Below are 1,055,940 nucleotides of genomic sequence, written 5' to 3'. Positions count from 1 at the left end.
ACGGGTCTGTGCAAGCCTGCCACCTTCAGACAAATTTCTGACCTGAGTGGTGAAGCCACCCTCAAGGACAGTACCCATTGGCTACTGCACTCTGACCCCTAAAATGCCCCTAAATCAAGGAATTAAGGTCCTCCTTGAACCCAGCTCACCAGATTCCTGGTGACCTGACAAGAAGAAGAATGTCTGCTTAGCCGAAACCCCCAGCAGAAAAGAAGGAAGATGACAACTGCTTTGGCCCCAGCCCTACCAGCCTGCCTCCTGCTTCAAAGAACAGCGACGCATCCAGCTGGACCAGCAACATCTGACAAGCTTCAGAGGACTGCCCTGCACCCAAAAGGACCAAGAACTCCAGTGGACAGCGGCCCTGTCCAAGAAGAAACCAACAACTAAGGACTCCAACCTCACTCCAAATGTGTGAGTCCTAACCACTCTGCCCCAAACGCCCACAGTCCAGGTGGTCAAACCAGCTAGAGAGGATCCCCAGGCAATTCCGAGCGAGTGCCCACACTGCGTTGACCCCTCCACCCCTCCACGACGACCCCTGCAGAGGGAACCCCAAAATCCCCCTGACCACGAAAACTCCAGATGAAGATATCCGACGCCAAAGGACCCACTGCATCCGCAGCCCCCAGGCCTTAAAGAAACCGACACCCGCTGCAGCCACACTCAGCAGGCAGCCCTCCTCCTTAACCAGCCAGTGGTGTGCCGGAGATACCCCCCCTGGACCTCGCCTGAAACCTCTGAGTGACCCCCGGGGTCCTCCCATAGACCAGCATTGGAAACCCGACATCTTGTTTGTACCTTGCACCCAGCCTCCCCTGTGCCGCTGTGGGTGGGTGTTTGGTGCCTACCTGTGGCCCCTCCAGTGCTCTTCTAATCCTCCCTGGTCTGCCCTCCGAGTCACAGGTACTTACCTGCAGGCAGGCCTGATTCTGAGTACCCCCTGTCTTCATAGGAGCCCACTGTAAAATTGCTTGTCTTTGACCTCTGCACCCAGCCAGCCCCTTGTTGCTGGTGGTGAGTGTTTGGAGTTAACTTGAACCCCAACTGGTGGATTTCCTAAAACCCGAAGACTGAAACTTTAAGTATTGTACTTACCTGCAAATCAAACTAACATTTCTTCCCCCCATGAACTGTTTCAGAAAATTGCAGTGTCCCTTTTTAAAACAGATTATTGCCAGTAATTCAAAAACTGTATAATTTATTGATTTCACACAAAGTACTGTTGATACATGTGTGAAATACGAATCCATTGAAGTACTTACCTGCAACTTGAATCTTGTGGTTCTAAAAATAAATTAAGAAAATATATTTTTGCTATATAAAAACCATTGGTCTTGGGTTAAGTCATTTGAGTGTATGCTTCTTCTATTGCTTGTGTGTGTACAACAAATGCTTTGCACTACCCTCTGATAAGCCTAACTGCTCGACCACACTACCACAAAAGAGAACATTAGTATTATCTACTGTTAAGCCTCTGCGGAACGCCTGAACTCTCTGCACACTATATCTCATTTTGATATAGTATATACAGAGGCAGCTTCCCACAGAAAGTCTTTGTAGTGCACAAGAACCTGCCTCTCCCTGTCCTGGCCCCAGACACACACTAGGGGGTTGGAGACTGCTTTGTGTAAGGATAGGCACAGCCCTATTTGGGTGCAACTGTCGGCTCCTCCCTCCACTCTAGCCCACAAAGACTAATCAGGATATGCAGAACACATCTCGGCTCCCTTTGTGTGACTGTCTAGAGTGAATTCACAAACAGCCCAACTGTCAGTCTGACCCAGACGTGTATTCCACAGCCATGCAGAGACACAGAATGGTTAAGCAAGAAAATGCCCACTTTCTAAAAGTGGCATTTTCAAACTTACAATCTAAAAACCAAGTTCACCAAAATATGTATTTTTAAATTGTGAGTTCAGAGACCTCAAACTCCACACCTCTACGTTACCCTATGGAAGAGCTGTGCCTTGCAGTAGTGAAAGCCAAATTTAGCAGTATTTCAATATCAGGATATGCAGAGCACACTAGTACATGCCTTACTTGCCCAGGGGGCTGCATTGGGCCTACCTCAGGGGTGACTTACATGTAGTAAAAAGGAAGGTTTGGGCCTGGCAAGTGGGTACAATTGCAAGGTCCAACTGGCAGGTCAAAACTGCACACACAGACACTGCAGTAGCAAGTCTGAGACATTTTTACATGGCTGCACAAGTGGGTGGCACAATCAGTGCTGCAGGTTCATTAGTTGATTTACAGGCCCTGGACACACTTTGTGTACTTTACTAGGGACTTACTGGTAAATCAAATATGCCAATCATAAAGAAGCCAATCACAAATACCATTAGGCAGAGACATTTGCACTTTAGCACTGGTCAGCAGTGGTAAAGTGTTCGGAGTCCAAAACCCAGCAAAAGTTAAATTCAGCACAGGATCAAAAACAGGAGTTCAGAAGCAAAAAGTACGGGGAAACCAAACCAAGAGCTGACAAGTCTAACAGGCATGGCAACCATCATGGCTGAATGATAGGACGGATTCACCTCCATTGATGCTCGCTTTGATGCCCTTACCAGCAGGTTGGATTGAGCGGATGAGCGGCTGGATCATCATGTGGTCAGACTCAATGGCACTGAATGACAGAGCTCTGAAGTTAAAGATGACAAATTCAACATTGTGAAGTGCCTGGAGAAGATGGAAAAGTTGCTCAAACTGACAGTGGCTAAAAAAGAGGATTTCGAGGCAAGATCCCAACAGAACAACCTGCCAATAGTTGAAACTGCAAAATCTACCAACAATGGATACCCTAATATTTTTGGGGAACACCTCCTCACAGAAGTATTCCTTAGACAGGATTTCACTGATACCTTTGTTGTGGAAAGGGCCCACAGATCACTTGGTTCCTGAACCCCACCTGGAGCGCCACCACGCCTGATCATCACCTTCGCCAGGTAAACTATAGGGACAGGGATACAGCATTGCGCCTGGCTCGAGAACGAGGCTGACTGCACTGCCAGGGCTCTTCCTTTTCTCTGTTTCCCTATTTCACCATAGCTGTCCTAGGAGCAAGGTGAAAAAGACCCTAAGGAAGCAGGGTCCTAACTTCGTCATGTTGTATGTGGCCGGGCTACGTGTAGAAACTAATGGTCGTCACACATCTTCACCACCCCAGCAAGTGCCGTTGCATTCTGGAAGCAGTGTGACTCTGAGAACTTGACCTCTCTCCAGTCCACCCCCAATTGCTCAATGGTACAACAAAATACTGCTACCCGGATGGGCCTTCCGACTAAGACATGCACATCACAATGACCAAACCTGCCACCATTTATCTTCCTACCTAGGCCACTAATTACCCCGCCACATTTGTTCTCAAGCTCGTTCCAACCATGACTGTTAGGCACTGTTAATATTCTAATCAACTCTCTCTCACATTTCTGACTCATCCTACATGAGGGCACTGGCCTCTGTAGTTTTGTCACATGCCCATGATTTATACCCCCTTAGAATTGACATGTTTCTTTATGTGTATGGGATTTGCAAGCTGTGTTTTTCATTGGTGTGGGTTGGGGGGCTGGGTTTATTTTGAATGTTGTTTGTTTATCTGTTTGTGTCCATTCACCACGCGGCTACACACTGTCACATTGCACAGCTTGTGCTATCATGCCGTTTCTTCCTAACACCCAACGGGTTCACAACTGAGGGGTTCTGGAGTTCTAGACCTGATCTGTCTGTCCTGGAACATTTGGGATCTCAATAACCCCAGAAAGGGCAAACAGGTCCTCTCATACCTCATTCCTGGCCTGCCATGATATCAAACTCTCATTTCTTCAGGAGAAGCATCTCTTCCCTAGGGCCAACTGCAAATATGTCTCCACATGGAGGGGCAGTAGATTTTTTCCTTCTACAGCTTATACTCCCATGGGATTCAATAAATCATCCCCTTCACACACCATAACAGTATATCAGACAGAGAGGGTAGCTAAGTTATTGCCTCCGGTATCCAAACAGGCAAATCTGTCCTTCTGGGTAATGTTTACGCTCCCAACATAGACTCTCCTTCCTTCTTCAATGAGCCTTTGGCTCATATGGATCTCTCAGATGCTGAAATGATATCTCTAGATGGCGATTTTAACAAGGCTTATGACCCGGTTATAGGCTCCACAGGCTTCAATGTCAGTGGCAAACCCCACGATTTGCTCATCTTGCATGACATTGTGAAGATGCTCCGGCTCATTGACGTGTGGCGTTCACACTACGTTACTGTCCCCGATGATACATTTTCACTCAACGCCTCATGTAGTCTGGACTCGTATCAATTACTGGTTTGTGTCCAGCAATGCACCCCCTTGGATTTCTGTTATAACTCACCTCTCTCATACGCTGTCTAACCATGCACTGGTGCAGATGGTGCAGCAGATTCCACACGGGTGGGCTTGTCGCACCAATGGAGATTTCCCAAAACCACCCTTCATGACACTGTCTTTCGCTCAGAACTTTGGGATTCTATAATGGAGTATTTTACTTTCCACTCAGGAACTGTAGATAACCAGGCCAAGGCTTATATCTGTGGCGTATGCATCGTTAAACACGCAGGCATACTAGGGGACACTAGACGCAGTTTAGGTCACATAGAACTTGATCTGCGTGATCCTTATTATAAGTCAGTACAGGTTGGACAGGATGATCATCTTCAACACGCTCAAGCCTACTGGAGAAGCTCCACTACTTAGTAGAATACGAGTTGTCCTATTCAGGGAACTATGCCCAGGCGCATAGGTATGATGAGGATGAACAATCCAGAAGTGCATTGGTGCATCTCCTACACCCGAACTCCTGCAATAACCATATCACTGAACTCCTAACTGGAGAAGGCAATCCGGTGTTTGCTATACTTGGTATCACCTGGGAGTTTCTGCACTACTACCAACATCTCTACACCGCACCCTCAATGGCAGGCCCCACCCAGATCACTGACTACTTAGATGAGATGGCAATGGTGTGGCTAAAGGCAGGGCAACAGCAATATCTGGCTTCGCCCATTACTAAGGAGGAATTCATTCAAGTTGTAGACGCCCTGGATGGTTCCAAAGCATTTCACTTGCCTGCCTTAGTGACACTTTTGGAAGGCAACAGTACACAAACTGGGACTTCCATAAGGCTTCCTAGACCTGATTATGTTATTATACTCCAAGCCTGTGGCCCACTTACACATCATTGACTCCATTACAGACACGTTCCTGGTGTTCAGGCATACACGACAGGGCAGCTCCCTGTCCCCCCTAATTTTAATAATTGCCCTGGACCCCCTTGCCAGGTGACTGCAGGAGAAGCACCTACAGCGTGGCTTGCGATTCTGGCATGGCTTGATATCCTCTTGTTTGTTCGTAACGCTGCAACTAACCTTGCTCCAATTATTCATTAAATTATCTGTTTCAGGGGCATATCAGGCCTCTCCAATAACTGGAACAAATCTGAGCTCTTTCCGTTCACTGACACTACGACACCCAGCACACTGGAATACCCCCTAACTTGGTGTGACGATTCCACCAAATATCTCAGCATTGTTCTCCAGTGGCAGAGAAACATGGTAATCAGCTTAACTTATGGTCAGGCATTAGAAAGAATTACTACCCAAATTGAGCGATGGATTAGGCTGCCTTTATCCGTTGCAGGCGCATAACTATTATCAAAATGGTGGTTCCTCCTCAATTTTTATACCTCTTTACCAACACACCGATTCCCCTGACTGCCAGCTTCTTCGTGACATTATGGAGCCTACTACTCTGACTAATATGGGCAGGTCAATGGCCTAGGATAAAGTGGGAAACTTTAACATTCCCATATGACCATGGAGGATTCGGTGTTCCTGGTTTCCGTCTCTACCATCTTTTCATATTATTGGTATCATCCCAGTGCTCACCTACTATATTTGAAACCACAGATAGACCAAACACACCAACTCCCCCTCTCCACTGTCCTGCCGCTGGGGCTTCCAAGAGACCCCATAGACATTCAGACACTATCCACCACTAGTTGAGATGGCTAAAACTTTGTCCATGCCTTGGTGGGGGCCTCCTCTACTCTCCAGCTTCAATGCAGGAACGACTCGTCCAGTGTGTACTACAGAAACACAGCTTACATACCATAGGGAATATCTTCCCTAAAGGCCATATCATCACACACAGCACACTCTCCACTGCATAGACCATTTCATACTCTAATGTCTATATAACACCTTACGTAATAAAATCCCCACATACCAGATCGTACTTGATGATTCCTTCCCCTTTGACATTAATTATGTCATCCACTGGAAGGTCATATTTTGTTTCCTGACTTTACCAGACATGCATTGCTATGAAACCCAGTAACGTAAAAGCCAGTCGGCTTGGGAACGTGACTTAGGCCAGCCACTACCGGATTAGATGAGGTTCTTCTGCTGTGCGCAGAACAAACTAGTGTCCGCCAACCATAGGCATAAATCCCTTCATTATACATTTCTCACTGCACCTACACTACCACTCAGGGATTGGCAAAGTTTGACCCCACCCTCTCACACTAATGCCCCAGATACAAATCCGCTCAGGCTGACTTCCTCCACCTTCCACGGACCAGCCCCAAGATCCAATCATACTGGCTCCAGATCCTGATATTAATCTTCACTATGATTGGCTCCCAGTTAGAGACAGACCCCCTGCTAGCACTCCTGGACTACATTAAACATCTTCTATGCACTCACCTCTGTTTTACAGCAATAGCATTGCTGCTGACCAAATACCAAATAGCCATCTATTGGGGTAGGGGTCAGTGACCCACCGCAGATAAATTACTAAAATATATGATCTACTGCAACACCACTAGTGAAATTTATGCTATGCTCCAGCCCTCTACCTCACAACCTCGGGACATCCGGCACCCTCTTGCAACTATTTGCTCACCGTCTATACCATGGCCTCACAGGAAGGTCATGGCTAAGGCTTCGCTTATATACCTCCCTCGATATCTTCTGAGAGTACTGCAGTGTGCTACATCCTTGCATACCCACTCCCTCATTACTCCTACCTCCCATTGTTTCCCCTCCCCCTTTTTGTGGCCCTTTAGATCTGGCTTTTCTTGTAGACACATGCCACTACCCCTGAGTACCCACCCTCCCCTCTCATATATTGTACCTGCCTCCCTTTTCTTTCTAATATGTGTACTTGCATCTGCTAACATGGGACTTTTTCTTGGATGTTTTGCTTTGGTAATTGTTAGAAATGGGGTCTCTACTTGGCAAAGGAATACACTCTTGTCCAAGTAGGGACCACAATCCTAGTCAGAGTAAGTCGCACACAATCCAAATTATCCTGTTCCCATCCTCTGGTGGCTTGGCACTGAGCAGTCAGGCTTAACTTAGGAGGCAATGTGTAAAGTATTTGTGTAATAAATCATGCAATAACACAGTGAAAGCACCACAAAAATACACCACACAGATTTAGAAAAATATAAGATATTTATCTGATTAAATTAAGGTCAAAACCATCAAGATTTGACAATCACAAGTTGAAATATCACTGTTGTAATGATAAGAGTCTTTAGTTATTAAAAAGCAACTATTGTCTCTTGCAAGCACAAAGTACCTGGTTTGCGTCAAATTACACGCACGAGGACCACAGAGGAGGATATGCGTGGAAAAAGGTAGGTGCACGTCGGATTTCCAGGCTCACACAGACGATGCATTGATTCTTTTTCCACACAGCAAGGGCTTTGCGTCAAATCCAGACATGCAAGCTTGAATCCTCTTTTGTGATGCGGGGTCTTTTGATGCCCAGGGACGATGCATGGAAATCATGGGCGTGCAGGGGAAAGCCACAGGTGCTGCGTCAATCCGGTGGGCGATGCGTCAAACCTCCTGTCGCACGGCTGGTGCTGCAATGATCCTTCTCGCAGGAAGGCGGGCTGTGTCGTTCCGGCTTGGTGATGCGTTCATCCAGTGGGCTCTTCGTTACAATGCTGGTGCTGCGTGGATGTCCACTCAGGGAGCCGGGCTGTGTCATTCCAGTTTGGCGATGCAGTTATTTTCTCACCGCTGAGCAGGCTGTGCGTCAATTCCAGCAGGCTGTGCATCGATGTTCCCCACACAAGGAGTTTCTTTGCAGAGATGAAGTCTTTTTGGCCCTGAGACTTCAGGAAACAGGAAGAAAGCTCAATCAAAGCCCTTGGAGAGCACTTCTCAGCAGAGCCAGAGGCCAGCAAGGCAGCAGGGTAATAGTAATGCAGCAGTCCTTTACATTGCAGGTGAGTTTTTTGGGGGAGCCAGGCAGCTTCTCTTGGTAGGTTGCAGATTCTGGTGCAGAGCATCTGTTCCAAGAAGTGTCTATGTTGGTAGGGTCAGGGAACCAGTTTATATCCCCAAAAATGCCTTTGAAGTGGGGGAGACTTCAAAGAGTGGTTTTGAAGTGCACAAGGTCCCCTTTCAGTATGCCAGGGTCCCAGTAGGGGGTTTGGCAGTCCATTGTATGAGGGCAGGCCACTGTCCTTTGAAATGTAAGTGTCAGGCCCTCCACCCTTCCAGTCCAGGAAGACCCATTCAGTATGCAGAGGTGTGTAGTTGTGGGAAATCCTGTGTTTGTGGTTGTCTGGGTGAACTGCACAAGGGAGCTGTCAACCAGCCCAGCCCAGACGTGGATTGGAGACAGGCTGTAAGGTACAGAAGGATTTTAAAGGCAGAGAAATGCTCACTTTCTAAAAGTGGCATTTCTACAATAGTAATATAAAATCCAACCTCACCAGTCAGCAGGATTTTGTATTACCATTCTGGACATGCTAAATATGACCTGTCTACTCCTTTCTGATTCTACCACTCAAACAGTATATGAGGTTAGCTCTGATGTTAGCCTATAAAAGGAGTAGGACTCACAGCAGTGGAAATGCATTTAGGAGTTTTCCACTACCAGGACATATAAAACACATAGGTATATGTCCTGCCTTTTGTCTACACAGCACCCTGCCCTATGGGTTACCTAGGGTCTACCTTAGGGGTGACATATATGTAGAAAAAGGGGAGTTTAAGGCTTGGCAAGTACTTTAAATGCCAAGTCGAAGTGGCAGTGAAACTGCACACCCAGGCCTTGCAATGGCAGGCCTGAGACATGGTAAAGGGGCTACTTATGTGGGTAGCACAATCAGTGCTGCAGGCCACTAGTAGTATTTAACTTACAGGCCCTGGACACATGTAGTGCACTTTACTAGGGACTTACAAGTAAATTAAATATGCCAATTGGGTATAAACCTGTTAACATGAGTTTAGGGAGACAGCAAATGCACTTTATCACTGATTAGCAGTGGTAACGTGCACAGAGTCCTAAAGCCAGCAAAAATGAAGTCAGAAAAAGAGAAGGAGGAAGGCAAAAAGTTTGGGGGTGACCCTACAGAGATGCCATTTCCAACAGTAATGTTCTGTCCAAAAATGGAAAAATAAAGGCCCATATTTATACTCTGTTTGCGCCGGATTTGCGTCATTTTTATTTACGCAAATTTAGTGCAAACTTAACTCCATATTTATACTTTGGCGCTAGACCCATCCAGCGCCAAAGTTATGGAGTTTGAGTCATTTTTTGGATGTGAAAACCTACCTAATGACATGCAAGGTAGGCGTTCCCTTGCAAAAAATGAATGCATGTGCGCCTTATTTATCCTCCGGCCTCAAAATGACACACAGGGGCCTTAAAACATGGCCTTAAAACATGGCGCCCAGCCGGATTTGCGCTGTGTTTTAACACCTGAGTCAGGGCGGGCGTTAGGGGACCTATGGGCTCATTTCCATGGTGGGAGACCATGGAAGCAGTCCACAGGTGCCCTTCCCTGCACCCAGGGACACCCCCTGCCACCCTAGACCACCCCAGGAGGACACCCATGGAAGGGGGGACCCATCCATGGTGAATGTAGGTAAGTATAATTTTTTAATTTTTTTAAAGTGGCATAGGGGGGCCTAACTTGGGCCCCCCCTACATGCCACTGTGCCCAATGGCCATGCCCACGGGACAGAAGTCCCCCTGGGCTTGGCCATTGGGCAGGGGGGTATGACTCCAGTCTTTGCTAAGACAGGAGTAATTTCCATGTGGGTTATGTGTCAAAAAATGGTGCAAGTCAGGTTATAGCCAATATTTTTGACTCTAACCTGACTTGCACCATTCTTTGGCGCACAACCCCCAGTCTTCCCTTCACCTCCGCTGCCTGGTTAGAGTCATTTATTTTGACGCTAACCAGGCCGCAGCGCTGGCTAAGGTCATTCCATAAATAAGGCGCCCGGCTGGTGCGTTGGAATGGCGTTAGCCAGCGGTAAACTTTTTTGACGCAAATCTGCCCTGGCGCTGATTTGCATCAAAAAGTATAAATATGGGCCTAAGTTTTTTTTTAAGTTACTAAAACACAGCAACGTGTGTTGCTGTGAGGTGGAAGGCCCTTGGCAAAAGTTAACTGGTTACCTTTCTGTTGCTTATTGCTATATTTAGATGTTTAACTGGTACTAATGACGTGTAGCCTATGCCTAGACGGTGTTAACAAGTATAAACATGACAAAATAATGAAGTAGTACTATCTCAATATTTTGGCGCATTATGCTGCATAGTTTGCCTTTTCTTGCTGCATAATTTAGTGTAATCTACTGCAGTATAATTCCAGTGGTTCTGACTGTACCCTTGGCATGATTTAGTTTGGCTTCCCTGAGAATGAGCCATAAATGCTTACAAATTGTGATGAACTAGATCTTGGTTAGAGAGCAGCATTTGCAATGTTTGATCAATATTTCAAACCAAATTGCCCATTAAAATTATTACCAGGTAATGCCAAAGGCACAGTAGAAGGTGACCCCAACAAACAGTGGTAATGCCAGCTTTGATGGAAAACATTTTAAACTTGATATTCATTGCTGGCATGCGTGTGTGTTCCCTTTATTCAGGATACACCAATTGTTTTGATTCATAACTAACCTCTTCAGAGTACCTCCAGATGGCAAAGGACTCAATAGGGAACACGTGTAAGAGAGATGGATTTCATCACCTTAAATATTGGATGAGGTGAAGAAGAAACATTGAATTAAATTCCTGCCACAAAGAAATTAATGGAAAACTAACATTTCCATCTCCGTTGAAGGTGCTGTATGTGGTGGACAGGGGCGGTTCCTCCTAAGGAGTGGAGGAGCATCGCCACACCTGATGAGAGCACAGCAGGCAAACATAAATAAATAAAATGGCAAATGCATTTTAGTTTGCCCTCACGCTTGCGCTGTGTACTGCATGTGCATGAGGGCATGGGGTGGGGCAGCATCCTGCAATTGCAGGAAGATTGCTGCCCCTTTCAGTGCACATGTCGGGCTAGCTACAGCCAGTCCGACATGCGTACTGTAGACCCAGCAATCCCAGGGCTGTCACACAGCCAGGGGATTTCTGGCCCAGGCCCCCAGCCTCAAAATAAGCACTGGGTTAGCCTGCTCCCACCAGTCCTGGAGCTGCTGCCATGCAGAAAGCAGCTCCAGGATTGGTTGGAATCCAGTTTTACTGAGCAGGGAGGAAGTCCTTCCAATCATACTCATACACGCGGGGGAGAAGTGCCGCACCGGGGAAAGGGGTGGAGTAGGGGGATGTTGAACTGCTGATGGCTTTTCTTTTCCACTAAAATTCATAACAGAAAATGAAACGTTACCATGTTCTGAGGGATTTGGGAATTCTGCCCTCATTCTAGTTCAGATGAACTGGGCCTATCAGGTAACATTTAAATATCTTCAGTCAATGCTGCTGCCTGGGTTGTGTCAACTGTTGTGTTAATGATAAATGATTGATGGCTGAAGGAGTCTGAAACTAGTAACTCAGAGTTAGCAATCAATACTTTGTATGTATCAGGGTGATTGAAAGCCTTTGTTAATGTTGAAACGTTTAAGTGAAATGAAAATTTATTGGGAGATAAGAACATTCTGTTATAGATCTGGTGTGTAGGAGGATGGCCTGGTTTGTAGTGGGTACCTAATGTACTTAAACCTTATACCAGGTCCAGTTATTCCTTATCAGTGAAATGTAGTGTAGTGTCTAGCAGCTTGGGCTGTCCAGGGGTAGCTGTAGCAGAGCAGCCAAGGCTGAACTAGGACACATGCAAAGCTCTTGCAATGCCACTATAGTCACACAGTACTTATGCACAATAAAAGACAATACTCAGTGTCACCAAAAATAAAGGTACTGTATTTTAGTAACACAAGGCCAAAACCACCTTAGAGACAATACTATTATTGGAGGTAGGTATTATACACTATATATACACTAGTAACCAAAATCAGGTAAGTAAACAGTCATAGAATGGTGCAAACAGTGAAAAATATAATGGATTGCAATAGGCCTAGGGGCAACACAAACCATATACTAAAATAGTGGAATGCGAATGACGAATTCCCCCCTAGGAAAGTGTAGTGTGTAGAGGGGCACTGGGAGTGTAAGAAAACACCAAAGGTAAGTAAAGAACCCCACTCCAGAGCCCAGGAAAGCAGGAATAAAGTACAGCAAGTCTCCTCAGAACTCGATACAAGCCGTGATGAAGAATTATGCAAGAATCAAGCAAGACTGCAAGCAACCAACAATGGATTCCTGGACCTGAAGACCTGTGGAGAGAGGAGACCAAGTCCAGAAGTCGAAGAAGAGTCCAGGAACAACAGGAGCCCCTGCCCACCTGGAAGAAGGTGCAAAAGTGGATTCTCCGGTTGGAAGAAAAATAAAGAAATGCACCAAAGAAGATAGCTGCGGGTTCCTGCTTGGGGCAAGTGATGTTCCACATTGAGTTGTTCGATTGTTGGATTCCGCCAACAAGCCTTGGTTCACGCAAGTATGCGTTTTGCGTCAAAGAGGAGCTGCCTGGACCCAGGAGGAGCCTGGGGGTCTCAATTTGGACTGAGGAAACAGAGGGGGCCCTCAGCACTTCAGAGAGCCCTCTCAGAAGACCAGGCAGCACCCACAGGAGTCCCAGGACACAGGGACAAAGGAGTTGTAAAGTGCGGTCATCGCAGCACTACACAGAGGGATCCCACGCTGCCGAAGAACAACTCAGAGAGCTGTGCGTCACAGGATGGAGTGCTGGTGACCTGGGCTACGCTGTGCATGAAGAACCCTTGGAAGAAGTGCACAGAAGCCCAATGAGCTGCAGAGGACGCGATGCACACGGGTACAGTCTGGCACGGAAAGGTAAGCTCTTACCTCCACCAAATTTGGACAGCTGGACCTTTGGACATTCAGGGTCACTTCAGTCTACCACCTGTGTTCCAGGGATCACACTCGTCGACAGGAGAGGAGTCCCAGAGTACCGGTCGTCATCACAGACAGGTGCCTGCTGAAGCAGGGAAGTGACTCCATCACTCCATTGGAGATTCCTTCAGTTCTTCTGGTGCAAGGTGAAGACAGGCAGTCCTCAGAGCATGCACACCTTGGAAACTGTTGCAGTTGCTGGCTGGAGCTGAAGTTGCAGGTCACAGGAGCCTTCCTGGACACTTTGTTGCAGTTACAGCAGTTCCAGGAGCAGTCTTCAGTTGATCCGACGGTCAGACGCTGAAGCAGAGGATGCAGAGAAGTCCTGAAGGAATCTTGCAAACCGAATCTGAGGAAATACTGAGAGGAGAGACCCTAAATAGCCCTGAGAAGGAGGTTTGCTACATACCCAGGCATGCACCTATCAGTAGGAGTCTCATACGTCACCTGCTGGCACTGGCGGCTCAGATGCTCCCAGAGGGTCCCCACATCTTGGAATCCAAGATGGTGAATGCCAGGGGCACTCTGGAGGAGCTCTGGGCACCACCCTTGGGGTGGTGATGGACAGGGGAGTGGTCACTCCCCTTTCCTTTGTCCAGTTTCGCACCAGAGCAGGGACTGGGGGTCCCTGAACCAGTGTAGGATGGATTATGCAAGGAGGGCACCGTTTGTGCCCCTCAAAGCATTTTCAGAGGCTCTGGGAGGATACCCCTCCCATGCCTGTAACACCTATTTCCAATGGCAGAAGGTGTAACACCTCTCTCCTAAAGGAAATGCATTAATCTGCCATCCTGGGAATGAGCTGTTCAATCCCCAGGAGGGCAGAAACCTGTCTGTGAGGTGGCAGCAGCGGTAGCTGCAGTGGAAACCTCAGAGAGCTGGTTTGGCAGTACCGGGGGTCCATTGTGGAGCTCCCAGTGTTCATGGAATTGGCACCCCAATACCAGATTTGGATTGGGGGTTCAATTTCACAATATCAGACACCTCACATGGCCAAATTCAGAGTTACCATTGTGAAGCTACATATATGTATTGACATATATGTAGTGCACGCTTATAATGGTGTCCCCGCATTCACGAAGTCCGGGGAATTGGCCCAGGACCACATGGGGGCACCTTTGCTAGTGCAAGGGTGCCCTCAGACACAGTAACTTTGCACCTAACCTTCAGTAAATGAAGGTTAGACATATAGGTGACTTATACGTTACCGGGTGCAGTGGAAAATGGCTGTGAAATAGTGTTTGCACTATTTCACTCAGGCTGCAGTGGCAGTCCTGAAGAAAGAAAGAAATGAGCTCCTTATGGGTGGCAAAACAAATGTTGCAGCCCATAAGGATCTCCTGGAACCCCAATGCCCTGGGTACCTAAGTTCCATATACTAGGGTTTTATACGGGGGGGTCCAGTGTGCCAATCAGAATTGGAATATGGAGTCACTAAACTATAGTGACAAATTTGGTACAGAGAGAGTGCATAAGCACTGGAGTTCTGGTTAGCAGAACTCCAGTGACACAGTCAAGCATACTGACAACACATATAGGCCACAAACTATGAGCACTGGGATCCTGGCTAGCAGGATCCCAGTGAGACAGTAAAAACACACTAACAAACAGGCCAAAAATGGGGGTAACCATGCTAGAAAGAGGCTACTTTCTCACATGGTGGTGTGGGATCTGTTAGATATCAGATTACGAAGTAAGGTTTACAATCTCATCAGTGTAGAAACCTCCCGTGTCTGGCCAATGGACCTTGGACGTAAGTTGAGATTAACCAGAAGCTGCACATCAATTAAATAGTCATCACAATTTCAATTAATATTTTCAGTCAATTATAAGAGTTGCTGCGCGTTCTAAAGCTTTATTTATCAGTTGTTTTAACCCTTTTGTTGCTCTGCCTTTTCCCTCCAGTGCTAGGCTTTTTTTGGCTATTTGGGGTAGTTTGCCTTTAGGCCTCCATACCTTTTTGCCCACATAAGCTATCCACACCAGATTTGTGTCCTTTTTTCACCAACATCCTGGGGATTCTAAAAGTATCCAGGGTTTGCAGATGCCCCTGAAGGGGACTGAGAAATTAGCTAAAATACAGCTAAAGTTTGTTTTTTTTTGGGGGGGGGGAGTGCTGCAGAAGGAAGTGTTTTTTTCCTGCAAATGGTATTGAAAGGTTTGAGATGCTAAAATCACCATCTTCCCAGCTTTCAGGAACAGGCAGACTTGATTCAGAAAATCAAATTCTTTAACTCAGTTTTCGCATTACAGTATACTTGGAGAGAGCTCATTTTTCCTATTGTTTGTGCTTTCAACCTCCTTCCAGTTTGTGGTGGAAACAGGTATGAAAAAATTGGTATCCTAGAAAGCTATACATTTCTGAAAACTAGACCAAATTCTGAATTTAGCAAGGCGTCATTTGTGTACCTCTTTCAAGGTTTTCCTAAAGAAAGTAAGTGTTGAAATAAAACAAATTGGAAAATTAGTAAGAACAAAATGGCATTTATGACAGTGTTTTCATTTTTTACTTTTCCTCACAGTGGCTGATTTACAAAATCAATATACCATTGCCTCTGCCAGACCCTCCTGCTTGTGAGGATAAATAATATTTGTGGGTGTTCCAAGAACTCGAGGTTCCCATATCCACAAACAGAGCTGCACCTTGCAATATTTTTTCATTGTGTATCGCGAAGTCAGCAAACCTTATGGTAAAATATAAATAGTGAAAAATAGGTATCAGGGAAGCCTATGTATTTGTGAAATGGGATATGGAGTTGAGAAGCAGTGGTTATGTACACATCTTTGAATTTATGGGTACCCACACTAATATGTGAATTAGAAGACATTTCTCAAAAAGGCTTTTCTTACACGCTGTCTTACATATGGAAGGTGCAAATGCAGTGAAATACCATTGGTAATAACACTTGTTCTACTATTCTATATTCCCCTAAATCTCCTGATAAAAATGCTACCTCACTTGTGTGGGTAGGCCTAGTGCCATGTGAGAGGAAACGGCTCAAAACGCAACATGGACACCTCACATTTTTCCACTGAAAACTAACCCTTTTTTGCAATATGCCTAGCTGTTGATTTTGGTTTGGGCTGGAGGTCAGCCAGCACCTAGGGAAACCTAGCAAACCTGCACATTTTTAAAAACTAGAAACCCAGGGGAATTCCGGATGGGGTAACATGAGTGGCTCACATCAGGTTATCTTACTTATAATCCCTTGCAGACCTCAAACTTTGACTAATAAAATCACATTTTCCTCATCTTTCTGTGATACAGAATTCAGGAATCTGAGGGAAGCCACAAACCTCCCTCCACCTAGCATGCCTCCAGGTCTTCTGATAATAATGGTACCTCACTTTTGTGGGTAGGCCTAGTGCCTGCAACAGGAAATGGCCCAAAACGCAACATGGATACAACAATTATTTCCACTCAAAACTGACCTGTTTTTGCAAAGTGGGTAGCTGTACATTTTTCAAAACTGGACAACAAGGGGAATCCAGGATGGGGTGACTCATCTGGCTGTCACCAGGGTGTTTTACCCAGAATCCCCGGCAAACCTCAAACTTTGACTGTAAAGCACATTTTCCTCACATTTCTGCGATGGAAAGTTCTGGAATCTGTGGGGAGCCACAAACCTCCTTCCATCCAGCATTCCCAAAAGTCTTCTGATAAAATGGTACCTCACTTGTGTGGTTGGGCCTAGTGCCTGCAACAGAACAAATCAAACAAAGGTCAATGAGGGTCCCTTGCGAGGACTCCCATTGATGTTAGTTTGATCCGTTCCTGTTACGGGCACTAGGCCCAGCCACACAAGTGGGGCAGCAATTTTACTGGGACAAGTGGGGAAACGAGAGGCATACCACCCTGTACTCCCCTGGGTGTCTAGTTTACGAAAATATCTAGAGTTAATAGATTTTCCCTAGAGACAATGTACACCCTGGCAGAGAAACACAGAAAAGACAAGTATTACTGCACAACCATCTATTCTTGAATTACACAAACATACTGGTTGGATTTGGCAAGAGGTTGAGTGAAAGGTTCAAAATGTAAATTTTGTTAACGAGGGATTTCACAAAAATGAAATGCACTGTTAATAGTTGAAAGTTAAAAGAATTGAATCAATGACTCAGCTTGTGAGCTGTAAAGGCGTGACAAAGCACCAACCGCTTTATAGGCCATTCACACACCTTTCATGCGTGACACGTACAAAACCATTCACACTGCCAGCCACGGGCCCACCACATTACAAAACTCACATCAACAAACAGTGCCATTCAAGGGCACATCACTTTAATTTGCCCACATGACCGATACAGCAATGACACCAGGTGGCAGCATCCGAAGCAGAAACAAATACCGATGGAGTGCGTGGACTAGAGTTTGGCTGGCAATGTGTGCAGAGACCAGCAGCAAGTCACTACACACACACACACACACACACCCCACAACCCAAATGCTAGCTCTCACATACCACCAGCCAAGTGCCAGTCCACACACACTGCCAGCCCGGCGCCATCCACGCACACCACCAGCCAGGTGCCAGTCCACACACACCACCAGCCAAGTGTCATCTACACACACCGCCAGCCGAGCACCATCCACACACCCCTCCAGCCAAGTGCCAGTCCACGCACACCGGCAACCAAGCGCCATCCACACAGACTGCCAGCCAAATGCCAGTACAGGCACACCTCCTGCCAAGCACCAGTTCACACACACCACCAGACAAGCACCAGTCCACCCACACACTGCCAGCCAAGCACCAGTCCATGCACAACACCAGCCAAGTGCCAGTCCACACACACCCCACCATCATTTTATTTTTTTTAAAGCACAAACCAATTTGAAAGAGATAAAAAAACAACTAACACTACAAACACAACAGGTCTAACTAAATACTACTGCCAACTATGAAACAGAAAGAAAAATATAACATGATACAGACCACTCAGTTCACTTTTATGCTCATGGTTGCTCCCAATATTTCTGTAGCATGTGATACAATTTAAAACATGAGGGCACACATAGCCCAGGATTACAAGGACACTCAGGACAGTACATACAACTCTCCTTCCACATACCTCTCCAGACACAGACTCTACATCTCCTACATGAAAATCTTTTTTGAGCGTGGGAGGAATGTAATTAGGAAAGTGGCAATCTTTCAGTCTAGCCTCATCCTCCACCAATCCAACTCTAGGCACTTGCCTGCTCTATTACAATAAGGCTGCCTTTCACAGACTGCTGAAACTGAACAAAATTCATCTTTGAATCTGGAGAACAATCCTTGAATACCACAAAAGCATTGAAGGTTGCTAAATGAAGCCAATAGATAGCCAACTTTTTATACCAAATGTAAGCCTTGCGAACAGCAGTTTAAGGCTCCAACTTCTGATCTTCTCTAGTTACAACACCCATGTTCTTATTGTAGTCTAAAGTGCAGACAGGTTTGCATGCTTCAGCAACCTGACTCCAAACAGTCACAGGTTAAGTACTTTGATCATTAATGGTTGTTAGCATGTGGAAATCTCTCCTGTCTGAAAATTTCACAGCTAGAAGTTTATCACTATGCAAGGCACTACACTGTCCCCTCTGAAGCTTTTTACTTACAAGCTCTTTAGGATAACCATTACATTTAGAGTGGATTATCCCACAAGCAATACTGTCCACTTTGAGCAATTCCTTAAACAATTGGACACCAGTATAGAAGCTATCTATGTATAAATGGTGACCTTTGTTAAAAAGTCCTCTACCAAGTATCCATACAATTTTCTCACAGACTCCAAAAGTGGACAGACAACCAGGGAGGTCAATAGAACAATCCCTGCCAGTGCTCACCCTGAAAGTATAGACATATCTAGTCCTACTGTCAGACTAGCATATACATCCTAATTCCATAATGTACCCTCTTGCTAGGAATGTACTGCCTAAAAACCAAACTGCCCTTGAACAGGACCAAAGACTCATCCACACAGCGATCTGGAAAATGATCAAGGACAGACCGAATTTTTAAAAGATGGACACAATCAGGGTGATCTTGTGGCTAAGCTGAACCATAATCAACAAATGCAGCATCCGAAGCAGAAACAAATACCGATCACGACTCATGGTTGCAGGAAATATCCCTGTTGCCATCAAGGGACTGGTAGACTAATATGAAGACAGTGACGCCTTCCTTAATGAGCTCACCAAAAAAGTTAAACCCAAGGACCCTTCAACACATCCAGATTTGTGGCAGTTCATCAGCTAGCTCTAGAGGGGGGATTAAGTCTGGCACTGTTGTTCATCAAATATTGTTCAGCATACAAATTAGTTTCATCTAAAAATACATCATTATTAAACAACTGAAAGAATGGTAGAGACAAAATGTTTTCAAAATTCACTCTACATCCTGCAATACCAGTAAAGGTAGGCAACACAGGCTGCACCATATGTGGGGCAACCCAGAGTTCAGCACTTCCAATGGGAAGCCTTTCAGCCCCTGGCTGCAATACAGGTGCCTCTTGCTACACTCGCATTACCAGTGTACTCCGCTAAAAGAGGCACTTCCTCCACATTGAGAGTGGCTTCGTCATCAGATGATTCCTCTCAGACAGAAAATTCACTGCCAGAGTCTCAGACTTCCTCCTCTGCCTTAGATGCAGAGTCAGTATCAGAACCATGGTCAGAGGAAGATTCGAAAAAAAAACTAACAACCTGTTGAGCGGTAATCCTGCAACTAGCAATAATCCTTACTAATAAAAGTAACTTGACAAATAAGTCAACAATAACCAACACCATTTAAAGAATTAGACGAAGTGTGGCTTTATCAAACAGAATGTACTACTACTGGCATATAGTAATCTAGAAGGAAAAGTCAATCCATCCAAAGCACACAATGACTTATATACTCAAAAACAATACCACTCACTTGCCAGAGGCAGCTAGACTCAGTATCACCTGCAGCTATTCTGCGCAGACACAACAAGCACCAACTAGAAAGAAAAAACAAGGAAAATTACACTCTGCAGAGGTGCCAAGGGCTGGATGAGCATATATTCTGAACCCCTTTATGACCCACTAACAGGCAGTGTGAGAACTTCGCACTGCCTACTAACCTGAACTTCAAAGCTCACAACTCACAATTGTTGCCCATTATAAACACTCACCCACAACATGCACTCACACAGACACATTGAGGCAACCCACTTCATAGTGCACATTCTGCAATAATAATAATCTGCATGGAAAAAAACAGAACCACATGATCTTGAAAAAAGGCAAATTTTCTTAGAGAATCTCAGCATAAGTAAAATGTGCAGTATAAACAGGAACAACAGGATGAGGGAGAAATGTCTGTTTCTAGTGCCTGTGGCTGTCACTGGTGTTATGGCAAAAGAAAGAGGGGCAGTACAGTTGCAAATTGGGCATCCACCTCACCTGATTCTAGTGATGCTGCTAACTCTCTACACTTCAAACATGCCTCCAGATTTTGCTTAACCCATTTCTGATCCCATTTAATTAACAATTCTGGTCCCCAATTACTGCAGTATCTACATATGTAGCTGTGGAAAATAGATTTACAAATGCTTACATTCAGCCAGATTGGCATAATTGCATATTCACAAGTTTAGGATTAGGGTAAGATTTCAGTGACCTTCTCTCTAAAAGTAGGTGGATAACTACACATTTGTAAATGTGTCCATATTGCCATATTACTTTCGGATAGATAGTCCACACTAGGAAAACATTTAATGGTGGTCATGGGAAGAAGTATCTCCAGTGAGGAAAATATTTTCCTGGTTTGAAATAGTAACCTGTCCAAAAGCACACTAGTATCATACATTGTGGAAGTTTCCAGCTTTATGGAAAATCTGTACATGTAAATATTATGTGTTGAAGTAATCCATGAAATTATGGCTCTTGTAAATTAGACACCTCACTCCTGGTATTCTCCAAAAAGACAGAAATGTGCTACTCATGCAGGGGTAATCCCAAGGGAATAACCTTCTAGCATTTTACCGGGGACATTGTAAATGGGATCTCAGTAAATTCTTAATGGTTCGAATCGCTATTTCGGGGTGGTAAGAAATGCAAAATGGGCCTTTCTTATGTACAAAGCCCTTTAAGTAGTCGCAAATTACAATTTCTATCATGTAGAAATCGCAATTTGCGAATCCCAGAATAGGAAATCGCAAATAAGGATTTCCTATTTGTGATTCCTATTCTGATGTACCATGCATTTCCTAAATGTGACTTTGGTATTTAGGAGATGCAATTACCATCGACTTAAAGTAGATGGTAACCAGGTGCAATTTAAAACAAAGCACCCCAAAAGTGCTTTTTAAAATTGCAATAGAACACACACATGCCCCTATTTTTGGGGTGCACCAAGGGGGGCCTTTTGTCCATTGCCATCCTTGATCTTGCATTTCCTAAAAAAGTGATTTCCTAATAAGAAATTGCAATTTGGGACATGCAAAACCAGACCGTTGACTCAAATGCAATGGGATTTCTTAATAGCGATTTCCTAATAATGATTCCTACTTAGTAGGAATCATTATTAGGAAATCGGTATCTTTGTACATTGCATTTTGCATTTCTTAAATAGCATTTCTATAAAGTCGATATTTAAGGAATGCAAAATTGCATTTTTGTACATCTGGCCCAAAATTCTGTACTTGTGCCTGTGAAAAATGAGGGTGTTGGTTGATTGGGGAGTGAGCCTTGGTCAAACACCAATCACAGTTCTTGTTAGGGTAAGGCACAAGCAAACCCCTAATTAACTCTGGTAGCGTGGAACAGAGCAGTAAAGCTTAACTTGAAGGCAATGTGTGAAGTTTTTGTGCAACACTTCGAACAGTAAAATAGTGAAAACACAACGCAAAAGGATCCCACACCAGGTTCGAAAAATAGAACTTGATTTCATAAATAAAAAATACCAAAATGAAAAAAATCTGAATCATTAGATCCTGCATTAAGACATTTTAAAGAATAAATTGTAGTATGGCAATTAGGAGCAAAAAGCGCCAGCCCAGGATATCTAGTCACGCCGAACCAGGAGAAAATCAAAAGTTCAGGCCAACTGCGATGGATTACAGGGACCCAGTTAGGTCTGCTAAACAAAGTATCTTAAGTCCTGGTTGTGTAGTACTGCGTGGATCCTAGTTGAAGATGCTTTGCGCAGCCAATGCAATGCATTGGTTCCGGGATGTGGCAAAGCTTCTGATGCGTTGACATCAAGGATCCAGTCGACGGGGCTTGCGATGCAGAGGTCAATGTCAGGGATGTACTGCGCAGCCGAGGTAATGCGTCAGTTCCGATGAGTGGAGAAGCTGTCATGCGGAGCTTCGGCGTCATCGACAAGGGCTGCAAGGCCCCGCTCTGGGGAAGCTTTGCAAAGTGGCAGCTCTGAATGTGATGCATCAAATCCAAGATTCAGGATGCAGTGGTGATGCCAGTTTTATGATAGGCCCAATCCATGCAGCTGCAATGATGAGTCAGTTCTGCTCAAGAATGCACTGCTTGGGGCGTGACCAGGAACCCAAGAAAGATGGCTACAGTGTAATGAAGCTAAGTGGGCCAAGAGCCAAAATGCATTCAACATCTTCACATCCTGCTATGTAAAATACTGTTTGACGCAGAATCTGGGGCATCTCTAATACGTTAACACGGCAGAGGCGACTGTTTTTACCTGTGATCACCCTATGTCCAACTAATTGGCTACACCTGCTGGGCCACTCACGAGGCAACTGAATCCAAGATGGCAATGGCGGGATGAATTGCTAGCGCTCCTGACGGCTGGGGAACTCAGTTGCCCTAAATCATTGTGTCCTTTCATCACTGTGTGCCCCGTGGTGTTGCTGGGGTCGGATGGACTGCCTGGACGTCACGAGAGGGACAATGCGGCCTCCCGAGTTGCTATTGCAGCCCTCAAGTGCTGCGCTCTGTAGCACCCACGGCCAAAAAGTAATCGGCAGTGAGTGGGATCCAGCCATAACGACTGCATCGACTACTCTGCAGGTACATTCACACCCTGCGCCCGACTGGTAAGTGCAGGTGTCTGGCCACCTGGGGATGCTTGGGAGGCCCCCGCAATGACACAGTGTACAACAGTTGCAAGGCCTGGATCGTAGAGGTATGCCATGCTGTCCTGGTACCTGCACCTCAGAGTTGGGTGAGTAAACCTGCTGCACATCACACAGGCCTCAACCGGCTCTAGGGGCCTGATGAACTTCCCAGTTTTTGTGCTGCCTGGGGCCCCCTCTCTCTGAATGCACCAGCGGTTGGGGGAGCCGAACTTTGCTAAAAGATAACACCTTATGGGTGGTGGTGGCTGCCGGCTCTGCGAACGGCCCTACCTTTGCAAAATGTACAAAGGGCAGCTCTGAGCTGCCCATTCGACCAGAGGAGTGTGCGGACTAGGAAATCCACTCTAATGAAGAGCGAGTCTGGAATGGGGTAAGGGGAATTCTGAAGGACATAACGGAAGCGGGGGAGAGCCACCATCTTAAATAATGCAGCCCTCCACATCAAGGAGACTGGGAGCGATTGCCAGTGTTTAACCTCTGTTTCAAACCTTTTTAGGAGGGGGGACAGGTTTGCGTCATAGTAATGGGAGGGCAAACTGGTGATCCAAATTCCTAGGTACTTGAACCTATCCAGCTCAATCCTCAAAGGTAACGTCAGTGTTTGACCGGGCATCCATGTACGCCCACTGGGAATAGCAATGAGTTATCCCAGTTAATTCCAAATCCAGAGATTGCCAAATGCCTTAAAGATGTCACCCATACATTCACCCGACAAGGGTACCTGTGTTAAATATAGCAAGATATCATCAGCGTACAGAAAAATAAGTTCCTCTTTGCAACTGCTAGTTGCCCAGCCCCATATCAGGGCATCTGTCCATTTTTCTCTGATTCCAAAAATATACCTCCATTTCATGGAGTCGAATGCTTTATTAGCATCCAGGGAAAGTACTGCTCTCCCTTTGGTGGAGTTTGTTATCAGGGCTGAATTGTTATGAAGCCGCCGGAGATTCAATGCCGTAGAGCAGCCAGCTATAAAACCACTTTGATTCAGATGGACCAGTGTCATCATTACTTTCCTGGGTCTGATCGCCAGCGCGTTAGCTAGAATTTTGATATCAGCATTTAGTAGTGAGATCCAATAATAGGAAACACCCTGGTCCCTGGGCTTGCCTGGTTTAGGCAGCAGGACAATCGTTGCCGATCTCATATCCCTGGGAAGTTCCACGATTTCATAAGCTTTCAGTAAAGCTGCGTGCAAGTGTTGCATTGTCCACTTACAGAGCTTTCAGAAGAACTCAATCTGGAACCCATTGGGTCCTGGGGGTTTCCCCTTCTGTAGTTGCCCCATCGCCTCTGTCAATTCTTCCTCAGTGATATCCTCTTATAGCTCAGCCCTCTGAAGAGGGAATAAGTGTGCCACAATCCGGGATGAAGCTGTCTATTTCTTCTACCTGTATATTTATGCGAGATTCATAGAATTTCGCCAGTTGGGTAGCCAATGTCTACGTAATACTTATGGATTCTCTGATTGCCTCCCCCTTGATTGTTCATAATTCTCTAACAAATGAGCCTCTTTGTTCTTTCTTGCTTATTCAGGCTAATAATGTGCCTGTCTTGTTGCTTGTCTCATAGAGGTGTTTTACTTCATCTCTAGCCACTACAATATATTCCTTCATTTTGCATATCATCTCTCTTTTTGTCTCCTGGTCTGGTGATGCCGTATATCTAGCCTCTATTGCTATGAGTTCACTTTTTTAATGAGTAATTTTTTCTGCCTGTCTCCAGCGTCCCCCGCTAAGGCTACCCCTTTGATGGTGGCCTTGTATGCCTCCAATAGGGTCAAAGGACTCTGTCCTGAACCTGTATTTTCTGTGAAACAGTGTTGGGATGCTTTCCCTAAATCTTCCACCACTTTTGCGGTTTGAAGTCACCAGGTTTCTATCCTCCAACACCCCCTCTAGTGGTCGGGTACCCAGGATCATAGTCACATGCAACGGAGCATGATCACTAACTCCCCATGCCAGGTAGGTTGCCTCTGTAATTCTAGGTAACAGATCTGCAGTGGTAAAGAAATAATCTATGCTTGAGTGGATGTCGTGGGCAGCTGAATACTATGAATATCCATGTTCCTGTCCATGCATGATTCTCCACACATCACAGAGGCCCATTGCAGATGTGAACACCTCCAATTTATCAATGGCAGGGTGCCCTTTCCGCATTTTACTGGTTCTATACAACCCCAAATCCATTCCAAAAAACACATTTGACAAAACAAACGGAGCAAACAAAGAGCACCAATTGGGCCACAACACGCCTTGTTTCCTCTTACTCATCATACTCCAGAGCTGTACTTATTCTAATCAAATGTGGAGTACCCTTCATTACCATCCACACCAAGATTGACAAACATGGCAAATTCGCTATTATACAGGGCAGCCTATGTGGCACACTTGACACCCTAGTCAACACCTGTAGGAAGCTGGCTCTCTATATAGTGCACTTAAATGAAGTACACTGTGCAGAGAGTCCAGTGGATCTCCAATTGGTATTGCAGAGGCAAAAGAAGATAGGACTAATGCTCTATTTTGTGGCAATGAGGGTAAGCAGTTAGGCTTATCAGAGGGTAGTGCTAAGCATTTGTTGTACTCACAGAGGCAATAAATGAGACACACACTCAATGAATAAATCCGAGACCAATTTAGAAAAATAGCAATCCTTTTTATATATTTTTCAAACCCAAGAACTTCGTAATCAGGTAAGTAGACTTTTAAGCATAAATACTTTGCAGCTTCAAAAATAGACTCTTACTGCAATTTTCAGAGTTCTCTCAATGTTATCCTATAGAGAAAAAACAATGATCAGCAAATACAGGGTTAACAATGACTTACAAAGCCAATCTGAGTGAGTTAAGGTAAGTACTGGGCACAGATCAGAACCACACCAACAGGTCACACTGGACGGCACTGAGGCGGCCGGGTGCAGAGGTGCAGTAAGGTGTCGGGTATCCCACAGTTTCCTATACGAGTTTGGCCCTCTGACAAACAGGCTGCAGGCTCTGGCTGAGAAGCCAGTTGGGGGCCACAAGCAGGTAGGTAGTAGACATAGGATGCTTGGGGATGTAGGAAAACTTTTGGTCCTCTTCTCCTGTGCCCAGCGACAACGGATGTAGGGGTGTCTTTAGAGGTCGGGTTTTCACATCCAGGAGCGGTTAGGTAGTCCTTTTTGTTGAAGCTGCAGGAGTAATGGGGGAGACGGCAGGGATGGACCCAGGGTGGACTCAAGCTCTTAGGAGCTGGGGAACATCATTGGCACTGGTGACCCACCACAGCTGGGGTCAGGAGTCACAGGTGCAGTAGTTGCTGTAACTGTCAGATTTTCTCTTCCCATAAGCCTATGGGAGTGGGGGGCTGTGTGCAGAGGCTGTAGGTGTCTCGGGAGAGGCTAAGATGGGTTAGACCACACTGGACTTGGTCTCTGGGCAGCTGGAGACTTGCACTGGCATCATCGGTTGGCTTCACCACAGGTCGTAGACGTCGGATGCAGTGGTCACTTCTGGTGTCGGGTTTCCTGGTTCCAGTAGCTGCAGAGTCTTTTCTTGGGAAGTTCTTCTTGCACAGCAAGTCCGGTGCCCATGGGAGACTTGAGTCTTTATTGAAGGCTGGATAAGTTGGCTTCTTTTACAGGATCCTTTGAGGTGATCAGGCAGGCCGGAAGGTCTGCTTCCAGGTCAGCTGCTTCTTCTTGCCCTCGTCTGTGGGTGCAACTCTTCTTTGTCCGGGTCTTCTTAGGTTGTCGAAATCTGAGTTTTAGAGTTCAGGGGTGCCACCTAAATACTCAACTTTGGGTGTTGCAGGGGGTACCAGGTGGTAGCCAGTGGGCTGACTACCTTCAGGGTGACCACACCCTTTTTAGACCACTGCTGGGAAGTGGGTATAGCCCTAACACTAGTGGCTTAATTCCTTCCAAACAAGATGGAGGAATTTAAAAAGTAATACCCACTTCAGCTTGTCCACCTTAGGGGTGGAACTGGCATGAAGTGGGCATTCCTCCTAATTTAACTAATTTTCCCACCTATGCTGCCGCCAAACGTGGGGTCAGGACAGGGGGGTTGGTCACCTCCACCTTCTGGACAGACCTAGGTGCATTACAAAGGCAGCAAGGACTTTGAAGTTCCCCTCCCTGGAATGTCCATCCTGCCTGGGAGAGGGGGCCAGACCTCTGCCTAGTGCAGGCCTTTGTCTCAGGCCCTTGAGAGTGCTGGCTCTCTCCTTTGGGAACCAGAAACATGTCTCTGGTGACTGAACTGGTCAGGACCAATCAGCACACTAGTAGCTGGTAGGTTTTTAGGGGGGCACCTCTAAGGTGCCCTCTGTGTGCATTTTAATAATACATTACTGGGGTCAATGAGGGTTTATTATTCTGAGATGTTTGATTCCAAACATCCCAGGATTCAGAGAAGCCATCATGTAGCTGTGGAACTCGTAATGACCAGTGTACACCACATGCATTTCAAAATGGCTTCCCCGTGCACTTTCTATGTCTCGGAATTTACAGAGACAAAGCAGGGGCATATCGGCACAATTGGTGCTGCAGCCCTCAGAGACCTTCCTCAGTGCCCCATGCCCTAGGTACCAGGGGTACCATTTACTGGAGACTTACAGTGGTAGCTAAAGAGTTTGCCAAATGTGCAAAACAACTGTGAAGTTTTGGTGGAATGAGATCTAGCACTGGGAACCTGGCTATCAGGGAGCCAGTGCACTAACAGTCAAAGCCACATCAGAAACCAAAAAGTAGGGGTTAACCATGTAAAAAGGAGTGCTTTCCTACAAAACCTATGACCCAATCAAGGCATAAATGACATTCCAAGGCACCATCTGCTATCCTTCGGGGTGGAGATCTAAACACATACTTAGACCCACTTCAAGATCAGTTGGCACACACCGAATGGTATGGCAAAAACTCAACAAAGACACTTTGTGAGGGTATGGAAGAGTGCGGGTTAGTAGATATCTGGCTGCAGCAAAACCCTGACAAGCGGGAAGGTACCTTTGCTTCATCGGTACATAGCTTACGGTCCCAGCTGGATTACTGGCTGATGACCCGGGCGGTGAATGCTTGGACAATTGATGCCTGGCACCTTGCGAGTACCCTCTCAGATCATGCACCAGTGCAACTGACAGTGTTGATCCCTGCACACCTCCCTGCCCAATTTACATAGAATTCTCAGGCAACAGCACTTCTTGGCCAGGTCTGCACACAGCAATAGCAGAATATTTTGTGAATAACACTGCATCTGTGAACAGTGTAGAGATCCTCTGGGAGGCCTTTAAGGCCACTGTACAAGAAGTTTGCATTAGCACACAGGCTATACTACAAGATATCCCCACACAACTGCACAAGATAGAAGACACGCTTACACCATTGGAGCACAACTATGATAACACACTCAGGCCAGACACCCTTGCACATGTTAGGGAACAAATTACACATTCCAGTGATATGGCCCAGAGTGAACTACAATACCTATTCCATCGACATGTGGAGAGGGCGTATGGGGAGCGGGACCAACCCAGCCGCAGCCTAGCTTGGTGGCTAAAATCTCCAAGGGCAGCGAACCATATTGTGAAATTTACTAGTCTGTCAGAGGAATGCAGAAATAATACACCAGATATTCTTTACTCCTTCCTGGATTTCTACACACAACTATATGCTGCCAGGTATTCCACCTGGTGGAAATTGCAAGAAATCTTGATGGCATAGCCTTAGCCGGCTCTCCCGCTGCCAATGGGAGTTCCTAGCCCAACCAATGACATTAGAGGAAGTGAAGGGCGCTATATGATCCCTCCCTAATGGTAAATTGCCTGGACAAGATGGTTAAACCAGTAAATTTTACTAAGCATATGCAGACATGCTGGCCCCGCATCTCCATGCATTATGTGAGGAGGCGTACCACAACCAGATGCTCCCACCATCGCTCTGGGAAGCCCCAACCATCACATTGCTAAAACCCGACAAGCCACCCAATGTCATACTGACCACTCTTGTTGATTAATACAGACACCAAAATTCTAGCTAAAATAATTGGCAATAGTCTACACCCTGTAATGCCCAACTTGGTCCTGCCAGACCAATCTAGTTTCATATGGGACCGATCCACAGTGCACAATTTTTGCACCCTCTTTGCACTACTGTACTAGCTGGACCCCTCTATGGCAGCTGTGGTGGTGCTAACAGAAGCCTATATCGAGTGGACCTACATGTTCAATATACTGGGCTGTATGGGCATGCCAGAGACATTTCTCAAATGGGAACGCTTTCTGTATACCAGTGTAGTGGCTAAAATACGAGTCAATGGACACGCCTCAGAGAAACTACCTATATGACGAGGCACGCATCAGGGTTGCGCCCCGTCCCCAATACTATTTACCCTGGCCTTAGAGCCTCTAGCATGTGTGATCCGTCAAAAACATGCAACCACTGCACTACATTCCTGATTTCTTCCTATTGGTGTCTCTCTTTACGCGGATGACATAGTGCTATACATCTGAGACCCCCCACACACACGTTTAGCGCCTCTTCTCTGGGAATTCACACTATTTGAATGGTACTCTAGCTTTACCATAGATTTGCCGAAATCTATTATATTCCCTCTGACACTGAACATGATGTCCTTCACTCTGGACTTCCCTCTTAAGTGGACTAAAGACCCAGTAATATATCTAGATAGCTGGATTCACAGGGACCCAGAGTTAGTGGTTCAGGAAAATGAGGAAACTGGGAGAGCAAGTGACAAGATGGTCTAGAATGCAGTTCTCGTTAGAGGATAGAGTAGCACTTACGAAAATGGTAGTGCTTCCCAGATTCCTCTACATATTCACTAACATACCCATCCTACTTCCCCAACACTTTTTCAAAACTGTCGATCTCACATGATCACTTTAGTCTGGGTGGTGGGACACAATGACCCTCCCATATGCACAAGGCAGATTTGACGCACCAGACCTACAATTATATTATCTCTGTGCCCACGCACAGTTTGTACACTATTGGTTTACTCCCCATGTCTACATACCACACAAAGCTGTAGAGGCAGATGATGCACACCCCCTTCCACTTAGCTCTATTCTGTCAAACAAGGGGACGGAGAAAACAAGAGGGGAAATAAACACTGTTGATTGGACTACATCAGCATGGTTGCAGCTAGGAGCATGTGTCAGGAGACTCCCACTATACGCCCCAGACCTTCCCCTGCGATACCGCTCGGCCATATCAGTCACACATAAAAGCATCAAACTCACTCTTTTGGAGGGAGTCAGGCTTAAAACTCTCAGAGATGTGTACCACACAGGTCAACTCATCACCATGGCTGACCTCCCACACACAATGCACCAACTGTCACTGCTGACATTCACATACTGCCAATTATGCACAGCACTGAAAGATTTGTATCCCTCTTTTCCAGCCAAACCCCGTAAGCTTGGTGCGCTTCAAATCCTGCTGACCAGCCCTACGCAGAAAAATCTCATAACAAGACTGTCTGACATAACTCAACAAGACAATTGCACTATGCTGACCCTAGATACGGATCAGTGGAATGCCATTTTATATACGTCCATGATGGGAGAGGACTGGAGATTCTATGTACATGAACACAAATGCTTACGATGAACTGTAATTTATATATAATTAATTTTAAATATTTGCAACAAAGGTATTATACCCCTTAGAGACTAGCAAGATATGGACTGCAGTAAGATGCAAACTGCACTTATTGCAGGGTGCCTGCAGCTGACTTCCTTCATCTAGCATGGCCTATGTGGCCCAATTTATCAGTATTGGATTAGAGTGGTGTCAAATCTGCCAGTTATGATTATGGAGCAGCCGCCCTTTACTCCGCTGTTGTGTCTGCTTGGGACTGGTTAAGTAACTTGAACCCACACATCGTAAGTTTGTGACTGTGGTGCTATTGCTGGCAAAGAGGAGGATGGCTACATATTGGGGCAAAAGATTGACACCAAAGACTGCCCACTGTGTGTTGGATATGATATACTGTAAAGAGCAATTAAAAATGTATGCTGAGGAACTACAGCCGACGTCACTACCCAAGGACAAATGAAGCCCACTCACAACATATTTGTTGCCAGCCCCAATCGTTCCATAATGTCATGTACTGTTTAACTAGGGTGCCAGCACTGGGAAGGGCTTAGATACCTGTTTTTGCATATGTACTCATTGTCACTGCTGATTTACAAATGTACTGTGCTAACTACCTGTGGTGAAAGATAGTTTACCATCTATCTTTGTTTTTCTATTGCAAAGGTTCAATTTTAAAAAAAGAATGTGCCACTCAGCTGAGGAGATACGTCAGTTCTGCTCAGGGATGCACCACTCGGCAGCGAGGATACATCGGTTCCACTGGAAAGCACCATAGGCCCACTTTCCAAGGTTCCAGGACTAGGGTGGCACAACTTGTCAGGGTAGGCTCATAGATGGTAGAGTTCAGGTACAGAAGCAGGGCGGCTGGAAGTCTTTTATGTCCCTAAGAATTCAGATCAGGAGGCCAGCCAACTTGCCCCTTTTGAGTCATCGCCTGTTTCTCGTTTGAGTATTGCTTTCATGTTCTAGGTGTTATAAAGCTAGGGGAGGCACTATTATATCCTGATAACTGCGCTTTGTCTCTTTATTTTTAATTATTTTGTAGCATTTATTTTCAGAGTGGCGCCCCAATAATTGTAGCTTCACAAGTTGGTGTAAATGGAGAGGGTGTTGAGTGGTGTGATGATAAAGTAGCAGGTTGCCACCTCTTTGCTAATGTTTCCTCACTTTGACATATTGGGTCTTTAGTTTTTCTTCTTTATATCATAAACTTCACTCTTGTAGGGTATTTCTGCTGTCAGAGGTGGGGATTGGCTAGTTTATTAGTTACGGAATGCAATAGGTCAGACAGGATTGTAAGCATATAGATATGTTCTGAGTTGAGTAATTTGAGGCAAGAGGTTGCTACTGGAATTATGATCAATGCTCATGCAGTTCACTATACTAAAATTGGGTCAATATGCAATTGGTATTACGGGATGTATAGGGGTTTAATAATTTCTCTAAAATGTACTTGCTGTTTTCTCACTTATGTGCATTGAAGGATACTTTGTATTTCCATAGGAAAGACACATAGTAATGTCAGAGCATGCCAAACTAAGAATGGTACGAATTTGCTCAGCCTCCTATTCTGAAAACTGCAGAGGAGTGAAGGTCGGAGGGCCCCTGTGGTGCCTTTTGTCATATAAAAAAGCCAGGGCCCAAATAGAGGAAAGGTTCCTTGATGGACAGGAGATAGTCTAAATATCACAGACACGTCTTTTTTTCAGAAAGTCCTACAGGTGGCCTCCTGGTATATAGATGTTCCAATTATTAGGACATGCAAACCCAAAGGGTCAACATGAAGTGATGGGGCACTTGGACACTAGAGGAGGCTATGGACACAGCAGGAGTGATAGATATCTGTGGGAATTAAAACTAATTGAAAAATATGTTCTAGCCCTTCACAAATTGCAATACATTTGCGATGCCTTGGAATTGAAAATTAAGATCAGTGTCTGAATTTTCCATGCTTGTAATAAACTATTCATGTTTGAAAAAATTGATCCGCACCCAAACTGTAGACTTAGGCCCGTATTTATACTTTTTGACGCTAAACTGCGCTAACGCAGTTTAGCGTCAAAAAGTTTAGCGCCGGCTAACGCCATTCTGAAGCGCCATGCGGGCGCCGTATTTATTGAATGGCGTTAGCCGGCGCTAGCAGACCGGCGCTGCCTGGTGTGCGTGGAAAAAAACCACGTACACCAGGCAGCGCCGGCGTTGGGGAAAATGGCGTTAGGGCGTCTTAAAAATGGTGCAAGTCAGGTTGACGCTAAATAATCGCCTCCACCCGATTTGCGCCATTTTTAACGACGCCCAGACGCCATTTACATGACTCCTGTCTTAGTAAAGACAGGAGTCATGCCCCCTTGCCCAATGGCCATGCCCAGGGGACTTATGTCCCCTGGGCATGGTCATTGAGCATTGAGGCATGTAGGGGGGCACAAATCAGGCCCCCTATGCCAAAGAAAAATATTTAAAAAAAAAAAATGTATACTTACCTGAACTTACCTGAATGTCCCTGGGATGGGTCCCTCCATCCTTGGGTGTCCTCCTGGGGTGGGCAAGGGTGGCAGGGGGGGTCCCTGGGGGCATGGGATGGCAGCTGTGGGCTCATTTTGAGCCCACAGGTCCCTTAACGCCTGCCCTGACCCAGGCGTTAAAAAGAGGCGCAAATGCGGGGTTTTTTGCCCCGCCCACTCCCGGGCGTGATTTTTGCCCGGGAGTATAAATACGACGCATTTGCGTCGCAGTCATTTTTTTAGACGGGAACGCCTACCTTGCATCTCATTAACGCAAGGAAGGCGTTCACGCAAAAAAATGACGCTCATTCCTCATACTTTGGCGCTAGACGCGTCTAACGCCAAAGTATAAATATGGCGTTAGTTTTGCGCCGAATTTGCGTCGAAAAAAACGACGCAAATTCGGTGCAAACGGAGTATAAATATGCCCCTTAGGGTTTAATGTAGAAAACACTGGTTGCAAATTACAATCAGTATTTCTGCAACCTGTGTGGAATTTAGCAAACTGTACCATGCCCTAATAGGTCAGTTTGCAAAATTCACATTAATAGTGGATCGCAATGTGACCTACCTCATGAAATAATTAACATCACATTTCTGAAGTTTGAAAATGTTCAATGTTTTCCACCCAGATTACAGTTACAAAACATTGAAACACTTTATACTAATTGACACTTAGGAAGGAATGTCTATACCATGCCCCATTCAAATTGTGAATTGGTATCTATTCTCAGTCTCATTTAAAAGAGCCATTAAAAGTTTACTGACCTCTAAAATGTTATTAGTACACAGCCAAAACTAATTTTGTGGTCGCAAATATTAATATTTTGCAAATTGCAGATTTTGCAACGACAAAATAAGTTAGTAGATCAGGCATTTTGTTTTGAGGCTCTTTTGGGGTACTGATCGCTTGAGCCAATGAGTCGGATACCACGAAAGTAGCCATAAGGGGTGCCTGCATGAACAATATTTAAAGAGATAAGGTTGGACTTGAGAAAAATATTTTACAGAGGGTAGAATGAGACTGTAAGAGGTGGAAGGCCCATCATGGAGCAAATATGCAGGAAAGACATCAAATTCGTAGATCTACAATACATTGAAAAATTCACTTACACAGCATATAGGTAAAGAATAATTACGGTGAATGATTCCCTAATTGCTTAAAAGAGAATACCCAAAACCATAATATTGACCCCTAAAAATAACAACGTCAAACATTTAAACCTTCAAGTGGCCAGTAGTGAAAAATTTAAAGAATTCCTAACAAAATATACTATCAACCTTTTCAGCATGATGTGACCTACGCGTGGAGACCGATGGCTGAAATAAATTGATCCGAACTTACTCGATAGATAGAAATGCTTGAGTAGCCAATAATGAGGGAAGATGATATATTATCATTCCTAGATAAGCAGAGAGGGAAGGCCTATTGGTCTGATGGATTTTCAGTGGAGATTTACCAAAATTACAGAGACCTCTTGATGGACAAGCTCACTAAAGCATTGAGAGTAGGAGTGTTGCCTACTTCTAAGATTAATGGGCTCATTATGAGTTTGTCGGTCAGACGAACTGACTGCCAAAAGTCGCGGGGATGAGGCAGCCCTCAACCCGGCTGCTTCACCCCCCCATTGCGATGTTCCCATTGGGCTGACCAGTGGAAACATCGTATTATGACATTCATGCCGGTCAGTCCGGTGAGAACCATGTTGCAGTATTGGTCTCGGCACCCTTAAGGGAGCTGAGGCCAATATTGTAGCAGACCAGCACCCTTGAAATGTGCAGTGTCTGCAAAGCAAACAGTGCACATTCCGAGGGTGCTGGGCAGAGAGGCCACTGCCTGTGGTCACCTTCACTGTGTTTCCGCCAGCCTTTTCATGGCAGAGTATCTGCCATGAAAAGGCTGGCGGAAACTGGACTCGTGATCAGCGAGGTGGTGTTGAACTCAGCGCCCCTGTGGCTGACCATGAGTCCGACTGCCGTCAGCCACAGTGAGAACCGTGTTCTTGGTGGGCATGGTGGTGGCCTAGTGGACTGACCGCCAATGTCGTAATGTAACTGTCAGACCATCTGGAGTGTAGCAGTCTGACCGGGAGTCTGGCGTCCTTGGACCGCCAAACTCGTAATGAGGCCCTAAATCTTTTTTAATAGTGTTCAAAAGCCTGACATAGACTATGTGGACTTCAGCTAATATAAATATCTTTCCATGATTTATGTGAATGTTAAAATCCTCAATGAGGCTCTGGCGAGTAGACATTTGAGTGCGGTTGAAAGTCTAAAACACCTGGACAAGTATGGGCACATCCTAGATACTACTGACAACTCGAAATACTGCCTCATATGATGCTTCATTTCCCCACTGGAACTGGGTGGCTATTTTGTAGCATCCTTCAATGGAGAAGGTCAATTGGCAGCTCATGAGGTATTCCATTCTTCAAATGTGGGCCTTCTTTCATCAGTTGCGTCAGACTCCTCTAGTTTTCCCTGTGGCTAGAGTTGAGAGGGGTGGTGAAATATCAAGCAACGTGAACTCGAGGGGCACCAGTCAGTACTGACTGCTCCTCCCGCTGTTATTTGGCCTAAATATGGAGCCTCTAGTACCCACTGGATTTTGCAAACTGGGGCATTAAGATAAGGGACACTCCTCGTATTGTCTCAATGAACGTAGATAACACATTGAATTACTGCAGTAACTGAGTTGATGCCAAAGTGCCTGAGACACTTTGAACATTTGGTAATGTCTTAGGAATAAAGTGTCCACGATATTTGTGATGTGGTACCTCGCAGGACAGAAGGAAGATAAATAACATGAGTTTAGTCTTACCTTGAAAACCCACCAACACTTTAGGGAAGCTAAACATCCTGTTTTTTTGCATACCATTATTATTGTGCTTACCATGGGCAGTGTTTTTGGGGGCCTGGAGAATTCAACTGCATTTTCAATTATGCTACTGCTCTCAGTGATAGGGTGCACTGCCTAGCGGAATTCGTCATGCCACCCAGAAGCTTGTACATTCTACAGAACGCCACATGTATTTTCTACAGGGGCTTGTTCTGAGTGCTGGACTGCATGATGGTATTCCTGATATGGGTGAAAGACCATATTTAAGTTCAGCTATGTACAGTGGGGACTTGTTCTGCCCAATTTTCATCTGTGCATGCCTGTCAGGTTTGGCATGGAGTGGGTTGGTTAACTGGGGAGTACCATTTGGAAAAATAGTGTGGGGGCACTCGTATGGGCGGCCTAAGCTGGAGCATCTTTTTTTTCTGACTCCAGCTGATTTGCTATATCTTATAAGACTGCTAGGGCTGATCTATGATTTTAATATGAAAAAGAAAACACATTTCGGGCAGGATTTTTGGAGGACAGGCAACAGGTCGGGCCTTGGGGAGCTAGTGCAATAGTTAACTTTCTGCTTGTTAATTGTAAACTGCTAACATAAAAAAAAAACATTTTAATCGAAAAAGCATTCACTGATGTGGCTGTTTTACTACATATTTTTAAACTAAAAGGTCTTTGAGGTGTTTCGTTCATTTTATTATGATTATTGTTTGTGATATAGCCAAGATCAAATCGCAACCCAACCGGGCAAATTGCAGGCAGCTACAATATTACAATGTCACGAAACCACTTTATAACACCAACTATAACAAGCATTTGCAATGCAATGGGTCTTGTGTTTGCTCAAGTTAGGGATACAAGCGTTGCAAATTCCTAACTGGACTTTTTTTGCCACATAAATTGATAATGAAAAGTAAAACAGTTGACACAAGTGAGCTGATTCAGAGCGCCACAGCCTCCTTGAGCATGAGCGCGAAGGAGAGACAAAAAAGGAAAAAGAAGTTCACTCACAGTCAAACATATCAGCAAACTTGCAATTATCCATGTAACAGGGTCAGTGTCCAAGGTGGTAACAAAACCGCCCCAAGCAGGGACAAACATAAAGCATTTACCAATGATGAAGTATTTTTGAAAGGCAAGTTCAAGAATGAGTGATAGTGATGGGTGTGTGGTGGGTGTGGTTAAAAGTCCACAGATAGATTACAACAGGTCAAAGAGCTTGCACGCTTGACCTAAAAACCTGTCCAGCTACATGAAGCCAGAAGAGCAGTGTTTTGCAAGCTCAAGTACAAACAACGATTGGCAAAGCCAACGAGTCTGAAAAATGTTATTGCTGGGAGCTGCTGAACCATCATCAATCCAAATAAAACATTGGCTAAAATAAGTGTTTTTTTTTTTCATTTTAAATCACACAGTGCCGTAGTAGTTTCTTACACTTAATGGTACTACTTTTTGTGTGGATGTGCTCCTTATGAAAGGGCAAAATGTACTCCTTTACAGACAGCTAGCAAATGGCTTAAGTGGACTGGCCCATTTCCCCATACTGTATGTTTTGATGGGTGGAAGAAAACTATGAATGACACAGTAACAGGCCAATGGATGAAATGAGCAGACTGAAAGCCCTTACAAGTAAGGAACTTATTCAAATAATGTTAGTAAAATCAAAATGCAGACTTGAAAAAAATAAATAATTGTAGCAGGTACAAAAAAACATGATTTGGGAACATATTTCGAAATCTGAGATGAAGAACTTAAGCCCAGGTAGGCTTTTGGGAAACCCACAAAATGTCTTTGCAACCACACAGCTGTGCGGTTCGATAGTCTTGACCTAAAAACATGGCTGAAGGGAAGAACAGCGAGAAAAAAAAGAAAGAAAAGTATCTACATTGATACTTCAAAAGAACTCTTAAAGTACCATATTTTGTTTGTAGGGATGGCTGCCTAATGAACAGCAAGGAAAGGGGCCTGGATGTTCAACATGGTATTCCCAGTTCTGCTGTAGAGAGCCATCTTTTGATGGCTGATGCAGGCAGTGCTGCTGTCACACCCTACATGTACTTCCGGTGCAGTGAGCACCGCTGCTGTCGCCGTGTTATCTGTACTTCTTGTGATGGTCGCCCTTCTGACTCGTTCTGCATGAAGTAATATACACTGATGCACGTACTCCGTGACCGGGGATAGGAAAAGTACACAAAACGTATAGTACTTCATCGATAACATGATGTATTAAAAATGAATAAGTCTGGCTATCTCAAAAGCCGTACCTAAAAGCATGCAAGTTAGATTCCAGTGCAGTAGACCAGGCCTCTGCCGCGCGCATCACCTGTAACCCACGTAGCAAAACCTCTGAAGTATTTCAAGCTCTCGAGTCTGGTTCCATCTTGAGGCCATTTCATTGCAGCCAGACTGTCTGCCCGAATGTGTAGCACTTTCTATAAATAAGACCTCTGTCCTGGTTAAATAACTAATTACTTCTGCAAATATATTAAAAGATGTCCTGCGCGCCGTCACAGTTACCGAGACTATTTGCAGTGTAGCTGTTCAGATTACGTGTGTGTGCATGAAAGTCAGCGCAAATTTAGCAATGTGTTTGCATGAAAGGCAGAGCAAATTTTAAATGTGTTTGCATTGCATATTCGTCTGTTTTATTGCTAGGTGAAGTGTTTGATAACAGTTTGGTGACAATGTCAGTTTTTCGCCCGTTGTTCTAGAGAAAAAAATCCGTGAAGGGGCCGATTCTTGGGCTGCAGGAACGTGGGCTCTGGGAGTAGAGCTCCTTTGCTGAACTTAGGAGTTACTTTTGTTACTACCAGTCTAAGCGACCCCCACCTGATACGTGATGATGCACCTATTCTAAAGCTAAGGACATGGAAGAAGAGTGTCTAAACACGGTGCAAGGAATCACGAGGTTGCCAAGGTGTCCTCGAAAAGTACTTACTTGTACTTTATATGGTATAATATAAGCACAAACGTATATACCATATATATAGATATACATATATATATATATTAGACTCTGCTAGCTTGGAAGTGTGAATTCAGCCTGTCTGTATCCAAGGAGATTCTGAATAGAGCAGCAGCTGCCTCCTCCCTGCCCACAGGGGCTGGGTTTAGCTGATTGCCTCTCTGAGTCCCTGGCAACCTGAGCCCTCCTCCCACACCTGCTCTGGCCCCTTAAGTTTGTGGAGAGAAGCCCAAGACAGCCACCTCAATTTTGTGAGCCCAGCATTTTCCCTGTGCCCTAATACAGCCCAGTGTTCAAGGATTCCTACAAGACCTAGGTAAGGAGCCCTGTACTTTTCTGGGATTTTTTTACTGCTACCTGTGCCTGTTTACTGTAGACTCTCTCGCCCTCATTACAACCCTGGCGGTCGGTGGTAAAGCGGCGGTAAGACCGCCAACAGGCTGGTGGAAAAAAAAAATGGAATCACGACCGTGGCGGAAGCCGCCAACACAGACAGCCACTTTAACACTCCGACCACCACGGCGGTACAAACAAACAGCTTGGCGGGCACCGCCAACAGACAGGCGGAAGACAATGTACCGCCTACACTATCATGACAGGCCAATCCGCCACCTTTTCACGGGGCGGATTCAACGTGAACAAAAACACGGCGGAAACAGGACTTGGAAGGGAAAACTCTCACCTCTACACACCCCACGAGGAACCAGGACGCTATGAAGCCGGAACTTCAAATCCTCCCTGCGATTGTCTTCCTGCTCCTCTACCAGGAACACGACCGACAGCGGCGACACCCATGGTGAGTACTGCACCTACGACACAGGGAGGGGGGAGGGAAAAGAGAGTGACACACACACGCAACACCCCCACCCTCACCCACAACAACACACACACAAATACATGCTGAAACGTTACATTTGCCCCCCCAATTCCCCCCCCCACGGAAGAACGCAAGGACAAAAGGAAATGATTTGAACGAATGTAATCAAGAAAAATCCATTACTCAAAAATGTATATACACTATTAACAAATATGTACACCAAGAATTCAAGTCCAGGTACTGCACCTATATAGTCCGTGGACCACTGGGCCCAAATGCATGGGCGAGGCCCACACAAGATACCCAATCCAAACGGAGAGAACACTGCAGGGGCATCAGATCGAAATAAAAGAGGCACCTCAGGGGGAAGGGGAAGGGGGCCCCTCAGTCGGATGAGTGCACAAAGCCAGCTCCACGAGGGGGCTCCATGCCCATTGATGTATCCTGGGGAGTGCAAAGTCACAGACCCTCAAGTCTCTCCAGTTGGTGGGTTGCCCACTGCTTTATCTTGGGGAGTGCAAAGCCACAGTCTCTCACCTCTCTCTAGTGGGTGGGTTGCTGTAAAGAAATGGCTCCCTGTTGCAGTTACCCCCCACTTTTTGCCTGATACTGATGCTGACTTGACTGAGAAGTGTGCTGGGACCCTGCTAACCAGGCCCCCGCACCAGTGTTCTTTCACCTAAAATGTGCTTTTTGATTCCACAATTGGCACACCCTGGCATCCAGGTAAGTCCTTTGTAACTGGTACCCCTGGTACCAAGGGCCCTGATGCCAGGAAAGGTCTCTAAGGGCTGCAACATATCTTATGCCACCCTGGGGACCCCTCACTCAGCACAGACACACTGCTTGCCAGCTTGTGTGTGCTGATGAGAACAAAACGAGTAAGTCGACATGGCACTCCCCTCAGGGTGCCATGCCAACCTCACACTGCCTATGCAGTATAGATAAGTCACCCCTCTAGTAGGCCTTACAGCCCTAAGGCAGGGTGCACTATACCATAGGTGAGGGCATATCTGCATGAGCACTATGCCCCTACAGTGTCTAAGCAAAACCTTAGACATTGTAAGTGCAGGGTAGCCATAGGAGTATATGGTCTGGGAGTCTGTCAAAAACGAACTCCACAGCTCCATAATGGCTACACTGAATACTGGGAAGTTTGGTATCAAACTTCTCAGAATAATAAACCCACACTGATGCCAGTGTTGGATTTATTAAAAAATGCACACAGAGGGCATCTTAGAGATACCCCCTGTATTTTACCCAACTGTTCAGTGAAGGACTGACTGGTCTGTGCCAGCCTGCTGCTGAGAGACGAGTGTCTGACCTCATGCGGTGAGAGCCTTTGTGCTCTCTGAGGACAGAAACAAAGCCTGCTCTGGGTGGAGGTGCTTCACACCTCCCCCCTGCAGGAACTGTAACACCTAGCAGTGAGCTTCAAAGGCTCAAGCTTCGTGTTACAATGCCCCAGGGCACTCCAGCTAGTGGAGATGCCCGCCCCCTGGACACAGCCCCCACTTTTGGCGGCAAGTCCAGGAGAAATAATGAGAATAACAAGGAGGAGTCACTGGCCAGTCAGGACAGCCCCTAAGGTGTCCTGAGCTGAGGTGACTCTGACTTTTAGAAATCCTCCATCTTGTAGAAGGAGGATTCCCCCAATAGGATTAGGGATGTGACCCCCTCCCCTTGGGAGGAGGCACAAAGAGGGTGTACCCACCCTCAGGGCTAGTAGCCATTGGCTACTAACCCCCCAGACCTAAACACGCCCTTAAATTTAGTATTTAAGGGCTCCCCTGAACCTAAGAATTTAGATTCCTGAAACTACAAGAAGAAGAGGACTGCTGAGCTGAAAAACCCCTGCAGAGGAAGAACAGAAGACACCAACTGCTTTGGCCCCAGACTTACCGGCCTGTCTCCTGCCTTCCAAAGAAACCTGCTCCAGCGACGCTTTCCAAGGGACCAGCGACCTCTGAATCCTCTGAGGACTGCCCGGCTTCAAGAAAGACAAGAAACTCCCGAGGACAGCGGCACTGCTCCAAAAGAACTGCAACTTTGTTACAGAGGAGCAGATTTAAAGACCCCTGCAAATCCCCGCAAGAAGCGTGAGACTTGCAACACTGCACCCGGCGACCCCGACTCGACTGGTGGAGAACCAACACCTCAGGGAGGACCCTCCGGCGACTCCGAGACCGTGAGTAACCAAAGTTGTCCCCCCTGAGCCCCCACAGCAACGCCTGCAGAGGGAATCCCGAGGTTCCCCCTGACCGCGACTGCCTGAACTCCATTTCCCGACAGCTGGAAAAGACCCTGCACCTGCAGCCCCCAGCACCTAAAGGAACGGAACTCCTGCGCAGGAGTGACCCCCAGGAGGCCCTCTCCCTTGCCCAGGTGGTGGCTACCCCGAGGAGCCCCCCTCTTGCCTGCACCGCTGAAGAGATCCCTTGATCTCTCATTGAAATCTACAGAGAACCCGACGCTTGTTTGCACACTGCACCCGGCCGCCCCCGCGCTGCTGAGGGTGTACTCTCTGTGTGGACTTGTGTCCCCCCCGGTGCCCTACAAAACCCCCCTGGTCTGCCCTCCGAAGACGCGGGTACTTACCTGCTGGCAGACTGGAACCAGGGCACCCCCTTCTCTCCATTGAAGCCTATGTGTTTTGGGCACCTCTTTGACCTCTGCACCTGACAGGCCCTGAGCTGCTGGTGTGGTAACTTTGGGGTTGCTCTGAACCCCCAACGGTGGGCTACTTTGGACCTAAACCTGAGACTTGTAAGTGATTTACTTACCTGACAAAAACTAACAAAAACTTACCTCCCCAGGAACTGTGAAAATTGCACTGTGTCCACTTTTAAAACAGCTTATTGTGTTTTATGTGAAAAGTATACATGCTAATGTAATGATTCAAAGTTCCTAAAGTACTTACCTGCAATACCTTTCAAATGAGATATTACATGTAGAATTTGAACCTGTGGTTCTTAAAATAAACTAAGAAAATATATTTTTCTATAACAAAACCTATTGGCTTGGATTTGTCTCTGAGTGTGTGTTCCTCATTTATTGCCTGTGTGTATGTACAACAAATGCTTAACACTACTCCTTTGATAAGCCTACTGCTCGACCACACTACCACAAAATAGAGCATTAGTATTATCTCTTTTTGCCACTATCTTACCTCTAAGGGGAACCCTTGGACTCTGTGCATACTATTCCTTACTTTGAAATAGTGCATACAGAGCCAACTTCCTACATTGGTGGATCAGCGGTGGGATACAAGACTTTGCATTTGCTGGACTACTCAGCCAATACCTGATCACACGACAAATTCCAAAAATTGTCATTAGAAATTGTTCTTGCAATTTGAAATTTTTCTAAATTCTTCAAAGTCCTGCTAGGGCCTTGTGTTAGTCCCTGTTAGCATTTCCTTTTAGAGTTTAAAAGTTTGGTAAAAGTTTGAATTATAACCTAGAACTAGTTTTAGATTCTTAAAAAGTATTCCAACTTTTAGAAGCATAATGTCTAATACAGATGTGAATGTGGTGGAACTCGACACCACACCTTACCTCCATCTTAAGATGAGGGAGCTAAGGTCACTCTGTACACTAAAGAAAATAGTAATGGGACCCATACCTTCCAAACTACAGCTCCAGGAGCTTTTGGCAGAGTTTGAAAGAGCCAACCCCTCTGAGGATGGCAACTCAGAGGGTGATGATAGTGACTTGGAGGGTGATTCCCCCCTACCAGTCCTATCTAGGGAAGACAGGGCCTCTCAAGCCCTGACTCCACAAATCATAGTCAGAGATGCTGGTTCCCTCACAGGAGGGACCAACCTCTCTGAAATCACTGAGGATAACTCCAGTGAAGAGGACATCCAGTTAGCCAGGATGGCCAAAAGATTGGCTTTGGAAAGACAGATCCTAGCCATAGAAAGGGAAAGACAAGAGATGGGCCTAGGACCCATCAATGGTGGCAGCAACATAAATAGGGTCAGAGATTCTCCTGACATGTTGAAAATCCCTAAAGGGATTGTAACTAAATATGAAGATGGTGATGACATCACCAAATGGTTCACAGCTTTTGAGAGGGCTTGTGTAACCAGAAAAGTGAACAAATCTCACTGGGGTGCTCTCCTTTGGGAAATGTTCACAGGAAAGTGTAGGGATAGACTCCTCACACTCTCTGGAAAAGATGCAGAATCTTATGACCTCATGAAGGGTACCCTGATTGAGGGCTTTGGATTCTCCACTGAGGAGTATAGAATTAGATTCAGGGGGGCTCAAAAATCCTCGAGCCAGACCTGGGTTGATTTTGTTGACTACTCAGTAAAAACACTGGATGGTTGGTTAACTGGAAATGAAGTGCATGACTATGTTGGGCTTTATAATTTGTTTATGAAAGAACACATTTTAAGTAACTGCTTCCATGAAAAGTTGCATCAGTATCTGGTAGACCTAGGACCAATTTCTCCCCAAGAATTGGGAAAGAAGGCGGACCATTGGGTCAAGACTAGGGTAACCAAAACTTCCACTGGGGGTGACCAAAAGAAAGGGGTTACAAAGCCTCCCCAGGCGAAAGTGGGTGACACTAGAAACAAAGAAAAAGAGTCCTCTGTAGGCCCCCAAAAACCAGACCAGGTGGGTGGGCCCCGAGACACAACCCAAAACAAAGGTGGGTACCAGGGTAAGAACTGGGATGCCACTAAGGCATGGTGCCATAACTGTAGACAGACAGGGCACCACACCAAGGACACTTCTTGTCCCAAAAACAACCCCCCTAGCAAAATCCCAGGGGTGACCAGTGTAGCCATTGGGGATGACTCCTCAGATGAGGAGGTCTTCATAGCCTTCAACTGGAAAAAGGGCCCAACAGGTGAGTTGGAGATTCCAGAGGGAAGTAGACACTTCCACCACCTACTGGTGAATGGAATCCCAGCCACTGCCCTGAGAGACACTTGTGCCAGTCACACCATTGTGCATGACAGGCTGGTGTTCTCAAACCAGTACATCCCAGGTGAGACTGCCAGAGTAAGAGTTAGCCCAGACAGGGTCACTGATAGGCCTGTGGCTTTTGTGCCCATAGAAGTGGGTGGGACTTTTAGCTGGAGAAGGGTGGTAGTCAGTACAGACCTCCCCCTTGATTGTCTCCTTGGAAATGACTACCCAGAGGTTAGTCAGAGCCCAAGAGAGGAACTGGTCCAGTGCCAGTCCTCTCCCAAGGATTCTGAAGGTCCTGCCTCTGCAGTAAATGCAAGTAGGCCCCAGAAGAAAAAGAAAAGGAAACAGAGTAGGAAAGGTGGACAACCTTTAGCCAAGGTTCCAGCAAGCCAAGGAGATTCTGCTCCAGTAGGGGAGAACTCCAAAAGGGGCTCTGATAAAGTCCAACCTGACCCACAAGAAGTCCTGGCTAGTCAGGCAACTGTTAAGTCTGAGTGGGTGGCTCCTCAGCTAACAGAAGAAAGAGTGGAAGAAGGGTGTTTACTACAAGATGTGATAACCCCCCACTCTAATACAGCAGACAGGCACCCTGAACCGAAAGAAGCCTGTAACTTAGTCCCTTCCCTTGTAGGTGAAGAGCTAAAGGTGTGGTTCTGGGCACTGACAGCTGTCAGTGGCCTCTGCTGGGTGTTAGCCTTTATGGCTGCCCTATCCTTGGCATGGTGGTCAGACCCCATGCCAAATAGCAAGTTAGGCCCCCTGACCCTGTTGGTCATGGTGGGGTTACTCCAGCTCTGGGTAACCTCTTTGGGTAAGCTAGGGGTGACCCTGGCTAAGATAAGATTAGCAGAGGTGGATACCTCTAACCCCAAAATAGAGAGAATGGGTGAAGACATTAAAAGCACAGACAAGAGGCAGTTCAGATTAGGTCCTATCACTGTGGAAGTGGGTCAGTTCCCCAGAGGGAATGACCTGGACAGGAGGATGTAAGGCAGAGTAGGCCCTGCAACAAACCAGCCTATTTCCTCTACTCTTCCTCGCCTGACAGACTAGGAAGACTCTCCCAGCTTTGGCTGAGTCTCCTGGCCTGTGGGCTGGGGGGGGCTTGTGTAAAGAAATGGCTCCCTGTTGCAGTTACCCACCACTTTTTGCCTGATACTGATGCTGACTTGACTGAGAAGTGTGCTGGGACCCTGCTAACCAGGCCCCAGCACCAGTGTTCTTTCACCTAAAATGTGCTTTTTGATTCCACAATTGGCACACCCTGGCATCCAGGTAAGTCCCTTGTAACTGGTACCCCTGGTACCAAGGGCCCTGATGCCAGGAAAGGTCTCTAAGGGCTGCAGCATATCTTATGCCACCCTGGGGACCCCTCACTCAGCACAGACACACTGCTTGCCAGCTTGTGTGTGCTGATGAGAACAAAACGAGTAAGTCGACATGGCACTCCCCTCAGGGTGCCATGCCAACCTCACACTGCCTATGCAGTATAGATAAGTCACCCCTCTAGTAGGCCTTACAGCCCTAAGGCAGGGTGCACTATACCATAGGTGAGGACATATCTGCATGAGCACTATGCCCCTACAGTGTCTAAGCAAAACCTTAGACATTGTAAGTGCAGGGTAGCCATAGGAGTATATGGTCTGGGAGTCTGTCAAAAACGAACTCCACAGCTCCATAATGGCTACACTGAATACTGGGAAGTTTGGTATCAAACTTCTCAGAATAATAAACCCACACTGATGCCAGTGTTGGATTTATTAAAAAATGCACACAGAGGGCATCTTAGAGATACCCCCTGTATTTTACCCAACTGTTCAGTGCAGGACTGACTGGTCTGTGCCAGCCTGCTGCTGAGAGACGAGTGTCTGACCTCATGCGGTGAGAGCCTTTGTGCTCTCTGAGGACAGAAACAAAGCCTGCTCTGGGTGGAGGTGCTTCACACCTCCCCCCTGCAGGAACTGTAACACCTAGCAGTGAGCTTCAAAGGCTCAAGCTTCGTGTTACAATGCCCCAGGGCACTCCAGCTAGTGGAGATGCCCGCCCCCTGGACACAGCCCCCACTTTTGGCGGCAAGTCCAGGAGAAATAATGAGAATAACAAGGAGGAGTCACTGGCCAGTCAGGACAGCCCCTAAGGTGTCCTGAGCTGAGGTGACTCTGACTTTTAGAAATCCTCCATCTTGTAGAAGGAGGATTCCCCCAATAGGATTAGGGATGTGACCCCCTCCCCTTGGGAGGAGGCACAAAGAGGGTGTACCCACCCTCAGGGCTAGTAGCCATTGGCTACTAACCCCCCAGACCTAAACACGCCCTTAAATTTAGTATTTAAGGGCTCCCCTGAACCTAAGAATTTAGATTCCTGAAACTACAAGAAGAAGAGGACTGCTGAGCTGAAAAACCCCTGCAGAGGAAGAACAGAAGACACCAACTGCTTTGGCCCTAGACTTACCGGCCTGTCTCCTGCCTTCCAAAGAAACCTGCTCCAGCGACGCTTTCCAAGGGACCAGTGACCTCTGAATCCTCTAAGGACTGCCCGGCTTCAAGAAAGACAAGAAACTCCCGAGGACAGCGGTACTGCTCCAAAAGAACTGCAACTTTGTTACAGAGGAGCAGATTTAAAGACCCCTGCAAATCCCCGCAAGAAGCGTGAGGCTTGCAACACTGCACCCGGCGACCCCGACTCGACTGGTGGAGAACCAACACCTCAGGGAGGACCCTCCGGCGACTCCGAGACCGTGAGTAACCAAAGTTGTCCGCCCTGAGCCCCCACAGCGACGCCTGCAGAGGGAATCCCGAAGCTCCCCCTGACCGCGACTGCCTGAACTCCATTTCCCGACAGCTGGAAAAGACCCTGCACCCGCAGCCCCCAGCACCTAAAGGAACGGAACTCCTGCGCAGGAGTGACCCCCAGGAGGCCCTCTCCCTTGCCCAGGTGGTGGCTACCCCGAGGAGCCCCCCCCTTGCCTGCCTGCACCGCTGAAGAGATCCCTTGATCTCTCATTGAAATCTACAGAAAACCCAACGCTTGTTTGCACACTGCACCCGGCCGCCCCCGCGCTGCTGAGGGTGTACTCTCTGTGTGGACTTGTGTCCCCCCCGGTGCCCTACAAAACCCCCCTGGTCTGCACTCCGAAGACGCGGGTACTTACCTGCTGGCAGACTGGACCCAGGGCACCCCCTTCTCTCCATTGAAGCCTATGTGTTTTGGGCACCTCTTTGACCTCTGCACCCGACCGGCCCTGAGCTGCTGGTGTGGTAACTTTGGGGTTGCTCTGAACCCCCAAGGGTGGGCTACTTTGGACCCAAACCTGAGACTTGTAAGTGATTTACTTACCTGACAAAAACTAACAAAAACTTACCTCCCCAGGAACTGTGAAAATTGCACTGTGTCCACTTTTAAAACAGCTTATTGTGTTTTATGTGAAAAGTATACATGCTAATGTAATGATTCAAAGTTCCTAAAGTACTTACCTGCAATACCTTTCAAATGAGATATTACATGTAGAATTTGAACCTGTGGTTCTTAAAATAAACTAAGAAAATATATTTTTCTATAACAAAACCTATTGGCTTGGATTTGTCTCTGAGTGTGTGTTCCTCATTTATTGCCTGTGTGTATGTACAACAAATGCTTAACACTACTCCTTTGATAAGCCTACTGCTCGACCACACTACCACAAAATAGAGCATTAGTATTATCTCTTTTTGCCACTATCTTACCTCTAAGGGGAACCCTTGGACTCTGTGCATACTATTCCTTACTTTGAAATAGTGCATACAGAGCCAACTTCCTACAGTTGCCCACTGCTTTATCCTGGGGAGTGAAAAGCCACAGTCTCTCAAGTCTCTCCAGTGGGTGGGTTGCCCACTGCTGCACCCTGGGGAGTGCAAAGCCACAGTCTCTCAAGTGGATAACAGTCTCCACCGGTTCTGGAGGGGACTTTGTGCCCAGAGTGCTTCATCCTGCCAAGGACAGAGGTAGTGGATGTTATACTCCACTGGTTCTGAAGGGGGCTTTCTGCCCAGAGTGCTCCATCCTGCCAAGGACAGAGGTAGTGGATGTGATACTCCACTGGTTCTGGAGGGGGCTTTCTGCCCAGAGTGCTTCATCCTGCCAAGGACAGAGGTAGTGGATGCCTTTCTCCACTGGTTCTGGAGGGGGCTTTCTGCCCATAGTGCTTCATCCTGCCAAGGACAGAGGTAGTGGATGTGATACTCCACTGGTTCTGGTGGGGCTTTCTGCCCAGAGTGCTTCATCCTGCCAAGGACAGAGGTAGTGGATGTGATACTCCACTGGTTCTGGAGGGGACTTTGTGCCCAGAGTGCTTCATCCTTCCAAGGACAGAGGTTGTGGATGCCTTTCTCCACTGGTTCTGGAGGGGGCTTCTGCCCAGAGTGCTTCATCCTGCCAAGGACAGAGGTAGTGGATGTGATATTCCACTGGTTCTGGAGGGGGCTTTCTGCCCAGAGTGCTTCATCCTGCCAAGGACTGAGGTAGTGGATGTGATACTCCACTGACTGTGGGGCAACATGGAAGCTGCCCAGGCCCCTGGAACTGACAAACAGCCTCGTACGAATGATCACTGGGGCTGGCAGTCATGTCTGCGGTGGTGCCACTGACTCAGGATGTGGCGTGGAGGCTAGCGGTGCTGGCGGCGGGCTCAGTAGCGGCGGTGTTTGCGGCGGTCATTGGGCAGCGGTGCTGGTGGGGGGCTCACTGACCTCGGTGCTGCCGGCGGTGTCATGAGCGGCGGTGCTTGTGGGGGGCTCACTGACCTCGGTGCTGGTAGCGGTGTCATGAGTGGCGGTGCTGGTGGGGGGCTCACTCACCTCGGTGCAGGCGGCGGTGTGTGAGCGGCGGTGCTGGTGGTGGGCTCACTGACCTCGGTGCTGGCAGCGGTGTCATGAGCAGCGGTGCTGGTGGCAGGCTCACTGACCTCGGTGCTGCTGAAGGGCACAGTGTCTGCGGTGCTGGTGAAGGGCTCAGTATCTTGGGTGCTGGCGGCGGTGGCCGTGGCGGCAGTGCATGTGGCGGTGCCGGTCTTGTCCACTGTGCAGGTTGGCAGCGACTTGCCTTTCTTTTTCAGGCCCTTCCCCACCTTGGATGGTGGCGCAGCAGTCTTGCCACTCCCAAATGTTGTCTTGGCTGAGCCCTTGGTGGCAGGTGTTTTGGCCTTCTCCCTCCAGGATGTGGGCAACTTCTTCTGTTTTGGAGGTGGGGGAATGTCCTAGGACTCGCTCCTTGGGACACTGGCAGCCCTGCTGCTTGGCGCACTCCAGAAGCCGGTTACTGCTGGCACCACTGTGCCTGGTGATATGGTGGCTGAGGTGCTGGGTTGGGACCTGGAAAGGCGGGCCCTAGGGGACGGAAGGGGTGGAGGAGGTGAAGGGAAGAGGTCAAGGTTTGACAGGAAAAGTTTTTTAGACACACTGGGACGGGTAGATGGAGGGGGGTTGGAAGTGGAGGAAGAGGTAGTGGTTGTAGGAGGTGTCCTTTTGCTGACTTTGGGTGAAGGTGCATGGGCTGGAGGCTGTCGTGAGGTGGATGGCTGTTGGGTGGGTGTGTGACTACGTTTGTGTACTTTGGGAGGAGGGCTCACAGACACACTGGGAGAGGACACAGGGGATGTGTGAATGGTAGTGGGGTGGTGACTGCACGTGATCGGTGTTTGGTGATGGGCGTGCTGGTGATGGAGGTAGTGGCAGAAGATGTAGTGCATGCAGGTGTGAGTGGAGAAGTGACAGGGAGAGAGGAGGGAGACGTGGAGGAGGGGGACACAGTGGAAGCAGTGGATGTTGCTATGTGTGCATGGGTATGATGCTTGTGTGAGTGCCTGTGGGATGTGTGGTGCTTATGTTTGCCAGAGCTTCCCTTGTGTGTTGACGTGTGTGCAAGCTGGTCTGATGGTGTGCTTGGGATAGGCTGAGGTACTGGGGATTGGGTCTGGGTGGAGGAAGTTGGAGGGGGGAGGCTGGACACAGGGACAATGGCTGCCATCAGTGCTGAGGCCAGAGTCTGAATGCTCGCTGTTGGGCTGCCTGGCCAGAATGAATGCCCTCCAGGTATGCATTTGTCTGTTGCAACTGCCTCTCTACACCCTGGATGGCATTCAGAATGGTAGACTGCCCAACAGTGAGGGATCTGAGGAGGTCAATGGCCTCCTCACTGAGGGCAGCAGGGCTGACTTGGGCAGGGCCTGAGGTGCCTGGGGCGAAGGAGAGGCCCACTCTCCTGGGTGAGCGGCCACGGGGCACACGCTGAGGGGCTGCTGGGAGGGCAGTGCTGGAAGGGGGGGTGGCGGCTGTACCTGTAGATGCGGGGGGCACAGAGGGGCCTGCCACTGCAAGGGAGCTCCCATCAGAGGAGGAGTCGGTGTCGCTGGTCTCTGCTCCAGTCCCCGCTGTGGAGCTCCCCTCGCCCTCCGTCCCACTGGTGAATTCTGACTCCGTAGTCTCGCCCTCCAGGGCCATGTGGGATGCAGCTCACTCCTGCTCCAGTGGCACAGCTCCTCCGCCTGATGATGCTTATGCACACAAGAGCAGGGAGACCACAAAAAAGGTGGGGGAAAGAAAGTAGAAAGACATGTTCAGTGCATGCAACACCGCTACCGTTGGCGGACACTACAGACACAGCAGCCCTCTGCACTACGCCATGCACTTAGAGTTCCCTAATTTATCACAGGGACATGGGGTACAAGGCCTATGCCCGATTACTGCACACATGAAAGTCACAGGAGCCTGACTAGGTGTAGATGGCTCTTACTACTGGTGGGCTTGGGGTGCCACTTAACCTGCCTCACAAAGGGTCCTTGCCTACAAAGCTCGCCCTAGCCTAGGGGAACCCACTACCCACCTCCCCCACCCAGACACCTCCAATGCATGCAGAGTCAGATGGATGTGACGGTACTTACCCCCTTGTGGCTGCTGTGATGCCCTCAAGCGCCCATCCAACTCCAAATACGCCACCGCCAGGATCCGGAACATCAGGGGGGTCATGGTGCGATGGACACCCTTCCCACGCTGGGAGGCCATCCACAGCTGGGCCTCCGCCGTCTTCTTGCTCCAGCGGCGAATGTCCTCCTATCTTTTACGGCAGTGGGTGCTCCGTCTGTGGTGGACCCCTAGGGTCCGGACGTCCTTGGCGATGGCACGCCAAATATCCTTCTTCTGGTGGGCGCTGACCTACAGGGATAGTACAGGGGAAAAGGAACCGGACCGGACCGTCACAGTCATTGTCCCACGTTCCCACCCTTGCCCTGATGCACATACACTCACCGTCGTATCATGGACGCCTCATCCCCCCCATCTCCCATCCACACCACTCCAAACAGGCATTGCCCATAAAGCATGCTCACAGTGTACTCACCTGTTTCGCTGGAGGACCGTATAGTAGTGTGTACTGGGGGAGGACCCCATCCACTAGTTTCTCCAACTCCTCAGATGTGAAGGCACGGGCCCTTTCCCCAGACACTTGAGCCATTGTCGCTTCCAGACTGAGGTCACAGCAGCACTTGCAGTGCAGGTCCTCTCCTGTTGAAGATCAGGTATCAAGTGAGTGAACAGAGAGAAAATGGCGGTCACGTCCGCGGCGGTGCGTACTGTCACTGCCGGCGTACATTTTTATTGGCTCCTGGTGCCCATAGGGGCCAATGTTAACCAATGCAGGATTGCGCTGCAGTGTTCGACCGCCTACCGCGACGGTGTACCACACCAGCGCAGTTACCTCATATACCCTTGTCCCACCTTACAGGTCAGGAAGCCGCCATTTCAGGGGGCCACATGGCATTAATTTTAAATGCGTCACACATATCTAGGCCTTGCCTACACACTAAGACAGGCACATAGCAGATTGACAATTGTGTGCAATAAAGTTGCTTTTTTTGTACCTCAGTGTTGGCTGACCCTCTGATAGCTGTTCTCATCCATAGAGCACGTCCACTGGGGCAGGTGAGGAGATGGTGGCATCCTCCGATGTACAGACCGCTGGTGGACCTGTCGACAATGGAAGAGAGACATGTAATAGTCCCCTACAGACTTGATCGTGCCACAATCCAGGAACTGTGTGCCCAGTTGGAGCCAGACCTGATGTCAGCTATCCGCCATCCCACAGGAATCCCCCCTCTAGTGCAGGTCCTGTCAGTACTCCATTTCCTGGCAAGTGGGTCTTTTCAAACAACAGTGGCCATAGCATCAGGGATGTCCCAGCCTATGTTCTCAAACGTGTTGTCCAGAGTGTTGTCTGCCCTGCTGAAACACATGTGCAGCTACATCGTTTTCCCTCAGGTGGAGGATTTGCCTACAGTGAAAGGTGACTTCTATGCCCTGGGACATATCCTCAACATCATAGGTGCCGTTGATGGGACACATGTGGCCTTGGTACCCCCCGCAGGAGTGAACAGGTGCACAGAAACCGGAAGAGCTACCATTCTAAGAATGTGCAGATGGTGTGTTTGGCTGACCAGTACATCTCCCATGTGAACGCCAAGTTTCCTGGCTCAGTGCATGACGCTTACATTCTGAGGAATAGCAGCATCCCTTATGTGATGGCGCAACTCCAGAGGCACCGTGTGTGGCTATTAGGTGAGGACAAGCACCCTATACAGTGTGAATAGTTGTCTGGGTCTGGGGTTGTCCCTAAGGGTTAGTGTGTGTCTAACAGTTGTCCCTCAACATTTGCAGGTGACTCTGGTTACCCCAATCTGTCATGGCTACTGGCCCCAGTGAGGAATCCCAGGACAAGGGCAGAGGAACGCTACAATGAGGCACATGGGCGAACTAGGAGGGTTATAGAGAGGACCTTCAGTCTCCTGAAGGCCAGGTTCCGGTGCCTCCATATGACAGGTGGTTCCCTTTACTACTCACCAAAGAAGGTGTGCCAGATCATCGTGGCCTGCTGTATGCTGCACAACTTGGCTTTGCAACGACAGGTGCCTTTTCTGCAGGAGGATGGTCCTGAAGGAGGTGTTGTGGCAGCTGTGGAGCCTGTGGACGGTGAAGAAGAGGAGGCAGAAGAAGAGCACATAGACAACAGAAACACCGTGATCCAACAATACTTCCAGTGAGACACAGGTAAGAAGACATCATTGCCTCCTACAGCTGATATAATTGTTCGACCTCTCATCTGTCTGTCACTTTCACCCAGTGTATGGACCCTAATTTGTCACTTTCCCTTTCGATTTCACAGATGTGGGTCCCACTGTGTGACCTCTGCTATGTTACCTCATGGACTAGAGCTGTGTGACATAGGTATGTTGACAATAGAATGGACATTGCTGTTTCCCGCAGTTATTGCAAATACACATTTGTGAAAGCACAGACTGACTCCTGATTGCTTTGTGGTTCAAGGGTGTTTATTTAAGTGTTAAATAGTGGAGGGGGTTGTAAAATGGTCAGGGATGATGGTGGAGGAAGGTCCATGGCAGAGTCCAGTCTATTGGTCTCACAGGTGCATTGTCCAAAGGGGCATAGGAAGTGGAGCTAGAACAGTTTAAGGATGGACAGGGTGACAAGGGGGGACAGAAGGATGACATTCAGGGTGGTCTCATTTCTTGGCGGGGGGCTTGGCATTGTTCTCTGTCTTTGTCCTGGATCTCAGGGGCCACTTTCGGGGTGGTTCTCCATCTGCAATAGGTGGGGTACTGGTGTCGTGGTCCTGTGGCGGTGCCTCTTGTCCACTAGTGCCGGCCGAGGTGGTGGGCAGTTCATCGTCCAGGCTAGTTTCAGGGGCCCCTTGTTGTGCCACAGTGTCCCTCCTGGTGTTCACGCGGTCCTTCAGCACCCCTACAATGGTGCCCAGGGTGGTATTGATGGATTTGAGTTCCTCCCTGGACCCCAAATACTGTTCCTCCTGCAGACGCTGGGTCTCCTGAAACTTGGCCAGTACCGTTGCCATCGTCTCCTGGGAATGATTGGACGCTCCCATGATGTTGGAGAGGGCCTCGTGGGGAGTGGGTTCCCTGGGCCTGTCCTCCCCCTGTCGCACAGCAGATCTCCTAGTTCCCCGGTTTTCCTGGGCCTCTGTCCCCTGAACCGTGTGCCCACTGCCACCGCCCCCAGGTCCCTGTTGTTCTTGGGGTGGTGGGTTAGCCTGGGTTCCTATAGTGGTGGACACACTGCTGCTTGACGTGTCCTGGGGACAGAGGTATGGGCCCGCTGGGTGGGTGCTGTGCTGGTGTTTCCTGAAGGTAGAGGCTCTGTGGTGGCCTGTGACTGTGTGAGGGGAACCAACTGTTCCGATGTCCCAGATGGGCCGGGCTGGTCATCTAGATCCAGTTGGACAGAGCTGCTATCATCACTGTGGGCCTCTTATGTGGGAGGAGTGGACATGTCTGGAACCTCCTGTCCGGTGACGTTGGGTAGGGGTCCACCAGGGGTGTAAAGGCATGATTATTGCATCTGTGTGTGCCATGGTGTGCAATGGGTGGGTGACCCTGTACCCCAGTGCTTACATTCTTGTGTAGGACCATGTGTGATAATTGTTTAGGGGTCTGTGTGGGTACGTGTAGTGGACATGCATTGGTGATGGGTGTCCATGCTTTGTTGTTGCATGCAGGGCTTGTTGTTGGGATGTGTGGTTTGTGATAGTGGGACATATGTGAAGAGTTGGAGTGATGGGGGGAGGGCAAGGATGGGGGTATGCGATAGCATCCAGGTAGGGTGGGGGGATGAAGTAGTAAAAGATTTGACTTACCAGAGTCCATTCCTCCAGCTACTCCTGAGAGGCCCTCAGGATGCAGTATAGCCAGAACCTGCTCCTCCCATGTTGTTAGTTGTGGGGGAGGATGTGGGGGTCTGCCGCCAGTCCTCTGAACCGCAATGTGGTGTCCTGAGACCACGGAACGCACCTTCCCCCTTAGGTCTTCCCCCACCTCTTCCTGATGTCATCCCGTGTTCTTGGGTGCTGTCCCACTGCGCTGAGGCTGTCCACGATTCTGCACCATAGCTCCATTTTCCTAGCTATGGTGGTGTGCTGCACCTGTGATCCGAATAGCTGTGGCTCTACCCGGATGATTTCCTCCACCATGACCCTGAGCTCTTCCTCAGAAAACCTGGGGTGTCTTTGCGGTGCCATGGGGTGGTGTGGGTGATGTGTGAGGTGGTGTGTGTTGTGATGTGTGGGGTGATGTGTAGGGGTGTGGAGTGATTTGTGCGTGGATGTTGTGTGAGTGATGGTGTTGTGTGCCTCTGTACGCTGGTGTGGTCTCTGCTTTGCTGTCTCTCTGCTTCTGCCAAATTTTGGTTGTAAGGGTTTGTGGGTAATCTGGGTGTGTGTTTTATATTGTATTGGGTGTGTGGGAGTGGTGTGTGTATGTGTATCAGGTGTGTGTATTTGGAATTGTCCAATGTGGTAGTGTTTTGTAAATGTGTGTGTAATTTGAGCCCGCCAATGGAATACCGCGGTTGAAAGACCGCCGCGTGGATTCGTGGGTCGTGATAGTGTGGGCGTATTCCTGTTGGCGTGACGGTGGAGGTTTGGTTATCACCAGTTTATCACTGACCTATGGTGTGGCGGACTTGTGTGGGTGTCTAGATTTTGGCGGATTCTGAGGTGTGGGTCGTAATAGCTGTAGTGGATTTCCGCAGCCGCGGCGGTGTGTTGGCAGTCTACTGCACGGCGATAAGCAGGATTTACCGCCAATGTTGTAATGAGGGCCTCTGTGTTTCAGGCAGCTTGACCTTTTAAAGTGGTGTTTTTTTTTGCCGTGACTGTGTGAAATTTCCCTTCTAGTTTGTGGCACAAGACTACGTAAAAGCCCCCCCCCCCCCTTTTTTAAGTAAAAAGGCTACATACATCTTGCAGAGTGTGTTTAGGAGACTGCTTAATCTGTTTCTGTGATTTAAATTGTGTTTAGAAACTGTCTGCATCCCCTGTTTTTTGCCTTAAAAAAGCCACATTTCAGAGTGTGCGACAAGCAGTATTTCAGTGTTTTTTAATCAATCTCTCCTTTACCTGGAAAGTAGACTTTGATAGCTTGGAAGAGTGGATTCAGCCTGTCTGTATCCAAGGAGATTCTAAATAAAGCAGCAGCTGCCTCCTCCCTGCCCACAGGGACTGGGCTTCAGTTAAATTGCCCCTTATATAAGTTCCTATTGGTAGTTGCATATGGTGTTGTGATAGGTTGTTGGGGGCTGGTCTTTCTATTGGTTTAGGGATTAGAGTTGGGCTTGTGATTGGTAGTAGGGCTGGGATTCTGATTGGTTCCTGGTTTGTAGGGCTGGGCTTGTGATTGGTGGTAGGGTTGAGATTCTGATTGGTTCCTGGTTCTAGGGCTGGACTTGTGATTGGTAGTAGAGCTGGGATTCTGATTGGTTCCTGGTTTTTAGGGCTGGGCGTGTGATTGGTGGTAGGGCTGAAATTCCGATTGGTTCCTGGTTTTTAGAGCTGGGCTTGTGATTGGAAGTAGGGTTGGGATTCTGATTGGTTCCTGGTTTTTAGGGCTAGGCTTGTGATTGGTAGTAGGGCTGAGATTCTGATTGGTTCCTGGTTTTAGGGTTGGGGTTGTGATTGGTTGTCAGATTTAGGGGTATGATTAATGTTTAGGGCTGGGTCTCCCATTGGTTGTTTGAATTAGGGTTACAAATCTGATTGGTTAGGGTTAGGACTAGGTTTCTATTGGCCAATAGGGCTATTTAAGCCCAGGGCTCGTGGAGTCTCAGCCCGGGCGTTGAGACTAAGGGCGGAGAGGACAAGGCCTGTTTGGGACTGGTAGGGCCTAGGGCCATGAATGCTGCCCAATTTTCTATCTATCAGAAAGGACTTTACATCCTACACATCCATCAATATGCAAACACATTATCTGCAAAGACATCCAACTCCTGCATCACAAATTGACCGCAGGCAGATTGCAATGTCCCATCATCCAACACGATACCCCTTATACAATACATATACACATATCCATCACAACTACAACAGTCAAACACCTTCATTCTCACAGCAAACACTAATCTGTCCACTCCCACTAACACAACCTGCCATCACCCACACAACACAAAACCACACTATACATTACTTTCAGCCTTCCAGAAACACACTCCCTGTTCATTCAAACCAACAACACTATCTTCTATTTGCTCCACACAGACCACCTTTCATCATAACAATTCCCAGACCCAGCCTTCCAACACACCATCTACAAACGCCCTTCCCCTCTCTTCACCAATTATACACAACCATACAATCCTCACACTCCATTCCACCACACATATTTCCTCTTCCAGTCATCACAACTAACACAAACTCCACTGACACACATCCATCCCCTCTTACACACCTCATACATTCATCTCCTAAACACATCAACACCCCCTGTAAGACGCTAAGTCCACTCACCAGCACTAACTCACATACAAATCCCTAAACAAAAATAACTACATCAATATCCCCTCTCACTATTCCACAAAAACAATACTGACCACACACATCAGCACATCAAATCAACACAAACTTTCATTATACTTATCGTCACATGCACTCCCACCCTCATGACTACACAAAGAATAGAAATCCCGTCCTATCTTTATCCCTACATTCTCACTCTTCACAAACATCTACCACAAGCACCCCAACCCAGCAACTTTCATTCACCCACCTCTCCTCCATTGCACAATTTAGAGTCTTACATCATGATCCACATGTTCCTCCACCACCCCTAACCCATACTCCAACCACACTAAACAGACACAAACAAAATAAACAACATGCCACTCTTAACAACTTCGCATCACCTTGTCTATTACATAATAAGGCTACCCTACAAAAAACAGTACACTCTTCATGTCTCTCTCAGCCACCAAGTCCACCACCCACACACACAGACCCAACAAAATGCCTCCTAAACCTGCTGTAAGAGGAACACTATTTTGAAAAACAAGACTATTGTGACCCTCACACAGTTATCACAACTAACAACACACCTGCTTCAAGCTGAAAATATACTGCTTACCCTTCTCCTAAGCAAAACAACACTGCCACTAACACACTTTTTTTAAACTGCCAGCCCCTAAATGCTCAGTAACTCTAAAAAACATAAGCACCACATCTACGACCTGCTCACAGACACACAACCTGACTTACTATTCATGACAGAATCATGGTTGGGAGATGACATGGACCCAGTGTTGCACGAAGCCCTTCCTCTGGACTATCAAACCATCACACAAAACCATATAGGCAAGAGACGAGGTGGACTAGCTATTATATTCAAACAGGCAATAAATCTCAGCAAAACAGACAACATTTCCATACAAGGTTGTGAAACCCTCCTCACCAGATGCCACCCTACTCCAACTTCCTCCTGTAACTTTCTCCTCCTTTACAGACCTCCACCTAACAATTCAACATTCCCAGGCGCTTTTCTAGATACAGTCTCAAACCTTATTACATTATACTCAAATCTATGCATTCTTGGGACCTAAACATTTGGTTTGACAAACCCAATATGCCCCATCCAAAAGCTATCACCACTGGCCTAGTCGCATTGAACCTACATCAGATTGTACACAATCCCACACACATCACGGGACACATCCTAGATGTCATTTTTGCTAAGCCTGAACTAGTTACCGTTCATAGTATCACGCCAATCACATGGTCAGACCACCATTTGATAACTTTCCGACATAAAACTCCACAAAGTAACACACCCCACATCTACTTACATACATGCACCTATCGACCTTAGGGCAAACTCAATTTTGATGACTTAGAAACACTACTAACAGCCAACACAGATCTAGATACAATTAATTCTGTGCCAAAACTTTATGAGTGGCTAGAGGAAGATTTTGATATCCTAATACCACTCAGACAAACTAAACACGACAAAAAAAAACCAACACCTTGGAGAAACACAGAACTTAAAAAGATAAAGCAACAAATCAGAAAGTTGCAGAGGACCTGGCTAAAAATAAACAACACTTAAGACAAACTGCAGCTACACAAACTTAACAGAATATACAAATCATCAGTCAAAAACGCGAAAAGAAGGTACTACTCAGACAGAATTCAAAATGTTAAATCTGCAACCAAAGAATTTGATAAAATTCTCAATGAGTTTTGAAAACCTATATGTATGGAAGGAAGTCATCCCACTACTCAAGATTTCACAAACAAACTGGTAACTCATTACACAACCAAGGCAGACACATTGAACTCCTATTTAAAACAGAAGAAAACCATCAGCACCAACCCCTTTCCTAAAATACCCTCTAAGAATATACCAACCCAGCCTCTACAGTCCTTCAAACAAATATCTCAAGGTGAATTTATGGATTTGGTCAAAGCAAGCAGACCTTTCGGTTGCCCTTCTGACCCTTGTCCACCACACATCTTCAAGAACATTATTTTATCTAGTTCTGCTGCCAAACCTGTTAGAAGAATCATCAACAACTCTTTAACTACAGGAACATTTCCTGTAGACCTAAAAAAGGCATAAAATATTAAAGAAAACAAACCTAGACCCGCAAGACCCCAACAACTAAAGACCAATCACAAATGGACCTTTCCTGGGCAAACTGATAGAAAGAGCAGCATTCGCCCAGATGTGACAATTCATTGACGACAATTCTATACTTTCAGACTTCCAAACTGGATTCCGCCCAGGAAGAGGCACTGAATCGGCACTCATAGCAATCTGGGATGATTTTAAAAACACAGTCGACCGCAGTGGTGTTGCTGCACTACTTCTCTTGAACCTCTCGGCTGCCTTTGATATGGTTGACCATGACATCCTAATTCAAAGACTCCACAAAGCCGGCATAGAAGGGACTGCTATCGACTGGATTACATCCTACCTTCAAAAAAGATCTAATATCATCTATTCTCCCCCCTTCTCATGTAAACCCTACCTCACAAAAGCAGGAGTCCCCCAAGGTTCAATCCTCTCACCTTCGCTTTTCAACATCTACATGATATCATTACCAGAGCTGATCAATGATTTTCAATTCACATGCTACAACTATGCAGATGACACACAAATACTACTTAAATTAGAATGCCCCAAAAACATTGAAAACTCCGAAATCTTCAGTTGCCTCAGAGCTGTTGATCAGTGGATGACCTGGAGCCATCTCAAACGAAATGCCTCCAAAACAGAAATACTCATATGTGGTGACTGGCAAAGTTATGACCCACTGTACGCCTGGCCTGACGATCTCGGACCATCTCCTCAATTATCCAAGGAAGTTAAAAACCTTGGAATCACCCTGGACTCCAAGTTAACTATGAATGCCCAAGTGGACAAATTAGCACGAACAAGCTTCATCACCTTGAAGACACTGCGACGCATCTTCCCCCACCTCGGATTTCAACACAAGGTGCAAGCTACTATCTCGCTTGTACTATCCAAACTGGATTATGCCAATGGCCTCTACCATGGATCATCTCTATCTATTATGAAAAAAACTACAACGTATTCAGGACTCCGCAGCCAGGCTACTATTACATGTAAAGCCACAAGCCCACATCTCCCCTACCTTGAGAGCACTACACTGGTTACCCGTTGCCAGAAGATGCACCTTCAAGCTGCTTTGTATCACCCACAAAGCTATACATGGAACAGGACCTCTTTTTTATCAGAAATAAAATAACCAAATACATTCAACAAAGAAACCTCCACTCAAGAGTGGCACCCCGCCTTAGAACACCTCCATACAAGAAAAAGACTATAGGTGGTACATCCTTCTCTGTTCAAGCAGCCAAACTATGGATATGGACTGCATATGCCTATGTTGATAAATATTTTTTTCTGATTATGTGTATATTCTAGTTATATGGAGTTCTTTAGAAAATATGTATTGCTACTATGTCATAAGAATAAACTACACACACACTCTTTAAACCTGTTTAATGTATATTTACTCATGGTTTAAATATGTATATGTATGTACATATATGTGTGCATATGTGTGTGTGTGTGTGTGTGTGTATTTGTATATATATGTGTGTGTATGTTATTCTATGCTTAACATGTTCAAAGGTCATTGAATAACTCCTAGACACGTTGTTATACTAGATACTTATGAATCCCTGCTCTCATCTTATATCACACTTATCTACTCATCACCATAGGTCATGTCTCTGTCAATCTATCCTCCATTCCCACTCTGACTCATTCCAAATCCATTCTACTACTTTTATCTCCTAAATAACTCTGCCTAAGCTCTTCCCTCCTCTTCTACATCTAACTCGCCCAAACCTCACTTTACTACCATGATCTCCCAAACACCCCTACTATATTCTCCATCATTTATCTCACCCTGCTACTATGATCTCCCTAACCCTTTCCACAGACTCTTCCCTCCTCCATCCCCCCTTTACTCATCCCAAGCCTAAATTCTATCACATAAACTCCCAATTAACACTACTGGATTCTTCCCTCCTCCACCCCTCCATTACTCCAGTCAATCTAACTAACAAACTCACATACCCGCGGCTCAAATTAACTCATAATAATACTAAAACTGTACTCATATTTCCCTATACTAATCCACCACTAATTCCTTTTGGGTTCCATTCAACGCCTCATCAGCAGTAGTAAGCGCTATATAAATACTATTACAATACAATAAACAATTAATCGAGACGCAAAGATGTAAGTTTTAAGGGAAGCATAAACTGATCTAGATGGTTTGAGGATTCCTCTGCCAAGGATAAAGATGGTGAAGGCCCCACCATCTCGGGTATTAACCATCTGCCGTCAAGTGCCAGCCTCCCAGTACCTTGCTGAAAACAGCAGTCATGCTCCATTAAGGCTTAGGTACTCTTGGGGTGCACCCCAGTTAAGCAGAATCTAGTTGCCGGCTGCAAGAACAATACGAGTAGAACCTCCTTCAGTGGTCTTAAACTTAAATTGGAACTCCCCTGGGCAGGAAAGACCACAGGGCAAAATTGACAAAATGTTGGCAGAACGTCTCAGAGGACCACGTTCATCCATGTGGTGACCTCTTTGGAGGAAGGCTGCCTGCCACAAAGCAAGCTTTAGAATCAAAATTGTGGGCTCTCCACCTTCCCAAATGCATTAGATAGGAAGGTCTCGTTCACAAGGGCAGTTGTAATCTTGGCTTCACCAGGTAGTCGCTAGACCTGGGCTGCCGAGACCCCCTCTGCACCCTGGTCACCCAGCGGCCCCTAGGCTGGTCCTACCAACTCAACTTGCTGTGGAGCAGAGAATGTGAAGCTCCTTTGACCCCCTCCCCATCACTTAAATCATTTATATAGCTTACCTATGTGAGCCCTGGGGTTGTTTTAGCTCTTTAGGGCTTCTTACATGACCCTGAAACCAATTCTCAGTCTCCACTGCTTCCCCCTAAAAACTACCCCTTCTGCAGCTTCTTCAGCCCTAAGGACCCTTTATGTTTGAAATTATTTGTTATCGTGAGAAGTTTGAGTCTCAGTTGTGTATCACTTCTTGTTCACAAGACCTTTGGCCTAGTTCACACGGGTTGACATACTTTATTACAGCATTTCTCAGCCATGTTTGCTTCAGGTTTGAGTTTCTAGTCCAGATGTGACAACATCGTAGAATTGTATAGCTTCCTTTTCCCTTTTTCAGTGCCTTTTAAACGTCACCGGCATGAAGGTATATCACATATGATTTCCTACTTGGAATTCACAATGGCTGCAGCAGTGGGGAGGACTGGGGAAACAAGCATTTTCAATGAAACGGGTCTCGCATTTGCTCGAGTTGATGGTTAGTTTCCTTGGAGAACTAGTTATGTGGTGATTACTGGTTATGGTGGTAGTTTAAGTTAGGGTTAGTTGTTCATTTGAATGAGGTTTGAATTTTGTTTTTCTGAAATGGCAATTGTAGCAAAGATGATGTCCCCATAAGCCCAGAAATGACTTTCCCAGCTAGTAAAGATAGGTATGTTCTTGACGTTCTTGTGACAAGTATGAAAGTGGTAGGTTGCTCTTGCAAAGGATTACGCAAATCGCAGGTGAATTGTGATGTATTAGAGGTAAAGTAGGGAGTTTGCGTACTCCAGTTGAGGTTTAGTAGGAGTGTGCGTACTCTGCAGTATGAGAGTAGGGAAGTCGTCGAACTTCATATTTGTGTGATGCTTCGTGCTCAAAAATTGTCCACATGGTTGTTGGTGATGTAAGGACCTTGTGTGGTCTAAGACTCCAGAGTATATTGACAAGTATGGGAGACACTTGGTTATATGTTGTAATCTGTTTGGTTTAGTAGGTTGATCAGGTGTGGTCAACAAGTCGCTGTGTGAGTTAAGCGAGTAAGAGACATTTTCGACTGAGATTTGGCAAGTCCTATGTGCACCAGGACAGACCCATTGATCAGTTGAGAGTAAAATTTGTGGGTCGAATTTTGCTTGCGAATGTGGGAGACTGAGAAAGAGGAATAGCTACATGAGCGAAAGTGCCATCAGTGAAAATCCGTAAGGTCTCTAGAGCGATTGTGTACCTTCCTGTAGTAAACCAGGAGGTTTGTTTTTGGTGATTGGTTTTGGTTAGTACCCACAATAATTTTGCATTCGTTTCATATGAGTTGAAGATTAGGAGGACAAGCCGCAAGACTTTGTCAGCCGCAGTGTGTGAGTGTGACGTCAGAGTGAGCCGCGGATAGGTTGGTTAGTAAAAAGAGTTGCAAGCGGATTGGCAGCCGTCCATAGGAGGCAATTGGTTGAGTATGCTGGTGAAAGAAATCTTGGGAGTAAAAGTCATTTCCTTATTGAATCGAATACACAAAAGATAGCGAAAATGACGTTTTTCAAAGCGTTCAGATGTGCCACGAAGGGTGATTCTTACATTAAGGCTACAGTTGGGGAGCTGACCCCACCGGAAAATTCTCCGGCATATATTGTGATCGAGGAGCGAGGTGTTGCGCCATGTCTTTGGTGAAAGCAGTGGTGCAAATTGATAGAGAAACAGGGAGCTTTAGCATTTCCAGAGCATGGAACGTTTAATTTGAGATTTCTGGATCAGTTGCGAATGACATTATATGAGACGAAGCCACTTCCGAGACCAGCACAGTTTAAGGCTTTAGCGGTTTGGGAGCTTGTAGCCAGACAGCAGCAAGAGAGAAAATTCCAGAGGAGAATAAGGATGGTAGAGAAGTCCTTAGCAGAAGCAAGATGGAATTGGGAACAGAAGAATTGGAGAATGGCGACGTTACAGGGTGTTAGATTGTTTCCTGCTATCACAGAGGAACATGAGTCAGAAGAGAATGAGGATACTGACAAAAGTGACAAGAGTTCAGGGAATAAAAAGAAGAAAAAGACTTATGTAGATGAAGAAGATTCAGATGTTGAGGATCTCATTACACAGATATTGGGGGATCAACCTCCGCCATATGCAGCGCATGATGGGGGTCCAAGCACTAGTTCTGCTCCGACTGCGCCAGCACAAGTGACGGAAACAGTGGGACCAGTGCAGATAGATAATGGACAGATACAAGGGGTAGTACAGAGTACTCCTAATGCAGTGACTACTTCGGTGGTCCCAGCATAGATGCGCCCACCATTGATACAGATAATTTATCCAGAAGTACTAACTGAGACAACTTCGAACTTAGTGATGCCGTCGGAGCAAGTGCTCCCGAGGCCAATGCTAGTTCAGACTGAGCCGACTCCAATGTTGTTGCCTCAGGCACAGCCACAGAGTTTGCCAAAGTTTACACCAATGACAGGGACACAGTCAGATGTGACACCAGTGATAAATCAGACTATAGGAGTAGCCCTTCCACAAAATGCAGGTGTCAGGACAGCACCAGATGCAATATCATTGCCGATTACTGTTGGACCAGTGGTACCATTGTTTGCGCAAAAAAAATCAAATGCAGGAGAACAGGGTGAAATGTCACAGAGCCTCATGAGGAGGGGCGTCAGTGATCATATGCAGGTGATATCGACTAGGGTCTGACCTTTGATGGATCTAGACCATTGATGGATCTTAGTCCACTTGGTGCGCTTCCAGATGCGGTAAATGGGCCAAGTGCAAGTCAGAGTTGGAAGCTCTTGACACCGCAAACTCCAGGTGCTGTGGTACAACAGGTGCCATTGCCGAATGCAAGTAACATTTAGTTACAGGGATTGACAGCACAGCAATTGAGCAAGTGGTTGGATAGTTTGAATACCCCTCGAAATGCATCCAAAGATGAAGAGCAGATAAATCGTGTAAGACTAGCTACAGAAATAACTGAGCTAGTTGAGGGAACGATGGGAGTAAATAGGTTAGAATCCTACACAGAAGAAGAGCTGAGATACTTGTGTCCAAGGATTACAAGGGAAGTGAGCAAGATACATCAGAAATTGGAGATCGGGCAGAAAAACATGACATAGAGATTGAGAGAACCAAGCATTTGAAAAGAACTTACAGGTTCGATTTTGAGGCAAAGGATTTTGAGCACATGAGGTCAGCCGGAATGAAGGCGCATCTAAAAGAGTTATTTCAGAGTGCTCAGATTTGGGGAGCATCAGAGAAGTGGGAAGGCAGATGGGCAAAGAAGAAGGATAAACATAAACGAGATTCACAAGAAAGGTCTGAAAGTGTTCATAAAGAAAAGGATCCATGAAAAGATTTTACAGATGAGGGAAATTCCAGGAGGGCAGTTTGTTCATGTTCCATGGCACAGGAGTGATATACTAGCATTCACAAATGATTACCCAAAATTGAGAGAGAAACCGGTTGAGTGGTACCAGCAGAGAGATAGATTTGTGAAGCTTTCTAAATGTCTGTGGGAAGACTTGAATACCTTGTTGGAAATAGTGGTTCCAGCTGATTTGTGGGTTGAGTGCAAGATAGCAGTGGATTGGCCAACAAGTGAACCGGAAAGGGATAGAGTTACAGGTACACCATCACCTGAAGTGATGAAACATTATTATAAGGTGATTGAGTTCCTGAAGATGAGAATTTCTCCTAAAAATATTGACTGGCAGAGAACTGACAGGACAGCGCAAGAGGCAAAAGAGGCGATACATACCTATTATGAGAGATTGCTAAAAGCATTCAAAGAGTACAGTGGCAAGGAAGCAATTGAGCCGAAAGACATGTTGCACTTTGTGTTCAGGTTCGTCGAAGGATTGAGACCTGAAATCGGGCAGATGATTAAGAGTCATTTGATTTGTAGGCAAGCGAAGCCGATTGATGAGGGGTTGCAGTATGTGAAATACTGTAGTGATGAGATTGAGTTGAAGCAGAAGCTGGAGGAGAAAGCAATGGTGATGCAGATTAAGGCAGCTCAGACAGGAGAGCAAGGAGCTTTAGTGCAACAGATGCCGCAGCAGGCGGGAAACGTTATGTTCCAACCTCCAATGAGAGGTAGGGGTCGTGGAGTCAATATGACTTGTGATGCAGATTTGAGTACTGTGGTGGTTCAGAATGATATGCAGGGGATGAAAAAGATGTCACCGAGTCATCTGAGCAGAAACGTGGGACACTGGAACTGGGAGTGTTCGTTGATGGTGCAGGATGGTGTTGTTCAGCAAGGTGGTGATGGCAATACATTTCAAACTGTGAAAGTCCCTAGAATGAGAGGATTTCATTTGAACGTTTAGAATTTTCAACCAATGCAGCAGGTGCAAGTGCTGCATGCACAAGTGACACAGTTGCAACCAATGCAGCAGCAGGTTCCCATGGTACCTAGACAGCAAATGCAGATACCTCAAGCCCCGATGGAACAGCAACAGATGATTCTTACTCAGCAGGTCAGAGACAAGACAGAAGAAATGACACAGTGCACCAATTCCCATTACATAGTGAGAATGAAATAAACGATGAATGGATGAGTATTAGTGCGGATGAAGAGCCATGAATGCTTGCAGCATCCTTAGTGGTGGATCAGAGAGGACCATTTGTGAAGGGAACGGTGATGGGTCACTGGGCCTCATTTCTAGTGGACACAAGAGCTGCACGCTCTACAGTGAGAAGTGCAGAAGTTCCGAACTTACCTCTTTCAGGCAGAACAGTTCAAGTTGTGGGAGTAGCAAACAGACAAATGACAAATCCGATCACAAACCCAGTGCAGGTTGAGATTGGCAACTTTCAGGGACTGCATATGTTTGCGACTCAAGTATCTCCCAGTATCTCTACTGGGAAGGGACTTGTTGTGCAAGACCAAATGTTCCATTAGTTGTTCAAATTCAGGAATAGAGGTTCAGACTAATAGCGATGAAGAGGAAGAACAGACATCTGAAAATGCAAATTAAAATGTTAATAAAGAGTACTCATTGATTGAGTTTTTCCCGATCTTTACTGTGAAGGAATTGCATGCGGGGAACAGTACAGGAAAATGTGTGGGACCTGACAATTAAGATTACTTTGAAGCCGAATGTAGTGTTTTCGCAGCTTCCACAGTATAATATGGCACAAGATGTTCTGATGAAAGTGGCACAAATAATTGGAGGTTTCCTGAAACAGGGGGGTCTTAAGAGAAGTGCTGAGCAGTCCATGTAATTCACCCATAATGGGCCTGAAGAAGCCGTGTGGAAAGGTATGCATTGTGCAGGACTTGAGAAAAGTGAATGACATGGTGGTCAAGTGTTGTCCTGTAGTGCCAAATCCAGCAGTGATACTGTTTCAGATTCCATGCGATGCAGAGTGGTTCACATTGGTTGATTTGTTGCAAGCTTTCTTTTCTGTGCCTGTTCATGAGGATAGTCAGGGCCATATTGATACTTTTTGACGCAAAACTGCATTGATGCAGTTTTGCGTAAAAAATATTACCGCTGGCTAACACCACTTCTTTGCGCCATGCGGGCGTCAAATTTATACTTTGACGCACGGCGGTGCAAACGACAGGTGTGAGTAATTTTTTTGTACTCAAACCAATGCGTCACTTCGTAAAGGAAAACAACGTTAACACAGCGAAAATGACTGGGAGCCGGTTTACAACGCTGCAAACCGGATACGCGTCATTTTTTGACACAATTTGACACAATTGCGTCAAAAAGCAGCACAAACACAGCAAAATGTGCTAAGGAGAGCCTAAATGGTTCCCAGATGCTTGCACAGACCCCAGGAAGATGACAACAGACCAGGAACCAGCCAGGAGGACCCAAACAGGACAGGGAGAAGAAGAAAAGAAAGTGTTGCTTCAGTGCAGAGGAGCAGGAAATTCTGGTAAAAGAGGTGATGGAACACCAGCACCAACTGTTTGTCACCTCAAAGTTGCCAATCAGTAGGAGAGAGGCAATATGGCAACAAATTGTTGACAAGATTAACAGTGTGGCAGAAGTACGGAGAATAGTCATCGAGTGCAAGAAACGCTGGCATGACTGCAAGCACAGGACCAAGGAAAAAACGGCAAAGAACAGGAAGGCAGCACTGCAGACTGGAGGTGGGAGTCCAGCACCGCAGGAGGCCCTGGACCACATGGAGGAGATGGTCGCAGCCGTCATCCCTGAGGAGATCGTCACAGGGATTCAAGGACAAGACAGCACAGATTACCGGGAGACAACACAGATGCAGGGTAAGTTGCATGGGGAATTAAAATGCACAAATGTTAACTGTAAGCAGGGGGGGTGGACATACCTACTACACAATGCATGTAAGTCATGATATTCAGGGAGTGGCATGGGTAAAGGGGCACAGCATGGGGGCATGGGCTGTACAGAGGAAACCTGGGGCACAATACTACACTACACCAACAACCTTTGCATGGTGGTATGCTGCCATGCCAAGGATGTTGGAAAGGTAAAGCCAGGCCAGGAGGGCAGAGTACAACCTTAAACTGGCAGCCCGTCTCCCTACATTAACTTGGGCCCAATTAACAACCTCTGGCCATATCTACAAGTGGAATGTAACATTGACAACAGTTGCCACCAATGTGTGTGCAGGTCAAGTAGCTAATGGCAGTAACGTCCCCATGGATCAAACACCCCCAAATTAGAGGGTTCAGGATGACAACGTTATCAATCCCCTGTAATCAATACAAATGTTCCAATCCTGTCAAATGTGATTGTCCATAGTTGCTACAAACATTAGCCATTCTCATAAACATTAGGAGGTACACAGCACTAACGTCATACCCATGCTGATTATGTCAGTGTCCACCCTGTGCCTGGGTCACAACAGCTCCAATGACACCATGCAACATCCCAAATGTCATACTGCTCAGACAACAGCATTGAGGGGGAGGGCACATGTAACTGGTTACAGAAATACACCTGCACAGTCAGAGGAGGAAATGGAACACTGCTAGGACAATCAATGCAATCCAATGTACCACACATTCTCCAACATCAGCAGGTATTATCAATGCTGACATCCATAGCGTGCCATACCAATGCTATACATAGTATGTGCTATATCTCAACAACATATAGGTGGATGTGAAAGATCAGCGACTGGGGCAGTTCCAGATTGTTAAGTGTGGTGCTAGTGCCATCAAAACACCTACAGCCAGTGAAAGGCCTCACCATGAGAATGGAAGTAGACGGTGGGTTGAGTAGATCAAGAAGGTGGCAATTCACAATTTGGCCTGAACCAACACCTAGAGGATGTGATGCTCACAAGTCCACAAACTGACCACAATACATGTGACATGCAAGTGGGGCATAGGCCTGGGAGAATGCTAATATTAAAGACAGGAACAATGAACTGGAACCAAGATCACAATGTGAAAATAATCGGAAGGAAGGCATGTCACATTACAAATCCCACAACACAGACACACTAATTGTACCATATCTCATTGCAGAGGACGATGGCTCTCCTGCGGATATGCCTGTCCATGACTACCCTGATGACATGGATGACGAGCTAACAAACATCAGCCAGCAGACCCTCCAAGATGTCCTTGGAACCCTCCAGACCCCACCTTCAGTCACAAGGAGGAGCACAGAACTAGCAGCCATCACAGAGGAACCACCCACCACCCCAATTGTACGACCTGCCAGCTCCAACACAGCTGAGAACCCTGACGACACTGGCACCAGCTTTGAGCGAACTGTAGTTGGAGTACAGCGGGAGCTGGCCAAGGAGGTGCGGTGGGGATGCAAACTATGGCAGCCAGCCTAGAGGGGGTGCGTTCGTGCATGATGTCAAATGAAGAACAGGCAGCAGCTATGCAAGGGTGAACAACAATCTTGCAGGACCTTGAAAAAAGGTTGAAGGAAATCAGCACAGCTGTAATAGAGTTGACCCAACACCTACAACAACAATCCTGTCAACGCGTGCACGAATGCAATATTGAACCCCTCAGGGCCGACCTGGCTGCCTACCACTGTGATGTGGCTGCAATTCTTTAGAACCAGCAGCTCCTCCTTGCTGCAGTACTGCCCTTAAGAGCCCCACAGTTGGCAGCTACCGGGATGTCTGACTCCACATCCTCAAACACTGAGGTGTGTGTTGCCCCTTCACAACCACCACCACCAAGGGCAGAGGAGACAACACACACATCAGAAGATGAAGACGTGGAACAGATCACCTTCACCCGTAAGAGTACCCGATAGCACCAGTCCCTGCCACATGGCTACCTATTACCAAGGTCCTGTGCTTTGTAACATGCCAGTCTTGCAACAACTGTACTCAAGCACTGTTCTTCAGCCCACTGTTTATCTTGTCACCCTGCCCTGTGATTGTCTCTCACTACCTCATTGGCAAATCCTGTCCCTCTGCATTTTCTGACACTTCACCCCAGCATGTCCAATGACATGTCCTTTTGCACTTGTGTAGGGCCACTATGGAAGATGTCACACTAATGGACTCACAATCATGGACAATGTACATATACCGCTACAGCACTTTAAAATAAATAGTACTTACACAACAACTTTGCCTCTGTGTAATGTGACACATCAACCGTGATGTCCATCAGTGATGTTTACCTTAGGTCAATGATTATTGATTGTCAATACACCTGGCCTGAATGAATCTTTGGCTGATAACTATGCACAGTGGTCTGGATTGTACCATCATTTGCCCTTCCCGAGGGTTATTTCAGAGGAAAATAGAAACTATACACCATAATGCTGTGTTGGACAGAATAACGCTTCCTCAAGGGATTTCTAAGCCAGAAAATAGTCCCTTCAATTTTTTATGTAAGTCAAAACCCCTAAGTATGTGACATTTGGGCCAATTTTTAGCTAACACACACCATACAGCATGAATGGATGTGTATGAGTTTCCATAGAAATAAGTCACCGGGCTGAACATTGTAACAAATGATAGGTGTGAGTTATGTATACCATACTACATGAGAGCATACTACCACTCACCTTATAAGAATTCGCTTGGACATCAGGCTGCTGGCAGACTTAACACAGTGTCCTCAATACCAAATCAGGTCACAAAGTATGTGACATTGAAAACATACATCACAAATTAACCACACTTTGGGATCCACAGTAACCTAGAGTGGTGGGTGCAATGGATGGATCTTAGCGAAGTAGCTTTGGTGTAGCAGCCAATGTAACAGCTCAGTTGGGATATGGTTGCAGCATGGGACACAAAAGCTAATACAAAAGAGACACTGTTAACTAATACCAAGGCCCTGATCTACAAGCATTTGACACATACTGTAAAGGATTACCTAGATATTTATTAAACAGTAAAAACAGAAGCTAAACTTACTTATCACATTTAACAAAACGATCTAAACATCAACCCTCCACCCCCCTTATAAGACTGGACACATGGAGGACAACATATACTAACCTAAACACATAGGCCCGTATTTATACTCCGTTTGCGCCGAATTAGCGTCGTTTTTTTCGACGCAAATTCGGCGCAAAACTAACGCCATATTTATACTTTGGCGTTAGACGCGTCTAGCGCCAAAGTATGGGCAAATAGCGTCATTTTTTTGCGTGAACGCCTTCCTTGCGTTAATGAGATGCAAGGAAGGCATTCCCGTCTAAAAAAATGACGGCGACGCAAATGCGTCGTATTTATACTCCCGGGCAAAAATCACGCCCGGGAGGTGGCGGGTCAAAAAACCCCGCATTTGCGCCACTATTTAACGCCTGGGTCAGGGTAGGCGTTAAGGGGCCTGTGGGCTCAAAATGCCCCCAGGGACCCCCCCTGCCACCCCTGCCCACCCCAGGAGGACACCCAAGGATGGAGGGACCCACCCCAGGGACATTCAGGTAAGTTCAGGTAAGTATAATTTTTTATTTTTTTAAAATAAAATTGGGTGGCATAGGAGGGCCTTATTTGTGCCCCCCTACATGCCACTATGCCCAATGACCACAGAAGTCCCCTGGGCATGGCCATTGGGCAAGGGGGCATGACTCCTGTCTTTACTAAGACAGGAGTCATGTAAATGGCGTCTGGGCGTCGAAAATAATGGCGCAAATCGGGTTGAGGCGCTTTTTTTGCCTTAACCTGACTTGCCCCATTTTAAGACGCCCTAACGCCATTTTCCCCCTACGCCGGCGCTGCCTGGTCTACGTGGTTTTTTTCCACGCACACCAGGCAGCGCCGGTCTGCTAGCGCCGGCTAACGCCATTCCATAAATACGGCACCCGCATGGCGCTTCAGAATGGGTTTAGACGGCGCTAAATTTTTTGACGCTAAACTGCGTTAGCGCAGTTTAGCGTCAAAAAGTATAAATATGGGCCATACTGTCTTATACTAAACAAATATATATATATTTTGTATTTTATTTTTTATATATATTTTTTTTATTCTTTTAAACACCAAGGGCCATATTTATACTTTTTGACGCACAACTGCGCCAACGCAGTTGTGCGTCAAAAATTTTAACGCCGGCTAACGCCATTCCAAAGCGCCATGCGGGCGCCTTATTTATGGAATGACGTTAGCCGGCGGAGCTGACTGGTGTGCGTAAAAAACAATGACCCACACCAGGCAGCGCCGGCGTAGGGGAAAATGGAGCTTGGGCGTCAAAAAATGGGGCAAGTCGGTCTGAGGCAAAAAATCTGCCTCAACCCGATTTGCGCCATTTTTTTTTACTCCCACCCTCCATTGACATGACTCCTGTCTTAGCAAAGACAGGAGTCATGCCCCCTTGCCCAATAGCAATGCCCAGGGGACTTCTGTCCCCTGGGCATGGTCATTGGGCATAGTGGCATGTAGGGGGGCACAAATCAGGCCCCCCTATGCCACAAAAAAATAAAAATAAAAATACTTACCTGAACTTACCTTAAGTTCCCTGGGATGGGTCCCTCCATCCTTGGGCGTCCTCCTGGGGTGGGCAAGGGTGGCAGGGGGTGTCCCTGGGGGCATGGGAGGGCACTTCTGGGCTCCTTCCGAGCCCACAGGTCCCTTAACGCCTGCCCTGACCAGGCGCTAAAAAATGACGCAAAAGCGGCTGGATGTCATTTTTTTTGACCCGCCCACTCCCGTGCGCCATTTTTGCATGGGAGTTTAAATGAGCCATGTCTCTCCTGTGGCAGAGGAGGACCAGCAGACCAAGCAGCACATGTTCACATATTAACAGTGGTAAAATGCACAGAGGTGTCTGGTTCATGTGTGTGGGCCAATGTTTAGCCTGTATCATTATTGGGGTCTATGTTGTCACAGTTACGTGCAGGTCTAGCCATGAGTCTGTGGAGCCATTTCCTGTATGTACAAAGTATTCTTCGCAGATCAATAGAAGGAAAGCTAATGAGGAATTGAGAACACACATGGGGATAGTCCAGCTCTGTCACTGCAGACATGTTATGAGACTGGCAACAGGGCAACCTTGGAGTGCTGACAAAGTTAATTTCTCAGTATTCTTATACCGGCAGGTGTCCACACAACATTTGTACACAGGTTGGCCTCTAAAATTCCCACTGCATCTGGGAAAATCAATGCCTCTGTGCTGATTAATCTCACAGCTATTCACCACTCAAGCCCCATCAAAATGTTGGGATCAATGTGAATCAGCGTGTGGACTGTCAGGGTCCTAACATGTGTAGACATTTCATGCACATTATCTGACGCTGTTTGTTGTGCTGGAGGCACCATACCCAATCCATGCATACAGCCATGGTACACCGTCACTATTTGTCACTCATGCATACATGAAACCCAGACAAGGGATAGGCCATGATTCGGCTATTTGGAGACAAGTTCCCCCCCATGGTACGAAAAATATACTGATTATGCTATTCAATGTATTTGAGTATAAATTATAGACCCACCTGACACAATACTCCAGGAGGAAAGTGAGGGTTGGGAAAGCAACTATGATACAAATGTAGCCACAAGGAACCTTTAAGGTAACGCAAAGACAGGAACCAGTCTGGCTAACAGGATGCAGGGTCAATCAAGATCCAAACATTTAACAAGGTAAATACACAGTGGTCAGACTGAGACTGGACAAAGGTGGAACAACACTGGAAACTGGAAACTGTGTTTCTCCTGTGTATTGGAACGTGACACATTAACCGAAGGGCTTTGTTACACAGCTGATTTTTACGGCAATGCATAACACTGTTATAGATAAAATGGCAGCTTCTATGCTGTTCCAGGCAGCTGCAAGGGCAGTGCATGTTGAAATGGCTGGTCTCCATGGAGGTGCTCACAGGTGTGTGCAGCATCAGTCTCTCACAAGTCCTGTAAGTGAGATTCAAGTTCAAAGGGCCAACAGTACCTTTCACATGGGAAGCAATGTACAGGTGATTACAGGACCTACAGACTACAAGGCAGTGCATTATTTAGCCTGACGTCCATGCAGACAGGAGTACAATGACTATGGCATACCATACTAAAGAGGGAAGCACACTGGATTAAAATTGTGAGTCTGGGTGTGTGTAGAGGAGGGATTATCTGGGTACACATATTCCCATTCCAGGGACCTCTGAAGAAGGGTGGGCTGCGACAGGGAACATGGGTGTGGCTGGACTTAGGACATGGGCTGCCATGTGCAGGGGGTGTCATGTGAGCAATGCTAGTCATACCTGGGGCACTTGTGCTATCAATTTGCTGCTTATATGGAAATCTTGTCACACATAGTCCTTGCAAAGATAGGTGATGTAAAACTTACTGCTGCCAAGGGTCTGGTCATACCTTCTTGTCACCAATGCAATAGCACATCCACTGCCTCATGTATGAGGCATTTTTTCCCTTATTGACTGATGGTGTCTTAGTTGTGTGCCATATGCTGCGATGAACCATGTTGCCAACATGTATGTGTGAAATAGGTGTGGTCCTCTGCTATTGACCTTCAAATGTGAAATGCTCAGGATATATGTCATTTACAGTGTGTGTGAATGTGGCAGTACATTCATACTCATCAAAATAGATTTGGATTTTTCTGTGTCCTAATCTGTATTTCAGCAATGCTCCATGAGGCTACACTCTGATTCTGATAGTTAGAGATAATGTTATGCAAAAATGATTATCCAGACCATGATATAGTAAATAGTATAGGTGTTTATTGACATATAGTAAGACAGTGGTGATGGATGAGTAGAGTTAAAAGAAATTTTGGACAATACCTTGTCTCCAACATAATTCTGCAGCTGTGTTTGGATGATCCCCTTCACGTTGATGGACAGCATCCTCCTCTTCCTCCTCTTCAGGCATTTGTGGGTTGGGTTCATATAGGAGAATGTTGCTTCTTACAAATATGTTGAGCAGGATGGCACAGGTCAAAATTATTTTGCACACCATTTCTGGTGAGTATAGGAGGCTGCCTGGGTTTGCAAATGGAGTCATGATCCATGGCTGGATCCCATACACCTGATCAGCTGAAAGAGAAAATGAGTGAGAACATGTTGATGTACCTTGCACCATAATTATCACTTTGCATGGCAGTTGTTCTCTTGTGTTGTCTGTGACTCATCAGTGTTTGTGTTATTGTGTGGAATCCTAGGCTTCTAGGGTGTACCATCAGCATTGGGTTGTTTCCTTATCTGAATTGGTGTTTGGTTGTTGACTGGATGTCTGCAGTATTTTTGTTGAGTTGCAGTACAGTGTGTACTCCCTTGCATTGTGTCATGTGAAATAGGTGACCCTGTGTCTTAACTGGGGGTGAGATGATACTTCCATACACAGATTCAATTCCACAGTGGTGGTAACACGGTTGCATCTATATACCCTGGACATCCCATCCAATTTCACATATGCAATAGAATTATTTAACCATCAGTGAGACCCTTAGATTTGGCAAGGTGATAATGTACAACACATCTCCGTACGTTGTCAGCGCTGACGTTTTGACAATTGACTATGCACTAATTTCACATGTGTGACAAGTTCACTGCAGACCTATTTCTCTGCCCTTGCCAAGTCGACTCAGGGTGTAACGTGTACCTATACTACTGAACATGTTCTAGTTCAGATGGCTAACTTGGTTGTGAGGTTGTCATTTTGAGTTTCAGACGGTCCGTATGCCTGTACATCTGTTGTGTGTGTGTTAATTTGTCGCAATGTGTATGTGTAGGAATGTGCACTTTCAATATTATCCCATCAATATGTGTTCTTCGCACCGTCCACTTGCTTATTGGTACTGGGCAATGTGAGAGCAGGAGTGATGTGAGATATTGGTACAGCCTCAATGATTGCATGTGACCTTCATTGTAGTCATCATCATGCTATGTGTGTCATGGTGTTTGACCTGCAGCAAAACACATTACACACCCCTTACACAGTACGTATTGGTTGGAAGGGTGTTTGATTGAGTGTTATTGATGTGATATTGAAAGATTAATCTTCCAAATTGTACTGGCAGTTGGGGCCATGTCTTTGTCATTGTGTTGTTTTAAATTGTCCCCTTGTGTCTGTGGAGTAGCATCTGTTGTTATTTGGAACTGTCATGTGTCCCTAGGTGTGTATCCCATTGAGTGAGGATCTCAAACATGCCTAGCGGTGCCACTACCTCATTGTCTTCCTGTTCATGTGTCAATGTTGTGGTGTTTGTGTTGTGTGTCCTAGAGGGTTGCTGTGCAGTGTATATATAACTGGGTTTCTGTACTTACCAACAAGTAGGCCATTTCCATATCGTCCATCCTGGAAGTGTTGATTGATGGTGCAGTGACGGAAGATGAATGAATCATGTACACTCCCAGGATACTTTGCCACGATGTTGGTGATCAAACCCCAGTGATAGACAATGGCCTGCACATTGATGGAGTGTGTGCGCTTTCTGATGCGGTATATATGTTCGGTTGCAGCAGGTGGCACAAGGCGTACATGTGTGCAGTCAATGGCACCAAGGACGTGTGGGAAGCCATTAATTTGGTAAAACCCCTGTTTTGTCTCCTGCTACTTCTGCTGTGTGTTGGGGAAGCTGATGTCGCGGGGTGTGAGGGAGATGATAGCATCCATTATCTTGGGTAGGAAGGCGGAGAATGATGGCTGTGAGATCCCAGCAACCAGGGCACCAGTGGTTTGAAAGGAGCCACTTGCCAACATGTGGAGTATAGCTAGCAGCTTGGTTTCTGGTGGAATGGTGCGGGGTGTCTGCAAGCTGGGTGCCAACTGTGGCTCAATTTTGCGCAGCAGCTGCTGAATGGCTTGCCAGTTGAGCCTGTACCTCTGAATTATGTTTTGTTGGCGGATTCCCAGAAGGGTTGTCCTGGTGCAGAATATCCTCTCCTGCCTTCTGCGTTGCCTTTGGGGCCCCTGCTGGTGTTGTAGAAGCTGCTGTTGTTGGTCCTGTGCTCTGCATCTGCGTGCATGTTTGATGAAAAGCACCTCCATGTCTTCCTTTTGGAGCTCTGCTGTTGCTTCTGTGTGTTTTCGTTAAGTACAGGTTTGTTTGCCCAATTTTAACGCCTGCCCTGACCCAGGCGTTATTTTTTTACGCAAATCGGGCTGTGCATCATTTTCCGACTCCGCCTCCCGGCCGTGTGTCATTTTTGCGCGGTAGCATAAATAAGGCGCATGGGTGTTTAAGTCATTTTTTGGACGGGAACGCCTACCTTGCATGTCATAAACGCAAGGTGGTTTCCCGCATCCAGAAAATGACGCACACAGCGGAATTTTGACGTTCGCAGGCTCGGGCGTCGAAGTTTGAATATGGTGCACGGTTTGCGCCGATTGTGCGTTCAAATTTTTGACGCACATTCGGCGCAAACAGAGAATAAAAATGCCCCTCAGTTTCTTTTTTGTTTCAAATTCCTAGACAACTGGTGTAGACTTTCACAACGGTATACAGAGTTTCTGTCTCTGTTCAATCAGATCCTAAAAAAGAATTTGGAGTCATTGGAACTACCGTACCAATCGAATCTAGTGCAGTACATTGATAATTGTCTGATTGCATCCGGGACGAGTGTAAGTTTGACTCGATTGCCCCGTTGAATCATTTGGGAAAATTTGGACATAAAGGGTCACCTTTGAAATTGCAGTATTGTCAGAAGTCAGGGAAATACTTGGGACACTAGATTGAGAAAGGATCAAGGAGAATCTCTAGAGAGAAGATCACAATGATTTTGCAGTGAAGTCCACCAACTTCACAAAGAGATGTCAGAATGTTTCTGGGAATGGTAGGTTATTGTCGACAGTGGATTCCAAATGTTGCTGAGATTGCCAAACCGCTGCAGCAACTGACACATAAGGAAGTTACAGACCCCATTTCTTTAGATGAGGATCAGATGAAAGCATTCAATGAGTTGAGAGAGAGAGTTTGTGCAGAGCTCCAGTGTTGGGAATGCCTGATTACACAAAGCCATTCACATTGTTTTGTCATGAACGTGATGCTTGTTCTTTGTCTGTTTTGACACAGGTCCATGGAGGTGCTCATCGCCCAGTAGCCTATTTTTCAGCTACCTTGGACCCAGTCGCAGCAGCTTTACCAGGTTGACTGCGTGCAGTTGCCACAGTTGGTAAAAGTCTTTCTCAATATGAGGGAGTAGTGATGAGATACCCTTTGACGGTAATGGTACCACACTCTGTTGAAATTTTACTGACAAGGACAAAAACACAGTATTTGACTAGTGCACGACTGACAAGGTATGAGACGAGCATATTAGGAGCTCCAAATGTAGCAAAAGTGTTGAACCCAGAAACATTACTTCCAAGTGATACTGTTGAAACTGAAAAGGAGGAAGACATCAAGCATGATTGTCTTGAGGTAAATGAACTGTGTACAAAACCAAGGCCTCATATCAGAGATACACGATTACAAGAAAATGATCAAATTGTCTTTGTTGATGGCTCCTGTCTCAGAGGTGGTACAGGGACATTGAGAGCAGGATATGCGGTAAGCACAATCACAGGTACATTAGAAGCTTCCTGGCTTCGAGGTGTATATTCTGCACAAGTGGCAGAATTGGTAGCTCTTACTAGGGCATGCCATGTTTCTGCAAGACTGAGAGTCACAATCTATATTGACAGCCAATTTGGATTTGGAATTGTTCATGATTTTGGTCAATTGTGGTCGCAAAGGGGTTTCCTGTCTTCTACAGGTACACCAGTGAGAAATGATGACAAGATAAAAGAATTGTTGTAGGCAAGACAGTTACCTGAAGAAATTGCCGTGGTAAAATGTAGTGCTCATCAAAAGTCCCAAGATGACATCTCACTGGGAAATGGATATGCGGATCAAGTCACAAGGTTCTGTGCATTGAACTGTCTATCGTTCAAAGACAAGTGGGAATTGATGACAGAAGAAGACAACACATGTACAAGTTTTGCATTGAAAGTGATCGATACTTTGGAAGAGATGAAAACATTGCAAATTAATGTTGACAAGGAAGAGAAACGTCTCTGGGCTAAGTTGAAATGTGTTCAACGACCTGATGAGATTTGGGTTTCTGAGAAAGGTCAGACGGTCCTGCCCAATAGCTTATTATCGCAAATGGCCCAATACTACCACGGATAGGCACATATTGGGAGAAATGCCATGGTTAGATTATTTAAAATTGACTGGTTTAACCCTAAATTCAGGCAGGCAGCAGATGCAGTGTGTCATCGCTCTATAGTTTGTCGGCAACTAAACGGGGGAAAAGGGACAATGGTGAATTTGAGCCATATTGGAAGAGCAGGAGGTCCATTCAGCAGAATGCAACTGGATTTCATTGAAATGCCTGCGTGTGGAGGTTTGAAGTACGTGATGGTGATTGTGTGTGTCTTGAAGCAAGAGAAATGACAGTCTCACAGTAATAAAGCTGTTGCTAGAGGAGTTGATACCACGTTTCGGGTTTCTGATCTCTTTAGAATCAGATAGGGGAACTCACTTCAATAACAAAGTGATTAAACTCTCATGTGCAGCACTAAACATCGAGCAAAAATTGCACTGTAGCTATCACCCTGAAGCAGCAGGACTGGTGGAACAGATGAATGGTACTTTGAAATCAAGAATTGCAAGGATGTGTGCAGCTACAAATCTGAAATGGCCAGATGCATTGCCTTTGGTATTGATGTCAATGAGAAACTCACCTGACAGGAAGACAGGGCTGTCCCCTGTGAGATCCTCATGGGCAGAGCAATGAGATTACCAGCATTTCCAGCCAATGCACTTGTAAACATTACATGGTGTTGGACTACTGCAAGGGTCTGGCTGATATGGTTTGCTCTTTTTTCTCAGCAGGTGCTGACCACCATCCTGCCACCCATCCACGATCCAGGGCACAACCTGAGAGCCGTGACTAGGTCATTGACAGAAAGCATGTTCGCAAGACTAGTTAGGAGCCACGTTGGAGGGGTCCTTACCAGGTGGTGTTAACAACTACAACAGCTGTGAAGTGTGCAGGACTCCCTAACTGGATACATGCGAGCCATACAAAGAGAGTGGTATGTCCACTGGATCATTAAGAAGCGTTGTTGAGAGCGCCAACAACAGAGAAACAGGTCACCGCACCTGAGCCAGAAAAAGAGCCAAAAGAGCCTGAAATTAAACCAGAGCTTGTGGAAGATGGTTCCATTACCCCTGTAAGAGACGGGAGTGAAGAATTACAGGAGGGTGTGCCAGAACGGATACAGAGGTTCTCCCAGAAGCAGACGGCGCTGAAAAGCAGACAGAGCAAGTCGACGTTACGCAGGTCCTGAATGGGCATATGCAACTACCAATGAATGGCAACATGAGTTTATGTCTTTTTGTTTTGATAGAGAAGTTCTGAGTCAGTATTTTGATGTAACCTGGAGGTGATCAGGAAGGTTAATTGTTGAGCTGATCTGGAAAACTTAAAAGAGACTGTTTGAAAATAAAACCGAACGAGACATTGATAACCTGATTTGACAAATTGAAAACCGGATGTGACAAGCTGCTAATCAATTTTGACAAAGGAAAAGGGTTCCTGGATGTAAATCTGAACTGTGAGAAAACAAATTGTCTTCATTTTTTATTTTTTACTGCACTTATCTAAGAGTTACTTCTGCTTTCTGATTCTTTACAGATCATGGCTGAGATAAATAATCAAGATAGAAATATTAGGTGCTGTAGATACATGAGTTTCGTATTGGCAATTATGTGTGGAATAATGTTTATAGTGATAATTGTGGGAATGACTGTTCATGATATGCGAAGGGCTACTATTACTTCTGCTCCTGAAACTACTACACTAACAGCTTTAGAGAGGTTTAAGCTAGATGAGAAATACTTGCATGACTATACTAATGCTCAAGGAGAGCTTTCTTCTAATGTTTTCTATCGCTTGTTGAGTGAGTATATTGAAACAATGGATGCGAGGAATTGTCTTGTGTGTACGCAAATTCCTTCATCAGTAGAAGAAGGGGTTACGTACCATAGTCTTCCGTTAACATATGGAATAAGCTGTAGTTTGCTACTAACAAGATTCTATAACCAAGAGTATATACAGTATTTTTATTCAAACCACGATGTTGTGTTTTCGTTTGTTCCTATTATTAGATATTTGAGTAAAGTAGCTAGAGAGCATGATATAGTGCTAGTTAGAGTATTCTTTGAGCCTACACTAATATTTGGAACCGCATACACGCATAAAAACAACCTTACATGCTTGCTAACACCTTTGGAAAAGAGTTTTATAGGGCATACTGATGATAGGAGAAAAGCTTTAAAGGAAAAATTTGAAAAATGTTTAGAGAAAAGGACTTACAAGAATGATAATGCTTACACTGCTATCAAAACGCAAGGGAAATTAGCATTAGATGCATTACATTTAGGGAAGCTTTGTGTATATATAGGCCAAAATTACGCACTGACACTTTATTTGTGGGAACGAGTGAATGTAGGCATGTGTTTTTGTTTCAGAGTAAATGGACTTTTATGCTGAATGGTCAGGATCCTGAAATTCCTGGAATCTACTGTATTTGTGGATATAATGCTTATTAGTGTCTTCCTAGAGGATGGTATGGGAGATCTTACCTGGGGATAGTTTTCCCAAAGATTTATGAGATAGATGACTTGAAGAAGTTTCCGAAATTGACTGAATTACATAAGAAGCGACAGAGGAGGGAAACCTCTTCTGCAATTGTGGGAGATATCTTTGGTGCAGTGATTCCTCCAGTGGGAGTCATTCTGAATTTGATCAAGATACGAAAGTTGTCTACTATTGTGGATAACATGCTGACAAATTTTACAGGGGCAATACTCCTAATAGATACTGAATTAGCTGCAGATAGAGCTATGACCCTTCAAAATAGGCTTGCTTTAGACATTCTTTTACGAAAGACAGCGGAGTCTGTAGGATGATTAATGCTAGGAATTGTTGTTCGTATATCACGAACAATGATAAAGAAATAAGAGACTTTTTTTCACTAATCTGACTAACTCAATTAAGGATTTGAAAGAATTGAAGGAACCAGGTGTTTGGGAAAAGGCTGGAAAAGAATTTGCTTCAGTGGTAAATTGGCTTTCTCAAATTTGGAATGGGGTATTATTAAAAATTATACAGGGGATATTAATTGTGATTGCTTGTATATTAGGATTATGGGGTAAATGTAAATTATGCCAAAAGATAAAATTGAAAAAAATCTAAAAATAATCAGAGGAGGGAAGAACGAAACAGGGAAAGAATCGACAGGGAGGATTTAAGAAGGAGGCAAAATACAGCTGAAATTGAATTATGAAATGTTGGTAAAAGAAAGGTGTGATGACATATTTAGTCATCAGAGGAGGGACTGTTGAAGCAGATATGCTAATTAGAAATTATTAATGAATGTTTATGTGTTTTGATTAACAAAAAGTTCATAGAGACATTAATTGTAGAGAAAATAATGTGCACGATTGAAAATGTGCCCACGGGGAGTGGTAGCCACTTATACAAATCTGTACTAAAACGACAAAAAATGTAGTAAATAATGAAAAATGTGTAATGATAATGTAGTAATGTGCCATGATGAGATGTATAACATATGTTTTGAATTATATCGTAGAAGCTAACTTAGCTGACGTCGTGGCCTACTTGCCAGGCCTCATGCAGAAGCAGAATTAATAAACGCAAGATGTAGAAGTTATTGGTGCCTATGATCTGACCATGAACCGTGTGCTTAGCTAGAATTTTCTGCAATGTACAGACGGACAGAAGATGATGAAGTCAATTTGATACAATTATGTGTAGAATAGGCTGAATGTACTTTCCCAGGACTTGAACAATGAGAGCACTGACTGAAGAGGAACATGCAACATTTTCGATACCTGAAGAGCCAGATGATGAAGACATTGTACAGTGGACCAATCCATGAACTGAGAAATACGAAATACTAGAACTCATAGATATGTACAATAAAACGTATTGGATAACATCGCATATGGAGGACTAATTGACCAATTAGAAATTAGGGGGATGGACTGAAAAACGCTAAGAAAAAGTCATGACAAGGGGCTAAAACTTCAGATGCGAGGGGAGAATTGATGACCTCAGGAGACGCAGTTCGAGATTCTGTCATTAGGCTCATGCTCTTGAAAGCCTGATGCGTTGCTGATCTATTGATGACCTGAATACGAAGACTGACTTTGTTGCTGATCCATTTCGTGGAAAGGTAGCTATGACAATGTGACTGACTAACTTTGTGCCTTTTCTTCTAAGTACCAACTGCGCTGTTTTATAATTTGTATTCTAGCTAGATGTTTCCCAAATTCATGTTTTCTAAATTGTTTTCACATGAAGTCCCACATGCTGATGCTAATCTGGGTTAGGTAGATTTTCCTTGGGAGACGTTATCAATGATAAATGATTCACAGACTGATTGCTGAACTCTGCTATTAATGTTGATATATTCATCTTTGTTGGCGGGTGCTGAAGCTTTTGAGTACATGTTTACTCAAGTTTTGATAAGATTGTGTTATTGGTGGTCGCTGTTGAACTAATTCTAAGCTGATTGAATAAAGCTTGACTTAACCGAATGCATTAGAATTGTAATTAATAGGGAAATAAAAGTTGTTAAACGCTTTATTGAGTTGTGGTTATCCATGAAATGATGGTTAGAATTGTCTATTGACTAATGATTCTCTTAGTGGTTACTGATTGATTACATTGATTATTGATGCCACTGGTCGCTACGTGATTAGGATACTCCATGCGATCCAAAAGGTTCATTGGCCTATACGCGTCTCCTTGTAAGTATACTTATTAAGGACCAGGCGCGTTGACAAGGGCTTCTTACATGACCCTGAAACCAATTCTCAGTCTCCACTGCTTCCCCCTAAAAACTACCCCTTCTGCAGCTTCTTCAGCCCTAAGGATCCTTTATGTTTGAAATTATTTGTTACCGCAAGACATTTTCGTCTCAGTCGTATGTCGCTTCTTGTTCACAAGACCTTTGGCCTAGTTCACATGGGTTGACATACTTTATTACAGCATTTCTCAGCCATGTTTGCTTCAGGCTTGAGTTTCTAGTCCGGATGTGAAAACAGTAGAATTGTATAGCTTCCTTTTCATTTTTTCAGTGCCTTTTAAACGTCACCAGCATGAAGGTATGTCACATATGATTTTCCTCTGTGGAATTCACAATGGCTGCAGCAGTGGGGAGGACTGGGGAAACAAGCATTTTCAATTCAACGGGTCTCGCATTTGCTCGAGTTAGAGATATTAGCATTGTAAAGAAAAAAAAACTCAGCGCAATCGCGTTATGTAAAATGCAGCGCAATCGCACCGCGTGGAAAATAAACAGATAAAGTAGTCCGGACCCCAGACTGAAAACATCGAGCCTTGCTTGTTTTTAGTAGTTTACTGGTGTTGTGTAGGTGGGCTAAACACCGGAAAAGGCATAACGTATGCATGCCTTTCACAAATGAAAGCAAGCGGATTTTAAAAGGCAAGCCCACGAACCAATGTAAGTGACTGACGTGACATGGGCGTGATTTGAAACCCAAAGAGAGATTACAGAATGGACAGAGCGCTTTGCGCTCACCCATAAAAAGGAGAGGAAAATAAACTACAATCTGGTTAGAAAATTAAATTTTCTTAGCTGATTAGGTCCCCAGCTTTTAGTAATGAATCAGTGGTGGGGTCCCCGGATTCCAATACTGATTCATTGGGGGTCCCCAGGTTCCAGTAATGATAAAGTGGGGGACCACAGAAGTCAAAAGGTTGGGAACCACTGTATATGCTGTTGTGGGCACAAGCTAAATGTAAATGTCAATTTCACAGACCAGTGGATGAAGCTCACTGACCACAAGTTCCTCCGTATGTATATTATGTATGAGGTTTTTGGAAAAACATTAGTCTGCCAAGACAACTAAACATAGTCTCTGAAAGTAGGGATGCAGTGGGGGTACTCCAGCCCCCCCCCCACAATAGCCATGCTACATGTCAGAAGCTGAATGAGCAATAAAGAGACCTTTACATTTTGTTTTTATTATTGCTAAATTTGTTGTCGGTTAGTAGACAGATGTCAGATGTCAGGCTATGCCTTCTGACATGTTGCTGCTTATGTTTTTTTGAGTGAGAATTCTGTAGGTGTACTATGTGACAATCCTGCTATGGTGCAGGGAGTGTGAAAATAACAGCTGTAGATGCCAATTGTATTCTCACCCAAACCATTTAAATACCTGTAAATTAATTGTATAAATATTTCATAATATATCAGCCTTTGGGAAAGCACACAAGGCACATTTTCATAGTTTTGAATTGTGAAGGAAACAAAGGTTTCAATAGGACCAAGACACGATTCTGGGTGATGAGCAAAGGATAAACATTTGCTAAAACTCGATTTCCACATTGGATCAGGAAAACGGTATGTCTGTGCAAATTTAGTGTCCATTTCAATTGAAAATGTACTGTCTGTAAATGAGGACAAACCACACTTTAGTAATGTTTTTTGTGACAGTGTGCACCGAAATGCACACCGAGCTATATGCTACATCCTTATCACTCCCTGCTAAATGAAGTGCCTCTTTTGCAACACTTGTTCTTTCTGTGATGCTTGGCTATTTCATGATCCCTATGATTTCAGTGATGTAACATTGATGGTAGCACCCCATCCTGAAAACTGTTCCAGCCCCCCAGCGTGTAAACCGAAAATAGTTCTTGTTGCCTCATGCTTCATATAACTGCTTGCCAGCTCCTTCTGCCGTCGGCCTTAGAGCTGTAGTAATTGGATGACTGACGGTTTCCTCCACTAGGAAAACCGCAATGGCTTTAGACTAGTGTTGGGACAAAGTGTAGAGAACTTTATCAAGTTACTTCATGCTTTGAACAGAAACGAGAAAGCCATGTTGCACGTCTACCAGCCTGTCAGCTCACCGACCCTCTTTCAGTTCCCTCTAGGATGGCAGCTGTGCACAGTCAGTAGCAGTGGGTGATAAAATGAGCATCTTGTAAGTAATATGTGGTGGCTCACGCTTGTCTCTTGTTAGCTGCCACCCCTAGCAGTCTGTCATTAGCTCAGCTTTTGCATCCTTCATGTCATCCTCGCTGCTGGGTGCCAAAAGGTGGAATAGGAAGGAGATGCTTTGTGTCGTGGCCTACATTGTAGAGCGTCACATATTCTGTGAGGTATCCGTAACTGCAAAAGCGCCTATGGTCGCTTCACAAGCTGCAGTCCATGAATAAGCTGCCTATAAATGCTTAACCCCTTTACAGCCCTGGTTTCTGTGTATTCATGTGCCAGACTGAGCATTTCCCTCAGCATTTGTGGCTTGTACCCACGTCAATAAAAAGATACTTAACAGGTAACTATGTAATATGACCATAATTGCCATAGAGGGTTACTGGTGACATTATAGATCATGAGACCAAAGGCTGAGTGGTTTGTAATCTGCACGAGACCCCAAGATGCAAATGTAGGACCATATATATATATATATATATATATATATATATATATATATATATATATATGTACATATATATGTTACTCCTTCTGTATTGATGCCTTTATTCTTTATTGCACACAAAACAAAGGCATGAAATTCAGATTTCACAGGGAACCGTGAAGCACGGAAACTATTTCACGGTTCATCATAATGACAGCCCCCCAAACCACTCTTAAAGCTATACAACTGTCAGGATTACTAAAATGGGGACAAGAACCACACTATGCACTGTCAGCGCTTTATACCAATAAATTCAAAGGGCCGATATTCATGATTGGGACTGTGCGAGTCGTGAAGTATGGAGACCCGCGGCAAATAAATAAATCCGCCTCAACAATATTCAAAGTGAAAACCATGAAGGTTTATTCAAAAGTAGGAATCAGTACAGAAAGCAAAAATGTAGTCAGTTTCAACATCAATATTGTTCATGAGTCAAAAGGAAATGCTCTAAGTATAAGGTCAAATGACTGTAATACACAGCAACTGCTAAGTATGAAATTAAGGGCCAGATTTATGCAGGCCTTGCAGCGTTCCAAAGCCACATTAGCGTATTTTTTTATGCTAATGTGGCATTGGAAGGGGAAAACGCTGTGCCTTATTTACAAAGTGGTGCAATGCATGCATTGCACCACTTTGTAACCTCTTACACCACATTATGCCTGCGCCAGGCATAATGTATGCAAGGCGGGCATTCCGGTGCTAGAGTAGGGTGTGAAAATAGCCATTTTCATCAGCATTTTTAACGCCTGCTAAGTGCAGGCATTAAAAAGGCTCCCATTGATTACATTGGGCCTCTGGGTGCTTTGCAGGATTAGCATCATAATTTTTACGCTAATCCTGCAAAGCTCAGGACTAGCATAAAAAATTATGACGCTAGCACCCCTAACTACTGCCATGGTGCGCTGTATTTTAAAACTGGTGTTGTCATAGTGGCGTTAGGGGGTGGGAGAAAAGTGCCTCCCTCCTGCTTTATAAAATCTGTGCAAGACCTTAGCATGAGAAAGGGCTCTGCTCGCACAGAGCTTAATTTGATCAATGTTCCGCCCATTCTCAGAGAAGACCTTCCCAAAACACTCTCAACATGGTGTGTAGTGGGACCACAGGGTTGAACTAGTAAAGTTATCTTACCTAAACCAATCATCATCGCAGAAATTGTGTTACATAAAACGGGCTACTCTAGGGACCACTCAAAATATTATTAGATAATAATAATCCCATTTACTCTACAAACAAGGGAAATTAAAACTGTTGAGCAATAAACCATATAAAATGGAGGCTAAACAGTTGGGGCTGCAGGCAGGCAGCAACAGCATTGATTATTGTAGCGTGAGAATATCTCTGGCATGGCTTCCTTCGAAAATACACAGATCAGTACTATACAACAAGCAGCACATTAAACGAATCCCATTTTGATTCGTTTCTGAAAAGGAAAAACATAGAAGAGGGAAAGAAACATGCATGCAGGAAACCTATTTGTGTGTCTTTAAAAGTCTCATTGTCACCTGTCAGTGGAAGCAGACAAAATCTCAGTAAATAAATTTGTGTGGCTTAGCTATGCTAGCTTGAACACACCTAAAAACATTATTTTCTAATAAATAAAAAGACTCTGTCAAACCCCCCCACTGATTTTTGAAATTATCACACATTCTATCCCATGTCATCAAGCTCAGCATTCATTATCTTTCTTTTTCTGGTCATCGTCCTATTTGCACAATCAAAATTTGGTTTTTATTTCAAACAAATAACTTTAAAATTGTTTGGTAAAAGAAATAGACCAATTAGACTAAAAATAATTATAACAGTAGTAGTTAGCATTGTTTAATAATTAACCATCAAACCCACCATTAACCAATTTACCAATTCTTGCAATTCCTTTTCCAATTGTACTAATTGTACCAATCATTTTTCAAACACCAGTCTCTCCCAAAGTTTTAGCTTCATGCGAAATCTTAGTTAGATTATCAATATATTTGCGAAGAAGCATTCTATTATCAGCCACAAATGTAAACACTGCTGCAGCTGTACCGCACAGCACACACAACCTACCTTGACATGCAAAATATGATTTTGGATAACCATTGCACAAATATTTTTCATTTATTCCATAATTTCAGTTAAAGCACCTACATTATTAGTAGCCAAACGATTCCCCAAAGTAGACAAATTTCTAATTTTCACATAATTCAAAACAATTTCACATCATTCAAAGGAAGACTAAACACACCAAAATATATACATATGTACTTGTCCAAATCCATGTTTTGCTCTTTTAAAACTTGTTTCACTCATCTTATTCATTTCACTTACATAATGCACTCTTGGAAAAACTAATGCACGGTAGCAGGAACCTGCCCAGTTACTTAGAATGTTAAAACAAGATGTTTTACCACAGACATGACAACTAACTCTAAATATAGGGTCATTAAACAAGATATAGGGCAAGACCGCCGCAGTGGCAGCTGCCAAAAGACCATAATGTTGGCAGTAATCTGACCACCATAGTAACTGTCCCACAACAAAGCCTGCCAAAATCCAGCCAAATTTCTGACACCGCCAGGACACTGGAGGGCGAAAAGAGGTGGTCCCACAACCAGCACAGTCAGACCGCCCCAAAAAACTCCAATCATACTATGATCAACAAATCACAATAGCAGTTTTTCCATGGTAGAAAACCAATGGTGGTGCTAACAGCGACGGTCACATCAGTAATACACCACACCACACTGGATAGTTTGAAAACCCCACACCTGACACACATCCACACACCCAACACACCTACACACCGCACTATAAAACAAACCCCTTCACACCCCACAAGTCTTTGCAGCAAAAACACCAAACACAGCCAGATAGAAGCCACTTAAAAATAAGATATCACAAAGTATACAATAGGCACCCCTACACATTTTGCTTAGCACTCATCCCCCACATGCACAGCACACACAACATACAAATTAGTATCCCACACAATAGACACTAAAGGGCATATTTATACTCCGTTTGCGCCGGATTTGCGTCGTTTTTTTTAACGCAAATTCGACGCAAAACTAACTCCATATTTATACACTGGCGTTAGACGCGTCTAGCACCAATGTCCATGGAGTTTGCGTCACTTTTTAGCGTGGACACCTACTTTGCGTTAATGATATGCAAGGTAGGCATTCCCGTCTAAAAAATTTACTCCGAGGCATGTGCGCCGTATTTACACTCCCGGCAAAAATCACGCCCGGGAGTGGGCGGGTCAAAAAAAATGACGTCCAGCCGCTTTTGCGTCGTTTTTTAGCGCCTGGTCAGGGCAGGCGTTAAGGGACCTGTGGGCTCGGAAGGAGCCCAGAGGTGCCCTCCCATGCCCCCAGGGACCCCCCCTGTCACCCTTGCCCACCCCAGGAGGACGCCTAAGGATGGAGGGACCCATCCCAGGGAACATAAGGTAAGTTCAGGTAAGTTTTTTTTTTTTTTTTTTTTGTGGCATAGGGGGGCCTGATTTGTGCCCCCCTACATGCCACTATGCCCAATGACCATGCCCAGGGGACAAAAGTCCCCTGGGCATGGCCATTGGGCAAGGGGGCATGACTCCTGTCTTTGCTAAGACAGGAGTCATTTCAATGGGGGTTGGGAGTCGAAAAGAATGGCGCAAATCGGGTTGAGGCGATAATTTTGCCTCAGCCTGACTTGCCCCATTTTTTGGCGCCCAAGCTCCATATTCCCCTACGCCGGCGCTGCCTGGTGTACGTCATTTTTTGTCACGCACACCAGGCAGCACCGCCGGCTAACGCCGGCTAACGTCATTGTATAAATACGGCGCCCGCATGGCGCTTCAGAATGGCGTTAGCCGGCGTTAACTTTTTCGACACACAACTGCGTTGGTGCAGTTGTGCGTCGAAAAGTATAAATATGGCCCTTACTGTCAGCCACTCACATCACAGCACCCACACCGCATCACAAAATATTTTCCTTTCCAGTTCTTCTATCTCACCGTCTCATCCACCACAAACATGTCCTCGCAAAAACATCCATGTTTCATTGATGATGAGTTGAGGGTCATGGTGGATGAACTTATCAGAGTAGAGCCAAACCTATATGGAGCACAAGTCCAACAAACATCTATTGCCATGAAAATGGAGTTGTGGCAAATGATAGTCGACAGGGTAAATTCTGTAGGCCTTACAATATTTAGAGGGCAGGGAGATTAATGGTCCAGTGTACAGCCTCCCAAATAATGATACTGACACACTAGAATACACTGTTCCAGAAAGGAAAGAAAATCCACTAGGCACTTCTCTATCTAGAAGCAAATGCCCTCACACATCCTAATGGGTGTCATGCTTCATCAAAGGGCTTGTTCCTAGTCAGACTGGCACTGCAATGTCTGACGGGCACCCCACGAAGGGGGCTCTTTGCCAGAGATCTTTTACTGATACTCTGTGCCATGGTGTGAAATGCAGGAAAGAATTCCAACCTACAGTCAAGCAAGGGACAGGAGAGAAAAAAAAGAGGATAAAATTGGCTCAAAACACTCCAAAAAAGCTCAAATTTATTGATGGAAGAAGGGTCTTGGTCAAGGTAAAAAGAATACTTGGGAGTGAAAAATAGGTAATGCTCAGCCACTCTATCAGCAACACCTAAACAAGGGTGAAGGAATTACCTTCAACAACTACAGTATGTCAACATGTTTCACGCCTAAAGAGTCCATTCGGATCAGGTGGCACTTCATCGGGACCAAACAACAAAAAACACTTATCCTCAGCTACACAAGAAGACCACAGTGTGTCTGGGAATATAAGCATAGAAACTCGAGTCACTTTCTCAAAAAAATCTACACGTCAAATAGTCATATGTAGAGGGAGACCATCCCAAATTAAGGACCAGGCTCCATAGGAACAAGCGTGCCATAGGACTGGTGTAGTATTTAGATGCAGCCTGAAAGGTTTCAGGAAGGCGTCCTCAGAGTAGGTCTCCGAGTGGGGGGCTGGCTGCATCTAAATACTACACCAGTCCTGTGGCACGCTTGTTCCTATGGAGCCTGGTCCTTAATTTGGGTTGATACTACACCAGTCCTATGGCACGCTTGTTCCTTGTGCCTGTAGGTTGGAATTTTTTCCTACATTTCACACCACGGCACAGTATCAGTAAAAGATCTTTGGCAAAGAGCCCCCTTCGTGGGGTGCCCATCAGACACTGCAGTGCCAGTCTGATGAGGAGCAAGCCCTATGATGAAGCATGACATCCATTAGGATGTGTGATGGTATTTGCTTCTAGACAGAGAAGTGCCTAGTGGATTTTCTTTCCTTTCTGGAACAGTGTATTCTTGTGTTTTAGTAAATTCTGTTGGCAGCCATCCACACACAAGGGAGGACATCATGAAGAGGTGGAACTACCTCAGGGAGAAGGTATGTTCCATGGCTGCCAGGCACCAGTTGGCGGTCCTCAAGACTGGTGGTGGGCCCCCGCTTCCTCCCCCAAATTTTACATCATGGGAGGAGAAGGTCTTGGACATCCTGCATCCTAAGGGCCTGACAGGACTACCTGGGGGAGTGGAGTCTGGTAAGTCACAACACCATTCATGTCACCAAAGAGTCTTGTCTTGCATGCTCACTGATCACGTTTGGCCACCTCAACAACCAACCCACCCATCACCTGTGTCCAAATGTCCAAATACCCACCTCTGACATGCCTCATGTCAATTTAACTTACCTGGGTGCACAGTGTCTGTGTATGGCATGCGGAGAATAGGGACGGGCAGCAGTACAACTCCCAGCATGCACTGTTCCACCTTTAAGAAAACCAGAATAGTATATACGTAAAATAGCCTTGCATGTGAAACTAACAATCAATTCAACACACTTGAATGCACCACTATTGTACAGTGAATGGCAATGACATCAATGCGATGGTCTATTACCAGTACTATTAGAAGCAACACACAGCTACAGCTGTGTTCCCTACTAAACTGGCCCTTGAAATTAATATCCAGTGTCATTTACTCACCTGGTTGAGAAAACTATATAGGAGAATGAATGTACTTGCAGTACATCCATACAGAGGCCCGCGTTAAATGGTAACTCCCATACTGTTGCCCAGCTCTGTCACCATAGTACATTTTACAGCTGTTAGTTGACTCCATGATGCTATACACCTTACTAGGAGATAACTTTACATTGTCATGTCTTTAATCAGACAAGATATGTGTCAATGAACAGTCATCTAACCAGCAAGGTACTCCAAGATCTTGGAGCATGGTGTAGGCAATTGACAATCTCTGTGTCCCACATAGCTATAACGCTCATTTTGAAGCATGTGTCATTATCATATCAGGGGATCATGTAAAGGCTTTGTGTGCATGTCACATAGCATGTCTAGCCGTCAAACTTTGATATCATCTGTTGTATTATATTAAAAAACTGTGTGTTCCACACCCCTCCTACAGGTAACTTTGCCATTGTCACCATGGAGAGGACACCAGAAACGGCCACTACCCCTCTGGATGAAGGTTCCAGTGAGGAAAACACCCCTGGATGTGTGGACATTGAGGACAAAGCTGGCCTATCTGGGACACCTCGCCAGTCCAAAACTATGAGCCCCACCCTGCCCACATCGACTCCTCCCAACCCTGTTCCATCAACATCTCAAGCAACCATTCACCCCAAACCTGTGTCCCAAGGCCAGTGTCTTCAATCTTGTGCCCCCGAGTACAGGTATCTTAGTCTCCTGTTGTGAGCCCAGATAATGATGGACCTGCCACCAGTGGGAGTGGGCAAACTGTGCCAGGGGCACAGGCACGTGGGGGTAGGATGTGTGGGAGGGATGGCGTGGCCCAGAGGATGGAGGCTCCTAGGGACACAACTGATCAGCACATCATCTCCCAAGTCTTGGGAGCTTACCAACAATCCCAAGGTGTCATGGGCCAGGTACTTACCACGATGGGGGAGATCAGACAGCTGCAGACGGACAACCACCAGGAAGGTATGCAGCAGTGGCAGGCCAAAAATGGCCACTTGGCTTTCACTGCAGGTGTACTGAGCGATATGATTACCACGCCAAGTAGGTTTTGTACCCAACATCTGTCCTCTTCCAATAGCAATGAAACAGTAGGCCCTTCTACATCTTTGGTAGCTAGTGGAATGAAGTCCCTGCCAGGGGAAGGGTATGCCTCAGACACCCCAGCCTCTGTAGCTAAAGAACCCTTCCCCGCAAATGTGAACATCCCCCCAAACATCCAGGAGGAGTAGATGACAAGACCAAAACCACTGCCAAGAAGTGATCTACTGATTGGTTCTCATTGTGTGGCAGAGATACACCCTGTTGAATGTTCTGAGACCTATCTCCATTTTCCTATGGTACAAGGACACAGGACCTGTGTCCCCAAATGTTGTAGCAGCTACTCTGATGATTTCATCCACCATAACTGAACCATTCACTGTTTACTTTGTGGTCTATTTTGTTTCAATGCAATCATATTGTTGTGCACCCAATAAATACCACTTAACCACAGATCTTGTGTGAGAGTCGTTTATGAACCATACACAACTGTCATGTACAACACCTCTTGCACAAAAACCTTCTCTTAAATGTAAAACTTTTGTAATGTTCCACACACATGACCTGTATCACCAGGGTAGATTTTGCATTGCCTAATAATGATACACCTAACTCAAATCACCTGTTGTTCACTTTCCAACAAATAGGTTGGGAGAATGCCAAGGATCACACAGTGAAATATTGCTGCTAACTTCTGAGTTACAGCATAGGCATCATGCACTATCCAACACACATATTTTTAAAGTCAGGGACATGTCAGTCTTACACTATCCCAGGAGGCAAACATATTGTTTCAATGTATCATCAGCTAAAGCCTTATCACATACCCATACTGTAGCTCCCAAATGACCCATGAAACAGAACGAGGTCAGTATAAATGCCCCCAGTCATGGAACCTTCCAACTTACCATGATCATTTATCTGTAGGCTTGCTGCTCACCTATGTCAGTCTTCAGACACATGCACATTGGTCTGCACATGATGACATGTTTCGGAAACAAATTAACACACACATGGCAAAATTGGCCCCACATCCACTGCCAAACAGGTCTTTGGTGTGGAATAGTACCCTACCACCTCACTGTTCTGACAGTCTGAGCGTGGAACACACAACAAATCTCAAGCCTGACAGTACATGGTTCAATTAATGACCATCTCATTTGTCAGTCTGTAAATCACATCTGCCTGTGATGCTCTCTGATATTGCCAAATGAGAATGAGTCAGTTCACTTAATGTGCAATTTGTAAATGACAAACATAAGGTATAGGCCACATTGATTTATAAACATTACTGTTGTAAGCAAAGCATATTAGTAATTGGTACCCAACCATCATTTATTCCCCTTTCTGTGTAAATATGTATGTACATTCAGGTATTCATATATTCCTATGTTGGTATGTACTTCTATCACATTTAGAATAAGCACCTTTAATGTTTATATATGTTTACATAACGAATTATTGTATATAGTTAATAGTGGTATGTTCCTGATCCACCTTAGAATGTAAGGACAGATGGAATGACTGGGAGGGAGCGATAGAATGTTGGTGAAGGAGGCAGAAGAGGAGTGGTGACTTGAGGAGTTCGAGAATAAAGTTCTTCATCTAAGTTGTTGTCATTGTATTAATTGCAACAACTTATAATTGGCGACGAGGATGGGATCCTGTGCAGGGGACAGCTGAAGTTCTCACCCCTGATACTAGTGCTGTCACCGATTCTTACCGCTTCGTGTAAAGGGAAAAGCTGCGACAAGAATCTCCGTCCTGTGAGAATGGACAAGAACAGTACTTTGGATAAACGCAACTAATCATAACTTCAAAACAGATCAGCTGTCAGATTACTTGTATTCATCTAAACGCAGGAAAGGACTGTGTAAGACACCCTTACCAGAAGTTTTGAAGGTTCTGTCTTGTACCTGGCCGAAGCTGCGTGCCGATGCAGTGATGACTGGCTGATTGAAGTTTATTTCGCCTTCCGGCGTCGTGTGCGTGTGGTGGCGGAGCTCACTGACGGTGAAGAGGTATACTTGGGCTATCCGTTCCGTATGCGCCAGGCGTTTCGAGCCAAATTGAGGTGGTGGTTAGTGATCGATGACTGGATCATCAGAGTCATGATCGCTGACTAGATTTTCCGTGAGGCCAGTCAGATTAATGGAAAGCAGTAACTGGGCAGCATAACGAAGGCGGAGGGACGGAGAAACGAAGTGAAAAAAAAAACTGTGTGGCAACAGAAGGGTCGACGCACGAAGAGACGTCTCGGACGGCGTTTGAGGAGATGGAAGCAATAAACCTGGCAGGAGGCATAATTCTATGCTACCGTGTCAAACCAGCAGCTGCGCGATAGAGGAAGTGACAAAGACAACAAATCTAGTCTGTCAGAAATTAACAGCAGATTCCTCTCAGTTCTAAAGACGGAAAAAAACTCCTGATTATAGTAAGAAACGATCCAGAAGGGTTTGCAAGAATACTTGCGTGTGATTATACTGTTGAGGAAATATTTGGTATGAACTATAGAAGTGTACAATTTTTAAGATGATTGAAGATTTTGTAGTAAATGTTGGTGTTTTGGATAGTTGTTAGTGTATAATTAATTCTCAGAGACACATTTGTGTTACAGCAGGAGCAGTGTGTGATAACATAATTTGATACTTAGTGAATTCTCTAATTAGGGTTAGTTCATGATATAATGGCTGCTGCTAGCATGTCACAAGCTCCCCCATTTCTGAACGAAGTGGAAGAACCAAACTTACCGTGGAAGGATTGGATAAAATTATTTGAATCTTATCTTATAGCTATTGGGGGGGAAAAATTTTCACCTTTGAGGAAGCAACACATTCTGTTGCATAATTTGGGGATACAGGGGCAAAAAGTATATGATAATCTAGCAGACACTGAGGAAGAAGAAGGAGATGGAGAAGAATTGAATGAATTTGAAAAAGCGATTAAGAAATTGGAGGGACATTTTGGGCAAAAAATGTATATTGTCTTAGAAAGACACACATTTTTCTCCAGGACACAAGGTAAAGAGGAAAAAGTATCAAATTACATTGCATGTTTGAAAGGGCTCGCTACCACTTGTGATTTCGGAGTCCTTGAAGACTCATTGATCAGAGATCAGTTGGTCAGATGTACAAATAACAACAAAATACAGGAGAAATTGTTAATTTTGAACCCTGCTTTAAAAGAAGCTATTGAAGTTGCTAAGGGAATAGAGCACACGGTAGAATGTATGAAATTTATGAGAAATACCACCATTACAGATGAAGTAAAAGAGGTTAAAGTTAGTTCCAAACAGGAGGCTAAAGAAATAAAACATGAGGAAGGGAGTAAAATTCAGGAAATATTACACAAAAGAAAAAGCTCAGACAATACAAGAAGTAGGTGCTTTAGGTGTGGCAATAGTAAGCATTTGGCAAATAACCCGGAGTGTCCAGCTAGAAGTTGTGTATGCCGGAAATGCGGTGCTAGAGGACATTATGCAAGAGTATGTAAAAATGATAAAGGCGAGTATGGGGGAAAAAGAATTGTGCATAAGGTAGAACATAATCAAGAGTATCATGATAAATTTGTGTTACAAGTGAAATGATGTAATGAAACAAAAAGTACAAGTGAAGCATAACCTTCATGTGACATTTTATTGGAAGGGGAAAAGATAAGAGTATTTGCCGATTCATGCTCACCATTCACATTTATAGATTATGGCATCTATGAAAACTATTTTAAGAATAAAGGACACAAATTATTACCAGCTGATATATTCCCGGGTGGATACAATAATGACCCGATACCCTTGAAAGGTATGTTAACAATGCAAATAACATTTAAGGGCAGACAGACCACAGGTAAAGTCTACTTTACTAATAGGGGATAAAATTTTCTGGGGTGGAAACATCAAAAGGAGCTAGGAATACGGTTAGACCCCAATTTGGAAGAACCTGTACTTGCAATAGAAAATTCATGCAAAGATTATGCCTTATGTAAGGACTTCCCTGAAGTATTTAATAACAAATTAGGTTGTTTAGTTGACTATCAGCATAAAATTATTCTTAAGGATGATGCAAAACCGATTTCTCACAAAGTAAGACCTATTCCCTTTCTCATGCGAGAACCATTGAAGCAAGAATTAAGCAGATTAGAACAATCAGGAGTCATTGAACCAATTGAAAGCTCCTTATGGTTGGCCCACATTGTAGTAGCCAGGAAATTGGGTGGTAATGGCATACGCATATGTGTTGACTTAAGGGATTTAAATGAATGCATTTGGGTTGAAAGGTTCCCTTTACCAAGAATTAACGACATGTTAAGCACCATGGGCCCAGCTCAGTTTTTTAGCGTCATAGATCTCTCCTCAGCCTATCATCAAATTGAATTGCATCCCTCTTCACGATCTTTAACTTCCTTTATCACACTATTTTGTGCTTTTAGATATTGCCGTATGCCATTTGGATTAGCATCTGCGGCTGCGGTGTTTCAGCTCATTATGCAAAGTATCTTGAAGGGAATTGAACATGTCCTATGTTTCCAAGATGACATGTTAATTTATGGTGATACAAAAAAAGAACATGATGATACTCTGAGGAAAGTTCTCAAAGTGTTAAGCCAGGCTGGCATGACAATAAAGAAGGAAAAACGTTGTTTTGGAGTAGAATCAGTAGAATACCTTGGACATAAAATTACGAAAGAAGGAATACAACCCAAATACGACCTAGTAAAAGCAGTAAAAGAAGCTTTACCTCCTATGAACAAACAAGAGCTCAAGTCTTTTCTGGGTCTAGCTGAATACATGGCAAAGTTCGTACAGAACTTTGCCATAGTTACTGCCCCCATGAGGAAACTCTTAAAAAAGGATGCACCTTTTAATTGGGGTATAGAGTGCCAACAAGCATTTGACAAAATTAAGGAGTCAATAATTCAATCTCCTCATTTGGGTAACTTTGACTCCAAATTAAAAACTTGGGTGACCACAGATGCCAGTAGTCAAGGATTAGGAGCTACATTGTTTCAAAGAGTTGATGGTCAAGACAGAATTATAGCCTTTGCTTCCAGAGCCTTAAATGAAGCAGAGGGAAGATATTCAACCATTGAGAGAGAAACTCTAGCTTGCTACTGGGCAGTAAACCATTTAAAAAATGTTTATGGGGCCTACCATTCACGATCAAAACCGACCATAAACCCTTAGTGAGTGTCTTTACCACTCAGGGTAGAGAACGAGCTACTCCACGAATAGCCAAATGGATGATGGGTCTTGATCATTATAATTTTAAAGTACTATGGGGGTGATTCCAACCCTGGTGGTCTATGACCGCCAGGGTGGAAGCCAGGGGTAGCACCGCCAACAGGCTGGCAGTGCTACATGGGCAATTCTGACCGTGGCGGTACAGCCGCGGTCAGATACGGGAAACCGGCGGTGTGCCGCCGGTTTCCCGCTGCCCTGTGGAATCCTCCATGGCGGCGCAGATTGCTGCGCCACCATGGGGATTCCGACCCCCATACCGCCATCCTGTTCCTGGCGGTTTTGGCCGCCAGGAACAGGATGGCGGTATGGGGTGTCGTGGGGCCCCTGGGGGCCCCTGCAGTGCCCATGCCAATGGCATGGGCACTGCAGGGGCCCCCGTAACAGGGCCCCACAAAGATTTTCAGTGTCTGCCATGCAGACACTGAAAATCGCGACGGGTGCAACTGCACCCGTCGCACCCCTTCCACTCCGCCGGCTCCATTCGGAGCCGGCATCCTCATGGAAGGGTGTTTCCCGCTGGGCTGGCGGGCGGCCTTCTGGCAGTCACCCGCCAGCCCAGCGGGAAACCCAGAATACCCGCGGCGGTCTTTTGACCGCACAGCGGTATTCTGGCGGTTCCAGCCGCCGGCCGGGGTCAGAATGACCCCCTATATGTGCCGGGAAACAAAAATGCCATTGCTGACTATCCAGATCCATGAAGTGTAATATAGATGGAAATGATAAACAAGTATGCACGAAGGAAACACTAACACAAGAACCTGTATTAAAAGTGGAATTAGCAAGCCTCACTAAAGAGGAATGGATAAGTGAGACCAAGAAGGATAGTGTACTGAACTTACTAAAAGGAAAAATTGTCAATGGGTGGCCTAGCAAGTTAAGAGATGTGGAGGAGGAGTTAAAAGCATACTGGGATGTCAGATTAGAACTCCATATTTGTGATGAATTGGTTATGAGGGGAGAAAGGGTTATACCTCCTAGCAAACTGTGGCATAAATTAACTGAGTTAGCACATGAAGGTGATCTAGGTCGAAGTTTGACAAAAAACAAATTGCGAGCAGTGTATTGGTTCCCCAAGATGGACGGGTTGGTAGAAAATTTGGTCAGAGACTGTACAGTATGTGCCATGAGTGACAAAATTAATGTAACAAGGAAAGCCCCCTTATCACCTATGAGCATTCCATCAAAACCATGGGACAAACTAGGACTAGATATTTTGGGTCCAATAAACAACTTAAGTAATAAAGGCCATTACATTCTTGTTTTGATCGATTATCAGTCACATTGGACGATGTTTAAAATAGTAAATCAAGTAACAACAACAGATGTCACCAACTTCCTAATAGATACTTTCATGAGAGAAGGAGTTCCCAGTACATTGGTGACGAACAATGGAGTGCAATTTACTTCTGACGCTATGAGAGAATTCCTTAAAACTTGAGGCATCTACCACTTCAGAACTGCCTTATATAATCCTAAGGCGAACGGCTTGGTTGAACGCATGAATAGGATGTTTAAGGAGTGCATTCAGAGAGCAAGAATGTTGAATGTATCATGTGAAGAACAGTTAAAACAGATGCTGTGGTCTTATCACACCACGCCAAGTGCAGTTACTGGCATATCGCCTTTTCAATTCTTGAAGGGAAGACACCCTGGTACCAAACTCAATCCCAACTGGTTGAAAGGAGGGGATCAAGTGTATGTACAAAGAGGAGAGTCTGCGGAGAGTGTAAAAAGGAAACAAGAAAAATACAGGAATTGGTACAACGACAAATTTAGTACCAAGGATAGATCGTGGCAAGAAGGACAGATGGTAAAAGTTAGGCTTCCTAATCGTATGCTGAATGAAGGTAGTAAATTCTCAAAACCACTCAGGATTAAAAAAGTTTATAAAAATGTTGTCAAACTTGATGATGGTAAGTGCTGGAGCATGGACCGTATTGTGCATCATACAGAGATTAAAAATGGTTGCAAGGACAATCTAAAAATGGAAGATGAAGCTGGAGAAGCAGCGAATAGTGAGGAACACAAGTCAAGAATCAGAAGGTGCCCTGTATGGCACAAGGACTTTATCTTCTCTCGTAAGGAAGGGAGATATGTTGTAAGCAAAGCATACTAGTAATTGGTACCCAACCATAATGTATTCCCCTTTCTGTGTAAATGTGTAAGTATATTCAGGTATTCATATATTCCTATGTTGGTATGTACTTCTATCACATTTAGAATAAGCACCTTTAATGTTTATATATGTTTACATAACTAATTATTGTATATAGTTAATAGTGGTATGTTCCTGATCCACCTTAGAATGTAAGGACAGATGGAACGACTGGGAGGGAGCGATAGAATGTTGGTGAAGGAGGCAGAAGAGGAGTGGTGACTTGAGGAGTTCGAGAATAAAGTTCTTCATCTAAGTTGTTGTCATTGTATTAATTGCAACAATTACACACCCAATTCATACATAAAAATGTGACTCTGATTGTGCATTGTATAAAACCTAGACCATGTTGATCAAATGGCTGGACACTACACCATGTGACAATCTTCATGCACAACTGAGTAATGTGTTCTGGAGCTACTGATGACTTCTCTGATGGTCATATCAAGCATTCTTAACCTCACCAAATTCCCCACTTATTAACTCTAATTACATCACATCACATACCTAAGGTCATGTGAAGTACTGATAGATTAGAGCAGCCCTGATGTCTCCTGCTTCATCCTTATCATACTCATCCTCACTTGACAAATCTGCATTCTCACCCACTGAAACTGCTGGCTCCCTCTCATCTGGTATAAATGGGATTTGACGTCTCAGGGCGAGGTTGTGGAGAATGCAGCAGGCAACAATAATTTTACATACTTTGGTGGATGAGTAGAGGAAGTCTCCTCCAGACTTATCAATGTAGCGGAATCTTGCCTTCAGGAGCCCTAAAGACCACTCCACAACATGACATGCTTTGTGGGCCTAATTGAAGCAGACTTCCCCTGGCATGGTTGGGTATCTCACTGGTGTCAACAACCAAGCATGGTTTGGGTAGCCAGAGTCCCCTGTAAGGAATAGTTACAAGCCAAATATAAATCTCAGACATCCACGTATCTGGTAACAGATATAAGTTACAGGCACACATGACATATGTGTCTTATCAGGCCCTCTCTGTGTATTGTTGTGTCATCATCAGTAGGATACTGCTGTCCCGCATGATGAAGGAATCACGGACTAACCCAGGGTATCTTGCATAAACCTGTGAAATGTAGAGGTCAGCCAAACAGCCCACCTGGACATTAATGGAGTGGAAGTTTTTCCTGTTCCTATAACCTGTTCATTGGCATTGGGGGGAACCAAGGTAATATGGATGCCATCTATGGCTCCAACCATATGTGGAATCTGTCTCAAAGCATAGAAATTTACCTTTACATGGGCCAAATCTTCACATTTTGGAAACCGGATGTAGCTGTCTAGGTGTTTCAACAATGCAGACATTACTCCAAGAGCAGATTGAACTTAGGCTGAGACATCCCTGCAGTTAGGGCCACAGTACTGTAATGGGGTACCACAATGATGACAATCAGGCCGTGGAAAATAGTTTTATAAGTTGTCTTTATTTATAGTTAAGGGTTGTTCAGGGTTAGAAATACGTGGTTTCGGCTGTTCTTTCTCCAATGTTTAACTTCGCCTTCTTTCTTTACAGATGGGCTCTCAGGAGGCACATGTTGGAAGAAATGGAGAGAGAACGGTAAGTGTCCGGGTGAGTACTGGTGATTACTTTATTTCTCCTCTCTTTCTACTGTTTATTAGATTGTTCTCCTTTTCCCTCTCTTCTGTTTGTTCTTGATTATCCTTGTCGTTTTCTGCTTCTATCTCTGAGTCTGTTTTCTTTCCTTTCCTCTGCTTTACTGATATGTCTTTTCTTTTTTTCTTTCCCTCCTGTCCGCAGGGTAAATGTAACTATGACAAAGTAACTGACCAAAAGAATTTATAAAAAAAATAACACTAAACAAACTTGTTCTTACTTTGCTCTATTTTGGGTTCAGGGTGCCCGTTTCCCTGTTATTGTTCTATCTGCACCTTTCTCCCTTTCTTCTAATCCTGGGTGCCCAAACTAATGCTAATATTAGAAATAAAAATGCAAAAACCAGGGGGGGGGGGAACTCTACCCACCACTACTGGCCCATTCACTTGGCATATAGGGCCTCATTCCAACCCTGGCGGTCTATGACCGCCAGGGTGGAGGTCGCCGGAAGCACCGCCAACAGGCTGGCGGTGCTTCCTTTGGCATTGCGACCGCGGCTGTAATGCCGCGGTCGCCCAGCCGGGTCCGGCGGTTTCCCGCCGGATTACCCCCAGCTGGGAGAATCCTCCATGGCGGCGCTGCTTGGGGATTCCGACCCCCTTCCCGCCAGCCTGTTTCTGGCGGTTTTTACCGCCAGAAACAGGATGGCGGGAACGGGTGTCGTGGGGCCCCTGGGGGCCCCTGCACTGCCCATGCCACTGGCATGGGCAGTGCAGGGGCCCCCTAACAGGGCCCCAGCATGATTTTCACTGTCTGCATAGCAGACAGTGAAAATCGCGACGGGTGCAACTGCACCCGTCGCACCCCTGCAACACCACCGGCTCCATTCGGAGCCGGCTTCAATGTTGCAGGGCCTTTCCCGCTGGGCCGGCGGGCGCTCCCTTGGCGGGCGCCCGCCAGCCCAGCGTGAAAGTCTGAATGGCCTCTGCAGTCTTTTGACTGCGGAGCGGCCAAGTGGCGGTTCCCGCCAGGCGGGTGGCACCCGCCGGGGTTAGAATGACCCCCATAGTCTTAATGAAACATCCCCTTCCCTCCCACCACCTCCCCTTCCCCGACAGGTATGCCCTTTCCTCGCACCTGCAGAGACCACGCTCTCCCCAGAGCATGGCCGGAGTGTGGGCGCACTGCCCCCTGGACCTCTGTAGCATCCTTGGTGCTGGAGGTGGTCTTGGGGTCTCCTGTGTTCGCCACGAGGAAAGGTTTGCTCCAATCTGCTCCTGCCGATCCTCTCGCCGCTGCCTCTTCCTCCGACTTCGCCTCCTCCTGGGTTTGCGTCACTGCTGTTAATGTTCCCGTCTCCGTCTGCTTCTCTTCCTCCTCGAACTTGCTGCCATCTTCGGAAATGCCACCTTCCGCCTTTTCAATCCTGGCAGTGGTGCAAAGTGGCTGTTGCTGCCCACCGTCACCCGGAAGCAGCAGCTGATTGGTTCCCGCCCGGAGGACTTCCGGATCGGGAATCCGCATAGCGTCGGTGCCCCTGGGGTACGACAGGTCCGACCGACGTGTCGGCCCGTCACAAGTATTTTTAAAAAAAGCCTGTGGCCAGGAAGTGCAGCACTGACATTACTTGTACAATGGGAGGCATGCTATCAGGATTACAAATGGTAGGCATCACATCTGTCTGCAATGGGCGACAGAGATCCATGATTGCATGCCTATCCAGGAGATAAATCTGAATCACATGTCGCTCCTCTATGGTCCGCAGGTCTGCTAGTGGACAGTACACAGGAGGTTGTCTCGCTCTTCTCATGCCAGGGCAACTATGTGAGAGAAAAACGGTATGTATGTTTATCACTCAGTCTGTACAGCATATGTACTGTCACACCTGAGTCACATATGGTGGTAAATATTTAATCATGAAACTGTACATATACGTTGTACACAGCACACACCTAGGCAAATAATGGCTTATAACTGTATTCATATCCCCTAAACCCTATCATGTTTTTGAAATCGAGAAACATGTCACTGACAGTCTATCTGAAATTAACTTTCTTTACATGTTCATGTTACACATATTTGGTACACCTATACTATTTTCAGATTGTCATCACTCTTCTGAAAATACTATTACATGTACATAACTCAACATACATCAAATGTACATCCTGTACATGACACATGCACATTTCAACATGTTCCATTTAAGCCAGCAGTGAAGACAATGTCATAGATATGTTTCACAGCTTGTGACGCAACTTTAAAAACTTTTTCGTACAGATATGAGCCTTAAAATGGCAACTGCCTGACCTACTGTACTGGACATTAGGAAGTGACCTTACTCTGCTGGTGGATGTCGTCATGGGGTAGGAGGATACAACCGCGGTGGACAGTGCCATTGGAACACATTGCTGCCTTTGGCGGTCTTGAACCAATAGCGATTTCCACCGGCTTTGACAGTCTTGTATGTGACGGTCGTGACCGGCATCTCATACTTCGTGTCTCACTTGACTCCTGACACTTCCACCAGCAAGACCTCCATGACCTGAGCTGCTGTGTTCTGCCTCTGGGGGCAATCATGCCACATCCTGCAGGTGATAGGGCCCCTGCCTTCTCATCAGAAGAGCTGGACAAGCTTGTGGAGGAGCTCCTTCCCCTTTATGGACAGCTACATGGTGCACCAGAGGAGCAGTTAAGTGCAATGCAATACCAATGTTAGAATTGTTGAGTGTATGACAATGTTTGGAAAATTCCTTTGAATGAATGATTGAGGTAAAATGTGTGGGTAGATGGACATGTGCATATATACATTTTGAGTCCTTAGACATGGTAGAGAGTGTGTGATGTATGTACCCTGACCCAATTACATACAGTATTACATGATAATTGATGGTGGTGTTAAAATTATTTGGACAGACATACCATGTTTAGAGATATGCTTGTGGTCTGGTCACATGTTTCAATCTGACACCTGATGCTGGCTATGCATGTTGTATGCCTGTATCAACATCACATTTGGACTGACTACAGATGGTAATTTCTCATTGAAGGGAATGTTGTATGCAGTCTGTGTATGGCCTACTTGTACTAACTTATATTTTCACCCTTCTTGTTTGGGTATAGTGTATGTGGACATGACAATCTCTTCTTGCCTGTGTCATCCATGTAGGTCAACACCCATCAAAAAAAGGGGATTTGGCGTGCCATCGCCAAGAAAGTCCGGACCCTGGGGGTCCATAGTCGGCGGTGGGAGGACCTGAGACGCTGGGCCTGGGAGACCACAGAGGCCCAGCTGCAGATGTCCTCCCAAGGAGGAAGGGGTGCCCGTCGGACCTTGACCCCCAAATGGCCTGCATATTGGTGGTGGCCTATCTGCAGTTGGATGGGCGTTTGGGGGCAGCACAGCAGCAACAAAGGGGTAAGCACAGACTTTACACATTTTCATCCCTTTACCAGGTTAGAGTATGATGTGAAAGATTCTAAGCTCTGACAATGTGGTAATTACAAAGGGTCAAAAATCTCCAAGGGACACACAGATGCACAGTCCCCAAAATTGGTACACAGGTGTGCACTTTCTATTGGGTATAGGGAGATATTACTCACCTATGTTGGCTCCTCTGTACAGAAGCATATATGACGATGCACATGTGACTGTGTCATATGTGTACCACTATACAACTTCTCATCCGCTGCTGGTTGTTCCTTCCCACCAACAGACCAATACTTCCAATATCATGATGGGAAGTTGTCCAGGTCTTTGCCGTCTGTTCAATCCAATGTCCCTTGATCCATGTCAATATGCAACATAGAGTCTGACAACTTAAATTAATTCATACTTTTCATTAGGTTTCTGATAAGTGACAACATCATGTGAGGCTGTGATGTCCATCTGACATTTCATATGCTATACTTGCAAAACTTGGACCAGTTACAAGGTGTACCCCTTTGGTAAGTGAGGGATGCACATAGACAAGTGTAATCTGAGTGGACGTCCTACATGTGGGTAAACATGGAGGTATTGCTAGACTCCTATTGGATCACATACATTGATGTCAGAGCTATGAATATTAGTACCTTGTTCATGTTCTGTAGGTATGAAATGGCTACACAATTGTATGGAAAACTATTGTTTGCACTGACTCAACTGTGGTGCAGTTGTGGAACTTCACATACACATGTGAGTGGAATGGTATGTGTAGTCAGGCATTTGACTTGCATCAAGTTGCATATCCCTGTCAAGGTAAATACAGATGTGATTTGTGTCTCTCATGCTTTTTTCCCTGACAGTTGTAGGATGAGTCATGTCTGATGTGTGGATAGTGATGTTGCCACTCAGTCATTGGGGTCTTGTTGGAAGATTAGCATGATACGTTGAACTATATTTCACCTTCATGCACATGACAGGTGTCCATTGTATTGAAAGAGTAGTCATACTACATGGGAATGTGTGTGGGTGAATGCTCTGAAATAATCAGTCCCTTATAATTGTGCTATACTTTGTTTTCAAGAGGACAATCACTTAGATGACTTGGGCCACAAAGTATGTAACATCCTTTCCTACATCACTATTGGTGCATGTGTAGGTGACAAGTTCTGACTCTAGCACATTCAAAGTTTGGATATGGCAATTTGAGAAGTTGCATGTTTGCAAATTTCCTTTGTGAAGGTTGTATACTCAGTGACATGAAGTGGATATGGCTTGTATGCAACACGCTGTCTTGTGTTTACTATACAATGAGGTCCCTTGTCTGGTACATGACATCAGGTCATAATGTTGGTATGTCTTTGGTTTGTATATGTGATATGTGGAAATGTATGGTACCTATATTTCCAATAACCTGGTTGTTGGCTGACTATGTTGGTATGGACTGGTTGGTGTGATAGCTCTACTGATATGATGATATCTTAGGTGTGGTATAGGTAGCTTGGCTGGTGTGTGACAAGATTTCACTGAGGGTTGTACATTGTATCTTGTTGTGACATGATGTTGGCACTAAACTGGTACTACCTGGGGGTGTTGTACAACTATATGTAATGTTGCTGAGGTGTACAGTGTGATGTAAGTGGTATATAAATAATTTGATGAGCCTACCTCATTCCTGTGTTCCAGCATCGGCAGGCAAAGAAGATGAGGCACAGCTGAGTGGGGAAGCTGCTGACCTCCAGTCATGAGAACACCAACAGCGAGGGACCCAGTGCCCTGGAGGGCGAGGGGAGTGCCATGTGGGAAACTGGATCCAGTTCTTCATCTTCAGAATTCTCCTCCGGTGGACACTCCCTGGTGGTGGTGGATCCATCTGGGACCACCCCAGTACCATCTCTGTCCACCACACCCCTTTCTATCACTGCCCTTCCTGTAGCTCCCCACCCAGTTGGCCTTGCTGGCTCACCCAAGAGGGTGAGCATCTCCTTTGCAATAGGCACCTCTGCCCCAGCCCCTATCAGCTCTGCTGCCCCCAGTGAGGAGGCTATTGGCCTCCTGAGGTCTATCTATGTGGGTCAGTTTACCATTGTGAATGCCATCTAGGACTAGTAACTGAGGTCCAACAAAGTCATGCGTTCCTGGAGGGCATTCATGGTGCACTAGCTGGCCTACAGAGATCATTTCAGGCTCTGGCCTCCACACTGACGGCAGCCAGCCACCATTTGTCTACTGTCCCCCCTCCACCTTCCTTTTCCCAAACCTGATCCCCCTTCCACGACACAACCAAAGCACACAAACAGACAGGCATGCAGCCACCTCAACAGCCAAGGGTACTGCAGACAAACCAAAGCACCATAAGACACACCACAGGCATACACACAGGCAACATATGCATGAACACACAGCAACAGTCACAACCTGCCCTGACCCCCCCAGCATCACAGACACCACACCTGACATACCACACCAACATTAACAGATCCAGCGACTACGCCCATCCCACCCACAGACAGCACCCCAGCAGAGCCACAGACATCCACCCCAGTCACCGCACCCACAGACACCACCACTCCCACCCCCTTGCCAGCACCCATGCCCCTCCCCTACAAAGAAATCAACCCCTCCCAAGAAGAGCCAACCCTCCCCCAAGCCTAAACCCCCCTCCCAAGCCTGAACCTAAACCCCTCTCCAAAGTCAAAGCCCAACCCCCCTCACAAGCCTAAAAACACCCACCACTACCCCCCCAGATCTTCCCTGAGGTGCCTGCCTGCCCCCTTGATGCCCCTACCTGTTGAGGTTACATGGCAGTGAGGTGTCAAGTTAGGAAACCATTAATTGCCTTTGGTGCACAATCTGAGGACTATGGACTGGTGTATGGCCTTTGACTTTCTTATTCATTTAAAATATAAATTCTGACCAACCAGTTGTTGGTTATCTGGTTACATCTTTATCCTGCATTTTCTTTCTCAGGTTTGAGTTGTTCCTGGCTGACATTGTTTGTATGTGAGTATTTGTGTGTGTGTGGTGCTTCTGCTTCATGTATTGTGTGGACAGTATGTGAGAGTGTGTGCAGTGCTTTTGTCCACCAGGGATGGGGTGTGTGTTGGGTGATGGGCATGTGTATGTAGCAGACATGTTGTTGTGATGGTATTGAGTGGTGTTTGTATTGACATGTGTTTGTTGCTCTGGTGTGTGGCTTTGTGCGCATTGACTGTGTGATTGTGCATGTAATGTGCGTGGTTTGATAGGTATGATGTACTGCGTGTGTGATGTGTGTCTCGATTAGAAAGTTATATGATTGTGTGTGTTCGTTCCCTGTTGGTTGTCCATTGTGTTGTATGTGTGATGTGTCCCTGGCTAGTGTCGGTTGTGAATACTTGCCAATAGGTTTGTGATATTGCTTTGTGGTGTTGTTGTGACGTGTGATTATTTTGTATGGTCTTGTGTGAGACTGGGCCTGTGTTGTGTTGCCGTTTGTGTATATTCTTGACGCGAGGTGTGTGTGGTGGCTGCAGTGTGCATGCTGTGTATGTGTGGGTGTCTTTGTAGTTGTATGTGAGTGTGCGTGCCAGTGTACTGTTACATGTGAGTGTTTCCCCCGCACCCTATTTCCTCTGGTATGTTATGTAACTGTATGAAATTTGACAGTATACAACTGCTACAGGTGAGTGCGTGTACCTACGGTTGTTGAGGCGCAGATTCCATTGCCTTTTGGCGAGCAGGAACAGTGGGATAACGTGTAGTTCTGGTTCCATGGCAGCTCCGGATGAGTGTAACTTCCTAACAGTGAGTGTCTCCTTTTATACAGTTTGTTTCCATGCTATACCGAATGCAGCTGAAATCTTGGTGAGGTGCAACCTCGTAATCGGTCCAACATAAACATGATCTCGGCCAGCCTGCTGGTGGCTCCAATCGTCCATGGCGTTCTAACCGCACTGGTGGTGCCGGCGGTGATTTGGCTGTGTTCCGTTGGGATCACCACCATAATCATAATTTGGCGGTCTTCTCCGCCAGCCTGCTGGCAGTCTGGCCACCAATATGGCAGTCACAGGACTGCCAAACTCATAATGAGGCCCATAGTCTTTGCCAACCTTATTATAACTGCACCCACGTATTTAAATCTTCTCTGAAGTTTGTCATGTTCCTCACACATAATAGATATAACTCCTTTCTTCTCCTAATTAAGTCTAAGTCTAGGATGAATGTTTGAGTTTTTAAAGTTCTTCTCAGCTTCTTAATGTAATTGAGTATCTTTTGCTTCTGCAGCATTTCTACTCATTTTCATTCCTCTGTCATTAAATTCCCTAACACAATTATACTCTACATCAATGAGCTTACTCACAATCTCCTCGTTAGTCTTGTTAAATTGTTTTAAGTAGCATAATAGGGCTGTTATTTTTGTTAGCAGAAGTCAGATATTTCATTTCAGTGACTCCTCATCAGGCAATTAGCAGTCCACTTCATGTACCTCCAGCAGATCCTGCCCCAGTTGAATTGACAAATAGTTGCTTCATGATATAGCATAACTTAAGGGGAGCTGAAAGTAACTTAACCCCTCTGCAGCAGAAGTTGGGTACGTACATATATAGCAATTTGTTAAGTTCATTATTTGCTGATGCTCTGTAAACAGATCACATCAGGTATTTGCCCTAACATTTCCAACAGAAACAACTCTATGTTCTATTCTGTTAATTATAGCTATGATACAAATAATTTTTATCTTCGGAATCAAATCTACCAATTAAAATAGTGTAATAAGAATATTAAAAACTATTTTCAGAGCCAAGCAGAGATTTTTCTTGCAAGTAGACATCTTCTTTCAAATAAAAACGTTCAAAACTATAACTAAACCTCTAAACATGTTAAAGAAAAATGTCAAAAATAAGGGGCATATTTAAGAGGCCCTGGCGCCACCGGAGCGTCACCTTTAGTGATGCTCCGGTGGCGCTATGCACTGTACCTTATTTATAAGATGGCATATATCACTTTTTTTGTGGCTTAATGGCACCTTGTAAATACGGCCCCTTCACACGCAGCACTATGTGTGGAAGGGGCGTGCAAAGGGTGTTGCTGTGGGAATGCCACAGCAACACCCATTGTATTCTGACGTTGCCCCAGATTTACTATTTTTGGTAAACCTGAGGCAGTGCCAAAATCTAACGCCACCCCTAGGGTGGCGTTAGAATGGCACAACGAGGAGAAATGCTTTCATTTCTCCTTGTTTTTTGCTCTTTCTATGTGTGCTGCATTTTGCAGCCCACATAGAAGTTGCAAATAGCCATTGAAGATTGTTTTTGTAGAGGAAGGTGTCCCTTCCTGCACAAAAATAATCTTTCCCTCAACGCAGCCATCCTTGCATTATGGTGCAAGGGTGGTTGCATTGGCGCGCTGCAGCAAATGTTGTGCTGGTGCAGAGGCAAACACAGGTGTGTGCCATCCTTGCGTTTTGAAAATAATGGTGGGCAACGCTGCCAAATTTGGCACAGTGGTGCCCACCGTCATTTTCACTTAAATCTGGCCCTAAATTCTTTTAAAATGTTAGAAATTCTGGTGTGAGTATTTCAGTTCTCAAAATCAGTTGATGTAAGCAGATATGCGCATACAGTTTGGCAGTTCAGTTCACAAAGTTGAATGCAGGCACAAAATTTAATTCAGTTGGCTACCAAGGGACAAAAGTAATTTTCTTCAAAACTGACATTTACTATTAAAAGTTGGGGGCATACAATCTAACTGTATTTCTAATATAAGAATGGTTTGAAGGCACAATATAAAAAATAAAAATAAAAGATGTGCTTCTCAAACATTCAAAGATTTAGGCCCATATTTATACTTTTTGACGCTAAACTGCGCTAACGCAGATTAGCGTCAAAAAAATTTGCGCCATCTAACGCCATTCTGAAGCGCCATGCGGGCGCCGTATTTATGGAATGGCGTTAGCCGGCGCAAGCAGACCGGCGCTGCCTGGTGTGCGTGGAAAAAAACCACGTACACCAGGCAGCGCCGGCGTTGGGCAAAAATGACGTTAGGGCGTCTTAAAATGGGGCAAGTCAGGTTGAGGCAAAAAAATCGTCTTAACCCGACTTGCGCCATTTTTTAACGACGCCCATCCCCCATCAACATGACTCCTATCATTGTAAAGATAGGAGTCATGCCCCCTTGCCCAATGGCCATGCCCAGGGGACTTCTGTCCCCTGGGCATGGTCATTGGGCATAGTGGCATGTAGGGGGGCACAAATCAGGCCCCCCTATGCCAAAAAAAATTATTAAAAAAAAAAAAAAAAAAACTTACCTGAACTTACCTGAATGTCCCTGGGGTGGGTCCCTCCAGCCTTGGGTGTCCTCCTGGGGTGGCCAAGGGTGGCAGGGGGGGTCCCTGGGGGCAGGGGAGGGCACTCTGGGCTCATTTTGAGCCCACTTGTCCCTTAACGCCATGCCTGACCCAGGCGTTAAAAAGCGGCGCAAATGCGCCGTTTTTAGCCACGCCCACTCCCGGGCGTCTCTTTTGCCCGGGAGTATAAATACCACGTAAAGGCCTGGGAGTCATTTTTTAGACGGGAACGCCTCCCTTGCATATCATTAACGCAAGGAAGGGGTTCACGCTAAAAAATGACGCACATTCCGGGAACTTTGGCGCTAGACGCCTCTAACGCCATAGTATAAATATGGCGTTAGTTGGCGTTAGTTTAGCGTCGAATTTGCGTCGAAAAAAACGACGCAAATTCGGCGCAAACGGAGTATAAATACGGCCCTTAGTACCATCATTCCCTCAGGAAGTGCTGATAACGTTCATTCTCAGTTAATGTCTATTCATGGAAGTTGGTCCAACAGAAACCGATAGTCTATCAGATCAATTTGTCTTTCGTCTGGTTCAATCTTTGCCAAATATCCCCAAATCAGGATCTGCATACTTCTTGTTTGGCAAGATCACCTGACGCCATGCTTTTCACAAGCTATGTAATTTAGATCTTTCACTATTTCAGCTGATTTTTCTCCATTTTCTTCAACATGTCAATTCTTCGCAACACTCGTTTTCTTTCTCTTATTCCTTCAGACCAATTAGCTTACATCAAACTTCTATCTCTGGTTAGATGCCTTCAACTTGTTCCATCATCTTCATATGTTTCATGATTTATACAACTTGCAACTGGAACACCTTGAGTTGCTCTTGGGGTTTCAAAGTTTGAGTTTTTGATGTTTGTTATTCACTCTATTGTTGATCATGTTCTTCTTGATGTTGATGTTCTTCTTGCATTATTTGTTCTTCCCCTTCCGGATCCACATAGAGAAGTAGAACTTGACTACATGAATTAGTGGCTTGTGCCACTACTTCTTCATCAGCAGTCTTTTCTCTCTTGATTTGGCATGTGTGGATCTATTGTGGTAGACGTCCACACTTAATAGTAGTATTCATCACCAAGATTGCTTGGTAAGGTCATTTCCATTGTTGTGCCTGACAACTCATTGTAACATGTTTCTTTACCACTACTCCTTCACCAGGCTCTAGGTTAATGCAGGCTTCTTCGCCTGTTGAAGGTGTAGACAAATTCACGAGGTGAGAAACCAGATTTGCCAAACTCTTGCAGTAATCAAGAATCAGATCATTCACAATTTTCACAAGTGCAGCTGAAGGAATACCACAGATTCTAATAGTTCAGCAAATTAAGACTTTGTGAGGAGACAAGCCTGTAGTATTGTTGGGTGTGCTCCTCGTACTTAACAGAACTAAGGGAAGGGCATCTGGTCAGTGCAACATCAGTGATGCACACACTTTGACTAACTTTGCATTAACTGTACCATTGTCCCCCTCTACAATTCATGATGTTTCTGGATGATATCCACAATGAAAGTTCTGCTCTACCTTCAGTGCTGTGCAATAGACCTTCATGGCTTCATTTTAGAAATAAGTTCTAAAGAAGTTGGGAAACTGAATCTAGGGATCAACTTCCTTAACAAATGTTTGGCTACAGTGAGAGTATCACATCTCCTGGTTGAGAAGGCATCCACCCACCTACTAAACAAACAACCACTAAAATGTGTTCTAAACTATTTCATATGGGATGGTATAAGCAACCTATTTATAATCTTGTGACGAGACTTTCTGATTTACCTATACAGAAACACACTCCACAACATGGTCACAAATAAACTGCTTCAAAGACTCCAGACCACCCAGAATACTGTCACTAGACTCATCCTCAACATCCCCCACACCACTCACTTCACGCCCCACCTCAGTAGGTACACTGGCTGCCAATCCAGTAAGATTCCAATTCAAGCTGCACACCCAGGCATACAAAGCCCTCCATAACGGTGGTCTGCCTACCTCAACTAGTGTCTGAACTTCCACCAACCTACCAGGAAACCAGTGCCATAATGAAACTTAAGGTGCTCCCCCTGCCAATTACATGGAGAGGCCTGCTTCTCCCCAGCCCACCACCTACCACTTTTACTGAGGTGTGACGGGCTGAATTGCGATCGCCCGCACACATCCAGGACCTGTGCTGACTCTGCCCCTGGTGATCGTTGTCCGACCCGCCTCCCGTCCCGTGATTGGTGGGATGGTCAGGAATGGCGGGCTGCTGACGGGTCAAAACTGCCTCTGGCAGCACTCGCGGGAGTCGATGGTTTGATGGAAGCGAACGAACAAAATATCATCTTACTCTAATAAAGCACTGGTACACCGGAACAACGCGTCTGAGTATTCCTTCCACACGGGAACCGGTCACATGAGGGTAGGCCCCCTGGAGCTCAGGGGCTTCCTTGCACCATGGGGACTGCAGGGCCTTATGTTACACCACCGCAGGAAACTGTGATGAGCCTCACTCCAACTCACACAAATGCCCTGCATACAAGGAGCAATACAGAAAGATGCTCCTTTTACTACATCACCGCCAACTTTTGGGATGACCTTTCACACCACATCAGGACCTCTCTATCCCTACTTGAATTCTGCAAGAAACTGAAGACCTGGTTATTTGACCAGGAGTCCAGTTGTCCTACTCATCTATTCCAGTACCTGGATACCCCTGTGTGATAAGCGTGCTATACAAATCCTCTTAACAAAACATAACATACCTATATGGCCCATGGCCACATTTGCCTTTTTGCTGCGGATCACGTGTTGACAGATAATGCTATTCTGACATAGAGTATCTAAAGCTTTTCAGAAATGTGGACTAAACCAATATCTTTTGAAGATCAACAGAATACCTTATGCCACACATTTGTAAATGCATGAATTGAAGTTGCCATCTGCTACAACATGGAATCAGGTAGTACAACCCTCCTATCACTTGGCAGCCAGATCTTGTTTTTATATTTTGAACATCCTGCGTTTTTCTGTGTTTTCTTTTCATCCTCTGGCAATTCCTCCAGTGATGGAGCTGACATTGACAAGAAACTATTGACATTTTTAATGCCACATTGTGATTGTTCATTTGTTCCCAGCATTGCAGATGCATGAGCACAGTACTTCACAGGTTTGTCTAAAAAATGATTGCTCCTTGAAACCATGTAATTTCCACTCATGTGTGCAGCGCACTGTACGACACAAAGTTTATTTGGAAATTGTAAAGCCTCTAATAAATCCAAACCTTGTGACCCAATCTTTATGGGGGTGCCAGCAGATGTCAAGAACTTTCTTTGTGAACACAACTGACCAAAATGTTTGACCACTCCAAAACCCTATTGGATATTTATATAGATTGCACAACTCAATCCATTGGCATGCAGCATGCTGTTGTAATTGTGATAAATTTTGCAGCTTGTGATGAAAATACATTACACAAGTATAATGCTTCCACAATAGATGTTATTGTACAAACTGCATATGATGCTTGAACAGTTTCATAAGGATCTCTCAGACAAGAGCCAGCCACACAAGAAAAAACAAATCAGCTAGCTTGAGTGATACATCTTGGATATTTGGGCCCATATTTATACTTTTTGGCGCACAACTGCGCCAGCGCAGTTGTGCGTCAAAATTTTTACCGCCGGCTAACGCCATTCCAACGCGCCATGCAGGCGCCTTATTTATGGAATGACGTTAGCCGGCGCTGCGGACTGGTGTGCGTAAAAAAAAATGACTCACACCAGGCAGCGCCGGCGTATGGGAAAATGGGGGTTGTGTGTCAAAAAATGGGGCAGGTCAGGTCTGAGGCAAAATTCAGGCCTCAAACCGGATTTGCGCCATTTTTTTTTACGCCCAACCTCCATTGACATGATTCCTGTCTTAGCAAAGACAGGAGTCATGCCCCCTTGCCCAATGGCCATGCCCAGGGGACTTATGTCCCCTGGGCATGGCCATTGGGCATAGTGGCATGTAGGGGGGCCCAAATCAGGCCCCCCATGCCACAAAAAAAATCTGAAAAAAATACTTACCGGAACTTACCTTTACTTCCCTGGGATGGGTCTCTCCATCCTTGGGTGTCCTCCTGGGGTGGGCAAGGGTGGCAGGGGGTGTCCCTGGGGGCAGGGGAGGGTACCTCTGGGCTCCTTCCAAACCCACAGGTCCCTTAACGCCTGCCCTGACCCAGGCGTTAAAAAACGGCACCCATCAGGCTGTGCGTCGTTTTTTAAGGCCCACCCCCTCCTGTGCGTCAAAATGACGTCAGAGTATAAATATGGGGCACAGGCCTTAAAGTCATTTTTTGGAAGGGAATGCCTACCTTGCATATAATTAACGCAAGGCTGGTTCCCCCTTCCAAAAAATGACGCACATCGTGGAATTTTGACGCCCGCGGGGTCGGACGTCAAAGTATAAATATGGGGCAGGGTTTGCGCCGATTGTGCGTCAAAATTTTTGACGCACATTCGTCGCAAACAGAGTATAAATATGCCCCTTGGTCTTTGTTTAGTGCACAATGCTGTCATGTCAATAGAATCATGATCACTTTTGCCTATTTTTTCATCAGCATTCTTCCTCAGCAATGGTTGATATCTTGCAGGATTCAGGGTTTTACAGCATTTACGTTTTTCTCTGCTGCCAAAAGAATTTGCTCATAGTTCGTTAGGCAACTGTTTGTTAGATGCTGAGTACTTATACAGGTAGGCAATGTCTCAACTGAACGTGGAGCTAGCACAAGTGTGTATCCCACCATAATCATCGCTATGTATACAATTGTCAAAGAAGTAGAATGCACCCCAGAAGTGTGACAGCTACTGTATCTAATGTAACAGTCCCCTCACCCACGCTCTTTTGTGCAAGGAATGAATGTGAACTCCCTTCTCTTTCATGACCGAATAAATAAATATATTTCTTTTAATTTGGCAGTACTCAAACGGGGACATTAAACAAGCTGTGTCTGATCTTCAGGAAAGCTTTTATACATTAATTTTCAAAAGACACCAGACCATCAAGTCACTGTGAGTCAATCTCTGTAGAGGTTTTACAGTCCAGGGAAGGTTTGGAATCACCTGATGACAGTAGCCAACTACCAAGTACCTAGAAGCAACCTCACGTATCTGTTCTTGCTGTTGGTGGGTTCATTTTCAGAAATTCATTAGTAGGACATCTTTCTTACTCCCATCTCAATATGGAGTCCCCAATAAACAACTTCTTCCTGCCAATGCTGTAATTGCATAGGAGATACTTTATGCCCTAGTTCAGTCAGATGGTTCAGCAAGGCAAGTGCGTCAATTGTACAGCCCTCTCTCGATTTAGCTGTGACCAACATGTGGACAAAGTATTGGACTAACACTGAGCCACAGGTTTTAGTACCACAGGACAACAAAGAAATGCTATATCATTCATTTTGCACAGGTTCTGTACTATTTCCTCTAGGTTCTCAATTTGGACAGTTACATCACTCCTTTGAACTTTGTTTAGAATGTCCTTCTCAGTTGTTTTATCAATAAAGTTTGATATCCCCAATTCTGCTTCACGAGTCAGCTGGTATTGAGGAGTATGCAATACACTGCATTTGCCTTAATAGTGATCTGCCTGCACTTTTGATCTATCCATTTTTCTTCTTGAGATTTCACAAACCTTGTTCACAGTATGTATTAAATCTAGAGGTAAGTATCCCTCTGTGAAAACTGAGAACATATTAACTCTTAACTCTTGGGATTTCATTTTAAATTCAAAGTCTTAATACTTCATTTGTATATCCACACCATGCGGTGTACAATAAATTATGCGTTTGAGTTTACAGAGTAGACCTTGTCCTAACAAATTAACAAGACTCGATTCACGGATTACGAGTGCATGTTATTCATGACAGAGCCAGTTTTTACTGGGATATTAGCTGCTAGCTTATTTCTCACTTGTTTATTTCAAATGTCTGGAACTTGTGCTTCTATTCCTGAGAGAAGTAGGTTGGGAACCTCCACCGGTCTAACTGTGGAGCGCGTTGCAACTTTATCAATCAAAAATGATACTGGATAGTCATGAGCTTTTTCTTCCACTAAAGGGTAATTTTGGTCTATCTTAGCTAGGATTGCGCCAAGCAGGCAATCCTCCACCTCACAAACCCCTCCAGGCATTGTGCCTAACTCAGTCCTGTAGGAACTCTGAGTGCACCTGCAAATTGTGGGAAATCATCATTAAACACTGAATGGTTCTGCTGAAATCAGAAAATCTGTTGGAAACCCTGCATATTATTTTGTATAGGCTGTTGCATAACTGGAGCTGAAGTCATATTCCCATTGAAATGCCTTGGATTCTGCATGTTCTGTATGGAAACAAGTATGGCGGAAGCAGCTGTGTGTGTCATCCCATTCTGTGGCATCTGATACAAATTCTGCTGCATTTGGGGAACCCTTTGTGATTCATTCTGAAATATATTTGGATTAAACCTTCAACCCTGTTTCCGGTGACCACTTTTTCCACAGGTATGGCATGGGCCATTTCTCATCTGCACATTACTAATATTTCCAATTTTTTTGTTCTGGAGCACTTCTAGACTTCCACCTGGCACTGCCTCTGGAAATGATAGGACATTATTCCAAATGAAGAAGGCTTATCAAGGATTGCTAAAAAAAAATAGACTGGCTCTTAACAGCAATTGCAATATACAAGCTGAAATGATGTTTGCAAATCTTTCTCAATCTATTATAATGTGCATGCAGCAATTCACTTGGATCTTGTGTTGCTCTCGTAATTTACTTACTTCCAAGGAACCTTTGTTTTCAAATACTCGATCACTTGTTTATATTTCTCCATGACAATTGGAGAAATCTTGTTCTAAGAGGCTTTCTCATTGGTTCTTCTACCAGCCACTGTACTATGGCCTTAAACTCAGCCAACAAATCTTGTGGCACAGCAATTGAACAATTGAAAATTAAGCATCCAGATATGTCTAAATCACTTAAATGACCACAATCCTTTCTATTTCTGTGTACCACATGTCTGCCCCCCCTCTGAGGTTTGGGGAATTCTTTGAAAATGCATACAAATCACTCCTTGATCACAGTACATGCACTTATGCTCCTCCCTGTGCGTCTTTCAATGAAATCCTTTTCCAACAACCACTTCACAATTAGAATTACTCACATTCATATTATTCTTTGTTTTACTCTCTTTTGACACCCCAGGCTTCTCAGGCAGTTTTGTCTATTCTTTCTGATGCTTTGTCACATCCTTCCATTTCTCTATTACTTATTTGAGTGTATCTTGCAAGGTTTTAGAATTCTGATTCATTAATTCTATAACTTACAAATTCAATAACTTACAAATCCTCTTTTGTCCTAAATCCATCCTCAGTTCTTTTGCTAATTCCTGAAGTTTCTCAAATGCTTGATGAGCATTTTTCCCTACTTCAGCACCAAAACATGTCCAAAAAAATGCCAATTCAACTTTATTATACTTTGAAATGTAATCTTTATGTATTTAGTTTCTATTATTTTTTCCAAATCTCCTTTCAGTTTCAAAGTAGCAGTCTACACACTTTCGTCTCACTATGTGAAAATTAGCTTGGCACTATCTCATTTCTCTTGACACTCTGCTCTCCTGCTTCTATCTCTTTGGTTTGCATTTGCACATGAGCCTCACCCTTGACACTCTGCTCTCCTGCTTCTATCTCTTTGGTTTGCATTCGCACATGAGCCTCACCTTACTGTGGTGTCTCACTTCAGTTAACAATCTGTTCATAAACTCACCTTCTCCTTCAGAATCACTTTAATTCTTTGCCATCATATTCTTGTTCTCATTTACTAATCTTTTGTTTCTGATTGTCTAATCCGTCAGTAATTACAGGGAAAACACCTATAATTTCTAACACGTCCTGCCTCCATGCCTCTTTTTCCAACAATCATTTCACAACTAGAAATACTCACATTCATATTTTTGTTTGTTTTACTCTCTTTTGATACTCCAGGCTTCTCAGGCGGTTTTGTCTATTCTTTCTGATGCTTTGTCACATCCTTCTATTTCTCTAGTACTTCTTTGAGAGAATCTTGCAAGGTTTTGGAATTCTAATTCATTAATTCCCAAATTTACAAATTCTCTCACTTACAAAATCCTTTTTGTCCTAAATCCACCCTCAGTTCTCCAGCAAATTCCTGAAGTTTCTCAAATGCTTGAGGAGCATGTTTTCCTACTTCTGCACCAAAACATGCTCCCAAAAAATGCCAATTCAACTTTATTATACTTTGAAATGTAATCTTTATGTATTTCGTTTCTATCATTATTTCCAAATCTCCTTTGAGTTTGAAAGTAGGAGTCTCCACACTTTTGTTTCACTGTGTGAAAATGAGCTGGTCACTATCTCATCTCTCTTGACACTCTGCTCTCCCGCTTCTATCTCTTTGGTTTGCACTTGCACATGAACCTCATTATACTGTGGTGTCTCATTTCAGTTAACAATCTGTTCATAAATTCACTCCTTCAGAATCACTTTAATTCTTTCCCATCTCATTCTTGTTCTCATTTTATTCATCTTTTGTTTCTCTTTGTCTGATTCGTCAGTAATTACAGGGAAAGCACCTATAATTTCTAACACATCCTGCCTCCATGCCTTCTTCCGTAAACGCAACCTCACATCCATCGAATGGTTGACAGAGTTACCAATTTGTCCCTTTAACATTTTCTTATGTGCTCTCTTATTTGCCGCATAGTCTCACTCATTCAAGGCTTCAAACTGTGCAGGTCTAGGCTGAGGCCTCAACTCAAACATGGCACATCTCGCGTTCTCAATCTTGAGCACATTAGACAAATACACAGGAAACTGCAGGTTCTTTATGTTAGCAGTAATTCTATTCAATTCTTTAAGCCATAAACATGTACGTAACCTATGGTCCAAAAGCATTTCTTAAGCGGGGGTGCCAATTGCCGGGGAGAGAATCTCCTTCGTTAGCAGGAATCACTGGCTTATTGAACCTAGGGGATTTTAACCTAAACCTAACTTGACGCCAAATGTCTTCTCAGCAGAAAACCTTAATATTTTATCTCAATATATTATAGCTTAATAAATCCATAAACCTTATAAATACAATTACTCACTCCAAATCCCACATCGCAAGACACAGTATGTATGTTGATATAATCTGCATAGGACAACTCACCATACAAACTGACTCACTTAAAAATCCTATATATACTCATGTAATGCAACTCCTAAAAGAATCAACAGGTGAGGTTCACCAGCATAATCCACGCAATTCCAATATTCTCTAACTCTTGACAGTTTTGAACAGCAATTTTGTAATTATATTTTGCACTAATATTTGCACAGATTTTCTCCAAAATTCCTGCATTCTGGTCCAAAATTCTGTTGGTGCTTTGCAGTGATAAATCTAAAGGGCTGATACACAAGTTCAGGCTATGTAAGTCCAAAAGTACATGGGCTTAAGACAAATAAACAAAACATTTGCAGGACAATATTCAAAGTCAAAATCACAAATGGTTTCTTCAAAATTAAGAATCATTACAGAAAGCAAGAAGGTAGTTAGTTTAAATCAACATCATATAGTTAATAAGTCAAAAGGAAAAGGTTTAAGTATAAGGTCAAATGACAGTCTGACCTGGGGGACTATGCAGTATTAAAGCAAGAACAAGTCAGGTCCATATCCCAGAAAAAGGCACATTTTATAGGTTCAGAGGAGTAGAAAACCATGCTCATGCGCTAATATAACAATAACTCATGTCCCCACCATGCACGTTTTTTTCATCAAAACGTGTACTGAAAATATTACATTGATACTATCAATGATGTTATCAAAGATGTCATGAGTGCTGTAATTTGTGAGGTAATTAGCAGTGCATGGGGAAGCTGCAAGCTGTAGTTACCTTAGGGCAAGTGTTATAGTTACTTGAGATAACTCTATAACAGGTGAATTGCTGTGGTTTTGTACGTTTAAAATGTGAGGCTAACTGTAACGTCCCTGTAACCTTTGATTTTTTCACTTCGATTCTCTGTGTTTTTTTAACATAAAGTAAGTTTTTATTACTATACATTAATCTAAGCACTGCCGCGAGGGTTTGCCGCAGGGCCTGGTCGCAGGGCAAGGCCCTGCGGCCAACCCTCTATAACTACCCAACCTTGTGCCGTGTGCGGCCTTCGGCAGTGCGTGTTAAGGTTGGCTGCAGGGCCTGGCCTGCAGCTAGTCCCTGTGGCCAACCCCCCTTACCACCCAACCCCTACACTACGCACAGCCTTTGGCCATGCACAGCAGGAATTGCCTGCAGGGCCACACGGTTCCCCTCCCCGGGCCCATCAGGGCCCCTGGGACCACATCCCCTGGGGCCTGGCCTTCAATAAATGTAGGAGTGGAGCCCCCCTCCTCCATCCGATGTCAGCCCCAGGGACCCTGCCCCCAGGACCTAGCATTGATATATTTATTTGTTTGGGAAGGGGAGCCTTATGGCCTCCGTCCTCCAGCCGATTTCAGCCCCGGGGACCCCATTCCCTGGGGCCCAGCCTCAATACTTTTTTTGGGGAGGGGCCGTGTGGCCCCCTCCTCCCCGGGGCAATTTTTATCCCGTTAACCACACAGGATACCCACTGTGTAAAATGGGACTGCAGCGGGAGCCTGAAGGCCTGTGAAGTCCCAGGCAGCTCCCTGCCTCCTGCAGGAGTCAGCATTGCTCTCTCTCCCTGTGAGAGCAAGTTTTCTCTGTTTCCCTGCCCATACCACCTGCAGGCAGGGAAACAGAGGAAACCTGCATACCCAGCAAGTGAGAGCTGTTGTACAGCTCCCACTTGCTGTGAGTGGAGTGTTTGCTCTGACTTGGCATGAGCTGGGTGGGCACCCTGGGGCATAGCAGGAGCCAGCCCTGGATGATGGTCCCCAGGGTCATCTACGGCCCCTCCATGGAAGCGACGTGGCCCCCTCCAATGTTAAGTAGGCCTGAGGAGGTGGTTTTCCCCAGGGCCGGGGGTCTGTGATGGACCCCCTTTATTATTTAAATTCAGCCCCGGGAATGTGGTGGTCCCCAGGGCTGCGGGGGGTGCGCGGACCCACCATTCTATATTACTTAAGCCCTGGGGAGATAGCGGTCCCAAAGGCTGCGGGGGGCACCCACCGCAAGTCACAATCTTAATTAAGCTCCAGGGAGGTGGTGGTCCCCTGGAATAAAAATGCACCCCCCCCCCTCCTTTATTTTAGCATGCCCATGGGACCATGCCCACCCAGGGGCTTCATTGAAACAAGTCCGGGAGCCCACTTTTTTTTTCTCAGTTTTGGCCATGGATTCACTACACTGTCTCGAATTCATGACAAACATTTTTAAGAAATTAGTTTTTTGTCCTGGTTGGAGGGGTCCCTCTAGGACCACAGCACCAGAGCTAAGGGGTCAGGGTGTCCCTACCCTGGCCCCTTTTCTTACTTTTTACCACCCTTTATTGCCACTAGGTTGTATGTGTATGTATATATATATATATATATATATATATATATATATATATATATATATATATATATATATATATACAAATATATATATATATATATATATGTCGTCAGTAGGTAGTTATAATTAGAAGCAACTTTCCTATAGATGAAGTATTTTTTTCTTTTACTAATAATTTTGGCGCTGTTTGACAAAACTAACAAAACTCGTGCACTTGTTAGTTCAACTGCTGTCTGGAATGTTTGGGGGAGATTCGTCAAGAGTAGGCTGAGAAACTGGGGGGTTGCAAAACGCTTTTTCCCCTTGTAATGTCTATAGGGACATTGCATATTTTCAACACAACTACAGCCCGATCCGCTAAACCGATTTACATCAAATTTGACAGAAAACTAGATCTCTTTTTGGTATTTGGTGCAAATCTGTTCAGTACTTTTGAAGTTAACAACAAAATAAAAATATAGATATCCAGGGATGCAGATCCACTCCTGGGGGATCCATGGATCTGGGCAGAAAGCAATGTCCTGATTGACTGGCCGCAACACGAAAAGAAAGTTGTGACTACCATTTTGTTTGCTGCTTGGGGAGGGGCCGGGAACAATAAAGTGTAGAAACATATAAGGGGTGAGGATACAGGCATCCTGACCCCATAGGACAAATGTAAGAGTCCCTGAGGGACCCCACATGGGCAAGAAATTGAACTTTTTTTTTTTTTTTTTTTTTTAGCCCATCATGGATTCACCGCAGCACCCTGCACGACCCCCCAGTGTAACTTTACAGTGGCTCTATGGATCCAAGACACAATTAAAAACACACCCAAACACACCAAACCCCTGCCAGGGCTGTGCATAGTATGGGGTTAGGTGCATTAGCTGGCAGTAGGGCCTGGCTGAAGGCCACTCACGGCGGTGGTTGTATTAATGTATGGTAACTACATTTTACTATACATTAAAAAACATAGAAATTCACTAAAAAAAGAAAGTTTACAGGGACGTCATAGTTAGGTTCACACAAAACCATAGAAATTAATCAGTTATAGTTATACTATATAGCTATACTTATCTAAAGAAGCTATAAATGGGGTACAAGTTATACTTTCCTTAGGGCACAAGTTAAAGTTACTTGAGATACCTCTAACTATAACAGTTCAATTTATACGGTTTGGTACACTTAAAATAACGTCCCTGCAGCCTTTTGTTTTTTAATTGAATTTCTATGTTTTTTAAAATTCTATTTTCTAAATATACTGTAACCTTTACTTTTTTCAGTGAAAAAATATATATATTTAAATATATATATATATATATATATAAAATAGTTCATTTTAGGGAGATGTTAAGCAAATGAGAAAATGGGTAGACTGAGTAAACATATTTGCAAAAGGAATGGTTTTTATGCAGATGTCTTTAGCTTTAATTATTTTTTGCCCCTTTAAAAATACAGTTTGCTTCAAATTACTAAAAACACATGCCTCCACTCACATTATTACAGTATTAACGCACTGGGTTCATACCTCCATTAACACCTCAATATTCATTTACTTCAGTCTGGTCCTCAGGAAAGGCTTTAAGTTCGGCAGCTTCTATTCTAGGGAAAGAGCTGTTGGGATGGAAATGGTTGCTGCATAGTGACAATTGTGTACAAATGCCCTGAGTAGGCAAGCTGCAGTGATATCTGAATCATTGGTATTGATTTTTTGTCTTGACGGCACACAGATCATGCATGCGCTCTATGACCTAGGCCTAGGCCTCTTTCATGGACTGCTGTCAGCTTAGACTGGCAGGGGTGCCCAAAGCGTTACTCTCAGGAGGTGTAAGGCTTCTGCCTTCACATGGAGCTAACTAGCATGGTGGTGTCAGCATACCATGATTGTAATGCTCAGTAGAGTGTATAGGTCCATTTTACCTATGTCACTAGAATGGTGCCTCCTAGCCCACACTGGTAAAATTCCTCTGCTGTATACTTATCTCAACCCTTGGCCTACACGTGGTGTGTGAGCGCAAGGAAGTATGTTTGCCTGACAGATGCACAAACAGTTGTGTGTGTGTGAGGAACTATGCATGCCTGAGAGATGGTACAGTGCAGGAAGAATAGTGTGAGCAGTTGTCTGTGCACACAAGATTGTGGATGTGCCTACTAAAAGGTACATCACATAGGAGATATTGTTTGATGTTGCATGAGCTCACTAGGATGTGTGTGTGCTTGGGTAGAAGTACAGTACCTTGGAGACTGCAAGCGTATGAATGTGTGTGTTAGCAGAAGAATGTGTGTACTTGGGAAGGGCACAATACACAGAAGACACTGGGTTCTATTTTGGGAGACCCAGGCCTTGCTGCAGGAGCAGGGAGATGTGAAGGTTTCCCCGACACAGATTTGTGGATTAATGCTTGCCTAAGAGCTGTGTGGGACACATATGGGAGTAAGGAAGAGCCAGGCTGAACAGAGCACTTCAAGAAGAACTCTGAAAGGAGGTCACTGGTCAAAGGGGCCTGAGCACATCTTGGGAAGGAGGTATGGATCTCTTCAGTAACATTTTGAAGCACATATCACTGAGATTGACATTCAGGTGTGAATCCCTAGTCATTCCCTTGGCCTGTGTTGGGACTATCAAGACTGGAGACTGTTGTGCTGTGATAGACTGCTCCCTGGAGAAAAAGCACAGCAAAGGAGTGGGCACTTCACCAATTTTAAATACAAAGGCACTAAATAATGAGTATTATATAAAGGGGACTATGAGACTCCCAGGTTGTCACACTGAAACTGTACATCAGCGTAAAGAAGCTCAGCATGAGTTCTGCCTATACTAAGTCAGGGGACTACAGGTCTGCCAGTCTCCCATGCTGGGTGAGGGGACATCACCCAGAGGATCAAGAATACTCACCTGAAACTTGTGGCATCAGCTTGTGCCAAACCTATGATAAGTGTGTCCAGTGAGATGAAGAAGATTGCTTGTAGGGAGTCAGATCCATTGGGGCTCCTGTTGCATGGATCCCGAGACCGGAGTGTGAGTTTCTACTCCATCAGAACCACCGCACTGATTGGGCTACTGGCCTGTGTGTCGAAGTCCCCGACCCCTTTGCCAGGTGGGGACCATCAGGAAGAATAAAGGCCCATATTTATACTTTTTTAGCGCCGCATTTGCGCCGCTTTTTGACGCAAAAACGGCGCAAACTTGCAAAATCCAATTGTATTTTGCAAGTTTGCACCGTTTTTGCGTCAAAAAGCGGCGCAAATGCGGCGCTAAATAAGTATAAATATGGGCCAAAGTTTTCTGCCCTTGGTGATGGGCTGTGAGAGACAGAGGGCCATTGCCTAATACAGCCTCATGACTCGAATGGGGCTGTCACCTTTTTCATGGTGCCTGCTATCCCTGTATGCCAGGTGAGGTCACAGTGAAGAAAAAGGGCCATCGCGCTGTATGTGCTGCAGCAACCCTACCTGCATGTCAGGAGGAAGGGGCTGTGAAAGAGAGCTGTCTTCCTGACTGAAGGTGCAGTACAGAAGACACTATGGGCCTTGACTCATGGAGAGTGAGAGCCACAACTTATACTCCCCTGTTTTGCCCTTGGACCCCAGGAGACACTAACTGCATCGGGGAGCGCTACAGACTTCGGGCTCTGCAACTATAGCTTCCTGTTGTATGGACATCACAGAGTGGCTGAGAGGTGCCCAGGGACTCTGTGCCACTACTCCACAAAAGTGGGAAAGACTGACAAGTGGGCCATTGGGCTCTGGTGGAACTAAATTAATGCACCTTAGCGCATGGACTCAGGGATCTTTCCGAATCGCTCCTCAACTTGAGACTTGAACGCATCAGCAGGGCCTAGCTTGCATGACACCACATGTGCATGGGGAATAACCATCAGCCATAAGCAATGATTTGGTACTGGAAAGCTGACCCTGATAATGCTAGTGGACTTGCCTCAAGAAGGCTGTGTATATTGTTTGCAGTTTGTTGTACTGTACTTAGTGTTTATAGTTAAATACTCCTTTTTACTTAAGAGCAAAACAGTCATTTATTGGGGTTGCTGGATCTGATGTGTTTTGAGCTGTGAGCAAGTGCCCACATTATACCTACCTCCTCCCCAAAAGCCTTGGACTGCTCGTCCCATGCTACCACTAAGTATTGAGTGCTGAGGGGTACTCAGCCTAGCTGCTAATAGTAGGCCAGAACCCTGAACATCAGGAGTAAAAGTCCTCAACCACTATGGTTCAGGCCCAATAATTCCTGCTTTTCCCGTGGCCTTCTGAACAGGGGTCTGAAAATGGGGTTCAGGAATGCCTCACGTTTGTCTTGAATTTTAAATGCTCTACTGTAATTGTTCATTAGAACTCTATGGCAACACTGCAGTTGATTATGAAGGATTTAACTTACAGATCATTGCTGGTGCTTTAAGTACTTTTCACTCTGCATATTAGAATGTTCAATTGAAATGGGTGCCAATGATATTTGAAAACTCACAGAATACATATCCTCATTATAGTTTTCTTGAGTACTAACCATACTTTCTATGACAAAAGAAACCCTTAAGTTGGTTAATTTAGTGCTGTATGCTCTGTAGGAAATTAATTTCGGGTGGACAGATTTGATTCCATCAAGATGGTGATCAGGTGTGCTACACTTCTTTGTTAAATACAGAATGTTAACTCTCTAGTTGTTCATTAGAACTCTGGTGAAGTTTCAGTTAATCACTATCAAGTTAACTTACAGTCTGCTGCTGTTGGCACTGGAAGTACGTTTCTCTCTACATTTCAGGATTTATTACTAACATAGATGAGGAAAATGTTTCATAAGTCCTAGAACATGTGCTCTCTTTTTAGCTTTTCAGATGGCCAACCATAATTTCTAGACAAAATAAACCCCCTCCTTTAATTCATTTGTAAAGGCAATGCTTTCAGTTTTAAAGCTTTGATTCCATCAAAGTGACATTGAGGAATGCCACATGTTTGTCATTTTTAGTGCTCTAGTAATTCATGAGAATTATGTGTTGAAGCTGCAGTAGAGTACTGGGGAATCAACTGACAGGCTGCTACTGCTATTGGAAGTATATGGTTTACACTGAATATGAGACTTCCTTCATAAATAGCTGAAGGTGATATTATGAATTTATAGAAAATATGTTCTTGTTTTAGTATATGTAGCACTTTCCATAATAAAAAGAGAAAACAGTATTCTCTTGATAGAGCAGATTTCCTAATTTTGCAAACTAAACACATTTAACTGTAAAGTGCTAACTTCAATGTTAAATAACAGACACATTTAATGCAAAATTTGTAGTAGGTAATCATATTTAGACATTATAAGAGAACACATGCAATAACATGTAATGAATTAGATTAGCCTAACTGCTGATGCAATTTTGAATGTTAACTTTCACATGCTAGCCCTAACAGGCATGTTTTTGCATTTAAACTTTTGTTTTTGCACAAAATCTGTTTCTCTTTCTTCCCACTGTATATCCTGGTATTTTCCAGAAGTCTACTGTTAACTAGGGTACGGGCATTTGTCATGTATTAGACAACTGATAGTGTTCTCACCGTGAGGAGAGGAGATGGCAGGAAGCTGGACTCCGGGGAAGAACTGTCTGAACTACAAGATTCTGTTCAAAATAACAAACCAAGGGCATGGTTGTGTAGAACTATGGTGAAGGCGTGAGAAACTGAGGAGTTTACCTGCTGCCAGAGTTTGCTGAAGACTTATTAGTTTGTGGGAGTGGGGAATGAGAGAAATGTTGCAATTAATGCTGTGTTGAATTATATTAACATGTGTTTTTTAGACAAGAGAGGAGAGCTTGCTGCAGAATGTAGGATGTAGACCATAATGATGCCTTCTGTCTTTGAGCTGAGAAGGCCATTCCAGCCACTGCTAAACTACACTGCTTGACTGCTAAGACTTTGTGCCTATGCATTCCTGTTCTCTCATTAGAAACCTTCATTTGGGTTTCTAAAACTGACCTCTTTCCTTACCTTGCTTAAAATAAATGCTAACTATGCCCAATCTTAATTAATTTAGATTAGGGATTTTTCCTCTATGGAACACAGATGCTGCACATTCTGTTTTCTATTTGTAATTTACTATTTAATCTTATTTTGAAATACCAACTTTTAGATTAATTTAATCTGTAATAATAATGACTACAATTTAAATACTTACTGAACTAATGATTGATTTCAATTAATCTGTTAACAAATCCCTTTAAACTTGCTCTAAATGATTTTGTCAATTCCTGCGATGCCTCAATTTGACTTCCAAGTTCATGGTAATTGATGTAAATGACAGCTTCTTAACACCTCTTCTTTTCGTCTAACAAAGGTCCGTACATCCAATTGTGGGGGCTATCTGATGATTATACACGACAATTGAGATACAAGAATCCCAGCTCTGGCAAGTGGTAGAAGAGTGATGATTAATGCCACACAAGAAGAGGAGCTAAAATTGTTTGAAAATGTAAATTGATTACAATTACCCCAGCTTAGAATTGCCCTAAAGCCCACAGGCCAACTTTGAAGATTGAAGGAGTCTGACGGTTCCAAATTAATTTGTAGTGGTAGAGGTGGAGCAGCTATGATTTGCTGCTACCCCTGATGTCATAATCATGACATATATGTGACCATGATACAGCATATAATGTGTGATTTAGTAAGATACTAATGTAAAGTGGGACACTCAAAGTCAATATAGAAGTGCATTCACTGTATTATTGAGGAAAATGTATTGTGAGTGCCTTAACCATATTAAATGAAATGTAATCGTTAAATGTAATTATATAACCATCCTCATGTTATTTGAATGTATTTGCATTAGAAACGATTACAATTTATGCAATGTGGGCGCTACTGTTTATGCTTAACGTTGAGAAATGTGGTTCGCAATCACATTGAAGTACATGTATTAACAATTGTATTTCGTTTACATTAACTGTAACATGAAGATAAAAATTAGAAAGTGTAAATTACATCATATGAATGCAGAATTAAAATGTGCACAGTATATTGTCAAAGTTAATGTGTATTAGTGAATATTATATTTAACTTGGCATTTCAAGGCCTGAGGTACTTTAACGTTAGAAATTGTTCTTCATTTCTTCAAACGTGTCATTTCACTGCAGGTGCATTCACATCAAATATTATTTTGGGAATAGATGAGCTATTGTTTTATTCATAGCAAAACCTTGAAAGGTACACAGAGACAGCAAGAGAAAAGATGACTGTCCCTTATTCATACATGGTGCAAATGATGTCCGGAGGACCAAGGGCAACCATGTTCTCTGGACTGCTGTAGGATTGAGAGATGATGCTGCAAGGTACACAAGAGGGACAGAAGAAGATATTAGAGCACATGATAGTTGGATGGAGGGTTATGCCTGATGGAGTTTTGCAGTATTTACACTGGATGAGAGTAGAGCAGATTTTCCTTTTACTTTGAGAGGTACAGACCTCTGACTTTCCGCTTTGTGTCTCCATGCTTTTCTGAGTGTGGCTTAGTCTGGCACTTAAGTCCCTCTAAAAAGACTCTTGATTGAGGTTCCAAAATGCTGACAACTTTATTTTCATTTTTCATTTCTGATTTTTGTCCCTATATTTTTTTAGATGTTTCTTTTTGGCTTAGCGTTTTGACTTAGCTTAGAATTAATCACCTTTAGATTAATTTAGTTATATGATTTTAACTCGCACTAGTGTAAGAGGGAAGAGACCAAAACTGTTTTCAGAGCACCACATATTGTTGTTAATCTTTTGTATTGCTTTCACTGAATTATTGTTTTGCTTTATGTTAACTTGTCTAAATTTCTTTGGAAGATTTGGCTACCCTCTGGTTTTTCTATATCTCTTAAGTATATTTTTGAGATTTGTTTACATTAACCTGAGTGTAAATTTGTAATAAAACCTTTTAACTTTATTACCGATTTGGGTTTTCATTGTTCGGCTAAAGTGGTTACACTGTAAAGTTTGATGATTGATGGGTTACCTAACTTCCTGGTTAATCCTTATGCAGGGGAAAAGATCATCAACCTCGAGTTATAGAAAATGCTCCATCGAGGTGTGAGTATTAATAGGGCTGTGTGTCACAATTGTTTAGTTGAGCTTATGATGTTATGCTGAGGTTAGATGTTTTGCATTGTGGTAATGTCTGTAGTTTAATTGTGTAAACGTGTATAAGTGTTTGATGCTGAGCAGCTGAAATTTTTTACCTGGCTCGTCACAGTTCGAGACCCAGTGATAAATAAGAGGTATTATGGTTTTACTTGTCCGCTGAAGTCACCTATTGTTTATGCATATCCCCTAATAAAGAGCAAAACTATCATGTCAATCTTCTGACGAAATAGTTGGAACCACTACCCAAGAAGGTACAAAAACCACCAGCCCCATAAAACAAGACCCATGTACTTTAGCACAGCTTCCCATGAATGAAGTGCTCACAGGGGAATAGAAAGCAGAACTCCCAACCACCCTACAAACCTTTTCTCATTATCAGATTTACCAGGAAGAACCCATTTAGCAAAACATTCTATTCCCACCCAGGAGGGTATTGTCATTAAGCAAAAGCCAAATTGAATTCCTGCAGCCAGAAGGGAGGCAATCCAAAGGGAAGTTGAGCAAATGTTACAGAAGGGTGTGATAGAACCATCTCAAAGTAACTGGTTCTCCCCCCATAGTCTTAGTTCCCAAGCCACACGGTATGAAATGATTTTGCATAGACTGCTGAGCAGTGAATAACGTGCGTCAGTTTGATGGATAACACTTTCCAAGAATTGATCAGCTTATAGAGAAGTTAGGAAAGGCACGTTACATTACTACCATTGACCTCACAAAGGGGTACTGGCAAGTACCCCTTATGAAGGAAGACCAAGAGAAAACAGCCTTCTCTACACCCTATTTCAGTTCACTGTCCTGCCCTTCCGGCTCCTTGGGGCCCCTGCTATGTTTCAGAGTTTGATGAACAGCATCCTACGAAATCATCAAACCTACTCCTCAGCCTAACTGGATGACATTGTCATCTTCAGCAATACATGAGAACAACATTTCACTCAACTTCGAACACTCCTTCAAGAACTGAAATGGGCCAACCTACACATAAATGCAAAAAAAAAGGCTGGATATGACAAAGTGAGGCATTTGGGATATATCTTGGGGAATGATCTCACCGAACCCCAAATGGTAAAGGGTTGGGTCATAGGGGTGTGGAATTTTATAAAATATCTACTTGTCCATGGGACAGATTGCTTAACTCTACTTGTCCCTTTGACGACAAATTATGGCAGCAATCTCATTAAGTAAGAGCTCTGATAATAGCCCCTCCTGATTATGCCACAGCTACTACTATAGTAGGGCTTGAATACTTGCAATTTCAATCTCTACTATAGCAATTTCTTTATTTTGCCACCTTTCTGCAGATGTACATACGGGACTGGAGGAAGCAGTAAGCAATATTTCCGGTGCTGGAATGTGTTTGAGTTTGCAAACCTACTAACTTGCATGTTTTAAGGATTTTCACCAGCTCTTCTCTAATCTTTTACCATTACGAGAAAGGTTAGAAATTTACTCCTGACAATGGCAGAAGTAGAAGTTCTCCAGGGTTGGGAAAAAAGTGGGTGGAGTGAAAGTGAACTTGTAAACGCTCAATAGATTTTCACATGAACAAATCTACACATCCATATTTGCTTTTGATAAAATACAGTTCACAAATATTTTCTAGGAGTATGATTTCCTGGTCTACTTCTGTAAGTTCTTGTGAATTCATGAAAGCCACTAATTCAAAGACATATATAATGGGTTCACTTCTTTTGCGACTTTCTTTAAGAATTGGGTCCCTAATTAGGTCTGGTGTTAACAAAGACATTTTGGCCCTGATTTATACTTTTTGGTGCGAAACTGCACCAACCCAGTTTTGCACCAAAAAGTTTAGCACCAGCTTGCACCATTTCTGAGCACCAGCCGGGCACCATATTTATGGAATGGTGCAAGCCGGTGCAAAGGGTAGGCTAGCGTAAAAAACAAATGACGTTAGCCGGGTGGGGTAGGCGGTATGGAAGAAGGGGCTTTGCACCAAAAAATGACATTAGGCAGGGTAGAGTAAAAAAAAAAATGACTCTAACCAGCCTAGCGTCATTTTCTGACGCAAAACCATCCATACCACATGACTCCTGTCTTAGAAAAGACAGGAGTCATGCCCACCACCCCAGTGGCTAGCATAGGGGATGAGGGTCCCTGGGCATGGCCATTGTACCTAGTGCCATGTAGGGGGGCCCACTTCAGGGCCCCCAATGGCACTTAAAAAAAGAAATAAAATAATTACATGTACTTACCTATACTTACCTGGGATGGGATCATCCATCCTCCGCTGTCCCTCTGGTGTCCCTGGGGCCTGGGGAGGGCACCTGTGGGTTTATTCCATGGTGTTTCACCATGGAAATAGGCCCACAGGTCTCCTAATGCCTGCCCTGACCCAGGCGTTAACTAATGGTGCAAAGCAAGCTTTGCTCCATTATTTGACCCCTCCTACCCCCTCTCCTTGGGTGATTTTAGCACCAGGGGATAAATATGGCGCTAAGGCCATAGAGTCATTTTTTGCATGGGAACGCCTACTTTGCATCTCATTGACACATAGTAGGTTTCCACGTCCCAAAAATTACTTTAACTCCAAAAATTTGGCGCAAGACGGGTCTAGCGCGAAAGTATAAATATGGAGTTAGTTTAGCACTGAATTTGCGTACAAAAAAAATTACCCAAATTCATCGCTAAACAAGTATAAATATGCCCCTTTGTTTTTATTAAACTTCTATTTCTCTCTCTATCTATTGGATGGCTTTACTGTGAGTGATCGCATTCTGCTTTTCCACAAGAAGCATATTGACCTACAAGTAGATTTGTTCAGTGCCAGAAACTACTTTGGCAATCAGTGGCATAATGAAACTTGAGGCCCTTAACCCCCTGCAAAGAACATGGAGGTGCCCCCTCTCTAGACTCGCTCAGGGCAGGTGCTGTGCTGAGGGAGACTCTCTGGAGGCGGGATGCAGGCACTTTGTTACGCCATTTATCTCAGTGTGTGCTTTTTGAACCAAAAACGTTGTTTTCCATTTTGCTAGTGTTTGCTACAATGCTGGCAGCTCACACAACAATAAAGTGTTACAAAAGCCATTTCAAAACAAGACACACATTGATGAAACCAAAAGACTCCCAAAAAATGTTAGATCGGTTGGCTTTGCCAGTGCTTGTTTATTTTCATGCTTCACATAATCTTGTTGAAAATGGTTACATCGATTTTCCATTAGGAATACTTTTTGGAAATACTAGCTTGCATCAACACATTTTACTAAATGACGCTTCAAAGAAATAGCACCCAAAATTTCATATTAGCGAAACGTTTTTTTCCCCTACTTGCATTTTTTCTGAACATTGTATTTTGAAAGAAAAGAATCATCACTCTTTTGTATGAGCTTCTGCAAATATTTGCATCTAATATAAGAGCATTCTGGGAGCATTAAACTTAGCCTCATATTGTTACATTTTTCAAACAAGTGTGTACACGTTTTTTTCTTTCCACTGGACCCACTGTCAGTAGTGCAGTGTGACCTTGACTTTTATTTTCAGCACTCACTCTAATATTGAAGGCTTTTCATTAATAAACCATAAATACAAGTTCGAACAGCATTAACAAATGGGCAAATGTTACCTCAACTGCAGACAGTTCCCTCTCTGCAAAGTGGCACCTAAAGGGTTTGTGCTGCAGAAGGTTGGGCCTGCTTGTCCCAAGGACAAAATAAACATGGAAACTTGTTGCCCATGACCCCAAACAATATGTCCTGGGTGTCAGGCAAAAGGAATTCCACACCCTTCAGGTCATTACAGATACTCCTTTCCACCATACCAAATGGCAAGCTAGAACCTTTCCTTGACTTCTCAGTTATTTTCAGCAATATATACCCCAATACTCTGACATAGCAGGACTAATAACTGACCTATTAAAAAAGGGGCAACCAACGAGGACTAAAATTTCAACTCGAAATAGCAAATCTCAGTTAGCAATTCCCTAAGCACATGTAACAAGCATTTCCTAAATGCGAAATGGGCATTTAGGAAATGCTGTTACCACCAATCAAAAATTGGTGGCACCCATATGCAATTCAAAAACATGCATTGAAAATTCATTTTTTGAAGTGCCATGTAGGGCACACATGCCCCTAGGGCATATGTGCGCTTTATATGTGCACAAATTATTTTTGGAGTGCATCAAAGTGCCCATATGCCCTCAGCACCCTTGGTTTTGTATTTTCAATTTTGTGATTTCCTGATAAGAAATCAGGTAATGGAAAACCATTCGCACCTATCGGCCTTTGGGCCCGTGGGAACGAATTAAACCGCAAACCCAAATAGCGATTCCTTAATAGCAATTGTTATTCTGTAGGAATTGCTATTAGGGATTCGCTATTTTGTTTGTCATACCATTTTGTATTCCCTAAATAGTGGTTTCTTAAAATTCGCTATTTAGGGAATGCAAAATGGGATTTTGATACATCTGGCCCTAAGTGACCGCATACAGAACCCCCAAGGGATCCACGTACATTTGCACCGCCTCCTACAGTGATGGCAAAGTACAATAAGGTGATTCTTTTCTTGTAAAGAAAGGTTCCCACAGGGTTATTGATTGGTTAAAGATCAAAGAAGCACTCAGGAAGCTAAAGAATCAGTTCATGCCTATTAAGAATTACTGTTACAGGTGTTTAAACAACACAATGGTCAAGAAAATCCTGAAAGAGGAGACATGCAAAGCTTTCTGTCACAGTTAATTCTTGGGTTGCACCCTGAAATCAGTATGCACATACAGCAGAAAGTGATTTGCTAGCAGACTAAAGCTTTCGATGAAAATCTGAGATATGCTACATACTGTAGCGACGAATAGGAAATACATACTGTAGCGATGAATAGGAAATGAAGCAGAAAAGGCTTAAGGAGAAGTTCATGCTTCCACAGTCCAAGTTAGTTTTAAAGGGGTTTCAAAATCAGCCGTTTGCAGGAAATGCTGGTGGAATGCAGGGCGTTGGTTACCAGAGTGGTCACATGATACAAGGTATGGTTAGCATTTCACAAGGTAGAGGTTGAGGTGTTCCAGTTGATCCAAATTTGGGTCCAAATATTGCAGTGTTGACGAGATCAATTTCTTGTCATTATTATAACAACCTCAGGCATTGGATGAGGAAATGTGGACATAATCCTGATAGAGTAAATGGTGATAGCCAAATACAAAATGTTAATATGACTCAGATGCAGAATGTCCGAGTTCAGTGAGTGCAAACTCAAAATCAGCCACAATCCCAATGATGCAGGTATTGCAAATTCCACAGGCTCCACAGAAAGTGGGAAACCCTAGATTTAATAAGAATAAAGTACCAAGAGCCAACCCAAATTCTTCCCAAAATCAGAATCAGTTTCATCAGTTCGCTATGAATGAGAAAGTAAGCTTTGAATTCCGACAATTCATAATGACAATATTTTGGACCTGGCATTGTCTGCTAAAGCTTTGTGGTGTTGGTTCCTGAGGTACCATCTACAGCACGATTGAGGCAGAGAACATAACAGATTATTGTGATTTTACTAATATTTATCGGTGTTAGTAGATCCTATTCATCAGCCAGGGTGATTTCCACTGTTCGAGATTTCATCTGTGTGTATGTGTTAAGGATAGAAAGAGAAAATTTTTATGTGAGTGATTACTTTAAATTCTTTAATGGACTAGACAGGGGTTATTTGTCTGTTGTGTGATTTCTTAAAGTTGTGTAATTTTACATACAATAAAATGGTAAAGGAGGGTTACCACTGTAAGGAGTGACAGTTGTGTCAGAGAGAATCGCACTGGGATGTCAAGTGTTGTGAAGTGTCACACTGGGATTGGTTAGTGAGTCATCAGGTACTTTGTTGTGATAGGCCCACATATTGATCTATATTGCATTGTGATTTGGACAAAATATTTAAAATATTTCAACTGAATTTGTTCATGACATTGTTGAACTATTGTAATTCTGAAATGTATCAGAGTGTCACACACTCACCTAGTTCTAACCGCAGAGACAATGCTGGACCTCCAATCCTAATAAAAAAGCGCATTAGAAAATCCTGTTTGGAGCCAAGGTGGCCCCATCTGGCGATCGTGCTCACCAACACTGCTGTTAAGTGTGGTGGGGTCCCTAACTGGATTCATGCCTCCCATAACCAGAGAGCGAGATGCCCACTTGATGGGGTAGTGATATTGTGTTTTCACTTTATTGCTGTTTGTAGGCTGATTAAACACTTTACACATTTCCTCTAACTTAAGCCTGACTGCTTTTTGTGCTACCTTACCCAGAGTTAAGCACAGGTTAATTTAGTGAATTGTTGTGATTCACCCTTCAAGGGATTGTGGCATTTGCTTGACCAAGGCTCATACCCCAGTCAACCAACACCCAATTTCTCACACAGTACCTGAGAGGGGAGGAAGAATGTTTACTTGGCTCAGTCTTAGGGGTAGACTAGAATAGTCCCTTTGTAGAAGGTGAGGTAAATGGCCACCATGGGTCATTTTTGATTGACACCGGTGAAAACCTGTTCCACTGTTAAAACAGCGAAAGTCCCTGGCCTACCCTTCTGTGGAAAGAAGATCCACGTTTTAGGATGTAAAAAATAAAAAACTACCTATCCCTGTCTCAAAGAAATTCCCTGTTATATTAGCCTCATTTGAGGAAGATCATCAGTTTGTTGTTTGTGATTCAAGTCCTATAAATCTGTTAGGAAGGGATCTTTTTGTGCAAATTAAATTACACAATTTAGTGTGCACCAGAAGGTGTTGTGTTTCAGACACATGATGAAGATGTGAATTTAAAAGAGGCAGACAAAGAATAGCTTTTGGATAGTTCCAGTGAGAACTGTAGAATACTTACCTCCCCATTTACGAGATACTGTGAAACCTGAAGTATGGAATTTTTCAGTGAAAGACATCAGACTTACTAAAGGTGTAGAACCTGTGCACATAATGATTTAACCAAATGCTGAATTTCCAGGAACGCCAATATACAATCTCACACCTGAGACAGTGTCGGGAATCATTCCTGTTATTGAATCGATGCTACAACAAGGAATTTAGAGAGAGATAGTCAGAGGTTCTTGCAATTTGCCAATCATGGGCTTGCAAAAGCCGAACAGTAAATACAGAATTGTGATCGATCTATGAAAAATTGACAGCATAGTCTATCCTTGTTGCTCCAGGGTACCAAATCCAGCTACAATATTGTTTCAGAGTCCCTGTGATGCCGGGTGGTTCACATCCTTGGACCTCTGCCAGGCATTCTTTTCAATCCCACTGCTTGAGAACAGTTAATTTATGTTCTCATTTAAATTTAAAAAAGAGTTTTGGTATGGGGTAAAGTCCCACAAAAGTATATAGAAAGCCCCTCAATCTTTAATCAGATCTTGAGACCTTACAGATGCAGTGCAATTCAGTTCTTGTTTAGTATATTGATGACCTACTTGTGGCATCAAAAAAACAAGAAGCCTGCAAACAGGATACATTTGTCTTGTTAAATCATTTAGCTGAGAATGGACATAAAGGGCCTGATTTATGAAAGGTTAGCACCGCCTTTGTGTCATTTTGTGCCACAAAAGCGGTGCAAACGTACAAAATATAATCATATTTTGTAAGTTTAGGCTGCTTTTGCATCAAAAAATGACGTAAAGACGGAGCTAACTTTTTATAAATCAGGCCCAAAGTGTCCCCAGGTAAGCTGCAATACTCCAAAAAAGACGTCCGGCACCTAGGACGTCTAATTGAGAAAGGAACAAGGAAGGTGTTACAATAGAGAAATACAGAATTTTGAGAATTAATCCACCTAAAACACAAAGGGAAGTCAGAATGTTTTTGGGATTAGAGAGGTTCTGTAGACCATGGATATCCAACTTTTCCCTAGTGGCTAAGCATTTACTGAGGCTGACACACAAAAGTGTGCCTAATCCACTTCCATGGAACAACAATTGTTTAACAGCATTCCTAGAGCTTAGAGAAAGTCTCTGTCGTGCCCCGGCACCAGGAATGCCTGATTACAGTAAAATATTCACTTTGTTTTGCAGTGAGAAGGAAGCTGTGCTGTCTCTGTGCTTACTCCATTGCATGGTGACTCTTGAAGACCTGTGTCATACTTTTTGACTACCTGTGACACTCTGCTGCAGGTCTGCCGGGCTGTCTTAAAGAGGCTGCAGCAGTTGGTGTCAGTGTTGAGAGAAGAGAGAGCATAATCATTAACTATCCTCTAACAGTAATGGTCCCACACCCAGTGGAGATTATGCTCACCTGAACTAAGACTCAATAAATGAAAAACAGCAGACTCACAAAATATGAACAGTTGATTCGTGCAACATTTTAAAGAGGTATCAAACTGTTAATCCAGCTACATTGTTACCACTGTCTGAAAATAAAACCGAGAGTGAAGAGGTTGAGCATGCCTGTCTCAATGTCACAGAGTTATGCACTAAGCCAGAACCTGATATCAAGAATGTACCCCTGGACTAGCACAACTATGTTTTCTTTGTCGATGGTTCACGTCTAAGAGATAATGAGGATAATTTGACAGTGGTTTATGGTGTCTCTACAATTCAGGAAGTGGTAAAGGTCTCCTGCTCAAGTTACCAAAGCTTGTTATCTTTCAGACCAATTGCGGGTAACAATATTTTCTAACAGTCAATATGGTGTTGGTGCGGTCTATGATTTTGAACAGGTATGGTCACAGAGGGGATTCATGACTTTGGATCTTCTATCTGGAATGGAAAATATGTGATTAGACTGTTGGAAGCATTACAGTTGCCAGAAGAAATTGTAATTGTTAAATGTGTAGCCCAGAGCAGTGGAAATTATTATGTGACTGTTGGAAACAGATATCTTGATGAAGTTGTGCCATGATGAGACTATTTAGGCAGAATTGCTTTAATCCTGATTTAGAATTTTAGAAAGTAATTGTGCCACAGGAATGTGTCCTATCAAAATTGAATGTAGGATCAAGAACCCCTGTAACCATGAGTCACATAAGTAGATGTGGAGGAACTTTTAGCAGAATGCAGTTGGATCTTATGCCTGTTTGTAACGGGCTGAGATATATCCTGGTCACAGTGTGCATTTGCTCCCAATGGGTGGAAGCCTACCCAACAAGGAGTAATGACAATCTCATTGATGCCAAACTGCTATTGCAAGAACTCATTCAAAGGTTCAGATTTCCAGTTCTCTGGAGTGATATCAAGGGCTCATTTTAATAATGAGATCCTTGAACTGCTTTGTGTGGCACTATAAGTGGAACAGAGGTTGCATTACTGCTACCGAAGCTTCAGGAATAATCAAGCAACTTAAAGGGAACAGCAAAATCTCATTTGAACAAAGTGTGCACATCTGCTTCTCTAACATGGCCATATGCTTTGCCTTTAGTGTTGATGAGTCTCCGAAGCACTCCTGGCATAAAAACAGGATTCTCGCTGCATGAAATACTCATGGGACATGCCAGGTGACTGTCTGCGATTCCTTCAAATACACTTGTAAATAGCACAGACAACATGATTCTTGACTACTGCACGGGATTGACTCATGTGGCACATTCTGTCTCTCACCAGGTTGAAGCTGCTCCTGCCAGCCAGAGTCAAGAGAAATGCCACAACCTTAGATCCAGTGACTGAGTCCTAATAAAAACACATGGAGCCATGATGGAAGGGTCCCTGCCAGGTAATCCTGCTGACCAACACTACTGTTAAGTGTAGTGGGTTCCCTTACTGGATTCATGCCTCCCAATCCCAGAGAGTGAGATGCCCACTTGATGAGGTGGTGACATTTGAAACAAGTCCACAACCCCTGTGCCTGTAACTCCTGAAAGACCAGAGGAGGGTGTCCTTCATCAGAGTATCTCATCTGTCCAGGTTCCTGAAATCTTGCAGAATGGTGTGGAACCACCTCTTTGGGAGGAAGATCTGAGACCTGAAGGGGAGAATGCTGCAGAATCACCACAGGTGCAAATGAATGACTTCAATGAAGGAACAATTGTGAAGAGTTTGAGACTTGAAAGGAAAGAGGAATGACCTGTTATCCGAATGAACTGACAGCAGTACCACTTGAACCTCCATGATATCCTACATTATCACAGCACAAGATTAAAATCTTTGAAGCAATTTATAGCTTAGCTTGACTCGTTTGTTGTCTGATTGGTTCAATTCAGCAATAATTGATTCTTCGAACTATGAACTGTTTCTGACTAAGCTATTGAATAGACTGTGACAACTGATATATGAAATTAACAATTGTTGCTTGAGAAAAATAAGACAAAAAATAAGAATTGAGATGCATTCCATAGGGCTAAGGCTACAGTAGAAGAGTAGGGTTGGCATTCTTAGAAGAAGATGGAGTAGGGCTGGGGATGCCTCATGAAGAATGCGTTATAAATGCTGAGTGAAATAACTGCAAAATAACAACTGGAAGTTTTGCTCATTTTGCACAAGTAGAAACAAATGCAGATTATGCAATCTGCCTTCTGCTGCATTCTACTTAAGGCCTGACTGCAGATAGAAATGTGTTTCATTACTGAGACTAGGATAATATTTGCTGTGACCTTAACAATTATTGTATGTCCTCTTAGTTGGTATGAGTACCACTCCTGAGACAGACACCATTAGATCAACCCCTGTACCTACATCATATGCACATACAATAGATTAGGGAAAATTAAAGGCTTAATTTATTGATGCTTGAGAGAGGGGATTCACATCAAATGCATATTCTAGATTAGTTCAATAACAAACACATGCTTTAGATGCCAATCCCAGGCTGAAATTAGACAGACAGCAGAAATGGAAGCTATGAGAGGAGAAGTCATATTAGAACTAGACACATATGAATATATATTTGTAAACATACATTAAAAGTTCTTGGAGGGCCTCTTCAAATAATAACTGGAGAAGACTCAGTCATCCCTAGAGCACACTTTGTGTTTAGGCAAGATGTATTTTCCTAATTGACTGCTGATTAGGAAGGTGTGTGTTGTTTAGCTTTAGTGTTGCTTAAAATACATCATGTGAATAGAATAGAATAGAAGCTTTGATAATAAATTTATCTCACAGAAATAGACATAGTACTAGTGATGGGATGCAATTAGTGTGAGATATTTTTGATGCTATTATCATCAAGTAGAATGAGTCCTAAATGATGAGAAAATCAGAAAGCCTTCTACAGTAGTAGATAAATTAGCCACTAGTACATCTGGTGCTTTGCTAGCAGTAAATACAGAATTAATAGCTACTATATCAATGCCTTTGCAAGATCAATTAGGTTTGCACATACTGTTGGCAGAGAAAGACAAAGTCTGTGAGATGCTGAAAGCACAACATTGCTGTTTCTACATACAAGACAAAACTAAGATGATAAAAAGATTTGCAAGGACTATTTCTGACTTAAAACCTTAAATCCAGTGATTGATTTATTTATACATGCACTTAAAGGACACCTTAGATGTGCATGCTGCAAAACCTACCAACTCCTTACGTGGGTACAGACTGGTCAAAACCACTACAGCCACCTCAGACAAAGTTATGGGCCCCTGAGGTAACAGCAAGTGCTCTCGAGGGCTCAGAGCAAAGGCCTGCTCTGGGCAGAGGTGTGACCACCTCTCCCAGGCAGGATGGACATTCCAGGGCAGAGAGCTTCAAAGTCCTTGGTGCCTTTGAAATGCAACCCAGGCCTCCCTAAATGGTGGAAGAGGTCAACCTCCAGTTCCAGACCCCACTTTTAGCAGCAGAACTTGGCAGGAAAATTAGGTAAATTAGTAGAAGTGCCCACTTCATGCCAGTCTGACCCAAAGGTGGACGAGCTGAAGTGGACACTGCTTTTAAAATTCCTCCATTTTGTTCGGAAGGAATTTGGCCAATAGGGTTAGGGCTTTGCCACTTCCCAAACGAAGTGGACATAGAAAGGGTGTAGTCATCCTAAAGCTGAGTAGCCCATTGGCTACCACCTGGAACTACCTGTAACGCTCCTAAATTCAGTACATAGGTAGCACCCCTGAACCCTAGAATCAGATTCCTGCAACCTAAGAAGAACTGGACTCGTCACCAGCAGAGAAGACTGAAGACACCCACTGACTTGGCCCCAGCCCTACCAGCCTGTCTGCAGCAGTCAAAGAAACCTGCATGCAGAAGATGTCTGTCATGCAGCCCAGCGACCTCCAAAGCCTTGGGAGGACTGCCTGCCTTTGAAAAAGACCCAGAACTCCTGTGGACAGTGGACCTGTCCAGAAGAAACCATCTTTAAAGAAAAGGAAGCCTGCCTGAGGAACCGCAAAGCCTGACGCTAGAAGTGACCACTGCACTCAACACCCCTGGCCTGAGTCCAAGTGGCCCAAGTGTCCAGTGAAGGTCCCCCAGCGTTTCCGAACAAGAGTCTATCATGGGCTGGCCCCTGCTAAACTACCCAGCAGCTCCTGCGGCCTAAATCTGAGGGATCCCGCGACCGTGACTTGCCTGTTGAGCTGATTCTGACATCGAAAGACAGCCCTGCATCCGGAGACCCTAGGTTTTGGGGAGCTTAATCAACAGTGTCCTACGACCTCTGGCATCTCAACTTACCTCGTCAGCCGTGAGTTGACCTCTCCCGGCCTCCTGGCCAGAGCCTGCAGCCCGTTTCTGGAAGCCATCTCTTCCATTGAAATACACTGGGCACCAGACGCTGTGTTGGCGCTCTGCACCTAGCTGCCCCTGAGCCACTGAGGGTGTAAGTGTGGTGCTAACTTGTGGCCCCCCTTGTACTTATCTCTATACCAGGAGATCAACTTCTGACCCCACTTTACTCGCTGGTGAGCAAAGCTGCAACAGATACCCCACGTCTCCTTTAGAAAGCATTGGCCACCCAACACCATGTTGGCATTCTGCACCCTGTTGTGTTCTCCGATGTCAGGAGAACACTCGCTTTGGGGGCCTGGGACACGCGGCAGCATGCGCGGACGCGCGGTAGCATACGCGCTGAACAGAGCACACCACACCAAGTGCTAGTAAACGTTCACTGCCTCCGCCCCTCCCTGCAGTGTCTTTTATTACCTTGGTCCCTGACGTCCGGACCATACCACATTGGCCGGACGCCAGAGGGTCACCATTATTCTTTTCTCACATTTAGTGAGGGTCACCACTTCCCCCCCCCGGGACTGGTGGTATCGTCCGGGGTCGGACATAACATTCCTCATCACCTTAAACTAAAACCAAACATGATGATGTCAAACGAATACAAACTGCAAACTCAGGTTCTCAGGCCTGAAAAAGTTACCAAGGTAAAAACACAATTGTTAAACGGAAGGATCCACTTCCCTCGTTCTGTGGCTCCGCTACTCACAGTCATAGTCTTGGAGGTTCCGAGGGGTCGTGATACGGGGTCGCAAATTGTACCTGTTCCCCCCTCTTTTTGTCACAGTCTCAGGTACCTCCGCTTCCGGCATTTCTTCCGACGCTCTCATCCTGAACTCTCGGTTTACCTCACCAGCGTCCTGTGTTCCCTCTTCTTGCTGAGTCTCGGGGCTGCAGAAGACGGTTACCGGGAGACGTAGGCTTCCCGGTGATTCTGGCCTTACCCATTCCTCCGGCTCTTCCTTAACCTCCTCCCTTGAAACCGTCTTTTCGAGGGCGGTCTCATCATAGTTGTATCGTTTGAACCACGATACATTTCGAGTGACCGTTTCCTCATCCTTCTTTGCAGTTACTAGAGTCCCTTTTATTCTCACCACGGCCCAGGGATCAGACTCAAAAAGAGTCTTAAACTTTCCTCCCGGATGTCGATTCTTTATTAATACTCTGTCGCCTACTTGCAGATCTTTCACACACGCTCGTCTTTTCTTAGACATTTTATCATTTTTGGCTTGTCTCTCTCCTAACTTTATTTGCACTTGTTCGTACATCCTGGTATCAGGGCTGATCTGGGGTATTGTGTCTCTGACATTTCGTCTTATACATACCGAGCTCGGGGACATTCCCGTGGTGCTGTGTGGTGTCAATCGATATTCTCGCAGAAATCCAAATATCGCACAGTCTATATTCTTTCCTTGGGCCACGGCGATTCGTATCACTTTGTTTAGGGTTCTCATGAACCTTTCTGCTTCCCCATTGGCTTGAGGCCATCGAGGGGTGATCTTTCGGTGATGAATCGAGTGAGACGCCAGATATTTGGAAAACTCACTGCTCGAGAATGGGGGACCATTGTCAGTCCTCAACTCTTGCATAATTCCATGGGTGGCCATTACTTTTTCCAAACATGGTATCACCTTCTCCGTGGTAGTAGATTCCACCACCTCAACCTCCGGATACTTCGAAAAATCATCAATGACCACTACCATGTGTCTACCGTCTGGTAAGCTCCCTAAATCCGCACTTGCTCTGTACCACGGGGTGGATGGAATCGGTTCTGTGATTATGGGGGACGGGGGATCCGCCGGCCCCACCATTTGGCAAACATGACACTTCTGTATTGTCTGTTCCACTCTGGAATCCATGTCCGGAAACCACACTTTACTTCGCAGTCTGGCTTTGGTTTTTACCATGCCTTGATGAGCAGCATGAGCTAGGTCAATCGTACGCTGTTGGAGTGCCTCCGGAATGACCAGACGATTTCCTCGTAAAAGGCAGTCCTCCGAAGATACAGCCAGCTCATGTCGAACACGAAACAACGCCTGTAAGGCTAGACCTGCCTCCTCCGTCCTGAGTGCCAAGTTTTGTTTCAGCAGATACCACTTCCCGTTTTGGACACATGACATGGCCAAGCATAACACCTCATCTCGTTGGGTGGCTTCCTGAATTTCTTTCAGCGACATGGGCAGTGGTTTGGATCGTTCTATCACCAGTCGCACATATTCCTCAATCTCTTCTGCTTCCTCCTTCTCTTCCTCTGAGGCTGGTCGGGCATGACGTGATAGGTAGTCAGCAGGGTTTTGAGCGCCCGGCCGATACACCACTGAGAACTGATACCCTTGGAGTTGTAAAATCCACTTCTCTATTCGTGGAGGGGGTTGGGATGCTGTTTTGTTGAACAGCGGGATCAGAGGTTTGTGATCAGTGTATACCAGGAATGGATGACCGTATAGGTATAAATGATAATGGCGGCACCCCCAACTCACTGCTAGGGCCTCTTTCTCTATGTGGGAGTATCTTTGTTCAGTCATCGTTAGTGCTCTGCTAGCATAGGCTACTGGGGCCCATTCTCCGTCTTTGCCCTTTTGGGATAACACAGCCCCCAGCCCGACGGGGCTGGCATCTACTGACAGCTCAGTGTCTCTTGCCGGGTCAAAATACACTAGCGTTGTTTCTGAGGACAGTGCTTGTTTTGTCGCTTGAAACGCTGCCTCCTGTGTCTGATTCCATTCCCAGGGGACGTTTGTCTTTGTGAGCTCTCTTAGCGGGGCTGTGAGAGAGGCTAAGTTCTTCATGAATCTTCCACAGTAAGTCGCCATCCCCAGAAAGCTTCGGACTCCCGTGACAGAGGTGGGGGCAGGCGCCGATTTTATGTCTGCTACTTTCTCCGGGTCAGGTCGAACACCCTGTTCTGAAAAATGGTACCCGAAAAACGCAATGTCCTGTCTTAGGAACTCGCATTTTTCTCTGTGCAAAGTCAGCCCACTTATTTTTAGTCTTTGAAACACCGCCCTGAGTCTCTTTAAATGTGCTTCTATGGTGGGGGCATGTACCAAAATGTCATCACTTACATTGATCACTCCTTCCAGCCCCGCGAGTACCCCCCTTATTGTGTCCTGGAACACTTCCGCCGCACTGGCAACTCCAAAACTGAGGCGTTTGTACCGCCTCAGCCCTACATGTGTGGAAAATGTTGTTATTGCCCGAGACTCCGGGGCTAACATAATCTGATGATAGCCAGCCCGCAAATCCATTTTTGAAAACCACTTTGAACCACTGACTTCCGTCACGATATCATCTACTGTAGGCGTGAGGTGGCGTTCTCTCCTAATGGCCACATTTGGTAGGCGCATGTCCACGCATATACGCACCTCTCCTGGCTGTCTCGGTTTGGTGGTAACCACAATGGGAGACACCCAGGGTGTGGGCCCCTCCACTTTTTCGATAATGTCTGCATCTTCCAGTTTCTTGAGTTCAGCCTCCACTCGCGGTCGGAGGTGAAACGCTATTCTCCTGTGCTTCAGCGCCACTGGCTCTATCGATTTGTCAATGTGCAATCTCACTTGCCTCCCCTTCAGACAGCCAATACCTCTGAATATCTCGCTATATTCTTCCAGGATGTTATCCAGCGTTCCTATATGTATGCTGAATGCAAATGTTACCAGTTTTAGTTCTTCCGCTGTGCGGCAACTGAGTTGCATCCCTGTACCTATCTTGGCGACATAGACCTTGGCTTGGACTGTGTGTTCTTCATGACTGATCTTTGTTGTAAATACTCCCGCCAGTGGAATCGGCGTAGTTGACCCATACGCGAACACTTGTACAGCCGTTCGACGAAGTGGAGGAGGTTGTTGTAATTGTCTGAATGCTGATTGAGCCAGTATATTGATTGAGGCCCCTGTGTCGATTAGAGCCGTCACTTGATGGTCAGCTATTTTCACTTGGCATTTCGGGGCCCTCTTTCGTGCTCGGCTGCCTGGCTCTGTGGCATGTATTACATACACTGTTCCCTCCGGTTCATCATCGTCATCATCCATGTCCGGAATTACGTCTGGCTGTTGAATGGTTTTGGCCGAGTGATTTCCTCTTTGTCTCTCTGCCTTGGGTTTCGTCCCGGAGCGACATACCTTGTGATTTAGCTTTTGACAGTTCGAGCACTGTTTTCCTAACGCGGGACATCTTCCTTGATGTGGGAACGTCCCTCCACACATGTAGCATTGCCGATGGTTGGTCGCCAACCTTGGTTTGTCTTTCCTTTTTGTAATAGGTCCCGAGTTGATTGTGTTTACTGGCTCCGTTTTGATCACTTGCGTGAGCGCTGACTCCATGTGTGCCGCTCTCACTTTGGACAGTTCTTTTGATCTGCCCATTGTTAACATGTCAGCCATTGCCATGCCAGGGATTTGCAGTATGTGTTCCCTCAGTTTAGTGGAGAAGCAGCCTTGTATAAACTGGGCTCTAATTTCGTCTTCCGGATCTTGTAGAGTGCATGTACTCGCCAATTCCCTTAGTCTTGCATAGTAGGTGTCTACGGATTCTTCCGCTTGCTGTCTGGCTTGGCGGAGTAAAAATCGTTCATAATCTGGATTTGCCATTGGCTCAAAATAGGCTGTAATTGCCCTTTTTAGCGTTCGATAGTTGAACGGGGGCCCCTCCTCCACTACTGTTTTGCTTATTTTGTGTATCATTGCTCCTCCCATGTGCAGGAGCATTGGTCTCTGTCTGTCTGGGTCCAGCGCCATTGCCGCAAAATAATTTTCTAGGCGCTCTACCCACATTTTCCACTTAGCCGCCTGAGCTGACGGAGGCCCTTCTACTACGAACGGCTCCAATGCTGGGAACGTGGCCATTGTGCTGCCGAGCCGTGTTTTTTTTTTTTTTTTTTTTTTTTCTCTACTGTCCTCTCTTCAGATTCCCCTGTATTAGCGTTTTCTCCTGTGCTTGCAGTGTATGCCCTGCCACTGGGACCCAGTTGCTGTTCCCTTTGTGCTTGCTGAGGTTTTTTTTTTTTTTTTTTCTGTATCGGGTGCTGTGAGCTAAGGCTCGCGCCGCCTTTCCTCCTGTTTTATGCCTCCTTTTGCCACTGCCACGCCCCCTTTTCTCACCGTGTGCTCTGCCACCTCGTGGTATCGTTTATTTCCTTCTGTGGGCTTGTCGGAGTGCCGGCTCCCCGTGGCTCCACCTCCTCGCTCCCCAGCCGGCCGTCTCTGCCGCTTCGGAGCTGCGCTAGGAGACGTGTCTCCATGAGACCGCTCCCGACCACGTGTCTCCGCCAGGCCGCTCCGACCCGCGCGGCTGCATACAGCGCTGTCGCTCCTCCGGAGGGATGTCAGTTATCGTATCCCGTCTCGTCGCCAGTTTGTTGTGTTCTCCGATGTCAGGAGAACACTCGCTTTGGGGGCCTGGGACACGCGGCAGCATGCGCGGACGCGCGGTAGCATACGCGCTGAACAGAGCACACCACACCAAGTGCTAGTAAACGTTCACTGCCTCCGCCCCTCCCTGCAGTGTCTTTTATTACCTTGGTCCCTGACGTCCGGACCATACCACATTGGCCGGACGCCAGAGGGTCACCATTATTCTTTTCTCACATTTAGTGAGGGTCACCACTTCCCCCCCCCGGGACTGGTGGTATCGTCCGGGGTCGGACATAACACACCCAGCCGTCCCTGTACTGCTGATGGTGAAAGATTTGTGCTAACTTGTGACCCCCCTGGTGCTCACCTCAACCTCCGGAGGCCAACCTCTACCACTGCTGGTACTTACCTGTGAGGAGCACGTGAACTTCCCCTCTACCCCCCACCCCCTAAGCCTCCATTGATTAACATTGGGCCCTGACCATAAATTCACCCTCAGCACTCGGCAGCCCCCGTGAATCTGTGATTGCACCTCGGATACCAAGCCTGAACCTTGCCCGGTGTTATTCTAAACCCCTCAAGACTAGGACCATAAGTAGTGCACTTACCTGCAAAACTGCATCTTTGTTTCCCTCTACAGGTTAACATTGAAGACTACGAAAACCGCATTGTAGATTTTTTGAAACAGCAAAGTATTTTTAATTTAAAAACCACTTTGGTTCAAAGCATATAGAAAAGCAACTGTTATATTTCTATATTGGTCTCAGATTTATTTTTTGTGTGTGTGTCTCATTTATTGCCTCTGTGAGCACAACAAATGCTTAAGACGACTCCTTGATAAGCATAGCTGCTCACCCACACTACCACAAATAGAGCTCTAGATCTATCTATGTCTACCCCTGCAAATCTTTGGGGATTCACATGACTCTCTGCACAGTGTACTTCATTTTAGTACACTACATAGAGAGCCAGAGTTCTACAGGGAGAGAGGTAAAAGCAACCATATGTGTAAATCTTCTTTAAAGTGTATTATAAAAGGATCTGAGTTGTGTGCCCATGCTACATAGGGGGAGGCAAATATTCCCAGATATTTGATGCCTTCTGCAGCAGTTTGTAGTCCTGACGCTCAGCCGAGGTCCTGTGAGTACATGCCCACCAGTAGCACAGATTACATAGAAACATTTAGACAGAGGACCGATGATTCAACAAATATATGCATGGTCTGTAGGACATGTTGCCCGGAGGCAGCCAGGGAGGTCAGAAAAATAGGACGTCATCCGCATATAATGCTATTCGATCGAAAGGAACGTCTTCCCATTTAAATCCATGGACCTGAGCATCCATCCATATCCACATTGCCAAGGGCTCTATGGCTAGGGTAAACATCTGGGGGGACAATGGGCACCCTTCCCACCTCCCATGGCTGATCAGAATGGGTCCAAGCTCACCCCAGCCACCCACAGTGTTGCTATCAAATTGGTACATAGTATAATTACATATGAAATAAATCTGGGGCCAAAATTAAGGCGACTTAGGAGCGTGAACAAACAGACCCAACTAACAGAGCCGAATGCTTTGTCAATATTGGCTAGTAGGACCACAGCGGGCCCATCCAGCTTGTCAGCCAGTGCAAAACTGTTATATAAACATCCAATGTTGTATCTTGTAGTGCAACCAGGCATAAATCCATTCTGATATGGGTGAACCAAATCCAGGGTGACGCACAGTAGTCTAGTTGCCAGGGCTTGTGCAAAAATCTTCACCTCAAGATTTATGAGGGAAAAGGGAGGTAAGATGAATACTCACTAATCGTCAAACCAGGCTTAGAGAATACCACAATCTCAACATGACACCAGTTGGGAGGCATGATAGAGGCATCCACCGCAGCCTGGATCACCCCAAGCATATGTTCTTGGAGCTTTGGCATACATGCCTAATAAAACTCACTGGGGAATTAATTTGGTCCGGGGGCCTTCCCTGGACATAATCCTGTTAGGGCCAATGCCAGTACTTCCCCTGTGAGTATAAAATCTAACGTGTCGCGGTCTACGGTAGATAAGGTTTTAAACAGGAGCTCTGCTACAAACCTTTCTACTTGGTCCACTGACAGTACCTCCCTCTAAGCGTAAACATTTTGGAAGTATGCAGCAAAGCTGTCTCCTACTGATCTGGGGAAGTCAGGGCCCTGGCACAGCCTATGTAGCATTTTGCTAGACTTGTCGCCCCAAAGATAAATGTGGTTTTCAGCCGCTTGCCATGACAACCTAGCCTCCTCTGGGAGGCTCTGTTGATGTTGTTGTAGAAGACCCAGCTGTCTACGTGCCTGCCTGCCATCTGCTGACCAACCCTGTATCCCTAGATCATTCATTCAGGTCTCCAGGTCCACCTAGACCCACACCGGGTGACTCCATAGCCCTGTGGTGAAACTAATGTCCACACCTCTCAGTGTGGGTTTCAGAGCCTCCCATAATGTCATTTTTGACACAACTGAGCCAGTGTTGGCTGTCTCTATGGAGCCCTCCATATGAATTTTATAGTCTGGGTTTTGCATATGCCAGGGCGGCAGGCACCATCAGAAGACTGGACGCTGCCAACCTACAGGGAGATGGATGTTTACTGGGGAATGATCTGAGAGCCCCCACACCAAATCAGAAATATCTGTAGTTCTGTGTAGGTATGCATGTAGGACCAGGAAGTAGTCTAAACAGGAGAAAGATATGTGTACTGAGGAGAAAAATGTATAACCTCCACCATATGGGTGATGGGCCCTCCAGACATCCACCAAATCTAGAACTGAAACAAACTAAGGCAAGGGAGTCTTAATTGGACAAGGTGATGGGCCGTGTGGATGCCATCTATCAGCTGTATTATCTATAACGTCATTCCAATCACCTCCAATCAGTGCTTAGTTTGAGTCAGTGGTTTCCTGTGCTGAGTACTGGGATTTATTTGTCAACATCAGCACTTATGACAGTCTGCCACATGGTGGCACTGTTGTTTTCTAAAATAGAGATGAACCCAACAACAGTTGTATTTTTTAATTCAATATGCATAAAAAAATGACAACTGTCTGCTGTCCATGCCATTCTTACAGCTTGGGGAGCTTTGAATAGTCTGAGTTATCACACTGGTAAGGGGAGACGGTTAGTAGTTGTGTGGTTGTGTCATTGGAGGAGCTTGCAGGGGGAAAGGGTGGTGCAAGCTACAGTGGCCTCCTGATGATGGCCCTAGAAGGTTCCCTCAAACCCCAGTGATCAATTCTATGAAGGATTGGGTAAGCAGAGGAAGGGCATTTATATTTAGGAATGTGATGGATCTCCCATATAGCGTGTCAGTCACTGACACATATCTACCCTGGCGATCCACCAATGTTCTCAGGTGCTGAAATGGGACATCGTTTCTAATTAGGATACAAGTACCCCTAGATATCCTTATGAAGCTGAAATGAAACACCTGTGTGAACCCAAAGCAGGTGAGACAATGGACCTTATTACCCATGAGGTGAGTTTCCTGTAATAAAAGGACATCTGCCCCTACGCTTTTAGCATATATCAATGCAGCGCTCCCTTTGACTCCATCTAATAAGCGGTTGACATTCCAAGATACCACCTGTATGAGGTCTAGGATGTCAGGTGAGTTTGGGACATTCATTCTAATTAAAAGGAGGGAGGTCGCAATGACAGGTGGAGGGGCCAGTGGCAGGTGAGCAGAATAACAAACAATAACATGTGCAACAATAAAACACAACAACTGATATAGCCCCCCTTTATAAATCCGCCCCACCCCTATGCTCCTAGAAGCAGGAAGTATCTATTGTGGACTAGCGATGACCAAACCCTAACCGGGGACCCCACCAGGCGAGCCCCAGTGAATCCCTGAACCCAGCATGGTCAAAGAACTTGGGGGGAGCTTAGGAATCGTTCTCACAGTTTGGCTGCCGCTAATCAGCGAGGCGGCATCAGTAGGTTACCACAGGTTCCATTTGTCAGCTAGGCAGATGCCCTGTTTAGGTTGTAAGCAAAGAGGGCTCCCACCGGGCCACCGAAGGTGCATCGCCATCCACTGGAGTCCTTCTTTTATGTTTAGAGCTCCTCCGTGAGGATCGAGATCTACTGCGTTTGGAGTTTTGGTAGGCCTGTTCCGGCAGTCAGTGTGTGAACTGTCAGAGTCTATGCAAGGAGGAGTATGTGGTTTCAAGTGTACTTGCTCACCCGTCCATGGAAAGAACTCCTCCGGTGTCTCAAAAAACGAGCGTTAGAAGACCTTTAGTTTCGATGGGTAGAGCAACAAGTATTGAGTATTCAGCTCAAAGGAGACTTTTTTTTGTGGCCATGGGGTGACTCTGCTGCTACCCCCTCCTAATGAAATCTGGAAATATCATGATAGTTTATGATTAGTAAGAGATCTTGTCCTGGAGCCTGGCATGTTGAAGAATAGAATCTCTGTCATTATAATTGAGAAGCCGTGCGTTGACTAACGGGCGGGCCCTGGGAGGGGGGCAGTGCACCAGTGCCATGTGGGCTCATTCTATCCACGCAGGATCATAGGGCCCCCAGAGGCAAGAAGGAACAGAGCCATTGGTCTAGAAAATGCTCCATCAAGGGACCTTCACAGACCCCTGGAAAGCCCACAAACTTGTTGTGGTGGGCACATCCCTCAGAGTCCTCTTTCTCCACCAGCTCCTTTATCGCATCAGTGAGCTTGGTCATTGACTGTTGCAAAGTGGCCACTGAGTCCGCTACTCCGGATGCCCTTTTCTCTGCCTCCACGATCCGATCAACCCCCTTGTCTAGATCTTGGCGCAGGAGACTGATATCTAAACCCACTACTCTGATCTTGACATCTGGCATATCTCTGGATTGCATGATTGCTGCCAGGAGGGCGGCATTGTCTCGACCTTTGCCCTCTTGTTCAGATTTCCCGTGTATGGAGGTTGACCCTCCAGGCTGTGCACATTTGTCTAGGGTACTCTGCTTGGCACCCAACAAGCCTTTATCTTTGACCATGATGGCGAGAACAAGAAGAAATAGTTCTGTTGGGGGTTTAGGTTACGTCCACACTGAACCTCCACTGCAGTCCAGCGTGTGAAGTGGCACCAGCAGTCAGCCCACCAGAACTTGGCTCAGCTGATATCTGAATAGTATCACTGGGAAGGTTCCATCATAGAAGCTGAGTAGTGCAGAAGCATTGCCTAGTGGAGGCAATGCCAAAAACTGCACCAGAACTTAATCCAGCTGCCTCCGCAACAGAAGCCTTCCCCCAACTGCTCTCTAGTCAAGCAGTCATTTGACATGCACTGGTCTTCAACAACAGCAGCAGGTGAGCGTGTCAGCGCCTGGGAGCAGTGATAGTGCCAATCGAGACTCGGGCTGGGCAAGCTGTGCTTATACAGAAGCAGCCCCAACACAACCTACAGTGTCCCTCCCCGGATCCTGCAGCAGTCTCACCACCCCAGCACCACAGGTAGGAAGGGGGGAGCGCCGTAGCTGGCATGAGAAATGACAATAATGGGAGAGTGATGGGTAGCTTACCCCAGCAGCAGCGCACCACTCAGGTCCAGTACCTGCATTAGAGGACTGCAAGCTCCTGTAATCCCAAGCTCCTCCAGTGGCCAGTATTTCATGTCGTAATGATCCTCAAGGGCCTCTCCCCCGCACTCACCCGCCTCCACCACTGCCCAGAGCAAATGGTGGCCAGCTCAAGCCACACTACCCACAGCTGGGCCACACAACTCTGGGGTGCCTTCCTCCACATCTCCAGTCCAAGGACACACTGCTCCAGCTGTATTTGTGCCCCAGTCTGAGGGACTAGAGGGCACAATCATCAGTTGGAGTTCGGGGGGGAAGGGTCCTCCACACGACTCACCCACCACGCACCACTATCCCTGGTGGTATGTCCGGGTGGCCGCCTCAGCAGCACCCCAGCAATATCCAGCAGGACTGCGAACCACTCAGCAGAGTCCAACGGCAGCCATGACACTCAATCAGGGGCAAATTTACAGGTTTCTCCAACCACAGTGCAAGTTCCGCTACTCGAAGGGGCGAGACCGCGCCCAGGAAGAAAGTCTGCCTGCAGGCTGAGCTTCAAATGCTGCTTTCAGTCATGAGCCCTGCGGCTACAGAGCAAAGAAAGGCTCTCTCTTGCGGCTCAACAGCCCAGGGGGTGGTAGGGGCCTGCATTCATACTGCCTGGAGTGAGTTCCCCCCAACACCACTCAGGGTTGGAATAGGTTAGGTGGCGACCATATGGAGCGCCATTATCGTAAGGCCGCCAAGTTCTGCATCCAAACCACACCCCCAATCTTATGACTTTTTATATCCTTTTACAATTAGTCTATTCATCAGTTTTAAGTTGCCAAAAAAATAAGAAGCTGGTGTTCAACAAACCCACAGAAACTGCTTTTCCCCTTGTAAACCAAACATAGATCCTGGGTTCTTCGAGAAGACCTCCAGAACAGACATAGGGCTTGATTTAGACTTTGGCTCGGATGGAACTCTGTCGCAAAGGCGAGGAGTACCCTCTCTGCCAAAGTGAAGTTCTGCCTACCTCGTTTAGATTCGGGTAGAACTTCAGAATGTAGAGAGCAAAGACTACTTCATCTCTGATGCCTGCATACACATCCCATGGTCAGACGGAGCAAGGGTCGTCTGGTATGACTATGTGTCCGGCGACCCTTTTTAGAGAGGGTGAACATATGGGCATACCATCATACAAAACATAGTGGTATGTGAAAGGAAAACACTTTAAATTACCCCCATATCATCGGAGAAAACTCCCATGGTGAGCATGTCATGCTTTTCTTTATTATCAAAAACAAAATCCCACTTTAGAATTTTGTTTTTGAATATTTAAAAAAAAAAAAACATTGAAAATTTGACCTACTACTACATCATGTTGATTGAGCCATCTGTCAGACTTGCACCTCCTGGAACTGCTACGATAGCGTTTCCTAGAAACGCAAATAATTTATGCTGGGCCGGAGGACATCTCTAAATTTGTCGGGCAGAGTACCCTTGCCATGGTGGGAGTAAAGTAATCCGCCAGGGGTACGATACATCTTCTGTCCACCAGTCTAAATAAGGGCCTTAGAAACTTTGGCCCGTATTTTTACTCCGTTTGCGCCGAATTAGCGTCGTTTTTTTCGACGCAAATTCGGCGCAAAACTAACGCCATATTTATACTTTGGCGTTAGACGCGTCTAGCGCCAAAGTATGGGCAAATAGCGTCATTTTTTTGCGTGAACGCCTTCCTTGCGTTAATGAGATGCAAGGAAGGCGTTCCCGTCTAAAAAAATGACGGCGACGCAAATGCGTCGTATTTATACTCCCGGGCAAAAATCACGCCCGGGAGTTGGCGGTCAAAAAACCCCACATTTGCGCCACTATTTAACGCCTGGGTCAGGGTAGGCGTTAAGGGGCCTGTGGGCTCAAAATGAGCCCACAGGTGCCCTCCCCTGCCCCCAGGGACCCCCCCTGCCACCCCTGCACACCCCAGGAGGACACCCAAGGATGGAGGGACCCACCCCAGGGACATTCAGGTAAGTTCAGGTAAGTATAATTTTTTATATTTTTAATTTTTTTGGGTGGCATAGGGGGGCCTTATTTGTGCCCCCCTACACGCCACTATGCCCAATGGCCATGCCCAGGGGACATAAGTCCCCTGGGCATGGCCATTGGGCAAGGGGGCATGACTCCTGTCTTTACTAAGACAGGAGTCATTTAAATGGCGTCTGGGCGTCGAAAAAAATGGCGCAAATCGGGTTGAGGCGATTTTTTTGCCTCAACCTGACTTGCCCCATTTTAAGACGCCCTAACGCCATTTTCCCCCTACGCCGGCGCTGCCTGGTCTACGTGGTTTTTTTCCACGCACACCAGGCAGCGCCGGTCTGCTAGCGCCGGCTAACGCCATTCCATAAATACGGCGCCCGCATGGCGCTTCAGAATGGCGTTAGACGGTGCTAAATTTTTTTCCGCTAAACTGCGTTAGCGCAGTTTAGCGTCAAAAAGTATAAATATGGGCCTTTATTAGAATCAAAGATACACGCCGTCAGGGCCCAAAGTGATATTCTACCACTCTGACATTTTCCTGATAGGCTGCAAGCCCCAGGGCTCATACAGAGCATTATGGTCTGCCTTGACCCGCCAGCCGTGCCTCCATAACTTCATTCTTGTTGTAGCATTCTGCAGAGTGAAGCTTGTTTCAGCAATTTTGCCAGGGCTGATTTTGCTTTTCATTCCGACCTCCTGAAGCATCCTTATTCACCTAGTAGATTCTGCTCTTTACTAATTAATTTTAGTTCCGTAAAATCTCATGACAAGGGGCCCAACCATTGATAAAGATATCTAGAAACCAACAAAGAGCTATCGTTACAAAATTGTTTGAAGACAAAATAATACAAATGCTAAAATGGCAAAGCCTTTCTAATCTTTTCTTAGACATGAACTTGGACAATCTTTGAAACTCAGGAAAACTTTGCCTTTTATCCTTGCTAGATAAATACAACGTGTTGATTGAGTAAATGAGTTCAGAAGAACTGTTATAAACCCACTAACAATACTGACAACAGTTCAGTTAAATGTAGAGCGCTGTGCAGTGCAGGAATGGTGACTCTGTGCTGGATGTATGTGTGCCTGGAAAAGGTACAGTACAAGGATAGAGCAGTGCTGTGAAGTGCATGCACGTTGAGTGTGTGCAGTGGGTGTAGGTATACCAGAAAGGAATACATTACATGCGTGTGTGATGAAAGGATGTGTTGGGTGTATGTATGAAGTGCAATACACGAAGGGTGAAGAGTTGTGCGACATGCTGAGGCGGGAAGATTTTCTGCTCGCACCAGGTTCAATAACCACACACACACACAAGTGAGACACCATCACTATCCTCATCTATGAGGTCGACTAGATCTTTGGGCTTGGCAAAGAGTGTAGTAGTCAGAATCATTCAATATCAAATCAATGACATTATATCATAAACAATACTAGAGACCATGAACAATTTAACACTAAATCAAACTCCAAACTGTACAAAATTTCAAAGCTTTAAAACAAACTCAAAATCAATGTCAGATATGTGGTGCACAAAACTAAATTATGAACATACATAAAAAACATAGGCGGACCAAAACGTCTGAAAAGATTTAACCTACCACACATCAACACTGTTAAACACTCCAAAATAATAATATAGATTAGCAACATTACAATATGCACATTATTATTCGATTTCAAAGCAGATGATGGTGACATCAGGAAATCATCAAAATACAGTTTTTACAATCAATTTCATATTTCAGGATTCACAGCTGGGCCATTCCTATCGCTAACACGAATTTGGACTTGCATGTGTGGGAACGTGCTAACAAATGCAGACAAAAACAAAAATAAAGAAAGACAAAAATAATTTCAAAAACATCTAAACTGGGGCATCTCATTATGAAAATTACACTGGTGTTTTTATTTAACTGGAAAGGAAACAAGAGCCACATGTAATTACACCTCTTCTCATGGGAAAGCAGACAATATTGGTTCGTCAGGCAGGATGGTTACTTTCTTCCAGCAATAGGACAGTGCAGAACAGGAGCTGCACATAGGGCAGATCAGCAGTTCAGAATTAGTTTGGCTTATTAGTTCAGAATCACATAAAAGAAATAGGGCAATTAGACAAAAATGAGTAAACTCATCTGGGGACTTAAAAGATAGGAGCGTCACATTAGACAATGCAGAAATGGACAAACTCTAGCAGACATCAGGGAGACTTCAAGGCAGGAGGGTATCTAAGTGAAGACTGACTTCAATTTCAAAGTTCCTCACTAATTAAAACATGCACAATCCATTCATTGGGCCCTCAGGTGGGCACACTTCGGACGTCAAGTTCGATATCCAATGGCTGTTGATGATACCACGCAGTCTGTTACTATTCCTGATTTTCTCAGCAAATGTGCATTGTCATTTCCATGACTTCAGGCAGTTCGTGTCACGACTCACGTGCTGCTGGCGCCTGGAAACCACAGATCTAGTGGCGTAGGTCTTGAGGGTTCGGCTTTGGCCCAGAAAAGGGCGACTCTTTCTAGTAGCCACGGTGCTGCAGGCAGTGGAAACGCCAAGAACAGACCGTGCCCTTTAGAATTAGTGCCAGAGGGAAAAAACCCCAATAAAGGGGAAAAAACCTCCAAAAAATGGATTCCTGAAACGAAAAACAAAACCAGGAATCAAACAGGAACAAAATGCAGGCAAATGCAAAATTGAAAAGATTCAGAACCGAAGGCTAAGAATCAGGAGCGAAGACACAATCTGAGCAGAAAGTGATGCAGCGCAAGGAAAGGGAGAAAACAGAGCCCTTATATACCAAGAAACAGGAAGTGACCAACAGGAAGTAAAAAGACACCATTTTAGATAGGGAAAAAGTACATAGGATAGAATAGAACAGGAACCATAGAAAATAGGGACCAAGGAATGCTGGGAAGAAAAAGGTAACATGGGAAGGGGGAAAGACATAAAGAAAGGACAGAAAATGCCTCGAAAAAGTAAAGAAGAAAAAGAAGAAGAAGAAAGAAAAAGAAACAGGTAAGGAGGGGTCAGGGGAGAACAGGGACACAACAGAAGGCAGAGCGAGGCCCGAAATAATATCTGGGGCCTCGCGCTGTACAAAGAAGACTCGGGGCGCGCCGCGTCCTGAGAACGCGCTGCGCGGCGTGAGCCGAATGCTCGGCTCGTGCCGCACCACGCGGCGCAACAGTAGGTCCCCCCCCCGAAGGTCTAGGTTTGAAGGGAAACAAACGATGAAAACGAGAAATCAAAAGAGGGGCGTGAACAGAAGAAGCATCTTCCCAAGAGCATTCACTAAGAGGATAACCCTTCCAGTGAATCAAATACTGAAGACGCCGGTGAAAAAGGCGAGAGTCACAAATTTCTTGAACCTCATATTCAGGGACATCATTCACCAACACAGGAGGAGGACAAGGAAACTGACGAGAGAAAGGATCAGGGACATAAGGTTTGAGTTGGGATACATGAAAGACCGGATGAATTTTCCAAGTATGAGGCAAGCGAAGACGAACAGTGACAGGATTGAGCAACTGAAGAATACGAAAAGGCCCATAATAGCGAGGCGTGAACTTATTCAGAGAAAGGCGAGAGGGCAAGAATTTGGAAGAAAGCCAGACTTTATCCTGAGGGTGATAATCAGGAGTGGGTCCACGTTTCTTATCAGCGATCTTCTTCATATATCTCTTAGTGTGCAATAAATTAGATCTAATTAGCTTATGGAGTTGCAGGAGACGTTTGGAAAAAGATGTAATGGCAGGCAGAGGAGAGGTAGATTGAGGAGCAGTAGGAAAAGAGGTCGGATGATAGCCATAGGAACAGAAAAAGGGAGTGACCTTGGAGGCACTATGGACAGAATTGTTGTAGGAATATTCAGCAATAGGAAGATAAGTGTTCCAGTTGCTTTGGGTGGAATTACAAAAACAACGAAGGTATTGTTCTAGTCCTTGATTCAAACGCTCAGTTTGTCCATTGGTCTGAGGATGGAAACCGGATGATAGTGCTATATTGATATTCAGTGTCTTGCAAAAATGTTTCCAAAACCGGGAAATATACTGGGGACCCCTGTCAGACACAATGGTATGTGGAAGTCCATGGAGACGGAAAATATGGTCGATAAATATCTGGCTCAATTCTTGGGATGTTGGTAATTTCTTTAGAGCAGTAAAGTGGGCCATCTTAGTGAAAGAATCAACAGTGACCATGATAACCTGGTTTCCAGCTGATGGCGGAAGTGAACACATAAAGTCAGTGGAAATAGTATGCCATGGCGTTGGTGGAACTGGCAAAGGCTGTAGTAATCCTGCAGGTCTGCTACGGGGAATCTTGACTTGGGCACATATGGGACAAGCCTGAACATATCTTTCAACATCTGATTTCCAGGTAGGCCACCAGAAAGATGGCGAAATAAGTTCTTGTGTGGCCTTAATACCTCTATGTCCAGCAACCGGTGAATCATGGCACATCTGTAATGCTTTGTCTCGCACTCTGTTAGTAGGGAGGAATAACAGCTTCTGATGAAAAAAGAATCCTTCTTTCTTGCATAAAAAGGTTCTTAATTTCTCTATTTCGCTATTAGACAGGCTGGAATACTCCAGTTGTACCTCATCCAGAAAAGATTGAGCAACTCCAATGATCTTACTAGGCTCCAGTAGAAACTGAGATGGGGAAGGAGTACAATCTGGATAGCGTTGAGACAGAGCATCAGCCAGAATGTTTTGAGATCCAGGAATATAGGTGATGTAAAAGTCATACTGACTAAAGAAAAAGGCCCAACGCGCCTGGCGACTATTTTGGCATACAAAATTACGTAGACATTGCAGATTACGGTGATCTGTTCTCGCCTCGAAAGGCTCCTTGGATCCCATCAGAAACTGTCTCCATTCGATGCAGGCTGTCTTCAGAGCTAACAACTCTCTTTCTAGTACAGAGTAATGTTGTTCAGCTGAAGAGAGAATATGGGACAAATAGAAAACAGGATGTTCAAGACCATCATCTTCTTGAAGTTGAAGCAAGACTGCTCCAATAGCTTTTTCGAAAGCATCGGTAACTACGATAAACTGTTTATTGGTATCTGGATGTCTCAAGATGGGAGCTTGAGTGAATGCCTTCTTTAATTCTTGAAAAGCTGTTTCAGCCGCCTTGGTCCAGACAAACCCCTGATTTAGATTTTCCTTCTTTAAGGTATGGGTTATATGGCTGGTCTGTTTAGCAAAGTCTTGAATGAACTGTCGGTAAAAATTTGCTAATCCTAGGAAACATTGTGTTTCTTTGATAGAAGAGGGAGAAGGCCACTCTAGAATTGCTTGTACCTTTTCTAGGTCCATAGCTATGCCGGTGGAACTTAAATGATAACCCAGATATTTGACTTCCGTCTTATCGAACTCACACTTTTCGGGTTTACAGAATAGTTGATGTGCTCGGAGTCTGTGAAGGACTTGTTTCACATGAGAAGAATGGAGTTCGGGGTGTCTGGAAAAAATAAGGATGTCGTCCAAGTAGATTACGAGTGTCTGGTTCAAGAGATCGGAAAATATTGAGTCCATAAACCTTTGAAATATAGCAGGAGCGTTCGTAAGACCAAAGGGCATGACTTTATATTCAAAATGACCGAACGGTGTCCTGAATGCTGTTTTCCACTCGTCTCCTTCTTTTATACGTAAAAGGTGGTAAGCTCCCCGAAGATCCAACTTGGTAAAACGTTGAGCCCCTCTGACTGCCTCTAAAATATCCTTAATGAGGGGCAAAGGATAACGATCCTTTATAGTTATCTTGTTTAGGCCTCGAAAGTCTATGCAAGGACGAAGATCTTTGGTCTTCTTAGGTACAAAAAAGAGAGGAGCCCCTGCTGGAGAAGATGATGGAACAATGAGACCACCCTGTACATTTTCCTCCAGATACTCCTTAAGAACTTCCTTTTCAGGTTCCGTGAGAGAATACATCCTCCCAAAGGCAACGACTGTTCCAGGTTCCAAAGGAATAGCACAATCGTACTCTCGATGTGGAGGTAATACAGGTCTGGATGGTTTTTGAAACACGTCTTGGAACTCTAAATAATGTTCAGGAACCCCTTGGACAGTGTTGATGGAATACTCCGTAGTACTCTTCATAGGTGTTAATCTGTTTGGTGACCAATATTTATCGGAAGCAAAGCAATTTTCTTGACAAAACTGTGAGGATAAAGAAATTGTCCGGGTTACCCAGTTCACATATGGGTTATGTCTAGTAAACCATGGAATTCCGAGAATAATGGTATGGTTGGGAGATGAAATGAGATCAAAAGAGAGGTGTTCTTGATGATTACCAAACTGTAAATTTAACATCAAGGTCGTAGTATCGACTGGACCTGAGGATATTAAAGATCCATCCACGGTGTGTACTTGTTCAGGAATGTCTTTGGGTTGAGTGGGAATTTGCAGATTAGTGGCCCAGGTCTTATCCATGTATATCCCACTAGCACCACAATCCAATAATGCCATAGTTCTTTCTTGGCGGCCATCAGGTAGTTGTAATATGACTGGTAACACGAACAAGTAAGTTGTATTGTCGTTGAATGAGCTGATAGAAGGTATAGCCGATGATCCCGTCCCCTCCCTTCTTACAGAGGATGGGAGGTGGCGTTTCCCAAGGGTCTAGGTGGACGTACAGGACATGTACGAAGCATATGACCAGCAGAACCACAGTAGAGGCACAATCCCTTCTTCCGTCTGTCTTCCTTCTCACTAGCAGAGAGTGGCCCTCGAGCAGTATCCACTTGCATGGGTTCCCCTTCTATATCTTTAGCAGGAGGACGAGATTCCTCAGGATGAGGTGGATACATCCGTGAAGAGCTTGGCTGAGACGCTCCTCTACTCATTCTCTTCTCCATTCGTCGTTCTTGAAGACGATACTCGATGGAAAGTGCTTGATCCATGAGGCCACGAAGATCTTCAACTCTGGTGGAATGTACTAATTCATCCTTAATTTCTTCCTTAAGTCCTCTGCGAAACAAAGTTACCAGGGTACGCTCCACCCAAGTGGTCTCTGCCGCTAATTGACGGAAACGTGTAATATATCGGAGGACATCCTGGGAACCTTGCTGGATATCACATAATGCTTTCTCTGCCGAGGCTTCCAATCCTGGGCGACTAAACATTTGTTTGAAGCGGGTCACGAAGGCAGAATAGTCCGACAATACTGGATCGTTGGATGACACCATCGGGGTTGCCCAGGCCAAGGCAGGACCGGATAATGCACTAATAAGATATCCCACCTTTGTCCTGTCATGAGAGAATTGGGTAGGTCTGAAGGCGAAGTAAACCGTTAATGCATCCAGGAATTCACGCAGTTTAGTTGGTTCACCAGAGAAGCGAGGCGTTGAGGCGGAGATAGTCGGAACATCGCCACTGCGGAGGGCCAAAGCCTGTCATAAGACCACATTCTCGTTGCGCAATTGTTGCAATTCCTGAGCTTGTTGTTGAATAGTAGTCAAAAAAGATGAATCAGGATCTGCAGCCGCCGCCACTGTGTCATCCAAAGTATCAGAAGATGTCGGAATGGTTTGGCGCTGCATTCTGTCACGACTCACGTGCTGCTGGCGCCTGGAAACCACAGATCTAGTGGCGTAGGTCTTGAGGGTTCGGCTTTGGCCCAGAAAAGGGCGACTCTTTCTAGTAGCCACGGTGCTGCAGGCAGTGGAAACGCCAAGAACAGACCGTGCCCTTTAGAATTAGTGCCAGAGGGAAAAAAAACCAATAAAGGGGAAAAAACCTCCAAAAAATGGATTCCTGAAACGAAAAACAAAACCAGGAATCAAACAGGAACAAAATGCAGGTAAATGCAAAATTGAAAAGATTCAGAACCGAAGGCTAAGAATCAGGAGCGAAGACACAATCTGAGCAGAAAGTGATGCAGCGCAAGGAAAGGGAGAAAACAGAGCCCTTATATACCAAGAAACAGGAAGTGACCAACAGGAAGTAAAAGGACACCATTTTAGATAGGGAAAAAGTACATAGGATAGAATAGAACAGGAACCATAGAAAATAGGGACCAAGGAATGCTGGGAAGAAAAAGGTAACATGGGAAGGGGGAAAGACATAAAGAAAGGACAGAAAATGCCTCGAAAAAGTAAAGAAGAAAAAGAAGAAGAAGAAAGAAAAAGAAACAGGTAAGGAGGGGTCAGGGGAGAACAGGGACACAACAGAAGGCAGAGCGAGGCCCGAAATAATATCTGGGGCCTCGCGCTGTACAAAGAAGACTAGGGGCGCGCCGCGTCCTGAGAACGCGCTGCGCGGCGTGAGCCGAATGCTCCGCTCGCGCCGCACCACGCGGCGCAACAGTAGGTCCCCCCCCCGAAGGTCTAGGTTTGAAGGGAAACAAACGATGAAAACGAGAAATCAAAAGAGGGGCGTGAACAGAAGAAGCATCTTCCCAAGAGCATTCACTAAGAGGATAACCCTTCCAGTGAATCAAATACTGAAGACGCCGGTGAAAAAGGCGAGAGTCACAAATTTCTTGAACCTCATATTCAGGGACATCATTCACCAACACAGGAGGAGGACAAGGAAACTGACGAGAGAAAGGATCAGGGACATAAGGTTTGAGTTGGGATACATGAAAGACCGGATGAATTTTCCAAGTATGAGGCAAGCGAAGACGAACAGTGACAGGATTGAGCAACTGAAGAATACGAAAAGGCCCATAATAGCGAGGCGTGAACTTATTCAGAGAAAGGCGAGAGGGCAAGAATTTGGAAGAAAGCCAGACTTTATCCTGAGGGTGATAATCAGGAGTGGGTCCACGTTTCTTATCAGCGATCTTCTTCATATATCTCTTAGTGTGCAATAAATTAGATCTAATTAGCTTATGGAGTTGCAGGAGACGTTTGGAAAAAGATGTAATGGCAGGCAGAGGAGAGGTAGATTGAGGAGCAGTAGGAAAAGAGGTCGGATGATAGCCATAGGAACAGAAAAAGGGAGTGACCTTGGAGGCACTATGGACAGAATTGTTGTAGGAATATTCAGCAATAGGAAGATAAGTGTTCCAGTTGCTTTGGGTGGAATTACAAAAACAACGAAGGTATTGTTCTAGTCCTTGATTCAAACGCTCAGTTTGTCCATTGGTCTGAGGATGGAAACCGGATGATAGTGCTATATTGATATTCAGTGTCTTGCAAAAATGTTTCCAAAACCGGGAAATATACTGGGGACCCCTGTCAGACACAATGGTATGTGGAAGTCCATGGAGACGGAAAATATGGTCGATAAATATCTGGCTCAATTCTTGGGATGTTGGTAATTTCTTTAGAGCAGTAAAGTGGGCCATCTTAGTGAAAGAATCAACAGTGACCATGATAACCTGGTTTCCAGCTGATGGCGGAAGTGAACACATAAAGTCAGTGGAAATAGTATGCCATGGCGTTGGTGGAACTGGCAAAGGCTGTAGTAATCCTGCAGGTCTGCTACGGGGAATCTTGACTTGGGCACATATGGGACAAGCCTGAACATATCTTTCAACATCTGATTTCCAGGTAGGCCACCAGAAAGATGGCGAAATAAGTTCTTGTGTGGCCTTAATACCTCTATGTCCAGCAACCGGTGAATCATGGCACATCTGTAATGCTTTGTCTCGCACTCTGTTAGTAGGGAGGAATAACAGCTTCTGATGAAAAAAGAATCCTTCTTTCTTGCATAAAAAGGTTCTTAATTTCTCTATTTCGCTATTAGACAGGCTGGAATACTCCAGTTGTACCTCATCCAGAAAAGATTGAGCAACTCCAATGATCTTACTAGGCTCCAGTAGAAACTGAGATGGGGAAGGAGTACAATCTGGATAGCGTTGAGACAGAGCATCAGCCAGAATGTTTTGAGATCCAGGAATATAGGTGATGTAAAAGTCATACTGACTAAAGAAAAAGGCCCAACGCGCCTGGCGACTATTTTGGCATACAAAATTACGTAGACATTGCAGATTACGGTGATCTGTTCTCGCCTCGAAAGGCTCCTTGGATCCCATCAGAAACTGTCTCCATTCGATGCAGGCTGTCTTCAGAGCTAACAACTCTCTTTCTAGTACAGAGTAATGTTGTTCAGCTGAAGAGAGAATATGGGACAAATAGAAAACAGGATGTTCAAGACCATCATCTTCTTGAAGTTGAAGCAAGACTGCTCCAATAGCTTTTTCGAAAGCATCGGTAACTACGATAAACTGTTTATTGGTATCTGGATGTCTCAAGATGGGAGCTTGAGTGAATGCCTTCTTTAATTCTTGAAAAGCTGTTTCAGCCGCCTTGGTCCAGACAAACCCCTGATTTAGATTTTCCTTCTTTAAGGTATGGGTTATATGGCTGGTCTGTTTAGCAAAGTCTTGAATGAACTGTCGGTAAAAATTTGCTAATCCTAGGAAACATTGTGTTTCTTTGATAGAAGAGGGAGAAGGCCACTCTAGAATTGCTTGTACCTTTTCTAGGTCCATAGCTATGCCGGTGGAACTTAAATGATAACCCAGATATTTGACTTCCGTCTTATCGAACTCACACTTTTCGGGTTTACAGAATAGTTGATGTGCTCGGAGTCTGTGAAGGACTTGTTTCACATGAGAAGAATGGAGTTCGGGGTGTCTGGAAAAAATAAGGATGTCGTCCAAGTAGATTACGAGTGTCTGGTTCAAGAGATCGGAAAATATTGAGTCCATAAACCTTTGAAATATAGCAGGAGCGTTCGTAAGACCAAAGGGCATGACTTTATATTCAAAATGACCGAACGGTGTCCTGAATGCTGTTTTCCACTCGTCTCCTTCTTTTATACGTAAAAGGTGGTAAGCTCCCCGAAGATCCAACTTGGTAAAACGTTGAGCCCCTCTGACTGCCTCTAAAATATCCTTAATGAGGGGCAAAGGATAACGATCCTTTATAGTTATCTTGTTTAGGCCTCGAAAGTCTATGCAAGGACGAAGATCTTTGGTCTTCTTAGGTACAAAAAAGAGAGGAGCCCCTGCTGGAGAAGATGATGGAACAATGAGACCACCCTGTACATTTTCCTCCAGATACTCCTTAAGAACTTCCTTTTCAGGTTCCGTGAGAGAATACATCCTCCCAAAGGCAACGACTGTTCCAGGTTCCAAAGGAATAGCACAATCGTACTCTCGATGTGGAGGTAATACAGGTCTGGATGGTTTTTGAAACACGTCTTGGAACTCTAAATAATGTTCAGGAACCCCTTGGACAGTGTTGATGGAATACTCCGTAGTACTCTTCATAGGTGTTAATCTGTTTGGTGACCAATATTTATCGGAAGCAAAGCAATTTTCTTGACAAAACTGTGAGGATAAAGAAATTGTCCGGGTTACCCAGTTCACATATGGGTTATGTCTAGTAAACCATGGAATTCCGAGAATAATGGTATGGTTGGGAGATGAAATGAGATCAAAAGAGAGGTGTTCTTGATGATTACCAAACTGTAAATTTAACATCAAGGTCGTAGTATCGACTGGACCTGAGGATATTAAAGATCCATCCACGGTGTGTACTTGTTCAGGAATGTCTTTGGGTTGAGTGGGAATTTGCAGATTAGTGGCCCAGGTCTTATCCATGTATATCCCACTAGCACCACAATCCAATAATGCCATAGTTCTTTCTTGGCGGCCATCAGGTAGTTGTAATATGACTGGTAACACGAACAAGTAAGTTGTATTGTCGTTGAATGAGCTGATAGAAGGTATAGCCGATGATCCCGTCCCCTCCCTTCTTACAGAGGATGGGAGGTGGCGTTTCCCAAGGGTCTAGGTGGACGTACAGGACATGTACGAAGCATATGACCAGCAGAACCACAGTAGAGGCACAATCCCTTCTTCCGTCTGTCTTCCTTCTCACTAGCAGAGAGTGGCCCTCGAGCAGTATCCACTTGCATGGGTTCCCCTTCTATATCTTTAGCAGGAGGACGAGATTCCTCAGGATGAGGTGGATACATCCGTGAAGAGCTTGGCTGAGACGCTCCTCTACTCATTCTCTTCTCCATTCGTCGTTCTTGAAGACGATACTCGATGGAAAGTGCTTGATCCATGAGGCCACGAAGATCTTCAACTCTGGTGGAATGTACTAATTCATCCTTAATTTCTTCCTTAAGTCCTCTGCGAAACAAAGTTACCAGGGTACGCTCCACCCAAGTGGTCTCTGCCGCTAATTGACGGAAACGTGTAATATATCGGAGGACATCCTGGGAACCTTGCTGGATATCACATAATGCTTTCTCTGCCGAGGCTTCCAATCCTGGGCGACTAAACATTTGTTTGAAGCGGGTCACGAAGGCAGAATAGTCCGACAATACTGGATCGTTGGATGACACCATCGGGGTTGCCCAGGCCAAGGCAGGACCGGATAATGCACTAATAAGATATCCCACCTTTGTCCTGTCATGAGAGAATTGGGTAGGTCTGAAGGCGAAGTAAACCGTTAATGCATCCAGGAATTCACGCAGTTTAGTTGGTTCACCAGAGAAGCGAGGCGTTGAGGCGGAGATAGTCGGAACATCGCCACTGCGGAGGGCCAAAGCCTGTCGTAAGACCACATTCTCGTTGCGCAATTGTTGCAATTCCTGAGCTTGTTGTTGAATAGTAGTCAAAAAAGATGAATCAGGATCTGCAGCCGCCGCCACTGTGTCATCCAAAGTATCAGAAGATGTCGGAATGGTTTGGCGCTGCATTCTGTCACGACTCACGTGCTGCTGGCGCCTGGAAACCACAGATCTAGTGGCGTAGGTCTTGAGGGTTCGGCTTTGGCCCAGAAAAGGGCGACTCTTTCTAGTAGCCACGGTGCTGCAGGCAGTGGAAACGCCAAGAACAGACCGTGCCCTTTAGAATTAGTGCCAGAGGGAAAAAAAACCAATAAAGGGGAAAAAACCTCCAAAAAATGGATTCCTGAAACGAAAAACAAAACCAGGAATCAAACAGGAACAAAATGCAGGTAAATGCAAAATTGAAAAGATTCAGAACCGAAGGCTAAGAATCAGGAGCGAAGACACAATCTGAGCAGAAAGTGATGCAGCGCAAGGAAAGGGAGAAAACAGAGCCCTTATATACCAAGAAACAGGAAGTGACCAACAGGAAGTAAAAAGACACCATTTTAGATAGGGAAAAAGTACATAGGATAGAATAGAACAGGAACCATAGAAAATAGGGACCAAGGAATGCTGGGAAGAAAAAGGTAACATGGGAAGGGGGAAAGACATAAAGAAAGGACAGAAAATGCCTCGAAAAAGTAAAGAAGAAAAAGAAGAAGAAGAAAGAAAAAGAAACAGGTAAGGAGGGGTCAGGGGAGAACAGGGACACAACAGAAGGCAGAGCGAGGCCCGAAATAATATCTGGGGCCTCGCGCTGTACAAAGAAGACTAGGGGCGCGCCGCGTCCTGAGAACGCGCTGCGCGGCGTGAGCCGAATGCTCGGCTCGCGCCGCACCACGCGGCGCAACAGTAGGTCCCCCCCCCGAAGGTCTAGGTTTGAAGGGAAACAAACGATGAAAACGAGAAATCAAAAGAGGGGCGTGAACAGAAGAAGCATCTTCCCAAGAGCATTCACTAAGAGGATAACCCTTCCAGTGAATCAAATACTGAAGACGCCGGTGAAAAAGGCGAGAGTCACAAATTTCTTGAACCTCATATTCAGGGACATCATTCACCAACACAGGAGGAGGACAAGGAAACTGACGAGAGAAAGGATCAGGGACATAAGGTTTGAGTTGGGATACATGAAAGACCGGATGAATTTTCCAAGTATGAGGCAAGCGAAGACGAACAGTGACAGGATTGAGCAACTGAAGAATACGAAAAGGCCCATAATAGCGAGGCGTGAACTTATTCAGAGAAAGGCGAGAGGGCAAGAATTTGGAAGAAAGCCAGACTTTATCCTGAGGGTGATAATCAGGAGTGGGTCCACGTTTCTTATCAGCGATCTTCTTCATATATCTCTTAGTGTGCAATAAATTAGATCTAATTAGCTTATGGAGTTGCAGGAGACGTTTGGAAAAAGATGTAATGGCAGGCAGAGGAGAGGTAGATTGAGGAGCAGTAGGAAAAGAGGTCGGATGATAGCCATAGGAACAGAAAAAGGGAGTGACCTTGGAGGCACTATGGACAGAATTGTTGTAGGAATATTCAGCAATAGGAAGATAAGTGTTCCAGTTGCTTTGGGTGGAATTACAAAAACAACGAAGGTATTGTTCTAGTCCTTGATTCAAACGCTCAGTTTGTCCATTGGTCTGAGGATGGAAACCGGATGATAGTGCTATATTGATATTCAGTGTCTTGCAAAAATGTTTCCAAAACCGGGAAATATACTGGGGACCCCTGTCAGACACAATGGTATGTGGAAGTCCATGGAGACGGAAAATATGGTCGATAAATATCTGGCTCAATTCTTGGGATGTTGGTAATTTCTTTAGAGCAGTAAAGTGGGCCATCTTAGTGAAAGAATCAACAGTGACCATGATAACCTGGTTTCCAGCTGATGGCGGAAGTGAACACATAAAGTCAGTGGAAATAGTATGCCATGGCGTTGGTGGAACTGGCAAAGGCTGTAGTAATCCTGCAGGTCTGCTACGGGGAATCTTGACTTGGGCACATATGGGACAAGCCTGAACATATCTTTCAACATCTGATTTCCAGGTAGGCCACCAGAAAGATGGCGAAAGAAGTTCTTGTGTGGCCTTAATACCTCTATGTCCAGCAACCGGTGAATCATGGCACATCTGTAATGCTTTGTCTCGCACTCTGTTAGTAGGGAGGAATAACAGCTTCTGATGAAAAAAGAATCCTTCTTTCTTGCATAAAAAGGTTCTTAATTTCTCTATTTCGCTATTAGACAGACTGGAATACTCCAGTTGTACCTCATCCAGAAAAGATTGAGCAACTCCAATGATCTTACTAGGCTCCAGTAGAAACTGAGATGGGGAAGGAGTACAATCTGGATAGCGTTGAGACAGAGCATCAGCCAGAATGTTTTGAGATCCAGGAATATAGGTGATGTAAAAGTCATACTGACTAAAGAAAAAGGCCCAACGCGCCTGGCGACTATTTTGGCATACAAAATTACGTAGACATTGCAGATTACGGTGATCTGTTCTCGCCTCGAAAGGCTCCTTGGATCCCATCAGAAACTGTCTCCATTCGATGCAGGCTGTCTTCAGAGCTAACAACTCTCTTTCTAGTACAGAGTAATGTTGTTCAGCTGAAGAGAGAATATGGGACAAATAGAAAACAGGATGTTCAAGACCATCATCTTCTTGAAGTTGAAGCAAGACTGCTCCAATAGCTTTTTCGAAAGCATCGGTAACTACGATAAACTGTTTATTGGTATCTGGATGTCTCAAGATGGGAGCTTGAGTGAATGCCTTCTTTAATTCTTGAAAAGCTGTTTCAGCCGCCTTGGTCCAGACAAACCCCTGATTTAGATTTTCCTTCTTTAAGGTATGGGTTATATGGCTGGTCTGTTTAGCAAAGTCTTGAATGAACTGTCGGTAAAAATTTGCTAATCCTAGGAAACATTGTGTTTCTTTGATAGAAGAGGGAGAAGGCCACTCTAGAATTGCTTGTACCTTTTCTAGGTCCATAGCTATGCCGGTGGAACTTAAATGATAACCCAGATATTTGACTTCCGTCTTATCGAACTCACACTTTTCGGGTTTACAGAATAGTTGATGTGCTCGGAGTCTGTGAAGGACTTGTTTCACATGAGAAGAATGGAGTTCGGGGTGTCTGGAAAAAATAAGGATGTCGTCCAAGTAGATTACGAGTGTCTGGTTCAAGAGATCGGAAAATATTGAGTCCATAAACCTTTGAAATATAGCAGGAGCGTTCGTAAGACCAAAGGGCATGACTTTATATTCAAAATGACCGAACGGTGTCCTGAATGCTGTTTTCCACTCGTCTCCTTCTTTTATACGTAAAAGGTGGTAAGCTCCCCGAAGATCCAACTTGGTAAAACGTTGAGCCCCTCTGACTGCCTCTAAAATATCCTTAATGAGGGGCAAAGGATAACGATCCTTTATAGTTATCTTGTTTAGGCCTCGAAAGTCTATGCAAGGACGAAGATCTTTGGTCTTCTTAGGTACAAAAAAGAGAGGAGCCCCTGCTGGAGAAGATGATGGAACAATGAGACCAACCTGTACATTTTCCTCCAGATACTCCTTAAGAACTTCCTTTTCAGGTTCCGTGAGAGAATACATCCTCCCAAAGGCAACGACTGTTCCAGGTTCCAAAGGAATAGCACAATCGTACTCTCGATGTGGAGGTAATACAGGTCTGGATGGTTTTTGAAACACGTCTTGGAACTCTAAATAATGTTCAGGAACCCCTTGGACAGTGTTGATGGAATACTCCGTAGTACTCTTCATAGGTGTTAATCTGTTTGGTGACCAATATTTATCGGAAGCAAAGCAATTTTCTTGACAAAACTGTGAGGATAAAGAAATTGTCCGGGTTACCCAGTTCACATATGGGTTATGTCTAGTAAACCATGGAATTCCGAGAATAATGGTATGGTTGGGAGATGAAATGAGATCAAAAGAGAGGTGTTCTTGATGATTACCAAACTGTAAATTTAACATCAAGGTCGTAGTATCGACTGGACCTGAGGATATTAAAGATCCATCCACGGTGTGTACTTGTTCAGGAATGTCTTTGGGTTGAGTGGGAATTTGCAGATTAGTGGCCCAGGTCTTATCCATGTATATCCCACTAGCACCACAATCCAATAATGCCATAGTTCTTTCTTGGCGGCCATCAGGTAGTTGTAATATGACTGGTAACACGAACAAGTAAGTTGTATTGTCGTTGAATGAGCTGATAGAAGGTATAGCCGATGATCCCGTCCCCTCCCTTCTTACAGAGGATGGGAGGTGGCGTTTCCCAAGGGTCTAGGTGGACGTACAGGACATGTACGAAGCATATGACCAGCAGAACCACAGTAGAGGCACAATCCCTTCTTCCGTCTGTCTTCCTTCTCACTAGCAGAGAGTGGCCCTCGAGCAGTATCCACTTGCATGGGTTCCCCTTCTATATCTTTAGCAGGAGGACGAGATTCCTCAGGATGAGGTGGATACATCCGTGAAGAGCTTGGCTGAGACGCTCCTCTACTCATTCTCTTCTCCATTCGTCGTTCTTGAAGACGATACTCGATGGAAAGTGCTTGATCCATGAGGCCACGAAGATCTTCAACTCTGGTGGAATGTACTAATTCATCCTTAATTTCTTCCTTAAGTCCTCTGCGAAACAAAGTTACCAGGGTACGCTCCACCCAAGTGGTCTCTGCCGCTAATTGACGGAAACGTGTAATATATCGGAGGACATCCTGGGAACCTTGCTGGATATCACATAATGCTTTCTCTGCCGAGGCTTCCAATCCTGGGCGACTAAACATTTGTTTGAAGCGGGTCACGAAGGCAGAATAGTCCGACAATACTGGATCGTTGGATGACACCATCGGGGTTGCCCAGGCCAAGGCAGGACCGGATAATGCACTAATAAGATATCCCACCTTTGTCCTGTCATGAGAGAATTGGGTAGGTCTGAAGGCGAAGTAAACCGTTAATGCATCCAGGAATTCACGCAGTTTAGTTGGTTCACCAGAGAAGCGAGGCGTTGAGGCGGAGATAGTCGGAACATCGCCACTGCGGAGGGCCAAAGCCTGTCGTAAGACCACATTCTCGTTGCGCAATTGTTGCAATTCCTGAGCTTGTTGTTGAATAGTAGTCAAAAAAGATGAATCAGGATCTGCAGCCGCCGCCACTGTGTCATCCAAAGTATCAGAAGATGTCGGAATGGTTTGGCGCTGCATTCTGTCACGACTCACGTGCTGCTGGCGCCTGGAAACCACAGATCTAGTGGCGTAGGTCTTGAGGGTTCGGCTTTGGCCCAGAAAAGGGCGACTCTTTCTAGTAGCCACGGTGCTGCAGGCAGTGGAAACGCCAAGAACAGACCGTGCCCTTTAGAATTAGTGCCAGAGGGAAAAAAAACCAATAAAGGGGAAAAAACCTCCAAAAAATGGATTCCTGAAACGAAAAACAAAACCAGGAATCAAACAGGAACAAAATGCAGGTAAATGCAAAATTGAAAAGATTCAGAACCGAAGGCTAAGAATCAGGAGCGAAGACACAATCTGAGCAGAAAGTGATGCAGCGCAAGGAAAGGGAGAAAACAGAGCCCTTATATACCAAGAAACAGGAAGTGACCAACAGGAAGTAAAAAGACACCATTTTAGATAGGGAAAAAGTACATAGGATAGAATAGAACAGGAACCATAGAAAATAGGGACCAAGGAATGCTGGGAAGAAAAAGGTAACATGGGAAGGGGGAAAGACATAAAGAAAGGACAGAAAATGCCTCGAAAAAGTAAAGAAGAAAAAGAAGAAGAAGAAAGAAAAAGAAACAGGTAAGGAGGGGTCAGGGGAGAACAGGGACACAACAGAAGGCAGAGCGAGGCCCGAAATAATATCTGGGGCCTCGCGCTGTACAAAGAAGACTAGGGGCGCGCCGCGTCCTGAGAACGCGCTGCGCGGCGTGAGCCGAATGCTCGGCTCGCGCCGCACCACGCGGCGCAACAGTAGGTCCCCCCCCCGAAGGTCTAGGTTTGAAGGGAAACAAACGATGAAAACGAGAAATCAAAAGAGGGGCGTGAACAGAAGAAGCATCTTCCCAAGAGCATTCACTAAGAGGATAACCCTTCCAGTGAATCAAATACTGAAGACGCCGGTGAAAAAGGCGAGAGTCACAAATTTCTTGAACCTCATATTCAGGGACATCATTCACCAACACAGGAGGAGGACAAGGAAACTGACGAGAGAAAGGATCAGGGACATAAGGTTTGAGTTGGGATACATGAAAGACCAGATGAATTTTCCAAGTATGAGGCAAGCGAAGACGAACAGTGACAGGATTGAGCAACTGAAGAATACGAAAAGGCCCATAATAGCGAGGCGTGAACTTATTCAGAGAAAGGCGAGAGGGCAATAATTTGGAAGAAAGCCAGACTTTATCCTGAGGGTGATAATCAGGAGTGGGTCCACGTTTCTTATCAGCGATCTTCTTCATATATCTCTTAGTGTGCAATAAATTAGATCTAATTAGCTTATGGAGTTGCAGGAGACGTTTGGAAAAAGATGTAATGGCAGGCAGAGGAGAGGTAGATTGAGGAGCAGTAGGAAAAGAGGTCGGATGATAGCCATAGGAACAGAAAAAGGGAGTGACCTTGGAGGCACTATGGACAGAATTGTTGTAGGAATATTCAGCAATAGGAAGATAAGTGTTCCAGTTGCTTTGGGTGGAATTACAAAAACAACGAAGGTATTGTTCTAGTCCTTGATTCAAACGCTCAGTTTGTCCATTGGTCTGAGGATGGAAACCGGATGATAGTGCTATATTGATATTCAGTGTCTTGCAAAAATGTTTCCAAAACCGGGAAATATACTGGGGACCCCTGTCAGACACAATGGTATGTGGAAGTCCATGGAGACGGAAAATATGGTCGATAAATATCTGGCTCAATTCTTGGGATGTTGGTAATTTCTTTAGAGCAGTAAAGTGGGCCATCTTAGTGAAAGAATCAACAGTGACCATGATAACCTGGTTTCCAGCTAATGGCGGAAGTGAACACATAAAGTCAGTGGAAATAGTATGCCATGGCGTTGGTGGAACTGGCAAAGGCTGTAGTAATCCTGCAGGTCTGCTACGGGGAATCTTGACTTGGGCACATATGGGACAAGCCTGAACATATCTTTCAACATCTGATTTCCAGGTAGGCCACCAGAAAGATGGCGAAAGAAGTTCTTGTGTGGCCTTAATACCTCTATGTCCAGCAACCGGTGAATCATGGCACATCTGTAATGCTTTGTCTCGCACTCTGTTAGTAGGGAGGAATAACAGCTTCTGATGAAAAAAGAATCCTTCTTTCTTGCATAAAAAGGTTCTTAATTTCTCTATTTCGCTATTAGACAGGCTGGAATACTCCAGTTGTACCTCATCCAGAAAAGATTGAGCAACTCCAATGATCTTACTAGGCTCCAGTAGAAACTGAGATGGGGAAGGAGTACAATCTGGATAGCGTTGAGACAGAGCATCAGCCAGAATGTTTTGAGATCCAGGAATATAGGTGATGTAAAAGTCATACTGACTAAAGAAAAAGACCCAACGCGCCTGGCGACTATTTTGGCATACAAAAATACGTAGACATTGCAGATTACGGTGATCTGTTCTCGCCTCGAAAGGCTCCTTGGATCCCATCAGAAACTGTCTCCATTCGATGCAGGCTGTCTTCAGAGCTAACAACTCTCTTTCTAGTACAGAGTAATGTTGTTCAGCTGAAGAGAGAATATGGGACAAATAGAAAACAGGATGTTCAAGACCATCATCTTCTTGAAGTTGAAGCAAGACTGCTCCAATAGCTTTTTCGAAAGCATCGGTAACTACGATAAACTGTTTATTGGTATCTGGATGTCTCAAGATGGGAGCTTGAGTGAATGCCTTCTTTAATTCTTGAAAAGCTGTTTCAGCCGCCTTGGTCCAGACAAACCCCTGATTTAGATTTTCCTTCTTTAAGGTATGGGTTATATGGCTGGTCTGTTTAGCAAAGTCTTGAATGAACTGTCGGTAAAAATTTGCTAATCCTAGGAAACATTGTGTTTCTTTGATAGAAGAGGGAGAAGGCCACTCTAGAATTGCTTGTACCTTTTCTAGGTCCATAGCTATGCCGGTGGAACTTAAATGATAACCCAGATATTTGACTTCCGTCTTATCGAACTCACACTTTTCGGGTTTACAGAATAGTTGATGTGCTCAGAGTCTGTGAAGGACTTGTTTCACATGAGAAGAATGGAGTTCGGGGTGTCTGGAAAAAATAAGGATGTCGTCCAAGTAGATTACGAGTGTCTGGTTCAAGAGATCGGAAAATATTGAGTCCATAAACCTTTGAAATATAGCAGGAGCGTTCGTAAGACCAAAGGGCATGACTTTATATTCAAAATGACCGAACGGTGTCCTGAATGCTGTTTTCCACTCGTCTCCTTCTTTTATACGTAAAAGGTGGTAAGCTCCCCGAAGATCCAACTTGGTAAAACGTTGAGCCCCTCTGACTGCCTCTAAAATATCCTTAATGAGGGGCAAAGGATAACGATCCTTTATAGTTATCTTGTTTAGGCCTCGAAAGTCTATGCAAGGACGAAGATCTTTGGTCTTCTTAGGTACAAAAAAGAGAGGAGCCCCTGCTGGAGAAGATGATGGAACAATGAGACCACCCTGTACATTTTCCTCCAGATACTCCTTAAGAACTTCCTTTTCAGGTTCCGTGAGAGAATACATCCTCCCAAAGGCAACGACTGTTCCAGGTTCCAAAGGAATAGCACAATCGTACTCTCGATGTGGAGGTAATACAGGTCTGGATGGTTTTTGAAACACGTCTTGGAACTCTAAATAATGTTCAGGAACCCCTTGGACAGTGTTGATGGAATACTCCGTAGTACTCTTCATAGGTGTTAATCTGTTTGGTGACCAATATTTATCGGAAGCAAAGCAATTTTCTTGACAAAACTGTGAGGATAAAGAAATTGTCCGGGTTACCCAGTTCACATATGGGTTATGTCTAGTAAACCATGGAATTCCGAGAATAATGGTATGGTTGGGAGATGAAATGAGATCAAAAGAGAGGTGTTCTTGATGATTACCAAACTGTAAATTTAACATCAAGGTCGTAGTATCGACTGGACCTGAGGATATTAAAGATCCATCCACGGTGTGTACTTGTTCAGGAATGTCTTTGGGTTGAGTGGGAATTTGCAGATTAGTGGCCCAGGTCTTATCCATGTATATCCCACTAGCACCACAATCCAATAATGCCATAGTTCTTTCTTGGCGGCCATCAGGTAGTTGTAATATGACTGGTAACACGAACAAGTAAGTTGTATTGTCGTTGAATGAGCTGATAGAAGGTATAGCCGATGATCCCGTCCCCTCCCTTCTTACAGAGGATGGGAGGTGGCGTTTCCCAAGGGTCTAGGTGGACGTACAGGACATGTACGAAGCATATGACCAGCAGAACCACAGTAGAGGCACAATCCCTTCTTCCGTCTGTCTTCCTTCTCACTAGCAGAGAGTGGCCCTCGAGCAGTATCCACTTGCATGGGTTCCCCTTCTATATCTTTAGCAGGAGGACGAGATTCCTCAGGATGAGGTGGATACATCCGTGAAGAGCTTGGCTGAGACGCTCCTCTACTCATTCTCTTCTCCATTCGTCGTTCTTGAAGACGATACTCGATGGAAAGTGCTTGATCCATGAGGCCACGAAGATCTTCAACTCTGGTGGAATGTACTAATTCATCCTTAATTTCTTCCTTAAGTCCTCTGCGAAACAAAGTTACCAGGGTACGCTCCACCCAAGTGGTCTCTGCCGCTAATTGACGGAAACGTGTAATATATCGGAGGACATCCTGGGAACCTTGCTGGATATCACATAATGCTTTCTCTGCCGAGGCTTCCAATCCTGGGCGACTAAACATTTGTTTGAAGCGGGTCACGAAGGCAGAATAGTCCGACAATACTGGATCGTTGGATGACACCATCGGGGTTGCCCAGGCCAAGGCAGGACCGGATAATGCACTAATAAGATATCCCACCTTTGTCCTGTCATGAGAGAATTGGGTAGGTCTGAAGGCGAAGTAAACCGTTAATGCATCCAGGAATTCACGCAGTTTAGTTGGTTCACCAGAGAAGCGAGGCGTTGAGGTGGAGATAGTCGGAACATCGCCACTGCGGAGGGCCAAAGCCTGTCGTAAGACCGCATTCTCGTTGCGCAATTGTTGCAATTCCTGAGCTTGTTGTTGAATAGTAGTCAAAAAAGATGAATCAGGATCTGCAGCCGCCGCCACTGTGTCATCCAAAGTATCAGAAGATGTCGGAATGGTTTGGCGCTGCATTCTGTCACGACTCACGTGCTGCTGGCGCCTGGAAACCACAGATCTAGTGGCGTAGGTCTTGAGGGTTCGGCTTTGGCCCAGAAAAGGGCGACTCTTTCTAGTAGCCACGGTGCTGCAGGCAGTGGAAACGCCAAGAACAGACCGTGCCCTTTAGAATTAGTGCCAGAGGGAAAAAAACCCAATAAAGGGGAAAAAACCTCCAAAAAATGGATTCCTGAAACGAAAAACAAAACCAGGAATCAAACAGGAACAAAATGCAGGTAAATGCAAAATTGAAAAGATTCAGAACCGAAGGCTAAGAATCAGGAGCGAAGAGACAATCTGAGCAGAAAGTGATGCAGCGCAAGGAAAGGGAGAAAACAGAGCCCTTATATACCAAGAAACAGGAAGTGACCAACAGGAAGTAAAAAGACACCATTTTAGATAGGGAAAAAGTACATAGGATAGAATAGAACAGGAACCATAGAAAATAGGGACCAAGGAATGCTGGGAAGAAAAAGGTAACATGGGAAGGGGGAAAGACATAAAGAAAGGACAGAAAATGCCTCGAAAAAGTAAAGAAGAAAAAGAAGAAGAAGAAAGAAAAAGAAACAGGTAAGGAGGGGTCAGGGGAGAACAGGGACACAACAGAAGGCAGAGCGAGGCCCGAAATAATATCTGGGGCCTCGCGCTGTACAAAGAAGACTAGGGGCGCGCCGCGTCCTGAGAACGCGCTGCGCGGCGTGAGCCGAATGCTCGGCTCGCGCCGCACCACGCGGCGCAACAGTAGGTCCCCCCCCCGAAGGTCTAGGTTTGAAGGGAAACAAACGATGAAAACGAGAAATCAAAAGAGGGGCGTGAACAGAAGAAGCATCTTCCCAAGAGCATTCACTAAGAGGATAACCCTTCCAGTGAATCAAATACTGAAGACGCCGGTGAAAAAGGCGAGAGTCACAAATTTCTTGAACCTCATATTCAGGGACATCATTCACCAACACAGGAGGAGGACAAGGAAACTGACGAGAGAAAGGATCAGGGACATAAGGTTTGAGTTGGGATACATGAAAGACCGGATGAATTTTCCAAGTATGAGGCAAGCGAAGACGAACAGTGACAGGATTGAGCAACTGAAGAATACGAAAAGGCCCATAATAGCGAGGCGTGAACTTATTCAGAGAAAGGCGAGAGGGCAAGAATTTGGAAGAAAGCCAGACTTTATCCTGAGGGTGATAATCAGGAGTGGGTCCACGTTTCTTATCAGCGATCTTCTTCATATATCTCTTAGTGTGCAATAAATTAGATCTAATTAGCTTATGGAGTTGCAGGAGACGTTTGGAAAAAGATGTAATGGCAGGCAGAGGAGAGGTAGATTGAGGAGCAGTAGGAAAAGAGGTCGGATGATAGCCATAGGAACAGAAAAAGGGAGTGACCTTGGAGGCACTATGGACAGAATTGTTGTAGGAATATTCAGCAATAGGAAGATAAGTGTTCCAGTTGCTTTGGGTGGAATTACAAAAACAACGAAGGTATTGTTCTAGTCCTTGATTCAAACGCTCAGTTTGTCCATTGGTCTGAGGATGGAAACCGGATGATAGTGCTATATTGATATTCAGGGCCATATTTATACTTTTTGACGCAAAACTGCGCCATCGCAGTTTTGCGTCAAAAAAATTTGCGCCGTCTAACGCCATTTGGATGCGCCATTCGGGCGTCAAATTTATACTTTGACGTACGGCGGCACAACCAATAGGTGGGAGTCATTATTTCGTGACGCAAACAGCGTCGGTCTGTCGTAAGGCAAACCCACGTAAAAGTGACGCAAATCACTGTGGGTCAATTTACGACAGCGCTATCGTGAATACGCCGTTTTTTTTCACGCTATTGCGTGACATTTTTGAGCGAAAACTGCACTGACAGGAGAGGAGACCTAAAATGGATCCCAGATGCCCCAACAGACCCCAGGAGGATGAGAGCAGACCAGGACCCAGCCAGGAGGAAGCATACAGGAACCAGGACATGTTAAAGAAAAAAAGAAAGTGTCGCTTCAGTGCAGAGGAGCAGGAAATCCTGGTGAAAGAGGTGACGGAACACCAGCACCAACTTTTCATATCCTCAAAATTGCCACTCAGTAGGAGAGAGGCCATCTGGAAAGAAATTGTGGACAAGATAAACAGTGTGGCTGAAGAACGCCGGACAGTCACCGAGTGTAAGAAACGCTGGCATGACTGTAAACGTAGGACCAAAGAGAAAATGGCCAGGAACAGGAAGGCAGCAATGCAGACTGGAGGGTGGAGTCCAGCACAACAGGAGGCTCTGGACCACATGGAGGAGATGGTCGCAGCCGTCATCCCAGAGGAGATCGTCACAGGGATACAAGGACTGGACAGCGCAGACTACCACGACACTACGCACATGCAGGGTAAGTCGCATGGGGAATTACAATGCAATAATGGGGACTGTAAGCAGGGGGGGGATACCTACTACACAATGCATGTAACTTAGCACATATATGAAGTGGCATGGGGAAAGGGGCACGGCAGGGGGGAATGCCCAGTACTGACCATAGCCGGGCCACGAGAAAATACTGCCACCACTACAGTCCCATGGGGACATCCTGTAATTACAACAAGAGAGCCAAGGGAAACCAGTGACAGGTGGGAAGGACACTACCCTGAATCCACATCCAGGCACTTGTTTTGCACAAACTATTCCCCATCAACTAGGTCCCTACCTGTAATGCAGTAGCAAATACAACAACTGCAACTTAACTGCCACCACAGTTGACAATAACACCTCTCATCTCTGGGCAGCTATAGTACCAAATGGCAGGAACCCCACCCTGGAACATACATTCCTAAATTAGGGGGTGAGGATGACATCTGCAACTACTCCTAGAAATAAGACAAAGCTACCAGTACACTTAAATGCCGAATGTCCATAACTGACACATACATAAGCCTAAGTAAACAGCAATAGGAGCCACACAGCACTAACGACACACACATGCTGCATACATCAGGGTCCCTCACGTGCCTGCCTAACAATGCTACATCACAAATGTCATACTGCTCAGACAACAACATTGACGAGGGGACACAGGCAACTGGTCAATGAAACACATCTGCACAGTCTAACCAAAAAATAGGACATCCATACGATAAACAAGCCAATCCAGTAAGACACACGAGACCCCATCAGATACAAACATCAACAATGTTTACATCCATACCACATCCTAACATTGACATACATAGGTCATGCCACCTAACATGTACAGATCATGCAATGTGAATAAAAAGTGTATGGTGCAGGGCCTGTGAGGCAAGTGTGCTGGCAGGGCAGTCACAACACCCACAGTCAGTCAAAGTGTAGCATGGCAAGTGAAACGTATACTTTGCGCAATAGCCTCAGGCTGGAGGCCTTTGTGCATCTTACCCTGAATGTACTTATACTCATTTGCTCACATCTAAGTGCCTCAGAGCACTTTGCACTAAATGAATCTCATTGCCCTTCCTATCAGTTAATGTAGCAAATAGTCAGTCCTGAGGTGTTGGCAATTAGTCAAATCACCCTGTTTTGCCTACTTCTGCACTGGAGTTTGCCAGAACATATTCACTCTGTGCCCCAGTCAAGGATACCGTCTGGTTCGTTGATGATAGATGTGGTAGGGGTTAAGGTTTGCCATTCCTGCGTAGGGAAACTTTGTCATCACCATGACATATGTCTTTTAAATTCACTTCCTCGTCCCAAGACACGCATGGGGGAGTTTACAAACCGAAAATCACATCTAGATGCTGCCTGCCTTGCTGCTGATGCACAACCAGATCCCAGCCCATTCCTCTGATATGAGGGATGATGTCTCCCCTGTGATTCAGACAGACAAGCTCCAAACTTAACATGCAGTGCTATATATAGAACAAGCAGAGGGAGAGTAGAAACTGTTAGGCACCATGATAGCTGTGTACCAATGTATTACTTTCCTGCGGACTATTTCAGTTCTAACTGTGTGTATTGTTTTGGTTATTGGGGCTCACACCGAAATTCCTACAAGTCAGTTGTACACTGAAACTTCATATCCAACAAATACTGTCTGTGTCATTTGTGTATGGGAACATACCGGAAAAGAAAGAAATGTGTAGGACCTGAGTGACCACCACTTCCCTGAGAAGTCCCAAAGATGTCATGGGCTTGGACTTCTAAACATTCCTCTGTTGTGGGAGACCAGAGGCACTGCTAGTCTGTCTGAGCTAAATACAATATCTGGGTGACAGAGTTATTTACAAGTGGGTCAAACTTAGTCCCCCACACCATTAGCTATCCTGCTGCCTAGAAAGCCAAGAATCACATGTAGGATAATGAGGGCCCGCCCAAACAAATGTTCCTCCATAACAATAGTGAAACACCGAGAGAGGAGTAGGACAAAAAAATGCATATTCCAAAATAATTACAAATCAACACCTAGAGATGTCCTGGCAGGCATGTCTGATAGCTCCATATCATATATGTGACACACAGGTGGGCCATAGGCCTACAACAATGCCCTATGACAGACAGCAGATACCAAGACAAAATCAGAGTACAAAGTAAAGGCATCCAAAGGCTTGTATCTTAGTGCTAAATGATCTCAACACAGACACACTAATTGTACCCTGTTTCTTTGCAGAGGAACACGGATCTCCTGCCGATATGCCTGTCCATGAGTTCCCTGATGACATGGATGACGAGAACATCAACCTCACACAAGAGACCATTGACATGGTCCTCGAAAGCCTCCAAACCCCCCCTTCAGTAACAAGGAGGAGCCAAGATGAAGCAGCCACCACAGTAGAACCACCCGCCACCCCAATTGTAAGACCTGCCAGCTCCAACACAGCTGAGGACTCTGACGACACTGGCACCAGCTTCGAAAGAACAGTCGTTGGGGTCCAGCGGGAGCTGGCCAAGGAGGTGCGGGTGGGGATGCAAACTATGGCAGCCAGCCTTGAGGGGGTGCGTTCGTGCATGCTGTCAACTGCTGATCAGGCAGCTGCAATGCAAGCCAGAACATCGCTGTTGGAGGAACTTTTAGTAACACAGAAGGCAATCTGCACAGCTGTCATCCAGTTGACCAAACAACTCCAACAGCAAGCCAGTCAGCGTGTGCACGAATGCAACATCGAACCCCTCAGGGCAGACCTGGCTGCCTACCATCGGGATGTGGCTGCCATTCTGAAAAACCAGCACGCTCTCCTTGCTGCAGTACTGCCCTTCATAACTGGACAGGGATCAGCCCTCGGGATGTCTGCCTCCATGTCTTCTGACACTGAGGTGTGTGTTGCCCCTTCAAAACCAACAACAACAAGGACACACCAGGCAACACACACATCAGAAGAAGAAGACATGGAACAGATAACATTCACACGCAAGAGTACCCGGAAGCCCTAGTCCCTGCACCATGCCCCACTCTGACCAAGGTCCTACGTTTTGACACATGCCAGCCTCACTCCAACTACCCTCAATGACTGTTCGGCAATCTACTGTTTAACTTGTCCACATTGGCTGTAAATGTTTCTCTCCTACCATTTGGCAATTCCTGTTCCTCTGCACCGTCTGTGACATCACCCCAGCATGTCAGGAGCATCATCCACACCCTGTAAATAGGATCACCATTTAAGAATGCACCAGAACGGACTCACCTAACATTGTTAATGGACTTTTTGCACTACTCCACCTAAAAATAAATATCACTTGCACACCAATTGTGTCTCTGTGTAATTTCACACTTCAACTGTGCAGTACATAACTCCAAAGTGGCTGTGTGGCAACCATGTTGATTCTCTAGACTACTGTCCTGATTTCATGTCTACTGAAACATCTGTGCAGTGGCCAGGATTGCATCATAGCTTTACTAGACTGAGGAAAATAACTGATGTAGGGACTAAGCACACACAATCATGCTGTGTTGGACAGAATGAGGCCCCATCCATAGCTATTCTAGACAACTAATGGTGGATGAGAAATGTAGGCACCTTGCGATACTAACACAATACATTATGCTGTAAAATGAAAGGAATGTTAACCAAATTACACTGCATCAATCACCCTTACAGCGTATACTACCATGAAGGAAAGTCATGCTCAAGCAGTACACACATGATGTAGGTCAGCAATGACAGCAACAAGACAAGAGTGTGAACAAATACTCATCTACAAAGCTCTCCCTGAACTTCACAATGCTGTCCGACCTATCTATTTACCTACAAAATCAACTCTGGAAGCACTCTTTGTGAAGTAGGATACATACCAACCCCAAATCTTGATGATCTATGCAGACTACCAATGGTGGCTCTCCCACACGGTGGATACTTACCAAGTTAGCACACGGGTAGCTGGCATGTTAAACCTCAATAGCCTGGGGATAGCGAGCATAGGACACAAATGTCATACTAAAACTTTCTGCTACACTGATGTCAAGGCCATGAAAAGGTAGCACCTAACGCATCTGGTAAAGGGTTAACAAATGTTTTATTTCAAATAAGTAAGAAAAGAGGCAACTAAGGGAAAGATAAACCTACACTAATCTAACCTGACTACTACTAACCCACAACTGTCCCTAACTAACCTAAGCTAAACTTACTCTACACATGTAACGAAACGATCTAAACATCAACCCCCCACCCACCATTATGAGACAAGACACATGCAGGACAACACTTACTAACCTACACACATACTATACTATCCTAAACAAACATATATTTTTTTGTATTTTTTTTTTTATATTTTTTTTTTAATTTTTTTTTTATCAAACAGGAATCCCAACATTGCCCCCCACCCACCCACCCACACAAAAATATTAGATAGAAAGTATAAGGACCCCCCACCCTCTTACCTAACACTAACTAAGCTAATTACCTATACTTATCCTACAACTAACCCCCCAAACCCAACTAACAGTATGAAAAGAGGAAAGAGGGGAGAGGCGAGGGGTAAAAGTTCAGGAGGGCAAAATAACTAAGGATTTGCCCTCTGAAGTGTGCGCCGGATGGAGCGCACCTTCTTTTTGACCTCCGCCATGTCCTCCGTCAGGTTGTCAACCTTTTGAATTAACCTGTCCAGTTTCCTAGACAATGCGTTGAAGGCTGCAGGGTCAATTGGAGGGTCACTGTTGGTCTGCGTGCCGGTGGAGGTGGAGATTGTTGCTGGAGTGGAGTGGCCACGGGACAGCCCTGCTCCCAACACACGGCTGGGTCCAGGTCTGGAGGAAGATGGCTGGTCCGTGGCTGGGTCCCCTTGGGCAGACCTGGTGGTTGTAGGTGGCACCGTTGGTGGAGCCTGTGGTGTGGCATACCACGCCCCGGAGGCCCGTTCCGAATTGTATCTGCGGGCCATCCTCCGATACCCACACTGCACCTGCAGGATGTGCCTGTACCTCATTGCACGGCGCTCAAACTGGTTTCGAGCTGCGGCACTCAGGTTTGCAGCTGTGAAGGGAAAAGGGAAATATTGAGCATAGAATTTACAGTGGGTTGAATACCACAATGGGTAATTTGACCATTACTAGCAATGTATTGGTTGCAGCAATTGTTACAACATATGTCACGGGAAGGCTCAGAGGAAGTACATGTGAATCATGCATACTGAAGGGCATATCACATATAGCAGATCCATGTCTCTACATGATGGATGACATCACCCTAAACTACTCCTACAATTCATACCTAAGCCATTATACATTATGGCACCAGCTCGTCCCCATACTGACTTCACTACATATGTCATTCTATGTGATAAGAATCACACTCCTCACTCAATGGCATTTCGAAATAGTTGTGTGCTAAGATTGAACCCCTGGCCATGAATCATATGTCGACACTATGGGCCAGATGTAGGAATTGATGGGAAATCAACTAGCAAATTGCAAAGCTGAACGGTGTCTCTGACACCGTCTGCGAGTCACTATGGGGTCCCTAAATCCCACCTCATGAACATCAATGATGTGGGTTCCAACTTGCACCACCTTAGCAACTATGGGCACTCACGGGGATGGAGGCCTGCTGGGAACAGCAGAACTCCATAGACGTGACTGCTTTTAAATGAAGCAAGTTATTTTTCACCAAGTGTTGGCCCTTTATCTGAAAGGAAAATGAGCTGCGATTTGTTTAAATTCACAACAATTGATTGTTCGTAATTTACACAATAATGATTGCTCCCCTAGACCACTGGCTGTTTTGTGCAGGAGTATTTTGGTCCACTCACAAAGGTGAAGGTTCACAATGAGGACCCCTTCCAGTCAGCAAGTTGGTTAGCAGCCACTTCAAGTGGATGATAACAGCTACTCACTTTGCAACCACGTACTCGTTAGCAAATGGGATTGCCTAACACTGTGATTTGCAAGTAGGGCTGGTAAACTCCTTAATTTTTTTACTTCAGAAAACCATTTTGCGAATATGTACATGACCACCAATAACATTTCGGATTAGGAAACAGACGTTTGCAACTCACTAACATCAAATTATGCTATTTGCAATGTGGAGACATTTTGCTACATCTGGACCTAGGTACAAACTCAAGTCACAAAAGGTGTTAAGTACGTGTAACATACTGGTTGCTACAGTCCTAGGTACCCTGTTTCACAGTAACATCCCAGTCTTTGTGGGTGGTGTGGGAAGAACAAACAACAATCCCATGATCAATGCACAACCAGGAGTGTACAGAAAGTGCAACAAGCATGTGCCTTCACACACAACACCTATGAAGGGCTAGCAACACGTTGGAGTCAGCCCAACCTTGTCACATCCCAGGTCCACACATGTCAAAATGATATGACTTAGCCAAACATAACATACTATTAGTGAGGCATGTTTTACAACACACACAGAGGAGGTAGAACACCCATTCACATGATTCAACAGAACACCTAGGCCATTGCACTCAAGTCACACACACTTCGAGGTCACCTTGTGGAAGTACATGCCCCCGGAAGATCCGACCTACAGTGTACACAGTCCATCCTCAACTAGGAAGAAGCACTTGTCATCGAAGCCATGTGCCTAAGCTATCTGGGAGACTGTCAGTCTGATATGCTGACTCAGTTAATGGCAAGTTCCTGACCAAGTCTAACATTGACCAGTGTGTTCAAAATGAGTCATGCTATTCCCAATAGTCGCACTAATTGAATGACCTACTGCCCCTCAATCTGAGAGATGACTAGGGATTGCTTTACCGAAACATTATTCCAATTTGATATCACACCAAAACAACAAAGCCAATGAACGGCCAGCACATCATATCATGAATTGTCCTGAACACACAGTAATCCATCATGCTTCATTTCCAAACAATGTAAATAGCACTTAGGTAACACTCACTGTAGGTATCGGGGTCGTCAAAATGGGCTACCTATCCAACGGTGTACGGGGCTGGTCCACCTGTAAAGCATGAAAGGAAGATTATACTCAGACTGGGTGAACAGACAAATAATTTCTGTTACAATGACAGTGTGTGAATATTACATGGTAATGATACACTTTCACACATGCTCATCCTGCCTGGCTGACTTTGTATTCTAGATTATCATTGGATGAGTCTCCTGCTCCAGTGACACACCCTACTACACTCATGCAGTGGCCAGGACAGTCATGTGTCGTCCAAGTTACTCCTCCATTAGTAGGCCCGAACAATCATGTGATCCATACATCTCAGCATGTGCATCCCAGAGAGAAACATTTCACAACTGGTTCCATGAGGACTGCATGACCACTCACCATCAAACAGGCTATGGGGACAGGTTCAACACACAGCAACCAGACACACATGTGACATATGTGTGGACAACATGACTAACTTCATGTGACGTGAAGGCAACACACAGGTGTTGCATCATCATGTGTTTGCAATTTTCGGTCAAGCTATGGCGTCTACATATGTAGGTATGTTGTTTCTACATGACGTACTCACTGGCCATTATGACCAGTAGAGTACAAATTGAGCAGTTCACGTGTTGCTTTTCAGACACAAATGCAACACTACATTCCATGCAGCTACAGCCATCTGGTATGTGTTGCAAAGATAAGGCATCGGCCTGGTAGCATAGGTCTTCATACACACCCGGCAACAAATACACATTTGGACACATATGTATACCTTTGTAGCGCAGCATTTGCATCATTTTGTGACGCAGAGAGGGGGCTACTTAGCAAAATACTAATAGATGTTGCATTTTACTGCTGTTATTGGGTGTACATGTGTAGCAAAAATGGGGATTTATGTGTATGCCCATGGGCCTAGGTTTCCCTAGTATAACACGCAGTCAGCTACTTATTTTGCAGATTGGCTACCAATCATCACATGTTCACGCACACATTCCTATTATTCCCATGTAATTGATTATTACTCACCAACATAGCCACCAATCCGGAGTCCCAGGTGGTCCAGCAGCTCCTGTTCCCTGGTGATCAGATCTGCCCAGCGGTGCTTGAGTTGATGGACATTCCTCATACTCCCGTAGACCCGGACCAGGTGATGGCGCACCTTCTCCCAACGTATTTTCCTCGCCTCCGTGTGATACCCCTGTATCACACGGCCCCCAGCCTCCAGCACCAGTGGGAGGAAATGGCTTACGAGCCATATGAAGCCCCCCAATTCGTCCTCACCCATCCTGGACAGGCGAGGCCTACCTGACATGATGCAAGGGTGAAAAAAGTAACAAAGAAAAATGAAAGAAAAAGTGGGAAATGGGGAAAGGTAGAGGTGTGAAAGAAAAAGAAGAAGGAGAAAAATAGCCCAACTAACACCCGAAACTATGCTACCCACAACAGACTCCCACAGACAATACAAACTATCACAGGTATAGACCAAACAACACTAAACAGACTGAGACAATGTTTGACAACAATAAAAGATTGACACAAAGACAAAATACAAGGCACACAGGACACTAAAGCAGTAAAACACAGGACAACACCTTTCACACAACCACACAGTCTAGATAACTCTGAGACTGCAAAGTGAAAGTGAAAGTCAACTCCCAGTACAGATTTGGTAAACAGGATATCCTATTACATCACTTCCTGCATAAAATGGCCGCCGTTTTTATTTTCACGTAATGCGTCATATTTTCACGCATACACAGATGTGCGTCATATTTTTTTGACGCATTACAGTGTACATGATGCGGAGTGTAAAAATATGCTATGAATATTAATATTTCCAATTGTACATGAGATGACCAACATATTGTGCATGTAGCGTCAATTACACCACGCATACATCATGGGCGTCGTTTTTTTTTCACGTACAGTGGTGCACATGATGCGGAGTCAAAAAATATGATATGAATATTAATAATTGATAATGTACATGAGATGACCAACATATTGACCATGTAGCGTCATTTTGACCACGCATACATCATGTGCGTGGTTTTTATTACACGTACAGTGGTGCACATGATGCGGAGTCAAAAAATATGATATGAATATTAATATTGATAATGTACATGAGATGACCAACATATTGTGCATATAGCGTAATTTTGACCACGCATACATCATGTGCGTGGTTTTTATTACACGTACAGTGGTGCACATGATGCGGAGTCAAAAAATATGATATGAATATTAATATTGATAATGTACATGAGATGACCAACATATTGTGCATATAGCGTCATTTTGACCACGCATACATCATGTGCGTGGTTTTTATTACACGTACAGTGGTGCACATGATGCGGAGTCAAAAAATATGATATGAATATTAATATTGATAATGTACATGAGATGACCAACATATTGTGCATATAGCATCATTTTGACCACGCATACATCATGTGCGTGGTTTTTATTACACGTACAGTGGTGCACATGATGCGGAGTCAAAAAATATGATATGAATATTAATATTGATAATGTACATGAGATGACCAACATATTGTGCATATAGCGTCATTTTGACCACGCATACATCATGTGCGTGGTTTTTATTACACGTACAGTGGTGCACATGATGCGGAGTCAAAAAATATGATATGAATATTAATATTGATAATGTACATGAGATGACCAACATATAGTGCATATAGCGTCATTTTGACCACGCATACATCATGTGCGTGGTTTTTATTACACGTACAGTAGTGCACACGATGCAGAGTCAAAAATATTGTGGATGTAAATCATAATTTGAAGGTGAAATATCAAGACACTTTTGGATACATTTGTATCTGACTCTGCATTGTGTGCACTCATGTACATGAACAAATTATGACGGCCATGCTGTATGCGTAGAATATGGAGCAAATTGATCCAAATGTCTTCATGTGTTTAGCTTTGGAAAGGTGATTTGTCATGGTAAAACGGTGCGATGTGAGACACATTTGTGTTTGTATCTGACAAATGTCCGTACTTTTATGTATAGACGGCCTTCACACTGTGATGTTTGGGATACGTTAACTAATGTATTGACCATATTTGACAACATATTTGGTGTAATTGCTGATGGCTATTTTGAAATGAGATTTTTGATACCATTATGTATTCCGTCTCCAAAATGTCCCCACCTTTATGATGGGGATGCTTTTATCTGTAGTCCTAACAGGGAGTGGGAGAGTCACTTTCAGTTTTTAGGGGGCTGACCATGTCCCATTATGATTTTGTGTTTCATATTTGTGTAGGACTTGTGACATTGAGGCCACATATGTGCCTTATGCATGTGTTTAGTTCACAAGTACATGATTCCTGTATGTTTTGGGGGTGGCAGAGGTGGAGTTAGTCCCCCAGCACCCTAGGATTTGACCATCCAGAATAGCTACTGTATCCATGGAGTATTTTTATCATATCCTGGCAAACCTGCAGCAGCGGGCGAATGTAAGGCCATATGGTATGAATGACTGTTGACCATTCATTCATCTCATTAGCCCATTTGACGTTTGCAGTATTGATGATTTGGAGCTAAGTTGCATACCATTTTCATATGACTAAGGGGGTCATTCTGACCGCGGCGGGCGGCAGTCGCCGCCCGCAAAGCGGTTCCCGCCGAAAGACCGCGGCGGTCATTCTGGCTTTCCCACTGGGCTGGCGGGCAACCGCCAAAAGTCCGCCCGCCAGCCCAGCGGGAAACACCCTTCCCACGAGGACGCCGGCTCAGAATGGAGCCAGCCGAGTGGGAAGGTGCGACGGGTGCAGTTGCACCCGTGGCGAATTTCTGTGTCTGCAAAGCAGACACTGAAATTCTTTGTGGGTCCCTCTTACGGGGGCCCCTGCAGTGCCCATGCCATGCCCCAGGGGCCCCGCGGCACCCCCGACCGCCATCCTGTTCCTGGCGGAAGACCCGCCAGGAACAGGATGGCGGTAGGGGGTGTCAGAATCCCCATGGCGGCGGAGCGCGCTCCGCCGCCATGGTGGATTCTCAAGGGCAGCGGGAAGTCCGTTTCTGGCCGCGGCTGAACCGCCGCGGTCAGAATGCCCATCGGTGCACCGCCAGCCTGTTGGCGGTGCTACCGCCGACCTCCGCCAGGGCGGTAATTACCACCAACGTCCGAATGACCCCCTAAGTTTGCAAGACTCTCAGCGTTCACGATGTGATAATGCGAAGATTGTTTTGCTTGTCTGTGTCCCTTTCTGCATAAACTGGTTTAGTGTCATGTTACAATCTTCCTGCTTGGTTCAAACTGGGACACAACTGTGATGGTCTACTTTCAAATATTAGGTTGGTTGTATGACATATGTGTACATGTGTGTGGGAATGTGGATCCAGTATGACCTGTCTGTGTGTATGTTGTCACTGTAACTTCAAGGTCTCCTCCTGAGTTAGTGGCAGCTGATGTTGTTGCAATTGTGTATTGCTCACATCATACACTTGAGAGAAGCCATTGATGACATGTTCACGTACACATGGATGGTCCCACCCTGTCTCTGAACCCGTGTGATGTGACTTTCAAATGATCTCCAATTTTGGGCTGGATGAGAGACTGTTTCAGTTGTTTGGATCCGGCATGTCTAATTGTCACATTTGTACTCTTGTTGGGCTCTGTGTATGGTAATGTAACATGTCACATCCTACCCTCTGTGCATACAGTTGTGATGTTTATTTTTGGTGTGATGATTTTTAATGGCATTCTTGATCAATGAGACGACATTCATCTTCAGCTATTTCAAACTAAAGGTGGTCAGAAATGAATAGGCCAAAGCATAATGTGGTGTTTGTGATCTGTGTTTATTTACAAGTGTGGAATACAAGTGATGATAATGACTTAAGTAAAAAAATTGTTCACAAGCTGTTGGCGCCTACGCACTCCTGCTGCGGTGTTAGGTTGTTCCCCCTCCTGTTGCAGGCCAGCATCCTCCTCATCATCATCCTCAGGCATGTCTGGGTCCGGTTCAAGGAGGGGAATGTTCCTTTGTACACAAATATTGTGTAATATGGCACAAGTGAGTATAATTTTGCATACCATCTCTGGGGAGTATAGTAGGCTTCCGCCAGTGATGTCAAGGCAGCAGAACCTTGACTTTAGGATCCCAAAGGTCCTCTCCACAATGCTGCGTGTCCTCTTGTGGGCGTCATTGTATGCCCGCTCAGCAGCAGTATTTGGGTTCCCATATGGTGTCATTATCCAAGGCTGGATGCCATACCCCTGATCAGCTGAAAGAGAAACACAGAATGGTATCAATTAGATGTAGGAGGCACTGTTGTACGTATCTTTGATGGCAGTAGTTGTGTTGTGTTGTCTGTGACTATTTTGTGTACTAATGTGACAACCTATGGTTGTTGGTGGAAACTTTGGCATTGTTTATTTTCCTTGGCTGAGCAAGTGTTTGTTGTCTAACTGTTTGCATTGTGACTTGTGACACAGGTGTCCGTGTGTCCTCACTGGGGGTGTGATGATAGTTCCATGCAGAGTTGAAACATGAAAGGGTATTAGAAACGTCCATATGAACATAGCCAGGCCATCCCATCCCTTAAAAGTTATGCATTGTATTAGTGTACAGGTTATTGTGAGACTTCCAATTTGCAAGGTGACATTTAGGCAACCACAGTCATGAATGTCTTCACACTAAGCTGTGGAGTAAATTCAAATGTGTGAGAGGTTCAATGGTGACTTGTGACACATGGCTAGTGATGTGAGTACCTCAGTGTGTTCCTGTCTAGGTGTTGCTATTGTGGTGTATGTGTTGTTCATCCTAGAGGGTTTCTGTGCAGTGAGTATATAAGTATATTTTTGTCCTTACCAACAAGTAGTCCATTGCCATACCGTCCATCCTGGAAGTGTTGGTTGATGGTGCAGTGACGGAAGATGAATGCATCATGTACACTCCCAGGATATTTAGCCACGATGTTGCTGATCAGTCCTTGGTGATCGACTATGGCCTGCACGTTGATGGAATGTGTGTGCTTCCTGTTGCGGTAGAGGTGTTCACTCGCAGCAGGTGGCACAAGGCGTACGTGTGTGCAGTCGATTGCACCAAGGACGTGCGGGAAGCCACTGATGGCGTAGAACCCCTGTTTTGTTTCCTGCTGCTTCTGCAGTGTGTTAGGGAAGCAGATGTGGCGGGGTGTCAGTCCAATGATGGCATCCAGTACTTTAGGCAGGAATGCGGAGAAAGATGGTTGTGAGATTCCACCAACCAGGGCACCAGTTGTCTGAAAGGAGCCACTTGCCAGCATGTGAAGTACGGCAAGCAGCTTTGTTTCTGTTGGGATAGTGCGTGGAGTCACTAAAGTGGGGGCCAATTGCTGTTCAATATTTGTCAGCAGCTGCTGAATGGCCTGCCAGTTCAACCGGTACCTCTGGATGATGTCTCGTTCCCTGAGGCCATGCAGGGTTGTTCTTGGGCGGAATATCCTCTCCTGCCTTCTGCGCTGTCTTTGGGGTCCCTGCTGTTGTTGTTGTGGCTGCTGTTGTTGCTGCAGGGCTCTGCGTCTACGTGCACGTTGAAGAAAAAGCACCTCCATGTCTCCCTGTTGCTGCTCTGCTGCTCTGTTGTTTGTTCTGTGTGTTCTGATTAAGTACAGGTGTGTTTGCCCCATTTTAACGCCTGCCCTGACCCAGGCGTTAAAATGTCACGCTATTCATGCTTTGCGCCATTTTTTTGCGCCGCCTGCCGCGCGGGAGTGATTTTTGCCCTGGAGCATAAATACCACGCACCGCTATGTGCGTCTGTTTTTAGACGGGAACGCCTTCCTTGCATCTCATTAACGCAAGGAAGGCGTTCACGCAAAAAAATGACGCTATTTGCCAATACTTTGGCGCTAGACGCGTCTAACGCCAAAGTATAAATATGGCGTTAGTTTTGCGCCGAATTTGCGTCGAAAAAAACGACGCAAATTCGGCGCAAACGGAGTATAAATACGGTCCTCAGTGTCTTGCAAAAATGTTTCCAAAACCGGGAAATATACTGGGGACCCCTGTCAGACACAATGGTATGTGGAAGTCCATGGAGACGGAAAATATGGTCGATAAATATCTGGCTCAATTCTTGGGATGTTGGTAATTTCTTTAGAGCAGTAAAGTGGGCCATCTTAGTGAAAGAATCAACAGTGACCATGATAACCTGGTTTCCAGCTGATGGCGGAAGTGAACACATAAAGTCAGTGGAAATAGTATGCCATGGCGTTGGTGGAACTGGCAAAGGCTGTAGTAATCCTGCAGGTCTGCTACGGGGAATCTTGACTTGGGCACATATGGGACAAGCCTGAACATATCTTTCGACATCTGATTTCCAGGTAGGCCACCAGAAAGATCGCGAAAGAAGTTCTTGTGTGGCCTTAATACCTCTATGTCCAGCAACCGGTGAATCATGGCACATCTGTAATGCTTTGTCTCGCACTCTGTTAGTAGGGAGGAATAACAGCTTCTGATGAAAAAAGAATCCTTCTTTCTTGCATAAAAAGGTTCTTAATTTCTCTATTTCGCTATTAGACAGGCTGGAATACTCCAGTTGTACCTCATCCAGAAAAGATTGAGCAACTCCAATGATCTTACTAGGCTCCAGTAGAAACTGAGATGGGGAAGGAGTACAATCTGGATAGCGTCGAGACAGAGCATCAGCCAGAATGTTTTGAGATCCAGGAATATAGGTGATGTAAAAGTCATACTGACTAAAGAAAAAGGCCCAACGCGCCTGGCGACTATTTTGGCATACAAAATTACGTAGACATTGCAGATTACGGTGATCTGTTCTCGCCTCGAAAGGCTCCTTGGATCCCATCAGAAACTGTCTCCATTCGATGCAGGCTGTCTTCAGAGCTAACAACTCTCTTTCTAGTACAGAGTAATGTTGTTCAGCTGAAGAGAGAATATGGGACAAATAGAAAACAGGATGTTCAAGACCATCATTTTCTTGAAGTTGAAGCAAGACTGCTCCAATAGCTTTTTCGGAAGCATCGGTAACTACGATAAACTGTTTATTGGTATCTGGATGTCTCAAGATGGGAGCTTGAGTGAATGCCTTCTTTAATTCTTGAAAAGCTGTTTCAGCCGCCTTGGTCCAGACAAACCCCTGTTTTAGATTTTCCTTCTTTAAGGTATGGGTTATATGGCTGGTCTGTTTAGCAAAGTCTTGAATGAACTGTCGGTAAAAATTTGCTAATCCTAGGAAACATTGTGTTTCTTTGATAGAAGAGGGAGAAGGCCACTCTAGAATTGCTTGTACCTTTTCTAGGTCCATAGCTATGCCGGTGGAACTTAAATGATAACCCAGATATTTGACTTCCGTCTTATCGAACTCACACTTTTCGGGTTTACAGAATAGTTGATGTGCTCGGAGTCTGTGAAGGACTTGTTTCACATGAGAAGAATGGAGTTCGGGGTGTCTGGAAAAAATAAGGATGTCGTCCAAGTAGATTACGAGTGTCTGGTTCAAGAGATTGGAAAATATTGAGTCCATAAACCTTTGAAATATAGCAGGAGCGTTCGTAAGACCAAAGGGCATGACTTTATATTCAAAATGACCGAACGGTGTCCTGAATGCTGTTTTCCACTCGTCTCCTTCTTTTATACGTAAAAGGTGGTAAGCTCCCCGAAGATCCAACTTGGTAAAACGTTGAGCCCCTCTGACTGCCTCTAAAATATCCTTAATGAGGGGCAAAGGATAACGATCCTTTATAGTTATCTTGTTTAGGCCTCGAAAGTCTATGCAAGGACGAAGATCTTTGGTCTTCTTAGGTACAAAAAAGAGAGGAGCCCCTGCTGGAGAAGATGATGGAACAATGAGACCACCCTGTACATTTTCCTCCAGATACTCCTTAAGAACTTCCTTTTCAGGTTCCGTGAGAGAATACATCCTCCCAAAGGGAACGACTGTTCCAGGTTCCAAAGGAATAGCACAATCGTACTCTCGATGTGGAGGTAATACAGGTCTGGATGGTTTTTGAAACACGTCTTGGAACTCTAAATAATGTTCAGGAACCCCTTGGACAGTGTTGATGGAATACTCCGTAGTACTCTTCATAGGTGTTAATCTGTTTGGTGACCAATATTTATCGGAAGCAAAGCAATTTTCTTGACAAAACTGTGAGGATAAAGAAATTGTCCGGGTTATCCAGTTCACATATGGGTTATGTCTAGTAAACCCTGGAATTCCGAGAATAATGGTATGGTTGGGAGATGAAATGAGATCAAAAGAGAGGTGTTCTTGATGATTACCAAACTGTAAATTTAACATCAAGGTCGTAGTATCGACTGGACCTGAGGATATTAAAGATCCATCCACGGTGTGTACTTGTTCAGGAATGTCTTTGGGTTGAGTGGGAATTTGCAGATTAGTGGCCCAGGTCTTATCCATGTATATCCCACTAGCACCACAATCCAATAATGCCATAGTTCTTTCTTGGCGGCCATCAGGTAGTTGTAATATGACTGGTAACACGAACAAGTAAGTTGTATTGTCGTTGAATGAGCTGATAGAAGGTATAGCCGATGATCCCGTCCCCTCCCTTCTTACAGAGGACGGGAGGTGGCATTTCCCAAGGGTCTAGGTGGACGTACAGGACATGTACGAAGCATATGACCAGCAGAACCACAGTAGAGGCACAATCCCTTCTTCCGTCTGTCTTCCTTCTCACTAGCAGAGAGTGGCCCTCGAGCAGTATCCACTTGCATGGGTTCCCCTTCTATATCTTTAGCAGGAGGACGAGATTCCTCAGGATGAGGTGGATACATCCGTGAAGAGCTTGGCTGAGACGCTCCTCTACTCATTCTCTTCTCCATTCGTCGTTCTTGAAGACGATACTCGATGGAAAGTGCTTGATCCATGAGGCCACGAAGATCTTCAACTCTGGTGGAATGTACTAATTCATCCTTAATTTCTTCCTTAAGTCCTCTGCGAAACAAAGTTACCAGGGTACGCTCCACCCAAGTGGTCTCTGCCGCTAATTGACGGAAACGTGTAATATATCGGAGGACATCCTGGGAACCTTGCTGGATATCACATAATGCTTTCTCTGCCGAGGCTTCCAATCCTGGGCGACTAAACATTTGTTTGAAGCGGGTCATGAAGGCAGAATAGTCCGACAATACTGGATCGTTGGATGACACCATCGGGGTTGCCCAGGCCAAGGCAGGACCGGATAATGCACTAATAAGATATCCCACCTTTGTCCTGTCATGAGAGAATTGGGTAGGTCTGAAGGCGAAGTAAACCGTTAATGCATCCAGGAATTCACGCAGTTTAGTTGGTTCACCAGAGAAGCGAGGCGTTGAGGCGGAGATAGTCGGAACATCGCCACTGCGGAGGGCCAAAGCCTGTCGTAAGACCGCATTCTCGTTGCGCAATTGTTGCAATTCCTGAGCTTGTTGTTGAATAGTAGTCAAAAAAGATGAATCAGGATCTGCAGCCGCCGCCACTGTGTCATCCAAAGTATCAGAAGATGTCGGAATGGTTTGGCGCTGCATTCTGTCACGACTCACGTGCTGCTGGCGCCTGGAAACCACAGATCTAGTGGCGTAGGTCTTGAGGGTTCGGCTTTGGCCCAGAAAAGGGCGACTCTTTCTAGTAGCCACGGTGCTGCAGGCAGTGGAAACGCCAAGAACAGACCGTGCCCTTTAGAATTAGTGCCAGAGGGAAAAAACCCCAATAAAGGGGAAAAAACCTCCAAAAAATGGATTCCTGAAACGAAAAACAAAACCAGGAATCAAACAGGAACAAAATGCAGGTAAATGCAAAATTGAAAAGATTCAGAACCGAAGGCTAAGAATCAGGAGCGAAGACACAATCTGAGCAGAAAGTGATGCAGCGCAAGGAAAGGGAGAAAACAGAGCCCTTATATACCAAGAAACAGGAAGTGACCAACAGGAAGTAAAAAGACACCATTTTAGATAGGGAAAAAGTACATAGGATAGAATAGAACAGGAACCATAGAAAATAGGGACCAAGGAATGCTGGGAAGAAAAAGGTAACATGGGAAGGGGGAAAGACATAAAGAAAGGACAGAAAATGCCTCGAAAAAGTAAAGAAGAAAAAGAAGAAGAAGAAAGAAAAAGAAACAGGTAAGGAGGGGTCAGGGGAGAACAGGGACACAACAGAAGGCAGAGCGAGGCCCGAAATAATATCTGGGGCCTCGCGCTGTACAAAGAAGACTCGGGGCGCGCCGCGTCCTGAGAACGCGCTGCGCGGCGCGAGCCGAATGCTCGGCTCGCGCCGCACCACGCGGCGCAACAGTTCGGACAAAATATTACATTCTCTAATAACTTGCAAGATTGGGTTCTTTGCTTACGAAACTAACCCTGTTTCACATAGGAATCATGAATTTCCTGTCTCGATCAACAGCTAGAACAAATAATGTACCACTGTTGTCAAACAACATTTCTTGCCTTCAATACAATAGGAAATTCAACATCAGATTAACAATCTAGGAAAATAATTCAGGTCAGAGGGGAGTGATTTTCCATTACTTCTGCCAAAATAATCTTTCAGGCCTATTTAAGCTAAGAAGACTTAATACACATTAATATATTAACCCCTTTAGCTGCTGGGCCTTCCCCCCTCCCCCCAGTGCTGAGCCCTTTTTGGCTATTTGGGGCAGTTCACGCTTAGGCCCCCATAACTTTTTCATCCACATAAGCGATCCACACCAAATTTGCCCCTTTTTTCCAACATCCTGGGGATTCAAAAGGAACCCAGAGTTTGTGGGTTCCATTGGAGGAGACCAAGAAATTAGCCAAAATACAGATAAAATTTGTTTTGGGGGGAAAACGGGGAAAAAGTGCTGCATAAGAAAGCACCTGTTTTTTCCCCTGCAAGTGAGATCTATGAAGGGTTTGCGGTGATAAAATCACCATCTTCCCAGTTTTCAGGAACAGACACACTTGAATCAGAAAACCAAATTGTTCAACACAGTTTTGGTATTTTACTCGGATAAACCCATTCTTTACTATTTTTTGTGCTTTCAGCCTCCTTCCAGTTAGTGAAAGAAATGGGTGTGAAACCAATGGTGGATTCCAGACAGCTAAACATTTCTGAAAAGTAGACAAAATTCTAAATTCAGCAAGGTGTCAATTATGTAAATTCTTCAAGATTTTCCTACAGAAAGTAACAGTTGAAATAAAAAAATATTGACATTGAGAAATATCCCTTTCTGACTATGGCCCTGATTATGACATTGGTGGTAAATGCCGCCTACTGCCACAGCGTTGCTGCCAACATACCGTCGCCGTGGCTACCAGCCGCCCACCCGCATTATGACCATAGACGGAATTCTGCCAGAAGGCTGTCGGAATTCCATCGACGGTCATGGCGGCAGACAGGGGTAAGGTGGTGCTGCCAGCAGCAGCGCCCGCCAGCAAAACACTGCATACCGTATCATGAGCCATGATAGGGCTTGGTGGTATTTTACTGGTGGACGCTGCTGCTGGCAGCAGCGCCGCATCCCGTCTCCTGCTGGAGGACCCAGGCAGGTAAGTCGGGTTCTCCGGCAGGAGAGGAGGGTGGAGGGTGTTGTGTGCGTGTGTGGGGATGTTGTGTGTGTGTGTGGGGGGTGTGTCTTATTGTATGCATGCATGCGGTGTGAGTCGCGTGGAATGCGTGCGTGAATGACTGAATGTGAGTGTACGTGTATGTTGTGAATGTTTGTTAGTGTGTGTTGCGGTGTGTGGGTATGTATGTGTGCATGCGTGGGTGAATGTGTGTATGCACGTGTGGGTGTGTAAATGTGGAGGGGCGGGAGATGGAAGAGGAGCGTGGGGGAGGACTCTAGAGAGGGGGAGGGGGGCAGGGGAGACTCTTATCAGTGCCAAGGAAGGAATTCCCTGGTACTGATAGTGCCTACCGCCATGGTTTTCGTGGCAGTACGGTTGCTAAGAAAACCATGGCGGTAGGCGGAGTCATAATCCTGAGGGCGGGATTGTGACGGCCGCCTGGCTGGAGACCGAAGTCTCCAGCCCAGCGGCCGTTACCACCCTGGCAGATGGAGTGTACACTGGAGGTTTGGCTTGAGCCAAACCGCCAATGTCATAATTTGGGAAAAGGTACCGCCAGCCTGTTGGCAATACCTTTCCCCAAATTACCACCGTCTGCCAGGGTCGTAATGACCCCCTATGTTTTATGATAGATTTTTTAAAGCAATATACCGTTCTGTTTGATTGACCCTCCTGGCTGCAGCGATATATAGGTCTTGTAGGTTCACCAAGAACCCAAGCTACTCGGAGCCAATAAATGAGCTGCAACTTGCAATGGGTTTTCATAGTATACCGAGTATACAGCAATTAATTTGGTAAAATATAAAGAGTGAAAAATAGAAATCCGGGAAACCTATGTATTTCCAAAATGGGCATAAAATAAGGAGTTTAGAAACAGTGGTTATTTGCACATCTCTGAGTTCGGGGGTCCTCATCCAAGCATATGAATTACAGGGCATTTCTCAAAATGACTTCTTTCTTAAACACTGCCTTACATTTGGAAGGCAAAACTGTAGAGAAAGACAATTGGCAATAACACTTGTTCTTCCATTCTATGTTCCCCCAAGTCTCCCATTAAAAATGGTACCTCACTTGTGTGGCTAGGCCAAGTGTCCACAACAGGAAATACCCCAAAACGCAACCTGGGCACATCACATTTTTCCATTGGAAAATTATGTGTTTCTGAAAGTGCCTAGCTGTGGATTTTGGGCTGTAGCTCAGCCCGCACCTTGGGAAACCTACCAAATCTGTACACTTATGGAAATTAAACACCCAGGGGAATCCAGGATGGGGTGACTTGTGGGGCTCTCACTAGGTTCTGTCACCCAGAATTCTTTGCAAACCTCAAAATTGGGCTAAAAAACACTCTTTCCTCATATTTCGGTGCTGCAAAGTTTTGGAATCTGAGGGGAGTCACAAACTTCCTTACCACCAGCATTCCTCCTCATCTCTCAATAAAAATGGTACCTCACTTGTGTGGGTAGGCCTAGTGCCCGCAACAGGAAATGCCCCAAAGCACAACATGGACACATCACATTTTTCTAATGGAAATGGACATATTTTTTCTAGTGCCTAGCTATGGATCTTGGTCTCTAGCTCAGCCGACACGTAGGGAAGCCTACCAAACCTATACAACTATGGAAAGTAGACACCTAGAGGAATCCAGAATGGGGTGACGTGGGGGTTCTCATTGGGTTCTTTCACCCAGAATCCTTTGCAAACCTCAAAAGTGGGAAAAAAAACACAATTTCCTCACACTTCAGTACTAAAAAGTTCTGTAATATGAGGGGAGCCACAAACTTCCTTCCACCCAGCATTCCCCCAAGTCTCCTGATAAAAACAGTACCTCACTTGTGTGGGTAGGCCTAGTGCATGCGACAAAGAAATGCCCCAAAACACAACGTGCACACATCACATTTTTCAATGGAAATGGACACGTTTTACAAATTGCCTAGCTATGGATTTTGGCCTCTAGCTCAGTCGACACATAAGGAAACCTACCAAACCTACATAATTATGGAAAGTAGACACCTAGAGGAATCCAGAATGGGGTCACTTGTGGGGCTCTCACTAGGTTCTGTCACCCAAAATCCTTTGCAAACCTCAAAATTTGGCTACAAAAATGCATTTGCTGCACATTTCAGCGATGGAAAGTTCTGGAACCTGAGGGGAGCCATAAATGTCCTTCCTCCCAGCAATCTCCTAAGTCTCCCAATACACACAATGGTAAACGTTAGTCCTTACATGAGGGTAACTGTTGACCCTCGGGAGATCCATTCCTCACTAGTTACAGGCACTCATGTGGGGTAGCATTTTTATCAGGACAGGTGGCGAAACACTGGGTGGTAGGAATTTTGTGGATCCCAGCATATTCCTGTAGTTTGTGTGACAGAAATGCAAAAAATAGAGTTTTTATTCAACATTTCACATTTGCAGGGTATTCTGGGTAAGAAAACATTGGGGAATCCACACAAGCCACACCTCAGTGGATTCCCCCGGGTGTCTAGTTTCCAGAAATGCCTGGGTTTGGTAGGTTTCCCTATATGGCTGCCGAGCCCAGGACCAAAGACACAGGTGTCTGCCTTACAAAACCAGGTTGTTTTGTGATAGATAATTTTGATGTCTCCACATTACGAATTGGGCAGTGGAATTTGGGACTGAACTAAATTGGGGTGCTTCCGAGAGAGAACGCTCTCTGTACTTGCCGCCGCATGCACCCTGTAGGAAAATGCCTCTCTTGGCATGGTTACCCCCCAACTTGTTGCCTTTTGTTGATGCTAGTTATGAATGAAAGTGTGCTGGGACCCTGCTAACCAGGCCCCAGCACCTGTGGTCTTTCCCTAAACTGTACCTTTGTCTCCACAATTGACACAGCCCTGGCACACAGATAAGTCCCTTGTAAGTGGTAACCCTGGTACCAAGGGCCCTGTGGCTAGGGAAGGTCTCTAAGGGCTGCAGCATGTATTATGCCACCCTGGGGATCCCTCACTCAGCACATGCACACTGCCTCGCAGCTTGTGTCTGCTGGTGGGGAGAAAATGACTAAGTCGACATGGCACTCCCCTCAGAATGCTATGCCCACAACCCACTGCCTGTGGCATAGGTAAGTCACCCCTCTAGCAGGCCTTACAGCCCTAAGGCAGGGTGCACTATACCAAAGGTGGGGGCATAGTTGCATGAGCTATATGCCCCTACAGTGTCTAAGCCAAATCGTAGACATTGTAAGTGCAGGGTAGCCTTAAAGAGTATATGGTCTGGGAGTCTGTCACATACGAACTCCACAGTTCCATAATGGCTACACTGAAATCTGGGAAGACTGGTATCAAACTTCTCAGCACAATACATCCACATTGATGCCAGTGTGAGATTTATTGAAAAATGCACATCTTAGAGATGCCACCTTTATACCAGTCCAAATGCTAGTGTTAGGCTGACCAGTTCCTGCCACCTCCGGATGGGTTTCTGGCCGCATGGCGTAAGTGCCATTGTCACTCTGTGGCCAGGAACAAAGCCTGCACTGCGTGGAGGTGCTTCTCACTTCCCCCTGCAGGAACTGTAACACCTGGCGGTGAGCCTCACAGGCTCAAGCCTGGTGTTACAGCGCCCCAGGGCACTCCAGCTAGTGGAAGTGCCCACCCCTCCGGACACAGCCCTCACTTTTGGAGGCAAGTCGGGAGGAGATAATGTGAAAAACAAGGAGCCTCTATGGTGTCCTGAGCTGAGGTGACCCCTGCTTTAAGAAATCCTCCGACAGAAAAATCACTCTCAGAGTCTGCTCCACTGTCCTATCCCTCAGATGCTGTCTCAGTATCTGCTGTGTCAGTCTCTGATCCTACGTCGAGGTAGGGCTTGAGCAGCAGTCATTCAACGAAATGGCATCTTTGCTACTGGCTAAACTGTCCCTCTAAAACACCAGCCTACGTAGACAGTCACAAAATTGCTAGTGGGTGTGTGTGAAGCATGCAACAGTAAAGGTCAGTCACCTTACCTTCGGTTTTCCCCTTAATCAGCACGTTTTCTCAAGGCACGCAAAAAAACAAAAAAGATACACTATTACTTCACCTTGTCACATACCATCATCACAGTCTTTGGCGCCTGTAGCTCCCAGTCTGAATGTCATTATTGGTGCTCCCACTCCCATTACCTCCTCTTCAGATTTCCTCACTACCACCCAGCAAAAGTGCCCTTCATCTCTCCATAGCCCCCCTCACACATACATTTCATTTGTATTATAGCACAGGTAATGGCTGCCTTTACTAATCCACTCATCTATTCACATAAAATGCAGATTTGATCTTTGCAGCAGGCAGATAAAACTTCTGCACTACTTTATGAGATAAAAACTGCCACTAGACAAAAGTCAGATCCTTCTCTAGCGGAAACATAATCACAAGAGTTAGCTTGACTTATGTATTGCTGCCTAAAAGCTATGGTTGAAACACGTTGGTTGGAGTATGTGCATTGCTTTGAAGACGCATGCTGCGAGACAACTGGTGGTAAATATATATATATATATATATATATATATATATATATATATATATGTGTGTGTGTAAAAAGATCACTTTTATATGTGGGCGATCGCAGCCCTCAGGGAAACCACACATGCATTGACAAAAGTGATCTTTATATATATATATATATATATATATATATATATATATATATATATATATATATATATATATATATATATATATACTGATAGATAGATATGCATCTATCTATCTATATAGATAGATAAATATATAGGCCTATATCTATAGATATATATATATATATTTTATATATATATATATATATATATATATATATATATATATATAGACACATATAGATCTATATATATAGATATCTATAGATATATATATATAAATATTTTTAAATAGCTGTATGGTGTCCCTGGGGGGGTGGCGATAGTAGCCCCCAGAGAAACTATACATCTATTAAAAAAACAATTGCCCCCCCAGGGGGTCAGCCCTCCTCACAGACGACCCCCTGTCAGTTTCAGTTCTCATTTTTTTTTTTTTTAACTCTTGGGGGGATGTGATCGCGCCCTCCCAGGGGTAAACTAACATTTTTTTTTTTAAATATGCCTTGGGGGTACGGGGTGGCCCATTAACTGAGGGGGCTGACCCCCTCCCCCCCAAGTGTAATCCTTGGAGTCTAATGGGGTGTCCTGGCCGCAGATCGCACCGAGGCTGCAATCCACTGCCAGGAAACCATTTCAGGAAGGCCTTGATTGAAAGGGGAGAATCCCCCCTTTGGAACAAGGCCTTCCTGAAGGCTGGGGAGGCCCTGTTGGGCCCATTTTCCCCACCGGAGCAGAAAGCAGCCTTTCCTGCTGCTTCCTGCTCCGGTGGGGAAAACAAATTGTAACGGTGCGCATCACAGCGTGCTGATGTCACAGACAGGTGGGGGCGGAGACACAGAAACCCTTCCATGTCTCCCGAGGGAGTTTTGAATTAAAAAAAATCTCTCCCTGGCGTCAGCCGCTGGTCGTGACCCGCACCAGGGAGGGTGTGCGTGCATATGGGGTTAATATTTCAATAAACCTATTGTGCACCTTACAATTCAAATCAAATATGCAAAGGAAATTATTTAATTGCAAACATCATTTATTGACATGTTAGAACAATTTTAAACGTGCATTTATTTTTCTGCACACATGTAACGTCACGTTAAAAAAATCCATTTAATTCAATATAAGTTTGTCTAATTCATTTTCATTTAATACTCTCAATTCTTAATCTACATTTTAATAAAACATTCTTTAACTTTAGCTCATTTTAGTACTTCATTTAATAAAATTCAAAACTCTCATGTTAAAACGTGGTTCACAATACGAATGGCGGCCACATGTTCCACCATATTCAAACGTGTACATTTTACAACTCATGTTATTTTCTCTGTTACGTCTTTAAATGTAGGTTAATTAGTCACTATAAGCTAACTTCTATGGCATTAATCCAATAATAAAATTTGATCTCTCTCATGTGCATGGAGAGTGTGTTTACTGGCACAGTATATGTTTGCAAACAGCACAACATGGCACAATAGAGAAAAGGATACAGTACTAAGCAGTGCACACAGAGTGATTATGGGCCATATTTATACTTTTTGACGCAAAACTGCGCTAACGCAGTTTTGCGCCAAAAAAATGAGCGCCGGCTAACGCCATTCTGAAGCGCCATGCGGGCGCCGTATTTATTGAATGGCGTTAGCCGGCGTTAGCCGACCGGCGCTGCCAGGTGTGCGTGAAAAAAAACGACATACACCAGGCAGCGCCGGCGTAGGGAAAAATGGCGTTTGGGCGTCCCAAAATGGGGCAAGTCAGGCTGAGGCAAAAAAATCGTCTTAACCCGATTTGCGCCATTTTTATTGGGCGCCCAGACGCCATTAACATGACTCCTGTCTCAGCAAAGACAGGAGTCATGCCCCCTTGCCCAATGGCCATGCCCCAGTGACTTATGTCCCCTGGGCATGGTCATTGAGCATAGTGGCATGTAGGGGGGCACAAATCAGGCCCCCCTATGCCACAAATTTTTTTTTAAAAAATACTTACCACAACTTACCTTTTCTTCCCTGGGATGGGTCCCTCCATCCTTGGGTGTCCTCCTGGGGTGGGCTAGGGTGGCAGGGGGTGTCCCTGGGGGCAGGGGAGGGCACCTCTGGGCTCATTCTGAGCCCACAGGTCCCTTAACGCCTGCCCTGACCCAGGCGTTAAAAAGAGGCGCAAATGCTGGTTTTTTTGCCCCGCCCACTCCCGGGCGTCATTTTTGCCCGGGAGTATAAATACCACGCACATGCCTGGGAGTCGTTTTTTAAGACGGGAACGCCTACCTTGCATCTCATTAACCCAAGGAAGGTGTTCACGCCAAAAAATGACGCTAACTCCATGAACTTTGGCGCTAGACGCGTCTAACGCCAAAGTATAAACATGGAGTTAGGGGCATATTTATACTCCGTTTGCGCCGAATTTGCGTCGTTTTTTTCGACGCAAATTCGACGCAAAACTAACTCCATATTTATACTTTGGCGTTAGATGCGTCTAGCGCCAAAGTTCATGGAGTTAGCGTCATTTTTTTGTGTGAACACCTTCCTCGCGTTAATGATATGCAAGGTAGGCGTTCCCGTCCTAAAAATGACTGCGATGCATATGCGTCGTATTTATACTCCCGGGCAAAAATGGCGCCCGGGAGTGGGCGGGACTAAAAAACCCGCATTAGCGCCGGATTTTAGCATCTGGGTCAGGGCAGGCGTTAAGGGACCTGTGGGCTCAGAATGAGCCCAGAGGTGCCCTCCCCTGCCCCCAGGGACACCCCCTGCCACCCTTGCCCACCCCAGGAGGACACCCAAGGATGGAGGGACCCACCCCAGGGACATTAAGGTAAGTCCAGGTAAGTATTTTTTTTTTTTTTTTTTGTGGCATGGGGGGCCTGATTTGTGCCCCCCTACATGCCACTATGCCCAATGACCATGCCCAGGGGACAGAAGTCCCCTGGGCATGGCCATTGGGCAAGGGGGCATGACTCCTGTCTTTGCTAAGACAGGAGTCATTTCAATGGGGGATGGGCGTCGTAAAAAAATGGCGCAAAGCGGGTTGTGGCGATTTTTTTGCCTCAGCCTGACTTGCACCATTTCTGGACGCCCATACGCCATTTTCCCCCTACGCCGGCGCTGCCTGGTGTACGTCGTTTTTTTTAACGCACATCAGACAGCGCCGGCGGCTAACGCCGGCTAACGTCATTCAATAAATACGGCGCCCGCATGGCGCTTCAGAATGCCGTTAGCCGGCGCTAATTTTTTTGATGCAAAACTGCGTTGGCGCAGTTTTGCGTCAAAAAGTATAAATATGGGCCTTAGTTTCGCGTCGAATTTGCGTCGAAAAAAACGACGCAAATTCGGCGCAAACGGAGTATAAATATGCCCCAATGTGTGCTGAATATATGTGCGTATGGGGTGCTACAATACACAGAGGTGACTGTAATGGACAGTATGAGTGCTGTGTATGTATACTAAGTGTAAGTGTACCTATAATGATACATTGCATAGAGGACCCTAGGGTCCAGTTTAGGAAGTCCAAGCCTGCCTACTGAAGACATGAGGAGTAGAGGAATCCCCAAAACAGACAGATGTGTGTATTGCTGCATTCCTGTGAGCTAGGTGGGACACACTGCAGGAAAGGAGAGAGATAACCCCCCTGTAAACTTCAGAAGGGTGCTCTTTGATTCAGTAATAGAGCAAAAGGAAAGGGCCTGGACACATCTCAGGAAGCAGATGGGGCTGATAACAGTTCCCTAAAGGGTAGGGCTGAGAGCCTGGGAGCACCCTTTTGATGCTGTTATCACTGTGGCTGACATCTTGGACTGACCTCTTGTCTTCCCATGGCCTGCACTGTTGGACTATCAGCTTCGAAGTCTCTCCTGCTGTAAGAGACAGCCTTTCAAGAGGAAGATGAGAGGAGAGAAGTACTTCAAAAGAAGCAAAACCCCAACATACATTTTCAAAGACCCACATCCTTAATCACATTTGGTTTCTGGAAATTAAATATAAAAAGTGGAGATTACGACCCCAAAACAGTATCACCCCTCTTCAGCCAGGCTAGCTTGAATCTTGTGGCATAGTGAGCACGGGACGCATGTCTGTGCATACCCTTCCCACTTGGGGCAACAAATGCAAAACTGGGGGTGACTGGGGGTGAATGTTTGCATTGTTCAACATTCCGTCCATCGTCTGCTCTTTTTGCATTTGTCGCCCCAAGTGGGAAGGGTATGCCCAGACGTATGTCCCGTGTAACTGAGCCACTGGATTCAAGATAGCCCAGCTGATGAAGGGTGACACCCTGAAACCGGTCCTAGGATGCTTGTTTCAGATCCAGGGAGGAATTGGCTTGGCAGTTCGAGCTGGACTGTTCCCATGAGGAACAGGGTAATGACTTATTCGGATATGGCTGGGTCCAAACTGGGGTGGCGTGGTGAGCAAAAAACTGATGGATTAAACCCAGATCTTTGTGACTCGGGGTGAATGTTTGCATTGTTCAGATTCCGTCCATCATCTGTTCTTTTTGCATTTCCTCACCCCAAGAGGGAAAGGGAATTCTCAGACGTGGGTCCTGTGCACACTGTGCCACTGGTTTCAAGCTAGGCTGACTGATGGAGGTGATACCCTGAAACCGGTCCTAGGATGCTTGTTTCAGGTCCAGGGAGGACTTGGCTTGGTAGTTCGGGCTGGACTGTTCCCATGAGGAACAGGGTCAAGACTGATTTGCATATGGCTGGGTCCAAACTGGGGTGGCGTGGTGAGGTAAAAAACGATGGATTAAACCCAGATCTTTGTGACTTTGGGTGAATGTTGCAATTGTTCAGAATTCCATCCATCATCTGTTCTTTCTGAAACCCTTTAGTGCACTGTATTTGCTGCTATTGTATGCTAGTTTATTTTATTTGACTTGTTAGTTTATTTTCTTGTCATTTCACTTGTGCTTTGCCCTGTTCGCTGCTCCTGTCATTTTTGTTCCCACCATGTGCCTCCCGCTGGCTGCTAGCCCCTTCCACCTCCCAGGACTACTTATAAAGGCTGCAGTGCCTGTCCGTGCCTGGACCGTACCCTGAGCCAGGACCCCTGGCCCGACCGCCACCTGACGATACACCGCCACCGAGCTCAAAACCCTCAACCAAATACTCCGCACCAACAACTGCTGCTGCATCTCTTTCAGCTCCACTGCTGGCCCGTTCACCTTTTTGCACTGCCTCTTCACCGGCCACACCAAAGTTTCAGCATGCACTGAGGCCTCCACCACGCCAACCTCCCCTACACTTGACCATTTCCACTGCCTCCTGCTCAATGAACAATCTCTCTGCAAACTCGCCCTAACACATCAAACAACATTGAACATGCAGTCAAGAACTTCTCTGCCTGGATCACAGACAGTGCCAACATAGTTGCACTCTGCATACCTACCACGTCCAAAAGACCCTCCAAGCAATCCAGTTAGTACACAGCTGATCCAAGAACCTCCATGAGCACTTGCAAACAGCTCAAAAGTAAATGGTGTACCAGCAGGGAGCCTTCAGACCGAACCACTTTTAAAACCCCCCTCAACCAATACCACCAGCGCCTGAAAAAGACTAAAATAAGTGTCCTGGTCAACCGCATCGAAGCAAGCTCCGACCACATCAAAGAAACTCTTCCACAGCATGAGAGAGTTCTCCAGCCTCTCGGCCACCCAAAACACCATTACCCCTTCACAAGAACTCTGAGATTCCATGGTGGACTTCTTCCCCAACAAGATCTCCACCATCTACAGAAATATCGAACCCACAGACTTCCCCAGACATCTCAACATCACAAATAAAGAACACAACCACTTGCTCTCTACTTAGGACCAGCTCACCACGCAAAACACTACTGCCATTGGGAACTCTGTCCACTTAGAGGCACACAAGGGCCCGGGACCTAACCACATTTTCAACCTCAGGAGTACGGCGATCAGCAACAAGCTCACCACCATCCTCAACGCCTCGATTACCATGGCCACTTTCCCCGAAGAATGGAAGCATGCAGAAGTCAAGTTCCTATTCAAGAAACCTTTCCCCAACCTCAACAAACTCAAGAACTACCGCCCCATCTCACAACTCCCCTTCCCAGCCAAAGTCCTCAAGAAGGCCATCAACCACCAACTCACTAAAAACCTGGAGACCCACGATCTTCTATACACCTTCCAATCCACATTCCGTGCAAATCACATCACCAAAACCACCTTGTTAGCAGCCAGTGAAGACATCACATCGCTCTTTGACCAAGGAAAAATGGCTGCCCTGATCCTGCTCGACCTATTAGCAGCATTCAACACAGTATCACACCACATCCTGATCAAAAGGCTGCACAGCATTGGAATCATAGGAAACACCCTCAAGTGGCTCACCTCCTTCCTCACAGGTAGAACCCGGAGAATCCGCCTCCCACCCTTCACCTCAGATCTTAAGAAAATCATCTGCCGTAAACCTCAAGGTTCGCCCCTCAGCCTTACCCTGTTCAACACCTACATGACCCCCTTGGCCAGTGTCGTTAGATCACATGGAGTAAACTTAATTTACTAGGCCAACCATACGCAACTCATCCTCTCACTATCAGAACACCCCGCCACAACGCTGACTAACCTCCACAAGTGCATGATGAACATTGCCGTGCTGATCTTCGGAAACACCTCCCCATGGAATGTCTCATGGTGACCCAACCTTGGCACCATCTTAGACAATAAACTCATCATGGAAAAACAGATCAACGCAGTATCATCCTCCTGCTTCCTCACCCTCCCCATGCTTTGCGAGATCTTCAAGTGGCTCTCCATCAACACTAGACACACCATCACTCAAGCCCTGATCTCCAGCAAAGTGCACTACAACAATGCACTTTATGCAGGTTTCACTGTGCATCTCCTCAAGAGACTATAGACAATGCAGAACTCAGCAGCCGACTCATCCTTGACCTCCCCAAGTGGACCCACATCACCCCCCACCTCAGGAAACTCCACTGGCTCCCCATTTAGAAGAGATGTCAGTTCAAGATGCTGATCCACACCTTCAAAGCCCTCCACAACATAGGACCAGTGTACATTAACCACCGACTGAATTTCTACCTTAGTTCAAGACACCATGTACTCCGCCTCCCTCCTCCTCACCCACACTCCCGCATCCACCACAGGAACAGTAGAAGACACTCCTTCACCCGCTTTGCCGCAAAGTCCTAGAACGACCTCTCACTCCACCTATGGATTTCACTTTCCATGCCCAAATAAAAAAAATGATTCAAGGCTTGGTTATTCGAATGAGCCCTGGCAGCAGTACTCTCTGTGCATGGATACCCTCACAGGTGATTAGCTGCACTCTATAAATCAAGTTGGATTGGATATAAAGATAAGCATTTGACTGGACATCGATTTTATTGACACCGCTGTGAGCTCTTTGTGATATGGGTCATGTTCAATTACCAGTGTTCACACTTTCCTTCCTCCCCTCTTAGGAAGCCTTGGACTGCTCAAACATAGTTACCACTGAGAGTCAAGTGAAGAAGGGGTACTAGGCCCAGTTGTTCAAGATCCATAGTGAGTCTGGCCCCAAGACATCAGGAGTGAAAGGTCTCAACCCTAATGGTTTTCTCAGTAACCCCTAATTGCCCCCTGACTCTTGGAAAGAGGTTCTGATGTGAAGGGTTAATAAACTATGCACTTGAAATGCTTGAAAATGCTTGGAACTGCCGGTATTATACAAACAACAGTAGCAATGAGCAAGCAGATACTACATGGCATGTAAACATCAGAAAAAGCAAGAAAAGCAAACCCCAAAACAAAAGAAGACATAACAATAATAAAAAAATAGAGAAAAAAATCATTACATTTTATAAACCATAAAAGCAAGTAAGTTCACAGCTTATCTGTACCTGAGAGGCAACTTTTTCTGCCAGATGCTCTTGGAGATTCCATCATCATTCAACACAGAAAAACATTCCCTCCCATCACCAAGATCCATCACTCTCCACAAATGTGAAGAGAAACCCACATCATGACTCACCTTGAGAACTCTCACTCTGTTCCACCAATCACATCCATTAATTCACTCATTCATTCAACTGTATTGCTACACACCTTGTCCATTTTAACCGAATCACCAAATTTGAATCCTCCCTTCTGTATGAGAACACATTTTTCAATTCATACCAAAGTCTCCACCTAGGTATCAACAACTTTCACACTTTCCCTCATGCACAGTTACAAAGGCTGGAAGGAAGTCTTGACAAAGATTCTTTACGTTATTCCCTTCATCTTTCTTGAAGGTGACTGTCATTCTGAATGGTCCTTTGAAATAAGATCTTGTAGGGATGCTGGGCTTGCAACTGTCAGTAATTCGTCTTTTAGTATATTCTTCAACCCTTTCTGAAATAAGGTGAACAGAGCTGATTCTGACCTGTCAGTCCCTGCAGCTAGACCTTTGAAGTTAGAGATGCAGCTATGCAGGTCCATAGAACTTCGACTGAGTTCTAAAATCTCCTCTTGAGAAGGTCTTTGCAGTTCAACATTTGTTTGCATTCCATAAGGAAAGCTGGAAAGTTGTCTTAAAGGGGACTGGCATCCGAAATTAAAGGCATGGCCAAAGCTAAGGATAAAGTCCACCTTTGATCTATTGTTTGTCTAAATGTTGAGTTTAAAGGTGAAATAGATCTGACTTGTATCCAGAAGGGCCTTTATTTTCTTAGGATTACATTTGAGCTTTAACTCTGCTAGACTTGCCATAGGGGGGTCCAACGAACCTTGTTGTAAAACAGCAAAACGTTGACATAAAGAGGCGTTTTCTGGGGTCAGGCTCTGGACCTGAATGGTCAGGATATTTAAAGCTGTCAATAATTCCTGGACCTGATCCATCTGAAGATTTTATGTATATCACAAACTGTCAAGAGCAGGTCTCCTTGGTGATGGTTGCAGAGTCTTCTTTTTGTGTAGGAAACAACTACTACCACCAAAACTACTCCAAAAGCCAGATTGCAACTGGGAATGTAGTATTGCTCCGGAATATTGTCCTGCAAAAGAAAAACAACTGGGGACTAGGAAAAACCTTCCAGCTATCCTTGCCAAGCAACAAGGTGAAAGCAAGAACAATCGAGAAGGAACTGGAGACGGTGGAGAATCAACAGAGTCCAGTGATCGAGCAATCAAACAAGTACAATTGCCACACATCTGAACTCATAGGAACTCTCATTTTATAGAGCCAAACAAGATGTGATGTGGTAAAGAAGGGTTCAGCCATCTTGGATTGTGAATTGAATTGAGGAGAAACACTCAAAATAAGAATTTAACATATATGTATTATATAATCTTGGCTAGGCTTGGTTGGGACAGATGGGGCCTGACTTTTACCTCTTGCACAGGGATGTTATGGAATGGGCACTTGCTGAGGAATCTCACATGAGGCTTAGCAGACAGGACAATAAAGCTTATGAGGGCATTGCTGTGTGGGGGAACCTTTGTTCTGTGTTTCTAGATGCAGATGTCACCACTGACTCAGCAGACAATGAATGCTCAGATGGCTCGTAGATTTAGTGAACAGCAGCAGGTGGGACTGGGGCTATCTCTGGAGCTACAGTTGATTATCAGGAGAAATACGGAGAAAGTGGGAAACCCAGTAGTGGAACCAGGAGAGTTGTGGGGAATGTGTGTTCCTGATATTTCATACTATACTGGATCACCTTTGCTGAATTCTATAACCCTCCTTTACCCAAACTGCTGTACTGTTGTTTTTGTTAAAAAAGACTTAAAAAAAGGTTTTTAAAGAATACATATATGTATTATTGGCAGAAATCATTTGGAACAATACAACAAGAAAGAGGTTGCTTAGCAGTGTTTTGAAATATTAAATAATTTCAGAAACTTTCCTGCATGCTGTGTTTTGGTATGCCACCATGTAGGAAGATAATTGCCCCAGAATGCCACACTATTGTGCAAGACTTGCAAAAGCAAGCAACATGGTTCCTTAAGGATGCTGTCATGTCCTAAAGGCTGAGGATAGTAAGATGCAGCAGGACTTGCCAAGTATAATAAACTGCCATGAAGTCTGTGGAGCTGCACCAAACTATGGCTTGCGAAAGAAAACGCGGTGGACAGGCGTCTGCATTGTGGTAAAGGGTACACGTGAAGCCCTTACAACAGTTTGCACTTTCTTTTTAGCTCCTGTATCAAGATCCTTGATTGAAACTCTGCTGTTGAACCACTTGAACATCCAGGATAGGCAAAACGTGGTAGGCAGTTTCCCTCCCCTTATTAGTTCAAAGGGGGATACACCATTCTCCAAATGTGGTGTAGTGTAATAAAAAAAAAACTTATTTTTCAAAGCTTTAGAAACCACAAAATTCTTGAACAAAACCCATCATCTTCACTACCCAACACCCTATTCATGTACTCAACAAGACCATTGGGCTGGGGGCAGTAGAATGAGCTCTTGATATGATTCACTTTACTGGGCTTGAGAAATTCAGACATCTCTGCAGGCACACACACACATTACACACCATTTTGAGAGGGGAAAGAAAATCCAATTTGGATCACCAATAAATCTGGCTTTTAGCCATTTACTGTGGTAGTCAACAAGAACCAGCACATAGCTGGTATGGGAAAGTGGAAGCTAGAACATATCATACAATCACTAACAGCACATTCAAAGTCCCAGTCCATAAGTGGCCACCAGAAAACAGAACTCATTCTGAGTCTGGTCAATGTAGAACCCAGGTGGGCCTCATGTATGCAAGCAATCAATGCTGGTCTCAAACTGAAAGGAGGGACAAACCTGTAATTTCTTATTAACAGACCATTATCTCCTGTTAATTTGCCAGAAACCATTATGAAAGGCTGAAGGCCAAAGGCAACTGTAGCTGAATTGAAGGGCTTTTGCTTTATAATACACAAACTACAGGGTCAGGTGCAATATGATTAGTAGAGTTTTATTGGTTTAGTGATCTTATAGGTAAAGTTTATACGTCGTTTCAATTATGCTCCTGGTTCTCTTTTCACTAGCAGATCTCTTGGTTCCAGTGCCAGTCTCTTCTGGGGGGACTCAGCAGACCCCAGGGAAGAAAAATAAAGAATTCTGGTCTCAAGGAAGTGGATTTTCCATAATTGTCAGATAGGGTTATTAGGGAAGGGAATGGGTGGCATTGTGAGGGAGGGTTCACACTAGTGACATCAGGCTTGTGCATTCAAATGTGTCCGTGACATGCATAGGTGTCTGTGATGGTGTTTTCACAGTTCTTTATAGGGGTTGTTAGAGGGAAATCTGTTAATAAAATAAGACAGATCAGTTTGACACAATAATATAGGTTTAATCAATTTTCAGCTGGGAACAACAGGCAGTCTCAACATCGTTGAGCATTGACGTAAGCAAGAACAAGCAGTACAGATAAGATAATAGGGGAGAGGGACCTCTTGACAAGAGCACATGCACGATTACTGGTCACCTCATGGGTGGGTAAGTAACATTGACGTCATTCTGCATCTCTATCTTTTCTGCACAAGTGATTATATGTTACATGATGCTCATGGTAACCCTGCCTTGTGCTAATGCTTATCTGACCCTTACACAGTTCCCCTCACCAAGATATGAATGACTTGTGGTTTTTTGGACCCTTGTGCTAAGGCAGGATACACCCTTTTGTTCCACCCTGTTCGTGCTAAGTGAACATTTTGAAAGCAACAGTAGGTGCAGCTTTAAAGAAAAACTCTCATTCTAATGTGGCTTGGGCCTCTTGTGTGTTTCAGCACAGCTAACTTAACAGTGCAGCATGTGTGTAAGTTTCCTAAGTAATAAGTGTTTGTTTGTCCTAAATATGACCTGCCTTTTCTATTGAACCCATAGTCTGTCTTTTTTTTAGCATGTCATGTATTAAGCCTTCACTACTTGCATTAGTTTACAACTATCCCTAGCCTAAATTGTTTGTATTGGGATTTGGGAACTTATGTTTGTATGTGTGTGATGTATGTGATGTGTTCCTATTCTTCCTACATCATTGTGAGCCCCTTTTCCTTCCCCTCTCCGTTATTACTCCCTCCCTTCTTCTGTTTTCCCCAATTGGTGAGTTCAGCCCAAAAACCACTTGTACCATGTGCAGCCACATTCCTCCCGGAACGCGGCTGGGTTGTTGGCATGTAGAGTTCTGGATTCTTCCTTCTTTTCCCTTCTCGTCCCCTCCTTCTTCCATAACCTTCTCTCCTTGCTCCTCTCCTTGCTTCTCTCTCCGCTCTGTCTCCTCGCCTCGCTTTTCTCTCTCCCTCTCTCTGCGTTTGGTCTCTTTGCGGTCTCTTCGCTCTGCTCCTCTCTCCTTGCTCCGCTCCTCACCCCGCTCTCATTCTCCGCTCCTTCTACTCGCGCCGCACTCTCTCCACTCCGCTCCTTCTCCCTGCTCCGCTTTCTCTCTCCGCTCCCTTCCTTCTCCCCGCTCCGCTCTTTCTCCGTGCTCTGCTCCTTCTTCTGGCTCCGCTCTCTCTCCCCATTCCGCTCTCTCTCTCTCTCCGCTTCTTCTCCTCGCTCTGCTCTCTCTCCCCGCTCCGCTCTCTCTCTCTCTGCTCCATTCCTTCTCCTCGCTCCGCTCCTCCTCGACTCTGTGGCTCTCTGCCCCCTTTTCTCTGTCTCCGGTTCCTCCCCCCACGTCACAGTTGGTTGTCATGATAACAGGTGATGCCGGAAGTGCCGGGAACACACTCGTCACAGCATCCCCGTTACAGCAACCTTTTTTCTCTGGACCAGCTCCTCTTAATAAACCATGTGACCTCCTTCAATACTTCATCATCCTGCAAAGCCAAATGTTATTTGCTTTCTGAGAAAGTGCTAACCTCTTTAACATATATAGCTGCAATTTGACAACTCTCTAAATCACTGTCAAGTTTCTACACTCCTAGAGATTTGTCATCAGTAAGGAAATGCAAAAGGTCCTACCGACGAACATTCTCCCTTCAGTGATGTGTACACTGTCAAAATTTAACTAAAGAAGTTTGGTTGACAACCTGGCAATCCTAGAAATATTACCCACGGAGGGAAAATTCATACTATGCACCACACCACTCTTGTGTCATACATTCATCCAACCCAATGATCAATCATCTGTTTTGTTCCTGACGCTTTGCAATGCTTTGTACTTTCCTTTAAAACTTTCACACTCGGTATTTGGGTGCGTTCTTAATGTTACCTCAGGACTGGGCTTCGCCAGATATATGGTGTAATGTTTATTATTGCGATGGTAGCACTGCGATTTTAAGAGGCAATAAAGCATGATCAGTGCCCTACGCACACGAAATTCGGATTATGCTCTTACTGAAAGTTTGAGGTTCCACCTTAATTGTGGTGTTGATTGATTGCTATTATTACTATTCATCCTTAGACATGTATGTCGTGGGAAATACTCGGAGATGGGCAATAGGATTTAGGATTGGTTCCACAATGTGAGACAACGAGTAGGTGTGTTGAAGGTTTAATGTACCGCTTTTCGGGCACTCTATATGAAGTGTTTATCATATACTAATAGTATGAACTGTGTCCTGTGGAAATATCTTTTTCTTACTCTTGAATTTGAAATGGTGTTAACCATATATGATTGGTTTTATGAGATATCACCTTTATCAATAGATATATGTTATATATTATAATCACAAATATCAATCTATTCTGCCCAATAGATGAAACCTGATTGTGAGAACTAGAGAAGTAAGGAATACTTTCTGGATAGGGACATAATTTGATTATAATTGAATTTAAATGGTGTATGACTTATTATGGAAACGGGTGAGTGCTAAGGTTTGAATATATATGATTGAATGATTGTTGGTCCTTTTAGAGAGAGGTGGCACTTATTTGAGTGATTGACCACACAGGGTGGTTGTATCATTGGTTTTCCCAATGTAAGGTTGTAATAAAGGAATGAGGGAGGTTTCACAAGGGGGCAACTTTATTTTGTTTTAACTGATGCTCCGCTTGGAAGTGGTGAGTCATAGGAGATGGATTTATGGATTTGCGTTTTTTAAGTAGAGGGTATTGAAATTATTGGGAATTGGATTGATGTACCTTATTTAGTCAATTTTATTCTTACACACACATGAACTAATGTGTTGGGAGAAAATATTATTGTCCTGAGCAAGGTGGTGAAACAATTGTGAAAGATCACCGAAACGCATTGCTGCAAGCTGGATAGCTGGACCCATTGAAATTGGCCAAAAATACATGTGGAAACGTGGTGTATCAATCGATTGGCCTGTGGATACCTAAAGCCACTGACGATAGACTAGGGAGGGTGTTGTCTCCTATTTATTTTGGTGTTCAGGTCAGAGACTATATAGAGGTCCTTGCTGGGGCCTTCTGGTTTTTAATACTACTGTGTTTTAAATATTGTTGTGTTTGGGATATATATTTTTTATGCATGGGATTATTTATTAAACATTCATTTTGATATTCCTTTATTATGATTGATCATTGGAGTGGATTAATGTATGACATGAAAGTGGTGTGGTATTTAGTATGAATTTTCCCTCCAGGGGGTAATATTTCTTATATCACTGTAATGCGGTGCCCTGTCCCCTTGGGTGGATAGGTGACATGGGGGGCCCTCTCTCTCTTTCTTTGGAATCCTAGAAATATAACCATGTACATACCGACCACTGAGAATACACATTAGGGGTTTGTGATTAGTCTGGATTACAAACCTTCTGCTCCACACATAATTCTGAAATTTCTGTATCGCCCACCAGCATGCCAGAAGCTCTTTCTCAATCACATCTCTCAGTACAAGAGAGGCAGAACAGCACCTAATCCAAAATTACTATCATCCGCCTTCAAGAAGCAAGGCAATATATATGGTTATATTGTTTTAATGCCTTTGACCTAACCGGTTGGTTCTTAATCCAGACAAAAGATTTCTGACTCTTTTGATCCCAACAAAATAGTATACCCTTTTTTAACATGTTAGCCAAAGGTCTGATATTGGAGGCATGGTCTGGAAAAAAACATGCATAAAATTCACTATGTTCCATAAAAGTTTTAAAATCCACCCTGTCACTGGTAGGTGACCAACTTTTGCTTTGGCTAAACCAAACCTGGGTTCAATGCTCTGTTTGAACACTGCTGGGACTATTTATCAAATTCACTCATAATACAGTAGGCAAAAAGCTATGCTGTGTTCCATGAGCAATGGAGAGCAGGGCAGCATTATATTTACAGAGATAGGGCACTCTCCTCCTGTCTCCCTAGTGCTGGCCACAATCAGAGTGGCCTACACCTGCTGTCAAACCAATTAAAATACCCCTTTCTGACAGATACCAACTGCTTTTAAATATTAATAAGTCATACCTAAGGACACCTTGTTGTCAACAAGGTAGGGTGCCTGATATTTAAAATTGGAATATGTGGTAAATTGATGTTGGCATATTCCTCTAGTGGGTAGCCCCAAAAAGCTTTATTCACTGGCAAGGCTGTAGCTGGACCATAGAAAATGTCAAACTGCAGATTATGAACTTTAATCTATAACGTTTGACAGGAAATGGCTTGAAAATGTGTTCAAATTCTCTTTTTCTTATTTTTATTAAAAATCAAATTCATTGGTGAAGTTGGATTTTAATAAATATTTAGAAACAGTTACTTTTAGAAACATATCTCTTCCCTGCCTGGAGCCTCTAGATACTAATTTCCATTAACCTACTAGCAGCTGCCCTGCCAATGATTGACCTTAAGGAAGTGTGAAGTCTGCTCCTAGAGCCGATGAATAGCTTAGGCCTGGTAACAGGATGAACTGTGTATAGGGTATGTGATACCTAACAGGTCAAGAAGGGCAGCTGGGGTGGTTCCAGGAATTTCATTAACTTGAGAGAGACAGGGGTAAAGCTTGCTCACTCAAATTTAATGTAAGTAAAGACCTGAAGGAAAGAAAGCCTTTGTACCCAGGCCTGCAGTAACCACGCTAGCTCTGACCACAGTGGGAGACAAGCTACCCCAAATCCAATTTGGAGTTTGCACATCAGAGGGGAATGCTTATTTCCCTCGTCCCCGTCCCAAGGGCTCGGTACAAGGATGGAAGGGTTCCCCCATTTTGGATTTTAGGAGTAAGGTGCACCGTGGGATTGTTTGCAGTAGGACAAACAGGAATCACTGAAGAAAGTGGGTAGGTGTACCCTTGGGAACTTTTACTCAATTGGTTAGGGAGCCCACATCCACTGGCTAATGCAAACTGTAAGTGTGGAACCCCAGTAAGCCTTCCTCAGAACACTGACTGGATCAGCTGAAGATCAAAACAGGAATGTTGTATCCTCAGAGGAGCCCTGAAGGACCAAACCTGTTTCCTCTTCTGCCCAAGACAAAGACGTAGACTCCAAAGGTGAATTTGCTGACCTACTTTGTGGTTACAGGGACACAAAAACATCCTGAGAGCCTTAGAGGTGACCCAGAGGAGCTGCTCCAGAAAACCCTGAAAGTTAGGAGTGAGAAAATGTTTGGACTTCCAAGACCTCCAGAGTGTCTGTGGGACTTTGTCGCAGGGGTTCGATGCAATTGCATCGGATACAGTTTCAAGCTTGCACCACTGCGTAATTTTGAACTCCATAAAAAAACTAAGGGCCTGATTTAAATGTTGGTGGACAGGGAGCTCTGTTGCAATAGTGACAAAGTTCCCTCCCCACAAACAATATGGTCTGCCAGCCCTATTTTAATTTGGTGGGCCCATATATATATATGATAGCAGAGACTACTCCATATTGCCATTGTCACACTTCTCCGACGGCCCTTGCTCCGTTGGATATTTCGCTAAATGTCCACCCACCTAATTTAGGGGGGCAGATAAATAGCTGTTTTTCAATGCCCATCAGCTCAAGGACAAATCTGGCATAAAGGGAAATTGAGAATAAGAAAAGGAAACTTTGCAGTACGGCTCTGTAATGTTTGACAGAGCCGCCTGGCAAAGTTAAAATGCATTGCAATGAAGGTGGTTCCTGTCAATGCTTCAAATGTCCCCCAGGCCACCGGACATTTCAAAATTTGGCAGGTGACACCTCTGTCAGGGTGATGGATGAGGCTCTGCTAAACTCAAAACTGGGCGCTAAGTCAATAGGTAAAATCTTTGACTATGAGCAACCGTTTTGGAATGTGTCCAAACCGTGCTCCACTGCAGCTGGTCTAAACTCACACCTAGGTCCCAGTCTTCCACTTCTGTAGACTGTCATTATCGTACAGCACCTTTTGGCACTATTTTTGCTCAAAAATTAAAAAACATAATATCTCCAGTTCCCCTTATTGGATTGTAGTCATTATGGTATGATTCTTTTTATTAACATTTACTCAAGTTTTCTAATTTAGTTTTGGAGTTTTATTGTTTGGTGATTTGACTTTATTCCTGTTTTGGTATTGCATAAATACTTTACAAGGTGCCCGAAATTCAGCCTGTCTACTCTCTGCTATATACTATAGGAAGGGGGGGGGGGGACCGGGAGATTAATTGGTCCAGTGTACACTCTCCCTACAATAATGCTAACACAATAATAGTTCACTGTTCCATAAGAAAAAAAGAACGCGAAAAAACCAGAGAGACCTGAGGTATCAGGAGTGGAACCCTCAAGCATCATAATCGATGACTGGTATCATCATTGGGTAATACTCCACGCCAGGCCGGCAGTGCAACGCCTGACGGGCTCCCCACAAGAAGGAGCACTGAACTGTATTGTTCTGATAGTTGTAGATGGATACTAACTAACTGAACAAGGTAAGTACTTCCATTCAAGCACTTATAACCAAAGGAGAGAACAGAAGCAAAGGAAGTTAAAATTGGTATAGCAACCCTACGTATATCATAATTTTAATCAATATTCAGGGATGCCTCCAAGATTAAAAACAAGAGAAAGTAATATGATGATTGTCAATGCTCAAATTACTTTCAATGAGCAGTAAACTCAGAGGAGAAGCCCATTAGGAGTCCTCATTAGACAAGGTCAACATGTTTCGCGTCATGTGGTCCTCTCGGATCCGCGACGCTTCATCAGGACCAAAAATACAAATATTCAAAATACGCTCTTCTCCAATTCGACAAAATAGTTAACAAAGCCAGTCACTTACATTGAGGAGAATCACTTTGATGCGGTTTCACGTCCCGGAGGGTAGGTCCGTAGTGCGGACCGATGGCACAAATCTGATAGCCGAGTCCAGGGGACGTGCTTACTAAGGAGCCTGTTCCCGACTTGGGGGTGGGCGACCTGACTGTGACCTAGCCTTTACTCCTCAATGTAAGTGACTTCATTTTCCGCAGGTCGAGCCGGGGGTGTCGGGTGCAGAGTGGAAAGTCTCACGCTTCCGACGGGAAACGTGTGGTCTTTAAAAGTTGCTTCTTTGTTGCAAAGTTGCAGATTTGTTGAACAGGGCCGCTGTTCTCGGGAGCTTCTTGGTCCTTTTAGATGCAGGGCAGTCCTCTGAGGCTTCAGAGGTCGCTGGTCCCTGTTGGATGCGTTGCTGTTGCAGTTTTTCTTGAAGTGGGGAGACAGGCCGGTAGGGCTGGGGCCAAAGCAGTCGTCGTCACCGTCTTCTCTGCAGGGCTTCAGGTCAGCAGTCCTTCTTCGTCTTCAGGTTGCAGGAATCTAGTTTCCTAGGTTCTGGGGAGCCCCTAAATACTGAATTTAGGGTTGTGTTTAGGTCTGGGAGGGCAGTAGCCAATGGCTACTGTCCTTGAGGGTGGCTACACCCTCCTTGTGCCTCCTCCCTGAGGGGAGGGGGGCACATCCCTATTCCTATTGGGGGAATCCTCCAAAACCAAGATGGAGGATTTTTAAAGGCAGGGGTCACCTCAGCTCAGGACACCTTAGGGGCTGTCCTGACTGGTGGGTGACTCCTCCTTGTTTTTCTCATTATCTTCCCTGGACTTGCTGCCAAAAGTGGGGGCTAGGGTCAGGGGGCGGGCATCTCCACTAGCTGGAGTGCCCTGGGGCATTGTAACACGAAGCCTGAGCCTTTGAGGCTCACTGCTAGGTGTTACAGTTCCTGCAAGGGGAGGTGTGAAGCACCTCCAGCCAGAGCAGGCTTTTGTTTCTGTCCTCAGAGAGCACAAAGGCCCTCACCACATGGGGTCAGAAACTCGTCTCTCAGCAGCAGGCTGGCACAGACCAGTCAGTCCTGCACTGAACAATTGGGTAAAATACAGGGGGCATCTCTAAGATGCCCTTTGTGTGCGTTTTTTTAAATAAATACACCACTGGCATCAGTGTGGGTTTATTATTCTGAGAAGTTTGATACCAAACCTCCTAGTATTCAGTGTAGCCATTATGGAGCTGTGGAGTTTGTTTTTGACAAACTCCCAGACCATATACTTAATATGGCCACAACTGTACTTACAATGTCTAAGAATAGACTAAGACACTGTAGGAGCATATTGCTCATGCAGCTATGCCCTCACCTGTGGTATAGTGCACCCTACCTTAGGGCTGTTAGGCCTGCTAGAGGAGTGACCTACCTATGCCACAGGCAGTATTTTGTGTGCATGGCATCCTGAGGGGGATGCCATGTCGACTTTGCCTTTTTCTCCCCACCAACACACACAATCTGCAATGGCAGTGTGCATGTGTTAGGTGAGGGGTCCCTTAGTGTGGCACAACATATGCTGCAGCCCTTAGGGACCTTCCCTGGTCACAGGGCCCTTGGTACCACTGGTACCTTTTACAAGGGACTTATGTGTGTGCCAGGGGTGTGCCAATTGTGGAAACAATGGTACATTTTAGGTGAAAGAACACTGGTGCAGGGGCCTGGTTAGCAGGGTCCTGGCACACTTCTCAGTCAAGTCAGCATCAGTATGAGGCAAAAAGTGGGGGTAACTGCTACAGGGAGCCATTTCCTTACAGGCACCAACAAAGGGTTTAAGGTACTAAAATCACTATCTTCCCAGCTTTCAGGAACAGGCAGACTTGAATCAGAAAACCACATTTTTCAACACAATTTTGGCATTTTACTGGGACATACTTCATTTTTACTATTTTTGGAGATTTCAGCCTCCTTCCAGTTAGTGACAGGAATGGGTGTGAAACCAATACTGAATCCTGGAAAGCTAAGCATTTCTGAAAAGTAGACACAATTCTGAATTCAGCAAGGGGTCATTTGTGTAGATCCTACAAGGTTTTCCTACAGAAAATAAACAGCTGAAATAAAAAAATATTGAAATTGAGCTGGAAAAAACAGCCATTTGTCTCCACGTTTTACTCTGTAACTTTTTCCTGCAATGTCAGATTTTTTAAAGCAATATACCGTTACGTGTGCTGGACTCTTCTGGTTGCAGGGATATATAGGGCTTGTAGGTTCATCAAGATCCCTAGGTACCCAAAGCCAATAAATGAGCTGCACCTTGCAATGGGTTTTCATTCTACACCGGGTATACAGCAATTCATTTGCTGCAATATGAAGAGTGAAAAATAGGTATCAAGAACACCTTTGTATTTCAAAAATGGCCATAAGATAAGGTATTGAGAAGCAGTGGTTATTTGCACATCTCTGAATTCCGGGGTGCCCATACTAGCATGTGAATTAGATGCCATTTCACAAATAGACATCTTTTTTACACACTGTCTTACATTTGAAAGGAAAAAATTTAGAGAAAGACAAGGGGCAATAACACCTGTTGTGCTATTCTGTGTTCCCCCAAGTCTCCCGATAAAAATGGTACCTCACTTACGTGGGTAGGCCTAATGCTCGCAACAAGAAAGGCAAAATGGACAGATCACATTTTTACATTGAAATCTGACGTGTTTTTTGCAAAGTGCCTAGCTGTAGATTTTGGCCTCTAGCTCAGCTGGCACCTAGGGAAACCTATCAAACCTGCGCATTTTTTAAAACTAGACACCTAGGGGAATCCAGGATGGGCTGACTTGTGGGGCTCTCACCAGGTTCTGTTACCCAGAATCCTTTGCAAACCTCAAAATGTGACCCAAAAAACACTTTTTCCTCACTTTTCGGTGCCAGAAAGTTTTGGAATCTGAGAGGAGCCACAAATTTCCTACCACCCAGCGTTTCCCCAAGTCTCCCGAAAACAATGGTACCTCAGTTGTGGGAGTAGGCCTAGCGCCAGCAACAGGAAATGCCCCAAAACAAAACGTGGACACATCACATTTTCACAAAGAAAACAGAGCTGTTTTTTGAAAAGTGCCTAGCTGTGGATTTTGGCCTCTAGTTCAGCCGGCACCTAGGGAAACCTAGAAAACCTGCACAGTTTTGAAAACGAGACACCTAGGAGAGTCAAAGATGGGGTGACTTGTGGGGCTCTGATCAGGTTATGTTACACAGAATCCTTTGTAAACCTCAAAATATGGCCACAAAAACACTTTTTCCTCACATTTCGGTGACAGAAAGTTCTGGAATCTGAGAGGAGCCACAAATTTCCTTCCACCCAGCGTTCCCCCAAGTCTCCCGATACAAATGGTACCTCAGTTGTGGGGGTAGGCCTAGCGCCCGCAACAGCAAATGACCCAAAACACAATGTGGACACATCAAATTTTTCACAAAGAAAACAGAGCTGTTTTTTGCAAAGTGCCTAGCTGTGGATTTTGGCCTCTAGCTCAGCCGGCACCTAGGAAAACCTAGCAAACCTGCAGAGTTTTGAAAACGAGACACCTAGGAGAATCCAAGATGGGGTGACTTGTGGGGATCTGACCAGGTTCTGTTACCCAGAATCTTTGCAAACCTCAATATTTGGAAAACAAAACACTTTTTCCTCACATTTCGGTGACAGAAAGTTCTGGAATCTGAGAGGAGCCACAAATGTCCTTCCACCCAGCATTCCCCCAAGTCTCCCGATCAAAATGATACCTCACTTGTGTGGGTAGGCCTAGAGCCCGCGACAGAAATAGATCACACAACAGTCAATGTTGGTCCTTACATGAGGCAACTGTTGACCCTGGGATGATCCGTTCCAGACGCAGGCACTAGGTACAGGCACTCAAATGGGGTAGTGTTTTCATCAGGACAGGTGAGGAATCACTGGGTGGTAGGAATTTTGTGGATCGCAGCATATTCCTGTAGTTTGTGTGACACAAATGCAAGAAAAATAGAGTTTTTATTCAACATTTCAGCTTTGCAGGGTATTCTGGGTAAGAAAGCTTTGGGGAATCCACACAAGTCACACATCTGTGGACTCCCCCAGATGTCTAGTTTCCAGAAATGGTTGGGTTTAGTATGTTACCCTAGATGGCCGCCAAACCCAGGACCAAAAACACAGGTACCTGCCTTACAAAACCAGTTTGTTTTGTGATAGATAATTTTGATGTCTCCACAATACGATTTGGGCGGTTGAATTTGGGGCTGAACTAAATTGGGGAGCTCCCAAGAGAGCACATGCGCTCTGGGTTGGGCTAACCCACTATTTTCCCGTTGCACAAACTGTGTTTGCGTAGGGACAACAGGACTGCTCTCATCACCTCCCTCATAATTTACTGGAAGAGGAGTTATCCAATGGGACTCCTTCGACTGAAAAATCACTCCCGAGAGCTGCGCCATTGTCCTATCCCTCAGATGTTGACAAAGTATCTGCTGCCTCAGTCTCTGATCCTATGTAAGAGCTGTCCTCAATAACCCGAGTGACGGCGTCAGCAGCAGTCATCCATTAAGATGCCATCTCAGCTATTGGATAAACTGTTGCTCTAAAACACTAGCCTACGTAGACAGTCACAAAACTGCTGGTGTTTGTGTGTGATATGTGCAACAGTAGAGGCCACCTTACCTGCGCTTCTTCCCTCAATCAGCACGTTCTTTCGAGACACTCAAAAAACACCTTGTCACATACCATTCGTCACAGTCTTTAGCACCTCCTGCGCCCAGTCCAACAATCATTATTGGTGCTCCCACTCCCATGTCCTCCTCCTCAGATTCCCTCATTACAACCCAGCAAAAGTGGCCTTCATCTCTCCATAGCCACCCCCTACCCTGCACATACATTTCATTTGTATTGTAGTGCAGGTAATGGCTGATTTTACTAATGTACTCAGTTATTTACATAAAATGCAGATTTGCTCTTTGCAGTAGGCATATAAACCTTCTGCACTTCTTTATGGCACTAAAACTGCCACTAGACAAAAGTCTGATCCTTTTGTAGCAGAAACATAATCACAAGACTTACTTGACATTTTTATTGCTGCCTAAAAGCTACAGTTGAAATGCTTCAGTTGAAGAATGTGCATTGCTTTGAAGACGCAAGCTGGTACTGCAAGACAACTGGTATACAATATATATATATAGATCACTTTTAAATGTGGGTCTGGTTTTCTTGGGGACCGATCGCAGCACCCAGGGAAATCACACATGCATTGACAAAAGTGATCTATAAAAAAAAATATATATATATATATTTATATATATATATTAATATAATACTACCAAAAGGATTTCACTGCACTCCACGAGGTACAAGTAGCGTATATTTTATTGCAGTAACAACCACCAACGCGTTTCAACTCACCAAGGAGTCTTGATCTTGACCGTGATCAAGACTCCTTGGTGAGTTGAAACGCGTTGGTGGTTGTACCTCGTGGAGTGTGGTGAAATCCTTTTGGTATTATATTAATTTTCGAGATTTGTCCTCTTTGTCACTGGGCACCGGCAGTGGAGTGCGCTGCCCAGCAACTCTTCGACCACTTTGTTTTACAATATGTATACATTTATTAATATATATATAATAAATATATCTATCTACTGTATAGCTATATCCATGTAGATAGATATATCTATCTACACGGATTGATATATCTATATCAACCAGGGGACACCTGCCTCCAAATAAATAAATATGGCCGTGGGGGGGTGGCCTGTTTTTTGAGGGGGCCGACCCCCCCCAAGTAAAAACCCAGGAGTGTGCGCATGAGAGGTTCTGAGGGTGCCCTTCTTATACCCATTGCCAGCTTGTGGTTTGGGGATGCCCCCTTTATCTAACCTTCTCCCTTTTCTGGGTTAGGCTCCAAACTGTGTGAGGGGGGACAGAGGCAGGCAGGCAGGCCTAGAAGTAAGCTGGCAGGGTAGGCATAGTTGGAAGTGAGAAAGGGGGTGGACAGTGCCACCAGGCTACCCTTTGATGATCAGGAAGGGTTGAGTGCAACCCCCAGGCCATCCAGTTCAGGAGAGAAACATCCTAACCCACACCAAGCCTTTTTGTACCTATTTTTGTAAGGAATACACAACTCACCAAAGGAGAGGCATTCACAGTTATGTGACATTGGACGCTGGCAGAAAGACATATTTGGTTTAGGTAGAAAAATACCAACTTTCTAAAAATGTCTGTGTGCAAATCACCAGCCACTCAACTCAGTTTCACCTTTCTACAAACACATATTTGTAATCAGTACAACAGGGCCTTTCTCATGTACATTATGGGGATATATATTGTTATGTGCACGACTTTTTTATACAAATACAGACTATTTCTGTGACAATAGTGCAAATGATGCAGTGTGTGAAAAAATAGTGCACAAGGGATTTGTATATGAATAAGAATAAACCTAGTGTTGATAAACCCTGGTTCATTAACAATTAGTATAGAAGCGTGTTGTTATATCATAGGTATTCCTTATACTTGACTATGCTTGTAAATCAAGGGATTGTTTTTACCTCGAGACTATTTGTAGAGTCTCATCAAGACAAGCCATCTGACTATTATGAGTATCTATAAAAGAGAGAAATGGCCCCTTTAGGCATAAACTTTTTCAATCAGTGTCGTCAATACCCATCATTACATGGTGCTTACTAACCCCAATACTCCTACATCGTGGTGTAAATGTCCGCCCATAAAGGCTTAATAGCTCAAGATCTAGTAAATAATCAGAAATTCACTTTTTGAATGTGGTAACTTAACCGTGTGTCAAAACTGTAGTATATCGCCATCACCTGGGAGTTGCACAGATGCCACAATATCAACCTTCAGAAACTTAATCTCATTCCACACCTGAGCTGATGTCATGCAAAAGATAACTGCCCATGTCGGAAAAACAAGGTAACCACATGCCGACTATTCACTGTGTTCAATGTCAATCATATGGGAGGGATTGTCTTCCGTAATATTACTTCCATCAAAGAGGCAGCGGCATGCTCATGTCAATTATCTAGGTTTATTTACTGAAACATTTAGTCATGAAAGTAAAACAGGAGACATCCCGGATAATAATTCTAGTGATTACACTGTGATCCCTACTGTGTTTTAATGTGGTGTAACTGACTTCAGCAATAAAGACATGCATTGTCATCAACTTCAGCACTCAATTCCCCTAAAGTATAACACAGACCATTTTAAGGGTCAGACGCTCTCTCTCATACTAGGGTAAAGTTCAAAAGTAGCAGGGAAATAAACTTAGATGGGTGAATACATGACATATTTTATGTCACATACAGACAGGCCACCAGCATACCCAGTTGGGCAGTGTGACTTTAACATACTTAACAATGAAAGTGGCTCAGTACACCGTAACCTTTCTCCAACACGGCACCAGTGTATGCCCACTCCTGGACAATGTCTTAAGAGTGCCTATAACCTTAGTTCAACCAACTGTTGTCAATTATAGGTAAAACAGAAAAATATAATCCACTGTGATTCAAGTTTGTGCAGATCCCTCTGTTTCACAATGTGCCATAAATATTACAATAAATGTACTATTTGTAAGCTGTTTGTAAACCAATCTGTACGGACATTCACATCAACAATGATTCGAAAGAAACAGAAAACCACCAAGATAATTCAGTCCATGGGTAGTGGCTGGAGATCCAAAAAACGTTGCTGGTCCTTCATTAGGATTATCTACTCATAGTAGCCAGACAGCGGAGGCCATAGACATCAATCAGTCCCCTAGCTGTACTTTGCTGCATATCAGTCCATTGATTGATATCGCCATCTCTGTTGTCCATTCTCACAACTTCGATAACCAACCAACGGGTACAATCTGCAGTGTCATTCATGTCTACAAAATGTTTCACAAGTAGTGCTCCTTCCACCTTGCATCTCAGATGACTTCTGCATTGGGAAAACCCTATGTTTCGTGATTTGTATTGCTTGACCCACATAGATCAGGTCACAAGTGCATTGTAAGACATAAATTACATTTTTGGCATTACAATTTGACAATGATCTGAGCTTATACACTTTAGAACCTATCACCAACACTTTAGTACTGTTAATAAACCAGCAGACCTGGCAATTGTTGCACTTGTACTGTCCTAACAATTCTGGCATATTCAAATGTGTTCAAAGTTTGCATTCTGAGGGGCTTTCCCAATGTGCCTCTACCACACGGTCATTTATATTCTTGCTATGTTTGAATGCAAACAAGGGGGTTTTAGTAGTCTCTCCCAACGGGGACTAATGTCTCTTGATGATTTTCTGGATCTGGTTTCTAGCTGGGTTGAATGTGATAACTTTTACAACCTGGTCAGTGTTACCTTTTCTATGTTTGGTAGACAGTATAAATAATTCCCTATGGCAGTACCAGGACCTCCTAAGAACTCTGTTCACCACCCTTGTGGGATATCCTCTCTGCAACAGTTTGTTTTTTAATCCCTCTACTTCCATAAAGAAGTTGTACATATACAAATAGTACCTTTTTATCCTCAAAAACTATCCACATGGAAGATTGTGCCTAAGGGCCAGAGGGGTAGTGGATGGGAGGGGGGAATTGTCTTATCGTAAAAGGACCTTGGTGTCTGTTGTTTTTTTATACAAGGTTGTTCATAGCATTCCATTAGTTTGTTTAGTCATAGGATCAAGATAATTTATGTTATCTCTACTGTAGGTGGGTGTAAACTTAGGATCAGGGTTTTGTTCAATCACCCACTTACAAATACTCTGGGTTCTTCCTCACTGCCTTGCCATATTAAAAAACGCCATTGTTGTACCTTGTGCAGGTGAGTATTAATGCCTATATGAATTGCACTCATTGGTGATTCATTCATCTCAAATTCAGCAACATGGAAATTTGCTGTTTGGGGCAAAACATGCTCCATTATGACTCCTTTGCTTTGTAAATAGTAGTCATTTTTTAAAATAAAGTAGTTTCTCTTCAAATCAATGGTGGGTAGTTCTGTGATAAATTCCCTAGGAGTGGAGGAGATCTTGTCGCTGGCTCCTAGCAATTTGGTAACCATTTATGGCCTCATCCTGGGAATATTGTTTTATAGTGACTCTACATCTAGCATCACCAGGATGTTGTGCTGTTCATTTTTTGTCCTACCCTCTTTTAAATTTATGACCTGCATAATGTCCTTCACATACGAATCAGTCTTCAGGACTTCCTTTTTGATAAACTGGTATACGAACCTACAGATGGGCTCCAGAGCAGACCCACAATCTGAGACAATGGGCCTGCCTGGTGATCCTCCCTTATTCTTATGGACCTTAGCCAGTATATATATTGGCAGTTTTTTTGGGATGTAGTTTGTTGAGATGTGCCTGTTTCTTATCACTAATCCATCCTTCCTCCAGACCCATGTCTGAGATTCTATGTATCTCCTTAAGGGGGTTTTCTATAGTGGTCTTTGTTGCTAACTTGTCTTATTATTTCTGCCTTTTATTTCACCATGCCTGAATGGCAATTGCACCTCCCTTGTCTGCAGGCTTTATAGTTAAAACAGTGTTCTGTCTCAGCGTCTTGAGAGCCTCTTGTTCTCCATTCGAGATATTGTAGAATTTCAATATCCTCTGATTCTCTAATGCGTTAATCTTTTTAAGCACAATGTTCTCAAAAACAAGAATCTTTGGTGGCATGAGATGTGTAGGAAGGTAAAATGTTAAGGAGGTGCAAGTCCTGTGCTTCTTGTATCTCTGATCCCATCCTGCCCTTTGTAAAAAATGTCTTAGGGCATAATACTGAGTTTTGTGGTCAGCCCGCCAGCCCGCCACAGTCACAAATACACCGCCTACTTGGCAGTCTTTCGGCGCCCTATCATGTTGCATGCAGCCCGAACTGCCGCCCACGCTGTTGAAGTGTGTACCAACAGCAAAGCGGCAGACTGCAATGTTGGCAATATATACTACTTTGCTGTCAGGGCAGTGTGTTCCCGCCAAGCTGATTATGAAAACACAGTGGCTCTGGCAGTCCTCTGGCAGTGGACGCTGACAGTGGTCAACCACCACGGTACTCGTTCAGCAAAGCACCATACCAGTCACCACTGGATAGAGACAAATATAGCACACACAGGGGGTCATTCTGACCTCGGCTGTAAAAGGCGCTTACCGCCGGTCAGAAGACCGCCATAACACCGCCGCGGTCGCGGTAAACCGCCACGGTCATTCTGACCCGCAACGGGCAAACCGCTAAAAACCCGACATCCACAAAAGTCCGCCACACCAACGGGCAGCGCAAAACAGGCGATGACCAAACCTCCACCGTCACGCCAACAGAAATACGCCCATGCCATTCCGACCCACAAATCCCCGCAGCGGTCTTTCAACCGCGGTATTCCATTGGCGGTACACACCGCCGCGCTCAAAATACACACACCATTACAAAACACTACCACATTGGACAAATCAAAATACACACACCTGAGACACATACACACACCACTCCCACACACCCAATTAAATATAAAACACACACCCACATCACCCACAAACCATTACGACCACAATTGCGACTGAAGGACAGAGAGAGACAGCACAGCATAGAGTAGACCATCACACAGAGGCAAATCACAACATCACCCACACAATTTCCACGCACAAAACACCATACACCACCACACTCACCACACACTACAACACATACACCACCCCTCACCTCATCCACACCACCCCATGGCACCCCAAAGACACCCCAGGTTCTCTGACGCAGAACTCAGGGTCATGGTGGAGGAAATAGTTCGTGTAGAGCCCCAGCTCTTCGGTGCACAGGTGCAGCACACCACCATTGCCAGGAAGATGGAGCTATGGAGCAGAATAGTGGACAGGGTCAACGCTGTGGGACAGCATCCACGCAATCGGGACGACATCAGGAAGCGGTGGAACGACCTACGGGGGAAGGTGCGTTCCATGGTATCAAGGCACAACATCGCGGTACAGCGGACTGGCGGCGGACCCCCACCTACTCCCCCAGAATTCACAGCATGGGAGGAGGAAGTCTTGCACATCCTGCATCCTGAGGGCCTCGCAGGAGTAGGCGGAGGAATGGACTCTGGTAAGGCAAATCTCCACTACTTCATTCCCCCCACCCAACCTGCATGCCAAATCATACTCCCACCCTCACCCCCACCCCCATCACACCAACTCCTTGCAAATGGCTCACCATCACAACCCACCCATCCCAAAACCTAGCCCTGCATGCCTCCCCAAAGCATGGACACCCATCACCAAAGCATGCCCACTGCACACACCCATCACCCCCACAAGCCACTGTCACAAAAGCCCCCACAAGGGAATGCCAGCACTGGGGTACACGGCCACCCACCCATTACACGAAATGCCACACACAGAAGCAATAACCATACTCTTATACCCCTGCAGGACCCGAACGCCACCACACCGCCACGGAGGGTCCAGAGATGTGCATCCCACCCCCATAAGAGGCCCCCAGTGATGACAGCAGCTCTGTCTCCCTGGACCCAGATGACCAGCCCGGCCCATCGGGGACCTCAGGACAGTCGGTCCCCCACAGACAGCCACAGGCTACACCCGACCTAACCCCCTCTGGGAACACCAGCACAGCTCCCACCCAGCGGGCCCATGCCTCTGTCTCCAGGACACGTCAATCAGCGGTGTGTCCACCACTACAGGGCACCCAGGTTAACCCACCACCCCAACAACAACAGGGACCTGGGGGCAGTGGTAGTGGGCACACCGTCCAGGGGACAGAGGCCCAGGGAAACAGGGGAACTGGGAGGGCTGCTGTGCGACGGGGGGGGGACAGGCCCAGGGAACCGACTCTCCAAGAGGCCCTCTCCTCCATCATGGGAGCATACCACCGCTCCCAGGAGACGATGGCTACGGTACTGGCCAGGTTCCAGGAGATCCAGGTACTGCAGGAGGAACAGTACATGGGGTTCAGAGAGGAACTGAGGAACATTAGTTCCGCAATGGGGACCATCGTCGTGGCCCTTAACCAGATAGTCACCACATTGCGGGACCATGTGGCACCACAAAGGGCCCCTGTCACTAGCCTGGACCAGGAACAGCCTACCACCTCCGCCGGCGCTAGTGGACAGGAGGCCCCCACACAACGACAGGCCACCAGAACCCCACCTCCTGCAGAAGAAGAACCACCCCGCAAGCGGCACCTGAGTTCTCACAAGAAGACAGAGTAGGATGCCAAGACCCCCGCCAGCAGAGGATACCCCCTGATGTCATCCCACTGTCCCACATTGTCACCCTGTCCAACCTTGAACTGCCCCTGCTCCATCCTTCCACAGGCATATGGACAATGCACCTGTGAGACTGAAAACTGGACTCTGCCATGGACATTACTCCACCATCACCCATCACAGTTTTACAATCATGTTCCTAAATGTAGCACTTTAATAAAATCACTTATTGCACTTAAAAAATCTGGAGTCTGCTTGTATTTTGAACAAATGTATTAGACATAACGGTGCAATAATGTTCAGTCACATTGTGATGACAACATACCACTGTCACACAGCTGTAGTCCATGGGCAAACAAAGCAGAGGTCACGCAGTGGGCCCACAGCTCTGAAAACGGAAGGGAAAGTCACAACTCAGTTAACAGGAACTGGGGGGAAACTCAGACAGTAGAGAGGCAGGAGACTTTAAGTAAATGTAAAATGGCGTGGTTGATTCATACCTGTGTGCTACTGAAAATACTGTTGTATCACAGTGTCCCTGTTGTCTGTGTCGTCCCCGTCGTCTTCCTCCTCTTCACTCTCCACAGGCTCCACAGCTGCTACAACACCACCATCTGGACCATCCTCCTGCAGGAAAGGCACCTGGCGTCGCAAAGCCAGGTTGTGAAGCATACAGCAGGCCACGATGATATGGCACACCTTCTTTGGTGAGTACATTAGGGATCCACCTGTCATATGCAGGCACCTAAACCTGGCCTTCAGGAGGCCAAAGGTTCTTTCTATAATCCTCCTAGTTCGCCCATGGGCCTCATTGTATCGTTCCTCTGCCCTTGTCCTGGGATTCCTCACTGGGGTAAGTAGCCACGACAGGTTGGGGTAACCAGAGTCACCTATTAGCCACACACAGTGTCTCTGTAGCTGTTCCATCACATAAGGGATACTGCTATTTCGCATGATGTACGCGTCATGCACTGACCCAGGGAACTTGGCATTTACATGGGAGATGTACTGGTCAGCCAAACAGACCACCTGGACATTCATCGAATGATAACTTTTTCTGTTCCTGTACACCTGCTCACTTTCACTGGGGGGAACCAAAGCCACATGAGTCCCATCAATGGCACCAATGATGTTGGGGATATGTCCAAGGGCATAGAAATCACCCTTCACTGTAGCCAAATTGCCCACCTCAGGGAAAACAATGTAGCTCCGCATGTATTTCATCAGGGCAGACAACACTCTGGACAAAACCTTAGAAAACATAGGCTGAGACATCCCTGATGATATAGCCACTGTTGTTTGGAATGATCCACTTGCCAAAAAATGGAGTACTGACAGAACCTGCACCAGAGGGGGAATCCCTGTGGGTTGGCGAATCATTGGGGGACATCAGGTCTGGCTCCAGCTGGGCACACAGTTCCTGTATAGTGGCTCTGTCAAGCCTGTATGTCAGTATGACATGTCTTTCTTCCATTGTCGACAGGTCCACCAGCGGTCTGTACACGGGAGGATTCCTCCATCTCCTCGCAAGTCCCAGCGGACGGTGCCTAGGAAGGACAACATGGAGCACAGAGTCAAGCAACCCACAGGTACGTAACCACAGCTTGCACAGTACACGAATCGCTATGCATTGAATGGCTTGTATGATTGGCAATGCAAGGCCTAGGCCTGTGTGACGCTGTAGAAATTAAGCCATGTGGGCCCTTGAAATGGCGGCTGCCTGACCTGTGAAGTGTGACAATGGGATGTGAGGTCAATGCGCTGGCGTGGCAAACCGTGGCGGGAGGCGGTCGGAGACTGCGGCGCAAAGCAGCATTGGTTAACATTGAACCCTATGGGTCTCAGGAGCCAATGACGATGTGCGCCGGCGGACGCGGTATGCACCGCTGCGGGCGTGACCGCCATTTTCTATCTGCTTAATCACTCGAGACCTGATCATCCACAGGAGAGGACCTATACTGCAAGTGCTGCTGTGACCTCGGTCTGGAAGAGACAATGGCTGCTGCGACTGGGGAAAGGGCCCCTGCCTTCACATCTGAGGAATTGAAGAAACTTGTTGATGGGGTCCTCCCCCAATATGCGCTACTCTACGGTCCTCCAGACCAACAGGTAAGTACACAGGGAGCACGTTGTATGGGCTATGCCTGTGTTGAGTGGGGTGGATGTAAGATGGTGGGGAGGGGAGCGAATGAGGAATGCAACGCACGACAGATGAGAGCATGTGCCACATGGCAAGGTTGGGGAGGGGGGGCCACTCACATCGACCATGCAGAAAAGTGATGGTATTTCTTTTCCCACCCTGTCCATGTCACATAGGTCAGCGCCCATCAGAAGATCGACATTTGGCGTGCCATCGCCAAGGACGTCCGGGCCCTGGGGGTCCACAACAGACGGGGCACCCACTGCCGCAAGAGGTGGGAGGACATCCGCCGCGGGAGCAGAAAGACCGCCGAGGCTCTGCTGGGGATGGCCTCCCAACCTAGGAGGGGTGCCACACGGCAATGGACCCCCCTGATCCTGGCGGTGGCCTACCCCGATTTGGATGGGCGCGTGAGGACATCACAGCAGACACAAGGGGGTGAGTCTCAGCACATTCTGCTATATCAGCACACAGTGGAGGTGTCTGGGTGGTGGAGGAGGGCTGTGGCTATCTCTAGGCCAGGGCGGTTTCTGTAGGCTAGGCCCCTCCGTTAGGCATGGCCCTGTGCCCCCGCCCCCCACCTCTGTAGGGTGCTAAGTACAGGTATCCATGGCCCGGGCTCACCTATGTGTGCAGTTGTCCTCCATAGACTTGTAGGCCAAGTCACAATAATTGAGTAGTGTACCCCGAGTGCGCGGCGTAGTGCAGGGGGCTTCTGTGTCTGTCCTCTCCGCCAACGGTGCCGCCAATGCATGCACTCAACATGTCTTTCTTTCTTATCCCCCCCCTTTTTTTGGTTTTCCTGTTCATGTGTGCATTAGCATCATCAGGCGGAGGAGAAGTGGCATCGGCGCACGAGGGAGCTGCATCTCACATGGCCCCGGAGGGCCCTGCAACCGACTCTGAGTTCACCAGTGAGACGGAGGGCGAGGGGAGCACCACAACGGGGACCCGTGGAGACGTCAGCGACACCAACACGTCCTCGGAAGGGAGCTCCCTTGTGGTGGCGGCAACATCCGTGCCCACCGCAACAACAGGTACAGCCGCCACCCAGCGCACCAGCTCTGCCCTCCCAGCAGCCCCTCAGCGTTCGCCCCGTGCCCGCTCGGCCAGGAAGCCGGGCATCTCCTTCGCCCCAGGCACCTCAGGCCCTGCTCCAGTTACCCCTGCTGCCCTCAGTGCGGAGATCATTGACCTCCTCCAGATGCTCATTGTTGGGCAGTCTACCCTTTTGAATGCCATCCAGGGGGTGGAAAGGGAGGTGCATCGGAGCAATGCATACCTGGAGGGCATTCATTCGGGTCAGGCTGCCCATCAGCGATCGTTCAACGCTCTGGCCTCAGCACTGACGGCAGCCATTGTCCCTGTCTCCAGCCTCCCTCCTCCAACTCCCTCCACCCAGTCCCACTCCCCTGTTCCTCTGCCTATCCCAGACACACCTACAGACCAGCCTGCACACACATCAACACCCAAGGGCAGCTCATCCAGACATAAGCACCACAGATCACACAAGCATTCACCCAAGCAACATCCACATGCAGACATGCCAACAGCCACTGCCTCCTCTGTGTCCCCCTCCTCCTCGTCTCCCTCCTCCCTCCCTGTGACGTCTCCACTCACACATGCATGCACAACATCATCAGCCACTACGTCCATCACCAGCACACCCACCAGAACACTCCGCACACGTGCAGTCACCACCCCCACTGCCATTTACACGTCCCCTGTGTCCTCTCCCAGTGTGTCTGTCACCCCCTCTTCCAAACCACACAAACGCAGGCAGCCACCCACCCAACAGCCATCCACCTCACGACAGCCTCCGTCACAAGCACCTGCACCCATAGACAGCACACTTGACTCTCCTACAACCACATCCTCTTCCTCCACTCCCATAACCACTGCACCTACCCTTCCCATTGCTCCTAAAACGTTTTTCCTCTCCAAAATCAACCTCTTTGCATCACCTGACCCACCCCCTCCATCTCGTAAGAGTCCAAACAGCACCTCAGCCACCACAAGCCCTGCACCTACTAGGACCATAGTTCAGGGCTATTGGAGTCCACCAGCTCCTAGGGCCGGAACATCAGCCAGCAGCAAGGGGACAGCCAGCCCACCCCCTGGGAAAAGAACCAAAAAAGGGAAGGGCCGGCGCGACAGGCCTGAGACGGCTGCCCCCAAGGACACTACCCTTGCACCGTCACCTGGCACATCCACAAAGGGAGGCAAGGGCCCCAGAGATTCGGCGAAGGAGGGCAAGGGCAGCAGGGCGGACAAGTCCGGCAGCAGGCGAGCTGCCCAGGAGGGCCCCACCAGCCCCATTTCGGGTGTGACGGAAGACACCCACGGGCCCAGGACTCCAGCACAGGAGGGCCCCGCTAGCGAAAGTTCGGATGGCGACTGAGCAGGAATTATTGGCCAGATCCGGTTCCCCAGGAATACAAGACAAGCACCGCTGAACAGGGCCCGCCGTGACAAGCACCGCTGAACAGGGCCCCGCCGTGACAAGCACCGCTGAACAGGGCCCCGCCGTCTCAAGAACCGCTGAACAGGGCCCCGCCGTGACAAGCACCGCTGAACAGGGCTCCGCCGTGACAAGCACCGCTGAACAGGGCCCCGCCGTCTCAAGAACCGCTGAACAGGGCCCGCCGTGACAAGCACCGCTGAACAGGGCCCCGTCGTCTCAAGAACCGCTGAACAGGGCCCCGCCGTGACAAGCGCCGCTGAACAGGGCCCCGCCGTGACAAGCACCGCTGAACAGGGCCCCGCCGTGACAAGCACCGCTGAACAGGGCCCCGCCGTCTCAAGAACCGCTGAACAGGGCCCCGCCGTGACAAGCACCGCTGAACAGGGCCCTTCCTGTCAAGCACCGCTCCGCTGGGCCCTTCCTGTCAAGCACCGCTCCGCTGGGCCCTTCATCTCAAGCACCGCTCCGCTGGGCCCTTCAACTCAAGCACCGCTCCGCTGGGCACCGCCGTCTCTGAACTGCTCCGCTGGGCCCTTCCTGTCAAGCACCGCTCCGCTGGGCCCTTCCTGTCAAGCACCGCTCCGCTGGGCAGCGCTGTCTCTGAACTGCTCCGCTGGGCCCTTCCTGTCTAGCACCGCTCCGCTGGGCCCTTCCTGTCAAGCACCGCTCCGCTGGGCCCTTCATCTCAAGCACCGCTCCGCTGGGCCCTTCAACTCAAGCACCGCTCCGCTGGGCACCGCCGTCTCTGAACTGCTCCGCTGGGCCCTTCCTGTCAAGCACCGCTCCGCTGGGCCCTTCCTGTCAAGCACCGCTCCGCTGGGTCCTTCCTGTCAAGCACCGCTCCGCTGGGCCCTTCTTGTCAAGCACCGCTCCGCTGGGCACCGCCGTCTCTGAACTGCTCCGCTGGGCCCTTCCTGTCAAGCACCGCTCCGCTGGGCCCTTCATCTCAAGCACCGCTGGCCCATTGGCAGGGCCGGATCTGTGTCGGGCAGGGCTTCACGAAGCACTCTGGCCAACATGCCTCCTCCATAACCAGTGGAGTCTGTAATCCACCTGAAGGACTGTGGCTTTGCACTTCCCAGGATGTGACAGTGGTCAACCCACCCACTGTAGAGACTTGAGAGACTGTGGCTTTGCACTCCCCAGGATGGTACAGTGGGCAATCCACCCACTGTAGAGACTTGAGAGACTGTGGCTTTGCACTCCCCAGGATGGTACAGTGGGCATGGAGACCCCTCGTGGATCTGGCGTTGTGGACTCATGTGGCTGAGGTGCCCCCCCTTCCCTTCCCCCTGAGGTGCCTGTAGTTTTATTATCTGATGCCCCAGCAGTGTTCTCTCCAATGGAATCGGGTCTCGTGTGTGGGCTTTGCCCATGTGTTTATGCACATTGGCCCACGAACAATGGAAGGTGGCCAATATGTGCCGGACTTTTGGGCTATGTATATATTGTTCATGTTGTAATATATTTTATTTAGATATTTCATATTTCACTTAACTTCAAATATGCTATAATATACTTCAATTTTCATGATCAATTTATTTTGTCTTTGCATTCTTCCGGGGGGTTTGGGGGGTGTCACTCTGACTTGTTGCTCTGCATTGGTGTGTAGGGATTTGAGGGGGGTTGGGGGGATGGGTGTGTCGCGTATGTGTGTGCCCGTAACCTTTTCTCCTCCCCCCTCCCCTGTGTCGTAGGTGCAGTACTCACCGTTGTCGTCTGCGCCAGCGTTCGTGCTCCTGGTAGAGGAGCAGGTAGACAATAGCTGGTAGGATGTTTAATTCGGGTTCCATGCTGTCCAGATTCCTCGTGGAGTGTATAGAGGTGAGCGTTTTCCCGTTCGTAGTCTGTTTCCGCCGTGTTTTTATCGGCGGGGCTCCCGCACCGGAAAAGGTGGCAGATTGGTGGGTCATGATAGGGTGGGCGGTACATTGTCTGCCGCCTGTCTGTTGGCGGTGACCTCCGCGCTGTTTGTTTGTCCCGCCGTGGCGGTCGGAGTGTTAAAGTGGCGGGCTGTGTTGGCGGTTCCCGCCAGGGTCAGAATTCCATGTTTTTTACCGCCTGCCTGTTGGCGGGTTGGCCGCCGCTTTAACACCGACCGCCAGGGTTGGAATGATCCCCACAATGTCCATCTACAAAGTGGATGCACCTGCAAATCACACTATAAAACACACCCCATTCCAGACCATGATCCTTTGCTATTCCAGTGCAGCACAGCCATTTGGACATGGCATTTTGATGAGAGTAGCAAGCCTATTCCCATTACCCATTCCCTATTTCTACCCTCCACACACCATGCCAGCACTCTTTTTCCCATCCCTTTGTGCAGTTTTTTTGTTGCGCTATCTCTGACTTTTATTTGGGGATATGTCACAGACCAAAATCCCACGCTTTTCAGAGGCAGAGTTGACAGTCATGGGGAATTAAATCATATCAGTAGAACCACAAATGTTTGGAGCCCAAGTCCAAAATTCCAGTTTTAGTCACAAAAGGGAAATGTGGACCAAAATAGTAGACAGGGTGAATGCAGTAGGTACCACTCTGCGCACCCAGGAGGAAATTAGGAAGAGGTGGAACAACCTGAGGGGGAAAGTGTGTTCCCTGGCCTCTAAGCAACACTTGGGGGCTAATAGGACTGGTGGTGGGCCTCCCAGCAACCCAATCAGATGGGTTCCATGGGCGGAGAAGGTCTTGGCCTTCCTGCATCCCGAAGGCTTGGCAGGAATACCAGGGGAGTCGACTCTGGTAAGTCACATCTCACTAACTGGCCCAAAATACCAATGTCCTGTCTGCCCCCAATCCAGCATTTGCTATTGTACTGCCTGCCTAGTTTCATAATGTGCTATCCATAAAGTAGCAGAGAGGTTGTCCTATCATTGTCAATGTGTGTTGCTGCAGATAAGATCAAATGTATCAACCACCATCACATGCTACTTGTTGCAATGGAGTCTGTAAGTGTAGTTCCAACCACAATTTCATTCCAGACCCATTATATGTGTCCAGTAGTAAATAGATGGTACATTCTAAATGCAGTTTGTGAACAGGTATGTTACACAAACCATTTTGGAAGTGGGGGCAAGTAGATATTGAAATGACTACAACTACCATGAGACACTGTTTTAACAATTCAAAGTATAACAAAAATGGGATTTTGGCCATTCTCACTTGTCTGACATATCACAACTGAGGTCCTTTTCACATGGAGTGAGCAATCAACATACAGTGCTCTACTCACAGACATTTCTGCATACTTTGCTTTATGTTTAGTCCTGGCTTCCACAACTGAAATAGTTGATGGAATGAGTGACCTCATACCAAATGTGTTGTGCCAAATTTATGCAAGGCATGAAGTCAAATCAGCTGTCTAGAAATTGCAGGTGAAACATTGGCTCTACACAGGTAACATGATGACTACTGTGAAGTATTCTACTAAGCTGTTGATTGTATTATACACAGCTAGGCCTTTGGAATGGTCAGATATTCTTGTATACTCTCCACTGTGTTGGCTAGAATGTTGAGGAGATGCCATGGGCATCTCTCAATCCAAAAGGTAAACCCCTCAGGATATCTAATGAGCTGCATATTTTAAGGATGTGTATCTTACGGCTACAAATGTCTTGCCAACAGCTTTAAGACCATTGAAACATATCACAATGGTAACCTCTATCTATTTTTTCTCCTCCTAGGTGTCTGCTTACTGTGTCACAAATGTTTAGGATGTAGATAACACACTTCCACCAATAACAGTGTTTTCTATTTCTTAACAGGTCTATCTGGAAGAACACCTGACCCGAACTTGCAGACAGAGGAGACACCCACCCCACACAAGGAATAAGCCTTCAGGGATGACAACACTCCTGGTGATTTGGAAAGGAGGACAGTGCTGGTCAATCTGGTCAGTCTGGGCAGACGACAACTGTGAGTGTCAGTGGGCCCACAACAACAGCTCCCACCCCAGCTACAACACATCAGCAAACATCATCCACCACAGCATGTGTACCGAGCAGAGTAGCCATCATCATGTGCCCCGCTGTCCTGGATCCTGATGTGACAATCACCACCCCACTTACATAGAAGCCAGGAGCCAGTGGGAGTGGGCACCATGGGCCAAGGGCACAGGCTCATGCTAGGAGGAATCGTGGGAGGGTAACTGTGGGTAGGCAGAGTGAGGCCACTGGGGAAACTCACACCCAGGACACCGTGGGTAAAGTCTTAGGAGTCTACCAGGAGTCCTAAGGCATGATGGGCCAGGTACTCACTGAACTCAGGGAGATGAAGCAGCTACAGAGACATACATAACCAGATGGAGGCCCATAACTCCGACTTGGGCTCACCAATAGGGGTGCTGATGAACATCCATACCCACCAGTGCAGGGATTTCCCAGCACCATCTACCCCTTCCTATGGTCCAACTATACCTGGAATATCAACATCTGCAGCAGCCACAGGAAGGGAGGCCCTGCCAGAGGAAGAAACACCTTCAGACACTACTGTCCCTGCAGCTGTGGATCCCCCTGCACTACCATACGGGGATGTCCACACAAATTACCAGGAGCTGAAGATGACAAGACCTCCACCGCCAAGAAACCTCAAACCAACTTTCCTCCAGTGTGTGTTACACATTCACCATGTGGACTATTTCTCAACACATCTACCTTTCTGACAGCAGCAGTATTTTGGACTTTGGAGTCCAAAGAATGTGTCAGCTACAACTATGGTTTCATTTACTATGATTGCCTTCTTCACTTTTAATTTTTTTATTTGAACTATCCAATATTTTTTTATCCCTGTTCACAACAATAAATCCACCAATACTGAACTCATTGCCCGATGTCCTGCATCTCACATCTAGCAATGTATGTATGTAATTCAACATGAACTTGACAATGACACAAAGATCGACTTGTGTGGGTATGTGTATGCTGAATATGTAGAACATTTATATCAGGACAACCATCTCTCACCCTTACGTACATACAAGTGTGTACTCGTATACCAGACTAAGTACACTGCAGCACCAATAGCCAAGCATCAGGTCAGGAACTTAGTAAATCAAAAATGACACCAATAATTCAGAACAGTGCTCCCAATTTATTCTGCAAACATGCACAACATGGAAGGAGAAGGTACAACTGACAATTTCATTGTGAATAGGCAAACTTTAATTGGTCTGTGTCACCAGCTGGAGCCATTTCTCCTAGACCACATAAGGAAATCCTGGCTGATCATAGAATCTTTCAAAACCAGATTCCAAGTATCTGGTGGAATGTTAACAACAAATGTATATGTTGGGCTACAAGCACTTTGCCCTACAATGACAAGACACATCAACAGCTACATACACATAACACAATGAAGATTTAGCCAATACAGAGAGTGAATAGCATGTTTTGCCTCCACCACAACATTTTGGTGTAGCACATGACGGCATACATATTGCATTAGGACCACCACATGACAAGGAACAAGTCCAATCAATTCCTCATTACTTTCACCCTATCACCCAGCAAGCTTACCTGGTACAGGATTTGTACACCAAAAGTACTTATCTGTCATACCTAGGAACAACCATTGTCCTCATTGTAAATCCAACCAGCACCATATACCCACAAATGACACAACTCTGAAATGTCCACGTGGTGATGCCATAGTGAAGGTACCTGAAACAGATAAGAAAGGTAATTTAGCTGTCAAACCATACAGGTGAGACAATTCAGAGAGTTGTCTCCTGGAGTACACAGTCCAATGCCAATATATCAGAGCACAACAAAGCAGCACAGACATTATCACCATGTGCCATAACCTTGTTCAACAAACACCTTACACATTGATCAACCATAGCTTGATCCCCATGATATTTTTCCATAACATGCTCCTCTCATCATCACTACAAGAGTTGTTGTTACAGTCCAAGTCATGACATGTTACAAAAATATTTAAACTCATGAGAAGAACTTGCTGATGAGATCTTGCTGTGTCATCTCCTTCCTCCTCCCCACTGTCATCATTTGGCATTCCAGGTGCCTCACCCAGTGGCACTGCAGGCTCTCCGTCCTCTGCAAAATAAGGGATGTTCTGTCGCAGGGCTAGGTTGTGGAGCATGCAGCAGACTACGGTAATCTGACACACTTTCCCAGGTGAGTAGAGGAGGACTCAATCAGTTTTGTCCAGACAGTGGAGCCCAAAAGCCCACACCACTGGTCACCTTGTCCTTCTACTGGCCTCATTGAATCAGACTTTTCCTGGTTTGTAGGATTCCTCAGTGGGGCCAACAACCATGACTAGTTGGGATAGGATGAGTCTCCTAGATGGAAGACAGTCAGAGGGGCAACATTAAGTTACACAGTTCCTGTTTATACCACCTGACATCACCCATACAAAGTTTTCTCAGATCATACCTACCAATAAGCCAGACCCTCTCCAATTACAGTTGTGACATCAGCTGTGATACGGTGCTGTTCCCCATGACAAAGAAATCATGGACTGATCCAGGGAAGAAGGCAAAGCCGATGGAAGTTTACAAATGTGCCAAGCCGCCAACTTGGATGTTTACAGAATGGAAGTTTTGCCAGTTTCTGTAAACTTGTTCCCTGCTATGTGGTGGTACTAAGGCAATATGTGTGCCATTAATGGCTCCAACAACATGTGGTATCCTAGCAACTCTATCGAATCCAACCTTTACATTGGCTAAACCCTCACTCCTGGGGAACCGGATATAGCTGTCCAGGTGTCTCATCATTGCTGAAAGCACATCTCTTAGCACACAACAGACCACTGGTTGAGACATACCACCAAATATTGCCACTGTGTGTAGAAATGACCCTGATGCCAGGAAATACAATACTGCCATCACTTTCACTATTGGTGTTACACATGTGGGATTGGTGTTTTGAAGCAGGAGATCAGGCTCCAACTTATGACATAGATCCAGTACGGTTTCACTATTTAATTGAAACTGGCTGATCATGTCCCATTCTTCCATTGCGTGAAGGTCTAGATATGGGCAGTACACTAGTGGCTGTTGACTTCTCCCTCTCCCAGGGTACCTCTGTGAGCATTGTAAAAAGTATATGAACGTCGGTCACAATCTCCACAGTAACATATGTCAAGAGTAAGCCAAAACTCATGTGAAAGTACGTTACTATTTCAGATTTCAAAATACACCTTTCCATTTAAAATGTGTATTGTGAAAAATCTAACACAAATCCACATTCTTGCCTTGACATGCACTTTGTCCAGTGATGTGTAAAATATACAACACTGATGTATTCTTTTCACTATTTCTTTTCATATAAAAATATTGGTATTGGTGAAAATACCGTGAACTGAGGTGTCAAGTGCACCACCCTAATCAAGCCTAAAAGCACACCAACGCACTAGACAGCAGAAACGTTTATTAGAATTATTTGTCAATGGTCATACACATGTTAAGAGATGTGCCCCCCCTAAGGTTGCTGTATTATTTCTTTAATGTACCAGTCTTTCCTCTGCTCTGCTTCTTCCATGGCCTTGCCGTCTGATGAGGGATTTGCTCTGGATTGACGGCAGAAGATGGGTTGCTTTTCACAAAATACAGCTGCCAGTGGGTCAGGAAGGCCTGTGGAATCTTATTATTTAGCAGCTCAACTCCAATGGGTGGCTCGCTGGCTGGCAGACAGAAACACATTAGAAACTACCACTGATGCCAGCCAGCTCACCATATATACACTCCGGATGCTCCTTCATCCCACTATTGAGTCACATCACATCTGGTCATTGCTTGGCTGGTTAGTGCAGAAATGTCTTACAAGAATCTCACACCTAACAAGCAAGATCGTGCCCTACGCCCCCAACATTCTGTTATCTTGACTCCCTAGCATGCAAGGCCTTTTCACAACGGATCAGCTAATTGAATGGCAGACACAGGGGTTTGACACAGTGGCGGATCTCTTCCAAGATGGACAGCTTCTGATGTTTGGCCAGCTCCAACAGGAATATACCATCTCCCCTGAGAAATTCCTTACGTACAGACACCTACTGGCCTTGATGCACTCTCATTGGGGCCCCCTTGTGGAAGAACCACCTAGACACAAAGTTATACATACACTGTGGCCCTGATTTATACTTTTTTTACGCTGCATTACCATCATTTTTTGACGCAAAAGTGGCGCAAACGTACAAAATGCAATTGTATTTTGTAAGTTTATGTCACTTTTGCATCAATAAATGACGGTAATGTGGCGCAAAAATAGTACAAATCAGAGCCTATATCTCATGGGACATGGAAGGCGCCTCATTACTTTGCTCTACAAAGCCATGAGAGCGCACATTGACACACTCCTGACATATCTTAAGATATTGGGAGGCCTCTCCACGATTTTGAATGGGCCCACGGCCTTGGAATCACCAAAACACTATTGCTCAATGTGTGTTTCAAGAATATCCAATATATGTTTCTTCATCAGTCCTATCTAATCCCCCCGCCTCAACAAAATGTTTCCCAGAGCACACCTCACCTGCCCAAGATGCTCTGATCCCATGGAAAACCTATAACATATGCTCTGGCCACGGTCACAGAACTTAACACACTGAAACTGAAGGAAGCCACCTTATTGGGACTTTACCCACGATGAAAACATCACATAGTATGAGCCAGATTTGCTAATCTGGCCCTCTCATTGGCCAAGCGTCTTCTCACTATGCACTGGAAGGCTCTGCACCTTCCGTTGCAGGTCTAATGGCACACTGTGGTGTCCCAATGGGCAATATAAGGCGCTGATGGGAGGTGATTTCCCTTACGGAACCCCCTCTCATTAAGCCCTAATACTGTCCTTAGCCTCGAGAACGAGAACTGCCCCATCCTGATGGTAGGCCACCCGTGAACAAATGATTAAGGGTGCCACTATCACCCTATCAATACATGGTAATTCCCACTACTCCAAAAGCCTGATGACTCCCTCCTGCACTACCCTCACACAGGCACCACAACCCTAAGGGTGACCTTCCCCCCCTTCACCGTGTTGTTTCTTTCAAAGGACTCCCCCTATCCACAGCTGAGACAGCCCCCATTCCACTCCTCCCTCAGCACTCACTAACCAGGTTTTTCAACTAGCCCAGCAGCTTCACATTAACTGTCTTTTGCTTACAGTTCCTCCCTTCTACTCCCAGTTCCAGAGATCACAATTCCTCTTCTCCCCTTCCAGAATACTTATTTGAGCTGGTATCCCGCATTAGCCAGTACTGATTACCAGAGGTGATGATCAGAGTGTCTCCCAGCTCCCTGCGCAACTGCTGTCTGCTGTCTGCTATTGCAAGTCCCCCACATAACCCTTACTGTATCCGGTTGCTCTCCACCACCCAACCAAAGCATTCTTGCTTTAGGTTACTAATTACAACTTCTGCCGACCATGCTTCAGAGACCCTCTCAAATGAATAATAAGACTATGCGGTCGTAAGTGAATCTCGCTGGAACAGCAGCCTGCATACTGGTTGACCGCATTGCATAATATATTGTCCTATATGTTTCCCTTGCCTCTGAATACATTATTTGCATCTTGGTCTTAATGGCTATACTGGTATGAAGTATAAAATGTAATAGAAATATTTGAAAAAATAAGAGATGTGACTCCTCATTTACAGTGGTGGTGATGTAGTTAACAGTCTCCATTACAGCATTTTCAGCCGCTAACATGGCATCTGCTTGACCTTGCATATAGGACATTGTGCGTCGGAAGCAGCTAGCGGAAGTAGTCCGTGCAGTAGGCAGATGAGTGCACGACGGACGCACTGATACGCTAACAATGGTGACTGTAACGGTCGCGGGACAATGGCTGTGTGCGTATGTGCTGACGACCGCATACATCGAGTACATGTACGCTGAAGTTTTGACAAAAAAGCTCACTTGCCTCCTGACACTACTGCTATCAAGACCTCCTCCGTTTGAGCTGCTGTTTGTCACCTGTGGGAGCAATCATGGCAAGCCAGGCAGGTAAGAGGGCCCATGCCTTCTCAGTAGAGGAGCTGGAGCTGCTGGCAACTGAGGTCCTTTCCCTGAATGGCCAGCTCTATGACTCACCGGAGGAACAGGTAAGCCTCTCACATGCATATGTTCAATGTTTTACTCCCTAATGTTCTGTTCCACTGGTAACATTGTGCCTCTGAGTCTAACTGTACAGTCTGATTATTTGTGTAAAGTATTGTGTTCCAACATAGGGTAATAATGTCAGGGATTGGCCAGCACTATACATTTATGTACTGAACATTATCATTGGGTTGTGTGAAGTGTGTTAAGCCCTCTATTCCATTTGTGTTGTATGTAGACATCATGGTACCTGTGACTAATTCAGCATTCAGAGCATGCTAACTCTGCAAACACGTCTGGCCCTTACTGCATGAGCTGTGACTGCATCCTGGACTAAACTGTTAGAATGATGTTAGGTAGGTGTAAATTCAACCTATCACTCATTGTAGATCATGTCTCCAAAAATACGTTGTCTGTGAACTACCAATAGCTCACAGACACGGTCAGAGTGCCACACAGCCTTGAGCACACATATGTAACTACCTCAATTTGCAAAATTGTATTTTGAAATGTTTGAAATGTGATCTTCAGGTGGGATTAGTATGCTTTGCCTGTAGTTAGCAAGGCCTGAGATGGAGTTGTGAACAGTCATTACCATAGGCCAAGCTGCGACAGGGGTTGTGTGGCACTACAACTGATGGCAAAAGTATTTTCCCAGTAGATCCCTGAATCCATGGATAAGCACTGATAGAGTTTGAGCACACATTATTAGCCATGATTGGTTTCAGGGGGAAAATATTTGTAATGGTGACTGAGGTAACCCCTTTGACCTTATATCTCATGCCAATGAATCACATAGGCTATGTGTCACATTTCATGCTGACAGGCCCCTTACACCTACAGATCTGGATTTTATTTTCTTATAAGTAATGCTTTCACTGAACAGGCCAGTTGTGCATGTCATACATTTACAGTGCAGATATGTTTTTGGGTTAGAAGTGGTTTGATGTATGTATCAACAACTTATTAACATCCATCCATACCAAAGACAACAATGGAATGTTGATACATACTACACACACTCAAACAGGCGTAGTATGATATTACGTTAAATTGGCTACATGTCCACACATCAGCATGGAGGAAGCTATTACAGGTCATGATAGAAGGTATGTAGTGAGTGTCCAAGTCTTAGGATGTAGTCTGTACTATACTTCCAAGCTGTATGGACTGTATGCAACAGGTCAATGGGCCTGGCTGTTAAGGTGTCTGTACAATGAAGTAGATATGGGCCCTCATTTTGAGTCTGGCAGGTGGCGGATGCCACTCACCAAACTCATTCTCATGGAAGACCGCCAGTTTCCGCCCGCTGGCCCTATTAAGAGTTCCCCACTGGCCAAGCAGGGAACAGGGCCTTAATATTGACGCTGGCTCATAATTGAGCCAGCGGCAATGTGGCGGTGCATCAGGTGCAACGGCAACCGTCGCGCTTTTCATTGCTCGTAATTCGGGCAGTGAAAAGCGCAAGGGAGCTGTCGATGGGGGTTCCTGCACTGCAAGAGCATGGGCAGTGCAAGTTCTCCCATGGGGCAGCCGGCACCCCCTTTCTGCCAGCCTTTGCATGGCGGTCCGACTGCTATGCAATGGCTGGCAGAAAGGGGACTCATAATCCCTAGGGCAGCACTGCTTGCAGCGATACCCTGGTGGATTGCGACTACAGAGCCCACCAGGCTGTCGACTGGCGGCAACCTGGCGGTACCACGGTTGGACCACGGCAGCTCAGGACCGCCAGACTCGTAATGACCACCAAAGTGTGCTGTTCTAAAGCTCAGAATGGTGTGTCATTTTTCATAGAGGTCAGCAACAAAGTAGCCCAGGGCAACATGATGTTAGTGTGTTGGTTTAGTCAGTGTAGGACATGAGGTTGGTCAGCAGATGACTACCCAATTGTATATACATGTCTTTGTAGTGCTCAACATGTGGAAACCAAACTGGATATGTGTTCATTTTTCATTTTGGCTTGTGCTAATTATACAAAAATTGTATGATGACAAAAAACAATAGCCAAAGAATTGCAGTCACATATGATTCTTTCCTTTTTTGTGTCCATTCAGGTCAACACCCATCAGAAGCATACCATATGGAAACCCATCGCCCGGAAAGTGTGGACCCTGGGGGTGGGGGTCTATCGTCGGAGCAACATCCACTTTAAGAAGCGGTGGGAGGACCGGAGTCGCTGGACTAGGAAGATCACTGGATCCAGCTGGGGAAGTCTTCCTGAGGGGGACGGGGTGCATGCCAGCAGCTGACCCCTCATAAATGGCCACATTCTGGTGGCGGAGGCCTACCCTGATTTTGATGGGCAGTTGAGGACCCAACAGCAGCTTCAAGGGGATGAGTCCTGACCAGAGTTGTACATGTTTCTTACAAACCATTTTTTTACAGGGGGCCATTTGCGCAACAACATAGTGGGTGTGCCATGTCCAATGCACAGTAAGGGTTCTCTATTGTGTAGGTCTGGTAGTAGGTGCATGATGATGTTCTTTGCCTAATGTGTTTATGACCAAGAGGCTAGCAGAGTCCAGTCCTCTATCAGTTGTCTGTTTAGTCCAGACACATGGTTGAGTAAAGCCAAGAACACCTAAAGTTCTTTGGTGTTCTGGAGAAGGTTGTACCACAGCCCACTTGTCTTCAGTGAGTGATGCTCCTTCACTTCTGTGTCGCATGTGCTTTGAGCCATATTACATGTGTTAGAGCATACAGTGCACTTTTGCTGCAGTAACTGAACTATCCTTCTCTTTGGTAACTTTGGCTTTTACAGTGGCATGTGTATGCAAACCTCACCCCATTGTACCTTTCCCTGGAGTTGTTTAATCTGCAATACTGTTTGAAGGTACATTCAGTGACTGGTGACATGCAGCAGGGAGTGATATCTGGCAATGTTGGTAGCATATGTGAGTGCCTGAACTCCTTTTTACAGGGCCATTGGTGTTTCATATCCCAGATATGAAATATTTGTGCCATTCCATCAAGACTAATGTGTGTCCACCTCTTCATGTCATTGATATTCACTGACACACAACAACCATTAAAGGTGTATGGGCTTCTAGGAATACACTCTGAGAATGGTGTCTCCAGTATTAAGCCTGATTGGGGATGTTCATAGTGCCATATGGACTACTATGATGTGTGCATTTGTAGTAGATATCTCCCAATGTCTAGCTTGTGATTCTCTCCAGTCTACTTTTCAATGCTACATGTGATAGGTAGTCGGGTTACCTCAGTACAGCTTTCATTTTTCTTGAAACTGGTCATATGAAGAAGTATCACCAGAAAAATGAAATCAGTGTGAACTAAGCCTTAGCATGTGACATGATTCCTTGCCGAATGACTTGCCCATCATCTCATTGTGATGTAGTTTCTGAAAAATTAGCATTATGGGGAATGGGGTTTGTGTGGACCCTGTAGAGATGTCCTATTGGTAGCCATCATATCTTGGGCAATCAGTTCAGAACGGTATGTTACAAGCCAAAGTATACAGGACGGTCAACTGTCCGACTACATAGATGAGGAGGGAGTGTTCATTAGTGAATTCATGGTCAAAGTTTTTGTTTTTTTGGGGGGTATGACATCACAATTATTTTCAGCTAATCCAGCATGAATGTACGTGCCCCTGCTAATGTTGAGGGCCATGTATTGAGCCAGGCAGCTGCAGGAGCCCTTCTGTAATATGTTGTGCTTGAATCTGATGATCAGGTTTGTTTACGCAAATGCAATCAATCTTTTTTAATGTGTCATTTCAGGTACATCCAGGGCAAGGGAAGGAGACACTGCCAATGTCAATGGGGAAGCATTTGGCTACGAGTCACAAGACAGCAAGGCACCCAGTGGCTGAGAGGGTGAGTGGAGTACCACAGAGAACCGCAGCTCAAGCTCATCATCTTCAGAATCCTTCTCCAGTATTCATTCCTGAGTGATGGTGGATCCCACATGATCTGTACCTTCTTCATCCGTGTCTGCTACCACCAGTTCTATCAGCACCCTCCCTGTTGCTTCCCACCCAGTTGGCCAACCCTGCTCTCCTAGAAGAGAGGGCATATCTCCTTTCTTCCAGGCACCTCAGTCCCTGCCCCACCCACTGCACAGATTGAGAAGGTTACTTACCTCCTGAGGTCCATCTCTGTGTGTCAGACTGCCATTCTGAATGCCATCCAGGGGCAAGGCAGCCATCTCCAGAAGATGGTGGCCTGCTTCATAGCACAATGTCTGGCCTACAGATATCCTTTCAGGCTCTAGCCCCCTCCCTCTGTGCAGCCTCCCATCCCCCCAAACTACCCCCTCCCCTTACCCCATACCAATACCATATTCCCACACCTGTCTAAAGCACACGCACCCATTTCCACTCACACACCCAATGGAACCAAGCAGCACATCACTCATAGGCAGAAACACAAGAAAAAAAACAGGCATGCATCCAAACACACAGCCACTACACACACCACTTCCACCACAGACTCCATCTTTTGCATTACCACCACACCCACCACAGACAACACAACACCCACTTACACACATTACTCCCCATCACATCCACACACAGCACACCTGACTCCATGCATATGTGCTCACTACATACACCCACCACCACATCCAGTACTGACCACACCCACAGAACTGTGCCTTGGCACAACAGAACATCAGAAGGCAGAGGCTGAGCCACTTCTGCCAAATCAGCACTGTCACACCAAACTACCTGACTACCTCACAGTGCCTTACTCGCCCTCCTAAGCTTACAAAGTGACAAGTAATCGTGGCAACCCAATAGGAATGACACTCTAGCCCCCTTTCTCAGGAAACAGTGGAAAACTGGTCAGTCCTTGTCATACATTATCTCAGTCATACATATCCATAGCAGCAGTAAAAAAAGCACAAAGTACAAAATATGTTTATTGCTACTAACATAGGCCCTCATTACAATCCTGGCGGTAAATGCCACTTACCGCCGTGCCGATGGCCGCCAAGATACCGTGATCGCATCGGTAATCCGCCACGAGTATTATTACCCACACTGAGAATACCGCCACTATACAGACACCCACACAAGTCCACCACACCAAAGGTCAGTGATAAACTGGCGATAGCAAAACTCGCACCGTCACGCCAACAGGAATACGCCCACAGTATCACGACCCATGAATCAACGCGGCGGTCTTTCAACCGCGGTAAACCATTGGCTCTACACACAGCCGCGCTCAAAATACACACACATATACAAAACCACACCACATTGGGCAATTCAAAATACACACACCTGACACATATACACACACCACACCCTCACACTCATACCACTATAAAACACACACACACCCACATTACCCACAACCCCTCACAACGAAAAAAAAGTGACCAAGCACAGAGAGACAAGCAAAGAGCACACACTCAGTCAGAAGCACAGAACACCATCACCCATACACCATCCACGCACATCACAGTATACACCCCGACACATCACCCCACACATCACCTCTCACATCCACACACATATCACTCACACCACACCCATGGCACCCCAAAGACACCCCAGGTGCATCCCAACAGGACCCCTACCCAACGTCACCGGAGAGGAGGTGCCACCAAAATCCAGCCCCTCCCAGAAGAGTCCCACAGTGATGACAACAGCTCTGCACACCTGGATCACGATGACCAACCTGGCCCATCAGGGACCTCTGGACAGTCGTTTACCCTGCCACAGTCCCAACCCACCACAGAGCCTCCCCCCTCAGGAAACACCACCACAGCACCCACCCAGCGGGCCCATACCTCTGTTCCCAGGACACGTCAATCAACAGTGTGTCCACCACTAAAGGGACCCCAGGCAACCCCACAAACACAGGACGATCAGGGACCTGGGGTCAGTGGCAGCAGGCACACGGTTCAGGGAACAGAGGCACAGGACAACAGGGAAGCTGGGAGGACTGCTGTGCGACAGGGGGAGGACAGGCCCAGGGAACCGACCCTCCATGAAGCATTCAAACATCATGGGAGCATACCACCATTCCCAGGAGACCATGGGCACGGTACTGGCCAAGTTACAAGAGACCCAGCGGCTGTAGGACGGACAGTACAAGGGGATCAGGGAGGACCTCATAAAAATCTACACCATCCTGGTCACCACAGCAGGGTGCTGGATGACATGGGCATGACCATGAGGGAGGCAGTGGCACAACAAAGGGCCCCTGACACTAGCCAAACCGAAGAAGAGCCTTCCACCTCCATCGGCGCTAGTGGACAGGAGGCCCTGCCACAGGAACAACAGCCCACCAGCACCCCACCCCCTGCAGAAGGAGAATGACCCCGCAAAAAGTCCCTGCGATCCAGGCAGAAGCCAGAGAACATTGCCAAGACCCCACCAGGAAATAGGACTCTCCTGATTGTCACCCTTATGTCCCACTCTGTCACCCTGTCCAACTTGAACTGCCATTGCTCCACATCCTATGTCCCTTTAGACAATGCACCTGTGATACTAAGGCCCGTATTTATACTTTTTGACGCTAAACTGCGCTAACGCAGTTTAGCGTCAAAAGATTTTGCGCCGGCTAACGCCATTCTGAAGCGCCATGCGGGCGCCGTATTTATTGAATGGCGTTAGCCGGCGCAAGCAGACCGGCGCTGCCTGGTGTGCGTGGAAAAAAACCACGTACACCAGGCAGCGCCGGCGTAGGGAAAAATGGCGTTAGGGCGTCTTAAAAATGGCGCAAGTCAGGTTGACGCAAAAAAATTGTCTTAACCCGATTTGCGCCACTTTAAACGACGCCCAGACGCCATTTACATGACTCCTGTCTTAGTAAAGACAGGAGTCATGCCCCCTTGCCCAATGGCCATGCCCAGGGGACTTCTGTCCCCTGGGCATGGTCATTGGGCATTGTGGCATGTAGGGGGGCACAAATAAGGCCCCCCTATGCCACCCAAAAAAAAAAAAAAAAATAATAATTTATACTTACCTGAACTTACCTGAATGTCCCTGGGATGGGTCCCTCCATCCTTGGGTGTCCTCCTGGGGTGGGCAAGGGTGGCAGGGGGGGTCCCTGGGGGCAGGGGAGGGCACCTGTGGGCTCATTTTGAGCTTACAGGCCCCTTAACGCCTACCCTGACCCAGGCGTTAAAAAGTGGCGCAAATGCGGGGTTTTTTGACCCGACCACTCCCGGGCGTGATTTTTGCCCGGGAGTATAAATACGACGCATTTGCGTCGCCGTCATTTTTTTAGACGGGAACGCCTTCCTTGCATCTCATTAACGCAAGGAAGGCGTTCACGGAAAAAAATGACGCTATTTGCCCATACTTTGGCGCTAGATGCATCTAACGCCAAAGTATAAATATGGCGTTAGTTTTGCGCCGAATTTGCGTCGAAAAAAACGACGCAAATTCGGCGCAAACGGAGTATAAATATGCCCCTAAGAGACTGGACTCTACCCTGGATCTTCCTCCACCATCACTCCAGCCACTTGCACTCACCCCCATACTATTTAGCACAAAAAATAAACACCCTTGGGACGCGCAACCAGCGGGGCAAAGGAGGCAGCGGCAGCATTTACCAGGGCAGGAGCCCTTTAAAACCTTCTTCGCGCCCCCGCCTCGCGGGTCGCGCAACCAGCGGGGCAAAGGAGGCAGCGGCAGCACTTACCAGGGCAGGAGCCCTTTAAAACCTTCTTCGCGCCCCCGCCTCGCGTGACGCGCAACCAGCAGGGCAAAGGAGGCAGCGGCAGCACTTACCAGGGCAGGAGCCCTTTCAAACCTTCTTCGCGCCCCCGCCTCGCGGGACGCATGCGGGCGGCGCCCGGGCAAAGCCCGTGCCAAGGGCGGGCCCGTCCTGTGCCCGTCCTGCGCCTGTCCTGCGCCCGTCCTGCGCCCGTCGGCGACCGGAGGAGGCCGGGCTGGGCCATATTATTTTCTTTCTGTTACTTGCATTGGGGCTGGTGATAAGCGATTGATCCCATCGCAGCCGCGAGGACAACACACTGCTATAGGTGAGCAGTATCTGTACCTTTTTGACGCTTTAGCTTTTTCAACAAGGTCCTAGTGGGGTGGGAATAGGGTGGGAACAGGGGAGGCAAAGTGCCTACAGTAAAAGGCTGACCAAAAAAATATCTGCCAGACAAAAGGAGTCCAAAGAGCCAAAATGGGCAGACGGAAGGGGGGGGTACCTTCGGAAAAGGCTGGCAACAACAAGACCCTAGACGGATTTCTCCAAAAAGTGGTTGGAGCATTAGAAAAGGAAATTGAAATGGTGGAGCGCCGTCTTACTGCCCCCCCCACTGACGGTAGTCAATTGCTCATCCCTATCCCCACCGCAAGCTCTAATACATCCCCTTCATCCACCCGATTCACAGTCTCCCCCGGCTATCTTTCCTTTAACTACCCAAGAGTCTATTGTGGAGACTCGGAATAATGCCACACAACCATCAGAACTTATACAGCCACTCTTAGACGGGTCTCTACTCAATTCAGAGCACAAGCCATTGAAGAGAAACTGGAAAGTCTTATCAAGTCCAAGCAGATGATCACCCCCCTTCCACCGGATTTGCAGTTTTCCCGCCAAACTCTCCCCTCGAGCCTTCTAAGCAATAGCGCCAGCAACCTCCCCGTATCATTGGGTACGGATCACTACCCTTCAATGAACTGCTCTGATCCTTTGTACCAACCAGTGAGGGCTCCGACTGCTAGGCTGGCTACCGCCCCAAAGGATAAGTGGATCAAGACTGCCCCCCCTTTCTGAGGGGGAATGGAGGAGCTGCTTCTTCCAATAATATGGGAACAAAATCCTACAAAGGTATCCTTGATCAGAACTATCCACCAATAGATCGGATGCATAGGGATGAAGGAACCAACCTGAGAACTTTACATCTGCCGCCGGAATCCTGCCCATACGTTCTTGTTATCACGAGCGTCCCTAAACTTAAAACTGACATTCCCGAATCATTCATAGAACTGAAAAATAAGGTCATACACTGGCTACATAGTAACGCCAGATTTGCATTCTATATGGTACCTTCAATATTAATGGTTAAGAACCCCGGTACGGGGGATTGTATTGTTATCAACTTTGATTTGCCTACCCTCGTCCAGCAGCTCTCTCTGAATGTGTGCAAATCGAACCCTCTAGGGGGAGAAGTATCTCTATGTAGACTCAAGGCTTTCTACCCTCATACAGTTTCACCAGCTATTAAGGGGGCGCCAATGTCATTTAGAGGTTCCATTAGCTCTCAGATGCAGTCTGCCCCCCAGTCAGGACGTAGCTCCCCTTTACCTTCTCTCTCTGAAATTGATTGACTAAAAATCAGCCCCGCGTATGGCCCACCTAAGCCTCAAGGAACTAGAAACTGGGATAAGAATTATCTTATAATCGGAACAATTGAAACAAAAGGAATAGGAATAGGAAGCCCTGAGGCTGATCAGACTCTCACTGCAGACATTAGAGGCTCCACAATAATCCTTTCACCAGCCCAGATAGAACTCTCTAGGATGGAAAATAGCCCCTCTCTTTTCCCCTGTGGTCAGAGCATGGAGACCTCCACTTGGGGAGCTAGTAAGGAGAGCATGGTTTATGAGATCAACCCAGCCCCGGAATTAACAGGTACCACAAACCACGGGTCCACTCCCCCTGTCCGGGCATTTGAACTGACTATGCCAGGCTCTGACCCAAATGGGGTGAGTAACACCACGGGTGACAATGAAGTAGAAAATCTAACTGAGGCCAGTCTAGCCATGATTGAAAGGGGTACCAAACCTCCTCATGGCACTTCATTTGCTAGAGGGTACTTTACGGCCAAAGCTTCGCAAGATAAAATAGAGGGTTTAGACACAGTTATTAGTTGGAACATTGCAGGGTTGGAGAACAAAATGGGTGTCCCTGAATGGGGCAAATTTATAGATGAACACAAAATATGCCTCTTCCAAGAAACGTGGGCACTGGAGCCCAAATATAGAATTGGTTTCAAAAGCTATTGGGTCCCAGCAACCAAGGCGATTTCCGGGAGACCCTCAGGCGGGTTGCTCATATGGCTCAGCTGTTCCCTCAAATGTCGGGTTGAAATAGCAGATATGGGCTGTCCCGATCTGATGGGCTTATCAATACCATCTCTTAAGGAGAAACCGCTCCAATGATTAACATCTACAACAGGAGCTTGGTCAGAAAATATGAGTCAGACGCTTTAACTATTTTAGACAGTTTTCTTTCCTGCAAAACCTCTTCCCATTTTATTCTTATCGCAGGGGATTTTAATACTACCTTTGAGCCCTACTCGTTGGCCCAGGAACTATATAAAGAAGAGGATGCTTATTGGGGTATCCCCCAACTGGTGTCAAGCAAAAGACCAAAAATGAATAGATTAACACACCAAGTCGTGGACATTACACTGGCACATGGTCTCCGAGCCTGTAACGGTCGCTCCCGATCGGACGTTGACCTTCATCCTACATTCAGGCGCGGAGCCCAGAAGAGCCAGATAGATTATATTTTGCTTGACATTCGGTTGTGGGGTCACATGGCTGACATGAAGATTTTAGAACATGAGGAAAGTGATCACGAGCCACTGATTTTATCGGTTAGGAGCCTACTACCTCTACTTGAAGCTCCTTGCCCTAAGATTTTCGAACAGCAGCTTGCACTGACAAACAGCAGACAAAATGTCAAATGGGAATTTGCGAGCACTGACTCAGGTACCATGATATCCTTGTATAGCCAGTTGGCCGACCATATGGAGCGTATGCCCCTGCTTTTAGAAGATGGTGAAGGGCTTATAGCAGCCCACACATCATAATTTAATTCTTTAAAATATCTTTTTACCAAAGAAATTGCTAGTAAAGCAACAAAAAAGTGTAATGCAGGGTGGTTTAGTGCGGCATGTAGGGAACCAACAGCACAAAATAATGAGAGCTCTAAGAGGGGGCCAGACAGAGCACATAAGACAAGCAAGGAAAAATTACAAACAAGAACTTAGTAGAGCCCGCAGGAGATGGGATGAGTTTAGATGGGCTTCTCTTCTGGAGTCTGCAAAAGCTAATGATACCTCAAAATTCTGGAAACTGGTGGCCGATGCTAGGGAAGAACCAAATCGTTTGCCCGGTGCTTCAATACTCCCTGTAGAGTGGACAGATCATTTTGGCCGATTATATTCAGGGCCTATAGATGTTACTACCAGGGAACTGAACCATATTATGACCCTTGAGACTTCCCCGATCAAATTCACCCTGGCAGAAACCAAGGCTGCAATTGTTTCATTGAAATGGGGAAAGGCCCCAGGCCTTGATAAAATCCCAGGGGACCTGTACAAGACAAGTACGGATATATGGGCCCCATACCTGAACCTGGTCTCCAATGCAGTAGCTGCAGGAGCGCCTATCCCGAGCTCCTGGAAGGGAGCGGAGATAGTTCCTATCTTTAAGAAAGGCAGCCCCTCTGACCCTGCCAACTACCGTTCAATCTCCTTACTTGATAATTTCCAAAACATTTTTGCTAAGCAAGTCCTGTTTCATCTCGAAGAATGGATTTCAGAAACCAATGCCATCTCCAACCTGCAAGCAGGGTTTAGGCCAGCAGTTAGTACCATAGACCAAGTCTTAAGATTTCTAACAATCAAATGGAAGGCTGTGGAAATAGGAGGGGGCAACCTGTTTGTGGTCTTCATTGACCTTAGAGCCACATTTGATCTGGTCCCCAGGAGCCAGTTATGGCTGACATTAGCCAACATGGGCATCCCAAAGGGTCTTTTGAAACTTATGGTCCGACTACACGAGAACACCTATGCACAAATTAGGAGTGGCAAGGATGGTGATTTAACAGATCCAGTTGCCATCGAAAGAGGAGTCAGACAGGGCTGTGTCCTAGCCCCTACCCTTTTCCTCCTATATATAAACTGCATTAACTATCTAGCAAACTGCACCAATGACTCCCCTAAGCTGGCCGGGACTAAAGTGCCATGCCTGCTTTATGCGGATGACACCATCTTGCTGGCCAAAACACCCATGGGAATCCAAAATCTGGTTAACCAGTTCTGTGCATTTTGCAGAGATTATGGTCTGGATATCAACGCCAAGAAAACCAAACTTATGATATACAGTACTCCGAATAAGAAGTCAAAAGCAAATATAATGATGGATTCATTCCCTTTGGAGAGGGTAACAGAGTACGATTATTTGGGCATCAGATTATCAGATAAGGGTAGCTGGGATGCAGCCATAAGAAAAGGGGCACTCATTATTAGCCAAAGAAGCGTACTGCTAGAACGAAAGGCTAATACTGTAGCAAGTCCCCCTCTGATTCTTATCTCTGAAATTTATAAAGTCCAAATTCGTGCTGCTGCCCTATACGGAGCGGAACTCTGGGGTTCACACAGACAATTGGATACCCTCCAAACCAAAGAAAACAACTTTCTCAGACACATATCTAGGCTAGGGAAGGGCACGCCGATGATTCCCCTAAGATTAGACCTGAGTATAAACAGCATCAAAGATACAGTGGGGGTGATTCCGACCCTGGCGGTAAAAACCGCCAGGGCCGGGGTCTGCGGGAGCACCGCCAACAGGCTGGCGGTGCTCCTTTGGGCATTCTGACCGCGGCGGTACAGCCGCGGCCAGAAACGGAAAGTCGGCGGTGTACCGCCGACTTTCCGCTGCCCATGGGAATCCTCCATGGCGGCGCAGCTTGCTGCGCCGCCATGGGGATTTCGACCCCCATACCGCCATCCTGTTCCTGGCGGTTTCGGCCGCCAGGAACAGGATGGCGGTATGGGGTGTCGTGGGGCCCCTGGGGGCCCCTGCAGTGCCCATGCCAATGGCATGGGCACTGCAGGGGCCCCCGTAAGAGGGCCCCACTTTGAATTTCAGTGTCTGCTTAGCAGACACTGAAATTTGCGACGGGTGCTACCGCACCCGTCGCACCCCTTCCACTCCGCCGGCTCCATTCGGAGCCGGCTTCATCGTGGAAGGGTGTTTCCCACTGGGCTGGCGGGCGGCATTTTGGCGGTCGCCCGCCAGCCCAGTGGGAAACCCAGAATGACCGCTGTGGTCTTTTGACCGCGGTACGGTCTTCTGGCGGTTCCCGCTTGGCGAATGACCCCCAGTATGCTTAAGGCCGCTTCTATATTGGGTTCGACTTTGGAAAACGGAAGAACTTGAGCCCTTCAGGATAGCATTCAAAGATCTTACTCCACCATTCCAGGGATGGGAAAAAGTTTGTTGGTTGAGGGAGATGAAAACTGCCTGGGTTAAGCTGGGTTTCTCCCATTATTGGGAAAATCCTGAGATGATTCCCGCTAACGCCAGATTGCTGATCAAAGAACGATATTGGGGAAAAATCCACGAGGAGCTTCTTCACTGTAATGGGCCAGGTCGGCTGACAGCAGAGTTCCTGCTGGTCAAACACGAACCTTGGCCTGAAAATTTCTTGGACCTCCCTATACCAGCACGTGCCCGAGCCTTATTCCTTCAGTTCAGGTACGGAACACTAGCAGTGAACAGTTTTACGGCCCGCTGGCCGATTAATAGTCCCATGTCTGACAAATGCATAAACTGACACTCATGCAAGGAAACTCCTGAGCATGTTCTATTTTTTTGCCCCCTGTATAAACGTCCTAGAGGAAGGTGGATTATTCCCCTGTGTAAGGTATTGCTATTACAAAATTGAACTAGTGCCTCCAGACTATGCAAATATGACACCTCCACGCTGATAGTAAGCTCTGTTTCTAAATATCTGTCAGCAGCATGGTCAATTCGTAGCAGGACTACCTTAGACCCTAGTCTACTGGCTGAAGAGAGGTTCAACAGCTAGTGGACTAGGATTTTTAGGCAGCTAGGGAATTTAAATATAATTATCTGTGTTGATTTATCTATGATACTAGATTTTATTCTTGTCTGTGTTTTTAGCGGATTTTTTAATCTAACACGATTCACAGTATTTCAGCACACAGCACTTTGCAAATGGTAAGATTTAATTCCCCTGATTAATTTATTTAAGACACGAGGCTAACTCTATGGTACCTTTTCAAATGCTCGGTATCTAATTTTCATAAGCACGAAGTATTTTATGCAGTATTAGGAATCATTTTGTATATATAACTTGCTCTAGAACAGTCTATATAGGGATCATTAGAAATGTTTTGCTATATCACCTGCTTTAAATCGATTCATAGTATCCTAGCACATAGCACTTTGCAAATGGTAAGACTAAATTGCCCTGAATAACTTACCTAAGACATGAGGCTAATCTTATGGTACCCTTTTAAATGCTTGGTTTTAAATCTCACAAGTCCGAAGTATTTTATGAAGTATTACGAACCACTTTTTAAGTATAAATTGCTCCGGAATAGTCTAGTGTATTAATTGTTACTGCTTTTCTCTTTTCGGGATGGTTATGATTTTTGTATTTTCTTGTATGTATGGTTCATTTTATGCTTTTTAATGGTCTAACTTCAGACCGAATAAACTAATAATAATAAAACACCTTTGAAATATAAATCATACTGGAGTCAGTGTAATGATTGGAAAGATGTATTCTTACAACATTCTCAAAGAATTGCATCGTCTATATTCAAATAATTATACCACAGGATGACAGTTGGTGGGCAGTAGTACATATAGCAGGAGCCAGAATGGGGTACACCGATCTGAAAAAGGGGAATCCAAAGGGAACAGTCAGTGTCCAAAGACAGAGGGTAAGAGGCAGTCATGTACAATGTCCAAATGTATACTGAAATGTGAAGTTAAGTTACAGTCTCTTACCTGTGTGTCACTGGAAGTACTGCTGTATAATGTTTGTTCTGTTGTCCACACCCTCTTCCTCACTGTCCACAGGCTCCACCGCTGCCACAAGACCATCACCAGGCTCATCCTCCAGCAGAAAAGGCACCTGACGTCTCAAGGCCAGGTTGTGAAACATACAGCTTACCACGATGATCTGGCACACCTTCTTGGGTGAGTAGTACAGGGTTCCACCAGTCAGATGGAGGCACCGGAACCTGGCCTTCAGGAGGCCGAAGGTCCTAGCAATAATCCTCCTTGTTCGCCCATGTGCCTCATTGTAACGTTCCTCTGCCCTTGTCCTGGGATTCCTCACTGGGGTCAGTATCCATGAGAGGTTGTGGTAACCAGAGTCACCTGTAAATATCGAGGGACAACTGTTAGACTTACCCTAACCCTTAGGGACAACCCCATACTCAGACCCCAACTTATACTGTGTGGGGACCTTGGCCTCACCTAATAGCCACACCCGGTGCCTATGGAGTTGCCCCGTCACATAAGGGATGCTGCTATTCCTCAAGACATAGGTGTCATGCACTGAGCCAGGATATTTGGCATTCACATGGGAGATATACTGGTCTGCCAAACACACCATTTGCACATTTATCGAATGATAGCTTTTTCTATTGCTGTAGACTTGTTAATTTCTGCAAGGGGGGGGGGACAAATGCCACATGTGTACCATCAATAACACCAATGATGTTGGGGATATGTCCCAGAGCATAGAAGTCAGCTTTCCCTGTGGCCAAATCTTCCACCTGGGGGGAGACGATGTAGCTGCGCATGTGTTTCAGCAGGGCAGACAACACTCTGGTCAACACGTTGGAGAACATTGGCTGAGACATCCCTGATGCCATGGCCACTGTTGTTTCAAAGGAACCACTTGCCAGGAAATGGAGCACTGACATGACCTGCACTAGAGGGGTGATTCCTGTGGGCTGGCGGATAGCTGACATCAGGTCTGGCTCCAATTGGGCACACAGTTCTTGGATTGTGGCACGATCAAGTCTGTATGTGATGGTAATGTGTCTGTCCTCCATTGTTGACAGGTCCACCAGGGGTCTGTACACCGGAGGATGCCGCCATCTCATCATCTGCCTCAGCGGTTGTAGCCTATGGAGGAGAACGGTGAGCAGAAGGTCATGTTCCACAGAGATGGCGCAACTGTTTTTGAATTAATGTCACAGAAGCAGTGTGTGAATTCGAGTCAGTAGATGTGCCAATATGTGCTGTGACGCAGCTAGGTGCCATGCCATGTGTCCCCCTGAAATGGTGGCTGCCTGACCTGTGAGGAGGGACAAGGGGAAATGAGGTAACTGTGCTGGCGTTGTGCTGCGTCGCGGTATGCGGTAGATAACCAAGGCGCAACTCCGCATTGGTTATCATTGGGCCCTATGGGTTGCAGGAGCCAATGGCGATGTACGCTGGCGGTGATGGTACGCATCGCCGCAGATGTCACTGCCATTTCCTAGCTATTCACTCACTTGCTACCTGACCATGAACAGGAGAGGACCTACAATGCAAGTGCTGCAGTGACCTGAGTCTGAAAGTGACAATGGCTAGAGTGTCTGGGGAACGGGCCCCTGCCTTCACTGTGGAGGAGTTGGAGAAACTGGTGGATGGGGTCCTCCACCAGTACACGTTACTCTATTGGTCCTCCAGACATACAGGTGAGTACACTGTGTGCATGATGTGTGGGCAATGCCTGTTTGGAGTAGTGTGGAAGTAAGCAACATGTTGGGGGGTGCTAAGACGTCCTGGCCTGGATGCTGCATGAGAGGTGGTCAGTGTATGTGCATCAGGGCATGGGTGGGAACTGGTGGGCAATGAGTATGAAGGTCCGGACGGGTGAGTAATTACATTTTCCACTGTCTTTTCCCTCTAGGTCAGCACCCATCTGAAAAAGGGTATTTGGCGTGCCATCGCCAAGGAGGTGCGGACCCTGGGTTCTATCACAGGCGGAGCACCCACTGCCGCAAGAGATGGGAGAACCTGTGCCACTGGACCAAGAAGGCGGCGGAGGGCCAGCTGGGGCTGGCATCCCAACGTGGAAGGAGTGCCCGTCGCACCATGACCCCCCTGATGTTCCACATTCTGGCGGTGGCCCATCCGCAGTTGGATGGGCGCTTGAGGGCATCACAGCAGCCACAAGGGGGTGAGTACAGATTCAGATTCCTGACTTTGCGTGCTTTAGGCACTAGCTGGGTGGGGGATGTGGGCTGTGGGTGCCCCTAGGCCTTGGCGATCATGGCAGGGTAGGTCTCTTGTGTGCAGGCTCTGAAGCACTCCTACCCCAATGGTCCAAGTGGCCAACTACTACTGGACAGGGTCCTGTGGGTGTCAGGTGTGCAGATGCGGCGTAAGGCATTGTACCCCATGGGCTGGTGACTACCTTAGTGACTGGTTGGGCATTGCCTAGTGCATAGTGCAGCTCAGAGTGATGTTGTGTATGCCAACAGCAGTGGTGTTGCTGGCATTGACCAAGTGTATCCTTGGTCTCTCCCCCCCTTTTTGTTTTGTCACCCTGTCCTTGTGTGCATTAGCATAATCTGGCGGAGGAGTAGAGGCAACGGCGACGGAGGGACCAGCATCCCACATGGCCCATGAGGGCGAATCCACTGAGGGTGAAGGCACCAGTAGGATGGAGGGTCGAGGGGAGCTCCACGAGAGGGACAGGAGGGGGTACCAGTGACAGCGATTCCTCCTCCGATGGAAGCTCCCTGGCGGTGGCCGACACCTCTGTGCCCACCCCAACAACAGGTACAGCCACCACCCCCCTACCAGCACCGCCCTCCCAGAATCCCCTCAGCGTATTTCCCGTGCCCACTCACCCAGGAGGGTGGGCATCTCCTTCGCCCCAGGTACCTCAGGCCCTGCCCCAGTCAGCCCTGCTGCCCTCAGTGAGGAGGCTATTGACCTCCTGAGATCCCTCACTGTTGGGCAGTCAACCATTCTGAATGCCATCCAGGTTGTCGAGAGGCATTTCCAACAAACAAATGCATAACTGGAGGGCATTCACTCTGGCATGGCAGCCCAACAGAGAGCATTTCAGGCTCTGGCATCAGCATTGATGGCAGCCATTGTTCTTGTGTCAGCCTCCCCCCTCCAACTTCCTCTACCCAGTACCAATCCCGTCAACCCCAACCTATCCCAAGGACACCTTCAGACCAGCATTCACCCAAATCAACACACAAAAGTTGTTCAGGCAAACATAAGTACCACACCTCATCTCACAGGCACTCACACAAGCACCATGCCCATGCAGACACAGCAACATCCACTGCCTCCACCGTGTCCCCCTCTTCTTCTTCTTCCACCCCCTCCCAGTCTCATCTCCACTCACACCTGCATGCACTACATCCTAGTCCACTACCTCCACCAGCACGCTCATCACTACACACCCCTCACGAGCAGTCACCACCCCCACAACCATGCACACGTCCCCTGTATCCTCTCCCAGTGTGTCTGTGAGCCCTCCTCCCAAAGTACACAAACGCAGGCACACATCCACTCAACAGCCAGCCTCCAGCCCATGCACCTTCACCCAAACTCAGCAGATGTACACTTCCTACAACCAGTACCTCATCCTCCACTCCCACACCCCCTCCATCTTCCCGTCCCAGTATGTCTAAAAAACTTTTCCTGGGTAACTTTGAGCTCTTCCCTACGCCTCCCCCCCATCCTTCCCCTAGGGCCAGGATGTCTAGATCCCAGGCCGGCATCTCAGCCACCAACTCGGCATCCGCTGTGGTCCCTGCAAGTCCGAGAGGATCAAAGGGGGCACCCGTCAGGGTTGGCTGTGTGCCACCTACCAATGCAAAAGACCTACCGATTCCGCCCCCAGCCAAGGTTAAGAAGGAGCCAGCATGCAGCACGGACAAGACACACGACCGACCCAGCAAGGCCTCATCCAAGCAACAAGAGGACAGTGCCAAGGTCCCAGCAGCGTCTACCAAGGTGGGGAAGGAAAAAAAAAAGCAAGGGCAAGGCACTTCAGGGCTCGGAGCCTCCAGGTGAGGGACTGGTGACCACCATTTGTCCTGACAGGCAAGCAACCTGTACCATGGTAAGCACTGCCGCAACCACCGCCACCTGCACCCCCGCTGCCACAACGACAGTCACCAGCATCATTCCCAGTGAACAGCCATCCGAGGCTTCTGGAGACGGCCTGGTCTCTCCCTCCACAACTACCAGCACCTGCACCATGGCCAGCACCGGCAGCATCTCCGAAGCAGACACCGCCGCAGACACTGCCGCAGGCACCGCCACAGGCACCACCACCTACACTGCCATATGCACCGCCACATGCCCGGCCAGTGCCACTACATCGGACGTCAGCAGCATCCCCAGTGGGCAGCCGTCCGAGGCTGCAGGAGACGTCCTGGACCCTGCACCCACCACTTGAGGCACCACCACCAGCACTGGCACTACCAGCAGTTTGCAGCCTACGTCGCCATAGGATGGAGTCTGGCTCTGCCTCCATGGAGTGTCATGCTACCTGTTCCCTGCACATCTCGTGCCTTAGACACCCAGGTGAGGGAATGTGAACTGCCACAACCCAGGAGCAGCATCACTGAGCACACAGCCTCCTCCAGAACCAGTTGAGAGATGCATCCACTCCCCGTATCCTTGGCAGTATAAAGCAGACTGGGCATAAGGCCCCGTCCAGAACCAGTGGAGAAAGGCATCCACGCCCCCTACCCTTGGCAGGATGAAGCAAACTGGGCACAAGGCCCTCTCCAGAACCAGTGGCGAAAGGCATCCACTCCCCCTATCCTTGGCAGAATGAAGCAGACTGGGCACACAGCCCCCTCCAGAACCAGTGGAGAAAGGCATCCACTCCCCCTATCCTGGCAGGATGAAGCAGACTGGGCACACAGCCCCCTCCAGAGCCAGTGGAGAGATGCATCCACTCCCCCTATCCTTGGCAGGTTGAATCAGACTGGGCACACAGCCCCCTCCAAAACCAGTTGAGAAAGGCATCCACTCCCCCTGTCCTTGGCAGGATGAAGCAGAGTGGGCACACAGCCCCCTCCATAACCAGTGGAGAAAGGCATCCACTCCCCCATCTTTGGCAGGATAAAGCAGACTGGGCACACAGCCCCTCCAGAACCAGTGGAGAAAGGCATCCACTCCCCCTATCCTTGGCAGGATGGAGCAGACTGTGCACACAGCCCCCTCCAGAACCAGTGGAGAGATGCATCCACTCCCCCTATAATCAGAGACGTCATTGTACTTTGATAGGAGAAAAATATGATGTTTTACTGCAGACAATGTGGAATGTTCCAAACATTGTTGAAATAACCTCCGCACTGAATATGTGCTGACTACATCTGAGTGTTGAAATGGGAAAAATAACAAGAGATCTGGCCTTCTTGCCTTGAACCCCTGTGAGGAATTCAAAAATTTTGCGTGACAATCATTGGTGTCCTGTGGCCTCAGTAACCACCCGTTTGGACCTGCAAGTGTAGAGTTAAATGTGCTGTTTTAGACAATTTCTTTGAGCTGTTCTTCAGTGTAATTTAAAATATTCTGCCAATTGTCAAAGAGGGCAATAGAGGGAAAATTGGGGCCATTCATGTCCTTAATCTTCATGACTCCCAGACATTTAGTATAATGAACTGTATCATTCAGAAAAAATCATTTGTATAGGAATAAAACAGGGTCCAAACCAAGCGTCTGTTCCTTGAATCTGCCAGGTATTAGCTCCCCAAATAGATTTCATATCCATGGTTTCTTCCAATACTCACAGCTTGTACAGCTGATGTGTTAACAAAGGAGTCTGCATATATAAGTATGGTTTGTGTCTGCATGCATTTCTTTGCTGGTGTACGGACTTGTATGAAGATGGCTCTGTATACACTATATCCAAATGAGATATTGGCCCTCATTCTGAACATGGGGGATAGCCCGCCGCCGACCATGCTGACGGTTGATGGAAGACCAGCAGTGGCGGCGGCAGGCCTCCCGCCATATTCTGGCGCATGGAGCCTCACCGGCATCAATGGCGGTGAGGGCCGTTATGCGCCATGCTGGCGGTCGGTGACGGGGATGGACGCTGCTACACCCTCACCACCACGTCAGTCCAGACACAGCCACGCCTATAATGATGGGGCCCTATGCGTGGCGGTGTATGGAGGCGTCATAGATGCCGGCGGAGCAGCATCCAAGGAGCCCGTTCTCTCCCGGAGCAGCGCCACAGAACAGGTAAGTGCTGTCTGAGAGGGAAGGGGAGAGGTGGGGGGGGTGTTGAGTGAGTGAGTGCATGGGGTGTGTGTTTGTGAAGGGTGGATGTGTGTTTGCGCGTATGAATGCGTGTGTGAATGTAGGAGTATGGGTGCATGTGGATGTGGGGGGGTTGGGGTTTTGGGGGGACCTGTATGGAGGTGGGGTGGTGTGGTATGGTGAGGGGGAGGTTTGGGGAGGCCTACAGGGAGATTGGAGGGAGGAGGGATGTGGGTCAGTTTTTGGGGCTCAGGTGGCAGCAGTTCTAGGTGTTTGGGGGGTGGGGATTGTGTCAAGGGGAGGGCCTGGCGTGTCACATACAGGTGACAGGAATAAGAATTCCTGTCACCTGTATGCTTTCTGCCAGGGATTACCTGGCGGGGTATCCCGCCAGGAAATCCCTGGTGGAAATGGGAACATTATCCCACCGCCAGTCTGGCCTGCACCGGCAGGTCGAAAGTGCCTACTTTCTGCCCGGCGGTCGGATCTGGCCTGGCGGTGGGTAGTAGTGAACTGGCTGCTTTTCAGCCAGTTCACTACTGTGTTCATCATATTGCGATCTGAACCCCCATGCTGTTTGTGGTAATGACTGCCACTGCCAGCGGGCGGCCATTACCGTCATGTTTGTAATGAGGGCCATAGTGTGCACAGAGTCCAGGGGTTCCCCAGAGGCTTGATAGAGGCTAAAGTAGATAATACTGATGCTCTCTTTTGTGGTAGTGTGGTCGAGCAGTTAGGCTTATCAAAGGGTAGTGAAAGCATTTGCTGTACACACACAGACAATTGAAGAAGCACACACTCAGTGACTTAACTCCAGATCAATGGTTTTTATATAGCAAAAATATATATTTTCTTAATTTATTTCCAGAACCACAAGATTCAAGTTGCAGGTAAGTACTTCAATAGTTTCGTATTTCACACATATATCAATAGCACTTTGTTTGAAATCGATACGTTATACAGTTTTTGAAATATTGTCAATTGCCTGTTTTAAAAGTTGACACTGCAATTTTCAGAAACAGTTCCTGGGGGAAAAAAAGTTAGTACGATTTACAGATAAGTACATGACTTAGAGTTCCAGTCTCCGGGTGTTAGGAAGTCCGCAGGTTGGGGTTCAGGTTAACTCCAAACACCCACCATCAGCAACACGGGGACAGCCGGATGCAGAGGTCAAAGTTGAGGCAAAATTAATATGGGCTCCTATGGAGGCTGGGTGCACTCGGTTTCAGCTCTGCAGGCAGGTAAGTACCCACGTCTTCGGAGGGCAGACCTGGGAGGTTTAAAGGAGCACTGGTGGAAGGCACAAGTAGGCACCAAACATACACCCTCAGTGGCACTGGGGTGGCTGGGTGCAGGATGCAAACAAGGCATCGGGTTTCCAATGATTCTCTAGGAGGAGACCCGGCGGTCACTCAGAGTTTGCAGGCAAGGTCCAGGGAGTCGACTCAGGTAAACCACAGACTGGACAGGGAGGAGAGCCACCTGCTGAACGTGGCTGCACTGGAGGTTGGGTTCTCCAAGGTCTGGGGGCTGCGGGTGCAGTGTCTTTAAGCGTGCAATATCTTCGTCCGGAGCTTTTGGGGTCAGAGGGTTCTCTGGATTCCCTCTGCAGGCATCGTCGTGGAGGGGTGGGGAGGTCAACCCAGGGTAGACACTTGCTCAGAATCGCCTGGGGATCCCCTCTGGTTGGTTGGGCCACCTGGACATGGGCCGTGGGCGTCAAGTGCAGAGTGGTCAGGACTCACGCATTCGGAATGAGGCTGAAGTCCTTGGCCTGTTGTTTCTTCTTCAACAGGGCCGCTGTCCACAGAAGTTCTTGGTCCTTTTGAGTGCAGGGCAATCCTCTGGAGCTTGGCAGAAGCTGCTGGTCCCAGTGGATATGTCACTGTTCTTGGGCAGGCTCTTTGAAGCAGGAGACAGGCGGTAGGCTGGGGCCAAATCAGTTGTCCTCTTCTTTCTTCGCTGCTGGGGTTTCAGCTATACAGTCCTTCTTCTTGTCAGGTAACTAGGAATCTGGTGAGCTGGGTTCAGGAAGTCCCTTAAATCCTGGATTTAGGGGCATTTCAGGGGTCAGAGGGCAGTAGCCAATGGCTACTGTCTCTGAGGGTGGCTACACCCTTCTTGTGTCCACTCCCTTTGGGGAGGTGGGCACAAACCTAACCTAATTGGTCCTAGTCCTGCCAAACCAAGATGGAGGATTCTGCAGGGAGGGGGGTCACCTCAGGTCTGGGCACCTTAGGGGTGGCCCTAGCTGGGGGGGGTCACACCTCCCTGTTTTCCCTAATTTTCCCACTGGACTTGCAGCCAAAAGTGGGGCTTTGGGGTGGGCAATTCCACTAGCTGGAGTGCCCTGGGGCACTGTAACCCGAGGCTTGTGCTTTTGAGGCTCACTATCAGGTATTACAGTTCCTGCAGGGAGGAGGTGTGAAGCACCTTCACCCAGGACAGACTTTGTTTCTGACCGAAAAGTGCACAACGGTCTCACCCCATGTGGTTAGAAACTTGTCTGAAAGTGGCAGGCTGGCACCTACCAGGTCACTCCTGCATTAGCAGTTTGGTTAACATACAGTGGTCGTCTCTAAGATACGATAGGGTGCATTTTTTAATAAATCCCATACTGGCATCATTGTGGGTTTATTGTGCTGAGAAGTTTGATACCAAACTTCACAGTATTCAGTGAAGCCATAATGGAGCTATGGAGTTCATAATGACAAACTCCCAGACCATATACTCAACATGGCTTACACTGCACTTACAATGTCTAAGAGTGGACTTAGACACTGTAGGGGCATATTGCTCATGCAGCTATGCCCTCACCTGTGATATAGTGCACCCTGCCCTAGGGCTGTAAGGCCCGACATATCTATACCACAGGCAGTGGTTTGTGGGCATTGCACTCTGAGAGGGGTGTCATGTCGACTGCCCTTTTCTCCCCACCAGTACACACAAGCTGCAACGGCAGTGTACATGTGCTTGGTGAGGGGTCCCCCAGGCTGGCATAATACATGCTGAAGCCCTTGGGGACCATCCCTGGCCACAGGGCCCTTGGTACTACAGGTATCTTTTACCAGGGACTTACCTGTGCGCCATGGGTGTGCCAATCACAGAAACAAAGGTACAGATTTTGGGAAAAAACACTGGTGCTGGGGCCTGATTAGCAGGGTTCCAGCACACTTTCAGTCAAAGTTAGCTTTAACATACGGCAAAAAGTGTGGGGGTTGGGGCAGAGGTTACCATGCCAACAGTGGGACTTTCCTACAGGACTAATTTAAAATTGAAGAATAGCGGGTCATACTGTGACTGGAAAACTATGTAAATGTATCGTGGTATTTGTGAGAACTGCTCTGTGGGGAAGTTGGACAATGTTCCCACTGTGTATAATTGAAAATTGTGTGCTCAATGTTAGCTCTATGTAAATAGTGATGTCCATAATGGTGGCAACAGAACATGTCTCCGTAATTGGCTGAATTTAAATAAAGATCCCCATCTTCGAAGATAGTATAATATTCTAATATTCTAACTCAGACAACATTGCATTAATAGTATCAATATCCCAATCATCAGATTGTAACCCAGGTACAATGACGTCACCTATGGCTATTTTGAATATATATGGAATCTGCAGAATCTGGTAGGGCCGAAGACATTGAAGGCAACTTTATCCCAAACAATTCTATCCATTAAAGGCACAGCTGAAGTGTTTCACAAGGAACAATATTCTAATATTCTAACTCAGACAACATTGCATTAATAGTATCAATATCCCAATCATCAGATTGTAACCCAGGTACAATGACGTCACCTCTGGCTATTTTGAATACATATGGAATCTGCAGAATCTGGTAGGACCGAAGACATTGAAGGCAACTTTATCCCAAACAATTCTATCCATTAAAGGCACAGCTGAAGTGTTTCACAAGGAACACGTTTTTGTCAGTCCATGGGAAGAAGAATGAGGCATCAGCACCTCCTCAACCAGTTCTGTGGCTGAACGTTCTGGGAGATAGTGGACGTTGATTAACAAGAAAAAAACAGTCACAAATCTAATGCAGAGAAAAAAATTATCAAGGCTAGGATAGTCCAAATGTATGTCCACGATGGAACCAAATAGGTATGTTTTAGCCATGAAAAGAAAACACAAATGTTCATAGGTGGAGTCTCTGAGACGGTGCAAGAGTCAAAAGAGTGTGATGAAAAGTCATCCATATCCACAAAACTGGTAGAGTCACCAAGGGGTGGATCTGTAGACACCAAACTATTAACATAATATGTTGCATGATGTACAGTACTCATTACTGTATTGTGACTGGTATTTGCAGAGGAAATTGGAAGTAACAAATGTGATTCCGGGCCCCCCCTTCAGCTGGGGAGAAACAGCTTTGGTGGTGCTCACATGCTGCAGAGGAATTTCCTGTATGATAGCAAGAAGTTAGGGAACTACCAAGGACTCCTCATGGCCTGCTGTTTAGTTTGAGCCACATGATGTAATTTGACATGTTCAATGGAAACAAAACGATTGTCTTGTGCCTTGTATGCCAAGGACTGGCACAGGAGAACGACATGCTGGGCTGAACTCTTTCTTCACTGTGACTTTCTCTCTGGCGTGCTCCCCGATCTGTGGGGTCCTGCCAGAAGGCTCTGGTTTCTCCTTGATTCCAGCAGAGACACATGTCTTCAAATGGTTTCTTGTGTGCGAGTCACAGAAGAGTTACAAGTCCTGTAAGACAGCACAATGATCATTTACGTCAAAGGGCATGACAGCCGCCACATTTCTGGACCATCAAGGTCTAGGACATACATATTTATACCAAGGAAGACCTAGTATGGAGTCCGCCCTCTCAAAAATCGTTTTCGGAGATGATTAAGCATGCTTTGGACCCCATAGATGTGATGGATCCAAAGTCTTGAGGCTAATACTCTAGCTGTCAAGGACTTCCCTAAGTCACAATTCATTCTTTCCACAACAAAGTTGACCTCAGGCCTGTATGGTTAAGAATAATGTGCCTGTACCCCTAAAAAAACAATGGAGCCCCTGTACACCTTGGAACCAAAAGCAGGGCACTGATCTGAGTGGAAAATAATGCATTCATGAGTCCCTATAAAGACTTGCAAATGTTAAATGTCAGTTTGAGCATCAGCGTAACACCACTGTCATAATGTGGCTGCCGGACCGCCACATTGGCATCAGTCCAACCGCCACCGCGGCAGACCGCAAGGATCGCAATGAAGGCCAAAGTCTACATCTGTCGCTGTTAAGGATGTTGCCCACTGAATCCACCTAGTATGAAGGACTTTAGCATTTGAAACGCTAGCTTTTGTAACAGCGTGTAAGACTGGAATCGTGCATTTTCCCTGGGCAAGAGGTCTTTCTTGTAGGATGCCCATCTGACCCGCAGTCAGTATTTTCTCAGTGGATGCAAAAAACATTTTCTCATTGGAATATAAATGCGATTTATATGCAATCTGCACCGTTTCACTCTTGTTGAAGGAAATATAAGTAAACCTAATGGTACCCACAAATATACAAATGGCAAGGTTTTTGACATTTACACATGTAAGTAAACGTGATGTAGCAAGTAAGTCAGATTGTAGAGATCCGAGTATGTCAGTGTGGTCAGATGTCCAATGTGAACTGGAAAAATATGGGTGTATTCATTCATACAAAGGTTTTATGAATTGAGCACAAACAGGAATGTATGTTTTGCCAAAATTAAGGAAACCCAAAAACGATTGAAGCTTCTAAAGAGCATTAGGTGGTTATAGGAGTGCACGCGTCTCTAAGAAGTGAGGTGCAAAGTTTTTGCCTTCGTTTGTGAGTTCATATCCCAAGAATATGACACTGAAAAACGCAATGTGGATTTATTAAAATTACATTTGTAGCCAATGGTAGCAAACAGCTAAATTATGTGTTCCATTCTGGCTAAGTGTGCGTTTAACTCATCGTCCGTTAGGTAGATATCATCTAAATGAGACAATGCACCTGAGTCAATATCAGGAAGAATTGATACTATACGGGCAGCAAACATTCTTGGACTGTTCTTGTACCCCATGTCCAGGAATGCAAAGCAACGCTGGAAGCCAAGGGCAGAGAAGACAGTTAAGTCCCTACTCTCGGGCACTAGATTTTGACCAATAAAAGTTGTAAATAACCAAGGATGTTTTGTATTTTTTACAGACAGTATTATATTAATAAATGCCGCACTGTGTGTGCTTTCTATTGCACAGGTGCGTGTATGACTATTCAAATGTCTATAGTCTAAGACTATTCAGTGGGAATAACCTGGTTTCAAAACTGAAAAAAGTTGATTGTTAATTTGGGAGACACAGGGTTCAATTACTCCCTGGTACTCCAGCTGGCATAGGCTGTCCTTAAAAAGGGTGCTTTTGCATCCCGGTTAATAGGATATTGTGGTTGCGCTTGCGGGCTGGACCTTAAGGGTATTATGTGATAAGGCCAGCCTACATGATTGAGGTATCATACCGGGGGTTCAGTAAGAGCCCATTTTGCTGCATCAGCTTGTTTGATTCCTCAGGGACAAGGGCAGAGAAAGAAGAAAGGATTACTACTTCACCCTGCCGGGAAAAGCAGACAAACTCTGGGTGCCAATCGCCCTCCACTAAGAGAATGTCATAGGATAGTGTTAAATTGTCCCAAACAATGACACAAATAGTGCGTGGTATGTCACCCTCAATTTGGATGTCTAAATCGTAGAGCTGATATGGAGGGGGCACACACCTATCAGCAGTCTCAACCGTCATATAATGATCAGTTGCTTTCACTGCCAGAAACTCCTGGAGAGTCCGGCGGACTCAAGGAGAGTCACTGCCCATTTCCTGTTCAGGAGAAGATTTCTCAGGATTTGGGGCATGTTTGACAGTTATGGCCACAACCTTTTTGTTTTGAAATTGGGGTTTGGACACTTACGTTTGTTCCATTGTTTTTTATCCAAATTATGGATTCTGCCTTGCAGTGCCCTTGCCTGCACTAGGCTTGCCAATTTGTGGTTTAGGTGGTCTGGTTCCCCGCTATCAAAAGCCTACTTATTAATCTATGGGTCCCCGGTAATGCAGAACCAGGTCAATCCTATATGCTCACTGCAATCCTCACTGTAGGAGATGCAAAAAGCATCATAACCAAACTATATAAAGGGCTCCTAACTGAGGTCTGCCCGGAACTGACGCATGCAAAAACACAGTGGAACCCTGTTCTCCCGACACCATTAACACAAAAAGCCTGGATTGCAGCCCTCACACTGATCAAGACTGTGTCCCGCAATACTAGACTCCGATACACCCAATTTAATTATATTCACCACTCATACTTATCACTGGCCCGCATTCAAAGGATGTACTCGAAAACAAACCCAGCGTGCACTAGATGCGCTACCCCAGCGGCTCACTTCTATCACATGGTCTGGAGTTGCCACCCAATCAACACGGCCTGGCAACAAATCACTGATACCACAGCAGACATAGCGGGCCAGACTCTCACGCCCACACCCGAATCCTGTTTGTCACCGAACTAAGGATAGCAAGCACCTACACAGATTTATAGATTTAGCATTTGCTGTCTTTAAGCGCCTGATTGCTATACATTGGAAAGCCCCACACGCTCCCCCACACACCGTCTGGCTCCGCGACCTGCATAGCCGTTCGTTAGCTGAGGCTCAGACATTACGCCAGCTACAACACAAAGGCCTGATACAGGACGGGCCGAAATTTAGGACATTTTCCTGGTGATGTAGAAGCCAGGGATGATACGTATCCACCCTTAAGTATCCAACACTCCAAATCTGCCTTCCCGTTCTATACCATACACCCACACCATGGCCCTCCAATTTGTTAGTTCTGACATCCTTATATTTTATATCAGTGCAACAATGGTGACACTTAAGGATGCAACCCCCAGTCAATGTCCCTTCGGAATCGGTATCTTGTCTCGCTCATTGCGCTCTGGACGCGGGTCGTCACATCGCCCCCTCCAACTCCGTCAACAGCTCCACAGCTGATTTACACACACAACCGACGTGCCCCTCCCTTCACGCCATCCCCCTTGATAGGCATGGCCCATCTCCACTCTTGTAATTAAAACGTGCATATTGGCACCCAGATATGTCCCTAGCTACCAGTTACACAGTTTCTAAGTTGTATTCCTATGCAAAACAACGCAACTGCACCGTACTAGATTATAAATATACGCAGAAAGACTGTATAATCCTGAATAGTGTATTGTAAGAATGTTTATGTATAATGTTTAATAAACAGATTTAAAAAAATAAAATAAATTGGTAGTCTGGTTCCCAAGTTATTACAACCAAGTGAAGTATAAACTTCAGCTATAATGGTCAGCAGCAGTGACCGCAGTGAGCCTCTGACGTATAACCAGAGATGCAGTCTCACCTCTGATGTTGGAGAGCATCACCTCAGAAACCACAGGAACATTTCCCACTAATTTCATACCCAAATCTAGGGCCGGGCCAGCCCCATACTCCTCCTGCACTTGCTTCAGGACATTAGGTAACACAGCCAAAGACGGCGTGCCATGAGTCAGGGTATAGACAGCTGCAAAGAATGTACCCCATGTGTTACAGTCCGCTATCTGGGGGTACCATCCCATGTGGTTAACACACAGATAAAATGTTGTGTTTGTCATGCGGTCCCGTAAGGGGAAACACAGTCTCAATCTGATCTATTTTTTGGCAGTCTAAAAGGGAACTTTATTACGTACTGTGGGTAATTTACTCATAATTGTATTGATAATCACAGGACTCATTATTTGAGCAGCAGGCAACTGTGGTACACCCGCCACTGCCATTTGCGCATTAGTAGCCATCAAAGTCAGCATAGCAAATTGAGCTAGGTGTCGGTAGAGTCGAATAAGGGTAGTATATAACTTGAAATTCAGCAGCAGTGAAATTACATAAATCCGGATAAAGTGTATAACCAAGTAAAGCTAGCCAAGTGGAACATTCAATAACAAGGGGTTTCATGCATACTGGGGCAAGTACATGTTCTAGAGTTCCTTGAAACCAATTAGTATCTTCCCAATGTGTAAGTGGTATTTCTAAGAGTGGATTAGGTTGTGCAGTATTAGTGCATTCATGAAAATGATTGGAATTAGCATCCACAGCTGGAAAATTGACCCAATAATAAAAAACTTCCATTCTGTAAGGATCGTGTGCCTTCACCACAAAAATTAAATCACCACCTGCATTAGTGAGGCAGTGAAATGTTAAATATGCATGAAAAGCCGGTCTGCAGTTTACTGCAATTTGAACCGTTTGTGGCAGATTCGCCAAAACAAAGGAGTAGCACCAAAAATGGGTAAATCCTTTCTAAAAAGTCTGAGCTCAAACAACCACCTGTATTAAAAAAGCAACAGTAAAAAAGACACAATGAAAGTACAAAATATATTTGTTGCAACTAACATAGGCGGTCATTCTGACCCTGGCGGTCAAAGACCGCCAGGGCGGAGGACCGCGGGAGCACCGCCGACAGGCCGGCGGTGCTCCAATGGGGATTCCGACCGCGGCGGTAAAGCCGCGGTCGGACCGGCACCACTGGCGGGCTCCCGCCAGTGTACCGCCGCCCCATTGAATCCTCCACGGCGGCGCAGCTTGCTGCGCCGCCGAGGGGATTCCGACCCCCCCTACCGCCATCCAGATCCCGGCGGTCCGACCGCCGGGATCCGGATGGCGGTAGGGGGGGTCGCGGGGCCCCTGGGGGCCCCTGCAGTGCCCATGCCACTGGCATGGGCATTGCAGGGGCCCCCGTAAGAGGGCCCCTAAATGTATTTCACTGTCTGCTGTGCAGACAGTGAAATACGCGACGGGTGCAACTGCACCCGTCGCACAGCTTCCACTCCGCCGGCTCGATTCCGAGCCGGCTTCATCGTGGAAGCCTCTTTCCCGCTGGGCTGGCCGCCGCCCGCCAAGGTCAGAATGAGGGCCATAGTCTATTATGAAGCAAATTAATTGGGATTACAATACTGGCAATAATTATAAAAATCAGAATAGCAGTTAGAAAACTGTATAACATAAATAGTGCCACCATAATGCAAATCTAGTGGCTTAAGCCTACCCTGTAATTGTATGCGCAGGAAGGCTCATTCATATTATTTATGATCTCTGAGAGTGGAGAACCCCATACCTCTGTTGCGTAGTTAAGTGGTCCTCATAGGGAAGTGCAAACCAATTTTACACAGGCTGCATGCCCCGGAGGGCATCTGTTCCACAATCCTCCTCTCTAAAAATAAACACTGCAGGACCTAACTTATAACGCTTGCTTGATACAGTAAAAAGCTACTGTGTTATGTGTTTAGAAGCCTGAGAACTATTGCTGACCGGACAGAAAACAACACCTGGCACTTGTTGTGCCCACTGAGAAGTCAAAGAATGTACCAACAGAATCACTGGAAAGTAGCTGCACAGCATGTGAAATTAGAGTGTGTTTCAAAATAATGACACAGTAGTAAAGCAGTGAAGGGGCTATTCTCACTCTAATCTAAACCATTTTGGAGAATGTTTTGGACACTAAAATGGTTAGATAATAGAGCCACCATGTTTGGAAACCCGGTGGACACTGACGTCCTCATTACCAGTTTGGCGGTCTTTTGGGAAGACAGACCTTAGTGGCAGCCACCAAAAGGCTGCCATGTTGGCAGTAATCCGGCTGCCATATTATGGCTCACACTGTGAAGACCGCCAAAAATCTGAAACCGCCAGGACACTGGAGGACGGAAAAGAGATGGTCCCACCATCAGCACCGCCAGCCCAACAAAAATCCACCCACCAGATTACAAGCCACAAATCACCACAGCGGTTCTTTCATGGCTGAATACCATTGGTGGTTCAAACTGCGACGGTCTCAACTCACATCAGTCGGAACACAACACCACATTGGATAGTTTGAATACCCAACACCTAACACACACCCGACACCTACTCACTGCACTAGATAACACATCCCAACACAACTCACAATCATTTGCAAACAAAACATCATTCTGATACTCAGAGAAGGCAAAAATATAAAAATGGCACTCTTATACCATAAGTACACACCCCACATCAGTACAACTATCACAATACACACATCACAAGCACAAAAAATCCACTACAACCGTCTCCCACTCACAACGCAGTACCTACATCTCACCAATTACCCAACACTCCACCCTTACACTCACAACACCCCCACGCACCGTACACACAACCACTACCATGTCCCAACAAAAACACCCATGTTTCATAGATAAGGAGTTAAGGGTCATGGTGGGTGAAAGTGTAGAGCCACAACTGTTTGGACAAACATTGATTGGCAGGAAAGTGGAGTTGCAGCAAAGGATAGTCAACAGGGTCAATTCTATAGGCAGTCATCCACGGACAAGGGATGACATCAGGAAGAGGTGGAATAACCTATGAGGGAAGGTCCCTTTCATGGCATCCAGGCACCGATAGACATGCAGAAGAATGGCGGTGGGACCCCATTTCCTCCCCCCATTCACATCATGGGAGGAGAAGGTCATGGACATACTGCATTCTGAGGGCCTGACTGGAATACCTGGGTGTAGGAAAACTACTCTGTTGGAATGTGTAACAGGGTCCCAGGAGCCCTATCTACAGATGCGGGTCCTAAACCGACCAACCGGTACCCCGGGGGCACAGAAAAGGGCCACAGAACGGAACAGACCGCCACAAACCCGAATATCTGGGTGAAAGCAGTTTTAGAGGAAGGACTACCAGTGCGTCGAGGGAGAAAAGAGAAGGTGGAAGAAACAAACGGAGACGCGAGCCAGAGAGAGCGACTGGACCCAAGGAGTGAAAGGACAAACCGAGAAGCCGGAGAGCCGTCCTGTAAGCGAGGCACAGGTACCCCGGCAGTTGGCAACATTTGGAGCCAACCTTCCGTCACGTCCCTGGAGGGACGTGGCTATCCCAGATACGTACCTGCTTCCTAAGCCCCTTAACCTATTTTACGGGCAGGAGAGGAAGGCGGGTGGTTTGGGCAAACGCTGGGAGGAAGTAATGAACTAGACCTGATGGCAACACCCCAGTAATTGCTGTTGTTCTACCGAAACGTCCATAAGGTAGAAAAACAACAAAACATTTTTTTTTTGTGTGTTTGTGTTTGGTATGGTTATTTGTTTTCCCGTTGCTACTAACCGTCACTAGACGGGCTTGTGACGGTAAAAGGCTCAAACTGAGACTCCACCAAAGGAGGAATTAATTCTGTAAGAAAGCACCCAACACTGTGGTGAGACTCTGGACACCCATTGTTCCCTGTTCAGTTCCATCACCCACCACCGCGCACATTCCTTCCTAACCCTTGCACAACGGTTGAAGCAAACCACTTACTTGTCTTCTCCTCTGTTATTTTCCCCTTGACAGCGCATCCTTGCTGTTTCCTCCTGATGTGGTCGAGCCTCCGCCTAAAGAAGAAGATAACCTACAAAAGAAGCGAAGAAAGGAAATAAGAGACAGAAGGACTAAAGGAAAAGGAAAGAAGAGGAAAAGAGAAAGACCTAAAGAAGAAAGCCCAAACGCAAAGAGAACACAGACTGTTCAGGACGCTTAAAATAATAGAATACATCGTCATATCAATAAAATAATGTTATTTTACAAAGTATTCAGGCTCTGCTAACTTATTCCCATCTCCCCTTTCAGTGACACTATAACCCAGCCTCTAGAGTGGTGTCAGAAGTGGGATTAGAGGCATCGGGAGAGTACAGAGACATTGCTCCATCCTCTACAATGGAACCCAAACCCACCATTGAGGATATGATCCAGCAGAGGGCAGAGGGGCAACGCCATTTACAGGTTGTGTGGGAGAACACCTAAGGGAAGCTTGGACGGACAGAGAAACCCTTCAAAGCGCTTTAAAGAGCCAGGCCACAATAATTGCAAATAACCAGCTCGTTCATGAGACCGCTCTGCAAAAACTGACTGATACAATAGCCGCCACACGGGTCCATCCCAACGTGCCTAGCTCTGTCCTCCATAAGTATCAAGAAGTGAAGACCCTGACGCGTTCTTCACCAACTTTGAGAGGGTTGCAACATCTGCCACATGGCTAGAAGATAGATGGGGAAAGTACGTGGCCCCCTTACCCACGGGTAATCTACAAGCTGCCTATCAAGCAGTTAACCCTGGGGGTACTACCCCTTATGCGGATATAAAGAAAAGTATACTGGAGCGGGTTGGCTTTGACACCGAGTACTACAGACTTAAATTTAGAAAAAACAAATGGTGTCCATCAGAGAAAACCCGTGCGCTTTATTTCCGAGTCAAGGATTTAGGACTGAAGTGGTTGGGACCTATTGGTACCGACAGAGAGGATGTTATACGGGTGATCCTCCTCGAGCAATATCTGGAAGCCTTACCGTCAGCCACCCGTAACTGGATAAAACAGCACCCCAATGTGGATACTAGTGCAGCAATAGACCTAGTGTGTGCATACCATTGTTCTGCTGACTTTAAAGCCAACCCAGCTAGTCATCCTATAGGGCCCTCATACCACCCTACACCTTGCAAAAACCCAGAGGAAGTGTTCATTCCCAGAGGCAATGATAGAAACCCTAACCAACAACCACAATGCTACAGTTGTGGAGAGTGGGGCCATATCTCCCGCACATGCCCTCACAAAGAGGAAAAGCCGGAACCCATGGAAATTGGCGTTACCCGTGGAAGAGTATTTTATACCGGAAAAGAGAATTCCAAGTATACCAAAGGAATGACCGTTAACGGATGGAACACTACCGTCTTGGTTGACTCAGGTTGCAGTCAATCTGTCATTAGAGCAAGCCTGGTAGACTGTAAGGCACAAACACCCAGCCACAAGGTCTCTAAATATTGTTTCCATGGAGACATGAAGGAATATCCCTTGGTCTCTGTCTCCATTGCATGGGAAGAATGAAGAGACATAATAGAGATGGAAGTTATTGACAATTTAGTGGAAGAAGTCATCGTGGGCACAGATTATTCCTATTTTTCTGACTTACTTGACCGTGTACAAACTAAGAACCAGGTAGAACAATGGTGGGAAAATGCTCCCTTTGCCGGAGAACATGTAAGTCCTGGGGAAGATCGGTATAAACCTAGCAAAAAGGAAAAAAGAGAAGGAAAGAAATTATATCAGTCAAAGAAAGAGACCACCAAAAGGGGGAAAGCAAGATGGATAGCAGTCGCCTCTCTTCCCCCTTTCCGTAGTAGCCAAATGGAGGATCCCACCCTACAAAACGCATGGAGGTCAGCTGCGTCTGAGATAACGAGAGAGGTGGGTCCCTATTTTCTTGTTTAAAAAGGTCTCCTATACAGAATAACAAAACCTAATAATAATAATAGGGAAAAGAAGCAACTAGTGATTCCAGAACCCTACCGCGCTCAAGCCCTACATCTAGCCCATAGTCACATGGGGGTTGGACACTTTGGGAGGGAGAAGATGGAGGAACATCTTTATTGGCCTGGGGTCTCTTCCCACATCCGACGGTTCTGCCAACAGTGTCCCAAATGCCAGCTGATAAACCCTGGCCCACAAAAGAAAGCATCCCTGTATCCGCTACCCATTATTGACATCTCGTTTTCAAGGGTGGGTATGGACTTAGTAGGCCCCCTCATTCCCTTCTCTAAAGAGTATACTTACATCCTTGTTTTAATCGACTACACGACCCGGTACCCAGAGGCTATACCCCTATCTAGTATGACCACTAAAAGTGTGGCTCATGCCATGGTTGGGTTCTTCTCACGAGTAGGATTTCCCAAGGAAATTCTAACAGACCAGGGAACCCTGTTTATGTCACAACTAATGACCCAAATATGTCAGATACTAGGTGTAAAACACATGCGGACCTCCATGTATCAGCCCCAAATGGATGGCCTCGTGGAGAGGTATAACCGTACCCTAAAGACCCTCTTGAAAAAGACTATCTCTGAGTCAGGAAAGGACTGGGACAAAAAAACTACCCCTGGTCCTTTATGCGATAAGAACTCACGTACATTCCTCTACCGGTCATAGTCCTTTTGAGCTGGTTTTCAGTCACCAGCCTCAAACCCTCTTAGACATGGCCGCAGAATTGTGGGAGGAGGAAGAGTGCAGGGATAAAGCCCTCCTAGAATATACCCAATAGCTAAACTCCCACATCCAGACCGTATGAGAAGATGTACATGTACATCTTGAGAAAGCCCAAGAAAAACAAAAAAGATGCTATGACAAAAATAATAATCTTAGGCAACTACAACCCGGGGACAAAGGCCTCATATTATTACCTAGTCCGGACAACAAGCTATCAGCGAACTGGAAAGGCCCATATAAAGTTCTAGGGGCCGTGACCCCTTTAACATATACAACTGAATTGCCAGAAAACCCCCCAAAACACAGATATATCATATAAATCTACTAAAAAAATGGGAAGAACCTGAAGACACTGCAACTCCTCTGCCAACAGGGTTTCTGGTAAACACAGTAAAAGAGTTAGAATCGGGTTATACCCAACAAATCAGGATACAGTATCTGAGAAGCCCCTCATAAACACACCGCATACGCTGCAGCTTACCTCGATGATATGGTGGTCTATAGTGAATCATGGGCCGAACACATAACTTATTTAGATGAAATATTCTGCCTCTTACAAAACGCAGGACTCACCGCCAACCCTTCTAAATGTAAACAAGCCTATAACGAGATCGCTTACATCGTTTATTATATAGGAAAGGGCCAGATTAAACCACAAATGAGTCAGGTTGAAGCCATTCTCCGAGTACCCACCCCAACCACGAAGAAAGAGTTACGCTCCTTTCTAGGATTGGTAGGGTACTATAGAAGTTTATCCCACACTATTCCACTCTGGATGCCCCTTTAACTGATCTCTTAAAAAAGGGACAGCCCACAAGGATAAAAACCCTGACTCCTGCCCAGCAACACAGTTATGCCATCTTGCAGGGAAGCCTGACCACAGAACCAGTGTTACATGGCCCAGACTTCCAAAAACAATTCTATCAACAGACTGATGCTTCCGATGTGGAAATAGGGGCTGTATTGTTTCAGAAAGATGAGATTGATAACAACCACCCCATCGTATTCATAAGTCGAAAACTCCTACTGCGGGAACAGCGGTACCCAATAATCGAAAGAGAGTGTCTAGCAATCAAATGGGCCATTGAACATTTCCAGTACTATCTATTAGGACACCCCTTCATACTATATACCGATCATGCTCCCCTCACTTGGTTGTCCCGCAATAAGAATACTAACCCACGAATACTACGTTGGTTTATGGTACTACAACCATTTACCTGGTACAACACCTACCAGGACATCAACTGTGTACTGCTGATTATTTGTCGAGATACCCCCTTGACCAGGAACTCGAACAGTCCCCTTCTAGTGGAGGGGTATGTAACAGGGTCGCGAGAGCCATATCTACGGATGCGGGTCTGGAACCGACCAACTGGTACCCCAGGGGCACAGAAAAGAGCCACGGAATGGAACAGACCACCAAAAATCCGGATATCCGGGTGAAAGCAGTTTTAGAGGACGGACTACCAGCGCGTCGAGGGAGAAAAGAGAAGGCGGAAGAAACAAATGGAGACGCAAGCCAAAGAGAGCAACTGGACCCAAGGAGTGAAAGGACAAACCGAGAAGCCGGAGAGCCGACCTGTAACCGAGGCACAGGTACCCTAGGAGTTGAGCAGCATTTGGAGCCAACCTTCCGCCACGTCCCTGGAGGGACGTGGCTATCGCAGGTACGTACCTGCTTCCTAAGCCCCATAACCTATTTTACGGGCAGGAGAGGAAGGCAGGTGGTTTGGGGGCAAATGCTGGGAGGGAGTAATGAACTAGACCTGGCGACAACACCCCAGTAATTGCTGACGTTCTACCTAAACTTCCGCAAGGTAGAAAAACAACAAAACAATTGGGTTTTTTGGGTGTTTGTGTTTGGTATGGTTATTTGTTTTCCCGTTGCTACTAACCCTCACTAAACGGGCTTGTAACGGTAACAGGCTCAAATGGAGACTCCACAAAAGGAGGCACTAATTCTGTAAGAAAGCACCCAACACTGTGGTGAGACTCTGGGCACCTATTGATCCCTGTTCAGTTCCATCACCCACCACCCCTCACATTCCCTCCTAACCCTTGCACAACGGTTGAAGCAAACCACTTACCTGTCTTCCCATCTGTTACTTTCCCCTTGACGGCGCGTCCTTGCTGTTTCCTCCTGATGTGGTCGAGCCTCCTGATGTCGGCGAGCCTTAAGCCAAAGAAGAAGATTCCCTAGAAAAGAAGCGAAGAAAGGAAATAAGAGACAGAAGGACTAAAGGAAAAGGAAAGAAGAGGAAAAGAGAAACACTCCCTTCACCCATCCCAAGCACACATACAGACAGCCATGTACACAGATCGATACACAAGAAGCACACTGAGAAACACAAGCACCACACTTCCCACCACAGGCATGCACACACCCAACATACCAAGGCCCACACAACAACATCCACCTCCCCACTGTGTCAGCCTCCCCCTCCTCCCTGTCTGTCACCTCACCATGCACAGCCATATGTACAGCACCCTCAGTCGCTGCTGCTGCCCTCATTCTTGCAGTCACCACACAAGCTGACATCCAGTCATGCACCCCAGACACCACCCCTGCACTCACCACAACTATATTCACATACACTTGAAGCACATTCACCAGACCAGCAAACACACACACAACATTCATCTACACTGGCAGCCTGTTTTCCACTGTATCCACCACCCTACTCTCAAAACACTCAAACGTTCACACTCATCCATACCACACACATCCACCTTACATAAGCATACTAAACAGACACCTGCATCCATGTCCAGCACACCTACACCTCATACGACCACTCGCTCAACCTCCACTCCCAGACCTGGCTCCAGATCCCCTCCAACTGCACCTAAGAAGCTTTTCCTCTCCCGTGTTGACCTGCTTGAACCCACCCTGTCTTGTCTCTAAACGTTCCCATGCCCTAGCCCAGTCCACTACTTCCTTGTCTAAGTCAGGCCCAGTCCGCCTTCCCATTACCGTGCCCCTTCCCCAGGGAGAAAGAAGCCCTGTGTTGCCCCAGGTCCCTCTGCCATCCCCCAGTCAAGGCCCACTCCTGCTCCATCCAAGGGCAAACCCAAACCCTCTCCACCTCCACAACCTAACCCCAAAACCCTTCCTTCAAGACCTGAGACCCCACCCCGCAACCCTCCACCCCTGTTCCCTGAGGTGCCTGGCTGCCCCATTGATGCCCCTTCCCAGTGGAGTTTCCTTCTCCATTGTGGGGGTCAAGTTTGGGCTATATTTGCCCTTCCAGGACTTTAGAATGGACTGGCCAATGGCCTTATTTGGACATTCATGTTCTTTGTTGCAATTAAAATTTAGTGCCCAGCAGTGCTGCTGGCACAATATTGAGCTGTTGTGCAGCGTTTCACTGTGGGGGGTGTGGTGTGCACAGGTGTGTGCATTGATGCAGGTATTTGTTGGCTTGTGTCTGGTAAGTACATCTTGTTGTGATATATGTGGCTTGGGATGGTGGGGGGTAGGGAGTGCGTTGCGGTGTGGGTGGGGTGGGTGTGTAACTGTGCCGTTTCTTCCCATGTGTGCTAGGCTGCGGTACTTACTGTTGTCATCTTTGTCGTTGGTCACGGTCCTGGAGGAATGTGGCAAGGAGAAGCACTGGGATTATTTACAACTCTCGCTCCATGTCTGCGTCGGCGTGTTCTGTGTGTCTCCGGTGAGTGTTTCCTTTATATGGGTTGTTTCCGCCACGCTTTGCCTGGCGGTGGTTCCCGCCCCGGAACTGATGGAGGTGTGGTGTTTCATTATTTGGTGGGCGGGTAGGGCCTTTCCGCTGGCCTGAGGGCGGCCTCTTCCATCGTCGGCGGGACTACAAAAATGGCGGTGTGTGGATGGGCCTCTACTTGTTTCTCATGTGGTTCATTATTTGGTGGTCCGGACCGCCAGTCTGTTGCCAGTAGTTACCGCCACTGCCGGTGGTGCGGTGTTTCCCACCATGTTTATCATGACCACCATAGGCTGTGAATAAAGATGTACCATTCTCAACCAAGCCACATATGTACTTATGCTGTGGTTGTGTTATGTACACCAATATATACACAACATCAACATAAGCCAATCACTATGGCTATACTCCACCATGTAAATATGCACCACATTGCCTGGTAGGCACGTGCGAATAGCGTTGCTGTGGCTGTGCCATCTCAACACTCATGTATATAGTCTAGGCCCCTGCACCAACACAACGTCAACATCAGAGATTAGGATGGAAGTCAATACCACCCCAGGGGAGGTGTCAGGATGGTGCATCAGGCCAAAATGCTTTTCTAACTCAATGTCGCATTGCCTATACTCATGTGTGCTTCATCTTGCAGCACACATTGAAATGCCATCTCCCCAAAATAGCTTGTACATGTGCAGGAAGGGACACCTCCCTGCACATTAACTAATCATCACTTGAAGGCAGCCACCTCATCATCATGCTGCAACAATGGCATTGTTGGTGCAGGGAGCACTAATCTGTGCAGGCACAGGGGGACTCGCACAGCTGTACTGTATACAGGAAAACATGGCACATCACTGCGTATCAAAACTGCTGCAGTGTACTACATTTTGCAGCTGCCCTGAGCCTTGCCGAATGAGTAAATATCTGCCCTAAAGCTTGCAACCTGTGGAACACAAGACATACAGGTTGAACCCACAACAACTCACACACAACCATAAGTGTCACATGGGAATGGCCACAGAATAAATGGATACAACACATTGTGCATGTATGGGAACATCATGTGTGAAGCTGTACAAGTGGCTGCAATCTTGCCATTTGACAAGTCAGAAAGCTAGATCAAACAGAAAATGATGGTGTGTGCTGCTATGCAAAATTAGGCAGCATCATGCACCATTGTTGTAAAAAAGGCAGGGGTGCACCAGATACTTTACAAAACACTGCTCTCCTGTGTACCTCCCTGCGCAAGTGTAATCAAATGTTGTGCGCCAGTGCAGACACACTTGCACCATAGGGTAAGGATGGCTGCTTTGAGAGAAAGAATGTGTCTCTGCTGAAAGGAACTCTATCCTGCACAACAACAGCCTGAAAGTGTGATTGCTCTTACTCTGTGTGCTGCATAATGCAGCACACATAGTAAAAGCAAGAAATGCAGTACTAATGTAAGCATCACTCCTAGATCATGACATGCAAAATCCACCCCAGGACTGGTGTCAGATATTGGGCCAGCGTCTGGAATACAATCAGTGAAAAATTGGAGGCAGTGTCAAAACGCAATGGGTGTTGTCTTGGTATGCCCACTGCAACACCCATTGCCTTTGGATGCTGCCTCAGATACCAAGTATCAGTGAGCATGTGGCAGCACAAAAATCTAAGCCCATCCCAGGGGTGGTGCCAGAAAGGCCCAACCAGGAGGCATACATGTATTTCCACTTGTTTATATGTTTATATGTCTGTTGCATTCTGCCGCACACAAAGACGAGCCAAATTGCCATGAGTGTTTCTATATGTGCAGGAAGGGACACCTTTCCAAACAGAAACAATCAAACCTTACAACGCAGACATCCTTGAACGATGGTGCAAGGATGTCTGCATTGACGCTAGGCAGCTATATGTAGTTCCAGCGCATGGGACAACACAGGAGTGCGCCGTATGCAAGTGAATACGGTGCATCCCTGCGTTGTGCAATTGACGCAGCAGGGCCTTGCCACTCTGAGAGCAGCATTGCACTCCGTCATATTCTATTACTAGTGAGCTTGCCCTATGTGTAATGCACAATGCTCTGTATAAGTTCTTCTACAATTTTGGGTCAGTGACATGTCAGTGAGCCTCCAGTGGCAAATACATGGGGCCTGATTCTAACGTTGGAGGACGGTGTTAAACCGTCCCAAAAGTGGCGGATATACCACCTACCGTATTACGAGTTCCATAGGATATAATGGACTCGTAATACGGTAGGTGGTATATCCGCCACTTTTGGGACGGTTTAACACCGTCCTCCAAAGTTAGAATCAGGCCCATGATGTCCTATGTCTACAGCCGATGCAGTACAATATTGATTTTACACTATCTCATTGCAGAGGATGATGGCTTACCTCCTGCCGACCTGCCTGTCCTTGATTTCCCTGATAACATTGATGACCAGCTGCCAACCCTCAATGAACAGACCCTCCAGGATATCCTAGGAACACTCCATACACCACCTCCAGTTGCAGGGAGGACACACAGCATTGCAGGGTCTCCACAGGAACCACCAAGGCAACAACACACGCCATCAGCCAGTACATACACAGCCCTAGACTCAGAGGACCCAGAGATTAGCTTTCAGAGGACAGTGGTAGGAGTCCAGTGGGAGCTGGCAAAGCAGCTCTGGGTCCTAGACTCCGAGGACCCAGAGATTAGCTTTCAGAGGACAGTGGTAGGAGTCCAGTGGGAGCTGGCAAAGCAGGTTTGGGTGGGGATGGAGACCATGGCAGGCATCGTACAGGGAGTGTGAACGTGCCCCAGTCCAAATAAGGACAACTCAGCTGCCATCAGAGGTACCCACTCTCCTCTATGTGGAGTCCAGCAGTCTCTGGTGGACATAGCTGCTGTCATGAAGGAGAGGCTACGAGAAATGCCCTCCCAATATGCCCGCAGCATCCAGAATACTCTGGACTCCATAAAGCAGAAAGTGGCCTCCCTCAGGGAGAACTTGGCTGCCTACCACCATGATGTTGTAGTGGTCTTGAAGAATCAGCAGTTCCTCCTTGCAGCAGTGATGCCTTATGTGTTGCCACAAATGGCAGCTGCCGGGTACTTGGACCCCACATCTCTATCCCCTGAAGTGTGTGGGGCCCACTCTACCACAACAACAGCATCAGCCATGGCATCAGCCATGTCACGGGAGGCACACAGGTCAGAGGATGAATATGTGGAAGTAATAACATTCACAAGGAGAACCACACGGTAATACCAGTCTGTGCCATATGGACAGTTTCTCCTTAGTTCTAGGCTTAAGATTATGCCAGTGTTGTGACAGTATGAAATGTGCCCTCTTCACCTAACCACTGTAGAAATGTCTGTTATGTGCTATCATTGTTTCTACCATACCAAATGGCAAGGTTAGGCACTCCTCATTAATGCACACTACACCTAACCATGTCTCATGACATGTCCCTCAACCATGGTCTCCAACTGTGCTAAATATGGCAAACGTTCACTCAAGGGATCTATGAAATGGATATTATATAGAAATCACTAAAACTATTGCACCTATAAATAAAGCACTTTGTACACATGTAGCATTTCTTCGTTTACTGTGATCCATCTACTCAGCAGAAAGTTTGCATTGTGTCAACCCATGTTAATGTACAGAATATCAGTACATGAGTGCATGACTGTCAGATACTAAGCCACACACTAGGATCCAAACAAGACGAAGCTGAGTGATCGTGTTGTGGGCAACAACCAACTGACTGTGTTCACTAAATGCTTTGGAACCCATATCCTTTGAAGTACACCTACCTCATGTATGGTTCATTACCCAATCATTTATAATTAACCCAGATGGAAGTACCAGTACAAGAACAATGGAACAAGAAAAGCTAACCTACTCAGTGATGGCCACCTGTCATTGTTGCAGAATACAGTTCCAAAATTGGAATTTGTCAGATGTACCACACTTACCAACATTGGAATAGCAGGACCCCACCAATTACAGGTGAATTACCATGTTTCATGGGGCGAGAACCCTCAAGCATCACATTGGATGTCTGGTTTCATCATTGGGAAAGCTCCTCGTTAGGCCGGTACTGCAATGCCTAACGGGCTCCACTGAGGGGGCTCTTAACCGTATATGCTCTACAGATGGTTAGAGAAAAATAATCAATCTAGTTGGGTATCTGGGTGCTAGATACCCGAGCAATATAGGCGAGAAACCATAGCAAAAATAAAATTGGTTATCCATCAACAATCAAGAATCATGATTTTAATCAGTAATAATGTGATGGAGACCAAAGATAAAAACAAAATGGGAGTAAAAATTGAGTGATAATGCTCATCTACTCGCACGTACAATATGTAAAAGAGGGTAAACCCAAAAGTGGCTCCTCTGAAATAGGGGTCTACATGTTTCGCGTCTAGTGGTCCGTCCGGATCCCTCGACGCTTCATCAGGACCAAAGTGAAAAATTCTTCTCCAAAATTCAAAAAATCCCAGTAGGAGTCAAAAATAGGTAAAGGAAGCACAGCAACTTACTGTGAAATTGTTCTATATGTCAATCAAGGTCGCCCATCCCTGGTCTGTGGATAGAGCCCCTGGGAATCAAATGTCAGGAACCGGAACTACAATTTGTAGCGACGATCCGTAGGGCATAATACCTACGTTCCCGACAGCGTCCCCGTAGAAACTAATCCCAGTGATTTAGTGTTTGGAACAGTGTACCTCTTTTTCTTATTATTGTACATGGGAGACTGTACACTGGACCATTAACCTCCCAGGTCCCTCTTCTTTGTATTTTTGAATTACCATGTTTACCTGTCCAAGATAAAGATGTGTTTTGCTGGAACACAGGATGGCAACTGTATGCACTAGTAGGTAGTATGTAGCTCCCATTCTGGCAGCTCCTTGGTCATAGGGATGCATTTGGGAAACCTGGCAAATCAAGACCCTAGGCCATTCCCCCAACTTGTCCAGTGCACTCACGACAAGCCCCAGATCCAATCAATTACAAAACTAATTAGGCAAAGATGAACAATATTTAATATTAAAAACATCAAGCTAATTAAAACCTAAAACCTACCCTAATCTAAACTAACGTATACTCACTATCCTTAACATATTACTACACCTAACTAACCTATTCTAAACTTATCTTACACATGTAACACCACACTCTAAACATTGACTTCATTTCTTGCTCTTTTTAAACTTTTTTTGATGGACTTCAATAACTTGCGGTCCTCAGCAGCATCCTGCTTAAATTTGGTGAGTCTTGCTAAAATCTGGCCAATGTCCCTCCTCATGTCCTGCTCGAATTTACTGGGCACTACTGCTGCAGGTGGCTGTGGTGGTGGCTGTGTTGTCACTAGTGCAGCTGATGTTGACAGCTGTGGCCCAGCTGTGGCCCCCTGCGCCCCTGATGTCTTGCCTCCAGTGTCCGGTTGTCGCTGTCTTGGAGGTCCCCCATGGGGAAAGGCACGCCATTCCCCTGATGCTTTCTTCCTACGGAATCTCCTGGCCATTCGGCGATAGGCATCATCAACTTCCATTATGTGGTGGTATCGTTCGGCCCTCCTATGGAAGTCTTGCCTCTGTGCATCAGTCATGTTGGCAGCTGAAACATGAGAAGAAGCAAGCATCAGTATCTGCATTGGGTGGAGGTTGCACACACATATAATGCAACTACAGATAACACATACAGTCGGACACACATTCCTCAAAAATGACATACTCCTCATCTATGACTATTTCCTAACAACCATCATCAGTATCTTGCACGTCACTGGGATGATGGAAATATACTTGAAACAACAGGGCCCAGAGCTGAGTGGACAAAATTGTCCATAATCAACATTTGTGTCTTCTAACTTGTGAGGATCACATGCCCCTAGAAGTCTGGATTTCCTATGTCCCTGTGCATAAGGGGTTTGTGCATGAAATGTATCACCTCAAAACACCTGGTGAAACATCAATGCTAGCCCAGTCATCATGGAGGCAAGGTGTGAGCCACATAATAGGGGATCAGGTAACTTAACACCTGCTATTCAAAGGTTTGGTTAATCAACACTAATGTGTCCTGTTGTAAGACCTGACCTGAGCATATGCAACAAGGGGGCCCTCCATTGCCCATGATGTTCCCAAATGTACAACTGACTGAAATGTCCTGGAAAGTTTGGCTTTAAGTCTGAGCTGCACATCAGAGTTATAAACACATTCCAGAACTGAATCCCCCTACCCTGTGCAATGTAGTGCTACATGTGAGAAATGGCATAGACATGGTTCCTGTATGGGTGCCCTTAGGCACACGGTGAGTTTGGCACTACAGTGAGCGCTGCAACAGTATCCAGTAACATTGTACATCATTTGCACATGCATGTCAGACATCATCAAACTACCAGGTACACACATATCATTCACATCATAAGCATATGTGATGTGACCTACATCACTCACAAATATCATGGTGGCAGGACCATGTTGTTAAAACTGCTTGAGATCTGGTGTTGGAAGAATCATAGACTTTTCACACAACCACCTGGAGGTTAGTTGTCTACTAAATGTGTACGCTGCTGATTGTTGTACAGCACAATATGGCCCCTTGCAGTACTACAGACTCATTATATCTGAAGGGTACTGAGGCAGCTGTAGTGTATGTGTCTCCTACACAAGCCCCCTAGAGACCTCTGCAGATGTCACCCACATCTGTACAGTCTGGTCAGCAAGTGTGGGACACTGTGCTGACAATGGTGCTGGGACAAAGTGGATGTAAACAGGCATGCTATGTACATAGACAGCTGCCCTGAGACCTTTCATGATAGACGTTAATGACAATACCCATTTCACACAATTCCATGCCAGCACACGTTGCCTCTTGAACTTCATGCAAGCTATTCCCATACATGATGTCACCATCCATTCTCCGATGATATCAGATCATTGGTCAGGCAAAATCATCTTGAATTTTTTTGCTTGAATCTTTTTATTATTTTTTATACAGAGAGATAGATATACAAATCGTATTCATTACTCGCAGTTGGAGAACTAGAATTGCAACGTCCATGGCATAGCGTTCACCTCAATCATGCTAGGCGACAAGAAGATTTGCATCTGTTGACAGGTAACATGTACAAGCAGGGCTGAGGTGGTCACCTGCTACGACTATATAACAACACCTGTCACCAACCTGCGGGGTTTTGTCAGCAAGGAAGACATATTACATCCACACATTAACTCAGCGGGCGGCTGTCGTATATCGTGCATCAAAGAGAGTAAGATTCAGTATAATTCACATTTACAACAATATAACAACGCAACAGTTACCTTGTCTGGAATCCAGTCCGCAGCCACCCCCTCTACCCCCACCCAACCCCATGTCAGTTCCCAGTCACTTAGTCACGTTGCCAATGCACGGCCCCAGGCCCCCACTTGGTTTGTTCTGCCAAGCACCCCCTCCCGCTCCCGGTGGGGGAAAGGGGAGTGGACAAGCCCGCTGCCCAAAGGGGACTACATTGATCCACTACATTCAGCCAACTCAACCCTCTGCCATCAGCGCAGTGTCCACATTCACTACATCCGAATCAGGCCCTTGCTCTTGTTCCCGCAGCTCTAGCACCATTGCATCCCAGCTAGAGGCCAGGGAAATTTTTACACAATTCCAAGCTGTCTTCCCTTCGTAACATCACCCCCTCTGCCTTTGACCATACCATAAATGATCTTTTCCATGCTTCTATCAAAGGAGGCTCTGCAGACTTCCATCTCCTGGTGATGAGTCGCTTAGCCGTCAGGAGGCCCAGGTCCAGGAATCTCGTGGAAGTCTTGTGCCTTTTAGCTGTAGGGAAAAGGCCCAGGATACACGCTTGCCACATGGTCAGCCACGGACGTGCAGATCAGAAGTTGCGCTGACACCACCCTCCAGTAAGAACGTAATGGGGGCCATAACACGTGCAGTCCGCCGCCACCAAGGCGCATCAAGGGCAGGTTTCGTCCACACAATGAAAATACTGATTCATTTTTGCTGGCATGAGATATGCCCTATGGAATATGTAGAATTGAATCAATTGAAACAGCACATTGCATGGGATATTTATGTGGCTTTTCAGGGCAGCTTCACATTCCTTATCTGTACTGGGCTTGGCCATCAGTCTGCAGCGCGGGGCAGGTGTGAGTCATGTACATCCGCAGTGCCTCAGAAAGCCAACGTACTAAGGGGGTCATTCTGACCTCGGCGGTAAAAGGCTCTTACCGCCGGTCAGAAGACCGCCATTCTACCGCTGCGGCCGCGGTAAACCGCCACGGTCATTCTGACCCACAACTGCCAAGCCGCCAAAAACCCGACATCCACGGAAGGCCGCCCCATCAGCAGGCCGCGATAAACTGGAGATGACCAAACCTCCACCGCCACGCCAACACAAACACGCCCATGCCATTACGACCCACGAATCCACGCGGCAGTCATTCAACCGCGGTATTCCATTGGCGGTACATACCGCCGCGGTCAAAATACACACACCTATACAAAACACAGCCACATTGGACAATTTGAAATACACACACCTGATACACATACAAACACCACTCCCACACATCCAAGCAACTATAAAACATACACCCACATCACCCACAAACCCCCACTAGTAGGAAATCGGAGAGAAGGCGATAGAGAGAGAGAGAGAGAGAGCACAGCAATCGAAAACCACAACACACACAGGAACCCAACATCATCAACCACACCACATCTACGCACACATCACCACACACCACCACTCACATCACCACAAACACCACCCCACACCTCATCCACACCACCCCATGCCACCCCAAAGACACCCCAGGTTTTCGGACCAAGAACTCAGGGTCATGGTGGAGGAAATAGTAAGGGTAGAGCCCCAGCTCTTCGGCACACAGGTGCAACACACCACAATAGCCAGGAAGGCGGAGCTATGGCAAAGGATCGTCGACAGGGTCAACGCTGTGGGACAGCATCCCAGAAACCGGGAAGACATCCGAAAGCGCTGGAATGACCTACAGGGGAAGGTACGGTCGATGGTTTCAAGACACAACATCGCTGTGCAGAAGACTGGCGGCGGACCTCCACCCACTCCTCACGAATTCACAGCATGGGAGCAAGAGGTCTTGAACATCCTGCATCCTGCGGGCCTCGCTGGATTAGGCGGAGGAATGGACTCTGGTAAGTCTAGTCTCAACTACTCCCCCCTGCCAACCACCAGCATGCCAACCCACACCCCCACCCTCACCCCCAACCCCCCAGCACACATCCTCCCTGCCAATGTCTCACCAGCACAACCCACCCAACCCAAAACCAAACCCTGAATGCCAACACAAACCATGGACACCCATCACCTATGCATGACCACTGCACATACCCATCCCCCCCACAAACCACCCTCACAACTCCTGCCACAAGAGAATGCCAGCACTGGGGGACAAGGGCACCCACAAATTGCACGCCATGGAACACACAGAAGCAATAACCATACTCTTTCACCCCTGCAGGGCCCGAACGCCAACACACCGGCCAGGAGGGTCCAGATATGTCCATCCCACCCCCAGAACAGGCCCCCAGTGAGGACAGCAGCTCTGTCGACCTAGAACCTGTTGACCAGCCCGGACCATCGGGGACCTCTGGACAGTCGGTTCCCCACACACAGACACAGGGCCACAGCAGACCTAACCCCCTCTGGGAATATCAGCACAGCTCCCACCCAGCGGGCCCATGCCTCTGTCTCCAGGACTGGTCAATCAGTGGTGTGTCCGCCACTACAGGGCACCCAGGCTGACCCAACACCCCAACAACAACAGGGACCTGGGGGCAGTGGTAGTGGGCACACCGTCCAGGGGACAGAGGCCCGGGGAAACAGGGCAACTGGGAGGGCTGCAGTGCGACAGGGGGGGGAGGACAGGCCCAGGGAACCGACTCTCCAAGAGGCCCTCACCACCATCATGGGAGCATACCACCGCTCCCAGGAGACGATGGCGACGGTACTGGCCAGGTTCCAGGAGATCCAGGCACAGCAGGAGGAACGGTACATGGGGTACAGAGAGGAGCTCAGGAACATCGTCCTGGCCCTGAACCTAATAGTCACCACATTGCGGGACCATGTGGCACCCCAAAGGGCCCCTGTCACCAGCCCGGACCAGGAATAGCCTACCACCTCCGCCGGCGCTAGTGGACAGGAGGCCCCCACACAACGACGGGCCACCAGAACCCCACCTCCTGCTGAAGATCAACCACCCCGCAAGAGGAACCTGAGATCACAAAGGAAGACAGAGTAGGATGCCAAGACCCCCGCCAGCATAAGATACCCCCGGATGTCATTCCACTGTCCCACATCGTCACCCTGTCCAACCTTGAACTGCCCCTGCTCCATCCTTCCACAGGCATATGGACAATGCACCTGTGCGACCGAGAACTGGACTCTGCCATGGACATCACTCAACCCCCACCCACCACCGTTTTACTATCATGGACCTATATGTAGCACTTTAAATAAATCACTAATTGCACTTAAAACACTCATGAGTCTGCTTGTATTCTTAACAAATGTATTACACATAACGGTTCAACAATGTTCAGTTACATTGTGATGACAACATACCAATGTCAATGTGCTTTACTCCATGGGCGAACAAACCAGAAGCCACGCAGTGGGTCATACAGCTCTGAAAAGGGAAGGGAAAGTCACAATTCAGTTGAAAGGAACTGGGGGGAAACACAGAAAGTAGAGGTGCAGGAGGCCAGAAGTAAATGTAAAATGGCGTGGGGGATTCTTACCTGGGTGCTACTGAAAATACTGTTGTATGACTGTGTCCCTGTTGTCCGTGTCGTCCCCGTCGTCTTCCTCCTCTTCACTCTCCACAGGCTCCACAGCTGCTACAACACCACCATCTGGACCATCCTCCTGCAGGAAAGGCACCTGGCGTCGCAATGCAAGATTGTGAAGCATACAGCAGGCCACGATGATCTGGCACACCTTCTTTGGTGAGTACATTAGGGATCCCCCTGTCATATGCAGGCACCTAAACCTGGCCTTCAGGAGGCCGAAGGTCCTTTCTATGATCCTCCTAGATCGCCCATGGGCCTCATTGTACCGTTCCTTTGCCCTGGTACGGGGATTCCTCACTGGGGTCAGTAGCCACGGCAGGTTGGGGTAACCAGAGTCACCTATTAGCCACACATGTTGTCTCTGTAGCTGTTCCATCACATAGGGGATGCTGCTATTTCGCATGATGTACGCGTCATGCACTGACCCAGGGAACTTGGCATTTACATGGGAGATGTACTGGTCAGCCAAACAGACCACCTGGACATTCATAGAATGATAACTTTTCCTGTTTCGGTACACCTGCTCATCGTCTTTTGGGGGTACTAAGGCCACATGGGTCCCATCAATGGCACCAATGATGTTGGGGATATGTCCAAGGGCATAGAAGTCACCCTTCACAGTGGCCAAATCCCCTCCTCAGGGAAAACAATGTAGCTCTGCATGTATTTCGTCAGGGCAGACAACACTCTGGACAAAATCTTAGAAAGCATAGGCTGAGACATCCCTGATGACATGGCCACTGTTGTCTGAAAAGACCCACTTGCCAAAAAATGGAGGACTGACAGAACCTGCACCAGAGGGGGAATTCCTGTGGGTTGGCGGATGGGGGACATCAGTGCTGGCTCCAGCTGGGCACACAGTTCATGTATAGTGGCTCGGTCAAGTCGGTATCGAAGTATAATATGACGTTCCTCCATTGTCGACAGGTCCACCAGCGGTCGGTACACGGGAGGATTCCTCCTTCTCCTCGCAAGTCCCAGCGGACGGTGCCTCGGAAGGACAACATGGAGCACTGAGTCAAGCAACCCACAGGTACGTAACTACAGCATGCACAGTACACGAATCGCTATGCATTGAATGGCTTGTATGAGTGGCAATGCAAGGCCTAGGCCTGTGTGACGCAGTAGAAATTATGCCATGTGGGCCCTTGAAATGGCGGCTGCCTGACCTGAGAAGTGTGACAGTGGGATGTGAGGTCAATGCGCTGGCGTGACACACCGTGCCAAGCCGCATTGGTTAACATTGAACCCTATGGGTTTCAGGAGCCAATGACTAGGTGGGCCGGCGGCCGCGGGACGCACCGCGGCGGTACGCACCGCCGCGGGCGTGACCGCCATTTTCTATCTGCTTAATCACTCGAGACCTGATCATCCACAGGAGAGGACCTATACTGCAAGTGCTGCTGTGACCTCGGTCTGGGAGATACTATGGCTGCTGCGACTGGGGAAAGGGCCCCTGCCTTCACATCTGAGGAATTGGATAAACTTGTTGATGGGGTCCTCCCCCAGTATGCGCTACTCTACGGTCCTCCAGACCAACAGGTAAGTACACTGTGTGCACGTTGAATGGGCTATGCCTGTGTTGAGTGGGGTGGATATAAGATGGTGGGGTGGGGAGAGAATGACGAGTGCAAGGCACGACAGATGAGAGCATGTGCCACATGGCAAGGTTGGGGAGGGGGGGCCAATCACATCTAACATGCGTAAAAATGATGATATTTCCAATTCCACCCTGTACATGTCAAATAGGTCAGTGCCCATCAGAAAGTCGACATTTGGCGTGCCATCGCCAAGGAAGTCCGGACCCTGGGGGTCCACAACAGACGGGGCACCCACTGCCGCAAGAGGTGGGAGGACATCCGCCGCGGGACCAGGAAGACCGCTGAGTCACTGCTGGGGATGGCCTCCCAACCTAGGAGGGGTGCCAGTCGTACCCTGACACCCCTGATGTCCCGGATCCTGGCGGTGGCCTACCCCGATTTGGATGGGCGCGTGAGGACATCACAGCAGACACAAGGGGGTGAGTACCAGCACATTCAGCTATCTTTACCCGCAGTGGAGGTGCCTGGGTGGGGGAGGAGGGCTGTGGGTGACATTAGGCCAGGGCGCTTTCTGTAGTGTAGTCCTCTCCTTCAGCCATGTCCCTGTGCCCCCGCCCACCACCTCTGTAGGGTGACAAGTGCAGCTATCCATGGTCCTGCATCACCCATGTGCGCGTTTGTTGTCCCTATACCTGTTGGCCTAGTCACAAGTACTGAGTAGTGTACCCCGATTGCGTGGCTTAGTGCATGAGGCTCCTGTGTCTGTCCTCTCCGCCAACGGTGTGGACAATGCATGCACTCAACCTGTTTTTATTTCTCCCCCCACCCTTTATCTTTGTCTTCTTGTGCATGTGTGCATTAGCATCATCAGGCGGAGGAGAATTGGCACCGGAGCACGAGGGAGCTGCAAGTCACAAGGCCCCGGTGGGCCATGGCACAGACACCGAGGCCACCAGTGATACGGAGGGCGAGGGGAGCTTCACAACGGGGACCCGTGGTGACACCAGCGACACCGACACGTCCTCGGATGGGAGCCTCGACAGGTACAGCCGCCACCCAGCGCACCAGCTCCGCCCTCCCACCAGCCCCTCAGCCTTCGCTCCGTGCCCGCTCGCCCAAGAAGGCGGGCATCTCCTTCGCCCCAGGCACCTCAGGCCCTGCCCCTGTTACCCCTGCTGCCCTCAGTGCAGAGGTCATTGACCTCCTACAGACCATCATTGTTGGGCAGTCTACCCTTTTGAATGCCATCCAGGGGGTAGAGAGGGAGGTGCATCGTAGCAATGCATACCTGGAGGGCATTCATTCGGGTCAGGCTGCCCATCAACGATCGTTCAATTCTCTGGCCTCAGCACTGACGGCAGCCATTGTCCCTGTTTCCAGCCTCCCTCTTCTACCTGCCTCCACCCTGTCTCTGTCTCCTGTTCCTCAGCCTATCCCATCCACACCATCAGACCAGCCTGCACACACCTCAACACCCAAGAGAAGCTCATCCAGACATAAGCACCACAGATCACACAAACATTCACCCAAGCAACACACAGATGCAGACATGCCAACAGCCACTACCACCTCTGTGTCCCCCACCTCCTCGTCTCCCTCCTCCCTCCCTGTGACGTCTCCACTCACACCTGCATGCACACCACCAACAGCCAGTACTTCCATCACCAGCACACCCTCCAGTACAGTCCGCACACGTGCAGTCACCACCCCCACTGCCATTTACACGTCCCCTGTGTCCTCTCCCACTGTGTCTGTCACCCCCTCTTCCAAGACACACAAACGCAGGCAGCCACCCACCCAACAGCCAACCACCTCACGACAGCCTCCAGCCCATGCACCTTAACCCAAGGACAGCACACCTGACTCTCCTACAACCACCTCCTCTTCCTCCACTCCCATAACCACTGCACCTACCCTTTACCTTGGTCCTAAAAAAGTTTACCTCTCCAGTCTTGACCTCTTTCCCTCCCCTGACCCACCCCCTCCATCTGCTAAGAGTCCCAAGAGCACCTCAGCCACCACCAGCCCGGGTTCAGGTGTCACCGTGGTACATGGATTTTGGAGTCCCCCCTTTGCCAGCAGTGATACATCGGTCAGCAGCAAGGGGACAGCCAGCCCCCCCCCTGGAAAGAGGACCCGTAAAGTAAGGGGCCGCCGCAAGACGCCTGACACGGCTGCCCCCAAGAACCAAAGTTCTGCCACTTCACCTGCCACAACATCCAGGGGAGGCAAGGCCCAGAGAGCCACATCGAAAGAGGGCAAGGGCAGCAGGGCGGAGAAGTCAGCCAGCAGGAGCGCGGACCAGGAGGGCCCCACAAGCCCCATCCCGGGTGTGAGGGAGGACAGCCAAGGGCCCAGGACACCGTCAACGAAGGGTCCAGCAACGGCACGGTCGGAGGGCGACTGATCAGGGAGTCCTGGCCAGGTCTGACTCCCTTGAATTGCAGGACAAGCACCGCTGAACAGGGCCCCGCCATCCAGAAAGGCACCGCTGAACAGGGCCCCGCCGTGCAGAAAGGCACCGCTGAACAGGGCCCCGCCGTCCAGAAAGGCACCGCTGAACAGGGCCCCGCCATCCAGAAAGGCACCGCTGAACAGGGCCCCGCCGTGCAGAAAGGCACCGCTGAAGCAGGGCCCCGCCGTCCAGAAAGGCACCGCTGAACAGGGCCCCGCCGTGCAGAAAGGCACCGCTGAACAGGGCCCCGCCGTGCAGAAAGGCACCGCTGAACAGGGCCCCGCCGTCCAGAAAGGCACCGCTGAACAGGGCCCCGCCGTGCAGAAAGGCACCGCTGAACAGGGCCCCGCCGTCTCAAGCACCGCTCCGCTGGGCCCCGCCGTCTCAAGCACCGCTCCGCTGGGCCCTTCCTGTCAAGCACTGCTCCGCTGGGCCCCGCCGTCTCAAGCACCGCTCCGCTGGGCCCTTCCTGTCAAGCACCGCTCCGCTGGGCCCTTCATCTCAAGCACCGCTCCGCTGGGCCCTTCCTGTCAAGCACCGCTCCGCTGGGCCCCGCCATCTCAAGCACCGCTCCGCTGGGCCCTTCCTGTCAAGCACCGCTCCGCTGGGCCCTTCCTGTCAAGCACCGCTCCGCTGGGCCCCACCGTCTCAAGCACCGCTCCGCTGGGCCCTTCATCTCAAGCACCGCTCCGCTGGGCCCCGCCGTCTCAAGCACCGCTCCGCTGGGCCCTTCCTGTCAAGCAACGCTCCGCTGGGCCCTTCCTGTCAAGCACCGCTCCGCTGGGCCCCGCCGTCTCAAGCACCGCTCCGCTGGGCCCTTCATCTCAAGCACCGCTCCGCTGGGCCCCGCCGTCTCAAGCACCGCTCCGCCTGGCCCTTCCTGTCAAGCACCGCTCCGCTGGGCCCTTCATCTCAAGCACCGCTCCGCTGGGCCCCGCCGTCTCAAGCACTGCTCCGCTGGGCCCTTCCTGTCAAGCACCGCTCCGCTGGGCCCTTCCTGTCAAGCACCGCTCCGCTGGGCCCTTCCTGTCAAGCACCGCTCCGCTGGGCCCCGCCGTCTCAAGCACTGCTCCGCTGGGCCCTTCCTGTCAAGCACCGCTCCGCTGGGCCCTTCCTGTCAAGCACCGCTCCGCTGGGCCCCGCCGTCTCAAGCACCGCTCCGCTGGGCCCTTCATCTCAAGCACCGCTCCGCTGGGCCCTTCCTGTCAAGCACCGCTCCGCTGGGCCCCGCCGTCTCAAGCACCGCTCCGCTGGGCCCTTCCTGTCAAGCACCGCTCTGCTGGGCCCCGCCGTCTCAAGCACCGCTCCGCTGGGCCCTTCCTGTCAAGCACCGCTCCACTGGGCCCTTCATCTCAAGCACCGCTCCGCTGGGCCCTTCCTGTCAAGCACCGCTCCGCTGGGCCCCGCCGTCTGAAGCACCGCTCCGCTGGGCCCTTCATCTCAAGCACCGCTCCGCTGGACCCCGCCGCCTCTAGCACTGCTCCGCTGGGCCCTTCCTGTCAAGCACCGCTCCGCTGGGCCCCGCCGTCTCAAGCACCGCTGGCCCATTGACAGTGCCGGTTCTGTGTCGAGCTACTGTTCACGCTGCACTCGGGCCACCCTGCCTCCTCCATTGCCTGTGGAGACTGTTATCCACTTGAGAGACTGTGGCTTTGCACTCCCCAGGATGTAACAGTGGGCAAGCCACCCACTGTATAGACTTGAGAGACTGTGGCTTTGCACTCCCCAGGATGTAACAGTGGGCAAGCCACCCACTGTAGAGACTTGAGAGACTGTGGCTTTGCACTCCCCAGGATGGCACAGCGGGCATGGTGGCCCCATCGTGGATCTGGCGTCGTGGACTCATGTGGCTGTGGTGCCCCCCTTCCCTTCCCCCTGAGGTGCCTGTAGTTTTATCATCTGATGCCCCTGCAGTGTTCTCTCCAACGGACTCAGGTCTCCTGTGTGGGCTTTGCCCATTTGTTGATACACTTTGGCCCACGGACAGTTGAAATTTCAGTGACTGGCCAGGACTTATTGCCTCTATTTATCGGTTACGCAATGTTTTCAATTGATTTTTATTTTCTTTTTCCTGTTTTACCATGACTTCAATGAACCTATTTTATACATCTATTTGGTTGCTCACTTTAATTATATCTTTTCATTATTCCGGGGGGGTTGGGTGGTGTCACTTTGACTTGGTGCTCTGCATTGGTGTGTAGATAGTTGGGGGGTGGGTGTATTGCGTATGTGTGTGCCCGTAACCCTTCCTCCTCCCCCCTCCCCTGTGTCGTAGGTGCGGTACTCACCGTTGTCGTCTGCGCCGGAGTTCGTACTCGTGGTAGATGAGCAGGTAGACAAGAGCAGGTAGGATGTTTAATTCGGGTTCCATGCTGTCCTCCGTCCTCGTGGAGTGTATAGAGGTGAGCGTTTTCCCGTTCGTAGTCTGTTTCCGCCGTGTTTTTATCGGCGGTGCTCCCGCCCCGGAAAAGGTGGCGGATTGGTGAGTTGTGATAGGGTGGGCGGTACATTGTCTGCCGCCTGCCTGTTGGCGGTGACCGCCGCGCTGTTTGTTTGTTCCGCCGTGGCGGTCGGAGTGTTGAAGTGGCGGTCTGTGTTGGCGGTTCCCGCCAGGGTCAGAATTCTTTTTCTTTTACCGCCTGCCTGTTGGCGGGTTAGCCGCCGCTTTATCACCGACCGCCAGGGTTGGAATGACCCCCTAAATGTCTACCCTGCCCTATAACGTGCATGTACTGCACCAAGAGATGCATTGGCGGTTCGGCAGAAATGTCCTCCCAGTGCTGAGACAGCAAGGCCACCAAGGAGTCATACAGTAAGAACTGCCCCAGCGGCAGGCCCGTCTCCTCTGCTAGTGTATCAAATGGGGTTAACTCACCCTCAGTATATGTGTCTTCCAGTGTATGCAGCCCAGCAGCGTGCCGAGGCTCCAACTCCATCGAAGTCATGTGCTGCGCACCATGCATTGTGCCCTGGAGAGCCAGAGCTGGCACATATGGAGTGACCACATTGTGAGGCGCAGGCTCCTGCGATAACAACTATGTGCCACCCTTACTAGGAGTGAGTCTGGAGTCTTAGGACGCCTGTTCCGGTGGAACAGGTGCGACACCCCAGATAAAGACCAAGGTGGTGTCAACACTGCGGTGTCTGATAGTGGGAGTTCAGAAAGCCACCTGGCCACCCACTGCAACTAAGAGGCCAAATAGTACTGCTCAATGTTTGGTACCGTCAGGCCCCCCTTTTCCAGCGGCGAGTACATTTTTGTCATTGCCACTCTACAATGGATTTTATTCCAGATAAATTCACTAATTCTGGACTCCAGTTCCCTGAAGAATTTAGCCAGGATTTGCAAGGGTAAGTTGGAGAAGTAGTACAGTAGCCAGGGGAGGACTACCATCTTCAGGAGAGCCACTCGTCCCATCACAGAGAGTGGCAGCTTTTGCCAGAAAGTCATTTGGGTACGGATAGATGTCACCACCATTTAGGATTTCTGTCATATAGGTCATTCACCACATGATAGACATTAATGCCCAAGTATCGCATTGAACTGGGCTGCCAGGGAATTAGGACACCTGATAGAGAGAGGCCGGGTCTGGCCAGTATGGGTTAAAAGGGAAGAGGCATGACTTTTTCCAGTTGACCCGTAATCCAGACAGTGCGGCAAAACATTGCAGTATAGCTGCAACTTCCTCTGGGATCCTAGAGATGTCTCTAAAATACAGGAGGAGGTCATCTGCGTAGAGAGACATGACATGCCCACCATCCCCCAGCGGAATACTCAGTAGCACATTCCTCACCTGATTGCGATGTTGGAGGCCACATCATGAATGGGACAATGTGTTGCTCCTGCTATCATGCACTTGTTCTGTCATGTGAGTGATAATGAGTGGAGGGTATTGCTTTGTGCTGTGTGATGTATGTATACACAGCATTCTAGGTATACATACAGACACGCCATTAATTATTGATACTGGCGAGCCCGTTGCTACCCAGGACATACACCCGTACATCAGTCTTCACATGTTTGCCTGGATTTGTTCTAGGCATGTGTCAAGACAGACAGATGATTTGTGTGCCAAGTGTGCACCTCATGTACATAGTGAAAATTTGCCTACATTCGACCCAGATAAAATTTTGGTGGTGCATTGTCCCAATAACTTTATAGATCATGACTATGGGCCATGTGTTTGGATAGTGATTCTGCACCCATGGCTGATTATTTAGTCATTCAACCCACTGCGCACTCCACAGCCAAAATGTGTGCTATAAGTGAGGGGCAGTCTACCATGTGCCAGGGTTGTGCACAATGGCAGTACCAGGACACATTCCCATGGATACACTGTGCAGGCTCAGCATTGGACATTGGTTACAATCCAAGGACATTTACTGAAGGACCACAGTTAGCAATGATGTTCCACCCTTTTCACATATGTCCCATGCAGGCAAAGCTACTGTCACCATGAGTTTTGACAGTGTTCAGTTCCTACGTAACTTGAAATGCATTTGTTGACACCTCCTACCTTATGTATGCCCCCTTGCATGCATCCTATTATGCATGGTGTTGTTGTGGTGAATGGGCTAGGTATTTGCATCATACCCACTTGATAGTACAAGATATGTAGTGGTGCATGGATCTAGACCTTCAGGAGTCACATGGCCTCAAATTGCGTGTCACTGATATGTGAGATTGTGGTAGTAGACCCTCACTGAGGTTTGAGTCACATTCCAATGATGTATGTAGTGGAGAATGAGTAGACTAAGGAGATTCAGGTGCAAAGTGATTTATTCATGCTATTTACAGTGTAATATTTATGGTATAGTGATTACGTGTAGAAGTTCTCCACAATGTGGAGTCTCCTACGAACTCCTGCAGCAGTGTTAATTTGTTCCCCATCCACATTATCTGCTCCATCGTCATCCTCCTCATCGCTGGAAACATCATTCTATTCATCCCGGGGGATATTTGTCCAGACACAATGTTGTGCAGGATTGCACATGCCAGAATGATCATGCAAAGAAGTGGTGGAGTATACAAGAGGCTTCTTCCTGTCAGGGCCAGGCACCTGAACCTGGATTTCAGGAGCACAAATGTCCTCTCCACCACATTTCGAGTTTTCCTGTGTCCCTTGTTGTAGGCCTGTTCTTGCACCATTGTGGGATTGGCAAATGGGGTCATCACCAGCGGCTGTATGCCGTACCCTTGATCAGCTGCAAAGGATAGAGAGAAGATGTGTTGGTAAGTGTTGATGGTGGTTTGGAACATACCATGGCAGTTGTACTTTTTAGTTGGAGTGGTGACACAGACTTGCTTGTGCTATTGTGTATGTTCCTGTTGTTGTGAATTGGTTTCGTTGGACTGTGTTGATGGACATGGCAATCTTGAGTAGTGGCTTAAGGGCCTATGTAAATTTGTGTTGATTATAAAATGATGATAATGATTTAGGTAAATGTGTTGTGTGGTCCACATTTGAAGTGGTGGGGAGGGGACAGCTATTTGTAACATGGTTCCCTTGGTACGGTGTATGTAAGGTCAGGTATGTCCTCTATACTCCTACCGAGCCCTAGTATGACATCCATGATTGTTAGTGTTGTTTTTCCAGACTCAGCACCATGGTGGACCGTTTCTGGTATTTGCAACGGAACATGGTGTTGTTAGGGGCACTAGGGGTGCATGTGAGGTGGCACTGGAGTAGGTGCTGCCCCATTTCTCATGATTCAGCACCATGGTCTTTAATGGCAGATAATTTTGTATTTGTATGTGTGCGACACTATGCAGCAGACAGGTGTATGTGTACACTACAGGTATGTCAGGTATGTGTAGCTGACGTATATGTTTGGTTATGGCACCACCTGTGTGACATTTGATTTAGGTTCTGCCAGAGGCTTGCATGCCATGGTTTACGTGGGACTGTGCCTATGTGTGACTTCCTCAAAATGACCATACCCAATGCCATTGACATGCCTGTGCGCTTCTTTGTTTGGTGTAATATGTGTGTGAGAACTGTATGTAGTTGTCAACCTGTGGACACTTGTAGTGGGTTATGAGCAGCTTCTGTATGCAATTGAAATTGGCTCCACCTGTCCACACATGGTGTGACAGTCAGGGTGTGGCTGTGTTATGAACATTTGGATATATGTGTTTGTGACATGCAATGTATGCAGTGTAGTGTGGCATGTTGCATATGTGTTGTTGCCTTTACATCTCTATGGCCCGGCCCATGTGTACTTAGGCCCTCATTGCAACATTGGCGGTAAATGCCGCCTTCCGCAGTGCTGACGGCCGCCAACATACTGTGACCGCAGTGGTATACCACTACAGGTATTATGACCCACACAGAGAAATCCGCCACTATACAGACATCCACACAAGTCCGCCAGCCCAAAGGTCAGTAATCAACTGGCGTTACCAAAACCCACTCGCCAACAGAAATACGCCCACAGTATCAGGACCCACGAATCACCGCTGCGGTCTTTCAATTGCAGTAAACCATTGGCGGTACACACCGCTGCGCTCAAAATACACACACATTGGACAATTCAAACTATACACACCTGACACACATTCACACACCACACCCACACCACTATAAAAACACAAACCCACATTACCTACAATGCTTTCAACAAAAAAAAAAATTGCTAAGAGAGAGAGAGAGACAAGCCAGGAGCACCCACTCATTCTGAGCCACAGAACACGATCACCCATATACCATCCACGCGCCTCACAGCATACACCAGAACACATCACCACACACATCCTCACACATACCACTCACACCACATTCATGACACCCCAAAGACACCCCAGGTTTTCAGAGGAGGAGCTAAGAGTCATGGTGGAGGAAATCATCCGGGTAGAGCCACAGCTATTCGGCTCACAGGTGCAGCAGACGTCCATTGCAAGGAAGATGGAGCCATGGCGGAGAGTCGTGGACAGGGTCAACGCCATCAGACAGCACCCCAGAACAAGGGATGACATCAGGAAGAGGTGGAACGACCTACAGGGGAAGGTGCGCTACGTGGTTGCAAGACACCAGGTAGCCGTACAAAGGACTGGCGGTGGACCCCCACCTCCTCCCCCACAACTAACAACATGGGAGGGGCAAGTTTTGGCGATCATGCATCCTGAGGGCCTTGCAGGAGTAGCAGGAGGACTGGACTCTGGTAAGTCAAATCTTTACTACTATATCCCCGACCCTACCTGCATGCCATCACAAACTCCTACCCCAACCCTCACCCCCATCACTCCACCACCTCACATATACCCCACTATCACAACCCACCCATCCCAATACCAAGCCCTGCATGCAACACCAATGCATGGACACCCATCACAGACCTGCATGGACACGCATCACTAAAGCATGCCCATTAGAGAGAATCACCTAGCCCACAAAATCACCACGCACACAAGGCAAAGCTGACAGGGCAATCACAAACCTACAGGGAAACACACTGATGCACAAGATGGCAAACGCAGATACAATAACACTGCATTTACATCCCCACAGGACCCCCACTCAACGCCACCGAAGAGGAGGTGCCACCAACATCCAGTCTCCCCACAGAAGAGGCCCACAGTGATAGCAGCAGCTCTGCATGCCTGGATCACGATGACCAACCTGGCCCATCAGGGACCTCTGGACAGTCGGTTACACTGCCACAGTCCCATACCACCACAGACCCTCTCCCTCAGGAAACACCAGCACAACAAACACCCAGCGGGCCCATACCACTGTCCCCAGGACACATCAATCAGCAGTGTGTCCACCACTACAGGGACCCCAGGCAACCCCACAAACCCAGGACAATCAAGGACCTGGGGTCAGTGGCAGTGGGCACACGGTTCAGGGGACAGAGGCACAGGACAACAGGGAAGCTGGGAGGACTGCTGTGCGACAGGGGGAGGACAGGCCCAAGGAACCCACTCTCCACAAGGCACTTGCAGGGTTCCTGGGAGCATACCACCATTCCCAGGAGACCTTGGGCCAAATACTGGCCAAGTTGCAGGAAACCCAGCGGCTGCAGGAGAGACAGTACATGGGGATCATGGAGGACCTCAAACACATCCACACCATCCGGGTCACCATTGCAGGGGTGCTGGCTGACATGGCCAACCCCATGAGGGAGGCAGTGGCACACCAATGGGCCCCTGACAGTAGCCACACCGAAGAACAGCCCTCCACCTCCGCCGGAGTTAGTGGACAGGAGGCCCCGCAACTGGAACAACAGGCCACCAGCACCCTACCCCCTGCAGAAGGAGAACCACCCCGCAAACGGTCCCTGTGATCCAGGCAGAAGCCAGTGAACATGGCCAAGACCCCCGCCAGGAAATAAGACTCTCCTGATTGTCACCCTTGTGTCCCACTCTGTTACCATGTCCTCCTTGAACTGCCATTGCTCCCCTTTCTATGCCCCATTGGACAATGCAACTGTGATACAAAGAGACTGGACTCTAACTGGACATTCCTCCACCATAACCCTAGCCCATTGCACATCCCCCTCAACCTCTTAGCACTTAGATAAACACTCTTGGAACAAATACAAGTCTGGAGTCTGTCAATTGATTGAAATATGTATTAGTTCAACAATCTGTAAACATTGCAATTCATATGTACAGTTATATATACTTTGGTATGACCCGTAGTGGCAGCAGTAAACACACCAGGAGCCAGAGTGGGGCAAAGAGATCTGAAAATAGAGATGCCAAAGGGTACAGTAAGTGGCCATAGACATAGGGAAATCATGCTGCCATGTCCAATGTCCAACAGAAAACTACAATGCAAGTGAAGTTAGTGTCTTACCTGTGTGTCACTGGAAGTACTGCTGTATGAGAGAACTTCTGTTGTCCACATCTTCATCCTCTACCACCTCTTCCTCACTGTCCACAGGCTCCACCGCTGCCACAAGACCATCTCCAGGCTCATCCTCCTGCAGAAAAGGCGCCTGGCGTCTCAAGGCCAGGTTGTGCAACATGCAACATGCAACGATGATCTGGCACACCTTTTTGGGTGAGTAGTACAGGGATCCACCAATCAGATGGAGGCACCTGAACCTGGCCTTTAGGAGGCCAAAGGTTCTCTCAATTTTCCTCCTTGTTCGCCCATGTGCCTCATTGTAAAGTTCCACTGCCCTTGTCCTGGCATTCCTCACTGGGGTCAGTAGCCATGAGAGGTTGGGGTAACCAGAGTCACCTACAAATATCGAGGGATACCTGTTAGCCACTCACTCGTCCTTAGGGACAACCCCATACCCATACACCAACATATACTGGGTGGGGACCTTGGGCTCACCTATTGGCCACACCCGGTGCCTCTGGAGTTGAGCCATCACATATGGGATGCTGCTATTCCTCAAGATAAAGGCGTCATGCACAGAGCCAGGACACTTGGTATTCACATGGGAGATGTACTGATCCGCCAAACACACCATCTGCACATTCAGAGAGTGATAGCTTTTTCTATTCCTGAACACTTGTTCATTTCTCCGGGGGGGGGGGGGGGGAAATGCTACATGTGTACCATCAATGGCACCAATGATGTTGGGGATATGTCCCAGGGCATAAAAGTCAGCTTTCAATGTGGCCAAATCCTCCACCTGGGGGAATATGATGTAGCTGTGCATGTGTTTCAGCAGGGCAGACAACACTCTGGTCAGCACATTTGAGAACGTAGTCTGTGACATCCCTGATACCATGGCCACTGTTGTTTGGAAGGAACCACTTGACAGTAAATGGAGCACTGACAGGACCTGCACTAGAGGGGGAGATACCTGTGGGGTGGCGGATAGCTGAAATCAGGTCTGGCTCCAATTGGGCAAACAGTTCTTGGATTGTGGCCCGATCAAGTCTGTAGGTATGTGCCTCCATAGTCGCCAGGTCCACAAGGGGTCTGTACACGGGGGGATGTCTCCATCTCCTATTCATCCTCAGCAGTTAAACTCCAGGGTGAAAAACGGTGAGCAGAGGGTCACATTCACACATATGTTGCAATAAAAATGCATTTCTTCCTTTACAGAAACAGTATGTGAATTTGAAAATCAGTTGATGTGCCAATGTCTGCTGTGACGCATTTAGGTGCCATGGCCTGTGCCACCCGGAAATCACGGCTGCCTGACCTCTGAGGAGAGACAAGTGGAAATGAGGTAATTCCGCTGCCGTTGTGTGCTGTTGCGGTCGGTGGTCGATGACCGCCGCGCAACTTCGCATTGGTTATCATTGAGCCCTATGGGTTCCAGGAGCAAATGGCAATGTACGCCAGTGGTGACGGTACGCACCGCCGCTGACGTGACCGCCATTTTCTAACTGTTCAATCACTTGCTACCGGACCTTCAACAGGAGATGACCTATACTGCAAGTGCTTCTGTGACCTGTGTCTGGAAGTGACAATGGATTGAGTGTCTGGGGAAAGTGCCCCGGCCTTCACTTCGGAGGAGCTGGAGAGACTGGTGGATTGGGTCCTACCCCAGTATACTTCACTCTATGGTCCTCCAGACAAACAGGTGAGTACACTGTGAGCATGATGCGTGGGCTATGAATGTATGAAATGCTGTGTGCATATGCCTCGTGTACAGGTGGCTGAGGGGTCCTGGGTAGAGTGTTGCATGTCTGGTGGATCACTGTCTGTGCGTAAGGGGATGGGAGGGATATTGTGGGACTTGAGTGTAACAGTTTGGACGGTATTACTAATCCCTTTTTTCTATGCATATTTCCTTGCAGGTCAGCACCCATCAGAAAATGGGTATTTGGCGTGTCATCGCCAAGGAGGTGCGGACCCTGGGGGTCTTTGACAGGCAGAGCACCCAGTGCGGCAAACAGTGGGAGGACCTGCTGGAGGGGCACTTGAAGGCATCAGAGCAGCCACAAGGGGGTGAGTACAGATTCCGAATCATAACTTTGCGCGCGTTAAGGTTTTACCTGGGTGGGGGATGTGGGCTGTGGGTGCCCCTAGGCCAGGGCGAACTGGCAGGGTAGGTCCCTTGTTGGGCAGGCTATAAAGCACTCCAACCCCAATAGTGTTAGTGGGCATCTACTACTGGGCAGGGTCCTGTGGATTTCAGGTGTGCAGCTCATGGCGTTAGGCATTGTACCCCATGGGCTGGTGACTAGCTGTGTACCTGGTAGTGCATGGCCTAGTGCATAGGGCTGCCCCCTGTGTGTTGTGTACACCAACAGTAGTGGTGTTGCTGGCATTGACCAAGTGTATCCTCTGTCTCTCCCCCCTTTTTGTTTTGTCACCCTGTCCTTGTGTGCATTAGCATCATCTAGCGGAGGAGCAGAGGCACCGGCGAAGGAGGGAGCTGCATCCCACATGGGCCTGAGGCTGAACCACAGACGGTGAGGGCACCAGTGGGATGGAGGGCGAGAGGAGCACCACGACGGAGACAAGAGGGGACACTACAGCCAGCGACTCCTTCTCCGATGAAAGCACCCTGGCGGTGGAGGAAACCTCTGTGCCCACCCCAACAACAGGTACAGCCGCCACCCCCGTACCAGCACCGACCTCCACTGTGTCCCCCTCTTCCTCGTTGTCCACCTCCCTCCCAGTATCGTCTCCACTCACACCTGCATGCACTACATCCTCATCCACTACCTCCATCACCAGCACGCCTATCACTACACGCCCCTCACTGGCAGTCACCACCCCCACATCCATGCACACATCCCCTGTGTCCTCTCCCACTGTGTCTGTGACCCCTCCTCCCAAAGTACACAAACGCAAACACACACACACCCAACAGCCATCCACCTCACAACAGCATCCAGCTCATGCACCTGCACCAAAACACAGCAGACTGACACCTCCTACAACCACTCTCTCTTCCTCCACTCCCAAACCTTCACCCTCTTCCTGCCCCAGTGTCCCTAAGAAGCTTTACCTCACCACCCTTGACCTATTCCCTATCCCTCCCCCCCACGTCCTTCACCTCGGGCTAGGGTGGCCAGAACCCAGCCCAGCAACCTCAGCTACCAATTCCATGTCTGCTGTGGTTTCTGGAGCTCTGAGAAGCTCTAAGGAGGCACCCGTCAGCCCAGCCAGTGTGCCACCAACACCTGCCAAGGACAAGAAGGTTCCACCACCAGGAAAGGGAAAAAAGGGGAGACCATCCAGCAAGGAGAAGGAGGCACAACAAGCCAGCAAGGCCAAGGAAAAGACTCCAGCTGGCAGAAGCAAGGAGGCACCACTATCCGCCAAAGGCAGGAAGGGGCACAGAACACCAGGCAGGGAACTTCAGGGGAAAGGCTGGAGCCTCCCCCCTCCAATGGCAGCACCACCACCTGCACCACCGCCAGCACGGCCACCTGCACCGCGGCCACCAACACCAGCTGCCCTGCGGCCAGCACCGCCACCTGCACCGCGGACAGCAGCAGCCCCAGTGGGCAGACGTCCGAGGCTGCAGGGGAAGGGCTGGAGCCTCCCCCCTCCACTGGCAGCACCGCCACCTGCACCGCCACCAGCACTGTGGCCAGCACCGCCACCTGCACCGCGGCCACCATCGCCAGCTGCCCTGCGGCCAGCACCATCACCTGCACTGCCACCAGCAGCAGCAGCCCCAGTGGGCAGCCGTCTGAAGCTGCAGGGGAAGGGCTGGAGCCTCCCCCCTCCACTGGCAGAACCGTCAGCTGCACCGCGGCCACCACCGCCAGCTGCACCGCGGCCAGCACCGCCAGCTGCACCGCGGCCAGCATCGACACCTGCCCCGTCGTAAGCACCACCACTAGCATTCCCAGTGGGCAGCCGTCCGAGGCTGAAGGGAAGGGCCAGAGCCTCCCCCCACCACTGGCAGCACTGCCACCTGCACCGGCACTGTAACCACTGTACAGCCGTCCCCGTCGGCGGATGGACTGTAGTCATGCATCCATGGTGTGTCATGTATCCTGCCCACAGAAAATTGTGTGGATCTGACACCCAGGTGAGTGACTTTGATCTTGCACACCCCATGTGCTGCATCACTGGGCAACAAGCCCCCTCTAGAACCAGTGGAAGAAGGCATCCGCTCACCCTATCCTTGGCAGGATTAAGCACACTGGGCACAAAGCCCCCTCCAGAACCAGTGGAAAACCGGCACCCACTAAAGAGACTGTGGCCGTGTACTCCCCAGGACTAAGCAGTGGGCAAACCACCCACTTGAGTGACTGTGGCTTTGCACTCCCCAGGACCAAGCAGTGGGCAAACCACCCACTTGAGAGACTGTGGCCTTGCACTCCGCAGGACCAAGCAGTGGCCAAACCACCCACTTGTGAGACTGTTGCTTTGCACTCCCCAGGAGCAAGCAGTGGGCAAACCACCCACTTGAGAGACTGTGGCATTGCATTCCCCAGGACCAAGCAGTGGCCAAACCACCCACTTGGGAGACTGTGGCTTTGCACTCCCCAGGACCAAGCAGTGGGCAAACCACCCACTTGAATGACTGTGGCTTTGCACTCCCCAGGACCAAGCAGTGGGCAAACCACCCACTTGAGAGACTGTGGCCTTGCACTCCCCAGGACCAAGCAGTGGCCAAACCACCCACTTGAGAGACTGTGGCTTTGCACTCCCCAGGAGCAAGCAGTGGACAAACCACCCACTTGAGAGATTGTGGCTTTGCACTCCCCAGGACCAAGCAGTGGCCAAACCACCCACTTGGGAGACTGTGGCTTTGCGCTCCCAGGACCAAGCAGTGGGCAAACCACCCACTTGAGAGACTGTGGCTTTATCCTCCCCAGGACCAAGCAGTGGGCAAACCGCCCACTTGAGAGACTGTGGCTTTGTACTCCCCAGGACCAAGCAGTGGGCAAAGCACCCACTTGAGAGACTGTGCTTTGCACTCCCCAGGACATCGCTGTGGGCATGCAGCCCTCTCCAGGAGCACTGGCATTGTACCATCTTCCGGCTGAGGTGCCCCCCATTCCCCGTCCTCCTGAGGTGCCTGTGTGTTTTCGACCTGATGCCCCTGCAGTGTTCTCTCTGTATTGAGGCAGGAGTCAAGTGTGGGCTTGGCCTATGGGTTTTGTCCCAGTGGGCCACAGACATTTTAAGTGGACATTGTCCGGCCTTTTGTACATATTGTATATTTTGTAAATACTGTTTTTTAATTATTAATGTATTTCTAACTATTTCTAATATAACACTCATATGACTCAATTACCTTTGTCCTTGCGTTATTTCAGAGGATTACGGGTTGTATATGTAATGTTGTTGCATGTGTTTGTGTGTATGGTGTTGGGGGTGAGGGTGGGGTTGGGGGTGTTGCATGTTGCGTGTGTGTGTCACTCTCTCCTCCCCCCCATGTGCTAGGTGCAGTACTCACCGTGGTCGTCGCCACTGATGGTACTCCTGGTATATGAGCAGAAACACCAGCATGGGGAAGACCTGCAGCTCGGGCTCCGTGGCGTCCTGGTTCTTCCTTGAGTGTAGAGAGGTGAGTGGTTTCCATTCAAAGTACTGTTTCCGCCGTGCTTTTGATGGTGTTGGTACCGCCCCGGAAAAGCTGGTGGATGGATTGGTTGTAATGGGGTGGGCGGTACATTGTCTTCCACCTGGTTGTTGGCGGTTACCACTGTGGTGTTTGTTGCTACCGCCGTGGCAGTCGGAGTGTTAAAGTGGCTGTATGTGTTGGCAGTCTCCGCCGTGGTCATGATTCCATTTTTGTTACCGCCAGCCTGTTGGCAGTATTACGCCGCTTTAACACTGACCGCCAGGGTTGTAATGAGGGCCTTAGTGTGGTATTTGTCTTGTTTGTCCTAGATGGTTGGTGTATCGTGTTTAATGATTGGTATTGTGGCTTACCTATGAGTAGTCCATTGCCATATTGGCCATCCTGGAACCGCTGGTTGATAGTGCAATGACGAAAGATGTATCCATCATGGACGCTGAGGATGTTGTTGAAGAACCAACAGTGGTCCACAATGGATTGCACATTGATGGAATGTGTGTGCTTGCGGTTCCTATAGAGGTGTTCTGTTGCTGCAGGTGGCACCAGTTGGTCATGGGTACAGTCCATTGCACCCAGCACATGCGGAAACCCAGCAATTTGATAGAACCCTTGCTTAGTCTCCTGCTGCAGATGCTGGGTGTTTGGGAAGCAGATGTGGTGGGCTGTGATGCTTAGGATTGTGCCCAGGACCTTTAGGAGGAAGATGGAAAAGAATGACTGGGAGATGCTAGCCACTTGTGTCCCCGTTATCTGGAATGATCCTGATGCCATCATATGGAGGACTGAGAGGAGTTTTGTCACGGGTGGAATGTAATGGTGAGTTTGAACCCTTGCCGTGATGTGTGGCACAATATGGTGCAGCAGGCGTATAATGGACTCCTGGTTGAGTCTGTACATCCGGACCACATATTGTTCCCTCATTCCAAGGATGGTTGTCCTCTGTTTGAATATCCTCTCCCTCCTTCTGCGCTGCCTTTGTGGCTGCTGTGGTGGTGTATGGGGTTGCTGGGGTGGTGGTGGTGGAGGGATCTGCTGTCTTTGCAGACATCTGCAGTGTGTGCCCAGCTGGAGCAGTACAACTTCCATGTTGTCCTGGACGTTTCCAAAGCTCCTTCTGTGTGTTTTCCTTGAGTGGTGGTGTGTGAGTCTCTTTTTAATGCCTGGTCTGACCAGGTGTTAACATTTGGCACTAATTGGACTTAGCACCATTTTTTGAGTCTGCTTCCTTAGTTAGCGTCATTTTTGTGTCGTGTTTAGGACGGAACGCCTACCTTGCATCTCATTGACGCAAGGTGGTTTTGCGCATCCTAGAAATGGCTCTAACCCCAATGTTTGGACGCTAGACGGGTATAGCGTTAAAATATAAATATGGAGTTTGGGTAGCGCCATTTTAGCGCCACAATAAATGGCGCTAAGGCGACACTAACTATCCATAAATGTGGGCCTAAACTTATTACACTACTCCCATTTCAAACAATATGATATTTTAAAAGGGTTATATGGTGAATAATGTCACAAAATGTCTCAAAACACCAACAAACATGATAAACAAAAAAACATTTCGGGGGTAATAGTATTGTTTCATAGGGATTGAGGGGGAGAACATGGCGGCAAGCAAGGAGCTCGTCGCGGCTCTGCCCGTAATGGAGGAAGCAGTTTGATTGTGTTAAGGTGCACACTACGGCTAACTTACATTTTAGGTGCTGGACACTGAGGGGCCACAGGCCCTAAGCTTGTTTCTGCTGGTAGGAACCACAATCCATCACGGCAAGCTCTGTAGCTGTGGGGGAAGCCGTCGTGGAGCATTGGCTGTGCACAGCTCAGGAAATCAGGAAGAGCCGGTATGCTGCAGTGTGGATTCCCCTCCAGGGAAAGAGTGGCAGAGGGTGGAATCCAGGAGTCAGGACGCCGTGATTGGGAGGCCCCCCACAGCTCTTAGACTAATCATACCAGTGACGAGAATTGTGAAGGTCAAGGTGGGTGCCCTTCAGTTATTGTTGAAGGGGAGGGCAGGCACAGAGGGAGATACTCTCTGAGAGGCGCCTCAGGGCTGTGCCTTTCTGAGTCCCCTCCCAAGCAGGATGAAGAGAGTTGACTGGAAACATTCAAGGTAAAAACAGACTTATTCAAATAATATTACAACTTTGGAATCTTTAATGATATCCCAGCGTTTCTCTCCTTCCCAGCTCTCCACTCCCAACTGTCATCCGTTAGACTCCTCCTCAACATTTAATAGAACGCCTGAGTGGAGGCATTCCAAATGGGAAAACACCCATCGGGCTACATGGCATAATACACAAACCCAGTTACACTTTGAAATAGGCACCCATGCAAAATAGTGACTATTCCCTTTTTTTTAGGGAAAGCAATCTAACATACTAACAATTACAGATAAACATATCATGAAAAAATATAAAACTTTACAAATAAACAAATGTTTCCTGATGAGTAACATATTCTTTTGCAAAAGTTGAACATGTTATCTGTATTTTATAGGTAATCTGCGAGGCCTAATACTCTCTCGTGCAGGTGTTTCATGAACAGTAGTATCACAACATTTATTTTTATCAAATTGCTGGGCTCATTGACCATTCCAAATCCTGAAAGAGATACATCTTGCCTCACGGGTACATTGGTCTTTCAAATGCATATCTTTGGCTGTTGGTGAGTTTTTCACTACTTTGCTTGCATTCCACCAGTTACTCCCATACACTCTTATAGCATTTCTGCACACTTTATCAACCATAAATGGGTCCACAAATTTCATTTCGCCCTTTTTGATATAAGTGGGTGTTTTTATGCGCACCCAATCACCTACTGTTGCAGGGATGCTTTTCACATTTCTCTTCTCATCATAGTATGTTTTCTGTTTGCTTTGAGCTAACTTAATATTGGTTTTAATGCTTTTATCACGATCATGCTCAGATGTTTTGTCCTTCAAAAATGTAGACATCCAAGAGGGACTAAATTGTGTTGCCGGTTTTCTACATTTGAGGACTTCAAAAGGAGATATATTTGTGCTAGAATGAGGCATGATCCTATAGAACCACAACATGGTCTGTACAGCTGATGGGACAACACGTGTTAGCTAAAGTCCAATGTATACACTCTCCCCAAACTCTATTGAAACGTTCTACTAAACTATTAATTTGTGGTTAGTATAGAGAACACTTCAGATGCTTTATAGCAAACTCTTTCAAAAAGTTTTCAAAATCACTTGACAAAAATTGCACCCCGTTATCAGAGACCAACTCCTCTGGAAACCGTTCACACATGAAGATATCTTTTAGAACGATACAGCTGATTTAGCAGTTGGTTCACTTACGAACTTCACATTCAGCTACATTGAATAATAATCCATGAGGACATGTGGATACTTTGACTGATATGGTAGGAAATTAAATGGTCCCACTAAATCATTTACTACTTTTTTCCACGGGGCAGAAGGACATTCTATGGGCCTTAATGGGGGACATGCTGTTTTAAGTGACTTGTCACTAGTGGCACAAACTGGGCAACCTTTGACTGCTGATTCTACATCTTTGTCCATTTCTGGCCACCAATAACATTTCCATACCCTTCTTTTAGTTAGTGTCCTTCGTGTGCTTTCTTTAAACTCATGTTTTTAAGGGTCATTAGGGATATTAGTATGTCAACTCTCATTAGCACACCATTCTCAACCATCAGCTCTTCTGACACCTTGAAAAAAGGTTGTATATTTAGGTCTAGAGACTTCTCATGAGGCCATCCATCCTTTGCATACTTTATAACTCTACACATCACCATATCATTTATTGAAGGATCTTTCCATTCAGCTTCCGTAAGAGAACTAATATGTTCTATTCCCATGGCTGCAATCAAACAATTTTAATCTTCCACAACCTCCTCTCCCCACATTGTTTTTATGAGGAAACCTCTGCAAGTAATCTGCTCTCACATGTCTCCCTCCAGATATATGTTCCACAGTAAAATCAAACTGTAACAGTCTAGCTGCAAACCTTGCAACTCTTGGAGTACTGTTCTTGACATTAGTTCTATTAAGTATAGAAACTAAAGGTTTATGGTCTGTTTGTAGAATTAAATCCTTTCCCCAGAAATAGTATCTACATTTTTTGATGTCCCACCAACATGCAAGGGGGTCCTTTTCTATTACTGAGTGTAATTAGTTTCCTTTGAGTACTCTGGAAGCAAAACCGATTGTGCTCTTGTGAGCATCATTTATTTGTGTTAGCACAGCCCCCATACCATATTTGCTGGCATCAACAGTCAAACAACACTTTAGATTGTGATCATATACTTACAGTACGTCCACCTTGGTTAGCTGTTGTTTGATGTTGTTGAAAGCATTTTCACAATCAGAATTCCATTGAAACCCTTTTAGATTTCAACAGATTAGAAATCGGTCTGACAATAGTAGCAAAATTTGGAATAAAACGTGAATAAAATTCACATATCCCTAGGAATTACTTGACACCCATTTTATCTTCAGGTGGAGGTGCCTCATGTATTGCCTATACCAAAGCTGGTTTAGGAAACACATCTTTAGCAGAAACGATGTGTCCAAGGTATTCCACTGAAGCTGTTAAGAATTGATATTTTTTCTCTTTTTAGCACTTCTCCAGCTTTGTCAAGGACTTTGAGATCCTGACACAGAATTTCCTCATGTTCATTTCGGTCAGATACATGGATTAATACGTCAGCTTAAAAAATAGACATGTTGTATTACCTCTAGTAATATAGTCATTATTCTCTGACATACTGATGCTGCGGATGCAGGTCCAAATGGCATGCGACAGTACTCATACATTCCCCAGGGAGACACACATGCAGTGAGATGTGGGGACTCAGGTGCAAACTCTACCTGGTGATATGCTGGCGCTAAATTCAATTTAGTAAAAAATCTTGCTTTTGATATGCTTCACAATATTTCAGTAATCTTAGGAAGGGGGTGTGAGTCCACCCAGATCTCCCTATTGAGAACTCTTAAGTCAACAAAAAACCTTAACTCCCCATTCTTCTTTCTGGCCACAACCAAGGGCGAAAGCCAACTTGAGGATTCAATTGGTTCGATAATCCCTTTTTTATGTAAACCTTCTAGTTCTTTCTCCAACTCCGCTCTGAATGGTACTCCCCTTAGTCTGTGTTTGATAGGAATAGCATTATCTTTTGTTTTGCCTTTGTGTTTGAAATCATTTATTTTCCCTAATTCCCCAGAAAAAATCTTTTGGGAACTCATTCAGTAAATTCTCAACATCACTAGACTCCCTTATCACAGTAACTTGCTCACTTGTCCCTGGCCGTAAAACCATCCCAAACAGACCCTGATGGAACCAGCCCAATATGTTCAGTCCTTTGACTGCCACATATATCTTCCCATGGATCCTTCTGTCTTTAATTTCAAGTATGTCTTCAAAGTAACCTTGAAGATTAGTCTTTCTTCCTTCTCATCTGTCTGGAGGACATAACTAGCGCTCACCCCAATTTTGCTGATAAAGTTCCTGTGTAATCATAGTAATCCTGGCACCAGAGTCCACTAATAACCTTAACTGTTTGTCCCCAGCCTGTATATTTACATATGGATCAATGCACTGTAGTGGAATCCCATTACATTTTATGTTGTCCTCTACCACAATAATGATATCTTACATAACATCTATCAGACTTTCCACACTATCATCATCTTCATTACACACAGCTGTAACTGTAGACTTTTTGTGTTTGCTACTTTGGCACACTCTTGGGGAAATGACCTGTTTTGTTAAATAATCTGCATTAAACATTTCTTGCTTGACTGGCTTTTCCTCCTTTTTTACGCAATGGGTTCCCACACCTGAAACTCATGTTAGTTTGTTTTAAAAAATCAGTTTGAGGATGCGTTTTGTCCATTACATCACTGTGAGAACTTGTTCTGTTTGTTTTTTTCCTTTATCTTCCTTCAAGCAAACTGCATTAACTTGATTTAACACTTTGGGCCTCCTTACGAGTCTGGTGGTGACTAGACCGTCAGACTCACAGATGGCGATCGGACCGCCGCCGATGTGGTGGTCTCTCTGCCACATTACAACCCTGGCGGTCGGGCCACCAGGGAACCACCAGCTCTGCCAGGATCAAAGATCCCGGCTGTCTTGAGGCTGGTGGAGAATGAGTGCAGGGGGCCCCAGGTGGGCCCCTGCACTGCCCATTCACTTGGCATGGGCAGTGCTTGGACCCCCTGGCCAGCACCCTTGCAACGTTCACTGTCTGCCATGCAGACAGTGAACGTTGTGAGGGCAGACAATGAACATTGCGAGCGTGCTGGTGCACCCTGCAGGCTACAACATTGCTGCCGGTTCGATTACGAGCCGGAGACAATGCTGTAGCCAGTTTCCTGCTAGGCCAGTGGGTGGAAACGCAGGTTTCCGCCTGTTGACCTACCTGGAAACTATTAATGACATCGGTGGGGAAGCGGTCGCATAGGCGGTGGCCACCCTGCTGGGAGTTTGGCAGACGGGCTTTCCCGTCTTACAAACTCAAAATAGAGGTCTATGTCTTCCAACTCTTTGACTGATTTAATAGCTGTCTCAATGCTTTTGGCAATCCTCATGGTGTCAGCCAGCAACGGATTTCCCAATGACAATAGCTTCTGTTTGATGGCCTTATCTGGGCAGGGGCATATAAATTACTCTTGTATCAATTGTTCTACAACCCCTCAGACTGACATTCTGACACAAGTTTCCGTAGAACAGATACATATATGCTAGCATCCTCACCATTTTTATGATCCCTTTTAAACAACTTGAGCCTTGCTACCACAACGCTTGGTGGAGCATCAAATCTTGTTACTAGTTTTTTTACAGCCTCTTCATATTCAGCAAGTTCTTCACCAACATCCACTTGAATATCAGGTAGGTGTTTAAATGTTGACCTTCCTTCGAATCCTAATCAGGGCTCCAAAAATCCACTCAGGGCTCCAAAAATCCACTCCACCACTCCCATTGACGAGTCTTATTTGATCAGGTCGAGCTATTTTTAATACTTCCTCTTACTGATCCATTGAGCTGACACTGAACAGGTGTTCTATTCAGTTGAAAAGTGGAGGGGCAATAAAAGATGCCTTTAAATCTTGTTCTTATGTCACATTTGCTCTGTGTTCACAGACAGAGGTCAAAAGTCAGTTTTTCTTACAATTACTTTTCCTTTTGATTGCAGAGTTCCAGGACTTTGTAAGGTAAACTGTGTGACCTGCTGCTTTGAATGTAAAATAAAAGGATATAAGGTGTCAGGTTTTTCCTAACACACAACATTTAAATGACTAAGGGGGTCATTACAACATTGGCGGTAAAAGCCGCTTACCGCCGTGCAGAAGACTGCCAAAACACCGCCGCGGAATACCGCCACAGCTATTATGACACACATCTCGGAATCCGCTGATATTCAGACACCCACACAACTCCGCCACACCAAAGGTCAGTGTTAAACTGGCGAAAACAATTCCTCCACCGTCACGCCAACAGAAACACGCCCATGCTATTACGACACACGAATCCACGCGGCGGTCTTCCAACCGTGGTATTCCATTGGCGGTACACACCGCTGCGCTCAAAATACACACACATCTCCAAAACACCGCCACATTGGACAATTCCAAATACACACACCTTACACACATACAAACACCACTCCCACACACCCAACACAATATAAAACACACACCCACATCACCCACAAACCTCTACGACCATAATACACGAACGAAGGCCAGAGAGACAGAGAGCACAGCAATTGAGAACCCCACCACACAGAGGCACACAACACCATCACCCATACAACATTCCATGCACAAAACACCACACACCACTACACATCACCACACACATCAACACTTACACCACCCCACACATCACCCACACCACCCCATGTCACGCCAAAGACACCCCCGGTTTTCCGAGGAGGAGCTCAGGGTCATGGTGGAGGAAATCCTACGGGTAGAGCCACAGCTATTTGGCTCACAGGTGCAGCACACCTCCATAGCCAGGAAGATGGAGCTATGGCGCAGAATTGTGGACAGAGTCAACGCTGTGGGACAGCATCCAAGAAATCGGGAGGACATCAGGAAGAGGTGGAATGACCTACGAGGGAAGGTGCGTTGAGTGGTCTCCAGGCACAACATCGCGGTACAGTGGACTGGCAGCGGACCCCCACCTCCTCCCCCCCCACAACTAACAACATGAGAGGAGCAAGTCTTGACCATCATGCATCCAGAGGGCCTCGGAGGAGTCGGTGGAGGAATGGATACTGGTAAGTCAAATCTTAACTATCATATCCCCCACCCTACCTGCATGCTATCACACACCCCCACCCTCACACCCTCCCCTATCACCCCAAATCCTCACTATAACACAAACCACTCATCCCCACACCAAGCCCTGCATGACACAACTAAGCATGGTCACCCTTCACCAAAGCATGCTCACTGCACATACCCAAAACAACCCCCTAACCATCATCACATAAACCCACACACAAAAATGCTTGCACTGGGGTACACGCACACCCACTCATTGCACACCATTACACACACACATGCAATAATCATGCTCTCATATCCCTGCAGGGCCACTAAGGATCGTTACCACACCGGAGGGTCCAGACATCTCCACTCCACCCACAGAAGAGGCCCACAGTGACGACAGCAGCTCTGCCCTACTGGATCCTGATGACCAGCCCGGACCATCGTGGGCCTCGGGACAGTCGGTTCCCCTTGCACAGGCACAGCCCAACACTGACCTTCCACCCTCTGGTAACACCAGCACAGCACCCACCCAGGGGGCCCATACCTCCGTACCCAGGACACATCAATCAGCGGTGTGTCCACCACTACAGGGAACCCAGGATAACCCACCACCCCAACAACAACAGGGACCTGGGGGCAGTGGTAGTGGGCACACGGTCTAGGGGACGGAGGCACAGGAACACAGGGGAACTGGGAGGGCTGCTGTGCAACAGGGGCGGACAGGCCAAGGGAACCCACTCTCCACGAGGCCCTCTCCTCCATTATGGGAGCATACCACCACTCCCAGGAGACGATGGCGACGGTACTGGCCAAGTTTCTGGAGACCCAGCACCTGCAGGAGGAGCAGTATTTGGGGTTCAGGGAGGAACTCAGAACCATCAGCTCCGCCCTGGGCACCATCGTAGGGGTGCTGAAGGACATACGAAAGACCATGAGGGACACCATGGCACTCCAAGGGACCCCACCACCTCCGCCGCCGCTAGTGGACAGGACGCCCCACCACAGGACCACCACACAAGCAACCCTCCCCCTGCAGATGGACAACCACCACGCAAGCGGTCCCTGAGATCCAGGAACAGGACAGAGCAAGATGGCAAGACCCCCGCCAGGAAATTTGACCACCCTGATTGTCATCCCACTGTCTCACTTTGTTACCCTGTCCATACTTTAACTGCCCCAGCTCCTATGCCCATATGGGCAGTGCACCTGTGTGACCAATAGACTGGACTCTGCCATGGACATTCCTCCACAGTCCCCCATCACCATTTTATAACCCCCCTCCATTTTTTAGCACTTAAATAAACACCCTTGAACCACAAAACAATCTGGAGTTAGTCTGTGATTTGGTAAATTTGCATTATCAATGACAGTGTCAAAATGCGTTTTCTATTGTAAAGCCAACATACCTATGTCACACATCACAAGTCCTTGAAGGATGCAGGCAGATGACACACTTTGGTAAACACACCTGTGAAACCGTAATGGAAAGGTACAACTCAGTGACCAAATAGTGCTATGGAATGACAGACATGATAGAGGTAGAAGTGTGAAAGTGAATATAATGGTAAAAAAGAAATGTTCTCACCTGTGTGTCACTGGAAATATTGCTGTATGACTGACTCCCTGTTGTCTATGTCTTCTTCCTCAGCTTCCTCCTCATCACTGTCCACAGGCTCCACAGGCTCCACAGCTGCCACAACACCGCCACCTGGACCATCCTCCTTCAGAAAAGGCACCTGGCGTTGCAAAGCAAGATTGTGAAGCATTGAGCAGGTGATGATGATCTGGCACACCTTCCTTGGTGAGTAGAATAGGGAACCACCTGTCATATGGAGGCACCTGAACCTGGCCTTCAGGAGGCCGAAGGTGCGTTCGATCACCCTCCTAGTCCGCCCATGGGCCTCATTGTAGCGTTCCTCTGCCCTGGTCCTGGGATTCCTCACTGGGGTCAATAGCCAGGACAGGTTGGGGTAACCAGAGTCCCCTAATAGCCACACACGGTGCCTCTGGAGTTGACCCATCACATACAGGATACTGCTATTCCGCAGGATGTAGACGTAATGCACAGAGCCAGGGAACATAGCATTTACCTGGGAGATGTACTGGTCTGCCAAACATACCATCTGTACATTCATAGAATGATAACTCTTCCAGTTCCTGTACACCTGTTCACTCCTGTGGGCGGGGGGCCAGAGCTACATGGGTCCCATCAATAGCACCTATGACGTTGGAGATATGTCCAAGGGCATAGAAGTCACCTTTAACTGTAGGCAAATCCTCCACCTGAGGGAAAATGATGTAGCTCCTTACGTGTTTCAGCAGGGCAGACAACAGTCTGGACAACACGTTGGAAAACATAGGCTGGGACATCCCTGATGCCATGGCCACTGTTGTCTGAAAAGACCCACTTGCAAGGAAATGGAGCACTGACAGCACCTGCACGTCAGGGGGGATTCCAGTGGGATGGCGGATTGGTGACATCAGGTCTGGCTCCAACTGGGTACACAGTTCCTGGATAGTGGCACGGTCAAACCTGTAGGTGATGATTAAATGTCGCTCCTCCATTGTCAACAGGTCCACCAGCGGTCGGTACACCGGAGGATTCCGCCATCTTCTCACATGTCCAAGCTGACGGTGCCTAGGAAGGACAACAGCGACCACAGAGTCAACAAATGTCCAGGTATGTACCCACAGATACACAGAACACGACAACAAACACAAAACCCTTCCTGTATGTGTGTTGAGTGTAGGCCTAGGTATGTGTGACGCAGTAGTAAATTAAGCCATGTGGGCCCCTGAAATGGCGGCTGCCTGACCTCTAAACTGGGACAATGGGATGTGAGGTATCTGCGCTGGCGTTGTACACCGTCGCGGTAGGCGGTCGTAGACTGCGGCGCAATGCTGCATTGGTTAACATTGGACCCTATGGGTCCCAGGAGCCAATGATGAAGTGCGCCGGCGGTGATGATACGCACCGCCGCGGACGTCACCGCCGCAGACGTGACTGCCATTTTCTATCTGTTCAATCACTCGATACCTGATCTTCGACAGGAGAGGACCTACACTGCAAGTGCTGCTGTGACCTCGGTCTGGAAGAGACAATGGCTGCTGCGTCTGGGGAAAGGGCCCCTGCCTTCACTGCTCAGGAGTTGGAGAAGCTCGTGGACGGGGTCCTCCCCCACTACACGCTACTCTACGGTCCTCCAGACCAACAGGTAAGTACACAGGGAGCACGTTGTATGGGCTATGCCTGGGTGGAGAGGGCTGGTTGTAAGAAGGAAGGGGGCACAGTTCAGGGAACATGAAGGACTGTGAATGCATGTGCCACATGGCAAGGGTAGGGATGGGGGCCACTCACATCGACGGGGCAGTTGGTAATGACTTCTCTTCTTCCCCTGTGCATGTGATGTAGGTCAGCGCCCACCAGAAGAAGGACATTTGGCATGCCATCGCCAAGGACGTCTGGACCCTAGGGTTCCACCATAGACGGGGCACCCACTGCCGTAAAAGATGGGAGGACATTCGCCGCTGGAGCAAGAAGACGACGGAGGCTCAGCTGGGGATGGCCTCCCAACGTGGGAGGGGTGCCAGTCGCCCCATGACCCCCCTGATGTTCAGGATCCTGGTGGTGGCCTACCCGGAGTTGGATGGGCGCTTGAGGGCATCACAGCAGACACAAGGGGGTGAGTACACTCTCATTCTGGGGACCTTGCGCGCAGTGGAGGGGTCTGGGTGGGGGAGGAGGGATGTGTGTTTCCCTAGGCCAGGGCGACTTACATAGGCTAGGCCCCTCTGTAATGCAGGCCATGTGCCACTCCACCCCACCTCAGTAGAGGGCCAAGTACAGGTATACATGCCCCTGTGGCATCCATGTGTGCAGATGACACTCATAGCCATGTAGGCCAGATCCCAGGAATTGCATCTGTAGTGGCCAAGAGCACGGCGTAGTGCAGGGGGCTGCTGTGTCTGTATTGTCCGCCAACGGTAGCGGTAAGCCATGAACTCAACCTGTCTTTCTTCTGTCGCCCCCCCCTCCCTTTTTCTGCTCTCCCTGTTCTTTAGTGCATCAGCATCATCAGGCGGAGGTACAGTGGCACCGGAGCACGAGGGAGCTGCATCCCACATGGCCATGGAGGGCCACACCACAGACTCTGAATACACCAGTGGGACGGAGGGCGAGGGGAGCTTCACGTCGGGCACAGGATCACCAACCAGCGACACAGACTCGTCCGCCGATGGGAGCTCCCTTGTGGTGGCGGCACCATCTGTGCCCCCCACTTCTACAGGTACAGCCGCCACCTCCCCTACCAGCACCGCCCTCCCAGCAGCCCCTCAGTGTTCGCCCCGTGCCCGCTCACCCAGCAGGGTGGGCATCACCTTCGCCCCAGGCACCTCAGCCCCTGCCCCTGTAACCCCTGCTGCCCTCAGTGAGGAGGCCATTGACCTCCTCAGGTCACTCACTGTTGGGCAGTCTACCATTGTGAATGCCATCCAGGGTGTAGAAAGGGAGTTGCAACACACTAATGCATTCCTGGAGGGCATTTATTCTGGTCAGGCTGCCCATCATCGAACCCTGAAATCTCTGGCCTCAGCACTGATGGCAGCCATTGTCCCTGTGTCTAGCCTCCCCCCCCCCCCAACTTCCTCCACCCAGACCCAATCCCCTGTACCCCAGCCTATCCCAAGCACACCATCAAACAAGCATGCATACACCTCAACACACACAAGTAGCTCAGGCAAACATAGGCACCACACAACCCACAGGCACTCACGCAAGCATCACCCACATACAGACACAGCAACATCCACTGGCTCCACTGTGTCCCCCTCCTCGTCGTCTCCCTCCTACCTCCCAGTGTCATCTACACTCTCACCTGCATGCACTACATCTACAGGCACTAGGACTCGCACCAGAACACCCAGCACCACACCCCGCTTACCTGCACTCACTACCCCCACTACCATTTACACGTCCCCTGTGTCCACTCCCAGTGTGTCTGTGACGCCCCTGCCCAAAGTACACAAACGCGGGCACCCACACACCCAACATCCATCCACCTCACGACAGCCTCCAGTACCTGCACCTGCACCCAAAACACCTAAAGTTACACCTCCTACAACCACCTCCTCTTCCTCCACTCCCAGACCCCCTCCAGCTACCCATCCCAGTCTTCGTCAGCAACTCTTCCTCAGGAACGTTGACCTCTTTGCCACCACCCCCACCCCTCCAATTCATAAGTCCCGTAGTAGCACCTGAGCCAAAGAAACAGCAGGACCTGTGGTGCGTGTTCAAGATGTGTGGAGGTCACCGGCCACCAGGGCAGCCAGTGTGACACGGAGCCAAAGCACTGCCAGTCCACCCCCAGTGAAGCACCTCAAATTGGAAAGTGGCCGACGGGACAGGGTGAAGACTCCTGGCGGCAAAACTGCTCACAAGGGTCCCAGGGGGATTGCAGAGTCAGCTGTGACTCCTCCAAAGGTGGTGAGGGTCCAGAAGAAGTCTGTTAAGAGCAGCACGACGGAGAAGGGCGCCATCCTCCCCGGCGGCCAGGACGCCACCGCCAGCACCGTCGTCACTGGTCAGGAGACCACCACCAGAGTTAGTGCCCAGGAGGGCAGCAGTGTCGTCACTGGTCAGGAGACCACCGCCGGAGTCAGTGCCCAGGAGGGCAGCAGTATCGTCACTGGTCAGGAGACCACCGCCAGAGTCAGTGCCCAGGAGGGCAGCAGTGTCGTCACTGGTCAGGAGACCCCCGCTGGAGTCAGTGTCCAGGAGGGCAGCAGTATCGTCACTGGTCAGGAGACCACCGCCGGAGTCATTGCCCAGGAGGGCAGCAGTATCGTCACTGGTCGGGAGACCACCGCCGGAGTCATTGCCCAGGAGGGCAGCAGTATCGTCACTGGTCAGGAGACCAATGCCGGAGTCATTGCCCAGGAGGGCAGCAGTATCGTCACTGGTCAGGAGACCACCGCCAGAGTCAGTGCCCAGGAGGGCAGCAGCATCGTCACTGGTCAGGAGACCACCGCCGGAGTCAGTGCCCAGGAGGGCCCTGGCAGCCACAGCCCCGCTGGGCAATGAGGGAGCGTCATGCCACACACGAATGCACCGGTCAGAGACCGCCATGGCAAAGCACCGCTGCCTAAGGAAAAGACCACCATGGTGAAGACCGCTGAACAGGGTAAAGCACCGCTGAACAGGTCAGAGACCGCCATGGCAAAGCACCACTGAACAGGGCAAAGCACCGCTGAACAGGTCAGAGACCGCCATGGCAAAGCACCGCTGAACAGGGCAAAGCACCGCTGAACAGGTCAGAGACCGCCATGGCAAAGCACCACTGAACAGGGCAAAGCACCGCTGAACAGGTCAGAGACCGCCATGGCAAAGCACCGCTGAACAGGGCAAAGCACCGCTGAACAGGTCAGAGACCGCCATGGCAAAGCACTGCTGCCCAAGGAAAAGACTGCCATGGTGAAGACCGCTGAACAGGGCAAAGCACCGCTGAACAGGTCAGAGACCGCCATGGCAAAGCACAGCTGAACAGGGCAAAGCACAGCTGAACAGGTCAGAGACCGCCATTGCAAAGCACCGCTGAACAGGGCAAAGCACTGCTGAACAGGTCAGAGACCGCCATGGCAAAGCACTGCTGCCCAAGGAAAAGACCGCCATGGTGAAGACCGCTGAACAGGGCAAAGCACCGCTGAACAAGGAAAACACCACCACATCCGTTAAGCATCGTTATCCCATGTGCAGCTGGGTCAGTGACGGAACAGGAACCGTCACAGGGAGCCTGATGCAGTCTGGGCACCATTCCCCCTCCAGAACCAGTGGACCCATGCAACCACTCCGTCTAACCTTAACAGGATGAAGCACTCTGGGCACCAGTCCCCCTCCAGAACCAGTGGAGACTGTTATCCACTTGAGAGACTGTGGCTTTGCACTCCCCAGGATGTAACAGTGGGCAAACCACCCACTGTAGAGACTTGAGAGACTGTGGCTTTGCACTCCCCAGGATGTAACAGTGGGCAACCCACCCACTGTAGAGACTTGAGAGACTGTGGCTTTGCACTCCCCAGGATGTAACAGTGGGCAAACCACCCACTGTAGAGACTTGAGAGACTGTGGCTTTGCACTCCCCAGGATGTAACAGTGTGCAAACCACCCACTGTAGAGACTTGAGAGACTGCGGCTTTGCACTCCCCAGGATACATCAATGGGCATGGAGCCCCGTTGTGGATCTGGCGTGGTGCTGTAATACGGCTGAGGTGCCCCCCCCATCCCTTCCCCCTGAGGTGCCTGTTGTATTTCTATCTGATGCCCCTGCAGTGTTCTCTCCGTTTGTGGACAGGTATCTAGTGTGGGCCTCGCACATGCATTTTTGGACCAGTGGTGCACGGACATTGATATGTGCATACCTGCACTACTTCTCATAATGTATATTATTTTGAATGTGTATATACAGTATATCTGTATATATTTGGAACTGCATTTTGATACATTACAATGTTTGGACTGATTTCCTTTTGTGTTTGCATTCTTCCAGGGGGGTTGTGGGTTGTTACTGTGATGTTTGGAAATGCATTGGTGTGTGTGTTGTAATGTGCGAGGGTGGGGCTGGGGGTGTTGCGTGTGTGTCCCCCTGACTTTTGCTTCCCCCCTCCCCTATGTCGTAGGTGCAGTACTCACCGTTGTCTTCGGCGCCGCCGTTGCTGGTGATCGTAGATGAGCAGGAAGACAAGGGCAGGGAGTATTTGTAATTCCGGCTCCATGGTGTCCTTCTTCCTCGTGGAGTGTGTTGAGGTGAGCGTTTTCTACATTGCAAAAGCTGTTTCCGCCGTGTTTTTATCCACGGTGAATCCGCCCCGGAAAAGGTGGCGGATTGGCGGGTTGTGATACTGTGGCCGGTACATTGTCTTCCGCCTGTCTGTTGGCGGTGACCGCCACGGCGGGCGGTGTGTTAAAGTGTCTGTCTATGTTGGCGGTTTCCGCCACGGTCATAATTCCCTTTTTTTGTCCGCCGGCCTGTTTGTGGTATTACCGCGCCTTTAACACCGTCCGCCAGGGTTGTAATGACCCTCTAAGTCAACTGTGCAAACATTTAAAAATATATTTCAGTAGTTGTAAAAGCCTTTTTTCATATTTCGGTATGATGAAAAAGTATTTTAATAGGATGAAAACAAATCAGAATACTTAAGATGTTGATGTGCAAAGGTTATGTTTTCTGAAACCCAATTTTCACAGATTGTTAATACACTATATAGTTTTATCAGTAAAGCTGCAAGTTAGTGGAGAGGTTTTTGGACATTTCTTGGAAAGTTGCTGTGTTTAGATGACAATATGTTACCACATCATGATTTAGTAATATATTTATTAAAATTGAGTGTTTGAACAAACTGAGAAACACACCTGCCCTGATGGGAATGTTGTTAGTAAACTAAAAGAAGTCCTAGGTTATGTGGGCTAGGCCTCATGGATATGTGGGCTAGATTCTTGTGATGCATGAAGCAAAGTTTAGTATACTTAATCAAACAAAAGAGGTTTTTTTGTACTGCACAAATGCTGAGCTCACATATTTGACGGTGCAATCATATGTGAGAATTAAGAAAAAGGCACCTCTGTAAACTATTTGCCTAGGATCACACAATTTGAGGCCCGTATATGAGTCAAGTACATTACAGTTAGGTCAAGTAGATTATTTAAGTTACTCGACCTGCAGGTCTAGTAACATTTTTATGATTTTTTTAGCCCTGCTAATGAATGCAACATTAAATACTTCTTTCTTTCCGGTCTAAATCTGGGCACTCCGGTTACACCCAAATACTTTTCAAAAGTATCATACCATTGCTTTCATGGTATTGCTGGTTCTCCTGGTGTCTCTAAAAAGAGTGATAGAGGACTTACTGATTGCATTCCAATGATGATTTTAAAAAGCCAATATTCTTAAAGGTGTGTGAAGCTGGCTTAAAATATCATCTGGATGTACTCGATTTGTGTTCATTTCTGTTTATTTCAACACTTGTCAGGATAAATAAATTGCTATCAGTCTAGTTTATAGCTACGTACTTTTATATATATGTACACATACTATTACCTCTGACCAGTATATGTATCCTTTAAGATGAGATTTACCTGCAAGCTAGATTTTCGTTTTTATGGTCTACAGCCCAAACAGCTAAGCTGGTTTCCAAGTGTTTTGTTCTCCAAATAAATCCAAAATTGTTGCCAGTATTTGCCACAGTATCTATTAGGATTGTGTTTGTTTTTTTTGTTTTTATTTGTTTTCCCAAGAATATAGGATGGCCGCCACAGATTTGCCACTTCTTTTCACCGGAAATGGAGCTTGCAGTGACAGATGCTATCTGTCTTTAGTATCAGCGTGCACACCAGTTTCCTTGACAAAGCCTGAATTATTAATGCACTGGTTGCGTCGGGTGATGGCCGGAGCTACACTATGCATTTTCTAGCATTTGTTGGGCACATGCAGCATCACTCCCCTTACAGGAAGACTGTTTTACAAGTGAGCTGTGCACCTCCCCACCTTCCAGCTGCAAGCAATAATCTATTTCAGCTGGAATCAATCTCTGCTCCCGGTACTTTACACCATAGCATGACGTTAAGGATAGTCTGCTCCATGCCGATGTGTGGGTCCTTGCCTGGGATGCTGCTCGTCGCCAAGTGAAGAGAGTTGACTGGACACGTTCAAGGTAAAAAAATGATTAATTCAAGTAATATTACAACTTTTTAATCTGTAGCGACACCCCAGCGCTTCTCTCTTTCCCAGCTCTCAGCTCCCAACTGTCATCCATTCACCTTCTCCCCAACATTCCACAGAATGCCTGAGTGGATGAATTTCAACCGGAAATGCACCCATCAGGCAACATGGCATAATACGTGAACCCAGTTGTGCTTTGAACTAGGCACACATGCAAAACAGTGACTACTACACAGGGTAGAAAGGGGGTGTAAGTATTAAGGGTGAAATAAGGGAGGGTTTCAGGGCAGCAGAGAAGCCAGAGTAATACCAAGCCACAAACGGAGGACAAGCGACCGGCCAAGGGGATACACTTTGAGGGGGGGGACTAAGGGCCAGTATACAGTAGAATCCCCCTGTGAAAGGGACTCCCTTGCTGAGGTGTTTTTTAAAGTTCATCTGAAAGTTATCAGTGGGAAGGCATTGACCCGCTAGACCCCCTCAGCTCTGAAGCGTGGGAGCACTGTTAATAAAACAACATAATGTCCAAAACCCTTTCCCCCTCAGACAGTAGGTGTGGGTGGCTTACAGGGTATTACAACATCTTGGATAGAAGAACTGGCACATAAAAATAGGTTCCAATCCCTGTCTGACATAGAAGCAAATACCCTTGGGGTGATAAGAGAGGCAGGAGTTGGTGAGGGGCGAATGGAGGAGGTATGGGGATCAGAAGGAGACCCCCACAGTTACTCTGTAGCAGAAGAGCGGTATTCCCCAGAGGGAGACTCAGTGGAAAAAACACTGCAAACTTTGGCTATGGAAAGGAGGAATGGTCTTGCCACCTCGCTTACAACTCAGAAGAATATCAGGGGTGTGTGTGAGAATACTTGGCCCATAAACTGGATTTACTGGCTGAAAGAATGCTAGCATTGGAGAACACGGTACAGAATTAAAAGCAGCCTCCATCAACAACAGAGAGGGGATTAAGAAATCAGGAAGACTAAGGTCCAGGACAAGCTTTAATCCCTACAAAGTAGTGCCAGGAAGATTAACTTGAGAGTCCTGAATATACCATAGGGGGTGGAAGGCGAGGACATAATGGAGTTTTTCTTATTCGATCCCAGAGGTGGACTTGGCAAGAGATATTCAGAGGATACACAGTGATCCATTTAGGAGGCATTTGGGGCAAGACTAAACCCAGGAGAACACTGGTTAATTCCCTAACCTATACAATAAAAAAACAGATCCTTGAAAATGCTCTAAAACTGAAATCTTGGAACTGTACTGATTAATCTTTTGAGATTAGGTCGGATCGCTCCTGTTTCCCCCTAAATAAGCAGTGGGAACTAGGGAAGTGAATGAAAGAGTTCAAAGCCATTGGGGCTACCGTTCAATTGAAATTCCCTGCCACTCCGAAAGTAATGTACAGAAATAAGATGCACAATCTAAGAGATCATGTCGAAGCTGACAGGCTCATTGAAGTAATTAAGGTGGGCAAAATGGATCAGTGAGCCTGATGCAGAGTAGTGCGCATGTTTTGCCCTGGTCCTTTTTGGGCCCAGGGTAAGTTGTTAGTGTGGACTTCCCTTACGGGCACCCAAAGGCTAGAATAGCCATGAAGACACATGGAAGGGTTCTCGGGGGAGGAGGGGTCAAGGGTCAGGGTTAAGAGAGCACTGGGTGGGAAGCAAATTGGGAAAAAAAGAAAAAAATAATAAAAAGTCCTCAGAAGCCTTTCTGAGCAACCTTTTAAGAGGGTCTCCAGCAAGCTGTGAAACTAGTGTCAGTGAAAATCCTGAACCACAAAGATGAGTGTACTGATTAAAATTCTTTCATGGAATGTCAATGCGCTTAGGATGGCTAGGCATCCCATTAAGTTGTTACAATACCTGGGGGATAAAGCCGCTCAAATTATAATATTGCAGTAGACTCATCTTATTAAGAAGGAATGTCTGGTCCTTTTTGACAAACAAACATTAGTTTGAAACATTATTTCTACTGATCACCTCTGTAATGTGAGGGGTGTACCAATATTGATAAAACGGAAACTGGAGGCAGCTATTATTGAGACTGAGGTTGATCGGGATATCACATGGGCTATTGCTAACATCCAATCTCACAGTAAAAGATTCACGTTGGTGGGTTAACAGGGACCCAAAGTTGAGGATACTGAGCCATTAAAACATTTTTTTTCAGGAACTATTATCTTTCCCCGATCCAGTTATCTTGGTTGGTGACTTTAACACAATTATGGATTATAACCTAGACAGCTCTGACAATAGTAAAGCTAAGGCCCATCCCGTAATGCAGGTGTACTTAAAACATGATGAAACAGATGGTATTGTAAGACATGTGGAGGGTGAAATCAGGGAGACAACAGGGGTACACCTTTCATAATAAAAAGTAGGGCCATTTCTCGAGAATAGATTTTTTTCTAGTGGATCGACCATTTGCGAGGATGTTAGCATGGCAGAGCATGTCACAGTACACTTTTCAGATCATGCATTAATTGTTATAGAGTTGGTAAATACTACAGAGCAGAAACCTAAATGATAGACATTTCGTAGAACCTTATTGTTGGACTCAGATGTAGTGGAACGACTAAAAGAGGAGGCTGGGGAGTTCTTGAGCTTCAACGTTGGTCTGCCCTGACAGATATGGATCGGGAACCTTTTTAAGGTGTATATGAGGGGAGGGTTGATTAATGCTTTGTGCCTGGAAATTTAGGCAGTAGAAAGGAGAGGTGGAGTCTGCAGAGGAAGCTTTGGCCCAGCTGGAAAGGAGGATGTAATGTTAACAAAGAGGGAACAACTTTCTTCAGGGGTGGAGCAAGGTGGGAGGCAAGTAAGCTGGCTCACTTCGAATATAGGGAATATGGAGGGAAATTGTTGACATGGGAAGTTAGGTCATATTAAGCCAGGAACTTTGTTCAGGAGATAAAGTATGAAACAATCTGTATTCAGATGATGTAGTGGTATCCGAAACAGTTGTGAAGGACTGGTTAGCAGGGGAATCCGACAAGCACAGAGAACTCTTAGATTTAGAAATAGAAATAGAAGAGATTAGGAAGGCAGTTAAGTCAAGTAAGAGAGGGAAAGCTACGGGCCTGGATGGATTTCCGAATGAGTTTTATTTTGCCTTGGGTGAGGTAATAACACCTTTTTTGACATGGTTATTTGGGGAAATATTAGGTAATGGAGCATCTCTCCCTCATTCATGGAGTGAGGCTGTGGTTTCCTTAATATTGAAGCCAGGTAAAAAAAACTAAATTGTGTAAATCATACAGACCCATTTCACTCCTAAAAATAATTAAAAGTTCCCACTGCACCCGTCGCAACCCTGCAACTCCGCCGGCTCCATTCCGAGCCGGCTTCATTGTTGAAGGGGTTTTCCCGCTGGGCCGGCCGGCGGTCTTCTGGCGGTCGCCCGCCCGCCAAGCGGTTCCCGCCGAAAGACCGCTCCGCGGTCAGAAGACCGCAGCAGCCATTCCGGCTTTCCCGCTGGGCCGGCAGGCGACCGCCAGAAGACCGCCGGCCGGTCCAGCGGGAAAGCCCCTTCAACAATGAAGCTGGCTCGGAATGGTGCCGGCGGAGTTGCAGGGGTGCGACGGGTGCAATGGCACCCGTCGCGATTTTCACTGTCTGCATAGCAGACAGTAAAAATCTTTGTGGGGCCCTGTTAGGGGCCCCTGCACTGCCCATGCCAGTGGCCCAGGGGCCCCACGGCACCCGTTCCCGCCATCCTGGTTCTGGCGGTGGACACTGCCAGAAACAGGCAGGGTGGAAGGCGGTCGGAATCCCCATGGTGGTGCTGCAAGCAGCGCCGCCATGGCGGATTCCCTGGGCCAGCGGGAAACCGCCGGCTCCCCTTTTCTGACCGCAGCTTTACCGCCGCGGTCAGAATCGCCCAGGAAGCACCGCCAGCCTGTTGGCGGTGCTTTCGCTGCCCTCCGCCATGGCGGTCATGGACCGCCAGGGTCAGAATGACCCCCTAAGGGTCTTATTACAATTTTGACAGACTGACCGCCAGAACGGCAAGACGATGGTGGGGTGGTGGCCGCCAAGCCGGCGGGCTCCCCACCACCGTATTATGAGTTCCCCGCCAGGTCAGCTGGCAGACACAGTGCAGCAGCATTGGCTTCAGCTCTAAGGGAGAGCCAAGGCCAATGCTGCTGCACTGTGTGCGCTGGCAGCACTCTCGGAATGTGCAGACAGTGCGCATTCTGAGTATGCTAACAGGAGAGTCCCATAGGCACAGGCAGTGCAGAGGCCCCCCTCTGGCCATGTCCTTGCTTTTCCTAAGGCCTTTCCATGGCAGGGTCCCACCATGGAAATGTCTGCCAAAAGGCAAGTCGTAATCAGCAAGGCTGACCACAACTTGCAACTTGCACTGCCAGCAACCCATCAGGATCCATGATCCTGGTGGTGGTGGCGATTTGCTGGTGGTCCGATCACATCATAATGTGGTGGTCGGACCGCCAAATTTGGGGCGGTTTGACCGCCACCGCTGGTACAGTGGTCCATGGACTGACGTACTCGTAATCGGGCCCTAAGTCGGATGGTCGGGACTTTTATACACAGGGACCAGAAGGGATTCATGCGGGGAGATATCTTCACGAGCTTACACGTGAATTAATTGGCACAATTGACCTCCTAACTACCTTTGGGTCTCCCCTAGTGGTGGTTACACTAGATACGATGCAACAAAGGCATTTGACAGCATAAACTGGTCCTTTCTGGACACTATCTTAAGACTTTACATTTTAGGGGAGAGGTTTGAAGTCTGGTTCAAATAATTTACTCCTTTCCTTTGGCTAAAATTCTTATTAATGGGGGTACTTCTGCAGAGTCTGAAATCTAGAGGGGGAGCAAACACAGGGTTGTCCCTTGTCCCCCTTGCTTTTGTATTTATATATTGAACCACTGGCACAGAGGTTAAGGGAAGAAGACAAGATTGTCTGTTTCAAGCTTGAGAGGTGGGGAAAAAAGATCTACCTTTATGCAGATGACATGATGGTATATACAACTAGTATACAAGAATCATTACCAGTAATCGAAAGAGTGGTTGGGGATTTTGGGAAGGTATCTGGTTATGAAGTTAACACCTCCAAAACAGAGGTTATGACTTGGAACATGGGGGAACCCAATTCTGGAGAAAAAAGGAAAATACATATTTTGGCATTAAGATTGTGCAAGAAGTGGATAAAGTCCCAGAGAGTGTGAGGAAGGAAGTACAGGCACTTTTGGTCTGCTGGTCTTATCTACCTTTAACAATTTTTGTCAGGGTAAACCTAATTAAGATGATCATTCTGACAAAATGCACTTTCCTGTTCAAAGAAATTCCTTTAGTGTTCAAGAAAGAATGGCTTGGGAGTTGTTAGGAATGGGGTCTTTGGTTGACAGTCAGGTTACCCCCTGTTCAAGGACCCTCTCTCTAGTCAGGGTAAAAGAGAATCACCCTCAGCTAACCCCTGCTTAACCCCTTGGTAGCTTGGCAGAGCAGTAGGCTTAACTTGAGAGTGCTAGGTGTAAAGTATTTGTACCAACACACACAATAACTTAATGAAAACACTACAAAATGACACAACACAGGTTTAGAAAAATAGGAAATATTTATCTAACCAAAACAAGACCAAAACGATCAAAATGACCAAAACCCACAATACACAAGTCAAGTTATCAATTAAAAATCAGAAAGAGTCTTTAAGTAGTTTTAAACACACACTAGCGTGAAAATGTGCCTAGTGCGCGTCAAAAATAACCCCGCACGGGAGGGTGTGTGTCAAAAAGGGTTTGCGATGCGTCGATATCGCTCACGAGCGAGACCTTGCGTTGTTTCCCCCCTCTGTTGAGTCGGCGTGCGTCGGTTCTTCTTTCCGCAGGAGAGCAATGCATCGATTCGGTCCGCACACTGGTCCAGGCAGGCCTTGCGTTGTTTTTGCACGCACAACGATGGTTCGCATCAGAAATCCAGTCGAACGATGATGCGATCTCCCAGCCTCCGTCAGCGATGCTGCGCGTCATTCTCCTGCTCCGTGCGTCGATTCTTCAGTCGCATTTCCAGCGAGCGTCGATTCTCAGCCGCGGAGCCGGCGGCACGTCGTTTCTTCAGCCGCAGATCGGAGTTGCGTCAATCTTTTCCCCCCACGGCGCTCTGTGCATGGATTTCTTCCTCTTAGGCTGCCAGCTTCTCCTTTCAGGGTCCCAGGAACTGGATGGGCACCACAGGGCAGAGTAGGAGTTTCTCCAGAGGCTCCAGGTGCTGGCAGAGAGAAGTCTTTGCTGTCCCTGAGACTTCAAACAACAGGAGGCAAGCTCTAAATCAAGCCCTTGGAGATTTCTTCTCAAGATGGAAGGCACACAAAGTCCAGTCTTTGCCCTCTTACTCTGGCAGAAGCAGCAACTGCAGGATAGCTCCACAAAGCACAGTCACAGGCAGGGCAGCTCTTCTTCCTCAGCTCTTCAGCTCTTCTCCAGGCAGAGGTTCCTCTTGTTTACAGAAGTGTTTCTAAAGTCTGTGGTTTTGGGTGCCCTTATTATACCCAATGTATCCTTTGAAGTGGGCCTACTTCAAAGTAAAGTCTCTTTTGAATGTGAAATCCTGCCTTTCCCAGGCCAGGCCCCAGACACTCACCAGGTGGTCGGAGACTGCATTGTGTGAGGACAGGCACAGCCCTTTCAGGTGTAAGTGACCACTCCTAGTACAGATGGCTCATCAGGAAATGCAGACTACACCCCAGCTCCCTTTGTGTCACTGTCTAGTGTGAGTAACAGAAATGGTATAAGCAAGAAAATGCTCACTTTCTAAAAGTGGCATTTTTAAACACACAATCTTAAAATCAACTTTACTAAAAGATGTATTTTTAAATTGTGAGCTCAGAGACCCCAAACTCCACATGTCCATCCACTCCCAAAGGGAATATACACTTTAATCAGAATTAAAGGTAGCCCCCCCATGTTAACCTATGAGAGGGACAGGCCTTGCAACAGTGAAAAACGAATTTAGCAATATTTCACTGTCAGGACATATAAAACACATTACTATATGTCCCACCTTAACCATACACTGCACCCTGCCCTTGGTGCTACCTAAAGCCTACCTTAGGGGTGCCTTACATGTAAGAAAAGGGAAGGTTTAGGCCTGGCAAGTGGATTAACTTGCCAAGTCGAATTTCCCGTTAAAACTGCACACACAGACACTGCAATGGCAGGTCTGAGACAAGATTACAGAGCTACTTATGTGGGTGGCACAACCAGTGCTGCAGGCCCACTAGTAGCATTTGATTTATAGGCCCTGGCACTTCTAGTGCACTTTACTAGGGACTTACTAGTAAATCAAATATGCCAATCATGGATAAACCAATCACTTACAATTTACACAGAGAGCATATGCACTTTAGCACTGGTTAGAAGTGGTAAAGTGCTCAGAGTTCAAAAGCCAACAGCAACAGGTCAGAAAAAAATAGGACGCAGGAGGTAAAAAGATTGGGGATGACCCTGCATAAGCAAAAAGTCCAACAGGAGGCTTTAGCGTTGTATTAGCACATTCATCTGGGCATCTAAGAGACCGCAAATTTCATGGAAGAAATTACAAAGGAGACGCGAAAAGGGAGGGTTAGCACTCACGGGCTTCCAGGTATACGCTTGGGTACTCCATGGAAAAAATGCAAATGTCTCCTAAAAGAGACAGTAGGAAGTGGGAGCTTGTACAAGGCTATGTTGAAATATTTCAGGGGTGGCAAATCCCACTTTTTATGCAAATTTGGAGACATGAAGTTTTATAAAAAAAGTGAGGTTGAAAAGACTTCAAGCTATGGCTTATATGGCACAGATAGGGAGCGCTATAAAATTGCTTTATTACAGAAAATGAGCACCAATTTGAGACTCCCCCAGTATGCCAGAATGTCTGAAGGATATGATATCAACTACTATCAAGGAAGCAGGTTGTGAAACGTGGGGGCAGATGATGCAGGATGGAAAACTAACTTTAGAGGATCCTTGGAGTGGCATTTCAGTATTTAAGGTCTGGTAGATTGAGGGGTGGGCCCGCTACCAGAGGCAGGATATAGGGAGCTTGTCCGTACTTGAAGACTGGTTTTGGACAGGAAGAGGAAAAAAGAGGGAGGTCTCTGGCTTGTATTGGCTGATCCTGGATAGCATGGATGGGGACTTTTTCCTTACGGGGGAGGTGTGGGGAAGGTGCTTGCCACACCATCCGACGCAGGACTTATGGCAAGTATCTGTGCTTTTACTTTACTCGAGTAAAGAAATCACCTTTCTGGGAAGGAATCACCTCTACTCTCTACATAGAGTCTTCTGATACCCGGACAAGGTATCAAAAATGGGGAACTCAAGTCTGGTATGCTGTAAGAAGTGTGGCTTGGAAGGGACGGACGACATCCACCTCTTTACGGAATGCCTGGAGATTCAGCCGCTTTGTGAGATGGTATATAAGGTAATATGCCATTTACTTCATGCAGAAATTAAGGTAAGCCATGGACTAATTATATTTGGCAAAGTAGATCCTACATTGAAGCTCAACAAAAGAAGTGCAATGTTGGTGTTTCATTTGATCTTGCTGGCAAGAAGGTAGGTGTGCATGAAGTGGGTATCAAATGACTCTCCCACCCGGGTCGATTGGTTGTGCTTGGTGAAACAGGTGTATAGGATGTATAACTCACCAAGGTCTCCAAGAAGGCCAAGATTTTGGGGGAAGCTTGTTGACTGGTTGGAAGGGAGTGCTATAGTTTCATAAACTACCAGTGTCCTATGATTACACCGAACCAGAGACCAGTGCGAAAATGGTTCCTTTGACTTTTTTATCAGGCCGATAAGCCGAAGCCTGTTTGAGACAGACACTACGGCTTTTTATCAGGCTGAAGATTTCGAGGCAGAAGGTAAAGAAAAGAAAGGTGATTGAGGACAAAAAAAATAATATTCCAGAATGACTATTATTCTTTGTGAGCTGTACCCTGAGTAGGTAAAGCAAATTGTTATTTTCTCTACACTGGATGACCCCTCTAATGAAAGCTTATTTCACTCCACTCCATTGTTTTTGTATTTTACCCAACAGAAAATTAATTCAGTTGTATTTGTAGTTAATGTGTAATTCTGCTTAATTCCAGTTGATTCCAGTTGTCTCCAGTTGATTCTAGTTGATTTAAGTTGTGAGTGTGCTGGTGTACCCTGCAGGCTACAGCATTGCCGCTGGCTCGATTATGAGCTGGAGACAATGCTGAAGCCTGTTTGCCGCTAGGCTAGCGGGCAGAAACTCGTTTTCCCTACACCCTTTTGTCCAACATTGGGACTAATTTGTTTAACTTTACCTTATATACATGTTTGTGATATGTTTTGATTATGCATTTATATTGTAAATTGTTCCATATATTCTCTTCACCTATGCATTAAGGTTTACTGTTTAACATAATGGGCTATACTTTTATTTGCAGTTTGGATGGGTCGGCCATATGACAGGACCGTGGATGCTTTGTTGAGGTCCTGGAGATACTAGGCGCCCGGCATTTCTCAGGGAGAGTTTCCCCATATGCACTGTCTGGTATCTTTATCAGAGTTTAGCGGCACAAGGTTTTTACCTGATGATGTTAAATGCCTCAACCTGCAAAGCTCTGTTCATGTCTCAGTGCACATGGTCCTCAACTCAATCTGCTTGATGTTTACAACTTGATCCATTTTTCCTCTTCCCGTAGGTGTCAGTGCCGTTGTAGTGTAAACTAAGCACTATCACAGGTGAGAGCACAGGTGTTCCCTACTAATCAGGACTCTAGGCAGTTGGTCTGCAAAAGGAAGTTCCCTTCCTGAGACTGCTGTACGTTCTTGGCTCCCATTGACTTTGGTTTGATCAGTTCCTGTCATGAGCACTAGACCCAGCACTAGACCCAGCCACATACGTGTGGTAGCTTTTTTATCGGGACAAATGGGGAACACATAGTGGTCAGAATCATGTTGATCCTTGCAGATTCTGGAAGTTTACATCAGAGAAATTCAAGGAAAATGTGTGATTTTAGTCAGAGTTTGGTATTTGCTGGGTATTGTAGGTAAGAAAACATTGTGGTATCCATGCAGAGCACACCTCCCTGTACTCCTCTAGTTTTGTGCTTTTCAGAAATGTCTCATTTTTATTGATTTCCCTGTGTGGCTGCCAAGACAAGGCACAAATATTGCAGCTTCCGCATTCCACAAATTCATGACATTGTTTGATAGGAAATGTTGATGTTGCCATATTGCATTTTGTGCCTTTTCCTCTTGCGGGCACTATGCCCACCGACACAAATGAGGCACCATTTTTATCGGAAGACAAGAGGAAATGCTAAGTGGAAGGACATTTGTGTCTCCCTGCAGATTTTAGAACTATCACTCAGATAAATGTGAAGAAAATGTGTGCTTTTAGCCGAAGTTTGAGGTTTCCAAGGGTTTCTGGGTAATAAAACCTCAAGGGAGACACACCACCTTGGACTCCCCTGGTGTCTAGTTTACAAACATTTCTATGGTTGGTAGGTTTTCCTTAAAGACAATTTACACCCTGGCAGTGAATGTAAAAAAATATAAATATTACTGAACACCCATCCACTAGTCAAGTACACAGAAGCATACTGGTTCAATTTTGCATGAAGATGAGTGAAAAGTTAAAAATGTACAATTTATTAACAAATGACTTAATTAAAAAATAAGAAATCACTGTTACTAATATAATTGAAATTTCAGAATACTGAACCTGTGACTCACAATGTGTGAGCTGCAAAGCCCTTCACATTCATGTGCCCTCAGCATTTACATTTCAGTCATTCCACCAATCACTCAGACATCAACCAACTTGCAAACACAAACACCAGCAGTAAGTCACCACACGCACAATGCCAGCTGCCACCATTGCACACACCATCAGTAAACCACCACACACACACACACACACAGTGCCAGTCTACCACCACTACATATACCACCAGTCAGCTGCCACTACACACACAGTCAACTGCCACTACACACAATGATAGCCAGTCAACCGACATTAAACACAGCACCACTCACACACACACACCAACAGGCACTGCCACTACACATACACACTGCCAGTCAACCACCACCACTACACACATATCACCAATCAACCGCTTCTCCATACACCACCAGCACACACACACACATACACCACCAGCCAACCACCGCTCAGACATTACCATGAAGCTCCAGGTCACTTTTATTTGCCAAACACTCCCAGAATGAACAGATTACAAACTCAAAGCAGATACAGAAGAAAAATCAAACATTCAACTAAAAACTGCACATTAATTTCAGTTTATTTTCAAATTTAAAATAACCAACCTAGTGGTAGAAGATCAAAAAACAACAATGTTTACATGCATAACAAGTGGCATTAAACACTTCAAACAAATGGCAACCTGGTGTCAAAACAGAAGATATATAGCATTACATACCATAGTGTCAGTTGCCTTTCACTCTTATGGTTGCTCCCAATACTGGAGCTGCATATGGTACGATTTAAAACACATGGGCAAACAAAGGCTAGAATTATAAACACTCCGGCAGTACATGCAACTCTCCTTTTGTACTCCTCTTTGGACACAGAATCTACATTTCCGAAAAGGGCAGTCGTTTTGGATGTTGGAGGAATGTATTCATGAGAATGGTGAGCTTTCATTTTAGCTACATCCTCAACAACTCCGATTCTAGGAGCATTTGCTTGCTCTACTGCAACAAGGCTGCCTATTACAGAGTGCTGAAACTGTACAAAAGCCATCTTAGAGTCCGGAGAATGATCTTTAAAAAACAACATAAGCATTAAAGGATGCCAAATGAAACAAATAAATTGCCAACTTCTTGTACCAAGCGTATGACTTTTCAGCAGCATTGTAAGGTGATCTTGTAGCAATGCTGTAGCATTATCCACAAAATGCAGCATCCACTGCAGAAGCAAATACTGATGTCAACCCATGGTTGCTGGAAAATTAACAATTGCCATCAAGCGACTAGTAGACCATTATAAAGACAATGATGGCTTCCTTAGAAACTGCTTCACCTCATGAGGATCCATAGGACTTCACCAGGTAACTGTACAGTAGTTCTTAAGTGTGGCACTGTTGTCCCTCAATAACTGTTCTACATAGCACTTGGTCTGCTTAATAATATCCAAAAATACATCATCAATAAAAAGTTGGAAAAACGTTTTCTGTATTACCTCTAAACCCTGAAACACCACTAAAGGCAGGACAAACAGGCTGCACCATGTTAGGGTTAGGGGCAACCTAGGGTGCAGCACTTCCAGTAGGAAGCCTTACAACCCCTGGCTACAATCAAGTTTTCTGATCCTACACTACAGGCACATCGATGTCCTCATCTAAATGAGGCACTTCATCAGCTCTAATAGTGGATTCAACATCAGTTAATTCCTCTCGAACAGACGATTCACTGCCAGAATCTTGCATTTGGTTCTCTGACTTAGAAGCAGGGTCAATTTCAGAGCCATGTTTGGAGACAGATTCTAAAAGCAAACCAAAACCTGCTGGACAGTCAGCCTGTGAGCAACCAAAATGCTTACTAATAAAACTGTGACCAAAAAAAAGAGAACTATAAACAACACAGGATTAAATTTGAACTCAACAAACTGTGGCTGAATCAAACATTTTATACAACTATTGAAATATAACGATCTGGAAAGAAACTACCAATACAAACCACACAGTGAACTTTCTACTACAGAAATATACCTAGATATCTCTTACTTGCCACGGACAGCTAGGCTGACGCTTAACTACATCTACTCAACACAAACACAGCAAGACCCAAAGATAACCTACTAGAAAGAAAAAGTAAAACTAATTACATACAAGACAACACATTGTAGATCTGACATAAATCTAAAAGTGAATTTGAGAGGCAGCAGACCATAACCTAAATATGCGAAAATCATTACAGCTGTAAAAATAAATATTCAAGCAGGGCAATGATACACATTTAAAGTAAACATTACAAACAGTTTCCTTATCAAACATATGAAACTACAAAAACTATCAATATGGAAACAACAAGCAGGATTCACCACCAAGAAAATAAAAAGCTGTGCACTACAATAAAAAGAACAAAAATAAAGTCACAAATGGATAAGGAGTAAAACAGTTAACATTATAAAAAACAATGACGTCTGCTTAGAGAGGCAGATGGGAATCAAAAAAGGCGTATCTGCCCTACAGGGGGGCACAAAGTGAAGGCAAAAAATTGGCACCTTAAAGGGGAGCAACCCTACCCACGGGGCAGCTCCCCTACAAAGAGAAACATTTTGCCTAGTGTCTAGTGGGTTTTCACCCCCAGAGTACATATCGGCCTATAAAGTGGCAGAACTGCTCCTGGGGGTGGGAACAAAAGAAAGATGCCCCATTGAGGGGAAAACCATTGCCCAAGGGGCTGCACCCTGTAAATAAAATAAATGGCAATGCATTCTCGGCGTCTAGTGGGTTTCCACCCCCCCATGGGCCAGATTGCTCAAAACAACAGCCAATCTGACTCAGGAGGGTGCAGAAACAAAAGGAAAAGGCTCCTTAGATGGACGGGACCTCTGCAAAAGGGGCCACTCCAATGATTAACATATATGCCTGAAATTCCTGGTGTCTAGTGGTACCCCCCACTGCCCTCCCCTACCTCCCACCAGGGTTAGATTGGGTAAAAAATTTCCGATTTTCCTTTGGGGCTAAGCAGTTAGATAACAAAATAGTCCCCCCCCCCCAAAAGGGGCATAATAATTATTACATTTGTCCCTGGTTTCTAGTGAGTACACCCCACAGAGGATAGATCAGACTAAAAAACAGCCTGTCCCTCCCCCCCCCCAAGGGTGGCAGAAGCAAAAAGGAAATTTGCCCCTTTGAAGAGACCACTCCCAATAAATATAATTACTAAATTAATCCCTGGGTTTTCACCCCGAGGGGCAGATCAGTCTAAAAAACAGCTGATATGCCTTCGAAGGATGGGGATGGAAGCACTGGAAACAGCCAAAATGAAGAGTGAGCCTTACCCAAGATACCTGCTCTCCCCAGCAAACAAAATCTCTGGTGGTCTAGTGGGTGCATTCCTGCTACTGGGGGGTAGTGGTCCACTCACGATCCCCCAGCAGAAATGCACTCAGGAGGGACACAGAGGTAAAGGTGTCTCTCTTGCTGCCTCTCTCCAGGAAAGAGAACTTAGCATATATGTCTTCCTTCCCCGATGGCTGAAAGCAAATTACTTCCAGGTGTCTTTGGAGAGTCACAATGACGTGGGCATGCAGTGGATGCGCTGATATGATCATCGTGCCAAGAGAGGAGTTGGTGGCAGTGAAAGTGCTTTTGCTGTCTCTCGCAGTGAAGGTAGGTGGTTTCCACTGTGGGTGGGGGCCAGGACGTGGTGGGTATGTCCTTAGCACCTGAGTCGAGGGGGTTAAAGTATTTACTTTGGATGAATTCATTTTCTAAATGTCCAAATATTGTCCAAAAAATATTTGTGCAACAAACGTTTAGATAATGTGATGTGCATCATAATGCATTTTTCGTTCTAACGTTGTCCGTTTGTGTTACAGAGTAATGTCCTCTTGAGGTGGGCAATGAAGCTGGGGAATATGCATCAACATTAGCAGCATGGCACTAATCAGATGCAACAACACATGAAACTACTGTTCAAAGCATAACACTAAGAAAGACAACAGCTACATTTGGGAATATTATAAAGTATTTCCATAAAGGAAGAATTTACTGTTTTGGAAAGAAAGTGCTACTAAACATGTTACAAGATCATCATGTGAAGAAGAATTTTGCGACAACTGTAAAGGAGAGGACAGACTTTACTTCCCAGATGAACCCTCCAAAATCAGCAAGATCAGTAGCCACCACCACTTCGGGTTTAGTTCCAACATTAACACAAGTACTATAAGTAAAGCAACAGCCATCACAAACTCTGAAATGACAGTTTGTGTCACTAGTAGCAGCCTACTGATGAGTAGCACTGTATTACCAATCGAAATGAGTAAAGAGGAAGAGGGACTAGTCTTTCCTGTAGACTTGATTTCAATTTCAATTTCTATTTCAATTTCATCCTACATCCTATCTCAATTTGAGACTGTGGCGGTGGAGATAGCGGTGTTACTAGATAATATTGAGGACTGGAATCCACCACATCTAGGTAATGAAGAGAAGGCAGCAGTCATATTTGAACCTGAACAACAAGGGAAACCAACATCAATATATATCACAGAACAACTAATTCGGTATAGGACCAAACTAGAGCAAGGGTAAGGACTGTTGCTGAACTCATTTAATAAGCAGGTAGAATCATATTCAGCTTTTCTGGAGATCAGAGACAGCTTGAGGGAACAGCTGCATGCATGATACAATATAATACAGTCCGATATTACACAAAGACACTTTTTAAGATCTAACACCAGGCCATGAATTACATGACAGCAGCACCCTTAACTCAAAGTCGAAAGATAGTGGTATGACATGTATATTATGGGTCAGTGCTAAATACTCTGATGGAGAATTTGCTTCTAGGAAAAGCACCACTCCATCTGCTCCATCGACAACATCTACCTCTGTATCGTCACAATCATCTCCACAGAGAGGATGGAAACAATCAACAGGAACAGCACTACTACTTGCACCACCAGGGGAGTATGCTTGTAAAAAAAAAAAGAATATTGGCCATAGGTAATTTATTAAAATGTACAGTTAAAAATTACAGAAATACCTGACATCATACTTCCGTCATAGTTGTGATAAAAACTAATATTTAAATATACAATGATTGACAGTTGTTTAATTTCAAGTATATAAGTAAGGGAAAAAAAATGTTTAAAATTGAAAACATTATAAAGTTTTTTTTTCAAAAATGATATTATTTCTATTTATACAATTGAAATAAATGATTCCAAAGCATAACAATTCTTTTATCGATGTAAATAAATGTGATGTAATTATGCATTAGGATATGCATGCACAAGCAATAAATTGTCTAGAATACAAAAAGTGAATTACCTAAATTTTTTGTTCATCTTGCCAAAATTTGTGTGTATTACAAATGGTAATTTAAAAGAATGTACACAATGCTAGCGCCTTTTGATTGCGTTTGCTTCTTTTAGATATATCACAGACATCCTCATAGACTGCATAATCTACCATTGTATACAAACGTTTACCCCTGAAATCTCCCCCTCCAATCTTCCCTCACCAAATATCCTCTATATACATAGACTACTAACCATTAGTAAGCCTGGTTTTCACCCTTCCCCCTCCCTCCAGCTCATAGAGTCTACTTGTCCCTAAACGATGGAGAAGGTTCCAGACTAGTGCTGTGCCAGAGTGATCCCTCTATATTGGGCCCATATTGCCCATATTTTGTGATAGTTCTGCGGGCAGCATTGTGCGGCATAAATTGGAATTTCTAGGCTCATGCACTCATCAAGACTCTCCTTCCATGTCTCCAAGTTCGAGGGATGTTCATCTTTCCATGCTCTGGTAATGTCAGGTTTAGCCACCACCAACCCCAGCCATATGAGGGCCTGATATCTGTCACTGTTTACATCCAACATGACGTGCAATAGGGTAAGCTTGGGATCTCCAGGGAGGTTCCAACCCATTATTTGCCCCAAGCAGGTCAACACTCCTAGAAAGGCCTCAGGGTCCCACATTCCCACACCGTGTGAATAAAAGTCCCCGTATTTGTTACTCAACGCAGGCACAGCAGGGAGGTTACCACTCCCAATCTCCATAGCGGTTCTCAGGTGACATGTACCCGATGTAAGTATTTGAATTAAATCAGTCGATATTTTTAGGGTATGGCTGCCTCCCTAGGGTATGAAAGAACCTCCCTCCAGTCATCAGTTAGGGGGCCCAAATCTGCAACCCATGACGCTCTCAGAGTGAGAAATGTTTAGATTTGATCACAAAGCTGCTTTAGACCTTCGAAATCTTGTGGGTGGCCAATTCCTCTAAACCTATTGAGGCCTCAATGAGGTTACGGTACGGGAACTCAGTGAGGGAAGCTATGTGTGGGAGCAGTGCATGCCATAATTGTAAATAGCAAAAGAATTGACTCTTGTGCATGTCATATTCATCTTAGAGATCTGTGAATGACATGAGCGTGGTGCCTCTCAGAACATCCCCCAACCTAGAGATGCCAATCATCTCCCACCTGTGGGGGGCTGACACTTGGCTTAACAAAGGTGGGAGGTCTCCGTGGTCTGGGTCCCAGACCAACTACAGGCTCTGTGAGTGTCACAGTAGACCCGAAGTGCCACCTTGGTGGCTGGTGGGAGTGGGTTCATCCCAGGATTACCATATAGTAGATGCAAAAGAGGAATATTTCCCACCGGCCACTGTTCAGAAATAAAGGCTGGATTGTCTGGTCCTCCGAACCACCATGAATTGATAATTATCAAATGTAATGTTCTATAATCAGAGGTCCTATCAGGAGTGGTTATGCGCCCGTCCTAGGTCAATTTATAACATTTAGAAAGAGCAATGCATGGGTCTGATAGTTCCACAAGAAGCTCTTTAGTGCTGCCTGTAATGTTTTAAAGAAGGTTTGGGGTAGGGGAAAAGGGTAATTCTGTAGTTAGTACAGTAGAGAAGGAGTGTTATCATTTTGAATATAGAATGATGCCCCATAACTGACAACAGGAGTTTGGACCTGAACTCAATGTTTCGGGACCACTGTGTTACTTGGGGCTGAATGTAATTGTCCAATACCCCCTGTGTGATGTTCAGAATGTAGATTCCGAGATATACAAAGCCCTCTGTCTGGATTTGAAAGTCCCAGGCCCACTCCAGCTCCAAGGCTGGGTAATTGATCAGGTATATAATGGATTTGGTTTTGTTCAGGGGAGTTCTAAAAATGTGAAGGATCTGGATGACTTGGAGTCCAGAGCCTTGAGGCTCAGCCATAAATATGAGGACCTCATCTGTATATATTCCTATTCGGTCAGAAACGGCTGGTGTCTAGTCCAGTCCCCAGACCAGACCAGGGCATCCACCCTAACCCACTGGGCCAAAAGTTTGATCGTCAAAGCAAAGAGCAGTGGAGCGTGAAATGTGTTGATATGACAAACAGCGCTACAGTGGGTGCCTCATTTTCAGTATTACCAATATCCAGGCACTACTCTGCTGCCACCAGACATGTCCCAGGGCCCTGTAGTGCAGTGAGCCCAAGGGCTGGGCTCTGGAGGTCAAGCACATACACTCCTCCATGCCGCAGCCTGGAGGCAGCCTCCAGCCCGTCGGCCATCACTAGGCCACCCATGGCATTTTGACCCCGCCCACCGCCATGGTTTCTGCGGTTTCCATACCGCCACTGAAACCATGGCGGTAGGCACTATCAGTGCCAGGGAATTCCTTCCCAGGCACTGATAGGGGTCTCCTCTACCCTCCCCCTCCCTCTCCCGACCCCGCACATTTACACACATACACGTACATATATACACACCCATACACACACGCACATTCACCCACGCATTCATGGAACATGATACAGTAGGTGGTGTTTTGCTGGTGTGGTGCTGCTGCTGGCAGCAGCGCCACCTTACCGCCATCCACCGCCATGACTGTCATAATGGCATGGACGGTCGGTAGCCACGGCAGCCACGGCGACGGTATGTTATAGCACAAATTAATACACTGTAGAAACAAAAGTAAAAGGATACAAAAAAGTCCTAAACTTTAGGAGCAAGAAACCTCACACACCCAGTTGGGTGTCATGCTTCATCATCGGCCGTGGCGGTAGGCGGCATTGCCGCCAATCTCATAAAGAGGGCCTTAGTCTTCCCTGACAAGCGTTAGCTTATAAAGCTGCACCCTTCCGCCACTTCACCTCAGTAGTCATCCTCACTGGTCAGGCCCTGATAGTCTGTTATAGCAATATCTGCTGGTGAACCATCCAACCAGGTGGGTCTTGGGCCCCCAGGTCCTCCCTGTCCACACTTCGGGCTTGTCGCTAGCTCCCTCCCTGGGCTCCAAAGCTCTGCCACCCAGGCAGGCCAGGAGGCACTCTCCAGGTGCTACCCCACTGCCACCAGGCAATTTCTCTGGGCCTTTAGCCCCCCCAGGACCCAGTATCGCAGCGAGCTCTATGCTGGGCTCCAGCAGTCAAGCATGTCCACTCCTCCATGCCGCAGCCCACGTGGTCCCCTAGGACTGACTGAGGCAGCCACCCTCTCCTTGGCTACACTAACATTGCCACAGCCACGCCTGAGGGCGCGAGGTGGCAATTTTGGGCATTCACCAAGGGAGGGGGCACTTTGCAGTATCTGAGCCCCCCTCCAGCCGAGGCCTCCAGACAGTGAGGTCTTCATCCTTTCCGCTTGTCACTGCGTCTCTAAGAGTTGGACAGCCCGCCTGATCCACATACAGGCTCACCAGGTGCTGCCGGGACTCACTCCGTGGGGCTATGGGCCTTCTGCAGCTTAGTGGTGCTATCGCTGCTGGTTTTTGGTGATCGCCACCCACACTGGCCCAGGGGCTTCAGGTCAGCTGCAGGGTTGTAGCAAAGCTCAGCAAATAGCAGCCACCATGTTTTTTTGTAACAACAATTATTGAAATATACCACAAGGTAACAGGAAGTGGTAGGTTTTTAGGCTAAATTCCAATAGTTTTGAAAGTAGCACCTCACTTCAGAAGTGCTTTTTAATTATCCCCATGCAAAACATAACATGCAAAATTTGTTGCGTGACAAATACTGCACACAAAATTAATGTGTGATACATTTTAAACAATATTCTCCCCACGTGCTATTTTTACATGCACTACACAAATTGTAATTGTGTGGACAGTTTAAAGTAAGCACTTTTTTTTTTACTAAAGCAAGCATTTTTTACAGACATGTAGCAGTCACTGTGGTGTCTTGCATGATTTAGAACGGAACCTTTCCGGCTCCCAACGGACTCCCTATCAGTGTGACATAATCACTAGAATAGATTGTAATAAAAGCTTGGTTTAGAATGTAGAGTTCATAGGTACACGCAGAGGAATAAAGACGTGTGATTTACAGCTCCATGTGTGCCGTAGTCATTGACGGATACGTGGGCTGGAAAAATGCTACAACTGGTGATGAGAAAGGGAATAAGTAACTCGAAGAAGAAAGTGCTCTACTGGAGAGTTTGCCATTGTCCAAGCAAACTGCTTGTGCGTGGTATATGTACCTTTGTCAAAGAGTCGAGTCATGAGTCAAAGTGCAGCTCCAGCTGGAGTAAAGCTTGTGAAGAAAAAGAAAGCTTCACTAAGAAATCCATGCATTGTTATCATACATGCAAAATAAAGTTATACATTGTATGGAGCATTAACGCTGAACACGGATGCAACCAGATTTAGAAAGTGCAGTCATAGCTCACTATATATGATTGCGAATAACAGTGCTGGCTGACAGAAGAAGTAAAATGGAAGCATATTGTTATTACACTTACCAGAGTCTTGATAAGTGGAGTATTACGACCTCAGCATCGGGAGGGGAGACCCAAGAAGAAGCACTGGGGTATGACGACTGAGCTGTTTAATACCTGAAGTGGCACACCACCAAAGCTGCCAGGTGGCAGCTCAGAACAACTCTAGAGGTCTTCATGAGCGATGAGGCTTTAATGAAGACCAAGAAGAAGGTCAAACTCCAAAGACTCTCCTGGATGACCCGGAGGCTGAACCATCGTCAGGCATCAGTGATGTTGTAGATTCCCTGGGACACCCAGCAGCATCTGACAGAGCTCTACTCTCAGTGTCGGCCACTCCCATGAACAGTTATAACGTTGTTGCCTTCCTGAAATGACCACCACCTTTCGATACCGCCAAAAAGCAGAATATTGGCGATAAATGGACTTCCTGGATAGATACATTTGAGGATTTCATTGAGGCACTTGAAGAGAATGATAACAGAAAGATTATCAAATATCTCAAAAATTTTGCTGGTGATGGTATAAAAGAAGTCATAAAGAAAATGCTGAGAACTGACGAAGAAGTCACATACTGTCAGACTAAGAATGCGTTAAATCTCAAATTCAATCCAGTACCAAACGTTGATTATGAACGTTACATTTTTAGTAAAGAACGTCCAAGAGTTGGTGAAACAATCAATGAATTTGTGAAAAGACTCAACACACTCAAACACTGTAAGTCCCATGAATTTAATGATGAAGAAGCCATAGGCTTAGAGTTATTGATAGATGCTTGTTCGATTCATTCAGATGACGAATGCTGGGAGAAACTCTAAGTCTGGAGCGAGTGTTGATGGCTATCAGAGCTGAAGAACATGCGGAGAGACAAACTGCTGACATGGAGGCCATAGGTGCCCAGAGCGAGTCAGTCATGAGCGTTAAAAAGTACTCCAAAGCATAAAACTGAAGGACACAAAGTGATATCTACACGTAAAAAGAAGTTGTGTTTCAGGTGTGGATTTGCTTTCCCACAGGAAAGACAGTGTTTCGCTATTGGATAGCTATGCAAAAGATGTGGGAAAGAAAACTATTTTGTGACAATGTGTAAAGCGAAGGAAAAAGTAAGTGCATCATGGTGTGAAAGCAAAATGGCTGCTAGAACGTTCCATAAATAATGCTCAATGCACGCACACAAGGCCAAGCAGCGACATCATTTGAGGCAAACAGATACTAAATGAAGTCTATTGTCATCTAAATCATTGTCAAACAGTTCTTCCACCTCAATAATAAATGAAAGTGAAGAAATGGATGGTGCCATGTCAAAGTCTACCTCATAAAAATGTGCACGTCGAACTGATCGCATGTGAAGAAAAATGTCAGACAAAGAAAAGTCGACATGAAAAAGTAGCAAAGTCAAAAACAAACCCTGACCAAAGATTACATTGAAAATAAATGGATATTCAGTACCTTTCATTATCAACAGTGGTGCATCGATAAATATAATGCCTGAAGAAAAATACAGTGAACCATCTCCATTATGAGGCTTACCCTGTCGAAGACCAAAATGTATACTTGGGCTGCATTGACACCTATGAAGAGTCAAGGTTGATTTATAGTGACAGTGAAGCATAAGAAAATGAAGGTACAAGCACCGATCCATGTGCTTCAAGGAAGAGTGGCAAGTGCCTCTTTGCTCAAATTCAGCACGGCTGCTGACATGGGACTGATTCCTGTGAATTACAACATGAATGCTCACCACGAAATAGTAAGTCAGTTACCTTTGTTGTTTAGGAACGGTAAAGACTATGAAAGTAAAGCTACATATTGATGAGACTGTCCATTCTGTTGCTCAGAGACATAGATAAATTGCTTTTCATATACAAGAAGCTGTTGAAAAGAAACTTGAATTGTTACTTAAGCATGACATTATTGAGCGTCCCACTGGTCCAACACCTTGGGTTTCTCCCATAGTAATAGTGCTCAAAAAGGACAGTTAAAGAGTTGTACGATTATGTGTTGACATGCATCAGGCAAACAGAGCAATTGAATGAGAACGACATCCAGGGCCGCCTATTGCTGACATGATAATGCAATTGAATGGTGGTAAGGTCTTTTCTCGACTTGATTTAAATAAAAGTTATCATCAATTTGAACTTGAAGAAAGCTGCAGGTACATTACAATCTTTTCCACACATGTTGGTTTTTATATGTACAAGAGACTCAGGGGTTCATTATGAACCTGGTTGCCAACCTGCCCCATCACCACTCATACTGCCATGGCGGTATGAGCCGCCGGGCTGGAGATATTTATCTCCGACCTGGAGGCCCACAGAGTACCGCTGGCGGCATTATGAGCCAGCCTACCGCCATGGTTTCCGCGGCGTTAGCAGTGCCACAAAAACCATGGTAGGCGGCCCCCCCACCCCACCAGTAAGAGAGTAAGCCCCCCACCACCCCCATCCAAAATCACTCCTCGACCTCCCATTTACACACACCCCGATTCAAATACACCCCCCACCCCTGATTCAAACACACACCCCTCACCCCTGATTCATTCACAAACACCCCCCTCCACACATACATGCACACAGACACCCACATGCAGCATGCATATACCCTTTCACCTACACTTCCATGCACGCGCTCACTCATATATACCAGCACACATTTAGGCATGCATTCATACAAATATCCAAACACCCACTCAGGCACGCATACACACTGACATGCAGACACGCACTCACTTCAACTTTCAAACACACATTCACTTACACGCATACAACCACGCATACACCACAACACTCACATTTACACACACAGGCAGACACCACACACAAAACACCCCCACCCTCCAACCCCCCTCCCCTGTCAGACCCTGACTTACCTTGTCTGGCGAGGAGGTTGCCCGGCAAGGAATGGGAAGGGGCACTGCCATGACCAGCAGTGCCCTGAATGCATGACACCGTCAGGCCATACTAATGGCCTTAATATGGCAGGCAGGGCGGTACTGGTGGTAGCAGCGCCAGGGCGCCACCGTCCGCCAGCATGGCTACTGCAGGATTTCCACCCTTATTATGGTGGAAATCTTGCAGTGCCCATAATATGGCGGGCGGAAGACCGCCAGCAGTGGCAGTCTTCTGGCGCCCTCGGCATCGGCAGTATTCTGAGAATACCGCCGATGTCATAATGAGGGCATCTGTTTTGATGTGCCATTGGCTGCAGAACTTTTCCAAGATGTCATTTGAAGCATCATACAATCTGTTGTGAATGCATTAAATACAGCACTAACATATTAATTTTCAGTGTTAAACAGAAGAAGCATGATCAATCAATCTATCAGCGTTTGTTAAGCGCAACTACTCACCCGTGAGGGTCTCAAGGCGCTGAGGGTGTTGGGGTGGGTGTGGAGCGCCCATCAGTGTGGTGGTTCTTCAAATATCCATGTCTTCAGCTTTTTTGTGATGTTGAGGAGGGGTGTAGACTGTCTGAGGTGGGACAGTAGGGCATTCCAGGCTGTGGTGGCGAGGTAGGGGAATGAGCGTCCTGTTCTTGTTTTTCTGATGCGGGGTACTTCAGCGAGAGAGAGCTGGACTGAGCGGAGGGTCCTGGGGAGTATGTGAAAATTGAGTCACCTGTTCAGGTAAGCTGGTCCGGTGGGCTTTGTGTGCATGGATGAGGATCTTAAAGGTTTCTTTTCTCTGTTGGGAGCCAGTGTAGTGTGTGCAGGTGCTTGGAGATGTGACAGTGTTGGGGTAGGTCGAGGACCAGTCTGGCGGCAGTGTTCTGGATGTTCTGTAGTTTGCGGATGAGTTTCTTGTTGATTCCTGCATAGAGCGCATTGCCGTAGTCCAGTCTGCTGGTAACGAGGGCACGTGTGATGGTCTTTCAGTGTTCAGGGGGGATCCATTTGAATATCTTGCGTAGGAGGCAGGGGTGCGGAATTAGGTGTATGCGACTGAGTTGCTTTGGTGGTCCATGTTGAATTCGGAGCCCAGGATGATGAGGTTGTGGGCTTGGTTCGTGGGGTTGGGGGCACTTGCGAGGGTGAACGGCCACCAAGAGTCGTTCCACATGTCAGGTTGAGGGCCCATGATGAGTACTTTAGTTTTGTCTGCATTGAGTTGTAGGCAGCTGTTTTTCATCCAGTTGGCGACTGCTTCCATGCCTTTGCGGAAGTTGTGTCTAGCTGTGTTGGGTTTGTTGGATAGGGAGTGGATGAGTTGGGTGTTGTGAACGTAGGAGACAATGTTGAGTCCGTAGTTTCTGACGATAGCGGCTAATGGGGCCATGTAGATGTTAAACAGCGTGGGGCTGAGGGAGGATCCCTGGGGAACTCCGCAGGTGGTAGGTATGGAGTCAAAGGGGAAAGGGGGAAGTCTAACTCGTTGAGTTCTGCTGGAGAGGAAAGATCGGATCCAGTTGAGGGCCTTGTCTCTGATGCTGGCCTCGTGAAGTCTGCGTATCAAGGTGTGGTGGAGACCATGTCGAAGGCTGCCGAGAGGTTGAGCAGGACGAGAGCCGCAGTCTCTCCCTTGTCCAGCAGGGAGCGGATGTCTTCTTCTGCGGCCAAGAGGGCTGTGTTTTTTTCTGAAGCCAGATTGGGAGGCATTTAGGATGTTGTGGTCTTCGATAAAGGTGGCGAGTTGGCTGTTGATGGCTTGCTCGATGACCTTCACTGGAAAAGGGAGCAGGGAGATGGGCCTGTAGTTTTTGAGGTCAGTGGGGTCCGCCCAGGGTTTCTTGAGGAGAGGGTTGATCTCGCCGTGTTTACAGTCATCTGGGAAGGAGGTGTCTGCTAGGGAGCTGTTGATGGTGAGGCAGTGCTTGGGGGCGATGGTTTCAGTGGCTCTGTTGAAAATGTGGTGGGGGCATGGGTCCTTGGGGCCCCCAGAGTGTATGGTCCTCATTGTCTTCAGTGTATCTTCGGTGGTGAGGGGGGGTCCAGTTGGTGATCGTTCGTTTTTTGGTGTCAGGTTCCGGTGGAGGGGGTTCTGCACGTAGGTTGTCCTCTCTGAAGTTGTCGTAGATGGTCTCGATTTTGTGGTGGAAGTATGTGTTGAGTTTGTTACAGAGATCTTGTGAGGGTGGGATGTCCGTTGGTTCGCTGTTGGGTTGGGCAAACTCCTTGATGAAGCTGAAGAGTTCCTTGCTGTTTTGTGAGTGTGAGGAGATTCTTTCTAGTATTGCTTTATTTCTGGTGCTTTTGATGAGATGGTGGTGTGTGGTGGTGGCGGCTCTGAAGTTGATTTGGGCTTCTGTAGATTTGGTGTTTCTCCAGATTTTCTTGAAGCGTCGACATGTGTGGCTGGATTCTCGCAGCTCTGCCGTAAACCAGCTGGCTTTCTTGGAGTGGGTGCTGTTGTTCTTTTTGAGGGGGGTCTATGGTGTTGGCGCAGTCGGCGCTCCATTTATGCAAGGTGCAGGCTACGATTTTCGGGTCGTCGTTGTGTGCGATGGGGGGTGAGAAGTTGGCAAGGGTGGCGGTGAGCTGGTCTTTCATTGAAGTTCAGAGGTGTGGCTGAAGGTGGTGGAGGTTCCTGTTGTGAAGATGGGGTCGAGGGTGTGTCCTGCTGAATACTTTAGTTCCGTCATGATCTGTCAGGGCCCTATGTTGTGGAAGTTGTCTAGGAAGGATGCGGTGTTGGGGTCTTGTAGGTTGTCGAGGTGGAAGTTGACGTCTTCGAGCAGAGTGTAGTTGGAGGCTACGATGGCTTCTGCGGTGATACTGTCTGTGATGGAGTCAGAGAAAGGTGCGCAGTGCCCGTGTGGGCGGTAGATGAGGGTTCCCCTGAGGGTGGACATTGGCCTTTTCTGAAGTTTGAAGTGGAGGTGTTCCATCAGGCTTGTGTGGTCTTCGGGGTGTGTACTCAGTCGGATGCTAGACTTGTGGATGATGGCGATTCCCCACCCGGGGCAGCTGGGCGGTCTTTCTGGGTGATCTTGTATCCTTGGAAAATGGCGATGGTAATGTCGGTGCCAGAGGTGGTGTTGGTCCAGGTTTCAGTGAGGAATGCAACGTCCGGGGTGGTGCTGTCAAGGAGGTCCCAGATTTTGGTGGCATTTGTGAAAGATGCATTTCAGGATCTTCAGTGTGGCTGTGTTTTTGCGGGTGGGTTGTTGCGGGTTGGAGGTCTTGGTGGTGGTGTAGGATTGGTGACAGCGGAGGCAGCTGAAGGGTCCGTGGGTGTCAGCTGGTAAAGAGGGCTTGCAGTTGTTGTTGCGTCCTGGGTTGAGTGTGTGGAGTGCTGCTGGTGTGTAGAGGTGGCGGGTTGGAGGTCCAGGGGTCCTGGTGCTGGTTGCGGTCAGGTCGCGGATAGGCGCAGATGGGCTTGCCTTGGGTGCGCCAGTGATGCGCCCTCTGCGCAAGGCTGCCATTAAGTAGGAAGAGGGGGGAGGAGAAGACAGCTGGGAGGTGTGAGCGGGAAAAGTGGTGTGAAAGGGGGGCGGGCAGTGGGGGCCGCAGCAGCGGGGAGAGGGAAGCGAGAAAGAAAAAAGAGACAAAAATTGAAAGAGAAGAAAACGTAAAATGAGAGTAAAAAGCACTGAAAAAAAGAGGAATCAGATAGAAAAGGCACAGAAATCGCAAGGGCAAGCAGAAAAGCATGAAGGGAGAAGACAGAGAAAAACAGACCGAGGGCCAGTGGGCAGCCTAGCAGAAGAGCAAAGCTCTTCCACTAGACACCAGGGATGAGGCGCGGGCAGGAGCTCTCACATAAGTATGTCAACTACTCAGTGATGCAGGGTTGACTTTAAATGCAGACAAGTCTGAGTTCACCAAGACAAAACCGAAATTCTTTGGCCATATATTTTTCTGCAAAAGTACAAGCTTTGTCAAATGTTGACCCCCCATCCACAAGATGTTTCAATGGTACATTCTTTTCTTGACATGGCCAGTTATTGTTCAAGATACATACAAGACTTTGCCACTGTTAGTGGTCCATTATGAGAGTTGACGAAGAAAAATGTTTCTTTTCAATGGTCACAAGATTGTGGGAAAAGATTCAAGAGAATCAAACATGCCATTGAAAATGGTACAGAAATTGCATACTTTAATCCAAAGCTTCAAACAGAGGTTGTGGTTGTGGTTGATGCTAGCCTGGTCAAGTTAGGCGCTATCCTTGCACAGCATAGTGAATGCTCAAATGCTTGACGGCATGTTGTGGCCTATCCTAATAGAAGTTTGTCACAAACAAAACATTCTTACTCACAATTTGAGAAAGAAAGTATGGCTGTGGTATGTGCTCGTGAACATTTCCATGTATTCCTGTATGGAAAGCCTTTTACACTGGTAACTAATAATCAAGCTTTGGCAATTACACATCAGTCACAGAACAAACACACTCGACCTCTCAAGGATTTTGTGAAATATCAAAAATACAAAAATGTCAAAGATTAATTATCCATAACTCGAGAAGGAATTATACTACAAGAATCGAGAATCCTGATTCCAGAGAATCTCCAACAGAAAGTGATTGAAGTGGCTCACAAATGGCATTGTTGTATAGTTGCCACAAAGAAAGCTCTCCAAGACCAAGTTTGGTTTCCATACCAAGATGAAAGATTTGAAAAGGAACTCAAGGCCTGTCACATATGCAATTGTCAGTCAACTAATGTTACTCAACATACTCTGAACATGTCAGAACTTCCTAAACATGTCTGGGTGAGTGCCAGAAATAGGGTTTCTGGTTGGCTAGGGTATGCGCATAAGCTAGGCAGAACCCATTACTCCAGTCAGGACAAGTCAGTTACACACCAAAAATAACCTGCCCCCCCCGGTAGCTTGGCACAGAGCAGGCAGGCTTATCCCCAGAGGTCTTGTTTAAAGCGTTTGTGCAACACCCTTACACCAGTGACACAGTAAATACACCACAAAAGAGACTCCACAAACGGATATCTATCTATCTATCTATCTATCTATCTATCTATCTATCTATCTATCTATCTATCTATCTATCTATCTATATGTAGTATCTTGTACATAGAACATAAGCCCAAACGACCATATTCATAACTACTGTTCAGACCATGCAAGTCCTGAGTCAGTAGGTAAGAATAAATTGTCATATTTCGCAACATCAGGACATGAGACACAATAGTGAGGTTATAACAGAAAGCATAGTTATCATCAGGTATCCTAAATACTGTGTGTTTGGCATAGTTACTACCGTAGACCTTGTTACCCAGACAGGGCAAGTATCATCTCAATATACAGTATAACATTAGGGCATAAAAGCAGTAGTAAAGCACATAAATCATCCCCAGTACCTGCAAGGCAACATCCATGGTATCCTAGGGCACAGGAACACATGCATGCCTACAAGGCGAATTATGGTAGCCTTTATGGATTCTGCTGGAATGAAGGTAATTGCGATCAAAAGGGAAGGCCTCTGAAGGCCCTGCGCACCTTCTCGAGGAATTACAGTAGCAAAGAGTGTGGGCAGAACCCTGGCTTATCGGAGGTCCAGTCTTGCCTGTTGCGACTGCAGACAGCGTGGGAGTCTCCCAGGGATGGAGTCCAGCCCACTCCAACATCAGCAGCCTCCTCCTGTAGCCTCTGGATGCAGTAGTGTGCACCTTGACAGGCACGGCTGTGCACATGGGGATGGGGAGACTGTTGTTTCCTTAGCCAGGCACTTGCCTGGTCACAGCCAGAGTGTCTGGCCAGACATGCACTGATTAATGAAATGCTCCCTGGGCATTATTACATAGCAAGCACTCACTACATGTTAGGGAGATAAAGTATGGCACATGGACAGATGGCAGTATAGAGCACTCACAAGGTGCTAAGGGTTATAAGGCGACAGGGACAGTATAGGATGCTACAAAACCTGGATTAAGCAGGCAAGTGGGTCGGGAAACCGCGCCCACATAGCGCTGAGGCTCCTTGGAGAACATTTGAGTGAGGCAGACAAACAGCAGTGGGCAGGCAGACTAGGACAACGTAACCAGTGATCTCAATGACGATCTCTCATGGCAGTCCCACAGTGCCTTGCAGAGCAGAGTCAGGGAGCAGCTGGCAGCAGGGCAACAAACAGAAAAGCAATCTAATGAGTCATTTGTGCCACCTAGCTGCAGCAGGTTACAGGGCAGCGACAGAAGAGCAGTTCAGAGAGTCCTTTGTGCAATCCAGCAGTCCTTCTGATAGAGATTCAGCCCCAGTTCCAAAAGTGCTCTAAAAATCATGGAGACAGAGCCTCTTTACTTATATTCAAAAATGCCTTAATTCAGGGGGTAGCTTCAAAGAAACCCTTTAAAGTGAAGCACAGCACGCTTTCAACCCAGCCTTCCATCCAGACATCAGAAGGGTGTAGTCAGCCCATTGTTAACAAACAGAAAATGAAAGCTTGCGGTGACAAGAGCGCAACATGCAAAAGACATCTCGATTAGAAAAGGAGATTTGGTGATCGCCCTGCAGATGTGCAATAGAATTCTGATGCTTCTTATGATGTCGAACCTTTGCAAGTGGTGTCTACAAAGGGGCACATGGTGTCTGTCAAGCACCCTGGGAAGTCTAATACTAGAGACTCTTCTCACTTTAAGCCTGTGTTTCATGGCTGTCAACTTGAAATGGTGAAAGAAACATTGACTCTGAAAACTCAGTGTTGTGTGCTCACATAGGAAATGTAATTCTGTATTCTTTATGACGATTGTGTGTTCCACATTCCAAGACATAGCGGCGCTCGACTGTCAGTTGCAGTTGAGGGAGTTTGCTGGAATGCAGTGGACCTGTTTCCTGTATCTCTGTAACTTACATTAAAGGAAATATATTACTACTGATGGCTGTTGCTTTCTTGTGTGTGGAATGAAACAGACATGACACTCAGTGACTGATACTGCCTCTCTACCATCCCTGGCAATTTTTGACAATACCCAGGCCGCCCTGGGATGGGTGTGTGTGTTGCACCCCCCTAAAAAAGTGTATCCTGTAGTAAATAGTTGAGTACAAGTGCTTTCAGTCGGTTGGATTTCACCTGGAATTTTTACATGCCCATAATGACAAAAACATACATACACTTCCTCCATTGTTTTGAAGGCCTTCGAAAATGTTGATTAGTTTGAAAAATATTGTGCTTTAAGTACCCCTAACAATCCACCCTTCTCACTCTTTAGCCCACCACATGTCCTGCTTCTCATATAATGTCTTAACAAGATGTCCCAGCGTGATTGTTGGGAAATCTGAAGCTCACACTCCCCAATCACACTGACCAACCTACACCCCTGATCAAATTGCCAAGAATACTAATTACTAATTGAAGAGATATAGTTGTACATATATATATATATATATATATATATATATATATATATATATATATATATATATATATATATATATATGTGTGTATATATTTGTACATATATGTGTCTACTGAGTTTTTAAAAAAATTAATTTTTCATTTAACAGAGGGGAGGATGTAGTGTCTTGTACAATTTAGAACTGCACATTTCTGGCTCCCAAATGACTCCCTCATCAGTGTGACATTATTGCTAAAATATAATGCAATGAAAGCTTGGCTTAGAATGTTGAGAGGTTCACAGGTACTCAGAGGAATAAAGACGCATGATTTACAGCTCAGTGTGTGCAGTAGTCATTGGTGGGTACCCAGGCTGGGGAAGGTGCAACAGTCACTATTCCATAGTAGTGGTAAACAGGGCAGTGCAGTATGCTTTTATACTGCACAAATCGCAAGTATGAACTTCACATTATTTATAAGGGAATATTACAGGAATTTGTAGATTTCGGGTATGCAATTATATGATAGTCCCCAAAAGCTCGTAATTGGGTGGCATTCGCCGCCTAAATAATTTCATACTCAGTGACAGGAATTCATTCAGTGCAATACATCCGATAAAGTCAAAGATTACAGGGCTACTCCTAATTAGGACATTTATCTTTGCTGAAAGCCACAATACCCCCTGCGGTTTCGATTATAATGGATTCTTCTCCCCTCGTTCCCTTCAAACATTCTTAGCAAACCCCCAGTATCGGCTTTTTCTGTAAGCTGATTGGCTGCTGAGTTTTGTGGGGAGTAAGGTCAGGGAGATCACATTGGGCGGGTACAAGTTAGGGGTGGAGCGTCCCATCTTCCGAACCGTCGTGTTCCAGGAGTGGATTTAGGCAGACGGGAACTATGTCTGATTGGGAGGCTGAGAGTGATGATGAATCCCGGGATAAACCGCCGCCACAGGAGTGGAGGCCAAGCGGGCAGAGGTCCTATGCGACGCGCGAAGTAGAAGGCCGCACTGTTGTTTTCCGCAGAGGAGGGGGCAGGTGCTGGCGCGGTGGTGCTGCTGCAGCGCCAGAGAGGGAGGTCGAGCAGAGTACCTGGCGGTGTCGTGGTCAGCAGGAGTCCGGATCCAGGACAGGTCAGCAGCGGCGCGGGGGCGGTGCTTGGGAAAGTCGGAGATCTAGTGAGCCCGAACCGCTCTGCTTTCATCTGGACAACTCCTTCATTGGAACGGTGATAGGTAAGTGCCTTCCAGAACACGACACCCTAAGCTTAGACGCTCAACAGGCCCCATTACTTCACAGGAACAATTTCCTTAAGACGTGATCATCGCCTTTTGGAACTGGAGAGTCAACAAGTTTGTGAACGCGCCATCAATGTTGCGACACTTTTTTTTACCTGCTTGTACTTCATTATGTTTAGATTTCGCGCTAAAGTCTTTGGTTATCATACCACTTAGTCCTAATTTATTAGTGTGAACTCTCTTTTGGGCTTTCGGTTTATTTATTCACATCCTTTAGAAAACTAGAGGTCCCCTTGCCGACTTTGCTTTAAAGTTAACGACTCGAAAATGCTAGTAGATATGCGATTGGAATGTTTTGTTCTAAGTATGTCTCAAGAGGGAAAATAGTTTCCAGGTGTGAAAATACGTACGTGACTAGTGAAATCCCGGTGTTCAGAAAATCTTGTTGGAAGTCTGGAAAATGGTGTGACACGTCAACCTAATAATTACTTTTTTTTCTCTAGTACAGATACTATCAAACCAAGGGATGTTACGGTGCTATACAGGAAAGGAGTAGGTAACTTGCTTATCGCACACGTTACTTGAAAGTACTGTGCATATACCAGCACACACTTTCTTTCTGCTGAAGGCTATAGCTGACATTGATTATTTTAGGTAGTCACATTTTTTTTAATTAAGAGTGTGGCTGATATTTTTTGTGGTGACATTTTAAATTGTTTGTGCGTTAATTTATTTAGGCATCGTATTCATTCCAAAAGAAGGGGGAAGACCACGGCAGAGTTCTAAGACTAAATGTGTTTGCTAAGAAAATAGTCAGTGGAAAAAGACAGTTGCAAGATGGAATGCAATAAAAAATGCATGTTGCAGGTACTTCTAGCCGCATAGTGTAGTTTTACGGAAAGCTGGCAAAATCATGGCCTTGCACGTATCCAAACCCTGTTGTAATGTGAATCCTTACATAATCTGAAAGGGTTATTATCAGATGTCTGATAGAATGAGAACTCTGCCATAATTGTTCACCTCATTGCATAGCACCAAAGGGACACATTTAATTTTTTACAAGACCAGAAGACTTATGAAGCATCTGCCAAGTAGATATATAAAATCGCACATCTCTTCAGTTGGACTACAGACAGCACACTCTCCTTCATAGAATAACCTTGACACAGAACCAGTAGCACACATAAATCATTCACTGAGTAGCAATCGAATCACCAACAACACTCAATTTCTCTTCAGAGTAGCATTTTAACACCCCTGACATCACTCACAAACTTCACCCTTTAACATGTATAGTTGTTTAGCTTCTTGTTACTGGTGAATTTTATTGGGTTTCACATTGTAACCTTAAAGTAGTTTCAGCAGTTTTTGTATCATGCAATGTTTGACATAGTTTTACATAGTTTTACACTATTTGGGGTTCTCTCCTAAGCCAACAGTATTCCTTAAAAAGTGATTCTAATTAGACTTTGTAATGATGTACGTAACAGGTTACCATGTTGCACGCACCTCTAATGTCGGTGCCTCCTGTGTACTCGTTGTGGCCTGAATATATGCCCAGGTATCTGCAGAGCATGGCCCATGGCAGTGCCCACCTCCTCCTGAGCATACGGTCTACCTTGGATCATACCCTGTGTGTACTCCTAGGCCTTCTTCCACATATTGTTCCCTGTACTGCAGCTGAGTACCTGCTGGGTGTGAAAAGGGGGCCTCTTTTTGCATGGTTAACTCCCCACGTTTTGCCTGGAAGATTTTATGGTTTCAAAATTGTAAGTGGTAATTGTAAGCAGGTTCTTAGGGCGAGATCTCTGTCATCCAAAACTGTACCATGTATTGACACTTCAGGCATCCTTTACGTCTCTAGTAAATGGTACCCCTGGTACATATTGCATGGGTACTAAAAAGAGCACTCCAGAGCTGCAGCACCAATAGTGCCACTCTTGAGAAGCCCCGCAACAGCCTCATGCAGACTGCCATTGCAAGTGCATGACAAGGTGTATCCAAAAGTTGCGAACTCGAAATGGCACTCACCTAGAGTGCCCTCTCCACTAACACTGCATGCACTATAGGTAAGTCACCCGTCTGGAAGTTCTTACAGCTCTTAGGCAGGGTGCACTATAATGTATGTGAGGGCATATGGTATCGTGAGCAACGATACCCCTTCTGTGTCTTTACAAAACTTTAAGGATAGTAGGTGTACAGGTGAGCCATAGTAAATGCATGTGCTGGACACTGGCCATTACGAGTTCCCCCAGCTACATGATGGCTACTGAACCCTTGGTTGTTTGGTATCAAACAATTCAGAATAATAAATCCTCTCTGGTATCAGTGTTGGATTTATTATATGTTGTACCCAGGGGCCACCTTAGAGGTGCCCCTGCAAAACCTACACTTCCCTGGCATGGTTGCTGGCTGGTCCTAAACAGCGTGCTATTCCCAGACACGATTCTGGATCCCTGGGGTGAGAGTTCCTGCTCTCTGGGACCAGAAGAGCAAGCCCTTCTTGGGCAGAGGTGTCACACCTCCTCACCCAGGAATGTGCTCTGCTCTGGCAGGAAGCTTCAAAGGCCATGCTGCCTTTGATGCACTGCTCCAGCCATTTGCTGCTAGCAGCAGATGGCCACCCCCATCCCAGACCCCACTTTTGGTGGGAGGAGCGGCAGGAAAACTAACAAGAAAGGGGGAATGCCCACCCTCAGCCTGTACCACTCCCCAGGTATGGCAGGCGAGGTGAGTACTCCATTTCTTTTTTCTCCATCTTGGCTGGCAGAAAAATAGCATATCAGGGTTAGGGATGTGACCTGTTTCCACAGGAAATGGTCACTTAGTTGGTGTAACCATCCTAAGGTAAGTGGCCCATTGGCCACTACCAGGTACTCCCCTATAACACTCATTAAATACAGTATTTAGTGGGCATCCCTAGACCTTCAGATCAGATTTGATGGACACAAGAAGGCCAGCTACAAAGAAGGCCCAAGGCTTGAGAACAGTAGTCCTGCTGCAAGAAGTAAAAGGCACCAAACTCCGCCTGCTTCACCTAGGACTTGACAATCGCCGCTGAAGGGTTGACTGGACATCTGTCGGACTCGAAGAAACCCCAGAAGACCTCTAACCTTTTAAAAAATGCCAAGAACCTCCTTCCTGAGTGAAGGCATCACTCCCTGCACCGAGCAGACAAGAACCAGTGCAGTCCAGTTCACTGACTGGCTGCTGATAAATGAACTGGACCGAGCAGCCAGACCAAATTTTACTTGACTGACCCGGAGAGGACACCCTGCCAATGTGGCAAGTTTGGTGGTACTACGACCTCCATTGGCTGAGACGTGCCATAGCCCAGGGTACGGGACTCCCAACGTCAGACACCCAGAAGAAACGTCCACTCTGGACTATCCGTAGATCAGAAGCAAGCTCCAGTTGAGGGACTTCAGGACACCCAAGAACCACCCCCCAGAGCGGCCCTGCTGACCTGCAATCCACCCTCAAAGTGACCTTCTCCTGGCTCCAAGTACCCTAGGACTCATGACCCTTGGCTGACCTATCTTCCCTTGCCCCTGCATCCGAAAATCAGCTGTGCTCTAGGGGGTCCCTAACCCCTTGCAACCTCTACACGCCAAGGGGACCCACCAAACTTACCGTTAAGTGCACCTTAGCAGTGTGTTTCCAGGTGGTCCCACTCTTCATTCTGCACCAGCTTCAAGACTCAGCTGCTGAACCCGCTTGAATTTGGAACTGCCTGAACTTTTCCAGCTGGCCCACAAGACATCTCGACGAGCTAGACCTAAAAATGGAAGATGACACTTGTGAGAGCTTTACCTGGTTTTATATGCATTTTAAAAGTATTTTTCCCATCTATTTCAATGGTGCGTAGTTAGACTATTTTTGCTAAAGTTTGAAAAATCATAACTTAAAAAGTAATTTCCTGATTTTCCTAAGCTTGGTCTTAAAAAGTTTTATAAAAATCTGAAGTATTTTTGTAAATTGGTCTCAAGTTATTCTTTTGAGTGTGTGTCCACATTTATTGATACAAAGGGTTCAACAAATTCTCAGCACATCTCGAAGATTAGCCTAACTGCTTGACCAAACTACCACTAAAAATAAGAGCATTGGGTGATCTGCTTAATACCTCTGGATACCAAGGTGGGGTTGCTTGGACTCTGCATAGTGCCCATCATTTTTGTATACTACATAGAGAGCCAGTCTCCCACACTGCGTGCTAGAAGTAACATTTGACTAAACCCTGCACCCAGTAGCACAGTTGGCAATACCTAGTTTACAGCACTCACTGTGCCCTCTGCCCATTAACTTTGTATACCTTGAACTGTACCTACTCAGCATGGCATATGGCCATCTTAAGTACAGTTGACTCTGTTTAGAAGGCATGAATTATGGCTGTTACCAGACAGGGTTGAAGAGTAGTAAAGGATTTTGCCTTTGGTCATACTTTATGTTCAGTATTCTTGTTCTCCTATTAATAGCCTGATTTCCTTTCCAGTGATTTCAGAGCATGGCAGTTGCTTTCCCCCCCCCCCCTTGTTGAGTATTCCTGTCCCCAGTACCCACTTGAGTAGTGTGTGACCTTTGGAAATGCTATGTTTGGTGGACTGCATCCTTTAGTTAATGATGGGTTAGGATTAGCTAGTCTCTGGGAATATTTAGCTTCCACTTGCAAGCACAGTGCTCAATTCACCTTAACTTTCTTGGACCTCGGAATCGCTGTAGGTGTAAATGAATTTTTAAATTCTTACTCTTTTGAGTATGACTTTGTCCTTTGATTGTGTAGGCTCTGATGTGTTTCCCTTGTTTCAACATGAAGACAGTAAAATGGCATTTCACAGTGTCGTGTGCGTATCACAAAACATCTGATGGAGAGAAAATGATCAGTTCTAAACAAATCAGACTTAGATTTTGGTTCCAAAATGGTCTGCAGTTTTTATTTCTTCCCAAAAGATGCTAAACAAATTGCACCAAACCATGTAAAAGCACTTCCTTGGCATAGGCTTAAAGTGTCAACTGTACTTTTAGTGCTTCTCTTTTTGATGTAGCAATCCACAGATATTTGTTTGGGAATTTAAACAGGAAATGTAGCCCTACTGGTCCCTCTATTTGTTAACTGTATCTTAGTGGTTTTTTTTCTAGTTCCTCCTTGGTAAGGGCTAGGGCCTTTTCAGCAGGGATTCAGGTTTAATGAGCTGACCGTGAGAGATTTTAATGCATGTGCAGCACGTCCAAAGTGAGCTACAGTTTTCTGAAGTTCTGGGATCATTAAGTTGTGGCCACCCTAATAGATTGGCTGTCTTGCTAGTTAGAGGAGTTCTAAATGGCCCATGTCCAGTGATCCATTTACGCTGGGTGTAAGATACGTCTTCATCCCATAAGATGTTGGTGCACGGTCTGCCACTAATAATGATTTCTCTAGGACGGTACCTAGGTAGCCTCCCAAGATATGACTTAGCAAAGATGTTGGCACATTGGTGACACATTTTGAGAGTAGTTATTATAAGGTTTCTTTTAAATGCCAGGCTTGTGATATTTTTCAAGGTATAGCGTGTCAGCAGATGGTGGTTCCCCAAGGTGTTATGTCATTAATTGTGTTTGACCAATGACTTTGTGTTTCACCACTGCGCATATTAGTTGTTCAATGTTCATCAGTAGCACATTACATTCTGTATTCTGTTTAGCTGCCTACTGGCTTTAACGTGGCATTGGACATTACATTTGGTATTTAGGTTAGCTGCCTATTGGCTTTAACATGGCATTAGACATTACATTTTGTATTTAGGTTAGCTGCCTATTGGCTTTAACGTGGAGTTTGACATTGCAGTTGAGACATTGCAGATGAGCTGTATTTTTCCACATGATAGACCAAGCTGTGTTTTTCGTATTGTGTTCACACCAAACCCTACGTGATAAGAGAGCGTATATTTTGTGTTTTCCTTTCTACTCAGCCTTGGGAAGAGGCGAGGTTTAGGAGATCTGGCCAATCTCTAATGGCTTGTTTATTTCCCATCTCTGAGAGGAAGGGGCATGTTAGCAGGCTTTTTACGGTGTCCCTGGGCAGCAGCAAGGGGGAATTTTCCAGGACTTCAGTCAGGAGCGGGCATCAGCTGCCTGACCTCCCGTTTTGGTGGAATATCTCTTTCTCGCAGTTGAACAGGAGTCATCAACTTGCAGGCATGAGAAAGATGAAGAGCAGTGATAGGCCCTGCGGTGATGATTTTTTACTTTTATTCTTTGCTTTGAAGTTATGCTATAATATAATCACATGTATTTTCTGTGTACATTGCAATTGAGAAGTACTTTGATATATTTAGCTTTCATTGCTGCGACTACTTTTAAACGTGTGCTTCCAACCTACTAATCTCATCTCTCAGGAACCTCGTGGTGAAGTAATAATAATAAATGTCTTCTTTAAACTAAGAAGTGCATTCCAGTGAAGTTTTGTCAGCTCGGTCATAAGATAAGGAAAGCAAAACACAAGGCCTTTGTCTTTGACTTGTAGTTTTATTCAGAATGTTATGGTTTCATGGAAGCTCTGCAGATTCAGTCACACGTGGTGTGATTGAAGGAGGTTGTTCTGTGTCAGAATATGAGGTGAACTGTAGGGGGTTATGAGACTTATTCATAAGGGAGATTAAGTATCCTTTTCTTATAGTTTGGTTCTACAAAAGCATTGCCAGTGATCTTGCTGACATTTTAGTATTGTCCCTCATGTCATCTGTATGTGACAGTTTGTGACAGTTTATGTATTATGTTAATTACAGTACTAATAGTTTGACTGTAAGCGATGCACTGAGATGTCTTATTAGTGTGCATTCACTCTAGACCAAGGGCCTCATTATGAGTTTGGCAGTCGGATGAGCCAACTGCCAAACTTGTGATGGGCGCCTCTGTCATACCGGTGGCTCACCACCCCCTCCCCCCAAAAAAGCATATTACAATAAACCCACTGGGTTGACCAGCGGGATATTGTATTACGCGTTCACACCAGGCTGACCAACAGGAATAGTGCTGCTGTGGAGCCGAGGCCAATACCGTACAGGGGTGTGAAATTTAATAAAATATCTACTTCTCCATGAGACAGGTTGCTTTTTAAATCTACTTGTCCCATAAAAAAAATCAACTTGTCCCTTTCGTGCCATGTTGTGCGATGACAAATTATGGCAACAAACTAATTATGTAAGAGCTCTCATAATAGCCTCTCTGAATATGCCAGGGCTACTAATATAGTAGGGCTTGAATACTTGTAATTTCAATGCCAGCCATAGCAATTTCCTTATTTTGCCACCTTCTGCCAATCTACATACTTGGGCTGGAGGAAGCAGTAAGCAATAGTTCCACGACTGGAATACCTTTGAGTCTGCAAACCCACTAACTTGCATGTTTTAAGGATTTTCACCAGCTCTTCTCTAATCTTTTCCTATAGTGAGAAAGATTGGAAATGTTCTCCTGACAATAACAGAAGTAGAAGTTCTTCCAGGGTTGGGGAGAAACAAGTCTGTGAAGGGAAAGTAAACTTGTAAATGCTCAGTAGATTTTCACATGATCAAATCTACACATGCATATTTGCCCATGATAAAATACAGTTCACAAATGTTTACTAGGAGTACAATTTCCTGGTCCATAATTAGGTCTGGTGTTAAGAAAGACATTTTATTTTTTATTAAACTTCTGTTTATCTCTCTATCACCTTATTTTACTGTGAGTGATCACATTCTCCTCTTCCACAAGGAGCATATTGACACACAAAGTAGTTATGTTCAGTGCCAGTGTGGCAATCAGTGGCACAACAAAGCTGGAGGGGGGGCCCCTTGCAAAGACCATGGAGCACCCCCCAGCTGGACTCACTCAGGGCGGGTGCTATGCTTAGGGATCCCCAGGAGGGGTGCTGCAGGGCCTTTGTTACACCACTGGTGGCAATGTGTGCTTTTTGAGACCAAAACCTTTTTTTTCTTTTTGCTTGTTTGTTACAGTGTGAGGGCTTGGCAGCTCCCACAACAATACAGGGGCATATTTAAGAGCCCCTAGCACCATCTACCGACACATTAGTGTCATTTATTTGATGCTAATGTATCTTTAGATGGCCAAAATCCCCCCGCCATATTTACAAAGTGTCGTGTAAACCCTTGAGCCACATTATGCTTGTACCAGGCATAATGTACGCAAGAGGGAGTTCCCCCTGTTTGGGGGAGTGAAAAAATGGCACAAGGAAATCTAAGATTTCCTTGTGCCATTTTTTCAGCACTTGTAACGCCTGCTCTGAGCAATATCATTATTTATAATTGGCCCCTGTGTACTCTGCAGGAGTAGCGCCAAAGTTTTGGCGCTACTCCTGCAAAGTACATCAGTAGCGTCATAAAAAATGATGCTATTGCCCCCTACCCTGTGCCATGGTGTGCTGTATTTTAAATACAGCGCACACATGGTGGCATTATGGCTGTGAAAATGGGTGCAAGAAAGGTGGCGCTGCACTGTGTGCAGCACTACTTTTCTTAAATATGCCCCTAAGTGTTTCAAAAGCCATGGAAAAAAAGACACACATTGATTAAATCAAGACACTCAAAAAATGTCAGATCGGTTAGCTTTGCCAGTGCTCGTTTATTTTCATGCTTCACATAATCTTGTTGAAAATGGTTACACTGACTTCCCATTAGGAATATTTTTTAGAAATGCTAGCATGTATCAACACATTCTGCTAACTGACGCTTCAAAGACATAGCACCTAAAATTTCATAGTAGCGGAAACATTTTGTTTCCTACTTGCATTTTTTTCTGAACATCCTATTTTGAAAGCAAAGCTTTGGCAAACCTTTGCATTTAATCAGAGAGCTTTCTGGGAGCATTATACTTAGCCCCTTGTTGTTAAACTGTTTAACCGTGTACCAAGGACAAAATAGACATGAAAACTTGTTGCCCTTCACCCCAAACAATATATCCCGGGCGATAGGAATTCCACATCCCTGACTGGAGCACACCAGCACCATCAAGATAAGCACTGTCTGCAAAGCAGACAGAGCGCATTTCGATGGTGCTGGGTAAGGGGGGCCCTGGGCACTGGCTTCCCACCAGCCTTTCCATGGTGGGGTAACAACCATGTGAAGGCTGGTGGATAGCTGAGTTGTAATCAGCATGGCAGTGCTGATTGTTAGCGCCGCCGTGGCAGAGTACAGCTCAGACCACCATCAGCCCATTGGGACGGTGGCCCCTGGCAGGTCCACCCACCAAGTTTGTAATGTGGCGGTCAGACCGCCTGAAGGGCGGCGGTCCAGCCATCACCGTGGTGGTCCTCGGACCGCCACACTCGTAATTTGGCCTGTAGTGTTAAAATGTCTGTGGTATAGAGAATGAATTACATGTTTGGAGACTTAATCTGTCTTTATATTTTAGTCTTAACTAATAATCTACATTGAAACAATTTTTGATAAGTGTTTTTAAATTTATATGCTAAAAATTAGAGAAACTGAGTTCTACGCCATACTATTAGAAATGTATTGACAAAGGTATTTCATTTTAAAGTTACTGTAAGATAAATACTAATAAAGATTTAGACATGGTGAAGTCATAGTTTGCGTATTGATGTATATTATATGTATTATATGTATTATTAATTTGCAGTTTTAATTCACTTGCATTAGCCTACGTAAGGCCTGATAGGCCCTGTGTTCGTGACTGTGTAGAAAATGTCAAGTAATCTTGCCAACGTGTACCTTTCTTCCAGGTTTCATTCTCATGAGAACCCTAGCTTGGTAATCGATGTCTATTGTCTTGCACATATATTGTTTGTAAATTCAACTTTGAATAGGAAACATCCTGGACTGTGGGCCGAGAAGTTAAACATTTGTTTCAGTCTTGTGTGAAAGTACATAGATGGACACAGTTCTTATGACAAACCTAAGAAAGCATGTGGATATTTCAACTTGGAATCACGTAGTCAATTTCTATTGGATGTTACCCCTTTGACGTCAGATGGACTGACAAACTGACAAATCAGCTTGCCTTCTGAACTTTAAAATATTGATACCTGGCTGGACTTTGGTTAAAATCCCGAAAGAGTAGAAGCATAGTCTACATTATCCTTTGCTGACTCCCTTGGATCCCGGGCGCTATCCTCCTCTCTACCCATTCCCCTTTGAAATGCTTTGCTGAGACTTGGAGATTTTTCCCTTGACCCAAGAGGAAGACTCCTTATTGAGCTTCTAAATGCTGACTCTTTCCCTTTTTACTTACCTTTTGCCCTCTTTAGTTAATGACCTGATTTCATTTTTCCAAATTCCTTTTGTCCTTTTTCTGCCTTTTGTGTTTTGCCCACAAGTGTTCTGCCCAGCACATGTTAAGCCCTGATTGGTTAATTCATAGGGTTTACCCTTGCCCAAAGATCTGTATTCAGATGATCTAAATTGCCTTAATGCTTATTAAAACTGCAACAATTGCTTTCTGTACACAAAGTGCTTTTATTGATGTTTTGTATGATATTTGTAGAGTGATTAATGTTCGCTATAACCAGTTCCTTTGCCACCCCAGATGATAGTGTATCTTTATAAATTTGTGTTGAGAATTGTCTACATGACTTTGAGCTTACATTTGTAATAAAATCCCTTAACTTTATTTCTGATTGGAGTTTTCCTTGTATGGCCACATGTGTCATACTTCGTAAATTAATTGGTTTGTATTGAAATTTGTTATTTGGTTCCGTCACACCTTTATGCTGGTTCTAAGGATTCATTTGCCTCATCTGGCATGGATTCCTGGGAAGGATGAAAATGTGTGAGCACCAATGTTTATGCAATTGTTAGGACAGTAGTGGGTGTCAGCAACTTGATACTTGGAGTCTAAAAGGGCAGCGTTTGCCTTCTTTTATGTTACTGAAAATTAGTGATTTCATAGCTAACTGAACTGTTTAGAAATGAGAGAGATTCATATTCTTGAAATGTGTATTGATGTGCAAGCAGAAAAGCAAGAAATACAAACTAGAGTTGTAAATATGGGTTATAATTGTAGCAGCATTAACCTCCTGTAAGTTTGGACTTGACTGTTCAATTGAAGCAGGACCACGGTTGATATGCAAATGGCTACCCTTTGTCTGAGGTGGCATTGCGGCAAAAAAAAGTTAAGTGAGATGCAGACCCAAGAAATTAAGTGATTGGGATTAATTCAAAAATTCCACCCATCACTGTTTCGCATTAGTCAGTGGGACCCTAGTGTAAAAGATCTACCCAAATGATGGTTCTGTGCTCAACTTGCTACTGCAACCAAACTACACCCTTCCAATGAGCCCTAAATAGGGCAAAACCAGTCTGGGGTTCCTTTCGTTCAGGTTCTCAAAGGAGCTCGCCAGACAGTTCATTCTGGACTGTTCACAATAGAGCAGGACCAGTGCAGACTTGCATATGGCTGGTTCCCATCTAATGTGGTATACTGGGCTAAAGGGAGGAATGATGTCCCAAGTAAATTCCAGTGACTGAGATAGATTCAAACATTCCAGCATTCATTATTTTGTGTTCCTCATCATGAGTTATTGGCAGCTCATAGCAAATATGTTTAATTAATCCATTAAGTGCGTTTGCATGTTTTGCCCCATCTTTTTCTGACTACACATTCTTTGAGCCCATACATTCAGTTGTTCAGGAGTGGTGCTAATATTTAAGATATAGCATGCCTATTGAAATAACCTATAATCTAGGGGATCCTCCTCACATACTGGACTCCTTCTCAGTGGTCTACTCCTACAACGGTTAACCAGTCTTGGACTATTTGGACTTGGCCCTTTTATACCGTTATTTGCCAGTGCGGAGGCTGGCATTGTTATTTCTTTTTCTTTCTATTCATTGGGGAGGTGAAAACCAGTAGAGAGGCCTCAGTACGCAATACTTTTTGGCACATAACCCCTTAATTGCTGTCTCTCCTCCCCTAACCCCCCCCCCCCCCCCCAAAAAAAAAAAAGCTGAACCCTTTCTTGGCTATTTGGTTAGATTGGTCTTAGGTCTCAATAGTGTTTTGTCCATATATGATATCCACAACAAGTTTGCCTTCTTATTTTTCCCAATTCTAAAGTTTCCCTGGGGGTTGTACAGGTCCCAGGAGGGAACTGAGGAAATAAGCAAAATATAGCTAAATGTTGAGTTTCCTGGGGAATAAAGCAGTAAAAAAAGTACACCGGATAAGGGTCTGATTTATTTATTTATTTTTCCACCTAAAAATACCATTAACAAACGGTTTGCTTTGCTTAAATCACCTTCTTTCCAGATTTCAGGAATGTGCAAAGCTGAATCAAAAAACCTATTTCTTTACCACAGTGTTGAAGTTTTCAAAGAGGTAGCCAGTTTTTCCTATTTACTTCATTTTATTCTCTTAACCTACTTTCATTTTGTGGTGGAAGCCAGGGTGAAACCCATGGGTGATCCAGGAAACCTGCAGATTTTTGTAAAGTGTTAAAAAAATCTGAATTCAGCAAAGGGATCACACGTGTAGATCCCTCAAGGTTTTCCCAATGAAACTAACCAATGTAATAAAGAAATATTGAAAATGAGTATGAATAAACTGCCATTTGTCTTAACGTTTTAATCTGTAAGTTTTTGTCACAATGGCAGATCTATAAAAGCAACATACCATTACTTCTGCTAGACCCTTTTAGTTTGGGGTGAAATATAGAAATTGTAAGTTCTCTAAGAACCTAAGGTACCCAGAGCCACCAACTGAGCTGCAATGTACAATGATTTTCCATTGTGTAAAGACCAATTCCTATGGTGAAATATGTAAAGTAAACAATTGTATCAAAGAAACCTATGTAATTCTGAAATGGGCACTCTGAATTAGTGGGTCCCCATACTACTATGTGACTCAGAGAGCATTTTCCAAATGTCTTCTTTCTTATACACTGCCTAACATTCAGAAGGCACAAATGCAGCAAAATCCAATTATCAATAATAAACTTTATACTATCTTATGTTTCCACATGTCTGATAAAAATGGTACCTCACTTGTGTGGGTAGATCTAGAGCCCACAAGAGAAACTGGCCGAAAACGCAACATGGTAACATCACATTTTCCACTGAAAAATTACTCTTTTTTTTTTTTTTTTTGCAATGTTTGTAGCTGTAGATTTTTTGGCTATAGGTCATCTGGTACCTAGAGAAACCTAGCAAACAGAAAGGGTTTGGCAAATGTGTGTGTTGTGTGTTTTTTTTTTTTTTTTTTTTTTTTTTTTTTTAATACCAAAGTTTGAGGTTTGCAAGGACTTCTGAGTAGAATTCCCTAGTGAGATCCCCACAAGTTGTGCGTCCTTGGACTCCCCTGGTTGTCTAGTTCTCAAAAATGTGCAGTTTGGTAAGTTTCTCTGGGTGGCAGCACAGACAAGCCCCAAAATCTACAGCTACCCACTTTGCAAAAATAGAGTGGTTTTTAGTTGGAAAAACAGTTAGTGAAGGTTAGGTGCAAAGTTACTTAGTGTGTGGGCATCCTGGCACTAGCCAAGGTGCCCCCACATTGTTCAGCGCTAATTCCCCGGACTTTTTGAGTGCGGGGACACCATTACACGCGTGCACTACATATAGGTCAATACCTATATGTAGTGTCACAATGGTAACTCCGAACATGGCCATGTAACATGTCTAGGATCATGGAATTGTCACCCCAATACCATTCTGGTATTCGTGGACAATTCCATGCATTCCCGGGGCTCCAGCATAGAGCCCGGGTACTGCCAAAGTAACTCTCCGGGGTTTTCTCTTCAGCTACCGCTGCTGCCAACCCTCAGACAGGTTTATGCCCCCCTGGGGCCTGGAAAGGCCAGTCCCAGGAAGGCAGAACAAAGGATTTCCTCTGAGAGAGGGTGTTACACCCTCTCCCTTTGGAAATAGGTGTTAAGGGCCTGAGAGGAGTAGCCTCTCCTGGCATCAGGAAATGCTTTGAAGGGCACAGATGCTGCCCTCCTTGCATAAGCCAGTCTACACCAGTTCAGGGACCCCCCCCCCCCCAGCCCTGCTTTGGCACGAAACTGGGAAAAGGAAAGGGGAGTGCCCAGAGCTCCTCCAGTGTGTCCCAGACCTCTGCCATCTTGGATGCAGAGGTGTGAGGGCACAATGGACACCTCTGAGTGGCCAGTGCCAGCAGGTGACGTCAGAGACCCCTCCTGATAGGTGCTTACCTTTCTCTGTAGCCAAGCCTCCTCAGGGGGCTATTTAGGGTCTCTCCTGTGGGTATCCCACTAGATAACGAATGCAAGAGCTCACCAGAGTTCCTCTGCACTTCCCTCTTCGACTTCTGCCAAGGATCGACCGCTGACTGCTCCAGGACGCCTGCAAAACCACAACAAAGTAGCAAGAAGACTACCAGCAACATTGTAGCGCCTCATCCTGCCGGCTTTCTCGACTGTTTCCTGGTGGTGCATGCTCCGAGGGCTGTCTGCCTTCACCCTGCACTGGAAGCCAAGAAGAAATCTCCTGTGGGTCGACAGAATCTTCCCCCCTGCCAACGCAGGCACCAAACGTCTGCATCACCGGTCCTCTGGGTCCCCTCATCTTGACGAGCGTGGTCCCTGGACCACAGGAGCTGGATCCGAGTGTCCCCGACAGTCCAGTGGCCCTTCTGTCCAAATTTGGTGGAGGTACGTCCTTGCCTCCCCACGCCAGACAGTAATCCTGTGTACTGCATGAACTGCAGCTGCTCGGGCTTCTGTGCACTTTTGCAGGACTTCCTTTGTGCACAGCCTAGCCCAGGTCCCAGCACTCTGTCCTGCATTGCCCAACTCGCTGAGTTGGGCTCCAACTTCGTGGGACCCCCTTTTGTTGTAATGAGTCGACCGTCAAGCTCAGATCTTCTGAACGCCTGTTCAGGTCCTTCTGCGGGTGCTGCCTGCTTCGGCGTGGGCTCTCCGTGTTGCTGAGCGCCCCCTCTGGCTCCTCCTCCAAGGGGCGACCTCCTGGTCCTTCTTTGGCCCTGGCAGCACCCAAAACCTTCAACCATGACTCTTGCAGCTAGCAAGGATTTTTTGTGGTCTTTCTGTGTGGAAACAACTCTGCATCCTCCAGCACGCCGTGGGACATCTTCTGACCAAAGGAGAAGTTCCTGGCACTTTCCGTTGTTGCAGAATCTTCAGCTTCTTCCATCCGGAGGCAGCACTCTTGCACCTTCATCCAGGGTTTAGTGGGCTCCTGCCCTCCCCGGACACTTGCGTGACTCTTGGACTTGGTCCCCTTGCTTTGCAGGTCCTCAGGTCCGGGAATCCGCCTTCAATGCTTTGCAGTCAGTTATTGAGATAGTAGGGTAACTTTACTCCTACTATTCAGGGTCTTGGGGTTGGGTATCTTGGACACCGTTAGTGTTTTCTTACACTCCCAGCGACTCTCTACACACTACACTAGGCCTGGGGTCCATTTGTGGTTCGCATTCCTCTTTTGGAGTATATGATTTGTGTAGCCCCTAGGCCTATTGTCTCCTATTGCATTCCATTGTGTTCTACAGAGTTTGCACTACTTTTCTAACTGTTTACTTGCCTGTGTGTATATTTTGTGTATATTACTTACCTCCGAAGGGAGTATATCCTCTGAGATACCTTTGGCATATTGTCACTAAAATAAAGTACCTTTATTTTTAGTAACTCTGAGTATTGTGTTTTCTTGTGATATAGTGCTAAGTGGTATAGTAGGAGCTTTGCATGTCTCCTAGTTCAGCCTAAACTGCTCTGCTATAGCTATCTCTATCAGCCTAAGCTGCTAGAACACCTCTAATCTACTAATAAGGGACAACTGGTCCTGGCACAAGGTGTAAGTACCACAAGGTACCCACTATAAGCCAGGCCAGCCTCCTACAACACTTGCCGGAGTTTGGTTGTCCAAAAAATGAGGCGTTGTTACTGAACTTTCAAATTAAAACCACCACTCATACAGGTTGGTTTTGGCTCCTCCAGAAGTCTAGCATCGAAGAACAAATACTAATCACGGAATCAGAATATGGAAACGAAGCGCACTGAAGATGACATACAAACCGCAGCAACTACTTTATAGGCCATTTGTCAGCGGTTCATGCATTACACACAAGACATTGATACCGCCAACCACATGCCCAATCCAACACATCAGTTCACTCACATCAATATACCTCTGCCATTCGAGGGCCCATCACATTCATATGCCACAGAATGGGCTTCCCGATCAAACCAACTTTCACCAAGACATCGACCAACTTGCAGACAAACACACCACAAGCAAACATATACATGCACATGGTGAGATGTATTCACAGTTAGTACGTCACCAACCTTTAAAAATGGAAAAAAAGGTTGACTATGTTTTTACTACTGGTCAAGTATGTACCTCGGTTGGCATTACTGAGCACATGCATAGCGAACCTTTATTAATAGTTCCCATGGCAGCTACATGAGGCTCAGGAAGATGTGCCTTTCATGCAAGGCCCACAATCCTCAAACTGAGGCATTCTGGGGATGATTGCCTAAGTTCCCGAAGGAACATGCACTTCACTACGAAGAACGTTCGTTTTTGACATTCCTCGTGGTCTCTGAGGATGTGGCATGTTATGTGAAGTGCTGTGAATCTAATGCATTTGTTTGGCAATGTCACCAAGGATGGTATCTTGTTGCCGATCAAGGAACAGCCAGGGTTCATCCATAGAATCTCATAGTTAGAGACAAGTTTTCAGCTTTGTGCTAAATGCCATCATTTTAGAGATGGCACAGATGTGGAGGCACAGGTCATTCTGCCCTTTCGGAGCAAGCTAGAAGAAATCTCTTCTCCCTCTCCTGGTGCTGCGTATGCACAGGATGTTTTCGACTACGAGTCCGGCTGAACAAAGGTGTGTGTAAGGCTTCTGAAATCTGAGGCAATATTTAGGGATGCTGGGCCAGTGCTGTACAAGGCTTTGAATGTGTGTGTTAGGATTTTGAAAAGCTATGGATGGGGAGCCAGTGAAGCTGTTTGAGGTGCAGAGTGTGTGCTTAGTGGGAGGTTCAGGGAGGAGGCTGCCTGCTACTTTCTGTATGGTCTGGAGTCATCTGGGTGGCTGAGTGAGAGAGTAATTCTGTATTTGGGTGAGTGGGGTTGAGTCTTTACGTAAAGATGAAGTGATGACCTGTGTATGTATATGTATATATGTGTGTGTGTGTGTGTGTGTGTATATATACACAAACACACTACCTTGACTATCTACCTTATGCCTATGTGATATCCCTATGAAATCAAACCTAGCCTGAGCTTTTCCTATGGTTCATGTCTCTGTCCACTTTAGGGTCCTGGCTAATCCAATATACTTGCCATGTGAAACTTTACTAACACCGTCCACTGCTAGCTGCCGGAAGCTCAAGAAATCTTGTCTTTTCATGTGCATCCATTGCACTCACTCTGGTAAATCCAACTCCTTCCAGCTTGTGGATGCATGTTGGGTGTGTCCAAGACGGTCATGCAAGGCACACAGTCCTCAAACTGAGTGGGTATATCTACCTTTGAAAGTAAGGCAGACTTGCTGGGACAGATTGCCTGAGTTGCCGCAAGATCACTTCAACAACTTTGAGACAACATGGCTTATGTTCTGCTCACCATTATGTGCAGTGTGGTGACTATGATGAACCTTTAATTTGGCGAACAGAACACCTACCACATTCTGACGGCAGATAAATGCATTTAGTAGGCCATAAGCAAGTCTGTGATTTCCTCAAGTAGAGGAAAATAATTTCTGCATCTGCTTGACTACGGAAGCAGTGGCCCGTAGAAGATAGGAATCCATTCTCAGCAATTGAAAAGTATGTTATGACAGCTACACCTCATTTAATTTCCCAATACTTCATTGTTGTATGATAAAACATAAAGCAAATAGGAAAACACACGGCTGGCTAACACCAACTCTATTGCCTCTTTACTTGCTAGAGCAAACTCCTCAAGGACGGCATGGTCAAGTCCTTTTAGCTGTTGCTGGAATGCGGTTGTCAAAGTGTTGATCCTGCAGACTTGCCACGCCTTCCAGAGCATACAAAGTGGAGGCTGCTGCTTCTGTTGCAGCAAGACTTTTAATGACGATGAACTGAAAGTGAAGGAAAGACTTGAGTGTTCCCTTGGTGGTCTGATGATAAATATCATACATGTTGTATGTTGCCATCTAGATCAGGTGGGTAAACAGCTTTTTATGCCAAGTGCGAGTTTTATGGTTCACATTGTTTGTAGAACCTGGTCATTCTTACTCACTCTGCTCATGTACTTGTTGCAATCAAGTATATAGGTGGCTTTGTGAACTTTAGCCAACCGACCCCAAACCATGATAGGGGTGCTGTCATCATGAATTGTAGTGAACATTTACATATCATGCTTATGCAAGAATTTGACTGTGAACAGTCGTTGGAACGCAGCGCAGTACTCTGGATTTTTTTTTGAGCTTCTTAGAAACAACCTCCTGTAGTAATCCTTTCTGAACTGTACTGCATGCCAAAGTGTCAGCTGTGTGCAGCAGCTTAACCCCTGTACAGATGTTGTCCACCTGTAGGTTATAACGTTTGTGACAGAGTGGCTGGACAAGTTCTCATACAATTTTTTCTGACTGCTAGGGTGGGAGAGTATCCTGCATGGTTTAGAGTAGAGTCCTTCCCTATATACACTCTAAAGCTGTATACATAGCGAGTAGAGCGCTCTCAAAGCATGTACAACTTGATGTCATAGTGAGCTCTTTTGCTTGGAATGCACTGCCTAAACAGCAGCTGCCCTTTGTCCAGGATTAAGGACTAATCAGTGGCTATATTCTTCCATATTCTAGCAGACAAAAGTTTCACAACAGGCCAAATTTTGAACAACCTGTCATGGCAGGGATTATCCTTGGGCAAGGCAGCAGAATAATGATTGAAATGTAGTTTACAATGCAATAGCAAAAGCTGATCTCTGGTGCTGTATGGTGCGAAGATGGGTATTACCCAGACCAGGCAAGTAGGCGAGTAGGACGGCAAACATGGTTTGTAAACTACCCCGTTTTGAGTGTAAGGCGAAAAAAATGTCTTTAACTCCTCAAGTAAAGTAGGAGTCCACCTGTTTGATCTAGAATGAGCCCCTAGAGTGCTTCCATGTTCCCTCAGAAATTGGTCTGGACACAAATGTTTGGCTGCACAATTTATTTAAGGAAGTCAGCAATTATAGTATCAACATTGCATCCAGTGTCGCCCAGTGAAAGGGGAATTTGGGGCTGCACTAAATTGTGGGCCTCTAAGAGGGCACTCTGTATGTGCTTGCTGCCCATGTGCCTAATTTGTGGTTTAGTCACTTTTCAGCACAGATTATGTTAGACCTGTCATCCTTGGCGTGATTTCCCCTGCCTTTTAGCCTCTGCCTCCTGTATCTTTGACTGTGTGCTAAAATTCATTTTTGGTGGTTTGGTACATTGGGCACTTTACTACTGCAGATTAGTGCTAAAGTGCAGGTGCTCCCTGTGTAAATTATTATGATTATGGTTGGTTATCCATGATTCGCATATTTGATCTACTAGTGAGCTCCTAGTATAGTGCACCATGTGTTCCAAGGGCCTGTAAATCAATGCTACTAGTGGGCCTGCAGCACTGATTGTGCCACCCACATGAGTAATCCTGTAAACATGTAGTAGACCTGCCATTGCAGTGTCTGTGTGTGTGTGTGTGTGTGTGTGTGTGTGTGTAGTTTTAAACGTTCCTTGTTGACCTGGCAAGTGCACCCACCTTCCAGGCCTGAACTTTCCCTTTTAGTACATGTAAGGCACCCCTAAGGTAGGTCCAAGATAGGTCATGGGTGGAGTGCAGTGTATTTAAAAGATAGGACATATACTAGTGTGTTATTTAATTTCCTGATCGTTAAATATTGCTAAATTCGTTTGTCACTATTGCAAGGCCTATCTCTCCCATAGGTTAACATGGGAATTGCCTTTAAATATCTTTCAAGTGTAATGTCCCAGTGAGAGCAGGTAGAGATTTAAAGTTTGGGGTCCCTGAACTCAAAATTAAAAAATACATCTTTTAGTGAAGGTGGTTTTTAAATTATGTGTTTGAAAATGCCACTTTTAGAAAGTGGCCATTTTCTTGCCTAACAAATCTGTGCTCCTGCCTGGCTGTGGAATACACATCTGGGTCAGTATGACAGTTGGGCTGGTTGTGAATTCACTCTAGACAGTCTCAAAAAGGGAGCTGAGGTGTGCCCTACATATCTTGGTGGGGCTTCCTGGGCTAGAGTGGTGGGAGGAGCTGACACTTGCACCTGAATCGCGCTGTGCCTGTCCTTACACAATGCAGTCTCCAGCCCCGTAGAGTGTGTCTAGGACCGGGGCAGAAAAGGCAGGGTCTTGTGCACTACAAAGACTTTACTTTGAAATTTGCTTACTTCAGAGGCAGAAATGAATAGAAGTATTGAACTGCTGACCTCACAATTTTCAGAACACTTCTGGCTCAAGAAGATAGTCTGCCAAGGAGAAGATCTGAAGAGCTGTGAGGAGGAGCACTGTCCCTTTGCTATGTGTGGTTTGCTGGGTTGGCCTGCAGTTGCCGTTTCTCCTTACGCAGGACAAAGACTGTAATTTGCTGTGTATCTTGATTGTGAAGTTTCTTCAAGGGTTTGGACTCCGCTTACCTCCTGTTAACAAATCTCGGGGGCATCAAAGACTTCACCTGCCAGCCTCTGTGTTCTCTTGCTGAGGACACTGGTCACCAGGTGGTGCACATTCCAGTTTCCTGGGCCCAGGGGAGTGAAAGTTGACAAGTTGAACCAGGCACATCGACTCCGGCCGGCACCAGAAACGGCACTGCTGCCTTGATCCGAAGCCATGGTCACCACTGAAGTTCAACAACTGTTTCTGACACTGCAGACCTGGCGCCGTTGGCCCAAAGCCGCTGCAGCCCCTCTGAAGTCCCACAACAGCGTGAATCTCGAGTGCTGAGTCACCTATGTCTGTGACACCTGACTCTGCCACTGCACATGTGGGCCAGTGGTGTGACCGGGACCCATAGAGGTTGCCCCATCGCGTCTTGACCTGCTGGATTAATCGACCCCACCGGATCATAAGAAACTGACGACTTGCAGTAAAGAACAGATGCCGCAGCTCACCGGTAGCAGCAACAAACCGACGACTTCAGCAATGCCTCACCTCCTGACTCCTTGCAATGTTTTTGTTTCATCGTGATCGGCGCCTCACTTCCTTGTGAGTGGCGTCCGACTGTTGGGAACAACTCTGTCAATGACGTTGTAATAGCCACAGTTGGAGCTATTGTGTTTCTAAGTGCTCTATTGGGATTTAATTTTTTAAAAATCGTATCTTTGCTTGTGTCTGTTGGATTTTTGTCATTTTGGTCTTGTTTTACTTAAATACTGGCTATTTTTCTAAACTGGTGTGGTGTCCCTTTGTAGTGTTTTCACGGTTACTTTGTGTGTGTGTGTGCGTGTCTACAAATACTTTACACGTTGCCTCTGAGCCTGACTGCTCGTGCCAAGCTACCAAGGGTACTTGGTCGTGAGTATGCGGTTTCCAGCCCTTAGAAAGTCGTTGGGGATATGACATCTGGCTGTGACAGAGGGATACTGTCGTACATTGGAGAATGGAATGTGCAATTAAATGAAATAAATCACATAGACTGAAGAACCACACTGAAGATTTAATGCATTTCTTTTCTTTTTTCGTGAATAGACTCTATTTGGAGATCATGACATTTGGCTATGTTGATATATATTTTATTCTCCCTTACAAGTTCTAAAGAATTTGTTTGTACTAAGATTTGTTACTAATTATTTTATTACTTTAGCGAGTGCCTCAAATGTCAATTACTTCTTGAATCTACTTGTCCGTTTGGTGCCATATAGTGCAGTGGCCAGTTATGGCAGCAATCTCATTATGTAAGAGATCTGATAATAGCCTCTCTGATTATGTCAGGGCTACTGCTACAGTTTGGCTTGAATACTTCAAATTTCAATCTCTACTATGACAATATCCTTTTTCTGCCACCGTTCCGCAGATCTACATAATGGGGCTGGAGGAAGCAGTAAGCAATTGTTCCAGGACTGGAATGCCTTTGAGTCTGCAAACCTACTAATTTGCATGTTTTAAGGGTTTTCACCAGCTCTTCTCTAATCTTTTCCCATAATGAGAGGTTGTAAATTTATTCCTAGCAAGGGCAGAAGTAGAAGTTGTTCCAGGGTTGGGAAAGAAGAGGTTGGAGGGAAAGAGAACTTGTAAATGCTCAGTAGATTTTCACATGAGCAAATCTACACATGCATATTTGCTCATGCTAAAATAAGGTTCACAAATATTTTCTAGGAGTACAATTTCCTGATATACTTCTGTAAGTTCTTGGGAATTCGTGAAAGTCACTAATTCAAAGACATATACCGTGGGTGCACTTTAGTGACTTTCTTTAAGAATTGGGTCCCTAATTAGGTCTGGCGTTAAAGATATTTTGGCCCATATTTACGAAAAGTGGCGCTTCACATCATGAAGCGCCACTTTTCTTACACCCTCCTAGCGCCACCATGTATGCGCTGTATTTAAGATATGGCGCACCATGGCGGTATTCGGTACAATAGCGTCAACACTTTTTACGCTATTGTGGTATTTTGCTCCACTTCACAAATTCTGATGTTAGCGGAGCAAAGTATGAGGAGGCCCATTGATACCAATTTCAGCTTTCAGAAGGCATAAAAAATTATGCCAAAAATGGCACAATAAAATTTTGTAGATCTCGTTACGCCACCTTTGCGGGCCTCTTTGTGCCGGAACGCCCCCTTCGTCTACATTATGAATGGTGCATGCATAAAGTGGTGCAGTGCATGCATTGCACCACTTTGTAGATATGGTGCGGTGTTTTGGCAATCTAATGCCCCATTAATATAAAAAAAAATGACGCTAATGTGGCGTTGGATGGCGCAAGGCCAATCTTAAATGTAGGCCTTTGTTTGTTTTATTAAACTTCTATTTCTCTATGTATTGGCTCGCTTTACTGTGAGTGATAGCATTCTGCTCTTCCACAAGGAGCGTATTGGCACACAAAGTAGTTTTATTCAGTGCCAGGAACCACTGTGGCAATCAAGGGCATAACAAAACATGGAGCGCCCCTCCCTCCAGGCTCATTCAGGGCAGGTGCTGTGCTGAGGGGGGCCCCGTGGAGCAGGGCTGCGGGGACTTTCACTTGCCACTGGTGTCAATGTGTGTTTATTTTTTTTATTTTTACAGTTGTAAGGGTCTGGCAGCTCCCATAACAAAGTGTTAAAAAAGCCATGTCAAAACAAAACGCGCATTGACAAAACCAAAACACTCTAAAAAAAAATGTGGGATTGGTTGGCTTTGCCAATGCTCATTTATTTTTTTGCTTACCATATTCTTGTTGAAAATGGTTACACTGATTTTCAAGTAGGAATATTTTCTGGAAATACTAGCATGGATCAACACATTTTACTAAATGACGCTTCAAAGAAATAGAACATTCAATTTCATAGTAGTGAAACGTTTTTTTTTCCTACTTGCATTTTTTTTTTTTTTTTTTACTTTGTATTTTGAAAGCAAAGAATCATCACTCTTGCTTACAACCTGCTGCAAACCTTTGCATCTGATCAGAGAGCGTTGTGGGAACATTATACTTAGCCTCATATTGTTAAACTTTTCAAAGTGCAAACACTTTTATTTTTTTTGTGGAGCCATTGTCAGTAGTGCAGTGTGGCCTTAACATGTTTATTTATAGTGCTCACCCTAAAAAAGAAAGCTTGTATTTAATGAACCATAAATACAAGTTCGAACAGCATTGACCTATGGCTACATATACTACCTCAACTGCAGACAATTCCCTTCTCTTTAAACTGGCAGCCAAAGGGTTTGGGCTGCAAGGGGTTGGGCCTACTTGTCCCAAGTACAAAATAGACATGAAAACTTGTTGCCCTTGACCCTAAACAATATGTCCCGGGCGTTGGACGATAGGGCTTGAAAAATCATTAAAATGTTACTAGACCTGCAGGTCGAGTAACTTAAGTAATCTACTCGACCTACCTGTATTGTACTTGACCCATAAACGGGTCTCAAATTGTGTGATCCTAGGCAAATAGTTTACAGAGACGCCTTTTTCTTAATTCTCACATATGATTGCTCCTTCAAATATGTGAGTTCAGCATTTCTGCAGTACAAAAAAACTCTTGTTTTATTAAGTAGACTGAAGTTTGCTGCATGCATCACAATAATCCAGCCCACATACCCAGGAGGTCTAGCCCACAAAACCTAGTACTTATTTTAGTTTTGTAACAAAATTGCCATCCGGGCAAGAGTGTTTCTCAGTTTGTTTAAACACTCAATTTTAATAAATATATTTATAAATTATGATGTGGTAACATATTGTCATCTTCATACAGTAACTTTCCAAGAAATGTCCAAAAACCTCTCCACTAACTTGTAGTTTTAATGATAAAACTATATAGTGTATTAACAATCTGTGAAAATTGGGTCTCAGAAAACATATCCTTTGCACATAAACATGTAAAGTATTCTGATTTGTTATCATCCAATTAAAATATTTTTCATCTCACAGAAATATAAAAAAGGGCTTTCGCAACTACTGAAATATATTTTGAAATGTTTGCACAGTTGATTAGTCATTTAAATTTTGTGTGTTAGGAAAAGCCTGACACCCTATATCCTTTTATTTTACAAATTTAAGCAGAAGGTCACACAGTTCACCTTGCAAAGTCCTGGAACTCTGCAGTCAGAAGGAAAATTAATTGAAGAAAAACTTACTTTTGACCTCTGAACACAGAGCAAATGTGACATACAAACAAGATTTAAAGGCATCTTTTATTGCCCATCCACTTTTCAACTGAACAGAACACCTGTTCAGTGTCAACTTGCCAGAAGGGAGGAGTAAGAGGAAGTAGTAAAAATAGCTCGACCTGATCAATAAGACTCAATGGGAGTGGTTGAGTGGATTTTTTGAGCCCTGTGAGATATAGTGTACATAGTCCAGGGGTTCCCCAGAGACTTAACAGAGGCTAAAGTAGATAATACTAATGCTCTCTTTTGTGATTGAGTAGTTAGGCTTATCAGAGGGTAGTGCAAAGCATTTGTTGTACACACACAGACAATAGAAGAAGCACTCACTCAATGACTTAACTCCATATCAGTGGTTTTTATATAGCACAAACATTGTCTGGCCGGGTGCAGGGGTCAAAGTTGGCAAATTTAACATGGGCTCCTATGGAGACTGGGGGCACTCGGTTTCAGTTTTGCTTGCAGGTAAGTACCTGTGTCATCGGGGCAGATCTGAGGGGTATAGAGGAGCACCTGGGGGGCCACAAGTAGGTACCAAACTCACACCCTCCGTGGCACAGGAGCAGCCAGATGCAGGGTGCAAACAGAGTTTCACTTAGATGCTGCAGGCTGGGTGTAAGAATCGGTTCAGAAAAAACACAGGCTGGACAAGTAGGAGGGCCGCCTGCTGAATGTTGCTGCACCAGAGGTCGAGTTCTCCAAGGCCTGGGGGCTGCGGGTGCAGCGCACCATTAGTCGTCGGATATCTTTGTCTGGAGCTTTCACGGTCAGGGTGTGGTCCTCTGGATTCACACTTCAGGCGTCATTGTGGGGGGGCAGGAGAGGTCAGCCCAGGGTGGGCCCTTGCTAAGAATTGCCTGGGGATCCTCTATAGCCAGTTGGACCACCTGGACACAGGCTGTGGGCATCAGGTGCAGGACTTGCGGATCCGTGGAGGCTCTAGAGTCCTTAGATGTCGTTTCTTCTTGGACAGGATCACTGTTCACATGAGTTATTGGTCCTCTGGGATGCGGGCAGTCCTCTGGAAGCTTGGCAGAAGTTGCTGGACCCGCAGGATGCGCCGCCGCCTTTTGCAGATTCTTTGAAGAAAGAGACGGGCCGGTAGGACTGGGGTCAAGTCAGTTTTCATCTTCCTTCTATGCTGGGGTTTCGGCTTAGCAGTCCTTCTTTATTCGTCTTGTGAGGTCGCCAAGAATCTAACAAACTGGGTTCGGGGGAGCCCTTTAATCCTTGGTTTAGGGCGTTACAGGGGTCATAGGGGTGGTCCAAGCTGGGGTGGTCACTCCTTCCTGCTTTCCCTAATTTTCCCGCCGGACTTGCCTCCAAAAGTGGGGCTTTGTCCTGGGGTGGGCAACTCCACTAGCTGTAATGCCCGGGGGCACTGTAACAAGAGGCTTGAGCCATTGATGCTCACCGCCAGGTCTTACAGTTCCCGCAGGGGGAAGGTGTGCAGCAGCTCCACCCAGGACAGGCTTTGTTTCTGGCCATAGAGAGCACAAAGGCTCTCATCCCATGTGGTCAGAAACTTGTCTGGAAGTGGCAGGCTGGCAGAGACTGGTCAGTCCTGCATTAGCAGTTTGGCTAACAGCGGGGGCATCTCTAAGATGTCTACTGGGTGCATTTTTCTATAATTCCCACCCTGGCATCAGTGTTAGTTTATTGTGCTGAGAAGTTTGATATCAAACTTCCTAGTATTCATCGAAGCCATTATGGAGCCGTGAAGTTCGTAATGGCAAACTCCCAGACCATATACGCAATAGGGCAACATTGCACTTAGTGTCTAAGAATGAACTTAGCTACATGAGCAATATGCCTGTACAGTGTCTATGACCTCACCTGTGATATAGTGCACCCTGCCTTAGGGCTGTAAGGCCTGCTAGAGGGGTGACTTATATATGCCACAGGCAGTAGTTTGTGGGAGTGGCAACCTGAGAGGGGTGCCATGTCGACTTTGCCTTTTTCTTCCCACCAGCACACACAAGCTGCATAGGCAGTGTACATGTGCTTGGTGAGGGGGTCTTCCAGGGAGGCAAAATACATGCTACAGCCCTTGGGGATCTTCCCTAGCCACAGGGCCCTTGGTATCAGGGGTACCATTTACAAGGGACTTAATTGTGTGCCCTGGGTGTGCCAGTTGCGCACACAAAGGTACAGATTTTGGGAAGGAACACTGGTCCTGGACTCTGTTAGCAGGATCCCAGCACACTCTCAGTCAAAGTTGGCATCAATATCGGGCAAAAAAGTGGGGTGGTAACCATCAACAAGGGCACTTTTCTACATGTGGTGCCAGAGGTTCAGTACGTATACCAATTTCTGTCTTTGAAGTAGATAAACTTCAAAGAGAAGTCTTTGTAGTGCAAAGGATCCTGCCTTTCCCTGCCCCCAGACACACTCCAGGGGGTTGGAGACTGCTTTATGTGAGGACAGGCACAGCCCTATCGAGGTGCAAGTGTCCGCTTCTCCCACCACTCTAGCTTAGGAACGCCCACCAGCCTGGTGATGGCCCATCAGGATATGCAGGGCTCACCTCAGACCCCTTCGTGTGACTGTCTAGAGTGAATGCGCAAACAGCCTAATGTCATTCTGACCCAGACGTTTATTCAGCAGACCGGCAGAGGCACAGAATGGTTAAGCAAGAAAATGGCCACTTTCTAAAAGTGGCTTTTTCAAGCTCACAATTCAAAAAACAGCTTCACCAAAAGATGTATTCTTAAATTGTGAGTTCAGAGACCCCAAACGTCAAATCTTTGTCTGCTCCCAATAGGAAATTACACTTAAAATATATTTCAAGACAATCCCCATGTCACCTTATGGTAGAGAGTTCAATAGTGAGTACTGAGATTGGCAGTATTTCACAATCAGGACACGTAAAACACACCATCACAAGTCTTACCTTTTAAATACACTGCACCCTGCCCATGGGGTATATCTTGGGCCTACTGTAGGGGTGACTTACATGTAGTGAAATGGAAGGTTTGGGCCTGGCAAGTGGGTGCATTTGCCAGGACGACATGGCAGTTCAGAACTGCACACACAGGCACTGCAGTGGCAGGCCTGAGACTTGTTTACAGGGCTACTCGTGTGGCTGGCACAATCAGGGCTGCATGCCCACTAGTACCAATTGGTTTACAGGACCTGGGCACACCGGGTGCCCCGTACTATGGACTTACCAGTAAGTCAGATATGCTAATTATGGAGAAACCAATCATTAATACAATTTACACAGAGAGCACTTGCACTTTAGCACTGGTTAGCAGTGGTAAAGGGCCCAGAGTCCTAAAGCCAGCTAAAACGAAATTCAGCACTGGATCAAAAATGGGAGGTGAGGAGCAAAAAGACAGGGGAAACCATGCTGAGAACTTACAGGTATAACAAATGGGCAAGCGATTATTTAAAGGTTAACTGACGTTAAAGAAAATAAGTAATTAGGGTGCCCTTAACTTTAAGAACACCTTCATAAACATCCAGAACGTTCAGCTTTAGTACATAATATTCGATGCAAAGAGAAGTTTTTTTTTTTTTATAGTGATAGTGATAGTTTTCACATATGAATTTAGAGACCTTAATTCTCCTCCCCTCCCTCTCCACACTGACAACCAATAATGAATTCAGAGGAAATTTTATGTGCGCTCTTTGGCCTAGCTTACTATTATACATGAACAACATTGTTTATTAAATCAAACACAGATTAGGGTTTATTTTTTTAATTTTTTTACAGCGCACATCCTGAAGTCATGTATTTCAAGGTTCACTTATATGTGAAAATAATGAATAAAAGAGGGCGGAGTGAAATAAAATGATTGGCTAGGATCAGCCAATTTGGTTATGTGGGGAAGTTGGGATTAATACCAGGTTTTCTGGTTTCACATTGTGCAATTCAGTCACTAGGTGTATATTTTTAACTTCGCCTATACCCACCTGACTACCGCCTCCCCCTCCCCCCCCAACCCGTACTGCCGCCCAGTTGACATCATTGCAACCCTTATTCATGTCACAGACAAAATGTTTTGGCTTGTTGGTAAATGCTTGCGAGTACTCCTGGTCTAAAACCTTCCTTCAAAAGAAGTAGAAGGTAGAAATATGTTTCTAAATGAGTCTCTCGGTGTGTGCAACAATGAAATGTGTGCCAACCTAAAAGAGAAACCAAAAAACATTTATTTGATTGATTGATCGAGCTTCTCCAAAGTCTCTAAAAAGAAGACCCCTCCCCCCACAAAGTATCACTTCACCTTGTTACAAAAATACCACAGTATACTTCAAAGTATAAAGGCTGAGCCCACTCCAGCGATAGCTCATTATTTATTATGGTACTATCAGGTATCAGAGAAAATTTTAGGTGGCAGACAAGTAAACAAAAACAAATCTCAGTTCGACAGTGCCAAAAACTAGGCTTTGGCATGACAATAAGTGTCCATCCCCCCCCCCCCCAATAACAACAATCGTCAGACTGAGTCAACACCCATAACATTTTTTCGGAATTGTGTGTTTTCTCAGGGGAAAACACAAATGTAAAAAATAATGTATGCCCTTGGAGGATGGACCCCTATGTCTCAAGGGCCAACACCCATACATTAGACTGCTTTTTTTCCCCCTTCAAATCTTTGTAGTATGCACATGCAACTCAAAGGTATTGGTGCTCTTTACTTGACCACCAGTTACATTACACAAGGTAATTTTCATTTCTTTGGCCATGGAGAGGTTTGCCTTCCCCTTGGTGTCAGACCTTATGCAGAAAGGCCCGATCCCCACTTAAACAGTTTCCAAACGTTTTACCCTTACAGAACAAAATATTTCCCAGGAAAGAGAGGGGGTCGGCCCTTGTACCTGGGGTTCTGACCACCAAATCCCTGGTGTCTAATGGATTGTGGTGTGTCTATGATCCACAAGTAAGAATTGATTTGTGTAAGGCATCACTGGAAAGGGGAGACTCTCCCCTTTCCGAAGATGCTTCTCACAAACCTAGGAAGGCTTTGTCTGCAGAGAAATCCCCATCATAAGTGGGAGTAGTTTCTTTACCTGCTGTTCCTCTGCTCTGGTGGGAGTTTGTGACTTCAGCGCCCCTCGTGGTGTGATAGGTGGGGGCCGAAGCAGAAGTGATTTACGCTTTGGCCTCACCCTTGATCATTAAAGGAAACCTCCAGTGCAAGCACCAGAAGTTCCTTTAAAACCCCCCATAGTGTCTGCCAGAGGGCAACAGATGTATGTATTGGGAAGGCTGGGCGGTTGTTGGCCATCCACATCAAACAGGTTAAAGACCCAGCGCTTAACTCCTGCTTGCTTGAGAGTTGTTCTGTTTAATCAAGATGATGAGGCAATCCCACACCATGTGTGTGAACGTGACTATAAGGGAATCGCATTTGGGGCAACTGCTTGCATAGATTTGGTTCATTTTATGTGAAGCGGATCAAGTATGTGCAAAGTAGGAAATTGAATAATCCTAGTTTCAAATTGGTGTTGCTGAATGCCTTAGTTGTGTGTGCTGCAGACATAGTGCACATGCTTTGAACCATGTTTGATAAGTTTATTCCATGCAGAAACACCCTTCCCATCTGTCCCTGACCACTAACGTTACAGTTCAAGCATAATAGCCTAATACTTTATGTAACTACATCATTATGTTAAGGTTTTCTGATTTCCTGTGGCATTCTTATCGCATGGCTCTCCGGCTGCTTTACTGCTTTAATTATCCTCTTGCATAGTAGAACTTGAGTGATAGTGTATTGTATGTTTTAATTTTAAAAAAAGCAGCAGTTTGCAAATTTTTTTGCTCTGCCCATTAATAGAGATACTTTTGACATAGCGTTCCTTAATACAGCTATACTGTATTTCTTGTATTATGTAATGAATAAACGGAGTTGGGTTCCTCTTCGTAGTTTTATTTTTTTATTGAAATGTACCATATTATAACCTGCTAATGATTTTGCTTTTATTGTTGTGTGCACATAAAAAAAGTAAACTTATAATTGTATATAAGATCATTCTTCACAATCCATGCCCACTAATGATAATTTATTGAAAAGCTGTGGAAATTACCTCCCTGCGTACGGTGTATAGTATAAATTGTGAATTTTTAATAGATTTTGGTAACCAGTTTATGCATACGTATTGGTATTCTTAAAGAGTTGGACTGCTTCGATTGAACATACACTGGATCTTTTTTTGCTATAGGTCGCGGAGGAGCAAAAATCAGAGAACTGGAAGACTCTTCAGGTTCCAAAATAAAGGTAACTTAATATAATTGGTAAATGAAGTAGCAATGGAATATTCCGCATTTTAAAATTCACATTCCATGCTTTTTAACAATTTAAATACGTAATTAAAATGTTAACACGAATGTGACCTACCATGTTTCCAGCAACGGTTTGGGGAAAAAAATAGGAGTTCCTGCAGTAGTTGACACACTGCACGTACTTAGTCCTAGCTCATGACTTGTGCTTTTCAAAATTAAAAATAATGGTTGGTTCGTAATTATACCACACAAATGTTCCCAGAGGCCACCTAAGTGCTGCATGACACATAGCAGAGTTAATAAAAATTTATATGAAAAACTTGAAAGATGTAGGGTGAATCTCATCTGAAAGGAAGCCCACATTGGCAGAGTTTCAAAGTTGGGCCTCGTGGGCAGAAAGAGTTGCTAAACCTCTTTGTGCTGCATGTCGTTTAGTAAGCAGTTCCATTCTGAATAGTAGGAGTGATGATGTGGACCTTTTGTGCAAAATGTTTTTGGCTCACATTGTAGGTGCATAGCTGAATAACTCTTGCTCTGGGTTCTCTGATTTGCATTCCTTCACTTCTATTGTAGTGCTATCTTTTTTAATATGAATACTTTTATTTTGGTGATTACATAAACAATTCAACGCATAACTTCACAAGTACAGTACATTTACAGCTTTGTTGCAGTGTAAAAAATATACTCAACCAGCAGTATAAGGGATCTTCTTGCTTGATGTGCCACTTTCCTGGAAAGAGGACTATAATTGTTGAACAACAATAAACATTACTAAGCACCTTATGTATCTAGCAAACAAAATGTAAGCACTTTCAATTTGTAAGGCGAAATTGTACAGTGCTCTACCTGATCAGCTAAGTAAACTTTAACCAAAGTAGACTACCTACCCAAACACCCATCTAGTGATTACACAAATTAGACTAGGATCCTGCTGGCAAAAAAGATTGTTAGTAGTCTTCAAATAAAACAGTCATCCAGCTGCGTTTTTTTTATGAACACACTCCAGCAGACGAACAAAGGGAGGAGAGTACTTCACTGTTGCCTAATAGCCGTCTCTGTCTTCTGAGAGGTCGAATGAATCAGTTTCCCCATGTTACTGCCAAATTGATAGATGTGGTAGTGGGATACTATTTTTTGCAATCAAGTTGCAGAGGCACTCTTCAAGAAGACATGCCAGATGGCAGTGAGAAGAAAAAGGAGAAGCAAAAAGTGTGTGCCCATCAAGAACAAACAAAAGCACGGGTCCCTCGCAGACACTAGGATACTAAGGCTCGCACTAATGATTTCATGGGGGCCACTGGTCTATGCAGCCCTGCGGCCATTAGTGCTACTTTAGCAATATTACCCATGTACAGTTAGGTTCAGCTGTGACCCGCGTAACCTCAATGCTGAATCACTTTGCCACTACCTATGTTGACTACCCCTTGGCTCTGAAATTAGCAGCCTAGATATTCTTAATGTTTATATCTCCCCAGGTTGGAGCCCAGAAGTTCAGGCTATTTGGAAAGGGGTGGATGGGGCATGTGAGAGGTCTCAGCCAACAACATTTAGCAATGCAATATTTTGTTCATCTGTGGGTATTTTCCTTTTGACCTCCAGTGAGGTGGAAAATAAGGAGGTAACTTATCAAGATGAATGCTATGGTATCCCACAACCATTATCAAGAGGATGCCTCCCAGTGGCCCTCAACACTTTGCAGGGTCCCCCACAGACCTTGCACGTAACCTACGTGTCATCCTCAACTCCACGCTCACCATGACCAGACAGGTCAACTCTGTTGCCTCCACCTGCTTCCACACCCTTGGACTCCTACGAAAGATCTTCAAATGGATACCAACCGACTGCTGAAAAACCGTGGCACACACAATAATTACAAGCAGACGTGACTACGGAAACACCCTCTATGCTGGAACTGCCAAGAAGAACCTGACAAAGCTGCAGAAAAACATTAACTGCCAAGAGCACATCACAGAACACCTGAAAAACCTGAAAAACCTCCACTTGCTCACCGTCGAGAAGAGAATCAATTTAAAACTCCTTGTGCATGTCTACAGAGCCCTCCACTACAGCGGACCAAGCTACCTCAACCACTGCATAACCTGGTCCTCTCTGTTCGTCTCAGCAGTCAGTCACCAACGTACCTCGTATAAAGACGTCCTCCGCTGGAGGAAGATCTTTCACATACCTGGCAGCAAAAGGTTGGAACACCTTAACCCTTCATCTCAGACAGCTGCCATTGCTGCCTCAGTTTAGGAAGGACCTCAAGACCTGGCTCTTCAACTGATCTCGAAGGACACACACCCTCATTGCCTTGCGATCCTCTGGTTGAGTAGTGCGCTTTAATTTAATTTCACAGCATCTCTCCGTGTCACACAAAATAATATTCCATCAGCATAGGAAGGATTACTGAAATTTGATAACCAAGAAAAAAAAACTAGAGGCTAACAAAAAGCGGTGGTTAGAGTTGATAGAAGCATTTGACTGGAAAGATGGGTAAAGATTTTGGAAATTGGTCCCTGGTGCATTCAAGGGGCTTGCCACCAGCGTGCATTGTAACATAGGCCCTAAGTAATAGATATGTAATTTCAAGCAATTATATGCTAAGGAGAATAGTGCTAACCCAACAAATTGCCTTAAAAGTGAGGACAGTTTAGGAGGGAATCCTGCTATAAAAAATCCTTGCTTTTGAGTTGAAGAGGGCAATACACTTAAGTATGAAACCAAACAAACCTCTGTGCCCGGACTCAATTCCCCCTGATCTTTATTACCAGGATCCTAAAATCTGGTCCTGTATTCTTTCACATATGTTTAATGCAGCAGTAGAGGAGGGTAGGATACAGACCTCCTGGCGATTTGGTAATTTTGGTACCTATTCGCAAGAAACAGAACACTTCCATCAAATTACTGCCAGATTTCTCTTTTGGATGGTTCATGGAAAATTCTGGGTAAGGTTCTATTAAACAGATTCCAGGGATAGATAGACAGTAATGCAGTATTGACTGCGGCAAAGGCCAGCTTCAGATCAAGAATCTACAAGGTGGACCAAGCAGTCCGCTTGTTCTTGATTATTTTCAAGTATAGAATGGTCAGAGCGCCACCTAGTATCTGATCTTTGTTAATCTGAGGCTGGTCTTTGACCTTGACATGGAGAAGGTGTGGTCAACCATGTGTTAGATGGGTGTAAACTCTTCCCTGTTCAGTGCTATCATAAGTTTACATTTCCAAAACACTGCTAAGGTACGCTATAGTCCTGCGGATGAGTGTACATCCTCTTTCTCGGTTGAGCAATTAGTTATTCAATGATTCTTTTCTAAAGGTGCTCTTATGTGGGGACAGTGCAGAGCAAAGTGACAAAATTAATAAAAATGCACTGGTGCTATTTACAAACATGTGACTGAAAACGATGGTATGATCCTTCCAGGGATACTCGCTCTTCAAGTATCCTGATCCACAATCAAAATTAATATGAGTCCACATTTTGAATTTTTTGTTGACATTTCAACCCCATGTGTCAGGCTAATCAGAACAGGGTCATCATCATTCCAACAGCAGAATTCAAGGAGACACAAGGTATAATATAATAGTCTTTTCTCCTCCTCCAGGATCTCTCAGGGTTTGTAATTTCCCAGTCACTACCTCCCTTCAAAGCCAAAACGGACTGCTACTGATATTGCAGAATCACTGGAGACACTCTGGATCATAACATCGACAACAATTTGAAATGTGGACTGATTTTAATTTTGATTGTGGATCAGGATACCTTAAGAGCGGTTATTCCTGGATGCATCACATCGTTGTTTTCAGTCACAGGCATATTTCACAATTAAAGGTTTAATAATTTTGCTGCAAAAACGAAGTTAATACTTCTCACATGAACTGTTAGGTTGAGGAGGAAATACATGGTACTTGGTGCTCCCTTGGAGATGTGATTACCTGATGGGATCACAGATAGCTCGGACATTCATTTGTCTTTTACACAATGCAAAGGCAATCCTCAAAGAAAAAAACAATTTTAGGGGGCAGATCCTTCAGTGTTCTCCTGCAAATTTACCAGCAGAAGGCAGTGGCAACTATGGGGTTTTACGAATGTAATGAAACTTCAACTTGAAGAAAACTTCCTCAGGTCACTACTGGCTTTGGGCCCCGGAACACCACCAGCTCCACTATACTTGGGTGTTATTTCTCATTACAGCTTAATCCAGGCTAAAACCCCTATTGTATGGGATTCACGCCCATTGAAATCCTGGTGCATCCATAAAATCCTTTCAAGAACTGTCCCTTTACTTTGGGAAAGGCAGAATTATTTGGCCACAATATGTCAGGTGTTTATGAAACTGTAGTGCTTAGACCAGTACTGGAGGGATCCATTGTGTATCGATCAAGGTGCTATTAAGCTTGTTAAGCAACAGTACTGGTCAAATGTCAAAGGAGATGTTATCGAAAAGGCACTAGCTGTTAGCTTATTGTGTGATTATCTTGGGTATAAACAATGTTTTGGCTTTGAGAAATATTTGGATTGGATTTATCCACATTTGGAATGGTTGTTGTACTTCAGGTATAAATTGGGGATCTTTTCAACTAACGTCTATTTATTCCAGTTCAGTTTGAAGGGAAATTAAAACAAAGCATTGTTTGCGATTGTTCAAGGGTTGGGAAGAACAGTTATGCTCTTTATGCTACTTTCCACTAAGTACACTCAGGCACACAGGCGTGGCCTTTATTAAGGGTAAAATGTATTCAAACCACAGAAGAAGCAATGACTCTTTGCCTAAGAGATTGTATCTCAACATTCTGGCAAATAGCCACTATAGGGTAGATGAACGGAGGGCTGTGTTGTGGCTTTTATACTTAAATGTTTGTATACTTTTTATGTGTCTGGGAGCTTGTACTTGGTCCCTATATAGTGCTGGTGGTATTATTGGTTGGTTTTATCTTTGTATTATGTTGATTGTTGTGCGTGTGGTGTAGTGAACTGTTATTTTTTTAATGGTTATTTTTGTTGTTTTTTTGAAGTCTGTATTTGATATGTATTGTAAGGCTTTATGCTGGCAACAGTAAACAATTCTCTCATTTGTATTTAAGTTGCAGATGTTTGCCTTGTTACGGGTCTCTAAACGTTAATTTATTTTGATATTTTATATGTTTTTGTAGCCTGAACCAGACCTTTTAACGTAACAGCACTTTAGGCAGAAACTGTATCGGCACAGGTTTAAACCACCATGACTAGATAAAGGTATAAAAGCATACTTATATCCAGCAGGTATAAAGTTGTTTCATATCATATATGATCATCAAAAGCACTAAGGTATAGGTTAGGCTGACTAAGAACATCTGTTATTACAGGTGAATGTCTGTTTTCCGTGAGTGTTTCTATAACACATCGTTTATCCATAATTCTAATGCATTTAATACATTTTTATGGAGAAGCCTTACGGAAAGCTCTGTGTTGTGATATATATATTTTTTTTTTCTGTGCTGTACTTTATAAAGTAACTTTGTCTCTATAGATGTGTCACTGACTCAGAAGATGATGTGGGTCTGTTGTTTTTTGCCAGTTCAGGTTTAGCTCTTTCCAGCAGTTATCGACCAGCCTGTCCTTTCTATATGTGGTAGTTTGGGTTTCTAAAATAATAGGGTTCCTCTGCATTAGCTTTTTTTTTTTTTTTTTTCAGTTGGAGGGAGGAGTGGTGACATAGTTATCAAAGGTGCAGCTGGTGAAATGTCACCGGGCACCAGGGGTTGGTTGTTTCACCAGCTACTCCAGATGACTGCTTGCCCGCATCATAGGGGAAGGCTGATAGGCTACACTACTATGTGCTTTCCGTCCCAGCATGCAAGTAATTAAGCTGACTGCAGATCCTGGGCCCAATTTTGGAATAAGGATAGACCCACATATGGAGTCGCATGCCTCCAAGTTACCACTGTTTTAATTCTGTCTTTCTGTCTGTTGAGGACATTAGGGTGTCAGCAAAAAGGCTTGCAGCTTATGTATTGGATGACCCTCCCAGCATCCTTCCCCATTAGGGCATGGTGTTAGAAGTTATCTAATGTTTTTCACTGGCAGCTGATGCATGCCTTTTCAGATTGGTAGCGCACAGATACAGTATTGAGCTAGACACAGAACCACTGTGCTTGCAAGACACACTGAGCTTTTCCACTCTTGGGTCTCTATACATAGTCTGTGTCAAATTAGAATCCCACGGTTTTGATGCAACAACTTTTTGTTCTGCCACACACTGCTCTCATAGAAAAGGTAGAAGTGCTCATTGCACCCCCGCTGGTGTTGATATTCTTGTGGAATTGTTCAGTCGCATCCCAGTGCACGAGGAACCTATCCTCTTGTAATATATTTAACTCTAAGTTCTATGATAAACCACGTTTCAGTTGCAAGCTGTGAGAGCTCTGAGATTGGGAAGACGAAAACCATCCGTTTCAGAGCTCTCAAGTTATCCCTTAATTAAAGAGCAGCTCAACCAGTTCTAATTATAGCTTTCCTTTCTGATATTTTAGGTCTGCATTTATAAAGATACAAACTGAATTGAAACTACAAGAGTGCAATACAAATTCCAGAACTGGAACTACCCTTTTTGTTGCAACTTGAGATTCTTGTGAGTCACTGCCTTATGCTCACAATATCCTCCATACAAGTAACCAAGAGTGAGGATGACAATAGGGAGTAGGAGGATGGAGAGAGAGTGTTTTGCATGCACATATATACAGCTCTAAAGTTTTCTTGGCTCATGCTTACACACTTAAGATTATTTCTCTAAATTCTTGTAGGCAACACTTTAATAGTATAAAAATGACTGTAGGTTCCAGAATATAAAGAAAAAACCTAGGCTGCATAAGCAGACCTTGAAAAATGTACAACTGTTTGAAGACGACAGTGGGGTAATACTGTAGATCCAACCAAATAGGCTTAGAGTTTTGGAATGGAAGGATTGATGGGAGGCCAGAATTTTTGAGGTTTTGGGTAGTCATTGTACTGTGAAAGTGGAGTCACTCCTTGCAAATGTTTGATTTAGTATTTTTGCCTTTCAGAAGCCTGGGGTCTCAAACATAGAGAAACAGAGGATCTGAGTGATTTTGATCATGAGTGTATTCTGAAGTATGACTCCACTTTGTCAAGAATTTGCAGTGTCATCTGTTTGAAGCGTTGCAGTTTTATGCTGCATCCCGATTTAAAACTTGATTGAAATTCATCATTAAGGTTTTTTATTTTTCTTTGAAGCGTCTGAGCTGCTTCGCAGTACCGGTCTCAAGAACTTTACCTAGAAAAAGAAGACTGAACCCAGGGGTGAAGTCATTGCGATAAACCTAATCTGTTATTTATTTTTCAAGGAGAGGTGTGACGTAACAGGTTTTCTAATCAACAGGGCCTGTGCCAGTATTATGGAGGAGTAAATTGTGGTGGTTAGATGTTGAGTGAGAGGTTAACTGATGTCTTCCAACATTTTGGCTGGACGAAGGCCTTTGGAGTGAGAAGTGTTGTGTCTACAGTCACAGTAAGTGAATCACACCAGAATAAGTTATTTGACAAGTCCCTCACTATTACTTGTCCGTCTGCTCGTGGGGGGATCATGTCTCCACCCATGTTGTGCCTTGGTTGTTCTGCCCTGGAATGTCCTTTAGTTCCTTCCTGCTTTTCCCATCCCCACACAGGAAGTGGCGTCCAGTTGGCATCCCAGTGGTCTTGGTGACCTCCCTACATGACATCGCCCTTTCCCTTAGTAGTCTTTATTTTAGATTTTCAACAGAAATAATACAGAACAAATGATCTTTCAAGTAACAGAATACAGCAACGTAGGCAGGAGAAGTCACCACAGTGGTTTGAAAACCCTTGTGGTGCGGTGGCACAGTCTGCTTCAGGGCATAGTGTTCCCAGTCAGAGGAATCAACAAAAGAGAGACCAGAGGTGAAGGGGGCGACAGCCAAGGAGAATGGAAAGGGGAGGCAGATTGTAGGGTGGGGGTGCAGAGAAGACTGGGGGCTCCCGTGCCCCTCCACCCGGTGGCAGCTGCAGAAACACCAGCAGTGGGAATGATGGACAGCGGTCACCCTGGACACCCAAGCATCAGGCCCTCTCAGGCACCTAATCCCTGTCCCATTACGGCACATCCTTGAGGAACGGGGCCCACACCGTGAGACGGATATCCAGTTTATCATTCTGTGAATGTATGAACCATTCGTAGGACAGAACTTCCAACATTTGTCGGCCATTCCTAATGTGGGAAGCGCCAGTGCAGGAGGACGCAGCTTAATGAATGTCAAAGCTGTGATCAGAAACCGGTGGTACAGAGGCTAGGATGTGTAAAACCACAGTGTGATGGGAGATTGGGCAGAAGAGGAATAGTACAGCACAACATCACCTGGACCTCCACCCAGAGCCTCTGGTGGCTAGTACAATCAAACTGGATGTGTGGAACGTTGCGGCCGGGGTGGGCGCAGCACCAGCAGCGTGAAAGGTGGAGAAGGCCAGCATGTTCCAGATTAGATGTCCAGTATCAGTCGTTCATCTATTTAAAGATGCAGAACTTCATCCTGGCCTCCTGTACACCCCCATTGTGACCCTCTCGGATCTTGTCTCAGCCCTCCTCGTCATAATCCATCTGGAGAAGTGCCTTCCACAGTGCTCGCAGTTTGGTCGATTGGGGGTAGGGAATACTTGTGGCGAAGCAGCAGGTTGGTATGGCCTGACATTACACCGTGATAGCTGTCCCACACTCTAAAATAGGCGGGCAGTGGCAATGACTGAGCTGCAGATACCACCAGTACTGATGCACGAGCAGGTGGAATTCCTCCTGGAGGGGCAGAAAGGTCAAAGAGAACCATCGATCATCAGTTGGGAGGTTGTTTCTATGCCCACCACCCTCCCTTTTGGCGTAGAACCCACTATTCGGATTCCAGCGTTCTACCACAGAGGGGCCTCAGTGTACAGACAATGGTCAACTGGAAAAAGGGCAAACTTCCCCCTCGAGGCGACCACTATTGCCCAGACCATGGTGTTGGCAGAGCACACCCAGAGAGCGGCATATACATAAAGTGGGGAGTAGCCCGCATGCCAACAGACTATGTTCCATCAGAACCCACAAGAGGGTCTCAAGCACACCCACTGCATATGGGTGAGCTATGCCAGATGAAGCACTATGGCATAGTGTTCCACTGAGCAGAGACCCAACCGACTATACTTTCTATGAGTGATCAATTTGGAAAGGATCTATTGCAGTCGTGCATTGCCTCATATGAAGCTCTTGAGACAATCAACAGAGGGAAGGAGGGTGCCTAGGATCTGGAAGGGCAACATTCCCAGCACATATTTGAATCTAGGGAGTGTGACCATCTTGACCACCAGTATGCACCCTCAGAAAGGAAAAGATTGAGATTCATTCATTTGGCAAAGATCACTTTCGTCCGTTCCATCAGGGGCTTGAAATGATCCTTCGTCATGTGTTCCAACCCCCTGTCCAAGAGTATCCCCAAGTACCTTTGGCGGGATGGTGCCCGGCCGAATTGGTAAACCCAGATTGAAGCCGCTGTCATAGAGGACCATAGGGGGAGGAAGTTGCTCTTCCCCCCCAGATGACCTGTAACCCACCATCTGTGTGAAATTGTCCAAAACAGCGGAGAGGGCCAGAAGAGAAGGGGTGAGATCTGTAAGCGTAAGCAAAATGTCATCTGCATAAAGAACTACTGACGAGGGGGCATCCGTTTTTGGAACACCCACTATCTCCCCTGAGTGTGGCACATGACTGCGGCCTGTGGCTCTAAGGTGAGGAGGTAGAGAAGTGGGTAGAGGGTGCAGCCCTTATGGTTCTGCATCTAATCTGAATACGGAAAAAAATACAAAGTTCACCTGCATTGAGGGTTCACTGTACAGTAGCTGGACCTTGGAAATGAAATTGTCCCCAAGATCAAACTGGGGCAGCACCGTTAAGAGGTAGCCCCACTCCCTGAGGTTGAATGCATTCTCGGCGCCCAAGATGAGGGCCAGTGCCTCCCCCAGTAGGTCTTTCACCAGCCGGAGGGCGTGAGCTAGGGTTTGCAAGTGAATGCAGGAGGATGGACCAAGGACCTAGCCCAACTGGGTGGGGTGGGCCAGGGTGGGACTGACCTTCTTGAGCCAGACTGCCAGGACATTCACTATAATCTTAATGCCCTCGTTCAGGAGTGAGATAGGCCGATAGCTGTCACAAGAAAAGGGGGCCCTTGCCTGCCTTGTGAAGCACGGGTATAAGGACCTTGTTGGAAGTTGCTCCCAGGCTGCCCAGCTCCCCTGCTTCGGCGTAAGCCACCGTGAGGGACTCTGCCCTGTCCCCAGCCGATCATTTATAAAATTCCATGGAGAGGCCATCCTCCCAGGTGCCTCAGTATAGGGAGCAGTAGAGATGGCCTGTGTAATCTCGTTGGTGACAGGACCTGAGAGCAAGGCCTCGCCATCTCCTTTCAGCTAGGAAAGAGTAACCACATACATGAAGCGGTGAATCTGAGGTTTGTCGTCGCAGTCTCTGAGGTGTAGAGGTGACTATAAAAGTCCACAAAGGTGTCTACAATCCTCTGGGTGTGTGAGGAGGCGATGTGAGGTCCCTGATGGCTGAGCCTAAGGAGACTGCCTCCTGCAGGTGGAGTTGAGCAGCAGGTCGGCTGCCTTTTTCACCCTGTTCGTAATGGAGGGCATGTTCCGCCTGGGTGCTGAAGAAGCCGTTGAGGTCCAAGCATGCCTTCTACAGCCTACTGCAAGTGTGATCCATAGAGTGGTTTGTGTAAAGACAAGTGAGGCGATTGTGGGTGTGATAAGTTTCTGACATTACATCTATCCCCTTCTTGAAGAGCAATTGCACAACATCTCATCACACACACCTGACACCTCCTGTCCCCACCCCCACCCCAGAAGAAAAAACATCAAGGGCTTTCTCGGCATCTGATCTTGCCAGTTCGTAAATCGTTAAGTCTGTTGAGCTACCCCATTGCGGGGGATGGCATGATTCTCATGTTTAGGGGATGCAATATGTTTGGCTGGATAGACCGTGATTGTGCTGAATCATTGGATGATGGTGTACTGCTGTCATAATTGAGGCGACTTCTGTGTACTTCGGGAGTTTTCGGTGGGGTTGTTTTCTTAACTGTGGTGTTACTAGTGATTAAATCAATCTCATGGATCTTAGTGGTAACTTATGTGAGTGATTTAGCTTAACATGTTTTCTTGTGGGAAGGTTTTCTTATTTGTAGTGTGACTGGTAATTCTGTTGTCGAAGGTCAGTAATGAGATATTCCTTGAGCGTTTAGGTGTTTTTTTTAGCGGTCACCCTCCGGCTCTATGCATATGCTCTTCTTCTGGCTGGCTCTCTGGAACAAAGCAATCTTGCTTGTTTCCAATATACACACTTTCCTCCTCCTCATTGGATTAATGTTGTTGGGAAGAGTTTCTTGCCTTTTCCCTTTGAGCTGGGTATTTCTTCGAGTCCACTCCCCCAGGTAGATTTACTGTTTCCTCTCATTCTCCCTTTGATGTTGTCTTCCTAAAAGAATATGTGTTCCCAGTTGTGGTTGCATTGACTGATCTTTTATCTGATTGTGTCCTCCCCTCTTGTCCTGAGTTCGCTGTTGGCTCTGTCGCATTCTTGGAAAATGTTGCTGATAGACACTTCCTCAAATTACTCTGAGGCTTGGCGACCTATGTGACGCACAACTGTTTTGTATTTCTGTACATGGATCAGTGTGGTCTAAGGAAGACCAAGGCTGTGTATCACTCTCCTCTTCTGGTGAATATGTTGGTGTGTGTTCCAGATGACTATGCTGAGTGTCATGTCTTGGGGTGAGGTCTCTTGAGTGATTGAACTCTATTCTTTTGAGACCCTTCTGTATCTACCTGCCCCTCTGCTTCGTTTTCAATCTTGGTTAATGCATTGAGATGTGATGCTTTGACTTTGGCCAGCTTGCCAGATCTTGCCCTGTTGCAGATTTCCTTCCAATGACGGTAGTATTTTCAGGAGCTAGCGTCATATGTTTGACATGCAGCCGTCAATGAGCCGCTGATGAATGATGTCCTCAGTTGTGAAATGATTGCACAGTGTTGTGCCCGGTCTTCTAGCCTTGTAGAAAAAAGTGGCAAGTGATTCACCTGGCTCCTGGCATGCTGAGTTGAATATATTGCGTCCTTAGTCCACATTTCTGCTAGGGTTGAATTGAGCACAAAATGTTCCCAATTAGTTTCTTATACGTCTTAATGTTTCTTGAGAATGTTCTGATTAGGCGTTGTCCATCGTGACTTACCAGATCAATCAGAGGCTGTTGTTTTTGTTTCTCTCATGATTCTCCTGCTGCCACTTCCAACTTGGTCAAAAATGAGTTGTTTCTACTTCTAAGTCAGGGAGTTGACTTATGTGATGGTCTCTCTTTTTGGCATGATGATTTAATGTGCTGACACAATGTTATTTGAATTGTTTGGTGCAGTACTTCCTTTATACGTCCATCTACTTGTGCCACTTACAAGTTGTTACCTTGTTTATTTTCACAAGTTGAGACCACTAATGTGCTGTATTGCTTCTTGGATTTCTTGTGCTGGTTTTTGTGAGTCTCTTGCTTGTAGCTAGTGAATTCCAGCTTTACAGTTGTTTGATTTGCCAACCTGGTGATGCTTATCACCTTAGCGAGTCCAGCGGGTGTTCAGACACGTGGTTAATCAGCCTTGCTGCACATTGAGTTCTCAAATTTCGTTCTCAACTTCTTCGATTTAGAAAGCTTCAAAGGTGTGTGTGTGTGTGTGTGTGTGTGTTTGTGTGCGAGAGAGAATCTTTCACTTTATATTGCTTTTATGCCTGTTTACTACTACAGACAGTAGTTTGCCACTATCATTCACTCCAAAGGTGTTCAGTTTGTTGGATTCAAGCTTGTGACTGGTAAATCACCCTGTCTCTCAGCAGCAGTTTATTTTTCTTGGACACTGTTCTTGCATGTGTTGAGAGCTGTTGAATGTGAATTGTAGCTTGTTACCTTGTAATGCTCTTCTTGTGCAGACATACAGCTTATTTGGTTAATGAGTTTACATGGGGCTGGCTGCACCTTATGCAGTTCTGTTTTCCTCTTTTTTGTGATGATCCTTGCTCTCTTTGATTTAAAATTTGTATTTTGCTCGGTTTGCTGCTTGCTGTCTTAAATATATCACTTTACTTTCTGAGACAGTTCTCTTTAGCTATAGGATCATTAATACTTTACAGCCTCTTATGTGTTTGCTTATGGAACAACATCTCATCCAGTTGGTGTAATTTCTTTAGTTATATTATGTTGTTTGTATGCCTCTGTTGCCTTCTAGGTGCCCTTCATTTTGACTTCACTACACTTCTATTAACTTGTTTCAGTTACTGCTGTGTAGGCATATTAAATGTATCTTTGCAGTCCTTATTGTGTTGAGGGAAGCCCTTTTTATGGCTTGTCTGTTTGTTGAATGGGTGCTCAATACCTAATGAGCCTGCCCGATCCTGACATGGAGGTTCCTTAGGCTATTATGTTTGCTTGGCTCTAAGATGGCTTCCTGATGGCTTCCTAATGGTTTCCAGTGCGAGCATGCTTGCAAATATGGCTGCCCAGCAGACATTTCTTACGAGATCTCCTTTTCTATGTGACCTCGCCCTACTATAGTGATTTCTGCCCGCAAGCCTGCATTTTCAGTTTCACTCTAGGCTGGGCATAGAATGGAGATTTTATCCAGTACCTCCTATGTTTGCACCCTGTATTCCTGCTAAGGTGAAAATGGATCTGATACCACCAGCATTGCTTCTTTATCACTATTGTAGCAGTCCAGTTATTTGTGCCCAGTACCGAATGCGGTCTCTGCTTGCCTTATGAGCTTATTGGCTTTAGATTACTCACACGTGATGTGTCTTTCGGACTCAGTACATTAACTCAGTTGCAGCGTTGCTTTGTCGTTAGGTGGTCATCCGTGTAACTTCATCATCAGATGTCCTGTCTGCAGTCACAGTAAGTAAATCACATCAGACCAAGTACAGTGTTGTGTTTCTTTATTGGCAAAGTCCTTCATTATTCGTCTACTCATGGGGGAGCCTGTCTCCACCCATGCAGTCCCTAGATTGTCCTGCCCTGAAATGTCCTTTTAGTTAATTTTCCTTCCTGCCTTCCCCATCCCCACACAGACTGTGCCCAGCTGGGCGTCCCCATGACCTCCCTACATGACATAGAGGGTCTTACCTCTTCACTGGTATCAGTTCTGCCGCAAATGTTTTCCTCTATTTTTGGTGTTTGGATTGTAGGTTTGGGAGTTTATAGTTGGAAAGGTTCTAAATCCAATATGATTGTTTCGAGTGTAGCAAAGGCATGCATTTTGGTGTGTGTTTCTGCCTTGAGATTTTTTTTTCAAAGGAAGTGTTTCGCCCCTGCCCCAAAAACGTTCCCTCTGTTATTCAGACTTTATATAAAAATGTATATGTTCCTTCCTTTTGTAAGAGATTCAGCATGCCTGCCGCCCCCTGGGCATCGTGAATTGTCACAAGTAGTAGTCTAGATGGATAACCATGTATTGTTTGGAAAAAGGTATAAGCATGCTCTGTAGGGTGCACAATCTTTCAAGCATAACTGAAGCTCTTCTAACCTTCGGGAATTAGTCCTCTTAGAGCTGCAAGTAGAGGAGGCTGTAGACGTGGTTTTGGTGTAGGGGACAGGTGGTCAAACTGGAGAAAAGACAATATTTGATCAGGAATTCCAAAATAGAAGTTGCTGTGATCGAGCGAGAGAACCCTCCTCTTGGCTCTTAGAGGCTGGACCTGTGTCAATAGATCCAGCAGTGGACAAAGGCCACTTATTGGCGTGCACACATCTACAATAGCCTGAAAGTTTGCCAACCTAAATAGAATTCTGGAGGAGCCTACCTGGGCCAGGTGGGATTTGACTGACACTCCCTTTTGCTGTTACAATTTTAATACCCAGGCCTTGGACACATACCATGTGAAGGTTAGCAGTGTCAATACCAACTCAGAAATTCTATAGTCTACATTATGGTAAAACTAGGTTCCTGTTCCCTTGGCCCATGTGAAAAACCCACAGAGAATGAGACCGCTCATTGTCTTTGCACGTGGGTGGTGCAAAGAAATAGGATATGCTGGTCCTGCCAGAACACTTTCCATCTGCGGACTCGAGGACTGGGGAAGCAGCTGAGGGTTGCAGTAATGCCCTGTGCTGTCACTGAAGTAATTGTCACTAAAATACCAATGGTGATGCAGATAGTGTTAAAGGGATAAATCCCTTCAAAGTATGGACAATGAGATACCTCTCTTAACTGAACTTTGTTAGCTAATTGTGCACCTGGTGACATTGTTCATTACGGCAGAAAGGCCTTCACACTTCATCTGGAGAGCATGATGGGTGAGCCACAGAGTTGCAACCAACTTGTGTCAGGCAAAACTAGACGTGCTGGTGATGGGGAATTAAGCTGTTCAAAGAAGCATGACAATTGAAATTGCGATCCAGTAGTATCTGAATCAGATGGCACACCCAATCCTGCTTCTGATTTAAATTGCATGTTCACCTGAGAAGCTTGACCAGTTGTTTTATAGATATGCCCAGGTGTAGTATGTTTATGCCACATTTTCAGACTATCCAGTTAAGACCACTTGAATGCAAGTTCTCTAAATGGATCTCATTCACATCATTGGTAGTTGTTAACATTTTTGGTGTAGGTCAAACCCTCTTGTATCGAAACTAGACACCAATCCTGTAGAGTATATTTTGAAATCCAAATTTGTGTAACCTGTTTGATACAATACCTTGTCAACACAGTAGGAAAAGTGACCGAGGTGGAGAAAGGCAAATCAAAATTGCAAAATTCAGTGCCAGAAATAGGGAAAGTACCAAAAAGCGACACATACCATAAACACTGAAGTAACCACTTACAAAAATTACGAAGGAAAGTGGGAGGGGACGGTGTAAGTTATGTTTTTGAGTCTAAAACAAAATGCTTCATATGTGGAACTTCGTAGTGATGTTGAGGTTGACTAGTATAGTTCCTAGTGGTAGAAATCTCACTAGAAGATAAAGTAGCAAGGATGCTGTGGTTCTGGTGAAAAAGATCAAGCCTTTTATACAGTGCTGATCATATTGTTTAAGACGTATAATGGCAGATAAATGTCATGGACTGTGAGTTCATTGGGCATAAGACAAATATCTTTGTGGACCTGAGACATGAAGCTATTTTTTATTTTCGATTTTTGACAACTATCTACAGTTTGCTTTCTTCGCTTCTGACTCAAGATGAGTCAATATAGATAAAAGCTCAGTGCTGTGACTAAATGTATTAGACGAGGTAGATACATTTTAATATTGGGATCCATTTGCATGGAGACTTGGTCAACACTGTTTTTCATACCACTGCAAAAACATTCACCTCTTGGATGAGATCATGCCAGTTATGATGGTGACTTTAGAAGAATGGTATTAATGGAGGCAACATGTATATGATCAGAAAGAGGAGAAAGGGAGACACCAAACTGGGACCAGACCCATTTACTTTGTGGGAGTGAGCAACCCCTAGAGAGAGAAAGTAACTATGGACTGAAATTAGTCTTTATAATGACCACTGAATGCAGTAGAATATTGGAGGTGCTGTGCAACCTGCAACACAGAGAGATACCTGATTTGTCTCTCATTCTGGTGACGTTTGTCAGTGCGGTAAATGGGCACAAAGATTGTGTTGGCATAGCACACAACATCCTATAGACAAGTGTAGTGACCACCATTGCACTTGATATCAAAGATGGCATCAAAAGTAAATAGTGGTCAGTGACTGAAGAAGCCACCAAAGTAGAAACATTTAAGTGGATGATCTGCATGTAAGTAACCTCTCCACAGTGACACAGAGATAAAGTGAATGAAAGCAGTACCAGCATTGGCGAAGCTACTAGGTCTCCCAGGGCATTTTAAAAGAGACATTCACTATTCTCTTTGCATGCTTTGCATATAAAATTACTTAGCACATCAAAGATGGTTAATGAACACATTAGTTGACATAAAAGGCAGGACTGACCTTGGCACCATGGCACCATGCCATGGGACTGTTCATGCTCAGGAAGAAAGGGAACGTGGCTCATCGCTTCATAGATCTGACAGTGTTGATGGCTCATATGCTGATTGTCATGCACTGGGGACTGCTGTGCTGCCTTGGGCTGGGACACTTGTGCGCTGCAACACTCAAGTGGGGCAGAGCTGAGGCAGTGGCACTGCGTTTGGTGGAAGCACGAGGTCTGCGCGAGACGCTCGTTGCAAATGACTTGAGAAAGCTTGTTGGGGCACTTACAGGTGTTGGAGTGTAGTTTTATAATCAAAATTAACATAAAATGTTTACGAATTAATACATAATGATGCCGCATAGAAATTATTATAATGTGCTTTTACTAAACGTGTGTTTGAAATGTGCCCACGGGGAGTGGCCACCAGCCTATACGATGATAAATGAAACTGACTAATAATGAGATATTAATATACTAATGTATGATTTTGTATTAGTATTATGAGTTATATGTTAAGGTTTTGTTAATTAATCACTAGGCCTTAGTTAGCATGAGTCAGGCCTAGCTGTCCAGTTTCATATTAAATGTGTTTTTCTAACGTGCAATGTGCTGACTTGCTGAAGGACATGTAGTTGTACTTTTCCAGAAGCTAGAAGATGTGAGTAACCGTAGTAAATTTTCTCATGAGAACCCGACTTGCACAAGGAGACATTCTTGTAGAGCGCAACAGGTACAGGGTCGCCTGAACTTGTATACACAATGGAACTACTGACTGGGACTGTGAGAGGACCGCAAGAACATGAAATTGTAACTGACATTCTACCCGTTGGAGACGTCAATCGCAGAAGCCAATAAACTACGTGAGAACTGTTATGAGGTGACAATCTTAATGAGGCGACAAGTAAACGATTGGATGGAGATAATGGTGCACCAGAACTTGCCCAATTGGAAATTAGGGGACTGTACAACAAGTTTAATATAATCTTTTGACACCAGGAGAAATCGGCCAATAAATGCCATTCCTTTGCCATAGCTACTACGTGCCTTTGCTATTGCCTAGACACTTTGCCACTCTGTCTTAGAGACTTTTTTGGTTTTATTCTTCGAACCATCCTTATTCTGCCTTTCCCGATTCCTACCTTTCCTCCTTATGAGGGAAGTGTCCCTTACTCCAGTATTGGAACTTTCAAAGATTCACATGCTTGAATCATTCCCCGTCGTCGAGATGGGAGTCCCGGTATAATTTTCATAAGTAATGTTAAACATATTGACGAGAAAAAGGCCCTAGGCCTCTTCAATTTGATAGTCTATCAGAGTCATTTTGTGAAAAAGGACCACACTTGATCCTCCACCAATCAGGCGACAGCACCCTTCAGAACCTCCTGAGAGAAGCTCTAGCACCTCAGATTTTCTACCGCACGTCGTGCTAGGGAGTCTCCTCAGAGCTCTGCTCTGTTTTCACACCTTTATTCAGCTCTTTTTCTCTCAGAGAAACTCATTTATTTGATTTGTCAGCTATGTTTCAACTATGTCTGACAAGGAAAAGAAAAGTCTCTTTAGTGACTGCAAGACTTGTGGGAAGAAAAGACTTCATTCTGAAGATCCTCATCAAGATTGCATTTACTGCCTCTATCCAGATCATTCAGCCAAGGATTGTAAGATTTGCCGTACTTTTTCTTCTAAGACCTTAAAGGATAGAGAAGGCAGATTATTAATATGGCTGCAGAAACGGAAACATAGGAAGGATCCAGTTTCTGATTCTGAGAGTGAGGAATCATCAACATCAAAGAGATCAACTAAAAGGGCAAGATCACGCTCTAGATCTCCATCACAAACCTCAAGGAAAGCCCTCAAAAAGACTGCCTCTGGGTCTTATAAGTGTCGCAGCCCATCTTCTTCCCCAACTAAACTCTCAAGTAAGGAGGGGAAAAGACATTCTTCCAGTTCTGAGAGGCACAGGAAATCCTCATCTGTTCCACCATCTGTGCCTTTCAAAAAGCCATCTTCTGTGACTGGAAAAAAGGCCTCGTCGACGGACTCCCCGTCGACGGCACCGTCGGTGGGCGCATTGCCGACGACTCCAGCTACTTTAAGTGTTCCATCATCCACGGCTCCGTGGGCGACATCGTCGACGAGTACACCACCGTCGACGAGATCTACAACGACGACTTCAGCGTCGACGACCGTCTACACTTAGTCATCATCGACGGCGCTGATGTCAGTGTCCGCTTTACCGTCGACGATGACTTCGTCGACGGTAGACTCGTCGGCGAAGCTTGCGGCTATTAAAATAACAGTGCGTCCAGCGTCGACGGCACTGTCTACGACAAAGTCAGTTTACACGTCGTCGACGAGATCGTCGACGACACCGTCGACGAGGGAAAAATATCAAAAGAGAACAGAAAAATTAACTCCAACCCACACTTCACCTAGTAAGGTATCCTCCCTGGTACCAGTACATCTTTTGGAGGGAGATGAAGATTCAGATGAAGATGGGCCTTTTGTTACAGCCCACAGCCCCTCTGAATTAAATGTAAAATATCAGGAAGAGGAGGAATATGAGGAAGCTTATGATCCCCAGGCTTCCTTGGAGCATCAGCAGTATCAACAGGGAACGTATATCCCTTCCGACCTGCTTACTGTCCTTAGAGCCATGTTGGTGGATTATAACAGAAGGTTTCCTCCACAAGGAGAGCAGCCTCATCCATCGCCCATTTCTGGTCCTTCTACTCCACATCAAAGACCAACGTCTTTGCATCTTACGGATGTGGCCACCCCAGACATGACAATTCCCCAAGACACTGACATTTCAGAAGGAGATCAAGAAGAAGGAGAACTCACAGATACTCACTCCGAGTGGGACGAGTATATTATTCCTGCTCCATCTTCTCCTTCTCATTCGAAGGTGGAGTCCCTACCTGAAGACATTGGAGGTTTTCATAATCTTCTAGAGAGGGCAGCCAAGCGCTTTGCATTACCGCTACCTACGAAGCAAACAGATTGTTTCCTTTATGATTTTAAAGAGCCCTTCCAGAAGTCTGTGCGTTCCATCCCGATGGTGAACTACTTGTGGGAAGAAGGCCTTAAAGTCGTGACTAATCCAGCAACAGTCACCGCAGTTTTACCACGTCTGGATAAAAAATACAAAGCTCCTGATGATGCCCCATCATGCTTGACAGGCCATCCTCCTCCAGATTCGGTAGTAGCTCAAGCGGCTCAAAGAAGATCAAAGAATCCTTCTGCTCCGATTTCCGCGCCCCCAGATAAGGAGGGTAGAAGGTTAGATAACATAGGAAAAAGATTCTCTTCTATGGCCAGCCTAGTGCTTAGAGCTGCCAACTCCTTGGCTATTTTGTCTCGATACGACAGACAGCTTTGGGCGGATATTGCACCTTTCATTAATCAACTGCCGGAAGACGTAAAATCAGAGGCAAATAAGACTGTGCAAGAGGGTCAACGCACGTCTGCAGAGCTTATAGACTGTGCAATGGATATAGCGACCACTGCTTTCAGACAGCTTGCAGGTGCTGCTGTATTAAGAAGACAAGGCTGGCTCAAAGCCACCTCATTTCGTCCAGAAGTCCAGAATAAGATCCTAGACTTACCCTTTGATGGCCAAGCGTTATTTGGGAAACATGTGGACGAAGCCCTACAGTCAATTAAAACGGACACTGCAAGGTCACTAGGGACCCTGCAATATCGGAAATCGTCCTTTCGTCCTAGGGGCCGCGGCCAGCCCTCTTACAGAGGGGGATATCAACAACAGAGATACTCCTATCCATCATCTTCACAACAATTTCGGCCATACTATTCCCAAAGACAACCGCCTCAACCAGCCTATAATAGACCGGCAGGCTGTGGACGCTCAACCCGCCCTGCTAAGGATTCAGCTCGTAGACCCTGATGTTTTCGAGGCGCCGGCTACGCCCAGTCTTCCTCCTGTCACCCTGGGCGGAAGAATTTCCTTATTTCTCAGTCAATGGCAGACCATTACGTCAGACAAGTGGGTCCTACAATTAGTGGAACAGGGCCATACTTTAGAATTTGTCCAGAAACCTCCCTCCAACCCTCCCCGCAGGACTCCTTCAAGATACCCTCAACAACTCAAAGAAGAGGTCTACAAGCTCCTTCTCAAGGGAGCTATAGTGAAGGTGCTGCGGGATCAACGAGGAACAGGATTTTATTCCAGGTTCTTCATAATTCGAAAAAAGTGGAAGGATTGGAGACCGATCCTCGATTTAAGGCAACTAAATGTATACCGAAAGAAGCAATCGTTTCGAATGATCAGCCTGCAAGACGTCCTTCTGCGTCTCAATCAAAGAGATTTTATGTCATCGCTAGACCTCAAGGACGCATACTTCCACATACCAATCCACCCTGCCCACAGAAAGTATCTGAGATTTACCGTAGCCGGGAGCCATTATCAATATCGCTTCCTTCCCTTCGGGCTCAAATCAGCCCCAAGAATATTTACCAAATGCCTAGCACCAGTGGCAGCCTTTCTCAGGAGAAGAAAGCACCAGGTCTTTCCATACTTAGACGACTGGTTAATAAAGGCAAAGTCTTACACAGGAGCACACAAGTCAACAAGAAAGTGCGTTTCCTTGCTGACCAATCTCGGATTCACGATCAACTGGGAGAAGTCCAACCCTCTACCAGGCCGCAGTATTACTTTTCTGGGAGCAAAACTGAACACGGAATCCGGCATTGCATGTCCCACGTTAGAGAGACAACAAAGGTTACTAACCCTAGGGAGTTTCATACACAAAAGACGAAAGGTTACAGTCCGTCTCTTCAAATCACTATTAGGCATGATGTCTTCATGCATACCTCTGATCCCTCTGTGTCGGCTAAAGATGCGCCCCTTGCAGGAGCAGCTAAACCGTCAATGGCTTCAAGTATCAGGAACTTTCGAAGACCAGATACAAATTACTCCAATAATGATCAAAACTCTCAAGTGGTGGTCTCAAAAGCATCATCTCTCAATCGGTCTCTCGTTTCTTCAACAGCCAGCCCCGTGGACCATAACAACAGATGCCTCACTGGAAGGCTGGGGCGCAGTATTACAGGACCTGCAAATAAGTGGCAAATGGCCAACTCATCTGGCATCAAGGCATATCAATTGGCTAGAACTCAGGGCAGTTCACCTTGCTTTACAAGCGTTTCTCCCAAGAATCCATGGATCGTGAGTGGTGATAAGAACGGACAACACCACTACGATGCACTATCTCAACAAACAAGGAGGTACAAGATCTCTCACCCTCTCCAGGGAAGCCCAAGCGATCTGGAACTGGGCCTCGCAGCAAGGCATCACACTATCGGCGGTGCACTTGCCCGGAATAAACAACAAAGCAGCAGATGCACTCAGCAGACAGAAATCGGAATGCCACAAGTGGGAATTAGACCAGACGGTACTCACCCAGATTTTTTCCCAGTGGGGAACACCAACAGTGGATCTGTTTGCGAAGAAGGACAACGCCAAATGCCAGTTCTTCGCAAGTTGGCATCACCAAAAGGGATCTTGGGGGAATGTGTTTTCGATAGTCTGGTCAGACATCTTTGCTTACGCCTTTCCTCCCGTTCCGTTGATCCCAAGGGACCTCACGAAGATGAAAACAGAACCTTGCACTCTCATACTGATAGCCCCGTACTGGCCGCGCCAACATTGGTTCACAGAGCTCCTCATTCTCTCAGTCAAACCTCATATTCCGCTGGAGCCGTTACCTCATTTACTAACAATGAACAACGGCCAAGTTCGACACCCCGATCCACACTCAATGCGGTTAGCGGCATGGCTCCTCACCACAGAGAATTTGCGCATTTGAATATCCCGCAGGACTGCAGAGATATTTTGTCACAGGCCAGAGTGGATAGCACTAACAAGGCGTATCAGTGTAAATGGAAGAGATTCTGTACCTGGTGTCATCAACGTCAAATCGACCCTTTTCTTTCACTGCCAGAAGAGATTTTACCGTATCTCTTAGAGTTAGCTCGATCTGGCGTAGCACACTCATCCATTAAAGTTCATGTAGCAGCCATAGCTCGCTCTTCTCTTCTCGGCTGAGTAAGAGATTTCTAAAGGGGCTGTTCAGGGTTTACCCTCCTTTCAGACCTCCACCTCCTTCGTGGAACCTGAACATTGTTTTGGCACAACTGATGAAGCATCCTTTTGAACCGATCCACTGTGCTTCCCTCAAACATTTATCGTGGAAGGTTGCCTTATTGATAGCTCTTACATCAGCTAGGCGGGTCAGTGAGGTACAAGCGCTCTCCATCCAAGAGCCATTCCTACAGTTTAAACAAGATAGACTACTAATGCGCACTAACCCGCATTTTATTCCAAAGGTTCCGTCAGACTTTCACATTAACGAACCTTTGGTCTTCAAGTCTTTTTTCCCTCATCCATCTACTCCAGCAGAGAGGGCATTACACTCTCTAGATGTGAAAAGATGCGTCCAATTTTATTTGGACAGGACAAAAGCTTTTCGGCGCTCTAATCAGCTATTTGTGGCGTACAGTGCTCCTAGGAAGGGGTACCCGCTATCCAAGCAGAGTATTTCAAGATGGATCGTCTCTGCTATTCGCTTCTGCCATCAGGCAGCGGGCAAACCTTTGCAGTCATCTGTGCATGCTCACTCGACAAGAAAAGTCTCATCGTCAGCGGCACTGTTTGCCGGAGTGCCACTACAAGACATATGTAGGGCAGCAACATGGAGGAGCTGTCATACCTTTACTAAGCACTATTGCTTGGAGTCCCTCTCGCACGGAGAGGTAGCAGTGGGCCAAGCGGTTCTCAGGAATCTCTTCAGGTGAAGGTGAGCCATTTCTCCTACATCCCTCCATCCTAGAAAAGGTATGCACATCAAAAAAAAAAAAAAAAAGAGAAATGTATCTAAAGATAATAGAACACTATCATAATCCCATAGTAAGCGGGTTATCAGATCTTGATCAGGTTACATTAGTCTTATGTTTTAATACTGATTTGTTATTTAAATTTCATCATGTATCTTCACAGGAATATCCCTATTTATATTAGAGATAAAAAGATACTTATATTTATGTATATATACGTGTGTATAGATAGATGTGTATATATGTAGATCTATATATAGATATATATGTAGGGACATATGTCAGTACACTCATATACGTCATCACTTTATACATGATGATGATAAGGTTTTGTGGTCTAAGATAACCTGTTTTTTAAAAGGGTTGTCATTTTACAATGTGCATACTTATTGCTTTCTACTCTGATTCAAGCATGTGAATCTATGAAAGTTCCAATACTGGAGTAAGAAAATAAGTTACTTACCTGTAACTGTAGTTCTCCAGTATTGGAATCTTTCATAGATTCACATGCGACCCACCCACCTCCCCGGAGAAGCTCACTTCACTTCTTTCTTTCTTTCTAGTAGTACATATACTCATTGTAATATACGCACTTGTGCGTGGAAAATCTGAGGTGCTAGAGCTTCTCTCAGGAGGTTCTGAAGGGTGCTGTCGCCTGATTGGTGGAGGATCAAGTTTGGTCCTTTTTCACAAAATGACTCTGATAGACTATCAAATTGAAGAGGCCTAGGGCCTTTTTCTCTTCAATATGTTTAACATTACTTATGAAAATTATACCGGGACTCCCATCTCGACGACGGGGAATGATTCAAGCATGTGAATCTATGAAAGATTCCAATACTGGAGAACTAGAGTTACAGGTAAGTAACTTATTTTCTTATTGCCCGTCTTGCTGAACTTTGCTGTGTTCCTTGGCTGGTGGCGAATCAACTGATGTCCTGAGGACGAAGACTGACTCTGTATGCTGACTCATTACGGAGGGTAACTATATGATGATGAAATTGTAATTGTCTGTTTGCCTTTTCTTTCTAGGTACCAACTGCTACCTTTTGATAGAGACCATATTTAGATGTTTTCTAAATTTGTTTTGCTAAATTGTTTTGCATGAAGCCCAACATGCTAATGCTGATTCGAGGTTAGTTAAGTAATTCACTAAACGGACGCAAATAGACAAATGACTGAATCTTTGCTTTGTTGAATAATGAGCTAATGATACTCTGCTAAGAATAACCCATGTTGACATTGTGTTTTGTTCTAATGTTTGATTTTTGCATTGATGAAGTCTTATTCGAGATGACATATTATAAGTGTTGATGTGTTTTATGGTTTTGAGACTAATAAACTTGCTAGTAGTGTAATCAATAGGGAATAAATATCCTAAATCTTACAGAATATTGTGTGATTTTTCATGACTGAGAGGTATTGGTGTGTCTTGGTTCTTACTTATGCCATTACCCAAATTGAATCGATTTGTTATAGTGAGTATTGATGATGTCATTGATCTATTGATTGTTATGGTGATTAATTGTCTTGTCCTAAGGTGTCTTCAATCAGGGTCAAAAGATTCATTGGCCTAAAACGAGTTCCAGACTAATTAATTATTTAAGAAGGGACGCGTTAGCACAGGCAACCCAGAAGAAACTCCCTATGCAGGTGTGAGGCATTCACCCATCTTATAAAGTGTGCGTTTTCTTTCCCCCTTCTTATGATTGATGGTCCTGAAGACGAGAGATGCAGAGTACGGCGATGACAGGGAGTGGGATCACGCTTCTCACGGGCAGAGATTTTTCGATCTAGCAATGGTGGGTAGGTGGAGGCAGCGATCTCTGGAAATGGAGGGGCCACCTTCCAGTATCTCAACCCTCTGGAAAAAAGGCTGCCGTTGTCATGGCTTGTTGTTTAATATGTTCTGGTTGTTAATTTAATGAACCAATAGCTTCTGATAGTTCAGCATATATACAGTGACAACTGTGGGGTCATGCGGCCTGGATAAGAGCAAATGGTTTATACGGTTGTTTATAAACCGTATTGTGATCTGATGAAAGCTCAATACAGATGGTATAAAAAAAAAAAAAAAAAGACATTGCACATCCGTGCAAGATCGAGATCTACCAAAGTGTTTAAAGCCGAATAGAGGGATGGACAAAAATGATACTTGATACAGAAAAGGTTATATATAGCCAGTTGAAGTCCCTAAATAAATAGGTGCGTTCATGCAGATGTAGAATGCTAGAGTTTTGGGGTAGAGAAAATGCTGTGAAAAAACAAGGTTGAGTGAACGCGTTATATATAAATGACATTGTATTATATTGGTACTGTCATGTTCATTTAAGAAGCAGCCTGGTTGATATTTTGTTTCTAGATGTCTATATTTAGTTGAACATGGAAAAGGTAGCCGTTAATGGAATGTATAATATTAGCAATGTTTGTTCATTTTTGTCGTTTATTTCTTAAACTCAGAAATATTTTTCTGAGCACATTCTACTGTGGGAAATGAACTGTTCTATAGTTAAAGCATAAAATGACATTTCCTTTCTATATTTAGATAGTAAATGGAGAGTATGAATCTGAAGTGAAGATCTTTGGCTCGGATGATAACCAAAATAAAGCGAAAAGACTGATTGATGAGCTTGTTGATGGATATGGGGAAAGAAGCGAAAAAGGTAAATGCGAACAGATATATTGGTTTGGGGTGAAGTTTTTAATTGAAATCTGCCATTACATTTTTTTTTCATGTATGATTATGCCTCACGGAAGGAAATAGGACTGCTGATCCCCAGCACAAAGAGCGATTTGGCAGTCAGGTTTATGTGCAGCTTCCTTTTATTCGGCCATCGGCTCCCACCACTTCCTTTGGTATGGTGTGCTGCGCTGAAGAATCAACATTGTTCTCTGAATGCTCTTTGTGGCTGGATGTTTTATGTGCCCGCTGTCGTCTCAATGCATTTTCCTGGAAGCATGCCTGTGCCTCAGTTCACAAAATCGAGAAATAACTGCTGCCATTCCTGTTTCTCGGAAGTTGAGCCTCGCATATTATGCATCATTGCTTTAACTAGATGAACAAAATGTAAGCATTTTATGTTATTCCTTTTGCAACAAGCCCCCTTAAGATTAATTTCTGTGATAGATGGACATCTTTGTCTGCCCTCTGGTTGTGTTTTTATTAACTTTTCTGGTGACTTGTTTTACAAAGACAGTACATTCCATCTGCAGAAAGCATAGATTGATTTTGTTTTTTTTTTACAAAGTGTAATGCAGTGGTTTTGCTCACAAGGTCCTGGCTTAGACTAACACAGTGCTGTACAGTCCTAAGTCCATAAATGAATGAGACTAATTACTGCTGGAACTGTTGCAGCTATCCAGTTGACAAATTTCTTTTAACTATAACTTGTGCCCTAAGTTAACTATAACTTGCGCCCCCGCCATGCAGTTTTCTCATCAATATTGTTACTGCAAACGTGACTGAGATCTTATCAGTGATATTGTAAAATACATCATGATTGCTGTAATATCTGGAGTAATTAGCAGTGCATGGCCAGGGCTGAGTTATAGTTACTTGAAATTACACAACTATAACAGCTGAATTTCTATGGTTTTGTACCTTTTGAAATGTGAGCCTAACTATAACGTTCCTGTAATTTTTTTTTTTTTTAACCTAGAGTATTTAAAGTTACCTTACGTTAATCCAACCAGATCCTGCACCCAGCCTCTTATAATCACCAAACCCTGGCCTGCGGACAACAATCTATAACCACCCAACCCTGTGCCAGGCACCGCCTTTGGCCACGGCACTCTTGAAGTGTTTCTTTGTTTGGTGGAGATGTGATCATATTCCTGTGACCAAGAAAGCATCTTTAAAAAAACTCTGCTTCCAGCAGGCAGGAGCATTTTGACAGCTCCTGCTTCCTTGAAACGGGGTGTTTGCTTTTGCTTGGCGGGAGCATTCACAGCTCCTGCCAAACAAAAAGCAAACTGCTATCTCCTGAGGGTGGTCCCCTCGGGAGATAGCAGCGGCTGGCCCTTGGAGGTGGGGGTCCCCAGGGCCATAAATGGCTCCAGGAGGGGTGCATGCATGGCTCCTCTTTCATTTTAAATCAGTTATTGGCCCCCGGACCGGGGGTGTTCCGGGAAGGGGGGATGGTGTTGGTCCGCAGGGCCCCCTATTCATTTTCAGAAAGCACCTCCGGGGAGGTGGTGAGCGCAAGGGCAATGCAGTGAGAAGGCGGGAAAGGCATGCAGAAGACACACACAAAACTGGGCTGAGGGAGAGAGGAGAAAGAAGTGAGGAGGAGGGAAAGGCTTGCAGCAGCAGCCACGCACAAAAGTGGGCTGAGAGCGAGAAGGAGGAAAAAGCACGTAGCAGCCACAAACAAAACTGGGCTGATTGCGAAGAGAAAGCAGTGGGAAGGAGACACACCAAAAAATGGGTGGGGAGCAAGGAGAAAGCAGTGAGTAACGAGAGAAAGCAGGCAGCACAAACTGGTGCCGAGAACAAGAAGATGCTATGAGGAGGGAAAGACAAGTAGAAGGCACAAGCGAAATAGGTCTGAGAGCACGTAAAACAGTGAGGAGGGAAACACAAGCAGTAGGCACGCACAAAACAGGGCTCAGAGCACGGTGAAATCACTGAGAAGGAGGGAAAAGCACGCAGCAGGCATGCACAAAACAGGGCTGAGACCAAGGAGAAAGCAGTGAGAAGGAGAGGAAGTCAAGCAGCAAGCTCGCAAAAAACTGGGTGGGGCAAGAAGAAAGCAGTGGGACGAGAAAAAGGCAAGCAGTAGGCAGCACAAAACTACTGGGCTGAGCGCAAAAAGAAAGCCGTGAGAAGGAGGGAAAGTCAACAAGGATGCATGCACAAAACCGGGCGGAGAGGGAGGAGAAAGCAATGAGAAGGAGGGATTGGCACACAGCAGGCATGCACAAAACGGGGCTGAGAGGGAGAAGAAAGCAGTGAGAAGCAGGGAAAGGCACGCAAAAAGGGGGCTGAGAGCGAGAGAAAGCAGTGAGGAGAGAAAGGCATGCATCAGGCACCCACAAAATGGGGCTGAGAGGAAGGAGAAAACAGTGAGGTGGAAAAGGCAAGCAGCAGCCACACACAAAGCAGGGCTGAGAGGGAGGAGAAAGAAAGAGGAAATGGCATGCAGCAGGTACATACAAAACGGGGCTGAGAGGACAAAGCAGTGAGAAGGAGGGACAGGCACACAGCAGACGGACACAAACTGGGCTGAGAGCGATGAGAAAGCAGTGAGAGGGAGGGAAATACATGCAGCAGGCACACAAAATAGGGCTGTAATCGAGGAGAAAGTGAGGAGGGAATGGCAAGCAGCAGGCACGCACAAAACTGGGCTAAGAGCAATGAGTAAGCAGTGAGGAGGGAACAGCACACAGCAGGCATGTACAAAATGGGGCTGAGCAAGGAGAAAGCAGAGAAAAGGAGGAAAAGGCAAGCAGCAGGCACGCAAAAAACTTGTGGGACGGAAGCAAGGAGAGAGCAGTGAGTAACAAGAGGAGGGCAAGCAACAGGGAGCACGAAATGGGGCTGAGAGCGAGGAGAAACCTGTGAGAGAAAGAAAGGCAAGCATCAGACAGCACGAAACAAGGCTGAGAGCGAGAAGAAAGCAGTGAGAAGGAGGGAAAGGCATGCAGCAGGCATGGGCATAATGAGCTGAGAACTAGTCCCTGGGACCTGGCCCATTCGGGGCTAAACTTTAAACAAGCACGGGAGACAGTTTTTTTTTGTTGTTATTTTTACTTTATGGCAAAGTTGGGAATATTCACACTTTTGTCATAATTTTTTTTTTTTATGCATTTTTGCCCCTGTAGGAGTCCCAGGGGGACCCCTCCACCAAGGCTAGGTGGTGAGGGCAACCTTACACAGTCCCCTATTTTCTTTTTTGTTGCATTTGTTTGGAGACTCCGCTTCCTGGTTGAAGTCTTGGCAGCCAGTCAGGTCTCTGCATTTGATCAGGAGTATTTATGAAGTTGTTGCAACCCTAGATATGCAAATTTGTATTTCCTTTAATTTCCTGAAAACTACTGAACGGATTTACACCAAATAACAAAAAACATACTTTCTGGGCCAAAAGCTCTCGACCTTTCAGCCAAATTAGGTGTAATTCCTTCTTGCAGTTTGGTCTGCAGTCGTGTCTAAAATGCTTTGGGGAATTAACCCCGTAAATGCACATTTTCTTTTTTTAACCCCTCCCCCGTTTTCTGTGCCCCCACTTGACGGATCACACTGCAACTTTCCATACACAACAAGACCCTAGAGGGCTTTTTATTTTGGAAAATTTTATGACGATTCGACAAAGTTTGCTAAAGATATAGGCAAGTCAAAAAACCCTTTTTCCATGGAAACTAGGGGCCAGATGTAGCAAACTGTTCCGTTTGCGACTCGCAAATGCGTGTTTGCTATGCATTTCGGAGTCGTAAATAGGAAGGGGTGTTCCCTTCCTATTTGCGAGTTGCAGTGGTATGCAATTCCATTTGCGACCGCATAAGTGGTCGCAAATGGAGTCGCAGTTACCATCCACTTGAAGTGGATGGTAACCCACTCGCAAACGGGAAGGGGTCCCCATGGGACCCCTTCCCCTTTGTGACGGGACCCAAAATGATTTTTTCAGGGCAGGCAGTGGTCCAAGGGACCACTGCCTGCCCTGAAAAAATCCGAAACTAAAGGTTTCGTTTTTTTTTTTTCTAAGTGCAGCTCGTTTTCCTTTAAGGAAAACGGGCTACACTTGGAAAAAAAAAAACTGCTTTATTTAAAAGCAGTCATGGACATGGAGGTCTGCTGTTCCCAGTAGGCCTCCATCCCCGTGAGTGGCCAGAGTCGCTATGGGGGCGCAAATTGCGACCCACCTCATTAATATTAATGAGGTGGGTCTTTGCGACCCCATAGCGACTCGCAGAAGGTGTCTGAGACACCTTTCTGCATAGCAAATTGCGACTTGCAATTTGCGAGTCGCACGGACTCGCAAGTCGCAATTTGCTAGTTTCCTACATCTGGCCCTTGGTTCTATCTTAATCTACTGGCGACCTCCAGTAGGTAATCAATATATGTGTGTGTGAATGTATGTATTACCTAGCGGCAGTCATACCTAGGTAGTTATAGTTAGGACCTAGTTTATATATAAAAAGTAGTTTTTTACTTGCCTATATCTTTGGCACCACTTGACGAATCTTCACAAAACATTTCAAAAAAGTTTGCCAGTCACAACCGGGGGTGGGGGGGAGGTGGAAGGTGGGGAATGCAGATGGAGGGCGAGAAAATGGAGGGTCCCAAAACACATTTTCCCAATTCATTTTTCCAAAGGGATTTTGAACAACGATAGCGCCAAAAATACTGGAAGGAATTGCACCTAATTTGGCAGAAAGGTAGGTCCTGGTCCAGAAGGAAATCCTTTCTTGTTTTGGTGTAAATCTGTTTAGTAGTTTTTGAGAAATGAAAGGGAAAACAAATTTGTTTATATGGGGACGCGAAGGATTCGTGACCCCTCCCGATCTCGTGCTGAGTTCTGATTGGCTGACAACACTTCAACAAGGAAGCTGTTGAAGTGTTGTCAGCCATGTCGGAAATGTTGGGGGGGAAAAAAAAAGTAAAAAAAGAATGACAAGAAGCCAGTGTAGGAACACCCTGCACTGCTATGACCCCACAAATTACAACACTCATGACATCTTTGACACCATCATTGATAATATCAGTGTAATATGTGCAGTAACATTTTTGATGAAATAACTGTTAATGGCCGGGGGTGCGAGTTATGGTTACCTTAGGGCACGAGTTAGAGTTACTTGAGGTAACTCTAACTAGAACTGGTGAATTTCTATGGTTTTGTATGTTCAAAATGTGATCCTAACAATAACGTCCTTGTAACTTTTGTTTTTTTTAAGTAGAAAATATATATATATTGTAAGAACTTTTCATTAAATACCATTACCTACTGTGTTGCTCCACAGACATTGACAATTTACTTTTTTTGTGCTACAGCATAGGGCAGTAGGCAGTAATATAAGCAACTGGGTATAGCATGACTTAAATGCCAGTTTGGTAAGAAAACTTTGAAGGCACTTAAATTTAGTAATGGCATCAAGTACTTTATACTTGAAGGCTGACAGCTGATTTTGTATAAAACAATAATAAAAATATATAAGCACTTTTAGTCAACCAACTGTATCCATTAAATTACTAAAGTTTTACTCTGATAATAGCTACTCCCCACACTCTACCATTGAATGCATTCACTTTAAAATAATTATACATCCTTTCACACCCCCTAAACATATCTAGCCAAGATTAATTATTTAAAGGCATTTACCAGTCAGTGCTCGTTCCTTTCTATAATAGGATGTTGTCACTTCGCAAAAAAATAAAGAAGTTTATTAACGTCTAATTTTGCCTCATTCTTCCAAAACAGCTTCGACAAACTAATTTATCCTAGAGAAAACAAGCCCAAATATATTGCTGTATGTAGTAAAAGTGTATCTCCAAATTGATATGTTAAAGCCACATACCCTCAGCTTGGTGAAGGTTATTTGAAGCAGTTGCATCTGACTTAAAAGGGACTTCTAAAAATGAGGTGTAGAAATGCAGCTTCATGTCATAATTTTAGTGCTTTTGCATTGGACTCTAATAATACCTTGAGGAACTGCATATATGAATATATATGGACCTATAATCATTTTGAAAGCACTTGATTTCACAAGCAATGACTGATGCATATACAACATAGGTTGTCTTCCCATATCTTCCATAGTATTCAAGACATTTATTGAAAGTTATGATATTGATTCATCAGCATATACTGACATTGGCATATTTACTTATTTTATAGAAAGCAAGCGCATTTAGAGTAACATATTGTATGTTTAAATTTTTGTGTTGAAGCCATTCCCCCATGCACTTTGTAAAGGACATTTGAAGCAGTTGCATCAAATGTCCGAGGGACATTTCGTAACACTTGAATTATTGTAGCTTTGTGACATTCTTGTTTAACATTTGGTTCTGACTTTGGGAAGGACATCCAATAATTACTTGCGGTACTATAACTATGTGAAAGACAAGACCGATTTGCTTTGCCAGTGGTTGTTCTAGCTTGACCATCTGATAAAATTCCATTCTGATTCAGACAGATTATAAAATGCTAGGTGAACAAGCAAGGGGTTGTCATGTCTTGTGCATAATTGTGCTCTTCCCATCCTATTTGGGCACTGAAGAGACAAAGCAACCCAAGGACTTTTTGTGCAGTGCCCTTGAAACCATTGATCCTACATTGAGCTCCCTCACCCCAGAGAGGATCTAACATTGTCCCTTTTGTCCCTCACCACATCATAGAACTTGAAGCATCCAAGCAGGTGGCGCATGTTGTCCCCAATATAATTAGTCCTGCATGCCTCAATTTGCTCCCCCAACCTTGCTGTCCTTACCTTCCCCTCTCTTGTGCCCTAATGACCTTTCCAGCCAGTTGAAACCCATGTGATTTTCCAGAACTCTCGCTAGAGTCCCTGTAACCAGGTGATGTGGCGGCCAGTTTGTCCTGCCACTCTATTTAAACCCTGCCTGGTGAAAGTGCCAGTACTTGATTTTCGAGTGTTAGACTCAGGTGCTCATGAATCCAGTCCCAGACCCCACCCACCCATATATACTAGCTGTCTGGTTGCTGAGTGCCTGGATTGCTTCCTCATGGGCAGTCTTCTGTAAACCTGCAAAAAAAAAAAAAAGAAACCAGGTCAGCAAGCGAAATCTGTGCTTTGTTCATTTATTTTACAAATAAAGTGATACAATGTGGCGATTCCTGCATGCTATTCAGAGCCTTTTGAAATCCTACTTCCTGTCTTTAGGCATTGTGCAATCAAGCATTACCAACAGTTGTAGAGCTCTCACCTGTTTGTGCAGTTGTTTTAAAGGCTACCTTTGGGCTATGAATTACCAGAAGGAATAGGAACTGTAGTCTGTCAATAGCTACTGAACTATGGAATAGTGGACCATATGGCTATGAACGTATCCAGAAGCTTTATTGCTACGGTCACTAAACAAGTGTGTGCTAAAAGAGGGAATCTAATGTGTGTTTTTGTGTAGACCCAAACGTGCAGTCAAAACCAGTGCTATGTATGACCTTCCTCTTTAGGAATTGCCCTCCTTGAAAACCAACAAGGTATTTGTGAGGAACCAAGAAGGGTGTTTACGTATTTGGGAGAACACTGCAGAGGAATTGTCCCATAAACCCAGCAGCAGGTTCTGCTAGCGCAGTTGTTTTAATAAAAATTATTAACGAGTCTTTATGTATTTTGAATAATAAGTTTATGTAGAAAATCTAATAACAAAGAAAAATAATGTATGCCTTTGAAAATGTGATTACAATGAGGGGCCACCAATGTTCACAAAGTGCACTTACTAGTGAATTAATATTATGAAATATTGAATATATGTTTGACTAATGTAGTAATATGTCATATTAAGGGTTATGCATTTTCCTTTATCTTTAATAGTTTTAGGCATAACTTAGCAAGTGTCATGGCCTACTTGCCAGGCCTCATGTAAAAGCTGTATTTCTTAACGTTTAATAAAATTGATGTCCTAGAGAGTTAAACTGTGATTTCTATTGTATTGTTTAAATGTGCTCATAATGGAAGCTTTCTTATGAGAACCGACTGCTAGAAGATGATGTTCCTGTTAATGTACCATTTTATGTGTAATGTGTGTGAGACTGACTTTCTTACGAGAAAAACAATGGAGATACAGACTGGAGTAGAAGCTGCAACAATATTGTTACCTGACAAGCTGGATGATGAGGACATTGCAGGACAAACCAGTCAACATGTGAACGGAGTAATAGTAGAAATCATAGGTTTGGAGTTTTTGTTTTATTGGACAAAGTGTGAACATGCAATTATCTGACTAATAGAGACTTGAGAAATAGTTTTAGCAGTTTTGACTTAACGGGTCTACTCTGGAAAGAGACGGACATTTTGCCTTTGCATTTTCCCGTTGCCCATTGCACATTTACTTGCTGGCCGAAATGTCAATATTCCTTATGCGTCTTGACAAGAGACGTGCTTAACTTTAATGCTTAGAGGCTTTGCGTTTTCTGAACTTTGATGCTGAATCCTAATGCCTTGATGATCGACTGATGTCCTGAGGACGAAGACTGACTCTGCTTGCTGTTCCACACTGAGGTAGGTATTCTGATCCAGACTGTTGATTGATAAGCATTTGCATTTTTCTTCCTAGGTACCAGCTGCACTGTTTTGATAGAGCCCTAGTTAGATGTTTTTCCAAATTTGTGTTACTAAATTGTTTTGCATGAAGCCCAACATGTTGATGCTAATCTGATCATAGTTCAGGATCCTCACTAATGAAATCACGATAACAAGGATTAATGCTTGATGAATTTCTCTGCTAAACTTAATGTATGAAATTACTTCGACGTAGTTGACTTTATTGATCTGCACCATAACTTTAGAATGTGTAGTAGTTCAAGCTTTGTGTAGATCACGTTTCTTCCCCACTTTGGACAGCCAGTGTGGTTCCTATATGTGTGTGTTTTTGATTTTGAGATTAATCTACATGACCGTGGCATTGTTAATATAGGGAAATAAATATTCTAACTTTTACTAAAAGGTGTGGTTATTCATGACTGAAAGGCCATGGTGTGTGACAATTACAGACTATTGATTATTACTTTTATTGATTATTGTTGATTATTGATATTGCATATTGATTATGTACTGGAGCTATGGTAAGAACATCTTAATTACAAGTCAAAAGGTTCATCAACCTATTCGCGTCCCCTTGTAAGTTTACTTAAGATCAGATGTGCTAACAGTTTTGAAACCCATCCACACCTCCAACCCCAATCCTCACTCCTGACGACATGCATGCCATCCGTGTTCTCACTAAGATCAGGTGTGGTGTGCACAGTGCTGGGGGAGAGTTTGGATCCACGTCATTCCCCCCAACTGGTCTGGATTAAGAGGTCAATGGTCTTGACAGGGGTCACTAGATTAAGTGTTACTGCTGTCAAAACTAAAGCAATCTGTAAGTGACCTGTAGCCGGGAATATTTAGATCGCTACAGTGCACCTTCAGTACACAGAAGCAACTCCCTATAAATGTTTCAGGAAAACATGTTGAGTCCTTAAGTGGTGTGATTGGAGTTTTCGTCAGATGGATCTCTGTTGATGCAGGAAAAACAATGCCCAACTTTGCCTTGAGGCATTACCAATTATGGACAAAGAATAGTGTTATTTTTATATTTTTTTATCGACTTTAATGTAATCATCCTTAATTGTACAGGTACTTCAAACTAAAAATTCACAGAGCTAAGTTTGAGCTTGTGCTTGCATGACGGGCCCACCAGCACTCTTGTTTGGAGACTGGCACATGTGGGAAACATCAAGGAAAAAATAAAGAAGGAAAAAACACAAAAAAGTGATAAGGCAGGGACCCACAAAAGTGAAAGGAGCAGGGAACGCCTGGTTGTTAGAGTGTCAGGAAACAAGCATTTTGAAGGTCCAACCCCACTTTTTGCCTCCTGTTTTACTACTAGGCAGTGGTATAATGACTCTGACGTGCCCTGAGTCTTGCTAATCATGTCTCCGTTCATGTGACTTGACTCTTTAAAGGTGTTTCTCATTGGCTTATACCCAACTGGCAAATGCTAACTTATGTACAAGTCCCTTGTATATGGTACCAGAGATACCCTGGGCCTTTTAAGTTTGGGTCCCCTAGGGGCTGCAGCACTTACTGTGGCACCGTGCATGTGATGAAGCAAAAGCATGACTGAAGGCTTTATGACACAAAACCAGGCAGCCACTCCCAGCAACATACTCGTGACGGTGGCATAGTGGTGTGGGTATACCTACATTTAACTGAGGGCTAGACAGAAAGATCCCTTATGCACTGGAGTTACCATCATGGTCAATACCTGACTTTTTTCATCTAACAATATGCAGCAACATCCAGCCTTGGGGGGGGGGGGGGCAGGAATCTGTAGTTGAATTGGGACCCAGCAGTTTATTATACACTGCACTAAAGGCTCATTGATCCTGGACATGGGGCACTGTCCATAACGAATTCAACACTTCTGTTGGGTTGTGGGTAGTCCTAACATATAGGTACAAACGTAAAGTGATTATGGTGCTGTATACAGCACTATTGCAAGTGCTGGATGTTTTATGCTCCATGTGAAAGGGTAGTTGGAAATCCATTTATATTTGGAATTAGTTGATGATAAATGGCTAACATGTTTGAGCAGATTTAAGGCTGTCTTAAAAAAATGCGAGGCTCAAGTGCCTCCTTTTACCTGCATAACACTCACTGAACCCTGAAGCGTATAGGAAACATTTATCGTGGTACATCTACTGCATGCCTGAAATGCACTGAGGAGGACATGGACATCCTTGCACATGGTTTGGTAATGTTCAGTGGTGTTAAGATTTTGGGACAGGGTGGTGCAAAGTCTGACTCTAATTGGTAGGCTTATCCCTAAGGACGCAACACTCAGTTTGCTGGGTCTATCCACCTGTACAGTAAAGACTAAATATATGTGGGGATTCATGGGCCTACCCCTGGTCCTGGTGAATCACTGTATGGCTATGATTTGGAAGGCCTGTGCATTGCCACATATTTGGAATTGGTTGAGGGATGGCAAGAAATGGATGTATAACAAAATAACGTACTCTCTAGGGTAAATGCAGATGATACAAGCAGGGCTTCTTAAGAACCTTGGAACATGTACCTGGAAAGGCCAAATCAGATACTCTGCCTCATTGAAAGCAATTGTGTGTGGAAGGAAAGTGGGCTTGGTGCTGCCATTGCTTAGACAAAGTGTTGCTAAGTTGGATTGATTTAAGGGGTTGGGGCACTAAAAAACAGTGCAGATTGTTGGTGGAGTGGGTCATTGCATGATGGCCATTTGCATAGGGGGCCGAGGAGGGGCACAAAGCTCCTGTAACTGGATGGTTTCTTAATCTCTGTTTGAAGTATTAATGTATATTGAGGGGTGAAGCTGGAATACGTCTACATATCCTTTGTTAGTTATGCACTGAGAAGGGGGCCATTCCTTCTGTTCTATGGGTCTTAATGTTTGTTACCTTATATCTGAGCGGGACAGAATCACAAACTTGTAATGTATGTATTTTGTTAATGTTTCAGTGTAAAAACGCTAAAGATTCAATAAAAATACCTCTGTATCTCAGTGAGATTTGCCATCTTCTTTTTTTTGCAAGTGACAATGTTGACAACCCAACAAAATTGGAGACCATCCAAATACTCCTAGAAAATTCCACTTACTTTGGTTATTAATGAGGTCCACACCATATAAAACTGGAGAACGGTTTCTGTTTATATTCTCACTGCCCCGAGGCTGCAGATACCCCCCCTTTTTGTATGGTGTATTGATAACTTTTCTGAATTCTTAGCTTAGTTCATAACTCTGTCTGTGCATATATGCCTCTAAGAAAATTCAGGGCTGATGTAGTCTACATTTATTTAAATTGTATTTGCATTTGTATATCTGTTCATACTTCTTGCGAGGTGCAAATGTGAATTTGTTGAATGGGTAGCATGCTACCCCAGGGGGATTGCTTGATTGGAAAAATGCTATATTTGCAGTGTGGCCGAAAATACTTTGAGACTTCCTGCTGGTTATCAAAAGCTACCTTTGGTGTAGCCTTTAATGTGTACAGTGGTATGCTTCAAGTAGGTGAGGCATGCCTTCTGTCCATACTTTTCAAGAGAGTCCTTTAGAAGATGTGTGGTGAAAGATTTCTTGGTGTGTTTGATAACTTCCGATGAGCTTGTTGGTGTTCGGTTAGCTCTCACTTGCTGGAGGCTTGACACCTCCTACAGCAGCCCAGTCCTCCAATTACAAGCTCCAGTTTAGTCAAAATACCATCCAGCTGATATGCAATTGTTATTGAACTTAAAGGCGAGGAAAAATAGTTGGATGATGTATTGATCCTTCATTTTAATTTAACTACTATGCCCTTCCTGATGCTGTCCTTGAGGTCATTAGGTTTTTCCATGTTGCGATTGAAGAGGTGTTGATGATTTAATGTATTTTCTGTTTCTCAAAATGTATAATCTAGTCAATTTATTCAACAGATTACAGATTTGGATACCATGAGTATGGTAGAGGGGGTTCTGATAATACCCCAACAAGTGGACCACCAAAGCCTACAATTAATTGGGCATCTCTTCGTGAAAATAAAGCAAAATATGAAGCCATGAAGTGGGAAGGTAATTTATTTTACCTTTTTTGTACCTATAAAAATACTTCAACATCAGTAGTACTAGTAAACTTTGCAAGTTACCTGTATCTTATTAAAAGTATGCTTTCCAGTATATGGTCCTTTGAACACTGTAGAATGGTGGTGGTATTGGCAAAAAAACGTTCCTTCTGGGTGAGGATTGAGTTGTTTAATCCAGAGATTAAAGTTGATGATTATTTGACATAAGTAGATATTTGGCTGTTCTTTAAACACCACGCTTAACACAGGAAAGGGCCAGTGCTCACTGGGAAGCTTGAGTAATCACAAGTCATGGCTTTCTTAAGCCCTTCACCCTCTTTGCTCCCCCAAAGAACTACAACCATCTTGAAGGAGGCTGTTGCTCATCTCAGCATTGGCGCTCATTCAGGTCATGCCAGGTCCTAGTGTGTGCCCATCTGCAGCCTGCAGGAGGCTGGGCCCTCTTGGTTTTTCATCTATATATGTAGATGATCATCGATTAATCATGACTAAATGAAAGGCCTCTTGTGATGGCAAGATTGTATCTTGGGAAAAATAAAGTAATGACAATTGACTTGCTTGAGCTCAGACAAAAAGTGCAAGTGTCCAGAACATTCATACTTTTAGTGTTGTGAGCTTAGCAAGTTTGTTATCCTCATGCATGGACACTTGTTTAGGTGCTTTTGAAAGGCAGTAGGATAGCATCTTAGCATTTTAGCTTGTGGCATTGGATTTCTTTTTAGTGTGAACACTATCCATAAAGTACATGATTGTGCCACCCAGAATGAACTACCTAAAAGCTCTTTGCCATACCATTGTTGCAGCACTGGTTCAGGGTTTTCTAAGATTAGGCTGAGAGGAGGAAGTAGGGGGTCTGGACCACCTATATTTGTGGATGGCCTCCCTTTCCCGCCACCTGGCCATATTCACAAAGTTGAAGATTATTTGACTACAGTGCCATACTAAGTGTTACACCTCCCCATCTCAGGCAATCTCCTTGTGGCAGTTATAGTGGTGATTCCAGCCCTAGAGAGTGGGGCTTTTGAAAATAATGGCTTGCTTGATAATAAATCACTCTATTGTTTAAAACAAAAGCATACATGAGCTGATAAATTATGTCCTGCTGGGGGCCAGATGGGTGAAAAGTATATTAGGTGACTGTTGTTTCACTCTGTTAGTTGCAGAGTTCAAACAGCAAAGGTATTTACCATTGTTACATTTACAGATCCGAGACTGACTTGTTGCGCCAGGAGGTTGGTTGTACTATGGGAATAATGAACAGCAGTTCTTCCAGTGAAGTGTGTCACGCCCAAAGTGTTCTGGTCTTAAGTTTGATAGTCACAATTCACTTGTCTGTCTTTTTAGACCCCCTCCCCCCTCCTTAGGCCACAAACCCCAACCAAGTTCAAAACCACTTAGAAGAAGGGCATCCTTTACTACACAATATGGTTTGTCTTTGTAAACACTGGATATAAATGATTGACATGGACTTTTAACTTTCCATAAAAAGCCAAGATTAAGTGTGGTCACTCATTGTCCTGATTCATAGGAGGGGAACGACTCATTATGTCCCACAATCATGCACTTATGACAGTGTTTATGGCGGCCTAGGCATGATTCTTTCTGTCTTATTCAGCTCCATTTTCTATATTATTTTAGTACTTTGAATTATTTTTCCAAACTTAAAACCTATATAAATAAATAGAGATGGCAACCCTTGTCATTGGAGAGAGTGAGTTTACAGAGTGGCCAAAGTCTTCATAGTTCATCATATGTTTCTTTGACTTTTTATCCTACATATGCATATGCATGATCTTAGTATATAAGATCGTTTTTTGTGTGTGTGCTTTAAACATGGTTTCTAAGGTGGTATTTGATATATGGATGGACAATAGTTACTACTAATGTATCAGGGAACATTGCTTGGGTATCCCTGGCAGCTTAAAGCAGTCTGCTGCATTCCAGAAATTGGTCTTGTCTAATCCTGAACATCCCATGGACTTCCTCTTGCATTGATACTGCGTCCCAGGGTTGGGACTCCTCTTAGCAGCTGACACAAGCTTATTATTGCTGACATTGCTTGTTAAGGGTAGTGTGGTGGCATAGTCTCCAGTGGACTTCACTCAGCTGCTGCACTGGCCAGTCTTCCTCCTCCTCCTCCTCCTCCTCCTCCTCCTCCTCCTCCTCCTCCTCCTCCTGGCCTTCCACAGTTAGTGTCAAGATTCAAAAGTCATGTAGACCCACTTTTTTCCCCACGCAGTCTCATTACAGACCTCAGAGTCCATGTGCCCTACTTTATCCACTATTGGCCCTTGTGTAGGAAAGTAGCCTCTTTCTAGCATGGTTACCCCCACCTTTGGCCTGTTGGTGAGTGTGTGTCAGTGTGTTTTGCCTGTGTCACTAGGATCCTGCTAGCCAGGACCCCAGTGCTCATAGTCTGTGGCCTAATATGTATGCCTGTGTAATGCTTAACTGTGTCACAGAGGCTCTGCTAACCAGAACCTCAGTGCTTATGCTCTCTCTGCTTTTAAATTTGTCACTATAGGCCAGTGACTTCATTTACCAATTTCAATTGGCATTCTGGACCCCCCCACCCCCATAAGTCCCTAGTATATGGTACCCAGGGCATTGGGGTTCCAGGAGATCCATATGGGCTGCAGCATTTCTTTTGCCACCCATAGGGAGCTCAGACAAACCCTTTCAAAGGACTGCCATTGCAGCCTGTGTGAAATAGTGCACACACTATTTCACAGCCATTTTCACTGCACTTAAGTAACCTATAAATCACCTATATGTCTAACCTTCACTTGCTGAAAGTTAGGTGCAAAGTTACTAAGTGTGATGGCACCCTTGCACTAGCAAAGGTGCCCCCACATAGTTCAGGGCCATTTCCCCAGACTTTGTGAGTGCGGGGACACCATTACACATGTGCACTACACATAGGTCAATACCTATATGTAGCTTTTCAATGGTATCTCCGAATATGGCCATGTAACATGTCTAAGATCATGGAATTGCCCCCCCCCCCCCTTTCCAAATCTGGTATTGGGGAGCCAATTCCATGCATCTTGGGGGGTCCACCATGGACCCCCAGTACTGCCAAACCAGCTCTCTGAGGCTGGCACTGCAGCTACAGCTGCTGCCACCTCAGACATTGTTCTGCCCTCCTGGGGTCTGGGCAGCCCAGTCCCAGGAAGGCAGAAAAAAGCATTTCTTCTGAGAGCAGGGTGTTACACCCTCTCCTTTTGGAAATAGGTGTTACAGGCGGGGGAGGGGTAGCCTCCCCCAGCCTTGGAAAGGCTTTGAAGGGCACAGATGGTGCCTTCCTTGCACAAACCAGTCTACACCGGTTCAGGGACCCCTCCTCCCCTGCTCTGGCGTGAAACTGGACAAAGGAAAGGGGAGTGACCACTCCCCTGTCCATCACCACCCCAGGGATGGTGCCCAGAGCTCCTCCAGTGTGTCCCAGACCTCAGCCATCTTGCTTTGCAAGGTGTGGGGGCACTCTGGAGGGCTCTGAGTGGCCAGTGCCAGCAGGTGACATCAGAGACCCCTCCTGATAGGTTCATACCTGATAAGGTAGCCAATCCCCCTCTCAGGGCTATTTAGGGTCTCTCCTGTGGGTTCTCTTCAGATTCTGCTTTCAAGTTTCCTTCAGGAATCCCCTGCAACAACTTCAGACTCTTCTGAACTTGGATCAACCGTAGCCTGCTCCAAGAAACGCTGTTACTGCAACAAAGTGTCTACAAGTTTCCATGGTGTGCACGCTCTGGGGACTCCCTGTCTTCATCCTGCACCAGAAGAACCGAAGAAATCTCCAGTGGAGTGACGGAATCACTCCCCTCTCCAAGCAGGCACCTTCCAAGGAGACACCTGGTACCATGGGACTCCTCTCATGGCGACGAGCATGCTCCTAAGGATACAGAAGGTGGACATCATCGACATAGACTCTCCTGAGGTCCTGCTGACGCAATTTGGAGGAGGTAAGACCTTGCCTTCCCCGAGAAAGACGGTACCCCTATGTATTGTGTCTTCTTCGCCTCCTGAGGCTTCTCTGCACTCTGCAGAATTCCTTCGTGTACAGCCTGGCCCAGGTCCCCAGCACTCCACCTTGCAACACAACTCGCTGAGTTGTTCTCCGGCGGCGTGGGACCTTCTTTTGTTGTGCTGCATCAACCACGTTTTGCACCTCCTTTGAACCCGGCTTCTGGGGGTGCTGGCTGGCATCCTGAGGGCTCTCTAAAGTGCTGAGAGCCCCCTCTTGCTCCTCACATAGAGTTGAGGCCCCCAGGTCCCTAATGGGTCCATCCAGCACCATTTTGATAAAAAACGCACTTTTGCCGTAGCCAAGGCTTATTGGCATGTTCCAACACAAAATCTCATCTGCAACAATTTTCACGCCATGGGACATCTTTTACATCACGCAGGAACCCGCTGGCATCTTCCTAGGGTACATTTCTGCAGTCTTCGACTAACCGGGGACTCTTCTTTTGCACCCTCATCTGAGTTGGCAGGGGCTCCTGTCCTTCTTGGAACTTCTTTCGACTTCTGGACTTAGTCCCCTTCCTTTGCCGGTCTTCAGGTCAAATAATCCAGCAGTTGTTCTTTGCAGACTTAGTTGGCTGCTGCAAAATCCCCCGAAAAAAGTGTAGTGTGTCCTAAGGAAACTTGCCGTACTTTTCTCCTGTTTTTCTGGGCTCTGGGGTGGGGTAATTTACTTACCTTTACTTTATTCTTACTCTCCCAGCGATTCTGCACAAACTACACTTGTCTGGGGGGAATTTGTGATTCACATTCCACTTTTGTAGTATATGGTTTGTGTTGCCCCCAGACCTTATTTCTCCCATTGCATTCTATAGGTTTTCCTACTGTTTGCATTGTTCTAGGACTATTTTCTTGTCTAATTTTGGTGTCTTGTGTATATATTGTGTATAATACTTACTCCAGAAGGAGTATTGTCTCTAAGATATTTTTGGTACTGTGTCACCCAAATAAATAAGTTTATTTTTAGTATCACTGAGTATTGTCTTTACTTGTGTATACGTACTGTGTAAATATAAGTGGTATTGCATGAGCTTTGCATGTCTCCTAGTTCAGCCTAAACTGCTCTGCTACACCTACCTCAATCAATCAAATAATTTCTTAAGCGCACTACTCACCCGGTAGGGTCTCAAGGCGTGGGGGGGGGGGGGGGGGGGGGGAATTGCTGGTTACTGCTCAAAAAGCCATGTTTTAAGGTGCTTTCTGAAGGTTAGGAGGTTCTGGGTCTTGCGTAGGTTGGTGGGGAGGGAGTTCCAGGTCTTGGCGGCGAGGTGGGAGAAGGATCTGCCGCCGGAGGTGGTGCGTTGGATGCAGGGGACTGTAGTGAGGGCGGAGGAGCGGGGCTGTCAAGTTGGTATGTGGAAGTTTACTCGTTCGTTAAGGTAGGCCAGTCCAGTGTCGTGAAGGGCTTTGTGAGCGTAGACAAGGACTTTAAAAATTATCCTTTTATTGATGGGCAGCCAGTGTAGGGATCTGAGGTGGGTGGATATGTGTTTGTGGCAAGGGAGGTTGAGGTTGAGGATGAGACGTACGGCTGCATTCTGGAATCGCTGGAGTTTTCTTTGAAGCTTGGCTGTGGTCCCTGCGTAGAGGGCGTTGCAGTAGACCAGTCTGCTGCTAATGAGGGCGTGGGTGACTGTTCTTGTTTCTATAGGAATCCATTTGAAAGTCTTGCGTAGCATGCAAAGGGCGTTGAAGCAGGAGGATGAGATGGCGTTGATTTGCTGGGTCATGGAGAGAGATGAGTCTTAAACGATGCCAAGGTTGCGTGCGTGGGTGGTGGGGGTGGTCCGAGGGTGGTAGGCCACCATGAGTCGTTCCATGCTGTCTTGTTGGGGCCGAAAATGATGATCTCTGTTTTGTTTGACTTTAATTTGAGGTGGCTTGCTGTCATCCATTTGGCGATGTCGAGGAGTCTGGCGTGTAGGTTAATCTTGGTGGTGGCTGGGTTTTTGGTGAGGGAGATGATGAGCTTGGTGTTGTTTGTGTATGAGATGATGGTGATGCCGTGGGGGTAGAGGATGTTGGTGAGAGGAGCCATGTAGATGTTGAAGAGGGTGGGGCTGATGGAGGATCCTTGTGGGACCCCACAGATGATCTTGGTGGCTGTAGACTGGGAAGGAGGGAGGCAAACTCTTTTGGTTCTTTCGGCGAGGAAAGAGGTGAGCCAGTCCAGGGCCTTGTGGTGAATTACGGCATCAAAAAGGAGTGCGCGGAGGGTTTGGTGGCATACAGTGTCGAAAGCTGCAGAGAGGTCTAGGAGGATGAGGACTACTGTCTCGCCCTTGTCCACTCTGGTCCTGACGTCGTCTTTGCAGGTGATGAAGGTGACTGGGAGGTGTCGAGTATGTTGTTTTTCTTCTAAGATGCAAGACAGTTGAGCGTTTACTATCTTCTCAGCGACCTTTGCGGGGAAAGGGAGAAGAGAAATGGGATGGTAGTTAGTGAGGTCTTCGGGTCTGTTTTTTTTTTTTTGAGAAGAGCGTTGACTTCGGCGTGCTTCCAAACGTCAGGGAAGGTTGCAGTGTCGAAGGGACTGTTGACAGCATGGAGCTGGGGAGCGATGGTTTGGCTGGCCTTGTTAAAAATGTGGTGGGAACAAGGGTCTGTTGGGGAGCGTGAGTGGATGGAGTTCATGGTTTTGCTGATTTCTTCATCGTTGGTGGGGACACACGTGTTTATTTGATTGGTGCGGGAGGGTGTTATGGTGTTGGTTGTGGCGGTGGTGGTGATGGTGGGTGCTGATGCTGTGAAGCTGTTGTGTATATCTGCGATTCTGCGGTGAAAGTAGTTGGAGAGGGACTTGCAGAGGTCTTTAGAGTGTGGAGGGTTGATGGTGCTGGATTTGGGTTTGGTGAGTTCTTTGATGATGGCAAAGAGTTCCTTGCTGCTGTGTGTGTTGTCTATGCGTTCTTTGTAGAAGGACTGTTTGGTGGTCTGGATGAGTTGGTGGTGTTTGCGCATGGCTGTTTTGAGGGTGGAGAAGTTGCTAATTGAGGGTTCTTGGTGCCAGGCTTTCTCAATTTTTCGGCATTCTCGTTTGGAAGCTTGGAGTTCTGTGGTGAACCAGGGGGCGGTCTTGATGGTGCGGGTGGTGTTGTTTGTTTTCAAAGGGGCGAGGAAGTCTGCGCAGGTTGCTAGCCATTGTGTGAGGTTGTGGGCGGCTGTGTTGGAGTCGTTGGTGTTGGGAGGTGGAGCTTGTGTGAGGTTGGCGATCAGGTGTTTTTTGGAGAGCTTGTTCCACTTGCGGTAGGGTGTAGTGTGTTGTTAGTGATGGTTGGGGGGTTTCATGAAGAAGTGGACGCAGTGGTGGTCAGTCCAGTGGAGTTCGGTGGTGTGAGTGAAGGTGATGTGGCTGCTGGAGGTGAAGATGGTGTTGTGTCCTTCTATCAGCCTAAGTTGCTACAACCAGGGATAACTGGACCTGGTATAAGGTGTAAGTACCCACTACAAACCAGGTCTGCCTCCTCCACCTTGTCAGCAGAATTCCCAGCACAGTTTTTTTACCTTTGCCACTAAGCATTTACTCATGCAATAATGGTGCCCAGAGATTGATGCATTTAATCAGTCTGTCTGTACAAACTGTCCATGAGCAATCCTCGTCCAGCCCAGTGGAGCTCCTCTTCAAAAGGAATTTTCAGTGTGATCTTATGGTGTCAGCCCAGTTTGGTTTTCGAAGATCCAGGATGCATCGGGAACAGTGAAGGAAGAATTGATTCCAGTTGTCCAAACTTTAACACACTTAGGGCCAGATGTAGCAAAGGGTTTTACCCATTCTGTGTCTATGGGAAAATGTGTTTGTACATATGGCCCTTAATGCAGTATTGTATGGGGTGCCCAGTTGAGCCAAAGGAAGCATAGTTTGACTGTAGTTTGGTGGACTGTTGTCTCATCAAACTTATTTCCAAGGTTAAGCCCTCCCGTAACTTGGTGTGGAGTCTTTATGCACTGACTGGTTTCATTTGGCCATATTAACCAAACTTTAGTACTTTCTGTTTAAGCCTGTGGAGGTGAAATATAAGGCATCCTTAGTAACATGTCATATGTAAGTATGGTTACCCTTCCAACCTAGTTAGGACCAGTATCTCAATCTTTCACATTCCTAGACATAGGAACTACTACTTGGGACAGTCTCTGCCCTGCTTCAATCCCAGTATGTTCAATATGATAAGAAAATGTGTTTTCCAATGTCTCCTGGTAATCATGCATTGGTATATTGTGTGATGGTAGCAATTATAAACCTCACTATTTTCTCATTGTTCCACACTGTGCTACCATCCTCAGCTTGAATAAGAGTATCTAGGTAGAGTCCTGTTTCCTAATTTTCATCCAAGCCAGTAAACCTCCTGATCTGGCTATGATTTATGACTTCTCTATGCATTAGTGCCTGAACATGGTTATGGGCCAATTTAGTTTCCAGAGCAGGAGGTCCAGAAACCACTTCATAATAAATGCAGTTGTCTGTGCAGCAAGTAGACCAAACTATCTTGTATTGCTGACAGGAACATTCCTACGAATTCCAGATTTGTCTAAGCAGTTATTCATGAAGTGTCCCTAATCTTACTTATGATCATAGGGGATAATCTCAAGGAAGTTACTATTTAATCCTACTATACAGGTGCCAGTAGCAAAAATATTTGTTCTTTTATCTAGAAATAGACTAGTACTGGACGTTGATTAAACACAAAGGTCCTGAGTGCTTTTTCGTTCCAGTCAGCTCAGATGTCATGGAAGTGACCTCTTCTATGTTTGGGTAAGAACTCGCAAGATAGACTTCTTAGTCCTCTTCTGGATGAATCTGATCCTCCAAGGACCCTTGTAATAAGTCCTTTGAATTGTGACATTCTATTGAAAATGTGCTGCAAAGGAATAGAAAGCCCAGCCTCCCTGTAGGCTACTTGGTACTTCAGCCTACTGCTGTGTTCTTGGTGGTATCCACACCTGAAGATCTCTAGATACACTAGTTCAGATGGATACTTAAAACTCAGAACCCTCACCATGTTAATATACCCAGGTGCTAGACAGAATATGGTAACTAAAAAAGCAGTGTTCCTGCATGCCGTAGGTGGCTTCGCTTTACTCACGTCACTTTCTTTTGTGAACTTGTCTGGGCCCTCCCATGCAGAGCCCATCACAGAACTGGAAGAACTAGTTTGGAGATTCCTAAACTGGAAATCTTTTGGATGGAACTGAGACCATTCCACAGAATTGTGGAGGTGGGAGGGCAGTAAGGAATCTGCATTCTGATAGAATACCAACCAGAATGAGCTTTAAAGAAGTTAAATTATGTCTTCTGATGGCAGATTCCTCACAGTATGAATCAATAACAAAGTAGTACCATCCAAGATTGTGGATCTATGGAATGGCTCAAAGCAAAAATTCCTGCAGGTCTGAATGGGCAAAATGACCCATCCCTGCGAACCAAAATTTCAAGACTTTAGTACTGTGTGAATGTGTGCACTGATGCCCATGTAGATGCCCAACAGATATCCAGGACACGTACTTCATGTGCCATTGCAGTGATAGAAGCCTAGGTTCTCTTTGAGCTTCTAGAGGCTGCCTCTTAGCCCTTGCATAGCAGATCCTAATACAGAGGGGTGTCTGTCGCTAAATGGTCCATGCCTGCACTGCCTTGATCTTTTTAGCTTGGGATGACCCCACAAGGAGCTATGCGGATTTCTAAAGTGTGTGGCTACCCATAGGCTTCCCATCACTGGTTAAGACATAGCGTTGCTTTGGGATGTGTGATGGAACTCAGGAGGGCTATTGATGTGGATAGAACCATGTTTTTAGCATTATCCTGAACTTTAATTTGTTGTTTAGGCATCTTAAGTCTATGGGAAGAGTGTTCCAAAGTTTGGGGATGAGATAGGAAAAAGACCTCCCACCCCATCTGGCCTTGTGGATTGTGAGAACCTTCAAGAATCGACCTGTGGAGGATCTCAGAGCCCTACTGGGGCAGTAGTGGGCTATGAGTGCCCTTTTCCCAGTGGGTCCTTTGACATTAAGCCCTCTATGTTCCAAGCAGAGTGATTTAAGTATCACCTTTGCCTTAGTAGGGAGCCAATGAAGAGAGACTAATTAATGTTTGGTGAGGCAGATTTGGGGATCTTGTATAGGATCCTGGCTGTGTCGTTTCGGAGCCTCTTAATAGTATATTTGGGGGAGCCTGTATACAAAGCGTTCTCTTAGTCCAAGTGGGAAAGAACAAGAGATTTGATTACAATTTCTTTGAAAACACTCGGGATAATATCTAAAATTTTATGGAGTGTTCTAATGGAGCCAAAACATGTAAACACAAGTTTTTTTTTTTTTTTTTTTTTGTGTCCTGTGCATCCATGGAAAGGGGCTTATCCAACCACATCCGAGGCTTTTGATGTTTTTGGCTGGGGTGGGGTGGTTGAGCAATAAATGTGTGGATGAGGATCAGGTCTGTTCTCCAGAATTATTAGCTCAGTTTTTCCCCATTTAATTTTAAGCAACAATGCAGCATCCACTTGGATACTTTTCCGAAGCAGGGAGACAGCTAATGGGACTATGAGCTATTTCCCTGTGCAGGGGAGATGACCAGTTGTATGTTGTCAGCATATGAGACGATAAACAACCCAAACTCATGAATTATATCTGCCAGTGGCTTATGTAAAGGTTAAGAAGTGTGGGGTGTGGGGGGCGTGTCCAAGATGGCGACCGGTGCGGACGCTGGTGAATAGTTCTGCACCTAGACCCAAATTAATCCTGCTGGTACACCCCACACGGACCTCCCCTCCCCCCCAGATGCTGGATTTGTGATCCCAACAGTCCCAGGCAAATGGAGTTGAGCTGAGGGGTCCTGTTTGACCCGCTGGTGACAGCCGGTGCACCCAAGAGCTGTGCGGCCTGCGTGGCCAACTGGAAAAAGGAGATGGGACCCTGATGCGGCCTGTTCTGGTGCTGGCCAGACTGTGGGGGTGCGACATGCCACGGCACTGCATGCTGGAATGAGTCCGTAGAACGGGGGAAAACGCAACTGCTGAGGCTGGCGGTGCGGTATGAGGCAGTGAGGACGCGTGGTGCGCTGGAGGAGCCGCGCTGCCCAGGAAGACCGAGCTATAGGGGAAATGCTGCTGGGATCTGGACGTGAGGCGAGTGCAATTATAGTCGAGGGCCTCCCTAGAGACCGGGGAGGGGGTCTTCCCTTCGACATTTTGAGAAACCCCCTGGCAAGGGACTGAAGGGCCTGTAATCAAGCAGTGCAGCCCTATAGGAAGGGAGCCATGCATTGACTGGCTGCAGCGAACAGTACAGTGGCGTGCAGGAGGTGGCAATAGAGGGCTTCTGACCCCTTTGGCCGCGCTGGACGTTGAAGCCAAGTAGTACCAGGCCCAACACGCTGTTGAGAGCTTGGAAATTGAGGCCGGCTCTGGGGTATTCAGGAAGGTTACTCCTAAACAAACTAATTGAACATTGACAAGAGGAGAGTGACACGGCGAGGGAAGGACATCAGTCCCCATGCTATAGGCACATCATTGAACATTGTTCATACACATCTGTTCGTATGTTCTAAACAAAGGGGGAACTGCGCACTTGCGGGTACACCCGCCTAATCGGCAGTACTCGTGGTCAAACCAAAAACAGCGTGGTTGCCACCACTTGCTGAAGGAACAATGCCTTTCCTGTCTGCCACTGCTAAAGACAATGAGGCGACCCTCCAACAGATGAATGAGACTTTACAGGTGCATTCTGCACAATTTGATAAGCTTCTTTAGGCAATGTTGGACACCAAAACGACTCTAGAAGTAAAAATAGACTCAGTAGCGCCAGAGGTCAATCTGCTTAGAGTCGGGCATCACAAACTAGCTGAAAGGGTGTCTGAAAACCAAGTCTCATTAGATGTGGTACAACCAGGGGTTAAAGACATTCAGAACCAGTTGACGCAACTGAAGGTAGAGGTCTCTTTTGCAACGCAGAGGGACGGTCACGGAGAAATAACATTAGTTTCCTAGGTTTTCCGGAACATGTGGCAGCACCTAATGCTGACTTATTCCCGGAACAATGGTTGAAGAACCTGGTGTTAGAAAAAAAAAAAGGTACTGCCTTTCTTCTCTATAGAACGAGCACATTGGATTCCAGGAAGGCCGCAGAGACCTGGAGCCCCGCCTAGGCCATTATTAGCTTGTCTCCTCAGTTTCCAAGACTGTGACTTCATTCTCCAAAGCTGGAGGGCCCCTACCCAGACTACACTATGGAGGTGCAACACAAACGAACTTCGTACATAAAGGCTAAACAGCTTCTGCGCCAAAGTAACATTGCCTACTCCCTGTTGTTTCCGGCACTCTTGTGGGTGGTGGATGTGAGGAAGACTCATATTTTCTCTTCACCTGAGGATGCATGGACGTGGGTGCATGCCAAGGGCTTGGTTGAAATGCACTGTGAGGATCCATTCCTGCCCCCCCCCCCCAATAGGGAAAATGGCTGACACCCCAACCCCAGCACAAAAAGAGAACTGGCAACAAGACACGCCCCTCCAGGGCCCAAGCCGCTGAGGGCCAAGAGCAGGCACTACTTGAAGTGACCCAACCTACATCTAACCCATGTGCTGCCCTCCGTGATGATAAAGCATCGGATTCTGATTTGTCAATTGGCCGTACCAGTGACTCCACAGTTCCCTCAACAGTGGGCCGGAAGTGACTCCACGAACAGCTGACGACCTCTAACTTCACGCATAAACTTCGGAAACTACCACTTGGTTGCCACACTGCGAACAATGACAAACCAGCCTTCAGAAGTCCAGCCACAGGGACTCGGGTGTCTTGCATTCAGTGTGCCGCTATGGATGGCTCTGCTCCTCGGCCGGCTACTATACTTGCTCACCTATGTGCTGTCTCTATGAGAAAAATGGCGACCTGGGTGTACACGTCTTCAGCCACTGAAAGTTGGGGTTGAGGTGGGTGTGGGAACTGCTGTCATTGATGGGGGATGACAGGGACATGGTGCTGATTTCTCACGCCACCGTACCCCATACCCCGAGTGAACCTCCGAATGGACACTGTTCACAGTATTGTCATTAACTGCACCTGTTGTGCTAACATGTTACTGGGTGGTTCTGGCCCTGTTGGCCGTAGCCCTGATGGGTTAAACACTGTTTGTTGTTTTCTGCTATAGCAAAGGTTTCAACACTGACTATGAATGACGGCAGGGGAGTGCCTTTGTGGATGGGGGACAGGGACCTAAGGGCCCCATTGATTCTCAGTGGGGCTATGGCAAGAGATCACGAAAAGACACCCCACATATTGCACCCTATATTCATGTACACATGCAGACACACAGCTATAATGTAGTAACATGGAATGTCGGTATGGCCAACCCTGGCAAGTGCAATAGGGTACACGCATACTTAAAGCGTCACAAGATCCATATAGCGATCCTGCAAGAAATGCATCTCATAGATAGAGACCTGCATAACATTAGAACTAAATGGCGGGGTATGGTGCATGGGACAGCCACATCAGCATTTGCCAAAGTGGTTGGCTCCAGAGGTTCCCCGTGTAGTTGAATGCTCTACAGTGGATATGGAAGGCAGATATGTGCTGCTGGAGGGCTTTCTAGATGGCAGTTCCCTATCCATGGCTGGAATATATGGCCCCAATTCAAAACCGGGGGATTTTCTGAAGTCAATTACACCTACACTCTTCCAGGACCCTACAATTAGCTGACTTTTTTGACTCGCTCACCCTTGCTACAACGCGTGGAGTTGGATGCATCTATAGAGACTGATGAGATCCAAACAGCTTTGCGTCAATTGGCCCGTAATAAGACTCTCGGCATGGATGTGCTACCGGTGGAATAATATGCAATGTTCGCTAAGCAATTAACTAAACCATTCCTGGAAGTGCTTCGTGAAGCACAAACGCGGGGCAACTCACACTCACAATGTGAAGCACTGATTGTGGTTTTACCCAAATCAGGCGAAACCCCCCCTAGATGTAAGATCTTATAGCCCTTTGTCACTGCTTAATGTGGATTGCAAGTTATTAGGCAAGGTCCTTGCAAACCTGTTGCTTCTGTTGATGACACACTTGGTCCATGAGGACCAATCCGGTTTCATTCGAGGACAGAACACCTTCATAAATATTAGATGACGCTTACAGTTAATGACAAACACTCCAGAAGGGGAAAATGGCCTTTGATACCCTAAGGTGGCCTTTCCTAAAAGAAGCTTTGCGCAAAATAGGTTTGGGCAGGGCTTCTTAAGATGGATTAGTATATTGTATTCCAGCCCCACTGCACGCGTTAAAACAGGCCAAATCGTTTCCCAATGTTTCCCTATTTGTCGTGGCACCAGACAGGGGTGCCCCTTGTCACCGCTGTTATTTGCAATGGCATTTGAACCACTAGCGGCTCAGCTTCGATCATGAGCGCAACAATGGGGGGGATATCTGACAGTGGCAGACAACATATAGTCTCCCTTTACGCTGACGATGCGTTAATATATATTTACATAAATGTACATCATCCCTGCCGGAACTTGTACAATTACTAGATCATTCTGGGGATCTCTCCTGATTGCATGTAAATTGGTCAAAATCATGTGTTCCTGCTGACCCCAGTACCGGAAAACTTGTGGCCTGCTCTCTCGCTCCAGAGGCTACAATGGTGTCACTCCACTTTTAAGTATCTTGGCATCCAAATCTATCACACTAAAGAAGATTTATTGGAGTTTAATCTGGGATGCGCAATGCATGCGATTAAGGGATCCTTACTATTTTGGGGGTCACTGTCGCCCTTCGGACGAATGGCTATCGCGAAGATGATAATATTCTCCAGACTGCTGTATTTCTTTACTGCACTTCTGTTGGTAATACCTCGCTCCTTCTTTAGAACCTTGAATGGCTTGATGCTAAGTTTAATGTTTGGAAATGGTCGTCGGCGAGTCACGCTCACTGTCAGTTATCAGTCTCTAGCGAAGGGGGGCCTAGGCATGCCAAATTACGAGTTGAATTATGCAGCAGCGCAACCACAGTGGCCACTTCAATGGTTAAAGATTCCCCCAAATATGGAGACCTTAGCAGTACAGAACAGTCTGGGCAGGGTCAGCACACTTGCATGGTTAAAGGATCACACAATTCGTCTCTTGCGTGGAAATAATATGATGGAAGTGGCTCACACCTGTTGGAATAGTTACGCACACAGGAAAGATTTAATTCCACCTTACTCACCTAAGATTCCACTGCCAGCTATACCAGGCACAAGGAAACTACAGCACACTTTAGAACCATGGTTAGAACTGGGAATCCACACCATAGGTGACCTATTCAAGGAAGGTTACATTATGATGTACACGGAAATAGATTAAACTTACGGTACAGGTCCAAGGTGATTTCTAACTTACTGCGTGCTGAAACAACTAATATATAACGGCTGGCGAAGCAGAGATGCAGAACCCCTGTCCTTGCCCACACTAAATACCATATTGTCCTTCATAGGGCTTAACAACATTTTATCCCAATTGTATTTCTCCCTCCTGAGGAGCCTCAACTTGGACCAGGCGGTGGTTCGGGTGCGATGGGATGGGGTCCTCCGTGAACCACCACTGCAACCTGCATGGTCCACAGCGACTCAAATGACAAGGGAGGTGTCGCGAAACTCCAGATTTTGCTTCACTCAATTTAATTATTTGCACCAAACCTACCTTTCCCCTCACTGCCTTCATTGCATGTTTCCCTCACACTAATTAGGTCTGCCTGCTTTGTTGGGAACTTGATGCCAATTTCTACCACATGATATGGACTTGCCCACCCATACAGAGGACCTGGCATATTACCTCCTTGACAGGGGAATTGGTCGGTCATACATTACTTACTACGCCGGAATCCTGCCTGCTAGGTATACGTCCCAGGTCAAAAAAAGATAGGCAAATACATATGTGTGTAGATCTAGCATTTGTGTTATCCAAATGCCTCATAGCAATGCAGTGGAAAGCACTTGGCGCACCAACCACGCGCCGCTGGCTGAGTGAAGTGGGCGATGGCAGAAGCACACACACTTCACTCTCTCAATGACCGGGGCATAATGATTAAGGGACTCTGTCTTTTGGGATAATTTCATAACCTTAATCGAAGCCAAAGATGACGTTCACCTTCCTTGATTTCGTTACGGTAGCGCTGCAAATATTAGGTAATACAACCAAATATCACTACTTTAGCTGAAATTGCAAATAGTAGGTGGGTACGAGGGGCCAGGATCATGAGTGAGTGCTCCAGGCGTAGTGGGCCCCTGGGGAGTCATGGTGTCACATACCCAAGAGTGACTGGTCACCAACTGAACATACAAGCAGACAGAAAATAATGCAATAAATGCAACAATATCCTTCATGCACAGGATGTTGATAAAATGCTGTTTAATATACATACTACACAGGAAATAGGCATGGTCCACGGGACGTTTGTACCTTCTATTAATATATTACATGAAGGTTGAGTTGATGGGGTTATCCTGCCTCTTTTGAAATTTAGCTCTGTATATGGATGTTGCACATTTCATTAACTGAGGCTGAAGCACTCTGATCTTCTATAGCTGATGACCCTTCCCCCCCTCATGCTGTATCTTTATTACATATAAGATGGCATATAGTGGCTCATGTCAGATGTCGATGTTCAGTGTTGCATATGGAAAATTAATAAAGAGATTTAAAAAGAAAAAAGTGTGGGGCTGAGGGCTCCTCACATTTCAAGGGAAGGACACCAGGGTAGCAGAAGGAATGGCAGGCCAATGTGAGATACATTCTTCTCTGGTGTTTCCGCATTTAAGATTCTGTTCTTTGGTAGAGACTGATAGATATTGTATGTTTTGTTCTCAAAGAAAGCTTCCAGTTCATTGCAGTGTGCTGTAGAAGGGGTGAGAAGAGTTTTTCCAGATTTTGGAGGGGATTTCATAATCTTAAACAGTTCCCTAGGGGCGTTCAGTGCCTGGCTTCTTTTAGTTTTGTAGTAAGACACTTGGGCCTTATTAATTTGTGTGATATTACCTATATTTCAAACCAATGTGCTGTTTTAAGGTGGTTGTCATCATTTTTTTCCCTCCATTTTCTGTCAAGTTTTTACATTCATTTTTCAAATGAAGAAGATGTGAGGTAAACGAGTGCAGATTTTTCTTTTTGGTCTCTTTTGATCTTTGTTAATGAAATATTGTTGTGCAGAGACTGTGATCCACTATTTTGAATTTTTAATGTTGTCTGAATCAGGGTTTCCTTGTAGTGTAGGTGTGGTTGAGTCTAGGGACGGAGGCCATTACACTGTAGTCAGCTTAGACCATCTACGATTGGTTCTTGGGGTATGTTTAGTCCCAGCCGTGGGTGCATATCTGTCAAGCGTAAAAGGGATTAAGAAATGGGCTGTCCATGGCATAGGATGTGTACTTTTTACCCTGATTTATGGTACCTGCTTCAAAAACAGGTGAAGGAGTTGTCCTTTTTAATGTGTGTAGGGCTTTCAACTCTTTGCGTGAGTTGAATAGCACCAAGCGCATGAATTATCCCTACTACAAATGAGTTGTTGATCTCACCAAACTGTATGTTGAGGCCCCCCAGAAGGGTGATATTTTACTTTTCGATTGTCAGGCTAGCCAAAATATCTTGAGGGCCTTACCAAATTTAGAATAGGGCCCAGGAGGTCTGTACATTATTAATCCTGAGAATGTACATGTGGGTGACATACTTATTTTGAATGTGAGATTCTTACATTCAGGAAATGGGTAGGGAGTTGGACGCGCATGTATAGGATTTTCTTATTTTTTATTATTGCAGTGCCCTCACCCTCTCTATTTACTCTCTTTCCTGCACAGATAGTACTGTCGGGAGTGTTTGGTTAATGTCAAAAGTGGGGTTCTCATGAAGCCAAGTTTCCGTAGGGAAAATGACTTCTGGCAGTTCTTCCTCTGTCAGCATAGAAAGCTCTATTTTATGACAAGGAGGGGACTTACAGGTAAAAACAGGAACCCCTTCCAGTCCTAGTTTTCATAGGCCATTCTAAACTCTTTGGCTGTGAACAGGGAGATGCTGCGCTTTGAGCAAGACAGTCCCTCACTTTCTATGTCTAGAGGAGGGCAGCAGTGTAAGAGGGTTGATGGTCTCAGTTTGTAGCTGATGGGAGGAAAATTGTACCTGACTTGTAAAAAAAATAAAAACAAAAATTAGACGGGGTGCTTTGCCCCTGGTCCACTTTGGGCACAGACGGGCTTGCCTATGGCGCACCCGATAAGCGTATCAGCTGTAATTTAAGGCTGAGGACAATTCAACCGCTAGAGCGCCGACCTAACTGGCATCTCTATGGTAGGAGTATGCTGTAATCAATGCTCCTGAGCTCCGTCACATTTTTCCCACTCCCCCTTCATTCTCAGTGCTAAGCAGCCAAAAAAAACTGTGTAAAAGAGAAAAATTTAGAAAATGAATTCCTTAACTAAAAATACAGTACCTAAACACAGTACCTACAAACAGATGCTAAAAACATTTATCTCAGTTTTAATGGTATTTCCCCCTTAGCGGCGGAGTGCTAGCTGATCCTCCAATCAGTGAAAAAGCTCAGCACTCTCTTTGAGATGCAAACAGTCATTCTTCCCTTTTGAGGGATGAGGTGGAGCAAAGAAGGTTTAAAGAGGGATTGCTTGTCCGATGTGAAAAGGCATCACCACCTTTGGTAGGAACTCTGGTAGAGACTAACAGAAGTTTGTCAGCAAAAAAAGATGGTAGAAGCAGGCTGGATCAGTGCAGCCTGATCCTTGCAAAGCTTGCTGATGTTCGTATGAACGTATGTTCCACTATGGCATCACAGAGGGCAGAAACGTTTTGTAAGCCTCTAAGAAAAAGCATCCCAGCGGGTGATTTGAACAATGAAGGCTAGTCTGGCAAACGTAAAAAGGCCTAAAGGGCAGCCAGGTAAACTTACACAGTGCAGTACACCGGACAGTTTGGCCTGCAACATGTCCATCCGGTGGGCAACGCCCCAAAGCATGAACTTATCCCAGCACCTGGCATATGCAGATTTGGTGGATGGGTGCCTGGCTGCCAGCATGACCTCAAGGACTTCAGGAGGGAGATGAAGAGAGATTAATTGTTGCTTCTCATTTTCGATGCATAGAGGTGCAGGTTGTACATGCCTGGGTTCAGGACTCCCAGTCCTGCTGCTGCAACAGAAGATCTTCCTGAAATGGCAACTTTGGAGGACACATGCTCAGGCACGAAAGTTCCAGGTACCACACTCTCCTGGCCCAATCCAGAGCCACTAGGATGATTGGACCTGGTTGTTCCTGCAGCTCTTGAGAACTCGGGGCAGGAGATTTAGTGGGCCATGCTCCGATGCACGTGGAGTGCATCTCTGACGGAGAGCATTCTCAACTGCTGCAAAGAGATCAAGCCAGGGTTCTCCCCATTGTTAGAAGACCTGTGCAACACCTCCGTGTGTAAATGCCATTCGTAATCCGGGTGGCGTTCGTTTGCCTCCCCTGCGTTTTAATGATACTGCCAGGTGATGTGCCACTAACGAAATGCCCTTACAATTCAGCTGGTTGCAGAAGGACAGAGCCTTCAGGCTCCTGACTGAAGACCCCTCCTTGCCCTGATTGTTGCAATATCACATGGCAATGATGTTGGCTGTGAGAACTGAACCAGCTTGAGACATCGGCAAGTTGATGTAGTACTCTAACAATATTTAGAGGTTTGCCATCGTCTGTATGTGGTCTGCGGTTGACAGACGTGAGCATGCCTTCAACAACCAGTCGTTGAGGTTGGGAAAGACTTGTACCCTTGACCTCCAGAGATGGGCGTTGGCGGCTGCCATCACCTCTGTAAACACCCAAGTGGCTGTGGCCCACACTCCAATGCAGGTAGTGTCTGTGGGCCTGCAGAACAGAGGTGTCAAATTTAGTATCCTGCTGGTTCAACTCCATCATCCAGGGGTTAAGGGGATGGGATCCAGAGAGTGTGCAGATTCAAAATAGGGTAAAGACCTCCATGTTTCTTCAGCACAAAGAAATAGCGGGCATAACTAATTCCCTGCTTTTGAGGCTGATATCCTTTCTGTGGCTCTTTTGGCCAGAAGAGCCTGCACCGATAGCACAAAACAGAGAGATGGTCCTACAGAAGCTGCACTGATGTAGGTGGCATTTGCGGTAGGTTGAAAAGGAAAGGCAGGGCATAGCTCTGTTGAAAAATAAGAAGGACCCACCTTTTGGATCTAATGCTTCGCAACCCCAGAAGGTGAGGGACAACCCTGATTGCTAATGGGTGGCTCTGTGCAGCTAAGGGTGCACTAAAAGGTTTTAGGCTGTTGCCAGACGGGCTGTGGAAGTGGGACGTACCTGCCCCTAATGGGCTGGTAGTTGTGTGTTGGGTTCATGACCTCCATCACATAAGGGCAGGGAGGCCTGTTGTGTGCGTGGTGGGCCTGATGCTGTTGATATGCCCAGCCCCTGGCATATCGGTGAAAAGGACAGAGTTGTTCAGGTGGGTTGCCAGACTGGTGCCGAAAGGCCCAGTGAGCGTGCCATGGCTGAGCTCTGAACACTCCAGGGCTGTGTGTGTCTTTTAACCAACAAAAACATTACCGAAGGTAAGTAACTTAATCTTCACTACTCAGCTCTTCTCGGAGTAACTATTTTGTCAATTAAATGTATTGTGATGTGTGATAAAGAAAACTTTGATTTTTATCAATTATATTTTTTCTAAAACATACGCTTAACAATAGCTTGAGTACATTAACAATGTTTAGAAGTATCTACTTTTTTCTTTAAATATGCCTTGTATATGTATAATATGCACGTGTTACATTATTTTAATTTGCTATTTATTCTAAGACCTACCTCCAATTGAAAAGCAGTTCTACAAGGAAGCCCAAACAGTTGCCTCCCTAACACAAGAAGAAGTTTCGAAGTGGAGGTAAATATATTCTGGAAAATATACCTATCCCTATGGAAATGGGATACCCGGTCTTGTTCTCCCACTTCTGCTGTCGGCAAAGTTGCACTATGGTATATGATGTTATAAATTGTAACTTTATCACCAGCCTAAAACTCAAAATATATAGGCTGTACATCTGCTGTTTTCCCTCCTTTTTCTGCAGCATGCACTTTGCTTCATGCAAAGCTGATAGTCTAGCTTTCCTTTTCAGTTCTACGTTGGACCTATTGGCTCTTTTAATGTATAAGCTTAAAAGTACATCCATTCAAAAAACAGAAAGTTACAAGTGATGCAGACCAGGAGAATTGTTTTAGATCGGTATAGTCCGGGCTAATGCATTTTCAGAATGGCAGTTTCAGAACTTTACAGAAGAGCTTATATGGGTTGTAATGGGCAACTACAAAGCAGCACCAGAATGTCCACTATCATTTTTACTGGATCGTGCCAGTGTATCCCTGAAAACCTTATATGCTTTTAGTGGGCCCTTGCGTTAACACCTGCAATTTTAACAAATATAATACCTCACTTTATACTCACCTTTGCAGTTTGTAAACACTACAAACAGCTGATGTTAATATTACCCAGTTTAAAGGCACACTAATTACAGCGTAGCAGCACTTTTTATACACTGGTCAGTTTCCTCAGTTTTTATGCTGCAAAATTCAAGTTCTCACCAGGAGGGCCCTAAGTGAAGGCACACTTGTACTCCATCCTATTATTTTGTATACATTCCAAGTGACTGTGTCTCAGTTCTAGTAGGGATGGGGAAGTGGTATGCCTTGTGTTATACAGTGGTGGTCCAGTTCATTTCTCTTCGGTCTTTCGTTCTATGGTGTTTCCCTAATGTCTCCTGTGTAACACATGGGTTGTTGTAGGCTTGTGAGGCTGCCCTGCACATACCTGTATCTGTCTTTTATAGCTTTTCTGTGAGGTACCTTTGGACCTGTTCCTTAGTTTGGAGTCTAGCTTCCTGAATACTTGCTTCTCTCTCAACTGTGAACCCTGAAAAAGGATATTAGGTTGCAGTGTGGTAGGAAGCCATTTTTAGTGCTTGTTCTCATCCCACAGTTTGTCCTGTTGTCTTCTGCCTTCTCCCATTGGTGCGGCGTGACCAGCTTATAAGAGTTGGCACGTTCTGCTTTTGAGCACTATTTTTATTGAAACTTTATTGCATATCCCCAGTTCTACTAATTTGTTTTGTCATTTTGGTGTCAAGTAATTTATTACATTACGTTTTTACACTCTTTTTCTAAATTGGTGTGAGATTGTTCTTGTGTTCAAGTTTTTGCTGTTTGTGTGCTACATAAATACTTTACACATGGTCTCTAAGTTAAGCCCAACTGCTCTTCTGCCAAGCTACCATAGGGTTAAGTGTAGGTTAATTTGGGGTTTCTTTGTGATTTGCCTTGACAAGAATTATAGTTGGTCCTTGAGTAGGGTTTCACCCCCTCAACCAGTAACCTGATGTCTCACATTAGCAAACAAGTGTGGGTGAATGAAACCACAGACGCACTGATCAAATATTGACAAAGGTTTGACCCAGTGATGTCTTCATATTGTTTATTATTTGATGTTTAAAGTGGACATAAATGTACACAGTGTGGACAAAAGGTAGTACCCAATGGTGCCATTAAGCAGCAAAAAACTTGCATGTTTAGCTTCTACTTATTAGGGCAGCAAAGTAATATATATTTTTTTTGCTTCTACCAGTCAGGGCATGAGTCAAGGGTGTTGGGTTTGTAGTTTGGGAGAAGACTGATTGAGGATCTCCCCTCACGGACGGCAAGAGGGTGACTGTGAGGAGCAGTGATCTGCAGTTTGGGTTGCCCCTATAGACTAGAAACACCACAAACTGTTGCCAAGAGGTGAACTTTCGGGACAAAGGAAAAGTGGTAGGATTAAATATTGCAGACACAGGTTAGATTAACCTAGGAAGGTGCTACACACTCATCTACGAGGCATTTCTTTGCAACAAAAGTTTGTTTTTTAAAACTTTTTTAAGTCTTTAATACTTTTAAAAGTTTACTTGTTGAAGGGGGCTGAGGGACAAAGCTATTGGTATTTTTGCTGTCTGAACTGCATGATCTCACTTTGACTAGAGACGCCAGTGTGGCTGCGCTCTAGATATTTTTTCATCACACAGCATGTATCGGATGCTGCTGGTGCATCAAAGGCAAGCCCATCTGTGCCCGACCAGGGGCCAGGGATTCTGCCATCTTGAATACAGGTATGACTTGATACTCCTCTCAGCAATTGCAAGCTCGTCTGGCAACCCCAAAACTTTCCTGCACCCCATTGACCTCGTATACGTGGGGCTCAAGTGAAAGAACCGCTCATACTCCTGCAATTGGCATGATGGGCACCTTGAGGAAATGAAGAAATGTGAAGTGTGGCATATGTTTTTGATCAATGGCAGATCACTGACTCACCACAAACTGGAGTTATTCTCTGTTCTGGAAGAGGAGAGGCTGATGCACTCCTTCTCACAGAAACCTGGCTGCTTGAAAGTTCAGTGTCTGATAACATTCAAGCTGTACCTATAGGAGCCAAAACAAAAGATTGACAAAGCAGTCATGTATGTAGCCCCAGCTGCTCTGCCGCAACACACAGAAAGATGAGTAAAGAAAACTTATTGCAGCACATTATCAGTGTTCCAGGTGAGGAGCAGCAAATCATATCTACAAAGGTACAAAATAGCTCCCACAGATGGGCGAAAGAAACTGGGTAGAGGGAAGATATTAGTTTGCACCGACTTGGGGACGAAGTGCACCTCCCATTGTCCCCAGGAAGCATTCAATCAGTGCCGACAACACTACTCTTCCAGGGTGCCCAGATGCAATTGTACTTGTGGGGGACCCCCGAGTACTTGGTTTACCAATTTCGCAACACGGCACAGTAATCCATGCCCCATTTTCACCCATGGCATGGTGGGGGCTGATGTGCCTCTCAAGTGTCGGGCTAGATCTCGCTTGGCTACCAGGTGTGCTATGGCTCGGAGGATGTTTGTGGTGCGGGCGCACCCAATTTGTTTACGGTCCCAAACAGTATAACTTTGTGATCTAGCTCTGGCCAGTGACCCCTCCCGTCCTGTTGTTGATCCCTGTCAGTATCTCCTCCCCACCGGACACTCCAACAGCACATGGTATAAGGAGCCTGGGGAGTAATGACAACAGAGACTCTCTGGTTCAGGAGCACGTCCTATGCTCCAATAATGATAATACATTTTATTTCAAAATTCTGATTTGGATCAGAAACAGGCACATGGAGATAGTCAGCTCACATGGGGCCATCTTCATCTCCATCCATCCATCTATTCGTCATTTTCTGGGGTGCCCACATCCTCTTCCCATCTGTTTCTGAGAGTTAGTAAGGGGTCTGGTGTGGGTCTGGCGTATTAGCCAATAGTGTTTGTACAAGCGTGAGATGCCTTTCGTACCCAGTTCATTAGTAACCGGTTTACACTCAAAAGGGCTGAATTTGGGGCAGGAGCTAACCTGCGTCTTGTGTTTATCATGGCCATATCATAACTGGAGATATTTGTAGAACTGGGAGGTGTGTAAGCTGAACTCCGCTTTGCGCTTTTGGAAGGATTTCATATGCCCCCCAGGCCAGATGTCTCTCAGCATTGAGATGCAGGTGAGGTACCAGGTGCCGAAGCACGCCAATCTGGCAGACTTGGACAGCCAGGTCCTGTGCTGTAGAGGGGTTGCTCCAGTGAACCTGCCATATCACTTTATGTGGCGGGTGTCAGATACCAGCACTGGAGAGGAGCATTACTAAGGGATGGCAAAGATTGAGGGGGCGACCTGCTGTAGAAGAATGGGGTCACCCCATACAAACAGAGCAGTTGCAGTTCTAGCCTATGTGTCGGGTCATCTCTATTGGCCCAGAACCAGTCATTGATATTAAGTAACTGGGACGCCCAGTAGTACAACTTCATGTTGGCCAGGCCTGCCTGAAATGGGGAGGATCTGCAGTTCACGAAGGAGACCCTATGAGTCCTGCCAGACCCAAGAAGCTGGAGATCTACAAAGAAACCTGGTGGCAGTGGTAGGAGTAATGTTGGAATACGTATAGAAACCTGTGGAGGGCCAACATTTTAGAGAGAGCGCCCCTGCCTGCGGTTGAGAGGGGCAGCGTTGACCACTTCCCAAGTCTCTCCGCGTTCTGGCCACCAATGGAGCAACGTTGAGCTCCCAGTAGCCGTGTTCAGTGAGGACCATTGTCACGCCCAAATACCGGAACTGGTTGCCTGCCACTTACAGCCAGGAACTAAGCTCCCCTCCCAGTTCTGCACACTGAAAGGGCACCAGAACTAACTTCCCCCGGTTTACACTGAGGCATTGCCATATATCTTGAGTATTTCCATCAACCGTGGAAGTGTCTTGCCAAGCATGTGTAAGAAAAAGAGCATGTTGTCAGCATATAGGGATATGCAGCCTTCCATAATCTCTTGCCATGGAAAGCTGCAGTGTCTGGCATACACTTGTACGAGTTCCGCAAGAGACTCCATCGTAGTTTGACTCTTGCTCTAGGAAAGACTGCGGTTTAAGGATGACAGTACTTATGTTTGTAGGTGACTAGGCCTGTCCTACCACAAGTCGCAACCGTCGTCCCAACCAGGGCTCGAAAAATTTGCTCTGTGTTCAGAGACAGAGGTCAAAAGTCAGTTTGTCTTCTTGCAGTGCAAATACTTTTCCTTGTGACTGCAGAGTTCCAGGATTTTGTAAGGTGAACCATCTGACCTATATGAAATTAAAGGCTTTTGGGATCAGGTTTTTCCTAACACAACATTTATATAACTAAGTCAACTTTTCAAAATATATTTCAGTAGCTGTGAAAGACCATTTTTTTTCTACTTCTGTGTGATGAAAAAAATATTTTAATAGAATGAAACAAAGTCAGAACACTTTGCTTGGTGACTGTGCAAATTATAAAAGTTTTCTGAAACCCAATTTTCACAGATTATTGTTAATACACTATATAGTTCTATCATTAAAGCTGCAAGTTAGGGGGGAATTTACTGTCTGTAAAAGACAGTGCGCTACCACATCATGCTTTAGTAATATAGTTATTAACTGGTTCTGTGACTGGGACGTAATGGTTATGTCCCGTGGCACAGTGCTCTTGTGGCGAGGACGTAACCATTGAGTCCCGGCACCGTAGCTCGGAGCGCTCCCTCCGTGGGTTCTGCCCCCCCATGGCAGGGATGGAAGTGGAAGCCCTTCCCCTTCCACCCCCGAAGACCCCTCTCTACCCGCCTCCCCCTCATTGTGCGCTGACCACATCAGAGGCCTGCCCCTCTGCTCTGGAAACTCAGCTTCCAGCGCGGATCAGAGGATGTTGGAAAATGGGTTATTGGTAAGGGCAGGTAAGTATCTACACTTAGCAGTAGGCCACTAACCTTCACTTAGATCCAGTTAGGTCTCAGTAAATTAAACCTAGCTTAACCCTTGGTAGCTTGGCAACGAGCGACAAGGCTTAACTTGAGAGACAAAGCGTAAAGCATTCAAATATCACAAAACAGTAATTAAGTAAGACACAGGAAACAGTTTAAAAATCTTAAATCAATTTTTAAGAATAGGAAACATTTTTAGCTTTAAAATGACACCAAAACGAATAAAATCGGATAAGGGGAACCGGAGATATGAATTTTTAAAGAATTAATGCTTTCTAGCGCATAGAAACAAAAAGCGCCAATCTGGTCATCTGGTCACACCTCGACCGGGGCGAAGTCAAAGTTTGAGGCCTACCGCAATGGAGCCCGGCTCGGCTACAGCCCGCAGGAGGCCTCGGTCAAAAGTTTACCTTAGGACTTCGTCGTTTTTCTGGAGATTTTCTTCAGCTGGATTAACCTGCCAGTCCAATCTGACCTCCTGGAACTCTTCCTCGGATACGTGTCGCGGGAGCCCTCGCTGGAGATTTTTACCTTCGGACTTAGTTGTTTTTTTAGGTGAAAATCCTTCGACCGGGGCAAACCTGAATCTTGAGCTGACGTCCTTGGAGCCTTCTTCGGATACACTGCCTGGGAGGTCCCGGTCAACTTCCTACATTCGGACGTAGTCACTTTTTTGGGGGATTTTCTTCACCGGGACGAACCTGCAAGTCAGGGCGGGTCGCGGTTGAGGCAAGCCGGCTAGAGTTGCTGTGGTGGGTCAGTCCCTCTATGGAGCTTTTTTTCAAAAGTTCTCCAAACTTCTGGATCTTCTTCCAGATGTTCTGTTAAGGTTCTTTTGAGGTCCACAGTTCACCCCAAGGTTCCTGGAAGCTCTGAGATGCTCCTTGAGGGTGCAGACTGCAATTCCCAGAATGCACCTGTCCCAAACTCCTTTTTGGCCACTGGACAGCAGTCAGCTGGTTGGTTTCTTCAGGAGTTGGTGATGGGGACTCTGGTTAGCAAGTTTTCACCTGTAGCAAACAGGGAGTCCCTCCTTGAACCAGTTGAAGCCAGGCAAAGTCCTTCTTGTGGTGAAGCCCAAGAGTGCAGCTGGTGCAGTCCTCCAGAGGCAGTGTCCAGGTGCAGGCCAGGGGTCCAGCAGGGCAGCCCTTCTTCTGTAGTTCTTCCTTGTTGGAATCTGATAAGGATCTGAGGTGTGGGTGCAGGTCTGCCAGTTTAATCCTTGCTCCTGGGTGAAAAACAGGAGGGTTCTGGTTCTCCAATCAGGGAAAGGGTCCTCCCCCTGTGATGATCACTTCCTGGGAAGTGTGGCAAAAATCAATCCCAGGGAGCAACATTCCTCAAAAATCCACCATGGCTGAAAGTGATTTTTGGAGGTTACATCTGGCTGAGCTCACCCACTGGTGTGGCTAAAAATCCCAAACACACCCCTCTCCTGCCCTCTCCTAATCTAATCAAGGGGGTACCTAATGGTCTGGGTTTGCAGGATGTGAGGGTGTTGCTGGGTTGCTCCAAATGTCCTTCCCTGCCTTTGCAAACCAGTTTGGCAGCCCTCTCCCTTCCTGCTTCCCCATCTGCTGAGGGAAGATCTCCTTCCCCAGGCACATCTCTTTGTGTTAAGCCAGGCCACTTCACAGCTCATCAAGGCAGCCTGGCTAGACTGCCAGAGGCTGGCCAATCAGAGCAAAGCAGCAAAAACACTACAGGGCTGAAGTTAGCAACTTTTCAGGTAAAGTTTAAAACTCTTTACCTGAACAAGTTATATTAAATCTCACAACTGGAAGTTGTGGGATTTATTATAACAATTTGATACCAAACTGGTGGTATCTGTTACTTAAGGGGACAATTAAAATAAAGTCTCCCCATTCTAGCCTATGGAGGCCATTCACTACAATGAGGGAAAACAAATTTGGCTGTTTTACCTCACCAGGGCTTATAAAACTATTTTTATATGGTCCCTGCTTAAAGTTACATGGCACCCAGCCCTAGGGTCACATAGGGCACAATTAGGGGTGACGTATATGTAAAAATAAGGTAGTTTAAGACTTTGGAACTACTTTAAATTCCTAAGTCGAATTTGCATGTAACTTTAATTCAAAAGCAGCCAGCAAGGCAGGCTTGCCTTTAAAATGACACTGGGGACCTCAGCAGTGCACCTATGGGTGTACTACCTATGGTAGGGTCCCTAAACCTACATGCCCTACCATATACTAGGGACGTATAGGTAGGTTGACTTAGCCAATTATAATTAGCCTAATTTGCATACTGATTTTACACAGAGCACAAGCCCTGAGACTGGTTAGCAGTACCCAGGGCACCATCAGAGTCAGGAAAACACCAGCAAAAACTGAAAAATGGGGGCAAAAAGTTAGGGGGCCTCTGCAATCAGCCCTGTTCTCTCACAGAGGAGGAATGCTTTTGCATTTCACCCCCGATCACATGGAGGGGCCGAGAAAGGCATCAAAGGATTTCCTTTGTCTTTCTCAGCATTTCTGATGCGATCAGGCAGAAGAAATGCCCACTAGACACCAAGGAGTCTCTTTTTTTTTTCTTTTTTCTTTTTAACACTAGGGAAGTGGCCCTTGCCCAGAGGGCCAAATTATTTTTAGGCCATTTCTGCCCCCTGGGGGGAGATCAGCCTAATATAATTATTTATTAACCCCCTAGACACTAGGGATAATTATTATTATTATTTTTTTAATATGTGGGGAACGACCCCTTAGGCAAGGTTCGCTCCCTTGGGGGGCAGATTGTATGTAGGCCATTTCTACCGCTTGGAGGCAAATCGTCCTATTTCTGTTAGGCTGATTTGCCCCCAGGGGGTAGAAACCTCTTAGGCACCAGGGATTGGTGTGTGTGTGTGTGTATTTTGTTGGGGTGGGGGGGTCGGCACATTACTGTTCGCCAGATCTGCCCCCAAGGGAGGCAGAAAGCCTATCAGAGACCATGGAAGATTTTTTTTCCAAAATAAGAGGGTGCGGGGTATGTCCATACCTCCACCCCAAATAAATGGGGCCAAATTTGTTCTGCCCACTAGTGGGCAGATGGGACAGTTACCCCCGATCCACACCCCGGGAGGGGCATAAAGTCTACTAGATGCCAGGGAATAAAAAATAAAAAAAATGGTGGGGTGGTGGCTACCAACCCGTATGGGCCTGGTTATGCCCCCACCCAAACTGAAGGGGTTAACAGTCTTTCAGCTCTCCCCCGCACACTAAAACATCTTATCACATGGCAAGCAAGAGGACTTTTGATTATTTTGGGTTTTGGTTTTACATTTGGGCCATGAGAGCTTGGCCAACTCTCAAAATCGTCCCACTTGGAATGACGAGGGCTGCACTTTTTGGACTTTGGGACGCTGCCATGTAGAAAAATTCACAAGACCTAGACACATCTGAAAATTAAACTCACTCCAGTATTGGAACTTTCATAGATCCACATGCTTGAATCATTCCCCATCGTCGAGATGGGAGCCCCAGTACATTTAACTAAGTAGTTTTGACATAGATATAACCTAAGGGTCCTAGACCTCTTAATTTAACAGTCTATCAGAGTGATTTTAAGAAAAAGGACCAAACTTGAGCATCCACCAATCAGAAGACATTACCCTCTAGAATCCTCCGCACCAGTACCTCAGATTTTCTACCGCACGTCGTGCTAGGGAGTCTCCTTAGAGCTCTGTTATTTTTTGACACTTTTGGATTAGCTTTAAGCTGATTTTCTTCTGCTAAACGTGTTTTGACTGATTGTGGGTAAGGCCTACAGCATGTTTGACAAGGAAAAGAAGGGTTTATTCAAGCCTGCAAAACCTGTGGCAAAAAGAGACTACAATCTTAAGACCCTCATCAGGACTGCATATACTGCCTCTATCCAGACCACTCAGTTAAGGACAGTAAGGTTTGTTGTACCTTTTCTTCTAAGACTCTGAAAGATAGAGAAGGCAGATTGTTGTTATGGCTGCAAAAACTTAAGTCCAGAGATAATCCAGTCTCTGAGTCCGATAGTGATGACTCCTCAACATCTTCTAAAAAGTCATCAAAAAAAGCTAGATCACATTCAAGATCTTCTTCTGAGCAGTCAAGCCCACAAAAAGACCACCTCAGGGTCTTACAAGGGCCACAGCCCCTCCACTTCACCTCCTAGAGTCTCCAAAAAAGGGGAAAGAGGTGATGCCAGCAGCTCTGAAAGGCACAGAAAGTCATCATCTGTTCCTCCATCTGTGTCTACCGCACCTTTCAAAAGGCCATCTTCTGCTCCTGGAGCAAAGACTGTACCGTTGACTGGTTTCATCGTCGACGTCGGTAAGTGCCTTTTCACAGTGGACGACGACATCCACCTTTTCAGCGCAGACGGCAGTTCTGATGACTAGTATCCCACCTTCGACGAGGACAGCGTCGACGACATCATCGTCCATGAGAATCTACACATCGCCATCATCGACGGCAGTGACCATGGTGTCTGCATTGCCATTGTCATCGTCGACGTAGACTCTTCAGTAAGGCTGTCGACGATTAAGATATCTATGCATTCGTTGTCATCGATTACACTGTCGATGAAGGCTATATCTGCGCCGACTACAACACCGTTGACGAGGGAAAAACAGCATAAAAGCCAGGAAAAACATACCCAAAGCATACTCCACCTAGTACGGTAACCCCTCTCAGGGGGATGAAGAATCAGACGAAGAGGGACCATTTTGGACAGCACATAGCCCCTCACAGATAAGTCAAATATCAAGAGGACGATGATGAGTATGGCAAGACATATGACCCGCAGTACTGTGTAGGGGATCAAGCATATCAGGAGGAGGTATACCTACCAAGCTCTTTGCTATCTGATCTCAGAGCAATGCTGGCTGATTACAGTAAGCATTTTCCACCTCAGCAACAGAGACAACAACAACCTCCGTCACCCGTTTCAAGGGTTACCACTCCACGTCAGAGGCCAACCTCTTTGCCACTAGTGAATGTGGCCATGCCGGATATGACTATACCGCAGGACACTGATGTTTCAGAATGTGATAAGGAAGAAGGGGAGCTCCTTGACACTCAAGTCGGAGTGGGATGAATATGTTATTCCTGCTCCTCCTTCTCAGCTGAAGGTGGATTCCCCTCCAGATGACACGGGGGGGTTCCATAATCTCTTGCGAGAGCGGCTAAACGGTTTGGTTTGCTTTGCCAATGCCGTTGAAGCAAGCAGATTGCTTCTTATATGATTTTAAGGAGCTGTTCTAGAAATCTGTACGTTCCATACCATTAGTCAACTACTTATGGGAAGATGGGTTGAAAGTCATGCACAACCCTGCTACCGTCACGGCAGTGCTTCCCCGACTAGACAAAAAGTGCAAAGCACCAGAGGATGCCCCAGCATGTCTAACTGGTCACCTTCATCCAGATTCAGTGTTTGCTCAGGCGGCACAGAGAAGGTCCAAAAATCCCTCTGCTCCAATTTCCACACCTCTGGACAAGGAGGCTAGATGGTTGGACAATATTGGAAAGAGGTTCTTTCTCCCTGGCAGTGTTCGCCAGATGTGACAGACCGCTATGGGCAGAAATTACCCCGCATATTGACCAGTTGCCGGAGGATGTTAAGTTGGAAGCGAAGAAGACGTTACATGAGGGAGAGCGTACGTCAGCGGAACGGATACTGTTCTATGGATATAGCCACAACTGCGTTTAGTCAGCTTGCAGGTGCGGCTGTCCTCCGGAGGCAAGGCTGGTTAAAAGCTACATCCTTCTGCCCTGAGGTTCAGAATAAAGTTCCTTCGATGGCCAGGCATTGTTTGGAAAACATACTGATGAGTCTCTGCAGTCCATTAAATCCGACACTGATACGGCAAAATAGTTGGGAACTCTCCATTATCGGAAACCTTCCTTTCGAGCCGCAAGAGGACGTGGAATACCTTCATATAGGCGAAACTACCAGCAATACAGATACTCAATGTATCCTTCCTCCTCTCAGCAGTTCAGTCAATACTACACACAAAGGCATATCTGGCTCTAGGGGACGCTCAACTCGCCCTGCTAAAGACTCAGCTTGCAGAGCCTGATACACCCAAGACTCTGGCTGCATCCAACCCTCCTCCTCTGGTTCTAGGTGGAAAGATATCCCTGTTTTTCAAACAATGGCAAGTCAGAACATCAGACAAGTCGGTTTAACAATTAGTGAAACCGGGCTACACTTTAGAGTTTGTCCAAATGCCACTTCCCAATCCTCCTCGCAGAACTTCATCGAAGTATCTAGAACAACTCAAAAGGGAGATCAATAAAATGCTCCTCAAAGGAGCAATAGAGAGTACCTCCATCACAGCGAGCAGGTTTTTTTTATTCCAGGTTCTTTCTCATTCGCAAAAAGTGGAAGGACTTAAGAACAATCCTCGACCTCAGAGAATTAAACGCCTACTTGAAAAAACAGTCCTTCCGCATAATAAGCCTACAGGATGCCAGTCTGCAATTGAACCAGGGAGATTTTATGTCTACACTAGACTTAAAGGATGCATATTTACACATCCCCATTCACCCAACCCACAGACAATACATGAGATTCATGGTAGCCAGAAGCCATTTTGATTTTCGGGTCCTCCCTTTTGGCCTAAAGTCAGCTCCCAGGATATTTACCAAGTGCCTATTCTCACAAGAAGAAGACATCAGGTATTCCCATATTTAGACGATTGGCTGATGAAGGCAAACACCTACGCAGGAGCGCGCAGGTCAACAAGAAAGTGCGTTTCCTTACTCAACAGCTTAGGCCTGACCCTCAATTAGGAGAAGACCAAACCCCTACCATCACGCAAAATCACCTTTTTAGGAGCAAAACTGGACACTCAATCCGCCATGGCATGTCCCACTGTGGAGAGACAATAAAAGATGTTAGCTCTAGCAAAGTTGATTCAGAGAAGGGACTACATTTCAGTTCGCCTCTTCAAATCTTTACTGGGCATGATGTCATCATGCATACCTATAGTTCCTCTCTGCAGGCTGAAGATGCGACCCTGCAAGAGCAGCTCAATCTACAATGGGTCCAGATTTCAGAAAGCTTCAAAGATCAGATAAACATAACCCCAGCAATAGTCAAAGCTCTGGTATGGTAGTCTCAGCAACATATTGTTTCTCCATCGTCCAGCACCGTGGACTATCACCACAGATGCCTCCCTGGAAGGTTGGGGAGCTGTTTTGCAAGACCTACGAGTAAGTGGCAGGTGGCCACTAGAGTTGAGGACAATGCACATCAATCTGCTGGAGCTTAAAGCAGTTTATCTGGCGTTACAGGCTTTTCTCCTAAAGATTGTCAGATCAGAGGTGGTAATAAGAACAGACAACACCACTACGATGCATTACCTCAACAAACAGGGAGGCACAAGATCTCTTACCCTCTCCAGGGAAGCTCAAAGAATATGAAACTTGGCGTTGCAACAAGGCATCAGGCTTACAGCGGTGCACCTTCCTAGTATACAGAACAAGATATCGGCCTCGCTCAGCAGGCAAAAATCAAACTATCACGAATGGGAACTAGACCAGTCCACAGTTGACCACATTTTTTCCCAGTGGGGAACGCCTAAATTTGACCTATTCGCCAGCAGGTTGAACGCCAAATGCAAATACTTCGCAAGCTGGCATCACCAAAAGGGATTATGGGGGAATGCGCTTTCCATAGCTTGGTCAGGAATATTTGCATTCGCTTTTCCTCCAGTACCATTGATCTCGAGAGTCCTGACAAAGATGAAGAGAGAACCGTGCACTCTGATATTAATAGCTCTGTACTGGCCTCGCCAACACTGGTTTGCAGAGCTTCTTCTGTCAGTGAAGCCTCACATCCCGCTTTAACTATCTCCGCACTTAATGACGGTGAACAGAGGGCAGATATTGCATCCGGATCCTCAGTCAATGCGATTATCAGCATGGCTCCTGAGCACAGGGAATTTGCACATTTAAATATTCCACAGGAGTGCAGAGACATTCTGTCCAAGGCCAGAGCAGTTAGCACCAATAAGACTTACTCTTGTAAGTGGAAAAGGTTTTGTTTGTGGTGTCACCAACAGCAAATTGATCCGCTTTCCTCATCGTCAGAGCAAATATTGCCTTATTTCCTGCATTTAACGCAATCAGGACTTGCGCATTCCTCTATAAAGGTGCAGCTAGCAGCGATTGCCTCGTACAGGCGTTAAGAATCTTCACCTTCGTTATATTCCTCTAAATTTATGAAAATATTTCGGAAAGGACTTTTCAGAGTCTTTCCTCCATTCAGACCTCCTCCTCCCTCGTGGAATCTGAATATGGTTCTTGGTCAACTAATGAAGCACCCATTTGAGCTGATTCCTCAAGCTTCTCTGAAATTCCTCTCCTGGAAAGTTGCCTTACTTGTGGCCCTCACTTCAACCAGACGAGTCAGTGAGATACAGGCTCTTTCCATACAGGAGCCGTTTTTACAGATCAAACAGGACAGACTACTCTTGCGCACTAACCTGCATTTTATCCCAAAGGTCCCTTCGGATTTTCATCTGAATGAGCCCTTAGTTTTCAAAATATTTTTTCCAGATCCGTCAACTCTTGCGGAGGGAGTTTTGAACTCTTTAGACATTAAAAGATGTGTTAAATTCTATTTGGACAGGACTAAATCATTTTGCAGGTCCAATCAGATGTTTGTGGCTTACAGTGCACCCAGGCGAGGTCAACTGCTCTCCAAACAGAGCGTAGCTAGATTAATCTCCTCAGCAATTCAATTCTGCCATCAGGCAGCGGGAAAGCCACTGCATTCATCTGTCCGTGCACATTCTACGCGTTCAGGTTCTTCCTCAGCAGCGCTGTTTGCTGGGGTACTGCTGCAAGACATTTGTAAAGCAGCGACGTGGAAAAGCTGCCATACGCTTACCAGACATTACTGCTTGGAAGCACTATCTCAAGGAGAGGTAGCGGTGAGCCACAGTCCTCAGAAACCTCTTCCAGTGAAGGTAAACCAGCTCTTTCATCCCACCATCCTGTTGTCAGATATGCACATTGTTTATAACTAATAGTTTCAGATTCAGATCCAATGTTTATGGTGATTTGATTAAAAAAAAAAAAAAAAAGGGGTGAACAGACAGAATTTGATTTGAAATTTTGCTGTATACTAACATGTTTTCTGTGTGTATCTTGAATAGATGGCTAGAGTGTTTCAAAGTGCATAGATACTGCTCGCTACTCTGATTCAAACATGTGAATCTATGAGCCAATACTGGAGTAAGAAAATTAGTTACTTACCTGTAACTTTAGTTCTCCAGTATTGGAATCTTTCTTAGATTCACATGTGACCCACCCGCCTCCCCGAAGAAGCTCACCTTCACCTCACTTTCTTTTGTCATGTTATATGCACTTGTGCTCTGAAAGTCTGAGGTACTGGAGCTTCTCTTAGGAGGGTTCTAGAGGTTTGTGTCTTCTGTTTGGTGGATGCTCAAGTTTGTCCTTTTTCTTAAAATGACTGTGTTAGACTGTTAAATTAAGAGGCCTAGGGCCTTTAGGTTATAACTATGTCAACACAACTTAGTTAAATGTACCAGGGGCTCCCATCTCGACGACAGGGAATTATTAAAGCATGTGAATCTATGAAAGATTCCAATACTTGAGAACTAAAGTTACAGGTAAGTAACCAATTTTCATCTGGGTGATTTCAGGGTGGTGTGCTTCACATGCATCCTGCACCATTTTCTTACCCACAATGCCCTGCAAACCTCCAACTGGAAATCATAACTTTTTCCCACATTTTTGTGATGGAAGTTTCCAGAATCTGCAGGAATCCACAAAATACCTACCAGCATTGTTTCCTCTATACCGATAAAAATTCTGCTGCACTTGTCAGCCTAAAAATATTTTTTTTTCCAAACTGCCCTTTTGGACCCGCTTTGGTTCCCCCTCAATTTCAACATGTTTTTGGCTCTTCCCTGTCACAGGCACTTGGCCCACCTACACAAGTGAGGTATCATTTTTACTGGGAGACTGAGGGGAACTTTGGGTGGTAGGAAATTTGTCCCGGTGTGGTGATCGCACATGAAAATGTGGGGCAAAATGTTTTATTTTTGGGGGCTACATTTGATGTTTGCTGAGGATTCTGGGTAAGAAAACATTGGGGGATCCATGCCCTGGACTCCCCGGGTGTCTAGTTTTCAGAAATGTCTGGGTTTGGTGGGTTTCCCTAGGTGGCTGCTGAGCCCAGGACCAAAAACGCAAGTGACCGTCCCTCTCCCCAACCCCACAAAAACAGGTAGTTTTGTATTTGATAATTTTGATGTGTCCAGCTAGTGTTTTGGGGCATTTCCTTTCATGGGCACTAGGCCTACCCACACAAGTGAGGTACAATTTTTAGCGTTAGACTTGGAGGGGTGGGGGTGGAAGGGAGGGGAGGGAACACTGAGTGGAAGGCAATTATTTGTGACTCTTCTCAGATTCGAGAACTTTGTCACCAAAATGTGAGGAAAAAGTGGTTTTTGGCCACATTTTGAGGCTTGTAAAGGATTTTGGGTAACATAACCTGGTGAGAGCCCCACAAGTCACCCCATCATGGATTCTCCTTGGTGTCTAGTTCTAAAAAAAAAAAGCACAAGTTTGGTAGGTTTCCCTAGGTGTCGGCTGAGCTAGAGATCAAAATCCACGGCTTGGCACTTTGCAAAAAACACACCAGTTTTCAATGTAAAAATGTGATGTGTCCATGTTGCATTTCCTGTCGTGGGCATTGGGCCTACCCACGCAAGTAAGATACCATTTTTATCAGGAGACTTGGGGAAACACAGAATAGAAGAACGTGTTATTGCCCCTTTTCTTTCTCCACACTTTTGCCTTCCAAATTTAAGACTGTGTGTAAAAAAAAAAAAACGTCTATTTGAGAAATGCCCTGTAATTCACATGTTAGTATGGGGACCCCGGAATTCAGAGATGTGCAAATAACCACTGCTTCTCAACACCTTATCTTGTGCCCATTTTGGAAATACAAAGGTTTTTTTTCTACCTATTTTTTGCTCTTTGTTTCAGCAAATTAATTGCTGTATTACCGGGATAGAATGAAAACCCATTTCAAGGTGCAGCTCATTTATTGGCGCTGGGTACCTAGGGTGCTTGATCAACCTACGAGCCCTATATAAAAAAAAATGCTGTTTTTTTTTCATCTCAATTTAAATATTTTCTTATTTCAGCTGGTATTTTCTGTAGGAAATCCTTGTAGGATCTACACAAATTACCCCTTGCTGAATTCAGAAGTGTGTCTACTTTTCACAAAACTTTAGCTTTCTGGGATCCAGCATTGGTTTCACACCCATTTCTGTCACTAACTGGAAGGAGGCTGAAAGCACACATTTTTTTTAAAATGGACTATGTCCCAGTAAAATGCCGAAATTGTGTTGAAAAATGGGGTTTTCTGATACAAGTCTGCCTGTTCCTGAAAGCTGGGAAGCTGGTGAACTTAGCACCGCAAACCCTTTGTTGATGGCATTTTCAGGGGGAAAAACAGAAGCGTTCTTCTGCAACCCTTTTTTCCATTTAAAAAAAATAAATACAAATTTTTTGCTGTATTTTGTCTAATTTCTTGGTCTCCTTCAGGGGAACCCACTAAGGCGGGGTACCTCCAGAATCCCTAGGATGTTGGAAAAGAAGGACGGAAATTTGGTGTTGGTAGCTTATGTGGACAAAAAGTAATGGGGTCCTAAGCGTGAACTGCCCCCAGTAGCCAAAAAAAGGCTTGGCACAGGAAGGGAAAAGGCCTGGCAGCGAAAGGGTTAAAAGTGAGTGTTTAAATATAAACTGAGAAACACTCCTACCCTGTTGGCAAAGCTATTAGTAAACTAAGAGGCAAGTCATGCATGGATCATGTGTACTCTATATGTGGGCTAGACTTCTTATACATGGAGCAAATGTTTAGTGTATTTAATCAAACATAAGAGGATGTTTTTAGAGAAATGCTGAACTCACATATTTGAAAGTGCCATCATATGTTAGAATGAAGAAAAAAGGTGACTGTTAAATACAATATTGGCTTAGGATCAGACAATTTGAGACCTGTTTCCAGGTCAAGTACATTACTGTTAGGTCAAGTAGATTATTCAAGCTACTCGACCTGCAGTTCTAGTGACATTTTAATGATTGTTTGAGGCCTGCCAACCCTCCCGGCTCAAAAGCAGTACCTCATCAAACAGTGAAAGATGATTGGGGGAACCCTTTAACTATGACCTCCCGGAGATGTCCAACTCTTGAGTCCATGCGTAAACAGAGATTACCCCTTCTCCCTTGAACAACATGTCTTAGTCAAATACAGGCAACAAAAGAGATGCAGTGAAGTTTTCTATAGGTTTTATTATCAAGACTGCAATCTATGATAAGTTGCATAGGCTGCAATGATTAGGATAATGAATAATGCAAGGAATAGAATGGTAAAAACAAGATTCATGAATACAAAGACCTCCACCAAATATGTGTGAAATAGGCCCTACTGCCCTAGCATGATGAACCTAATCTCTAACCTAAAGAGAGCTAGGTGTGTTAAGCCTAATCTGCCAGTACCATATCAATGAGAAGGGCATTGGAATGAAGTCTCTAGATCAGGCTCCGTAGGTACAGGAAGTCTAGGTCATCATCAAGGCGACGTGTAGCATAGATAGCGTCGATGGTATCTGGTATGAATTCCTGTCTTGTCTGTGTGAGATGTGTTTATAGAGATCTGGCAGGACCCCTGATGCAGGTATGTTCCCAACCAATGGATAAGAAGGCATGCTTGGGGTGGCAATTATATGAACAATTCCCTGAAAAGGTACATTATGTTGCTGACACACGAAAGTGGGAAAGTACATAATGTGACAACCTACGTATCTCATTTATCTTAGATGCTGATAGTGACGCCTTTACAGAATGGCACTGATGACGTGAAATTAAAACATCTTCCTAACTATAAACGTAGCAGCCATCTTGGAAGAAATAATTTAATAAATGTCCTAAAACAGAGCAAGCCAAGTAGCTTAACAGTCATTGGGTGCCGGGGACACAGGCGTGCAAGCCAAACTCCTGATTCCCATGACAGCTAGATAGGATCCTCTACACCCTCCCCATTGCTGGAAGTATGACACCAAACTAATGATGCCAGAGAAAGTGAATGAACCCAAGCTAAAATGCTCTGGACTTAAAAAAGCTAAAATCATTTTAAAACATAACTAAACTCTAATTAAAAACTTGTTAAAAATAGCTAAAACATACAAAGAGACATAGGGCCTGATTCTAACTTTGGAGGACGGTGTTAAACCGTCCCAAAAGTGGCGGATATACCACCTACCGTATTACGAGTCCATTATATCCTATGGAACTCGTAATACGGTAGGTGGTATATCCGCCACTTTTGGGACGGTTTAACACCGTCCTCCAAAGTTAGAATCAGGCCCATAATGTCGACCATGACAAGCACAGCAAGCCAAAGTTAAAGGCAATGTTTGCAAACTTTAAGTTTTAGTATAGGTCAATGGTCAAATTCATTCTAACAGTAGTCATGATCTTGAAGAATGTCTTCGAAGCCATCAAAGGGATAGGTATCCAAGAAAGAAGCCACATCGTCAGATGGATGATAGGATTGGCAGACGGCTCCACGGAGCAGTAGTGCGCAGCAGTCACAGGTGCAGAATCTCCCGTAATAGCAGCACCATCGATAGTGCTCAAGGGAGCCAGAGAGTCCACAAAGGGGGGCTCGTAAGTGGCCTCGCGAATCAGCTTCAGTCTCATGAGGCGCGACCATGAATGAACCCTCATCGGGAACATCAGCAGTTCCTTGTCCACAGGGGGCATAGGAGAAAGAGCAAGACACACCAAAGGTAAATGCTTGAAGAGGCACACCCAAGGACTGGTCTAAATGACAATGACCAATCATGCTCCAATTCTTCCAGCAACGGAGCACCAAAAAACTGTACCATGCGATCACGGCAGTTGGACTCCATCACTCTGCTTACCTGGGAAGGCACAACCACGTATCTATGCCAAAGTCAAAGGAAAGCTTTCCAAACGCCCCGGAAAAGAGTGAATGGATGGCTGAAGGAATGACCCCGAAGACAGTCTGGAAGATGGACACAAATCCAGACCCAACAGCCTTGAAGAAATGGACAATAGACAGTTACTGTAGTGCTCGAAGCATTGAAAATTGTGGATACCAGCTCTCCAAAGTGCTTGTGGAAGTTGGTATTTAATAGGGATTATATCTCGGCTGATGATCTTGTTATCTGGAGAGCAAACCACTCTCCTGCCCATGTCAGTGCACCTTGTTTCTGGAACAGTAGCGCCTGTAGTCTGCTCAGCTTGTCATAATTTACATTAGTAGTATTAACATGAGGCCACATTTCTGCTACTCTTATCTCCTGTGTGGGGGTGGGGGGGGATAAAACATGTCTGCAACACGGTAGAACTTAGAGACTGAAGACTGAATTTGCGTAGGCAAGTCCTGGTCGCATACGGCACCAGCTTTGGTCATTTAGCACCACATAACTTCCATTTGAAAGTACATGAAATGCCGGACGAATCAAAGGAACAGGAGTACCCTTCAGAAATCGGGCCAAGTTTGCGATGCCCACACTGCAAAGGCCATAAAGGGACACCTGTTTGCAAATCATTGAATGACTAACAGTAGTCTCACATTCGCCTCTGTTTTGCCCTTTCAGACATTTATATTCAAAGAGCAACTCTCACTCTTCTTTAATATAGCTAACGCCTAGCCGCTGATATCTGCCCACGGCAAGGTGTTTCGTCATTTTGAAAAGTGGAAATGGGCAGATTCATAATGCCTTGTAAGAGCCATACTGCAGATGGAGACTCTTCAACTGTGAAAGGCAACTTTTCTAGCTTTTCAATGTGAAGCATGGTGAAACTTGCTTCCCTTTTAGCCATTGTCTGTTGTTCCTTGAGTAAATTAAAAACAGCAAACAAGTCACTACCGTTAATATACTTCCATGGAACAGGGCCATTTTTCTGAATCTGTAGTATCCAACCTAACTGCATGATGGAACGCAACTGACTTTGCGCATGATATAAAAGGGACATGTCCGTCTGAATGATGTCAGTAACTGATGACACTATGTTGTTAAGGGAATAAATCCTGTTGGACAGTGTGTTCATGCGGTTGTCGACAACAGCAAAAGCCTTTTCCAAATTTTCTTTGTCGATCTGCCTTCTATTTGAGAAAGCTTCCAGATCTCATTTTATATGGAATAAATAAATCCTTTAGAGCATGGCTTTCTTGGACCAAACAAGAAGACCTGCAAGCCTACATCATCAGAAAGAGTATTAAGATGTTCCTTAACTGCTGCTAAGGTATTACTTTGTAACCAATGTTCGTACAGTTTACCCACACTGTATGTTGTAACTATACCTGAGTGTTGACCCGAGATAAAGTGGGGGTCTGGCTGGCTAATCTTGAAACCCCCTGAGGAATTCACAAAATGTGCCTGACACCCATTTGTGTCTATTGGCCATAATAACCACTGCTGGGTCTGTGAAGAGTTATAGGTACCAGCCTGAACCTTTGAATCTAGTTCATCAGTTACATTCAGGAAGGACTGCCAGTTAGTGAATTTGGCTGGTGTGGGGATACTGGGTGCATTTTTTTCCTTCTTTTTTGCTAACCCCAGAAAGAATGTCTTCTGAAAAGTGTCATTTAAAAAGATAATTTGCGCAGGAATGAGGCACGCTCTAAACAAAGCTTCCATACTCTGAATTTGCCAGTCTTGTGTCCCCCATACACTCTTGATATCAATAGTGTTTTCCAGTATTCGTAACCTTCAACCGCAAGACTGGAAACAAAGGAATCTGAATAAATTAACTTCATTTTGGTTAGCAAACTTTTCCACATTTTATAAGGTGGTAACTTGAAATAATATGACTATGTATTTTTAGTGTCATGCCCAGAAAAATAAGTGAATTTATCTGAATAATATTTTGGGCTCCCACAGGTTGAGTTGAACATTGTTCCCACCTTGTGTAATTGAGAACTGATCTGTATCTTGTGTTACGGTGCAGGTAGTAATGTCCCCAGTTATAACAGAACTTTCCTTATAATTCTTTGCGCTAGTGTACATATCACTTACAAATGCTGCATAGTCCTTCATTTCAGTTAACATGGAATCAACTGTCTGGACATCCCACTCATCAGATAGAACACCAGGTGTAATTACATCAGTCATTGAACTTTTGCAGAAATATGGAATTTGAATGACCTCAGTAGGCCTTTGCATATCAAATGGAACTTTATCCCACACAATCCCATCAGGAATCGGTACTGCTGAAATCTTCACAAGGGACAGGTCTCTTCAGACCTTAAGCAAGGAAATATATGGAGTCAAGACTTCATCCACAGTCTCAAGAGGAGCGTCCAGGAAGGTAATGACCATTTATAAGCAAGAAGAAAACAGTCACAAAACCAATCCATAGAAAAAAGCAAGCAATGTCAGCAATAACCACAGATAGTTTCATGGATACATTAAATAGTTATTTTTAAGCCATATATAGTTTACTTACTTGCGTGTCTGTGAAATAGTTCCAATACCACGAGGGGATGAAGTTGAAGAAAAATCATCAATGTCGAGGAAATAACCAGAAGCAGTCTCTGCAAATACAGGGGCTGGTGCATTACTGGTGGGTGGATCCACATCATGTGGAGGCTCATAGTAGATGATGTTGTCAGTTTGTGTTGCAATAGAAGACGGCCACATCTTGACAGGTGATGTCGTCTGAGTGGTGACAGGAATTAATAAAAGCTCGTTTTCCACCCTCCCCATGGTCGAGGATGTATTTGTAGCATAATGGAACATGCTATTGTTGTCAGAAGTGTTGTCTCTTCTTTTTTGAAGAGTTATGTCCTGTTGGTTAGTGAGAGGGGACCGGTAACTATCCAAGTGACCTCTGGGTCTACTGTGCAGGATCGGCCACATGATGAAATATGATGTTGTCAATCAAGATGAATCGGTTTGCTTTGGAACCAGGCAGCGGTGGTAGGATGACAGTTCTGGTACCTTGTATTCCCAGGACTTGGACCTGTGCTCTGTGGGATGGGACGAAGTCCTTAAGTCCTTCTTCACAGCAATCTTCTCACAAACCAGGTTCCCAACTTTAGGAATTCAGCCAGCAGAAGTTGTTGGCAAATCCCTTATTCCAAATTGGCAGCACTGGCGGATGGTTTATCATCACAAAATGGCTGAAGCTCCCTGTAAGACAGTGAGACATTAATTTATGTCAAAATGAGTATCTGCTGCCACCAAACCAAGGCCATCTAGATCTGGGACATACATAGGTATCAGAAATGGCCTGTTGAACACAGAGGGATGTCTGCGGAGGGCGTTTGATATTTGAGCCCTTTATCTGCTGGCAAATGTCACACCAGAGGACATATTGCTTGGCCCAGTTTGTATAGACCTGGCCATCAGAAGCATTTCTGTAAGAGTGTTATTGTGGCCACAGTACCAGCATGTGTAGAAGTGACCCCCTCATGCGCTGCTTTTATTAGATCTAATCTCTTGTTTTGATTGGGGATCACTCGATCTCCAGCCCCAGGAAGTGTTGCATAGGCAACATTCGGTACACTGATGTGGTAAGAATATTTTGTAGGGTATGCTTTTGGGAGAGGCTTGCCTTCAGCCAAAGCTTTCATGGCAGCCAATGCTTTGGCGGCCTGCTGGATCTCCTCTGCATTGAGCAGCAAGTCAAGTTCACCACTTTACCCTATGTGTAGCCTGCGGACAGGCAATTCACGGATAAGACTGCAGTTCTGTGACCAGCCTATAGGGGTGTGAGGCCGCTGCCAGCCAGTACAGTAATTTGCCTGCTTTATCTCCTGACTCGTACACCAGTCCCTGGGAAAGATGTCAGATCAGTGCCGCCGACCCTAGCGATTTAAGAGTCAGATGGGCCTGTGCCAGATCCCTTTGCGCTGTGAGCATTTGAGGCAGCAGCCCTCCTCTGTTCCAACCCCCTGATGTTCTCCTTTAACTTCACCAGTTCTGCCTCTTTGCGCCTGTTGGGCCCACCAATAAGTGCAAAGGCCGTGCCCCCTGTTTTGAAGGCCTCCTACAGGGCAGTGACTGAGGAGACTGTACCTTTTTTCACCTCGAAGTAATCAACTTACAAGCCACGGATGTTTTCTGCAAATTCTCCATCCATCAGCCACCAGACTTTCAGTCTACCTATTCCCTACCAGCCCCTTCGATGCCTCCCACTGTCCGTAATACCGGGGAGGCGTCCAACGTCCTGTGGGCAAAATCTGTGGCTGCGTGACATGGCCCATCTCAGATGAGGGCAATAGAAAGTAGTCCAGGCAGGTGGAGGTGTCGTGGGGAGAGGAGTAAAGAGTATATTGTCGCTCAGTGCGATGCTGCCATCACGCCACATCTACCAGTCCTAGTGCAGCAGTCCAGTCCCTAAGGCCTGTAGAGTGGGCTGGTTTTAAGACAGATGTTTTGCCCACCCGGGATCCATCACTGCATTGAAATCACCACCAAACAACGTAAATCCAGGGGTGGCTTTAGTCAGATTGACTGCAACCTAATATGTCTCTCAGCAATCAGGCAGGTGCGTAAATGCTCCCTAGCACCCAAGTCCGACCCTCCAGCATCCCTTGCAGGAGCACGAACTTTCCTAGTGAGCCAGTGTTCACCTGGTGGACTATTAACAGAACTGTCTAATGGAAGATAATTGAAGCACCTTGTGTAGCCTGAGTGTTAAAGCCTGGAATAGCCATGTCGCCCCAAGAAGGAGCAGTTTGTGCCCAACGGTTATGTTTCCGGGAACAGGAGCACTGCAGGGTGTTGTCTCTTGGCATACACCAGGACCACCACAGTTTGATCTTGCTGTTAAGGCTGTTTACATTCCAGCTAATTAAGTTCCCCTGGGAGGGGGGGGGGGGTGCTGCTACGGTCTACCCATTGTGATGGATGGGTTGCTGTGAGGTGCCTGAAAGGGGCCAGAGAGAGGCTCAGTGACAAGTGAGCATCGATGTTGCTAGCGCACCTGGTCCTTAGTAAGTAAATTTACAAGGGGACGCGTATAGGCCGATTAACCTTTTGGATCGCATGGAATATCCTAGCTATGTAGTGACCAATGGCATCAACGATTTACACAGCCAGTTCAAAATATTTATAACCATCAATTCATGAATAACCACAACTCCATAAAACGTTTTAACAATTTGTATTTCCCTATTGGTTGCAATACTAAGTCATTAGTTAGATTAAACTTTATTCAATCAACTCAGATTTAGTTCATTAATGGACACCAATAACACAATCTAATGAGAAATTTAGTAACCATATGCTCGAATGCGCCAACATAAGCCAAATAAAATGAATACACAGTATTAATAACAGAGGTAAGCAAGTAGTTTGTCAGTCATTTGTCACTGTCAAACGTCACCCCTAGAAAGCCTACCTAACCAAGATTAGCATCAGCATGTAGGGCTTCATGCAAAATCAATTTAGAAAACAAGGATTTGGAAAAATATCTTGCTATAAGAAAGACTATAAAATAGCGCAGTTGGTACCTAGAAGAAAAGGCACAAGTTAATCAGTCACATTGTCAAACCTACCTATCAACGGAATGGATCAGCAACAAAGTCAAAAATTAAGGAAAAATTATTTTCTCACAGTTCAGTTTTACATCTAGGAACCCTTTTCCTTTTTCAGAATCGATTAGCAGCTTGTCACATCCGTTTTTTTTCAGTTGTCATATCAGGTTATCAATGTCTCTTTCGGTTTTATTTCAACAATCTCTTTCTTAGGTTTTTCAGATCAGCTCAACAATTCAGCTCTTTGATCACTTTCAGGTTACATCAAAATACTGACTCTGAACTTCTCTATCAAAACAAAAAGAAATAATATCATGTTGCCCGTTCGTTGGTAGCTGCATATGCCCACTCAGGACCTGTGTAAGGTCGACTTGCTTTTCTCTTTATTTTCAACCTTTGTTCACCACCTATTTCTCCCTCACTTAATTCTTCTTTCTCGTAGTATCTACTTCTTCTGTTTCGTTTATGACCAATTCCTTCTTTTTCCCAATCTCAGATTCAGGCCAATTATATCCTTTTCTTGTTCCTTCTGTCAATATTCTTCTCAAGATTTGACTCTTTTCTTTCTCTTTCTGTATGGTGTTTTCTCTTGATGGACCTGCAATGAGTTCAGAAGGAGTCAAATCACTTTGACTTTGATCCGTCCCAACTCTTTCACCCTCTAGTTCTGGCACTTGCTCTGTCTGCTTTTCAGCACAGTCTGCTTCTGGGAGAACCTCTGATGAGCTGGGCTCCCCTGCTGTATCTGTTGGAATAGGCTCTTGCACTCTCTCCTGTAATTCTTCACTCTTGTCTCTTACGGGGTGATAGCCCCATCTTCCACAAGCTTGAGTTCAGTTTCGGGCTCGGTTGGCTCCTGTTCTGGTTCAGGTGTGGCAACTTGTTTAGCTGTTGTTGGTGCTCTCAACAACACTTCTTCATGCTCCTGTGGACACACCACTCTTTTTGAATGGCTTGCGTGTATCCAGCTCGGAAGTCCTGCACACTTTACAGCTGTCATAGTTGTAATCTCCAATTATCTGCGCCACTTTCATCAGGACATCCTGTTCCATATTATACTGTGGAAGTTGCGGAAATACCATGTTTGGCTTCAAAGTAATCTTAATCGGTTCCACTTTCTTAATCAAACCCACTTCTTTACCTGTCAGATCTCACACATTTTCATGTACAGTTCCTCGATCAACTGGTATTCTTCATTAACATTATTATTTTTGGTCTTGGATGTCTGTTCTTCCTCATCATCGCTATTAGTTTGAACCTCTCGTCCAGTAGTCGAACAACTAATAGAGCACTTCATTTTACACAGTAAATACCTTCCCAGTAAGGATACTGGACTTGAGTCACAGACTACAAACCCATGCAGTCCCTGGAAGTTACCAATTTCAACCTGTACTTGATCTGTGATTGGATTTGTCAACTGTCTGTTCTCTACTCCCACAACCTAAACTGTTCTGCCTGAAAGAGGTAAATTCGGAACTTCTGCACTTCTCACTGTAGAGCGTGTAGCTACTGTGTCCATTAAAAATGAGCCATTGTATCCCATCCACTTTCCTTTCACAAAAGGTCCTCTCTGATCTCCTTCTAAGGATACTGCAAGCATACACGGTCCATCATCCGAACTTTCACTCATCCATTCTTTGCTTATTTCATCCTCACTATGAAATGGGAATTGGTGTACTGTGTCATTACTTCTGTCTTGTCTCTGACCTGTGACCTGCTGAGTAAGCATCATCTGTTGCTCTTCCATTGGGATTTGAAGTATCTGCATTTGCTGTCTAGGTACCATAGGAACCTGCTGCTGTATTGGTTGCAACTGTGTCACTTGTGTGCACGCGGCATTTGCACCTGCTGCATGGGTTGGAAATTCTGCACTTGGTTCTGAACATTCGGTTTATATCCTCTCATTCTTGGGACTTTCACAGTTTGAAATGTATTGACGTCACCACTTTGCTGAACAACACCATCCTGCACCATCAACGGACCTCACGCTTCCAGTGTCCCACGTTTCCGCACAGATGACATGATAACATCTTTATCATTCGCTGCATGCCATTCTGAACTACTACAGTACTCCAGTCCGGACGAGGTGCCATGTTAACTCCATGACCCCTACCTCTCATCTGAGGCTGGAACATACCAGTTCCCTGCTGTTGCAGTATTGGTTGCACTAAAGCTCCTTGCTTTCCTGTCTGAGCTGCCTTTATTTGCATCACCATCGCTTTCTCCTTCAACTTTTTCTGCCTCAATTCAATTTTATCACTACAGTATTTTGCATATTGCAACACCTCATCAATTGGCTTTGCCTGCCAACAAAACAAATGACTCTTAATCATCTGCCCTAATTCTGGTCTCAATCCTTCGACGAACCTGAACAAAGTGCAACATGTCTTTTGGCTCAATTGCTTCCTTACCACTGTACTTCATAAATGCTTTCAGCAATCTTTCATAATAAGTATGTATTGACTCTTTAGTTTCTTGCACTGTCCTGTCACTTCTCTGCCAATCAATATTTTTAGGATAAATCCACGTCTTCCGCAACTCATTCACCTTATAATAATGTTTCATTACCTCAGGGGATAGTGCACTTGTAACTCTATCCCCTTCCGGTTCACATGGCCAATCCACTGCCCTCTTGCATCCAACCAACAAATCAGCTGGAACCACTATTTCCAATAATGTATTCAAGTCTTCCCACAGACATTTAGAAAGCTTCACAAACCTATCTGTCTGCTGATACCACTCAACCGGTTTTCTCTCAGTTTTGGGCAATCATTTGTGAATTGCAGTATATCGCTCCTGTGCCATGGCACATGAACAAACTGCCCTCCTGGAATTTCTCTCATTGGTAAAAATTTTACTGGATCCTTTTCTTTCTGAAAACTTTCAGACCTTTCTTGTGGATCTCGTTTCTGTTTGTCCTCCTTCTTTGCCTATCTACCTTCCCACTTCCCTAATGCTCCCCAAATCTGATCACTCTGCAAAAATTATTTTAAGTAAGCCTTCATTCCTGCTGACCTCATGTGCTTGAAATCCTTTGCTTTGTCTGCCAATTTCTGATGTATCTTACTTACTTCCCTTGTAATCCTTGGACACAAGTACCTCAGCTCTTCTTCTGTGTAGGATTCTAACCTGTTCACTCCCATCGTTCCGTCAACTAGCTCTGTTGCTTCTGTAGCTAGCCTTACACAATTTATCTGCTCTTCATCCTTGGATGTATTTCGAGGAGTATTCAAGCTATCCAACCATTCACTCAATTGTTGTGCTGTCAATCCCCGTAACAAGATGTTACTTGCATTTGGTACTGGCACCTGCTGCACACCTGGAGTTTTCTGCGTCAAAGGTTTCAAACTTTGACTTGCACTTGGGACATTTACAGCATCTAGAAGCGCTACAAGTGGACTAAAATCCATTAATAGAGATGATACCACCTGCCCATGATCCCTCACTCCCCTCCTCACGAGTCTCTGTGACATTTCACCCTGATCTCCTGCAACTGTTTTCTTTTGCACAAATAATGGTACAGCTGGACCAACGGTAATCTGTAGCGATATTGTATCTGCAGCTGCTCTGACACTTACATTTTGTGGAAAGGTTACCCCCATAGCCTGATTGATCACTGGTGTGACATCTAACTGTGTCCCTGTTATTGGTATAAACTTTGGTAAACCCTGTGACTGTGCCTGAGGCAACAATATTGGAGTCAGCTCAGTCAGAACTAGAATTGGCCTCGGGAACACTTGCTCTCACGGCACCACTAAGTTTGAAACTGTCTCAAGAACTGTTACATCTGGATAGATTCTCTGTATTGATGGTGGGTGCATCTGCGCTTGGACCACTGAAGAAGTCATTGCATTAGGAGTACTCCGCACTACCCCTTGTACCTGTCCATTATCTGTCTGCATTGGTCCCACTGTCCCCGATGCTTGTGCTGGAGCAGTTGGGGCAGAACTAGTACTTGGACCCCCTTCATGCAGCGCATACGGCGGAGGTTGATCCCTCAACTACTGTGTAATAAAATCCTCAACAGCTGAATCTTCTTCTTCTACATAGGACTTTTTCTTCTTCCAAGTCTCGAACCGCGTCTCCAGACGTCATCAACGTCTCCCCTTGCATCTGCCTAAATTCTCCAGCATCTGAAATCTTAGCCCCTTGTCATGACTTTTTATTAGGGTCTCCCAGTCCATCCTCCTAATTTCCAAATGGTCAGTCAGTCAGCAGATATGACTTTAACCTATAACATTAATTTACCAAATCTATAAATTTTAGTATTATTCCTTTCACAGCACGCGGATTGGTCCACTATACAATGTCCTCATCATCCGGCTCTTCAGGTATTGAAAATGTTGCATGTGCCTCTTCAGTCAGTGCTTCCGTTGTTCAAGTCGTGGGAAAGTACATTTAGCTTACTCTACACATAATTGTATCAAATTGTCTTCATCATCTCCTGTCCATCCGTACATTGCAGAAAATTCTAGCTAAGCAACTTTAACATCGGGTGGTTCAGGGTCAGGTTATGCATCTGCTTTTCTGCAGCGCGTTAGTAATTCAGCCCCTCTTGTGATGCCTGGAAAGGCTAGGCCTTAACTTCAGCTAAGTTAACTTCTATAAATTAATACAAAACATAGGTTATACATTTTAATATGATATATTACTACATTATTCTTTCACATTTCATTACTTCACACACCTCTTAGTTATTTTAGCATGATTTCATATAAATGGCTGTCCCCGTGGTCACAATTTCAAACTTGCACTTTATTTTCTCTACAACTAATTTCTCTATAAACTTTCATTAATCAAACATGTAAACATTCATTAATAATTTCTAATTAGCATATTTGTGCCAGCAATGTCAACAAAAACAACTAAGAAACAAATACCAATAACCCAAATGGGTCTGCAATAATCAGAGAATGCGTCCCCCTCCCACACCCGCTAGACTACATCTCCCCCTACCCTCCATGTAGCATCTGTCGGCCAGCTATACACAATATCGTAACAGAAATATAAACCATGAGTAATAGGTAGGGGACAAGCCTCGGATGGCCCCGCCCAAGTATCGGCAGATAAGGGAACACTCTTGAGGCATTAAGCACATAGAAGGAGGGAGACAGATTCCCTGTCAAGTTTAAACAGTTCTCAAAGCAGCTGCTCTCCCCCTCCATGTTCCAGGGATGCCGCTGCTGTTGTCGACTGCAGGTGCTTCGGAAGGCTGGTGTAGCGTCCACAGAACGGTGCTGCCATCGGTCCTCTGCTGTCTTCAGGATGAGCCGAGTGTCTTTATGCTGTAATCATCCAGTGGGCCCCTGCCCTGGGTCGTGGGGTCGGGCGCTTCTCAGCCCATGCGCTCTCAGGACTGTCAAAAAAGAGGGTCCCCTTATGTGACCTTGAGGCGGGCCGGGAACTGCAACATATCTTTAATTTGCATGGCTCACCTTTTCCTTGACTGACTGGAACATGCGCCGCTGTTACACTGTTAGAGTATAATCTGGGAAGAGCATGACTCTAGTATCCCCTATGTTATATGCACCCAAGCACCCAGGCCTCTTGCAGGATGGTGTTAAAGGATTGTTCTGACCATCAGGTCTGCCCTGGTTTTTCACCACCTGGTTTTTGACTTTATACTGTGAGGAAGCCTCCTATGAGGTGACTCACGCACAGTAAACACTGCGTCTGTTTACCGCTGGTGCCGCCGTGCTAAGGAAAGGCTGCTGTGGCGCAGCAAGGGCAGGAGGCCCCGGGCAGGTTACATGTGATCTTGGGTGCGCCTGGATGTGCACCCATGTGAGGGCTGTGGGAGGAGGATTCCTGGTGTGCGCAGCCCAAGAACTGCACGTAGGTAAGCCTGGTGCAGGAACAACTATACAGAGAGGGTGTTGACCTGGAGTAGGTCTCATGAGAGGGTGTACACATGTGAGGGAGAGCCAGTGTGCTTACTGTCTTTTCACTGTAGGGACACTCAGTTCAGTGCCAATGTCAATGTGCCTAAGGTATTTGCATTGTGGGGATATTCCATTAAATGTCAATGGGAAAGGAGGGCCTAGGGTGCAACTCCAGTTCTCTGGGGTCCACCGAGACCAGAGTCACACCAAAGTAAACTGTAACCTGTAAGAAAAGAATGATGCAGTAGGTTACAAGAGCATAGTTGTACAATTTATGGGTCGTCCATGTATGTCATCTTTCTCTACTTAGCTCAGGATTAGGGCCAATTACTGCTCTGTCCAGTTTCTTGAGCAGGGCCTGGCATCAATCAGCCAGCTGTCATCCCATGCCAGGAGCAGGCTGGAAAGGCCCTGTGAGGAAAATCGGTGAGGAGGGGCTGAGACTTTCAGAACACATGTGGCAACTAACTCCTGGAGGATGCCATTTTGAGCTATCCCAGAAGACTGAGCAAGAAGGGGACGGGGGCAAGGAAGTGATGTGGCGCATCTGGATAGGCCAGAGGTGCAGACCTGCTGGACACTCCTGCACAGGGGAGAGCGCTCTCTCTTGGCTGTGCTTCACTGCTGGACACGGACTGCAGACGGGCGTCATGGATAACTGGAAGGAAGAACCTCCTGACTGCTCTTGGGCCAGGGACTCTGCCCCTGAAGGATTCCAGGCCAGCGAGGCGAATGCCAGGGCCAGGCAAGCTGGCCCCCTTGGCGCCCCCCCCAGAGGACTAGTTGGGGGAAGGACTGGGCTAGCGGAAGGAGAGTACCCTGCCTAGAAGGAAAAGAGGGAACCCAGAGGAAAGGCTGGCGCAGGGAGTCAGGGGGACTGGCTCCCTATGATCTCGGAACCTTCGAGGCCAGGAGGCCTGAGGAGAGTGCACCTGGTGGCAAGGGCTTGTCACCAGGAGCAAACCGACACAAGAATGATGAAAATCGGCCCTTGGGGGCCTGAGGTATCCCAGGAAAAAGGATGGCGACCTTTGGAAAAGCAGCTACGAAGCGTGTGGGGCTCCGCAGCTGCTCAAGACTGTGCCCCAGGGGTGGGCCAGGGCCCGGGGGCTGCCCCAGGAGGAAGAGGTGCGAGGGGAGTTCTGTTGCACTCCTCCTCTGGATGAGGAAGGGGCCCCCGGACCCCATCTCGGGGCCCCGTGAAGCCTGCCCCCCCCACCCCACCACGGTGGGTAGGGACCCCATCCCAGGCCCCCTGCGGCAAAGCTGGGGAGCGCCGTTGCGCTACCCGCAAAGATGTGAGGTTGTGGCCCCGGACTCCATCCTGGGGCCCCGTGAAGACCGAGGAGTGGGGGTCCCAATCACGCACCCCCCACCAGACGGCCGCCAGGTGTGACGGAGCCAGCGGCAAAGTAGAAGCCGGGGAGCGCCGTTGCGCTCCCCATGAAGGAGGGCCCGGGAGGGTGGCGGCCAGGGGTGGGCTCCCTGCGGCGCCCTCCAATGAGGGAACCTTTACCTGGAGCAGGGGTGCCCGGGTGGGACCGGCACCCCCCACGACCAGCATCGGCTTGGGCAGAAACGCGGCTCTCCCCGGCAAGCAGAAGAGCCGCTAATTTAATATGCACCTGCCCCAGCATGCTTTGCGGGGCCAGAGCCGGGGATGGTTCCCTAAACAGGCTTGTGATGGTCCCAGGAAGATGGGGCCACCACCAAATTCACACCCAGAGACAGGGGGAGCTGCAGGAGCAGCGCAGCCTCCCCCCAACATTGTTTTGTGCCCCCACCCTAGGTAGGGTGGGACTAATGAATGATAAGCCCCCTAGGGCTCTACATGTTGTTAGAGCCCAAGCTTATGTGAACTTTTGTTCCAGCTTGTGAGACTGTGCCTACAAGAGGTGTAGGCTAATATTATCCAGTGTATTGGACAGTTATTCAGTGGTCACTTAGGAGTAATCTAAAAGTAATCCTAATGGTTAAATTGCTTCAATATGGTTTTATATGTTCCCTGATTATCTTAATTTGAATAATGACAATGACAGCCACCTTTTGGCAAGATAGAGGTATTTAATTGCAAATGTAGGTGTGTTCATTTCACCTTACTGTCAAATGTCACAGGATTGTTTTGCTATGTGGGTTGTTGGATTATATTCTCCCTTGAGGAGACATGAGAGATTACCCAATGTTTCCCCAGAGGGATTCCATCACTTTGTGTATATTTGTAGATAGTTGCATAGTATTGAGTAATGTGTGTGAGTAATAAATGTACTTTTACTTTATCAAAAGAAAAGCACAGACTGGACAATCATTTATTGAGTCATGCTTGTGTGCTCGTGAATGGGGATTGCTAGCTCACACCACCTCCCTTGAGTAAGCCTTGGACTGCTCTGCAGTGCTCCCCAATGAGAGTCAATCGCTACAATGGGGTGTTTGGTTCCTAGTGGCGGTTGTGTGCGGACCCGTTACTTGTGCAGGCCACACAACTAATGACCCACCTTGCAACAGATGGCATCCCTGTTAACAAAGTTTAGGAGTTTCACAATTATTAGTCTCAGCGGAACCCCTGGGGTAGCATGGCTGCAGGAAATCGGTGAACCGTCTCCACTACGAAACTGGCTGTGACCGGAGTCCGTCTGCTGTGAAGGCTGTGGGCTGGGGCCAGCAATTTGGATGTTATTTCTCCTGGACCACCCTCGGGCCCTTGTCTCGAGGGTGGCGACCCCTCGCTGGATGGCTGTCATAGCCTCCTGGTGTGTCTTCGTCGAGCCCACCACAGAAGATAGGTGCCTTCCTGCCTCCGAGACCCTCTCGACCATGTTGCAGAGTTCGTGGCGCAAAAGGGACAGGTCCTGGCTGAGCTGCCCAGTTTTACCCTCAAGCGATTCCCTAGCCTCTCGAATGGCCTGCAGGATGGATGATGCAGAGTGAGCAGAGCCACCAGCCTTCTGCTCGGCATCCCCTCCACCTTCTCTACTTTCTGCGGCTGGGCGTTTGAATCTATCAATCTTTTTCTGGGCGGGTGGAGCCACTTTCTCCATAGTGTCGGTAGTGCTGTCGGGCACTAGGGCTGCCAGACCCCACTCCGGCTGCAGTGCAGTCCCTCTAGATGAGTTATGGGGGCAGGTTGTGAGGCGAACCCGGGCAACTGCAGTGGAAGGCAGCCCAACCTCACCAGCCTGAGAACTCACCAGCTGCCATCCGTCCTCACCCACCCACTGTCTCTCCAGTGCCTGCAGAGCCCACCACAAGCGTCCAGGCACAGAGGATCCCGCACAGAGGGGTCAGCAGTCTCCCAAAGCACTCAGAGGTGCCTCTCAGTCTGGGTAGCATGTCTCCTAACTCTGCTGCCACAGAAGACGGGTTACTCATGGCCCCTGTCTTGGATTCCCGGACCAAGGCACAAGTGTTGGGTCTGCGGGCTCACACCTGCAGATGAAGTCCCAGGGGCCGCAGGCCTTGCCATCAGCATCCAGGCGGAACACAATGACCAATCCGGCATGGCGGGGGAGGAGTGTTGGCGGTGGTGGACAGCAATCCCTGGAGGTACCCTCCTAGGGCGCTCAGTTGTTTGAGGGCAGAGGGCCCTGTCACCTCTATGCTGCTGCTAGGGACAGCAGCCTGCCTGCATTCCTGCTGCAACACCGTTGGGGCAGGTGGTGGGGGATTTTTAGAGTCCAGTTAGGGGCTCTAGGCCACCGGGCTTGGCTCTCTCCAAGTAAGGGCCCGCACACCCCTCCCTGTTAAACTGCACTGCAATGTAGACTCAAAACTGCCCACCTCTCCAACCTGCAGTCTGCCTGTCTCCCCAGCAATGCCATCTAACGTAAAGGGTAGGCTAGTTCTGCCTCAACCAGCCTAATAAAACAAAACAAGTAACTTTCATTGAGGGAAAACACTGTAACTTGCAATTTACTCATAGCTCTTCCAAGGAAAACATTATAGCAACAGTATAACTGTTTGCTGTGGAATATCAACACATTTTCCACATTAGGGCTAGTCCAGCAACACTACTCCACATGATTCGCCAGAGTCTCCCAAGTCACCCCAGACAACTCTCTGGTGCCCAACAACTGACCAAAGAGGTGGTTCACAATTTAGGAGTTCTCTAGGGTAGTTGTGTGCCGTTCCTCCCCGGGATCCACACTCTGATGTGAGACTGAAAGCTCCCCAGCGACCAGCTTGGTCCTCCTCCTTGTTGCAATGGCCCTAGGTAAGCCATCCCTTCAGCCAGTACCAGGCCTCCTCTGGCAAGACAAAGTGCAAGGATTTGCTTTCCACAATCGCCCCCAGCCGACTTGGGTATAGCATTGTGTACTTAAGTTCATGCCCCCTGAGCACTTTCCTAACCTCATCAAAACTGCGTCTTTGGTGTTGCACCTGCAGCATGAAATCAGGAAAAGCAGGATCACATTGTTCTCGTGCTGGAGTTCGCCATGGGAACGGACATACTGGAGGATGGCAATGGATAGGAATTCCTAGGGAGCAGTGGATACTGTAGGCAGTTTGGGGGAAACGGACCTGGTTTAATTTTGATGTTCCAAAATGGCTTACTGTCCAGTTACTGTCCAGCTATGAAGCATCTACAGCGCAGTTACCTACTAAAGTGAAGAGTTTTTATCATTTCCTGTTCTTGGGAAGTCCAGTGTTACTGGGTAGTGTTCAGTTTGAGTACTATCTTCTACCTCTTGTGTCTTATAGTCACAGCATTAGTGCACTTCAGTTCGAAAATTAAATTAATTCATTTGTCACCTCACTCTGTAGAGTAGCAAGATCAAGCAATCAAGGCTCACTTTATGAGTTAATAAACTGTAAGCAGCTTCGTTTCTAACATTTAACACAATAACTACCAATCCATAACCTAGGTGAACTGTACTGCTATAAATGTATTTATCTTAATTACTTATGTGCAGGTGGATACATGCCTCTTAAGCTCTTCAAAGAAAGTCAGATTGCGCTTCGTCTGGGGCTCAAATAGGTCCCCAGTTGTATCTCCCATGTGCAGGGTTGTCTGTAACATTGACTTGAGACAAATATTATCCTCTGAGGTTCCAGTTAATTATACTCTGGGATCTTCAGAACTCCTCTTCTTCTGAGGACTTTTACATACAAGAAATTGAGGCTCCTGCAAGTGTTACTGGTAGAGGAGTTTTAGGGCTAAACCTCTATAATGGTTAAACCCTGGTTTCGAAGCCGGGAAATGCAGTGGGCCAAACACTGACGAAAGCTAAAAAGTATCCAAATGCTCATATAACACCACCCTTTCAGTGAGCATACCACCAAATTAAGGGCCTGATTTAGAATTCAAGGGACTGGTTATTCTGTCACAGTGGTGACAGATAGCCCGTCCGCCAAAATCAAAATCCCATTGGATATAATGGGTGTTGGAAAATTACCTCTCAAGGGTCACCCGAAACTTTTTGCCTGCCTCCTTCTTTCTGTGACCTCATTTTTGTTGGCTTTAGGACTCTAGACACTTTACCACTGCTAACCAGTGCTAAAGTCCATGTGCTCTGCCCGTAAAAATCATGGTAACATTGGCTCATACCCAATTGGCATATATACTTTACTTATAAGTCCCTAGTAAAGTGCACTACATGTGCCCAGGGCCTGTAAATTAAATGCTACTAGTGGGCTGTAACCGGGCGTCTATCGCCTCGGTTACTCTCCGTCAGCCGGAGCTGACAGCCCCATACCCCCGGGGCACTCCAGAGAGACTGGAGCGAGTGACGTCCGACGCTGAATGCGTCGAAGTCAGAGATGAAATGGACGACGGACACCCGAAGGCGTCGTCTGAGAAGCAGCAAGGAACCCTGCCGTCAAGGACCGAGAGGAACGAGACGCCGGATTTCGTGCTGAACGGAGGATCACAAGAAACCCGCAAATCAAACCAGAAGGAGCCGGAGGAAGGAGAAGAACTCTTCCAGCCGCCGGAGAAACCAGGACACCACGAAGGGGCCCGCCACGTCCCAGGAGGGGCGTGGCATTCACAGGTATGATCGTACCTAAGCCTTTCTTTTGTGCCGGCATGGTTACAGGGTGGGAGGAAGAGTGGGGGAACTACAGGGAGGAGCGGAGAAAGGTGCTACAGGGAAGGGGAAGTCTGAGCCCAAATCCACTAATCCCACTGTGATAAAACCCCTCTCCCAGCTAAAGAAAGACCCTAAAGAGGAGAGAAAGACAGAATTTCATGGGAAGGTGAAATGCACTAGCAATTTAACATACCCAACCACAACCCTGCACAAACCCTATCCTCCCACCACCCCTATTAATCCTAATAAAACCCATACCTTTACCTCTACACTTACCTATTGTTCCATTCTTTCTGTTTTGGGGAACCCGGTCTGCCGTCAAGTGAGAGAAGCACCGACCTTACTCCACCAAGGGTCAGACTGGCCTGAGACCTCTACCCGAACATCTAACAGAAAAGAAGAGAACCCGGATGAACACAATGGAGCACTACCCAGAAACCTAAAAATAAACAGAGGAAAATAAACTTTAAATACATACCAATAAAGCAACTATCCAACCCAAAACCGGGTCCTATAGTATTATTCCAATATCCCTCCCATATAGACTAAAAACCCATTACATGGGCCTGCAGCATTGGTTGGGCCACCCACATGAGAAGCCCCTTAACCATGTCTCAGGCCTGCTACTGCAAGACCTGGGTGTGCAGTTTCACTGCCACTTCGAATTGGCATTTAAAAGTACTTGCCAAGCCTTAAACTTACTTTTATCTACATATGTCAGCCTTAAGTTAGGCCCTAGGTAACCCATAGGGCAGGGTGCTATGTAAGTAAAAATCAGGACATGTACATATGTGTTTTAAATGTCCCGGTAGTGAAAAACTCCTAATTTTGTTTTCTGCTACATTGAGGCCTGCTTCTTTCAGAACCTAACATTAGGACTGCCCTCATATACCTTTTGAGGGGTAGATTCTGATCTGAAATGGGTAACAGGTCATATTTAGTATGGCCAGAATGGTAATAGAAAAGTCTGCTTATTGGTGAGGTTGGATTTTCATATTACCATTTTAGAAATGCCACTTTTAGAAAGTGAGCATTTCTCTGCACTTAAACATCTGTGCCTTACAGCCTGTCTCCAATCAATGTCTGGTCTGTGCTGGCTGGTTGACAACTCCCTTGTGCATTTCACCCAGGCAACCACAAACACAGGACACTCAGTCACATCTGCATACTGAATGGGCCTTCCTGGGCTGGAAGGATGGAGGGCCTGACACTTGCATTTCAGAGGCCAGTGGTCTGCTCTCACACAAAGGACTGATAACCCCTTACTGGGACCCTAGCAGACAGAACTGGGCTGAAGGGGGAACTTGTGCACTTCAAAACCACTCTTTGAAGTCTACCCCACTTCAAAGGCATTTTTAGGTATATAAACTGGGTCTTTGATCCCATAAACTCAGACACTTCTGGACCTACACCTGCATCCTGTCAAGAGGAGCTGCCTGGCTGCCCAAAGGAATCATCTGGACTACTTTGCTGAGAAGGACCCTCTGCCCTGCTGGCCTCTGACTTTGCTGAGAAGGACTCTGCCTCCCCCAAAAGTGCTCTCCAAGGGCTTGGGTTGAGTTTGCCTCCTGTTTTCTGAAGTCTCAGGGCCAAAACAACTTCATCTCTTGAGGAAACTCCTTGTGCTGCAAAAATCGATGCGACGCAACGCCTGCCGAAAATGATGCGAAGCCTGACTTGCGACCTAGACATTGCCGCACGATCGACCACAATGACGCAGCCTGACTGCCTGAGTGGAAAGTCGATGCAGCACCTGCCTATTGACGGAAAAATGTGAAGCATCACCTACCGGACCATCACTACGTTCGTGCCTTCGCCCAGCGCATCAAGGATATTAACGCATTGTCCCTGGGTGTCAAAAAAATCCCTGCATCGCAGTGAGGAACCAAGACTGCACGCTGAAAAACGACTCAAACCCCTTGCATCTTGGAAAGAAACAATGTATTGTCTGTGTCGAGTTGGAAAATTCGACATACCACCTTATTTTTCCACGCAGCTCTTCCTCTGCAGTCGTTATTTTTTTACTCATATCAGTTACAATGTCTAACAAAGAGACAACTGTTCATTTCTAAGGATTGAGACTCGTTTAAAACTTTTAAAAGTAATATTTCAACTTGTGCCTATTGGATCTTAGTCATTTTTACCTTATTTTATTCAGATAAATATCTTTTTTTCTAAACCTGTGTGGTGTATTTTTGTGGTGTTTTCACTGTTACTGTATGATTTATTTCGCAAATACTTTACACATTGCCTTCTAAGTTAAGCCTGACTGCTCAGTGCAAAGCTACCAGGGGATGGGCAGAGTGTAGTTTGGATTGTGTTGTGACTAACCCTAACTAGGATTGTAGTTCCTACTTGGACAAGAGTGTATACCTCTGCCAACTAGAAAACCAATTTCTAACATTGGGATTTAGATTTTGGCAGAAGGGGTATCTGTCACCGTTGTGACAAAGTAACCAGCCTGCCGAGTTCTAAATCAAGCCTTAAGTGGCTGGTGTCTTTCATAGTATTCATAAATTCTAAATCTGTTGCTGTTGTCCAGTTATGGGAAGGTTGAAGTCATTGCAATCCTGAAACCTAAAACACAGCTAGATTCCATCTTGTTCACTGAAGCAGATGTATTAAAGTGTGGCAGCACCCTCTGTTGAGACAAAGTTGTCAGAAATTTGTACACCCACGTTTAGGAATCAGTCAGAATTTAGTTATGGCTAAGGCAGCCAAGAATTGTGGGACAGCCTCTGGACCAAGTGACTTCATGAATTCCTCCTGGGAAATGGACTTAAAGTGAGAGTATCGACTGCTTATTTAATATTCCTGTATCTCTGCAGCTGATTTATGAGCTAGAAGGATGGGTTAAGTGTTCTGAAATAAGGACATCCTCCAGTTTCAATAGGACCAGCATTTGAAAGTGGACTGCATTTTGTTCTTTCTGGGGCTGAGAGACGACAATACTGGTACACTGCATGTCTGGGTGGATTGAAAATTATGATCTCTTCAGCTTGTTGAAGACCAGCAATATTGCTGTGCCACAACCCAGATATGGCTGTTATTTGTTATTATGGCCATCTGGGATGCATTAATGTTAAAGCACTGGGCAACCTCTGTACATGAAGACATCCGTGTTGATTCTCTCATCATCTCGCACTTATATACGTTTTTTTCTGGATCATGTTAAGCCTACTTCCTCCTTAAGGCAGAGAAGTACTTACTTTTTCCTATGTTTCCAGCATCAAGACATGGCATGTTGTCCCCAGTATTAACAGTACTAGCCCCAGTGATCTCATCTTAAGACATCTGGCCAACTTTCAAATGATGTACCTACTCCATGCCCTGCTATGGTACAAAATACTGGGGAGGTTGGGGGTGGGGGCACTATTACATCTCCTTAATTTCCAAAGCAGGAGCCTCAAGTGACTTCCATTGGTATAATAAAGAGTTACTGTTTTTTTTTTTAATACAGAAAGGAAAACAACAATATAATATGTAATGACCTACATGAAGGTGAAAAGAGACCAATACCCAATCCAGTTCGAACCTTTGAAGAAGCATTTCAACAATACCCTGAAATTATTGCTACAATCAAGAAAGTGGGCTTTCAGAGTCCCACTCCAATTCAGGTAGAAATAACAACTGTTTGTTGTTCAACTCTCCTTTCTTCATGTGTTAATATTAACATATTCGTGTTTTCAGTCACAGGCCTGGCCAATCATACTTCAAGGAATTGATCTAATTGGTATTGCACAAACTGGCACAGGGAAAACATTGGCTTACTTATTGCCTGGTTTCATTCATTTGGACTCTCAACCAATGTAAGGATTCATCTTGGTCTTTATTGTTTAGTTATTGTTTGTCGCTTACTGATTGGTTTGTGAGATTTGAAGGTATGAGTGCTCTTTGTAACGGCACCCAGCGAAATTCAGTTTTTTTACTGCAAGGAAGTATGTCCATAATTTGGGAAATGTAAATACATGGATGCCCTGCATATCATTGTTGTCATTGCTTCATGCTATGTATGCTTTTTCATGCTAAAATATTCAGTTCACCAAGTTATTATGGTAGTTGCCTATAGTGTTGAAAAACTCTTACTAGCTTTTACAGCAGTGATCATCAGGACTCAGAACAGCCATGATTCCAAAAGTTCCGGGATTTTGAGGGTAAAGGAACATTGAAAAAGGGATGCTGCATCCAGTGTAGCGTTAAAATGTACATCAATGTGTTTTAAAGTAGATTGTTCACAGAACAAAGAAGAAAATCACCTGATGTATTCGCAGACAATTCAGAGAAATTTTAAAGGGTTTTAAACGCTTCTTATAAATAAATAGCAAAACCACAGGTCTGAGTTTGACTAAAGTTTTCTGTCGGAAACTGATTGCTAAAAATGTGGCCATTTTAAACCTAAAACTATTTTGCTAAAATTAACAAAATGTTTCTGTATTAATTCCCTTGTAGCTGCCTTTGTGTAAGAAAACCTGTAATATATGCATGTTTTACAGGTACTAATTCATAATTTTGTAAAGTTGAACATATTAGCAAAAATTTATTTATTGCGTCCCTTCTGAAGAGAAGCATACTAGATTATTACAATTACAACATCTACTTTCTCACTATCGTTTAAATTCGATTTAAGAAGTTAGTGGTAAATATGACTAGATTGGTTAATTCGGTGAGCATTGTTGAAAGGAGCATAAAAAGTCCCTGTTGGCTGTTGACCTCTGCATTCACTTTGGGCTCTTTGGTATATTAGCCACTCTTTTTCTCAGTACCTGTTGTGGAATTGGTAGTAGTGGAAGAAAAACTTTGTTTTGGATGTTAAACAATAACAATCTTGTCTGTTTATTAAGCCTATTACAAAATCAACTAATTCCTCAGATGGTGAAAGAGCTTCTCTTAAAATAATTTAATTTGCTTGTCAAGAAAATAAATACTTGGATCCTTAATCTAATGTTTGTTGGGGCCTGGCTAGAAGTATCCATCGTGCTTGAAATGCATATTATAATTAAGTCATTTAAAGTTTGACCTGTTTTCCAGGTGTTACCAGTAGTGTGTAGGTTGCCTTGAAGATACTCATAGCTATGTAACGTCTAGATATGTATTTTGGAATTTTGTCTCAAATAGAGGTTATAATTAAGTTTAAGGGGGTTTTGTTGCTTAGATGGAACATTCTCATTTGGAACAACTCAGTGTTCTCCTAATTACTTTGAATATCTTTTTTGATGTGATTGATAAACCCTTGGCAAATGCATTCATGCTAGCCGTTGTGTGTGCCAAAATGTAGAGAGGATACAGTGGTTTGTGACTCAAGTCTTTAATACTTTTAATGATGTACCCTTCACAAGGTTAAAACAAACTCCATATATCTCTTATTATTTAGGGAGTGTGTCGAAACAATTTAACATTCAACATGGTCTCACTGAATCTTGACTAAAATTCTAATACATGGACTTTACAATTTCACAGTCGGGCTATTGCTGGCTCTAGTGTTACACTTTAATCATAGTTAGTGTCTTACTGCCACTTTGCTATGTTTCACAAAACAATTGAAAGCTGATGTACATCTTTGATTTCAAATCGATAGCTGATAAACCCCAATTGCACTTTTCCCATGTTTTTTTATAAATTTATAAACTGCCTAGACCCTCCTCGTATAATTATTCTCATTTTCTGTCTTGGTGTTACAAATGCAAAGTGAAAACATTTGAAGTAAGATGTATAATAAAGTGTCACAGCGCCCTTGGAACTCAGTGCCGAATGTCCCTTTTAGAGGACTGAAAAGCATAGAATTCACAGCTTGTTGAGAGAGCATTTGTTTTGTAGAATCAGTGATGTAGGCACTCACCAATGAGATAAGTGACATATCCAAATTAGGACTTCCAATCTTGTCAAACTTCTCAGACGTCTGTCTGATTTATGATGCTTCAAATTCATGATTATTCTAAATGCAATGTGTTCTATAAAGTCCCCTATTTGTCTATTTTAAATGCCTTATCTCCTCGGCTTTAACATTCAAGTTGGAGCAAAAAAAATTGTATTCGGTCTATAAATACTTTAAGTGAATTGTATACCTGGGGGGCGTGGCTTGGCCACCGGGCAAGATGGCCGTCACCCTGTGAGGCTCTGCCGGGGCCGGGCACTTTATCCGATTAAATCCATCCTAATCGGGGCGGAGAGGGAGCGGACTCCTGGCGCTTCCCCCCGGGAGGCTGGCCGGCGATGTTTGAGCCGGGTCCGGGAGGCGGGGGAGCGTCGAGAGTCCAAGCGCCGGCTGCTCTCCGCGCGCGCTGGCTCCTAAGGTGGGCGCGGGGTGAGCGAAGGCGGCGGCCGCTTCCCCTTCCCCTGATTGAGGAGCGCGGGGACAGGGGAGCAGAGGACTCGGGGGAAGCCTGACCGGCGGTCGATTCGGGCCGCGGCTCCCCCCCCCCCCCGCCTCCTCTTTATTACTCCGGCGATTGGCTCTGGGTGCGTGTTGCGGCCTGCCTCGGACCTCGCGGGCCGCTCCCGCCCATTGGAGGGGGTCTCCCTCGGGGGCCCCCGGATTCCGGAAACACGGCGGAGGGGCGCGGGGCCCGGCTGGCGGACGGCGCATACCGAGCGCTGGTGGAGTGCATCGGGACTGAATAAGGAGCGTGCCTGAACCTGGGCCTGCTTGGGAACCTGCTTGGTGAACTTGGACACCGCCCTCGGCCGCCTGTATAAATTTCTCAGACGTCCTGCGGATCACACATGGAATCCTGCACAGAACTGGGAGCGTGAGCCAGGTAGGGGGCGGACTGAGGGTGGGGCGGGGTCTGGGGCCCTGGCTCGTACGGCTCTTTGACCCCGGTACCCTATGGACTCGGGAGGCCTGAACGCCCCGGACTAGCAGCTTGGTGGCTGGTTGGCCCCCTCCTCCCCCCGCCCTCCTGGGCTGAGTCGTGCCCCCTGAAACTGGTGCAGCTAATCTGGGCCCACGCATGGAGATGTAGGGCTATGAGAGAAGCGGAGGCCTCTGGGCGTACCGGGGGCCACCTGACAGCTTAGTGGAGTGAGTGAGACAGTCGATGAGTTGTTTCTTCCGGCGTTGGAGACTCGTTGTCCTGGGCGAGTGCATTCGGACTACTCCAGTTGCACCATATGGTAATACTGCAAGATGGGCAAGGCAGATAAGCGACAGGCTAAACTCTCCTTCTCCGGAGGAGAAAAACGGGGCGCCACCTCCGAGCCCCGGCTCGGAGATGCAGACACTGAGGAGGGATCTCCCGAGATGTCCGTGAGAGCCATGTTCATGGAACTCAAGACCAGTTTGGCCGGAATAGACGCTAAGCTGGATCATGTAACGGAGCGGCTTGACCGCATTAGAGCCCGAGTGGACGACCATGATGCTAGATTTGAAACTCTAGAGACTCGCACATCTGATATAGAGGACGCTCGCAGTGGCGATAGAGAACAGATAGCGCAGATGGAACGCCTTCTGGAGGTGATACGAAACAAGAATGAGGACCTGGAAGCTCGGTCCCGACGCAACAATATCCGTATCGTGGGGCTGCCGGAGACAACAGATATGAGTCGCATGGAAGACTTTGTCGAGAACATGCTACAAGAGCTGTTTCCTGGAGAGTTATCTCGGCTGCTGGTGATTGAGAGGGCACACCGATCCTTGGGCCCTCGGCCTCCACCGGGCACTCCTCCGCGCCCAATTATTGTACGGCTATTAAATTACAGGGACCGAGATACCGTGCTTCGGCTGGCTAGGGAGAAAAGCCCCCTAACATTTAAGAACTCCGAAATTAACTTTTTCCCTGATTACACCCCAGGAGTACAGGCACAGAGACGGGCTTTTCTGCCGATCAAGCGCATGCTCAGTCAGGCTGGAATAGGATTTGCTCTGTTATATCCAGCTAAATTCAGAGTGAGACATGAGGGCAAAGTGCTATACTTCACGGATACAAAGCAGGCGAATAAGTTTGTTAAAAGATTGCCTAAACAGCGGGGGCGGGGGCTACGGGTGGGGTGAACCCAGAAAACGCCTCACTTAGAGACAATGATTAAGTGTTAAACCTGTGACCTCGCTGCCACTAGAGCTGTGGAGAAATATGGGTCTGCTACACGATCTGCCCCTGTTATATAGCTGTGGGCTGTCCGTGCCCCCTCTCTCCCATACCCTTTTTAGGGTGGAGAGCTGATCGGCGGGCCTATGCCCCCACGGATGAGTCCGGTTCTTTCTTGTTACATACCCGTAGTTTGGGCTTTAGGGATGGTTGGGTGGGATACTACTAGGGTCCGATTGGGGGGCCTGGGTGGGAGGGGGGAGGTGAGGGCAAACTGGGAAACGTTTTTGGTTCTTTTTCTTTTTGGTTTTTGGCAGGTGGAGGGCTGTGTTCATATGCTGGGCTGCGTGGCTGGGGGTCTGGATGGGGGATGATGCTTCTACTACTGTGAGATGCTTGACATGGAATGTGCGGGGACTTAATGACAACCGAAAAATCCGGCTGGTGATGGCTTATGTTAAACGACATGGCATTGATATTTGTATGCTTCAGGAAACGCATCTGATGGCGTCGTCGGTCAGCAGACTGAGGGCTGGCTGGGTTGGTGAGACTCATCACTCGGCATACTCTAGCTATGCCCGGGGGTTGCAATCATTATTCGTAAGGGGCTACAATGGCGCACGCGAGAGATCATTATCGACCCCAACGGAAGATATGTAATGCTGAGCGGAATGCTGCTGGACAGGGCTTGCCGGCTAGTGGCAGTGTATGGGCCAAATGTGGATGACTCGGAATTCTTTCTGGAGGTATGGCGCCGGGCAGAGTCGCTGGGAGCCGGGGCTGTGATTTGGGGCGGCGATTTTAATGTTGTGCTGGATGCTTGGCTGGACCGTGAGAGTGTGGCCAGGATGCAACACGTTTCTGCAGCAAGGGCACTGACAGCAGTAATGGATAGTGGCGCGCTGGTAGATTTATGGAGGCGGAGACACGCGGGTGTGCGGGAAGGCACTTGTCTGAATCACTTTCATAGCAGCTGGTCCCGCATTGACCGATGGTTGGGCACTAAAGATGTAGAGGTCTGGACTAGAGCAATTAATCATCTCCCTCGCACGCTGTCAGACCACTCACCGGTACTATCAGATCTGGCGTTGCCTAGTGAGTTAAATCCAATGGTAATGTGGCGGTTGCCCAGTGGTGCCCTCCGGGACGACACCTTCCGAGTGGAGATACGAGAGGCCATTCAGCTATTTTTTGAGGAGAACCGAGGGTCGGTGGACTCCCTGGGCACGGTATGGGAAGCATTTAAAGTGGTGATCCGCGGGGAGTGCCTAGCAAAACAGCATGGGATAGTGAAGGCATTAAGACGAGAGATGGCTGATATTGAAAGGAGGCTTGAGGTCCTGGAGCGGAGACTTGAGGCCACATGGTCAAACGAGGTACTTGCAGAAATTAGACGAGAGGTGTCACTGTATGAGGAGGCCTCTCTTAGAGAGGTTTGCTTCCTCTGGAGACATTCGCGGGCTCGTAGATATGGAGAGGGGGAGAGGGCTGGGAGGACACTCGCGGGGTTGCTGCGCAGCCCCTGGGCCAGCAATTCTGTCACTGAAGTATTAGACACCGAGGGTGTCAGGGTGACTGGTACTGGAGGCGTGTTGCAGGAATTCACCAAGTTTTACTCGCAGCTATATGCGCCTCCGGAGGGACTCAGGGAGGCAGATATGAAGGAGTATTTTGAGAGCATTGAGTTAGTGTGGTTTGAAGAGGCACACAGGATGTATCTGGATGTGCCGTTCACGGTAGAGGAGGTGATGGCGGCGGTCCAAAGCTTACCCGGGGATAAGTCTCCTGGCACTGATGGTTTGACCCCTGCCTTTTATAAGGAATTCGGGGACATCCTAGCTCCCTATCTGCTGGAGGTGTATGAAGAGTCCCTAGCGGTGGGCTCCCTCCCGACCTCCCTCCGGGAGGCCTTAATAATAACCATCCTGAAGCCTGGTAAAGACCCGACGCGTTGTGATTCGTACCGTCCTCTCTCCATGATAAACATAGACAATAAGATTCTTGCAAAAATGATAGCGACTCGACTACAGCCGCTACTTTCTAGAATGGTGCTCCCAGATCAATCGGGCTTTGTTCCCGGGAGATCCACGAGCCACAACCTACGCACCTTCTTTGCAGTGCTGGGATCACTAGAGACAGACGACGACGTGGCCACTGTGTTTCTCGATGCGGCTAAGGCCTTTGATTCTCTGGCCTGGGAATATATGTTTGCACTTCTGAATCGAGTGGGCCTTAGCGTGCGATTTGTAAATTGGATCAGGCTGCTGTATACTCTGCCTACTGCCAGGCTTCGTCTTAAAGGGGGTATATCAGCCCCATTCCTGGTCTCACGGGGTACGCGACAGGGCTGCCCGCTGTCTCCGCTTCTTTTTGCGGCTGCTATGGAGCCACTAGCGGCGGGACTGCATCAGAGATATAGTAATAGTGGCCTACGGTTCCGGCAACGCCCTGTCCTGATATCCTTATATGCGGATGATATAGCGCTATATGTGCGCAATCCCAGGCAAAATCTGGATATCTTACTAGATGAAATTGTTCGCTTTGGGAACTTCTCTGGGGTCACCATTAACTGGTCGAAATCAATGATTCTGCCACTAACCCCCGGGGTGAGGAGATTTGACTTGCGATACCCTCTGATCTGGGCGGACGGGCCAGTGCGCTACTTGGGTATACACCTATACTGCGACGTGGAGACGCTCCGACTTGCTAACTATGAAAAAGCGATGACATGGCTGGAGGGCAAGGTGGAGACCTGGATGGCCCTTCCTCTTTCGCTGACCGGCCGCATCGCCATCACTAAGATGGTGGTACTCCCTAAATTTCTGTATTTATTCATAAATCTTCCCCTGCCACTCACTAAAGCGTATTTTCGGCGCCTGAGATCTGCGCTTGTGCGGCTGGCCTGGGCGGGACGACAGCCCCGTATTGCGTGGGAAAAACTGACGCTGCCGTTCGATCGCGGCGGACTGGCAGCTCCAGACCTGGAGTTATATTACCACAGTGCCCAAGCACATTTCGCGTACTTCTGGCTAAATCCGCCCCGATATATGCCACATCTTGCACCGGAGAGTGACTCTGTCTGGCCTGATGGCTTGGTATGTTTGCTTGGGGGGCGGGCTCTTCCCCGCCCCAGAGGCATAGACACGGTCTCCTGCACTGCGGGAGCATGGAAGACGTTGATGTGGCGGGCTGGGGTGCTGGCTCCTTTTGCGTCATCACTACCTGTTATGGCGGTGGCTGACGGCCAGATGTTCTGTGATGGAGGTGTGCGCGGGTTTCTGCGAGATGCTGATTTACAGACGCTGGGAGACTGGGTAGTGGATGGCCGGCTGTTGGGTGTCCCTGACGCACTCTTGAACTGTGACGATTCCCCGTTGCAGCGCTTTTATGCACTCCGCGTTCGCTCCTTGCTGCGGGATCGGTTCTTCGCAGTGCCGGCCGCTCCCCCCGAGTTCCGGGCCTTGGAGGCACTTTGCAGTGCGAAATCCCCCTCCAAGCTAATAACCAAACTGTATAATGCTGCGCAGGAGCAGAGTGGCGGCTTGGTGATGCCCGCCCGGGCTGCATGGGAGAGAGACTTGGGGGAGCCTATCCCGGATGGGATGTGGCGCAGCTGTTGTGCTCATATGAGAACATTGTCCCCGAACTATAGACTGCGCTTGCTGCACTTCAAGTTTCTACACCGAATATATTACACACCCAGGAAGTTACACTCCATGGGATTGGTGGCAGATCCCCGCTGCGTCCGCTGCGGTGCCCCGGATGCAGGCTTTTTCCACCTGGCATGGGAGTGTGAGGAAGTATATAAGTACTGGGAGGAGGTGCGACGAGCGATTGTTGATATGATAAGAGAAGAGATACCCCTCTCCCCTAAGGTAGCGCTGCTGGGATATATGGACGAAATGCAGAGCCCGCAAGACGTTTAATGGGGCTGCTTATGCTTCTGGCCAAGAGGAGAGTAGCGATGTGCTGGGGTAGGGGGAGAGCACCGCGTAGATCGGACTGGTTACGAGATGCGGCTTTCTGCCATGACCAACTGTTAGTATTCTGGGAACTCGTGCCAGAGAGATCACGTCCCAAAGATATTTGGAGCCCTCTAGAAGAATACTTGGCTATGCAGACTGTGAGTGTTGTGTGATTGATGTCCCCCCACAAAGCGTTTCTGCCCCTCCCCCTCCCCCCCCCCCCCCCGGAACATGCGAGTTATTTTGATGGGTGATAGTCCTGCGTGACGTGGTTGTGCCCTCCGCCTGCCTACTACTAGAGGTTATCGCAATTGTTACCTGGTTGCAGTTCTCCCTACATGGCGGTGGCTGATTAATACCATTGAGTGGTTGTGTTGTTCTCCTTGCATGGTGCGACGGAGTGCTGTATCTATCCTGATATGGTGGACCCTTTTTTCATCATGATTCCCTTTTCTGGAACGGGTCCCGGGTTACTGGCGGGTGGCGAGAGATGCTGGTAGAGGCACACCTGAGAATAAGACACCATGATAGTCAAATGATGTGTAATGACTTTTAATATACTTATCCATTCGTCTGGAGTTCTGCTGCATTAATGTATGTTTTCCCTCTTTTTTTGGTTTATATTTAATTGAATAAAACAATAAATAAAAAAAAATAAAAAAAAAGTGAATTGTATACATTTTACTATGGCCCACTCTCCGGAAGAATGAGTTTAATGCTCCCTTCAGGCAGATCAATCAGTCAGAGTTTGCCGAGTGCAACTACTCACCCGTAAGGGTCTCAAGGCACTAAGGGGATTTGTCCTCTGAGCTTTGACCAAAGAGCCTCATTTTAAGGTTCTTCCTGAATTGAGGTAGTAATGGTGACTGCCTGAGGTGCAGGGTGTTCCAGCTCTTTGCTGCAAAATAGGCGAAGGATCTCCCACAAGCCAAGGTCTTCCTTATGTGGGGTATGGTCGCTAGTGCGTGTAAAGCAGAGTAAGAGTGAGTGGTGGGGGAGTAAGAGGTGATGCATTGATTGAGGTAGGCGGGTCCTCGGTCGTGGAGGGCTTTTTAACCGTGGACGAGGAGCTTGAAGTTAATTCTCTTCTTGATAGGGAGCCTGTGGAGGTGTCTTAGGTGATTGGAGATATGTTTATGGTGAGGAATGTCCTGGATGAGTTTGGCGGAGGTGTTTTGGATGTGCTGAAATTTCTTGAGGTTCTTCTGGGTGGTACTGCAGTAGAGGGTGTTGACATAGCCAAGTCTGCTTGCAACCAGGGCATGGATTATGGTTTTGTGGCAGTCCTTTGGGGTCCATTTGTAGATCTTCCAGAGAAGTCTGAGTGTGTGAAAGCAGGAGGATACGACTGAGTTGACTTGGCAGGTCATGGTGAGCGATGAGTCCAGTATGACGGTAAGGTTGCATGCGTGGTTTGTTGGGGGTGGTGAGGGGTGCTGAAGGTCAATGGCCACCAGCAGTCGCCCCAGGCTGATGGTCCCAGGATGAGGACCTTGGTCTTGTTGGAGTTGAGCTTATGAGAGCTTTCCCTGGTCCACGCGGCTTCCATCTTGTTGTGGAAGTTCTTCTTGACAGTAGTGGGATTTTTGGTCAGTGAGATGATTAGCTGGCTATCATCGGTGTAGGAGATGATGTTCAGTCCATGGTCTCTGATGATGGATGCGAGTGGGGCCATGCAGACGTTGAAGAGTGTGGGGCTCAGGAAAGTGCCCTGCGGGGCTGTGCAGGTGATCTCCGTATGTTCTGACAGGTAAGGAGGTAGTCTGACTGTGTTCGGCCAGACAGGAAGGAGCCATGTCCATTTTAGGGCCTTCCTGCTGATGTACACTGCGTGAAGCCTGGAGCAGAGGGTGAGGTGTGAGACCATGTCAAATGCGGCCTATAGGTCCAGTAGGATGAGGGTTGCTGTACGGCCACAGTTTAGGAGCGAGTGGATGTCATCAGTGGCGGCGAGGAGGGCGGTCTCCATGCTGTGATTGCTCCTGAAGTCCGATTGGGAGGTGTCCAGGATGTTGTTGCCCTCGATGTGCTCACGAAGCTGAGCATTAATGGCCTTTTCGTTGACCTTGGCTAGGAAAGGCAGTAGAGAGATGGGCGGTAATTCGTGAGTTCGCCGTGGGCTTCTTCAAGGGTGGGCGGATCTTGGCATGCTCCCAGTCCTCTGGGAAAGTGGCTGTCTCTATGGAACAGTTGAGGGTGTGTCGGAGCTTGGGTGCGATGGATGTGTTGGCCTTGTTGAGGATAGGGCTCCGAAGTGGATGCTGCTCATGATGGTGCGGGTCTTGTTTGTGGTGAGGGTAGTCCGGTGATGTAGAGTGTGTGGTGGCTCGATGGGATGGATATGGGGTTGTTGGAGGGCTTGGAGGGTCTTGGGATCTGAAGCTGTTGTATATGTCTTTCCAGTGGAAAAATAGCGGGGATTGGCAGTTCATTTGTTAAAATCCCATCAAGTTTGGCTCGGAATGCCATCCTCCTCGAAGGTCAGTAAATGTTGTACCATTAAATTGGGCACTAAACACATTTGATCAACAGAGACTAGAAATGGCAGAACTTCCAGTATGAATTGCTTTATAAAATTCAAGTTATTCTATCAAGCATTCTGCTCTTCGTGTGTTACCATACAACATCTAAATATCAGATTCATTCAACACTTGCTAGAGATGGTAGATTCTTAAAGTAATTTTGCTATATATTTATTAAATGTTTGAAATAAATAAATAGTAACAAATTCTGCGTTTAAGTGTGGCAAGTCACCTGTGAGGGTCTTGAGGCTCTGAATTGTAGGCACAGGGAGATTGTGATTTGCCCACAATCACAGGATGTTGAGCCGACGCTGAAACTTGAATCTAATTCCCCCAGCTCTGAATTCGTCAGCTCTGACTGCTACGTTGCTAGGTCCCATCCTCTCCCTTCCAGTCTCTTCATCATGTTTATCTTCTGTGCTGTTTGTGACCCTGGCCCCTGAGGTATTTACATATCTCGTACTCCATGTGTCCACGTATACCTCTGAGGTGCGCACGTCGCTAGCCATGCATTCCTGTGAGCTTTGTGGGATACACATTTGAGGAAGAACAAGGCTGTCCAGCTCATTACAAAGGGTGATCTTTGATTCAGAGAGGTCACTGGAAAGGGGCCTGGGGACATCTTAAGAAGGAGATGGGGTTGATAGGAGAATCGTAAAGAGTAGGGCTTGGGCACTTTTTTGATACACATCACTGTGGCTGACATCCAGGTGTGAACCTCTAGTCACTTCCAAAGCTATCAGATTTGTAGTCACTCCTGTTGTGACATACTGCTTTCTGGAGGAAAGGAGAGGGCACTTAAAAAGGAAGCAGACCTCCAAAACAAACTTCAAAAGACTCTGACCCTAAATCAATTTTGATGTCTGAGAATGGACAATAAGGGCCCAAAATTACCAACGTTTAAGTTGGTTTATGTGCTGTGCAAGGAGGGGAAGCTCTTCACGACTTCTGTCTATGACCACGGCTGGAGCCTCTTGGAGCCTAGAGCCCCAGTGTCTGTCCACTTGCTGACACCAGTGAGGTCTGTGAAGAAGAGGAAAGCACTGGTAGAGAGTGAGGTCAAATGGGGGATCCGGGCGAGTGGATCCCTGTGGCGTGCTGTGAGACTGCTGCTGCACTGATCGACCTGTTGCCCATATGCAGGTTCAAGTGGTGACCCAGTATGCCAGAGGAGGTTGCTGTGAAGTTTGCCTTGCTGATTAAGCCGCCACCCATGTGAGAGGTGTAACTTGATGAGTGCCTTGCTATGGCCTGCTCATTAGGCTTGCTCACTGCAATATTCCAGTTCTTTCAATAGCAGAAGTTGAGGGGCTATTACGGGGCCTTGCTCTTGCCAGCATGCCGGTTCTGTCATCAGTACCGGAAGTTGAGGGGCTATTCTAGGAGTTATTTTAGATTTTAGTAGTCCATCTAGCCATTTTAATGTTATATCGAGCATGATAGCAGTTGAGGATGGACAGTCTGCAACTTCCTCTTCCCCTGCCATTGCCATGCCGCTTCGATTTCCAGCCGCCCAATTTTCTCCTTATGTGCAGGTGCACTCCCTATCTGCAGCTCTGCACTGTCACTTATGGAGGTGGTTTGAGGCATCATGGAATCTGATGTGAGAATAAATTATAGCTACTATTCCTTCACACTATTATAAATTAGTTAATAATCAGCCAATATTTGTTTTGATTTTCAATTTATATAGTTGTCTCGCGAATCAAGGTATATATTGTTCTTGATTACAAAGCAAATACACCTTCTTTATACTCATATATATAACAGTAGTCCAAATTAATCATCTTTATTAATTTATTTATTTATAAATATTGATAATCCAGTTTAACAATTATATTTTATTTCATATTGTATTGTTTTTAATGCAGTCTTAAATAATCACATAAGCATAGACAAAACTCCCTACCCCTTAAAAATGGTAATAGAAAACAACACTCAATACTATTATACCTCATACATACACACACAGAATCATTATAATAAAAATTCATGAAAATAAATACAAACACAAAATAGAATTCTTCTGGGGATTTCTCCTAATTTACCAAAACCTTAAATACCCATATAATATACAGTCTTGAATTACGCATTATGGTACTCAGATTTCACTTTTTCAAAAACAATAAGAACACATCAAACTAGTAAGATATCATGAGTCCAATATAGACAAAAAAACTTAAATTATGTCAATGATGAGGCACACTTCCCATGAAGACCCAATCCTTACACGCTTTTTGATGTCACTCTTGTTGAGGGGGCACCTTCATCAGGGTGGTTCCAATTTAGCAAATCTTTGGGGACGGGTAATTGCTCACTTCCATCCTATTAAATCAGTCTTATCTTGTCCTTCCGAATTTTAGGAAGTTAATCTATCACTTCCCCTGTCCAGTTACATTTATGGGACCCGATAATGCTATATAGGCTTCCTCAGAGGCTCATACGTTGCCTGGGTACATCAGCAGATAAGACGGAGTGGGGAGTCTCTTTCGGGTTCTTGTCCCGCTTTGCCATTCTCCATTTTACCGACGATAATCCGACACCACCCTCTTCCAACACATTAGAAGCTGAAGTGCTGGATCTGTGGTGAGGTAGAATATCCACAGGATGGAGTGCTGCTGAAGGTAAGTAAGTTGCTCATTCCATCCATTAGGAGATTTGTAGCTTGGAGTAGGTGTAAATTTGGAAGTGAGAACAACTCATGTGTGATTAGTGTCCTAGGTTTTTAAACTTAAGCCAGAAACGGATGAAAAGGGAGAACAAATGTAAGCAGTGTCAATTGCTCTGCTAAAACCCCTGTTGTAACATTAATCCACAAGTGTTAACAAATTTATCAGATGTGCCCTTTACTTATTTTTATTTTTTTAAAGAAAAAGAATGTTTTGTCAGGATGAGCAGTTCGGTCAAGCAATCAGTAAAAATTATTTATGGAGCCCTTAAAAGCCCAAAGTAGATTGAATATTTGACCCACCCTCTGTTCTATGAGATACATTTTTTGGTGGAACCTGCAGTTTTGGAATAAAGTAAGGAGTAAATTGCTGCTTCAGTCACAAAGCTTTTGGGTGTCTTGGGCTTAAAATGAATAGGTGAATTGACTTGGAGCCAGTGAAATGATCTCAAAGAGTAGGAAATATGTGTGATCGCAGGCAAGTTAAAAAAAAAAAAAAAAAAATGCGTACAGCAGAATTGTACATATGAGTCCTTGGTTGGTGGTTGCATGTGCAGGAACAGTTGATTGGCTTTCACACTTTCCTGCGCCTGACCATTTTTAGTCCAACAGTCCGAGATCTGCATCTTTGAAATACGTTTAGCCCAGTTAAAGCACTGTATGTGTGGACCACAGGTCCGAATTAACTGAATATGTTGCAGTCTAGTTTAGACCGATGGCAAAGAACATGGCTGTCAATACTTCATGGTGTTGTTGATATGTTACATGTTGAAAATTGCTGGTCTGCACCACGTTTATTTCTTTGGTGTGCTAAAGGCTCATTCTTTACTGAGTAAAATGCCCCAAGAACCTTTAGTGAGGGAGGGTGTAGGTTTCAAGCACTCATGTTACTGTGGTAATTAACCAGTAGATTTTATGGGTAAGTCAAAATGATTAAATCAAATTTGTGAAGTCATATTATCAATTTATTCAGAAGTTTCTATTTAATTTTAAACCATGTGCTTGTTTGTTTTACCCTATTGCTTGATTTTGTTATGCAATATTCCATCAAATGTTTGTTTTTAAGTCCCAAAGCTGAGCGTGGTGGACCTGGCATGCTGGTACTTGCACCCACCCGTGAGCTGGCACTTCAAGTAGAAGCAGAATGTGCAAAGTATACCTATAAAGGGACGAAAAGGTAATTTTATTTTTGGACTAGATAATGATTTATTGATGAAACTAATTCCAGCTTGGTTGCTATCAAAATACTTAGCGCTGAAATGTTAGTTTGTAAAATGTACGGCATCACATAGGTGCTTCTCCTTGCTTTTTGTTGTATGTTTTACTCAAAGCAAGAATTTAGTAGAATAGCTGGTCATAGTTCAGTCACTGCTGGACCACTTTGGTAGACCACTAGACCATCTTGTGGAAGATTGTTTTGTTTTATGTGGAATCCATCTTGTCTTGCTCACGTTTGTTATATTCAGTGATGACAAGCCTGCAAGATGTGCCCAGAGTTAAACTAATGTATACTGCTGAACAGCTTGTGATATAATGCAAGGCTTGCACAAAAGGACTTCTCACATGGTATGCATTTTCTTGACTGTCCAGTTAAACATATCTATGACCATTTATTGTCAGAGGCATTGAGACCTTCATTTGATCGCATAGGAATTGTGCAGAATCTATATATTTACACATTGGAAAGTCCACACTATTGGGCATGCATAGGTAACACCCGTAGCCATCTTGTATCACGCTTATGCCATGAGTTATTTCATTTTGACTGGATGGATACTTAATGATTGTGTAATTTCTGTGCCTTCAGGTCAACATCAGTCCATGAATCTGATTATAATGATGGAGTAAGCATTATTTCTGTATCATGATTGGATGCGCATTTTTATGCCTTTTGGGGTTTTCATTAATAAAAGACCAAATGGAAGTTCCGCAAATTAGACATGCAGCTGCTAGCTCCTTTCCCCATTAATTCATGTATAAACTTTTGCCTATGAAACTTGACAGTTGTCTGTTTTTTATTGAGATTCTACTTTGTCCACACTCTAGTGCAGTGCTTGATATTGCCACTGCAGCTTTCAAAACAGGACCATCCCAAGGCACCAGTCCTCCTGTACCAGCTGGTGCTGGGTCAGCTGCCACTTCTGATCTTTGGTGTGGGTTCTCTACCTGGCCCTATAGTGGTGATTCCTTCGTGCACTCATCTTCCAGGTCCCTTCCTTACAAAAGAGTTCAGCGGAGATAAACAGAAACTGACTTGAAACACTAATCTGGAGACTGGTGCTGTAGACTACATGGATCTGTATCATACTATGTGCTGCCATGCTCTAATAGTCAGGGCTTTAGAGATGCTACTCATTGGACACTAGCCTGTTTTCGAGAGAATGAGATGATTAATGCATTGATTACAGCAACCACTCACTCGTGAAAGTCAGTCCTGGTAATTGAGACACCAGTGTCGGCAACAGAGAAAGAGTTACTTCAAATATGAGTCTGCTAGATAACCTGTGGCTCAAAGTCTTGAGTCTTGGAATCTCCTGATGGCTAACACGTTGGTGTCGATGGCTTTGATGTCGATCGGTGCTCCCCAGAGGAGCAAGAATGTGTGGAGTGAGGATTCCTCGGTTTTCTCTCCCTGAATCTACCTCTTTAGGTGTCCTTTTCATGAGAGGAGCCGTGTGCAGTAGAGGAGTGTGAGGAAAGAGGCCCTGATGCACCCCACCCCGTTACTCACTTACTGTGTGCTTGTCCCAGAGTCCACATCGCTGACTCCAGAAGCCACCGGGACACCTGTAGGAAAAATAGAACAGGGATTACTACTGGAAAAACAATTAACACTATCATAGGACTACCACGTCTTTGGGCAGAGAGGCAGGGCTATCGTTAGCCAGGACCAATTCTTAAGAGGAGGAGGAGGAGGAAAGGACAACACCATAGGACAGAGAGTGAGAGGAAAACCAGAAAAGATGATGGAGAAACAGAAGAGCAGGGAAGTGAGAAACTATTCTGTGCAGCCAACTTATTGGAGGACGCGGACGGCCTGGACATTCCCGGACTCCTGGAAGGGGTGGTGGATGCTGCCAGAGGAAGCAGGAGAGCCGCTCCATCTCTGAGTTGTGGCATAACGGTTGAGTGTCAGAGGGGAGGGTTGTATGATTGTTGGGGGTTGGAAGGGGAGTAGGATTGGTCACGGTGTGGGGTTGAGTTCTGGGAGGGTATCACTGATGCTTTTTATGCATCGGCTAGGAGGCGCCTAAGGAAGATCCCTGAAGTACAAACTAACCAAGAGCTTAGGACCTTGTAACAGCCAGAATATGGACTCCGATCCTGTGTAGGGGTGGGGATGCTGGAGAGGCAGAGTGAAAAAAATACATTGATCCCAGGTGAGAGTAACCTCGTTTAATACTTTACCCTGATGAAAAGGGAACGATAATTAAGGCCTGCATGAATAGGGCTAATGGCAACTCAACAATGTGCATGTGGATGTGGCAGTTGTCCCCAGGCAGCAACCACTCCCGAATAAAACCCCTATCTTTGCTGTAAAGTAACACAGAAGTGTGTGGTGACGGATGAGCAAAGGAGTATTTCCTGACTCATTCTTACCGCTAATTTTTCACATTCCTTTGAGACTCAGGGTGATGCCAATCTGAGGGAAGGATCCTTTAGCAGAATAACAAACCAAGGCGGACTGATTAAAACCAGCACATCCTGACCTGTATCTGCAGCAACCTTTATCTTTGCGCTCAAGATGTAATAAACAGCAAAATAATAAATAAAAAAGATACAAACATCCGCCGTGTTTCCATATCCACCCATCCTTCCCAGAAGTGTTGTCAAAAGTGGGATTTGCCCAAATGGATGCTGTGGTCATTAAAATGGTGGAGAGTCAAGAAAAATTAGAGAAGATCATGGAAATATTCCTATATCTGTTGCCGCAGAAGATAGAAAATCTTCACAAAGCCCTGACAGGCCAGACACAGGACATGGCTATTGGAAAGCTTGCCAATGTTTTGGGAAAGCAAAGGGGCCTCATGGCCTTACCCTCTGTGGTTCTTTTTCAATAACTTTGAGTGCATGGCTCAGGCTGTAGGCTGGCCCGCAGATGGATAGGGACACTATTTAGGCCCTTTATCTAAAGACCTCCAGGCTTCCTACCAAGCTGCCAACCCCCAGGGAACCAGACTATGACATATTAAAGAAGGACCCCAAGAAACCCCATGAGCCATATATTACAGCATAAAAGATATGACAGGTCAATGGCTAAAACCCCTCACCACATCAAAAGAAGACATTCTTGAAAAGATATATTTAGAGCAGTAGCTCACCTTCCTTCACACCCCTGTTCAGAAGTGGTTCCGTCTGCATGCACACCTAACCCTAGAGAAAGCAGTAGAGATAGCCAGCGCCTACAGTCGAGCTGATGAGCTACAAGGGGGGACTAGAGGATTCCAATTGGAAGGGGTACCCTAAGACCTCAGAGGCCCAAAAAGTAAGGCTGTGATGGTGATACTTGGACCCATACCCAGGCCTTTCCCTCCAGGTCTACAATGTTTCCAGTGTGGCGTTTTTGGCCACCTTGCCAGATTATACCCTCAAAAGTTAGAACCTAAGGATATAGGACTGGTGAGGTCTCTGTATTGCTCTCCCTTGGAAGTCAGACCCCCCTATCACGGTCACCTATCTGTGAATGGTGAACCTGTCACCACCCTCATGGATACAGGATGTCTGCAGAGTGTGATGCGTCCCCAGCTCCTCCCAGGAGGTATAACCCATACCACCAGATTCATGAGCATCCAGTGCATCCACAGAGATAACAAGAGGTATCCAACGACAGAGGTTCAAATCCAACACCAAACCCACCCTGTGATTCCCCTGAGGATAGGAGTTATACCAAAGCTACCAGAACCATTGATCGTGGGAAATAGTTATCCTCATTTAGAAACTCTGCGTCGGGAAACCTGGAAGGAGGGGAATGCGTGGTCGGAAACCGCACCCTTTTCCCAGGCCAAAGAGCTCTCATCAAAAAAACAAAAAAGCAGAAGACAAAGACAGAAAGAGAAGAAAAACACCCGACTAGTACTGCCAGCATATACATATTACACTATCTGGGAGATGGATTGCAACTTTCAGGCTGGTCCGAGAGAAGACTATTCCTTTTGTGGAACTTGGAATAACACCACTGAACAAGAAGACAATGATCACGTAGGTCCCCAGTTAATCCTGAAAGAAGGGTTACTATACTGATGGGAAGGAAAACCCAACCACTGTTTTTACCCGCTCCCTTCCGAGAAAAAGTCCTGTGCGTAGCACATAGTCATCTGTTGGGGAATCGCTTTAGTACTGAGAAAACGGAAAGAGCCATTTTAGATCAATTCTACTGATTAGGGATTTACCAACAAATAAAAAATACTATAGAGAGTATCCCATATTCCAGAAAAACAGCTCATGCCGTCCCTGTGAAGTCCCCCTCATACCCATACTAGTCATAGAAGAACCATTCACAAGAGTAGGCATGCATATAATAGGCCCTCTTCTACCCTCCCTTAGTATGTATTGGTGCTTGTTGACTACACAGCTCGCTTTCCTGAGGCCATAGCAAGGACAACCCAACACCACATACATAGCTAAAGCTATGATCAACATATTTGCAAGCGTAGGATTTCCGAAGGAGATCTTAACTGATCCAGGGACCCCATTTGTTTCTAAACTCATGTGACAAGTTTTCCAAAAGTTTGGGATCAAACCGATCTGTACTGTGGCTTATCATCTGCAAATGGATGGGCTTGTCGAGCGATATAATGCAACCTTGAAGAGTACCTTAAAAAGACTGCTGGATCTTGAGACAAGGAAATGGGAGGATATGTTGCCCCTTGCTTTGTTTGCTCTCGGATGTAAAAAAACAAACATTTGGGGTTTTCTTCATTCAAGCTCCTTTATGGTTTGGCAGCCAAGATCTCCATTGAACATGGCCAGAGCGGAGTGGTAGAAAGAGAAAGACTTGGCTAAACCCCTATTGGAATATGTAACCAACCTCAAAATCCATTTGGGAGAAATCAGAAGTATATTCAAATCCAATATGGAACAGGCCCAAATGTCCCAAAAGAACCAGTACAATAAAAAAGCAAAGGAACGATCCTTCAAAGTAGGGGATCCAGTCCTTTTAATGATGGTTTCATCCGATCATAACCTGTTATGGCAATAGCAGGGCCCCTACGTGATCACAGAAAAGATGGCACCTGTTACTTGTATTGAAATAGATTCCAACAAAAAAATGACCCAGATCTAACACGTTAACCTCTTAAATAAATGGAAGGCTCTGTATCTGTGCTTGTAGAGTTCTCTGGGCAAGAGACACACTTGTATATGCAGAGCATAGATCCAGATCTACCAGCTAACCTAAAGCAGGATTTAAGTGACCTACTTCAACCCCTTCAGGAAGTCTTCTCCCTAATAACTGGTAAAACACCCCACTAATACTCCACCAGGGAAAAAGGTACAATTATGACCATACTGCTTACCTGAGGTGACACTATTGAACAGGAAATAAAACAAATGCTACAAATGGGTGTCATTGAACCGTCCATCAGTAAATGTAATTCCCGATTGTGCTGGTCCTGAAACATGACAGATCGGTCAGGTTTTGTATAGATTTTAGAGAGGTGAATAAAATCTCACAGTTTGAAAACCGCTACCGATGGTAGATGAAATGGTAGAGAAGTTGGGAGAGGCCAAGTACGTCAGTACTCTGGATCTCTGTAAGGGGGTACTGGGAAGTACCCTTTGGGGAACAAGACAAGGAGAAGACTGCCTTCTCCACTCTGAGGTGTTTATATCACTTTACTGTATTGCCTTTCGGACTCCACCGGTACCCAGAAACCTTTCAACGCATGACAATGTTAAGCCGTCTACATAGATGATATGATCATACACAGTTCTTCATGGGATCAACAATTAGTACAGCATCAAGCTGTTGTACAAGCCCTGGGTACATGTGGTTTGAAGATCAACCCTGTCAAGAGCCCCTTAGTATCCAGGAAGGTTAAGTACTTTAGGTTTCATTCTGGGGAAGGTCACATACGACCCCAAGTAGAGAAAGTAACGGCCATTTCCAATCTTCCCTTGCCCAGAAGCAAAAGAGATTCCCATGCCTTTTTCGGACTCTATGGGTATTATAGATGTTTCATTCCCTGCTTTTCACAGATAGTAGCCCCCTTGGTGGATTTGTTAAACAAATCCACAAAAGCTGAGCTAGAGCGACAACAGCCCTCTCCAGAAGTCCTGGAGGCCTTCAATACTCTAATCAAGGCTGATGAGGACTGGCTCAGAGATGAGGGTCTGTTTCACTTATCCTTTCATCTTATAAACAAATGCATCAGAATTGGGTTTGGGGGCAGACAGATGGGAAGGGAGAGGAACGACCCATTGTATCAGGATTGTTCATTTGCTTCAGTAAAAAAACAAATGTACATCCATATGAATTATTTCATTGGACCTCTATGATCATGCAAGTGTATACTTGAGTTAATGATCTCAAGGCATTTCAGGCTATTGCCCGTGATCAGGGAATGTGTAATCCTCCGTGTACAACAAGATGCTCACAACAATCCTTTCATGGAGTTCCAGTGAAATAATTCATATGGGTGCACAATCGTTTTTTGTTGGACAAAGGAAATTATTTGAAAGTCGTCTGAAGCAACTGAACACCTTCAATAAATACAATTTTGTTTATTTCAATACATTTTTTGTTAACAAGTTGTATTTATGGTATAAGCCTCAGGAAAAGGCCAACATTAGTGCAAAGAGGGGACACTGCTCTTTATTTGGGAGCAGTGCTACGTAGTATGTTTATTCAGATGTGAGACATACTGGAGTGGGTGCCGCTTGCCGTTCATCCGGTGCCACTTCTCCTTCCTCCTGGTAAGGTTACCAATTACTGATCCTTCACTGCTGTCCTTGTAACTCATCTGCATAAAAAATGATGCATTGGTCTTACATTGTGGTGGATGAGATGATCTTCACAGCTGGATATTTTGTTCATTCTTCTAACAATACAGGCAAACATCAGCCATTCAGTAATGTGTTGAGGTCTGCTTTGTTAAAGGACCATAAGAAGATAGATTCCACCTTGATTATTACTGATGCTGCTTTTCTCCTTCACACAGCAGCTTGATGCATTTTACAGTTGTTGATTATGTCTTCCCACCAGGTTGTCCTTTCCTGGCAACTACACCTCTGCCTTTATCCATTACTTTCTCCTAGTAATCGCTTGGTGTGCAATTTCAATTATGTTCTTCTGCCCATCAAAGGGGTTTTTCCCTAACAGGACAAGAACGCATTCACTGATGCTAACTTGTCCGACTCCTATAGTGCCCTGACTAGCAGCATCCATGTACTTGATTTCTTCAAGGACATTTTTCCACTCTTTCAGTTGTATGGCCGTTGTGATTTGTTTTGTGTATATTGGTCTTTCTTGTCCATTATAGTTATCTTTTCAGGTTAGTAGCTTTGGGAAAGGCAATTTACTCAGCATGCTTGCATGTCCTTTTGTATTATAGGCCAGTTCATTAATTTTGGTTGGCTCCTTTTAAGTATATGTGGCAAGTGGGGTGCAGGTTATGAACATTCAAACTGTAGATGATTGATTACCTGTATGTTCGTAGCTTGTGTTGCTTAAAAACACTGGCCAAGCAATAGCCACAATCCTTTACAGGGTGAACCACAAAAAGTCACAAAATTAACATTAACAACTACCCTTGGTAGTTTGGCACAAAAAGTAGTCAGGCAGTGCGTAAAGTGTCTATGTAGTATAGAAGAAAAAGCCCAAGCCATGTTAGCAACAAAGAGTAAAATGTAATAAGTTGACACCAGAGCAACACAAATCCTGTCAGTAGAACCAGAGGTTCAAAACACCACCTAAAAAAGAAAAGCACAAACCACGGACATCTGGTTGCATGAGACCCAGTCACAGTTGAAAGTTAAGGCCATCTGCGATGGATCATGGATCGGATAAAAGTGGATTGGGCCCTATCAGCGCTTATCTTCGGACTTGGAAGGTTTCTGAAGAAAATTGTCGGAGAAGGTAGAAGTTCAACGGGGCAAGACTGCAGGGCATCTGAAACAGATTTGCTGCTCAGGAGTAGAGCATATTTGGAGAAGCTGCTAAGTCATTCCGACCAGCAATGCACCGTGGGCGGATAGGCAAGCAGATCGGTCCTATTCACCTCCTAGTTCTCAGAGCATTTTGTAGCCAAATTTTGTCAAAGTCCTCAGTTTTTGGAAAATGGCCATCTGGGCACCTTTAGTGCGAAGGGTAATGGAGTGGATTCAGGCCTCTTGGGGTTTTGGGGGGTGTTCAGGACTCACTTATGCTGGATCCAGATGTTGCATATTGTGTGACTGTCAGATCTGGTGGGAAGCTCTTTTGACCAGACTTTTGTGCCTTTTTTCATCCAAGTCCACACCCCAAAGCCTCTACCTTGGGAGGTACTGCTATGGTATCTATTCTTGAGGTGAGGAATCTGTGATTATAAATAACCACAAGACAAACAAATTATTTACTTTCTGTAGCACTCTTTCTGATGAATATGCTATTTAAATGCAGATTCTTCACTGTGCTTCTGCCTCCCTGTTTTGTGTGGTGGCACCTTTGCTAATGGTCCCAAGTTAGAATAAGGCAAACTCTTCGGACCATTTGTTCATCGCGCCCTGTCAGAGGTCATGGAAGGGGGAAATTGATGAAACTGACATCACCATTTAGGGCTGGGTGCATGTGTGTTTTCATTCTTTCACTTCTTGGATGTTATGTGGTTGTGCTGCAAAAATACCCAGATCCAGTCTGGCTCTTAGGGATATTCTTAAAATGAGGAGTCTGAGACTTGATAGAGCATCCACCAGAAAGAGTTTACTGAAAGTAAGTAACTTATTCATCTAAGGCTGCACAACACACAGCTGAGACTTGTACTTAATTTTGCTCAACAGTTTTGTCATCTTAGAAACTGCTCTTACTTGGTGCATCTCAGGATAAATCACTAGACTGACCTTTAAGTGGGTCTGCACACACAAGCATAAGGCAAGCTGTAAAGGTAGGTATTTGTGAGATTGTTTCATTGATGAGTCCATTTATTCTTCATGTGACATGCACACTCTTGCTTTCAGTATTTTCCATTATAGGAAATGCATGCTAGGACCTCTACTTCAACGTATATTCTTATGTTATTAATTACTTAATTGCACCTTTCTCCTGGGAACAGGGTGATTGAGTTTTGAGATTACAGCTGTTAATGCAAGTTTGGAATAAGTGCATATCTCTGACTGAAATTCAGCCTCAACACAACAGCTTCCAAAAAGTTAAAAAGGAAATCAAAGGTTGAAATATATCTCTGTTTAGGTTTTTTATTCAGGTTAATTTTTTTGAGGCTTGTCATGTATTACAGTAATTTGGTAGCAATCATACCTTGGCTCCTTAGTCCATATTAATTACTTTATTCCAGTTCATTGTTCAGCTCACTTACTGAGGTTCAGCATGTACTATCATAAAGTATTGATCACAAACCATTGGTTCTTAACTCTCTAAAGAACATTTTTAATTTTTTGGCCTTGGACACGTTTGCCAGCTCCTGGAGAAAATTAACTTGGCCTCCAAATGTGCTGGCTGCCAAGATCAAGTAATTTAAATGCCTATGGCAGGGAATTTCCCTTAGCTGGCTTTCTAACTTTGTAAACCAGTACTTATGAAATTACTCAGTGCTGATCAAACAATGTTTGTGTTTCAGCTTTGTGCCACAAAGGCCTCCAGAATGTGTGCTTTCTTTCAAGAGCTTTCCCTTGTTTTTCTACTCACTGTTACTTTTAGTGTGGCTGATTATACAGATTATTAAGCCATAACTTGACATACGGGCTGTGTCCTCTCTTACAGTGTACTGTCTGGATCCTCCATTTGTTACTAGGTCCTGAAGTAGGTTCCTGGTATCTGAGAAGTAGAGCTTTCTTGAGTTTGCTCATTCTCTGATGGTAGCAAACTCTTCCGAGGGCTCCCATTGCAGTGGTAGTTCCTACTATAGTTGTACTCATCCAAAAGCTGTGTCTATTTAACATGTTGATCTTTCAGTTGCCTATGCGAATTCTCGTAACGGTTTCCTGGAAGAAGATATTCATTTCTTTGTAAAGCAGATTTTAATTTACTTTTTTACTACATCTCACGAGGACCTGGGATTTCCAGTCCTTTGCTTTCAGTTGCCGTATCTGTGTATAGTAGGATTTTACTGAGTTTCTTTGAAAGTTTTCAGCAGTCTCACTGAAAAGAATGATAATATTGGAAAAATATTGCATTGGAAATGTGCCCTGGGGTCCTATGGCTAACTATCCGACATATAAAGAAAATATTATTTTCTTTTTTAACTGTTGTTAAGGAGTTAAGTAAGGCGCAGGCATGTCAGAGGTAAGTGACTCACACCATTAAAGAGGTGGAAAGGTTCCTACTGCATAACGATATGTCTGATCTTGACAGAAGCTCACATGGAATTTTAGAGTATTTGCACCTAAACATGCCTCAGAAATGCAAGTATGCTCTTCACACGATAACAGAAACTAGAAAAAGTGTTTGGTGGAAAGGTTTTGGGTTTCTTGTATTCCCAAGAAGTTTAATTTGCTGTGTTTTGATTTTTGATTTGGAAGCTGAATCTCCATATTGCTTGCTTTCAGCTAGATAGGCTCTCTGTTTTCATCTTAAGGGCCGGTCACTGTAAGAGACCGGTTTATAAGGCTTCCACTTATAAAAGAAATGTAATAATAATAAGTTACAATATTTAGATGATATGTAAGGGCATAAATATGTGTGAATTAAATATATAAATACCCATGTGATCTTTGCTGCCCCCAAGGTGGACGGGATGGTACAGACTTTCTGGGCATGTGTTAACACCAGCTTGCTTGAAAGAGTCTATGGTTGGGCAGGTAAATAAACTGCGTACTAGAATTATGTTGGAGTTTTGAGGGGCAGTTGCGAGTGGGAATAATTGCTCTGTCTGTTGCCTTCATATTGAAGTTATTAAAAATGAGTGGTGATCCTCAACTGTAGACATTACATTGAGTACTGCTAAGTGACCTTTGTTGCTGAACTTTCTTTTTATACTGTAGCATTTGCATCTATGGAGGTGGTGATCGTAAAGGGCAAATAAGCGTAGTTACCAAAGGTGTTGACATTGTTATTGCTACGCCCGGTAGACTAAATGATCTTCAAATGAACAACTTTGTGAATCTGAAGAGCATTACTTATCTGGTAAGTGGCAGTAACTACAGAGCACAATTAAAATATTTTAGTGTTTTGTTTTAAAATATTAGGCTTTGTTGATACATTCTTTCAACTTTTGTTTATTTTCTTCTTACGTCTTACAGACCATGTGCAATGTTGCAAACCTATCATAATTGCTAACATGTAAATATATAAAATAGAGAATACTAGATTAGCTACGAAACTCAGGTTTTTAATAAAAAATGATTTATCGATGGATACATGTAAACTCATATTCTTTACATTTTGAATTTCTCCAGGCTGGAGTCAGAACTTTTTATAGTAATAGCTTCCACGTATCAGCAAGTGGCACCATCAGATTTGTTGGAGACATTGCTCCGCCTCCACAAGTGACAGCACCGAGCTGTATATAGGAGCACTCTTTAAGATCAGGACCTCCGCTCCTAACTTTGTTGATTTTCACTTATTTCAAAATTGTGTTTTCCTCAAGAAGGATGGCGTGCTAGGGAAATGTCCTTTCCAAAATCCATAGGCTGCAATGTGTGCCACAACTTAAGGAAGCGGATGTCTGTCACAGATCCATACGGTAAAGTGTCTGTGGTGTCTGTGAAATGGGCATTACTCTGCTGTCTGAACCTCCAGTAGGGTAATTCATATTAGTCTGCAAGCAGCTGTCATTGCTTTCCTTTAATGAGGTGTGAAAACTGCTGCCAGAGTAGAAACAACAGCTTAGGCCTTTTGGCCCGGAAGACCTAGCTGCAAGATATGCAGCTTCTCTCAGGAAGGGCATCTGGGGAGGGTTTAAGAACTTTGTTAACTTGAAAGGGACCAGGGTAAGCCTCCCCCTTCATAGTCCAGTGTAAGGGATACCTGCTGAAGAGTAAAAAAAAGCACTTGTTCCCTGTTCTAACTGTAGCCAGCTTGGCCGCAACCTGGTAGAAACGGAAGCTGGCCCTAGTAGCAGTTACTCCAGTATTGGGACTTTCATAGATTCACATGCTTGAATCCTTCCCCTTCGTTTAGATGGGAGTCCCCGCTACCTTTTAGTAGCAATGTAATGTAAAATATAATGCATTAAAGCCGATAGGCCTTCACTTTTGTAACATATCTAAATCACTTAAAAAAAAGAAACCACAGATAGACCTCAGCCAATCGTGCTAGGGAGTCTCCAATATGTTCTGCTCAGTCACACCTTTTTTTAGAGTATTTCTGGTGATCTATTTTCCCCCAAATTTTACTTCTAATAGCTAATACCTTCTACACCACACTGTCTGGTGTATATCTGATTTTTCACTTCACCAGTCGTGTCAGATAAGGAGAAAAAAAGTCTCTTCAGAGCCTATAAGAAGAAAAGACTTCGTTTTGAGGATCATCACAAGGACTGCAACGTATGCCAAACATTTTCTAATGAAGCTCTCAAAGATAGAGAGGGAAGGCTGCTCATTTAGCTCCAGAAATTAAAATCCAGAAAGGAGCCTGTTTCTGAGGTTGACAGTGAGGAATTCTCTGCATCCTCAAGGAAGGCACACAAAAGGGACAGATCACCTCATTCACATACCTCTAGTGAGCAGCCCAAAAAAAGTCTTATAAAGGTTGCAGTTCTTTGGGTTTTCCTCACAGTAGATCTTCATTGTTACACAGAGAGAGGAAAGGACGTTCTCCCTCTTAAGAACGGTTCCAAAAGGCTTCTTTTGAACCCTCCTACAGCACCTCCAAGGGTTCAATTTATTTTATTTTTTAAACCTGAAAAAACATTGAACCTTCCTACACCACCTCCAAGGGTTCAATATTTTTTCAAAAAACCTGAAAAAACATTGTTGACATCAATTAAAGCGTTTACGGCAATGTCGACAACCAAAACTATAGCCACTGTCTCCACAGTGTGCAGTGCCTCAACCTTTCACACGACGACATTGTTGTCGACGCCTTCAGTAAAACCCCTGACATGAAAAATAACTTTCTCTGCACCACCGATGACTGCAGTAACAACAATACTATCATCAATGGCCTTGTCGACGGGACCCACTACATTGCCTTAAGTTGCACTGTTGACGACGAGACCGTTCACGGTGTCGACGAGAGAGAAATCTGAGAAACACCAAATATTTCACACGATCCCTCACCTCTCCTAGTAAAATGTCACCCTTAATCCCAGCACATCTCCAGGAAGTAGACTATTCTGATGAGGAAGGTCCAATTGGTGTTGCCCACAGCCTGTCTGAGATGTATGTAAAATGCCAGGAAGTAGACCATGACAATGAGTATGGGTCTGAGGGGTATGATCCACAAGCCATTTATACCCCTCAAGATCAATACTTATATCGGGAAGAGATGGTTCCTGTACCTGAGTCCCTCATATCAGACTTGCAGTTAATGCTGGCAGATTATAAGAAGCGGTTCCCACTACTACCATTACACAGCAATTACCTATACCACCAAGGTCACCAGTAACACTGCCTTCCACAACTACTCAAAACCGTGATATCTCTACCTGAGATTCCCAGACATACACCTCAAAAAGCCCTGCTGCAAAATCCAGCAACCTCTGACGATGATAGAGAGGATGGAGAGTTACTGGATGTCACTATGGAATGGGATGATTATCTCATACCCACACCGTCATCTTCTTCTCCCGTTCCTTTGAATTCCCCACCAAAAGACATTGGTGGATTCCTTATTCTCCTGAAGAATGATTTGCACTGCCTATACCAATGAAGCAGATGGACTGCTTCTTTTATGACTTTTAGGACTTTAGGGAGCCCCTCGAAAGAAGCATGGGATCCATACCAATAGTCTATTTTATATGGAAGGAGGGCCTCAAAGTGATGAAGAATCCTGCCACAGTAACTGCAGTCCTACCCCACCTAGACAAGAAATACAAAGCACCTGAGGACAACCCAGCCTGTCTGATGGGTCATCCCAGGCTGGACTTAGTAATTTCAGTCGGCCCAACGCAGATCCAAGAACCCCTCTGCTCCAATCTCTGCACCCCCTGACAAAGAACGAAGGAGACTAGATAAAATCGAAAAATGTTTTTCTTCAGTGTCTCCTCTTAAGGTCAGGACATTGAATTCCTTGGTTGTTACAGGCAGGTACAACAGGCAGTTATGTGTGGATATTGCATTTTACTTGGACCAGCTGCCAGAAGATGCCAAAACAGAGGCAAAACAAATATTACAAGAGAGGGAGAGAGCCTCAGCGGAGGTTATTGACTGTGTGATGGACATTACTACTACTGCATTTCGGCAACTGGCCTGGGCTGCTGTTATGGAAGACAGGGTTGTCTTCGAGCAACTTCATTCAGGCGTGAGGTACAAAACAAGTTTCTCTATGTACCTTTTGATATGGAAGCCCTCTTTGGAAAACATGTTGATGATGCCTGCGGACTATAAATTCTGACACAGAAACAGCAAAATCTCTTAGAACCCTTCAATTTAAGAAACACCAGAGGCCGTGGGTTTCCATCCCACAGAGGTTTCCAGCATTACAGATACCCCGCTTACTCCTCTTTTTACCAGTCAGCCTCCACAGGATGCAGGCTCGCACAAAAAACTAGTGCAGGACGGCAAGGAAAGGACGCAGGCCATAGACAATGACTTTACACAGACACCCGCTATCGATCCTGCCTCCATTCCAAAAATAGGAGGAGGAGTTGCCCATATTTATCACCGATGGCAAGAGATAACTTCGGACCAATGAGTACTAAACTGTATCCAGTTACTCCATCCCTTGGAGTTCCTGCACATTCCACCAGCAAGACCTCCTCTTCCACACACTCAAAAGTACCTACATCTCCTTAAAAAGAAAGTTTTGACAATGCTCAGAAAGGGCGCAATAGAAAGTTCCTGTTTCAGACAGAAAGAGAGGCTTCTACTCCTGTTTCTTTCTCGTCCAAAAGAAATAGAAGTAGTGGTGTCCAGTTCTGGACCTCAGAGAGCTGAACACACATTGCAAGAAGCAGTCAATCTGCATGGTTAGTTTACACAATTCCCTCTCACTTCTAATTCCACTTGATCTCCAGGACGCATACTTTCACATAATTTTTGTTATACTCCAATGGGACCTCACTCTGATTGTGGCGTTCCTCATGCGTTTGCCATTTGACCTCATGCATAGCTGTCCTTTGCGACTACTCACCCATAAGAATGTATTTTCAGTGGCCATTACGTCGGCCAGGAGGGTCAGTGAGCATCAGGCTCTTGGTTGTACTTCCACATACCAGCTTCTACACAGACAAACTGGTCCTTCTCACTTTTGCCTCATTTCTGCCAAAAGTGGTGACTTCCTCCCACATTGCCAAAGCATCATGCTGCCATTATTTTTTTTCCTCAGGCTCATACTTCTAAGGAAGAGGAGATACTCCAGCGTTTGGATCCAAGTGAGACACATTGTTGACAACCTTCCAGAAACTTGGAAATCAATAACAAGCTAATGTAAAATGAATCAATCAGAATTTGGATTAAATACTGCAGATTTATATACGTAAGCTTGATTATCACTTTGCAGAAAATAATATAAGCTAAATGTGTCCTAGTAATCATTCATATTCTTCCATTTACTCTTCCTATTCACCTTTTGATTGTTTACTTGGCCCATGAAACTCAAGCAGGGGAATATCCTGATTGAAAAAGATAAAATATTTGTAAAATTTTAGTAATTTTAATGTTGGAATTAATTTGTGAATTCAGGTAATTGACAAATTTGAATGTGATAGTTGCTGCAGCGTTAAGTGGATCAAAAGGTCTGATGGTTACTTCTACCTGCAGATGTCACACCTTCTGTATATCCCTAGCGCTAGTCTGGCTCCGGAAACATTTCAATAGCTCTCAAATGCCCATAGGAGGTGCTGGCTCCATTGTGACGCCATAAGCATCTCCATAAGCGAGCGGTTTACCTTTTTCTGAGCCATCAGATTTCTCATGTTTTATTACAGTTATGCAGTTTTTCTTCATCATGTCTTCACCTAAAATGTCCGCATTCAAAATGTGAAAGATTGGAACGGTCAAATGTCTATCACAGACGTTTATACCATCTGTCTCAGGTGCCTTGAATCAGATCACAGTACCAAAGCCTACAGTTCCTGTCAGCAGATTCCTTTAAAACACGCTCACAGAACAGGAAGCTAAAATGTTCATGGCCTATGCTTCAATCTCATCCAAGATCCAGTTCTCCATCCCCCACGGTCTTCAGAATCATGTAAAAGAACGCACAAAAAGGAGAGGAAAAACCAGTCACAACTTCATACCTGCAGATGTAAGTCACCACCACTAAAAACGTCTTTGTCTTAAGAATTGTAACAAGAAGTACCTGCAGGTGACCCAACACTCATGAATCTGTGAGACCCAAAGCCAGCCAACTCATACAATCCAGTGCCTGAATGTGATTCCGCACCAACTCTGAGTTCTGTACTAACTGTGGCACTGAATCAGGGGCCTCAGTCAGGTCATGCATATCCAACATTCCCAACACCTGAGGGTATCCAACTCTGTTTGAACACAGTATTTCAAATTAAGAATGATGCCATCTCCACTATATGTTCCATCTTCATTGTCTTTGGTGCATGATTGTGGATTCTCACCAGTGCTGCAGTCACCTGGTGCTGCAAACGATGCCATCGGTGCCACAAACTTCACCAGTGGTTCCACAAATGACCCCTTTAGCGCCACATATGCCGACTCACAAGAAACTCCTTTGGAACCTCTTTGTTCCGGCATTTCCCCTCTAATACACAGCTCTTGAAGAGAGACACAGATCAGTTGAAGAAGATAGACCGTTCTTTGGAGATTCTGTCCCTCAGAAGGATCCTAATGCATAGGATCTCAAACATGTGCTGATGGATCCAGATTTTAAAGGGTTGAGTTTACAGTGGTCTTGACACTTCTCTGGAGTGGGAGCTACTATCTTTAATTGGTCTTCCTCCTCCAGAGGGTCCCTGCTAATCATGAACATCAAAGGTTAAGTTAAACATCCTGAATGTTTCCTTCACAGCCCCCTTCACTCACTGGAACCATTAATTTCCCTTCATGAAGCCTTAACAGAACCCATATTGGCCATATGGTAGAAACCAACATCTTTTACCTGGGTATCGACATCTAGCGCCTGCAGCTACAAACCAGCTCCTAGGGACCCTACCTTCTTTATCATCACATCCTTATCCTGAGAGTCTTTTGGTGCAAGCATCCGGTTCTTCCAAATCAACCTCCGGTCTTTCATGTCCACACCATCGGCCCGAGAGTCAAAATATATGGAACAATTTGCAAAAAAGAGCTTCTCAGTGTGTAGTATACCTCTTAAATATAAATTCCACTTGCCTGTTGAGCAGAGGCATCCATGCCCTACTGGACTTGTTGTATAGCTATTTTAGCCATATTTTAGACACATTATGTTTGCAAACTATGCCTGCCATTGTGCACTTTAACCCAGTTACATTTTATTCAGCATTGCTTTATTTTTCTATCATTAGCCACATTTGCGGTGTTTTATTTTCTCTATTAGTTCCTTCTCCTAGGAAAACATCACGTTCTTAGCATTTCACTTTGTGCTTTCCTCAAGGCTGCAGTCAGATAGGGTTTCCGGCAAAAGTGGTATGCTGTGTCCAACATTCACACAAAACATACATATTCCTACGTGATTTTCTTCGCTACTGCTGCTTGCTTAGACTACCGAATCCCTGGCCTGTATGGGGACGGTATCTCTCTAGACTACAGGCTTCCTAGCTTAGGTATAAGGGATGATGTCTCCTCTGGGAAAATCTGTAGGGCAGTTTAGGGCTTATAACGCCATGCTCTAACATAGCTTATGTAGGAAAAAATATATGTATATCGCTCGTAGTGACAGTATGGTGGGACTGTTTCTGTGTTTCACACTTTTTGTCTCCCTCTTGCTTCTGGTGTGTTTTATCATCCTAGTTATTGCAGAACATGCCATTTTATATACGATGCAGTTACTTCAATAAACCTTATTGAACTATATTCTGCCTCTGTTTGTTTGTTGTCTTTGCCTGTGTGAGACTAATGTAACTGAGAGAAAGGAGTGAGATCTGACCGATCACGATCAGATCTCACGCTTGCCTGTCTTTCTTGTCATGCGCCCTGTTGCCACAAGCAACTCTGTACTTTGGCAGAGATGAGGCTCTTCTAGTTAGCCAGAAAACCCGGATTAGGCTGACAGGCGACACATGGTGTGGAATTGTACTTAGTACCCCGCAATTTATGCGATTCTGCTGCCCAAATCCAGTAGCCTCATTAAGCTAATGAGAACCTACATGACATGACGCCACCAACATTAGGTCAGGCACTATCTTTGTCTCACTAAAGGCTAAAATACGCCTCAATACTATATACAGAGACATCCCGTGGTATTGAGGATTTCCTCCCCAGCTAGGTAGGTAGTAACTATCTAAATCCGTAGGTTGTTCAAGCTTGAACCTTAAAAGGATCAATCCCCACTTGGTGTCCTTATCTCTGAACAAACACCTTTACCATTAACATGACGAACCTGCAACAGGTAGAAATTGCAGTTAATATAAGGCTGCCCCTTACTGCACCAGTTCTGGCAAATGGCCTAACGACCCAGGTGGGTCAAGTCACATTTGTTGTTGAGGCTTATCCAGCCTATTCTTGGGTCACTTTTCCAGCAGTTGATGTGAACACAAACACATTTCATCACTATACATCTGCAAACATACCTGCACAAATCAGAGTTTATGCATATTTAGAAATAGCTTTTTCTTATCAAGGGAATAATAATTGGCTTGATGGTGCCCTACCACATACAGTAATACACGTTAGGTTAGGTCCTCAGAGCAATGAAGGCCCACCCTCACCTTTATTGGCCACATATACACAGCACCCTGATGCAGAAACCTTAGCGGTAGCTGAGGTTTGCCGCTTATATACAGAGCTCATTGGAATATACAGACTGTTAGTACAGTTTGTAATGCAAACATTAAATACTAACTGTAGGAAAGTACCATCTTGCCTGGCATGTTACTCCCATTTTTACATGTATGTTTTTGCCTGTCTCACTGGGATCCTGCTAGCCAGGATCCCAGTGCTCCAAAGTTTGTGGCCTGAATGTGTATACCTGTGTAGTGACTGTGTCACTGAGGGTCTGCTAACCAGAACCTCAGTGCTTATGTTCTCTCTGCCTTTAAAATGGTCACTAAAGGCTAGTGACCATTTTTACCAATTGTAATTGGCACACTGGAATACCCTTAAAATTCCCTAGTATATGGTACCTAGGTACCCAGGGTATTGGGGTTCCAGGAGATCCCTATGGGCTGCAGCATTTCTTTTGCCACCCATAGGGAGCTCAGACAAATCTTACACAGGACTGCCACTGCAGCCTGAGTGAAATAACGCACATGTTATTTCACAGCCATTTTCACTGCACTTAAGTGACTTATAAGTCACCTATATGTCTAGCCTTCACCTTCTGAAGGTAGGTGCAAAGTTACTACGTGTGAGGGCACCCTTGCACTAGCAAAGTTGCCCCCCACATAGTTCAGGGCCATTTCCCCGGAATTTGTGAGTGCGGGGACACCATTACACGCATGCACTACATATAGGTCAATACCTATATGTAGCTTCACAATGGTAACTCTGAATATGGCCATGTAACGTCTAAGATCATGGAATTATCTCCCCTTGCCAAATCTGGTATTGGGATGCCAATCCCATGCATCCCCGAGGCTCCACTATGGACCCCGGGTACTGCCAAACCAGCTCTCTGGGGTTTTCTCTGCAGCTACCTCTGCTGCCACCCCACAGACCGGGTTCTGCCCTCCTCGGGTCTGGGCAGCCCAGTCCCAGAAAGGCAGAACAAAGAATTTCCTCTGCGAGAGGGTGTTACACCCTCTCCCTTTGGAAATAGGTGTTAAAGGCTGGGGAGGGGTAGCCTCTCCCAGCCTCTGGAAATGGTTTGAAGGGCACAGATGGTTCCCTCCTTGCATAAGCCAGTCTACACCGGTTCAGGGAACCCCCAGTCCCTGCTCTGGCGCGAAACTGGACAAAGGAAAGGGAAGTGACCACTCCCCTGTCCATCACCACCCCATGGGTGGTGCCCAGAGCTCCTCCAGTGTGTCCCAGACCTCTGCCATCTTGGATCCAGAGGTGTGAGGACACTCTGGAGGCCTCTGAGTGGCCAGTGCCAGCAGGTGACGTCCGAGACCCCTCCTAATAGATGCTTATCTGACTAGGCGACCAATCCTCCTCTGAGGGCTATTCAGGGTCTCTCCTGTGGGCTTTTCCTGTTGGCTTTTCCTCAGATAACGACTTGCAAGAATTCATCAGAGTACCTCTGCACCTCTCTCTTCGACTTCTGCCAAGGATCAACCGCTAACTGCTCCAGGACGCCTGCAAAAATGCAACAAATTAGCAAGAAGACTACCAGCGGCATTGTAGCACCTAATCCTGGCGGCTTTCTCGACTTTTTCCTGGTGGTGCATGCTTTGGGGGCTGCCTGCCTTCATCCTGCACTGGAAGCCACGAAGAAATCTCCTGTTGGTTGATGGAATCTTCCCCCTGCTCCAGCAGGCACCAAACTTCAGCGTCACCGGTACTCTGGGACCCCTCTCATCCTGACAAGCATGGCCCCTGTAACACAGGTGGTGGACCCAAGTGACCCCGCCTGTCCAGTGGTCTAACTGTCCAAATGTGGAGGAGGTAAGTCCTTGCCTCTCCTCTCCAGACAGTAATCCTGTGCACTGCGTGAACTGCAGCTGCGAGGGCTTCTGTGCACATTTCCACGGAATCCTTCGTGCACAGCCAAGCCCAGGTCCACAGCACTCCGTCCTGCATTGCTCAACTCACTGAGTTGACCTCTGGCTTCGTGGGACCCTCATTTGCAGTGTTGAGGGGACTGTCGTGTTAGACTTCTTGAACCCGTGTTAAAGTGCTACTGTGGGTGCTACCTTCTTGTGCTTGGGCTCTCTACGTTGCTGAGGGCCCCCTCTGTCTCCTCTCCCAAGTGGCGACATCCTGGTCCTCCCTGGGCCCGGGCAGCACCTTTTTCTTCAATGGCGATTCTTGCAGCTAGCAAGGCTTGTTTGCGGTCTTGTGCCAAGGAAACAACTCTGCATCCTCCAGCACTCCGTGGGACATCTTCTGCACGAAGGAGAAGTTCCTAGCATCTTTCTTTGTTGCAGAATCTTCAGCTCTTTCATCCGGAGGCAGCCATTTTGCACCTTCATCCGGGGATTAGTGGGCTCCTGCACCCCCCACCCCCCTCCCCCCCACCCTGACATTTTCACGACTCATGGACTTGGTCCCCTTCCTTTGCAGGTCTTCAGGTCCAGGAATCAGTCTTCAGTTCTTTGCAGTCTGTTGTGGTCTTTGCAAAATCCACCATCACGAGTCTAGTGTGTTTCGGGGGAAATAGTAGTACTTTACTCCTACTTTCCAGGGTCTTGGGGTGGGGTATCTTGGACACCCTTGGTGTTTTCTTACACTCCTAGCGACCCTCTACACTAGCCCTAGGGGTCCATTTGTGGTTCGCATTCTACTTTCTTAGTATATGGTTTGTGTTGCCCCTAGGCCTATTGCATCCTATTGTATTCTACAGGGTTTGCACTACTTTCTGACTGTTTTACTTACCCGATTTTGGTTTGTTTGTATATTTTGTGTATTTTACTTACCTCCTAAAGGAGTATATCCTCGGAGAGATTTTTGGCACATTGTCACTAAAAGCACCTTTATTTTTAGTAACTGAGTATTGTCTTTCTTATGATATAGTACCTAAATTATATAAGTGGTATAGTAGGGGCTTTGCATGTCTCCTAGTTCAGCCTAAGCTGCTCTCCTATAGCTACCTCTATCAGCTTAAGCTGCTAGAACACTACTAATCTACTAATAAGGGATAACTGGACCTGGTACATGGTGTAAGTACCATCAGGTACCCACTATAGGCCAGGCCAGCCTCCTACACTAACCCAGCACGTGCTGCCCCAGCGCAACCACATACAGTTACAACGGGCATTAACCCTGCAGCTGTACATTCGATCATGGGTAAAGTACCTGCCAAGCGGGAGGAAATTCCGTTTTGGTTAGCTCATAAAATAAACGTGCTGGAAGCAGACCTTCCCCATCAAGACAAACATAGAATTCTCACCATGTGCTTCCCATTTGGGATGGCTTCCACAGTAGATAACTGCAATACTTATGGCACTGTATTTGCCACGCTCTATACTACCGCACATGGTACACCAACACTTGCCAAACTTTCAGAAGTGTTCAAACAAATTCAAGATGAATATGGGGCTGCCCCGGCAGCAACTAATGGGCACTTTTGCCACTGTGTCTTCAATCATATTATGTAACCTTAAAGGGGAAGCCGTTGCAGTAGCAGTGCGCATGCGGCTCCGGTACGTTCCTGCACAGGATCAAGAATGCAAGCTGCCAAAGATTATTGCTGAGACATACTCCAGCATGGGTCGAGATAGTCTGGAGGCTAGAACCATTAAACCACAACTACAAGGTAGGTCCAATAAAGACCCTACCAAGCAAGCACCTGAAGTTCCAAAAGGCACTGGGATAAAAAAAAAAAAAAACAGCTAAAAAAGAAAGGGGAAAATTCCCGCATTCGGAGACCCCTTAAAATTGATATCTTAAAAATAGAGAAAATATACAGCTGACAGATATCAGTATACTGCTACATGCCAGTCTCGTTCCTTTCAGGACTTACTGGAAAAATGCAGTGAGAGAGGTGGGCGGTCAGAGCAGCAAACCAAGTACGTGAAACCGAGAAAGAACTCACAACACTCGTCCGAAGTTTCTGTTAAGAAATAAGAGAAACTTCCCCAACAAAAGACCCAGTTTAAAAAAAAAAAAAAAAAAAAAAGTGGCAGCAGTTGCAATACGACATGCCACTCAAGAAGAGGGCTTTACTGAAGAACAGGAAGTGGGCACTGCCACTGCTAGACAGTGCGGCAGAGGTCAGAATAGTTAGGCGGGATCTTCAAGAGCATCTGGAGGTGAAAGCAATTGATGACTTCTTACAAGTTGAGCCTGCGGACATGCGTGTCTCCATGCCCGACAGGGTGTATAAAGTAACTATGCAGTTGGACAGAAGACATTGCACACAGTCGACGTTATCTTTTGGAATCGCGCCGTTCACCATTTGATATTTTTCTGGCTGAAAAGGATTGGCCACCATATTTTGTCTGTGATCTCCCTTAGGGAGAAGAGATTATTGAAAAATCTTTCTCACCCCTTAATCCCAGTAAATTTGTAGAAATACACACCATTGATTGGGTAGTGGCACAGGCACTTGTGTTATATAGCAACTACGTAGGGTGCCATAGAGATTCATTTATCATATAATACCAATTAAATCCCAACCTTAACCCCAACATCCAATAAAACATGTAGCTAAAGCACACATGAGGGAAATCCTCAAACAATTAGAGTACCAGGTCATAATTGAACCCTGTGTCTCACCCATGAACAATCCATTGTTCCCTGTCGCTAAACCCAACGATTATTTGCCGAATTTGGCTACAAATTCAATAAAAAAAAAAAATAGCCTTCCTTAGTGTCCTGTCGCTAGAGTACAAATTGTCAGATGAAGGCAAGAGCTTTGTGCCCCAATTTGTTTAAAAATGCACACAACTACATCCTCCAAATACAATCAAAATGCTCCAGTCTTTATTGGGCTTCTTACACTTTGGCAGAACATGCATTGCAGATTATGCACAACACATTAAACCATTTTATGACTTAATATGTCCTGAATTTACCAGAAGATACTAGACAAACACACACGCATTCTTAGAGCATTACAAAAAGACATGCTTGAAGCAAAACACCTCTGTACAAGGGACAAAAAGAACACCTGGTGATCAGAGTAATTGCTGGTGCCATTGGTGTCACCTATGTGACGTTCAATGAGGGTGAGACCGTCCCAATAGCATACAAATCAGATTTGTACTCTACAGCAGAACAACGCTTTGCTCCCACTAAGAAATTTCTCACTGCTGTTCAAATAGCTGTCTTTAAAGAGAGACCTCTGGCCCAGGGGAAACGTTTTACTGTAGTGTACCCCATTCCGGCCCTTGAGGCTGTTACCAAAGCTAGTGTTTGTAACGCTAAAGCATTACATCCATGTTGGATCCAATGGGCAATGTCTCTAACGTCCACTTATGTTGACTATATTTTTTACTCAAAATTACAAGCACAAGAATTTTTTCAGTATGAGCTTGAATACCCAGTTCTAACAAACACACTGCCTATTGAACAATATCAAACAATTTTGTATACTGATGGTTAAGCACAACCAGCAATAGGCACTAAACACTGTGCGTAGCCGTGAGTGGAAACATGAAAGATGTCAACTTCCACACAACTGGCAGAGTTTAAGGCTCTGGTGAAGTCATTGGAACACACTGATCCTGAACAGCTAACGCTGACTTTCTGTGATTCGTACTATTATCCTGTCCTTCAATGAATATCTGCATTACCTGCACCAGAATGTGTTCAGAGATTCTAAAGACAACACCATTAAACACAGACTTCTGTGGGGGAAATTAGGGGATCTGAAGTGAACGCTACCCAATGTCCATGTTGTACATAAACTAGGACATCAGCGTGTTGTAACACACGTTGAAGACAACACCTTGGCCAAATCTGCAGTAGCTACGGCTTTTGTTGCTGTAGTAACTTGTTCTAGAACGAAATTGGATGATGGAACACTGGTAGCTGTGAAAGCCTCGGCTGACGGCACGCCCTTAACAAAAGCATATCCTACTAAATATTCCTACCACATATCATGCCTCAATACAGCCCTATACCAGGGGTGGTAGTCGTGTGATTCCCAATAAAGACCAAAGACCAGAACTGTTCAAAGTAATGCATAAGGGTAGTTGCTTCTGCCCATGCTGTTGTGGTGGCTACAACATCATTGTTACAAGCACATTACTGGTGGCCCGGTCTCTATAAACAGACCAAGCAGTATGCCCTTTGTTGTGACATTGCTCTTCAAATAAAAGGACCCACCGCGGACACCCCTCTTAATATCCAACAAACCATTTTCATGTGTGTACTTGGGCCATTGTGGTCCTCTGACACGTGATAGTCCATACAAATTCAGTATATAATGAGATTTAGTCTCCGACTCATGCTCCAGATTTCTATGGGTTTGGCCACAACTCTCATCTGACGCTCAGACTGTTAGGAAAAATTTGCAGGTCCTCATTAACACATATTCTGTTGCGGCTTTCCGCTCGGACCAGGGCCCTGCTTTTACCTCGAGGGCTTTTCCTGGACACCATGGCTTCGTTAGGGGTCCAACTGTATTACTTGTCTCCATTTCATCACGATGGAAATAGTGGAGCAACAAACCCGAGATTTAAAGCAATCCTTAACAGCCAGAGTATTAGACACTGGTTGTAGTTGGCCTACACACCTGTATGAAGTCCAGAGAGCACGTTACAATCTGCCCAGAAGGTCCCTTGGTGGTGGGGGGCGTACTTCATACGAATGCCTGTTTGGAACACAAATATATGTTCCAGACATTGATGGCGTCAGATAAACCTTTTGACATAAATTAATGTGTCACTATCTTGCATGACTTAAAACAGTTCTGTGAAGACAGTCCATCTGCCAGCGCCTCCTCCTTGGGAATAAAGGTTGTACCAATAACATCTACCAGCTGGATTCCAATGGTTGGGGATCTAGTACGTGAAAAGATTGCTTTGAAAGGGGAGTTTGGTCCTTCTTATTGTGCACCGGTTCTATGGAATAAATGGTTCCAGAATTCTCTTTCTACCACTGGTTGCAAAGAAAATCACATATCTCCATCGACCATGTCAAGCTACACCATATGGCAGACCCTGCACAGCAGACCTAGAGGACTCCTGGGTAGTACCCGAATCCCTCTCACTACCGACCAGGATGTTCCTTTAAGGTTTTAAGCAGCAACGCTGACACCTCTCCGAGCTTGGAGAGGGTGGAAAATGAGCCTTCATTGTTTCCACTAATTTCTACTACTACAAACAATATTGATCAATTGTATTCAAATTCTACACAAACGGATAGCATAGTCTACCATGAACCACCAAGGGAGTCTTCTGCAAGTTCTCCTCTTACAAACATGGCTCCAGTATTGCACAAACTTTTTCTGGATATTTTGCAGACATCAATGACACTTTTACTGACTCATCTGCCTCTACTGCAACAGAACTGTCAATAGCACGTCAGCTGATAATTTGGCTCTAAATTAACTATTTCATTCTTCCATGGAATTATCTATGGCTCTTAATTGTACTTGCCTTTGTCCTTTGGATTGGGTTTCATAGTTTTCATCTTACTGATACATGGTAATTACCTTCCTGAACGCTCTACAGTTGAACTGGTGGATGAGCTCCTAAAACAACATTTTTCTTCACACAAAGTCTGCAGAGACTTGTCCCTAGTGACCATTTCTGCTATACCAATTCCTGATGGGATTGTTGTGGGATAAAGTATTATTTCTTATATGTGGCTCGACGGACGACATTCAAATTCTGTCTGTCTTCAAACTTTCTATGAATTTTGTAATTACACCCTGAGTAGTTTCTGATGATTGGCATGTGAAAACAGTTGATTCTGTGATGTCTGATTTGTAGTATTATACCATATTTGAAAATGAGGATGTATATCAATCCAAAGAAAATTATGGAGATGTGTTCTGTTATAATTATGGGCATAATTTCATTCACTGAGCAAGTATCCCAAATACTTTTTTTAATTACACACATTGGGAACACTGTCTGACTCCACCAGTAGGGAGTTTCCAAAATGTATACTGAAGTGTGCATATTTCTATGGGCAACAATGTTATAAATGCTGAGTCATATGATTTCAAATTGCCAGTGATGGAAAGTCGACATGTTTTATTGACTGATACAAAATTAATTTATTCTGATGCCTTTGTTTCCCGGTTAGCTATTGAAGGCTATCACTACTGGTTGAAGTCAATCGACTTGAAAAGTGTGTGGGGAACAAAAAATTGGCAAATAAGGGGAAAGGAAGCTTTATTGAGAGCATTCCTGATACCTTTTCAAATGATATTTTTAAATGAAACGGTACAACAAACAAGTTGTTTAGACTTGGTTAAAATTAAGGAATTGAACGCGCCCAGTATTCCTACTTCTGCAAAACTTTATAAATAGCAAAAGTATATACATGCTTCTGAAGATCAGCTCGGAACACTTAACACATCACTTTCACATCCTGGTGGGTGGTTATTGTGGCCTGTGGACACCAACGGGTGCCATATACCTTCTGAATTTCACTGGGGGTTTTAGACCAAGTAGGCCAGACGCTCGCTATGTGCCCTTGGAACATTCGGGTATAGTGACAACATGCAGCGTAGGTAAACTATGTCAGCATTGGTTGAAAAGTGCCTCACTAGATGCTGTTAAAGAACACCTCAGACTCTTGTCTAATGAAACATATTTACAGGACTTCCTGTTAGGCCCTAAAAAACCACGCAGAAAGCACTTCCTATACGCAGTATATAATGAGATTTGGAAACTTTCCCAACAAGACGCGGCTGCACGGTTAAGGCAGATTGATCAGGAAAATGTACAGAAAGCATTAGCCATTGTAGATAATGGTATTAACACCTTGTCTGACTGGATATACACTTTAATAACATTGTATCGTCTGCAATAGACATAGTACAGAGTGACATTTCATCTTTACACCATGGACAGAGTCAGTTAAAGTCCATTATGCAATTAGGTTGAACACCAAAAACACTGAAAGCAGGTCCCGTTCCCTGGCAACACTTTAGCGCAAGGGACATATTTTCAACATTTAATTTAACACAACAACAAATAATAATGGCTTAGAAGGAGGCGACTTAGGTCATGCTAAACCGAGAAATTAGAAAAGTTGCCTTTTACTGTGGCTGAAATACTATCTGCTGAATGGTTAATACCACGGAGTTATACATTTTCTTATGTCAACATTTCGATTCATAGCCTGCTTGAAACCCATTCCATTAGGCAGAATTGAAAGGCTGCGAGATAGTTACATACTTGAGGTGTGGGAGCGTCCCTTTTTGTACAAATGCTTCAATGGCATGAAAGAAGTCTTTCTTAGTGGTAGTGAGTGCACGACTTTTGTGAGCCACTTAATGGTTTACAAACAGCTGTCCTTGCACAGGGCATGTAATGCCTCAGCAGCGAACTTGGCTTGCTATTTGAAGGGAGTTCCAGTCCCCTAGATTAGACCTGCGTTCCAGGTGCTCTCAAATGGCAGCTATGTCTTCCTTAACAGTGAGAGGTGTTGGGGAATGCGACCTGGAATAGCTTATGCCATTTCGGTCTCCCAAATTGTCACATGCTGCATGAATGTCTCCTCCCGCCAGCCACACAACAACGAGAAATACCAGAGATTTGGCAAGACTCAAGGCTTTGTTTAAAAAACGTGGCACTTACATCTCCGCAAGAGACCTACTCGCTACAAGTTGCGAGGTAGTCTGCAGAAATTCAGTCTCTTTTAAGCAAAGATCTTCCGAGACACTTTAGTGAACTTGTGGGAAGAATATCAGCACGTCCAATACTACTGGAATTTAGCATTTCTTTAAAGCAGTTTGTTCTGGTTTTGTTTACACCTTCTCTATATTTGGCTTAATACCTTCAGCCGCACACTAAGTATTTTCGTGTGTTTTCGGGGGATTCCCGATTACTTTGGCTATAATAGTTGGTATTTTGCTGTTGCTACATTTTCTGCGCAATGGCTGTTCCGTCACAACAAGGAGGACTGAAAGCGTTTCCACCAGTGCAGCTGTGTTGAGAACTCATGATGCAGTATTTTGGAACACCTCTCCTTAAACAACTGTAGTGTGACTGGTCTCTATCATTCAGACTGGTTCTGGATTGTGTGCAGGCCATGTTTTGATGCCTTTTTGTGCACTGAAAGTTTGTCTTTCTACGTGGCGCTTACTTTTATTGGACTCTGATCTGTTGATATTCTCGATGAGTCCTCATTACCAGACATGCGTGTTGAGGGTATGTTTGCTATGGTAAGCTGTCTGAGTTGCCCTTTGTGGACAATGCGACTCTTTAACGCAACACTGGGCACAACACGGAATGCTGCTGTCTCTCTTGAGCTCAGACTTTGGAACATGAGTGCTCTATGCTTTTCCTTGGAATCAACTTGGATATTTTACTACCTGCCGAAGTGGAATATTTCCTGACTTAATTTGTCCCAGATATAATTGGTGATTTTAAAAATGACACTGACTTTTGAATTTGTTTTTATTGGCGCCACTGCTGTAGTTTTAAATTGTCTTTTTTCTTCATGCTCAAGTATCTTTCAAGTTGTCATTATTGACATTCATGTTTATATGCTTTTATAAATAGATTTTATTAGGCTTTGAACCGGCAAGGAGAGGGTGTTATAGCTATTTTACCCATATTTTAGACACATTATTTTAGCAAACTAGGCCAGCCGTTGTGCACTTTAGCCCAATTACATTGTATTCAGCATTGCTTTATTTTTCTAGCATTAGCCACATTTACGGTATTGTTGTATTTCTCTATTTGTTCCTTCACCTAGGAAAGCATCACATTCTTAACGTTTCACTTTGCGCTTTCCTCATGGTCGCAGTCTGATAGGGTTGCCGGAAAAAGTGGTGCGCTGTCTCCAACATTCACAGAAATATATATATAACTACGTGGGTACACTTTCTTAGAATATCAGCAGTCTTATTATAAAAACACTCCTTTGTCCCATACACATTAGAGGGAGATTCTAGCCAGATGACCACAACTGCATGCTGATTGCCTTCGCTACAGCTGCTTGCTTAGGATACTAAATCCCTGGCCTTTATGGAGACGGTGTCTTTCTAGACTACAGGCTTCCTTGCTCAGGTGTGAGTGATGATGTTTTCTCATGGGGAAGCCTAAAATGCAGATTAGGGCTTATAACGCTGTGCTCCAACATAACTTAGGTAGGAGATTATATATATACATCACTCCTAGTGACAGTATGTTGGGACTGTTTTTGTGTTTCCCACTCTGTCACTTTCTTGCTTCTAGTGTGTGTTATCAACCTAGTTATTTGCAATACATGCCATTTTCTCTAAGATGCGGTTACTTCAATAAACCCTTATTGAATTATATTCTGCCTCTGTTTGTCTTTTCCTGTGTGAGAATAATGTATCTGGGTAAAAGGGGTGAGATCTGATCGGCCACCATTCCCCTGAGGAGTGTTTCTCGTCATGCGCCCAGTTGCCACAATTATCCCTGTTCTTGGGCAGAGATGAGGTGCTGCTAGCTAGCCGGAAAACCCGGATTAGACCGACAGGTGTTATATGGTGTGGAATTGTACCTAGTACCCCACAATCTATGTGATTCTGCCAGTAGCCTCATTAGGATAATGAGAACCTGCGTGACCGACACTGCTCATGCAGTCATCCCTAACGTAGCTTCAGACCTCCAGTCTCATTTTATGGAGCTGATAGATGATGGGCAGGCAGCTACAAAGGAAATTATCCAATCAGGTGTCAACACTGCAGACTCTGTAGCAAAAGCCATGGGCGCTTCAGACTCCCTGCATGTACATACCTGGTTGAGAAGCTCATGGTTTTCACAAGATGTCCAAGCAACACTCATGGATTTATCCATTGAAAGCTCTAAACTCTAAGGCACTAAAGCTGAATCAGCGTTAGAAAGATTTAAAGCTAGCAAACCAACTGCATGTTTACTAGGTCTGCAGACACAATCCAGAGATTGCAGACAATTTAAAAGGTTTTGGGGGTTTAGGAGAGGTTTTTCCTTTCTAGGACAACCACAATATACTCATCAGCAACAGCAATCAAACCCCCTCTACAAGAACTACAGAGGATGTGGCAGAGGACGACTGTGTTCCCTACCCATACCTCTTTCCTCCTTAACTTCCTCCTCTTCCCCAGCCATTGCAGGGAAGCAATCCTAGTTTAGCCTTCCCCTAACACTCTCAACCCACTAGAGGGCGGGTATCTTTCTTTTCAGGAGCATGGAGAATCATTACTCCAGACCTTTGGGTCTTGCAAGTTATGGAAACAATTTGGTTAATCACTGTAGGAAGCTGGCCTGCTGTGTGGTGGGTACCCTTGGTACTTACACCTTATATCAGGTCCATTGTTCCCAAATTAGTGAAGTGTAGGCAGTGTCTATAAGCCAGGCTCTCTAGAGGTAGCTGTGGATGAGCAGCCAAGGCATATCTAGGAGACATGCAAAGCTCATGCAATACCACTGTAGTCACACCACATTTACACATATGCAAGAACCACACATTGTTACAAAAATAAAGGTACTTTATTTTAGTGACAGTATTACCAGAAGTACTAGATAGGCAGCTCTCCAATAAGAGGTAAGTAAACACACTAAATATGTACACTAGTAATCACAAATAGGCATAGAAAGCAATAGAAAACAGTGCAATAATAATAGACAATAGTGACCGTAGGGGGAGACCAAACCATATACTAAAAGAAATGGAATGCAAATACAGGACCCTCAACTAGGTAAATGGAATCTGTAGAGTGGAGCTGGAGGAACTAGGAACCCCAAAAGGAAAGTACCCCAGTGTTTCTCCCCCAACCCCCACTCCCCTAGCCCCCCCCCCCTTCCTCTCCCACCGGCGACCAAGAAGAAAGGAGTAAGTTACTGGTTGTTCCACAAACCACACAAAGGACTGAAAAGAAGAATAATGCACCACCCATATAAGACTGCAAGAAACCAGCCGTGGATCCTGACGAAGGCAAGACCTGAAAAAGAAGGGGACCAAGTCCAGAACTCAGAAGTGCCCAGTGGTGGCAGGAGCCACTAACTACCCGTCGGTGGTTGCAGGAGCTGGTCAACAGTAGGGCTAAGACGGTCAACAATGCAGCCTGGAGCTGGTGAAGAGTCCCTGGAGGATGCAGTTGACGTCCCGCACTGGATGAAAGATTGCAGTCTGTCTGTCTGGTGTGGAAAAGCCACCAAAAGCCTTGGCAAAGGCAAGATTTGCGGTAGATGAAAGGTGGAGCTGCCGGGGGCCAGGACGGTCCAGGGCGACTTAACCCATGGAGGGAAGTCCAAGAGGACCCTCTGCAATGCAGAGAGGCCACCCCCCACATAAGACCCAATGGAAGAGGACCCAAGAGTTGCAGAGGAGCTCTCGCAGCACTACTGAAAAAGGGTCCCACGCTGCGGGAGAAGCACGCAGAGGGCTGTGCGTTACATGGAAGAGTACTGCGGGCTGGGGCTTCTCGGAGCCTGAAGATCCTTTGGAAGAGATGCAAACAAGCCGTGGTAGCTGCAAGAGACTGGGTACACGTGGTACTGTCCTGGGTGGGAAGGCAAGGGCTTACCTTCACTAAAGTTGGACAGCCGGCAGAGAGGACCATGGTGACCACTCCAGACCACCACCCTTGATCCAGATCTACGCAGCTCAGGATAAGAGGAGATCGGTGCAGCCAGTCGTCGTTGCTATTCGTGCCTACTGGTGCAGGGGAGTGACTCCATCACTCCAAGAAAGATTCCTTCTTTCTTCTCGTGCAGACTTGCGACTTGCCACCCTTGTAGGATGCACAACTGGGGAAATGTTGCAGAATCTGGAAGGAGCCAGAGAAATGATGTTGCGGGCAAAATTGTTGCTGGAGGTGCTGATTGCAGGTTCCTGTGGAGTCCAGTTGCGGTTCCATTGGCCAGAAGTCGAAGTAGACGCTGCAGAGGAGTCCTGCTGAAGCTTGCAAGTCTATTCTGAGGACCCACCCAAGAGAGGGACCATAATTAGCCCTGAAAGGGGGATTGGTCACCTAGCCAGATGACCACCTCTCAGGAGGGGGCTGTGACATCACCTGCGTGATCTGGCCACTCAGATGCTCCCAGAGGCCTCTGCCCACCTTGGATTCGAACTGGCAGAATCAAGGAGCCCTCTGGAGGAGCTCTGGGCACACAACCTCAGGTGGTGATGGACAGGGATGTGGTCACTCCCCTTTCCATTATGCAGTTTCGCATATGAGCAGGCACTGGAGGTCCCTTAACTGGTGCAGACTGGTTTATGCAAGGAGGGCACCAAAAGTGCTCTTCAAAGCATACTAGTGGCTTGGGTAGGCTACCTATTCCAAGCCATGTAACACCTGTTTCCAATGGGAGAGGGTGTTACCCGCCCCCCTCCCAAAGGATATCCTTTGCTCTGCCTTCTTGGTCTTGAGCTGTTCAAGCAGCAGGAGGGCAGAAACCTGTCTGAGTGGTCGCAGCAGCTTGGGCTGCCTGGAAAACCCCAGAAAGCTGGTAGGACCAATGCTGTTGGCTCTCTAAGGAGCACCCAGAGTGCATAGAATCATACTTTCAATACTGGAAACAGTATTAGAGTATGATTCTGACATGTTTGATAACAAACATGCCCAGGTTCGGAGTTACTATTATGTAGCTGGAGTACATGTGTAAAATGACGTCCCCACACTCCCGAATTCCATAAAAATTGAGCTGGAGTTTGTAGGGGCACCTCTGCTCATTCAGGGGTGCTCTCACACAAAGGTACCTGCACCCTACCCTCCAGGCTAGAAGGGCGTACCATAGGGGTGACTTATAGTGATCTGTAGTAAAAATGGTGCATGCACCTTTTAACGCAGGCTGCAATGGCAGGCCTGCAGATACACTTTGCATGGGCTCCCCATGGGTGGCATAATGCATGCTGCAGCAGATGGGGGACCCCTGGTGCCCCAATGCCCTGGGTACCATAGTCTAGGGACTTACAAGGGGGCACCAGAATGCCAAATGTGAGGTGTTTGTGGTCTAAGCACCATGTTTAAAGGGAGAGAGCAAAGTTACTGGGATCCCAGTGAACAGTCAAAAACATACTTGCAACAGGCAAAAAGTGGGGGTACCCATGCCAGAAAGAGTGTACGTTCCTACAACCACCACCTCCCAACCTTCTCCAGGTAGAGGTACCCGTGTCGGACCATCTGTGTATTCTTCAACAGAAAGTAAAATCCTTGCTCCTTGAGAGTGCAGTGAAGCTGGTTCTAGAGTAGGAAAGTGGTCAAGAATGCGACTCCTTGTACTTCTTTGTCTCTATAAAAGGATTCTATCCCTCTGGATTTTGAACTAGTTCCTCATTAAGGAAACCTTGCACAGGTTCTGCTAGTGCTGGAAGCTGAAGACTGGATGGAGTCAATCTATTTGCAGTATACATACTACCACATCCCTATTGAGCAGTCTCGCAGGAAGTTCCTTTGCTTTATGTTTGGATCACAACATTCAGTGTGCGATTTGTTCCGTTTGGCCTCACTTTCACACCACTAGTCTTCTGGAAGGTGATGACTGTGATTGCGGCCCATCTTAGACGAACGGGAGTCCCAGTAGTCGCTAACTTCAACAACTGATTCATTACGGATAGGTCTCCAGAAGTGGTGTTTCGCCATATGCACATGTTAAATTGGTGGTTGTTTGACCTGGGATTTTCGATCCACAAGAGGAAATCTCATATCCAGTAAGTGCATTCTGTTCTTCGGGGCAGTAGTGGACACTACATCGAGTTGAGCCTTCTCTACACCTCAGAGGATTTAAGACATTCAGGCTGTGATTTCAGTGTTTTACGATGGAGCAATCATTTCTATTCTGATGGACTTAAACCTGCTATGTCTTCTAACTTCCTCCATTCTGTTGTTCACCCATGCATGCTGGCAGTCAGTGGTTCCAGCACAACATATATCAATAAGCCAATATCAAGCTCTCCAAAGACACTGCAGTGGTAGAGTGTGAGCAGCAACCTTTCACACTGGAAACCATTTCTACTCCTTCCTTCCGTGGCAATGTGATCATGGATGCCTCCACTCTAGGCTCGGGAGCTCATCTTGAGGAAAGGGACATCAGAAGCCTCTGGTCACCGGAAGAACAGACTTTGCACATAAATCTGTTGGGATTAAGGGTGATTTGTCTCGCTCCCAAGACCCGCCTTCCTTCCCTTTGCAGTCAGTCATTCCAGATGTTGACGGACAATACAATTGCAATGTGGTGTATTAATAAACAAGAGGAAGAAGGCTTAGTCTTCTCTGCGGGAAAGCAATATGGCTCTGGTCCTGAGCACAGTACTTTCAGATCTGCATAGTGGGAAATCACCTGGCAGACAGTCTCAGCCTGCATTACCTTTCCAACCACGAGTGCCACCTTCACTCAGAGGCAGTCCAGGACATTTTTCAACTGTGGGGGACTCTTCAGATGGACTTATTTTGGCATTCAAGAGAACACTCAGTGCCCGAAATGCTGTACCCTCTGTTAAAGGATGCAAGGATATCTGGGGGGGATGCTTTTGGCTTGAAGTGGAACTTTCCACTGCTTTACACGTTTCCTCCTGTACCCTCCAATCCTTGTATCTCGAGGAAGATCAGCATGATTCGGGCCCAAATAATTGTAATTGTACCCAGACGGACCTCACAGGGTATGATATGCCGACATCATTCTCCTCTCCCTGGCCCTCTGCTCCATCTCCTCCAATGGCAGGCCTCCTCGAATAATTGCAGAAACACATTCCACATCCTGTTCTCCATATATGTGCCTGGAGATTGAACTTGGCACCCTGATTGCTTTTTCCTACCCCCTTAATTGGTAGATGTAATTCTATGTTCAAGGAAAATCTCAACCAAAACTTTTTATTCTGGCAGACGGGTCAGATTTGTTAAGTGGTGTACAGAGAACTCTATTGATCCTCTCCAGGCCCATCTGTCAGCAATTCTCTGTTTTGTCCTCTAGTTAGCCCAGCAAGGGTGCACAGTTAACAATGTTGTAGGTTGTCAGCCTTATCTGGTCTTCTGTGTCTACCTGATCAACTGTCCCTCTTTAAATCATTTACTGTTCTAAGACTCCTCAAAAGCCTCATAAACAAGTACCCACATACTCCATTTATTATGTCACAATGGAATCTCAATTTGCTTACTAGTGTGTTCCCTGATTTAACCTTTACACAGTTGTCCCTCATGCTTACTGACATCTAAGACTGTTTTTAGGGGCGAGCGCGCAAGTGCTCTGTCCTCTGTTGTAATCTTTGTGGGCTTTCAACCACTCCCATGTCACCCCAATCACTTTCATTGGTTCGTCGGCTTGCCTTTTAAAATCCACTTGATTTCATTTGTGAAAGCCATGCATACTTCATGCCTTTTCCGTTGTTTAGCCCTCCTCGAGCGCACCTGCCAACTACTGAAAACATAGGAGGCTCCATATTTTACTTTATCTTTTCATTTTCTACTCAGTGCAATCGTGATTTTTTTTGTTTTTTTTTTGTTTTACTTTTACTTTTATTTTTCACCCGTCCCCATCCGCACCATCGCCCGCCCTCCCCTGGGGATTTGCGGCAGCTGCCACTTCACAGATGCATTGTCACGCGTCCTCTTGTTTACAACGCTAATAGCTTTAACTTGAGAAAACGCAACATCCATTGCATGAAGTGTATTGTTTAGCACGCTGGCTTTGAAAGTGAAAGTATTAATTAAAGAGACAGCAGTTGCATATATTGGCATTCGACACCAAACGAGGGCAGACGATACTAAGGACCTACGGTCACATCTAAACTATCTGTTTCCGGTCTGCCCCAGCGCCGTTCTTACATAGTACATGAATTTGTCTTTGCTCTCCGCCCACACCTGTCCACGTCTATAATAACTGTGGTTTGTCTGTGATGCATAACCCATAAATATTGTACTTTTCAAATGACTACATTGTCCACTTGTAAAGTCTGGCAAAAAAGCTCATCCTGTTGTTTAACACGTGTTTTCACCATAAATGAACGCCTTGCCCAGATAACGTGTGAAGCTGGGACATGTGTTCGCAGAAGTCAGTTTACAGCAGCGTTGATGATTTTTTGGTTGGACGGCATTAGGACAGTTTGTACTATGAAATAGAATACAATTGTCTTGTAAATAAGATGGTAGGAGCAGACGGCAAACAACGTTGACCGGATACGATCAGATCCTGTGCTTTAAATCGGTAGGTACTGCCCAGAATGAAGTATCTACTTCTTTAATTGGAAGGGAGAGTGCTTCTATTTCTCAATGCTGCTGTAATACATTTATTGGGAGAGTACCGGCACTCTTCAGCAGCAAACATGTTTAAAACGGAGTACCCACACTTCTATATTTCAATTAAAATCACTGCTCAAATCGCAGTTCTCCCAGATCCGTGCACTCTGGCCCATTCCTACTTAGTTGTGTCAGCAAACACAATATGGTCTCTGACTTTACTCTTACTTGCCCAGATACAATTTCCCAGCCCATTTTATGATTACTTATTTTTTGGCATTGCTAGTTATGCTGCCACATATTACCTACCATACGGTTAGGACACTTTGCATGAAAAATGAACTCTTCTTTATTACTTTTGGGACAGGGGTGTCCAGCAGTAGCCTTCCGATAACCCTTTTGTGCAGTTTGAACACCTACACGCAGTGGCCCAACGATGGCATTTATAAAAAAAAAAAGAAGCGGTTAGCTGGTGCCGCCAACCTGTCTGTCTTTGTGTGCTTTGGAGAGAAATAATTTCAGAGAGCTAGTTGCCCTCTCTTGGAAAACATAGTCTTTTCCCATGGGACAGTCCTACCTTTCTCAATCCCCCACTCAGTTCATCCCGGCTTCAGACTTTTTCCAGCATCATTAGTTAAAGGTTATTAACATTTTATGTCACTTGTCACCGACTTGTAATTTACCCACTGTTCTTTCTCTGTGTCCTGTGTATGTACCACAACACGCATCAGTAGGTGTGTAGGTTACTGAAGGCCTCACAGTTTACCAACTTCCTGGAAGACAACAACCTTCTCAACCCTTCACAATCCGGATTCCGAACCAACCACAGCACTGAAACCGCCCTCATCTCAGTCACAGATTACATCAGAACCCTGATGGACAACGGTGAAACAGTTGCCCTCATCCTCCTCGACCTCTCGGCTGCCTTCGACACAGTCTGTCACCGCACCCTAATAACCCGCCTCCGCTCCACCGGGATCCAAGGCCAGGCCCTGGACTGGATCGCCTCCTTCCTCTCCAACCGCTCTCAAAGAGTCTACCTCCCACCGTTCCGCTCAGACCCCACCGAGATCATCTGCGGCGTCCCTCAAGGCTCCTCGCTCAGCCCGACACACTTCAATGTCTACATGAGCCCCCTCGCCGACATCGTATGCAAGCACAACATCATCATCATCACCTCCTACGCCGACGACACTCAACTTATACTTTCCCTCACCAAGGTCCCCGCCAGCGCTAAGACCAACCTACAAGATGGCATGAAGGACGTCGCAGATTGGATGAGGCTCAGCCGTCTAAAACTGAACTCAGACAAAACGGAAGTCCTCATCCTCGGCAACACCCCGACAGCATGGGACGACTCCTGGTGGCCCACGGTCCTTAGCACCACACCAACCCCCTCAGACCATGCCCGCAACCTCGGCTTCATCTTGGACCCTCTGCTGACCATGACCAAACAAGTCAACGCCGTGTCCTCCTCCTGCTTCCTCACCCTCCGCATGCTCCGCAAGATCTTCCGCTGGATCCCCACCGACACCAGAAAAACCGTGACCCACGCAACAGCCACATCTCCGCACACCTGAGACACTTGCATTGGCTCCCAGTCAGCAAAAGGATCACCTTCCGACTTCTAACCCACGCACACAAAGCCCTCCACGACAAGGGACCTCAATACCTCAACCGACGCCTCAGCTTCTACGCCCCAACCCGTCTCCTCCGTTCCACCGGCCTCGCGCTCGCTGCCGTCCCTTGCATCCGCCGCTCCACGGCGGGTGGGAGGTCTTTCTCCTACCTGGTAGCCAAGACCTGGAACACCCTCCCCACCAGCCTCAGGACCACTCCGCATTCCGGAGACTCCTCAAGACCTGGCTCTTCGAGCAGCAGTAACCCCCTTCCCCCTAGCGCCTTGAGACCTGCACGGGTGAGTAGCGCGCCTTATAAATGTTAATGATTCGATTTGATTTGACAGGGTGTGGACAAAAATGATGGTCCATAAGAGTTGTGTACAGTACACTGCCTAGCCTTGAAGTCGTTACAGAGCTTGAGTACCTGTCATCCTTGTTTTTGAGCATGCCATCGTGCACTGGAGTCCATTTTGACTTGTGAAACTGTGGCATGGATATAGTGGTTTTACTGGCATTTCCAACTTTATTGTCCTTGGCTTTCTGTTAGTGTTCCAGTTTTAAATAAATCTTGCGAAGTCCTTGTATTTGTACAGACTTCTGGCAAAGCTACTACATTGCATGCAGGGATATCTGACCAAGAGAATTGCATGCAGGGATATCTGACCAAGAGCAGGGCTATCTTCGTTTGTTTTCCTCAATACTATGAGCAAGCTTGGGAGTGTGTAAGTTGCCCTGCTTCTATGACCAAATTTATAGTAAAGGATGCTGTCCTACCTATTGCATGGAGAGAGGCAGGCCTCTGACCAAGAACATAAAGAACCAAACAGCATTGACACCAGTGTTGAGGTTATGTTGAGGAAGTGAGTTGCATGAAAACCTGGCAGCCCTTTTGACCAGTGGCAAAGTGAAGACATCTCTTTTAAAAAACGGTAGGGGACCTGCAGGACCTACTGCAGGTGGGCAGCTGTGGCGAACCCACATCAACCGTGCCCCACAACTTAACATTTCTCGACTTGTGTCAAATGGTATCATCGCTTTTCCAACTGCAGCAGAACTTTAGGTGTAGCATACTTAATATCCTAGGTCTTGGGTAGTGTCTTAGTAGCTTAAATTGGTGGCTCTGATTCCAAAACTGTTTGAACCATTGTTTTAGCGCTGACAGCCCAAGAGAAATTGTGGTTTAAGACATTTCCTTGGTTGTTCTTGTTAACTTCTTGCCCATTAGCCCAGGTGTTGACAGTATTTCCTACACAGTCATTTTGACTGCAACAAGCCGGTCATGACTATTGCCTTTATGGTTTGGCATACAAGGTACACCAGCTCTGCGTGCTAGCTGTTTTCCAGCACCATTAGTCTCCCTCTTTTACCTTTATTTGCTAGTCTGTTGAGAATGTGTCCTTTGGTGGCCTGCCACACCTGCCACTGACCACTGCATCCCTTGTAAGTCCGTTAACTGACCTCTTGTACTTGACTTTAGCTAGATCTTTGCCATAATAAAACAATATTTTTTTCTGTGTCTGGGAATCTAACTTCGCTTTTGTGTTTTGGTGTTAAAAATATTTTTAGACTTCAGACTATTTTTTCAGATTCTCAAAGGCGTGGGCCCACCAAGTGCCCCTCTTTATTTATGGCTGCTGACGAAGCAGCAAAAATAACCTGATAGATTGTCTGGCACCTTTAAATCCGTTAAAAAGGCCATAAACAAACATTAGTTTATAATATTTTAAATGGTATAGCGCTGACGTAGCATTGAAGTTTGTGTGGTTACAGGGGTTATAATGCAAACCAGTTCCAAACCAGTAACCACCCCTTGGAGTAAACGTTGACTTGGGTAGGTGAATACAGCTAGCAACCAAATGTACAAAGGAAGTAACTTTGTGTCTCCAGCTTGAGTGCATTAGTAACCAATGTTGGGATACCTGGTTAAACGGTATCTGCTCGCGCACAGTCCTGGAAAAACTGACTGCCCAGTTCATGAGCTTGCCTTTCAAAAATCCTTTATCATTCATAAATGCTTTACGTATCTCCCCCCTTGGGGCAGTTTTGTTACCGCCTTGGCCATCAACCCTGTTACATGGATAATTGCACTTTTGGCTACACGTTTCACTGTGAGCAAACTGTTTTTTTCCTTTTGTGTCTCTCCGCGTTCACGCTCATGGTGGCTGTGGAGCATTTTATCGGCTCTCTTATGTCAACTGGTTTACTTTTTATTTTCAATTTATGTGGCAAGAATTTTTTTTTACAAATAGTCTATAGCAGTGGTCTCCAGACTTTTTAATGCCGAGCCCCCCAGTTGAAAAAGAAAAATCGTTGCCCCCCCTTCAGAATTTTTCACAAATATTTTATAAAGATGGCAATGTTTAAATATGTCTCGATGTATTTAAACATTGCAGTTAAGTACTGTTGCCATTTTAGAAATCAAATAACATGTTTCTGCTTAAAACAAAACACTGTTATCTGTGAAATGCTTCTTTTGGGCAGAGCCTCCCCCCCCCCCCCCCCCCCCCCCCTTCCCCGGGATCACTTGAGGTCGCCCCGCCCCAGTTTGAAGACCATTGGTCTATAGAGTTGGCAATATTTAAATATGTCTAGACCTATCTAAACATTGCAGTTAAGGTCTGTTACCTTTTTAAAAATGAAAGACATTATTTTCTGCTTAAAACAAAGCACGGTTACCTGCATAATGCTTCTTTTGGCCAGAACCTGGTGGCCCTATCCCCCCGTCCCCCACCCCGGGTGACTTGAGGCCCCCAGTTTGAAGACCTCTGTTCTAGATGTACTGTATGTCTGTATACTTGTGCAACTGATTTGACATATTTGTGGACTTATGGATAGGATTCCAGTCTCATTAACATCTCCCAAACAGTCGTCAAAATGTCCCACAAAGGTCAATATAAGATCAAGCTTTTCCTTCTTCACAGCATGAGTATATTGACGGGGTCAAGTTTTATGGTTTTCATTGGTTAACAGTTCTACCCTGTAGGCATTCACTGTTTTATTTCCTCTGTACTGATATGGTTAAATGCAGTATTGATACGAACCTTGGGTTGTATCATTTTGTTCTGGTTAGATCATGTTTGTGATTTGGACATTCATTGAATCTGCTTAAGCTCGTGTGCCTTTTAAACCTAACCATCTCCCATACAATTAAACTGGTGACAAGGCTACCTCTTTTCTTAATTACGATTATGCCAGCTGGTAGGATAAGTTAGGTAACAGGCTTACTGAAAGCCTTATTCAGCGCTTTTCTTCGCTTGCATTTATACCAAATGTAGGTGTTTATCTTGAGTGATTCCCCCCTACCCCCACACAGTGGATGCCAGTAATGATCTCAAGTTTTGTTTCAATCGTTTCCAGGCAATGCCGTAGCGCTCCCTCTACCACATGAATGCAGAGTTCACTGAAGTAAACGGAAGTGTGCATTGTTAACATTCAAGAGGAAGTGTAGCCACGATTCGGCCTCGCAGTGCTCAGCTAAGCTTTCTAGAAGAGGATTCATGAGGAATAATATAAAACAATTATTCTTTTACCTCTTTTAAATAGTGGCACTTATTATTTAAAAATAAAATGTTTGTCTTGTGGGCAGCACCCTGCTTCATTTAGCGCCACAATGGAGTTTGGATAGGGGTGAAAAAGATCGTGCTTTCTTCATAGGATTTCGTTGAAGATTAGCATTTAGTCATTCCATTTTTTGAAAGATGACACCAGGTAAAACCTACGCATTCCTCTGAAATACAGCTACCATATTTCATTTGTTTTTAAAAAGAGTACAGTAATTCATATATAAATAAATATCCTGGTGAATGTATTGACATTAGGAGATGCTTCTATTAATTTTACATGGCTTTAGAGTTCAATCTTTGTTTTAAACTGCTAAGAGCGCTCACGCATTAATGACATGCTGCCCTGTAAAGGCATGCCCAACAGAAAAATGTGTACTTTTTTTTTTTTTAAGGTATTGGATGAAGCTGACCGAATGTTAGATATGGGTTTTGAACCACAGATAATGAAGATTTTGATCGACATACGCCCTGACAGGCAGACAATTATGACAAGGTAACAGTTTCTTTTTTAAATGTGTGTATTATTTTGTTGGTTTCCCCCGGGGAATTGCACAACATCTTGCATATTGATCACGTAACTGAAAATGATCAATGTAACAAATGCTCGTTGTATTGATATGTATGCTCATACAGCATGATAAGGTATTTGGGGGAGCAAAGCAATAACTTTTTAATGTGTCTTTTTTAAAAAAGTTTTTAAACAGTTTTATTGCCATTTAGTAAACAGTGATGCATTGCCCAGTCACGTTAACAACACACTGTTGTACAAAAAAAAACTACAACTATGCAGTAGCTCTGCTACTGCGCCAATAGTGTTGAATATTTAAAAAATCAGTTTCTGTATCCCATGGGTTATCTTTAACAAATTCCAGCTGATTTGATTCTGCTGTATTCCATCCAGCCACCTAATATCTGAGCATGTCTTTAGGGCATTCCCTGGATTTGCAGATGATGATCTCCAGTACCATGCAGGGGTCCAGGTCCGTGTGAATTAATACCAATTTATGTCTACTTATGTCACAGTCAAGGGATAAATCCAGAAGTATTCATTTCGGGTTGGTGTCAGTTTTGCAGCCTATTACGTTGATGGCAAAAGTACAGTTGGAATTACTGCACATTATGAGGTCTTATCACAGTTCATTCCCAAAAATGTAATTAAACGTACCACACCTGCATGTATATAACAACATGAAGCAAAGCAAAAATTAACCATACACACTAGCAGAACCAAATAGGAGGCCATGGACCATATGTACAAAAGCATTTATCATTTTTTAACGGTCCGAATCAGTATTTCGGGCCATTAAGAAATGCTAAATTGCCTTTCCTTATGAGCAAAAGGCCTGTGCGCCGTTACCCAATGCGATTTCTACCCAGTAGTAGTCACATTTTGCAATTTCCAATATAGGTAATTACAAGTAGGGATTTCCTATTTGTGATTTCATAACCACATGGACTTAACATGTCTTAATTGCAAAATGGGCATATAGGAACTGTTGTTATCATCGGATCTGATGGTAACCAGGTGCAAATTCAAAACACTTTTTAAGCGACCTAAAATTATCCAAAAGATGGACCAACAGATGGCAGTAGTGCATCAAATCTGAGACTCTGTGAACATTTCTTGACAATCCTGCTTCTTTTAGACCTGCCTTTTCCCCTTATGTGTAGCCTTCGTGGCCTTAGTATCTGCATTTCCCTTATTCGCATGGGATTAAAAATGGGGGTAATTAACTCCTTGTATTTCACCTATGAATTACCAAAAATGTATAAATGGAGGCTAATAATAGGCCTGTTTCACTTTTAATCTGTGCAGTCCGCTCTATACAAAGCATCAGAGATAGCAGTGTCAGTCAACTTCACTGTGCAAAATCACTTGCGTAATTAACTTCAAGCACAATGTCGAATTACTTTGTACTGTTTAGTGCCAAACACCTCAGAATGACTACACATTTGGCGAGATGGGACAGGAACTGGACAGACACCACTAGAATTTAATGCAAAGCCAGTGTACTAAATTGGAATCATTGGTCATTGCATGAAGTCAAAGCACCGAATGAAAGGCACAAGTAGTGGGCAAGAAGAACGTCACATGATATTCCCTTGCGTCACAAGTAATCGCTGTTACCCATGGGCTGGGCGGCTGATATTGCGTAGAAATTTTATTATGAAGTTTATTATGAGGTTTGTTATCAATTTTCTGTTCCATGTCCCTCAAGTGCAAAAGTCAAAGAAGACTAAGCTGTTTTGCCTTTACACCATAGGGTGAAACCTAGTGTCATTCCAAATCGTCATTTTTTGAGTGAAGTGATGATATTATCGGCCTGCATCTCTTACCCTGACACCTCTGGCTTTTTCCTCCCAGTTATTTGCTGACTCTGTACTCTGGGCACTTTCCCACTGTACTGCTGTGGGAAAGTGTGCACACCCTTTTTACACATGCCAGGAAGTAGTGCTCACATGATTGGTTGAGGTGCTGTTCCCCTGAGTGCCCTGTAAAAAGGTACACCACATACCCAGTACGGTTAAGGCCCTTGCCGTGCCACCCACCAGAGTGGCCTGTCAAACATGTATCAGGCCTGCCATTGCAAGCCTGTGGAAGCACTGTTGCGCTTAGGATGGCACTTCTCACTCCTTGGCCAACCCTGAGTGGGCTTTACCCTACCTTGAGAGCAGATGGTAGGTGGAAGGCAGGGCAGGTACACCATGCCCCGGTAGTGAAGAACCTCAACGTGGGTTTTTCCCACCTAGGAAATCTGCTCTTTCCATAAGTTTTGGTGATTCTCTTTTAGTGAACTAAGGGCCCAGGGCACTTTCCCACTGTAAGTATAGTGTGAAAGTGCGCGTGCGCCTTTGTTCCATATGTTAGGAAGTGTCGCTAACCAGTGTGTGCGCACTTGTGCTAAGGGTGCTTTAACATGTGTCCAGCCTGCCATTGCAGGCCAGTGTGTGCGCGCTTGCACAATATTATTTTAACATGACCACCTACCATTGCAGACCAATGTGTGTACCTTTGCACCAAGGGTTTTTCTAAAAGTAGTGACGAATACCCATATGTGTTTTCACTACCACTGAGGATTGCTCTCCCCATAGGCTAACTTGGGGGAATGATTAAAATCACTCCCAAGTGCTATTGTGGATTACAGTGAAGCAGCCTCATGATGTTTCCTGTCATTGGATTCGCCGTGATAAACCCCTTTCTATGGTAAGGGTGGTTTTGTCATTAATAGCTGAGGAATGCCACTTTTGGAAAGTGGGCATTTCTCAGTTCTAAAGTTCATTGTGTGCCTTTCTGCCTGGCTACGGTTGACACCTGAGGTTGTGGGGTGGGTGGGGGGGAATGGGAACATCTGTGCATTCCCCATTGTCAGTAATCAACAAGGGGCACGCAACTGCAACAACAGACCTCTGCCATTTGAGGGCCTGGCTGGATAGATTAGAGGGAGAGGTTTTTACACTTGGCCTCTCAGGGCCAGATCATGGCCCCACTAAAGAGGAATCTGTTGTGCACAAGGGGCAGACTGCCTGCTTCTGTGTGGCACCCTGAAGTGTGCTCTCCAAGGCCTTGTTGGCTTTCCCCATGTTCTCTTGTGGAGGTCTCGGGGACATCAGACCTTCCTCCCGTGAGGGACCCACACCATCTGCTTGTGACACCTGGACAGCAGTGCCCTCATAATTGCCCACATCATCTGCTGGATTCCAACTGACAATGCAGAATGAACGCAAAAGTAAAAATTGTGCCTGGAGACCGGATTGCCTGGAGCGGAGCCCCAAAAGCATTGTCCACATCTAAGCAATGTGAACCCTGCATCGTGGGGGCCTCAGCACACATAAGCACCTTGTTGGTGATGAGCAGATTCACCCGTTGGAGGACCTTGTGTGGCCCGCTTCCTCGATCATACCACATCTCTCTTGTGCGTCATGCTGACTGTATGCTCATTGCATGTGGTGTCCGCATCACAGGTTGTGGCCCTCGGAGGTGGGGGCATAACCGTAGTAGTGCCTCATTCCATCTTGTGCAACACTACTGAGCCTGTCCCTGTGTGTGCGCCAGGAACTGTCTGTATCATTGCGCACCGGGTGCTGTGCCTAATTTCCGGGGAAGTACTGAATTTGCATCTCTTTGATTGTCTGTGATTGGAACTGTCTGGTGCGACTTGTATCAACGCGCACCAGACATTGTGCCTCATTTTCAGAGAGGCTCGGTATTTGCAACTCGTGTGTGAAGCCGTAATTCTCTGGTGCAACTCTGATCACTGCGCAACAGATGTTGTGCCCTGATTGCCGGGGTGCAACTCTGATCAACGTGCACCTGACAGGGCACCTCTGCCTTCCAAGAAGCTCCCCTTGCTATGTTCCTTCCCTGGATCGAGCATTCCTTTTGGTCCCTCTGTGTGGCGAACTACCTGCTCTCTCCACATTCAGCCCCAACGACATCATGTGGCAGGTAGTATTGCCTGGGCTGGGTGGTGAGAGTGACTGACTGGGCTGAAGGAACGGTTCTGAGAGCGATTGGAAGCAGGTCAAGAGACTGCGTGACCCTTTCTGCAAACCACCTGCCAGTCCCCCACCCGGTGCTTCGCAGAACTGGACTGGTGGCAGAAGGCACATCACGGAATCCTTTAACTGAACAAACTATTGCCCTGAGCCGCTTCTGCTCCACATGCTGTGGGTGAACTTCCTGAGTGGTGGCTGACCCCCTTTTGTTTGTCAATTGCCTCCTAATCAGACTTGTTGCCTACCCTCCCACCTTCTTTTCTGGTACCTCATCTAAGTGTTAGTCTGGCGGAGAGCCGCCTAATCTCATTTGGGAAGGGGGTGGGGGGAGGGAGTGTAGGAAGCTGGCTCCTTGTATACTATATCAAAATGAGATAGTGTGCACAGAGTCTAGGGGTTCCCCAGAGACTTAACAGAGGCTCAAGTAGATAATACTAATGCTCTCTTTTGTGGTAGTGTGGTCGCGCAGTTAGGCTTATCAGAGGGTAGTGCAAAGCATGTGTTGTACACACACAGACAATGGAAGAAGCTCACACACTCAGTGACTTAACTCCAGACCAATGGTTTTTATATAGCAAAAATATATTTTCTTAATTTATCTTTAGAACCACAAGATTCAAGTTGCAGGTAAATACTTCAATAGATTCTTATTTCACACATGTATCAATAGTACTTTGTTTGAAATCGATAGGTTGTACAGTTGTTGAAATATCAGCAATTATCTGTTTTAAAAGCTGTCAGTGTAATTTTCAGAAACAGTCCCTGTGGGGAAGAAAAGTTAGATCGATTTGCAAGTAAGTACAAAACTTACAGTTCCAGTCTCCGGGTTTTAGAAAGCCCACAGGTCGGGGTAGAAGTTATCAAACACCAACCAACAGCAACACTGGGTGTCCAGATGCAGAGGTAAAGTTGAGGCTAATTTAACATGGCCTCCTGTGGTGACTGGGAGCATTCGGTTTCAGATCTGCAGGCAGGTAAGTAACCGTGTCTTCAGAGGGCAGGCCTGGAGGGTTTAGAGGAGCACTGGGGGCGGAGGGGGAACACGTTGGCACCAAACATACAACCACAGCAGCACTGGGGTGGCTGGGTGCAAACAAAGCATCGAGTCTCCAGTTATTCTCTGTGAGGGGACCCCGGGGGTCACTCAGATGCTGCAGACGAGGTCCAGGCGGTCGACTCGGGCGAACCACAGGCTGCCCAGGGAGTAGGACCGCTTGCTGAATATAGCTGCACGGGAGGTCAGGTTTTCCAAGGCCTGGGGGCTGCGGGTGCAGTGTGTCTTTAGGTGTCGGATATCTTCTTCCAGAGCTTTTGCAGTCATTGGGATTCCCTCTGCAGGCGTCATCATGGAGGAGAGGTCAACCCAGGGTGGGCACTTGCTCAGAACCACCCGGGGATCCTCTCTAGTTGGTTGGGCCACCGGGACATGGGCCCTGGGTGTCGGGTGCAGAGTGGTTAGGACTCACACATTCGTTTTTTCTGACAATTTTCTAACTAATATCCTCACTCAAAATGTCTCTGGCTGGGTCTCAAGCTGGAAATGAAGATTTTGACCTAGCCCTGTTGGAGACATATACTGTCAGACAGCTGAAAGGGTTCTGCAGGGATATGGGAGTACCCACCCTAGGTGCCCCCAGAAAGGAGGAATTTCAAATGGCGCTGAGGGCCTGGGCAGAAGCCCATTCAGGAGGATGCTGAGGAGGATGATCCAGAGGATGGCCCCCTTGTGCCGTCAGTGGATGATGTTACCACTGCATTTGTGCCCCCTGCCAAACCGGGGAGCAGTGTCTCTGATCAGGGCCTGACCCCAGAGGAAAGTATAGAGAATGTCAAATGCAAATGACAAGGTTAAAAATGGAAGCTCAACAGGAGGAAAGGAGGGTAGAGAGAGAAGCAAAAGCAGCTGAGAGAGCCATGGCTGAGAAGAACCTTTTATTGGCTCATGAACTGAGTCTCAAGGAGCTGGAGATCAAAGCAAGACAGTCGGAGTCCAGCAGTGATGGTGGCACATACATTCAGGACCTGTTGGGGAGAAAAAGGTTTGTATACCCAAGAATGTGGTGCCAAGTTATGTGGTGGGAGATGACATTGATAAGTGGTTGGCTGCCTATGAAGTTGCACTAAGGGCTCATGGGACCTCTGAGGAACCTAAAGATAAGGAACTCTCAAAGGGCCCCCAAAATAATTTCTGTGGGGGGTGGTAACCGATCATCTTCTAAGTTTGGGAAGAAACCAGTGTACTTTGATAGGGAATTACATCCCCAAGTGGTTAGTGCTACCATGTTGGACACTCTAAGGGTGACTCCCAGTGTTCCAAGAGAGCACAGCCCACCACTGGAGAGCAGACACCTGGGTTGGCTAGTGTAGCGCTCGGGGGGGGGGAGCAGTCCCAGTTAGCTTTGGGGGGGGCAGAAAGAGGTGTCCTTAGTATCCCTGGGAGATAAGGAGATGATGCCAAAAGCCCACATGCCTGCCAATACTTCCAAGTATAGGCTTTGGGTCATCATTGATGGGCAAAGAGTGGAAGCTCTGCGTGAGACAGGAGCCAGTATCACTACTGTCGAGAGTCATCTGGTGTCAGCAAAGCAGATAGCCCCTAATACATTCCACCAGGTCATAGTCGCTGACAATCGTGAGTCACCTACCAGGGGCTCTGGTTCCCTTTGAGTGGGGGAGGGTCTCTGGTACTCTGAAAGTAGCTGAGAGTCCTGCCATGCCTGTAGATTGCCTAACAGACAATGATCTTAAGCATACTGCCTGGAAGGAGGTAGAGCTCAGATCCCACCTGGAGATGTTAGATTTTCCTGAGTGGGTATGCATGACCACAAGGTCCATGGCTGCCTGGGAAGGGAGTCAAGGGCGTCTGGAGCCTGGAACAATGGCCCAGACAGCTGCAGAGAGTAAGGGCAGGAGGCACGGGAAACCCACCTCAGATTTCCCCACGGTGGTGGACGGGGTCGCTGAGGAGGAGGCCCCTGAGCCAACCAGAGAGGATATTGCTGACCTGGGCAACCTGCCTGAACTTGCTGGCTGTCAAGTAGAGGGTGGGCCAACCAGGGCAGAGTTCCGCAAGGCGAAGAAGGAATTCCCCACCCTTGAGGGTCTGAGGCAACATGCTGCAGCCCAAGCAGCTGGTGAAGCCTCTGGCGATCACCATATCTACTGGGAGAATGATCTCCTTTACAGTGAACCTAAGGCTCTGACATTGGGGCAGCACGTGTGCTGTTGGTCCCCCAGTGTTACCGGGCCTTCCTACTAGGTCTGGCTCACGAAATCCCCCTGGCAGGACATTTGGGCCAAGTCAAGACCTTTGCCAGGCTTGTCACCCACTTCCATTGGCCTAGAATGTGGGTAGCCTCAGATAATTTCTGCAGGGTCTGCCCCACCTGCCAGGCAAGTGGGAATACAGGGAAAAGGCATAAGGCCTCCCTGGTCCCACTCCCCGTAGTTGCCCCCCACCAAAGCCCCTGAAAGGGTTGGCATCAACGGCATTGGTCCCTTGGACCCCAAAACTGCCTTGGGCAACAGGTTTATCCTGGTTTTGGTGGTTCCCTCTGAGAACAGTGACTGCACCCATGGTGGCCAGAGCCTTGATGGGAATATTTACCCATGTGGGATTTTCTAAGGAATTTGGGCCTGACCGAGGCACACACTTCATGTCTGCGTACATGAAGTCCATGAGGGATGAGTGTGGGGTGACCTACCGGTTTACCACCCCTTATCCTCAATCCAATGGGCTTGTTGAGAGATTCAACAAGACCATCAAAGGCATGATCACTGGCCTACCTGAGGCCATGAGGCATAAGTGGGACGTCCTCTTGCCGTGCCTGCTCTTTGCTTATAGGGAGGTGCCCCTGAAAGGGGTGGGGTTGAGCCCCTTTGAGCTTCTCTATGGTTACCCTGTCTGGGACCGCTAAGCATATTGAAAGAGGGCTGGGAGAAGGCACCCAAGATATGGTCAGGTACATGCTGGCCCTCTGCAGCCAAACCCAGCGCTTCTGGAAGCAGGCCAAAAGTAACCTTCAGGCCAGTCAAGAGGTGATGGAGTGGTATGACCTGAAGGCCACTCTGGTCGAGTTCTCACCTGGAGACAAGGTTTGGGTAATGGAGCCAATAGAGCCTAGAGGTCTCCAGGACCTCTGGACTGGCCCATTTGAAATCAAGGAGTGGAAGGGGGAGACCACTTACCTAGTGGACATCAAGACCCCTAGACACCCCCTAAGGGTTCTCCACCACAACCAACTCAAGCCTCATTTTGGGAGGTCTGAGGTAAGTATGCTCCTTGTGACAGATGAGGGCATGGAAGAGGAGAGTGAACCTCTCCCCGACCTCCTTTCTGCCAAAGAAGGTGATGGGTTAGTGGAGGGTGTCAATCTCTCTGACTCCCTGACTCTAAATCAGAGAGGAGACTGCTATGAGTTGTTGGAGCAGTTCTCTCCCCTGTTTTCCCTTACTTCTGGACTCACCCACCTGTGTGTCCACGATATTGACACAGGAGATAGTACCCCTGTAAAGAACAACATTTACAGGTTGTCAGATAAGGTGAAGGCCAGCATCAAGGAGAAAGTTGCTAAGATATTGGCCCTAGGGGGTTATTGAGAAGTCCAGCAGTTCCTGGGCCAGCCCTGTGGTGGCGGTACCCAAGGCTGTGGCACCTGGTGCCAAGCCAAAACTCCAGTTCTGGGTGGACTACCGGGGTCTCAACCCAGTCACGCGGACTAGCGCTCACCCCATCCCCGAGCTGATGAGCTCGTAGACAGACTAGGTGCTGCCAAATTCCTCAGTACCTTTGATCTCGCGTCAGGGTACTGGCAGATCGCCTTGACTGAGGGGGCTAAAGAGAGATCTGCATTTTCCACAACTGAGGGCCATTACCAGTTCCAGGTGATGCCTTTTGGGTTTGAAAATGCCCCCACTACCTTCCAACAGTTGGTCAACGGGGTCTGAGCTGGCTACCTTCCAACGGTTGGTCAACGGGGTCTGAGCTGGCAAGGATGCCTTCTGCGCAGCCTACCTAGACGACATAGCCGTCTATAGTTCCAGCTGGGAGGAACACCTGCTCCACCTCAAGGAGGTGCTTCAGGCTCTGCAACAGGCAGGCCTGACCATCAAGGCTAGGAAGTGCCAAATTGGGCAGGGTTCTGTGGTGTACTTGGGACACCTAGTAGGTGGTGGCAAGGTGCAGCCACTCCAGGCCAAGATTGAAACTATCAAGGCCTGGCAACCCCCTAAAACACAGACAGAAGTGAGAGCCTTCTTAGGCCTTACTGGATTCTACCATAGGTTTGTCAAGGGCTATGGATTCATTGTGACACCCTTGACAGAACTTACTTCCAAAAAGCAACCTAGGTTGGTGAATTGGACAGAGACTTGTCAGAAAGCCTTTGATTCTCTGAAGGAAGCCATGTGCACAGCCCCTGTGCTGAAGGCCCCTGACTACTACCAGGAATTTATTATGCAGACAGACGCTTCAGAGCATGGCATAGGGGCTGTTCTAGCACAGCTAAATGAGGAGAGCCTAGACCAATCAGTAGTCTTAATTAGCAGAAGACTATTACCACGGGAACAAGCTGAGACCATACCTGTTTGGGACTCTCTTCCGGGTTCAGACAGACCACAGGCCCCTCAGATGGCTCATGCAGATGAGGATGAGGGGTGAGAATCCTAAACTCTTGAGGCAGTCCATTTCCCTATAGGGGATGGACTTTACGGTGGAGCATCGCCCGGGGATTGACCACGCCAACGCTGATGGTCTCTCCAGATACTACCACCTTAGCGATGAGAGCTCACAGGAGCTTGGGTAGCTCTCCCCACTTTCAGCTGGTTGGGGGGGGACACGTTAGACCTGACAGCCTTAGGGTGGTCACCCCTAACTTTTTGCCTGCCTCCCTCCACTTTTTAGGTACTGTTTTTGCTGGTTTTAAGACTCTGCGCACTTTACCACTGCTAACGAGTGCTAAAATGCATATGCTCTCTCCCTTTAAACATGATAACATTGGATCATACCCAACTGGATGGTAAAGTTCGATTTTAAGTCACAATTCTGAAAATACCACTTTTAGAAAGCTGGCATTTTCTTGTCCTAACTATTTGGGGCCTACTTCCTGTATCCTGGGTCACATGATTAGGTGAAGCTGGCAGTTGGTGTTTATGTATTGCTCCCAGGCAGCGAGAAAAATAAATAGGTGTTGCAAGATGGGCCATCTCTGACTTGATGAGGGGCTGGAACTGTCACCTACTATACTTGCAAATCACTAAGACTCTACCTGAGTACACTCCCTGAGAGTTTGACACTAGTCTTTTGTGTTCCCAGACAAGCTGGGAGCAAAACATGGAGGCAGGAAGTACGAGACACCTGGGGGTGGAAACCTACAGAACCTTCTCTTACTTCAAAGCTGTCTCCAGGTAAAAATATTGGACCGTTGGACCCAACTTTACAGTACACATCTGGATCTGTGGAAGACACAATGATTGTTGTGCTACTTTGCTGCAAGAGGGACTGCTACTCGGCTGCTGTGCTGACTAAGTAAAAAAGACTGGCCTGGCATCTTCAACCCAGGACTGCTAGAGTGACTCCAAGAGCTAGTTGGCTGGCCACCTTCTCAGAGCCTCTGGGACAGAAAAGGCTCTGACCACCTTGAACTCAGCACCTGGACTCTGACTGGTGTAAGTCTTGCCACCCAAGTGGTGCCATACCAGTCATGGACCCTTTGCACTGGGCCTGAAGGTGCTAGGCCAGCCCAGCTGTGGTCCAAGCAGAACCAACTCGGCGTGACGCCTCACTTGCAGCTTCACATTGGAACAACCATTGTGCAGTGCATCCCAGACACAGGACCCACAGCTCTTTGGAACTGCTATTGCCTGATGCCTCCTTGATGCAGGACTGTGCATTGTAGGCCCTGTAACTCTTTGGTATCCCTGCTGTGCAGTGCATCCTCGACGCAGGACCTCATCGCAGACATGCAGCTCCCTGGAAGCACTACTGCACAATGTATATATGACAGAGGACCTCGCATCGCAGACTGCAACCCATTGGAACTGCTGCTGCACGGCTCATTCTTCATGTGGGATCTTGCAGTGCTCCGCAACCCGGATTTAAATTGCTTTGTTTAGCGGGCCTATCTTAGTCCCTGTATCAGGCCCATGTTCCATCACAGTTGGCCTGAATTGAACTGGTACTTTGGGCCGTTCCGGTGAAACCAGATAACCACAATTAGGGCTTTGTGCTTTTTAGGCAGTTTTCACTTAAATGTTGAAAACTGCATATCTCTAACTGGACTGACTGAATTGTTGTTTTAGTCTTAAATAATTTATTAAACTTTCCTCTATTCTAAATTAGTATTGGGTTTTAACTTACTGTTTGTAGTGCTGCATTGATGCTTTACACATTGCCTCTAAGTTAAGCCTGACTGCTTTTGTGCAAGCTATCAGAGGGTTAAGCATAGGTTCATTTGGGGTTTGCTTGTGACTTCATCATTGCAGGATTGCTACTTGAGTAGGGTTCCACCCCCTCAACCAGTAATCTGGTTCGCAAAAGCGTGCCATCCCTAAGAAATGAGCAACTACAATAGCCCTTTAACTTTATCAAAATGTTGCCCTCTCCCATTTCCATGGTCAGAATTAACAGACTTCTCACCCAGAAATCCTTTTGATCAGTTTTCTTGATTGAAGCACTAGATTGACTTAGTGTTGCTCCAGTTCCCTTATTTTTTTTTTTGAAGTGTGGTCCATGCCAAGCAGAATATATCAAGACTCAAAGGGCCTGGGTTAATTCTAAGTATATCATGATACAGGGTAATAGTTATTTACCCCTGGAGCTTGTTGTGTCAAAGATAGCAAGAATTATGTTGATTATTGAACCGTCTTTCTTTCTCATCCCCCATCCTGGTCATTGGTAAATAGCTTAGGAGGCTGCAAAGCAAAAGCCATGTTACTGTACATTACAGGGTTTGTGCATTTTGGGGGTCTTGACCTTGCTCTGCAGATGTTCGTTTTTTTTTTCTCCACGCCTCCTGCTTTTTTGAAAGAACCCCTGTTAGCACCCCTGTTTGGGAGGAAACTTAAGCTATCATCCATAAGCAGTCTCACATCCCCATGCTCCTCCGCTGTAGAAAATAGTGTGATTTTGGTTTTAGCTTTTGAAGATTAGTTATGGATTCAGCATGCTACCACCCCAACATTTCCCTATACACTTTGTGGTCTGGTAAGGTGTGCTGTAGTTTATTTTCATGCTGGGATGTATGTGTGTGTATATGTGATATTCATGCAGCGCAAACCTAGCCCAGTGGCTGCATAGCTGGTAGATGTTAGACCCCCCCAAACCAGTGTTTTTATTAGACGTACAGATTTCTTGTTATGTTTTTGGGGGCATGGATGAGCTGCTATTAACAGTCTTAATTGAACGTTTTTGAATCCAATGAATGAGGTAGGTTGAGAATGTGGCTGAATGAACCAGTAGAAGGATATCAGGGTCCGTGGTGCTAGCTCTTTTTTTCAGAATATGGATTCTGGATCTGGAAATGTGATCGACTGACAAAATTGCTGGCAGTTTTAGTTTACTCCCCTCCCCGAAGGATAAATCTTCTGATGGATTGTTCTGATAGCTCATTCTTTAGATTTTAGAGTATTACCAGGTGCCAGATTAGATCTGTAAATTTTCTCAGTAGTACTACTGCGCGCCGCTGGGTAGCACTGCAAATCTCCTCTTTGGCTTCATTCCAGCCCATAAATAACAGAGCAGAGCTTCATGTAAGCACCTCTCCTGCACGCTGACGCAAGTTCCTTTCTTTCTTTGCCCACAGGTGTGGTTACAGAACTACACTCACTCTTTTTTGTAGGTTTTCAACAATTTTTGCAGAGATTGAATTCTAGTGTGCAAAGGAACAATGTCTCCACTTAAGACTACAGGGTCCAAACCACACTGTGAGTGTCAGAAACATATGTCGGTGATGGACTTCCACAAGGTGTATCTTTTATGTTTGGGTACAGGGCACGACTCCAAGTCATACGACAAGGGTGCCCTTGTATACCCATAAGTGATAATGGATTGTGCAACAAAGTTGTACATTGTTGTAAAAAGTAACAGGACTTGCCTAAGTCCCACTCCTGCACCAAGTCGAGGGCGTGCAACCCATCCTGCTCTCGAGGTCTGTCCCGTGACAAATCTTCTTTGCAATCAGTCACCCAGTAAGTCAAAGTCCAAATCAAAGAGAAAACATAAGAAACCCAAGCAGGATTAGACATTATCCTGCCAATCTGTTTCTAAAAAGAAGTTAGAAGGTGCCAATTGATTGTGCTCTTGATCACCGATTGAGTAGCAGATTCCACAGTTGGTCACGATGTTCCTGAATTCCCTGGTCCATCGGCAACGCCACAGCAGCTCAAAGCTTCAAGGAGGCCAGCCTTTGCATATTTGGCAGTCTCCTGGCTCCCTCTGGTGTGCCTTTGGGCCCCAAGGATCTGCAAAGGACTTCAGTCTGGTTATTGCCGGCTGATTCATCCTTGGCTCTCTCTAAACCGGTAGAACCCTTCTCTGGTTACGCACTGCCTCTGGTGCCAACTTCCATTCCGGCTTCCTGGCCTGCTGCCATTTCTCTTTCATTGATGCCGGTCCCATGGTCAATGTTTAAATAACAAGGACAACCCTATCTACCCACATGGACTAGGGAAGGTATGTATTAATATATGTCTTGTGGGAGTCCTTCAAAAGTGGTACCTTCTTACAAGGAACCCAGCGTTACTCAGACTTATTCATTGAACCAAAATAAATTACAAAGGTGACAAAAAACATGACTGATAGTTTGATTCTTGTAATATTTTGACTCCAATCAAGTGGAACAATCAACAAAATAAGGGCTCATAATGCAGACGACTCTGAGCTCTAGTGGTGAATATATTGCCAAAGAATATAGATAACACACCGTACAGTTTGCAATGATTGTATGCATTGACAAAATCCGTAATAGGGCTTGCATATGTCAGTGTGAAATCTCTTAAAATTAATTTACATGTAACTGCCAAGTGGGAGGGTTTGTCAGCATTTCGATTCCATGTTTTTAGGGTCTCTTCAGGACGTAGTCTTCTGACTACCAGGCCTACACAACAGAGATAATGTCTAGCCAGGTACACTGTTCTGTAAATAGTATGCCTCAATACTTAGTCGAAGAAAATATGGCGGTTTACTTTTGCTTTTTAGGAGCAAGTGCCCTCACCCACCATTAGGCAGTATGCTTCATCATTGCGTGTTGTTCCTTGTTGGCCCGGTGCTGCCACGTCTGATGGGCCCCTTGAGAGGGCTCTTTGCCAGAGATCTATTCAGTAGGTGCCAGCCAATATCAAACATGTAGATTCTGCTTGAGTGGAAGAGTGTGAAGGATTGGAAAAAGTGGATTAGAATTGGCTATAGGTACGGTTGTTGCCCCTTTACTATAAGCTATACAACCTATGCCAAGATTAAAAACAACCTGGGAACAAAAATCGGAAATAATGATCTGAGATTCTCCAATAAATGTGTGTGTATAAATCCTACACTACCCGAGAAAAGGACTACGTGTTTCACCTAAATGACAGTTGTTTCGAAAAGAGAATGATTTTCACTCTTAGATCATGAAGCTTTACCTTCTTCTCAACTCACACAGTTTCTGATACTAGGCGTGATTTATTCAGTAGGCACCCGGGTGATTTTTCAGTGGTTGTTGCGCTATTGGATAACTAATGCCTGAGGGTATAGTGATTTTATATTTGATCCCTCACCAGTTTTATGAATAATGGTATTTACACTTTGCACATGAGAGGAGTTTCACTGTGTATTGTTGTGATGGGCTACGCCTTCATAACTGGAGTTCCCAGTGTTTCACTCTTTGATTGAGTCACCTTGTGTGCATACTGTTGGTGCACACTCTTTTCTTGTGCTCATTAACCATCAACATATATAGGATCACTGAGTTGTGATGAACTCAGATACAAACTCTAATAGCGTTTTATTATACATAGGTTGAATACCTGGTAGTTCCTGTTATACAAGTGAACTCACTATTAGGTGGTGAGTTACCCTGATTGCTTAATGGACATTTACAGTATGTAAAAGCACAGGACTTGTAAATGCTGTTTTTGTTTCTGTTTCTATTATGTGTAGGCCTGGTAGTCAGACAACTACCTCCTGAAGAGACATGAGGTTGAAAAGTCGACTAACTCTCCCTCTTTGTTGTTGTTCTGTAATACTCCCATGGGCACTTGGTCTAAGCCATGTTCTTGCCAACCAGTGAATAGATAGCTGGACAGAAACCACAGACGGGCACCTGGCGACAATAGTTTTATCTGCAGCACCCTATCCCTGAAAGTTTGGTGATCTAAGCTTCCACTAGCAAGGCAAATCCAAATTAATTCCCCACAATTACACTAGACAGGGAATCAGAAAGAATTGAGGCATCAAACAAATATTCTGTTCGGCCAATCTAGCCTTGAGGGTAGTCAATACAGCATTACGCACACTCTCTGGGATCATGCCAATGGTGCCGGAAGAACTTAGGGTCTCTCTGGCTCAGACCATTCATAATGGTGACGATGTGGCTAAACAATTTGTGCTGGCCTGAATACTACTGATTCTTTGGGGCGATTGGTCGCCACCAATGTGTTGCTCCTTCACCATGCTTCTAAACAGTTCACTGGCTTTTCAGGTGACATGGCGGCATCCTTTAAGGATATTTCTTTTTATGGATCCTGCCTATTTGGCAAGCAAGCTGACTTTACCTATGAGCATTTTAAGAAAGGACAGGTTACGGTATTTTTTTCTTTCTTTTTTTTTTTTTTTTTGTGCCCCACAACACCCACCAGCCAATTCCCCCTAGTTTCGATCTTCGGTGGACTACTCCAGAGCATTTCCATACAGGCTGTGTAGACAAATGAATCCTCCCGATCATTCAGCAGGACTATGCTCTTCTGTTCCTTTATGAACCACTGCAGCTTCCTTCCGTCACCTTCAGAGTGGCTCTCAGAGGAGCACCTTTCCATCTTTCTGCAAGAGGTGTGAGCCCTCCTTTTCAAAAAGGTTACATACTCAGAATTAGGGAATGATTGTTCATCTATTTCCTTGTGCTGAAGCAGAATGAAGGCCTCCTTCCTATTTTAGATCTTTGCCCCTGAATAGATTCCTGTGGAAAGACAGATACAAAATACTCATGCTGACCTAGGTACTGTCTGCCCTGCATATGGACGACTGGATGGTAACATTGGACCTGCAGTTCATATATTTTCAAAAACCGGACCTGCAGAGCCTGAGACTCTACCTGCGATTCAAGGCAGGCCCGGAGCACTTCTTTTGATGTCCTCCCCTTTGGTCTCACCATAACTCCTCTGGTGATCACAAAAGTGATGATGGTGGTTCCCATCTTTGCAGTTTGATGGTACTAGTTTTCCCCTACCTCGATGACTGGCTGTTAAAGGTGGACTTGCCACCGTCAGATGGCAATAACCTCCAGAGAATGTCAAGGCTCTTGACAGCTTTGGGGTTCTCGATCAGTCCGCTGAGGTTGCACCGGGCTCCTCTGCAGAGTTTTTATTTTTTACAGGAGGTGTCATGGACACAATGCTATTAAGGGCCTTCCTTCTATCATATCCATTCCAGGACATTGAAGCTTTTATCCTGATATTTAAGCCTTGGTCCTGGATTTCAGGGATGGCAGTGCAGAGGCATCCTTGCCTGCTTGTCTCCTGCATCTTGTGGCAGATTCTGGCTCTTTAGTGAAAATCAAAGTCTTAATGGGCCAACAACAAGGGAACCTATCTGGTATCTACGTTTAGGAGGAGACTGTACAAGATTTGCAGTGATGGCTCTTGATCAGAATTGGCCCACCCACAGTCACCTTTTCAAGCAGGGTCGAGTGGGATCCTGAGCCCTGTCCCAAGAGGCTTTGAACTGCTGGATTTAACTAGAGTGCCAGGGTATCTCCCTAATTATGAACCACCTGATTGAGATCTTTAAATGCTAGGATGGATGAGTTCAGCTTGTGGCAACTGGTGTATCACAAATGGCAATTGCACCCTGAGGGTGCAGTTGGCATCTTCCAACAGTGGGGGATAAGCCTGGCAAGTGTTTTTGCCACTGTTGAGTATGCAAACAGTCAACACTTTTTTACATGTTGGAGTTTCCTCAAAAGCTCTCAAAGAAATGCATTCCCGGCTACAGTTGTGTGCAGGACTACTGTACGCCTTTCTGCGTCTGCCCCTCATGCCCAAACTGCTGAAAAAGATAAGGAACGATCAGGCCCAAGCCATCCTAGTGGGTCTGGAATGAGCTAAGAGGGCGTGGTTACCTAAACATCTGGGCATGAGCATCTGTCCTCCAATCAGACTACTGCTGCTGTGGGAAGATCGTTCGTTGCAGCAGGGCAGGGTTCTTCACCGGAACCTGCACAATCTGCACTTCCCATGTGTTGAGCTTGAGTGACAGCATCTCCTGCTTCCACATCCTTTAGATACTGCAAAAGATCACCTGATGGGCCGTCATGGAAGCACTCCTCACCCGCAGGCTGAACTATGGCAAAATTCTGTTCCTTAGAATCTTCTCCATTTCCTTCGTAGACCACAGACCATCCAGGACACCCCTGCAAGACTGCAAGACTCGTGCTCGACCATTCACTCCGCACGCACATCTCAAAGTACCTTAGGAAACTTCACTGGCGTCCCATTCACAAGCACAGTCAATTCAAGCTTCTCGCACACATTCAAGCCCGACGAAAGACAGGACCAGAATACCTGAACAGCCCCATACACTTTCACAAACTCACCAGGCACCAACTCTCTGCCTCAGTCTCACTTGCACACACTGCCTTCATCTGCATCTCACCCAAGACACGTCATGACCTCCCTCAACACATCACAGCCTCCTCCTTACTTCTTGAGTTCCGTCGGCTGGAGACCTAACTCTTTCTATAAACACCTTGAGGGACCACACTCATACACACCTGCCCAATCTCTTTCAAGACTGTCTTCCATACTGCGGTGAAGTCAGCTTGTGCTTGAGTAAACTTCAGGCACTATTAGTATAACTGCCCTACACTACCTCTTTTTTCCAGCCAGACTGATGCTGAGAACCTGAAAGGCCTTCTTCCCGAAAGACATGTTTACCTTTCACCTTGGACAATCTATCACTCTTCCAGCATGCTTTGCCCTTGCTCACCACTTGAAAGAAGAGATATTTCAAAGTCTGGACCGTAAACTGGCTTCAAACTTTTTCGGCAATCACATCAAATACTATTGGATGAACGATCAGATTTTTGCAGGACTCACTGGGGCAAAGAAAGGAAAGCTCTCTCCATTAAGATTTACTACGCATTGTCCAAAAAGCAGCCTCCAGAAGTCCTGAGGGCCAACTCCATTAGGGCCAAGAATGCCACCATTGCCAGGTATAGTCCCTGCCATTGATAGCTGTCTTGCTGTGACATGGGCATTGGTGCATACGGTCATGAAGCACTACTGCCTTGACAGCCAAGTGCAATAGGAAAGGCATTTCTCCTTTTCGGTCCTGTTGGACTATTTTATCTGAGCACAGACAATCCACTTTTGGGAGGTACTAATTTAGTATCTGTTGTAAAGATGAGAAATCTGCTGTTGGAAATATTCATCAGAAAAACAAGTTACTTACCTCTGGTAATGCTTTTTCTGGTGGATACTCTGCCATCCCACCTCTATGTTCTGTGCGGTGGTCTCATTTTACCATCTGCAAAGGTCCTAAATTAGTGATCTGCACACTGGTGTACTATCTTTTGAACGTACTACATGTCTGAAGGCACAGAAGGGGTCAAGCAAGAAGCTCGTGGCAAGCAGGGTGGCTCTAATATGCACTTCAACTCTTTCACTTCCTGCTTGGAACAAAACCAGCATAGAGATGCATGGCCCCACTTAGCACGGGACAACTGCTTAGAAAATGTCTACATCCAGTCTGGTGCCTGGGGATATTGTAAGGGTAAGAAATCTGCAGTTACATAGCATATTCACCAGAAAAAGCATTACAGAAGGTATGCAACTTATTATATATTCAGGCATAAGGACCATCAAGAAAACTAAAGACACTGGCCACAAATTAATATATAGAAGACAGATATACAAACACATGCTTGCACAAATGTTGATAAATTCCCTTGAAGTAAAGACAACTTACTCATTAAGATGCACATGAATAGAAATACAAATGCTTGCGAGCAGCTGCATCCCCACCTTAAGGTGGATGTTTCATTTGTGAAATCTATATCAGTAAAGAATAGAGTAAAGCATTCATAATAAATGTTAGTAACTATACTAAAGAACTTAGCCATTGCCTTCACTTGCATTAGTCACTTTTTATTTTTTGGGTGCGTAACCTTCAAAGGTTAAAACAATGGTCATCCTCTTTTTGCAATTAAATACGATTCATACTGCATTATAAAAAGATTAACCTATTGTGATTTTCAATTATTAAGTAGCCACATCACAGAGAATACGATTAAATTCCATTCAAACTGTAAAATATTTGTTTGTACTGTAGTGCTACTTGGCCAGATGGTGTTCGGCGTCTTGCAAAATCTTACTTGAAAAATCCAATGATGGTCTATGTTGGAACCCTGGATTTAGCGGTACGTTTAGAGTTATGTAAACATTTTATTGACTTAGGCAGCAGTGGTTCTGGTATGATTATAAAATAATTATTTGTAGACTTACATAATAAACGGAACCAGTGATTTTCTTTTTTGGTCTTTCATTTCCAGAAATGTACTGACATTCTAGGTCCTCAGATAAACTTGTTACCTTTAATTGTTGGCTCGTTTTTAACTAATATAAACCTATTTAGGCCACCCTCTTTGGTTTCAGTGATTTACTCTTTTTTTCTTACAGATGCTATGCGAGGGTATTGTGAAGAAACAATATTCCCCTTTAAGCAAATAGAATTTATAAATATAAGAACTAATGCATGTATTTATATTTTGCTATTATTGAAAGTTAAAACTCTACCGTTTTTAACTAATACACATGTAGGTATTGTTGATTGTGATTATAGCAATTTATGTAGTACTTCCTAAGGGAATTTGTCAACTGGTCCCCCTGATCATTAGTAAACTGGTTGTCTACTTATTGAGTATTCTTCTATTTTATTAAATGTAACATTATCAATTCCATCAGCGTGTTACTTCTAACGGATAATCAATTAATTGAATGTTATATTTGAATCTTTCCTGTTGTATTAATTTAAGCATGGAATTTCTCAGAACGCTTTTTCAGTTAGAAAAAATGCATTGTACTCAACAAAAGGTTTCCTGAACCATTTCAACACAACCCAAAGTAGCGTATATTCTCAGTTATTTATAAACTTGTTTCAGAAGCAATCCTTGCACATAATCAGTTGTCTTTGACACCATGGTCAGATTAAGAAAATCCTACTCAAGCCAGAGAATACATAAACATGTGCACTGAATTGTGCCTCCCGTGCACTGGCTTTTTCCTAGTCTCAACATGTGGGTATCTCTGTGATCTAGTGCTGACACTGAAACATTCTTGCCATGGCTGATTTATCAGTCTAAAGCTTTTGTGCTAGTATCAGATACACAGATATGCCACAAAAGCAGCAAACCACCATCACTGTGAATATATATATTTCCAGCTGTTGCTCTTTTCCCAGTCTTTGTGGCCTTCATTTATTATCTTGGGGAAAGCAATGCATGGACTCTATCTACCGTTGTGATAGTGTCTTCTTAGGTAAACACTGTTTCATAAAGAAATCTTGGGTTTTCCTTTGGTATCTATGGTACAAAAAAGACAGACCTTCTGCAAGGAAATAAGTGAAGAATTTTAGCAGCTTATAGCCATTTTATTGTCAAGAAATCAAAGCTAGACCAAAGTGACAAAAATTGGATAAAAATATGAGAGTGAATTTTTAAGGAAAATATTAAACAAAACAACCATCTCAATCACTGCAAAGGTAAAAGTTAAGAGTATGAAGTGTGGCTGACTGCGACCTCGGTGCTTTTTCAGGTCATGAACTGCAAGCTGGATGCACATCACTTGCTTTACCTTCAGACTTGGTCTGTCATATGAAAATCGAAGTCTTCAAAGTGTTAATCAGGAAACTGTGACGGATTACACCTCTATGAGGTCAGGAAAACTGAATCTAAGGTCCCACTGATGCCTTGTTTTGGCATCAAAAGCTCCAAGCTGGGCCAACCTGAAATCTGTGGCCTCCAAGGTTCACTTTGCTGCAATTATGCCCCGACAAGCTGTAATTTGGAAGTACAAAATCATACTGAAGCACTCTTATAGTAGTCCCCAAACAAAAACCATAAAGTAGGATATGTAGAAAATCCAGTCCATATCTTCTTCTGAGTATACTACTACATAGCAATACATAGTGAAGGTCCCGTACTATGATGACAAAAGATGGAATTTGGGCACTTATAACCAATGCTTAGTGGCAAAATAATATTATTTGCGTTGAACTCGTGCCTGCTGTTTTATTGTTAAAAGTATTTGGACCATTGGAACTACTCTGAACTTTGCTTCGAATAAATACCATTGGACTGTTTTTTTGTACATATCCTACTTTGTGTTTTTTATTTTGTGGACTACCATAAGAATGTTTTTGTACTTTATTGTATGATAGACCCCGGTGGGTTTGTCAGGCACACACCCAATGGTAGTAGGGTAGTGGATGCCAAGTATGCTCCACTTCATGCTACATTGTTCCCCTTACAGGACAAGCTAATCCATTAGAAGGTGCGAATAATACACCACTACTACTCACTCATTTAGAAAAAGCTGTAGTTTGGGCTTTTAATTTTTCAGTTCTGGAATGTGCCCCTGAAGGGCAAAATATAGGTGCTATAGTCTGGATGGCTTCATGAGATCTGATACCTTCGATGCGAGGTGCTCCTAAAGGTATACTTTTTTCAACAAAAAGCTCCAAGCAGAAAAAAACAGGAAATCTTGACTGAAAAGGTAGTGCTTTTCTTAGTAGCCTCACCACAACTTCCTAGTCCTTCAGGAGTGAACTTCATTTTTTATCTTCTAGCAGGAAGAGACTAGCTCAGCCACTTACTCCTGCTAGGGACCAATGTAAGCGGTCAGTTAATTCTTTGTCCCTTTATTTCATTAGCAATACAGAAAGCACTTACACAGTAGGAGAAAGCACTATCTAGGTAGCAGTTCTTCTATAATCAGACTGCAGCCAGTTTCTTTTTACCTTCTTCCTAGTTCAGTCACTCCCTGGTTTTCTGGTGGTGAGAGCACCAAGAATTAGCAGCACCTCAACAGTAGCTACTTTGGGAGATATGAGTAGAGGTGATTTGGTGGCACCAAATAGGCCAGCTTATCCCTGCTGGGCCTTATCCCACAATTGTAGCACTTGCTCTGCTGGGTAGAACTAACCAAGTGAGGCATTATTCTGGGGACCTTCCAATATGACAAGAGTCCCCTCTCGCTGGATAGATCTGTCATCCCAACGAGGGCGGTGACTGAGTTAGCCTGGCTACAATCAGGCAGCCACCAAAGGCAGTCTTTATCTGTGAGCCCTCTTTGCACTAAACATGCTACTACCGTAGTTTCTAGTTAGTTTTTATGGGGTTGTGGCACATTTATTCACTTCCATTATTTTGTATTCTAAGATGCTGTAGGTTGAAGTTTCTGTATTTAGCCTTGCTCCTTCCTTCTTTCTAGAGATCTGCCAGGAGGCTAACCACTGCTAAAGATAATTTGTTCTCTGATGCAACCATTCATGGCTTTTTTCTGAGCCAGGCAAACCAGCTACTGCTGAAAGGAGAACCTTGCACGTCTAGTTTTTGGACTCCCCAGGCTATAGGAAGAGATGTTTTTTTAAATATTTGACATATTTACCAAAAAAATATATACCAGTGAATTACATTTTTGATAAATGTGACAGGGCCACAAAATATATTTTCTTGTCATCTTTTTCAGGCAATTTAGGAAAGTGATACTCTTGAACTAAAAAACAAAACGGAAGTGCTGGTTTAATAATACAGTGTATAGCACGTTTGAATTTTGTCACTGGAGAGACATGTCTCACATTCACCCTTTACACACCCAGGCCTTTTGGGATTCAAGGTGCCATATACAGGTGACTTAGCTAATGACAAAATTAGGCTTTCAAAAGGGTTTTATTTGACATGTGCTCAGTGCAGCATCTCCTTAAAGCAGCTCTGAGATGCAGGGCAGCACTACCTACATGTGTTTGGAGCCACTTCTGCCTGGTGTAAGCTCACAGTGGCATCTCAATTTTTTGCCACTGGGCGACTTCCTGCACCATTTTACTGTGTTCTTACTCAGAAGTCAGATAGGTCCTTTTGAATTTACCATTTGTTTCTATGTTAAAGGGACATAGGGGGTGATTCCAACCCCGGCGGGCGGCGGTCGCCGCCCGCCTGGAGGGAACCGCCATCTGGCCGCCCCGCGGTCAAAAGACCGCTGGGGCCATTCTAACATTCCCGCTGGGCCGGCGGGCGCTACCTAAGGTAGCGCCCGCCGGCCCAGCGGGAAAGGGGCCTGCAACTCAGAAGCCGGCTCCGAATGGAGCCGGCGGTGTTGCAGGTGTGCGACGGGTGCAGTTGCACCCGTCGCGCTTTTCACTGTCTGCTAAGCAGACAGTGAAAAGCAGGCTGGGGCCCTGTTAGGGGGCCCCTGCACTGCCATGCCAGTGGCATGGGCAGTGCAGGGGCCCCCAGGGGCCCCAGGACACCCGTTCCCGCCAGCCTGTTCCTGGCGGTAAAAACCACCAGAAACAGGCTGGCGGGAAGGGGGTCAGAATCCCCATGGCGGTGCTGCTTGCAGTGCCGCCATGGAGGATTCGCCCAGCCGGGGGAAATCCGGCGGAAAACCGCCGGACCCGGTTTTCCATAAAGCCGCGGTCGGAATGGGCTATGAAGCACCGCCAGCCTGTTAGCGGTGCTTCAGTCATTTTAGCCCTGGCGGTCTCGGACCGCCAGGGTTAGAATGACCCCCATAGTGTCTTGAGGACCCTTTTTGTACTTGGGTTGGGTATCCCTGTCTTAAATTAGTTTCATGGTTTGTGCCTTTTTTACATTCATGCATATTTTTATTCATGTTTTAGTGAGTGTTTTTGAGCATTTACATTTACATATTTTATCAGTTGCTTATTCTAGGAAGACATGGTTCATGCTGCACACTTAATCAGCTTTTGTACCACAAATAATCTGTACTTCTTGCCCAAGGCTGTTAGGTTCAGTACATGTTAAGCCCAGGAACCAGCTTCCCTCTCCGAGACACAGCATTACATCAGAACTGTTGTCCAAACAATGTATGGGTCAATATATAAACTACACTTAGGCCCAAGGAGAGTACAGGGCATTCCAGTTATGATCCTCCTGGGACACGTACACATGACAGACAGCTTTGCAGGGGCTGACTATTCATCCTCCTGAGACAATTGCCATTCTGCTATTTAATTCAGGTATGGGGCTGGGGCTGATCCCTTCGGTTGGGCCAGGCAGAGGTTTGCAACCACTATGCTTTGAGATGTAGACATAGGGTTTTGGTAGGAAGCTCTAGACTATCTATACACACACACACGTGTTTTTTTTGTTTTTTTTTAATCTTCAGTGTCATGTTGCCACAGATCACCTTTGGCCTGACGGGTTTGGAGTTTTGGGTGAGGTACTGTGAGCTAGCCAGAAGTTATGCCGACAGTCATCAAGCAACATGGGTTGCACTCAGTATCCCACGTTTGGTGGTGCTATGTCCTAAACACTTATTCCAAAATAGGAACCACATAACAAGAGCATATCCACTGGGGGATGTTTAGCGTCCTCCTATTGCCCACAGCTAAATATAGTAGAACACGAAACCAGTCAGAAAAGAACACATTAAAAAATTCACTTTTGTGTGCGCCAGACGTTATGGGCGGCAACTAGCTGCTCTTGCACTTGGTGTTTTCTTATACAGGTCCTTGTATCTTCTTGTTATTAACTTCTGCTTCTTCTTCCTTCAGATTGGCTAGAGTATGATGCCATGCTCTGGCCTATAGCCATTCAGTTTAGGGTGCATTCCAACAAGAAGCATCGGATTCTCATTCTAGAAATTACCTTAAATTGCTGAGTTCAAGTTTTCTGTAATCAGCATCATTATGAGTTTAGTGAAAAGTCCAGTGCCATTGAGCACATATAACTTTTAATATCATAATTTTTTTTTAAGTATTGGAAAAATGGAGAAAAAAAAAACCAAGAACACCAGTAGAACACATACTTTTTGAGCTGAAAAATAATTTGAGGTGACTGTACTGGTAAGTGCCAGAGGTTATCACAATTCTTATCACTAGCCTTGTGTCCCATGTGCAGAACTCTTTTTCTTCAGCACTGCTCCAACCATTTTCACATGTTATTGATTTTCACTGTGTGCTGCTAAATGTCCATTCATTTTACAAATAAGTACCACAACTCTTGCACATACTCCGTCCAGAAATCCTAAATATTGCCTAGCTTAATCTCACTTTGTTATAAATACAAGCCTGTTGGATTTGCAAGAGAACCCTGTGAAACATATCCTGCTCATGGTTTCCCTGTATGCCTTTCCCTAAATAGCACTAAATGTGTTATGCATGTTTTTGAGGAGTAGGAAATAAAGAAGAAATGTTTGCTTGTGTAGTATAGTGAACTAAACAAACCCAGCATCATCAAAGATAGATTCTTCTGTCGAAGGGAGTCTATCCCATATATCATTATGGAACATCCGCCACTCAAAAACAAGCATTAAACAAATGAAAACTTAGGAGGCTCAGGGGAAACAAGTGTGAGTTTATAGTGCTAATAGGGTTGGAAAACATGATTTCATCCTATGAATGTCCTTCAGTATCTTGCTTGCTTATTGACATTATGGTCCCAATCAACCACCCTCACTTTGAATAGTTTTGTTCCCACTCATGTACTTATTTCCTGTTTTACTGCTAATTGTGCAAAGGCTGTGTAGAAGCAGCAAGCCTGGAGGGGTTAGGGTGCGCCAGGCATCATTAGCACAAGATGCCAGTTCCCTTTTTCTGAAAGTATGATTTTGTGAAACTCAGATGTTGTTTTAAGAAAGATATGGGTGGGGCCGGAGGGCACCAGTCTTGGCTCTATTCATAGTCTCAATGTTGTGTAGTTAGACTCTTGCCTAATGCACAAACAGAAAACATGAGTGGTTGAGGAAACTTACACTTGTCACCCTTACTACTATGTTTATTGGAAAGCTGGAGAGCCTCATTGTAAGGGGTATCAAAGTAGTGGGTGAATTATTGCTTGTCTTCAGTACCACATTCACAGATCATGAAGTATAAACAACAATTTTATTTTTATTTTCCCAGTAGTGTATACTACTTGAACCCTGTGCCGAGGTTCGCAATTGCTATACATTATTACTTTCACCCCTCCCTGTGCCTTGAAGCTCAGCAGAAGAAAACAAAATAGCTCAAGCACTCCAAAAGCATCTGAAGCTTGATCCAGTACAGATAAACATGTTCCAATAGTTCACTTTGTACAAATTGTAACAATGCAAACGCATTAGTAATGTACTAAGGGCCATATGTATGAACACATTTTCCCATAGACATAGAATGGGTAGAAACCTTTGATACATCTGGCCCTAAATGTCCTACTGTCTGCAAACGAAAAATAGCACTCTTTTTCATTAAGAGGTTAGACAAGGAAATCACTTTGAGCATTGTTAGATGTGTCAGCTCTTGGCATGGTTTCCCCTGTCTTTTTTTACTTCTGACCTGTTATGATCCTGTGCTGAACTTCATTTTTGCTGGTTTTTGGACTCTGGGCAACTTACCACTGCTAAGGTGAAAGTGCTCTCTAGCTAAATTGTATTGGATTGGTTCCTCCATGATTGGCACATTTGATTTACTAGTAAGTCCCTCGTAAAGTGCACTATGTCTGACCAGGGCCTGTAAATCAAATGCTAGTAGTGGGCCTGCAGCACTGAATATGCCACCCACATGAGTAGCCCTGTACACATCTCTCAGACTTGCCACTGCAGTGTATGTGTGTGCGATTTTAACTGCCACTTCGATCTGGCAATTGTACCCATGTGACAGGCCCAAACATTCCCTTTTACTACATAAGTCACCCCTAAGGTAGGCTGAAAGCATCCCAAGGGCAGGGTGCAGTGTACTTAAAAGGTAGGCTACGTACTGGTGTGTTTTACATGTCCTGATAGTGATGTACTGCTAAATTTGTTTTTCACGATTGCAAGGCCTATCTCTCCCATAGGTTAACATACGGATTGCCTTTAAGTACCTTTTATGTGTAATTTCTAAGTGGGAGCAGATAGAGATAAGACGTTAGGGGTCTCTGAGCTCACAATTTTAAAATACATCTTTTGGTAAAGTTGGTTTCTAGATTTTCAGATTTAAAATGACACTGGATTAAACCAAGATCTTTGTGATGGGGTGAATGTTTGTTTTGCTCTGCATTCCGTCCATCATCTGTTCTTTTTGCACTTGTTGCCCCAAGTGGGAAGGTTATGCCCAGACATGGGTCCCGTGCTTACTGCGCCACTGGATTCAAGCTAGCCTAGCTGATGAAGGGTGATACCCTGAAACGGGTCCTAGGAAGCTTGTTTCCGGTCAAGGGAGGGCGTGGCTTGGCAGTTCGGGCTGGACTGTTGCCATGAGGAGCAGGGTCAAGACTGATTTGCATATGGCTGGGTCCAAACTGGGGTGGTGTGGTGAGCAAAAAAACGATGGATTAAACCCAGATCTTTGTGACTGGGTATGAATGTTTGATTTGCTCTGCATTCCATCCATCATCTGTTCTTTTTACACTTTTAGAAAGTGGGCATTTTCTTGCTTAACCATTCTGTGCCTCTGCTTCGCTGTGGAATCCACGTATTGGTTAGACTGACAGTTGGGCTGTTTGTGAATTCACGCTAACCAGTAACACAAAGGGAGCTGAGGTGTCTCATCCCTTCCCTGTGAGGAAACAATTGATGCATTGCTTAACCTGCGAATAAAGAATCGATGCACAGCCTCACTTGCGAGTAAGGAATCGATGCATCACTTGCTTTTCCAATGGACGCCTGCCCCTGTGGCTTTATTTTTTATGCATACCAGGTACTTTGTGGTAAAACAATGCATCCATTGTTTCTTACGGATGAAGGCTCTTTTTACTTAAACAAAAAAAATCGATAACTTTACTTGTATATGTTGGATTTTTATTGTTTTGGTTTTGTTTGATTTAGATAAATATTGGCTATTTTTCTAAATTGGTGTGGAGTCCTTTTGTGGTGTTTTTACTTTGTTACTGTGTGTGTATGTACACATACTTTACACATTGCCTCTGAGATAAGCCTGGCTGCTTGTGCCGAGGGGTGAGCAGCGGTTATCTGAGCGGTGTATCTCACTTACCCTGACTTGAGTGAGGGTCTCTACTTGGACAGGGTATAAACTGAGTGACAGCTAGAGACCCCATTTCCAACAGGCATGTGTGTGCACTTTTTTGTTTTTTGTTGTCATCCTTCAAACCTCATACTAATGTGTAATTCTTTTATTTGTAATCAAAGTGCTTGCCCACTAAAGTCCTGAATATCTTTCCTAAACATTTGTATTTCAGCTACAGCTTGTTAAACATGAAGCAATAATTTTGGTGAATTCCACGTGTGCAACTGGCTTGCAGTAAAATTAAACACATTAGTAGACCAGTGATTCTTATTACGCATGTTCTTGTCTTTAAAGTTACCTTGTAACAACACGCCAGACACACTAATGTAGTGGTCATAGAGATCATGGAAAAGAAGTGTCCTCCTCTACCCAGTTACGTGTGAGAAGCAACAATTCAGCTAGATGGTTTGGAGAGCTCACCAAAAGGGGGCATTGCAAAATTTCAAATTGCAGATTCATTATTGTATCGAACGGTTCTGCACATTCATTTGGGACTTTGCTGTTGGGTATCTGTATGAGAACATTTTTTGCCTTCTCAATATGGTCCCTTTTATTATGACAAGCCTCCTTTGTCTCCGGAAATAAATTGTGCTGATGCTTATGCCACTTCTGCACTTGAGTAGCCATATCTAAAATAAGACAATTAAGTGAAGAAACTGTCTTGATGGATAAGAAATAATGATAATCATATTTTTAAGGCCAGACAAGACCATGTATCACACGGGAGGGAATTCCTACACTTTCTTGGGAACACTGATAAATAATAGGAGCTTAATGAGCATTTGTCAAGTGGTGATGAACAGTCTGCAGTATGTTGTACACTGTATCCTTCTACATTATCAGCTGGAAATCGCAGTTTGCAAGCTCTTTATGTGCTTTTTGAGAAAACAGATTTGATGGATTTAAGTTTGGCATCCTACATAAGTGGTCTATTTGGTGCCACAAAATCATGTCTGTTCTTGCCTTTCGATGCCTGTGCATGCGAAATCATGAAATAACAAATCTGTGTAGCAATTTGCTGTTTTTGCCACATTTCTTTACTGTTATGAAAACATCTATTAATGATATGAACATTGTGCAATATTGTAAGATAAATGATCCAATATTAATCGACCAGCAGCTATCTCACCCTGCAGCTTAAACAATGGCTTACAATCACATCAGTCTACCAGAAGGACGGTCTCTAGGGATCTTCTCTGCAGCTCAGGCGCAACAATCAAAACAAAGAATAAAAAACAAGATATTCATAGTAGACATAAGAAATGTACATTCTTAATAAAGCACGAAACAGTGCAAACATATAGAGACATCACCGTAGAATAAAGAGGACAAATACTGACAATGACACCTGATGCTGGTCCATGATAAACAGTAATTTCTCACCAGTTTAAAATAAAGACACAGTAGGCGATATAGGTGTCTGGTTCCAGAGCAAAGGCCCAGCAGCCTTGCCGGCAAACAGAAGAAAGGCGATAGAGGTGCATGGTCTCAGGAGGGACCCACATCCTTGCCATAACCACAAGAGTTGACAATGGTGTAACAGTACAGGAAACTATATTGGAAAGAAGGGATTCTATCAAGTCAGCTACACATTCATAGAGAGGAAACCTCCTTTATCCCTTAACTTTCACACTAGTAACCTATTATCTGTCCCTGTACTGGTGCTCAGTCCTTTCTGAGTACTATGAGCAACACCTCCATAAGGTCAATAAGCTCATACAATCAGTCCATACAATATTCGCATATCAATAGCTATATAACGGTCAAGCCATAATTAACTGTTCATTGTTTATAAGTACAACTACATATCTTTGTTGACCAATTTGACGTCTGGTATACCGAAACCTTACCTGTCAAACTCAAACCATATTTACACCTTAGTATTCTTGACACAAAACTCTTTGGACACTGCTTGCAAACAAATTTTTCAACACTCTACCATGTGAGCCCTAGTCTGTCTGGATCCTCATGCCCTGTACTGTTTACATGAAACGTCCATCAAAACATGTCACTGGTTAACACCACTTCTTATGACCATGTACATTATTTACAGCTGGGTGCCCTTCTTCCTGCCAGTGTCTACACCCACCCCTGTCACCACATAAATATATTTTCAACTTGGTGCCCTGCTGGAAGAAACTAGCCTGCGCTTCCCTGTGAAGTGTCAAACTAAATACACTGGGCAACTGAAAATAGACCCCTACATGTGTATACACCGGGCATCCTATTCCAGAAACATGGAAAGCAGCAAGAGAGTCTTTGTGTGACCACATTAATACTTCAATAAATCAACCATAGCCATATTAACACAGAGCAAAACAGGAACTGAAAACGATCTTATTTAAAAGTTAGTTTAACTCAAACTGCAAATTTCAGTAGTGGAAAATGTAAAGTGTTAGGCCGGGAAGAACTAACCTGTGATTTAGTGGAGGGCTGACAGAGACTTCTGAGGTAGGAAACAGAGTCCTTCAGTGGGGAGCCAGAGGCATCTGCTGAGCTGTCTACATTCGCCAGTGCAATGGATGCTTCCTTCGACCCACTGAGATTGCTGATCAGCTAGCTGCGTATTCTCCACCAAAATGCGGAAGCCTGAAATTAATAAAAGGTACACAGCAGTGAGATTGTAACATATTTTATAATTCAACAGCTATGGGGAGCCAGATACCAGCGTGGACCTGCTCAACTGACAGAAGTTGCTTGTTGTTTGTATAGATTATTGAAATGTTGCACAAATAATGCACAACCAGTGAAGCATTCCTCTGTATAGGTGCTTTCCAAACATATATCTAATCACTAACCAGAATACATTGAAGGCCTATGTATGGGCATTCAGCTAAAGCAAATTTGAGTGAAGCATACCAACGGTTTGTCACGTATACTTGTGACTTGGTCATTACTCAAAGCCTTGTGGTTTGCAGCGAAAGTACAAACAGTTCAAGATCACTTAAAAGCCAACAGACCTGTGCACCTTCTGCAGACTTGCTCCTATTGAGTGTCACAAAATGGAACCTGAATCAAAATAGATTCCACAGAAGCAGCAGCTGATTATCATTCTGGAAATTCCTTTAAATTGCTTACTACAAATGTTTTACTGATTTAAGAATCTTGATCTTCTATCCCATAGCCATGCACTTGCTTGCGCGCCTGGTCCTTAGTAAGTAAGCTTACAAGTGGACGCGTATAGGCCGATGAACCTTTTGGATCGCATGGAGTATCCTAGCCATGTAGTGACCAGTGTCATCAATGATCAATGTAATCAATCGCCACAAGAGAATCATTAAAAATCAGTCAATACATCAACATTTAATGAATAACCACAACTCAATATACGTTTTAACAATTTTTATTTCCCTATTAGAATTCTACTGCATAAGGTTGTCTCAAACTTTATTCAATCAGCTCAGAATTAGTATATTAGCGACCACCAATAACATAATCTAATCAGAACGTGAGAAAACATATGCTCTAATGCTTCAGCATCAATTAACAAAGATTCAGCAATCAGTTTGTCAATCATTTGTCACTTTCAACGTCACCGAAAGAATCCTGCCTAACCCAGATTAGCATTTAGCATGTGGGACTTCCTGCGAAAACAACTTAGAAACGTGGATTTGGAAAAACATCTAGTTAGGAGAAAACTATAAAAACAGCGCTGTTGATACTTAGAAGAAAAGGAACAAAAGTTAATCAGTCACATTGTCATAGCTACCTATCCACGGAATGGCTCAGCAACATACTCTCAGCGCATGAGCCCAATAACAGAATCTCGAACTGCATCTCTTGACGTCGTCAATTCTCCCCTCACATCTGAAGTTTTAGCCCCTTGTCATGACTTTTTATTTGTTTTTCAGTCCATCCCCCTAATTCCTAATTGGTCAATCAATCACCAGTTATTACTCTCACTAATTAATTTTATTTAACAAATCTACGAATTCTAATATTACGCCGTTCACAGTTCATTGATTGGTTCAACTGAACGATGTCCTCATCATCCGGCTCATCAGGTATCGAAAATGTTGCATCTTCTTCTCCGGTCAGTGTCTCTATTGTTTGAGTCCTGGCAAAGTACATCGAGTCTGTCTTACACCGAAATGTAACCATTTTAGTTCCATCATCTCCTGTCCATCGGTACATTGCAGAAAATTCTAGCAAAGCAGATTTTATTAAAACAAGTGGTCAAGGTTAGTTTAACATGGTCGCTTTCCTCCAGCATAATTCAGCTTCTGCATGAGGCCTGGCAATTAGGCCACAACTTTGGCTAAATTAACAGTACAATATAATGCAAAACATAGGATATACATCTCAATATGGCACATTACTACATTATTATTCCATATTTTCATTATTACATGCATTTTTAATCATTTTAGTACAAATTCGTATAAGTGACATTTTGAAACGTGCACATTATTTTCTCTACAATTAACTTCCCTGTGAACTTTTGGTTAATCAAAACATAAACAGTTGTTAATAATTTCTAATTAGCATATCCGCTTCAACAGTCCCTCCTCTGATGACTAAATATGTCATCACACCTTTCTTTCCCCATCATTTCACAATTCTGTTTCTGCTGTATTTTGGCTCCTCAAATCTTCCCTATAAGTTGTTTCCCTGTTTCATTTCTCCCTCCTCTGATTATTTTTAGATCTTTTAAATGTTATCTTTTTACATAATTTACATGAGCCCCATATTCCTAATATGCAAGCAATCACAATTAATATTCCCTGCATGATTTTTAATAATACCCCATTCCAAATTTGACTAAGCCAATTTCCCACTGAAGCAAATCCTTTTCCAACCTTTTTCCTAACACCTGGTTCCTTTAATTCTTTCAAACCCTTACTTGAGTTAGTCAGATTAGTGAGTAAGTCTCTTATCTCTTTATCATTGTTCGTGATATACGAACAACAATGCCTAGCATTAATCATCCTACAGACTCCGCTGTCTTTTGCTAAAAGAATGTCTAAAGCAAGCCTATTTTGAAGCTTCATAGCTCTATCCACGATATCTATCAGGAGTATTGCCCCTGTAAAATTTGTCAGCATGTTATCCACAATAGTAGACAACTTTTATATCTTGATCGAATTCAGAATGACTCCTACTGAGGGAATCACTGCACCAAAGATATCTCCCACAACTGCAGAAGAGGTTTCCCTCCTCTGTCGCTTATGATGTAATCCAGTCAATTTTAGAAACTTGTTTAAGTAATCTATCTGGTAAATCTTTGGGAAAACTATCCCCAAATAACATGTCCATAGCATCCTCTTGGAAGACGGTAATAAGCATTAAGTCCACAAATATAATAAATCCTAGGAATCGCAGGATCCTGACTATTCAACATAAAAGGCCACTTACTCTGAAACAAAAGCACATGCCTACATTCACTCGTTCCCACAAATAGTGTCAGGGCGTGATTTTGGCCTATATATACAAAGCTTTCCTACGTGTAATGCATCCTTCCCTTGAGTTTTAATAGCAGTGTAAGCATAATCATTCCTGTAAGTCCTTTTCTCTAAACCTGTTTCTAATTTCTCTTTTTGTGCTTTTTTTCCTATCATCAGTATGCCCTATGAAGCTTCTTTAAAGGTGTAAGCAAGCACGTTAGATTGTTACAATGCGCATAGGCTGTCCCAAATGTTAATGTAGGCTCAAAGAATCCTCTAACTAGGACTATATCATGCTCTCTAGCTATTTTACTCGGGTATCTAATAATTGGAACAAATGAAAACACAACGTTGTGGTTTGAATAAAAATACTGTATGTACTCTTGGTTATAGAACCTTGTTAGTAGCAAGCTACAGCTTATTCCATAGGTTAAAGGTAAACTATGGTATGTAATTCCTTCCTTTACTAACGAAGGAATTTGCGTACACACAACACAATTCCTCACATCCATCGTTTCAACATACTTACTCAATAAGCAATGGAAGACATTAGTAGAAAGCTCTCCTTGTGCATTAGTATAGTCATGCAAGTACTTCTCATCTAACTTAAACTTCTCTAAAGCTGTTAGAGTAGTAGTCGCAGAAGTAAAAGTAGCTCTTCATATTATGAACAGACATTCCCACAATCATCACTATAAACAAGATTCCACACATAACTGCCAACCCAAAACTCATGTATCTACAGCGCCTAATATTTCTATCTTGATTATTTAGCTCAACCATGATCTGTAAAGAATCAGAAAGCAGACGTAATTCTTAGATAAAATGTAGTAAAATCAAAAATAAAGAAAGATTCTTCTCTTACGGTTCAGTTTCACATCCAGGAACCCCTTTCCCTTTGTCAAATTCGATTAGCAGCTTATCACATCCTGTTTTCAGTGTCCAATCAGGTTAACAGTGTCTCTTCCAGTTTTATTTTTAAAACAGTCTCTTTAAGATTTCTTCAGATTAGCTCAACAAATCAGCCGGCACCTAGGGAAACCTACCAAACGTGCATTTTTTAAAACTAGAGACCTGGGGGAATCCACGATGGGGTGACTTGTGGGGCTGTCACCAGGTTCTGTTACCCAGAATCCTTTGCAAACCTCAAAATTTGGCTTAAAAAACCCTTTTTCCTCACATTTCGGTGACAGAAAGTTCTGGAATCTGAGAAGAGCCACAAATTTCCTTCCACCCAACGTTCCCCCAAGTCTCCCGATAAAAATGATACCTCACTTGTGTGGGTAGGCATAGTGCCTGCGACAGGAAATGCCCCAAAACACAAAGTGGACACATCACATTTTTCTACAGAAAACAGAGGTGTTTTTTGCAAAGTGCCTACCTGTGGATTTTGGCCTCTAGCTCAGCCAGCACCTAGGGAAATGTAGTGCTTCTGTTCTTATCTCATTTTCAGCACTTACATAACATATCAAGAATGCACTTCTGAGTTCAAAGAAGACTTTTATTGTTGTTAATTCTTCCCCAACCGCAAGTTCGTAAGAGACGAATTAATAGATTTCAAGCACACCTTAAATGAAAACAAAATATATCACAGTTTGCAATATACACAGCAGGTTATATTTATAAGATATGGAATGCAAAGCAAAACAAATATTTCACCGTGTGAGAAACTATTTACAGCTTCATCTTTCTAGGGTCTGCAAGTTGATGACTCCTGGTCAACTGCGAGAAAGAGATTTATCTACCCACACGGGATACTGGCAACTGGCGCCAAGTTCCAGTCCGAAGTCAGGCAGATTCGAATCTAATTCTCTGAAGCCCTGAGACATCCGTTACAAAAGTGTGCCCCCCTCCTCTCAGACTCGGGAAAACTACGCAAGCCTTTGGAGACTGGCCAGATCTCCTAGACTGCTCCTCTTCCCAAGCTCGAGCAGAGAGAAAAACACTCAATGTACTCTCTCTTATCAGGTCTAGTCTACTGTGAGAAGAAAACAGCTTGGTTCATCTTGTGGCAAAACACAGCTTGGAAAAATACAGCTTGGATTCTCAACTGCAATGTCTAACTCCACGTTAAAGGCAATAGGCAGCTAACCTAAATATCAAATGTAATGTCTAGTGTCATGTCAAAGCTAATAGGCAGCTGAGCTGAATACAAAATGCAATGTCTAATATCATGTCAAAGCCAATAGGCAGCTGAAGTGAATACAAAATGTAATGTATATTATCATGTCAAAGCCAATAGGCGGCTGAACTGAATACAGCATGTAATATCTAATAGCATGTCAAAGCCAATAGGCAGCTAGACTGAATACAGCATGTCAAAGCCAATAGGCAGAATACAGAATGTAATGGCTAATGTAATGTCAAAGCCAATAGGCGGCGAAACTGGATACAGAAAGTAATGGCTAATGCCATGTCAAAGCCAATAGGCGGCTAGGCCGAACAAAATATACAATGTGCTACTGGTGAACATTAAGCAACTAATATGCGCAGTGGTGAAACACAAAGTCATTGGTCAAACTCCATTAATATCATGACAGGAAACCTACCAAACCTATGCATTTTTGAAAACTAGAGACCTAGGAGAATCCAAGATGGGGGTGACTTTTGGGGCTCTCACCAGGTTCTGTTATCCAGAATCCTTTGCAAACCTCAAAATTTGGCAAAAAGTGACACAAAGTTCTGGAATCTGAGAGGAGCCACAGCGTTCCCCCAAGTCTCCAGATAAAAATGATACCTCACTTGTGTGTTTAGGCCTTGTGCTCGCAAAGTAAATGCCCCAAAACACTATCTGGACACATCAAAATTATCAAATACAAAACTACCTGTTTTTGCGGGGGGCACCTGCCTTTTTGGTCCTGGGCTCAGCAGCCATCTAGGGAAACCTACCAACCCCAGACATTTCTGAAAACTAGACACCCAAGGGAGTCCAGCGAGGTGTGACTTGCATGGATCCCCCAATGTTTTCTTACCCAGAATCCTCAGCAAACCTCAAATTTAGCTAAACAAATCACATTTTGTCCATATTTCTGAGTGGGATCAGCGCACTGGGACAAATTTCTTACCACCCAATGTTCCGCTCAGTCTCCTGGTAAAAATGATACCTCACTTGTGTAGGTGAGCCAAGTGCTTGTGACAGGGAAGAGCCAAAAACATGTCGAAATTGATGGGGAACCAAAGTGGGTCCAAAAGGGCAGTTTGAAAATCAAAATTTTTAGGCTGACAAGTGGAGGATAATTTTTATCGGTATAGATGAGACAATGCTGGGTGCTAGGAATTTTGTGGATTCCTGCAGATTCCGTAAGGTTCCCTCACAAAAATGTGGGAAAAATGTGTGCTTTCCAGCAAAGTTGCAGGTTTGCAGGGCATTGTGGGTAAGGAAATGGTGCGGGGTGCATGTGAAGCACACCACCCTGGAATCAACCAGATGTTTAGTTTTCAGATGTGTCTAGGTCTTGTTGTTTTTTCTACATGGCAGCGTCCCAGAGTAAAAGGAAAACAAAAGTGCAGCCCTCATCATTCCATGTGGGACAATTTTGAGAGTTACCAAGCTCTCAGGGCTCAAATGTAAAACAAAAATAATCAAATGTCCTCTTGCTTGTTATGGGATAAGATGTTTTAGTGTGCGGGGAGAGCTGAAAGAGAGTTAGCCTCTTCAGTTCGGGTGGGGCCATAACCAGGTCCATACTGGTTTGTAGGCAACACCCCCACTATTTTCTTATATTTTTTTTTATTCCCTGGCATCTAGTAGACTTTCTGTCCCCCTGGGGTGTGGATCGGGGGGGGGGGGGGGGTAATTGCCCAGTCTGCCCACTGGAGGGCAGAACAACTTTGGCCCCATTTATTTGGGGTGGGGGTATGGCCAAACCCACAACCTTGTATTTAAAAAAAATAAAAAAATAAATCTTCCCTAGTCTCTGGTAGGCTAACTGCCCCCAAGAAATGGCCTAATAATAATTTGGCCCCCGTGAGCGACCCTTGTCTAAGGGGTCGCTTCCCAAACATTAAAAAATAATAATAATTGCCCTGGTGTCTAGTGGTTTTCTGCCCCCCCTCCCCCGCCCCCTCTAATAATATTAGGCTGATCGGCAGCCGAAATGCTGTGAGAGACAAGAAAGGAAAGGAAAGGCCTTTCTTGTCTCTCCCAGTCGGAAGAGAAATGCAAAAGCATTTCTCTTCCATGATCGCTTCCGAAGTGACCTCTGAGGAGGTCAGCGCGCAATTTGCGTGCTGACGTCATGAGACGTCACTGGGAGGTGGGGGGGAGAAGCGTTTCCCCTTTCATCCCTGACAGAGGGTTGTGGGTAGGGGGCCCACGGGAGGAGCTGTGGGCCGGGTGCAGGAGGAGCTGGTCTCGTCCCAGGCACACGGCAACCGTGTGCCTGGACGAGACCAACTCACCCCAGGCACCCAGGGAGTTTAATCATCGCAGATAATTTGCATGTATGTGTGTATCTGTCTTTCTGTCTCTATCTCTCTCTCTCTCACACATATTTAAGGCATTTAACATTCCTCATCTTTGCGCCATTACTAATCTGAGCAGAGTGTCTGACACAATTATATGGGCATACTGTGTGCGTTTATGCAGAATTTAGTGTTCCATATCGCATTCAGCAAATATATTAATGCATCATTATTACTTGGCACCCCAAGCCCTAACTTTCTTGTGCCCCTTGGGTTCATATATGCAACTTTAAATGCTCACCACTTCCCAATTCGTCAGTGCTCAGTATAAATTCTACATTGCGCCCTATATTTGAGGCCAAATATTACCACTCTAAAGCCTTGAGGAACAGACCCTCTACATTTATCTCATTTATATCCTGATTGTTCATGCATTTATCATTAGGCATCGTAAACAGCAAGCAGTTTATCCACGTTACAGTTGATTTGCACCATCTGGAGGACACTGCGCATTAGAATTCCCTAAACCCTGAAATCACATGTATATATTTTGGAACAATATCTTATTTAACATTAACATGTACCATAAACAATAAAGATATGTCACAGAAAAAAGGAAGTAGGGAACTCTGGGTAGTCATTGACCTTTTTCTTGACCCCGCTTGACAGATCACCCTGAAACTTTCAGGAAAGAAGCTGTGGAGGATGAGACTTCTTTTTTTGGAAAGTTTAGTGAAGATTTGTCAAACGGCGCCAAAGTTATAAGCAAACCAAAAAATGTTTTTGCATTGGAAACGTGGTCCTAACTATAGCTACCCAATGGCGAATACCACTGTGTATATATCTATTGATTGATCTATCTCAAACTGGATCCAGAATTTTTTCATAACTCATCTTTCTACATGAGTAGGTGACGCTAGCTCCATTTCAGTGCCAGAAGTGATACAGGTGTGACATTTCTAGAACCATACAGCGCCACTGACATGAGGTGATTTTTTTTTTTTTCACACGCTTATAGACTCATCCACTGCTGCTCGCTATCACCAAAATAATCAGTGAGTGCATAGGAGATGACGTGGACAGATGTTCATTCGGACTTCCACAAGATCTGCCTGTGGCCAAAGCACGACTCTCTAATACATGCAAAAAATGCAGTGCCATGCATGCCAAGGCCATCAATGAGTGTGAAGAAAAGTTTTTTTTTTGCCACATGAACACGACCAATGTCTAGATCGAGCTTGGCATCTGTCTAATTCCTCCCCATCTTCTAAATCCTTTAAGGAGTAGAGGAGGCAGAGGAGATGGAATGATGAGATCTTGTATGTTGCTTAAGTTATATCAGCTCAACGCAGTCCTCTGCCAACGAAGTACTCTTTTGTATCGGCGCTCTTGGTCATCACTCTGACTGAGAAACTACCGCTGGTAATGTAAAGGCCTGGGAAGTTCTGATAAAGTTTTGTAGGGAAGTCTACAGAATAGTTAAAGAGACTAGGTATAGAGAGGAATCTCAGCCCGACCCTCTATCACCTCAGTACTGGTAGACCTGAGATGACATTTTCATTACTGACTGTGACCACATCCAAATTCAAGAAGGGGTACCTCTTGATGACGATGACAGCAGTGAGGCAGCCAATATGCTGCCAACCCGCTCTTCAGAACCTGGTGGCTGCCTGCTTGCTACTGAATGGCAGCGGCCTGGACACATTTGTGGAGGCAAAAATGGAGGTCCTCTAGCCCAACCCATCAACTCCCTGAAGTGTCTTTTTCCCTGTCATTGTGAGAAAGGCAACTGAATTATTGGACAGGCTATTACTTCAGGAAAGTGCCCCTTTTGGCATGGTTACTCCCCCCCCTCCAAAAAAACAAAACACTTTTTGCCTTATATTGATGCTGACTTGACTGGGAGTGTGCTGGGATCTTTCTAACCAGGCCCCAACACTAGCGTTCATTCCCTGAGTTGTATCATTGTTCACACAGTTGGCACACAGCTAAGTCCCTTGTAAAAGGTCCTAGTAGCACCAAGGGGTCTGTGACTCAGGAGGGTCCCAAAGGGTTGCAGCATGTATTGTGCCACCCTAGGAGACCCCTCACCAAGCACATGCACACTGCCACTGCAGAGTGTGTGTGCTTGGGGAGAAAAAGGTAAAGTTGACATGGCATCCCTCTCAGGGTGCTATGCCTACCAACTACTGCCTGTAGCATAGGTAAGTCACCCCTCTAGCAGGCCTTACAGCCCTAATTCAGGGTGCACTATACCACAGGTGAGGGCATAGCTGCATGTGCAATATGGCCCTACGGTGTCTAAGTCCATTCTTCACACCTCCCCCCTGCAGGAACTGTAACATTTGGCGGTGAGCCTTAAAGGCTCAGGCCTCCTGTTACAGTGTTCCAAAGTACTCCAGCTAGTGGAGATTCCGACCACTTGATAAAGCCCCCCACTATTGGCGGCAAGTCTGGCAGGAAAATTAAGAAAAACAGAGTGGAGTGACCACTCTAGCTAGGACCACCCTTAAGGTGTCCAGATCTGAAGTAACCCCCTCCATTCAGAATCCTCCATCTTGGTTCAGAGGTCAGGGACCAATAGGGTTAGGAATGTGCCCTCGTCCCCAAAGGGAGTGGACACAGAAAGGGTGTAGCCACCCTCAGGGCCAGTAGTCATTGGCTACTGAGCTCTAACACCTGTAACACACCTAAATCTAGGATTTAAGTGTACTCCCGAACCTAGCTCACCAGATTCCTGGCAACCTCAACAAGAAGAAACCAGAAGAAAGGACTTCTTAGCCGACACTAGCAATGAAGACTTCAGCTGACTTGGTCCCAGCCCTACTGGCCTGTCTGAAGCTTCAAAGACCCCTGCTCTAAGAAGGAAATGCATCCTGCAGGACCAGCAATCTCTCCAAACCCACAGAGGACAGCTTGCCCAGCAGAGGACAAAGAACTCCAGAGGATAGTGTCCCTGTCTACAAGAAAATTCAATCAGGACTCCAGAACAGCCCCTGATCTGTGAGTACTACCCACTCTGCACCAGACGTCCACGGCCTGTGTCCAGGTGGCCCACTGGTCCAGAGCAGGTCCCCAGGTGATTCTGACCTTTTGTCCACCATGAGTTTGACCCCTCCTGGCAAACACAACCATGCCTACAGCCCGAAACCAGAGGACCCACCCTGACCATGGGCGGATCTGACCAAGATTCCCGATACCCCTGCACCCGCGACCCCCAGGCTTTGGAGAATCTGACCGATGGACCAGTGATGTTCAGCCTGCGGTTTTCTGGAACCGACCCCCTAGACCAAGCCTGCAGCATCTTTTGTGACCCCCCCCCCCCCCGAGGTTCCCCTTTTGAAAACCAATGGGTGCCCAGGCTTGTGTTGCAGCACCCTGCATCTACCTGGCCGCCCCTGTGCTGCTGTGGGAGTGTGTTTGGTGTGATACTGTCCCCTCCCCCCAGCGCCAACTACCTCTGCACCCAGCTGGCTCCGTGTTGCTGGTGGTGCACTTTTGGGGTCAGCCTAAACGTTGACCTGTGGCCATCCTAAATCCCAAAGACTGGAATTGTAAGTCATGCACTTACCTGTTTTCTGTGCCAACACGACCACCCCCTCTCATCTCCCCCCCCCCCCCCCCCCCCCCCCCAAAAAAAACTATATTGAGTCCAAAGAAAAATTGCACTGTCTACTATTGGAATAGAAAAGTGATACTTGTAAACTGCTTTATCTGCTGAAACCAAACAGTGCATTTGATACCTACTTAAAATGTACTTACCAGCAACACAGTTCTTCTGGTTCTAGTAATAAAATGGCAAAATATATTATTTCTATATCAAAACAATTGTCCTGGAGTTAGTCATTGAGCGTTTGCCTCATTTCTTGATTCTGTAACAAATGCTTTGCACTACCCTCTGATAAGCCTAACTGCTCGACCACACTACTACAAAAGAGAGCATTAGTGTTATCTACTTTAGCCTCTAGGGAACCCCTGGACTCTGCACACTCTCTTCTTTTGATATAGTATGTATAGAGCCAGCTTCCTACAATTACCATCAAAAGAACACAGATCTATCATTTTGACTGAGTTCCTTCAGCCTGCTTCAGTGGTACCTTTTAATGCAGTAGATCCTATTTAGTTTTATTGGGAATTAGGAGATAGCTTAGCCTTCTGGCTTGCAGGCCTGTGCCCCCGTCACCTAGTGACTTTTAACCTACTTAGCCTGTTCTGCTTTAGCACATTTATTTTATTATTTCTTCCAAGATGGCTGCCTTGTTTATAGTTAGGAAGATGCTTCGATTTCACTTTATCACTGCCACTCTGTGAAGGCGTCATTATTAACGCCAAAGACAAATGGGATACATAGGTATTCACATCATGTACTTTCCCACTTACGTGTGCCAGTAACATAATGTACCTTTTCAGGGAATTGTTTATATAATTGCCACCCCAAGCATGCCTTCTTATCTATTGTTTGGGAACATACCTGCTTCAGGGGTCCTACATGATCTGTTTAAATACCTTTCACACAGACTGGGTTATCAGAGGGAGTACTACCGGATGCTATCAGCGCTATCTATGCTACACATCGCCTTGTTGCCGACCCAGCCTTCGTGTCACCATGGAGTCTGAGCTAGAGACAAGGTAATGAGGGTGGGGGGCTCTTGTCATGGACATGGTACTGGCTGATCAGTTTTAACACATCTAGCTCTCTTTAGGTTAGAGATTAGGTTCATCATGCTAGGGTATTAGGGCCTGTTTCAAATCTCATGTTATTGTAAGATGGTGGGGGTCTTTATATTCACAACTCTCGTTTTTACAATTCTGTTTCTTGCATTGTTCATTATCTTAATCATTGCAGCCCATGCATTGTACAGTAGATTGAAGTCTCTTTAATAAAACCTATTGAGAACTTTACTTCATTTCCTTCATTGCCTGTGTGTCTGAGACTTGTTGCTCATGTCAGAAAAGGGTAATCCCCTGTTTAACCACGACCCCCCTGAGATGTAGCACTCAAGTCCATGTGTAAAGGCTGCCACAAACCACCTTTTACTATATGGGTTTTTGGTGGGGTACTGCTTGTGAGCCGGGAGGGTTGGGCCAACAGTTGCGACTTGTAGGCTTCGCCGATTCACCTACAAATAAAAAAAAGTTTTGTCATCCCCAAACCTGCAGTCTTGCCTAGAACAAGAGTCCATCTACCAAATTATTACCTTTTAATTTGGTGCTACTTGATCCAAATATTGCTGCTTGGGATAAACTCACCTTCTTCTCAGTCTGTAAACCACCTCATTTTAAGAAAGTATGGTCCGAGTCCGTGAAGATTCAGCCTTTCTTTCACTCTATCTGGCAGTAGAAAGTCTGTTGTGCGCATCTGTGTGCATTCCCGAATCCCTGACAAACATTTTTTAAAAATGTAAAGCAGTAGGCAAGAAGCTGTTATCAACTGGTAGGTCAGCTTTAGATCCATGAATCCCACTTGTCTGTTTGCAAAGTGTACCCATGCCTTGTGCAACCTGATGTCCGTGGTGGTACCTAATCTTTTAGATCACCCCAAGGATCATTTTGCAGAGGTGGTAAAAGATGCCAAGCCGCTTTCAGGGAAATCAATAGCAGGCTTTGATACAGTTGAGTCTGTTGCCAGGGTCATGGGTTCATCAGTAGACTTGAGAAAGCATGCATGGCTGAGATCAGCTGTGTTTCATATGATATATAGGCAATGCTAATGAACATGCTGGTCAGTGGTGCACACCTATTTGGCCTAGGACAGGTTTAAGGCAGAGAGAGCAACCGTGTGATCCTTGAATCTTCAATCCTCAGTCTGGGACTTACGCTGTGTTGGAGGCAGAACGTTCTTGTTGACTAGGGTGAGGCTTTAGCCATGAAGAACCTACCACTCCCGTCAGGGGCGGGTGATTACACTCACTGTATAACCTACGCTCATCCTACTGTAGATTGGCACGGAGCAGTCCGGCTTGTCACATGGGCAATGTGTAAAGCATTGGCACATCACTACCACACAACAAATACACTGAGGATCTCAAAAGAGAATTCACATGAGGTGTTTGTAAATAAAGTTTGTATTCAACACACACATTAGTTAATATAAATGAACATCATGTGAATCTGGACATCAATCACATTTAGAAATATCACTGGCAGTACTAGGCACTTTTGTGTTAAGATGACATTAGCAGTCTGTACATATGAGAATAATACTTTCCCTCCCGTTACTCTCATACACTGCCAAAACGTCAGCACGAGACCCCCCCTAGCGATTACCCCAGTTCAAAATTGCACACTTATAAGGGGGCACCCCGGTTCACAACAGTAGCAGCAATATGTACATACAGAGAATAGCAGTACTTTTAAATAGCTGATCAGGCAACAGTTGACAAATGGAGGTCTGTCCACAACTCAGGAAGTTCACTCGGGATCTCAGCACTGTGCCTTCTGGCACAGGCCACAGTCTACAAAGCATGGGGGAGGGTTGCTTTAGAACACACACTGTTCACAGGGGTGCCCAGCCATGCCAGGCACTCCAATACACAAATAGTACCCAAATCCACACCTCTCTGGAAGGAGGCACAGTGTCTGATGTGCGATTACTGGAGTTGCACCAGACGATTCCGCTCACCCACGAGGCGTCCCCAACTCCTGTGTCTTCCTGGAGTTAGTCACAATGTTTGGTGCACGACAACTTGGATTGCACCAGACCATTCCTTTTATTAAAAAACATCGTTTTATTTAACGAAACAGGGTTCATACAGGGTGAATTGCAATGAAGTACAGGTGTTGGCGCATTAACCAATCAGAAGTCCCTTTCTTCACACCATACAGTTTACGAACAAAAACACAATTAGTGCTTTTATGGCCTCTTTACCATTGGAAAAAAGAACTCATCCCAACCTACAGTCTCACCTCTCTGGACTCCCTCCTAGATCCACCTCCCTACGCTTCCCTCTAACAGACGCCCCAAGCCTCCAACCTTTCTCCTATTATATTGGGCATACCCTTCCTTAGTATATAACCTTCTTGGCTCTCTGGCACCAGTCGAGGTCAAACTGCCACTCTGCCAACCTGGGGGTGATTGGACTTCGCCAGACTCTCTCTATGTTGCATTTTGCTGCTCATAAGGGCATTCACAACCAAATCCCCTGATATCTGGGTCACGTGCTATCTCCCGAAATCCCCAACAGGGACCACATGGTGTCCAGTGGTATCTGTAGTGTAGAGACCCGGGGCATCACCCTGGCAATGTCAGACCAGTGTTCTTGTATCAGGGGGCACCCCCAGAGAGTGTGCATAAATGTGCCCTCTTTGTTAGAGCCCCTGAGGCACATTGGACTTTCGCTTTCCAACTTTTATGTAGTAGTGTTTGAGAGTAATATGATCTATGTAGTATTTTTAACTGGTCAAGTCTGAACCGGGTCCTGATAGCTATCCCCCTGGAACCTCTGAGGGCTTTCTCCCATTTTTCATTCTCGATGGTTCCCAGATCCTCCTTCCACGCCCCCTTTAGTCGACCCATCAGGTCCGGAGAGTTATTTATCAATTTTCTGTAAATCACTTTGATCCCCTTTTTTGGAATTGGTTCAATGAGGATTTTATTCTCCAAGGGGGAGGTCTCCGGGAAGGCCTCCCCTTCCTGAATTTGTCTCCTAAGGGCATGACCCAGCTGCAAATATCAATAGCGTTGAGTGTCAGCAGAATCATACTATGTGAAGAGACTTCATACTCATTATGGTCTGTCCCTTCCATCTGTCCTCCAGGTGCTGAATCCCTATTAGTTACCATTTTCAAAACGCTTATAATCCTCGCACCTCTGCTAGTAAATCACTGTGCCAAAGTGGGGTGAGACTGATAAGTTTCCCTTTCCAACCCAGATACTTATTTGCTTCCTTCCAGGCCTTGGCTATCGCCAAAGTGTGATGTGGTAGGTGTTTTTCTCATCTTGTATCATACAGTAAAGCCTCAGGACCACCCCTGCCCATCACTAGTCTGTCTAGTATATACGCTGGAGCATGTTGATCGGCAAATACCCATTCATTGATTATTAGGAGTTGTGATGCCCAGTCGTATTTTTGGATGTCTGGATTTGCAAGTCCTCTGTCATAGACGCCTTTTGGCGATTTGGCCAGGGCTATTCTTGGAGCACCCTGGTACCACAGGAGAGTGAGGACCGCTGTATCTATCTTCCTGAAGACTTCCAGGGGGCTCATATAGGGCATGTCTTGCAACACACAAAGAAATTGCAGTCGACTCATTATTTTATAGATGGCTGCTTTGTCCATAAGGGTCAACGGAAGACTATGCCAGTGAGCAACATCTCCCTTAAGCCACTTGAGCTGGTGAGATATGTTCCTGTGCAGAAATTCCGGGGGGGGTCGTAAATACCCAGATAGTGAAAGCCTTTTGTGACCACCGGTGACTCGCATTCCTGGGGAAGGGGAGGGCTTGCGCCGGAAAGAGGAAAGACAACAGACTTCAATCAATTTATTGTATAACTGGAGTGGTTTCCAAATATGCCAAATATCTGCATAAGCCTGCTAATAGAGAGGGAATGCTGCGATACATAGAGAATTATGTCATCAGCATATAGTGAATTTCGCTCTTCCAAGCAAACCCCCCCCCCCCTTGAACCCAGATCCCCTAACCAAAGAATCCATGACACCAATGGCTCCAACACCAAGGCAAGGAACATGGGGGAAAGGGGGCAGCCCTGACAGCTCCCCCTCTTGAACTGGAAATCCTGAGAGACCATCTTGTTGACCCTCACACCCACCATAAAGGAATCTGACCCAGGTGCAGAATTGCGTACCAAAGTCAAGTCTCTCCAGAGTGGAAAACATGTAGTTCTACGACAGGGAATCAAATGCCATTTTGGCATCTAAAGCCGTCAGGACCATTTGCTCTACCTGCGGATCATTCGCCATGTGGAGCTCCCTGTACAGGTGACAAAGATGAAGCCTTGTGCCCCTGTCAGGCATAAAGCCCGACTGCTCCGAGTGTACAAGTGAGGTAATGACCCCCCTGAAGCCTGTTCACCAAGGCTTAAGCCATAGCCTTGGCCTCCATATTTAACAATGATATGGGCCTATAAGAACTTCAGGCCATCGAAGGCTTGCCCTCCTTATGAAGGTCAACTACCATTACGCTCCTCTGATCATTTGGCAGACACCCCTTTTCACAGGCCTGCCAGAACACTGCCAGCAGTGGTCCGGCAATAATACTGGTCAACCTTTTGTACATTTCGATTGGGAGCCCATTGGGGCTTGGAGCCTTCCTCGACTGCAGATCTTGTAGGGCTCGTGTTAACTCCTCTTCAGTCATGTCTGCCTCCATAACTTCCTTATCCTCCCAAGTGAGTACCTGTAGGGGGATAACTGTCAGAAAATCAACACACTGGGGACCTAGTCATAGAGGAGGCATGTAGGCCCTCATAGCAAGCAGCAAAAGTCTCCACTATGGCCATGCCAGTTGTTTGGGGCACTACCTCTTCATTATCTACCTGGAGCATCCAGGAGCATTTACTGTCCCTTTGCCCTAGCCAGGTCAGCAAATTACCAGTTTTTTCACCCAAGTCGTACAAACAATGATGCACTGCCAGAGCATTTTCTTGGGCAGGGTTTTCTGCCAGGGCTCTCAGCTCCTGCTGGCATAATTGTAATTGCTGCGATGCTCTGGGGTCCTTGTGGTGAGGACTGCCTTATCTAACTGCCTCTCTCTGTGTTCGTGCATCCCAGCCTTGTCTTTCTCCTTGGCCCCAATTAGTGCTCGGGCCTTCCCCCTTAAAACTGTTTTAAACGCCTCCCATAGAGTGCACGCCGACAACAAAGAGCCCTGGTTTTCTTTGAAGTAGCGATCATCCCCCCCTCCCTGAGCTTGCCCTAAGTCTCTCTGTCATGCAGACCTCAGATGTCCAGTGTGGCAGCAAAATCTCGAATGGGGCCTGTTAGTATGACCCTGATCGGGGAAGACATGAAAATAAACAAGTACTGGCAAAGCCAACCGGTTCGATATTGGTGGCCAGTTTTTTTGTTTTGTCAGTGCGTGTCTTGTTTTGACATGGCTTTTGTAAAACTTTGTTGTAGGAGCTGCCAGACCCTCACCGTTGTAACAAACATTGGCAGACAGCAAAAAAAAACACTCTCCAAAGGCACACATTGCCACAGTAGTTCCTGATTGAACTAAACTACTTTGTATGCCAGTATGCTCCTTGTGAAAGAGCAGAATGCTATCATTTAAAGTAAAGCCAACAGATACGTAGAGAGAGAAATAGAATTCTAATAAAAAGAAAAGGCTTTGGTTAACTACACCCTACCTAGTTAGGAGCCCAATTCTTAAAGAAAATCACAAAAGTGCACCCATAGTATGTCTTTGTATTAATGCGGAATTATGGCTTTCATGAATTCACAGTAATTTACAGAAGTAGACCAGGAAATAGTACACCTAGAAACTATTTGTGAACTGTATTTTAGTACAAGCGAATATGCCTTTTTTTAGGCTTGCCCATGCGAAAAAATCTGTTAAGCGTTTAACTACTTTATCCGAACCCAGGAACAACTTCTAGTTCTTCCCTTGTCCGGAGTACAACATTTGAGTATAGGAAAAGATTAGAGAAGAGCTGGTGAAAATCCTTAAAACCTGCAATATGCATGGGTTTGCTCAGACTCAAAGGTATTCTAACCCTGGAACTTTTGCTTACTGCTTCTTCCAGACCCAATATGTAGATCTGCAGAAAGGTGGCAAAATAAGGAAACTATTAGTATTTAAGCCCTACTATAGTACTACCCCTGGCATAATCAGAGAGGCTATTATATGAGCTCCTCTACAATGAGATTGTTGCCATAATTTGTCACCGCAGTGCATGGCAACAAAGGGGCAAGTACATTTTCTTTTTATTTCTTTTTTAGAGGACAAGTAGGCAAGCTACCTGTCCCATGGACAAGTAGATATTTTATTAAATTCCTTCCCCACCCCTGGTCAGTACTCTAGCTAAACAAGAAAAGGTGCAGATGCTGTTCAGTTTTCAAACTATGATTGCTCAACAAATGCTCTCAAAAGAAAGATACAAGATGGCAACGCTGCTGCTGTTTGAAGTCCTTCAAATTTCTTGGGACCTCAACGGTGATTGTTTCCTTGTATCAACAGATCAGCAACAAGGAAATAAACATTGGCAAAGTCAATAGGTTTTGCCTATGAGGAATCCACTGGCTTTGTCATTTTTTTTTTTTTTTTTAGCCATGTTTTTCAGCAGCACGGCTGCTCTGTAACACAAAAGCAGTATAATGTGCTCAATGATGGCTGCATTATAGCACTTTTTTCCTGTACCTTCAGCCATGTTGCACAGGAGCCGTACAGCCCAGCTTATCTACATTCTTATTCACATAGCCTACATAAACATTTGACATTCCCAACAGCAGTCTAAGATGTGAAAAAAGAAACACTCATGAGAAGTAATCACTATGTATTTTAAAACAAATCAAGACAGCCAACAGATGGCATGGTGCAAGGTCGGGGCTATCGATTTTCCAGGAGCTGTATTTTAAAGTCACTGGCGGCACTTTAAACAAGAACCTGGTTCACCTTTCACACACTCGCAGGTTTGACAAATAAACAAGGAATCATGCACCTTGCCATGTGAGTCGCACTGGTTGTTTCCTGCCAGCAAATGAAATCAGAAGGTGACTCGGACTAGAATATCCGTGTAGTTAGCATTTCAACGAAGCGGCCTTGGTGCGCACGTTCACAGCCCACACGTACTGTTGACAGCCATCTGGCTGGATACAGAGCCATACCTTTAAAAGTTAAAATTAAAAAAAGGCACCAGCCAAGTAGGTTTTCTTGAAACGCATGCCAAAAGTAGTCAAATTACCCTCATCAAACACAATAAAGAATTGTGCGCAGCACTAAAGTGGGTATTTGGAAATCTGTATCAAACCAGGTTGTTTGTCACAAATGACAGACTCACAATGCATTTACGCCGCAAAAGTATCTTCAGAGGGCTGTGGAGTAGCAGCACACTAACCTGTAGCCAGTGTTAGTGACCGGAAGGAGTACTCTGTCAAGAATCCACCTGATGGCATGGACTGCTAGACAGCAAAGCAACAGAGAGCAGGAAGTGAAAACAGACAATGTGCTGGCCAGTCACAGCGCATAAATTAGAGTGACGTTGAACTAAGCCAATCGTAAGTTCAGGTATGTAAGGGGCGGGTACCAAGCCCCTCTTAAGATTTTTTTTGTTTTTATCAACAAAAGATTTGGCAAGCACAAGTGTGCATGCAGGCGATAGCTAAAGAGCTAAAAATATTTTATTTTTGTTAGCTTAGCAGCACATCTAGCTCACACTTCTTTGATCTAGCTCAGCTCTTCGTTTGTTCACTAAGGTTATGGTGGTGTTAGGTCATTTACATTGCCAGGTTGGTTCAGTACCCTTGTTTAGATGAACTGCTCCAGAAGTGCCTTCTTTGCAATTGCTCCTAACAGTTACTCTTTTGCACATCCTTTGGGTACTCAGTGAACGAGAAAGTCTTAGTTAACTCTTTCATAGAGAAAGTCTTAGTTCATAGGGGCTGTTTTGGACTTGTCTGCTGCTGCCCTCCCACCCCCAAGGATAAACTAAAGATGCATTTTACATTGTTATAAAATTATCAGCATATAGCCTCCATCTCCTTGAGTAAGTTGGAAATTTGAATCCCCAATTTAAATTGGCATCCGAAAATTGTCTTGTAAACGCTCTTTCACTTAAAAGGATGCAAATCTCGCCCTGCAGTATGTGGCGTGCTTCAAAAGGGTTATTTCCATTTTTTGTAACAAAAAACACAATAGAGTTTACAATAATTATTCCAATAAATGTTTACTTTGCAAAGAAAGGTTAAAGAGCTGAATAAAGATAATCTCTGATTTAGTCCCAGAGGAGGAGCAGCCCAAGAAAAAGCATGCCACTTCATGTAGAAGAGAAAAATAACTTTATTTCACACATGGCAAAGCATTACACATCAAATTAGTTATTTACAGTGCTCAGTAGACTTCTTTTGCCCCGCCTAAGTTACAGGTCTGAGTAGGAATGTATTGAGTATGTTCAACATTATAAAACCCCACCTTTCAAGCTTAAGTTAAGCTTGTGAATGGAAAATAATCTGATGCGCCATTAAAACACTTTCCTATTGAGTTTACTCAGGCAGTGGATAATGAACTACTTAAAGGATTAAACATGGGCCTACATGTTGGCAACCCCGTTCCTTTTAGGGAAACACAATTCAGGCATCTGACCTATTAAGTGTCACTGGTGCTTCATCATACAGGCTCCCTACCCACAGTGGTTGCCATATGAGTGATGCAGTGTAAGACCCCTTTCACACTCTTTTCACTATGGGATTTACATACTATGCAGTGATTTCCCATGATTTTGGGCCAAAAACATTAACATGTGCCAATGATTCCTGTGGGACATACAGGTCTGAAATCGCTTCTCGTTGAGGCCTGCTCAAAAGTGCATGCATCTTTCTCTTCAAATATGGGTTGGCAGCTACGTAGGATGTTTGCGGTTGAGACAGAGAGAGCCTCTATCTGACAAGCCAAGCTGAAAGGGTCTTTAACCATAGTATTGGTTCATTTTGCAGCTTCTGCTCTTCTTGGCAGAAGCAGCATTGCCCCTTGAGTGCAACAGCCAAAACAGTACAGAAGAGCTCATCCTGTGTGTAGGAAGTTGGCTCTGTACAGGGAGTGCAGAATTATTAGGCAAATGAGTATTTTGACTACATCATCCTCTTTATGCATGTTGTCTTACTCCAAGCTGTATAGGCTCGAAAGCCTACTACCAATTAAGCATATTAGGTGATGTGCATCTCTGTAATGAGAAGGGGTGTGGTCTAATGACATCAACACCCTATATCAGGTGTGCATAATTATTAGGCAACTTCCTTTCCTTTGGCAAAATGGGTCAAAAGAAGGACTTGACAGGCTCAGAAAAGTCAAAAATAGTGAGATATCTTGCAGAGGGATGCAGCACTCTTAAAATTGCAAAGCTTCTGAAGCGTGATCATCGAACAATCAAGCGTTTCATTCAAAATAGTCAACAGGGTCGCAAGAAGCGTGTGGAAAAACCAAGGCGCAAAATAACTGCCCATGAACTGAGAAAAGTCAAGCGTGCAGCTGCCACGATGCCACTTGCCACCAGTTTGGCCATATTTCAGAGCTGCAACATCACTGGAGTGCCCAAAAGCACAAGGTGTGCAATACTCAGAGACATGGCCAAGGTAAGAAAGGCTGAAAGACGACCACCACTGAACAAGACACACAAGCTGAAACGTCAAGACTGGGCCAAGAAATATCTCAAGACTGATTTTTCTAAGGTTTTATGGACTGATGAAATGAGAGTGAGTCTTGATGGGCCAGATGGATGGGCCCGTGGCTGGATTGGTAAAGGGCAGAGAGCTCCAGTCCGACTCAGACGCCAGCAAGGTGGAGGTGGAGTACTGGTTTGGGCTGGTATCATCAAAGATGAGCTTGTGGGGCCTTTTCGGGTTGAGGATGGAGTCAAGCTCAACTCCCAGTCCTACTGCCAGTTCCTGGAAGACACCTTCTTCAAGCAGTGGTACAGGAAGAAGTCTGCATCCTTCAAGAAAAACATGATTTTCATGCAGGACAATGCTCCATCACACGCGTCCAAGTACTCCACAGCGTGGCTGGCAAGAAAGGGTATAAAAGAAGGAAATCTAATGACATGGCCTCCTTGTTCACCTGATCTGAACCCCATTGAGAACCTGTAGTCCATCATCAAATGTGAGATTTACAAGGAGGGAAAACAGTACACCTCTCTGAACAGTGTCTGGGAGGCTGTGGTTGCTGCTGCACGCAATGTTGATGGTGAACAGATCAAAACACTGACAGAATCCATGGATGGCAGGCTTTTGAGTGTCCTTGCAAAGAAAGGTGGCTATATTGGTCACTGATTTGTTTTTGTTTTGTTTTTGAATGTCAGAAATGTATATTTGTGAATGTTGAGATGTTATATTGGTTTCACTGGTAATAATAAATAATTGAAATGGGTATATATTTGTTTTTTGTTAAGTTGCCTAATAATTATGCACAGTAATAGTCACCTGCACACACAGATATCCCCCTAACATAGCTAAAACTAAAAACAAACTAAAAACTACTTCCAAAAATATTCAGCTTTGATATTAATGAGTTTTTTGGGTTCATTGAGAACATGGTTGTTGTTCAATAATAAAATTAATCCTCAAAAATACAACTTGCCTAATAATTCTGCACTCCCTGTATATACTATCTCAAAGTAAGAGAAAGTGTGCACAGAGTCCAAGGGTTCCCCTTAGAGGTAAGTTAGTGGCAAAATTAGATAATTGTAATGCTCTATTTTGTGGTAGTGTGGTCGAGCAGTAGGCTTATCAGAGGGCAGTGTTACACATTTGTTGTACACACACACAGGCAATAAATGAGGAACACACACTCAAAGACTTAACTCCAGGCCAATAGTTTTTGTATAGAAAATTATATTTTCTTAATTTATTTTTAGAACCGCAAGTTCAAGATTTGAAGTAAATACATAAAATGCGAGGTACTCCACACAGGTAAATTAGGAACTTTGAATTAGAGCAATATCATATACAGTTTTTGTAAAAATGGCAATAAGCTATTTTAAAAGTAGACAGTGCAAAAATCAACAGTTCCTGGGGGAGGTAAGTATTGGTTAGATTGTGAGGTAAGTAGTACACTTACAAGTCTCAGTTCCGGGGCATAGGCAGCCCAATGTGGGGGGTTCAAGGCAACCCCAAAGTTTACCACACCAGCAGCAGAGGGCCAGTCAGGTGCAGAGGTCAAAGAGGCGCCTATGGATAACAGGGGTGCTCTGGTTCCGGTCTGCCAGTAGGTAATTACCCGCGTCCTCACGGGGGCAGACCAGGGGGGTTTTGTAGAGCTCTGGGGAGGAGGAAGGGGGGGTGACACAAGTAGGCACACAAAACATACCCTCAGCGGCACAGGGGCAGCTGGGTGCAGTATGCAAAATAAGCATCGGGTTTTGAATAGGAATCAATGGAGGGACCCGGGGGTCACACTGACAGTGCAGGCAGGGCACAGTATGGCTTCTCAGGCCAGCCACCAACTGGGCAAGGCAGAGGGTCGCCTGGTGGTCACTCCTGCATTGAGGTTCGGTTCCTTCTGGTCCTTGGGGCTGCGGGTGCAGTGCTTGGTCTAGGCGTCGGGCCCCTTGTTACAGGCAGTCACGATCAGGGGCAGCCTCTGGATTTTCTCTGCATGCGTCGCTGTGAGGGTCCAGGGGGGGTCGTCACGGGCTACTCACAAGGTCACAGTCACCTGAGAGTCCTCCCTGTGGTGTTGGTTCTCTGGATCTTGAGCTGGGGGCGTCAGGTGCAGAGAGTGAAGTCTTGCGCTTCCGTCGGGAAGAGTAAGGTCTTTTAAAGTTGCAGAAAAGTTGCAATATTGTTGCTGTTTGTTGAGTAGAGCCACTGTTCACAGGAGTTTCTTGGTCCTTAGGTTCGGGACAGTCCTCTGAGGCTTCAGAGGTCGCTGGTCCCTGTTGTATGCGTTGCTGTTGCAGTTTTTCGAGTCAGGAGACAGGCCAGTAGGACTTGGGCCAAAGCAGTTGTTGTCTTCCGTCGTCTCTGCAGGGCTTTCAGACCAGCAGTCCTTCTTAGTTCAGGTAGCAGGAATCTAATTTCCTGGGTTCTTGGGTATCCCTAAATACTAAATTTAGGTGTGTGTTTAGGTCTGGGAGGGCAGTAGCCAATGGCTACTGTCCCGGAGGGCGGCTACACCCTCTTTGTGCTTCCTCCCTGAGGGGAGGGGGAACATCACTAATCCTATTGGGGGAATCCTCCAAACTTAAGATGGAGGATTTCTAGAGGCAGGGGTCACCTCAGCTCAGGACACCTTAGGGGCTGTCCTGACTGGTGGGTGACTCCTCCTTGTTTTTCTCATGATCTCCTCCAGCCTTGCTGCCAGAAGTGGGGGCAGTGGCCAGAGGGGTGGGCATCTCCACTAGCTGGAATGCCCTGTGGCGCTGTAACAAAAGGGGTGAGCCTTTGAGGCTCACCGCCAGGTGTTACAGTTCCTGCAGAGGGGGGGTGAGAAGCACCTCCACCCAGTACAGGCTTTGTTCCTGGCCACAGAGTGACAAAAGCACTCTACCCATGTGGCCAGCAACTAGTCTGGTTCTGGCAGGCTGGCACAAACTGGCCAGCCTAACACTAGAAGTCGGATTGGTATTCATTGGGCATCTCTAAGATGCCCTCTGGGTGCATTTTACAATAAATTCCACACTGGCATCAGTGTGCATTTATTGTGCTCAGAAGTTTGATACCAAACTTCCCAGATTTCAGTATAGCCATTATGGAACTGTGGAGTTTGTGTTTGACAAACTGCCAGACCGTATACTCTTATGGCTACCCTGCAATTACAATGTCTAACGTTTTGCTTAGACACTGTAGGGACGTAATGCTCATGTACATATGTCCTCACCTGTGGTATAGTGCACCCTGAATTAGGGATATAAGGCCTGCTAGAGGGGTCACTTACCTATGCTACAGGCAGTGTGAGGTTGGCATGGCACTCTGAGGGGAGTGCCATGTCAACTTAGTCTTTTTCTCCCCACCAGCACACACAAGCTTGTGAGACAGTGTGCATGTGCTGAGTGAGGGGTCCCCAGGGTGGCATAAGACATGCTGCGGCCCTTAGAGACCTTCTCTGGCATCAGGGCCCTTGGTACCGGGGTACCATTTACAAGGGACTTATCTGAGTGCCAGGGCTGTGCCAGTTGTGGAAGCAAAGGTACAGTTTAAGGAAAGAACACTGGTGTTGGGGCCTGGTTAGCAGGGTCCCAGCACACTTTCAATCATAACTTGGCATCAGCAAAAGGCAAAAAGTCAGGGAGTAACCATGCCAAGGAGGCATTTCCTTACACTGTGTACACAACACTGGACTTCGCTTTCTAGTGTTGATTAAGCGGCGGGGTGGTCCCCAGCTGCACAAACCCCTTAAATAAAGTTGTCCTCAGGTGCCTGTGCATTGGAATTCCCAGCGAGTGGTGGTAAAACATGAAGCGTGCAATAACTTTAAAACCATGATTGAAAGGATAACATTTCAGCACCTGATAAAATAACTTTGAAAACTGATATCTTCTGAATCGCTGATTGCTGGTTATAGTTTCTTAGTGCAAGGGATTTTAAAGAGACACTGCAGCTGAACCATTGTTTGATTTTCCTGCACTGAACTGTACCCAGTGCTTCATTGGACACACATATGAGATCGAAGCAGCACATCAGCTAGAACTGGAAGAGCTGACTGAGCTGCAACCACTTAATGGATTTCAGTGCAGTTTAAGGCATTTAACTGCTCATCTGATCACCAGTTAGGACCGCCAGTACGCACTAGGTTAGGGATAAGGGGGGTATCTGAAGACCGCAGTAGCCTTTCACTGGGCCCCACACAGTATCCAGGCCCTGTACAGCTCCTTTGCATGGGGAGACCCCACTCAGGGGGGGCTCCGCTTATGGCGGTGGCGCTGGGTCAGAACGTGCGTGTGAGGGTCGGGGAGCAACAGGCTTCCCAACCCCACCCCTGATGAGAAAGCAGCCTATTGGCTGTAGAGGGGCCCGTGGCCCCAGAAGCACTCTTTGTGCTTACAGGGTCGCGCACAGAAATGACATCACGCGGCCGGCCTTATAAGGTAGCTGCAGTTGGTGAGCACGTCTTTCTCACGCTTGCCGATCCGACCAGGAGGCCCCAGTAGCCACAACAAGCCATTTGGGCTATTTTCTCGTCTTTGGGCTGTGTTTCTTTGTTTGGGCTACTTTGGGTTACTTTTGGGCTATTTTGACCATTTTCCTTTCTATGCACGTTTTTGAACATTATTTAATTCGTTTTGTGCTCAGTTTTGCAGGTTGCTTTTTGCAGCATTTCAAGAAAGAAGAGGAAGACACGAGAGGCCCAGCAAGCCTCACGGGGGCGTACTGGTTTGGGCTTAGCTCACCTGACCCGAGTTACTCTCGTTGGCGCCTCCTGTAGGGTTCCTAGGCTACTAGGTGAGCAGCCACCTGGCCAATTTTGTGTGGGGAGCGTTAGTGGTTCTGTTTTTTCTTAGTAGATAGGGTTGGGCCCCCTAAAGTGAGGTAGAGTGTAGGGGAGGTGCCTTTTGTCATACCTGCTGGGGTCTATGGTAAAAGGGCCCTTACATTAAGTGCTTTCTTGGTAAGGGGAGTCTCATTGGGGTCGGAGAGCGAATTCCTGTTTGGAGTTTGGAGGGGTTTCCTCGTGGGGCCCCATTTATAGATTTGCCTGTTCTAGTGCCCGTGCGTGGGTCATGGCGGAGGAACGGTGGCGAACAGAAGAGCTCCTAGAGGCCCTGATGCTTAGGATGGAAGCTATGGACCAGGCCATAGCATCCTTGAAGGCGCAGACTTCTTCTTCAGGGGTGGTTGCGTCCTCTAACGAGGATCTGCCCCAGTGGGCAGAATTACCATCTAGCAAGGCGATTTATCCCCCCCCCCCCAACACTCCATAGAGGGTGTGGGGGCAGAGGAAGGGTAAGGGCGCTGGGGGAGGCAGACGGAGGCCACCCATGCACAGGTTGGGAACGGTGTCAATATGGCTTCAATACTGCCTGAGGTTAGTGCGTCGCTGGTAGTGGATGCGGGACATGCTGGAATGGGGGGGACCAGAGTCAGATGGCAGAGGAAACTGCGAGCGTCGTGGTCCTTCCACAAGACACGTTGCGGGCAAAGACACTGGGGAGGCCAGTCAGCGGGATCTGGTAGGCCACTTGACGTCTGTATTGCTGTGGCTGTCTGAGATGGGGATGCTGTCCGCCAATTTAGTGGGGGGCCCATTGTCAGGGAGTGACATGCTCCCCGATGCAGGGTGGGTGAGTGGTGTTTGGTGGTAGGGGACCATGGAGATACCCTGCCATATGAGGATTAATCCTTGTCCAGGCGGGTGCGCACTTCAGCATCCTCTTCACAACAGACAGACAATAGCATGGGCCTGTCCTGGCTGGTCCTGCATGCTTGCACTGAGTGACTTTCTCTCCTAGGGCAGACCAGTCTCACCAGTAACTCTCACAGGTCCTCACCCACAGTCCACTGAACGCTTCCAGTTTGTTAGTGCTCAGCAGTAGGATTCAACAGTATGCACTACTTCAGGGGTCAGTCCGACTCAGACTACACCTGGCCAGCGTAGTTGGTCCAGTTACTGTTAACCTTTAGAAAGCATTGGAGGAGACCACATTGACTCAAGAGATGCAAGACAATAGTGGGCCCCTAGATCACGCCTCGTTCTTTCCTAGAGTGCTTGCAAGTCTCAAGTACATAACTTAGGTTAATTTTAAAGTGATGCAGGTTGGGTCATACAATTAACTTGTTTCCCCTTTAGTGACAGTTTCCACCATGTTTTTGCATCAGGCATACTTTCACTACTGCTTGTATCCAGTAGATTGAGGCACTATTCTCCGACCACGAGCCAGCTAATGATAGAAGTACCACCATAAACTGGCATACCATCATTTATCTGAATTCTGGTATAGAGCTAAGAGCTTGCAAAAGGCAGTGATTAATTTGTAAATTAACTAGTGCTGGTCCACAAAGCTGTGCTCATAAGCCTTTGGCTGGCACTATTAAATGTCATCATGGCCAGTACCACGGGTGCAGTCTTTAATCCGCCTCGGGTTTCTTTAATCCAAAACCAGGCACTCCCTCCCTTTGTGTCTCACTTCTGCAAGTTCATGCTTTCTTCCTTTGTGACGTTTTATTCTGTCTTACGTTTCCTCCTTTTTACCCCTCTCTTCATCTCATGCTCTCATGAAATGCCTTGTGAGGAAAAATAAGTGCCGGCCCTAAAAATGAATGCCCCTGGCCCCCAACAGCAACTAATGGCTCAATTTATCCACTGGCAATAGGGATAGCATGTGGAGGTTTCTCCACCATGTGCATACTTACATACATTCTTACATACAGGGTATTGCTGATAATTTTTTTTACCTCAGTGTGAGTAACTACAATAAATTAAGTCTATATATGTGAGGTGTCTTTTTCCACTTAGTTATACAGATCAGATATGCATTGGTATTACTTTTGCGCACTGAGTGGCTTATTTCCTTATTTTAGCAGGATCCTCAGAGATCACTGATTGTTCAGTGAATGTGCCATTATACAAGTCATTCCATTTTATATGCCTATTTTAAGCAGCATGGGCAAAGCCAGTAGGTCTGGTGTCGGACATCAGCATTTTGGCTTTGTTCTTGTTTTATTTTGTCATGGTATTTCAAACCTTTGTTGGGTTTGTTTAAAAAAAAAAAAAAAAAAAACACCATTACCATAGTAATCTCTGAATGTAACTACTTTTGTGTGGATCTGTTCCTTGTGGAAGGGCAACATGCCGTAATTCAGCAACGTCAGCGATGAAGGTTGTAATAGGAGGAAATAAGGAAATAAAATGTGAATGAGACAACAACAAACTAATGGATAATGTTTGACTGAAACTCCATGTAACTATATTATACAGAACGTTTTAGTCAAATCAAAAAGTCTATGCTAACACTAGACCTAAAAAAGGCAATTGATCTAGTTTTGACTGGCAGCGTCTTGACTTTGCTAATAATGTTTGAAATGTTTTTGTAAATCTTGTTATTTCAAATAAGACGTTGACTAGATGGAAACATGGAGAGGCTTACATAGACAGAGAGGACTGTATTATTATTAATAGATATTGTTGCGCCGGTGGATGGCTATGGTTGCATAGATAGATATGGGGGGCTGCATAGAGAAAGTTGCATAGATAAAGAGGGTTACCTATATAGGTTGATATACAGAGTTACAACTATAGAGTTGCAAAGTAAGACAGATACCGTTACAAAGGTAGATAAAGATATCTAGAGAGATTGACAGAAAAGTAGATAGGTAGATTCACAGACAGGTAGATAGTAGTTGACAATCCAATAGACATGTAGATACATAGACTGATAGGTAGGCAGATAAAATGGGTTGCAAAGTTAGATAGGTAGATGACAGGAAATTAGAATAAACGGCACTGCTTTGATTAGTGATATATTGGTTAACTGTCTAAGCATGGCATATAAGAGCACTGAAAGCAAATTAGAAAGCTACACAAGCAGAGCGTACAGGCTACACTGGTTTACAAGGGTAACTGTAGTCATCAATTAAGATACATACCAGCATGACAGAAAGGAATGCAGTTATAAATGCACTTAATTCTGTATGCTATAAAAGAGGATTATGTTGCAAATAACATTTTCAAATGCACACAGTTTCTGTAAGCTGTGAAATTGCATCAGTCAGATAAAGGTCACTCCAAAAGGAATTTACAACAGCATTAGGAAACCGAAACTGATGTAGCTGGAATATGCTTCGTGCTCACATCAAAAACAGGAAAAGCATCCTGCCCACTCCCTGTGAATCAAAGGCAACACTGAAGTAATAAAGTAAAAAAACAAAATCACTGGCACTGTGCAGAACTACCTTGTGTGCGGATGTGCTCCTTGTGAACCAAAGATGGCCGGTGTCTGAACTAGGCTGATCCACTGGCTCATTCCCTGTGCTACAACGGGTAGAGCAAAATGTGAATGAGAAAACACCAAACCAATGGATGAAGATTGCTCAGTGAAAGCCCCTGTAAGCAAGCATATTAGTATACATATAATTTTAGTAAAATCAAAGTCTTGGTTAATGCCAGTCCTAAAATGTGTACGATCTAACACAGTTCATTCGCTCTCCTCCAGTACTTAAAATACTCTGCAATTTACTCAGAGCTCCGTAGTTTAGCGGTTCACTGAAAGCTTACTTAAGCGGAGGTAATGCAGGTTGCTAGTACTTCAGTTTCAAGAGACCATTGCATTGAATGAGACTCGCAAAAGTTGGGGAAAAGTGTCTCCCAAAATGACACTTTAGAGGGCTCAATTGCCCTAGGGATATGGCATTGAAAAACAAGTTTGTTAATGTGTACTATCTGGTCAGATTTCTCAGCTTTTTGCTAGACGCAAAGGATTACAGAGAGCATATTTGAATGATGAAATCTACTTAACACAAAGTAAGTGTTTCCAGGTTGAAATAACGGGACTTCCAGACATTGTCATAGTATATATTTGATTTTTTCATGCACCCTAATGTGCTGAAAGTAATTTTGTCATTTAAGTTGGAAGCCTATGAAAGTTTTGCTACAAAGCAGATATTAAATTGTGCCATGTGATTGAAGAGCATATTATTTTTCTGTCAGTTTTAGTTTTTGCGTGTTTTCTTATTTGACTGTATTGGAGAACTGAACAACAAGCAATCGAAGTTTAAATATTTAACTTTTTTGCAGGCTGTGAATACTGTCGGACAAAATATAATAGTTATCCCAGAAGAAGAAAAAAGAGCCTACATTCTGCATTTCATTGACAGCTTGAAACCAGATGATAAAGTCATCATTTTTGTTGGAAAAAAGCTTGTGTATGTAAGAAATCAAACGTATCTCATGGGTTATGCAATGCGTTTCAGGGTGCCTCCTTTTTTCTTTTTTTTCTTTTTATTATTTTGTGTGGTTTTTTTGCTTAATACGATCTTGGCTTACTTGTGTTTAACTTTGTTGTATGTTATATCAAGGAGTGCTCATATACTAAGGGGCTGATTTGCCATTCTTTCACGCAACACTGCAAAGCAAACGGCTGGGTTGTATAAAAAGTAGGGTGCAGAAATGATCCTTATTTACCAACATATGGTGCATTCCTTCTGTCTCCTGTGCTGGCACTCTGTTTATTGCTTAGCGCCAAGGCAGGCACACTTGCACTATAGTGATTGGGTTTCTGCATTATGGGCAGAGTTGGTTTTGTGCAGGAAGGCACACTTTCCTGCACAAAAACAATCCTTAGAGGCATACTCCACTTTCTATGTGTTCTGCAGAATGCAACTACATGGAAAGAGGACTTAAGGGAGAAATAAATAATTTCTCCTCATTATGCGTTTTTCAGGTAGGGGCTATGTTTTGGCTCAAACCAGTGTTTACAACACTCTTCATTGCGTTACTTTGTGTTTACTAAAACATTTGAAGTGTGTTTGCTTGGCTTAGTAAATCCCACATAAGGATTTGGAGTTGCCTTGTGACAGCTTGTGTCTTGCAAAGACAGTGCAAGTATTTAGTAAATATGCTGCTAAATATGGTAACCACTGCATTTAAAAAATAAATAAATCCCTTAATTGAATGTGCCCTTCTGTGTTAGGGCATAAACAACAGATGATGGACAGAATGCAGAACAAATCAAACATTCACTCCCAGTCACAGATCTGAGCTTAATCAATCAATCAGTTTGTTTGCTTGCCATGCCATTCCAGTTTGCACCCAGCCATATGCAGATCAGTCTTGACCCTGTTTCTCATGGGAGCAGTCCAGCCTGAACTGTCAGACCAGGTCCTCCCTGAACCAGAAACAAGCTTCCTGGGTCCGGTTTCAGGGTATCTGATGGATTAAACCAAGATCTGTGACTGGGGGTGAATGTTTGATTTGTTCTGCATTCCGTCCATCATCTATTGTTTTTGCCTCTCTGTTGTGGCAGCAGAAAGTAGATCTTTTGTGTCTTTGGATGGAGCTTCAAATCAAATTTCAAGTTTTCTGTAGAGTGGAGCGCATACAGTAGCACCATTTTAATCCTCATATCCCTGGTATATTTCACTGTTAACTACCAGGTGCAGTTGAGTCTGTGTTTGCCTGGTCCTAAAATGCTTGGCTAGTGAAATCCAACGGCTTTTTTTAAAGATTTGCATGAATTGCAGGCTGCTGTTTTTTAGGCAGTAACTTTAAGGTATAGGTGTTCATGAGACTTTCACTGTCTGCTTATTTCTCTGAGCCCCAGCATTAAAGTTCTCTTTCTGTGCTTTTTGACACACACATTGATTACCTATACCTGCAGTGTTTTTACTGCTTTAGTCACAACCTGGCTCTTTCATAGTTGTTATATACCAAACGTAGGAGAAAGATGTTTGATTGGATTTAGCAATATATTGAACTTCTAGCTTCTTCCTTCAAGTTGTTTTAATGTATCAAGTAGATTTATTGAGATATCAGATGTGTTTTTAAGGTCTTGCTTGATCTAAAATACAGAGGGTAGGGTTTAGGTCAGCCCCATTCAACCATTGTCTTGTTTGAGTCAGCTATGTTCGGCAATTGGTTTGAGTCTTAGAGTCTGATTTAGAGTTTGACATACGGGTTACTACGTCACAGCATAACCCATAGCAACACTTTGCTAGTAGATTGTATCCTGTGGGATATCCATCACATTGTAACAGAGTAATCTGTCCCCCAGTCTCTAAATCACACCTGTTGTCAGTTACACTTTGGATCGGTCCGAGTAGCCTTTCACTTTCGCTGTCAAGCTGTTGGCCTTTGGGTGTATTGCTCTGTGTCCTAAGCGTACTTTCATTGGATTGCATGAGAAGAAGCGTTTTCACCATGTGATAGTTTATCTGGTAAATGCAGAAACCATTTACAAAATACACCCTCCTACCTTCTGCACCTTTCCTCCTTCCTTGGCACCCTCTCCCCCTAAAGTAGCAAATTTGGGTGTTAACTAAATGCTTACAAGAGTGACCTAAGCATTTTATATAAATGCTTTCTAATGATTGTAGAGTATTATTTTTAAGAAAATATGTTGTGTGCCAAAAATAATTGTGCAGGCTTTCATTTATTTAGTTTTGTTTTACTCATACTTTGCTATTGTTTGTTCCTAAGAGTAGTGGTATCCCCCTCTGGGCCTGACAAGCTGCTGCAGTTTGTAGTAGATCATTATTCTGCCTGAGATAGACATAACCACAGCACAGTGGACATCCACCTATCTTGCTATGACCAGATAACAGTAAAGTAACAGATGTTTGGTAGGTTCAAGAGATCATGATATATATATTTTATGACTGGCCTGCTACTGTAATCCCTGCCTCTTTCTGGTACAGTAGAGGCCTGCAAACGAATGCTGGAATAAGCCGCCACTCTCTTTACTGCAGTAGCGGAATCACTGGCAGACTCCAGCTTTACCTATGCAGCCTGCTAAGACTGTCATTGCTCCCTTGACTGCCTGCCTTGCCTCCTCCTGTTTGCTTACGGATATATTGGGCCAATTTGTTTGACAGTCTCCTTTCAAGAAGCAAGTTACCATGCAACTCAACCTTGCAAAACTAAAAAGAAAACTAAAAGGATGACTTTGAGCATAAAAGATGACCGAGGGCTAAGGTCCTATAGGGTCCAGGCCCTTTAGCACCTGCTTTTTCGTTGCACTCTGAACGTGGGTCTGAAAATGTATAATATACAAACACCCCAACCGCATCCCGTATCTTTTCCATGCCTGTTTTTGAAAGTGTACGTGTTTTTTTCCTGAGTTCATCTCGGGGTTATTTCATGTTATCTTACATGCTGGTACAAATTCGATTAGGAGATGAGTGGTATTTTTAATTTATTAACCTATTTAGCACCCGAATCCCTGAATTTGCTCTCACTCAACGTGTTTCAGCAGGGAGTTGTAGAAGCTTTCACTTTTGTGATCTGCACGCCTTCCTCTGCCTGCATAGTTTCATATTACAATTTTTCCTTAGCGGTATCGTAACCAATTACTTCCTCATCTGTACTTGGATGTTGTAACACCTTAGCCTTTCTCTTCACTTTCCTAGGTGATATTATATATCATCATCTCCTTATCTCTGAATAATATCAGAGCTCACCCTCCCCTTTCACAGGATAGATTACAGGTCATCCCCAGTGGTATCAAAAGACTTCCCTAAATTTGTCTGATTTGTTTGCCACATACCTTTTCATGGCTTGAAATGTACCTCGCCCATGAGTGTCATTACCACCCAGTGCAGTGTACACGGCAAACATTTGCTGTTAATAATAATTATTATCCGGTATTAGATAAAAAAAGAGGCTAAATGAGTTGCATGGGCCCCTCTAAACCTTATAGTAACCATGATGCTGTCCTCTGTGAAAATGTTGTCATGGAAAAAATGCAACAGTGCATACATAATTTTTGGATCTGGGTGGACAGCTCAGCTGCCCTCATGACCTGTTGCTTACTGTCAGAACCACTTTCAGATGGCCACAGGACAACAGGAGCTACAGAGACCCAACCGTGGCGGCTGAGGCCTTTTACCCTAGGTGTCAGGGGCCCGTCCTACTTCAGGGCCAACTACTTCTTCCACATGTCTTTCAGTAGTAGTGCAGATTGTGCAGTCCAAAGCTGCTTCGTGGGTTTAGGTAAAAGATCTGACACAAGCTTAAGCCTAAAAATAAATTCAGCAGCCCCAATAAATGATTGTCCAGCCAGATACTCACTTTTATGACATAGTATTTATTTACAAACAAAAGGTTACAAATGCCCTCAGCCTTACTTTTTTTTTTATCTCTGTTATCAGCTCCATCTCCTTCTTGAGATGTGCCGAGGCCTCAGTGGCCGTTCAGAATCAAAGGCCCATTTTGAAGTGCACAGGGGAGCCCTCTTCTACCAGTGTTGTGTCCTGCCTAACTCTCAGGAATGTGGCGATACAGCAAAATGTTTAGGCAGCTCTTCTAACTCCACAATTCCTTCTCACGGTCCTTGGCTTCTAACATGGAACCTACAGGCCTCCATGTATTGTTCCACTCTGAGGCACACATACATCACAGCACACAAACATATGTGCGCTGCACAGCACTACATGCTAACATGTCAGTCATTGATTAATTAAGCGCACAGCAGCAGAACTTTACATGAGTGTGCCAGTAGGCCTCACTCCGGTGATGAAGGGCCTCTGTTCACACTATTGATTATTGCTAAATGACAGTATGTTGCCACCACTCGCTCGTGCTACTTAACTTCTGGTAGCAACCCTTTACCACTGTGAAGGTAGCGCTTTGGATACCCCTTCTGATCTAACTAGGCCACCATTTGTGGGAGAGGCCTCTAATGATCTGTGTTTGGCCATGATGAAAAATCAGCACCAGCGATCCTGATATCGTTGCAGCTGGTGTGCTCGGGGAATAGGTGCACGTCTGCCACCATGAAAGGGACCTTTCTGTCCCAATACTTACCATAGAAATAGAGTAGACATTGGGTCAGCCTGTTGAACCATTGACCTATTGGTATTCATCTTTCACCTATTGCTTGCTTGACAAGTTGTCATTCACATCTTAGATCAGCCATGCCAGTATATCTCTCTCATTGTCATGCTGTTGACTTTGATTCCACATGCCTCTTCCTATGCAGTGTTTGCAATGCAAGGGAACCAATTTACTTGTAAAAATATAATCAGCCATCATACTGTGCCTTTCAAATTATTTGCCTCATCTATACATTGTTTATGGAACACATGTTCTTCATGCAGCAGGAGTTTTTGAATTATTTTGTCATGACTCTAGTATGGGCCTGACCTTAACAAGGGCTCCTAATTCCATTTGTTTATCAAATTGAATGACCTTGGAATCTGAATGTTATTCTGAAAGAAAGGTTTTGCGTACTTGGAGAATCTTTTGAATAGCAATAATATTAAAATGTCATTTGTTCTACGTTGTGCTGTTGGATTCAGAATAGACCAATACATTTGGGCCTCTTCCACACCCTCGAAATCCGAAGACACTAAACTTTACAAATTCTTTCGAAAATCTAGAACACCACCACTGAACCCCTGAGACTAGCAGCATTCTGACGTTTAGCACCGGGGCCTATCATTTCCAACTCAAAGAGAAAATAATAGTATCTGCAAGAGTGTGAAGTGGCTTCAAAATCAGTAGTCATAGACTTTCTATTTTTTATTGTAACTCTCAAATTAGCATAAACATTGGTATACCCATTCCGACTTATTTATCTTTCAATGGAGAAAGCAAGTGTATTATGTGAATTCATTGTCAAAGGCGAAAAAGATTTTTGGGCCTTGTAGAAGCAGAAGATAAACACACAGGCCTCCACCAGGAGCGTGGAATCCACCCATGCGATAGGGCTAGTAGAGAAATAAGTCATTGGAAGAAAATATACTAACACCCCGGGCAGACATTATGGCCAAATAAAGAAAAGTGGTTAAGCACCTGCAAAAAGTACAACACACTACATTGGACAGACCTAGTCGCGATTCCTAAACACATGAAACTGTTTGTTTTGTAAATGTGTGTGACGTGTTTCTTTTTGGGGGGGCTTAGGGATTCATGACTGCCCTTGGATTTACTGCTATGGGACATTGGTTAATAAGACGTTGTTTGAGGGAAGAGAAAACCAGGAAATCTCTACCTGCATGGTACAGTTCAATCACATAGTACAGCCATTGCAGTCTGACCAGCGGAGGGGAGATAAGTATCGCCTTGGCTCTATCAAGTTTACCCTGACTGAGCATAACAGTTATGGAACTTAAATGCATTTCCTTTGTCGGATGCCTTAATTCCCCATCCAGTGGGCTGAGTATACCCCAACCCTGACTTAAAGTGAATGGAGAGATCGGTCTTCCAGGAGACATCTCATGAACAAAAATAGATGAAACCTGCAATCTGCGCTTTTCCCATCACAGCACTTCGCATCTGAAAAATCTAACAGGGCAGGGGTGGATGTCTTATAGTCAAACATGTCGGCTTCTCATTACTAGAGGTGAAGGCAGGCAGATTGATTACGTTTGAATAGAGAGCTGAGAGTAAAGGTTACGTCCTTAGTTATTGTATGCTCCCAAAATGGACAAGAACGTTAAAGACTGTTGCATCTGTGCAATAGGATTTTGAATAGTGAGGGACAACTGAAATTTAGTATGGGATGAGGATAAGAAAAAAAACTGGATTTATGTTTTGAAATCCAGTGTTCATTTGTCTGCAGAGTGGAAGCGCTGGCTGCCAAACATGGCATCCTTGGTTTCCTGGCCATCGCTACACTAACCTGGTGTCCACTACTTGCTCTTCATAATTGCCCAAGTGCCCACAGAACTTATGCTAAGATTGATATTTTCTTGCTGGCACAGAAATTGAAATATGACCTGAAGTCAAAAACCCATGGGAAAATATCCATCTTGACTACTACTCTCTCTGGAACAGTAGAGGACACGCTTCTCTGGAACATGTCCTCATCTGGAGCCGGTCCTCATCTGGTACCTAGATAGAAGTAGGCTTACTTCAACTGGAACTCTGCACCAACTTTCTATGGGACCAGGTGACCCGAGCTGACACACTAGCGCTTTTCAAATAATTCCTCTTGTTCAATGACTTGGATAAATCTAGCTTAGCAATCTGGGACTCAATAAAACCCCTTGCCGGGGGCCATATAATCTTGGAGGAAGCTTGCCATAAAAAGTTTCAAGAGGTAGTTCACCCATCACTGACAACAGAGTTGCAGGAGGCAGAATTAACTCAGAAAAAAACAATTACAGAACATTTGGAGGCATTGAAAGCCTAGCTTTGTCTTGTGGGAGTAAGTGTATGACTTTTCAAAGCAAAAGCACTGCGAAGGAGGAAAGAAAGGTGGCATGTGCATTTGCTCTTAAACATATGGTGAGCTAGACAACCATATTCTTTGCTTAGTAGGAACTAATCGGGCTAAGCTAATGCCAGGTCAGGTGGCTGTCTGTGAGGAGCCTTTCACAAAAATAAGATCATAAGGTGATCTTGAATGTGTCAAGGTTCCTTAACATGATGTCTTCAGGTTACTTTAGGTCATCAGCTAAAATCTGAGGTAATGGAAATAACACCCACTAAGAGAGAGGCATGAGGCAAGTTTGGACACTGCTCTGTTGTTTTTGGAACTGTTGGAGGTGGCATTGCTCTGGTTGGTTGAGGCAAGGCCCTAGCCAGGCAGAACCTACCACTCCCAGCAGAGGTGGGTTATTACACTCACCCTTGGGTAGCTTGGCACTGAGCAGTCAGACTTATTACAGGGGCAATGTTTAAATCATTGCCACTGCACTCCTACGCAGTAAATACACTGAGCGTCACAAAAGAGACTTCTCACATTGTGTTTGTAAAGAAGATTTGCATTCAACACACACATTAACTAACACAGCATGTAAATCATGTACTTCTGGGCATTAATCACATTTGGAATTATCACTAGCAGTACTAGGCCCAACCATATTAAAACCACATCAGCAGTGTGTACACTTGGGAAAAGTCCTAATTTCCCTCCCAACACCAACCAACCTGCGGTGCAAAATGTCAGCAAGAGACCTACCGTAGCAATTTCTTCATTTCAATACCACACAGTTATAGGGTGCACCCCGGTTTACGATGATTTCAGCAATGTGTACACATCAGTAATTACAGCACTTTTAAATAGACGCATGGACTTAGGCCGCACGGGTAAAAAACAGTGTCAACCGTGATAATCAACACAGCTGTGTGGTGCTTTTGATCTCTGCAGTCACTCCCACTCACTCACTCCACACTGCTGTGTGGTGCCACAGTTATCCTGCAGGCTTGTGCAGCACACACTTTCTCCCAACACCCTAAAGCTGTACAGTGATATCTCGCAGGTCAGTTGTTACTGTACTCGCACACCCAGTGGGCATAAATGCTCCTCCACCCTTCAACCAACCCCTAATTCCCCAGCCTCACAGGCTGGAGATGAAAGCAACATTTCCCCGGGTACTAGGCCGATCGCAGTCAGAGTCACACTTATTCAAGGGCCAGGTGGAAAGGTGTGGGAGTGGAGGGGATTAAAAAATAGATAACAGGCTGATCAGGCAGCAGTCGACGAATGGAGATCTGGCCCCCACTTGGGAAGGACACTCAAAGGTCTTCACACCATGCCCTCCTTCACGGGCCCTGTTCTGCTAAGCACAGGGGAGGGGTCACCGTAGGACACACCCCATTCACACTAACCCCTATCCAAACTGGGTACTCCAGTACACTAAATCTGCTCTTCAGCGCCCCCTGGAAATGGGATACAGCCTCTGGTGCACAATGACTTGAGTCGCACTACACAGTCCTGATCACATGCGAAAAGTTAACAATTCTGTACCTCTCTGGAATGAGGCACAACGTCTAGTATATGATGACTTGAGTCGCATCAGACAGTTCCAGTCACACATACAGGTGCAAGTTCAGTGGTGCCACACAAGGTAGAATGCAGCATTGCTACGGGTATGCCCCCAACTCCAAGGGTCGCAACTGGTGAATCGGACACCGCATGCAATTAGCGTGCAGTCTGCGTGTCGCACAGGAAAAATGCTGCAAGATCAATGAATCAGGTCATGCAACCAGTGAATCCGCCCCCACCAACAAGAAGCTTATGCATGTTGAGGCCCCACGATGAAGGGAAAAACTCCTTAAATGCAGGCAGTACTTTGAAGGCTCTGCACCAGGCAATCCAGTCTCCAGGCACAATGCTTAGTTCCACGCTCACACCACTGCTACCAGGTGGACTACAGCAGATGATGTGGGCACTTAGGAGAGCACCACTCTCCAGATGTCAAAGGTGTAGGTCCTTCGTGGGAGGTCTTTGATGTCCCAGAGACCTCCACCAGAGTACAGGGGGTAAGCCAACAAGTCCTTAGAGAGCACACTTTGGGATGTTGCACAGCAGCAGGCAATCAGCCCAGGCCAACCATGATTCAGGAAGGGTGCGCTGTCCCTTCTGGGGCAGTAATTCTCCTTGTACACAACAGATTTGTCTCAGTGTGGACTAGAGTTGAATTTAAAAAGGCACATGCAAGCATTTCAGATCATAGAAATGGCCACTTTCTAGAAGTGGCATTTTTAAGTTATTATTGAAAAAAAAAAACTTTTACCATAGGAAGGGGTTTGTCAGGATGAATCCTGTGTTAGGAAACATTATGAGGCTGCTTCACTGCAATCCACTATTGCAGCTCGGAGTAATTGTAAACTTCCCCCATGTTAACCTATGGGTTTAGCAACTCTTATAGATAGTGAAAACACACACGGGTTTTCTTCACTTCCTAGGCATATGTGCCTGTGCATGCGCACACGCCTGCATTGGCACGCTGTACACATGTTTAAGAACACCATAGATGCAAGTGTGCACACAGGCCTGCTCTGACAGGCTGGACTCATGTTTAGGAACACCATAAGTGCAAGTACACACACACAGTCCTTCAAATACATTTTTGAAAAACACATTCACAAACTGGCCAGTGCCTCTTCCTAACATAGGTAGGAAAGGTGCACATACTTCACACTGGACTTGGAAGGTAAGTGCCCAGGGCCCTAAGGCCACTGGATAGAGAATCGGCAAAACCTAGGGGAAAACCCAATTCCCTGGGAAGGGAACCCACATGGGGGTCTTCACTACCGGGCATGCCTTCAATCTACTACCTGCTCTGCCCTTCAGGGGATGCTCTGGGGGTAGCGGAGGGCCCACTCTGGATTGGCTACAGAGTTAGAAGTGCCAACCTGAGCACCAGCACAACTGCACCTCTACAGGCTTGCGTTGGGTGGCACACTCACGTCCCACTAGTAGCCAGGGTTGTACCCGCCCTGGGTATGTGGTGTGCCTTTTCTTTTTTTTTTACAGGGCACTTCTGTTTACAGCACCTGAACCAACCCCATAGGCTCCCCTTCCTGGCATGTGTAGGAATTGCGGGCACACTTTTCAACTGCAGTACAATGGGAGAGTGCCCAAAATCCTAAGGTCACTCAAAGAGTCAGCAAAAATTGGTGAGGAAAAAGCAAAATGTTTCAGGGAAGTCCCCTCAGAAGGGCCATGTCCAACAGGCACATATAAGCTGATCCACTTGTTCAGCAAGCCAGGGATGACAATGTCATTCAAGGTGTCAAATTGGAATGCAACGCTTTGATCTTGTTCACAGACCTCATATTGGTATGCCTCATATATGTTGGATCCTCTATTCTGGCTCTGCTTTGAGAGTTAAAGGTTTCATGATACCTTAACTGAACTAAAAATGTACATGATTAAATTCAAAGCTCTAAATTTAATAACCCCCCCCCAACACCAGACTTACTTGGAGATTCAGGAACTTTTTCTTCTTCCACTTTGACAGGCCATTACTTAGGCACCCACCTGAAACCTAAGTAAGAAAACCATTCAGGGCCAATCATCCTTCCCCTTTACTAAATAGCTAGGGCTATATGCCAACAAAGGCACATATCCTTAGTTTTGTGAGTGAGGCGATTTGCCATTATCAAAATGATGATACTTCAATAGCCCCTACTCTTTTTGAAAGTTCTCTCCTAACCTCAACCACGTAAGGACCAATCAGGCATATCTGTAGTAATTTCATTGGTCATGGCAAAATGTCCTGAATAGCCCTAAGGCAGGCTTTAAAGCCAGAAATTTCCACACCTCTCTTCTTGTGGTGTTCAACTGCCTAATGCCAGGTCTCACAAATGCATTTCCTATTAGAGTATCCTAGAGCCTACTTGGAGTGCCATGGTTGCTTCATATGCCACAGACTGCCAGGGTGTCTGTTTTGGGGAGGTTCCATGGGTTTTAAACCATCTTGTTGGTTGCAAGGTAAACTTTGTCAGTCTTGGACACTTTAATGGTAAGAAGATATCTAATCAGCGTGGTGAGAGTGCACCGCCACTGACCTCCTGGCCAGCATCTGTTGCCCTCCCCAGCTCCTCCTGCTGTTGCTACCTCTGCCTCAAGGAATGAACTGAGAGTCTGCCTGAATCTCAGAGACCCTCCTCCACCCAAAGGCTCCTACCTGTGCCTTAACCCTAGTGGCCATCTACAAGTAAGTATCTCTGTCTCTCCTTACTCCTGCTTTTTACTTCTGCATTTTACCTCTGTTTTACTTTGTTCTGGTTCTTCCTTCTTTCTGTCTGTTCTCCTATTTTCTGCCTTTCTGTTCTCCTCTCCCTCCTGCACCGCTGCTGCCCCTGCACCCCGGCTCCCCTGCAACGTGTTTTTCCTGCCTCCCAGCTGACCGGACCCCCCACCTCCCTCCCCTTCTTAATGGCAGCTGCGCAGTGGGCTCGCCGAAGGCATGCCAAAGGCAAGCCAGTCTTCACCCCTCCGTGTCTGGACCGCTTCCAGCACCAGAAACCCTGAATCTCCGACAAGCCATTCTCTGGCCACTCTCCATTATCACGCCTTGGCACCTGCTGCACAGCATCTTCCTAAGAACACCTAGAGACCTTTTTCCCTGCCAGAACTGCAACCTCAGTTTCAGCCACAACAGACAACCGGAACACTCCAAACCTGAAATGACTGACGTCCGCTACAACCTCAACTGCCTCCTTCTGCATATACGCTCCCTCCACAAGCACATCACCGAATTCTGGGACCTGATCAATTTCACCTTTCCAGACATTGCCTTCCTAACTGAGACCTGGACCAACCCTACCTCCGGACTGGACATCGCCATTGCAATCCTGGATGACTACAACTTCCTAAGGAAGGACCAACCGTCCCGTCCGGGCGGAGGACTGGCCATTGTACCAAAGTCCTCACTTGACATCACAGTCAACATGGAGGAATACTGCACCACAATAGAACACCTAACTTCCTGATCCTGGCGTCCACCAAATACCTCCTCCAGGGTGACCTGAAATTCCACCTCTAGGGCCACAATGACCAAAACACTGCTTCCCTACTAGACAATCTTGCCACCCACGGCCTCAAGCAACTGATCACTGTGCCCACGCATGCTGCAGGACTCACTAGGCCCCATTTTTACCTCGAGTAACTGGATCCCCTTCAAGAATACCTCCACTCTGGACCGACCATCACTACATAGACTTCTCCATCACCGCACCCAAAAGCCGCCTCTGCGTCCCAAGGGCCCCCACAGGAAATGGAACGGAATCACAGATGAGCAACTCACCAAATCACCCCCACCGATCATGCCAAGTCCCCAGCACACAACCTCAACTCCTGGATCCCCAAATGTGCCAACTCCTTAGTCCCCCTCTGATCAACTTCGGTCAAGCACGTCCCAAAACAAGTCCGCTAGTTCACCACTGAATGCCAAGAATCCAAACGCACCTGCAAGCGCCTAGAGAAGAAATGGAGAAACAGCGAAGACCGTGCCGCTTTCAGAGCCAACATTGCAACCCATTACCTTAGCATCAAGAACACCAAAAAAGCTGTACTCCGTAAATGCAGCAACACCTCTTCACACAAAAGGACAGAACTCTTCACGGTAATGAACCAATTCACCAGTCCTTCCTCCTAAGCCACTAACATCCCCCCCCCATCGCAAGACCTCTGCGACAAACTGCCCACTTTCTTCCACGCAATATTAAGGACATCTATGACAACTTCATCCCATAGTACCCACCCAGCGTCAGAACCTACGACCGACCCAGCACCCCCAGAACCCACCAAAACCATCCACAGCTGGTCCATGCTCACCACAGAAGAGACTGAAATCATCAAGAACAGCATTCACTCCAGAGCTCCAGCAGACCCCTGTCCTCACCACATCTACAACAGAGCCAATGCATCCGTTGTCCCAGAACTCAGCCAGATGCTGAACTGCTCCATCTCAACAGCCACCTTCCCCTAAGATTGGAAACACGCCTAAATGCGCCCCTCATGAAGAAACCCACAGCCAACCCATCAGAGGTCAAGAATGTCCGACCCATCTTGCTGCTACCCTACTCTGCCAAAGTCATGGAAAAAGCCATAAACTCGCAATTGCGACAGTTCCTCAAGGACAACTCTTGTCTGCATACCTCTGTCTGGATTCTGCATGGAGACAGCTCTTCCTGCAGCCACCAATTATATCCTCACAGTCCTCGACCACAGAGACACCGCAGCACTGATACTCCTCGTCCTCTCAGCAGCCTTTGGCACAGTCTTCCACAGCATCTTATGCACCAGACTCCATAGCACAGGAATCAGTGGAAGTCTTGCAATGGATCCACTCCTTCCTCAACAGAAGAACACAGTCAGGCTCCCACCCTTCATATCCAAACGAACAGAAGTCAGTTGCGGAGTCCCTCAGCGATCCTCCCTGAGCCCAGTGCTCTTCAACATATACAATGCCCCGATGGCAGCCATCGTCAGAGGCCACGAAATGAACATCATGGCATACTCTGATGAGACACAACTTATCATATCCCTCACTGAAGACCCAGACAAAGCCAAGAGGAACTTTGACACCAGGATGAAAGCCGTTGCTGCCTGAATGAGGGAGAGCTCTTTCAAGCTCAGCTCGGACAAGACTGAGCTCCTCATCTTTGGAAACTCCACCTCAGCCCACGATGATTCCGGGTGGCCCACATCGCTCAGCCTGAATGGGTAATCACCTCAACAGTCACAATGAGCAACTGGCCCACTTACAGTAACGCGTCTGAGTCGGCGGTTGTAGCAGCAACAGGCATGCAGTAGCTTTTACAAATGGAGAAGGTCCTTGTGGTATTTAAGGGAACAGATGAGGACCTGGAGGCACGCTCCAGGTGCAACAACAGTCAGGGGCCTCCCCAAATGCACCGCCATGTCCATAGTAGAGGATTATATTTAAACCTTTCATCGCGCCCTGTTTGGCAGGCACTTGACCATCATTCTCTTGGTGGAGCATGTACATCGGTCTTTGGGAACACGACTGCTGATGAAGTCTGTTATCTCCTACACCTTTCTCTATCTGGCCAAGCTTAGATTCACTCTAAACGGCAAAGCTCACTTTTTTACGGATCCCCAAGCTAGTCATGAAGTTCTCCTGCAAGCCCCCAGACATGAACTCGAAAGCTGAGCCAGACTGTGATAGTTATCTTAGTGACAATAATTGAACTCTCAAATTCCAAATCTTGATACACTCACTCCAGGCCACATGTACTCAGTATGGGACCGGTAGACCACCTGACTCCTTGACCTGCCCGAGAGATGATTCCTACTGTTCAATATTGGTTTTCTTGTTCAGGGGAAAAGGGGTTCTCTTCAACTAGTTGGGGATATTCAAGTAGGAGGGGGACTGGAATGTTGGGATACGTACGTAGATTTCCTTCCCTTCTGTCATAGGACCTTGTTTATCACATCTGCAGTTCCCAAGCACTCTGGATTATTCGGTGGGACACCATAATAGAGACACAGCTGCTCAGAGTTACTGGGGGTGCCTCACTTGCTCTTTGGAGACCATTACTAGAGTCCCACAGCTGACAACATTTGAGGTTTGAACATTCAGTAAAAAGAGAGGCAAATGATAGCAAACCTCCGGCCACACATAGTAGACATCACACTATTGCAGGAGACCTACTTATGAAGGCCACCCCAGAGCGGCAACGATGTGTGTGGATCAGGAAGGCACACATTTCCACGTACTCAGTGTATGCACGCAAGGTGGTTGTGATTGTTTGAAGAGGTCTCCAGTGGCGGATGATGGAGGCCTTGATAGATAAAGAGGGCAGATATGTAATACTGTACGGAGTCCTCTTAAGACAGTGTATCACAGTTGCCTGTATATATGGTCCTAATGTAACTTTCCGGACTTCTTCACAGACGTGTGGGACAAGATAGTTGCCCTGGGCCACTCAACAGTAATATGGGGAGGTGATTTTAATGTTATCCGCGACCCTCATACAGACAGATCCCACTCCAATTGACACCCACATCCTAACACTCCAGCTCAGATATACTCCCTCATAGCACATCATAACCTAGTCGTGGCAGACACCTCTGCAAAACTGAGGGTACCTGCATGGCCATTTCCTGTGGAGCTTGGTCACAAATAGACTGTTGGCTCTTTATTAGAGATATCTGCAGGCTTGTGGAACCATTAACCCTATGCTCTTTAATCATGTGCCAGTGTTACTGACCCTGACATTGGGGGACCCCATTGAATGCTCTTTCACCTGGTGACTCTCCTCACTTTCACTCAACAACACCCTCTTCCATGCTGAGATACGCATCTATAATCACTGACTACTTCACACACAGTATCAGCTTAGTCGACTCTCTTGGAATGCTCAGGGAAGCTTTTACAGCATACATTTGCAGAATTTACGTATCTGAATAGTCAGGCGACTTGTGCATATGCTTGCATACACTAGACCGTGAACGTCTGCAGCTTGCATTGGGCAATTTTGAAACAGCTAACACGTTTTCTAGTGCAGTTGGGAGACAAATTGACAGACTATGAGGAATGTCGGAACAGCAAAGTGATTCCTCCGCAAGGAGGCCATTGCACGCCAACTTGGGAAGGGTGAAACAGCAGTGCGGAGTCTTGCATCACTGCTCAAACAGCAATGAACAGCTCATACGTTACTGAATCACTCACTCCTGCTGGAGAACTGCAGTACTCCCCAGGAAACATTGCCCAGACTATACTCCAGATTTACTCTGGGCTGTATATTTCCCAGAAGAAAACACTATCAGAAAGACTGTCAATAATTTGACTCAATCCTACTGCTTTGGCTCAACAATAACCTCAGATTCATCCATGTCAGACACCTGCTTCACAGTAGATGGTTATTCAGGCTGTCTGAGGCATTTTAGGGGGAAGGCCACGCCTCTGGATGGCCAGACTGCCTAGTTCTACTGAGTATAGGCAGAGCACCTGGCAGCTCATCTTTTGGGGATTTATGAAGATGCCAATAGTGTTGGTCACCAGTCCACCTCAGTACGAGAAGCAGTAAAAGTTACACTCCTGAAACCTGATAAACTGCCTAAGAAATGTCTCAGACAGACCACTTGATAAACATAGATAACAAAATGCTAGTGAAAATTATTTCTGCCTGCATCCTGTCTCTTCTCCCCACAATGGTGGGGCCAGACCAATTCTGCTTCATCCTTGGTTGCTCAACCAGCCATAACTTCCAATCCTTTTCGCACTACTTCATACAATGAACCCACACCTTCCTGCAATATCTGTTTCTTGATGCAACCAAAGCTTTTGACTGACTGTGGTGGCCTTGTTTATGTACTCTCCTACAGTGCATTCGCTTCAGCCTCTGCTTTCTCCAGTGGTTCATGCTCCTGTACACACTTCCAACTGCCAAGCTCAGAGTTAATAGTGAGGTCATCGACCCAGTTGCTATAAACGGGGGACCAGGCAGCGATATCCACTCTCCCTGATCCTCTATGCAATCGCATTTGGGTCTTTTGCGATCTGCTTGTAGCAATATCATGCTGAGTGCTGCCTCAACTGCAAGGCCCACCACCTGATAGACTCCTTGTATACAGACGATGTCAGTATATATGTTAGGGAGCCAGCCACAAACCTTTCACCAATAGTGCTTGATTTCATCCACTTTGTAGCATTGACTGGAATAGCTATTAACTGGTCAAAGTCAACAATCTTTTCCCTCACAGAGCATACAGTACGCATTTCCACTGACGAACCACTTGAATGGGCCGATGGGAGTATCCTGAACCTTGGAATCTAAATCAGCAGAGACATCACCCAGATTTGGATTGAGCGTTATAGTAGATTTGTGAAACTACTGAAGGTGTGAGTCCTTGTGTGCCCTCTTCTACCATTGTCACTTACTGTGCACATGGCTATTGCCAAGATGGTGGTTCTGTCCAAGCTCCTTTACTTTAAACATCCCCATCCCACTTATATGGGCCTTCTTTACACAAATGTGGTCTCTTTTAATCCAGGTAGTGTGTGTGGGAAACATGACTGACCTAGGAAAAACTGACTGCATTTTGTGCAGGGAGGCCTGTGCACCCCCTACATTGAGCTCTACTACTATTGCGCACAGGCCACTACGTATTCTACTGGATGCACCCAGTCCAAAACCTGCCTCATACTGCAGTAGAGACAGACAATACAGGCACATGCCTCTATGCTGAACAGTTTGAACTACACTAGCGGGCAGAAGTCGAAAGGCTCAGTTGCACTTCTTTGGGCTTGGAACTGCCTCCATGGTAGGGCCCAACTGAACTGCCTGTACCCAGCTAGTCTTCCATTCACTGATAACCCGGCACTGCCCCCCACTGGGGATGTGTCTGCTAAGCTTTAGCTGGGAAGGTTGGCCTAGAGACTTTGGGTGACCTCTACACTTCTTTCAAATTTATATCTATGCAGGACCTGCAGGCCTGCACCTGCTGCACGCTGCTAGACATATTCCTGTGCTATAGATCACACAGTGCCTGCCGGACTGCACACAGCACATCCTCCCATGAGCCAGCACCTCTACAGGCCTTGGACTGCGTGCTGGTAACTCCTCCCCCAGTCAGCACCTGATCACCTGTATTCAACCATGCAAGGTAAGGCTCCTGCAAACGCTGCTTATATGGCAGACACATCTAGACAATTATTTAACAGAAGACAAATGGAAGTACTGCTACTCCCAAACTAGCATGCTGTCTTCCAGCTACAGGTTGAGGCATATAAACATAACATTCGCAAACTGCATATATTGCATACCTGCAGGCCTGTAGTGGATGATCCTTGCCCCGAAGGTACGGTGTGCACAGTGCAGCACCACCGACTTTTTGCATCTTGTATTGATATGTGCTATAATAGCTGGATACTAGGCTGCAGTTCTCAATTGTGTAGACTCTGGTAGCGATCACCTCTCGTGGCCCTACTGGGGTATGTTAAGGATTTTCCAGCCATCACCTGACAGCAGTTCTGCTCCTTATTATGAAAAGAAAGGTGATGCAACATTGGGGGAAGGCCCACAAGTCCCAAACTCAGCGACTGGCTGAAAGATTCAACATACTGCCAAGAAAAGCTATAGGCTTGTATGTCGCTGATGCCGATTAAATATTTCCCCAAGGACATTTGGTGCCCCCTTTGCTCCTATCCGACACTCCGAACGGACAGAGAAACTTACTCACCAACATAATTCTAAGTACTGCCACATCTTCATGAACACTCTCAAATGTTATTTCCTACCTGTCCTAGAGTGCTAGCGCATTTATGCATAGCGCAAGAATAGAGAATGTGGTAAAAAGCTTCCACTGTAACAACAGGAATTTGAAGTATACTTCATGTTTTTCTTTTATACGTATTTGTAAAACCTCAGGGCGGAGAAAAAGGAGAGAAGTAAGTCCTGAAGTCATTTGTCTTTGTGCTCCAAATCTTTGGGTAAGTTGAAGAAAAACATAAAATATCCAAACAAAATTTAGTCCCTTCTTGCCACTCTCAAACTCCTGAAAAGGTACGAAGGCATTGCCGTTCCTCCCAATCATGCTCCCGGAGTTGGCAGACTTAAGAGCTGATCCCATAATATGTCCTGGCACACTCTGAGTTTCCGGGGCTATTTATGACAACAGATCTAAGAGTTCTGACGGCCATGTTCTGACTCTTTGGATCTTTTCTGACTTTTTCTGGCATGCCAGTGGGCCCTAAGGAACTGAGAAGACCCTCCATCTGGAGTAATGCTGGCAGGTTCTCACTTGCCACCAGTTGGACCCTCTGAAAACACTGCTGGGCCTCCCACAGTTCCTTGTTGACTCTGGCTCCACAATGGTTCCCTAATCATCAGCACTGATGCAGACTTCGATGCTGGAGGACGAGGTGCTCATTGTGCTTTCTGACACTAAGTTGGAGTTACTGTGACCTCTACCAAGGCCTCGCTTGGTTTACATCGAATCACAGTCTGCACGTCATACTGTCCTTTTTGCCACAAGAAAGATCCCATACACCAAATTCCTTGTTTGGTACTGACTGTGACAAGGATTACGATGCAGGTGATGGAATCTACCAACCCTAGCATGAGGAGAATTGATAAGATGAACTCCGATGCCTTGAAATCTCTCCTGATTCCGGTCTGCTAATGCCCCCAGGTCCTTCCACTCAAAAGTGTTTCCTTGACAGTGGTGGTCCTACTGAGGGAGGCCTAAGTCCTCAACTCCAGCTTCCTTAGATGTCAAATCCAGTGTCCTGATGGAAGTCCTTCATCTGCAGCAAACCACCACTGAGCTGTTTTTGGGGTTTACTGGTGCAAGAAAGGCAAAGTTGAGCAGAAAGGGGCCATCTCCCGCTAGATCATACTTTGCATCATGATTTGCTTCGCATAGGCCTACATGTGGTCTCCAGAAAGACTGGGGAGCCATTTCACCAGGGCCAAAGCTGACAACACTGCAATGGTGTAGAAGGCTGGCCTGGTGTGTGGTGAATACCTATAGTACTTACACCTTATACCAGGTCCATATCCCTTATTAGTTTAGTCAGTTTCTAGAAGCCAGGCTCTCTAGAGGTAGCTATGGATGAGCAGCCAAGGCATATCGAGGAGACATGCAAAGCTCATGCAATACCACTGTAGTCACACTTAGTACTTACACACATGAAAGAAAACACTCAGTGTTTCAAAAAATAAAGGTACTTTTATTTTGGTGACACAAATACCAAAGGTACCATACAGGCCATACAGGCTATACTCCCTTAGGAGGTAATAAATACACAAATTATATACACTAGTATGCATAAATAGGCATAAAAACAGTTAGAAAACAGTGCAATTAGTGAAAATCACAATAGAGAGAAATAGGCCTAGGCGGAGAACAAACCATATACTAAAAAAATGGAATGCGAAAGTCGGTCCCCCACCTAGGTAAGTGTAGTGTGTAGAGGGGAGCTGGGAGTACTAGGAAAAGCCCAAAGGTAAGTACCACAACCCACACCAGCGACCAAAAAAGCAGGAGTAAATCACAGTAATTTCCCCTGATCACACATAGAGAAGAAGAATTATAAAAAAAAAAAAGCCCAGAAGAGACTGCAAGACACCAACAGTGGATTCCTGGACAAGAGGACCTGTGGAAGAAGGGGACCAAGTCCAAGATGTACAACATAGTCCAGGGAGGGCAGGAGCCCCTACCCACCAGGATGACGGTGCAAGAAATGAACCACAGGTGAAAAAGAGTCAGCACTGCACCCAAGAAGATGAAGTCAGGTTCCTCGAGGATGCAGGTGATGTATCACACTGGAGGGATTGCAGTCTGGTTTACATCTTCGGATTACGCCAACAAGCCTTAGCACACGTAAAGCTTGCTGAAAGTGGACCTGCTGAGGACCAAGAAGGACCAGGTGGACTCTACCCAGGAGGGGGCCCTCGTGACACAGAAACTACAGGAGCCCAGGCAGCGCCACAGTAGGGGGACAGGAAAGTCACAGAAGAGGTCCACACAGCACTACGAGAAAGGCTCCCATGCCGCCGGAGAACCACTCTGGGAGCTATGCATCGTAGTAAGGAGTGCTAGGGGCTGGAGCTTCAAGATGCCTGAATATCTTATGGAAATGATGCTATCAAGCCTTGGCAGCTGCAAAGGTCGCGGTGAACGGGGGTACTGTCCTGCGTAGGCAGGCTAGGGCTTACCTCTACCCAAGTTGGACAGGTGGACGAGAGGACCGTTTGGACCACTTCAGTCCACCGCCCGTGATGCAGGATCCACGCAACTTGGCAGAAGAGGGGATCCACGCAGCCAGTCATTGCAGTTGGTGCCTGCAAAAGAGTGACTCATACACTCCAAGGGAGATTCCTTCTTTCTTCTGATGCAGGCTGATGACTAGCTGTCCTCAGAGGATGCACAACCGGGAATATGTTGCAGTTGCTGGAAGGAGCCGGAGATACATTGTTGCAGGAGCCGTATTGTTTCTTTGTTGCAACTTGTAGGATCCTGAAGAGTCCAGATGCAATTTCTCCGATCAGAAGTCGAAATGGAAGTTGCAGAGTATTCCGGCTGGAGTCTTGCAATCCAAATCTAAGAACCATCCAAGAGAGAGACTGTAAATAGCCCTGAAAGTGGGATTGGTCACCTAGCCGGGTGACCACCTATCAGGTGGGGTCTCTGATGTCACCTGCTGGGACTCGCCACTCAAATGCTACAGAGTTCCCTGCCAACCTTGAATCCAAGGTGACATAACCCAGGGACCCTCTGGAGGAGCTCTGAGCACCACCCCTTGAGTGGCGATGGACAGGTGAGTGGTCACTCCCCTTTCCTTTGTCCAGTTTAGCGGCAGAGCAGGGACTGGGGGTCCCTGAACCGGTGTAGACTGGTTTAAGCAGGGAGGGCACCAAATGTGCCCTTCAAAGCATTGCCAGTGGCTTTGGGAGGCTACACCTCCCATGACTAACACCTGTTTCCAAAGGGAGAAGGTGTAACGCTGCTCTCCCAAAGGAAATCTTTTGTTCTGCCTTCCTGGGCTCAAGCTTCTAAAGCAACAGGAGGGCAGAAATCCATATAAAATAGGAGAAGGAAGGCAAAATATTTGGGGGTGACCCTTTAGAGAGGGCCAGTTCCAGCAAGCTAATTCCTGTTATTCCACATCTAGCCCCGGGACACAAAGGTAATAAGTATTCCCTTGGGTTCAGTCTTTGACAGTGTAAAAATATCCTAGGGCTTATGTTTGATAAATGACAATAAAAATATGTAAAATCTAAAGTCCTTAAACTAGACTTCTTAGAAGAAGTATAATAAAAATAATTTTGAGTATGATTGGCAAGATGCCTGAATAGCTACTCTCAATGTCCCCAGATTATCTCCTGAAAATCTTTATACATAGAATCCATCAATGACTACAATACCAAATATGTAATTTTTACATTTTATCCTTTCAGTAAAGATAATTTTGGCAAGATTGACAGCTGGGTCGCGCAACATAAACCAGTCATCTGAGACAGGAGGAGCTTACTCGCCTTAGGTACACACATGGTGGTACACCAGGCCCATGAAGAAGCATGCAGTTTAAAGTCTGGTTGGGCTTCTCTCTGGCCCTGTGTGGAAATGAACAGTTAAACAGCACGAAATGTGGGTGTGCCAGAGAGCAGTGTGTGGGAGCATTCCATCACCTGCATTGCTTGGGGTCTTGAGATAGCGGAGGAGCTGGCTTAAGGGCTGTCTGGCTACTTCGCATGCAGCATTTCTGGCAGCTCTTGTGGGACCTGCGCGTAGGCTGCTTAATGTTTGGCGAGTGGGAAGGTGACCAGAAGTTAGCGGAGGGCTGGACAAATACTTCTGGCCCCTGGGGAAAAGTCAGACGATAGGCTTGTCTTTCCTTTTGTCTTAAAGGGTAGTGCTGCATGGTGTGCATTCAGGCATAACAGTATGGCCTGGAAACGGCTGTGGGCCTTGGAGAGACCCTGAAGGCAGTGGCAAGGAAGGCAACTGCCACAAGGAGGTACAGTCTTTTAAGTGAACCAATAGATAAGCCTTGCGAGAGGAGACGCCAGACTAGAACCCCAAAAATGGGTTCTTCCCCTGCACTAGCACCCAACAACAAACTGAACATAGTTGTCAGGTCCACTCCCCTTTGATCGACCTGCTAAATAAGCTCTGGGTGAGGAAGGTGAGAATGGAGCCAAACCTATGGCCCAGACTGAGGCTTACGTAACATCCCCAGGGTGCCAATAGATCCACAGTCCAAAGTGGGGAGAAAGAAGGCCTACTGTTTCTAAGAAAATGTAAGGGAAACCTAAGTATGAGAAACAGCTCTTGCTGACAAATGCATCATGAATTATGCTTCAAGATGCTCTTCGTAAAGAGTGAAATATATGGAGGCCATCAATCAACAACTCACCACACCAAATACTTGGAGCAAAACAACCTGCTTTACATCTCCTAATTAGGATTCCGAGCCAGCCACAGCAGTGAGACCACATTCATCGCAGTGACGAATTACATCATAACACTCCTTGATCATGGGGAGACCGGGGCCCTTATCCTCCTCGACCTCTCAGCAGCATTTTAAACGATATCCCACTACACCCTGATCAGCAGACTCCACAGCATCGGCATGAAAGCACACTCCCTCAAATGGGTCGCCTCCTTCCCGACAGGACGCACCCAGAGCATCAGGCTGCCTCCCTTCACCTCAGAACCCACAGACATCATATATGGTGTACCCCAGGGATCATCCCTCAGCCCAACACTGTTCAACATCTACATGTTCCCCCTGACAGACATCGCTGTATCCTTCAGTGTCAACATCATATCCTACCCAGACAATACACAGCTCATCCTCTCACTCACCAAAAACACGCCCACCACCAGGACTGACTTTTGCAACACCATGACTAATGTAGCCAACTGGATGAAAACAAACAGCCGTGAACCCAACTCTGACAAAACAGAAGTCCTAATCTTTGGTAAAAACATCCATCTGGGACCACAGCAGGTGGTCATCTGAACTCGGACCTACACCTGCAGATGACGCACGCAACCTCGCCATCATCCATGACAGCGAACTGACCATGAAATGACAAATCAGTACAGCTTCCTCCTGCTTCCACACCTTCTGCATGCTACGCAGGATCGTATGATGGATCCCAGTCAACACCAGGAAAATGGTCACCCAGGCCCTCGTCACCTGCAGCCTCGACTACTGCAACACACACTACTTCGGCATCTCCACCCAACTCCTCAAAAGACTCCAGGCCATACAGAACGTGGCAGTCAGCCTCGGCCTGGACCTCCCCAAATGTACCCACATCACCCCCACCTCAGATAACTCAACTGGCTACCAATCCAAAAGAGATGCCAGTTTAAGGTCCTGACCCACGCCTACAATGCTCTACATGACCAAGGACAAGCTTACGTCAACCACGGACTGAACGTCCATCAACCTGCCAGACTCCTATGCTCCTCCTCGCTAGTCCTTGCACAGACCCTCCCCCCCCCATCAGTCCATTGCAGTGGTGGCAGCTCCTTCTCCTACATCGCCGCTATGGCCTGGAACAACTTGCCCCTCCACCTCCGCCCACCACCCTCCCTAACGGACATCACAAAGAAACCTAAGACCTGGCTTTCAGATGAAGACTTTGCAACCCAGCACCCAGATACCCCTGGGTGATAGTGCTTGATTAACCTTGCATTACATTCAATCAGGATCTGTAAAATATGATAGTGTACACTCAACAAACTCCCCACAACATTTCTGCCACTTTTGCGGCTTCAAAATACATAAATTGCAGCCTAAAAAAGCAAGACATTTTGCAACAGATGCTAAACATGCCTAACTCAAAATACAATTTCCCAAATGTGTGGCCAGCAAACCAGCACTGTACACAATGAAAGAGGTATGGGGGCACATTTTTGGTTTCAGAGAGAGTACAGATTTAAATTTTGCATTCTGTCACCACCCTGCAGTCACGCTTCCCAGTATCAAATACATGGTGCTAGAGGGAGCTGTTAATTTTGCCTCCTCCCACCTTAATTTAAGGTGGGCAGACGGTGCTAAAGTACCAGCTTCCTCCAGCAACATGTATGTCACGTTGCTAACTGCACGTGATGAAGGTACGGAGGAAGCAGTGGGATGGGGATAGTGATAGAAAGCAAATGCATGTGGGAGTTGGTGGGTGAGAAGGAGGGAGACTGGTGTCAGGGGGAACAAGGAGGAGGGGCAGGAGGCTGGGGAGTGAGGTGCCATTTAGGAAGACTGTCCGGAGTTAGGAGGGTGCTAATTAGGGGTCAGGTGAGCAAGTGCCACAAAGGAAAGAGGCCAGGAGACTTGCCAAGGGAGGCCAGGAAATTAACATACCTGCTCAGTCCTGGTCTCCTGCAGTCTTTTCCATATGTCTGTATGCTTATAGGAGATGGGTGCTGCATCTCCAAGCTGCAGTGCCTCTTTTCAATAAACCTTCTCAGCGTCCAGTATGCTCTGTGTAGTAGAAAAAGATGATTCTTCCTTAAGAATGCAGATTTTGCTGTTTGGTACAAAATGCATATAGATACTTGCCACGTATTAACAGTCTCCAACATCGGCAGGTCCCTTCTCCACAACTCCTTGGGCAGTGTGAAGTGTCTATTAGCAGGCTCTAAAAACAACCAGTACCATATTGCAACAGTTTTTCTTGAGAACTCTCTCCTGTAGCCAACACTCGAGAGGAACACTCAGCCACACCCCTGGCCCAACTGGACGGTTGATAGTATTTGAAACTGGCAAGTCTAAATTCAGTTTTTAACCAAACATCCTCCCACGAGATGAGCCTCCTATCCTGAAAAAGTTGTCCCCGTCTCTCAAATCCACCTTTCATCCGAGGCGTAGCTGGTTGATCTCTCAAGCACTCCAGAGTACCTGAGGAGTTCCAAATAGGGGCAAACTGCCTGTAGAAAGGTATCCCAAAAACTGATCTAATTTGACTCCAAAGTTTGACTACTGTGCCCAAGATTTTCAGCTTCACTTTCTTGAACAATTTAGTGTTTCCAAACTTATAAAGAAAATGTGGGCCTTCCTGCCGACAAGTCTTAACCATGGTGCGGAACATAAGGCCTATCTAGAATTTAACCTGACAACATCTTAAAATTCTTCCACTGAAAGGCCCAACAATACAGTTGGACGTCTGGTGCTTCTAGGCCTTTTACTTTCTCCTGCATGGTCTTCTGCTCCAAACTCTTAATTGTGTGCTGTATGGCAGGGGTATGATTTCTTCAAATCGGATGTGCAAATCAAATCATCAGTGTATAGGGTGACTTTACTGTCCCATCTGTTACATTGAAAAGAGGCAGTGCCAACTTTCTTCCTTAGCCTTCTTGCCAATGGCTCTAAAATAAGAAGTGGAACAAGGCAGGGATGCTCCTTGCTGCCACTACTTTTATACAATCGCCCTTGTCAAACTGCCATTTACTGTAACTCACACAAAATAATCTCTGAATCAAACTAACGACTGCAAAACCTTTTGCCTGTTTTTTCTTCGCTGAGCACTGTATTTAGATAAGACCAACCCATCCTGTTGAATTTCTTAGCTAATGGGAGATTCCATTGTGTTGCCATTTTGATTGAGTTGACCAGCCAATGTCTTAACTCATGCAGCTGCCTCCCCTTAATAAAGCCCTTATGATCCTCGTGCACTAAGCCCCCAATCTCTTTATCTAATCTCTTTTTAAGGATTAGTGTGAAGATCTTAGTCACATTTCAGCAATACAACCAGTCTATTGGATTTGCACACTTTTAGATCCTTATTTGGCTTCAAGATGATGATAATTATTTTTTCATTCCATGACCATGGCATAATACCATTCCCCTAAAATATACCCTTCACCAATCTAGTGTACGCCGGAAGAAAGTTATAATCTAAGACAGAATACAGCTCACTTAGTAGGCCATCAAGGCTTGATGCCTTACCCGTTTTTCCTTCTTCCAAAGCTTCCCTAACCTCAACCTGCCCCATCTCCTGATTGAGGAAAGTTGTCTTCTCTGTGTCAAGCTTCAGTAATGGATCTTTCCCTAACCATTCTTCTACATCTTCCTCTCTCACAACCGATTGCACTGTATATAGATCAATCAATCAATCAATCGCATTTATAAAGCGCGCTACTCACCCATAAAGGGTCTCAAGGCGCTGGAGGGGGGGGGGCAGTGCTCGAAGAGCCAGGTCTTGAGCTGCCTTCTGAAGGAGAGGTGGTCAGGTATGGCGCGAAGGTGGCTGGGCAGAGAGTTCCAGGTTTTCGCTGCTAGGAAAGAGAAGGATCTTCCTCCGGCGGTGGCTTTGCGGATGCGGGGTACGGCTGCCAGGGCCTGTCCGGTCGAGCGTAGAGTGCGCGGAGGGGTGTAGAAGGAGACGCGGTTGTTGATGATTTTGGGTCCGAGGTCGTGGAGGGCTTTGTGTGCGTGGGTGAGGAGTCGGAAGGTGATCCTCTTGTTGACTGGGAGCCAATGAAGTCTCTTCAGGTGTCCGGAAATGTGGTGGTGGCGGGGTATGTCCAGGATGAGTCGTGCGGCAGCGTTCTGGATCCGTTGTAGTTTCCTCTGCAGCTTGGTGGTGATGCCGGCGTATAGGGTGTTCCCGTAGTCCAGGCGGCTGGTGACGAGGGCGTGGGTGATGGTCTTCCTGGTGTCGGTGGGGATCCAGCGGAAGATCTTGCGGAGCATGCGGAGGGTGTTGAAGCATGCCGAGGTCACCGAGTTGACCTGTCTGGTCATGGAGAGGGATGAGTCCAGGATGAAGCCGAGGTTGCGTGCGTGGTCGGTGGGTTGGGGAGTGCTGCCTAGGGCGGGGGGCCACCAGGAGTCGTCCCATGCGGCGGGAGTAGGGCCGAGGATGAGGACCTCCGTCTTATCTGTGTTCAGTTTCAGCCGGCTGTCTGTCATCCAGTTCGCTACTTCCTTCATTCCTTCATGTAGTCTGGTCCTAGCTGAGGTGGGGTTGTTTGTGAGGGATAAGATGAGCTGGGTGTCGTCGGCGTAGGATATGAGGTCGAGTCCGTGTTTGCGTGCGATGTTCGCCAGGGGGGTCATGTAGACGTTGAAGAGAGTGGGGCTGAGGGAGGATCCTTGGGGTACGCCGCAGATGATCTCCGTGGCTGTGGATCTGAAGGGGGGCAGGCGGACTCTCTGAGTCCTTCCGGAGAGGAAGGAGACGATCCATTCCAGGGCCTTGCCTCTGATGCCGGCGTTGCTGAGGCGGTGTGTCAGGGTGCGGTGGCAGACCGTGTCGAAGGCTGCAGAGAGGTCCAGGAGTATGAGGGCCACGGTTTCTCCCTTGTCGGTCAGGGCTCGGATGTCGTCCGTGGCTGCGATGAGGGCGGTTTCGGTGCTGTGGTTGGCCCTGAAACCGAACTGTGTGGGGTCGAGGGAGTCGTTGGTTTCCAGGGCGGTGGTGAGTTGAGCGTTGACGATTTTCTCAATCACTTTGGCGGGGAATGGTAGGAGAGAGATGGGCCGGAAGTTTTTGAGTTCGGTGGGGTCTGCTGTAGGTTTCTTTAGGAGGGCGTTGAGCTCTGCGTGTTTCCAGCTCTCCGGGAAGGTGGCGGCGGTGAGGGAGGCGTTGATGACGTCTCGGAGGTGCGGTGCGATGATGTTGTCGGCCTTGTTGTAGATGTGGTGCGGGCAGGGGTCTGATGGGGATCCGGAGTGGATCGAGTTCATGACGCGGGTGGTCTCCTTGGTGGTGGTAGGGCTCCAGGTGAGGATGGTGGTGATGTCGGTGGCGGGTTCCGGGTGGGGGTTTGCGTTGGGGGTCGGGAAGCTGTTGTATATGTCGATGATCTTGTGGTGGAAGAAGGTTGCGAGGGAGTCGCAGAGGTCCTGTGAGGGGGGAATAGGGTTGTTTTCTGCGTCCGGGTTGGAGAGCTCTTTGACGATGCCAAATAGTTCCTTGCTGTTGTGGGCGTTGTTGTCAAGTCTGTTCCGGTAGGCTGTTTTTCGTGCGGCGCAGAGATGTTGGTGGTGTTGGCGGGTGGCGTCCTTGAGAGCTGACATGTTCTCTTCGGTCTGATTGAGGCGCCACGCCTTCTCGCGGGCGCGGCATTCTTTCTTGGAGTTCTTGAGGTCGGGGGTGAACCAGGAGTTTTTCTTGTGGTTGTTGGTGTTGGCTTGAGTCTTCAGGGGGGCCAGGAGGTTGGCGCAGTCGGAGAACCAGCTTGTGAGGTTGTTGGCAGCTTCGCTTGGGTCGGTGGTGCTGGTGGGTTGGTTCTGGGAGAGGGTTGATGCGAGCTGTTCAGTGGTGATACGATTCCAGTGTCTTCTTGGTGGTTGCTGGGTGTGGTGAAGCACGGTGGTCTTCTTGAAGCTGAAGTGGACACAGCTGTGGTCCGACCAGGTGAGTTCGGTGGCATGGCTGACGGTGATGTGTTTGCTGGAGGAGAAGATGGGGTAGAGCGTGTGTCCGGCGTGGTGGGTGGGTGTGTTGACTAGTTGTTTCAGTCCCAGGTTGGCGAGGTTGTCCAGTAGGGCGGTGGTGTTTTTGTCGGTGAGGTTCTCCAGGTGAAAGTTGAGGTCTCCTAGGAGGATGTAGTCGGTGGACAGGAGTGCGTGAGGGTTGACAAAGTCTGCGATGTCTTCGCTGAACTTGGCGCGGGGTCCTGGTGGTCTGTACATGAGGGTGCCTCTGAGGGTGGTCTTGGGGTCGCTGTGGATCGTGAAGTGGAGATGTTCGGCGTCGGGGAGTGAGTCGTCGGTGTGGGTCGAGATGCGGATGGAGTTTTTGTGTGCGATGGCGATGCCTCCTCCGATGCGGTTGGAGCGGTCTTTCCGGATGATTTTGAAGCCGTCGGGGATGGCTATGGCGATGTCGGGTGCCGAGGAGGGGTTCATCCAGGTCTCGGTGAGGAAGGCGATGTCCGGGTTTGTTGAGTTGATGAGGTTCCACAGTTCGATGGCGTGCCTGTGGATGGATCGGGTGTTGACCAGGATGCAGTGGAGATTGCTTCCGGGGGGGTTGTTCTTGGCGGGAGCGGAGTGGGCCCGAAGGCAGGTGAAGCGGCAGTTGTTGCAGGTGAAGGATCCGTGGGTCCGTTTCGGGGTGGCGCGATAGCAGCCCGGCGTGCGGCCAAGGTTGAGTTTGGTGAGCGTGGTGGAGTCGTAGGTCAGGCGGGAGGCGCGGGGACCAGGGGGTCGGGCGCTGGGCGTGGTCCAGGCGCGGACGGGCGCAGACGGGCTTGCCTTAGGCGCGCCTTCGGCGCGCCCGCTGCGCGCGTCCGCTGCGCGGCCTCGCAGCGGCCGCCATTTAAGGGGGAGGCGGGGTTAGCTGGGAGGCGGGAAGTGAGCGGGTAGGTGAAAAAGCGGGAAAGCAACGGCGGGAAGCCTCGAGAGTGGCGAGGAGGCCTATAAACGAAAAAGTACCGAAAAACGTACGAAAAACGTGGAAAAACGAGGAGAAAAGGCGGCGGAAGGACGGGGGGGGCGGCGGGGACACTCGGCGAAGGCAGGCAGCACTCGGGGTACACGGAGAGAAGGGGGGCGCGATCACAACAAGCAGGCAGCGAGGGGCACACACAGGCAAAACCAAGCAGGCAGACAGCAAAGGGCACACACTCGGGGTACACGGAGAGAGGGGAGCGCGATCACAACAAGCAGATAGCAAAAGGCACACACAGGCAAAACCAAGCGGGCAGACAGCAGTAGGGAGAAGGCACACAGGTCTGGTGGCGCTGTGAGGACGGGGGAGCGACCTACCCTGGGGTCAAGGGTCGCTACCACGGCCTCGCAGCGGCCGCCATTTAAGGGGTAGCCGGGGAGGCGGGGTTAGCTGGGAGGCGGGAGGTGAGCGGGTAGGTGAAAAAGCGGGAAAGCAACGGCGGGAAGCCTCGAGAGTGGCGAGGAGGCCTATAAACGAAAAAGTACCGAAAAAGGTACGAAAAACGCGGAAAAACGCGGAAAACGAGGAGAAAAGGCGGCGGAAGGACGGGGGGGGCGGCGGGGACACTCGGCGAAGGCAGGCAGCACTCGGGGTACACGGAGAGAAGGGGGGCGCGATCACAACAAGCAGGCAGCGAGGGGCACACACAGGCAAAACCAAGCAGGCAGACAGCAAAGGGCACACACTCGGGGTACACGGAGAGAGGGGAGCGCGATCACAACAAGCAGATAGCAAAGGGCACACACAGGCAAAACCAAGCGGGCAGACAGCAGTAGGGAGAAGGCACACAGGTCTGGTGGCGCTGTGAGGACGGGGGAGCGACCTACCCTGGGGTCAAGGGTCGCTACCACGGCCTCGCAGCGGCCGCCATTTAAGGGGTAGCCGGGGAGGCGGGGTTAGCTGGGAGGCGGGAGGTGAGCGGGTAGGTGAAAAAGCGGGAAAGCAACGGCGGGAAGCCTCGAGAGTGGCGAGGAGGCCTATAAACGAAAAAGTACCGAAAAAGGTACGAAAAACGTGGAAAAACGCGGAAAACGAGGAGAAAAGGCGGCGGAAGGACGGGGGGGCGGCGGGGACACTCGGCGAAGGCAGGCAGCACTCGGGGTACACGGAGAGAAGGGGGGCGCGATCACAACAAGCAGGCAGCGAGGGGCACACACAGGCAAAACCAAGCAGGCAGACAGCAAAGGGCACACACTCGGGGTACACGGAGAGAGGGGAGCGCGATCACAACAAGCAGATAGCAAAGGGCACACACAGGCAAAACCAAGCGGGCAGACAGCAGTAGGGAGAAGGCACACAGGTCTGGTGGCGCTGTGAGGACGGGGGAGCGACCTACCCTGGGGTCAAGGGTCGCAAGGGATCCTGGTAAAAGGTAAAAGGTGCCAAAGGCTTCCTCTGTGTCTCTAGCTGCAGTTTGCCATTGCCTGTTAGCCCTGTCTTTTATCTCTCTGATCAGATTTCTTGTATTGACCACCTTGGTTTTCCATGCTAGGTGATTTTCAAAGTCCTCCCCTTACTCAAAATAAGCTTGCTTCCCATTTCCTGCACCGAATCTCCTCCAAATTTCATCCTAGCTCCTCCCTATATACATGCAGCTCACTCCACTCTGCCCTGAGTTTCTCCCACAAGTTCCTGCACCACAAACTGAAGCTTTATTTCTCTCCACTAGTTTTCCATTTTTTTTTTCCTGATTTCCTTGTTGTAGTGGCCAGCTGCCCTTATAAATTCTGCCCCTTATTCAAGTCTTAAAGGAGTATACTCAGTGACTCTTGCCAAAGTTTCCACATTGAGTCACAGTAGCTTCTCAAATTTTTCCGCTCCCATACAGCATGAACTGCGTCAGTCTGCTGCCCCACATTTCCAGTCGTGAATCTTGACTCATTTTATACCTGTTGCAGTTTGGCTGATAACCCATGACACTGGTGGAGAATGTGCCTCTGTTCGATTGAGGTTTCCAATGAAATATTTCCGATCACAGTTGCATACTACCCTGAGATTGTCCCTTTGTGGTCTTCCCACATTTATTTTTGGGCGAGGGGAGATGTTGGTAGATTTGTTATATTTTCCCAGTCTTCTTATTGGACATTGGGACAGTTGGATAGATCGCTGCTATTGTGATTGTGCTAGCCAATGTTCCTGTTGTAGCACCCTGAAAGATTGATCTCTCCGCTATAATGGCTTCTAAGTCTTATACCCTTTTTCCTCCAATATGACCATTCCGTTTCTTCATCGCCAATCTGCATCACCCCTTTCTTCCCCAGAAGGGTGTTTTGACATGTAAAGCTGCCTTAGTTACTAGTCATTTGTGAGCCCTGTTTCAAGCATTTTGAGTTGTGTACAGTATGGAGTTGTTTACCTTTCTTGTTTATGCATGATTCCTATAAAACATTGTGAGATCCCTCAGTGTTTAAAAGATGCTTTTTGACATGTACCGATATTGGTATTTACTTGTTTGTGTTAAACATGTAAATACTAGTGCTAGTTGGTTAGCAATCCAGTAGAATCCCATATTTGAAGATCTAAGGCCACTCACATTTGTGTCTGCCTGTCATTTTTGATTGCGTAATCTAGGGCATGTTCTTCCTCACACAAATGTCTTCATTTGTTTGCCTGTGGATAGAATATGGGTTGTAGGCAGTGTTGGCTGAAGCATTCCAAATATGTAATTACGTCTAGGAGCAATATAGATTTTCATTGTTCTACTCTGTGAGAGTAGAAGCTTTGATCACTTAAAAATATCTGGCTTCATTTTGTCAATGAATGGTTCTATGTTCTCTCAACCAATGTTGTCTAGTCCCCTATTGATGTATTTTCTCAGATTTTTCCATTTGGATGGAGTTCCTTTGGAAGTTCCTGTTGAAGCCCTAGTTGTGGTCATTGGTAGGACTTCACACTTAACCAATTCATTTTGTATCCTGAAAAATTAGAGAAGGAATCAATTACAGAAATTGTTGCTGGTACAGAATCTTAGGGGCTACAACATGTCATTAAAATATCAACATAGCATAACACTTTTTTGCCCTACTTCTGTGTAATGCACTCTATCCTGTCATCTGATCTTAAGTCAGCGACTAGTGGCTCTATGGCCATTAAGAATATTAATGACATTAGGGGGCAAGCCCGTCTGGTTCCCTTCTAGATGTCGGAAGATTCTGAAACATATTCAACACGATTTAATGTTGCTGTTGGTTTGTTATACAGTCACTTGCCCAATGCAATAAACTGATTTCCCAATCCCATCCTAGCCATAATACAAAAAGGAACATTACACATGATCAAACACTTTGTCAGCATCCCATGATGATATGAGTCTCCCTATATTGTTAGGAGGGAGAGAGAATGGATAATGGATTCGGTCAACTTACTAAACCAATCTAACCATTCCAAAACAACAGGGAGGAATCCCTACCATGCTTAGCCTGTCTCTGTACCAGCCCAAGGGGACTACCCTACGGTGTTAGAAGGACTTCCACTCACTGGGATTCCAAGTGACATGTTATTTTATTATAGAGTTTTCATTCAGATACCAAGGAGCATATTTATGAGATTGGAATGCAGTGCAGCACAACAAGTCACTTTGCTGCACTGCATAACAGGGAAAGGGCAGGCATGCACTGTACTTAAGACAGTATGCTGCATTCCTGCCTTTTACCCTGTGCTGATGCTTTTTTGGCAACCTTACACCAACGCGCACACGCTTGCACCATGGTCCGTGCGTGCCTCCGTTGCTTGCAGGATTGTTTTTGTGCAGGAAGGCACAAAAACAGTTCCCTGAGGCTTATTCCTCTTTCTGTGTGTGATGAGGGTGTTCTGATGGTTAATTTTATTTTCAAAGGGCACCCTGATGGATTTAAAAAAAAATAAAAAAATTAGTTTTTCAAAATGGTCTTTTCCTGTTTGCATAATAGGTGATATTCTTAGGTTATTAGTCGAAGAGCAGATTGGTATAATACCTACTTGTGTTGGATGGAATGTACCTCTTAAGTTTTTGGCCAATATTTGGTCTAAGATTATTTGTGTCCCAATTTATAAGCTAAATAGGCCAGAAGTTGCCATATAGGTGATATCAACTGTGATTAGTGGTCAGTGATATACTTATCGCTGAACTTATTCGTTTTCAGTGCTCCCAAAAATAATGTGTGTAACAATGGTACTGCAATGGGTTTAATGATCTTATACAATTCTAAGGTCAAGCCATCTTCCCCTGCTGCTTTGTTTATTGCCATTTCATCAATGGCTAGCACAATTTCGGCCTCTGAGATTTCTGTCCTTTTGTTTCCTCTGTGAGACACAATAATTGTAGGATTTGCAAAATATTAGTGTATTTTGAATAGTATTTTCCTTTTGTTTTTTAGTGCTGATGACTTGTCAAGTGACTTTAGTCTTCAAGGCATCCCTGTACAGTCTTTGCATGGCAACAGGGAACAGTGTGATCGGGAGCAAGCATTGGATGACTTTAAAAAAGGTATGTTGCTGCAATGCACCAGGTGAACTGCAAGAGTGTTATTTTCAACCCATAACTATTCTTTGACAGATGTGAAATTAACACACATTTTCAAACTTTATAAATGTATAAAATCTGCCAGTTGGGTTTCCTACAGAATGGTAATTACTGTTAACCCACTGCCAAGAAGTGGCACCTGGAGGTGTCCTGTTTGCCATAACATTTCAAAGTTGTAGTTTTTGTGACATTTTAGTCTATGTAACATTATCCCAAATATTGTATACTTTTAAAGTGAAAGGTTTGATCTAACAGTGATTTCTAGCCACAGATTTCTTACCTTAGAATATTTTCAGGCATCAGACGGGATCAGGAAGTTGAGCGATCCCCTTGACTGCCAGTAGGTGGTGAGATTCAGTTCCATGTGGCATCATTGGCATCGTCTGTGCCTAAAATGACAAGCGCAGTGCCTATATAGGCAGCATCCTAGAATGCTCACCTCTGTTCATTCTTTTCTGCACCTTCAGTGCAGATCTGGATTGAGCTCCCCTCTCTTTTTTTGGACTGAATTCTTTCAATCTTTCGTCAAAGCCTCATGTGCCTTCTTTTTTTCTATCGGAAGTGTCCCTGAAGAAACACACCGGGTTCAAACTTTGTGGTGCCAGTCATCAATAAATGTCGGGGACAGCCCCCCACTTTGTATGCTATGGTGCCTGGAGAGGGACCACGACTCTGCGACATGTGCGGACTAAAATACCATAAACCTCAAGGTCATCTGTGAGTGGGCCATGCAGCTCTTGGCCACTCGTCATCCTACCCAGTGCCGCTCCAGATCCCTGGACCACTCCTGGAGTCTCTCAGCTCGGTCCTCGTCCCACTCCAGGACATCGTATAGTAAGTCCCACAAGACGTTGAAGCGCTCTTTGACTTCTCCACATTGCTCCCATTCTTCATACAGTGCGAAGGAATAACACCACAAGTCCTGACCTTGCTCATGGGGGTCCCTGTGCAGCTGGTATCGGAACTGGGTCTGCTCTGCGCATTCCTGAATTCCTTGGAGCTGCAGCGACTGATTCCAAAACTTCAACATTTTATAAGCCATGTGCCTCATTTTTGGTCAGTCGAACACCTCTGGAGCACCTTTGGGTCCCATGGGGGTACACAAGGGTCTTCTACCTGGCTCCACCGGTGGGTTTGCCTTCAGTGCCAGTTGTCCACTTAGGATTCTTTGGTGGATCCAAATTGGCCCTGGCCTGAACTTTGCAACCCCCTCTGAGGGACCGTTGAGTGGTGCATTCCCATCACCACTGCCACCCATCGGCTGCGTGGAACCCATCATGATTCCCGACTGATGCGGAACCAAACCAGCATTGCATGACGTTGCTTCCAGCGCTGCTTAGGCCCAGACAGCCTGATTTGGAGACAGAACCCTATGGCAGGGTTTATTGGATCCTTATTTCTGCACTGATTCGCCCCCCACCAAACCAGACAGTGGTCTCCTCTCTCCTCACACAGTGGTTACGGAGGGATGGGCTTTCTTTGCAATAGTGGTTCAGAGGGAGGCTGAGGTCCTGGACCTACAGCTGCCCACAGTTCAAGTCAACTTGATGTCCTGCTTGGGACTTGAGCCAAGCCCTGCCTGGCACTCCTTTGTACAGGACAATTGCTCGTCGCCATCGCCCTGCTTCCAGGTACCTAGCCTTCGACTCCATCACCCTATTCTCGAGAGTCTGATAGTCCAGGCCTCAACTTCCCGAATCAATTCCAGCATGTTAACTACCACATTAGTGGATATGGAATCCGAGAGCACAGATAACTTCGGAAATAGGAGTTTTCTTCTGCCAGCCTGGCACTGTAGCTAGGTAACACAGCATGTTTATTGGGACATTGTTCCCATACTTTGAGGGATTTGGTTATGTTCTGCCTGTGGTCCCGGATTAGGTCCAGGCCATACTTTAACAAGCCATTTGTGACAGGGAGATGAAGCAAAGTTAACAATCAGATGCAGGTTGGATCCAACTGACTCACTTGGCAGAGCCATGGCAACTTAGGTTGCTCTTAGGCATCACGCCTGGTTGAGGAAGACTTGCTTTTGGGTGATGTCCAAGCCTCCCTCATGGACATGCCTTTTGATTGACCCAGTCTCTTTGGATATGAGGCTGATTCATATTGGAAAGATTCAAGGACAGTAGTGCCACTGCTAGGTCGTTGGGCTGTTTGTGGCCTCATGACAGACGCATTTCGCCTTACAGCCCTTCTGTGGCTACGGTAGGGGCTATCAGCTGCATCCTTTCCCCCTAGCCACCACGGCTAACACGCTGTCCTTTCATGGCCACGACTGCTGCTCCCACAAGCCTTGTGAGGTCCAAAGCCAGAGGTCCTCCCAATCCCCCCCCCAGCCCCCCCCTCCCCCCCCCCCCCCCCCAACCACCACACTCCCGAAAAGCAAGCAGCAGCTGCACATTCAAAGCCTCCTTGACTTGCCCTCAATCCACCATGGGCATCCAGTCAGCAGCAGAATCTGACAATACCTTCTGCACCAATGGTGGGAGATTACAACAGACCAATGGATGCTCCAGATTGTCCGACAGGGTTATGCTCTCCTGTTCCAACAAACCCCACCGTTACTCCCTCTCTCCCCACATTGGATGACAGAGGACCACCTTGCGACAGGAAGTACTGGCCCGTCTGGCCAAAGGAGCCATCGAGATGGTGTCTGCATCACAAGTAGGATGTGATTGCTATTCCTGCTACATTCTGGTGCCATGGAAGGATGGAGGCCCCTAGCTCTAATGTTACCTTCCCTCAATCTTGGAGACTTAATGGTAGTGTTGGGTGTGCAGGATGCCTATTTCCACATTCCCATCCTGCCTGCCCACAGACGATACCGGTGGTTCACGGTGGGCGCGGGGCATCCTCAGTTCACTGTGCTCCCCTTTGACTTTACTAGTGTCCCTTGGGTGTTCAGCATGGTGATGGTGGTTGCGGCACATCTGTTGATGTCAGGGGCTCCAGTCTTCCCTTCCCTCGTTGTTGCTGTTGAACGCAGGCTTGATCCAAGCAGTCGTCTTACACCTCCTGCCCTAGCTGGGGTTCACTATCAATGTGCTAAAATCACATTTGACTCCCTCTCGGATTCTCCCTTTCATCGGAGCTGTGCTAGATGCAATTCAGATCTAATAGAGGCTTCTAGCTGCAGATTCCTTACCTTAGAATTATCCCCTGGCATCAGATTGGATCCAGAAATGTTTCCGTGAGCAGTACCCTGGTACGTTGTAGGTGACTTTGTGTGTGCCAGAAGTGATGTGTACGGTGCCTATATAGGCACCTCCCCAGTGTGCTGATGTCAGTTCTTTTCTTTCCTCGCCAGTCAGAGCAGATCCAGAGAGGAGCTACACCCAGTCACTTTTTGACTGACCTTTCTTTGACCCTTTGCAGAAGATTTTCTAAGACTTCTCCTGGTGTGGAAGGGATGTGCATGAGGAAAGCTGACTTTAGGCTCTGTGGCACATGTCAGTGATAGACCCACATCATCTGCGTTGGGTGCCTTGAGGCTGACCACAATGCCTAGACCTATGTCGATTGTTGCACAGTGAACCCCAAGGCCATGAGGGTGGCGCTCCCTCAAGCTCCTTGCCACTCGACGTGCATCACCATGACTGTCTCGATCCTTGTTGTGAAAAAGGTCCTGTGAACGGTTGCAGAGCCGCTACAAATGCTTGTAGCATTGGAAGTTGTCCAGGCATTCCGGAAAGTCACATAAAAGATTAAAGGACAAGAAGTCAAAGAGCTGTTTGACATTGTCATGTCCATCAAAGTCATCCAATGAGACGAAGGAGCATCAGCATTCGAGGCCTGCCTCCACGGTTGAGCCTGTGCTATCGCCGCACCCCATGAATTTCCAGGAGCCCAAACGGCCCCCACCCAACTCAAGAGTTTTATAAGGCCATCACTTCGTATTTGGGCAGCCCGTGACTGCTGGAATGCCTTTGGGCCTCCTGGGCTCGGAAGGAGGCCTCTACTGGTCTCGGCTGGAAGGTTCGTTCCTGTCGGCAGTCGGGCCTCTTTGATCCATGGATGAATCCAGACCAGTGCCGGTCGTGCAGCCATGACTTCATACGGCGTCGACTCCCCCCTCCCCATCCAACACTGCTATTACCCACCGTCTAGCCACCCTCATTCTCATCCTCTACTCCTGACACAGAACAGGATGTGTGTTGTCTGTTGATGACTGGAGACATTCCTTCCAGACCAGAGCCTATGCCCTATTCTTGTGGACTGGGATTGGGGAAGAATGGGAAGGGCTACTGGACCCTGAAGAATACCAGCCCCTGGATCTCACTGAGGACACCTGGTGTGAGGGCACGTTATTTATACGTCCATGACATTTTTAGGGTTTATGAGAGACCATATCACTGTCCTGAGGAAGGTGGTGATAAAGTGGTGAAGGCCACCAAAATGCGTCAATGCATTTGCGATACTGAATTTGCAGGGACATACTATAATTAGACTGTGAGACCGAAGAAATGGTCATTCAGCATGCTGATGAAATTTGGGGATCAGTAATACTGTTATAGACAATTGTTGAACGTCTAGACAATTGTTGACCGTCTTGTGTGTCCCCTGTATGTTTGTTTTTTTAGAAAAAGATTTGGGAGGCTTTATTAAAGGGAGGGATTATTTTGGAGCGGTGAGTTTATGGAGTGATATTTTGCAGAGTATTTTAAAGGTGTGTTATTGATATCATTGATGTTATAATAAAAGAAGAATATTTTTGTATCTCCTGGTCATTGAGAGTGGGAGAGATTGGTTTGATAGGATTGTATGATTGGGGTGCTGTGTTGGTGCAAAATTAGTGGTTTGTGTTATGTTTTGGTCCAAGGGGAATCTTGGTGTATTTTAGAGATTATACAGTGCTCTGCCCCCCTGTTGTGAGGGACCCTCTCCATGGTTTTCAGAGTGGTCTCACCTACTCTGGCTACAGAGGAGGGAGCCCCATTTGTTATGGTGGTGGGGAGGGTGGCCGAGGTCCTGGACCTTCAGCTGCCCTCTGTGGCTGTCATGATGATTTTCTAAATGGAGGTTCTTCAGTGGTGAGTAAACCCTTCAGAATCACTTCTCCCATTTAAAGAGGCCCCTACTTGGGGCCTGGTGCAAGCACTGCACAGGAGCTCCTGTGACTAAGACAATTGCCCACTGCCATTCTCCCACCCCAGGGGACCCCAAAATCCTCACCCAACATCCCACCCCGGAGAGCTTGGTGTTCCAAGCCTCCAGTTCCGGTTTAAATCTTGGCACATTACCTACCACTCCAGCAGACCGGGAATCCAAAAGGCTGAATGCCTTGGGAAAGAAGATGTCTCCTTTCGCTAGCCTGGCACTTCGATCAATGAACACTGCCTGCCTTTTCGGCCAACACTCCCATTCACTATGGGACTTGGTTGTGCAGGTGCTCCCCATGTTCTCGGAGGAGGCCTGAGCCACACTCTCAAACACTTCTGCTGATAGGAGAGACACAGTTAAGTTTGCCATTCACTGTGGGGTGGGCAAGACTGACTCAATAGCAGAGCGGTTTCACTTTCACTGGCCCTTAGGCGCCCCACCTAGTTGAGGACCACTGGCTTTTTGGGGAATCTCTAGGCCTCGCTCATGGATGTGCCCTTTTATGGCTTAAGTACAGCAGAGCTTTGGCCGGGTCCCGGGGCCTTTCCATTGCCCCATCACACACACTGCCTTTCGCTCCTTTCTTAGCCACCAAAAGGGCTTGCAGCAGAGTCTGTACTCGCCCAGCCGCCATGGCATTCAAACTCCCCAAAAGAACATCAAAAAAAGGCCCAACAAATTGTTGAAAAAGGTCAGGCAACTAGCAACAACCAAATAAGATCTGCTCTTGATGCTGCCTATACAGCAGCTAGAAGCATAAATACTGCCATAACCATACATAGGCGTGCATGATTAAGATCTTCTGTTTTCAAACCAGAAATCCAACAAGCAGTGCTCAATATGCCATCTGACACTGCAAAGGCTATGGGAGCTCTATACACTACACCTTATAGAGGTTCCTTTCATAAACCACAATTTAGAGGAGGTTTCAAGCCCCAATCTGCAGATGCTTCCACCTCACAACCTAAACGAGGTCAACAGCAATACCAAAGAGGAGCATTTAGAGGCTCTTATTGAGGTCAATACTTAAGAGGCAAATTTCAAGCCTCAAAGAGTGTCACCACTCCATCAAAACAGTACCTTCCTCAGTATACCACAACCCCACACATCTCAAAATCATATCACAAATACAGCCAAATCAACATTACACTGTAAGGTTTATCATGAAACTGTTGGGAATGATGGCATCCAGCATAGCAGTAGTAAGGCATGCAAGATTAAACATGAGAACACTCCACCAGTGCCTCTCACAGCAATGGTCTCGAGCACAGGATCAATTGCAGGATCTAGTGTTAGACCACCAAACACACAAATCTCTTCAATGGTAGAATCACAACAATTTAATAAAGGGCCAGTAATTTCAGGACCCTGAGCCTCAGACCACAATAATAGATGCATAAATGATAGGTTGGGGAGCTCACCTCAACAACCTTGCCATACAAGAGGAATAGAATTCAATACAGTTACTTATGACATAAACCATTTAGATTTGTTAGCTGTGTTCCTTGCCTTAAAAGCTTTTCAACCCCTTCTCAAGCACAAACCTGTCTTGATAAAAAGAGACAGTATGACAACAATGTATTATCTGAAGAAACGAGGAGGAACACATTCATCCCAACTGTCCCTTCTAGCCCAAACAATTTGAAAATGGACAATTCACAATCACATTTACTTGCTAGCAGAATACATCCCAAGGGATACACAATCAGCTAGCGGACCTGCTAAGCAGGACACAGAAACAGATACACGAATGGGAGGTTCACTCTCAGGTACTTCAACAGTACTTTCAAATGCGGGGAACACCAGAAATAGACCTATTCGCAACAAGCAAAAATGCAAAATGCCAAAACTTCGCATCCAGGCACCCACACCCTCTGTCCCAGGGCAATGCCCCATGGATCAACTGGTCAGGGATATTTGCTTGTACTTTTCCCCCTCTCCCGCTAATTCAATTTCTGGTCAACAAACTGTGTCACACCTCTCTCAACATGATACTCCTAGCCCCCACGTGATCACGGCAACATTGGTACACAACACTCCTAGATCTGTCAGTAATGCCTCATTGCAAACTTTCAAACCGACTGGATTTGTTAACACAAAACACATGTCAAATAAGGCATCCCAAACCTAGTGTTCTCAACTTAGCGATTTGGCTCCTGAAGTCATAGAATTTGGATACTTACAACTTCCATTAGAATGTATGGAAGCTCTAAAACAAGCACACAAACCTACAACTAGGCAAAGCTATGCTAACAAGTGGAAATGTTTTGTTTACTACTGTCAACCTAAAAATATAGACCCACTTAAAGCATCAATACAAGACACACATACACATGTATGTACATATAAATACTGCAATGACTACAAGCTTCTAGGGAGGAGAGAGGGTGCATGTGAATCTGCAGCACTACATGCCACGAACAGATGTACACTGGGTGAGTGACATCTTCCATATATTCACTGAAAAAACGAAAGGTTACAGAGACGCTATAGTTAGGTTCAGATATCACATGCACCAAACCATAGAAATTCAGCAGTTATAGTTACCTGAGCTAACTGTAACTTATGCCCCTGCAATGGATTGCTTATGACCTCACATATTACATCACGTATGACATGGTCAGTGACATCACTGATGACATCATGTAGTGACTGAGTGTTTTAATAAAACTTTGAGTGTTAAATATATATACTAAGCTTCTGCAAATGTTAAATTTGTATACTAGGTGTAGTACTGATGAGTGATACTACTTGTGACATACATTATGTGAGTGACTGCATCTGTGTGTGAGTGGTTGTCTGAGTGGCTGTATGGGCGTGTGAGTGGGTGAGAGAGTGGCTGTATGGGCCTGTGAGTGGTTGTTTGAGTGGCTGCATAGGTCTGTGGCTGTGATTGGGTGTGTGAGTAGCTGTATGGGTCGTTGACTGGATGTGTGAGTGGTTGTATGGGTTTGTGAGTGAGTGTACAGATGAAAGTAATCTGGCAAAAAATTAGTGAAGTGAATTTTATGTCTTCATTTGTACCCATAATCGTATAAACAAAGCGATCTAGATGAAGTGTGCAATCCTAAATGTTGTGTTGTCTGTCTTATACATGGGGAATGTTTATTGTTCCAAACATAACTGGTCCCTCTTGTGGATATATGAGACACTTAATAGCAAAATGTATTTAAACGAGGCTGACAGCGAATTACCTTAATTACTTTTTCCTGTGGCGGTGCTTGTAAGTAGTGCCTGCTGTCATCTAAGCCTGCTCTCCAAAATTGCAATGTTGTACTCTTTTCCACTACACAAATTAATTCATCAAGTGGGCAGGCCTTATCGCAGACACTGGATTATTTATAATGCAGAAGTATAGACACTTAAATCAACTGGTCTGTTGAAAATAATAAAATAGCAACCTTGTACCAGAATTGCCTATTCTAAAGTGCCCAATTAGTTGGAGACATGCAAACCATTTACTTTGTAATGACTGAAGGCTTTTGCGATGTTTCTTCTCACATGGAATCCCCATAAGAAAATGGGTTTCCTTCTTGTCTATGTGCCTGCTGTTTTCTGTGCAGTGTCCATGCATTAACATTTCAAGCAAGCCTTCAGGACATCTGAGGTAAACGGACTACACCTTAATCCTATTGTATTCGTGGACGTCAGTACTCGAAGCCATGTGGCATCGCCGAGCGGGAGTTAACTTCTTTCCGTGCTCCAATCGAGGCCCCAAGCAGCAGTTCTCAACCAGCCTAATAATCCACACTAGCCATTTTACTACGACCTTTTTGCCCTCTGTTGTAAATCAGTGGAGAGCTGTGGTTTAAGGCTTCCTACACGTGCACTTTGAGCCGTGCTCTTCTTCTCCGTGTGCCTTAACACTTCAAGCAAGCCTACACATTCTCGGGGGCCAATATACATGATATGTGTCAGAGTGATTAATGCTTCCAGTTTCGATTTCCATTTCTGTTGCGCTAGCAGGGAAGTCCGAAAGGTAAGCTAAGCTTGCCATTCCACGGTGACTGTCACAAAAATGAAACTCCGAAAGGAGTGTTTGTACATACATTCTTTTAGTGATTTAAACTTCAGCCGGTGATTTCCTCACCACATATCTCACCATTGCCACTCTTCAATCACCTTTGGGTTTATTTCTACGTTTCTGCAGGGGACTCTTAGCCTTGTCAGCATAACAGAAAGCGATAATCCCAAAGCAGGGCACAGGCCATATATGTTTTTTCACATAGTTTTCAGTGTTTTTAAAAAAAAAAATTATTGCCCACTCGGGGGCTAACTTCTTAAGCGCCAGAGCCCGCGCATGTTATTTTTTTAAACATTTTTTTTACTGCAAATTTGCGGCAAAAAAAATGCTATTTTGCCTTGGCGTGAACCCAGCATCAAGGCTAGGGAGTCAGAGTATTTATTCCCTGCCCCCCTTTACTTGGGTTTTATGTTTTTGTTTGGGACTCCGCCGAGTCAGAGTTATAAAATGGCTGGCAACACTTCCTGGTTGAAGTGTTGGCAGCCAATCAGATCTCTGCATGAGATCGGGAGAATTCAAACATTATTTGCATACCTAGAAATACAAATTTGGATTTCATTTATTATCTCAAAGTATTGAATGGATTTATACCAAATGACAAAAAGAGTGCTTTCTGGAACAAGAGCCACCTTTCAGCACAATTTGGTGTAGTTCCGTCCAGAGGTTTGGGCTGTAGTCATGTCTAAAATTTCCATGGGAAATAACACGGGGAAACACTTTTTTTTTTTTTACCCCCATTTTCTTGTCTCCTGCTTGACGGATGACCCCAAAACTTTACAAGCACAACGAGACCCAACAGACCTAGGGCCTAACTATCACTACCTACTGGCAACCCCGCCAGTAGGTTAAAAAATAAATACAATATATATATATATATATATATATATATATATATATATATATATATATATATATATATATAGATAGATAGATATCTATATATATATATAGATAGATATCTATATATACATATATATCTATATATGAATTTCCTTTAACTATAACTACCATGTGTGATAAAGGCATATGCGTGAAAAAGGTTTGTGTGGTAAATGATGCATGGTAAAGGCATTGCGTGGTAATTGCTGCGTTGTAAAGGCTTTTCCTCCTTCCTTGTGGCTATAACGGAATAGCGAACTACAAGCACTTTCAATTAACCCTCCCTGCACTTAATTCTTCCCGGACAAGCTGGTTCTTAGAACCCTGGCTTCCTTTTTGCCAAAGCTGGTTTTACCCTTTCACATCAGGCATACCCTCACCCTGCCTGCCATCTTATCTCTGTCTCAGTCTTCTAAAGAAGAGAAGAGATTCCACCACCTGGATCCAAAAAGAGCATTATTCTATATTGAGCATAGAAAATAATTCAGGGTGGACAGTCAACTTTGTTGGATTTGCAGGGGCATAGAAAGGAAAGGCAATTCAAGAGCATCATCTCTTGATGAGTACTCCGTTGCATTAAGATCTGCTATGCAGTGGCCAAGAAAAAACCCTGGAGGGCTCACTTCACTAGAGCACCTGCTGTGTCTACTGTGCTAGGTAGAGGAGTCCCAGTCTTGGTCATCTGCCAAGCAGCTATGTGGGTATCACTGCGTACGTTTGCTAAACACTATTGCTTCAACAGTCTGGTCTGGCAAGTTGGAGATTTTGCCCTCTGGGAAGAGATTGCTATGGCATCTATTCTGAGGTAAGGAATCTGTGGCTAGAAGTCTGTGTCAGATTAACAAATTACTTACCTTTGGTCATGCTTTATCTGGTAGAGACTCTATCTAGATGTAGGTTCCTTGCCCCCCATCATCCTCCCTGTGTCTTCTCTCAATTAAGAGATCATTTCAGACCTCACAGGCACACTAGTCATTCCTCTTCATCTTGACTCCGTGCTACTGGCCTGGAAAAATCAGTGAAGAACTGAGGTTTGCGTGCTGAGGTGACACCTATATAGGACAACCATATAGGCACCACACACGTCATTTTGGGACTCCATAAATGCCAACAGCAGCACATGGAGCCTAACAAAGCCACCTACAGGCACGGGGGAGGATGGTTTGCTGAAAACTGTCCGGATCCAATCTGACCCCTGGGAATATTCTAAGGTAAGGCATTGCGGCAACGTAGTCTCTACCAGATAAAACGTTACCAAAGGTAAGTAACTTGTTCTTTGATGGTATACCTAAAAATTCCTACGTATACAGTACTACAAATGTTGGCGTTTTTGCATGAATCCTCAAAGGTCTTTAGAATTTAGATTTGTAGTGTAATGTTTTTTGAATGGTTGTAAAAGCACAGAACTGAATTTGAAGTCTATGCTTAACTTACAGTCCAAAGGCAAATCCTAGCATATGTAATTAACTTATTGTCCAGCAACACAGTTGTGGTGAACCCTCAGAAATCCCCACTTAGCTAATAAATAATAGAACCAGTCAAGCTCATACATTCTTAATGCAGTTTATAGCATTTCAAAAAGTTGTGGATCTTTTTATATAGATATTAATTTACAATACACCTTCCAAGATGCAAGAACTGATGTGCTTTCTTTGGGAAACAGACACTTTAACAGAGGTTAAAATCAAGAATGGACTCTGGCATAAAAAGGGAAAATGTCTCTACCTACTATGTTCTCTAGGCAAGCTGTTACTGTGCTTTTATTTATTTAGTGTTCAGGTTCTGGAATTAGATTTTAAAGTTAATTGTTCTCCTGAATATTAGTTCTTTGGATATTGACTCTTTTGATTGGTCTGTTTTCTTACTGACCTGCATCTTGGATCTTTCTGCTAATAACTTCACAGTACCTTTTTATGCATGGCTAAATTGATTCATGTTGTGGGGTCTTTATTAAGTATAACATGGTATACAGATGGAGAATGTGGGCTTTGGGTCTGCTCTCTTCAACCATCAGCTTTCTTGTTCTGTGTTAGAAATTGGGTTTCTGGTTGGCTAGGGTTTGCACCTAAGCCAGGCAGAACCCACCCACTCTAGTCAGGGCAAGGAGTTACACGTCCAAGATAACCCCTGCTCACCCCCTTGGTAGCTTGGCACGAGCAGTCAGGCTTATCCAAGAGGCAATGTGTAAAGCATTTGCACAACATACACAACACACGTGACCCACTATCCCCACCACAAAGGAAACACAACTCCAAGTTTTATGAAAATATACTGTATTGTACACAACACAATTACTAGACCAAACACATGTCAGTAATACCCTGCTACCTTAGCAGTTGATAGAACGTTACATATTAGTTACTCTGCAGAACTAGCAGTAGTCGCGTATAACACACAGATTACTAATTATTCTGCAACATAAGCAGTAGTCAGGAATCACATTACTACACAAATGCACTTGTCTTTAAAGTATCATAAATTGTATTGTATTGTAATAGTATTTATATAGCGCTTACTACCCCTGACAAGGCGTCAAATCGCTTTTCGGCAAGTAGCACTCTACTCCGGAACCCAAAAGGAATTAGTGGTGGATTAGTATAGGGAAATAGGAGTACCATTTTAGTATTATGAGTTCATTTGAACCGCGGATATGTGAGTTTGTTAGTTAGATTGATTGGAGTAATGGAGGGATGGAGGAGGGAAGAATCCAGAAGTGTTAATTGGGAGTTGATGATAATAGTTGATGGGAAGCTAGGCATCAAACTTCTCAGCACAATAAACCCACTCTTATGCCAGTGTTGGATTTATTGTACAATGCACACAGAGGGCATCTTAGTGATGTCCCCCGTATTTTCTCCAACCCTTTAGTGCAGAACTGACCAGACTGTGCCAGCTTACCACTAACAGACAAGTTTCTGACCCCATGGGATAAGAGCCTCTGTGCTCTCTGGGGTCGGAAACAAAGCCTGCTCTGTGTGGAGGTGCTTCACACCTCCCCCCTGCAGGAACGGTAACAGTTGGTGGTGAGCCTCAAAGGCTCAGACTTCCTGTTACAGTGCCGCAGGGCACTCCAGCTAGTGGAGATGCCTGTCACCCTACCCTCACCCCACCACCCCTCCCAGACCGAGCCCCACTTTTGGCGGCAGGTCAGACGGGAAAATTAGTAAAAACAAGGAGGAGCGACCACTTCAGCTGGGACCAGGTGTCCAGAGTTGAAGTGACCCCTTTTGTGCAGAATCCTCTACTTTGGTTTGGAGGAGAGGGACCAATAGGCATAGGAATGTGTCCCTCTCCCAAAGGGATTGGGCTTAGAAATGGTGTTGCCACCCTCAGGGATGGTAACCATTGGCTACTGCCCTCCGACCCCGTAACATCCCTAAATCTAGTATTTAGTAGGCACCACTGAACCTTCCTCACCAGATTAATGGCGACCTCAAGAATAAAGTCCTGCCAAGCTGACCCCAGCAGTGAAGACTCCAGATGACAATTACCTTGGCCCCAGCCAAACCCACCTGTTTGCAGCTTCAAAGATCCCTGCTTCAAGGAGACACATTCTGCAGGATACATATGCTTGATACCTATTGACAGATGTATGTACCTGCAACAAAGACCTTCTGGTTCTAGAAATAAAGTAACAAAATGTTCGATGGCATGTGTAGCTGCAGATACACATGCTGTGCACTGTTCCTGCCATCTAGTGTTGGGCTCGGAGTGTTACAAGTTGTTTTTCTTCGAAGAAGTATTTTCGAGTCACCGGACCGAGTGACTCCTCCCTTTCAGCTCCATTGCGCATGGGCGTCGACTCCATCTTAGATAGTTTTCTTTCTGCCATCGGGTTCGGACGTGTTCCTCTTCGCTCCATACTTCGAATCGGGAAACTTAGAAAATCATCGATATTCACTGGTATTGTTTACGTTCGGGACCGGTTTAGTATCATCACATCGGCACCGACAACAAGACAGTTTCGGCGGCCCTTTGGGGCTTCCGCCTTTGACCAAGGCCTGGTCGGCCCGACCACTCCCGTTGTCGAAGACTAATGGACGGGACCCCCTTCCGTTTCTGTCCGAAGTGTCACTCCAAGTATCCTTATACAGACCAGCATCGGGTCTGTAACCTGTGTTTATCGCCCGAACACAGAGAGGATACTTGTGAGGCCTGCTGAGCATTTCGATCCAAAAAGACCTTAAGGGATCGACGCGCAAGACGACTACAGATGACGTCGAAGCCGACACAGCATGTCGACATAGACGTCGAATAAAAAGAGATACGGATATCCATTCAAGGTTCGGACTCCGAAGAATCCGATGGGGATCGACCTTCGAAGAATCCGATGGGGATCGACCTTCGACGGCGGCGCAAAAAGTGAGTACACCTGCCCCGTCCCACACCCAAGGTCAGAGCAAAAAAACAAAAGGCCTCGGGGACGCCACTGCCAGAAGGCCATGGCTCGACCCACAGAAAGGAAGGTGACCAAGTAACATCGGCACGAAAAAGGCCAAGACATTGCCGAAGACTTCCGACCTCGGTCGAAAAACCGGCACCGAAAAAATTCGGCATCAAGCAAGCCTCAAAAGAGCCTATCGGAACCAAAAAAGACAATTTCGATGGGAATTTCGGTACCGAAAAAAAAACGGCTTTGGAGCCGAAAAGGACTTCCTACACGGAAGAACAAGGGCTCTCTCTACAGCTCAAAGAAAGGCACAGATTCGAGCAGGAACTGGATTTGGAAGAGCATGACCAAACTCAGCAGATGTGGCTACAAAGCCAGAAAGACAAAGGGAAGATACAAACCATCCCTACGCTCAAATTAAAAAGAAAGCTGGCTTTTCATGAGACTGAGATGCAACCAAAAGCCAAGGTGGTTAGAGAAAAGTCACCACCCCCACATTTCTCACCACAGGCGTCCCCACTTCAGTCACCGCAGTTGTCACCAGTGGGTACACCAATAGCACAGTCACCCACACATACTGGGATGACTCGAGACGATGTAGACCCCTGGGATCTATACGACCCACCAGTTTCGGACAACAGTCCAGAGTGCTACCCAACAAAACCTTCACTGCCAGAGGACAGTGCGTCCTATACGCAATTACTGGCCAGAGCAGCAACATTTCACAATGTGACAATGCACTCCGAACCAGTAGAAGATGACTTCCTATTAAATACTCTAGCAACCACGCATGCATCGTACCAAAGCCTGCCAATGTTACCGGGCATGCTTAAACATGCACAACAGGTTTTTCAAGAACCAGTAAAAGGACGAGCCATCACACCAAGGGTCGAGAAGAAATATAAACCGCCCCAGTCAGACCCTGTGTTTATAACACAACAGCTCCCTCCGGACTCAGTGGTTGTGGGGGCTGCAGGAAAAAGGGCAAATTCACAGTCGTCAGGGGATGTGCCACCCCCTGATAAGGAAAGTCGTGAATTCGGCAGGGAAAAGAGTGGCATCGCAAGCAGCCAGTCAGTGGTGAATTGCCAACTCACAAGCTCTACTTGCCCGCTACAACAGGGCGCATTGGGACGAGATGCAAGATGTCATCCAGCACTTACCCAAAGAGCATCAAAAACGTGCCCAACAAGTGGTTGAAGAAGGACAGGCCATATCAAACAATCAGATCCGCTCTGCACTAGACTCTATTGACACAGCAGCACGGACTGTCAATACAGCAGAAACAATTAGAAGGCATGCATGGCTGCGAAGTTCTGGGCTTAAACCGGAGATACAACAGGCGATATTGAATATGCCGTTTAATCAACATCAGCTATTCGGGCCGGAAGTGGATACTGCAATAGAAAAAATGAAAAAGGACACGGCCAAAGCCATGGGCGCGCTCTACTCCTCTCAATACAGGGGAAGATTTAGGAAACCACAGTTTAGGGGAGAGTTTAGACACCAACCCTCAGAACCATCCACCTCCCAAACAAAACCCACTTACCAGTCTCAGTACCAGAGAGGGGGGTTTCGTGGTTCCTACAGAGGATATTTCCCAAGAGGAAGAGGAAAATTCCAGCCTGCCAAGCCAACCCCTAGTGGCAAGCAGTGACTTCAGTGTCACACTCCCCAACACATATCACCGGTGGGGGGGAGATTAACCAAATACTACCAAAATTGGACACACATTACCACGGACACGTGGGTCCTATCAATTATCCAACATGGTTATTGCATAGAGTTCACAATATTCCCTCCAGATGTTCCCCCAAGAACGCACAAAATGTCTATACAACACTTAGACCTATTACAAATAGAGGTCCAAGCACTGCTAACAAAAGAAGCCATAGAGCTAGTACCTTATCACCAGAAAGGAACAGGGGTTTACTCCCTGTATTTCCTTATCCCAAAAAAAGACAAAACGTTAAGGCCTATCTTAGATCTCAGAACACTGAATCTCTTCATCAAATCAGATAATTTCCACATGGTAACACTCCAGGACGTAGTCCCCTTACTAAAACAAGGGGAATACATGGCAACACTGGATCTCAAAGATTCGTATTTTTACATACCCATCCATCCATCTCAGGAAATACCTCAGGTTTGTAATAAAAGGCAAACATTACCAATTCAAGGTATTGCCGTTCGGAATAACCACAGCCCCCAGGGTATTTACAAAATGCCTAGCTGTAGTAGCAGCTCATATAAGGAGACATCACATGCACGTATTCCCATATCTAGACGATTGGCTAATAAAAGCCAACACTCAACGACAATGTCACGTTCACATGCAATACGTAATAGATACTCTACACAAACTAGGGTTTTCTATAAATTACCAAAAATCACATTTGCAACCATCCCAAATACAACAATATCTGGGAGCAACGCTCAACACACAAAAAGCAATTGCCACTCCAAGTCCACAAAGAATTCTAGTGTTTCAAAATATAAGATCAACCATGCAGCCAAACCAACAATACACGGTCAGGTTTGTGATGAAACTGCTAGGCATGATGTCATCATGCATAGCTATTGTCCCAAACACAAGGCTAAACATGCAGCCCTTACAACAGTGCCTAGCAAGACAATGGACGCAGGCGCAGGGTCAACTACAAGATCTAGTGTTGATAGACCGCCAAACACACTCTTCGCTTCAATGGTGAAACCCTGTAAATTGAAACAAAGGGCGGCCTTTTCAAGACCCAGAGCCTCACGCCATTATCACAACAGACGCATCCATGACTGGGTGGGAAGCACACCACAAAGATCTCAGCATACAAGGTCAATGGGACAATCAGCAAAAACAACTTCACATAAATCACTTAGAACTGTTAGCAGTCTTTCTAGCACTAAAAGCCTTTCAACCCCTTCTAGCCCACAAACACATTCTTGTCAAAACAGAGAATATGACAACAATGTATTATCTAAACAAACAGGAGGGGACACACTCGTCAACGCTGTGTCTCTTATCACAAAAAATTTGGCATTGAGCAATTCACAATAACATTCGCCTCATAGCACAATATATACCAGGCATTCACAATTTGTTAGCCGACAATCTCATTCGAAATCACCAGCAAACTCACGAGTGGGAAATACATCCCCAGATTCTACCAGATTACTTCTACTGCTGGGGGACACCAAACATAGATCTGTTTGCAACAAAAGAAAACGCAAAATGCCAAAACTTTGCATCCAGATACCCACACCCTCAGTCCAAGGGCAATGCTCTATGGATCAGCTGGTCAGGGATATTTGCTTACGCTTTTCCCCCTCTCCCGCTCATTCCTTATCTGGTCAACAAACTGAGTCAAAACAAACTCAAACTAATACTTACAGCACCAACGTGGGCTCGCCAACCGTGGCACACCATACTGTTGGACTTGTCAGTAGTACACCACATCAAACTACCAAACAGACCAGATCTGTTAACACAACACAAACAACGGATCAGACACCCGAATCCAGCATCGCTCAACCTAGCAATCTGGCTCCTGAAGTCTTAGAATTCAGATATATAAACCTTTCAAAAGAGTGTATGGAGGTCATTAAACAAGCAAGAAAACCCACAACAAGACATTGTTACACTAACAAATGGAAAAGATGTGTTTGCTACTGCCAGGCTAATCAAATTATGCTGTTAGACACTGCCACACAAAACATTGTAAGTTATTTACTACACTTACAAAAGTCAAATCTAGCCTTTTCTTCCATTAAAACCCATCTCACTGCAATATCTGCTTATCTGCAGATTAAACATAAAAAATCGCTTTTTAGAATCCCAGTTAATAAAGCCTTTATGGAAGGACTAAAAAGAATCATACCCCAAGGACACCACCAGTACCTTTGTGGAATCTTAATATTGTATTAACACAACTCATGGGCCCACCATTTGAACCCATGCATTCTTGTCAAATCCAATTTTTGACTTGGAAAGTAGCCTTTCTAATAGCCATCACATCACTTCGAAGAGTTAGTGAAATACAGGCGTTAACTATTCAAGACCCGTTTATACAAATACATAAACACAAAGTGGTTCTCCGTACAAATCCACAATTTTTACCAAAAGTCATATCACCATTCCATCTAAACCAAACTGTGGAACTCCCAGTCTTCTTTCCACAACCAGACTCAGTAGCGGAAAGGGCATTGCATACATTAGACATAAAAAGAGTGCTAATGTATTACATTGACAGAACAAAACAATTTCGTAAAACAAAACAATTGTTCATAGCTTTCCAAAAACCTCATGCAGGTAACCCTATATCCAAACAGGGCATTGCCAGATGGATAGTTAAATGCATTGAAACCTGTTACCTTAAAGCTTAAAGAGAATTACCCATTACACCAAGGGCACACTCCACTAGAAAGAAAGGCGCCACAATGGCTTTTCTTGGTAATATACCAATGACAGAGATTTGTAAGGCAGCTACCTGGTCTACGCCCCATACATTTACTAAGCATTACTGTGTAGATGTGTTAGCAACACAACAAGCCACAGTAGGACAGGCTTTATTAAGAACATTATTTCAGAGAACTTCAACTCCTACAGGCTGACCACCGCTTTTGGGGAGATTACTGCTTTGTAGTCTATGGCACAGCATGTGTATCTGCAGCTACACATGCCATTGAACGGAAAATGTAACTTACCCAGTGTACATCTGTTCGTGGCATGATACGCTGCAGATTCACAAGCGCCCTCCCACCTCCCCGGGAGCCTGCAGCCGTTTTAGTTGCATGTAAATTGTAAATATGTAAATAAGTATTAGTTTACTATACAATATGTACATACATTTCTACTCCATTGCATGGGCACCTCTAGTATCCTTACTTGACCAACTGCTACCTCACCCTTTGCGGGGAAAACAATCTAAGATGGAGTCGACGCCCATGCGCAATGGAGCCGAAAGGGAGGAGTCACTTGGTCCCGTTACTCAAAAAGACTTCTTCGAAGAAAAACAACTTGTAACACTCCGAGCCCAACACTAGATGGCAGGAACAGTGCACAGCATGTGAATCTGCAGCGTATCATGCCACGAACAGATGTACACTGGGTAAGTGACATTTTCCATATGTTTGCTGTATAAAACAATTGGCCTGGAGTTAGTCACTGAGTGTGTGCCTCATTTCCTGACTGTGTGTATACAACAAATGCTTCGCGCTACCCTCTGATAAGCCTAACTGCTCGACCACACCACCACAAAAGAGAGCATTAGTATTATCTATTTTAGCCTCTGTTAAGCCTCTGGTTAACCCCTGTACTCTGTGCACACTATACCTCTTTTTGGTATAGTATATGGAGAGCCAGCTTCCTATAGATATGTCATGCTTGGTACCTGTGGAGTGGTAAAGATAATCCCTCTTGTTAGAAATTGGGTCTACAGTTGGCAGAGGTATGCACCCTGTCCAAGTATGGACCACAGGCCTAGCCAGGGTAAGTCACAACACAAACTAAATTATCCTGTGTTCACTCTCCAGCAGCTTGGCACAGATCAGGCAGGCTTAACTTAGAAGGCAATGTGTGAAGTATTTTTGCAATAACTCATACAGTAACACAATGAAAACACCACTAAAAGTACTTGGCAACAGTTTAGGAAAATAGATAATATTTATCTGAACAAAATAAGACCAAAACAACAAAAATCCAATATGCACAAGTAAAGATATCACTTTTTAAAGGTTTCGATGAGCCTCAATTCCTAAGAATCAGTGGTTATATCCTTTTAACTCACAGTACCTGGGTTGCATCCAAAATAATGACGCAGAGGGCTGCAGAGGAGGAGATGCATTGGAAAGTAAAGTGATGCATTGTTTTTTCCGGCACGGTGCAGGTGTTGTGGCATTTCTTTCCACGCTGTAATGTGATGTCAGTGTTTGGGAGCACAGCTTTGGTTCCTACTTGCGGTGTGGGAAAACATGTGAAGAAGTTACAGGTGCTATGCTGATCTGGCAGACGATGCAGCGATTTTTCAGCTGCGACCTGCGCTCTGCCTCGATTTGACAGGCAATGCTTCGAATTTTAGAGGGGTTGTGTTGATGTTCCGGCGCTGTGGATGTTCTCCTTCAGAGGAAGTCTTTGATGGTCCTGAAACTTCAGAATCGGGGGCAAGCTCAGTGGAAGCCATTGGAGAGCACTTGTGGGGGAATGCAGAGTCCTTCCATTAGTCGGAGCTAGCAGGCAGCAGGGCAAAAAGCAGGAGAGCAGTCCTTTGTATGAGGCTGGCCTGGTTTGCTGTGGGTACCTAAGGTACTTATACCTTATACCAGCTCCAGTTATCCATTATTAGTGAAATGTAGTCCGTGTCTAAAAGCCAGGCTGTCTAGGTAGGGGTAGCTGTAACTGAGCAGCCAAGGCTTATCTAGGAGACATGCAAAGCTCTTGCAATACCACTGTAGACACGCAGTACTCACACATGAAAGAAAATACTCAGTATTACAAAAATAAAGGTACTTTATTTTTAGTGACACAATGCCAAAAATACCTTAGAGACTATACTCCCTTAGGAGGTACGTAATAAACGCAGTATATACACCAGAATGCAGAAATACATGTAAAAACGGTTAGAAAACATTGCAAATAGTGAGAATCACAATAAGTTGCAATGGGCCTAGGGGGAACACAAACCATATACTAAAATAGTGGAATGCGAAAGTCGGTTTCCCACCTAGGCAAGTGTAGTGTGTAGAGGGTGCTGGGAGTGTAAGAAAACACCAAAGGTAAGTAATAGAACCCACCAGAGAGCCCAGGAAAATGGGAGTAAATCACAGTAAGTTTCCTAGAACACACAAGAAGTCGTGATAGAAGACTATTCAAGAACCAGAAGAGACTGCAAGACACTGATGGATTCCTGGACCTGAAGACCTGTGGAAGAAGGGGACCAAGTCCAAGAAGCACTGAAGAGTCCAGGGAGAACAGGAGCCCCTGCTAACCCGGATGAAGGTGCAAAAGAAGAACCACAGGTGAGGAAGAGCAGTCAGTACTGCACCCAAGAAGAGGGATGCGGGTTCCTGGTTGGTGCAGATGATGTTCCACGCCAGATGGATGATTGCAGTCTTGTTTGCATAGCTGGAGTCTGTCAGCAAGCTTTGGCACAAGCAAAGCGGGCGGTTAGTGGAAAATGGCACTGTCTGGGACCAGGAGGGATCTGGTGGCCTCTACCCAGGAGTGGGGAGGCCGAGGGGGCTCTAAGCCATTCAGAGACCCCTTAGAAGACCAGGCAGTGTGTACAGGAGTCCCACAGCACGGGGACAAAGAAGGTGCAAATGGAGGCACGACACAAACGGATCCCATGCTGCAAGAGAACCACTCAGAAGTCATGCGTTGCAGGATGGAGTGCTGGGGCCCTAAGCTGTGCTGTGCACGAAGAACTTCTTGGAAGGTCGCACACAACCCTTGCCAACTGCAAGTCATGCATGGGGAGGCAAGCTCTTACCTCCACCAAAGTTGGACAGCTGGACGTTGGGACTGTCTGAGTCACTTTAGTCCACCACCCATGTTGCAGGATCCACGTCTGTCGTCTGGATAGGGGAACCAAGCCACCGGTCGTTGCTACAGAGGTGTGCCTGCTGAAGTGGGGAAGTGACTTCTTCACTCCACAGGAGATTCCTTCGGTTCTTCTGGTGCAGACTGAAGACAGGCAGTCCTCTGAGGATGCAGGACCTAGAAACAGTTTCAGTTGCTGGCCGGAGCTAAAGATACGATGTCGTAGAAGTCGTCTTTGCTTCTTTGTTGTAGTTTGTAGAGTTCCTGGAGGGTCCAGATGCCGTTCCGTCGGTAGAAGTTGAAGTAAGGGATGCAGAGGATTCCTGCTGCTGTCTTGCAATCCGAATCTGAGGAAACACCCAGAGGAGAGACCCTAAATAGCCCTGAAAGGGGGATTGGCTAGCTACACAAGTAAGCACCTATCAGGGGAGGGCTCTGATGTCACCTACTGGCACTGGCCACTCAGGTGCTCCAAGAGTGCCCTACCACCTTGGAATCCATGATGGCCAAACCCAGGGACACTCTGGAGGAACTCTGGCACCACCCCTAGGGTGTTGATGGACAGGGGAGTGGTCACTCCCCTTTCCTTTGTCTAGTTTCGCACCAGAGCAGGGACTGGGGGGCCCTGAACCTGTGTAGACTGGATTATGCAGCTAAGGCACCATCTGTACACTTCAAAGTGTTTCCAGAGGCTCTGGGAGGCTACCCCTCTCATACCTGTAACACCTATTTCCAAAGGGAGAAGGTGTACCACCCCTCTCCCAAAGGAAATGCTTTGTTTTGCCTTCCTGAGCTCGAGCTTCTTGAGCAACAGGGGAGCAGAACCTGTCTGTGAGGTGGCAGCAGCTGTGGCTGCCTGGAAAACCTCAGAAGGCTGGGATGGCGGTACTGGGGGTCCACTGTGGAGCCCCCAGAGTGCATGGAATTGTAAAAACCAATACTGGAATCAGTATTGGGGTACAATTCCCAGGTGTTAGACACCTTACATGGCCATATTTGGAGTTACCATTGTGAAGCTGAACATAGGTATTGACCTATGTGTAGTGCACGCGTAAAATGGCATCCCTGCACTCACAAAGTCCGGGAAAATGGTTGTGGACGACATGGGGCACCTTTGCTAGTGCAGGGATGCCCTCACACACAGGTATTTTGCACCTAGCCTTCAGGGTTGAAAGGCCTGACATATAAATGACTTATAAGTGACCTGGTGCAGTGAAAATGGCTGTGAAAGGGTGCATGCACCAATTCACGCATGCTGCAATGGCAGTCTTGCTGAAGCCTTTGCATGGGCTCCCTATGGGTGTCAAAAGAAATGCTGCATCCCATAGGGACCCCCTGGAACCTCAATGCCCTGGGTACCTAAGTACCATATCCTTGGGATTTATAAGGGGCCACCAGTATGCCAATTTGGGATGAAATACTGGGTTACCAGTATGAAGTGACAAATTTGGAAAGAGAGAGCATTAGCACTGGAGTCCTGGCTAGCAGGTTCCTAGTGACACAGTCAAACACATTGACAAACAGGCCAAAAATGGGGGTAACCATGCTAGAAAGAGGCTACTTTCTCACGTCCTTCCGGCAAAGCAGTCCAGATGAGTCCTTTGAGCAACACTGCAGTCTCTCCGCTAGATTACAGTTGTGGTTACAGAATTGTTTGATTTGAAGGGGTCATAGACTCAGTATATATGCAGAAATGTGCCTTTGAAATGGAGACATGTTCAAAGAGTGGTTTTGAAATGCACTAGTTCCCCTTTGAAACCACTCCTGTCTGCCAGGAAATCTGTGTGGGGGGTCTGAGGGGGAGGAGGAAGTATGTTTATCAGTTCTCTGAGGTGTGGCCACTAGCTTTCACAGTATAAGTGAGAGCCCCTCCACACTTCTGTCCAGGAAGGCTCATCAGTATGCAGATGAATGCAGAGCAGCTGAGTGTCCTCTGTTTATGGCTGTCTTGGTAGAATGCACAATGGAGCTGTCAACCAGCACACACCAGACGTGGATTGGAGACAGGCTGTAAGGCGTAGAGAGCAGTAAGTGCAGAGCAGTACCTACTTTCTAAAAGTGGCATTTTTAAATAGTAACGTTAAATCCAACTTCACTGGTAAGCAGGAGTTCACACTGCCATTCCAACCATACCAAACATGACAATGCCAGTCCTTTCAGATCAGAAATGCCCACTTAAAAGTATATAAGGAAATTCCCAGTGCTGGCCTATGAGAGAAGCAGGCTTCATAACAGTGAACGACACTGGATGTTTTTCAGTACAGGGCATGTAAGACTTACAAGGACATGCCCTGCCTTTTACTTACATAGCACTTTAGGGGTGACTTATATGTATTAAAAGGGGAGTTTAAAGCTTGACTGGTAGTTTTAAATGTGAAGTTGAAGTTACAGTGAAACTATACACGCAGGCCTTGCAAATTCAGGTTAAGGGGCAAGTTATGTGAGTGGCACAATCAGTGCTGCAGGCCCACAAGTAGCATTTAATTTGCAGGCCCTGGGCACATGTAGTGCACTTTACTAGGAACTTATAAGTAAATCAAATATGCCAATTGGGTATGAGCTAACGTTACAATTTTTTAGAGACCGAGCACATGCAGTTTAGCACTGGTTAGCATTGGTAAAGTGCCCAGAGTCCTAAAGCCCACAAAAACGAGGTCAGAAAAGGAGGAGGAAGGCAAAAAGTGTGGGGGAGAACCTACAGAGAAGGCCATTTTCCAACACCTTCTTTATGGTACAGTCAGATTTATCATTACAATTTTGAAAATGCCACTTTTTATAAAGCTGGTATTTTCCTGCCCTTAGCTCTTTGTGCCTACAGCCTGCCTTGGGTCACATGACTGTGTGTAACTGACAGTTAGGACTTTGTAAATTGTTCCCAGACTGTCACACATTAGTGGGATTAGCTGATTGTCAATGGGCCATTATTTGGCTTGATGGGGGGGTGGCGCTAACCACAGCCCCACTTGCACTTGAATAGGCTGTGCCTTTTCTCCTCACAATAGGCCTAATGTGACCTTGCATTGTCGCTGCAGCCAGTTTGGGGGTGTGGGAGGCAGGAAACTTTGAGAACTTCAAAGAACCTTTCTAGATGCTCCTCCCACTGTCTAGGAGAAGGACATCAGGGTATGAAAACAGGGCTCTCAGACCCACTCTCCAGTACACTTTTGGACATGTGGATACTCTGCCAGGAAGAAGGACTGCCATGCTGCTATAAGTACTGCTACTCTGCTGGACTGCTGCTCTGGATGAATTGTTTTCTGACCTGCTGCTCTTCTTGCCTGGGTGGGAGGACTGCACACACAACACTTGAACCCAGAACCAGAGTGACGCCAAGGGCTTGCTGGCTTGACTCCTGTTCTTCTGAATTCTCAGGGACACAACAGACTTCCAGTTCATCCCCTACAGCACATGGACTCTGCTATCTGAGATTCTTGCACTACGAAGTGGTGCCAATCCAGTCCTGGACCCTTGGAAGTAGGTGTAGTTTTCTGCTCCAGCTCAAAATCCACGTATCAACAGTGATGTGCCGCTCAGAACCGGGCATCTCCATCGACGCATCACTGCTGCTGCGAGGATTAAGGACACGGTATCGACACGGTGTGAGGATTGGAAACATTACACTGCCGACTGTGTGGTCCATCACCTCCATTCCTGACGCATTCCCGACTTTACATGGCTTGGAGCTGACGCATCACCTACCTCCACGGGATTAATGTCAACGCCTCACCTCCTTTTCTCCTCGCAGCTTGTTCTCATTGTCGACACAACTCTGAACCAAAGTACTGGTACAGCAGGCCAAGGCTTTTCCCTGCATCCGATCTACGCTCCATTGAGGTCAGCCTGACCTCTCAGCTCTCAAGAACCAGACTTCACCTAGTCCAGCGCGACCAGATAACCTCGGTCTGCGCTTTATGCTTTAAAGCTCTACATTTCATTTTATTCTTTAAAAATGTTTTCACTGTTTTACTGTTTGAAGTGTTGCACAAATACTTTACACATTGCCCCTTAAGCTAAGCCTGGCTCCTCTGTGCCAAGCTACCTGGGGTGAGCACAGGTTAATTTAGGGCATGTTTTTGGCTTACTCTGACTAGGATTGTGGTCCCTGCTTGGGCAGGGTGCATACCTCTTTCAACCAGAAACCCAATTTCTAAGATATGGTTTAAGTAAGCCTTTCGCTATACGATATTAGAGAGCTCTGTGTGTTCTTTGATTTATTCAGTTTGCTGACACAATGATATTTTAATTGCTCATTTATGCCTTTTTTTTTATAGGAAGTGTGTGGTTTTAGGATGCCTTGGCATTTCAATAAAGACATTTTTGTTTTTTTTTGGCTGTTTTTTTTTTAAATACACTGCTCCCTGCATCCTCAACTCTGTAGCATGTTACTGGGGAGAGAGACTGGAGAGAAGTGGTGTTGTAACTGGACCTTGGAGTACTTCTGAGTGAAATAAACTTCTACTGGTGTATCCCATATTGTATTGGTCTATTTATCTAGCAGTGGATCTTTGATAGATTCACATGATTTAATTATTCCCTGTCTTCGATACGGTGTCTCACAGTACCATAACCCAGCAGTATGCATCATTATGCAAAGAACAGTGTCTTTAACCTCATATCCATGTCCTTCTGTAAAAGGGACCAAATGTGAACTGTGACCACTCCTTAAGAGGCTGATTACCTCAGATTGTCTACCGCACTGCTCTGCTCAGTTTCTCACATCTCTTGAGCTTACTTTATCTTCAAAATGTCTGACACCTCTAAAACGTCTATTTAAAGCTTGCAAATCCTATGGTAAGAAGCGTCTATATGTGGAAGATCTATATAAGGACTGCCTTTACCCAAGTCATCAGATGAAGGATTGCAACATTTGTAGACCTTTTTCTACAAAAACACTAAAGGACAGAGAAGGCAGGCTACTTCTGTGGCTACAGAAGTCCAAGAATCGCACTTCTGACGACGAAAGCCACGCTTCTTCTGAAAGATCCAGGAAGAGAAAGAGGTCCTCTGACAGACCTTCCGAAGGAGATAAAAAGGCCTTCAAATCATATCTCCTCTGACAAAGCCTCCTTTCAGCCTGCTACTCCTTACAAAACTGGAAAAACTTCCATCTCCATCAAAAATCTACTTAGACGATATCACAGTCTACAACACTTCAGTCGACGACTACTACGATGACTGTTGTCTCGTTGACAGTGTGGCCACTACAAAGACAGTCATCAACGTGCCCATTCTGTTGACAAGAATTTGTCTACCGTCAACAGTACCATCCTGGTAAAATGAGCAATTGAGAGAGTACCCTTTTCTCAAAGAGGCATAGGCATCTATTCCAGATTCTTCCTGATGAAAAACGAAATCAGACAAATGGAGGCCCATCCTTGACTTGAGAAAACTGAAAAAATTTCTACACAAACAGTCATTTCGGATGGTCGCTGTCTCCGACATCCTGAACCTCCTCAACAACAGATATTTTATGACCTCTCTCGATCTGGAAGATGCATACTTTCATATCTCCATCCACCCCAAACACATAAAATATCTTCACTTCACAGTGGCTGGTACCCATTACCAATTCAAGGTTCTCCTGTTTGGACTAACATCGGCACCTCAGATATTTACAAAATGCCTAGCTCCGGTAGCTGCAGCTCTCAGGAACCGAGGTCATCAAGTATTTCCCTACTTGAAAGACTGGCTCCTTAAGCCCCCAACAATGAAACAGGAAAGAAAGTCAACACAAACTTGTCCCCATCTATTCCTCAAATTTAGGCTAACTATCAACTTGCAGAAATCAGATATCATCCCAAAATAGTTGCTAGGGGTTCTTCTGGACACCAGGCACAACGAAGCGTTTTTATCCCGGGACGGGCAACACAAGTTAAAACAACTGTCGATCAAACTTTCAGGAAAAAGTCAGTTTCAGTACGTATGTACATGTCCATGCTAGGCATGAAGTCCTATGCTATAAATCTATTGCCTCTTGCGAGACTCAAATGAGCCCACTTCAGGAAGACCTGCAGAAGCAATGGATACAGATAGGATTGTTTGATCTGACAACTATTTCTCTGAACATGAAGAATGCCCTAGAGTGGTGGAACCAGGCTTCACATCTAAGGCATCACATTACTTCCAGAGTTTGTGATAATAAGAGACCCCTCCCTCCAGGGCTGGGGCGTCTATCTACAAGACTTACAAATTCAAGGACAGTGGTAAAAACAGCAAAGAAATTTGCATTAAACAGTCTGGAATTGAAGGCCATCTTTCTCACTTTTCAAGCCTTCCTTCCAAGGATACAAGGCCCCTCAGTGGTGGTCCGTATGGACAACTCGACCAGCATGCATTATATAAACAAACAAGGAGGAACACAGTCCCTATCACTCTCCCAGGAGGCTCAGGATCTCTGGAATTGGCTCACAATATATCACTAAGGGCGGAGCATGTATCAGGAGTCAACAGCACTCTACCAGACACTCTCAGCAGGACAAAAGAGAACTGTCATGATTGGGAGCTCAATCAAATTCAGACAAACAAGATATTTGGACGCTGGGGCAGGCCCGTGTTGGACTTCCTTGCGATGAACAGCAAATACCAGTTTTATGCCAGTTAATACCTGCTCCCAGGGTGGGGGGGGGGGTTGGGGGGAGGACTGCCCTTTCGATAATATGGTGAGGGATTTATGTTTACGCTTTTGCCCCCTTCCCTCTCATGCCAATGGTTCCGAGGCAAATGAAAAGGAGCATTATTACTTGATCCTAATCGCCCCAGGTGCCCCAGGCAAATTTTATACAGAACTTCTCTTGATGCCTGAGTGCAAACCCATTCGCCTAACTCATATTCCAAGATTATTAACTAGAGACAAAGACCAGGTTCTCCATCCGGACCAAACATCTCTCCACTTGTGGGCATGGCTCCTGAATTCAATGAATGCAAGGGCCTAGATAATCCTCAGGCTCTGCAAATATATACTGGCTAAAGCAAGAGCTGACACCACCAACAAAACATAGAGGCCAAAATGGAAAAGGTTCTGTATATGGTGTCAGCAAACTACCTTACATCCTTTAAAAGCATCACCTGAACAGATACTACTGTATCTCCTATCTCTATCAAAATCTGGACTAGTGCATGCTTCCATCAAGGTCCACCTTGCAGCTATATCAAGCTATAGAAGATATTTTAATTCTACATCCCTTTGCTTGGAGAAGATCATCAGTTTATGACTTTTTTTGTTCAGGGCTTTTCCTCCAGCAAGAGCCCCACCACCAGAATGGCATCACAACATACTGCTGTCACAGTTGATGAAACTGTCATTTGAACCAATTCATAAGTGTAGGAAGCTGACCTGGTGTGTGGTGGGTACCTATTGAACTTACACCTTATACCAGGTCCAAGTATCCCCTCTCATTGAAGTGTAGGCAGTGTCTAGAAGCCAAGCTCTCTAGAGGTAGCTGTGGATAAGCAGGCAAGGCCTATCTAGAAGACATGCAAAGCTCATGCAGTGTCACTGTATTCACACAGTACTTACACACAATACACACAAGAAAGAAAACACTTGGTTGTACAAAAATAAAGATACTTTTTTTTTGGATCACAGTATCAGAAAATACTAGCGAGGCAACCCTCCAATAGGAGGTAAGTAAATACACTATACACGCACACACGCGCACAAAAGGTTAGAAAACAGTGCAAAATAGCAATAAGCAATAGTAGCCCTAGGGGGAGCCCAAACCATATACTAAGAAAGTGGAATGCGAACACAGGGCTCCCACCTAGGTAAGTAAATTGTGTAGAGGGGAGCTGGGAGTACTAAGAAAACACACAGGTAATTAATGCAGTAATACCCCCCCCCTCCTCCCTTCCCCCCGCCCAGCCACCAAGAATGTAGGAATAAAACACTGGATTTCCCCAAAACCATCCCAAAGGATGAAAAGAAGACACCCAGAACTGCCTGCAAGGAACCAGCAGTGGAAGACCGAAGATGGAGACCTGTGGAGAGAGGGGACCTAGTCCAGAAGTGTCTGTGGAGTCCAGGAGGAGTAGGAGATACTGCCCGCCCAGGGGTACCTTTTGCCGTTGGTTGACGAAGAAGGAAGACAGGTCAGCACAGAAGCTAGCGAAGAGTTCCTTATGCTTGCAAAAGGTGTCCCATGCTGGAAGCTGAATTGTAGATAGGTGTTGGTGAAGGATTTCCATCAAGCCTTGGCTAATGCAAACTCGTGGTTACAGGAAAAGAGGTGCTGCCGGGGACCAGCAAGGTCCAGGAGGACTCTACCCAGGATGGGGAGTCACAAGGGACCCCTCCATGTTGCAGAAGGCCTACAGGAGCAGAGGCAGCACCCACAGGTGTCCCTCAGGACAGGGACACAAGTCGCAGAAGCAGTCCACGCAGCACCACAGAAGTTGCTCCCACGTCACCGGAGGACCACACAGAGGTCCAGAAGTTGCAGGAGAGTGTTGGGGGCTTGAGCTACAGGTCACCTGAAGTTCCCCTTGGAAGTGAAACAACAAGCCTTGGTAGCTGCAAAGAACGCAGGGCACGGGGGTACTGTCTTGCATGGAGTGGAAAGGACTCGACCACCACCAAAGTGCGATAGCAGGTACAGAGGACCAAAGGAGATTCTCCGGACCACCACCACCTGTGATGCAGGACCCATGCCACTCCGTATGAGGGGAGATCCATGCAACCAGTCGTCGATGGAGCCAGGTACCCATAGTTACAGGGGAATGATGCGTTCATCCCAAGGAAGATTCTGTCTTCTTGTGCAGGCTGAAGAGTTGCAGTCTTCTGAGGATGCACTGCCGGGAAAATGTTGTAAAGCTGGCAGGAATTCTGGATACATTGTTTCAGAAGAGTCTTCCTCGTAGATCTGCAGATTGTAGTTTCCTGGAGGGTCCAGTCGCAGTTCCGGAGGCCAGAGGTCAAAGCAGAGGTTGCTGAAGAGTCCTGATGGAATCTTGCAAGCTGAATCTGAGGACCCACCCCAGAAGAAGACCCTATATAGCCCAAAGAGTGGGCTTGGTCACGTAAACAGGTAACTACCTATCAGAGGGTGCTTCTGACGTCACCTGCCTGGCCTGGCCACTCAGATGCCTCCAGAGTTCCCATCTAACCTTGGAATCAAGATGGCAGAATCTAGAGACCCTCTGGAGAAGCTGTGGCACCATCTCTGGGGTGGTGATGGACAGGGGATTGGTCACTCCCCTTTCCATTGTCCGGTGTAGTGCCAGAGCATGGACTGGGGGCGTCCCTAAAACAGTGTGGACTTGTTTATGCACGGAGGGCACCAAACGTGCCCTTCAAAGCAAAACCGGTGGCTTGGGAAGGCTACCCCTCCCAAGCGAGTCATACCTATTTCCAAAGGGAGAGGGTGATACCTCCTCTCCCAAAGGAAATCCTTTGTTCGGCCTTCCTGGGATTGATCAGATCAAGCAGCAGGAGGGCAGAAACCTGTCTGAGGGGTGGCAGCAGCTGGGCTGCCCGGGAAAACCCTGTAAGACTGGTGATCAAACATGCCCAGGATCGCAGTTACCATTTGTTGGAAAATGGGTTATTGGTAGGGCAGGTAGGTACCTACACCTAGCAACAAGCCACAAACCTCCACAAAAGTACAGTTAGGTCTCAGTAAATTAATCCCAGCTCTACCCTTGGTAGCTTAGCATCGAGCGTCAAGGCTTAACTTAGGAGACAAAGTGTAAAGCATTCAAATATCACAAAACAGTAATTAAATAAAACACAGGAAACAGTTTAAAAATCCAAAACCAATTTATAAAAATAGCTTATATTTTTATCTTTAAAATGACACAAAAACGATTAAAATCGGTTCAGGGGAACCGGAGATATGAATTTTTAAAGTATTATTATTTTCTAGCGCATAGAAACAAAAAGCGCCAATCGGGTCATCTGGTTGCACCAGGACCGGGACAAAGTCAAACTTTCAGGCCGACCGCGATGGAGCCCTGCTCGGCTACAGGTCGCGGGAGGCCTCGGTTAAAAAGTTACCTTCTGACTTAGTCTCTTTTTTTGATGTTTTTCTTCCCCGGGACGAACCTGTCAGTTGAATCCGACCTCCTGGAGCCCTTGTCCGGATACGCGAAGTCGGTTTCCTCGGTGGTGATTTTTACCTTCGGACTTAGTCGTTTTTTCGAGATGAAAATCCTTCGACCGGGGTAAACCTGGATCTTGATCCGACGTCCGTGGAGCCCTTCTCGGATACGATGGCTGGAAGGTCCCGGTCAACTTTTTACGTTCGGACTTAGTCTCTTTTTCGGATGTTTTTCTTGACCGGGACGAACCACGAAGTCAGGCCGGGTCGCGGTTGAGGCAAGCCGGCTAGAATTTCCGCGTCGAGTCGGTCACTTTATGGAGCTTTTTTCTAAAATTTCTCCAATCTTTTCCAAACTTCTGGGGCTTCACCCAGATGTTCTTTTAAGGTTCTTTTGGGGTCCACAGCTCACCCCAAGGGTCCAGAAGTTCTGTGATGGTCCTTGGGAAGTGCGGACTTCAACTCCCAGAGTGCACCTGGCGCAAACTCCTTTTTGGCCACTGGGCAGTGGTCAGCTGGTCACTTTTTCAGGAGTTGGTGCAGGGGACTCTGGTTAGCAATTTTTCACCTGTAGCAAACAGGGAGTCCCTCCTTGAACCAGTGGAAGCCAGGCAAAGTCCTTCTTGTGGTGAAGCCCAAGTGTGCAGCTGGTGCAGTCTTTCTGAGTGCAGGGTCCAGGTGCAGGCCAGGGGTCCAGCAGGGCAGTCCTTCTTCTTCTTTAGTTCCTTTCTTGTTGAATTCTGGAGGGGATCTGAGGCGTGGGTGCAGGTCTGCCAGTTTTATCCTTGCTCCTGGGTGAAAAGCAGGGGGGTCCTGGTCCTTCAATCAGGGACAGGGTCGTCCCCCTGTGAGGACCACTTCCTGGGAAGTGTGGCAAAAATCCATCCCAGAAGGCAATAGTCTCTAAAAATCCAAAATGGATGAATCTGATTTTTGGAGGAGAGATCTGGCTGAGCCCACCCACTGGTGTGGCTAAAAATCATAAACACACCCCTCTCCTGCCCTCTCCTAATCTAATCAAGGGGGCACCTAGCTGTCTGGGGTTGCAGGATGTGGGGGTGTTGCTGGGTGCTCCAGATGTCCTTCTCTGCCTTTGAAGACCAGTTTGGCAGCCCTCCCCCTTCCTGCTTCCCCATCTGCTGAGGGGAGATTCTCTCCCCCAAGCACATTCCTTTGTGTGAAGTCAGGCCACTTCACACCTCATTAAAGTAGCCTGGCAGAAGCTGCTGCAGGCTGGCCAATCAGAGCACAGCAGCAAAAACAATGCAGAGCTGAAATTGGCAACTTTTTAGGTAAAGTCTAAACTTTTTACCTGCACTAGTTATATTAAATCCAACAACTGGAAGTTGTGGGATTTATTATAACAATCAATTTGATACCAAATTCTTGGTATGTAACATTTAAGGAGACTTTAACATTTTAAATAAAGTCTGCCCATTCTAGCCTATGAAGGCCATTTACTTCAATGAGGGAAAAACGAATTTGGCTGTTTTTACCTCACCAGGGCTTATAAATCTACTTTTATAAAGTCCCTGCTTATAGTTACATGGCACCCAGCCCTAGGGGCACATAGGGCACACCTTAGGGGTGACTTATATGTAAAAATAAGGTAGTTTAAGACTTTGGACGTACCTTTAATTCCAAAGTCGAATTTGCATATAACTTTAATTTAAAAGCAGCCAGCAAGGCAGGCTTGCTTTTAAAATGACACTGGGCACCTCAGCAATGCACCTAGGTGTGCACCACCTATGCTGTGGCCCCTAAACCTACATGCCCTACCATATACTAGGGACTTATAGGTAGGTTAACTTAGCCAATTATAATTAGCCTAATTTGCATATCCATTTTACACAGAGCACAGGCCCTGGGACTGGTTTGCAGTACCCAGGGCACCATCAGAGTCAGGAAAACACCAGCATAAAGTGGAAAATGGGGGCAAAAAGTTATGGGGCCTCTGCAATCAGCCCCAGTTTCTCACACAACCCCCTCCCAGCCCACACGCCCATGGAGACTCAGCCCAATCCTGGGAGAGTCTTCCTGGCTTGTTAGGCGAGGAAGACAGTGAAGAAAACTGGCTGTTCCTTTGCAGGGCCTACTCTGCCTTACATCCTCCTGTCAGGGTCTCTCCCTCTGGGTAGTGAACCCACCCCAACAATGAAAGGACCCATTTCAAACTGAAACTTCCCTCTAGGGGGGTCTTCCTCCTCTCTCTCTGCCAACTTGGGTAGTGAGGTGCCCACCTCCCCTACTCCTAACTTTGCTAGGGCAACACCTAGCTTACCCAAAGAGGTCACCCAACACTTGAGCAACCCCACCATGACCAACAGGGTCAGGGGGCCTACTTTGCTATTGGCTCTGGAGTCTGCCTCCCAGGCCAAGTACAGTGCTGCCAGGAAGGCTAGCACCCAGCAGAGGCTACTGACAGCTGTCAGTACCCAGAACCACACCCTAAGCTCTCCACTGACAGGTGGTTGAGCTGCTTTAGGGGCAACTTTGGGGTCCTGGCACCCCTCTTGCTGTCTAGAGTGGGGGGCTACCACCTCCTGTGGCAGACACCCTCCTTCCACTCTCCCTTCTGTCAGTGCAGGGGCAACACCTTGCATCTGGACAGCTGCCTGACTACTCAGGACTTCCTTGGGGTCAGGTGAGGCCTCACCAGTGCCAACTCTGGGCTCCCCCCCTACTGGGGCAGAAGGCCTTTGGCTCCCTGGAACTCTCTTTAAGAGTGGCATACCCTTCCTTTCTAGGGGCACTATGGCTACAGGTTTGGAGGTGACCTCCCCTGTGGCTATCCTGACTTTCTTTGTCTTTCCTGGGCCATACATGTCTGGCGTCACTAACCGGTCACTCACTATAGTGTGACTGGCACAGGTGTCCCTCAGGCCAGTGGTAGGGATCCCATTCACTTGAATGTGGTGGAAGTGTTTACTCCCACCCTCAGGGATCACCAGCTTACCATCTGGTCCTGTCTCCCAGCACAATGCTAGGAGGACTTCATCATCTGAGGAATCCTCCTCTATGGCTACACTGGACAGCCCAGTGCTAACCACTTTCTTTGGACAGGCTGCATCTCCTCTGAAGTGACCTGTCTGCTGACAGTCAAAGCAAGCCCTACTGTCCAAGAGCTTTTTTAACCCTGGGTCTCCCTGTCTCTGCATGTCAGATTGGGAGTGGGATTTACTCTCCTCCTTCTTAGGGTTCTGGGGTACAGAGGGAGTCTCTGTGGTGGGCTTGCCACCTCCCTCCTTAGGTTTTTGGGGACCTGTCCCCCCCTTCTTGGAGTCTCCCCCCTGGGACTTGACAACCACCCTGGTTCTCAACCACTCATCAGCTGCCTCCCCTAGCTCTCTAGGGTTGGTCAGCTTAGAGTCCACTAGATGCTGGCGTAACCTTTCTTGGATACAATTGGTCAAGATGTGCTCTCTCATGATCAGATTGTATAACCCCTCATAAGTATTTACTTTGTTGCCAATAATCCAGCCCTCTAGTGCCTTTAGTGAGGTGTCCACAAAGTCAACCCAAGACTGGGTACTGACCTTCTGGGTGTCCCTGAACTTCATTCTATATTGCTCTGGGGTCAGACCAAACTTCTTGACTAAGCACCTCTTCATACTAGGGTATGAATCTGCCTCCTCCCCCCTTAAGGTCAGAAGCCTATCCCTCCCTGAGTTGGGGACCAACTCCCACAAAAGGGAACCCCAGTATTGAGGCCTAACCCTTCTCATTTGGAGTGCCCTCTCAAAGGCCCCTAGCCACTTATCTATGTCATCCCCCTCTACATAAGCAGGAACCACCCCCTTGGGTAATCTGGGGCAAACTCCCCCACCCATGGACACCTCAGCTTCTTTATCGCTGCTTCCATCTTTTTTTTCTTTGCTTGCCCACTTCTTTTTTTCTAGGGCAAGCTTATCTGCCTCCAAAGCTATGTAGGCTAGCTGGGCTTCCAGCTCTCTCTCCCTGATGGATGGGTTCTCTCCTCCTGAAAGGACCCCCTTCCCACCACTAGCTTTGGATCTGCCCCTAGTGACTGTGTTTATTGAGGACCGTTCTTCCTCTTCCTCACTTGGGGTCTGATGCCTTTCCTCCCCTGAGTGGTTAGAGTTAGCATCATCCTCTTTTGGTTCCTCCTCTGGAGCTTCCTCTGTCTCTACCTCTTGGGCCTCAGCCCATGCTGTCAGGGATTTAATCAGGATTTCCTTCCTGAGATTAGTGGTTGCAGGCAACCCCCTCTCAATACACAACCCCCTAAGCTGGACTACTGTCAGTGTGGGTAGGCTAGCCAGATCAAGCTCCATGGTTCCCTAGTTTTGTGTCAACAAAAACTTTTTGCAAAAATTGTAAACAAGAATTTAGAAAAATTACAAAAATTCAATAATTGAAATTAATCCAAATTAATTTTTAAAAAAAATTTAAAATTAAAAATTAAAAACAATTTTTGCACTAGGACAATTTAAAGGATTTTTAATTTGTTTTATCTAAAACTGTAACGTGATATTGAACACAAGTACAGGATCCCGTCGCTGCTTCCAATTATGTTGGAAAATGGGTTATTGGTAGGGCAGGTAGGTACCTACACCTAGCAACAAGCCACAAACCTCCACAAAAGTACAGTTAGGTCTCAGTAAATTAATCCCAGCTCTACCCTTGGTAGCTTAGCATCGAGCGTCAAGGCTTAACTTAGGAGACAAAGTGTAAAGCATTCAAATATCACAAAACAGTAATTAAATAAAACACAGGAAACAGTTTAAAAATCCAAAACCAATTTATAAAAATAGCTTATATTTTTATCTTTAAAATGACACAAAAACGATTAAAATCGGTTCAGGGGAACCGGAGATATGAATTTTTAAAGTATTATTATTTTCTAGCGCATAGAAACAAAAAGCGCCAATCGGGTCATCTGGTTGCACCAGGACCGGGACAAAGTCAAACTTTCAGGCCGACCGCGATGGAGCCCTGCTCGGCTACAGGTCGCGGGAGGCCTCGGTTAAAAAGTTACCTTCTGACTTAGTCTCTTTTTTTGATGTTTTTCTTCCCCGGGACGAACCTGTCAGTTGAATCCGACCTCCTGGAGCCCTTGTCCGGATACGCGAAGTCGGTTTCCTCGGTGGTGATTTTTACCTTCGGACTTAGTCGTTTTTTCGAGATGAAAATCCTTCGACCGGGGTAAACCTGGATCTTGATCCGACGTCCGTGGAGCCCTTCTCGGATACGATGGCTGGAAGGTCCCGGTCAACTTTTTACGTTCGGACTTAGTCTCTTTTTCGGATGTTTTTCTTGACCGGGACGAACCACGAAGTCAGGCCGGGTCGCGGTTGAGGCAAGCCGGCTAGAATTTCCGCGTCGAGTCGGTCACTTTATGGAGCTTTTTTCTAAAATTTCTCCAATCTTTTCCAAACTTCTGGGGCTTCACCCAGATGTTCTTTTAAGGTTCTTTTGGGGTCCACAGCTCACCCCAAGGGTCCAGAAGTTCTGTGATGGTCCTTGGGAAGTGCGGACTTCAACTCCCAGAGTGCACCTGGCGCAAACTCCTTTTTGGCCACTGGGCAGTGGTCAGCTGGTCACTTTTTCAGGAGTTGGTGCAGGGGACTCTGGTTAGCAATTTTTCACCTGTAGCAAACAGGGAGTCCCTCCTTGAACCAGTGGAAGCCAGGCAAAGTCCTTCTTGTGGTGAAGCCCAAGTGTGCAGCTGGTGCAGTCTTTCTGAGTGCAGGGTCCAGGTGCAGGCCAGGGGTCCAGCAGGGCAGTCCTTCTTCTTCTTTAGTTCCTTTCTTGTTGAATTCTGGAGGGGATCTGAGGCGTGGGTGCAGGTCTGCCAGTTTTATCCTTGCTCCTGGGTGAAAAGCAGGGGGGTCCTGGTCCTCCAATCAGGGACAGGGTCGTCCCCCTGTGATGACCACTTCCTGGGAAGTGTGGCAAAAATCCATCCCAGAAGGCAATAGTCTCTAAAAATCCAAAATGGATGAATCTGATTTTTGGAGGAGAGATCTGGCTGAGCCCACCCACTGGTGTGGCTAAAAATCATAAACACACCCCTCTCCTGCCCTCTCCTAATCTAATCAAGGGGGCACCTAGCTGTCTGGGGTTGCAGGATGTGGGGGTGTTGCTGGGTGCTCCAGATGTCCTTCTCTGCCTTTGAAGACCAGTTTGGCAGCCCTCCCCCTTCCTGCTTCCCCATCTGCTGAGGGGAGATTCTCTCCCCCAAGCACATTCCTTTGTGTGAAGTCAGGCCACTTCACACCTCATTAAAGTAGCCTGGCAGAAGCTGCTGCAGGCTGGCCAATCAGAGCACAGCAGCAAAAACAATGCAGAGCTGAAATTGGCAACTTTTTAGGTAAAGTCTAAACTTTTTACCTGCACTAGTTATATTAAATCCAACAACTGGAAGTTGTGGGATTTATTATAACAATCAATTTGATACCAAATTCTTGGTATGTAACATTTAAGGAGACTTTAACATTTTAAATAAAGTCTGCCCATTCTAGCCTATGAAGGCCATTTACTTCAATGAGGGAAAAACGAATTTGGCTGTTTTTACCTCACCAGGGCTTCTAAATCTACTTTTATAAAGTCCCTGCTTATAGTTACATGGCACCCAGCCCTAGGGGCACATAGGGCACACCTTAGGGGTGACTTATATGTAAAAATAAGGTAGTTTAAGACTTTGGACGTACCTTTAATTCCAAAGTCGAATTTGCATATAACTTTAATTTAAAAGCAGCCAGCAAGGCAGGCTTGCTTTTAAAATGACACTGGGCACCTCAGCAATGCACCTAGGTGTGCACCACCTATGCTGTGGCCCCTAAACCTACATGCCCTACCATATACTAGGGACTTATAGGTAGGTTAACTTAGCCAATTATAATTAGCCTAATTTGCATATCCATTTTACACAGAGCACAGGCCCTGGGACTGGTTTGCAGTACCCAGGGCACCATCAGAGTCAGGAAAACACCAGCATAAAGTGGAAAATGGGGGCAAAAAGTTATGGGGCCTCTGCAATCAGCCCCAGTTTCTCACACCATTATGTTGCTGGTCATAGATAGTGACCTATGTCCGATACATATATAAAATGGTGTCCCCGCACTCACGAAGTCCAGTAAAACGAGAAGTCAGTGAGATACAACCCTTCACTACCCAGCAGTCTTTCTTACATTTTCACTGATGACTACATATTCAGAACAAATCCCTGGTTTATTCCAAAAGTTCCAACTTACTTCCACCTGAATAAACAAGTCATTCTGCGCACCTTTTTCCCCAAATACATCCAACCCAGCTGAGCAAGCGCTTCATACTCTGGAAGTTAGGAGGTGCCTTAAATTGTATTTGCATCAAACAAAGAACATACGCAGATCCAATCATCTATTCATATAAAGTCAGACACATCAAGGATCTGCAGTCACTAAAGCCACAATCGGATAACCACGGCAATCCAATGTTGTCATTCAAAAGTGGGGAAAACGCTTATGACTAAACCAAGGGCACATTCGACTAGAGCAGTGTCCACCTCAGCTGCTCTGTTTGCAGGTGTGCCTTTGGAGAAGATCAGCTGTGCTACAACATAAAGAAATTCCCATACATTTACTCAGCACTACTGCCTGCAATTGGCGCTTCGAGAGGATGCAGCCATATGTCAAGCAGCATTACAACATTTGTTCCATTGAGTTGAGCCTCTATTTTAGAATAACATTTAATTACCACGTTGCTTATGGCATTTCTATTGCAGAATATTGTCATTATAAGTGTTAATCTATTTTCAGTTTATGATGAATATAAGATCAAATAGTTTCTTTAATACATTGCTTTTACAGCCCACCACCCACAAATAGTTGTATTATTCTTAACACAATGCTGGAAACTGCTTGCTATTCGGATTCAAACATGAGTCTACGAAAGATCCAATACTGGATAAGAAAATTAGTTACTTATCTGTAGCTTCAGTTATCCAGTATTGGTATTGTTCATAGGTTCACATGTGACCAGCCCTCCTCCTCTTAGAGGCTCCCCTTATACCTCGTATACCAATTTTACTTTTGTGCTTGAAAATCGGATGGAATCAGCCTCTCTGGGGAGTGTTCTATTGCCTGATTGGTCATGATTCAAGCTTGGTCCTTTTTTGAAAAGGGCTTGGATATGTTATTAAAGACATTGTTTATTGCCATTAGGGCCTATGCTAATGATGCATACTGCTATCTTATGGTACCTTGGGATACACATATCAACGACAGGGAATGATTCAAGCATGTGAATCTATGAAAGAGTAATACTGGATAACTGAAATTACAGGTAAGTAACTCATTTTCTTACTGTTAGATCCCCAATATAAGTCATATTCACTAACAGCCATTATGCGTTTATTTGCTTTACTTTGCTGAGATAACAAATTAAATTCACAGTTTTTTTTTTCTTTTTCAAAACCTAAATATGTGCATACACTAAGAAAACACTGGCATTTTTTTTAGAAATATCGATGAGACAATATTTTGTTGTTTAGGACTTAAGTAAGGGATTTCACCAACTGCAACACCCAGCGCGTAATATACATGATCACTTGCCCATGCAAATTACATAATACAGGGATGACCACCCGTGAAGTAAAAACTCAAATCTGTGAACATCAGAGCAATCTGAGATGTGGCCGAGCCACCACAAAAATGTCCACTCATTACCTTGACAAAGCACACACACAGTGGAGGCTTACCGATGGGTTGTCCTTGAACACCACAAAGGGATTAATAACGAATCCTTCCTGCTCGAAAGAAAACGTTGGGTCTTTAAATTATGCACACACCAACGAGGCCTCAATGAGAACATCCCTTAAGGCCAGCTAATGCAACACTAACACCTATATAACCCTATGACTGTAACGCAAAAAAAACCCAGGAAGGCCATCTTTCCTCGACAATAATATACCTGATCATCCCCTTACATACAGACGATCAGTAGTCTCAGGCCTCAAAAAACCTTAAGTTATATAACCCCTACTCCCCTGAGAAAGTGCAGAAGCAAACAGACACTCACGAGTGACACCTAATCTAGGGGTCCTCGCAGTTCTGCATCAGCCCATTGGAGGCTGCCATCTTGGAAAACGAGCGGTCTGGTGCCACACGCGGCAGCAAGGTGAGAGGTGTCAGCTGCAGTGAGTTTATAAACTTGACTCCCGCGTGAGTCATGGTGTTTTAGACCCCAGGGAGGTGAGCATTAGGCACTAGACTGGAGTGTCGCTTTGACAAAGTAAGTGCTTTTACCGCTCTTTACAACATGCAACAAAAGCAGCCGGGTGAATCTAATATTCTGCGTATATTTTTACTGTGTGACTAAAAGCACTCACCCATCCCGGAGGATCTATGATATGAGAGCATAGACACTAAAAAATAGGTCGTGTATGCACCGCGTGTGTTTTGGAGGTGCTCATCGCTTTTTGTGTGTAGCATGTCCTGTATTTGTCTATTTTATGAGATTCACAAGTGCTTTTTCCCACGAGTGGGGTGGAGTTTGCAAAGAAGTGGCACCACACCCATAAGTGATACGAATAGCAGCCCTGCACATATGACGGCCATGATAACCTTTGCTCTTTCATTTCCACAGGTATCTCAGAAAGACATCCGTACAATTTGGTATTATTGCACTTCCGTTAGGTGTTCCACACCATACCACAGAGCATTGTGTTATGGCCTTTACTAGTGGTAGTCAATCAAGGAGTGACATTAGGGAGTCCTTGGTCCTGAAGAGGAGTCTGGGGGTTAGACTCCGTAACATTTAGACCGACCAGGAGATAAGGTACATAATATGCCCTACCTCCGATTCCCCTTTTCAACCATACCGTCCCTGTGAGACATATTAAATTAGTAGTACCACCCAGAGGCAGGTATTTTTAACTTAACTAAGATCCCACCACTCCTATCCCTCTCAAACTTCACATTGATGAAACTATAACAGTGCTCCCACCTATTCTGTCGGTCATAGCACACCCCGTTCCGCAGCAGAACAGGAGGAAACTCAATCATGAAGCATGCCACCAAAGGGTAAAACTGGTGGGTGAGGGTTTTTCACATAAAAGAATCCTTTTTCTTTCTCTTGTTCACCCTATGGAATCTCTTTGGGCTGGCCCTTTTTGTAATGTTATTTAAAAAAAAAAATCCTTCTTCCCCTGTTATCGTATATTTTAGGCCGCACAGAGCTGCAGGAGTTTCTATAAGCCTCTTCTACACTCACATATGAGGGACTATTACCACATATGGCGGAAATTACAGGGCTCACTTTCTCGGCCGAGGAAGTAGTAAGAATTTTTGCTTCAGTATCCCCATTTGGTGAGACACCAACATCAAAGAATGTGGGCGCCAGTAAGTATTGGAACGAACTCCACACCCTTAAAAGGAATGAAGTAAAAACCATGGTCCCTGGGATCATGATGCCACAGTACCTGAGAGCAAATGCAGCCCCACAGGGCCTAATAGTAAGAAAAGAATAGTTCATTTTCCAGCATGACAAAGTTCAAAGTTCTTAAAAAAAGATTAGTCACTTATATTGTGGCATTGTACCCTTGATTGGTTAATTTTGACCATAAAAACAGCAACACGACTTTTGGAAGAACTAAAGGGGGAGATCATTACTCTAGATATCTGTCTCAAAGCATACATGTTTACAGGGGCTCTCAAGAAGCACTTAGAGGAATTAAATCAATCCATTAATGAATATGCGGTGTATTTAAAACAGACTAAGCATCAGAAACTTACGAAGATGTAAGCAAATTTTCACATGGAACGGTATAGCCCTACATTAGAGAAGACTGTTTTCCCCCAGGGAGGAACCCAAGGTTCAACACGGACTTCGACTCATCCGATTCAGGCTCCAGTAGTTCAGACCCAAATATGAGGGCGCAGTATCCGGGCAGATGGATCAACAGAAAAAACAGGCGGACCGGCTTCAGAACAAGGAGAGGGTGGACCATGTATCCCATGTACCACCCCTCTTTACACAAGGCCCCCTACCACCTCAGATATATCCTCCACACTTTGAAGATTGGGAATCTTAGGAGGATCAATTTTCACAATACTGTTCTTTTTTAGGACCAGACAAAGAAGGCCCAAGGGGAAAATCAAAGAGAGAACCCCAGGTCCATTGGGCACCTGACCCCAAACAGGGGAGGGTGTTGACACGGAGCATGACAATGGAGAGCACACAGGGTTGGGGTAATCAAGCAGGCCCAAGCAGCCGTACAGTCTAGTGGTAAATTTAAGTGAGTTAACATTAACTTAAGCACAGACATGTGTCCTTGAGAAGGGTCTGGGTTTTGTTCCAACTGTCCCCCTAGCCAAATTCAGATTGTATACCTATAGAAGTAAATGAGTTCATCAGAAAGATCAAGTTAAGATCCTTTTTTGAGGATCGGCCACCTACTGTTGGTTCTACAATGGGGAGACACTGATTTACGCAACAAGTCGTGCTTTACACCCCCTAGTGCATCCATTCCGGTAGGAATTCTTGCCTTTGAACAAGCAGTCCTGAAGGACATCAGTGAGGTTAATCCTGACACTTTAAAGGTATTCCATAATACAACAGGGGACGAAAAGAAAGTGCTGCAAGAAATAGCTAATAACAACAATATAGTCCTAAAACCAGCAGATAAGGGAGGCGCCATTGTCATCCAGACCACAGAAAACTATCAGAAAGAACGTCTGAGACTATTGGGCGATACGCGCAACTATGAGAAACTCAAGGAAGACCCCACAGAATTGCTTAAGACTAGGATCACCAGTATATGGTGGAGCCAGCGCTAGCGCACGACTGGATTTCCCAGAAATAAGGTGATTTCCTAATTAACAAAAATCAAGTGACTTCTTATTTCTATTCCATTCCTAAAATTCATAAAAGTTTAGCCTCGTAGACCTATTGTATCTGGCATCAGTTCAGTCTTGGAACTTTTGTCCCGTTTTGCTGACACCTTCCTGAGACCTATAGTCCAGAACACAGACACATACCTTAAAGACACAAAAGATGTGTTGTGTCTCTTTAAAGATAGACTTTTCGACCCTGCAAATGAAACTCTGATAGATCTGGGTGTGAAAAGCCTGTACATGAGTCTCCCTCACTCTGACACATTGTGCATAATCGAGGAGGTCATTTTTTATATAGATTGGGACTACCAAACACCACGAAACGTGGTTGTGGAATGTTGATTCCGGGCCTTAACAAAGAATTTATTTGAAGAAGGAAATCTGTACCTTCACAAACGTGGGACAAGCATAGGACGCACCTTTGCTCCTAGTCTGCCTGGTCTCTATGTCTACCATCTCGAGAAAGAGAGCATTCCAAAGTCCACTAACCCATACAGAGATAACATTGTATTATAAAAGAGATATATTGATGACATACTGGTCATCTGGAAAGGGGAAGAGACGCAAATAGGGTCTTTTTTTGGAGTGGCTCAATATTAAGGATCAGTTCCTGAAAGTCACTCACACTAAAAGCATGGAACAATTGGTCTTTCTGGACCTCAACATCATAGCAACCAATGGGGCCCTCAGAATGACCACCCATGAAAAACCAACAGCTAAAAACTGTATCTTAATTGTTTGATAGTGCCCATCCCCGCCATTTGAGGGAGAACCTCCCGTTTGGACAGTTCCTCAATGTAGGAGGCTGGCCTGGCTTGTAGTGGGTACCAGAGGTACTTACACTTTGTGCCAGGTCCAGTTATCCCTTATTAGTGTAGAAGAGGTGTTTCTAGCAGCTTAGACTGATAGAACGTAGCTATGGCAAAGCAGCTTATGCTGAACTAGGAGACCTGTAAAGCTCCTACTATACCACTGATCATATGCACAATATCATAAGAAAACACAATACACAGAATTACTAAAAATAAAGGTACTTTATTTTTATGACAATATGCCAAAAGTATATCAGTGAGTACCCTCAGTATTAGGATAAGTTATATACACAAGATATATGTACACAAACCAAAATTAGGTAAGTAATAGCAAGAAAAGTAATACAAACAGTGTAGAATTACAATAGATTGCAATAGGAGCACATAGGTATAGGTGCAACACAAACCATATACTCCAAAAGTGGAATGCGAACCACGAATGGACCCCCAGATCTATGTGAGCTTGTAGAGGGTCGCTGGGACTGTAAGGAAACAGTGAGGGTTAGAAAAATACCCCACCCCAGGACCCTGAAAAGTAGGTGTAAAGTGCACCTACTACCCCCAGAGAGAACAGAAGTTGTGATAGGTGGATTCTGCAGGAAGAATAAACACCAGCAATGCAACAACAGTGGATTTCCGGACCTGAGTACCTGTAAGACAAGGGGACCAAGTCCAATAGTCGCGACAGTGTCGAGAGTGAGCAGGAGCCCAGGAAATGCCAGCTGAGGGTGCAAGGAAGCTGCCACCTGTTGGAAGAAGCTTGGAGTTCTGCAAGAAGGAAGAGAGCTAGGGACTTCTCCTTTGAAAGACGGATGTCCCACGTCGCGATGAAGCTTGCAGAGGTGTTCCCACGCAGAAAGACCGCAAACAAGCCTTGCTAGCTGCAAGGGTCACGGTAAAGGTTTTTGGGTGCTGCTGTGGCCCAGGAGGGACCAGGATGTCGTCACTTGGAGGAGGAGACAGAGGGGGTGCCCAGCAACTCAGGGAGCCCTCACAGAAGCAGGCAGCACCCGCAGAAGTACCTGAACAGGCACTTGGAAGAAGAGTGAACCAGAGTCCACGCGAAGTCACAAAAGGGAGTCCAACGACGCCGGAGGACAACTCAGAAGGTTGTGCATGGCAGGAAGGCGTGTCGGGGACCCAGGCTTGTCTGTGCACGAAGGAAATCCTGGAAGAGTGCACAGGAGCCGGAGCAGCTGCAAATCACGCGGTACCCAGCAATGCAGTCTAGCATGGGGAGGCAAGGACTTACCTCCACCAAACTTGGACTGATGAGTCACTGGACGGTGGGAGTCATTTGGACAGAGTTGCTGAGTTCCAGGGACCACGCTCGTCAGGATGAGAGGGGACCCAGAGGACCAGTGTTGCAGTCTTTTGGTGCCTGCGTTAGCAGGGGGAAGATTCCGTCGACCGACGGGAGATTTCTTCGGAGCTTCTGGTGCAGGGTGAAGGCAGGCTACCCCCAGAGCCTGCACCACCTGGAAACAGTTGAGAAAGCCGGCAGGATGAGGCGCTACAATGTTGCTACTAGTCGTCTTGCTACTTTGTTGCGGTTTTGCAGGCGTCCTGAGCAGTCAGCGGTCGATCCTTTGGTGGAAGGTGAAGAGGGAGATGCAGCGGAACTCTGAGCTCTTGCATTCGTTATCTGAAGAATTCCCCAAAGCGGAGTCCCTAAATAGCCAGAAAAGGAGGTTTGGCTACCAGGTTAGGAGGATTGGCTGCCAAGAGAGGTAAGAGCCTATCAGAAGGAGCCTCTGACGTCACTGGATGGCACTGGCCACTCAGAGCAGTCCAGTGTGCCCCCAACACCTCTGTTTCCAAGATGGCAGAGGTCTGGGACACACTGGAGGAGCTCTGGGCACCTCCCCTGGGAGGTGCAGGTCAGGGGAGTGGTCACTCCCCTTTCCTTTGTCCAGTTTCGCGCCAGAGCAGGGCTGGGGGATCCCTGAACCGGTGTGGACTGGTTATGCAGAGATGGGCACCATCTGTGCCCATCAAAGCATTTCCAGAGACTGGGGAAGGCTACTCCTCCCCAGCCTTCACACCTATTTCCAAAGGGAGAGGGTGTAACACCCTCTCTGAGGAAATCCTTGGTTCTGCCTTCCTGGGCCAGGGCAGCCTGGACCCCAGGAGGGCAGAAACCTGTCTGAGGGGGTTGGCAGCAGCAGCTGCAGTGGAGACCCCGAAAAGGCAGTTTGGCAGTACCCGGGCACTGTGCTAGAGACCCGGGGGATCATGGAATTGTCCCCCCAATACCAGAATGGTATTGGGGTGACAATTCCATGATCTTAGATATGTTACATGGCTATGTTTGGAGTTACCATTGTGATGCTACACATAGGCAGTGACCTATGTGTAGTGCACACGTGTACGGTGTCCCCGGACTCACAAAGTCCGGGGAATTTGCCCTGAACGATGGGGGGGGCACCTTGGCTAGTGCCAGGGTGCCCACACACTAAGTAACTCTGCACCCAACCTTCACCAGGTGAAGGTTAGACATATGGGTGACTTATAAGTTACTTAAGTTCAGTGGTAAATGGCTGTGAAATAATGTGGACGTTATTTCACGTGGGCTGCATTGGCAGGCCTGTGTAAGAATTGTCAGAGCTCCCTATGGGTGGCAAAAGAAATGCTGCAGCCCATAGGGATCTCCTGGAACCCCAATACCCTGGGTACCTCAGTACCATATACTAGGGAATTATACGGGTGTACCAGTATGCCAATGTGAGCCTGTTAGTGACAAATTTGGAAAGCAGAGAGAGCATAACCACTGAGGTTCTGGTTAGCAGAGCCTCAGTGAGACAGTTAGGCATCACACAGGGAACACATACAGGGCACATACTTATGAGCACTGGGGCCCGGCCTGGCAGGGTCCTAGTGACACATAGACTAAAACAACATATATACAGTGAAATATGGGGGTAACATGCCAGGCAAGATGGTACTTTCCTACACTCAAACTAAGCAGGAATTGCTCTGAGGTGTCTGACTAGAAACAACAAGCCCAGAATCTAGCATCAAAATTGGCGTGAGAAAAATCGCTCTTCCCCTCCCTCCCGCCAAGAGACATGCTAGTGCATACCTGCCCGCGCCTGTCCAGGAAAAAAATGGACGGCAACAACTATTTACCACTACCCACAGGACATTACCCATGTGGCAACTGTAGCGTGTGCCATTTAGCAAACGCTACCAAAACGGTCACCTTCAATGATAATACAACATGGGAAATAATGAATTTCACCACCTGTAACGCCCAGCAAGTAAGATACATGATCACTTGCCAGTGCAATTTACATTATATCGGGATTACCACCAATAAAGTAAAAACTCAAAATCTGTGAACATCGGACCAATCCAAGATGTGGCCGAGCCACCACAAAAATGTTCACTCATTACCTTGACAAAGCACACACAGTGGAGGATTACTGATGGGTTATCCTTGAACACCACAAAGAGATTAATAGCGAGTCCTTCCTTCTCGAAAGAGAAAAACATTGGGTCTTTAAATTGTGCACACACCAAAGAGGCCTCAGTGAGATTATCCCTTGGGGCCAGCTAATACAACACTAAAACCTATGTTACCCTACGACTGTAATGCGAAATAACCAGCAAGGCCATCTTTCCTTGACAATAATAAAATACGTAACCATACCTTTCCATACAAAAGATCATAAGCCTCAGGCCTCAAAAGACCTTAAGTTATATAACCCCCACTCCCCTGAGGAAGTGCCGCCCCACCTCCCCATTTTTTGCCAGCCTTTTTTCTGTCTTCTGCGCTGAAAGAGCCACTAACGAGTGACATTCTAATCTAGGGGTCCTCGCAGTCCTACGTCAGCCCACTAGATGCACCCATCTTGGAAAATGAGCGGTCTAGTGCCACATGCAGCAGCAAGTCGAGATGCATCAGCTGCAGTGAGATTACAAACTTGACTCCCATGTGAGTCATGATGTTATAGAGCCTGGGGCGGTGAGCATTAGGCACAAGGCGGGAGTATCGCTTTGATGAAGTAAGTGCTTTTACCGCTCTTTACGGCGTGCAACAGAAGTGGCCATTTGGTGAGTCTAATATTCTGCGTATATTTTTAGTGCGTGAGTATAAGCACACACCCCTCCCGGAGGATCTATGAAATGAGAGCATAGACACTCAAAAGTAGGTCACGCATGCACCACGTGTGCATTTGAGGTGCTTCACGCATTTATGTGTTTACATGTTTTTCTAAGCGTGTCCTGTATTTGTGTCTTTTATGAGATTCACAAGAGTGGGGTGGAGTTTGCAAAGAAGTGGCACCACACCCATAAGCAATACGAATAGCAGCCCTACACATACGATGGCCATGCTAACCTTTGCTCTTTCGTTTCCACAGTTATCTCAAACATTGGTACCATTGGGTATTATTTCTCTTTAGTTAAGTGTACCACACCATACCACAGAGCATTCAATGTTATTTCCTTTACTGGTGGTAGTCAGTCAAAGAGTGACATTTGGGAGTCCACCTTGGTCCTGAACAGGAGTCTCGGGGTTAGACCACAATACATGTAGACCGACCAGGAGGTAAGGTACATAATATACCCTACCTCTGACTCCCCTTTTTAACCATACCACCCCTTTGAGATATACTAAATTATTAGTACCACCCAGAGGCAGGTATTTTTAACTTACCTAAAACCCCACCACTCCTATATTTCTCAAAATTCACATTGATGAAACTATATCAGTGCTCCCACATATTCTGTCGGTCATATCACATCCTGTTCTATAAGCATGCCACCAAGTGTAACCCTGGTGGGTGAGGGTTTTTCACTCACAAAAAAACCTTTTTCTTTCTCTTGTCCAGCCTGTGGAATCTCTTTGGGCTGGGCCTTTTTGTAACGTTACATAGGCTATAAGGAGGACAGACTCGGCCTACAAAAAACCTCCTTCTCCCTCTTTGCTATCGTATAGGAATTAAGTTTGACACTTTCAACACAAACTTCATTTTCTGAGTCCTTTTCCGAACACTCTTCTTTCAAGTTACATCTTACCTCTACAAATGCAGTCTGTGCAACTAAGGACATTCTCCCGGACTTCATATTGTTGTAAGCCAAGAGGATGTGATTCATAATGGGTAAGACAGTCTTACAAATATTGAAAAACGCTGCACTTATTTAAAAAAAAATATATATATATATATATGGGTATATATATATATATATATATATCTTTACTGCCACCCAAAGTTCAAACCAAAATCGAAATTTTGCCCCAACTTGACACCAGGAAATAAGATTGACACCTTTTATGAACTGGTTCTCACAGACTTGGAAAAAGTGAAAAATATTACACATAACAATTGTAAAGAGAACCTGAGTTGTGGTGAATGTTATGCACTGAAGCGACTGACAATGAGAGAATAGAAATTAAACCAGCACATAAGGGAGGGAGTATTGTGGTTATGGAGGAGAACGATTACTTAGAAAAGGCTCTTCTACAATTAAATGTAATTACGAACTATCACAAGATATCAGAAAATACTCTTAATGATTTAACCTTGGATCTACACAAGAGACTTCAGAAATGGCACTCAGAAGGTCTACTGAATGAGGATGAACGAGCATTTTTGATAAATGAGAGCCCAGTGATTCCAACAATATATTTCCTCCCAAAAAAACATAAAACACTGACTAAGCCCCCTGGTAGACCTATTATATCCAGCTGTGGATCCCTATATGAGACTCTATCACAAAATGTGGACCATTTCTTGGCACCGATGGTGAGAAACTTAAGCTCCTATATAAGCGATACAGGAGACTTTCTAAGATTGCTGGATGATATTGCCTGGCAGGAGGGATACCTATTAGTCACCATAGATGTGGTGTCTCTCTATACATCGATCTCATGTACAGTTGGACTGAGAGCAGTAAAATATTTCCTACAACAAAGGAGCATTCATGAGCTGAAACAGTCAGAGATGTTGTTGGAGATAGTTGTTATGCCTGAGGAATAACATCTTTATCTTTAATCATCAAATGCATTCTCAAGTCTGTGGAACTGCCATGGGAGTTTCCTTCTCTCCAAGCTACGCGAACCTCACTATCGGCTGGTGGGAGAAGCATGTGGCTTGGAGGGAAGAGAATGATGCATATATGGAAAAAAAAGTGTCCTGTGGCTCCGGTACATAATGACCTTTTCTTGATTTGGAATGGCCCAGAAGACCAATGAAAGGAATTCAGAGACATTTTGAATGTGAACAATGTGGGCTTACAGTTTACACACAAAATGAGCAGGACATTGATAGAATTTCTGGATGCGACAGTGTATGTTGAGAAGAACACAATAAAGACAACTTTACACCGCAAGTCCACTGATACAAACAGTGTGTTACACGGTTCTAGCTTTCACCCAACATCACTAAAGAAAAGTATCCCCTATGGGGAGTTCATTAGGATGAAGAGAAACTGTTCTAATGAGAATGAAATGGAAAGCAAATTCAGAGAAACAAAACAGAGATTCCTCAAAAGAGGACACAATTATCGGGATGTGAAACAAGGAGAGGATAGAGCAAGATCCTTCACACTTACGAACAATCCAAGTTCATCCAAAGAGGTGGATGATGCTACTATTAGATTAGTTTTGACTTACAGTAAGGAATGTCATCAAGTGCTTAATATATTAAATAAATATTGTACTGTGATAAAGAAGGATCCAGACATTGGCCCTGTTTTAGGGTTGCGACCAGATGTGACCTATAGGAGAGCGCCCTCTTTTAAAGAGCATCTAGTAAAAAGCCACTTTGAGATGACGACACTGGTGAATTGGTTACAACAAAAGAACAAAGGATTTGTGCGGTGCAGTAAGTGCAAGGCGTGCCAGATTTGAATCAACAAAAAGGAATATATGGACTATAAAGGAAGAAACATACCCATAGAGGACAAGATAACATGCAACACCTCATTTGTTGTATATGCCTTAGAGTGCCTATGTGGGCTAAGATATGTGGGAAGTATGATCTGCCCCCTGAAAAAAATGGATACTGGAACACATAAGGGCAGTACAAAATGGAGATATGAATTATGCCTTAACCAAGCATCTACAGTGTTATGATGGCGCATATTGGCTACACATGCGCTACTATGGCATAGCATGAGTAAAGAAACTTGAAAGAGGAGGTGACAGGACACTTGAACTAATACTGTTGGAGTCAAGAATGATTATTAGACTCAAGACTAAGATAACGTGTGGATTGAATGGAGATGAGGAAATGCACAGTCATCTATAGAAAATGTACACATAGGCACTGCCATTAGTGTTATGATCAGAGATAGAGTGCAACTGTGCAATATCCAAGCCCAGAGACACTTATGCTAAGATCAGCAGACAGAACCATGATGGTGATTTATAGATTTGCTATGGGAGATGTAACAAAATGCATTGGTATTTGGATAGTAGGCAGGAGTGTCATGTCAAAATAGGAAAGGTGCATGATTCCCTAAGATGTATAATGCCCATAGGTCTTGGCAAAGGGACCCAGAAGTGGATAGGTGATATGATTGGGACACTGGAGATATTCCTACAGGAGATCAGAATAATGGACAGTTCTCTAGAGGACAGACTATACTGTAATGATGCCTCTAATGGGGAGGCCAGGGATACTATATCCCTTATTTCAATAGATCTGAACAATATCTAATATAGAAAAACCAATATCACCAGTGGTCGCAAGTAAACTACAATGTTAATAGTTATTAAGTTTTTATACTTTGATCGATCCATAGGGCTGTGATCTCGGGCTCATGTACCAGTCCCACAGGGATCACTTAGGATAGGGGAAAGTATGTCCGGACACCATGTAAATATATGAGAGAGGACAAGTAGATATGTAGTAAGACCAGTGAAGTAGACGTACTGGGACAAAAGGAAAGGGACAGGCGGGTAGCCCTGGTACAATACACTTAGGCCTGTGGGAGGGATCCACCTATCGCTTTGGCACTAGGAGTAGTTGAACACATGTACTTTCTTTAATAATATACTCATGATGGATAGATCATGCATAGTAGTTTGAAAGAATAGCCACACTGATGGGGAGACATGCCATAGATATGTTTCTGAAATACACAGTTTTGCGTATGTAAAAATAAGGTATAAGTAGCAGAAATAGAGAAAGGGATCTGTAATGTCTGTGAAAATGTATTAGACACTTTGTTGGTAGTTTGATATTGGTATTTTTAATTTACACCTTTGATTATAAGTGTTTTGCACTACATCTCCCAGAATGCTGGATAATGGCAGAGGGTGTGAGTGTGTGTGTGTGTGTGTGTGTGTGTGTGTGTGTGTATATATATATATATATATATATATGTATATATATATGTATATATATATATGTATGTATAGGCAAAACAAAAGATGCACTTACCGTGATCAAGACTGCGATAGTCGAAACGCGTTGGTGGTGATGATGGGTTGTTTTGGAACACATTAAAAAAGTAGACAAAGGGGGTCATTCTGACCCTGGCGGTAAATACCGCCAGGGCCGGGGTCGGCGGTAGCACCGGCAACAGGCTGGCGGTGCTCCGCCGGGCATTCTGACCGCGGCGGTACAGCCGCGGCCAGAAGCGGAAAGGCGGCGGTGTACCGCCGACTTTCCGCTGCCCATGGGAATCCGCCATGGCGGCGCAGCTTGCTGCGCCGCCATGGGGATTCTGACACCCCATACGCCATCCTGTTCCTGGCGGGTCGCCCGCCAGGAACAGGATGGCGGTATGGGGTGTCGTGGGGCCCCTGGGGGCCCCACAAAGAATTTCAGTGTCTGCTTTGCAGACACTGAAATTCGCGACGGGTGCAACTGCACCCGTCGCACCTTCCCACTCCGTCGGCTCCATTCGGAGCCGGCTTCCTCGTGGGAAGGGTGTTTCCCACTGGGCTGGTGGGCAGACTTTTGGCGGTCGCCCGCCAGCCCAGTGGGAAACCCAGAATGACCGCCGCGGTCTTTTGACCGCGGTACGGTCTTCTGGCGGTTCCCGCCGCCCGCCAAGCTTAGAATCAGGCCCAAAGTCTTTTGGAGTGCTGCATTTTTGTATTTGGAAGAAAATTAAATGCAGGGAAATGGTCCATCCCTGACACAAGCACCAGCTGTGGAGCGCGCCGTGAGAGGACTGTTTTGTTTGAAGATATATATATAGGCATTTTCTGTGCTTATTTCCTTTTTGTTTTGCAGATTTTACTGTATTCCAAATTCTTGTTTTATTTTGACCAGTTGATTCAGTGTGAATGAAAATGCTGTGAGTATAGTGTGCATTAGAGGGTAGTAGTACCAATGTTGTATAAGGACTTGCATTGCAACCACGGATATACACTGCCTCACTGCAGTCGGACTACATAATTGATTTAATGATTCTCTATTGGGAACCAGCAACTTGCAATGCAAAAAGGTCTGCAAACAACTGAGTTTGAAGGGAGTAAAATCAGTTTTGCAAAGGCAGATAGATATACTCAGAAGAATAAATATTGGTGGTGGTAACTTCCTGAAAGATTAATACACTGAGTGAGGTTCTACTTCAATGCTGAAAATACTGTTCAGAAAAAAGTGAAAATACACTTCTGTCTTCCATAAATGGTGACTTAAGTTTTTTTGGCAGGGAAAGTCAGAATACTAGTAGCTACAGATTTAGCATCTCGTGGACTTGATGTCGAAGATGTTACCCACGTTTTTAACTTCGATTTCCCGCGGAACATAGAAGAGTATGTTCACAGAATCGGCCGAACAGGAAGAGCCGGGTAAGCCAGGGCTTGTAATTTAAATATATAATAATGTGTTTGTCTATAATAATAAAAAATGGTTGTTGTATAAAATACATTGATCAAAATACCAATGTGGTAAGTGTTTTGCAGATAGAATATTGGTCAAATCAGTCATTAATTTGTAAAAGAAGAAGTGCTGGTGACGAAAGCTCTGCCCAGAAGCTCATGCTGTGCAATTAAATGTCGGTGCGCACAATACCCAGGGTGTTGAGGCGTCCATACACTGCGTCTCTTTAATCCACTGCCAATCGATCCCTGCCTCTTTTATCTCACTCTGGCAGGTTCCTGCTTTCTCCTTTTGTGATGAGTTTCCCATCATTCTCTACCTCCACCTTTCTGCTTTGTGTTTTTTCCCTCTTTTTTGCTCTTTGTAAATGTCTGATGGAAAAAATGAGTACCAATCCCCATAAATGAGTGTGGATGGGAGTAGGGTGTGATGTAACAACTGCTGACTTTCAATCTGGGGGACCAGGTTCTAGTCTCGGCGTTGGCTCAGCATTCTGTGATTCTGGTCAAACCACGTAATCTACCTGTGCCTACACAAAATCAATGTGTCCTTGTGTAAGAGAACTGGTGCTCATGTAAAGCACACCAATAACTTTGGGTTGAATCAGTGTTAGGTAAAAACTGCAAAATAAGCAGTTCAAAGTAAGCACTTGGGAATAAGAAATTGCCAAGTTACAGCTTTGTATTGACCAATACCCGGGTAGGGCAGGGTAGACTGAAACTTTGTTAATTGGCCGCATTGTGCGATGTGTTTTGTTAAAAGGACAAAACACCTCCCACGTCCATTGGCAGGCTTCATTCTTGGGTTCCTCCTCACCAAGACCAAAAGCATTGATGCAAGACAGGCTCCTATTTGTGCGTTTTGTGAGGTTTTGGGTAAGTATGTGTTGTGTAAACAAAATGTCACTGTCAGATGGGTTTCTCAGGAGCAAAGAAGCCTAGAGACAATACATAGTCATTTTAGTATTAACGTCCCTGTTGAAAAAGAAAACAGGATGAAATGTTATGATACAAACCCCAGGTAGTTGTCTATATGTTTCTTTCTTAGGTGAAGTCTAATGAGGTCAGGAGCATTAATCTGGTTGAGTCCCAAATGCTAACCGTACTATTAAGTCACTCAGTCGATGTGGTTAGTTCATGGCAAAGGAAGGAGAACTGAAACAACGACCAGTAAATCGCACCTGTCTTTGGAAAGAGGTCATCTTGACCTGTGAAAATAAAAAGGATTGTTCACAAATCTGTTAACTGTATCTGTTTGTGTTTATTTTGACAATGACACTTAAAAACCTCAAAGCCATATGCACTGCAGTTATAATCCGCCCGTTGCATTGTGATACATTGCAAAGCCACTGTTATTTGTAGTACTTGCCCCATTATTTTTTTTCACACACCTTCCATTTTGCAAGGAGTGGAAGACCGTTTCAGTCTGCATATTATCTAAGTATTAAAACGGCAGACCGAACTCCTACTGTGTCCTTTTGAAATGAAGCAGCAGTACAGCTTATTTAGATCTGGTAAATTGTGTTGGTTATCTATGCTTGCCGCAAGTCCCCATGATTAAAAATGTATTTATTCTCTTTTTTTGCATTTGTCCCTCTCTAAACATTGCGATCTGTGTTCTGAGTGTTTAAGGTATATATGTTCCGTGCATGCTGGATAAGAGTCTTATCTTTCAGCTTTGCACGGGAGGGTCTGTGTGTATTTGCGTGCTCTTTTCACCCCCTCCCAACTTCCCATGTAGTCTGTCTTATATTTCTTTTCTTACTTTTCATTTTATGTGATTTACAAGACCCGGCACCTGCAAAATGCTGCTGGGTTGCTTGCACTTGTCTCTTTCTCCCATGACCGCCCCCCGGGACCTGGCTGCTAGAAAGTGCTACCAGGCCAGTCACTCGATTTTCCCACATTCCCACTGGTTTCATATGTCCGACTTCTGTGTAACATTGGAAAAATAAAAGTGTCTGCCTGCACTATGATGCACGTCATGTTGCGTGCACGCACATCCACAGCAGTCTTGAACTGATTTTTCTTTAATGGAAAACTTATCCCGTGATTGCAGGTCGCACATGCATGTGTCTTGACACAGACGTGTTCGTGTAATTGGAAAAGATTGCATTGTCAAAGCTAATGGATCTGCATTTTAGAGGCAACATCTATTGACTTTGCAATGCTCGGTAATGACTTTACCCAGACTGTTACCCAGGACATTTTGTCTGCCCCTGGCGATGTGCCTTTATTCAACCCTCTCCCATAACTAGCATAGTTTTTGCTTGTAGAAACAGTCTGACATCCCCCTGGGTTAGCTGTCTAAGCATCCCCAAAGTAGTTTTCTTCATTAGAACAGCCTTGGATTACACTGTCTGTTTTGTGAATGGCTGATTTCACATTGGTATAGGTAGGTATAGCAGACAATTCACCTCATGACACGTGTGACTAATGCAACAAGTCCTCAAATCTTAGCTAACCACGTTTCATATTCTGAGACTAGCAAAATCCCTTCTAGATTTACAGTTTATGAGCTCAAAATCCATTGTTGAAAAAGGCAGGACAGGCTGAAGGTCACACTGGACCTCGGGCGACTGTAGGGAAAAACAATGACTTTCAAAACATTCCAGAACACTGGACCTCTGGTTAACCAATGAGCAGGAGGCAGTACTGATTACGCAGTGGCCATTACTTGCTGCGGCTCATTTCCTCCAAAAGGGATTGGTCCCATTCTATTCCGCGATAGGTTATTGTTCATGCTTTACCTCCTTTAAGAATACTTCAAAACAGTTTGTGTTGCTAGTTTGAATTTCTACTATGAAACTCTATAAAAAAGAAAAGCTAAGCCTTGCCGTAGCTTCCTATAGAACCCCCAAGTGTCCCATTTCCTTGCAAGAGTAAAATGATCTATTGACTATTTTTGGGCAAGCCTTTCAGCCATTGAATTAACATTTTGTCAATCAGTGTTAAAACGCGTCCCTTTATGACTAATTTACTCACTTTGGGACTCGTTTTAGGCCAATTAATCTTTTGACCCTGATTGAAGACACCTTAGGACGAGATAGCTAATCAACATGTCAATCAATATGTCATCAATATTTATTATAACAATACACTTCACCTTAGTCATTGACATTAATAAGACTCAGAAACCACCATGACCTAGCAGTCATGAATAACCACACCAGTTTAGTATGAATATTATGATATTTATTCCCTATTGATTACAATTCTACCAGTAAGTTTATTAGTCTCATACCCAAGAAACACATTAGCATAGTCACAATATGGTAACTGATAAGATTTCACTAAAGCATGAATCACAAACATTAGAATATAACAAGGCGTAAACATAGGTTATCTCCAGCAGAGTAACATTAGCGCATCATTCAACAAAGCATAGATTTAGTCATTTGTCTATTTGCGTCAGTTTAGTGAACCCCTCACCTAAGCTAAAATTAGCATTGGCATGTTGGGCTTCCTTCATGCAAAACAATTTAGTAACACCAATTTAGAAAACATCTAACTATGGTCTGTCAAAAGAGAAGCAGTTGGTATCTAGAAAGGAAAAGCAAACAAACAATCACAAGTTCATTGTCATATAGTTACCCTCCAAATTTGGGGTCAGCACTCAGGTTCGGTCTTCGTCCTCAGGACATCAGTTGATTCGCCATCAAGAGTTCAGCTCCGGTGAAAGGGGGCACTTTCCTCATAAGGAGGTAAAGTGTAAACGGGCAATCTAAGGGCAAGGATGGTTCTAAGTAATTTAGCAAGTCACCAAGCAAAGTGACAAAGTCTCTGGATCATAGCAAATCGTATCAGCATCTCCCCCTCTCCTAGTCTCCTACTCCCTAGTTCTAATTTACTTCCTGGTGTCAAGGGTTTTTGTCCCCTTTTCGTTGTACATTCCCCTAAGATCTGGTTGGGCAAAGGGTTGCACCCCACTATCTTTAACCAATTAACATCAAATTAGCTCGTCGAATTTGTTACCCCATAACAGTTCTCACGTATTTTATTGGTTCTTATGATTGACGTCTTTAGCGGGTGGTATGTCCGGTATGATTTCGTAGTCTTGTGGTCCTTTGCGCATCTTTGGTCAGTGGCTCCATTGTCTGTACCGGTTTAGGCGAACTTGTACCTAACATTAATCTACACTGTTGCATTCAGCTAAAATGTTTCTATGAGCAAGATGAATTTCATGAGAACGGATCTACTACAGTTACATTCAGCTTCTAGCTTTTGGAAAAAAATAAAACAAGAGTTCATGTCCTTTAGCAAGTCAGCACACTGCACATTAGAAAAATACATTTAGTATGAGTCAGGCAGCTAGGCCTGGACTCATGCTAACTAAGGCCTAATGATTTATTAGTAGGAATTTAACATTTAACCTTTCAATATTAGTGCAGAACCACATTTTAACAAAACATTTCACAATTATTAGTCAGTTTCATTAGTCCCCCGTATACATTGACGGCCACTCCCCGTGGGCACATTTCAAACGCACGTTTTAGCAAATTACATTAGTACAGTTTCTATGCGGCATTATTATACATTAGTTCATAAACATTTCATGTTAATATAGATTATATAAGCTACGCTCTCAACAGTTTGGCTCAGACCAGAAAGGTGTTTCTCCCTCATCCCATATTGGTTGTTTGGACTCATCTTTCCTCTTGTGATGACGTTCTTGCATTGCAAAGCATTAAGGACTATTTTACTTTTAACACCCTCTCCCTCTAACTGCCCCGCCTTTCATTTTCAGAGCTTATGTCTGCTGTTTTCACAACCATCACTCTTTTCTCTTAATTTTTGGCTCCTCTTACTGCCAAATTTCCCCCAGTGCCTCATCTTTTTCCCTGTCCCTCTCTCATAGCTGGCAGGCATATTTTTACCTGCCCCTCTTTCCCTTGTTGCTAGAACCCATCCTTTCTCCCTGATTTCTCCCCTGTTTCTGCCCCGCTCACCATGACTGTGCTGTTGCTACAATCCTATATCCTTTTCCCCAGTCTATCTGAACTGTTGTGTTTAGGAGTACTCCTCTATGGCATCTCAATTAGCATACATCAAGCCCTGCTCTTGGGATTGTCCTGCGACCTCCTGTTTTTGCAGGCCTCCGTTTTGTTTTTAGGTTTCACTACAGACCTGTCTTGGAGACCTCATGTTATCAAGACTTTAAACAAGGATTGCCTCGCTTTCAGAAGAACTATTGGTTTGCCACTGATTTTTACCTATGATGTTATTCATCGGCAACAAAAGGGGAAAAACAGTCTGCAGCATCGGCCCAAAAAACAAATACACAATAAAGCAGCCCTACTTGCTGCAGGGCCCTCCACAAAAGCTTATTGAAGGTTTTTTTTATCAATGTAATGGAAGGGGCTAAGGGAACAACAGATTAGCAGTTGGGGAGATGGGAGAGCAATAGATGAGCTTGAGATGAGTCACTGTAACAGGACAATTAGGGAGGTAATTCAAGCAATAAACAACTTGTAGAAGAGGCCTATGGGCAAAATGGTGTGCATATGAGTGAGCAGTGCTTAAAGACGAGAGCAGTGCTTAAAGACGAGAGCAAGATAATACATGTGCTCCAGTGGAGTACTGAATGCAAAAGTAGTTCCTTGAATAGGAGCAGAGGAATGATACAGGTCATCCTGTCTAAAGAATGGTAAAATAAAGCTTGTGTGCTCCAGGATTGAGATAGGCAGGAAGAGGACAGGAAGCCATAGAAGAGGAAAACAAATGAGATTGTCGAGGTAGTCATCTATTGAGGATCAAGGGGCTGACTCAGAGCGCACTATAAGTACTCGTAACGTCCACAAAAGGTGTTTTCAACAACGGACAGTTGAACACTTTTTGAAGAGGAGACCTAAAAGCTACATCTAAGATGTGCAGAAAAAATGGACTTTGGGCAAACACACGTAAGCCATCAGGGCCATGGCATTTAATGAACTGTTGCATTGTGCTGCTTGTTTTGGTTATGGATCAATATAATTCATATTTTTAGACCGCAGAGGGAACATAACATGTATATAATTCCGAATCAGTGGATGACAAGATTACATTTAAATTGCTGGTTTATGGCTTTTTTGTTTCTTTAGGACAGAGGTCTTGATTCTTTATGGCAGGCTAATAATCACTATTACAAATTCACTTGTTTTACTTTGCTGTCTTGATAACGTTTTTGAAGTTACACATTGTAAACAAAGATTTTCATGCACATAAGCTTGGTGATAGCTTCATTGAAATGACTGGCTCATTGTCAAAAGTATCTCTTACGCGATGTTTACTGTTTATGCCTCTACATTTAACTCTTACAGCACAAGCTTCATTTTCTGACCTCTTTTTTGTATCACTTTTCTTTGAGGGTGCAGCTTAGCTCTACTAATGCTGTCTGTCCAGGAAAGAGGCTGTACTCCCAGCTTCAGTATTAGTGTAGCCCAAGAGGTTGCATGATTATGGTATTTTCTTTCTAGGACAGCTGAGAGCAACACACACTAAGGACCAGGTGTACGAAACAATTTTGCATTTCTAAACGGACAGAATCGTTATTTTGGTCCGTTAAGAAATGCAAAATCCGCATTTGGTATGTACAAATGCTTATAAGCCAGTCGCAAAATTAGATTTCTATGCTGTAGGAATGGCATTCAAGAAATCGCTAAAATAGGAAATCGGTATTACCTTTTTCCTATTTGTGAATTGCAAATAAATGTATTGAAAAATCGCAATTAGCTACTGAGCAAAAAAAGCCCATTTAAGAAATGCAATTACCATCAACCTGAAGCAGGTGGTAACCATGTGCAAACTATAATAGGAGCCCCAGAAGGCACCTGGCTCATCCAGAGTGGCAGCATTATACGTCCTAGTAAGGTGGATGAGGATCCAGGCTCTGAGGGGCAGGAGTAGACAGAGGATTTTTAGGGTGAGGGTCACCCTTTTTAATATGACAGAGGAGGAGATAATCGACAAATATAGACTAACTAGCCAGGTCATACTTGACCTGATAGCTGATATAGAGCCCCAGTTGTAGGCCTCTACAATGCGTAGCAACCCCTTACCTCCCCACGTGCAGGTATTACGCTGCCTACAACTACTTGCGACAGGAAGCAACAAGTCAGTCAAAACAGTGGCCGGTGGGTGTCACAAAGTGCATTATTTAGATTCCTCAACATATATCTTGGGTGATGTAATTGTTGCTAAGTTTCCCCAATATATCTTTTTCCCCAAATACCCCACAAACATTGCAGCACACAAAATTAAATTTCTATAGGATGACACAGTTCCCCAATGCCATACAATGCCTCCATCTTTTCTGCCCTCCGCGCCAGCACCGTTAACTTTGATTGCCATTTCTGACACTGACTGCTGAGCTAAGAGCTCTCTCACCGCCTTCAGGACTGTCGGACAAGCCCTTCAGGTTTCCTCTGATCTTATCCCTCATGAAAGCTTATCGATTGTTGAAAGAGGAACATATTACAGAGGGTAGTATTCCTGCAAGGACCCCTTCCATGCAATTTTTGGAACTGACTGGTCCTTTGGAAGAGGACCATGAGAAGGTGCTTTTTGTTTCAGCCACTAATTCTAACTAGCAAACTCTGGCAGAGGCTGGTGACACTGATAGCTCTCCAGAGCTAGATTTGAACTCTGCTATAGGTCGCCTGCCACTTAACGTAATTCTGTATCTTTCACTCAGTAGGAAAACAGCAGAACTGCTTTAAATTCCTTTGTCCTTCGTTGAGACAAAATCAGAGCAATTACTACCCTTCGATGACAGTAATCTGGACCTTACTTTGGACTGGGTAAAAAAAAACTGACATTTCTACAACAGGCATTAGGGTTGTAGCTAGACTATAACATCCAGCACCTAGCAAGCTATCTTTCCTCACCTCTCGTCCTTTGCTGGAGATTCTAGTTATTCAAGCCTCCTGATCTAGTAGGCAGACTCCTGGGACATTTCTCACAGCTCATGCTGATAGTGCATCTAAGAAATTGGAGGTCTCTGGCAAGAAACTATTGTGACTGGGCAGCTTGACATTAAAGTCGCACAGTGTAGCCTATGTCTTATGTCATTACACCTACGCCCTGTGGAACATGGTTTGCTAATGCCAAACCTGCAAGACCGCTTGCAGTCGCACTTCAAAGAGCTCCTGAAAAATGGCCATTTTGTAGCACAACAAATAATCCAGCCTGGGCTTGATACCTCAGTTTCTGTGACAAGATCCATGGACACCTCTGTTGCCATCTGATTTCATGTTTGGCTTTGCCATTCTGGGTTCTCTGCAGATGCATAATCAACCCTATTGGACTTAATATTTGATTGGTCCAAGCTCTTTGGACAGAAAACAAACTCAGCTCTCGAATAACAGCAAGATTGCGTGGTTTGCAGCCACCTCTGAGAGACTACAGGCAATTTTAGGTGATTTGCAAGAGGGCTTCCACTTTTATAGATGGGTCTTAACAGACTCAAAACCCTCTCTTCAGGCAATACGAAAGCTGTTGTAAAGAGAGAGCATGCCTGACCCTGCCTTCCTTCCTTATCGGTTCCTGGGAGCAGCTCTGGTTCTAACTTGTCAAGCCATGGAGCTAGTATGGGAGACCGGGTGCCCTAATACAGAGGCCTGGATGGCTGTTACTTAAGACCAGTGGATCATTCATATTGTGGAAAAATATCCCACCCTTCCAGCAGACTCTGTACTATCCCACCACCTCCTCAGTAAGACAGAAGAGCACCTTTGTATCTTGCAGTGGAGACCCTCCTGCAGAAAAGAGCGGGGTGCTGCAAATGGTGCTTCCTGCTGCCTAAAACAGGAAGCCATCTACGTCTAATCCTAGACCTCAGGCTTCCTTTGCAAGAAGAAATTCATGAAGCTGTCTTTAGCTCATGTGTTGTTGGCACTGGAAGCAGGAGACTGGGTGGTGTCCCTAGATCTGCAGGGTACCTATTTTCACATACCGATGCTGCAGTGACTCAGGAGGTACTGGCAATATTTCAGTTTGCAATACTCCTCTTTCGTTTGTCTTTGGCACCAGGAGTCATTAGAAAAGTGGTGGTGGTTGTGGCCCATTTCAAAAGATCATGAATCCCAGTGTTACTGAATTTTGACGGCTGTTTGCTGAAAACTGAGTAACCAGAGTTGGTATCCCACCACCTGCCCTTGAAAGCTGCACTGCTGTTTGGCATGGGCTTTACCATCAGTGTGCTCAGATTTCATCTGAAGTCCTCTCAGCGCCTCTTGTTGATAAGGGCAGTATTAGATAAAACATCACTTCAAGCTTTTCCCTCCAACTCATATGATCCAGGAGATTCAGGATGGGATTCAAATGTTTTGGGTAAGGGCTTGAATTCCATCCCTTATGGTTTTACACATGCTAGGTTTGCAGGCTTCTTGCATCCTCGTGGTCATGCATGCACTGATACACGAGGGACCACTATTGGTGCTTTCAGCACGTAGGGTGGGGGTTGTGGTGGTATGTCCGACACCGTTGTGATCTCCATGGACATTCTAGATTTATTCTGGTAGGGTTTGGAGGAGCACCTTGTGGCGGGGATGCCCTTTCAAACAGCAAGCTGCTGTGGTCGTGGTTATAATGGATGCCTTCACTCATGGATTGGGTGCAGTACTGGAGATTAGTGTCCTCTGGTCTCCAGAGGAACAGCCTTTAGACGTCCATCTGATGGAACTGAGGGTGATTTGGTTGGTGCTCAAGCCATTCCTCCCTTCTCTTCATGGTCAATCTGTCCCAGTTTTTACAGACAGCATGACCGTGGGGTGTGTCAACTAGCAGAGAGGAGTGGGATCTCAACTTCAGTCATGAAGCGCTGAGACTCTGGTCTTCGGGCTCAGCGAGCATGGAGTTTGGCTGCTTGTGAACCACCTGGTGGGCTCTGTAAACACTAGGGTAGGCAACGTACCCCAGAAGCAGACCATTTGCCACTCGTAGGTATACATATAGCCCACAGCTCTGTAGCTTCTAGAATTTGCAGCAAGGAAGACCCATTTCTGTTGAAGTGGAGTTTTCCTGTTCACTGTGCTTTTTCCCTCCCACACCCCTGATTCCTCAGCATCTGAGGAAACTTTGCCAAGACATTCTTATAGCACCAGAGTGGCAGAGAATGGGGGGTATGCAGGCCTTGGGCACCTCTCCCTAAGTCTGTAGCTTTGTCTTCACTAAGTGGGGGACCTTCTCTCGCAGTCAGAGGGAAATGTTCTGCACCACAACCTCATATTCTGAGATTGTGCATGGACATGTCACTTTCCAGTTACCTGCTGAAGTTGTAGATGGTCACTCTGTCTGCTCCTCATCATTCCTCCAAGACAGTGTATTCCAGAAAGTGGAACAAGTTTGTCACTTTGTGTGATCAGAACAATATGATTTCCTGAAACCCAGTTATTTTCATCCTCAGGCTTACTTTATCGTTAACCCAGCAAGGCTTTGTGGCAGGTACCGTCAAGGGATGTCTAGCAGCCTTGTCTGCTTTCTGCTCCCTTTTGGACCATCCATCCCTATTTAAGTTGCCTGTAGACTACCCCCTCCCCCAGAACAAAATCCACATCTGTTATGCTTTATTGGTACCTTAATTTGGTTCTACCTTTTTAGATGGAATTACCATTTGAACATTTTTATAGTTGCCTTGTGAGGCTTTAACTATTAAAACTGTGTTTTAGGTTACCATAATGTGGGCAAAGCAGGTCATTGAATTGCAAGTGCTAGGTTTCTGTGCCCCTTCACTTCCTTGTTCCCGGATAGTGCATCAAACCAGAGCTGCTTTCCCACTAAAGTGTATCAAGACGTGCTATGCTTGGTCATGAAGATCCTCTGGAGGGCATCAGGGCTCTGAAGTGCAAAGTGGGGGCCATTTCGCTTGTTCTGTTCTCCAGGACTTTCTGGAATAACCATTCTTTCAAGACCCACTTCCAACTATGTACTGATTGTAGGTGTGTTCAGAAGGTGAGGAATCTGCAGGTCCACATACCCTCCAGAAGAAAACAGTCAGTAACAATCTTTCAGGGGCATAATCTAGTGAAGAGTCCTCAACAGTCCCACTCTCCTTCCTAACATGAAGGATGGTCTTTTGAAGCCTCAGTGTTATTATTCTGTCTATAGTTGACTAATAAGGTTCCAAATATTTATTGCGCTGCATAGTTATGTTTATTGATGTCGTTTTCATCCTGCCCCCTCGTTGGTTCTTGAAAAAAGTGGATGGGAAACTGACATCACTTAGCTAGTGGGGTGCTTTAAGGCTCCACTGACGTCACCATGATGCCAACTCGCATGATGATATGGAGCAAGTACTCCCTACCGGTGTGGGATAGTTGTTAAAGAAAACAAAAATTCCAGATCCTGTCTCTGTCTGGGATTATTTCCCAGGTTTGGAATCTTTGGAATCTGCAGGTAGATAGGAGTATCCACCAGAAAGATCATTGCCAGTGGTTAGTAACTTTTTGTCCATCATGTCAGACACATAGATCTTGCAAACAATTCAGAGAGGCTACTCCCTGCCCATGTTTTGTGTTTCTTTATCTTGGCTTCTAGCTACTTCAGGCAGTCAGTCATAGGCCACCTCCAGACGACAGTTGAACTTATGACATCTTTGGTGTTTTACATCAACAAGCTGAAGTCTGTGCTCCATGCAGAAGATTACTTAAAATAAGGGCTGTCTTTGACACAGTGTCGTTCAAGCCCTTTCGAATACCACAGTGCGTCCAAGACGTTCAGAAAATGATCCTGATGTTTCGGGCTCATTCCTGGTTCTTGGGGAGGACAGGTTAGAGGCTTCTTAGACTTGTAGCTTCATGCATTCTTCTTGTCAGCGCACCAGATGGCATATGTGAGACCAGTGGTGGAAACTTGGATTACAATGGGCCCAAGATCAGGACTGCCTCTTCTACTCCATCCAGATCTTCTGGGAGATGGCTGAGCATCGTCTGTGGTGGCATAGAAGGGCCAGTTTGATCTGCAGCAGGTCACTCTCTGTTCCCACCCTGGCTTTGTAGTTGTGACAGATGCATCACTGCTGGTGTGGGGGGTGGAGTTCAGAGTCTTGTGACCTCCAGCAGAAAGCCAGTACCACATCAGCATTTTGGAGCTACTCCTTCCATCAGTTATGTAGGACGTTAGTGCAGGTACTCAATGACATCGTAACCATGGGAGACTCCAACAAGCTAGTTTTGTGGGGTACTTGACACTGCCAGAAGGACCTACATCTCTGAAGGTGCTGGGCCAGCAGAATATTTTTCTAGTAGCTAACAATCTAGCAAAGTCTCTGAATGCCAGAGAAGACGAGCGGAGGAAACATTGGAAATTGGATCACTAATGGCATCTCTGCCTCTTCGTGGCAAGGAACATCCTCTGAGCAGTGTAGCATGCCCTGATTAGATTTGTTCGCCACCAGTGAGGTTGTGCAGTGTCAAAACCTCTGCTCTGAAGTTCACTCCAGAATAATTGCAGAGGAATGCATCCCAATGGCAGTGGGACAGGGTCTCCAGTATGTGTTACCACCTCTGCCTCTAGTCTCAACTTCTGAGGAATGTCAGGACAGACTGGGCCCAAGTCATCTTAATAGTCGCGTGCATAATTGGGCCACAAGAATTTGGTACCCAGAGTTCCTGAATATGATCATGTATTCCAATCCTGCTACCACTTTGTAGGACCTTCTGTCTCGGAAGCAAGGGATGGTCCTTTACCTGAATGTCTGCTACCCACACTTCCATACATACATGGAGTTTGAATGATGGCTATAAATGAGTTCAGTCTGCTGGCTGCGGCAGCAGATGTTATACTTGCAGCCAGGTGTCCTTTGACAAAGTCATGGACATTGAGAATAATTCATTGCCTGGTGTCATTTGTTATACCAACACTGTGCAAGCATCACATTTGTCACTGCTTGTTTTGCCATTGACCCAGAAAGGACTTGAAGTGGGCACAAGGATGGACCATCCGTCAGCCCTTTCAACCTCTGTGTGTTTACCTGATCTACCCTCTCTATTTAACCACTTTGCTGCTTGGTCCTTTTCCCCCTCAGGTGCCAACCCTTCTTTTGGCTGTTTGGGGCAGTTTGCGCTTAGGCCCTTATAACCTTTTTGTCCACATAAGCTACCCACGCCAAATTTGCGTCCTTTTTTCCCATTCTAGAGGTACCTAGACTTTGTGGGTTTCCCTGAAGGTGACCAAGTAATTAGCCAAAATACAGCGAAAATTTCGTTTTTTAAAAGAAAATGGGGCAAAAGGGCTGCAGAAGAAGGCTTGTGGTTTTCTCCCTGAAAATGGCATCAACAAAGGGTTTGCAGTGCTAAAATCGCCATTTTCCCAGCTTTCAGGAACAGGTAGACTTGAATCAGAAAACCCAATTTTTCAACACAATTTTGGCATTTTACTGGACATACCCCATTTTTACTATTTTTTTTCTACATGGCAGTGCACCAAAGTCCATAAAGTGCAGCCCTCATCATTTTACATGGGACGATTTTGAGAGTTAGCCAAGCTCTCATGGCACAAATGTAAAACCAAAGCCCCAAATAATCAAATGTCCTCTTGCTTGCCATGGGATAAGATGTTTTAGTGTGCATGGGTAGGGCTGAAAGACTGTTACCCCCTTCAGTTGGGGTGGGGGCGTAACCAGGTCCATACTATATATTTTTTCCCTACACCCCCCATGTGGATCCGAGGGAATTGTCCTTTGGCCCCATTTATTTGGGGTGGGGGTATGGCCATACACCGACCCTCTTATTTTGGGAAAAACAAAATCTCCCCTCTGGTGGGCTTTCTGCCCTCCTTGGGGGAAGATGGGCCTTCCAAAAATAGGCTGATCTGCCCCAAATGGCAGATATGGCCAAAAGTAATGTGCACCCCCATGGGGAGCGACCCTTGCCCAAGGGTGTTCCCCCCCCTCCCAAACTAAACACACACTCACATTAATCCCTGGTGCCTAAGTGGCCTAATTATAATAGGCCGATCTGCCCCTGGGGCAGGGGGGGCAGAAAATGCCTATAAATAGGTTGCCTCCCTGGGGAGCGGCCCTTGCCCAAGGGGCCGCTCCCCTCACGTGAAACTAACAAAAAAAATCCCTAGTGTCTAATAAAAATAGGCCGATCTGCCCCCAAGGGGAGGCAGAAATGGTCTATAAATAATTTTGCCCCCCCCCCCCGGGAAGTGAACCTTGCGTAAGGGGTCGCTCCCCATATATAAAAAGAATAAATAAATAGAATAAAAAAAATTACCCCTGGTGTCTAGGGGGTTGCAGCCCGGGGGGGGGGGCAGACATGGCCTAAAAACAATTTGGCACCCTGGGGAGTGAGTGACCTTTGCACAAGGTGTCGCTCCCCTCATGACAATAACCTGCAAAAAAAAAACCTCCCTGGTTTCTAGTGGGCTTTTCTTCTGTCCGCTCGCATTGCGATCAGGCATCAGAAATGCTCGGCCCCTCCATGTGATCGGAGGAGAAATGCAAAAGCATTTCTCCTCTGACCCGCGCTAGAAGCTCAGCTTCCAGCACGGCAGGGCAGGCCTCTGATGAGGTCAGCAGCGATTGCGCGCTGGCGTCATCAGACGCATGGGGGGCAGGAGTGGAAGGGGAAGCAATTCCCCTTCCATCCCTGCAGTGGGGGCGCCGAGGCGAGGCTCATGGGGGGAGTAACAGTTGCGTCCTTGGCTGCCAAGGGGTTAAAGCACTAACTGTGGTACATTTTATCAAAGGCCTGGATTGAATGTTTCTCCCCGAAGCCATTTGTCATGCCACAATGGGATTTGAATGTGTAACATTTCTTACCTGCACAGTACTCAATAATTAACTAAGAACATTATAGACTGTTGTGCATGCAGGAGTGAACAGTTGCTATTGGTTCAACAGACTCGCACCATCCTCATTCCTATCCAAAGTCATAACGCCTTATCATGTTGGCCAGTATTAGACCTCTCCCTCGCCGCAGTGCCACCCCTTAACTTTTTGCCTTCACTTCTTGTTAGACCTGACAGCCTTGCGCGTTCGTCCCCCAGATATTTAGTTTTTATCCCTGCTGTTTTCTGAATATTATTTTTGTTGGCCCTAGGCCTGCGTGCACTATCAATCAAAATCAATCAAAAATTATTTGTAAAGCGCGCTACATACCTGGGAGGGTTTCAAGGCGCTGGGGGAGGGGAGGTGGTGCTGCTACTGCTCGAAGAGTCGTCTGAAGGAGAGAAGGTCCTGGGTCTGTCGTAGATCCGCCGGGAGGGTGTTCCAGGTCTTGGCGGCGAGGTACGAGAATGATCTGCCGCCGGAAGATTTGCGCCGGATGCGGGGGATGGAGGCGAGGGCGAGGTTTATGGAGCGGAGTTGCCGGGTGAGGGTGTAGAAGCTGAGTCTGTTGTTCAGGTATATTGGTCCGGTGTTGTGGAATGCCTTGTGTGCGTGGGTGAGGAGCTTGAAGGTGATCCTCTTGTTGACAGGGAGCCAGTGAAGGTCTCTTAGGTGGGGGGTGATGTGGCTGTGGCGAGGGATGTTGAGGATGAGTCGGGCGGAGGCATTTTGGATGCGTTGGAGGCGTTGTAGGAGTTTGGATGGGATACCGGCGTAGAGGGCGTTGCCGTAGTCGAGTCTGCTGCTGACGAGGGCCTGGGTTACTGTTTTTCTTGTTTCTGTTGGGATCCATTTGTAAACTCTGCGAAGCATGCAGAGGGTGTTGTAGCAGGAGGAGGAGATGGTGCTGACCTGCTTTGACATGGAGAGTGAAGAGTCTAGGGTGAAGCCGAGGTTTCGTGCGCTGTCGGTAGGTGTCGGTGGGGGACCGAGCGTGGTTGGCCACCATGCGTTGTCCCAGGCAGAGAGGGTTGGCCCAAGGATGAGGACCTCTGATTTGTCCGAGTTCAGTTTTAGCCGGCTGTCTCTCATCCAGTCGGTGATGGCTTTTAGTCCCTTGTGGAGGTTGGTTTTGGTGGGGTGCGGGTCCTTGGTGAGGGAGAGGATGAGTTGGGTGTTGTCTGCGTAGGAGATGATGTTGAGGTTGTGCTGACGGGCCACTTGAGCGAGGGGGGCCATGTAGATGTTGAACAGCGTCGGGCTGGGGGATGAGCCCTGGGGTACGCCGCAGATAATGTTGAAGGCTTTGGATTGGTACGGGGAGGCGGACTCTTTGGGTTCTGCCGGCGAGGACGGATGCGGTCCATTCGAGGGCCTGGTCCTGGATTCCTGCTGCGCGGAGGCGGGCTTTCAGGGTTTGGTGACAGACGGTGTCAAAGGCGGCTGATAGGTCTAGGAGGATGAGGGCTGATGTTTCTCCATTGTCAAGGTGGCTTCTGATGTCTGTGGCGGCGAGGAGGGCGGTTTCGGTGCTGTGGTTGCGTCTGAAGCCGGACTGGGAGGGGTCGAGGATGTTGTTGTCTTCGTGGTACCGAGTGAGCTGAGTGTTGACGATTTTCTCAATGACCTTTGCCGGGAAAGGGAGCAGGGAGATGGGCCGGAAGTTTTTCAGGTCCTTGGTTTCTGCCTTTGGTTTCTTGAGAAGGGCGTTGATTTCGGCGTGTTTCCAGCTTTCCAGGAATCTTGCAGTTTCGAAGGAGATGTTGATGGCTTTCCCTAGGTGTGGTGCGATGGCTGTGTCTACTTTGTTGAAGATGTGGTGTGGGCTGGGGTCTGATGGTGATCCGGAGTAGATGGAGTTCATGGTCTTGCGGGTTTCGTCGTCGCTGATCCAGGAGGTTAGTCGGCTGGAGCGGGTGGAGGGAGGGGTAGGAGCGTCCGAAGTATGAGGGTAGTTGAAGCTGTCATGGATGTCCGTGATCTTTCGGTGGAAGGTGGTTGCTAGGGAGTCGCATACTTCTTGGGAGGGGGCGATGTAGTTGACGGTGGCGCTTGGGTTGGAGAGTTCTTTTACGATGCTGAAAAGTTCTTTGCAGTCATGGGCGTTGTTGTCTAAGCGGGTTTTGAAGGAGGATCTTTTTGCTAGCCTGATGAGTTGGTGGTGTTTGCTTGTAGCCTCCTTAAGTGCCCTGTGGTTGTCTGGAGTCACTATGCCACTGCTAACCAGTGCTCACCCCTTTGAACATGGTAAAATTGACTTTACACCCAATCGGGACCTTAAATTTACTTCTAGGTCATTTGTATATAGTACAGTGCCTGTAAATTAGATGCTACTAGTGGGCCTGCAGCACTCATTGTGCCATTCTCTAAGGTAGCCATTTAAAACACATCAACTCTGCCATTGCAGCCTGTTGTGCAGTTTTAAATTGCCAATTGGTCCTGATAAAATAAACTTTCAAAATGCCTAAACCTTGCTTTTTAATACATAGTCACCCCTAGAAGCCGTCCTAATCCTATAGGGCAGGGTGCATTGTATGTTTAAAAAAAAAAAAAAAAAACATGAGTTTTAAAGTTCCATAGATCCTGAAAGTGAAAAACTCCTACATTCGTTTTTCACTACTTAGACCTATCTCTCCAATAGGGTAACATTAGGTTAACCTATTACATTTAATAAATGCTATATAACTTTTAATAACAGAGGAAAATGTCTGGTTTGAACTGTAAAGAACTGTAATTTAAAAACCTCTTTAATGGTAAAATCGGATGTTAAGCTGCAATTCTGAGCAAGCTACTATTAGAAAGTTGGAGTGTTTTTCCTAACCATTTGATACCCGCTACCAGTGTCCTGTGTCACATGACCCTGCTGTTTGATTTTGTGCATGCCTCCCTGACTGACAGTGAGACAAAAGGCCTTGGGTTTGAGCAGGATTAGTCATCTTAAGTGGATGGGTGGAGGCAGAGCTGTCTCCCATCCCACCTGCACTTCAGTAGTGGCTGCCTCAGCACACACAGACAACTAACACTAGTCTTTTGTCAACCTTGACTTCTTGGACCCTTGGCAGGTAAAGGAAGGAACTTGTCAGAACTAGATGTGGGGGTAGCTTAGAGGTTTCCCCCGCTTCAGAAGTTAGTACCAGTATAAACATTAGACCCTCATAGCAATATTTTATTATACTCCTGGGTTTGTGGACTACAGAAAAAGGCTTGGTTCTCCATAAGATTGGTTTGCTGCTAGCAGAGATTTGCTTTTTTTCTTGACGCCTGCCTTGTTCCCTAGAGGCCTGTCCGGTTGGTTGAGGTCTGCCATGCTCTGTGAGAAGGAAGATTGGATCACTTTTCTACATCCTAGGCTAACCTGAATGACTCCAAGGGTCAGTTGGCTGACCTGTTCTGAACTACAGGGACATAACAAGCACCAGAGTCCTTTATGCAGCTGGATGTGGTGCAGCTGGACCTGCCTGATCCCTTCTGGCCTCTGCTGGAGCAAGTTTTCTTTTAATACAACTTTTTATTATGAGTAACACAACTATCAAACAATGACTGTAAATAGCACATGTGGCAGCATCAAAGCAGAAATACCACACAATAGTTCCATATGTATCTCCATAGCCCAACCGACCACCCAGATCCCCTTCCATTTGATTAAAAGAGCACATTAAAGCCTGAGCGCCTCATTGGTGCCTACAATTGGCACACATGAATCACCATGATAAGCATTCCATTTTCCCCATACTTAAGAACATTTGTTTGGGCAACCGCTACTTCCATAAACCTCTTTCTGCCACCATACACCAGCTCATATCATGTTTCCAGTTAGTCAGGAGTGGTACACGATCTGCCCTCCACATTCGTGCAGTGTTGCATTTGGCGATCATTAATCCCAGCATCATCCAGAGCTGATCCACGCGGTAGTGTCCCAGATGTTAAGAAGGCACCACTTTGCAGAGAACCCCATATTACTGCCACAAACGTTAGACAGGCTACTACATTTTCCCCTTATTGTTAGAGCATCAGGCAGCTCCATCTAATGGGGTAAAAAGGATTCCCTCCCCCGTACATTTCCTAGGGCAGATGGTTCCTTCTTGGTAATGTAATTCAGGAATAGTAAGATTGGTTCAGAATTTTCAACTGTTTAAGACAGAACTTTAATTTTATATCCACCTTCATTTGAGGCACCAAGGCCTAGGGCCACTCATCATCCTCAATACTATTAAGATCCTGTGCCCAATGTTCCTGTTGGCAGGTCTGTGTCTGGGGAGTTAGTCAACAGTTTGCAATAGGTAAGAGAGATCGCTTTCTTGAACAGGTGACCTTCTAACAGTCTGATCTAGAGTGGGGATGATTCAGGAAGGTCTGTGCCTCTGGGCAGCGCCTTTTGTAAGGTGTGTCGTATTTGTAAGTATCTAAAACGTACAGTGGGTGACAGTAGATATTTCTTTTGTAGCTCAGCAAAGGAAATCGCCCCGTCTTGAGTCCATAAATCTCCCACCTAGGACAAAACTATCCAGTCCCATGTATTTAAGCCCTGCTGTGTGATCTGGGGCCAAAATCCATGGCGGGTGGCATTCTAAAAACATGCGTAGGAGGTAGGGCGTGATCGTCTGAGCTGTGAGTTTGTAAAGTTCTGTTTGTAAACCATTAGGGCTCAGTGCCTTGCCAGAGTGTAGTGCCCAGATGGCTTGAGTTATCTCTCCCTCCGGTCTTATATCCAGGAGTTTCCTATCTGTCTGATAGTCTAGGCAAATGGATATCTGAGAGCAGTTTGAGGGCTTTGTTGGCCGTGGTTGTGAATGTTGATGAGTATAAGCAAGTAAAGTAGATTGCAAAGACCTTTGCGATGTGTGTTTTATCTTTAATGCCATCTCCCTCATTGCATTTCATTTCAGAGACCCACAGATTGGCCTGTTCCTTTTTTATGTAGCCAGGCCAGAGGTTTCTTAGCCCTGTCGCCAACTTCTTAGAGGCAGGGGTGGGTATCACAATGTCTGTTCCTGGCTACTTCTCTTATAGTGTCTCTGTATTCTTTTTGTTTCAGAGAGAGTTTATGTTGGCAGTCTCCTTGGTCGGGGTGTTCAAGTTGAGATTCTAATTTTAAGATTTCTTGCGTGTGTGTTGAGCATAATTCGGTACTTTCTTTTGTCCCACTATTATTGCCAGAACTTGACCTCTGGTGACCAGTTTGTACACCTCCCATAATGTTTCAGACGAGGCAACTGAACCTTTGTTTTTGTCAAAATATTTGTTCATGGCCTCCCTTATGGATATTAGGGATTTTGAGATAACTGGGGTTCAGGACAACCCTCCTCTGCGTAGTATGGCAAAGAGGGCTATAAAAAGCCCAGACCGGGGAGTGGTCAGATATAGCCCGAGCTAATTGACGGACTTCATAAAAATGACAGAGTTGATGTGGTAATGTGAATAGGTAGTCAATGCGTGAGAGGCTACCATGTGCCCCAGAGTGAAATTTTTATTGGCAGTCAGTTGGATGAAGTGCTTGCCACGCATCAACAAGGCATTGTGCTGCTAAGAGGTCTGCTAACTGTTGACGAGAAGGCATCGGCTGGCACAAGGGCATGCGGTCTGCAGTGTCTGTAACAGCTATGTTGAAATCTCCCTCTAGTAGCAAGTCACCATTAGGAATTTGTAAAAGGAGTGTGCTTAAATAGGCAGCAAATGCAAAACAAGCATTTGCAATGAAGTGGGTCTCAAGTTTGCTTGAGTTAGAGCTATTAGCGTTGTAAACTCCTAACCAGACTTTTCTTGCCACATAAACTGATAATGAAAAGTAAAACAGTTTCACATAAGCGAGCCGACGGCCGCCATGAGCGCAAACAGACACACAAAAGGAAACAAAAGTTTGCTCGCAAACATATTGGCAAAAGTGCAAATATCCATGTAACAGGGTCCATGCCATGCAAAGTGCTCTACTAATGCTCAGCGAGATCGAGCTGTGTAGGAAATAGAGAAAAAGTAGTGCAGAAACCATACGGAAAACATGGAGCCTCGTGTGTCAATCAGGAGTTGGCCGATGCGCTTGAGGAGGGCTAAACACAGGAAAAGGCATGACATACGCATGCCTTTCACTTATGAAATCAAGCAAAATTTTAAAGGCAAGCCCACAAACCAAGCAAAGTGATGGGCTTAACATGGGCGTGGTTACAAGCCCACATAGAGATTACACCAGGGACAGAGCACTTTGGGCTTGACACCAAACAAGTGATGGACAGAATGCTTAACAATGTCAAGCATTCACCCTCAGTACACAAATCTGGGCCTAAATCCATAGTTTATTTGTTTACCCATGGTGTTTCAGTTTGAACCCAGCCATAGGCAAATCAGTCTTGACCCTGCACCCCGTGGGAGCAAGTCCAGCCTGAACCGCCAGGCCAGATCCTCCCTGGACTGGAAACTAGCAACCTGGGACCGGTTTCGGAGTATCACCCCATATCATCTAGGCTACCTTGACTCCAGGGCATGGGGAGCATGGGACCCACGTCTGGGTATACCCTTTTCACTTAGGGCAATAAATGCAAAAAAGAACAAGTGATGGACAGCTAGGGTAGTGAAAAAACTATGGCTTTAGGCCCAGATCTCTGTAATGGGGGTGAAGAGCAGCTTTCAGTGGGTTCAAAGCCCTATGAGTTCGTGGTAGGCCCCTGCAGCGGGCACGCTATTCTTGGGGCCATCTCCAGTATCGAGGAGCCCCACACAACGCAGCACTCATCGCAAGTCACCCAGTCACCTGAGACGGGACCCACTTCTTCCCTTTAGCCACTCTTCCGCTGTGGCAGGGCGCCCGGAGACACTTGGCCTGCGCTGACCACACAGCAAGAAGCCCCAGCATATCTCTAGGGCTCTCACATAGAAGGCTGCAGTCTCAGAATGTCACCTAGGCTCCCACCTCCAGGGTCGTGCGGAAGCCGCTCAGGGGCACAACTTTTATATCGCCTGCACTACCGTGGATTACAGGGCACTGATAGTTGAATTATTCAGTCCGGTTGGCTGATAGTAATACAGATAATGGAGGATTTAGTTGGTGGGTGGCAGGTGCTGCTTCAGTAAATGGCCATGTTGATCGGTGGTGGGCAGCAAGCCCCACCCCCACTGGAGTGAGTTCTTGATCCTCAGGAGGTGCCTCTCTAGGTCCTGGATGCTTGGCTGGCATCAGTTGAGCTACTTCTGTGCAGAAACAGAGAAATCCTGATGTTTTGGGCTATATGCAACTGCAAATGGGGCTGTTCTTGCCAAGGCACTTCCACCTGCAACGATCACCAATGCAAAGCTCCAGTGAACCCGACTACTGGAAGCGTGAGATATGCACTTTGTGCTATAACAGCTATAGCCCTCGGTGACCATGAAGGCAAAGGTCTAGCAACAATCATCCGCAACGCCCGACTGGATCTTCACTCTCCAGCGCCGACCATCTCTGATGACTGGCCTGCTCTTCATGCTACAGCGACGACCATTTCCAAAACTCCCTTTGGTCTTCGCAGCCTCTTCTACCGCAAATGGAACTCTTTGCATCTGACTTTAATGTAACCTTTTCAGTGGGACTAAACTGTTCCATGTTTCTGACCTGCGCTCCATCGTGTTCGACCTGAACTTGTGACCTCCCCGGGTCTTGCACGACCAGATTTCTGCAAATGGTGCTTTAGTCTTTTAGGCACTATGCTGATGTAAAACTTTGAAATTCACTAACTCAGGTTCTAGTAATTGGGTGTAATTCATTTTTGGTGTCACTTTGTTCATTAAAAGGTGTTCTATTTTCTAAATAGTTTAAGGATTTTTCTTGTGTCTTGTTTTTACTTTATTACTGGTTGTATGCTGCATAAATTATTTACACTTTGCGCCTAAGATAAGCCTGACTGTTTTTGTGCCAAGTTGCCAGAGGTTTTTCACCGCAGGTTAATTTAGTGACTTTTTGCTTCACCTTGGCAAGAATTGTGGTTGTTGATAGAAAAGGGGTTCCATACCCCCCAGAACCAATTACTCAGTTTCACCCCGCATGTGTTCTGAATTATTTTTGTTGACATGCACTTTACCACTGCTGGAAACTGCTAAGGTTCCTATGCTCTTTACCTAAAACATGATAAAATTGGCCTGTGCCTGATTGGCATTATTAATTTACTTGTGTGTCCCTGATACAAGGTACTACATGTACCCGTGGCCATTAATGAAATGCTACTAGTGGGACAGCAGCATTGTACAACCCACTAAAGTAGCACTCTATACCATGTCTCACGCCTGCCATTGCCAGGCCACAGCCATCCTTTGTAATACTTATAAGTCACCACTGATGTAAGCCCTAAAAGCCCATAGGGCAGGGCACCTTTATTCATTGTTTTACTACTCTCCCTTTGGATAACATAGGGTTACTTTATTACATTTAAAAAATGCTAACTTTTGATTGGGAGCAGGTAGGAATGTCAGGTTTAGACTTAAATGAATTGTAAATTAAATCCTCTTTAATGGTGAAGTTGGATTTTAAGTCGCAATTCTGAAAAATGGCACTTTTAGAAAGTTGGACTAGGTGTTGGCAGGATGGGCCATCCTGCCAGCATGACTGGGAGAGGTGATGTTCCCTGCCCTGCTTACACTTTAAAGGCTTTTCTACAGCACACCCGAAGGAACCTGACACTAGTCTTTGGAGCTTTGGCAGGGAAATGGATGCACTTTCCAGAACCAGATGTGGTGATAGCATTGAGAACCCTCTAGCTACAAAGGGTGCACCTGGTATATGTATTAGACCCTCAAAGCACCTCTTAAGTACACGCCTAGACCTGTGGAGGGTTTTGAAGGACTTCCTGGACTCCCAGATGACTTTCCTGCTGCTACCAGAGGGGTGCCCTGCTGCTAAAGAGCTGCCTTGCTGCATGGAGGAGAACAGGACTATCGCCTTGAATCCCAGGCCTCCAGAAGTGACTCCAAGGGCTAGTTGGCTGGCCTGCAGAGTGAGCTACAGGGACATATCAAACCTCCAGAGGCCTAGAGTCCTGCATCTCATCTTTGCTGAAGTGAGTCTTTATCCCCTAAGTGATCCCCACTCCCCCCAAGTCCTGGACCCTTGGTAGTGTTGCTAGTTGTACTGCTCCTACCTAACCCTAAAACTTGCAACATTGAAGATATTTCACTAAAAAATGCCTGGAGAACCGACAGAAGACTGGGACCTGCCTACCAGCCGACCCACCCGAAGTGCATCGCTGGTCAGCCTGTCTTCATAGTAGCTCCTGCTACATTCTTCTCCAAATAGGAAATCCTGTGCATTGAGACCTCTTGGCCAAGGTATCTAACAGGGTGATGCCTTTCTTCTTAGGCCACAGCCTGCAGCTTCATACTGCTGGAAGTTTTCAACTTCCAAAACGTTGTCTAAGTCTGAAGGGAAACATTTTCAAAAGAAGCTCCCCATCAAAAATCTCCTCGGCCTAGAAATCCAATTTTTCCCGCTTGGAGCTTTTCCAGCCATCATCAACAGCTTGTAAGAAAATGTTGTCAAGGGGCTCTACTGCATTGACAAGGAATCCTTGGACACAGTTGTTTCAAGAAACGTCCTAAGTCTAACCCTGCCAATGTGTTTTGCATGTTTGATTGTTGTATTTATGCTTCAAGGAGGTTACAAATGGGTTGGGAATGCAGTTTTCTCTTTTTTTTTTTTTTTTTTTGTTTATCATATTTACAGCACACCTCTACAGTTTTTGTGACACCATAGGTCAAGCCCAGGCAGCGTGCTTGCACTGTCTCGCAAGATGTTGTAATCTAGTTCTGTGGGCTTTCAACACGCCATCTCTCCCCCTCTTTCATTCGTTCCTTGGCCTGCCTTTCAAAATTCCCATGATTTCGTAGGTAAATGCTTTACATGTGTCCTACCTTGAGGCTGTTTTGTTAACGCATTGGAGGCTGACCCTTTTACATGGATATTGCACAATCGGTCATATACCTTAGTGTGGCGCACTGCTTTTTAGGGTCGAGCGCACAAGCGCTCCGTCCTTGTTGTAATCTCTGTTTGAGCTTTTAACCAAACCCATGTCACGCCTGTCACATTCATTGGTTTGTGGGCTTACCTTTCAAAATCCGCTTGATTTCATTAGTGAAAGGCATGCATACGTCATGCCTTTTCCGGTGTTTAGCCCTCCTCTAGCTCACTGGCCAATTACTGAAAACATACAAGGCTCCTTGTTTTCAGCATGGTTTCCTGACTACTTTCTTTTATTTTCCACTCAGCGCTTGAATCATTGCAGTATGTATAAAAGCACACACAGTTTTTATTTTCATTTTGTTGCTCTGCTTTGTGCTCCGTTGTTTTCTTTTAGTCGCTCTGCCTAATTTTCTTAAACGCTTCAGGAAGCACGTGGGAGCACACAAACATGCTCCCCGAAATGTTTTAAAAGTGCTTTGTTTCTGCTCCTACATTACACTGCGGCTGTCGCGGCCACAACTTCACATGACAGCTGGCATGCAATGAGACTCGGCGCCTCATTGTCTGCTGCCACAGATTCCTATGTCCCATTGTGGTCATGACTGGCTGTTGGGGACAGGAGGTGCACCTCCTAGAAACAGTGCTCCAGAATCGTTGTGGTCAGTGCTTAATTTGTAAATAAAAACGTGCCAGTGCTCAAAGCCCTCCTCTTAAACTTGGGTCTGCTGCAATTAAATGTGGGAAAACGCAATATTGAGGCAGCGTAATCCTGACGTTATCCAGGGCTTCTTCAATCCATTTAAAGACACTCCCTGCCCGTTCAGCTCCCTTCTGCAGCTTTCTGCTTTCTCCCATTGTGAGGCTTCTTAATTTTTCTCTTTCCCCCTCTTTCCCATATGTGTCTTTTGCTTGCAGCAAATGCTTGGGGCAGAAGAGTAAGCGCCGACCCTCAAAAATAAGCTGAGCACCAGAAAAGAGCACAAATTAAGCACTGGGTGTGGTATGAATTTTAAACCTGCAGTCACTTTTTATTATTATTCTCCTTTAGCTGCTCTGCTTTGTGCACCGCTTGTTAAAACGCTTCAGAAAACGTGTGCAATTTAGAAAAATAAACAAATAGGTTTCCGAAGGGCGCACACACGTTTCCTAAAACATTTTTTAAATTTAAAAAGCTGTGTTTCTACTCCCTTTGTGGTCATATATTGCCGTTGGGGGGAGCAGGTGCAACTTGCTGGAAAACACTGCTCCCTGCCATGTTTGCAGCTGCCATGTTTTGTGTCTATCGAAAATGGAAAACTCTGGCCTGGAAGCTTTAATTTATCTGCAAACTTTAAAGCCAGAGACATTTCTGGGAATGGAGGCGTACAGTAAAGGCTGCGGGCAACGGGTGCCTTTTGAGAGATTTTGATCTTCTCAGGCATGGTGGTTGTGTTCTGTCACCAATCAAGCACCCTGTTGAGTTTAAAGAGCTGGTACCACTACAAGGAGCGTAAAGCAGTAGCGTGTGAAAACGGGCTGTGAAACTGCTCCAGTGCCAAGAAATCCTAGCTATTACCTCAAACTAGATAGTGGATTTCACGCCTTAGGCCAATGGATCGACACAACATAGATTTGAGGGGATGTCATGTGTGTATGTCATAATAAACACCAATAACCAAGAAATCAGTAATCTAATCATGACGCTATAATCACATCAGTTTATTAAGAAGGATGATAACTTTTCCCTATATCAACCACGCTTAAGCCACGAAAATAACTCTTAAACATAAATGATAAGCATCTAGAATCAACAACGGCTGAATAGAACGTCTTATATATCTGCGTTTAATCAAAGCAGGTAAGCAAATTATCTCAAGTATTCGAACACAAATTAATAACATCAATATTTGCAACAGTGAAATGGTATACATTTGAGCAAAAATTCAAAGAATGTCAATAGAAATCATGAGCATGTAAAGACATATTCCCTTACTAACCACTAATTAGCATTAACATGTTGGGCTTCATGTAAAAATAATTTAGAAACATGAATTTAGAAAAACATACTAACTGGGGTTATAGTAAAAATATTATCATTATGCAGCAATTAATTTATAATTTGCAGCTGGTACCTGTAAAACAAAAGACACATAACAATACAATTTCATACATTACCCATAGAACAGCCATACGCAGTCTACTTCAGCAAGGGGACACCATCAGGAAAGTCTCATAGAGTCAGGTCTACATTGACAGCTAAACCCACATCACTAATCCGACTCTTTCCCAAGAAGAACCTCCACTAAGAACTCCCTCAACCCGAAACTCTGGAACAGAACTCAGAATAAGAACCAGGGAAGATTACACTCGAAGAATAGGTTACAGAAAATTATATAATTTTTTGCAAAGCTCTCGATTGGTCAGTACATGGGGTGTTGCACATTCTGCCAATAAAACTACTGTTAGATAATTGACAACATCATTAACTAAACACAATTATAACAGTTTCTTCTTCTCGTCTGTGGCTCCATTGTTCCATCTCATCAAAACTTCACTTCTCAGGAAGAAACATCTCATATAGTAACATCTACTTCCATCCTTTAGGAAGAAACTACATGTTAGTGACAATTTTAAACAATAGAACAGTCAAACTCGAGAAATTACCCTATAAATCTGACCTTGTAAGACATAATGCAAAAACCCATGAGGGGTAGCTGTCTACAAGTCTATAAGCTATTAATCGCACTCTTTTAAGGTAAGCATTGAACAATGGAAAATAAATGTGATTTTTTTTCTAGAATTAGTCTAAATAGAAAACAAAATGAATTATGGTGACATTTACCTGTTTTTCACATATTAGTTCATCAATGATCAACACATTATTAATTAATAAAATCATGGTTAAACTTTTCACTCCTGCAATCCCTCCTCTAATGACTAATTATGTCATCACCCAGCCCATAATAAATCTATTTTCTTTTCAAAAATGTAAAATCTTGTTTCTTCCATTTTCACATTATTTTTCTTTTTCCCTTTACTTTTTCCATAAAATGTATTCATTTGAACATCAAATCTTACCCGATTCTTTCAGATCTTTTCCTTTTCATCCATTTGATCAATCTATATGTTCCTCAAACTCCAATTAGACAAAACACAATTATTGAAACCCATTTTACTATTTTTAATATAATTCCTTTCCCCAGATTGCCAAACCTATTTCCCACAGTTGCAATTCCCTTTCCAGCTTTCTCCCAGATCGTAGTTTCAGTTGGTTCATTTAGATCTACTTTGTTTTTTGTTACATTATTAATCAAACCTCTGATTTCTCTTGAATTGTCTGGAATATGCGTACAGCTATGACTCAAACCAATTAATTTGCAAACTCTGCCCTCTTTCGCCAAAAGAATGTCTAATGCAAGGCAGTGCCATAGCTCTTGTAGCAGCTAATTTAGTATCTAGAAAAACGATAGCTCAATAATAACTTGTCAACATGTTGTCTACTATTGTAGGCAACTTCTGTATCTTAATAGAATTTAGAACTACTCCCACTGAAGCAATTATAGCCCCAAAAATGTCTCCCACAATGCTAGAAATTGATTCTCGCTTGTGTCTCGTTTGAATTCTCGTCATCTTAGGAAATTTACTCAAGTCCTCCAGCTGGTATATCTTTGGAGAGACTATTCCCAAATAACATGTGCCATACCACCCCCTAGGAAGACTGTAATAAGCATTTTTCCACAAATATAGTAAACACCAGGCACTGGTGGGTCTTGTCCATTCATCATAAAATCCCATTTACTCCGGAACATAAACATATACCCACATTCACTTTACCCACAAACTCTATCACTACTACTCTGTGGCCTATATATACAGAACTTTCCCACATGTTCAGCATCCAGTGTTAATTTTCTTTGTTTAGTAATGTCAGTATAAGCATAATCAATACCAAGTCTAAGGCTAATCATTCCCTTATTTATCCTCGCCTTTGTTTCTCTTCTTCTATCTTCTGTGTTATCTAAAAATGTGTTCTCTACAGGTGTTAGTAAACAGGTCAGATTATTCCGATGAGTGAAAGGAGTTCCAAAGGTAAGAGTAGGCTCAAAGAAATCTATCATAATAACTGTTATTTTCCTTGGCTAGTTTATTCAAATAACCAATGACCGGTATAAACAAAAACACAACATCAAAGTTTGAGAAGAAATACTGGATATACTCTTGGTCATAGAAATGCATTAGTAAATGACTGCAACTTATAGCATACGTCACAGGCAAACTATGATAAGTAGTTCCTTCTTCCACCAAAGTCCGAATCTGCGTACAAATATAACTATCTTTCGCATCCATCACCTCAACATACTCGGGAAATAAACAATAGAAAATATTAGAGGAAAGCTCTTTCTCTTCATGTAAGTATTTGACAACTATCCTAAACTTATCTTTTGTTAGTGATTTAGTAGTTTCCGAAGAATTGTCAATCTCTGCAGTATGGTTGGCTCCATTCGCCTCATAAACAATCACACCTATAAATAACAATAAGCATATTATCACACTCGCTACCACCAATCAAATACCTACACATTTCCAATGGTTAATTCTACTGTTTTGGTTGCTAACGTTTCTCATGGTCTGCGAAAAATTAGGAAAAGGAGAACAAAAAAAAAAAATCCACAAAAAGTTCACAAACAATTTTTCAAAATAATTTCAAAAACAAAAATCCCTCCTACATTTTTTTTTTTTTCTCAATAGTTTATTTAGGACAGTCTTATCAAATCTGTTATAGCAGCTTGTCAAATCCAGTTATCAATTTTGTCAAATCCAGTTATCAATGTTGTCAAATTTAGTTATCAATGGCTCTCTTTATGCACGACTTTCAAAAATGTTCTTTCAATTTCAGCTTTTCCCCAAACACCCTGTTCTTCATGTGCCAAAATGAAAATTTTCAATGTCTGTCAAAACAATAACACAAAAATTCTTCTTGTCATTCATTTGTAGTTACATATGCCCATTCTGGACCAGAATATCTCTTGCTTGTAACTCTCTTCCTTTTTGGTCTTTTACTACTTTCACCTTCTTCTCCACAATTTTCTCGTTCATTCAGCTCTCTTTCCTCATGAATTAATGGAACCACATTTATTTTTCCTCCTTTCGAACTTTTCTCTGTTCAATTACCTCCTTTTGATATCTTCTTCGTCAGCAATTTTCCTAAAATCGGATTTGAACTTGAGCTTGAACCCTTTTCTTCTGTCGTTCCCGCAACTAGTTCAGGAAGAGTCAAATCCACTTGGGCGGGATCTGTCTCGATTCCTTTTCCCATTGGGTCAGTCTTTTGTTATGTTTGGTATGTCAAACCACCTGCTTCTGAGGACACCCTCCTCTGAGCAGATTTTCTCTCAACCCGTCGTCTCTGATCACTCTCTTCTGAGTATGCCCTCCTCTGATCAGAACTTCTTTCAACTGATTTTTCTTGTTCCTCTTGTGCTGACATTTTCTACTCCACTCTTTGACTGTTCACTCTCCTCTAAACTTTGCTCTTTTTAGGTCGAGCATTTCAGTGCGCAAGCACTGCTTTTCCAAAGTGTTGGTGTGTATCTGGGCTTTTAACCACGCCCACCTCACGCCCATCACTACCACTGGTTCCTGGGCTGCCCTTCAAAAAATCCTTTGACATTGGTAAATGGTTTACCTTTGTCCCTCCTTGGGGAGGTTTTGTTACTGCCTTGGCCATCAGCCCTGTTACATGGCTAATTGCACTTTTGCTGATTAGTTTTACTGCAAGCAAACTTTTTTTCTTTTTGTGTCTCTTCACGCTGATGCTCATGGCAGCCGTGTCACTGTGAATCGGCTCCCTTATGTGAAACTGTTTAACTTTTAATTTTCAATTTATGTGGCAAGAAAAGTCGGGTTAGGAGTTTACAACGCTAATAGCTCTAACTCGAACAGATGCGAGACCCACTGCATTGCAAATGCATGTTTCATCTGTCATAGGACTAGGTACATCTCGAGCATTCTCAGGAATCTTCTCAAGCTTCTCTCTTTCTTGTTCTATACCTGTAATATTGTTAGCTGCTGGTAATCTCAACCGCTCCGCTTCTTGTTCTGTTGTTATCCACTTTCCTAATATGGCTGGCATGCACCTAATTCAGCAGACCTGCACACTTCACAGTTGTCATTGTCACAAGGATGGTTTGTTAGGGCCCCTTCCACCGTGGCTCCAAACACAACTTTCTTACGTGCTTCCGTATGATAACCCAGTCACTGGCTCTCAAGTTGTGACCTTGACCTTGAGATTGTTGAACCGTTGTAGCTTCCACCTGATGAGAAAAAGATCGAACCACATCAGCCAAGCCTTTGCAATAATCTAGCACCATGTTATCTATAATATTTCCTATTGCATTTGCAGGTATTACTGGCAATCTCATTGCTCCCCCCATTAGAATCTTGTTAGGAGACAACCAAGTCTTCTTGTCAGGAGTACTTCTCATTGACATTAGAACTAAAGGTAGATCATGTGGACATTTCAAATTCGTTGACGCACACACCTTTGCCAATCGGGACTTTAAAGTTCCATTCATCTGTTTCCGGGCGGTAACTACAATGTAGCTTCTGCTGAATGTTTAAAGCTGAAAATAGTAATTTTATAACCTCATTGTTGAAGTGACTTCCTCTACCTGATTCCAAAGAGACTGGGGAACCAAAACATGGAATTAACTCTCTGAAAAGTAACTTAGCTACTGTAAGGCTATCATTTCTCCTTGTGGAATAAGCCTCGATCCAGTGACTAAAAATGCACACAGTCACCAGCACATATTTCAAACCGGCACACGAAGGCATCTCAATAAAATCCATTCTGCTGAATGGACCGCCTGCAATGCCTATGTGTCCCATGTTGACAACTATTCCTTTACCAACATTCATCTGCTGACAGACAATGCATCTATGGCAAACCATTTCAGCAGCCTGCCTAAATTTCAGATTAAACCAGAATTGTTTGAAACTCCTGATCATTGCATCTCTCCCTATGTGTGCTTGACCATGGTAGTATCTGGCCATCTGTGTCAGTAAACTGTTCGGTAAAACCACCTTCCCTTCGGTTGTCACCCAAATATCACCTTCCCTTTGTATGCAATTGTGTATCACTCAGTCTCTATGCTCTTCTTTTGGAGCATTATTCTGTATAGCTTTTAGCTCCTCCAAAGTCGCAATAATTTGCATTGTAAAATGTTTTATAAACTTCCATCATTTTCAGGCATCGGTTCCCATTTCCCTTTAAACGAGATACTATTTAAGGCACATAATTTTGCAACCTGATCTGCATAAACATTTCCCAAAGTCACATAATCCTGTCCTCTTTGATGTGCACTACATTTAACCTCAGCAATTTTCTCAGGTTTCTGTACAGCTTGTAGCAATTCATGTATTCTTTCACCATTTCTTACAGGTGGACAATGATGACGTTAAGAAACCTCTCTCTGTCCAAAATCACGCACAATGCCGAATCCATATTGGCTATCAGTATAGATCGTTACTTTCATCTGGTCTGAAATTTGGCATGCTCTCATAAGAGCCACCAATTCTGCAATCTGAGCAGAAAACACTCCTTTAAGCCATGAAACTTCTAATATGGCAGTTTTTTGATGGATACAACCACTTGTGGATTCCTCACCTTATGAATTCTCCCATGCGCCAGCATCCGACGAAAAACCTTCTTCCCAGCTCTCCACGTCGACGAGGACGTCACAGTTGCACAGCTCAATGCGATTCCATCTGACGTCACTATGCCAATCAGAGGTCCTCGCCGGTGTGCTGACGTCAGTTCCCTTTTTTCCATGCCTCCGACGCTAACAATTTTCTCCTAGCTCTCGCTACTGTTGAAGGTGCCATCTTGTATCTGGTGCAATTTTGTTTCTGGTTACAATGTCTCCTCCTCGTAAGTCGGGATTTAAACCATGTTGATAGTGAGGGGACGCATGTCCGTCACTGACCCTCATGATGATGGCCTTTGGTGTTTGAGCTCCGAGCATGACGTCGAGGAGTGTGTATCCTGCCAGAGCATGAATCCAAAGGCTCTGAAGGAGAGGGAAGCCAAGCTCCTTTTGACTAAGGTAAAAAAAGGTCATGAGAGCCACTACAGGTCGTCTTCTCACACTTCGTCAAAAAAGCACTAGAGACGACGACGTCATGACTCTGCGTCGTTCGGCTCGGAGCCGTTCAAGGTCCAGGTCTCCGTCTAGACGGCGCTGTGCGAGGTTAGTCAGACTGTGACTCCACAACCTCAAAGCCCTCAGGCATTCGCCGGTGCCGTCAGTGTTCGAGGTGGTCACGCCTCCAGACAGTCCTCGCTTTTCACCTGTGGTGCAGGATTCGGATGCTCAACAGGCGCAGGTGCAGCATGGAGACCAGCGGTATCCTGCCTTCCCGGCTCCGGGAGTGGATCCGGCGGCATCTTTAAATGCCATGTTTTCTATGTTTAGTGCTATGGCCCCTGCTGGTGCACCGGCTGGTCCCACGGGTCCTTTAGCATTTTCATTGGGTTCCCCGGCTCCTTACAAGGATGTCGCCACACAGACCTGCCATTCCGATGACATCGCCTTTTAGACCTGCGGCGCCGGTGTCATCACCCTTTCAGTCGACGCCGATGACGGAACCACAAGTGACCACGGCACCAATGGGATCCGCTCCGGCGCCGGATGGCTCCGGATTAGATCGAAGTCCACCTTCTTCTCCTGATCCGCGCCTTTCAGTTCTGAAGCCGGTGTCATCAACGTCTGCTATTTCTGTGTCGACGCCAAGGTTAGAGGCCAGGCTGAGGTCGCGTAGAAAGCCTTTAAGACTTTTGGAGGAAGAGGAGTGCCAGCGGCAGTTGTTGGAAGAAGGGGTGATTGTGGAGTCCTTGGGGGAATACCAAGAGATTGACTCGTCCATTGGGCTAGACACTTCCCCGGAATGGGACCTTTCTTCACCAGGGGATATTATGGAGGAGGTGGCCTCTTTCCATACTGTGGTCAGGAAGGCAGCACATTTTTTGGATCTTCCATTGCCTGCTGCAGAGGGCAAAAATAATATCATAATTGAGGTCCTGCATCCTTCGTCTACTTAGGAAGATCCATTGCTTCCATTTAATGATGCTCTTACGGAGCCTAGCTTAGAGGTATGGAGGAACCCTGTGTTGTCACCAGCTGTCAACAGATCTGTGGCAGTGAGGTACAGGGTAGCTCCTGGGGATCTGGGATTCTTGTCAAAACATCCTACCCCGGAGAGTCTGGTTGTTCAGGCCTCTTGTTGCACACAGTCTGCACCAAGCTCCTTCCCTGTGATTCCGTCGGACAGGGAATCCAAAAGGATGGAGCAGTCTGCGAAGAAAACTTTTTCTTCTTGTAGTATGGCCCTCAAAGCAGCAAATACTACCTGTGTGTTGGGTAGATAAGTGCACGTCCTGATGGATTCAGCTAGGGCTATGGTTCCGGACCTGCCGCAGGAGGTGCAAGGACAATTTGGAGAACTTTTTTCGGATGCTCATGCCTAGCAAAGCAGATAATCCAGTCTGGACTGGATTCTACAGATTCGGTGGCCGGAGCGATGGGTACCTTTATTGCTACCAGGAGGCATGCATGGTTGAGGTCCTCTGGCTTTTCCTCGGATGTCCAGACTGCTCTTTTGTACTTGCCTTTTGATGGGGAAAAACTTTTTGGTGCTAAAGCTGACTCTGCATAGAGCGCTTTAAGGACAGCAGGACAACAGCAAAGTCTTTGGGTCTGCACGCTTCCACTACTACCACTTTCAGGTCCTTTCGGAGGTTCAGGGGGTCTGGGGGTGGAGCCATTTACCGTGGGAGACCCAAGTCCACAGTCCAACAGCCTATCAGCCTCCCGTATAGGTCCTTTAGAGGGCGGGGGAGGGTTCGGACAAGAGGGGCCACTCAGCAGCACCCTGCGTCATCCTCTTCCTCTGGAGGACTACAAGGGAAGCAGCCCTACTTTTCTGCCCATTTTCAGCCATTCTTCTCCTGTAGGGGGAAGATTACGTCTTTTACTCCACGAGTGGGAGTTAATCACATCAGACTCCTGGGTTCTAAACATTGTGAGGAAAGGATATGCTCTCCCTTTTTAGGAGTTCTCCCCTCCCAGGCCTCCCCGTCCCTTGTTTTGTTCAGAAAACCATCTCCTATTGTTGCAGCAGGATGTTCAAATCCGGTTATCAAAAGGTGCAGTGGAGTTGGTTCCAGAGCAGGAAAGGCGTCCGGGTTGTTATTCGAGATATTTCCTGATTCCCTAGAAGGATGGTCGATTGAGACCAATCCTAGACCTGAGGATTTTGAATTGGTTCCTCAACCAGGAAAGATTCAAGATGCTGACTCTAGCCCAGGTACTTCTGGCGTTGAACCGAGAGGATTGGATGGTGTCTGTCGACTTGCCAGGATGCTTACTTTCATATTCCTATACTCGCACAGGAAGTATCTCCGGTTTGATTTGGGATCACAACAATACCAGTTTGCGGTCCTTCCGTTTGGTCTTACCTCAGCACCTCGAGTCTTTACGAAGGTGATGGCGGTGGTTGTAGGAAGTCTCAGAAGGAAGGGAATATCTGTATTCCCTTATCTGGACGATTGGTTGATCAAAGCTAAGTCTCCTGCGCTCGTGCTGCATCACTTGCAGATGACAACTTAATTGTTGTTCAGTCTGGGCTTTTCGGTAAACGTGCTCAAGTTTATGCCGGCAGGTGGGCAAAATTTGTTGCTTGGTGTGGAGAGAAGCAAATTGATCCTTTGAGGGCCCATCTATTCGATGTTCTGTTTGCATTAGCTTTAGCTCAGAAGGTTTGTGCAGTTGCTACTGTTACAGGCTATTTGGCGGCACGGTCAGCCTTTCTTTACCTTCCGGATCAGCCCTCCTTTTTTAAGTCGCCTATTGTTATTAGGTTCTTAAAGGGTTTGACTAATAAGTTTCCTCCCACTCCTTTTCATATGCCTCAGTGGGATCTGAATCTCGTTTTAACTTTTTTAATGAGTTCACCATTTGAACCCATGCATTCTTGCATGTTAATATTTTTAGTTCTTAAGACGGTGTTTTTGACAGCTATAACATCTGCTAGACATGTTGGTGAGCTTCAGGATCTTTGTGTTAAACCTCCCTTTACTTTATTCTTTCCTGATAAAGTGGTGTTGAAAACCAGGACGGCTTTCCTACCAAAAGTTGTCACTCCTTTTCATATGAGGCAAACTATTACCCTTTTATCTTTAAACCCTCCTCCTCACCCCTCAATAGAGGAAGAGAGGCTCCATTGTTTGGCCCCCAGAAGGGCCCTCAGTTTTTATATTGAGACAACAAAAGGCTTTCGTTTGGAAGACCAGCTGTTCGTGGGTTATATTGGAAAGAGATAGGGCAGAGCAGGTCATAAAAGAACGATCCCCAGGTGGGTCATTCTTTGTATCAAGGTTTGCTACATGTTGGCAAAGAAGATTCCACCTGAGGGTATTAGAGCCCATTCGACCAGGGCTAAGTCTGCCACTTCGGCCCTGGCTAGAGAGGTTCTGGTGGTGGATATTTGCAAGGCAGCAACTTGGGCGTCCCTCCACACCTTCGTAAAGCATTATTGCTTGGACTCGGAGGTTAGGAAGGACGACCATTTTGTACAATCTGTAGTGCAGGATTTCTTGGTGTAGCCAGACAGGCACCCACCTACGAGTGCAGTACTGCTTTGGGACTCTATTCATAAGGTGAAGAATCCACGGATAGTTGCATCCATCAGAAGAACAAGTTACTTACCTTCGGTAGCGCTTTTTCTGGTGGACTGTGGATTCCTCACAGTCCCACCTGCCTCCCCACTTCCTGTGTGGTCATACCAAGATTTGTGTGTTACAAGTGTACATAGGTTTTGGTAATTATGTGTATATATAAATAAATGATGGTTATAATTCTATTGCATAATTATGGTTTTATGTATAATGTATTCATTTGAGCTGTTGTGAGGTCGGTTTTCACCTGTTTGCCTCAAAGGCACGTAAAAAATGGGTGAAACTGACATCAGCACGCGTGCGAAGACCTCTTATTGGCACGGTGATGTCAGACAGAGTGGCGTGGAGCCGTGCAATTGTGACATACTCGTTGACGTGGAGAGCTGGGAATAAGATTTTCTGTCAGATGCTGGCACATGGGAGAATTCATAAGGCGAGGAATCCACAGGTAGCTAGTGTATCCACCAGAAAAAGTGCTACCGAAGGTAAGTAACTTGTTCATTGTGCATACTGCATAACCTGCTCTCAATGTACCCCTGTTATCTCTCAGGCAGGAACCATCAACAAAGATAATTTGATCATGTCTTCTTGGCAAGTGTCTCTAATATCTGCCCTTGGTTTTGTGCACAATTCTTTAACTTCCAAACAATCCTGTTCAGTATCATCTGTTTTATCTGAATCATTTCTCTCATCTGGTAAAAATGTTGCTGGGCTAAGCACTGTGCAGCTTTTGATTGTCACATTAGGTGCCCCAAGAATCACTGTTACAAAACGTGTCAATCTTGCATTGGTCAAGTATTGTGTCTTTGATCTTGTCAACAAAATCTCGATTGAATGAGGTACCATTACTGTCAGAGGATAACCCATTACAATATTCTCACTTTAGGATTTACTCTGCTTGATTGCTGCAACTGCTCGCAAGCATCCTGGTCAGGCTGCTGCAATAGGATTTAAAGTAGCTGAACAATATGCTACTGGTTTTTGACACCACCATGTGTCATGACAGACAAAGAAAATCCATCTCGTTCATGACAAAACAACAGAAAAAATGTTGGGTAATCAGGCATACCTAAAGCTGGTGCTTGGCACAAACTTTCTTTCAATTCAACAAATGCTCTCATACATTACTCATCCATCATTATGGGGTCTGAAACATCCTTATGTGTCCGCTTTTACAAAGGTTTTGAAATAGCTGAAAAATGTGGAATCCACTGACTACAATATCCTATCATTCCCAGAAACATTCTATTCTTTCTGCGTACTTGGTTATATTTTCATTTTCTCACAATCTTTTTAAATTCTCCTGGACCCTTTTTCAATCAAAGTACCCAAATATTTCACCTCTCGCTGACAATATTACAATTTTACAGGAGTCACCTTATGACCATTGTCCCCCAGAAAGTTCAACAATGTAATTGTATCTTCCTTGCAGCCCTCTTTTGTCTTTGATGCAATCAATAGATCATCTATATATTGCACTAATGTCAATTAATAAGGCATTACCAATGACTCCAGGTTCTTTTTAAAAATCTGATTAAAAATCGATGGCGACTCTGAAAACCCATGAGGAATTGTACACCAACAATAGACTCTGGTCAGGAATGTAAAACAAAAGACGTATCGACTGTGCTCATGAAGAGGCACGGAGAAAAATGCTTGACACAAATCAATCACTGTGAACCACTCAGCATCACACGGCATCTGAAACATAATCACAGCTGGGTTTCACACAACTGGACAACATTTGACTACGATATCATTCATTTTCCTCAAATCCTGGACAAGACGAATTTTCCCACTTGGCTTGTTCAAACCCATTATTGGTGAGTTACACAGGCTACTCATCACTTCTTTCAAAACTCTCTGTTCCAAAAACTGCTCTATCAAAGGTCTTATTTCTTTGATTGCCTCATTTGTCATTGGGTACTGCACAGTTTGTGGAAATACCAGATTCTCTTTCACTGCCACTCTGACTCCTTCAGCTCCCTTGATCAGGCCAATGTCCTTCCCTGAAACATCCCACCCAAACTTTTGACTTGACCCTTTCCTGCAAATCAACTGGAAGATCTTTTACTTCAAAGACCAGGAAAAATCAATTAAATCAATTGAATTATTGTCTTCATTTATTTGTTCATCAAAATTAATCAGAGGAAACTCCATAGACACCCATTCTTTTTCAGCAGTAATCATTGAATCTTCCTCATCACTGTTTGTCTCGATCTCAATTCCTTTAAGTAAACATGAAATCGATCAATTTATTTTACACAACAGATTTCTTTCCAGTAATGACACTAGACTAGAATCGCACATAACAAATCTGTGAAAATCCTTAAAATTACCAACGTTAACAAAAACTGGTTCTGTAAGAGTGTTGGTCAAATGCTTGTTCACAATTGCTACAATCTGAACTGTTTTCTCCGATATTGGTATATCTGGAACTTCCATAGTCCTTACTGTTTACTTATTTACTTACTTACTTATTATTTATCCAGTGTTCCTAGGCAACAAGCAGGATGCTGGGTGACACCCAGAGTATGACAACTTCCTCCAGAGTGTGGCATACTCTTATCCCATAAAGCACTTTTCTTTCAAGATCTAAAATGGAGAAATTCTCTTCTGGAGGTTAAGATCTGGCTAAGACGTCCCACTGGTGTGGCTAAGTTTCCCAAACACTCTCTTTCAGCCCCCCTGCTAATTCAGTTACTGGGACGCCTATCTATCTGAGGGTGCAGGAACTGGGGGTGAACTTGTGTCCTGTTCTGTTATTCCTTCTTTGAAGTCCAGTTTAGCTACCCAGTCCTCTTCCTGCCTTTTGGCAGCTTGCAGATCTTCACTCGCCAGATGTCCTTTTTTCTCTATGCAGTCCACTTCACACCTCATTAAGACAGCTTTGCTTAGCCTGGCAGGTGCTGGCCAGTCAGAAGAAGGGCTGCTGGAAGGCTGGATTTTGGCTCATCAGAAAAGCAAGTTCTCTAGATTTATTCTAGCAATCACAGAAAATAAGTTAAAGAATGATGAGTTGTTGGATTTTAGTCTATCAATTTAAGTCTTTGAATTATATTTTAGCTCATTCCTATCAATAGTTGTACTTTAATAAAGCATCCCCATTAGCCTATAGAGCTAATGCACTACAATGGAGGAAAGTGAAATTGGCAGTTTTCCCTCACCTAAGACATATTTAATAATTTCACGACTTATAGTTGCAAGGCACCCTATCCCTGGAGCACCTAGGGGAGACCTTAGAGGTGACTTACATGTAGATATAAGCTAGTTTAGGACTTTGGAAGTACTTTTAATTCCAAAGTTGAATTTGCATATAATTTACTTTTAAAAGCAGCCTGCCTTTAAAATATCAACAGGAACTGCAGCAGTGCATAATCTACTGGGCCTCTAAACCCACATGCTTTACCATATACTAGGGACTTACAGGTGGGTTGTCATGTCAATTGCATATACCTTTTAAACAGAGCACTGGCCCTCACATTGCTAAATGTCTTGGTTTCTCACACCCAAAATCACTGGAGGGGACAGTTATTTTTACTGTGAACTGTTGTGTGTTTATTTTTTGTTTTGTTGGTAGTGTCATTGTCTTTCTTTTGCAGCAGAAGGCCAGGCTAATTCTGGAAATTGGAAGGGAAAGTGTAATGCTGCTTGAATGAGTTTACTGTGCAGCACGTAGAAAATACATTGAGCACAGTGAGAACATAGAATATGTTTTTTGTCCATTTCAGCCTCAAAGCACTGCTACATCATCTGATGTTTACTAGTAGCTACTAGTTAAGACCAAACAGATTTGTCACCAACAAGTTGTAGATTGAAGAACATCAGTCAGTGTAGGACTAGCATCCACAGTAATCTGTGAACCAATTATTTTAAGTGTGATTCTAATGGATTATTTTCTCTGAATTGGAAAGTCGTCACATTTAGGTTCTTGACAGAATTGTCTTTTCTTCACAGGAAGAAGAAATACACATTTTATGTCAGAACCCTAAGGTAAACTATAACTTGCGCTTTCGCTATACACTACTAATTGCCCGTCATTTTACATTCATTACTTATGACATCTTCTTTGATGTCATTGATAAAATCACTGTAACATTTGCAGTAAAACTATTGATGAGAAAACTGTGTATGTCGAGGGTGCGAGTTATAGTTATCTTAGGGCACGAGTTATAGTTACTTGAAAGAACTCTAATAGCTGAATTTGGTTTTTGTATGTGCAAAATCTGAATCTAACTTTAACGTCCCTGTAACCTTTGGGAAACAAAATCATATATATAAAAAATGTTATTTTAACGAAAGTGGGATGTTAAGGTGCGAGTAGAGATAAAGGGGGTAAGGCTGGTTTTAGGTTTAAGGGGTGTGTAGAGGTAAATAAAGGTGAGGGCAATTTTAGAGTCAAGGTATTGGATGAGGGGAACGGTTTAAGGCTTAAAGTTGGCTAGTGGTAAAAGGGGGTGGTGGAGGCCGGCCTGGTTTGTAATGGGTACCTAAGGTACTTACACCTTATACCAGTTATCCCTTATTGGTGAAATGTAGTCAGCGTCTAGAAGCCAGGCTCTCTAGGGGTAGTGTGGATGAACAGCCAAGGCCTAACTAGGAGAAAATCGAAGCTCATGCAATGCCACTGTAGTCACACAGTACTCACACACATGAAAGAAAATACTCAGTGTTACACAAATAAAGGTACTTTATTTTGGTGAAACAAATGTCAAAAATACCATAGAGACTATACACCCATAGGAGTTAGTTAATGCACAAATTATATACATACGTTTGAAGAAATAGCAATAAAAAAAGGTAGAAAAAAGTGCAATTAGTGAAAATCACAATGGTTAGAAATGGCGCCTAGGGGAACACAAACCATATACTAAGAAAGTGGAATGCAAATGTCGGTTTCCCACCTAGGCAAATGTAGTGTGTAGAGGGGCACTGGGAGTATTAAAAGGAGGCTGTGCATCCCAGGAAGGAGTGCTGGGGTCCGGAGTTATACGGTACATGAAGAACTTCGTGGAAGGATGCCAACAAGCCTTGGCAATTGCAAAACACATGGTGCACAGGGGTACTGTCTTGCGTGGGGAGGCAAGCTGTTGCCTCTACCAAAGCTGGACAGTGGGACATCAGGACCATCGCGACCACTTCAGTCCACCACCCATGATGCTGGATCCACGCACCTTGTTAGAAGAGGGGACCCAACCCATTGGTCGTAGCTGCAGAGAGGGTGCCTGCTGAAGTAGAGAAGTGACTCCTTCACTTCAAGAGATTCCTTCATTCTTCTGGTGGAGGCTGAATACTGGCTGTCCTCTGAGGATGCATGCATAGGAAACAGTTGCAGTTGCTGGCAGGAGCTGAAGATACAGTGTTGCAGAAGTCGTCTTTGCTTCTTTGTTGCAGTTCTAGAGTTCCTGGAGGGTTCAGATGCAGTTTCTTCGGTAATAAGGTGAAGTAAAGGATGCAGAGGAGTCCTACTGGAGTCTTGCAATCTGAATCTGAAGAACCACCCAAGAGAGAGACCCTAAATAGCACTGAAAGGAGGATTGATCAGCTACACAGGTAAGCACCTATCAGAGGAGGGCTCTGACGTCATTTGCTGGCACAGGCCACTCAGATGCTCCCAGAGTTCCCTGACACCTTGGAATCCAATATGGCAAAACCCAGGGACCCTAGAGGAGCTCTGAGCACCACCCATAGGGTAGTGATGGACATGGGAGTGGTCACTTCCCTTTCCTTTGTCCAGTTTTGTGCCAGAGCAGGGACTTGGGGGTCCCTGAATTGGTGTAGACTGGATTATGCAATAAGGGCACCATCTCTGCCCTTCAAAGCATTTCCAGAGGCTCTGGGAGGCTCCCATGCCTGTCACACCTATTTCCAAGGTGAGAGGTTGTAACATCCTTCTCCCAAAGGAAATCCTTTGTTCTGTCTTACTGGGCTTGAGCTGGTCAAGCAACAGGAGGCCAGTAATCTGTCTGTGAGGTGGCAGCAGTTGGGACTGCCTGGAAAACCTCAGAAGGCTGCAATGGCTATACCGGTGCTCCTTTAAGAAGCCCCCAGAATGCATGGAATCATACAACCAATGCTTGCAAAAGCCTTGGACTATGATTCCAACATGTTTGATACCAAACATGGCCGTATTCAGAGTTACATTGTGAAGCTGGACATAGGTGGTGACCTATGTCCAGTGCACACATAAAATGGTGTCCCTGCACTCACGAAGTCTGGAAAAATGGTCCTGCAGGGGTGTTCTCACACACAGGTACTCTGCTCCCAGCCTTCACTGTGGAAGGCCTGCAATAAGGGTGACTTACAAGTGACCTGGTGCAATGTAAATGGCAGTGAAAGGGTGCATGCACCATTTCACACAGGCTGCAATGGCAGTCCTGTAGAAGCCTTTGCATGGGCTCCCTATGGGTGTCAAATGCTGCAGCCCATAGGGATCCCCTCGAACCCCAATGCCCTGGGGTACCTAGGTACCATATACTAGGGACTTATAAGGGGGCACCAGTATGACACTTTGAGTGAAATACTGGGTTACCAGTATGCAGTGACAACATTTTTATAAGAGAGGGCATAATCGCTGGGGTCCTGGTTAGCAGGATCCCAGTGAACATAGTCAAACACACTGACATCAAACAGAAATTGGGGGGAACATGCCAAAAAGAGAGTACTTTTCTACCGTTTAAAAAAAAAAAAAGGCAGTTGATGATTGAGGCTTGGTATTTCGCTGAGACTGACTCAGGCTGCCCGGTCTAATTGCCTCCTGCATTCTGTAGGTAAAACATGCCCATTGGCATATGCAGGCTCTGGAATGGTATATAAAGACCCAGTGGGCACCGCAACATGGGAGTCTCTCTGTCCTGGTCCAGATATCGGTGGGAACTTCAAAAGTCTGGCAGTGGTGGCTCAAGGACCTCAATTGGCTCTACAGCATATCTCTCCCCTCCCCCATCCAGAGCTCACAGTGATAGATGTGTCACTTCTGCGTTGGGGCGGCCACTTGGAAGAAGTGGAGCTCAGTGGCCTCTTGTCTCTGGTGGAGATTCAGCTCCCCATCAGTCTGTTGGATTTGAGATCGATCCATCTGGCATTTAAAGTTATTCTTCCTTCCATCTAGGGAAGGCTAGTTCAAGTGTTTGTGGACAACACCACTGCCATGGTAGTATTAAAGAAACAGGAGGGGTTGGGCTGTGGACCCTATGTCAAGAGTCTCAATGTCTCTAGACATGGCTGGAACATCAGGGCATATTCCTGGTGGTTTAACATCTAGCAGGCTCTCTTATCACCAGCACAGACAAACTCACCTGTTGTTGCCTAGCAGATCATGAATGGTGTCTTCATCCAGAGATGGTACAAGGCATCTTCCAAGATTGAGCCGAACCTTGGGTAGATCTGTTCACACTGCCGAGAACATGCATTGTTAGCACTTCTATGCGTTAGAGTTTCCAAGGCAGCTCTTGCTTGGAGGCTCATATGCACCTTTCTGCTGATACGCCTCATGTTCAGAGTTCTCAAGAAGATGAGGAATGACCAGGCCTGAGTTGTCTTAGTTGCTCAGGATGGGGCATAAACAGTATGGTATCCTGAACTTCTGAGCATTTTTCTTCAGTTAGGCTACCTCTTTGTGTGGATCTTCTGTAGCAGCAACAGGGCAGGGTACTGCACCTGAATCTGATCAGTCTCTGACTGAATGCGTGGTGATTGAGCAGCGACAGTTCAAGGTGCTTGATCTTCCTTCCGAAGTGTGGTATGTCATCCCGGCAGTCAGCTGTTGTTCTACCAAAACCATCTATGCCTGCATATGGGACACATTTTTGCCTTGGTGTACATCTTAAGCCATTGATTCTCTGTCAGCACCCTTGTCTGAAGTCCTTCTGTTTGTCCGCTTCTAGCCTAACAAGGCTTTGCTTTGGGCACAGTTAAAGGATATTAGTCTGCCACGTCCGCCTTTCTATGGTTGCTGGACCAACTTTCCCTGTTTAAGGCACCCATTGTGAATGGATTCCTTAAAGGTTTACAGCAAGTTTCCTCCCACACATTTCATTATGCCCTATTATGACTTGAATTAGTTCTTATGTTTTTAATTTGTTCTCTTTTTGAGCTGATGCACAGCTGCCCACTCGGACTCCTAACTCTGTAAACTGTCTTCCTTGTGGTGATAACATCTGCCAAGAGGGTTAGTGAATTGCAGGTACTTTCAGTTAACCCTCTCTACACTTCATATTTCCCAGACAAAATGGTTCTTTTAACTACAGCATCCTTCTTGCCAATGGTGGTCACACTTTTTCTTGTTGATCAAAACATCACCCTGCCTACTTTCTACCCCCAACCCCCTTTCATCCTTTTAAAGAAGAGCAGAGACTCCAGCACCTGGATCCAAAAAGAGCATTATTGTTTTATATTTATCTTACCAAAGAATTTCAGGTGGACAATCAACTCTGTTGTGTTTTCAGGGGCGAAGAAAGATAAGGCAATTCAGAAGAGACCCATCTCTCGAGCTCACTCTACCAGAGCTAGAGTTGTAACCACTGTATTGGCTAGAGGAGCCATAGTACTGGACAGCTGTCAGGCAGCTACGTGGGCATTGTTGCTGGTTTGCTAAACACTACTGCGTCAACAGCCAGGTCCAGCAAGATGGGCATTTTGCCCACTGCGTCCATTGGGACTTCTTAGTTTAAAACAGTTCCAGACCCACCTCCGGAAAGTGATTTGCTTTGGTATCTATTCTAAGGTAATGACTATCCGGCTGGAAGCCTCTATCTGATGAACAAGTTACTTACCTTCTGGAATGCTTTAGCTGCTGGAGACTGTCTAACTGATATTCCTTACTGGTCATCCCCATTTGGCGAACTGCCTTTGAACATTGAGAGATACTTTTGGACCTCACAGGCACACAAGTCCTCCTCAGTTTGTCTCCGTGCTTCTGGTGCAGGAAAAATAGTCAAGAACTGAGGTCAGCGTGCTGGGGTAGTGCCTATATAGGCACCACAAAAGTCACTTTCGACATGGATATCACCATGAAGAGCAGAACTACACCACCTACCAGTTTGCTCAGTAACACCAGTTTTCTCAAAAAGGTCCAGATCCAGCCTGGCACCTAGGAATATTCTAAGGTAAGGAATCTGCAGTTAGATCATTACCGGATAAAGGCTTACCAAAGGTAAGTAACTTGTTCATCAGGAAAATAACAATAGCATGTGGTTCGTTATTTGCTGGATGCAATAAGTAACAATAATTACAAGTTGCATACGTGAAAATTGGGCATACCATGCGGATTTTGGTCCCTGTCCAAAATCTGCATGCCTTGGTATTTTCCGTGCCTTTTTCCCTTGCACCTATTGATATTTTTATTTATTTTTTCCAGCTATTTACCTGGAGGGGTTAACTATGGGGGTCGTTGTTTTCAATGAAACTCGTAATTGTGGCGTATGCAGTAACAGGAACTGCTGTATATATCACCATTAACTGGGCCTCTTTTAATCAAGCCCCAAGTCATATTACTGATATCCGTTTGTATTGTACTGTGAAGGATATTATCTGCTTTACTCTCTTGTTGAGAGGTATTTTTAATAGCTGTTTGTTCCGGTTTTGCCAAACGTTTTTAGAAAAAGATATTTGGCATGCACCCAATCCATTGAGAGCCTTCAGGAGGTGTTAACTTAGGTATTCACTGCTAGTGTAAATGTTACCCACTTTATTTAAAAATGTCATCCCTAGTTTATTTGTAAAATGTTCCTTCTCGTTATTTGTAGCCGCACAGGTGAATCGATAACCCTTGTTACTAGAAAGGACTGGAGAGTGGCAGCTGAATTGATTAATATTTTAGAACGAGCAAATCAGGTAAGAGGCACAGCCATAAAATAGATCCATATTCTACTAGTTTGAAAGAACAGCTATTTAGAATGTTGTAGTTTCCGCTGTGTTTTGGATATCACCAACACCACTGACTACATGCTTTTGCAACAGCACATGACTAAAGGAGAAGCTAAAAAGATGGTGGGCTAATGGTAACTAAAAACAACTGTTTACTCCCCCCCCCTTTCCAAACAAAGATCAGATCTATTTAAACACTATTAAGTTTTTAGCACAATTAATTACAAATTAATTCATCAAATCTTTTTGGTTTCTTTACAGTTCTTCCCAGTAATGTTCTAATTCCAGAAGGATTCAACGAGTTCTGGGTTATAGATTTTCTACCATTCTTTATGTGAACTTTCCGACCCATCTTTATGTTGACCTGTTTAGTACCACAATTGGTGTCATAAAATACTTAATTTTTATTTTGAGAAACTTTAATATCTTTCTTTACTGTTTCAGCATCACGCTTCACTATTCTACTTTTTTCCATTGTCCTGTAGGCTCTCATTATTCTAATGAGACTACTGGATTTTGAGCGGCAGAATTGCCCGTGGTGTGGGGAGACGGAGTCTGACCCCCGGCAGGTGACACCTGTCGCTCCAATCCAGATTTTGCTCCAGCCAAGTAGCAGTGCATCATCTCTGCCCGAGGGAAGGGATGACTGAGCAGCGCATGACATAATTGGTTTCTCAGGCAAGCTATGGTCACTCAGGTTTCATCTGTTTCTCTCAGTTACATTAGTCTCATATATACAATGACAAACAGAGGCAGTATATGTTTCAATAATGTTTTTAATGAAGCAACTGCAACTTAGATATCAAAGCGTGAGCTGCAATAACCAGGACGACACAGCATGACAGTATTATAATTGTGACAAGGAGAGTGAAGCATGAGAATAACGCTACCATATTATCACTACAGTCAGTAGATTAACTCCTACCTAGGCTATAATAGAGCACAGCGTGTTAAGCTCTAATTCTGCCCTTCAGGTTCCCCTGGGAAGACATCATCCACCCCCATTACCTGAGCAAAGGCCCACGGTCTGCAAAACAGTTGCAGCAAAGCATTTGGCAATCAGCATACAGATGTGGTTCTCTGGCTGGAATCTCCCTCTACCGTGTAAGGGACAGGGAAGTGTTTTTATAATAACACAGCTGATGTTCTGAGAAAATGTCCCTACATAAGGATGTGTGTTTTCTACGAATGTCGGAGACTAAACTTCTACCACGTTCACCGGCAATGTACCTTGCTGTTGCCTTGGAAGAAGCACAGAGTGAGCAAGAATGTCTTGTTTGAGAACAGAGTGTTGGCCTAGGCAAAACAGAAAATAAAACAAGGCCGTAAAAGTGGCTATTCTAACAATAATAAAATAAAGCTGAATAAAATATATCTAGGTTAGAGTGAACAGCGCCTTGGCCTAGTGTGTTAAAATAACGTGCCTGGAGTTATAGCTGAAATCGTTACACAACACCCTCCCGTTGTCGGTTGAAGGTGGTTCAAAGCCTAATGACATATAAAATTGTTACTAAAAAGCTCAACCTAAGATATACATGTAAAAATGTATGTCAATTATGACAAGTTAAAGGGACACGTGAACATAAAAAAGGACAATTTAAAACGTGAACATGTGGCATAAAAAGACTGAATTTCTAGAGTAATTTTGTGAAAAGTGCCAATCGATTCTGGGATCAATTGGACAGGAAATCTTCCACTTCGGCAGGTGTTAAAGTTGGAAAGGCATCGCCAAGAAGGATCGAGGAGCAGTCGTGTTCCATAGCCTCAACATCAGCCAAGGCGGCATTCCGTGGTGTGCCAAATGAGGAGTTAAGAGCCACATCCTCCAGGAAGGGCAACTCATAAGTAGCTTCCCGTAACAAACAAACCCTCAACGCGCATGTCTGGTAATGAGCCCTCAGCGAGAAGATCAACGTCCAACGAAAGCAAGCGCTACGTAGAAAGACAGACTTCCAGTGCGTGTTTGAAAGAGCACCAGAGGCACCGAAACACGGGCTGCACACAATGCAAAACCGGTCTGAATGACAGAGACCAATTGCTCCAGGAGTATTGCTCCAAAATACTGCATCATGCGTTAACGACACAGCTGCGTGGATGGGAGCGCTTTCATTACTCATTGTTGTGGCGGGAAAGTAATTGCGCATAAAAATAGGAACAGCGAAATGCCAGCTAATAAAGCCAAAGTTATTGGAAATCCCCCGAAAATACTAGAGAAAATGGCCGATGGTATTAGACTAAATATGGAAGAGAAGGTGTGAATGAAACCACAACCAACAGCCTTAAAGAAGCTTGCGATTCCAGTTGTACTGGATTCATTAAATATCCGTCCCACCAGTTCATAAAAGTGTCTCAGAAAGTTTGTACTTAAAAGGGACTTTATCTCTGCTGACGACCTTGCCATCTGAAGTACGTAGGTCTCGCGTGCAGATGTAAGGGCCACATGCTTTTGAAACAAAAAAAAGTCTTGAGTCTACTCAACTTGTCAAAATTCACATTCGAAGTAGCAATGTGATACCAAATGTCAGCTACCTCTTTTATCTTAGTGGGGGGGTGGGGTGGGAGGACGTTCCCGCAGCATGTAACAATGTTGGAGACCGAAACAACATAAACTATTCCAGCTCGCATCCCACAACAGTCCTCATCGTTGAGGAGGACATAGCTGACGTTTGAAAGCCCCTGGAACGTAAGTCTAATCAAGGGGACCGGAACTCCCTTCAGATAACAAGCTAAATTTGCTGCAGAAGCGTTACACGCCCCAGGTAAGGACAGCTGTTTACAAACCATCGAATGGCTGAAGTCTCGCATTCACTACCGCTAAGAAAGATTTCTTTCATACCACTGAGACATTTGTACGAGAAGGGAAGCTCACACATCTCATGGATGTAACTATCTCCCAGCCTTTCATATCTGCCTACCGGAATGTGTTTTAAACAGGAGGTGAATTAAAGTGTAGAGATAGGCAGATTAATGAGCCCGTGTATTAGCCTCTCAGCAGATGGTATTTCAGCAACAGTAAAAGACAACTTTTCTAATTTCTCAATGTTTAGCATGACATAAGTTGCTTCTTTCTTAGCCATTAGTTATTGTTGTCACGTTAAATTAAAGGAAGAAAACATTTCCCTTGCGCTGACATGTTCCAGGGAACGCGATCCGCCTTCAGGTCTTGAAGTGTCCAACCCAACTGCATAATGGACCGTAGCTGACTCTGTCCATGGTGTAAGGAAGACATATCTGTTTATATAATGTCTATAGCACTAGAGTCAATTTTATTTAAAGAGTATATCCAGTCGGACAGGGTATTAATCCCATTATCCACAACACCTAATGCCTTTCTTAGATTTTCTTGGTCTATTTGCCTTAATCGGGTAGCTGCTTCTTGTAGGGAAAGCTTCCATATTTCATTATGTACTTCATATAAGAAACGCTTTCTGCAGTGTTTTCTGGGGCCTAACAGGAAATCCTGTAAGTCAGTATTATTGTACAGGAGACTAAGGTGTTCTCTGCCCGCATCTAGTGAGGAAGTTCTTAACCATTGCTGGCATAGTTTCCCTACACTGTATGTTGTAACTATACCCGCATGTTTGGATGATATATAGCGAAGGTCTGGCCTATTAGTTCTAAAACCCCCTGAGGAGTTGATAAAACGTCGGTGACACCCTTTGGTATCTACTGGCCACAATAACCATCCGCCAGGACAGGTCAGTGAAACATTAAATGTACCATTCTGGAACCATTCATCGAGCTGATCTTCAGTTGCATTTGTAAATTTTGCCATTTGTAACATTTTGCCAGGGCAGGTATAGTGGGTGGGTGTTTAATTCTTTGATCTTTGCTAAGCCTAGACAACTTGTTGGTTGCATTGTTTCATTTAAAAATATCATTTGTACATGTATCAGGCATGCTCTAAATAAAGCTTCATTCCACCTTATTTGCCAATGTCTAGTTCCCCACACACTTTTTAAGTCAATTGACTTCAGCCAATATTCATAGCCTTCTATAGTCAACCAGGAAACAAAGGAATCCGAATATATACATTTTGTATTTGTCAATAATATGCGTATGTTTTCAGTAGGTGGCAATTTAAAATAATACAACTCAGCATTTTTAACTTCTTGCCCAGAAAAATATGTAAACTTTTCAGAATACGTTTTGGAACTCCCTTGTGGTGGAGTCAGACAATGTTCCCACTGTGTATAATTAAAAACAGTTTTGGGGCTGCTTGCTCTATGTATGAAATGGTGCCCATAATAATTAATGGCAAAACATGTCACCATAATTTTCTTTAGATTGATAAACATCTTCGTTTTCAAAACAGTGTAATACTGCAATTCAGTCATCATAGAATCAACTGTTTTCACATCCGAATCATCAGAAACAATCCCTGATATTATTATATCATTCATCAAAAGTTTGAACACATAAGGTATTTGAATGACGTCTGTAGGGCCGTATATATCAAAAGTTTCTTTATCCCAAACAATCCCATCAGGAATAGGTATTGCTGAAATGTTCACAAAAGCCAAGTCTCTTCGGACCTTCTGTGATGAAAAATGTGGTTTTAAGACCTCATCCACCAGTTCAACTGTTGATTTTTCAGGAAGAAAATGTCAGTTTATTAGCAAAAAGAAAGTTATGACAAAACCAATCCAAAGTAAGAAAACTATTAAAGTCAAGGAAAGCCATAGATAGTTCCATGGAAGAAAAAAGTATGCTATTTTAAGCCAGTTCATTAGCTTACATGCGTTTGACAGTTCAGGTGTTGAAGAGGCGAATGAGTCTGAGATGTCGTCGTTTCTATCAGCAAAATATCCAAAAGCAGTTTGTGCAAAAACTGGTGCTGTGTTAGTTAGAGGAGTTGGTGTTTCTTGCGGTGGCACTGACTAAATCGCACCATCCGTTTGTGTTGAAGCTGTATTGAATCGATCTATTTCTGTATTATTTGATGTTAGTGGAACCAATTGAAGATCATTTTCCACCCTCCCCAAGCTCTGAGAAGTGTTGGCATTGTTGCTCACAACTTGTAGAGGAACTTCTTGACCAGTAGTGAGAGGGATTCAGGAACTACTGGTTGTTCCCCTTGGTCTGCTGTGCAGGATTGGCCACATGGTGTAGTTTGAAATTGTCGATGGAGACACAACGATTTCCTTTGGCACCTGCCAACGGTGGTAGAATTACAGTTCTGGTACCGTGGATTCCCAAGACTGGGACTGGTGCTCAATAAGAAGGACCAAATTGCTTTTTCACAGCAACCTTTTTACGTACTAGATCCCCGACACTAGGAATCCAGCTGGTAGGCATTACAGGTACATCCTTGATTCCTGTCAAGGCAGCACTGAGAGAAGATGTGTCATCACGGAACTGTTGTAGATCCTGCAAGACAGTGACACGTTCATTTATGTCAAAGGGTGTTTCTGCTGCCTCCACGCCAGGACCATCAAGATCTGTAACATACATTCAAGTTCCAAAAAGGCACTTATATGAAGTACGACTCCCCCAGGGACCTTCTAGGCAGATTAAGTGCTCTTTGAACCCCATACAGGTGATTAAGCCAACTACGACCTGTACCTAAGACACTGGCTATTAAGGATTGCTTTAAATCACGGTTTAATCACTCCACACCATTATTTCCCTCAGGATGAAATGGAGACGAGTACTGGAGTAGGACCCCCAACGAAGCCATGGTGTCCCTGAATGCCCTTGAGGCAAAAGCAGGGCCCTGGTCTGAGTAGAAAGCCGCAACTGCATATGTACCGATAAAGACTCACAAATCTTTAACAGTCCGAGCGTCAGCTGAGCATTGTGGCCACACCCATATAAATCTGGAGCAAGAATCAACAGCGACTAGAATATACTTGTATGCACTGTCCAGTGTTAGGGGACCACAGCGGTCCATGTACACACATTGTAAGGGTTTATTTGAAATCAACAGGGGTGTCTGCGGCAGGCGTTTGGCAGTTGAAATCTTAATTTGTTGGCAGATGTCACAAAGGACATACTGCTTGGTCTCCTTGTAGAGGCCTGGCCATCACTAGCAGGCATGTAAGATTGATATTGTAGCCGCCACACCAGCATGGGCAGATGCTACCCCTTCGTGCGCTGCTTTAATCAATTTGTGGTCTTATATCTCTGTTGGGAATATCTCGCACCCCTACGCCTGGTATCTTCAGCATTCAGGAAACCTCCCATTCGGTAGGAATATTGGTCAGGAAATGCTTTTGGATAGGGCGTACCATCAGCTGTAGCTTTCACAGCAGCCCATATGTCTGCAGCCGGTTTTGAACTCAAACGAGTTACTGCAGCAACAGCAGCCATAGCCACTGCTGACTTTGCGGCTTCTTCAGCCAGTGTATTCCCAGGAATGTGTATTCCAACACGCTGGTGTCCAAGTGTGAGTACAACATGGCCATTTGGTAGCGTTTCCTTCAGATCCGCTACTTTCCCCCACAGAAGTCTGTGTTTAATGGTGTTGCCTTTAGAATCTTGGAACCATGCTGTCGCCAGTAATGCAGGTATTCATTGAAGGACTAGACACAATAGTATGAATCACAAACAATCAGTGTATACTGTGCAGGATCCATATGTTCCAGTGCCATCACCATAGCTTTGAGCTCTGCTAAATGTGCTGTGCAATCCCCTAGGGCTTGCGTAAATGTATGGAGTGGACAGAATTTATTGTCCTCCATATAGCCACGCATGACTGCGTAAGCAGCAGAGTATTGATGCTTTGTGCCTATTGCAGGTTGTGCTGAGCCATCGGTGTACATGACTCTGTGATATTGTTCAATAGGCAGCGTGTTTGCTGGAATTGGATATTCCAGCTTGTATTGCAGAAATCCTTGAGTTTGTAACTTTTGGTCAAAGATTTAGTCTACATCAGTGGCTGTCAAAGATGTGGCCCGTTGTATCCAACATGGATGTAATGCTTTGGCGTTTGGGACGTTTGCTTTTGTGACAGCCTCTAGGGCTCGAATCGGAGAAATGACAATAATGCGCTTGCCCTGGGCTAGAGGTCTTTCTTTAATTCCAGCCATCTGAACAGCAGTGAGAATTTTCTCTGTGGGAGCAAAGAGTTGTTCTGCTACTGAGTACAAATGTGATTTGTAAGCTATCGGGATGGTCTCCCCTTCATTCAAAGTTACATAAGTGAAACCAATGGCCCCAGCAATTACTCTGATGACCAAGTGTGTTTTGTTGTCCCTCCTGTGTAGCTGTTGTGCTGCAAGCATGTCTGTCTGCAGTTCCCTAAGTATTCATGTGTGTTTGACTGTCCAATATTTACTTGAAAAGTCAGGACATATTAAGTCATATAAAGGTTTTATGCATGACGCATAATCTGGAATGTAAATTCTGTCAAAATATAGAAGACCCAATAGAGATTGGAGTATTTTTATTGTATTTGGAGGTTGCAGTTGTGTGCTTTTTTCTAAAAATTGTGGCACTAGGCTCTTTGCTTCACTTGATAGCTCATATCCCAGGAATAGGACGCTAAGGAAGGCAATTTTTGTTTTTTTGAAGTTGAATTTGTAGCCAAATTTAGCAAATCCGACAACAATGTGGGCTACCCATCTTAAATGTTGTAGTAATTCATCATGTGTAAAATAAATATAATCTGCACAGGACAATGCTTCAGGGTCAATCTCGTGCAGAATTGCAGTGACACGAGCTGCAAACAGTCCTGGGCTGTTCTTATACCTCTGAGGTAAACAACCAAATTTCTTCTGGGAGCGTAGTGCAGTGAAACTTGTTTAGTCTCTACTCTCAGGCGCTATATTCTGGCAGAAAAAAACATTGGAAATATCCAGTGTTGTTTGGTATTTTTTTTATGCACTGTTGTTCATCAGTGCTGTGCTATGTGAGTTGTGTATAGCACATGTGTGTGTATGACTGTTTAAGTGTCTGTAGTCTAAGACTATTTTGTATGAATGGTCCGGTTGGCTAGTGGAAATAAAGGATTATTCATTGGGAGACAGTGTTCAATTACGCCCTGGTACTCTAGTTGTGTGAATATTTCTCTCACAGGTGCTTTTGCTTCATGTTTTATTGGGTACTGAGGTTGGGGTTGAGGTTAATTTTTAATGGGAATTACATGGTAGGGGGATTCTTTATCCCATCCTATATGGTTGCGATATAACGCAGGTAACTGTGTCAAAGCCCAATCAATGGCATAGGATTCAGTGAGTTCCTCCGGAACAAGGGACGAGAAAGAATGTTTAATAACATCTTCTCCATATGGGCAAGTACGGACAAATTCAGGTGGCCAATCTTGTTCGGCCAACAAAACATCATATATGTTTACTACGCCATCCCAAAAGATTGCGTCTATTATGCGCTCAATGTCTCCTTCTAACTGTAGCGTTACTTCATACACCCTATCAGGCGTGGAGACACGCATGTCTGCAGTTTCTACTTGTAGAAAGTCATCAGTTGCTTTCACCTCCAGATGCTATAGAAGACTCCAGCGAACTATTGTGACCTCTGCTGCGCTGTCTAGCAGTGCAAGTGCCCACTTCCTGTTCAAGAGGACCCTCTTGAGTGGCATGTCATACTGCGACTGCTGCCACCTTTTTCTTTTTAAATTGAGTTTTCTGTTGGGGAAGTTTCTCTTCCTTTTTAAGTGAAACCCCAGATGAGCGTTGTGATTCCTGTCTCTGTTTCACATACCCTGTTCTTCGCTCTGATCGCCCACCTCGCTCACTTTGTTTTTCCGATGAGTCATGAAAGGAACGAGATTGGCGTATATCAGTATATTGATATCTATCAGGCATGTTTATATTATCTCTGTTTCTGAGATTATATCTATTCTGTGGGGTCTCTGTATGCTGAGATTCTCCCCTCTTTTTTTTTTTTTTTTTTATCCCAGCGTTTCTTATTACCCTCAGAAGCTTGCTTGGAAAAATCTTTATTAGATTTGCCCTGAAATTGTAGTTTAGTTGGTCTGGCCTCTAGACTATCTCAATCAATGATAGAATAGGTCTCTGTGATAATCTTAGGCAGCTTGCATTCCTGATCCTGTTGAGGAATGTCACTGAGCCACATGCGCACTGCTAGTGCGTTTGCTTCCCCTTTAAGATTGCTTAAAATAATTGAGGATACCGTGGCAAAATTAACCATCAATTGCATCCCCAAGGCCAGGGCCAGGGCAGCCCCGTATTCATCTTGAATTTGCTTCAACACTTCTGGTAAATTGGCAAGTGCCGGTGTACCGTGTGCAGTTGTATAGAGTGCGGCAAATACTGTGCCCCAGGTATTACAATTATCTTTCATGTACTAATTATGCCTGCCCTACTTCCTTCTTTTGGACTTTTTTCCTTATGCAGGGTCATCCCCAATCTTTTTGCCTCCTGCCTCCTATTTTTTCAGACCTGTTTTTGCTGGCTTGAGAACGCTGAGCACTTTACCACTGCTAACCCCGGGGGTGGAGTGGCTAACCAGTGCTAAAGTGCATACGCTCTGTGTAATTTGTATTGTTGATTTGATTTCTATGATTGGCAAATTTGATTTACTAGTAAGTCCCTAGTACAGTGCACCAGAGGTGCCCAGGGCCTGTAAATCAAATGCTACTAGTGGGTCTGCAGCACTGGCTGTGCCACCCACATTAGTAGCTCTGTAAACATGGCTCATATCTGCCACTGCAATGTGTGTGTGTGTGTGTGTGTGTGTGTGCACAGTTTTAAAATGCCAATTCGACTTGGCAAGTGTACCCACTTGCCAGGCCTAAACCTTCCCTTTTCTTACATGTCAGACACCCCTAAGGTAGGCCCTAGGTAGCCCCAAGGGCAGAGTGCAGTGTATGGTTAAGGTAGGACATATACTAATGTGTTTTATACGTCCTAACAGTGAAATACTGCCAAATACAGTTTTCACTGTTGCAAGGCCTATCCCTCTCTTAGGTGAACATGGGGTCTGCCTTTAAATACGATTAAAGCGTAGATTCCCTATGGGAGTGGATAGACATGTAGTTTGGGGTCTCTGATCTCACAATTTAAAAATACATCTTGTAGTAAAGTTGATTTTAAAATTGTGTGTTTGAAAATGCCACTTTTAGAAAGTGGGCATTTACTTGCTTAAACCATTCTGTGACTGTGCCTGTTTGTGGATTCCCTGTCTGGGTCAGTTTGACACTTGGTTGTTTGCACCTCTCTCTAGACAGTGACACAAAGGGAGCTGGGCTGTAGCCTGCATACCCTGATGAGCCATCTGTGCTAGGACGAAAGGGAGGAGTGGTCACTTACACCTGAAAGGGCTGTACCTGCCCTCACACAATGCAGTCTCCAACCCCCTGGTGTGTGGCTGGAGCCTGTCCTGGGCAATGCAGGATTTCACAAACAAGAGAGACTTTCCTTTGAAGTAAGCCTACTTCACAGGTCAAAATGGGTTTAAGAAGGGCACCCAAAACCACAGACTTTAGATCACTTCTGGACATCAAGAGGGACCTCTGCCTGGAGAAGAGCTGAGGCGAAGTGCTGCCCTGCCTGAGACAGTGCTTTGACCGTGCTTCTGCTTCTGCCTGTGCAAGAGGACAAATACTGGACTTTGTGTGCCTTCCTGCTTGTGAAGAAATCCCCAAGGGCTTTTTCTGAGCTTGCCTCCTGTTGTTGAAGTCTCAGGGCCATCAAAAACTTCTACTGCCAACACCTAGGCTCTCTGCTGAGACTCCTGCCCTGCCAAGTGGTCCCCTTTCCAGTTCCTGGGGCCTTGGAAGGTGAAGCTGGTAGACCAAGACTGAAAATCCACGCACAGACCACAGTGCAGGGAAAATATCGACACACCTTCCGAGTCGCGGCTGAAAAATGACGCCCTGCCGGCTTCGAGTTGGAAAATCAATGCACGTAGCTGGAAGAAAGACACGCAGCCCCCGCTGACGGAGGCTGTTAACGTCGCAACCCTTATTGCGTGGTTTTGTTAATACCGTGTGGCAGGATTTTCGACACAAACCTTGCTAGGCACGGAAAACCGATGCAATCCTGAGCGACCCGAGTGCTGCCTATATCCACGCATCACTCCCCTGTGGGGAGGAAAAACAGCGCATGCTGACCGGAGAAGGAGAAACAACGCTCGGTCTCGCCTGCGGGTGAGAAATCGATGCACAGCTTACCTTTTTCGACGGACACTCGTCTGTGCATGTTATTTTCTAACACCTTTTGTGTGGGTTCCTGATCTAAATACTCCTTCACATTCTGAGAGTTTGCTTAGTGAGTCTCGTTCCAGCCACTGATTAACTTTCTCTCCTGTAACAACCAGATTCTCTGTGTACTGGTCTTCAAAAACCTTAATAAAAAGCCTTATCAACATATAATCCGCTTGTTGGGTATGTTCCTCTATCCTCTGTTTTGATCTTTGCCACTGCGTTCCTAGCTAAACTTTACTTCACTTTCCATGCTAGCAGCTTCCCCGCATCCTCTCTATATTCTTACTCACCTTCCACCTGCATCTCACCCTAGCGTCCAGTACCGGTGTAATCAGAGCCCTTTGCTCCTGTAGCTCTCTCTGGTACACTTGTAGTATCTGCTGACAGGCTTTGATCTAGAAGTTGCCTTTCCAAGAGGTCAGTCTCGAGATGTAGTCCCTCAGTTTCTCTTTTATGTTGTTCATTGTTCTGGGAGGATGTAGTAATTAACTTTGCTCTGTTGAAAGCCTTAAACATATCCCAAACCGTATGCAGCGTTGGTAGCCGGTGTTTAATTCTATAAATTCCTCTGCCTCCTGCATTCTCTCCACATCCCCTTGATCTAATAGGAGAGGAGAATCTAAAGTTTACCTCCTTAAAGCTTGCCCATGAACCAATTTCACCTGCAGAATAACTGCTGCGTGGTCTGACAAGTGTGCTGCTACATGTTTGATGCCCTGAATGTCATCATTAATGCCTCATCCACTAAAATCTAATGAATCCTTGTTGAATGACTGTGCTTTTTGTTGTGAAAAGTGTACCGATGGTCCGGTCTCGCGCTTAGTCTCAAAATATCACTTAACCCCTTCTGTTCAATCATACATTTAATATAAGATTGCATTTTGGAAAACATCTTGGCTCTGCTATTGACTGACTTATCTACATTGTTATCCATGACAACATTAAGTCACCTGTCATTATAACAGGAGGGGTGAAATCGAACAGATTTAATCATATTTTCTTTAGGAGTTCTATGTCCCACCACGTTAGGCCATAATACTCCAATAAAGTGTTTCTATTGTTATCTTAATTGTAGGTCCGGAATTACTCATGTGTGCCCAGTTTGTCTGTTACTCACTCCTTTTAAACTTGCCTCTACTTGCTTTTTGATCAAAGTAGTTACCTTTTTAGTGTGCTGCTGTTGGTTCATGCATATACCACCTGCTGCACCCACTTCTCTGTTACAATTTTAAGCATTCTTTTTTAGGTTTAAATCTGTTTAATTGATTTTTAGCAACATTTCCGTACATCATTCGTCCCATTTACATCCAAAGGGCAGTGGGGGACACGAAAAGAGGGAGGGAGGAAAAAAAGGAGATACGGTAAAAGGAGAACTTCCTCGAGATCTCACTATATATGTAATTGTAAGATGTGTAATGCAGAAAATTTATGAGAAATGGGAGAGGCCCCACCCCATAGATCAGTGAGTGTCAAGCTCCTCCCTGGTAAGCTTGAGGACTTGCAAATAGGCCGGGCACGTTAACTCCCGAAATTTGTCAGATAGGAACCGTATGCAGGGCCCCGACATTTTGTCAAAATGTGGTGATGTAGGGGATGCGACAGCTGTTAATTTCTCCATTTCCAAGAGATCCCACAGTTTGTGGAGTCAGCCCAGGGGCGATGGTACTTGATCCGAGCCACAACGTGCCAACAGGACCTGTTTAGCCACACCGAGTGCTAGTGCAATAGCCCATCCCTTTGGTTACTTTAATGGGTATGTGGGAGGGTTCAGAAGATCTAATAAGGTGTATCTGGGTTGATTGGTGTCATAAATCTCATTAATGTCAGCTAAGACATCTGCCCAAAATGTTTGTATTTTAGGACATTGCCAATGAAGGTGGGTAAGCTTGCCAATTTGTCCTCATTGCATCCAACGGGTCGCATCACTGCCATGCTTCCATGCAGCCACCCTCACTGGTGTGTAGTATCAGTGATGTACAATCTTGAGCATTGTTTCCTCATTGGATGAACTACACACAAGTATAGGCCTGAAGCCTAATATTACCCAATTCTTTGGCAATGAAAGTGCATTTGCATTCACTTTCCCAGCGTTTTTGTGCTGGGAATTTAGAGAGACCCAAAGGAGCATTGAAAATTTCATAAATATCACATTTTATGCGTTTGTCAGATGATCGGGTGAGGAGCCATTTTTCAAACGAAGTTGGGCCACAGCTCATGTGGGGGCAAATATGGGACTGCAAAAACCAGTGTCTAAGGGTAATGTATTGCCAGCAGTAACCGGGTGGAAGGCCTTAGTGTGATTGCAGTTGAACAAAGTCCATGATACCCCTCATGGTCGAAGAGATCACCTGTCCTTTTGCAACTAGCCATCTGCCAAAGTGCAAAGGTGATTTCCTTGCACCACTGACATAAGTCAGGGTTGCTTATCAATGGGTTCATGGGCGATATACGCGTAGAAAGGTTGTATTTGGATTGCAGCGTGTGCCAGAGATTCTGTCACAGGGGAGATGTAAGTCCCCGGAGGGTGGGGGGACTTGGGTAGCCATGGTATTTCCATGTATATATGCCTGCCTCAGCTTGATCTTTGAAGCATCAGTGCTTCTTCGTAAGGGGTCTGACCACTCCACCATGTAGCGGAGTTGAGCTGCTTGATGATATCTAGTGACATGGGTATTTCCAAACCACCCACCAAGGAGGCAGGCATGCCTGTTTCTCTGCCACCTGTGTCTTTTTCCCCATCCCAGATGAAGTTGTCTATAAGATGCTGCAGTTTACCAAGGACATATGGGAGGCCGCAGTGGCAATGTTTGCTTGGCATAGAAGATTTTAGGGTCATTTTGACCGATGCCATTATCTCTAATCAGGAGAGGGCATAGCTCTCCCAGGAAAAGGATTGATGAATTCAAGAGATTAGGAAACATCGCCCTGTTGAAATTCCCAGATACCTTTATAATAATGCACCACAATAAAATGCATAATTTTAGTTTTTACATGGAGGTAGATGAACTGATTGAACACATAAGAAGAGATCTCCCCCATTGGGGAAGATGTCCATATCTCCTACTGTTTAATTCTTGGAAAGTATGCTGCCACACTGTCGATCAAGGGTAGAGTAGTTTGAAAGTTGATGAGTCTGTTTTAGCTTGTGTTAACTTTCTTTTTGCTTCCTCAGAACAGCAAGCATCCAGAGGTCCGGAAGACCATGAGGAAGTATGAGGGGGTGCTCCAGGGATGGGAAGGTAGGGGGCTTAGGGTGGGGATTACTGGGTGGGAGCATTAAGGGAAACAGAGAAACAAATGTCCTCAGGAATCTCACTTAACACAGATGGGTCTCCAGACTGTAGAGTTTCTTTTGCCACCCATAGGGAGCCCATGCAAAGGATTCTACAGGACTGCCATTTCAGCCTGTGTGAAAAGGTACATGCACCCTTTCACTGCTATTTACACTGCACCAGGTCACTTGTAAGTCACCCTTATTGCAGGCCCCCTATCCCTGAAGGCTGGGTGCAGAGTGCCTGTGTGTGAGGTCACCCCTGCAATAGCAGAGGTGCCCCCACCACCTCCAGGACCATTTTCCCAGACTTCGTGAGTGCGGGGGCCATTTTACGCATGCACATACCCCAAGACTTTTGCAAGCATTGGTTGTATGATTCCATGCACTCTGGTTGCTCCTTAGAGGACCCCAAGTACTGCCATTACAGCCTTCTGAGGTTTTCCAGGCAGCCTCCAGCTGCTGCCACCACAGACAGGTTTCTGCCCTTCCTTTGCTTGAGCAGCTCGAGCCCAGCAAGGCAGAACAAAAGATTTCCTTTGGGATGGGGATGTTACACCCTCTCCCCTTGGAAATAGGTGTTACAGGCATGGGAAGGTAGCCTCCCAGAGCCTCTGGAAATGCTTTTAAGGGCACAGATGGTGCCCTTCTTGCATATTCCAGTCTACACAGGTTCAGGGACTCAGAGTCCCTGCCTGGTGCAAAACTGGACAAAGGAAATGGGAGTGACCACTCCCTTGTCCATCCCTACCCCAGGAGTGGTGCTCAGAGCTCCTCCAGAGGGTCTCTGGGTTTTACCATCTTGGATTCCAACGTGGCAGGAAACTCTGGGAGCATCTGAGTGGCCAGTGCCAGCAGGGGACGTCAGAGCCTTCCCCTGATAGGTGCTTATCTGTGTAGCTGACCAACCCCCCCCCGTTCAGGGCTATTTAGGGTCTCTCTCCTGGGTGGTTCTTCAGATTTGGATTGCAAGACTCTAGCAGGACTCCTCTGCATCCTTTACTTCACCTTCTTACCGACGAAACTGCATCTGGACCCTCCAGTAACTCTAGAACTGCAACAAAGAAGCAAAGACCCACCCTGGAGGGAGACCCTAAATAGTCCAGAAAGGGGGATTGGTCACCTAGCAGGGTGACCACCTATCAGGAGAGGTCTGTGATGTCACCTGCCTGGCCACTCAGATGCTCCCAGGGGCCTGTGCTCATCTTGGATTCAAGATGGCAGAATCAAGTGGTCACCTGGAGGAGCTTTGGCCACCACTCTTAAGGTGTAATGGACAGGGGAGTGGTTATTCCCCTTTCCATTGGCCAGAGCAGGGACTGGGGGCCCCTGCACTAGTGCATACTGGTTTATGCACGGAGGGCACCAAATGTGCCCTTCAAAGCATACCAGTGGCTTGGGGAGGCTACCCCTCCCAAGGCATGTAACACCTTTTTCCAAAGGGAGAGCGTATTGCCTCCCTCTCCCAAAGGAAATCCTTTGTTCTGCCTTCCTCTGCTCGAGCTGATCAAGCAGCATGAGGGCAGAAACCTGTCTGTGGGGTGGCAGCAGCGCGGGCTGCCTGGAAATCCCCAGAAGACTGGTAGGAGCAATGTTTGGGGTCCTCTAAGGAGCCCCCAGAGTGCATGGAATCATACAAACAATACAGGCAACAGTATTGGGGTATGATTCCAACATGTCTGATACCAAACATGCCCAGGTTCGGTGTTACCATTATTGTAGCTGGTCACAGGTAGTGACCTGGGTTGAGTGCACGGGTAAAATATCTTTCCCGCACTTACGAAGTCGAGGAGAATGGAGTTGGAGTTCGTAGGGGCAATTCTACTCATGCAGGGATGCCCTCTCACACAGGTACATGCACCCCGCCCTCTGGGCTAGGATGGCGTGCCATAGGGGTGACTTGCAGTGACCTGTAGTGAAAGGGTGCATGCACCTTTTCACTCAGGTTGCAATGGCAGGCCTGCAGACCCATTTTGCATGGGCTCCAATGGGTGGCACAATACATGCTGCAGCCCTTATCAAATCCATGGTGCCCCAATGCCCTGGGTACCTAAGTACCATATACTAGGAACTTACTTGGGGGCACCAGCTGGCCATTTGTGTGTTGTGCTAGGTCCTAAGCAACCAACTTTAGAGGGCGAGAGCACAGTGACTGGGGTCACCCAGTGAACACAGTCAGAACACACTAACAGCAGGCAAAAAGTGGGGCTAACCATACCAAAAAGAGGGCACTTTCCTACATATGTTAACTACAGAATTAATCAGAGAAATATGAAGCTAAAGGTAGAAATCACGTGCTATAATGTAATCAGATCGCTATGGTACTTCGCTGAAAAAAACAAACCGTGGGTAAAGAAAAAGAGGAAGAAATAGAGGAGTAAAGAGCTCTACGTAGAGCCTGGCACTGCGTGGATTCTCACAAGTAGCTTCTAGATCTGATGACAGTAGCTTGTGGAATGTAAAGAGTTGGGTTAGTTGAGATGGGGAATCGAGGACTATGGCGGTCATTAAGAACACGGCGGGAAACACTGTTGACCGCCGTGGCGACGGTGGACAGAAGACTGCCATTGGCGGTGAACAGGAGCCCGCCATATAATGAACCAAAAACCATATTCCGTCAAAAATCACAAGTCCACTAGTCTCCGCCAGGACTCTGTCGGAGGAAATACTGGACCTCCCACACCGCCACTGCCAAGCACACTCACATCCCGCCCTCCAAATAATGCTGCACAAATCACCTTGGCAGTCAGTGGAAGCCGGACAACCATTGGCGGTGCAGACCACCACGGGCGGCAAGTGGACCTAACAGTAAGAAGTGCACACATTGGATAAGTTAGAAACCCACACACCTGACACACATCCACAACACCATAAAAACACTCAGGCACACGCCACAATACTTTGCAACAAAAGTAGGCCAACGAAGACAGAGCAGACACCGAATGCCACAATACACGAGACTCACACCGAACCACAGAAGAGCACCCTCACCGCGATTCCACCCCGACACCATTCACCACACTCACCATGTCACCCCCCAAACATCCACGCTTCATAGAAAGGGAGCTAAGGACCATTGTGGAAGAGATCCTGAAGATGGAGCCACAAATATTCAGGGATCAGGTGCGGCACACACCCATCACCAGGAAGATGGAGCTATGGCAGACCATTGTCAACAGGGTCAATGCAGTGGGACACCGTCCACGCACCAGGGACGACATCCGCAAGAGATGGAACAGCTTGCGGGGGAAGATCAGGATCATGGCATCCAGGCATCACATTGCAGTCCAGAAGACTCCACCAACACCACCCGACTACACTGACTGGGAGGAAAAGGTACTGGCCATCCTGCACCCTGAGGGACTCACTGGACTCACTGGGGGAATGAACTTGGGTAAGTCGTCTACATTTACCCCATATCCATCACGCCTGGAATGCATGCCCCACCCCTCCAACACCCACCAGGACCAACACCCCACCCAGGCCACAGGCACTGAATCCACCACCCCTGCATGCTCTCAAACCCAGTAACAGGCCCACATCCCTCCCCCTGTGCACAGCCATCCACCCCCGCAAGGAAACACAATGGCCTATAACACCCACAGTGCACCTCCACATCCTAAGCTAAAAACCATGTTAACCCCACTAAAGCATCCTGCATGGTCCCAAAGTGTGTAAGCTGCACAAACCCCCCCCAGCCCTCTGCACCCCATCCGACCATGCAAATGTAACAGACATGTCCATTTCCCCCAACAGGCACCACCACCCATGCCACCCTGACGGACAGGACAAGGAGTGCCGGTGCCCCCCAGGGAGACAGAGGCACCTCACAGGACACTGGGGATGGAACCCTGGACACTGATGAGCAGGCTGGCCCCTCACACAGTCCTGGACTGTCACCATCCAGCAGCCCCACCCAGGATACCACTGACACCCCTACCACCCAGGCAACAACATCAGCCCAGGGCAACCGTCCACACACCTGTGTATCCAGGCCACAGACTTGTGGAACACAAGTACGGAGGCCACAGTCGCCCCCTACTAACAGGCAGGAAGACGATGGCCCCAGTACAAGTGGCACCGCCAGACCTGTGCAGCGGGTACAGGCACAGGAGGCTTGGCCCAGTGGGAGGGCATCAGTGGGCCAGGGGGGAGGCCACAGGATGGATGCTGCAGCCCAGGACGTGATCTCTGAGGTCCTGGGGGCCTACCAGCATACCCATGACAGATTGGTCCAGATAGTATCCACCCTGGAGTAGAGTCAGAGGATGCAGCAAGCACACCATCAAGAGGCCATGGAGCAGTGGAAAATGCACAACGCCACAATGGCCAGCATAGCAGGTGCACTGCTGCAGCTTGCACAAACCCAGCCTGAGGCCCACACAGTACAGGAAGCCCCCACTACAGCATAGGAGACAGACCGGACAATGGGAGCATCAGCAGCAACTTCCCACAAACTACCCTCAGAGGAAACACAGGGAACAACCATCTCATCCGCTATAGGTCAACAACAGGCACCCAAACGGGCCCTCTGGCCAAGATATGGGACTGGAACACCTGCCAAGAACAAGGCCCCCTCAAAGAAGGGAGTCTGCAACAATCTGTCCACCAACTATCCCACACAATCAACCACCAAACAGTGCCAACAATAAATAAGAACTCACGTAAGCATTGATGGACCTACCAATACTAACAATAAGGCTGCCACCATGTTGGCATTTAGGATAACCACCCATGACCAACTGCCATCACTGTAATTTGCACGATTCAATCCCTGCACCAAATAAAACACATATCACACCTGTAACACTGTCACCTGTCATAATGTGTGAACAAAGTGAAGTATGGCTGCAACTGGCTGATAACTACTTTATTTGTACCTGCGTAGCATGAAAGTACCCACTCGCCTTACATGTTGTTGTGCCTTAATATGTTTAGAAAAAGAAACACTGAATTGTATCCTGTCCTATGCAGACCTGGACACAGTTGCAATTAGTACATTCAAACCCCCCCTAGATGACAAGGCACGCTGACAGTATGTTTCACAGACACTAATCTCAGCCCTTAGTCCCACATAGTTACTGGAAGTAGTGTTGTATCAGTTGGGTCCTGGAATTTACATCTTCCCCTTCCTCATCATCCCCATCACTCTCGTCCCCTCTCTGAGGAAGCTGGTCTGGATATACAGGACCCTCCACCTCCAAGAGGGGGATAGCATTTCTCACTGCCACGTTGTGCAGCATGCAGCAGGCCACCACTATTCTACACACCTTTTCAGGCCCATAGGCCAGGGAACCGCCAGAGATATGTAGACAACGAAATGTAGCCTTCAGGAGACCTATTGTGCACTCTCTCACCCTCCTAATACGTCCATGGGCCTCATTGTAATTCCTCTCTGCATCTGTCCCAGGATTCCTCACTGGTGTCAGGAGCCTACGTAAGTTGGGATAGCCAGAATCACCTAGAAAAAGGTGCAAAACAGAACTCATTGACAAGCCTCAGAGGCAGACAGCCTGACTGTCTGCTAGGTGGCAGTTAGTGACAGACACCTACCTATGATCCACCCTCTGTCCTCTTGTAGTTGTTCCAACTTGTGTAGCACACTACTGTTCCTCAGCACAAATGAATCATGGACTGAACCAGGGAACATGGCATTCACATGTGAGATGTACTGGTCTGCAGTAAATACCAATTGAATGTTCATGGAGTGAAAGTTCTTTCTGTTTCTGTATACATGTTCACTGATTCTTTGGGGGATTATAGGTATGCGGGTGCCATTGACCTATCCTATGGGTATGTTGGCAAAGGCATAGAAGTCCGACTTGATGGCAGGGAGGTCAGTACTTTGGGGAAACCTCACATAGGACTACAGGTGTCGTACAAATACATTCAGAAATCTTGTCCGTATCGTGCTGAACATTGGCTGTGAAAATCCAGCACCCATGCCCACTGTCACTTGAAATGAGCCTGTGGCCAGGAAATGGAGTGCAGAGAGCACTTGCACTTCAGGATGGCATGCTGATAACGATTTGCTGGAGTTCAAGAATAGTTGCACGGGTGAGTCTGTGAGTGATAATGATGTGATGCTCCAGCATGGATCGCATATCCACAAGTGGTCTTTACACCGATGGGGCCCTTCCTCGCCACAAGGGTCGGTACCTAGGGGGAATTTGAAACACTTGTGAGGAAGACACATACATCGGCACACATTGTCAGTCATTGAGCACTGCTGACTTGATTGTAGGGACACAAATGCTAAATGTGTTTGACATAACACCAACTAGACCATAATTATTGATCCGAGTTTGTCAGGTGTGGTATTATTAATGGTCACATACATATGTGTGTTTGGTGAACATTAGGGCCTGCATTGTGCAGATGGCAATATTATAAATGCGTAGTTATTGGCAAAATGTCTACCCCCTGCAATCCAGAACTGTCGTCGTGGAAGTGAGTTCATACTGCTAGCGGTTGACGTAACAGTGTAAGGCGGTGTTTACCGCTGTGCGCACAGTCATTGGTTAACATGGATGTCAATGGGGAATCCTAGCATATCATGATTGCCGCCGGGTGTTGTCGGTGCACACCGCTTCAGTGCATACGCAAAGTCGTCACCCCAACTTCACTTGACTCCCTGATCTCGTGCAAGCAGGTACTCCACTGAGTGGCTTGCTGTGTCCTGCCTCTGGTCATGGAAGTGGCTCGTGTTGCAGGGGAAAGGGCCCCGGCCTTCACCCAAGAGGAATTGGAGAGGCTCGTGGACGGGGTCCTGCCCTGTACACCAAGCTATATGGACGGCCAGATATACAGGTGAGTAGGGGGATTGTGGGCAATGGTTGTGTGTAATGGATGGTGTTGGCAGCATATATGTGGGCACCTCTGACCCTGGATGGGCCATGGTTCCTGACATGCGTGTGTATGTGCTGTTAGTCTGTTTGTACTGTCCGTCCCATAGTGGACGTATAGCCTGCTGTATATGTTTGCCAAGTGCCTGACCTCTGTGTTACATTTCTGTGTGTCCCTTTTAGGACAGCGCCCACCAGAAGAGGGCACTTTGGCATGCCATCGCCAAGGAGCTGTGGACTGTGGGGGTCTACAACCGGCGGAGCACCCACTGCAGGAAGAGGTGGGAGGACCTGCAGCGCTGGGCATGAAAAATCTGTGAGGTCTAGCTGGGGAAGTCCTTCCAACGGGGAAGGGGTGCCCGTTGGGCACTGACCCCCCCCCCCCTTATGCTACGCATCCTGGCGGTGGCTTACCCAGACCTGAATGAGCGCTTGAAGGCTGCACAGCAGTCATAACTGGGTGAGTAGCCATACCATATTTTTGACCCTTGATGGCTGTCTGTGTGTGCATTTGGGTTTATGCTGCTTAGTTGCAGGGACTCTGACTGATGTACATCTACATGATGGCCCCGTAGGGAGAAGGGGTGTTTTGGTCAGGTCTCCTACACGTCAGGTCCTTAAGTTGCTAAGGGAATGGGTGTAGAGCAGGGTTCTGGACACTAGTCAGGGGCATGGCCATGGGTATAGTGGAAGATGCTGCCTGTTGGAGGGTCTTGGTGGGTGTATGTATGACCCATTAATGTACCTCCATTCAGCTATTTACAATTGTCTCTCCTGTTTTGTCTCCCCATCCCTGTTCTCTTGTGTTGTTTGTATACATCAGCATGATCTGGAGAGGGAGCTGAGGCACCGGCGAGTGGGAATGTAGTGGCCCATGGATCCTCAGCGGCAGAGTCATCTGATGCCAAGGGGACCAGTGGGTTGGAGGGCGAAGGGAGTACCACGGTAGAGGCAACTACCACTGGAAGTAGTGACTCTGATACCTCCTCAGATGGGGGCTCCCTAGCGGTGGTGAACCCTTATGAGCCCACACCTACTTTATCATCTTCTGCCACCCCCCCCCATGCCGTCACCACCCTCCTGTTTGCTCCCCACCGAGTCGTCCGTGCACACTCACCCAGAAGGATGGGTGTCTCCTTTGACCAAGGCACCTCTTCCCCTGTCCCAGTCATCCCTGCTGCCCTCACGGAGGAGTCTATTGACCTCCTGAGACCCATCTATGTAGGGCAGACAATCATTGTCAATGCCATCCAGGGGCTAGCATCAACTGGATGGCATTCACGGTGCCGTGTCTGGCCTACAGAGATCTTTTCAGGCTCTGGTCTCCTCTTGGACGGCAGCCAGTTTCCCGGCCCATTCCGTCCCCACCCCCCTCCAACCTCCTCTACCTCTTCCAGCACCCCACTCCCTTCACCTGTCCAAAGCACACATTCTGACACGCAGTCACACACCTCAACACACAAGAAGCACATTTCTAAACACAAGAACCACACCTCCCACCACAAGCATTCACACAGCCAACATACACATGCACACACAGCAACATCCATTTCCCCCAGTGTGCCCACCTCTTCCGCCTCACAGTCTGTCCCCTCTACATGCACACCCCCAGGCACTGCACCTTCATTCACTGTTGCTGAGCCTATTCCTGCACTCACCAAAATAGCACACGTCCATACATGAACCCTTGACACCACACCTGCACTCACCACAACTACTTTAGTTGAAACATGCAGCACACCCACCAGACTTGCAGACACCCACACAACATACATTCACACTGGCAGCCTGTCTTTTCCCACTGTGTCCACCCCCCAAAAAAACCACACAAACATACCAAAACACCCACCAATCACACATCCACCACACCTCAGCATACTGTCCAGTCACCTGCACCCACAACACGCACCCCTACACCACTTACGTCCACACCCTCTGCCTCCACTCCCACACCCTCCTCCAGGTCCAACCCAGTTGCTCCGAAAAAACGTCTTGTCCCTAAACGTGCACACCTCCTTGGTCTTTCCGCTCTGTCCACTCCTTCCACTTCACAGTCCGCCCATGTCCGCCCTTCACATTCCCATGCTCCTTCCCCAGAGAGGAAGAAGCCCTGTGCTGAGCCAATTCCGTCTGGCTCCACCCGGTCCAAGCACACACCCCCACCTTCCAAGGCCAAACCCAAACCCCCTTCACCGTCTGAACACAAATCCAAGGCCCACCCCCATCGTAAGTCCCCACCCCCACCACCCCCTGCCCCTGTTCCCTGAGGTACCAGGATGCCCCATTGTTGCCCCTATAAGGTGGAGTACCGTACCACTTGTGGGAGTCAGGTTGGGGCCATTGTAGCCCATGGAACTCATGACACTATGGACTGGCCATTGGCCTTACTTGACAATCGTTAGCTCAGAGAGCTGCATTAAACCTTTGTGTGGCCTGTGTTTTGGCGACACACTCTTGATCCCTGGTCTCTTGTTTCATTGTTTGTGGGTGTGGGGCATTTGTATGTACTATGGTCAGGTTGGATTTGCCTGGTGCCGGGTAAGTACCTCTTGCTGTGGGTGTATGGCCTGTGCTGCTGTGAAGGGTTGTGGGAGTGTTGCAGGGTGGGTGGAGTGGGTGGGTATGTAACTGTGCCCTTTCTTCCCTTGTTTCGTAGGTCACTGTACTTAATGTCGTCTTCGTCGGCGGTCTCGGTCGTGGAGGTATATGGCAAGGAGCAGGGCTGGCATGATCTGCAGCTCTCTATCCATGTCTGCTTCGGCATGTTGTGTGAGCCTCCGGTGAGTGTTTGCTTATATTTGGTTCGTTTCCGCCTGGCTTTGCGTGGCGGTGGTCCCTGCCCCGGAACTGACGGCAGTCTAGTGGTTCATTATTTGATGGGCGGGTTGGGCCTTTCCGTCGGCCTGTGGGCGGCCTCTGCTGTCGTCGGCACTCCTCTACTGGCGGTGGGTGGTTTTCAGGATGCCTGTGTTTCAGTTGGTTCATTATTTGGCAGTCCGGACTGCTCCTCTGTTGGCGGTTTTTACCGCCGCCGGCGATGCGGTGTTTCCCGCTGTGTTCATAATGAGTGCCTATATTTGCTCTTCTCCTTTCAATAGTAGTAGAGGGGTTTCGATATTTGTAAATATCATTCTAAGTTAGGCCATCGATGTCTGGAAGATTCCTGTTCAAAACCTTTAGTAAATACAATATTATCTGCCCTCCTTAGAACACAAACTCATGTCCACCAAGTGTGGTAGCAGATAGTTTTATAGTCTTTTCAGTTGTAAAGGATAAATTTTGACCCCTAAAACAATTAATTGATCCAAAGTTAGAAAGCCATTGACCTCTAAAGACAACTATGGTGCACAGCTCAAGGGTACCAGTGCAGTGTTTACAGTACTAAATAAGAATTGCTTTTGAATGATTTCATACCTTTTCTTGTTTATCTCATCTCAGAATGTGAATGGCTTTCATTAGAATGTCTTGTGTTCGTTCATATGTGCCCATTTCACGTGAACAGTCAAGCATTTATCTGAGTTAATAAGACCTAACTTAAAGAGCTTATGCTGAGTGCATAAACTAATCTGTGCGTCATCCACTATTTACATTTAGATTAAGGGTGAAACTTTTGATTTGGTAATGTATTTCCAAACATTCATCCATTTTTTTCTCAGATGGAACCATTTCCGTAGGTTACTACAGATGGTTGTAGAAGTTTACTGTCTGATGTTCTTTAGAGTGAAGGTGCTTAAGCCTTTTAATTACATAGGGAGTTTGCAGGGTTTTGATATTTTTGCTTTTTATTTAGAGCACGTTTGAGGAACTCAAAGAAAGCATAATTTGGTAGAATATACCATAGTTGTAAGCCAGCAAAGGAAATAGGAGCCTTTTTATTGATTATATTTTAGCCACAGAAAATGCCTCTTGTAGTCTATTACAGCTGGAATGGTGATCCTTCAGTTTTTATAGACGGGTTGTCCCATATTGAAATCATAACAGAATTTCTGATTTTCATATCGGGCATCTTGTCTAGCTATTTAATAGCTTCTATCGAGTATTTTATGAGTATTTTACATTAAGATTTTTCATAGACAGGGTCCCTGAAAGGGTATTGAGTTTTAAAAGTTGTTTTTCAACGTGTTTCCATAATAGAGTGGACAATTGAGGACATCTTCTACCCAATAAATCATTTGTTTTAATGAAAAAGCTACTTGGTGTGCTTAAAAAAAACATTTAGGGAACTAACCCACCGTTCTTCTTTGTTCTTTCTGATTTTAACCATTACAATTCTCAGTTTTTTATTTTGCCAGACACATTTCAAGGTGAAATAGTCGGTTAATTTGTAGAAAGTCGAAGATTACAGAAGTTGGAACATTCTAGTGACATATTAATTTGAGGGAAATCATCATCTTAACTCCATCCAAACTCTTCTATCAGGCAATGTATTTAGGCGACCTTGTCTTGACCATTCCTTGTTTTAAGTATCATTTTCAGTGTTTTCCTTTGTAGCTTGAAGAGATTTGGGAGTCCTATATACTTAATTTTGGTTAGTTGCCATTTCATATTAGTGTGTTGACTTGCGTCCGGTGTGCAGTGTGACTTTAAAGGAAAAATCTTTGTTTTATCCATGTTAGGCGTATATCTGTAAACTTTAGCACCTTCTGTGATAATTTCTCTAATTGCCTAGATATCCTCCTAAGCCTCTCTTGACTATATCAGAACGTCAGCTGCATAACCTGTGACCTAGGTGCAGGAGTCAAAAGGGATACCCCTTACGTATGTATTTTGACATACATTTACTAGTAAGAATGCCTTCTAGACATCTAAAAAGGCCATAGCTATTGTAGGTAGGGCAGTAGCTTTGCTAATGGAATAATATTGAAACCTGCCAAGGATGTTAAGAACTTTGACATCATTTTGAATGTTAAGTATGAATGGCTGGTTTTCCATAAGATTTTGATTAGAGGGATGTGACCACTGGCCATTACATGTGAAAATGAATCATTATTTGAAAATGACGTGGCAAACATTTCTTCTGTAAGAATTAGATTTACAATATGCTTAGATGAAAAGCATCTATACCTGCACTTAAAATATTTTAAATAAAAGTATAGTCCTGCAGTTAGGAAGTGAAACCATGTAACTGTATTCTGATAAGGAGATGGTGGCATGCCTGAGAGTAGAGATGAAAAATTCTAGTATGAATCAGATCAACAAGAAGTTAAAAATGTTATCAATAGCTGTTGGTATGATGTAAATTGTCAAAAATGTAAAACTAAATTGCTATAAGGTAGATATGAAAAAATAAGAAATAAAAATGTCATAATAAATGTTAGAAGCAAATGTGAGCTGCTTGAAATTCAACAGACAACCAAGAATTGTGGAGGTTAGTGTGGTATGCTACACTGACAAAGCAACCTACTGTTAAATGTATAAAACCAGGGGACTCAAGGAGAAAGTTCTAGAGATGCTTTAGGGTAAGTCTCACATTTGGGTACCCACTGGAGTATCAGAGTGAATCCTCAGGAATTAATATATTGAATTTTAAAAGAATAACACATGCTGCCACTTACTTAAATACAACAAGAACTGACAGCTGGTACCGAGGCAGCTCCACCCTAAGGGCGCTTTTCATAAGCACTAGCACTGCCTCGACCACATCAGCTCACTGTGGAAAGACCCACTGTCTACATAGGGGAGATGATTAAGAGGGTTATTTCCTCATGGAGGATGATTCCAGGAGGAAACTGGTATGAGGAGCTGGGCGATGCAAGTGGTCTGGACACTTCACCAGGCTGCGGTCTTTCTCCTCCTGGCCCTGCCATGGAGGAAGGAACATCTTTTGCTGTGGTGATGCCAAGGGCAGTGGAGGTCCTTGACCTACAGCAACCCTCCTCTAAGTTCTAGACCAACATCTTGATGGGCTTCAACCGGGGTAAGCTCCCTGCTCCCCTATTAATGAGGCCGTCACCAACCTCCCTGTCCCCAGTGCCCCATCTTCCTTATCCAACATCCCTTTGCAGAGAGCCTGCACATGCAAGTCTTGAAGGCCAAACGTAAACCAAGCACATTCCCTAGCTGTCGTCCTGATCAGAGACTGGGTACGTTTGGGAAGAAGATCTTTTCTTCTGTCGTAGGGACTCTTGTACATCTACAAGACTGCTGGATTAGGAACGGCAGCACCTTAGCTTGTATGCAACTGAGTCACTCCTATACCAGTTGGCAGCTGTCACCCCAATCCCTCTGACTTTCTAGCAGGCACCTCACCAGTACACAGATAGTTAAGATGATTTCTGGCAGCCTAGTGAGAAAACTCGTGTTGGAACAAGCCATACCCTTTTCTGTCATTAGCAATAAGTCCCTTACTCACACACAGGCAAGAAAGGAGATGCAGGATAGTTTTCAGCACATTTTTTTCAAGACTGCAATCTACGATAAACTACATGAGCTGCAATGATTAGGATAGTGGCGAGACAAAATCAGGGTTTTGAGAATTAGCAATGTGAATATGAACAATCTCATCATTTTGCAATTAACATGAATACACAAATTCCTCCCTAAAGTGTATTGACTACCCTAAAGAGAGCAAGGCATGATAAATGTATTCTGCCCAGGCCATGTAAGATGAGCGCCCCAGCGCCTATTACCTTAGAACAAGGTCGGTCTCCAAATCATGTGGTGTAGAGACACAAAGGCTGAGATCTGCTGCAAAGTGATATGCAGTATGGACGGAATCTCCTGGGTGGAACCCCTCTCTAATGACCTTGGTCTCAGAGTGTTTTTTATAATGCCCATGTTATTGTCTGCGCAGACATCCTGATGTGGGTATGTACCTAGGTGTTAGATTGTATGCGCAAACTTGGATCAGCAATACCATAACACAAATGTCTGATATGTTCACATTCTGAAGTAAAAGGACATGATGACAATCCGAGACGTACATTACTGATAAGGACACTTCAACGGTATGGCAACTGATTATAAGATAAAAACATTTCTCCTGATATGCAAGAACTGCAAGAAATGGTTATAACAGAAGACTTCCCCATAATTCCCTGTGTTCATATACCCATCTTAACTTTCAAAAGCAGGGTAGTAGTCTAGCTCAGCAAGCATCAAATCAACTGTTTTAACTTCCAGGGCATCGGAAACAACGCCAGTTGTCATAACATCCGTCATTGACATTTTAAACACCTGGAATTTAAATGTTCATAAGGGACAAGTCGCTTCTAATTTTATGAGAAGCTAAGTAAGGTGTTAAAGCCTCATCTACCGGCTCAACATCAGCGTGTTCAGGAAGATAATGGCCATTTATCAAGAGAAAGAAAACGACAAAACCAATCCAGAACAGAAAGGCAAGCAGTGTCAACAGTACCCATAGGTAATACCAGATGTAGGAAAGTACTCTTTTTGCCATGGTTACCTCCACGTTTTGCCTGCTACCAGTTTGCTTAGACTGTTTTCACTGGAATCCTGCTAACCAGGATGCTAGTAATTGTGCTCTCTCCCTCTAAGTTTGGTTACCTTGGACCTTTGTGCACTCAACAATTGGCACACTGGTGTACCCTTATAAGTCCCTAGTATATGGTACTTAGGTACACAGGGCATTGGGACACCAGGGGTCCCCCATGGGCTGCAGTATGTATTATGCCACCCATGGGAGCCAATGCACAACATGTCTGCATTCCCACCATTGCAGCCTGCGTGAAAAGGTGCATGCACCTTTTCACCATAGGTCACTACACCAAATCACCGTAAGTCACCCGTATGGTAGGCCCTTCCAGCCCAAAGGGCAGGGTTTCCGGTTCCTGTATGTGTGGGCACCCCTGCAAGAGCAGAGGTGCCTCTACAAACTCCAGTGCCTATGCAGGGGACTTCGTAAGTGCGGGGAAGCCATTTTACCCGTGTTTTGGCCTCAGAGGTCACACTACCTGTGGTCCAGCTACATAATGGTATCTCCGAACCTAGGCACGTTTGCCATCAAACATGTCGGAATCATACCCCAGTACAAATGCAGGTATTGGTGGCATGATTCCAGGCATTCTGGTGGCTCCTTGGAGGACCCCTCAGTATTGTTCCAACCAGTCTTCCAGGGTTTTGCAAGCAGCCCACGCTGCTGCAGCCCATCAGGCACGTTCCTGCCCTTCTGCTGCTTGACCAGCTCAAGCAGGGGAAGGCAAAACAAAGGGTTTCTGTGGGAGAGGGGATGCAACACCCTCTCCCTTCGAAATATGCTGCAAGGCTGGATAGGGGTAGCCTCCCCGCGCCACCGGCTTGCTTTGAAGGACAATTTGGTGCCCTACTTGATGATTTGGTTTGCACCAGATCAGGGCCCCCGGTCCCTGCTCTTTCAAGAAACTACACAAAGGAAAGGGGAGTGACCCCTGCCCCAGAGATGGTACCCAGAGCTCCTCCAGGTGGTTACTTGATTTTGCCATCATGGAAACAAGATGTGCAGCAGAGGCAACTGGGAGCATCTGGTTGGCCAGGACAGCTGAATGACGTCAGTGACACCCTCTGATAGTTGGTCACCTTGTAGAGTGACCAAGCCCCCTGTTGGGACTGTTTAGGGACTTCCTTGCAAGCGGGTCTCCATATTTGGCGTGCAAGACTCCACAAGGACTCCTCTGCATCAGCCTCTTCTGCTTCTGGCCACCGGAACCGCTGCTGGACTCTTCAGGAACCAAACAAGCCTGCAACTCCTGAGACAACTTTGAATTGCAACATTGTTTCTTTGGCTCCTTCCAGTAATTGCAACATTTCTATGGCTGTGCATCCTTTGGGGTCGGGAAAACTTCAGCTGCACCAAAGAAGCAAGAAGGAATCTCCCTTGGAGTGAAGAAGTCACTCCCTTGCATCTGCAGGCACCTTAGGCAACGACAACAGGTTGCTGGGACCTTCTGCCATCTGGATCCAGTAGGAATCTCCAACACAGGTGGTGGGTCTGAGCGGTCCCCTTGGTCCTTTCTACCTGCTGTCCAACTTGGGAGATGGTGAGCCCTTGCCTCTGCTTGCAGGACAGAACCCCTTTGCACAGAGACTCTTGCAGCATCTACAGCTTGTTGACTCCTGCTCCATGGGATCTTCGGGCTCTCAATAACTCCGGCCTCCAGCACCTCATCCTTGCAAGGACAATCTTTCCTCTGCTTCTCCAGCGAGGTGGGATTCCTCTCTAGGTGTGCGGATTGGGCCTCACTGCAACTTACTGTGCCTGCTGCCAGTGGGTTACCCGTGGGGGCAGCGACTGCTTCTGCTGGCTCTCCTGACTGCTGAGGGTGAGCCCTTGGACCTTGCTCGTCCTCTTCTGCACTGCAAATCCTCTTCTGCCTGGATTTGCCAAGGTTTGTTGATGGTCCTCCTGACCACTGACCATCTGCAACCGACGCAGAACCTCATCTGCACAACTTCAAGGACCTCTCTCCAGCTCCTGGACTCCACAGCTGATCTTCATCTTCTCTCATCATCCTGGATCTTCATCCACAGAAGGGTGGGCATTGGCTCCTGCCCCACCTAGACACTCCTGTGTGCACTTGACTGTCACCTTCTTTTTCAGGTCCTTTCCTTCGGGAATCCAATGTTGTGTTCCACTGGACTGGTCCTGGTCTTGCAGTCTTCCTCCTCCAAGCCCCCTTGTTAGTCTTTGGGAAGACCAGTTAACTTACCTCTGTTCTCCTGGTTGCTGGGGGTCACCTAGGTACTCACTTCTTAGGGTCCCAGTTTCTTCTAGTTCCCTTCTAACGACTCCACATCCTTGGGTGGGGGACCTCACTTAGCATTACACTATTTTAGTATACTGTATGGTTTGGCACCCCTATAAGGCCCTAGCTATTTTCTACTATTCTTTGCCATTGCTTGTTGTTTCTATATGAAACTTCCTAACATATACTGTATATAGTGTATACTTACCTCCAGTTGGGGTGATTGCACAAAGTGATCTAGTTCAGTGTTACTGTAATAAAGTACCTTTATTTTTGCAACACTGTGTGGTTCCTTTCTTGTGGGATAACTTACAATATGACTAATGTGGTAATGTAAGTGCTTTGCATGTCTCCTAGATACATCTTGGCTGCTAACCACAGCTACCACTGGAGAGCCCTGGCTTCCTAGACACTGATTAACTAATATAGGGTTGCCTGGACCTGGTATAGGGTGCAAACACCATAGGGGTCTACCACACACCAGGCCAGCCTTTTTACAACAGGGATAAACCAAATAGTTATTTTTAAGCCATATGTACAACTTACGTGCCATTGATACAGTTTCTGTTGTAGAAGCAGATGAGTCAAGAGAAAAGTCTTCAATATCAATGAAGTAACCAGAAGCAGTCTGCAAACATGGGAGCTAGTACAGAACTGGTGGATGGATCCATTTGTTGTGGAGGTTCATAGTAGACAATGCCGTCTGTCTGTGTTGAATTGTAGTAATACATTTCCAAATCTTGAACTTGTCTTGTTGGTGAAGTGATGACTGGAATCAGCAAAAGCTCATTCTCCACCCTCCCCATGCTCGAGGAGGCAATTGTAGCATTGTTGTACACATTAGTGCTTACAGAAACAGTGTTTGCTGCTTGTAGAGATATGTCCTGTTGGGTAGTGAGAGGGGAGCAGGTACTACCCAACAGACCTCTTAGTCTACTATGCAGGATCGGCCACATGGTGCAATTTGACGTCAATAGAGACAAATCTGTTTCCTTTGGAACCAGGCAGCAGTGGTAGGATGACAGTTCTGATACTCCGTATTCCCAGGACTAGAACTGGTGCTCTGTAGGATGGGCCGAACTCCTTCTTCAGAGATATCTTTTCACAAACCAGATCCCAAACTTTAGAAATCTAGCAGGTAGATGTTGTTGGCAAATCCCTTATTCCCACAGTGGCGGTACAGGCGGATGAATTGTCATATTCAAATTATTGTAGTTCCTTTAAGACCGCAACACTTTAATTCATGTCAAACTGTGTGTCAGCCGCTACCACTCCAGGAACACCTAGATCTGGGAAATACACAGGTATCCCAAATAACACCTCATAAAGTGTGTGACCCCCCAAGTACCTTCTGGGCAGATTTAATGTTCTCTGGGACCCATATAGATGATGAAACCAACTACGGCCTGAAACTAATACTCTTGCTGTTAAGGATTGCTTGAAGTCTTGATTCCTCCTCCCCGCAACCGAATTACCATCTGGATGGTATGGTGAGGAGTAATGGAGTTCAACACCCATTGTCCTCATAGTGTCCCTGAATGCCCTAGAGACAAAAGCAGAGCCTTGGTCTCAGTTGATCGCTGCAGTCACAAATGTACCGATAAAGACCTGCAAATCCTTAATAACAGTTAGGGCGTCATCAGTCTGTTGTGACCATACCCACAGCAATCTAGAACAGTAGTCCACAGCGTCTAAGATGTATTTGTATGCACCATCATATTGTAAAGGGCCACAATGGTCCAGGTACACACACTTTAGTGGTCTGTTTGACACTAAGAGGGATGTCTGGAGTGGGTGTTTAGTGGTGGACCCTTTTATTTGTTGGCAAATGTAACAGCAAAGGACATTCCTTGGTCTGTTTGTTAAGACCTAGCTACCAAAAAATGTTTGCAAAAGAGAAATTGTGGGCACCACACCAGCTTGAGCAAAAGCAACATCCTAATGTGGTGCTTTGATGAGATCTGGTCTTTTATCTTGGTTGCGGACCACACAAACTCACACCCCTGGAATGGTTGCAACTGCAACATTCTGAGCACTTACACACTATGTATATGTAGCAGGACATGCCTTTGGTGAAGGCTGGCCGTCAGCCGAAGCTTTTATGGCAGCTAGTGTCTGATTATCTGACCTCATGTGAGAATGAGTTATTGCACTAACAGAAGCCATAGCTACTGCGGATATGGCAGGTTCATCAGCGAAAGTATTCCCTACAACATGTACTCCTACACGTTGGTGGCGCAATGTATGTACTACATGAGCATCTGATAGTCTGGCCTTAAGATCAGCTACCCTCACCAACAGTGTTCTGTGTTTAATGGTGTTTCCCTTGGAGTCTCTGAACCTGTTCAAACGCCAGTGATTGAGGTAATCATTGTAGAACTGGACATAGTAATGCGAATCACAAACAATTAGTGTGAGTTTTTCTGGATCTGCATGTTTCAGTACCAAAATTAGAGCCTTCAGCTCAGCCATCTGTGCAGTGCAGTCCCCTAAGATCTGCATGCAGTATTTTGAGGATGAAATACATCATCTCTCATCAACCCACTTACGACTGCGCAAGCGGCTGAATATTGGTGTTTTGTTCCTACAGCTGGTTGTGCTGAACCATCAGTGGTATTCAAGTGGTAGGCTGTTCATAGGTGCTGGGTACTCCTGCTCCTATTGGAGAAATTCTTGTGTTAGTAATTTTGGATCAACAATGTAATCAACATCTGATAGAGACTTTTAGCTGCAGATTCCTTGCCTTTAGAATTTCCAGACGTCCGCTTGGAATTCAGAACTTTTGCTGAGCAACTCCCTTGCACACGGCATCATTTGGATCCGCGTTGCATCGTGGGTGTCAATGGAGCCATCTGTGGCGTTACGGTCGCCTATGAAGGCACCACCCTTTACTTTTGCACCGGTTAAGTGCAGATCTGGAACAAAGCTACCCTCTGTCTTTGACAAGCCTATTTCAACCTTTTTGTCAAGACTTTTTGTGTCTATGCAAGAATGTCCTGGAGAAAGACTGGATCCAAGCCGTGTGGTGCCTTCCATTGTGCCATGTCAATGACAGATCCACACCAGGTATGTCTATGGTGTCTCGAAGGCGACCACGATTCGAAGTTGTGTTTGAACTGCCGGACCAAGGCTTGTAAAACTTTGAGGGAGCGGTCCCTGAAGTTAATGGCAGCCCGACAGTTGATATCGGCCAGCACGAATCCTCGGAGATCACAGTCCTGGTAAAAGAGAATGTCGCCGGACCGCTCTAGGAGCCCGAAGTCATCTTCATCTCACTCGAGATCCTCCATGCACTCGGGGAAGCGGAGTTCGACTTCGCCTCGCACATTGGCTGACAAGATAACTCAGGAACATCAATGTTCCAGGCACGGTTCTGCAGAATTGATGCCAGGGCCGACTCCACGTCTTTCTCCCTTTCTGGAAGCAGGAGTGACCCCCACTCAACTTAAGAAGTTGTATGAGGTCAAGCGCCTTGTGTTTGAGTGGGCCAGCCTCGCCTGAGTGGCTTAAGGCCCCGGGGGAGTCGGCAGAGGCCTCATCAGGTTCTACGCCGAAGACTTCAGCCTTGGCTTCATTGTTGCCTCATGGATCAGATTCCCGGATCTGAAACGGCACCGGCTGCACACAGTCAACCTTCTCCAGCGCCGCTCCTGACATCGACGCTCTCAGCGCCACCGGCGCTCACCGATGGCACAAGACCCATTCTTATTACAGATGATCCAGAGCCGGTGGCTCCCACAGGTGCCAGGTCTATATCTGAGCATTTACTTTAAGAGACTGGCACTTGTGAGGAACGGTAGGGGTCTTTCGACCCTCTAGAAACCCACATGGAGCCATTAGACTGGTAAGAGGAACTAGGAAAGACCAGTGGACTTGACACATCTCTAGATAATGGCTTGCTGTCCCCTCCTACGGTGGCTACGGACGAGGGTGCATCATATGCAATGGTGGTGCATATGGCAGCGGAGGTCCTTGACTTTGATCTGCCTATGTTGTCGGTCAGGACTAACCGCCTGACAGATTTGCATCAGCCGGGGATTTCCACATCGGAACTGATGTTGCCCTTTAATGAAGATCTCACTGATGTCGTGTTGCAGACGTGGTCCAAACCCAGCACAGGGGCTCCTGTAAATAAGACAATTGGCAGCTGCCATCGCCCGGGGCCTGGCGACCCTAGTTTCCTCACACAACACCCCACCCCAGAGAACTTGGTAGTTCAAGCATCTACTTCCCATAGTGCCTTCCCTTCTGCACCTACGGATGGGGAATCCAAGAAGCTGGATCAGCTTGGGAAGAATATTTTCTTCCATCAGCCTGGCAATGAGGTTGGTTAATACCTCATGCCTGTTGGGCCGTTTTTCCCACACATAATCAATCAATCAATCAATTAATTTATAGAGCGGGCTACTCACCCGTCAGGGTCTCAAGGCACTGGGGGGGGGAGGGGGGAAGAGTTGGAGCTACTAATCGATTAGCCATGTTTTGAGGTGTTTTCTGAAGGTCAGGAGGTCTTGGGTCTGGCGTAGTGGGAGCGGTAGGGAGTTCCAGGTCTTGGCGGCGAGGTGAGAGAAGGATCTATCTCCGGTGGTGGTGCTGTGAAGGCGGGGGACGGAGGCGAGGCTAGCGGAGCGGAGCTGGAGGACAGGGGTTTGGAAGGTGAGTCTGTGGTTGAGGTAGGCCTGACCTGTGTTGTGGAGGGGTTTGTGTGCTGTAATCCTCTTCGATACGGGTAGCCAGTGTAGTTCTCTGAGGTGGGCAGACATGTGGTTGCGGCGTGGGACATCAAGGATGAGTCGGGCGGAGGCGTTTTGGATACGTTGCATTTTAGTTTGTAGTTTGGCCATGGTTCCTGCATAGAGTGCGTTGACGAAGTCCAGTCGGCTGCTGACTAGGGCGTGGGTGACTGTTTTTCTGGTTTCAACGGGAATCCACTTGAAGATCTTGCGGGTGTTGTAACAGGAAGAGGAGTCTGTGTTGACCTGCTGAGTCATGCTGAGTGCTGAGTCCAGGATGATGCCCAGCTTCCGAACTTGGGTGGTGGGGGCAACTCCGTGGGAGGTAGGCCACCAGGAGTCGTTCCAGGCAGAGGGGTTGCTGCCAAGGATGAGGACCTCTGTTTTGTCTGTGTTTAGCTTGAGGCGGCTTGATTCCATCCAGTTGGCGATGGCATGAAGTCCCTTCTGGAGGTTGTTTCTGGCTCTTGTGGGGTCTTTCGTGAGTGAGATGATCAGCTGGGTTTAGTCTGTGCAGGATACTATGTTGATGTGGAGGGATCGTGCGATTTTGGCGAGGGGAGCCATGCAAATGTTAAAAAGTGTTGGGCTCAGGGAGGATCCCTGTGGGACGCCACAGATGGTTTTGGGGAATTCGGACAGGTAGGGCAGAAGGCGGACTCTCTGGGTTCTGCCGGAGAGGAAAGAGGAGATCCAGTCGAGGGCCTTGCCGCGGATCCCGGTGTTGTGGAGGCGTGTTCAAAGGGTGTGGTGACAGACGGTGTCGAAATCTGCGGAGAGGTCCTGGAGAATGAGCGCTGGGGTTTCGCCTTTGTCGAGCATGGCCCTGATGTCATTTGTGGCAGCAATGAGTGCGGTGTCCGTGCGGTGGTTCTTGCGAAATCCGGATTGGGAGGTATCGATCGCTTTGCCGTCTTCCAGGTAGCGGGATAGTTGGCTGTTCACGATTTTTTCAATGACCTTTGCTGGGAAGGGGAGAAGGGAGATGGGCCAGTAGTTTTTGGGTTCATCTGGATCTGCTTTGGGTTTCTTCAACAGGGCGTTGACGTCGGCATGTTTCCATCTCTCCGGGAAGATGGCTATCTTGAAGGAGCAGTTGATGATGGCGCAGAGGTGGGGGGCGATGATGTGGCTGGCTTTGTCGAAGATCAGGTGCGGGCAGGCGTCCGAGGGGGAGCCGGAGTGGATGGAGGCCATGGTTTTGATGGTGTCTTCATTGTTGACGTGGGTCGAGGAGCATAGAGGGTTGGTGGTGTTTGATGCGTTGGGTTCGTTGTCTGTGGTTGGCTGATCGGTCTGGGGTTTGAAGCTGTTGTGGATGTCTTCGATCTTTCGACGGAAGTGAGTGGCGAGGGAGTTGCAGAGTTCCTGTGATGGCGAGGGTTCGTGGGAGCAGGTCCTGGGGTTGGAGAGTTCTTTGATGAAGCCGAAGAGCTCTTTGTTGTTGTTGGGCGTTGGTGTCTATGCGGCTTTTGTAGTAGGTTCTTTTGGTAGTGCGGATCAGCTGGTGATGTTTGCGGATGGCAGTCTTGAGGGTGGTGTGGTTGGATTCGGTGGGTGCAAGGCGCCAGGTCTTCTCCATTCTTGGGTCTGCGGTGGGTGTCTGAGGGTTGTTTGAGTGGTGCAAGGATGTTGGCGCAGTCTTCTATCCATTTATGCAGGTAGGTGGCGGCTGTGCTGGGGTCCTGGGTCCTGGGAGGAGGTGCCTGGGTGGGGGTGGAGATCAGCTGTTCTGTTGAGATTCTGTTCCAGTAGCGGCAGGGGGGTTGAGTGGTGAGGTGGTGAGTGACCGGCTTCTGAAAGGAGAAATGGATGCAGCGATGGTTGGTCCAGAGGAGTTCGGTGGGGTGGCTGAAGGAGATGTGGTTGCTGGCTGAGAAGATGGGGTCGAGTGTGTGTCCTGCAGTGTGGGTGGGTGACGTGACAAGTTGCTTGAGGCCGAGGTTGTCGATTAGGTTGGTGGTGTTGATATTGTTGTTTTCTAGGTGGAAGTTCAGGTCGCTGAGGAGGATGTAGTCCGTTGAGGCGAGGGCTTGGGAGCTGATGGCGTCAGCGATGTCGTTGCAGAAATGCAGTCTGGGGCCTTGGGGTCTGTAGACCAGTGTTCCTCTGAGGTTGGTGTTGGCGTTGATGTGGATTTTGAAATGGAGGTGCTTGGCGGAGTTGATGGTGTCGTGTGAGCTGGTGGAGACTCTTATGGTGTTTTTGTGGATTCCTCCTCCTGGTTTGTTGCTGCGGTCTCTTCTGGTGATCTTGTAGCCTTCTGGTATGGCTATGGCTATGTCTGGTTCCGAGGCCGAATTCATCCAAGTTTCGGTGAGAAATGCGATGTCAGGCGAGGATGTGGTCAGTAGGTCCCAGAGTTCGATTGCGTGCTTGTGGACGGAGCGGGTGTTGAGCAAGATGCATCTTAGGTGGTTGTCTGAGGCTTTGAGTTGGAGCCTCAAGGTTAAGTTGCAGGCTTTGCAGGAGAAGGGTCCTTTGGTGTTCTTCGGAGTGGACTGGAAGCAGATAGAGGAGCATCCTGGATTGAGGGCGTGGAGGTCATTGGCAGTGTAGTGGTGATTGGTGATACGGGGCGTGTGGGCCAGGGGGACTGGCGCTGGGTGTGGTCTTGGCGCAGATGGGCTTGACTTTGGTGTGCCTTCGGCACGCCAGCGGCCCGCCTGCTGCGCTTGTCCGTGCCGCGGCTGCCATAAGAGGGTAGGTGGGAGGGAGTGGCAGCTGGGAGGCCTGAGGGATCGGCCAATGGGAGAGCAGGGGGTGTGGGGCCGCAGGGCTCAGCGGCGAGGTAAAAAAAGGAAATTTGAGGTGGAGGGAGGGGGGCAGGGATGCAGCGGCGTGGGTGTTCAGCAGTAGCCCAAAAAACGGGAAAAAAGAAGAATGGCACGTGAGTGGAGGCTGCAGGGGCAGCGGTGTAGAGAGGGAACTGCCTGCCAGAAGCAGGGTCAAGGGTCGCTTCTTTCACCGCGCCGCGGTTGCCATAAGAGGGGAGGTGGGAGGGAGTGGCCAGCTGGGAGGATGGAGGGATCGGCCAATGGGAGAGTGGGGGGGGGGCCGCAGGGCTCAGCGGCGGGAAAAAGAAATTTGAGGTGGAGGGAGGGGGCCGGTCCGCGGGGACGCAGCAGCGTGGGTGTTCAGCAGTAGCCAAAAAAAGGGGGAAAAAAAGAAGAATGGCACCTGAGTGGAGGCTGCAGGGGCAGCGATGTAGGGAAGGAACTGCCTGCCAGAAGCAGGGTCAAGGGTTGCTTCTTTCACTGCACCGCGGATGCCATAAGAGGGGAGGTGGGGGAGGAGGGGCAGCTGGGAGGGGGAGGGATCGGCCAATGGGAGAGCAGGGGGTAGGGCCGTAAGGCTCAGCGGCAGGAAAAAAAAAAAAGGAAATTCGAGGTGGAGGGAAAGAGGTGGGGACGCAGCGGCATGTGTGTTCAGCAGTAGCCAAAAAAACGGGGGGAAAAAGAAGAATGGCACCTGAGTGGAGGCGGCAGGGGCAGCGGTGTGGGGAGTGACCTGCCTGCCAGAAGCTTAGTGGGCTGTGGTGGCAGAGGTGCTACCTCAGGTCCCGGAGGTTGCTCAGGCCATTCTCTCCCAAGCAGTTAAGGATGGGAGAGATGCAGCAGGTTTACCACAAGGTGTGGTTTGGACATGACTGGTTTGATAGAGCCATTTCGTCGACAGTGGCCATTCAAGGCCATGCCTGACTTTGTACATCTGGCTTTTCGGTGGATGACCAGGCAAATCTCATAAACATGTCGTTCGATGGGTCCCACCTATTTGTCGAAAAGGTAGACTCGGCAATGGAGCACTTTAAGGACTCCTGGGCTATGGCCAAGTCCTTTGGCCTTTCAGCAACCCCTCGCCAAGAATCTCTCTATTGCCCCTTTTGTGGTTTCGCCATCCAGAGACCAGCCACCATCCTGCGCCAGGCCAACTTCTTGCACGGGGCGCGGCCAAGGAGCCTTCAGACCCAGAGGGTCTGGCCAGACGTTGTCCTCCACCCAGCCCCCCATCTCTACAGTGACAAAGCCCTGTGTGGTTCTGCAAGACCATGTATGACCAGTTGGAGGGACGATTCAGTTTCATCTCCCTCACTGGCCGTCCATAACATCATGCAGATCATACAGAAGGGCTATTCCCTCCCCTCCCCTTCCAGTCTTTCCCTCCCCCAATGCCTCCCTCAAAAGAACGGCTGATGGAGAATCACTTAGTTTTCCTCCGTGAGGAAGTTGCAGCGCTCTTGGCCAGGGCATCCATAGAAAGGGTCCCAATATCAGAAGTAGGCAGTGGTTGTTATTCCCGCTACTCTCTGACACCCAAAAAGAACAAGGGTCTTTGCCCTTTTTTGGATATACGTACGTCAGTCTCTTCCTCAAAAAGGAGAAATTCAAAATGCTTATTTTAGCTCAGGTCTTATCTGCCCTGGACCAGGGAGACTGGATGGTAGTGTTGGATTGTGTATTTCCATATCTCCATCCTGCCTACCCACAGGCCTTATCTGCGGTTCAGGGTGGGCCACAAGCACTTTCAGTTCATATATGCTCACCTCCACAGAGAACGCGCGATGTCAGCAGTATTGCGCGTTGGTGTTTCCCAGGCGGCACTCGCTCGGCGACTCTTCATCGCCAGGGAGGCTCAGGCCTCTCCTGTACACCTTTCGTCCCATACCACTTCTGCCTAGAGTTCTCAAGAAGATCAGGAACTCCAGGGCCCAAGCAATCTGGTGGCTTCGGACTGCGCACAGAGAGTCTGGTATCCCAACCTGCAAAAAATTAGCATCGATCCTCCGATCAGGCTGCCCCTTCAGAAAGATCTTCTGCCGCATGTCACAGCAGCAGGGGAATGTTCTCCACCCGAACCTGTCAACTCTGCCCATTGATGTGTGGAGATTTAGCTGCAGCAGTTGACAGCCTTCGACTTTCCTCCCGAAGTCTGTAAAGTTATTTTGGCAGCCAGGTGTCTCTCCACCAAGTCGGTATACGCCTGCCATTGGAAACACTTTGTATATTAGTGTACAGAAGGATCTATTGATCCTGTTTCTGCTTCTCTCTTGGACATTGTTCTCTTTATCTTGCCCCGCAGGTACTCTCAAGAGTTATCTTTCTGCCTTTGTTAGCTCTTCTTCAGCTGCTCGATCAGCCTTCATTATTCAAATCTCCTATCGTAAATAGATTCCTTAAAGAGCTTGTACATATGTATCCTCCTATGCCCTTTGTCATGCCTCAGTGGGACTTGACTTTGGTTCTCACCTTTCCAATGTGTGCTCCCTTTGAACCATTACACAATTGTCCCCTCTGGCTGCTCACTATCAAGACATCCTTCTTAGTGGCAATAATATCTGCCAGGAGGGTGAATGAGATGCAGGCTTTCTCGTCAAAACCTCTGCATCTCAACATGTTTTCAGACAGGGTAGTGCTTTGCACTCGTTCCTCTTTCTCCCTAAGGTGGTGACCCCATTTCACCTGGGTCAGAACATCACCGTGCCCCACCTTCTTTCCTCCACAGCATCCCTCGCAGGAAGAGGAGCAAATCTATTGACTGGTCCCAAAAAGAGCATTGTCGTTCAACCTTGATCACACAAAAGAGTTCTGAGTGGATGACCAAATCCTTGTGGGGTACGTCGTAGAAAAGAAAAGTTGAGCAGTGCAGAAACAAACAATTTCACGCTGGGTCGTTCTCTGCATAAACATTTGCTACACTCTGGCCAAAAATCAGCTGCTTGAGGGCTCATTCCACCAGGGGCAAAGCTGCTACCACTGCACTAGCAAGAGATGTTCCAGTCCTGGACATCTGTCAGGCTACAATGTGGGCGTCTCTGCACACGTTTGCCAAACACTACTGCCTGGATAGTGATGTCCTCAGAGATGGGCATTTTGCCCATTCGGTCCTACAGGACTTTTTAGTTTAAGGACAGTTTGTTCACGGCACACCACCAGGAGGTTATGGCTTGGGGATCTGTTCTAAAGGTAAAGGATCTGCATCTAGAAGTCTCTGTCAGATGAACAAGTTACTTTCTTTTGGTAATGCATTATCTGGTAGAGACTCTACCTAGCTGCAGATTACTTACACCCACCCATGCCTCCTCGCTCTGCAGACACATTTCCTAGAGTTAAGGATTGTCCCTTTCAGGGCCCTAGTTTTTTCACACAGACAAAACTGTTGGTTCTTTCCATGGCTCTTTGCTTCAGTCATGGAAGTTTGTGGTAAAGTATTGAGGTATGCATGCCTGTGTGGTGCCTTTATAGGCAACCGTGAGGTCACAGATGGCTCCAACGACACCGATGATGCCAAGTGGCTATAAACGATGTCGCCCAACAGTGTGCACAAGGGTATTGCTCATCAAAAGTTCCAGATTCCAGGTTGATGCTTGTAAATTCTAAAGGTAAGGAAGCTGCAGCTAAATAGAATCTCTACCATATAAATCATTACCGAAAGTAAGTAACATGTTCATCATTGGCAGTCTGGGAGGTTGAACTTTGAATCCAGCGTGGATGTAACGCTTGCTTTGGTAACAGTCTCTACTGCTGGCATTGAGGTAACAATAATGTTTTTCCTTGGGCTAGTGGCCTTTTCTTAATGGCAGCCAACTGTACAGCAGTTAGTATCTTCTCTGTGGGTGCAAAGTGTTGTTTTGCATTTGGATACAAATAAGATTTTATGCTCTGGGTACCGTGTCACTCTCATTGAAAGTGACTGTGACGGGCCGGCACTGCCCGACCCGTCCATGAAGGCGGCATGTGCTGACACTGCTGCGTGTGACCCGGAACGGAAGGAAGAGGAGACCCATCCCTTTTGGGTTCTGGGATCAAAAGGAGTGTGGGGAGCCACTCGAGGCCCGGAGAACGCCGACCAGGAAGAACAGCGGACAGGAACGCTGAAGATGCCGGAGTGCAACGACGGACGGCAGAAGAGGCCACTGGTCCAGAACCCAGAGGCAAAGGAAGGCGAGGACGTGGCTGGAGAATTAACAATGGTGCAGGAGGCGCATTGCAAAGACTCCTGCCACTCTTCTGGAGTCCATAGGCGGGGGTTGGGGAAAACAAAGGGGGTGGCTGGAAGGAGGAGCGGGGCAACTTTAAGAAGGGGAGCTGGAAGGGAATAGCGGGCGGTGGGAGTAGAAGAACATACAAGGGTAACCCTAAAGGAAATGAGAAGCAACAGGAGAGGAGAAAGGAGAAGCAACCTATAGGAACTAAGCGCATGAGATAAATAATGCCACGATAAGAAAGAAAGACAGAGACCAAGAGAGAGAGAGCCAAGAGGTGAAAGGATACAGAGACAGAAAAACCTAAAAGAAGGTCAAGAAAAGGAAAGAAAACAGGACAATAGGAAGTTGGAATAAAAAGAGAAAAGACTATTTAGGTGACAGCAATGATCTTCAGATTAGAAGTATACATGTGACAGAAAACAGGAAAGTAGTAGAGCACAAGTAAAAGAATCCTTTCCAGATAACTAAGACGGAAGGTAGGAAAAGAGCAGGAAAATGAAGAATAGAAAAAAAATGGAAAGGAACTTACAGATACTTTATCTTGTTCTTCCCCACATTCGCCTCCTGGGAGCCCTGGAAGACAGAGAAAAGGAAAAGAGACTTGAAATCCAGTGAAGGACAGATGAAGAGTGAGCAGTAGACCTCATGTAATGTACATGTCACGCCAGAAGCAACAAAATAATTAAAACTTACCTGAACTTATATTCTACGGCCTTCGTGTCATCACTAACAGAACCAGTGATAGTGACATAGATAAACCCAGTGGTACCAGCAATTATTCTGATGACCAAGTTTATTTTGTTGTTGCATGTGTGTAAATGTTTTGCTTCTAGCATGCCTTGCTGAAGATTTCTGATGATACGTGTATGTTTGAGTGTCCAATGTTTGTTTGAAAAATCTTGATCAATTAAGTCATAGAGGTTTTATGCATTTTGCATAATCAGGTATGTATATTCTGCCAACATTGAAGAAACCCATTAATGACTGTAATTTCTTGATTGTATTTGGTGGCTGATGTGCATATTTTTCTAGAAAGTGCAGGCCAGGCTTGTGACTTCATCTGACATCTCGTATTCTAGGAATAGTACACTGAGAAAAGCAATTTTTGGTTTTGAATTTATAGCCTTGTGTAGCGAATCCACGAACGATCCGATCGATAATGACAAGATGAATTTTTAGGTCTTCTGTGAGATAAATATCATCCACATAGGACAACACCTCGGGATCAGTAGTGTGTAATATTGATTGAACCCGGGCTGAAAACAACCTTGGGCTGTTTTTATACCCCGGAGGCAAACAACAAAAGTGTAGCTGCAAGTCTAATGCTCTAAATGCGCTATAATCACGACTTTCAGGCGCTAGGTTTTGGTGGAAAAGGCCATCGGAAATATTTAAGGTTATGTATTTTGATGCACTATATTATTTAGTGCTGTGTGCAGTTTGTATAGCATATGTGCATGTGTGACTGTTTAAATGCCTGTAATCTAAGACTATTCAATATTAATGGTCTGATGTTGCAACTGGGAATAACTGGTTATTGATTGCAAAGACACAGGGTCCAGTTACTCCCTGGTACTCAAGTTGTGTGAAAATCTCCCTCTCTGGAGCTTTAGCCTCATGTTTAATGGGATATTAAGGTTGAAGCATGGATGTTAACCTAATAGGTATTCCATGGTAAGGGGGACCTTCATCCCAGCCTACGTGGTTGTGGTAAAGCGTGGGAGCCTGTGCTAAAGCCCAATCCGCCTCATAGGCTGCCTTTACCACGTCTGACACTAGGACTGATAAAGAAGGCAAAATTACATCTTCCCCATGTGGGAGCTTACGGACAAATTCAGGTGGCCAGTCTTTTTCTGCTAATAGAATATCACAGTTCAAATGGCCCCAATATATTCAATAGTGTGCTCTGTTGCCCTCAATTTGGATATTTAATTTATAAACCTTTTGAGTGGGGAGGCGCTCCTGTCTGCTGTCTCTGACGAGAAAGCCATTAGATGCTGTCACATCCAGATGATCTATAAGACTCTGGCGACAAATCGTGACTTACATTGCACTGTCCAGCGAAGTCGCTGCCTAAGTTCTGTTCAACAGTCTTCTCAACATTTCTGGCATATTTATTGGAAATTGCTGCTACCTTTTTCTTTTTGAATTGGGGCTTTGTTGGGGAGATTTATCCTCCTTTTTAACGTAAACTTTCAAGGAATGTTGCGAGTCCTTCTTCGGCTTTGTGTAGTCAGTGTGGTGTTCTGACCGGCCCACTCTCTCACTCCGTTTGTCCAGCTAGTCCTGAAAGGAATGAGAGGGACGTATATCAGCATATTGTTAACTATCAGGAGTTTTTAAAGTTTCCCTATTTTGGAGATTATATCTTCTTTCAGAGGTCTCCGGATGCAGAGAGTCTGCTCTCTGACTTATTTTATCTTTATTTTGTTGCCGTCTATCCCAGCGTTTTTTAGAACCCTTTTGTGCACGTTCTGTACCTTCCTTTGGAGAGGTACTGTGAGATTTGTGGTTTAGTTGATGTGGCACCCAGACTATCCCGACCTATTCTAGTATAAGTCCGAAAGATAATCTTTTGCAGCTCGTGCTCCTCATTCTGTTGAAGAATTTCCCACAGCCATTGGTGACTATGTTGAAACTACGCAGCAGTTTCATCCCCAAATCGAGGGCCGGGGCTGCCCCGTGTTCATTTTGAATTTGATTTAACACTTCCAGCAAATTGGTAAGTATCGGGGTCCTTGCGATGAAGACTGTACCCCAGGTGGCGCAGCCCTCTACTGAAGGAACCATTCCGAATGGCGGGCAGATTGTGAAAATTCTCTCTTTATCTTGGGGTTCCGTGTGGGGAAACACTGCTTCCAGCTAACTTGTTTCTCATGCTATCCAGAACGGAATCTTCTCCTGTTCCATGGGTGCTTTTCCCAGTATTGAATTTAGTGTTTGAGCATTAATTCCTGTAAAGGCAAATTGGTGAACAGCTGGAGCAAACCTTGCTGGGGCGGTGTTTGAAGTCCGCATCACAACTGTATTTGTTGTCTATATATTGCTACTAGCTCATTATAAAGTATGCGTACATCAGCTACTTGAATAGCCTGTACTTCGGGTTGTGGTGTATACTTGGCAAACGTGGGCCACGTTTGTCTGTCATTACTTAATGGACCTAATCTCACAGGTTGTAATAAGAAAGTGGTATTTCTAAATGTTCGTAAGCTCGGTACCGCTGTGGTTCGTTCTCTCTTCTGTAAGTGCGAACTGTGTGTGAATTGTCGTTCACTTCAGGAAAATTGACCCAAGAATAAAATGTTTGTGTTTGGTATGCTTCTTGAGCTTCCACAACACATGTAACTTCCCTGCCCTCCTCTGTTAAGCCACTGGCTAGAAGAAACTGCGTAAGTGCTTGTCTGCAGTTCTCTGGAATGTTTACAGCGGTTACGATGTTTAATAGAAGATATCAGAATTGGGAACACCAACGGGGGGGAAAAAAAATCCTTTTAAGATTCAAGCTTTAACAACCTACAGCCTAGATAGGTGCTCCCAAATTCAGCTGAGGAGGATTGTCCGGAGGACCACAGACGTCTCCGCATAATGATGCTTAGGGTACTTTAGTGTGTGTGAGACAGAGATACTCAGGGGACTCATAAATTAGTGGTTACATAATCATTGGTGGTGCCATTTCGTAAGAGACTCGTATCTTTACGAGACTGCTAGAATAGGGGCAGCAGCACCTTAACTTGTAGGTGACTGAGTCACTCCTACTCCAGTTGGTGACTTTCTGCCGAATCCCTTCTTCTGTCTTTCTAGCAGCACCTCACCAGTACTCAGATTGTAAGTGTGATTTCTGGCAGCCTAGTGCATGCGGTCTGAGATTTTCCCAGGGAAATATTGTGGTGGACCAAATCGTACCCTTTTCTCTCATTAGCAATATTTTTTTACACACACACAGACCACACCACACACAAGAAAGGAGATGCAGGATAGTTTTCAATACCTTTTTTTAAAAGACTGCGATCTACAATAAAATACATGAGCTGCAGTGATTAGGATAATGACAAGACAAAATCAACATTGTGAGGATTAGCAATGTGAATATGAACAATCCCAACATTTTGCAATAAACATAAAAACACAAATTCCTCACTAAGAGTATTGGCTACCCTAAAGAGAGCAAGGTATGATAAACCTAATCTGCCCAAGCCATGTCCATGAGAAGTGCCCCAACCCCCGTTACCTTAGAACAAGGTCGGCCTTCAGTCTCCAAATCAGGCTGTGTAGAGACACAAAGGCTGACGTCTGCTGCAAAGTGACGTGCAATGTGGATGTAACATCCTGGGTGGAACTGCCTCTAATTACCTTGTTTTCACTTAGTGTTTTTATAAGGCCCATGTTATTGTCCGTGCAGACATCCTGACATGGGTACGTACCTAGTCGTTAGGTTGCGTGCGCAAACTTGGATCTGCAGTACTATAACAAAAATGCCTGATATGTTCTGTGTGAAGTTGGCTCTGTATATACCATCTCAAAGTGAGAGCTAGTGTGCACAGAGTCCAAGGGTTCCCCTTAGAGGTTGATAGTGGCAAAATTAGATTATACTAATGCTCTATCTTGCGGTAGTGTAGTCGAACAGTAGGCTTAGAAGAGGGTAGTGTTAAGCATTTGTTGTACACACACAGGCAGTAAATGAAAACACACACTCAGACAACTCCAGGCCAATACGTTTTTTATATAGAAAAGTATGCTTTTCTTAATTTATTTTAGAACCACAAGATTCTTACATACATTGTAAGGTACTTGGCATAGGTAAATATGGAACTTTCAATTAAAACAGTAGTGTACACAGTTTTGGCAAAAATGGCAATAAGCTATTTTAAAAGTGGACACAGTGCAAAAATCAACAGTTCCTTGAGGAGGTAAGTATTAGTTAGTTTTTCAGGTAAGTAAAGCTCTTACAAGTTCAGTCTCCGGGCATAGGCAGCCCACCGTTGGGGGTTCAAGTCAACCCTAAACACCCAGCGCCAGCAACACAGGGCTGGTTAGGTGCAGAGGTCAAAGTAGGGCCCAAATAGCATAGACCAGGGGTGCTCCGGTTCCAATCTGCTAGCAGGTAAGTACCTGCGTCTTTGGGGAACAGACCAGTGGGGTTTTGTAGAGCACGGGAGGGGTCACAAACAGGCATACAAAATACACCCTCAGCGGTACAGGGGCAGCTGGGTGCAGTGTGTGAAGTAGGTGTTGGGTTCTAGGTAGAAATCAATGGAGAGACCCTGGGGTCACTCTGGCGATGCTGGCAGGGCACACGGGGGCTTCTTGGGCCAGCCACTGACTGGGCAAGGATGAGGGCCGTCTGCTGGTCACACCTGCACCGGTAGTTGTTTTCTCTCTGGCCTGGGCGCTGCGGGTGCAGTGCTTCTTCCAGGCATCGGGTTCCTTTGTTACAGGGCAATTGCGGTCAGGGAGAGCCCCTGGATTCTCTCTGCAGGGGGTGCAGGGAGGTCGTCCCAGGGTGTCCACGTGGTTGGAGTCGTCTGGGGGACCTGTCTGCAGTGTTGGTTCTTCTGGACACGAGCCAGGGGTGTCGGGTGCAGAGTGTTGGGGACTTACACTTCCGGGGTGAGGCTGGAATCCCTTTAGATATGGTTTCTTTGTTGCTGTTTGGACAGAGCTCCTGTCCACGGGAGTTTCTTGGTCCTTTGGTTGCAGGTCAGTCCTGTGAGCCCTCAGAGGTCGCTGGTCCAGCTGGATGCGTCGCTGTGCAGGTTCTTTGAGTCTGGAGACAGGCCGGTAGGGCTGGGGCCAAGTCAGTTGTCGTCTCCGTAGTCTCTGCAGGGCTTTCAGGTCAGCATACCTTCTTGTTGTAGGTTGTCAAGAATCTGGTTTCCTGTGTTCAGGGTCGCCCCTAAATACTCAATTTAGGGGTGTGTTTAGGTCTGGGTGGCAGTAGTCAATGGCTACTTTCCTTGAGGGTGGCTACACCCTCTTTGTGCCTCCTCCCTGTGGGGAGTGGGGGTACATCCCTAATCCTATTCGGGGGGGATCCTCCAAAACAAGATGGAGGATTTACTAAGGCAGGGGTCACCTCAGCTCAGGACACCTTAGGGGCTATCCTGACTGGAGGGTGACTCCTCCTTGTTTTTCTCCTTATCTCCTCTGGACTTGCCACCAAAAGTGGGGGCTGTGTCTGGGGGGGTGAGCATCTCCACTAGCTGGAGTGCCCTGGGGCGCTGTAACACCAGGGTTGAGCCTTTGAGGCTCACTGCCAGGTGTTTCAGTTCCTGCAGGTGGAGGTCTGAAGCACCTCCACCCAGTACAGGCCTTGTTCCTGGCCACAGAGTGACAAAGGCACTCACCCCATGTGGCCAGAAACCCGTCTGGATGTGGCAGGCTGGCAGAAACTGGTCAGCCTAGCACTATTAGTTAGACTGGTATACAGGGGGCATCTCTAAGATGCCCTCTGGGAGCATTTCTCAATAAATCCCACACTGACATCAGTGTGGTTTTATTGTGCTGAGAAGTTTGATACCAAACTTCCCAGTATTCAGTGTAGCCTTTATGGAACTGTGTGGAGTTTGTGTTCGACAAACTCCCAGACCATATACTCTGTATGGCTACCCTGCACTTACAATGTCTCAGAATTTGTTTAGACACTGTAGGGGCATAGTGCTCATGCAGCTATCCCCTCACCTGTGGTATAGTGCACCCTGCCTTAGGGCTGTAAAGAGGGGAGTGCCATGTCGACTTAGTCTTTTGCTCCCCACCAGCACACACAAGCTGTGTGGCAGTGTGCATGGGATGAGTGAGGGGTCCCCAGGGTGGCATAATACATGCTGCAGCCCTTAAAGACCTTCCCTGGACTCTGGACCCCTGGTACCAGGGGTACCATTTACAAGGGAATTACCTGTGTGCCAGGGCTGTGCCATATGTGGAGACAAAGGTCTCAGACAGTTTAGGGAAAGACCACTGGTGCTGGGGTCTGGTTAACAGGGTCCCAGCACACTTTCAATCATAACTAGTATCAACAAAAGGCAAACAGTTAGGGGGTATCCATGCCAACAGAGGCATTTTCCCACATGTTCACATTCTGTTTTTGTCGAACGTGAAGCAAAGGGACATGATGACAACTCAAGACGTTAATTACTGATAATGACACTTTCGTGGAATGGCAACTGATTATAAAATAAAAATTCCTAAAATGCAAGAGCTGCAAGGAATGCTAAAATGAGTAAAAATAAATAATAAAACAGCAAGTTTATCTAGGTAAAAGGACACAGGCCTGCAAACAAGAAGCTTAGCTAAACACCTGTACCCAGGCAAACTAAAATGGATTCACAACACGCCCACCAACCTGGCCTTGCGATTGGTGGATGCCAAGGCTTCTTAGGCCTATATACTCATGCCTTGTGAGATTCAGTTGCACAGCTGCTGCCCATGCTTCCCGAAGCCACCTAAAATGAGCACTGATTGATGGTTGGGATGCAGCAAAGTTCACCATTTTGTGCTGATTGAACACCATTGACTCACTAGGCAGGGTCATGGCCTTAACTGTGGCACCCCACAGCCACGTTTGATCAAGGTCAATAAGTTTTTCAGGGGATGTCCACTCTTCCCTGATAGGCATGCCATTTGATGGCTTTTGCCAATTGTGACTCAAGCACTTTAAAAAGAGTCGAGTCACCACCAGATCGCTAACCCTTTCTGTGGTCTTTCGCTAACAGCAACAATCTTCCTTTCACCCCTCTGTGACCACGGTAAGACTCAGGTGTGCATCCGCAATTCCCCAGACTTCTTATTCCTTTAATGGCTGGGGGCCACGCATCCCACAGAGGATGTGGGACCCACCCACAGTGTACTGTCCAGACCCTTGCCCCCTCTGCCTCCAAGGAAAGGCTGGTTCCAAAAAATGGCATGCTGTAGCCCCCACTTAGTGAGCAGCAGGTGGAACCTCTTATTACCCCAGAGGTTATAGACAGTGTAGGAAAGTGCCTTTTTTGACATAGTCACACAAACCACCCAAACAAACACACACCCAAACACACACACACTTCTTGCCTTGTTTTTGGTGTGATTTTGACTGTTAGTGCACTGGGTCCCTGCTAACCAGGTCCCCAGTGCCAGATCTCTTTCCCCCGAAACTGCACAGTTTTTTTGCACAATTGGAAACTTTAGCTACCACTGTAAGTCCCTAGTAAATGGTACCTCTGGTACAAACTGCGCCACCCTCGGGGACACCTCACCAAACCCACACCCTGCTGCCATTGCAGCCTACATGTGCTGGTGCATGCTAAATTGAAAACACAACCTGTTAGACACATCTGTGTGTGCCAGGTTTCCTATCACTGAATGTGCTAGGTGTAAGTCATCCCTAAGGCAGGGTGCATCCAGACACGTGAGGGCATAAATGCATGAGCAGGTATGCCTCTGCTATGTCTGTCAATTCTGAGACATAGTTGGACCCTGGTCATTACAAGTTTCCCAGCTACATGATGGCTTCTCTGAATTCTGGGATGCTTGGTATCAAGCATCTCCGAATAATAAACCCTCACTGACCCCAGGGATGGATTTATTTAAAAAAATGCACAATGAGGCCATCCTAGAGGTGACCCCTGGAAACCTACCCAGCTACTGGTGTGTTCACTGACTGGTCCAGACCAGTGCAGCCACCCTAGACAGAGTTCTAGCCCCGTGAGGTGAGGGCCAATGCTCTCAGAGACCCAGAACAAGCTCCTGCTCTTGGTGGAGGTGAAAACACCTTGTCGAGAGCAGGATGGACATTCCAGAGAGCGTCAGAGGCCTTGCTGCCTCGGAAGTGCTACCCAAGTCTCTCCAAGTGATGGAGATGACCATTTCTCAGTGGAAGTGGTCATAGAAAGGGACACCTGAAGTGATCTCTGCACCCGATGACCTTAACCCGGTGAGAAGCCCAGCAATGGTGCTGGCAGGGCTACCCAGCTGTCCTAAGTCCGAGTCCACCCAGAGGTCACCCCTCCTGGACTCCTCCAAATCGCCTGCAGCCCCTGCATGCTTGCCCCCTCTCCCACAGCCTTGTGGTGAAAGAATACCCAACACCTGCAGCAGCCACTGCACCCGTCGCCCCGGACACCAACTGAGGAGGGCCACCAGTGACAACAACATCCCGTGGCTCCCCTGAGCTTGAGTCCTCTTGGTTAACCATCTGCTGGCTCCCCAGTGAAGCCTGCAGCCTCAACACGCTGGATCCCCTGACCGTGAGTACTCCTGACCGGTGAAGCCTGACGACAAAGGACACCCCTTCATCTGTTGCCCCTGGAGATAAGGACCAATGGTTCACCTTCCTTCCTCAAGATCTCAAGTCTTAAACCTAGCTACTTGTCATTACTGACTGGCTTCCTAGCCAGAACGTGCAGCCTGTCTCTGCGTGGACCAAACTCCCATAGGAAACAATTGGGCACTCTGCGCCTTACTGCACCTCTGCACCCAGGTGCCCCAGTGCCGCCTAGTGTGATCTGTTGGTATGGTTATGATTAGTGCTCAGTACCTACCTTAACTCCTTGAGATTGGCTTTTTAAGTTGCTGATAACCCTGTTTGTTGAACATCATTTTTCCTCTCTTAGAATAACCTTGAGAGAACTCTGAAAATAGCATTGTCTATTTTTCAAACTGCAAAGTATTTATGCTTAAAAGTCTACTTACCCGATTAGAAAGTTCTTGGGTTTTAAACATATAAAAAGAATTGTTATTTTTCTAAATTGGTCTCAGATTTATTAATTGAGCATGTGTCTCATGTATTGTCTTTGTGAGTACAACAAATGCTTAGCACTTGTATGAGGCTGGCCCTCCATGTAGTGTACAAAACTAGGCACACTATGCAAGGGGTCGAGGCAACCACACGTTGGTTTCCAAATTAAACCATTTAATGTTCTAATTTTTCTGGTAGCTGGTCGAGCAGCTAGGCTAATCCAGAAGATGTGCTAAGCATTTGTTGTACTCACAAATCCAATCATGCACCACACACGCTCAATGAATAACTCGAGACCAGAATTTATAAAAAAAAAAAAAAAAACTTCAGATTGTCCTATGACCAAGATTTTTAAAATATGTTAGGTACTTTTCGAGTTGTGACTTCAAGTTTTAATACAGTTAGTCTTTCTGTGCATAATTACGCATCATTGGACTCCATGCACAGTCACCTTTAAAAATGCATTAGAAATCGTACAGTTGGGGTACCAGTCTTTTCTTTTGCAAGATGGTTAAAGCAGTCAGTGGGCACACAGTGCCAGCTTGAGAGCCCTAGGCAGGTCCTGGTTCCGGCAGGAGCTGAACTTGAAAGTCTCTTAGCACAGGCACACGGCCACTTGGAGGGGCCACCTGGAAAAGGAGCTGGCTTGATGATTTATAGATGGTGCCTTGGGCTCCCCCTGGGCTGTCGAGGTCACAAGAGGTTGGGGACCGTGGAGCACAGCTGGTTCCTTGTTGCAGGGCGGCCGGATGCAGGGCGAGTTGGTGATCCAGGAGCTGTGCGCAACAGAACCTTTGGAGTTGGAGGTGAGTTTCTTTGAGGGCTGCTTACAGGACAACAGGGGCACTGTGGGTGGAGGTCCAGGGTGTTCTTGAAGTCCCTCGAACGGGGCTTCCCCCTGATCCTTTTTCAGCTCCGTTGTCCGACTGGTTATCTGATGTCAGCTGACCAGTACCAGGGTGTTGGCGTAACTCATCCCCTGGAGGGCGCAGTGCCACCAAACTGGGCACACTTGTAAGTCACGTCCGGGCAGTCATTGGTGGGTCGTTGGGTCCGGCTGCAACTTCCAGTTACGGAGATATCAGCAGGTCAGTGAAGTGACTCTCACTAGTTTGTTGGTTCCTCGTAGGTTTCTTTGGTTTTTTGAGTGGTGCCTGACTTTTTCAAGTTTTAATAAAGTTAGTCTTTCTGTGCATAATTACGCACCATTGGAATCAATGCACAGTCACCTTTAAAAATGCATTAAAAATCGTACAGTTGGGTTACCAGTCCTTTCTCTTGCAGGATGGTCGAAGCAGTCGGTAGGCACACGGTGCCAGCTGGAGAGTCTCAGGCGGTTCCCGGTTCCGGTGGAAGCAGAGCTGGGACGTCTCTTGGCACAGGGCCACTTGAAGGGGCCACCTGGAAAAGGAGCTGGTTTGCAGATTTAAAGATGGTGCCCTTAGGCTGTCAAGGTTGCAAGGGGTTGTGGAGCACAGCTGGTTCCTCGTTGTAGGGCACACGGCGGCCGGATGCAAGGTGAGTTGGAGATCCAGGAGCTGTGCGTAACAGAGTCATTTGGAGCTGGAGATGAGTCTCTTTGAGGGCTGCTTACAGGACAACTATGGCGGGAGGTCCGGGGTGTTCCTGAAGTCCCTCGGCTGGGGCTTCCTCCTGATCCTTTTTCAGCTCTGTGGGAGCTGTTTTTCTGGTTGTCTGATGTCAGCAGATCAGTACCCAGGGTATTGGTGTAACTCAGCCACTGGAGGGCGCAGAGCCACCAAGCTTGGCACATTTGTAGGTCACGGATGGTTGTCAGGTCTATCCGCGATGTCTGGTTACAGAGATATTGGCTGGCCAGTGAATTGACCTTCACCAGTTTTTTGGTTCCTTGTAGGTTTCTTTGGTTTCTTGAGTGGTGCCTCCACTCAGGAGGGAGATCCTGTGCTATTTGCGAAGCCTGGAGGCTCTTAAGGTCTTTTGAGGTTGGTCCAGTGGTCAGCTCTCACGCAGCGACGATTGTCGGGACTCTAGTGCAGCAAGCAGGGGTCTTGGAGCCTCTTCTGGTGCAGCAGGTCCGCTGTTCTTGTCCTGTGGTGTTCTTTGGCACTGTCTTCTTTTCTTCCTGATGAATCTGATTTCTTGGTCTAGGGGAGTCCACTAAATACTGAATTTAGTGGGCGTTTTAAGGGGAACCTGGTAGTGTCCAATGGAACACTTACGCTTGAGTGGCTACACTCACTACAGTGACTACTTCCTGTGGGAAGGGTCACTTCCCTAAACCTCATTGGCTATTTTCCTGCCATCCAGCATGGAGGAAAATGAAATTGAAGGTCCACTTTGCCTGCAAGCCCCTAGGAGTGCGGTGCATGCTCATTGAGGCCACTCCTCCTACCCTTTGTCTGGTTTCCTGCCTTTGCTCCAGCCAAAAGTGGGGGTTTGGCTAGGGGGAAGCCATCTGCTGCTAGCAGCAGACCTGGGGGCTCGAGTTTCAGGGGCAGTAAACTTTTGAAGCCAGGGTGTTGCACATTCCTGAGGGAGGGGCTGTTAGTTCCTCCACCCAGGAAGGGCATTGTTTTACAAACCAGAGAGCCAGGGCTCTCCCCCAGGTTTGTATGTTGGCTGTCTGGAAGTGGCAGGCTGGATGGAAGCAGTCAGCAACTATGCCAGTTAGGTTAGCTTTTGCAGGGGCCATCTCTAAGGTGACCCCTTGGTACATTTAGGCTTAAATCCAATACCTGGTACCAGTTTGGATTTAACATTCTGAGGTTGTGTGATAACAAACAGCCCATGTAGCTGGGGAACTCGTGTTTGACCAGTGTCCAGTACATGTACTTAAAATGGCTGTTCTATTCACTCACTATGTCCCAGGTTTGGTAAGGACACAGTGTGAACCTATTGCCCATGCATTTATGCCCTCACATATACTATGGTGCACCCTGCCTTGGGGCTGAAAGGCCTGCCAGAGGGGTGTCTTAACTATAACATATGCAGTGCAGTGCAGTGTAGCGTGGGGAGGACACACAGGGAGTGTGCCATGTCAAGTTTGTCTTTTTAGGTTTTCCCCAGCACACACAGCCTGCAATGGCAGTGCTGAGTGCATCTGGGTCCAAGGGCCTAGAGGGTGGCACAATTCATGCTGCTCCCCTCAGAGGCCTACTCCAAGTATCCCATGCCCTGGGTACTGGGGTACCCATTTACTAGGGACGTACAGTGATATATAAGAGTGTATCCAATTTGTGCCAAGCATCACAACAGATTTAGGGAAAGAGCTCTGGCCCAGGGAACCTGGTAAGCAGGGGCCCTGGGCACTACAACTTCTAGGACACATCAACATCAGGCAAAAGGTGGGGGGCTAACCATGCAAAAAGAGACCTCCTCTCACAGCACTACCCTCTGATAAGCCTAACTGTTTGCCCACACTACCACAAATAGAGCATCAGTCCTATCTACATTTGCCTCAGTAATACCAATTGGAGATCCACTGAACTCACTGCATAGTGTACTCCATTTTAGTGCACTATATAGAGAGCCAGCTTCCTACAGACAGTCTAACCTGCTCATGGTTTTTACATCTCTTACCCCTGAAATGGTGGAACACCACCTTCTTACATTAAAACAGGCTCACCCCTTGAATTGTGTGGTACTGTAGATTTGCATAGGGTGGCTGTTGGACTTTTGCTTATGCAGGGTCATCCCCAGTCTTTTTGCCTCCTGCCTCCTATTTTTTTCTGACCTGTTGCTGTTGGCTTTTCAACTCTGAGCACTTTACCACTGCTAACCAGTGCTAAAGTGCAAATGCTCTCCGTGTAAATTGTATATAATTGGTTTATCCATGATTGGAATATTTGATTTACTAGTAAGTCCCTAGTAAGGTGCACTACAGGTGCCAGGGCCTGTAAATCAAATGCTACTAGTGGGCCTGCAGCACTGGTTGTGCCACCCACATAAGTAGCTCTGTAATCATGTCTCAGACCTGCCACTGCAGTGTCTGTGTGTGTATTTTTACACTGTAAATTCGACTTGGCAAGTGTACCCACTTGCCAGGCCTAAACCTTCCCTTTTCTTACATGTAAGGCACCCCTAAGGTAGGCCCTAGGTAGCCCCAAGGGCAAGGTGCAGTGTATGGATAAGGTAGGACATATAGTAATGTGGTTTATATGTCCTGACAGTGAAATACTGCCAATTTCGTTTTTTTACTGTTGCAAGGCCTGTCTCTCTCATAGGATAATATGGGGGCTACCTTTAAATATGATTAAAGTGTAGTTTCCCCTAGAGAGTAGATGGACATGTGGAGTTTGGGGTCCCTGAACTCACATTTAAAAATACATCTTTTAGTAAAGTTGATTTTAAGATTGTGCGTTTGAAAATGCCACTTTTAGAAAGTGAGCATTTTCTTGCTTAAACCATTCTGTGAATCTGCCTTGTTTGTGGATTCCCTGTCTGGGTCAGTTTGACAGTTGGGTTGTTTTTCACCTCACACCAGACAGTGACACAAAGGGAGCTGGGATGTAACCTGCATTTCCTGATTAGCCATCTCTGCTAGGAGGGAGGGAGGGAGGGGTGGAGTGGTCACTCTCCTCTGAAAGGACTGTGCCTGCCTCTGACAATGCTGGCTCCAACCCCCTGGTGTGTGTCTGAGGCCTTGCCTGGGCAAGGCAGGTTTTCACATGTAGGTGTGAGTCCCCTTTGAAGAAAGGTGACTTCAAAGACTAAAATGGGTATAAGAAGGGCTCCCAAATCTACAGACTTTAGAAACACTTCTGGAACCAAGAGGAACCTCTGCCTGGAGAAGAGCTGATAGCTGAGGAAGAAGTGCTGCCCTGCCTGTGACTGTGCTTTGTGGAGCTTTCCTGCAGTGCTGCTTCTGCCAGAGTAAGAGGGCAAAGACTGGACTTTGTGTGCCTTCCATCTTGTGAAGAAATCTCCAAGGGCTTGAGTTAGAACTTGCCTCCTGTTGTTTGAAGTCTCAGGGACAGCAAAGACTTCTCTCTGCCAGCACCTGGAGTCTCTGGAGAGACTCCTGCCCCGACAAGTAGTGCCCTATCCAGTCCCTGGGCCCTTGAAAGGAAAGCTGGTGGAATCTAAGGAAATCGACTTTGGACGACTTCGGACCGACACCGCTGCTGAATCCGGTAACGCCGCCTGCACCTGACGCCGTGACCTTCGCTGGAACGCGACGCTCTTCGCAGGCCCGACGCCGCAGCAGCCCCGCTGAAGTCTGCGACTCCATGGAAGTCGCTGCACCACGTCGTGACCGACGCCGCTTGAAGTGCACGGATTCAACATTTTGCACAGACGCCACGATCCCCGACTTCGCGCATCGGCTTGTTTTCACTTTTCACCAAAGGTACTGTACTTGGGGGTCTACACGACTCCGTGTCTGGTGTGTTGGAAACAACTCCGTCACAACGCCGTGTTAACATCTCATCGAAGCATTTTTGTTTCTAAGCGCTATTTTTGAGTTTAATGTCTAAAAAATCATAACTTGACTTGTGTATGTTGGATTTTTGTCGTTTTGGTCCTGTTTTGTTTAGATAAATATTTCCTATTTTTATTAACTGGTGTTGTCATTTTGCAGTGTTTTTCATTAAGTTGCTGTGTGTGTTGGTACAAATACTTTACACCTAGCACTCTGAGGTTAAGCCTACTGCTCTGCCAAGCTACCAAGGTGGTAAGCAGGGGTTAGCTGAGGGTGATTCTCTTTTACCCTGACTAGAGTGAGGGTCCTTGCTTGAACAGGGGGTAACCTGACTGTCAACCAAAGACCCGATTTCTAACAGTGGCCAGTACTGTTGCGTGTCCTCTTGCAACCTTAATGAATAAAGGTATCTCTTCTGGCTGCTATCCAGCAGGAAGGTGGCATTGATCAGGCCTCGTCTTAAAAAACCCAATCTTGATAATAAAGATGCTAAAAACTACTGTCAGATCTTACTACTCTCACTTCCTGCCAAGGTTCTTGAGAGACATCTAAATGGCCACTTGACGAAGTTTGTAGAAGATCAGGGATGGTTGGACATCACAGTTCAGCTTCCAGAAATAACATAGAACATGAACTGCATTGGTTTTGGCTATGGACTGCATTCAGTGGCTAGTGATAGAAGGGCAAGGCATAGCTCTGATTCTATTAAACTTGTCCGCGGCCTTTGATACCATCTCCCCCTCTCTGCTCATAGAATGTCTACAAGAAATGAGCATCACAGATATAGGGCCCTGGCATTGTTATCCTCCTTCCTTAAGGATCGCTCTGAGGGTGATGCTAAATCAGTACCACTCTTTTGTTTTCTCTTTGCCATGCGGAGTACCACAGGGCTACTCTTTGAGACCCTGGGTTATTCAACCTTTACATGTCTCCACCATTTTACACTCTTAGGGGGTTGCATGCGATATCATACGCTGACGACACACAGATTGTGTCGATCCCTAAGAAATCAGTAGTTACCACAGATATTTTTTAACACAGTATGTCTGCGATCAGTTTGTAGTGAAAGAAATTTTCTTAAACTTGATGGTGAAAAAACCGAGGTGTTGCTTTTTTGGGATGTAAGCCTTGATTTGGAATGACAACTGGTGGTCAGACACTTTAGGTATTCCTCTTCCAGCAGAGAAGTCCAAAAATCTTGGGGTCATATTAGATAGCGTACTTATTAATAGACAGACCAGTTGCACAGTTGTGACTTGTTTTTGGCTTATAAGGAACCTAAAAATCTTCACCTTTATTACTTTCTCAGTGCGGAAACAGATGGCCTTGGCATTGGTCATCTTCAGAATGTATTACTGCAACGCCCTGTATTAGTACTCAAATATTAATACCCAGGCAAAATTGCAGGTAGCACAGAACGCTCTAGCCAGGACTGTTGTTGTTATTCCAAAGTACCCGTCAGCTGCTGTGGAGCTTCGTGAGCTGCATTGGCTCCTCATTAGAATGCGCACTTTGTTCAATGCTGTCTGTATTGGACATAAGGCTCGCCTTCAAGCGAGCCCAGCTTTGATCAAGGAATTGTTCCACCGGTACATTCCAGGTAGAAATCTCAGTTCAGCCCATTGTAATTTGGTTATACTGCCTACAGCCAGCAGAGATAGGGGATGGTGGGGTGGAAGGGCCTTTTTAGTTGCTGAAGCCACACTTTGGGACTCTCCCAGACTCTGGGACTCCCCCATTTTCTGACTGAGATCAATGGACACCTGCCTTTTAGAAAGGCCCTTAAGACCTGGTTGTTTACTAGTTAGACAGTGTCCTATTAGTATTCAATGTTTGATGTGCTGCTGGTCTGTAGCAGACTGCTGTGACTATGGGGACTGGGTACCCTGGGGTAATAGTTGCGCTTTGTGAAAATCAAATCAAGCAATCAAATTAGGTGTTAATGGACAACGCCACCCCAGTGTGTGTTGTATTGGAGAAAACAGGGCATAGTGGGGTTGAGGACCCTCTGCCACGAGACCCTGCACATCTGGTCTTGTTTGGAGCATGAGGGCATCTTTCTAGTTGTGCAGCACCTAGCGGGATCTCTGAGCTCCAGGGCAGACAAACTCAGGCTTGCAGATCATGCATGGTATTTATATCTGGAGGTGGCGCAAGGTCTCTTCCTTTAATGGGGAGTACCTTAGCTCAATCTATTCACCACCTCTGAGAACGTGCAATGTCTGCTTTTCTGTGGGTTGAAGTTTCCAAAGTGGCTGTCGCTTGGAGACATGTCAGCTTAGACTGGAACCCAGGGCCTTTCTGCCAATATTGCCCCTGCCCCTGGGTTTCAGAGAAGATTCAGAACTGACCATGCCCAAGTCATCCTAGTGGCTCCAGACTGGGCAAAGAGAACGTATTATCCCAAACATCTGAACATGAGCATCTGTGCCCTGATTAGGTGCTCTTTGGGGGGGACCTATTGAAGCAGCAGGACAGGGTCCTGCATCCAAACCTGCTCACACTGGACCATGCGTGGAGATTAAGCGGCAGTAGTTGAATGCCTTTGATCTTCCTCCCATTATTTGTGATGTCATCTTGCCAGCCAGGCATTGCTCTACAAATACTGTATATGCCTACCATTGGATCAATGTTGTTCCTCTTTCTGCCTCATTGTCGAGGTGCTGTTGTGTACATTGTCTTTAGACTTACATGGCCTTATCCTGGGCACTGTTGAGTTATCTTTCTGCCATCTCAGCTTTTTTGTGGTTGCTGATGTAGGAAGCTGGCCTGGTGTGTGGTGTAGGTAGTGTCTAGGAAGCCAGGGCTCTTTAGTGGTAGCGGTGGATGAGCAGCCAAGACTTATGTAGGAGACATGCAAACCTTATGCAATACCACTATAGTCACACAGCAACTTATCACGCATGATTATCCACACTGTTGCAAAAATAAAGGTACTTTATTATAGTAACACAACACTAGAATACTTAGTCAATCCCCCCCCCCTCCCCCCCACCACCACCACCAACTGGAGGTAACACACTAGTTATATACACATTACCAATCAGCAATTAGCATGCAAACAACGAGCTTTGGCAATACTTAGTGAAAAATAGCGAGGGACCTATGGAAGGGTCAAACCATATATCAAGAAATGCTTGATACAGTCCTCCACCTAAGGGTGTGGAGTTGTTAGAGGGGAGCTGGAAGAACTAGGAACCCCAAGAGGTGAGTACCTGAGGGACCCCCAGCAACCAGGAGATCAGAGGTAAGTACCTGGTCTGACAAGCACTAACAGGAGGGCTTGGAAAAAGGATTGTACAAGAACAGGACCAGACTAGAAGAAACCAAACATAGGTTTTAGTAGAAGAAGACCTGCAAAAGAAGGAAACCGATTCCAGTCCACAAAGGAGATTCTTGCTTGCTTTTTGGTGCATGTGGAAGTCTAGCCAACCTCAGGTGATGCACAGCTGGGGAAATGTTGCTGGAAGGAGCCAGAGAAACAATGTTGCACAGCGAAGTCGTCAGGGAAGTTGCAGACTTGTCTGTTCCTGAAGAGTCCAGTTGCGGTTCCAGTGGCCAGAAGTGGAAATAAACGATGCAGAGTAGTCCTGGTGGAGTCTTGCATGTCCAATCTGGGGATCCACCATCAAGGGAGTACCTAAATAGCCCTAAGAGGGGAATTGGTCATCTACCAAGGTGACCACCTATCAGGAGATGGATCTGTGACGTCACCTGCCTGACAAGGCCACTCAGATGCTCTCAGGGGCCTCTGCACATCTTGTTTTCAAGATGGCAGAATCAAGTGACCACCTGGAGGAGCTCTGGGCACCACCCCTGTGGTGGTGATGAACAGAGGAGTGGTCACTCCCCCTTTCTTTGTCCAGTATCCTGCCAGAGCAGGGACCGGGGTCCCCTGAGCTGGTGCAAACCTGTTTATTGAAGGAGGGCACGAAATGTGCCCTTAAAGGCATACCCTCCCAAGCCTTGTAACACCTATTTCCAAGGGAGAGGGTGCTGCCTTCCTCTCCCACAGGAAATCCTTTGTTCTGCCTTCCCCTGCCTGAGATGGTCAAGCCGCAAGAGGATAGAAATCTGTCTGAGGGGTGGCAACAGCGCTGGCTGCCCAGAAGACTGGGTAGGAGCATACTAGGGGTCCTCTAAGGAGGCCCCAGAGTGCATGGACTCATACAACCAGTACTGGCAACAGTATTAGGGTATGATTTTGACATGTTTGATACCAAACATGCCCAGGTTCGGAGTTACCATTAGGTAGCTGGACACAGTCCAGTATGTGGGTAAAATAGCTTTCCTGCACTTACAAAGTCCCATGCAATGGGGTTAGAGTAACTAGGGGCACCTCTGCTCATGCAGGGGTGTTCTCATTCACAGGGACCTGTACCCTGCCCTCTGAGCTAGGAGGGCCTGCCATAGGGGTGACTTGCAGTGACCTGTGGTGAAAGGGTGAATGTACCTTCTCATGGAGGCTGCAATGGCAGGCCTGCAGATACATTTTGCATGGGCCCCCATGTGTGGCATAATACATGCTGCAGCCCATGGGGTTTCCCTGGTGCCTCAGTGCCCTGGGTACCTAAGTACCATATACTAGGGATTTATAAGGGGTAACCAGTGTGCCAATTGTGGAGTGCACAAAAGTCCTAGGTAACCATATTTAGAAGGAGAGAGGATAATCACAGGGGTCCTGGTTTGCAGGATCCCACTAAAACAGTCTAAGCATACTGATAGCAGGCAAAAGGTGGGGGTAATCGTGCCAAACAGAGGGTACTTTCCTACAGCCGGATCAGCCCTCACTGTTTAAGTATCCTTAAGGGTTTCCAACATTTGTTTCTCGCCTATCCCTTTCATCATCCCCCTGTAGTTTACTAATTTGATCTTGCCGTTCCTTATGGATCTTAATTTGATCTTGACATTCCTTATGGGCTCTCCATTCAAGCCCCTACACAACTGTCATCTGAGACTTTTAACTCTTAAAACAGTATTCTTAGTGGCCATCATCTCGGTCAGGAGGGTCAGTGGTCCTCAAGCTCTTTCAGTTAATCCTCCATACATCAGCTTCTTCTCAGACAAACTGGTTCTTCAAACACGCACCTCTTTCCTCCTTAAGGTGGTGAATCAATTCTACGCTAGCAAAAATGTCACATTGCCAACATTCTTCACTCCAACTCATCCTTCTAAGAAAGAGGAGAGGCTCCACCAACTAGATCCGAGAAAAGCTCTCTTTTTACATTGATATTACCCAGACCACTGGGTGGATGAACAGCTGTTTATCGGATTCACAGGAGTGAAAAAAGGCAGGGCTGAGGAGAAGAGAACAATCTTTCAGTGGTTTGTACTTTACTTTGCATCAAAAACTGCTTTTGGGCACATTGCTGAAACCATGTTCAGGTACAACTGTTAATTGGCAGGTCCCTAGTCGCCATCATCCCGTACCAGGCGGGCCAGCCTTTATTACTCCCCACCCGATGCAATAGAGCTTCATAGTACAGATGTCACCCAAGCAGAGTAAATCCCAATGCAGCTCTTTCAGAGATTGCTTCCCTCTCTAGTGATGCTCGGGGACTCCTGCATGCCTTCCTACTACTTCCTCTCCTGAACCAAGTTCTTAAAAGAAAACATGAATGAGAAGTAAAATGATGTGAAGTTGTGTTGTTTGTTCTGTTCCGGGCCCAGCAAGAACTTGCATTTGGCCATGGGTAAGGGCTACTTCTCTGCTCTGAAGGCCGTTTCTGGATCCGCCACTTTTATTCAAATTGCCTGTTCTGATGAGCTTTTGAAAGGTTTGCAACATTTATTTCGACCAAAATCATTTATGATGCCATAGTGAGACCTGAACTTACTTATCACTTATTAGATGTACACCTGCTTTGAGTTGATGCATGGTTGTCATTGAAAGCAGCCTTTGTCATCGCCCTAGCAGTTGCTAGACATATGAGCGAGCTGCAGGTTGTTTGTCAGTCCACCTTAAACAACTTTTTTTCCGGATAAATTGATATTGAAGACCTGAGTTTCATTTCTACCAAAAGTGGTTTCTCCATTTCATGTTGGGCAGGCTATTCATCTTCCAGCATTCTTTGCTTCACCTGATACCTTTTGAAGAGGAGAAGGAGAGAGTCTATTGGTTTGCCACTAAGAGGACACTAAGGGCCAGATGTAGCAAAGGGTTTTACCCATTCTGTGTCTATGGGAAAATTCGTTGGTACATATGACCCTAAGCCTTTATTTTGATCACACCAAAGGATGGACGATCAGCTGTTTGTAGGTTTTTCTCAGCAAAGAAGGGCAAAGTAATGCAAAAATTTACCATATCTTGATTGATTTGTTCTTTGCATAAAATTCTGCAAGCTTACGGGCTCCTTCTGCCAGAGCTGTTATAACTCCATTGGCACGCAGAGTGCTTGAACTAGTCGCTGGTGGGGGCTGGAATAGAGCTTAGAGGAGGAAGGGTCATAGAACAATTCTCAGTTTTTTGTTAAGCATGCTATGGTGCCCCAGGTTTGTCTTTGAAACATTACATCCTAAGATGGGAAACCCGTTAATTCCTCGTTCTTCGCTCATCAAATTCGAGTTGCACAAGTTTGTTTTTGTTGAATTAAACAGAGCGTGTGTCACCTACAGTGGATGTTTCCGTACCACTTGATTTAACCATTTAGTTGTTAAAATGCAGGTCAAAATATACTACAAGACCGTAAGCAATCATCCTATTCTCTTATATGTCGAGTACACTTGTTCTTGTTGTTTGTCTTACAACATCTATGTCCTGATCTTATTGGCCAGTACCCCACTCTTTCAAAAAAGAAAAAAATATATATCTCCAACACCACTGATTGAAATATGGCAACTGCCTTTATATTGGGTGATTGGGTGTTAAATTTTTCTTAACAGTCAGAGAGGTTAACCAGATTCAGCTCCCAGATTATACTGTGTCCACTGTACAACTGCGAGGGAATGGGGGCAACAATACTACTTCAGCCCAGCCACCTACTCCTGGCACATCTGGGTTTAGCATCAGCTTCCTAAAAGAGAGGTTTTGCTGATAGACGAAGCTGTTTATCTGTGAGCAGTTCGTTGTGGACACCACAGTTCCAACAGTGGTGCAGAAAAGCATAGAAAAGAATGCTTATTAATGGTTGGCATTTGTCTTCACCTTATGCCCTGTGGTGGTCTCGGTTATTGAATTACAGTTCACTTTCTCACCATCAGGGCTGCGTGTAAGGAAGATTCACTGCCTGAATAACCCATTCACGTCCAGCCTTCTACCTCTGCCTGGACTGCAGGTTGTGAATGTTGACACAAATAAGGTGGGTGTGTGGGGGAGGGGGTGTTTTTTTTAATATATATATATTTTTTTTTTTTTACCTGGCCTTACGTTGGGGTTTCATGAAACAGGCAGTTTATTGAAGGTTGTGAGGGTACGCTTCTCGAGGAATGACGTGGAGACCAAACCTAGGTCTCCCTCCAGAAATAGCATTTGCCACCTGTATCCTTGAAAACTTCTCCTTTACCCTCCTTATCTTTTCCTGCCACTTTTTGACGTCCCCATGGTATTCTTTTCTACTACCAATGCAGTGACCTACTCTATCAATTCCTGCCACCTTCTCCACTCCACTGAGGATGTATGAAAACAGACAAGATAGATTCTTGTAATAGTCAACTACAAAGGTAACTGCAATGTCCGGAACCTTGTAAACAAAAAGAAAAGTTCCTTTTGAGTGGGGCTGGCTGCATCTTTGAATATGTAGCTGTGTGGAGTCCTGTTTGTGAGCCAGTTCAAGGGGAAGAAGAGAGAGCACAGAATATGGGTAGTATTTTTGAGTTAACATGTTAGATATGTTAGAATAGGGACATATCTTTTGTTGCACTATCCTCTTCCATTAGTCCCTTTATCGTTATAATTTCTTTCTTAGAAGGATTCACCCTCTAAATAGAGGAGTGGAGACGTATAATTCCTACTTCCAGATAGAGATTTTTTCCTGGAATAGTTGAATCTCATCCAGGCAGAGACCTGCACTCTGAGATAGGGGCAAATTTAAGTGTGTGGACTGAGACCATGGTGTTTAAATGTCACGGTTCACTCATCCACTCAAAACCTCCTCTTTCTTTGGTTTCTATTAAGCAATTTATCTTTGTTTTTTGTCTTGTTCATCTGTTTTTATGAGCTATGTTTCTATCTTGGTGAATAACAGTCCTGTTGCTGTTTTTTTCCATTTATAGTGCTTGCTCATAAAATCTCAAAATCACCTCATTGAAAGTTAAATGGCTCGAGGATCGTTTTGAAAGGACCAATATTACTGAATATCTAGCAAGGGATAAAGCTGATATGTTTTCTCTAAGCAACCAATATTTATTATAAGATCTTGGCCTGGATGGGTTGTAAATTTTGCTTCCTTCCTTGCAGCTAGAAGGAAAAAATGGGTTGCCCAAGTCCACGCGGTTATTTTTATGGAAGGTCTGTTCTATTTTCAGGTGAAACCTGACCAATTTAATCTTCATTTACAAACCGGTACGGCCCTAGTATGAATGACTCAGTGTTTTTTTTTTTTTTTTTCTGTTTTTTTTTTAAATGGCAATACTGCAAAAAATACTAGTTTGTGCAATGCACCCCTTATTTCTGGGAGTGGGTCTAAACTGTTAAAGATCCATTATTAGATACTCAACCGCTAGATTTTCAACCTTCTGTATCTATTCAACTATTTAGCCACTCTGGCATTATTAACAGCTGATGGCTGGATTTTCCTGCACCAAAGAATTCACTTATTGATTGAAGCTTCTGACTGCTGATTTCTCAGGTTTCGAATTCCTCCCGAAACAGAACGGAACCTGAAATTTCTGCTTCATGACTGCCTTCGGATGCTTCAGGGATCATTTATTGCAGAATATTGAATTCTGCTTGAATCTCAGACTACAAAAACTGATCATATGAGGGTGTGTGACTAATAGTCGCTTCCTGCTTCTGGTACACCTTGAAGCCAGTAGTTTCTTATCGATACTTCTACCCACAGATTCCTCATCTTGTGAATACCCCCAGGTGCCATACTGGATCCAGGCATTTTACTCAGCATTGCTCCTGCGAGCCAGTAGGTGGTTTTATACAACTTCATGTTTTGCTTGTTTTGCCCCTGGAAGTGACATCGGAGCTGCATGTAAACACCACTACCGCAGGCTGTCAATTTGTTTCTTTCTGCACATTTGAGCATGGATCCAGGGCTTGCTCCTCAACTTTTTTCTCACCTTCTTACAGTTTTTCGTCCAAATTTCTCTTCTAGTGTGGAAGGACTATGTTCCCCCTAGAAAAATGAAGGATTTAGTCCTTGTAAGGGCTGTCACAAACAGATGTCTGTGGCAGACTCCCACAAGATGTCTGTGGGGCCTGGGGTCATCACATGTCTCCAAGGCCTGTGTCAACTGCACCCGATGGACCCCAAGGCTGGCTGGGACTGCAAAGCCAAACTCTGTGTCTTTGAAATTCAAAGAAAGGGCACACAGTCTAGCTCCTGGTCAAAGTCGAGGGTACGGACCCACTCTCATGCAGCAGATCCTCAGGTAAGTCACAATCAAAGAAGACACATAAGAAGAAGCACAATTCTTCTGTGTCCCATCACTTTGCTCTGAGAATTCGCAGAAGCGTCAAATTGCTTCTTAGTCCCAATCTCCTACAGAGGAACAAAGCCTTCAACTGATCCTGGGTGCAGCCAGAGTTTTGTGGTCCATGGGAAATGCACCAGCAGATAGACTGTGAAAAAGCCATGTTGTGGATCTTCAGTACACTTAGTGTGCCCTCAGGCCCTCCCACATTAGAGGAGGCATCCAGGCAGGTTACCGGCAGCAAATCCATTCTTTATGGATTCTGTTCCTCATGACCCTGCTTCAGGGTCCAAACTGACTTTGGGAATGACTCCCACCCTGACCTCGAACCCATCACCACAACCCAGACCGGGTCCTGTATCAACACTGGCTTCGACGCCAGAAAATGACCCTGTTGTTTTGTACAAATCCGAGACGAATCCGCCATTCCCTCAGCCAAAGTCACAGCCTTTACATTTTCTGACACGGCCACCTCAACCTCATACTGAATAAGACACAGTCCTACTATGTAGGAAGGTATCCTCTTTCTAGCCTTGTTACCTTCACTTTGGCCTGTTTGTGAGTATGTGTCATGGTGTTTTTAGTGTCTCAATGGGATTCTGCTAGCCAGGACCCCAGTGCTCATAGTGGAAACCCTATTTGTCAGTGTGTTTTAAATGTCTCACTGGGACCCTGCTAGTCAGGACCCCAGTGCTCATAGTTTGTGGCCTGAATGTGTTCCCTGTGTGGTGCCTAACTCTGTCACTGAGGCTCTGCTAATCAGAACCTCAGTGCTTATGCTCTCTCTGTCTTTTAAATTGTCACTGCAGGCTAGAGACCATTTTACCAATTCTGATTGGCACACTGGAACACCCTTATAATTCCCTAGTATGTGGTACCTAGGGTATTGGGGTTCCAGGAGATCCCTATGGGCTGCAGCATTTATTTTGCCACCCATAGGGAGATCAGACAATTCTTACACAGGACTGCCACTGCAGCCTGAGTGAAATACCGTCCACGTTATTTCACAGCCATTTTACACTGCACCTAAGTAACTTATAAGTCACCTATATGTCTAACCCTCACTTGGTGAAGGTTAGGTGCAAAGTTACAATGTGTGAGGGCACCCTGGCACTAGCCAAGGTGCTCCCACATAGTTCAGGGCAATTTCCCCGGACTTTGTGACTGTGGGGACACCATTACACGTGTGCACTACATATAGGTCAATACCTATATGTAGCTTCACAATGGTAACTCCGAATATGGCCATGTAACATGTCTAAGATCATGGAATTGTCCCCCCCATGCCAAATCTGGTATTGGGGTGACAATCCCATGCACCCCCGGGGCTCCAGCGTGGACCCGGGTACTGCCAAACTAGCTCTCTGGGGTTTTCACTGCAGATACTGCTGCTGCCAACCCACAGACAGGCTTCTGCCCTCCTGGGGTCTGGGCAGCCCAGTCCCAGGAAGGCCTAACAAAGGTTTTCCTCTGAGAGGGTGTTACACCCTCTCCCTTTGGAAATAGGTGTTAAGGGCTGTAGGAGGCTGGCCTGGCTTATAGTGGGTACCTTGTGGTACTTACACTTTGTGCCAGCTCCAGTTATCCCTTATTAGTAGATCAGAGGTGTTCTAGCAGCTTCGGCTGATAGAGGTAGCTATAGCAGAGCAGCTTAGGCTGAACTAGGAGACATGCTAAGCTCCTACCATACCACTTATATCACTTAGCACTATATCATAAGAAAACACAATACTCAAAGTTACTAAAAATAAAGGTACTTTATTTTAGTGACAATATGCCAAAAGTATCTCAGAGGATATCCTCCCTTAGGAGGTAAGTAATATAAACAAAATATACACCAAAATCATGAAAGTAAACAGTTAGAAAAGTAGTGCAAACACTGTAGAACACAATAGAAAGCAATAGGGAAAAATAGGCCTAGGGGCAACACAAACCATATCCTCCAAAAATGGAATGCGAACTACGAATGGACCCCAGGCCTAGTGTAGTGTGTAGAGGGTCGCTGGGAGTGTAAGAAAACACTAAGGGTGTCCAAGATACCCCACTCCAAGACCCCGAAAAGTAGGAGTAAAGTTACCCTACTACCCCAGAAAGACAGTAAAGTCGAGATAGGGGATTCGACGGGGACAACAACTGACTGCAAAGCACTGAAGACGGATTCGTTGACCTGAGGACCGGTAAAGGAAGGTAACCAAGTCCAAGAGTCACGCAAGTGTCCAGGGGGGGCAGGAGCCCACTTAGCCCTGGATGAAGGTGCAAAATGGCTGCCTCCGGATCAAAGAAGCCGAAGATTCTGCAACAACGGAAGGTGCCAGGAACTTCTCCTTTGTGCAGAAGATGTCCCACGGCGTGCTGGAGGATGCAGAGTTGTTTCCACACAGAAAGACAGCAAACAAGCCTTGCTAGCTGCAAGAGTGCCGATTGAGGATTTTGGGTGCTGCCAGGGCCCAGGAAGGACCCGGGGGTCGCCCCTTGTAGGAGGAGACAGAGGGGGTGCTCAGCAACACAGAGAGACCACGCAGAAGCAGGCAGGCATCTTTTGGGCTAGTCAGCAGGCGAACAAAGTTCTTGATTTGCAGCTACCAGATGTGAAGGTCGTAACCCACCTACTCACTGAGGTGCTACAGCCTGGGCAGACCTCCACAGAGCCACTCCTCCTATTCAGTGAAGTTCGCACTGGCAGTAAATAGGCAAGTGATTAGACACTATGGCTTGCCCCGCACATAGCCCCCAGACCCGAGACAAAGGAGCAAGTGAGGGTTCCAGCATCAGCAATAGGTCCTGGTTGTTATTCCTGTTATTTGCTGGTGCTTTCCTCCTATTTTAAGATTTTTGCCCTCTCTACGTCTTCCTGAAAAAGGACAAATTCAAAATGCTTTCACTGGCTCAGGCTCCATCTATGGTAATGTCGGAGCTTATTTTATGCTGCAGTCTTTCTGACATTCTCTGCGGTTCAACGTTGGCAAGAACATTTTCAGTTTTCCGATGAATATTTCTGACCACAGCTTCCTTACCTTGTGACTATTCCTCCCTGCGTCAGACTGGTTCCAGAAACTCATAGTACTCCTGCATGATGATAGGTGGCGTTGTTTGGCTTTTCATCAGCGTTGTTCCACTCCAGAAATGAGAACGGGGCCACATAGGTGCCATCTAGGCACACCAATGGCAGTTCTTTTCCTTCTGTACCTTCAGATGCAGATCCTGAGATAAGTTGAAAAAATTGTATTAAGTCCAAGTAGGAATTTGCTTTTTCCTGCCACTCTAGCACTCCAAAGGGGGCTTGAAAGCCTAATTGTGCCACTCTCTACTACTACTTAAGAGTATATTCCAAATGTGGTCCTAATGAAACCTGAATGTCTGGTTTGTCAGAGACATCACAGCAAATATGGGCCTTTTAAAGAGGACATACTACACATATTTGGCATGTGTCCATACCTTTAGGCCTCAAGGATCCACAAGAACCTCCATTCCGAGTTCCGCTGGTGGGTTGGGCTTCAGCGCCATCTGTGCATCATGAATCTGTTTCTGGTTCCACATTGGCTTGGGTACTGACTTCAGTTCTGGCACCACCCTCTGAGCGGGTTACTTTAATATCAAGGCTGCTGGCACCAGAAGAGGGTCACACACCTATCATGGTTTTCGACTCCAAGCTTGTCTTTTCACGACCTAGGCAGTGTTACTATTGCATCGGAGCACAGTACATAGGTAACTCTTCAGATTTGCTTTTACCACATGGCGGAGCTCAAACTTTACATCAGCTATGTGGCCCCGGTTCTGACAAATGCAGCTATGATGAAGGCGACAATTTTCTCCCACTGTATGAGGACAAATAGTATGCAGCACTACAGGATGGCAAGTGTCACAACAGACACAATAAAAACAAATAGAATTCATGGAGTCAAAATAAAGGTAAAACCCGGGGAGCCTGTATGCAGTTGGAAAGAGGTCCAGTTTTGATGTTTAGTTCCTTTGGTATGTAACACAAGTTCGCCATTAAGTTGATTGCAGTTGATATTTTATTTACGAACTTGCCAAACGGGCTAAGTCCATGGGGGTGATAATCCTCAAACAGGTCCAGTGATTCTTTACGTTTAAAAATGCCATACTTTAAAAGCATAACTTTCACTGAAGTGTAGCATGCTGATAAAAACTCTGGACAGCAGCAGGGTAAAAGCAGCATTGATTCTTTCTTGTAATTGAAGAATCTGCATGCGGTTATAGCAAGTGAGGATTTCCAATTAGGTCTCGGCTCACTAATTGGAAGACCCATTAGTTGAGTGTACAGGACACGTGAACTCCACTGCTGGTTTGGGGCCACTTTCAGGTATGGTTGCATTCCTGTGCTATAGTATGATTTAGCAATGACAAAGACTAGACAAGCAGATTCTATGTTGTCTAAATCTGCCTTTCGGAATAGCACTGTAATTTGTTTTTTAAAGTGTACTACACTCCCGCTCTTGAAACCGGGGTCATCAGCATTGCTTCCAGGTTCATGTTCATATCCTTTGCAGCAGCGTTAATATGTATAACACCCTGACACTTCACAGGATGCCAGTGCTCTAGAGACCTCTTCAGATTCTGGACTTGCCTATCTTCCTGGTCCTGTCACAGAGTATAGTGTTTCTTGACACATAACAGTATGCTCACGGTGTAGACACTCCTCAAACACTGGACTTGTCTGTCCTCCTGGTCCTGCTACAGAGGATAGTGCTTCTTCTCCTACGGTCATGCAACAGGCTGTGGAGGTCCTCGACCTTCAGCTCCCTACCATGGAAGTAAACGCTAGTATCATGATGAAAGATCTTCAGCCTGGCTAGGCACCTAATGAATCTCTTCAACCGTTCATCAAGGCCTTTATAGATACCCTCCTTGGCACTTGGGCGAAAACATGTTTTAGGCTTTTAAGCTGTTGATAGCTTATCACCACAGACGAGCACTAGGTAATCCTGAATTCCTCACTCAACACCCGATGTCGGGGAGTCTGGTTGTACCGGCTTGAATCTGACATCCTTTCCTACAACCCCTTTGAATCGCGAATTAAAACGCATTGAGACATTTGGCAAAAGATTGTTTTCTTCTGCGATCCTTGCTTTACGTTCTGCATTGCCAGCTGCTTGATGGGTCAAACCTTGCCAGGAGTTACAGGGGACCTACAGGTGCCTTTAGCGTGACGCCATAGAGGATGACTGTGATGCACCAAACTTTGTTATTAAATCTTGGGCAGAGTCTGGTGTTTTGGAACCACACTTGGACGAGGTCTGTAGGCCTCTCAGAGCATATCCAGGCATGGTATTCAGGCACCTTGTGAGACTTGAGGTGTGTAGAAGATAGCAGTCAAGCCGGGAGAAGAACTTATGGGCTTCAGAGTAAAATTGTAACCCCTTTCCCATGGATGCAAGGCTCACAACGTGCCCACTAGGCCTATAGCATCAAAATGTGTTTGGGGGAGCAGTCCCCTAGCAGTGCATCCACTTTGGATGTCCTATCCATTTACTATGGTCGCCCTTTTCAAGTGTTACAAATCCTCTTACCATGGAAGCATTGTGACTTTGGATCTACTCTCCTATTAATCGACATCCCATCTCATTGTCATAAGCGAATGGTGGTTCAGTAACACAACAAACCTCGCATTTGCAACAGAGTGATATGGGGTGGCCTCTCTGCAGCCACGGAAGTAAATCTCTAGCTTTGGAGGGAGACCTATATGGCCCTTGGGTGGGCATGATGCCTGCCACTATGGCATGGGACTCAGTTATTACAGATCACGACCCTAGAGAGTTTCAAGCCATGGGATACTGTAGGCACTTCCAAGTTGGGGGATGACCTGTCAAGGCTCCTCAATGAAATCCTTTGCGTAACAGCAGGTAGAATACGACCTACACTGTTCACAATTCTTCCACTTTTGCATCTAAGGCACACCTTCACCCCCTACATCAAAGGACTCTCATACATGCTGGATTACACTACTTAATCACAAAATTGCACAGGTGTCTGTGTCCCTAGTGGTTAACAGTCCAGACTCGTTTGACAGCAGTGACAAATCTGGACAGGTGACTTGGAATAACTGACTGACAACTGGAGGCAGGCTTGCCTCTTACCCCAAGAGGCAGCAATTACCTCACAATTCTATATAATACAGTGGAGATACTCTTAGAGAGTCTACTGTACCAGGTACCATCTATCATTAGTGGGGGAAATGGCCATCCAACCTGCCTGTGTAGCCAATCGGATACCTTTCTCTTGGTGGTTTGCATGCGTGAGGGACTGGCTCCCTTCTGAGGAGGGGTGTTGTCTTGCCTGGAACGTGTGCTGGGTTGGGTATTATCCTAAGATTCCAAGTTGATTCAACTACATGCTATAGAGGGGCTTACTAGAGAGGGGTTCGAAGCTGTCCTATTGCAGGGCCCTGTTTTTGCTGTGCCTGGCGGTAGGAAAACAAGATTGGCCAAGGCCTGCAAAAAGCGTGGCACCCCACTCCCCCCCAGCTTTTTGGAGCAGTAGAAATTTGGGTTGGCTCCGTGTATGAGCGTGGAGATTCTTGTCTATAAGGCCAGAGGTTGCCCACTCGAACATTACAAAATATGAGCTGCATGGAGTCAGCATTGGGCATTATTCTTCAATCCTTGCCATTCACTGGATGAGGAAATAGTCTTATTTGGCCTAAAGTGTTGTCATGGGAGTGGGAAAAGGTGGTGCATGCAGAGTAGTCTGGAGGATTGAGTGCTAGCTGGCCTCGGGGAGGGATGGCTTCCATGCAGGTTTCTGTACTTACTGCAAGTGATGTGACATGTTCTATAATGGGCTATATCAGTGGCTGTTTGGCTGCAGTATTTGTTCTTGTACTTTTCCACTTTTGTTCGGCATGTCTGCCTTGCATAAAATCAATAAAATATAGTCATAAAAAAAGAAAGTGATGCCATAGTGCTTTCCTTAGGGTTGTCTCCCTCTACCAACCAATATCCTCAACAGTTCTGTCCCTTTAGTGGATATGCCAGGAGTTTCCCTCACTGCCAGCACCAGGCCCCCGCTGCTGGTACAACCTTCTGAGCCTTTTTTTGGCCAAGGCCTCGACTCCTAGAGATCAAGTTCAGGGCATTAGGGATAACGAGCAACTCAGTCCCCTGCCCCCCAGGCAAACACAAACCCACTTTAGTGTCCTTTCCGACACCCACCCTCCCTGGAGGAGGCAGGATCAGACCTTCACTCAAAAGGTGGCAAGACATTACTTTGGGCGCATGGGTCCTCCATTTCTTTCTACCCTGCTGTACATTCTATCCCTATCAGCGCAGCTGCTGGAGGAGCACTTGTCAGTTTAGCAGCAGGAGGTGCATGCTCCTTTAGCGAACTGAGCCATATAGAGCGTTCCACCTGCAGAAGTTAGGAGTGGGTGTAATGCCCTCTACTTGCTAGTGCTGAAGAACAGAGGCCTTTGTCTTATTTTAGATCTGCACCTTCTCAAAGCCATCCTGCGGAAAGGCAAATTGAGGATGCTCGCTAGTGTATTGTATGTATGATGCTTGCTAGTGTATTGTAGGTATGGTATGACTGGAAACTAGGGTGGTCGTACTGTGCCCAATTTGTAGCTATTCTTTTCCTTGCATGTCTGCTTGCACAGCATGCAAGATATCAGTGTGTTTGTTCATCTTCTGTTTTGCTGAACACATAGGAGAAATCAAGTTATCCAGGTATTTCACTTGCTGAACATACAGGGAGTGCAGAATTATTAGGCAAGTTGTATTTTTGAGGATTAATTTTATTATTGAACAACAACCATGTTCTCAATGAACCCAAAAAACTCATTAATATCAAAGCTGAATATTTTTGGAAGTAGTTTTTAGTTTGTTTTTAGTTTTAGCTATGTTAGGGGGATATCTGTGTGTGCAGGTGACTATTACTGTGCATAATTATTAGGCGACTTAACAAAAAACAAATATATACCCATTTCAATTATTTATTATTACCAGTGAAACCAATATAACATCTCAACATTCACAAATATACATTTCTGACATTCAAAAACAAAACAAAAACAAATCAGTGACCAATATAGCCACCTTTCTTTGCAAGGACACTCAAAAGCCTGCCATCCATGGATTCTGTCAGTGTTTTGATCTGTTCACCATCAACATTGCGTGCAGCAGCAACCACAGCCTCCCAGACACTGTTCAGAGAGGTGTACTGTTTTCCCTCCTTGTAAATCTCACATTTGATGATGGACCACAGGTTCTCAATGGGGTTCAGATCAGGTGAACAAGGAGGCCATGTCATTAGATCTCCTTCTTTTATACCCTTTCTTGCCAGCCACGCTGTGGAGTACTTGGACGCGTGTGATGGAGCATTGTCCTGCATGAAAATCATGTTTTTCTTGAAGGATGCAGACTTCTTCCTGTACCACTGCTTGAAGAAGGTGTCTTCCAGGAACTGGCAGTAGGACTGGGAGTTGAGCTTGACTCCATCCTCAACCCGAAAAGGCCCCACAAGCTCATCTTTGATGATACCAGCCCAAACCAGTACTCCACCTCCACCTTGCTGGCGTCTGAGTCGGACTGGAGCTCTCTGCCCTTTACCAATCCAGCCACGGGCCCATCCATCTGGCCCATCAAGACTCACTCTCATTTCATCAGTCCATAAAACCTTAGAAAAATCAGTCTTGAGATATTTCTTGGCCCAGTCTTGACGTTTCAGCTTGTGTGTCTTGTTCAGTGGTGGTCGTCTTTCAGCCTTTCTTACCTTGGCCATGTCTCTGAGTATTGCACACCTTGTGCTTTTGGGCACTCCAGTGATGTTGCAGCTCTGAAATATGGCCAAACTGGTGGCAAGTGGCATCGTGGCAGCTGCACGCTTGACTTTTCTCAGTTCATGGGCAGTTATTTTGCGCCTTGGTTTTTCCACACGCTTCTTGCGACCCTGTTGACTATTTTGAATGAAACGCTTGATTGTTCGATGATCACGCTTCAGAAGCTTTGCAATTTTAAGAGTGCTGCATCCCTCTGCAAGATATCTCACTATTTTTGACTTTTCTGAGCCTGTCAAGTCCTTCTTTTGACCCATTTTGCCAAAGGAAAGGAAGTTGCCTAATAATTATGCACACCTGATATAGGGTGTTGATGTCATTAGACCACACCCCTTCTCATTACAGAGATGCACATCACCTAATATGCTTAATTGGTAGTAGGCTTTCGAGCCTATACAGCTTGGAGTAAGACAACATGCATAAAGAGGATGATGTGGTCAAAATACTCATTTGCCTAATAATTCTGCACTCCCTGTAGTGAGGCAGATAGGTATGTCCAAAGTTAAGGAAATCCAAAATCACACCAGAGGAAGGTCATCCCAGGTAATTTTATATATTTTCCGCACCAAGCTAGTCCTTAAACCCTACGATGCGCATTTTGAACCACACATGCGAGTTTAATTTCCTGTAGTCTAAAACTGTCCTGTGGAATCCGTTCAGTTTAGAGATAGGAAAAAGGGTGTGTTTATTGATGAAAGACAGGGCCCTGAAACTTCAATTGATCTGATATTGCTCTGATACCACATTTTGCTTCTAGCTTTTAAGGGTATGAAGCCTGTACTTGATGTTCAGTGCATAAGGGAATACCATGGGAAATAGCGTTTGTCCCACCCTGCTTAGTTTCTACGTAAAGTCGGAGCCTGTCTAACAGCCCTTTCACTGATGTAAATTTCCCTGATATGTTTGGGTACTATAGGAGAAAAAGTTACTCTTTTTTGCTCACCCCGCCCCTTGGGGTGCACCCTGATAAAGCATGGAGGCCAGTCATCTTCATCTGTTATGATTTTATAATCCTCAGATAAATGCGGCCAGAAGACTGCTGTAATAATGTGTGGTATATCCCCTTCAGTTTGTATTTCTAAATTATACAAACCGTGTCAGGAAGATGTAAATGTGTATCTAAAGTCTGAGCTTGTATGAACTAGTCAGTTGGACTCCCCTTCAGAAACCTCTGAGGCACTTCTGTGACTTCTGCTATTATGTCTACAAGTACTGTCACCCAAGTCTTATATTGCTGGATAATCTGTAGTTGTAGTGATATGTTTCTTAGAACATCCTACTACTGTCTTCTTTTTAACTGGAATCTTAAGAGTCCCATCCTTTTTCTTCCCTCTTCAATCTGACTTTAGCCTCTTGTCCTGTTTCACGTTTTCTGCTGTACTCTTCCTTTCTTCACTACTCTGAACATCTCCCTCTCTCTGCTTTTTACCATCCGTGTCCTAAAAACAACATGGAGAGCAGGTTTCAGAATACTGATGTGGTTCCAAATTTTTTAACTTCATTGTAGTTCCTTAAATTATAACCGACCCTTCTGAATTCCCAAGATGCAGCAGTTCCAGTCTGTCTTTCCTTTCTCTCATTTGTTTCTTCCTACTTTCTGATGCAGATTTCTCTTTAACAGAAGCCTTAATGTCACTTTTCGGTTTTAAATGTGGCTTACTGGTTCCTGTACCTACGGTATCATGACCTACAGAGGTGTAAACCTCTGCAGTTATGTTTGATAGTTCCCTTTTATGAACTGGAAATGCTTCTAGTATCAAGCACATGGCTTCCTGATGTTGCTCAGGATTATCAACGAAACTATAGACACGTTCTACATTAACTTTATTCCTAGGTCCAGAGTTGCCATAGCTCCATTCTCATTCTGTGCTTGTTTCAGTACCTAAGGGAGAACTGCCAGTGAAAGCGTGCCATGCATGCTGGTGTAAATGCATGCAAATATGCTTCCTCAGATGTTACATTCCTCTTCGAGTGGCACCATCCCAAGAGGAAGACGCACAGTGAATATTCTGTGTTTGTCTTGGTGTGTAGTGTGCGGATAGACTGATTCAAACTGGTTGGTCCTGCGAGCAACCCAGAGGGCAATCTCATCACGCTTCATGGGCACTTTTCACATGAGAGTATTTATAGTCTGCTGACTAATGGATTGTACCTGTCACTGAATGATTGGTCAAGTCACAATAGCTGGTCTAGAGTTTATGGTGTGTAGTACAAATTGAACAAGTCCCCTATATAAGACAGTGCAAGATCCCTGCAACATCAGCAGGTGCTAATGTGTCAGGATGTGGAATGGATGTGTAGCTAGCTAGTACTGGCCATGTAGCCTCTTCAGTGCCTCAGGGTCCCAAACTGACACACCTGTGCATGTTTGATAACTGACCATCAAACCATTTTTTATTTTCCTGTTAGGTCAAATGGATTTCTAGGTCTTGGTAAGCACTATAAAGTGCAGGCGGTGGTACAGCCTTATAAGCCTAAAATAATTTAACCCCTCCTCCCCCTTACCCCTCCAACCAGCCATGCATTGAGGACACACCAGAGCTTGAGATGCTGAGTGACTGCTTCCCAGTAATAAGCTCCTATCAGAATAGTGGCTGCCATGTGTACAGATTCAAATGGAATGGATTCAAAGAATTTAGAAAAAGCACAGAATGGGGAATAACGGTTCTTTTAAAAGTCTAGCTTGACATACCAATGGCAGCAGGTTCTCCCTTATTACCTGTAAGAGATAACCATGATTAACCCCGACATCTATGTTATGACGTTATAATGGTATTGTGTGTGTGTGTCCAAAAACAACTACCCAAGGATTCCCAAAACATCCAGGTCCAGCGTTGGGTGTCAATATCGGGTAAACTGAGTTTGGCTCAGTTTCTCACTACCACACGTGCAAACACTAAGAAAAAAACAACCTAAACTGACAGTGTTTTATTTCAACAGTCGTAACCTGTTGCTTAGCACATTTAAAACAACCACATAGAATATAATTAAAACAGCACAAATGCATATTGGGAACAACAAGAATGAAATTAACATCTCTCTCATAGCGGAAATGTCACCTAAAACCCTAAAATCTACTTCTCCACTGTTCAGTCTTTTATAGTCACATGCTTGAATCTTCCCTGTCGTCATGGTGGGGGTCCCATGGTAATAAATGGAAGTAGACATTGTTAATCCGTTCACATTATTTTACTAGAACCAATTATTCTGCAAATTGTAACGCAGCTCCCTGAGCGCTATCCCCCTGCAATGCCAGCATACCTCAAATTTCAAGCACAAGTGTGGTTAAAATTGAGAGAGAAATATCTAGAGGTGGTGAAGTCACATGTGAATCTATGAAAGAGATCAATACCGGAGAACCACAGTGTACAGGTATATAACTTGTTTTCCTCCAGTATTGAATCTATCATAGATTCACATGTTTGAATCTGATTAGCTAGCAGTATTTACCAAGAAAATAGGGAAATTACACACACCTATATATATAGATATGTAATCTTCCTATTCGATATATATATATATAAAAAATATATAGATATTTTATCTGATAGAGAATTCTAGCTGGAGATTCCTTACCTTTGAATTTCCTGGTGTCCGCTTCGAATCCGGAATCTTTTTGCTGAGCAATACTCTGCGCGCGCCGACTGGTGGCGTCGTTTGGATCCACGTGCGTCGTCCGGCTCAGAGTGGCTTCGTCACCGTTATGGGAGCTGTCTGCGACGTCACGGTTGCCTATAAAGGCACCATCCCGGCGTGCGTATGTCAGTTCTTTTCCTGGGATCGAGATACCCTTTGCCTATTTTGACAAGCCTTTTTTCAACATTTTGTTGGAGATTTCTGTCGTCTGTGCGAGGGACCTGTCATCTGGGAAGACTGGGTTCAAGCCGTGTGGCGCCTGTCATCGCGCCATGACGGTGACGGACCCCCATCAGGTATGTCTCTGGTGCCTCGACAGAGACCACGACTCGCAGGCCAGGGCCCCAAAAGCTTTGAGGGAGCGGTCCCTAAAGCTCATGGTCGCCCTTCGGTCTGCGCAACGTTGCAAGAACGGTTCCGCAGAGCTATTGCCAGGACCGACTTCGCACCTCTGCCCCCTTTCCCGGAGCAGGAGCGACCCCTGCTCAAAAAAGAGTTTTACAAAGCCATGCGCCTCGTTTTTGAGCGGGCTGACCCCTGCGAGTGGGTCTACGGACTTAAACACAACAAAAGACAATACACAGTGTTACCAAAAATAAAGGTTGTCCTCCGAGTTGTGGGTACTTACCTTCTGGCTGACCGGATTCCGAGTACCCCCTATCTCCATAGGAGCCCATGTTAATTTGGTTCCTCTTTGACCTCTGCAACCGACTGGCCCGTGTTGCTGGTGGTGGGTACTGTGGGTTAACTTGAACTCACAACGACGGACTACCTAAACCCCGGGGATAAGAACTGTAAGTTGAATACTTACCTGTAAAACTGTACTATCTTTTCTTCCCAAGGAGCTGTTAACAAATGCAGTATCCCCTTAAAAAAAAAGCTTTTTGCCATTTGATCCTGATTTATATTTATATATATATATATATATATATATATATATATATATATATATATATATATATATTTATATCTCTATATATGCAAACTACCTTTCATTTTGTGTACTTAACTGCAAACAGTTTCTTTTATTGATTGTGTTTTTGTGTGTACACAACTAATGTTTAACACTACCCTCTGATAAGCCTAACTGGTCAACCACACTGCCACAACTAGAGTATTAGTATTATCTATTTCAGCCTCTGAGGAACCCCTTTACTCTGTGCACACTATATCTCATATTGATATAGTATATACAAATCCATCTTTCTACAATTACTGCCTGGACAGTCAGGTACGAAGGGACAGGCACTTTGCCCATTCAGTGCTACAGGACTTCTTAGTGTAAGGAGTAGTATCCGCAGCCCAATGCCAGGAGGTTATAGCTTGGGTATCTATTCAAAGGTAAGGAATCTGCAGATAGATGTCTATCAGATGAACAAGTTACTTCGGTAACAAATTATCTGGCAGAGACTCTATCTAGCTGCAGATTCCTTACACCCACCCATGCCTTCCTGATCTGCTGATATGTCTAGTAGGGTTAGGTCTTACCCTTTTCAGGGCCATAGTTTTGCACAGTTATCCATAACTCTGCACTGCTGGCGTGGAAGTTTTGTGGATAAAAACTAACGTGTGTGCGCCGGGGTGATGCCTTTATAGGCGACCGTGACTTCACAGACTGCCCCAATGACGCTAACGAAGCCAAGCGGAGACGGATGACGAACGCGGATCTGAACGACACCACCCGTCGGCACTTGCAGGGTATTGCTCAGCAAAAAGATTTCAGATTCGTAGCGGACGCCAGGGAATTCAAATGTAAGGATTCTACAGCTAGATAGTCTCTACCAGATAATGCATTACCGAGGGTAAGTACCTTGTTCTTTTTTTACTAGTGCCAGCTGCCGCTAGGTAGTTATAGTTAGGACCTAGTTTCTATAGAAAAAGCTCTTTTTTGCTTGCCTGTATCTTTGATGCCGCCTGACAAATGACAACATTTTCTCAAAATAATTGACATTCACATGCACTGCTGTCTGGAACGTTTCTGGGTGATCTATCAAACGGGGGCTGAGATAAGGGGGGTAAAATTTAGAGCATTTTCAGTGTTAATTCCCATAGGAAAAACTGAACAGTGATAGCGCAAAAACCACTGGGACAGTATTACACCAAATTTGCCATAAAGAGCCTTTTTTGTTATTTGGTGTTAATCTGTTCGTAGTTTTTGCGAAATTTCAGGAAATCGAAATTTCACAATCTCTCCCAATCTCGCTGTGAGATCTGATTGGACTTCGACAATGAAGTGTTGAAAGCCATCTTGGTAGTCGGCTGAACCAGTGTCCAGCACATGTATTAAAAATGGCTTCCCTGCTCATTTACTATGTCTGAGAATCGACAAAAATAGCAGGTGCATATTCTTACATGCAGATATTCCCTCACATGTATTATAATGCACCCTACCTTAGGGGTGTAGGGCCTGCTAGAGGGGTGACTTACATATATTACATGCAGTGTTTGAGGCCACGGCACACAGCCTGTGTGCCATGTCATGTTTTCAATTTTTGGAAATCCTTGTCAGGCAGTGAGCAATGTCAGTCTGCATTAGGTTGGTGCTGGATCCCTCCGAGTGGCCCAAATTGTGATGCAACTCTGAGGGGCTCTCTTCAGTGCCCATGCCCTAGGTACCAGGTGTACCATGTACTAGGGACTTACAGGAGTCTTGTTTTAAGGAAGGGGCACTAGGAACCTGGTTAGCAGTAACCCAGTGCACTTCAGTCGAAGTTTCATCTAAGAACCATGAATTCCAAGGCCTTGAGAGAGAGATCCCCAAGCTCCTAGCTGTTTGGCATACAGTGCTGCAAAGATTGAGGTCCCGGTCGAGAGGAAGGTCCTGGGAGTGGTCACAGAGTCCGAAATTTTTGTTGCGCTCCAAGTCCTCAGGCCACTCTGGTAAGTCCCACCACAAGAAGTAGAAGAGGTCAAAGAGGTCTTCGACTTCTCTGCCTCCGTCAGCCGAGGAGACGGAGGAACATTGGCATTCGAGGCCTGCTTCACAATGGAGCCGGTGCCTGGGCCATCTCTGTGCCTTCCCAAATTTCTGGGAGCTGGAGCAACCCCACTGAACTTAAAGAATTCTATGAGACATGCTCCTCATTCTTGAGCAGCCTCCCAGCCCTCACTGGTGGCGCAGCTCCCTTTCTGATCCCCCACACGGACCCAGAGGATGGATGCCGTATCTGGCGCTGACTGGAGTCAAGCCCTCCAAGTCGAAGCCTGAGCACTATTCCTATGGGTTAGAACTTGGGGAGGGGTAGAAGGGTCGCTGGACCCTTAAGAATGCAAGCACTGTGAGGAAAGTCATAATAAGGACTGATGTTAGGAACCTGGTGAAGCCAGCTGACTCCACACTTCTCCAGGTACTGGTATGCTTTCTACCCCTAATGTGGCTTAGGAGGAGGTTGTTGCAACCGGGAGTCTCCTCTTCAGAACTGCAACTACCCTTCTACAAAGCCCTCACTGATGTCCTACTGGGAAAATTATCCAAACCCAGTATAGAGGCTCCAGTGAATAAAACGATTACCCGTCTCCACTACCCTGCTCCAATGGGACCCAACACCCTACTCCCAAGAGCTTGGCGGTCCAAGCCTCACCATCCTATGTAATTCCTGGCACATTCCCGACTATACCCCTGGACAAGGAATCCAAGTGGCTGGACACCTTAGGGAATAAGATGTTTTCTTCCACCAGCCTGGCATTGTGGTCAGTGAACACCTCATGCATTGTGGGCTGCTACTCCGTTGACTTGTGGGACATGGTTGCACAGGTGCTGGCAAAAGGCCTGTGCCGTACTCTGACTGTCGCCGGCAGGAGAAATGCAGCGAATCTCACCATACGTTATGGCTCGACCGACCCACTGGGCAGAACGGTTTTGTCGACAGTGGCCATGAGGCGCCACACCTGGTTTAGGACAGCTGGCTTTTCTGGGGATGTCTAATCGTCTCTGATGGACATGACCTTTGATGGCTCTTGTCTCCTAGGAGACATGGCGGATTCAGTGCTTGAGTACTTTAAGGACATTTGGGCTACGGCCAGGCCCTTGGGCCTTTCTGCAGCGCCTTGTCACCCTCAATCCACCTTTCAATCCTTTTGTGGCCATGGTAGGGCCTTGAAGCTGCACTTTTGCCCTCCCAGTCACTGTGCTGCACATGCTTTTAAGCCTCGGTGTGACTGAGGGTGCGGTGCCCACAGACCTTGTGGGTCAGCAGTCCGGTCAGTCTTTTCCATCTGCATTCCCAAGAGCTGCAGGCTCTAACCCATCCTAATCTGCCCTCGTACCATCGTGGGCATCCTGTTGGTGGCAGGATTCTCCATCACCTGCCTCACCGGTAGTCTATAACATCGAACAGGTGGGTTTTGCAGATAGTCTGATGGGGCTGTTTCCCTCCCCTTCGTGACCACCCCTCCCCCCATTCCACCATCCTATGACAGGCTCACCGAGGATCACCTGTCCCTTCTCCACCAGGAAGTCACGTTCTCTTGGCAAAAGGAGTCATAGAGAGGATGCCAGAAATGTGTTGTGGTTGCTATTCCTGCTACTTTGTGGTGCCAAAAAAGGATGGGGGCCTCTGCCCTATCCTAGACCTGTGTCCCCCTCAACTTCTTATGCAAGAATGAGAAGTTCAAGTTGCTCACTTGAGCTTAGGTCCTGTCTGCCCTGGACTCAGGAGACTGGATGGTAGCGCTGGACTTGAAGGTCGCCTAATTCCAAATTCCCGTCCTGTCTGCTTGGAACCAATACTTGCTGTTTACGGTAGGCCATTAGTATTTTCAATTTGCTCTGCCCCACTTTGGCCTTACCAGCGGCCCCTTTGGTGTTCACGTAGAGGACTGTGGTGATTTCAGCTCTTCTGTGGAGATGAGGAGTGCCATTCTACCTCATCTCGATGACTAACTGTTGAAGACTGGCTTGCCCCAGGCTGTTGTCTCTCACCTCCAGGCTATGGCGGACCTCTTTCATTCACTGGGTTTCACTATGAATGTGCCAGAGCCACATCTGACTAACTTGACTGCCTCTGTTTCATCAGTGCTATTCTGGACACTGCAGTTTCAGGCCTATCCTCCCGAAATCTGATTCCAGGACACTCAGGCTATGATACTGATGTTTCAGCCTCTATCCTAGATTTGGGTAAGACAGGCTCTTGCGGGCTCCTGCATCCTACTGGTGGCAACATTCCGCTGGCATATGCGGGCTCTGCAGTGGGACCTGAAGTTCCAGGTGGCACAGCATAAGGGGAATCTCCACGACCTAGTCCATATCGCAAAGGGAAGTGCAAAAGACCTGCAGTGGTGGCTAACAAACCATGAGTGGGTCAGTGGTAAACTCTTCTCCCTTCCTCCAGCCATATCTGACAGTAGTGATGGAAGTGTCACTTCTGAGATGGGGTGGCCATCTGGGAGCAGTGGAAATCAGAAGACTCTGGTCCCTAGTGGAGTAAGGACTCCAGATCAATCTCTTGGAGCTCTGGGTGATCCAATCAGCATTGAAAGCCTTTCTAACCTCCATCAAGGGAAGGCTAGTGCAGGTGTTCACGGACAATACCACCACCATGGGATACTGCAACAAATGGGGGTGGGGTCGTGGACCCTTTGTCAAGAGGCCCTGCACCTCTGGTCATGGCTGAAACATCAGGGCACTTCCCTGGTAGTTCAACATCTGAAAGGCTATCTGAACGCGAGGGCATACAGTCTCAGATGTCAATGCCTAGCAGATCACAAATGGTATCTCTACCCAGAGGTGGTGAAAGGTCTCTTTCTACATTTGGGAGAACCTTAGTTAGATCTGTTCGCCTCCGCTGCTAATGGGCAGTGCCATCGGTTTCACACGCTTGAGTATCCAAGGCGGCTCTCACTAGGAGACTCTTTTCGTCTCCAGTGAGGCTCAGTCCTCCTGTGTATGCCTTTCTGCCAATACAACTCCTGCCCAGAGTTCTCAAGAAGGTCAAAAACGGCTGGGCCTAAATCATCCATGTTGCACCAGCCTGGGCATGGAGAGTCTGGTATCCATAGCTCTTGAGCATGGCCATTGGTGGTCCTCCTTCCGGAGGATCTTCTCTCGCAGCAGGAGGGGAATGGTTCTCCACCCAAACCTGTCCTATCTCCACCTTCTTGCATGGAGATTGAGTGGTGACAGTTGAAAGCTTTTGACCTTCTACCCCAAGTCTGTTACATTATCTTGGCAGCCAGGCTTCCCTCCACGAAAACGATATACGTCTGTGGTTGGCATAAATTTGTGGTATGCTGCACCAACAAGTTTGTTGACCCTCCTTTCTGCATCTCTCTCTGAGGTTCTCTTGTTCATTCTTTCTTTGGCCCGGCAGGGCTCTGCTTTGGGCACCCTTACAGGTTATTTTTCGGCCAGACCAACTTTTGTATTCAAATCTCCCATTGTTTGAAGGTTTCTTAAGGGACTTACTCATTTGTTTCCTCCAACCCTGTTCATTATGCCCCAATGGAACTTGAACCTGGTCCTGACTTACATCACGTTGTGGCCCTTTTGAGCAGATGCACAATTGTCTCTTGCAGCTCTTAACCATCAAGATGGTTTTTCTTATTGCCATCACCTCTGCTCACAGTGTGAGCGAGGTTCAAGCTCTTTCTTCCAAGCCACCATTTTTGTCTGTCCACCCAAAAAAAATAATGATGCTTCATATAAGGGCCTTCTTCCTTCCTAAGGTTGATACCCCTTTTCCTGTAGGCTAAGCCATCACTGTGCCTACTTTTTATGCACCCCAACATCCTGCTCATGAAGAGGGGAGACTCCACCATCTTGGTCCAAAAAAGAGCGTTGGCGTTCTACCTCAATTGTACTAAATATTTCCAGGTGGATGATCAACTTTTGTTGGATATGAGGGTGAAAAGAAAGGGAAGGTGGTGCAGAAGCGCACCATCTCACTATGGGTATTGCTCTGCATCAAAATGTGCTATGCTCTGGCAAAGAAGCAACCTCCTGAGGGCTTGCGTGCTCACTCAACCAGAGCAACACTTACCACAGCATGTGATAGAGACTTCTAGCTGCAGATTCTGTACCTTAGAATTTCCTGGCGTCGGTGTAAGGAAATGCCTCCTTGGCATGGTTACCCCCTGACTTTTTGCCTTTTGCTGATGCCAGTTATGATGGAAAGTGTGCTGGGACCCTGCTAACCGGCCCCAGCACAAGTGTTCTTTCCCTAAACTGTACCTTTGCTTCCACAATTGGCTCAGCCCTGGCACCCAGATAAGTCCCTTGTAAATGGTACCCCTGGTATGAAGGGCCCTGATGCCAGGGAAGGTCTCTAAGGGCTGCAGCATGACTTATGCCACCCACTGGACCCCTCACTCAGCACATGCACACTGCCTCACAGCTTGTGTGTGCTGGTGGGGAGAAAATGACTGAGTCAACATGGTACTCCCCTCAGAGTGCCATGCCAACCTCACACTGCCAGTGGCTTAGGAGTTCGTCAAACACGTACTCCATAGTTCCATAATGGCTACATTGAAGTCTGGGAAGTTTGGTATCAAACTTCTCAGCACAATAAATGCACAGTGATGCCAGTGTGGAATTTATTGTAAAATGCACCTTAGAGATGCCCCCTGAATACCAGTCCGACTCCTAGTGTTAGGCTGACCAGTTTCTGCCAGCCTGCCACAACCAGACGAGTTGCTGGCCACATGGGGAGAGTGTCTTTGTCACTCTGTGCCCAGGGACAAAGCCTGTACTGGGTGGAGGTGCTTCTCACCTCCCCCTGCAGGAACTGTAACACCTGGCAGTGAGCCTCAAAGACTCACCCCTTTTGTTACAGCACCACAGGGCATCCCAGCTAGTGGAGATGCCCGCCCCTCCGGCCACTGCGCCCACTTTTGGCGGCAAGGCTGGAGGAGATAATGAAAAAAACAAGGAGGAGTCACCCACCAGTCAGGACAGCCCCTAAGGTGCCCTGAGCTGAGGTGACCCCTGCCTTTAGAAATCCTCCATCTTAAGTTTGGAGGATTCCCCCAATAGGGAAGGAGGGAGGAGGCACAAACATGGTGTAGCCACCCTCCAGGACAGTAGCCATTGGCTACTCCCCCAGACCTAAACACATCCCTAAATGTAGTATTTAGGAGCACCCAAGAACCCAGGAAATCAGATTCCTGCAACCTGAACCAAGAAGGACGACTGCTGACCTGAAAGCCCTACAGAGACGACGGAGACAACAGCTGCTTATGCCCCAGCTCTACCGGCCTGTCTCCTGGCTCGAAGAAAACTGTGACAGTGACAAGTCCAACAGGGACCAGCGACCTCTGAAGCCTCAGAGGACTACCCTGAACCAAAGGACCAAGAAACTCCTGTGAGCAGTGGCTCTGCTCAACAACAGCAACAACTTTGCAACTTTCTTACAACTTTCAAAGACTTCACTGTTTTTGCCGGAAGTGTGAGACTTTACACTCTGCACCCGATGCCCCCAGCTCAAGCTCCTGAGAACCAACACCACAGGGAGGACTCCCAGGTGACTGCAAGCTCGTGAGTAGCCCGAGACGACCCCCCTGGACTGGATCCCCACAGTGACGCATGCAGAGAGAATTTAGAGGCTCCCCCTGACTGCGACTGCCTGTAACAAGGGACCCAACGCCTGGACCAAACACTGCACCTGCAGCTCCCAGGACCAAAAGGAACCGAACCTCAGTTAGTGACCCTCGAGCGACCCTCTGCCAAGCCCAGTTAGTGGCTGGCCCGAGAAGCCACCCTGTGCCCTGCTTGCACCGCTAGAGTGACCCTCGGGTCCCTCCATTGATTCCTATCACAAACTCGATGTCTGCTTTGCACACTGCACCCAGCTGCCCCTGTGCCACTGAGGGTGTGTTTTGTGTGCCTACTTGTCACCCCCACCCCCAAACCACCCCTTCCCCCAGTGCTCTACAAAACCCCCCTGATCTGCCCTTCGTGGCAGACTGGAACCGGAGCACCCCTGTTCTTCATAGGCGCCTATGTGTTTTGGGCTCCTCTTTGACCTCTGCACCTGACTGGCCCTGTGCTGCTGATGTTGTAACTTTGGGGTTGCCTTGAACCCCCAACGGTGTGCTGCCTATGCCCAGGAACTTAGACTTGTAAGTGCCTTACTTACCTGACAAACTAATCATTACTTACCTCCCCCAGGAACTGTTGATTTTTGCACTGTGTTGCTATTGCTCTAATTCAAAGTTCCTAACTTACATGTGTGGAGTACCTTGCATTTTATATATTTACTTCAAATCTTGAACTTGTGGTTTTAAAAATAAATTAAGAAAATATATTTTTCCATATAAAAACTATTGACCTGGAGTTAAGTCTTTGAGTGTGTGTTCCTCCTTTATTGCCTGTGTGTGTAAAACAAATGCTTAACACTACACTCTGATAAGCCTACCACAAAATAGAGCTTTAGAATTATCTAATTTTGCCACTATCTTTCCTCTAAGGGGAACTCTTGGACCCTGTGCACACTATCTCTTACTTTGAGATAGTATATACAGAGCCAACTTCCTACAGTCGGCTTGTAATCTGGAATTTGTCGCCATCGGGTGGTGTTGTTCGAATCCGCATGGCTTCGGCAGGGGTGTTGGAGCAGACATGGTCGCCTATAAAGGCACCACCCCGGCGCACGTACGTGAGTTCCTTTCCTTTCGCTAGACTTAACTCCAATGAGCTGATTCTGAGCTTTAAGGCTACTATAAATTAGGGGAGAGTGGATTTTTTACATCTCAGATTACCAGTGGAAGGTGCCAAACTAACATACAGACTGTTTAGAAAAAGTACAGACCGGCAGCACCCTTCTGCATGCCCATAGCAGCCATCATACAAATTTTAACAGCATGGGAAGTTCTTAAGAGCACACAGGAATTACACTATGGACAAAGCTTTTAACATAGAGTGTGAATACATGCTTATCAGATTTAGGGAAAGGGTTACAGCAATAAAGTCTTGTCCACTGCCCTTTCCAAGGCCCAAATAGTTAACAAGGACAGCCTTTTAGTGGATATGAGTAAACCTATGGAACATACTGTCAACCTGCATGACAACCATGTAAGTTTCCTTACCACATTCAATCACAAGGATGGGGCAGTTAGGAATATCTTAAGGAAACATTGGGACATTGTATTGCCCGAAGTGTCTGTCTGACTTTTTATGACATTATCAAAAATCACCTTAACATCCATTCAGGAGAAGGACCACACTCAAAGACACTCAGTAAGAACAAGGTGGTTTCCAGTTAAAGTAGACAGATGGATAGGTCCAAAGGTTTTCACACGTGTTCTAATTGTAAAACTTGCAAATTCAGCCAGAACACCAAAAGAACAAGTTACTTACCTTCAGTAAAGATTTATCTGGTAGAGACAGATTCCTTATCAACCCATCCATCCTCCCTGCTTGCAAACTGTTTTCTAGGGACAGGGATTTCCCTTTCAGGGCCCTAGTTCTGGTACACCAATTTCAGTGTTCTTCATGGCTTCCCACTACTGGCGTGGAAAGTTGTGAAAAGAAATTGACGTCCGCGCACTACGGTGGTGCTCAAGTACAACGTCATCACGGAACTTCGAGTCGACTGACGCCACCTGATGGTGCACAAGGGTGCTGCTCGAAGAAAAATCTCTGGATCCAGTCCGACGGCTGGGGGAAGAAATACTAAGGTAAGGAATATGTCTCTACCAGATAAATCGTTACTGAAGGTAAGTAACTTGTTCTTCCGAGCGATGTCCAGGCATGGACATGTCCTTCAATGGCACCCTCCTTTTGGAGGCAAGGCAGATTTAATGTTGGGGAGCTTTAAGGGCAGCTGAGCCACTAACAGATCATTGGGCCTCTCCATGGGCCCACTGTAGGAGGCTGGCCTGGCTTATAGTGGGTACGTGATGGTACTTATACCTTGTGCCAGGTCCAGTTATCCCTTATTAGTAGATTAGCAGTGTTCTAGCAGCTTAGGCTGATAAAGGTAGCTATAGCAGAGCAGCTTAGGCTGAACTAGGATACATGCTAAGCTCCTACTATACCACTTATATCATATAGCACTATATCATAAGAATCACAAAGTGACTAAAAATAAAAGCACTTTATTTTAGTGACAATGTGCCGAAAATATCTCAGAGGATGTACTCCCTTAGGAGGTAAGTAAAATACACAAAATATACAAACAAACCAAAATCAGGTAAGTAAACAGTTAGACAAGTAGTGCAAACACTGTAGAATACAATAGGATGCAATAGGCCTAGGGGCAACACAAACCATATACTCCAAAAGTGGAATGCGAACCACAAATGGACCCTATGGTCTAGTGCAGTGTGTAGAGGATTGCTGGGAGTTGAAGAAAACACTAAGGGTGTCCAAGATACCCCACCCCAAGACCCTGAAAAGTAGGAGTAAAGTTACCCTACTTCCCCAGAAACACACTAAAGTCGTGATAGGAGATTCTGCAAAGACCACAACAGACTACAAAGCACTGAAGACGGATTCCTGGACCCGAGGACCTGCAAAGGAAGGGGACCAAGTCCAAGAGTCATGAAAGTGTCTGGGGGGGGGGGGCAGGAGCCCACTAAACCCCGGATGAAGGTGCCAAATGGCTGCCTATGGGTGGAAGAAGCTGAAGATTCTGCAACAGCGGAAGATGCCAGGAACTTCTCCTTTGCACAGAAAATGTCCCACGGCGTGCTGGAGGATGCAGAGTTGTTTCCACGCAGAAAGACTGCAAACAAGCCTTGCTAGCTGCAAAGGTCGCTGTTGAAGAAAATGGGTGCTGCCCGGGCCCAGGTAGGACCAGGAGGTCGCCCCTTGGAGGAGGAGACGGAGGGGGCTCTCAGCAGCACAGAGAGCCCACGCAGAAGCAGGCAGCACCCACAAAAGTACTTCAACACGGGTTCAAGAAAACTGAGCATGGCGGTCGTCCCAACACTACAAAGGTGGGTCCCACGAAGCCGGTGGTCAACTCAGCAAGTTGAGCAGTGCAGGATGGAGTGCTGGGGATCTGGGCTGTGCTGTGCACAAAGATTTGTTGCAATAGTGCACAGAAGCCCTAGCAGCTGCAGTTCACGCAGTACACAGGATTACTGTGTGGCGTGGGGAGGCAAGGACTTAATTCCACCAAATTTGGACAGATGGCCCACTGGAATGTCGGGGTCACTTGGATCCAGCTCCTGTGTTCCAGGGACCACGCTCGTCAAGATGAGAGGGGACCCAGAGGACCGGTGAAGCAGACGTTTGGTGCCTGCGGTAGCAGGGGGAAGATTCCATCGACCCACGATATTTCTTCTTGGCTTCCAGTGCAGGTTGAAGGCAGACAGCCCCCAGAGCATGCACCACCAGGAAACCGTTGAGACAGCCGGCAGGATTAGGCGCTACAATGTTGCTGGTAGTCTTCTTGCTACTTTGTTGCGGTTTTGCAGGCATCCTGGAGCAGTCAGCAGTCGATCCTTGGCAGAAGTCGAAGAGGGAGATGCAGAGGAACTCTGGTGAACGCTTGCATTCGTTATCTGAAGAGAAGCCCACAGGAGAGACCCTAAATAGCCCTCCGAGGAGGATTGGCCACCTAGTCAGGTAAGCACCTATCAGGAGGGGTCTCTGACGTCACCTGCTGGCACTGGCCACTCAGAGGCCTCCATTGTGCCCTCACACCTCTGCATTCAAGCTGGCAGAGGTCTGGGACACACTGGAGTAGCTCTGTGCACCACCCCTGGGGTGGTGATGGACAGGGGAATGGTCACTCCCCTTTCCTTTGTCCAGTTTCGCACCAGAGCAGGGGCTAGGGGAATCCCTGAACCGGTGTAGACTGGTTTATGCAAGGAGGGCACCATCTGTGCCCTTTAAAGCATTCCCACAGGCCAGGAGTGGCTACTCCTCTCAGGCCCTTAACACCTATTTCCAAAGGGAGAGGGTGTAACACCCTCTCTCAGAGGAAATCCTTTGTTCTGCCTTCCTGGGACTGACTGAGCGTCCCAGACCCCAGGAGGGCAGAAGCCTGTCTGTGGGTTGGCAGCAGCTGTAGCTGCAGTGAAAACCCCAGAGAGCTAGTTTGGCAGTACCCGGGGTCCATGCTGGAGCCCCAGGGATGCATGGGATTGGCACCCAAATACCAGATTTGGCATGGGGGACAATTCCATGATCTTAGACATGTTACATGGCCATATTCGGATTTACCATTGTCAAGCTACATATAGGTCAATACCTATATGTGGTGCACGTGTGTAATGGTGTCCCCACACTCACAAAGTCCGGGGAAATTGCCCTGACCTATGTGGGGGTACCTTGGCTAGTGCGAGGGTGCCCTCACACTTAGGGCCAGATGTAGGAAGCCTTTTGCGTGTCGCAAACTGCGAAAAACGCAGTTTGCGACATGCAAAAGGCCTAACGCGATGCACATCCTCAAATTGCGAGTCGGTACTGACTCGCAATTTTAGGATGCAACTCGCAAATAGGAAGGGGTGTTCCCTTCCTATTTGCGACCGCATCACCATGCTGAGTTACTTTGTGACCGCGAATGCGGCCGCAAACCAACTCGCAGTTACCACCCACTTGAAGTGGGTGGTAACTCATTTGCAAAAGGGAAGGGGTCCCCATGGGACCCCTCCCCCTTCGTGAATGCCAAAAATAATATTTTTTCAGAGCAGACAGTGGTCCTATGGACCACTGCCTACTCTGAAATAAACGAAACCAAATGATTTCGGAAGTTTTTTCTTTTTGCAACTCGTTTTCCTTTAAGGAAAACGGGCAAAAAGGAAAAAAAAACCTGCTTTATTAAAAAAGCAGTCACAGACATGGAGGTCTGCTGTCTGCAGCAGGCCACCATCCCTGTGAATGCATGGGACTCGCTATGGGGTCGCAAAATCCGACCCACCTCATTAATATTCATGAGGTGGGTCTTTGACACCCCATAGCGAGTCGCAGAAGGTGTCTGAGACACCTTTCTGCATGCAATTTTGCGAGTTGCAGATTGCATGTCGGTATGACTCACAATTTGCAAGTCGCAAATTTTTACTTACCTACATCTGGCCCCAAGTAACTTTGCACCTAACCTTTACTAAGTGAGGGTTAGACATGTAGGTGACTTATAAGTTACTTAAGTGCAGTGTAAAATGGCTGTGTAATAACGTGGATGTTATTTCACTCAGGCTGCAGTGGCAGTCCTGTATAAGAATTGTCTGAGCTCCCTATGGGTGGCAAAAGAAATGCTGCAGCCCATAGGGATCTCGTGATACCCCAATACCCTGGGTACCTATGTACCATATACTAGAGAATTATACGGGTGTTCCAGTGTGCCAATCAGAATTGGTAAAAATTGTCACTAGCCTGCAGTGTCAATTTTAAAAGCAGAGAGAGCATAAGCACTGAGGTTCTGGTTAGCAGAGCCTCAGTGACACAGTTACGCACCACACAGGGAACACATTCAGAGCACAAACTATTAGCACTGCGGTCCTGGCTAGCAGGATCCCAGTCAGACAGGCAAAAACAAACTGACACACAAGTAAAAAATGGGGTTAACATGCCAGGCAAGAGGGTACCTTTCTACACCCACACCAACCCCATTCTGCCGTTCACCCTTTCTGTGACTGCTGTAGGGTCTACCAACCGCGTTTATTCCCACCCAGCCATCAATGTCAAGAGACTTCCCCATTCTTTCTCAGCCACAGACCAGTTCCCACAAACCTCATGGGACACACCACCACAGGTCCACTAATCCATCACCCTGTGGCTGCCCCAGCCTCAAAACCAGTTTAGTCTACCCTTGTATCGTCACGGACACCCAGTTGATGGCAGGATCCATCATCACATGCTCTATTGGCAGTCCATAAGATCAGACAAGTGGGTATTAAAAATTGTTCAGTGGGGTTACTCCATCCATCGACTAGAAACCCTGCCACCCATTCCACTGTCACCAGACCGGTTGACAGAGGGTCACTTCTCCGTCCTCTGTCAGAAGGCTTAGATGCTTTTGGCCAAAGGAGCAATTGAGAAGGTGCCAGTATTGGTAGTAGATCCTGGTTAGTATTCCCACTAGTTTCCAGTGCCCAAGAATGACAGACTCCTCTAACCTGTTTGAGACATGCATCCTCTCAATTACTTCCTAAAGAAGGAGAAGCTTGGAGGTTTACTTTGGCCCAGGTTCTGTCTGCCCTAGACCCTGGAGACTGAATGGTAGCATTGGACTTTTAGGACACCTACTTCCACATTCCTGTGCTGCCTGCCCACAAACACTACCTGGGTTCACAGTGCACCCGAGTATTATCTAATCAGTGAGCTGCTTTTCGGCTTCTACTGGTGCTCCTCTGGTGTTCTCCAAAGTGATTGCAATGGTTGCAGCAGTAGTTTAGGGTTCCAGTCTTTCCCTATCTCGACGATTGGCTGTTGAAGGTGGGTTCACCCCAGGCAGTTGTCTCCCATCTCCAGACTATGGCAGACCTCCTGCATTTGCTTGGATTCACTACAAATGTGCTGCTTGATCCCCAAGTGGCCAAGCCCTTTAGCAGCTCTGTCAGTGCCTAGCAAATGCCACCCCAGGTACCTAGGGCATGGATACAGAAGAGGGGCCCTAAGAGCTGCAACACAACTTGTGCCACTCCAAGGGACCCAGCACCAAACTTATGCAGACTGCAGTTGTAGGCTGCGTGACAAGGTGCTCTCTAAAAGTGAAACACAACATGGCACATAGTGTGTACCATGTCCCCTAAACACTGCCTGTAATATTTGTAGTTCACCCCTACCGCATGTCTTAAAGCCCTCTGGCAGGGTGAATTATATTACATGTGTGGACATATCTGCAAGAGCAGATATGCCCCGCTATGTCTGTTGATTCTTAGGCATAGTAAGTAAACAGGAAAGCCATTTTAAATACATGTGCTGGACACTGGTCAGTATGAGTTCTCCAACTACATGATGGCTTCACTGATCAAACATCTTGTATTACTAAACCCTCACTGATTCCAGTGATGGATTTTTCAATACATGCACCCAAAGGGCATCTTAGAGTTGCCCACTGAAAACCTACCAATTGCTTGTGAGCAGCTCGCTGACCAGTTCTGGCCAGTTTGCCACCAGCAGACAAGATTCTGACTTCCAGGGGTGAGATTCGGACCTCCCTGGAGGTCAGAAACAAAGCCTGCTCTGGCTGGGGTGTTAACACAATCCTCCCAACAGGGTGATGCACAATTCTGCATTCCGAACCAGGGAGTTTCAAAGAAGCCCACTGCTTTTGGAATGTAGAACTGGCTTTTTCTCAGAGGAGGATGCCAACTCCCCTGCCCCAGAGCCCATCTGGCAGCTGGACAGGTGGGAAATTAAGCTATGCATGAGGCGTGTCACCTTTCCAGGCTGGACACACAAATAGGGTGACCAGCCTGAAGTGGAGCAACCTAGGAAATTCAGCCATCTTGTGAATGGTGGAATTTAGTTACTCTGGACAGGGTGATGCCCACTCCTCGCAGGAAGTGGTCATCTAGGGGGTGAAATTAACCCAAGAAGCCCATTGGCTATTACCCTTCGCTCCCCTTTAATGCCCCCAAAATTGAGCATGTTCTCTCAATAGCACAGCAAGGCTTTGCAGTGGACACAGTTAAGGGGTTATTTTATCCTTATTGACATTCTTGCAGTTGCCAGACCAACCCTCCCTGTATAAGTCATCTGTTGTGACCTGCTTTCTAAAAGGGCTACACCATATATTCCCTCCAAAACCCCTCATCATACCCTAGTGGGAGGTGAATCTATTCTTGACCTTCTTGATGTGCTCACCCTTTGAGCCTATGCCCATTTGCCCTCTGTGCCTTCTGAGCATGAAAACGGATTTTCTAGTAGCCATTACATCGGACAGGAGGGGTAGCAAACTGCAGGGACTCGCTGTCCACGCTCCGTACTCTACTTTTTCCCCAGATAAACTGATTTTGAGTTCTACGGACATTGGTGACACCTTTTCATGTAGACCAGACCACTACAATGCCAACCTTCGTTGCTCTACCTTACCCTTCCAAAGAAAAGGAGAGACTCCACTGCCTGGACCTAAAAAGAGCATTATTGTTCTACATTGATCGTACCAAAGAGTTTCAGGTGGACAATCAGTTCTTCATTGGGTTTGTCAGGGCAAAGAAAGGAAGGGCCATGCAGAAATGAATTGTGGTAGATGGATTGTGCTGTGCATTAAAATCTGCTATGCAGTAGCCTAAAAGTAACCTCCTGAGGGCTTGCCTGCTCATTCCACCAGAGCCAAAGCAGCAACCACTGTTAGCTTTTGGTGTCCCAGTCCTTGATATCTGTCCGACTGCAGTGTGGGCTTTTGTGCACGCACTTACCAAGCACAACTGCCTGGACAGTAGGTCCTTTGTGATAGGCACAGAGCAACTTACTTACCTTCAGTAATGCCTTAACTGATAGAGACTATGGGCCTGATTACAACTTTGGAGGAGGTGTTAATCTGTCCCAAAAGTGATGGTAAAGTGACGGATATACCACCAGCCGTATTACGAGTTCCATAGGATATAATGAACTCATAATACGGCTGGTGGTATATCTGTCACTTTACAGTCACTTTTGGGACGGATTAACACCACCTCCAAAGTTGTAATCAGGCCCTATATCTAGCCATAGATTTCTTTCCGACCCACCCATCCTTCCAGCTCTGCCAGTGGATTTCTCTATGTGGGGTCCTTCGTGCCTACACACTAGTTCATCAGCAACTTTCGTGGCTCTGCACTTCTAGCGTGGAAAGGTTGTGAAAAGTAACTGATATCAGCACACTGGGTGGCGTCTATATAGTCAACTCCTGATTCAGTTCAGATTTCACCCCTCATATTCAGTAGAATCCCATCAGTTGTAAAGATTTTTAACACAGTGCTGTTGCTCACGTTGGTAAAGTGCCTAGCTACAGGATAATGATGATCTTTTTGACTAATAGCGCACACATGCTCCAATGTCTTTTTTTTCTGGATGTATGGTGCTCCCAATGTAACATTTCTTACAAAAACAAATTGAAAAATCAGAGGTGCGTGAAATCAGTTTCATATTGCTGGGGTTATTTTGACGAATGTGTATTTTAAGTGCTGACATTACTTTTTGTGTGCTTCACATTTATTTCACTTATCGAAACCACTTTTCTTAGTTATAGTTGCCACTTGAATATCAGTGATTGTTTTTTTTTATCAATCTATCCTTGAGAGTTCTATTTCTCCTAAAGGTAATTTTGCGATGATCTTTTGGTCTATACAGTACCAGTTTTTACAATTCGCCAATGTTAGCATAAGATTTTATTATTATTTTTTTTACCTCTCCTGCCCTTTTACTGTATGTAATGACAAATCTTATATCTGAATCAATCTTAGGGTCACTATCTTTAGGTATATTGGGCATTCTGAGTACATTTTTCTGTTGACCTTTCTTACTCTGACAACTGCAAATTTCAAAGTTTGCTCTGTGTACCAGTTTACCTTAACCTTTATAACAATGTTCTGTTCACATTAAATGAATTAATCCAAATTTCTGTTTGCCATTAGCAGATACCTAAAATAATGCAATGAATGAGATTTAAATGGTGACTTCTGCAGGCATGCCTGAGGCTATTACCTGGAGTCCTGAAAAGTATCCTATCAGACGTTTGCCACTCTCACTTTAAGATCAAGAATCACAACCCTTTCTCTGCTGATCGTACTAGTAAACAGCAAATCCTAATCATTCCTATTAAGAAGTTGAAAAAACAATTCTGCCACATGTTCACATCCCTTCCAGATGACAAAGATGATCAGTATGTCAGACCCACAAAACAGCTTGCTCATTGTATGACTCAAGGGTACATAGGACATGTACTTCCCACCATCCTATGAACACGTTTGCATAGCCAAAGGCAAAGCAGACCTCCATGGTAGTACCCTGGATCTGTTTGCTTATTTTACTGTTTAACAGAGGAAAAACTGTTAGTCAAAAAAAAAGATTTGTCAATCGCCTTTTAATTATGTAAAAGAAAAGACCTTTCTCGCCAATTCAACAATAATTCTCATTATTTTTATTAGTCTCAGAGACTTCCTTTTTACCAATCTGCATTTAAGCACATAACAGTTCCTATCCCTTAGTTGTCTGAAACCATCTGCTATGTACATATCTTTGATATGAGTCACTATATTCACTTCCTTGTCATGGAACATGATTACTAGATCATCCTCATTCTCTAACATTTTGGGTAGACTGTGTTGAATCCAAGATAAGTTGTATGCTATTTGGTGTTTGCTTGTTCTTAGTTTTCTTCAGGGCTTAAATGACTGCGTGATGGAAGGTATTTGTGTTGTCAAAGGACAAAGAAGACAAGAGAAATGTTTTTTTTTTGTTAAACCCTTCTTAGCACAATTAAGCTCAGCAGTTACATTCATTTCTGTTAAATTCCAAATAGTCACCCTTAATAGAAGTGTCACTGTAGGGATCAACAACTGTAAATAATATATGAATGCACTAATAGTTAAATTACTCGCTTTAATCTGTTTCCCATCAATATCTTTGTAATTCACATTTGAGCTGTACCATTTGTTCAGCTTTTATTTCCATATATAACTGAACAAATATAAACAAATGTTGGTGTAGTCAAACCTGGCTGTGGAACTGAAAGCAAAATCATTCATCAATACACTATATTTTGCACCATTGAACTGTCTCTTAGATAAGTTAATGACTGTTTCTTTCATCCATCATTTCACCGGTCTCTGACTCCTTGCCTCTACTCCCAGTCGGGAGTTTGCTACCTCGATCATGTCTTGCCTTCTCTTTTTCTTTTGCACCACCTCTTTCTCCTTTTCGCCTTGGACAGTCTCTTAGTTTTGTTGACGCCTGCCCATGTTTGTGATTCTACAGTTGTCTAACACAATAACCCCCGTATGACATCTGTTTGAGTATAATGTTGTGGCTTCCTTTTAGATGCGTCACTATCCTCATATGGTTCAGCTCTGAAATAGTTCTATCCTGTCTCAATTGACTGGTGATCTGTTTGTCTGAACTGTGTGCACTGTCGCTTTTGCTGAAGGTGAGAATTATGTATGTCTAATCTTTATGGATCCTCAAAATTACTTCGTTTTTTAGCTTTGATCTCTTTTTCTACCTGCTTTTGAACATGTTCAAACTCATCAACCTTATTTCTTGTCATATTTCTTAGGCTCTTCTTTAATTTTTTCTATCTCTTGTAATAGTTTATCTCTAGCCCTCCAGGCATTTATCACCAAGATTTGTAGCATATTCTTGGAACTGTCCTTACAATTGACAACCCACACATCCAGCATTTCAGGATGAGGGTTGTCATAAGAAACATTGCTGTAAATTCTTAGACCTCTTTGCACTGTGCCTGTTAGAAATGGGGTCTCTAGTTGGCAGAGGTATTTACCTATGTCCAAGTAGGGACCACAATCCTAGTCAGAGTAAATCACACACAGTCCAAATTATCCTGTGCCCACCTTCTTGTAGCTTGGCACTGAGCAGTCAGGCTTAACATAGAAGGCAATGTGTAAAGTATTTGTGCAATAAATCATACAGAAACACGGTAAAAATACACTACACAGGTTTAGAAACAAATGTAGGATATTTATCTGATTAAATTAAGGTCAAAATGATAAAGATTCTATAAGCACAATTAAAAATATCACTTTTACAAGATTAAAAAGAGTCTTAAATCCTAGAGATCAACAGTTATCTCTTGCCAGCACAAAGTACCTGGTTCGCGTCAAACTTATTATGCACAGAGATCAAAGAGGAGGAGATGCGTGGAAAAATAGTGTGTGCGTCTGATTTTACAGCGCAGCACAGATGATGCATTTTCTTTCCACACTGCAAGGGGTTTTGTGTTGAATTCCGGCGTGCAGGTTTGATTCCTCACTGCGATGCAGGAGTCTTTTGATGCCCAGGGACAATGCAGAGAAAACCTGGGCGTGCGGGACGAAATCAAGGACGTTGGGTCGATCTGCTGTGGCGATGCATCAAATTTTTTGTCACACAGCAGGTACGTCGATTCTTCACTCGGGAGGTTGAGCTGTACATTGATCTGGTAGGGCTGTGCGGTGAAGTTTGTCGCAAGGTAGGCACTGCCTTGATTCTTCAATCTGGAAGTTGGGCTGCGTCGTTCCATGTCGGCTGTGTAGCGATTTTCTCTTCGCCAAACAGCTGTGCGTTGTTTCCGGCATGCTGTGCAGCAATTTACGGCACACAAGGAATTTTATCAAGGGTTGAAGTCTTTTTGGCCCTGAAACTTCAGGAAACAGAAGGTAAGCTCAATCCAAGCCCTTGGAGAGCACTTCTCAGCAAAGTCAGGGCAGCAGGGCAACAGCAGGGCAGCAGTCCTTCACAGTAAAGCAGTCCGGATGAGTCCTTTGGGCAGCCAGGCAGTGCCTCTTGACAGGTTGCAGGTTGCAGGTTGCAGGTTCAGGTCCAGAAGTGTCTGAGTTGGTGGAGTCAGGGACCCAGTTTATATACCCAAAGATGCCTTTGAAGTGGGGGGACTTCAAAGAGTGGTTGTGAAGTGCACAACGTCCCCTTTCAGTACAACCATGTCTGCCAGGGTCCCAGTAGGGGGTTTGGCAGTCCATTGTGTGAGGGCAGGTCACTGGTCCTTTTGAAATGTAAGTGTCGGACCCTCCCAGCCCAGAAAGACCCATTCAGTATGCAGATGAGTGCAGGTGTGACTGAGTATCCTGTGTTTGTGGTTGTCCGGGTGAAATGCACAAGGGAGCTGTCAACCAGCCCAGCCAGAAGTGGATTGCAGACTGGCTGTAAGGCACAGATGGATATTAAGTGCAGAGAACTTCTCACTTTCTAAAAGTGGCATTTCTAGAATAGTAATTTTAAATCCAACCTCACTAATAAGCAGGATGTTCTATTACCATTCTGGCAATACTAAATATAACCTGGTTGGCCCATTCAGATCAGAGTCTACCACTCAAAACAGTATGTGAGGGTAGCCCTAATGCTAGCCTAAGAAAGGAGCAGGCCTCACAGTAGTGGAAAACAAATTTAGGAGTTCAACACTACCAGGACACACACAACACACTTTTACATGTCCTGCCTTTTACCTGCTTAGCACCCTGCCCTATGGGTTACCTAGGGCTTACCTTAGGGGTGACTTATATGTAGAAAAAGGAGAGTGAAACTGCACACACAAGCCTTGCAATGGCAGGCCTGAGACATGGTTAAGGGGCTACTTATGTGGGTGGCACAATCAGTGCAGCAGGCCAACTAGTAGCATTTAACTTGCAGGCCCTGGGCACATGTAGTGCACTGTACTAGGGGCTTGCAAGTAAACCAAATATGCCAATTGGGAATGAACCAATTTTACCATGTTTAAGGGAGAAAGCATATGCACTTTATCACTGGTTAGCAGTAGTAAAGTGCTCTGAGTCCTAAAACCAGCAGAAACTGTCAGAAAAGTGGAGGGATGCAGGCAAAAAGTTGGGGGATGACCACCCTAAGACTGTCGGGTCTAACAGTGCCCCAATCAATATGTTTCTGCAGTGGCACGGTTTCCAATTATTTGTTTAGTTCTTATCTGACTCATTTCTCCTACCAGTCATATTTTTGTCTAACGATTAGGTTGCTGCCACTATTGACTTGCATGTAATTCAGCTGGTCCCTAATTTCAGAAAAAAACGTTTGGCTTCATGTCTTCGCTTAGTGACACATTCTTTGCCATGTTGCTAATATAAACCAGTCATAACCATCTCAAGAAGAGAATGGTAAACATAAGGGACACTCAAGCTGCTCTCCAATGTTGGTGCAAACTAGTATAACATTTGCCCCAATCCAATGCTATCCATTGTTGGTATCGGTGAGAAACCATTCCCCAAAAGGAAGTTGCACTTCTCCAAGGTCCTCTGAACAAGACACCTCTGGCCTCACACCAAGATGGTGGTGTCTGTTATCACTCTGCCAAAATGCTGTTTTCATGAACAGACAAAGGAGATAATCAAAACTTCTGTAATGTACAAGTCCAGTCCCCACAAACCTCCCAAAGTCTCTCACAAAGTTGGACTGGGTGTGTGTCGAACCTGTATGTATACATCGGGACAGCAGCCATTTGCTTAAGAAACGTACACTCCTTATGTGTTGCTGCAAGTTTAATCAAATGTAAAACACGTAACAGAAAAGTAAATCACTGTGCGTTTCGGCTCACCATCTTGCTCACGGGTATTGGCTTATTGGAGGCAGTACACAGACTTAAAAGTGCAGTGCAAAAGACATAAAGGAGTGAAAGGGATACGTTACAAGTGAAAAAGAAAACAAAATGGGCATAATCTTGGTACATACAGATAGCATAGAGGTCTCTTAAGATACTGCCTAAACTTGTTTTTGCACAACTGTGTGTGTATATACCATCTGATAGAGACATCTAGCCGCAGATTCTTTACCTTTGAATTTCCCAGGTGTTAGACTGGATCTGGAAGATTTTTGCGTGAGCAGCACCCCTGCGTGCCGCTAGGTGGCATTGATTGGCTTTGTTTGGCATCATCGGCGCTGGAAGTTTCATTGTGCTCACCTATTATAGGTGCCACCTTGGTGCACTGACATCAGTTACTTTTCTTTTCTTTCTGCTCCAGTTAGTTCTGATCCAGAGCTATCTCTGTCGTTTTTTGACAGACTTTTGCAACGTTTTGTCACATTATTTTTCGTGTGTCATGGATGTCTTCAAAGAAAACAGACTTTAAACAGACATGAGAAGCACAAGAAGTCCAAGCATTCTTTGACTTCTCCTCGGCCGTCGCGACAGCGGAACTTCGGCGTGCAAGGCATTGTTCTGCAGAGCCATAACCAGGGGCGACTTTGCATCTCCCCACTTTAACTGAGCCAGAGCAACCCCCTCAACTTAAAGAATTTCCTAAGGCCATGCACCGCATTTTTGAGAGGGCTGACCCCTCTGGAGTGCCTTCAGGCTCCTGGGGGCTGGATGGAGGCCCATCAGGTTCCGTGCCAGCAGCTTTCACTTTGGCTCTGATGGGACTTATTGTATCCGATCACGGATCCGGACTGGCGCGGGTAGCTGCCAACCCATTTGGATTCCCGAATCCGGAACAGAGTCGATCAACGTTTCTTCCGGCACAGACCGGACCCATGTGTCCTAGGGCAGAGCCTGAGCCCTATTCTGAAGGGCTAGGCCTCAGGGAAGAATTGAACGGGTTACTGGACCCTTTAGAATACTAACTAGAAGGCCAGGAATCAGTGGATTGGTTTGAGGAACTGGGTGATGCCAGTGGACTGGATACATTTCCAGATACTGGTTTGCTTTCTCCCCTTACTGTGCTATGGTGGTGAAGAGGGCAACTGAGGTCCTAGACCTTGAACTGCCCTCAGTGGCAGTCAAGACAAACATCTTGACAGAAGTGCTTCAACCAGGAGCTTCCTCTTCAGAACCCCAGCTCCCTTTTAATGAATCACTGACTGACGTCTATAGGAAGGTGGCTCTGTGTATATACTATTTCAAAGTAAGAAATAGTGTGCACAGAGTCCAAGGGTTCCCCTTAGAGGTAAGATAGTGGCAAAAGTAGATAATTCAAATGCTATATTTTGTGGTAGTGCGGTCGAGCAGTAGGCTTATCAGAGGGTAGTGTTAAGCATTTGTTGTACACACACAGGCAATAAATGAGGCACACACACTCAAAGACTTACTCCAGGCCAATAGGTTTTTATATTGAAAAATATATTTTCTTAGTTTATTTTAAGAACTGCAGGTTCAAGATTTACAGTTAATACTTTAAATGTAAGGTACTTCACTTAGATACTTTAGGAACTTTGAATAAAAGCAATATCATATACAGTCTTTGTGAAAATTGCAATAAGCTATTTTCAAAGTGGACACTGCAAAAATCAACAGTTCCTGGGGGAGGTAAGTAAAGGTTAGATTAGGAGGTAAGTAAAAACTTACAAATCTCAGTTCTGGGGCATAGGCAGCCCACCGTTGGGGGTTCAAGACAACCCCAAAGTTGCCACACTAGCACCTCAGGGCCAGTCAGGTGCAGAGGTCAAAGAGGTGCCCAAAACACATAGGCACCTATGGAGAACAGGGGTGCCCCGGTTCCAGTCTGCTAGCAGGTAAGTACCTGCGTCCTCGGGGCAGACCAGGGGGGTTTTGTAGAGCATTGAGGGGGACACAAGTAGCCACCCAAAAAACACGCTCAGCGGCACAGGGGCGGCCAGGTGCAGTGTGCAAAGTAGGAGTCAGGTTTCAGATGGGAAACAATGGAGGGACGCGGGGGGGTCACTCTAGCAGTGTAGGCAGGCACAGGGGGGGGCTTCTCGGGACAGCCCCCACTGGGCAAGGCAGAGGGTCACTTGGGGGGTCACTCGTGTGCTGAGGTTCGGTCCCTTCAGGTCCTGGGGCCTGCGGGTCCAGTGTTGGTTCCAGGCGTCGTGTTCCTTGTTACAGACAGTCGCGGTCAGGGGGAGCCTCTGAATTCTCTCTGCAGGCGTCGCTGTGGGGGTTCAGGGGGTCATCTCTGGCTACTCACGGGCTCGCAGTCGCCGGGGAGTCCTCCCTGTGGTGTTTGTTATCTGGATATCAAGCCGGGGGCGTCAGCTGCAGAGTGTGAAGTCTCACGCTTACGGTGGGAAACGTGCAGTCTTTGAAAGTTGCTTCTTTGTTGCAAAGAAGTAGCTGGTTTTGAGCAGGGCTGCTGCTCACTTGAGTTTCTTGGTCCTTCAGTCCAGGTCAGTCCTCTGAGGCTTCAGAGCTCGCTGGTTCCTGACGGAGGCGTCGCTGGTTGCAGGTTTTCGAGGTTGGAGAAAGGCCGGTAGGGCTGGGGCCAAAGCAGTTGTCGTCATCCGTCTTCTCTGCAGGCTTGTAGGTCAGCAGTCCTTCTTGTTTCTTCAGGTTGCAGGAATCTAGTTTCCTAGGTTCTGGGGAGCCTCTAAATACTGAATTTAGGGGTGTATTTAGGTCTGGGAGGGCAGTAGCCTATGGCCCGCCCGGTGTAGCCTGATTGGTGTTAGATATGCTCTGTAAATAGTAGAATTGCACTGCGCAAAGTCTCACTGACACTGCCAGCGCTCTTGGCGCCATCAAATCCTTCATCCATTCTGCTTCTTCAAGGGCCCCCACCCATGATTCCCACTTGGCTTTAATTGAGTCCAAATCTCCAGGAGCATTGTTAATTAACATTTTGTAGACCTGGGAAACACCTCTTCCTCCCAGATTCCCATGAGTATCTTGACCTCTAGTGGGCTGAACTCCGGCAGAGGGCCTGCAGCCGGCAAGTGCTCTCCCAGCGCTTGCCGAAGCTGGAGGTATCTAAAGAACTGCATCTGAGCTCGTTGAAAGTCTGCCTGCAGTTCATGAAATGATTTCAATACATCACCCTTCCACACGTCCCCAACCACTGAAATACCCAACAGATCCCACTCCATAAACCCCTCCAACGCCGCTGTCGCACTCAACCATTTCTCCCTCCATAACGGGGTCTGATGGGTGACAATAGCATTCCACTGAGTGTGTCTTAACGCAGCACGCCACGCCAAGAAAACCGCCTTAGTTATCACTTCTATGTCTCGAGGGAGGGGTGCGCCATACAGCACGTCAAGGATACACAGGAAACTCCAACTCTACCTGATAAGCCAGGTCCGCCCACCCCGTGAACCAATCATGAATCACCAGTAGCTGGTTTGCCAGATAATATAGATAAGGATCTGAGGCACCCAGGCCCCCGTCATATATTCCTCTCTGGCAGTGTTGTCCTGCCACTCAATGCCTGGCCCCCTTCCAAAGAAACAGCATGGTGGTGCTCTCTAAAGCTCTAAACAAGGAGCGTGGGATAGAGGGGAAAATTATATTACATACAGGGCTAAACGGCCGATCACATTTAAAGGCAGTGCCTGCCACCTCTGCAGGTACGTCTTGATGCGTGCCAAGAGCGGGTCAGATTCCTGGCCCATGTCAATTCAGGCAGAAGGGTCACCCAAATACCTAGATATTTAAAGCTGAGCCTGCGTAAGGGTATCATGTCCTGCCAATCAAAACAGTCCCGTGAACTTGCCAGGGGGACCAACACAGATTTGGTAGGGTTCATTTTAAGTCCTGACGCTTGCTCATAGAGTCGCAAAAGGTAGAGACTTTGTGGGCCCGATATACTGTGTATGCGCATATATATATATATATATATATATATATATATATATATATATATATATATATATATATATATATATATATATGTTTGATGGCATGTGTAGCTGCAGATACACATGCTATGCACATCCCGCCATCTGGTGTTGGGCTCGGACTGTTACAAGTTGTTTTTCTTCGAAGAAGTCTTTTCAAGTCACGAGATCGAGGGACTCCTCCCATTTCGGCTCCATTGTGCATGGGCGTCGACTCCATCTTAGATTGTTTTTTTTTCGCCATCGGGTTCGGACGTGTTCCTTTTCGCTCCGTGTTTCGGGTCGGAAAGTTAGTTACAATCTCGGAAAAATCGTCGGTATTGTTTGCGTTCGGTATCGGGTTAGTTACAACAGATCGACACAGACTTTTGAAGAGCTCCGGTGGCCCTTTGGGGTTTTTTCGATTCCCCCGTCGGGGCCTGGTCGGCCCGGCCACGTGTCTCTTAAAGGCTGATGGAACGGACCCCATTCCGCTTCTGCCCAAAATGCCATAACAAGTATCCATATACAGATCAGCATCTGGTCTGTAACTTGTGTTTGTCGCCAGAACACAAGGAAGATACTTGTGAAGCCTGTCGAGCGTTTCGCTCCAGGGAGACACTAAGAGACCGAAGAGCAAGCAGACTGCAAATGGCGTCGGCGCCGATAGGACAAGGGCGTTTCGAGGAGGAGGAAGAAACCTTCTCCATCCAGGAATCGGACTCTGATGAGATCGATCCCGAAGAAACGCCGAAAACCGTGAGTAAGACGTCAAAACATAAAACTCACGAAAAGACCACAAGAGCCCAGGGGACGCCACCGCCAACAGGCCATGGCTTAACCCGAAAAATAGGTGACCGATCATCGGCACCGAAAAAGGGCACGCTGGTGTCGAAGTCATCCGACTCCGGTCGAGATACCGCCACACAGCAATCTCGGGCCCGAGATAGCGGCTCCGAGCAAGTTTGTAGCCGAGACAGCAGCACCGAAATGAGTCAGCACTGAGAGACGACGACGCCAAAAACAAAAAAGGTTTAGTCGGAACTGAAAAAAGTAGCCGAAAAGGTTTCGATACCAAAACATCCGGCCTCGGAACCGAAATCAAGTTCCTACACAGAGGAACAAGGACTGTCCTCACAAATGAAAATACATAGATTTGGACAGGAATTGGAGACAATGGAACCAGACTACACGCAAAGAAGGCTCCACATCCAAAAAGAAACGGGGAAGATCAGCACTCTCCTTCCTATTAGAATGAAACGCAAACTTGCATTCCAGGAGAAAGACAAGCAGCCACAGGCAAAGGTGGCTAAACAAGTAAGCCCGCCACCGTCTCCACAACGCTCGCCGCAAACATCACCGGTAGCCACTCCACCTATGATGCAATCCCCGACACAGAGGGAAGAGTCAAGATGACCCTGACGCGTGGGACCTTTATGATGCACCAGTGTCAGATAATAGTCCTGACTGTTATCCAGCTAGACCGTCGCCACCAGAAGATAGTACAGCCTATGCACAGGTGGTGTCGAGAGCAGCAGCATTTCATAATGTCAGCCTGCATGCAGAGCCCATTGAAGACGACTTTCTATTTAACACACTGTCGTCCACACACAGCCAGTACCAGTCTTCCCATGCTACCCGGAATGCTAAAGCACTCCAAACAAGTGTTTGAGGAGCCTGTAAAAGGAAGGGCCATTACTCCAAGAGTAGAGAAAAAATATAAACCGCCACCAACAGACCCCGTGTACATCACACAACAGCTAACACCGGACTCAGTTGTAGTAGGGGCAGCTCGCAAGAGAGCGAACTCACATACTTCAGGAGATGCACCACCTCCAGATAAAGAAAGTCGAAAATTCGACGAGGCAGGCAAAAGGGTGGCGGCACAGGCAGCAAACCAGTGGCGTATTGCAAACTCACAGGCTTTGTTGGCCAGATACGATAGGGCTCATTGGGACGAAATGCAACACTTTATAGAACATTTGCCCAAGGAGTTCCAAAAGAGAGCACAGAAAGTAGTAAAAGAAGGACAGAGTATCTCCAACAATCAGATACGGTCAGCAATGGATGCTGCAGACACAGCTGCTAGAACTGTCAACACAGCAGTGACAATAAGGAGACATGCATGGCTGCGCACATCAGGATTTAAACCAGAAATACAGCAAGCTGTGCTGAATATGTCTTTTAACGGACAGCAGTTGTTTGGGCCGCAGGTGGACACTGCTATCGAAAAACTTAAGAAAGACACTTACACGGCCAAAGCCATGGGCACACTCTACTCCCCACAGAGCAGAGGCACATTTCGAAAAACACAATTTCGAGGGGGGTTTCGAGGGCAAAGCACAGAACCCACGACCTCACAAACGAGGCCCACTTATCAGAGCCAATATCTGCGAGGAAGTTTTCGGGGACAATGTAGAGGGGGACAGTTCCAAAAAGGTAGAGGAAAGTTCCAAAGTCCCAAAACTCCTCCAAATAAACAGTGACTTCCAAGTCACACATCCCCAACACATAACACCTGTGGGGGGGAGACTAAGCAAATTTTACGAACATTGGGAGGAGATCACAACAGACACTTGGGTACTGGCAATTATCCAGCATGGTTATTGCATAGAATTTCTCAAACTCCCTCCAAACGTCCCACCGAAAACACACAATATGTCAAAACAACATATAGATCTTCTAGGACTAGAAGTTCAGGCATTGCTACAGAAAGAGGCAATAGAATTAGTACCAAAACAACAGAAAGGAACAGGAGTTTACTCTCTGTACTTTCTCATACCCCAAAAAGACAAAAGCCTGAGACCTATATTAGATCTCAGAACATTAAATACCTACATCAAATCAGATCACTTTCACATGGTGACATTACAGGACGTAATCCCACTGCTCAAACAACAAGACTACATGACAACACTAGACCTAAAGGATGCATATTTCCATATACCGATACATCCCTCACACAGGATGTACTTAAGGTTTGTATTCCAAGGGGTACATTACCAATTCAAGGTGTTGCCATTCGGAATAACAACTGCGCCAAGAGTTTTTACAAAATGCCTGGCAGTCGTAGCTGCACATATCAGAAGGCAGCAAATACATGTGTTCCCGTACCTAGACGATTGGTTAATCAAAACCAACACGCTAGAACGGTGTTCACAACACACAAAGTATGTCATAGAAACCCTCCACAAACTAGGTTTCTCAATCAACTACACAAAGTCACACCTTCTGCCGTGTCAAACACAGCAATACTTAGGGGTGACAATCAACACAGCAAAAGGGATTGCCACTCCAAGCCCACAAAGGGTTCAGGCATTTCACAATATAATACAGGCCATGTATCCAAAACAAAAAATACAAGTCAAAATGGTGATGAAACTCCTAGGCATGATGTCCTCATGCATAGCCATTGTCCCAAACGCAAGGTTGCACATGCGGCCCTTACAACAGTGCCTAGCATCACAATGGTCACAGGCACAGGGTCAACTTCTAGGTCTGGTGTTGGTAGACTGCCAAACATAAATCTCGCTTCAATGGTGGAAAAGTATAAATTTAAACCAAGGGCAGCCTTTCCAAGACCCAGTGCCACAATATGTAATAACAACAGATGCCTCCATGAAAGGGAGACAATGGGACACTCAGCAAAAACAGTTTCACATAAATCACTTAGAACTATTGGCAGTATTTCTAGCGCTAAAAGCTTTTCAACTCATAATAAGCCACAAACACATTCTTGTCAAAACAGACAACATGACAACGATGTATTACCTAAACAAACAGGGAGGGACACACTCAACACAGTTGTGTCTCCTAGCACAGAGAATATGGCATTGGGCGATTCACAACCACATTCGCCTAATAGCACAATTTATTCCAGGAATTCAGAATCAGTTAGCAGACAATCTCTCTTGGGATCACCAACAGATCCACGAATGGGAGATTCACCCCCAAATCCTGAACACTTACTTCCAGAACTGGGGAACACCACAAATAGATCTATTTGCAACAAAGGAAAACGCAAAATGCTGAAACTTTGCATCCAGGTACCCACAAGATCAGTCTCAGGGCAATGCATTATGGATGAGTTGGTCAGGGATATTTGCTTACGCTTTTCCCCCTCTCCCACTCCTTCCATATCTAGTAAACAAGTTGAGTCAAAACAAACTCAAACTCATACTGATAGCGCCAACATGGGCAAGACAACCTTGGTACACAACACTACTAGACCTCTCAGTAGTGCCTCGTGTCAAACTACCAAACAGACCAGATCTGTTAACACAACACAAACAACAGATCAGACATCCAAATCCAGCATCGCTGAATCTAGCAATTTGGCTCCTGAAGTCCTAGAGTTCGGACACTTAGACCTTACACAAGAATGTATGGAGGTCTTAAAACAAGCTAGGAAACCTACCACTAGACATTGCTATGCAAATAAGTGGAAAAGATTGGTTTACTACTGCCATAATAATCAAATTCAACCCTTACATGCATCTGCCAAAGACATTGTAAGATACTTACTACATTTGCAAAAGTCAAAGCTAGCTTTTTCTTCCATTAAGATACATCTTACTGCAATTTCAGCTTACCTGCAAATTACACACTCAACTTCACTATTTAGGATACCAGTCATAAAAGCGTTTATGGAAGGCCTAAAGAGAATTATACCACCAAGAACACCACCAGTTCCTTCATGGAACCTCAACATTGTCTTAACATTGTCGACTCATGGGCCGACCTTTTGAGCCCATGCACTCTTGTGAAATGCAATACTTAACATGGAAAGTTGCATTTTTAATTACCATCACATCTCTAAGAAGAGTAAGTGAGATTCAAGCATTTACCATACAAGAACCATTTATTCAAATACACAAGCATAAAGTAGTTCTACGAACAAATCCTAAATTTTTGCCAAAAGTCATATCACCCTTCCACTTGAATGAAACAGTAGAATTATCAGTGTTCTTCCCACAGCCAGATTCTGTAGCTGAAAGAGCACTACATACATTAGACATCAAAAGAGCGTTAATGTACTACATTGACAGAACAAAACTAATTTGAAAAACAAAACAATTATTTATTGCTTTCCAGAAACCTCATACAGGAAATCCAATTTCTTAACAAGGCATTGCTAGATGGATAGTTAAATGTATTCAAACCTGTTATCTTAAAGCAAAAAGAGAACTGCCTATTACACCAAAGGCACACTCAACTAGAAAGAAAGGTGCTACCATGGCCTTTCTAGGAAATATTCCAATGACTGAAATATGTAAGGCAGCTATACCTCATAGCCTCATACATTTACCAAACACTACTGTGTAGATGTGTTAACGGCACAACAAGCCACAGTAGGTCAAGCAGTACTACGAACATTGTTTCAAACAACTTCAACTCCTACAGGCTGAACCACCGCTTTTGGGGAGATAACTGCTTACTAGTCTATGCACAGCATGTGTATCTGCTGCTACACATGCCATCGAACGGAAAATGTCACTTACCCAGTGTACATCTGTTTGTGGCATTAGTCGCTGCAGATTCAGCTGCGCCCACCCGCCTCCCCGGGAGCCTGTAGCCGTTTAGAAGTTGATCTTGAACATTTGTAAATTTGTAAATATATTACTTTAAACTACATTATGTACATACATATTCACTCCATTGCATGGGCACTATTACTAGCATACACAACTCCTACCTCACCCTCTGCGGGGAAAACAATCTAAGATGGAGTCGACGCCCATGCACAATGGAGCCGAAATGGGAGGAGTCCCTCGATCTCGTGACTCGAAAAGACTTCTTCGAAGAAAAACAACTTGTAACACTCCGAGCCCAACACCAGATGGCGGGATGTGCACAGCATGTGAATCTGCAGCGACTAATGCCACGAACAGATGTACACTGGGTAAGTGACATTTTCCATATATATATATATATATATATATATATATATATATATATATATATATATATATATATATATATATATACACACACACACAAAAAAGGACGTCGGTGGCATATAGAACTATCCTGTCTTCCCAGGAGAGCCCCCATCTCCAGCCGCGATATATCGGGTCTGTCCTGACCATCTGAGCTAGTGGCTCAATAGTCCGGGTAAATAGAAGGGGGGCGGGGGCAAGGGGCATCCCTGCCATGTACCCCGACGAACGTAAAAATTGAGGGCAGGGCCCCATTGACCTGCACGTGGGCTCAGGGATTAGCATACAATGTTCGGACCAGGCGGTGAAACCTTGGTCCAAAACCTGCCTGCTGGAGCACATTAAAAGAGAAACCCCCAGTCCACCGAATCAAAGGCCTTTTCAAAGTCTATAAATAGAAGAGCAAGGTCTTGGGGGCAGGCAGCGGCGCTCGGCCAACGCCACATTCAGTTGGCGGATGCAATGTCGAGTGCTACGTGTTGCTATAAATCCACACTGGTTGGGGTGTACTAGCTGTGGCAGAACACTCGAGACGAGCAGCGAGAATCGCGGCGTAGATTTTAACCTCATTGTTAATCAGCGATATCAGCCAATAGTCTGCACATTGTAGCGATGGGGCTGGGTTTTAGGAAGCACCACAATGGTGGCGACGTCCAGCTCCCTGGGAATGGCCCTTTTTGCTCCACCTCTGCAAAAAGTGCTAATAGGTGCAGCACCAAATCTTCCCTGAACGCTTTATAGTACTCCGAGGGGAAACCATCAGGACCCAGAGTTTTCCCCATTCCCAATGCAGAAATAGCCGCCCGACTTCCTCTGCATTAATAGGTTCATCCAGGATCTGAACCTCTACCGCAGGCAATCACGGAAGGGGATCATCTTCCAGCAGCTGGCGGGCCTGGCCCGGTTCAATTAATGTTGATGCCCGATATAGTGTCTGGTAGTACCGGGCGAATGCGTCCGCTATTTCTAGGTGACCTGCGACGTGGCTCCCTCCCTGTTATAGATTTCGCGGATGATCCTAGAGGACCGGTGGTGAGATACCAGCCAGTATAGCAACTTTCCAGGTTTGTCCCCCCAGCCATAAACCCTTGCAGTAGTAGCCCTCCACTAGTGCTTTGCAGCCTCTAGAGATTGATCTCGGATTTCCTCGCAGATTAATAGAAGCTGTTGCGTCACCCCTACGCTGGGTCTGGCTTCAAATTCATTCTATAAACACATCACCCGTAATTCCAGCTGCTCAATACTTTGAGCTCGCAAGACCTCCTGATCTCGTATCCGGCCTCTAGCCGCACCCCGTAGTACTGCCTCACTTGCCGCCCACAAGGTTCCCGAAGAAGCCACGGACCCCTCATTCAATGCAAAGTACTTGCGCTGAGCCTGCCACAACAGCTCAACGTAAGCCCTGTCCTGCAGATACCACGCATTCAATCGCCACATAGGATGGGTCAGTGACCGAGCAGGGCCCACGATGAACCTAAGGGGGCCTGGACGGAAATTCCTCTAGCTAGGATTTCCATATGGGAGAGGCAGTTGCAGTCCTTGCTTGGCAATAGCATCAGGTTGATTCTAGATTGCGAGCCGTGGGCCACCGAGGTGTGGGTAAACTGCTGCCGTCTCGGATGCCCCACCCACCAAGCATCGCAAAGCCCCGCTGCAGAAAGCCATTGTATGCCTGTAGGTTGAGAGCGGACTGGCCACATCCAAGGCAGGGTCTGGGGCCGCGTTAAAGTCCCCTCCAGCATAGTAAGTCCCAGCAGCAGGTCTAGGAGTAGTTTGGTTAGGTCCTTAAGGGTCCCATGTACCATCGTGAGAGGGTATATTAAGCGTGACACCCTCTACCTTCCTGTGATGGCCGAGTAGCGTCCCTGCCGGTCTTTCCGTACGTGGATTTTCTTTATGGGAAATTAACGTTGCAGTAATATTGCTGCCCCCTCTCGATCCGCAATTAAACCCTGCATGGTGTACACTATCAAAAACCTCTACGGGCTATGAAGGGGCAATGATCGCCCGAAGGGTGTGTCTCCTGCAGCAGGAGCACATCAGGTCGGTATCGCTGTTTAAAGGTAAACACTGCAGCGCGTTTGATTTTGTCTAAAAAACCATTAACGTTCCATGAGATAACCTATGTCAGACTCATAGGAGTGGTTGTTTTTTAAAGTGCCTCAGAGCAGTTACTGGAATATGCTGTTTCTTGGCCTGGGGTCCCCTCCTTATTTTGCCCCCTTCGCAGCGGAATGAGTGCCCCTCTTTGTCAATTGGTTCACTGAATCTCTTATCCTGTGCACTTGCTAACAAACACAAACATATCGACATGCTAAAAAAACAGTAACAAATACCTTAAAACAAGGCCCAAACTCCCCTGACCCCCAACTCCCACCCCACCCATACTCCCCCCCCCCCGCCCCCCCCAGAAGCATCTTTTGCCCATATAGATCACCTCACTCTCGAACCTAGTGAGGTATACCATTAACTAATTAACTGATTGAGCAGTGGTGGACCCCTCCATGACGTCAGATCAAATAAGGAAACGCAATAAATGGTAGTTAGTCGTAAGTAGTATTGTTTCTCATCCAGGCAATTAGCACCCTCCCCAGATTTATCCATCTTCTTATAGTTACAGCACCGAACTGCGGGACAGATCCGAGTCCTCCAGGGACCCCGACCGGGCCCGTGGCTTTCCCGATGGTTCTGGACTCCCCCAAGACCCACCAGTGATCGCTGTCTCTGTGGTTCTATGTGTGGGGCCTCCAAGGGGGAATTTGTTGCGGTGTGTCTTGCAGCACCTGGAGCCCGTGCGTTGGTGCTGGCCAGGTAGCCGCTTCTGCTGAAGGTTCGGCTGCGTTTCATCTCGCATCAGTCTTTGTCTTTCTCTGTGTGGACCAAGATGGACTTCCTCCTTCAGCCAAGTCCATGCCGTGGCCAGCTGTTCAAAGAAGTGAGTTTAGTTTCCATGGACTACACGGTGTTTTGCTGGAAACAGGAGACGATATGATATGTCCATTGCCCTCGGCTTCTGCTTCACTTCAGTGAATGAGCGGCGCTGTTCCTGCACATCAGGAAAAAGGAGGACCTTCACCCGTTGCAATATAGGTGTCCCTTGGAGCGTGCTTCTTGTAGCGCAGCGTCTCTGTCTTTGAAGTTGAAGAGACGGAGTATCAATGGCCTGGGTGGAGAGCCCGGCGGGGGATTCAATCGCGAACCATGGTGTAAGACGGTCCCCCGGCATCCTAGTGCGGAACCACTCCTCTAAAAAGGTGACCAGAGATGGCGCCGCTGTGGTCTCTGGAAGGCCTACCATAGGAAGGTTGTTGCGCCTGGACCTATTCTCAGTGTCTTCGGCTCTCGGGTAGAGCACCGACGTGCGAGATGTCAGCGTGGAGACTTGTGCCTTGAGAGCAGTCACATAATCTTCCACTGTAGATATCCTCAATTCTGCCTCCGTGATTCGAGCTATGGCGTTGTGGAGGTCTTGCCGGACCAGGGCTACATCCACCCTAACTTCCCCAGTCTTAGACTCCACAGCTGTTCGGGATGCTTGGATAGCTTGAAGGATCGTTGCTAGGTCACTGGATATCACCGGCGAATCTCCACCTCCACCTAAGGCACGATTCCCCGCCTGAGTCCCACTTGTGCCCGTGGTAAATTGATCTATGCGTGTTTGCGCTGCCGCGCCGATTTGTCCTTGCCCATGGTGGTTTCCCCAGTCTTGGCACAGTGTAAGATTCCATGGTAGAATCTATCAGTGAGGTCCAAATAAGTCGCCACATGCGATTCCAGGGCCGCTAACGCCCTTCTCCACAGCCCAGGACTACCGCGTGGTCACGCACTCCACGGATCCGCGGGTTAGTCTCCAGAGTCAAGGGGATTATGATCGCCTGTTGGCCACATTCCTCGTCGTCCGGAGCCAACCACTCACAAAGGTCATCCACATGTCCCACTGGCAGTCCATGTCGTGCCTCTCCAGTGTCACTGAGCCCCTAAGCCCCAACCTCCAAGCCCCTCAGACCGTTGTCTTGCTGGGTCTAAAACTCGGGGGGGGAATAGAAGGCTCCCCTGGGGGGGGTCAAAGGAGAGTCCCAGTGAGCCATCCTCCGCTCGTCACAGCCCACCGCTACGCTGCTCCCTCTGCAGCTGTCCAGGGAGGACCAGGCGTTTAAGTCAAACGAGGGTGGGGGGAAGAGAAGAGGGGCCTTCCTCCTTGCTGCCAGCGTCGCCCCCCCTACTCACCATCTCACCCCAGCCCCCTCAGCACACCCAAGCCTTGGACTGTGTTCCACCGCAGCTCCCGGTGCCTGGAAGCCTCGGTCCCGCCCCCGGCTGGCCCTCGCTGTAAGCAAGCCCCTCAGCAGCACTGCCCGCAGCCCTCCGCTGTGCTATTTTGGCCGCGGCACGGCACTCAGGTAAGTTTCGGGCACCGCGTCGTCCCAGGGCCTTCTCCACAGCCTGTACCTCGGCGCTCACTTGCTGTCCACCATCTTGGGTGCAGGCAGCCACGAGCTATTGACGCCACACAGCCGGGCCGAAAGGCCTGATGTTTTTTTTCTGTTCGTCCCTGGGGGAGCTGCAGGGCCCCCAGAGCATGAAGGCGCCACCGATAAAGGGGGATTTCAGTGTCGGCTAGAGGCAGATGACGGAGGGGTCTGGAGCACTACAAAAGTGCGACCGCCATCTTGACGCCTTAGCCATGCCCTGCATGTCAGTTTGTTTTTGCCTGTCTCACTGGGATCCTGCTGGCCAGGACCCCAGTGTTCATAATTTGTGGCCTGAATGTGTATACCTGTGTAGTGACTAACTGTCACTGCAGGTGACATCAGAGACATCTCCTGACTAGGTGGCCAGTCCTCCTCTGAGGGCTATTTAGGGTATCTCCAGTGGGCTTTTCCTCAGGTAACGACTTGCAAGAATTCACCAGAGTTCCTCTGCACCTCTGTGAGAAAACAGGGCTGATTGCAGAGGCCCCATAACTTTTTGCCCCCATTTTCCTCTTTTTGCTGGTGTTTTCCTGACTTTGATGGTGCCCTGGGTACTGCTAACCAGTCCCAGGGCCTGTGCTCTGTGTAAAATGGATATGCAAATTAGGCTAATTATAATTGGCTAAGTTAACCTACCTAGAAGTCCCTAGTATATGGTAGGGCATGTAGGTTTAGGGACCACAGCATAGGTGGTGCACACCTAGGTGCACTGCTGAGGTGCCCAGTGTCATTTTAAAAGCAAGCCTGCCTTGCTGGCTGCTTTTAAATTAAAGTTATATGCAATTTCGACTTTGGAATTAAAGGTACTTCCAAAGTCTTAAACTACCTTATTTTTACATATAAGTCACCCCTAAGGTGTGCCCTATGTGCCCCTAGGGATGGGTGCCATGTAACTATAAGCAGGGACTTTATAAAAATAGATTTATAAGCCCTGGTGAGGTAAAAACAGCCAAATTCGTTTTTCCCTCATTGAAGTAAATGGCCTTCATAGGCTAGAATGGGCAGACTTTATTTTAAATTTTAAAGTCTCCTTAAATGTTACATACCAAGAATTTGGTATCAAATTGATTGTTATAATAAATCCCACAACTTCCAGTTGTTGGATTTAATATAACTAGTTCAGGTAAAAAGTTTAGACTTTACCTAAAAAGTTGCCAATTTCAGCTCTGCATTGTTTTTGCTGCTGTGCTCTGATTGGCCAGCCTGCAGCAGCTTCTGCCAGGCTGCCTTGATGAGGTGTGAAGTGGCCAGGCTTCACACAAAGGAATGTGCTTGGGGGAGAGAATCTCCCCTCAGCAGATGGTGAGGCAGGAAGGGGGAGGGCTGCCAAACTGGTCTTCAAAGGCAGAGAAGGACATTTGCAGCACCCAGCAACACCCCCACATCCTGCAACCCCAGACAATTAGGTGCCCCCTTGATTAGATTAGGAGAGGGCAGGAGAGGGGTGTGTTTATGATTTTTAGCCACACCAGTGGGTGGGCTCAGCCAGATGTAACCTCCAAAAATCAGATTCATCCATGTTGGATTTTTAGAGACTGTTGCCTTCTGGGATGGATTTTTGCCACACTTCCCAGGAAGTGGTCATCACAGGGGGACGACCCTGTCCCTGATTGGAGAACCAGGGCCCCCCTGCTTTTCACCCAGGAGCAAGGATAAAACTGGCAGACCTGCACCCACGCCTCAGATCCCCTCCAGAATTCAACAAGAAAGGAACTAAAGAAGAAGAAGGACTGCCCTGCTGGACCCCTGGCCTGCACCTGGACCCTGCACTCAGAAGGACTGCACCAGCTGCACACTTGGGCTTCACCACAAGAAGGACTTTGCCTGGCTTCAACTGGTTCAAGGAGGGACTCCCTGTTTGCTACAGGTGAAAATTGCTAAACCAGAGTCCCCTGCACCAACTCCTGAAGAAAGCGACCAGCTGACCACTGTCCAGTGGCCAAAAAGGAGTTTGCGCCAGGTGCATTCTGGGAGTTGAAGTCCGCACCCCCCAAGGACCATCACAGAACTTCTGGACCCTTGGGGTGAGCTGTAGACCCCAAAAGAACCTTAAAAGAACATCTGGGTGAAGCCCCAGAAGTTTGGAAAAGATTTGAGAATTTTTGGAAAAAAGCTCCAGAGAGGGACCGACCCGCCGTGGAAATTCTAGCCGGCTTGCCTCAACCGCGACCCGGCCTGACTTCGTGGTTCGTCCCGGTAAAGAAAAACATCCAAAAAAGAGACTAAGTCCGAACGTAAAAAGTTGACCGGGACCTCCCAGCCATCGTATCCGAGAAGGGCTCCATGGATGTCGGATCAAGATCCAGGTTTACCCCGGTCGAAGGATTTTCATCTCGAAAAAACGACTAAGTCCGAAGGTAAAAGTCTCCACCGAGGAAACCCACATCGCGTATCCGGACAAGGGCTCCAGGAGGTCGGATTCAACTGGCAGGTTCGTCCCGGTGAAGAAAAACTTCAAAATAAAGACTAAGTCAGAAGGTAACTTTTTAACCGAGGCCTCCCGCGACCTGTAGCCGAGCAGGGCTCCATCGCGGTCGGCCTGAAAGTTTGACTTTGCCCCGGTCGAGGTGCAACCAGATGACCCGATTGGCGCTTTTTGTTTCTAAGCGCTAGAAAAGTAATAATTCTTTAAAAATTCATATCTCCGGTTCCCCTGAAACGATTTTAATCGTTTTTGTGTCATTTTAAAGATAAAAATATAAAATATTTTTATAAATTGGTTTTGGATTTTGAAACTGTTTCCTGTGTTTTATTTAATTACTGTTTTGTGATATTTGAATGCTTTACACTTTGTCTCCTAAGTTAAGCCTTGACTCTCGTTGCCAAGCTACCAAGGGTTGAGCTGGGATTAATTTACTGAGACCTAACTGTACCTATGTGGAGGTTAGTGGCTTGTTGCTAGGTGTAGGTACCTACCTGCCCTACCAATAACCCATTTTCCAACAACCTCGCTTTGACTTCTGCCAAGGATTGACCGCTGACTGCTCCAGGATGCCTGCAAAACTGCAACAAATTAGCAAGAAGACTACCAGCGACATGGTAGCGCCTAATCCTGCCGGCTTTCTCGACTGTTTCCTGGTGGTGCATGCTTTGGGGGCTGCCTGCCTTCATCTTGGACTGGAAGCCACAAAGAAATCTCCTGTGGGTCGACTGAATCTTCCCCCTGCCTCAGCAGGCACCAAACTTCAGCGTCACCGGTATTCTGGGACCCCTTTCATCCTGACAGGCATGGCCCCTGGAACACAGGTGGTGAACCCAAGTGAACCAGACTGTCCAGTGGTCCAACTGTCCAAATTTGGAGGAGGTGTGTCCTTGCCTACCCTCTCCAGACAGTAATCCTGTGCACCGAGTGGACTGCAGCTACAAGGGCTTCTATGCACATTTTCACGAAATCCTGCATGCACAGCCAAGCCTAGGTCCCCAGCAATCTGTCCTGGGATGCTGAGCTCCCTGAGTTGATCTCCGGTGTCATGGGACCTTCTTTTCCAGTGTTGAGACGACTGCCGTATTCAGACTTCTTGAATCCGTGTTCAAGGACTTCTGCGGATGCGACCTTCTTGTGCATGGGCTCTCTACGTTGCTGAGGGCCCCCTCGGTCTCATCTCTCAAGTGGCGACATCCTGGTCCTTCCTGGGCCCGGGCAGCACCCTTTTTCTTCAACCGCAACTCCTGCAGCTAGCAAGGCTTGTTTGCAGTATTTTGCCAAGGAAACAACTCTGTATCCTCCAGCACTCTGTGGACATCTTCTGCGTGAAGGAGAAGTTCCTATCACCTTTCGTTGTTGCAGAATCTTTAGCTTCTTCCATCCGGAGGCAGCCATTTTGCACCTTCATCCGCGGTTTAGTGGGCTCCTGCCCCCCCCCCCACCCCCCCCCCCCCCCAGACACTTTTGTGACTCTTGGACTTGGTCCCCTTCCTTTGCAGGTCCTCAGGTCCAGGAATGCGTCTTCAGTGCTTTGCAGTCTGTTGTGGTCTTTGCAAAATCCTTTATCACGACTTTAGTGTGTTTCTGGGGAAATAGTAGTACTTTACTCCTACTTTCCAGGATCTTGGGCTGGGGTATCATGGACACCCTTAATGTTTTCTTACACTCCCAGCAACCCTCTACACACTACACTAGCCTAGGAGTCCATTCGTGGTTCGCATTCCACTTTCATAGTATATGGTTTGTATTGCCTCTAGGCCTATTGCATCCTATTGTATTCTACAGTGTTTGCACTACTTTCTGACCGTGTTACTCGTTTTCTGTGTATATTATGTGTATTTTACTTACCTCTTAAGGGAGTACATCCTCTCAGATATTTTTGGCACATTGTCACTAAAATAAAGTACCTTTATTTTTGGTAACTGAGTATTGTCTTTCTTATGATATAGTACCAATATGATATAAGTGGTATAGTAGGAGCTTTGCATGTCTCCTACTTCACCCTAAGCTACTCTGCTATAGTTACCTCTATCAGCCTAAGCTGCTAGAACACTACTACTCTACTAATAAGGGATAACTGGACCTGGCACAAGGTGTAAGTACCATTGGTACCCACTATAAGCCAGGCCAGCCTCCTACAATACTAATGCTCTATGTTGTGGTAGTGTGGTCGAGCAGTAGGCTTATCAGAGGGTAGTGTTAAGCATTTGTTGTACACACACAGGCAATAAATGAGAACACACACTCAAGGACAACTCCAGGCCAAAAGGATCTTATATAGAAAAATATTATTTTGGGTGCAGTGTGTGAAGTAGGTGTCGGGATTCAGATAGGAATCAGTGGAGAGGCCCGGGGGTCACTCTGGTGACGCAGGCAGGGCACGGGGGGCTTCTCGGGCCAGCCGCTGACTGGGCAAGGAGGGGGGCCGCCTGCTGGTCACTCCTGCACCGCTAGTTGGTTCCTCTCGGAGCTGGGGGCTGCGGGTGCAGTGCTTCTTCCAGGTGTCGGGTTCCTTTGTTACCAAGCAGTCACAGTCAGGGGGATCATCTGGATCCTCTCTGCAGGCATCGCTGTGGGGGTGCAGAGAGGTTGTGTCAGGATGTCCATGTCGTAGGAGTCTCCTGGGGGTCCTCTCTGCGGTGTTGGTTCTTCTGTACACAAGCTGGGGGCGTCGGGTGCAGAGTGTTGGGGATGCACACTTCCGGAGTGAGACTGGAATCCCTTTAAAGATGGTTTCTTTGTTGCAGTTTTGGACAGAGCCGCTGTTCACGGGAGTTGCTTGGTCCTTTGGTTGCAGGTCAGTCCTGTGAGTCCCCAGAGGTTGCTGGTCCCTCTGGATGCATTGCTGTGCAGGGTCTCGGAGTTTGGAGACAGGCCGGTAGGGCTGGGGACAAGTTAGTTGTCGTCTCCGTCGTCTCTGCGGGGCTTTCAGGTCAGCAGTCCTTCTTGTTTCAGGTTGCAGGAATCTGGTTCCCTGGGCTCAGGGTCGCCCCTAAATACTTAATTTAGGGGTGTGTTTAGGTCTGGGGGGCAGTAGCCAATGGCTATTGTCCTTGAGGGTGGATACACCCTCTTTGTGCCTCCTCCCTGTGGGGAGGGGGCACATCCCTAATCCTATTGGGGGGTATCCTCCAAAACAAGATGGAGGATTTTCTAAGTCGGGGGTCACCTCATTTCAGGACACCTTAGGGGCTGTCCTGACTGGTGGGTGAATCCTCCTTGGTTTTTCTCATGATCTCCTCTGGACTTGCTGCCAAAAGTGGGGTCTGTGTTCGAAGGGGCGGGCATCTCCACTAGCTTGAGTGTCCTGGGGCACTGTAACACAAGTCTTGAGCCTTTGAGGCTTACCGCCAGGTGTTACAGTTCCTAGCCACAGAGTGACAAAGGCACTCACCCCATGTGGCCAGTAACACGTCTGGATGTGGCAGGCTGGCAGAAACTGGTCAGCCTAACACTAGTAGTTGGACTGGTATACAGGGGGCATCTCTAAGATGCCCTCTGTGTGCATTTTTCAATAAATCCCTCACTGGCGTCAGTGTGGATTTATTGTTCTGAGACATTTGATACCAAACTTCCCAGTATTCAGTGGAGCCATTATGGAACTGTGGAATTCGTGTTTGACAAACTCCCAGAACCAAATACTCTCTATGGATACCCTGCACTTACAATGTCTAAGAATTGGCTTAGACACTGTATGGGCATATTGCTCATGCAACTGTGCCCTCACCTGTGGTATAATGCACCCTGCCTGAAGGCTGTAAGGCCTGCTAGAGGGGTGACTTACCTATGCCACAGGCAGTGGGTTGGGGGCATTGCACTCTGAGGGGAGTGCCATGTCGACGTAGTCATTTTCTCCCCACCAGCACACACAGGTGAGGGGTCCCCAGGGTGGCATAATACGTGCTGCAGACTTTAGAGTCCTTCCCTGGCCACAGGGCCCTTGGTACCATGGGTACCACTTACAAGGGACTTTTCTGTGTCCCAGGGCTGTGCCAATTGTGGAAATAATTGTACATTTTAAGTGAAAGAACACTGGTTCTGGGTCCTGGTTAGCAGGATCCCAGCACACTTCTCAGTCAAGTTAGCATCACTATCAGGCAAAAAGTGGGTGGGGGTAACTGCAACAAGGAGCCATTTGCCTACAGCTGTTATTCCCACACTTTATTGGATACGGTTGCACAAGTGCTGCCACAGGTCCAGGAGAAGGCCTGGGCCGTCCTCTCCCAGGCTGTCTAACGTGGCAGAGATGCAGCAAAGTTCACCATTAGGTGCTGTTTGGATACAACAGACTCGCTGTGGCACTTCGGTGCCACACATAGCTGCAAACATCTGGCTTGGATTTTCAGGCCAACCTCATGGACATGCCTTTTGATGGTACCCGTCTCTACAGAGAGAAGGTAGACTCTGTACTGGAACGCTTTAAGGACTCACAGGCTACAGGCAAGTCCTTGGACCTCTCACTGGTCCACGTGCCCACTCTGCCTTTCGTGGCTTCGGAAGGGACGTTCCACCGCGCTGACACTATGCCAGCCACCATCCTGCGCAAGCTCCCCAAGCTATGCATGGGTGATGGCGTGGCACATACCAGCTCCGTGGGTCTGGTAGCCAGACGTCTGCGACAACAACAAACCTCCCCTAGCAGCTGGAACCTCTGAGTCCTCCTAATCTTGTCTTTAAGGTCATGGATGTCGACTTGGTGGAAGAATCTGCCATCATCTCCACCACTGGTGGTCCATTACATCAGACAAATGGGTCTTGCAGATCTTGTAGAGGGGCTACTCCCTCTCCTTCGACTTCTCCCCTCCCCCTATGCCTCCAACCCATGAACAGCTGTTGGAGGATCATCTGTCGCTGCTCTGCAAAGAAGTTATGGCTCTCTTGGCCAAAGGAGCCATAGAGAGGGTTCTGATATCAGAAGTAGACAGAGGTTGCTCACTCTGCTACTTTCTAATACCCAAAAAGAACAAGGGGCTTAGGCCTATTCTAGAAATCCGAACCCTCAATCTCTTCCTCAAAAACAAGATATTCAAAAGGCTCACTTTGGCTCAAGTCTTGTCTACCCTAGACCAAGGAGAATGGATGGTAGCATTGGGCATGCAGGATGCATATTGCCCTGTTCCCATCCTACCTGCCCATAGACCTTACCTGCAGGTCACAGCCACAAGCACTTTCAGTTCACCGTGCTCCCCTTTGGCCTTACCAGCGCCCCTCGGTGTTCACCAAGGCTTTGGTGGTAGTTGAAGCTCATCTGCAGAGATCAGGGGTTTCCTTCTTTCCCTTTCTCGATGACTGGCTGTTGAAGTTGGGCTCTCCCCAGGTTGTTTTCGCCCGCCTCCGGACTACAGTGGACATCCTGCATTCGCTGTGGTTCAATATAAACGTGCTGAAGTCACACCTGACGTCCTCTCAGATGCTCCCTTTCATCTGAGCTGGTCTGGACACAGTGAAGTTTCGGACTTATTCTCCGAACAGTGAGTTCAGGATATTTGGGCAACGATACTGATGTTTCAGCCTCTATCCTGTATTTCGGTGAGAATGACTCTGAGGTTGCTGGGTCTCATGGCCTTTTGCATCCTGCTAGTAACATGTGCCAGATGGCATATGCAGGCTCTGCAGTGGGACCTGAAGTGCCAGCAGCGGGTGCAGCATCAGGGGCATCTCTCTAACATGATCCAGATCTCCGAGGGGACTGCAAAAGACCTGCAGTGGTGGCTAACGAACCACAATTGGGTCAGAAGGAGACCCCTCTCCCTTCCCCAACCAAACCTTCCAGTTGTGACAGATGTCATTCCTGGAATGGGGCAGCCCACTGGGAGAGGTGGAGATCAAAGGTCTCGGGTCTCCAGCAGAATCCAGGCTCCATATCAACTTGCTGAAGCTCCAAGCGATCTGACTCCATCAAGGGAAGGCTAGTGTAGCTGTTCATGGACAACACCACCGCCATGTGCTACTGCACCATGCAGAGTGGGATGTGGTCGGGTCGTGGGCCCTTTGTCAAGAGGCCCTGCGCCTCTGGACATGACTGAAACAGCAGGGCATATTCCTGGTGGTTCAATATTTAGCAGGTTCTCTGAATGCCAGAGTGGAGCAACTTAGCCGCCAATGCCTAGCGGATCAGGATTGGCGTCCCCATTCAGAGGTGTCACAAGGTCTCTTTCAGCAGTGAGGACAACCTTGGTTAGATTTGTTTGCCTCCGAAGAGAACGTGCAATGTCAGCAGTTTTGCGTGTTGGAGTTTCCAAGGCAGCTATCACCCGGAGACACTTCATCTCAAGTGGAGCTCAGGCTTTTCTGCCAATACCACTCATGCCCAAGAGTGCTCGAGAAGATCAGGAAATGCTGGGCCAAAGTCATTCCTGTGGCTACGCACTAAGCACAGAGAGTCTGGTATCCCAAGCTTCTGAACTTGAGCATCATTCTTCTGATCAGGCTGCCTCTTCGGGAGGATCTTCTGTTGCAGCAGCAGGGAAGGGTTCTCAACCCACACCTGTCAACTCTCCACCTTTTTGCGTGGAGATTGAGCAGCAACAGTTGACAGCGTTCGCCCTTCCTCCCAAAGTCTGTAATTTAATTCTGTCACCCAGGCGTCCTTCTACACCTGCCGCTGGAGGAGTTTATAAATTGTTGTACAGAAAAATCGATCCACCCTCTTTCTGCCTCTCCTTGATATTCTGCTCTTTGTCAACTTTGCCCAGCAAAGCTCTGCTCTTGATATTTTAAGGGTTACCTTTATGCTCTGTCTGCCTCCTTGCCACTGCTTGACCAGCCCTCTTTATTTAAGTCCCCTATTGTAAATAGATTGTAAAAGCATGTGTACATATTTTTCCCCCGAGCCCATCATTGTGTCTCAGTGTGACCTTCATTTGGTTCTCACATTACTGATGTGTGCTCCTTTTGAGCCTCTTCATAATTGTCCCTCTGGCTGCTCACCATCAAGACAGCCTTTCTAGTGGTAGTAGCATCTGCCAGGAGGGTGAGTGGAGCTACAGGCTTTGTCATTCAAGCCTTCATTCCTGTCTGTGTTCCCAGATAAACTGGTGCTTCACACTAGGGCCTCTTTCCTCCAAAAGTGGTGACACCATTTTATGTGAGCCAGTCTGTCACCTTGCCCAATTTTTACAGTCCTCCACATCCCTTTAAAGAAGAGCAGTGACTCCATTGTCTGGATCCAAATAGAGCGTTGTTGTTCTACCTTGACTGCGGGTGAGCAACCAATTCTTTGTGGGGTATGTTTGAGCAAAGAAAGGTCAGGCATTTCAGAAATGAACTATTTCGCACTGGTTTTTTCTTTGCATAAGAAAGTGCTGCACGTTGGCCAAAAAGCAGCCTCCCCGAGGATTTAAAGGCTCATTCCACCAGGGCTACAGCTGCAACCACTGCATTAACACATGGAGTCCTAGTCCTGTACATCTGTCAGGCAGCAACATGGGCTTCCCTGTACACATTTACAAAGCACTACTGCCTGGACAGTCAGGTCCACAGGGACGGCTATTTCGGCCATTCAGTCCTGCAGGACTACTTAGTTTAGAATTTGTCGGTAGCCCACAGCCTGGGAGGGTATTTCTTGGATATCTAGTCAAAGGTAAGAAATCTGGTGCTAGATGTTTCTAGCAGATGTACAACTTACTTACCTTCGGTAATGCACTATCTGGTTTAGACTGCATCTAGCTGAAGATACTTCCCACTCTGCGGACAGTTTTATAGGGCTAAGTATACTCCCTTTCCGGGCCCTAGTTTGGATACACTAATTTCATTGTACTTTATGGCTCAGTGCTCTTGGTGTGGAAAGTCATGAAAAATAAGTGACGTCCGCACACCGACGTGATGCCTATATAATTAACAACATCACTTCTGGCACGGATGACGCCATGCAGAGCCGATCAATGCTAGCTAACAGCGCGTAGGGGTACTGCTCGCTCGGATCGAGTCTGACACCTGGGAAATTGCGGCTAGATATGGTCTCTACCAGATAATTGTAGGAGGCTGGCCCTCTCCGTAGTGTGCAAAGCTAGGCACTCAGGGCAGAGGGGCCAGGCAACCACACATTGGTTTACAGGGGAAACTCTAGAATAACTAATGCTCGAATTTTTGTGGTAGCTTGGTTGAGCAGTTAGGCCAATCTTGGAGAAGTGCAAAGCATTTTTCGTACACACAGCATCAATCTTGCAACTCACACACTTGAAGGAATAACTGTAGACCCCTTTATAAAATTATTTCTGATTTTTATGAAAATGTTAGGACGAAGATTGTCAAAATTGGTTAAGTATTTTTCGAGATATGAAATTTTTAAGTTTAGTAACAATAGTCTTTTTGTGTGTAATTACGCACCATAGAAATCAATAGAGGTTAACCTTTAAAAACACTTATAAATTCTTACAGGAGGTTTACCAAGTTCTTCTTTTGCTGGGTGGTTGAGGCTGTCAGTGGGCACACTCTGCCCGCTGGAGAAGTTCGGACGGCTCCCAGTTCTGGCGGGAGCAGTGCGGAAAGGTCTCTGTAGCTGGTGCAGGGCCACTGTAGGGTACCACTAGGAAAAGCACTGCACAGGTAAGTGGAAAGGTGAATCCTGGGGGTCCCCTATGGAGTGTCAAGGTCGCAAATGGTTGGAGACCCTTAGAACACAGCTGCATCCTTGGTGCAGGGCACAGGGTAACTGGGTGCAGAAGGAATTGATGAGCCAGGAGCTGTGCGCATGGATACCCTCAGAAACATGAGGTAGGTGGGTTGAAGGGTTGATTGCAGGACAACGGGGAACTCTGGGAGGAGGTCCCAGTTGTTTCTGAAATCCCTCGACTGGGGCTTTCTCCTGGTCCTTTTTACAGTCCCGGGTGGGCTGATTTTTTGGGTGTCCGGAGCTAGGTGACCAACATCCAGGGTATTTGTACGGATCAGCCACTATAGGGCACAATGCCACCAAACTTGGCACACCGGCACGGTTGGTCCTCACGGTCTTTGGTGTGAAGTTTGGTCTGGCTGCAGCGTCCGGTTCCAAAGTTAGCATCCAGCCAGTGAAGTGGACCTCACTGGCTTGTTGGTTCCTTGTGGTTTTAGAGTGGTACCTCCACTCCGGATGGAGTTCTATGGCAAGTTGCGAATCCTAGAGGTCCTCTGGGGTTCTTTAAAGTTTTTCAAGTTGTCTAGCAGCTCCTCAGATGCGATTGTGGGGTCCTGGGTGCCGCAGGCAGGGTTTGGGCCCCTTTTCTTGGTGCAGCAGGTCCACAGTTCTCATGCCTTGGAACTTCTTGATGGCTGGTCTTCTTCTGTCTGTTGAGTCTGACTTCTTGGTCTAGGGTTGTCCACTAAATACTGTATTTAGTGTGAGTTTTAGAGGGAAGCTGGTAGTGACCAGTGGGTCATCTACTTTAGGGTGGCTACACCCACTGACAGCTTCCTGTGGGATGAGGTCACTTCCATACACCTGATTGGCTATTTCCTTTCTGTTCAAGATGGAGGAAAATGAAATGGAGAGTCCATCTCGTATGCAACACTCCTGTCCTTTGTTTGTGTTGCTCCCACCAAAAGTGGGGGTTTGCAGCAGGGGCGGCCATCTGCTACTAGCAGCAGGCCGGAAGGTCGAGTTTCAAAGGCGGGAAGCTCTTTGAAGCTCGCCAACAGGGCAGTGCACATTCCTGAGGGAGGGGGAGTTAGCACCTCCACCCAGGAAGGGCTTTGTTCTGCATCCCACAGAGAAGGATCTCTCACCCCAGGCATGCAGATTTGTGTCTGACAGTGGCAGGCTGGTCAGAACTAGTCAGCAACCATGCCAGGGTAGTTCGCTTTTGCAAGGGATGCCTCTAAGGTGACCCGTGGGTACATTTGGTAATAAATATAATACTGGTACCAGTTTGGATTTATCATTCTGATTTGTTTATTACCCAACAACAAAGGGTTCAGAGTGGCCACCATGTAACTGTGAAATTCGTATTGACCAGTGTCCAGCACATGGATTAAAATGGCTGTTTTGTTCACTCAGTGTCCCAGGTTTGGCAAGGAAACAGTGTGGGCAAATTGCTTGTGCAGCTATGCCCCCATATTCAGTATGGTGCACCCTGCCTTAGGGCTGGAAACTTGCCAGAGAGGTGTCTTACCCATAGTGCATGCAATGTGTAGTGGACAGGGCACACAGGCAGTGTTCCATGTTGAGTTTGTGTTTTAGGTTTGCACCAGAGCAATCAACTTAAAATGGTAGGGCTGGGTGCATCTGGATGCATGGCCCTAGAGGATACCTAGGTACCATTTACTAGGGTCTTAGAGTGGCAGCTACTGGTGTTGCCAGTTGTGCCAATGTATCACAACAGTTCAAGGAAAGAGCTCTGCCCAGGGAACCTAGTTAGCAGGGGCCCTTGGCACTAACAACTTTTAGGCTACATCACATATCAGGCACACAGTGGGGGCTAACCATGTCAGAAAGAGGCCTTTTCTCACAATAATGCGTTACCAAAGGTAAGTAACTTGTCCATTAATTTATATTAGAATTCGTTTCAGGAAATAGAAATAATAAATACATTTCCAGTTTGAAAAATGCAGTACCCAACGAAGAGGAGAGTATGAAGAATGAAATGAGCATTCTGCTTTTCACCAAAATGCTAGCAGACATCATAAAGGAACTTTGAGATGTGATAGCCTGAGTATAACGCAAAGTGTTTCAACTGTTTTGAGTGCTTCAGTCGATTTCTGCTTATGACATTCATTTTAAAGTGCCAGTGATGCTGGGCATTAATTTCCACCTCTAAATCTCCATCTTGTGTCGGGATGTAGTTGTCATTACACTAGTCAGGAGCAAATGCTTTGCTCATATATATTTTACAGAAATGCCAGGATTTCCAAGTTAGGTAATACTTTGCAACATCAATACATTTCACATAAAAAAAATTCTTGCATCTGTTTTCCAAATAAAATGAGAATTTTAAGAAACTAATGGCCTGGTTTAGATTTGGGCAAATTGAGTACTCCGTCACAACTGTGACGGATATCCCATACTCCCAAATCTAAATCCCGTTATTTCCCATGGGATTTAGAGTTTGGCGGATAGGATATCAGTCACCGTTGTGGCGGAGTAACCGTCTACCAGTATCTAAATCAGGCTCTAAATGTCTATCTTGATAGATTACAATTTAGACGTGTTTCCATATTACATTAGCAAATAGACATTTTTCCTTCACAAAATAGACGTGGGTGATCAGGAACATGAAGGAGCAAGAAGACTCATTTTTATGTTTTTACCGTTTCAGACCTTTTTTTTTTTTTCTTGCTCTCACTTTGAATATTCTGTAATGTAGTTACAGACAAGCAAGTTAGTTTAGTTTCATCATTTGTACTGGAAGCTTTATCTGTTGTATTTTAATCTATTTACTTTGACAGCAGCTTTTAAATTGGTGTCACAACTTAAGTTGAGTTGTGTAATTTATGTTTCAAATGTTGATGATATAAATGCTGTGAATAAAATAAACACTTTTGTTTTCACAACTTTGGTGAGGCCCTAGTTGATTCCTGTAATTGTTTTTTGCAACACATCTTTATCAGGAGGTTCCTGAAGAGCTTTGTTTGATGGCACAAAGATATGAGCAAAACAAAATCAAGAGAGAGAGTGAGAGGGAACTAACAAGACCCCGTGGTCGGTGGCGGAAGGATTATTAACATTCTTACATTTCTTTGGTATCGTAAGTACATTACTGTTGCACATAATCATGTCCTATTTATATTTTCAGGTTTCTGCAGAGTTTGCAATGCTGAGCAAATCAGCCATAATTCTCTTTTACACTTTATGTATTTTATTGTATTGCACTTGTATTTGTGTAGCACTTAGCACCTCATACCCCTTACCAGGTGCCAAAAGCACTTAGTGAATGAGTAGAACGCTGTTACTTGCAGGAGTGCTAGATTGGTAGGATGTTGAATTGTGGTGTACCCTATGAGGGAAACATTTTGGTGATGCTACATGAGTGACGTGAGTGCTTTTGTTGCCGTGGTTTAGGTTCCAGCACTTAACAGAATAATGACAAAAAAGAATGAGAAATAAATGCACACACTTCACATCAGTCATACTTCATGAATCATATTGTAAGCCTCCATAAAGTCTTCTCAGGGTGAGAGCTCATCAGAAGGTTGCTTATGTCTAATGTTGCAGTCATGTTAGGCCCTCCATATAGTCCTTGGAGCAATGAATGAGGGACCCGCAGAGGTGATCTTTATACAGTCATCCACAAAATGTCTTGAGAGTTCCTCTAAGCAAGACTGGAAGTGTTCATAGAACTGCTGAGGGTAGGCATTGTAGTAAGGATTCTGTAGTGATAGAGTAGTGCTATACAGATGTGTGCTGGTTACACATAGCCAGAGAAAGAGTGCATTAAGAAATAGCTCTGGAACCAAAAGCAGATTGTCTGTTGGGTCATCATTAGGTACAAGGGAGCAGCTTGGAGCACTCACTGATTAAAGGTTGCCAGCACAAATGGAATGTAGGGGCCTCCTAGTCGGTAGAGTGCCGCCCCTAGTGTGCATTGAGAGCCTGATATCAAAGTTTTACGAAGACATTTACTAAAGATTCTAGTGTCCACCCAAGAGTGACAAACAGAAGCCCTCTATATGTCAACCGAAGTGCAATCTAAAGTTAAGTTGGTCTGCAGGTCTCCCAGAATGAAAGGGGGGGCTGTGCCCCGCCTGTAGTGGCAACTCATGGACAGATAATAGTAACCCATTGTGTGTACTGGTTACATTAAGCCAGAGGAAATGCCCTGTTTGACTCATTCTTTTATTTTTCTTTAGACTAGTTACAAATGTTATTTTTTTTCTCCCTACCATCATTAGTAGAGGAAGAGCCAGTCTTTACCTCCTTCCTGAACCATTGACAGGTAGTCTTTATTTTTGATGGCAAGGAACCTGCTGCCTGTACTGAGGGTTTTCCACCGCTGCTCTTCTAGTAGAGTGTAAAGAGTGGCGAGGTTACCCATCGAGCATGCCATATTTTGTTCTGTGCGTACCTTTGGAATTTTATTTGGCTGAGCAGTTGGCCTCTTCCTTGGATGACCTTGTTGGAGAATTTGGAGTACCTTTAAGGCAGCTCTTTTAGCTTATAGGTGCCAGTGAAGTGCATGAACCACTACAGCAATGGACAGTGATGTAGGAGCTACATTGTTTTTGATCCTTTGCAGTTTGCGAAGTAGGAAGAGTCCCTAGGTATAGTAGATTTTAGTCTGAGTTCCACATCACAAGTGTGATAATGGTCTGTATTTACTGCAAAAATCCTTAGATGATGATCTGCGAAATTACATTGTGTAGAAGTGATTTCTTGTGACTCGATTCACTTCGGGGATAAGATCAAATCAATAATCACACTTTTTGTACCTGTTTTTCAATGATGGACCCTATTTCCTTGGGCCAGATGGTTGTCGGTTTGTTCTTACTCATTTGACCGCCGGTCAGGTTCTCAGTGTTTCAGGAGTTGAGTTTAACTTGGTTGATAAGCTTATAATCGTCACACAGTTGACAAGTATTGATGACAGTTTTAATATTATCTGAGTGTTCTCTATATAATTAAAGCAGGTTTGGTTGGAGAAGCTGATCAGAGCTTCAAAGTGGCAAAATAGATTTTATATATTTGAGATAACGGAGACTCGAGAAACTCCACAGTGTTTGTGAAAAGTGGTAGTGAGTTAATTTACGTTCATCTAACATAGGTACTAACCTGGATTTGTTACTTCTGCCAGGGCAAAAACCACTTTGACAGTCTGAAAGTGGGTTGCAGATCTAGAAGAAGTCTGACCCTTTAATCAGCTTTATTATGACACTGCTATTAAAGATTGGTTTGCAGTTCGGTGGGTCGAATGCATCAGGGTTTTTTCATGGATGAATGTCTGATGAAGAAGATCCTAAGTTCAGAGGAGGAAGATCCTTACTGTAGGGATTTATAAAGCATGCATCGTGTTGCAGATGTATCAAATGTGGCAGTAGCATGCCAATGAAATTCATGCTGGACCAGGGTCAGGTGGAGAGCCACGTGGCCTGCTTGCCTTGAATAGTTCCTTGAATTTGGTGTCTCATAGCTTTTCAAAGGTAGTCTATTTATTGTACTTGTTTTGCAAATTTTGCACTTTGTAGGCAGAATCTTGGTTGACTTGCTCTTGAGGTATTCTTCCTGTTTATTTGTTTTGGACTCGAGCCTACTGTGACACTGTCACTAATGAGCTAATAAATCCTAGGTTGCAGATTTCTTAGATGATGCTTATGTAGTTTCTTTGGTGGGCATTCAAGTAATGGAGTTTTCTTGTGTCTATGATACCTCATTTGTGCATCATGTTGTGTCACTGGAAATTAATTTGGATTGTAGGGTGCAGAATTTAGCTTTTTTATTGTTTATTATTGATCCTAGATTACATTTTTGTTTTTTGTGGCAGCTGAATGTCTTTTCAGATATTTGTGCTGATGTCTTCAATAACCCAGTTGTTGAACCTACTTAATTCTCTTATTAGTTTTGTTGGGAAAGTACTTTGTCAAGTACGAGTCAAAGGTGACAGAATGAGTGCTTCCCAGTGGCTATAAGCACAGTTGGTCGAGAGTGTTCCCTTTGGAGTTTTTTTTGGTTGCGATATTTACAGATGGAAGTGAAATGATAGTCTCTCCAGATTATGGGGACACTGCCTGTTCAGACCAGTGCTCAGATACACACATTAGTTAGGATTGAAGTGATGGACTTCATTTGGGCTAGGATTTCAGATCTCTCAGGATGTAGATATTTTGTATGGTTTATTGTGATCTGAGAGGTAGCATTCTAAAAGGCATCAGCAAATGCTGTGTGGTTTAAAGTGGACTACGTAGCAATATGAATGAACAAGAAGGTATAAGGGAGGGAGAGTATCATGCAATAAAGATTTTCATTCAGTCATGGGAAGTTATTCATTTTTTTTTGGTCTTTTGTGGATTGTAGAAAACAACTTGAAAGCCATTCCCATGTTCTTTGGGGTTTTTTGGATTATGATTATGTATCCTATTGAAATGGCCTTGTCAGAATCGGGTTGGGCGGGGCTACATGGTGGACAGAGCTAATTGGCCCTAACCCTTGTGGTAGAGGTCATTTGCCACTAGTGTTCTGGGGTCCATCCGACTATGGCTTTGCAACCTGGGCCTAGCACAACCCTTTCCATACTTCACTCTCAGGATTGCAGGGGCAAGCATTCACAAGCTTCTGCAGGAGGTAGTGTGGGAGGTGGGGGTATGCGCTCAAAACTCAACAAGCAATGAAGAGACATTAAATCAAAGTCCAGCTCCATAACATTACTAAATGCTACACAGTTCAATTAAAGTATTTTGGCAATAGCCCTGGTCACAGTTTCCCTGAGGGCACTACTCTCTGTGTGCTTTGTCGCACTGACACAGCCCTTTCTGGATAGATTCCCGCAGTAAAGTTTGTCACAAGTGAGTATGAGGCACATGTGGATTTTTTTCCCCACAGCTCATAGGCACAACCAAGTCAGTCATTTTATTGCACAGCGGCTGGCTCTTGATCGCATGCTGTCCTAGCGAAGGTTCAAGGGAAGGCCAGGTGCAACCCACTTCTTTGGTGTGCGTGGCTTATCGAGTGAGTGGACAGGGACCATACAGTGCCTTTGTAGCCCTCAGCTTCTGGGTCAATGCTGACAAACACACATAGCACAGTAGTTTCACCCACCATACGTCAGTGCAGGAATTGAACAGAATGGCAGTTGCAACCTGACACACACAGTGCAGAATTCACACAGCAATTGCAGCTGTTAAAGGACAGGTGCAGTATTAATGCAATAGGCAGTTTGGATCTGACAAGTGCTGATGGAAAGTTAATACAGCACAGCAGTAGCGACCCAACCTATTGTACCTATGGTAGTTGCAACCTGAGACAGGTTAGTGCATTTCTTTCTGGGATCTGCAGAGAGAGACCAAGAGATCCTCTGCAGCATGGGTCCCTCTTGGATGCACTCTTCAGCAGTTTGTCTCATCTGATAGACACATCTATTTGGAGATTCCTTACCTTCGAATTTCCCCAGGCGTCAATCTGGATCCGGAGATTTTTCTCGAGCAGTACCCCTGCACACCGTTAGGTGGTGTTGATGGGCTCTGTGTCTGTAGTTATCTACGCTCGATATGACATCGCGGGTGCTATATAGGTACTACCTTCAGTGTGCTGACAGTTCTTTTCTTTCCACGCCAGCCAGTGCTGATCCGAAGAAAGTTACCCCGCAATCATTTTTGACTGGTCTTTTTTGACATTTTGTCACTGTTTTTGGAATTGTTTAACTCCTGGTGCGTCGAGGGGTGTCATCAAGGAAGACAGTTTTCAAGCCCTGCGGTTCCTTTTATCGGGCATTGTCCATGACGGAATCTGCACCTTGTGTGCCTTTGGTGTTTGGAGCACGACCATGACCCAGAATCGTGCTCAGCGTGTCGGGTCATGCAGCCGAAGGTTTTGTGGGAGCGGTCCCTGAAGCTGAAGGTGGCCCGATGCTTGAATTCGCAAGATGAGGTCATGATTGAGGGAAAGGTCCTGCGTGTAGTTGCGGAGTCCTCCATTATCATCATCCCACTCATTCCAAGTCCTCAGGGCGATGGAGTGAGTCAAGGTGTAAAAAGAAGTCGCGGAAGGCAAAATGTTCTACGACTTTACATCGTTCATTGGACGACAAGATGAGGAAACATCCTTGCTCTAGGCCTCTGTGAAGCCTGCGTTTGGGCCGACTGCATCTCCCTAATATTCCAGGAGCCGGAGCAACTCCTGCTCAACTTAAATAATTTTATGAGGCCATGCACCTCATTTTTAGGCAGTCTTATACCGCTGGTGTGCCTTTTAGGACCCTGCGAAGTTGGAAGGGGCTTCTTTGGGTTCCGCACTGGTGGCATCAGCCTCGACTCAGAGGGGCACCCAGGGATCCATGTTTGGATCTAGAATGGCATTGGTCGTACCTCCTCAATCTTCCCCGACACCAGACCTGATGTCAACGCTCCCAGCGCTGCCCAGGCCATCCGGACGGTGCCATCCCCATTTTCATTGCCGACTCCACACAAATACGGATGGGTGTTGCGCAATGCCAACAGAGCCCTTGCCCCCTATGTTGGATCCTGAGCCTTATTGCTATGGGCTACGTTATGCCAAAAATTGGGAAAGGTCGCTGGACCCTTTGGAATACCAGTTCCAATAATCTGTGGACTTGCAGACAGACTTCGGTGAAGCCAGTGGCCTGGATACCTCCCCTGGTACTGACTTGCTTTCTCCCCCTGCTGTGTGAGAAGGAGGAATTGTCCTACTCTGTGCTGGTAAGAAGAGCGTCAAAGGTTCTGGATCCTGATTTGTCTTTAGTGGCAGTCAGGACTAACCTCTTGACAGAAGTGCTTCAACCTGGAACGTCATCCTTCAAACCCTGGCTCCCCTTCAGTGAAGCTCTTATGGATGTCCTACTAAGTACCTGGTCCAAACACAGCACAGGGGCTCCTGCAAACAGAACAATTGCCCACTTCCCTCCGGGCGACCCAAGTTTCCTTATGCAACACCTGACCCCTGAGAACTTGATTAAAACCTCCACCTCCAATGGCATGTTCTCTTCTCACCCTAGGATCGGGAATCCAAAATGTTGGACGCACTTGGAAAGAAGAGGTTTTCTTCTTCCAGCCTAGCATTGGGGTCTGAGAACAATGCCTACCTTTTGGGCTGTTATTCCCGTACTCTGTGGGATATGGTTGTGCGGGTGCTGCCACAGGTCACAGGGGAGGCCTGGGCTGTACTTTCCCAAGCAGTTGCTGATGGGAGAGATGCAGTAAAGTTCACAATCTGAGGCACCACGACTGGTTGAGGACGCCTAGCTTTTTGGGAGATGTCCAAGCTAACCTAATGGACATACCCTTTGATGGCAACTGTCTCTAGGGAGAAAAAGCAGACTCTGCGCTTGAGCGCTTCAAGGGTTCTCGTGCCACAGCCAGGTCTTTGGGCCCCTTAGTAACCCCTCGACCCCCTCAGGCTGCTTTTCTCACCTTTCGGGGCTATGGAAATGGCGCCCAGGCTCTGCATGGCTGGGGACGTGGGATCCACCACCCTCGTGAATCAGGGAGCCAGCAGTCTTGGCCGTCCACCACCCCCTTCTCTGCAGCAGAAAAACAGTCAACCAGGCACTCATCTCTGGTCGCCTAGAGTAAATGCATACACTCTACATCGGAAATACTAGGCAGCTCACTAACCGCCTTCAGATCATCCAGAACACCACGGCAAGACATCCTCGACCTCTCCAGAAGAACTGCCATCAGCCCCCCCCCCGACCTCAAGGCTCTCCACTGGCTCCCTGTCTAGCACAGATGTCTCTGCAAGCTCCTCACCCACGCTTGCAAGACCCTCCACCACACCATTCCTGCCTATCTCAACAACCAACTCACTTTCCACCAACTGACCAGGGAACTCAGATTAGCCATCCTTGCCCAGGCCCACGTCCCCTGCATCCACCATGAACGACTCGGAGGACGCTCCTTCTACCTCGCCGCTAGATCCTGGAACAACCTCCCCATCCACCTACACACATCCCCTTCACTGGCGACCTTCAGAAAGCAACTCAAGATCTGGCTCTTCGACCACCACATCCCACCGAGCCAAAACCACGCACCTCAGCTGCACCTGGAGACCCCCTGTGGTGACAAGTTTGTGCTTTACAAAAACCTCCTGATTGATTGATTGCAGCTGCCTCCAAACCTTCCTAGTATGACTCTTCCTCACCAGGGACCAGTCGGAGGCACCACCATCAGCTGCTCCACTGGCAATCCATTACGTCAAATGGGGTGGGTTTTGCAGATAGTCCGAAGGGGCTACTATCTCCTCTTCAAGACTACCCCTCCATCCATGCCACCCTCCAACAGTTGGATGACGGAGGATCACTTGGCACTTCTCCAAGAGGGAGTTACTGCTGTCTTGGCCAAGTTGAGCCATAGAGAGGGTTCCTGTACCAGAAGTAGGTTGTGATTGCTATACCCGCTGCTTTCTGGTACCCAAAAAGGACAAGGACCTCTGCCCTATCCTAGACATTTGGTTCCTCAATTCTCTTCAATCTGGCTCAGCTTCTTTCTGCCCTGGACCCAGGGAGACTGGATGGAAGCATTGGACTTGCCGGACGCCTATTTCCATATTTTCATCCTCCTTGCCCACAAACGTTACTTGTAGTTCACGGTAGGGCACAACCAATTACTGTTTACCGTGCTCCCTTTTGGTCTTACCAGTGCCCTTTGGGTGTTCACCAAGGTAATGGGGGTGGTTGCAGCTTATCTGCGCAGGTCAGGGGTTTCAGTGTTCCCCTACCTCGACGGATTGCAGTTGAAGGTGGGTTCGCCCCAGACTGTTGTCTCCCACCTGTAGACTACAGTGAACCTTCTTCACTCGCTGGGGTTCACAAAACCAGGCCAAAGTCACACCTGACTCCCTCTTTGACGCTCCCTCCCATCAGAGCTGTTTTAGGCACAGTGCAGTTTCAAGCTTATCCTCTTGAGCAACGAGTCCAGGATATTCAGGCTATGATAGTAATGTTTCAGCTTCTATCCTGGATTTTGGTGCAAGTGACTCTGAGGTTGCTGGGCCTCATGGCCTCCTGCCTCCTGCCAATGTCACATGCCAGATGGCCTATGCTGGCTCTGCAGCGGGACCTCGAGTTCCAGTGGGCGCAGCATCCGGGAAATCTCCCCCAACATGGTCCAGATCTCGGAGGCAGCTGTGCCAGATCTGCTGTGGTCCTAGGCTGAACCTTCTCCCTTCCCCAGCCAGGTCTGACAGTAGTGGCATGCGTCACTCCTGGGCTTGGGGGTCATCTGGGAGAGGCGGAGATCAGAGGCATTTGGTGTCCAGTAAGGTCTGGACTCCACATCAACCTGTTGGAGCTCCATGCGATCAGACTAGCATTGAACAAATTTCTCTCCTCTCTCAAGGGAAAGGTAGTGCAGGTGTTCACCGACAACACCACTGCCATGTGGTACTACATCAAGCAGGGCAGGGTTGGGTGGGGGTTTTTGACCCTTTGTCAGTATGCTCTGCGCCTCTGGATGTGGCTGTAACATTAGGGAATTTTCCTGGTGATTTAAGCTCTGGTAGGCTCTGTGAACGCCAGAGCGGACAAACTCAGCCCAACAATGCATAATTGATCATGAATGGCGTCTCCATCCGGAGGTGGCGCAAGGTCTTTCAGCAGTTTGAAGAGACTTGGTTAGATGTGTTCGCCTCCACAAGAACACGCAATGACAGCAGTATTGCGCGTTGAAGTTTCCAAGGCGGCAAACGCTTGGCAACGCTTTTAGTTCTGAGTGGAACTCAGGCCTCCTGTAAGCCTTTTTGCCCATACCTCTCAAGAAGATCGAGAACGACCGGGGTTCAAGTTATCCTTGTGACTCTGGACTGGGCATGAAGAGCCTGGTGTCCTGAGTTAGTGAGCATGGCCATCGATCCTTTGATCAGACCACCCCTTCATGAGGATCTTCTGTTGCTGCAGCTGGGGAGGGTTCTACCCCCGAACCCGTCCAGTCTCTGCCTTCTTGCATGGTTATTGAGCAGCGGTAGTTGACAGATTTTGACCTTCCACCTGAAGTCTATAATCTAATCTTGGCAGCCAGGCGTCCCTCCACACAAAAAAAAGTATACGCATGTGGTTGGAAAAAATTTGGCAAGTCTGTTGACCCACTTTCTGCCCCAATCTCTGAAGTCCTGTTGTTTATCCTTTCATTGACTCAACAGGGCTGCGCTATGGGGGTGTGGCCAAGCCACCAAGCATGGCGGACGCGAGCTGTTAGAGCTCCGCACCGCATTCGGCTCATTCGGCACCACCAGAGGGGACCAGGGAGGCAGACTGCTCCCCGACCAGCCGGGTTGGAGCCCAGGAGACTCCAAGGCTCACCGAAGCTGTGAACTGGCTCTCGGCGGTTCTCGGCGGCAGAGCTGTGCCGCGACAGCGCGAGCCAGACCCGTGGGCTAGGCCACGGGGTGATGCGGCAACGCAGGGAGGAGCGGCCGGAACGGCTGGAGCAGTGTGCCTGGATCGGAACGACACCGAGGCGCCCCCGCTTGCCAGTGACTACGACCTGAGGGGGGGAGGCGGTGCCCCCTCCCCCTGGCAGCGAGGCAAAAGAGGTGGGCGTGCGGGAGGATGCCCCCTTGATAAACAAGACCCTGCGCTGAGGAGCGGTGGGGGAGTCGCGGGGGGAGGTGCTCTGGGACTGCGGGGGTCGGCAGGGCCTACACCTGTACCGGCGCTGAGCCTTGCTGACCTGCTGGAAACCTGCATCAGCTAAGAAGGACCCGAGGGACAAGAGTGAGTGGCGAAGGACTGGAGGTGGGGAGACGCTTGGCTGGGCTGCTCGTGCTGTTGCGGGGGTGACCTACTACCCCCAGACAAGCGGGCCCAGCCCCTCTCCGGTCAACTTGGGTCCCTGGGCGAGCGAGGGCCACGCTGAAGCCTACAGAACCAGCTAATGGTCAGGAACGCGGGGACCGCTGTGTGGAGGGCAGCGCTTGGTGCGATCCTCTACTGGACTGGCTGCAGGAGGAGATCCACAGCGCAGAACTGGAGGTGACTACTGGTGATGTTGCCTGGCGTCAAACTGCGTGTCCTTGGCGGTGAGCTGCCCGCTTGCCCCCCATTGCTCCAACTGGACCTGAACTAAAGCGCGGAGCACACGCGGTGGCTGATAAGGCGGTGAGTGACGATCTGGAGCTGGACAGAGACCCCCCTGAGACCTGGAACATGGCCGGAATAGGGCGCTTGCGCTCTGGTGCTGGTACTGGGAAATCACAGGACTCTATAATCCAGGACAGCCAAAAAACTAGATGCAGTGCTTGCTGCAGTAGAACGCATTGGAGACTCACTGGAGCGTGCCCGGACATCGTTGGAAGGCAAAATAGACAAGATGGCGAGTGACCTTGTCCTGCTACATGCGGAACATCGCAAGCTGGCAGACAAAACCAGCGAGATTGAGGCCAAAGTCAATGAGCGAACACCCACGACCGCCCAGCTGAAAACAGGAATGGAAGACATACAGGCCAGGGTGACGGAGTTGGAGGGCCAAGTGGAAGACGCAGAGTGCCGCTCTAGGAGTAACAATATTTGAGTGGCGAATTTGCCGGAGGGTGCCGAGGGCTGGGACCCGGTGGGCTACTCGTAGAGTTGGCTACGAGGGCTGGTACCAGAGGGTGAGCTCACTCCCTTCTTCTCTGTGGAACGTGCCCATCAAATTCCGGCGCGGTCGAGGCCGCCGGGGAGTGCTCCGCGCCCATTTATCATTCGCCTCCCCCACTATGCAGACAGAGACATTATACTATGAACAGTGAGGGCCGGCCCATCTCCCCGAGTAGACGACGTGCAGATCTTGCTGTTCCCGGACTATACCTTAGCGTTGCAAAGGGATCGAGCCTCCTACCTGCCTCTGAAGCGCAAGCTGCGATCACTTGGCCTAACTTACTCTTTGCTATTTCACACTAGGCTGCGTGTTGTGGTGGAAAACAAATTGCATTTCTTCGCCACACCTGAGGTGGCATGGGAGTGGCTTGAATCATCAGGACCAACCCCTGGTGGCACGGCTGAACGAGCTGGGCCGGCACATCGAGCCAAGCACAGTTGAACCAGACTGGACCGAAGAAGAAATGAAGCTCACACTGGACCTACGAAATTCGCTCTAGACCTGGAACAGCTAATCCAAGAGAGAAGGGAAGCGATTCACACTGCTGCAGCGATAAGTGCATCCCCCCTGGTCTCGGGATCAGACACAACTCTCGCAGCTGGCCAGCGACCGTCCTCTCACGCCAGACCGCCTGTCGGAATGGGGTTTCACCGGGGGCCCCCCTGTGACGCCGGCCACCACAGACGAACTCTTTTAAAAGATCTCCGAACCATTTCGAGAGACTATGCACCATGAGAATTGCCCAACTAAGGGTACCTGCATAAGTGTGGCCCGAGAGATGAACAGGCCACGGACCTGATTGATGAATGTATGCGTCGGACACCATGTGGCTGTGTGTACGCTGGATGGCGTGGCGCCCTCCCCCGCGCGCTGCGCTTCCCTGCGACTGCAGACTGTGAGACTGCCCTTGTGTTCCCCTCTATTCTCTCTGTTATCTGCAACAGCCGGATAAAATGGCTTGTTAGAACTGCTCTTCTGCGGGTTTGGCCTACCACCACGCTCCTACTAGTGGAGACACATAATGTGTGGATGTACGTTTTTGTTGTTGTGTTTGGGCGGTGACCTGTTGTCTATCTGCTCTGATGGCATTAGTTGTGTTCTGTTTTTGCTGGTGGACACCTATTGAACCCCCGACTGTTGGTTGGGAATGGAAGAATGACAGTGTGACGCTGCGCGGAGGGGCGGGGTGAGAAGAATTGAGAGGGGATTTATTATCTATGGCATGGCTACATACACAGCAATTACCTGGAACGTGAGAGGCATTCACACCCCCAGGTGGCGATATGCTATTTACTCCTACCTTAGAAGACACTCAATCCATTTGGCGTTTTTACAGGAGACACACCTGATGGGATCAGAGATTCCCCGCTTGTGCCAGCGCTGGAGAGGGCAGTTATATGCGAAGGGTCACTCGGCGTATGCCAGAGGTGCATTAATTTGGATTAGAGCTAGTACTCGCTTTGCGGCGGAGGAGCAGGTTGTGGACCCACAGGGAAGATGGTGCTAGTTAGGGGGAAGCTGCTGGGTCATACGGTTGTATTAGGCTCTATATATGCCCCAAACACAGAACAGACTGCCTTTCTACAGGGCCTGTCTCAGCACCTGGCGGGTTGGAGTGGCCTTCCGTGGCTGCTGGGAGTGGACTTCAACAGCGTGCTCTGTGGATTTGGATCGTTCCTTCCCCCCGTTGCCCACATCACCGGTGGTGACGGCTTTGTGCGGTCTGGTAAACTGGACCTGACAGTGGCAGTTGGTGGACATATGGCGGCAGCAGCACAGGGCAGATAGGGTTTACTCTGTCTACTCTGCCCCACACTCCCTACTCATACGCTTAGACAGAATGCTTTGCACTGCGAGTTTCGCCCTGGTGATAATGAACTTGGATTATCTGGGGCGCACACACTCGGACCACAACCCGCTGATTGCGCGCCTGTGCTGGGGATCCTCCCGTCCAGCTGTTCCCACCTGGAGACTGAGGCCGGAGCTGCTGGAAGATGCTGCTTTCAGAACGTCATTGAGTGCTATAATCCCAGAATTGTTTGAGCATAACGACGGCATGGCCTCGTCGAGTTTGATAGAATGGGATGTATTCAAAGTTTACATCCGGGGGCACTGCCTGGCAGCTCAGTGTAATCTGCGTTGCTCTGTTGAATGCGAGCTGACTCTGGTGGAGCAGGTCCTGCTATGACCAGAGGGGGAGGTAACTAATAATCAAGCTGAAGAGTCGAGATTGACGGCAATACGGGTCGAACACATGTCGCTGCTAGAGCGTCTGTGATGTCTAAACTATACCGAACACTCTGCGAGAACTCATTCCTCGGCCGACAAAGCAGGCAAGCTCTTGGCCTGGCTGATCCACCGGGACTGTGAGAGGAGACCGATAGTGGAAATTAGCACACAAACGGGGGAACTGATACACACACCTGGGGAGATACGAGACATTATGAGGCACTTTACGCTTCAAGGGCGCCCCCCCCCGGGGATGATTCCAGCGCTGAGTTTCTTGCTGGGGTGGAAATCCCGCACTTATAGAACGACCAGATTGAGACACGTGAGACACCCCTCGACCTTGAAGAGATCAGATCTAGTATCCGTGAGCTAGCATCTGGCAAAACACCGGGCCCAGAAGGGTTGCCAGGTGACTATTACAAGGCCTTCACAATGCAATTGGTACCCAGGCTTCTTCGTGTACATGAGGCGGCTGAGCAGGAGGGTTATTTGTCGGCCACTCAGAGGGAGGTGCTGCTGGTCTCCCTTCCCAAACCTGGGAGAGATCCGGTGGAAATAGGTTTGTGTAGACCTCTGGCAAAGCTGAACACGATTATAAAATATTAGCCAAGGTACTGGCGATGCGCCTTGCGTTGAGTGTGCCGGGTCTGATACATCCTGACCAAAACGGGTTTGTACTGGCCAGAGACACCTCCCACAACATCAGAAGGTTATTCCGGGTCATGCATTATGCGAGGCGTGATTGGCCGCGAGCGGGCTGCCTTGTTCTGGATCTGGAGAAGGCCTTCGACTCCCTAGAATGGCCCTACTTGTTCAGTGTGTTACATCAGTTTGGTATGGAACCGTCCTTTACTCGTCTAGTTAAACTACTATACACTAGGCCCCAAGTCCGGATGAGGCTGGGATCCAAGATATCGGAGCCGATCCGGGTGCGCAGGGGTACGAGACAGGGCTGCCCTCTATCGCCGTTGTTTTCACTCGCTATGGAACCTCTAGCAGCGGCTTTGTGCAGAGAGGGGGGTGACTGGGGAATCCCCCTAGGGGATGGCCTACACAGTGTCATTATACGCAGACGACCTCCTTCTATACTTTAGAGATGTCACACAGATCCCGCCGGAAGCTGGCTCGCTCCTACAACATTTTGCGTCGATATCCGGCCTCAGGATCAATTGGTCTGAGTCGTGCCTCTTTCCCTTTGGCCCGGACTTTCAGATCCGGGACTTAATCTGTCTGGAAGCCCTGTTCCATGGCAACAATGCACGTTCAGATATTTAGGCATCCGAGTCTATCATCCCAAGGAAGATATATTTGAGGGCAACCTTGCAAGAGCGGTGTCCTCGGTCACAAATGTTGTTCTGGAGGACATTACCGCTGTCGGTAGCGGGCAGGATAGCACTCCTAAAAATGGTGGTCCTGCCACGACACTTGTATTTCTTCTTTAACCTCCCGCACTACGTTCCCCCGCCTTCTTCAGGACACTGGAGACAGGACTGAGGGAATTCTTCTGGAATGGCGGACGTTGTAGAGTTGCCCTAAAAAAGTTGTACCTACCACCTGACAAGGGTGGACTGGCATTTCCTAATCTGGAACACTACTACCTGGCGGCCCTACTTCCAAGTGGCTGGCGGACGCCCAACTCGCAGACACAGCGTCGGAGAGAGGTCCCTGGTCGCTCCAGCAGATACAGCACTTATTTCACCTGCTCACTTGTGCGCAGACCCCACGGCAGCTGTTTCTCGGAGTGGCCCACAGATGTTTCTGCAGATCCCTCCGCCTCACAGAATCGGTGATCCCCTTTGCGCGCCGGCCCTGGTGCTATCAGGCATGCCGAGAGGCCCCAGAATCACATCGGACTCTGAGGTATGCAAATGGTACGAAATAGAGTTGTACACACTGGGTGAACTCTATGAGGAGGGCAGACTGCTCCCGTTTGCCAGGCTCCAGGAGCTGGGGTTGCCGCCTGGTCAGTTTCTATTATACTGTTCCTTGTTGAGGGCTCTGGGGTCCAGGTGGGGAGACATCTCGGTGGCTCCTCCTACTCACTTGCTGGTTCAGTACCTGCAGGTGGTGGGTCGGGGTTATCACCTGATTAGCTGGTTAGCAGATGCCCTGAGAACCTACACCGCCCTTGAGAGCGAAACGCTACATGCGGCATGGGAAGCGGACACGGGTGATTCGATCGAGGTAGCGCGATGGAGGTTTGCTCTCTCAGGCCACCTTAATGTGCCCCGCAATTCTCGATTTCGCTTAATCCAGTACTTTATAGTGCACAGAGCCTACCTTACGCCAGCCCGCGTGAACAGATACTTCGACCACAGGGACGCGGTCTGTCCCCGATGCAGTGAGATTGGAGCAGACTTGTTACACATGGTGTGGTCCTGTCCTAGCTTGAGCCCCTACTGGAGGGTGGTAATTGACAATATATCTGACTGCATAACACAACAAATACCCTTCACTTGGGAGGCATGTATTCTGGGACTATTCCCCAGAAGCAAGCAGCGCAGAGTGGAGGTGCGCTTCACAGACTTAGGGCTCATAGTGGCAAAGCGATTGGTGACCCGTAGGTGGAAATCTCCAGATCCTCCGCCGGTGCAGGCCTGGAGGCGCTCTCTCGAGGTGTGGGCGGGAGCGGAGGGCACAGCACTGAAGCGGGAGGAGGTCCTGGGGCTGCGTCAGTTCCCGCTATCTACCTGCTGGGAGGAGCTGATGCTGCGGAACATGGGAGTGGACCCAGTGGAAGAAGGTTTAGACTAACACGAACGAGTTTCTGTTGAAGAGAAAATGCACTGCGTGGGGGGACTGAATGTGAGAATTGGCGAGATCTGCTATGGTGCTAAATATATACTAAAGTTCCCAAAGGTAATGGTGTTTGTTGATCCTTTGCAGGAGATGCGTTGGCGCGCTTCTTGGCTGCACGTGTAACCTGTTTAGAGAAGAACTTTGCAACTTTGGTTAGCTCAGAGATGTATTCATTCATTTCAGTTTGTACAACTTCAGGTGCACTCTCAGTCTCCAATTTATGTCTAGTTGATGGCACAAATGTGCTCATTGTTCTACCTGTCACTATTTGATGCGGAGTTAAATGATGATCTGATCCTGGGGTATTTCTCAAAGCAAAGAGTTCCACAGGGAGGCATAATAGCCATTTCTTCTTCAATGTCACACATGGTTTACTTATTCTGTTCTTGAGGAGGCCATTAAGGCGCTCCACAATTCCATTGCTTTGCGGATGATAAGCTGAGGACAATTTGTGTGTTATTCCTAACAAGGTGGTGAGGTGAGAAAAGATATTATTGACAAAATGGGTGCCATTGTCGGATCTGATTCCCTCAGGGACACCCCACCGCGGTATACCTCACGGATCAAAAAATTTGCAGCAGATGTGGCATCACAGTGAACACAAGGTCCTACTTCAATCCACCTTGAGAATGGGCAGACTACAACTATCAGATAGCGATAATGATTGCATCTGTCAATCATATCAATGTAGTCAATGTGCAGTTCCTTAAAGGGACCTTGTGGGCGAGGTATTGTGGAAGCTATTACCTTAGATGTGGGATTTGGTGAATACTGCTGGCACACTGTGCAGGTGTGTATGTACATTGTAATCATCTCATGTAAGTTAGGGACAAACCAATCCTGACGTATTTGGAGGGACATTTTGTCTCTAGCAGTATGTGAAGGAAGATGTAGCTGGTTTAGAGCTATCAGTAGCAACGCTTGGGGCATGACAGGCTTCCCTGTTGATATTTGTCTGTATATTAAATTTGTTCCTGTCTGTGTGCATCCTCTGGCTTCCCACAACTGTTTCTCATGCTCTGGTGAATTTTCTTGTATCTCTCTTATATGCAGGTGAGCTGTCTCTTTGTAATGTCTGGATGCATTCAAAGAGTCTGAAGATGTCAGTTTCACTAGCTAACAAAACTGTGGTATGTGTATCACTAAGAGGGCGTGTTGCTGCATCTTTGGCTGAGTTGGGCTAACCCACTATTACCCAGTTGCACAGACTGCTTGCGAAGGGACAGCAGGACTGTCCTCATCACCTCCCTCATAATTTACTGGAAGAGGAGTTATCGAATGGGACTCCTCCGACTGAAAAATCACTCCCAGAGTCTGTGCCATTGTCCTATCCCTCAGATGCTGTCTCAGTATCTGATGTCTCAGTCTCTGATCCTATGTCAGAGCTGTCCTCTATAACCCGAGTGACGGCACCAGTCATCCATCAAGATGCCATCTCTGCTATTGGCTAAACTGTTGCTCTAAAACACTAGCCTACGTAGACAGTCACAAAATTGATGGTGTGTGTGAGATACGTGCAACAGTAGAGGCCACCTTACCTGCGCTTCTTCCCTCAATCAGCACATTCTTTCAAGACACTCAAAAAACACCTTGTCACATACCATTCGTCACAGTCTTTAGCACCTCCTGCGCCCAGTCCAACAATCATTATTGGTGCTCCCACTCCCTTCTCCTCGGATTCCCTCATTACCACCCAGCAAAAGTGCCCTTCATCTCTCCATAGCCGCCCTCCACCCCGCACATACATTTCATTTGTATTATAGCGCAGGTAATGGCTGACTTGTACTAATGTACTCAGCTATTTACATAAAATACAGATTTGCTCTTTGCAGTAGGCATATAAACCTTCTGCGCTTCTTTATGGCACTAAAACTGCCACTAGACAAGTCTGACCCTTTTGTAGCAGAAACATAATCACAATACTTAATTGACTTTTTTATTGCTGCCTAAAAGCTACAGTTGAAAAGCGTCAGTTGAAGTATGTGCATTGCTTTGAAGATGCAAGCTGCAACTGCAAGACAACTGGTGGCAAATCTATCTTTATATATATATATATATATATATATATATCACTTTTATATGTGGGTCTGGTTTTCCTGGGGGCCGATCGCAGCCCCCAGGGAAACCACACACGTTTTGACAAAAGTGATATATATATATATATATATATCTCTATATATATATATATTTACATAGATATATCTATATATATATATATATATATATATATATATATATATATATATAAATATATATATATATATATATATATATATTTATATATATTTTTTAGTTGTATGGTTTCCTTGGGGGCCAAAATGGCCCCCAGGGAAACCCTACAACAACTAAAAAATATTGCCCCCACAGGGGGTCACCCTTCCCATGGGCTGCGATCGGGGGGGGGCCAGGAAACAGTTTCAGAAGGCCTCGTAAGAAAGGGGAGACTCTCCCCTTTCTTACGAGGCCTTCCCGAACGTGGGGAAGGCCGTTTGTGGCCGTTTTCCCCATCGGAGCAGAAAGCGGCCACAAGGCCGCTTCCTGCTCCGATGGGGAAATCCACATAGTAACATCACAAAGGGGCGGGGGGAGACACGGAAGAGCTTCCGTGTATCCCAGGGAACAAAATAAAATTATTAACCCCCTCCCTTGTGTCGGCCACTGGTTGTGACCCACGCCAGGGAGGTAGTGTGGGCGTCGGCCACTGGCCAACGCCCGCACTTAAGAGTTTAAGGATCTTCTGGAACCCCAATACCTAGGTACCATATACTAGGGACTTATAAGGTGGGTCCAGTGTGCCAATTGAAATTAGTAAGTGAAGTCACTTACCTATATTGACATATTTAAAAGCAGAGAGAGCATAAGCACTGAGGTTCTGGTAAGCAGAGCGTCAGTGACATAGTTCAGCACTATTCACAACACACACATTAGGCCACAAACCATGAGCACTGGGGACCTGACCAGCAGGATCTCAGTGAGACAGGCAAAAACATACTGACATACAGGTATAAATGGGGGTAACATGCCAAGAAAGATGGTACTTTCTTACAGATGGAAACTTCTGTTCACAGATTTCTCACTTTTTGAATATTTCTCAGGTGTCAGACTGGATCCGGAAATTTTCAAGTAATGTCCCTGCATTTTGATATGTGGCGTTGTGCATTCCGCTCTGAAAGCAACATATAAGCGCCAGCCAAGCATGCTGATGTCTTCCTTCTGGATCCGAAGCAACCCCATGTCTCTTCACAAGGCTACTTTTTCAAATGTAGACATTCTAAAATCAATGTACAAGGAAATATGTCATCCCCTAAATCAACAGGGTTCTCAACACTTGTAGAGAATTTCGCAAGCAAATGACTGTGACTGATCCTCACCAGATTTGTGTTTAGTGCTTGGGGTCGGACCAAGACTCCAAAGCCTGTAGTGATTGCTCCTTGGTGAACTTGAAGACCATCTGGGATTGTGAGATGAAGCTGTATGTTGACAAATACCAGAAAACTGTACACGACTGGTTACCGGGATGGTCCTGTTGCCACTGTAGATCTTCATCACTGTCAAAGTAATCTGATAAGTCAAAAAGAAGCATACCAACTCCCACCGGGGCTCACCCCCTTCCTGTCACTCTTGAACATGTGAGAAGATGCAAAGGCATAAATCTGCCTCTCTGTCTCTCTCCTGAACTTGGTCTCCTTCGGAGCCAATTACTACTCTTGTTCTGGGGAAACCATTGGATCTTTCATGTATTCCCATGCTTATATATATTGGGAGCTTTGTCTAGTTAAGCATTCTTGGTCATCTTAAATAAGAACAAACAGTATTAAATGGCCAAAGGCCTCAACAGCAGTAGTAGTACATCGATCTTGTGGATGTAGAATAACCCCTTCAGAATCTGGCACCAGATTCAGGCTCTAGCTCAGCCGGCACCTAGGGAAACCTAGCAAACCTGTGTGTTTTTATATATACACCGAGGGGAATCGAGGATGAGGTGACTTGTGTGGCTCTCACCACATTTGTTTACCCAGAATCCCTTGCAAACCTCAACATTTGTCTAAAAAACACATTCTTTCCAGATTTCTGTGATGGGAAGTTCTAGAATCTGAGGGGAGCTACAAATGTCATTACACACCGCATTCCCCTCCGTCTCTCAATAAAAATGATACCTCACTTGTGTGGGTGGGCCAAGTGCCTCCGGCAGAGAAGGGCCAAAAACGTGTAGATATTGAGAGGGCACCAAAGCGTGTTCATAAACTGTTTTTCAATACGTTTTTAGGCTGACTCTGCTTTGGCCACCCACATAATTAAGGTATCATCTTCATCAGGCGCCCGAGGGGCATGCAGGGTAATAAGAAAAATTGTGGTTTATTTCTGTTTATGGAAGAATATGGCACACAATTGCAAGGAAAATGCGTAATTTTAGTCACAATTTTAAATTTGCATGAAATTGTGAATAATAAAGCCTTTTGGGATCCACAAGAGGCACACCGTCCTGTACCTAGAGTTGGTAGATTTTCCCAGAGAAGATACGAGCACGATACCAAGTCTCTTACTTCTGTGACGTCCTCAAATTGTGAAAACAATGCCCATAGGTTTTGTTAAAAAGACCCCTCACTCACCAGCCTAGATGGTGGCATGTGTAGGAAAGTGCCATCTTTCTGGCATTGTTACCCCCACTTTTTTGTGTGATGTCAGTGTGCCTGGACTGTAGTTCACTGGGATCCTGCTAACCAGGACCCCAGTGACAGTGCCCCGTCCTCTAAATTTAGTTGTTGGTTTACTCTTCACACCCACAATTTCATACTGGTGCACCCATGTAAGTCCCTATCATATGGTACCTAGGGCATTGGTACACCAGGGGTTGCCTATAGACTGTAGTATGTATTATGCCACCTATACCAGCCCATGCAAACGGTGATCGCAGGCCTGCCATTCCAGCCTGCATGAAAGGGTGCACACAGCCTGCATGAAAGGGTGCACGCACCCTTTCACTGCCAAACCTAACCACTGCACTTAGACATTATAAGTCACTCCTCTGGTAGGCCCTTCAGCCCAAGCCCAGGGTGTATGCCTCTAAGTGTGAGGGTACCCCTGCATGAGCAGGGTACCCCAGCAGACCCCAGGCCGATTCCTGGACTCTGTAAGTGCAGGGAAGCCATCTTAAGGTATGTAGTGGACACTGGTCAACACGAGTGATCCACCTACATAATGGCTACTCTGAACATAGGCATGTTTGGTATCCAACATGTTGGAATCCTGCCACTACACTGATTCCAGTGATAAATGAATGATACCATGTACTCTGGGGGTTCCCTAGGGGATCCCCCAGTTCTGACTGTGCAGCCTTATGGGGTCCAGCTGCCAGCCAGCGCTGCTGTTGACCCCAGACACTGTTCTTCCCTCCTGCTGATGAGCCAGGCTCAGGCTGGAGGAGCAGAACAAAGTATTTCCTGCAAGGGAGAGGTGTGACCATCTCTCGCTGTGTATTAGGTGTCTACGGGCTGGGGTAGGGTGGCCTCTGATTGCCACCAGACTGCGTTGAAGGGCACATTTGGTGCCTTCCTTACATAATGCGGTTTGCCCCAATATGGGAACCCCCAGTTCCTGCTCTGGCGTGAAACTGCACAAAGTACAGGGGAGTGACCAACCCCCTGTCCAACTCCTCCCCTAGAAGGGTACCCAGGGCTGTGCAAGGTGGTCACTTGATTCTGCTATCTTGAAACTGAGGCTCCTGGGAGCATCTGGATGGTTAGGCCAGGCAGGTGACGTCCCTGACACACTCTGATAGGTAGGTCACTGCAAAGAGTGACCAACCCCCTTTTAGAGTTATTTAAAGGCTTCCTCGCGGGTGGGACCTCAGATTCCTCAAGGAAGGCTCTACAAAACATCTTCTAACCGTGGCCTCTGGAACCCCTGCTGGTCTTCGCCTGGAACCGAAGAAGTCTGCTTCTGGTGGGAAGGCTCCCACTGCAACATTGTTTCTCTAGATCCTGCAAGACTTATGCAACATCTAAGGCTATGCATCCTCCAGGGTCACAAGGACTCTGCTTGCACCAGGAAGCAAGAAGGAATCTCCCTTGGAGTGAAGGAGTCACATCCCTACAACTGCAGGAACCTTAAGGCATCGTCAACCGGCTGCTGCGGTCTGCTGTCTCTGGACATCTGAAGACCCAGCAGCATAGATTTTGAGTATGTGGCCTCCTGCTTGTCTTCTATCCAAGCTGGGAGACTGGAGGCCCTTGTTCCTGCCACTAGGCTGGTTCACCTCTGCATTTGCAACTGTTGTATTTGCCAAGGCTCGGTGACTCTTCCTCTGGGAGATCTTCCACCTCCAAAAAGCCCCGCCCCCCCAGCACTCTGCAAACAGAAGATCATCTCCTGTCCTGCAACTCCTGAAAATGTGGGACTTTGTTTTTCGTGGGCTGGTCAGGCCTCCGTGTGACTCCCTGTGTCCGGCGCCTGTTTGTCACTTGTGTGGGGCTTCATCGACTTATGTTGGCCTTCCTGTTGCGGAGGGCCTGCTCTGACTCTCCCTCGGGGGTAGAATCTCCTGGACTTTGTTGGTCCCCACAACATTGCAAACTTCTCTTCTTCTTTTATTTGCACTTGCCAGTGCTTGTTTGTGACCTGGCTGGTCAATGACCCTGTTGCAATCCGGCGAGGGACAGCTCGTTGGCGACTCTTGGGATCTTCATTGACTACAGGACCCCGCAGCTGGACGACTTCCACCGACTTGCAGGAACATCATCTTCAGGAGGGTGGCCATTGCCACCTGCACCACCTGGGCAACTCTTTGGGTGCTGGACTCTGCCCTCTTCCTTTGCAGGCCCTCCGCATCTGGCATCCGCCCCTGGGTTCCACCGATAGCAGCTGGACGATCCTAGGCATCCACAGTCTTCTGAGAGAGTCCCTTCTCTCCTCTGCATCTCGGTCCCTGGTGTAGGTAGTCCTGACTTCTGGGTATCCTGGGATAGGCGCACTCTCCGTCCATCCTCTTGCCTGCTGGTTTCATCGGGGTCCGCTGGGAAGGGCCCTGAATTCCACAATCTCCAACCACTTCCGTCTGCGTTAGCCTATGGGACAACTGGTGGGTAACTGACTTACTTCTGGTTGCTGGGGTCACCTACTGTACTTACCTCTGGTGTGCCTAACTGGCCCCAGCCCTTAGCTAACCACCATACTTACCTTGGTTGGATTTCCAATTTTACAATCCATTTTTTTAGTATATGGTTTGGCCCTCCCCTAGGGCCCCGTATATTTCTATGCTATTTTATGTGTATAATTATATGTAATATCATCACAGGGGATATATCAGTTTAGAAATAGTGCAGTAATAAAGTATCCTTTATTTTTGCAACACTGGTGTGGTTCTTTTTTGTGACTAAGTTACTGTCTGACTACTGGTGTATTGCAAGTGCTCTACATTCCTCCTAGATAAGCTTTAGCTGCACACCTCAGCTACCTCTAGAGACCTTCTGCTATCTGGACACCTTTTCACTATCACTATGGGTTTCCCTGGACTCCGTATAGGGTGCCACACCATAGGCATACACCATAAACTGGGCCAGCGTCCTACAGCATGCTTTATCATTGGGGTCCCAATGAGAAACCTAGCGGGTCAAAGGTGTGCTTGATTACAGCGGCGCTGGTTTGTTTGGGAGTTGGATTTTCTTCTGAGAGAAGTGCAATAAATATGTCTTGTGGCTACCCGCCATTATTTTTACACACAAATACTGGTTAGATTGGGCGCAAGGGTGAACAAAGGTTCAATATATAACATTTTATTAACAAGATTTTCACACAAATGAATCTACAGGCCAGTCACACTTCCTTCATACTCATTGCAAAAAAGGCCATTCACCCTGCCAGCTGCGCGCCCAGCACATTACAACATTAACAACAAGAGAGAATGTAGAGACAGTGTTCACCCTGGCAGATAAGACAGAAAAGACAATTATTACTGCACAACCATATGTTCACCAAATACATACACCTAGTGTTTGGATTTGGCACGAGCGTGAGGGATGGTTCAATTTATAAAACTTCATTAACAAAAGATTTTGCAAAAATAAAATGCACTGTTAATAATTGAAAGGTCAAAAAACTGAACCAATTATTCACAGCTTATGAGCTCTAAAGCCGCGTCAAGGTCTGCTTTACAGTCCACTCACACATCCTTTTATACATGACCAACACAAGGCCATTCATGCCGCGAGCCAAGCACATTACAACACTCGCATCAACAGATAGCCATTCAGGGGCCCACAGGCCTGACACTGCAATCACATCGGCTGACTGAGTGTTCGGACTGGCGTTTGACCAGCAGCAAGTCATTACTCGCCAAGCCTCCAGTCCATGCACACCACCAGCCCACACATGCTAACATCCATTTTTTTTATTTAAAAAAAAAAAGGGGGGGAACCCAAACCAATTTTAAGTAAATACAAAACTCCAAACACACAAGCTCTAACTAAAAACATCACACTAAAGCCAACCATGAAACTGAACAAAAAATATAAAACAATACAGACCAAGTAACATTCACAGGTGCTCTCAAAAATCATTTTTGGTGTAGTACTTTAAAAAACAAGTGGGTGCACACAGCTCAGGTTTGGAAGGACAATCTGGACAGTGCATCCAACTCTTCTTCCTCATGCCTCTTTACATACAGACTCTACATCTCTTATAGGGATTTTATTTCTTGTGTGGTTGTGGGAGGAATGTGATCAGGAACATGGAGATCTTTCAATCTTGCACCATCCTCCACCTCTCCAGCTCTAGGAAAACGTGCCTGTTCCACCTCAGTGGTGCCGATCACAGACTCCTGAAACTGATCTAAAGTCATCTTTGACTCTGAGGAACAACCATTGAACACAAAAAAGCATTAACATATGCTAAATGGAAGAGATAGATAGCCAACTTCTTTTAAGCCATTTTAAGCCTTACGAACAGCAGTGTAAGGTTCCAACCTCTGATCTACTCTATCTACACCACCCACGTGCTTATTGTAGTCTAAAATGCACACAAGTTTGCACACTTCATCAACCTGACCCCAAACGGTCACAGATGAAGTACTTTTATCATGGAGGGTAATCAGTCAGCATATAGACAGCCCTCCTGTTTGAAAATTTCACAGCTAGCAAAGCACTATCCCCTCAAGGTTTTTATTTTTATTTTTACAAACAAGCTCCTTTGGAAAACCTTTACAGTTGGAGCAGACTGTGCCACAGGCAACAGTGTCCATGTTGAACAATTCCCTAAACAATTTCACACCAGTGTATCTAGGTACAGATGGTGACCTTTGTTAAAAAGTCCTCTATCAAGTTCCCACACAATTTTGTCACTAACTCTGAAAGTGGACGGACAATCAAGGGGGTCAATAGTGGAATCCCTACCAGTGTACACCCGGAAATTATATATGTATCCTGTGCTATTGTCAGATCGCATATACATCTTAATTCCAGAACGTGCCCTCTTGCTAGGAATGTACTACCTAAAAATCAAACGGCCCTTGATCAGGACCAAAGACTCATCCACAGCTATTTCTTTCCCTGGAACATATATGTCTGAAAATCGATTTACAAAGTGATCAAGGACAGGCTGGATCTTAAAAAGACAGTCACAATCTGGGTGATCTCATGGCAGCGCAAAAGCATTATCAACAAAATGCAGCATCTGAAGTAGAAGCAAATACCGATCACGGCTCATGATTGCAGGAATAATGGCCATTGCCTTGAAGGGACTAGTAGACCATTATGAAGACAGCAATGGCTTCCTTATCAGCCCATCAGAAATGTTAACCCCAAGAACTTCAACTCTTCCAGATTTGTGGGAGTCCACCAGGTAGCTCTAGAGCAGGGCTTAAGTCTGGCACTGTTGTCCTTCAAATAATGTTCAGCTTACAAATTAGTCTGCTCAACAATCTCGCCAAAAATTGCATCATCCTTAAACAACTGAAAGAAATTTATAGGCAAAAAGCTTTCGGTATTCGCTCTACACCCTGCAACACAGCAAAGGGAGGCAACACCTGCTGCACCTTGTTTGGGGCAACCCAGAGTTCAGCTTGTAGTATTGTGTTTATTTCTAGAACAATATTGTAGGTAGTGTTTTGTTGTAGTATTTCTATGTAGGATCGCATTCTATGTTTTAGGAGTATTTGTATTATTTATGACCTATTTGGTATCTCCCAGCTTCACCTGTGGCATTTGGTATCCTCCTCAGCTGGACAGCATTCCGTGCTGGACAGTTGATGGTGCTGGAGGTTTGAGTGGAGACTGGAGTTCCTGTTTTATTATCTATGAATTATAACTGAATAAAAGCTGATTTCAACTTCATCTGCGTGGACCTACACTCATCTTCAAGACTGATACCACGCAGCTCTTGTAATGGGAAGCCTTTTGGCCCTAGGCTTCAATCCAGATGCCACTTGCTGCACTATTGGCACATCCGTGTCTTTCTCTAAAACAGGCACTTTATCCGCCCTGAGTATGGATTTGGTTCAGCTCTCGGACAGAAAATTCACTGATAAAATGTTGCACTTCCTCCTCTGCCTCAGATGCAGAGTCAGTTTCATAAGCATGGTCAGAGGAAGATTCAAAAAGCATACCAACAACCTGCTGAGTGGAAGTCCTGCAGCTAGCCATAATCCTTGCTAATAAAAGTAACTTGACAAACAAGTCAACAAAAACCAACACCGTGTAAAATAAGTAATAAAGTGTGGCTTTATCACAAAGACCTATTTACACAAAAACGATACCACTCACTTGTCAAAGACAGCTAGACACATCACCACCTACTCTGCACAGACACAGCAAGGACCAACGATATCCCACTAAAAAGAAAAACCAAAATAAAATCACACACATCACAACACAGTGCACACTGTGCGCAAATCCACACAATAAAACATAAGCTAAATATGCTGCTATTATTCCACCTTTTACAAAAAGCTCATTTGGAGTAAACAGTACAAAAGTGTTTTTTATACCAAAACACATACAACTATGCAAACTGCAGATCTACCTTTACTGAAACCACATGCAGGAGTCACAGCAAAGGAATCAAGATAGGAGAAATAAAACATTACAATCAGGAATGCAAATAATGTGACAGTCCACATACACCGCCAGCTAAGCTGAGGGGAGCAACACTTGCCCAAGGGGCCACTCTCCACAACTTATTGGAAAAAAAACATCTGTGGTGTCTAGTAGTTTCTCTCCCCCTTGGGAGCAGATGGGCCTAAAAGCAAAAAGGGGGGTGTGCTCAACTATGCACTGAAGACCACTGGTATGATGAGCTACAAGATGCAAATGGACTGGATACTTAGCCAGACACTTGGCTGGTCTGTCCACCTGGACCAGCTACTAAGGAAAGGGACTCCTTCACAGTAGTGACACGAAGAGTGGCTGATGTTCTTGACCTCCAATTGCCTGCTATGGAGGTTAACACCAGACAGACCAGTAATGAGCCTCTGCTGTTTTTTTGAGGTTCCACAGACATCTTTCTGTGGATATGGGTAAAACCATGCTGTGACCACTGGAAAATAGGCAGCAACGAGGCACAACCACCCAGCCCCATGTCACCCAGCTTTCCTAACTCAGCACCTGACAGCAGAAAGTTTAATGGTGCAAGCACCCTTGAGCAGGGTCAACCCAAACGTAATTTCTCCCACTCAACAGGATAGCGAGTGCAAGCACCTGAAAACCTTTAGAAAAAACATTTTCTCCTCCACCAGCCATCAACACCAGTTGCCTGTTGGGTCTATAAACTATTGCCCTTTTTGTCACTCAGGTACTGCCTGTGTCCCTGAGGAATTGTCCACCCCTACCCAAGTCATTCAGCATAGTCACGCACAATTTGCAGCGGGGTAGATACCACAGATTGTCTTGATCAGGCAATTGGCACTAGTGTGACACCCATGAGACAATCCCTGGATGAGATCCACATTCTTTTCCAGGGATATCCAATTTTCCCTAATGGACATGCCCTTTGATATCTTTAATCTATTCGGCAAGAAGGCAAATGCAGCCCTTGGGCACTTCAAAGACAGAAGGACCAAAGCATGCATCTTGGGCTGTCGGCACCAATGCATCAGTTCCGTCAGCAGTTTCTTTCCCTCCATGGCTATGGCGGAGACTATCAATAGGCAGGTGCTGTATCAACATTAGCAGCACCTGCCTATGCAGCCAGCCCGTCAGAGCCTACAGCCTTTTTGAGGCAGTGGCACCCACAGACAATGTGAACAGCAGGAGCAGCAAGCAGCCAAATCTCAGTCCCCCACCCCTAGCTACTGGAGCTGTAAAACCTCTTCAGTGCGTCCTTCCAGACAGACAGCCACCCTGTTGGTGGCAGGATCCGCATACTCTCCCAGTATTCCAAGCAGTCAGTTTTGGACTAGTGGGTGCTACTGTTGTTTGGAGGGGTCATGCCCTCCCCATTGTTTTTACCCCACTACACCTTCCACCACCCCCAGGACCGGTGACACTTTACCCTCTGTCCATCCTACACCAGAAAGTGCCCTTGTAGCCAAAGGTGCCATATATAGGGTGACACATCAGAAATGGAAGTGGCTGTTGCTCCCTCTACTTTCTGCTGCCGAAGAAGGATGGAGGCCTTAGTCCCATACTAGACCTTCGCCCTTTTAATGACTTTGTACTGATGGACAAGTTTAAGATGCTCACCTTGGTCCATGACTGGTCTGTCCCTGAGACTAGATGTGGTAGGGATGGACTAGCTGGATGCTTATTTTCACATCTCCATTGTTGGTAGTGACCATGTTTTATGAGATATTGCCCCAGATTTCTTGCCTTATTTTGCGAAACCCATTTTTGCTTGCATTAGGAATCTGTGTACTTTACTTTCAGCAGTAAAGTGCTTGTGCTCTCCCTTTTTAAACACAATAAAATTGGCATATTTAATGTACTTATAAGTCCCTAGTACATGGTACTTTATGTAGCTAGGGCCTGTAAATTGAATATTACCCAGGGGTTGCAGCTCTCACTGTGCCACCCCTAAAGTAGCCCCTGCAGCGAATGGTCCCAGTTTCAAACTCACATTTTGACCTAGCAAAATAAGCCTTTTGATAGGCTTACACCTTTCTTTTTAATACTTACGTCACCCCTAGGGTAGCCCCTAAATGCAAAGTGCATTGTATGTAAAAAGTAGGACATGTACATTTGTAGTTTTACACGTCCTAGCAGTGAAAACTGCCACTCCAAATGTGTCTGCCTTCTGTAAAGCTGGTCTCCCATACACCAACACCGGTTTACCTTCTTACAATTAATACGTGCTAACTTCAGTTTGGGACCAACTAGATGAATACTTAATTGTAATTTAAAATAATCTTTACTGGTAAAGTCATATTTGTATTTTGAGAATGCCACTTTTAGAAAGGTGACATTTTTCTGTTTAAGGCAAATATGCCTTTTTGCCAGTGTCCAGGAACTTCTGACTGTTGATGGTTCCCCCCACTTGGAAATGGGTATTGTAACCAGACAGTGGACAAATAGACTTGGATCTAGAGCAGAGTGGTCTTCCAGAAAGGATGGCTAGGGAGGATCTGTGGCCTTAATTGCACATCAAATAGTAGCCTGCGGGCTGTACCCAGCCCTTCCCCGACTGTAGAACAAGACTACCCAGTAACTGGCAGATATAGGTCGCATCTGAACCTGTCTGTCCTTCGTTTCACTAGCCAAAAAAAGTGCTCCCCCAGAACCTGACATTAGAATACAATTGGACCTCCGAAGACTTACTAGGGCCGGCCTGCTGTATGAAGCCTGAAGGAAGACTCCACCTGCTTATCTTGAACCCAGGACCCCAGAAATGACTCCAAGGTTCAGTTGGCTGGCTGCCTGTTAGAGCTACATGGACACAAGAAGTTTCCAGAGGCCTTTCCTGCTTTCCAGCTGACCAGACCCAACTTTTGACTCCTTCACGCCAAGGGAGATTCCTTCTTGCTTCTTGAGCAGGATGAAAACTTGTTGACCTCAGAGGATGCACTGCCAGGAAAATGTTTCAGTTGCTGGAAGGACCCAGAAAAACAATGTTGCCGAGCGGAGCCGTTGCTGGAGTTGCAGATTGTCGGTTCCTGGAAGTCCAGTTGCAGTCCTGATGGCCAGAAGATGAAGTAAACAATGCAGAGGAGTCCTGCTGGAATCTTCCACATTGAATCAGATGCCCCACCCTGGAGTGAGACCCTAAAAAGCCCAGGAAAGGGGATTGGTCACATAGCAGGGTGACCACATATCAGGAGGGGGCTGTGATGTCACCTGCCTGACCTGGCCACTCAGATGCTCCCAGGGTCCTCTGCCCACCTTGGTTTCAAGATGGCAGAATCAAGTGTCCAGCTTTAGGAGCTCTGGGCACCACTCCTGGGGTGATGATGGACAGGGGAGTGGTTACTCCCCTTTCCATTGTCCAGGTTTGCACCAGAGCAGGGACTAGGGGTCTCTGGACTGGTGCAAACAGGTTTATGCAAGGAGGGCACCAAATCTGCCCTTCAAAGCATACCGGTGGCTTGGGGAGGCTACCCTTCCCAAGCCATGTAACGCCAATTTCCAAAGGGAGAGGGTGTTGCCTCCCTCTCCCAAAGGAAATTATTTGTTCTGCCTTACTCTGCTTGAGCTGGTCAAGCAGCAGGATGTCAGAAACCTGTCTGTGGAGTGGCAGCAGCTTGGGCTGCCCTGAAAACCCCAGAAGCTGGTAGGAGCAATGCTGGGGGTCCTCTAAGGAGCCCCCAGAGTGCATGGAATCATACTTCCAATACTGGCAACAGTATTTGGGTATGATTCCGACATGTTTGATACCAAACATGCCTAGGTTTGGAGTTATCATTATGTAGCTGGACATAAGTAGTCACCTATGTCCAGTACACACACAAAATGGCATGCCCGCACTCACAAAGTCCAGGAAAATGGAACTGGAGTTCGTAGGGGCACCTCTGCTAGTGCACGAGTGCCCTCACACACAAGTACTTGCACTCTGGGCTAGGAGGGCCTGCCATAGGAGTTACTTATAGTGCCCTGCTGCAGTGACCTATAGTGAAAAGGGTGCATGCACGCTTTCATGCAGGCTGCAATGGCAGGCCTGCAGGTACACTTTGCATGGGCTCCCCATGGGTGGCATAATACATGCTGCAGCCCATGAGAATCACCTGGCATCCCAATGCCCTAGGTGCCATATACTAGAGGCTTACGTGAGGGCACCAGTATGCCAAATGTGGGGTGTAAGTAGTAAGAAGGGAGAGATCATAATCACTGGGGTCCTGGTTAGTAGGCTCCCAGTGAACACAGTCAAACACACGGACAAACAAGCAAAAATTGGGGGTAACCATGCTAAAAAGAGGCTGCTTTCCTACAGGGGTCCTGCATTCACATTCCAGTTTTTTGGTATATTGTTTGGGCTCCCCATAGGGTCACTATTATCTATTTGACATTGCACTGTTTTATATATCTTTCTATGCCTTTTTATGATTACTAGTGTATATATCTAGTATGTTACTTTCCTCCTATTGGAGGGTTGCCTCTAGTATTTTCTGGTAATTGTGTCACTACAATAAAGTACCTTTATTTTCGCAACACTGAGTGTATTCTTTCATGTGTGTAAGTGACTACAGTGGTATTGCATGAGCTTTGCATGTCTCCTAGATATGCCTTGGATGCTCATCCACAGCTACCTCTTGAGACTGCCCACACTTAATAAGGGAATACTTGGTATAAGGTGATAGTACTATAGGTACTCACCACACACCAGGCTAGCTTTCTATGGCACCCCTCTCAGGGTGCCATGCCCCCAAACCACTGCCTGTGGCATAGGTAAGTCACCCCTCTAGCAGGCCTTACAGCCCTAAGGCAGGGTGCACTATACCACAGGTGAGGGCATAGCTGCATGAGCAATATGACCCTACAATGTCTAAGTCCATTCTTAGACATTGTAAGTGCAGCATAGCCATATTGAGAGTATGGTCTGGGAGTTTGTTATTACAAACTCCACAACTCCATTATGGCTTCACTAAATACTGAGATGTCTGGTATCAAACTTCTCAGCAAAATAAACCTTCACCGATGCCAGTGTTGGATGTATTGAACAATGTACCCAAAGGGCATATTAGAGATTCCCCCTGTATTTTAACCAATCCTTCAGTGCTGAACTGACTGGTCTGTGCCAGCTTTCCACTAAGAGACGAGTTTGACCACATGGGGTGACAGCCTTTGTGCTCTCTGTAGCCAGAAACACAGCCTGCACTGGGTGGAGTTGCTTCACACCCCCAACCCCCCCCCCCCCCCCCGCACCTTCCCCCCGCAGGAACTGTAACACCTGGTGGCGAGCCTCAAAGGCTCAAGCCTCTTGTTACAGTGCGTGAGGGCACTCCAGCTAGTGGAGATGCCCACCCCTCAGACAAAGCTCCACATTTGGCAGCAAGTCCGGTGGAAAAATTAGGGAAAGCAGAGAGGAATGATACCCGCAGCTGGGACCACCAATAAGGTGTCCAGAGCTAAGGTGGCCCCCTCCTTGTAAAATCCTCCATCTTAGTTGTGAGGACAGGGACCAATAGGGTTAGGTCTGTGTCCCCCTCCCAAAAGAAGTGGACATAGGAAGGGTGTAGCCACCCTCAGGGACAGTAGCCATTGGCTACTGCCCTCTGAGCCCTGTAACGTACCTAAATACAGGGTTCAAGGGCTCCCTCACAAGAAGAAAGAAGGACTGCTGAGCTGAAAGCCCAGCAGAGAAGGAAGATGAAAAGTGACTTGGCCCCAGCCCTACCGGCCTGTCTCCTGCTTCAAAACCCCTGCAAAAGAAAGTGGCACATCCTGCGGGTCCTGCGACCTCTGTCTAGCTTCCGGGTGACTTCCTGCACCACAAAGGACCAAGAACTCCCGTAGACAGCAGTCCTGTTCAAGAAAAAACACCACCAAAAGACACTAGAGCCTCCCAGGATTGGCGAGTGCTGACCGCTCTGCACCCGACATCCACGGCCCGTGTCCAGGTGGCCTAAACCGACTAGAGAGGATCCCTAGGCGATTCAAAGCAAGTGCCCACCCTGGGTGGACCTCTCCTGTCCTCCAAGACGATGCCTGTGCCTGCAGTGTAATTCCAGAGGACCCCCCCCGACCTTGACAACCCCGGACGAAGATACCCATTGCCAAAATGGACACTGCACCTGCAGCCCCCTGGCCTTGGGGAACCCGACCTCTGGTGCAGCAATGTTCAGCAGGCAGCCCTCCTACTTGTCTAGCCTGTGGTTTTTCGGAACTGATCCCCTGGATCCAGCATGCAGCATCTAAGTGACCCCCGGGGTCCCCTCATAGGAAAACATTTGGAGCCCAAAACTGTGTTTGCATTCTGCACCTGCCCCCCCCTGTACCACTGAGGGTGTGTGTTTGGTGCTAATCTGTGTACCCCCCACCCAGTGCTCCTCTAAACCCCCCAGGTCTGCACTCCGAAGACTCTGGTACTTACCTGAAAGCCAGACGGATCCCAAGTGCCTCAGTCTCCATAGGAGCCAATGTTAAATTTGCCTCATCTTTGATCTCTGCACCCAGCCGGCCCCATGTTGCTGGTGGTGGGTGTTTGGGGCTACTTGAGCCCCAACCTGTGGACTTCCTAACCCCCAGAGACTGGAACTGTAAGTCTTGCACTTGCCTGTAAAACGTATTAGCTTTTCTTCCCCGCAGGAACTGTTTATAAAAATTGCAGTGTCAACTTTTAAAACAGATTATTGCCATTTATTCAAAAACTGTACAAGTGACCGATTCTAATCAAAGTAATATTGATATGTGTGTAATATTTATTGATGTACTTACCTAGAACTTGATTCTTGTGGTTCTAGAAATAAATTAACAACATATATTTTTTCTGTATAAAAACAATTGGTCTGGTATTGTCATTGAGTGTGTCCTTCTTCTATTGTTTGTGTGTGTACAACAAATGCTTTGCACTACCCTCTGATAAGCCTAACTGCTCGACCACACAATCACAAAAGAGAGAATTAGTATTATCTACTTTAGCCTCTGTTAAGCATCTGGGGAACCCTTTGACTCTGTGCACACTATATCTCATTTTGATATGGTACGTACAGAGCCAGCTTCCTACATTTGTGGATCATTGGTGGGATCTACGACTTTGCTTTTGCTGGACTACTCAGCTAATACCTGATCACACAACTAAATTCCAAAATTGCCTTTAGAAACTGATTTTTTTAGGTTTGCAGTTTTTTCTACATTTGTAATAGTCCTGCTAGGGCCTTGGTTAAGTCTCTTTAGCATTTCCTTTTAGATTTCAAAGTTAATGTAAGTTGAGGGTTAGTATCTAGAAGTAGTTTTTAGTTCCTAAAAGTAATCCCCAACATTAGTAACATAATGAGCAGCTCAGAAGAAATGGTTGAGGAACTTAACCTCACCCCTTAGCTCCATTTAGGGATGGTTGAAGTAAGGTCTCTCTGCAAGCTAAAAAGATTAGAGCAGGTTCTAACCCTACCAAGGTCAGGCTCGAAGAGCTCTTGGCAGAGTACACAAGGGACCACCCTGCTGAGGAAGAAGAACTTCCCTCAGATAGGGAAGATGTTGGAGCTGAGGAGGATGAACTCCCCCACCCCCTCTCCTCACCTAGCTAGAGAGATCAAGGCCCCAAGGTCCATATCTCCAAGGATAGTGCTCACAGGATCTGGATCTTCCACAGGGGAGTTCAGCTTTCCTGGGAACATTGACGGCAGCCTCAATGAAGAGGATCTCCTTTTAGCAAGGATGCTAAGATGCCGTCTCAGAATATGAAGAAGGTGATATCACCATATGGTTCACAGCTTTTGAGAGAGCCTGTCCAGCCAGAAAACTAAATAGATCTCCCTGGGGAGTTCTCCTTTGGGAACTGTTCCATGGTAGGTGTAGGGATAGACTCCTCATACTCACTGGTGATGATGCTGAATCCTATGACCACATGAAGGCTACCCTGATTGAGGTATTTGGATTCACCACTGAGGAGTATAGAATTAGGTTCGGGGGCTCACAAAACCTCGAGCCAGTCCTTGGTTGATTTTGTAGGCTACTCAGTGAAAACACTAGATGGCTGGATAACTGGCATTGGAGTGCATGACTATAATGGGCTTTATAATTTATTTATGAAAGAACATCTTTCAAATAACTGCTTCAATGCCAAGTTGCATCAATATCTGGTAGACCTAGGTCCAATTTCCGTCCAAGAATTGGGAAAGAAGGCAGACCACTGGGTCAAGACTTTGGTGACCAAGACGTCCACAGGGGGTGACCAAACGAAAGGGATCACAAAGCCACCCCAGGGGAAGCGTGGTGAGACATCGAAGGACAAAAACAAAGAGTCTTTACAGGGCCCCAAAAACCTGCTCAGGAGGGTGGGCCCTACCCTCTTCACAGTCCACAAATGGGTACACGGGTAAAAACTTTGATTCCAAGAAGGCTTGGTGTCACAACTGTAGACAGCATGGACACCAAACTGGAGACAGGGCCTGTCCCAAGAAAAGTCTCACAGCTACTACTCCAGTTAGCACTGGAATAGCCAGTCTCCAGGTGTGATCAACAGTGTGCCTGGAGCAAATCAGGGTCTACACTGAAGCTACCCTAGTCTCTGTGTGGGGTGGATTTAGCCACACTTGCTTTTCTGGCCGCCTAACATGCAAAAATACAGGCAGCACCTCTTAATCAATGGGACAAAAGTAGAAGCCTTGAGGGATACAGGTGCCAGTGTCACCATGGTGACAGAGAAACTAGTTTCCCCAGGATAGTATTTGGCTGGCCAAACCTATCCAGTCACCAAAGCTGACAATGTAACTAAAGTCCACCCCATGGCTATGATGACCTTAGAATGGGGAGTGGTTACTGGTCTGAAACAGGTAGGGGTCTCTTCTGCATTCCCAGTAGAGTCCTCAGCTTGGGCTGAGGTAGAAATCAAAACCCATGCAGCCATGCTGGGAATCCCTGAACTGGTGTGTGTAAAACAAGAGCAGAGCACAGGATGAAAAGGAATTGTTGGAGCCCGGAAAAATGGCCCAACCTTCCAAGAGAAAAGTTAAGAGGACTGGGGGGACCAGTCTTTGAACAGCAAAGGAAGCAAGACCTTTCTTATCAGGAAGATGTCTTATCCCTGGAGGGAACTGAGACCATGGAGCTAGATCATTACTAGTTAGATCTCTTGGGCCCAGGGGGACCCTCAAGGGAACAGGTATGCCAGGGATAACATACTTGTCACACTCTTGAAAGCCTGAGGCAGCAAGCAGCTGCACAGGAAATGGGAGATGTCAGTGGCTCCCACAGGGTCTATTGGGAAGATGGACTCCTTTACACTGAGGCCAGAGACCCCAAACCTGGTGCAACCAGGAGATTGGTAGTACCTCAGCAGCTTAGGGAGTTCATCCTAACTTTGGCCCATGACAACCCCCTAACTGGGCATTTGGGGCAAACAAAAACATGGAGTAGGCTTGTCAACCACTTCTATTGGCCCAATATGTCCCAAAAGGTGTAGGTGTTTTGTAGCTCTTCTGTCACCTGCCAACCAGTGGTAAAGGCAGGTGGCCACCCAAAGGACCCCCTAATTCCACTCCCTGTGGTTGGGGTTCTCTTTGAAAGGGTTCGGGTGGTGTGGCCATTGTGGGTCAACTTGAGCCACCCCCAGCCTCAGTGAATCAGTACATGCTGGTAGTAGTGAATCATGCTACCTGATACCCTGAAACAATTCCCCTTAGGTCTACTACAACTCCTGCATTAGCCAAGGCCCTGATTGGTATTTTTACCAGAGTGGGGTTTCCTAAGGAGGAGGTTTCTGACAGATGAACAAACTTCATGTCAGCTTACCTGAAACACATTTGGAATTTGTGCTGGGTGACTTACAAATTCACCACACCATACCATCTGCTGACCAATGGACTTGTTGAAAGATTTAACAAGACATTGAAGGGAATGTTCGTGGGGCTCCCTGAAAAACTCCAAAGGAGATGTGATGTCCTCCTGCCATGCCTGCATTTCGCTTACAGAGAGGTGCCTCAGAAGGGAGTAGGGTTTTCCCCCTTTGAACTTCTGTTTGGCCACCCTGTAAGAGGACCACTGGCACTTTTAAAAGAAGGCTGGGAGAGACCTCTACATGAGACTAAACAAGATGTGGTGGACTATGTGCTTGACCTCTGCTCAAGGATGGCTGAGTACATGGAAAAGGCATCCAAAAACCTTGAGGCCAGCCAACAGCTCCAGAAGCTGTGGTATGACCAAAAGATTGCACTGGTAGAATTCAATCCAGGGCAGAAGGTATGGGTTCTGGAGCCTGCGGCTCCCGGGGCACTTCAGGACAGATGGAGTGGCCCTTACCCTATCCTGGAGAAAAAGAGTAAGGGCACCTACTTGGTGGACCTGAGCACTAGCAGGACACCCAAAAGGATGATCCATGTGAACCGCCTAAAGCTCTATTGTGACAGGGCAGATGTAACTATGCTGATGGTTACTGATGAGGAGCAGGAAACAGAGTGAACCTGTTACTGACCTCCTCTCACATCACCCTAAAAATGGGTCAGTTGATGGAGTTGCCTCTTCAGACACCCTCACTGCCCAACAGCAAGTTGACTGCAGGCAAGTCCTACAATAGTTTGCTGGGCTCTTCTCCTTGACCCCTGGGCAGACTCACCTGTGTTCCCATGATGTGAACAAAGGAGACCGTTTACCTGTCAAAACAAAAATATACAGACAGTCTGACCAAGTCAAAGAGAGCTTCAAAGTGGAAGTCCACAGGATGCTGGGATTTGGGGTTATTAGGGACTCTGACAGTCCCTGGGCTAGCCCAGTGGTCTTAGTCCCCAAACCTCATACCAAGGATGGCAAGAGAGAAATTAGGTTTTGCGGACTATAGAGGTCTCATCTCTGTCACTAAGACAGATGCACACCCTATACCAAGAGCAGACAAATTAATTGATAAGTTAGTTGCAGCCAAATTTCTAAGTACCTCTGACTTAACTGCAGGGTACAGGCAAATTAGGTTGTCATCTGGAGCAAAAGAAAAGACAGTATTCTCTAAACCTGATGGGCATCATCAGTTTACTGTTATACCCTTTAGCTTAAACAATGCCCCTGCCACCTTCCAAATGTTGGTGAATCAAGTCCTTGCTGGCTTTGAGTCCTTTAGTGCAGCATATCTAGATGATATTGCTGTCTTTAGCTCCACCTGACAGGCTCACCTGATCCACCTGGGGAAGGTTTTGCCGGCATTGCAATCTGCAGGCCTCACTGTTAAAGCATCAAAGTGCCAGATAGGGCAGGGCACAGTTGTATACTTGGGCCACCTTGTAGATGGAGACCAAGTGCAACTCTTAAATCCCAAGATCCAGACAATTGTGAACTAGGAAGCTCCAAAAGCACAGACTCGAGTAGGGGCATTCCTTGGCTTGACTGGTTACTTCAGGAGGTTTGTGAAGGGGTATGGATCCAATTTGATCCCCCTCACAGAATTGACCTCAAAGAAAATGCCCAAGAAGGTAAACTGGACTCTTGACTGTCAAAAGGCCTTTGACACCCTGGAGAAGGCAATGTGTTGACCAGCAGTTCTAAAAGCTCCAGAATATTGTAGCCAGTTAATTGTGCAGACATATGCCTCTGAACGTGGGATAGGAGCAGTCCTGTCCCAAACCATTGATGATGGCCTTGACCTGGCTGTTGCTTTCATTAGCAGGAAATTACTCCCCTGGGAGCAGTGTTGGCGTGCCATTGAGAGGGAGGCCTTTGCTGTGGTTTGGTCACTGAAAAATCTGAGACCATACTTTACTGTTCATACTGACCTCAGAACTCTCAGATGGCTAATGCAACTAAAAGGTGAGAACCCTAAACTTTTGAGGTGGTCCATATCCCTACAGGGAATTGACTTTTCAGTGGAACACAAACGGAGTACTGCCCATGCCAATGCAGATGGGCTTTCCAGGTTCTTCCATTTAGACAATGAAGACTCTCTTGGGAAAAGGTAGTCTCACTCTCTTTCATTTGGGGGGGGTTTGTAGGAAAGTGCCCTTGTTGGCATGGTTACCCTCCACTTTTTGCCTGATATTGATGCCAGCTTTGACTGAGATTGTACTGGGATCCTGCTAACCAGGCCCCCCAGCACCAGTGTTCTTTCCCCAAATCTGTATCTTTGTTTCCACAGATGGCACACCCCTGGCACCCAGTTAAGTCCCCTGTAAAAGGTACCCATGGTACCAAGGTCCCTGTGACCAAGGAAGGTCCCCAGGGGGTGCCGCATGTATTATGCCACCCTAGAGGACCCCTCACCAAGCACACGCATACTGCATTTGCAGCTTGTGTGTGGTGATGGGGAGAAAAAGGCAAAGTCGGCAAAGAGGCAAATGCTGAAAAAAACAGTGCCTTTGGCATAGGTAAGCCACCCCTCTAGCAGATCTTACAGCCCTAATGCAGGGTACGCTATACCACAGGTGCGGGCAGAGCAGCATGAGCAATATACCCCTACAATGTCTAAGTCCATTCTTAGGTATTGGAAGTGCACTGTAGCACCATTGAGTATATGGTCTGGGAGTTTGTCATTACGAACTCCACAGCACTGTAATGGCTTCACTGAATACTGGGAAGCTTGGTATCAAAATTCTCAGCACAATAAACCCATGCAGATGCCAGTGTTAGATTTATTGAACAATGCACCCAGAGGGCATCTTAGAGATGCCTCCTGCATTTTACCCAATCCTTTAGTGCAGGACTGACTGGTCTCTGCCAGCCTGCCCCTAACAGACAAATTCCTGACCACATGGGGTGAGAGCCTTTGTGCTTTCCATGGCCAGAAACAAAGCCAGCACTGGGTGGAGGTGCTAAACACTGCCCCCCTGCAGGAACTGTAACACCTGGCGGTGAGCCTCAAATGCTCAAGCCTCTTGTAATAGTGCCTGAGGGCACTCCAGCTCCACTTTTGGCATCAACTCCGGTGGGAAAATTAGGGAACGCGGGAGGAGTGATCACCTCAGCTGGGAGAGCCCCTAAGGTGTCCAGCGGTAAGGTGACCCCCCACCTTGCAAAATCCTCCATCTTAGTTTGGAGGACAGGGACCAATAGGGTTAGGTTTGTGACCCCCTCCCCAAAGGGAGTGGACATAGAAAGGGTGTAGCCACCCTCAGGGAGAGTAGCCATTGGCTACTTCCCTTTGGACCCCTGTTACGCCCCTAAATCCAGGATTCAAGGGCTCCCCTGAGCCCAAGTCATCAGATTCCTTGCGACCTCACAAGAAGAAGGACTGCTAAGCTGAAACCCCAGCAGAAAAGAAGGAAGACAAAAACTGACTTGGCCCCAACCCTTACCAGCCTGTCTCCTGTTTCAAAACCCCTGCAAAAGAAAGTAGCACGTCCTGCGGGTCCAGCGACCTCTGCCAAGCTTCCAGAGGACTGCCTGCACCACAGAGGACCAGGAACTCTTGTGGACAGCAGCCCTGTCTAAAAAGAAACAACATCTAAGGACTCCAGAGCCTCCTGGGATCCACGAGTCCTGACCACTCTGCACCTGACGCCCACGGCCCATGTTCAGGTGGCCCAACGGACTAGAGAGGATCCCCAGGTGATTCCAAGCAAGTGCCCACCCTGGTTTGACCTCTCCTGTCCTCCACGATGATGCCTGCAGTGTGAATCCAGTGGATCCCCCAACCGCGACAGTACTGGACGAAGATACCCAACTCCAAAAGGTGCACTGTATGCGCAGCCCCATCCTTTGGGAACCTGACCTCTGGTGCAGCAACGTTGAGCCAGTGGCCCTCTTATTTGTCCAGCCTGTGGTTTTCCGTAACCCCGGGATCCCCTCCTAGGAAAGCATTGGGAGCCCGACGCTGTGTTTGCACCCGGCTGCCCCTGCGCCGCTGAGGGTGTGTGTTTGCTATAACCTCGGTCTCAATCCCCCCTCCCAAGGTGCTCCTCTAAACCCCCCAGGTCTGCCAACCGAAGACGCAGGTACTTACCTGCAAGCCGGCCTGATCTCGAGTGCCCCAGTCTCCTTAGGAGCCCATGTTAAATTTGCCTGATCTTTGACCTCTGCACCTGGCTGACCCTGTGTTGCTGGATGTGGGTGTTTGGGGTTAACTTGAACCCTAACCTGTGGACCTCTTCACTCCCGGCGACTGGAACTGTAAGTCGTGCACGCACCTAAAAAAATTTACTAACTTTTCTTTCCCCCAAGGAACTGTTTCTGAAAATTGCAGTGTCCACTTTTAAAACAGATTATTGCCATTTATTCAAAACTGTACAACTGGCCGATTCTAATCAAAGTATTATTGATACGTATGTGGAATACTTATTTATTGATGTAATTACTTGAATCTTGTGGTTCTAGAAATAAATTAACAAAATATATTTTTGCTGTATTAAAACTATTGGTCTGGAGTTAAGTCACTGAGTGTGTGTTTCTTCTATTGTCTGTGTGTGTACAACAAATACTTTGCACTGTCCTCTGATAAGCCCAACTGCTCGACCACACTACCACAAATGAGACCCATTAGTATTATGTACTTCAGCCTCCGTTAAGCCTCTGGGTAACCCCTGGACTCTATTTTGATATAGTGTATACAGAGTCACCTTCCTACAGGAATAAAATCTTCATTAGTATTATGCAGATGCTGGCATTAAAATTTTCCGCTGTCATCTGTTACATCCTCTGTGAAAGCTCCTTCGATGGTGGCCATAGATAGTGATGATCAGAAATAAATACTTTGCAATGTCTATACTGTGGGCTTCGTTTGGAGCTATTAATGATGATATTTGGCCCTTGGCATCTAAAGTAGGCTTGGTGGTGGATTGGGAACCCAAAGTGTTGTGACACATTAACTATATGGATCCTCTTTCCCTCCTGCATTCTATATGGTCTCGCTTTTTGTAATCGTAGTAATGATATCAAAAGCGTTGGCAAAAACAAAAAGGATTATGACTGTGCTGTTGCTGAAGATTAATAGAATTTACCTTCGAATTTGATTGGATCTCTGCCTTGAGCACGAGTTCCTTGGTCTGGGCTGATTTACTCATTGATTGACTGGAAGAACCAAAAATAATTCTTGATTACTTGAGAGATTGGTCCTACTGTTGTACACTATGGATTGAAAGATAAAAGGAACTTCAGTTAGTTTTGATATTATTGATGAACTGGGGCAAAGAGCTGGTTGAATAGCCTGGTCTTTCTGTGCTCGAGTTATAAGATTTGGAATCCTCAAATTAGCTTTGATTGATCCTACAGTCCCTTCCATTTTTTGAGCTGTAGTTTTAAATATGTTCTATGGTCGAAATGTGCCTAGAGAAGGCAGAAATTATTATATTTAACACTACTGAAACCTCATACCAACTAGTGGATTCGTCTTTGATTCCATATTCATTGGACAGCGAACATTTTCAGTCTGTAGGGTCCTAGATTTCCATCAGACTGGATTCTAAGGGTTCTTTCTCGGGTATCAGTTGCAAGCATAGATCGCCATCCTTTACATGGCCCTACGAGATGGAAAAGGCCACATTCTCCTTGATTTTAGCTGAATCATTGACAATGGCATAACAAACTTCTTGACATGCTTTTCGAAGACATGGATTGATTTGGTTGGCATCAGAACTAGACATATTTGATGTTTTTATTTTTTTTTGGGGGGGGGGGGGAGTTATTGGAGGCCGATCACACTAGAAGCAGTGCTTGGAGTTTTGCATAATCGAGCCCATGGAGTCATTGCTTTCATGACAGTGTAAAACTTTGTCACATAGAAGTGATAATACATGGGTTCTTTAGTGTAACAGTTTTGTGCCAAACAAATCGTCTTCCTACGTGACAACAATTTACTAGAAAGGTAGGCCATTATCTTTGACTATGTTGTCATACCTTAATTTCATTATTCTAGCAAATGGACTCAGTGTGTGTTCCCAGTTGATACGTTCCTCCTCATCGTTGGATAGAATAGGTAGTTATAATTGTGTAGTCCTAAACTGCAGTTGTGTATAATTCCCCTTTTTGCCTTAAGGCACTTATGGGGGGGAGTGAATGAAGCGGTTTGTAGTTGAATACAATAGTTAGCTTCGGCAGTCACTTGTGGCTATAGTACTGTAGTAGCGAAGTGGTATCTTGTGACCTTATGGTTATATATGGCTGAACGAGGAGGCCAAGTATGAAGATAAACAAAACTAAACTTAGATTTTAGTTTTTCTTTCTGTAAAGCTAAGTAAGCAGCAGAGAAGTTGCAAGATGAACTGTGCCCACTTGCCAGACACATTTAATACCAACCCAACAGGCTCCCCTTTACACCGACAGAGTATTGAGCCCCTGTTAACTACGGATGGTTTTGCCTGCTAAAGGACTGTTTGTTGATGCAACTGCTGCTTAGATGGAGTCCTGTATGAGTTCCACCGGAGGCAGCTGACCTGCTCTGAAGGTCTAGGTAATTGGGAGCATGGGAATCCTTACATTTTTTTGTCAGTTGTGTGGAGTTATCTGATAGAGACTTCTAATTGGAAATTACTCACCTTTTGGTTATTCTCCAGGCATTAAGCTGGACCTGGAAACTTTTCTATAGGTGGCGCCTTGCGGCTTCATCCTTAAGCCTTTCCGCTCTGAAAATGATGTGCACCGCCTATATAGGTGCCACTCCCACAAACTGATGTCAGTTCTTTTCTTTCCACACCTATAGGCACTTAACCAAAGCTTCTTCATCTCTCAGAGACCGCTTTTTGCTATTTTGCCCCCTATCAAAATTTCAACAGTATGCAAGGGGTGTCGCCCCCTAAGAACATAGGTTTAAGCCCTGTAAAGACTGTTGCAAAAAGATGTCTGTGACAGATTCCCACCAGGTTTGCCTGTGGTGTCTAGGGTCGATCCATGACTCCCTCCTGCAGAGACTACTCATCGATGAACTTGACAGCCATCAGGAAATGTGAGGTAAAGCGTCACTAAGCAACAAGAAAGCACATCATCTGGACCTGTCAAATCAATATCTCAATACCTCTCTTGTTTTGTAGTTGATGGAGCCACTCTTAAGGCTGGTCTTTGTCATGCTTCAAATCCTAAGGTAATAAAAAGAAAAGAGGAAAAAATGCCAACACTGACATATACGTTTTGCTTTAACAAAATGTGGGGGCGCAACTCAGTTAACACACCCACTATTTATTTATGAAATGTCAAAAGCAATTCAATCAAATATCCTTAAATTGGTGAACACAAAAAGACAAACATGCAGATGAAATGATTCTTACAAAATTCTGAAAATAAATTGGTCTGGCACAAATCACTTCTGACCCGAACAGGTGGAGAACATGCTCAAACTACTTGAACAAGAATCTTTTTTGTTGAAGTTTCATCAATTCATTTTCAGATTCTTTTGTTGGTCAATTAAGTCATGGCTGTGAGAAGGTTGAATCTGATATAGTTCAAGCTGTGTTTGTTTAACATTGAGCCTCTGGCGCAGTGGAAATTGGTAAAGTGCTTTAAATATTACACTTTGCCCTTTGCTCCAGCAAGACCCTCTGAGTTGCTTCTTTCCTCATCTCACGTAGCAACATTTCCCCTGGTGCCCACCACATCGCCCATCGTCTTTTTTTTCGCCGGTCCAACTTCGAACAGTGTTGCAACCAGATCAAACCAAGTTCTCAGCATTAGCCTTGCCTCGAGGCAGACAGCATTCACTCCTCTACAGCTTTAGAATGGACTCCGATAGTGAAGGTTTCCCGGGCGATGAGTTCACTTAACCATATATATAGATGATAGTTGGTATGAGTAGTTGGAAGGTGCCAGTAAGCTGGATTCCTCCCAGGAAATCGTTTTTCTCTCTTCTAGGGCCAGAAACCGAAGAATCACCCTCCTATGCCATTGTTAAGCATAGGGCGGCAGAAGTAATTGACTTCCACCTCCCCACCAGAGGGGAAAACAAGTGTGCTGACCGTGGTCCTGCAGTCTGGCCATACTGCTTCTGTGCCTCGTCTCCCTTTCAATGAGGGCTTGACGGATACCCTCCTAGGGGCTTGACCACAGACTTGTACCGGTCCTATTGGGAACAGATTGCTATGTGCCACCGACCTGCTTCTGGCCTTTTTGCCCCAGCACGTCTCTCGAAAGAGAGTCGTGTAGTGCAAGCCTCCACCAAATTAGACCAACGCCAACATCTGTCTGAGCACTCCCCCTGATGGGGAATCCAGGAGAGTGGAGACGTTTGGAAATAGGTTATTCTCTGTAGCTAGCCGGGCCCTCTGATCAGTTAGTGCCTCCGATAAGCTAGGCTACTACATCTACGCCCTTTTGAACTCAGTAGCACATGCCTTCCAATGTGTTATGAAGACCTTTTACTTGTCCTCTTACAGGCAATTCAGAATGGGTGTGATGCGGCCAAATTGACCATTCATTGTGGCTTGGATACTGCTGTCTGTTTGGTGGGCCATAGGCACTAGTGTTGCCATTCACTGCCATGCAGGGCTTCGATCCCATTGGGTTCTCGGGCAGCATTCAGTCATCGCTTATGGACATGCTGTTCCATGGATTCTGTTTCGGGGACAAGGCTGACTCAGGAGAGTAGGGCTACCTCTTGGCTCTCTTGCCTAGCCTTATCAGCAGCACCAGCAATTCCACCAGTATTCCCTACCATCAGCCTCTCCCACTTCAGTAGGGAACCCAGCAATCTTGCAGAAGAGGCTGTGGTGCCCACCACCCCTGTGGCCATGGTCAGCATGCCTGGCAGTCCACCGCTGCCCCACCTTCTAAACCTCTAGTCTTACAGTTCAGGGTCACAGCCTCCCAGTGGGAGGCAGAATCTACCAACTCTGTCCAGGTTAGCAAGCGAGCACATCAGACAGGTGGGTCCTTTATATTGTCAGCAAGGGTTACTCCTTGCTCTTCCTTTTGTCCCCGCTGCCACCCAACACCTGAGGGAGGACTGTCTCTCCATTTAGTGGAAGAAAGTTCTAGACTTTTTGACCAAAAGGGCAATAGAAAAGATTTCAGCACCAGAAGTAAAACGTGGTTGCTATACCTGCTAGCTTTCTGGTGCCTAGGAAGGATGGATGTCTTAGGCTTATTTGAAATCTGTGCCTTTTTAATCTCTTCCTCTGAAAGGAGAAATGCAAGATGCTGATCCTGGGGCAGGTCTTGTCTGCCTTAGAGCCTTCAAAGTGGAATGTGGCCCGCAATGCAGCACTCAATAGGATGGGACCACTTGACCCTCAGTGCAGTACTTGATTGGACGGGACCACTGGACACAACCAACAATTCAGATAGAGCCCTGCTACGGGATGTGCTCTCAGATCATGGCCTGGTGGATCACTGGAGACTTGCTCACCTGGTGGACAGGGAGTATACTTTCCTGTCCTCTCTACACGGTACACAATCACATTTGGATTATTTCTTAGTTTTGCAGAGACTGGTGGCCCATGCCCGGGATTCCCTGGTTCTCGTTGTTACCCTCTCAGGCCACACCCCATCCCTCTTGGCTGTAGCTCTACATCTTTTAGCCCCAGGTCATAAACCTTGACATCTATCAGTACAGCGTTATCAAACTCCCCACAGCAAATCGCAGTTGAAAACACATATCTCCACCTATCTAGAGTACAATAATGACTCAGTCCCAGAGAGTGCTGTGGACAGCTGCGAAGGCAACCATATGGGGACAAACGATGCGTGATGCAGCACTGGCTAACAAACAGTGGCTCATCAAAAAGAATTAAAAGCTGCTGTGTCATCTCTCACCATTTAGTATCCAGCTTATCCCACACTACCTAACCACTGTCATCTTGAACAAGCCCGAGTAGCTCTCAATGAGCTTTTCATATCAAAGGCGGAGTATACGCTACTGCGCCTGAAAGGCCACCACTATGAACAAGGGGAAAAAGCTGGACGTCTCTTGGCAGCCCAGCTGTGCCAAATAAAGACGGGGCAGGCAGTCCCTGCCAATCACTCCTCAAGCGGTGTGCTCCTTACCCATCCTGCAGAGATAGTTAACAAGCTTCCAGCCTTTTATGGCACGCTCTCTACCCCTGAAACGATTGTTGACGTAGACCGGGTAGACATGTTCCTGGAGAGCATACAGCTGCCTAGCCTTTCTGAGGACGGTAGGGCCCTCCTCGAGGGTGAGATCAGCAGAATGGAAACTGCACAAATCATACCCAAACTTCCATACCACAAGGCGTCTGGGGACCACGGCTTCCCAGCAGAATTCTAACTGGGCCGGTGAGGCGGTCATCAGCTCCCTCTATGAAGCTTTCCATCAGAGCAGTCATAGTAGTCCTCTCCAAACCAGGGAAGGATCTGCCAATGTGCAGCAGTTATCGCCCCATCTCACTTCTGAAAGGTGATATCAAGATATTTGCCAGTGTGCTGGCCACCCATCTCCTTAAGGTGATCCTGTCCCTGGTGCACAACGACCAAGTGGGATTCGTACTGGGACACCCATCTAGAAATCATCTCTGCATGCCCTTTGGGAGGCCCAGGATCTATCGGAAGAAGCGTTGGCGCTGTCCCTCGACGCCGACAAGGTGTTCGATCGTATAGATTGGGCATACCTCTTCACTACCTTATGCCGTTTTGGCCTCCGGGATCAATTCATTGCCAAACTCCGACTTTTATGTGACCATCCCACGGCCCAGGTTAACTGTGGTAGCTTTATTTCCAATCCATTCCCCGTACAGAAGGGAACACGACAAGGCTGCCACACTTCCGCCACTTTTGTTCTTGTTGGCTATGGAGCCTCTGGCGGCAAACATCAGTCGATCGCCCCTCCTCACCGGCACGGGACGTCTGAACTTTACCTATATGCGAAAAATATCCTACTCACTTTGCAGAACCTGTGCAGGTCTCTGCCGGCGCTCTTACAACTTATAGATGATTTTGAGACCCTGTCCAGTTATCGGGTGTACTGGGATAAAAGTGAAGCCTTGCCCTTCTCAATTATCACACGAGGGCTGCTATTCATGATTACCCTTTCCGATGGACATAATGTCACCTTAAGTATTTAGGTATTCTTCTTAGTAGGGTGCTGGAAAACATGGAGATTGATAACCTTGGCCCCCTAATCACTCCCATGCGCCAGGTCTTTGAGAAGTGGTCGCACTTGGTGCTGTCCATATAGGGTAGGGTGAAGGCGGTTAGTATGGTCACATTACCATGATACACATACGTGCTGGGCATGCACCCCCTGTCGGTGCCTCTGGGGACCCTCCACCTTATAGATGTGGACATCTGAGCCTTTGCCTGGGGATCCTCCCGACTCTGTTTAGCGGCTGCCAAGCTAATGGCTTGTCCCTCATGGGGTATGGGACTTCCCTCAATAGAACAATACACGTTGGCCCTCCACCTGTCGCAGCTGGCATACATGATACCTGGACTGCTGGGCCCGCCGCATTGGGTCTCCACCGAGCGACTACTGCTCACTGACCCTGGTGGCCTCGATCCCCTCTACATGGTCACTCCTCACCCACGCAGACCCAACCTGATTCTTGAGGCTATGCATAAAAACTGGCTCAGGGCCCATTGTCTCCTCGGTGTACAGCCCTACCTCAACTCAGAGGCTCCCCTCTGGGGAATGACCGCATACGCATAGATGGCAAGACCCTTGACTGGTCACAATGGCGTATAGCAGGTATCCATACCCTGAACCAGATCCTGGCTGATGCTACTCTGAAACCATTTGGGTACTTTCAGGACAAATTTGGCCTCCCTCCGCACCAGGCATAGAGACACCTTCAACTGTTGTATTGCCTACAGCGTTGCATGGGACTCCATTCTTGGATCCTCCTGGTCTTGCCCGAAGTATCCTACCTGAGGACTTGGGATTGTTTCCGTCAGTTAATGTCGAGCCTCTTTGAGGTCCTGACACGTCACAGCTTCTTGCAACCTCTCTTGGACTCTCTCTGCCACAAATGGCAATCTCGACTGCAGGTAGAAATTGAGGAAGAGGACTGGTCAGACATTATGGACGTTTTGGACAGGGGTACGTGGAAGCCTGCCTGAAATTCTGCCTCTTCAAAACCCTCCACGAGTGGCATTGAACACTTGTGAAATTCCATAGGGCGCGCTTATTGCCACATTCAAATTGATGGCGATGCCTGGCTAACCGTTGTGACTCCGCCCATATCCTATGTGAATGCCCCTCGGTTTGGCCCTTCTGGATAGCGATTGGTGATGCCATGGGTGCCTGTATAAGCTCACAAACCTTTCTCTTCCTCACTGATCCTCTCACATGATACAAGGGATACTCTGGGTTTACCCTGCACACAACACTGTCTCATACATACAGCCGTTGCAACCGCCAAGATCTGCATTCTTCGACACTGGCGCTCTCCCACGCTGCCATCGCCAGAAGAATAGATGGGCCAGCGGCTACTTGGTAGCCGGCACTCTGCCACGACTACAACAGCAGGCCTTTAACTCCCCTCTGACCCCACCCCCCCTGGCCCCTTCCGGAGGCCCTGTCTATTTCTGCCTCCCCTATGCTCTATCTCTTACCCAGTCACTGAGCCCACGGTACTACCTTCCTCACCCTGCCTCCATCTCATCACACGTCTTGCTTTCAGTATATTGGCCCACTGTGGTTTATTTCCCCCATCTGCTGTGGATTTCTTCTCCCAACCACGGCCCCCTCTGGTCCTGCTTTCCCTATTGTGTTTCCAAAATCCATATAACTATGCCGTTAAGCTTTCCTTTGCCCCACCTGCCTTCCAGGAATGAACCTTGCTTGGATCTCCCTCCTACCTATAAGGGTACCTTACTCTTTTGTCGTTTCAATTTCTCCTGACAGGTTACTCTACACATCATTCATATACAGCTTGTCCCTTTCACGTTATTTACTTTCTTCTGTGATGGACTTTGTTGCCTACTTGTTTTGTTTATTGTTATATGCTGCAGTTGGTGATGGTGCTAATATTCTTGGCTTTTCTTCAATAAAAATGACAACACAAAAAAATGTGGCACAGGATCTACAAGATGCCTAGTTCCATATTCCCCTCCTGCTGGCCCATCAGCGGTAACTGTGGGTCGTGTTGGGAGAGGCACATTTCCAGCACCTCTGGTGGATTCACAAAAGTGATGACTGTGGTGGCAACACACTTTTGGAGGTCGGGGTGCCAGTCTTCCCTACCTGGACAACCTGCTATTGAACTCCGGCTCACCCCCAGAATACGTCAGGCCTCCTGTCATCTTTGGGTTTCAGTATCAGCAAGCCAAAATCATACCCAACTCCTTCTCAGAGATTCCCTTCATTGGAGCCATTCTAGACACAGTTCAGTTTTGTGCCTTTCTCCCTGGAAAGTGAGTCCAGGTCATTCAGGCTGTGATCTAGATCTTTTGGCCTTGGTCCTGGATTTCAGTGAGGTCGGCACTGAGGCAGCTGAAACTGATGGCCCTCTGCACCCTGCTGGTTGAGTAACCGGGTGGCATTTGCAGGTTCTGCAGTCTGATCTAAAGTGTTAGTGGGCCCAACATCCATGGGGCTTTTTCTACCACATCTAGATTCCAGAGGACATTGCCAAAAATCTGTAGTGGTGGCTGCTGGATTACAAATGGGTTACCAGTAGACCCCTCCCTGTTCCCCACCCAGAGCTGACATTGGTGACCAATGCACCACTTCTGGGTTAGGGTGACCAACTGGGGAAGGTGAATATCAGAGGACTCTGGTCTTCGGCCGAGTCCCTGGTCCACATCAACTTTCTGGGGATGAGGGCTATCCACTTGGTGCTTAAAGTCTTCCTGACAGCTTCTGTTACCCATTATGCCTTGTACTGGCAGTTACCTCACAGAATTTGTTTTTTCTGGCTCATATGCGTGGGATCCTGGAATACTTTCTGTGTTCACATGTTTTTTTTTTTCCCTCACTCAACATTTTTAACATCAGTCAGGTGAATGAAGCACATTATAGCCCCTTTCCACAAGGATTTTTGCCAGAATGCTTTCCCTATTTCTAAATAGGCTCTTCTTGAGGACCAACACCATGGTGTTTTATGGAATGTTTACCATCTTCACTTATTGTCGAAGGACGTACGTTTTCCAAAAGCAGGACCTTCAAGGACTGTGAGGGTATTAGACTTTGCGGCATGTTGGCAAACCTGAAGGGGAAGACAAGAAGAAGGCCAAATATCCCTTCCAGGAAACACGCTGCTTTTAGTGCTGTGGTTCCTCCAACATCTAAGAACTCTCACAGAAGGAGGTCAAAAAAAGGTGGGAAAAGATAAATCCCTACCAGGGAGACTCAGAGCTCATTCCTCTAGAGGAAAATTAACCTTCACAGCCTGGTTGAGAACATTCCTCTTTCAGACATATGTAGAATGGCTACTTGGAAATCAGTCCATTCTATCATGTTACTGTTGCCTCATGCCAAAATTGAAGCTGACTGTCAGTCAAGCTTCTCAGATGAACCTGTTTGATTAACCCCCCTAGTATAGGTTCCTTCACAGTCCATGAGCCACTAATACTGTCATTTGTTTTACCTGGCTACTCTGTTCTATTGTTTGTGGTGATAAATGAGGATCCTACAGTGCATAAAATAGTTACTTGTCCTTATTCTGCTGCATTTAATCTTTATTGAAGTAATAAATGATCATGCCTCCTTCCTGACATCTTTTCTTGTGTGTCTTGAATGAAAACGTTTGAAATTCTTTCCTAGTCCACATTGTTGCCTTCAAAAAGGCCTGACGGTGAGGCAGCTGGTAGTACAAGGCTACATGGGTAGCAGAACCTCGTGCAGCCTTAACTCTTAGGACGTAAGCCTATTAGGCTGCGCTTTTACTCATTGCTTAACATATATGCAACTGTTTGTGTTATATGAACTAGAATTAATTTTTAAGAAGTTGTTTTGGGATCAAAAATCATCTAAAACTCAGAAACTTGCCTGTGACAGGCTTTTGGTGATGTGCTTTTGGATGATGCTTCTCATCATATGGACTCTGCACCCTTGCTGTTAATATATGGACATAGGTGTATATTCACATACTGTGTTTTTATCTCTCTGCATGCAGCAAATAATTATTCTAGAGTTTATAAACTGAATGAAGATTTGTATGATGCAGAACCTGGACGAAAAGTAAGTAACCCTGATTGGGTGAAGGTTGCGGAAGCGAGATGGCGGAGCCCGTGGTGGGCGGTGACACTGATGTCCTTTGTCTCGAGGCTGCAGCATGTGCTGGAGCCCAACAAGCACAGCATTGGGTGTCTCTTGCAGCTCTTGACAGTTCTGCTAGCAGTGAAGGGAAGCTACATATCCTGCAAATGAATTCAGCAATGTGAAGTACGTAAAATAATGTACAGAGAGCAGAAACATGGAAATATAACAACATTATAAAAAGCAGCGAAGAGTTAGAAACACTGGAACTTTCACATATCTGCAAGAAGAGCCAGAGATAGACACTCCATTCTCAGAAACCGATGAGTCCAGTAAGCGAAAACAGGCACGAGTGAGCCACTGTAAGTGAAAGTTTGAGATAAAGATGGCTCTTGTCTCGCTGTAGAAGCAGTACTTTTACATTTGACCTCCAGAGAACCAAGAGCACCCTGAACTTGACATGTGCATATCTGTGGATCCTACAGGACAAAAGTATGAAATGGCTCTGGTTAGCAGCTCGACTTTGTAGAGGTGATTGTGGGGTTGTTTGGCATCCCTGTGCCGGAAGCAGCATCCGCACTGTACCTGCCACTGAAGAGTGTACTGACACAGCTGAACAGTGTGTCCGAAGTAACAAAGCTGACCTTCCAAAACATGTACAGGTAAGAGTTAAAGCCAAAGCTGATGTGGAGGCACCATTCAGTTTACAAGAATATCAAACAGATAGTCACAGGATGAGCATAGAGAATGAAACCCTCAAGTCACAGGAGGAAAATACTGAACAAAAAATAAAGAAACCCAACAGCTCTCCTGAAAGATTTGAAATAAAAGAGCCTTTCTCAGAAAACAAAGAAAATCCAGCTGTGCAGTCTCCTGACCCAGAATAATTTAACAAAAGACTTAAATGTGCCAATATCTGCTGCAGACAACCAGATCAACCAACTGAAAGTGGACAAGGTACCAGTACCAAACCAAAATTGAAGAAACTGAGAGACAAAAAGAAATCCATGGAATATATTTGTGCTAAATATGGGAAAAGTTTTTGCAGACCAACAGAGTTACTTAAATACCAACAAACAACATGCATCGGAAATAATTCAGACATATTTAATGAACTTGGGAAATATTTTGAAAGGTTTCCATCTACAGATCAGAAAACAGTGTTGAAAGACAAAATATTTTATATAACCCACTGTTATGGAAAATATGTCAGCAGGAAAAGAGAGATGAGCAAGGGAAGCCCAACCCAAGTACAAATAATGAAGGAAATGCCACTCAGTTTCCACTCCTCGCCCCACATCAAGACACAAGCACAAACTTTGCTGAAAGTGGGAAAAGCGTTGATGGCTTATCACTCCAGAGACAACATGAAAAACACAGACAGAAACAATACCCATGTAAGGAGTGTGAGAAGAGCTACAGTGACTTATCAGCACTGAAGAAACATCATGACAAGCACACACGGAAACAATACTCATGTACGGAGTGTGAGAAGAGCTTCGGTGACTTATCAACACTGAAGAGACATCATGACAAATACACAGGGAAATGATATCCATGTGCGGGGTGTGGAAAGACCTAAAGCAGGATCTATTGTTTAAACAGACACAAAATAAAATATACGAGCTCTAGGCCCGGTACTGATGTCACCAGTAACTTTTCACTGCAGGGACATCATGACAAACAGACGGAAACGATACCACCCATGTACAGAGTGTGAGAAGAGCTTTAGTGGCTTATCAGTACTAAAGAGACATCGTGAGAAACATACAAGGAAACAATACCCATGTACGGAGTGTGATAAGAGCTTCACTGACTTATCAGCACTGAGGAAACATCATGAGAAACAAACAGGGATACAGTATCCATGTACGGATTGTGAGAAGAGCTTCTGTAACTTATGAACCCTGAAGAGACTTTCTGAGAAACACATAGGGGACCGATACCCATGTACAGAATGTGGAAAGACCTATAGCAGAAACGCTTGTTTAAATAAACACAAAATAGTGCACACAATAAATAAGCCACATCCGAGCACTAGACACAGGACTGATTTCAACACAAACTTAAACCTAACTGAATAAAAACAATACAACCAGCGGGAGACACCAACTCCTGTTGAGAATCTCAACCCAAGTGTGAAAAGATGAAAAGAGATATATACTGACTTATCTATGCATGCACATTAAACAATACATCCAGGGGAATAAAAAGAAGCACATGAATGTCCTGAGTGTGGGAAGAAATTCCCAATGGTAAGAACGTTAATTATTCGCCAACATTTACATACCAGAGAGAAGACATTTTCATTTAGCAAACGTAGGAAATTGTTTAATCAGTCTTAAGCTTGCATAGACACCAAAGGATGCACATGTTTAACTTGGACACACTAAACTTGATGGGACATTCAAACTCAAAACAGTGAGTGCACAAATAAAAGAATACTGCTGTACATTACAGCTAGCACTAGTGAGGTCACCAGCACTACCAAACACAATCCTGATTTAGAAACTGAGGGTCGGTGAGAGTTGGGATAACTAGATATAACCTCAAGATGAATTTCCTCTGGATATATGTGATGAGAAAGATGCATAGAAATAGTAAAATATTATACCTGCTATTTACACTGCTTAAAGTATAAAACTAGGATTTAGTGCTGTACAAGGTATTTTCTCTATTAATGTTCTACTGAACGTTCTAAAATTATAAAACCAGGGTGTGGTTGTAGTCCCTTTTAAGCCCTATTTTTGGTCTCTCTTTTGCAGTCGGAGAAAAGTTAAATTATGAGGATACTACAATCTATGTAGTTAGAGAAGGGCAACAAAGAATGACTAGTGGGAACAGTATGACAGGGCTAAACATAGAAAAATATTGGAAAAAAGACAAGTTGTTCGGGGGCTCCCTTTTCCTGGCAGTCCAAGAGTCTTTTCCAGGACAATATAGGTGGCCTTTGTTGTGGAAAGTTAGAAATGTAGTGAAAGGTATAATTAGTTTTTCATTGAATCGTATAAGGGATAAAGGAACACTGTCATTGATTAAGATATCATGTGTTCACAGGTGTAGACATTAGTGTTACGGCTTCTGCCAAAGTGAAACGCTTGTGGTGGAATAGGATTTCTTTGTTTTTTTAATGGGTTTAAACATGTTCTGAGCTTGCAAGGAATCACATTGGAGGATGCTTAGAGTTGGGTGCTGCGGCTTCATTTTATTCCACTTTGATGGTAACATTTGAGGAATGGTGTGGGCTGTAATCTCAGTGGGATAGGTCTTGATGTTTATAAGGCTTTGTTTTTTGTAGGTTTGATATTTGGACCACACACATTTTTTGGAATGTGTATTTTGAATGACCTGTGGGTAAAACTGTAGAAATAGGAGCTTACACAGACCGAGGCAACGCCTTCAAGGTTCATGCTGAAAACCACATTTGTTTTATAGTTTTTGCTTGTCATTTAAGCAAAAATCAAATGTTTTTGTTGGATTCTGTTTAGGTCTGGACCTCACTCCCAGATATTGGATTCTGTTAGTATGCATCCATACATATGTTTTTGCTGGATTCTGTTTAGTTGCATTGACTCCTGTGTCTACAAGACTGAGGTGAATAGTGTGAGCAATAAGTTAATATTAGACTGGTGCTGGATATGGATTCCTAGAGTAGCTTGAAGTCCACAGGGTTTGAGAGAGCAACATTGGGCAGTCAGCAGGTGGCAAGCAGCAGTGATGGTGTGTGCTCCGGTCCTTGACACCATGGGTCCACATATGACCAGTAGTGGTGACTTGTATGTGTCATTGAGGAGCCTTGGGGAGTTAGCGCGTTAAAAGGGACCAATGGTAATAACAAAGTCTAATGTTACAAGAACTGTATATTATGCAAACATGAAATGCATAGTCCATATTTAAACAGTGCTTATTATATGCACTGCAGGAAATTGTCTCTTTCCGTAGGTCCAGAATAAAGTCCATTTCCATTATAAGTATCTGGTTGAGTATATACTAATATGGGGACTCCCTCGAAAAGAAATGTTTAACCAGACCAGTCCATGGTAAATTTACTGGCCGCAGGGTTCTGCAAGAAGATCACAAATTATGCTTGTAATACATTTGTTATTTTGTCAAAAAGGTTCTATACCTGTACACCAAACATCTGCAACCCTAAATGCATCTAACAATGTGCAGTATCCCTGTGGTGTAAATGTTTCATTTTTACTGCTGTTGTTTTAATGTGTACTAGCCTGGCCTTGATGCAGATGTGTAATACTCCTGCTCTTGTGCTAGATTATTGTGAGCCTGCTTAGAGATCCCCTGTGATCAGCCACAGGAAATGTCTGAAGTGACCAGAGCAGCAGAAGACATCCTGCAGTGAGCACTGGTGCTGGCTGGACCTAAGGTCTTCATCTGTAGACACTGATCCATGACAGTGAGCCATTTACCCAATATACTCCTAGAACAGACTACTGATAGCGCTTCTAGCATTACTGTTGAAACATTGTCTTCAGTTAAGGAATCCTCAGTGGTCCACAAAATGGGAGCTTCATAGCGGTGTCCAGGATGAATGAGGAGTAAACTTTCATATTGATCAGTGGAATCGTCAGAATAACATGTGTCAGTTCTCAGCGCTGGGCCCCAATGCCTTGAACACTCTGGCTACAGTTGTCCACACGTCTGTACCTCCAAAAGATGCTGTAAACCCACTTCTTTTCAGATTCATTTCTTTTATTGCTCTCTGCTCAATTGCCACCTCCAATAAATGTGAGGGTGTTTGTGCATTTTGTAAAAATATATGTAATGTAATATGAACAGCGTGGGCAAAAAATATTTTTGGTACAACCTATGGAAAAAGAATACACAATCGCTATACTTAATTTGTAACAGGTTATTGGGTGATTATTAGTTCTAAGATCAGAAGACTGATTTATACATTGGTGGGCGGCCTTTTCTCCACCAGGGCGACTGAGTAAATTATTGATTCACCCTGACAAAGATGCTGCCTGTCAAATTTAGAAATGTCTGCTGGCCTAGCTGACATATCTAACATCAACAGAAACCACCTTCACTGCAGTTCTTGTACATTTGACTGAGTTGTACAGAAAACTTGAAATGTTTTTTGTTTATTGTTTTAAAAAAGATCCCAAAGTGGGATTTTCTTTTTGAGAATAATACAACAAGGTCCACCTCCCCATGGGCAAATACTCCCATGGTGAGGGGAACATGGGGCACTTTTCAATGGGCCTTACTGCCATGTTTTTTCCTGCCAATGATGAGCATTGAAAAGAGATTGTATGTCTGTCCATCTAAATTAAGTGGACCGGCATATAGCAAAACCTCCAGTGCCCAGTGGGCTGTCGGAGTGGTGTGACCTCCAATCGTCAAACCTGTGGTCCACTTAAATCTAAATCAGAAGGGCTGGTATAATGTTGATGATGAGGGAACGCCGCAAGAGATGTTTGTCAGGCAAGTGGCACGCATAAGAAAACGTTTGTTCACGTTATTTGAATGAGAATCAGTACAATCTTCCAAGTCTAGTAAAGGTAATGAAATTCCTGAGTATATATTTTCCATGCTCCCTCTTCTGTATTCTCCTGGGTCACTGGGTCCCTCCAGACCTGACATGGACGGATGTTAAACTCTTGGCCTGCTGATAGCTGTTGTTTCACAAAAGGTGTCCTTTAAGAGTGTGGGGAATGGAGTTGGCAATAATCACAGGTTGGGTGGCAGGGAAAAGAGATCTGCTCTGCCTGCGGTTAACCTATTCTTTTTCTAGCTTGTTTCCAGGAACAAGCCAGTGGGAGCCACTGTAGAAGCCAACGTTCTTACATAGCATAAAACATGATGCCCGGGAGTGTATGAGGCTTGGTTGCAATGCATGTTTCATGTATAGGCATCTAACAGCTCCTAATTTTTATAATGGTCAGTTCATAAAATGACCTGTTCATTGAATAAATGTATGTACAGAAATGCTCTTTCCTTACCGTAGTATCTCCTCCTCCCCTATATCTTTAATATTTATTTTCTTCTTTAATTTTCTATCCAGATTACTTTTGCATCATTAATCCAGTATTAAATTAATGTTTTTTAGTAGCTTAAGATGTTTCTTTTTATTACATTCTTCAGGCTACTTGCCTAGCTAGTATGATTATTAATGTACTCCTTTGCATTAATGTTATTTACATGATTTCCTGCTTTTGCAGTGATTGAGACTATTTTGCAACTGTATTTGTTATATAATCTAAATAAAATTGGTGGACCAAAATTTTCAAGTTGAAAATAAATAAATAAATAAAAGTAAGTAACAATTTATGTTACTTGATGAACTGGTTATCAAAGTGAAGAACGGTTCAGTGATCTTTGTAAGAGGACAAACAGTTATTTTTCTCCTATGCAATATCATGTCTAATTGATCTTACTCTGAGAATACTGTTTTATTGCAGTTGTGGTTACCGTTTGTTGGTAATCGGATGTGAATGAATGATTCCTTGTTTCTTTGTTTTTCAGGAAACCGGGGCCATAATATTAGGATTTCTTCCATTTCCAGCCTGTAAGGACGCGTTTCTTTCAATGGTACAACAAAACTTTCATGTACCTAATGATACATCTCGGATTGAAATATTGTGCGAGCTCATAATTTTGCACCGAGCCCTTACCTGTGTATCATCTCTTTCTGTTATGTACTATTAAGCAATCTAAAACTGTACGTTGTAATTTCCTCAGAATCTTAGTGGACTGCATCATGATGATTAACATATTAGGCGAACCTAGCCGTTTTTATTAGACAGTTATCTGATACTAAAATAATAAAACGACTTTGTATTGTATTCTGAAACAACTGTGATACTGTCCTCAATAATAATCATTCATTTCCTGGAGGTTTGCAAATAGATGGCATTTTTTTCCTCTTGGGCACATTCCTAATTGACTGAAGGGGCTTGTCATTGGGAACAAATCTTTTGGTCCCAGTTTAGACACTACTTGTTTTTGTCTGGAAGGTGATGAAGCAATTGTTTTACGTTGACTAGCATCAAACTGTTCTTCAAAATACAGTAGTTATTTTGTAGTACGTTTAGCAAATTTTGCACACGTTATGCTTTAGAGGCCAAAAGCATACTTGGTTTATAAAAGAATTATGTTAAAATGTGAGAAGCCAAGAAATTCAGGTTCAACGTTATTAGGTCTGATGAGACAGACATAAAATACTTGTGAGTTATTTGACTTTTATTCTAATTTTATTTTCTGTTAAATGCTGTCTCTGTCTGGCTCATGTCTATGCTTGTGGCGGTAACCGGTTGAAACATAGCATTTCCCAGTCTCCTTGTGTGCATAGATGAATCATACGTACATCAATGTCCTACAGTTGTTTAAGTCTTCGAAACATTTGAATTTCCCATAATACTGAGGAAAAATAGGTGTGCCATTTTTGGGGTATTTGTCGAACCCACAAATTTAAGAATGGTAAAATGTTACTTGGCATATTTTTATGCTATATTTTTGAATTTAAATATTCCGTTATGATTTGTACACAGTCATCTTCAGATTCTGTAATGAGAAGTCTTAAATAAACCATTATAATTGGACATTTAGTAGTGATTTCCCAAATCTTTGATTTGTGCACTGATTTTAGGATATTGTCAGTGAAAGTACTTGGCCAGAGTTAGTTTTTATGTGATGAATAAAAACAACAATGAAACTGAACTTGGAACTTGTTTCTCCCAAAGGCCATCTTTTTAAAGAATCTTATGTTAATACATAAGAGTTCAAACTATAAAAACAGCACTGGAAAAGTTCTAATTTTAACCCCTTTGCTGGCCGGCCTTTTCCCCCCCTGTGCCAAGCCTTTTTTGGGCTATTTGGGGCAGTCCGCGCTTAGGCCCTCATAACTTTTTGTCCACATAAGCTACCCATGCCAAATTTGCATCCTTTTTTCCAACATCCTAGAGATTTTAGAGGTACCCAGAGTTTGTGGGTTCCCCTGGAGGAGACCAAGAAATTGTCCAAAATACAGCTAAAATTGTGTTTAAAAAAAAAAAAAAAAAAAATGGGATGAAGGGCTTCAGAAGAAAGCTTGTGGTTTTGTCCCTCAATATGGCATCAACAAAGGGTTTGTGGTGCTAAAATCACCATCTTCCCAGCTTTCAGGAACAGGCAGACTTGAATCAGAAAACCACACTTTTTCAACACAATTTTGGCATTTCAGTGGGACATACCCCATTTTTACTATTATTTGGCCTTTCAGCCTCCTTCCAGTTAGTGCCAGAAATGGGTGTGAAATCAATGCTGGATCCAGGACAGCTAAACATTTCTGAAGACAACATTCTGAATTCAGCAAGGGGTCATTTGTGTAGATCCTTCAAAGTTTTTCCTACAGAAAATAACAGGTAAAATAAAACAAATATTGAAATTGAGGTGAAAAAAAAGCCAATTCTGTCCACTTTCTTCTCTAATTTTTCCAGCTATGGCAGTTTTTTGAAAGCAATATACCCCTACGTCTGCTGGACTCTTCTGGTTGCGGAGATATATAGGGCTTGTAGGTTGATCAAGAACCCTAGGTACCCAGAGCAAATAAATGAGCTTCACCTTACAATGGGTTTTCCTTCTATACCGGGTATACAGTAATTCATTTGGTGAAACGTAAAGAGTGAAAAATAGGTATGAAGGAAATCTTTGTATTTCCTAAATGGGCATAGTATAAGGTGTTGAGAAGCAGTGGTTATTTGCACATCTCTGAATTCCGGGTGTCCCCATACTAGCATGTGAGTTACAGGGCGTTTCTCAAATAGACTGTCTCACTGTCTTACATTTGAAGGAGAAAATGTTGAAAAACACAAGGGGCAATAACACTTGTTCTTCTATTCTGTGTTCCCCAAGTCTCCCGATAAAAATGGTACTTCACTTGTCTGGGTAGGCCTAATGCCAGCAACAGGAAACACAACATGGACACATTACATTTTTACATTGAAATCTGACGTGTTTTTTGGAAAGTGCCTAGCAGAGGATTTTGGTCTCTAGCTCAGCTGGCATCTAGAGAAACCTAGAAAACCATTAAATGTTTTAAAACTAGACACCTAAGGGAATTCAGAAAATGGGATGATGTGGGGCTCTCACCAGGTTCTATTACCCAGAATCCTTTGCAAACCTCAAAATTTGTCAAATAGAACTTTCTCCTCACATTTCGGTGATAGATTCCAGAACTTTCTAATAGGTGCCTGAAATTTCCTTCCACCCAGCATTTCCTCAAGTCTCCTGATAAAATTGGTGCCTCGCTTGTGTGGGTGGGCCTAGTGCCCACGTCAGGAAACGCCCCAAAACGCAACATGGACACAAAACATTATCACATTGATAACTGACGTGTTTTTTGGGAAAAAGCGTAGCTGTGGATTTTTGTCTCCCTGGTGTCTAGTGGTCCCTACCTATGTCCAGCTACATAATGGTAACTCTGAACATAGGTATGTTTGGTATCAAACATGTAGGAACCATACCCCATGCTTTTGCAAGCATTGCTTTTATGATCCTTTGGGGGCTCCTTAGATGACCTCCAGTAATGCCATTACAGCCTTCTGAGGTTTTCCATGCAGCCCCAGCTGCTACCACCTCAGAGAGTGGTTTCTGCCCTCCTGTTGCTTGAGAAGCTCAAGCCCAGGAAGGCAGCACAAAGGATTTATACCCTCTCTCTTTGAAAATAGGTGTTATAGGCTTGGGAGTGGTAGCCTGCCCAAGCCACTGGAAATGCTTTGAAGGGTACATTTGGTGTCCTTCTTGCATAATACAGTCTACATCAGTTCAGGGACCCCCAGTCCCTGCTCTGTCGCAAAACTGGGCAAAGAAAAGGGGAGTGACCACTCCCCTGTCCATCACCCCCCGGGGGTGTTGCTCAGAGTGTACCTGGGTTTTCCCATCTTGGATTCAAGGTTGGCAGGGAACTCTGGGAGCATCTGTGTGGCCAATGCCAGCAGGTGATGTCAGAGCCCTCCCCTGATAGGTGCCTACCTGGTTAGCTGACTAATCCCCCTTTCAGGTCTATTTAGGGTCTCTCCTTTGGGTGGTTCTTCAGATTCATATTGCAAGACTCCAGCAGGAATCCTCTGCATCCTCCACTTCAACTTCTCACTGAAGAAACTGCATCTGGACCCTCCAGGAACTCTACAAACTGCAACAAAGAAGCAAGACACCTTCTGCAACAATGTATCTTCAGCTCCTGCCAGCAGCTGCAAGTGTTTCCCGGCTGTGCATCCTCTGAGGACAGCCTATCTTCAGCCTGCACCAGAAGAGCGAAGGAATCTCCTTTGGGGTGAAGGAGTCACTCCCCTGCTTCGTCAGGCACCTACTGCAGCGACGACTGGGTGCGTGTATCCCCTCTCCTGCTGAGCTGTGTGGATACTGCATCATGGGTGGTGGACTGAAGTGGTCCCGACGGTCCTGGCGTCCCACTCTCCAACTTTGGTGGAGGTAAGAGCTTGCCTCCCCATGCAAGACAGTACCCTAGTGCACCGTGTGTTTTGCAGTTGCCATGGCTTGTTGGCATCCTTCCACGAAGTTCTTCGTGCATATTGTAGATCCGGGATCCGGCCATAGCATTGTATCCTGCGAGCACAGCTTCCTGAGTGGCTATCCGGCAGCGTGGGAGCCTTTTTCGTTGTGCTGCTTGGTCCTTTTTTGCACCTTACTTGTCCCGTGCTGCGGGACTCCTGCCTGCTCTGTGGGCTCTCTGAGTTGCTGAGAGCCTCCTTCAACTCCCCCTCCTTGGTAGAGTCCACCTGGCCCTCCCTAGTTCCAGGCAACGCTATTTTCCGCTAACTGGGAGCTTTACATGTGCAAAGGCTTGTTTGCGGACTCCAGCAACGCAAACCAGATTGCAATCCTCCATCCTGCGTGGGACATCACTTGCACCAACCAGGAACACGACTCTCTTCTTGGGTGCAGTAAGGAGTGTTCTTCTTCACCGGTGGTTCTTTTGCACCTTCATCCGGGTTAGCAGGGGTTCCTGTTCTCCCTGGGCTCTTCTGTGCTTCTTGAACTTGGTCCCCTTCTTCCACTGGTCCAGGAATCCACTATTGGTCTCTTCTGGTTCTTGCATAATCCTTCTATTCGATTCTCTGTGTGTTCTGGGAAAGTTACTGTGTTTTACTCCTACTTTCATGGGCTGTGGGGTGGGTTCTAGTACTTCCCTTTGGGGTTTTCAATACTCCCAGTGACCCTCTACACACTACACTTGACTAGGTGGAGGACCAACTTTCACATTTCACTTTTATGTTTTTATGCCTATTTTTGCATACTAGTGTATATAATTGGTGTATTACCTCCTAAGGGAGTATAGTCTCTATGGTATTTTTGGTATTTGTGTCACCAAAATAAAGTACCTTTATTTTTGTAACACTGAGTATTTTTATCGTGTGTGACTACAGTGGTATTGCATAATCTTTGTATGTCTCCTAGATAAGCCTTTGCTGCCCATCCACAGCTAGCTCTAGAGAGCCTGGCTTCTAGACACTGCCTACATTTCACTAATAAGGGATAACTGGACCAGGTATAAGATATAAGTACCATAGGTACCCACTACAAACCAGGCCAGCCTCCTACATTGGTGTTGCAGCGGTGGGAAGTACTTGCAATTGCCTTATCAATCTGTCACCTAGTGCTTGCCACGGGAAACACTACTCTATACCTAGAGATATACACTACACCTTGTACAGGGATCTAGTCTCTTACCTTTTTTTCTGAGAGACTAGAGGTTAGGTAACCCTTCACCACCCTAACACATACACCCATGTCCACAGCTGAGCCTAGCTCTCAGGTCATAGGCACTCCCTATGAGGGCATGACCTACAAAGAACTGAAGGGGCTTTGTTCAGACAGAAACCTGGACATGGGGAAGAATCCCAATAAGAATTTGAGCCTCCTTCTCCTTGATGACCAAGAACAGGCTGGTAGCCAGGAGGGGAGAGATTCTGACCCCATTGAAGTAGAGTACAATATTCAAGGTTCAGGGGAGGGTTCTTCCATGGATCTTGTACTTAGTAGACCCACTAGTGTAGCTGATAGTGGTGGGGGGAGCCACACAGGTAGGTTTCCTTTACACCCAGAGGACAGGTAGCTAGGGTCACAAAGACTAGGGAAGGATCGACCTCTGCCTATTCCCATATCACCTCATTGTCTCAGGGATCACACTGCACAACTCCAGGAGATGACTGCATAGATAGGAAGCTCAAAAAGCTGAGACTGGAGGAGGCCATGCTGAGGCTGCAGCAGCAACAGCCTTGGCAGTGGAGAGGGAAAGGCAGGGTTTGTTTCAGAGAGGGGTAGTCTTCTCACTGTCAGAGAAGAGGATGCAGACAACTACAGTATTTTCTAATCAGCACTCTTGTAAGATTTTGGTCTCACCACTGAACAATATAGGATCAAGTTCAGGGAGACCAGAAAAGAGGCCTTACAGGACTGGGTTGACCTTGTGGATTGTTCTGTCAAGGCTTTAGAAGCCTAGTTACGTGGCAGCAAAGTGTCAGACTATGAGGGCTTGTACAATCTGTTGTTGAAAGAGCATATTTTGAATAACTGTGTGTCTGACTTGTTGCACCAATACTTGGTAGACTCAGATCTGACCTCTCCCCAAGAATTGCGCACAAAGCCTTACAAATGGGTCAGAACAAGAGTGAGCAGAAAAGCTCATATGAGGGTGACAAGTACAAGAAGAAGGATGGTAAGTCACATGACAAAGGGTGGGTCTAAATCCTCTTCTCACGACCATCAAAATAAATCTGTAGGAATAAAGGCCATAGGGCAGGAGATAGCTCCCATCCCCACTGCTACAACTAGTGTCCCTAGCAATAGCAGTTGTGGTGGGAAAACTAACACTACAAATAGTCAGTTCAAGGGTGTACCAGGGGCTCACTCTGGGAAATGTAGTGGTGGTTGGGTTAGTTAGGGAAATCACTGAGGCTGTTTTAGTCTCTGATAATGGCATTGACCTTGCCACCCTTGTTGCTTGTCCCCTTAATATGGATAAGTACAAGCAATGACCCTTAATGAGTGGTGTTCAGCTTGAGGCCTACAGGGACACAGGTGCCAATGTCACCATGGTGACTGAAAAACTGGTAGCCCCCGAGCAACACCTTATTGGTCATCAGTACCAAGCGACTGACGCCTATAACACTGTAAGCCACAACATGGCAGTTGTTGATCTCAGCTTTAGGTTTACTGGTCCTTAAAAAGTGATGATATCCACATACCTACCTGTAGAGTGTCTACTAGGCTAGGGAACAACTTGGAGACTTCAGCTGGGGCTGAAGTGGAGTTGGAGGTCCATGCTGGGCATTCCTGCGCGTATCTTTACTTTGACCAGGGTTCAGGCCAAGAAGCAAAGATGACAGGGAAACTTGGATTCTGAAATTATGGACCAAGAGCTTCCCAAAAGGAGGGGAAGAAAGGTTAAAAAGATATCCACTATCCTTCCCTCCGCTGATGATTCCCCCTTTGAGGAGCAGGAGTGAGCTCACTGGACAGAACCTACACCTGAAGAACTTCAGGCTAATGCAGCTGAACTCTTAGGTGCAGGGGGGCTGCTAGGGAAGAGTTAAGTGTGGCTCACCAAACTTGTCCCACACTTCAGGGTTTGAGACAGCAGGCTGTCAAAGAGGCAGGAGATATCAGTGGCACCCGCAGGGTGTACTGGGAGAACAAACTCTTGTATTCTGAGCCAAGGGACACCCAAATCTGGTGCTGCCAGGAGACTGGTCATTCCCTTGCAATACAGAGAATTTATGATGACCTTGGCACATGATATTCCCCTTGCTAGACATCTGGGGCAAAGTAAGACCTGGGACAGACTAGTCCCTCACTTTCACTGGCCTCAGATGTCAGAAGATACTAAGGAGTGTAGTCACTCCTGTGTCACTTGTCAAGCCAGTGGCAAAACAGGTAGCACTCCAAAGGCCCCCTTACTCCCACTGCCAGTGGTTGGGGTACCCTTTGAAAGGGTAGGGGTTGATATTGTTGGCCCCCTTCACCCACCAGCAGATTTATTCTGGTGGTGGTGGACCATGCCACCAGGTATCCAGAAGCCAAACTTCATAGGACCACTACAGCTCCTGCAGTGGCCAAAGCCCTACTTGGGAATCTTATCCAGGGTGGGTTTCCCAAAACAGATTATATCAGGCAGAGGTAGCAACTTCATGCCCGTATACATAAAAGCAATGTGGAAAGAGTGCAGTGTAACCTATAAATTCACTACACCTTACCACCTCCAGACAAATGGGTTAGTTGAGCGTTTTAATAAAACACTCAAAGGCATGGTTTTGGAAACTCTCTGAAAAACCCAGGAGGAGATGGGATGTCCTGTTACAATGTCTCCTTTTTGCCTACAGGGAGGTACCCCAAAAGGTGTGGGCTACAGCCCCTTCGAACTCCTCTTTGGTCACCCTGTTAGGGTTCCATTAGCTCTTGTAAAGGAGGGTTGGGAGCAACCCCTACAGACCCCCTAAACAAGACATAGTGGATTATGAGCTGGGCTTAAACTCCAGAATGCCTGAGTATATGAAGAAGGCCACTAAGAACCTTCAGGCAAGCCAAGAATTGCAGATGCAATGGCATAGCCAGAAGGCTGTTCTGGCAGTGTACCAACCAGGTCAGAAAGAGGGAGTCCTGGACCCTGTGACACCAAGGGCACTCCAAGATAAATTGAGTGGACCACACATAGTGGAGAATGGTGAGGTCACTTATTTAGTTGACCTTGGCACTCCTAGAAGTCCTCTCAGAGTACTTTATGTGAACCACCTAAGACCCTACTATGACAGGGCTGACTTAACCCTGCTCATGGTCACTGATGAGGTACAGGAGGAAGAGAGTGACCCTCTCCCTGATCTCTTATCTAACACTGCAGCTGATGGCTCAGTGGATAGAGTAGTCCTAGCAGACTGCCTTACTGAATTTCAGGAGAAAGACTGCAGGAACTTCCGTGGCCAGTTTTCTGAACTGTTTTCTCTGACACCTGGTCAGACTACATGGAGTGAACACACTATTGACACAGAAGACAGTTTGTGTGTTAAAGGTAATGTTTATAGGCAGCCTGATCATGTGAGAGATTGCATCAAAGCAGAGGTGCAGAAGATGCTTGGCCTATGAGTGATTGAGCACTCTGACAGCCCCTGTGCTAGCCCAGTGGTGCTGGTACCACAGCCTCACTCACAGAATGGAAAAAGGGAGATGAGGTTCTGTGTGGATTACAAAGGGCTCAACACAGTCACTAAGTGTGTGGCAGAATATTACCAGTTGAATCAAACTTCAACAGGCGCAGATGCCTTTTACCCAACTCCCTCCAACATACTCGTGCTCAGACCTTAACTTATTATCTGAACCCTGCATCCGCTAGGGGTAAAGGGGGATGAGAACAGAAAAAGAGAGACCACCTCCAGAGCCTGTTCCTGCCCGTGTTTCCCAATTGAAGCTAGGAAATTCTGCTTGTGCTTCTGTAAACTAGCACCTTTCTTCTTTGGGGGATTTATTTAAGGGAAGGACCTACAGTGGTGTGATAAGAGCGCACATGAGTACATTCCTACTGTGCATTCAACTGTTCAGTCATTCTCATTCACCCAATGCAATCGCTCTCCTAACCTGGCTCTTTTGAGACTAGCTTCTCTCTCTCTGAAAGAACAATGTTATCTCAGAATCGTCTTTCCTCCTGAAGCCAGAGGATAAATCCAAGGTTCTCTGAAGAACAGTCCAAAAGTTCACAAATGTACAATTTACTATAGTCTTTTACAGAAATAGAAACCTCCTTTTCAAAGTTTGGATTTCTTTATCACAGTCTCTAAGGCATTAGTCTGAGTTCTGAGGTTTGTCTCTTAAGACTAAGTCTGCAAGGTGAAGAGTTCTAATGTGTGTGTGTGTGTGTATATATATATTGGCAAGTCTGGAAATTATACCGAAGGATTTCTTACTACATTTGCTTGAAGTTAATTTGAGCCAGAACTAATTCTCAGAAAGCCAAAGCCTTTGCTGGAAGAAGGAAAACATTCAGCTTCTCTAAAAAGGAAACAATCCCTGGTGTGCACAACGTACCAAGAAAAAAGGATTAACTACTCAATACTGAAAGAATTTTGATGAAGCAAAGCACCCCAGGAACACTGCTCATTTTCCTCAAGATGACAGTTGAAGTGCATGGCTCCCTGAGCAAAACAGCTGGAGGGAAGCTGCAGCACAAGGCTAAGGTAAAAACACTAGAGCACTGACCTCTCAAAAATCTGCAGCCACCATCTTGAGTGGCAACTAGTAATTCTAGGAACAGCCTACTCAAGCGCCACCGGGAGTGAGGATGCCGCTGCAACCAACGTGGGTACAGAGAAAAGGTGAATCTCTTTTGCTGAGGGAAGAACCTTACAGCGCTGGCAATAGTTTTCCTGACAGTATCCCCCTCCAAAGAACTCCCTCCCACAGGTTTGTTGGGAGAAAGTGTAGTGAAATTGCTTTGTCAACCTTGAAGCCATGAACATTTTGGGAAGGTTTCCAGGACCTTTCTTCTGGACTAAAACCTTTCCAATCAATGAGGTAATATAACGTTTCTTTCTTAAATTCTATTCACTTGAAATTCTAAATGTGAATCTACTTGAATAGATCTGGAGGGTTGGTTGTCCTGACATTAGGAAGATTTCCTTTAAGTAGCAACACATGGAATACTGGATGAACTTTTATTTGAGAGGGCAAGGAGTTTGACTGTTACCAGATTTACGATTTTCTTTATTTTAAGGGGTCCTACATATCTAGGCTGGAATTTTTTTCCCTCTTAAATGTAAGTGTTGAGTGGATAGCCAGACCTTTTCACCCTCACAATAACCCGGATTGCCTCTCCTCTTTTTGTCCGCATGCTTCTTGTAAGACATCTTCGCCTTGGTCAAGTGTTTTCTAGCAGATTGGTCTTTTGAATTTTCTTACTGAATTAATTTGCAGCTGGGACCGAGCTTCCCGACCTTGCTAAGATAATGTGTGGGTGTGTACCAGAGTTCAAATAGAAAGGAGAATAACCCGTGGAGGCATGAATAGCATTGTTGTACGCAAATTCTGCTGTCCAAATGAAATCTGACCAATCAAATCCGCTTTATTCGACAGAAGTTGTCATAAAAGCATATGTACATAACACAAAAGCAATACATAAACCACAAACCAAGCATTAATTTAAAAAAACCAACAAAAAAAACCATTAAGACTCCGGTAGAATACATGGTGATTAGGACCAAATAAAACTGTAAGGTACAGGGTTTTGTAGTTAGAAGCTATCCAAAACATAATAAAAAAATATATTTTCTGTTGAAGTTAAAAGCATAAAAACACAACAATAAAACAGTAATGAAATTATTAAAATCACCCAACAGATCACATACGCCTATGGATATAGCATTTACTTCTCAGTCACTATCAAATTGTATTAATTTCCTGTGTCTAAGAATAGCCCATAAAAATTTAGACATGATGTTAGAAATGTACATGGTTGGCAAAGACTGTAAGAAAACATACGCTGGTCGATGTGTCAAGTAAATGGATTTCAATAATGGCAGCAGAAATATCTTTCTCAGCGAATTATACAATGAACAAAATAGAATCGTATGGAAAGTACTTTGCTCAGTAGCCATGTCACACGGGCATTTGGCCATGGGCCTCGACCAGTCATTTATGGCTTGAAAACTCACCAAGTGATGGACAAAATCAAGCCTAAACCTGATTAAAACAAATCTATGCTGTTCATTGCTCACCTCTTTTAGATATAGTTGCATGCAAGGCGAGGTTAAAATCAGCTTGATTTTAAGAACACTTGGCTTAAGCAGTTCAACAGATAAACTTAGTTCTTCTAAATGTGTCAAGCAATCTTTTTTCAGGTTGTTTTCTTGTGACAGCTCATAGTGTTTCTGGTTTATAGTAGTAGTCTGGGTGTTCTAGGTCACTCAAAGTTTTTTACGTATCCCAACCATTGAACTCTTCCTACGTGAGAGGACCTAAGACAGCCCCCTATAATTTCTTGGTTCAGCTTGGTGTACTTAGAAGTCCATATCTTGTGCCATAGCAAAATCGGTTGAGTTTTAACTAGGTTTGAAACGAGCGGGACCCCTAGTTCTGAGTGGCATACATGTTATGGACTACTCTGTGGAAGAGAAAGAAGATACTTCAGGAAGGCGTTCTCTGTCAGCTGCAGGGAGTCATGGTTTACATGCCCCCTGAGGCCTGCCCCATACATGGCTGTTGACATACATTTGACCTTATGCACTGTTAGGATCTCTCTAAGGGTTTCTTACCAACCTTGCAAACAAAGTTGCACAAGGCTGCAACAGTTTTCTATAAGTGTAGCCCTCTTGTTCTAATTGCTATCTGCCATGTCCCTTTTATGTCAAAACTGATCCCCAGGTAGGGAAAGCACGTAACGTAATCAATTCTAGTATTTTTTTATCATGAGGCTGGGGGTTCTCGGTAACACTTTCCCACACCTCATAGCAAATGTCTTGTTTTTGTAAACTAGTAGTCCCAGTTTCTCCATATAAGACACCAACCATGTTAGTAGCTGTTGCAGTGCAAGGGGTGTTGGCGCCATAAGAATAGCATTATCTGCAAGTAAAAGTGCAGGAAGGGGCCGGGACCCTATTTGGGGCAGGTTGTTACAATTAGCAAACAGTACATTACCCAGACTATTAATGTATAAGGAAAAGAGAAAGGGTGCCAGGATACAACCCTTCTTTACACCCCTCTCTATGCTAAAAGGTTGGGTACATTCGCCCTTTAGTCCATATCGCACTCTGACCCTGCACCTATGATATGTTTCCCTAAGGAATTGTATGATCGGTAGGTCCACCCCCATGTTCCCCATGATTACCCATAATTTACTATGGATTACACAATCAAAGGCAGCAGTTAAATCAACAAAGACCAGGTACAGTTTCCCTTGTTTGATAGTTGTATATTTCTCTATCAGCATGGTTAGGTTCAGACTCCATTCCACAGTTCCTACTCCCTTCCAGAACCCGCACTGTAAGTCTGATAAGACATTCTTGTTCTGGGCCTATTCCTGCAGTCTGTTCAAGATAACGCAACCTGCCATTTTCAGCATTGAGTCTAGAAGAGAGATATGACGGTAACAAGTGGGGCTGTGTCTATCTCCCTTTTTGAAAATTGTGACAATGATTGATTCCCTCCAAGACTTCAGTAGGCCAGCTTGACAACAAGTGGCCCCCAAAGGGTCGTATTGGCTTTAAAGAGATCTACAGGGATGAAGTCTGGGCCTGGCACCTTGTCGGCTTTACTCATGCAGGGCAACAATAATCTCATCCAAGGTAAATGCAAGCTTGATAGGGAAAATGACAGGGGTAAAAGAGTCACTGTCTATCGCACCGTCTACTGTCAGCCTTAACCTGTTAACAGGCTTGAAATAAATAGTAGGGAAGTGAATAATCCAGTCTCCCTCACTAATAGTCAATTCAAGGTGTGGTCCGGTGTCAGGCTGGAGATAGGGCGAGTTAATTACCCGCCAAAAAGCGGCAGGGTCCTTACTAGTGCTTGCTTCATGCAACTTGTCCCATAGTTCTTTTTTTAATACTACTTTCCTCTGCATTAAAACATAGTTTTTCCTAGCAGCCCTGACTCCATTTACGCACCGTGGTCGTTTGTGTAGGGCTTATTTCAGCATTCTGTGGGCCTTGGTACAAGGTTCATCAAACCACCCCCTCAACCTGTTGTTGCTACTGTCCCTGCCTGTAATCACTATTCCATCCTTAACGTCCCCAGCGATCTTTTGAAAACTCTCAATGATATCCTCTGGGTCAGAACCCAGGTCTAGACAACTTTTAAAAGACTGTGTAGAACCACAAATCAATCTTTTTAGAAACTCTTGGGGATCAATCTTTGACCAGCTTAGGGTAAACCTGTTAATGTCCATGGCTCCCACCGTGCAGTAGCTGGGGAGTGACTCTTGGTATAAAAAAAAAATCCCTTGATGCCATATCCAAGTCTATGATCGGGGCTAGTGGTCGCTGCATGCAGTTGTGTGGGTAATAACATTTCCAGCCCATGCTGCATGTCTGTTTATGACCAATATGTAATCTATCACTGAGTGTTTCCCTTGGCCATTGAATGTAGTTGCAAATGGGATTGGAGGGCAGCAGAACTTGTTACAGAATGCAAGGTCAATGCTAACTATGAGATCATTCATTTGTTCCCCACAGATGGAGTGTGTAAAATGTGAGTGCCCAGCATTCCCCGTTGCACTTAATCTGCAGACCTTTTCTGAAGCCCCAGTGCAAACTTCAATATTGAAATCTCCCCCCATGGAACTACCAAATCCTGGAATTTTCTATTTCAGAGAGCTTCAATATCCCTTTTTAATAGTCAAGGCGGTTTTTATCTCCGCTTTTAGGATGTTGTTATAGAAGATGGTTAATGCCAGCACCCCTCTAGCTGATGTTTCAACAACAAGGATCTGCGGACTCAGTATAGTTATTGTAGCTGCCCTCGGGGGGTTTGAAACATAGATAAAGATCCCCTTTTGCTCCCCACAAGTTAGATGGGTCCTCCTGGGTTTGATGGGTTCTAAAACCATTTAGGTGCATTGGGTTTACTGCCCATGTTTCTTGTACACAGACTACAGTAAAGCTATGATAAAAATCACACCAGTCTGCTATTCCCACCTTCGATAGTAAACCCCCACGTTCCAGAATGCCATCCTTGTCTTCCCCTCAGGAACTGTATTTTTACATTTGACCAAATGGGGGAGGGGAGGAGGGAGTATGCTTTAAAGTCAGAAGAAGAAGCAGTCAAACCAGGGGTAGTTATGCTGCTCGGAAGGGATGGTAAATCAGCAGGGATATCAGGTGGTACACAGAGTCAGTCATTCACATCTAGGGTAGAAGAAATGCCTGCTGAGCGGTTGGTATGCAGGCACAGCATGTACAACTAACAAACGCACAATCCATCACCACCCACTACAAAGGGAGGGAGGACAACTCACTGGGAAAGCTAGGAATGCAGAAGATGTCACAGACAAGTACCCTAACACATCACTTACATCCCAACAGGTGCCCCAGCCAATGACAGCGGCGAGGAGGTGCCACAGCTACCTAGTCCCCCACCAGAAGATACCCCCAGTGAAGACAGCAACTCTGGAGCTCTGGATCTGGATGAACTCCCTGGCCCATCTGGGACCACCGGTCAGTCTGCTACCCCATCCCACCGCCAGTCCAACAAGGAGCCCCCCCCTTTCAGAATCTGACACTACAGCAGCCAACCAACACCATCATACCTCTATCCCCAGGACACGTCAATCAGTAGTGTGTTCATCTGTACAGGGACCCGAGTCAACACCACACAGGCAAGACACTGAGGGTCCTGGTGTCGGTGGGAGTGGGCACACCGTTCAGGGGGACAGGGACACTCGTCGGACAGCTGTGCACCAGGGGGAGGACAGGTCCAGGTAACCCACTGCCCAGGAGGCTCTCACAAATGTCCTAGGAGCATACCAACAATCCCAGGACAGGATGGGTCAGGTGATCAACATCATGCAATAGAATTAGTGACTGCAGGGGGTATACCACCAGGAGGTCATGCCGCAGTTGTAGGCCCTAAATGCCAACATGGCCTCCGTTGTAGGGGTGCTGGGTGACATGGCCAACACCATGCAGGAAGACAGAGCACACCAGCAGGCCACTTCCTCTAGCCACTCCACCCAGCAGCCATCAACATCTGCTGCAGCTAGTGGACAGGAGGCCCTGCCACAGTACCCACAGGCCACCAGCACCCTCCCCCTGCAAAAGGAGAACTACCCCACAAACGTTCCCTGCGACCCAGACAGACACCAGAGACAGTTACCAAGACCACCGCCAGGAAATGAACCCCTCCAGAATTTCCACCTTGTGTGCCACTGTGTCACCTTGTCCACTTTGAGCTGCAATTGCACCCATTCCTATGGCCCCTTGGACACTGGACCTGTGCAACAAACAGACTGGCCCACTACACTGGACTTTTCCCAACCATCACCCCACTCTATTGCACTTTCCATTGTATAACAGAATAATTAATAAACACCCTTGTACACAATTTGACTAATAGTGCTTTATCTGAAATAAATGTACAATGTATTAAACTGCATGATCCTGTGCAAATGTCCAGTAACATGTTGATCCATCGTACATTTGTGTCTCAGTAGTCTATACACATCACAGCACTACACTGTTGTAACCACACCAACATGTGCAATTTGGGAAGGCATAGGTGACAGTCAGTTGGGATGCAAAGGTAGTGACTGGCATTATGCTACAGCCACACAGCACAACACTTAAATGGAGAAACATGATTCTGGATTACACGCTATAACACACACATTAAGCAAAAGATCGGCAAGTCTATCAGAACACACTAAGATGCTGATAGAGATGATGGATGTAATCCTGTAATACAATTTTTTTCTCTTTAAAAATGAATGGTTCCGGCAGAAACAAGGCGTGGCTATGGGGTCGAAATTCTCGCCATCATACGCGGATTTATTTATGGGGTGGTTCGAGGAAACATGGCTGTGGGGACCTGGAGCATCGGAATGGCATACGCATATCCTCTGTTGGGGGAGATATATAGACGATTATCTTCTATTATGGACCGGTACTGAGAATGATTTACAAGCATTTTGTAACTATCTTAACAGCAATAATGTCAACATGAGATTTACGTATCATTTTAGTGACACTAACATTGAATTTCTAGACGTAGAATTTTTCATAAAGGAGAATAAAATAGAGTAAACTATTTAGAAAATTGACGTCATGTAACTCACTATTACATGCTACAAGTACTCACCCAACTAGTCAGATATGAGCAATACCATTTGGTGAAATGATTTGTGCAAGGAGGAACTGCAGTTTGGATGAACATTTTGAAACATGTTTTAACGATACAAGAAGAATTTTTTTTAAGTAGAGGTTATCAGAATAAAATTGTGGAGGACTCTGTACGAAGAATACGAAAGGTATCCCGTGAGAGTACACTGAAAGACAGACAGAAAAGAGACACAGGAGCAACGGATGTGGGTAATTGTGAACTATACAGATAATTCCATAGTATTGCTGAAGAGTATGAAAAAGTATTGGCATGTTTTAATGCAAGATGAAATTCAGCGGTTGTCTACCGTAGAGGCAAGACTCTTAGTCATATACTATGTCCTAGCTATCCAGGTTTACATACCGATACCCGTTGGTTAAACCAAGAACGTAGAGGTTTCCTTAAGTGTGGCAATTGTAACGTATGTAGATGGGCATGCCAAGGACAAAGAGACTTTAGAGGAATGATAGGCAACAAGAGATATCCAATACAACGTTTATTAATTGTAATACAAGCTATGTCATTTATATGTTGATTTGCAAATGTAAATGTATATATGTAGGGAGCACCATCCGCCCACTAAAAATAAGGATTGGAGAACATTGGAGAGCTATTAAACACAATGATAATAGATTTCCTATTGCGTTACGTATGAGAGATTGTGACATGCAAGAAACACAGAAAGAATTCACATTTTTTGGAATTGATCATGTTAAATCAGATCCAAGAGGAGGGAACAGAGAACTTGCTTTAAGAAGGAGTAAATCATGCTGGATTATCAGATTAATGGCAGTTGAACGTGTCTTAAATTCTGATTACGAACTTGAATATTTTCTGGGGGACTAAGTAAACAAATACATGATTGTTACTTTATATAATAATGAATCACTTGCACGAAGGAGTGAGACCTCTATACCAGAGACCGATTATATAATACTTATATAGCAATTAGATTAAATTTTTTCTTTTATTTAACTAGTGTTCTTCTATTTTATAACAATCTCAGTGCAGAGCAAATTAATAATTTAAGTATGATGAGTCCGTATACAGTTACATATAGATGTTTTAGGTATTACTAATATGAGTGTAATAATGGGTAATTTGGGTTATACTTCTGGGAAGATATTGATTTGACTTACTTTTATGTTTATTGCCACGCATTAGAGTATGAGTGTTCGAAGAAATAGCTGTCTTCTTTCTAGTGCGATGATTTTTTGAAGTGAAACGGGAAGTCCGTTTTCAATGTTAATGGAATGTAGAATTTAAATATGGGAACTTACAACGCTGGTTCCCTTTCGCGTACTCGCGAATGGTTACCTGCTGAAACAACTTGGTCACCCGTGAATACTAAGAGAACGAAGACGGCAAGACGTTTTACGTGACGCTTTCTTATGAGACAGGTTAGTTCGTACTGAACAGGCGTGGTAGCGCAAAGCGAAAACTATACTTTTCTCACTTTGGTTGATTATAGAAAGAAGGAAATGTATTTATAAATAGAGTAAGGGAGGAGATCGATCTTGGGATTAGCACTGGACATTACACTTTAACCTCATTGTGTGAGTTTTCAGTGGATATACGTAATTTAAAGTGTCTAATACTGTTTATAAATAAGAATGGAGAAAGTGTTAACATTTTTTTTTCAATTTCATGATGTTTCTTACAGATCGTTCAAATTTAGATCACATTTCATAGTGGTAAACAGAGTTACATTCGTCAGGTAAAATTAACATCTCTAGTCATTTGTGGCCCAATTGGATGGATACTATTTGGTGTTTTCTGGTGCACGATGAGTCACTCGGTGGTGCACGTGGGATTATTTATAATTTAAACTGTTAGAATGATCACTAGTGATAACTAGGGGAACACACCTTATAAGGGATTTCCACCATGTTAAAGTAAAATGCACATCATGGGATACATTTGTTTAATTAGCTAACTAAGTTTACTTAGGACTTATTAATAATTTGAGTACGGACTGACTAGAAATTATGCATTATTAACAGCTGAGAGAAGCCCTGAAGAAGTCAATGGGGAGATATGTACCCAGATGAAACACGTGTTGGCTTGGCTGTGGCTACCAAATAAGAATAAATAAAGAAGAGGATAAACGTCACGAATGGAATAATGGACTTGTGAATTTAATGCTTTTACATATAAGGCTTGAGTGCTACCATTGTTAAATAAATGGAGAAATGTTTAGTTCAAAAGTGTTACCTGAGGGTCATTGTTCGCCACATCCTCCTCCTCTTCCGCCTCCTCACTGTCCACTGCTGCCACAGCTGCATTGTCACCCCCTCCTTCTGGAGATAGGGTACATGTCGTCTGAGGGCCAGGTTGTGCAACATGCAGCACACAACAACAATCTTGCAGACCTCAGGGGAGTAGCATAGGGATCCACTTGTCAGATGGAGGCACCTGAACCTGGCCTTCAGGAGACCGAAGGGCCTTTCAGCAATCCTCCTGGTACACCCATGACCATCATTGTACCTATTCTCAGCCCCTGTTCTCGGATTACTAACTGGGGTTAAGAGCCAGGACAGGTTTGGGTAGCCGGAGTCACCTGCAAGAAGTGAGGGACACACATTAGTCTTGCACAATGGCATGAGATATGACTCCTAAAGGCATACACTGACATACATTGGGTGGGGACTCAGGCTCACCTATAAGCCACACTCTGTGCCTCTAGTTGTGCCATCATCTGTGGGACGCTGCTATTCCTCAGGACAAAGGCATCATGCACCGACCTAAGATACTTGGCAGTGACGTGGGAGATGTACTGGTCAGCAAGGCACACCATCTGGACATTGAGTGAGTGGAAACTCTTCCTATTCCTGTACATCTGTTCATTGGCCCGCGTGGGGGACTAAGGCAATATGGGTGCCGTCAATGGCCCCAATAACATGTGGTATATGTCCCATTGCGTAGAATCCTGGCTTCACAGTGTGCAATGCATCTACCTTGGGGAATGCGATGTAGCTGCACATGTGTTTGAGCAAGCTGTTAAAACCCTTGCAAGCACAATAGAGAACATTGGCTGTGACATTCCTGCAGCCAAGCCCACTGTCACCTGGAAAGAGCCTGTTGCCAGGAAATGGATCACTGATAGTACCCGCACAAGAGGGGGTATTACTGTGGTGCAATGCACAGCAGGCATCAGATCAGGCTCCAATTCTGGACACAGTTCTGTGATTGTTGCCATGTCCACAGTTCTGTGATTGTTGCCATGTCCACAGTTCTGTGATTGTTGCCCTGTCCAGACTATAGGTGAGTATGATGTGCCTGTCCTGCAGTATAGCCTAGACCACAAGGGGTCTGTACACAGGTGCTTGCCTCCTCATCTCATTCCTCCACAGTGGTTGGTACCTAAGAGACCCAAAAGTAAGAGCAGATTGACTAGAGGAACTATGGACACGCTACATCAGTGTACACCGAGCATGTTTATATGTTGAACACTGGAATTGTCTAGGTGTGTACATTTGACACCAATGATGCACTTTTAAATCAGTACCTGTGTACCAGCAGTAGACAAGGGCAACCGCCTATCCTGTATGCAGGGACAGGTGGGAGTGACCTCACTCCACTGGTGTTAGGCGTCATGGCGGGAGACGGTCTGCACCGCTGTGCAATACCTCATTGGCTAACATGGGGCACTATGGAGTTCAGGAAGCCATGATGATCAACGCTGGAGGACAGTGCCATTTTCTGTATATCAGTTCACTTGATTCCTGATTCCCACAGGACCACATTTCCACTGCGTGTGCTGCTGTGATCTGTGTCTGGAACCTGTCATGGCCCATGCAACAGGTGAAAGGGCCATGGCCTTCACGTCAGAGGAGTTGGGGAGGCTCGTGGATAGGGTCCTACCCGTGTATGGGCAGTTGTATGGGCCTCCAGGCAAACAGGTGAGTACATGATGGGTACGTTGCATGCAAAATGGCTGCATGTAGATGTGTGTGTGCTGGCAGTGTGTAATTTGGGGGGTATGGCTGGTGGCAGTGTGAATGGAGTGGCATGGGTCATATGTGTGCTTGATGAGGAGCAAATGCAGTATGTAGGCCATATGTGTGACACGTTGGACTGTCTGGTTCATGGTGTCCCTCTCTGTGTTTCCTCTGCAGGTGGGCGCCCATCAGAAGAAGGGGTTGTGGCATGCCATCGCCAAGGACCGTGCAGACCATGGGGGGTCCCTAGCCGGCAGAGCACCCACTGCAGCAAACGGTGGGAGGAACTGAGACGCTGGGCCCTGAAGACCGCGGAGGCCCAGCTGGGGACGGCCTTCCAACGAGGGAGGAGTGCCAGTCGGAACCTGACTCCCCTGATGGCCTGCAAACTGGTGGTGGCCTACCCAGAGCTGGATGGGTGCTTGAGGGCATCACAGCAGCCACAAGGGGGTGAGGACAGAGTGTGTGACAACCATCTATGTTGCCTGGAATGGGATTTGGGTGCAGTTTTCTGGTCAGTGGATGCCCATATATGCCAGTTCAGACATTGCTGTGTGCTATAGATTGGGTGTAATGCATATTTTAGATAGCTAGGTAGCTGCCTTTCCATGTCAGACAGGGCTTAGTTGGTCCCAGTTGCTGTCCAGATGGCAGTGTTTGGCTCCTGCCTGCTGAGGTAGCTAGCCAATGGTATGCCAGTGTGTTCCATACGTCCCATTCTTAGTCCCTGTATGTGATAGAGATGTGTATGCCATCTGTGCTGTTGGTGCTGTGATTGACCCTGTGCTCTCCTTTTCGTCCCCCTTTCGCCTTTTGTCTCCCCCTTTCTCCTTTTGTCATCCTGTCCATGTGTGCATTAGCATCATCTGCCGAAGGAGCTGGGGCACCGGCGAGTGAGCTGTACCCCACGGGATGCAGAAGGCAGAGTCCACCAACGCCGGGGACCAGTGGGACGGAGGCCGAAGGGAGCACCACAGGGGAGACAGGAGCTGATACAACTGACTCTGAAGCTCCCTGGTGGTGGCGGACCCCTCTGGGACCACCACAGCCACAGGTTCTACTGCCACCCTCCCTAACAGCAGCGCCCTCCCAGAAGCCCCCCACTCAGTTGCCCATGCCCATTCACCCAGGAGGGTGGCAGTCTCCTTCGCCCCATGTACCTCAGGCCCTGCCCCAGTCAGCCTTGCTGCCCTCAGTGAGGAGCCTTTTGACTTCCTGAGATCCATCTCTGTAGGGCAGTCAATGATAGTGAACGCCAGCCAGAGGCTGGCATCCCAGATGCAGCAATGCTATGCCTTCCCAGAGGGGATTCACTGTGGCTTGGTGGCCCTACAGAGATCGTTTCAGGCTCTGGCCTCCTCCCTGACGGCAGCCAGTGTCCCTGTTTTTCCACCCCCTTCCAACTACCACTTCTCAGTCCCAATCTCCTCTCCCCAAACCCAATAGACACACACATTCTGCAAGCATGCACCCAAAAGAACAGACAAGACTCGCACAGACAAACACAGGCAGCACACTTCAGGTCACAAGCACTCACACAGCCAACACACAGATGCACACACAACATCATCCACTGTCTCTCCTCCTCTCTCACAGTCGCATCGCTACTCACACCTGCATGCACTGCATCAGCAGTCCCAGAGCCTGCCACTTGCACAGCCTTGCCCACAGTAACCACAACAGCAGACCCATAGACATGCACCCCACACACCACATGCACAGTCAACACCACCACCACCATCGGCACCGTATGCAGCACACCCACCTCACTTGCAGTCACCACCACAACATCCATCCACATGTCCTGTTCGACCTCTCCCACCCTGTCTGCCCCGTCCAAAGACACACAAACACTCGCAGTCAGACCCCCAACTGCCATCCACCTCACACACGCACACTGTCCATGCACCTGCATCCAAGTCCAGCATACTTTCTCCTCCTACAACCACTCCCTCTACCTCCACTCCCATACCTCCTCCCACAGCCTGCCCCATTGGTCCTAAGAAGCTTTTCCTTTCCCACCTTGACCTCTTCCCTCCCCTTGTCCTTCTGTCCTGCCGGTAAGAGGAAGGTCCCACCCCCCCCAGCCCAGTACCAAGTCTAACCCTGTTCCACCCCCAAAGACTTCAGCTGCACATGGGTGGAGCTCCCGCCCCTAACTCTACTCCTCCGCCCTCAAAATGGAAGGGTAAAGTGCCACTCCCTCCAAAATACAAACCAAAGGACCCCCCTCCCAAAAAGAAGCCCCTTCCACTTACCCTCTCAACCCCGAGGTGTCTGCCTATTTCCAACATGGTGCCCCTGCCCAGTGGAGTCCCGATGGTGTCAGGAGTCAAGTTGGGGCTTGGACTTTGCCCTGGGGGCATATTTGGACTTTGAACTGGCCACTGGCTCTGCTTGTATATATGCAATTCTGTATTTTTGGGGATTTGAGCTCTTCATCCTTCTGGATTACAGTGGCTGGAACAGAGGTATGTGTCCTGGCTTTCTTTGCTCCTGGGTTCTGTTACTGTTGATTAACTCTGGAGATGGTTCTGGGTGTGAGCTGTGTGTGTTGTGCATGTGTGTGTCACTCTCCTCTCCCTCCCTCCCTTGTGTGCTAGGCGGCTGTACTCCCCGTCGTCATCTTCGTCGGCATTGGTACTCCAGGTCGGCCATGGCGTGGTACAGCATCAGAAGACTTCCAGTTCTGGGTCCATGGCGACCGCGGACTCCTCTGTGTCCCTGGAGGTGAGTGTCTCCTTTTATATGATATGTTTCCGCCAGGCTTTTGGTGGCGTTGCTAACGCCCCGAAAATCCTGGCGGTCTGCTGTGTCATAATATGGTGGGCGGATCCTTGTCTTCCGTCTCCCTGGAGACTGCTAGTGCCGTGTTCAGTGGTTGTACCGCACTGGCGGTTGGGGTGGTACATTGGCTGTCTATGGGAAGGATCATAGCCATGGCCATAACTTGACGCTCATAACCACCAGCATGTTGGCGGTGATACCGCCACATTAACCCTGGCGGTCAGAAAACCGCCAGGGTCACAAAGACCACCATAGATTTTTAGATCTTTGCTTGTCCTTTTCCTCTTTTGACAGGGGACTTCTAACACTGCTGATTTGCATTGGCTGTCCGAAAGAGTGTGTCTTGGAGGTCTTGGTACCTTCCACCTTACTCCTGTCGAATCGTGGTGGGATAGGACAAAATTCTCTTGCGTTCAGCTTTTCTTTTAAACAGACGCTGATCAATCTGTGAAACTAGATAAATGAATTTTGAAACATCAGTAGGTCGATCCAGAATTTGAGCTAGCGCATCTTTTAGTTCTCGTAAACCTCAGTAAAAAAATGCAGCCATTTTGCTCTCGGGCCAACTGTTTTGCTTTTCTTTCGACTGAGCCAAGATATGCACACTGAAAGGAGTCGAAAAGATTCTCTGGAATGTACTTCTTAATCTGAAGAAGAAATTTATTATAGATTTTGATCGTGAAGGAAGGTTTTATTAGTAAAAAGTGTACTTCCAAAATGTGCAACCACAATGTGAGACTATGTATAAAAAGTCTCCAATCTATAAACAGCAAATATATACATGAAAGGATACACATATATTGATATATAGATATGTATATTCATATGCAATGCAAAGCAAATATTTAATAAAAATTAATCACCGTAGTAGGGCCCACCAAATGCTCCATCTTTCTCATGCCAGCAAGAACTACTCCTGTTCAACTGTGAGGAAGAGATTTTCCACCCCCATGGGACAACGTCAGGCAGCTGGCACCCACTCCTGACTGAAGTCTCGGAATTCCACTACTGAACAGAGTCATCTTTTTTTATATCTTTGAATAGAGAACTTTGTAGAAACCCCCCCACCCCAGAGGAGAATTATAAAAAAGTGCTGGCTACTGTAGATCAGAGTTGGGAGAAAAGAAAAACAAACGTCGGATGGTGGCCAGGTCTCCAAGGCCCGTTCCTTTTCCCAAGGCTGAGTAGAGGGGAAAAAAACAAAATATGCATTCCCTTATCATGCTAGGGTTCGGTGAGAACAAAACACAGGAAAAAAACACAGCTTGGTTTACCATGTGGAAAAACACAGCTCATCTGCAATGTCTAATGCCACGTTAAAGTCAATAGGCCGCTAACCTGAATAGTCTAATGCCACGTTAAAGTCAATAGGCAGCTAAACCAGGTGCAAAGCAGTGTGACACGACATCAGTGGTCAATATTCAAAACATTACACCAACCAGTCTTCACAACTGATTTGTTGAATTGGACCAGATATGAGATAAAATCCCTATTACCTTGTTTTAAGTCTAGCAATTCATTATCTGTGGCTTGGGAAATTGTTCTGCGTTCAAAATTCAAAGGAATTAGCTTTTTAAAACTTCTAAATCATACAATATAGGGTCATTTCGTGAAACCAAAGGCATTGACCATGAAGCTGCATCTCCACTCAAATTAGTCACAATGAATGCTGTTTTTGACTTATCCTCTGTAAAAAAAAAAAAAAAAAAAAAATGAAAAAAAACAGGTGGACAAAGGAAGTGTAAGGAGCACTGGGTTAAAAATATCTGCACCATGTAAGGATCGCCACTAAAACATTCAGGTGGGGCCAGGTGAATGATAGGGGAGATGGAATGAATGACGTGTGGATATTTCAGAGGTAGAGGTAGAAAAGGTTTTACCTGAAACCCCACTAGTCCTGGCAGCATTTCCAGAAGTTAGTTATTTAATTTGTCTATGAGCTTTTGGCTCTCAATATGGGATCTTTTTATTTCCTCTCTTAAGTTTTTATTTTCATCTAAGGTATGGGTTAACTGTGTTTGCATTTCGTCCATAAGTGCCACCAAAGCATTTAGATCTAAACCTTCAGCCATTCTGCTCAGTACAAATATGTATTTTAGGCACTTCAGTCTGTCAGAAGATTACCAGTTTAATCAAACTTCCACAGGAGCAGATACCTTTTATCCAACTTCCTCCAACAGATGTGTGCTCAGACCTTAACTGATTATCTGAACCCTGCATCCACTAGGGGGAATGGGAATAGAAAAAGAAAGACCACCTCCAGATCCAGTTCCTGCCTGTGTTTACCACTTGAAAATAGGATATTCTGCGTGTGCTTCTGTAAACTAGCACCTCTGTTCATTTGGGGATTTCTTTAAGGGAAGGACCTGCAGTAAGTGTGATAAGAGCACAAATTAGTACATTCCTACTGTGCATTCAACTGTTCATTCATTCTCATTCACCCAATGCAATCACTCGCCTAACCCGGATCTTTTGAGAGACTATTCTCTCTCTCCAAAAGAACAATGTTATCTCAGAATCTTCTTTTCTCCTGAAGTCAGAGGATAAATCTGAGGTTCTCTGAAGAACAATCCAAAAGTTCACAAATGTACAATTTACGATTGCCTTTTACAGAAATAGAAACCTCCTTCTCAAAGTTTGGATTTCTCCATCACAGTCTCTAAGGCATCAGTTTGAGTTCTGAGGTTTGTCTCTTAACCCCTTCGCTGCCAGGCCTTTTCCTCCTCCTGTGCCAGGCCTTTTTTTTGCCTATTTCAAATAGTTCTCGCTTAGGCCCTCATAACTTTTTGTCCACATAAGCTACCCATTCCAAATTTGCGTCCTTTTTTTACAACATCCTAGGGATTCTGGAGGTACCCAGACTTTGTGGGTTCCCCTGAAGGAGGCCAAGAAACTAGCCAAAATACAGTGAAAATTAAGTTTTTTAAAAAAGAATGGGAAAAAGGGGCTGTAGAAGGCTTGTGGTTTTTTCCCTGAAAATGGCATCAACAAAGGGTTTCTGGTGCTAAAATCACCAGCTTTCAGGAACAGGCAGACTTGAATCAGAAAACCCAATTTTTCAACACAATTTTGGCATTTTACTGGGACATACCCCATTTTTACGATTTTTTGTGCTTTCAGCCTCCTTTCAGTCAGTGACAGAAATGGGTGTGAAACCAATGCTGGATCCCAGAAACCTAAACATTTCTGAAAAGTAGACAAAATTCTGAATTCAGCAAGGGGTAATTTGTGTAGATCCTACAAGGGTTTCCTACAGAAAATAACTGAAATAAAATAATATTGAAATTGAGGTAAAAAAAACTGCAATTATACTCTGTTTTACTCTGTAACTTTTTCCTGCAATGTCAGAGTTTTGAAAGCAATATACTGTTAAGTCTGCTGGACTCTTCTGGTTGCGGGGATATATAGGGCTTGTAGGTTCATCAAGAACCCTAGGTACCCAGAGCCAATAAATGAGCTGCACCCTGCAGTGGGTTTTCATTCTATACCGGGTATACAGCAATTCATTTGCTGAAATATAGAGAGTGAAAAATAGCTATCAAGAAAACCTTTGTATTTCCAAAATGGGCACAAGATAAGGTGTTGAGGAGCAGTGGTTATTTGCACATCTCTGAATTCCGGGGTGCCCATACTAGCACGTGAATTACAGGGCATTTCTCAAATAGACGTCTTTTTTTACACACACTCTTATATTTGGAAGGAAAAAATTTATAGAGAGACAAGTTACCCCAACTCTCCCGATAAAAATTATACCTCACTTGTGTGGATAGGCCTAGCGCCCGCGACAGGAAATGCCCCAAAACACAACGTTGACTCATCCCATTTTTTGACAGAAATTAGAGGTGTTTTTTGCAAAGTGCCTACCTGTAGATTTTGGCCTCTAGCTCAGCCGGCACCTAGGGAAACCTACCAGACCTGTGCATTTTTGAAAACTAGAGACCTAGGGGAATCCACGATGGGGTGACTTGTGGGGCTCTGACCAGGTTATGTTACCCAGAATCCTTTGCAGACCTCAAAATTTGGCTAAAAAACAGGTTTTCCTCACATTTCGATGACAGAAAGTTCTGGAATCTTGAGAGGAGCCACGATTTTCCTTCCACCCAGCGTTCCCCCAAGTCTCCCAATAAAAATTATACCTCACTTGTGTGGGTGGGCCAGGTGCCTGCAACAGAAAAAGGCCACAAACTTGTAGAGATTATGGGGATAGCACAGCGAGTTGATAAGCACATATTCTTCTTTTATACATCTTTAGGCTGACTCTGCTTTGGGGACCCACACAAGTGAGGTGTCATTTTACTTGGGAGACTGAGGGAAATGCTGGGGAGTAGGAATTTTGTGCTGGAGCGGTGAACGAAAGTCAGGGAAATATGCTTTTTTTAAGCAAATTTTGAGGTTTGCAGAGGAGTCTGGGTAAGAAAATGTTGGGGGATCCACGCAAGCCACACCTCCCTGGACTCCTTGGGGTGTCTAGTTAAAAAAAAAATGTCTGGGTTTGGTAGGTTTCCCTAGACGAAGGCCGCACCCAGGACCAAAAACGTAGGTGCGGCCTCCCCCCAAACACAGGTAGTTTTGTAATATATCATTTTGATGTGTCCACATATGTCTGTGATGTGGCAAACACTAAACTTGTGAAAAGAAACGCACTTAGGTCATGTGAAAAAGACCCCTCACCCACCAACCAAGTTGGTGGCATGCTTCATCATCGGGGTCCCACCTGAGACACGTAGATTGTCACAAGTGTGTTGCGAAGCCTGATAACAGCGGAGCAGGTTTTGTCATTTGTACCACACATACTGGTTGGATTTGGCACGAGGGTGAGTGATGGTTCAGTAGATCAAATTTTATTAACAAGAGATTTCACAAAAGTGAAATGCACTGGTAATAACTGAAAGGCCAAAAAACTGAACTAATGACTCACAGTTCGTGAGCTGTAAAGCCACAGCAAGGCACCAACCACTTTACAGTCCATTCACACACCTTTCATACATGACATGCACAAGACCATTTGCACCGCCAGCCACGGGCCCAGCACATTACAACACTCGCATCGACAGACAGCGCCAGTCAAGGGCCCATCACTTTCATACGCCCACATGCCTGATACAGCAATCACACCAGCTGATGAGTGTGTGGACTGGCGTTTGGCTGTCACTGCTAGCCAAGCAGCACCCCACCCAGACCGCTAGCCAAGCGCCACCCCAAGCACACCGCCAGCCAAGCGACACCCCACCCATACCGCCAGCCAAGCACGACCCCAAGCACACCGCCAGCCAAGCGCCACCCCACCCATACCGCCAGCCAAGCACCACCCCGTCCATAATGCCAGCCAAGCGCCACCCCAAGCACACAGCCAGCCAAGTGCCACCCTGTAGTGTGGTTAGTGTTACGTATACTTTGCGCATTAGCTTCAGGCTTTAGGCCTTTGTGCACTTTGCCCTGAATGTATTTTATTCATTTGCTGACAGCTTAGAGCCTCTGTGCACTTTGCTCTAAATGCTTTTTATTAGGCTTCGTACTGTTATTTTTCAAATAGCCAGTTCTACGGTGTTGTTTTTTATTCATATCACACTGTTTTGCCTACTTCAGCACTGGAGTTCTTCATAACATATTCACTCTGTGCTTCAGTCAAGGATACAGTCTGGTACATTGCCGATAGACGTGGTAGGAGTTTAGATTTGGCATTCCTGCGTAGGGACATTTTGTGATCACGATGACATGTTAGTTATAAAATGACTTCCTTGTCCCACTACAGAGAAGAGGGAGATTCCGACCAGAGACCCACAGCTAGACGCTGACTGCCTCGTTGCAGATGCTGAACCAGATCGCAGGCCTTTGCTCAGGTATGAGGGCTTATGTCTCCCCAGTGATCCAGAAAGGCAAGCTAGAAGCTTAACATGCTGTGCTCTAAATAGAACAAGCAGAGGGAGAGTAGAAACTTTTAGGCAATATGATAGCTTTGTTCTTATGTTTTACTCTCCTGGTGACTATTTCAATCCTACTATGTTGTATTGTTCTGGTTATTGCGGCTCACGCCTTATTATCTAAAATACAGTTGTTTTATTAAAACATTATATAAAACTTATACTGTCTTTTGTCATTTGTATATGAGACCATATTGTAAATGAGAGAGTTGGTTTGGATCTGAGTGACCACGACTTCCCTGAGAAGATCCAAAGATGTCATGCGCTCGGCTGCCTAATCATTTCTTCCCCCTGGGAGAAATGAGGCACTGCTAGTTAGCCGGAGCAAAAACCGGATTTAGGGTGACAGAGTTCTTTACACGTGGGTCAGACTCAGTCCCCCACACCATTATCGATCCTGCTGCCTAGAAATCCAGTAGTCTCATTTAGGATAATGAGAGCCCACGCGACATGGCACCGCCAACGATTGGTCTGGCTCTAATGTTTAGGTCCGACTGACTCTCTCGGTCTCATATATATTTTGACTCCTCGGTTCCGTATGCGGAGACGTCCGTGGGGCTGAGGGTTTCCGCCACCACGGGATAGGTACGTCCTATTGCTTAGTGGTTGGTTGTTCAAGCTTGAACTTTGAAAGGAAAAACCCCGATATTGGTGTGCCTTCTCTGACCTAGAGCTATTTTTTTACAAATGGCGAATCCTAATGTAGTGAATATAGCAATCAATATGCAACATCCGCTCACAGGTCACCTGATAGCACATGGACTTACAGTCCAGGGGGGTCCGGTCACTTTTGTGGTGGACGCCCATGCAGCCTATAGAACAGAACTTTTTTATTCTTGGGTCGTATTTCCAGCAGTAGATGGGGGTACAAACACTTTTCACGAATACACTGTTGTGAATGTCCCTGGACAATACAGGGCTTATGCATACTTAGAAATACCTTTATCTTATCAAGAACACCATAATTGGCTTGTTGGCGCCCTCAGACACACAGTAGCACAAGTAAGGTTAGGTCCATTGAGTAATGATGGTCCGACCTGGCCTTTATTGGCTACTTACACACCATATCCTGCGGTTGCAAATTTGGTAGTGGCTGATGTGCGTCGTTTATATATAGACTTAGCAACAACATACAGAAGACTGGTTCAGTTTGTGATGCAGACATTAAATACTAATGCAGCGCGTGCTGCTCCGGCGCACCCACAAGCAGTGGTTCCGGGAATCAATCCGGCCACTGTACACTCAGTTATGGGTAAGGTACCGGCTAAACGTGAGGAGACTCCATTTTGGCTGGCGCAAAAAATTAATACGCTGGAAGCAGTATTTCCCCATACGGGACCTCAGGATAAACATAGAATTTTGACGATGTGTTTGCCTTATGGGATGGTTCCTCCGGTGGACCTTTGTAATACCTGGGGCACGGTGTTTGCCACGCTCTACACTACAGCACACGGTACGCCGACTTTAGCTAATTTACCGGAAGTGCTTAAACAAATTCAAGATGAATATGGGGCTGCCCCTGCCTTAGATTTGGGCATGCAGTTAATGGGCAATTTTGCCGCAGTTTCTTCGATTATTTTGAGTAATCTCAAGGGAGAGGCAGTAGCACTAGCAGTGCGAATGCGTCTTCGGGATGTTCCGCACAAGAGCGGGAACTTCCGCGAATAATAGCTGAGACATATTCAAGTATTGGTCGCGATAGCCTAGGGGCTAGACCGCAGAAACCACAATTGCAGGGTAGAAGTAATAAGGATAATGCTAAGCAACAGCAACCTGAGGGTACAAAAAAGCGCTGGGAAAAGAAACAGCAAACACCTAAAAAAGATGGGGGACAGTCTCCGCAACCGGACACCCCGCAGAATAGGTATAATCTAAGAAATAGGGATAATTTGAAGACGCCTGATAGATATCAATATACTGATACACGCCAATCTCGTTCCTTTCAGGACTCCTCAGAGAAGAGAAGTGAGAGAGGTGGGCGGTCAGAGCGGAGGAAGGAGTACGTGAAACCAAGACAGGATTCACAACGCTCAGCGGAGGTTTCTGTTAAACAAGAAGAGAAACCGCTGCAACAAAAACAACAATTTAAAAAGAAAAAAGTGGCAGCAGTCTCTATTAGACATGCCGCTCAAGAAGAGAGTTCTCTTGACGAACAAGACATGGGCATTAGCACTGTTAGACAGCGCGGCAGAGGTCACAATAGTTCGCCGGAGTCTTCTAGAGCATCTGGAGGTGAAAGCAACTGATGACTTCATACAAGTCGAAACGGCGGATATGCGAGTCTCTGATCCTGATAGAGTATTTCAAGTGACTCTACGATTAGAAGGGGACATTGACCGCATTGTACACGCCATCTTTTGGGACCTTGTGGTAAAATCATATGATGTTCTGTTGGCCGAACAAGATTGGCCACCTGACTTTGTTCGCGACTGTCCGGTTGGGGAGGAGGTTAAGCCTTCCTTCTCACCACTTGTTCCGAGAGAACTAGCGGAGTCCTATGGTAAATCATGGGCTCTAGCACAAGCCCCCGCCCTATATAGAAATAATGTGGGGTGGGATAAACAATCACCTTATCATGTCATTCCAATAAAGGGCGAACCTCAGCCACAGCCGCAGTATCCTATTAAATTTGAGGCAAGGGCATCGGTTAGGAAAATTCTTACACAATTGGAGTACCAGGGTGTCATTGAGCCCTGTGTCTCGCCGATGAATAATCCCTTATTCCCGGTTGCTAAACCGGGCCATTCATATAGGATAGTGGTGGATTACAGACATTTGAATAGTCATACACGCACATATGCAATACAGAATTCACATAGCGCAGCGCTTCTGAATAATATAGTGCGTAAGAAATACAAAACAACATTAGATATCTCGAATGGATTTTTCTGCCAGAATATAGCGCCCGAAAGTCGGGACTATACCAGTTTCAGTGCGTTTGGCTCTCAGAAAAATGTTGTCGTTTGCCTCAGGGATATAAAAATAGCCCAGGACTGTTTTCGGCTCGTGTGACTGAAATGCTGCACGAGTTGGACCCTGAAGCGTTGTCATATGTTGATGACATATATTTGACAGACGATGAGATTCTGCAACATCTAAGGCGCGTATCGCGCATTGTTGTGCGATTTGCTGATATTGGCTATAAGTTTAATTTTAAGAAATCAAAGATTGCCTTCCTCAGCGTCATTTTCCTGGGATATGAGTTATAGAGTGGGGGCAAGAGCCTAGCGCCACATTTTTTGGAGAAATGTGCTTTATTGCAGCCTCCTAATACAGTTCGGAAGCTTCAGTCATTGTTGGGGTTTCTGAATTTTGGCAGAACTTACATTCCTGATTATGCTACGCGTATAAAAACCTTATACGAACTGATTCGCCCGAATTTTTCGAGTAAATTTTGGACGATTGAGCATACACGCATACTGCGAGAGTTACAGACTGATCTCTTAGTGGTTAAACACTTACACACACAGGACAATAAGACACATTTAGTCATCCGGGTGATACCTGGGGCTGTTGGGTTTACATATGTCACCTTTAATGAGGTTGAGACAGTTCCGATTGCATACAAGTCCCACTTGTATTCTGCTGCAGAACAACGATTTGCACAGACTGAGAAAATACTCACTGCAGTACAGATCGCTGTGATTAAAGAAAGACCGCTTGCCCGGGGACAACACATCATTGTCGTTTCCCCGATTCCAGCCCTAGAGGCTGTTACAAAAGCGAGTGTTCCTAATTCGAAAGCTTTACACCCGCGATGGATACAATGGGCTACGTCTTTGACAGCCACTGATGTAGATTACATATTTGACCCTAAACTGCAGACTCAAGAATTTCTTCAATATGAAATAGAGTACCCAGTTCCTGCTGGCACATTGCCTATTGACCAATATCAAGTGGTCATGTATACTGATGGCTCTGCGCAACCAGCGGTTGGGACTAAACAACAGTATTCTGCTGCATGTGCGGTGGTGAGTGGCACTATGGAGGGGAGGTGTCCTGCCCCCGACATACTTATACTAAAACCTTGGGAGATTGCACGGTGCAGCTGGCAGAGCTCAAAGCCCTTTTGTTAGCGTTGGAGCACGCGGATCCGGCGATTTTGACCTTGCTGGTCTGTGACTCCTACTACTGTGTTCAGTCTTTCAATTAATATCTGCACTATTGGAAGTTGAATGGGTTCAGAGATTCTAAAGGCAACACCATTAAACATAAATTGTTGTGGGGTAAGGTTGCGGATCTGAAGGAAACGCTTCCTAAGGTCCATGTTGTGCATACACTTGGACACCAGCGCGTTGGAATACATGTTGCTGGGAATACTTTGGCTGATGAAGCTGCAAAGTCGGCAGTGGCTGTCGCCACTGTAGCCGCAGTGACTCGTTCGAGTTCCAAACCAGACACAGAGATTTCGGCTGCCATAAATGCTACGGCTGATGGCACGCCATTTCCTAAGGGATTTCCTTCTAAATATAGTTACTGCTTGAGTGGTGCGCTAAATGCTGTTGTTAATATTCCAGGCATTGGTGTACGTGAACTACCCAATAAAATTGAGAGACCTCGATTAATTTCTGCAGCACATGAGGGGGTGGCGTCTGCACATGCTGGTGTGGCTGCCACGATTTCACTTTTACAGGCTCGTTACTGGTGGCCTGGTCTCTATAAAGAGACAAAGCAATATGTCCTTTGTTGTGACATTTGTCAACAGATTAAAGCTTCGTCGGCTAGACACCCGCAGCAGACGCCCCTTCGGATTTCAAATAAACCTTTACAGTGTGTGTACTTGGATCATTGTGGTCCGCTGACACCAGATAGTGCATACAAATATATTTTGGTTGCTGTAGATTCGTGCTCCAGATTTGTGTGGGTCTGGCCACAACGCTCGGCTGACGCTCGGACTGTTATTAAAGATTTGCGCATCTTTGTCGATACATTTGCAGTTTTGGCTTTTCATTCGGACCAGGGCCCTGCTTTTGCCTCTAAGGCATTCAGGGACACCATGGCTTCGTTGGGGGTCCAGCTCCAATTCTCGTCTCCATTTCATCCCGAGGGAAATTCTGTCGTGGAGCGTTTAAATCGTGATTTAAAGCAATCGTTAACGGCCAGGGTTATAGGTACGGGTCGTAGTTGGCTAGCCCACCTGTATGGAGTACAGAGAGCACTTAATAACTTGCCTAGACGGTCACTGGGGGGTCGTACTTCATATGAGTGCCTGTTTGGAACACAAATATATGTTCCTGATCTAGATGGTCCTGGTGTGGAGGCAGCAGATACGCCCTTTGACATAAATGATCGTGTCACTGTTTTGCAGGATTTACAACAATTCCGTGAAGATAACTCTTCTGCAAGTGCTGCTTCCACAGGAATTAAGGATGAACCAGTAACATCTTCTGGTTGGATACACAGGATTGGGGATCTAGTGCGTGAAAAGGTTGCGGTGAAGAAAGAATTTGGTCCTTCTTATCGGGCACCTGTCCCTGTGTTAGGGGTGAGCGGCACGAGAACTGTGATTTTACCGCCGCTGCAAGGGGCCAAAGGAAATCGCTTTGTATCCATTGATAATGTCAAGTTACAACATGTGGCCGATTCTGCACAGCAGACCAAGAGGGACACCCAGTAGTTCCGGCATCCCTCTCACTACTGGGGAAGAAGTCCTGCTGCAGGTGATTTACACAGACACTGTTTCCTCTCCGAGCTTGGGGAAGGTGGAAGATGATCTTGCGATTGTTCCACCGACAACAATTAATATGGAATCTTTTGATCAAGTTGCTGTACGTTCTACTGATGTTTCTGAACATGTGGTTTATAGCGTGCCTAGGAGAGAGCCTCCATCTGCTTCTTTGTTCGCAATTGCACCTTTTGCGAGAACTGCCTCTGGCTGCTTCAATGACGCTGATGCTGCAGTGTCCAGCTCCTCGTCCTCTATCTTCTGTCCGAGGTCCACGTAAGCTGCTGGATTGGCTTAAACGCACACATTTTGTTTTTCCTTGGAACTATTTGTGGCTTTTTATGGCTGTAATGACTCTTTTTTTATGGTTGGGATTTGTGGTTACGTTTTTTCTAGTAATACATGGTCATTTTCTTCCTGATCGATCTGACATTGAGCACGTGGAGACTGTGTTAAAACCACATTTTTCATCTCATATGGTTCGAAGAGATTTGTCCAATGTGAAGATTTCGTCAATACCGATTCCGGATGGGATTGTGTGGGATAAAGTAATGTTTGATATATATGGCCCCACTGAATTGATTCAAATACCGTATGTCCTCAAGTTATCAATGAATGATATTGTTATACCAGGCATTGTTTCTGATGATTGGGATGTGAAGACAGTAGATTCTATGCTGACAGATTTGCAATATTATACTGTCTATGACGATGAAGATGCTTACCAATTTAGAGATAATCATGGTGACATGTTTTGCTACAACTATTATGGACACCACTTTATTCATAAAGCTAGTAGCCCTAAGTCCATATTTAATTATGTGCAATGGGAACATTGCTCGACTCCTCCACAAGGGAGTTCGAAAACGTATTATGATAAATTTGCATATTTTTCTGGGCATAATCAACGGGATGCTAAGTCTTACTATTTTAAAGTTACACCGTATTCTAATAAGCTAATGTTATTGACCGATACTAAATTATTGTATTCAAATTTGTTTGTATCTAAACTTTCGGTCGAGGGGTATGAATACTGGTTTAAAACTGTTGACTTGAAAAGTGTTTGGGGTACAAAACATTGGCAGATGCAAGGCAGGGATACATTATTTAGAGCATGTCTTATCCCTGTGCAGATGATTTTCCTCAATGACACAGTACAACAGACTAGCTGTTTGGGCTTGGCGACGATTAGAGAGTTGACTTTACCTAGTATACCTGTCCCTTTCAAATTAAACAACTGGCAGCACTATGTGAATGCTACTTTTAGTGAATTTACAGATTGGGTCCAGAATGGTACGCTTAACACTTCATCGTTACATCTGGGCGGGTGGTTATTATGGCCTGTAGACACTAATCAGTGTCATCAACGTTTTGTCACCTCTTCAGGGGGGTTCAGGACTAGTAGGGCAGACCCTCGTTACATTTCACCAGAACATGCTGATATTATAACTACATACAGCGTGGGGAAGCTTTGTCAACAATGGTTGAAGTCATCCACGCTGGATGCAGTTAAGTCACATCTCAAGTTACTGTCTAATGGTACTGATTTACAAGATTTTTTGTCAAGTCCCAAGGTACCACGGAAGAAAAGGTTTTTATATGAAGTTTATAATGAGATTTGGAAACTTTCACAACAGGAGGCTGCAGCCCGGTTGAGGCAGATTGATCAGGAAAATCTGCTGCAGACTTTGTCTGTTGTTGATAATGGCATGCATACCCTTTCTGACCGTGTTTACACGATTGACAGCATTGTTTCCTCTGCTATTGACATTATTAAATCAGACATGTCTTCTTTATATCATGGGCAGAGTCAGACACGGTCCATCATGCAGCTGGGTTGGACTCTTCAGACCTTGAAGGCGGGTCGCGTTCCATGGCAGCACATTCGTGCCAGAGAGATCTTTATCTCCTTTAATTTAACTCGTCAACAACAGTTGATGTCAAAAAAGGAAGCAACATATGTTATGTTGAATATTGAGAAATTGGAGAAACTGCCTTTTACGGTGGCTGAGATTCCGTCAGCTGAGTGGTTGATTCATGGGGTTATTAATTTGCCTATCTCCACTCTGCAATTTACTTCTTGTTTGAAGCACATTCCGGTGGGTAGATATGAACTATTGGGAGACAGTTACATACACGAGGTGTGGGAGCTTCCCTTTCAATACAGATGTGTTAATGGTTTGAGGGAGGTTTTTCTTAGCGGTAGGGAATGCAAAGCTTCTGTCAGCCATTCCATGGTTTGTAAACAGCTGTCCTTGCACGGAGCGTGTAACGCTTCGATTGGTAACTTAGCTTGTTATTTGAAGGGTGTTCCAGTCCCGGTTATTAAAAACACTTTTCAGGTGCTTTCTAACGGCAGTTACATTGTTCTTAACAGCGAACGCTGCTGTGGCTTGCGTGCCGGAATAGTTTACGTTGTCGTTGTCAACAAGGCCGTTACGTGCTGCGGGAATGTGTTTTCCCCCCACTCAAATTAGGGAGGTAGCAGACATCTGGCCTCATATTGCTACTTCCAAGGTTGATTTCGACAAGTTGAGTCGGCTGAAAGCTTTATTGTTTCAAAAGCATGTGGCCCTTACATCTGCTAGCGAGACCTACGCACTTCAGGTGGCAAGGTCATCGGCGGAGATACAGTCCCTTTTGAATACTAACTTTCCAAGTCACTTTGGTGAACTTGTGGGACGTATATTTAATGCATCCAGCACTGCTGGTATTGCTCATTTTTTCAAAGCCGTTGGTGTTGGTTTCGCTCACACCTTCTCTTCCATATTCGGTTTGATACCTTCGGCTATACACTCTATTTTCGGAAGCATTTTTGGGGGTTTCCCGATTACTTTGGCTTTGTTGGCTGGAGTCTTGCTATTGTTGCTATTTTTTCGCAATGGCTGTCCCGCCACGACGAGATCCTATATTGCTGCTCCCATCAGCGCAGCTGTGTCGTGAACGCATGATGCAGCATTTTGGAGCTACACTCCTGGGCCATTTGGAGTGTGACTGGTCTCTGTCATTCAGACCGGTTTTGGATTGTGTGCAACCCGTGTTTCGGTGCCTTTGGTGCTCGTTTGAACATGCACTGGCTTTCTGTCTCTCACTGCAGCGCCCTCCAGTGGTCGATCCTGATCTGTTGATGTTCCCGATTAGGGCTCATTCCCAGAAGCGTCTGCTTCGTGAGGCGGTTTATGAGATTCCCTTCCTGGAGGAAGATGGTAATGTCTCTTTCATTGGCCCTGCGCGGGTTGCCGCCCTGAATGGTTTTGGGGCTTTGGAACACACCTGCTCCATGGTACTTTGTGGCGTGGATCTTCCGATATTAACATATATCGAAGTGGAGGAGCTCCTACGTTCGATTGCTTCTGTCTGACAATTGGATTTTTTTTTTTCGGCGAAATTGACACTATATTGATTTTGCCTTTATCGTCACATGTTTCCTAACTTTAGGACTTTGTTGTCTTCTTACCTTGTCGAAATATGTTGTTTATATTTGGGGCATGTTTTTATGTTATTGGAACCACTTGCTACTGACAAGGGGAGTGTGTAGTGTGGTTAGTGTTACGTATACTTTGCGCATTAGCTTCAGGCTTTAGGCCTTTGTGCACTTTGCCCTGAATGTATTTTATTCATTTGCTGACAGCTTCGAGCCTCTGTGCACTTTGCTCTAAATGCTTTTTTATTAGGCTTCGTACTGTTATTTTTCAAATAGCTAGTTCTACGGTGTTGTTTTTTATTCATATCACACTGTTTTGCCTACTTCAGCACTGGAGTTCTTCATAACATATTCACTCTGTGCTTCAGTCAAGGATACAGTCTGGTACATTGCCGATAGACGTGGTAGGAGTTTAGATTTGGCATTCCTGCGTAGGGACATTTTGTGATCACGATGACATGTTAGTTATAAAATGACTTCCTTGTCCCAGTACAGAGAAGAGGGAGATTCCGACCAGAGACCCACAGTTAGACACTGACTGCCTTGTTGCAGATGCTGAACCAGATCACAGGCCTTTGCTCAGGTATGAGGGCTTATGTCTCCCCAGTGATCCAGAAAGGCAAGCTAGAAGCTTAACATGCTGTGCCCTAAATAGAACAAGCAGAGGGAGAGTAGAAACTTTTAGGCAATATGATAGCTTTGTTCTTATGTTTTACTCTCCTGGTGACTATTTCAATCCTACTAGGTTGTATTGTTCTGGTTATTGCGGCTCACTCCTTATTATCTAAAATACAGTCGTTTTATTAAAACATTATATAAAACTTATACTGTCTTTTGTCATTTGTATATGAGACCATATTGTAAATGAGAGAGTTGGTTTGGATCTGAGTGACCACGACTTCCCTGAGAAGTTCCAAAGATGTCATGCGCTCGGCTGCCTAATCATTTCTTCCCCCTGGGAGAAATGAGGCACTGCTAGTTAGCCGGAGCAAAAACCGGATTTAGGGTGACAGAGTTCTTTACACGTGGGTCAGACTCAGTCCCCCACACCGTTATCGATCCTGCTGCCTAGAAATCCAGTAGTCTCATTTAGGATAATGAGAGCCCACGCGACAACCCCACCCATACCGCCAGCCAAGCGCCACCCCAATCACACCGCCAGCCAAGCGCCACCCCAATCACACCGCCAGCCAAGCGCCACCCCACCCATACCGCCAGCCAAGCGCCAGCCCACGCACACGGCCAGCCAAGCGCCACCCCACGCACACCGCCATCCAAGCGCCACCCCACGCACACCGCCATCACTTTTGTTGTTTGTTTATAAACAACAAAGAAACCACTAACTAATTATAAAATAAGTACAAAACTAGAAACACAAAAGCTCTAACTAAATACATGACAGTAATGCCAACCGTGAAACTGAACATATGAAAATATAAAACAGGCAGTTTACGCTCACGGTATTTCCCAAAAACATTTCCTTGTGTGGTAACTTCTAAAACAGCCAGAAACACACAGCCCAGGCTTTGAAGGGCATTCGGGGCAGTACATCCGGCTCTCCCTCCGGATTGATCTCCGGGCACATACTCTACATTTCTTTGTGGGGAAGTCTTTTTTGGGAGTGGGAGGAATGTGATCTGGAAAGTGGCGATCTTTCAATCTAGCCACTTCCTCCACCACTTCTACTCTAGGAACTCTTGCCCGTTCCACCATAATAAGGCTCTCTATCACTGACTCCTGAAATTTAACAAATTTCATCCTTGACTCAGGTGAACAAGCCTTGAACACAATAAAAGCATTAAAAGTTGCCAAATGAAATAAATGTAGGGCCAACTTTTTATACCACACGTAAGACTTACGAAGAGCAGTGTAAGGTTCCAACCTCTGATCTACTCTATCAACACCACCCATGTGCCTATTGTAGTCCAACATGCACGCAGGTTTGCGCACTTCCGCAACCTGACCCCAAACAGTCACAGGGGAAGTACTCTCATCATGGATGGTAGATAGCATGTACACATCCCTCCTGGCTGAAAATTTCAGAGCTAGCAGCTCATTATTCCGCAAGGCACTGCAATGTCCCCTCTCAAGTTTTTTACAGACAAGCTCCCTTGGATAGCCTTTCCGGTTAGAACGGATTGTGCCACAAGCAACAGTGTCCACTGTAAACAACTCCTTGAACAACTGCACTCCAGTGTAAAAATTATCTACATACAAATGGCGACCTTTGTTAAACAGTCGTCTACCAAGTTCCCACACAATTTTTTCGCTAACTCCAAAAGTGGCCGTACAACCAGGAGGGTCAATACTGGAATCCTTACCAGTGTAGACCCGGAAATTATACACATATCCTGTACTGCTTTCTGACAGCATATACAATTTAACCCCATACCGTGCCCTCTTACTAGGAATGTACTGCTTAAAAACTAAACGCCCCTTGAAAAGGACCAAAGACTCGTCCACACTTATCTCTTTGCCTGGAACATAGACCTCTGAAAAACGATCTACAAAATGATCAAGGACAGGCCTAATCTTAAAAAGACGGTCACAATCAGGGTGATCTTGTGGCAAGGCTAAAGCATTGTCTACAAAATGCAGCAGACGAAGAAGAAGCAAATAGCGATTACGTGTCATAGTTGCAGGAAATATAGCCGTTGCCATCAAGGGAATAGTAGACCAATAAGAAGCCAGTGACGGCTTCCTGATCAACCCCATCAAAAAAGTCAAACCTAAAAACGTTTTCATCTCTTCCAGATATGTGGGAACCCACTGAGTAGCTCTAGACTGAGGCCTAAGTCTGGCAGCGTTGTCCCTCACATACTGCTCTGCATACAAATTAGTCTGCTCCACAATCTCTTCCAAAAATACATCGTCCATAAACAAGTGAAAGAAATGGACAGGCAAAAAGTTTTCCGTAGTGACTCTACACCCTGGGAGACCAGTAAATGCAGGTAACTGGCTGCTCCATGTTTGGGGCAATCCAGGTGTCAGGTCTTCTAATGGGAAACCCTTAAGCCCCAGGCTGCTGCACTCTTGGCACATCAACGACCTCCTCTACAACAGGCTCTTCATCTGCACTGAGAGTAGCTTCCTCATCAGAAGAATACTCTCGGACAGAAAACTCACTGCCAGAATCTCTCACTTCCTCCTCTGCCTCAGATGCAGAGTCAGTCTCATAATCATGGTCTGAAGACGACTCAAAGAACATGCCAACAACCTGCTGAGCAGTCACTCTGCGGCTAGCCATGATCCTCACTAACAACAAATGGATTGCCAACAACAACTAGCACTAAAATAAGTCATAAACAAAGTGTAGCTTTATCACAAAGAGTTATGTACTAAAAAACTATACCACTCACTTGCCTGAAAAAGCTACTCACCAGCAACTACTCTGCACAGACACAGCAATCACCAATGATATCCCACTAAAAAGAAGAAAAAAATTAGACATATGACAACACAAATATCATTGTGCTCAAATCTAAGGACAATGTCACACACAATACTGCATTTAGTACACCATCTACAAACATGTAATTCACGCATGTCAACAATACTCCTTTGGAGTGAATTGCTTTCACTTACCTAAAAACATGCAACTATGCAAACTGCAGGACAACTACTGCCAAAACCGCAAGGATGCACAGCAAAGGAAGCAAAAGCTTTGAACTAGAACAAAAAGAAGAAATAAACTGTTATAATCACAAATACAAATACTTCGCCAGTTGACAAACACCCCACCACCAAGAACTTAGAAATTGTCCATGTTGCCTAAGTGGCTTCTGCCCCACTAGGAGGGAGATAGGCCTAAAAAAATAGGCTTATCTGCCTCCAAGGTGGGCAGAAATGGCCATCACTAACGTGCCCCCTTTGGGGGGCGACCCTTGTCAAAGGTGCCGCCGCCCACCCCCCACCCCCCCACTCAAAACACACACACACACACACAGGATCCCTGGTGCCTAAGTGGATGGGCGTAAATTTTTTTGGGCTGATCTGCCCCTAAGGAGGACAGAAATGGGCAACAGCTCTGTGCCCACTTTAGGGGGCGACCCTTGCCAAAGGGGGCAAACAGGGGGCACCCCCAGCACTAAACAAAAAAAAGGGCACAAAAAAAAATCCCTGCCGTATTGGTGGTTTCTGCCCTCCTTGGGGGCAGATGGGCCTACAAAAATAGGCCCATCTGCCCCAAGTGGGGCAGAGATGGCCAATACGAAGTTTTGTGTGTTTGGGGGCGATCCTTGCCTAAGGGGTGCCCCCAAACACACAAAACAAACACACACACCTCACAATCCCTGACGCCTTGTGGGTTTCAACTCCCACCCCCCCCCCCCCGGGGGCCAAATCGGCCAAAAACATGGCCTATCTTGCCCCAGGAGGGGCCGAAACATATGAAAAAATTATTGCCCCCTGGGCAGCGACCCTTACCTAAGAGGTCGCTGCCCTAAAACAAAGAAAATAATTTCTTTGGTGTCTAGTGGTTTTCGGCCCCCACCCCTGGGGGCAGATCGGCCAAAAAATTGGCCGATCTGCCCCCGGGGGGCCGAAATAAGAAACAAAATTAGCCCCCAATGGGAGCAACCCTTGCCCAAAGGGTCACTTCCTAAAATGCATGGCCAACATAATTTCCCTGGTGTCTAGTGGATTTAGCGCCCCCCCCCGCCCCCCCGGGGGCACATCGGCCGATCTGCCCCCGGGGGGGCCGAAATACTGAAAAAATTAGCCCCCAATGGGAGCGACCCTTGCCCAAGGGGTCGCTCCCAAAATATATGCAAAAAATTATTTCCCTGGTGTCCAGTAGTTTTTCGGCCCCCCATGGGGGCAGAACGGCTGAAAAATCCGCCAATCTGCCCCTAGGGGGGGCCGAAAAAGGAAAATAATGGCCCCCCAATGGGAGCGACCCTTGCCCAAGGGGTCGCCCCCAAAACTAAGACCAAAAAGGAAATCCCTGGTGCCTAGTGGGGATTCCTGCTCCACGATCGCAGCTGAAAACAGGCACAGAGGAAAGGAAAAACCCTTCCCTTTCCCCCCTTGTCTGTTTTCCCCCCTACAACCCCCAAGAGGGAAGGACTTACCTGTAGGTCCTGTTCCCTCTACGTGCTGGAAGCAAATGGCTTCCAGCGCGGCACTCAGCAATATTTGATGACATCGGCGCGCTGTGAGCGCGCTGACGTCATCGGATTGCAGAGGGGGGGATGGGGGTGGAAGGGGAAGGGATTGCCCTTCCATCCACGACCAGGGGGTGTGGGCAGGGTGCCGGGGGGAGGAGCGCTAGCGCTCCCCCCCGGTTTCCCGGTGCAGGACGAGGTGATCTCGTCCAAGGCACCCGGAAACCGGTGTCTTGGACGAGATCACCTCGTCCAAGGTCACCGTAGCATTTAAGACTGATGAGTCTGCAAGGCGAAGAGTTTTAATATCTATCTATATACATATATCTATAGGCAAGTTTGGAAAAGTATGGAAATTATACAGAAGGATTCTTTACTGCATTTGTTTGAAGTTCAGTTGAGGCAGAACTATTTCTCCTCAGAAAGCCAGTTGCTGGAACAAGGAAAAAATTCAGCTTCTCCAAAAGGGGAAACAAAATCCCTGGTGTGCACAACGTACCAATAAAAAAGGATTAACTACTCAATACTGAAAGAATTATCAATGAAGCCAAGCGCCACAGGAACACTGCTCATTCTCCTCAAAATGACGTTGAAGTGCACGGCTTCCTGAGAGGAACAGCTGGATGGAAGCTACAGCATGACACTAAGGTAGAAACACTAGAGCGCTGACCTCACAAAGATCTGCGGCCACCATCTTGATTGGCATTTAAACCTGAGGTGGCTAGCTCTAGGAACAGCGTCCGCAAGAGCCACTGGGAGTGAGAACGCCGCTGCAACCAATGTGGGTACAGAGAAAAGGGGAATCACTTTTGCCGAGAGAAGAACCTTACAGTGCTGGCAATAGTTTTCCTGACACTTAAGACTGATGCTCACCCTATACCCAGGGCAGATAAGCTAATAGATACACTGGCATCTGACAAGTATCTAAGCACCTTTGACAAGACTGCAGAGTATTGGCAGATCAAATTGTCACAGGATGCAAAGCCCAAGACTGCTTCCTCAACCATTGGAGGGCATTATCAGTTTACTGTTATGCCCTTTGGATTGAAGAATACATCTGCCACTTTTCAGAGGTTGGTGCATACAGTCCTCCAAGTTCTGGAAGCCTTTAGTATATCTAGATGATATAGCTGTCTTCGGCTCCACCTGGAATGATCACCTGGTCCACCTATGGAAGGTTTTGGAGGCTGTTCAAAAAGCAGGCCTTACTATCAAGGCTTCAAAGTGCCAGATAGGACAGGGGAAGGTGGTTTATCTGCGACACCTAGTAGGTGGGGAACAGATTCAGCCACTGCAGTGGAAGATTCAGACTGTTTTAGACTGGACTCCCCCTACTACACAGACCCAGGTCAGAGCCTTTCTAGGTCTCACTTGGTATTACGGGAGGTTCATCAAGAAAGATGGCTCCATTTTTGCCCCTCTTAATGACCTCACATCCAAGAAGATGTCTGAATAGCTATTATGGACAGCCACCTGTCAAAAAGCTTTTGCGGAGCTCAAACAGGCCATGTGTTCTGCACCTGTCTTAAAAAGACCCAAATACTACAAGAAGTTCATAGTTCAGACTGATGCTTCAGGGATAGGAGTTGGGCCAGTTCTCTCACAGCCTAATAAGGGCTAAGCCAACCAGTTGCTTTTATCAGCAGAAGGTTGGCCCCCAGGGAAAAGCATTGGTCAGCATAGAGAGGGAGGCCTTTGCTGTGGTCTGGCCTTGAAGAAGTTGAGACCATACCTCTTTGGTACTCACTTCATTGTTCAGACAGACCACAAACATCTCTTATGTCTTAACCAGATGAAAGGAGTAAACTCAAAATTGTTGAGATGGTCCATTTCCCTACTGGGTATGGACTTTACAGTGGAACATAGACCTGGGAGTACCCACTCCGATGGACTCTCCAGATATTTCCACTTAGACAATGAAGACTCATCTGGGCAAGCCTTATTGTCTCTTGTTTGGGGATGAGGGGGTAGGAAAGTAACCTCCTTCTTGGTGTGGTGTGCTTGACTGTGTCTACTGGGATCCTGCTAATCAGGACCCCAGTAGTTATACTCTCTCTCTTTAAGAAGGTTGTTAAATACTGTTAGCACAGTATTTCATCCACAATTGGCATACTAGTGGCCCCTTATAAGTCCCTCATATATGGTACCTAGGTACCCAGGGCATTGGGGTTGCAGGGTATCCCTATGGGCTGCAGCATATATTTTGTCACCCATAGGGAGCCCATGCAAAGGCTTCTGAAGGACTGCCATTGCAGCCTGTGTGAAAAAGTGCAAGCACGCTTTCACTGCCATTTACACTGCACCAGATAACTTATAAGTCACCCATATAGCAGGCCCTCCAGCCCTGAGGGTAGGGTGCAAAGTACCTGTGTGTGAGGTCACCCCTGCACTAGCAGAGGTGCCCCCATGACCTCCAGGACCATTTTTTCAGACTTCGTGAGTTCGGGGACTTAATTTTACATATATACTGGACATTGGTCACTACCTATGTCCAGCTATATAATGGTAACTCCGAACATAAGTATGTTTGGTATCAAACATGTAGGAATCATAGCCCCAAGGTTTTACAAGCAATGGTTGTATGATCCCATGCACTCTGGAGGATCCTTGGAGGAACCCTAGTACTGCCATTACAGCCTTCTGAAATTTTCCAGGCAGCCTCAGCCGCTGCCATCTCACAGACAGGTTTCTGCCCTCCTGTTGCTTGAGAAGCTCGAGCCCAGAAAGGCAGAAAAAAGGATTTCCCTTGGGAAAGGGGTGTTAGACTCTCTCCCTTTGGAATTAGGTGTTACAGGTTTGGGGTGGGTAGCGTCCCCAAGCCACTGGAAATGCTTTGAAGGGCACATGTGATGCCCTCCTTGCATGATCTAGTCTACACCAGTTCTGGGAGCCCCTGTCCCTGCTCTGGTGCGAAACTGGACAAAGGAAGGGGGAGTGATCACTGCCCTGTCGATCACCACCCCAGGGATGGTGCTCGGAGCTCCTCCAGAGTGTCCCTTGGTTTTGCCATCTTGGATTCAACTTTGGCAGGGAACTCTGGGAGCATCTGAGTGGTCAGTGCCAGCAGGTGATGTCAGAGCCCTCCCCTGATAGGTGCTTACCTGGTTAGCTGACCAATCCCCTTTTCAGGGCTATTTAGCATCTCTCCTTTGGGTGGTTCTTCAGATTTGGATTGCAAGACTCCAGCAGGAATCCTCTGCATCCTCCATTTCAACGTCTCACCGAAGAAACTGCATCTGGACCCTCCAGGAACTCTACAAACTGCAACAAAGAAGCAAGACGCCTTCTGCAACAGTGTATCTTCAGCTCCTGACAGAAACTGCAACTGTTTCCCAGTCTGGCATCCTCTAAGGACAGCCATCTTCAGCCTGCACAAGAAGAGCAAAGGAATCTCCCTTGGGGTGAAGGAGTCACTCCCCTGCTTCAGCAGGCATCTACTACAATGATGACCAGCAGCATAGATTATCTTTCCTGCTGAGCTGCGTGGATCCAACATCATGGGTGGTGGACTGATGTGGTCCTGACATCCCATTGTCCAACTTTGGTGGAGGTAAGAGCTTGCCTCCCCACACAAGACAGTTGCCCAGTCTACTGTGTATTTTGCTGTTGCTAAGGCTTGTTGGCATCCTTCAACAAAGTTCTTCATGCATCTTGTCGCTCCGGCCCCCAGCACTCTATCCTGCGATGCACAGCTTCCTGAGTGGTTTCCGGAGGCATGGGAGCCTTTGTCGTTGTGCTGCGTGGGCCTCTTTTGCACCTCTTTTGCACCTTCCTTGTCCTCATGCTGTGGGACTCCTGTGCTTGCTGCCTGGCCTTCTGTGGGCTCTCTGAGTTGCTGAGAGCCCCCTTCGACTCCCCCCTCCTGGGCAGAGTCCACCTGGTCCTTCCTGTTCCCAGGAAACACCATTTTCAACGAAACACGAGCTTTGCGTGTGCCAAGGCTTGTTGGCAGACTCCAGCGATGCAAACCAGACTGTAACCCTCCATCTCACGTTGGACATCACTTGCACCAACCAGGAACCCAACTCCGTCTTCTTGGGTGAAGTACTGACTGTTCTTCTTCACCGGTGGTTCTTCTTTTGCACCTTCATCTGGGTCAGCAGGAGCTCCTGTTTTCCCTGGACTCTTCTGTGATTCTTGGACATAGTGCCCTTCTGCCACAGGTCCTCAGTTCCAAGAATCCACTCTTGGTGTCTTGCAGTCTCTTCTGGCTCATGCATAATCCTTCTATTTGTTTCTCTGTGTGCTCTGGGAAAGTTACTGTGTTTCACTCCTACTTTCCTGGGCTCTGGGTGGGGTTGGTGTCTAATACTCCCAGCGACCCTCTACACACTACACTTGCCTCGGTGGGAGACAGACTTTCGCATTCCACTTTCTTAGTATATGGTTTCTGTTTCCCTAGGCCCATTTATAAATATTGTGATTTTCACTAATTGCACTCTTTTCGAACTGTTTTTATGCCTATTTCTGCATACTAATATATATAATTGATTTAGGACTTATCTTTTAAGGGAATATAGTCTCTATGGTATTTTTGGAATTTGTGTCACCAAAATAAAGTAACTTTATTTTTGTAACACTAGTTTTTTCTGTAAGGTGTGTGAGTACTGTGTGACTACAGTTTTATTGCATGAGCTTTGCATGTCTCCTAGATAACCCATGGCTGTTCATCCACAGCTACCTCTAGAGAGCCTTGCTTTCAGACACTGCCTACATTTCACTAATAAGGGATAACTGGACCTGGTATAAGGTGTAAGTACCATAGGTACCCACTACAAACCATGCTAGCCTCCTACACCATTGATGAAGTTAGGGGGGAAAGTCTTGCTGTTTTACTGCAAGTAATGTAATTTCGGCATAGCATACAGGAATATATCAAGCGTAGTCGATCCTGTCATGCGAAAAACACCAATGGGACACTGGGTGTCCTGGCCAGACGTGCTGGACGGGGGCGGGAGGGGTAGGGAAGAGGTCAGTGGTGGATAGGAAAAGCTTTTTAGGGACACTGGGGCGGGAAGAGGGAGAAGGACTGAGAGTGGAGGAAGAGGAAGAGGGAGTAGTTGTAGGAGGTGTCTGCTGATTTTGTGTGCAGGTGCATGGGCTGGATGCTGTTGTGAGATGGATGGCTGTTGGGTGTCTGAGTGCCTGTGTTTGTGTACTTTGGGGGAGGAGGGGCAGACAGTGGGAGAGGACACAGGACATGTGCATGGCTGTTGTGGAGGTGTCTGCCAGTGAGGTGTGTGTTCTGCTAGGTGTGGTGGTAATGCTGGTAGTGGATGAGAATGTAGTGCATGCAGGTGTGAGTGTAGACGGAACTGGGAGGAAGATGGAGGAGGGGGAGACAGTGGAAATTGTGGATGTTGGTATGTCAGCATCTAGATGGTGTTGGTGTGAGTGCCTGTGAGTTGATGTGTGGTGCTTGTTTGCCTGTGCCACTCTTGTGTGTTGTCTTGGATGCATGCTCGTCTGCCTGTGTGCTTGGGATAGGTTGGGGTTGAGGAGAGTGGGTTTGGGAAGAGGAAGTTGGAGGGTGGAAACAGGGACAATGGCTGCCATCAGAGAGGAGGACAGAGCCTGGATTCTTCTCTTTTGGGCCGCCAAGCCAGTGTGAATGCCCTCAAGGAATGCATTAGTCTGTTGCATCTGGGCTGCCAGCCCCTGGATGGCATTCACAATGGTTGACTGCCCTACAGAGATGGATCTCAGGAGGTTAATAGCCTCCTCGCTCAGGGCAGCAGGGCTAACTGGGGCAGGGCCTGAGGTGCCTGGGGCAAAGGAGATGCCCACCCTCCTGGATCAGGGGCTGCTTGGAGGGTGGTGCTGGTACGGGGGTGTCGGCTGTACCTGTAGCTGGGGTGGTCACAAAGGTGTCCGCCACAACCAGAGAGCTTCCATCGGGGGAAGTATCTGTGTCTGAACTGTCCCCTCCAGTCTCCGCCATGGTGCTCCCTTCACCCTCCGTTCCACTAGTGCCCCCAGCATCGGTGGACCCGCCTCCTGTGCCCTGTGGGATGCAGCTCCTGTCGGTCCCTCTGCTCCTTCGTCAGATGATGCTAATGCACATAAGGACAGGATGACAAAACAAGAAAGGGGGGGAAGAGACAAAGGATACACTTTGTCATTGGCTGCACCAACACCACCGTTGGCGTACACAGCACACTAACACACAGGACACAGGCCTACGTACTATGCATTGCACTACTAGTGATATTGCTAGCTACAAAGGCATGGGAGGGGCACACACCGGCAAATCCAGCACACGTGGGACCCGCAAAGCCTTGACCAGTAGTAGATGCCTATGAGCTAGGTAGCAGGATTATCCTTTCTGGACCCTTGCCACCAAGGGACCTATGCTGCAATGTCAGGCCTGGCCTAGGGGCACCCATTGACACACATCCCCCACCCGGATACCAAACTACCATGCGTACATTGTAACGATGGGCACTGTACTCACCCCCTTGTGGCTGCTGTGATGCCCTCAAGTGCCCATCCAGCTCAGGATAGCCCACCGCCAGTATGCAGGCCACCTGGGGGTCAGGATTTGAAGGGCACCCCTTCCTTGTTGGGAGGCCATCCCCAACGGGGCCTCCGCAGTCTTCCATGCCCAATGTCTGAGGTCCTCCCACCGTTTCTGACAGTGGGTGCTCCGTCTGCCATAGACCCCCAGGGTCCACATGTCCTTGGCGATGGCACACCATATACCCTTCTTTTGATGGGCAATGACCTGCAGAGGAAATACACACAGGAAAATAGTATTAGTCAGACAGTCCTGCCTGTTACACTTATGGCCCACTATACCCCTTCACATCACCATTTACACACACATGGCCCAGCACATAACCTGTATGCCGCCCAGGGGACATCCACCCACCCCACCTTACATGATGCCTTCACACCCGACTCCATTTATGTCACATGAATTATGCCAACAGTGTACTCACCTGTTGGTCTGGAGGCCCATACAGCAGTCCGTACTGGGGTAGGACCCCATCCACCAGTCTCTCCAACTCCACCGAAGTGAAAGCAGGGGCCCTTTCCCCAGTCACACGGGCCCTGGTAGGTTTCAGACACAGGTCAAAGTAGCACATGCAGTGTAGGTCCTCTCCTGTTAAAGGTCAGGTAGCAAGTGAGGAATATGATAGAACATGGCGGTCACATCCACTGCGGTGCATACCGTCACCGCCGGCGTACATCACCATTGGCCACTGTAACCCATAGGGCCCAATGTTAACCCATCAGGAGTTGCACAGTGGTTCCCGACCACCTTCCGCAATGGCACACAAGTCAGCAGAATTACCTCACTTCCACCTGTCCCTCCACACAGGACAGGTGGACGTCATTTCAGAGGAGAGGAGGGGGGAGGCCCTGGATAATTACTGCATCACTGTTTACATTTGGACATATAGGACAATTTTCAGTGACCCATTACAATTTGACAGCATGCAATGTACTGTTGTTCCCCCATTGTTCAGTTTGTGACCAGCTCCTCACTCTTTTGTCCCTTAGATTGCTATTACTGTGGATAAATAGGAGATGGAGACATACCCCTGTGTACAGACCCCTGGTGGACTTTGCAACAATGGAGGACAGGCGCATCATCCTCAGCTATAGACCTGACAGGGCCACTATCACAGAGCTGTGTGCCCAATTGGAGCCTAACCTGATATCTGCTATCCGTCACCCCACTGGGATCCCCCTCTTGTGCAAGTTCTATTAGTGCTCCATTTCCTGGAAACTGGTTCTTTCCAAGTGACACTGGGTTTGGCAGTAGGAATGTCACAGCCAATGTTCTCAGTTGTGCTGACCAAAGTGTTATCTGCCCTGATTAAACACATGTACAGCTACACTGTATTTCCCCAGGTGGAAGATTTGTCCACAGTGAAAGCTAACTTCTATGCAATGGGACATTTCCCCAACATAATTGGTGTGATTGATGGAACACATATTGCATTTGTCCCCCCCTGTCAAAATGAACAGGTGTACAGAAATCGTAAGAGTTTTCACTCAGTGAATGTACAGATGGTGTGCTTGGCGGACCAGTACATCTCCCATGTCAGTGCTAAGTATCCTGGGTAGGTGCATGATGCCTTTGACCTGAGGAATAGCAGCATCCAAAATGTGATGGGCCAATTACAGAGGCAGAGAGTGTGGCTAATAGGTGAGCCCTGGTTCACACCCAGTAGATGTTGGTGTATGGGTATGGTGTGGGCCATATGGGATAGTGTGTGGCTAAGCATTGTCCCTCAATATTTGCAGGTGACTCTGGTTACCCCAACCTATCAAGGCTACTGACCCCTGTGAGGAATGCCAGGACAAGGGCAGAAGAACTTTATAATGAGGCAGATGGGTGAACCAGAAGGATCATAGAAAGAACCTTTGCCCTCCTGGAGGGGGATGGGTGCTGGTGGCCTGCGAGTGCTGTGGCGGGGCTTCCTTTCCACTAGCAGCAGCAGAGGTGGAAGGCAGTTCAGATGTCTGGCTAGTGGCAGGGGCCCACTGTTGTGAGACTGCCTCTCTCATAATATTGGCCATGTCTGCCAGCACCTGTTGTGAGACTGCCTCTCTCATAATATTGGCCATGTCTGCCAGCACCCCTGCTATGGAGACCAGGGTGGTGTTGATGGCCTGCAAGTCCTCCCTGATCCCCTGGTACTGTCCCTCCTGCAGCCGCTTGTTCTCCTGCACATTGTCCAGGATCTGGCCGATCGTGTCCTGGGAATGTTGGTGTGCTCCCAGGATCTCAGCAAGTGCCTCCTGGAGAGTCAGTTCCCTGGGCCTGTCCTCCCCCTGGCGCATCGCACTCCTCCTAGTTTCTCTGTTGTCCTGTGCCTCTGTCCCCTGAACTGTGTGCCCACTGCCACTGACCCCCGATCCCTGATTGTCATGGGTTTGAGGTGTGCCCTGGGGTCACTGTAGAGGTGGACACACTGCTGATTGACGTGTCCTGGAGAGAGAGGTGTCGGTACACGATGGGTGGGTGCTCTGGTGGGGTTTCCAGATGGGAGAGGCTCTGTCGTTGTCTGTGACTGGGCTTGGGTAACCAACTGTCCAGAGGTCCCTGATGGGCCAGGTTGGTCATCCAAATCCAGGTGACAAGAGTTGCTGTCATCACTGTGGGCCTCTTCAGTTGGGGGGCAGGATATTGCTGGCACCTCCTCTCAGGTGACATTGGCTGGGATACCTGTGGGGATGTAAATGATGGTATTGTTTCTGTGTCTGACATATTGTGCACCTGTGGCTTGCCCTCTTTGGTTGGATTTGCCCTGGCAGCTTTCACTGGTGTAAGAAGGTATGTGGTGGCCTTGCTGATTCTCTCTAGTGTTTATGCTTTAGTGATAGGTGTCCATGCAGGTCTGTGAGTGGTATCCATGCATTGGTATGGCCTGCAGGGCTTGGCATTGGGATGAGTGAGATGTGATGGCGGGGTGTGTGGGAAGTGGTGGAGTGATGGGAGTGAGGGTAAGGGTGGAGGTATGTGTTGGCATGCAGGTAGGGGGGTAGTGGTAGTATAGATTTGACTTACCAGAGTCCAGTCCTCCCCCTACTCCGGCCAGGCCCTCAGGATGCATGATTGCCAACACTTGCTCCTCCCATGTTGTTAGTTGTGGGGGGAAGAGGTTGGGGTCCACCGCCAGTCCTCTGTACAGCGAGTTGGTGTCTTGCTGCAATGGAACGTACCTTACCCCGTAGGTCGTTCCACCTTCTCCTGATGTCATCCCTGGAATTTGGGTTCTGTCCCACGGCGTTGACCCTGTCCACGATTCTCCGCCATAGCTCCATATTGCTAGCTGTAGATATCTGCTGCACCTGTGCTCCAAATAGCTGTGGCTCTACCCTGATGATTTCCTCCACCATGACCCTTAGCTCCTCCTCTGAGAATCTGGGGTGTCTTTGTGGTGTCATGGGTGTTGTGTGAGTTGTGTAGGTGAAGGTGTGTATGATGATGTGTGATGTTGGGTGGGTGGGTGCTGTATAGGTGTAAGTAGTGTGTGGCTCTGGTTTTGTCTGTGGTCGTGGTTTCTGTCTTGTGCCAATGGTTTGTAGTCGTATAGGGTTGTGGGTAATGTGAGTGTTTGTTTTATAGTGTTGTGGGTGTGGTGTGTGTATGAGTGTCGGGTGTGTGTTGTTTGAATTGCCCAAAGTGGAGGTGTTTAGTTTGTGTGTGTGTATTTTGAGTGCGGCGGTATGTACCACCAATGGTTTACTGCCATTGAATGTCCGCCATGGTGATTCGGGGGGTCATAATGTGATGGGCGTTGTTCTGTTGGCGTAACGGTGTGGGTTTGGATATCGCCAGTTTATCACTGACCTTTGGTGTGGCGGATTTGTGTCTGTGGCTGAAGACTGACGGATTGGTGCATGTGTGTCATAATATGGTGAACAGATATCCGCGGCGGCAGTATGTTGGCGGCAGTCAGCGTGGCGATAAGTGGGATTTACTGCCAATGTCATAATGAGGGCCATAATGTCCTGGCTGAATGATTGCATAAGTAAGCTACCCTTTTGGACGGCTTGTTTTTTATGGATCTCCAGTCAGAAGTCCAAATAGGAACCGTTTAAGGTAATCAGGTGCTGTAATGAATCTTTATCAAAGTCTGATGGATGATATTGCCATGGTGATGAATGCAAGTGTGTTTTAATCATTGTTCTTATGTGCAATGATGTTTGATCAATGATCGTGTTCATGTCTATTGCCTTAACCTTTAAAACTGATAATTCCCTTTTCAAACTCTTGTTTTCTCTTACAAAGTCCTGCAGCATGACACTAACAGGTTGGGCCAATAATTGTTCTTGGTTATCTCTGAATATTTGGAGGCTGTCACTGAATTTGGAGTCCAATTTTCTTCTAATATGCTTCTTGGTTGATTTGTCTATTCCCTGTATTCCTCTGCAAGTCAGGAGGGTTTCAAGCCTTTCAGTAAGAGTTTTCACACATATTACCTCTTTGTTAGGAATAATCACAGTTCTTATGTTTTGAAATAGCTCATCATAGGCTTCATCTTGTATATTTTTGTAGTGATCATCCATTTGACTGCTAGATGCATGATCTTCCTCCTTTGGTTTAACCCTTGTGTAGTTCCTATAATAAGATGCATGGTAATGGGATTCTGCAGCTACTATGTCCCTACTACAAACTGCTAAGATCTTTGAATCACAATGATTGCACACTCTTGAAGCCTTTGGTTAACTGTAAGCTCCGTGGCCTTGATTAATTTCACACGCATTGATGTTCCCTTGTAGCATTTTATCTTTACAGAAAAGATGCATTCTTCAGCATACACGTTTTACTTTAATGATCTTCTATTTAAGCGTCCATTTATGCCCTCACTCATTCCAGCATCATTACTGATACTTGCTTCAGCTTTTGGCGTAATAGTATGTAAATCTGTTTCAATAATAAACAGGATCCTGCACTTTCTGTGGTAAAGTACTTCGGAAACCATGTTGCTGGAAAAAGAAACTAATTTAAAAAATGTATACATTTTACTTGGTGTACCTAATAATCATAATTACTCTTGTAAGTATTATCAATTTATATAATCACATTTACTGTAATTGTAATTTTTAATAATAAAAATCACAGTAATAAAAAATTATGAAAACATTTCCATTTACAACAAGGGCCTGACATCTCACAAAACAATAGTGTTACTAAAGCCATGTCAAAATAAGACACGCATTGACAAGACCAAAAAATTGACAACCAATGTCGGATCAGTTGGCTTTGCCAGTGTTTGTTTATTTTCATGTTTTCAATACTCTTGTTAAAAATGGTTACACTGATTTTCCATTATGATTTCTTTGGAAATACTAGCATGCATCGACACAATTTACTAATTGATGCTTTAACGAAATAGTACCCAAAATTACACAGTAACTCAGCAAGACATTTTTCCTACTTGCACTTTTTTTCAGAGCATTTTATTTTTAAAGGAAAGAATCCTCAGTCTTGCTTACAAGCTTGTGCAAACATTTGCATTTAATCAGAGAGCATTCTGGGAGCGCTATAAGTAGCCTCATATTGTTAAACTCTTCAACAAGATGTGTACACCTTTGTTTTCTTTTTTACCACTGTCAGTAGTGCAGTGTGACCTTACAATCTTTATTTAGAGTGCTCACCCTAATAATAAAGGTTTTGCATGAATGAAGTACAAATACGAGTTCAGACAGCATTAGCATATGGAAACAAATATTACTTCAGCTGCAGACAGTTCCCTCCCCTGTTAACTGGCAGCCAAATGGTTTGTGCTGCAGGGGTTAGGCCTACTTGTCGCAAGGACAAAATAAACATGTTGTCCTGGACTCCAATCAATATGTCCTGGGTGTCGGGCTATAAGAAATCCACACCCTTGGTGTGAGTCCTGGTCCAGCAACAGCCACAATCCCTTGCAGGGTGTACCATAAAAAAAAAAACCACCAAATTAATCTGTGCTTAACCCTGGGTATCTTGCCACAAAAGGAGTTAGGCTTAACTTAAAGGCAATGTTTTAAGTATTTACACAGCACACAAGCAGAAGTAAATTGAAAACACAACACAATGCAAAAGCCAAAATAATTTAGAAACATAGAGTACATTTTAATAAACTAGTTGACATTAAAATGACAAGAATGCAATCAGTAGAACCGTGTTCGGAATTTTAAAAGTTTTGGCTTCAAAATAGCACCTAAAATAGTAGGGTGCCAATGGCGGATATCAGATTGTGCTAGACTGGGGCAAAGTCAGAAATTCTTATAAAAAAAAGTGGAATGTGCCCCGTCAGGGCTTACCTTCAGACTTTGTAAATTTTTGAAGAAAAAGTATCTGAGAAGGTAGAAGTTCTATGGGGCAAGGCTGCAGGCATGCCTGAGGAGTCAGCGTCGTTATCGGATAGCCGTGGAGCAGACCGCTGTGAAGATTTTAAACTTTGGACTTAGTCAACTAAATGGAAGTCGAAAATCTCCAGCAGGACGAAGCAGAACGTTGTAGCCAAAAACAGTTCCACAAGATCGGATACCCATTTGGCGATGGACCGCTGAAACTGATTTGCTGATGAGGAGAAGAATGTAGTGGGAGAACCCGCAAAGTAAATCTCACCAGCAATGCACTTCGGGCGGATAGGCGAGCAGGTTGGCCCAGTCTCCTCCTGGTTCCCACAACACTTTTTGGCCAAACTTTAAGTCCTCAGTTTTTGAATTTGGCCACCTGGGCACATTTAGTTCCACAACCAAGGTTCCAGGACTGGATGAAGACCTCTTGGGAGTTCTTGACTCACTCAGGCTTGGAACAGGCCAGCTAACTAGCCCCTAGAGTCACTTTTGGGAGTCATGGTCGCAGGTGACGATGCATGGCCCAACAGCAGGGCTGGCCTCTGATGGTTCATGAAGGGCTCCAGGCAGCAATCGGTCTTTTCAGGTACAGCAGTGGTCTGGTAGAGTGCACAGTAGGTCACAGCAGCAGGCATTCCTTAGAGTCCTTTCAGAGGTCTAGTAGTGAACAGAAGAGTGGGTCTGAGAGACCTATTTTTTATACCCTGGTCCCCTGCTCCTACAAGGTGGGAAGAAGTTTCTGGAAAGGTGCTTTGAAATCCTGGGAGTTTCCTGCCTTAACCGCCTTGGCTCCATGCAGGCTGTACTGACAATACAGGGTTGTTAAGCCTATTGTGAAGAGACAAGACACAGCCTACTCAGGTGCAAGTGGGGCTATGCTTCTCTCTGAGCGCAAGTAGATGGGCCATTCAGGCTCTGCTGATCCAACTATTGTGTGATTGTCTGGGAGGCATTCATAAAGTCCTAACTGTGCACTACACCCAGTCATGTGATCTAAGACATGCAAAAAGAACAGATAATGGATGGAGTGCTGAATAAATGAAACATTCACCCCCAGTCACAGTTCTGGGTTTAATCCATTGTTATTTTGCTTGCCATGCCATGCCAGTTTTGACTCAGCCATATGCAAATCAGTCTTGATGCTGCAGGCACAAAGGGCGGGAAAATGCCAATGTTCTAAAAGTTTTTTGCAAAAGGAAAGGGGTCTGGCCCATACGACAGTGAGGCTAGACCAATATGTATAAAACAAGAGAATATGCAACGCTGACTCATCAATTTTGCTCTTATTCAGTGGAGAAGTGCAACTTAATTAACGCTTCCACAGTTTAACTAAACAGTGTCATCTGAATTTGATCCAATAACGATGGCAAACAAAAAAAAACAGAATGAGCAATGTTTCTGACAAAAAAATCTAACAAATAATTGGCAATACAAAAAACATTTCAATCATATATATACAATAGCACACATTGATGAAAATTGGTATCCAAGTTCTGAACAAATTATCAATAAAGAACAGAGCTTGAATAGTTCTAAACTCATTCACAGCTCCTAACTCAAGAGCCTAGCCCAAAGGCCAAACATTCTGAGTCATACGTGTGGCAAACTACAGCGGTAATGTGTGTTCCAAAGCATAAATTCTAATTCTCCCTGTTTGCCCAACAAGCTTCACTTGGGCTCTCTGGGTGCTCTTAAAACTTATGGGTTCTCCTCAGGACTCAGAACTAATGGTTACAAGAAAAAAAAATAACAATATGCACAAATTACTGAAAATTGTGCACTGTCTCTTACCTCCTATCTGCTGACTAAACCAATCTACAATTTATCTCAAGTCTCTGGAAAAACTAGAACGCTAGCCAGTTCTGCACAAAATCCTGTCCCAGTAAGAGAGGAGCCTTTCTTCTTTGTAATGTGTTCTGCAGTACATCACCCGTCACTTTTCTGGAAAGAGAACCACAAATTAAATGTTTGATGTGCTCCAACATTTCTCAGCTCAACAGAGGCACCAACTGCCAATCACAAATATGACTACTAAACTAGGCCCTGACACTGTCGAGCAATACAGCGGGATGGATTGCTACAACTTAAACTGTTAGGTCATAGAAAGATACAATGTTTCGAAACCTCAGTGCTTTGACGGCTGTGCCAAAATACTTGTGAAAGCTCTTTGGAGTGCCGTTGGTCTGACAGTGAGGTCCCTTGTTTAAACACATATTGCAATAAGAAGATGTTTAATTTCGTCCTCATTTGGGGTCAAGTGCAATGGCATTTATGTTTGCAATTAGACTTGTATGTGTTTGACAAACAACAGTTTCAGCAAGGGTCCGCTTTGGGGGTTCCATTTTTAACTGTAGCAAAATTGTGGGTTTCTTTGATGTTTCACATCAACCATTCGTGGTTCTCTTTCTAGAACAGTAGCATAGAGTGAGGTAGAGTCTCTTACAGTGGAGTAGAGTTGTAGAGTGGCATAACGTATTGCCAAGTAAAGTATAATAGTCTACTAGTGTGTTGTATAGTAGAGTGGCATGGAGTGGAGTGTAGTGGCATAGCGTAGGTAGTAAACTGTTATAAATTGGAGGGCGGTCTCATATAGTAGAGGCGTGCTGTCAGAGTATAGAAAAGTGTCTAGTATTGCATGGAGTTTAGTGGAGTGTTGTAGAGTGGAGTTAAAATAGACTGGAGGAGAGTACAGTAAAGTGGCAAACAGTGTAGAGTAATTCAGAAACTACATATGAAGTCTAGTTTAGTTTTTGGGCTTCCTTACTACTGTTACTAGGATTGTGCTACACATGAAGCCAAAAATAAATGAAAGCCAATCGTTATATAAATGGAGATTATTATTGTTTTCCTAGTGGTCAATTATCATGTCCTACGTATAGTAGTTTGTGTAGCTCACTGCTAGGTAATTTTTCCAATTTGTTGCACAGGAGTGCCTAAGGAAGATGGTTTTCGTTTGGCTTGTTGGGTACAATTTATTTTTTGTGAGTCAGAGATCAAACAACAAAAACTTCGGTAGATTCAACGTGTATTTTATTTTTTATGTATTTGCTTAATGGTTTCCATTAGCATATGAGCATAAATGGCTCTTTCAATTGTTCATGTAGTAATCTGATACTTTACTCATGCAGCCTGTTTTATCTTTTGGGCTTCCTTCCTTCTTTTAGTAGAATTGTGCTCCATAGTTAGCACTAAGTTTTTGTTCCTTTTACTTTCTTAACCACGTCATAACATCAGTTGTGATAATCCCGGCCCCCTAATAAACCTCTGTTAAAAAAACAAATTGTTGCCCAGAGATTTTCATTTTTGATATGTGTTTTTAGATCATTCGAGATTTAATTTAGCCTGGGTAGACATTGCTGATGCGGGACAAATTTTTCTGGACAACATTTTTAAAATTGGTGGATGTGTTGCAGTGATGGTGTAATATTTCAGGAACCATGAGACCTATAAACTTCATTTTAGTGTCAAAACATATGTTTTGGGGGTCAAGTCATCTTATGGAGACAGAAAGTAACTCCTCAGAGCAACCCTTTATTAGTCAACCAATGTGTGTCATATACACATAGTCACTTTAATGTTTTTGCAATTAAAATGGAGTTGACATGGGAGAAATATTTTAAATATTTTTGTTAGGCACTTTGTTGAATCCTAGTGTTGTCAAGGGCCTTATTGGAAGGCTTATCTCAATAAATGCACTTTATTCAAGGCACCATTGCTAGAACAAAGTAAGGTTATCGATGCTGTCTTACTTGTTTTTCTCGCTAATGTATGCACGTTGATGAACTTCGCTGGTTGGTTTTATTGATTTTGTGACTGTTTTTTTCTTTTTACTCTGCCAAATAAAAAGGAATAAAAAAGGAAAGTAACTCCTCAGAGCAACCCTTTCAAAAATTTTCAAAATGGGGTCTATAATATAGGAAGAAGAGACACATATGGAATTGAAACGAATAATAATGGTTTTATATCCTTTTATGTATACACCAAACAATGCTTATGATCTGAATATGCAAAAATGTTTTAGCACTGCTATTATAGACACATTTTCATAGTTCACTTAATTTGTTTCGGCAATCGCTTGTGGTACATTTGGAGAATGCTGAACATTTGAGAAGAGCATATCGACAAGGACACCTTTTTGTAGCACAGGCTTTGCAAGTACATGTACGTGTAAGTTCTCTGGGTAGAGGCGCTTAGAAATTTCGTAGGATTTAGCACCCCATCAATATCTTCCCAACTAAATTCATACAAATCTTTTTTCTACATATGCATGATCCAAAACATTTACACATCTTCTGATCAAGTAGAATTCTCCTATAATGTGTCAATGTACGGAATATGACATTGGAAGTTCACTTAGCGGGGCTGATCTCTTTAACTCACTGTAACGAAAATCATCTAATGTGTGACAATCCGAACTCGTTTTCCACATGCTCGCAAGGTATTTTTTCTACATCTTTAAAGTCACATTTTTTTTGGGTCTCAGCATATCCTTTTAGAAACGTTACAGGTTCAGCAGTTAAAGCTCCAGGCTTTGATCCAATTTTGCTCATTGTGTCATCACCTGTAAGAATATGTGCCTTAATAAGTACACTGGGTATATCTGGGGCAAGTTTCTTGTACAGAATCTGAAGCAGGATTAAGGGCCATATGTACGAAAGCTTTTCCCCATAGACACAGAATGGGTAAAATCCTTTGGTACATCTGGCCCTAAGTGTCTTTCCTCGCCTGTTCCATAATGTACCCATAACTCTGACAATCTTTGACTTATGAACATTGCAAAAAATCGAAGTAGCACAATAATATCTATGCCTTTTGACAGTACGACTCGATTAGAACCATTTCAAACAGATCACTCAACATGTGGCACAACACGAAGTTCAGCTTCCTCCAATTTGCTGTTAGGTTCTTGAACAATATGGCCCATACCTTTTGAATATCTATTTCTGCAGGCACCAGCTCCTCATTGACAATCATTGCACTTGCAATAATTGGAAATTCAGTGTTCACTGAAGCTTCAGCAATGTTTTGGTGAGTTAACATCTCCAAGTTCATCTTGTTTGATGTTGATGACCAGAATTTATCAATTATTGGTGCTGAATTTATGATGAAGGCAAGGCCAGTTGTCCTACGTGTTGACATTTGTTTCTATCTCACATCCTTTGATAGATAGTTCAAGATAACTGTCAAAGACAATGTGCAGTTCTTGCAAGGTGCACACTGACTTTGATATCTGAAATCGCAATTGTGACTTATAGTCCACCATGTCCACAATGAGGACAACTTTTAGAACTGAAATTCTTCAGGTGGAAGGTTTCTTTCGAGCTCTTGTATGAGTTTGTACTTCACTGGTTTAGTTGCTGTTTCTCCATGAACTAAAGCTTTTGTTGGAAGAAGATCATGCAACAGAATGTCCTTGATAAATTCACCCCTTTCTTTTACTATATCCATCTCTCTATGTGCTTACGAAAGTTGTTTTTCTATAACCTGTTTTATAGTGGCTGGTTGGACGAAACTCTAACTATGGCAATTAAAGCACATACATATAGCTTTAGTGATTGTCAAAAAGATTTTTCTCTTTCAATAGAAATCTCTCCTGCTTCAGCTCTTCGTATAGTTTCGATCCACGTTCTGGGACATCTAGTAGACGTGTCTTTATATCGTTATCTACATACTGTTGTTTCTCAAAGTTGTGTTGTCGCACAGGCTCCGTCACTTCAATGGGGTTTCCTTGCTGCAGCTTGAACTGAAGAAGGCTGTCAACATGTTTATTAAAATGTTCCCGCTCTTTCCCACATGTTCATGGTGAGGAACAGTTTCACGATGGTCCATCAATTTTGAATTTGTCATCTCTCTGAAAACATTGCAAACATAAAGGCCTTCATAGTAAACTAGTTACCATTGAGCAACATATTAATTTTTAAAAGTCTAACCAACAATTCCCTTAGAGCTTTTTGTGATCTCTGGATCATCTATTCCATTTTCATATCTGGAGGCACAAACTTTGAACCTTCCATCTCTGTATTTCACCACAAAATGTCTTTGGATTCATTTTCTTTAGTGGTATGGTTTTTCCACCTCTAGTTTCTTCACTTTTTCCAAATACCAGGACCCATATCTCACGTGGAGCTCCCAATTACCTTCCTGATCAGCATGTATCCATTTGTTTTACTAGAACTGTCATGTGTAAAACATTTCCCCAATACTTCTAAAGTTCTGATTTTTCTTCACATTCTTTGACAAACTGTACAAACTTGTTTTTCTGATTTTGAACTGAGTGTATTGAACATTGCCTGGCTTTGAATGAAGTGCACCCTGTGCCTTATTCACTTCTGAGATAAGATATGCAGAACCTAATTTGTCATTCTTGTTCCAGAAATCATTCCAACACAGTGTTTCTGGAGTCTCCGGTATGTTGAGCATACCGTGTAACAAACACAAATCATGAATTCCACTCAATACTGACTGGACAGTTTTGCATTCAAAGATTTTCTATGCCACATCCACTGAGATAACTTCCTGCACACCACAACACAACTTTTGTCATGTGTAAAATGCACATCATTGGATCAAGATCATCAAACTCTACTGGATTGCTCATAAGAATGTCAGCTACAATATGGTAAACACCTTCATCACAGAAAATTGGCAGGATAGGTTGGTCTTCAGGCTGAGCCGACACTTTTGGAAATTTTAGAAAGCTGTGTCTATTGTTTCGTAGATTGTGTGTGGAGATGGTATTGCTGGTAAAAACCCAACCTTCTTTATTGGGACAGTATTCTGGGAGATCAGAACATGAATTACAGCACATAGAAGAACAGGCTTTTATTCTTCCTTCAGTCTGCACCGAATAAGCGATATTATAAATTCAGTTAAATCAGCTTTGTGGACCGCAGTGTCAGGTAGAAGAAGATCCATGTCCTCAGCCACTTTTAAACTTTCTAGTAGACTGGGACATGTTGATGGCTTGGAGTGATTTTGCACACGTTGGCAAGGCAGTTGGGTTATAAGTTTGCAGCTTTATTTATTTATTTATGCCCATAACTGACAGTTTGTTTTCCAGCAGCTACTTCCTTGGTACAGTCTCGAAAAGCACCATGGCAGTATCATGTGTGCTGGATGTTCCAGACCAGAAGAGCTGTCTTCAAAATCAAAATTATCAAGAGCAGCACTTGTAAATCCTTTCCTGGTAAAGTGACTTGGAAGTGCTGTGCTGTTGGATTCACAAGCTGTTAGAGAATGAGCTGCTAACAAGTTACTGCTCTATTTTGTGTAATTATAACTGGTCGATGCACCAATCCTATTAATTGAAGTGATTAGCTCTCTACTTATGCACTTATCATATATTGCGTGGACATTCATCAAGTGTAGTGGAGTTTTCTTTTTGTTGTGATGTAATCCATAAAACATTATTTGGAAAAGACAGTACATTTGCACAGCATAAGCCTGTCAGTTCATGGAATTTTCTTCCACTTCTTCGCTTATTTCTTCAAAGCCATCATCAATGTAGTCTGCTTCTGTCAAACTCAAGAACGCGCTGAATTTTGTTTGGGGGACTCCATTACCCAAATTGCTCTTGGCCTGTGGATGCGGCCATTTTCCAGACCAGCTGCTCACACTTGTGCCACTAACGAGGGCTATATAGCGATAGAAAGATCACTGCTACCCGGGTCATGCTAAATTTGCCATGTTGCTTGCTTTGAGAGGATTGTGGCACACTTCTCTGTAGGCATCAAAGCCTGTATTAGCAGACCCAAAGGCAAGCAACTTTGGTTTAATAAGGAATGCCGGGATTTAAGTAGATCATTGGTAAAAGACATCAAATCAGGGAATGTTATCTCTATTCGTTCGACTAAGAAATCTTATAAGACAGCCATTTGAAAGCCAAACGGGAACGAATTGAACAGTGGTGAAACTATTAAAAGATGTCTCGCTACAGAAAGCTAGTTTAAAGTTCTGGTCCTTGGTTGCACGTGGCTCCACCAAATGTGCATTAGAGATAGTAACAAATATTGCTGCAGCAGACTGAGAAGAACACTTTAGACAACTGTATTCTGTTGACTTCTCCACTCCAGCTAGAGAGTCCCATTGGATTTCTCCTAAGCGTATACGTCAACTACCAAGTTCTGCCCCCACTCAGTTGTTTACACTCTCTGATGTTGTGCACTCTCTTGACTTGGTCAAGCGCGGCAGGGCATCTGGCCCTGGTGGCGTTCTAGCTGACTTATTCCTGACTGACATTGATCTTTGGTCTGGCTACATTCTTCTTCAATCCAACACAATTGCTGCCGGGGCTTCTATTCCGGGCTCGTGGAAAGGAGTTGTTGTTCCGATCCACAAAAAGGGTGATAGGTCGTTGCCCTGAAACTATAGGCCTATCGGTCTTTTAGATTGTCCATAAAAAGTTTTTTGACACTGTCTTTTGGGTAAGATCCAAGATTGGATGTCTGGCCTCGATATTCTTGGCCCACTGCAAGCCGGCTTTCGCAGGAAAATCTGTACTATAGATCAAGTCTTTATTGGAGCCGGCTTTGGACTACTCTGGAGTTATGTCCTTTTAGTTGCCGCCTTTCAGGTTGTGTTGAAAGCAGATTCTTACTGTCCCCTGGTTTACAAACATCAAAGAAGCATTATGCCAGTTTGGGTTGTGCGAGCTATGGGATTGTCCTAGTGTCACCCTTTCCCTTCTAAAGAAGCTTTATTGTGGTATGGGCCATTCTAGGCTGACACATGATTTTATCGATTTTAAAGATGTGTACAAATACGAAGCTTATTGGGATAAGATTTTGGTCCCCAAAGATAGGGCGCTCTACTTCCAATTTAATGTGGGGGCTCTCCCACTGAGGTCACTTACACATAAATGGTCGTCCGAGGGGAGGGTGGGGGGTATTTGACTTGTCCATCATGTAACTCCCACACTGAAAATTTCCCTCCTGTTCTGTTTGTTTGTCCTGCTTATACGGTGCCTCGTAGGAATTGTCATGCTCCTGCCTGTAGATTTAGGTGTTCGGAGGCATTCCACTGCTCTTCGCATTCTTAAATCAGACTCTCATCAGGTGTTAGCTGTTTCTTTTGCCAAATTCTTTGGAGCTATGTGTATCCTTAGCTCAAAAAACTTTCTTACTCCTCCCGATATTGCCCCTTGATTGCAGAATGTATCTTTGTATTTGTAAATTATTTTTACTAATGTATTTATTTCTAATGTATGTGTTTCTGTGTTGGACTTTTATGGCCCTGGAGGCTGAAATAAAGTCTTAAGAAAGAATGAAACTCAAGAACTTTAGTTTGCAAATGTTTTGCTTTGCTTATATTAAACAATGATTTTTAAAAAATGGCACGACAACATCAGGCATTCTTGTTGACTCCTATGATTTGTGGAGCTCTGGGGCATCACAAAATGTGTAATGAAGTCCAAAATCTAAATCGTTCAGGACGTTTTTTAAAATGGTTCCTGCTGATTGCACTGCATCCTCTGAAGCAAGAACCTCAGGGGTCAAATCAGCTGAAAACACCATAAATGGCTAATTCTTTTTGTTAAATGACAGAAAAATGACAACAAAAACTTTCCAATGGCCGCATCCTTCTGTAATTTATAAAAGATGTGCATACTGGTGCTCATACACTGATAAACATATTTGTTGCCAAATATGTATACTGGGATAGGAAGAGACCTAAACCAGTAAAATAGAACTATACAAAAAAAACACATCCTGTGGAGCACACCAAATAATATAAGTAGTTGCCTATCAAATGTAATGGATTCACAAAATTCTATAGTCAATCCAATTATAACATAACAATCATCCAAAAAATGTTATACAGTGGTTTGTATGTGGCAAATAAATTGTGAAGAATAAACATAAACACGTTTTTAATAGATATATACATAAATGTTAAAAACTACATCCCATTTTGGCCAATATGTGCATTACATCAATGCTGAAATCAATCAATATAGCAACAATTTAAACCTGGACCTAATGTTACATTTAATTACAAAAGATTCGAGACAACACCAAATAATATGGTCCAAAATAAGTCCATCCAAGAATTCTTTCAGCTTGTGGATTATGGAATACATCAGACACGTGTTTTCTCCTGTTACGGACTTTATCAAGGCTCCTTCTATAGAGTCTTCATCCGTGTAATTAGTATGTAGCTGGAGAGCCCGGTAAACTGTGATACTGCAGTACACCCAGTTCTGTGAAAGAATTCTTGGATGGACTTATTTTGGACCATATTATTTGGTGTTGGCTCGAATCTTTTGTTTGTTTATTCTTCACAATTTATTTGCCACATACAAACCACTGTATAACATTTCTTGGAGGATTGATAGGTTATAATTGGATTGACTATAGAATTTTGTGAATCGATTACATTTGATAGGCAACTACTTATATTATTTGGTGTGCTCCACATGATGTGTTTTTTTGTATAATTCTTTTTGTTAGACTGACAAAAACTAATTCTGCCGTTGTACATTCTCACCAGAAAATGTTTCATCAATGTTGACCATTATTTCTCTGATTTCAAAGTGTGAGAACCCGTAGCTAGCACTCAAGTGGCTCTAAAACTTAATTTGCCTTTTCAAAACGTGCAAACTTGGCTGAAGGATAGCGGCTATGTTGCTGCTGGGAGCTCATTGCACATTCATATTTTGGAATGTATGCATGTATGCAGTTCAGGTGGTCATACAATTCTGCTGCAAATACAGTCACCTCGCTGTTTAGATCAAGTACTTGGCTGAAAACTTCATCTTGGAAGAAACTAGCTGCAAATAAAAACATGTTTGCCTTTTGAGCCTCACATACTTTATACTCTGTTCTTTTGTCACTCCCTTTGGCCCTTGTTCTGGCTAAACCGCAGGTAACACATTGAAGATCCTCTGCTTTTTGATCAGTTGTTGGAGGTGGACAAGGGGTAGCCATCGATCTTCTAAGTGGATGGGCATTCAGTTCGGTTGTTGTCACTTTCTAAGAAGACTTGGATTCTTGTTTTGATTCACTGGTTTCTCCTGTTTTTGACACATTTTTTCCAGGCTTTTTTCCATTGTATACAATTTGTAGCACTTGTTGTCACAATGATAAAATATTTCCTCTTCACTCATCAGTTTCAATCTTTTGTGAACTTCGTCTTGCGTATTTCTGCATCATCTTAAACTCGCTTCTGTCCAGCCGCAGTTGATGTTAACTTTTCTTTTGGATAAGTTTGGCATATGACACATTTTTCTTTGTTAAAGTAGTCCTCGGAATCTGTAGTTAGCAATACCTCTGTCAGGAGGTAAAGATAGTCTGCTACCACCTCCTTTGCTCAGGTTTACTAATTTGAATCAACGGAAAACCTGAAACAAAAACAATATTTAAAAAAACATACTAATGTGATGGCTAAAGCACACCAGTATAGAGCTGCCATTTTGGGCAGTGGCATAAGGGTTGCTCTGAGGATTTATTTTCTGTCTCTATAAGACTTGACCCCCCTACCCCCCCAAGACTACTTGACCACTAAATGAATGAAAGTCTGATCATCCCTACTATCTAATTCTTACCGAAAATACACACAAAAAAAATAGCTAAACCTCCTGGTAGAGCCATATTATCTATTTGTGGGTCTCTGTATGAAAATATGTAACTGTATGTAGATCAATTGTTCTCACCCACGGTAGTAAAGGTCTCACTCATACATAAGACACAGTTGACTCCTTAAGGTTGTTGGAGGACATAGCATAACAGATGTTGGAGGACGTAGCGTGGCAGAATGGCTATTTATTAGTCACTATTGATGCTGTCCCTCTATACTTCGTTCTCACATGAAGTAGGTCGTGAGAGCAGTAAAATATTTCCTGCAATAAAGAAAGAATCCATGTATTACATCATTCAGAGATGTCGTTGGAAATAGTGGAACTGTGTTTGAGGAATAATGTATTCATTTTCAATCATCAGATCAATTTTCAGACCTGCGTACTAGCAGTGGGAGTTTCCTTTTCTCCAAGCTAACCTTACTATGGGTTGGTGGGAGAAACATGTGGCTTGGAGAAAGGGAAATGATTAATTCATGGGAAAGACTGTCATTTGGTTTTGTTATATGGACAATACGTTTTTGATTTGGAATGGTACAGAGGTACAGTTTGAGGGAACTACTTGACATATTGAACACAAATGTCATAGGTTTACAGTTCACACATAAAATAAGCCGTACACAGATTGATTTTCTGGATGTGACATTGTACATCAAAAAAGACAAAATACAGACAATGCTACATTGGAAGACAACAGGAACCAGCAGTATGCTGCTTGGCTCAAGCTTTCATCCTGAATCGTTGAAGAGAAATATCCCAAATGGTGAGTTCATCAAAAGAAAAAGGAATTGCTCCGATGTGAATGAAATCGAGATCAAATTCAAAGACGCAATAGAGATTCCTGAAGAGGGGATACAAATACAAAAACAAGGGAAAAGAAGAGCAATATCCCTGACACGTGCAAACACTTTCAAATAAACAGAACACGGTCAAAGAGGTGGAACAAACATCCATCAGGTTGATTCTGACATACAGTAAGGAGAACCGTCAGATTTTAAACATCCTGAACAAATACTGGGTTGTGATAAAGAAGGATCCTGCCATTGGCAAATCACTAGGGGTGCGACTGGATGTTACTTATGGGAAGGCACCCTCGTTGACGAATTATCTAGTAAGAAGCCATTTTGAGTTAACAACATCATCCAATTGGTTGCGAAAACAGAATAAAGACTTTGTATGCTGCAACAAATGCAAGGCATGTCAAATTGGTACTAATAAGAAGGAATTTCCTGATTTTAAAGGAAAGAATATCCCCATAAAGGAAAGGATAACATGTGACACCTCTTTTGTGGTCTAGATTACTGAATGTCTTTGTGGTACGTGGTACGAGTAAGATCTGCCCACTAAAAAAAAAAAAAACAGATACTCGAATATATATATAATGGCAGTCCAAAACAGAGACATGAGATGCTATGGCAAAACATCTGCAGTGCCAAGATGGGGCAGATTGGTCACACATGCAGTACTATGGTATAGCCTGCCTGCGGAAAGACGAGAATGGAGGTGGCAGAATATTAAAGTTGAGACGTTTCGAGTCAAGATTCATTATCAAACACAAAACAAAAATACCTCTTGTTCTGAATGGGGATGAGGAAATGCATATTCACTTGTTGGGACCAAAAATAATACAATATCACATAGGATTTGAAGACACATATAAATATTTGAAAATTTGCATTGTAAGAAATGTCTAATATGAAATGTGAGATCTTAATCATCTAAAAAAATATATATATATGTGACACATAGCGGATATATGTGTTGTACAGCAGCAATATGGGTAGAGTTGTAGTCGCAGAATACAAAGGTTACAAACGCAGGAACTTAGACTGCCCCAAGCGGAGACAAATGGTACATATAGGTTAGGTTATCTGCTCAGTAACATTAATGCCAACAGTTATCCTTGGTGGTGTGCTAGACCCGCTGGAAATAGTATATGGCCAAAACAGATTTAATAGCAATAGAGTACTAGAGAATAGGCTTGGATCTGAATGGATTAAATGTTGTCAACTGTCTATATGGTTAGGGTAGTATACCCAATATTTATGTTTAAACAATATGACCTGACTCTTAATGACATTGAGGTGCGTTCATTGTATCAATTACAGACTAGAATGGGGTATAATATTATAGTGGCACCTCTAGGTCATAACCAATTACCTGGGAATGTTGCTTAACGATATACTCTGGGATGCCATTATGTTTGTGTCAAGTGATCAACTAAGCACTTAACCCATTCCACAACCTAAATAAGGTATAGCACAGTCTGAGTATTAAGGTGGATTTACAGCGTTTATAAAATATTGGAGCTCAGATTTATAATAATTTTGTGTTGAATTTGCTTTTTTTTTTTTACACAAATTTCTGTGCAAATCTAACTCAATATTTAGACTTTGGCGCCAAAGTGTTGGAGTTTTTGCTTGTGGGAAACTACCTTGCGTCGATGAGATACAAGGTAGACGTTCCAGTGCAAAAAAATGACGATATGGCCTTTATCCTCCTGTGCTAAAATCACACAAGGGGCCTTAAACTATGGCAGTAAGCTTGCTAAGCACCATTATTTAACACCTGGGTCAGGGCAGGCATTAAGGGACCTGTGGGCCTATTTCCATTATCAGAGACCATGGCCCCACGGATGCCCTTCCCTAGCCCCAGCAACACCCCAACCAACACCAGAGGGACACCAGAGGATGGAGAGACCCCATCCCAGGTAAGTAAGGCAAGTACAGATAAGTATTTTACATTTTTTTTTTTAAAGTGCCATGGGGAGGCCTAATTGCCCCCCCCCCTACATGGCACTGGGCCCAATGGCCCCTGGGCATGTCCATGGGGGTTGTACATCTAAAAAACTACACTAGTCTGGTTAGAGGCATTTTTACCCAGACTAGCTTCATCCTTTGATGCACAATCACCTGTTCCCCCTATGCCTCCCCCACCTGGCTAGTGTCCTTTTTCAAGACGGTAGCCAGGACTTACCGCCGACTACCCTCATTCCATAAATATGATGCCCAGCCGGTGTCTTGGAATGGCGCTAGCAAGCAGTATACTTTTTCTCGCATAACTGCGTTAAAAAGTATAAATCTGGCCCTGGGTTTGTTTCTGATATAGCAATGTGACTCTGGGGGAAAAAATGCAAAGTGATGTCTGCTAATGGACATTCACAATTTTGTAGAAATTTTAAAGTTGGCGTATTAAACAACTTGTGTTATATATGTTTTGTTTTGAAATGTGCAAAATAGGTAGAACCACATATCCCAGAAAGCTGCTTAAGGGCTTATGATGAGATACTATATATGGTTGACTTAGAAAATGCACTCACTAACCGTGATCAAGACTTTGTTAGTCGAAACACGTTGGTGATGGTATTTGATTATTCTGACGACTATTAAATACGAGTATGAAGTCTCCTGGAGTGCTGCGTTTTCCATTTGTTGAACATATACTCACAGGTAATCAGTCCATCCCTGACTCAGGCATCAGCTGCAGAGCATGCTGTGAGAGGACTATTTGGTTTGTTGATATATGTATGCACTGAAAAACAAAAATTACAGGGATGTTATAATTAGAAAATAGAATTTAAAAAACCTTAGAAATTCCTTAAAACAAACAAAGGTTACAGGGACACTATAGTAATGATCACATTGTAAATGCACAAAACTATAAAAATTCAACAGTTATAGTTATGCTAATTTCAAGAGACTATAACTCGTGCCCTAAGGTAACTATAACTCATGACGCCCCCATATACAGTGTAGGAAAATACCCTATTTTTTTGGCATGGTTACCCCCACTTTTTGCCTGCTGTTAGTGTGTTTTGACTGTGTTCACTGGGCTCCTACTAACCAGGACCCCAGGAACAGCGCGCTCTCCCACTAAATTTGGTTGATTAGGACTTCGCACACCCCACAATTGGCATACTGGTGCCCCTATGTAAGTCCCTAGTATATGGTACGTAGGCACCCAGGGCATTGGGGCATCATGGGTTCCCCATAGGCTGCAGCATGTGCTATGCCACCCATGGGAGCCCATAAAAAATGTGTATGTAGGCCTGCCATTGCAGCCTGTGTGAAAAGGTGCATGCACCCTTTCACTACAGGTCACTGCAAGTCACCCCTATGCCAGGCTCTCCTAGCCCAGTGAGCTGGGTGCAAGTATCTGTGTGTGAGGGCATCCCTGCATGAGCAGAGGTGCCGCTACGCACTCCATCTCCATTTTCCTGGACTTCTTAAGTGTTGGGAAGCCATTTTACCCATCACGACCTGTGTCCAGCTACATTAGGGTAACTCCGAACCTGGCCATAGTTAGTATCAAACATGTCAGAATAATATCCCAATACTGTTGCCAGTATCAGTTATATGATTCCATGCACTCTGGGGGCTCCTTAGAGGACCCCCAGCACTGCTCCTACCACTCTTCTGGGGTTTTCCAGGCTGCCCATGCTGCTGCCTCACACAGACAAGTTTCTGCCCGCCTACTGCTTAGCTAGCTCAAGCAGAAGAAGGCAGTACAAACGATTTCCTTTGAGAGAGGGAGGCACCACCCTCTCCCTTTGGGAATAGGTGTTACCTGGCTTGGGAGGGGTAGCCTCCCCAAGTCACCGGTATGCTTCGAATGGCACATTTGGTGCCCTCTTTGCATAAACCGGTTTGAACCAGTCCAGGGGCCCCTGGCCCCTGCTCTGGTTTGAAACTGGACATTGGAAAGGGGAGTAACCTGTCCATCACCACCCTAGGGGGGGGCACCCAGAGCTCCTCCAGGTTGCCACTGGATTCTGCCACCTTGAATCCAAGGTGGGCATAGGCCCCTGGGACCATCTGAGTGGCAGATCAGGCAGGTGACATCATAGCCCCTCCTGATAGCTCACTGTGCTAGGTGACCAATCCCCCTTCCTTGACTATTTAGGGTCTCCCTCCATGGTGGGTCTTTAGATTGGACATGCAAGATTCCAGCAAGACTCCTCTGCATAGTTTACTTCCTCTTCTGCCCACCAGGACTGCAACTGGACCCTCCAGAAACTGACAATCTGCAACTCCAATGACAACCCCACTCTGCAACATTGTTTCTCTGGGTCCTTCCAGCAACTACAACATTTCCCTGGCTGTGCATCCTCTGAGGGTGACGAGTCTTCAGTCTGCACAAAAAGGAATGTCTCTTGGAGTGAGGAAAGCTGCCTCAAACTCAACTCCGAAAAGACAGAGCTCATCACCTCACAGTGATGGCTTTGATTCCTGTGTGAAAGTTTCTTTTGACTGTGTCTGGGTTTTTGATGAGTTGTGTGTCATCGGCATATGACAACATTCATTGATTGAGTGGTATTGCTTAAGCTTTGCATGTCTCCTGTATAAGTCTTGGCTGATCATCCACTGCCACCTCCAGAGAGCACTGGCTTCCTAGACATGTCTACTCCTCACTAATAGGAGATACTTGGACCTGGTATAAGGTGATAACACCCTAGGTGCTCACTACACACCAGGCCAGCTCCCTACACACAGTTTCCTTATTAATAATTTTATTGCAAATGTTGCATTGATATTATCAATGATATCATAGAAGATGTGAGGACTGATGTAATATATGGTGATAATTTACAATGTATGGTGAGGACGTTTGTTCTAGTTACCCTAGGGAACAAGTTATAGTTTCTTGAGATGAGTATAACTGAAACTGCTGAATTTCTTTGGTTTTCCAATTGGCGATGTATGTTCTGCTGGGCTGCGGGAGATATACTTCCTTGCACTGATCTAGAGTAACAGATTAGAGTAAATCACCAACACAAAAGGATTATAGTAGATCTTTGGGGGCAAACCAATGTGTCCACCCACTTCTTTAGGACTTTTGAAGAGATTGAGGGAGGGGCTGTAAATTCATAACATATACAGGTCAACAAATGTTGGGCCCTTGGAATGTGACCCAGAATAGATACTGACTCTCCTCATGCATCTGGATGGAAAAGGGAGCAGAGCAAAGGTCGACCAATGTGAACCAGTGGGGATTGTCAGGGATGAAGGAGATAATAGCAGCAGGTTTAGTGATGAAACGGAAACTCTGGATCATCACATTAATAGCCAAAGATTTTGGACAAACCTATAGATGTTGACTTCCCCGCCACCCCCCTTTTGTTTTCTGGAGAATCAATGAGTTAGATCTACAAACTGTAGTTACTAGTACTCCTGCTACTACAGGATGGATGCCTTATGACATTCTGGGTAACTTATTATGTGGGTAAACCTTCACCTTTACCTGATTTTGGAATGGTGATGACTCCCACTTCTTTGGACCACAGTGTGGATGGCACCTGTAAAATTAATTCCATTAAACTGGAGTCATGATACCCCTTCTGAGGTGTAAAGCAAAATACAGTTTAACTTGCAGAGTTTGTCTCTGCTGAGCAAGATAAGTCAGAAAGGGTCCAACAAACATGAACCTCAGCTCTACTTTAGTCGCTGGTAGTCCCACTCTAGGAGAAGGGTGGAAGAGGTCACACCCTCATCATCAGCATCACTAGGGGGGAGTGAATTCAGGGTGCCCTCTAGACAACCTCAAGATTTCCGCAGTAATTGTAGTACTTTGGTCTCTCCAGTCCTTATGCCCCGTGGCTGAATGTGTGAATGCTCTAGACTGATTCACAGTAGTAGAATGATGCTAATTTGCTGTTGGGGCTCTGCTTCTGGGGAATGTGGACAGCCTCAATAGCAAATGACACCAGCGTGTATGAGTGGCACATATATTGGCTCTACAGCCCCTTTCCTGAGCAGAAGAGCTTCAGTGTGCAGCTGCACTGTGACACCTACTGGTAAAAAGAAGTCCTGCTCGAAATTTTTTGGATCCAGTCTGACATCTGTGGAAGTATGTAACAAGTGAGGCATCAGCGGTTTGATGGCGTCTCGACCAGAAATTGTGTTTCTGAAGGTTAGTAACTTTTTTCTCTTGTCAATGTAACTCAATCATATAACAGAAACTTCTTACTCTCAGTGAAACCATATCTAATGTGCAGGTTGCAGGGACGTCTCCCCTGAGGAAGCGCTGAACGGCCTTGAGAGGAAGATATTATTCATATGTTCAATACTATTCATTATTCTCACAAAATCCTGCTGTTACTTGTCGGGTTCAAAAGAAAGACTTTCCTGTTCATTAATGTGCAAGGTGCAACCTTACTCCCTGTTACTTCTGGGCCAACCAGTGTCACAAAACTAGCAAGGTTGTTCAGTGTTGCAGGAAGCCAGTATAAAACAACATCCATATTTGATTCAAACCTTTGCTACATTCAGGGCCAAATGTACAGTTATTTACACTGTGTTATATGAGCGTATAATACCCAGACAAGTTTTCAAGTTTGTTTTCACACTTCTTCTTCCTTTTCTCAAGTCCAAACCAGGTTGATAGTTGTGGGCATGCTGCAAGTAAAAAAGCTTGTTGCGTGCCCATGTGTACACGTCCTGGTGAATAGTTCAGCAATGTTCATCATAATTGAGTCAGTAGTCAAAACTGTGTTCATTATTTTAATTGTCATTCATAAAGGTCCAGACTGGAACGGTCAGTCACTTTTTCCTGTGCATTGCCCTACCTGATAGATACTTTTAGTTGCAGATGTCTTACTTTTGAATTTCCCTCAGGCATCAGCTTGAGCCAGATGCTTTTTTGAGCAGTGCCCCTGCTCGCCCTTATGTGGCGTAGATTGGCTCGGCGTCCGTGCTGCACATACGGTTCCTATATAGGCACCATCCTGGCGTGCTGACATCAATTTTTTTCTTTCTGTGCCAGCTACCGCCAATCTGAAAAGAGCTACCCATGAGTCATTTTAGGACTGGCCACCTGGTGTGTCAATGATGTCATCAAGGAAAGCCGTGTTTGAGCCCTGCGGGCTGTGTGATCAGGCGATGTCCGTGACAGATCCACACCTTGTGTGTCTTAGGTGCTGACCATGAGTGATCATGACCCAAAGTCATGCTCCAAGTGTCGGCCCATGCATCGGAAGACTTTGAGGGAGAGGTCCCTGAAGCTGATGGTGGGCGAACGCTGGACTTCGTGCAATTCAAGGTCCCAGGAGTGGTCACGGAGTCTTCCATCATCATCCTCCTACTCCAAGTCCTCTGGTTGATCAGGTAAGTCGAGGCAGAAGAAGAGCAAGAATTAAAATGTTCTTCAATGTCTCCTTGGCCAGCGAGGGAGAGTCTGTGCTCTAGGCCTAGTTCTGAGGAACCTGCACCTGGGCTTACTCCTTGCCTCCCTGAGTTTCCAGGAGCGACCCATGCCCAACTTTGAAAGTTCTATGAGACCATGTGCCTCCTTTTTGGGCAGCCTGAACCCAATGGAGCGCCTTTGGGCCAGAAGGGGATCCCTCAGGTTCTGCACCTAAGACTCTGGCTTTGGTGCTGGGGGTGCCCCTGGATCAGATTGCAGATCCAGACTTGGGTCGGTCGTACCACCCTAACCATCTCCAAAGTTAGTCCAAATGCTCCCGGCACCGCTTGCACCCATGGCCAGAGCCATCCCTGTCCTCATTGCCAACTCAGACACAGGCCAATGTGGGCATTGTACGAAGCTGACTCAGATGGCAGCACCTTTCTTATGAGCTAGTTTACGGTGAGGAAAGACAGGAGTCGCTGGACCCTTTGGAACACCAGTTCGAAGACCCTTTGGACTGGCGTACAGACTTGGGTGAAGCCAGTGGACTGGATACCTCCCCAGATGTTTGCATGCTTTCTCCCCCTACTGTGCTACGAAGACGGGTGCGTCATATTTTGTGGTGGAGGTTAGCCCAGCTGAGGTCCTGGATCTGGATCTTCAGTGGCAGTCAGGACTAATCTCCTGACAGAGGTGCTTCAACCTGGAGCTCCATGCTACAAACCCCTGCTCCCCTTCAATGAAGCCCTTACAGATGTCCTACTGGGATACCTGGTCTTATGGTCCTACCCCATCACAGGGGCTCTTGTGAAAAGGACAGTTGCCTGCCGCCATCACCCGGATCCGGGTGACCCAAGTTTACACAACACCTGTCACGGTTTCAGGCGGGTCTGATCAGGACACTGGTTGGGGCACCCCTTGAGGTCACAAAATATCCTAAAGAGGTAGTGTACTGTGGCAGAAGAGCAGCTAAAGGCATACACAGGAAAGGACAGCTATGGACAGGCACAGGAAACATGAAAGTAAAAGCAGAGCAACCTTACTGTGAACAAACAGGGAACGGATTAGTAATGGACAAACACACTGGGGTTACCACTAAGGTTGTACACAGGGTAGGGCTCAGAACTTCCCACAGCAACAGGGAATGTCAGTGCCTCTGTGCAGATTGCTCTTTCAGATAGCCACCCCGCAAGCCCTATAAAAAGGAGGCAGAAGAAGTGATTCTGTCTCTGGACCCTTAGAGCACAAACAAGGATTGTACTTACATACACAAGACAAGCCCTTGTGGGCCCAGCTGGAAACACAGTGGCATGTCCTGGAAATACAGTAATAGCACACCGTCACTGTTAGGTACTAAAGACTACGTATAACACTAGACAAAGGATGGGGGCTGGAATTGCCTCCTGGAAACCAGGAGCCAACCCCAGTACATACGAAAACACATACACATGTGAATACTGATAGTACACTTACCAGACACAAATACCCAAGAGGAAACAGAAACAGAAGGAACAAACTAGGAGGCAGAGGCAGGAACTGGAACCAGGCTCAGGCTGATGCAAAGACAGGAATGGGACTGGAAAACAGAGCACAAGCTCTGGCTGGAACAAGCAGAAACAGGAATGGGAAAACAGAGAGCAGGCTCTGGCTGGAACAAGTAAGAACTGGCCTGGGATACAGGGAGTTGGAACAAGCAGGAAACAGGACTGGGAAACTGAGAGCAGGTTAAGGCTGAAACAAGGCAGGAACAGGACTGAAAAACAGGGTGCAGGCTATGGAAGAAACACACAGGAACAAGGCCAATAGAAGAGAGCAGACTGTGGTGGAACAAGCAGGAACAGGGCAAAGAAGCAGAAAGCAGGTTCAAGCTGAAACAGAACAGGAACAAGCCTGGAACACCATCTGATAAAGGGTCTGGAACACAAAGGAATTGAACTCCAATGCACAATGAGGATCTTAAGGAAATGGCTGCTTATAAGCAATTCCAGGCTGCAGCAAACCCCAGGAGGAATCACATGACTGGGCTGCACAGGAGAGGTCTCAGGTGTGTGTAGTTTCAGACACTAGCAAGTCCTGGAGGAGAGGATCCGGTGAAAAGGAGCAACTGGACTTCTCCCATTGAAAACAGTGTATAACAGAATCCAGGCTTTCCTGGCTACCAGGCTGTGCATTATGGGATTTGCAGTCCCAAGAAGCAAATGTAATACTACAAAAGCATACCATGGAAAAAAGAGGGATAAACTAGACTCCGCAAGGGACTCTAGATAAGTGTTCAAGGTGATTCCCAGGCCACACATAGTCCCTTTACCGCGCCCCCTAGAGATGGGACGACAGAGTCGTAACAGTATACCCCCCACCAGTCTGCTCAAGAAGAGAAGGCAATCCATTGGCTGAAAAAAGTTGAAGAGGAAAAGCCGCAGCAAGAAAATCCAACACCAACCTTGGTTGATAAGTTTACAGTCCTGCCATAGGTGAATCATCCAATGAGCAAAGCATGTATTAATACCCATATGGGCTCCGATGTCTTCCCTCTTTATTGTTTGATTGATGTGGGAGGAGGTGCATGGAGTTTGTTTCTGGTGAAGTGGATTCAGGAGCAAGGAGATCTGGAATGCCATTATGGGCGGAACTCTTTAGGACATCGGTTTCCTGTTCAGTACATACTTCTTTGGAGGAGATAATTGGCATATTGGTAACCGCCGGGTCTGTAACACCTTCCGACACGCAGGATATGTCTGTTTCTGCAGCAGTATTTGCATTGATTGTGTTCTGAGGCTTGCAAAGCATAGAGACTTGGGAGACATGGATAACTGGTGTTCGCAAGGTAAACATGAAAAAGTCAGAATTTTCTTTCATTTTGGATGACTTCAGAGTATCAATTACAGTATCAACAAGAGTTTTAAGTCTTTAGAAACTGGATTAGCAACTGAAAATGTAGAAGTCCCACAAGCTAACCCTTTGGGGTGATCTTCAGACAAGACTGAGATTTCTTCATTGCAAGTGCTCTCTGGTGTATTCGGGGTATCAGAAATGGTTTCTTTGCAAAGTGTTTCTACGTGATCTTCAACACTGTTAACACTCAACTCTGTTAACACTGAAAGGTTGTCCTTTGGAAAGAAATAGAACTGGAGTCTCTTCAGAAATCGCCCTTAATTTGTTATCTAAATTTTCGGCTCTAGTCTTTGAATTGATGACGGTTTCTTGCAATAAAACACTAAGGGGCATATTTATACTCCGTCTGCCCCAAAAGTGCATCAAACATTTTGACGCACATTCAGCGCAAACGTTGCCCCGTATTTAAACTTTGACGCCCGAGCCCGCGGACGAAAAGATTTCACAGTGTGCATCATTTTTGGGATGCGGCAACCCGCCTTGCGTTAATGATATGCAAGGTAGGCGTTCCGGTCCAAAAAATGACTTAAACGGCCGTACGTCGTATTTATGCTTTTGGTAAAAAATGACACACGGCCGGGAGGCGGAGCCAGAAAATGACGCACAGCCGGATTTGCATCAAAATTTAACGCCTGGGTCAGGGCAGGTGTTAAAATGGGGCAAACACACCTGTATTTAATCAGAACACACAGAAGCAGCAGCAGAGCAGCAAAAGGGAGACATGGAGGTGATTCTTATCCAGCGTGCACGCAGACGCAGAGCCCAGCAGCTACAACAACACCAGCAGGGACCCCAAAGGCAGCGCAGAAGGCAGGAGAGGATATTCCGCACCAGAACAACCCTTCATGGCCTCAGGGAACACAACATCATCCAGAGGTACAGGTTGAACTGGCAGGCCATTCAGCAGCTGCTGCGAAACATTGAACCGCAGTTGGCACCCACTTTGCTGACACCCGCACCATCCCAACAGAAACCAAGCTGCTTGCCATACTTCACATGCTGGCAAGTGGCTCATTTCAAACAACTGGTGCCCTGGTTGCCGGAATATCACAACCATCATTCTCTGCCTTTTTGCCCAAAGTACTGGATGCCATCATTGGACTTACACCCTGCCACATCTGCTTCCCTAACACACTGCAGAAGCAGCAAGAAACAAAACAGGGGTTCTACCACATTAGTAGCTTCCCACACGTCCTTGGTGCAATCGACTGCACACATGTACGCCTTGTGCCACCTGCTGCAACTGAACACCTATACCGCAACAGGAAGCACACACATTCCATCAATGTGCAGGCCATTGTCGATCACCAAGGATTGATCACCAAGGATTGATCACCAACATCGTGGCTAAATATCCTGGGAGTGTCCATGACTCCTTCATCTTCCATCACTGCACCATCAATGAACACTTCCAGGAAGGACAGTATTGCAATGGACTACTTGTTGGTAAGTACAAAAACCTACTTATATATACACTGCACAGCAACCCTCCAGGACACATAACACATACACCACAACTGCAACATGTGAACAGTAACACACTGAGGTCTTGACATCGCTAGCCATGTTTCATAGGTCTGCAGTGAACCTGTCACAGATCTGAAATAGTGCACGGTCTAATGTTAAGACTTCAATGATCACAACATGTGGAGTGGGTTGCCTAAATGTCACCTTGCAAATTGTAAGTGTCCCAATGACGTTTACATTAATCCATTGCATAAGTCTTAAAGGTATGGGATGTCCAGGGTACATTGATATGAACGTGTTAACAACACTGTCAATTTTAACCTGTGTATGGAACTATCATCTCACCCCCAGTGAAGACACAGGGACACTTGTATCACAAGTCACAATGCTAGGGAGGGCACACTGTACTGGAAATCCCAAAACATACTGCTGACAAACGGTCAGCAGACAAACACTCATTCAGCCAAGGAAACAACACAATGCAGATGGTACATCCTACAAACCTAGGATGCGACATTATCACACAAAAGAGTCACAGACAACACAAGACAACTACTGCCATGAAAGGTCATTTCAATGGGGCTAGCTACATCAACATGATCCCATTCATTTTCTCTTGCAGCTGATCAGGGTTATGGCATCCAGCAATGGATAATGACACCTATTGGCAACCCGAGTACTGCAGCAGAGCATGCCTACAACGATGCACATAGAAGGACACGCACCATAATCGAGAGGAGCTTCGGCATCCTCAAGTCAAGGTTCCGGTGCCTCGACATCACTGGTGGTAGCCTCCTATATTCCCCGAAGATGGTCTGTAAAATCATCCTAACATGTGCAATATTGCACAACATTTGCATCAAAAGGAACATTCCCCTCCTGGAACCAGAGCCACACATGCCTGAAGAGGAGGAAGAGGAGGATGCTGGCCTGCAACATGAGGGGGAACTACAAAACACGGCCGTTGATATACGCAGGCGGCAACATATCGTGAATAATTTCTTTTAAATATAATCATCATCACCACTTTAGTGAACTAATTTAAATAAACACCTATAATAATCACCATATCAGGGTCTGGCTAATCATTTTTGCACACCTTCATCTCTACTTATCAGAATAAGAGTGTTGCCTCATGGAGCATTGCTGATATACTGATTAGGACACTGAAAATCCCAGAACTAATGTGATGCGTAACATACAATGGTCACATACACACACACTGTAAATGGCATATATCATGTACATTTCTCCTTTGAAGGCCAATAGCAGAGGACCACACCTATTTCACACATACATGTTGAAATCAAGGTCCAATGCAGCATATGGCACACAACTAAGACACCATCACTCAATAAGGGGAAAACAAGCCTCATACATGAGGCTGTCGATGTGCTTTTGCATCAGTAACAGGAATGTCTGACCAGACCCTTGACAGCAGTTATTCCAACTGCATCCAATATTTGCAAGGACTATCTGTGACCAGAGTTCCATAGAAGCTGTACATAGACAGCACAAGTGCCACACATATGAGCAGCATTGCGCACATGACATTCCATGTACATGTCAGCCCATTTCCTAACTCCTGACAAACCCATGCACCTGATCACAACCCACCTGTCTGAAGAGGTCCCTGGAATACTAAGATGTGTACCCTGATATTCCCTCCTCTACACACACAGACTAACAATAGCAATCCAGTGTGCTACACCCTTTCCTATGGTATGCCATTGTCATAGAACATCTGACTGCATGGACGTCAGGTCAAGTAATACACTGGCTTCTAGTTTCTAAGCCCTGTTAGCACCTGTTGATTGCTTCCTGTGTGAAAAAGTCTGTTGGCCATTAGAATGCAAATCTCACCTACAGGACTTGTGAGATTAAGGTAAGATTTTTCCCTCAGTTTCCTCTTCTGTGATTAGCATTTAATAAATATTTGGTTAACCCTTAACAGTATGTGTTAAATGGTACTTGATCCTGGGCTTGGAATCAGTGTTCATGAATTTTGTACTATTACATTTGTATCCTATGCTACAAACAAATCCCAACTGAGCTGTAAAATTGGCAGCTACCCCAGAGCTACCTTGCAAAGTTTCCACCCTTCGTTGCAACCACCAATCACAGTTAACACGGATGACAATGTGTTTCTGTTGATGAGTGTGTTTTCTACGTCACAAACAGTGCTTCCAGACTTGGTATTGGGGGAATAGTTTTAGGTCTGACTGCAGTGTGATGATCAAGGACACCCTTATAAGATGAGTTCTCGTAGGCACTCCTGTATTCAGTCTTCATGACTCACATACGTCAGTTTGACATAGTTCAGCATGATTACCTATTTGTATGTAAACTCAGACACCTTCATTCTTGTAGTTTTTGTAGTGTTTGGTTAGATTAGTGTGCACTATTATATTTGTTAGTATTGCATGGTGACAACATTTTGCGGCCACTATTTGATGACTTAGATATCCCTTGAGGAAGCATTCTTCTGTCCAACACAGCATGATGGTGTATGGTTTCTCACTTCATCAGATATGTCCCTCAGGATGGGCAGAGTATGATGCAATCATGGGCACTGTGCAGATTTCTCTGACTACATAATATCAGGACAGTTGTATTGACAAGCTACGTAATTTGACAGTAGGCACATTTCAGTTATCTACTGCACAGTTGATATGTCACATTACCCAGAGACAGATTTGTTGTGTAAGTGCTATTTATTGAAAAGTGCTGTAGTGCTATCTGTACATTGTCCATGATTGTGAGTCCATTATAGTGACATCTTACATTGTGATCCTACACAAGGGGTTACGGAAATGCTTTTGACATGCTGGGGTTGATGTTTCAGACAGTGCAGAGGGACAGGTTTTGCCAATGAGTAGGAGAAAGACAATCACTGGGCAGGCTGACAAGATATACAGTGGTAAGCAGAACAGTCATTAAGTAGAGTTGTTGCAAGACTGGCATGTTACAAAGCGCAGGACCTTGGTAATAGTTGGCCATGTGGCAGGGACTAGTGCTTCCGGGTACTTTTCCTTGTGAATGTGATCTGTTCCATGTCTTCTTCTTCTGATGTGTGTGTTGCCTCCTCTGTCCTTGTTGTTGGTGGTTGTGAAGGGGCAACACACACCTCAGTGTTAGAAGATGTGGAGTCAGACATCCCGGTCGCTGCTCCCTGTGAAGGTCTTAAGGGCAGTACTGCAGCAAGGAGGATCTGCTGGTTCTTGAGAATAGCAGCCATACCACGATGGTAGGCAGCCAGGTGGACCTGAGAGGTTCAATGTTGCATTCGTGCACGCGTTGACAGGATTGCTGTTGTAGGTGTTGGGTCAACTGAATTACAGCTGTGCTGATTTCCTTCTGGGTTTTTTGCAATATAGATGTTAGGGCTTGCATAGCTGCTGTCTGATCTGCAGATGACATCATGCACAAACGCACCCCCTCAAGGCTGGCTGCCATAGTTTGCATCCCCACCGCATCTCCTTGGCCAGCTCCTGCTGTACCCCAACTACAGTTCTCTCAAAGCTGGTGCCTGTGTCGTCTGAGTCCTCAGCTGTATTGGAGCTGGCAGGTCTTACAATTGGGGTGGTGGGTGGATCCTCTGTGATGGCTGCTTGTTCTGTGCTCCTCCTTGTGACTGAAGGTGGGTTCTGGAGTGTTTCAAGGACCTTTTGGATAGTCTCCTGGGGAATGTTTATCAGCTCGTCATCCATGTCATCAGGGTAATCTGGGACAGGCACATCCGCAGGAGATCCATCTTCCTCTGCAATGAAACAGAGTACAATTAGTGTGTCTGTGTTGTGGCATTAGTGATGTGACATTCCTGCCTTGTGATGAATTTACATTGTGATCTTGTTTCGTGTTCATTGCTCTAGTCCTTCAGATGGGCATTCTCCCAGGCCTATGGCCCACCTGCATGTCACATGTATGTTATTAAGTTATTAGATTTTTCAGCATCATCTCTTCTAGGTGTTGCCACCTTCTTGTCCTACTCAACCGTCCGTTTACATCCATTCTCATGGTGAGACCTTTCACTGGCTGTGGGTGTTCTGATGGCACTGGCAGCACACTTAACAATCTGGACTTGCCCCAATCTCTGATCTTTCACATCCACTTAAATGTATTTGACATGTGGCATACCCTATGCATAGCAATGTTATGACACTAAATGGATGTTGGCATTGGTAATGTGTACTGCTGATGTTGGGGAATGTGTGGTACATTGGATTGCCCTGATTGTCATAGCAGTGTCCTATTTCCTCCTCTGACTGTGCAGGTGTATTTCAGTGACCAGTTACATGTGCCCCCCCTCAATGCTGTTGTCTGAGCAATATGACATTTATGATGTTACATTGTGACCCAGGCACAGGATGGGCCCTGACAAATGCAGCATGGGTATGTCCTTAGTGCTGTGTAGCTCCTATTGTTGTTGAAATTGGCTGATGTTTGCAACAACTATGGGCATTGACATTTGACAGTACTGGCTCCTTTGTCTTTTTTCGGGGGATTGTTGAAGTTGTCACCCTCAACCCCCTAATTTAGATGTGTATGATCCATGGGGAGGTTACTGCCATTGGCTACTAGAGCTGCACACAGAGCAGAAGTGGTAGTGGCAACTGTTGTCGCAGTTACATTCCAGTTGTCGGTATGGCTAGAGGTTGTTAAGAGGGCCCTAGTTAATGTAGGGGGTATGGTGGATGACGTGTGCCAGGATGTCAGTTTGACGTTGTGGCCTTCCCTCCTGGCGTGGATTTCCCTTTGCTCCATCGTTGGCATGACAGCATGCCCCCATGGGACTGTTGTTGGTGTAGTGTAATGTTGTGCCCCAGCTTCTGTCTGTGCAGGCCATGCCCCCATGCCATACTCCTTTACCCATGCCACTCTATGTATTTGATGACTTCCATGCCTTTTTTGGTCGGTATCCCCCCCCTGCTTACGGTTAACATTAGTGCATTTTAATTCCCCATGCGACTTACCCTGCAGGTGCATTGTCTCCTGGTAGTCTGCGCTGTCCTGTCCTTGAATCCCTGTGACGATCTCCTCAGGGATGACGGCTGCGACCATCTCCTCCATGTGGTCCAGGGCTTCCTGGTGTGCTGGACTCCTACCTCCAGTCTGCAGTGCTGCCTTCCTGTTCCTGGCCATCTTTTCCTTGGTCCTGCACTTGCAGTCATGCCAGCATTTCTTGCAATCAATGACTGTTCTGCGTACTTCAGCCACACTGTTAATCTTGTCAACAATTTGTTGCCATATAGCCTCTCTCCTACTGATTGGCAACTTTGAGGTGACAAACAGTTGGTGATGGTGTTCCGTCACCACTTTAACCAGAATTTCCTGCTCCTCTGCATTGAAGCGACACTTTCTTTTCTTCTTCTTAGAAGTGTCCTGGTTCTTGTGTGGGTCCTCCTGGCTGTTCCTGGTCCGTTGTCATCTTCCTGGGGTCTGTAGTGGCATCTGGGATCCATTTTGGCTCTCCTCTGGTGAAATGGAAGTGTTCGCGGGGTTTTTTGACGCTATTGCGTCAAAAAAGGTGCATATCCGGTTTGCGGGGTCGTAAATCGACCCACAGTCATTCCGCCGCGTTAACGTAGTTTTGCTTCATGACTTGACGCTGTGGTGTGCGTAAAAAAAATGACTCCCACCTGTGGTTTGTGCCGCCGTGCGTCAAAGTATAAATTTGACGCCCGCACGGCGAACCAAAATGGCGTTAGCTGGCGGTAATATTTTTGACGCAAAACTCCACCGGCGCAGTTTTGCGTCAAAAAGTATAAATATGTCCCTAAGGCCCTCATTACAACCGTGGCGGTAAATTCCGCTTACCGCCGTGCCAACGGCTGCCAACATACCTTGACGCGGCAGTAATCCACTACGGATATTATGACCCACACAGAGAAATCCGCCACTATACAGACACCCACACAAGTCCGCCACACCAAAGGTCAGTGATAAACTGGCGATAGCAAAACCCAAACCATCACGCCAACAGGAATACGCCCACAGTATCACGACCCACGAATCAACGCCGCGGTCTTTCAACCGCAGTAAACCATTGGCGGTACACACCGCTGCACTCAAAATACACACACACTTACAAAACACAACTAAATTGGGCAATTCAAAATTCACACACTTGATACACTTACACACACCACACCCAGAACACTATAAAACACACACCCACATTACCCACAACCCCTTACAGCGAACAATTTTGAAGAAGCAGAGAGAGAGAAAAGCAAAGACCACACCATCATCCAGAGGCACAGAACACCATCACACATACACCATCAACGCACCTCACAGCACACACCCCAACACATCACCCCACACATCACCTCACACATCACTCACAGCCACATCATGGCACCTCAGACACCCTAGGCTTTCTGAGGAGGAGCTCAGGGTCATTGTGGAGGAAATCATCCGGTTAGAGCCACAGATATTTGGATTACAGGTGCAGCAGATGTCCATGGCAAGGAAGATGGAGCTATGGCAGAGATTAGTGGACAGGGTCAATGCAGTGGAACAGCATCCAAGAACCAGGGATGACATCAGGAAGAGGTGGAACGACCTACGGGGGAAGGTACTTTCCGTGGTATCAAGCCACCAGATAGCAGTACAGAGGACTAGCGGTGGACCACCACCTCCTCCCCCACAACTAACAACATGGGAGGAGCAAGTCTTGGCGATCATGCATCCTGAGGGCCTTGCAGGAGTAGCAGAAGGACTAGACTCTGGTAAGTTAACGCTTCACTACCTGGATGCCATCACAAACTCCTACTCTCACCCCCATCACTTCACCACCTCACACATACCCCACTATCACAACCCACCCATCCCAATACCAAGCCCTGCATGCAACAACAATGCATGGACACCCATCACCACAGCATGCCCAATAGAGAGACTCACCAAACCCACATAATCACCAATCACACAAGGCCAAGGCGACAGTGCAAGCACATTAATACAGGGAAACACACCCATTGCACAAGATGGCACACACAGATACAATAACAATGCATTTACATCCCAACAGGACCCCTACCCAACGTTACTGGACAGGAGGTGCCAGCCATATCCAGTCCCCCCACAGAAGAGGCCCACAGTGATGACAGCAGCTCTGCACTCCTGGATCACGATGACCAGTCTGGCCCAATCGGGACCTCTGGACAGTCGGTTACCCTGCCACAGTCCCACACCACCACAGAACCTTCTCCCTCAGGAAACACCACCACAGCACCCATCCAGCGGGCCCATGCCACTGTCCCCAGGACACGTCAATCAACAGTGTGTCCACCACTACAGGGACCCCAGGCAAACCCACTAACCCAAGACAATCAGGGACTTGGGGACAGTGGCAGTGGGCACATGGTTCAGGGGACAGAGGCACAAGACAATAGGGAAGCTGCGAGGACTGCTGGCGACAGGGGGAGGACATGCCCAGGGAACCCACTCTCCACAAGACACTCTCCAACATCATGGGAGCATACCACCATTCCCAGGAGACCATGGGCACGGTACTGTGCAAGTTTCAGGAGACCCAGCGGCTGCAGGAGGGACACTACATGGGGATCACCAAAATCAACACCATCCGGGTCACCATAGCAGGGGTGTTGGCTGACATAGGCAAGACCAGGCAGTGGCACAACAAAGGGCCCCTGACACTAGCCAAACGGAGGAACATCCTTCCACCTCCACCGGCGGTAGTGGACAGGAGGTACCGCCACAGGAACAACAGGCCACCAGCACCCCATCCCCTGCAGAAGGAGAACTACCCCGCAAACGGTCCCTGCAATCCAGGCAGAAGCCAGAGAACATTGCCAAGACCCCGCCAGGAAATAAGACTCTCCTGATTGTCCCCCTTCTGTCCCACTATGTCACCCTGTCCAACTTGAACTGCCATTACTCCCCTTCCTATGCCCCCTTGGATAATGCACCTGTGATACCAAGAGACTGGACTCTACTATGGACCTTCCTCCACCGTCACCCCAGCCCCTTGCACATACCCCTATTCTTAATAATCCCTAAATAAACACCCTTTAATCACAAACCAATCTGGAGTCAGTTTGATCTTTCACAAATCTATTATGACAACAATAGCAACAAATAGCAATGTAAATGTTCATTTATTCATACCAATGTATGACAGTTGTTGGCCAGCAGTACATATAGCAGAAGGCAGAATGTAGTATCCAGATCTGAAAAAAGTAAATCCAAAGGGAACAGTCAGTGTCCATAGACAGAGGTTAAGAGGCTGACATGTACAATGTTCTACAGTATTCTGAAATGTGAGGAGGAGTTACAGTCTCTTGCCTGTGTGTCACTGGAAGTACGGCATGATGATGTTGGTTCTGTTGTCAATATCTTCTTCCTCTGCCTCCTCTTCCTCACTGTCTACATCCTCCACCGCTGCCACAAGTCCATCACCAGGCTCATCCTCCTGCAGAAAAGGCACCTGGCGCCTCAATGCAAGGTTGTGCAACATGCAGCATGCCACAATTATCTGGCACACCTTCTTCGTGAGTAGTATAGGGAGCCACCTGTTAGATGGAGGAACCGGAATCTGGCCTTCAGGAGGCCGAACGTCCTCTCAATAATACGCCTAATTCAGCCATGTTCCTCATTGTAGCGGTCCTCTGCCCTTTTCCTGGCATTCCTCACTGGGGTCAGTAGCCATGAGAGGTTGGGGTAACCAGAGTCACCTGCAAATTCTGAGGAATACCTGTTAGACACACACTAACCCTTAGCGACTACCGCAAACCCAGACACCTACTCATACTGTGTGGGGACCTTGGGCTCATCTATTAGCCACACCCGGTGCCTCTGGAGTTGGCCCATCACATAAGGGATACTGCTATTCCTCAAAATGTAGGCGTCATGCACAGAGCCAGGATACTTGGCATTCACATGGGAGATGTACTGGTGTGCCAAACACACCATTTGCACTTTCATCGAATCATAGCTTTTTCTATTTCTGTACACTTGTTCATTTCTGCGGGGGGGAAATGCCACATGTGTCCCATCAATGGCACCAATGATGTTGGGGCTATGTCCCAGGGCATAGAAGTCAGCTTTCAATGTGGCCAAATCCTCCACCTGGGGAAACACGATGTAGCTGTGCATGTGCTTCAGCAGGGCAGACAACACTCTGGTCAACACGTTAGAAAACATTGGCTGAGACATCCCAGATGCCATTGCCACTGTAGTTTGAAAGGAGCCACTTGCCAGGAAAAGGAGCACTGACAGGACCTGCACTAGAGGGAGGATTCCTGTGGGCTGGCGGATAGATGAAATCAGGTCTAGCTCCAATTGGGCTCACAGGTCTTGGATTGTGGCACGATCAAGTCTATATGTGATTATGATGTGTCTGTCTTCCATTGTCGACGGGTCCACCAGTGTCTGTACACCGGAGGATGCCGCCATCTCATCAGCTGCCCCAGCGGTTGTAGCCTATGGAGAAGAACAGTGAGCAGAGGGTCATTCACCACATAGGTTGCACAACTGTGTCTGCAGTAATCTTAGTAAATCCGTGTGTGAATTAGTCCGTGTATGTGCCAAAATGTGCTGTGATGCAGTTAGGTGCCATGTCATGTGTCCCCCTGAAATGGCGGCTGCCTGACCTGTGAGGAGGGACAAGGTGAAATGAGGTAACTGCAATGGTGTTGTGCAGCATCGCGGTAGGCGGTCAAATACCGCTGCGCATCTCAGCATTGGTAATCATTGCCATGTACGCCGGTGGTGACGGTACGCACTGCCGCGGACGTGACTGCTGTTTTCTATCTGTTCACTCACTTAATACCTGACCATCAACAGGAGAGGACCTACACTGCAAGTGCTGCTGTGACCTGAGTCTAGAAGCGACAATGGCTACAGTGTCTGGAGAAAGGGCCCCTGCCTTCACTGCGGAGGAGTTGGACAAACTGGTGGATGGGGTCCTCCCCGAGTACACGCTACTCTACGGTCTTCCAGACAAACAGGTGAGTACACTGTGAGCATGATGTGTTGGCAATGCATGTTTGGAGTGGTGTGGATGGAAGCCACATGTTGGGGGGCTGAGGGCTGCATGTGAGGATGGTCAGTGTATGTGCATCAAGGCATCAGTGGGAACTGGTGGCCAATGAGTATGACGGTCCGGACGGGTGAGTAATTCTCTTTCCTCCTGTACTTTTCCTCTAGGTCAGTGCCCACCAGAAGAAGGGTATTTGGCATGTCATCGCCAAGGGAGTGTGGAACCTGGGGCTCTATCACAGACGGAACACCCACTGCCGCAAGATGTGGGAGGACCTGCGCCACTGGAGCAAGAAGACAGCGGAGGCCCAGCTGGGGCTGGCCTCCCAACTTGGAAGGGGTGCCTATCGCACCATGACCCTCACTGATGTTCCGCATCCTGGCGGTGGCCTATCCGGAGTTGGATGGGTGTTTGAGGGCATCACAGCAGCCACAAGGGGGTGATTACAGTGTCATAAAGCTGACTCTGCGAGGTTTAGGAGGGATATGGGTGGGGGATGTGGGCTGTGGGTGCCCCTAGGCCAGGGCGGTCATGCAAGGGTAGCTCCCTTGTTTGAAGGCTCAGAAGCACCCCTGCCCCAATGGTACAATTGTACAGCTATTAGTGTGCAGGGTCCTGTGGGTGTCAGGTGTGCATATGTTACTGGTTGGGCAAGGACTCGTGCACAGGGCAGCTCTGTGTGTGTTATGTCCGTCAACTGTAGTGGCGTTGCTGGCTTTGACCGTGTGTCCTCTGTCTTTCCCCCCTTCTTGTTTTGTCACCCTGTCCTTTTGTCCATTAGCATCATCTGGCAGAGGAGCAGAGGCACCGGCGACGGAGGGAGCTGCATCCCACATGGCCCTGGAGGGTGAATCCACGGAGGGTGAAGGCATCAGTGGGACGGAGGGCAAGGGGAGCTCCACGACAGGGACAAGAGGGGATACCAGCAACAGTGACTCCTCCTCTGAAGGAAGCTCCCTGGCGGTGGAGGACACCTCTGTGCCCACCCCAACAACAGGTACAGCCATCACCCCCCTACCAGCACCGCCCTCCCAGCACCCCCTCAGCGAGTTTCCCGTGCCTGTTTAACCAGGAGGGTGGGCATCTCCTTCACCCCAGGCCCTGCCCCAGTCAGCCCTGCTGCCCTGAATCAGGAGGCTATTGACCTCCTGAGATCCCTCACTGTTGGGCAGTCAATCATTCTGAATGGCATCCAGGGTATCGAGAGGCATTTGCAGCAAACAAATGCATACCTGGAGGGCATTCATTCTGGGGTGGCGGCCCAACATAGAGCATTTCAGGCTCTGGCCTCAGCACTAATGGCAGCCATTGTCCCTGTGTCCAGCCTCCCCCATCCAACTTTCGCTACCCAATCCCCTCTACCTCAGCCTATCCCAAGCACACCATCAGACCAGCATGCACACAAATCAACACACAAAAGTGGCTCAGGAAAACATAGGCACCTCACATCACACATATCACACAGGCACTCACACAAGCACCATACCCATGCTCACATACCAACATCCACTTCCTCCACTGTGTCCCCGTCCTCCACATCCTTCACCTCCCTCCCAGTCTTGTCTCCACTCACACATGCATGCACTACATCATCCGCCACTGCCTCCGTCACCAGCACGCCCATCACAACACACCGCTCACGTGCAATCACTACCCCCACTACCATTCACACGTCCCCTGTGTCCTCTCCCAGTGTCTGTGAGCCCTCCTCCCAAAGTACACAAATGCAGGCACACACCCATTTAACAGCGATCCACCTCACAACAACCTCCAGCCCATGCACCTTCACCCAAACTCAGCAGACGTACACCTCCTACAACCACTACCTCTTCCTCCACTTCCACACCCCCTCCATCTTCCTGTCCCAGTATGTCTAAATAACTTTTCCTAGCTAACATTAACCTCTTCCCTACACCTCCCTCCCCCGTCCTTCCCCTAGGGCCAGGATGTCTAGATCCCAGCCCAGCACCTCAGCCACCAAATCTGCATCCGCTGTGGTCCCTGCAAGTCTGGAAGGCTCAAAGGGGGCACCCGTCAGTGCTGCCAGTGTGCCACCTACAGATATGAAAGACCACCCTATTCCGCCACCTGCAAAGGTCAAAAAGGGCCTGGATTCCAGCAGGGGAAAGTCACACCACCCACCCAGCAAGGCCTCGCCCAAACACAGAGAGGACAGTGTCAAGGTCCCAGCAGCGACTGCCAAGGTGGGGAAGTGCCACAGACAAAGGGCAAGTCACCTCAGGACAAGATGCCTCCTAGTGAGGGGCTGGTGACCACCATTTCGTCATGGCTGGCAGCGACCTGCACCACAGTCACCACTGCCGTAACGACGCCACCTGCACCACTGCTGCCACAGCGTCAGTCTGCAGCATCCTCCCCAAGGATCAGCTATCCAAGGCTGCCGGAGACGATATGGTGTCTCCCTCCACCACAACAGACACTTGCACCATGGCCAGCACCGGCAGCATCTCCGCCGCAGCCATCGGCACCTGCACCACCATTTGCACCGCCACGTGCCCAGGCGGTACCACTCTGTCGGACGTCAGCAGCATCGCTAGTGAGCAGCCGTCTGAGTCTGCAGGTGACGTCCTAGACCCTGGACACGCCACTTGAGGCACCACCTCCAGGAATTGCACGACCCGCAGTTGGCAGCCTACGTCGCCGCAGGATGGAGTGTGGCTCTGCCTCCATGGAATATCGTGCTACCTGTTCCAGGTACATCGTGTGGCTCAGACACCCAGGTGAGAGGATGTGAGCTGCCACACCCCAGGTGCAGCATCACTGGGCACAAAGCCCCCTCCAGAACCAGTGGAGAGATACATCCACTCACCCAGACCTTGGCAGGATGAAGCACTCTGGGCACAAAGCCCACTCCAGAACCAGTGGAGAGATACATCCACTCACCCAGTCCTTGGCAGGATGAAGCACTCTGGGCACTAAGCCCCCTCCAGAACCAGAGGAAAGATACATACACTCACCTAGTCCTTGGGAGGATGAAGCACTCTGGGCACAAAGCCCACTCTAGAACCAGTGGAACATGTCACCCACTAGAGAGAGTGTGGCTTTGCACTTCCCAGCAACAATCAGCCACTTGAGAGACTTGAGAGACTGTGGCTTTGCACTCCCCGTGACCAGGCAGTGGGCAACCCACCCACTTGAGAGACTGTGGCTTTGCACTCCCCAGGAGCGAGCAGTGGGCATGGAGCCCCCTCGAGGTGCAGTGGCGTAGTACCATCTTCCGGCTGAGGTGCCCCCACCTCTTCTTCCCCCTGAGGTGCCTGTGTTTTTTTGACCTGATGCCCCTGCAGTGTTCTCTCCGTTATGAGGCAGGTGTCATGTGTGGGCTTTGCCCATGCTTTTTGGGACCACGGGTCCACGGACATTAACAAGGGACAGTGTACGGTCTTGTGTACTTAATGTAAATATTTGTATATACTGATTATTTGCTTTTCTCTTGATATATCTGAATGTTCCAATATAACACTGGTTAGAATCATCTCCTTTTGTCCTTGAGTTCTTCCAGGGGGTGATGGGGTGTATCTGTTTTGTTGTTGGATATGTTTGTGTGTGGGAGGGGTGGGGATGTTGCGTGTCGCATGTGTGTCACTCTCTTTTCCCTCTTCCCCTCCCCTGTCTCCTAGGTGCAGTACTCACCGTCGTTGCCGCCACCTTCTTTCTACTTCGTGGTGTATTAGTAGATACACCAACATAGGTAGGATCTGCAATTCGGGCTCCATGGCGTCCTGGTTCTTCATGGAGTGTCGAGAAGTGAGTGGTTCCCCTTTGTTGTTTAGTTTCCAACGTGCTTTTGATGTTGTTGGTACCACCCCGGAAAAGTTGGCGGATTGGTGCCTTGTAATACGGTGGGCGGTACCTTGTCTTCTGCCTGTCTGTTGGGGGTGACAGCTGCGGTGTTTGTTGCTACCGCCGTGGTGATCAGAGTATTAAAGTGGCTGTCTATGTTGGCGGTTTCCGCTGTGGTTGTGATTCCATTTTTTTAACTGCTGGTCTGTTGGCGGTATTACCACTGCTTTAACACCGACCGCCAGGGTTGTAATGAGGGCCTATGTACAGTACTTATCATCAGATCTTTGAATACAAGATTCAAGTTCATGTCTTTAATTTTTTGTGGGAGACATTACTTTCTTCAATACTTCTGTTTCAGAGTGCTGGTTTTCAGGAGTCTTTAATTTCAGAGACACAGCAGGTGGCATTGGTGTGGCTGGTTTTACATCAAGATCAGACACCAGTAGATCAAAGATCTGTTCTTTACTAACCAATGAGCTGGAAACAGGAAACACAATGGCAGGGAACAGCAAGTCAGGATCAGTGGTTGAGGCTGCAACTGTGTCCAGTTCTGGAGGAAGGCTATTATTTCTTATGACATGCTGTTCAGTTTCAGATTGCTGGCTTTCTTCCTTGTCTGAAATCTCCATGGTTTGCTTTCACACAGAAGAGATTTTTAGACATTCTGAGAAGTCTATTACATTGTCAGTAACTGAAGGTATTTCTTCACGGTCAGAAAAATCCATTAATTCACTTGAAACAGGAACTGTCTCTTCATTATCAGAAAATTCTATGATATTGTTTGAAAGGGCAGGAGTATCCCCACAATCTGAAATTTCTGGTGTGTGCATCATTTGAACAGCACTATCTGCAGGTTTGTTCACCGCAGGGCAGGAACCACTGTCATCACTAGATTCAGATTCTTCAACACTGTTGCACAAATTGCCCTTAATCTCCAGTAAAGTCATATCCTGGTTTCTTATGTGCAGCTACTGGAATCTAAATCAGAACTCTTATTTGTTCCAATAGAGGGGCCGAGACACTTCCTTCTGAAGACTTTGATTCATCCTTTGAATCAAGAGGTGTCAAATCTCTCAGAGATTTCAGATATTCAATCAACTGTACAGGGATATTCTCTGGAGAACTACCAGCTGAGAGAGAGTCTGAAGAAGAGGCTGATATATTTATAACTGGAGCTGTCTTTTGACAGTCATTAATAGAAGGGAAAATCTGCTCTATAGTAGTCTTTGGAGAGCCACATGAAGTAGCATACTGTTCTTTGAGCCAAAGCTGGTGATCATTTTCTTTTTTTCAGGTTTTCAAATTGCCTTGCAGTAGTTTCCATCAGCTGCTCTGTTACGTCTTCTACCTCACAGATAACAGAATGTCTGGTTCTAGCAACAGTGAAATATGCATTGTTGAAAAGAGCTAACGTGCAAGATTTCTAGTGTATGTTACAACATATTCATCATAGAAGTCCGATATCTGCCTTTTAATCTGCCAGATCTGCTCTTTTAGTGTGTGTATGTCCATATTGTTATCAAACCCAATAATAATAGAAAAGGGTTTAGCAGAGCTTATAGGGATTGAGACTGTTGTATTATCATCCAGTTTGGGAAGAGCACAAGCCTTTTGAGTGGAACTAAGGAATCCCACAGTCTTTACTGATCCCTTTGATACAGAGTCTATCCTGCTGACTTGAAAGCTCTGACGGACTGGTAGGTCTTTATAAGAGTCAGCACTGCACTTTGAATTCTGAGAAACTGACCTAGATGGGCTGAAGCACGCATCAGAAAACAACGGGATCCCTGGGGTGGCTTCTTGGACAGTGTCAGGGTTCTTTGTTATAGGAAATAAACTTGCGATGCACTAGCATGAGGCAAGGAATTAACCAGTTTTTCCTTCAGAGTAAGTGTCTTGCGCAGAGGTAGCAAAAGCTCTTTCATTGTTAGGAACATTCTCCCCTGTTTGAGGTATTAGAATCTACATAAACTCATTACTTCCTTGTAATTCTTCTGCAGACAGGGCTTGGGGGCCATAATCACAGATATGATAACAGTTGAACATTGATGGATCAGCAAGCCATGCAATGTAGTACTGAATTTGCAATATTTGATTTCCTTTAACAAGTATATCCTTTAAACTAAGGCCTTTTTTTAGAGGTCTTCAGAGAATGTATAGGTTTAGAAAGGGGTGTCTTAACATGATAGAAAAACATTTTAGGTCTGTGTGTGCCTTTACTGCCTGGGGAGCTTGAAGTTTTTGGGTCGTGCATTCTGTCACGCTTTCGGGTGGGTCTGATCAGGACTCTGGTTGTAACACCCCTTGAGGTCACAAAACATCCCAAAGAGGTAGTGTACTGTGGCAGAAGACTAGCTAAAGGCATACACGGGAAAAGACAGCTATGGACAGGCACAGGAAACAGGAAAGTAAAAGCAGGGCAACCTTAGTGTGAACAAACAGGGAATGGATTTCTAATGAACAAACACACTAGGGTTACCACTAAGGTTGTACACAGGGTAGGGCTCAGAACTTCCCACAGCAACAGGGAATGTCAATGCCTCTGTGCAGATTGCTCTTTCAAAGAGTCAGCCCGCAAGTCCCATAGAAAGGAGGTGGCAGAAGTGATTCGGTCTCTGACCCTTAGAACACAAACAAGGATTGTACTTACATACACAAGACAAGCCATTGTGGGTCCAGCTGGAAACACAGTGGCAATTCCTGGAAATGCAGCAATAGCACACTGTCATTGTTATGCACTAAAGACTATGGATAACACTAGACAAAGATTGGGGGCTGGAATTGCCTCCTGGAAACCAGGAGCCAACCCCAGTACAAAGGAAATTACTTATACATAGGTGAAGACTGATAGTACACTTACCAGACACAAATACCCAAGAGGAAACTGAATCAGAAGGAACAAACTAGGAGGCAGAGGCAGGAACTGGGAACAGGCTCAGGCTGAAGCAAAGACAGGAATGGGACAGGAAAACAGAGCACAAGCTCTGGCTGGAACAAGCAGAAACAGGAATGGGAAAACAGGGAGCAGGCTCTGGCTGGAACAAGTAAGAACTGGCATGGGATACAGGGAGTTGGAACAAGCAGGAAACAGGACTGGGAAACTGAGAGCAGGTTCAGGCGGAAATAAGGCAGGAACAGGACTGAAAAACAGGGAGCAGGCTACGGAAGAAACACACAGGAACAAGGCCAATAGACAGAGAGCAGACTGTGGTGGAACAAGCAGGAACAGGGCACAGAAGCAGAAAGCAGGTTCATGCTGAAACAGAACAGGAACAAGACTAGAACACCATCTGATAAAGGGTCTGGAACACAAAGGAGTCGAACTCCAATGCACAACAAGGATCTTAAGGAAATGGCTGCTTATAAGCAATTCCAGGCTGCAGCAAACCCCAGGAGGAATCACATGACTGGGCTGCACAGGAGAGGTCTCAGGTGTGTGTAGTTTCAGACACTCACAAGTCCTGGAGGAGAGGATCCGGTGAAAAGGAGCAACTGGACTTCTCCCATAGAAAACAGTGTATAACAGAATCCAGCCTTTCCTGGCTACCAGGCTGTGCATTATGCGATTTGCAGTCCCAGGAAGCAAATGTAATACTACAAAATCATATCATGGCGAAAAGAGAGACAAATGGGAGTCAGCAAGGGACCCTAGATAAGTGTTCAATGTGATTCCCAGGCTATCTACAGTCCCTTTACAGCGCCCTCCAGAAATGGGACGACAGAGTCGTAACAACACCCCGCCCTGGAAAACTTGGTTAGCCAAGCCTCTACCTCCCATGGCGCATTCCCTTCCGCACCCCTGAATATGGACTCCAAGAGGCTTGGCGCACTTGGGAAGATGATGTTTTCTTCTGCCAGCCTGGCATGGTGGTCCGTGAACACCGCATGCTTGTTTGGCCATTATTTCCACACACTGTTGGATACAGTTGTGTAAGTGCTGGCACAGGTCCTGGAGGGGCTGATGGGAGAGACACGGTAAAGCTCACAATCAGATGTGGACTTGACACAGCTGACTCTCTGTGCAGAGCAGTCGCATCAACAGTGGCCTTGAGGCGTAACATCTGGTTAAGGATGTCTGGGTTTTTGGGCGATTTCCAAGCTAATCTGAAGGGCATGCCCTTTGATGGCTCCCATCTCTTTGGAGAGAAAGCAGACTGGGCTAGAGCGCTTCAAGGATTCTTGTGCAACGACTAAATCCTTGGACCGTGCAGTGGCCCCTTGTCAACCTCAGTTTGCTTTTCGCCCCTTTTGTGCCTAAGGAAATGGATGCCCAGCCACATCCGTTCCACTCCAGCCACCATTCCGTGCATGCTGCCCAGCTCTGTGTGGCTGGCGACGTGGGATCCACCGCCCTTGTGGATTAGGTAGCCAGTGGTCTGACCAGTCCTCCTCCCCCAGCACCTCCAACAGCTGCCTCTAACCTTCCTATTCTGACTCTCCCCCACTAGGGTCCACTAGGAGACAGGATACACCTATCACCTGCTCCATTGGCAATCAATCACGCCAGACATGTGGGTTTTTCAGGTGGTCTGAAGGTGCTACTCCCTCCTCTTGAGACTACCCCTCCAACCATGCCACGATCCTATGATCGGATGACGAAGACTCACTTGGCACTGCACGGAGAGGAAGTTACCGTTCTCTTGGCCAAGGGAGCCATAGACAGGGTTCCCATGCCGGAAGTAGATTGTGGTTGCTACTCCTAATACTTTCTGGTACCCTAAAAGGACAAGGGCTTCTTTCCTTTCCTAAACCTTTGGACCCTCAATTTCTTCCTCAAGAAGGAAAAGTTCAAAATGCTCACTCATCTTCTCTTGGCCCAGGAGGCTGGATGGTACAGTTGGACTTGCAGGACACTTATTTCCTTATTCCTGTTCTGCCTGCTCACAGACATTACTTTCGGTTCATGGTAGACCAGTAGCACTTTCAGTTCACTGTGCTCCCCTTTGGCCTTCTCAGCACACTTCGAATGTTCACCAATGTGATGGCAGTGGTCACAGCTCATTTACCCAGATCAGAGGTTTCAGCCTTCCCCTATCTCGACGACTGGCTGTTGAAGGGGGTGCTTGTCCCAGGCTCCCGTCTCCCACTTCCAGACTACAGGGGACCTCCTGCATTCTCTGGGGTTCACTATAAATGTGCCAAAGTCACACCTGACTCCCACTCAGATGCTCCCTTTCATTCGAGCTGTACTGGATACAGTGCAATTTTGGGCTTATCCTCCTGAGTGGCGAGTCCAGGATATTCAGGCTATGTTACTGATGTTTCAGCCTCTAGCCTGGATTTTGGTGAGGATGATTCAGATGTTGCTGGGCCTCATGGCATCCTGCATCCCGCTGGTGACACATGCTAGATGGCATATGCGGGCTCTGCAGTGGGACCTGACATTTCAGCGGGCACAGCATTGGGGGAATCTCTCCAACAAGGTCCACATATCAGAGGGAACTGAGCAAGATCTGCAGTGGTGGTTACCAAACTGTGATCGGGTCAGAGGCAGATCCCTCTCCCCCACCCAACCAGATCTGACAGTGATGACAGATGCATCATTCCTACGATGGGGTGGTCATCTTGGGAGAGGTGGAGATCAGAGGCATCTGATCTTCTGCGGAATCAGGGCTCCACATCAGCCAGTTGGAGCTCCATGCGATCCAGCTGGCATGGAAGGCATTTCTTCCCTCTGCCAAGGGGAATATGGTGGTGGTGTTTACAGCCAACACCACCAGCATGTGAAACTGAAACAAGCAGGGCGGGGTGGGGTTGTGGACCCTTTGTCAAGAGGATCTGCATCTTTGGACATGGCTCCAGCGGGGTTGATGTCCGACCGGTCAAGACGCGGTGGGGGGACCTCACGAGGTCATGGTCATGTCATGGGGCTGCAGGCGCCATGGCGGAGTCGGTGTCACAGACATCGGTGACACGGCACTCGGGATTCACAAAGTCACTGGATGTCAGCAGGGCTGTGGCAGCATCAGGCCTACGATGCCAGTCTGGATCGTCACACTCCATGGCTTTGGTTGCAGGCGGCGTTGTCGGATTAGGTAGCGGCGTCAGTCCAGGCATCCTATGGCGTTGTTACACTTGGTTTTCTTGATTTTCAACCAGCTTTCACTCCCAAGGGCCCAGAAACTGGAATAGGCACCACCTGGCGAGTAAGGGTCCACAGCAAGTGAACCCAGAGGCTGGTAGGTGAAATCTTTGCTATCCCTGAGAGTTCTTAACAGGAAGCAAGCTAAGTCAGAAACTTCAGAAGCAGGTTACATAGCAAAGTCCAGTCTTGGTCCTTTCTAAGACAGAAGCAGCAACTGTAGGCCAACCCAGCAAAGCACACACAGCATAGGGGCAGTACTCCTCCAACTATTCAGCTCTTCTTATTGGCAGTGATTCCTCTTGATCCAGAAGTGTTCTAAAAGTCTGAGGTTCTGGGTCCACTACTCATACCCTTTTCTGCCTTTGAAGTAGGCAAACTTCAAAGGAAAGTCTCTGTTGTTGACAAGATCCTGCCTTGCCCATGGCTAGCCCCAGACACACACAAGGGGGTTGGAGACTGCATTGTGTGAGGACAGGCACAGCCCTTTCAGGTGCAGAGGTCAGCTTCTTCCATCCCACTAGCCCAAGAGACTCATCAAGATATGCAGGACAAAGCTCCCTTTGTCACTGTCTAGAGAAAATTCACAAACAGCCCAACTGTCAGTCTGACGCAGACATGGACTCCACAGGCAGGCAGGCAGGCAGAGGCACAGAATGGTTAAGCAAGAAAAAACCCACTTTCTAAAAGTGGCATTTTCAAACTGACAATCTAAAAACCAACTTTACCAAAAGATGCATTTTAAAAGTACAAGTTCAGACAGCCAAACCTCCACATCTGTATCTGCTCCCAGTCGGAAACTGCACCTAAGATATTTAAGAGCAGTCCCCATGTTAACTATAGGCCTTGCAATAGTGAAAACTACATTTGGCAGTATTTCACTATCAGGACATGTAAAACACACCAGTACATGTTGTACCTTTTAAATACACTGCACCCTGCCTTTGGAGCTTCCCAGGGCCTACCTTAGGGGTGCCCTACATGTACTAAAAGGGAAGGTTTGGGCCTGGCAAGTGGGCACACTTGCCAGGCCAAATTGGCAGTTTAAAACTGCTCACACAGTGGCAGGTCTGAGCCATGTTTACAGGGCTATTCATGTGGGTGGCACAATCAGAGCTGCAGGCCCACTAGTAGCATTTAGTTTACAGGGCATGGGCACCTCTAGTGCACTTTACTAGTAAACCAGATGTGCCAATCATGGAAAAGCCAATCACTGCTACAATTTACACAGGGAGCACTTGCACTTTAGCACTGATCACCAGTGGTAAAGTGCCCAGAGTACCTAAACCAGCAAAAAAGAAGTCCAGCACACAGTCAAGAATACAGGAAGCAGAGGCAAAAAGGCAGGGGAAACGACGGCAAGGGTGCCAGGTCTAACTTTCTCTTTTGGCATTGGGAGAACCTTAGTTAGATCTATTCAGCTCTACAGAGAACGTGTAATGTCAGCAGTACTGTGTGTTGGAATTTCCAAGGCGGCAATCGCTCAGAGATGCTTTTTGTCTCAATTGTAACTCAGTCCTTATGTATGCCTTTCCACCCGTAGTTCTGAAGAAGATCAAGAACGACCAGGCCCAGGTAATCTTTGTGGCTCCGGACTGGGCACAGAGTCTGGTGTCCTGAGCTGTTGAGCATATCCTTCGGAAGGCGCTTCTGTCACAGCAACAGGGCACAGTTCTGCACTGAGACCTGTCCACTCTCAGCCTTATTGCATAGAGATTGAGTGGTGATAGTTGACAGCTTTTAACCTTCCACCCAAAGTCTGTAACATTATCTTAGCCGCCAGACGTCCCTTCACCAAAATGGTATACGTCTGTCATTAGAAGAAATTTGTGGCATGGTGCACAGAGAGGTCTGATGAACCCCTTTCTGCCCCTCTTTCTGATGTTCTGTTGTTTATACTTTCTTTGGACCAGCAGGGCTCTGTTATGGGCACTTTCAAAGGTTATTTATCTGCAATTTCTGCTTTTCTGTTGTTGCCTGATCAACCCTCTTTGTTTAAGTCTCCTATTGTTAGTAGGTTCCCACGTTTCCTCCATCCCATTTCATCTTTCCCCAATTGGATTTGAGTTTGGTTCGGACCTCTCTAAAGTGTTTTGAGCTGCTCCATAATTGTCCTTTCAGGCTTCTGACATTAAAAACGGCCTTCCATGTAGCATTTCCTCTGCCCAGATGGATGAGTTAGCTGCAGGCATTATCATGCAAGCCACCCTGTCTTTCCATCTATACTGACTAGGTTGTGCTTCACACAAGGGCTTATTTCCTTCCTAAGGTGGTTACACCCTTTCATGTAGGCCAATCCATCATCTTGCCTACATTTAATGCACCCCCACACCCTTCTAAGGAAGAAAAGAGACTCCAACACCTGGACCCAAAAAGAGCATTGATGTTCTGCTTTGATCACACCAAAGAGTATTAGGTGGATGATCAAGTCTCTATTGGTTATGTGGGTGCGAACAAAGGTCTGGCAGGTCAATAGAGAACAATCTCCAGATGGGTTGTGTAGGAAGCTGGTTATGTATATACTATATCAAAATGAGATATCGTGTGCAGAGTCTAAGGGCTCCCCAGAGGCTTAATAGAGGCTAAAGTCAATAATACTAATGCTCTCTTTTGTGGTAGTGTGGTCGAGCAGTTAGGCTTATCAGAGGGTAGTGGAAAGCATTTGTTGTACACACAAGCAATAGAAGAAGCACACACTCAATGACAACCTCAGAGCGACCTCTGACCTGATTTTGGTCAGGAGATCGCTCCACCACGTCCGCAGCACCACCAAGCTGTTCCCTTGTCCTTGACCCGTTTTCTGTGCCTTGTTGAATTACTGTGCCGCTCATTCCTCAGTTTCCTTCTGTGCCCATTTTTCAGTTTTTTTCTGCCGCTTTTGCCCCTTGTGTGCTCCCCCTTGCTGGCTCTCTCTGAGCCGCCTTCCCCGCCGCTGCCTCCCTGCGGCCCGCCCCCCTCACGCCCCCATTCGCCGCTCCCTCCTGCCTCCCAGCTGCTCCTCCCTCCCCCCTCCCTTCTTAATGGCGGTCGATGTGCGTCCGTGCAGCGGACGCGCGCAGCAGACACACCGCTGGCACGCCGGAGCACGCCAGAGGCAAGCCCATCTGCGCCCGTCCGCACCTGGACCGCGCCCAGCGCCACACCCCATGGTCCGCAAGACCCCTGCACCTCCAGACACCGCTACACGCCCAACCAACTCAACGCCCTCAATCCCGGCCGCATCACAGCCTGCTTCCAGTCCTCACCAAGAAACACCAACGGACCCTTCTCATGCCGCACCTGCAGATTCACCTGCGACAGAAAAAATAAACCAACAAAGACCGGAACAAACCACCTCCACTGCATACTCCTCAACACCCTCTCCGCACGCAAGCAAGCCATCAAGCTCTGGGACCTGCTCGACTCCACCGCCCCAGATGTAGCCTTCCTGACCGAAACCTGGTGGAACAGCTCCTCAGCGCCCAACATCGCAATAGCCATCCCCGACGGCTACAAGATCACCCGTAGGGACCGCACCAACGGAATCGGAGGAGGAATAGCCATCACCCACAAATCCACCCTCAAGGTCGACACCCACACCAATGACTCCCTCAAGACAGCCGAACACCTACATTTCTGCATCCACACCGACCCCAACACCACGCTCAGAGGAACGCTCATCTACAGACCCCCCGGACCACGAGCACCTTTCTGCAAATCCGTCGCCGACCTCACCAGCACCCACGCACTCACCTCAACGGATTACATCCTCCTCGGGACCTGAATTTCCACCTGGAGAACAACAACGACACCAACTCCACCACCCTGATCGACAACCTCACCAACCACGGCCTCAGACAACTCGTCGAAACACCAACCCACATCGCTGGCCACATGCTTGACCCCATCTTCTCCTCAAGCACTCATGTCACCTTCAACCATACCACCGTACTCCACTGGACCGACCACCACTGCATCCATTTCACGTACAAGAAACATACCAGCACTGTCGCACCCAACAGCCCCTGCCGATGCTGGAGTAAAGTTACAGAAGACCAGCTTACCAACACCCTCGCCCAGAACCCACCCCCGACCCCACCGACCCAGACACTGCCGCCCACAACCTCACTCAGTGGATCAATGATTGCGCCAACACCCTCGCACCACTCAAGAAACCCACCGACAACCAAACCAGGAAAAAAAGCCACCTGGTTCACCGACGAGCTCCTAAACTCCAAACGCAACTGCTGGAAGCTGAAAAAGGAATGGCTCCTCAAACGCACACCCAACAGCCTCACAGCCCACAAGGACGCCACCCGCAATCACCACCAACTCAACAGACAAGCCAAACGATCCCATTTCAAAGACCGCCTGGACAACAACGCACAAGACAGCAAAGAGCTCTTCAGCATCGTGAAGGAACTCTCAAACCCCAGCGCCAACGTCAACGACATTCCTCCACCCCAAGAACTCTGCAACGCACTGTCCACCTTTTTCCACCAGAAGATCACCGACATCCACGACAGCTTCAACGCCACTACCACGCCAGACCCCCACCCCTGAACACCCCACCTGCACAAACTTCTTGACGCCCTGGACCAGCGTCAACGACACAGAGACACGCAAGATCATGAACTCCATCCACTCAGGATCTCCGTCAGACCCCTGCCCCCACCACGTATACAACAAAGCCGGCTCCACCATCGCCCCCCAACTACGGAAGGTCATCAACATCTCCTTCGAAACAGCAACATTCCTGGAAAGATGGAAACACGCCAAAATCGCACCCTCCTCAAGAAGCCCAAAGCAGACCCCAACGACCTCAAGAACTTCCGACCCATCTCCCTACTCCCTTTCCCAACGAAGGTGATTGAAAAAATCGGCAACACACAACTAACCAGCCACCTTGAAGACAGACATTCTGGACCCCTACCAGTCCGGCTTCAGACGAAACCACAGCACTGAGACCGCCCTTCTCACCGCCACAGACGACATCAGATGCCAAATGGACAGCGACGAATCAGCCCTCATCCTCCTGGACCTATCTGCCGCCTTCGACACAGTCTGCCACCGCACCCTGAAATCTCGCCTCCAAGAAATCAGAATTCAAGAAAAAGCCCTTGACTGGATCATCTCATTTCTCTCTGGCAGAACCCAGAGAGTCCGCCTCCCCCCCTTCCGCTCCGAAGCCACCGACATCATCAGCGGCGTCCCCCACGGCTCATCCCTCAGCCCTACGCTGTTCAACATCTACATGGCCCCCCTCGCACAAGTAGCCTGACAACACAACCTCAACATTCTCACCCACGCCGACGACACCCAGCTCATCCTCTCACTCACCAAAGACCCGCACACCGCCAAAACCAACTTCCACGAGGGAATTAAATCCATCGCCGAATGGATGAGAAGCAGCCGTCTGAAACTAAACTCAGACAAGACGGAGGTCCTCATCCTCGGACCCACCCCCTCCACCTGGGACGACTCCTGGTGGCCTACCGCACTAGGAACGCCCCCCAACACCGACTGACCACCCTCGCAACCTGGGCTTCATCCTCGACTCCTCCCTCACCTTGTCCAAACAGATCAAAGCAGTTTCCTCCCCCTGCTACAACACACTCTGCATGCTCCGTAGAATCTACAAGTGGATCCCAACAGAAACCAGAACTGTGACACAGGCCCTCGTCAGCAGCAGACTGGACTACGGCCACACACTCTACACAGGCATCCCAGCAAAAGACCTACTACGCCTCCAACGCCTCCAAAACGCCTCCGCCCGGCTGATCCTCGACATACCCCGCCACAGCCACATCTCCCACCACCTGAGAAACCTTCACTGGCTCCCCGTGGACAAGAGGATCACTTTCAAGCTTCTTACCCACACTCACAAAGCGCTCCACGACATCGGACCAGCCTACCTAAACAACAGACTCAGCTTCTACACCCCCACCTGCCAGCTCCGCTCCACTAACCTCGCCCTCGCTGTCGTTCCCCGCATCCGAAGAAAGACCTCCGGCGGAAGATCCTTCTCATACCTCGCCGCCAAAACTTGGAACACCCTCCCCACCATGTTACGACAGACCTAAGACTTAATCCAGTGATTGATTGATTGATTGATTGACTCCAGACCAATGGTTTTTATATCATAAAAATATCTTTTGTTAATTTATTTCTAGAACCACAAGTTGCAGGTAAGTACTTCAATTGATTCTTATTTTACATATATACCAATTGTACTTTGAAATCAGTAAATTATATATTTTTTTAAATATTAGCAATAATCTGTTTTAAAAGTTGACAGTGCAATTTTCAGATACAGTTCCTGGGTAGAAGAAAAGTTAGATTTGCAGGTAAGTAGAAAACTTACAGTTCCAGTCTCTGGGTTTTAGGAAGTCCACAGGTTGGGGTTCAAGTTAACCCCAAACACTCACCACCAGCAACACAGGGACAACCAGGTGCAGAGATCAAAATGGAGGCAAAATTCACATGGGTTCCTATAGAGACTGGGGGCACTCAGTCTCAGATCTGCCGGCAGGTAAGTAACCCCGTCTTTGGAGGGCAGACCTGGGGGGTTTAGAGAAGCACTGGGGGGCCACAAGTAGGTACCAAACATACACCCACAGCGGCTCTGGGGCGGCCGGGTACAGGGTGCAAACAAGGCATTGGGCCTACAATGATTCTCTATGAGGGGACCCTGTGGGTCATTCAAATGCTGCAGGCGAGGTCCAGGGGGTCGACTTGGGTAAACCTTAGGCTGGACAGGGCAGAGGGCTGCCTGCTCAATGTAGCTGCTTCAGAGGTCTGGTTCTCCGGGCCTGGGGTTGCTTGTGCAGTGGTCTTTTAAGCGTCTGATTTTTTCATCCAGAGCTTTTGTGGTCAGGGGGGCCCTCGGGATTCCCTCTGCAGGTGTAGTTGTGGAAGGGGGAAGAGGTCAACCCCAGGTGGGCACTTGCTCGCAATTGCCTGGGGATCCTCTCTAGTTGATTTGGCCACTGGGACACGGGCTGTGGCCGTTGGATGCAGAGTGATGTTGGAGTTCTTGGGTGTTGTTTCTTCTTGGACAGGGCCGCCATCTACAGGAGTTCTTGGTCCTTTTGGGTGCGGGGCAGTCCTCTGGAGCTTGGCAGAGGCCGCTGGTCCCACTGGATGCGTTGCTTTTCTTGTGCAGTTCTTTGAAGCAGGAGACAGGCCGGTAGAGCTGGGACCAAGTCAGTTGTCATCTTCCTTCTTCTCTGCAGGGTGTTCAGCTAAGCAGTCCTTCTTTCTTGTCAGGTCACCAGGAATCTGGTGGGCTGGGTTCAGGGAGGCCCTTAAATCCTGGATTTAGGGGTGTTTAAGGGGTCAGAGGGCAGTAGCCAATGGCTACTGTCCCTGAGGGTGGCTACACCCTTTCAGGAGCCAGGCACAAACCTAACCCTATCTGTCCCTGTCCTCCAAACCAAGATGGAGGATTCTGTAGGGCTTCAACTGAGCTCCAGACACCTTAGGGGTGGTCCTAGCTGGGTTGGTCACTCCTCCCTGCTTTCCCTAATTTTCCTGCCAGACTTGCCACCAAAAGTGGGGCGTTGTCCGGGGGCGGGCAACTCCGCTAGCCGGAGTGCTCTGTGGCACTGTAGCCCGAGGCTTGAGCCTTTGAGGACCACCACCATGGGTGACAGTTCCTAAAGGGGAGAGGTGTGAAGCACCTCCACCAAGGACATGCTTTGTTTCCGACCACATGGAGCACAAAGGTTCTCATCCCATGTGGTCAGAAACTTGTCTGAGAGTGGCAGGCTGGCACATCATAGATGCCCTTGGGCTGCATTTTTTACTAAATCCCAAACTGGCATCAGTGTGGGTTTATTGTGCTAAGAAGTTTGATACCAAACTTTCAAGTATTCAGTGAGCCATTATGGAGCTGTGGAGTTCAGAATGACAAACTCCCAGACCATATACTCAATATGGCTACACTGCACTTACAATGTCTAAGAACCTGGAAGAAAGGACTTAAACACTGTAGGAGCATATTGCTCATGCAACTATGCCCTCACCTGTGGTATAGTGTGCCCTGCCTTAGGGCTGTAAGGCCTGCTAGAGGGGTGTCTTACCTATGCCACAGGCAGTGGTTTGTGGCCATGCCAGCTTTGCCTTTTTCTCCCCACCAGCACACATAAGCTGCAGAGGCAGTTTACATATGCTTAGTTGGATAGGGGGGGAGGGGTGCCAGGGTGGCATAATATACTGTATCCCCTCGGGACCTTCCCTGGCTACAGGGCCCTTGGTACCATGGGACTTAACTCTGTGCCATGGGTGTGCAAATAGTAGAAACAAAGGTACACATTTTGGGAAAGAACACTGTTGCTGGGGCCTGGTTAGAAGGATCCTGCACACTTTCAATCAAAGTTGGCATCAACAGTAGGCAAAAGGTGGAGGGGTAACCATGCCAACAGTGACACTTTCTTACACCCCCCCCCCAAACTAAAGAGGATGAGACTAACCTTTACCAAGAGAGTCTTTATTCTCTAAGTGGAAGAACCTGGAAAGGCCATCTGCTTTGGCATGGGTCGTTTCAGGCCTGTTTTCCACCTGAAAGGTCCATTCCCTGTAGGGATATGGACCACCTCAAAAGATTAGGGTTTTCACCTTTCATTTGCATCAGCCCTCTGAGAGGTCCGAGGTCAGTTTGAACAGTAAAGTGAGTACCAAATAAGTATTGTCTCAGTTTTTTCAGGGACCAAACCACATCAAAGGCCTCCCTCTCAATAGCACTCCAACGCTGCTCCATGGTGAGTAACCTTCTGCTTATCAAACAGGCTGGTCAAGTCCATCATCATTGGTTTGGGACAGGAATGCTCCTGTTCAGAGGCATCTGTCTGCACAATGAACTGCCTTGAGTAATCTGGAGCTTTGAGAACTGGTGCTGAGCACATTTCCTCCTTCAGGGTGTCAAAAACGTTTGGCAGTCAAGAGACCAGTTTACCTTTTTGGGCATCTTCTTGGAGGTCTGTTCTGTGAGGGGAGTCACAATGGATCCATACCCCTTCACAAACCTCCTGTAATAACCAGTCAAGCTAAGGAATGCCCTGAATTGAGTCTGGGTTTTTAGAGCTTCCCAGTCCAGAATTGTTTGGATATTGCGCTGTATGCGTTGCACTTCGCCTACAAGGTGGCCCAAGTATACACCTGTGCCCTGCACTGTTTGGCACTTTGATGCTTTAATAGTGAGGCCTGCTAATTGCAAGGCATGCAAAACATTCTCCAGGTGGATCAGGTGATCCTGCCAGGTGAAGCTAAAGGCAACAGTATCATCTAGATATGCTGCAT

The 1,055,940-nt window shown here is 46.0% G+C and overlaps 1 protein-coding gene across 5 annotated transcripts; it reads left to right on the top strand.

The window, feature by feature from the left end:
• Positions 1 to 371,347: 371,347 nt before the first annotated feature.
• On the top strand, positions 371,348 to 947,805 carry DDX43 (DEAD-box helicase 43). Of its 5 annotated transcripts, none has more exons than XM_069235689.1 (18): positions 371,348 to 371,796; positions 402,706 to 402,761; positions 429,176 to 429,293; positions 441,733 to 441,867; positions 462,723 to 462,804; positions 503,128 to 503,284; positions 503,358 to 503,476; positions 517,913 to 518,023; positions 528,979 to 529,120; positions 560,642 to 560,742; positions 580,267 to 580,354; positions 622,284 to 622,411; positions 656,630 to 656,739; positions 711,001 to 711,139; positions 751,508 to 751,543; positions 757,297 to 757,384; positions 888,578 to 888,714; positions 946,730 to 947,805. In XM_069235689.1, exons 1-17 carry the CDS (start codon positions 371,460 to 371,462, stop codon positions 888,689 to 888,691), a joined length of 2,061 nt encoding a protein of 686 aa, XP_069091790.1. In that variant the 5' UTR covers positions 371,348 to 371,459; the 3' UTR covers positions 888,692 to 888,714; positions 946,730 to 947,805. The 5 variants fall into 5 exon arrangements, with proteins under 5 accessions (XP_069091790.1, XP_069091791.1, XP_069091792.1 ...); XM_069235690.1 differs by having other exon boundaries at positions 888,578 to 888,709; positions 946,730 to 946,834; XM_069235691.1 differs by lacking the exon at positions 751,508 to 751,543.
• The last annotated feature ends 108,135 nt before the right edge of the window (positions 947,806 to 1,055,940 follow it).

This window comes from Pleurodeles waltl, chromosome 5 (genome assembly GCF_031143425.1).
Source record: "Pleurodeles waltl isolate 20211129_DDA chromosome 5, aPleWal1.hap1.20221129, whole genome shotgun sequence".
Taxonomy (NCBI): Eukaryota; Metazoa; Chordata; class Amphibia; order Caudata; family Salamandridae; genus Pleurodeles; species Pleurodeles waltl.
This window is presented reverse-complemented; position numbering and strand designations above follow the sequence as displayed.

Excerpts from the sequence above, each read along its gene's own strand:
- DDX43 (XM_069235687.1), top strand. The coding sequence starts at position 371,460 with ATGTCTGATTGGGAGGCTGAGAGTGATGATGAATCCCGGGATAAACCG. Across the intron at positions 441,868-462,722 it reads TGAAGCCATGAAGTGGGAAG|ACCTACCTCCAATTGAAAAG; the intron begins GTAATTTATTTT and ends ATTTATTCTAAG. Across the intron at positions 518,024-528,978 it reads ACCTATAAAGGGACGAAAAG|CATTTGCATCTATGGAGGTG; the intron begins GTAATTTTATTT and ends TTTATACTGTAG.